General features: G+C 47.1%; 399 protein-coding genes across 399 annotated transcripts in view; 200 read left to right on the forward strand and 199 right to left on the reverse strand.

Moving 5' to 3' along the window:
* Positions 1-1178: 1178 nt before the first annotated feature.
* N7478_003222 (uncharacterized protein) lies at positions 1179-2637 on the forward strand (the record flags this gene model as incomplete). The annotated part of the gene is made up of 4 exons (XM_056919436.1): positions 1179-1551; positions 1606-1729; positions 1790-2259; positions 2321-2637. The coding sequence occupies 4 exons, from the start codon at positions 1179-1181 to the stop codon at positions 2635-2637; spliced, it is 1284 nt and encodes a 427-aa protein (XP_056782594.1).
* A 695-nt stretch (positions 2638-3332) lies between these two features.
* Positions 3333-4678, forward strand: N7478_003223 (uncharacterized protein; the record flags this gene model as incomplete). Its single annotated transcript, XM_056919437.1, is given in 6 exon segments — positions 3333-3559; positions 3628-3730; positions 3804-3943; positions 4018-4231; positions 4307-4433; positions 4449-4678. The coding sequence occupies 6 exon segments, from the start codon at positions 3333-3335 to the stop codon at positions 4676-4678; spliced, it is 1041 nt and encodes a 346-aa protein (XP_056782595.1).
* Positions 4679-4989: 311 nt separating this feature from the next.
* N7478_003224 (DUF453 domain protein) lies at positions 4990-6195 on the forward strand (the record flags this gene model as incomplete). Its single annotated transcript, XM_056919438.1, has 1 exon — positions 4990-6195. One exon carries the CDS (start codon positions 4990-4992, stop codon positions 6193-6195), a length of 1206 nt encoding a protein of 401 aa, XP_056782596.1.
* Positions 6196-6273: 78 nt separating this feature from the next.
* Positions 6274-8903, reverse strand: N7478_003225 (uncharacterized protein; the record flags this gene model as incomplete). The annotated part of the gene is made up of 4 exons (XM_056919439.1): positions 6274-7588; positions 7798-7857; positions 7918-8819; positions 8892-8903. 4 exons carry the CDS (start codon positions 8901-8903, stop codon positions 6274-6276), a joined length of 2289 nt encoding a protein of 762 aa, XP_056782597.1.
* A 209-nt stretch (positions 8904-9112) lies between these two features.
* N7478_003226 (seipin) lies at positions 9113-10374 on the reverse strand (the record flags this gene model as incomplete). The annotated part of the gene is made up of 4 exons (XM_056919440.1): positions 9113-9497; positions 9555-10010; positions 10067-10251; positions 10306-10374. 4 exons carry the CDS (start codon positions 10372-10374, stop codon positions 9113-9115), a joined length of 1095 nt encoding a protein of 364 aa, XP_056782598.1.
* A 610-nt stretch (positions 10375-10984) lies between these two features.
* Positions 10985-18093, reverse strand: N7478_003227 (CCR4-NOT core subunit CDC39; the record flags this gene model as incomplete). Its single annotated transcript, XM_056919441.1, has 4 exons — positions 10985-11050; positions 11109-16987; positions 17050-17374; positions 17437-18093. 4 exons carry the CDS (start codon positions 18091-18093, stop codon positions 10985-10987), a joined length of 6927 nt encoding a protein of 2308 aa, XP_056782599.1.
* A 690-nt stretch (positions 18094-18783) lies between these two features.
* On the reverse strand, positions 18784-20085 carry N7478_003228 (Zn(II)2Cys6 transcription factor domain-containing protein; the record flags this gene model as incomplete). Its single annotated transcript, XM_056919442.1, has 2 exons — positions 18784-19887; positions 19972-20085. 2 exons carry the CDS (start codon positions 20083-20085, stop codon positions 18784-18786), a joined length of 1218 nt encoding a protein of 405 aa, XP_056782600.1.
* A 1280-nt stretch (positions 20086-21365) lies between these two features.
* N7478_003229 (uncharacterized protein) lies at positions 21366-23486 on the reverse strand (the record flags this gene model as incomplete). Its single annotated transcript, XM_056919443.1, has 1 exon — positions 21366-23486. The coding sequence occupies one exon, from the start codon at positions 23484-23486 to the stop codon at positions 21366-21368; it is 2121 nt and encodes a 706-aa protein (XP_056782601.1).
* Positions 23487-27690: 4204 nt separating this feature from the next.
* N7478_003230 (putative l-fucose permease) lies at positions 27691-29556 on the forward strand (the record flags this gene model as incomplete). Its single annotated transcript, XM_056919444.1, has 8 exons — positions 27691-27787; positions 27850-28050; positions 28117-28202; positions 28268-28311; positions 28375-28796; positions 28862-29061; positions 29112-29240; positions 29305-29556. The coding sequence occupies 8 exons, from the start codon at positions 27691-27693 to the stop codon at positions 29554-29556; spliced, it is 1431 nt and encodes a 476-aa protein (XP_056782602.1).
* Positions 29557-29655: 99 nt separating this feature from the next.
* On the reverse strand, positions 29656-30846 carry N7478_003231 (uncharacterized protein; the record flags this gene model as incomplete). Its single annotated transcript, XM_056919445.1, has 2 exons — positions 29656-30685; positions 30734-30846. 2 exons carry the CDS (start codon positions 30844-30846, stop codon positions 29656-29658), a joined length of 1143 nt encoding a protein of 380 aa, XP_056782603.1.
* Positions 30847-31127: 281 nt separating this feature from the next.
* Positions 31128-33542, forward strand: N7478_003232 (SWAP/Surp domain-containing protein; the record flags this gene model as incomplete). The annotated part of the gene is made up of 1 exon (XM_056919446.1): positions 31128-33542. One exon carries the CDS (start codon positions 31128-31130, stop codon positions 33540-33542), a length of 2415 nt encoding a protein of 804 aa, XP_056782604.1.
* Positions 33543-33835: 293 nt separating this feature from the next.
* Positions 33836-34849, forward strand: N7478_003233 (nuclear transport factor 2 family protein; the record flags this gene model as incomplete). Its single annotated transcript, XM_056919447.1, has 6 exons — positions 33836-33842; positions 34054-34071; positions 34233-34297; positions 34416-34487; positions 34566-34664; positions 34742-34849. The coding sequence occupies 6 exons, from the start codon at positions 33836-33838 to the stop codon at positions 34847-34849; spliced, it is 369 nt and encodes a 122-aa protein (XP_056782605.1).
* Positions 34850-35198: 349 nt separating this feature from the next.
* N7478_003234 (PQ-loop repeat-containing protein) lies at positions 35199-36248 on the reverse strand (the record flags this gene model as incomplete). Its single annotated transcript, XM_056919448.1, has 3 exons — positions 35199-35781; positions 35852-36115; positions 36178-36248. 3 exons carry the CDS (start codon positions 36246-36248, stop codon positions 35199-35201), a joined length of 918 nt encoding a protein of 305 aa, XP_056782606.1.
* Positions 36249-37025: 777 nt separating this feature from the next.
* On the reverse strand, positions 37026-38198 carry N7478_003235 (ankyrin repeat domain-containing protein; the record flags this gene model as incomplete). The annotated part of the gene is made up of 1 exon (XM_056919449.1): positions 37026-38198. The coding sequence occupies one exon, from the start codon at positions 38196-38198 to the stop codon at positions 37026-37028; it is 1173 nt and encodes a 390-aa protein (XP_056782607.1).
* A 539-nt stretch (positions 38199-38737) lies between these two features.
* Positions 38738-40464, reverse strand: N7478_003236 (uncharacterized protein; the record flags this gene model as incomplete). Its single annotated transcript, XM_056919450.1, has 2 exons — positions 38738-39573; positions 40353-40464. 2 exons carry the CDS (start codon positions 40462-40464, stop codon positions 38738-38740), a joined length of 948 nt encoding a protein of 315 aa, XP_056782608.1.
* A 448-nt stretch (positions 40465-40912) lies between these two features.
* Positions 40913-42690, forward strand: ish1 (double-strand break repair enhancer MSC1; the record flags this gene model as incomplete). Its single annotated transcript, XM_056919451.1, has 5 exons — positions 40913-40997; positions 41058-41108; positions 41163-41310; positions 41369-42148; positions 42216-42690. 5 exons carry the CDS (start codon positions 40913-40915, stop codon positions 42688-42690), a joined length of 1539 nt encoding a protein of 512 aa, XP_056782609.1.
* Positions 42691-43136: 446 nt separating this feature from the next.
* N7478_003238 (cytochrome b5-like heme/steroid binding domain-containing protein) lies at positions 43137-43674 on the reverse strand (the record flags this gene model as incomplete). Its single annotated transcript, XM_056919452.1, has 2 exons — positions 43137-43367; positions 43438-43674. 2 exons carry the CDS (start codon positions 43672-43674, stop codon positions 43137-43139), a joined length of 468 nt encoding a protein of 155 aa, XP_056782610.1.
* Positions 43675-45006: 1332 nt separating this feature from the next.
* Positions 45007-46581, forward strand: N7478_003239 (uncharacterized protein; the record flags this gene model as incomplete). Its single annotated transcript, XM_056919453.1, has 1 exon — positions 45007-46581. The coding sequence occupies one exon, from the start codon at positions 45007-45009 to the stop codon at positions 46579-46581; it is 1575 nt and encodes a 524-aa protein (XP_056782611.1).
* A 508-nt stretch (positions 46582-47089) lies between these two features.
* Positions 47090-47425, reverse strand: N7478_003240 (translation machinery-associated protein 7; the record flags this gene model as incomplete). The annotated part of the gene is made up of 3 exons (XM_056919454.1): positions 47090-47187; positions 47251-47340; positions 47404-47425. 3 exons carry the CDS (start codon positions 47423-47425, stop codon positions 47090-47092), a joined length of 210 nt encoding a protein of 69 aa, XP_056782612.1.
* A 544-nt stretch (positions 47426-47969) lies between these two features.
* Positions 47970-50468, forward strand: N7478_003241 (putative serine/threonine protein kinase (Prp4); the record flags this gene model as incomplete). The annotated part of the gene is made up of 4 exons (XM_056919455.1): positions 47970-48105; positions 48250-48694; positions 48749-48969; positions 49036-50468. The coding sequence occupies 4 exons, from the start codon at positions 47970-47972 to the stop codon at positions 50466-50468; spliced, it is 2235 nt and encodes a 744-aa protein (XP_056782613.1).
* A 694-nt stretch (positions 50469-51162) lies between these two features.
* On the reverse strand, positions 51163-54067 carry N7478_003242 (sulfatase domain protein; the record flags this gene model as incomplete). Its single annotated transcript, XM_056919456.1, has 2 exons — positions 51163-53521; positions 53745-54067. The coding sequence occupies 2 exons, from the start codon at positions 54065-54067 to the stop codon at positions 51163-51165; spliced, it is 2682 nt and encodes an 893-aa protein (XP_056782614.1).
* Positions 54068-54736: 669 nt separating this feature from the next.
* N7478_003243 (uncharacterized protein) lies at positions 54737-55918 on the forward strand (the record flags this gene model as incomplete). Its single annotated transcript, XM_056919457.1, has 1 exon — positions 54737-55918. The coding sequence occupies one exon, from the start codon at positions 54737-54739 to the stop codon at positions 55916-55918; it is 1182 nt and encodes a 393-aa protein (XP_056782615.1).
* A 7284-nt stretch (positions 55919-63202) lies between these two features.
* N7478_003244 (uncharacterized protein) lies at positions 63203-63418 on the forward strand (the record flags this gene model as incomplete). Its single annotated transcript, XM_056919458.1, has 1 exon — positions 63203-63418. One exon carries the CDS (start codon positions 63203-63205, stop codon positions 63416-63418), a length of 216 nt encoding a protein of 71 aa, XP_056782616.1.
* A 1272-nt stretch (positions 63419-64690) lies between these two features.
* On the forward strand, positions 64691-66015 carry N7478_003245 (serine/threonine-protein kinase; the record flags this gene model as incomplete). Its single annotated transcript, XM_056919459.1, has 2 exons — positions 64691-65288; positions 65393-66015. The coding sequence occupies 2 exons, from the start codon at positions 64691-64693 to the stop codon at positions 66013-66015; spliced, it is 1221 nt and encodes a 406-aa protein (XP_056782617.1).
* Positions 66016-68035: 2020 nt separating this feature from the next.
* On the reverse strand, positions 68036-69504 carry N7478_003246 (uncharacterized protein; the record flags this gene model as incomplete). Its single annotated transcript, XM_056919460.1, has 3 exons — positions 68036-68250; positions 68306-69336; positions 69407-69504. Coding segments are annotated over 3 exons (1344 nt in total), but the record flags the coding sequence as incomplete, so codon positions are not given.
* Positions 69505-74705: 5201 nt separating this feature from the next.
* On the reverse strand, positions 74706-76622 carry N7478_003247 (quinate permease; the record flags this gene model as incomplete). The annotated part of the gene is made up of 5 exons (XM_056919461.1): positions 74706-75122; positions 75181-75602; positions 75663-75691; positions 75719-76062; positions 76137-76622. The coding sequence occupies 5 exons, from the start codon at positions 76620-76622 to the stop codon at positions 74706-74708; spliced, it is 1698 nt and encodes a 565-aa protein (XP_056782619.1).
* Positions 76623-78484: 1862 nt separating this feature from the next.
* N7478_003248 (SDR family NAD(P)-dependent oxidoreductase) lies at positions 78485-79659 on the reverse strand (the record flags this gene model as incomplete). Its single annotated transcript, XM_056919462.1, has 4 exons — positions 78485-78869; positions 78946-79097; positions 79212-79399; positions 79488-79659. 4 exons carry the CDS (start codon positions 79657-79659, stop codon positions 78485-78487), a joined length of 897 nt encoding a protein of 298 aa, XP_056782620.1.
* A 432-nt stretch (positions 79660-80091) lies between these two features.
* On the reverse strand, positions 80092-81454 carry N7478_003249 (Zn(II)2Cys6 transcription factor domain-containing protein; the record flags this gene model as incomplete). Its single annotated transcript, XM_056919463.1, has 2 exons — positions 80092-81027; positions 81101-81454. The coding sequence occupies 2 exons, from the start codon at positions 81452-81454 to the stop codon at positions 80092-80094; spliced, it is 1290 nt and encodes a 429-aa protein (XP_056782621.1).
* Positions 81455-82654: 1200 nt separating this feature from the next.
* On the reverse strand, positions 82655-83593 carry N7478_003250 (hemolysin III family protein; the record flags this gene model as incomplete). Its single annotated transcript, XM_056919464.1, has 1 exon — positions 82655-83593. One exon carries the CDS (start codon positions 83591-83593, stop codon positions 82655-82657), a length of 939 nt encoding a protein of 312 aa, XP_056782622.1.
* A 314-nt stretch (positions 83594-83907) lies between these two features.
* Positions 83908-84909, forward strand: N7478_003251 (uncharacterized protein; the record flags this gene model as incomplete). Its single annotated transcript, XM_056919465.1, has 2 exons — positions 83908-83996; positions 84051-84909. 2 exons carry the CDS (start codon positions 83908-83910, stop codon positions 84907-84909), a joined length of 948 nt encoding a protein of 315 aa, XP_056782623.1.
* A 212-nt stretch (positions 84910-85121) lies between these two features.
* Positions 85122-86644, reverse strand: N7478_003252 (uncharacterized protein; the record flags this gene model as incomplete). The annotated part of the gene is made up of 4 exons (XM_056919466.1): positions 85122-85316; positions 85368-86430; positions 86487-86538; positions 86605-86644. The coding sequence occupies 4 exons, from the start codon at positions 86642-86644 to the stop codon at positions 85122-85124; spliced, it is 1350 nt and encodes a 449-aa protein (XP_056782624.1).
* Positions 86645-86918: 274 nt separating this feature from the next.
* N7478_003253 (dolichyl-phosphate beta-D-mannosyltransferase) lies at positions 86919-87720 on the forward strand (the record flags this gene model as incomplete). The annotated part of the gene is made up of 2 exons (XM_056919467.1): positions 86919-87022; positions 87087-87720. 2 exons carry the CDS (start codon positions 86919-86921, stop codon positions 87718-87720), a joined length of 738 nt encoding a protein of 245 aa, XP_056782625.1.
* Positions 87721-88045: 325 nt separating this feature from the next.
* N7478_003254 (uncharacterized protein) lies at positions 88046-89120 on the reverse strand (the record flags this gene model as incomplete). Its single annotated transcript, XM_056919468.1, has 2 exons — positions 88046-89011; positions 89073-89120. 2 exons carry the CDS (start codon positions 89118-89120, stop codon positions 88046-88048), a joined length of 1014 nt encoding a protein of 337 aa, XP_056782626.1.
* Positions 89121-90305: 1185 nt separating this feature from the next.
* On the reverse strand, positions 90306-92427 carry N7478_003255 (vWA domain-containing protein; the record flags this gene model as incomplete). Its single annotated transcript, XM_056919469.1, has 4 exons — positions 90306-90898; positions 90951-92042; positions 92118-92295; positions 92356-92427. 4 exons carry the CDS (start codon positions 92425-92427, stop codon positions 90306-90308), a joined length of 1935 nt encoding a protein of 644 aa, XP_056782627.1.
* Positions 92428-93751: 1324 nt separating this feature from the next.
* Positions 93752-96007, forward strand: N7478_003256 (transcription factor TFIIIC subunit TFC6; the record flags this gene model as incomplete). Its single annotated transcript, XM_056919470.1, has 2 exons — positions 93752-95111; positions 95175-96007. 2 exons carry the CDS (start codon positions 93752-93754, stop codon positions 96005-96007), a joined length of 2193 nt encoding a protein of 730 aa, XP_056782628.1.
* A 619-nt stretch (positions 96008-96626) lies between these two features.
* N7478_003257 (uncharacterized protein) lies at positions 96627-97604 on the forward strand (the record flags this gene model as incomplete). The annotated part of the gene is made up of 1 exon (XM_056919471.1): positions 96627-97604. One exon carries the CDS (start codon positions 96627-96629, stop codon positions 97602-97604), a length of 978 nt encoding a protein of 325 aa, XP_056782629.1.
* Positions 97605-98411: 807 nt separating this feature from the next.
* On the forward strand, positions 98412-101573 carry N7478_003258 (formin-binding protein HOF1; the record flags this gene model as incomplete). Its single annotated transcript, XM_056919472.1, has 5 exons — positions 98412-98454; positions 98512-98616; positions 98682-98968; positions 99021-101340; positions 101404-101573. The coding sequence occupies 5 exons, from the start codon at positions 98412-98414 to the stop codon at positions 101571-101573; spliced, it is 2925 nt and encodes a 974-aa protein (XP_056782630.1).
* A 1826-nt stretch (positions 101574-103399) lies between these two features.
* On the forward strand, positions 103400-105021 carry N7478_003259 (histidine phosphatase family protein; the record flags this gene model as incomplete). The annotated part of the gene is made up of 4 exons (XM_056919473.1): positions 103400-104183; positions 104250-104367; positions 104421-104525; positions 104586-105021. 4 exons carry the CDS (start codon positions 103400-103402, stop codon positions 105019-105021), a joined length of 1443 nt encoding a protein of 480 aa, XP_056782631.1.
* A 541-nt stretch (positions 105022-105562) lies between these two features.
* On the reverse strand, positions 105563-106056 carry N7478_003260 (uncharacterized protein; the record flags this gene model as incomplete). The annotated part of the gene is made up of 2 exons (XM_056919474.1): positions 105563-105659; positions 105734-106056. 2 exons carry the CDS (start codon positions 106054-106056, stop codon positions 105563-105565), a joined length of 420 nt encoding a protein of 139 aa, XP_056782632.1.
* A 240-nt stretch (positions 106057-106296) lies between these two features.
* Positions 106297-107113, reverse strand: N7478_003261 (DASH complex subunit DUO1; the record flags this gene model as incomplete). The annotated part of the gene is made up of 2 exons (XM_056919475.1): positions 106297-106758; positions 106823-107113. 2 exons carry the CDS (start codon positions 107111-107113, stop codon positions 106297-106299), a joined length of 753 nt encoding a protein of 250 aa, XP_056782633.1.
* Positions 107114-107733: 620 nt separating this feature from the next.
* On the forward strand, positions 107734-109103 carry N7478_003262 (uncharacterized protein; the record flags this gene model as incomplete). Its single annotated transcript, XM_056919476.1, has 2 exons — positions 107734-108437; positions 108497-109103. 2 exons carry the CDS (start codon positions 107734-107736, stop codon positions 109101-109103), a joined length of 1311 nt encoding a protein of 436 aa, XP_056782634.1.
* Positions 109104-110015: 912 nt separating this feature from the next.
* Positions 110016-112727, reverse strand: N7478_003263 (Mcm10/DnaG-type zinc finger protein; the record flags this gene model as incomplete). Its single annotated transcript, XM_056919477.1, has 2 exons — positions 110016-112399; positions 112709-112727. The coding sequence occupies 2 exons, from the start codon at positions 112725-112727 to the stop codon at positions 110016-110018; spliced, it is 2403 nt and encodes an 800-aa protein (XP_056782635.1).
* Positions 112728-112849: 122 nt separating this feature from the next.
* N7478_003264 (uncharacterized protein) lies at positions 112850-114115 on the forward strand (the record flags this gene model as incomplete). The annotated part of the gene is made up of 1 exon (XM_056919478.1): positions 112850-114115. One exon carries the CDS (start codon positions 112850-112852, stop codon positions 114113-114115), a length of 1266 nt encoding a protein of 421 aa, XP_056782636.1.
* A 462-nt stretch (positions 114116-114577) lies between these two features.
* N7478_003265 (uncharacterized protein) lies at positions 114578-116291 on the reverse strand (the record flags this gene model as incomplete). The annotated part of the gene is made up of 3 exons (XM_056919479.1): positions 114578-114614; positions 114680-115561; positions 115642-116291. 3 exons carry the CDS (start codon positions 116289-116291, stop codon positions 114578-114580), a joined length of 1569 nt encoding a protein of 522 aa, XP_056782637.1.
* A 1433-nt stretch (positions 116292-117724) lies between these two features.
* On the forward strand, positions 117725-120133 carry N7478_003266 (acetolactate synthase catalytic subunit; the record flags this gene model as incomplete). Its single annotated transcript, XM_056919480.1, has 5 exons — positions 117725-117938; positions 118035-118133; positions 118195-118262; positions 118325-119759; positions 119818-120133. The coding sequence occupies exons 1-5, from the start codon at positions 117775-117777 to the stop codon at positions 120131-120133; spliced, it is 2082 nt and encodes a 693-aa protein (XP_056782638.1). The 5' UTR covers positions 117725-117774.
* Positions 120134-121246: 1113 nt separating this feature from the next.
* On the forward strand, positions 121247-124153 carry N7478_003267 (vacuolar protein sorting-associated protein 35; the record flags this gene model as incomplete). The annotated part of the gene is made up of 5 exons (XM_056919481.1): positions 121247-121383; positions 121492-122129; positions 122188-123170; positions 123225-123773; positions 123839-124153. The coding sequence occupies 5 exons, from the start codon at positions 121247-121249 to the stop codon at positions 124151-124153; spliced, it is 2622 nt and encodes an 873-aa protein (XP_056782639.1).
* Positions 124154-124728: 575 nt separating this feature from the next.
* N7478_003268 (uncharacterized protein) lies at positions 124729-125263 on the forward strand (the record flags this gene model as incomplete). Its single annotated transcript, XM_056919482.1, has 2 exons — positions 124729-124750; positions 124785-125263. The coding sequence occupies 2 exons, from the start codon at positions 124729-124731 to the stop codon at positions 125261-125263; spliced, it is 501 nt and encodes a 166-aa protein (XP_056782640.1).
* Positions 125264-125519: 256 nt separating this feature from the next.
* Positions 125520-126054, forward strand: N7478_003269 (GFA family protein; the record flags this gene model as incomplete). The annotated part of the gene is made up of 2 exons (XM_056919483.1): positions 125520-125830; positions 125880-126054. 2 exons carry the CDS (start codon positions 125520-125522, stop codon positions 126052-126054), a joined length of 486 nt encoding a protein of 161 aa, XP_056782641.1.
* A 349-nt stretch (positions 126055-126403) lies between these two features.
* Positions 126404-126847, forward strand: N7478_003270 (uncharacterized protein; the record flags this gene model as incomplete). The annotated part of the gene is made up of 1 exon (XM_056919484.1): positions 126404-126847. One exon carries the CDS (start codon positions 126404-126406, stop codon positions 126845-126847), a length of 444 nt encoding a protein of 147 aa, XP_056782642.1.
* Positions 126848-127066: 219 nt separating this feature from the next.
* On the reverse strand, positions 127067-128750 carry N7478_003271 (NAD-dependent succinate-semialdehyde dehydrogenase; the record flags this gene model as incomplete). Its single annotated transcript, XM_056919485.1, is given in 5 exon segments — positions 127067-127209; positions 127262-127640; positions 127655-128496; positions 128561-128648; positions 128721-128750. The coding sequence occupies 5 exon segments, from the start codon at positions 128748-128750 to the stop codon at positions 127067-127069; spliced, it is 1482 nt and encodes a 493-aa protein (XP_056782643.1).
* Positions 128751-130418: 1668 nt separating this feature from the next.
* On the forward strand, positions 130419-131172 carry N7478_003272 (uncharacterized protein; the record flags this gene model as incomplete). Its single annotated transcript, XM_056919486.1, has 2 exons — positions 130419-130742; positions 130846-131172. The coding sequence occupies 2 exons, from the start codon at positions 130419-130421 to the stop codon at positions 131170-131172; spliced, it is 651 nt and encodes a 216-aa protein (XP_056782644.1).
* A 941-nt stretch (positions 131173-132113) lies between these two features.
* On the reverse strand, positions 132114-135864 carry N7478_003273 (uncharacterized protein; the record flags this gene model as incomplete). Its single annotated transcript, XM_056919487.1, has 3 exons — positions 132114-134378; positions 134440-134684; positions 134751-135864. 3 exons carry the CDS (start codon positions 135862-135864, stop codon positions 132114-132116), a joined length of 3624 nt encoding a protein of 1207 aa, XP_056782645.1.
* A 1640-nt stretch (positions 135865-137504) lies between these two features.
* Positions 137505-138530, forward strand: rho2 (uncharacterized protein; the record flags this gene model as incomplete). The annotated part of the gene is made up of 5 exons (XM_056919488.1): positions 137505-137539; positions 137753-137831; positions 137915-137920; positions 137985-138176; positions 138243-138530. The coding sequence occupies 5 exons, from the start codon at positions 137505-137507 to the stop codon at positions 138528-138530; spliced, it is 600 nt and encodes a 199-aa protein (XP_056782646.1).
* A 970-nt stretch (positions 138531-139500) lies between these two features.
* On the reverse strand, positions 139501-140186 carry N7478_003275 (mitochondrial 54S ribosomal protein mL40; the record flags this gene model as incomplete). Its single annotated transcript, XM_056919489.1, has 2 exons — positions 139501-139844; positions 139964-140186. The coding sequence occupies 2 exons, from the start codon at positions 140184-140186 to the stop codon at positions 139501-139503; spliced, it is 567 nt and encodes a 188-aa protein (XP_056782647.1).
* Positions 140187-140752: 566 nt separating this feature from the next.
* On the reverse strand, positions 140753-142264 carry N7478_003276 (RING finger domain protein; the record flags this gene model as incomplete). Its single annotated transcript, XM_056919490.1, has 1 exon — positions 140753-142264. One exon carries the CDS (start codon positions 142262-142264, stop codon positions 140753-140755), a length of 1512 nt encoding a protein of 503 aa, XP_056782648.1.
* A 1819-nt stretch (positions 142265-144083) lies between these two features.
* On the forward strand, positions 144084-145982 carry N7478_003277 (MDR family MFS transporter; the record flags this gene model as incomplete). Its single annotated transcript, XM_056919491.1, has 4 exons — positions 144084-144646; positions 144706-144731; positions 144789-145723; positions 145824-145982. The coding sequence occupies 4 exons, from the start codon at positions 144084-144086 to the stop codon at positions 145980-145982; spliced, it is 1683 nt and encodes a 560-aa protein (XP_056782649.1).
* A 271-nt stretch (positions 145983-146253) lies between these two features.
* Positions 146254-146634, forward strand: N7478_003278 (uncharacterized protein; the record flags this gene model as incomplete). The annotated part of the gene is made up of 1 exon (XM_056919492.1): positions 146254-146634. The coding sequence occupies one exon, from the start codon at positions 146254-146256 to the stop codon at positions 146632-146634; it is 381 nt and encodes a 126-aa protein (XP_056782650.1).
* A 1467-nt stretch (positions 146635-148101) lies between these two features.
* Positions 148102-149775, forward strand: N7478_003279 (P-loop containing nucleoside triphosphate hydrolase protein; the record flags this gene model as incomplete). Its single annotated transcript, XM_056919493.1, has 1 exon — positions 148102-149775. The coding sequence occupies one exon, from the start codon at positions 148102-148104 to the stop codon at positions 149773-149775; it is 1674 nt and encodes a 557-aa protein (XP_056782651.1).
* A 629-nt stretch (positions 149776-150404) lies between these two features.
* On the reverse strand, positions 150405-150938 carry N7478_003280 (hydroxyisourate hydrolase; the record flags this gene model as incomplete). Its single annotated transcript, XM_056919494.1, has 1 exon — positions 150405-150938. One exon carries the CDS (start codon positions 150936-150938, stop codon positions 150405-150407), a length of 534 nt encoding a protein of 177 aa, XP_056782652.1.
* A 613-nt stretch (positions 150939-151551) lies between these two features.
* Positions 151552-152650, forward strand: N7478_003281 (ArsA family ATPase; the record flags this gene model as incomplete). Its single annotated transcript, XM_056919495.1, has 2 exons — positions 151552-151941; positions 152015-152650. The coding sequence occupies 2 exons, from the start codon at positions 151552-151554 to the stop codon at positions 152648-152650; spliced, it is 1026 nt and encodes a 341-aa protein (XP_056782653.1).
* Positions 152651-154568: 1918 nt separating this feature from the next.
* On the forward strand, positions 154569-155131 carry N7478_003282 (uncharacterized protein; the record flags this gene model as incomplete). Its single annotated transcript, XM_056919496.1, has 3 exons — positions 154569-154685; positions 154758-154799; positions 154916-155131. 3 exons carry the CDS (start codon positions 154569-154571, stop codon positions 155129-155131), a joined length of 375 nt encoding a protein of 124 aa, XP_056782654.1.
* A 1115-nt stretch (positions 155132-156246) lies between these two features.
* Positions 156247-157650, reverse strand: N7478_003283 (eukaryotic translation initiation factor 3 subunit E; the record flags this gene model as incomplete). Its single annotated transcript, XM_056919497.1, has 2 exons — positions 156247-156460; positions 156527-157650. The coding sequence occupies 2 exons, from the start codon at positions 157648-157650 to the stop codon at positions 156247-156249; spliced, it is 1338 nt and encodes a 445-aa protein (XP_056782655.1).
* Positions 157651-157898: 248 nt separating this feature from the next.
* Positions 157899-158755, forward strand: N7478_003284 (mitochondrial 54S ribosomal protein mL49; the record flags this gene model as incomplete). Its single annotated transcript, XM_056919498.1, has 3 exons — positions 157899-158031; positions 158266-158642; positions 158705-158755. 3 exons carry the CDS (start codon positions 157899-157901, stop codon positions 158753-158755), a joined length of 561 nt encoding a protein of 186 aa, XP_056782656.1.
* A 1011-nt stretch (positions 158756-159766) lies between these two features.
* On the reverse strand, positions 159767-162856 carry N7478_003285 (putative ARID/BRIGHT domain protein (SWI1); the record flags this gene model as incomplete). The annotated part of the gene is made up of 1 exon (XM_056919499.1): positions 159767-162856. The coding sequence occupies one exon, from the start codon at positions 162854-162856 to the stop codon at positions 159767-159769; it is 3090 nt and encodes a 1029-aa protein (XP_056782657.1).
* Positions 162857-165722: 2866 nt separating this feature from the next.
* rpt3 (proteasome regulatory particle base subunit RPT3) lies at positions 165723-167293 on the forward strand (the record flags this gene model as incomplete). The annotated part of the gene is made up of 6 exons (XM_056919500.1): positions 165723-165877; positions 165932-165973; positions 166044-166142; positions 166206-166492; positions 166549-167212; positions 167275-167293. 6 exons carry the CDS (start codon positions 165723-165725, stop codon positions 167291-167293), a joined length of 1266 nt encoding a protein of 421 aa, XP_056782658.1.
* An 894-nt stretch (positions 167294-168187) lies between these two features.
* On the forward strand, positions 168188-169521 carry N7478_003287 (uncharacterized protein; the record flags this gene model as incomplete). Its single annotated transcript, XM_056919501.1, has 3 exons — positions 168188-168289; positions 168350-168500; positions 168578-169521. The coding sequence occupies 3 exons, from the start codon at positions 168188-168190 to the stop codon at positions 169519-169521; spliced, it is 1197 nt and encodes a 398-aa protein (XP_056782659.1).
* Positions 169522-170885: 1364 nt separating this feature from the next.
* On the forward strand, positions 170886-173476 carry fcpA (protein-serine/threonine phosphatase; the record flags this gene model as incomplete). The annotated part of the gene is made up of 3 exons (XM_056919502.1): positions 170886-171133; positions 171186-171272; positions 171352-173476. 3 exons carry the CDS (start codon positions 170886-170888, stop codon positions 173474-173476), a joined length of 2460 nt encoding a protein of 819 aa, XP_056782660.1.
* Positions 173477-174183: 707 nt separating this feature from the next.
* Positions 174184-174908, reverse strand: N7478_003289 (uncharacterized protein; the record flags this gene model as incomplete). Its single annotated transcript, XM_056919503.1, has 3 exons — positions 174184-174287; positions 174354-174628; positions 174757-174908. The coding sequence occupies 3 exons, from the start codon at positions 174906-174908 to the stop codon at positions 174184-174186; spliced, it is 531 nt and encodes a 176-aa protein (XP_056782661.1).
* A 733-nt stretch (positions 174909-175641) lies between these two features.
* On the reverse strand, positions 175642-176766 carry N7478_003290 (arginase; the record flags this gene model as incomplete). The annotated part of the gene is made up of 3 exons (XM_056919504.1): positions 175642-175948; positions 176022-176611; positions 176680-176766. The coding sequence occupies 3 exons, from the start codon at positions 176764-176766 to the stop codon at positions 175642-175644; spliced, it is 984 nt and encodes a 327-aa protein (XP_056782662.1).
* Positions 176767-177551: 785 nt separating this feature from the next.
* On the reverse strand, positions 177552-179510 carry N7478_003291 (glutamyl-tRNA(Gln) amidotransferase subunit PET112; the record flags this gene model as incomplete). Its single annotated transcript, XM_056919505.1, has 4 exons — positions 177552-178819; positions 178874-179015; positions 179068-179144; positions 179225-179510. 4 exons carry the CDS (start codon positions 179508-179510, stop codon positions 177552-177554), a joined length of 1773 nt encoding a protein of 590 aa, XP_056782663.1.
* A 1526-nt stretch (positions 179511-181036) lies between these two features.
* Positions 181037-182677, forward strand: N7478_003292 (uncharacterized protein; the record flags this gene model as incomplete). Its single annotated transcript, XM_056919506.1, has 3 exons — positions 181037-182129; positions 182183-182567; positions 182635-182677. The coding sequence occupies 3 exons, from the start codon at positions 181037-181039 to the stop codon at positions 182675-182677; spliced, it is 1521 nt and encodes a 506-aa protein (XP_056782664.1).
* Positions 182678-183958: 1281 nt separating this feature from the next.
* On the reverse strand, positions 183959-186446 carry N7478_003293 (uncharacterized protein; the record flags this gene model as incomplete). The annotated part of the gene is made up of 2 exons (XM_056919507.1): positions 183959-186182; positions 186241-186446. 2 exons carry the CDS (start codon positions 186444-186446, stop codon positions 183959-183961), a joined length of 2430 nt encoding a protein of 809 aa, XP_056782665.1.
* Positions 186447-187097: 651 nt separating this feature from the next.
* On the forward strand, positions 187098-190272 carry N7478_003294 (uncharacterized protein; the record flags this gene model as incomplete). The annotated part of the gene is made up of 2 exons (XM_056919508.1): positions 187098-187184; positions 187249-190272. The coding sequence occupies 2 exons, from the start codon at positions 187098-187100 to the stop codon at positions 190270-190272; spliced, it is 3111 nt and encodes a 1036-aa protein (XP_056782666.1).
* A 1140-nt stretch (positions 190273-191412) lies between these two features.
* Positions 191413-192215, forward strand: N7478_003295 (uncharacterized protein; the record flags this gene model as incomplete). The annotated part of the gene is made up of 2 exons (XM_056919509.1): positions 191413-191733; positions 191817-192215. 2 exons carry the CDS (start codon positions 191413-191415, stop codon positions 192213-192215), a joined length of 720 nt encoding a protein of 239 aa, XP_056782667.1.
* A 345-nt stretch (positions 192216-192560) lies between these two features.
* Positions 192561-193566, forward strand: N7478_003296 (putative mitochondrial methylglutaconyl-CoA hydratase (Auh); the record flags this gene model as incomplete). Its single annotated transcript, XM_056919510.1, has 2 exons — positions 192561-192925; positions 192996-193566. The coding sequence occupies 2 exons, from the start codon at positions 192561-192563 to the stop codon at positions 193564-193566; spliced, it is 936 nt and encodes a 311-aa protein (XP_056782668.1).
* A 1662-nt stretch (positions 193567-195228) lies between these two features.
* N7478_003297 (uncharacterized protein) lies at positions 195229-200152 on the forward strand (the record flags this gene model as incomplete). The annotated part of the gene is made up of 3 exons (XM_056919511.1): positions 195229-196165; positions 196229-196276; positions 196680-200152. The coding sequence occupies 3 exons, from the start codon at positions 195229-195231 to the stop codon at positions 200150-200152; spliced, it is 4458 nt and encodes a 1485-aa protein (XP_056782669.1).
* A 625-nt stretch (positions 200153-200777) lies between these two features.
* On the reverse strand, positions 200778-202023 carry N7478_003298 (uncharacterized protein; the record flags this gene model as incomplete). The annotated part of the gene is made up of 2 exons (XM_056919512.1): positions 200778-201740; positions 201916-202023. 2 exons carry the CDS (start codon positions 202021-202023, stop codon positions 200778-200780), a joined length of 1071 nt encoding a protein of 356 aa, XP_056782670.1.
* A 2235-nt stretch (positions 202024-204258) lies between these two features.
* On the forward strand, positions 204259-205473 carry N7478_003299 (isopenicillin N synthase family dioxygenase; the record flags this gene model as incomplete). Its single annotated transcript, XM_056919513.1, has 3 exons — positions 204259-204607; positions 204683-205344; positions 205402-205473. The coding sequence occupies 3 exons, from the start codon at positions 204259-204261 to the stop codon at positions 205471-205473; spliced, it is 1083 nt and encodes a 360-aa protein (XP_056782671.1).
* Positions 205474-206032: 559 nt separating this feature from the next.
* Positions 206033-206554, forward strand: N7478_003300 (uncharacterized protein; the record flags this gene model as incomplete). The annotated part of the gene is made up of 2 exons (XM_056919514.1): positions 206033-206225; positions 206334-206554. 2 exons carry the CDS (start codon positions 206033-206035, stop codon positions 206552-206554), a joined length of 414 nt encoding a protein of 137 aa, XP_056782672.1.
* Positions 206555-206737: 183 nt separating this feature from the next.
* On the reverse strand, positions 206738-207802 carry N7478_003301 (uncharacterized protein; the record flags this gene model as incomplete). Its single annotated transcript, XM_056919515.1, has 1 exon — positions 206738-207802. One exon carries the CDS (start codon positions 207800-207802, stop codon positions 206738-206740), a length of 1065 nt encoding a protein of 354 aa, XP_056782673.1.
* Positions 207803-208327: 525 nt separating this feature from the next.
* Positions 208328-210778, forward strand: N7478_003302 (uncharacterized protein; the record flags this gene model as incomplete). Its single annotated transcript, XM_056919516.1, has 1 exon — positions 208328-210778. The coding sequence occupies one exon, from the start codon at positions 208328-208330 to the stop codon at positions 210776-210778; it is 2451 nt and encodes an 816-aa protein (XP_056782674.1).
* A 302-nt stretch (positions 210779-211080) lies between these two features.
* On the reverse strand, positions 211081-212724 carry N7478_003303 (carboxylesterase/lipase family protein; the record flags this gene model as incomplete). Its single annotated transcript, XM_056919517.1, has 1 exon — positions 211081-212724. The coding sequence occupies one exon, from the start codon at positions 212722-212724 to the stop codon at positions 211081-211083; it is 1644 nt and encodes a 547-aa protein (XP_056782675.1).
* A 754-nt stretch (positions 212725-213478) lies between these two features.
* Positions 213479-215545, forward strand: N7478_003304 (carboxylesterase; the record flags this gene model as incomplete). Its single annotated transcript, XM_056919518.1, has 1 exon — positions 213479-215545. One exon carries the CDS (start codon positions 213479-213481, stop codon positions 215543-215545), a length of 2067 nt encoding a protein of 688 aa, XP_056782676.1.
* A 579-nt stretch (positions 215546-216124) lies between these two features.
* On the forward strand, positions 216125-217375 carry N7478_003305 (uncharacterized protein; the record flags this gene model as incomplete). Its single annotated transcript, XM_056919519.1, has 1 exon — positions 216125-217375. The coding sequence occupies one exon, from the start codon at positions 216125-216127 to the stop codon at positions 217373-217375; it is 1251 nt and encodes a 416-aa protein (XP_056782677.1).
* Positions 217376-217609: 234 nt separating this feature from the next.
* Positions 217610-219150, reverse strand: N7478_003306 (alpha/beta hydrolase; the record flags this gene model as incomplete). Its single annotated transcript, XM_056919520.1, has 2 exons — positions 217610-218594; positions 218657-219150. The coding sequence occupies 2 exons, from the start codon at positions 219148-219150 to the stop codon at positions 217610-217612; spliced, it is 1479 nt and encodes a 492-aa protein (XP_056782678.1).
* Positions 219151-220305: 1155 nt separating this feature from the next.
* On the forward strand, positions 220306-221037 carry N7478_003307 (uncharacterized protein; the record flags this gene model as incomplete). Its single annotated transcript, XM_056919521.1, has 1 exon — positions 220306-221037. The coding sequence occupies one exon, from the start codon at positions 220306-220308 to the stop codon at positions 221035-221037; it is 732 nt and encodes a 243-aa protein (XP_056782679.1).
* A 564-nt stretch (positions 221038-221601) lies between these two features.
* On the reverse strand, positions 221602-222063 carry N7478_003308 (conidial pigment biosynthesis scytalone dehydratase Arp1; the record flags this gene model as incomplete). The annotated part of the gene is made up of 1 exon (XM_056919522.1): positions 221602-222063. The coding sequence occupies one exon, from the start codon at positions 222061-222063 to the stop codon at positions 221602-221604; it is 462 nt and encodes a 153-aa protein (XP_056782680.1).
* A 915-nt stretch (positions 222064-222978) lies between these two features.
* N7478_003309 (uncharacterized protein) lies at positions 222979-223227 on the reverse strand (the record flags this gene model as incomplete). Its single annotated transcript, XM_056919523.1, has 1 exon — positions 222979-223227. The coding sequence occupies one exon, from the start codon at positions 223225-223227 to the stop codon at positions 222979-222981; it is 249 nt and encodes an 82-aa protein (XP_056782681.1).
* A 1636-nt stretch (positions 223228-224863) lies between these two features.
* Positions 224864-225754, reverse strand: N7478_003310 (J domain-containing protein; the record flags this gene model as incomplete). Its single annotated transcript, XM_056919524.1, has 1 exon — positions 224864-225754. The coding sequence occupies one exon, from the start codon at positions 225752-225754 to the stop codon at positions 224864-224866; it is 891 nt and encodes a 296-aa protein (XP_056782682.1).
* A 709-nt stretch (positions 225755-226463) lies between these two features.
* Positions 226464-230620, reverse strand: atg11 (autophagy protein ATG11; the record flags this gene model as incomplete). The annotated part of the gene is made up of 3 exons (XM_056919525.1): positions 226464-230264; positions 230339-230450; positions 230553-230620. 3 exons carry the CDS (start codon positions 230618-230620, stop codon positions 226464-226466), a joined length of 3981 nt encoding a protein of 1326 aa, XP_056782683.1.
* A 163-nt stretch (positions 230621-230783) lies between these two features.
* N7478_003312 (centromere protein H) lies at positions 230784-231656 on the forward strand (the record flags this gene model as incomplete). Its single annotated transcript, XM_056919526.1, has 3 exons — positions 230784-230958; positions 231060-231231; positions 231287-231656. The coding sequence occupies 3 exons, from the start codon at positions 230784-230786 to the stop codon at positions 231654-231656; spliced, it is 717 nt and encodes a 238-aa protein (XP_056782684.1).
* Positions 231657-234965: 3309 nt separating this feature from the next.
* nhp6 (high-mobility group nucleosome-binding protein) lies at positions 234966-235502 on the forward strand (the record flags this gene model as incomplete). The annotated part of the gene is made up of 4 exons (XM_056919527.1): positions 234966-235059; positions 235129-235224; positions 235282-235406; positions 235467-235502. The coding sequence occupies 4 exons, from the start codon at positions 234966-234968 to the stop codon at positions 235500-235502; spliced, it is 351 nt and encodes a 116-aa protein (XP_056782685.1).
* Positions 235503-237422: 1920 nt separating this feature from the next.
* On the forward strand, positions 237423-239662 carry N7478_003314 (uncharacterized protein; the record flags this gene model as incomplete). Its single annotated transcript, XM_056919528.1, has 8 exons — positions 237423-237832; positions 237921-238541; positions 238603-238680; positions 238736-238968; positions 239040-239151; positions 239204-239308; positions 239364-239545; positions 239610-239662. 8 exons carry the CDS (start codon positions 237423-237425, stop codon positions 239660-239662), a joined length of 1794 nt encoding a protein of 597 aa, XP_056782686.1.
* Positions 239663-241064: 1402 nt separating this feature from the next.
* Positions 241065-242639, forward strand: N7478_003315 (carboxylesterase/lipase family protein; the record flags this gene model as incomplete). The annotated part of the gene is made up of 1 exon (XM_056919529.1): positions 241065-242639. One exon carries the CDS (start codon positions 241065-241067, stop codon positions 242637-242639), a length of 1575 nt encoding a protein of 524 aa, XP_056782687.1.
* A 238-nt stretch (positions 242640-242877) lies between these two features.
* Positions 242878-244151, reverse strand: N7478_003316 (uncharacterized protein; the record flags this gene model as incomplete). Its single annotated transcript, XM_056919530.1, has 2 exons — positions 242878-243903; positions 243984-244151. The coding sequence occupies 2 exons, from the start codon at positions 244149-244151 to the stop codon at positions 242878-242880; spliced, it is 1194 nt and encodes a 397-aa protein (XP_056782688.1).
* Positions 244152-245671: 1520 nt separating this feature from the next.
* N7478_003317 (uncharacterized protein) lies at positions 245672-246950 on the forward strand (the record flags this gene model as incomplete). The annotated part of the gene is made up of 5 exons (XM_056919531.1): positions 245672-245842; positions 245895-246042; positions 246109-246528; positions 246585-246618; positions 246671-246950. The coding sequence occupies 5 exons, from the start codon at positions 245672-245674 to the stop codon at positions 246948-246950; spliced, it is 1053 nt and encodes a 350-aa protein (XP_056782689.1).
* Positions 246951-247114: 164 nt separating this feature from the next.
* On the reverse strand, positions 247115-248423 carry N7478_003318 (heme-dependent oxidative N-demethylase family protein; the record flags this gene model as incomplete). Its single annotated transcript, XM_056919532.1, has 3 exons — positions 247115-247345; positions 247398-248119; positions 248144-248423. The coding sequence occupies 3 exons, from the start codon at positions 248421-248423 to the stop codon at positions 247115-247117; spliced, it is 1233 nt and encodes a 410-aa protein (XP_056782690.1).
* Positions 248424-248975: 552 nt separating this feature from the next.
* Positions 248976-249477, reverse strand: N7478_003319 (uncharacterized protein; the record flags this gene model as incomplete). The annotated part of the gene is made up of 2 exons (XM_056919533.1): positions 248976-249344; positions 249424-249477. The coding sequence occupies 2 exons, from the start codon at positions 249475-249477 to the stop codon at positions 248976-248978; spliced, it is 423 nt and encodes a 140-aa protein (XP_056782691.1).
* A 2904-nt stretch (positions 249478-252381) lies between these two features.
* Positions 252382-253790, forward strand: N7478_003320 (Phosphoesterase; the record flags this gene model as incomplete). The annotated part of the gene is made up of 2 exons (XM_056919534.1): positions 252382-252942; positions 252996-253790. 2 exons carry the CDS (start codon positions 252382-252384, stop codon positions 253788-253790), a joined length of 1356 nt encoding a protein of 451 aa, XP_056782692.1.
* Positions 253791-254390: 600 nt separating this feature from the next.
* N7478_003321 (putative DUF221 domain protein) lies at positions 254391-257365 on the reverse strand (the record flags this gene model as incomplete). Its single annotated transcript, XM_056919535.1, has 2 exons — positions 254391-257210; positions 257279-257365. 2 exons carry the CDS (start codon positions 257363-257365, stop codon positions 254391-254393), a joined length of 2907 nt encoding a protein of 968 aa, XP_056782693.1.
* A 1874-nt stretch (positions 257366-259239) lies between these two features.
* N7478_003322 (fructose-bisphosphate aldolase FBA1) lies at positions 259240-260553 on the reverse strand (the record flags this gene model as incomplete). The annotated part of the gene is made up of 3 exons (XM_056919536.1): positions 259240-259838; positions 259907-260320; positions 260446-260553. 3 exons carry the CDS (start codon positions 260551-260553, stop codon positions 259278-259280), a joined length of 1083 nt encoding a protein of 360 aa, XP_056782694.1. The 3' UTR covers positions 259240-259277.
* A 1210-nt stretch (positions 260554-261763) lies between these two features.
* N7478_003323 (putative ubiquitin C-terminal hydrolase) lies at positions 261764-263656 on the reverse strand (the record flags this gene model as incomplete). Its single annotated transcript, XM_056919537.1, has 1 exon — positions 261764-263656. One exon carries the CDS (start codon positions 263654-263656, stop codon positions 261764-261766), a length of 1893 nt encoding a protein of 630 aa, XP_056782695.1.
* Positions 263657-264893: 1237 nt separating this feature from the next.
* lys1 (saccharopine dehydrogenase (NAD+, L-lysine-forming)) lies at positions 264894-266357 on the reverse strand (the record flags this gene model as incomplete). The annotated part of the gene is made up of 6 exons (XM_056919538.1): positions 264894-265144; positions 265211-265318; positions 265379-265991; positions 266056-266072; positions 266136-266216; positions 266300-266357. 6 exons carry the CDS (start codon positions 266355-266357, stop codon positions 264894-264896), a joined length of 1128 nt encoding a protein of 375 aa, XP_056782696.1.
* A 402-nt stretch (positions 266358-266759) lies between these two features.
* On the reverse strand, positions 266760-267562 carry N7478_003325 (uncharacterized protein; the record flags this gene model as incomplete). The annotated part of the gene is made up of 2 exons (XM_056919539.1): positions 266760-267379; positions 267517-267562. 2 exons carry the CDS (start codon positions 267560-267562, stop codon positions 266760-266762), a joined length of 666 nt encoding a protein of 221 aa, XP_056782697.1.
* Positions 267563-268354: 792 nt separating this feature from the next.
* Positions 268355-269617, reverse strand: N7478_003326 (uncharacterized protein; the record flags this gene model as incomplete). Its single annotated transcript, XM_056919540.1, has 1 exon — positions 268355-269617. One exon carries the CDS (start codon positions 269615-269617, stop codon positions 268355-268357), a length of 1263 nt encoding a protein of 420 aa, XP_056782698.1.
* A 999-nt stretch (positions 269618-270616) lies between these two features.
* N7478_003327 (putative RNAPII degradation factor Def1) lies at positions 270617-273292 on the forward strand (the record flags this gene model as incomplete). Its single annotated transcript, XM_056919541.1, has 2 exons — positions 270617-270905; positions 270987-273292. 2 exons carry the CDS (start codon positions 270617-270619, stop codon positions 273290-273292), a joined length of 2595 nt encoding a protein of 864 aa, XP_056782699.1.
* A 3287-nt stretch (positions 273293-276579) lies between these two features.
* N7478_003328 (OSBP family protein) lies at positions 276580-278031 on the reverse strand (the record flags this gene model as incomplete). The annotated part of the gene is made up of 4 exons (XM_056919542.1): positions 276580-277368; positions 277436-277490; positions 277571-277896; positions 277963-278031. The coding sequence occupies 4 exons, from the start codon at positions 278029-278031 to the stop codon at positions 276580-276582; spliced, it is 1239 nt and encodes a 412-aa protein (XP_056782700.1).
* Positions 278032-279167: 1136 nt separating this feature from the next.
* On the forward strand, positions 279168-280856 carry N7478_003329 (putative MFS transporter; the record flags this gene model as incomplete). Its single annotated transcript, XM_056919543.1, has 3 exons — positions 279168-279581; positions 279638-279871; positions 279930-280856. 3 exons carry the CDS (start codon positions 279168-279170, stop codon positions 280854-280856), a joined length of 1575 nt encoding a protein of 524 aa, XP_056782701.1.
* Positions 280857-281243: 387 nt separating this feature from the next.
* N7478_003330 (uncharacterized protein) lies at positions 281244-283384 on the reverse strand (the record flags this gene model as incomplete). The annotated part of the gene is made up of 9 exons (XM_056919544.1): positions 281244-281504; positions 281557-281640; positions 281702-281758; positions 281809-282047; positions 282097-282291; positions 282347-282450; positions 282528-283007; positions 283063-283102; positions 283183-283384. The coding sequence occupies 9 exons, from the start codon at positions 283382-283384 to the stop codon at positions 281244-281246; spliced, it is 1662 nt and encodes a 553-aa protein (XP_056782702.1).
* Positions 283385-283786: 402 nt separating this feature from the next.
* Positions 283787-286524, reverse strand: N7478_003331 (uncharacterized protein; the record flags this gene model as incomplete). The annotated part of the gene is made up of 4 exons (XM_056919545.1): positions 283787-284146; positions 284207-286243; positions 286302-286424; positions 286489-286524. The coding sequence occupies 4 exons, from the start codon at positions 286522-286524 to the stop codon at positions 283787-283789; spliced, it is 2556 nt and encodes an 851-aa protein (XP_056782703.1).
* Positions 286525-286846: 322 nt separating this feature from the next.
* On the reverse strand, positions 286847-287679 carry N7478_003332 (glutathione S-transferase family protein; the record flags this gene model as incomplete). Its single annotated transcript, XM_056919546.1, has 3 exons — positions 286847-287220; positions 287284-287489; positions 287552-287679. The coding sequence occupies 3 exons, from the start codon at positions 287677-287679 to the stop codon at positions 286847-286849; spliced, it is 708 nt and encodes a 235-aa protein (XP_056782704.1).
* Positions 287680-288831: 1152 nt separating this feature from the next.
* N7478_003333 (alpha/beta hydrolase family protein) lies at positions 288832-289776 on the forward strand (the record flags this gene model as incomplete). Its single annotated transcript, XM_056919547.1, has 1 exon — positions 288832-289776. The coding sequence occupies one exon, from the start codon at positions 288832-288834 to the stop codon at positions 289774-289776; it is 945 nt and encodes a 314-aa protein (XP_056782705.1).
* Positions 289777-292080: 2304 nt separating this feature from the next.
* On the forward strand, positions 292081-294256 carry N7478_003334 (sugar porter family MFS transporter; the record flags this gene model as incomplete). The annotated part of the gene is made up of 6 exons (XM_056919548.1): positions 292081-292118; positions 292172-292246; positions 292318-293351; positions 293409-293756; positions 293815-293929; positions 293989-294256. 6 exons carry the CDS (start codon positions 292081-292083, stop codon positions 294254-294256), a joined length of 1878 nt encoding a protein of 625 aa, XP_056782706.1.
* Positions 294257-295025: 769 nt separating this feature from the next.
* Positions 295026-297294, forward strand: N7478_003335 (uncharacterized protein; the record flags this gene model as incomplete). Its single annotated transcript, XM_056919549.1, has 2 exons — positions 295026-296936; positions 296995-297294. 2 exons carry the CDS (start codon positions 295026-295028, stop codon positions 297292-297294), a joined length of 2211 nt encoding a protein of 736 aa, XP_056782707.1.
* Positions 297295-299045: 1751 nt separating this feature from the next.
* Positions 299046-300921, forward strand: N7478_003336 (uncharacterized protein; the record flags this gene model as incomplete). The annotated part of the gene is made up of 3 exons (XM_056919550.1): positions 299046-300078; positions 300144-300466; positions 300523-300921. The coding sequence occupies 3 exons, from the start codon at positions 299046-299048 to the stop codon at positions 300919-300921; spliced, it is 1755 nt and encodes a 584-aa protein (XP_056782708.1).
* A 751-nt stretch (positions 300922-301672) lies between these two features.
* N7478_003337 (oligoribonuclease) lies at positions 301673-302341 on the forward strand (the record flags this gene model as incomplete). Its single annotated transcript, XM_056919551.1, has 2 exons — positions 301673-301720; positions 301826-302341. 2 exons carry the CDS (start codon positions 301673-301675, stop codon positions 302339-302341), a joined length of 564 nt encoding a protein of 187 aa, XP_056782709.1.
* Positions 302342-302756: 415 nt separating this feature from the next.
* pgmA (phosphoglucomutase PGM2) lies at positions 302757-304552 on the forward strand (the record flags this gene model as incomplete). Its single annotated transcript, XM_056919552.1, has 3 exons — positions 302757-302809; positions 302867-303168; positions 303237-304552. 3 exons carry the CDS (start codon positions 302757-302759, stop codon positions 304550-304552), a joined length of 1671 nt encoding a protein of 556 aa, XP_056782710.1.
* Positions 304553-307666: 3114 nt separating this feature from the next.
* Positions 307667-307908, forward strand: N7478_003339 (uncharacterized protein; the record flags this gene model as incomplete). The annotated part of the gene is made up of 2 exons (XM_056919553.1): positions 307667-307672; positions 307714-307908. 2 exons carry the CDS (start codon positions 307667-307669, stop codon positions 307906-307908), a joined length of 201 nt encoding a protein of 66 aa, XP_056782711.1.
* A 162-nt stretch (positions 307909-308070) lies between these two features.
* Positions 308071-309708, reverse strand: N7478_003340 (Gfo/Idh/MocA family protein; the record flags this gene model as incomplete). The annotated part of the gene is made up of 1 exon (XM_056919554.1): positions 308071-309708. One exon carries the CDS (start codon positions 309706-309708, stop codon positions 308071-308073), a length of 1638 nt encoding a protein of 545 aa, XP_056782712.1.
* A 582-nt stretch (positions 309709-310290) lies between these two features.
* On the reverse strand, positions 310291-310709 carry N7478_003341 (uncharacterized protein; the record flags this gene model as incomplete). The annotated part of the gene is made up of 2 exons (XM_056919555.1): positions 310291-310429; positions 310519-310709. 2 exons carry the CDS (start codon positions 310707-310709, stop codon positions 310291-310293), a joined length of 330 nt encoding a protein of 109 aa, XP_056782713.1.
* Positions 310710-311436: 727 nt separating this feature from the next.
* Positions 311437-311685, reverse strand: N7478_003342 (uncharacterized protein; the record flags this gene model as incomplete). Its single annotated transcript, XM_056919556.1, has 1 exon — positions 311437-311685. The coding sequence occupies one exon, from the start codon at positions 311683-311685 to the stop codon at positions 311437-311439; it is 249 nt and encodes an 82-aa protein (XP_056782714.1).
* A 2276-nt stretch (positions 311686-313961) lies between these two features.
* Positions 313962-314973, reverse strand: cyp4 (peptidyl-prolyl cis-trans isomerase; the record flags this gene model as incomplete). The annotated part of the gene is made up of 4 exons (XM_056919557.1): positions 313962-314148; positions 314248-314354; positions 314480-314649; positions 314814-314973. The coding sequence occupies 4 exons, from the start codon at positions 314971-314973 to the stop codon at positions 313962-313964; spliced, it is 624 nt and encodes a 207-aa protein (XP_056782715.1).
* Positions 314974-316316: 1343 nt separating this feature from the next.
* Positions 316317-318997, reverse strand: N7478_003344 (putative cell polarity protein; the record flags this gene model as incomplete). The annotated part of the gene is made up of 2 exons (XM_056919558.1): positions 316317-317810; positions 317876-318997. The coding sequence occupies 2 exons, from the start codon at positions 318995-318997 to the stop codon at positions 316317-316319; spliced, it is 2616 nt and encodes an 871-aa protein (XP_056782716.1).
* A 1572-nt stretch (positions 318998-320569) lies between these two features.
* hmg1 (HMG-CoA reductase) lies at positions 320570-324084 on the reverse strand (the record flags this gene model as incomplete). Its single annotated transcript, XM_056919559.1, has 3 exons — positions 320570-320906; positions 320974-323684; positions 323749-324084. The coding sequence occupies 3 exons, from the start codon at positions 324082-324084 to the stop codon at positions 320570-320572; spliced, it is 3384 nt and encodes a 1127-aa protein (XP_056782717.1).
* A 3063-nt stretch (positions 324085-327147) lies between these two features.
* Positions 327148-328278, forward strand: N7478_003346 (uncharacterized protein; the record flags this gene model as incomplete). The annotated part of the gene is made up of 1 exon (XM_056919560.1): positions 327148-328278. The coding sequence occupies one exon, from the start codon at positions 327148-327150 to the stop codon at positions 328276-328278; it is 1131 nt and encodes a 376-aa protein (XP_056782718.1).
* A 1555-nt stretch (positions 328279-329833) lies between these two features.
* On the forward strand, positions 329834-331084 carry N7478_003347 (adaptor protein NBP2; the record flags this gene model as incomplete). Its single annotated transcript, XM_056919561.1, has 1 exon — positions 329834-331084. The coding sequence occupies one exon, from the start codon at positions 329834-329836 to the stop codon at positions 331082-331084; it is 1251 nt and encodes a 416-aa protein (XP_056782719.1).
* A 1232-nt stretch (positions 331085-332316) lies between these two features.
* On the reverse strand, positions 332317-334187 carry N7478_003348 (ENTH domain-containing protein; the record flags this gene model as incomplete). The annotated part of the gene is made up of 5 exons (XM_056919562.1): positions 332317-333576; positions 333645-333726; positions 333826-333869; positions 333976-334007; positions 334106-334187. The coding sequence occupies 5 exons, from the start codon at positions 334185-334187 to the stop codon at positions 332317-332319; spliced, it is 1500 nt and encodes a 499-aa protein (XP_056782720.1).
* A 683-nt stretch (positions 334188-334870) lies between these two features.
* On the reverse strand, positions 334871-340184 carry N7478_003349 (putative Ras GTPase activating protein; the record flags this gene model as incomplete). Its single annotated transcript, XM_056919563.1, has 3 exons — positions 334871-335760; positions 335817-336095; positions 336146-340184. Coding segments are annotated over 3 exons (5208 nt in total), but the record flags the coding sequence as incomplete, so codon positions are not given.
* A 1243-nt stretch (positions 340185-341427) lies between these two features.
* Positions 341428-341894, forward strand: N7478_003350 (DUF952 domain-containing protein; the record flags this gene model as incomplete). Its single annotated transcript, XM_056919564.1, has 2 exons — positions 341428-341718; positions 341772-341894. 2 exons carry the CDS (start codon positions 341428-341430, stop codon positions 341892-341894), a joined length of 414 nt encoding a protein of 137 aa, XP_056782722.1.
* Positions 341895-342774: 880 nt separating this feature from the next.
* Positions 342775-344693, forward strand: N7478_003351 (putative IMP dehydrogenase; the record flags this gene model as incomplete). Its single annotated transcript, XM_056919565.1, has 3 exons — positions 342775-342964; positions 343035-343343; positions 343552-344693. The coding sequence occupies 3 exons, from the start codon at positions 342775-342777 to the stop codon at positions 344691-344693; spliced, it is 1641 nt and encodes a 546-aa protein (XP_056782723.1).
* A 915-nt stretch (positions 344694-345608) lies between these two features.
* Positions 345609-346820, forward strand: N7478_003352 (NUDIX hydrolase; the record flags this gene model as incomplete). Its single annotated transcript, XM_056919566.1, has 3 exons — positions 345609-345673; positions 345806-346158; positions 346204-346820. 3 exons carry the CDS (start codon positions 345609-345611, stop codon positions 346818-346820), a joined length of 1035 nt encoding a protein of 344 aa, XP_056782724.1.
* Positions 346821-347071: 251 nt separating this feature from the next.
* On the forward strand, positions 347072-347867 carry rps21 (40S ribosomal protein eS21). The gene is made up of 3 exons (XM_056919567.1): positions 347072-347172; positions 347456-347729; positions 347805-347867. The coding sequence occupies exons 1-2, from the start codon at positions 347141-347143 to the stop codon at positions 347688-347690; spliced, it is 267 nt and encodes an 88-aa protein (XP_056782725.1). The 5' UTR covers positions 347072-347140; the 3' UTR covers positions 347691-347729; positions 347805-347867.
* Positions 347868-348807: 940 nt separating this feature from the next.
* N7478_003354 (phenylalanine--tRNA ligase subunit alpha) lies at positions 348808-350434 on the reverse strand (the record flags this gene model as incomplete). Its single annotated transcript, XM_056919568.1, has 2 exons — positions 348808-348901; positions 348981-350434. The coding sequence occupies 2 exons, from the start codon at positions 350432-350434 to the stop codon at positions 348808-348810; spliced, it is 1548 nt and encodes a 515-aa protein (XP_056782726.1).
* A 2545-nt stretch (positions 350435-352979) lies between these two features.
* tcsC (putative two-component osmosensing histidine kinase (Bos1)) lies at positions 352980-357059 on the forward strand (the record flags this gene model as incomplete). Its single annotated transcript, XM_056919569.1, has 1 exon — positions 352980-357059. The coding sequence occupies one exon, from the start codon at positions 352980-352982 to the stop codon at positions 357057-357059; it is 4080 nt and encodes a 1359-aa protein (XP_056782727.1).
* A 1238-nt stretch (positions 357060-358297) lies between these two features.
* N7478_003356 (putative extracellular threonine rich protein) lies at positions 358298-359572 on the reverse strand (the record flags this gene model as incomplete). Its single annotated transcript, XM_056919570.1, has 1 exon — positions 358298-359572. The coding sequence occupies one exon, from the start codon at positions 359570-359572 to the stop codon at positions 358298-358300; it is 1275 nt and encodes a 424-aa protein (XP_056782728.1).
* A 1219-nt stretch (positions 359573-360791) lies between these two features.
* On the reverse strand, positions 360792-362516 carry N7478_003357 (MCT family MFS transporter; the record flags this gene model as incomplete). Its single annotated transcript, XM_056919571.1, has 4 exons — positions 360792-360957; positions 361043-361104; positions 361177-361762; positions 361822-362516. The coding sequence occupies 4 exons, from the start codon at positions 362514-362516 to the stop codon at positions 360792-360794; spliced, it is 1509 nt and encodes a 502-aa protein (XP_056782729.1).
* A 2547-nt stretch (positions 362517-365063) lies between these two features.
* Positions 365064-366842, forward strand: sxa2 (putative pheromone processing carboxypeptidase (Sxa2); the record flags this gene model as incomplete). Its single annotated transcript, XM_056919572.1, has 4 exons — positions 365064-365262; positions 365321-365603; positions 365665-365891; positions 365950-366842. 4 exons carry the CDS (start codon positions 365064-365066, stop codon positions 366840-366842), a joined length of 1602 nt encoding a protein of 533 aa, XP_056782730.1.
* Positions 366843-368025: 1183 nt separating this feature from the next.
* Positions 368026-369989, reverse strand: N7478_003359 (MFS transporter; the record flags this gene model as incomplete). Its single annotated transcript, XM_056919573.1, has 4 exons — positions 368026-369357; positions 369439-369451; positions 369512-369611; positions 369704-369989. The coding sequence occupies 4 exons, from the start codon at positions 369987-369989 to the stop codon at positions 368026-368028; spliced, it is 1731 nt and encodes a 576-aa protein (XP_056782731.1).
* A 9496-nt stretch (positions 369990-379485) lies between these two features.
* N7478_003360 (uncharacterized protein) lies at positions 379486-380739 on the forward strand (the record flags this gene model as incomplete). Its single annotated transcript, XM_056919574.1, has 1 exon — positions 379486-380739. The coding sequence occupies one exon, from the start codon at positions 379486-379488 to the stop codon at positions 380737-380739; it is 1254 nt and encodes a 417-aa protein (XP_056782732.1).
* Positions 380740-382679: 1940 nt separating this feature from the next.
* On the reverse strand, positions 382680-384433 carry N7478_003361 (amidohydrolase; the record flags this gene model as incomplete). Its single annotated transcript, XM_056919575.1, has 2 exons — positions 382680-383194; positions 383260-384433. 2 exons carry the CDS (start codon positions 384431-384433, stop codon positions 382680-382682), a joined length of 1689 nt encoding a protein of 562 aa, XP_056782733.1.
* Positions 384434-384966: 533 nt separating this feature from the next.
* On the reverse strand, positions 384967-385732 carry N7478_003362 (uncharacterized protein; the record flags this gene model as incomplete). The annotated part of the gene is made up of 2 exons (XM_056919576.1): positions 384967-385397; positions 385642-385732. 2 exons carry the CDS (start codon positions 385730-385732, stop codon positions 384967-384969), a joined length of 522 nt encoding a protein of 173 aa, XP_056782734.1.
* Positions 385733-386777: 1045 nt separating this feature from the next.
* N7478_003363 (serine/threonine-protein kinase) lies at positions 386778-389069 on the reverse strand (the record flags this gene model as incomplete). Its single annotated transcript, XM_056919577.1, has 4 exons — positions 386778-387954; positions 388011-388255; positions 388389-388436; positions 388638-389069. The coding sequence occupies 4 exons, from the start codon at positions 389067-389069 to the stop codon at positions 386778-386780; spliced, it is 1902 nt and encodes a 633-aa protein (XP_056782735.1).
* Positions 389070-391302: 2233 nt separating this feature from the next.
* Positions 391303-393948, forward strand: N7478_003364 (uncharacterized protein; the record flags this gene model as incomplete). Its single annotated transcript, XM_056919578.1, has 1 exon — positions 391303-393948. The coding sequence occupies one exon, from the start codon at positions 391303-391305 to the stop codon at positions 393946-393948; it is 2646 nt and encodes an 881-aa protein (XP_056782736.1).
* A 466-nt stretch (positions 393949-394414) lies between these two features.
* N7478_003365 (uncharacterized protein) lies at positions 394415-395000 on the reverse strand (the record flags this gene model as incomplete). Its single annotated transcript, XM_056919579.1, has 2 exons — positions 394415-394435; positions 394527-395000. The coding sequence occupies 2 exons, from the start codon at positions 394998-395000 to the stop codon at positions 394415-394417; spliced, it is 495 nt and encodes a 164-aa protein (XP_056782737.1).
* Positions 395001-395268: 268 nt separating this feature from the next.
* On the reverse strand, positions 395269-397681 carry N7478_003366 (cytochrome P450; the record flags this gene model as incomplete). Its single annotated transcript, XM_056919580.1, has 8 exons — positions 395269-395449; positions 395653-395845; positions 396044-396218; positions 396284-396400; positions 396497-396674; positions 396760-396937; positions 397007-397424; positions 397544-397681. The coding sequence occupies 8 exons, from the start codon at positions 397679-397681 to the stop codon at positions 395269-395271; spliced, it is 1578 nt and encodes a 525-aa protein (XP_056782738.1).
* An 800-nt stretch (positions 397682-398481) lies between these two features.
* N7478_003367 (putative C6 transcription factor (Leu3)) lies at positions 398482-401010 on the reverse strand (the record flags this gene model as incomplete). Its single annotated transcript, XM_056919581.1, has 6 exons — positions 398482-398795; positions 398863-399387; positions 399445-399713; positions 399773-400210; positions 400270-400721; positions 400822-401010. 6 exons carry the CDS (start codon positions 401008-401010, stop codon positions 398482-398484), a joined length of 2187 nt encoding a protein of 728 aa, XP_056782739.1.
* Positions 401011-403243: 2233 nt separating this feature from the next.
* Positions 403244-405803, forward strand: N7478_003368 (uncharacterized protein; the record flags this gene model as incomplete). Its single annotated transcript, XM_056919582.1, has 5 exons — positions 403244-403787; positions 403843-405335; positions 405424-405528; positions 405596-405694; positions 405750-405803. 5 exons carry the CDS (start codon positions 403244-403246, stop codon positions 405801-405803), a joined length of 2295 nt encoding a protein of 764 aa, XP_056782740.1.
* A 539-nt stretch (positions 405804-406342) lies between these two features.
* On the reverse strand, positions 406343-409179 carry N7478_003369 (F-box domain protein; the record flags this gene model as incomplete). Its single annotated transcript, XM_056919583.1, has 2 exons — positions 406343-409031; positions 409115-409179. 2 exons carry the CDS (start codon positions 409177-409179, stop codon positions 406343-406345), a joined length of 2754 nt encoding a protein of 917 aa, XP_056782741.1.
* Positions 409180-409683: 504 nt separating this feature from the next.
* Positions 409684-411954, forward strand: N7478_003370 (putative C6 transcription factor; the record flags this gene model as incomplete). The annotated part of the gene is made up of 4 exons (XM_056919584.1): positions 409684-410387; positions 410451-411273; positions 411342-411477; positions 411536-411954. 4 exons carry the CDS (start codon positions 409684-409686, stop codon positions 411952-411954), a joined length of 2082 nt encoding a protein of 693 aa, XP_056782742.1.
* Positions 411955-412407: 453 nt separating this feature from the next.
* Positions 412408-414109, reverse strand: N7478_003371 (protein translocase subunit TIM50; the record flags this gene model as incomplete). The annotated part of the gene is made up of 3 exons (XM_056919585.1): positions 412408-412998; positions 413061-413774; positions 413852-414109. 3 exons carry the CDS (start codon positions 414107-414109, stop codon positions 412408-412410), a joined length of 1563 nt encoding a protein of 520 aa, XP_056782743.1.
* Positions 414110-414671: 562 nt separating this feature from the next.
* N7478_003372 (uncharacterized protein) lies at positions 414672-415616 on the forward strand (the record flags this gene model as incomplete). The annotated part of the gene is made up of 1 exon (XM_056919586.1): positions 414672-415616. One exon carries the CDS (start codon positions 414672-414674, stop codon positions 415614-415616), a length of 945 nt encoding a protein of 314 aa, XP_056782744.1.
* A 766-nt stretch (positions 415617-416382) lies between these two features.
* Positions 416383-417784, reverse strand: N7478_003373 (uncharacterized protein; the record flags this gene model as incomplete). The annotated part of the gene is made up of 6 exons (XM_056919587.1): positions 416383-416738; positions 416802-416929; positions 416981-417204; positions 417259-417479; positions 417533-417569; positions 417623-417784. 6 exons carry the CDS (start codon positions 417782-417784, stop codon positions 416383-416385), a joined length of 1128 nt encoding a protein of 375 aa, XP_056782745.1.
* Positions 417785-418967: 1183 nt separating this feature from the next.
* On the forward strand, positions 418968-419811 carry N7478_003374 (alpha/beta hydrolase; the record flags this gene model as incomplete). Its single annotated transcript, XM_056919588.1, has 2 exons — positions 418968-419396; positions 419458-419811. 2 exons carry the CDS (start codon positions 418968-418970, stop codon positions 419809-419811), a joined length of 783 nt encoding a protein of 260 aa, XP_056782746.1.
* A 373-nt stretch (positions 419812-420184) lies between these two features.
* On the reverse strand, positions 420185-421391 carry N7478_003375 (class I SAM-dependent methyltransferase; the record flags this gene model as incomplete). The annotated part of the gene is made up of 6 exons (XM_056919589.1): positions 420185-420335; positions 420415-420519; positions 420578-420698; positions 420752-421002; positions 421053-421163; positions 421216-421391. The coding sequence occupies 6 exons, from the start codon at positions 421389-421391 to the stop codon at positions 420185-420187; spliced, it is 915 nt and encodes a 304-aa protein (XP_056782747.1).
* A 2129-nt stretch (positions 421392-423520) lies between these two features.
* On the reverse strand, positions 423521-424773 carry N7478_003376 (proteasome regulatory particle lid subunit RPN11; the record flags this gene model as incomplete). The annotated part of the gene is made up of 4 exons (XM_056919590.1): positions 423521-423672; positions 423732-424267; positions 424336-424589; positions 424705-424773. 4 exons carry the CDS (start codon positions 424771-424773, stop codon positions 423521-423523), a joined length of 1011 nt encoding a protein of 336 aa, XP_056782748.1.
* A 559-nt stretch (positions 424774-425332) lies between these two features.
* rpdA (histone deacetylase RPD3) lies at positions 425333-427427 on the forward strand (the record flags this gene model as incomplete). Its single annotated transcript, XM_056919591.1, has 4 exons — positions 425333-425512; positions 425580-425880; positions 425940-426481; positions 426540-427427. 4 exons carry the CDS (start codon positions 425333-425335, stop codon positions 427425-427427), a joined length of 1911 nt encoding a protein of 636 aa, XP_056782749.1.
* A 767-nt stretch (positions 427428-428194) lies between these two features.
* On the forward strand, positions 428195-429560 carry N7478_003378 (60S ribosomal protein uL14). Its single transcript, XM_056919592.1, has 4 exons — positions 428195-428304; positions 428495-428545; positions 428827-429073; positions 429251-429560. Exons 1-4 carry the CDS (start codon positions 428291-428293, stop codon positions 429359-429361), a joined length of 423 nt encoding a protein of 140 aa, XP_056782750.1. The 5' UTR covers positions 428195-428290; the 3' UTR covers positions 429362-429560.
* A 907-nt stretch (positions 429561-430467) lies between these two features.
* Positions 430468-431562, reverse strand: N7478_003379 (uncharacterized protein; the record flags this gene model as incomplete). Its single annotated transcript, XM_056919593.1, has 1 exon — positions 430468-431562. One exon carries the CDS (start codon positions 431560-431562, stop codon positions 430468-430470), a length of 1095 nt encoding a protein of 364 aa, XP_056782751.1.
* Positions 431563-433451: 1889 nt separating this feature from the next.
* Positions 433452-434426, reverse strand: N7478_003380 (PLP-dependent cysteine synthase family protein; the record flags this gene model as incomplete). The annotated part of the gene is made up of 1 exon (XM_056919594.1): positions 433452-434426. The coding sequence occupies one exon, from the start codon at positions 434424-434426 to the stop codon at positions 433452-433454; it is 975 nt and encodes a 324-aa protein (XP_056782752.1).
* A 549-nt stretch (positions 434427-434975) lies between these two features.
* Positions 434976-436838, reverse strand: N7478_003381 (uncharacterized protein; the record flags this gene model as incomplete). Its single annotated transcript, XM_056919595.1, has 1 exon — positions 434976-436838. One exon carries the CDS (start codon positions 436836-436838, stop codon positions 434976-434978), a length of 1863 nt encoding a protein of 620 aa, XP_056782753.1.
* Positions 436839-439418: 2580 nt separating this feature from the next.
* On the reverse strand, positions 439419-440047 carry N7478_003382 (uncharacterized protein; the record flags this gene model as incomplete). The annotated part of the gene is made up of 2 exons (XM_056919596.1): positions 439419-439450; positions 439486-440047. The coding sequence occupies 2 exons, from the start codon at positions 440045-440047 to the stop codon at positions 439419-439421; spliced, it is 594 nt and encodes a 197-aa protein (XP_056782754.1).
* A 1108-nt stretch (positions 440048-441155) lies between these two features.
* On the reverse strand, positions 441156-444279 carry N7478_003383 (putative polarized growth protein (Boi2); the record flags this gene model as incomplete). The annotated part of the gene is made up of 3 exons (XM_056919597.1): positions 441156-443908; positions 443978-444118; positions 444207-444279. The coding sequence occupies 3 exons, from the start codon at positions 444277-444279 to the stop codon at positions 441156-441158; spliced, it is 2967 nt and encodes a 988-aa protein (XP_056782755.1).
* A 2068-nt stretch (positions 444280-446347) lies between these two features.
* Positions 446348-447945, forward strand: N7478_003384 (Zinc finger MIZ-type; the record flags this gene model as incomplete). The annotated part of the gene is made up of 2 exons (XM_056919598.1): positions 446348-447565; positions 447751-447945. The coding sequence occupies 2 exons, from the start codon at positions 446348-446350 to the stop codon at positions 447943-447945; spliced, it is 1413 nt and encodes a 470-aa protein (XP_056782756.1).
* A 469-nt stretch (positions 447946-448414) lies between these two features.
* On the forward strand, positions 448415-449905 carry N7478_003385 (MIZ zinc finger domain protein; the record flags this gene model as incomplete). The annotated part of the gene is made up of 1 exon (XM_056919599.1): positions 448415-449905. One exon carries the CDS (start codon positions 448415-448417, stop codon positions 449903-449905), a length of 1491 nt encoding a protein of 496 aa, XP_056782757.1.
* Positions 449906-450439: 534 nt separating this feature from the next.
* N7478_003386 (DUF5102 domain-containing protein) lies at positions 450440-451969 on the reverse strand (the record flags this gene model as incomplete). Its single annotated transcript, XM_056919600.1, has 3 exons — positions 450440-451165; positions 451278-451606; positions 451657-451969. The coding sequence occupies 3 exons, from the start codon at positions 451967-451969 to the stop codon at positions 450440-450442; spliced, it is 1368 nt and encodes a 455-aa protein (XP_056782758.1).
* A 24-nt stretch (positions 451970-451993) lies between these two features.
* N7478_003387 (uncharacterized protein) lies at positions 451994-452258 on the reverse strand (the record flags this gene model as incomplete). The annotated part of the gene is made up of 2 exons (XM_056919601.1): positions 451994-452121; positions 452171-452258. 2 exons carry the CDS (start codon positions 452256-452258, stop codon positions 451994-451996), a joined length of 216 nt encoding a protein of 71 aa, XP_056782759.1.
* Positions 452259-452711: 453 nt separating this feature from the next.
* On the forward strand, positions 452712-454883 carry N7478_003388 (putative nucleoporin Nsp1; the record flags this gene model as incomplete). Its single annotated transcript, XM_056919602.1, has 3 exons — positions 452712-454414; positions 454475-454598; positions 454671-454883. The coding sequence occupies 3 exons, from the start codon at positions 452712-452714 to the stop codon at positions 454881-454883; spliced, it is 2040 nt and encodes a 679-aa protein (XP_056782760.1).
* A 1649-nt stretch (positions 454884-456532) lies between these two features.
* Positions 456533-457120, reverse strand: N7478_003389 (uncharacterized protein; the record flags this gene model as incomplete). Its single annotated transcript, XM_056919603.1, has 4 exons — positions 456533-456563; positions 456626-456691; positions 456750-456815; positions 456984-457120. The coding sequence occupies 4 exons, from the start codon at positions 457118-457120 to the stop codon at positions 456533-456535; spliced, it is 300 nt and encodes a 99-aa protein (XP_056782761.1).
* Positions 457121-458677: 1557 nt separating this feature from the next.
* Positions 458678-459662, forward strand: artA (14-3-3 adaptor artA; the record flags this gene model as incomplete). Its single annotated transcript, XM_056919604.1, has 4 exons — positions 458678-458738; positions 458808-459356; positions 459426-459496; positions 459558-459662. 4 exons carry the CDS (start codon positions 458678-458680, stop codon positions 459660-459662), a joined length of 786 nt encoding a protein of 261 aa, XP_056782762.1.
* Positions 459663-464339: 4677 nt separating this feature from the next.
* N7478_003391 (short coiled-coil protein) lies at positions 464340-464966 on the reverse strand (the record flags this gene model as incomplete). Its single annotated transcript, XM_056919605.1, has 2 exons — positions 464340-464523; positions 464650-464966. 2 exons carry the CDS (start codon positions 464964-464966, stop codon positions 464340-464342), a joined length of 501 nt encoding a protein of 166 aa, XP_056782763.1.
* A 6761-nt stretch (positions 464967-471727) lies between these two features.
* Positions 471728-473467, reverse strand: N7478_003392 (putative glycosyl hydrolase; the record flags this gene model as incomplete). Its single annotated transcript, XM_056919606.1, has 1 exon — positions 471728-473467. One exon carries the CDS (start codon positions 473465-473467, stop codon positions 471728-471730), a length of 1740 nt encoding a protein of 579 aa, XP_056782764.1.
* Positions 473468-474733: 1266 nt separating this feature from the next.
* On the reverse strand, positions 474734-475327 carry N7478_003393 (RBM8 family RNA-binding protein; the record flags this gene model as incomplete). Its single annotated transcript, XM_056919607.1, has 2 exons — positions 474734-474955; positions 475082-475327. The coding sequence occupies 2 exons, from the start codon at positions 475325-475327 to the stop codon at positions 474734-474736; spliced, it is 468 nt and encodes a 155-aa protein (XP_056782765.1).
* Positions 475328-476568: 1241 nt separating this feature from the next.
* N7478_003394 (Bax Inhibitor family protein) lies at positions 476569-477633 on the reverse strand (the record flags this gene model as incomplete). Its single annotated transcript, XM_056919608.1, has 2 exons — positions 476569-477052; positions 477110-477633. 2 exons carry the CDS (start codon positions 477631-477633, stop codon positions 476569-476571), a joined length of 1008 nt encoding a protein of 335 aa, XP_056782766.1.
* A 212-nt stretch (positions 477634-477845) lies between these two features.
* On the forward strand, positions 477846-478590 carry N7478_003395 (EKC/KEOPS complex subunit CGI121/TPRKB; the record flags this gene model as incomplete). The annotated part of the gene is made up of 3 exons (XM_056919609.1): positions 477846-478004; positions 478081-478203; positions 478267-478590. 3 exons carry the CDS (start codon positions 477846-477848, stop codon positions 478588-478590), a joined length of 606 nt encoding a protein of 201 aa, XP_056782767.1.
* A 1108-nt stretch (positions 478591-479698) lies between these two features.
* On the forward strand, positions 479699-481664 carry slx4 (the record flags this gene model as incomplete). The annotated part of the gene is made up of 2 exons (XM_056919610.1): positions 479699-480367; positions 480435-481664. The coding sequence occupies 2 exons, from the start codon at positions 479699-479701 to the stop codon at positions 481662-481664; spliced, it is 1899 nt and encodes a 632-aa protein (XP_056782768.1).
* A 973-nt stretch (positions 481665-482637) lies between these two features.
* Positions 482638-483411, reverse strand: N7478_003397 (uncharacterized protein; the record flags this gene model as incomplete). The annotated part of the gene is made up of 2 exons (XM_056919611.1): positions 482638-483066; positions 483130-483411. 2 exons carry the CDS (start codon positions 483409-483411, stop codon positions 482638-482640), a joined length of 711 nt encoding a protein of 236 aa, XP_056782769.1.
* Positions 483412-484771: 1360 nt separating this feature from the next.
* On the reverse strand, positions 484772-487599 carry N7478_003398 (uncharacterized protein; the record flags this gene model as incomplete). Its single annotated transcript, XM_056919612.1, has 2 exons — positions 484772-485116; positions 485170-487599. 2 exons carry the CDS (start codon positions 487597-487599, stop codon positions 484772-484774), a joined length of 2775 nt encoding a protein of 924 aa, XP_056782770.1.
* A 1340-nt stretch (positions 487600-488939) lies between these two features.
* N7478_003399 (uncharacterized protein) lies at positions 488940-489652 on the reverse strand (the record flags this gene model as incomplete). The annotated part of the gene is made up of 2 exons (XM_056919613.1): positions 488940-489112; positions 489187-489652. 2 exons carry the CDS (start codon positions 489650-489652, stop codon positions 488940-488942), a joined length of 639 nt encoding a protein of 212 aa, XP_056782771.1.
* A 356-nt stretch (positions 489653-490008) lies between these two features.
* N7478_003400 (uncharacterized protein) lies at positions 490009-490564 on the forward strand (the record flags this gene model as incomplete). Its single annotated transcript, XM_056919614.1, has 2 exons — positions 490009-490011; positions 490091-490564. 2 exons carry the CDS (start codon positions 490009-490011, stop codon positions 490562-490564), a joined length of 477 nt encoding a protein of 158 aa, XP_056782772.1.
* An 814-nt stretch (positions 490565-491378) lies between these two features.
* Positions 491379-494445, forward strand: N7478_003401 (kinesin family protein; the record flags this gene model as incomplete). The annotated part of the gene is made up of 2 exons (XM_056919615.1): positions 491379-491578; positions 491649-494445. 2 exons carry the CDS (start codon positions 491379-491381, stop codon positions 494443-494445), a joined length of 2997 nt encoding a protein of 998 aa, XP_056782773.1.
* Positions 494446-495279: 834 nt separating this feature from the next.
* Positions 495280-496011, forward strand: N7478_003402 (peptide-methionine-S-sulfoxide reductase; the record flags this gene model as incomplete). Its single annotated transcript, XM_056919616.1, has 3 exons — positions 495280-495451; positions 495575-495893; positions 495978-496011. The coding sequence occupies 3 exons, from the start codon at positions 495280-495282 to the stop codon at positions 496009-496011; spliced, it is 525 nt and encodes a 174-aa protein (XP_056782774.1).
* Positions 496012-500965: 4954 nt separating this feature from the next.
* On the forward strand, positions 500966-502457 carry utr2 (putative cell wall glucanase (Utr2); the record flags this gene model as incomplete). The annotated part of the gene is made up of 3 exons (XM_056919617.1): positions 500966-501077; positions 501159-501596; positions 501691-502457. The coding sequence occupies 3 exons, from the start codon at positions 500966-500968 to the stop codon at positions 502455-502457; spliced, it is 1317 nt and encodes a 438-aa protein (XP_056782775.1).
* Positions 502458-503632: 1175 nt separating this feature from the next.
* Positions 503633-503953, forward strand: N7478_003404 (uncharacterized protein; the record flags this gene model as incomplete). The annotated part of the gene is made up of 1 exon (XM_056919618.1): positions 503633-503953. One exon carries the CDS (start codon positions 503633-503635, stop codon positions 503951-503953), a length of 321 nt encoding a protein of 106 aa, XP_056782776.1.
* A 1247-nt stretch (positions 503954-505200) lies between these two features.
* Positions 505201-507111, reverse strand: N7478_003405 (alkaline phosphatase; the record flags this gene model as incomplete). Its single annotated transcript, XM_056919619.1, has 2 exons — positions 505201-505508; positions 505575-507111. The coding sequence occupies 2 exons, from the start codon at positions 507109-507111 to the stop codon at positions 505201-505203; spliced, it is 1845 nt and encodes a 614-aa protein (XP_056782777.1).
* Positions 507112-507470: 359 nt separating this feature from the next.
* On the reverse strand, positions 507471-508367 carry N7478_003406 (Mth938-like domain-containing protein; the record flags this gene model as incomplete). Its single annotated transcript, XM_056919620.1, has 2 exons — positions 507471-507670; positions 507857-508367. 2 exons carry the CDS (start codon positions 508365-508367, stop codon positions 507471-507473), a joined length of 711 nt encoding a protein of 236 aa, XP_056782778.1.
* Positions 508368-511975: 3608 nt separating this feature from the next.
* Positions 511976-514941, reverse strand: hmt1 (putative vacuolar ABC heavy metal transporter (Hmt1); the record flags this gene model as incomplete). The annotated part of the gene is made up of 3 exons (XM_056919621.1): positions 511976-513230; positions 513296-514452; positions 514597-514941. The coding sequence occupies 3 exons, from the start codon at positions 514939-514941 to the stop codon at positions 511976-511978; spliced, it is 2757 nt and encodes a 918-aa protein (XP_056782779.1).
* A 2464-nt stretch (positions 514942-517405) lies between these two features.
* Positions 517406-521622, forward strand: N7478_003408 (WD repeat protein; the record flags this gene model as incomplete). Its single annotated transcript, XM_056919622.1, has 2 exons — positions 517406-517581; positions 517821-521622. 2 exons carry the CDS (start codon positions 517406-517408, stop codon positions 521620-521622), a joined length of 3978 nt encoding a protein of 1325 aa, XP_056782780.1.
* A 261-nt stretch (positions 521623-521883) lies between these two features.
* N7478_003409 (uncharacterized protein) lies at positions 521884-523585 on the reverse strand (the record flags this gene model as incomplete). Its single annotated transcript, XM_056919623.1, has 2 exons — positions 521884-522615; positions 522671-523585. The coding sequence occupies 2 exons, from the start codon at positions 523583-523585 to the stop codon at positions 521884-521886; spliced, it is 1647 nt and encodes a 548-aa protein (XP_056782781.1).
* Positions 523586-523866: 281 nt separating this feature from the next.
* N7478_003410 (splicing factor cactin) lies at positions 523867-525762 on the forward strand (the record flags this gene model as incomplete). Its single annotated transcript, XM_056919624.1, has 4 exons — positions 523867-524364; positions 524442-525539; positions 525642-525674; positions 525745-525762. 4 exons carry the CDS (start codon positions 523867-523869, stop codon positions 525760-525762), a joined length of 1647 nt encoding a protein of 548 aa, XP_056782782.1.
* Positions 525763-527534: 1772 nt separating this feature from the next.
* Positions 527535-529048, forward strand: N7478_003411 (uncharacterized protein; the record flags this gene model as incomplete). Its single annotated transcript, XM_056919625.1, has 2 exons — positions 527535-528353; positions 528494-529048. 2 exons carry the CDS (start codon positions 527535-527537, stop codon positions 529046-529048), a joined length of 1374 nt encoding a protein of 457 aa, XP_056782783.1.
* Positions 529049-534783: 5735 nt separating this feature from the next.
* On the reverse strand, positions 534784-535559 carry N7478_003412 (60S ribosomal protein eL34; the record flags this gene model as incomplete). The annotated part of the gene is made up of 4 exons (XM_056919626.1): positions 534784-534975; positions 535205-535328; positions 535457-535470; positions 535536-535559. The coding sequence occupies 4 exons, from the start codon at positions 535557-535559 to the stop codon at positions 534784-534786; spliced, it is 354 nt and encodes a 117-aa protein (XP_056782784.1).
* Positions 535560-535984: 425 nt separating this feature from the next.
* On the forward strand, positions 535985-543105 carry prp8 (U4/U6-U5 snRNP complex subunit PRP8; the record flags this gene model as incomplete). The annotated part of the gene is made up of 2 exons (XM_056919627.1): positions 535985-540557; positions 540620-543105. 2 exons carry the CDS (start codon positions 535985-535987, stop codon positions 543103-543105), a joined length of 7059 nt encoding a protein of 2352 aa, XP_056782785.1.
* Positions 543106-545344: 2239 nt separating this feature from the next.
* Positions 545345-546422, forward strand: N7478_003414 (SANT/Myb-like DNA-binding domain-containing protein; the record flags this gene model as incomplete). Its single annotated transcript, XM_056919628.1, has 2 exons — positions 545345-546205; positions 546297-546422. The coding sequence occupies 2 exons, from the start codon at positions 545345-545347 to the stop codon at positions 546420-546422; spliced, it is 987 nt and encodes a 328-aa protein (XP_056782786.1).
* Positions 546423-546930: 508 nt separating this feature from the next.
* Positions 546931-548239, forward strand: cox5b (cytochrome c oxidase subunit IV; the record flags this gene model as incomplete). Its single annotated transcript, XM_056919629.1, has 5 exons — positions 546931-547027; positions 547520-547678; positions 547792-547892; positions 547963-548053; positions 548151-548239. The coding sequence occupies 5 exons, from the start codon at positions 546931-546933 to the stop codon at positions 548237-548239; spliced, it is 537 nt and encodes a 178-aa protein (XP_056782787.1).
* Positions 548240-548679: 440 nt separating this feature from the next.
* Positions 548680-550513, reverse strand: N7478_003416 (purine-cytosine permease family protein; the record flags this gene model as incomplete). Its single annotated transcript, XM_056919630.1, has 5 exons — positions 548680-548763; positions 548823-549528; positions 549582-549695; positions 549749-549972; positions 550028-550513. 5 exons carry the CDS (start codon positions 550511-550513, stop codon positions 548680-548682), a joined length of 1614 nt encoding a protein of 537 aa, XP_056782788.1.
* Positions 550514-551684: 1171 nt separating this feature from the next.
* On the reverse strand, positions 551685-552797 carry N7478_003417 (SANT/Myb-like DNA-binding domain-containing protein; the record flags this gene model as incomplete). Its single annotated transcript, XM_056919631.1, has 6 exons — positions 551685-551726; positions 551789-551872; positions 551935-551967; positions 552109-552156; positions 552230-552608; positions 552793-552797. 6 exons carry the CDS (start codon positions 552795-552797, stop codon positions 551685-551687), a joined length of 591 nt encoding a protein of 196 aa, XP_056782789.1.
* A 2911-nt stretch (positions 552798-555708) lies between these two features.
* N7478_003418 (Tyrosinase-like protein orsC) lies at positions 555709-556241 on the reverse strand (the record flags this gene model as incomplete). The annotated part of the gene is made up of 3 exons (XM_056919632.1): positions 555709-555870; positions 555908-556131; positions 556199-556241. The coding sequence occupies 3 exons, from the start codon at positions 556239-556241 to the stop codon at positions 555709-555711; spliced, it is 429 nt and encodes a 142-aa protein (XP_056782790.1).
* A 34-nt stretch (positions 556242-556275) lies between these two features.
* N7478_003419 (tyrosinase) lies at positions 556276-557105 on the reverse strand (the record flags this gene model as incomplete). The annotated part of the gene is given in 4 exon segments (XM_056919633.1): positions 556276-556526; positions 556549-556580; positions 556595-556680; positions 556794-557105. Coding segments are annotated over 4 exon segments (681 nt in total), but the record flags the coding sequence as incomplete, so codon positions are not given.
* A 580-nt stretch (positions 557106-557685) lies between these two features.
* Positions 557686-558699, reverse strand: N7478_003420 (uncharacterized protein; the record flags this gene model as incomplete). Its single annotated transcript, XM_056919634.1, has 1 exon — positions 557686-558699. The coding sequence occupies one exon, from the start codon at positions 558697-558699 to the stop codon at positions 557686-557688; it is 1014 nt and encodes a 337-aa protein (XP_056782792.1).
* A 1194-nt stretch (positions 558700-559893) lies between these two features.
* On the reverse strand, positions 559894-560664 carry N7478_003421 (FMN-binding negative transcriptional regulator; the record flags this gene model as incomplete). Its single annotated transcript, XM_056919635.1, has 1 exon — positions 559894-560664. The coding sequence occupies one exon, from the start codon at positions 560662-560664 to the stop codon at positions 559894-559896; it is 771 nt and encodes a 256-aa protein (XP_056782793.1).
* A 619-nt stretch (positions 560665-561283) lies between these two features.
* Positions 561284-563745, reverse strand: N7478_003422 (uncharacterized protein; the record flags this gene model as incomplete). Its single annotated transcript, XM_056919636.1, has 2 exons — positions 561284-563269; positions 563326-563745. The coding sequence occupies 2 exons, from the start codon at positions 563743-563745 to the stop codon at positions 561284-561286; spliced, it is 2406 nt and encodes an 801-aa protein (XP_056782794.1).
* Positions 563746-564266: 521 nt separating this feature from the next.
* On the forward strand, positions 564267-565639 carry N7478_003423 (epoxide hydrolase family protein; the record flags this gene model as incomplete). The annotated part of the gene is made up of 4 exons (XM_056919637.1): positions 564267-564915; positions 564975-565164; positions 565213-565489; positions 565544-565639. The coding sequence occupies 4 exons, from the start codon at positions 564267-564269 to the stop codon at positions 565637-565639; spliced, it is 1212 nt and encodes a 403-aa protein (XP_056782795.1).
* A 508-nt stretch (positions 565640-566147) lies between these two features.
* N7478_003424 (ER lumen protein-retaining receptor) lies at positions 566148-567264 on the forward strand (the record flags this gene model as incomplete). The annotated part of the gene is made up of 3 exons (XM_056919638.1): positions 566148-566244; positions 566309-566613; positions 566698-567264. The coding sequence occupies 3 exons, from the start codon at positions 566148-566150 to the stop codon at positions 567262-567264; spliced, it is 969 nt and encodes a 322-aa protein (XP_056782796.1).
* A 1928-nt stretch (positions 567265-569192) lies between these two features.
* N7478_003425 (uncharacterized protein) lies at positions 569193-569678 on the forward strand (the record flags this gene model as incomplete). The annotated part of the gene is made up of 2 exons (XM_056919639.1): positions 569193-569320; positions 569393-569678. The coding sequence occupies 2 exons, from the start codon at positions 569193-569195 to the stop codon at positions 569676-569678; spliced, it is 414 nt and encodes a 137-aa protein (XP_056782797.1).
* A 3589-nt stretch (positions 569679-573267) lies between these two features.
* On the forward strand, positions 573268-574558 carry N7478_003426 (uncharacterized protein; the record flags this gene model as incomplete). The annotated part of the gene is made up of 4 exons (XM_056919640.1): positions 573268-573357; positions 573440-574120; positions 574212-574277; positions 574355-574558. 4 exons carry the CDS (start codon positions 573268-573270, stop codon positions 574556-574558), a joined length of 1041 nt encoding a protein of 346 aa, XP_056782798.1.
* A 1244-nt stretch (positions 574559-575802) lies between these two features.
* Positions 575803-577139, reverse strand: N7478_003427 (putative translation factor pelota; the record flags this gene model as incomplete). The annotated part of the gene is made up of 3 exons (XM_056919641.1): positions 575803-576450; positions 576513-577001; positions 577062-577139. 3 exons carry the CDS (start codon positions 577137-577139, stop codon positions 575803-575805), a joined length of 1215 nt encoding a protein of 404 aa, XP_056782799.1.
* Positions 577140-578137: 998 nt separating this feature from the next.
* N7478_003428 (aldo/keto reductase family protein) lies at positions 578138-579285 on the forward strand (the record flags this gene model as incomplete). The annotated part of the gene is made up of 6 exons (XM_056919642.1): positions 578138-578209; positions 578277-578287; positions 578353-578410; positions 578473-578654; positions 578705-579074; positions 579130-579285. The coding sequence occupies 6 exons, from the start codon at positions 578138-578140 to the stop codon at positions 579283-579285; spliced, it is 849 nt and encodes a 282-aa protein (XP_056782800.1).
* Positions 579286-579573: 288 nt separating this feature from the next.
* On the forward strand, positions 579574-580737 carry N7478_003429 (uncharacterized protein; the record flags this gene model as incomplete). The annotated part of the gene is made up of 1 exon (XM_056919643.1): positions 579574-580737. The coding sequence occupies one exon, from the start codon at positions 579574-579576 to the stop codon at positions 580735-580737; it is 1164 nt and encodes a 387-aa protein (XP_056782801.1).
* A 1397-nt stretch (positions 580738-582134) lies between these two features.
* On the forward strand, positions 582135-582772 carry N7478_003430 (uncharacterized protein; the record flags this gene model as incomplete). Its single annotated transcript, XM_056919644.1, has 2 exons — positions 582135-582486; positions 582567-582772. 2 exons carry the CDS (start codon positions 582135-582137, stop codon positions 582770-582772), a joined length of 558 nt encoding a protein of 185 aa, XP_056782802.1.
* Positions 582773-584582: 1810 nt separating this feature from the next.
* On the forward strand, positions 584583-585461 carry N7478_003431 (alpha/beta fold hydrolase; the record flags this gene model as incomplete). The annotated part of the gene is made up of 2 exons (XM_056919645.1): positions 584583-585018; positions 585094-585461. 2 exons carry the CDS (start codon positions 584583-584585, stop codon positions 585459-585461), a joined length of 804 nt encoding a protein of 267 aa, XP_056782803.1.
* Positions 585462-585737: 276 nt separating this feature from the next.
* Positions 585738-586777, reverse strand: N7478_003432 (intradiol ring-cleavage dioxygenase; the record flags this gene model as incomplete). The annotated part of the gene is made up of 4 exons (XM_056919646.1): positions 585738-585920; positions 585973-586040; positions 586103-586470; positions 586530-586777. 4 exons carry the CDS (start codon positions 586775-586777, stop codon positions 585738-585740), a joined length of 867 nt encoding a protein of 288 aa, XP_056782804.1.
* Positions 586778-587501: 724 nt separating this feature from the next.
* On the reverse strand, positions 587502-590589 carry N7478_003433 (uncharacterized protein; the record flags this gene model as incomplete). The annotated part of the gene is made up of 4 exons (XM_056919647.1): positions 587502-588775; positions 588834-588926; positions 588982-589983; positions 590040-590589. 4 exons carry the CDS (start codon positions 590587-590589, stop codon positions 587502-587504), a joined length of 2919 nt encoding a protein of 972 aa, XP_056782805.1.
* A 294-nt stretch (positions 590590-590883) lies between these two features.
* Positions 590884-592021, forward strand: N7478_003434 (Efg1 domain-containing protein; the record flags this gene model as incomplete). Its single annotated transcript, XM_056919648.1, has 2 exons — positions 590884-591286; positions 591357-592021. The coding sequence occupies 2 exons, from the start codon at positions 590884-590886 to the stop codon at positions 592019-592021; spliced, it is 1068 nt and encodes a 355-aa protein (XP_056782806.1).
* Positions 592022-593213: 1192 nt separating this feature from the next.
* Positions 593214-594454, forward strand: N7478_003435 (uncharacterized protein; the record flags this gene model as incomplete). The annotated part of the gene is made up of 2 exons (XM_056919649.1): positions 593214-593529; positions 593646-594454. The coding sequence occupies 2 exons, from the start codon at positions 593214-593216 to the stop codon at positions 594452-594454; spliced, it is 1125 nt and encodes a 374-aa protein (XP_056782807.1).
* A 1539-nt stretch (positions 594455-595993) lies between these two features.
* On the reverse strand, positions 595994-598192 carry N7478_003436 (F-box domain protein; the record flags this gene model as incomplete). The annotated part of the gene is made up of 1 exon (XM_056919650.1): positions 595994-598192. One exon carries the CDS (start codon positions 598190-598192, stop codon positions 595994-595996), a length of 2199 nt encoding a protein of 732 aa, XP_056782808.1.
* Positions 598193-601866: 3674 nt separating this feature from the next.
* N7478_003437 (serine/threonine-protein kinase) lies at positions 601867-605865 on the reverse strand (the record flags this gene model as incomplete). Its single annotated transcript, XM_056919651.1, has 4 exons — positions 601867-602135; positions 602251-605201; positions 605306-605456; positions 605841-605865. 4 exons carry the CDS (start codon positions 605863-605865, stop codon positions 601867-601869), a joined length of 3396 nt encoding a protein of 1131 aa, XP_056782809.1.
* Positions 605866-606979: 1114 nt separating this feature from the next.
* Positions 606980-609419, reverse strand: N7478_003438 (GTPase-activating protein GYP6; the record flags this gene model as incomplete). Its single annotated transcript, XM_056919652.1, has 6 exons — positions 606980-608151; positions 608213-608355; positions 608413-608933; positions 609012-609170; positions 609225-609342; positions 609397-609419. The coding sequence occupies 6 exons, from the start codon at positions 609417-609419 to the stop codon at positions 606980-606982; spliced, it is 2136 nt and encodes a 711-aa protein (XP_056782810.1).
* Positions 609420-609659: 240 nt separating this feature from the next.
* N7478_003439 (uncharacterized protein) lies at positions 609660-611153 on the forward strand (the record flags this gene model as incomplete). The annotated part of the gene is made up of 1 exon (XM_056919653.1): positions 609660-611153. One exon carries the CDS (start codon positions 609660-609662, stop codon positions 611151-611153), a length of 1494 nt encoding a protein of 497 aa, XP_056782811.1.
* Positions 611154-612086: 933 nt separating this feature from the next.
* Positions 612087-613757, reverse strand: phzA (putative serine/threonine protein phosphatase; the record flags this gene model as incomplete). The annotated part of the gene is made up of 3 exons (XM_056919654.1): positions 612087-612116; positions 612182-612334; positions 612402-613757. The coding sequence occupies 3 exons, from the start codon at positions 613755-613757 to the stop codon at positions 612087-612089; spliced, it is 1539 nt and encodes a 512-aa protein (XP_056782812.1).
* A 2158-nt stretch (positions 613758-615915) lies between these two features.
* N7478_003441 (LSM domain-containing protein) lies at positions 615916-616307 on the reverse strand (the record flags this gene model as incomplete). The annotated part of the gene is made up of 2 exons (XM_056919655.1): positions 615916-616119; positions 616191-616307. The coding sequence occupies 2 exons, from the start codon at positions 616305-616307 to the stop codon at positions 615916-615918; spliced, it is 321 nt and encodes a 106-aa protein (XP_056782813.1).
* An 837-nt stretch (positions 616308-617144) lies between these two features.
* Positions 617145-617906, reverse strand: N7478_003442 (uncharacterized protein; the record flags this gene model as incomplete). The annotated part of the gene is made up of 2 exons (XM_056919656.1): positions 617145-617569; positions 617654-617906. 2 exons carry the CDS (start codon positions 617904-617906, stop codon positions 617145-617147), a joined length of 678 nt encoding a protein of 225 aa, XP_056782814.1.
* Positions 617907-619076: 1170 nt separating this feature from the next.
* On the forward strand, positions 619077-620278 carry N7478_003443 (protein MEMO1; the record flags this gene model as incomplete). The annotated part of the gene is made up of 3 exons (XM_056919657.1): positions 619077-619231; positions 619288-619356; positions 619423-620278. 3 exons carry the CDS (start codon positions 619077-619079, stop codon positions 620276-620278), a joined length of 1080 nt encoding a protein of 359 aa, XP_056782815.1.
* Positions 620279-621682: 1404 nt separating this feature from the next.
* On the forward strand, positions 621683-623313 carry N7478_003444 (glycoside hydrolase family 71 protein; the record flags this gene model as incomplete). The annotated part of the gene is made up of 3 exons (XM_056919658.1): positions 621683-621772; positions 621856-622664; positions 622719-623313. The coding sequence occupies 3 exons, from the start codon at positions 621683-621685 to the stop codon at positions 623311-623313; spliced, it is 1494 nt and encodes a 497-aa protein (XP_056782816.1).
* A 698-nt stretch (positions 623314-624011) lies between these two features.
* On the forward strand, positions 624012-625551 carry N7478_003445 (uncharacterized protein; the record flags this gene model as incomplete). The annotated part of the gene is made up of 3 exons (XM_056919659.1): positions 624012-624072; positions 624279-624693; positions 624792-625551. The coding sequence occupies 3 exons, from the start codon at positions 624012-624014 to the stop codon at positions 625549-625551; spliced, it is 1236 nt and encodes a 411-aa protein (XP_056782817.1).
* Positions 625552-627746: 2195 nt separating this feature from the next.
* png1 (peptide-N4-(N-acetyl-beta-glucosaminyl)asparagine amidase) lies at positions 627747-629158 on the reverse strand (the record flags this gene model as incomplete). Its single annotated transcript, XM_056919660.1, has 2 exons — positions 627747-628554; positions 628629-629158. The coding sequence occupies 2 exons, from the start codon at positions 629156-629158 to the stop codon at positions 627747-627749; spliced, it is 1338 nt and encodes a 445-aa protein (XP_056782818.1).
* Positions 629159-633470: 4312 nt separating this feature from the next.
* On the forward strand, positions 633471-634117 carry N7478_003447 (uncharacterized protein; the record flags this gene model as incomplete). The annotated part of the gene is made up of 3 exons (XM_056919661.1): positions 633471-633511; positions 633542-633747; positions 633894-634117. The coding sequence occupies 3 exons, from the start codon at positions 633471-633473 to the stop codon at positions 634115-634117; spliced, it is 471 nt and encodes a 156-aa protein (XP_056782819.1).
* A 581-nt stretch (positions 634118-634698) lies between these two features.
* On the reverse strand, positions 634699-636549 carry N7478_003448 (Pyridoxal phosphate-dependent transferase major region subdomain 2; the record flags this gene model as incomplete). The annotated part of the gene is made up of 5 exons (XM_056919662.1): positions 634699-635230; positions 635283-635618; positions 635669-636280; positions 636332-636426; positions 636481-636549. 5 exons carry the CDS (start codon positions 636547-636549, stop codon positions 634699-634701), a joined length of 1644 nt encoding a protein of 547 aa, XP_056782820.1.
* Positions 636550-637234: 685 nt separating this feature from the next.
* Positions 637235-637423, forward strand: N7478_003449 (uncharacterized protein; the record flags this gene model as incomplete). The annotated part of the gene is made up of 1 exon (XM_056919663.1): positions 637235-637423. One exon carries the CDS (start codon positions 637235-637237, stop codon positions 637421-637423), a length of 189 nt encoding a protein of 62 aa, XP_056782821.1.
* A 2209-nt stretch (positions 637424-639632) lies between these two features.
* On the forward strand, positions 639633-642619 carry N7478_003450 (trehalose-6-phosphate synthase; the record flags this gene model as incomplete). Its single annotated transcript, XM_056919664.1, has 3 exons — positions 639633-639655; positions 639713-641066; positions 641132-642619. 3 exons carry the CDS (start codon positions 639633-639635, stop codon positions 642617-642619), a joined length of 2865 nt encoding a protein of 954 aa, XP_056782822.1.
* Positions 642620-643745: 1126 nt separating this feature from the next.
* On the reverse strand, positions 643746-646242 carry N7478_003451 (uncharacterized protein; the record flags this gene model as incomplete). Its single annotated transcript, XM_056919665.1, has 6 exons — positions 643746-644403; positions 644456-645542; positions 645606-645842; positions 645893-645995; positions 646067-646082; positions 646139-646242. 6 exons carry the CDS (start codon positions 646240-646242, stop codon positions 643746-643748), a joined length of 2205 nt encoding a protein of 734 aa, XP_056782823.1.
* Positions 646243-646997: 755 nt separating this feature from the next.
* Positions 646998-648007, reverse strand: N7478_003452 (uncharacterized protein; the record flags this gene model as incomplete). Its single annotated transcript, XM_056919666.1, has 2 exons — positions 646998-647465; positions 647528-648007. 2 exons carry the CDS (start codon positions 648005-648007, stop codon positions 646998-647000), a joined length of 948 nt encoding a protein of 315 aa, XP_056782824.1.
* A 182-nt stretch (positions 648008-648189) lies between these two features.
* Positions 648190-650812, forward strand: N7478_003453 (uncharacterized protein; the record flags this gene model as incomplete). Its single annotated transcript, XM_056919667.1, has 5 exons — positions 648190-648199; positions 648254-648293; positions 648354-648649; positions 648715-650522; positions 650582-650812. 5 exons carry the CDS (start codon positions 648190-648192, stop codon positions 650810-650812), a joined length of 2385 nt encoding a protein of 794 aa, XP_056782825.1.
* A 323-nt stretch (positions 650813-651135) lies between these two features.
* On the reverse strand, positions 651136-653259 carry N7478_003454 (protein kinase IKS1; the record flags this gene model as incomplete). The annotated part of the gene is made up of 2 exons (XM_056919668.1): positions 651136-653155; positions 653204-653259. The coding sequence occupies 2 exons, from the start codon at positions 653257-653259 to the stop codon at positions 651136-651138; spliced, it is 2076 nt and encodes a 691-aa protein (XP_056782826.1).
* A 662-nt stretch (positions 653260-653921) lies between these two features.
* Positions 653922-656092, reverse strand: N7478_003455 (putative GTPase NOG2; the record flags this gene model as incomplete). The annotated part of the gene is made up of 3 exons (XM_056919669.1): positions 653922-654761; positions 655182-655929; positions 655995-656092. 3 exons carry the CDS (start codon positions 656090-656092, stop codon positions 653922-653924), a joined length of 1686 nt encoding a protein of 561 aa, XP_056782827.1.
* Positions 656093-656456: 364 nt separating this feature from the next.
* Positions 656457-657317, forward strand: N7478_003456 (uncharacterized protein; the record flags this gene model as incomplete). Its single annotated transcript, XM_056919670.1, has 1 exon — positions 656457-657317. The coding sequence occupies one exon, from the start codon at positions 656457-656459 to the stop codon at positions 657315-657317; it is 861 nt and encodes a 286-aa protein (XP_056782828.1).
* Positions 657318-657644: 327 nt separating this feature from the next.
* Positions 657645-658976, reverse strand: N7478_003457 (uncharacterized protein; the record flags this gene model as incomplete). Its single annotated transcript, XM_056919671.1, has 1 exon — positions 657645-658976. One exon carries the CDS (start codon positions 658974-658976, stop codon positions 657645-657647), a length of 1332 nt encoding a protein of 443 aa, XP_056782829.1.
* Positions 658977-659869: 893 nt separating this feature from the next.
* On the forward strand, positions 659870-661693 carry N7478_003458 (uncharacterized protein; the record flags this gene model as incomplete). Its single annotated transcript, XM_056919672.1, has 4 exons — positions 659870-660311; positions 660408-660709; positions 660785-660891; positions 660949-661693. 4 exons carry the CDS (start codon positions 659870-659872, stop codon positions 661691-661693), a joined length of 1596 nt encoding a protein of 531 aa, XP_056782830.1.
* Positions 661694-661910: 217 nt separating this feature from the next.
* On the reverse strand, positions 661911-663337 carry N7478_003459 (o-methyltransferase domain-containing protein; the record flags this gene model as incomplete). The annotated part of the gene is made up of 5 exons (XM_056919673.1): positions 661911-662224; positions 662286-662740; positions 662834-662957; positions 663023-663149; positions 663197-663337. 5 exons carry the CDS (start codon positions 663335-663337, stop codon positions 661911-661913), a joined length of 1161 nt encoding a protein of 386 aa, XP_056782831.1.
* Positions 663338-663666: 329 nt separating this feature from the next.
* Positions 663667-665911, forward strand: N7478_003460 (uncharacterized protein; the record flags this gene model as incomplete). The annotated part of the gene is made up of 3 exons (XM_056919674.1): positions 663667-664080; positions 664156-664820; positions 664879-665911. 3 exons carry the CDS (start codon positions 663667-663669, stop codon positions 665909-665911), a joined length of 2112 nt encoding a protein of 703 aa, XP_056782832.1.
* Positions 665912-667386: 1475 nt separating this feature from the next.
* On the forward strand, positions 667387-667770 carry N7478_003461 (uncharacterized protein; the record flags this gene model as incomplete). Its single annotated transcript, XM_056919675.1, has 2 exons — positions 667387-667532; positions 667638-667770. The coding sequence occupies 2 exons, from the start codon at positions 667387-667389 to the stop codon at positions 667768-667770; spliced, it is 279 nt and encodes a 92-aa protein (XP_056782833.1).
* Positions 667771-668235: 465 nt separating this feature from the next.
* N7478_003462 (putative GPI anchored cell wall protein) lies at positions 668236-669984 on the forward strand (the record flags this gene model as incomplete). Its single annotated transcript, XM_056919676.1, has 3 exons — positions 668236-668467; positions 668521-669898; positions 669957-669984. 3 exons carry the CDS (start codon positions 668236-668238, stop codon positions 669982-669984), a joined length of 1638 nt encoding a protein of 545 aa, XP_056782834.1.
* A 2492-nt stretch (positions 669985-672476) lies between these two features.
* Positions 672477-673987, forward strand: N7478_003463 (phosphatase PAP2 family protein; the record flags this gene model as incomplete). The annotated part of the gene is made up of 4 exons (XM_056919677.1): positions 672477-672538; positions 672605-672631; positions 672710-673215; positions 673281-673987. The coding sequence occupies 4 exons, from the start codon at positions 672477-672479 to the stop codon at positions 673985-673987; spliced, it is 1302 nt and encodes a 433-aa protein (XP_056782835.1).
* Positions 673988-674875: 888 nt separating this feature from the next.
* N7478_003464 (uncharacterized protein) lies at positions 674876-675635 on the forward strand (the record flags this gene model as incomplete). Its single annotated transcript, XM_056919678.1, has 2 exons — positions 674876-674950; positions 675084-675635. 2 exons carry the CDS (start codon positions 674876-674878, stop codon positions 675633-675635), a joined length of 627 nt encoding a protein of 208 aa, XP_056782836.1.
* Positions 675636-676037: 402 nt separating this feature from the next.
* Positions 676038-677056, reverse strand: N7478_003465 (uncharacterized protein; the record flags this gene model as incomplete). Its single annotated transcript, XM_056919679.1, has 2 exons — positions 676038-676527; positions 676587-677056. The coding sequence occupies 2 exons, from the start codon at positions 677054-677056 to the stop codon at positions 676038-676040; spliced, it is 960 nt and encodes a 319-aa protein (XP_056782837.1).
* A 2959-nt stretch (positions 677057-680015) lies between these two features.
* N7478_003466 (uncharacterized protein) lies at positions 680016-682541 on the reverse strand (the record flags this gene model as incomplete). Its single annotated transcript, XM_056919680.1, has 4 exons — positions 680016-682079; positions 682142-682252; positions 682328-682344; positions 682427-682541. The coding sequence occupies 4 exons, from the start codon at positions 682539-682541 to the stop codon at positions 680016-680018; spliced, it is 2307 nt and encodes a 768-aa protein (XP_056782838.1).
* Positions 682542-683913: 1372 nt separating this feature from the next.
* N7478_003467 (diphthamide biosynthesis protein 4) lies at positions 683914-684492 on the forward strand (the record flags this gene model as incomplete). Its single annotated transcript, XM_056919681.1, has 1 exon — positions 683914-684492. The coding sequence occupies one exon, from the start codon at positions 683914-683916 to the stop codon at positions 684490-684492; it is 579 nt and encodes a 192-aa protein (XP_056782839.1).
* A 42-nt stretch (positions 684493-684534) lies between these two features.
* Positions 684535-685163, forward strand: N7478_003468 (uncharacterized protein; the record flags this gene model as incomplete). Its single annotated transcript, XM_056919682.1, has 4 exons — positions 684535-684538; positions 684606-684777; positions 684888-684951; positions 685008-685163. 4 exons carry the CDS (start codon positions 684535-684537, stop codon positions 685161-685163), a joined length of 396 nt encoding a protein of 131 aa, XP_056782840.1.
* Positions 685164-685208: 45 nt separating this feature from the next.
* N7478_003469 (uncharacterized protein) lies at positions 685209-685504 on the forward strand (the record flags this gene model as incomplete). Its single annotated transcript, XM_056919683.1, has 2 exons — positions 685209-685344; positions 685398-685504. 2 exons carry the CDS (start codon positions 685209-685211, stop codon positions 685502-685504), a joined length of 243 nt encoding a protein of 80 aa, XP_056782841.1.
* A 776-nt stretch (positions 685505-686280) lies between these two features.
* Positions 686281-687507, forward strand: N7478_003470 (thioredoxin-like protein 1; the record flags this gene model as incomplete). Its single annotated transcript, XM_056919684.1, has 3 exons — positions 686281-686356; positions 686472-686619; positions 686727-687507. 3 exons carry the CDS (start codon positions 686281-686283, stop codon positions 687505-687507), a joined length of 1005 nt encoding a protein of 334 aa, XP_056782842.1.
* A 10756-nt stretch (positions 687508-698263) lies between these two features.
* N7478_003471 (uncharacterized protein) lies at positions 698264-698527 on the forward strand (the record flags this gene model as incomplete). Its single annotated transcript, XM_056919685.1, has 1 exon — positions 698264-698527. One exon carries the CDS (start codon positions 698264-698266, stop codon positions 698525-698527), a length of 264 nt encoding a protein of 87 aa, XP_056782843.1.
* Positions 698528-700038: 1511 nt separating this feature from the next.
* On the forward strand, positions 700039-701882 carry sebA (putative C2H2 transcription factor (Seb1); the record flags this gene model as incomplete). Its single annotated transcript, XM_056919686.1, has 2 exons — positions 700039-700597; positions 700729-701882. 2 exons carry the CDS (start codon positions 700039-700041, stop codon positions 701880-701882), a joined length of 1713 nt encoding a protein of 570 aa, XP_056782844.1.
* A 1378-nt stretch (positions 701883-703260) lies between these two features.
* N7478_003473 (putative phosphatidate cytidylyltransferase) lies at positions 703261-708697 on the forward strand (the record flags this gene model as incomplete). The annotated part of the gene is made up of 3 exons (XM_056919687.1): positions 703261-705365; positions 705931-706502; positions 706569-708697. 3 exons carry the CDS (start codon positions 703261-703263, stop codon positions 708695-708697), a joined length of 4806 nt encoding a protein of 1601 aa, XP_056782845.1.
* Positions 708698-709767: 1070 nt separating this feature from the next.
* On the forward strand, positions 709768-712784 carry atg1 (serine/threonine protein kinase ATG1; the record flags this gene model as incomplete). Its single annotated transcript, XM_056919688.1, has 3 exons — positions 709768-709893; positions 709968-712569; positions 712624-712784. 3 exons carry the CDS (start codon positions 709768-709770, stop codon positions 712782-712784), a joined length of 2889 nt encoding a protein of 962 aa, XP_056782846.1.
* Positions 712785-714332: 1548 nt separating this feature from the next.
* Positions 714333-716355, forward strand: N7478_003475 (high affinity methionine permease; the record flags this gene model as incomplete). Its single annotated transcript, XM_056919689.1, has 6 exons — positions 714333-714447; positions 714531-714766; positions 714843-715292; positions 715345-715609; positions 715698-715860; positions 715956-716355. The coding sequence occupies 6 exons, from the start codon at positions 714333-714335 to the stop codon at positions 716353-716355; spliced, it is 1629 nt and encodes a 542-aa protein (XP_056782847.1).
* A 962-nt stretch (positions 716356-717317) lies between these two features.
* On the forward strand, positions 717318-720113 carry N7478_003476 (M1 family metallopeptidase; the record flags this gene model as incomplete). The annotated part of the gene is made up of 3 exons (XM_056919690.1): positions 717318-717466; positions 717545-719912; positions 719988-720113. 3 exons carry the CDS (start codon positions 717318-717320, stop codon positions 720111-720113), a joined length of 2643 nt encoding a protein of 880 aa, XP_056782848.1.
* Positions 720114-720636: 523 nt separating this feature from the next.
* prp28 (mRNA splicing protein PRP28) lies at positions 720637-723195 on the forward strand (the record flags this gene model as incomplete). The annotated part of the gene is made up of 3 exons (XM_056919691.1): positions 720637-720933; positions 721022-722979; positions 723042-723195. 3 exons carry the CDS (start codon positions 720637-720639, stop codon positions 723193-723195), a joined length of 2409 nt encoding a protein of 802 aa, XP_056782849.1.
* Positions 723196-723596: 401 nt separating this feature from the next.
* Positions 723597-725300, reverse strand: N7478_003478 (uncharacterized protein; the record flags this gene model as incomplete). The annotated part of the gene is made up of 5 exons (XM_056919692.1): positions 723597-724123; positions 724198-724370; positions 724423-724638; positions 724725-725112; positions 725195-725300. 5 exons carry the CDS (start codon positions 725298-725300, stop codon positions 723597-723599), a joined length of 1410 nt encoding a protein of 469 aa, XP_056782850.1.
* Positions 725301-725755: 455 nt separating this feature from the next.
* On the forward strand, positions 725756-727773 carry N7478_003479 (uncharacterized protein; the record flags this gene model as incomplete). The annotated part of the gene is made up of 7 exons (XM_056919693.1): positions 725756-725772; positions 725823-725982; positions 726063-726130; positions 726190-726542; positions 726602-726866; positions 726949-727253; positions 727307-727773. The coding sequence occupies 7 exons, from the start codon at positions 725756-725758 to the stop codon at positions 727771-727773; spliced, it is 1635 nt and encodes a 544-aa protein (XP_056782851.1).
* A 107-nt stretch (positions 727774-727880) lies between these two features.
* On the reverse strand, positions 727881-729836 carry N7478_003480 (Zn(II)2Cys6 transcription factor; the record flags this gene model as incomplete). Its single annotated transcript, XM_056919694.1, has 2 exons — positions 727881-729710; positions 729795-729836. The coding sequence occupies 2 exons, from the start codon at positions 729834-729836 to the stop codon at positions 727881-727883; spliced, it is 1872 nt and encodes a 623-aa protein (XP_056782852.1).
* Positions 729837-732135: 2299 nt separating this feature from the next.
* N7478_003481 (putative mRNA splicing protein (Prp39)) lies at positions 732136-734565 on the reverse strand (the record flags this gene model as incomplete). The annotated part of the gene is made up of 4 exons (XM_056919695.1): positions 732136-733537; positions 733994-734097; positions 734201-734416; positions 734497-734565. The coding sequence occupies 4 exons, from the start codon at positions 734563-734565 to the stop codon at positions 732136-732138; spliced, it is 1791 nt and encodes a 596-aa protein (XP_056782853.1).
* A 302-nt stretch (positions 734566-734867) lies between these two features.
* On the forward strand, positions 734868-735529 carry N7478_003482 (mitochondrial 54S ribosomal protein mL59; the record flags this gene model as incomplete). The annotated part of the gene is made up of 2 exons (XM_056919696.1): positions 734868-735422; positions 735488-735529. The coding sequence occupies 2 exons, from the start codon at positions 734868-734870 to the stop codon at positions 735527-735529; spliced, it is 597 nt and encodes a 198-aa protein (XP_056782854.1).
* A 1858-nt stretch (positions 735530-737387) lies between these two features.
* hxB (putative molybdenum cofactor sulfurase protein (HxB)) lies at positions 737388-739971 on the forward strand (the record flags this gene model as incomplete). Its single annotated transcript, XM_056919697.1, has 2 exons — positions 737388-737490; positions 737564-739971. The coding sequence occupies 2 exons, from the start codon at positions 737388-737390 to the stop codon at positions 739969-739971; spliced, it is 2511 nt and encodes an 836-aa protein (XP_056782855.1).
* A 1643-nt stretch (positions 739972-741614) lies between these two features.
* On the forward strand, positions 741615-743364 carry N7478_003484 (uncharacterized protein; the record flags this gene model as incomplete). Its single annotated transcript, XM_056919698.1, has 4 exons — positions 741615-741745; positions 741808-742087; positions 742153-742297; positions 742352-743364. 4 exons carry the CDS (start codon positions 741615-741617, stop codon positions 743362-743364), a joined length of 1569 nt encoding a protein of 522 aa, XP_056782856.1.
* A 1632-nt stretch (positions 743365-744996) lies between these two features.
* N7478_003485 (DUF3759 domain-containing protein) lies at positions 744997-745498 on the reverse strand (the record flags this gene model as incomplete). The annotated part of the gene is made up of 3 exons (XM_056919699.1): positions 744997-745166; positions 745264-745407; positions 745483-745498. 3 exons carry the CDS (start codon positions 745496-745498, stop codon positions 744997-744999), a joined length of 330 nt encoding a protein of 109 aa, XP_056782857.1.
* A 3869-nt stretch (positions 745499-749367) lies between these two features.
* N7478_003486 (uncharacterized protein) lies at positions 749368-750220 on the forward strand (the record flags this gene model as incomplete). Its single annotated transcript, XM_056919700.1, is given in 2 exon segments — positions 749368-749947; positions 749967-750220. The coding sequence occupies 2 exon segments, from the start codon at positions 749368-749370 to the stop codon at positions 750218-750220; spliced, it is 834 nt and encodes a 277-aa protein (XP_056782858.1).
* Positions 750221-750256: 36 nt separating this feature from the next.
* Positions 750257-750898, forward strand: N7478_003487 (uncharacterized protein; the record flags this gene model as incomplete). The annotated part of the gene is made up of 1 exon (XM_056919701.1): positions 750257-750898. The coding sequence occupies one exon, from the start codon at positions 750257-750259 to the stop codon at positions 750896-750898; it is 642 nt and encodes a 213-aa protein (XP_056782859.1).
* A 1098-nt stretch (positions 750899-751996) lies between these two features.
* N7478_003488 (uncharacterized protein) lies at positions 751997-753193 on the forward strand (the record flags this gene model as incomplete). Its single annotated transcript, XM_056919702.1, has 2 exons — positions 751997-752407; positions 752471-753193. 2 exons carry the CDS (start codon positions 751997-751999, stop codon positions 753191-753193), a joined length of 1134 nt encoding a protein of 377 aa, XP_056782860.1.
* A 216-nt stretch (positions 753194-753409) lies between these two features.
* Positions 753410-754372, reverse strand: N7478_003489 (uncharacterized protein; the record flags this gene model as incomplete). The annotated part of the gene is made up of 1 exon (XM_056919703.1): positions 753410-754372. The coding sequence occupies one exon, from the start codon at positions 754370-754372 to the stop codon at positions 753410-753412; it is 963 nt and encodes a 320-aa protein (XP_056782861.1).
* Positions 754373-755670: 1298 nt separating this feature from the next.
* Positions 755671-757193, forward strand: car2 (ornithine-oxo-acid transaminase; the record flags this gene model as incomplete). The annotated part of the gene is made up of 3 exons (XM_056919704.1): positions 755671-756138; positions 756228-756929; positions 757008-757193. The coding sequence occupies 3 exons, from the start codon at positions 755671-755673 to the stop codon at positions 757191-757193; spliced, it is 1356 nt and encodes a 451-aa protein (XP_056782862.1).
* A 1488-nt stretch (positions 757194-758681) lies between these two features.
* N7478_003491 (ATP-binding cassette transporter YOR1) lies at positions 758682-763177 on the forward strand (the record flags this gene model as incomplete). The annotated part of the gene is made up of 3 exons (XM_056919705.1): positions 758682-758972; positions 759074-761755; positions 761813-763177. The coding sequence occupies 3 exons, from the start codon at positions 758682-758684 to the stop codon at positions 763175-763177; spliced, it is 4338 nt and encodes a 1445-aa protein (XP_056782863.1).
* A 208-nt stretch (positions 763178-763385) lies between these two features.
* Positions 763386-764060, reverse strand: N7478_003492 (flavin-dependent quinone reductase; the record flags this gene model as incomplete). The annotated part of the gene is made up of 1 exon (XM_056919706.1): positions 763386-764060. One exon carries the CDS (start codon positions 764058-764060, stop codon positions 763386-763388), a length of 675 nt encoding a protein of 224 aa, XP_056782864.1.
* A 2573-nt stretch (positions 764061-766633) lies between these two features.
* Positions 766634-767761, reverse strand: N7478_003493 (agmatine deiminase family protein; the record flags this gene model as incomplete). Its single annotated transcript, XM_056919707.1, has 1 exon — positions 766634-767761. The coding sequence occupies one exon, from the start codon at positions 767759-767761 to the stop codon at positions 766634-766636; it is 1128 nt and encodes a 375-aa protein (XP_056782865.1).
* A 504-nt stretch (positions 767762-768265) lies between these two features.
* Positions 768266-770393, reverse strand: N7478_003494 (amidase; the record flags this gene model as incomplete). Its single annotated transcript, XM_056919708.1, has 2 exons — positions 768266-770326; positions 770385-770393. The coding sequence occupies 2 exons, from the start codon at positions 770391-770393 to the stop codon at positions 768266-768268; spliced, it is 2070 nt and encodes a 689-aa protein (XP_056782866.1).
* Positions 770394-770972: 579 nt separating this feature from the next.
* On the forward strand, positions 770973-772499 carry N7478_003495 (amino acid permease family protein; the record flags this gene model as incomplete). Its single annotated transcript, XM_056919709.1, has 1 exon — positions 770973-772499. One exon carries the CDS (start codon positions 770973-770975, stop codon positions 772497-772499), a length of 1527 nt encoding a protein of 508 aa, XP_056782867.1.
* Positions 772500-772967: 468 nt separating this feature from the next.
* On the forward strand, positions 772968-773957 carry N7478_003496 (uncharacterized protein; the record flags this gene model as incomplete). The annotated part of the gene is made up of 1 exon (XM_056919710.1): positions 772968-773957. The coding sequence occupies one exon, from the start codon at positions 772968-772970 to the stop codon at positions 773955-773957; it is 990 nt and encodes a 329-aa protein (XP_056782868.1).
* Positions 773958-774156: 199 nt separating this feature from the next.
* On the reverse strand, positions 774157-776813 carry N7478_003497 (FAD-dependent oxidoreductase; the record flags this gene model as incomplete). Its single annotated transcript, XM_056919711.1, has 5 exons — positions 774157-774883; positions 774934-775685; positions 775748-776118; positions 776175-776446; positions 776512-776813. The coding sequence occupies 5 exons, from the start codon at positions 776811-776813 to the stop codon at positions 774157-774159; spliced, it is 2424 nt and encodes an 807-aa protein (XP_056782869.1).
* Positions 776814-777940: 1127 nt separating this feature from the next.
* Positions 777941-778606, forward strand: N7478_003498 (uncharacterized protein; the record flags this gene model as incomplete). Its single annotated transcript, XM_056919712.1, has 1 exon — positions 777941-778606. The coding sequence occupies one exon, from the start codon at positions 777941-777943 to the stop codon at positions 778604-778606; it is 666 nt and encodes a 221-aa protein (XP_056782870.1).
* A 320-nt stretch (positions 778607-778926) lies between these two features.
* On the reverse strand, positions 778927-779978 carry N7478_003499 (aldo/keto reductase family protein; the record flags this gene model as incomplete). The annotated part of the gene is made up of 2 exons (XM_056919713.1): positions 778927-779870; positions 779927-779978. 2 exons carry the CDS (start codon positions 779976-779978, stop codon positions 778927-778929), a joined length of 996 nt encoding a protein of 331 aa, XP_056782871.1.
* A 463-nt stretch (positions 779979-780441) lies between these two features.
* Positions 780442-781130, reverse strand: N7478_003500 (uncharacterized protein; the record flags this gene model as incomplete). The annotated part of the gene is made up of 3 exons (XM_056919714.1): positions 780442-780778; positions 780847-780980; positions 781038-781130. 3 exons carry the CDS (start codon positions 781128-781130, stop codon positions 780442-780444), a joined length of 564 nt encoding a protein of 187 aa, XP_056782872.1.
* Positions 781131-784369: 3239 nt separating this feature from the next.
* On the forward strand, positions 784370-784855 carry N7478_003501 (uncharacterized protein; the record flags this gene model as incomplete). The annotated part of the gene is made up of 3 exons (XM_056919715.1): positions 784370-784529; positions 784604-784749; positions 784775-784855. 3 exons carry the CDS (start codon positions 784370-784372, stop codon positions 784853-784855), a joined length of 387 nt encoding a protein of 128 aa, XP_056782873.1.
* A 665-nt stretch (positions 784856-785520) lies between these two features.
* Positions 785521-787613, forward strand: N7478_003502 (phosphate transporter; the record flags this gene model as incomplete). Its single annotated transcript, XM_056919716.1, has 5 exons — positions 785521-785583; positions 785684-785806; positions 785848-786179; positions 786243-787165; positions 787219-787613. The coding sequence occupies 5 exons, from the start codon at positions 785521-785523 to the stop codon at positions 787611-787613; spliced, it is 1836 nt and encodes a 611-aa protein (XP_056782874.1).
* A 391-nt stretch (positions 787614-788004) lies between these two features.
* N7478_003503 (uncharacterized protein) lies at positions 788005-790444 on the forward strand (the record flags this gene model as incomplete). Its single annotated transcript, XM_056919717.1, has 3 exons — positions 788005-788559; positions 788609-790303; positions 790355-790444. The coding sequence occupies 3 exons, from the start codon at positions 788005-788007 to the stop codon at positions 790442-790444; spliced, it is 2340 nt and encodes a 779-aa protein (XP_056782875.1).
* Positions 790445-790475: 31 nt separating this feature from the next.
* Positions 790476-792077, reverse strand: N7478_003504 (MFS transporter; the record flags this gene model as incomplete). Its single annotated transcript, XM_056919718.1, has 3 exons — positions 790476-791363; positions 791426-791704; positions 791784-792077. 3 exons carry the CDS (start codon positions 792075-792077, stop codon positions 790476-790478), a joined length of 1461 nt encoding a protein of 486 aa, XP_056782876.1.
* Positions 792078-792471: 394 nt separating this feature from the next.
* On the reverse strand, positions 792472-794220 carry N7478_003505 (uncharacterized protein; the record flags this gene model as incomplete). Its single annotated transcript, XM_056919719.1, has 2 exons — positions 792472-793530; positions 793606-794220. The coding sequence occupies 2 exons, from the start codon at positions 794218-794220 to the stop codon at positions 792472-792474; spliced, it is 1674 nt and encodes a 557-aa protein (XP_056782877.1).
* Positions 794221-795207: 987 nt separating this feature from the next.
* Positions 795208-796947, forward strand: N7478_003506 (glycoside hydrolase family 13 protein; the record flags this gene model as incomplete). The annotated part of the gene is made up of 1 exon (XM_056919720.1): positions 795208-796947. One exon carries the CDS (start codon positions 795208-795210, stop codon positions 796945-796947), a length of 1740 nt encoding a protein of 579 aa, XP_056782878.1.
* Positions 796948-797254: 307 nt separating this feature from the next.
* Positions 797255-799141, reverse strand: N7478_003507 (glycoside hydrolase family 47 protein; the record flags this gene model as incomplete). The annotated part of the gene is made up of 1 exon (XM_056919721.1): positions 797255-799141. One exon carries the CDS (start codon positions 799139-799141, stop codon positions 797255-797257), a length of 1887 nt encoding a protein of 628 aa, XP_056782879.1.
* Positions 799142-800511: 1370 nt separating this feature from the next.
* N7478_003508 (aspartate/glutamate racemase family protein) lies at positions 800512-801135 on the reverse strand (the record flags this gene model as incomplete). Its single annotated transcript, XM_056919722.1, has 1 exon — positions 800512-801135. The coding sequence occupies one exon, from the start codon at positions 801133-801135 to the stop codon at positions 800512-800514; it is 624 nt and encodes a 207-aa protein (XP_056782880.1).
* A 341-nt stretch (positions 801136-801476) lies between these two features.
* Positions 801477-802490, reverse strand: N7478_003509 (D-isomer specific 2-hydroxyacid dehydrogenase family protein; the record flags this gene model as incomplete). Its single annotated transcript, XM_056919723.1, has 1 exon — positions 801477-802490. The coding sequence occupies one exon, from the start codon at positions 802488-802490 to the stop codon at positions 801477-801479; it is 1014 nt and encodes a 337-aa protein (XP_056782881.1).
* A 1268-nt stretch (positions 802491-803758) lies between these two features.
* On the forward strand, positions 803759-805234 carry N7478_003510 (MFS transporter; the record flags this gene model as incomplete). Its single annotated transcript, XM_056919724.1, has 1 exon — positions 803759-805234. One exon carries the CDS (start codon positions 803759-803761, stop codon positions 805232-805234), a length of 1476 nt encoding a protein of 491 aa, XP_056782882.1.
* Positions 805235-805625: 391 nt separating this feature from the next.
* On the forward strand, positions 805626-806957 carry N7478_003511 (VOC family protein; the record flags this gene model as incomplete). Its single annotated transcript, XM_056919725.1, has 1 exon — positions 805626-806957. The coding sequence occupies one exon, from the start codon at positions 805626-805628 to the stop codon at positions 806955-806957; it is 1332 nt and encodes a 443-aa protein (XP_056782883.1).
* A 248-nt stretch (positions 806958-807205) lies between these two features.
* N7478_003512 (uncharacterized protein) lies at positions 807206-807460 on the reverse strand (the record flags this gene model as incomplete). Its single annotated transcript, XM_056919726.1, has 2 exons — positions 807206-807342; positions 807406-807460. The coding sequence occupies 2 exons, from the start codon at positions 807458-807460 to the stop codon at positions 807206-807208; spliced, it is 192 nt and encodes a 63-aa protein (XP_056782884.1).
* Positions 807461-807882: 422 nt separating this feature from the next.
* On the reverse strand, positions 807883-809097 carry N7478_003513 (fungal specific transcription factor domain-containing protein; the record flags this gene model as incomplete). The annotated part of the gene is made up of 1 exon (XM_056919727.1): positions 807883-809097. The coding sequence occupies one exon, from the start codon at positions 809095-809097 to the stop codon at positions 807883-807885; it is 1215 nt and encodes a 404-aa protein (XP_056782885.1).
* An 811-nt stretch (positions 809098-809908) lies between these two features.
* Positions 809909-811297, reverse strand: N7478_003514 (uncharacterized protein; the record flags this gene model as incomplete). Its single annotated transcript, XM_056919728.1, has 4 exons — positions 809909-810668; positions 810720-810846; positions 810900-811041; positions 811136-811297. 4 exons carry the CDS (start codon positions 811295-811297, stop codon positions 809909-809911), a joined length of 1191 nt encoding a protein of 396 aa, XP_056782886.1.
* Positions 811298-812222: 925 nt separating this feature from the next.
* N7478_003515 (flavin-containing monooxygenase) lies at positions 812223-814176 on the forward strand (the record flags this gene model as incomplete). The annotated part of the gene is made up of 2 exons (XM_056919729.1): positions 812223-812865; positions 812939-814176. 2 exons carry the CDS (start codon positions 812223-812225, stop codon positions 814174-814176), a joined length of 1881 nt encoding a protein of 626 aa, XP_056782887.1.
* Positions 814177-814356: 180 nt separating this feature from the next.
* Positions 814357-815348, reverse strand: N7478_003516 (uncharacterized protein; the record flags this gene model as incomplete). The annotated part of the gene is made up of 2 exons (XM_056919730.1): positions 814357-815197; positions 815302-815348. The coding sequence occupies 2 exons, from the start codon at positions 815346-815348 to the stop codon at positions 814357-814359; spliced, it is 888 nt and encodes a 295-aa protein (XP_056782888.1).
* Positions 815349-816426: 1078 nt separating this feature from the next.
* On the reverse strand, positions 816427-817762 carry N7478_003517 (putative malic acid transport protein; the record flags this gene model as incomplete). The annotated part of the gene is made up of 2 exons (XM_056919731.1): positions 816427-816660; positions 816848-817762. The coding sequence occupies 2 exons, from the start codon at positions 817760-817762 to the stop codon at positions 816427-816429; spliced, it is 1149 nt and encodes a 382-aa protein (XP_056782889.1).
* A 706-nt stretch (positions 817763-818468) lies between these two features.
* N7478_003518 (uncharacterized protein) lies at positions 818469-818843 on the reverse strand (the record flags this gene model as incomplete). The annotated part of the gene is made up of 2 exons (XM_056919732.1): positions 818469-818542; positions 818618-818843. 2 exons carry the CDS (start codon positions 818841-818843, stop codon positions 818469-818471), a joined length of 300 nt encoding a protein of 99 aa, XP_056782890.1.
* A 1013-nt stretch (positions 818844-819856) lies between these two features.
* On the reverse strand, positions 819857-822379 carry N7478_003519 (VIT and vWA domain-containing protein; the record flags this gene model as incomplete). Its single annotated transcript, XM_056919733.1, has 1 exon — positions 819857-822379. The coding sequence occupies one exon, from the start codon at positions 822377-822379 to the stop codon at positions 819857-819859; it is 2523 nt and encodes an 840-aa protein (XP_056782891.1).
* Positions 822380-823200: 821 nt separating this feature from the next.
* N7478_003520 (GNAT family N-acetyltransferase) lies at positions 823201-824089 on the reverse strand (the record flags this gene model as incomplete). The annotated part of the gene is made up of 3 exons (XM_056919734.1): positions 823201-823239; positions 823294-823863; positions 823973-824089. The coding sequence occupies 3 exons, from the start codon at positions 824087-824089 to the stop codon at positions 823201-823203; spliced, it is 726 nt and encodes a 241-aa protein (XP_056782892.1).
* Positions 824090-826791: 2702 nt separating this feature from the next.
* On the reverse strand, positions 826792-827194 carry N7478_003521 (uncharacterized protein; the record flags this gene model as incomplete). Its single annotated transcript, XM_056919735.1, has 3 exons — positions 826792-826837; positions 826918-826982; positions 827066-827194. The coding sequence occupies 3 exons, from the start codon at positions 827192-827194 to the stop codon at positions 826792-826794; spliced, it is 240 nt and encodes a 79-aa protein (XP_056782893.1).
* Positions 827195-829232: 2038 nt separating this feature from the next.
* N7478_003522 (uncharacterized protein) lies at positions 829233-831779 on the forward strand (the record flags this gene model as incomplete). The annotated part of the gene is made up of 7 exons (XM_056919736.1): positions 829233-829312; positions 829372-829750; positions 829804-829999; positions 830070-830098; positions 830160-831432; positions 831517-831665; positions 831717-831779. 7 exons carry the CDS (start codon positions 829233-829235, stop codon positions 831777-831779), a joined length of 2169 nt encoding a protein of 722 aa, XP_056782894.1.
* A 202-nt stretch (positions 831780-831981) lies between these two features.
* Positions 831982-832975, reverse strand: N7478_003523 (oxidoreductase, short chain dehydrogenase/reductase family; the record flags this gene model as incomplete). Its single annotated transcript, XM_056919737.1, has 3 exons — positions 831982-832182; positions 832240-832353; positions 832409-832975. The coding sequence occupies 3 exons, from the start codon at positions 832973-832975 to the stop codon at positions 831982-831984; spliced, it is 882 nt and encodes a 293-aa protein (XP_056782895.1).
* A 1144-nt stretch (positions 832976-834119) lies between these two features.
* On the forward strand, positions 834120-836332 carry N7478_003524 (uncharacterized protein; the record flags this gene model as incomplete). The annotated part of the gene is made up of 13 exons (XM_056919738.1): positions 834120-834187; positions 834248-834367; positions 834428-834446; positions 834497-834686; positions 834741-834787; positions 834842-834896; positions 834952-835070; positions 835127-835393; positions 835444-835565; positions 835618-835790; positions 835856-835921; positions 835975-836055; positions 836124-836332. The coding sequence occupies 13 exons, from the start codon at positions 834120-834122 to the stop codon at positions 836330-836332; spliced, it is 1536 nt and encodes a 511-aa protein (XP_056782896.1).
* Positions 836333-836726: 394 nt separating this feature from the next.
* Positions 836727-839381, forward strand: N7478_003525 (Zn(II)2Cys6 transcription factor; the record flags this gene model as incomplete). Its single annotated transcript, XM_056919739.1, has 7 exons — positions 836727-837914; positions 837971-838223; positions 838270-838389; positions 838439-838846; positions 838903-838985; positions 839038-839096; positions 839183-839381. The coding sequence occupies 7 exons, from the start codon at positions 836727-836729 to the stop codon at positions 839379-839381; spliced, it is 2310 nt and encodes a 769-aa protein (XP_056782897.1).
* Positions 839382-839971: 590 nt separating this feature from the next.
* N7478_003526 (NAD(P)-binding protein) lies at positions 839972-840924 on the forward strand (the record flags this gene model as incomplete). The annotated part of the gene is made up of 4 exons (XM_056919740.1): positions 839972-840305; positions 840365-840390; positions 840566-840866; positions 840917-840924. The coding sequence occupies 4 exons, from the start codon at positions 839972-839974 to the stop codon at positions 840922-840924; spliced, it is 669 nt and encodes a 222-aa protein (XP_056782898.1).
* A 1931-nt stretch (positions 840925-842855) lies between these two features.
* On the forward strand, positions 842856-843374 carry N7478_003527 (uncharacterized protein; the record flags this gene model as incomplete). The annotated part of the gene is made up of 1 exon (XM_056919741.1): positions 842856-843374. The coding sequence occupies one exon, from the start codon at positions 842856-842858 to the stop codon at positions 843372-843374; it is 519 nt and encodes a 172-aa protein (XP_056782899.1).
* A 1629-nt stretch (positions 843375-845003) lies between these two features.
* Positions 845004-847185, forward strand: CweA (uncharacterized protein; the record flags this gene model as incomplete). Its single annotated transcript, XM_056919742.1, has 2 exons — positions 845004-845087; positions 845134-847185. The coding sequence occupies 2 exons, from the start codon at positions 845004-845006 to the stop codon at positions 847183-847185; spliced, it is 2136 nt and encodes a 711-aa protein (XP_056782900.1).
* An 847-nt stretch (positions 847186-848032) lies between these two features.
* On the forward strand, positions 848033-848601 carry N7478_003529 (uncharacterized protein; the record flags this gene model as incomplete). Its single annotated transcript, XM_056919743.1, has 2 exons — positions 848033-848464; positions 848575-848601. The coding sequence occupies 2 exons, from the start codon at positions 848033-848035 to the stop codon at positions 848599-848601; spliced, it is 459 nt and encodes a 152-aa protein (XP_056782901.1).
* Positions 848602-848861: 260 nt separating this feature from the next.
* On the reverse strand, positions 848862-850390 carry N7478_003530 (WD repeat protein; the record flags this gene model as incomplete). The annotated part of the gene is made up of 2 exons (XM_056919744.1): positions 848862-850080; positions 850137-850390. The coding sequence occupies 2 exons, from the start codon at positions 850388-850390 to the stop codon at positions 848862-848864; spliced, it is 1473 nt and encodes a 490-aa protein (XP_056782902.1).
* A 335-nt stretch (positions 850391-850725) lies between these two features.
* Positions 850726-851446, forward strand: N7478_003531 (uncharacterized protein; the record flags this gene model as incomplete). The annotated part of the gene is made up of 2 exons (XM_056919745.1): positions 850726-850753; positions 850827-851446. The coding sequence occupies 2 exons, from the start codon at positions 850726-850728 to the stop codon at positions 851444-851446; spliced, it is 648 nt and encodes a 215-aa protein (XP_056782903.1).
* Positions 851447-852369: 923 nt separating this feature from the next.
* On the forward strand, positions 852370-853207 carry N7478_003532 (putative GAJ protein; the record flags this gene model as incomplete). The annotated part of the gene is made up of 2 exons (XM_056919746.1): positions 852370-852372; positions 852491-853207. The coding sequence occupies 2 exons, from the start codon at positions 852370-852372 to the stop codon at positions 853205-853207; spliced, it is 720 nt and encodes a 239-aa protein (XP_056782904.1).
* Positions 853208-854562: 1355 nt separating this feature from the next.
* Positions 854563-856894, forward strand: rim8 (pH response protein PalF; the record flags this gene model as incomplete). Its single annotated transcript, XM_056919747.1, has 2 exons — positions 854563-855030; positions 855107-856894. The coding sequence occupies 2 exons, from the start codon at positions 854563-854565 to the stop codon at positions 856892-856894; spliced, it is 2256 nt and encodes a 751-aa protein (XP_056782905.1).
* Positions 856895-857373: 479 nt separating this feature from the next.
* On the forward strand, positions 857374-858088 carry N7478_003534 (putative secretory component protein shr3; the record flags this gene model as incomplete). The annotated part of the gene is made up of 2 exons (XM_056919748.1): positions 857374-857419; positions 857535-858088. The coding sequence occupies 2 exons, from the start codon at positions 857374-857376 to the stop codon at positions 858086-858088; spliced, it is 600 nt and encodes a 199-aa protein (XP_056782906.1).
* A 683-nt stretch (positions 858089-858771) lies between these two features.
* On the reverse strand, positions 858772-859959 carry N7478_003535 (uncharacterized protein; the record flags this gene model as incomplete). Its single annotated transcript, XM_056919749.1, has 2 exons — positions 858772-859136; positions 859194-859959. The coding sequence occupies 2 exons, from the start codon at positions 859957-859959 to the stop codon at positions 858772-858774; spliced, it is 1131 nt and encodes a 376-aa protein (XP_056782907.1).
* A 5116-nt stretch (positions 859960-865075) lies between these two features.
* Positions 865076-865825, reverse strand: N7478_003536 (uncharacterized protein; the record flags this gene model as incomplete). Its single annotated transcript, XM_056919750.1, has 1 exon — positions 865076-865825. The coding sequence occupies one exon, from the start codon at positions 865823-865825 to the stop codon at positions 865076-865078; it is 750 nt and encodes a 249-aa protein (XP_056782908.1).
* A 2891-nt stretch (positions 865826-868716) lies between these two features.
* Positions 868717-870867, reverse strand: N7478_003537 (Zn(II)2Cys6 transcription factor; the record flags this gene model as incomplete). Its single annotated transcript, XM_056919751.1, has 3 exons — positions 868717-870404; positions 870474-870671; positions 870732-870867. The coding sequence occupies 3 exons, from the start codon at positions 870865-870867 to the stop codon at positions 868717-868719; spliced, it is 2022 nt and encodes a 673-aa protein (XP_056782909.1).
* A 4488-nt stretch (positions 870868-875355) lies between these two features.
* N7478_003538 (SAM and PH domain-containing protein) lies at positions 875356-877991 on the forward strand (the record flags this gene model as incomplete). Its single annotated transcript, XM_056919752.1, has 3 exons — positions 875356-875358; positions 875413-875580; positions 875640-877991. 3 exons carry the CDS (start codon positions 875356-875358, stop codon positions 877989-877991), a joined length of 2523 nt encoding a protein of 840 aa, XP_056782910.1.
* Positions 877992-881274: 3283 nt separating this feature from the next.
* N7478_003539 (NACHT and Ankyrin domain protein) lies at positions 881275-885124 on the forward strand (the record flags this gene model as incomplete). Its single annotated transcript, XM_056919753.1, has 6 exons — positions 881275-881663; positions 881725-881789; positions 881845-882039; positions 882108-882132; positions 882191-882736; positions 882799-885124. 6 exons carry the CDS (start codon positions 881275-881277, stop codon positions 885122-885124), a joined length of 3546 nt encoding a protein of 1181 aa, XP_056782911.1.
* Positions 885125-885369: 245 nt separating this feature from the next.
* N7478_003540 (autophagy protein 5) lies at positions 885370-886449 on the reverse strand (the record flags this gene model as incomplete). The annotated part of the gene is made up of 3 exons (XM_056919754.1): positions 885370-885773; positions 885835-886267; positions 886330-886449. 3 exons carry the CDS (start codon positions 886447-886449, stop codon positions 885370-885372), a joined length of 957 nt encoding a protein of 318 aa, XP_056782912.1.
* A 3605-nt stretch (positions 886450-890054) lies between these two features.
* On the forward strand, positions 890055-891810 carry N7478_003541 (sugar porter family MFS transporter; the record flags this gene model as incomplete). Its single annotated transcript, XM_056919755.1, has 3 exons — positions 890055-890582; positions 890675-891385; positions 891445-891810. The coding sequence occupies 3 exons, from the start codon at positions 890055-890057 to the stop codon at positions 891808-891810; spliced, it is 1605 nt and encodes a 534-aa protein (XP_056782913.1).
* Positions 891811-892060: 250 nt separating this feature from the next.
* N7478_003542 (hemolysin III family protein) lies at positions 892061-893118 on the reverse strand (the record flags this gene model as incomplete). Its single annotated transcript, XM_056919756.1, has 2 exons — positions 892061-892483; positions 892567-893118. Coding segments are annotated over 2 exons (975 nt in total), but the record flags the coding sequence as incomplete, so codon positions are not given.
* An 859-nt stretch (positions 893119-893977) lies between these two features.
* Positions 893978-895112, reverse strand: N7478_003543 (putative esterase; the record flags this gene model as incomplete). Its single annotated transcript, XM_056919757.1, has 4 exons — positions 893978-893994; positions 894049-894569; positions 894628-894719; positions 894780-895112. 4 exons carry the CDS (start codon positions 895110-895112, stop codon positions 893978-893980), a joined length of 963 nt encoding a protein of 320 aa, XP_056782915.1.
* A 1416-nt stretch (positions 895113-896528) lies between these two features.
* Positions 896529-896729, reverse strand: N7478_003544 (uncharacterized protein; the record flags this gene model as incomplete). The annotated part of the gene is made up of 1 exon (XM_056919758.1): positions 896529-896729. The coding sequence occupies one exon, from the start codon at positions 896727-896729 to the stop codon at positions 896529-896531; it is 201 nt and encodes a 66-aa protein (XP_056782916.1).
* Positions 896730-899275: 2546 nt separating this feature from the next.
* N7478_003545 (uncharacterized protein) lies at positions 899276-900616 on the forward strand (the record flags this gene model as incomplete). The annotated part of the gene is made up of 1 exon (XM_056919759.1): positions 899276-900616. One exon carries the CDS (start codon positions 899276-899278, stop codon positions 900614-900616), a length of 1341 nt encoding a protein of 446 aa, XP_056782917.1.
* A 300-nt stretch (positions 900617-900916) lies between these two features.
* N7478_003546 (uncharacterized protein) lies at positions 900917-901858 on the reverse strand (the record flags this gene model as incomplete). Its single annotated transcript, XM_056919760.1, has 1 exon — positions 900917-901858. The coding sequence occupies one exon, from the start codon at positions 901856-901858 to the stop codon at positions 900917-900919; it is 942 nt and encodes a 313-aa protein (XP_056782918.1).
* Positions 901859-902320: 462 nt separating this feature from the next.
* On the reverse strand, positions 902321-902734 carry N7478_003547 (uncharacterized protein; the record flags this gene model as incomplete). The annotated part of the gene is made up of 1 exon (XM_056919761.1): positions 902321-902734. One exon carries the CDS (start codon positions 902732-902734, stop codon positions 902321-902323), a length of 414 nt encoding a protein of 137 aa, XP_056782919.1.
* Positions 902735-902878: 144 nt separating this feature from the next.
* Positions 902879-903592, reverse strand: N7478_003548 (uncharacterized protein; the record flags this gene model as incomplete). Its single annotated transcript, XM_056919762.1, has 1 exon — positions 902879-903592. The coding sequence occupies one exon, from the start codon at positions 903590-903592 to the stop codon at positions 902879-902881; it is 714 nt and encodes a 237-aa protein (XP_056782920.1).
* A 3214-nt stretch (positions 903593-906806) lies between these two features.
* On the reverse strand, positions 906807-907150 carry N7478_003549 (uncharacterized protein; the record flags this gene model as incomplete). The annotated part of the gene is made up of 2 exons (XM_056919763.1): positions 906807-906980; positions 907076-907150. 2 exons carry the CDS (start codon positions 907148-907150, stop codon positions 906807-906809), a joined length of 249 nt encoding a protein of 82 aa, XP_056782921.1.
* A 2178-nt stretch (positions 907151-909328) lies between these two features.
* N7478_003550 (uncharacterized protein) lies at positions 909329-909629 on the forward strand (the record flags this gene model as incomplete). Its single annotated transcript, XM_056919764.1, has 2 exons — positions 909329-909357; positions 909416-909629. 2 exons carry the CDS (start codon positions 909329-909331, stop codon positions 909627-909629), a joined length of 243 nt encoding a protein of 80 aa, XP_056782922.1.
* A 168-nt stretch (positions 909630-909797) lies between these two features.
* Positions 909798-911113, reverse strand: N7478_003551 (alpha/beta hydrolase; the record flags this gene model as incomplete). The annotated part of the gene is made up of 2 exons (XM_056919765.1): positions 909798-910623; positions 910701-911113. 2 exons carry the CDS (start codon positions 911111-911113, stop codon positions 909798-909800), a joined length of 1239 nt encoding a protein of 412 aa, XP_056782923.1.
* Positions 911114-914062: 2949 nt separating this feature from the next.
* N7478_003552 (glycoside hydrolase family 7 protein) lies at positions 914063-915534 on the forward strand (the record flags this gene model as incomplete). The annotated part of the gene is made up of 3 exons (XM_056919766.1): positions 914063-914278; positions 914332-914715; positions 914773-915534. The coding sequence occupies 3 exons, from the start codon at positions 914063-914065 to the stop codon at positions 915532-915534; spliced, it is 1362 nt and encodes a 453-aa protein (XP_056782924.1).
* A 382-nt stretch (positions 915535-915916) lies between these two features.
* Positions 915917-917229, forward strand: N7478_003553 (uncharacterized protein; the record flags this gene model as incomplete). Its single annotated transcript, XM_056919767.1, has 2 exons — positions 915917-916272; positions 916353-917229. The coding sequence occupies 2 exons, from the start codon at positions 915917-915919 to the stop codon at positions 917227-917229; spliced, it is 1233 nt and encodes a 410-aa protein (XP_056782925.1).
* A 621-nt stretch (positions 917230-917850) lies between these two features.
* On the forward strand, positions 917851-918996 carry N7478_003554 (maleylacetate reductase; the record flags this gene model as incomplete). The annotated part of the gene is made up of 2 exons (XM_056919768.1): positions 917851-918376; positions 918449-918996. The coding sequence occupies 2 exons, from the start codon at positions 917851-917853 to the stop codon at positions 918994-918996; spliced, it is 1074 nt and encodes a 357-aa protein (XP_056782926.1).
* A 210-nt stretch (positions 918997-919206) lies between these two features.
* Positions 919207-920279, reverse strand: N7478_003555 (class I SAM-dependent methyltransferase; the record flags this gene model as incomplete). The annotated part of the gene is made up of 4 exons (XM_056919769.1): positions 919207-919411; positions 919510-919594; positions 919649-919926; positions 919966-920279. The coding sequence occupies 4 exons, from the start codon at positions 920277-920279 to the stop codon at positions 919207-919209; spliced, it is 882 nt and encodes a 293-aa protein (XP_056782927.1).
* Positions 920280-921032: 753 nt separating this feature from the next.
* Positions 921033-922733, forward strand: N7478_003556 (2-(3-amino-3-carboxypropyl)histidine synthase subunit 1/2; the record flags this gene model as incomplete). The annotated part of the gene is made up of 1 exon (XM_056919770.1): positions 921033-922733. One exon carries the CDS (start codon positions 921033-921035, stop codon positions 922731-922733), a length of 1701 nt encoding a protein of 566 aa, XP_056782928.1.
* Positions 922734-923499: 766 nt separating this feature from the next.
* On the forward strand, positions 923500-926076 carry N7478_003557 (uncharacterized protein; the record flags this gene model as incomplete). The annotated part of the gene is made up of 1 exon (XM_056919771.1): positions 923500-926076. The coding sequence occupies one exon, from the start codon at positions 923500-923502 to the stop codon at positions 926074-926076; it is 2577 nt and encodes an 858-aa protein (XP_056782929.1).
* Positions 926077-931144: 5068 nt separating this feature from the next.
* Positions 931145-931419, forward strand: N7478_003558 (uncharacterized protein; the record flags this gene model as incomplete). The annotated part of the gene is made up of 2 exons (XM_056919772.1): positions 931145-931289; positions 931379-931419. 2 exons carry the CDS (start codon positions 931145-931147, stop codon positions 931417-931419), a joined length of 186 nt encoding a protein of 61 aa, XP_056782930.1.
* A 1733-nt stretch (positions 931420-933152) lies between these two features.
* N7478_003559 (NudC domain-containing protein) lies at positions 933153-933932 on the forward strand (the record flags this gene model as incomplete). Its single annotated transcript, XM_056919773.1, has 3 exons — positions 933153-933401; positions 933496-933817; positions 933901-933932. 3 exons carry the CDS (start codon positions 933153-933155, stop codon positions 933930-933932), a joined length of 603 nt encoding a protein of 200 aa, XP_056782931.1.
* Positions 933933-936494: 2562 nt separating this feature from the next.
* N7478_003560 (uncharacterized protein) lies at positions 936495-937148 on the reverse strand (the record flags this gene model as incomplete). The annotated part of the gene is made up of 1 exon (XM_056919774.1): positions 936495-937148. The coding sequence occupies one exon, from the start codon at positions 937146-937148 to the stop codon at positions 936495-936497; it is 654 nt and encodes a 217-aa protein (XP_056782932.1).
* Positions 937149-937996: 848 nt separating this feature from the next.
* Positions 937997-939115, forward strand: N7478_003561 (tRNA(Thr) (cytosine(32)-N(3))-methyltransferase; the record flags this gene model as incomplete). The annotated part of the gene is made up of 1 exon (XM_056919775.1): positions 937997-939115. One exon carries the CDS (start codon positions 937997-937999, stop codon positions 939113-939115), a length of 1119 nt encoding a protein of 372 aa, XP_056782933.1.
* Positions 939116-939935: 820 nt separating this feature from the next.
* N7478_003562 (hemolysin III family protein) lies at positions 939936-941506 on the reverse strand (the record flags this gene model as incomplete). Its single annotated transcript, XM_056919776.1, has 2 exons — positions 939936-941261; positions 941324-941506. 2 exons carry the CDS (start codon positions 941504-941506, stop codon positions 939936-939938), a joined length of 1509 nt encoding a protein of 502 aa, XP_056782934.1.
* Positions 941507-941966: 460 nt separating this feature from the next.
* N7478_003563 (uncharacterized protein) lies at positions 941967-942674 on the forward strand (the record flags this gene model as incomplete). Its single annotated transcript, XM_056919777.1, has 2 exons — positions 941967-942319; positions 942389-942674. The coding sequence occupies 2 exons, from the start codon at positions 941967-941969 to the stop codon at positions 942672-942674; spliced, it is 639 nt and encodes a 212-aa protein (XP_056782935.1).
* A 765-nt stretch (positions 942675-943439) lies between these two features.
* PIG-S (GPI-anchored transamidase GPI17) lies at positions 943440-945209 on the forward strand (the record flags this gene model as incomplete). Its single annotated transcript, XM_056919778.1, has 2 exons — positions 943440-943679; positions 943752-945209. The coding sequence occupies 2 exons, from the start codon at positions 943440-943442 to the stop codon at positions 945207-945209; spliced, it is 1698 nt and encodes a 565-aa protein (XP_056782936.1).
* Positions 945210-947456: 2247 nt separating this feature from the next.
* Positions 947457-948704, reverse strand: N7478_003565 (uncharacterized protein; the record flags this gene model as incomplete). The annotated part of the gene is made up of 1 exon (XM_056919779.1): positions 947457-948704. The coding sequence occupies one exon, from the start codon at positions 948702-948704 to the stop codon at positions 947457-947459; it is 1248 nt and encodes a 415-aa protein (XP_056782937.1).
* A 656-nt stretch (positions 948705-949360) lies between these two features.
* Positions 949361-950476, forward strand: sod4 (mitochondrial 37S ribosomal protein mS42; the record flags this gene model as incomplete). Its single annotated transcript, XM_056919780.1, has 4 exons — positions 949361-949411; positions 949490-949670; positions 949768-949892; positions 949949-950476. The coding sequence occupies 4 exons, from the start codon at positions 949361-949363 to the stop codon at positions 950474-950476; spliced, it is 885 nt and encodes a 294-aa protein (XP_056782938.1).
* A 309-nt stretch (positions 950477-950785) lies between these two features.
* Positions 950786-951559, reverse strand: N7478_003567 (ubiquinone-binding COQ10-like protein; the record flags this gene model as incomplete). Its single annotated transcript, XM_056919781.1, has 1 exon — positions 950786-951559. The coding sequence occupies one exon, from the start codon at positions 951557-951559 to the stop codon at positions 950786-950788; it is 774 nt and encodes a 257-aa protein (XP_056782939.1).
* A 431-nt stretch (positions 951560-951990) lies between these two features.
* N7478_003568 (putative C6 transcription factor) lies at positions 951991-954539 on the reverse strand (the record flags this gene model as incomplete). The annotated part of the gene is made up of 6 exons (XM_056919782.1): positions 951991-952128; positions 952185-952357; positions 952423-953682; positions 953737-953947; positions 954014-954380; positions 954433-954539. 6 exons carry the CDS (start codon positions 954537-954539, stop codon positions 951991-951993), a joined length of 2256 nt encoding a protein of 751 aa, XP_056782940.1.
* Positions 954540-957177: 2638 nt separating this feature from the next.
* Positions 957178-957415, reverse strand: N7478_003569 (uncharacterized protein; the record flags this gene model as incomplete). The annotated part of the gene is made up of 2 exons (XM_056919783.1): positions 957178-957248; positions 957307-957415. 2 exons carry the CDS (start codon positions 957413-957415, stop codon positions 957178-957180), a joined length of 180 nt encoding a protein of 59 aa, XP_056782941.1.
* A 4-nt stretch (positions 957416-957419) lies between these two features.
* Positions 957420-958988, reverse strand: N7478_003570 (uncharacterized protein; the record flags this gene model as incomplete). Its single annotated transcript, XM_056919784.1, has 4 exons — positions 957420-958050; positions 958103-958194; positions 958239-958478; positions 958671-958988. 4 exons carry the CDS (start codon positions 958986-958988, stop codon positions 957420-957422), a joined length of 1281 nt encoding a protein of 426 aa, XP_056782942.1.
* Positions 958989-960436: 1448 nt separating this feature from the next.
* Positions 960437-961610, forward strand: N7478_003571 (uncharacterized protein; the record flags this gene model as incomplete). The annotated part of the gene is made up of 2 exons (XM_056919785.1): positions 960437-960815; positions 961555-961610. The coding sequence occupies 2 exons, from the start codon at positions 960437-960439 to the stop codon at positions 961608-961610; spliced, it is 435 nt and encodes a 144-aa protein (XP_056782943.1).
* Positions 961611-964403: 2793 nt separating this feature from the next.
* N7478_003572 (Zn(II)2Cys6 transcription factor) lies at positions 964404-966597 on the reverse strand (the record flags this gene model as incomplete). The annotated part of the gene is made up of 3 exons (XM_056919786.1): positions 964404-965339; positions 965398-966083; positions 966141-966597. The coding sequence occupies 3 exons, from the start codon at positions 966595-966597 to the stop codon at positions 964404-964406; spliced, it is 2079 nt and encodes a 692-aa protein (XP_056782944.1).
* A 314-nt stretch (positions 966598-966911) lies between these two features.
* Positions 966912-967823, reverse strand: N7478_003573 (oxidoreductase, short chain dehydrogenase/reductase family; the record flags this gene model as incomplete). Its single annotated transcript, XM_056919787.1, has 1 exon — positions 966912-967823. One exon carries the CDS (start codon positions 967821-967823, stop codon positions 966912-966914), a length of 912 nt encoding a protein of 303 aa, XP_056782945.1.
* Positions 967824-968497: 674 nt separating this feature from the next.
* Positions 968498-970476, forward strand: N7478_003574 (sugar porter family MFS transporter; the record flags this gene model as incomplete). The annotated part of the gene is made up of 7 exons (XM_056919788.1): positions 968498-968522; positions 968589-968664; positions 968725-968770; positions 968830-969340; positions 969414-970078; positions 970134-970203; positions 970241-970476. 7 exons carry the CDS (start codon positions 968498-968500, stop codon positions 970474-970476), a joined length of 1629 nt encoding a protein of 542 aa, XP_056782946.1.
* A 444-nt stretch (positions 970477-970920) lies between these two features.
* N7478_003575 (uncharacterized protein) lies at positions 970921-972453 on the reverse strand (the record flags this gene model as incomplete). Its single annotated transcript, XM_056919789.1, has 1 exon — positions 970921-972453. One exon carries the CDS (start codon positions 972451-972453, stop codon positions 970921-970923), a length of 1533 nt encoding a protein of 510 aa, XP_056782947.1.
* Positions 972454-973117: 664 nt separating this feature from the next.
* Positions 973118-974054, reverse strand: N7478_003576 (uncharacterized protein; the record flags this gene model as incomplete). Its single annotated transcript, XM_056919790.1, has 3 exons — positions 973118-973518; positions 973568-973797; positions 973855-974054. The coding sequence occupies 3 exons, from the start codon at positions 974052-974054 to the stop codon at positions 973118-973120; spliced, it is 831 nt and encodes a 276-aa protein (XP_056782948.1).
* A 605-nt stretch (positions 974055-974659) lies between these two features.
* On the reverse strand, positions 974660-976753 carry N7478_003577 (uncharacterized protein; the record flags this gene model as incomplete). The annotated part of the gene is made up of 3 exons (XM_056919791.1): positions 974660-975823; positions 975888-976672; positions 976732-976753. The coding sequence occupies 3 exons, from the start codon at positions 976751-976753 to the stop codon at positions 974660-974662; spliced, it is 1971 nt and encodes a 656-aa protein (XP_056782949.1).
* Positions 976754-977447: 694 nt separating this feature from the next.
* On the reverse strand, positions 977448-978867 carry N7478_003578 (uncharacterized protein; the record flags this gene model as incomplete). The annotated part of the gene is made up of 3 exons (XM_056919792.1): positions 977448-978204; positions 978279-978784; positions 978835-978867. 3 exons carry the CDS (start codon positions 978865-978867, stop codon positions 977448-977450), a joined length of 1296 nt encoding a protein of 431 aa, XP_056782950.1.
* A 1203-nt stretch (positions 978868-980070) lies between these two features.
* Positions 980071-980946, reverse strand: N7478_003579 (uncharacterized protein; the record flags this gene model as incomplete). Its single annotated transcript, XM_056919793.1, has 1 exon — positions 980071-980946. The coding sequence occupies one exon, from the start codon at positions 980944-980946 to the stop codon at positions 980071-980073; it is 876 nt and encodes a 291-aa protein (XP_056782951.1).
* A 1674-nt stretch (positions 980947-982620) lies between these two features.
* Positions 982621-983295, forward strand: N7478_003580 (uncharacterized protein; the record flags this gene model as incomplete). The annotated part of the gene is made up of 1 exon (XM_056919794.1): positions 982621-983295. The coding sequence occupies one exon, from the start codon at positions 982621-982623 to the stop codon at positions 983293-983295; it is 675 nt and encodes a 224-aa protein (XP_056782952.1).
* A 755-nt stretch (positions 983296-984050) lies between these two features.
* Positions 984051-987363, forward strand: N7478_003581 (putative ATP-dependent permease ADP1; the record flags this gene model as incomplete). The annotated part of the gene is made up of 2 exons (XM_056919795.1): positions 984051-987071; positions 987127-987363. 2 exons carry the CDS (start codon positions 984051-984053, stop codon positions 987361-987363), a joined length of 3258 nt encoding a protein of 1085 aa, XP_056782953.1.
* Positions 987364-988343: 980 nt separating this feature from the next.
* N7478_003582 (cornichon family protein) lies at positions 988344-989005 on the forward strand (the record flags this gene model as incomplete). Its single annotated transcript, XM_056919796.1, has 4 exons — positions 988344-988444; positions 988546-988701; positions 988782-988848; positions 988913-989005. The coding sequence occupies 4 exons, from the start codon at positions 988344-988346 to the stop codon at positions 989003-989005; spliced, it is 417 nt and encodes a 138-aa protein (XP_056782954.1).
* An 862-nt stretch (positions 989006-989867) lies between these two features.
* N7478_003583 (WD40 repeat domain-containing protein) lies at positions 989868-991714 on the forward strand (the record flags this gene model as incomplete). Its single annotated transcript, XM_056919797.1, has 2 exons — positions 989868-989984; positions 990080-991714. 2 exons carry the CDS (start codon positions 989868-989870, stop codon positions 991712-991714), a joined length of 1752 nt encoding a protein of 583 aa, XP_056782955.1.
* Positions 991715-991979: 265 nt separating this feature from the next.
* Positions 991980-993949, reverse strand: bna4 (kynurenine 3-monooxygenase; the record flags this gene model as incomplete). The annotated part of the gene is made up of 3 exons (XM_056919798.1): positions 991980-993176; positions 993273-993487; positions 993829-993949. 3 exons carry the CDS (start codon positions 993947-993949, stop codon positions 991980-991982), a joined length of 1533 nt encoding a protein of 510 aa, XP_056782956.1.
* A 1179-nt stretch (positions 993950-995128) lies between these two features.
* N7478_003585 (uncharacterized protein) lies at positions 995129-995398 on the reverse strand (the record flags this gene model as incomplete). The annotated part of the gene is made up of 1 exon (XM_056919799.1): positions 995129-995398. The coding sequence occupies one exon, from the start codon at positions 995396-995398 to the stop codon at positions 995129-995131; it is 270 nt and encodes an 89-aa protein (XP_056782957.1).
* Positions 995399-996113: 715 nt separating this feature from the next.
* On the reverse strand, positions 996114-997133 carry N7478_003586 (NAD(P)-dependent alcohol dehydrogenase; the record flags this gene model as incomplete). Its single annotated transcript, XM_056919800.1, has 1 exon — positions 996114-997133. One exon carries the CDS (start codon positions 997131-997133, stop codon positions 996114-996116), a length of 1020 nt encoding a protein of 339 aa, XP_056782958.1.
* Positions 997134-998048: 915 nt separating this feature from the next.
* On the forward strand, positions 998049-999937 carry N7478_003587 (putative MFS multidrug transporter; the record flags this gene model as incomplete). The annotated part of the gene is made up of 5 exons (XM_056919801.1): positions 998049-998240; positions 998322-998579; positions 998634-998812; positions 998868-999541; positions 999594-999937. The coding sequence occupies 5 exons, from the start codon at positions 998049-998051 to the stop codon at positions 999935-999937; spliced, it is 1647 nt and encodes a 548-aa protein (XP_056782959.1).
* Positions 999938-1000495: 558 nt separating this feature from the next.
* On the forward strand, positions 1000496-1003939 carry N7478_003588 (EF hand domain protein; the record flags this gene model as incomplete). The annotated part of the gene is made up of 1 exon (XM_056919802.1): positions 1000496-1003939. The coding sequence occupies one exon, from the start codon at positions 1000496-1000498 to the stop codon at positions 1003937-1003939; it is 3444 nt and encodes a 1147-aa protein (XP_056782960.1).
* Positions 1003940-1005875: 1936 nt separating this feature from the next.
* N7478_003589 (uncharacterized protein) lies at positions 1005876-1006818 on the reverse strand (the record flags this gene model as incomplete). Its single annotated transcript, XM_056919803.1, has 2 exons — positions 1005876-1006721; positions 1006780-1006818. The coding sequence occupies 2 exons, from the start codon at positions 1006816-1006818 to the stop codon at positions 1005876-1005878; spliced, it is 885 nt and encodes a 294-aa protein (XP_056782961.1).
* A 1609-nt stretch (positions 1006819-1008427) lies between these two features.
* N7478_003590 (alpha/beta fold hydrolase) lies at positions 1008428-1009372 on the forward strand (the record flags this gene model as incomplete). Its single annotated transcript, XM_056919804.1, has 1 exon — positions 1008428-1009372. One exon carries the CDS (start codon positions 1008428-1008430, stop codon positions 1009370-1009372), a length of 945 nt encoding a protein of 314 aa, XP_056782962.1.
* A 2307-nt stretch (positions 1009373-1011679) lies between these two features.
* Positions 1011680-1013625, forward strand: N7478_003591 (siderochrome-iron transporter; the record flags this gene model as incomplete). Its single annotated transcript, XM_056919805.1, has 3 exons — positions 1011680-1011951; positions 1012021-1012634; positions 1012691-1013625. The coding sequence occupies 3 exons, from the start codon at positions 1011680-1011682 to the stop codon at positions 1013623-1013625; spliced, it is 1821 nt and encodes a 606-aa protein (XP_056782963.1).
* A 1058-nt stretch (positions 1013626-1014683) lies between these two features.
* N7478_003592 (uncharacterized protein) lies at positions 1014684-1016855 on the forward strand (the record flags this gene model as incomplete). Its single annotated transcript, XM_056919806.1, has 2 exons — positions 1014684-1016534; positions 1016592-1016855. 2 exons carry the CDS (start codon positions 1014684-1014686, stop codon positions 1016853-1016855), a joined length of 2115 nt encoding a protein of 704 aa, XP_056782964.1.
* Positions 1016856-1017298: 443 nt separating this feature from the next.
* Positions 1017299-1019662, forward strand: N7478_003593 (uncharacterized protein; the record flags this gene model as incomplete). Its single annotated transcript, XM_056919807.1, has 2 exons — positions 1017299-1017450; positions 1017508-1019662. 2 exons carry the CDS (start codon positions 1017299-1017301, stop codon positions 1019660-1019662), a joined length of 2307 nt encoding a protein of 768 aa, XP_056782965.1.
* Positions 1019663-1019962: 300 nt separating this feature from the next.
* N7478_003594 (YoaK family protein) lies at positions 1019963-1020830 on the reverse strand (the record flags this gene model as incomplete). The annotated part of the gene is made up of 2 exons (XM_056919808.1): positions 1019963-1020558; positions 1020617-1020830. The coding sequence occupies 2 exons, from the start codon at positions 1020828-1020830 to the stop codon at positions 1019963-1019965; spliced, it is 810 nt and encodes a 269-aa protein (XP_056782966.1).
* A 1783-nt stretch (positions 1020831-1022613) lies between these two features.
* N7478_003595 (uncharacterized protein) lies at positions 1022614-1024184 on the forward strand (the record flags this gene model as incomplete). The annotated part of the gene is made up of 2 exons (XM_056919809.1): positions 1022614-1023756; positions 1023831-1024184. 2 exons carry the CDS (start codon positions 1022614-1022616, stop codon positions 1024182-1024184), a joined length of 1497 nt encoding a protein of 498 aa, XP_056782967.1.
* A 244-nt stretch (positions 1024185-1024428) lies between these two features.
* N7478_003596 (arylsulfotransferase family protein) lies at positions 1024429-1026279 on the reverse strand (the record flags this gene model as incomplete). The annotated part of the gene is made up of 2 exons (XM_056919810.1): positions 1024429-1025733; positions 1025806-1026279. The coding sequence occupies 2 exons, from the start codon at positions 1026277-1026279 to the stop codon at positions 1024429-1024431; spliced, it is 1779 nt and encodes a 592-aa protein (XP_056782968.1).
* A 3200-nt stretch (positions 1026280-1029479) lies between these two features.
* Positions 1029480-1030183, reverse strand: N7478_003597 (EthD domain-containing protein; the record flags this gene model as incomplete). The annotated part of the gene is made up of 2 exons (XM_056919811.1): positions 1029480-1029773; positions 1030172-1030183. 2 exons carry the CDS (start codon positions 1030181-1030183, stop codon positions 1029480-1029482), a joined length of 306 nt encoding a protein of 101 aa, XP_056782969.1.
* Positions 1030184-1031482: 1299 nt separating this feature from the next.
* On the forward strand, positions 1031483-1033324 carry N7478_003598 (uncharacterized protein; the record flags this gene model as incomplete). The annotated part of the gene is made up of 6 exons (XM_056919812.1): positions 1031483-1031590; positions 1031651-1031721; positions 1031783-1031896; positions 1031960-1032042; positions 1032093-1032512; positions 1032564-1033324. The coding sequence occupies 6 exons, from the start codon at positions 1031483-1031485 to the stop codon at positions 1033322-1033324; spliced, it is 1557 nt and encodes a 518-aa protein (XP_056782970.1).
* Positions 1033325-1033549: 225 nt separating this feature from the next.
* Positions 1033550-1035760, reverse strand: N7478_003599 (Zn(II)2Cys6 transcription factor; the record flags this gene model as incomplete). Its single annotated transcript, XM_056919813.1, has 2 exons — positions 1033550-1034035; positions 1034084-1035760. 2 exons carry the CDS (start codon positions 1035758-1035760, stop codon positions 1033550-1033552), a joined length of 2163 nt encoding a protein of 720 aa, XP_056782971.1.
* Positions 1035761-1036228: 468 nt separating this feature from the next.
* N7478_003600 (uncharacterized protein) lies at positions 1036229-1037212 on the forward strand (the record flags this gene model as incomplete). The annotated part of the gene is made up of 1 exon (XM_056919814.1): positions 1036229-1037212. The coding sequence occupies one exon, from the start codon at positions 1036229-1036231 to the stop codon at positions 1037210-1037212; it is 984 nt and encodes a 327-aa protein (XP_056782972.1).
* Positions 1037213-1037408: 196 nt separating this feature from the next.
* N7478_003601 (putative C6 transcription factor) lies at positions 1037409-1039788 on the reverse strand (the record flags this gene model as incomplete). The annotated part of the gene is made up of 6 exons (XM_056919815.1): positions 1037409-1037921; positions 1037980-1038890; positions 1038952-1039385; positions 1039439-1039494; positions 1039548-1039659; positions 1039730-1039788. The coding sequence occupies 6 exons, from the start codon at positions 1039786-1039788 to the stop codon at positions 1037409-1037411; spliced, it is 2085 nt and encodes a 694-aa protein (XP_056782973.1).
* Positions 1039789-1042797: 3009 nt separating this feature from the next.
* N7478_003602 (NAD(P)/FAD-dependent oxidoreductase) lies at positions 1042798-1044445 on the reverse strand (the record flags this gene model as incomplete). Its single annotated transcript, XM_056919816.1, has 3 exons — positions 1042798-1043035; positions 1043093-1044234; positions 1044374-1044445. 3 exons carry the CDS (start codon positions 1044443-1044445, stop codon positions 1042798-1042800), a joined length of 1452 nt encoding a protein of 483 aa, XP_056782974.1.
* A 92-nt stretch (positions 1044446-1044537) lies between these two features.
* On the reverse strand, positions 1044538-1046467 carry N7478_003603 (uncharacterized protein; the record flags this gene model as incomplete). The annotated part of the gene is made up of 4 exons (XM_056919817.1): positions 1044538-1044969; positions 1045032-1045491; positions 1045542-1046221; positions 1046282-1046467. 4 exons carry the CDS (start codon positions 1046465-1046467, stop codon positions 1044538-1044540), a joined length of 1758 nt encoding a protein of 585 aa, XP_056782975.1.
* Positions 1046468-1046843: 376 nt separating this feature from the next.
* N7478_003604 (amidohydrolase) lies at positions 1046844-1048432 on the forward strand (the record flags this gene model as incomplete). Its single annotated transcript, XM_056919818.1, has 2 exons — positions 1046844-1047320; positions 1047377-1048432. The coding sequence occupies 2 exons, from the start codon at positions 1046844-1046846 to the stop codon at positions 1048430-1048432; spliced, it is 1533 nt and encodes a 510-aa protein (XP_056782976.1).
* Positions 1048433-1048672: 240 nt separating this feature from the next.
* Positions 1048673-1050692, forward strand: N7478_003605 (uncharacterized protein; the record flags this gene model as incomplete). Its single annotated transcript, XM_056919819.1, has 3 exons — positions 1048673-1049022; positions 1049761-1049948; positions 1050037-1050692. The coding sequence occupies 3 exons, from the start codon at positions 1048673-1048675 to the stop codon at positions 1050690-1050692; spliced, it is 1194 nt and encodes a 397-aa protein (XP_056782977.1).
* Positions 1050693-1050707: 15 nt separating this feature from the next.
* Positions 1050708-1052377, reverse strand: N7478_003606 (uncharacterized protein; the record flags this gene model as incomplete). Its single annotated transcript, XM_056919820.1, has 3 exons — positions 1050708-1051438; positions 1051490-1051862; positions 1051931-1052377. 3 exons carry the CDS (start codon positions 1052375-1052377, stop codon positions 1050708-1050710), a joined length of 1551 nt encoding a protein of 516 aa, XP_056782978.1.
* Positions 1052378-1052789: 412 nt separating this feature from the next.
* On the reverse strand, positions 1052790-1054091 carry N7478_003607 (NAD(P)-dependent alcohol dehydrogenase; the record flags this gene model as incomplete). The annotated part of the gene is made up of 3 exons (XM_056919821.1): positions 1052790-1052993; positions 1053053-1053681; positions 1053746-1054091. The coding sequence occupies 3 exons, from the start codon at positions 1054089-1054091 to the stop codon at positions 1052790-1052792; spliced, it is 1179 nt and encodes a 392-aa protein (XP_056782979.1).
* A 1816-nt stretch (positions 1054092-1055907) lies between these two features.
* Positions 1055908-1059756, reverse strand: N7478_003608 (GAF domain-containing hybrid sensor histidine kinase/response regulator; the record flags this gene model as incomplete). Its single annotated transcript, XM_056919822.1, has 7 exons — positions 1055908-1056119; positions 1056175-1056289; positions 1056342-1056609; positions 1056661-1057683; positions 1057738-1058457; positions 1058512-1059591; positions 1059677-1059756. The coding sequence occupies 7 exons, from the start codon at positions 1059754-1059756 to the stop codon at positions 1055908-1055910; spliced, it is 3498 nt and encodes a 1165-aa protein (XP_056782980.1).
* Positions 1059757-1060617: 861 nt separating this feature from the next.
* Positions 1060618-1061089, reverse strand: N7478_003609 (glutaredoxin; the record flags this gene model as incomplete). The annotated part of the gene is made up of 2 exons (XM_056919823.1): positions 1060618-1060781; positions 1060885-1061089. Coding segments are annotated over 2 exons (369 nt in total), but the record flags the coding sequence as incomplete, so codon positions are not given.
* A 1071-nt stretch (positions 1061090-1062160) lies between these two features.
* N7478_003610 (RTA1 domain-containing protein) lies at positions 1062161-1063500 on the forward strand (the record flags this gene model as incomplete). Its single annotated transcript, XM_056919824.1, has 4 exons — positions 1062161-1062409; positions 1062465-1062600; positions 1062655-1063043; positions 1063093-1063500. Coding segments are annotated over 4 exons (1182 nt in total), but the record flags the coding sequence as incomplete, so codon positions are not given.
* A 1187-nt stretch (positions 1063501-1064687) lies between these two features.
* On the forward strand, positions 1064688-1066255 carry N7478_003611 (Major facilitator superfamily domain general substrate transporter; the record flags this gene model as incomplete). Its single annotated transcript, XM_056919825.1, has 4 exons — positions 1064688-1064913; positions 1064969-1065066; positions 1065126-1065386; positions 1065464-1066255. 4 exons carry the CDS (start codon positions 1064688-1064690, stop codon positions 1066253-1066255), a joined length of 1377 nt encoding a protein of 458 aa, XP_056782983.1.
* Positions 1066256-1066442: 187 nt separating this feature from the next.
* On the reverse strand, positions 1066443-1068222 carry N7478_003612 (Amino acid/polyamine transporter I; the record flags this gene model as incomplete). The annotated part of the gene is made up of 3 exons (XM_056919826.1): positions 1066443-1067893; positions 1067944-1067961; positions 1068021-1068222. 3 exons carry the CDS (start codon positions 1068220-1068222, stop codon positions 1066443-1066445), a joined length of 1671 nt encoding a protein of 556 aa, XP_056782984.1.
* A 576-nt stretch (positions 1068223-1068798) lies between these two features.
* N7478_003613 (uncharacterized protein) lies at positions 1068799-1070527 on the reverse strand (the record flags this gene model as incomplete). Its single annotated transcript, XM_056919827.1, has 5 exons — positions 1068799-1068882; positions 1068940-1069863; positions 1069921-1070047; positions 1070110-1070252; positions 1070309-1070527. 5 exons carry the CDS (start codon positions 1070525-1070527, stop codon positions 1068799-1068801), a joined length of 1497 nt encoding a protein of 498 aa, XP_056782985.1.
* Positions 1070528-1072586: 2059 nt separating this feature from the next.
* On the forward strand, positions 1072587-1074407 carry N7478_003614 (MFS transporter; the record flags this gene model as incomplete). Its single annotated transcript, XM_056919828.1, has 1 exon — positions 1072587-1074407. The coding sequence occupies one exon, from the start codon at positions 1072587-1072589 to the stop codon at positions 1074405-1074407; it is 1821 nt and encodes a 606-aa protein (XP_056782986.1).
* A 162-nt stretch (positions 1074408-1074569) lies between these two features.
* N7478_003615 (uncharacterized protein) lies at positions 1074570-1076000 on the reverse strand (the record flags this gene model as incomplete). Its single annotated transcript, XM_056919829.1, has 1 exon — positions 1074570-1076000. The coding sequence occupies one exon, from the start codon at positions 1075998-1076000 to the stop codon at positions 1074570-1074572; it is 1431 nt and encodes a 476-aa protein (XP_056782987.1).
* An 855-nt stretch (positions 1076001-1076855) lies between these two features.
* Positions 1076856-1077860, reverse strand: N7478_003616 (Zn(II)2Cys6 transcription factor domain-containing protein; the record flags this gene model as incomplete). Its single annotated transcript, XM_056919830.1, has 2 exons — positions 1076856-1077686; positions 1077795-1077860. 2 exons carry the CDS (start codon positions 1077858-1077860, stop codon positions 1076856-1076858), a joined length of 897 nt encoding a protein of 298 aa, XP_056782988.1.
* A 1967-nt stretch (positions 1077861-1079827) lies between these two features.
* N7478_003617 (uncharacterized protein) lies at positions 1079828-1080487 on the forward strand (the record flags this gene model as incomplete). Its single annotated transcript, XM_056919831.1, has 1 exon — positions 1079828-1080487. One exon carries the CDS (start codon positions 1079828-1079830, stop codon positions 1080485-1080487), a length of 660 nt encoding a protein of 219 aa, XP_056782989.1.
* Positions 1080488-1081439: 952 nt separating this feature from the next.
* On the forward strand, positions 1081440-1083910 carry N7478_003618 (transcription factor domain-containing protein; the record flags this gene model as incomplete). The annotated part of the gene is made up of 7 exons (XM_056919832.1): positions 1081440-1081652; positions 1081773-1081879; positions 1081940-1082254; positions 1082308-1082745; positions 1082798-1083063; positions 1083125-1083631; positions 1083693-1083910. 7 exons carry the CDS (start codon positions 1081440-1081442, stop codon positions 1083908-1083910), a joined length of 2064 nt encoding a protein of 687 aa, XP_056782990.1.
* A 168-nt stretch (positions 1083911-1084078) lies between these two features.
* N7478_003619 (acyl-CoA dehydrogenase family protein) lies at positions 1084079-1085486 on the reverse strand (the record flags this gene model as incomplete). Its single annotated transcript, XM_056919833.1, has 2 exons — positions 1084079-1084261; positions 1084311-1085486. 2 exons carry the CDS (start codon positions 1085484-1085486, stop codon positions 1084079-1084081), a joined length of 1359 nt encoding a protein of 452 aa, XP_056782991.1.
* Positions 1085487-1087594: 2108 nt separating this feature from the next.
* N7478_003620 (Zn(II)2Cys6 transcription factor domain-containing protein) overlaps positions 1087595-1088486 on the forward strand; it is a gene marked incomplete at both ends in the record, with an annotated part of 1667 nt that continues 775 nt past the window's right edge. Inside the window, 2 exons of the mRNA XM_056919834.1 lie at positions 1087595-1088089; positions 1088146-1088486. The exon at positions 1088146-1088486 is cut by the window's right edge and continues 775 nt beyond it. Of these exons, the coding sequence (XP_056782992.1) occupies positions 1087595-1088089; positions 1088146-1088486 (836 nt within the window). The remainder of the gene's footprint in view (positions 1088090-1088145) is intronic.

The raw sequence follows: 1088486 nt of genomic DNA on the forward strand, positions 1-1088486 counted from the left end.
GGTAGGTCACTCCACCATTATCTCCGCCAAGCTGTCATATTAGAAGGTTCAAGTGCCAGATAAAGAATTGTCTGTGGGCAAATACCGATCAGCACAAGGATGTTCACGAGAGAATAAACTAGCCTATCCGGGAGAAGACAGGTCATATGTGGCGTTTTGACAGTACACACGCCCGAATCCTCGAAAAGCATTTGCCGAAGACATGTCCACTTCTAATGCTTCAAGTGGGGCATTTAGCCCTAAAATAACGGCGGCCGCCACAATAGGGGTTAAAACAAGCGCTAAAGCTTGAATGAGCGGCGGAACCGGCGATCCTTCAACCGCTGGCGGTATAGCCCGCTGGCTGGATAAAGTTTCCTAAGGGCAAATTGTACGATACGGAGTAATCGTCGAAGCGCGAATCCTTCGTAGGCTGACCCGGCTCACTAGTGGCCTGAAAGGATCTTCATACCTTCTCGCTTAGATAGGTCGTACGGAGCACAAGCCTCAAGCCTCAAGTTTCGAGTCTTCCGTTCTCTTTTTCAATTTCTGCTTTCTGAAATGTGCATAGATGATAGCTTGGGTTAAAGTAGAGGATCTGTCAAAAATTGCAAAGATCGAGAAGCACGACGACTATTACTTATCACTTCAGGTTGCTATATTCAAGTCCTGTTTCTTCAATTGTATACATACGTCCACGAAACTCCACAAGGGCTGTTGGTCCCACACGAGTATTTCCCGGCTTGCCCCCGTTCTAGGTTACCATAGAGAAGTTTGACTAATTTCAACTTATCCACTTACCATAACGCTACTCCATTGCTTTCTCCACAGTCTCCATATTTGAATGGCACAAGAGGCCACATGCCAACATGGATATTGGAAGTGATAAGCATGGAGACTGCGCAACCCCAAGCCATTATTTGACCCAGACCAGTCGGATCATCCCATTTGGCCTTGAACATACCTAGACTTAAACTAGACACGACCTAGACTTAGTTATGCCGTCTTTGCCCCTTTTTTCTCTCCGAAACCCGTTAGAAAGGCCGAAATTACCAGAATCTGAGCGGATCCAGAAACGGCTCCCGGATATCCCAGGGGTTAGAGCAGAATGAGCTTAAAGCCCCCATGGCCCCTAGAAGTAATGTTAGAGAACCAAAAACCATTCATCTTTTCCGTTTGAACACATAACACATATCAAAATGACCATCGAAGCCAATGGAAGTGCCACGAGCGGCCACCAAGAGGCATTTGTTGACGGCTCAGTGGCAATTTCAGCCAATCTTCCAGAATTGGTCCCAGGTCTGCTAGAGAAGATCGCTGCCTCTGGCAACGCCTTTGTTTCCAATGATCCCAAGGCTCGTACTGAGCTTCTTGATGCCGCACGTTCCCTCGTTTATGCTACAGAAACCCCCAGGGAGACTATGATTCGAGTATCATGGTCACAATCTACATTGTATGCCTGTATTGAGACTGGCGTTGATTTGGGTCTTTTTACTGCTCTGTCAGGAGATGACAAACCCAAGACTGCTGACTCGCTGGCCAAGGCCGTTGGCGCTGAGCCAAGAATGCTTGGTGTGTTATTCCGAATGAATCCCAACCTCATGTGAGGTATCTAACTCCAGATAGCTCGTATTTTGAAACATCTCTGTGCTATGGGTGTAATCCTGGAGACTGGACCCGATGAGTACCGTCGAACTGGTTTCTCGATTTCTCTCATGTCAGAGCGCTATAGCGACGCCTACCCATGCATGTAAGTCCCCCATTCTTGCCCTCATCTTGAATTTACGTCTTCATTTCGATATGCTCACAGTTTCCTGATTAGCACCGATTGCATCACAGGTGGTATCATGGCTCTCCCGGCCCACCTAAAGAAAAACAACTATCGCAACCCTTCGAACGGCACCGATTGCGGCTTTCAACTTGGATATCGCACCACAGATCACTGCTTTGAGTTCCTCAAGAACCACCCTGTCGTGGCCAAACAATTCAATAATCACATGTCTGCGTACCACCAGGGTCGTCCCAGTTGGATGGATGATGGATTCTTTGACGTGCCCAGACTTGTCCAGGTAGATACAGGGGATGACGGTGCTCTTCTGGTTGATATGGGTGGTAGTGTGGGCCATGACTTATCAGAATTCCGTCGCAAGCATCCTAATGCTTCCGGACGATTGATCCTGCAAGATCTCCCACATGTGCTTGAGCAGGCTCGCACAATGGAGTTGCATCGATCCATTGAGATTATGGAGCATGACTTCTTCACCGAGCAACCTGTCAAGGGTGAGTAAAATCCGTTCCTCTCGTTCATGGAAAGTTCCCCACCTAATGAATACGATCACAGGAGCTCGCGCTTACTACATGCACTCCGTGCTTCACGATTGGCCCGATGAGAAATGCGTGGAGATTCTCAAGAATATTGTCCCGGCTATGACCCCCGGATATAGCAAGATTTTGATCAATGAGAACGTTATTCCGGAGACAAATGCCTATTGGGAGACTACTAGTTTGGATATTATCATGATGGCAGACTTTGCTTCAACCGAGCGAACCGCTGCCAACTGGCATGCTCTGGTAGAAGCTGCTGGCTTGAAGGTTAGCAAGATCTGGTCCGTCCAGCGTGGTGTGGAGAGTCTGATTGAATGTGAGATCGAGTGTTAAATAATTTTCAATGAATAATTTTTTTCAGTTTCACATAACATAAAAACCACCGTCTGAGTATCTGTCAATAGTTTTGAGTTAGACCAGTTGGCTGGGACGTTGTTCCGGACGACAATGTCGGTATTTACCACGGCAGTGTGGCATTTTATGGTCGTACTAGACCTGTGTCTATCTCCTTGCAGCGCAATAACAGGATTATCGCAACTATTGAGGGCGAATCTATCTCTGCTGGCTGTCCTCATGAAATTCAGAATCTGGGTCGGCAGTGCGAGCACTGGAGATAAGATCTCTGCCAGGCTAGATCTCCTCCTTTCCGAACAAACTTGCGCCAATGGTACTGACGCGAACAATTTTGCTGGCCTGTGTGAGTTTGCTTGAACATATGGTTACTGTCTCCTAGGCGCCTGTATCTGCACGAAGATAGGAGTAGGCCATAAGAAGTCTAACTCAACTAGTGTGATTAGGTATCCTGTTGAGGGCGAGGGTGCTAGTTATAGCGGATTGTATTTATTTGATTGCAATCTGAGATTCTGTCTACCTTCTTTATGCGGTACCGTTAAGGTTCTGTTAAGTATACTATCAGTGTTATCCTTCCTTCCCCTAGTTTGTACCTTAGGGATAGATAACAGCAAATTGGCCGGTTTTGTGATTTAAGCTATATCTATGGCTTCTATCTAATGTTTATTGACAGAAAAATGCACCAAATAATTGCTCGTCAATTAGAGGACATCAAGGAGCATCTACCAATCTCACCAACTGAAGCTGCGTGGATAATGACTTCGGGGCGTTTTCAGAGACTCAAGTGCGCCTTCGGTACTGAAGTGGTTCAGACGCCATGGTTAACACTTGACATCCCCCAACTTGAATCTGATGCAGGTTTTCCCGACGCCCAAATATTCAACGGCCAAATGCGCATTCCATGGTGAGCTCAAATTTCTCTCGTCTAAAACCATATACACAGTACATATCTAAGTTGAGCAAATGTTCTAGGGAGGAACTGCAGAATTGCTTCGACACAAAGATTGATGAGATATCCGCTCTTTTGGATGGTCATATCCGGAATATGTACGCCAAGTTTCCTGACGATCAGATTGTGAGTCCCATCACCCAGCGCAGTGATCACTTAATAGTATGACAGTTGCTTATTTTATCTGACCCCGGGGCAGACCTACACGATTCTTTCAGGTGGATTTGGCAGTTCACCATACGTAAGGCAGCGCCTACTGGATAAGTATAATCGCACTGGCACAACTAGTCCAATTCACCCAAATGCCGACGGCATGCAGATTCTGGTCGCCGATGAGCTGTAAGTGAGAGAGAAAGAAGAAGAAAAAGAAACACCTCCCTTTTTGCACTACAATTCTGACCAGTATGAATAAGACAACTTGTTGTGGTCCATGGCTTAGTTTTAGATCGGATACAGCAAATCAAGAAAGGGGTTGTTACCTTCGGATCTCGATGCTCCCCCGTGAGTTATGGCATTGTCTGCGACAAGATTTACGACCCAGATAAACATATTGGAGAATCTGTCCGACTTGATCCACGCGATAAGAAGACCTATGCCCGCGATCAAATTGACTGGCTTATGATTCAGGTAAGACGAGAAAGCGCTCCAATTTTGCCTTTATATTGATGTTTGAATATTGACGCATTCCTTCTACGCACTCAGGGAAGCCCTATTCCGTATGCAGGCCTAACCAAGCCGTTCCAACTTAAAATGGATCCCGGACGAGAGGAAGAGCCTTGGAATGTTCAAATCGTCATGTCACACTATCCACTCGAGAGTTTGCCTCGAAGTTTGAGCCAATAAGGCGTCCAAAGAGTCTGTAATCTCAACATTTCCACGGAAAACGTGGATAAGAAGTTGAAGAATCGCCACTGGTATAACATGAAGCCCACATTTTGGCGAACAACATTCGACGTGAAGGTGGTAGTCGGGCCTGCCGATCTATCGTTCCAATTGTGGTCCAAAGACAAGAGAATCCGAAACACCAAACATGAGCCTATCGGGGTGAAATGGATGCCGGCGGACAAGGATTAATGTCCGCTATTTGTGAGGGTCCCAAACAAATAGCTGCAATCTATAGCGTTCAAGCGTTATCATTAGCCTGTGAAGAGCAAGTACCAATATTTTGAAAATTCAATTGGGGGGTTTATAACCATGATGCTTAAGTGACAGTGCTCCTGTAAACTAGTGGCGACTCGCGAGTATAGATAGAGCGGCAACGGACCGCTCCGATCGTCGGATCACGGACAGCAACCGTAACCCAACCCTGAACCTTGGAAGCTTAACTTCCTCGTCATCCCTTGCCATGACCATTCACCATTCACCATTCATCATTTACAGCCAAAATGTTTAAATCAACACCAACGCGTTTGAACACCCAAGTCCCATTACTCAATCATGGAAAGCGCGCTATACATAAGCAACACTCCCTGCCAGCGGCGTACTACCGCGGCGGCACATCAAGGGCTATCTTCTTCAAGCAAGAGGATCTGCCCCAAGACAGAGCCCACTGGGACTCCATATTCCGTGGCGCAATTGGAAGCCCAGACCCATACGGGCGACAACTAGATGGCCTCGGGGGCGGGATTTCCAGCCTATCAAAGATATGCGTGGTAGGCCAGTCAACCCACCAAGACGCCGACATAGATTACACCTTTGTATCGCTGGGTGTCAAGAACACAGACGTCGACTACTCCAGTAACTGCGGAAATATGATAAGTGCGGTCGGACCCTTGGCGGTTGATTCAAGGTTACTTCCTTTATCGAGGGAAACAGCCGACTCGGTCTCGGTTCGCATCCACAATACAAATACCGGCAAGATTATACATGCTGCATTCCCCATTGTCGATGGAGAAGCTGCGTCAATGGGTGATTTCTCCATAGATGGTGTCGCGGGAACAGCAGCTCGTATACAGTTGGACTTTATTAATCCTGCTGGATCGGTTACGGGTAAACTGTTGCCAACAGGTCAGGCAACTGATACCATTGATGGCATTTCAGTAACCTGCATTGATGCTGCTAACCCCTGCGTCTTTGTTAAAGCATCGGATCTCGGCGTAGTAGGAAATGTTACTCCAGATGAGATCAATGCACATCCTGACCTACTTACGCGCTTGGATTCTATTCGTCGTCAGGCTGGTACGAAAATGGGACTTGCGAAGACACCCGCTGAGGTTCCGGGAAGTGTGCCTAAGATATGTTTGGTTTCGGCGCCTCTCTCCGATGAGAGAGGTATTGATCAGAAGCAGGCGTCTGGGGATGTTGATCTTCTTGCTCGTGCCTTGTCTGTTGGACAGCCACATAAAGCAGTGCCCATTACCGTTGCTTTGGCTTTGGCTGCTGCCGCACGTGTACCTGGGAGCACCGTGGCAGAGACTGTTGCGAAAGATAATGTAGATCGCGCAGGTATCATTATTGGTCATGCTAGTGGGAATTTACTGGTCGGTGCAAACTTTGACACGACTGGTGGACTTGTATCGGCAACAGTGTTCCGTACAGCTCGAAGACTCTTTGAGGGGAAGATATACTGGAAGGGTGAAGAATTGATTTGAGGTTAGAGAGATTTCTTTTGAATGGAAAAGACACGACACCTCTCCAACTTTTGTATTATACTACATTAACAAAGACTTTTATGCACGTCTACCAAGATCTAGATCTGCCACCAGCTTCATATTTCCCTTTCCCTCGTTATCCTCAAGGCCAAAGAATGGCTTCACGGCAACATCAATGGTCTCTTCGAACAACCGTCCAACGACAATCTCTTTGAGATCTTCACCCGTCTGCGCAAAATCAGGGAAGGCATTCATCTCTAGCAGCCATGCAGCCCCAGTACTATCAACCAAGAAATCGACACCAAACAGCTCAAAAGCATTCGGCAGAGTCTGGAAATGAACCATCATTCCCCTGGCCGCAGCTTCAAACGCCTCACCGGTTACAGCACAAATCTGTGAGAAGATCTGCTCTTTCCAGTCAGCTGACAGCCCGGGGACATGGTGATCGAGGTCCCAGAAGCGGCGGACACTGCCTTCATTTGAACTGCCGCCTTCTTGGAAACAAGTATTGGTGAGATGACGGGCTAGATCTTTGACCTCATCATCTTCTTCATGGGGTGCACAGTATGGCTTTGCGGCGAACAGGGCCAACATCTCCCTGAAGACGTATACCTTTAATGATCCTATGGCGAGAACGTAGGTACGGATGTGGAACTTGCGATTCGAGGATGATGGTAGCAGGAGTGGTGGATCAATGTAGGGCTGGGCAATGAAATGACGAAGTTGAGAGGTGACCACACCAGCATCGTGGGGTTGAGCTTCATCTTCATCATCATCATCAGCTTCGGCTTCGTCTTTTTCAGAACCGCTCTGTTCATCATCGGAGTCCTCTTCCCATTCCTCAAATATCTCTTGTAGTTGGGCCTCGCTGTTGAAAAGACGGATTCCTTGACCGCGATCACTCATGCCAGGCTTGAGAATCCACCATTCCTTTTCAGACTCAGGGCGCTCCTCATTCTTATCTAGACTCTCGCGAAGCTCGTAGGCCTCAAGTAAGGCATCGTCGAGGAACTCGGCATAGTCCAGTTCGAAGTCAAATGCAGGCTTGAAATGGTTTTTCAAAATGCTGTCTGGATGTTTGGAAACCCAATTGGCGATCGTGTTTGAAAGGTAATGCTTGCGGATCAAAGCTTTTCGAATGATATACGCATTCCCAAGAGAAGTCGATGGTCTTGAGAGAATATGTTCGAATTCGAGGCGTTCATATTCACGGTATTGAAAGACCGGTGCAGAGCGTTCTGGCAACTCGTCAATCGATGAGATGCGTTTGGAACAGGCCTTATCTCCCAAACGACGTGACAATGCTCTTTCGACTAGTTCTCCGACATAAGGAACATCACAGTCGATAATAGAGTACACTGTGGGCAGGCTAGACGTGGATTGTTTATCTGAACTACAGAAATCCCTCTATCAGAACGGTTCCATTGAATAAATCGATCATAAACCTGCAAGGCAGAATAAGAAGTGCAAATCTCAAATAAAAATGCAAATAGGGACACATGACATCTATCAGCTATGCCAGATATCTAAAGCAAATGGACCCGTATATTTGAAAACAAAACAGAATATCTGCAACCGCATCATATAATAATTTCCACTCACAGCTTAATCTCGCCCGTGATACCGGGGGCGTGCATGAAACTAGCCTTTAGAGGCGTGACACTATACAGAAAGACGAAGTTAAAAAGAAGATCAAGTCAAGTGTATCAAACGTTTACTTACCTAGTCATTTGCTCTTTGACGGCCCAGCCGTCATTTCCAGGCTCGCTTTCCTCAACACTGCGATACACATCTTGGAAGCTTGGTGCCCACTTGAAATGCTTATGCTGGAATCTGGTGTGACGGGGTTTATCTCCATTAGCGGCATCAGCCTTCTGCCCTGTCAACTCGCTTTCAATACGAAGTCGCTTCTCATCCAATTCCGGATCATCACCAGCAGCATCAGGGTCAGCAGCCTGGAAACAACTTCCAGATGTCCACTTGTTAATTAGCATATCTGTGTATAGAACCTTATTTTGGCTTACGCCAGGCTCTAGCGGAACATTGACGGTATAAAGATCCACGCCGTTGACCCAATTAGCGCAAAGATACTCGATCAACTTGACAGAGTGCTTCGAAGCTTCAGCGATGACTACAGGGTCGTGGTTCCGAGAGCTGAAAGCATATGACAAGGCGATAGAAGGCTTTCCGCAGACAGCACCCTCCATAGCGCCACCAATGGTTCCGCTGGACAAGGCGAACAACGCTGTACTATTACGACCGTAGTTGGGGCCGGAAACAACGACATCGATCGGACCGCGCTCCTGGAAAAAGTGGTAGAGACCGATCTGAACGCAGCTTGCTGGGGTTGAGTTTATTAGGATCCATTCATCGCCGCCGTCATCGGACTCGCCGTCGCTACCCCGCGGTAGGTGGTGTGTTGTCCCATCGTCTTGGTGTAGGGTACCCGGGCGAAAGTATGTTGGTTTCACAGATGCACCCACTATGTGCGCTTTGCCAATCCATGAACGCTGCTGGTGTGGGAGAACAACCGAAACTATGTGCCCCGCCGACTGGAGTTCATGGACAAGGGAATGAACATAAGGCGATGACTGGTTTGACGGCGGGCCGTCGTCATTGGTGATCTAATCGCACCTGGTTAGCTTTTTGTCTTAAGACATAGTTTTTATAATTAATATAGGAAAGTGTATGCGAACCAGGATATGCATGGTGATGTACTAGTTAATTGGCGAGGAGATGGAGGGGAAGAACTCGGAGATTTTCCACCCCGCGGAATCGGAATCCCTTTATCGGAAGCGTTATCCAACTCGGCATTTACATCATTCGCATTAATAGTTCTTCGTCAAGCTAAGGGTATATCGAAAAGGGCCGAAAATAAGATAAATAACAAAATTAGACAGTAAAAGAACATTCAGACTTAAATGTCATACTCTTTTAAATGACTTCGTCTTTTCTGCATTCCTGGCGTCTCGGAACTTTCTAGCCCAGAGCCGATGCCGCCCTCGTCACCTTCCGCCGCATAGCTCTGTAACAGGAGGCTGCTACCAAGGTAATCCTCCGGCTCTTCCTTCTTCACTTTGACGTGATCACTGGACGACCCACTGTCTTCAGCTTCAGGTTCGTTCTTAACGAGGGCTTGCTCCTCCTCATCCTTGATTTCATCCTCGTCCGTTGACGTAGGCGCAGATCCTAAAACCCAATTCAACAAGAGCCAGGTGACACTCGCGGTTGTCACCGAGACAGTCCAGAACATAGAGCTGAACACGACAAAGGACGTGATCTTCCAGCGATACATAAACCACCTGTAGCAAATATTAGCCCCGACACATTCCAGATAACCAGCGGAGTGGGAATAGTACCTAAGCCCAGTAAATCGTGCCCGGAATTCGACACGGGCAGAGTAGATATGTAATTTCTTTTCACTCTCAATCTCAAGGCGCAAGTTCTGCGGTAAATTCCGTGCGCCTCGTGCAAATGCAAGCTTCTCCATCATCGGGACCTCCAATCTCTCTGCCTCTCGACGCCAGCCAATAATGTATAGAGGAAGGCGTACCATCCTTCGGGCAAGATCCACTAGAGGCGAGCTATAAGTAAGGGTGCTTGGTCGGCGAGATTTCGAAATAGGAGTAACGGAATTGCTGGCTGTGGGGAGCACAGAGCTTGTCTGGGGAGAATAGAGCGTAAGATCGATCATGAAGTTGCCCGCATCGATATTGGAGGGCGTACGAGGTAGGTCGAGGACGACGGCGACATCGTAGGCTTGCGAAGAGACGAATTCGGATTCGAAAGAGGCCGTGCCCCAAGGAGAACCGTCACTGTTTACAAGGGGGATTAGCAAAAAAGTCCGCACTCGTTTCAGATAATCGCGTACCCAAATTGTAGATGAACTTCACGATCAACGCCGACCGTAGGAATGAATCTTAGGTAGAAAATGCCATAGGCAATACCGGAAATTCCCACCAAGAATATGGTGGCACCGATAAATAGTAAAGTATTTAGGTAAATGCGGAGAGCGGTCCTTGAGAATAGCACGCGGAACGGCGCCCAGAGCGCGTCCTATTTTGTATTAGACCCATTGATTAAGAGAGGGAGGGGGAAGAAGAAACAAACTAAGACGACCACCTGAGATGACTGTCCCTCGTATTCTGTCTCATCATCTGTAAATTCCGAGTCCGCCATCGTATGGGGTGTGCAGTGAAGGGGGGAAAGTCCAAAAAACAAGTTCCTCGGCAGATGTATCGTGGGTCCCAATCAACCTTATCGCAGCTCCAGACTTGTCTCTACAAGATGAGGTCACCTCTCGCAACACCCATTTACACCATCTTTACTCCATATTTTACATAATTTACATCACCAAGGCTTTTTGTTTTTAGGCACCTGGACTTGATTCCGACTCATTGTTGGGAGAAAATAATTGACATGCTTAACTACATCTCGAAATCTAGCTAAAATCGTAAATAGAAGTGGTAAATAGTTCAATTAGGAATCTCAAGCCGTCAATGCAGATCCCCATCAACTCCAGCTTTTACGATCTTATCATTACAGGTCGCGAGCGGCCTTGGAAGGCGAAAATAGAATCGTAGGTCATGCGGAAATCGTGACGAATAGGAAAGATGCATACCGTCCCCGTGGCAAATCCCGGCCGTAACACATAAAAAAATAGAACTTGAAAAGCAATGAACCCCGTGAAAGAAAAAGGAAATGGCAAAAAGTACAATGAGTAAAGTGCGGCATCGCCATGTCGCACTTAGGATGTGATCGGGAAAGTGGTGGCGGTGGGAGGTAAAGCTTACGCCAAGGGGCGGGGGCTTTGCTGCTGAATGTGCTGAAGCAGAGCATCAAAGAGTCGACCGATCTATCGGAAACACGTTAGTTTCGGTTTAAATGAGAAAATGTAGTGTAGGAATGCATACCTCAGGGGCCGCTTGGATGAAAGGAAGACGGAAGAAAGAGTAGCTCCGGTTTTGAAGCAGCTCCTGCAGAGTGATAATTAAGCCCCATGGGTGAGGACGGTGGACAATCAGGCGTTCCAGAAGCACTCGAATGATTTGCTGGCGGATATCGGACTCATCCTGTTCAGAATAGTCCACGCCAAAGAGACGCAAAATGGTGAAGCTGAAGAAGTAGGTATGGCTGTTGGGGTACCGCAATTGGTTGGCCATAGCACTCAGCAAATAGTACCGAGCCTCCGGTTGCATGTTTTGGGCAAGCTTGTCCAGAAGTGCGGCATGAGGAGAATCTTCGAATGCACTGCGGGTGTTGGTCTTGGGGGCCAGCTCTTCGACGGCTTGTTGGCCAATGTACAAGACTAGCGCGTTCATGAGGACAACGTCCACATTGATGGGGGCGTAGAAGAGGGCGGTATCAGACGATGCCGAATTGATGACAGCATCACAAAGTTGTTGAATGTGAACATCAGAGGCATTGCCGCTTTGGAGAACGCTGTCCACGGTGTCCTTAATGTTTGCCTGCTCCAGAGGCGCAGCAATATCTCCTGCAATCTGAGGGATTTCGCGCATTTCTTCAATGCGCTCCACTTTGAGGCCCTCGCGGAAAGGATCGGGGAGCTTCTGGAAGGATGATGGGTAAGCACTCAAGACCAGGTTGCGGAGCTGCGCGCAATGAGCAGGGATCACATTGCAAAACTGAAAGTGGTTCTCGGCCACAAACTCAGGGAAGTCGTGATGTAGAATGAGCAAGATGCGGAGGACGCCCTTGTACAGGTCCTTGGCGACGTAAGAGATGTTGGCCGCCTTGAGCTGCTCGCCGATGTAGGAGAGCAAGGCCTGCATAATCTCACAGTAGAGTGGCCAGCCAGCCCGCTCGGGCATATTAAGCATGTCCGACATAAAGACGCGGTGGGAGACCAGAGAAAGCCAGCCATAAACGAACCCAGGGATGTATCGCGGCTGCATTGACAGAATTCGGTTGGCCATGGCAAATATCATACCCTTATGATCTTCGTGGTGTTGGAACCCAGCTAATGAATATTCACAGAGGATGCTGGAGAACAGGCGGAAGAAAACACGCTGGTTGAATGCTTCGCCTCGCATAACTTGATGGTGGTTGAGAACAAGAACGAGAGAAGAAAGAATAGACCCAAAGTATGCGGGTTTGCTGGCCTTAACAGCACCGGCGCTTTCACCCTGGAACTTGACAAGGAGAACAACAAGCTTTGATAGGGCATCAATGTACAAAAATGCTTCGTCAATGCTTCCATTGGGGTTTTGGCACTCATGTTCGAACATGGCAATAGAAATATCGATGCTAAGGCGGAAAAACAAAGCAGAATCTTCAGGATTGTTCATGACTTGACGATTGTGCATGTCCTGCAGGAAGGAGTGGTAGGTCCGATCAGTCGCACCAGCAGCTTTGTAGATGCCGATCCATTCACTGAAAATGTACTCCATCTGGTCTCGCTTGGATCTGGCTTGATCACCCAGGAGTGGGTTGACAACCTCTGGGATGCCACCATCGCGCAGCTTGCGGATAATTTCCAAGGCAGGAGTGAGAGTAGGGTCTGTGATGAGCCATTGACTCATGGCCTCCAGACTGCCTGAGAAGTCGGATCTGAGAGCTGCGGGTTCGTCGTTCAGGAGAACGCGAATCATCAGAGTATCAAGCAACTCCAAGGCACGAAGATCTTTTTGACCGATAAGGCGGGCCAGGACCATGTCGACCCGACGAATATCCAGAAGACCAGCATCAATCAGAGAAACTGTGACAGGTACATTGAACATGTGCTCATCGTCAATCTCCGCCAATAACGCCCACGTGTATCGTGCAATGAGCGTTGACATGTCGCAGAGCTTGGCAAGTAGGTGAACAAGAACTTCAAGTTCCAGGGGTCCTGATGACTGGGAGTATAGAGTCGTACAAATCTTCAACGAAGTCAGTCGTGCCAGCTCTTCGCCGTTTGGTGAAGCTAGAATGGAACGCAACGCTGTGTTGTATTCTTGAAGTACAGCACTGTCTCTGCCGAGATCTTTCACTCGCTCCTCAGCCGCATCCCGAGTGGCCTGCTGGAGCTCGGAGATGAGAGCTTCAACCTTCTCTCGTGGGCCTTGGCCGTCGATGAAACCATTGGTGTGCACGCCACTAATCTGGGAGACAGCTTGAGCTTGAGGCGTCCTGTGGGGAACGGCAGGCTGCTCAGCGGGCGTGGAGAGATTGGGAATGGCAGGGTATGCTTCTTGCAGCACATCAGGAAGCTGACGGCCGGTATCAGTCGAAGCGTTTTGGGGGAGAGTAGTAGCGGTTCCGCGTGATTGACGAGCAAACTCTTCGTAGATGGCCAGTTGTTCCTTGTTGAGGCCACCAGGAGCTTGGCGATATGGCTCTGGGATGAAGAGACCCCAGCGGTTCATAGAAGGATCAATAAACGGCTCATTAGGGCGAGTAGCAAGATGGCGACGTCGCGCCTCAAGCTGGGGCTCAACCATTTTCTCGATCTCGGGCAGGGACTTCTCTTCAGCCGCCTTCTCCACAATGCCGCAAGCGGCATCCAAGTTATCATTCACACACATCAAAATCAGACCTTCTGGCATAGGTTGATCGGAGTACTCCTGTTGGATCATCCGGATGTAATTGGTCATGCTGACCTTAAGAGGCTCTTTGCAAGTAACCAGAGCAAGGCTACCGGCAAGCTGTCGGGCCATAATGCCAGCCGCATGTCGCACTTTCTCCTCGTCGGGCTCCATTGCGAAGTCCTTCGAGACGAGTTGCACGGTAGAGATGGAGGCAATGGTAACGGAGCGTTCGACAACCGGTGTGATTATTTCCGCAATGGCACGTTCCACTGCGGTGGTGACTATTTGTCTCAACGCCGTAGGATCCACCATACTGCTTGCCGAGGGAGGCAGAACAAGAATCTTGTCAAGGCTAGGCAGAGTAGACATAATAGCGGCAGGGGAAAGTCGTTCGTTGCGAATGCCCTGGTTGATGGATGAGAGACCCATATCCTCGAAAGCTTCCAGTCCCTCGGGAATGTTTGTGGGTGCTGGCATGACATCTTCCACCTGAGCTGTACGATCCCGAATGATAACAGCCGGGTCAACAGTCTTATGGTCAAGATCTAAATCTTTGCAAAGAACTTCTATCTCGAATTTGAGATTCAATTTAAGCTCAGCAAAGTGGTAAAGCTCCAGCAAAAGACCAAGTACATCCATCAGCCAAGGATTGGGGGGCTTAAAAACAGTTGACTTTGTGGCTTGAACGAGCACCTTACAAGTGAAGGGGATTGTAACCATAAGTCTCTGGGCATCATAGCCTTCCAAGAGTAGCCCCTTGAAATAGATGTTCTTGTGCTTAACGGGCTTGTCCTTCGCGATTGTCAACGAGCCAAGCCATGCACCAAGATTCTTGAGGTGGCCTCGCTCAGTAGATGAGATCAAAGTGGCATCCGAGTTTAGTAACTTTGCAAGGCTGACATACGTCTCTCTCAGAACCTCGGCCCAGAGAATCTTGTCTCCGATTCGATCAAGAAGGTCAAGATAGAGTTGCTGGAAGTTTGGTTGCAGCTTGGCACGCTCTTCCACCAGATACGCCGCAAACCATTGATGGTGCTGTTCCCGCAAAACTTCACGTAGATCCAAAAGCTTCTCCTCGATATTTTGCTCCGAAACGTTGTTAAGGACAAACAGAATCTTGTCCTGAACTTCTTCATCTGGGTCCCGGTAGAGCTCTCCACGAAGCGGAGCGTCAACCGAAACAGATTTGAAGGTGAAGGGTTTATCACCAGCTGACCGCTCGTCGGCGTCGCCATTTGGCAATGGCGAAGGTCCGATATCCCAATTTGGTGGCTCTCCTTCAATGGCTTCCTTGCCTTTAGCTCGCAAGACTTCTTCGGCCTTTTGGAAGATAGGTGTATTTCGTAAGGTGGGAATTTGAAGGAGAAGATGACAGAAGCCTGCCCACTCAGACAAACGATCCATGAGCTGCTCAATGGCCTCCACTCCGAATTTGAACATTGGGTTTGATACTTCATGCTCTCTAACGGCTTCCAGGATCATACCCAATCCAACTTTGAGTGTGATTCCATCAACCAGTCGGAAATTGATGATGCCACCGAACATGACTGCGGTTTTCGTAAGAGCTTCAAGAGGGTATTCGTGATAGCAATGGTACTCATCGATGAGACCATGTACCATGCATGAAAAGAGATCTTGCTCCTCAGGCTCTCGAGATGACTTGTATCGCCGCATCAGCTCCAACATCTCCCTGAGCGACAGTTCATCATGGTACATCTTGCCAAAGAGTGTCTGCATTTGCTTGTCAACGGCCTCAGGTAATGTGTTGCCATTTTGGCCGTTAACATCAATCAGGTCATCGAAGCCCTCGCCATAATTGATCAATCGAGGATACGTCTGGATGCAGATGCGCTGAACAGGCGTCAAATTCTCGCGATCGCCAACAAACTCCTCAAGTACTGAAAGGAGAGTGTAAACGGTCTTTACAGAAAGGCTGACCATCTGCGGGGTCGACTGCTCCTTGCGCTGTACGTGTAGCTCGTCTTCAGCCTTAATTCGTAGAAACTTGGACAAAAGGCTGCCCATATCAACTTGTCCTTTCTGGGCAGTAAGCCTGATCCATTGGCCGAGGTCAAATGAGCCCCGACGGTCTGAATAGCAAGCAAGGTCCAGAGCAAGTCCATTAGTGAAGCCGAGAAGATATTCGAGCCAACCAAACGTGACTGCATGGTCGTAGATCATGGCAGTGGATGTAGGGTCTTGGCTGAAAGCCGCGAACAATTGCTCAGATACCCACTGGCGGTCCTGGCGCCACGCACCATGAAGAGCGAGCTGAAACCCGTCTTCTTGCTTCGAAATGAACACGACGAAAGTTCGCAGGACGAAGCTTTGTTGAACGCCAGACCATGGCTGAGGAATAGCCAAGGCGGAGATAAGAAAAACAGGAAGGTCATACTGCACGACCGCCTTGATCAGAAGTTGGCTTTCCTTTGCGGCCCAGGAGGCCTGGGAAAACAACGCGAGGTCAAAAATGGCCTTGATAGCATCCATAGAACGGAGTGGTGATTTAGATGCACGCTCTCCCTGCAGTTTCACTGTTTCGGGTGCGTCATCAAAAAAGTCAGAAGGAAATGTGGCACGAAGGTTTGGGACTTGGGAGGCATCCGTTCTCGAGGCAACGAATGCTGTGAGGAATGACATTTGGGTATCACGATGCTCCCAGTCACCACCCCACAGCTTCTGGACATCCACCGAGGCATCAGTAGCAGCGAGGGCAGAGAGCACAGTGTAGAGCTTCTCAAATTGCCTTGGCTCCACCCTTAAGCCATCTCGGTCGAAGTGCCGGAATACAAGTGTCCAATTAGGTTGCTTTTCGGCATAGGCCCCAATGAGGGTATCGAGTGAGAATAGGTGCCAGTACTGAGATAGAATCATGAAAAGAAGCGCGGTTGCAAGGTTCTCTTCGCTCCAGCTATCTGGACCCGCTGCATTAATCAACTCCGTGGTAGCCTCTATGTTGGCGGTTGCACGGGGTCCCTTGGCATGTAGTTGCCTTACAAGGGCGTATCGGGGGTTGACGAAGTTGAACATTTGCAAAGCGGAGCAGACTTCGAATGGCATGTCCATGTTGAGATTTTTGTATCGCACATTTATTGCATAGACCAGCTTCGCCTTGACATCTTCTGTGAAATTTCGGGGAGGGTAAAGAATGAAGCGTTCGATGGTCATTCCAAGGAAAGAATTTTCGATGTCTTTGGTCGCTTCGGAGGGATGTGCGAGGCTTTGCAAGAAGGGAGCAATGTTATTGGAGAGAATTGCATCGGCTAGATAGAGCAAAAATGTTAGTGAGGTATTCACAGCATACAAAGTCATGGATCCAGCTTACCCTTAGCCCGTAGATCAGACTTGTTTGTCATTTTGAAAGCTAGGGCGAGCGCAACTTTCAAAACGGGATCAAGACGGAAGTGGTCTAAGAAGGTGGATAGATCGAAGTCACGGAAAATGTCTCCTTCGGAAGTGTCTACCGTCTCCGCAATCTTCTGTGACTGCTCGATATCGGATGACACTTTCTGCATTTCCTGCACAAGAAGCGGGTAGTTGCCCGCATTTTCGACTGACTTGTTCGACCCAGGGAAGACTGTGGGCGCATTGCCAGTAAGAAGGCGGCGGAAATATTTTGAAAAGACCTCCATACCGTTCGATGTCACGAGCTATAAGTGAGATGCGGGTTAGCTCTTTGAATTCAAAGAGACTGTCTAGAGTTTAATTTTACCTTATGTATCTGAGCGGCTTTTGTCTCCCACTTTTCTTTTCCTTCTTTCTCTGTAATTGAGTCAAGCAGCAGGAAGACCTGTGCAATTGAGATCTTTGTGAGCGACGATTGGCTCGAGTGGGCAGCTGCTGACCCAGGCTTGTCTGATGCAAAGCCCGTAGGCGAGTTCACAGTTGTGCCGGATGATAGTGGTGAAAAGGCGACACCTCGAGAGGAACTCGGCCCACCACCTCCCCCAGTGCCTCCACCACCCGTGATGGAGCCTGTTGCTGAAGCGAAGTAAGACCCAGCAGATGGGGTGTGTGCCCGAAACTTGGGCGAAGAAAGAGACTGGGCTTGTTGCTGCGAGCCAGGCTGCAGTGAGGTGAAAGGAGACGGTGTGGGCTTCGGACTACCGCCTGATATACCCCTAGTGGAACTCAGAACAGCAGAAAATGATGATGGCGTAGAAACCCCAGGGCCTGCGTCCAAGCCCCGGGAGGAAGCAGAGGGAGCGGCGGAGGAGAGGTTGGTCGCGAGAGGAGTCAACCCACGACGAATGCCGGTCTGCGACGCGGACCGACCCCAGGCACCAATCTCAGTCCTGGTCGAAGAAGGTTTATCGGTGCCAGAAGCAATCGACGATTGGGCGGAAGGGTGAGGGGGAGGGAAGGTCATCTAGGAGACGCGATCATTTGATCTGGAGGGTCCGACGACAGATTTTTAAGCGGGCGGCCGCAGTGAACACGATCGATAAGACCAATCGATGGGGGTGATGGGTGTTATGTTGATACGGAGGCAATCGAGGGGGTGAGAGAAGAAGGTTGGGGGGTGGGATGGAAGAATGGATAGCGATGGAGGAAAGGTTAGAGGAATGGTGCGTCAAGGTGCGAGGTGTCGGAAGTGTTGGTGCCTCAGGTGTCACGAGGGAGCTTGGGCGTGAAGAGTTCCAATGTTGGGCATGTTCATTTGCTGGATGAGTGTTTTATTCGAATTACTCTTTTTGTGTGGTGAGTTAAGTTATTCAGATTCAATTTAGCTCAGATGTGTGTTACATTCCCCGTCAGTCTCTTCATTCTTTTACAAATGAGACCTCGTCGCTGTTCGACTACATCTGGCACGTGACCTGTGCTGATATGTGTCTGCTGAGTCATGGTTGTCCCGCTAAAAGTGGAAAAAGTGGGCTTTTCCCCGGGTTTGTGCATATTGTAGTGGTGACAGTCCAAGAGAATGATTCGATATCATTTTGAAATAACACTTATCTAGCCAACATTATACTCGCCTTGCAACCATATTTACAGTCATCCGGTGGATCGCTTTAGTTTACCGTGAAATGCATCATGATTGGCTAAGTATACCCGGAGAGCCTCAGCTCTCATCTATCTTGACTTTGCGTTGTGGCCATTCCAATGCTTCTTCCCACCTAGCATCGTGTATACCTGTTTTCAGCTCTAATACTACTTCAGCTACTAGAGCCTTACCAGATCCTTCAGCCCACCAAAAATGGGCACCGAACTCATCCAATAAAACTCCCCAGTGCATGAAAATCAAAAGTTCAACAGGCCTGCGTAGACGCAACCTGCTAATGAACTCTTTCTGTACATATCCTAGCCAGGCCATTATTGTTACCGGGTGCGGACTATAAACGAACTTGGCAAAACAAGTTCTCAAAAGCTCGATAGCCTCATGGTTGATTTTCTGTTCCTCGGTGTCTTGATCAACATCCAATTGGTTCAGCTGGTCTAGCTGGTCCAATGCTCTACCTGTCTCGATGTCGATATCCGCAACAGCCATTTCCCAGAAACTATACTTCTCGAATATGCTCGCTTGGAGCCATGGGGCACTAATGCGAGAGATACTAGTGGCACCCTGCAGCAAATCAAAGAACGTCACCATGTTCTCGACTGTACTGACTCGTTCTTCACGGAATCTTCCGTGGAGAGTGGGTAACGCAACGCCGATAACTGTTATGATGGCTGAATACGCATATACAGCGTCACAATTTTGTGGGGTCAAGTTATCCAATGCGTTGCGAAATGGGCCGAAGGATAAGCTGTTGTAGCGGAGGGCAACGTCGAGGTAAGACACCGGGTTGTTGGACTCGGTTGTCGTTGCAGCCATGTGTAAAGCAGCAAGTGCAAGTATTCCATGCATAAGGAACTCGTTTGTGTAGGCGAGTTTCGGGATAAGAGACTGCCAGCCCGCCTTATCAGACAGGTCGCCACATAGGCTTTTATATGTCTCGGTTGAAAATTGATGCATTAACTGCAGATCTTCAAGGGTATAGTGATTGGTGTCCGTCTGCTGGGGGTCTCCATCATGTTGAATTTCATCTTGACTATCAATGAGTTCCTCGCTTGGAGATTTGGAATGGACAGCGCCGCTAGTAGTATAATTTTGGGTGTTATCCAAGTAGCTGCAGTGGAGCAGCCGATAGGTGCAATTAGTGCACTGAGGCCGAGTTTCATCACACTAATAAGTAGTTAGGTTAGATAGATCTCTAGCCTTGAAAAGCAGGCCGGAATTACCGACCCCGCGTTATACAAGTAGTCTTACCTTCACTCGCCTTTCTTTGCATTGGATGCATCCAGCCCGGGACTTTTTGTGTGATCGCCGAGGAGGTGCCTTCACTCGGCCTGAAGGCGCCCTTGGGCCAGAGCCGCCCGTCATGACCCAATCAAAAGCTTCTCAGGAAGAAAGAACATCAAGCGTCTACTACAGACATGAATGCTTCCCAACTACAGGCCAGCTCGACCTGGAATTTGGAAGGTCTAACACTGAAATTGATGGTCAAGCCACAGCCTTGTAGAGCTCGCGCTTACTCATTACATGGATTCAGGTGGATTGATTGGTAGGCGCTCGGCTGTGTCTCTTGGCTTTCGAATACGAACACGACGTCAACTGGCAGTATGTAGCTTTCGACAATCTCGTCAATTATGGGATGTCAAAAACCAATCCTTCAGTGGTCAAGAAGGAAAGCAGACTGAGATTATTTGTCGAAATGAGATTGGTCCCCTCAAAAAAGCAACACGCTCAGGTCCTACTCAAGTGTTATCTTTTGTGTATACTCAACTCCCATGCTCATTTACAAACTACTGTCGATTTTGCGAGATGACCTTGACATGAACAACAAAGCCCGATTCACAAGGCATTTGCCTTTATTCACAGATATATCTACTATTTCAAAAAGGTGGTTTCCAGGTGTAAGGTTATCGTGGCAAGTACTAAGACCATCATGATACACCCGAAGGCTCGTCGCAAGCTCCAACAGAGCCAGGAAGACAGCGATACCTCAGTCACAGGCTCTGCCCTATTTGAACCCCAACCAAGACGTTGATTCCCAAGTCTGCAAAGGCCAGATGGTGAAGTCATTATGTAGTCGCAGATGGGAGGTCTACGCAGGTAATCAGCATTACTAGAAGGGGGAAATTCACGAAAGACATGTATCAGAGATTGCCTTGTTGGGTTTTGATTCAAAGAGTCCCTACTGCTGGTAACATAGATGTGCTGAAGTAAAAAAAAATTTGGACAGAATAGCCCAAGACAATAATTCATTTGCCAGAAAAATACCGGAACCACACCAGTTCATCCAATATAACGCCAATAAATATCAGGTTTGATCAATATATAGATCAAATATAACCCAAGAAGATAAAAAAAAGCTGCGTGATGACAAATCGCCTTGTTAAGGGGGGTTCCAAAAATGGTAGAAAGGAAGGATAGGAAAGCAGAGATGATGGGGATAATGGGTCGGGAATGAGTAACAAGACAATTCTCCCACGTAAGGGCGCAGAGAGATAAAAGAGTAAAATCACACAGTGAGAAGAATGATAATCGTGTGCACATGAACCAATGCTAGTTTCAGAACCCGATCTAACGCCACGCCGGTGTCCCGGGAACAATACCATAATGGTGAACAAGGAGGCCCGCTCAAATGCCAAGAAATCAAATTAACCATTCAATGACAAACAGTAACATGGCGTTGCCCATTGTGCTCTGGCAGTGTACGTTGATTCAGTACCAGCAGCAGTGTTGACATAAGTCGTCGTTGGGGTAGGTGCAATCTCCTGAACTGCATACGTCTGATGAGCAATGGATTGGATATGGCCACTTGCATCCACTTGCATCTGTTGGCAATATGGTGATGAAGCAGCCTGGTGATCACGTCGTTCTTCCATCTTGATGATTCGTGGATAGTTGGTGAGCTCGTCACGCTTTTGAGCCTGAGCAGTGGCCATGCTTGCGGCAAGATTGCCGCCAGTAGCAGCAGTGGTTTGAAATGATGTGTCCTTTGCCGATTGGTTGACATACAGGAAAAACTCTAACATCGTGCTATTCCACCAGCAGAACCACGGCTTTTCACCAGGCTGGGCAGCCTGTTTGCGTTCCATAAAACCTGACATGTTGTCGGTTGAAATTTCACGCTTCGAATTAGAAGACACTTCGATAGCATCCTCGGGGAGAATCACAAGTTTATCAAAGTATGACCAGAAGAATAGAGCCGGGCCAAAGCTTGTTTCGCTGTTATCCACAACAATGCTCAGGTTTTGTGTAGGAGTAGGGAGGACCGGCTGTTGGGCCCCATAGGAGTATGTGGTGGTGGTGGAAGCTGCGTCGCTACTGAACACAATAGATTGTTGATCGCCAGAATCTCCAATGACAATCTCAAAGTCCTCTGGCTTGTCAAGACAACTCCAAACCGCCCTGACATCGTGGTTTTCAACACACATTCGAGAATAATTTTGTAATATTGTGTCGACAGTATAATGACCGGTCGGTGCCGGCTTAAAACCGGTTGGTGTGGTTGTCACCGACGAATAATCCATCTCATTTGAAGCAGTCACCGTCACAATATGCGGGCCGTTTGATGAGTGGTCTGCTGCCTGTCGGTCGGCCTCATGGGCTCTTTTTGTGCCAAGGACACCGCCAATCACACCTCCAATAGACCCTCCAATCAACATAACAGTAGCAATGAGAACAAGAGTCCAAACTGGTAGACCGCAGCAGGCAGTTTGCTTCCCCTTGCGCTTGAGCTTCTCCTCAAATTCCATAATGCCTGTCGTCGCTGCGGCGCCTGTAGCACCGGCTGCCGCCGGTCCGACATAATGACCACTGTTCCCCGTTCCCTCCGGGATGAGTACCCTTGAAGACGTACTCGAGATAGGCGGCTCTCTTGAACTCGAGTTAACTGATGTCGAATTAAGCTGATGTTCGTCTTGTCCTAAATTCACATCGACAGGAGGACTGGTTCCATCGGCCATCGTCTCAGCACCAGGAACGGCCCCTGTCGGATAGCGGGAATAGGGAGGCAACGGTTCTGTGTGCCCATCCGGTCCAATAATGTCACCCACATCATCGATTCGACGACTAGGAGGTGGCTGATATGATGAGTTGATGCCTGGGAACCCCACGGGGATTTCGTCATCCATCCCTTCTTCAACAACATTCTGAGTGTACATCCCATAAGGGTGTTGAGGGCCGTTTGTTTCGCCCATTGGACGTTCTTGCGGGCGGATGGTCGATGTACTGCCTACACTTGGGGTCCGACTGACACCAACTTGAGGGTACATGGAGTATGGATGGCTAGGGCTGGTGGCGCCTGTGTAAGGGCTGAGGGCGCGGGGTATCGAGAAGCGAGAGGAAACACTCTGGTTCCTTTGCACAGCAAAGGGGGCATTGTTGATAGAGGAGACGGAGTTGCGGTTGTTTGCAAACGCTCCTTTCTGTGGTAAACTAGATCGATAGGGTTCTTCAAAGGAGACCCGGGCGTCATCGGCGAATGGGTCGACATGTTCAGGGGCAGCGGCGGCGGCGACACCAGTGTGCTTTTGTGAAGGGTGCGTTAAGGTGGTCGAGGAGGCTATGGAAACCGGACTGTGTGCGCGCTCGATTTGGTCGACATCCATCGGTTCTAATGAGTACTCGTCGGAGAAGACATTGGGATTGGAGACGCGCGATGTGCGACCGAAGGATTGGCGAGGCATCGACTCATAACCTCCCTGGGATAGTCGTGGTGTTTGAGACGACCTCGAAGCCGAGCGAGAATGATCGGGTGAAATGCGTCCAGACATATCCCCTTGCTCTGGCAGCCCTATCGGGCCACCTCGGTGAGTTCGAGTCAAACCAATGACGCTGGCACCCCGGGTGAAATGGGTGACGGGACAAAAAGAGACAAATAGGACTCTTCCGTTACAGTGTCGGATGGAAAGAGTCGGAGTGCGAGGATATACAATGCGAGTGGTGGGATGGAGAAGGGGGGTCGGTTAGTGAACAGGGTGAGGGTTGAAGATGAGGTGAGAGGCGAAGGGAAGGAGACGGACTGAGTTTGAGACTTAGTGTGACGGCGGTAATACAGAGTCGGGGGAGGGGGCGCCACAGTGCGAGTGTTACTGTACGGGCCAACTTTGAAAATAACATGTATTGGAAACTACAAAAGGCAAATCTGAACTCTTTTCAACTACTACACTTTATTCTTTCAGTGGAATGATATCTTGATCTTCTTTTTTGTTGTTTCTTGTTATCTTTGCTGTTCAGACCCTTAACCCTTCGCTTTCCCCCATAGTCCGCCGCCCCCCAAAGGAGACCCTTCGACCGGACGCGATCGACTGGGACCTCCTCCTCGAGCGCTACGGCCACTAGGGCGACCAAACTAGCGACTAAAATTCACCCTCTATTTGAGCAGTGGGTCTGGGTCATTGCCACCCACTCTTTTCTCTCCCTAGTGGAAAGTGAGAAGGGTTAGAATGGCATGAACAAGAAAACGAAATACATACCAAACAAAAAAAAATTACTCTATTGTGTACATCCATCAATACAGTCATCTCAATATCCGATCTAGAATGGCTCTTCTTCCTGCGAGGATCAGCGAAATTTTTCTTCCCATCTCCGTCACATAAGCCTAGAATCACGCGAAATCCGGTCTTTGTCCGGGTCTGGATTCTCAACCTGCATCAGTCCAAACAGGAACAATGTCTCCAGGTCAGCGGCCAGCCAACGAGAACATTTGACTGTGGATCAGGAATCCACAACCCTCTTGAGCCCGATAAAACTTCATTTGAGTGCTCAACTCGTCGAAAATTCTCAACCGGCTAATTGTTATTACGGGGTGTTCGGTACTACATGTATGTAACAGCCAAAAAAGAAGAAAAAACGAAAGGAACCGTCGGCCAAACCTGGAAATCCCAGCTGAAAACTCAATCTGGCTGTACCCGGGATTTTCAGGCATCACGCCCGCCCCCAACAGGGCTGAACATTGGCCAGCGGATATCTCGGAGTTGTGCCCAGGAAGAGTTGTCTCAAACAGACAAACTCGTCACTTGTATGAAGATAACGCCAACTCTCCAAGAGTTCTAGAAAATCCTTCGCATATCGAAATACTCGGTTTCTTTGTACACATTTCACCCAATTTTTATCTAAGGACCTGCTTGTGACCCTGTTCCCCGCCGCAAAATTACGTCGGTGGATGACTCCCGAGATCGCTGGGATGATTATTACATCAGGCCTTGGATCCATGGAAACCCTGGAAGCCTCTTCTTGGGAATAACCGGGGCAGAATGCCAATACGGGTTAGGGTGTTCGGGCATTCCCCGGTACAAGAACAAGAATTATATATTGATCGTTAGATCTGCTATACAATGAAGCGTTTCCACTCCTCGTGCTTGGGTGCCTGACCCAGTTAGTCTCGTTGGGGATTTCTAGGGTATAAGGAGCATGTATGCGTAACATAAGGCGTGTCAAGGGACCAGTCCAGATTGTGTTCTTTGTCTCTGTTTAATTGATCACATTGTAAAATGACTGGGTCAGCATTTCCCTTTCGTCCAGGTCTCCAGGTCCATATATAATTATGTATGGTTCATAGCTACCCGCCAAACCCGATTCCACCACCTTTCTTTCCCCTGCGGAAAATTTAAGCGATCTGAGATCTCATAATTCTTAGTTCGGTAAACAGAATGATATGATTTGATGGAGGCGATTAAATTCATCTTATCTCCGTCGAATAGCCTTTTGGCATCTGATTCGTCTTCCAAGCTCCAAGTTTGAATGTAGTTTGTGTATCGAAATGTACCCACATGTGTGATAGTATATGGAAAAGGTACGTACCCATCATGTTCCCACCTGACATCAGCGTAGTTCTAGAACCTATCAATTCGTGCTTCAACAAAAGGATGTAGGGCTAGAATGATGAGAAAGAAATTAAAATTGCTAGATATTACGAATCATAAAGAATAGATAACCGAGCAAACCCTTTTGAGCCTCCGTCCCTAGTAGGTACAACTGAAGCATCTTTATAGCCAGGACTTTACTTTCTTAATAAGCAATTTCAATGTTCTTGAGCAGCTCGCGACCTCGGGAGCGATAATCTTTGGATATGCATTATCCTTTGCAATTTCAATAACTCTTGAAATTGTGGAAATGAGCAGAAAAATGGCATTTAACACGAGCCCTCCCTCTTAAAATTGCGACTGCATGAATACTAAACTCGTGTCGATTGAATACTGAAAAATAATATGTATAGGTATGTGGTAGAATCCTAACCCAAAGCAGTCATAACTTGAAGCTGACGAGGAGACGGTGAGAAAAAATGCTATTAGACTACAGCAAAGCCAAAAGATGTATAAAGTTCTTAGTTTGATACATAGATGCTGCCCTTTCCAGGGTCATAATTTGATTTGATGAAAGTGTTATACCTAGATACTTCTGAGATCTGCTGCTTCTGTTGGACAGTATGACATCAACTGGGAATATGAGAATGCACATTCCAACACATGTGAATCTCACCCAAGCAATATTAATTATTGGGATATCATCTTCAACAGTTCTAACTGCTTTCAGGATATTGAAGTGTGCATAAGTCATGCCAAGCTGAGTTCTAACTCTCGGGACTTATCCAGCTCATCCTAATACCCCAGATGCATGGGTGAAAGGATCAACTGAGCAGCGAAAACTTTGGGGAAGTTCTTCATGAATGACAAATCCATGGAATGTAATGAGCCACTTTGCGCTCGCGTACCTGATTTATAGAAGTGGGCAGTCGACTAGCCGTCCATGCTACGTACGAACCTTATAGTCCAGACAACCATACGCTACCTTGCTCAGATGCATCTCGATATGGGCTCAAATAATCGTGTAGTACTAGAACTTGAAGTTGTGTGAAAAGGACATTAGTCCTATTCAGGACACTCGGAAGATCAGCTCATGCGTGTTCCAAGCTACAAGATTCTCTTTATTCAATATAAGTTTCGTTGCATTCACATATTGATGCATGTGCCCACTGCCCAGCTACAGCAAGAGGTTCTGCTGGGCTGCACAGAGATTTCCAAGGTTCAACTTGAATGTTTCGAGGCTGGGCTTCAAGTTGTCAAACTTGAACATTAACATCCATCGTTAATACATATATTAGCGCTCAGGTGCATGCTGAATTCATTATCAATGAACGATCAAATGTTACCCTTCGGGACATCGGTGTAGAAGTCTCCGAAAGGGTCGGGCTTGTGCTTCTACGAGAGCTACGAGTGGTGAATCCTGAAAGAACAAATAAGGGGCACATTTGAAGTAAGTGGACTGGATATGCGCGGGAGACCAATAGCGGGATGAGGTTGGAGGAGGACGCGTCCACGGTACATAGTTTGGAGAATTGTGCTGCAAGCTCGTCCGCCATGAATCAGCTTGATTTGGGCTCTAGAGAAAGTTATTTTTATTATTCACTGAACTACTCTATTAAACGAAAGAGTAAGAAGAAGCTTTTCTAGGCGAATAGCAACCCATTCCCCAAGCAAAATTGGAAGGAGACAATAGAAGGCGAGGTCTTGGCGCGGGGAGTTCGACATTTGGAGCCCTCCACTTCCCCGGCTTCTCCACATATCCTGCCAAAGCGCGGCCCACTCAGGTTTTTCGGAATAAGGATCGGTTGCATTGAGACTCTTGGACCTGTGACTCTACAGATCTTTTCCTGATAGAGTTTAATTCTGACCGGAGTATTCTGTTTAGCTTTTCCATTATCAAAAACAGCCATGATTGCTCGGAAACGACTAATATGAACATGAAACCCGGTACTACTTAAGACCGGCCAACTAAGAGTCAACCAATGCTTCGCCGCACATTATCCCGACGCCGAAGTCCTCGTGGCCATGAATTTGGAGTAGCCGAATACCTGCAGGCTTTTGTATAAGGTCGCGGGGATCTGGTCCACTGTTGATATCCTCCATCGCACTTGTTCTTGATCCCCAGTGGGTGACCCATCAAAACCCAGACTCTCCACAAAAAGACCAACCAACCATGGGGCTTTATAATCGAAAGATCACTGTCGATGACAATACTATTACATCGGCTGTCAATTTAACACTACGACAGTCTTTGTTTCCTAATCTTTTGGGTATACTGAAGACCCTGTTCTCGCACGTCGTGGCAATAGACTAATAGCGCGCCGCCACGCAGTTACAATCCTTTTCTTCCTCTGGGGATTTGGCTATGGTCTCTTGGATACTCTGAACTCGCATTTTCAAACGACGCTCAATATCACTGCTGGTCGATCTTCTGGATTGCAAGCTTCATACTTCGCTGCGTACTTCATTTGCCCGTTGACTATTTCCGGGTGGATCGTTCGCAAATATGGCTTCCGAGTGACATTTATGACTGGTTAGAACGATTAATCTCCTATTGTTTCCACTTTTACTTATTGGCTGATTATATGGTTATATTCAGGTCTTGCTGTTCTTGCTGTTGGCTGTCTTCTCTTCTGGCCAAGTGGAGTTAAGAGATCATTTGGTGGCTTCTGTGGTAGCATGTTCGTAAGTGAGCTCGTCTTGGCCATGTCCCTCGTGTCTTTAAGTTCTAAAACAAAGCGACTTTTTAGGTCGTCGGAGCCGGTTTGGCCACTTTGGAAACAGCTGCAGACCCGTGGGTTCCATCGCCATGAATATATCTCCAGCTCATCAATCCTAACGATCATATTGCTCTCAGATTCCTTTCCATTTGCGGACCGCCGAAATACAGCGAGATCAGACTTAACTTGGGACAAGCCGTGCAGGGTGTTGGAACCTTCATTGCTCCGCTTTTGGCCTCTCGTGTCTTTTTTGCAAACACAGTTGATACCAATGCCGGGCTGAAAAATGTTCAATGGACCTACCTCGGTGTAGCCTGTTTTGTATTTCTCTTGATTATTCTTTTCTGGCTCGCACCCTTTCCCGAAATTACCGACGCGGATCAGGAAGCACTAGAGGGGCAAATCGCAGAAAATCATGCGGATGTTGGCCCATTCAAGAAACAGTTCACTCTATTTTTGGGTGTATCAAGTCAATTCTGCTACGTGGGCGCACAGGCTGCTGTCGCTGGATATTTTATCAATTTTTGTGAAGAGGCTGGTCGAGATGCTGCATCAAGCTGTAAGTTCCAACTCGTGGGGTCCGAATTTGACAGTAGAGCTATCCTCTGACTGTTTCTGTTTTAGCCGACTTGCTCTCGGTTGCACAAGGCCTCTACGCATTCATGCGCTTCGTTTCTAGTGGCCTCATGATGATGAGGCCATTCAAGCCTCGTATTATGTTGACTGTTTTCTTGACTCTCTGCGTTGTCTTCTCTGTTGCATCCATAGCTACTCATGGCACTGCCTCCGTCGCCATGATTATTCTTGTCTTGTGTTTTGAATCAGTAAGTGAATCAGATCCGGACAGATATATTTCAGTCACTTACCCAAACAGCTTTGCTTTGCAACAATTTTTTCATTGGCTCTTCGAGGCCTAGGTCGTCATACCAAGCGAGGTGGCTCCTTGCTGGTCGCAGCGATCTCTGGCGGCATGGTGTTCCCCCCAATGATGGGAGCCGTTGTTGTACGTCATTAACCCTTTCTGTGATATTAAAGTATTGAAAACTAATATCGTGATCTATTGGCAGACTAATGTAAACGCCCATACTGCCATGGCCATCCCAATGATGGGTTACATAATTGCTTTGGCTTTCCCGATCTATGTCAATATGTATAAGAGAGACGTGATGGATATGCACCGTGACACCGATGTTAACGTCACAATTCCAGTGAGCAAGGACATTGCAATGGAAGAAGGAACGCAAAGCAAGCCTGTCGCCACGAACATTGAAACAGGTGATCCTGTGGAGCAAGAGAATCATGGAACGAGTGCCGAGTAGGGTTGCTACGAAATGGGAGCATAGATTGGAATGAATCAAATTGAGCTGGTGTCTATGTGTGCTACTGGCAGCTTGTCAAAAGTAGAGATCTTTGTGATCTCAAGGGCTCCTCCGAAGGTCAAGGATATTTGATAATCTCAATTGCCCCTTTTCACCCCATCCCTGTGCTCCACTTTGGACATCTGGTCTCACACGGAGATACCAAGCCCAGGCACGCTTGTCTAACTCAGATCGATCCAAGGTCGTGGACCATGAGAAGCAGACGGAGTTAATGGCACGTAGAAGGTGACCAACATTGTCTTCCTGCTCGCCATCCATAAATGGAGTTGGTTTTGACTTTTTCACTGGAAATTTGTTTTCTTGTAGTCTCGTGATTGATCGAATAAGATAGGATCGAGCAGATTCCGCCGTGAATATTGGCAGTCTGTTTCCAGATTTGACTTCCGGTTTTGTAGCCTCGGAATGCGAGTTTCGAAGTGCCTCTAGATCAACACCCCAGAGTGGTGGCATTTTGTCAGGGCTATCATTGGCATCGGGACTTCCAAGAAATTCAATGACAGGGATGTCGCTAGAATCGTGTTCTTCTGATGTTGACTGGAGCGGTTTTCCTTCTTGGGGGTCATAATCCCATCTTTTTAGCACTCGAATACCTCGACCGAGGACTTTGACAACGGGTTGGCCCTCTCCCCACCCTTCTTCCTCAGCTGCCCGTTCACTCTGTATGCCTAGACTGATGGCCTTGGTCTGGCTATTGGCACTGACCAATGCCTGGGCAAGGCTAAGTCTGCTAGATATTGGTTGTTCAGGCATTGTGTATTTCAGAACACATACCGCAAAGGCAAGTACCAACGGTGCTCGGTTGGTCACCAAGATTATATTTCGCAGCTCATCGTCACCCGCAGTCGAATTTGGCAGGCACAAAGATGATTCAATTTGATATGGCGTTGAACCTTTTGTCATGGGGATATTTTTATTTTTCTTTGCCTGAGGCGATATACCTGTGTCATCAGTAGAGCTGACTCGTTTCTTGGATACCCGCCTTGCAGCATTGAAGACTTGTTTAGCCATTTTGTCATTTGTGAATATTTCTTCCAGAGCTTTAATATTCGACTTGGAAATTTCTTCTGGGCTTTCTTCTGTTAGTGGTTGACATAACATGTGGGAAATAACTACATACCTGTTCAGGTTAGCTTTTTGTAGTGCTGGGATGTTACCCATGGCCGACGCTAATGGGACTTTTGCATCCTTTGACAAGAACCGTAAGAGATCTTGGACCTTGGATGCATCCATATCTTTTGTTTTGATGTGTCAAGCAAGTCGGCCAGGAAATTGAATAGAGAAAATTCACTGTGAGTAAACACTTGAACCTCATAAGGTAAAGTTATGGTTGAAGCACAAAAGCGGTTCTTGATGTTCTTGACAAATGAAGACGATAAGATGACCGCCTTTTTCACCGCCCAGGAGCATTTCCAATCAGGAAGCAGCTACATCTTACCCAAGTCGTCTGGACCTTTCAACATCCTACATTTGAAGCTGGTTTTCGACCGCTGCAGCTGCAGCTGAAGTACGTGATGCCGGACGATTCTAAAGAGAAGGGCTTCCCCGATGTCTCCGCCAAACTATCTGCGCTACCCAAGAAATCGTTATTTGAACGCCAGAAAGCCGAAGCCGAAGCTAAACGCGCTCGAGAGAAGGCCGAAACCGCAGCAGTCTACGAAGACTTTGTCAAATCATTCGAAGACGAAGCGCCCACTGCACCGAAGGGCTTCGACCCGCGACCGAACGCATTCGGCCCTCGTGGTGGTGGGGTTGCAGGAGGACCAGCGCGGCGACATTTTACAAGCTCTGGCCCTCGTAGCAGTGGTCCAGGCACACTAGGACCGGCGCCGCAATCGCTATCTCGAAAACGGACACATGAAGGGTTTACACCTCTGCAACGAAATCGTGATTCTGCGCATGGTGTTTCTGGGTTCGATCAGACTACAACAGGTTCATCTGCCCCAGCGCCTGGCTTTAATAACCTATTAGACGATGATGAAGACCATCGGAAGGCCGACGCCAAAGACGTCGAAAGAGAAGCTGCAAAACCAACTCTTCAGCTGGCTTCCTTGCCTCCCGGAACGTCGCCTTCAGTGGTAAAGGCATTGATCCCAAGCTCATTGGCGGTTGATAATGTACACATCACACGACCCTCTACTCAAAATGCAACAGAACGGAGATCATCAGCAGCTATTGTCACTCTCGCGAGTGACACCGCGGCTTCTGATATCGACAGTGTCGTCAGTGCACTTCAGAACAAGTATCTTGGTCGAGGATATTACCTCTCTTTGTCTCGGCATCTCTCATCTGTAGCGATTACTTCAAATCTTTCGGCATCACTTGGCTCTTCTAGTAGTGGCTCAGCTCCATTTGGGGCGAAAACTATTCAACAAACTCACGGGGGCAGTCTGAATCGCGCACCCCCGCCAGCGTCTCACCGCGGTGGGTTTGCTCCCCCAAGCTCATACGGACCGAATTTGGGAAGAGAGGAACCATCCACACGGGTAGAGGTCAAGGCGCCGTCAGATATAAAGCAACTCAGGTTAATACACAAAACGCTGGAATCGCTCCTTCAGTATGGGCCTGAGTTTGAAGCCTTGCTTATGAGCCGTCCAGAAGTACAAAGAGAGGAAAGATGGGCATGGCTTTGGAATGCTCGCAGCCCTGGAGGTGTGTACTACCGCTGGAAATTATGGAAGATCGTCACACAACCTTTGCAGATTCGCAAAATGGACAAATTTACTCATATCTTCGAGAATGGACCAGACTGGTCCTCCCCTGATAGTCATATCAAATTCGAATATACTACACACCTCGACAAATTTGTTTCTGATGAGGACTACAATTCATCCGATGAAGAGCATTCAGATAATGAAGATGAGAGACGTAATCAAGGTGGTGGACCGCCTCCGGAAGGAATAACAAGTCAACAAGATGGCCTTGGCTACATGAACCCCTTGCAAAAAGCCAAACTTACACATCTTTTGGCTCGGCTGCCAACAACCCATGCCAAGCTCCGGCGTGGTGATATCGCACGGATTACTGCTTTCGCGATCGAGCATGCTGGCGCAGGTGCAGATGAAGTTGTTGATATGATCGTCTTGAATATTCTCAGCCCGTTGGCATTTACTGGCGCCAACCCTGACCGAGAATCAGAGAAAGCTGCCGCGGATCAAGGCAATGTTCCAAAAGAAGAGGGCGCCGATGTGCAATCTAAGCAACCAATGGATACATCCTCGGCTAAACTAGTTGGGCTTTATGTCATTTCGGATATTCTTTCTTCATCAGCAACCAGTGGCATGCGCCATGCCTGGCGATATCGACAGCTTTTCGAGTCTGCACTTCGTTCTCATAAAGTTTTTGAACATCTCGGTCACCTTGAAAAAGACCTCAATTGGGGAAGGCTCAAAGCAGATAAATGGAAGCGCAGTGTCGGCACCCTTCTCCATTTATGGGAAGGGTGGTGTGTTTTCCCCCAGGACAGTCATGAGCATTTTGTCCAGATGTTCGAGCAGCCGCCACCCACTGAAGATGAATTACAAAAGGAGAAGGAGAAAGTCGAAACGGAGAAGGCTATCAATGCATTTTCTAAAGGAAAAAGTCGATGGAAGGCTGTGGATGATGATCCTACACCTGAAAACTCGAACTCAGGCCAATCTAGTACAGCTGGGACACAAAGCCAGTCAGACAGAGTTGGTGTCTTAGAAGACGAATCGATGAGTGACATCGATGGAGTTCCCATGGAAGATAGTGATCTAGAGGAGCTTGAAGAGGGGGAGCCCATGGAGGAAGACGATTCAAAACAGGACGAGGAGAAGAGGGCCACAGCCCTAGAATCTACACAACCTGAAGTAGAGCCTGAGGAGCGGGATTCCTCTCGACGCCCACGAAGGCCCCGGCCTAAAGCTGAAGACATGTTTGCATCTGACTCAGAAGTAGGCCAGTGAGAGATGAGGGAGATAGACATATGACTGTAATGATACCAAACAATTTTGACTTTCTTATCAAGCCCTGCGATGCAATGCTACTACCCAATTTACCCGGGCTTCGAACACCACGGAGTAAAGAAGAATGAGATCATTATCGGGTAGATTTGATACTAGGCTGGGCGCATGATGCCGCCGCCTGAGGCACCAGCGGCAGAATTCGGTGCCCCACAACCCCTCCCGCCGTCAACAAATACCTTCTCCCACGCCCTCTTTCTTCTATACCGTCGCATCTTTCGCAAAATCTCTTCAAAATGTCTGGTAAGTACAGCAGCAATACTCAGCCTTTGTCGCCGCTTCCCCAGGCCTCCTAGGCCCATTGAACACCAAGGAACCTTGTCCAGTATTACCACTCGTTTTCAATAGCATGAACGGGTTGCGCCTGGCATGCTGATGCCATGACCATATAGGGAAACCCCCTAAAAGCCAACTGAGTTAAGAGTAAAAAGCTAACAGTATCCTTTTTTCATAGACTTCAATGCCATTGCCGGTATGTTTCTCCCATACCCAACCCCCAGATCACCGATGCGCCGACCGCACACAATGATAGCCCCGCGCTGGCCGGCGAGATCGCCGCACTGGCCCAGCAACAAGCCTCTCCGCATACTCATGAACGCAAACCCTCTCTAACCATAATATTCCATCTCACAGAGCAGTTCGTCCAATTCTACTACCAGACTTTTGACACCAACCGCGGTGCTCTTCTGCCGCTCTACGTAAGCCTATCCGCCTGATGCTACCTGCAGCTTTTTTTTTCTGTCGCGAAGGCTTCTGTCCTGCAGTCAGGGATACATTCAGGATTACAAATACTGATTTCATCGTGATGATATCTAGCGCGATGGTTCAATGCTCACCTTCGAGACCAGCTCGGTCATGGGTGGTAACGCAATCGTTGAGAAGCTGATGGTTCGTTCTTCCTCATCTTGAATCCTATATACCATTGGCCTTCCTCAGAAAAGACTGACACAAACCTTGTGCAAACAGACCCTGCCTTTCCAGAAAGTCCGACACGAGCTTGCGACTTTGAACGCACAACCTACCCACGGTGAGGGTATCATTGTGCTTGTGACCGGTGCTCTCCTGGTATGTAAGAATCACGATTATGTGGTCTCTATCAAAATTTACCTCAAGATGTTTCAGCTAATAAGACTATCTGATAGGTTGATGAGGAGCAACGTCCCATGAACTACACCCAGTGCTTCAAGCTCATGCCTGAGAACGGCAGCTACTACGTCCTGAACGATGTCTTCCGTCTGGTTCTGGGTTAAACAGTAACCCTGGAAATTTATTACGATGCAACGAGGGAGATGTTCTCTCGACGGGCGTGAAGCCAATGTGTCCCGGGGATTTGAGAGTTATATGGCTATTAAATCATTTTGAATTGTAGGGGGTTCACATCCCTTTTTGGTTCGCGGTCACTCGAGACGAATAAATCAGATTTCATTTAAACATAAATAACTATTCTTTTCATATTATCTCCCCTCATATTGTATTTCATCCTTAAATTCTCCTTGTTGCATTTCATTGTTCTATATATCTTACGATCATAGCACACTATAGTGGAAACTACAACTCGTACGGTCCAGCCGCCATGCGTCGAAATATCAAATTCACCAATCACTGGCTTTGCAACAAGGGCGTCTCTTCAGAAGGTTGTTCAGCGGAGACAGGTCTCGCCTCATTCGTTGCTGCATGCCCATCTGATTGATCTTGCTCCCCTGGCGTATCACTCACGCTTCCTTTATGTTTGCTGTCCGGGCCAAAATACTCAAAGTAAATGGCCATCACCAACAGCGTACCCTGTAAACAAGCCGTAACTACCAGTACCCCCCAGATACTCCAGCCCTCAAGGCCCTCACGTGCGGCCAAACTAGCAGCCCAAACAAGACTTCCCGGTGTCTGGATGCACATCATCGGAATGCTCAGACTACCTACACGGCGCAGGCGGAAAGTGGTGTAAATCTGCGGGAAGTATTGAATAGATGCGAAGGTGGCGGATAATATTCCAAGGAAGTTAGCCCAGGCCGGAATAGCTGCGGGGTTCTTGAGTTGAAACGCGATGGAGATTATTAATGTGGCGAGGACATGCAGGAGGCAAATGGCGGTTATGATAAGAGCGGTGCGATATGTTGGGCCGCTGGGGCGGACGGGGTTGGTGGGAGAGGTGGCTCTTGGGAAGTATATGACAAACAGGAGTAGACTATGGTGGGTTAGTGTTGGGCTAGGGGTATATGCGTAGAAAGATATGAAGGGTATGCCATTCCACTTACATTGAGAAGAAGCAGAGCCACTGAGCCCCCACCTGGAAGATTCCAAGCATGCCTGCGAAGCAAGCTATGCCACTAATCTCGCTCTCTTTGCAGCAAGCAACACTCTGCGAAGTCTTCGGGAAGACAAGGATGTTCGCAAAGGCGGATGTACCTGAAGTGGTGCCCAAGAGGACAAAGTAGGGTGAGATGCCGAAGGAGCTTCGACGCGTGATTATTCGGATGTGTTGCGGTAAATAAGAAACCAGGATACCAATGATGATTAGACTGGTACATTTTATATTAGTTCTATATCCGCATGACGGTGAATACTGGGTAGGATAACATACACAGAGAGTACGGGCTGGAAGATGCCAGGCGAGGCCAGCTCGCGGCAGACTGGTGACAATGAATCACTCATGGCAGCGGTCCTGAGGCCTCTGTAGCAGTGCGTTGTAAGTCTAGCCGCATCTAAGTGCCCTGGAAACCAACAAAGCTGTATTCCCGTACAGTGGACTTGTCAATATAGGATGTTTCCAAGGTACAGATGGGAAGATATGCAACGTTCAGGGAGGAAGGTTGTAACTTCAGTCCCCGCAACTGATAACTACCCGCCTTTGGGTGGCCACGCTAGTCCTTACTGAGATTAGGCTAAAATCACGTGTGGTATGATGTAGTTCATTGCCTGAGGCAGATATTAATCTAAGCCATTCTGCTCTTCTTTGTGGTTTTTCATTTTTTATGTATACACCAATGCTAGATAAATAGATTATTCGAGGCGAATTGGGTGCTTGAGTGGTGCCACAACATCCCTCCAATAACTCATCAACCCAGGAACCGGAAAGTGACACATGTGCAGTCTTAGCGTCACCGATCAAGTATAGGATAAGGTAAACAAAATGCCTACTAGTAGTTGCCACATCATGAGAAATGTTCCCTTGGCTACACATATCATTTAATTATCCTCTTGGTCTATCGCTCCTCGTATACATCTACACATACCATAAATATATATATTTGTGAGTTGTCAACTTGAAGATATTTTATTTATCAAGCATGGGAAATTGTAAGGATATCACTTCGAACTTATTAGGCCCCGAATCAATGGGGTTGAAACACTTTTTCTCCTTCTTGTACTCTCCTCGCTTATTCATCCGTGGCCATTTTATCGATTTCAGTACTGAACATCTGCAGTAGTCTAATGTGCACATGCAAGTTGCGTCATCAGCTTCTTCATCTTCTGGGCCGAAAGTCCTTTGTAAGCCAAGATTTCGGTCGCGCGTGGAGAATCATACTCGGTGACGGGAAGGCTGCTGAATAACAGACGAGTGTCTGGATTGGGATCATGTTTTAAAAGGAGTTGACACATCATTGCGTCTCCTTTTGTAGCGGCCCACTGCAGTGGGGTTGGAACTAGGTGCAAGGCTGGACTATCATATTCAAATTCCACCTTTGCTCCCGCCTGAAGGAGCTCACATGCGGCCATTGTGTGTCCACGTTTGATCGCTAGAGATAGGGCAGTCTCGTTGTCACCATTTGAAGCATTAATGTCGGCTTTATACTTCAGCAGCAGCTTAAGCCCTCGCACGTCACCCAATTGCGCCATATCATGAATAGGCTGGTGAGGTTGACCGGCAATACTCGGACTAGCGCCATGCTCGAGTAAAAGGCGCGCCATTTCGAACCCTTCATCTTGTCGGAGCAGTGCTTCGGCAAAAGGCGTCCTTTGAAACATATCTATGGCCGAGAGGTTTGGCTCAAATCTCAGGAGTAGTTTGAAGAACTCGAAGTGTTTTCTTTTCACTGCGATGTGGAGCGGGGTTTCCAGCTGGCCATTTTGTGCGGAGGGATCTGCTCCAAACTTCAGAAGAAGGTGCAAGATCTTGAGGGGAACGCCTTGTTGGAGATGCAAATGCAACAGGGTGTTTAATTGGCAGTCTTGAATGTTAGGGTTAGCCCCGTTCTCGAGTAGAAGTAGAACTGAAGGAAAATCGTGGCTTTTCATAGCGAAATATAGCGCGTTGAAGCCACCCCCACAATGGACATTTGGGTCGGCACCGTTTTCCAGGAGAACTTGGAGGATATCGGGGTCCGTATTTTTGGCAGCTGCGATCACAGGTGTCGATTTGCCCCTTTTCACGTTGAGGTTGGCTCCGACATGAATAGCCATGGTGACTGTCGCGAGAATGCGTTCCTTGATGCCCCAGTGGAGGGCTCTATCGCGATTTGCAGCACGGTACCGATACAGATGTTCATTGAGCGATTGGAAAGAGTGTCGATTGACCTGAGCCAGCGAGTTAAGATCCCTGTTTTTTTTGAGCTTTTCTCCGATCAAAATCAACAACTCGGCTGGTAGTTTGTTGAAGCTCATTTTGGTTTGGTATGGCGAGGCGATGGATATGAGATGGACAACTTTTTGATCTGGTAGTATATTATAATTCAGTCACAAGACCAATGAATGGGGGGAGATCAAAGCGAGATGATTGTAAAAGGTTGGAGGGGGGGTGATGACAGATGGAAGGTGAGAGATGGGATTCCAAGAGAAGGTGTCTGCTCCCTTTTGGGAAGAAAAGGCTCTACGGCTCTTGGGCTCACTTGGGTTTACCTTGTGCTTTCCTCAAACCCCACCTTCATATTTTTTAAAGGCGAATATTAGTTCTATGGCTTACTTGATAATAATTCTTTTCTTGAAAATCTTTCTAGTATCAAGGGAGACACTTAATATACACAATTACTAGTATTAACATGGAAATGATGGGTTGTTTACCCCAGCATCGGGAACGTCGATAATGAGTAGATAGGCCGATAGGTGGCCGAGAGGATCTTAGAACAACAAAAATTCTTTCAAACCGCGGAGCTGCCTCATTCATAAGGAAGAACCCAAAGGAACAAACTTCTAGCTGTGGATCGTTATGTAGACCTTTTTGCTTCTGCAATCCAAAAGCCTTCCATCGTCCATCTCCGTGCCTGGGCATATCTATCCACCGCATTACGCAAATATGAGTATTCGCCATCTCGAGCCTGGCACTTGCTATGCAATAGTGGTGTATTTCCATACAAGTCATTGTCCCCCGGCCAATTCAGATACCATGAGCCATGCAGGCTTTTCCAGGGCATAGGTCCTCCTCGACGATGGGCATAATTCAGCAGATCATGACCCTCCTCATCCGCATTAAACAGACCGGATTGGCCGAGCAGTCCTCGATAATATTGAAACAAGTCGGTGGATGGTGAATACATGAACAGCCCGTTGCAGAATAGAGTTGATACTTGTGCTGAGTCTGGAGTATCGGAGTCTGTCGCCGTCACAGGCGATGCTACCATGACAAACTTCTTAGGCAGTACACTCTCATCTTCTGAAGTCATCTGCGAATTATGTTCAATTTCAGTTAGTACAGAACTCAGGTCGTCGAAGATTTTGTCAATCGGATGAGTTAAAACTGTGCTGGCATCCATGAAAAGGAGCTTGTCGTAAGGGACCACTGTGGGATCGAAAATGCGCAGCTTGGTTGCCATATCGCCCCAGCGACCTTCAGGGATGCCTTCAACTTCGACAACAGTGGCCCCATCCTCTCGAAGTCTTTGGCGCTTGCTCTCTCGCACGTGTTGATTGACCAGTACAACGACTGGAACAGGATTTCGCAACTTGGTGGTTGGTGCATGAAGCAATTGATATAAAAGCGTCCGAATACTTAGATATTCGGTATCAAAATTGTCGTTATGGTCTTTCTCGGTCCTATGCAGTCCTAGGAAGGTTGTGATAGCATGGCGGCCCTAGCTCGTGGCTGGTTGTGTAGCAGTTTCTGGCCCATCGCCAACTGCCTCTGGGGGTATTGGGGTGCCGAATAACAAAAAGATCGTAAATCCAATAGAGAGGAGACAAAAAATGAGCAACTTCTTGCTCATGAAGTTTTCCGGGCGACTCGTTTCGTGTATCATGGTCGCCGCCGATCTCAAGTTCTGTGGATTTGGTTTTCAAGGGTCACTTTAAGGTGATGAGGCGAGAGGAGGACAGTCTCCCTTATATAAGGAACATACATATTTATGTAACATACCGAATAAATCGGTTGTTCCTGGCAGTGATCAGCCAATGGTGACTACATGAAGGCTCTGCATTTATATAGCGTGAGCTGCATTCGGCATTAAATGGGCGAGGGTCACATTTGGGCACGGATATAGATACGCGGGATGTTGATTGGTGGGTTCAGCACTAACTAACTAGGTTAGTTAATTATATATAGGACTCAGGCACCAAGGCATCCAATGACCTAAAACAGACTTTGAATAGCGTCTGAAGGTGTAATTCCAGTGGAATTTGCTACCTTTGCAGTCTTGAAGGGCATTTTTATATTTTTCTCTTCCAACTTGAATCTTATATCTTAGTGCATCCCTTGGAATTCCGTGAAGTTGCTTGGGGATCCGACTAATAGGATGGGTCCGTCTCCAACATACTACGAAAGGGATAATTACGTTGCGATTTCTCAATAAATAGGTATTCAATTCTAATCCGGATAGATAAACATACTGATAGCAAAAGCATAAATATGTCTTTTTGTTTCGAGTAATATGCAGGACCGTGGCCTTGTGCACAGGCGCAAGATGGCATCATCCCATGGGTGACACAAAGTGGAGTTCATGGTTGAAGCTGAAAATCATCGGTGAGAGAGCTGAATACTTGCCTCTAAAAGAGACAATAGATTGGACAACGTGGCGTCAACTTGATCTTCAATCTCACAAACAAAGAGACAAGATTATGAAATGACGGCAATCTTCTTGGAAGAATGGGTGCTTTGATGAATCATGCACTTTAAGCCCGGGGAACCAGGCAAATTCCCCAACTACGTCACTGCACGATCATCCCTGCGAGTTCCCTGCCTGCATCACTCTTTGAAAAACGAGATCTGAGCTCTCGTATAAATGCATACCATGCACCTCTCCTGATTAATTTTTTCCCTCCTTTCCTCCGAATATTAGTTGGGTACGTCTCTTCTGCTCTTCTTTTTAGTGTTTGGATATTGTGACGCTAATTGTTAGCTATACAGCTCCACATCAAAATAGTCCAGCCCAACAACATCGAAAGTCAAAATGAAGTTCCATCTGGCCACTGGCCTGGTAATTTTTCTTGCCTCTGCTGAAGCTGTAGGAGCTTCTAGCTGGTGGAGCAAGGCTGGTACGAAAACCACCCCTGACTTATTTTCTTCGATTTTAAAGCTCTAACATCATCTTCTAGTGTACAACAAATGGCATGAGACAGAGCTTGAAAGATGGCTCTCCGACCACGGTACATCAGACCTCAATTTGAGAATTAGTTTCACAGTCTGACATCAGAGTCTAGATATCCCTCACCCTAGCCCTGCCGACCGCAGAGATCTCGAAAATTTGGTCAAGTCCAACTGGGACTCCAAGGTTCAGAAGCCTCTTGGTCACGTCACCGACCAAGCCTCCGATGAGCTGCAGAATGCTAAGGAATGGATTTTCGAATCGTAAGATACCCTCGATGAACCATACTAGAAGAGAGACATTAACAAATATCGATCGCAGCTGGTCCGATTCGCACCTGAAGGCATTCCTTGATCGTCACGGCATTCCAGCACCTCAGCCACGCAAGCGCGATACCTTGATCAAGGCCGCCCGCGAGAACTATGAATCTGTCGCTCAAAAGGCCGGCGAGACTGCCGCATATCCCGGTAACTGGCTTTATGAGCAATGGTCCGAGTCCGATTTGAAGGAATGGCTCGACGAGCATGGATGGCCCGTTCCTCAACCCACAACCCGCGACAAGCTTATCTCAACTGTTCGTCGCAGCTCTCGAATCGCTAGCCTTCAGGCCCGTGCTATCGCTTCCTCCGCTGTTGCCTCCGCTGAGGCGGCAAAGGCATCTCTCAGCGACGAGCTTTTCAATGCCTGGTCTGACTCCAAGTTGAAGGAGTTCCTTGATGAGCATGACGTGCGGGTTCCTCAAGGTTCCAAGCGTAATGAACTTGTTGCCCTTGCTCGCAAGCACCGACATTATCTTCTTGGTCAAGCTTCTAGTGCATCTTCCGCTGCCTCAGAGGCTTTTGGTGCCGCTACCACCAAGGCTGGTAATGAATACGCCCGTGCGACAGACGATGCAAAGCTGAAGGCTGAGGATGGATTCAACGGCGCCATTGACACATGGTCGGACTCCCGGCTTAAGGCTTTCTTGGATGCTCGCAGTGTTCCGGTTCCTCAGTACAGCAAGCGTGATGAGCTTATCGCCAAGGTACGTGCCAGTGCGCACAGGGCTTCCGGCGGGTGGAATGAGTACAACTTCGATACTTGGGACAAGGAACATCTCCTGTAAGTTCTGCATTCCAAAATATTTCACTTGTTTAAGATTTTCTAGCAGAGCTAACATTCATAACAGCAAATACTTGTCTGCTTTGAACTCCAAGGCTGCAAAGAAGGCTGATGCCTCTCGCGAGGAACTGATCAAGCACGCCAAAGACAGCTACACCAAAGCTTCCAAGGCCGGTGGTGAGCAGTATGCATCGGCTACTGCAGCCGCCACAAAGGCTACTGGCTCTGCCAAGGATACCAGCTTCGACCAGTGGTCGCAGTCGGATCTCAAGAAGTACCTTGACTCTTATGGTATCCCGGTCTACCAAGGCTCGAGCATCAACGAACTTCGTGCTGCGGCTCGTCGTCAAACCACATTCTTCAAGTACGGCACAAACAATCCCCAGGATACCATCTATGCCAAGGTCGCCGACACTTTACAGTGGGCTTTGGATCAGTTGAAGATTGGTGCATCCAGTGGCCGTGCCCAAGGCCACGAAGCAGCTGAGAATGTTCGCGAGAAAGCTTCCGAGAAAGCACAGGGCATTCGCAGCGAGCTGTAAAGAAGTCTGAAATGAATTATGTGGTAGATCGCAATCGCCCATCAAAAATAAGGGTAAATTTGTGCGTTTGAAATCCTACAATTCCCGCATTGTTTGAAGTCACGATGATACGACATGTTTGAAATCGAATGTGAGTTTTGGGAGGCTACCTGGGGGAATCTTTCGGGGTATTTCTTTTTTCATTATCTATGCCGGTAATAACAGTTCTCGTCTTCCGAAATGGATTTTCCTGAATTAGTAGTTGGAAGTCTTCCGGGGTTATTTACAGTATACCCCGTAGAATAGCCTCAAAAAGGGCAAATTGCAACCTTGATATGCAGTTATGTTTCTGATATCTCCGAAATACAAGTAAAATGTGAGCGCTTAGTTATTCTCCTTCTTTCTCTCTCTTCAATTTTTGGGTTTCAACTCATGTAGCAGGTCCCAGCTCAATCAATCTGGACAAATTATGACTTGGGGGCTTCGGGGTCACCCTCAGCAACCAGCTTGCCAACAACCAAGTACTTCTCCGAGAATCGCTCCTCCCATGACTGAAGATTCTCAAGTTGGTCCTTGTCCAAATCCTTAAGATCGTCCAGCGGGGCAGACAGATCTTTTGTCAGCATATCCTCATCGAAGCTCTGGTGAGCAAGTCCTCGAGAGGCATCACGACCAGCAAAATTTTCGTATGGACCACCCTATATCGCATCATATCGCATGTCAGCCGGACCAGTTCATTATCAATAAATATAGCTTCAATCCACCTACCGGGCCATAGAAGTTCCTGCCGGGAGACACGTCAAAGATCCGACCACGCACAGCCAGGTAGACCGGGCGGTTGTCTTCACCGTTGAATTCGAGTAAAGTCTTGGGGGTGTAGATGCGGAAGACGGTTGGGGGCGGTCCACGGGGGAGGTCGATCTGCTGCTTCGGTTTGAAGTGCCAGTAGACTAGCACGACGAAAAGGGAAAGGAGGATTAGATTGATTGGAGAGGCGATAGACATCCTGCTGATTGTGTTAGTTGTCTATTTGGGGGCTTCTTGGCGTGGCGGAATTGGGAAAGCACATACACTTCGGCTTGGGGCACGGAGTCCTCTGGGGGGTTTTTTTTACCGGAGTCAGTAAGGATTCGCTCTTGTTGAAGAGATAGAGGGGACATACCTGGCATTTTATCGGGAAGGGTGGAGATTCGATGTTGCTGACGAGGTAGGAAAAGGAAATGATGCATTGCATTGATGACATCTTCTCCCCGCCCCAATCACACGTGACTATTGATTGTGATTGTATATCATCTGCGAATCATTTATGTATTTTACTTTGCAGAAAATGTAGTATTCAATTCTATTTTTATAGGATAAATAGTATGAGTCAGTTGGAAATAAAATAATTCATATTCAATGGGAGTAGAACCAATATCTACAATCAAAAAGGACCGGGCGCTTGCTGATACACATAGTACCTACTATAAATAGTAGTGACAAGCGGTTAAGATTAAAGCGTACCAAAAACAAGCGTAACATGAAACTCCATGAAACCATATCCATATTCCCCCCTCCAGCCCTGTGTCCCTGAATCTACTAGTATTTGACATCTCCACTGGAACAAGTCGCCCCCATTTTTAATTGGAATTTGTTATGCCATTTCCGGTAAGCTTTGGGGGTTGAGTTCTCATTTCCTGTTTGATTTCATCTTTGATTTTGCCATTCCATCCATCCTTTCTTTTCTAAGGTCTTTCACATCTTGGATCTTTGTGCTGACACCCGTGGTCAACCGTCATACGCCTACCTTCATTAGTGTGGATCCGGCAAGCCCCGGCCACTTTTGCTTTCTTTACTTTTTACTACCCAAGTGGTGTTGCTGCATTTGCAATCTTGCCCTCCATTTCTAAGTATCACGCAACGTCGATCAAGATCACCAGCTTATTTGCCTTTTCGATCCTTGCTTATTTTTTGCCCCATCCCCGCGCACTTGGGCATCCAAAACGTCATCCCAAAATTTCCTGAGCCGCAGATAAATATGTGGTCGAAGGGCGGTTTTGGTCGATCGCGACGTGGCATATCCAACCCCACATCGGCTGATAATAACTCGGGGACTACAATAACATCGGACTTGTCAGGTGCCGCGCGTGCAGACTTATCTTCCAAAGATTTGCCTCTTGTGCCCGAGTAAGTGCTATCTGCAAAAACATTTGGGGCCACCAATAGAGATCTAAGTTATTCAAAAGCCAGTCTGAATCGTCTTCCGATATCAACACCGGTGGGGATTTAACAGCGCCCCAGGAGCTTAATGAAAATAGATATTCAGCGGTTTCTCCCTTGGCATCGCCAGAATTAAACATGCGGGACAGCATCAGCAGTTTCTGTGTTTCGCCGATTGACGAATCAAACAACTCACTTCCCCGTACACAGAAGACAACACTGGATTATTTTGGCGATTTCCCAGTAAGCGCAATCAATGTCGAGGATCCCCCATCTCCGCCTGGGCGGACAAAGAAGAAAGTCGTTGCATTTGCAGTGGGAACGCCTGAAGAAATCCCAACTCTGCAGATAGACTATTCTCCCGCAGAGTCTCCCGCATATGAGGAACCGCCTTTTATTCAACCAGTCCAGCATGCGGGTCCCGAGGCTCCCATGTTTAGGGAGCCGCATTATGGGAAATCAGAGCACCCCAGACCAAAAATCAGCCAAAGGCAGAAACAGCATCAAGCACCCCATGAACAACCAAGTAAAGAGCGACAGCATCATTGGCATCCAACGCACTGGGATGCCTTCTCTGGGGAGCCTACGTTAGGAAAAGTTGGAAAGACTGGTGAAGTAGATCCGCAGCAGACTACTTTCCACAAGTCTGCAGCCTCTGCATCAGGCTTTTTAAACTGGGGCCGTGAGCAACTCCAAGCCAAAACGAAGATCGCCCAAGCACAGGCTCGCAGCCGCATGGCTGGCTTCTCCAAACCCGAGTCTCCTCAGCTCAATCAGCTCAAAGATACAGAACCGTGGCTGAGAGACGCCAAAGCTAGACGAGGCTCATCACCCCGTATACACGAGAAAGAGAAGCAGGAGAAGCATCTCAAGCATCCCAGTAACGAACACAGGCGACGATCCTCTCATACCGAGTTTATGCCTACTACAGTGACAACGATCACTGCTGGTGGCGGCCCAAAGACGTTACCGCATAGGCCACCTCCATCAAAGCAATATCACCAACGGCCTCGACGAGAACAACGAGATTTCAAACCATCGCCAAGGCTTGATACATCGATTGACACAGAGCCCTTTAGCGATTCTGGCGTACAGTTTGGTGGTGCCACAATCAAGCCTAAACCTGGCAGTCCTGCTCCCAGTCCCCATGGAAGCCCGAGCGATAGCCCTGGAGATAGTCCGAATGCCCGAGAAAGTCCTCCAGCAATTATCCTCAACAAGCCACAGGATGATCCCCAGGATAGCTTGAACAGTGAACCTAAAGCTGCAGGAGACATTTCTTCTATCATGTCTCGACATCGCCCGACTCCCAACGGAATGCCGATATCAAAGAAGCCAGTTCGAAAGCCAACGCCAGCAGAGACTGCGCAGGACTCAGATACAGTCAAACAGCCCCCCGCGAGTGATCCCCAAGATCCTCTTAGTCGCGTCCAGGCCATGGAGAGCAAACGAGATGAGCTCGGACGACGCCGAATCAATCTGCAAACGGTGATTTCCGAGTTGACTCGTGTCATTCAACCCACTTCTATTGCCTACGACCTTGCTGCCAAGCAAGAAGTGAAAAGAACTGTTCTGAGCATGGAAAATGAGATTGCAGAGATCAAGAGAGAGGAGCATGACCTTGGGTTAAAGATCACTCGAGCATGGAGGCGACTTGATGAGAATAGCAACGGAGACGGTAGTAATCTATGGATCAAGCGCGTAACAAGTTAAGTCATACTTGATGTTGGGGATTAGAAGATGATACTCCAATTATGACAATTTTGGCGTTTTCTTTTCTTTCCTTTCTCTTTTACGACTTTGCATTTCCTTTTTTATGAGATCCGAGCGTATCTTCTTTTGTTGGTGCTTGTTTCGTTTGATTCAAATACCCGGCCATGTAGCTTGTTTTTGTGCCCTGCTTTCTCTGGTGCTGTTTCAAGTTTTCCGTTTCACTTTCTGGTCGTCTGTGATGTATACTTCAATTAACCAATATTTTTGGAAATGTACGTTGATATTGTGTAGCTTATATACTAAGTTGAAGAACATCTGTTCTCTATGGAAGACTAGACCGGATCCTGGCAGAGAATTAACTATTAATCAAAAATCTGCAGGAGTGGCGCGAAGGTGAATAATGTATATTGCGCTTTCATTGGATATATGGATGATTCGTTTGGATCGTAAAATGGATGGGAGACGATTTCCTCCATGTGCTATGCGCCTAGCGACCTTCCATTCCAATTTATTTCTTGCCGGACTTCTTGATACCCTGCTGACCAGTGTTCAGGGGACCCTTCTTGCCCTTGGCGGATTCCATCATAGCCTTCTTGGCCGCGGCATCTAATGCGCTGAGTATTAGCTAGGTGTATTCATAGGCTTAATTATCATGAATTGAGAAAGTACCGGCTCTCTGCTTCTCGTGGAAGGCAAGATCCTCATCATCGAGGTCCTTCTTTTCCTTCTTGGCGGCCTTGAGAGGCTTGACCTTGCCACCTATGTTAATGGTAAGCAATGTATTCATGGTGAGTCAACACACTCCGTATCACGGCCGCGTACCTTCTCTGCTTGCGCCACCCATGATGAGTATGAGGAATGAGATTGATTTGGGACTGAAAAAAGACCGAGGGGAGACGATTGAGGAGGGGGAGGCGTTCAAAGAAAAAAATAAATTGTCCGGGTTTATCAATTCAAGAGGGGAAGTGGCTGACCGCCTACCCGATAAGGTTCTAGAGGCGGCGCTATCTTGAATCCAGAATCCGTTCTGCGCAAACCACGAAGCTTCCTCTCTCAATCACATATTTCCCCCATCAGAGCGTGGATCGCCCCCATCGATCTCTCACGCTCGAATTCAAACCTTCTCAAAGACCCGGCTCTTTAATTATGTGCTTGGGATAATCGAAGCTACACATAGGCTTTGGTGTGAAGGCAGGCCTCTCAAGCCGGTTGGACTTTCAAACATCCCCAAAGATTCATTTTGTCTCTTGAGTTCACGCTAACTGAGCCTCTCTTTCCGAAGCCTCCTCCAAAGGCCGCAAGAAGAAGACTTTAAAGTACCCGCAAGGGAAGAAAAATTGCACCTCGCGCTACTTGGCTGACAGCGCCATCTCGCAAGTTGGGTAGCAATGGCATCATATCAGAGGTCGAGGTCTCCATCGACCCCTTCAGAGGGTGAGATCATCGAGCCAGGCTCAGAGTTGAAGGCAATCGCGTCAAAATCTCCTCTTAATGGCACCAGCGTTGACCGTCCCCCCAGAGATAGTAAATCTGCTGCAACCAGATCCCCTCCACGACGAGGCAGTCGATCACCACACCGAAGAAAGTCATGGACACGGTCGCTTTCACGTTCGCGCTCACGATCCCGTTCTCGTTCTCGTTCGCCATATCGGCATAACCGCGACAAAGGATACAAGCGTAGACGCGACGAAGAGCATGATCAGTACGATAGTCGGCACGCCCGGGTCGAACCCTCCCGTCGCTATGGGCCTCGGCACGACGATAGAAATGATCGCGCGGCCCCACGCCGCCAGAACAAGACATACCATGACTTTGACAGGGAAGAGACCTACGGCGGTGGTCTGCAATACACGGATGAGTACGATCGACGCCGAGATAAGCGTCAACGTACCCGTAGCCGATCTCCGTATCGCGAAGTGAGGAAGCAGAAACAGTATGATGACTCGGAATCCAAGGCGCAGCCAGCAAACCCCAAGAGACGTGGACCTTCATCTAATCAGGCAGTGAGCGAAGGAAAGCCCCCAGCTCGTTCTCGGGATTCCAAGCTTAATGCTGAAACCAAACCAAAGCAGATGAAGCAGGATCTTCCCACGCGTGTTCATTTTGCTGATGAGTATGTCACTTACCATAATAATCTTGCCAAGTATGAAGCTAATGAAATGTACAGACCCGAAACCCCCGCATCAGATGCCGTGGAGGAACCCGATATTTCTGAGCCGATGGACGAAGCTGCTGCCGTGGAAGCTCGCCGAAAGCGTCGTGAGGCTATCCGAGCCAAATACCGAAGCCAAGCAACGCCCTTGCATCTTAAAGCAGTACACGCAGGTGAAGTCGAAACAGATTCATCAACTCCTGGTGCGGATGCCACCAGTGTCCAAGATACAGCGGGTATGTTCCTTGTCCCAACAGACAAGAATCGAAAGCAGGCTGACATATATGAATCCTCATCTATAGAATCCCCACGAACTCCAAATGACGGTTTCCCAGATTTCAACATCGGCCAAGATACGGACTTGGTTAATACCAATGGGCCCCTTGACGAAGATGAGCCTTCCGCTGCAGATTACGACCCAACCATGGACATGAAAGAAGAGAGACAAAAACATGACGGTAGTCAAAGTGTGAAGGGAGACATTTCGTCCGCAACCTACGATGAAACACAGACCGTAAAGCAGGACATTCTCATTCCCGATACCCCCGTTGCCCAACCAGAAGCCCCAGCAAAGGATCCATATGACATGTTCGCAGATGATGACGACGATGACATGTTTGCCGAAGACAAAGACGAGCCTCCAACGCATGCATCAGCTTTGTCAGCCATCCCCCAAGCCAAGGAACTCGATATCAGCATGATGGACAACTGGGATGATCCAGAAGGCTACTACAATCTCCGCATTGGAGAGTTGATCAACGGTCGGTATCATGTTACCCAGAATCTGGGCAAGGGTATGTTTTCCTCCGTCGTACGAGCCACAGACGCCACAACAGGAGGCCTAGTAGCAATCAAAATCATCCGCCAAAACGACACCATGCGCAAAGCCGGAATGAAAGAGATTGGAATCCTAGAACAACTCCACGAAGCGGACCCGGAAGACAAAAAACACCTTATTAAATTCCTCCGCTACTTCGAACACAAAGGACACTTGTGCATGGTCTTTGAAAACCTAAGCATGAACCTCCGCGAGGTGCTGAAGAAATTCGGCCGCGACGTCGGACTTAACCTTCGCGCTATCCGCGCCTACGCTCATCAGATGTTCCTGGGCCTAAGCCTGATGCGCAAATGTAACATTCTCCATGCAGATCTCAAACCTGACAATCTACTCGTTAACGAGCAACGAAATGTCCTGAAGGTCTGCGATTTGGGTTCCGCATCTTCATCATCTGATAACGAAATCACCCCGTACCTCGTTAGTCGATTCTATCGTGCCCCTGAGATCATCCTGGGTATTCCATACGACTACGCGATAGATGTATGGTCTATCGGATGTACGCTTTTCGAGCTATACACAGGCAAAATCCTCTTCACTGGCCGAAACAATAACCAGATGCTCAAGTCTATCATGGAGTGTCGGGGTAAATACCCGCCTAAGCTCCTTCGGCGTGGATCACTGGCTCATCTGCACTTTGACGATGGGCTTAATTTCCATAGCACGGAGGAAGACAAGATTACTGGTCGTCCTGTTACTCGCATAATGGATTTCAAGAAACCGACCCGTGACTTGAAAACGAGGTTGATGGGTAATGGGACGCGTGGAATGTCTGATGTTGAAGTTAAGGAGTTGACGCTCTTTGTGGACTTTTTGGATCGGTGTTTGGGGTTGAATCCTGAGAAACGGATTACGCCTGCTGATGCACTGAAACATCCCTTCATAGCACGGAAGATATAGTCTGCAGAACTTGGTGTCTTGTACGGAATATCATTCTTCTTTCATTCTATGATCGAAATCGTTGTATAGCGTGCTCATAAAAAGGAGCCTTGGAAGCAGTCTTTATTTAGTGTTACATTCGGAGTTAGATTCTAGCAGATTTCCAACTATCAGTTTGTATGTATGTACTTTACAACTACAATGAACCAAGGGGAGTTCAGTGGATGATTAATTTGTTTCAGTACATGTGTATGTATTCATCTTATGGATGCTTCTATTGTAATGCAGAGGAATGTCTTGCGTGTATGATCGTAATGATTCAATGTGATATCTCCAAGTAATTAGTATGATATGGTATGTAGTTGTTCCACATGGGATCTTTATTCAAGCATGTTGCTGATCCCATTCCAAGGTCCTTATTCCAGATATCCTTCTGATACGCAACTGCTGTTCCAAAGATTTGAAATATAGCCTTAATAATGCATATCTATGTGCTCTTGGGATCAAACCCAACACTGGCAAGTGAGACATATCTTAACTTCCGCAAAGTCTTTCGTTGCACCCAGTCCAGCCAGGTTGAATAATGAAAGAAATCGAGAATCCAGACTTGATCATAACCAGTGATCAAGAGAAACTTTCTTCTCTACTCATTTCAAAAATGCAAAAAGAAAATAAAAATGAAATGGGTTCGAGGAAAGCAGATTCACGCTCGAAATCAATCATCATCATCATTATCCTTTGGGTGGTAGCCGTACTTCTTCCAATTTTGTTCAACCCACCAGTTCGTGACGTAAGCGGCATCATAGAGCCAGCGTAGCGCTTCATCGTCATATTCTTTGCGAATGACGGTGGCCAAGTCAGCGAGACTGAATCTTGAAACGGGTTCCACTTCATTGGGATCGGCATTCAGATCGGAGAATCGCCACTCTACATCATTGACGAGCGGGATGACGAGTCGGAATTGGGGCTTCGCGCCGGAACGAACGGCCAGCCATGATCCACCGGTATTCATAACGGTGTACTGCCAATTTTGCATGCCATCTTTTTCCTGGGTGAGGGGACGGAGAAGTGACTGTCCTTCGTAGAGAGAGAGGATATCCTTGGTGGGTTGGATAGATTCCTCGCCGATGGATTTCGACTCGATGAGAAGATCCAGAATAGAAGGCACAATCTGGTTGCTATTGACAGGACCAGAGACCTCTAGAACTGGAAGCTTTGGGTGCGCCAGGACAATGGGAACGGCGAAACTGCCAACGTGAGGGTTATCGTAAGGTGTGATACCACCGTCGTTGGGCAGCGAAAGACCGTGGTCACCTGCCATGACTAGCAGGGTCTCATCGGCGACGCCCTTCTCTTCGAGAATAGCCAGAATATCGGCGAGCCAAGTGTCTTGGTAACCGACAGCGTTGAGATACCTGTTCAAGTCCTCGCCGTGGTTTTTGGTCGAGCCCAGAAGCGAAGCATAGATATCGTTTGGAAGACCCCATGGGTGATGTGTTGTGCCGGTGAGATGGGTTAAGAAGAGGCGCTCATGATCGCGTTCTGCGTCATCAATTGCGTCGCGGATATAGTCGCGAAGTTCGCCATCGATATAGCCATAGTAGTTGACTTCCTTAGTTTTCACTGGGTAGTGCTTTGCACCGGGCTTTTCGATAATCTCCTTTGTGAACTTTTCTTGGTAACCCAGCTTTGGTGTGAGTTTGTCTTGGTTGTCATAGCTGTCAGTGACTGACTGCATCCAGACCGAGTGCCAGGGCCACTGGGTAAAATCATCGGTAGTGTTTGGCTCAGCTGCGATGCCCTTCTGGTGGCTCAAGGTCTCAAAGATGTGCGGTAAGCAAGGCTGATAGATGTCGTATTCCCACTCGCGGTTGAAATCTGCAACGAGGGGCGTCACGCCGCACAGAGTACCAGTCAGACTCTTCAGTGTGTAGGTGGAAGTTGTGTATGCATTTCTGGCACTGATACCGCCATATGCCTTGGGGTTGGAGTAGAGCTTGTCGTCATGCTTGAACCCGGAGTCAAATCCGGTCAAGTACTCAGCGGTGCGAGTGAGGTTGGCAATGAGTTTCTCGACGTCGGCAGGGATCTCATCATTCTTGTGAGTCTCTGCAATGCGATTATAGAGGAAAGAGTCCTTGCGTATGGGGAATGTATCTGCACGAGCGCTCTCTAGCTTCAGCAAGACCACATGCTTAATCTTAACGCTTCCGTCATTCAAAGCACCTCGGATCGACTCCAGAACTGGCTGCTGCAGATTGGAAATGTGCATTGGGTTCTTCTGTGGGCTATAATGCAGGGACTCATTTGTCATAGTCTTCCAATCCTCGAAGCCGGAGCCAGGTTCCCCAGATAACCAATCCCATGATGGCGGGGTAGCCTGCGATGTGCTTTTATCCAAAAATCTATATTCCGAGCGGGGTAAACCAGTGGTATCGACTGGCGAATTCCGGTGACCGCCTTCAAAAAATGAGGCCAAAGGTAAGGTACCCGACAGGTACAGGTACATCGGATCAGGCGGCCGAACTATACGCAAGGTGGCAGCCAAAAACACAAATGTGAGCACCAGGACTCGTGGCAGTAGACGGTCCGTCCGTCGACGTTGCTCTTGAGTGGAGAATTCATGGTCCTGGGAGCGGTTGTTACCCAGCGGGTCGAGTAAATAGTCACCTTCCTCCTCTTCCTCGGCCGAGTCGTTTAGATAATCATCTTCCAAATGAATCTGTTCGTATGTTCGAGGATCGGGTAATGATGTATTCTTTGAATTGGACTTCCGATTATGGAAGCGTTGCAACCAAGGCTCCACGCACGGTCGCAGTCGGGCGGTTAACCAACGGAAGGGCCACGCCAAGACATGTAGAACGCCACCACTAAACGAGTGGATTGGCCGAGCCGTGAAAAGAGCAGCAGCCACGAGTAACGCCTCCCCGATCAAAAAACCGGTTAATCCTGATAACAGAGTGCGTAGTGCGGCCGCATTCCCCGTAAACGTCTTAGCTTGACGCCAGTGGATTTCGGCCCCCGTGAAGACGTAGACCGAGAAATTGGCTGCTGCCATGCCAGAAACGATCAAACTGCATCAGAAAAAAAAAAAGGTTAGATCATTCATTTGAATATGCCCATTTGTTCCCGGATCGAAAAAAAACCCCTTTTTTTCTTTTCTGATTTGAGATTGAAATTTTGAAACAATGTCCCATGGCTCGAAATGAACCAATGACGATCGTGCATAACTCGCATCTCGTAATCGTAATAAAAAAAAAGGGGGCGATAGAGGGATTGGAGAGGGTGGAGATTTACCTGGCAGGAAGAACGAGGATGGCATTGAAAGCCGCAATCAACCCCGTCCATTTCTTCACAAAGATCCGAAACAGTAATAGAATGGCCACATCTTGGAAAAAGAAGGATGGTCCCCAGAGAAGGAATTTCTCAAAGGGAAGAGAATAGAGATGGGCGTATAAATGTTGCACTTTGGCAGCGAATAAAGACCAAAATGCTAATGCAAAGAAATAACGACGCGAAAAGTCCCAGAAAACCTCGAGAATGGCCAGGGTCTTTTGAGGGTTCTGATAGACATGGTTGGCCTGGTAGCGCACGAAGTTCACCACGCCGGCCACCTTCATGTTGAGAAGCACATAGGAGATCTGCTCCTAGGCATATATCTCAATAAAAAAAATATAGGAGGTAGTTAAAAAGGAGAGTGATGATAAGAGAGGAAAAGAAGAGGAACGCAACGACAATGGGAAATGATGTGCTTCTCCCTCTAATAAGACAAGACACGCGACCCTTAACCCAGTCCAGGGTCTCAATTTCTTAAGTGGAAACTCCGCCTCGTTTCTTCCTCCACAATTGGTTCTTGTATTCCCCACTTGGCCCCCATTCGCCAAGATGCCAAGGGCCATTGCGAGGCTGAATGAGTGTCTTTGCCCAAATCAGTTCCAACGTCCGTCCCCTGAAAGGCTCTTGGATTACGCTCCAAAGGGTTCTGTTCAGTTTAGTTCGATCCAGTTGCATATCATCATTTCGCGGCGATTGCATCCCCATTCGTTCCCCCTCAGTTGGTCTCCACTCGTATAGGGAGGGATTTCCGAAATCTCACTCACCCCCACTCCTGCGCCATTCTCCCCCAATCCCCAACGCCAACTCCCTGATCCCTCCAGAAAGGCAACAGCATTCATAATTCTGTTCGGATTTTGGGGTCGGTTGTTGTCACGCGAGACACGAAGTCAAGAGGAATAGGTAACAGTACCTTTCCTCACCCCTCAAATTCTCCCCCCAAAATCACCTGAATCATGCTGCTCGGCGGCCTTTTCAGCTGGCTCTCCTTGCTGTTCGAGCCACTGGCCGATTCAAACGTGCCCCCAATTCAACCACAAGCCCGATTACGACCCGAGAATCGGCCCTGGCAAAACATCATCACTGGTGTATATGGCTATCCCCCTTTGCTCAAAATTCACGATCGGACCGGCGAGATCAGTTGGAGTTTCCGTCGCGAAGATGTCACGCAGGATCTGCCGCCCGCGATAAAGAAATGCCTGTGGGCGCATTCCAACGATGCGACCGAGATCAAATACATGCACGATGGAAAGAGCGTGGGCGCCGTATACGCTGACCTGGCCATGGTCGTCAATCACCTCCCCGACGATCCTGTCAACGATAAGAAGATCACCTTTGCCGTCTGTCGCGACAATCAGTTCCTCTGGAACGCCCACACCGTCGAGGCCTTACCCAATGACCTCTTTGCGATCGGAACCACCGGTCAACGACCCTGGGATGGTATTCTCGTTTATAATGCCAGTGCAGCCAACCCGCTTGTCGATGAACCCCCTATCCTCCAGAATATAACCGGTCTGCGGGCTATTCACGCCATGATCTGGGATGAACAGGAACAAATCCTCTGGGCGTGCGGAACTGATGCAGCCGCCGATGGCTCGGATCCAGTGCCAGCCTATGGTGTCGTCCAGGGGTATCCATTTGATGCAGCGACCGGGCAACTGAGGAAAGACGATCGATATATTTATAGGCTGCCAAATGCGTATACGATCGAGACGGAATGGGGCAAGGGTTATTCGTGGTGGGCTGGTCCTCACGATCTTGTACCTGTACCAAATGAGCGAAAATTCCTTGTTTCGGAGGATCGGGGGCCACATGCGCTTGATCTGGAGACGGGTGAGTATTTCATGGAGTATGAGGATGTGATCGAAAAGTATATGAAAGGGTTCGAAGTGACGACAAACGATCGTCATGGAGTCAACCACACCGATCAGTATGAGGAGTTGCCGTTATCTGATCTGAAGAGCTTCAACCTTGCACCAGATGGCGCCTTCATATATGTGCAATCACTCTGGACCAAGTTCCGTGGTTTCCATATTAGTCTGGTAGTTGATGGTCATCGACGCAAGATCAATTTGGGTGATGAAATGTATCGAGCCCGCTGGTGGGGAGATATGGATGGATGGCCCAAGCCAAAATGATCCAGTATTTGGTCAAATCTCACCCCCGACTGCCACCATGGCATCGGTCAACCTTCTTGTGCAACCATTAGTATGTGAGAACATGTCGACATAGATGATTCCCTATTTTCCCCTTTTCTCTTTTTCTTTCCTTGTCATTATCCTTTCTCTTCTTTTTTCTTCCTTTTTTCTTCTTCTCATCCCCAATTCTCCTGTGTGTTGCATCTTGTTAGTCAATTCTTCTTCTTCTGCTTTTCAAGATCAGTGTTCATCATCGGCCGTTAAAGCTGGTCTAACCCGATGATTGGATACGGCAACCACGATGGAAATGTCGCCTTCCGTCGACTTGCAGACGGCCGCCAACAGCAGACAGTGGACATCTTAAGAACCACCAAGAGACAAGCTTGAGAATCAGTCCCGGAAATGTTGAGATCTTAAATGAGATCGACTGTGAAGAAAGAAAAGAAAAGAAAAGTTTAATTGGGGAATGCGTCTGCCTAAATAATAACTGGCTCATTGTGCAGCACTTCCCATTACCCTAACACCTCATAATGGGGCCAGATCACTTAACTAGCCTTACATTTATACAGCCTTGTCTCCTTTTGGTTCTGGCTAAGCCTCGCAAATGATCCTCGTGGCTAATCAGAAGCCGTCGTTTATAAACCCAAGCATCTCAGGGTCCAGCAGGCCCCACTCCTTCATGACTTGTTTTCTAAGGCGGAGCCTCATCACGCAAAATCAGCTGTGACATTTTGGGCCAAAGACTGCTTTTTTTTCATATTCTGGGACAATTGGCACATACAGAATATAAATAATATGTACATTTTATGGTTGCAAATACTCCAGGGCTTGATGTTTTTTTACCTCTTCCCTCCTCTTTTTTCTCTCAGGGAAAAGGGTCTCGTGATGGATACCCACTCATCTAGCCCTGGGGGCATTCTTATTCGTATTATAGTTTATTTTCAGCAACATAGAGCGAGCGAATACGGCGATTGGGCAGTTCCTGTTTCCAAACTCCTAAATAGGTTAGAAATAAGATTTTTTTCTTCCTGTGTCCCTTCGGTGTCCTTCAATTTTATACTAGTCATTCTAGCCGAGGTATAGCGTCTCCACTTAGAACAAGCAATACTCTAGTAATACTTCAATTAATTGTATTATTTTCCAACTGTATGGTTCAAATTAAAACGTGGCCTCCAGCTCATTTCTGGTTAAAATCAAAATTCCCCGTCTTCAAGTTTTAAAGAGTTCTACTGCTACAGGCTGCATGTCTTATTTAATCACCGACGGCGATTTCCATATAAACTAGGCAAGTGGCAGCCTGTTTCTGCAAGTTTCACCCCCGAGGTTCCCGCTATTATAGGACGGGCTATTCCAATAGCGGCTAAGGTTGAGTTTGGAAAGGTGGCTCAGTTGGTCTTGAAACTACGTTAGGCGTTGCCTCGTCCACTTCCAAACCGGGTAATACCTATTCTATCTTCATACGCATGCCTTCAGGGCCCGCGCTGTGCACTGTTGTCTTCACGTTCAAGTTACGGGCCGCTCCAGCATTGAACTTGAAGATTGCATTTCACCGTCGGCTTTATTTTATGTGGTTGGTGACCCCAGAACCTAGAAACTTGAATAGAGCCCTGGAAGCCAACCTTTGCAAGGCTGTTGTTAGCACTTGGCTTGCTTTCCCTTTCTAAACCTTCGTGGATTGAAAGACAAGGCCTTTCAAACTCTTGAGCAAAGAACAAGCCACGCCATAGGTGATAAAGGGCCCGTGGGGTCCGGCTTTGAGCTTGGAAAGCGATCTCGATGTCTTGCAGATGTTGAGAATTTAAATGATGTAGGACCTCGTCCATGATGATCGTATATAGATTAATTGCGATTCGAGTAGAATAGGATCTTCTGTCTGACAAGGCTAATTGGTTCATTTCTCTTTGATAAATCACTCTTGATTCTCGCACTCAACATTGTCGAGCTTCGTCAGTTCCAGCTCTTCAATCATAAATGGTGTCCCAAAGCACTTCTCACAGCTAGGATTCCTTTGAAATTTAGTTTTCTGCGTGCATGGTCGAGGTTAGTGGCTTATTACTCGGTACTGTTGGCTTTGAGATCATGCCATTGAAGCTGAAGTATCCCAGCATAAAACTCGCCCTCGATTAACTTCGATGGTATATTCTTCTTGAAGAATAAGATCTTGTAGTTTCGCCAGTTGTTTCATAGCCTTAAAAACCTAAAAAAAGTTTCACTTTTGAATCAGGTCGCCAATATATCCTCTGTCAAGGCAGTTGGCGAATAGTTCACCGAAAAGCTTCCAAAGAAAGAGACGAAATCCCAGAAGACCGACAAGGTTAACAAGAAGGAACTTAAGGGACTTGACAAAGTTAGGAATAAGGGCCGAGAAGCAGTTGACAAAATTAAGCAAGAGAAGCTTGACGAGCTTTGGAAAATTGAGAAGGAGGAGTCTAAAAAATTCGATAAGCCGCACAATAAGACGCTTGCAGATATTGATCCACAAGAGATAGCTACTGGAGTCGTACTGGCAGTAGACTGCACCGATGCAGACAGAGGTCAACCTTGATCTCAAGTAAGTTTCCATCGACCTATGAGCTGATTTGTCGTTTTTACAGGATTTTGAATATTACAGTTATATTCCGGGAGTCAGAATAGCCAATAGCCAAATTAACAATGATTCTTAGGGATTCAGATGCGCAAATTGCTCGTTGTAGGCAGCTTATTACTGAGATTGCTTGAAATCCGCTTTTTCTCGACAGATTGAGGGTTCTGCAAGGGCTTAAAAGGCTTCGAGAGTAAGTTACTCGGCTCAAATAACAACATGATACCATCTCCCTAACACAATGCAGGGAATTGAGGGCCATGCACCCTGGGGTCTCTGACGATGTAGCAGATTGATTGAAATTTTTAACAGATCTGGATGCTCAGCTTACCCAGGACGGAGATAGATAACAGGTATCACCTACTATAAATGTTATCATGAGGGCGTATCAGGCGAACAACCTTCAGTGGACTTCTGGGTATGTGACATACTGGTCGAGAGGAAGGCAACTTTGTGAACCAAGGCTTTTTGACCGGCATGAATACCTCGTTTGGAACAAATTACATGCGGGCTGGACTGGTTTCTGGGTCGAAGGGGTATGTAACATGTACTATGTCATCATTCTTAAGCTCAAAGACATGGAAGACCAATGCTGACATGGTATTTCTTAGCTTTGAGAATCCCTACCTTCGCGCAGGTTTTGGAAGAAAAGAAAGTGTTGGCCTACAAAGTTCAGGGGCCCATCCGTCCCAGGGCTCTCAGGAGGGGGCATTGCCAATGTAAAGGTACTTTTTAATCTAATTTAAGGACATGATTCTTCTAAAATGACTTCTAATCTCCATATTTTAATCATAGGCCCCAATTTCCCTTCGGTGCATTCTAGCACCGGAAGATGTAAATGATCCACCTACTGCAACAAACTTCGATCCCGAGAAATCTCAGAGGCTGAGGGATTAACCTATTCACCACAGCCATGTTCCAAGGGTTGCAGTAGCCGCGGAGTTTCCACACGCTGGTGAAACAAACATCAGAGGCGATCTCCCAAATTTACCAGGTCCCCAAGCGAGTATGCCACCTGACGCGCGGACTCCATATAAACACATGTTTATTAGGCTAAATGATGACACTGAATCTGATATTCGTACCATAATGGAGAGGGATAGGAACCACCTGATAAGCCAGACCATGACTGGCGTTTATCAGTCCCAGCCGGATGCACCACCGCGTCGTCCCGGCACACCTCTTCTTCGTTATATCTAGGTTATAAGTGCCTCGGGGATTTCCTATTTTGAACCGGTTACAGCTTTAGAACAAACTGCCGAAATGAAGAGGGCGGACTTATGCTGAAAAAACGGGATTTCATAGAGGTTGCTATATCACCTAATAACAATAACCTTTCCGTTGAACCCATACGGTTGCTGGGGCCCTGGTTAAGGCACAGGTTCTATACTGCGACATGTCCTGATAACACCGGGCGTCTTTATATCTTCTTGAAGGCACGGGGATTTATGTCGGTGAATCGTATAGGAAAAGATTTCGCGGGTACGTTACCACCATTGTCAGTCAGCCAGCGTCCGCCAGGTGATGGTGGTGGGAATAATGGCGGTGGTGGTGGTGGTGCTGTAGATCGTAGGTATCTGAATTGATATGGATCATCGACATTGGTATCATCTCTATCGGGATTATGGGCACTAGCACTGGATCATCGACAATGACTTTGGACTAGGGAAGGGCGCAGTGAAGCCACCACAAGAAATTTTAATCTCAATAAAGCTGTGCGTGCTAATTGGCGATATACTTATGTTTATGCTTTCACCTACTTTATTACTTTGCTACTTTGCTACTTTTCTACTTTTCTACTTTTCGTCGGGGTCTTGCTAGGTGCTAAATAGATAATTCATTCTCACTTTGTCACTTCTGGTTCAGGCGAGTTGAAGAGATGACAATCACTTAGTATATCATATTATCACTATTTCATTAAATTTCATTGATAACATTTGGTACTCCTTTATACCATAGAGTCCATGGGCATTTATATGGTTTGAAACGCATGGCAAATTATTACTGGGCAGAGTCGGTAGTGACTCGGTTGAATCATATTGACACTGGATAAGAATTATTAGCAATTGATTATAGTCCAGAGTTGGTAGTGAACTTGGTTAACACCTATTGACATTGCCTAAATAGCATCGACACCACCCTAGATAATATTGCCCAGACATCGCTCAGATCAAGCTATATAACCATTAACAGCTTGTCAAGAGTATTGACCAGCTTGTTACGATCAATAAGAGTTTAGTGAACCCGGGTGACGACCCATTGATATGATTTAAAAGGCATTGAAATTGCCCGGATAGTAGTAAGATTGACATAACATAAAACTCCTCAGCAGAGCGCACACAGTCCGTAAAAACTACTTGAAGTTTACCCACTCTACAGCATTTGAATAGTTAAACTGTATCTATTTTTCAACAGTAGCCTCCCACTATATCCATTTCTTATATAATACATAGAATCACAAAATAAGATACTGGTTTCAAATTGAATAGCAAGAGCCGATTGATTTAGGTAGAAACACCGTGACGAGCTTGAAGCATGACGGACACTCGAGCTACTGCCAGTGAGAGTAGTTTGTTGGCACAGTCACTCCATACCCGAGATTAATTTTCGATTAATCACTCCTAACAAGCTGAATTCCATGGAATAAGATGGATGTATACTCCTTACATGTGTACGACATCATAGTATTACCCGGCAAAGTAAAGGGATCGCTACTGGCACTTCGCTAGGGCATCGAAGCAGTCAATGTTTAGGCAGTTCTGCTCAGGTGGGAACGCTACTGCATGTAGGCAGCTAGAGGTCCACCACACCTGGGTAGTAGTAGTAGCAGGAACAAAGAAATCACCTGGGCAAAGGAGGCTCAAGGACATGGAGATATATCCATCCAATAGCAATCCATCAAAAATCGGCCAACCACTGACCCAACCCGGCCGGACCAAAACTTGCCAGCTCCACCGTCCACGCAGCTAAAAGAATGCAGAGTGAGGGGAAGGTTCTAGATCAGCAGTGCTGACATCAACGGATCCAATTGAGCCCACGGTGGAGGTGAGCTGCCACGCTCATCTTGATCTCATTCCAGACCGAAGTCTGATGCATCACATCACAAACGGCCGCCCGTTATCCAACGCGTGGTTCATCCCTTTCCTGCGATGGAGCACAACTGTAATCACATCACAAGCACGGCACCAATAACCAATTCATTCATTCGGTATGGATGGAGTCCAGAGTTCAAGGTATGTAATGCTATTATTTACTAAGCCAGTCGGAGACCCGGGGGAAGGACGCGAAAAGCCAACTACGCATTTCCTGCCAAGTTAGTGCAGCACTTAGTTAGTCTTGCCCCTCACTGTGTGCCATGTTTTCCGAAACAATGGACAAATGGGCATATTGTGTGCTGGGAAGATGGGGTGGATGGGAGCCGATTGGGCAGAAGAAAGGAAATTGCGTACCCAGTGAGCTGGGCTGAGGTGAATACGAGAGAAGTCAGGGTTGAGGAAAAAGGCAGCTAAAGGCAAAAAGGAGGATTGTGAATGGAGGAGTGAGGCTAAAACCGGCGATGCATGGCGTTTGGAGAACAGGCAATGTACCGAGTGGATATTACAATTGTAGTCTACTATAGGATGTATGTACTCGGAATGATGTGGAGAGAGCAATAGTTTGGTTTTGTACATGTGGTGTAGGATGGGTGGCGCGAATTGCATGCGGTGTACATGGGGGTACATGTACGAGGACGATAACAGATTTGACTACTCCATATGGATATGTAGCATTTCAGTTCCAACCCGTGGCGGGCTGACTTTACTCTGCAGGGATAATTCCAAGGAAGACAGGTGGGAAATTAGATTGTTGTTTCGTGTGGATGAGTTCTCGAAGGCGAAGATCTCCGCGTTCCATGGTTGCCACCCCTCTAGTGGCAAAGGTATCCGGGAACGGAGGAACAAAGCTTACAAGGGCAAGTTGAAGGATTATTACTCCATGTTCACATTCTCATTCTCATGCTCATTCATTTTCTTGGGGTGTTGATGATGTCGATATGTGTTTATTTTGTGGAGCAGTGAATCTTGATGACTCCTCCTTTGAGAGTTGTTTTTCTTCCCCTGGCAGTTGGCATTCTACGCCTCCATGCAGGGCCGATGATCTACTAAGACTGGAATTTGCGAGGATCCGCACGGCAGATAAAGCATAAAGATAGTTTGGGACAAATATGGAGCATACGTAGTAGAGTGCTTAGTATTACCGTTGACCTTGATCGAATGCATTAAACTATTGAGGAAGAAGCATAGGACTGGTAATATTCTAGGTAGCGGTGAGGAAGCTATATCTTCATATTCTCGGAAGCAAGCGGTTCAGCTGCATTGCCAATCCTGGGGTGCAGCAATGAGTCGATGTGATGCATCGTGCAGATCATGTGATGCTCACCGCAGGTTGACTGGTCTGTCAAAGGGGGAGAAATGATGGGACGCTGTGTTATACTCTGGAGGACTCGGTCCGGTTAGTCCCGGGGATGAGGGACAGGACAGCCTTTTGGAAAAGGATGCAAGAGCCCGAGGGACATACGTTAGAGGGGGAAGAAGGGGGCAGGGAAAGGCAGAATCCTGCCCCCGCTCGTCCTTTTTCCCATTTCCCATTTCCCAGCCACCTTCTTTGCTTTTTTTCTCACTCTGACACAGACTTAGGCGCCTTGGTGAGTCGCACAGGGCGTGATGCATCCGCCCCCGAACACCACCCACGTTGGACCAATCAGTCAGAAACTGGAGTCACAGTTTGCCCAGGGTCTGCAGGCCCGTGCCACCAACGAAAGCCGGGAAGAAGGATCCACTCGTTCTGTTTTCGAGAACGGTGTCGAATGCTCTGGTTGGCCACAAGACCCCTCCTGCATCGCCTCACTTTTCGTTGGTGGTCGGTGCTTCTTGGTTTAGAGCTTGAGGAATAGAGTTGGGGCCAAACAGTAATTAATAGCATACTCCGAATGGATCCTTCTCCAGTCAATCATAATCCTGGTCGGTAGGCAGAAAAGCAGGGCCCCCTGCTACAGGTGAAACGGAACACGGAACACGGTTGAGAAATTATGATTATTCATTGCTATTATTTTCGGCCAACAAGTTTTTGTTTTGTTTTTTTTTTTTGTTTTTTACAGGAGGGTGGAGCAGGGCGTTATGGAGACACAAGATGCATTCAATAAGCATCCATGTGGGAACGGGATGAGGTGGCGGAGAGGTCTCGAATCATTTCAATCATGCTTGCCACAGTCCTCTGAGAGTACGCATGCAATAAATCAGGAGGGGAAACTTGGAAAGTCAAATTAAAATTAATAACGAAAATAATAAAATTCAAACCGAGAATCTTCCTTCTATGACAATCCATTCCTAACTGTTATAAACTGCACAAATCAGAATAGGGGGCAACAGAAAAGTGTAGCAAAAGATGCCTTGGGACCCGCAGGTGGCGCCTGCAAGTTGGTTGAAGAGGAGCCCTAGTGGAGGCAGTGATTGGGTGGGGCCCAGACAACTCGTAAACTAGTTCCGGCACTAGTGCAGGCTGCACACCGCTCCCTGGAGCCACGGTGGCCTGGCCTTGTCCACATGGACCAAGCCCACGACTCGACGCATCATCGATATTTTTATCGCCCCTCCCTTTAGGATTTCCCTCTGATTTATTATTATTATTATAATTTTTAGGGGAAATATTCCTTATTTTTATTTGGTTATTATTATACACCTACACAACTCTATCATCTTTCCCTTCTTTCCTCCTCTTCTATACATATTCTTCTCTTCTTTTTTATATACTCTCCTTTGCATCCTTTTCTGGTTTCCCGCTTCTTGTGCTCTCTCTCTCTCCCTCTATCTTCCGGGTCTGTTTTTTCTTGTTTGGATCTTACTATACTACAACACTCTTACCCGCCACCACTTTCCGGAACTTCTATATTCGCCCCCTACGGATCTACCTACTTCGTGGAATGGCCTGCCCTTGAATGCCGTGGGATTTCTTTCGGATACATTTTTTATATAATTCCCTGGACAAAAGCCACTGGATCTTATTTCGCTACTCGCATCCTTAACCCCCTTAAGGATTAGAGGATTATAAACAAAAGGACCTCGAACCGTTACCGACTTGGATCTTTCCCCGTCGTCTTATCTCCATACTTCCTCTCTGGACTCCCCCTTATCTATTTTACTTCCGGATACACCATGTATCCCACTATGCTTCCCACACCACCTCCTTCTCCCCAACCACGTTGCTTTTCTCCCGAGGACCGATTAGGACTTATCTTGGCCAACCGTCTGGAACTAACCGGCATCCTGGGTGTCGGAGCTTACGGAGTAGTCTATACCGCCGTGGATATTCACACCAACATCTCCTATGCTGTTAAGGCCTTGAACAAGTCCGGGCTGGATCCCCGACAATTAAAGTACCAGCAACGCGAGATTCGCCTCCACCATTTGGCCAGCCAACACCCTAATGTCGTCTCCCTGGTTCGCATTATGGACTCCATGGACTGTACCTACGTCGTCATGGAATACTGCCCGGAAGGTGATCTATTCTCCAGTATCACCGATAAAGGCAACTATGTGACCAATGACCCATTGGTTAAGCGTGTGTTCTTACAGCTCCTGGATGCCGTACAGTTCTGCCACTCCATCGGAATCTACCATCGGGATCTCAAGCCCGAGAACGTCCTGGTGACGGATCAAGGCATGACTGTCAAGTTGGCCGACTTTGGCTTGGCCACTACGGACTACTTCACCTCGGATTTCGGATGCGGATCCACTTTCTATATGTCGCCTGGTAAGTTTTATATGGAACTTGTATCGCATTAATGATCTTCAAGCTTTCCCCCCTTACCCATATTTCTTTCCCGCCCGGACAACAGCCTAATTTATCCCAAACAGAATGTCAACAGACCAACCCCCGCCCCATGTCTTGTTACGTCTCCGCAGCCAATGACGTCTGGAGTCTTGGTGTTATGCTTGTCAATCTAACATGCGGTCGCAACCCATGGAAACGGGCCTCCACCGATGATTCCACTTTCCGGGCATATCTTAAGGATCCCTTCTTCCTGAAGTCTATCCTTCCTCTATCTACGGAGATGGTCTGTATTCTCAGCCGCGTCTTTGAACTTGACCCTTCCAAGAGGATTACCATACCGGAGCTACGCCAGTTGATTGTGGATTGCCCTCGCTTTACTGAACAACCCCCTGTGGCCCCCTGGGTGCCGGACCAGATTCCGCAGGCCGACTACTTTGGCCAGCCCCAGATGCCTTTCATTCCCGTAGAGCCCCTGCATGCCCAGCCTTCTGGGTCATCATCGGATTCTTCACACTACTCTGACTTCTCCGACTCGGCCGTCTCAGACGTCTCGGCCCTTACTGAGGATTACACCGACTACAACTGCATGTCCCCTATCGTTTCGGAGCAGGTGCCAGACTGCAAAGTTGTGTTCCCTCATCCCATCTGCGTGGACCAATCGATCCCCGTGGATATTTTCCCTGGACCTCCTATCCCGGTCTGTTAAACCTGAGATCAACTAGACCGATCTTCTGATTTGCTACTTCCTACCTACTTTATCACGCTTATTACACGATCCACACGCCTATTACCTTCTACTACCATGTTGAATCGCTACCCACCTTCGGAGTTTTTTGATTTCGAACTATATCTCGGGAGACTTCGCTATCTCCTGTTGTCCACTTGGAGTTTTTAATAGCTGCACTACATCGACAGGCTGCTTCTTTCCCACCTGCTTTTATTTTTTCCCTGGACATATTCCTATTCTTTCCACTGGATTATCCGGACTTCCTTGATTTTCCCCAGGTTCCACAATCGTGACTATACTTGCATTGTCCACCGGATGTAGGCCACTTGTGATCATCCTTTCTCAATGGCCATATCCCGTTTTTTCCTCCACGGTTGATCCGACCCTGACTTTCTACTGTTTTAATATTTCCAACACATACCAGGAGGCTGGCCACAGTGACTTCTTTGTTTTTTTGTTTTGTTTTTGTGGTTTTTTTTTTTTTTGCTTTGAAACTCTGAAAATATTGGATTATCTATTAGGGAGGCATGTTTTGAACACATAGTCCCCAAGGCGGGGCGAATGTTTTGTTTTCAGGAAAGGTCGTTTGAGGCGTTGTAAGCTGGAACATACCAGCTGGCTGTTGATTTTTGCTTTTTGGATAATCTCCTGTTTCATCCCAGACAGATCTACAATGATCCATCTGTTTTCTTGCTTATGATTTATGGGTGGTTTTGTCTCGGCTGTTTATTTAATGTTATTTGCATATTGTGCATAGATTTGCCTCAGCATGGATTGGATGGGGACTTTGGGGCTTTTTCTGGTTTTACGATATGATACCTCGGACAATGGAGCGATAATTGATTGCATCGCCCAACATTCAAATGTTTACATTCTACTTCAAACTACAATTTTGACTTGGCATAATTCTACTTGTTTGAAAAGTCTTCCTTCCCTTGTGTAACTTGACCCTGTTCCACAGCCAGCAAATTCGAGAGCCACAACATTGCAGATCAACTCGTTCGTGTGGATTCTTTTATGTGGTGCGACCGTGTGATTCATTGCTGCCCAAGTGAGACGTGCGGCGTGTTCGAATGCTGAAGCACCAAACCGGACAGACAGTGGAGTACAGTGGGGTCCTCTCCTATCCTCCCCTCTCCTCGGCTTTCCTTTTCGATTCGCAACTTCGCAGTCTAGGTCTTGCGGAAGTGTAAATTGCTGCTTATGCGCTGGCTGATTCGTCGGCGTCCGCGTACAGATTAGAAAAAACCAGCGCAGTATTGGTGCATCTTACTCGCGCTGAACTGTATTGCTATCCATAATCCACTCTTGACCTCGCAACAGCCGCATCCTGCGACATTCTGGACCGGGGTATCGTGTTCGTCTTCGTTGGGCACTTGTCTTGGCAATTTTTGTGTTGTTGCATGTTGAAGCGAAGAAAACACCACTCCTGCAGCTGTCTCCGAGTCCTTATTGGGTTCGAAGTTCTTGGCCCGCTTTTGCTTAAAGGTGCATATGCTTTCCCTGCCTCTGCATAAGGCCTGGGTGACCCAGGCTGCCATTCTTTGGGTAGGAGTAACGCATTCACTTCCTCGGTAAGAGGCTCTAGCAAAAACGAAGTCTTAGAAGTAGATAGAAATCCACCAATAGTATGAATCGGAGTGTGAATGAATTGGAAATAAAATGCCAAAGAGGATTCCAAGCCGCGAGGCGTAGTATTTACATCAGTAAAAAGACTTGACTATCAATACATATTTCTATTCAAGATCCACAAGTAGTCCTAGCGAACGCCAGTGGTATAACCGGATTCGACAAAAAAACAATTGGGTATTATCTGTCGAAACGAAAAACAGAAAAGGAAAAGAAGACACGCAAGCGCCCTGGAAAATGGGCTCCGTATGCGCCAAATCATAAAAACGTAAGAGATAAATAATATGTATTAATAAAGCAGCCGCATTTCATGAAATTCCGAGTCCCCTCCTAAGGAGTTTTTATCCAGTTGAATAGTCATCTGCTGACCCTCTGGAATGTATTGAACAAAATCATCATCAACCAATATTTTTAGATCCTTTTCGCTAACATGAAATATATCCAAGTCACTCGATGGAGTGATGCCGTATTTCCTAGAGATTGCTAGGGCCAAGCCTTGTGTTGTGCGCTCTGACAAGTAGACAGCACGGTAAACCTCAGGCTGTTGAGAAATTTCCAGCATAAGCCGAACGTAGAAGCATGCAACTATGAGATTCAATTAGATATTTGTGAGAAAGTAGAACGGGGTCAACGAGCATACTGAATGTGGGTGGCTTTGTGGACACATAATTAATTTTCTCATTGTCTGAATCACCTGGTGTGAAATGTTCCGAACCAGAACCACTATCCTTAGAGCTGGGAGTTGGCATATGTGTCGGTGAGACCTCTGAGCGGAATTCATTGCTTTGAATATCCGGCATATGAACCGCATATAGATCTGGGTCGTCTTCCTTGCTTCCACGGAGCGCTAAGATGGTTCTAGGCTGAATAGAAAGAGCCATATGTTCCAGTTCGACAAGCTTCGAATCAAGTCCATCATCGCTTTGTTTCATCTCAACCTTTGGTGCACGCATTGCTTCCAAAGCGGGATTATTGAGCTCAGGAACTCTGCCTCTCTTGCGCTTCTGCGCAACTGGCTTCAGTGTAGAACTAGCCATTTTATGCTTCAGCTTCTCAATCGCCTTATTCAGATTCCCACTGTCGTTGGACATTTTGCGTTCAGCACCATGGTCCCGGAAAAGCTGTACTCTGCAGAAAGAAATCTCTGAATCTTCAGACCCGGGATAATCGACAGGGGGCATCAATTCCTGCGTCTTCACACAAAGACGGATAGGTAATCCCTTCACCCCCTTTGAGCGGGTGAAGTCTGTCGACAGGAAATGTAGTCGAACCGAGAGGTCGAAAAGATTGAAACCCGCAGCAGGGTCCATTGTCCAAGTGATGCAGAAGCCATCGAAAGATTTTTGCTCAATCTGACATTGAAATCTAGGATTTGCAGCACCAGAAAACTCAACGGCAAATGGCACGCTTTCTTTTCGGGGATTATAGTTCATGGCTCTGGCCTCTCTCCACAGTTGCCAGCAGGCGGCTGGGTTCAATCTTGCATCCTCCTTATCAAATGTTACTCGGACAAAGGCTCGGTATCTTTTCGCTTGTCCACCGGTCATTGAGGGGTTTGAATCCATTATTGACAACTTATAAGCTTGTCCCTTGTTCAGGTAGCTTAGTGTTGGATCTTCGCTGTTCCGTGTCATCGCAGTTGGGGCTGCTAGCGTAACACAATATCGAAAGCTGCAGACACGAAAGACATACATTAGTATCCAAGGATATCGAAGAAAAGGAAGAATAAAAGTAAACTCACCCCTCATTCTGCCACTTTTGCAAAGACTCATCTCTTTGGTTCATGGGTAGAGACACAGGGCTGCTACCAAAATGCGAGCGCTCATTAGATGGATTCATCGTTTCATAGCCTGAATCTAGATGAGGAAGAGGCATATTCATTTTCATGTCTGTTTCTTTATCTATTTGTGGATTGCCCCATTGCTGTCCCACAGAAGACATATTAAAGCGAGAGTTCCAAGATTCATTTTGTGAAACACCCGAAGAGCTCTCCGGCAAGGAATAGATATCTTCCGTTTGCGCAAGGTTTGTGGGAGAGAATTGTTCATCATCTTGATATTGCGCAGTTCCAGTCATATCCAGGGGGTCCATGAATGGCAAAGCACTAACGGGATCGATTTGGGTGGAATTAAAACCCGGGTTAAATACTTGCAAATCATTCGGGCGAGACGACATGTGGGGCATAAAGCCCGGAGCATATGCTGATGGGTTATTCATTATACTCTCTAATGGGCTTGATTTGCTACTTGTAATTAGTTTGACGATTGCAGGCGCTTCTGTATTAGATTGCATACCTTGTAGATTGGCCTTCCTTGTGATTTTGAGTGTCGGAAATTGGAAAACAACCAGCAAACGCATTATGAAAGTTGTTCAAGAGCTCCTTACTCGGCTTGTGTGAAATTCTACATCACAAATCAAAGTCATACGTCAGCTGCCACATGATCTTGAATATTCTTGGGAGATAATGCGGGTTTACCTATTATGAAGCATGGTCGTCGCAGTTCTTGGGCACCCTAATACTTGAAAGAGGGCAAAGAGAAAATTAGGATATTATCAACTACATATAGTATTAGTATTTATCAACGTCATATGTATTTTGTGGTTGCAATCAAGCTCCATCGAGTTTGAAAAATGTGACCAATAGCGGACTTTTATCGCAAATCGTATAGTAAAACCAGATTTAATACCTTGGGAACCTACAGCCCAACATCAAATAATAATGGAATTTAGGACATTTCATATCTTTGATGACGTGAATAATACCCAAAGTGGTAGGACTTGACAAGGGATTCATATCAAAGGCGCTGGAATGCTCAACCACGATTGGTCGGTTAAAAGTACCGTATAGCTACGCCTTCCGCGTTCGGAGTATTTCTCCCCTCGAGTTGGAGCCGTATCGTTGATGTGGGGAAAGTCGTTACTGCGGGTCCCAGGCTATTCTCCGCGGCCCACTGGTTTTAGATTCTCATCCCAACTGTAACTTACAGTATACACGTCACACACCCAAGGGGTTAGTTTGGTCCGAGATTATTGTAAATACCTACGCATAAAAGTGATAATCGATGTCCCGTCCTTTCCTGTTCTCCCGTCAATTGCTGTAGATTAACCCCCCCCCCCCCCCAAAAAACGTGAGAATGTCTCCCCCGGGAAAGCGAAACGCCCTGAGCGCAACCGTATCGCCGCAAAGAAGTTTCGAGAAAAAAAGAAGCATGAGTGCGCTCAACTACAAGCCACTGATGCAAAATCAAGCGTTCAAGAGACCGAGGTCGATATTTTACAGGAAGAAATTTGGCATTTCAAAAATCAATTGTTTACGCATGCACATTGCGAGGATCAGCAAATCGGTTTGCAACTCCGTGGAATGGCCAACTAATTGACGAGAGTGGCCGACGATCCATTCGAGTACCCTTCGACACCAGTCCAGTCTAAAGTACGCCCTGATATGACCTTGGGGACCGAGGATGGGACAAAGTGGGAAATTAATGGGACCGAGTTGTTCGATACCTTTCTGGATTTACCTTCAAATGTTGAAGTGTATAATATAAGCGATGTTTTCTAAATAAAAAGTCGTCTTAGTTGCGTGTCAAAAATGGATCCTAGATGCTGGACTTACTTGATGTCATCGACTTAAAAGATCTAGCATTGTACTGTATGCTATGCATGCGTGTTACAAGGTCTTATTTGTATGCATGACGGGCTGTAAAGGGTATGACCAGGTCACAAGTAACATAGGAAGTGAATTATTATCAAACAATCATTAAAGATCTTTTGTTGAAAAGAGCGGGGCTTATCTACCAAAAACCGACCATTAACAAATCCCGGAGGCTTTTCGATACGTATACGTAGCGCAAACTAGGTAAGTCACGTAGACCTCGGATTTAAAGTGGATGGATTTATTGCCCGTGTCTCCTGTTTGATACAAATTGAAGATTGAATGGAAATCTCCCCTCAAACCCCTGCATCGGACGAGTACTGTACATGCACGCTTAGCTACGTCCGTGCGCGCTGTGATTGGCATCCGGATCGACCGGGAGAAAGAACCGACCAATCATCTGTTAGAACCTGATGACCTGTGGAGCCCCGAGGTCGCCAACAACCAGCCTGCTTCAAGGCACCATGGAATTTGGATCATATTTTTCAGGCCCAAAACTTTTACTACGTGGTATTTTATGCTTCCTTGGATATATTCATCAGCCACCTATGTCATGAATGAGAAAAGATGGGGTGGCTCCTTAAGCTTAACTTTCAAATGTTGTGGACTGATACGTCATTGTACGTCCCCCACGGGTTATATTCTAAGCAACTAACATTTCACTTACTAAGTAAACATAAAAACATAGGATTCCTTGGAAGGGGGGTTCTTTTACTGCACCAGACGAAGGCAGAATAAAAAAAATGCATGTCTGCCAGTGCAAGTCTCTTAACGAGTGCAGACTATGCATTTGACCTTATTCAAACAAAATAACGCACCACATTGACGTGAACATTACAAAAACCACAAAATTCCAACACAAACGTAATAGCCCAGCTACAGAATGCTATACGAAGAACCCAACGCGCCAGTACACCATGTCTCAATCTGAGCAACAGTAACACCCTCTTCACTAGCAATGGTGGCGCATGTATCACCAGTACCCACTATATAGATTAATCACAGTTGGTGATCATTCCATCCTGAATGGGCGTAGGAGTAGTAACTACGTTTACAGACTTAGTAATACTAGCGGCAACGGCAGTAGTAGTGCTCGTAGCGGTGTAACCGATGATATCGATACAAACATAACATCTAGACCAGAGACTGGCGCAGCTGCTTCCTACAGTCGGGCCCCAAGTGTAACAGTTCGTCAATGCGATGCCAGCACATGTATCACCAGATACAACAAGGTGGAATTGATCACAATCCGAAACGATTCCACTCTGTACGGTAGTTGGAGTTGGAATTCCGTTCCCAGAGGCTGTGGCTGTTGTTTTTGATGCGCTGGTAGTTGATGTTGATCCAATGACACCAATGCATGAACATAATCTTCCACCCATAGAGATGTGCAGCCAGTGCCAACTGCTGGATTCCAGGCATAGAAATCAGATAAGGAGACCCCGGCATAGGCGACAACAGCTGCACATGTATCTCCCGTCTCTACCAGGTGGAAGGTATTGCTGCTGCTGGTCATCCCTGTTCGAATGGGAGATGGGATGGTGATGCTGTTACTGGAAGTGGTCGTGGAGGCCGTTGCGGTTGTACTACTAGTAGCTGTACTATCTAGAATATAGTAGCTGGATCCCGGAGTTATAGAACAAGAGCCATGTTCGTCGAATAAAAAACAATCCCTATTATTCAATGTTTTAATCTGAAAATAGTTAGAGGTCACATCCATTCAAATATTGCTCTGAGGGATCGGAAGGCTCGGTAAAATAAAATAGAATCCCCAGAGCCCTGGATCCATTAGACCCGTGGACTGATGCAGCTAGGATAATGCACTGCACGGAGAAACTAGCACTAGTGGTGTCCGCGCCAGAACCTCGCAGCTTGACAGGCTAATTACTAGAGAAATATCAGCCAGACTACCGAATTACCCGTCACTTTAGATATTTCGAGTTTTTCGGATACTTTGCGGAGTGCATAGTTGCCTGGAAAGTATTTACCGCAGTTTCAATTACAAAATACTTATTACAATACCATCTATCTGTTTTCACGACCTCAAAATTATATGCTAGTTATTGCTGTTGAAACAAGACCCGTGGCATATAAAATCCAAGTTAAGGAAGTATATCCAGTTCTACCCTGAGAAGGCAGGTTTGGATAGTATGACTCCGTACAAACTCCAGTGACATTAAGGTCCCATGATGACAGTTTGACCACTGATGAAGTGCACTGGTAATATTGCTTACTTCTGAATCCTCCAGCCGAGCAGCACATGGTGTACGCGAATCCGATGCAGAATCCGAGATCAATGCGCATGCGTCTCCGTTCGTATGATGCAACTTGACCACCGTGTTATTCAATATCTCCTCAATCTCGATATTAACAGGCATCGGACAAGTTTCGGATTCAAAATCTGGCTGTTTCCCATCCGATGTGGTAGTAAAATACATCTCACCACTAGGGGACTCATTTCACTGATCTGCTGAATAAGATCCGTTTATGTAGGAGCAATTCCAAGAAATACTAAGTTCCCAATACAAACGCCAGACACCTTCTTTTTGATTCGTGCGCGACGTGTGGTTGATCCAGAAGAATGGGTCGGTAGAAGGACTCCCCGAGCTTACGTAGGAGTTGCCTCTTAAGATATCATTCGAGTCGAGATGGAATAGGCTGTACTGGATCGTAGCACCCAGTTACCATGCCAAGTCGGCGTTCTGGGCCGCTAGTACAATAGGGAAAAAAGCCAGTGGGGCATAAGTGTCGTTGCGTGGGAAGACCAGGTCTAGTTAGATTGCTTGGGAAGCTGCAAGGCTAGTTGAGATGACAAATCCCACTATAAGCAGGGCGATTTGATTTTTGTCATATGGCTGGGTTGGGAATCTCATTATGGGAGAGATGAAAAGATTTGGAGAGAACGAAGTGATGCATTTGCAGGTATGGAGTATATGATGAGTGCGGAAAGAGATGAATTAACCCTCCAAAAAGTTCAACTACTGTCTCTGTAAAGTTATGCTTCTGGCTGTAAATTATAAGCGAGTGAACACCAGTGAAATCAACATGGGGCGACCCTAGAGTCAGATTGGGTAACTAACCAATATGATATCATTCGTTCATGTGTGTGATTACTGGGCACAAAGCAACCACGTTCAGTCCTCCCAAGGCTAATTTACGACGGATATCTCCGCGCCAAGCTAGAGGGGATTTACTCTTGTGATCACAGGTGCCACGAAGACGCTCATATCCAATTACCGAGAACAACTAGATCATGATCCCTATAGATGAGGCCAACTACGCATCTTGGACGGTCTTGATTAGGTAGGAACCATCTCTCCTCAAAGTAAACTCCGGAGCTTTTGATGGAAATTATATTATCCGTTCAACTCGAAGTTCAAGTTGTCTGCTAATATATATAGCATAAAGATAATTCAACGGTATCTAGGTATTCATCACTAATTCCGAAGTTTTCACCTCCACTTGACAATCCATCTATTTTAGGGCTGAGCGAAGGATTGGAGGCGCAGATGGCCCAACTGGAAGTCGTCTTTAGACTGGAGCCCTGTCCCGCGAGTCCGCGACCTTCTGTTTGCTCAAAGTATCCAACGACTAGTTTAATGCATACCAGCCAGTGACAACCTTGGAAAACAATGGAAACAGATGTGACTTTGGGAATTGTCTCGCTTGTTTCCTCCAGACTTCTACGCGAAGTTTCTGGCAACCAGAGAATACCCCACACCAAGCCTATCAAAGCAACAGCAAAAAAGAACCAAAATGTGCCGATTGGCTGCAAGGCATCTACTAACATCATGCTCGGGAGGACCTTTTGTCGAAATTTCACATTAAAACAGCTAATTGGGCCACAAGATTAGAAGACTCACCTTGACTAGAGCAAACTTATTGGCGTAATGGATACACATTAGGAGGCTTGTCCCAAGAGTACGGACAGGCGAAGGGAGTATTTCGGCATTAATCAGATATTGGATAGAGTTCCATCCAAAAGCATAGCCAATTCCTGTGACGTAAATCGCCGCAACGGCACCAATCGCTGCTCGAAGTGCATTGCCGGACTGAGGCTCGCCTTGGGCATCCCAGGCGGTAATGAATATCGAAACATAGAGCAGAGCAAGAAGCTGCAGGATAATTCCGAATAAAAGAGTACGTTTCCTTCCAATGCGATCTATGAAGAAAAGTGCGCTTGTAATTGCAGTGACCAATTTCACGACTCCGAAAATAGCCGTCTTCAATAGTGTCTCAGATTTGCCCGTCACATTGAGCAGGTCGAAAAATTTAGGCGCATAAGCTGTCATTCGTTGTCAGTGATATCTTTCAAGAGTAGTGTTTTGGGAAGAAGTCATCCTACTTGTAATGGCGTTTGTTCCCGACCATTGACTGAGTAATTGTGCGGAAATAAGAAACTATAATCGATAAATATTGGCAGTCTGCCCGAAAAGCAACTTCCATGGCTCTAACCAAGACCACGCTGACTTGCTCGTGGAGAACTTTGTCGCCATTTCATCTTCTAGATATTTCACCCCTTCAACAACTCGGGGATTCTCTGGGCTCAACCCCCACAGCTTGGCTAGGCTTTGGGTAGCGTGTGATGTGTGGCCACTGTAGACCGAGTATCTCGGACTCTCAACACATCCGATTGAGAAAACGAGTAAGACGATCGCCATAATGAGTTGGCTGCTTTCCGGCAGAACCCACTGTGCGCTGGTATGATTGGATATGTGAAGTGAGGCACCATAACCGGCAAAGTACTATATTGATCACATGGGAGCAAAATGAGTGACTGGGTAGCTTTCTTCAAATTTTGACGATAGAGTCAACTCACACCAATCAAAACGCCTATGTACTCAGATGATGCATAAGCCCCAACTAACAGGCCCCGCGATGATATCGGTGCCACCTCGGCTAAGTAGATTGGCCCTACAACGCCAGCCTGACCTACTCCCAGACCCATAACAAACCGACCGGCAATACACTGCTTCAGATTACCTGCAGATGTAAGGAAAACTACCATTCCAATAATCCAAAGCGTACATAGCTGCCGCATGGTCCATAGTGGACCAATGAAATGACTTGAGAAAAAGGCGATCAAGCCTCCAGGTAAGCTACCAAGGTGCAACATGGACGTGATATTCGATAATCGATTTGCCCTTTCTGCCGCACTAAGGTCGCTTGCATGAAGCTGGTAGTCTTTAATGAAAGAAGGTAAGTCGTCAACAGTTGCAATAAGACTCTCGTCCAGCCCTTTGGCTGAGCCCAAAAGGCCAAATGCCACTGCCGCACATATAATTGGAACATTCAAGTATTTCATGATTGAGCGACCAAAAAAGGAGTCGTTTTTTGACCTCAATAAAAGCAAAACTATGGATTCTTATACTTCAGACGTGCGCTCCAATTCTACCTCTCTGGTACTTTAATTCAAGCACATATACCTGAAATCTTTAGGGCAACCACAAGGTCCCCTTCGGTTAGCAGATTGGTACTGGGTCTCTCCACTTAGGCTGGAGCTTAGCCAAATACTAGGCCCACCTAACACTAGGGCAGACGAATGAAATAAGAAGGCATTGAATCTCATTGGTCAGCCCTACGAGTGGCGCCTTTGGGGGAAAACGTCGTAATCTGCGCAAGGCAGATGGAAATGCGCCAGTGAACTGCCGTCCTAGCCGATACGTGCCCTTTCGGTGTGTTTCCCCAGTCATTCCGATCCAAGACTACGTAAGCCTTGACTTGATATACATTTTGGACATTTCGAGATCCAAAACTTGATCAATGGCGCCGCGCGTAAAGTAGAAAGGGGGAGTCAACGGCTTAGCTGTGGGAAAGAGGGTCCGCTCAATCCAGGAAAAGTTTTCTCGTGCGAACTTTGAACTTTTTCAATCGAGAAAGCGAGTCCGGACTCGGGAATTTTGTTGCATCTCTTAATTAGCACTGCCTGGGGGAGAAATACAATCTCGGTGGTGTGCTTCCTAGGTACCATGCCACGCACAACACTCTTACCACTTGTGATGGACTCGATCCATGTTAATCTGCGGTTCTTCAAGGTCTTGGTTAGGCCATATTTAAACCAGCACTTGGACTAGGGAAGACTTTCATTTGTTTGGAGAAGCCTTTGTTGGGGTTTTTGATATATCATCCCCGGTTGACGACTCAGTTGTTGGCGATGTCCATCCAGCTTACTTCATTGGAATCAGGTCAAACTTCGTGCGCTGGGCTTCGGTCAATAATGATGGGCGCACCTAGGTGCTCTTGAGGATGTTGAGGTCTCATCTCGCTCTCGGTAAATGATAACATGAAGTAATACCTAATTCATGCATACAGGGAAAATTGCGTTTGAGTCTAAGTTCTTCGTTTAGGCTAATTAAGTGATTTATCGTCATCAGACAACCTTAGAGTTGAATGATCTACCAAGTTTCGGCTGTACAGTAGAAAGATTCAAGTCGTATACAAGGTGCTCATCTACTTTATCTGCTTCCGAAGGATCAACGTCCTACTAGTAGAATATTCACAAGATTCAAGTTGGAACGAAACTATTTGTATTGCAGTATATGACAAGAAGACTAGACAACAAGGCTTTGGAAATTAACAATGGGGGTGTATTCATAATATTCAATTATCTTACATTAAGAATATTTGTTTAGTAGTATCTCAATAATTTACAGGTATTATAGATATCCTGATTTCGTTCAACGATGTATGCGAACTACCGCCTAGTACTCTACTATCTGTACTAAAAAAATATTGATACGCTTTGTGTAGATAAGCGAGTCTGGCTTTATGCATCATCCTGTGTAAATTGCACCGAAAGCGACTCGTTGCTGGTAGTACGGCGAAGTGATCAAGTTTCACACGACATGTGTAACTGTGAGAGGTGGTAGATAATTTCTCGGAAACAGGCAATTGAGTGCGCGCATTCAATTTATCTCTGTCAGACAATAGATACGCTTTTTTTTAATTGGGTACCTGGGTCTGTTCATCACTATCATGCGGCGACATGCTACCCCAGTACTTCCTAATTGGGCTTTGGCTTTCAGTGGGTATGCACCATCCACGCAGCCACACAGAAGTGCATTTCTTTTCTTTTTTCTTTGCGCTTTGACATTCACGTGTAAAACTGTTTCTTATTGGATTATTATTTTGCTAAAGCGAAGATACAATTGGTATTTCGATAATAATCTACATGTTCCGTCCACCGGTAACGCGGATCGTCTCCCCATTGACATATGAGAAGTACGGACTAGCAACACCTAGAATAGAGCGCGCTGCCTCTTCAGGGCTAGCAGGCCTCCTCAATGGAATGTCGGGGAAGGACTCGGTCTTAGCTTTATCCTCGGCTCCCTTCTTGGTAGCAAGCTGCTTGCCAGGAATACCCAGGGCGACCTTGGTGCCATCTGGAGTTGTGATGAAAGCACCCTCCTCCTTGGCTGCAGTGAGACGAGTTGTCACGTAACCAAAGGCAATGGTGTTAGAGCGCACGCCGAAGGCTGGGCCCCATTCTTTGGCGATAGTACGAGTAAGGCCGACGACACCGGCCTTGGCTACAGCATAATTGGCCTGTCCTCTGTGGGGGTATTAGCCAAAATTCCTGTTCTCTGTGATAATATCGCAGAAATACTCAGAAATAGATAAAAACTTACGCATTTCCGTGAATGCCGCTCGTGCTGCTTATGTTGATGACAATGCGCGGCTCCTGGTCCTTGACTCGGAAATATGGCGCAGCCTCTCGCACCAGCCGGAAGGGCGCAGTGTTGTGCACTGCTAGCATGGTATCCCATTGCTTATCAGTGATCTGTAGACGCAATCAAGGATATCCTCATCAGCTCTACATATACCTAGATGGGCCAATGGAAGATCGAAAGGAACTTGATGGTAGGGTCAATCAAGGAAAAGAAAGGGAACTTACCTTGTGGATCACACCGTCCCAGGTGAAACCAGCATTGTTCACAATAATGTGGATTTTACCACCACCGAATTCGGCCGTACGCTTCACAAGTTCTTTGATATAGTCGCTATCCAGCACGTCGCCCGCCACTGCCAAAGCACGGCCCGCTTCGGCGGCATTGATGGCATCAGCGACCGCGTTGGCCTTTTCTGTTTTGAGAGGTGAGTGATGAGGCCTCAATATTTGGTGAAAATTCCAGAGAGAGGAAAGATTGGAAAGCATAATGTAAGTACGTACTCGCATCGATATCCGCAATAACGACCTTTGCGCCTTCGTTGGCAAAGAGTCGAGCCGCCTCGGCGCCGATGCCTTGACCTGCACCAGTGATGATGGCCACTTGGCCGGCCAGCATGCCGGCCGGGTAGTTGAGGTGCTTGTTGACCTGATTGAGACGATCAGAAGGTGCCATCTTGAATTTACTGTTGTTTTCCGTGGTGTATGGCTAAGGTGGATGTGAGGGGGAAGTTGGGGTCTTATACAAGCTCGGTGATTGAACTGCCGAGGCTCGCCGCGGACCGAAGTGTGGGGTCGCGTCGGTCGCAGCAAGTCGAACCCACGGACTAGAGTATATTTTAGTTAAATCAAGAAGCAAAATATAAGCAAAATGTAACTCATATAGCCTATGTAACCCAATTCTTCTAGCCTCTGATGAGCTAGCCGATTCGCGTTTACTATCGTGCTTGTGCATCGTATCTACGTAAGAGATCCTCCTGTACAAAGCCAATCTGCAGGCAAGGAAATAGTAGAAACAAAGAAGGTAAAGCAAACAATAAAGACATTGGGAAACGTTGCAGCAAAATACCTAGACTTACTCAGAAAACCCATATACACAATTGAAACTTCAGAGGGACTCATCTCGTACTGCATACTTGGATCCACAGATACAATCGTTTGAGACAGAGCGTAGAAATGCTTCCACAGTAGCTTCGTAGCCGGTGACGATAGGTAATAAACAGTTACTTCCGGGGCCAGGTGCATCTGACTCCGAGTCTTGCAGTGTGACTCCAAAATGATCTGGCGAGACCCAGGGTTGATCGGCAGAGTATTCACTTTTGATAGTCTGATCCCGAGATACTTCGTCATCAAGTAGCTTTGGATTCTCGAGAGAAATGGTATTCACGGTGGCCTTCAAATTAGACAAAACATCTCTGCACTGGAGGAGTAGGCTCCGAAGCAAGAATGACCGTATCTGTCGATTGTCTTCTTGGCCAACCTCATAATACCCGTAGCGAATATCGATACCATGCTCCACGTGCGGGACACGTGAGGTTTCACCGGATATCCAATGCTCGAAGAGCTGCAAAGTCAGATTGAGTACAGATATAGCCAGAAGTAAGTTACCACTGTCCTTGGTGCATTTGACACACTGCATGAATATTTGGCATGCGCAGAAAGTAGCTTTGATGGCTTGAAGGCTATGATCAAATCTCAAAGGAACCGATTCAGCTAGAAGATGATTCATACGGTTCATATAAAACAGTTGTTTGTCCAAACACTCGCATCGTACTGCTGAGTAGGGTGAGGAAACGGATCCTCCAAATGGTGGACTCGCTATGCCATCTATCAAAGGGTCGGATGCAAGGAAGGTAGGTGTGACGGGTGTATGTGGATATCCCAGACCAAGAGGCAATGCGGAACATGAATCCATGAGATCATTGAATGGTGAACCATCAACGCCCGTCAGATGAGAAGGACATATGGGTGTGTCTAACGCAGCACCGCTTCCAAAACTTCGTGGGCTTTCCCAAAGCGCCGGTGGGCCTGGTATTAGACATATCTAAAGAACCCCGCCAATATAACAGTCAGAGAGACTTAACAGAATGAAACAGCTGGTTAATGAAAGAACTCACGTCATCGTTCATTAGTGAGTCTGTCATATTCCCTCGGTAGCTAGGAGGGACTTGGGGTTCCCTATCTACCACCGGAGGCACAGTACGATTTCCCCGAAATCCTCGAATAGGTGGCTTTTCATCTTGCAACTGACCTAATTTGCGCAGTGTGGCTCGATTCTTACTCCCCTTTGGCTTCCCGGAACGATTTGCAAAGCCATATTGACACTGTAAACCATGTCGCAAACACCTTGTGCAAATACTTTTCCCGGACAGATTGCATTTCACCTTGGATTGCCTACAGTTCTCACAGGCGGTTCGCAGCTTTGGTGCATCGCCCCCGGCATAGGGACTGTCATTGGACTCGGTAAGCATGAAGGGCCAACAAAAGGAAGAAATCGGGTTGTAGGAGAAGACTTTGTTAGATGCAGATATATGATGTAGATAGTATCACACGAGGAGGATCGACACTGCCGGGGCGGGAAGATCATTGCATAGTAAAGGGAACTTTGAAAGTCATGGAGGGAGCCCTGGGGAGTGAAAGGCAAAATATGAGGTTAACTTTCAGGATACTATTCACTCAGCAGGACACATCCAGTCCCTTCCTCCCTTCTGGTACGCTAGTCCCCACTGTTCTCGTATATATAAAGCCAAAAATACTCAAGCTTCATGAACCAAGAAAGAAGTCATAAAAGAATGTCACACTTCCATTCGGATTCATATACCGACGGCAGCCGCAAAGAGGTCAGCCGCTGTGAAACCCAAGAATGCTTTCCATCTGATCAAATAAACCTGGGATTCGCGACAGTCAATTGGAAAGTAAAAATAAAGGGGCCTCGACACCCCCCTCTAAGTCCTAAACCCCACAGCATCGGTGATTGAACCAGATTAGGGAACGCACTTCTCAGAGTAGCCGTTGCTCAATTGGAGCATAGCTCGTGATAGATGAAAGTAGAAACGCTACTAGAGGAGCTTGAACCGCCTAGGGGTCCTCAAAGTCACACACCCTGATGCAACATTGTCGTAAATGGCCCATGAAGTTTGGCTTTTTTTCTATCATTGTGATTTTAATTATTCTGATTTATCCTTGGAAATTTCTATTTTATTTTTACTTTCCTTTTAAAAGGAAAAGTATCGTGAGAAATATTATTGATAATTCATTTCATACTTTCTTAGGAGGAGGAAGCACCTTGGAGACACTTTCCGGGAGTCTGCTGTCGGTTGGGTCCGCATGAACCACCAATGAGACTGGTCTACAATGGCTTTCAACAAGAATCTTGGGGGCACCATGTGAATTTTGGAGCACATTCGACTTGGGCTGACTGGGTCGAGCCACAGTCGTTGGCTCTTTTTCCTGTCAGAGCTTTCACCGCTTCGCTCTGACCGTGGTCATTGTTGCACATCACGAACCGGGTCATCGTCAGCAGGGGCCTTTACTATCGAGGGCGTCCATTACCCTTCGCCACACGACTGTGTGAAATGTTTCATTACATGCTACCACCAGAATTGCCATGAGCATGCTGTCCAACCTCATCTTCTCCACTAAGATACCATCATAACTCAGCCGCGTGGAATCTAACAAATCTCGGCACTACCGCTGTGCCGATAGTCGAATGCCTTGAGCAGCCCTGTCAGATGAGCCACTGCCGCACAAACGACTAGCACGTGGAATATCTGATGAGAGCTACCGACGAGGTCAAATTTACCGGGCCATAGTCTCTCAGGGACCCGTGCCGCGTATATAGCGGCTCCAAGAATATACAAGAAGCCTTGGAGCAAAAGCCAGCTGAGTCCGATCTGCCGTCGCATGCGATCGAACCCAAAAAGGGCCAGACCATGGAGCACGGGGAAGACGGCCGACAGGCCCATCCAGACAAACATGGCAGCCCGGTATGGGCGCCAGCGGGGGGTTCGGAACCGTGGGAGAATTGAGACACACACGCAGCCTAGCCCAATGGTGCAGATCATGGTCCAGTATCGGTGTTGGAGCTCAGGCACACAGTAAAACCCATAGAAGATACTGGGGACGAAGCTACCAACAATGAGGCCTACAATGCCAATATAGTCAAACGAATTGCCGATACGAGCAACTGCTGGTGAATGATTGGAGATTGTGTGATATGTTGCAGACATCCCCAGACAGAAAGCAGCACCTGCAAAAAAGGAGATAAACGCAGCGATGTCAGAGTCAGTTGCGGTTTGATAGCGAGGCTCTAAGGCATGGTAAAGCAGATAAGCTGCAGGGACGGCTAAAATCGCGGGTAGAAGGTGACTGTAAATATTGACTGTCTCATTGTGGAAGTAGCCAAGCGATTGAAACGAGACCGAAAATGAGGACGAGGCCGGGCGATATCCGGTATGGATGTGGTGATTATCGCGCTGCCAATGAGGCAAATCATCCCAGTGAAGAAGCTTCTTCATCGCTTTGGGGGGTACTTCGAGTACAGAGCTTGCCAGCGAAGTTTCTGGGCTGTCCGACTCTTTCCCCTGTACTGGGCGACGCTGACGAGACATCGTCACATGCAGAGTAAATGCAGGACGTGGTGTTTAGAACTTGGCGGATAAGCCACAAACCATGCAGAGAATATGTAAGCCGATCAACTGTAATAGAATTGATCTTATGGAAGCTCTTGGAAGGAGAAAGCAATAAATAAAAATAAAGAGACTGTACATGAAAATTAGATTGAAGCGTTGAGTAGTTGGGGACCCAAATCTATGGCGCCGTTGGGAACCTCGGTGCAAACGTAGCAAACAGTGCAAAGTGCCGCGGTCCACATCTGCATCGGCCCCAGATCTGATACGGGCAGTTGTCCCCTCATGCTTCCCACATGCAGTCCGCCAAACCCCAGGGAAGCCGGTTACGGCCCGTAGCTGACCCTCTCGAAAGGGTTGGCTTCGTATCAAAGGGTGACAAGACGTAAATTGTCCACATTAAGCCTTGGGTAAACCTTCTCTAACGCTGTCTTTACAGGCTACTCAATCATAAAGCACAGCAGGACTACTACGATACAATCGTTGAGCGATATTTCCGATTCTGTTCAGATCACCATAATGATTTTGATGCCGCTCATGCATCGCTGCCTATAAGTTCTTCAAATGATGCAACGTCAAACCCCCCTGCAGCCCAGTCAGCTCCAAAGACCAGCCCCCTTGGGAGGGGTATCCCCCCACCATCGGCGGAATTATCCAAGCTCCTTCTTTCCCTCCGGAAGCTGCGAGAAGGTATTTTGGCAACATCGGGAACTACTCCGCCCGAATTCGCCCAGCGAGTTCATTACTTCTCGATCCGCCTGGCAATTCTTGCGCAGCACCCTCCGTCATACTTCCCTTCCTTGGAGCATTGCCTAAACAAGCTGCATTCGAGATCCCACCCAATGCCTGATTCGGAAGTGAAAGACATAGTGACCTACTTGATCCTTGATTATGCCTGTCGCCAGGAGAATATGGTATCGGCCTTCGAGCTGCGGGCACGGGCGCGGCGGGAGTGCGCCTTTCAGTCGTTAGCTGTCGACCGTGTTTTGACTGCATTGATGCACGATAACTGGGTGATATTTTGGCAGGTTCACAAAACCGTGGACTCTTACACACGTGCTGTGATGAATTGGGCTGTGGATCGAGTGCGAAGACATGCCTTGAAGGCGGTGGGCAGTGCATACCTCAATGCCCCTGTGGACTGGATCGTGGGTGGATGCACTGGTGACGATGTGAACTGGACGTGGGAGAAATTGCACCAAAAGGAAAACCTCGGTTGGCAGAAAGAGGGCGATATAATCATAATCAGACGTCTCAAGCCCCGGCCACCACCAAATCCACAAGTCGCGAAGGCATAGTAATGAAATATGTGCGTGGTTGCATTTTTGATTGGCGTTTTATTGGAATGCATGGTGTTGAGGCCCATACTGGTCATATTCTTATTTGGGCTGCATTCGATCGTTCTCTCTTCATGGGACATTGGATTTGGCATTTTCTGGGCACTTGGCGTTTTTACAAAGAAAGGTCAGATTCAATAAATACCCATATCGGGTCATTCATTTCATTCGTTTCATAGCTTAAAATCCGTGTTCGGACGTTCTATGTTTGTGTGTCCAGAAGCTGGCTGACTAGCCACTGTAGCTGCCAGTTGTCCCTTCATTTCGCTAGCATTGTCAGAGCAAAGTTCGTATACAGTCGATAGATTGAAAATAAGACTGCCAAATAGATGATGTGTAGAGATCTGCGACTCAAGGAGTTGACGCGCCTGGGCACCTCGTTAGCTTCTACTCCAACATTCAACCAGTATTGAGCATACCTCATCAAGTTTTCCAGCGTAAAGGAGGCACACGGCCATGTTCTGTGCGATCAAGTCCCTATCTTCCCTGGATGTATCTTCATAAAGGGCGTGCCATTGGTCTGCCGCATCATTGTAACGAGCATCTGACATACTTAAGAGAGGCTGCAAGAATTTCACCTCCTTCGACTCATGCGATTCATCGAAGATCTGATGCGCGGAATCAACATCCCCTATACGCAGAAGAAGAAGTGCTTTGCGCAACTTGATGTTGTTTGCACTTGGTTCTGACGACCCTAAACTTTCGAGTGATCTTTTGGCTGCGTCAAGATCACCCATCTCTATCAAAGCATTGACGCAACGCATTCCTAGATCTGCCAGTCTTTCTTTCCAAATTTCTCTTGCTGATTCTTCGATTTCTTGCCTTGTCAGCTCCCTTCTTGCCTCCAGTCCAAGCTCGTATAGCCCACCAATACTTCTGCGAGAGTCACCGAAGCCAATACTTTGAAGCCTCACGGCCAACACACGCAAAGGCCATGGTACTATATGGCGAAGTTGATTTTCAGGTGCTTGGGTCTCCTTATCTTCTTTTCCAGGCGCGTCGAGGCTGGAGTCGATGTAATAGAATGCAGAATGCAAATCCTCCAACGCTTTCGACTCTTGGGCAGCAAGTACGGTATTTCCGGATAGCTCTAGGCAGGCTAGACGAGTGTAAAACAAAGAGAAGATGATTTTAATATCCGTAGGCGTTATTAATGAAGAGGTAAGTATCGAGGCAGCGAAATTTGCAGCAACTAGGAAACGACCTTCGGTAAGGAGCTTTTCCAGTGTGCCTAAAGACGACGAGAGCGGTTCACCCGGGTCTAGGACGACGAATTCGGCGCGAAGAGGTGGTGGAATATCATTATGTGATAATTGATGGAAAATATTATGCCGGAGTAGGAATGACAGGTCTTTTGCCATCGTTTCGGGGAGATCATCGGGGGCCAGCGGGTCTAATTCGTGAAAAGAAGCCCCTGAAAAGGCATTATTTTTGATATTCGAGCTCGCATGCGGGACATGCAAGCTGTCCGGTTCAAGAGGACTGTACAAGATGTGAGAATTTGAGATTACAAGTGGGGAACATGGGTATTTTCTCACTCGTCTGGTGGTGCATCTAAAGGACCCCGAGTTGAGCTGCGGGGCCGCGAAGCTATTCAGTAAATTAGTATTCGCCTCAAAGAGCACAACCTGTCTTATCGCGACGGAAGTTTCTCACATCTAGATAAAATGCGATTATGGGTTGCCGGTGATGCCATCTTTCGGAGAATTTATAAACAGTAAATGGATATGCACCAACAACGTGCTTTGGCGCCTTGTGTCCGGGGGAAGCTCGTGCGATAAGTTATCGGGCAAAAACAAAGGCGGTGGGTGGACACGTCCACCGGATCTGGCCAGCATTGGCGCAACGTTGATTCTCCTCCAACAAGCTTTCCGGCCATTCGCTCCCTACTTCTGTTTTATTTTTTCGTTAATTCGCGGCTTCTGTCCTGGAGAAATCAATTGACTCCATAAACTCCTTGAACTTTCACCATGAGCGCCACAAAGAACAAGTACTCGGTCATTTTGCCGACCTACAACGAACGGAGGAACCTCCCTATTATCATCTGGCTGCTCCAGAGGACTTTCAACGAGAAGTACGCGCCCCTTATGCGATATGTTATAATTATATTTGCTGACTGTGTTTTCTCCCGGAAACAGCAAGCTGGATTGGGAGGTCATTATCGTTGACGATGGCTCCCCTGACGGCACCATCGAGATCGCGAAACAACTCCAGAAACTCTATGGCCCCGAGCATATCATCCTGAAACCTCGTGCAGGCAAACTTGGTCTTGGAACGGCCTACGTGCACGGACTGCAGTACACTACCGGCAACTTCGTTATCATCATGGACGCCGACTTCAGTCACCACCCCAAGTTTATCCCCGAGATGATCCGCATTCAGAAGGACAGCGACGCCGACATTGTGACCGGGACACGGTACGCCAACCGTGATAATATTAAGGGTGGTGTCTACGGCTGGGATCTGTTCCGCAAGTTTACCTCGCGCACGGCGAACATGATTGCAGATGTTATGCTGATGCCCGGCGTGAGCGACTTGACTGGTAGCTTCCGTCTGTATAAGAAGCAGGTTCTCGAGAAGGTCATCACTAGCACTCAAAGCAAGGGCTACAGTTTCCAGATGGAGATGATGGTCCGTGCTAAGGCTATGGGATATAAGGTTGAGGAGTGCCCCATCACCTTTGTTGATCGTCTCTACGGCGAAAGCAAGCTGGGTGGCTCTGAGATCGTCGAGTATCTCAAGGGCGTGCTCAATCTGTGGCTGAAGGTCTAATCCCTACGAAAGACATTCGACCTATTTGACTCCTATTCAGTCGTCCTCATTTCATCTGGGCTCATTAAGTACCAGCTCTGAGCGGATTACCCGTCCTTCGATATACCCCACAACTGCACCATAATTGGGCTACTACCTTACTACATCTCCCTTTCCTTTCAATTTCTTTTATTTTTATCTTCTTGGGCGGTGTTTGCATATCTTTGATTTCGAGACCCATGTATGTCAAGAGAAAAATCCAATGATCTATTCTATATCGTAAGGGGGTTTCTTTCCTTCTCGAATATTGAAGATTTGTTCCATTTCCGTGAAAGATACCTCCCTCTTAGAGAGTTTTCAGATATCTTACCACACGCTCAATTAGGCATTGTTGCCCTTCGCCCTTGGCATTGTGACTGGCACCAGGAACGATACCACTATTCTCTGCGTCCCAAGAAGCACCCCCAGCCTCAGTAGCTTGTTTCCACTTCTGTACCAAAGCCTCCTTGTCAACCCACGGCGGGCAGTATTCGTCGCTCCCAGAGTATAGTACCAAAAATTTAGACTTGGAATTCAAAATACCACGCGAACCAATCTTTCCAAATGTCTCTTGATGGCGTTGTTCGGACAGATCAGAGCTGAAAAGATCGTCTGCCGATGGCTGATCCGGGCTATCTGGGCTAACAAGACTCAAGAATCGACGTGCACTAAGCGGAGCATTACCCGGTAATCCTAGCTGCGCGGTCATATTCATAGGAAGAATAGCATCCATCTTATCATGAGTCCATGGCTGTGTCTTAGCGGCGCTTACGAGTTGATCATAAGCACCCTGTGCCTCGTTCGGTTGAATGGAGGTCTTAATAAGATGTTGGATAGCCTCTCGGTCCGACACTGGGGCTTGCATGATGGCTCCATCGAGCTTAGGGCGCGTCAGGTATTGAAGACCAACATCGAATTCGGGATCCCTGGGGACAGGGTTAGGCGAATGGAGATAGTGCAAGACATCCTGGCTACCAGTTGAGTGGCCCATGACAACGATTTTGCCAGATTCACCCTTCAGATTACGAATGAATTGCACGCATTGCGCGATCTCCTCCACGTCCAGGTCGAGACTGCCGACTCCAAATCCATTGTAGGAGGAAGAAAGCAAGATTGAGAAAACGGACCATTCGGTTGGCTCGAGGGTTTTAGCGAGCGGGTTTACGTAAGGGACTGTTTTGAATCCATCGGTCAAACCGCCCACGAAGATCAAGCTGTTTGGCTTGTTCGGCTTATCGGACGAAGTAAATTCGAAGGCAACGAGCCTGGGAGCCTAACAGAGCACATGTCGATTAGCCCAGGAAATATGGCAAAATCAAGGATGTCGGCCATACATATTCGTGGAGAATTCCACTGTTCGATAATTCATGAGTAGACGACATTGTTGTTTGAAGAGAGTGTGCGGTAGCTGGTAGCTCAATCGGAGGGGCAGGGGTGGATGCTTGACGTCTTCTGGGGTCCACTGCGGGGCTCGCGTCTTTCTCGTGCCTTAGGTTGTCTCGACCAGACACCAAGGTACAACTCTCTAGTAAGAATGACTCACTCGCTATCATCTTCAACTGGTCACAAGTCTCATTGCTGTCAGTTATGAGGAGGTTAAATAGGCAATTATTTTAGCTCACTGGCGCCTTCGTGGTGCACCTACACGTCTAGTATTTTATGGCACCGCAGACAATAATTTCAAACGTTCACTTTTTATGTTTATACTAGCAGACCGAAAAGCATCAATCCATTTCATATTTCACTTTATGAAATCACAAGCATAAAGTATTCATATCCCCCAGACGCCTAATGGGTCTGAGCCATGGTCCCTTCGCGTCTCTTGTAGCCTTTTCACTCGCTTTACAAGGGTACCTACACAAATTGGCCCAATTGGAGTACAAATAGAGATCGCCCAGATTATAACCAGGTAGATCTCGGAAGATTGACCTGATGGCCCAGATGGAAATATACCTTGACTTTGTGCGAGAGAAGCGATAAGATATCCAATCTCTCCTCTTGCAACCTTGGCCAACCCAAGAATCGACGGCGGGTATAGTGACTTTGGTTTTGGAGGGAATGCACCCAATGAAGTTTGCCGAGGTGCCGTGGCTTGAGTGTCTTCTTGGAGTTTGGATTGACTGGCAGGATTCTGACTAAATGACCCAACCCTGTTAGCAATCTGATCTTGGGTTTTTGGTAGATTATCCGATACTCCTGTAGCTTGCTCTACTGAAGCCGTTGAGGATTCATTTGGCGCACGTTTTTTCTCCTTTTGCTCTTGGTCGGTTCTTTTAGGGGTGCAAAAGAGACGAATACGATGAATTGGTCGTTTCAGCGTATTTGTGAGGCTGGAGAAGGGACGCAATGAGAAACGAACAAGCCAGATTCCAGTGACCATCTTTCCAAGTGTCATCAAAAGGGCATATAAAGAAATATTTGACTCTCCCGATTAAGCTAAATCCCCTAGTTGGCAAATTCTATGATTCGGGATGCTTGTCCTTGGAGTACAGTCGACGGTTATGGTCTTTTACATAAGGAATTATTTTCAAATATTAATTCAGATTGAGCGATAATAGTAATTAAGTTCACATTTCTGAATACGCGGGAGGATGCTCCAGTTCCTCAAACTCAGTCATCGTCACATCGTAGCCTAGATGTCTCTTAAGTAGCTCGTGCGTGACAAATCGCTCGGGCGTATTGCCTTGAGCATCAACAAAAGAGACATGATGATTGACATCGCTGATTCTCTGCAATTCGTTTGCGTGGCGATGATGATGTGGACATCCATCCACACCAATCAGGAATATTGTTACATGAACCCAAGACAAGCTCAAAAGGTCCAGCTCAAACTCGTCCATATCGCTAGCTTCACCATCAAGCAATAGAAGCAATCTAAGTTTGGGTGTTTCTGGCCCGGCTTGCCATCCGTATACCGGATGGTAGTATGCCGACTCAGAATGTTTCTGGAAATGAAGATTCTTGACAAGTTGCCAGCCGGTCATGACTCGGGTTCTGCCCCCAAAGCGAATTTGATTCCACATTTCACGGAAGTTCTGGTTGTTCAAAAAGCCGATATACTCAGCATTATCATCAAAAGTAACGAGCTGGTAGCCAGTTGTGCTGTGATCATGGTTGATCATTGCATCTGTAAAGCGATGGATGATGGCTTTGGCGAGATCTGTACACGAAATGTTAACATTGATGGCGAATGTGTGAGCGAGGAATCTTACCCTTATTTTTCGGCTGAGTCGATGGCTCATACTGTGTTATCAGAGGGCCTTGATATACCGGGCGAATAGGGTCGAAATTCATGGACCCAGAAACGTCCAACAATATCATTGTGTCATCCGAGGGCACTTCTGCCCCATCAAAAGGCCTGAATGGAGCAGGCATCACCTGCTTCGAGTAGCCATCTGACTTATGCTGAACGTGGCAAGTATCATCCGGAGAGAAGTACGCAGGGGGAGGCTCAACGGCAGAAGCCATCCTGGCACGAGCCAATTGCATCGCAGAAATAGGATCAGGTTTCATTCTCGGACCGGTGATCCCTGCCCTGTGGTTTAAGACCCAGTATAAGCGCTCCTCGGCCGTATCCTCATAGCCTCTCCAAGCAGGCGTTATACCTCTCCATCCAGAACCCGACTCGATGCTGAATTTAAGCGGATTGGAAGCGAGATTGGCCCACTCGACTGGAATAGGCTCGAAGTATCCTGCTCGTAGCAAATGTAGATATTGAATGGGAAATCTAGCTCGAAGCTCAGCAATTTTCTGCGTCATACCGACATGCTCCTGGTACTCTGCAACGAGTCGTCGCCAATCATTGTCCGGCCATCTTCCATTTTCCTCGTACAGGATTTCGTTTCGTAGCGATTGACCGCGGGCAATTGCCTTTCTTGTACGTGCAATTTCTCTCTCTTCGGGTGATTTGATAGAGAAGGCCCTTCGTAGGCTAGAGAATCTGGATGATTTGGCCTCTTTTTCATTATTGGATGGATCTGGCGAGGCTTTACCAGTATCTTTCTCTGATGTTGAAGGTCCTGGCTCAATGGATTGCCATATATTAATCCTAGGCTCCTGTTGATCGATGGCTATTTGCGCGGCTGAATTCAGTGACGCATTCAGGCTCAGCGTCTTTTGAAGGTATCTGGCGTAGAGGCTTGCGTCTGGCCTTCCCACTCCATAAAACCCACTCATGTTATACATGCCCCCAGAGCCATAGCTGCCAAAGCTACCATATCCAATTGAATAAGGGGATATGAACTGGTAAGGATTGCTACTAAACATGGGTGCGTTTTGATAGCAATCATGGTATGCTTTTTCGCCTATTCAACCCGGTTGTCAATAAATAATACGCTCTTTTTATATATTTGCAGGATTGTTCTATATGTGAGACTGACCTGGGTACATGACTGCCTTAGACCAATGGTTCTGCACGCCAAGGCGAGCAAATTTCCTCTGTTTATACCTATGAACTGGGCAGCTGCAGAACATATCTGTTTCATGTTCTGGTTCAATATCTGAGTTATAGATGCCAAGGTCTAGTTGAAGCCTTTGTAAGTAGAATTGCATTTCTTGCTATCGTCAAATAATAATGGTTAGATCGTCACACTTTACCATACGAAAGGTTAAGCACACCTCATCTCTGGCCCGAAGCTTTCCTGCCTCGATAACGGCATTTGTGTGGACACGACGGGAAGGACCACTCATGGTGTCCCCGTAAGACGGGGGTGCGGGTGTTGATTTCTTGTCCATATCGGTAACAGGCTTTGGCTTGGCCTTCTCGGCATATCATGTAGATCTCAAGGATTAACGTCTGACGAGACCCCCGTTTTAAGTGAAATGCGGGCGCCTAGTGTAGTCGCGTCTGGTTTTGCCCGGCGGGGGCTGAGTAAAAAAAAAAGCCTCGTTGGATCCACGGGCGGGCGCACGTTACCTTCAGTTTGTATGTCTCTACGGAGAAAGAACAAGACAAAGAAAAACTTCGAATGTATATTATTACTAGTGAAATCAGTTCAAATCTTTCGAATGTCCTGTGGGGTTTCCCCCCCCCCCATTATTTCAGTCATATGTTCTGAAATTACTTTCATTGAATACATCGGAGAGAGCCTTGAGCGGTTAAGCGGCACGTCATCCCGGTTGGGCAAAGCCAGTCAGAGATCAGCCTTGCGAGCAATTAGAATGCAATGGGCAATCTGCCTAGGCACTTTTTTATTATGGCGTCCAACTTCATTGTTGAAAGGTAACTCTATGACAAATCGACGAGTTTCAGCCCTGGAGATGAGCGCTCATGTGGAGATTCCAAATGTTGACGCCGGAATCATATACATCCGTCATATTACGGCGTCTGTCTCGGGCGCTACATCATGGTACTTGGTCAACGACTTCAAATTTATAGCTACAACTTGATGTTTCGGCCCGAAATTCAAGTTCGCAACCTTTACGTGATACTCAGTGATGCAACTTCCAGTTGGTCGCACCTGGGACTTCACAAAGGTTGGACTGTCTGCGGATTATCCATCTTCTTGCGCGAGTCCTCCAGAAACTACTCGATTCAGTCTCAATTCCTTGAAGAAAATGGAAAACCGCTTGAAAAATGAGTTCTCCAAGATCCGAAAGAGTCGGCTCAAGGGACTATAAATCACATTACGCGACAGGTATTTGAGGCAGGCATTTTGTTCAAGTTCCTAGCCGGCTGTCTATGTGTATGATGCTCAACTGCCCCAGGGCTAATATCGAGCTGGCAAATCAAGCTCCAATATCTTACCTATGACCAGGCGATGATATGATACAGGACAAGGGATGTGGATTTACCCATGCAGATGATACGATTCAACTGCAGCTAATCCGATTGTTGGCTTGAGCAACGCTAACCGAAATAGGAATGGTGGGGTATCTCCCCGATCGGGGATGGCGCGTCTTGAATTGTAGCTTCCGTAGCTCAAGCAGCGCCAGCATTCCCCGACATCATCTCACCCCCTCCCATTCTGTTGTTCTCTTCATTTATGGCGGCTTGACGTCGACTGAGTGAATAATGCCCGTAGGCCGCAGATCTGGCCGCAACAAGGGCCCCAGGACGGTTTATACAGAGGACCCTTTCGTATCCGCTGGAATCAGTGATGAATCAAGCTCCGAGAAAGAAACACCAGCACCCAAGGGCAAGGAGAGAATCCGGCAGAACGAAGATTCTGCATCCGAAGATGAATTTGTAGCTGGTTCAGATCACGAAATCGATGATGGGGACGAGGGTGAAGATTCTGCGAACGAAGAAGCCGAATACGACGAGGAAATGGGCGAAGCGAATGAAGATGACAATGAAGATGATTTTATGGAAATAGATGAAATCAGCAATTCTTCCAAGAAGAAAAAAGTTTCAGCTTCAAAATTGAGCGCAAACGCACTGCAGACAGCCCGTGATGCTTCATTTATCCCGAAGGATAAGACACACTACAGGGGCATTCTGGAAACCAGAGATCAAGTTTCCAAACTAATGCATTACATCTTGACGTATGGCTCGGATGATCGTGACATGGGCCTTGCAATTCACATGCGTGGCCGGTGGCGGTTGGGACGGGACTCTACCTTCCCAACTCGCCTGTCTCTGGAGCAAACTGACGGAGAGTCCGATTCTCCGCATGGGTTTAGACTTGGGATCACCGCAAAAGATCTTGAAGAAGAGAGGAATACTGGATGGGCCTGGTACTGCGACAAGGAGATCGGTGGAAAGTTCCGAGGAAAGCAGCAACTCGGGAAGAAAATGAAGGAAGTGGAAGCACGTCAACAATATCTACCCCAGCCAAGGCCACAGACGCATAAAGTGTTGATGGGGCCATCTGACTCTCAACATGCCTTCGATCTTGGCTACCATGACTGCATTGATCTAAGCCAAGCTTGGGACGACAAACCGCCTAAGAAGAGCACGCAGCCGGCAGGAACGAAGATGCGGGAGGGTTGGCTTATCAATATTGGGCAGAAAATTCAATGTATGGCATGGGCCCCCAACCAAGATGGTTTATCCCAGTACCTTGCCGTGTCTGCGCCGATCACAAGTGAACAGAAGAAGAAATATCAGACAAATGCAAATGAACCCAGCTCAGCGTTTTCCCCGTCGTCACCTTATCCTGCTGCCATTCAAATTTGGGAGTTCACAGCCAAAGCAGTTGGTGATCAAACACATACAATTGACATGGATCACAAGCCGCACTTTCGGCTAGCTTTGTGCTCCGAATGGGGGGACTTGCGACAAATGGCCTGGTGTCCCATGGGGCGAGAAAAGCAGAGTGCCACTGCGGACGAGTCAGTGGATATCGGCTTGCTAGCTGGTATATGGGGAGATGGAAGGCTGCGAGTATTGCAAATCAAGTTGCAACCGCGTTCGGATGCCCTGCAAATTGGTAAGAGATATTTATTCTAAACTCCAGCCAAGGATACGATTCTAATCTGCTACGTGAATATAGTCAAATTAGATTCTTCAGCCTTCGAGGCTTTGCCCCCATCGGGCGTATGTACAAGCTTGGCCTGGCTCTCGCCAAGCGACATTGCAGTGGGATGTTCAGATGGCTTTGTTGCTGTTTGGAGCATCATACCGTCCTCGGTTCCAGAACCTCGACCTTACTTCTACCATCCCATCCACACAAGCTACATTTTGAATATGACCTCCGCCTACCCGACAAACCCGCATCTCTTATCAACGATTTCAGTCGACGGTGAGACCCGTTTATGGTCCCTTCTCGAGCCTCAAGGTGATAACACGACCACCTTCCGCGTACGGCTGGCCTCATCCCATCTAAGCTACTCCCCCGTTCTCCAAGCTGTATGCTCCAGCGACGAGAACGAATATGCCAGAATCATGCCCGTTCGTCGTTTCTTTGTTACGCTTACACCGGGAAAGGTGAACAGCACTGTCTCCGCGATGGCACCGTGTAGCTTTTGGCACCCCAGCCTCCTCTATGGCGGGACTGGCGGTGAAGTCGTGGCGACAAACCCAATGCGACGCATGCTGTACGGGAAAGAACCTCTGTGGCAACACACGTGGTTCACGCATGAATGGATCTCGGGGTCTGATGCAAATAGCCCAGGCGTCAGCCGGTTCTATGATGGATTTCGCGCTGAAAGCCCCGGTGTGATGAAAGGTGGAGAATCCCGACCAATGGGCTTGAGTCTAACCACCATTTATGATGAAGGTACACACGTCACATCCCTGGCTTGGAATTCTAACCGCCAGTGTGCCGCTTGGGGCAGCGCATCGCTGGGCTGTGGGCTATTGCGGGTCGAGGATCTGGCCATTTAGCTATCCTGCCACAAAGGGAAGAGACACATTCGGCATATGGCAGATCATTTTAGCAGATCATCAAAGATAATTAATCAACCTGTAACCAGTCGATATGAACCAACCTGCCTCATTACAGGGAAATCTCATGCTATTCGTAGACTAAGAAAAGTAACTAGGCACCGGTTATTCCTTGATGCAATATAGTGGATCGAATAAGCGGGTCCCCCAGCCGCTAAGAGTGGGTCTCCCTGGCAACACGCCAACCCGGGCCCCAATCAACATGCAAAACAACGGTTGTGGCGCTTCCATGTGGATCGATAAACTGTTAAATCGGCGTGGCTGGGGTGGTTTTTTAGTCCCCAGCCTCTGTAGATCCCAGCCTGCCTATTTTTGGTCCAATTGAATGGCTGCCATGTGCGTTAGGTATACCTCATGTTGATAGATGTGGCGGTTCTAGATTGCAATTTTCATCACTTTTAAACCCTCTCACCCTACTGTTTTTCAGATTTCAATTCTATCCAAACCAATCGACCATCTCTGAACATTCAGACCAATTTCCAACCTTTCTCAAGCCACCATCTATTTCATACACACATATTCACGACATTCAACATACTTCCGACTTCACAACCATATTATGCATTTCTCCTCCGTTGCCACATTCCTCGCAGTCTCCTCCTACAGCATCACATATGCTGCTCCAGTAGCCAACCTGCAAGATGGTCTCAATCGTCGCCAGATCAACTACCAGGTAGTCAATGTTGACGGCGAGTCTAATAGCTTTACCGCTCCTGAAATTGAGACAGTCACTACAACCCTCAAGTCTACTGTGACTGCACCCGGCGCTCCTCCAGTGGCTCAGACTGTGACTGTGACTGCAACACCATCCCTGACACCTTCGTCCTCTCCGGTGGCTTCGAGTTCGACTCCCATCTCCCACCCAGCTCCTCCTCCGGGCGAGTCTTTCATGCCTGCCAACAGCAATGGCTTTTTCCGCCGTGGTTTGAACGCCGCTGGCAATCCAGCTCTCTATGCGCAGAACTATGCCTCTTCCAGTTCTTCATGGCCTACCTCGTCGGCTTCTCTTGCCGCTCGCAACTTTGATGGGCCGGATTCTTCTTCTTCTTCTTCCTACACCCCTTCTAGCACAGCCGTACCCACCCCTACTCTGGCTGCTCGTCAGTATGGCAGATGGTCTTCCAGCATTCCAGGCTCCTCGCCTACCGCCGTGCCTACTTCTACCGCTTCTCCCCTTGTTGCCCGCCAAGCGGATGTCTGGGGATTCTCTAGCTCGGTTGCCCCACCATCTGGCACTCCCAGCGTAGCCCCCTCTTCGTCTGTGTATGCTCGGGGCTACGTTGCTGCCGCCTTCTCCGGTTCTTCTTCTGGTCTGCCTTCTGGCACTCCCAGCGCGACTCCCTCTGCGTCTGTGTATGGTCGTGGCTACGTCGCTGCCGCCTCCTCTTCTGGCACTCCTTCCTCTAGCGCTATCACCACCGCGTCGCCTACCCCTTCCCCTGTCAAGCGTGACTTTGAGTACTCCTCCAGTGTCTCGACCCCCATTACTCCCAGCTCTAGCTTTTCGATTCCCCGCTCTTCAGCTCTCATGTACTAAGGCAGAGGGTTTTTACGTTAAACAGTGACTTTTTCCTCTTTTTGCGACATTCTGATGACATGAAACCGCATGAAATGACGATTTTCGTGACACATGATACAATTTGAACATGACGTTGATGCAGATGCCGGATGACATATGATACATGCCGATGATCTCTGCAATCAACAAAGATCGGTGTTTTGTTTTTCTTTTATGAATGGACATTTCTTTGATTCAGGCGAGCTTGGGTTGCATACGAGGCGTTTTTGGGAGACTTTCTGTTTTTTATCTGCTTCCTACAGTGTATTATTTTGTTTTTTGACTTCGATGGAAAAATAGGTGGATCTTTCGGAGATTTTGACTACCTGCATAGATTGCTTGAACGTGGCTCTGGTTTCATTTAGATAGGATCACAATACAAGAACATGAGATATTGATTATTAAAAGGTCCACAGAACTAGTATATATGAACTGCTAAAAGTGACCACGGAACTTTTTTCAACAATAGCCTTAGCAAAACTTGGCTTTTCCTTGAAAGAAAGAAGTATGTGACGCGTCAGGCAGCGTGGTAGCGAGGTTACGTAAGGCGACATCGAAGGCCCAAATGCGCATGAATCCCGTTGCCCCGAGTAACGCGCCGTAAACATTCGCACCGCTCATCCCTCTGCTCACCATCTTAACATTCAGCGACCGCAGGGTCTCGTTTTGTATTTTCGTTTTACATCCATACCATATTGTTCTCTATTTTCCACTCATTTCCTATCTGTTCTTCTGATCTCAAACCGTGTATGAGCAAAGGCTGGCCGAGGCTCAACATCGACAATCATGCCTGGCACTGTGGCAGACGGGCCGACGGTCTCTATGTCTTGTAAGGCACACCAAAAAACATAGCTTGATGCGCAATTAACTAACACCTGAGTTCCAGTTGCCAACAACTTCTGGGGTAAAGATGATGCAGGTCTTCAACCTATGCTGGATCGCATGCACGGTTCAAAGACTACAAGTGATGAATTGAAGGCCTTTTACAGCGGTATGCGACCAATGATAGCCAGAGCGGCCTCTTTCAGATACTAATTTTTTTTTGCTGGTTTCTAGTACGGGCTGCTATCGAAGATGAATATGCGCGAAAGTTATCAGCGCTCTGCAGGAAGCCGTTTGGGACATGCGAATCTGGATCGCTTCGAGTCTCGCTGGATGTGGTCCGCGGAGAAACGGAAGCGATTGCCAAAGCACACGCAGCGATTGCTGGTCAAATGAAGACTGAACTTGAAGAACCTCTCGGTGCTTTTGCCAGTGGACTGAAGGAGAGGCGAAAGATCATCCAAAATGGGATTGAACGTCTGCATAAGAATAAGATGCAACAGACACATGTGGTCAACAAGGTTTGTTTACGAGCGACAATTATAATACTGTTGTTTACTAACCATTACCCAGACTCGTGATCGCTTCGAACAAAACTGCCTCCAGATCAAGGGTTATCTTGCCCAGGGGCATATGGTGATGGGTCAAGAGGAACGGAAAAACAAATCTAAGCTTGAAAAAACCCAGATTCAGATGGCATCAAATAGCCAAGAATACGAGGCTGCAGTTAAGGTACTTGAAGACACGACCGGCCGCTGGAACAAGGAGTGGAAGGCTGCTTGTGACAAATTTCAAGACCTGGAAGAAGAGCGACTCGATTTCACTAAGAGCAGTCTCTGGACTTACGCAAACATTGCATCGACCGTCTGTGTGAGTGACGACGCTTCTTGTGAGAAGATCCGATTGTCTCTTGAGAACTGTGAGGTTGAAAAGGACATTGTCTCGTTTATTCAAGACCGCGGAACCGGCCAGGAGATTCCTGCTCCTCCTCGCTTTATCAATTTCTGCAAGGAGGATGACGATGCAGCATCGGATATCGATGGAGCGGATGGCTACTCGGTTGCTCAGTTCCAGCGAACAATGAACCCTGCTTTCCGGACATCTTCGCCACAACCATCCACTTTCGAGTCCCACCATGATCCGCAGTCCGATCTTGCGGCTCAAATGGGCCATCCGACTCCTCCTATCGCCAACACACAGGAAGCGCCTCCTCAGCCCATCCCACAGGAGCCTCCAATGCAGCGTATGCAGCAAGAGCCTCTCATCCAGCGTCCTCCGCAAGACCCACAACTTCAGCGTGTTCCACAGGAGCCTCCAATGCAGCGCATGCAGAGCCAGCCGCCTTCTCAGGCCATGCCACCACCACAGCAAATGCCACAGCAACTACCCATGCAAAGCATGGCGCAGCAACCGCTTCCGCTTGACCTTCGCCGGGGTGGGCAACCGCCACCGAACTATGATCCGGAGCAGCATGGTCAAATCAATAAGGTCCCCCATAATGCGTACCCTACCGATGGTATGACGATGTTCTGCCGCACTGGTCCACCTTCCGAGCGTAGCTCTGCAGCTAGCGGATACCGACCCTCTAGTCGTGATTCGCAGAGTGATATATCGAACCCTACTTCCGCGTCTAGTGTCGAACCTCCAGCCCCGGTTATGATGAATCAGAAGCCAGCACCGCCGCTCCCAAGCGTGATGAAGCAACAGTCCCCTCCTAAGCCCATTCACAATGCATCCTCACCCAGCGCACAAGATGACATCGCGCCAAAGAAGAAGAGCACATTTTTCAGTAACAGTCCATTCCGACGAAAGAGCCGCCACGAGAAAGAAAGGCCGGTCATTCCTGCTGCTCAGTCTGCTTCCCGAAGCCCATGGAGCTCCCCTACAAAGCAGCAGTCTAGCCCGCCCAAGGCCATACCGTCGCCAGCCTCGCGGCCCGACGCTCGCTCTCGTAGCCCCGAACCAGTCGACCCTAGGGCCAACTTCCAGCTGAATGTGGGCAACAACGTTTTCGATGTAGCTTCGCCTGACAAGAATCCTTCGAAGCCGGGATCCCAGCAAGCTAAATCAGCTGAAGATGACCTGGATCCTATTGCTAGGGCCCTCGCAGACTTGAAGACAACTGGCAATGGTAAGCAGTCTAGCTTACGCGTATCAGCCGACAGGTATCACGGAATCCAAACCCCTACGCCTTCAGCACCAACATCAGCTTACGGAGGTAGTAGCGCTGCTGCCCCACCAGCATATAACGATCCATCTGTCAAGCGACTCGGTGCCCCCGAACCAGCATTCACCGCAAAGCAGATGCAAAAGACGACCCAACGATACACTGGCCAGACTCAAAGTGTACTTCGAGGTGGCAGCAACAACCCGTCACCCACGAAGCCTCAAGAGGTTCCTCGCGCAAGATCGCCAGCCCCACGACGTAGTGCTAGTCCCCAAGTGTCTCCTTCTCCTCGGCCTGAACCTCGCACTGGATACGGCGGCGGTGGCGCCAGTCCAAGCCCAAGCACCTATCACTCTGGCAGTGCTCGCAGCCGCTACAGTCAATCGCCAACCCCCCGTCGAGCCCAAGAGCCCCCATATTCTCCCAATGACTACGCGAGAAGAGCTTCGCCAGCTCCATCGCATCGTGCAGTATCCCCCCAACCTCAATTTCGACAGCAGACTCGTCCATCTAGCGCTGGGGGAATGGAGTTGCAGCTTTCTGGTAGCGAGTACGGAGGCGGTAGTCCATCTGGTTATGCTCCGAGCCGAAGCGATAGCCGTTCCCGGTCATACTATGGTGGTGATAATGGTGCTCCCCCTGTTGGTCGCTCTAGGAGCCGCACTGTTGCTGTTGCCGAGCCAGGACGGAAATTCAGTCGTGATGGACGCCCCATCCTTCACTTTGGTAAGCATCTAATTTTCCGTCTTCATTTATTCGTATTATCAATTTGCTAACTTCATATTTCAGCGCGCGCAATGTACGGCTACAACGCTGCTATCCCTGAAGAGCTCGGCTTTGGAAAGGGCGATTGCTTATCTGTCATCCGTCTCCAGGATGATGGTTGGTGGGAAGCTGAAATCACCAATGCCCGTAGCCATCCTGGCCTAGTCCCCAGCAACTACTTGCAGATTATCTAGATCGATTATCTAGATCCCCAGCTTTCCATCTCACGACCCGCCATGATCTTACCAAGCCTTTGTCTTGACGGAGCTCTTTTGTTTTTCCTATTTGTTCACGCTTTCACGTAGATACCACGCCCTTCGCCAATCTCTTTGCACATTCACAATCCTTTTTTATCCAATTTCGATTCTTGGCATGGCGTCCTTGGGGGTTACTAGCCTTGCTTGTCAGCCTGCTCACCATTTTGACTTCTACGACTTTTTTTCCATTTCTCTTCTTTTGATTTTTTTATCTGAGATTTAGCGCGTCTTGTCTATTTTGTCAATATCTTGGCCGTTGTCAATTTATCCACCGCGACTTTGTTTCTATTCTGCGTTTCAGGGGAGATCCGTTCACATCAAAAATTACACCGAGAACGATCTGAGCCATGTACAATCCTCGGGAACCGTGGTTGATGGTGGTCTTTTTCCTTTTTTTCTTCTCCTTTTTCCTAATTTTTTTTTTTTTTTCATATTCTGTGCCTCTTTCCTTTTCCACCGTCGCTTGCTTATGGTTCTGATGGAGGATACGATGAGTTTTCATGTAATTGAATGATTTTTATTTGTAACAAATTCTCTCCACACCGTAAGATTCGCAGCCGTAAATAGTCTAGTCGCCAGATCGGCATAAGAGCTTACCATGAATGCTCATCCTAGGAAATGTGAACAGAACAGGATTAACCATGTTAATTTTGGGTGTAACACCTGGGCATATGAAGTATAACCGACTTCCCGTAACCCCGCACGCTAAATGTTAGTTAGAACCTATATTTCATTTAGTTTCAATAGCGCCTCCGGGCCAAAAACGCCTCTTAGATCATTCGCCGGTGCAGATAACAGCTCGAACTCATACAAGATATTCGAAAATTCTCTCGTGACTTCAAGTTGAGATATAGTATACGTTAAACTTGAGCATGATATCGGAGTAGACATCATAGACTTTGGGGTATAGACACGTTCAACTCAGCAGCAGACTGATTCCTTCAAATTCTATCCTCTGGTCCTGCCTCTAACTGATCGACCCCTCAATCTAGCTGAAAATGGCCAATGGCCAACTTTGAAGCAACGGATCAAAATGCTTGGTCAGGCCACGCCCGATGCCGTCACTTATCATCACAATCACATTGAATATTGACCCACATCGCCCCAGCCTGCGCTAGTGTAGGAATGGAAAGTGAGCACGCACCTTTCTCTACGGAAGACCGATGTTACTCCGCACTGGCATCATGGTTATCTAAGTGGAGCTCAGTAGATAGGGATGTGCACATCCTATGGTCAATACGGATCAGGGGCCGAACGCCGTATTTTTGCCTTTGCCTACGTGACCAATACATCAAAGGCTGAATGTCTATGCACAGTTTTGGTTGTTTAAAATGTAATTTAGAGGTGAAAGCCGCATTTGACCAAAGGCTCAAACTTATAGGTACTTACTATGGACTATAGTAGGTAGTATAGATGATACTATGTATATTGCTCGGCTGGACGATATCGCGCTTACTAGTATGTCTCTGAAACCTTCAACATCCAGTTACCATCTGACTCAATTCGGTTACTAATCCGTTTGTTCAAGTTAACCGGGTATGGAGAAGACTGAGCCACTTTCGGGTTTCATTAAATTATGCCGGTGGTCGGATTTAGTTGACTAGTAAGGTTACTACTACTAGTCAGGATGGATATTTAAAATCGCCTTGACCACACCCCCTCTTGCCACTTTTCCTCGGATTCAATCTAAAGAGAGCTGTAAAAAGACAACCTTCCGTTTATACGTTCGTTGGGGCTGAATTTAAGCTCTACCGTGGGGAAATATGACTTCTTTTTTGATCTCGGGGATTGTTTGTGCTCTCGGTCTGTCATCAAGTGTCACTGCTGTTGCGTATGGTGACTCCGTTCAAAAGTCTGCCACAGAGAAGCAGTTTTCACAGGAGTTTCCAGAGGGATACAGTTTTTTGAAACATATTGGTGGCAATGGACCGTACTCAGAGAGACGTTCGTTCGGCATTTCGCGTGACCCACCCGATAGCTGCGCAGTTGACCAAGTGATTATGATCAAGCGCCACGGTGAACGTTACCCCTTAGCATCAACGGGTGAATCAATCGAGTCCAGCCTTGCAAAGCTCTATGGTGCTGGTGTCACTGAATGGAAGGGTGATCTAGCCTTCCTGGACGAGTGGAAATATTATGTCTCCAATAAGTGCTGGTATGAAGCCGAGACTTACAGCGGTCCTTATGCTGGTTTGCTCGACGCGTACCACCATGGTGCCACCTACCGGGACAGATATGGGGACCTGTGGAATGGCGATGTGACTCCTTTTTTCAGCAGTGGTTATAGTCGTGTTATTAACACTGCTCGAAAGTTTGGTGAGGGCTTCTTCGGATACAATTATTCGACTGACGCTGCTTTGAACATTATCTCCGAGTCTGAATCTCTGGGTGCCAACAGTTTGACTCCAGTTTGTTATAATGATAATGACACGGCTACATGCGATAATCTCCCTAGTACTATGCCAATATTCAAAATTGCCGCAGCCCGATTAAATGCTCAGAACTCAGGCCTCAACCTCAACGAGACTGACATATACAACTTGATGAGTGAGTATTTATTCGTTGACTAGAAGGATATTACCTTAAAAGAATTGAAAGCTGACTTCTGCATAGCCATGGCTTCTTTTGAATTGAATACCCGTGCCTTTTCCGATTGGATCAATGTGTTCACTCAAGATGAATGGGTCGCTTTTGGCTACTTGGGTGACTTATACTATTACTACTGTGCTGGGTGAGTCATTTTCCACAATTTGATAAGAGAGACATGCTGACATTTTGCAAAAGACCCGGCGACAAGAATATGGCTGCTGTTGGGGCTGTCTACATCAATGCGACTCTGAGTCTCCTCAATGAGGGTCCTGAGAAAGTAGGGCCTCTAATTTTCAACTTGTATGCATATTCACCTCGAACTATCCGCCTCCAAGCCTTCAGCGTTACTAACTGTCATAGCGCCCACGACACCGACATTACCCCAATTGTTGCAGCTCTCGGCATTCTCATTCCCAGCGAAGATTTACCTCTAGATCGAATTCCCTTCGGAAACCCTTACTCAATTGGTGACATCGTTCCCATGGGCGGACATCTCACTATTGAACGTCTTAGCTGTAATGCTACTGCCATGTCCGAGAAGGGTACCTACGTACGCTTGGTACTCAATGAAGCCGTTGTGCCATTCAACAAATGCCAGTCTGGCCCTGGCTATTCTTGTTCTCTTGATGACTATACTTCCACCTTGAAGGAAGAACTTCCCGACTACCTGACTACCTGCAAAGTTCCAAAGTCATATCCACAGTACCTCGACTTTTGGTGGAACGCCAATACCACCACTCACTTGAATTACCAGCAAGGGCCGATTGGCTGCCAAGAGGGTTATACCATGTCATAAAGCCGCAAGAACTCCTTACGTCACTATGTCGGATAGATGCACGTATGGGATTACAGGTGGGAGAACCATGATATATCCACATGGGTAATAAGTCTTCAGAATAGATATACAATTCAGTACCCATGAAATAACTATATGAGACAAGATTTGAAGTGATACCAGAAGCAAGATATTGACAATAAATGATCAAAGGCCTTCGAACCATGAGAACGATAATACATCGACATGTAGCAGGGGGTATATGGAGAAAAGAACACAGCGCTCGTAGCAAGCATTCCAAGTGCAACTAGGGTTCAAGAAAAGCAACAGCGCTTATTCATCATCAACAAACGAGTTGGCCATACGACCGAAAAAGGGAACTTCGAAATGTTCGAGTGTTTCAACTGCAAATGAATTAGCATATGAATTCTTTTATAACCAGTGGGTCGTCAAACGCACCATCACGATAAGCTCGCAGACTGAGGTAACCGATCAAACCGAGGTCGACAATGAAGAGAGTCCAAGAAAGAAAAGCGGACCATGATAAAATAAGATGAAGGATCTATCCAACCTCGTCAGCTAATGTTTCAATTTGGACAACGGATTTAATACTCACGAAGATAACAGCAAAAAGCATGCTAGATTGCCAAGCGTGGAATCTATTAATAGTAATCTCATCAGTATTTCTGCCTGGGGTACTCTCAAATCCAAAAGTCATCTAAGTGGTACATACCGGACGTAGTCGCTCTTATGCTCAGCTAATAGGAGAAATAGACCTCCAGCAGGAGGTAAAACTAAATACGCCAGTGCAGCCTCCACATCCATGCGAATGGGAAGGCTTGTCTCAAAGGCCCCCAAGCTCACATGTCCACCTTCAACATCTCGTCCAAAGCTGGTGTTTCCATGTCCACCTCCCGCAAAGTGGCTTGGAGAAGGCAGATCGGCCGATGCTCTAGGTGATCGAAGGTTGGGAGACTTGCCGCGGGGGTCGGGATGGGGAGGGGACAGCGCCCGCTCGATCTCGGGGGATTCGTCTTGATAGGGAGCGAAATTCATTATGTCTGAGTGATGGAGAGGAGAACTGGGGGTTAATCAATTTACTGGGGAAATGGAATCCAAGCTCCTTATCGTTATCAGCGGTCGCGTATCCGCGCGTTTAAGTTTACGTTTACAGCCTCAGGCACCCACTATAATTTAGATCTGTTGCCAGAAATTGGGTATCATTTTCATTGGGCACATTAACGTTTCATGTGGCTCTATCATCATACACGAAGAACAAATCACGTATGAAGTATTCTAAGGCCGGCTTCGTCCTCGGGCAATTCCGCTTGCGCTTGCACTTCCACTGCCAGTACTAGAACCGCGCATAATCCCGCTAACTGGCCGTCGAGTTGTAGTTGTTGATGATCCCCGCGTAGCTCCCGTTCGGCTGGTACTGACACTGGGCGTTCTGCCCAGACCAGTACTGCGAACAGTGCCTCGACTGGTCCCGCGAGTGCTTCTTGTGCTCGGTGCTCGTCGCAGTGCATCTTCTTCCGCTTTTCGAGCTGCTGCCTCTCTTTGTTGTTGTAAGGCTCGTTCGCGCCGCTCAGCAGCTTGTTGTTTCTGAATTGCTTCGGTTTCCATGTCGGCTACATCTTGAGTGGCACCTTGCCAGTTTGGATTGAGGATCAAGCGTTGGTTATGTTCAGTTTGGGAGAGGATTCGGGTCCATGTATTGAGAAGTGTTGATGCGGATGTAACGGTTTTTGATACAGTCTGTAGAACATCGATATGAGTTTTGAGCTTTATTTGTTTGTATAAGTCTCGGTAGTGAACTTACATCCATATTTCCTTTGGCATGATCAATACTGTTAAGGAGGTTTTCAATTACTTGATTGACGTTTCGGACTGTGTGTAATTCGTTTTGTAGCGCGGCTTCCCGAGCTTCCTGACGATCAAACATAGTGTCACCTCCGTCGCGAGATTGCTGTTGTTCTGGTGCGGGAATGTCATCAGATGATCGCGGTGTGAATTTTTTAGTTCCACATTTTGAAGGCGAATCCCAGAGATTCTCAGTATCTTCGTCCGAAAGTTGTAGTCGGTCCATTTCCTCCGCAGCGCTTCGAGCCATTGTGGAATAAGAATCCGGCAGTATCACTGCTCTGAGCTGTAGAATTTGGGTGGAGAGTGTTGAAGAGTTGATTGAAAATAAATATGACTTGGCGCCCACCAAAAGACCTATCAATAGACCTAGATCTCAGGGGAAACTGATCGGGAAGAATAGTGTAGATCCATGGAACGAATCATAAATAATCGCGGGGCCGATTGTTGTTCACCCAATCTCGAAGGCGGTGGAGGTGGTCGGGGCGGTGACGGGAATAGGGTGGCTGGGAAGTCCAAACATGCCGCCCTTCTTTGGGTCTTCGCCCTTCCTTCTTTTCAACTACACCCCATCTCTAATTGCTTTTTGCGGAAATCTACTTGCTTTAAATATCGACTTGCATTTTGGATTGCCTTGAAACGTTCTGTCACGACTTCTGAAGTTTGATTTTCTCCCGTGTGGTCGTATCTGCACCGCGCCCTTGATTGAATCCATCAACGCCAATTCACGACTTGGGGTCAACAAACGGTGCCAAACGAACTGAACGAACCCAACCTGAGGTCAAAATCATCACAACTACGACAACCAGCGAGACAAATACCCAATCTTCAACCGAAAATTCACATTCGTCTCATCGTGTATCATCCATGATGTCGTCCACACCGCCCCCGCCGTCGCCGTCAAGTCTGAGAGTTCCAGGTGCACCACTACATGGTCCTGGATATGACACATATGAGCCATATCCCACTCGGTCTTCAGCTAGATTGGCAAGTCAGCGTGCTTCGCGACCGAAAGAAACAACACCACCAATGTTCCCTGACTCACCAAGTAAAGGTCGATCTCAAGGTTATTCACCAAGAAAGTACCGAAGGGTAGAAGATACGACTCTCTCACCACCAGGTAGTCACTCGAAATCCCGAGCCGATGCACAGCGAGGGCGCCTGTCTGGTACTGTAAATTACGACGAGTCTCGAATCACTCGACCTTCTTCTACCTTACCACCTTCAACTGGAATTTTCCAGAGCCAGACCTTACCCACTCCCGCCAAAACTCCATCAAAGAAGAAGGTAACTGGCGATCTTTCATCTACTGCGCGAACTCTCTTCCCACAAAGCACCAAAATGTCGAGCAGGGTGAAGACTCCATTCTCGCTCGACAGTCTTGACGAGTCCTCTGGCCCAGCTCGGGGTATTGAGATCTTTACAGACTCTCGCGATCGCATCCCTGCTCCCTCTCAAGAAGCAGTCAATCCTTTTCGCATCCAGTCTGGTCTCGATGGTGACGGCGATCGCCCTGTCACTCGTGCCTCTCGTCGAGTACGTGTAGGAGAGGAGACGGAAATGACCTATACCTTGTAAGTAATCCTTTCTGTCTACCCTCACTTTATCATACTAACTTTTACCTTCGCTTCAGCCGTGGCAAATCATTTATCAGAAAGCTTGAGGATCTTGACCAAATGGAGGACGACGATCCAAATGATTTGGGGCTGTTTGCTGGTCGTGAGCACTTGTTACCTGATTCTTCTGTCCTTCAAAGAGTGAAACCTCTTCGTCACAAAGACATCAAGCCTCGGCTGCTCTGGACTGCCGATGGAAAGCCAGTCCCACGACCTCAGCCAAAGGACGAGAACGTGCCTGCCAAGAAGGACGTTAGAGAGTCTACTGTTGAAGACGAGGCCACCGATGAAGAAGATGGCGTGGATGATGAACCCCTCTCGCATAATCCGAAGTCACCTGTTTTCACTCCTCAAAAGCTCGAGTTCCCACGCGCCCCCGGAGCTACTCGCAATTTGCGCTCCCAAGCACGCATGGATTCTGAGATTGAAGACACTCCATCCATGAGCGCCATCAATATTTCACAGCGCAAGAGCACACCATTCAATTCTTGGTTACGAAAGAAGAAGGGACCCGAGGAACTTTCTCCTGCTACCACCCCCGCCAAGCGTGACGCTCGAGACGAGCCTGCGAAGCCCCCGGGTTCTAAGAGATCCCGGACTACCCGCAGCGCCAACATTGCATAGATGTTTCTATTACACAGGCTTGACGCTTTGAACTAGTCCAGGTGTTTTGTTAGTTACTACGCATTGTCTGACCGTTTATGTCTTGTTTCCTCCACTTCGCTACCTGTCACCTAACTTTGAGGCACTACGATCATTGTCAAGCTGTTCCCTAGCACATTTTTGCTGCTCGCTCAACGAGGATACCCTTCTTCAGGCCTCTCGAAGGTCTTTGCTTTTTTCTTTTCTTTCTCAGTCATGATCTAATTTATTCTCCATTGATGACTTCTGCGCCTTTTTCAAGCCATGGGGTTCTTATTTGCTATTACTTCGGTTACCTGGCGCTTCGGTTTGGGTCAGGGATGGGATACCAAGGTACTCAAGCGTGTGCATTCTTTCTTCATTTCTTTTCCGTTTTCCAAGGATGGATCAAGGGAGTCCGGTGCTTTTCCATTATGTTCTTCACTTTTGCATCTTTCCTCCTCTTTTGTACTGCTTCTGCCTGCTTCTAGGCTTCATTGCGCGTCCCTTTTCCTCTGGTTGGTACCTGGATACAGTTTGTGCGTGATGTGTGATGCGACAGATGATACCGTACTTTTTTTTGAGGATGAAAAATTTGAACTTCTCTCAAACTGCATATCAATATTTGCGCAATAGTATGGTTCGATCTTAGTCAATAGTACGTTTATGAAAAAAAAAAAAAGAATACATCAAATTTGAACAACACACAAGTGCCATTACGTAGATCTAAGGTTACCAAGTGAATACACTGGATACGGATCCAAAAACTTTATATGTTGATGGGTCGATTCGATGCAGCCGAAAGAGTTCTCCCTCTCCCATCCATGATGGCGTTATTATGTGCAAAGAAAAAACAGGGCCAGACGCCAGGAAAGCCGTATAAAAGGCAGCGTTGTACATAGATTTCGATTCTAATCAAACAAACTCTAATTCATCATCATCGTCGTCATCTGATAAAGGTTGTTGCTTGCTGCCTGTCGCCTCAGGACCACCAAGACTGTCTCGACCAGCTTCTCGAATTCCCTTCGCAGTGATAAACCGTGTCTTTTTGAGACCACTGCCGTGGGGCTTGTCCCCATCATGTGACCTTTTCTTAGGACTGAGCCTCACGTTCTTTGCTCTGCCAAAGCTAGACAGATTGAAATCGCTGCTACTTGAGGGAAGACCCTTTGGAGTTCCAGGAGGACCAGATGGCTTGGCATCCCCATTGGCATCTGGCAATTCGGTGGTGCGCGTTCGCAGATACTCAGCACCCACGCCACCAACTTTGCTAGAGACAAGCTTTTGTGTGATATCCCTCTCCCGTTGTTGCGCTATCAGGCGTTTGCGTAATCGCTCTTCCTTATTCTCCATCCCCCGGCCCATCATCCCAGCCGCAATAAAAGGGTCGTCATTAGCATCAAGCATCGCTGCTGACCCATGACCTCCAGCGAGAGGGTCATAGGATGTACGATTTGCATCACGACTCCTAGGAGCTGGCGCAACAAAGTATGTTGACGCAGATGCCAAATCGTATCGACCACCTTCAGGCTTTCGTCTCTCTTTTTCGTGAGGAGGCGTGACCGCTCGACTCCCCTTTCTGTGTTCGTAATAGCCCATTCTTGATCCACCACGGCCAAACTGACCTACATCACTGTTCACACCAGAACGCAGGCCTTGCGTGCGTCGCACCTGGAGATCAACGTGGAATTCACAAAATTCGGTTTTCCGGGCATCTAGCCAAGACTGGCATGTTTTGCCATCTTTTTTGACGGATTTGCAGTAACCGATGTCCCGGGCCTTTCCAATCTCCAACACCTTATCATCCGATGACGAGAGAGCCAAACTAAATCGATTGGTATCCAGCCTGTGTTTTGGGGGAGGCAGAATTGTTGGGTTCAATATTGCAACAAGGGTTCCTGTTGTCATCTTGTAGTAGCGCGAGAAGGCAGTATCGAACAGAAAGAGATCAATTGTCCACTTAAGATCGGTCAGAGTTATAGCCATATAGCGACTGGTGTTGTTCGATCCATCGTCATAAGGGTCAGTAGATTTCGATGTGGTATTGTCTGATTGCTTCGTTTGTTTTGGCTCTGACTTGGATGCAACAATTCCAAACACGACGTAATCACCGTCTATGTTATCTGGAAGTTCAAATGCCGGAGCCTTGACCTTTTTGAGGAGATCAGGTATGCGAAGGGCAGTTTTATCGGTGAGAGTGCGGCTTAAGAATGAATGGGGGAGTATGCGACTTGATAGATGCAATGATGAATAGGACTCAAACTTTGAGGAGTCAGGCGCACTTGATGTTGCCCCAACCTCTCCGCTTCGGTTGTTATTATTGTTGAATTTTCGTCGGGAATCGTCCTCTTTCAAGTTCGGAGTCGTCTGACTGCGTTTTAAACCGCCAGCCTGTGGACGGTCTAGGGACCGAAGAATCTCCTCGCGGTTGAAGTTGTAGGTTTCAGGTTCCCGGCTCATAGTAGTTGGAAGTGTTGACTGCAGCTCACCAGCAGCTGCGGCCCTGAAAGACTCGATTTCTGCTTGATCCAACTGAAAGGCTGTGCTGCGGCCAGCCTCCACTCGTTCCGCTCTGGCCAGGCGAGACTTCTCTGCCTTTTCAGCAGCCCGGCCCTCGGCCATTCGCTCACTGAAACTTTTAATTCTTTGGAGTCCTCCAGTGCTGGGCGATGTTTGCGGTCGTGGTGAGGAATACATGTCACTTGCGCGAGACATGGCACCGCTGCGATTTCCAAGCTGGCTGGTGGGTCTAGCCTCCATCCTCGAGCTTGGAGGGCGTTTCAGTGACACATCACTAGCTTTCCAACCCTTGTCTATTCCTAATTGATACCTTCTAGGGGACCAAGGCTCAGGCGCTGGTGCAGCCCGCCTTGTAGGCGACAAAGGAACTTGCACATCATTGGCAGGGGCCTTGCGCTGGCTGCGCGGGGGGCTTCTTGGATCCGCAGTCTGATGAGGGCGTGCGGCGGAGCCCAGGCGATCATCATCGTCTTCGTTGTAAGATGTGGCGGTGCCGGACCGGCCTCGGGATTTTTGGAGTTGTTTCAACTTGAGGCGAGCCTGGATCTCGGCAAGCCGCAGCTCCAGGGTCTCTTCATCCTCTTCTTCCTCCCCGCCGTCATCTTCGCCCTCGTCTAGCACCTGGCTTGCTTTTGATCTGAAATTTGGAGTTGTGTTGGATCGTTTCAAGGGCGAGGAGAGGAGTTGTTTGCGTTGCAAGTCTTGGTATTTCCTCCGACCTCCGGGAGAGCTGAGTAGAGCGTCCCGAGGTGACTTGGGTGGCCAGGCACTGTCGGCCACTGGAAGGAAAGCTTGTCAGTAACCTATTCAATTTTATGGGGGCAGAAAACCCACTTTCAATTCAAATTCAAGGGCAAATCAATCAGAAGCGGCCATCAATATTGAGGTCATTCCCCGCCAGGATCGCCGTTTTCGCCGGCTGAACCCAAAACGCTGCGCTTGAGCCGTTGGAAACGAGTGAATCGACCAAATGCCTTATTAAAACGAAGGGATAAGGAAATATGAGAAGATCAAGTTCGTCGAGTCCTGAAACTTTCGGAAATTGCGAAACTGCTAGGGATGCAGGGAGCGGAAATGATGGATCACACACATGCATGACCCGCACATGATTGGGCGCGTCCCTGCGCGTCGCGGTTTCCTCTTTAGTCCTTAGTACCGTCCAAATTCTACTTCTCGTTCCTTCCTTGCTCCAGTCACTCCAACGCTATAATATATTACACACTTTCATAATGCCTCGCACTCGAGCTTCTGCCCCTGCCGAGCAACCAAAGCCAGAAGACAAAAAGACTTTGACTCCTGCCGAAAAGCCTACAAAAACTTTCATATTGCCCTCGTCTCCCAGCGCCGACGCGCGCCTGCTCTCCCTTCCGAACCCGCAATCAGGCGAACTAAGGCACTATTTCTTCTGCCCACAGCGAGGTCTTTACGAGTTTACGGTTGTCGGCGCACCTCCTTACCAGGCTCGCAGTATTCTTTTCACACCTTCCGCGCGTGAATCAAGTTCGCAAACTGACGAGGCGCCTGCTACTCCGCCTAGCTCGATTTCGAAGAGTGCGGATCTCCTCGTCGCAACGCCCATTGACTCGATATTTTTCTTGGTCCCTCTTTTGTTTGCTTCTTCGAAAGCAGGTCAAACACTTTTCCAGCCATTGGACGATATTATTGACTCCAACGATGACCTCCCTCCCCATTTTCGCAATGTTCTCTACGATGACAAGTTTCGACCTACTCTGCTCGCGCGTGCAGAGGCTATATGTGATACGGTGGACGCTGGGGATGAGAAGATGATTCGTTTCAACGAATCGAAGCTTCTGAAAGAATTAATTGCCAAATCTGAAAGAATGACAGCCCAAGGTCTTCCTGTAAGCTTGGAGGAGCGATTTATCCGGCAGGCATTGGCTGCACCCCTGATGTCCGTCAAGCGGGAAGATGCGTCTACTAGCCAGAAATTGAACGATAATGGGGGCGAGGCAAATAAGCCCAATGAGAGCTCAGATTCGCCATCCACAACAGAAACCACAACTACTCCATCCGTGTCTACGCCGGCGGGCGAGTCAACACCTGCGTCTCAACCGCCCGGAGAAGAGATCACTTCTGATGCTACCATAGCTCGACTACTGCGCATTTCTACGGCACTGTCATATATGAAAGAGTCTTATATTTCGAACGACCTGTGCTCTCGTATTGATAAGCTCCTTGCCTCTCCTGAAAGCCCGTTGGATTTCAAACCCTTAACGGATCGCTTGAAGGAGCTTGTTGAGCTTCGTGCAAAGGCACACGCGTCACGCAATATGTCTGATTTCACCCTCAAGCGTGGCCTCGATGACGAAGAAGTCGAGTCTCGTGCAGAAAAGAAGCGCAAGAAGGATGAAGAGGAGAAGAAAGCCAAGGCTTCAGAATCTCGTGGCATCCGGGATTTGAAGAAGGTTAATACTACGGGCATGAAGAAGATGAGCGATTTCTTCGGCAAGGCTGCAGCTAAGAAAAAGGCTTGAACGACTCGGTTGCGATCTCTACTTCATTCTTCCCGAACCACTATACGGTCCAATAACTAAATACAAATTTGGGAAATTGACGAATTAGCCTTTTGCTCCTCTGGCACGAGGAAGCATCAGTTTCGGCCCACTTGGCGTGGCTGAAAACGCCGCAATTCCTCCTATATATAAAGGACTAACAACCGCTGCACACCAGCTTGCATCTTCAAATTTGGAAGCGATTGGGTCACTCTGCACAAATTACAAGCCCAGCGAGTCGGTCAAATTTTTTTACTGTCGACTGAATCAGTAAGACTGCACCTTGGTACATCCACCCTTTTACAGTGCCGTGTCGCCCTGGGGGCCAAAGTATTTGAAGCTTTAGAATAGTTGATGGTTATTGAGGATATAAATAGTTTCAAAAACCGACCTGTAAGGTCCATTAAATTCGTGAGAAAGCTCATAATTTCTAAATCAAAGACTTCACAGGGCAACCTGGTCAATGGCAGCTCCAGTAACACTATAGATATAATCAATGTTAGCGACATATTCCCCTTCTTCATTGGAAATTCAGGTGTGACATACACGAACGAGCCATTGGACGGCTTGCTGATAACCATCGCTTGCTTCAGCTTCTCCGCGCTGATATCAGGGAAGTGCTTTAGGTAGTACTCATTCCGTAAGGCAGTTGTCACAGCCTCGACCTTGCCCTGTGGCAGCATGTGAACTGTACAACCACCCCATCCAGCACCAGTCAAACGGCTACCCCAAGTACCCGCCTTGCGAGCAATGGTGCAAATCTCATCCACCTCCGGAGCACTGCACTCGTAGTCAACACGGCATGACTCCTGGGACTCGTTGAGCAATTGACCCAGGTAGTGAATACGCTTCTCATCCAACTCCGATGCCTTGGCCAGGCAAGCCTTGAAATCCAGCACACGACGCGCCTCCTTGAAGCAGTGCAATGCGCGCTGGCGCAAACGGAATCGCTCAGCTTGAACAGGGAATGCAGAGAGGAACTTTGACTCCAGCTCGAGAACACTGATGCCCAGAAGCTCGGCCATTTCCTCGCGTGTGTAACCTTCGGTCTTGGTGAAAAGGTCCTGAGTAGCCTGAATAACGGAATCGATCTGGTACTCCAGTGGATCGTGCAGGCGTCCCTCCTTGGTCATAAGTTCCTCTTGGAAATTGCGCAGACTGAAACCGAGGGAGCTGTTATCCTTTGGCAGAGTTAAACCATAGTTCTTGGCGAGAATGACAGCAGCGAGTGTACACTCTGCCACGCGGAGGTTGTAGTGTCGGGGTGCAGTGTCGGCCTTGTTTGAAGTGACAAAGCTCTGAGCCATAAGGAAGGTGATTTCGTCGGCTGCAGTAGGGATTGGGACGTGCTCGACCTTGAATGTGGGGAAGAATTGGGTGTAGAGGAGGAAACCACGCTTTGAGAAGATAGAGGCAGCTTGGTCCATACTATTTATTGCAAGTCGCATCTTGTTAGCAAGTGACAAACTGATTGATTTGAATACGGAGATAGTCATTTCTTTACTTACCCGCCAGAGTACACACCAACCGCACGCTCAGACACAACAGCCAGGTCTAGAAGGTCCTGCTTCGACACATTATGATTGTTGGCCTTCATGACGGCCAGCGCACTAGCGCAGACGAACGCGGCACTGCTAGAGATACCACCACCGGGGGGCACATTGCCATCAACAAGGATTTCCATGCTTGCAGGAGGCACGCCATCTGGTCTCTCCTTGCGCAGGAACTTCAATGCACCGGAAAGACCGGCCTTGAAGTAGTTGATCCATTCGTGCTTCTTGGGGTCGATCTCGATATCGGTATCATGCGGCACGCTGAACTCGCGAGTGGGGAACTTCTCCGGCGCAACATTCGCAATCTTAATAGTGGTACCGGAAGTGCCAGGGGTGACCTTGACGGCCATAATCACGTCGACGCTCACGGCTGTAGGTAGAACATCGTAAAGTGAGTAGTCGATATGCTCGCCGATGATGTTCACGCGACCAGGGCTGCGGGCTACAAAGTCCGGGGTGTGGTTGTATTCTTTATTGAATTGAGAGACCAGAGCAGAGAAGCGCGCCTGGTGTTCAGCGGCGGGGGTGTTCACGGAGGCATCGCTGGTGGCATAGACCTCCGCGATAGATTCTGTTTGCGGAACAAGCTCTTGTGGGGAAGACATGGCGGGGTAAGGGACTTTTTTGAAGAAGAAAAAGAGGAACTTGGTGGGATGAAGGGACAGAAAAGGAAGAAGTGAAGCACGACACTAATATGAAACTAGAAAAATGAAAATAGTAAATGAGAAGAAAGTAATTAATTAGATTAAAAATAAAATAAAATAAAAACCTGCAAGCGAATGACGCCCCGGTTTCCAAAGACTCCAGCCCCGGGTAAAATGGAACGTTGGTGGGGGAAAGGGCCCAGCTTTCATTGCCCCGGTGTCCTTTTGCAGTGTTAGTCCTTGCGGAGAGGTCGCATTGATCCCGCAAACACAATTGAATTGTTCTTGCCTATTGGTGCAAATGACAGGAACCATGCGTTTGCCCCCCTCCCCCCCCCCCGTTATATCGTCATTGGGACATTGCTGGAAGAGTTTAAGAGACTCGGGGCGTAGTAGACATCCGGGGTTAGATGTGCCGATCTATATAAATGATGAAAACAATCAGGCTAAGCCTACGGACTTCCTTCGATCTGTTGAACTTATACAAGTATTAAGCACAGATCTCTCGTATTTAATGCCCTTCAACGTCCTAGGTTACCGGCCCGAAATTGTCAACTCGGCATGCCACTAGGGCTTCGGGAAAAAGAAAACATCGGTTAATAGCTTGTTCTCGGCTTAATGTGGAGGCAGTACCCCATAATATTCTGGATAAAGGCTCTTGCTACAGTGCACGGCCCACCTGGATCCGGAAGTCACCGTCGCGACGTAATTTAACTAGCATAGCATGATCAAAAGTTCATTGAGTTGTTACATGGTGTTATAGGCATTGAAGAATTCCTACATGCGTTGACATCTGTCGCAACCTTTTTGAGGGTCGGAAATTCAGACGGTAGAGCCTCTCCAAAGTAATGTAGCCTCTTCTAGGGTGAGCAGTCCCAAAGAAGCTCATCTGGTTTGCTGCATTCGAGGCCTGTTTTGACTCGGGAAATGGTCACAATTGCAAAGTTCTAACTATCGTGGGACATGCAAAGCCTGCATAAATAATCAATGCCCCGATCTGTGCATAGTCTGCACGGAGCAAGGGCTGCAAGGCAAAAATAATATTTGAGTATATGACGTGGAAAGCATTGTATATCAACTGCAAGTGGTAGCACAAGAAGGTTCACCGGTAGTTGGTGGCCTATAGATCGAGTCCCCTCGCATGGGCCAGGCCTTAATCGGAACATCGCATCGGCATATGAAACCAATAAGAACAGCAAGAAGTCACATGAGAAGCGAAAACGGCCGGGTCAGGTGATCTGCCGATTTACGCCGAGGTCGGAGGTGCGGAGAAGAAAATATGGAGAGAAAGGCCAATCAGAGAGTTTCAAATTGAGTCAGAGCGGTCGGTGAAAGTGGTGCTTTAGGTTAAGGCGCTTTTTTCATTCCCCCAAGATTTACTAGCAAGGGCCAATTGCTTCTTCTTGACTCACCTATCCTTCGTGTGCTGGCCGGGTCGTTCAAGATGATGCCTCTCAGACCATCAAAAACCGCTCTGCGGTCCATCCATATCCAGAGGCAGCTTGTCTCTGGACGCCGGCCCTTTTCGACTTCGTTCGTGGCTTCGGCTGCCTCGCCCCACCGCTCTTCTCCCCAGAAGCGTGCTCAGAGCACCGCAACAGCGACCGTGTGAGTTCTTCCGCCAGAAGAATCAGTAGACGAGAAGAAGAAAGATGGATAAATAAATACTGTGGAAGGATATACCGTACTGACGCCCTTTGGTAGAGAATCTCGTCCTGTCCCCAGCCCAGCCTTCAACCAGGAACCTCATCGCAATGAGGTCTCGCCTCTTCAAAACCGCCAGGCCGGCGAGCTCGATGACTCGTATGTGCTTCAACCATTGTCTTTCATAAAAGGAGTCCTTCAGTCTAATATAATCATACAGTATGGTCGGAATGAGCGGTGGTGAAATCTTCCACGAGATGATGCTGCGTCACGACGTGAAGCACGTTTGTGAGTCACCTACTCTCTCTTATATTCGGCCATTATGGCTCTTTTTTACTGATGAAACATAGTCGGTTACCCTGGTGGTGCCATTCTCCCCGTATTCGATGCTATATATAACTCAAAACACTTCGACTTCATCCTTCCTAAGCATGAGCAGGGTGCCGGACACATGGCCGAAGGTTATGCCCGTGCCTCCGGCAAGCCCGGTGTTGTTTTGGTCACCTCTGGCCCTGGTGCCACTAATGTCATTACTCCTATGCAGGATGCTATGTCAGATGGTATTCCCATGGTTGTGTTCACCGGTCAGGTCGTCACTAGCGCTATTGGAACCGATGCCTTCCAGGAGGCTGATGTTGTCGGTATCTCACGTGCTTGCACCAAGTGGAACGTCATGGTCAAGTCTGTGGGTGAGCTTCCTCGCCGCATTCAAGAGGCCTTCGAGATTGCCACTAGCGGCCGCCCTGGACCTGTTCTCGTCGATTTGCCCAAGGATGTCACCGCTGGCATTCTCCGCAACCCTATCCCCATGCAGAGCACCATCCCCTCCCTCCCAAGTGCCGCAACCATGGCTGCTCGTGAAATGAGCAAGCGCTCTCTCGATGCCACCATTAGCCGCGTCGCTAAGCTTGTCGACAAGGCTGAGAAGCCTATTCTATACGTCGGTCAAGGTCTTCTTGCTCGTCCCGATGGGCCTCAGATCCTGAAGGAGTTCGCCGAGAAGTGCTCCATCCCCGTTACCACCACCCTCCAGGGTCTTGGTGGATTCGACGAGTTAGATCCTAAGGCTCTGCACATGCTGGGTATGCACGGTACTGCATACGCCAACATGGCCATGCAGGAGGCCGATCTTATCATCGCTGTTGGTGCCCGTTTCGACGACCGTGTCACCCTGAGTATCCCTAAGTTTGCCCCGCAAGCGAAGGCCGCCGCCGCCGAGGGCCGTGGTGGTATTGTTCACTTCGAAATCATGCCCAAGAACATTAACAAGGTCGTTCAGGCTACCGAGGCTGTCGAGGGTGACTGCGCTGATAACCTCCGTCTCCTCGTTCCCCATGTCAAGGCCGTCTCAGAGCGCCCCGAGTGGTTCGAGCAGATTAATGACTGGAAGGCACGTTTCCCTCTGTCGCTTTACGAGCGCCAGGAAGCCGATGGTCCCATCAAGCCTCAGTCCGTCATTGAGAAGCTCAGCAACCTCACTGCGGACATTAAGGAGAAGACCATTATCACCACCGGTGTCGGTCAGCACCAGATGTGGGCTGCTCAGCACTTCCGTTGGCGTTTCCCCCGTACCATGATCACCTCTGGTGGTCTTGGTACTATGGGTTTCGGTCTGCCCGCCGCTATCGGTGCTAAGGTCGCTCGCCCTGACTGCCTTGTCATCGATATTGACGGTGACGCTTCCTTCAACATGACCCTAACAGAGCTTTCCACTGCTGCTCAATTCGGTATTAACGTCAAGGTCCTCCTGTTGAACAACGAAGAGCAGGGCATGGTTACCCAATGGTAGGTCAACCTTACATAATATTGATTCAAAGAGAAATTTACTGACAAGAATCAATAGGCAAAATCTCTTCTACGAAGACCGTTACTCTCACACTCACCAGCAGAACCCCAACTTCGTTCCTCTCGCCCACGCTATGCGTGTTGCCGCCGAGCGCGTTTCCGACCCCGCTGAGGTTGAAGCCAAGCTGAAGTGGCTGATTGAGCACGATGGCCCCGCCCTTCTGGAGGTCATCACTGACCGCAAGGTTCCTGTCCTTCCTATGGTTCCCTCCGGCAGTGGTCTGCACGAGTTCCTCGTTTTCGACGAGGCCAAGGAGAAGGAGCGTAAGGATCTGATGCGCCAACGCAAGGTCGACTTCCATGTCCGCAAATAAATTTCTCAAGGCCAGTGGCCAACCGACAACCTATTTCGCCTCCATGGGGACGCCAGTCCCCGTTATTGACCGTTTTTTCCATTGATATCCATGGCGTTTTCTTGGGCGGTTTCACCTAAAGCGATTGGAAGAGTCTAATTGAACCCGAAAACAAAAAAGATTTCCCTTTGCACCCAAAAGTTATATCGCCCGTCGCAGATCGATCGATGTGGCAAAAGTTTTGGTATCCGTTTCTCTTCACGGGTTTCCTCTACTTCTCTTGTTGTCCCTGGGGTAGTTGATTTGGGTCAAGGAATTCCAGATTGCCTACGCTCACTGTGTTTTACATAGTTACTTTCGGGATATCTTCTCCTGAAAGCCGCCTCTTTCACATTGTGTGTAAATAATGTTCATGTATTGCAAGTCATAGGTCGAGATTTGGGATGTGCTGCCTGCGCGCTCCTGGAAGAGACCATTATTCAAACAGTTTTATCCCAAAGGCTTACGTCTTCAGCTTTTTTCTCTTTCAAAGTAGAATGAATCTATCGTATTGTCAGAAATTTTTTTTTTTTTTTTTTCATATACTTAGAATGAATGTGGAAGAGCGGTTTTAGCTTGAACCGTTAATGGAGGAACTACCGATGTGGAACTAGTTAACTAACTAGTTAATTACGCATACGTATTAGGCTGCCTGATTAATATGGCTGATTTTTGGCCTGTCACCTAACTAACTAGTCATTTGGATATGATCAGTTAAATATGGATTCAATGCTCAAAGCCGGATACGTGTCGTTCTAATATTATTAGATTGGATTCAAGAGATAGGTTTATATAGCCCGCAAATGCATAGGCGAGCAGAAGCATAGTGTGCCCAGTGACGTTCGGGGGAATGTCGACCCCATATTATGGTGTCACGGCACCCAATGAGCTTATCCTTCTTTGCTCCAACTCCAACTCCAACCAACTCACTCTCCCTCTCTCTCCTCCAAACACCGCACATCCACCAACCAAACACCTTAATTCTCTTATGAATTGTTGGCAGTGGTGAAGAGCCCCTTGCAAGCTCAATCATTGCTCTAACCGCGCAGGTGTTTACCGCCTGCTTCCCATCCCACAGCTCCCCCTCATTCTACAATGGCCAGCCCACCGCCTGTCGCCGAGGACCAGACCCGCCTCCTTGAGGAGGCATTGGGGGTGGTGAGGCAGCAGTCGGCCTTGATGCGCAAATGTCTGGAGACTCCCGGAAAGCTCATGGATGCGCTCAAATGCGGGTAAGGTGTCCTCCCTGAGCCTTCGCTCTCACTAGGCAGCGATGTCGGATCGCCGCGCAACGAACATATGTGCTAATTAACTCCCCATTCGGGGGCCTGCGATTATAGATCCACACTTGTATCCGAATTGCGAACACCTAGTCTCGGTCCGAAGCAATACTACGAATTGTACATGGCTGTTTTCGATGCACTGCGACACCTCTCCGTTTACCTTAGGGAGAGCCACCCTGTCAACCACCTCGCGGACCTGTACGAGCTCGTTCAGTATGCGGGCAACATCGTTCCTAGGCTATATCTCATGATCACTGTTGGCACCGTGTACATGTCGGTCGAAGAGGCGCCAGTCAAGGAAATTATGAAGGACATGATGGAAATGACCCGTGGAGTTCAGCACCCGATTCGTGGTTTATTTCTGAGATACTATCTTTCCGGCCAGGCGCGGGACTATCTGCCTTCTGGGACTGGCGATGGACCGGAGGGAAACATTCAGGATTCGATCAACTTTGTTTTGACGAACTTTGTGGAAATGAACAAGCTCTGGGTGCGGCTTCAGCACCAAGGTCCTTCGCGAGAGCGAGAGCGACGCATACAGGAGAGACGTGAGCTCGAGCTGCTTGTGGGTAGCAATGTCGTCCGCTTGAGCCAGCTGGTAGACCTCGAAACATACAAATCGGGCATCCTACAAGCTCTACTTGAGCAAGTGGTGCAGTGCCGCGATGTCTTAGCCCAAGAATATCTCTTAGAGGGTATGTATTATTTTTGCGCTGGATGTTCGACTCGACTCAATGCTGATTTTTCCAAAAGTGATAACCAAGGTCTTCCCTGATGAATTCCACCTCCATACTCTTGATCTCTTATTATCCGCCATCTCCCGCCTTAACCCTCATGTTGACCTAAAGAAAATCGTGATCGGACTTATGGACCGTTTATCTACATACGCGGCGAAAGAGAGCGAGGCAGAATCCACGGAAGAGCCAGATACTCGCCAACAGAGTGAGGAGGAGGCCGTCACCCGTTTATTAGAGAAGCTTGAACTTGACAAGGAGAAGAAAAAGAAGCAAGCGCCCGCTGAGCCCGCTGAGCCTGCTGCTGCAGATGCTCCTAAAGAGAACGGGACAGATGAGCCAAGCCAACCGAAAGAGACCACGGATGAACCAGAGCCCACGAACGGAAAAGACTCGAAGGCTGATCTTCCTGCTGAGGCCAAGCTGTATGATATCTTCTACGACCAGGTGGTAAACTTGGTCAAGACACGTGCTTTGCCTATCCAGGATGCCATGGCTCTTTTGGTGTCATTAGTCAACCTTGCATTGAATATCTATCCAGGCCAATTGGAATATGTTGATCAAGTCTTGGACTTTGCGACACAAAAGACAGCTGAATACACCGACCATGCAGATCTGCACGCCACATCCACACAACAACATATCCTCCACCTTCTCAACGCCCCTCTCCGTTCTTATGCCTCAATTTTCACAGCTTTGGCTTTGCCTCATTACTTACCGCTCCTTACATCGCAATCATACCCTACTCGGAGGTCTCTTGCGGGCGAGATAGTGCAGAGTCTGTTGAAAAACAAGACTTTCGTCACAAATCCCGAAAACCTTGATCGTGTTTTGCAAGCCATCAGAGTCTTGATCAAAGAGGGTGCTCAGCAGTCCGCGGGATACCCAGGGGCTCAATCGCAACGTCGCGGAGGAGAGACAGAAGAGACAATCGAAGAACAAGGATGGCTGGCTAGAATGGTGCACTTGATCCAGGGATCAGACAATGATACCCAACTCAAGGTAAGGAAATCGATAATTTTTGAGGTATTCAAACCAGACTAACATCATGGAAAGCTCCTTCAAGCACTGCGTAAAGCATATGCCGATGGCAATGAACGCATCCGATACACCACGCCCGCTATTGTCACAGCCTCGATCCGTCTAGCTCGTAAATTGAAATCGCGAGAGCATTACGATGACAACTGGCAGTCACAATCATCAGCTCTCTACCGATTTATGCACCAATGCGTCAACAATTTGTACCAGCGTGCCAACCCAGGGTGTGCGGATCTGTCTCTTCGACTATTCATTATGTGCGGTGAAGTAGCAGATCAAACTGGATTCGAAGAAGTGAGCTACGAATTCTTTGCGCAAGCGTTTACGATCTACGAAGACGCAATCAGCGATTCTCGAGCACAATTCCAGGCAGTCTGCATTGTTTCTGGGGCCCTGCATGGCACTCGTGGCTTCTCCAAGGAGAACTACGATACCTTGATTACGAAGGCCGCCCTCCATGGCAGCAAGCTACTTAAGAAGCCAGATCAATGCCGTGCAGTGTACCTTGCCAGTCATCTTTGGTGGGTAGTTGAGAACCCTCAGCGCGGAGAAGAAGACCCCAAGGACGTAAGTATCAACACGATCTTCTTTATTTGATTTTTCTTAAACCAGTTATGTTGACATATCAATAGCTTTACCGCGACGGCAAACGTGTTCTTGAGTGTCTTCAGCGTGCTCTTCGTGTTGCAGATGCTTGCATGGACACAGCCGTTTCTGTCGAACTCTTCGTGGAGATCCTCAACCGCTACGTCTATTACTTTGACCAGCAAAATGAGAACGTCACTACCAAGTACCTCAATGGGCTTATCGAGCTCATTCACTCCAACCTGCATAACACCGAGGGAGAGCCAAACCCAAGTCTCGACGGCCCCACGCGCCATTTCGAGCGTACGCTCGAATACATTCGGTCTCGGGGCTACGAGGGTGTCGTTACAGAACGACAGTAACTTTAGAACCCTAATTTTCCTTGGATGTTCGCTCGGTGTCAAGACTGGTTTGAGAAGACTTGAACCTTCAAAGGATGGGACATTGTTTGTATGAGATGCAATATGTGTATTGAGGATCGTTTCTTTTTCTGTCGTGGACCCTAGACTCTCATGGGTTATCATTCTATCGATTTCTTTTCTTGTTTGCCTTGTGGAAGCCGGCCCTTGCCTCTGTTGCTTTTTTCTGTGCTAGTTTCTAAGTATATACAAGTGTATCATTGTCTCTGGATGACACCATACCATACCCTTCAACGATATTGATTCCATGCTTGAATTTTTCTTGTTCTTGATAGACCACTGTATTGATAAAAAGAAGGTAATTCAATTCAACCTTAATTTGGGTCCATAGCTCAAGTGCTCGCATTATCCCATCGTATAGATCCAGCACTTGAGCGGATGTACTTGATACACTAGTCAAACTCGGTGTTCAATATTCAAAATAAACCAAGCTGTCCTGTGGAATAATGAGGCTACTCTGTGCGGTCTTGATTGCTCGGTATTTCTTTTCAAAATGGATTCGTCTGGTGCAAGAGACAATGCACGATGTGCCTTTGACAGGTATGTAATATATAAAATGCGCGTTTTCTACAAGCTGCTGGTGCTATCACAATTGTCACATCATCAAGCGATGAGAAGTTGGAATTTGTGAAGAACAGATTTGGTGCAGACTACACCATTAACGATAAGACCCACCCAGAGTGGTCTAAGGAGGTACTGAGACTCACCAACGGCGAGGGTGTCGACTACTTTCTCGAGAATGGCGACTCCGGAACTATCGCCCAGAGCATCAACTCGGTCAAGATGGATGGAAACGTTTCTGTCATTGGATCCCTTTCACAGGCCAAGGAGATGTCCGATGTCGCAAGCATGGCCCTTGCTAAAAGAGCCGTTGTCCGTGGCGTCGTTGTGGGTTCTACTCAGCTTCTGCAGGAAGTTGTGCGCTTCGTCTCCCGCAAGGGTCGGCGTCTGCCGGTAGAGAAGGAATTCGGCTTCTCTGAGGAGAATGTCATAAAAGCATTTGAGTACCTCACTTCGGGCACTCACATTGGGAAAGTCTGCATTATGCCGTAACTTTTTATTTACGATTATTTGACAAATAAACTTTCGTGCTTTTTCAGATGAAACATTACGGAGTGATTGCTCGCCTCCGTCATCTCCAACTGGGCATAGATGCAAGAAGCCGTCTTCCTCATCGCCGCTGCTGACTCGGGCTCGGACCACCCGGAACCATGAACATAAATCTCTTGAAATATTTTTGAAACCAAACCAAGTAAAGCCTAGAAATTTCCCAAGGGCTTCTGCGAAATCTCTCCAGAATCAAGTCATCATGTCATCCCTTACTGGAAACCCCAATTCACACCCAATTTCAGAGTTCACCGAGCGACTTACTGGCAACTGTCTATGTGGGTCGGTGAAAGTGACAATCAATGATCCGGATCTGTTCACTAGAAGAAGAGGGCATATTTGCCATTGTGCCAATTGTCGCAAGGTTTCAGGTACCTTTGCTGCCAGCAACTTGACCATCGAGGAAGACAAGGTTGAGATAGAGGATCGCGAAGGTACGCTTTCCAAGTTCGTGGATACTCAAACTGGTAGTGGGACTCCTCTTGAAAGATGGTTTTGTTCACGATGTGGAAAGTAAGTGCCTATGCTATCCTGCGGTGATCTTCTTTCTAATTCTTCCAAGTCCGGTCAAGTCTGTGACGCCTGTGTTGGCAGGGAAACTCGTCATGAAGATGGGACTATTTCCGAGAATTCCAGCTCCTGAGTTCGAAACATTTGCTTTATATAGACATGAGTGGCAAGGGCTTCATCCTGGTGTTGATCAATATAAGATAAAGGCGTTTGGAGAGAAGCTTTAGGAAATCAAAAAGGAAGCCATTCATAGTGCATACTAAAAAAAAAAACAAGTTGAAAAGAAGTAAACACGAAGAAACTTTGACAATAGTAGTAAAAACCTGACTTGGGGGGAGACAACCTTAGCATAGACATACCAGCAAAAGGCATAATCTCGAAGCAATCTCCAAATAGTGTGGGGCGCGTGTGGAGAATTGAGCCTCGGGACGCCACAAGAGAATGCCGAACTCACTGCACATCTCCATGGGCGTTAAAACGAAATGGCTTTTACTTTGCCGGAGCAAGTCGGCACTCATCTCTCTCAGGTCCATTTATCTTTTAAATTCTGCCTTCTTATGAGTGCCCCACACCGCAATGAGTAAAAGATACACGGGCTCTACAGCACGGCTTGTAGCGGAGCAGCGTGCCAAAATATGCTTGTATGGGCTTCGAGAGTTACAGAAAACTTGGGAAGTTACCAATTGGATACTTCAGATTTTCTTTCAATACTTGGATCGATCGATGGCACGGCTCTTGGATACTAAAGAGCAAGAAGACGAAAATAACCATATCATGCCAATGGGAAGTCTGCATACCGGATCCTCCGGCCCTCCCAAACACGCTGTAAGTGGTCAAATGGAGATCACAGTGGAAGGAAATGAATTGGGACTCGATATCCCATTTTCCTGGTCTTTTGGCCAAAATAATATGGACTTCACAGGCTCTCACGGACAAGATGAGTCCTGGATTAATGCGTTTTCTTGTCTGGATGGAATTACCCCTGTTGACCTGGAACTTCTTGCGGGTTGTTTGACCTAGAATCTATTAATATCATTATCGAAAATAAGATAAATAAATTTGACAGAAGCTCAATAGTCTTGGCTAATACACCAGTACCAGGATTCTTTTGAAATAATAATGATAATGATTATGAATCATTTGAAATTAATCCAGTTTCGTTTTCATCCTCTATTCTTATTCTATTGACTCTGAAATTTCGAGATGATGCTAGGCCTTGGGTAATTTCTAGATATTGCATTAAGTAATAGGGCTTTCATCCAGAGTGAGCGTTGCAGACTTGGTTATGAGATACTCGTTAATAGCCACGTCTTTTCCAGATTCCTTGCCATATCCCGACTCTTTAATACCACCAAACGGCGTTTCTGCGGCGGATTGATTTCCTGTATCATCGTCAATCTATCTCCTCAACATTCTGGGGAGAGATCCAATTACCTGTGTTTAATCCGATCATTCCAGCCTCCAAAAGTCTCCATGTACGGTTCACATTGCGGGTGAAGACGTATGATGCAAGGCCCATACTAGTGTTATTTGCCCAAGCCACAGCCTCGCCTTCAGTATCGAAACGGAAAAGAGCACATAGTGGGCCAAAAGTCTTTTCATCAGCAACCATCATCTTTTTGCTTGCTTCTGCAATAATTGTAGGAGAGTAGAAGTAGCCGGTGAGGCCAGCAGGGCGAGACCCTCCAAGTACCAGTCTCCCGCCCTGAGCGATTGCATCTTTTACGTGGGACTCAACCTTATCTACCCCCCGAGCGTTGTCAAAGGACCAAGAGTCGTATCTTTTGCTGATCCATGACCAATCTTTAGCTTTCTGGACTTTTCCACGAGTAATGTCTCAAAGGCGCTGTAGACGCCGTTCTGTACATATACACGGTTCGCGGTGATACAGGCTTGCCCAGCGTGTCGCCATTTGAGCTGGATTAGAGCATCCGCTGCCTTTTCAAGATCAGCATCATCGAACACCACAAATGGGCAATTCCCGCCGAGCTCCAGTGTGAACCTTTTCAGCCCATCACTGCAGTGGTGGGAGATCACCTTTCCGACGCGGGTGCTGCCAGTGAAAGTGACCTTACGGACCAGTGGATGCTTGCATAGGCTCTCACTCAGACCAGGAATACGCTTCATATCTGTCGTCAAAACTGTGAGAGCCGCCTTGCCAACTCCTGCGCGCACTGCTAACTCAGCTAAGGCAAGTACACTCAGCGGGGTTTCAGGGGAGGGCTTGATGATCATAGTGCAGCCAGCAGCGAGAGCGGCTGATGCCTTCCGCAGAATCATAGTAACTGGGAAATTCCACGGCACCAGTGCGGCCGAGACTCCAATCGGTTGCTTGATCGTTATGATGCGACGATTCGCAATTGAACAGTGCCCGACAGTTCCCTGAATCCGCTCTGCCTCTCCAGCAAACCACCAGGTAAAGCCCAAGGCATAGTCAAGCTCCCCCAGAGCTTCAGCCCGTGGCTTGCCAGTCTCATATGTAAAGATAGTCGCGATGTCTCTCTTGGCGGCAGTAATAAGCTCGTGCCAGCGTAAAATCATATGTGCTCGGCGGCGAGGCGTAGTGCAGCAATAGCGTTTAAATGCGTCTTGGGATGTCTGAACAACATAGTTGACGTCTTCCGCATCATTCGCGGGACAAGACGCGAATGGGCTACCAGTGCCTGGGTCTTTGGTGATGAATATATCAGTATCGTTCTTCTTCCTCTTGGTAATGCTTGTCCCAAAACATACCGATCACATCAAAGCGTGCACCTGAAGCTGCCTCAAACCATTGACCATTCACAAATGACTGTTGCTTTAAAAGAGTTGGATCCTCCAACTAAGATTGTTCAATAACTATATTATTTTTTTCATTTCGTATTTATATTTGTATACAATCACAATTACTTACCTGGAATGGAACTTCATCTGCTGAACTCATTTTGTCTGCTAGAACTGTTGAAAGTCGATCACTATACTCTGCAAAGTCAATTTCTTTTCACTTTCTTTCGCTCTCTCCATTTTAGATTTTATCTTCTCTCTTCGGCCTCTTACTCGGTCGGCATGACAATCTTTTTACCGAATATATGGTGCCAAGACGGCTTCTTCGAAATGGTGGAGACAATTGGGGATCTCCACCGAGATCAGAAGGACTGTATCTAGCATATCTAGTAAAGCCGTCTCTTGTTCAATCGAAGAACCTCGCCGAGAGAAGCTAACCATGCACCAACGCATGAAGGGAAAGGATTTGTCTGATTGGAGAGAGTCTGGGTCCGAGGTATCTGCAGGGTTGAATCTGGGCATTTTTGAACCAGCAGATAAAAGGCCAAGTTCTGGCACCTAACAGTGCTCCTATTCCTGGTCTCTGGACTACCGGAGAGCTTACTGGACTTTATTACAACGGTATGCCGATACTTTGTTTCCCTCCCTTGATAAGCTCCAGGCTTACAGGCCCCAAGAATATCCTCCAGCTACTTCAGTATTGAGATCTTTGACATTCGGCCGGTTGGCAGGTATTTCTCTCGCGCAGAATCTTCAAACTTCCGAAAAGAAGGCTGTGCTCTAGCTTGGGCTGATCCTGCGTATCCTCAATGGATTTCTTCAACAATAGATATGATTACTACTGCTGTTCTTGCTGTTGTCATTCTGCCTTTTGACCCCGAAATTAGATCCAACTTTAGGCTCCATTGACTTAACCTAAGGCCCATGTCGATAGACTAAGGACGATAACTGGCGTGCTGTAAAGACATTGCTATATAAGATGCACTAGTGGGATGCCGGGCAAAACGAGCGTCGAATCTACTTTTCTATTTTTTTTTATTTTTTTTTAAAAAAAAATTCCCTTCCTTTTCTAACATACCATTATTAAATGTCCGATCACAGCATATAACGAAACACAAATGGAAGAGAGAAAGAGAGAGAAAAATTAAACCAGAGCGGAAAGGTCAAAGTGTATAGGGGAAGCGATTAATTTCTTGTCAACAGAGGACAGGGGAAGATCTAGATGCTATCATTAGAAAGTTCTCGGGATTATTAAAGCGTAAAATGCGACGATTTGCTTCAATGTCTCGTTAATAATAATATTAGCCAATCATCATGAGAATTTTCAAAAGCCGAAAGGCCGAGGAATACTTTCGGCAGTTTTCTACTGATTAATCTAGTGGGGATTTGAAAGGATTCCGGTTGACTTTCACTATTTTTAGTAATTTTGATTTTGAGCTTCCGGTCAAAAAGTTTCCTATTTCGGATAGGCCCCATCGCACCATCTAAAAACCCTCATCCTTCACAAAGTTGCTGACGATACGGTCGCAACTGGGGCAAGTGGATTATTAACAAATTTGAAAAGCCTCGCATTCATGGAGAAAATATGGTGGTTCGGTATAAACCCAACTCGTGCTGTTCCGGTTGCTGATCAATGAGAGTAGGTACCTCAATTTCTTTACAAGCCATGTTCACATCTGGCCTATATATACTATGTCGCAGGTCGTTGAGTAGTAGCTTTCATTCAATACATTTTACTCGACCATTCTTCCTACGATCTAGTGTTTTCACTAAGCAAAGACTACTCTTCGCAACTTCTTCAAAGCCATCCTTTTCCGATATCTCCAAGATGACAGTATCAAACACCCCAACTACTAAGAGCTCTACCTTTCTCGAGGCAGTGAAGCACCGTCGCACTGTATATGGCGTCACCGACCAAGTTTCAGTCTCTGATGATCGCATCGTCGAGATTGTAAACGAAGTTATTCAAACCGTTCCTTCGTCATGGAATATGCAGAGCACCCGCATCCTTGTCACCCTCAAGAAAGAGCACGAGAAGCTTTGGGACGCAATCACTGATGCTGCAAAGCCGGGTGTTGTCGAGACACAGGGAGAAGAAGCCTGGGCGCGCAATGAGGAGCGTTTCAAGTCATTCCGAAAAGCCTATGGTACAGTACGTCTTCCAAGGAAATGTTCCTACCCGCACCGAAAATGACGATGCATAATATTTCTTGCTCTTCATTCTTCTCTCATGCAAGGCTAATTATATTCAATAGATCACCGTTTTTGAAGACCACGCAGCCATTGAAAAGCAACATGCGAAATTCTCCCATTTCCCTATCGGTGTCTTTGAGGGTTTCTCCGAGCACTCCAGCGCGATGCACCAAATCACACTTTGGACTGCAATTGAGCTTGAAGGCCTTGGTGCTAGTTTACAACACTCGCACATGATGCCTGGTGCTGAGGAAGCCATCAGATCAGCATTTGACCTACCCTCTACGTGGGCCCCCAAGGCTGAGATCGTATTCGGTGGCCTGTCAGGCGATATGCCAGCTGCACCTGAGAAGGAGCCTCTCTCTACCACTGTCAAGGTCTTCAAATAAAGATTATATCCTGCTTAAGAGGCCCTGGAGGGCTTCATGCTTTGCAACCTGGGGACAAGGTTGTCAGATACCTTCGAGATAGATCCAGAGGACAGTGAAGGATAATTTTATATGTTATACATGACTAGATAGTTTTATCATTTTGCTTTTTTATACTATAGTGAGCCCAATTAGAGATACCGTCATTCTTAAGTGTGGTCAATTTTCTGTCCCAATTGTAGTTTCATGAAAACAGAGCAAAAAAGAGGAAATCTGATGAAAAAGCAACATTGCGATGGTTATATCCATCTAATGTCTACAGTGTATCGGCAAGAATACAGAATCCGCTAGTTTCCATTGGTGATATTCAACCTTTTATGTACTGGTGGACCTATTAACCAACGAACTGAAGTTGAAACCTCATGGTGTCGAAGGGGCTCGATAGCCTGGTATGACTATGAGGTTTACAAAATTGAGAATTGAGACTACGGTATCGACTGTCACAAAGACTAGCCAAGGATAGAAAGACGAAGAAACCTTCAATCATGCAATTGTGACAAGGACGATGATGGAGAGGGAGATTATCCCAAGCTCCTTGGATATCGCTGCATACTGCAGAAAGGCCAGCAACAAAGAGAGAAACAAAGCTCATAACGTACACTAAATAAAACCTGATGCCCCCAGGTCCAAGTTCAGCCGACTTGGACGCAACTTATGAAAAGAAATTCCATCAACATAAAACCCATGAAAATTGGAAAAAAGAGACTTGAGGACGCGTAAATGTGAGACGTTAAGCCATGACGCTTCAATTCAGGTGAAAAAAAAAAGACATGAAGAAAAGAGGAAAAGGACGAGGGGCATTTCAAATGTGATTCCCAAAAGATTGCGTAAGAGGGCCATTCTTATAGATATAAAGGATGGTCATGTACATTTCAGTCAAAGGGCTCATAGGATTATCGGGATTAAGAAGTCCCGCCATATAACCCAGCCGGGGGTGAGGAGTATTGCCGTAACACGGAAGGAGCGTTGAATCCACCAAACGGAGCAGGATGACTATTTCCAGGAACCGGGCTACCAATATCACCCGGGACAATGCTACCGCGATGACCAGGAATCGCACTGTTGGTATCTGGCTCAAACTTGACGTGCTTGCCATTCTCATCTTCCTTGATGGAGAATGAACCACCGCCATTTTGATGATTACCTTCAGTGTCGCAGATCTCTACCATTTCGCTCAAATTTATAGCCGGTTCAGTAGAGGGGCGAAGCTGCTCCACTTGACTGAGAACCACATTCACGTTGTGGTAGCCCCCAGAGCCAGGCTGGGGGCTTAGCGTGTTAAGGTTCTTGCAGGCTTGTATCACTAAGAGACGGATGGTGACGGGTCGAGATGTGTGTCCACGGTGATGCGTGCCAGCTGCGAAGACATTGTTTGGCTGTGGTTGCGGCCAGCCGCTTCCTATTGAAGTATTAATACGAGGCTTTTGTATAGATAGGTCAAAGTTTCCCTTACCAGTCGTTGCTCCCCAAGTCGACGCACTAGGAAAGGCAGAACCACCAAAGGGGGTGGCACCCCAGCCAGTTGATCCTACTGCAAAGTTCGTGGGTTTAGAACTGAGAGGTTCGGGGAAGAATGACGGCCCCTGGAAACTAGCTCGGGATGGTGTGGGGAACTGGCCTGGAGCAGTAGCGCCTGGAAGCGACTGAGACAGCTTCGATGAATAATGAGCGTCAGTATCGTCAAGGAGCGCACTACTACCCAGTTGAGTGCTCAACTGATCGACTTCCCGATGTGTTGCTCCATGGCCTCCGTTTTGTTGATCCTGTGTACCACTTGACGGCCGCTTAATGGGACTAGGTCTTTGGAACGATTGGCCACTTGTTTCTAAGGGCGAGCGTTCAAATGAGCTCGATGGTTGTCTAGAATGGGTCTTTGCCAAAACTGGTTGCTGCATTGGGAACACGCCAGGCATTCCGTGGTGCCCTTGAAATGGGAAGCTGTGTCCTGGATCTGACGGGAAGCCTCGTCCTGAAGGCATAGGGCGTACACCATTCATACCAGGGGGCGCAGTGATACCACCCGGTCCAGGGAAGGGTCGAAGTGGGTTCATAATCGCTGAGTTGGGGGAGTACATATGCAGGTCAGGGGCCCCGAGAGGTCGACCACCCATTCCTGGAAGGCCCGGGGGGTTCGGAGGTAGGCCACCAAATCCAGGGAAACCAGGATGGTTACCTCTACCCAAAGGCGACAGAGGAGCGGAAGGTTGGGGATGGTGCAAAGGAGGTTGGGGATGATGACCCGGCCTGCCACCGATGGTGCCATGATGTGATTGAGCCATAGAGCGTGGTGAAATGGATGGCTGGGGAAATAATTCAGAGGAGGATGGCTGTGAGTGAGGAGAGGAGGTATGAGATCCCTGTTGGGACGGCTGGCGTGGCCTGACAGGCGTAGAAACTTTGGGGGCGATGGGGGTGGTCGTGGAGTAACGAGGGGACTGTAGAGAGCCAGGAGTAGCTTGGAATAAAAAATTTGGCGGCATGGAGATATTTCCAGGGAGTGGAGCGGGTCTTGGTTGGGGATCCGATTTTCCAGCACGTTCACGGGCTTCTTGCTCTGCCCTAGCTGTAACCTCACGATTCTTCCTGGCTTGTTCGTCCCGTACTTTCCGCTCTTGTTCCTCTTGAATCTCCTTCTCGCGGTCTTCTTTCTCCTTGCGCTTCGCTTCCTCGCGCCTCTTTTTCTCTTCCTTCTGCTCCCGCTGCTTGCGTTCCGCTTCAGCTTGTCGTTCTCTGTCTTCCTTTAGACGCCGCTGTTTCTCAGCTTCTTTGCGTGCCCGTTCCTCCTCTTGGGCTTTCCGTTCAATCTCACGCTTCTTTCGTTGCTCTTCACGCTTCACTCGCTGTTCTTCTAGCTTCTTATCTTGAGCAGCCTTAACAGCAGCTTCCTCGGCCGCTTTTTCGGCGTCCCGGCGAGCCCTTTCTTCGTCTTTAGCCTGTTTTTGAAGACGTTTCTTATCTTTCTTCTTCTGAGCTTCTCGTGCCTTCTTAGCGTTGCGCTGTTCGGTTTGATTCTCCTCTTCTAAGAGCTCTTCTAGAAGCTGCTTCTGGCGTTGTTCGGCTACCTTCTCTCGATATGCAGTCATAACACGTTGTTCAAACATTCGAGCAGCGAAAATCTGAAACATTCGACGGCCCTCCTGCATACGTTGCTCTTCTGTCATGGCATCCTTTTGTAGATATTAGCAAATTGATCAAACTAGAAGAAATTTCATAGCCTCGAAAACAAACCATTTCGTCCTCGTCAAACTCTTCCTCCTCCTGACTATCGTAATCTTCTTCCTCTTCATCGTCGTAATCTTCATCATCCAAGGGGCCATGGTTATGACCAGCATGAAAGGATTGGTGAGCGGCGGCTATATTATACTGCGTGTCTTCTTCTCGTTGCATACGACGTTCGGCTAATTGCTCCATCATGTCGATGAAGTGTTTGCCATCGTTTTTGAGAAGATCATCGGCCACGGTGAGTATGCCATCTAATCGATAATGGTTAGAAAATAAAACCAAGTTAAGTTAAGCCTTACTAGTGCGTGTCCGCATACCTTTTACCGTCAAGCTATTACCGAACGCAAAGAAGTCTGCTCGAGCGGCTCGAGCATCCTCATCTTCGAATTCCTCATCGCTATAAAGCTCATCATCATCTTCGTCATCTTCCTCTTCCTCTTCCTCTTCCTCGTCGTAATCGTCCTCCAAGTCTTCTTCTTCTTCTTCTTCTTCTTCTTCTTCTTCTTCTTCGTCGTCGTCCTCGTCCTCGGGTAATTCTTGGACTCGATTCCGTGACGGATGATATTGGCCGTGGGTGCGGGTATGCTGTCCAGGAGATCGAAGTGGGGGTTGATACAATCGCGGAGGTGGTATTATAGGAGCACCTTCGTCAAAAGAGCCTTGGTTGTTGTTGGCATATTGCTCAAGTTCCTCGTAATACGCATCGTACAGAACTTCTAGCTCTTCTTCGATTGCGGTTCGCTTTCGGCCACACACAGTGCAACTGCAGGAGTGCTTTTGCTGCTCTTTCATCTTCTTCAACACAGCATCCTTTTCTACTTTCACAAGTTGACGTCTTTCCTCCTCGCCCAGCTCAAACCAAAATGTTCGAATGTTTTCGCGCTCCTCGGTGTTTGATTGGTTCCAGATACTGCTTTCATGGGTGGATTTGGCGGGAAATTGAGAAGGGTATGGCAGCGAGTGTGGCGGTGGAGGGTGAGAAAAGGTGGCGGAGGGTGTGGATAGAGGAGTAGAACTACCATCGGCGTGCGTATGCGAGCCAGAGCGGCCTTTCTTATTTTTCTTCTTCTTTGATTTCGACCCCTCCGAATTCCCATAGTCGTTCGATATTGGATGGCCATCTATATCGTGATGCACACCTGAGATTCCGTTATGGTATAAATCATCGCCTTCGGCATGGTCAAGATCCGCACTATCAACTTCGCCGTGGTCATTGGAATGTTGGTCATCCACAGCCGAATCTAAGTCCGCGGAGGCATTAACATCAGATGGATCGATGCCGAGACGGGCGGCTTGTTTCTGTCGACGTTTTTGCTTCTTGCGGTTTACTTGTGCTGGTACAGGCATGTTCCCAGGAGGAGTGTGGCTCAAAGGTCCCCGCGCATCGCCGTTGGTCGGTGGTGTCGGTTTGGCCGATGTATGGGTCGCCATAATGGGTGCGAATGGAGCTGAGGGCGACAGTCCTCAGCTAAGCTCTAATATCATGCGCCAGGATGTTAGCAGCCAGATATCAGAAGCAGCGTTTGGAGAGTGGGGGTGGTTCAGAGAAAACCGCCCAAGACCCAAAAGCGGAGAGCGGGAGGACGAAAGAACCAACCAACAAAGCTCCGACCTAATCCAATGTAAGGACTCACCAAAAGATCGAACCCCTTTGGGTGTCCACAAAGGCACCGGATTGGTCCCTTTGTTGGTCACTCAGAGGCTGTTCCAAGGGAGCAAGTGAGTGGGAGGGGCTGGCGGGCGATCGAGATATCGGGAGGAGGGGGTGGTTGAAAGGCAATAAAAGCCGCCGGCCCAGGGCGTATTTAATCGGGACTGGGGCCGGGGGAGGCTGGAGTGGTCGCGGAGGTCGAAGGGAGGCGAATCTAAACCCGGGCCAGCAAGCAAAGCGAAGCCCTGAGCGTGCGGAACACAAACGGCAGCGAAATCGTATTCTTGATGATGATGAATGAGAGCGACGGGCTTTCCAGCATTCTGGCTGGTTGTCGTGCCGCCGCAATGGGATAGCCGCCGCAAGCGAGCTGGTGCCTGACTATTCAGGCACAATAGGTTTTATCTATTAATCTGCAGGTGAGTCCGATAATGACCTACTATGTATTTGCGTGTTTATTTCATCCGCATTCCTTTGATATGTTCTTTAAGAAATCTGACTCATGCATCTCCAAAACTCATACATTGTAATGCCCACTGGTCACCTGATTGTTTCTGACCGCCTTCATGCAAGCCCTCATAAATCCCGCAGTATCCGTGGGTGAAAAGGCGGTAACTCTATGTACGGGGACTCTCTAGCTGACCAGTTGCCTGCGCATTAGTACTTGCCCGTAACTGTCAAAGCCTCCAAGGTCCAAAGTCGTTGCGCGCTCCTCAGCTCCACCAACAGTGAGACACAGCGCTAATGACAAAAATAACTTTTTCCTTCTCGATTCCCACTCATTTAGACTTTGCGAACGGAGTGGCCGTAAATCAGAAACAAAAATATGTCATATCGCGGAGAAACTACCTAGACAGAGAGTAGCATAAAATTAATAACGTAGGCTTCCTACCTCAATTTCTCCTTCTGGTGTGTCTTAAATCTCCGGATTGTTCCCAACTCTATCCGCATTCCCGCTCTGCCCCCTTCATCTTATCATCAGCTCAGGCACCTCTCTCGCTTACTCAATTTCAACCTTTTTCTTTCTCTCGTTACTCTTTTTCTTTATTTTGTCGACCTGTCTGCTGTCTTGTCTCCCCGTATCGAATCATCCTTCAGGATCGTCGTCCTCATCTAATTCGTTAACCTGCATCCCACCTCTCCCCCACCCCCAGTCGACCATCATTCAGCCCCGGCGCGACCGCCTTCAACAAGCCCAAAGTCACGTCACTGTTTTTCTTTAGGCCAGCCACGCCTGCATCTACTATTGGGCGGAAATACAGTGCACGCGCAGGGCCAATATTTCCTTATCCCTGCTCATCAACCCGCGGCATCGTGGGTTTACCTCGACTATCTCGCACCTGTGATCCGTCATTCTTCTCTCCTACCATCCTCCTGTCGAGCAGCGCTCGAAACACTCTGCCGTCCAGTCCATTGAAATATGGCGCAGCAAGAAGGCGATAATGTTATGCGGAGGTACGCGCGGCCAATCTCTTACTTTTGCATATTGTCATACCCCCTCCGGCCTAGACCTTTCCAAATCATACAGACAGACACCTCCATCGAGTGGCGATCCCATCCACGGAGAACGACGGTCGTTTTTTTTCCCACTTCTTTTTTCTGGATAATATGCAATTGAAATTCTAGGGACTCACGTTCAAATATACTAACATCAATGGAAACCTCTAGGAAGCTGGTGATTATTGGAGATGGCGCGTGTGGAAAGACTAGTTTACTGAGTGTCTTCACACTTGGCTACTTTCCAACGGTAAGTCTTTCGGATCCAAACATCCTTTCCATTTTTTTTAATCTCATTGGTCAATTATTGGCTAACTGAACTCTTTCTTCTAGCATTATGTTAGTTTTTATACCCTGGACAAGAACAAATAAACACCCGCTCGGCCTCTAACTTGCAGCCTAGGTACCAACGGTATTCGAAAACTACGTGACGGACTGTCGAGTCGATGGCCGTTCAGTGCAATTGGCTCTTTGGGATACTGCTGGTCAAGAAGACTACGAGCGATTGCGGCCATTGGCGTATTCCAAAGCGCACGTTCTCCTAATCGGATTCTCCGTGGACACTCCTGATTCGCTAGAGAATGTAAAACATAAGGTTTGTTGGCTCAACACGGTCTCCCGGGATATATAATGGCACAACGACTAACAATCTAAATAACAGTGGATCGAAGAAGCGAATGAACGGTGCCCCGGCGTCCCCATCATCCTCGTTGGCCTGAAGAAAGATCTCCGAGAAGACCCAATGGCGGTCGAAGAGATGCGCAAAAAGTCACTCAAATTCGTCACAGCTAAAGAGGGCAACGAGACTGGCACCCAAATCGGAGCTCGCAAGTATCTCGAATGTTCCTCCTTGACTGGCGAAGGCGTTGATGACGTGTTCGAAGCTGCCACCAGAGCTGCGCTCTTAACCTTCGATAAGCGGAAAGGCTCCTGCTGCGTGGTGCTATAACGACTTCATCCCATGAGACCGTGCGACCATTACAATTCCTTTCTCTGCCAGCGTTCGATCTATTTTACTCTCACTTTGGGAAAGCGATGAACTTGGCTTAAGCTCAGGTTTGCCATTCAATCGACCTTCCGCTGTATCATGCATCATTGGCGTTTGGGAGGTTCTAAAATGCCCGCCTGGTCACCTGGCTTTGGGCATGATGTCTTTTCTATCTGTTTTATTCCATCCACCCTTGCCGTCCTGATTTAGCACGGCGTACATTCAATTTTTTACTTCATGTCTTTCCTTTATCAACAATTGCCTATGTTATCACAACAATCTTCCGACTTGATGCACGTGCGACTCCGGATACCTGTCCCTCTTTTACATATTCCCCGAAGTGCATGGCGAATCCCGCTCCTTTCATGTTTTCCCCTTCTCCTCGTGTAGTATCTCCTGTCACTTTCGTGTTCCCATACAGTGCCTCATTCCTTTCCCACTCCTCCCAGAAATACATAATCAAATACTCAACCTGGAACACAATTATCTTTCCTCTCTAGTCTTCATTCTAGGCAAAACCCGCGGTCGAATACTCTACCCCCCCTTCCAAGCCTTGATTCATAATATTTTGGCTCAAATAATTGATTGTTCATAGTACCAGGCACATCCAGCAAGATCGATATTGGCTACTAGTTGAAAATGATCAACTCGATTTATTAAATTTGACCTAAACTTGAACCCTTGGAAGCTACAAGACCATTTCCTTGTCAGAAACTCACAAAACGAAATCGTCAAACCACAGAAAATTTGCAAGTATAAAAATCAACTTGAAGAAACCTTTACATTTCAAAAAATCTCAATAAGAGAGATAAATGCATATATATAGTACATGGCGCCAATAATACAACCTTGGAAGACACCCAAAAGACAAATATAAAAACCCTGTCTCGAACGTCTATCTCAATCACAATAAACCTCTGATATCAAACACTTATTTCTTCTCAATCTTCTTCCACTCATGATTCCACCCCTCAGCAGACGGGAACTCAGTCTGCATACGTCCATATTCAATGGGAATCAAATCAGTAAAGATACCCTTCTTGTTCATTGATTTCCGGAACAATCTGCCACCATCTCCAGCACCAGTGCGCAACTCCTCACACGCAGCCTGCATAGTCTGGTATTGGCGCTGCAGTTCGAGTTGTTGGGTGTTGCGCTGCTTAGCCTGGAACAATTGCCAAGCGCGATGAATAGTCCAATGACGGAGGAACCGGTTACGAGAGAAGCGGAGAGGACGAGGAGTAAGAGGGTGGTGAAGGAAGTAACGAATAAGAGCTGAGGGTGATGTTAGTATTTAGATCCTATTCTGTGTTGTTTCTATAATGTTTTGGGGCACATGGGCTGGTAATTGGGGGCAATTGATCGCATTCTCAAATTGATATAGAGTAACGTACTGATTCGCTTGTCCACACCGGGGCGGCCTTCCTTGCGCTTGGCTAGGGAGCTTGTTGATGAGAAGGAGGCGGTTTGGACGGCCGAGGTGATCGGGCTCGGTTGTGTTCGTCGGGACAGTGCCTCATAGCATACACGGGTAACTGAGGGTCGTGCCGGTGTGGGTGAGATGGGGATACGGAATACGTTCGCGAGAGACGCGAGGGCTGGTGAAAGGGACCGCATTGTGGCTGATGTAGTATATGAGGAGACGAAGAGGCTGTTTCACTGGAGTTCAGGGCGAATAATTCCTTGACGGCAGAAATTGACCGCCTTCTCTTAGCCGCGCGCTTAATAGGAGTAGGCCGTGGAATCTATATTGTGATTATCACTTACTGCAACCGGAGATTTTGGCTGCAATAAATTCTATAATTACGAGTTATTGGTACATGCAAAAACCCGAGTCAGAGCAAATTCGGTCTCATGTCCTGCCAGATATTTGTTTTTTAAGATACTACAGATAATAGGTAGATAGACGATAATCACCACCTGCTCAGCAAGAAGAAGTAAAATAGTGATATGTCAGAAAAAGATAGTCCAGAGAGTAGTCCAGAGAGTAGTCCAGAGAGTCATTGTAATGCGTAGCGGTATCTTGGGTCGTGAGAGGCATCAAATGTTAAAAATGACATGCGTGTAAATGGGTCCACCAGAACCCCCAAGGAGAAGCCCTTAAATAAGCGCCATGAAATGCAAAAAGAGAGGGGAAATTGGGGTGTCGAGAGCAATTATGTTAGGCAGCTTCGGAAATCATTTCACCGTTTATTTGTACCCTGCTTTTTTGCCTTGGACCGCTCATAATCCAACACCTTTCGTCGTCGGTGTGTTTGTGCCAACTTCCACCGGCAATATAGAACGAGTGCGTCTTTGAGTAATACAAACATACAGCCACCAACGACACTGCGTCCCCAGCGAGTCTGAAGAAGTCCAGGTCGACTGCGCTCCAATACCGAAGATGGGGTCGTCCATGTTTTTGGTAGAACGTATTTCAACAGACCACCCACCGAGGCAGAGATGGCTGGGAAAACCAGAGCCCCAAGCACAGTGTCGGCGATATTACCGGTGTCGTGAATAATCTCGTTTTGTCTTCGGCCTAGACCCAGACCTTGATTGTTGTTCTGGCCTGCGGGCTGGCCTTGAGCTTGTCCGTCCTGAGCGCCTGTGTCAGCGCCATCATCGTTTTCGGCGGCAGGAAGAGCTGGAGCATCGGCAAGCTCGTCGTCATTGCCCATTCCTACCTGTAATTCAAGATCAATCTCCATGAGAATTTGACCATTAACGTTGTCACCGAATCGATTTAGTCCCTCCGCCTGATCTTGCTGTTGGGCATCATCTAGAATCTCTTCTGCCGCACGAGGTTGTACCTCTGCGATCCATTTGCGCTCCAAGGCGCCGAATAGTCGATCGTAAAGTGCGCCATAGAAGCTTTTTACATAAGGCAAGGCCGCGAAGGTCATCGCCGGGGTGGGCGGCCAGATATCAAAGTCGGGTTCGTGTCCTGGGTTGTGTACGGCAAAAAATAGAACGGGAATGGCTGGGAGAAGACCTTCGGCGTAGCGTGTGCGCGAGAATATCAAGACCAGTGGGATGAGAGGCAGGCCGAGGTTGAGTCCAGAGTTCCACGGACCCTCCAAACTATCTTCGATAATGTGCCTGGCTTCCTGTGGACCGAAGACAAGCTGCATTGAATACGCGCCGTGGGCACAGCATCCTGCCCAGACAGTGCCCGCGACTGTGAAGACCATACCCGGGAGGACCAGCCGCCCCGCCACTCTTTCCATCAGTCGCAAGGTATCAACAACATAGCTCCGTGGACGAGTGACAACGATCTCAGATTTGCACTGGGGACACTGCATTTTGGTGTGACCGTTCCGCTTCCGCGAACGAGGATTCTCCATATCCGCAAGCCAGTCGAGCAAACATGCCTCGTGCGCTGTCAAAGCACATGGGCAAGGTGATCGCCATTCCAGATTAAGTGGCGAGTCTTCTGTTTCGTCGGTATAGCAAATCCAACATTTTCGTGGTTCCTCCTGCACTGTGTCTGGTAGAGTCGAAGATCGGCTAGTAGCTTTGTCGGTGATATCGGACAGATTCTCGAGGCTGCTCGGCGTGGAGGCACCTTTATTCAGGAAAACGGTCTCGGTGTCTTCGATCGGATCGGGTTGACTTGATGTACCCTCAAGGGTGGAGGCGCTGTTATTATTTGAGGTGGTGCCGTCGGAGGATCTCGTCCTGCCAATCGTACTATAGCCTGGAAGAGACGCCATATTGAAAGGCAAGATGATTGTTTGATTAGATGCAAAAAGATGATTAAATTAAAGTTCCAAGCCCGATATAAGACAAAACTGGGTCAGCATCTTTTGTGAAAGGTCAAATAAGAAGATGACGAAGCGAAAGTGGTGAAAGGTCGGCGGAACTCGCTGGGAGAGAGTACCTCCGCTTTCAAAGGTGGAGAGACACTTATAAGGGCATCTCGGCTGTGAGCAGCGGCTGTCGGCCACCGGGTCACGTGGACGGTCACGTCAGAGCCACCGAGGCGAACGTGCTCTACAGCTGAACGGGCTTGCCCGCAATTGATACTGATCGGCAGGGACTTTTTCACGATCGGTGGATCATCCGAAATGCATTCGAAAGGGGAAATGACCCTCATGGTCCGGAGTATTCTCGCAGTTTTCAAACATTCAAATATACATCTTGATACAGAATACTGGGTGGATCTCCGATTCTCCGATTGTGGAAGCCCATGTATATGCCGCTTTTGGACGTGAACCAATTTAAAAAGGTTGGATCACAATTGCAAGACAAATCGATTCTAACAAAATATGCAACGATGTGAACCCCAGTGCAATTTCACCAGAGGCAATTCCAAGCGCTATCCCAAGACAAGACTAAGGGTGACCCGGGAGCCGCTAAGCGAGACGATAGGTTTAGCGGCTATGAATAGCATCGAAAAGGCGAGTAGACCCGTGGAAGAATCCAAAGTGATTAGTACGCGATTCGGTACGAAATAATTACTTATTCGGGGTACTGCCTCTGTAGTATGCCGTCCTAAAGACACTTATGAGGGGGTAATATAACGAGCTGAAGCTCATGTCTATCTTGTTATGCATATATGATAGTAGAGTATAAAAAAGTTCGAGGCTACTTAGTTAATACAATGCAACAGAGAGGTAGAACTATTTTGATAAGAATAACCTAATCTTCACACTAATTTAAAATCAAAAATCAATTCCCTAATCTATCCGTGTCCCGGTGGCGTGCTGATCTTGGCAGCAGCATGTTTTGTTGTGTCAAGAGCGAGCGGTGCACAAACTGCAGAGACGTAGCAAACACATGAGTCCCAGTTTGCGGATTTCGGCTTTAACCAAAACTTGATGCCAGTACGGTGGTCGTGCCGAGGTCAACCAGAGCACCGCTGGATATGAGTGCCGGTGAGCAACAGTTTGAAATTGGCGGGACATATCGCTCTAAGTTAGATGGGGCACATCGTGTGAAAGTTGATGGGGAATGAAAAAAAAAACCAGAATTTCTCGAGGCTGATTCAACGAAAAGTTGAATGTGAACTTGATCAATTAACTTCAAGATGTGAGGGGGAAATGTACAAGTATTTTGATCCTTGGATCATTTGAAGATATCACTGGAGCCTGAGAGTCGGGCTTCAATTCTATTTGGCGAAACATATATCTATGCCCCCGGCAACAAACTTGAAGACAATAACTCATGTTGCTGAACACATTCCAACTCACACTGTCGTTGAGGCAGGCACCGTAGAGATTGGTTTAGATACCGTTTTTCGATCCAACTTTGTCTGTACATGTCTTCCTCGAAAACAAATGTGAGAATGACTTTCCCTAGTGAATTCAAGAACCATATACTACTTCAAGTTACTAGTACATAGTACTGTACAAGCGTTGATGGGGTACTGTGATCTTCAAATAACGGCACAAGCCCGTCGCCCGGACCAAGTGGGGACGCCAGAGCTGGGGGCCCACAGGGCTTGACCACGAACACGATTACGATCACGAGAGTCGCGTTAGATATAAGCCAGCCATGAGGTCGACATTTCAAAAATAAACAACAATCATTATGGCCACAGAAGACAACATGACGGACTCTAGGCAGGCTGTGTCAGATCATGCTTTTTCAGATCCCGACAACTCTACCCCAAAGCCGCGCAGCTTACTCCAACTCTCGATCGTGTTGACATCACTCTGTGCAGCGGTGTTTGTGGCAGCCCTCGACATCACGATCATCACAACGTCTTTGCCATCTATCGCGGGCCATTTTCACTCAAGTTCCGCGTATACATGGATCGGAAGTTCCTATGTTCTGGCCAACAGTGCCACTATCCCTTCTTGGGGGAAATTGTCAGATATTTGGGGCCGTAAGCCGCTGCTTCTGATTGCGCTGGTCATTTTCTTCGTGGGGAGTTTAGTATGCGCCGTTGTTGAAACCATGCCGTTGTTTCTTTTTGGTCGTGCCGTCCAGGGTCTGGGAGCTGCAGGCTTACTGACACTAGTGAACATATGCATCTGTGACTTGTTCTCAATGAGGGATAGGGGGTTATATTTTGGTCTAATTTCTGTTGTATGGGCCCTCGCATGTGGAGTTGCACCAGTACTTGGAGGTCTGTTAACTGAAAGAGCATCGTAAGTGATGTGGCAATATTCCCCAGGAAATACACATACTTACTAGTCATTATCCGTAGTTGGCGTTGGTGTTTCTGGATCAATTGTATGATGCTCATAACTAACATGCAATCTTTTTGCTTTCCATACTAATCGTTCTTAGTGCCCGTATCTGCTCTGGTATTCATTCTCCTGGCTTTTACTCTCAAGCTCGACACGCCTCATACCCCTATATGGGAGGGTCTAAAAGCAGTTGATTGGACCGGAAGCCTTTTCATAGTCGGCAGCACAATCATGCTACTTCTTGGCCTTGATTTTGGAGGCGTCACCCACCCCTGGGACTCGGCGACGGTAATATGCCTGATTGTCTTCAGTGCGGTATCCATCTTTTTATTCATGGTGAATGAATGGAAGTTGGTCAAATACCCTATTATCCCACTATCGCTCTTCCGAGATCGTTCAGGAATTGCCTCCTTCCTCGTCTGTTTCTGCCATGGATTTATCTTCATGGGCGAAGCCTACTACCTACCACTCTATTTCCAGGCCGTTCTTGGCGCAAGTCCGATCATGTCTGGGGTTTATCTATTACCTCTGGTCCTATCTATTTCGTTATTTGGCGCATTAACAGGGCTCTTCATTCAAAAGACAGGGAAGTACGTGCCTGCGATCTGGCTAGGGTTGGTACTCTTAGCACTGGGCTCCGGTCTACTTATCAACTTGGAACCCACACCTAATTGGGGTAAAATAATTGGGTTTCAAGTGATCTCCGGTGCAGGTGTGGGTCTTAACTTCGAAGGGCCACTGTTAGCATTACAAGCGATCGTTGGCACAGAAAATACGGCCACGGCAACCGCATCTATTGGCTTCGTGAGAAGTCTTTCCACTGCTGTTTCAGCGGTCATTGGAGCAGTTGTGTTCCAAAATAAAATGGCTCAGCAAGGTCCAAGGTTAGTTGCGGTCCTAGGCGAAAGTTTGGCCAGCCAGCTATCAGATGGTAGTGCTACCGCTAGTATAGAGCTTATCAACGCTCTCCCCGCAGTACAGAAAGTGGCGGCGCAACTGGCATTTTATGAATCTTTACAAGCAATGTGGATCATGGTAGGTTATTTTCGCTTCGAGATTCAATTTCCTTCTTTATTTTTTCCCCTCTTGCTTTTCTTTTTCAAATAAGGTACAGTGTTAATGCCGAGTCCTACAGTATGTTGCTTTTGCCGCGGTCGGCCTCGTTGCCAGCCTTTTCGTGGACGCACATCACCTTTCTAAGGAACATAAAACCGTCACTCTTGGGTTGCGTGATATGAATTCAGATCGTGTGGCGCCCCAGTCAACTCAATCTGGACATACACAGGGACAATAGATGCATAGTTAAAGAGAGCCAATGATGTAATCCAAAAGCTTAGCAAGATAGCACAGTATGACATCGAGGTACGTCATCGCAGCCTTCTGCGTTGATCATGATATAACTACAGAACAAACACCATGGACCTTGTTAAAACCGGATTTTCAAACTCATCCCTTAATAACCAATTAATAAAATCGGGCCTAGAAACTGATTGAATTCTAACTTATCCAACGATTTTGTTTAACTTCTCCATCCTCGTGCCCTTAGAAGAACCATACCATTCAGAATGAGCTCTTTCTTACAGACTTCTTCGCGACTCCGGGCGCCTTTGTCCTCTATTCCTCTTAGCCGTCCAGCTGTCGACTTGACGAGTCGGCGATTTTATGTTCAAGGTACTCCTAAGAAATACGGGCAGGCAAACCAGAAGGAACCGACCGAAAATCCCGAGTTAGACAATACTCCCAACCACCCAATTCCCTCAAATAAAGCCCACCCAACTCTAGGAGATGGCAGACAGTCAAACCTGACAGATGAGAAGGGGAAACCAAATAAGAATTTACCCGAGGATGTGAAGAAGCACAACGCAGAAATGGAAAACCGATACGACAAGCCTTACAACCACATCGCGGACGAAGGCCCAGTTGAGAGTGCCTTTGAGAAGAAATGATTGTTCTCTTCCCGAGCTGCTTGCTAGGCTATTTTCCTTCTCTGTTCTATAAAATCCGAAGCATCTCGTTGCCTTTTGTGTACAATAATCTCTATTTATGTATGGTTCTGGGGTAGGATAATTTGAATATGCTGTATCTGGACCGACCCCCTTTTCGTGTCTTCAAACAAACCCACCAAATGAATTTGAATTCACTATTCATTTCCGATCTTTGTGAGATGGTTATATTATAATTATAAATCTAAAATTGAGCCAGAAATATTTATTTGGCTTCATCCCTCCAATTCTCGGCCTACGTATCCTCCTTCGCTGGAATCGTCGCACCAGCCTGGACTCGTAGTTTCACACGCACCTCTGAACTTTCAGGCATTTAAGTAATTAAAATAACATTGTCGAAGTAGTTATCATGGTATGCTCCGGGATCTTTGGGGAAACGACCTGGTAATATCATATTGGCGTATATGACGATCGATGGTACTACTCTGTTGAACGTCCAAACAACTGAAAAGAATAAAGAACAGAAATATTGAAAGCCTTTTTTTACCCCAGCCAAAAATTTAGTTGTTTCTAAGATGACTACAGGCGCAAAAATTGCCACTCCACCTACCACGCAAACTCGCTTCTGCTTACTCGGGTGACTCTCTACACACCCCGTAAATACTTGAGGGAGGATACGGTATAATTTCATGTTTTCAAACAGATTATATGCTACAGGTAACAAGGATGCATCCAAAGAGAAGTAAAAAGCTTAATAAATAAAGAGGCAGAAGCACAAGGGCAGAGAAAAAGTAACCTTGTTTACAGGTGCGATAGGCTACATATGTATTGGGCCCCACAAAAAACCTGGGCTTACAGTAGCATGTTCCTGTCGATTCGGGCTAGTTGCCCACTCATCCCTTCATGGGTACCTGTGCTTGAAATATTCCAATATGCCCTACTAGATCATTAGGTGAGAGAGTGTATTCAAATTTATCTCTCATGCAATACATGTAATTTTATTCAATGACCTGCTCAACTACATGTACCTGCTGGATGTGTATAATGCCGATCAACACGGGCAGCCAATCATAATTGACTGTACAACGATAACTGGGCCGCCCGGGATTAAGCTTATCAACAAAGTCTCAGGGCATTCATAAAAGACTCTCAAAGTTTGTAAGGAAGGCAGTGCTTATATTTAGAAATCAAAGAAAATCAGAGTCTCGCATACAAAACTAACTATATATCTCCTCCCATTGTCTGTAGCAGCAATCTCAGTGAGCGCCGTGCAGCAACCTTGGATTTAGAGTTCAAACCGCCGAAGATACTTCTTATCGATAAGAAATCTCAAAATATTATTCTGCCACATGCTACCGTCAACTATTATCCTTTGCTCAGGTACCCTTCGGGTGGAAAATTTTCATTCTACAGCTATTTTCAGTTTTGGTGAAATATATAACATTCATCATCATGTCAAGCCCTCCAAACATGGATGGCGCTCAGCCATACAGCGCCATGGCGGGGAAGCTAGACTCCCGTCTGCTCAAGGCCCTTGAAGTGATGGACTTCAAGTTCATGACCCCCGTCCAGCAGCGAGTTCTAAGTGAACTTCCCGATTGGCGCAGTGACTGTCTTGTCCAAGCTAAGACTGGTACTGGAAAGACTCTTGCCTTCCTTCTGCCCGCACTACACTGCCTGCTTCAGGGTAACTCAGCGCCACCAAGGGGCCAGGTTGCCATCTTGATCATTACGCCGACACGAGAGCTCGCCCAGCAAATCGCCAAGTCATGCGACCAACTCACATCACAATTGTCGAAATCCCTCGAATGTCATATTGCGGTCGGTGGAACAGCTCGTGCATCTGCTCATTCACGTTTCATGAAAGGCGCCCCTTCTGTTCTAGTAGCAACTCCGGGTCGTCTCAAGGATTACCTGTCTGACGATTACACTGCTGAGAAATTGTCAAACATTCAAACATTGGTTCTTGATGAGGCTGATACCATGCTTGAAGCTGGTTTCCTGGCTGATGTCAAGCAAATTCTGCGCCTGATTCCATCAAAGAAAACCGCCGGGTGGCAAGGCATGTGCTTTTCGGCTACTGTTCCTCCTAAGGTCAAGGAGGTGGTTAGTGTCGTTCTGAAAGATGGCTACACTAATATTTCGACAATTGACAAGAACGAAGCTCCTACACATGAGCGGGTACCACAGTACCATGTGGTGATTCCATCCGTGGCAGAAACCTTCACAACACTAGCTACACTTGTCAAGCTCGAGAGCCAAAAATGCTCTAAAATCATTGTTTTCGGCGTCACTGCCAATATGGTCGCTCTATTTGCCAAGGTCTTTTCCCGAGGACTGACACCATTGAACGTATTTGAGATTCATTCCCGACTCAGCCAGAATATTCGCACAAGAACCACAGCACAGTTCAAGGAAGCCGCGTCTGGAATCATGTTCGCTTCGGATGTTATTGGTCGTGGTATGGACTTCCCCAACGTCGACCTGGTTATCCAAGTCGGTTTGCCATCAAACGGTGAACAGTACGTTCACCGCGTTGGTCGTACAGCTCGCGCAGGAAATGACGGTCGTGCTATTATTCTTCTTACACAAAGCGAATCTTTCTTCATGAAGGTTAATCGCCACCTGCCCATTCAGCCCCACCCTCAGACTGAGGCTATCATTGCGGAAGCTCCTGCATGTGCCGACGATGTCAACCAAGCTATGTATAGCATTGATGAAGTTACCAAGCAGCGGGCCTACTCCTCCTACATTGGTTTCTTTGCTGGATCAGGTCTTTTGAGACAGCTCCGTCTCGACAAGACTGGCCTGGTCCAATTAGCAAACGAAATGGCCATCAAGGGCATGGCCTGTCCTGAAGCTCCTCCAATGGACAAGAAGGTCGTTGGTAAGATGGGGCTCAAGGGTGTTCCTGGATTCAATTTTGGAAGCCTGGACGATTTGAATGGAGACAGTTCCGGTGGTCCTCGTGGTCGTCCACAAGGGCGCCCCAATGGCAAGAAACGCGATGTTCTTAGCCCCGGCGCCGGCTCAAACAGAGGAGGCGTTGAGAAGTCAGGAGGTCGTGGAGGAGGCCGGGGAGGTCGCGGAGGCCGTGGAGGCCGTGGACGCGGTCGTGGTGGTGGCCGCGGCAGAGGAGCTTAAATATCATATCCTGTATGTAATGCATAAAAGAATTTATAGAATAGATCATGATGAAATATGATTTGAGCACTTATTCTCTTGGACGTCCTGAACCATCGCTAGAGTATCAACCCAACGCCCCCTTTCCTCCTCCCCCCAAAAAGCGTATAAAGATAATGATCTTTCAATTTATTCAAGAAGCCAAAGATGCAAAAATTGAAACTACTAAAAATTCAGAAAGTGACAAGAGGGGGATTCGAACCCCCGCCCCGAAATCGAGACACGGATGTTTGGATCAGGTATACCTGAACCGTGCGCCTTGGACCGCTCGGCCATCTTGCCGTTGCTGTAGTGACGGTGAGAATCGTGCCATGATGAGAAAAGACAAATGCTTTTGGCTATAGATCCCACCTGGGTAGCTATAATTGAGCACTTGGGGAAGCCAGGGCTGGAGCATAAGATAAAAGGCCAACCGATAGCGCAGTGTCATGGTAAGAATAATAAAATGGAAGGAATTTATCAATACTGAAATAAGTTCAAGTGCTTTTATAGCTACTGCATACTGCGTTTTTCTACAAGCTTTATGCAAGGACAAAACGAGCATTGTACATATCCAATTAACACAGTTACATCCAAAAATATCATAAGTATCAAGATCCACGGTAAGTCGAGTAGTTCCAAGGACCCAGCAAAACAGGTACATGATAGTGGCGCCAGCCTTCCTCGCCCTCACGTCCACGGCCCTTGACCGTGAACTTGACCTCAACCTCAGGCCAGAAGCTTTCAATACCTTGCGACTCATACCAGGGTCCAACCTGGAAGCTCACAGCCCAATTGGTCTTGCTGTCTGCACCGGGCAGTGCCGCCAAAATCCCCGGGACAGACTGGTCTCCACCGGCTGGCGTCCAGTTTGCGACACGGCCATCGCCATTGGTGGTAGCATGGAAGAGGACAGGGCTGGATGATGCAGTTTCTGACAATAGCCTCAATGTAACGGGCAGGTTGGCAGCAGGTGTGCCAGTCAACGTATTAAGTACGTGGCAGGTAATTGGGTCGCGGGCAGCCATTGTGGAGGGTTTTTGTGCTGGTGGGTTGGTTGTGTTGGGGAGCGGGGCGGAGTTAAGATGCTGTTGGTAGAGCGCAAGGCGGTTGGTGATGCGGCCTGAGTCACTGGGATTGTCCATTCATATAGGTAAGAGGAGAAACTGGAGAAGAGAAATGAAGTGGAATTTTTAAGGATAGTAGATTAAAGTAAGTTGCGAAGAGAAAATGGGGATTGTATTAATTTCTATGGGTCGTTGGCATCGGAGAGCGCATCGGAGAGCACCGATAGCAATGCGGAGGGTGCCATGGTGTGGAGATTAGCAGCTTTACAACCATTCGGGTTATCGGCGATCGTTTGCTTGGTTGGTATCTTTGTAATTTGAATCTCTTCAGGTTGAAATACTAAGCTTGTAATTGTTTTAAGTCTTATTCAAAGTGTTTGCTGCTTTATCGGCCTTCAATTCAACATAGGTACTTAGAATGCTGTGACGTACCATGGAACCTTCGACAATCCGGTTATCCAGCAAAATAAAAGGAGGAAGCGATCGCACAATGACAGATAAAATAAACATCGATCCTGGATTGCATAGCTCATCAAAGAAACGTCAATCAATTTGTATACCCTCTATCAAAGCTTATTGTGGTCATCTAGACCATCTTCCGGAACGTTCGATTGCTTTGCGGGGCAAATCATCAATTTCGAACTTCACCTCCCAATCTCCCACCCCCACACCTCCCTAAGCCCAAATCACCATGTCCTCCTCCGCCGTCGTCCAAAGCGACGATCTCGACATGGAGCCTACGCTCCAGTCGATCATCAGCCAAAAAACCCTCCGCTGGATCTTTGTCGGCGGCAAAGGTGGTGTGGGTAAAACCACCACCTCCTGCTCGCTGGCCATCCAGCTTGCCAAAGCCCGCAAATCCGTCCTCTTAATCTCCACCGATCCTGCCCACAATCTTAGCGATGCCTTCGGACAGAAATTCGGAAAGGAAGCCCGTCTGATTGACGGATACGACAACCTAAGTGCCATGGAGATCGATCCCAATGGCAGTATCCAGGATCTCCTGGCTAATGGAGATGGACAGGATGACGCTATGGGCGGAATGGGTATGGGCAACATGATGCAGGACCTGGCGTTCAGCGTAAGTGGAGAAATGACGCCTACAGCTTAGACTTTGATGTGTGATATACTGATTGCGAGCTTTCTACGATTAGATTCCTGGTGTTGATGAGGCTATGTCCTTTGCCGAAGTCCTGAAGCAGGTGAAGTCGCTTTCATACGAGGTTATTGTTTTCGATACCGCGCCCACTGGACACACTCTGCGCTTCCTGCAGTTCCCCACAGTTCTTGAGAAGGCCCTAGCGAAGTTGTCTCAGCTCTCAACACAGTTCGGCCCCATGCTGAACTCTATTCTGGGTGCGCGCGGAGGTCTGCCTGGTGGACAGAATATGGATGAGATCTTGCAGAAGATGGAGTCGCTGCGGGAGACTATTGGCGAGGTCAACACACAGTTCAAGAACCCGGACATGACAACCTTTGTTTGCGTGTGTATTGCGGAGTTCCTGTCGCTTTATGAGACCGAGCGCATGATCCAGGAGTTGACTAGCTATGGCATTGATACCCACTCCATTGTTGTGAATCAATTGCTGTTCCCCAAGGATGGAAGCAGCTGTGACCAGTGTAAAGCCCGGAGAAAGATGCAGAAGAAATACCTTGAGCAGATTGAGGAATTGTACGAGGACTTCAACGTGGTCCGCATGCCTCTATTGGTGGAAGAAGTCCGCGGAAAAGAGAAGCTGGAGAAGTCAGTTCACCCCCTTTACCCTATACCCATTGATGACTTGTTATGATTTGATCTCATGCTAACCCTCCGCCTCTCCGATAGATTCAGCGGCATGTTGGTCGACCCATATGTGCCTCCGGAGTAAGGGTTTGATATGATTTGACAGGATACGAGATGGACAGTGCAGCCTTTTTTTTTCTCGAACGAATTATGAAAAGACTAGAGAATAATTCATGACACCACCAATTATTTTGGTAGTTTCCTGTACATGCGACCATGAAGATATTCAAGTACAAACAATAAAATGGTAGACAGTTCAACTTTGAACGACCGGGGATCCCGGAGAGTATACAAGTGCCGCTATGCATGTTCTCGTCCCACCCGATAGACATGAAACCAATCGTGCCTTCTTCATTCTATTCCCCCTCCAACTTCAACATTACCAATATCACCCAGCAGAATAGAATAAACGAAACCCAAATGAAATGAATCTGCACCTGGAACTCCAATCAAATTGCTTGACAGATTCCCCACTATAATATGGCAAATAGTATCTACAACACACGTACTTTGACCATGAACTCGAACCCAGGAATCCAGGAACCCTCGCCTGCATCAGCCATGTGTTCGGCGTGAATCGAAAAGAAAAGACTAGCGATGGCAAAGTCCATTGTCCTAAAAGCGCCAGATGCAGAAACTTCCTGCAGCAATTTAGGTTGGGCCTCTTCAATCTAATGGAATCCTTGGTGCCACGACATCACCGCAGCAAGAGCCAATTTCGCACTGCATTGAAGGTGCGGTGTAGACATGAGAATGTCACTGTCATCGTCAGAAGGGACAATGCAAAGACCAGCTTCGTTTCATTTTCCGGTTTCGTCAATATTATCTCATTTTGATATGTCTAATTTTTTATTTTATTTTTCGCTCTTCTGCTGCGTTGTTCGCTGCATTCCGAATCGGCTAAGCATCTATGCCGCTATGCGTCTACACCTTGACAAGCCTCACTTTTCACCCTCGCTCCAAAGAATATACTTTCGATCATCAGCTAAAAAATTCACCGGTCAAGGTTTATACATGATCAAATCCGAGATTGATGAGTTCAATATATTGATATCATATTAATTTAAAAGAAATCTCGTGGCAAACACAGAGCTATGTATGGAAGGGGAAATGGTTCCCGCAAAAGCGTTGGGTCTCAGCGGTTGATAGAGTGAGGCGGCCATCCACCTTTTTTCCTGTCCCCGACAATTCCGTGAATCCTCCATGCCAGCTAGAAAGCCTAGATTCAATTAATTGGCTCTCGTTTGATGTTTCTTCATGGACCTTGCTGCGGGTACGCTCGCCCCGTTTTTACTTTTTGAGTCTACATACTTGGAGTCTACACCCGGGTGCTGTGCACCTGGGTTATGGTGGAGCATATACCTTCTATTCGGGGATTTCCTTGCTTTTCTGACACCCTATACTACATTCCATTTGTCCGTGGGTAAGACCATGATGCATCTGTGGATCTGAAGCTGTCTGTATGGAACGATATAGAATATGGGGTTTGCTGCTTGTGTGGATTTCGTGAGATCATCCACTTGGCGCCCCCTAAGGATCTGAACGAGAGAAGTGTAGCTCCAACTGGGCAATTTTTGATTCGTCCCCCTTGCCTCCGATGGGCCTTCTTTATTAATCGCTTTTTCATGAAGAGGGGGGTAGGTGGAGTGTACTAGTTCATTGGCCTCGGCACCAATGTTTTTGGGTATTTATACCCCCTAACGGGTCTTAAAGAAACCCAAAGGAGAAAGAAAACCAACAAAGAAGATTGAGAAAAACGAATCAGTCAAGTACTCAGACGTATCCACCACAGGGGCTCCAGGATTTCTAGTTCTGGCCCTCGTGTGTTGGTGTCACTCAATTCCAATATCAAATATCAAACCTGCTCGCCCTATTTTTCAACAATCCCCTATCTATCCAGCAACACTGCTTCAGAAGCAAAAGCCATGTCTGCATCTCAACAATACTGGCTTCCAGGATACGGTCTATCCCGTCATATTGTCCTAGGGCATATCCACTATTTTCTCGGCCCGAGTGCATCGGTCCGGCCGTTTAGTTACCAGGTATATCGGCCATACCACCCACTACGCGCCATGGTTAACTCGCTCTAACCAGATTTCCTTGCACGTCTAAAGGGGCGCGAAGGATATCTTATCACAGGCCCACCTCTTACACGGGTCTGTCCACTACCATGACCAGGCGGAAAGAACGAAGAAAGAGGAGGAAAAGAAGAGAACAAGAAACTAAACTGCTAGGTATCGGTTTGGCTAACTTATGCTGTTACCGGCTGTAGGAACAAATCGACGATCTGGCTGCTATGTCTCGAGAGTATGAGATGCAGGAAGCACTTCGTATGGCGAACCAGAACCAGAACAATAACGGTATCTACGCTAGTAGCCATGTTGATTCGCGCCAGTCATCTTCAGAGCCCTATATCAATGAGTTGATCCCGGTTGACAACTCTCGACCTCGCAGACGCGCAGAACCGGAGGCCAGAGGAGCTCGTTGATTTTAACACTGCTTTCGATGTCCCACTGGCTTGGCCTGTGAACCGGATTTGTTCTTTTTTTCAGCATTTGCCCGGAGTCCACGCTTTGAAACCCACGAGATTTTGACCATTCCATTCCAGGATCTAGTCAGCGGGACGACAGATTTGATACTTGTTCACCAGCTCCAGATTTCGTTTCAGTTCCATTTCCGGTTTCTAGGTCCATGTCCCGTTTCTTTGGTTTCCAAATCCCCTTTCCATGGATATACAGGAATGGCTATTCATCATACCGGTGCTCCAGATCTAGCCTTGATTTCGTTACGTTGTTCCTACCATGGATTGAAGCCAGCCGAACGGACTCTTTGACCTATATCCAGGACAGACCGAGAGTGAAAGGAGCGTTGATTTGGACATTTGCCGTAGAGTGATACAATGGTGCTTTGTTCGAGCGTATCATTACGGTTCTTAGATACCCTTGATTGTTGAGCGTTATGAGCCTCTCATTACTGTTTTGTGCTTGCATATGCTTTTGTTTTCCTCTCCTTGGAATTGACTGGATCACCCAGGTCTACTTAGCTTCCAAGGCTGCTTACTGCTTACAAGGGAAGAATATTGGACCAGACATATTGTCAGACATCATTTTCACTCATCTCTATAGACCATTCGTAACAGCATAGATCCATCAGACTCCACCAATATCAGGAATCTGCTACTTAATCCACGTCTCATCTTTTTTGTCTCTCCTCTGTACCGAAAGGACATAAGCCCCTTTCGATAATCCACTTCGCTGCGAAAATAAACTAATGGTTCAAAACAACAACATAAAGTGAGAGTAAGAATAGGGAAACACAATCTGATGATGGAGAAGGTAAATAGAGGGAGCGGAAGAAGAGAAACTGTGGACTAAGAGGTAAAAAAGAAACATCAGAAAAGGTTGGACCACCTAAGAACGCCAGCCGGATGCCACTCTGCCTCGGAGTCCCTTATCCCTCCAATCCGTGTTGTGACATACACGGGGGAGATTCACAAAAAAACGGGAAAGGCAGAAAACATTTAGGGTTGATAATAACAAAAGAAGAAAGGATACGGTTTTGGCATCAGCTCATGGAGAAGGATGTAGGGGGAATGGGGAATGTTTATTTAGCAACAGCCGAGCTGAGGACCTGTGTGCGGAAGAAGGCACCCTTGGTCTTCTCGATGACTTGCTGGTACACGGACTGAGGTGGGTGGTTCATGATGACTGTGCCCTCCTTATAGTCGATCTTGGCATCAACTCGGGTATCACGGATGAGGTTGACAATCCACTTCTCACCCTCGTCCTGGCTCAGACCGAGACGGGTGGAGAGATCCCTAAAGAAGAAAAATAGATTAGTTGACAGGAAATTTTTTTTGGTCTCAACTGTAGTTATAACGTACTTGATATCGATCCGTTGGTGGATCTTGCAGTAACTCTCGGAGATGAGGTGACGAGCAGCCTCGACGAAAGCATCAGCAGCAGAGACAAGGAAGAAATCACTGCGCAGAACCTCCTCGGCCTCACCCAGCTTCTTCTGAGCCTCCTCGAAGTCGAAATCGACGTACAGTGCCTTAACAAAGTCGGTGATGGGGTCGGTATACTCGTAGTCCTCCTGGCGCACAACTCGGATCAAATCCTTAAGTTGCTTCTGGTAGATACCGGTGTGCTTGTGGGGGCGGCTGCGGTTGGTGATAACGGCGGCAGCAAGGTAACGCAGAACCCAAGGGCAGCTGGTCTGGATGGTGTTGATATAAGCGGGGGAGAAGAAAAGATCGGTTAGGGCGTCGCGGGCGGGATCGTGGTTGAAGAAGGGGAACAACGACCAGTGGATGAGCCAGGAGCGGTTGTTGAGCTGGGCGAGCGGGTTGTTGAACAGACGAGTCTCAATTGAATCCTTCACCTTCTGCACCTCCTCCATAGCACCCTCCCAGTTGGTAGTCAGGATCTCGGAAGCGAGCTTACCCCAGGTGGCTGAGGCAACCTTGTCGTTGTCGGTGGACAGAACACGGAACTGGTAAAGCAGCTCAGAGGCGTTACCGTAACTACCGCAGCTGTACTGGAAACGGCCGTAGTCGTAAAGGCCGTCAACCATCTCGGTGGTGACACCGTGTTCCTCCTCGAGGAAGCGCAAGTTAGCAGCCTTGTCGCTTCGCAGGTTACCCACAACCTCCTCATCCTGCAACAATTCGGTAATTTTCTCAACCTGGCCCTCGAAGTGCTGCAGTTTGGCCAAAACCTCCTCGCGCTTCTTAACGAACTCCTCGGGAATCGTATCGGTGTTGTTCATTTCCTGCCACAAATTGGCGACGTAGTCGGTCATGTTGGTATGCTTGAGCAGCTCGTACTTGGCGCGGATAACCTCACTGTCCTCCTCATCGTTGCCAGCGCTGAATTCCAGCAACGGGAAAACCAAGTGGCGGTCCAGGTATGGGATCAACCGGGGCAGCAGATCATACTGAGGGGCGGTCTCTGCGGCGGAAGCGCCGCTGAGCTGCTCAGCGGAAGGAGGGGCGTTGGCTGCCATGGTGGGACGCAGGATGTGGGTTGGTTCAAAGATACAACGATGCGTCTTTGATTGAATTTGTGTGCGGGAGGGTTTGATGCGCTAAACCCATTTAGGTAGGCCGTGTGTCGCGGGGCGGTGGCAGAATTCGGCCGTGAGAGAAACTTGCGCTTTTTCTTGTTTCTCGGTTGCCGGTTGAAGCTTGTTGATCGCTTGTTCGAGTCTTTCCCTCCTCTCCACCCTTCACCCTCCTCCATCTTTGACGCGCGATGGCGTCTCTTCGACACTCGGTCCCGGCCGTCTCAGCCGTGTGCAAGCAGAGCGTCAACTCCCGTCTGGCTCAGTCCGTGGCTTCCGTGCAGACATCTTACTTGTCTTCCATATCTACACGACCTACATCCTGTATGTGCCATTTCAACCACCTCTTTCTCTGCAACTACTGCATAGGGATGCATGGTACATGGCGATGGCAACTGGGTCACAATAGTCATATCCAGAATGCTATTACATCCCGAAGTCCTGGCTACTATCATACCACCGACTGCATTCAAGAACCGAGAGAGAGAGAGAAAAAACCACACCTCTCCATCTTCACGGGAAATCACTGAATAACTAACCAAAATAATCACTAAACAGATTCTCTCCCTTTTCCAAAATCATCTTACTCCCTCCCCATCCGCCAAACCCGCACGTTCCTGACGCAACTTCGTCACCAAGCCCAAGCGCTAAAAGAGCAACCGATCTCCTCACCAACTCCAATCCCGCAGACCACGCAACCACCAGCCCCTCCTCTCCAACTCAACAACCTCCCCTACTTCGTCCGCCGCACCGGCTCCAACCAGCTTCCCGTGTACCTGGACAAGAAAGCCGGTGGCACAAAACAACTCACCAAGATCCAAAAGACAGAGGGTGATCTCGATGCGTTCCGCGAGGATCTAGCTCGGTCTTTGGGCGTGGACGTGCGGAGTTCCGACGTGAGCGTTAATAGAATCACAGGTCACATTGTCGTAAAGGTATGCACCCAATTAATGTCTTCATGATAAGTACAAGACTAATTATGTTTTATCATTTACAGGGCTGGCGCAAACCTGAGATTTTGAAGTTCCTGCGTGAGCGCAACTTTTAATTCTCTTATTTCCTTCCCTTCTGTTTTTTCCATTAGCGATGTCTTCCCATATATGCATGGGAAGGCAATCATACCATCAACCGCAATGGCTACCAAAAAGCATGCACAACTCCTGATCTGATCGGGATTTGTATCTTGAGAGGCATATTTCCACGAAGAGGTGGAATTTACGAGGTATTGAAGAGGTCATGCGATTAGCATTTGCAATGGCTTTATGGATCGAAACACCCATGAGCTACTTGTCCCTCTCCTCGGTGTATTTTTTTCTTTTTCTTATTCTTTTCTCTTCTCTTCTCCTTTTCTTAATTTTTCGTCATCGGAGCTATTTTTCTCTAGTTTCCTTTACTATTGCTGGTGTTCTGTCTTGCTTTTTCTTTGCCTATCTGCAGTTATCAGGCGCATATTCTTTGCTCTTGGAGTTCTGCTCTCCCTGTACCACTTTTATTGTGTATATGTTCCATGACTCGGTGCCGGTGAAGTCTTCTCTAATCGAATGATTGAATCATACGTCTATCTATTTTAGTCTTGGAAGTATTATTCGTAATTCTGTTGGGTTTCTAGCATGTATGGGATTAAGGCTGAGGCTACTGAGGGTTCGTTCCACACGGACGCCTGACAAGTTGGCAGATGCGTGGGTGCTAGCTGTATAGTGGGACTACTAGAAGTCCTTACGTGTATATTCTTTGTACTTGTAGGCCTTGAATATAGATCATATGATCCTGTGAAGGGTATTTTGAGCATTGTACACGGAAAAAACTCGCTATCTCACAATGAAAACAGATCGGAAAAAAAATAAAAGTAATAAAAGTAAACCCCACCCCTTCCCATTTCCACTGGCGCCCAAAGAAATTCGCGATGATCGGCCATTGGCTGAAGACATAAGTACAAATGACATGAGAGGAATCAAAATTGTCGTATATGTTGTAGACAAGGGGAACAACGCCGCCTCACTCCTGAGGGAAACATAACAAATAGCTCATCCTTGTTCACGACGGTATAACATCATACCACTCACTCCGCAAGACGAGCATATGCGAGGAGATGGCGAATGATAGTGGGGTCCATGTTCGTAAGCAGTAATGCCCCAAGTAGGCTTTCCTTGCTGGGAATGACACCAGACGGGAGCTTGATCGGGGAGATGTTGTCTACTTGTTTTGATTTCTCGGCAAGTCGACGGAGAATAGCCAATCCACGGTGGATTATAGAGCTGAACGCATAGGCATCCGCATCATTGGCACTGGGATGACCTCCTCTTTGGCGCGGGTTGGTAAGATGTGGCAGGCGTTCGTTGCAAAGCAGACAAGATAGATTCAAGAGGTGAATGGCAAACCCGTCAACAGAGGCAAGCCATGATCTTGCCATAGATCCATCCGCAAAGGTAGACAACACATCCGCGGCCAAAAGGCCATGCATAAGCAATACCTTGCGGGCATCCGCAACCACCAGGGTTTTCTTATCAGGAATAGCGCAAATAGCGAGACCAAATGCACGAGTCAATAGATCAGGCCTGGGAGGAACAGAACCATCACCGGAGAAGATGGTACCTAGATAAATTCTGTTTGGATCATCTCGGGCCAACATTTTGGCGAGGCCGTCCACCGCAGCGGGAGTGTATCGATGAACAGAGGGGTTAAGCGTAGTAAACATCAGCTTGTCTGGATTCGACGTCGGTTCCGGCGTAGGCGCGAAGGCAAGAAGGAAGTTCAAGAGACTCAAAGCCTCCTCTTTTCCGGGAATCTGCATAACGTGGGCAAGGTTGCTCATAAAAATCACGGCATCCTTCATGAAGTCCAAGGTGTTCTGGTCGGTCCGTAGGAACATTTTGCGCATCCCCATGGAGCGGAAGATGTCCGCATAAACCTGAGTGACATCAGGCATGCCCAGGATCCCGAGGTTCGTTTCACTAAAGGAAAAGTTGCGGAATATGGTTGTGATGCATATCAATCGTTCAACTGCTCGATCAAGATAGTACTCAACGCTTCCAAACTCAGGAACTTCGGCCAACGAGGTAAATTCAGTCTGACACCCTCGAGTAACCTCTTCATATGAGCGTAAATGCACGATTTCGGAAACCTCAGGTATATGATCAACGAGAAAATCGACCTGATCTTGGGCACAGTCCACCAAACTCTCCACCAAGTCATCGCAGTTCTCTAAAGAAATTGGCACTGTTGGTTCACATGAAAGAGTGGTCAAAGTATCTAAAGCGACTCGAATCTCTGCCTGAATCCCAGACTTGAGCCCCATGTTGAGGGCATGAATATCAACCACGCCAAGCTCTGCAAAGGATGGCATAAAGGGCTTCAGCCGTGAGATATGCTCTCCAAGTTGATACATTTCATCAACAACAATGGGCCCGTGAAGATGGTGTTCTGTGATGACAGTAGGCTTAAACGTATCCTCAATTGGAACCTTGGTTACCTGCTCAAGTTTGTGCTCAGCTTGGGCGGGCTGTGGGACAGGCGTGGCCGATGCGGCTTTAGGCTGCTGCTGTGCTGCCGTAGGCGTAGCGAATTGAACTGCATTCACTGGGGGTGTCGGCGGTGGCACTTGTCGAGAGATGCTAGACCGGTGTCCAGTGGGAGGCTTACTTTGGCTCCGCGCCTGCGTTGGTGTCGTGAAGCCATTTACTGGCGTAGCTTGAGCGTGGTTGGGAATTGGGGTATGATTCTGTGAAGAATGGGAGATCTGCTGTGATTGATCGAACCCGTGACCTGGTTTGAGCGCAGGGGATTGCAATTGCATCGCTGAAGGATCATTGGGTTGGCGAGGCATTCCACCTTGCGGCTGAGGTTGGGGCTGCTGCTGTGGTGGTGGCGGCGGTTGCTGCTGCTGCTGCTGCTGCTGCTGCTGCTGAGGTTGTTGTTGATGTTGCTGCTGCTGCTGCATCTGTTCCGCAAATTGCCTTTGTTGCGATGTGATATAAGCTTGTTCATAGAGTGCGAGATTCCTTTGGTGGTAATCGCGAAGTTCCTGAGCAGCCGATTGGAATTGCATCTGCGGAAACTGTAGGTGTTGTCCAACTGCAGGCCAAGCATTCATTGCAGTGACTTTCTTAGAGCCACCCATTTTCATAACCGTTCCATATAGCTGAACAGGGTTGATAGGACGGCCACAGATAATTGGATTTGTATCAAAGGGGAGATTTCGCTGCATCATGAACTTCTGCAAGGTGCGCATGAAGCCCGCGGGATCGGTTGGCTTCGCCATATTCTGCTGCATTTGCCGGATAGCAGCCATTTGTTGAGGGTTTGCCATGGGGTTCATGCCAGCAGGGGGACGCGCACCCATCTGAGGGTGGGAATTCATCTGGCGGTTTTGCATATTCATGGCATGTAACCGTTGCTGCTGGCTAGCAATGGCTTGATGATAGCCCGGCGGTACTTGTTGCATACCACCTTGTTGCATACCACTTAGCTGTGCTTGCATGGATTGCTGAGGTCCAGCCGAGGTCATTCCGGGTCCTTGCTGGAATTGAGGGTTCATGCCTTGCGGAAAGGCCTGACCTGGCATGAAATTGGCATTTTGCGGGGTGTTGACTCGGCTCCCATGATCTGATTGAGGTGGAGACATGTGAGGGCCAACATGCGGACCGGCGGGAGAGAAGGGGCTAGGGGAGGCTGTCCCCATACGAACACTCTGTTGATCAAAGTCTTGCATGACTGGGGACTGAGTCACATTAGGGGATGCATTTTGTTGGAGATGTTGATAAGGTGTGGGGTGTTGAGGATATTGCGGTGTTCCATTAGCTGGACCTTGATAGCCTGGGTATGGGACTTGAGGTGTTTGCGATCGCGACCCAGGCACGCCACCAGGCGCTGGTCGCGGAGACATAGGCATGCCATCTTCTGGCCGAGGTCGTTTTGATGGAATCACCTGGCCAGGGTTGTGGAAGCCGGGAGAAGCATTCCGCGGCACGCCATTGAACATGCGCTGGAATTGGTTAGGGTCCTGGGGATTTGGGGAGGCATGAAGGAAGGCGGCTGAGGGATCGATAGTGGATGGGTTAAAAGCCCCATTATCCTGGCCAGGAAGATTCGAGGCGTCGACGGCCCAGGCGTTCATGTCGTGCGGTTCTACCAACCCATCTACCCTCACCATGGTCAGTACTTGCAATCATCTAATGTCGCGCGCCACAATCGCTCAGTCAACTGTTTCCACCTTCAACCATCCGATCCCATCAAAACATAATCGCATGCAATGCCCCAAAGATATTGCCTAGTCTGGGGGCACGCGTGGAGTGGAGCTGTTTTGGAGATGCGCGCTCGGTCGCGACACGGTTGGGACACGGTTGGACCCGGAAACTCAGGATGATTGAAAGGGCGTTTCCACATCGCCAATAAAATGCAATATAGAAAAAGAAAAAAGAAAAACCCCCAGGGATGAGGAAGTAAGAGATTGTACATACCGACAAGGCTGGATCACTGGAATTCCAATAGGCGAACGGATGGCTAAGCCGAGTCCCGAAATTAGTGGATGGGACAAAAGACAGAGGTTGGAGGTGCTGGGTGTGGTCACGTGGTGTTGCCGCCTAAGGCAGTGGGAACTGCCACCAGGGAAGGGGAAGAGAGGAATGGGGGGTGGGCCGTGGGGAAAGGCCAGTCAAATCATAGGCTTGAGGGGGAAGGGAACAAAGCTGCTGGTCTTTCTAGATGATCTAAACGACAGCTCCGGGCCCGATAAACCATAAAGAAACAAATTGGGGGTTACAGACAGTGCGTAGGTGTGGGCTCCCGGAAAGAAGGGGGGAAGGGAAGAAGGGTGCGTGGCCACAGGGGAATGGGGAAACAGTAATACCGTGGGAAATTTAAAATAACAAAATTAAAAGCAAAAGAAACGATTCAAAAAAACATATAAAATACCAAAACAAACGGGGGGAATACCTACAGCTCGCAAAGTGTGCAGGCGGTTAGGGATGAAAGGGGAAGTGGAGAGAGAATCTCTGAGTGAAAATTGGCTGATGCCAATTCTCGTACTCTTTACTGCGGAGGGTCGTTTCCGGCCTCTCGTTCCCTGTACCACTTCCCACTTTCTGTTTTTTCTTGTCTTTAAAGAGACACTCCCTATAATATTATTATATATTGAGCGTGCTGTAATTTGTGGAATTAGAATTATGGTTCTTTTTTTTCCCTTATTTTTTCCCCATTTCTCTTGGGATGGCATAGGTCGTCATGACGTCCATGGGTTAGTTAATCGCGGGTCTCGGCTGGATTCACGCCTCATCCACCATAAGGATAAGGCAGAGCCGAGCCAAATCGAGAAATCACCAACCAACCCTGAGGGGATGGGATTTTTTGCCCATGTTGGTTTTCCCGATGGTTATTTGAAACTGGTAGGAGAAGAAAAAAAGGAGAGGGAAAAAAAAAAGAGGGAAAAAAGAAGTAAATGAAGCAAGCGATGATCCATTCCAACGGTCTTCGCCTAGTCAGGTTAGTCTGTATACTTGGGGATGCTAGGCTAATCGGGCCGCACGAAAATGATCTCCAGAAAGAAAGGAAATTCAAATTCAAGGACTGTAAAGAAAAGGGGGAAAGATTCATGGGGAAAAAATAAAATGGTAAAAATAAAAATAAGAAGAAACTCCGGGGTGTGAGGTTGTGGACTTGGGCGCTCCTTATATAAAGCTCGGGCTAGCGTCTGTTAATCATGACGCCCAATCCTCGTTCATGAAGGGAAATGGGGGGAAAATCCGAACAAAAACCCTCCTTTGACAAAAAACATTTCGAGCAATCCTCTCAAATGCACCAGCAAAGACGCAGAGGCCAAGACTGGGTTTCCCCCTCCACCCAGTGGCAAGGATCCGACTCGATCCGCATGGGAAAAATCATGGTCTCTTGTACCTGTCCCACCTAGCCGCGGGCCTGCTCCACTCTCATGATTGGGTCCGGGCTCAATGGCAGAGCTAGAAAAGGCTAGGAAAAGGTGAAAAATAGCCAAATTAGCTAGCACTTCGACTTTCAAATGATCTCTTGTTCCGAGGAATCTATCAGCTGGATCTGCATCGCCCGCTACAAATCGTAAAACGTAGTCCCGCCTTATTGGCCATGCCACGAACTTGGCTTGTACAATCTGACCACCTGAGCACCGATCACCCTGAAACATGTCATGAATACAGGAAATTCCGAAAGGCTGATTTGGGGCACAGGCCATCGTGACTTCCAAAGTTCTTCAAGGACCCGCTGTTAATATCATGACTCGGCCCCGGGGGTAAATGTGTTTCTTTCACTATGGCCCTGACGTGTGATAGCCAGCCTGTAGTACGACCATATGGGACACTACAATATATACTAAGTAGTAAGCCTTGGGGCTGAAGCGCAGTACCTACCTAGTAGTAGTAGTAGTAGTAGTAGCAGTAGTAGTAGTAGTAGTAGTAGTAGTAGTCTGCAAATATATTGTAGAGAACCTGGAACATTTGTCTAAAAGAAGCTTGGAGATAAAATAAATCTTTGACAATAAGATTTCTTTCCCATTGGAATATTTATTTAGGAGGCCTTTAAAAAAAAAAAAAAAAAAAAAAGAGTCACTTTCTAAGCTCCCGAGGTCGTGTTGAATAAACCCTGGAGGTATACATATACTGAGATCCATCGACGTAATCCGCAGCCCAATTGAACCTTGGAACTGCACATCTCAATTTCACGTAAAAAAGTAGTTGAAATGTCCTCTATTAAAAGATAACTCATGACAGAATACATATGTATCCCAAAAAGAAATAGAATATACACATACGCCACTTAAAACCAAAAAGATCTGGTTCAAACATTGGACATTCCACTCTGTTCGATCCGAGGAGAATCACGTGACCATACCGTAAGCTCCCAATAGCCCGATTGATCGAGCTCCAAGACACATCACATCCCCGAACTCCTCATCGCGCATTCATAACGTCCACGAAACCACATCCAATCATCATTTCTATTTATTCACACCATTTTAAATTGCCTAGGAACCACCTTTAAAAAATCTCACCATGGGAGACGTCGCCGTGGAAAACCCGGCAAATAGCGTCACGCCTCTCCCCAAGCCGGCCCTGGACGCCCTTGGAGCCTTGGACTCCTTGGAGGGAACAGGCGCTGATGGAAATGATGAATACGCTACTCTGAAGCGATTACAGAGACATCTAGAGTATGCTAGGCTCTTCTGAACCCATAGCCAAGCTTGGACTAATCGCCTCCCCAGATATATTCAACTGCAGGAGGAATACATCAAGGATGAGCAGAGGTATGCTCCTATCATCTTCATTGGAGACTTATAGGACGAGCAGATTTCTAACCCCTTTGGATGATTCTAGGAGCCTGAAGAGGGAGCTTGTTCGGGCACAGGAGGAGATCAAACGGATACAGAGTGTGCCACTGGTGATCGGACAATTCATGGAAGCTATCGACCAGAAGTATGTCAGGCTGTATTCGGAGCTCATTTGACGAGATTTTGATCGCTAACGGGCATCTTTTAGCACGGGTATCGTACAGAGCTCAACCGGGTCCAATTACGTCGTTCGTATCCTGTCCACACTCGACCGCGAGAAGCTGAAGCCATCATCCTCGGTCGCCCTCCACCGACACTCCAATGCGTTGGTTGATATTCTCCCCCCAGAGGCCGACTCCTCAATTGCCATGCTTGGTGAGAATGAGAAGCCTGATGTGACATACGCCGATGTTGGTGGTTTGGACATGCAGAAGCAGGAGATCCGGGAAGCTGTCGAGCTGCCGTTGACGCACTTCGATCTTTACAAACAAATTGGTGGGTCTTAAAACATTCGTTACACATATCACAACCGCCATGCTAATTTCATGCAGGTATTGACCCTCCCCGTGGTGTCTTGCTCTACGGCCCTCCCGGTACCGGTAAGACCATGCTTGTCAAAGCAGTGGCGAACAGCACAACCGCCAGCTTCATCCGTGTGAACGGATCAGAATTCGTACAAAAGTACCTGGGAGAAGGTCCTCGTATGGTCCGCGATGTTTTCCGAATGGCGCGCGAGAACTCTCCCGCCATCATTTTCATTGATGAAATCGATGCTATCGCTACCAAACGTTTCGACGCCCAGACCGGCGCTGACCGTGAAGTCCAACGTATTCTGCTCGAGTTGCTGAACCAAATGGACGGTTTCGAGCAGAGCAGCAATGTCAAGGTTATCATGGCCACCAATCGAGCTGACACTCTGGATCCCGCTTTGCTGCGTCCAGGTCGTCTCGATCGTAAGATCGAGTTTCCTAACCTGCGTGACCGACGTGAACGCCGACTAATTTTCTCTACTATTGCGTCGAAAATGTCTCTGTCCCCGGAGGTGGATCTGGATTCCTTGATTGTACGCAACGAACCCTTGTCAGGTGCCGTGATTGCAGCTATCATGCAAGAGGCCGGTCTTCGAGCGGTTCGCAAGAACCGGTACAACATCATCCAGTCCGACCTTGAGGATGCTTATTCCGCCCAGGTGAAGAGTGGCCACGATGACGATCGGTATGTTCCACCTCTACTTTGTCTTCTATACTATTGGGTTCGTGCAACTAATGAATATACAGACCTGACTTCTACCGATAAATGGGATGGTGTGTTGGGTACGCTCGGTATGGTGGGGTATGGGTGCATGGTGGAATGTTGCCTTTCCCCTCTTTTTTGTTGTATTATCAATAATCCGTGACACTTGGGAATCCATAGATGATCTATTTCATTGTATCTTGTAAGTGCATGGCTGCCCCTTTGAGGAAATGCTACATAGGAAAACCTGTATTCCCTTTTAAACGCCTATACATACGTGTAGTAGATTCATGTATTTGGGAGATCCGGGGGACTGTACAACGAATAGTCAGGGTCTGGGCCAAAAGATAGCGGCGGTGGGACTCCCGCTCCCAAGGTAGGACCAAAGAACCTCGGGACCTCAAATACCGGCCACCTGGGCAGAAGTAACATTCAATACTGGTACCAGAGTAACAAGGCTTTGGACAAAGGATTTGATTTGTGATTGCCTGGCGATCTATGCAAAAGGTCTAAAAATCAAGGATTAGACACCCCTTGCCACCTCATCGCTGCTGCCAGGTACCAGTTCGCTCTGACCCCTCTCTAGTTAGCGCCATGCTAGGCACCCAACCCCCTCCCGGATACGGACTATACGCAGACAACTCCGCCAGAATTAATGCTTTGAAAATGACTATGGAGAGATAGATTTGTAGTGCCTATATAATAATAGTTTGAAGTTTTATTTTCTTCTTTCAACGTGACTTGTTGGATATATGATCTATCAAGCGTAGGATGTCCAAAAAAACGGAAGCAGAATACGCTGGGGGTGTAACCCATACCGGACCCAGCTGATTCCGGGAGATGACGCACTCCCGTCACGTTATGCCGATCTCCGTCTCCAGTCACTCCGCCCCCAGCTCCCTCTTATCTTCCTCATCACCTCTCTCCGTTCATCATCATCTACACGCTTTATCCATCATGAAGTCTTTTGCCCTCTTGACAGCCTCTGCGCTGCTGGGCAGTGCCTCTGCGGAGGTTCACAAGCTCAAGCTTAACAAGGTCCCTCTCAGCGAGCAGCTGGTAAGCATCAATCAATCAATACCGCTTTAGGCGACATCCCCAGCTGATTAGCTATCTCAGGCAACCCACAACATCGACGCTCATGTCCACAGCTTGGGCCAGAAGTATATGGGCATCCGTCCTGAGCGACACGAGGAGATGTTCCAGGATACCGGCTTCAAGCCCAATGCTGGCCATGATGTCCTGGTTGACAACTTCTTGAACGCCCAGTGTAAGCTATCCTTTGCTTATCCGTTACCATTCATACACCCCGGATCATATAAATACTGACTCTTTGTCTACTTTAAGACTTCTCTGAGGTTACCATCGGAACTCCTCCCCAGACTTTCAAGGTTGTCCTTGACACTGGTAGTTCCAACCTGTGGGTTCCATCATCAGGGTGCAACTCCATCGCTTGTTTCCTCCACAGCACGTACGATTCATCTTCGTCCAGCACATACGAGAAGAATGGTACCGATTTCGAAATTCGGTATGGTTCTGGCAGCCTGAGTGGTTTTGTTTCTCAGGATACGCTCCAGATTGGCGACCTGAAGGTCAAGAACCAGGACTTTGCCGAAGCAATCAGCGAGCCCGGCCTGGCCTTTGCTTTTGGCCGGTTTGATGGTATCCTAGGTCTGGGATACGACACCATCTCAGTCAACAAGATGGTTCCTCCTTTCTACAATATGCTCAACCAGGGTCTGCTGGATGAGCCCCTTTTCGCCTTCTACCTTGGCGATTCCACCAAGGAGGGAGACGACTCTGAGGTCACCTTCGGTGGTGTGGACAAGAGCCACTACACCGGCGAGATCACTACCATTCCTCTGCGCCGCAAGGCCTACTGGGAGGTCGAACTCAACGCCATTAAGCTTGGCGAGGAATCTGCCGAGCTTGACAACACTGGTGTCATCCTTGACACTGGTACTTCTCTCATTGCTCTGCCCTCTACTCTCGCTGAGCTCCTGAACAAGCAGATCGGAGCTACCAAGGGCTTCACTGGCCAGTACAGCGTCGAGTGTGACAAGCGTGATTCTTTGCCCGACCTCACCTTCACCCTGAGCGGCCATGACTTCACCATCACTCCCTTCGACTACATCCTGGAGGTCTCAGGCTCTTGCATTAGTACCTTCATGGGTATGGATATGCCTGAGCCCGTCGGTCCTTTGGCCATCCTGGGTGATGCTTTCCTGCGCAAGTACTACAGCATCTATGACCTCGGCAACAACTCCGTTGGTCTTGCTAAGGCTAAATAAGTCACTAATCCAATAAATGACTTTGTTCAGTGGTAGCTTTCGATGAACCTAAAGCCAGGAATCCGGGAATGTCTCGTATATACAGTTTTGTATATGCGGCTTTCATTTGGAGGGTAAAGTGTCGGGTCAAACCGTACTCTCCAATTCACCAATACAAGCATAAACCAAACCAATATTGAGTTGATTTGATCGTTCTTATTGTCTTATTTTCGGGCTTTCTTTTTTGTTTTCTATTCTTGATCAGCATGGCTTCCACTCCTACGCTTGACCATCGATGAATACTGTCTGCGCAATCTGTCCTCCTGATGCTGTATGACTTTTACTTTACATCTCTCGTTCATATTGCTTGATATTGATCTGCCCTGCTTCCTTGTTATGTAAACTTGTTGTCAACGTAATATAATGGCTTCACCTATTGCACGTCTAATGTATCTGGTATATTCCAAACGATCGATTATAATAGCTCCAGTTTCCGGTCGAAGCTAACATTTCCCGATTTTAATATAGCTAGGTAGTGGCTGGCCCGTAACTGCAGCAAAGCCGTTCAGTGACAAGCGGACGGCCAATCATAGCTGGTAATCTGGGCCGAGGAGGTTGCTCTAAGTATGGGGTGGGGGCAACCAACTAATCCTAGTTTACAAACCTTCATTAGGATAGTATATTGGAATGAAAACATAATCTGATCCGAACTCTTGAGAAAATCAAAACTGTCATCCGAAATCCACAATATGAACTCTGGGCCCATACTACAGTATGTAGATGGTATGTTCCTCGGAGGCGGTGGACAAAAGGTTGACATAAGCGGAGCTCTTCAAGTTCAAAGCAGTCCCCGCACCCCAGAGCTTGCCCTTCTCCGATCGCAAGCATTCTTCTCACCTTTAAAAACCCGATCCCTGACACCCACCGTCAGTTCCTGGCGCCTATTCTATTTTTGCCACCCACCGCCAGATTGAGTGAGGCGCACACCGTTTCCCTTTCATCCGTTTCGTGTGGCGACTTTCCATTCACAAGCTTTCTACCCTCGCGCGTTTCACCTTTAAGCACTTACCCTTCCCAACAGGCTGAAAGACCAAGGAAAAAGACTATCGTCTTGTCTTTTTCTTCCATCCTCGAATACTCCTCCCGAACCACGAACCAAGAACATACCTACCACGCGTCGCGTGTCGGTGATGGCTTCATAACTTGAAGCGCACGCGATCATATCCACGTCACGCCACGTCTAATTCAATTCCGCTTGCGCTTTCTCTGCGCTGTCAAAGCTACGAACTAGAAGTGGTAGATACTGTCCCGGGGATACTGGGCTTGTTGAGTCATTGACCAGTACCCTGTGGATTTCGTCGCCTGGGAGTGCGTTGGAAGCAAATATGCTTCTCCGTCTGCCGTACAGCTTGCACTACCCGATAACAATCACGTCGTTGCTTAAAAGCGCGGGTGATGAGGTTAAAAAGGATGAGGCGTTGTTTCGGTATAACTACAAGACTAAGGTTGAAGAAATAAACATATGGGGCGAGACGGAATGGAAGGAACGGAATTTCCCTACTCGTTTTGAGTCGACCGTTGATGGTCAGGTTGAGGAGTGGAAGATTTGCGAAGGAGATATTATTGATGGACCGTGAGCTCTCTTTTCACGACGTGCTGGTTCAGCCAATTAATGATTTGTTTAGGATGGATGTTGTAGAAATCGCCGAGCCTTGTGCTCACGAGGTTCAATATGGTGGAATGTGTGCTGAGTGTGGAAAGGACATGACTGAGTGTGTATATCCTTTGTTGTTCACTGAAAAAAAAAAGACGTTAATATGCTAACCGATGACCTTTTTATTTCGCGGATAGAGCATCCTACAATACCGAAATGATGGACTCCATGCGCGCTCCGATTCAGATGTCCCATGACAATACCGCCTTGACTGTCAGTGAGAAGGAGGCTAATCGTGTTGAAGAAGATGCCAAGCGTCGTCTTTTGGCATCCAAGCGTCTCTCGCTTGTAGTAGATCTTGATCAGACCATCATCCATGCCACCGTAGATCCTACCGTTGGAGAATGGAAAGAGGACAAGGATAACCCCAACTACGAAGCACTAAGGGATGTCAGGCAATTCAGATTGATCGACGACGGACCGGGAATGCGCGGCTGTTGGTACTACATCAAACTCCGGCCCGGACTGGAAGATTTCCTGCAGAATATCGCAGAGCTGTATGAATTGCATATCTACACCATGGGCACTCGTGCATATGCACAAAACATTGCAGATATCATTGATCCGACACGCAAGCTTTTCGGAGATCGAATTCTAAGTCGCGATGAAAGTGGAAGCTTGACAGCCAAAAACCTCCACCGTCTATTCCCAACTGACACAAAAATGGTTGTCATCATTGATGATCGCGGTGATGTGTGGAGTTGGAACAAAAACCTCATAAAAGTTTCTCCTTATGATTTCTTTGTGGGGATCGGAGACATTAACTCCAGTTTCTTGCCGCAGAAGCAGGATATTGGTGAAACGAATAATAAGGCGGTCGCCAAGTCCCCGAAGCCTGAAACGAAGGAAGATCATGCCAACGGAGCAGTTGACAAACCGACTGGAGAAGGTGATGTTTCCGCATTAGCACAACTTGTCACGATGGGCGGTGGCGATGATCCAAGATTGCGGGCAGAACAGACCAACGCCCAGGAGGAAACTATCTTGCACCAAGTCGAAGATCGCCCACTGCTACAAAAACAAAAAGAATTAGATGCAGAAGATGACGGCTCAGCTGAGAGCCACGAGTCCACTTCTAGTATTGAAGAACCCCAAGAAAACAAACACCGACACCACCTACTTGAAGATCATGATCGAGAGCTCTTCCAACTACAAGAACGACTGGAGCAAGTGCACGCCAAATTCTTCGATGAATACGACAGAACACGTACTAGTGGTCTTGGGGGCCGTGTGGCAGCTCTGAGGGGGGAGAGAGCGCCCTTGAAAGACAAGGACGTTGACTTAAAGCTGGTCCCTGATGTCAAGGATATCATGCCCAAAATAAAATCTCGGATTCTCGGGGGAATTGTCGTTGTTTTTTCTGGCGTTCTTCCTCTGGGGACAGATACCAAGAATGCTGATATCTCTCGTTGGGCGATGAGCTTTGGCATTGTCATTTCGTCAAGAATAAACGGCCGGACGACTCATCTCGTAGCTGGCCGAAACCGAACTGCTAAGGTGCGCGAAGCTACACGATGGCCCGACGTCAAGATCGTCACAACGCAGTGGCTTCTAGACTCCTTAGTAAGTTGGAGGCATCTAGATGAAGAGCCTTACCTACTTCCCGTTCATCCAGACGACCGTGGTGAGCCCCTTTCGCCCAAGTCACGAGAACTCGCCGACAGCTCCTGGTTGTCGTCTTCAGACGAGGCGACAGGCTCCATGTTCACCGAAGACGAAGGCAATCCCGATTCAGAAGACATTTTTAGAGAGACGGGGCTGGATGACCATTCGCCTGTCGGATATGACGAAAACGAACAGGCAGCTGTACATGACGAACTTAGGGATTTCCTCGGCAGTGATGACGAGAGCGAGAGCGACAACGATGCGGGGGGAGATGACTCGGCCGCAGCGAGTAAGAAACGGAAACGCGGCGAAGGAGCAGATGTAGGCACCGATGACGAGTCTACCGAGGATGAGGATGATGAAGACAAACAAGGCTCTCGGCTCTCGCAACGGATCAAGCGTTCATACGAGCGAAGCACTGGCCTTCGAGAAGTCGCGAGTGTTGCAACAACCGAGAACAACGGATTACCTTCCAGAGAACGGGCGGAGCAGGAGCAAGACATCGACAAAGCAGCTGCCAGTAACGCTGGCTCTGATGACGGGCATCCCGAGAACCCAGATGATGACGAAGATGATCTGGAACGAGAGATGCTTGCTGCATTTGAGAATGACGAGGACGAGGCTGGAGACGAGGACATTGTTGATGAGAATGAATGATCTTCTCTGTATGTCTCTCGTCCTCCTCTATCATTGTCTTCCTACCATTTTGTTCAATCTACATTCTACTCTTCGATTCGACTGTGTTTTCTTTTCTTTGTTCCATCTCCAGATTTCAAATGCAGTGGCAATGCGCCTCTGGCATAGCGATGGCGTTTATGTTGATCTTCTCTGTCTTCTTTGATGCATATTCTGTGGGATAGCCTCAGTGTTTATCTATCTACTTGTTCAAGTTATATGTGGATAGAATCAGAACCCTGGCGGCCGTTTAACACAGGGCATGTTCTCGTTGAGGCTTTTTCCCCGCCCATGTACAGTCTTTCAAAAGAATAAAAATCCAGAAATCGATCATGACTTTGAGACTTTGAATCACTTTAGCCTTTGCGTACATATGTAGATTAAAGTCGTATATGCAGCATTAAAACCAATGGATTTCGTGTCCCTCATATTCAAAGACTATTTTAGATATATCGCTGAAGGTTCATAATGCTCATAAAAACGCCAGCTCAATGCAAAAATATGGTATCACAATGAAAAAAGAAAATTTCAAGAAATAAGACCAAGAAGAAAAGAAGAAAAGAAGAAAAAAACAAATCCTAAACTTATTCTCAAGAATTCAAAAAGGTAAGTAAATCAAGTCAAGTCAAGTCAAGTCAAGTCAAATCAAGTCAAATCAAGTCAAATCAAATGAAATCAAATGAAATAAATCAATGATAATAATTCCGATGAACCTGCCAGGACATCACCATCATCCAAATATAAAAGATGACATTGACAAGCTCAAATGCAAACGCCGTTTTCCAGCAATTACCTATCAACACGAATCAAATCAGTATATTATCCTTTCTTTTCAAATGGCTAGCCACATAAGACTCACAAATAGTTATCTGCGTTAACCAGGCTAACGTATTGATATTATTCCCCCTCGACTTATCATTGACCACATAATTCTGGCAATTGCTGTTTATGTTCCCCACCACGCCGTAGAGTTGTAAAGATGTTTCAATCAGACCTGTTAAGAACAGGACGAAGAGGATGAAGCTGCCCAGTATTAGGATGCCGGGTAAGAGAAGGCGGCGGGTGATTAGGCCTAGGACGACGAAGATGAAGGTTACTGCTAGAGCGCTGGTTGTCACCATGAATGGGAAGAGCCTGTGAGAAGTTACTTAGTTAGTATGTAAAGTGTAAAGTGGAGGTTAGGATTGAGGTTGGAGGTGGAGTTCCCGAGGAATGCGGATAGGATATGATAGATCGATAAGATGGAAGTTTGATGGACTTACCATGGTGTGCCGAGGTGCATTGTTGATTGTATTACCATGAACCAGGAGAAGATACCGAGACATGTTGCTGAGCCTGCTAGGACGACGATGAGCCAGATGTTGAGCTGGATCTCGGGCCAGTGATAGCTTAGGCGTTTTTGCATGATAGGCATGATGGGCTGTAGAGTGATGGGTGTTTCGGTATTTCGGTGGTCGGATCAGGTATGAATGAAGGGGTTTCGGTCTTGGTCTTTGTAGTCGAGTGCGCTCGGCGAGTTATTATTGTTGTTGCTTTGTTGATGTTTTGATGGAGGTGATTTCGAGTATGAAGAGATGAGATGCGACGAGATGCGATTGCGATTGCGATATATATGATTCAACGAGAGTGATGCAGTATGCCCGATTCAATTAGGACGTTTCTGGCTTCAAACAGGGCTGCGAAGTTTGTAAACCCAATGGCGCAAAGCGCAAGCCTGTGGAACGGGGTTGGGTTTGGTTTGGATCTGGGGAAAACGCGATAAGGGCAGCGCATCGGGCGCCGAAAGGCGCAACGTCAAGGTGAGATCTTGACTTGTCGATGACAGTATATATTGTCGGAAATAAAAGACAAGAGACTTGGCAGCGTAACTGGAATGGAAAGAGTGAGAAAAAGTGAGAAAGAAAGAAAGATTTAGAGGAGGCGGGGGAATCGGGCTGATCAGCGGAAATTAAGGTGGCAGGGGATTTTGTATACGCGTGGTGGAACCCGCTCTCTACTCCGGGACTATACCCGTGGGTATACTATGTAGTACAATAAGGTGAATGTCATCAAAATCTTTTATTATATTCTCAAAGACTCTTTTCTAAATCTCATGATGGTCATCTAAAAAACAAAAGAAAATCGCGAAAAGATAAACTAGTATCATATTACAAGAGGGTATCGCCCAGTGCACTGCGGACCAACGAGCATCCCGCGCGAATAGTCTCCGCGGCACCGGCTGTTTCTTGTAGGTTGGGGTTAACCTCTACCAGGTCCATAGCGACCAGGTTACCTGTCTCATGCACGGCCTCGCAGATAAAATCACCTTCACGAAGAGTGAGACCACCGCGAACTGGAGTACCGGTGCTAGGAGCCCACTGGGGGTCCAGCGCATCGACATCAAAGGATAGATGAATAGGAGTATCGTTTCCAATGTATGCGAGAGCCATCTCGACAACGCGACCAATGCCATGGCTAATAAAGACAAAAAAGTTAGTTATATAGTTCTCGGACGTAATAGCGAGTCAAAGTATCAAGGAAAACATACCGGTCGATATCGTGCATGCTGAATGCCTTAATTCCATTATCACGCAAGATTTTCTTCTCGCCTCGATCCACATCCCGAAGACCAATGTACACCAGCTTCCGAGTGCTGACAATGTGCTCATCCTTCAACCAGCCGAATATATCGGGCTTATCTTCCTTCGCCAACCGAGTCAGGAACGCCATAGGCATACCGTGGATGTTACCACTAGGGCTCATCTCAGGAATATTGATATCGGCATGGGCGTCAACCCAAATGACCGCCATCTCACGACCCAAACGCTCACGGATTGCCTTCGCGGTACCGGAAACCGTACCAATAGCGATGGAGTGGTCGCCGCCCAGAGTAAGGACGAACTTGCCATCCTTGGCGTAGTTGTACACCTGGGAGCTTAGTCGCTCGGTAACGGCGCTGACAGCACGGGGCTTCTTCATGTTTCGGTGAGGGGGATCTTGGTCCTCGGATGGAATATCTTTCTCGTAGTAGTGGACGGTGTTATCGTGGTGGATGTCATATTCGAGGTCCTCGCTCAGTTGGGTGAGGAGGCCGGATTCGATCAGGGCCATTGGGGCGGCTTCGACGCCCTTTTTCATCTGTTATGTGATTTTTTAGCATTCTGGTATATTGGAATCGTCTCATGTCCAAGGTCAAGTTTCCATACCTGTCCGCCATTGAACCCGACAGCTACCACACCGAGCTGGTTGGGGTGGGACAAGAAGCGCGAGGCGATGGTGGATGGTTGCGTCATCGTGCGTGTGGGATATGTAGGTTGTTGAAGGTTAAATGGAAGAACTGCAGTAAATTCTAATGGTAATGCGCAGCGATTTCCAATAGTTTCAAGCAGTTTAAGGAACCAATGTATGGAGGTTGAAGACAGATGGACTCCAGATCTAAGTGATCTGCGATAAGATAGGCGAAAAAAAAGTGGATCGGATCAAGATTGAAAGAGGGTCACAAAGACAAAGGATCAAAGTAAACTTGAGGATATCAGGATAGAAAAGGGGATTTTCAAGAGGAATTCAAGCCAAATTTATATCTTGACTGATAAATGACCTAAACCCCCTTTTTTAACCCGGTCTTGGATCGTTCCGGCTTGTGAGTAGCAACCATCGCTAAAACCTGCACTTAACGATCATGACGCTCCGCCGGGTGCTCCATCGCTTCCGTTAAGTACAGGTTGAGGAGAGCCGCCCCGTTTCGGCCACCCAGAGGCCCCGAATCGTCCCACCGTGTTGCCATTTGGTATTTTAGTGAGGGGAAAGGCCCGAGGGATGTCGTAATTTCATCTGCGAGTTCCTTTTTGCACGAATAATGGAGTTGTGGGTTGCGTCTGGGGCGGCAAGGGAGGGTTTCTAACAACAAAGTCGCTCGAATGCTTACTGCTGATCGAGTTTAATCAGGTTTGAAGTTATCTGAAGGAAAGTAAAAAGAAAGAAAAAAGCGTGCAATGGAAATATAGAGATTAGAAATACACAAGGGTATCATTGGTGGCTAAAAGTTGAAACTAAGATAGTACATGCATCGAGACTAAAATCATACAGTATTTGCTTCTTCGCTCAGGATTAGTTCACGGAGAACCTCCTCCGCCCTGGGCGCTTCAACACGGCCCTTCTCGCCCGTGCGCATCATCTGCCCCACGAACCAACCGAGTTTCCCCAGTTGATTTTTGCTACGGATCTGTTCAACCATCTTCGGGTTCTGAGCAATGGCGGATTTCGCCAAGGTCAGGTACTCCTCGCGCGATAAGGGCCGAAGCAGAAGATTATCTTCTTCTAATAGTTGGGGTAATGGCCGAAGATCTCCTTCGAAAATCATCGCTAGTACCTGCTTCGCCGTGGGTCCAGTAATCTTCTTCATTTGCAGATGATTGACCAGCTCAGCGAGAGACCGGGCCGGGACAATCTCCGCATCCCAGAACCGGTCTGCTTTAGTCAAGAGACCACCTAATTCATGGAGTACCCAGTTTCCAGCCATTCGCGCGAGAACGACCTGTGAGGATTTATCCAGATCGCCGTGTAATACACAGAGAATGTCTACGACATCTTGGTAATACTCGAGACGAGCACCGTCATCCAACTCGATCAAGGGTTTGGCGTCCTCAATTGAGAGGCCATAGTCGGGGCCCGTCAGTTGCACAAGTAATGCGTCAGGAGAAGTAGGCAGGGTTTCCTGAAGGTGAGCGATCACATCCTCACCAATAACTAGTGGAGGAACGTCAGGATCAGGCATGTAGCGGTAGTCGACGGCACCCTCTTTGCCTCGGAGAAGGCGAGTTTCAGTGCTACCAATGGTCCATCCTCGCGTCTCACCCTCGACAACACCGCCGCTTTCCAGTAGTCTGATCTGGCGGTTTTTCTCGGCAATGATAGCATCCTCTATCGCCTTGAAACTGCTCAAGTTTTTGATCTCAGTGCGCTGGCCTAGCCCAGAAATGCCGTCATACTGGCAGTGTCCTGGTCCCTCGCCGCGGCGCCGTATCGACACATTAACATCGGCACGCAGACCACCAAGCTCCATTCCAGTTGTGACAGCCCCGCATGCTTGCAGAATCGATTGTAGCTTTCGGACACAGGCTGCAGCGGTCGCAGGGGTATGGATCTGCGGCATGGTAATAATCTCAATAAGTGGGTGAGATACACGGTTGAAATCGATGAGCTGAGTCGAGGGAGGGTATTCCTGGGATTTGGCGGTATCCTGTTCCAATTGGACCTGCTTGATATCTATGCGGACCCGTTCACCATCCTCAGGCGCGATACCGTCGTAGTCATTTAAATCGACGTGGCCATTTCGTGCGAAGGGTTCTACGTAGTATTAGCCTTGGCTGGCAAGGACCGATCGAGGATAAAGAAACTGACCGTAGTATTGAGTGATCTGATACCCCGCCGGCTGGTCTTGGTAGAAATAATGTTTCCGATCAAACCGGCTGACACGTTGGACTTCACAGTTCAAGGCGATCGCAGCACGGAGGGCTGGGAGGAGAGTAGCTGCTTGGAATTCCTGCGCGGTGTAAGTCCATGCCCATATTGTAGGTTATCTGGTCAACACGAACTGGTTGACTACCTGGGAATGCCAGGTCGAACAAGGCGACATTTGAATTGGGGGCATCGCTTGAAGATGTAGCCGCTCCTAATGAGAGGAAGTATCACGCGTCAGAAAAGAACTTCCAAGGGTCCAAGGGTACCCGTTATGCGCATTGAAGAACATACTAGAGAATAATTTTGCAGCCGTATCCAATTGGGCATGGATTTCCACCCCAACTGTAAGCTCCCATGTCTGTCTTGATGCCTCCTCGTTCTCTTTGCGTTGTTTTTTCTGGGATTTCAGACTCTTGGCTTCTTGTTTGAGTTGTTTGCGGAGAGGGATGCGGTCACTTGTAGCGTGGAGATTGCGGAGGGAGGATAAATTGGTTGGATGGATGAGTAACGGTCTTAATGGATGGTTTAGTCGACCGAGGCAGCGACGTGCGCCACTGTTGAGCCATGGCCGGAGCATGGAGGCGCGTTGCAGAGGGTGAAGTCGGAGAAGAAGCGGAATGGACGGGATTGACTTGGCGATCTGCCGATCGCACTAGAGTCATAATGAATCACACTATTTGAACTTTGAAGGATTTAGTACGACAGTAAGATGGTAGATCGAAGGAAGTATCACATCATAGCACATATTAGGAGTATTCACATGTTTTTGTATTATTTTTATTTATGTAAAATAAGGAGAGAGTGTGTATATAGCCATTATGTAGTGCGTAGTCCGGTATTAGTAGTGGGACATAGTAACCTAACCGCCCATGGATCCTTCAATAGAGTGTACTACACTTCACCCCCTCCAAAACAATGCAATGGTTCTATGTATAGCACCCCCCCCCTCTTCACAGCTGCATGAACAACCATTACAACCATGCACCGAGAATGACGAGAATGATGGGAATGATGGCAGTCGACTAGTCACATCCCCCTCAATCCTTCGGTACCCAAAAATCGGGGCGAATGTGTGCCAGACCGCCAGATGGTCCAGACGCAAGGAGATGATCGACAAGCGACTCGCCAACACATTGTCCCCAATGACTTAACTATGTTCAGGCACGCATGCATCGTTCCTCGGATCGGAAAGGAATGACGGTTGATTTGTTCCTATTCAAGTCCGGGCCCACAGGGCTATTGAATAACGGGTGTCCCCATCTTTCAAACTACTGACGCTTTTTTCTTTCTTTCGTGTACTGGCGCTTTGTTCGTTGAAACCTTGTGCTCCGTACCACACCCAGAAGGAAAACAACACTATCTTACACTATTTAAAACAAAAAGGATATTAAAGGATAGCACCTGTGTGATTCCGCATTACGATCGGCAGGGATTGCGAGGAACCTCCTTGCTGACCTTCCGTCATTGGCTCCCGATCTGAAGCCCCCGGCGCTTCTAAATCTGCTTCAGATTGACGGAGATTCCCTGTGCGACGAATTACAACACTCCATTTCCAAGAAGATTACCGCCGTGGTTTCGTTTTAGTCTCTAGGTGACGCCGAACTCGTTTCTAATCTGGGGTTGCGAAAAAAAAAAGGGAACCAAGCTGACGTGCAGCACTCTCTTCGCTCTTTATTTAATTAGAGCAGGACTCGACTCCCAAATCTGTCCTGGGTCATACATACATGAAGAATGTCAAGAGGGGACCTGGCGTGGTGAGACTTGAGACATCATCTGGACTATCACGCTCCCTCTTACCATTTTCTACTTTCCTTTTTTCCCTGTCGCCCTATTTGATCTTTTCTTTTCCTTCTTAAACCTTGTTTTCGTCTTGTCCAGACCCGACCCCTAGATTCCGCGGCTTGACGTCGTGATCTGATCGGAATTCAACCCCTCCCTTGCCATGCCTCGCGGCCCGATAGTGACGCTCTTGAACCCATTACCATTACAACCAAACATTTATGCCATTCAATCACTGTTATTACGGGCATGGCCTAAAAAACACTGATTCAATCATTCTTCAATTAATAAACAAACGATACTTGCCGATTATCGCCGATCATCATGCCACTCAATAGTATGCGAACTAGGAAGCCAACAAAGAAGGATGGGAGGAAGAGAACATCATCGACGGTTTCAACTGCAACAACAACATCAACACAGGCTGGCTCCGTGGAGAGCGTTAAAACCCCAGAGAAAGTTCAGACTTCTGGCCGGACCATTGGCTCTAAAAATGTCGTGAAGCCGCAGGCGGCCTCCGAGTCATCACCACAATCCGCAGAACCAACAAAGAAAGTCCCCAACGTATTCGAATTTCTCGAGGATAGCGACGTCTCGCCATCCTCATCGTCGGAATCCGAGTCTGAATCCGAGGACGAGGCTCCTGTTCCCGCCACTCGGACTGCTGTCACTAAGATCCAGTCACCTAAACCCCGTGCTAGCCCTGTACCGCATGCACTATTGGTATCGAAGGCTGGCACTTCTCCCAAACTATCGGGGTCATCTACTGGCGGAACGTCAAGAATCGCAAGTGACTCTCGGCCGCCACAGGCACCATCACCTCCATCCGTCCCTTCTGAAACCCAGTTAGTATCGCGCAAGCCATTGTCACCGCCAGCGCGAAAATCATCTGCTCCGAAGGACTATCCTAGCTCCACAGCAGGGTCTCCACCGCCGCCAGGCAAGCGTCAATTGCAAATTTCTCGACCGGAGAACTATTATAGAGATGCTGCCTCTATCCACCGGTCCCCACTGCCACCATCCCCTCCTAGTAGCCCGGAAGATAGTATCCACCGTGCATTGCAACGAAGAGATTCAACTGCTTCCCAAGCGACATCGGGATATGGTCTCGTGGCATCACATTTGACTCGTTCGCGTGGGGAAGACAAGGGAGCATTCCCTCCAATGTACAGACGCTTCGAGAGCTTAAACCATCGTGTTCTACTCCATCTCCAAGATGAGATTGCACAGATGGAAGAAGACCTCAATATCTTGGATGAATACGAAGAAATGCACCGTGCCGCCGCCGCCGAAAAAGACGGCAATAAGCCCGTACCTGCATCTCGCCGAGTAGATGCCCAGTCTCAATCTTTCTCATCGCTGCATTATCGGCGTATGGATCTGATGTCGGCTCTGATTCAAAAGACCGAACAATACAGTAAGCCACCTTCTCTAGTAAAAAACCAGAAACAGCCCTGACGAATCTTTCAGACAATGCACTCAGTGCATACAGTAAAGTCATTCAGACCCTACCCCGCGCCACAGAAGATGACATTCAGAATTACCGCTCTTGGATGAAAGAACACAATCCCATAGCTGCGGCTGAAACCCGCTTCCTGGACGACGGTGTCGACCTTGTATCTCTTACACCCCGCCTGGCAGCATCCGCCGCCGCCGCACCAGTATACATGGCTATAATCATAGCCTCTGCTGCTCTTTTACTACCGCTCCTTGCATTCAGCATGATTGCAGAATTCTCCGGCCGATTGGTCGTAGTAACAGTCGTTGCCGGTGCCACAGCCGCAATCGCAGCGAACTATTCCGCCGGCATTGATGCTCTTGTTGACTCAAGAGATGGCTGGAGATGTGCTACACTGTAAGACTAAGAGAACCGCAACACCTGCATCAATCTATCACTGTACCCAAGCTGACATGTTCCACAGATATTTCGGTTTCATGACCTTCGCCGCAATGTTCATTCCATAGAGAACAAGCGGTAATGAATGACGAATCCCCTAACTATTCATTTATGGATTGTGCTTTGTACTTGTCTTTTTCTTCTTCTTTTATTTTCCTTTGTCAGTTTCGGTTTCGTCTACTACATTATTGATCGCCAGAAGGGAACTAGCCGCCGGCCTCCAGCATGAACATTGACATGGCTGCGCATTTCACCAAAAGTTTTATACAGAGATGATTGCACATAAAAGCCCTTGATGACGTTCAAAATAAGAGGATTAGCTCAAAAGTTCTCGGACAGGTTGAAAGATTCAGGATAGTGGCGTTTGTATTTCTTTTGAATTGTTATAACAAATTACTACAACTGAATTATTGGTTGTTGATGGCATTGGAATTTGAGCTTGAGCTTGAGCATTGGGTTGGATGGGAGATACCTCACTTGTGATTTGGGAATGAGGTGTTATGAGGATTATAATGAGTTTTATACGTTGTTTTCACCTGTTGAAGTGTACCATTTATGAAAGATATGAAATAAATGCCGGGATTGAGATATAATACATACCTATGTATTCTTCTATTGATGCTTAGACCCCGTCGCCCTTAGAACCGAATTGGTGGATCAAATCCAAATTTGGCCCTGGGGCCGAGTCCATCCTTGTATGAACCCAATTTCTCGCCACTTCCAAGGTTAATTAGAAGGTTATTTTTAAGCTCATAGTTGGCTACGCTTGGGGCCGCCCCAGTAGTATTATATATAAGGTCATCTTTTGGGGGCTTTAAAGTGTTACGTAGTTTGTGCTTTAAGAATCGTACATAGTGGATAGCATAGGTACTGTCGAGTACCTATACGGGGTTTAAACATCATAGAATACATCAATTGTGATAAAAGCGAAAGCAATCTTCATCTCGTCTAAACGAACACTATAAACCGAACAAAGTGCAGACTGCCTCGCATCACCAGCCTGTTTCACCCATGCCGAACTCTTGTAAAATTGGAAACCATGCACAGACACGCGCCAATCGCTTATTATTCAACACAACACCACCGATACAAAAGAAAAGAAAAGAAACCACAAGACCTGGTACACCCCACGAAATATGATTGGAAAGGATCATTAAAAACACAATGGAGAATGTGAAAGGATGGAAATGGAAAAGACTCGAAGCCATTTTCGAGCAAAGAAGAAGAAAAAGTTGACCCAAAAAGTTCAGAAAGAGGAAGCCATATAGCTAAGAACAAGATAGGGACAAGAGAGAACTTTTCAATAATTTGAAACAAATTCGAACAACGACGAGCGAGGAATTGATTTTCTATGACTGAATGGGGGTCCCATTCTGTTTCCCTGGTGTCAAACTCCCTTCCTGTGATTGTCGAGCTTCATAGTGTGGTTGAGGTGTGGAGGGACTTTGTCGGGCTTGAGCTGCCAGGTGTGTTTTGTTTACAGCGCTCTGGTCTGCGGCACTTCTAGCATATGCCGCGGCGGCAGCGCTGTTCAAGTATCCCTGTGAGGGTGTCTGGGTAGCGTACTGCTGGTACCGTTGAGCGGAAGCTGAAGGTGCTGAAGCGGACGGGGTACGCCCTTGTGGTGTACCATATTGAGCGGGTTGACCAGGCCTTGGTGAGTAAGGCTGGGGTGTATACCCATTGGGTGTAGGTCGCTGAAATTGTGGTACATTGCTGGCCTGGTTGTACTGTGGGTTGGCCTGCGGAAATTGCGAACTGGATCCGGGACGTTGGGAAGGAGTGCTTGGTGGTCGACCCCCAGTATAACCAGGAGGAAACGAGCCGCCCGTTGATGGTTGTCGAGTTGGCTGCGGTGTTGGGAATCCACTCGGTGTTTGAGAGACACGGGCGTTTGCATTGAACGCACGCTGATTGTACGCAGAGTGGGGAGCTTGGTAGTTGGCAGGTCGGGCAGACGACGGTGTCGAGGCACGATTGGCAGCGTTGGTCTGGGCAGCGATGGCTGCCGCACGATCCTGTTGAAGGGAGTAGTCATCTTTTTCCATGGTGCCTTGCCAGTCGGGGTTGTCAATGATGATCTTTTGACTGATGTTTAATTCTGCTAGTTGGTCACCGTTGACCTTGGCGACAACGTATGGAGGAAGGTTGCTAATAATGGCAACAAGCTTGGACTTGAGGTCTTCATAAACAGCTCTCTCTTCATCTGACGGGGTTTCTGCATCGTTGATTTCTGGCGCAGGGCTTTCATTCGATTCGGAAATTTCATCATCTGAGGGCAGTGTAGTTCGGCGAATATTTTGATATGAAGCAAGTGTTTCAAGCAGGTTGGAAACCTCCGCAAGGACATCGTCGATCTCTCTTGATTCTGGTTCCGCTTTAGGTGTTTGCTCTGTTTGAGCAAGATATTCTGCATAGTCCTTCGGCTTCAGCGATTCGGCCACCTCATCAAGGAAGCTCTCATCCATTTTATCGATGGCTTCAACGTCCACTTCTCTTGAACTGTCCTCTAGTCCATTTTCTGGATATGGAAGAGAGAGAAGTGTACGTAAGCGCCTTGCTCCTCGCTGCCCCCACCAAACTAGATTCTTTGAGTCAGCCTGTATGACGGCATTGGAACTGTCGAAAGACGGAGCGAACGAGGAATAAACTCCTTGCAAAATAGCAGATTCATCATCGGTCCACAGCGCTGGATCCTCGTGTCTTGACACAAAGCCTGATTCTTCGTTATGCTTTTCAACACGAGACCAATATGACGATGAGGATGAAACACCGCCATATTGCAACCATTGCGTGGCTGGCAGCGTCGCAAAACTGTAGTTGTTGCTTTCGCCCGAGAAATTATTGACGTCTAGGACAAGATCAAATGGGTCGATCCAAGAGACTGCTGTGCTTCGGCGCCGTTTCCTGGGCTCAGCAGGCGGCAAACCAGACCGAGGAGCGAAGACGTCACCAAATGTCCTCTTGGGCTTATCTTCAGCGGACTCTAAATTATATGGAACTACCCGAGTAGTTGCGATGCCATTAGGCAGACCCCCCTCGCGAAGTTGCTCTTGTACCTCAACAACCTTCTCCGCACCAGACTCAGACTGCAGTGGCACTTGAACCGATTTTTGCAAACTAGAGAACAACTGTTTAGGTTGCGATTGGTTTCCACCAAACATAGTCAAAGCCTGTTTATCCTCACGAGCCCCTGAATTTGAAACGAGGGACAGTAGCTGCTCATCATCCTCATCTGGGTATTCGGCTTTGATGTCAGACTGATTGACAAAAGATTGCCCGACGAGAGTGTTCATATGCTTCTTGAAGGCTGCGATGAGATTGACCACCTCTGTTAAGGCGGAGCCTTCGGGCTTCGTTCCATTTGTCTGGTTCTGATTGCGCTCAATCACCGCAGCAGATGCTCGCTCGATGTCGGCCAAGAATTCCTGCAGAGTATTGTAGTGACTTGACTCGACTCGGGTCCGAATATTTGATGTATCTTGATCCCCCGAAGTTTTAGCTCGCTTAACCCGGGGTTTGGCTGTCGACGTGGGAAAGGGACATGATAGAAGCTGGAGTTCGGTGTCATGCCTATCAGCTGTCAGTAAACTCTGTGAAGACAATCATCCTCAAAAATGGGCAAGCCTACTTTAGCAAGAGGCCAACAAGGTTTCGTAGAGTCTCATGCAGGTTGCTTCTGTCATGCAATGTCGATGAAGTAGACTCAACCGCTGGTCTATCATCTTGGGTTGAACGCTTCCTCTTGGCTGGGGTCGCGGTCGCAGCAGACTCTATGTGAGACTCGCCGTTTGAGGGAGCCAAAGGCCTGGGATCTTCACTCTCGTCGGCGCTCATGGTGGAGGGTTCGTGGTTGGTGTCAAGTAGCTAGGGTTTCGTTGGACGCGGTCCCTTTCAATGCAGATGATCGCTAGGAGGATTCTGAAATGCTCGAAGAGAAGATCAGAAAGACGCGACCGAGGAGGTGATTATCAATGGGTCGTCGTGGTTGAAGGTATTATGTGATCTGGTTCGCGAATGGTGGTTCGAGTAACCTTGATGCGAGGCTCGCGACAGGATCAAGAAAGGATGAAATCGCGACGATAGAGGGAGAGGAGGAACAACACGTTAAGAGTCCAGATTTTGGGGTGGAAAAGCAAGATTGAAGGATGCAAAAAAATGAAGCGAGTATACACCTTAAGGTGTGCAATGGACTGGACCACCTCCTCAAGTGGTGAATTTCTTGAGCAGTGAATTTGTATGAGAATTGGGAAGACGAGGGCGATACCGTTTCGTGAGACTCAGAATGCGCGCTTGTCCGAAATGCGTCGATCGGTCACGTGAGGAGCCCGCTCCCCCATTTTCTGCCGGAAGCTTTGGCTTCAGGTACTTTTCTTTTTCTTGTTTAGTTGGTCAATGTTTTCTTGGGAAACCTCCAGGAAAAGAATATTGTAACACCTGACTGGAGTGCGTGCTCTGGTGAAGGTGTTTCTATGATCACATTCATGGATGTCATCGGCTCTCAATCATCTTCGAGGCCTTTCGGGGATATCCTCTTTAAGAGCCGCGCATCCTCGGACTTTTAAGTGGTACAAGGTATGCTTGAAAAAGGTTGCTTGAAGAGGCTGGGAGTCTTTTGCTAACTTAATTGTTCTATTAGAATTGGAATTTTGGCGATATTATACGCCCTACGCATCACTGCCGCGACCTGCTGCGAGATGCCTCTGGAGACAACCGCCGCTTATTCCACACAAATGGTCCCTCTCGTGGGCTCGACTCCCGCGTCCTAGCTATAGACTCGGACGTTCAGCACGAAGACAGCATCGAAGTCAAAAATGGACAGGACGACTCATCAGCGCGTGTTCGATATCCCCGAAGAAAATGCACCACCAAGTCTACGCTTACACCCTCTGAATACCTTTCTGATTCCCTTCAACAAGCAGGCCATCCTCTTGGGTCTGGAAGGCGATTCAAAACAGCCGCCGGAATTTCGAAACGCAATACAAAATACGTCATCTCTCCTAAAAATCTCTTAAAGAAAGAACCTCGATCACGTTCTGTGCGACAGTCTCTACAAACAACGCTTGGTCAATACATCCAATATGTCGATCCTTTACTTCGCAGTGTTTCTGAGGCAGATAATTTGAATGCATGGGAGGTCGCGCTCGGAGACGTCTTCCGAGCAAGCAACCGCCGTTACCTCGAAGTACGAGGCTACAGCGTGGATGATGTGGTTGCATGGGCGTGGATTTTGACCAGCAACGATCCATATCAAGCAGCCTCGCGATTGCTTTTGTTGGAAGCTGATTATAAAAATCAAAAGATATCGACTAATGGGCCTCGTGTCCCGCCCTTCATTGTTTTGCTTCTCTTAAAAGAGCATCATCTAGATCCTCATGTCTTTCGGTTGTTACTTATCCATTCTTTACATCTGATGAGCGGTGAACCTCTCCCAAGTCTTGACATACTGGGTCAGTCTTTGCAGACAGAGCAGGTACCCGCTACGGAAAGCATATACCCCAGAAGGCCTCAGGTCGATGTAACTACTTGTATGCTGTTGACCAAGCGTTTGATACGGCATGCGCGGCACGTATGGCCCGAGGCTTTCCCTGTCGTTGCCCGCGCGGTTGCCCGATTTTTGACCATGCCAGGCACGGAAAGGACAGGCAAATCAATCCCCGACGAGTCAAAAGATAGACGTTTCAGAACCCAAATGGCCAACCTTTGTCTTTCATTACTCTCCCTCCCCGCGAAAATTCATCCCTTCCGATCAGCCTTCATGCAACAACAAGCGCAATTCGAGCTTCTTCGTGCCATGGCCACTCATAAGCCGGTTCTTCCTGTAACACGGGAAGGTTATCGAGCCGTGGTTGCCGTTCAACTGGCCCATAAAAAGACAACAGACGAGCGCCAATCTGCAGACTTGAAAGCTCCCTCATGGCCTCCCTGGAAGGAAGAAAAACTTGGAATTGATGCTCAACGAGGAAATGAAGGTCTCCACAGTCGTGCAATGAACGTACTGTCTCAAATGAAAGAAGCAGGGTATTCCCCCCGGCTCTGGGAGGAGATTTCTTCTATCTTGGCTGGTTGGGATACCGATGGCAGCCCGACAGTTCAAACAAGGTCTCTTGCTCCGCCACGAGAGTCTTGGCCGCTGAAAAGTCGCCAGGATCGTGATCACCACCTCATGTGGGTTGCACGAATTCGCGCCACTCGAACTGTACGTGAAGCCTGGGCTTGTTTCTTATCTTACCAGGATCATGGCCTGCCTCCAAAAGCTGCGATGTACGCTGCGATGGCCGAAAAATTGTTGTATCGCCAAAATTTGGCTGGTAGTGATTTTGATCGGGCTAGTCTGACTCTGCCGGGCGACGGGCGGGAGGTTTACGCAGAACCGGCTTCGGCACGGGACGTTATCTATGTGCGCTCAGAACCGCCATCATTAAACGAATTTTTGGACGAAATGATCTCTCATGATATTCTTCCTTCTGGCAGGCTGCTTGCCCTCCTTTTGTTGTCTGCCCCAACTTTGCGTTCGGGACTGGTTTACCTACATGCCAGCAGTCTTACCGAGGACCAGATCATAGGGCTATGTACTGTATGGCGTCATCCATCGGAGTACCAAGAAAAGCATCTTAGAGCCCTTGAAGCTCTGCCGGACGTCATATTCGGTGCCTTTATCAAGTTTTTGTGCAAACATTCGCCTTTAACCGTCAGTAAATGTGCCAAGGATGTCTTCATGGCCGACCGGACCGAGTTTGACGTTGAATTTCCAACCCAATATGAACCCGATGGGCCTATTGCCTTTCTTTCCGAAAACCAGGAAGATCTAGGACCAGCAGGCCACCCGCTAGCATTTTGGCATGCTACTCAGTTAGTCAAATTACGCCAACCGCCTTGCCGCTGGGCCTGGCATAATCTTCTTTCTGCCTTCCACCTTGATCCCATTGGTGGACAACAAACAGCACGCACCAAGCGATTTGTTCGCCTAGTGGCGTGGCATGGCATTGGTCAAGTCTTAACCTGGATGCGTGCGCGCAATATTGCACCTGGGCCAAATGATTTCCAGTCCTTATGTGTAACGTTCAGCAGAGCGATTGATGCTGGAATCAAACAACCCGAACTAGTAGAAAAGGCAACCAGACTCTATCAAGTCTCTGCTAAGTTCCCAGAAACCGATGATCGTGATCACTTCGATGTTCTGGTTGAAAATGGCCTGTCTCTTCTTAAGGCTCACTTTGATCAGCTGGTTCTCCCTTCTGCACAAACCTCTGGTGTTGCGGAGCGAAGCATATTTGCCATGGATAGTGAGACGGACTCACTTATCACCACGCCTTCTCTTCTTCATGTCCCGTCATATGCAACACTACACAGCTTTGTGCGGGCCATGGGAATGGTTGGAGACGATGACGGCCTGTTACATCTGCTGCGGTGGATGAGTCGGTCATCTGCTTTGCTGAACGAGGTTGCTGAAGAACGTCTAAACGGGAGCCAAATGATGCGTCAGACCTTAGTTGCTACCCGAATGTACCTGCAGAAGCTACACCCCCAGTCTGTTACGGATGATCGGAATGATAAGATATCATCGGACTCTAAGCTGGAGGAGGCATACGACATAGTCAGTCGGACACCAGGCTGGGAATGGCCCGATCTGGCAGAGGTTGAGGAATATGTGAATGTATAATAGTGCAATTTTTGCTTATAGACCTGTGAATTATGATACCCCATTTACTACCTATTCATTTCTCTTGGCTTTTGAGCCTGCGCACGAATCTAATGTATGATTGACACCGTAAAGTACGTAGGGTCGTGTGTTGCATTAGGTGTCAAGAACATGTGGCTCCTAGACTGCACGCCCTACGTCACTGGTTACTACTTCAGTGTGGCCTAGTAGGCGTGGCAATTGTGAACTGGCTTCATCCATACTATAGCGCCAGTCTTACGATCCAGCTTAGAAAATTGATATTTAACCTCATGCCATCGGGTGAATAGTACTAAGCTAATAGGCGTGAAATAGTCCAACTGTGAAAGTGAAAACCAATCTCACAGGGTCTAACAGGTATTTTTAAATCCGTCCCAACAAAACTAGCGCTCTCTCTAAGTTGCATGTTTCTTAATCGACACTGAGAGGTTGCAACTGCAGCCCTAGTTGGATCTTTCAACCGTGCCTCTAGTGCGCGACCCCGAGCGACAGCCATAGCCGTTATGACACTTTCCGAAGCCGAACTCATGATGAGCCCGCCACTCTTAGAAGAGGGTTTATTATGGTAAAAGGACGTGTGCAAGGTTGAAGCCTCTGCGACCCAGTCCATCACAACTTCTTCAAGCTCTGTGGCTGCGGGGGAGCATATCCAACTGAACATTGAGTTAGCGAAAGAGGTAGCTAGAAACTCGCCCAACATGGATGGGTAAGACGTTCCCGATGGAAAGAATGCTGCAAAGCCAGGCGAGCTCCAATCTGTCATACGAGGGAGAACTAAATTCTGATAATCGGCCTGAATGGCATCCCAGGACTCGGAATGAGCAGAAGCAGCTCTGGGCAAATGCGTTTGTGCAGAGTCTTGAGGCCTGTTAGCTGCACTCCTTTACAGAAAGCGAACTACACATTGCTTGCCTCCTTCTAGGTCTGGTATGACGAGACAACTATCTCCGAAACAAAGAACCTTTGTACGACTGGACTGGCATGCATTACTTGGATACTCCAGTTCTGCGACAACTGCAAGACTTTGTAGCAATTCTTGGTCGCGAGGGAATTAGGTCGGAGTCAGTCCAGACCCTGCTAGCGACGAATTTCTTTACCGCTGGGGGCACATCTCTAAACGCGATGTCCTGTGTTGTTAAACTCCGGAGAGGTGGCATGGACATCAGCATGGCTGATCTTTTTGCCGCCAAATCACTTTGGCATGTATTTGACTCGCTTGCGAGAAAGCAACACTCTTGCTCTCGATCCATCCCGCCACCTCAGTGGACAGTCAGGCCGCTGGACCGAAGCAATACAGATGAAGCATGGGAGCTGGAGGCGTCAAACATGGTCGACACTCAGCCGATATCGTATATGTGGAATGGTTCCTCAAATCCCGCCAGGACCAGAACGAACTGCTATATTGAAATGGTACAGATCCTGAAGAATCTTGAGCCTTTTATGGTACGGGCGCCATCTATCACATTTGGTGTGTTCGACTCTGAAAATTCACTGATTGGTGTTTGCTGCAACATCTTATCTGATAGTTGCCGGGAAGGGCTCCCATGCAATTTCTGAGCGAGCTCGAAGAAGGCGTGATAAACAAAATCCAACAAAAGGGGAACATGAGTCACTTCATGGAGAGTGTAATAACGGCTATTGACAGAAAGCGGCTTCATGATCAGGCCGAGCGAGTCCAGTGTATGTACTTCATTGAGGTGGAGCTGCTAAGGGTTGCGCGGGAGAACAGCGCGTCGTTTGTCATCACCACGAACACAAGCCCGGTGACACAGGACATTGATCGACTTCTTGGATACAAAGAAGAAGAAGAAGAAGAAAGCAATGCTGTCATCGAATGGACAGATAATGAGGGAAACCCGTATGTACCATCTGTGGACGGTGATTTTGACATACAGGTCACGTATAAGCTATTGGGTGGTTGTTAGTTGTTGTGGCCACTTTTCCATATTCGATGAAATAATTTAGCGGAATACGTTTATCCGCTCCTTACCACAATCTAGAGTATATCAAGCTCTTTGTGAAGTTCTTTAGTAGAGATTCCACATTAAGCTCCAGTAGTCACAGACTTACAGCAGCTCGGCAATCTTCGGGTTGCCGCGGCTTCTTGAGCTTTCCCCACAGCCGGAGCCCCGAGAGCAACTTAACCGTAATTTCCTACAGAGTTGGATTGCACTCTTGAAATCACTTGACCCCCCCCCCATATTACTCTCCAGCATTTTCTAGGACCTTGTGATCGAGAATCATCTCGATCTGCAAAATCGATCTAGGAAATGGCATCCACCCTATCTCCCCGACTTATTCGCCTCACACCTCTATCCCACTTCTCTCGCCCTACCTCAACCTGTACCCGGGTTTTCATTTCGCGCTACAGTACCAGTTCAGACGAAGAAGTGATCAAGACTCAACAGATCCCCGCACCAGGATCAGGTCATGTACGCGTGCTCCAACTCAACCGGCCTAGCGCCCGCAACGCGATCTCGCGTCACCTGCTCGATACCCTATCCAAGCACGTGAAGTCCGTCGCCGCAGAGGAGGGCAACGGGCCGACTCGTGCCTTGGTATTGTCAAGCAACGTTGACGCCGCATTCTGCGCAGGCGCAGATCTAAAAGAGCGCGCCAAAATGAGCCCTGCCGAGTGAGATTCTCCTTTCGGCTCGAACTCGATGTAACGACCATATTTGCTAACTAGTGATTGTCGTGTACAGAACAGAAGATTTCCTCCTGGATCTCCGCAGCACATTTAAAGACCTGTCAAACCTCCAAATACCCACCATCTCGGCGATTTCCTCCATGGCCCTTGGTGGCGGCCTCGAACTCGCGCTCACCACACACCTTCGCGTTTTCGGCTCCTCTAGTATCGTCGGACTCCCCGAGACCCGCCTTGCGATCATCCCCGGCGCTGGCGGAACATACAGGCTGCCTGCGCTCATTGGTATGAACCGTGCGCGCGACATGATTCTTACCGGGCGCAGAGTGACTGGCCCAGAATCTTACTTCATGGGGCTGTGCGACCGTCTTGTGGAGGTTTTGCCCGAGGAGGCGACAAAAGAGGGTGTTGCGCGCGAGAAGGTCCTGAGGGAGGCTATTCGGTTGGCGCTGGATATTTGCGAGGGTGGTCCTATTGCGATCAAGCAGGCTTTGTTGGCCGTGGAGGGATCGCCTATGGGGGAGGCCTCAGAGAACAGAGCTTATGAGGGAGTTATTGAGACGGAGGATCGGTATGAGGCGCTGCGCGCCTTTGCTGAGAAGCGGAAGCCAGCTTTCCGGGGACGATAAATGTTTTACGGATTGTCTTTATTTGGAATGTGTAATTTGGGGTCGTATAGAGGCTCAGTTTTCATCTTTGATGAGACGAATATAAGAAATTTAAATAAATTGATATGTCTGACTGGTGATTCCTCGAATCTACAAATCTATAAATTTACGAGTATTGGTTTACAAAATGGCAATCTACATGGCAATAGAGTATAACGGGGTTGATCGTGTGTACACTTACATGCCAAGTTGTCTTCCAAAGAGCGCAATTTAGATGAATACAACCAAGTCTCTTGTTTCCAAGGTTCATTTGCGCTTGTAGTAATCCAGACTGCTGTACGGAGTAAAGCCCTGCTTAACATTCTCACTCAGCCCGGTTGCCTGCATGAACCTTGGGTAGAGCCTCGCCCCGCACAAAGTCAGATATTCTTTCAGAAACGCCCTGCTGCTACAATAAAAACAAATTTTAAAATAGTCTGAGAGTTCAGATACTAATATAATATTCCATTCCTATAATTGTCAAATAGGTAAAAACATTTTTTAAAAATTAAGACAATCAAGTCCGATGGGGGCTGCGCATACTTGTTCAGTCCCCCGTATATGGGGTTCACTTCGGATCCAGTTCCGATCTTAGTAGCCTCTGGTATTCTTCACGGCATCGGGGAGATCCCCCGGAGCTCATCTGCAGGTTTCAAGGTTTTGTGAGTGGTATTGGACAGGGCACCTGTTCAAGATCCCCCGCCACCTCCTTTGAAAGAAAGTGACGAATGATGCAACCTGGTCACAGTAGGTGGGAGCCATGAGTCACTGGTCTGGCGCCTAGATTCTAGTTGGATTCTACTTTTGCTCATTGCCTGCGCCTCTTCCGGGCTTTTACCTGGGTTCCTGCAGGCATCTGCACACCAGAATGTCCTAAAAAAGAAACTCGGAGAAGAGCAAGGGCGGGTAGGGTGTTTCTGGTGCTTGGCTGATCTATATCCCCTCTACTCCATACATTGATTTGGTATCCAGTACAGTTGTCACGAAGATATCTGAACATAGATGATTTTATGTAGATCGCTCAAAATCGAGCTAGCAGTTTGATTGATGTGATCTAATGCATTAACAGTAACAAAGGAGTATTGGGGGGTTTTGATTATTGGATGTATCTACTCCATCAGGATCAACAACTTCTTTCACGGGCAACTCCTCCAATAGTAATACCAGGTATGGGTGGTATGGGACTCCACTCTCACCCGTGGCGCAGTCCTGATCATTTTGCGATCTGCATTTGCTTTGGGGGCCCGGGGACCTGGGATTATAGCGGCCAGAAGGAAAAAAACCTCAATTTCCCTATTTTAGACCGGCAGAAAACCACGATACCTCCAGCCAATACAGTATCAACTCTAGGCGGTAAAAGATTATATATAGCCTAGGGGTTTCTTGCCACCTGTGCGTTAACGCCCTCCCATACTACCCGGGGAGGACTCCACTCTGGCCAGTGTTTACATTGGGTCATCTGGATGGGTCAGGGGAACCGTATCACCTGCAGCTCCTACCCTGTTTGTTTCCAAGGTTATAACAAGTAGGTACTAGCCTTGTGTATTTTTGGTCTTGTATATATTGCTTCAAATATTTCCCTCTCTCTGGCTTCCATCTTAACTATGGTTTGTTGACCTCCGAAATATTGTACACTACAAATCCATGCCTGATTCTCGCCCGGTCAAGCCTTTTGGCTTGACTCAGGTGTATGTTCCCCGCGGTGACCCCACAGTTGATATCGTGTTGGTTCATGGTCTCAACGGCCACCCTCACGATTCATGGACCAGCAAGTCCACTAATTGCTTCTGGCCCGTTGACCTCCTACCCGATGTGCTTGCCTCTCAACGACCTCGTATCCTAACCTATGGCTACAATGCGAATGTCACCGCATTTACTGACGGCGCATCGCGCGACTCGATCGTCAGCCATGCGGAGACTCTAGCATCTAACCTGGCCGCGAATAGAAATCTCCGTGACTGCGCCGATCGACCTATCATCTTTATTTGCCACTCTCTCGGTGGGTTGGTTGTCAAACGAGCTTTGATCTACTGCCGTAGCTTGTCGAACGAGCGAACAGAGCACCTCCGCTCCGTCTATGTATCAACCTTCGGTATCCTCTTCCTCGGCACGCCGCATAACGGATCAGATATCGCGAAATGGGGCTTATTGTTGCACAACATCTGTAGTGCCCTTCTCCCCAAGAAGGTTATGGAAGGATCCCCGCAATTGGTCAAGGCACTGCGGACAAACAATGAAACCTTGCAGCACATCAATAGTTTGTTTGCAGATATCATAAGTCGCTTCCATATCTATTTTTTCCACGAAACTCGTTCAACCGACGTCCGTGGAACAAGGGAGATTATCGTGGATGAAACTTCTGCTGCCCCATATATTGAAGGTGTTGAGAGAATGGGTATCGAGGCGGATCACAGTCACATGTGCAAGTTTGACGACGAGAACTCTGCTGGCTATGAGGTTGTTGCTGAGGCTCTTCTTCGATACTCCCGTCAAGCGCCTGCACTGATTTCAGACCGTTGGGTTGCCGAGAGAACCACTCGCACCATGGAAATGAAGGCCAAAGCTCGCGAGATCTACGACGGTACGCCTTCAAATTCTTCAGATGTATATCGACCTACTGGAGTCAAAATGCTGACTGGCCCAGTCAAGGATGACCCTCTAGCTCAAAGCACCCCAAATTTGAATAACATTGGTAGGACGCACCTTCTCCCTGCACCGAGTGAATCAGTTACGTTGAGGGATTATGAGGTTGAAGAGCCCCCTGTTTGAGGAGTGCAAGTTGAAGCCAGCGTGAATCTCTTATCTTTCTTTTTGTCTTCGCTCAGCAACACCTACGAATACTACGAATACACCCATACCTGCGGCCATTTTATTGTTGATTTTCTTCGAGTTCATGGAATTCTTGATCTATTTTTATGACAATGTGTGTCCACTATGATTATCCTTTTGTATTTAATTCAGCGTTTGGTCCTTTCTCCTAGGGTGGCTCTCAATTTTCTCCCTCAACAATCAAGCTGATATCATTCAAATCGTTTATTGAAATCCTTGGAATTATTTGAAGTCAGACATTTGGCTGACTTTTTATTTCCCCATAGGTCACTCTGTACCGACCCTTCCTCGTGCGCCTGCTACTGAAGGCCGTAGCTCCCCAGTATCTGAGATGAGCAATAGTGGCGTACTCACGTTCTCTCATTACTCACAGCGAGAGCCACAGCCCTTTGTTGCCCCACCGGGCTTTCATCCAAATGCTACATTTTTCGGCATGCAAAAGGAACTAGAAATCCTGCACAATCGCTTGTTCAAGGCCAAGGCGCGTGCAGATCGAACCATGGCCGTTTTGATTTCTGGAGTACCGGGATCAGGAAAGACTCATCTAGCACGGCAATACGTTTTTGCTCAACGCGAGTGTTACCCAGGAGGGGTGTTCTGGATTGATGCCAAATCTCGCGAGTCGGCATACAAGTGTTTCTGGGAGATCGCTCAAGCAGCCAGGCTGGTGGATCGCAAGGATGCCGAGGATTCGGTCTATCTCGAGGCTCGATCATACGTCAGCACCGTTCGAAACTGGCTCCAGACACGACAAGAGTGGATTTTGATATATGACGGAATTACTTTTGATCACGATACCGATATTAATGACTTTCGACCTTTCTTACCTTGGAATAAGAAGTGTAGCATCATTTACACATCGATTGATACTACACTTCGAAAAAAGCAACGCCTGTTTGAACCTTATTGTTTGTCAATGCCTCGACTCAGTGTGGAAGATGCTTGTAAGCTTCTTTATAAAGATCTCGGGATCAAAAAGCCGACACAGGATCAGGCTCTCCGGGCGGTGGAAATTGTTGATCACTACGAGTGCTTGCCTCTGGCTATTCATGCTATTGGCCATCGTCTCAATGCCACAGGCAAGCCGATCGAAAGATACCACGTTAAGCATCAAGTGACGGACAAAAAACTGGCGGAGCCATTCCTGAGCATTATGAATGATTTATATCGCCTGCAGCAGCGCCAGGCTTTGAATCTCATCAATTTGCTATCATTTCTTGGACACCAAATTCCTGTTGGCCTTCTCAACTTTGGAAAAAATGCCATGACTGCTGAAAATGCTGAAATCACAACAAGTGTTCAAGTCGGAGAGGACCCAGACCTTGATAATACACTGGGAACTTTGATTCATTATGGTTTAATTGAGAGAATCTCGGATTCCGACCCATTTTTTGCACAGCATATTTCAACGCCATCAGGAGACGAGATTAATGTCGACGTTAAACCTGTACCGGAACTGTCAGAGTCGTTAACCGAGAGCAGCCAAGAAGGCTTTTTCTCTATATACCGTGGCAATTCTGCCGTTGATGTTGTTAAGATCCACAGTGTGGTGCAGGGGTTTTGTCGAGACGAGCTCAAAATTAAGGATGAAGAATACAAAGAGACCATGGGCCGAGACGACCCTGGGTTTTACGACTCGTGGCTAATCGTTGCTACTCGCTTTTTGTGTAAATCCTGGGAAGCCGCTAAGGAAAGAATGACTCATTCTTCTGACTGCGGACTTATCCGGGATTACCGCGAATACGAGACACATGCATCGCGTTTGATCGAACTCTTCCCCAAGAGGCACGGTATTGGGGTGCACCCACCGATTATCCGCGAGGCAAGAGAAAGTCTGCGACGATTGATGAAGAGTCTTAGTAATGAGATCAATCGGAGGTCACCAAGTTCTTCTCAGGAGTGTGCACGTAATCAGAGATCTGTCTTTGATCGTTCTAGCAGCTCATCTTCCTCATTCCCTGAGTCCTCAGCGGACGAAGGTCTTTCACGCCAATCAACTTGGGCTTTTACAGACTCGGGTTCACCTCGGGCTGAATCTCCCGAGGAAATCGCACCTCCTCGGTTTAAATTAGATTTATTCCCGCCTCACATTTTTAGACAGGCAGGCTATGAGTCGGAAGAGGGCTATGAAACCGATGGAGAAGCGAAAGAAGCTCCTAGAATTTCTCCAGCATTGTCACAAATGAGCCAGATGACCGAGAAACCGAAGCGCTCGCCTTTATCCTCTAGCCCTCCTGTGCAACCCGACGATAGTAATGCATGGAGGCTAGTTGAGCGGCACACAAAATCACGTTCACCAAGAGAAAAACAGCAAAGACGACGTACTAGAGGGTCCTCTCGCCGATTTCGGGGAAATAAACCAGCCACCCCGTTGGTCAAGATCTCACCTGTCCATGGACGAGGGTCATCAAGTCGCAAATCCGTAGACGAGGGAGGCAGCTCCGTGATACTAGCCTCCGCCGCTGAGCGAGCACTTGCAGCTGTTCGGAAATCTGACAGAACGCAGGCAGTAGGTGAAAACCTCAAGCCGAGCACGAGCCCTCCATTTCAGGACCATGAAAACGACCATACTTATGCGAGCGTGATTGCTCATCATATCCTCGATGCCGAGCCAAAGCGCCCAGCCTCCATGCCTTCGCGACGTGGAGTAGAATTGATAGGGCCACGGATGAAAGCATCTGCAGAATCTCTTGATGGATATGGAAGCCAATTATTTGCCTCGCCACTCTCGCATGAGTTGGCACAACATGAAATCATCGCAGAGGCTATGACTCGATCAACATATAGCGATCCTGGGCGAGATTTTCTCAATCAACCATTGCGCGAGCTGGATTTGCGTACTGCACCAAATTCTCAAATCAACTCTCGACGCGCCTCACTTGCCACATTTGAGCCTATACGCGATATGTCTGCTAGTACTCCTTCACTTCTTCCTTATGGCCCACTACTCCCTTATGATGAAGACATTACTGTCACAAGGTCGAATCATTCGAGAATGGCGCAAAGCGTTTCCGGTTCTACTTTTATTCCTTCCGGTCCTCAACCTGTGCCAATAGTTTCTCATCCTTCCGCGATAATGCCTGGTGCATTGCCTCTTTCCCTGCCTTCGGATGCTCCGATATCCCAATTTACAGAGCGACCAGGACCTGATGCGCTTTCTCGTGCATCTTCTGGAATTTCAACCCAATCATGGGCAACCGAGCCTGTCCGTTACCCGCCACGCTTCTCTCCTTTCCAGAGTTTTCAAGGACCGGTCGATATATCGAGGTCCCCCACACCAATGCTCCAACCGCAGCATACAATTACTGGACGAGCAAGTTGGAATGGTGAGTTCCCCGTAATAAACAGTGCCCTTCAGTCTGATTTGCTCTATCCTGCTCTGGTTCCGCATACTATGCCTAATCACCACAGGGTAGGCTCAGTAGACGAACGACTGCAAGCAGTCAAGCCGGCATGGGATTCTGAGATGGAGCCTGCACAGTTACTCAATTTCGGTTCTCATCGCGTTGACGTGCGAGAGGCTCGTCAACGATTGTCGGAGTCTGGTCGGCTGCAGATACCGAGACATGTTCCCACTTACCAGCTGTATCATCCTAACCTATCTGGACCTTTGATTCAAGATGGGGGACATGTCTATACTCCTGCCCCTCCACTCGAGGTATATGGAACACGCGCACGCAGTGGTAGTACCCCGCAACGTCCTAATCACTACGATGGACTGGGTGTACGATTTCAATGATAAGACCCCGAACATTTCTTTCGCTTGGCCTCTCTATAATCTGTCTTCTTTTTCTCTTCTTATTGCATACATATTTGGTTTCCTTGCATCTTTGATGGAGCTTTTGTTTTGCTTTCGCTCTTTGCTATTTTTATGATACACCATTTTATACCTTTCATTGATGTTTGCTTCATACAGCCTCTTGCCTTATGAGGTCAATTTTGAGTTTTTTTTTTTGAGATTCGTCTCTTTGACAGAGACCTAGAAAGAATGCATCTATAACAGTGTCGATTGCATGGATGTGCGGCTGTTTTCAAGGTCATAAAGCATGAAGTTGGTGTCTGTTTTATGTTCTCTCTCTCTCTCTCTCTTCTTTTTCTTTTTCTTTTCACTTCTTTTAGAATAATAATTTAAAGTCTTTTCCGAGAAGCTTTGAATAAACTATAACTCGCATACATAGTCTGTTCAATAGACATAGTCATCTCATAATAAATTCTTTCCAAGATTGCGAACTCTGAGCCTCATGATACTACATTATCGTACAGACTCCCCCTTCTTCTGACTCAAGTTTGTGAAATATCTCCGTCTTCGCCGAGCGGAACTGTTTATAGGCATCCCGACTATGAGTCATCTCTTCTCGACTGATCTAAATCGCGTCCTGGTAGTCTTCCGCTTCAGCCATGGCCTTTTCCCTCTTCTGTCTATCTAATCGATGGTTCCGCTCAGCTTCCTTGTGCATGCTACGAACCAAATCTTCGAGCGCCAATAACTCAGTATCCTTGCGATCAATCTCTTCTCGAAAATATATTTCAAGAACATCCATTTTCTCCTTCCATTCCTGCTGCTCGTCCCCATGAAAATCCTCAAAGGTACCCTTCAAGATCGCCTGGTCCTGATGCCCCTCACTCAAACATTCTTCAATCTCATCCTTGACTTCTGTCAACTCAGCCAGATTCTCCGCATCTTCATTCTCAGCTGCTTTCTCCATCTGAGCAGTAACCTCAGCCAGTTGCTCCTCATACGCCTTCCTAGCTTTATACAACTGTATCCCCACCTGGGTCCCAACAGAAGACTTAGCGAGGATCTTTCTTTCCTGGAAAAACTCACGCGGAAACTGTAAAGCCTCCGGCTTGTACCCATCAGAAAGCCCAATTAACTGTGACATAATGTGCTGTGCATGAGCCTTCTGCTCATACTGATTCCAAGTCCCAGTTTCATTGAAGCGGCGTGAAAATGCTTCACTCTGTTGTAAATCACCATAATACGCGCGGAGCATCCCCATCTCTCTGTTCCTTAAGAAGGCACATTGGTTCCAGGTTTGTCTATTGTCTTTTAGATCCGACTCGCGGGGCCACATTGTCGTTACAATACAAAAATTCCGATACCCTGCGAATCCGCAGATGGCCTTCACTTTGTTGATGTTATGGCGGCTGATGGGCTCCAAATTGTCTCTATCATTAGGCTGTAACATCAAGATGCCGTTGATACGTACTTCGTTAGCGTACGAGGCGCCGAGGTACGAAGAGAGGACTTTGAGGGTCTCCACGTCTGAGCGATTTGGATCGTTGAAGCCTGGCGTATCAATAAGGTGGATTCGTCTCCCGTGCCACTTGTAGTTGTAAACATTGATTAAGTCGGTACTTAGACGTTTTGTGTTAGTTATTAATTATCTAGAGTATATTATCTCTGGGGTGCATACATGATGGGAGGCGTTCAGAAGGGCCAATTTCCTGATCGGTACAGCGACGTATAAAGCTCGATTTACCAGAGGCCGGTGCACCTACTATGATGAAGAATCTGTCCAAAGAGTCTACCTCGATGAGGCCTGTGAAGGCTGCGAAGCGCCGAGCGTTGGCGGCTAACCGCTCGCAAGCAGTCCCTTCATCATTCATATTTAAAAAATTGACAGATAACAGAGCAAGAAATAAATGAGATTAGAATCCCTACTGAGACGCCGTATGTAAACTGATGGGTCTATGGATTTGGTGAGTGCGGAGTAGAATCACGGAGGCCCAAGGCATACTTCTGGGGCGGGATGACGGGCCTTTATCATGAGGGCTCAGCCTCGAGCCGGAAATCCCTGTCGAATTTTATCTATCATCCGACTTTTCTTCGTTTGAGGTCATTATTGCCGGTGGCGTAGTATCCGAATCTTGACAACGACGTGTCCATGCAAAGACAGGGGTAACTGCCTCGCATGATGCTTTTCAAACAAGTTTTGACGCCAGCAAATAAGCAATAAGGTGCCACAATAATATTCACTGATTTGATGCTATACTCAAGTCGCTGAATAGTATGATCCTGCTATCATTAAGGGCCAATTATACATGTTCCGGTCCCTCTATTATTCCAATTCGGGCGCCGGGTCGATTCCAGGACATCAATCATAATCTTCCACGACAGGCGATAACCCCTGTGCATGCACTAGACGCTCGCGTGGCGTCTCAACCCTTGCTATATAGGATGAGTGAGTACTGACACTAGGTTGATTGAGCAATGAACTGCAAAATAGGTGTTATTATAGCCAGGTATGTGAGGGGTAGTCTGACGAACCAGAGGATTCATAACTTGTTGGTTTTTCACTTCTCTCTCAGTGTTAATCAACTGACCGAAAAATTCCCTCTTGAAAATAAAAAAAGATTCCGCTACTCGATGATTTGAAATCAAGGAGACTTCGCAATTGAAGATGCTCGGTGCTTAGGCCAGGATCAGGAGTATTAAAACCACCCAATCTGTCCAATATATGGGATGAGGAGACAGAATGAAGGTCAAATCTGTTGGCTTTCAGCATATCACTTAATGCACTGGCAGCCACGGTTAGAATACCCGAGAGAGTTATAATCGTACTGGGATATGTGTATGCATTGCAGATATAATTCATTGTATCTTTGTCCCGGGACACTTTGTACAAATTGCGTAATATATACAGACAAGGATGATTCGAATAGTCGGTTGAATATGCTGGAAGCTCCATGATGCGTTTTTGAAGCTTGGTTCCTGTTTAAATCTTTGATAATCTCCGAAGGGGTGGATAACGTAAAATTTCGAATATAGCGTGCCACTTTCAAGTGAAGACACTCACTTGATTTAATAGAAACAGAGAAAATCCGTACTCGATCTTGAAGATGATAATCGGTGGGAACAAAAAAAGCAAAGAAAGAATCGGTGTGCTTGATTGATATATGATTGAAATTTATCGATTTGGGATGCAATATTTATGCAGCAAAATTGGAGGCTGAAGAAAATGAGGCATCTCATGCACACTTGCCTAGGTGCGACATGATAATGTCGGAGCCTTGAAACAGCCTGATGGTAGAATATTCCGTTGCTTAGATTTGAAGAACAAAGGCCCAAACATTTCAGGGTCAACTGAAATGTTTTAAGCTAAGAAAAAATACATTGTACTTCTTGAGTTTAGACAAGATGTTCGGAGATCGAGTATTCTTCGAATAGTGATTGGCTTCACCTCAACTTTGTAGAATTTTGTATGGTTTTTCTGATCGAGTCTTAACTTCGTCTTTAGGTAGAAATGGGTTCTATGTTAGACTAGGGTTGTTCTGCAAGTGGTCGAATAATTTCTAAACATTTGAATAATCCTTGAGGGGAAATCTACATGACCCTTCATTTGGCGACCGTCCTGGGCACTTGCCAGGGCCCTTTCTGAGCTCCTCGTCGATACCATGGTTTTTAATATAGAAAAATACAATGTTCTCATGCTGAATTCCCGCCCAATTTACCTATTCCTTGGTGGAATTCTCGTCGAGGCTGGGAACCGATCGAGTTGATGTATGCCGCTGGGTCGAAGCCAGGCTGTTGGTGGACATTCCGACTGGGTGCTTGTTTTAGAGACCCTGGCATGATCTGTATCATTTTTTTAAGTTTTCGTCTCTTAAAAAACCAATTTTACTCAATGGGTAAATTTCGTTTTGAAACTATGATGCGTCGCGCCATATCTAGATGTCCTACGTAAACTGTATCTTGCAACTGCCACGCACCTTATATACGCGAACCCTACACTTAACCCAACCCTCGGGATAAGCACACGCCCAGCCTCCCCGCCTTTGGATGGGCTCGAAATCACACCTCAGCACGTTAGTTATTGTTTTGCGCCTATACTCAACTCCGAGATGGCCCAATATACACAAGTTGAGCTCCTCACACTCCATGGACCGGTATTTCGTCGCGTTTCAGCAGCTCCCCCTCGACCGGCTACGGACGATGAGATTCCTATCATTGATCTAGGCACAATCGATGATGGCTTTGAAGCCAGAGAAAACATTGCATCTAAGATCAAACATGCAGCAGAGAACATTGGATTTTTCTATATCAAAAACCATGGTATCGACGAGGAGCTCATAGAAAGGGCCCTGGCAAGTGCCCAGGCCTTTTTTGGCCAAACGGATGAGCAAAAAAACCAGGCTCACGATAGATATCGTGGAGTTGGAAGCACACAGATAAATAAAAAAGAAACCAAAGGTTGGTTTTCATCCATCTCAAAAACTACCTCTGATATTTGCTAACTGGATGATTGTTGGAACATCTACACTACAGACCGGAAAGAGACCTTCTTTCTTCCATATAACCCCAGAAATGACCCCACGCTCGCCGACCCCGCAACCCTTCCCCATAAAAACCAACATCTAGACAGTGAAAACGATTATTTTTGGCAGGGAACTGGCCATATTTCAGACTTCAAAGAGACAACCATTGAATTTTGGCAACGTCGCCTCATCCTCGCTCGCAAGGTAATCCGCATTTTCGCATTGGCTCTTGATATGCCCGAGAACTACTTCGACGAAGTCATCACACAGCCAGGTGCAGATGGCCTCTACATACACTACCCAGGTTTACCAGAAGTTATCTTCGAGGGCACCGAAGCCGATGTCGGTATTGGTTCGCACACAGATATTCAATGCATTACCCTTCTTTGGCAGGATATGTCTGGGGGTTTACAAGTGTTGTCAGCCAGTGACGAATGGCTTGATGCACGACCTATCCCTGGCACATTAGTTGTCAATATTGGAGACTTTTTACAGAGGTTGTCTAATGATAGATTCAAGTCTACTGTGCATCGGGTTTACAATCGACAGTCTACTTCGCGATATTCTATGCCATTTTTCTTGGGATTTAATCCTGACTCGGTCTGTCAGGTTGTCCCGTCTTGTATCGATGAAGAACACCCTGCTTTATACGAGCCTATTACTTGTGGGAAAGTAAGACACCCCCAATCTCATTCCATGATAATGTGCGTTTTGCTGACTGAGTATTAGTGGCATCGGGATCGAATGGCGCTTGCGCAGGGGAAGCTCTCGTGGCAAGAATCTGGCTATAAGTCTACATAGAAAAATCCGTTCAACGAAAGTACGATCACACTTTTAAAAGGATATTTATTTATTAACCACTGATTAAGGGCCAAAATTTCTCGCTTTGCAGCACATAATCTATTTTAGAGCGCGGAGTGGAACTCTTAATCTGCACAACATGGGGTTAGCTCCACTCTTAATTAAGCTTTGACAACCCTATAGCTTCCTCAAGCTTCAGCTCCATAGAACCTAAGAGATGAATTGAACGACACGGTGGCTTGTTAGAGCCGTGTCTCTATTTCAAACAGGATATTTAATTGTCCAAGCTTGAAAAAACTTGGCTGTGGATCCTCGGGGGTGTGACCGAGAATCGACGTAAGAAATGCGACGCTGATGACGTCGTGATGCCAGGAAACAGCCGAACCATATCCAAGTATTTACCTTTAAAAGCTCGCTCAATGGCAAAAACACAACTTTAATTTCCTGCATACAAATACTTCAGGTCGCTATAAACTCAAGCAAATTCTTCTTTGGCAAAAACACTACACAGTACTATTCCCAATCTATCGCAACTCATCGCAACTCATCGCTATCCATCATGTCCTCTGCACGCTTTATGGCAATCGCCAAGTCCCGTGTGGCAACTACCACGCCGAGATCTATCATTGCTATTCGGGGTATCTCTTCGACTGCTAGACTGGAGAAGAGCCCAGTCGAGGCTACAAAGGATACTCTTAAGAAAGCCGATCGGGTTGTTTCCGATGCTGCAGTGAAGGGCATCAACAAGGGTGGTAAGTGGGCATTCTTAGTACATTCACCTAGTTCCAGTGGTGGGCTTTCCATGACCAACTTTTGCTTTACGTTTCTTTTTCCAAACAAACTTAAGTAAGGAAATACAGGCGCTAATGTTGGACCTTGTTGCATTGTAGATGAAGCTGCCCACAAAATCAAGGATGCCGTCGGCGGCGTCGCGCAGGAGGCACAGTCAAAGGCCGGAGATGTAAAGGGGAACGCATCCGAGTACGAGGGTAAAGTCAAGGGAACTGCAGAGGAGGCCGCAGGCAAGGCTAAGGGAAAGGCAAGTGAGGCCGCTGGCAAGGCTAAGGAGCATCTCGGCTGAGAGCTTCTCATTTAAGATGAAACTGGCGTATTGATTCACTGTTTGTACATCATGAACTATAATACCAACTTTAAAGTTACCTATAAAAAGATCGAAAAAGAGGAAACGGAAAAAAAGAAGATACAAATGAATATGCTAAATAATCAAAACGCCGACCATAGTGTATGCGGATCATGATAGATGTCAAGAGCTTAGGCCTTCCATTCCCTCCATGCCACCCAAATCTTCCCAGAAGTTACTGAAATCCACGTTTTCTTCCTTAAACATCTGTTGCACCTGGAACATCGCTGACTTTTGTCGTTCCGGAGTGAAGCCCCCAGGCTGTGCACTCTCCGACGACACCAACTCGACCCAGCGAAAGAACAAATCCTCTTTGCCCATCGCAGTCAACTTGTCCTTGAAGGCCAAAATTTGATCTCGCTGCGCCGAGCGTTGCCGGTTAGCTGGAGTGTTCTCATCCCCAACACGCCAGATGAGCCACCCATCAGAATCGGTATGAACCAGCACAGCAGTACGGAACTCATCCAACTGCACGCCATCACCCTTGGTAATTCTGTCCACCAAAGCATGAGCGGATGTCATGGCAGGGTAGTCGAGATTCCAGTCCTCGTCAACAAGCAAGTAACCTGTTTTGCCAATTCGCTCAGGAGTCACGGCAGCTACGATCTTATCGCGCATGGCCTCGTTTTCACGAATCCACTTGTTACGTTCGAGCGTCTTGCTCCAGCTGCGGTTACTGCGACGGACAATGATCTCCCGGTCTCGGAACCCGATTGCACGCCGCCAGCGTAGGGGACCGAGCACGAAATTTATAGGCCAAGCCAAAAACTGTGTCGCGAGGACATAGTCAATGAAAATGGTCCCTGTCCGCCGGAGAACGAGTGGCGCCATCTGCAACCATGACAGGGAAGCTTCATCAACCGTCATCGAGCTTTGGAACATGAAGAAATTCTTTATAAGTGTTGGGTAGGTGCTGATTCCGAAGTATACACGCGCGGCAATCGCCAAGGCCAGCACTACGTTCACTATCGAAGGAACTAGGAAGGTCTGCCATTTGAGATCGGGTGATGTTGTGTCGATATGTATAAGGTATACCTCATCCGAAGATAGAGGCTCAACGAAGGGTTGTAAGACATTTGGAGTCTTGATAAAGGGAGGAATAGGACCGGAGGATGCGGAGTTTGGGGTCGAGGTGCCTGATGAGGCCGGAGTTGAGCCGGGCGTTTTCCGGCGGGAGGATTTCGTCATGGTGTAAGGTGTAGCTTTGAAGGAGCTTAGAAAAAAGGGCAAGAAGTATTCGTTTGAGATATTGCGGGAGGATATGAGCTGGGATGTTCCTTTTGGATAGTGCTGGGGTGCACCCTGGCGTTGATTGTGGTTTTTATTCGAAACACGAGTCTGCAAATGATCAGAGCAAGTGCGCGGGTCACATGTCAAGGCGAGTCACCAATGTTGCTCGCATGATCCAACCAAACAGACCAGGAAGAGTGGTATGTGGATAGGAAAGAAACAAGTAGCTAGACGAATATGAGACGAAGAAGGGATGAGGGCCAAAGGAAATCCCACAACAGTGCTTTGCAAGAAGTTAAATTCCACACTGCATAATCGACATGAAGCTCTGCTGCTAACCTCATCGGGCAATGCGGGATCTCCATATTTACTTTACTCAGGCGCTCCAAGTTATTCGCCTCTCTAATACCTAGAAGAACGGCTCTTTATCCCCTTTAAATCTCCAAGCAAGGGGGAATTTTCTTCTTCGTTCATTTCCGCGCCATGTCAACTTCTCAAGGCGATCGGGTTTCCCTGGCGCGTCACAACTACCCCCAGTCGCCCTTTAACCGCGCGCGCGAAGCCAACTACGAATTCGATCTGGATACCTCCAATTTCCCCACACCTTCCAAACAGAATGGTTCGCGTTCTCACCACAGTTATCGAACGAGCACACTAGCTGGGGCATATCGGGCTGCATCGCGTGCATCCATGGAGGAAGGCATACAATCGGGCTCGTCCCCAAGTCCCCGACAGGCGCGACGACCATTCGGCGCGTTCTCTCCCAATTCCGAGACATCAAACCCACGAGCGGAGACGATGGACGTGTATCGAGGGACCGAAGGATACGATTACCCACCAAACAACGCACCGCTAGAAGAATGGGATGCACCACGGGGCGCTCGTTCTGCAAGTTATTCTTCCTCTCATACAAGGAATCGCGACTACGAGCATGTCGCTCATGATGGACTTGCAATCTCTGAAGTCAGTTTGTTTAGTGAAAATGGGCGATATTCTCCGCGCCGAAGGACTACGGATTATAACAAAGATGAGCAGCGCCTGAGGCGTGTCACTGGGAAAGACTCGCCAGTGTTTAGCAAAGCTAAGACTGGGCGAGCAGCTCTGACTGCAGATAATCTCCAACGACGTGAAGAGGAGGAGGTCGAGAGCCAACATATATCGGATGGTGACAACGAGCATGGTCCGTCATTGAATTTGCCAACTACTTGGGGAAGCCGTGCAACTCGCCGACAAGAATGGCTTCGGAACGTCAGTCAACGCAGCGTCTCGGATGAGTCCAAGGAAAGGGAGGGGGGTCCTCCGAAAGTATCAGCGGATCCGTCTGAACCTAGGACAAGGTCAAACGATACTTTAACTTCTAAACGTCGCTCTTCTCCCCGTTCGCTAGAACGAAATCGCATTCCGACCCGAAGTGCCCTCGAGGAGCGCACTGCCAACCCACACATACAAGATATACCCGAACCGAGGGAGGAGCTAAACGAAAGGAAGTTTAGCCCGGATCACGCCGCGCCCGGTGAAGGCGATCCTATCCCGAATACTCCTATTGTGGTATTCAAAAATTCGAATTTTACAAAACAAAATCAGCCAAAGCGAGACTCTCAAAACTTGTTACGTCTATTGTCGAGAACCGAAAGCCCGAAGCTGGAGCAGACGCAAACCCCCGAGCCACCGAAGCTATTCGAACGACACGTATATGATAAAACGCCTCGAGTGACAGGTGCATGGATTGATACCCCAATAACAGCGAAGGTTGCCCAAATTCCAGATGATTTGACAAAGGACATTGTTGTTCCGTCTGGCGCGCCGAAGGCTGTCGAAGCCCCGAAGCAGCAAAGCAAGTCGCAAACAGAAGTCGGAGCTAAATCTAAAAACTTGAATAAAGAGCCAATTACCATAACAGAAAAATCTCCGGAAGAAGAGAAACCAACGAGGCCGTCAAGGTCCTCTGTTTTTCGGCCAAAGCTTCCAAAGAGTGGCTTGGAAACAGTTATTGAGGATGTCAACTCTGGAAAGGAGACTCTTGGTTTAGGAGACGATACTATCGAATCTCTTCAGGCGATTGTAAATGACCAAATTGTCTTGAAAACGGAAGAGGAGGAAGAGGCAGCCTATGAGAAAGAGGTCCTTGCGAAATTACAACTAGCTCGCTGGAACGGGCAGGGCTCAGTTGATATTGATCAACTAGACGAGAAAATAACATCTCTCGCAAACAAGATCTACGAGATGAAAAATGGTCTCGCCAAGCTTGAAGGAAATATCTCTCAGAGCGGTTCCGTCACGCCGCAGTCCAGCCCCTCTGCAGAAAAGAAACCTCAACACACCATCCGCCAACAAACCAGCGAATCCTGTGAACAGTGTGCATCACATCCTCATGGCCGCGTCTACGCTGCGATTCCATTACCCCAGCTTTGGATTCGAAATCCATCTACCCGGCGTTGCCAGCTCACAAAACTTGGTTGGGTCACTTTCGTGTCATTGACATGGTATGTCATTGAGTGCATGATGGTAGAGCAGTACTGTCACCCCACAATTTCGGAAACCTGCGATGGATATTGTCTCATGCCAGATGCTCCTGAGTTTCCATTTGTGACTGTCACAATGCTGTGGCGTTGGTCTCATTTATCAGTCATTCTAATGCCCATATTCACTGCCGCCATGGCTTTCTTCCGCTTGATTGGATTGTTGCTAGGGCTATGGGATGGCTACGCCGATGAGCCAACGGAAATAGGCAATCTCGTGGGTGAAGTTCGCATCAACGGAACCCCTGTGGCGTTTCCTTGGCTTTCATCCCCGTCAGCTCAGGGTCTCCCACCCCCACAGCCGCCTGTCTGGACCCCACGCGATGAACCGCCACCCAACCAACCGCCGCGCAACGAAGCCCCTGTCAAATGGGATGACGACCAACCTTCAATGGATGATGATGAATTTATTTAAACAGCCTAATTTTGCACTGAGATGGCACCTTATGACCTTATCATGGATTTTGGAGATAGGCGCAATTGGCTTAAAGGGACCCCAAGGACTGGCTGTCGAATATAGCGACATGTACTCAATAATTCTTTTGGTACTCTGCAGATGCAGACTTCAAAGTCAATATTCTTAGCTTATAATAATACCAAATTTTGTAACCAACCAAGCTTAATTGCCATTATTGCACTACCGGCTCCTTATAACTAAACTTGCTGATTACAAGTAAAACTCAAAGACCTGTGAGTGGGGTCTGTCATTGAACAACATCAATAAGGTGTTTGATACGAGAAAAAATCTGTAATTAAATCCACATGGGATGATTCCCCAATAGTATCCGATCCCCATGAATCTCCTAGCCACATTGTCTGGTGGCCGGACTTGCTTGGCAGCCATTTTGTAAGGCTTTCGCCGTTTGGATTGCCAGTTTTGATAAAGTTTGCCCAATATGCTGTCATTTTAGTCTGTATTTCATAGTCATCGCTGGTCCAAGGCATATCGGGGTAGTTGTATGGAATATTGTTGAACACATAGTACATCTCACTTCCATGAAATGCACCCAGAACTTGACCTGGTGGCGCATGGGTCCAGTAATAAGACCAAACGGGCTGCTTGCTTCCACCCGCCGCCATGTTCAATGCGAATTGCCATGTCGAAATGCGGCTGAAATCTTGCCACATCAGGTTGCTCTGATTGTTGGCTTCGTAGTAGGTATCCGCAGGATAGAGTTCGAAGTAGCGAGTAGAGAGATTTCCATACATGGCAGTGTAATTGCCCTTGTAAGTGCTGACTGTGTAGCCTGGGTCTGGCGATGCACCTGTTTCATCCTTGTTGTTGCCTGCTAGAATGGGCACATTTGCATGTTCATTGTTTAGCAGAGCCTCCCAGTAACTGTATGGTAGAACATAACCGTCTACTACGGGTCGCCATAGTGGAGGTTCGGAAAAATTTGTCACATTCTCGAATTGCGTCCCATCGAATATTGTGTCATTCAGTTGGCTCCATGTCGTCATGTTGGCTGTCGGGATCTTTCGTGCCTCCGCAATCGATGATACATTGAGTTTGTTAGACACGAAGTCGACACCAGAAGCCAAAGCATGCTCTTTCTGTCGATAGCTTGTGGCAACAGAGCCGGTGATAGGGTCGTGTGGTGCTCGAGGGCCACTCTCTGCGATAACACCGGCGATCAACCCAGAAGATTGTGGGCTGTAGAACATGTCTAGGGCACACGAGGAACCAGAGGATTGGCCTCCCACTGTGATTTTCTCTGGGTTGCCTCCAAAATTGGCAATCTCTGCTTTGACCCATTCGACGGCAGCAATCATATCCATCACGCCATAATTACCGGATACATTGTGCGGCGACTCAGAGGAGAGTTCGGGGTGGGCTAGGTATCCAAATGGTCCTAGTCTGTAGTTGATAGTCACCATGACAATATCATGCACAGCAAGTCCAGAGCCGTCATATGTAATCACATCGCCGGACCCATCGACGAAACGTCCACCATACATCCAGATGTATACAGGAAGATTGGCTGACGGATCAGTAGTAGAAGTCCAGATATTGAGATAAAGGCAGTCCTCACTCATGACCTCACTTCCAGTTGTCCATAGACCTTTACCATCAATGAGAGGCTGGGGGCATTGAGGTCCTGATACGGTGGCTTTACGGACACCATCCCAAGAGTCTGGCTTTGTGGGAGGGGTCCAACGGGCCTCTCCAGTAGGTGGCGATGCAAAGGGAATTCCCTTGAAAGCATATACATTGTCACGATATTCAGAGACGTTTCCTTGGAGACGACCATAACTTGTGCGAATGATGGGGTTCTTGTCACCCTCGGTGCTGCTTGAGGGGGCACCTTGAGCTCCGATAGCTACCAAGGTGCCAATCAATAATGAAGAAATTGAGCGCATGGCTTGAAACTTCGTAATTGGCGCCTCTCAATATAGTCGTTGGCAACAATGAGCCCGAGATTGACCATTGTTGGCCGCTTCCCTTCCTTTTATAGGTGAGCAGTATGCAAGATGATAATTGTAGGACCAAAGCTATGCCGCTCATTGTTTCTACTTGTGGGAATATCTTTGAAGATCGCATGTGGACTGACACGGCTGGCAATTGTATGAGTGTCTATGTGAAGTGGGTGGCACTAACCATGTATGGTTTCAAGGCCCGAATATTCAAACCTCCTGCCACATTTTAGTATGATCCACGATACATTTGCGATCCAATAAGGAACTATCATCACCTAACTTCCCCGCTAGTATCGGCATGTTTTCAGCTGGGGTATAGTTTCTTCTCCACAAGATCGGCTTCTCCGGGCTTTCCGTCCGTCATATACATCACTCGATTGCGGGGTATCGGCCCCATTAACTCATAGCGAGCTAGCCTGTAGTCAAAGCTTCGGCTACCTAAGTCAAAAAAAAGTGAATGATTGAGATTTTCTCTCGAGGCCGGAAGGCCTTCTTTGGGAAAAAGAGATCCGGGACTCGGATGTTGCGATATCCAGTGCTGTTGTCCGAGACTTGCCTGATGCTCCCCACTTCTAGATGCCCCCGCATTGATTTGGTGACAGTAGATTGCATAAATATGGGTTCTATCTAGAACGCCTTGTTGTGCAGCTAGTTACATACAGCTCAAAATCTCCATTGATTAAAACCAACTGCAGATATGTCTTTCATCCTGTGCTTAGCTCTCTTGGCAGCTCTGGATACCTCGTTGGCATTGGCTGGCTCTTCTGGCGAAACGAGCATCCTCTACCAAAATGACGGGAACTGGACAAGACATGACCAGAATCCCAGTGCAGTTTTCTTTAATGTTGCAACGGACTACGAGGCCGCGAAAGCAACATGTGTTTCCAACAACGAGACCCTCTTGAACTGCCACAAATTTTCCGAGCTTAGTGATCAGTTCTCCTACCAGAGATACCTTGGGAATCTTGGTGAAAACCAGCTACTGTGGTCATCGTGTTCCTCATCAAGCCCAAGTGATCAGAATGGTGGTCTTCCTCAGTCTGGGACTGGTACCAAATACCCTTTCCTATGTACAAACAGTGCTTCACTGGTCCAAGATGTGTATACAGACTTTTCTGCCTACCCACGCATCAACACAACCGTTAATGGAACAACCTTTGAGGGGATCCGAGACCACATGGCATTCAGATTCATTGGTGTCCCATTTGCCAAGCCACCTGTCAAAGACTTACGCTTCAGGTATGCCCAGAATTGGGAGGGGACTCATGTTCAAGCCACAAACTACAGTAATGGTTGTTTACAATATGGGTGGTTTGAAGGTGATACATATGGTCTCAACCCTTGGGGTAATAGTGAAGATTGCCTATACTTAAATGTCTACACTAGCACAATTCCGGAGTTGCCATTGACGGATGAGTCTCAACTCAAACCGGTTATGTTCTGGTTCTATGGAGGGGGTCAAACCACGGGAACTGCCTCTGACTCTACATTTGACGGTGCTAGTATCGTCAGCCGTGGTGATGTGGTTCTCGTAACAGCAAATTATCGATTGAATATCTTCGGCTACATGGGTCTGAACGATTCAATCATTCCTGGCAATTACGCTCTGACAGATAAGATCGTGGCGCTGGAGTGGGTACAGAAGTACATCCGTGGGTTTGGTGGCAATCCCAACAATGTCACTATTTTTGGTCAATCTGCTGGAGGTGGCTCATGTATCGACCTAGTTACCTCGCCAAAGGCTAAGAGTCTATTCTCAGGCGCCATTCAGCAATCTGCTGGTCGCGGTCACGACACAACTCCAAATACTGCTGCAGGATTGGTTCTTTCATATTTAGACCAGTACTGTTACGGCGCCAACGGAACTGGCGAAGCACGTCTCAAGTGTCTCCAAGCCCTTCCAGCAGAGACACTTCTCAACATCACTTACAGTGAAGTCACTACCTGGCAAACAATTGTCGATGGCATTTATGTTCCCGATATGCCTATATCTCAGGTGGCCAAAGGAGCAGCATATGTTAATCCAGTCAAACTGATGAGTACCTTCATGCCAGAAGAGGCACAATCGTTGCTCGAGACTCTGTTGGCACCTAATATGACCAATTTCACTGCCAATTTGTGGACACTGGAAGAAAATGGGCAGATAACTGCTAAGCAAGTAGATGAGATTCTTGCTTCTAACCTATGGCTCATTACCAACGAGACTATTCCCAACAATGGCAGCACCACTTATCCTAATGCATACAATGCAAGTATCAATGTAGCAACCGATGCACAATTGGCATGTTTTAGCGGGCAGTACGCCACCCTTGGAACTTTTGTTGCAGCCTTTGATCCTGTCTGGGCTGCCGTGCACCAGCGAGGCTACGGCCTGAGTTACTATGACTACTATGACCTTTGCACTTTCCCCGTTGGAAAGCCTGAAACTCCTTATTACCGTTGCCACTCCAGCGATTTATATGAAATTTTTGGCACCTACTATCTGTTTAATCTCCCAGTTCGAGTCCCCGAAGATATTTACTATACCAATGCAGTTCAGGACATGTGGACTTCGTTTGCACGAACGGGCAATCCCAATGTCGAGAAAGATTATTTGAAAGCCCGAGGATACAATACGACACTCAGGTTCTTCGAAAACTGGTCGTGGCCTCAGTTTGAAATGTGGGACCAGTCTGCTGCTAGCATCCAGTGGCCAGACTCAGGCTATACAGCGCTCCCGAGTCTGAGGCATTGCAAAGTGATCGTTCCAGAATTAACGCTGTAAGTACGGGACGTGAGATGATGGAGTGGTACATTTAGCTATATGAGAGTTTATGATCTTACAATTTGGGATAATTAATTCTATACAAAGATAGGTATTTGCAGAGAGACAAATAATAAGATCCACTCGCTCCGTATTAACGAGAAACCTTAGTCTACACATTTGAACTAGACATATCACCCACCGAGACTAGGCCACCCCCCATAGGGAATATGGAGTATGCATTTAAAAATTTTAAGCATTAAATAAATGTAGCATGCGGTGACAAAAAGGGGGCTTAGGCGATTTGGACACATCGAAGTTATTGGCTACGATCGGTCTTGGCCCTGGGGCCAGGTAGTGCATAAATCACCATACCATCCCGTAAAAATAGGGCCCAGGTGCACGGGGCGACACTCTAAGGCGGCCCCCGGTGTCAGTGGCTGGAACCTTAACTTGCTCCACGTTAAATCGGCCTATTCAGCCCCCACATGGCCTTGTTTATTACAAACTTGCCGGCAAATCTACCCCTGTTGAAGTTTTTCTGAACGATGATGAAGACAGGAAGGAGATCATACGTCTTTGATCAAATAGAAGAACAAAATGTACCACATTTCCACGAAGACCACCGCTGAAGATCTGAAGTTCGATGTCGCGGCGCCGACTGGCTGGGCTTTCGCTGCGGGAGACACGATTATTGGAAATTTAGTCCGCAGTACCGAGATCGTTGTCCCAGAAGCAACCGTTAAAATCGACTTCATGGGTCGTATATGGAGTCAAATAACAGAAGGCCATACTGACAATAAAAAAACCTATGAAGATAACAGAGACTTGGTCGACTCTCAAGAGACCGTGCTTTACAATGGACCACTCCACTTGCCTGCTGGCAGCGATGAGAGAATAAACTGGGAATTCTCCGTCAAGATTCCTAGTCAGCTCAAAAAGAATCTTGAGCTTGATTATACCACCATGGGTAGTCTTTTTTCGACAACTAGTTCTGATCACCCTGATCCTAGTATTCTTCCCCCGGCATTCGAGTCGTCCGGGTCGCCTGGATATAAATCGTCACACACCTCGATCAAGTATTGTTTGAAGGCTTCGTTGTGCTATAGATCTGGCAAATCTTCAAAAATCCATGAGGTAACATGGCCTGTCAAAATCCGGTACTCTTCCCCACATACCGCAGCTCAGAGTCGGATTCAGCAGGCTCAAGCATCTGAAACGAAAGTCCAAAGTCAGCGACTATTACTTGGGATGCAAAATGCACAACTTTCGCTGCATGATAAAACACGGAAACTCTTTCGCTCTTCTAAAGTTCCTGAATTTCATTTCAAAATGAGCGCCTCCTGGCCGATGGCGATTCGATTCGATCATCCAGAGCCCATCCCAATCACTGTAAAATTCGAGGTTTTGCCAGAGAAAACTAGTACCGACATCAAGGATGCTCCGCAGGAAATTCGGATCGATTCTATCAAAATATTACTTTGCTCAAGAACTATGATTCGAATCAAGAGCAGGCTCTCAAGCACTAGCTCCCATTCCAATTGTCATGTTAAGAGCTCGGATCTTGGTTTGAATAAAGTGCTTTCGCTACTTGAAAATCCCATGACGGTATCTACTGGGGAGGAGAATGAGCCTTTGCATTTAGGTAATGCGTTTCATCTCATTTTGCACGAATATGGCATGACTGCGGGAAATAAGCGACTATATCCAATGCGTCCATTATATCCTGATTTTTTAACTCATGGAATTTGCCATACAAATAGCTTGGAGCTACAGGTTACTGTGAATATTGCCGGGGAAAGTGTTACTGCGACGGCTAGCTCACCGGTCAAGATATTATCTGCAGCATAGAATGTCGAAAGTTCTTTGCATCATTATGTTCATAAATTTCAATTTCATTCATATTCAGATATAATCCGTAAAGCTAATACTAACAAGATGTGTACCTTGAGTTTCTTCGAATTCGAAATAGTGCTTGTATGTTGATGGCCAAATCTTGTACAAGGTCCCCCAAGAATTCTCCTCGGGTGTACAGCAAGCAAATTAAAAACAAAGAATAAAATAAAATCATGTTCATGTTCATGATCATAAACGTGATCGTTCCCGCCATTCTCTTTGCATCTTATTCTCAGTCTCCAATCTCCAACCTGTGTGTTTGCGAAGTCTTTCCTCAACCTCATCATCGCCAACGTCACAAGCCTTCTCTAGAGGGATATCGCGCTCGCTCCGCAGCTTGAATGCATGGTGTCTCAGATGCCCACTTCGTGTAACCCGAGACATATCAACATCGCGAAAGAATCCACAAAGCCCATCCCAAAACTTCTTACCGGTCGGCGTCGAAATCATGATTATTCCATGACAGTGTGGCATACCCTCGAACATCTGCGCAGCAACAGGTACCCCTGCCTGATGCATACGCCGCGCCAGAATCAAGCCTTCATCAGTGAGACACTCTTCGCCAACAGAAATGAAGACAGGCGGGGAGTCTTTCCATAATTCGGGATTAGCAGCAATTGGCGAGACGAGGGGATGTGACATTGCGTTTGCGTTGCAGAATAGGTCGACGCGGGGTGGTGAAACTGGCCATGCTGCATCTGATGGGAAGGGGTGGGATTGAAAGGGGATTGAAAAGTCCGGCTCATCAACTCGTCCTGGGCGGATGTCCATATAGTCAAATTGCCTGTTCTTTACAATTGATGGCATCGACAGCGTGACATCGCACCATGGAGAGATTCCTCCCACTCCGCCGGGCAATTCAATGTCTACATCCTTGCCGTGGAAACGGACGGATCGGGAGACACGTCGGAGTGTGAGAAGAGTTTGCAATAGTACAAATGATAAATTGCCTCCGGCTGAGTCGCCGGCTATGACGATCTTGTTAGCTGGTACAGGCTTGTGCAAGGAACCTTCAGGTGGGTGTATCAGTGAAAGATACGCTGTTAAAGCGTCGACGAGTGCTGCTGGGAATGGATTCTGCGGAGCCAGGCGATATCGTACTGAGAAGACAGGGGCGCCTGTTTGCCGCGAAACATGCGCAACGGGTACCCGGTGGGTGCATGGGTCCATTAGGCTGTGGGTATAGGTGTTAGTTTCAGACTTAATTTTGACTTTGCGTTATAGAATTGTGCTTACAAGTACGCGCCGCCATGGAAATATAAGATTGTGATATCTGAGGTGATCTCCTTGCGCAACCTGTGATATTTCTCTTCCTCCGAGATATCAGGTTGGGGGGCTTTCTTATCGACCCCACTACGATATCCGGTCCATTCGGCTTCAACAGCAGCAACAGCAGGCGTATGAAAAGTCTCTTGACCATTTCCGAGTTCTTCAATCGCACGGAGAACCGCATCGCGCACATCGAACTCTGGTTGCGGCAGAGTGACCTTGGAGATCCACATTGGGCCTCGAATACCAGGGTCACGCATACTGCCTTTTTGCGTCTTGAGAATTGTGTCCTCGCCCGTAACGAATGAGCGAATGAGCACCGTGAGAAGCTCAGTACGCAGATCCTGTTTCCCTGACATAGGGGACATGTGAATGCCGTGTAGGACCAGCGTCTTCAATAACAGAGGTATGCGAATCAGGAGCATCTTAAGCCGCGTGACGGCTTGTTTTAATCCGCCCATGCTGGATGATAGACGGACAAGGCTCTGACCGTTCTCCTCTGCGAGTGCGATGTGGGATGGTTGAGATTGATATAGATTCAAACCGGTTTGGTACAGAATGCCTGGACCCTTGTGCCGAGGTCCGTTCTTGTTTAGGCGAATCAAGCTACGTCAAGCGGGTCCACCCCAGAACCGGTATCCACTGCGATGAACAAGATGGATTATTAAACTTGCATAATTTGAGACTTCGAAAGAATCTGCACTATATTGAACAGTTTCACAGAAGATCATAACAGCCAAAGCTCGTTTTCAATTGATGTTTGAAATGCAGGGTCTATGAGACACCGACCGCCCTTATCTACATGCAGATACAGATATACAGCATTTATACCAGTTCGTTTTCGTTTTCTCCTTACTTTTTTTTATTAATAAACATCTCTATTGTTTTCCTGAATGTCCGTGTTTAATTGATTATATATAAATACTATATATCTTACACTTCAGCCTCATACCTGTTGCCTACCTCAAGTGCTAGTATATAGTAGTAGTAGTAGTAGTAGGTCTAGATGTCTTGCCCCCGGCCCCAAACAAACCCGGCTCAAACTTGAACAGCTGGACCCAACTCAATACACGAAGCCTCCGAGTCAGACCTTTTCCCCTCCGGCCCTGGAAGCTATTGGATTTAGCGAAAAGAATTGCCTCGTTTGGACCTTTAATTTTCGGGTCCCATTCATACCTCGGAAGTTCAAAGCAGGAAGCCAGCACTTCACGTCTTCCAAGCTTCACACACGTTAAAACTGCACAAAGCTAATCATATTCATAATGGACTGGACGGCACTGCCTCCAGAAATATTCGATACGGTTCTCACATATCTGGACATCGACACGATCAAGGCACTTCGTCTAGCAGACCGAAAGTTCGCAAACAAATGCCTTGGGCCCCGCTTTCGAGAGTCTATTCAACCCAACATCGAGTTTTCGCCCCACGGTCTTCGTGCACTTTATAATCTGACATGCAACTCTACCATCAGTAGCATGGTCCACTCTCTGACGTTTGTGGCCATATCCCTGGATTTTTATCGATTAAAAAAGTGCATAAAATATGGGTATCGCACTGTAACGGGAGGAGATACGTCCTTTCGTATAACGACAGAGAAAAAATAATCCCCCCAAGAGATGTCAAATTTCAAATCTGATCTGGACTGGTTACAAGAAAAGCAGAAAGAAAGAGCCAAGGAAGTACCTAGCGAAAAGATCGAAGTCCTCAAACTTACGTTGAGGCGGCTCCCCAAGTTGGAGTCTATTCGCTTAGATGGTGCGTCTGTTGTGGGGCGTACCTTGAAACGATCAACCCAGGGCGCGGACTGGTATCAGCTATGGATGCGCGCCTCGCACATTTTCTCATTGGTTGTGACAGCTATGGCGCAGAGTGGGACGTCGGTGAAAAGGCTCGATGTATATCGCGAGATTCCTAGATGCTGCATTCCATCTGGTCACATCACCAGTTACGCCTCATCTCTCGGCACAAAGCAGCTGGAAATGATGTGTGAGCGCTTGGAGTCGCTCAATTTGAGTATGTCCACGGAAATACGGAGTTCTCTTAACACTGAAGAGCCAGATCAAAATACGGTACACGAACACGAAGGTGACAATGACGATGAAAAAACACTCTACTCCGAAGATGAAAGCGAGCTGAGCAAGCCCGAAGATGGATATTTATCACCTGGTGATCCTCGTGCAATACTGTCTCGTGAGACACCTGGAATCACGCGGTTTTTGATGACTGCGCCTGCCCTTCGGGAGCTAGACTTGTCTTTCCGCAATGCCCTTGGATACGAGATGTCGGATAGTTACGACCGGATCATTGGAAGTATCGCCCATGAAACTAATTTTCCGATGTTGGAGTGATGTGCGTTCTCTGGATTTCGGGCAAATGGGGAGTCGATTCTACTGTTCCTTCAGAAGCACTCTGACCTCCGCGCTTTCAAGCTGCATCAGTGCAGTCTGACAACTGGGTCATATACACCCATCTTTTCTCACTTAGAGGAATCGATGCCAAGATTAGAAAGCCTCAATTTTTTTAATCTATATGGAAAATATATGGCGGTTCCGCGGCGCCCCCCAAATGTTTCTCATTCGCCTTCAATTGGTGAATATCAATACGAGGAAGAGCGCGAGCGAGAGATTAGTGGACTCGTGCATTTGGAACCAATTTGGGAGCATGATGGTGGAATGCCTTCGATATGGACGAATACTAAGATATTCAATCACGAAGAATCGAAGAAAGGGCTTAGGTTCCGGGCAAGGCCTTACGGGAGACAACAAGACTCTGGCGCACTTCGCCGGAGGTATCAAACTTCGCAAGGGCTGTATGGATCTCCATAGTGCTATAAAAATTGCTTAGAAATCAGCCTCGTGCTTTTAAGGGTCTCAAGTATCATCTTTATGATATTCAGAAACCTTAGATGTAAATTAATCTCCTCTGAAAACAGCTTGGATATCTCCTTCAATCCACCTCGCCCCAACCTTAACCAACACGATTTTCCAAATACCCCCACTCAACTCAAACTCCATATTATTAAGACCATATCCATTTGCATTAAGAGTCGCGCCTTCTCCCTTGTTCGAAGGCCTCCAATGAGCAGCTCGAATCTGGAAATGCACCCTCCATCTCGATTCCGACAGTTCTGTCCACTTGCACGCGCCGATAAAATGTTGGGTCGTGATATCCAAATTTCCTAGTCGCTCAGGGCTGGAAACCCATTCAACAAATGAATCCGGTGCTGCCGATAAATCTTTAATACCACCAACATCTCCATAATCAATGGAGACCTCTGGAGCAAAAAGGCTGTGAAGTAGAGACCAAGACTTTGTGTCGATGCTTTCAGCCCAATCGTAGAGAGTATTTTGGCACTGGAGTAGAGCTGTAGCCATTGGGACTGCTTTCATCAAGTGTTTGAAGAAAGTGAATAGTAAATTGAGAAGCCCTGAAGCTCTTGGGAGTATAGTATGAGCTGGGTTAAACCGTGTAGGAAATGGTTATGAGTCTGGTATTAGATTGAATTGGATTAAGAGTCTCCGGGGCTGTAGATGTATGGAAACATTTGAGAATCTATAAATAGACCGGTTAGGCCACCTACTATACTCAACCGAGAAAATGAGGGCACAAGCTTTAGTGTAGACTCCATCGTGTGTTTGGCTTGATCATGGTTGGTGAAGCTCAAGCTGTTGTGGAGTATGTACGCAGATTAAGGTTTGTTGGTTGTCGCAACGATTTCCCTCTTTCGATTAAAGTAGATGCCAATAGGTTTGGGGTATGGAGACTTAAAATGCAATAATGCAAATACCGATATTGAGCCTCGTGCCTGAGAAGCTTGATTGTGTATTTGTATTCAAATGTAGGATCGCAATACCTAGTCAGCCATTCATGAGTGGTGGGTCGATCATTTCCAATTTTGGATAGACCATGGCTGAAGGAATGTGAATTGTCAACAGACGCAGAGTGCTCTCTGTCCTGCGTGCTTACTTCTCCCCCCCTTCTTTGAGCCTGCGAGAGCCATCAACCCCACATCTTCAAATCTAAGTGTTGAAGCGACGTCTGGCCCGGCTGGTATAAGCTGTCAGCTCATTGAGAGCATTTCCTACACAATACCTATCACCGGATTTCCAAAACACCTACTCGTATTGAATCATAATTTTTCTACTCCCATTTTTCAGGAATGCAGGGAGGGCCTTGTTGCAAACACTAGCTGCTACTGTCAACCAGTGAACGTACAAGAAATTCCAAGCCTAACTACAAACTATCGTAAGGTGACGGCTACTCCCCACATCTACCTGATTTCACCTGGTTTACACCATTAGATCCAGATGTGCCAGATCAAGTATTTGAGATACACTTGCGGCTGCAAGCAGGATTTGGAGTTTCAGCAGTGTGCCGAGCGTTTTGGTACCAATGTCAAGTGCCATCCGCTCAAGAAGGTATTTGATAGAAATTCGACCAATCACTGTCCGAAGCATCTGGTCAAGCGGGATGCCCCAATGATTTATACCGAGCGACGGGAGCGAATTGTGGAAAACAATGTATAGGTAGCCATCCATGATGGGTTTGTGCAGCTATCGAGTTATCCACCAAAGATTTTTACGTACGAGGTGGCGTGTGACCGATTATATCATGATGTAGTAGTTGCCAGGCACTGTCATCCCCCCAGCTTTAATCTGACATTAGCAGAGTTCCTTGACAGCTACTCCGTATACTGGGCAGAAATCAATCTGCAAAGATAGATTCCAAATCGGACATTCGAGTCCTTGTCTATAGACAAACAAAATTGCCTTGTTTGGAGTCCTTGACGAGTTATGATGCGATATATCGATTGGATACTGTATATAATAGTGCATGAAAAGGTACGGAAACGTACATTTGGCTATTGAGCTTCAGATTTGCCCCGTCGACTTTCTTGCTCTTCTAGAGATGAAAACGACATTCTAGAAATCGAGATATTCCAGAACCGCCCTATCGGGTTCATCGTTAGTCTGTACCTCTGGGAACGACCGGAACCTTCTATCATGCCTCTACAATGTGGTGTGTATATCTTATGGAAGCGATGCTCTAAAGGGGCCCTTTACTTATTTTTCCGGCTGTCAATAGGTTCATGTACACCTTGGCTTCAGCCCGACCTCCCTATCATGGATTAAGATTGGTTTGTGAAATGGCATATTCTTCATGAATTTCCCCGGTTTGTGAGAGAGACGATCCGCTTTACAGACAATTTTCTTTTCGCGAAGGCTATGGATACAATCGAAGGAACGCTGGTCCCTCGTTTTACTTCAGGTCAAACTTTGACGGCTCGAGAGTTTGTGTATGAGGCTGGAGCGTGCAGAGCCCACGTTGTTATTCTTCGACGAGAAGAAAAGGCAATAGACGATTCTTCTTCCCAGGCTGAGATACTCGAAGAAAGAATTGATCAAATTGAGGAGTCTGCGAGGAAATTGAAACGCGCCTATAAATCAGAAATACAGGACAGGACAGCCAGGTTAAGAGAAGAGCCTTTGTGGGCCGACAACTTTGCATATTGCACCGAAGATTCTAGGCGCAAAATTAAGTATTCAGAGAGGCGCAGAAATTGTCATTTATCCAGTCGATAGCTTCAGTAGCCGGCAATCAACCAAGCTCGTCAACGACAACTCCAACTCCCCTTTATGCGAGGGCAGCCCGGAAGCGACTTCAATCCCAAAGAGGCTCACCTCGCCGGAGCCAGCGAAGTTGGCGGGGACGAAGGGCTTAAATCCTCCTCTGCCTAGGATTGGGGTGCCTGTGGACCTTTGATTGCCTAGATAGTTTCAATTCGCTTTTCTATCGACACCCACGCCGACAGTCTATGAACTGCCAGTGTATCTAGTCTCTGTAGCATGCATCATTTACTTCGTATCATCTGCCTGTTAATATTTTCTACCATCTTATTCAAGTTAGCCATTCTATCAGTTTCGTAATTCTAACAACTTGAACCATTTGGAAACTTATTGCTATATCTTCGAATATACAAATGGACAGTCACCGAGTGGCAATCGCCATCACATGAGTGTCGCTGAAGATCCCAGCCCCGAAAGGAGGATGTCATAATGAATGGTTGTGCAATGAGTCGTTTCCAGCCGCTCACTAATTATAGTCGTATACTTAATGCCCAGAATCCGTGTTAAACACCCTAAAACGCCAAACGCAGTGCAATAATCACAGCTATCATGTATCAAGAAGATCAACAGACGGCTTCGTCTCATTCGCAGGTATAGACCCAGCTTCATTCTCAGGTTCACTGGGCCGATCAGATAGATCCTGCGCTCCCTGCTTAGGATGCAACTCTTTCTGATAGACAGGTTGTTCATCGTCCTTAAGCCCCGATCCAGTCGGATCCCTACGAATCAAGAAACTCTGCACTCTTGCATCATTCGATGGCATCTGACTGACAGTACTCTGTCTTCTCCCCGTCAAAAACCGCATCGAGTCCTCACTAACCTCGCGAAGCCTCTCCTCATACCCGGTATTCAACTGACCAATCCACGAAGCCTGCATCGCACCCCCAAATAACGTAAGAAGAATAACAAGCCTTGTAAACGTCCGGTGATCCACAATATGTTGCTGTTTCCCATTATGCCGGTTATTCCAGCGTTCCCAGTCCTCCCACGTTCCGTTCGCGTATATATTCATGTCAGGCCCGTATGGCCCAGCCATAGGATCTGGACGAACAGAATGGCTCCATCCGGTTCCGAATTTGTCATATGCTGCGCGTTTAATGGGGTCGGAGAGGATCTCGTGTGCGGCGACTACGATCTTATAGCGCTGAAGACGGATTTCGGGCGTGATGTCATTGCTGCGGAGGTCTGGGTGGTAGAGCTTTACGAGGTCATAGTAGCGGGTTTTGGAGTAGGTTGCATTGCGCGGAATGTTGAAGACTTCGTATGGAGTGAATAAGGGTGTTTTGGGCCATGAGTGTTCGTGGCTGGGGGTATCTGGTATGCTGGCATAGTTTCTTGTGGGTGGGATGAAGCTGAGGCGGGATAGTGGCGAGATGGTGTTTTGCGGACTTAGGAGCTGGATACCGCCGCAGCAGAGGGTGTGTGGCTTCTTGAACATGGCCACATGGCTTTCTGGGAGATTGCAGTGGCTCCTGTTTCTTTTAGATGTAAATTGGATGTTGGTGAGAAGAGAGGTGAAGCTTGCTCGATCTCCCCTCACGGCTGCTGCCGTTGTTCCCGGTCTCGGCGTTAAGGTTATTGGCTCACGCGACTCCGACTCTCCAGCTTCCGAGATCAGCTGTTAGATCAAGTGTCCATATGCACATATGAAAATTTACCTTTCTTGTGACTAGAATTTGGTTTTATAGGAGAGCATTTTAGGATATAATATGGAGAAAAATTCACTGTGAAAGTGATTGAGTATGTACTGGTGGGTATCTCGTGAAATTCGGTCAAGGGCAAGTATAAGGATAAATCGCCGGATGTCACTGGGCAATAGAAATCAAAAAAGAAATGAACAGTAAAGCAAAGCAAGGCAATGTAAAATCAAAAAAATATGACCCTTGCTACGCCGTAAATACAAAATATCCAAGTCTTTCTATTGTGGGGTGTCTTCACGACGATACTCAAGAGACCACAATTTCTCCCATGGTCGGCCTCGTCGAGCAGATGTTGACCTTTTTGGAAATGATGTTGCGGAAGTATCAGGATCAACTCCGTGGATGTGGTTACGGGGCGAAGAAGGGTATTTCGAAGCCTGTGTTGAAGAAGTTAGCTTAAAGTGAATATAAACCCGAGAAAAGATAATGATTGTCGTTTCGTACTTTTCACGGGCCGAGGAGTAGGTCACGGCGAACCTCTTCAAATATCGGTGCAGATTCACGAGGATGGGAGCCGGCGGCATCGGCATTAGCATCAGCATCGGCAGGTCGAACTAAATCGATGGCCGAGTCGTTGGCTCTTTGGGATGGCGTAGGAGTTCCCCGCTTGGAATTGTTGCTGTTGCGCCGACTGTCTAAACTCTTGGACAAAGCCTGAGCGACTGTGTTTTCTTCGGTCGGTCGCTTGAGACGGATGCTCCCCTTGGCATCCACCTGGGTAGACGCGACGGTACTTTTGGAAATTCCAGGAGTAGCTGGTGCCCCAGGCTTTTCCTCGATGGCTTCGAGAAGATACCATCGGAGGCCATCGGACAACTCAAATGGATTCTCATCATCAATGGAGGCAGCTTCGCTGGCATCTCCAAGCGAGCGTCTATCGGGAGTGCCGCCATTTAATGACTTCGAGAGATCCACAACTCGTTCCTCGATCTTGGTAATACGAGCGAGCAGCCAATCGCGGGCGTGAAGCTTATGAGAATCTTGTTCACGCAAGAAATAATGCGGTGCACCAACATTGAATGCAGCCCATGACCGAATGGCTTGATTTCGAGTGGGGAGAAATAAAGCTAGGTCACCCTCCTTGAAAGAGCGGTATGCAATCTTGTCATGAGCGTCACTCTGGGCTCGATGGTACTTCTCGCGATATCCACGAGCTTCCTTTTGCCATTTACGCGCAAGTTGCTCAATGTCTTTCACTCGTTTCACGACCACATCACCAAAAATGGAGACGTCGAATCGAGTGAGGCTTTCCATGAACGATGAGAATTTGGTCTCTTCTTCTTCGGGGCTCTCAGCATTCATCCAACCAAGTAGTGCACTGTCAGGCTTAGCGGACACAATACCAGATTGAGCCAAGCTTTCGCCAAGTCCCGATGAAGAGGCAGTGAGCTTCGAAGCGCGTTGGATAATGAGATGACCATCTTGTTGAATGATAGCAAATCCCAGTTGCTCGAGCATCCGTTCCAATTTATCGACCTGCGAAAAAAGCTGCTTAGATATATCGTGGCCATGTTTCCCGCGACTTTCGTAGCGTGCTAGTGCTTGTCGTTCTGCCTCTGAAGCAATATCGAGCTTCTTCGCCCAATCCGCTTCCTTGGTCTGTAGTTCCTGGGCCTTGGAGTCTGCATCGGCTAGTCTCTGGGATAAATCTGCTTGTTTCCGCTCTTCTTCTGCAATCCTTTCTCGCAGCTCATCAGATCCTGTTTCTCCTGCAGATACTTGGGATTGCAAAGTGTGATGTTTAGACTGCTCCTGTTCCAACTCGATTTTTGTGTCGTTGGCTTCAGATCGTGCTTTTTCCAACTCATGCTTTGTGGTCTCCAATTCCTGCCGAACCTTGTCAAGTTTCTCGGACAACTGGGTCAAATCAGTGTCCCGTTTATGGACGGCCGTAGCTTGCTCCTCCAGTTCATATTCGATCTTTTGGATATTTTCTTCCAGAGACTTATTTTCAGCCATGGTTTTCGATGCATTGGTTTCAGCAGTTCGAGCATGGATAGAAAGGCCTTCAGAAAGGACCTCGATAGCGTGAATGATACTAGGGATTTCGAGTGGCACAGCTCCTCCGGGAGACAGACTCATGAAAGCCGACTGTAGAGCACTGTAGTTCTCTTGATCTTTGTGAGTCCACTCTGTTCGTTGGCGCTCAAGATCATTGACATTCGCCTGAAGCTCTTGTTCTTTTTCTTGCTGGCATCTAATGCGCTCATCCAAATCGTCGGCCCTCTGAGTCTCCTTCGCCGAAGCTGTGTGGGCGTCTTGCAGTTCGATCTCGAGCTGATAGATTCGATCATCGATCTCTTGCTTCTCATGGTCCCGTCCATCTATCACTTTATCCAGCTCTTCTTCCACTTCATCCGCGCGAAGTCGATATTTCTTGAGTTCTGATTCGAGAAATTTTCGTTCGTCCTCAAACTCGCGCTGTCGTGCCTCAAGATTTCCAATGAGATCTCTTTTGGTTGACTGGGCTTCTTGATACTTGTCAGAATTGGATTGTCGCTCGACATGGGCCTCTTTGTGAAGTCTCTGAACAGTCTCTCTTTCAGCTGTCAGTTCAGCTTCGAGAGAAACTATACGTTGGACCAAGACTCTATCCTCGGGGGACTGGGTCATAGAAACCCGCCTGGATGAAACTGAAGATCTCCTAGAGAGGGTGTCTGGATGTGGAGAAGCTGGTGAACTAGGAAAGTCCGGGCCGAAGTTACCACTAGATGGTCGACTAAGCTGGCTTTGGCGATGGAGGAGATCCTCTAATTTTCGTATACGACTCTCAGAGCCCTTAACCCGCTCTTCGAGTTTAGTCTTCTCATCCTGTAGACTTCGAACCATATCATCACCGCGTAGAAGAATAGAGCTCCGACTCAGGTCGAAGACACTGCCATTCTTGAATGCCTTCGCTCGTCGTCTTTGCTGGCGTGAGGGTGAATCTAAGTCTTTGAGCTGCTGGGATAATTCTTCTGCAATATTTGTTAAAGAATGTTTAGATCTTATATCATCAATATAAAGCTCAATCTCCTTTCGGTTCACCTCAGGCCATTCTTCATCTTGCCCTTGCAGGTTGACTTCGATACCTAGGGTATTCGAGTCCCCGAAAGAAATTTGATCGCCCATGTTTTTGAGCCACTTTTTTCGGCGTCTTTGTTCTTCATCTCTGAGGACGGCCATTTCTTCCGCTAAACTCAATGAATCCGCCTTTACCTTATCTGACCATTCTCGGCGTCGAACGGATTCGATAAGGATGGACCCGTATACCATTGGCATCTGGAATACAGTATAGATAATGTCGAAGGAGTTGGTATTCACATCGAGATTTATCAGTTGGCCATTAGCGTCGGCCAACCGTGATTGGAGAGATGAAATGGCCCGCATTTGATCAATGGCCGTCTTCTCTGCATTATAACGACGCTCGATTGAATGTGCAAGTGCTTGCTGCAGGTCTGCACTTGCAGCCAAGAGAGAGGGGAGAAGGTTTTGGGTGTGGTTGAGCGCCAGCCGAGAAACATTTGCAAGCATCTTCTGGTTATTTGGTAGACTGATAACATGCTCATGGTCCGAGCCAATCTTCTTCGCAATCGTTTCCACTTCAGCTAGCAAGCCCTCGTCCACATCGGCGGGAGAAGACAACAACTCCTTTATTAAATTTTGAGTATCCAAGGAGATCTCACCAACTGCGTCCTGGAGATCTTGAACTTGACTGGCGAACCGCGGTTGGGCAACCGCCGCATCTGCGCCAGCCTGTTCGACTTCGTGTGCATCTACGAAGTCATTAAGAGATCCCATCAACCGGTTGTTGTCTTTCTTTGGGGTTGATGGTCGGCCAAGAAGTGGGAAATCTTTTCGTGCTGGGATGCTCTCTAATCTTGCCAGAGCGCGTTGCCAGTCATCTAGAGCAGCCTGCTGCTCTTCCAGTATATTATTGGCCCACGTCTGAGCTTCTTTGAACTTGTGTTCTAGATTTCCAACATGTGATTTGAGATTCTCGAGTGCGACACCAACTGCGCGATTGATGACATCGGTTCGTTCATTGTGTTCCTGTATCGTCTTGTCGGTAGCGCCACATCGGCTGGATAACTCCAGGGCCCATGATTTCCTCGCCATGAATAAGTTCCGCCATGCTTGCAGGTCGTTCTGGTCGGTAAGTGATGCGGGAGGACTGCCAGGCTTAAAGGGTTCAGGTGTAGGTAGTTCCGGAAGCTCGATATCGCCCGGCTCGCTCACGTATTGTCGGTCATATACAAATATTTCAGTCTATTTCAAATCCCAGCGACCGTATTAGTGTGTGAACAACTTCATGCTGGGGGTTGAGTTCCAGAGTTGCCTACCTCGGTAGCAAGTGTCTGTGTCTTCACGTTCTTCCCTCGGGCGGTCATCAAGATCTGCCTAGAAGGAGGAATCGAGGTATTTCGAACGATCCATGATTTCAAAGAATCGGGTCTGCATTCAGAGTGGAGTTAGCTTGCTGATGCATGAAGCTAGGGAGATCGGAATGGGGGCTTTCCCCTCTACCAAAACCTGGGGAAATGGGCCGAAACATACGAAGCAAAAGCTACTGGATCAGCCAGTAGATGCTCACCAGAGTGAGAAATGTAAATGTGCAACGACATGTCCCCCTCCTCTCCACCGAGATTCAAAGCTCTCAGGTGTTTTCAAGGAAGAGGGGAGTGTGCTAGTTAAGTTTAGCAGGGGCTGAAGCTCTTCCATACGAGTTCCCCACCGCCTCCGGTCCTTATCACAAGATTACATCCTTTGCCGCACGCGATCTTGCTCATGGCTCCGAAACATAATCAGTGGCCACACTTGCGCTCGGAGGAGCTGACCCTCCTCGAGTACTCTACGGATGACCCACGCGATGTGGTGACGCTATCTGACAAGGAAACCCTGATCCTGCAGCTCGCCGAGCAGATTCAGGAACAGCGATTAGAAAAGGCGTTACTTGAACAAGGTACGTGTTTATGGCTCTTTTGTTCTTTCTCTTTATTTGGCTCTTTGTTCTTTTATTTTCCCTTTCGTCGCTTGCTTCCTTTGGTCCTAACTTGTCTACAGAACCAGAATCCCTCTCAGGCGACAATGTAGAGGAGGAGCTTGCGATCGCGGAACGCGAGTTTCTAGAATCGAGAGCCACATACACGGTCAGGAGGAAAGCACTACGAATGGTCCTCGTGACTGACCCGATCCTGAAAGCCGTTCATCTGAAAGCGACTACCCCCCCTGAAAAGTATGTTCATATCCCTGGCTATATACATGCGCCGCGTCTCATGGAAATCGCACAGGGCACTGCTCCGCCTCGTCAACCGCCGCGACGAGCTCGCGCTCGCGCACGAGAATCTAGCATCCGTCCAAAATGCCGTCCTCAAACAGCTTTCCAACTCCGGAGTGAAGAATCTACAGATAAATAGTGAAAACCAGGAGCTAGTCAGCCAGCTCCTGGAGCTTACGAAAAACGATTCAACCTGGCGCGAAAGACTTCAAGACGCCAAACTCGCATCACAGCTTGACGAGCTTGAAAAGGAACATAGAACCAGCAAGGCCAAATGGGAGACAATGAAGAATATTGCAAGCGCAATGGTGGTTGGTAGCGGACTTGATTGGGCCGATGACGATCATCTACGAGCTCTTGTTCTAGATGAGAGCGATGATTAGTGATGTCTTTGTAGGCACGGCGTACTTTGTTCTTATTTTCTTTGTCACGGGCGCGTTGTTCGGCGTTGATCCTTTATGCCTTGCGATTTATTATGATTTTACAACGGTTATACCCTGTGGGCTGGATGGGGCAATCAACATTAGAATTTCGTATCAAAGGGCAATCGGCCTTTGAGCATAATTTTTTTATAATTTTCTGTTACTTTTTTCATAATTTTCAGTCTCAATTTTTCTAACTTTATGGGTTCTGTGGCTTGGCAAGCGAGAGGAGTGCACCCCGTACCAAACAGCATCACATCAGGAGTGTGGCCGTGTAAGACCTGTTGACCCACGCCTACATCACAGTCCACCCGTCATAACGAAGTGGGTAGATAAGGGTGTTATGGGCCCGCGTTGTTAGGGGGAATTCCAGTCATGCGCACGTACAGCAGAAAGAAAAGAAAAATTATCGACTAGGTAACGTCAGTCTTAGGTGGATTTGGGATTCGTACAGCCTCGACCTAGAAATGATACATCTCCTCATCAGATGCGACTAAAGAAAGATAGATTTGCAAGTATCATGGCTAGTCATACTTTTAGTGGTGGAAGCTACCCTAGGTAGCCGGGCTGCAGAATCCAGCATTACACAGAAGCATAATTACGCGAGTCCAACCACTCTATGACGCTCTCCTCTCGGAAGAAGTGGAAGGGTAATATTACAAGTGGAGTGGTACTTGATTCCTGCGGGACTTGGACATGGAGACCAATGTACCCAATGTACCGGAATGTGACCTTGATACTGCCCCCAGCTGTACTATTCTCTGCTCTGTCTGTAAAGACGTGTTGCCTGCCTATAATATTTTATTAGTATATAGTAGTCTTTTTTTTTTAACTTTCTCCTCGCTTTCCGAGTCCCTCGCAGGGTATTATGCACAATCGGCGAAGAGAATAGTACATCTCTGGATACTCTGCATATAGTACCGAGGGAATTTTCAAAACGCGTCGCAAGGGAACACGCCCCAATACACCATGGTTTCCGGCTTGTGATCGTGTGATTTCCAACTCTGCAAGGGAAGAAAAAAAAACTAATGATAACAAGGGAAAATCCAGTCTCCCAGGATCCGCTTTTCGATTTGTGTCCCGATCAACCAAACAGACAGAATTACTACTAGTCAATCTTGCGTGATCCTCAAGGGATTTGAATCCCGAGATTCATTGCATACGTCAAGATGTAAACATGTAAAGAATGGATATCGGCAGCCATAAGCGCCCTTTTTTCATGTATGTAGAGCAATCCCAACCAGAGATTTTCGGGCAACGGCGCTATAATCCCCAGTTGTATGGCTGTGTTTCCAATAATCGTCGGTTACGCCAAAAGGGTACGCCATGCTTATGTTTGAGCAACGCTCCAGCTGCGGTTGTACCTCCAAGTCCTTACCTCGCGCTAATTCGATCCCGGATGGGCTGCCATTACACGGTGGTCGGTGCTTTTATTACTACTTTTCTGTTAATACTGGAACTATACTGGCTACTGGCTAGCGGACTGGATCAGAGCGGGAAATCTTTTCTATATATGGGGGTACTCCCGTCGTCAAAAAAAAAAAAAATACTCAACCTAAAAGGCTGGCTGGCTGGATGCGTATGTAAGTGTACTTTTCGTGATCCGTACTGTCGCAAGGACGACCACTTGCCGTTCGGCGACCAAGGTACAGTACACATTCGCTGCGTTCGTTTCGGAGTTATTACTTAGATAGCCAAGGGGAAATGGTTTCTATGAATACGATTTTCGTCCTTATGCGTCGCGCAATCCTTTCCCGATCTGCTTATCTATGAATGGCCAATTGTGCTCAAGGTATTTAGGTGTGGATATGTTGACTGGGATCATATTGGGGAGGAGAATGGAGATTCATGCGTAGAAGATACTCCCTGCGCAATACTATTTATTCCCTTTGCTTGCTGGGTAGTAATCTTGAAATCATGAAACACTTTGATTAATGCAGCATTAAAGTCAAAGAATTTGCTTTCCATTTCGTTCTATTATTATTATAGACATATTGGGATCTCTTTTTTTCCGATCTCATATTTCCAACAGGTTGGGGTGGGCAGTTTTAGTTTTGCAAGACACGGGCAGACACCAACATAAGCAGCGTATTAGAAGGGTACTGGATACTTACGCATTAACTCACTTTATTGTATGCTCCAGCGGTACATGGTACGACATATCCTAGGGCCAGCTGCGCGGTTTTAATGGGTGCTCCACTGTGAGAGGGCTTAAGTATGTTACAGGTGTACTGGTGTTTGGTACGATTTCCCTCTCCGGGAGCATGAGCCGGGTAGAAGCATGTAATTTTGCCTTTTGCTTTATGATTAGACTCTAGAAACAAAGCTGTATTGATTGACGTAGGTAGAAAGATGAGGAGATGGGACAAGGGACGTGTATAGACTTCTTTTAATATTATACCTTTTTTTTGTTTGTTTTTTTTCCCTTTTCTTCCCATGATGTTCAGCAGTGTGTATTGGGACTACTGGAGCTGGGAGCAATGCAGTACTAAGGTTGAGGGGGCTGTACAGTGTGTACATAGGATACGGCGGGTACAGTACGGAGAGATTAATACGTGACGCAGCCCGGTACATTCCCCTTGGGTCCCAGTTAAGTGTGGTAAGCAAACAGCAAGGGCATTCCCCCCTCTTACTCTCTTTCCCTACTACTACGGCTCTCCCCCCTCTCTCTCTTTCCACTTCTTCTTACTACCAGCTTCGCCATACAATATTTGGCCATACAAATCTGAGGTACTGCATATAAATCCCCTATCTATACAACCACCAGCATCCCCCAATCCTCTCCACCACCACCATTTCTCTTTTTCTCTGTTTCTATTGTCCTTGATCTCGTTTCGCAAGGTCTTAGAAACACTTTTTTTTATCCTCGTCGCGACCGGTCGCGTTGGCGCTTTCGTTCCATCTATGAGAGTTGCGCAGTAACTAACTTGCGCCCACTCATTTAGATAATTCCAGCATTGGAACTCTTAATTGATTTCTAATTTTTCTAGTGAGTATTACTGTCCTTTTACCATTTCGTTTCATCCCATTGCAAGCAACTGGAAGGTGTGACCTGAGGGAGCGCAACTCAACCAAACTAAGCCAGCACGCGCCAGCCGTGTTTAGAGTGAGGGCACCACCACAGCACGCGTGTTTCTCAGCGCCACTCTTCTCCCTTACTATCTTCCACATATTTTGGCGCGCCTCCCCCCCCCCCTCATCGTCACTAACTTTTCTATTGCACCATCTCCATATTTTTCATCACCCGACATCACATCAATCAATCTAACCATGCCTAAAGCCACCAAAGCCACTACTTCCAAAATGCCTAAGGACAAGCCCGTTCGCAAGGCCACCAAGGAGCGTGTCCAGCGCCGCAAGAAGGGTACGTCGTCGTCTCGTCTCGTCGCTCAAGACATCCATATGAATCAAGTCAATTCTAACCTTCTCTTAGACCCCAACGCCCCCAAGCGTGGTCTCTCTGCTTACATGTTCTTCGCCAACGACAACCGTGACAAGGTTCGCGAGGAGAACCCCGGTATCACTTTCGGTAAGCAACACTCGTGAATGATTCATCGCTCGTCAACGTCTCTAACCTCACCTTCAGGCCAAGTCGGAAAGAGCCTCGGTGACAAGTGGAAGGCTCTCACTGAGTCCGAGCGCAAGCCCTACGACAAGAAGGCTGCCGATGACAAGAAGCGTTACGAGGAAGAGAAGGCCAAGTACCAAGAAGTGAGTGCTATCATGTCCATCGATGTCCCCTTGTGTTCTCTTACTAACTGACTTTCGCAGAGTCTGGCCAACGCCGATGAAGAGGAGTCCGAGTAAACGTCTCTCCGCAACTTTCATTTGCGCAGATAATGGCGTTTTACGTGTGCACTCTTGGTGATTCTCCTCAGTTTCCTTTTTCCTTCCCGCTGTTATCATCATGGGCTTAACGGATGGGTTCCTCGGTGGTTTTTGCTTGCTTTATGGATGGATAGCCTCACAATTAGGGGCCTGAACTAGTGTTTACTTGCGGAAATGGTTTCCATCTTGACTTTCCATCTTCTTGCCAGTCTTGGTTTTATCTTTGCTTTTTTCTTTGTTTCCTTTCTTGCTTGTCTTGTTGAGGGAAACGGATCTCGAAGTTTAATCAATCAGTGACTGCTCGGACTGATGGACAGGACGATACTTGCTGGATCTCTCGAAGCAAGCCTAGTCTGATGTACACTAGTCAATTTTACTCTATTTCCCTATTATGACAATTGTGCCTGTAGCTCCTGTGTGAAGCTGTAATTTCTTCAGAAATGAAATCTCAACGCGCTTGGGTTGGCCCAAGCTCCCGCGTCCGTGGGGCCTTCCAGGGTTGTTTATTCCCGACGCGCCCGGGAGATCTCCGGTTGTTGGCCTGAGGCTGAGATGATGCTCCAGCGGATCAAGGATCCTATTCCCTGGTACGCTATTCTCCAGGGCTCTATAGATCTTCTCATGATGTTCTTCACTCTGTATTTATTACTCTTCAAACTGCGGCTACTAGTTCGGATTAATACGAGGCCACCAGCAAGCTGACTAACTCTACCAAAAGTTGCCTACCAAGTCGATTGGGCATACAAGTATGGATTTACTATCTCTCGACATGGGACGTACCGTGTACGTATACCTACCTGAACGGTCATCAGACTACTTTCCCCGAAGTTCATCGTATCACTTCTTTTGTTTATTCTATCAGAATGATGAGGCTCGGAAAGAAGGTCATGGATGCGAAGGCTTTGTGGGATTTGTATAAGCTAGTAGACCTCCCATTTGCTGCTTTGTATCAGGTGCCCAAGGATATGCAAGTGAGCAAACATATTAAGATGCAATAAGAAGATGCAATGCTATCACTAGCTGCAATACTAGTCACTCCTTCCCGACTCTAGCTTGGCACTAGTAGTTGTTCCGTTTCTCGCTACGGAGTATAAGTAGACTACACAGCCTCAAGACTTGGGCACAAAGGCACGGACTTACAAGCCATGCAGGCAACACTATTGACCTTCCCTTTTCGATATGACTTCTAGTGGTAGTATATAGATCAAGGTCCACCCTCAGCTGAGACGTTTGTCTCGTTCTTTTCTATTTTATCCTCCATTCGCCCATGCGTCAACCAAACTAGTAGGCGCCGTTATCTATACATACCTATACTTACACCTCTTTTTCTTCTTTTGTGCTCATGATTCTCATTGCGTCTCTATATACTGAATTCAATTTCACTACAATTCTCTCGCGTGCCCGTTTTCTCTGTCCCTGTCCCCTTTCCCTTACCAAAATGTGTCTCTGGCTTCTCCCACCGTGGCCGCTTGGGCATTTCCGCACTGTGGAGACTGTTCGGGATACTTAAAGTTGTGCAGGTCCATGGGAACTCGTCTGCCAATCCAATAAAATCGCGATCTATATTCTGCCTGGCCTTTTGAGTACGTTGTTACTGAAATGTATCAGGCCTTCACATTGCTCTATATCCCTGTGCACTGATTTCAACATAGACTAAGATGCTGGTTGTGCACTGGTTCCACCGGCTTCTTTCCCCTCCTCTTCCCCTCCCCCCACCGAAACGCCCCGCCATTCCCGCGCGACCACGTCAGGACACAAGACGCAAGGGTGAAAAAAAAAGTAAGAGCCGCATTGCACGTGAGATTGGGTGACCTCGCTTTTCTCAGGCTCTCGTATCTCCCACTTTTGACTCAAAAAAAACCTGCGTAGAATCCTTCGCCGTATGGCCTAACCAACCCCATGGATCTGAGTACGTCTGTTGGAGATACCGAGAGTGCGGCAGCTGGCTTTACCACCTTTCGTGTCCCTCTCCCCGATCATGCGGCTGAAGTCACCACTTTAATATCCGATCTGTACGCAATAAGTGCCTCGTTGACTAGCCTGGGAAGATTTTCTCAAGATGTTCGCTACCGACGCAATTGGCCCCTCATCGAACCTGATGTTGAACTTGTGCGAAAGAGTCTGAAGTACACACTAGAGGATATTTTTAAGTATTTTCGTCGCATTGACAAGGAGAGGTCACCAGAGAGCTACAGACGTGCCTGGACATCTATGGATGGGTGGTTTTGGGACGAATCGCATTATTCTCTTTCAACCCGTCTGGCAAGATATAAGAGCTTTCTTAGGGAGATGGGCGATGTGATGAAGGAGTATGTAAACCTCCCCAAGTGCGACTTTTCTTCCGGGGTCTTTATAGTGAAGCCGTTACTATACTGATGCCTGGCTCTTATATTGTAGTCGACTTGAGGACCTACCGCTACTACCAGCCACTCGAAGGAGGCTGAAACAGCTTCTCGCTTTGCAAGAAGAGCGTTTGACATCTAATCTTGGACGCATGTCTCTCAATGACCAAATCCCGCCCATTAATCGTCCACCCTCGAGAAACGATCGTCCCTCTTCGATTCTTCGCCCGCCATCGAGAAATAATCGTCCTCCCTCAAGGAATGACCGTCCACCCTCGAGAAATGATCGTCCCACTTCAATTCATCGTCCTCCCTCGAGAAACGATCGTCCCACTTCGGTTCATCGTTCCCACTCGAGAAACCGCCCTCTATCTAGCGGTAATGGCGCCGAACCTATTAGCCCGGTTGGAGACCGACGCCGACGTCGTTCGTTCGAACGTGCTCGACCTTTCAATCCTCAATCCCCCCAGTCCCCTCTCTCGCCTTCATCTGGGACTTTCTCTGATAGTTTCCCACCATCCGTACCGGATCCTCCTAGCTCACCGTTGACGGGCTCTGTGTCTGCTACTACAACTACTAGTCAATCTACACAAAACGATATCCTAACTTACCACTGGGTGAAAGATGTCTTTAACAGCTACCGCACGGAAACTGCAATCCCAGAATCATCAGAAAAGTAAGATTCTATTAGTTTCAGATATTCTCTGTCAGGCAAATCATACTAAAAAAATGTCTAGAGCCGGGTGTTTCGATGAGCCCCAGTCAGGGATCAAAACAGTTTTAAAAGAACAAGGGTTTGAGAGGGCTCTTCAATTGTGAGTGATCGGGGGAATAAGAATGATATGTCAACCGACTCTAACCAAATACTAGGGCGTTCAACGATAGGTCGGAGATGACTGCATACTTTTATTTACGCGAGAAAGACGGCCGCGCTCGAATTGTTTGCAAGGTACCACATCGCAGTAAACCAAGCGAATACTTCTGTCTCCCTTTGAACATGTTAGAAGTTGTCCAGAAGGGGTCTTGTCTACAACTGTGCCGGAGACGAAACTCAGGCAAGAAATTGATCTTGTGGGCACGTCTAAAGTTCACAACTGTTGAAAGTAAGTGTGGTGTCGAATGTATAACCCCATCCATTCCGGTTGATACTGTGATCTAATTCTATTGACCTCAGGCATGGTTGTATTCTTCTGTACGTTCCTGGCCCTTCGCTCACAGGATGAGGGTCGACCTGTGGAGGATATCCAAGATCACGAATTGAACGACGAGGAGGAGATGTATGGCGGGTGAGTCAAACCGACTTCTCGAGACTGTCCAGATAATACTAACTAGCTATAGCCTTATTATCGATGACCGCTATTCACATGCTTTACGTGTCTATCAAGACAAGATAACTGGGGCTGTTCGATTGCAGGCCTCTGTTCACGAAGGTGTCATGGACCGGTAAGTTTACACACTAAACACTTCAATCACCTGGTTTTAACTTAAGGGAATTTAGCACACCCGTGTGGACTGCATTTGTGACCCATCACCTTGGCCGACGCAGCTGGCTGAAAACCTTGGACTCGAAGACCGTTGCAGTGCGCGACTTGGACCTTGCCATTTTCATCTCCACTGATGAATACAGCCCACCACATACTAATCGGGGCGAGCATTTGTTGAAATTTGCAACTCGAAGTGGTGCGTTAGCTTCAAATCCCTCTTAACTCGTTTTTCTTGATTGGACGATACTAACATATTCCAGACGCTGAAGGCTTCCTGGATTGCATGCAGGAGATAGCGGCGGCTTCCCATTAGTCGCGCCACTGCATTATCATACGTAGTATGGCTTTATAATATTGAGCACATCAAAGCCCGGAGCTGGTCTCATGACTCACGAGTTTATGCCGCAATGATTTTCGCGATCAAGAATAAAAGTTTCTTTTGGGCCTGCTAATTGGTTGTTCTGGCGAAGCAGCGGGCGCACGTCTATAATTTCTGAGCGTTCATTTGATGTTGAGTATGCGTTGAAGGCGTGATGGGCATGATAGGGGACATGCTAATATTTTCTTTTTGGACATTTTGGCTGCGCTGGCTTCGCTGAATCTGATTGACTTGCACGTATTTTGATTTCATGCGTACAATACATCCTCAACTCAACTAGGTCAGGATAGATCAATTCATCGCAAATGAATGATGGGAAATAATAGAACAAACACGATATAATTGGGATCTTAAAAACGTATAGAGCCTGCAGACGATCATTTCTTCGACTCAGTCTAATCGAGATGCCAACATATCATTAGGAAGGTGATTCAGAAGTCGTTGGGTTATTCTCTTCTCTCGCAAGTGCGCAAGCTCATTAGTCATTTCCTCCTATTCTGCCCTCTTCTTCACTCGAAGCTATCTCTGAGCCTTAGTCTCAATACGATCTTTTTCGAGTTGAATTAATACGTCCCTCATACTATTATTTAGTCCGTGGTTGGCATGATATGCCCTATACCTACTTCACCAGCCAATTGATGGGATGGCATGAGCCGGCAGCCTGTTAGCCGTACCTAGTATTTATGCGGTGGAGCTAGGACAGAAATCCATTGAAACCCATAACTAGTTATTCTTATGGACCGTTTACGTGATTGTTCCCTGCCTCCTAAATATGCCGATTATTCCAGGATGACTTCGTCGATTGACACCTTGCCCTTACTACTTTGCTTGACACAGATTTCATGCGCCAAGGATTTTCCCGCATTGCGAACATTGACGCGTGGCCTAGTTTATAGTCTCTCTTAAGTTTCGCGTCCTATTAAGCCCATGAAGAAAGCCACAAGGTCATGAATCCACTTTTTCTGCATCGCCCATGTTACCTGATTTTTGGTTCCCCACCCCCTGTCTAATCTCCGAGTGCATTTGGCCCGGCTCCTCCGACCCGTTACGGAACACTAGGCCGATATCAAGAAGATAAATTCGGCTTAAGCGCAGATCCTTGGAACAAAAGTGGCATGCAAATTCAGTTGACGTACTCGCCAAGCACTTCTGTGACGAAACAATTTAAACTGCTGATAATGTGTTACGCTAGTAGAAGATCGACACCGGCTAAGCTATTGAAGAGCTAACATAAAAGGCTTGTAGCATCTCACTTCCGCCAACTTCAAAGTTGCACTCAAGCGTGTCTGGGAGTCTATATTATCTTATATTTCTCACCCTTCTATACCTCGGCACCATGCTTCCGAAGACAATCGCTGCTACTACTATACTTTTCGGCTTGTCGCCCCTTGTGTCAGCCGCGCTTTATGAATCTGTTGTTCAAACGAAATATGGCGCTGTTCAAGGATATCCCGCGTTTAACAAAACCTCTACTGGAAACCTGACGAATTGGAAGGATATCAGTGTTTGGAAGGGAATTCCATTTGCCGCAACCACCGGTGGAGAAAATCGCTGGAGAGCTCCCCAGCCTGCCTCTGCATGGAACGGCACCCTGGATGCTAAAACATGGGGACCTGTTTGCCCATCCGCAACAAGTGGGGACAATGATTATACCATCGATGAAGATTGCTTGAATCTCAATATTTGGAGCTCTGCCAGCTCGTCTGAGGCAAAATTGCCTGTGGTTATGTGGAGTTATCCTGCCCTCTCCACTGCGGCCGACGCCCTCTTCGATGGCGGGGGTATGGCAGACCAAGGGATTGTATTTGTTAACTATAACTATCGTACTGGCTCCTTCGGATGGTTGGCTAACCCTGAGTTGACTGAAGAATTCCAAAATGGCCATAACAGCTCTGGTAACTGGGGTATGTTGGATCAGTTTGCTGCTCTCAAGTGGATCAAAGCCAATATTGCCGACTTTGGCGGAGATCCTGATCACATCACTGTCATGGGACAATCTGCTGGTTCTGCCGCAACTCAGCACATTTTGAACAGTGAATTAACAAAGGGATTGATTGTTGGTGCTATCATCGAGAGTGGTGTCCGTTATCCAGAAGATCCATATGCCATGCAAGCTGCCGAAGGATACACCACCCTCAGTGCCTCCTATAAGACGGCCAAAGAATACCTTGCTAGCCTGAATGTATCCACCATTGCAGAGGCGCGAAAGCTACCCATGTCTGATCTTGTCACAAATTTCATGAGCTCGGCCTACTCTTTCAGCGCAACACTCGATGGCTATGCCATGCCAAGCACCTACTGGAAAACACTGAAGCAAAGTCTGGCACAGGATGTTCCTGTTCTTACCGGAAACACCAAGGATGAGAGTGGAGCTACCTATGGCCTGAACATAACACTGGAGGAGTACTACGAAGACTTAAACGAAACATTCACCGGTGCTTGGATCCAACGTTTCCTCGATCTCTATCCCGCGAATGACTCTCTCACTGCATCTGGTGCAGAGAACTCACAGTGGACCGATCGCTCAAAAGTCGGCACCTGGCTTTGGTCGCAGATGTGGGACGAGGCGTACGAAAGCCCTATCTACAACTACTACTGGGATCATGCTCCACCTGGACAGGACCAGGGTGCTTACCACGAATCTGAGATCAATTACGTGTTGAACAACCTCTACGCGACCGACATGCCCTGGACTGCAGAGGATTACGCTATTGCTCAGAAGATGAACAGCTACTGGGCAAACTTCATCAAGAATGGTGATCCTAATGGCGAGAAGCTTGTTTCGTGGCCTGCTGTGAACTCATCTGAGTTGGTTCAGCATGTCGGTGATGGATGGGGCCAGATCCCAGTGGCTTCAAGCAAGAAGGTTGCTCTCTTCAAGTCTTGGTTCAGTACTTTGAAGAAGTATTAGAACGCCATGGAGCCTGACAGCTGTGTACATAGCAGATACTTTCCTCTAAAGTTTCAAAATTTACATCTGCTTCCTAATGGCAAGATGTATGAGTAGTTGAATAAACTAGCGAGTTCACAGTGATACGAATGTATAGTACATGTCGAAGACCATCCTTTCTAACCATTGTTTCATTATGTTTCCAATTAAATACCTCCGGTCTATATATAAGTTCCCAATTCACATCGAACCGATTTACTCAAGCCAGCTCCGCCTCGATCACACTTTCTGCAACGCCAGGGTATGTGTGAACCTTAATAACCTTTAATCCACCCTTGGCAAGTAAGCTTGTCCATTCAGCCTCGGACCTTTCACGGACGTTCAGGTGAGCCAGCATCATCATATCCATGTTTGTCGCAGCCAGTGTGGGCTTCTCTTCGCTAACAACAATTTCGTTGAACAGAACTCGCGAGTAACCCTTCTTCAATGCAGGGACGAGGTTCTCAATAATCTTCACACTCTCCTCATCACCCCAGTCATGCAGAATAGAGTGAAGCGAGTAGGCGCGAGCCGCCTTAATGGGCTGAGGGGTGAAAAAGTCATGGGCCTGCACTTCAAAGGGGAGTTCGGTGCCTTCCACTTTGACAGTTGCAATGACTTGCTCGCGATCTTGGAGAACGATCTTGCCCGGGCGTGATTCGTAGCGCGCAGCAAAAGTAGTAACGTCATGACCTCGGCCACCACCGACATCAACCAAGAGTGCCTCGTTGGCGGAGGCATCGAACCCTTCAATCAGACGTTCTTGAACCGGGTAGAAGTCGAACCAGTCTGGCTTTCCAGCACGATAAGAGGCCATGAAAGAACTGAAATAGTCGAGGTGAGGAGGCGTCGCAACGAGCCAGTCAAAAAATGCCTTGTCTGTCTTATGTGCTGATTGGAAGGGACCATCGAGCCCGCTTAGAGTCGGGGGTTTGTATCCATTCTTCTTGAAGTGTTCGGGGAAGCCGTTAAAAGCAGGGCGAGACGCATCGTAGCAGAATGATATACTGTGTTGATATTTCTCTTCTGCGAGGTCGTTGCTCAATTTGGACGCGAGGAAGACGCCATTGTGGAAGGTGATAAGGTTCATGGCGACCAGATGCCTGATCAATCGTTCGAGGAGGTTGACATTGATTCCGGTTTTTTCGGAAAGAGCCGAGGGGCTCAATCCATGTTCACCAGCTTCCTTCAGGTGTTGAAAAAGTTTTACATCGACGGCGATGCGGATAATCGCGGATTGGGCAGGCTATTAAGCATGAATTCTTGTCAGCTTCCAAGTACAAGTTAAAATTCACAATTGCATAACCGAATTCGGGAATTAGTTACCTCAGCCCAGAAGGTTCGCTGCACAAACTCGCTAGGGATCTCGAGGGATGAGATAAGTGCGCGACTATAATCAATCAAAGCCTCTCTTGACCCCGCCTCGTTCTTTTCGAATGCGATGCGCGCCGCGGCTATGCCGTCTAGGATCTCTGATGGGGCCTGGGACACCATTTTCAAGCCAATTTCCTTTTAAAATGAAGTAAATATGGTCAATTGATTGCGATCAAACTGAAGAAGAGTCAATTGAGCCCTCTAAATAGCGAAAAACCTGGCAATTTGCTAAATTGCCTCGTTACGATGACCATGGCCATTTCTTACCCCTCCTGCTTTCAGGGGCATAGTTCAAAAGGACACAGAACCCTGATTGGCTTTGCAGCGATTGAAACCGGCACTTCTACTGTAGTCCCATTCGTCTATCGGCCAATGAACGGGAAAATAAAAATGTGCTAAGTGCCGCGTCTCATCTGGTGGCCCTTAGCCAGCGGGGTATTACATAGAGGGCTTCCAAGGTTGAACGGAATAAAATGACATGGCTCGGACCGTGGGATTGGCTGTTCACCATTGGCTTTTGAACCTCGGGAACCGTTATTGTTCCCTAAAAGTGACAGGAGTTTAAGGGGGTTGACATTGTAAGTAGAACCTCCACCATCATTGTTACCCACTTTTTCCTATTATAGTTTTCACGGGTGTAAACAAAACAAAGTCAACTAACGCATCCTGCTTTTCTCCTTCGCATTTGGCTACCTATTCTGCTGCACTACTTTAGTCATGCACACATAGCCGATCTTTGGCCAGGCTAGGTATTTTCGACGGTATGGCCCCCATCGAGCCTTCACGGAATAGCCTCGGGCCGCTTATTGACGCTAAAAACGCCTTGCATGTCCCACCATATGGACTAAGACCCAAACCAGTTTTTCGGGCTCTACAAAGGCAGAAGAATGCACCTTGCATCCTGGTGCTATGTATAATTTGTCCACAAGTGAACCGATCTCCAACCTGAATGAATCTGTCAAATTGGAAAACAAATGTATCTGCACCCCCTGGAGAGTGGACGCAGCATCCGCAGTGGATAGATCTTCCGCTGACTTGTCAATCCTACCTATGATAAACAGCTTCATTTCCAGTTTTGACCCGCTGTGGAGAACTTTCTCGTTCTATCCCATAATGGTGGAATCGGTGCAATGTGCTTACGATTGTACTCACCAATAAGTGTTGTTTGAGAATATGGTGGTTGCTAGGTGGGTATGGACTAGATTAAACCGGTTACATATCTCAATTTCTGGCCTAGATTCATTACACTTGCATACAAACATCTGGGGCGAAAATTAAGCGAGATGGCAACACTCTGCGGACATCTCATATTTACCACATTTACAGTCACAAAAGTACTGCTTTGACCCACTTGACAGAGATCGTGGTCAATCAAGATCTCCATCTTCCCTTTTTTTTTCTTTTGCTCGTGATTATATTTGTTATTTGTTCATCTCCGTACTACGTACTATGCCACTGTTGCGGGTCCCCAACCTAACTCCCGGGTACAAATGGTTCAAATGAGCTAATTGCTAAGGCTCTGTGCGCAAAACCCAAGACTAGTCGCTGCAGACTTCAGACATCCATTCTGCTATGTTGCGATCGCTTTTGGATTGCAACTGCCCTCCTTAATTGAGAATCGTGTTTCCTCATCTCTCGCCATGTCTACGTTTGATACGAACGTTGACTATAGCGAGAGTCGAGCAGCTGAGATCAATACAATCGGATGGGTATTTACTGGCATTGCTATCGCTGTCGTTGCCTTGAAGATATTCTCTCGTGTGGATAGCAAGCGTGCTGGATGGGATGACTTTTTTATTTTTTTCTCATTGGTATGATACTCAACTTGAGTTTGGTGATATCTAACTGACTTACAACCTTTAGGCTCTTAGTATACTTGCCACCTCATTCGTCTCCCGCTCGGTCACATTGGGATTTGGGCGACATACTGCAGCAGTTGTCGCAGAGCATGGCTTAGAGCGCTATGAAAAGACTGCTTATTGGCAGATCATTGCATTTCCGTTCAATATCGGTACGTTGAACTTAAAAATAAGTTAGCAAAGATATCTGAAGAACTGACCCAGAAATTCTGGTGCAGGTGCATTTAGCTTCCCCAACATCTCGATTGCGATCTTGATCGTCGATCTACTGGACCCTAACATCTATCGCAAATGGTGTCTCTATCTTATGACAATATTCCAAGTGATCTTTGCTATGATCTCGGTATTCATTGTGTTCTTCCAGTGTAAGCCCACGGCAAGACTATGGACCCCCACGTTGGACGGCACTTGCTGGAGCTCGGATGTCTTCGACGATTTCTCCTACTGGGTCAGTGCCTATACGGCTATAACGGACATCATTCTGGCGATTGTCCCCATTCGAGCATTTTGGAAACTACAAATGCGAACCTCGACCAAACTCAGTGTCTGCATCATGATGGGATTGACATTGCTCTCGGCAATCGTCACGATCGTTAAAGCGACCTATTTACATCTCTTTACAAACCACACGGATCCACGTACGTCCTCCGTTCTCCCTCCTCTCGCTACTTAATTAGTTGCTGATATTTATTAGTATGGGTCCCCGTGCCACTGGTTCTTTGGGGCTTGTAAGTACTCCTGTCCCCCAAAACTGTTCCGCCTACTCTAACAAAATAACAGGGTTGAACAAAATGTTGTTATTATCGCTGCCTGTATCCCAACCCTCCGCCCTTTTTTTCGCAAAACATTCAAATCTACCCTAGGTTCTTCCGAGGGGAGCACTTCACGGAGTCGTTCGGGATCCGGATTCAAGCTTCCTTCCAACCCGATCACTGGTGGTGCTAACAAAGCCCCGTCCTCTGTCTCGGAGTTTCCCCTGAGGAACACGCGGCAAAAAAGTCATGGCGAAGATAGCCATGGCAGCGATCATGATGGGTCATGGCATGGCATGGAGCCCTGACAATAAACGGGTTCTCCTAGTGCCCAGGAGCTCTAAGTCGACTCATTTCGGGATAAATTAAAAGCTTTTATTGAGAAGCACTATTTTGGCGTTTGCAAAGGCATATTTTACGCGGTATGATCAAATATTCCACCATTTTCAATTTTCTGTGGTCTTTTGAGACGCTAAGATCGTAAAAAGTGCTTGGTAGCCTCTCCCCAGTAGTCCCCATCCTTATACTCGTAAATGCCCGGTACATTGCCTTTGTTCAGACCTTCAATCGCCACAGCAAGCTCCTCTCCTAGTCCTTCGTCCTTGATTTCCTGTAAAGGGTAGAGATATGTATGGAAAGCAAAAATAAGCGCCTTGGAATGCGGTAATCGGTGAAGAGTTTGGCGCTCAGAACGCAAGAATGTCTAATATAAGTCAATATCAGTTGTCTTCCAACTAGTCCAGAAGTATATTTACCTGATTAACATTCAATTCACCCGGCTTTATAGTTTGCACTTCCTTCTCCGAATCAAATGCATGGAACAGTCCCGTTCCCTCAGTATTGATACTCCAGTTGACCCTCTTCACAACCCTCCCAACTTCAATCTTCGCGAAAAAACGATCCATACTACGTTCAAGTTTCTCTGCATACTTAGGTACGGGGCCATGAATATCTGCAAGACGAAGACCAAGCTTCTGACGCGTGTTAAATCCAGACGGAAAACATGTAGCGTATGCCTGAAGTATATACTTTGGCTGATTGGGAGAAGATAAATCAGGAAGAAGAATTAAGAACTCTTCATCCACGGTCTGTGCCAGGATCTCCAGTGCATGGATCGTGGACATCTCAGCACTAACTTTTATCGGCCAAGATGCGCCGGTGACGAGGTTCTCGAAGTGTTCTGGTTTTTCTTTCGTGCTTGGATGTAGTTTGAACATGCTTGGATAGCGGCCTGGAAGGTATTTCCCTAGTATAAACAAATAAAGCTCGCTGACAGCGCTGTCGGTGCGAGGGTCTGCTGTTGCGGATTCGTTGACTGCTACTGCTATATCGTGATGCTCTTTCAAGATCTTCTGACGAAGTGCTAGTCTGTCTTTGTATGTCTTATCCATGGGTATCATCTCGGACGGATCTAGGTTCTCGATTGCTTGGGGGGCGTTAGCACAACACTGTTGATCATGTAAAAGGCTTGTGCTAACTAAAGAACTCAAATGCAACTTACCCATAGTCAGGTTGTATTTATGTTTTCCTTGGAACGAACGAAGTTGTAATGGTTCAGTATTTTGCCAATCAAAGTCCATTAATGGTTTAATTGTCGGATTCTTAATATCCGTTTCATCTTCGAGATTGGATAATGTTGGAGCTGAAGAGCGTTCAAGCCAACGTCGCACTGCGGCACATACTCCAACTAAAATGACTGCAGTCCCAATCAGGGACCACAGAGATGATGTTTCACACCATGACGTGATGAGATCCAGCTGCTCGTTCAGGAATGTTGCCATCCCGACAATAGAACCGAGCGTTATCCGTGTCTCACTTATAATATCTTGTAGATGCAAACTCCAACACTTATGCCAGTTGCTAGTGTAGCTTGTGAGTGTCGAGAAGAGATGAGTCAAGTCCAACCCCCAACCCCCAACCTTTTTACTCCGCACTGACTCCGCAGAGGGGTTCGCCTCTACAAAAATTTCACTATGTGTTTTGCCGGTCGCTCTCCACTTTGACGGAACCATCCGATAGATTGGTTTGGCTTGTTAAGTACAAGGATATGTATAAGCGATGGCTTCCATACAGGGTATAATGATATTCACACAATCGGAATGATAAACACATCCAACTCTTCCTCCAGGCCACGGTATGCATAATTGATCACGCGTTCCTATCTTTTCAACAAAGCCTCCGATCCGGGTATCACCCGGTAAATTAAGACAACCCCATATAACACCATAAAAGGGAAGAAAAAGACCCTCAAAACCGGCGCATTCGAGGAAATCTAAGAAACAAATACTTCGAACAGAACAAACTTCAAGGTCTCGGAACTCAGAACATAACGATCATGACCGGCCACCTCTATGCTTCATCACTCCGTTAGCATCTGAATGGACCGATCCATCCGTACTAGGCGCCATATCCTCTTTTCCCATGTCTCTCTCACCCCGAGAGGTCTTATCATGTGTCATATCGTCTGTTGATTCTTGCCCATGGTCACGGTCACTAGTATCGGTCTCCACACCACGTAATCCAAATGCTCGCCGTTGTCCATCTGGTCGTTCGTTAAGGCTCGGGGCCCGGGGTCGCTGTTGGCCGCGCGCGCGTCCACCGATCCAAGGAAGTTCCCAATGTATTATGCGATAAAGCCACAGCCCTGCGTCGAAAACGATGAGCGCAAACCAGGGAAGGATCGTGATAAGGCCGAGGAGAAACTATGACAATCCAAAGAATTAGCTACGTCATGGACAGATATTCAACGTAGAGAAACGAAATTCGTACGAATATTCTCACAGCCCAACTTTCCACCTGAATGAGTTGTGGTGGGAGAATGGAGTACCACGCCATGGTTTTATCCTCTCGTTATTCTAGTTCGGAGATATTTCTGGGTAGCTGAGGTGGCTAAGCAGTTGCCAAAGTTTGCTGTAATGGAAGCGCGAGGCTTTTTATCCACTTTTCCAATATCGAAGGTCTGACAGCTAGAACGGCAACAGGCTTAAGCTGGGCGTCTAGATGCTCTTTGTGGTGGGTTCTTCAAAGGTTCCTCATCCTCTCGGAGGGGGAGAATGATCGGGCAGAAGAGATAGGTATCCGGGACCACACGACAGCAAGGCGCATAAATCTATGCGTCAGGCTGGTCGATGTATCAAATCGAACGACAAACACCCTTCCCCGCACGGTCCCTCCAGGCTGGAGGATAAAGTGAGGGAGGTGGTTCGGATGCGGAGGAAAGGCGGTGTCTGGAGCTAGGGGGGCTTGCTATTCGGAGCCGCGCAATCCTCCCCGCAGAATATTCAGCAGATAGTGACACCGACGCGGACTGATCAAAATTAAGTGGGAAGTGTCGAGTTGTCGCGTGGAATGAGGGTTGTCAGGAACAAGTGGAGCCAAGAGGGAGAGCGGAGACACAAGGACATCACTGATCTAAGCTGCCCGGATTAGGAAAGTTGCAAGCACCTGCCGAAGATCGTTCTTGCCTCCTTATACTTCCACCATTCTATCTTAATTATTTTGTTTTGAACTAGCTATTGAACAATGGAGTCTTCTTTATTGAACCTCCAATAATAAATACACCATGCGAAGGTCCTTTTCCAGTCTCCCATAAAACATTTCCCAGGCCTTACTGCGTGTCGGTCTTGCCATTGGTACCTTGCGATCTCAAACTGAACGACTTTTGAATATTGGTAGTCTTTGCGTTTTGACCAGCTTATCTATGAGAAAGGGCATAGATACCTCTGAAACCGGCCATTTGACTTTCAACTCGAAGTGCTCAAAACGATTTTATATTGGGCCCAGTTGGGGCAACAAGAAAGACCCGATACTCTGGCTTGGTAGATGACCTTAAAGCCCCAATATATGCAAGTTTGATTGACGAATCGGTAGCTTTGCCTAGTATTTAGGAATATGACCCACATGTAACACAGCATACAAACGCAGGTACCGATATTTTCATCGATCAAGAATTACTGATGGAATAATCGGATTGAACTCTGCAGTATTGTATCATTGCAGACTAGGCAAGTGTCAGATTGTTGTTTCATAGGACTGCTACTAGCCTCCAGAAATGAAACATCGAGGATTTAGTATCTGCAGCTGTCAAATGAAGAAGTGCATGCTCCCGATACTGTAAATCCGATCAAATGTTGGTATAGCTAACCCACAGCCCTTGAAAATGGCATGGAGCCCAGTCATATTCATTGTCGGTGACTAGCTTCCTCTAATAGAATGAGTTCTGGTAAATTAAACCACTACATTTTGAAGTACTACCGATATCATCATAGTTCTAACTGTTTGCTCATGCAAACGAAGACGGTGCATACACAGAAAGGGAGAATAAAATGATCTGCAGCGATCACACATTCAATGTACGCCCCAAGCTGGATTGCCACCTCACAGGGAATGTTAGGTCATTTGCCTTTAAGAAAGGAGTAAATTCATCTGGCTCTCGTCCCGGTGCTGCAAAGCGAAGGTTTCCCTGTATTCCTCCCACGGCCCCCCGGAATTCGCGCTTGGTTTTAACCGAGCGGTTAGGCAGTCCTATGACAGTTGCAAATGAATAACAGCTCCAAATACATACACGGAAATAGATATTACTTGCATTTCTCATATTATTTACTTTTATTTACTTTTCTACTTAACTGATCCTAATTAGGTTTACACGTTCTAGAAGAACCAGATAATGGGAATAATGGTTCCATGGAACTTCCACACCACTCATAAATAAGAATAACCGATCTAGCCATGTCCTCTACGGAGTATGGCCGGCCAATTTGTACTGGCCTCCAATCAAAAAGCAGTTATTGACACGGTGCCTTTGATACAAAGTGCTTGGCATGTTTTCTAATTCGCTGACGAAAATCATCACGCTTTCGGGTCATACTCCGGGGGTAAATGCAGGTAAATGCAGAGTTGTGCTGCAACTCCATCACAAGAAACACCCAATCAGGGTGTGGCTGAAGCTCACGAGGCAGGTTCTAACAACGTCAAGGAACAAAGAAAAAGGCTTGAATTATTCGGTGGTTTAAGTGGTCGGTGGAGCGGCGACGGTAGGTGCCGCCAGTACCTTTCTTGGCAGGTGACAGGGCCGATCTAAACGCTAGGCATGCGGGCGGAGATCACGAATTATCGGTGATTGTTTCGCCAATTCCAAATCGTTCAGTAAGTATTTCGATTCCAAATATGTCCTTGTACGTGTTGTCTTATATTTTCTGTTTCTTTCTAAATGAAAGACGATGAGTTTCGACCGATTTACAGCTGTTCTTTGGCGATGTATACACTGAATCTGATATCTGATGATCCAATGCTAAAACTAGCGTTTAAACTCTATAATCTAACCGATATTATTGATCGCAATGTGATTAAGCCCCGTGGTCCCTGAGTCAAATCTAATTGGCGATCATGCATACTCCATATCTAGTGCAACCTCTCGGAACGAAGTGCGGTTCCCAATCCATAACAAAGCTCACGCAGTATTCTGATAATTGATAATCTATCATGCTTTGCTTGCTCTATGTTCCTATTTACTCCGCTTCAACTTGATATCCGCAGCACACCCACGTGTGTACATGCAGGCCCTGGAGGTCAACCAATGCAACCATGACGCGGAAACCGACCTCCTCCCACCCGTACATCCAACTATAAAGCAGAACAAGATGCCACCAGTAAGCCAGTGTGAATTAGCAGCTTGTACGGATACTCCAAGGTTCTCCAACAGTTACTCCTAGTAGCAATTGAGCCCCTCCCCCCGCACCAATGCATCCTAGCACTCTCGTCGGCCTTTTGGCCTTTGCTGCTGCGGCACAGGCCATCCCCACAAACCCCCGCAAAGCTCACTCGACATCTTCAATTTCAAATCTGAAGTCCAAAATTAAGAATGTCGTTGTTCTTTGCATGGAGAACCGCTCAGTCGATAACCTCCTCGGTGGACAAACACTCAAAGGTATTGAGAACCCAATCAACAATGGCCCTTACTGCAATCCCTACAATGTTACCGATCTCTCCCAGGGTCAGCATTGCACCGAGGCAAGAGACTATGACTCTGTCACCGATGACCCCAGCCACGCCGTAACTGGTAACACAATGGAGTTCTACAGTAGCTGGACTCCCGATAATGCGCTCATCGCCTCTGGAAAACTTACAGCAAACAACAATGGCTTCATCCACGAGCAAATCAATAACTACGGCTCCGATGCAAACAAGACCGTCCTAGCCAAGCAGGTCATGAACTACTATACCGAAGACGAGGTTCCAGTCCTCACCTCCCTGGTCCAGAACTTCCTTACCTTCAACCACTGGCACTCCGACATTGCAGGCGTAAGTTATCGTAATAGCCCAACTCACTCAACCAGAACTAAAATAGTATATAGCCCACGGATCCTAACCGTTTTGCCCTTGTAGCCGGTACATCAGGCGGCCACGGCGAAAACGACGACACATTCGGTACATACGCCTTCACCCAGCGTTCCATCTTCCAACAACTATCCGAGACAAACCACACCTGGCTCAACTACTGGGACACAGCCGGTGGCACCGGTCCCGAAGCACAATGGTTCTCCTGGACAAAAGAGACCTCAAACCAAGACAAAGTGGTCCCCATCACTCAATTCTACACAGATGCAGAAAGCGGCTCTCTGCCCGAATTCTCCTACCTAAACCCCTCCTGCTGCGGCGTAGGAACAACATCTATGCACGACAGCGGTCTAATCTCAGACGGCGAAGCATTCATCAAGAAAGTCTATGACTCCATCCGCTCCAGCCCACAGTGGAACGAGACCTTATTCGTTCTCACATTCGATGAAACGGGTGGATTCCATGATCACGTTCGTCCACCCTTGGCTACGAGACCTGATAATCTCACTTATACCGAGACGGCGCCTAATGGAGAGAAGTATACGTATGAGTTCAATCGTCTTGGAGGGCGTATTCCGACATTTTTGATTTCGCCTTGGACTTCTAAGGGATATGTTGAGCAGAAGGGAACGGATAAAACTGGTGCAACTGTTTCTTATTCTGCTAGTTCTCTTTTGAAGACTTTGGGCTATTTGTGGGATTTTGATGCTTTTACCCCCCGCGTGGAGGATGCTGCTTCGTTTGATCATTTGATTTTGAGCACTATTCGTTCGGATGCGCCGACTGCGCTTCCTAATTCGGAGGCCTTCTGAATCTCTGTAGCGAGTGAGAAGGTTGTAGCTGGGTCTGGAGAGAAGGTGGTGGTTCAAAGTGGCTGGGTGGCGTCGCTGTTTATAGCTTGGTTGTTGGTTCTATAGTAGGATATATGGATCTTGGCTATGGCTCAGACGGACCCTGATCTTAAAAACTTTTGCTTTTGTATAAGCTTCTACCTACTATATTTTATGAGTTTTGATTTATGACTCCTTTTCTTGATCTTACTACTCCTTCAATCATTATAGGTACTCATACTGTTTTGTAATTGTTCAATTCGTTTTTGAATAATATTTGGATTATGGTATGTGACTAATTTCAGAATATTGTGTACAGCTCAAGTACGATATTTCCAGATTCGCTTGATGCAACATTATCCAGCCCTTGGAAATTAAAAGGAATGTATGTAAAGGGGATCATGGTCTCGTATCAGTATCAAAGGCAGCCTCTCAGCGCCATCTAAACCCCGGAATGGGTGTTTCGCCAAAATAATACAGAAAGAAAAATATCAAATAATACACAAAGATGCAGACAACCTCCAATGTTCGTGCCAGAACAAAGAAGATAGATAAAAAGAGACAAAATACAAGAACGATGGATTACCGTGGCGCCCTATACGCATCATATGATGTATAGGAGTACGGGTCAACCTCGTGCCCGTGCTCGTGCTCTTGTTGTCCGAGAGGGCCGTAGCCGCTGCCTCCTGCACGCCACCGGTCAAGCGGATTAGCATCAACTTGAGCTGGCGTTTGCGCGCTGCTGAGAAGTCTTGTCTCGCTTTCATTGGAGTGTTGGTACATGCCTCCGCTGAGGCTGTTGCCGCTGTCACCGCGTGAGAGCGGAACACGGAAGGCCGGATGAACAAGTCCACCAGATTCGGAATGTTCGTAGCCTTCGTTTAATTTTAAAGCGGTCATGGATGGCAGAGAAGGGACGGGGGAGGAAGCACGTGAGGAACTGGGAGACCACTCCGCACCCAAGGTACTGCGTGGTGTCTGGGAACGTTCTGTCATCAAGTCTTCTGGGCGGCCATAGATGCCTCCGCCAAATTCTTCGCGGAAGTCCGGGCGATCCTTGAAGTATGAGAAGTCCAGATGATTCTCTGGGACAACTTCGAATGGAGACGGGTCGGCAGCCTTGCCGGGTTGGGACGACATCATGGGATTCATGGCGATATCGGAATATTCCCCCTCCATATCGCCGCCATCCAAGCGACCCTGGTAGATTTGCTTGAGTGCCTCGGCAGCACGACCATGAACCATAGGGGTCAATAGCGGCTTGTAAAGGGCTGGGTGGCCAAATTTGGAGCTGAGGCGTTCTCCTGCCCTCTTGCTAGACTTTGAAGCACCGAGAGCCTCGGCATCGGTCAGGTTGGCGCGATTATAGTACTCGCAGTCTGGGTCGAATGTGCGGTAACAATAATACTTGAAGCCCAACAGCAAGAATGGCAGAGGAGCGACGCAATACACCATAGTCCAGGTTCCCCTCGACAAAGCGACCAAGGCGATGATGAAATTCGAGAGAATAGTGGCAAAGATCATGCGGTCAAAGATCACGCGCCAGAATGAGCCAGCAGACTCGTTCTTAGTCACAAAGATGTACATAAGCAGATACTTCTTCAAGATGGCATCAACACCAAAGTACAACGCGGTTATAGGCAAGACAATTGGCTGTAATGTGGCGAAGCACATGGCAACAGTAGCATAGAAGAGGAAGTAATTGTAGTAACTAGCGTAGTCAAATGGAGGAGGCGCAGTCCACTCAATAGCTTGGCGTGGGGTTGGCGAAAGGAAGGTCCTGGAGAACCAAACCCAAGCCAAGCTGACCATTTGGAGAAGGTCGATAGTAGCACCGAGATTTCGCTGAAGGAGATATGTCACCCAAAAGGTTGACACATTGCACAGCGCAGTAATCAGCTTATCATAAAGTTGACTATCGATAATGGCCTGCCAAGCATTTTCGTTGTTTTCGTTGGTATCCTCAATCACAGCTGTGACGAAATTCCAAGCAGCGGAAAAGAGAGAGAAGACAATGAGGTTATTGAAGACAAAGAATGCATACAGTTGACCCATGACCTTTCGATCTCGAGAAGTCTTCGTTTTGGCACCGCTTTTGATTGACAGGCGTCGGAAGATAGTCGGAAGAACCAGATAGACGAGGGAGGTGATTGCAGGGGACGCAATACCCTGGATAGCAGCCCATACGTGAGGGTTGGCCTCCAGCTGGGTTTGGAAAGCTGGCCAAACGAGGCCCAAATTGGACAAGCTGGACAAGAAAATGGCAATGAGACCGTTAGGAACAATCCAGACCAGAGTTAGCGCAGTAACCCAAATAAAGTTGGCAAATCGCTTCCATTTCAGAGAAGCCTTGGAAAGAGGCAGATTCTCCCAGATAAGGTCGCTAGGTCGAGGGGCGAGTCTGATGGTAGTACCCTTGGGGTGTTTCTTGCGAGCTGTCCAGGCAACTGCATGCGCCTGTTCGATGTTTTCCCAACTGGCAAACCCATATGGCATAGCATCACGACGATCGATGGACGCTCTACCGTGCTTGATTTGTTCCTCTAAAACGCGAATGCGCACCGTCAAGTAATCAATCGCATCCACTTTTCCATCAGGGTGCTTGCTGCGTTGACTTCGGGGTGGGCGAATGCGAGGACGTTTCGCAGGCAAATGATCGGGTCGTCTGAGGTATTTGGCAAGTATGGACTCTAATTGCCGCACCGCGTCTTCATGTTCCGTGATGATAGACGGTAAGTCCTTCACGTTACGCCCAATAGCAGCACGAGGTAAGGCAGCTGTGGGATTCACTTGATCGGTAAGTCGAAGGATACCCTCATCAGAGCGGTCAGGTGCTGGGATATCGGTGACCATGAGGGTTCGCGCATGCAGACTACGTTGGTAATCTGAACTCTGGAAATATTTCCTTCGTAGAGCCCGTACAGCTTTGTAGTTCCTCCAAAGAAAATATGCGATGACCATGTCAAAAGCCCAAGCACATGCGACCTGGCTCCAAATTGGTGGTGTTGTGGTCACATTGAGAGGGGTCATCAAGTCAAAGACGGACAGGTCTGAGATGTTCTTATTCTTTTTGCTTTCTGCGAAATTCACCGGAATCATAACGATGCAGCCAATGCTCATGAAGATGAAGATATTGCGACACATCTTAGAGAAGCGCAAGAATATGACAGCATCCAGTCCGATGGTTTCTACCAGATGATCCTCGCGCGTTTTGATGACGGGTTTAAACCAGGAGAAGAAGCCCTTGCCCACCGGGGGCGGGGCATGTTTTTGGTCTGCATGTTTGACTTTGGGAGCGTAGACGAGCGAGTGACGGGGACGAAAGAGAGAGAAGAGGAGAGCGAGGACGACGGAGACACCGAGCGAAGTGGCAAGTGAAGCCCAGATAGAGCTGGAATTGAACTGTAGAAGATCGATTGTTAGAGATAATTGTCTCCTCGAGGACTTTAACCCCGCAGAAATCCACCTACGGAAGACTTGAAAGGATTCTGAATAAGATCAAGGAATTCATCCGTTGAGGACTCGGCGCGCAGCTGCAAGCTCAGGCGCCGATCCATGATGGTCGGCAAAACCTCAAAGCGAGCCAAAACAAAGAACAAACGAGAGAATAGTATTCGAAGAAGAAGAAATTAATAATTCGCTGAGAGAGAAAACGAATGACAAGTCGACATGAAGCAAAGCAAAACCCCGATTAAGAGTCCAACAAGCAGAAACCAGAAAGAGTAGGGAAAGGGAAAAAAGCGACGAGTAGTGAGACAATGTACAAGAATGAAAGAAAAGTGGAGCAGTGCGGAGGCCTGGATTCGCAGGCCTATTATTAGTAAAGTAAGAGTGCAGACGATCCGCGCCGATCGTTTCGACCGTTCAAATTTCAGGCCCAGGTTCGCCTGCTCCATGCTCAATTCAGTTCAACGTCAACAATTCCCCATAGTGTGGCCCAGTGTGGCCCAGTCGTGCCCCTTGGTGGCGTCCACAATACGTCGGACTCTCCATACAAAGACCCATACAAATGGGCGTTATTGGTAGACCAGACCAGTGCACCTCGTGGCGATCCAATCACACTCCGCACGGCTGTCGCAGTCTGGAACATCTGGAACATTTACTCAGATTAGGGTCCCAAGGTAACATTCGAAACGCTGACAAGTACACATTGGGTAGTGGACCTGCGTTTAGTGCCGAGTTTTTTTTTTCTGTGCGGTATTCGCAACACCTGCAGAACAGTGGAGTTCATGTATGTAAATAGCTACATACTGATAGTGGTTACGGTGTACTCCGGACAGCTTTGAAGGCGAAGAAGACTAAGAAGACTAAGAAGTGAGGAATTGGACTTGGATGCCTTGTGGCCTGAATATGAATCTGCTGAGGTTGAAGTTAACACCTTAGAAATCAGGCGTTAAGGAAACTAATGAGAATTGCTAATACCACCCCTCAAATGGCTAAACCCACCCCTTCTAAGCTCACCGCCGTATTTGTAATACCACGAGGCACAAAGGCATCAATTTTCTGCCGGCAGCATGAATACGGTCCAGAATTAAATTAAATCTCCACGTAAAAAGCTTCCATTTTACCACACATTTAACGACATTTAATATGCAAGCAAGTTATCTCATTCCAAGCTTAACCTAAAGAGGAAACAGGGGCTGATTTTAAAAACACCGGAAAATGCATTTTCAGTCGAATTAACTGGCAAATCTGTTGATCTGCGGACATCCAGGCCTTTTATGCCCCTCCACGCCCCAATTTCCACACGTATCGGGTCTCCTCCGCGATTGCTGAGTTGCTGGCTGCTGTGAGCCTTGTTGGGACCATTGCTCATAAAACTCACGATCTACAGCATCTTCAACGGCACCTAGCTGCTCCCATAAGCTTGGGATCCGCCTGGACCTCGCCTGACCGCCCATTTTAAATTACACCGCCTTGTTAAGGGCTCATATTACAAATACGGCAGAATTTCCCAAAGCGGCTTAGAAGGGGTGGGTTTAGCCATTTGAGGGGTGGTATTAGCAATTCTCAAACTAATAGCCCCTCGCCAAGCCACATACGCAGCGGATGATGAAGTCACACTCCACATATGTGCACCAGCATCCCACCTGGTCATGACAATAGGGGTCAATGCAGCCCAATCCCACCAAATACATATCTAGTCTATTGTTATAATTTATAACCGCACTACAATGTACATGTGCACTCTCTGCATGACTATTCTACATGACTTTTCCTACATAATAACTTTCTCCTTACTTAAAATGCAAAAAAAAAAAAGATTTTGTCACATGGTCGTGATAGTGTATCTTCATTATGTGTCGACATGACATTTCGCTACATACAACCGGTACGCCAACATCCCCAGGCGCGCCCAATATTTTTCAACATCATAAGGGACATTTAGACGGGAAGAAACAAGCAAAAGAAATTAAACATCAATCAAGTGGGGGGAATTCCTAAGAAACAAAAACACAACACATCTTTTTACAGCTGGTTGGAAGTGTTGAAGTCCTCAAGAGCGACCTTAGTACGCTGGGACATGGTCTTCTCACCCTCACGAACCCACACGCGGGGGTCGAAGAACTTCTTGTTGGGCTTGTCAGCACCATCGGGGTTACCAACCATGGTCTGGAGGTAGTCCTTCTTGTTCTGGATGAAGTCCCGGACACCGGACAGGTATGCGTACTGCATGTCAGTGTCGACGTTGACCTTGACGACACCGTAGCTGATAGCCTCCTTGTACTCCTCCTTGGAGGAACCGGAACCACCGTGGAAGACGAAGTAGACGGGCTTGTCAGACTTGGAGCCCAGCTGCTCCTGGACGTACTTCTGGTGCTTGGAGAGCAGCTCGGGGTGCAGACGGACGTTACCGGGCTTGTAGACACCGTGGACGTTACCGAAACCAGCGGCAATGGAGAAGTAAGGGCTGATGGCAGCGAGGGCCTTCTGGATGGCAAGGATGTCCTCGGGCTGAGTGTAGAGGGAGTTGTTGTCAACATCCTCGTTGTTGACACCGTCCTCCTCACCACCGGTGATACCGATCTCCTATTATGACGTGTTAGATAAAGGATTTAAATATAGAAGTCTTGTTTTTGGGATCAGGAGAATCTTACCATCTCGAGCCACTGCTTCATGGGGGCAGCGCGCTTAAGGTAGGCGGCAGTGGTGTTGATGTTGTAGTCAACGGGCTCCTCGGACAGATCAATCATGTGGGAGGAGAAGAGGGGCTCGCCGTGAAGCTTGTTGTAAGCCTCATCGGCATCGAGCATACCATCGAGCCAAGGGAGGAGCTTCTTGGCGCAGTGGTCGGTGTGCAGGATAACGGGAATACCGTAGGCAGGGGCAATGCTACGGATGTAGTGGGCAGCGGCAACGGAACCAGCAATGGAAGCAGCCTGGCCATCGTTGCTGACACCCTTACCAGCGAAGTAAGCGGCACCACCCTGGGAAACCTGCAGGATGATGGGAGACTTGGCATCGCGAGCAGCCTCGAGGGAGGCGACGACAGTGGAGGAAGATGTGACGTTCTAGAGGAGTATAGTTAGTAGCTGTTGCTGTTGTTGTTCATCTATGGAGAGATAGAATGGAGCTCTCCCACGGATGGGTATGCATATGAATATGAATATAGCGGGGGATATTTGATAGAACATACAATGGCGGGAACGGCGTAGTTGTTAGCCTGGGCGTGCTCGAAGAGACGGAGGACATCGTCACCGACGATGACACCGGTCTTGCGGGAGAGCTGTGCGAGGAGACCCATGATGGATGATGATTGAAATGTACAGGGAATTCGTTAAAAAAAAATTGAAACTGTTAAGAAGAAGAAAAGGAAGAAGAGGTCAGTCCAATCGTAGAAGTAATAAAAGCAAGCGCTTTACCGAAGGACGAAAGCGGGCAGGGTTAAATGGGCAAGGTATGGAGGGGCAAAATTGGTTGGTTGGTTTTGGAGGGGCAAGCATCGTCATCGACACTCACCGGGAAAAGTGGAGCTTGGATTCACTTACTTTATGAAGAAGAAGACAAACTGAGGTCAGGATGATTTCAAAGGCGTGTTCCAAGGCACTGGCTACTTATATAGGGAACTCGTTCAAAGTGGTTTTCAATCCCTCCGAGCTTTTCCGTGGCGCACGAGGATTTGCCGTTCGGCCTGGTTTTCTTGTATAACTTCCCCACTATGAACCTGGCGGGGGGTTTGTTGGGTTGAGCTGCATTTACAATTCCAGGTTTCACGTTGGAAAACTAGGAGATGCACAAACTTGAACTAGGTCTAGCTTTGAACCCTCGGAATTAATCCTGTCATTGAAAATCGCAATTGGAGTAGATCTATCCTATGGGAAGAGAGCAAATACTATCTCTCGGGCTGCAAAGCATTGATCCCGTTCACTCCGTAAATTGTTCGTCCCGTAGCGGGGAACCGAGGAATTCGTGTTTCGCCGTTCTTCCATCATCCGCCATTTACGTAGCAGAGAGAGAGAGAGAGAGTCGAGAACAATATAATGACCCGCTCTTCAATGTACACTTTGCAGGATCAAAACAACCCGGTTCAAACACTGCAACACACACCCTGATCTTGATCCGGTTGCTTGCAGAGTTCCACCGGCTTTTACACTTCGGTCCGGTGTGCAATCCGGTTAAGGGAGGGCCCTCGGTGGATCTGCGTGTGCCTGATCGGAAACCCTGGAGACATCCCTGAATATGACTGTGACATCAGCTCCCGTGGGGCTTCACTACCAAGTTAGATTCACTTGATTCCCAATTCGTAGATCTCATGAAAACCAGTCACTTCTGTCTTCATTTCTACTCTAAAAAACCTAGCCATCAATAGGTGGCTGGTGGCTGGTGGCTGATTGCTGATTCCAGCCTTACCAATGAACTGATGGAGAAAAGTTGCTATGTACGGGAAACCTTTTCTATACAAAGAGATTGTCAATAAGACATGGAAATATGAAACTTCCCTATGCAAGTTTCATCTATAAACGCCCCTCAGCAAAGGCAGGGTTGGCCTCAGGTCGCTCCATCTCGTAGAACAAAAGATATACTTCCTTCTGCATGCCCAGCACGTCCGAGGTTTTGCATTCTTTGATTTTTTCGTCGGAGATCCGCCACCACCGGTCATTCGCCTTGCGACGACGACGAAGTCGGGAACCAAGCCCCGTGGGGGTTTCCACCGATGAGCGCGGGATGGTCCGAGATGATCGTGGGGCAGACGAAATACTTGCTCGACCTGCTTCTGTCGTCGGGCTATGAACATCCGAAGTCGTAGGTTGTGGTGTAGAGGATCGAGAGAAGGTGCTCGGGAAGGAGCGGCGAGAACTGGAAGTAGTGGGGCGTGCTGCTGATGGGGACAGCTGGGTGCCTGACTGGGATGCACCCGAGAGTGAAGTCGACGAGGTCGCAGGTGAAATATTGTTACTGCTACCCCCAATATCATCTGGATTGAGTGGTACCAATCGAGGACTTGGAGCCTCTGAAGGATTTTGGCTGGTGACGCGACTCTGGGCGTAGGAACCAAATGCTTCGGGGGTAGAAAAGGGAGCATAGAGGTTATTGCGACGGAAGGACTCGTAATGACCGCTGTGATGGCTACCCTTGTGGCAGACAATTGCTAGTACCTTGTACCAGGTCTGGTTTAAGATTCCTCCCAGGGGAAGTCGCTCAGGGAATGATACCTTAGCAGCATTCTTTGTCGAGCTGCTGCGATCGAAAATCGAACGCGACAAGTGAATAGCAATGACTTTGGGAAATGCAGTGATACGCATATGACGGGCAATGCGTCGTTTTGGCGCAGAGTCTGCAGGTGGGAATACGATGCCCTTCAGCTCAGCCTCTGGGTCCTTCTCCAATGCCTCTTGGATACGGGAAATTTCATTGTCCAGACGTTCTGACTCGGTCGATGAACGTGTTCTAGCCTTTTCTTGCTTCTTGGCGTCTATCGCGTGCTGAAGTCGACACCGATCACAACGGAAATCTTCGATATATTCGGTTTTCAATAAACCATCAAAACAGGCGTTGAGCGTCGTTGAGCTCTTCTGCGGTACTTGTAGCGTAAGGTTGACGAATGACGTCTGGTTCGGTTTATATTGATAGTGACAAGACTGGCACTCAATCTGCGACTCCAGCTTCCCCTCAAATAAAAATCCCGGTTCATTTTCTATCTCTTTCAATTTCGTATCAATTATGGCAGGGAGACCGTTAGGCGTGCCATCATCAATACGTACCTCCACCTCAGCTGGGCTCTCTGGTACATCGGCTTCAGACTCTGTCCACGCCACATTGGGACTAGCAGACACACCATTAGGACGCAGCGCTTGCTTTCTTGCGCGTACGCCAGCATGGTATTCGTCGCAAAGACGCTCCAAGACGATCTGCAGGAACTCCTGCGCGTCCTGCTGATTGCGGCTAATGCGCGTCCGGAACGCGAACTCTAAAGACTGTATGAACCCCCGCGCTGAGATAGTCTTTTTATAGATAGGCCGCTCGTTCAACCGATCCAGCATTTCTTTTAATGCCTTTGTAATCAATCCTTGTTGTAATTCCCGCATCTTGTCTTCCTTCGCTCCACGTAATTGGTCATCTTGGCTCGATACCGCGTGATAAACCTCCGGTCCGTCCAGTTCGCGACGATGCAGCTCTCGAATGAGATATACGCGAAGATCTCCAAGGCCGGCTAGGGCCTGAAGAACCGAATTGATAAAGCAGTCATTGGCTAGGTTGGACAGGCCTACGATGCTCTTCTTGCGGTTGTTATCGTTGGACTCGTCGCCGTCGATCGTGTAGTTGGGTCCAAACACATAAAACAGGGCGACGGCAGCGAGAGAGGCCCCGGCCGCATAAGCGGCTACTGTTGTAGGCTTCTCTTGCATCAAGGCTTGTGGGTGGTAAAGGGAGGGGGTTGGCGGCGGTTCGTGGCGTAGGGTAGGAAAGTGAGGCGAATCAGCTTAGCAATGTCATGCGCCCCATTGTTCGATTCCAGGATGGTAATATTGGAGAAGAACGGGTGCCTAGGGCCTCGGAGGTACTGAAAGGACAGAGGAAGGGCCCAAGAGAGTCGCTAGGTGTTGAGTTGCTGCAACAATATCTTATTCACAAGGAACTGGGGAAATAGTTGAGAATTCTGCGGGCTAGGCCGGGGAAGAGGAGGGGGCGGGAGTGGACCGAAGGGTTCATGCGGAGAAGTCGGGGGCTTCGATCTAAGAAATAACAAGTTTCCGGATCCTTTTAGTCAAAACGGGGTAACTCCGACCGGAGAATATAATATCAAGGGCACCTAAAAGGTCATTGAAAGCCACAGTAACTTCCGGATGCATTATGGCTAGCTCGTTCTTGGGTGAATCCAATCCAATGTCCAGTCGTCATCCCCCAATTAGCCTATTCTGCGCGGTCAAGGCGCTGTAGCACTGAGTCATCTTCCTTTGACGGATCCTCCGGATAACTGTTGACCCCACATTTGGTGTATTATGGAAAGCCACCGTGGTTGATTCTTAAAAAGACCCGGGGGTTATAAAGGGAGATGCTGGATGTAAAGAAGCTTGGTCTGTCGGCTCCAAATGTCCGTAGGCATCCATGTATCGCAACAAAACGAGTCACCTTTGAGCCATTGGGAAATCAAAAATGGAATTGACGTGGGAAAGGGCCTCTGCTAGGCTCCCATTTTGGACAGCCTGGAGATGGTGGAACAAAGTTGTAAGGGGAGAAAATTGGCGACAAACCCCAGATGTAAACAAGTGGTATATCCATTTTGACTAGTCTTTCTTTGAATGTTCCACATGATTACCTACATAGCCAGAGTACATCATGATAGTATGTAGCATATATACAGAGTATAGTAGATACTACAGAGCTAGTTATTACGTATAGATAAATATTCCAAACGAAATATTTTACCTGGAACTATTTCAATCAAGGAGCTCGGAATTAATATTCAAAATGTAGGTCTGATCAAGGTCACGATGACCATGCATTGAATTGTGGAAAATGCCCCCTAATTTTTTAATATGGGCTTTATCAAGACTTTTATAATGTCCTTCCATCCACATGTTCGATCTCTATCAAAAATTCCATCGTATCATAACTTTCATTTCAGTCTAAAAACCCTTGGGTTTAGGAGCGGAGCGTCTCAGGCAGGGTAGCAACCTTCTCTTCGAACAGTTCCTCGGCCTGCTTCCACACACGAGCAGTGGTGCGATCCTTCAGCTGCAGAAGGCTAGGGAGGAGAGCCTCGCTGAACTGCTCAGAGCTCTCACGGGGAAGAAGAGATGGCAGGTGGTCGATGCTGATGACGCTTAAAGGCGGGCCCTGGGTACCTGCGGGCAGGGTAACAGGAACAGTAGGCTTATCGAATGTGGTAGTGACTGTTGCTATGTGAGTTTTCATTCTTTAAATAGGGTTGAGTGATAATAAAATGATCGGCCACTTACTGTCGTAAACAGGGACGGGGTTGAAGGGGTTGGTGGTGTCGGCGCTGACGTCGCAGATAACAGAGAGAGCGCGATTGGAAGAGGTGAGGGACTCGACGTTGACGAAAGCTTTGCGAAGGAAGGATAATTAGCTAGAGGCGATGATATGAGTGAATTGAGTAAACTTACGAGGGATCTGAGCGCTCAGGTAAATGCAGTTGACGAAAATGTCGCTGGTCACAATCTCCTCGAAAGGACCGCCCTTCTTGGTCTCGGCCATATCCCACTTAATAATGTTGGAGTCGGGGATACCGACATCCAGGGCCAGCTGGACGGCACCCTTGCCACAACGGCCAAGGGCACCGATGACAAGAACGGTAGGGTACTTGCCGGAGATCTTCTTACCAGCCTCAACGCTCTCCTTGACGGACTCGATCAGGAGATCCTGGTTGGCGTAAGGAACCTCACCAGGGAGCGCTCCACCCTCGGGATGGGCGAGCTGCCAGGCCCAGTTCTTGACAGCCAGTGCAGAACCAGCGTAACCAGCAGAGAAGCCGAAAGCAGCAACGCGACGGCCAACCTCATCGGTGAGGAACTCCAGGTCAAGCAGAAGACCCTTGCCGCGGGGCCAGCGGCTTAGGACATCTTGCCATCCACCCTGCTGCTTGTAGCAATGGGCGAAAGTAACGTGAACGTGCTCCAAGGGGAAGTCCTCCTCGGGCAGTTCCTTCAGACCCAAAACAACGGCGTCCTTGGGAGCATCTTTTACCCAGGAGCCTTCATCAACGAGAGGAGCTCCGATCTATATTCAATCGCGAGGTTTAAATGGTGAACTATCGGATGAAAGGGTAAATGGGGGTGCGAACCTTGGCGAATTCCTCATCTATTGATAGTGTTAGCCAATTGAGTCATAATACTCCAAACACGACCAATTCAGAGAACATACCATCAAAAATGCGCTGAGTAGAGCGCTCGACTGTCACATGGTAGCCAGCATCAATCAATGCCTTGCAAGTGGTTGGGGTCACTAAATTAAAAGCTATCAGCAAACAATTATCCCTCCAAGAGCCGATAACGACAATTGAATAGTGGGGAAGAAGAGGGACTCACAAGCAGACCGCGCCTCAGCGGGCTTGGTCTCAGCACGAAGCCAAATCTTCTGCGACATGATGAATTGTAAAGTATTAAGAAGGTATGAAAGTAAATAACAATGTAGACAGGAAGCAATTGAGATCAAAGCAGAAATAAAATAGCATCGCGGTGACACATTGATAGCGGGGTTGGTTTCTCCGTCCCCGGGGCAGTGAGTCAGCCCGATTTTCGGCGGGCGGAGTCCCGATTCGGGTACTTAGGGCATGCTTAGCATTGGAAGCTGAAGTTCTAGAGGTCTTACGAGGGAAGCTGTCTTATGGAATATACTTGGAGTTTCGTTGATTTATTTTTGGATGATAATGACAATCTCATCCCTCCACGGATAATAATAATTCATACACCGGCTTCTGCGGCGAGATGAATAGTAGAAGGCTATAGCACGGGATGGGATACCAGATTTTCGGGCCATACAGAAGGCTTAGGTAGCCTTGGTTCGGCTACGAGTGCGGCTTCCGATTCCATCACCTGGGATCACTTTCTTGATTGCCTCTTTCACTTTCTCTTTCTTAGGACGTCCTGCTTTCTTCGAGTCGCCATTGGTATCCTGGGTGGCAGTTGTCGTAGCAGGGGCGACCGGGCTCGACTCTGCAGGTTCATTGGCATCGGAAGCTGGTGCGGCGTTCACATCTAGCTTTTGTTTCTTGGCCTCGGGTTCTTCTGTTGCTTCGGATGCTGGTTCTTTCTTGTCTTCGGTGACCGAGGCTGCAGTTGGGACTGAGGCCGGTGTCGTAGTTGAGTCAAGATCACGTTTCTCGCCAGTTTGAGGCTCCTCCTTCGTTTCTTCGTTTTGAATTTGCCCCTGGGTCTGGGCCTTGGATACCTGTACCTGGGCGTCCACTGGCGCTTCGGGCTCCGAGGATGCAACTGCTCGGCCAATACTAGATTCTGTAGGTGGTGCCACCGATGGTTTGGTAGTAGGGGCCTCTAGACTGTCGACATTCGCACCTGCCTTGGCATTTTCACCAGAGAGTAGTTCACTTTCCGTCTGGCTCGGATGTACGACGCTTTGAACCGGCTGAGAGGGTTCGCTGGTGGAAGCTACCATTGATTAGTCAGCATACACTCGGATGAAATTGACATGAATAGCAATGGTGAGAGTTGCCCAGACAAGAAACTTGGGTAAGGTCTGGGGGAATTCATCTGAATGAAGCCATTGCAGTACAAAGGGCACACACCTGGAGCTGGGATAGGGTTTTGCACAGAAACTCCTTCGGTAGTCATGGTGGATCAATGATGTCAGATGTGGGAACGCGGTTGGGAGAGGTGAATTTCACGAGAAATACGATCGCGAACGTAGGGCGACTGCAATTAAGGAGATAGATATGATTTACGAAGAGATAATGGGATGGAAAAAGAGTTGATTGAAATCAAAGTGGGAGAAGTGAGGCTGCGCGGTGACGTTTACTACACAAGAGCAACTGGAGACGCTAACCCGATTCCATCGAAGTGCGACGGGGCTGATTCGCCCCCTGCTACCCCATGCTAAAACCGCCGTCACACAACTCCTAAATGGACCATTTCCATTCTGTCCGTCATATTCTTCTCTTGCACCTTAGGGTTGTGCTTTCATACAACTTCAGAATTGGATTGATGAAAAGTGTATCGTCCAGAAGGTCATCCTCTCAGTGTGACGCTGCCTTGATACAAGCATGCCAAGCAGATCTCGGAGATATTTATCCGGATGGCGCAGCGGGAGTGGAGTCACAGTGCGGAGTACATTCGACGGTTTTCGTCATATCGCACTGAAGTACTCCGAGAAGTGCTGCTAGGGTCCGCTCACCAAATGAGAAATACAGAGTAACGATCTCTCGTTCCCATAGTTCATAGAACAGAAATATAGAACATGGCTGGAAGAGCGCTGTAGTCTCCCTGGTCTTTTGATGACGGTGTCATGAAGCTCGAGTGTAATCCTGCGCAGTCGTTCGCACTCTGTAGTACTTATCTGGCAGCCGTAGTGTTGTTTCTAGTAAATAGTATTAAGGCGGTTGTTTGTCAGGAAACGGCTTCCACAACTCAGGCCAAGCTAAATTCAAGACGGCTAAGAAGATCCTCCTGTTCTTTGGAAGAGATAGGAAGGCGAGATCCTTCAGCGGTAGAATCTGCGGTCGTATTTGGAAAGAATTGCTGTATAAGGTGAGCCAGATGAATAGCCTCCCGGATATTCTTCCGATCAATCAAAAGGTGTAGTGCATCGCACGCAATACGAAGTACCGCATCCCGTCGCGGAGAATTCCAAGAAAGGAATTTGGTAGGCGACAAGGTTTCCACGAATCGAATTAAAGGTTGAGGGTCAGGATTTTTTGGATGGCAAAGCGATATGCTGGCGGATATCAATGAGTTCGGGACGGACAGTGTGGAGATTACACTCTGATACTCATCGTAGGTCGTGACCGATACTAGCTCATTCAAAGGTTTGAGTTCCAATGCCGCTCGGTTAAGACGGGCTCCGGCTTCCAACAACATTGTTTTTCCAGGCAAATGGGTTTTCTGTCGAGATATTGAATGCATGTTGCAGACATGTACGTAATGTTGGAATGCCGAGCCCAAACCCTTTCCATATCGAATTTCAGCTTCTATGAAGCCAACCAGAAAGTTGTTAAAAGTTTGCTGGGCCACCACCTCATTCATTCGGCCATTATGACCGCCGAGGTCATAGCTCATGAGCATTTCGAGCCAACAGATAATCGTATCTTGAAGACCTTCTGCGACCATGAACTTGGCCAAGGACGAGGAAGTAGCTTTCCAGCGTAGAAGCATTTGTCGGGAAGCCCCATCTGAAGCCCAAAACCAATCTACCACTCTAGATGCGGTACGAGACGTCTTCATCGTCTCGCTGACTTCCCCATTATCTGAGGAGCGCACTAGCAGAAGTTGCGACTTTAAGCATTTAGTAAGCAAAAACGGTGTGACTGCTCCCGATGCTGCCATTTCATCGAAGAGCCCCATTGGGTTCTCAGCTAGTCGCTTGTCTTGGCTAATATTCTTTCCCGCATGATGGTCCAGAGACGTAGCCTTGGGTGGTACGATTCGAAATAACGGGTTATCCAGGATATTATGCAAGTGTTGGTCTGTTGCATGAAGCGAGGAATCCGTATTCAAGGGCTGCCGATCGCTTTCATTATGGGGTGGCTTGGAGGCTGGGTACGCCTGGTCCAATTGACTGCGAAAGGATGATGTGAGGGCATTCAGTAACTGTTGAGACTCTCGCGGAGTTCGAGGTAGTGGCTGATGTATTTTGGGCCACGACTTGAATTGGAAAATGGAGGTGCCCTTCATGATGGATGCGGTGACTCCAACGATGGTCCTACTGTAGCAAGTGGTGGAGAGCCCCCTTGTGAACGCCCCAAGGTTGAGAAGGGGAAGATCGCCGCGAGGGGTGGGCGGTGAAGGGTGCAGATTAGAAGTGTACGCCCCCTTGCCCATAGATAGACTTTACCGCCTATTACACCGCTGCCTGTACTGTAAGCTCTACATAGATAGAAAACTAGGTGGAAAGACAGGTAGAAAGACAACAAGAAAGACCAGTGGAAAGATAAGTTAAGAAATGGCTTTTTTCTAGATATATTAGATTATGCTAGTAAGTTCGTTTAAAAAATATCTCAAAAAACATGGCGATATCCCATAGGCCTCCAGGGCTGGATAGTTGAAGTTATTGTATTACAAGTATCGTGATTTTCTGCCGGCATGGAAGTGGATGACGAGCAGACCGAAGTGTGGTGCAAGCGGGAAGAAAAGGAAGAAATTGGTGGAAGAAACGATCAAAGGACTGCAGAGAAAAAAGTAAAAAAAAAAGATAGAATGGATGAAAGAATTAGTTCTAGATCTCAATTGGTCGCTTGCATTCAAACCTCTAGTCTTTTATGCTTGAGAAATGCTCTCGCTCCTTCTATGCTATAACTTTCATAGTATAAAGAATTGCAGGCAGATCAAGCAAGCACACCCAATAGGCGCCACTCGCTAAAAAGCCGGGCAGTGCCAAGACCAGCTGTGACTGGGAGCAACACATCAGAACTTAGCTTTTGCCTTCCCCATTCACACTCCTGCTCTCTCTCCTCATAACAACATCTCTTTTCCCTTTTTCTCTCTCTTGCTTGTGTCTCTGAATTTATATTTGGCCCCAGTGCCTGTGGTCTTTTCTGGTGCTTTACCTCTTGCGCGAGGGTGCATCACGCTTTTTCCTACCTCAGATCCTTCCCTTTCAACGAAACCCTTGCGACGCCATCGTGACCTCCTTCCCAATTTCACTTCTTTCATCTCACACATCCTCCTGAAATAATGTCCGACGTTCAGAACCGACCCTCTGCCCGAGGCAGAGTATCCGCCCGTGGTGGACGCGGTGGTTACAGCAACAGAGGTGGCCGGGGTGGAAGCAGCAGATCCAATGCAGACAGCTCAGACCTCCCCTCCTTTGATGAAGGTGAAATCGGACAAATGAAGAAGAAGTATTCCGACACTCTGCCTACTCTCCGAGAATTATTCCCCGACTGGAAAGACGAGGACCTCGCATTCGCACTAGAGGACTCAAATGGTGATCTCGAGGAAGCAATTGAGCGCATCACTGAAGGTGGGTCCCCCTTGGCTGAACGAGGACTCGGCGCATCGTAATTTTTTTGGATCATATGCTTATATTAATCAATTACCCCAGGCAATGTATCGCAGTGGGGAGAAGTCAAAAAGAAGACCACAGACCGCACTCGCCCTAAAGCCAAGGAGGTTCAGAGCACCTCGACCGAGCCGACTGCAGCTTCCGTCCGTGGAGCCCGTGGTCGCGGCGGATTCGAAGGGCGTGGTCGTGCCCGCGGAGACCGAGGTCGTGGCGGCCGTGGTGGCCGGGCAGGCGCTCAAGCTGCCAATGGAGCTCGTGTCGTCAGCACCGCAGAGTCTGTGCCGGCAGTTGCGACAGTGGCAGAGACAGAGCCTGTTACATCTAAGGCAGGAGAAGAAGCTGAGACTGAATCTGCAGCTGTTGACTCCGAGCCTAAGACTAGTGTGATTCCTGATGGTGCAAAGAAGGGATGGGCTAGCTTGTTTGCCAAACCTGCTCCTCCTCCCCCACAGAAGAAACCGCCACAGGCTGCTCCCGCGCCCGCACCTGCACCTGCGCCTATTCCCGAGAAGCCCGTTGAGCCTGTGCCAAAACAGAAGGCCCCCGAGCCTGCACCGGTACCGGCCGCAGCTCAGAAGACTCCTGTTGCTAAGCCGACCGTCCCCGCCGTTCCTACCGTTCCTGTCATCCCCGCTACAGCTGGCAAGCAACACAAAGGTGACTTGACCGAGACAAACCTTGAACAAATTCCCGATGTTTCTGCTCCTGCTCCCACCGCAACTGCTGCTAGCACCGTTGGCAGCGGCATTGACCCCGCCGCCGCTGCTGCAAGCGGCACTCCTTCTCGTGCTCCTCCCTCCAGTCTTCCTGGTAGCGCATACAAGCAAGGTGTTCGGGCGCCTGGTTTCCAACGCCGTGTTATGGAGCAGCAGCAAGCTGTTGTCATGCCTGGGAATCATGCGGTCGACCGTGCTGCCGTGCAATTTGGTAGCATGGGACTGAACGGTGACTCTGTGGACATTGATGAGAACCGTGAGGAGGCCGAGACTCGCACTCAACCTCCTCAGCACTCTCCTGTTGCCCCCCGTGCGGCTCTCCCACCTACGTCTCAAGGTTCCGCCGAGACTGGCGCCGCCCGTCCCGCTCCGGGTCTGCCTCCAGTCCCCCAGGCCTCTGTCGGCGACTCTTCATTCTCTGAATTTGGACGCTACTCTGAGGCCCAAAAGCCATACGATCCTTTCAACCCTCAAATCAGCCAGCCTCAGCAACAGATCCCGGAGCCCTTCGCCAATCAGGCCCCTGCTCAGCCTGCTGCCACAACCGGCAGCGAATACGCTCCCTTTTATGCCGCAGATCAGCGATTCCCTTACTATAACAACAACTACGGCTCCTACGGACAGTCCCAGGATGCTAGTGCTGCTCCTCGGGCTGCTCCTGGATTCGGTGTTTCTGGTGCCGAGGCTGCGCCTCAAGTTCCTGCCAGCCAGGCTCCCACTCGCTACGGCCCTGTTGATGCTACTAACAGTGGTCACAACACTCCTAACCCTACCCTCCCTGGCGCGACCCAGGCCCCTGCTGCCCAGCAGCATATGGCTGGTCAGAGTGCTTACGGCTACGGCTACAACCCTTACTACTCCAGCCCTCACTACGCTCAGTACATGAACCAGATGAACCAGCAACAGTACGGCCGGAGCCGCCCGATGTATGATGATGCTCGTCGTTATGATGAACAGCAGCAGCAGCAACAACAACAACAACAGCAACACTACGGTATGCCACACAACAACCAGTATGGTTACGGCAACCAGTATGGTCCTTACGGTGGCAAGGGTGGCATGTATGGTCAGCCTCACGGCGGCTTCTCTTACGACCACGCCTCCTCTCCCGCCAACACTGCTGCTAGCTTTAACCAAACCGCTGCCCCTGGACGTGACTCCGTCTACAGTGCTCGCACTAGCTCTGCCCAGCCAGCCGATAGCCAGCAGTCCGCTACTGGTGCCAATGCCTTCAGCACCGGAATGTCGGACGTCTTCGCTCGTTCCCAAGCTGGTGGATTCGGTCAAACACCCTCAGTCGCTCAACAGCCCCCTGTGGCCACCGAAGAGACCAAGGGCTTTGAGGCACCCAAGGCCGGTGGCCCCAGCCCATCTCTGACTCAGGCTAATCGCCCCGGCTCTGCCACCAACAATGTCCCCGGCCAGGCCCAGGGTCAGACCGGCCTTCCTCAGCAGGGTCAGCAAGCCTTCGGTGGCTACGGTCACCTTAACCCGCAGTATGCTGGTCTTGGTGGACTTGGTGGTCACCAGGGAAATGCTTCGCAGACTGGCGGTTATAACTATGGGGCTGGCTTCGGTAACTACTACGGAAACAACCGTGGTGGCTGGGGTAACAACTACGGCCACTAAATGTCGAGACTATAGTTTCATTCCCCTTCTTCCTTGCCATACACATATGGCGTTGCATTTACAGGTGATTTGAGAAAATGGAGGGTCGTTGCTCTTGACCTTGCAAGGCAGACAACGTGATGCTGTCTGTATTAGGCAGTATCATTTAACCTGAAAAAACGCTCCAGCTTTTCTTTTCGTCCTTTTTTCCTCAACATTTGTGTAATCTCTACTCTCTTCTGGGAGCTTGGTTGGCTTTTCCTTATTGGGGAACTGGGTCTTGCGGGTTTTCTTTTTCTTTGTCTTTTTTCATTTTCCCAGGTCGCTTTTTTTCTTTTGCTACTGCTGCTCCTTGTTGAGCCGGTCTGTATTAAATCCATCAACTTTCCCGAGTGCCTGTGTTCCTCCACTCTTGTTTCTTTTTTCTTTTACTTTTTTTTTCTTTTTTCCCTCCTAGCTCACGGTGTCTCTTCGGGGTTCGGTGTGCCGTTCAGTGAAAACGGGATTATATTAATGTCCCTTCTTTGCAACTTCTGTTCTTCACCGTGAGCAATGTCTGATGATTGCCAGGTACGGTGGAGAGGTAGATCATGATGGACTGCTCATGTTACTTATGTTTACTGGGCCTCCAAAAAAGTGTGATGAGTTATGTACGCACCTATACAAACCAGATATTCCAGGACCAATCGATTTTGTTAGGGACCGGGACAAATCTCGCTGATATAAATGCGTAATTCTCTTCTATTCAAAGTACATATCTCCTACAAAGCAGACTCCCATTCAACTTGGAAATCCTCCTTGGGTATCTAGGGGACTACATATACGTACTATATCTCCTCTGCCAAGTGGAGATTTCCTATTCAAGATGCCGCCGCTTTCATTATGGTCAAGACATTAGCGTCAAGGTATCTGTTATCGCGAAGAATTCGGGGGAAATCTTACAATTGAAGTCCTGTCCGTGACACTGCGCATCCCAACGAGAAAACAAGAAAATGTGTCATCGATGTCAGGTATGTGTTTCTCCATCCCCAAACATTGCATATCCTTGTCCATAACATGATAAATCCTGGAAGGTAAGGAGATAACAATTAAATCTGGGTCTTCATAGACTTACCCGTATATGTAATCAAATACGACGTTACAAACCAGCTCGTTTGATTAGAGCTGTTTAGATCACTCGTTATGGCGAAAACTGAGGTACTGATGACTGTTCCCTCAACGTTGACAATGAAAAGACTGATAGAGAGACTGGTTTATTTTGTTAATAACCAAATATCGAAGACGACAAGGCAAAATCAACGAATGCCTACCTAAATGCCATAGCATACAGCCTCCAGCCAAACAAACAATGACTATCGGACTAAGATTCGGTTTCCACATTGTTAGTAGCTATTGCAGATTTTATGCTTGTTGTATGTCACCCCAGCTACTATCGCTTTCAATTTTCCTCGACTACAGAAGGAAATAGAAGTAGCAGAGTTTGCTACTACCACGCGCAAGGCCCTGTTGCCAGAGCTATTATATTATAAAAACAACATGTCCAAGTCTGATCAGCTTTCCAATATAGATGAGATATGCATACCAAGGGGGGTTACACAGTATCCAAGCTGAAGGGATAAAAAAAATGGAAGTCGACTCGCGCCGATCTGGTCTTTCGTTGATGGCATCGACGTAAGTACCGACTTCACTTCTAAGTTTATCAGTGAGATACTATAGACCCCCCTTGCCTCATAACGTTATCGCGCATTCCTAGATCCCGACCAACAGAATTGAATAAATAGACTGATGGGCAAGTGAATGGACCTAGTTTTAGTACGTTACCTATGTTCATCTCTTTTTCAAATGGCTCTATTAGGACTCCCGACACTAGGTCATAATCTGACCTACGATAAGTATTATATCGTTAGTACAACAATGCGTACAATGCACTGTTTGTATTTGTCATTTCAATCATGTATCACACCGCCGATTTTTTGAATCTACATAATTAGATTCTATATTGCGTGTGTATGAATGGGGAGTAAAATACTATACCAAGGGCAGGTAGAAGAACAATACAATCGCCTCACTTGATGCTCAAGTTATCTACCACCAGTCACCTAATATAAGCCCTCAGTTTTGTATTTCCCACAGTGCTCCTGTACTTTAGTTTCAGTCTTTACTTTTCATTTGGTTGGATATAGGTTAATCTCCCACTTTCTCAATAAAAGTAATTCAGCTACTAAGAAATGTTTGAAAGCGTGCGGTATAACTATAACCCTTTATTATATTTGCAGGGCTCTTACAGATGACGTCTAGAATAACCTTGGAAGCATGATGTGAGGAAGGAATTGAAGGGAGAGATTACACGCTAGCTCATGTACTTTATTTTACCCAAGTTATGTAGTACTTCATATCACCCTTCGTATCTATACGTACCTTTCGAGATACAAACTTGTCCATCGATCAGTCGCCACGCTTCAAAGCCTTTCCATCTTCCATTCGACTGTTTTCAAATCGCAGGTTTCACTCGGCGAGATGGACTGTTTTGGTCATAAATCAAACAGTACTTTGTGGATCTTGACTTTGCGCGGGGCACCATATATACGGCCTTTTCCGCGAGTTTGCGCGTCATTAGAAGCTTGAATATATACTAGTAGTTATTAAAACGAGCCAGAGCTTCTAGCCCTGGATATGTTATACCGTTGCAAAATATTGTGTTTAAACAAGCTTGAATTGACCCCGTTCCACAGCTTCACAAGTTAAGGTAGCTTTTGCTCCTATCCGTGGATATATAATCCTGTCGTCCCGAGGTCCGGGCTGTCGGAGTTTGAATGTAAAACAGGGACATATGCAGTCCACGGGTAGTAGTAAGTACTTGACTCAAGTTCAAGTCCACGTATCAATTACTACTAAGTTTAAGCATTCCAATGTTCTAGCCAGAGTTGAGTATGAAAAGGACCGGGCAGTAAAGGGTATGAGTGTATAGGCGTCAGCTTTCGTTTAGAAGAAAAAACCAAGATCATATCATTAAGCAGTGCAGCCACTGGCCCTTTCGCACCAAGCTAATAAGCAAGTAGCAAGACCACCAGCCGGAACTATGTACAATCGAAATGTAGCATGACATGGTCCCTTATATGAAAGGGCATCATAAGGCCAACTCTATGTGTGAAGACAATTGGGACGGGGGCAGGACTGAGTAGCCCGATAGGGTAGCCCTGGCACCCTAGATCCACTAGAAAAGAAACCAAAAGGATACGGAAATAACAGAAAAGCAGGGAAAGCCTCTCAGCTTCGCCATCCAAAAAAAAAAGATTTCAAGAGATAATCTACTCGGAGAGGCCCAGCCCCTCGGGACCAACCTTGTGGTAGGGTGGCTTGGCCCCCGCAGCGCGGGACGCGTCGAAGCGCCAAAGTCCGCCGGTCTTCTCCCCATCGAGATCAGGAGACAGATCCAGAGAGCGAGCCAGCTGTTGAACAGCGGCATCGTCGTCCTTCGGCTCAACGCGGCCGAAGAAGCGACGCTCCCAGTCGCGGTTTTCGGCCTTCTCTGCGCGGCGGAGATCACGTTGGGCATTCTCGATGCGCGATTTGTGTGCGGAGACAGCATCCATGTTACCACTTTGGATGTTCTCCGCAACATCCTTCCAAGCCTTACGACTCTCATACAGATCCTGCTCTTCGAGTGGGGCTAGGCTAAGCGGGGTAGTTTGGTTTTCCTCGACGACCCAAGTATCAATCACATCCTTGGAGCCGGTCTTCTTAATCTGGAAGTTCTTTGACCATTGACCATCGACTGTGTAAATGGGCTTCTTTTCTCCTTCGCTGGCCTTGTACAGGCTAGCGGTGAAGGTGTTCTTCTTACCACTTAGCCATCCCTTACCGGAGAAATCAATTTTGGAGACGTATCCACTGCTGCTGGCAATTTTGGCGGTCTTTTCGAGCTCGACAAATGGTGTACCGTAAATTAGAGACTCGATGTGCAGGTTGGGGAGCGTAATGAGGTAGCGCTCCTTTTCTTCGGAACCGGGTAAGGAGAGGGTGTACAGGGCATGGCCGATCTGCTTAATTTGGATGGTGCTAGAGAAGGATGCTTTCTGGGCATTGTATCCTTGTAGCTGTAGGCGAGTGGTAGAAATGAGATACCGTATCCGCGAAAATTCAAGGGTGTGGCGTTGCACTTACCTCAACTCCGTGTTTCTCGTTGGAGATTGCATATGCAGTCGCGGGTGGATGGTGACTGTCAAATTATTCCAATGTTATTTTTTCATGTTCCGCGATGGAGAAAGAAATCCCCCAAACAAGATAATTCAGACCTACCTGACTTGTTCGCTGACCAACTGTGTCTCGCCGACGTCCTCGTCGCCTTGCCACTTTCCAATGAACAGCTCGCCTAGGAATGGGTTCAACGGCTTCTTCTCACTACCGAGCTTCTCACTGCGACTGCAGTACTGCTGGTGCAGAGTAGTCAGGAACCATTTCAGAACGAGGAGGGCTCGCTTCTCAGGATCCGACTCCTTAGCGGGGGCGACGAAGACGGCGGGGTGCTCGGCCCAGTAGGCGGAGTACTCGGTGAGGGAAGTTGTAGACAAGATAAAAGGAGGAGCTGTCAGGGAAGAGAGATCACCGTTGAACGAGGCGATGGACTAGAAAAATGGGTTAACTCAGGAACTCAGGAACCCAAAATTTAGTAGAGCAAGTATTCTACGTACCTTGAGGAAACTAGTCCATGAGCCTTTGCTGCCGGGGGGAACAGCGCTCTGGGGTTCCTTGGACGACATTTTTGGGTTTAAAAAAGAGGAAAAATAATAATTAAAAAAACAGATATGCAGGATAATATAATAGGGAAATTCCCAGACTGAAAGAGCCTATAGCTAAGTGGGGAGCCCTGGAAAGAGGTGACGGAGGTTAGGATGGTTGGCGGTCAGAGGATAACGTCATGAGCCGGGAGAGCACATGGCAGTTGTGTCATGAAGGTTTGTGGTTTGTAGTCTGTGGTGGGATTGGCCGATCTTCGTTCCTTTTCCTGAATGCCCTTTGTGTACAGCCACACTATAATCTCGCTTTTTCAAGGCCGGATTTTTTTTCTCCTATTGGGGTGAATTGACATGGCTTGCGCGTCAGGCTGCCATGATCTTCTCCCCCCTCCATGATCCACAAGCTTCGTCGACTAACGGAGATCCATAAATTCCGACTGTGATCAGTGCACGATCCATCATGGCTGTCAAAGGTTTAAATCAATCCCCTTCCCATACTAATTGGCAAGTTCCATAGGAAAAAGAAGACTTCTTGGCGTATTTATCGCTTTATCGCTGCGATCGGTCGTTCCCGCATTCCCCATACATGCGACACACGGATTCTTTTCCGCACTCGCTCGGGCCATGGCAACGAGATCCTCTTTGTCCCCACGTTATCACGTCCATACGATTGGACACAATCACCGGAATAGACCCTGAAGAACCAAAATCGGGCTCTTATCCCGCATATCTGAGCGTTTTGTACTCTACGGTCTCTCATCCGTCGTCGGTTCAGGATGTTGCCCCCGCCGATCCTCGGCCAATTTGAATAGCTCGCCGAGGGTATAAGGCACATTGCAGATTTTCTTCTTCTGACTCACTGTTTGACTCTTAATTGTATTCAATGACTATATATTCTTATCATTTTTGAATTGAGTTACAATTTGACAACCTTATCTTTGTTTTTACGAACTATATGTCTCTATAAGGCTTTGGAAAGACACTGCGGTTGAATGTTAAGCCTTATCCCTGTCCTGACGATCTTTTTTGGGCCTATCTGCCCAATTTCCATGAAAGCATACAAGCAATTAAACTCTGTTCACTGAACAGGCTTCAATTCAGTCATATTATCTCATTGGTATACCGCGCTTTAGAGGGTGACATCTCCTGAAGCGTTAGCCATGTCGCCGTCATATTCTGGCTCCAGTATTGAGGAGGCACCTGAGGTAGAAGAGATTCAGCCTCAAAGAACAAAGTCACGGCGATCCGATGCGGGCAATGACTTACATCTTGTGCAAAGTCATATGTCCCATCATGATATGCCCGTGGCCACACATGAATTCCATGAAGTGGATGCCGAACAATACTTGCGCTTTTCACCCTCACGGAAAATAGTGATTGTCGCAGTGCTATCGTTCTGTTCATTTCTGGCCCCAATTTCTTCAACGTCTATTTTATCAGGAATCCCGGAGGTTGCAGAAACCTACAACACCACCGGAAGCATCATCAATGCCAGCAATGCTTTATACTTAGCGTTTATGGGCATCGCCGCGCCTTTCTGGGGACCATTTAGCCAAGTGTGGGGCCGGAGACCGGTTAGTGGTTCCTGTCTGTATCATCTCCATATTCCTTCTGACGTTGAACTCCCCAGATCTTTCTAATTAGTGCTTTTCTGTTCTTTGCTTTTAGCATTGGCACTGCACTGGCCCCAAATCTACCATCATATTTTATCTTCCGTATTCTCACAGCCTTCCAAGGAACATCATTCCTCGTGGTAGGAAGCTCTGCAATTGGAGATGTTTATGAGCCACGAGCCCGCGCAACAGCTTTAGGATGGTTCCTCTCTGGTACCCTTATTGGACCTGCATTCGGACCATTCATCGGCGTATGTTCTTTACCCTTTCTGTATCTGTATCCAAAACACTTCACTAACAACTAAACAGGGTGTTATTGTCACATTCCGCTCCTGGAGAGTAGTCTTTTGGCTCCAAACTGCCCTTGGCGGGTTTGGTACTTTACTAGTCTTCTTCTTCTTCCCAGAGACATACCCCCACTTGGCCAAGGCAGATGAGACCCAGAAAACACCCAAACAAAAAGCCCAATTCCTCTGGCACCGCGTCAATCCTCTCCGCGTCGGCGTTCTCCTCTTCTCTTACCCGAATCTCTTCTTCGCAGGCCTAGCAGCCGGCGCCCTAGTCTGGAATCAATATTCTCTCCTCACCCCAATCCGTTACGTTCTAAACCCCCGATTCAACCTTACCAGTCCCATCGAATCGGGATTGTTCTACATCGCCCCGGGCTGCGGGTATCTAGTTGGTACTTTTATGGGCGGGCGATGGGCCGACTACACAGTTAAGAAATGGATCCGCAAGCGTGGTGGCGTTCGAGTTCCAGAAGATCGACTCAAGTCCTGTCTTGTCTTCCTCGGAATTGTTATTCCAGGCTGCATACTGGTATACGGATGGACAGTCGAGAAAGCCGTGGGCGGGATTCCCGTGCCAGTACTAGCTATGTTCGTACAAGGTATCGCGCAACTCTTCTGCTTCCCAAGTCTGAATACCTTCTGCTTGGACGTGATGCAATCCTCTGGCCGTAGTGCAGAGGTCGTAGCAGGAAACTACATGTTCCGGTACGTCTTTGCTGCCATTGGCTCTGGTGTTGTCCTTCCGGCTATTAAGGGGATTGGTGTTGGTTGGTTTAGCACCATCAGTGCCGTTTTTCTCGTGATTGCTGGTGGTTGTGTTTGGGTGACTACTATTTTCGGAGATAAGTGGCGAAAGGAGGTTGATGCTAAGAATCAGCAAAAAGAAGCGAAAAGGCTAGGAGAGCAGGTCTTTTCACAGGAGAGTGAGAAGAAAGCTGAGGTTTGAGCTGCTCTTCATGAGTTATGAGTGATGTTCAACATGTGCATAATCCTATATCAGATCCGTATCCCAAAGACGTGGACAATTCCCGAGGTCCTGTTGACAGAAGGACTTGCCGAGGAAAAAAATGTTAATAAGGCTACTTGATAAATAATTCTATAATGTTTTGTTCTTTTTCTCTTTCTAAATTTGTAAACTCGATAGCTCTCCAAAGCCTAATTAGTCATTTCTATGCCCCAATGTGTGTGTTTTGTGACCCATAGCCTCCCCCCTAGGAAAAAATTGAATGACTTATACCACTTGGGAATTTCAGACGACTGAGCACTCAGAACATAGCAGCAATCATTCAATCATTCTCAAGACTGACCAACCTGGTTTCCTAGATATAAACGGCTAATTATTTTCTGCTGGATTTTCATCTAACCCCTTGCCCTTTAAAATGGTGTCTCGATCTAACCCAGTCTCCGTAGCGACACGATCTACTTTGCGCTGCTCAGTAAAATTCCTGCAATCTTCTCGGCCCTTTTCAATATCCACGAAGCCAATTGCAACCATAGCAGCAGCACATATTGCAAAGAGGAAGGGGAACCCCATCCAATTGTTGCGAGTGCTGTTAATAATAGCTTGAATGACATTCGGACCAATGACGGAGGACTTGGAGTTGAGGTCAGTAGAGAAAATAAGCTCTTGCGCATTTACAACTTACTGCTCGATTTGTTATCCCGAACAATGCGAAAAACATGTTATCATAGCCTCTAGGCATTAGCTCACTAATCATTGTTTGGGCATACTACAATCGAAACAATTAGCCTGGTTTTAGCGTCCGCGAAATGTGCTGTGGGAGAACATACTGCGTAATATGGCGCCTGGAACAAGCCAAAGATGACATTATAAAAGTAGAATTCCCACTAGAAGAGTGTCAGTTTTGTAATAATTCTAGTTTAGTAGGATGACTTACGCGATTGTGGTATCCAATTCGGGTTGTCCAAAGCCCTAGCATTCCCCAGAAAGGAATGAGAACAGTGAAGCAATTTGTGATCATAAACATAGTCTTGGTTTTGATCTTGAAGTATCTTTGAATGTACCAGAAGCCAAATGTTGAGGTGATTGAGCAGACAGCCTGGGTAATTCCAAGATACGTGACCTGAAGGAACGAAAAAGATACGTAGTCATTTTGAATAATCGATACAAGTGTTCCTGATTTGTATTAGCAAATGATGGGCTTTATAAGGGGTTAGAAACGTACCAGTCGTGTTCAGGCCATCGGCTAGCAGGAAGTATGCCACAAAATACAAGAATGTCTGAGGAAGGGACCGTATCTCTTTCATGGCCAGCCAAATCTGTTTGAAACCAATCGTGGCATAGTTGGAGCCTTTGGGAACTTTTGGGCCCGGCCTCTTCTGTTGGAACAGGAACCACCAGATACCGAGTACAACCCAGTCTAATCAGAGTGTTAACTCAAGGTAGTGAAGGTAGACATCGAAATAGTCGCTTACATGAATTGGTGAGACAAAGTGCCAAATTGTTTGCAAATTCATTGTTTTGCATCGGAAGCAAAACACTCAGATTTAGCACCAATGTGAGGAGGTATCCAATGTTACTATGTGCGGTTGAAATATTGCTGCAAGCACTCACATAAGTACCTGGGTATTACAATTTAGAGATGAGTAATTTTACCTGATATGATTCCTTTCCAAAGACTCGATCGCATCATACTCCTGCTGGCTGATCTTACCTTCTGCAAGCTCATCCCTCGCTTTTCGAACATGCGGCATATATCGCGCAATTCGAGGAAACACAGCGGCATAAAAGACCAGCGTGGCACCGTAGGCAATATAAGAGACCACATACAGACCCATAGCGGTCGCCCATTGACTAGGATGTCGGATAGAAAGCATGCCGTACTGTAGGGCCCAACAAATGACAGTCAGAGCCAAAAGAAGCCATCGACCAAAAGAACCATAGTCAGCGGCACTTCCTAGCCACACGAATATTACTGTCATGAAGGCGAAGCAGAGTCCGTTGGCAATCAGCACTACGGAGGATGTCGATCGAGTGCCCCCTGCCCAGGGTACCATACATGCCGATGAATCGGTACATGGCTTAGGTGGATTTGTATCGGGGATATGTCCGGCGCCATTTAAAGCCCATTGGAACCTGTCAAGTTAGTATCATATAAAGGAGACGCTTTTCTGATGCGGAAATGGCGTACAAAGTTTGGCTGTACGAGCCTGGGCCGACGCCGTTATCGCCTGGGAAGTTTCAGGGTTTCAATCAGCTCTTTCCTTTGACAATCTCATATATCGACTACGTGGCGATCGATGAGACATACCATTGTAATAGAGGTAGTAGGACCAGAGTTCTTTTCGGGTTGTGGTGGGCTGTTCATAGGCGTCCTCATCGACGCCGAACAACCGTTCATATTCTCGCAGTGTAGCACGAGGCTGTGAGGAGGTGACAGCAACCTCGACGGCAGTGTCATTTTTACCTGACTTGATTTCCGTTGTTTGATCTTGAGCTGTAGGGTGTTCCATGTTTGATATTCCTCAATAAGGTCGGGAACCTCGGAATGAAGGAGAAAGAGAGTTTTTGGTCACATTCCCCTTCCCAAATATGGGTTTATCTTTACCCCGCATTCTAAGATTGCTGGACTTATCCCCTATTTCCCGAATAAAATGCTTATGTTTATCTTATTAGCCTTATAAGTTACGTGATTGGCGATAGGTATGTGGTCCATTAGGGACTATGTTCTAACATTTGAAGTGGACCCCGTACCAGAACTTAAGATAAGGTGGGCTTCATTGATCGACGTGGGTCATTGTATTCCCAAACTCACTGAAAATAGTATAGAACAGTCGCCAAGCCCTGCCGGCATCCTTTCAGACATTAAAAAACGTCTGAAAAAAATTCAAATCTAATAGAATAAGCAAAACCACTCAAATTTTGCCTGGCCGATAACTGCGCCAAACATCAAAGCCAACTTGCTCATACCACCCATCAAGAGCAACCCAGTCCACAAAGACACCCTCAATACCACGCTGCTTCATATTTTTCAAGGCATGGGAGATGAGTGCCAACCCAATACCAGACGTACGATGGTCAGCATCAACACCGACACAACCAATCAATCCTGTGTTTGGACCACATGTCTGTGGGAATGCCCATCCTGCATTCAACTTGGGACAGGGAGGCAACATTAGCGTCCATCCAACCTGTTGTCCCTCCGAGTCAAAGGCCGTCATCACGCAATGTGGATATTTACTAGGATGTAAAGCAACATATGTCTCAACCCAGCCCTGAAAGGGACGTTAGTCTCGGGGCGTTAATAACAAGAATACGATGACTTAAATACATACCGCTTTATCTGAAAAGTTCTTCCTCTGGCCAACGAGGCATGCCTCATAATCTTCAGACTGCAAAGGAGCAAAGCGAAAGCCACGGTCTTGCGCACGAGTGAAATATTTCTCGGGGGCCCTGAAGTTACGAATATCCTGATAAAGATCCACGGCTCGGGATTCTGGCGGACTGAGACGAAAGCCGCGGTGAGTAAAAAACTGTTGAACCGATTCAGGTAAATCACGAGGTATTCCGGGCCAGAAGCGGGGGAAAGAACTTCCAAGGTCTATAACGTTGATACCGAATTCGTTTCTGAAGTACGAGCGAGTTTCTGTCAAGAGTGAGGTTCCGATTCCTTTACCTTGATGATCCTGGGAAACAGCCAGAACCGCAATATGCACAGTCGAAGGTGGACCAAAAGAATTCAGATAAGCGAGGCAGAAGCCAACAAGCTTTGTGCCGACTCGGGCTACGAAGTGATTCCCATTCTTCCTGTCGACTAAAATGCGAAGACTGTCATCGGGAAGAGCGTATGTTGGGAACACCTCATTCCACAGGGACACAACGTCATCTAGGTCTTTTGAAGCATCAAATGGAGTTATAAAGGCGGGCCTCTTTGTGGTACCTCGGCTAATGGGAAGTGACCCCTTCGGTGTCAACTGACCAAAAATAATTCGCGCGGCCACAGTGAATGCTTCGATAGTCGGCTCATATGTCGTGATATATGTTTGAGCCTCGGGCGTCTCAAGAAAGTCGTATGGGCTACAGGCAGCAATGAAAACCGAGTGTTGAACATGGCGCGGAAGCTCGTTACCAAGGGACTGTTGATAGGGGGCCTCGGTTCCATTGATAGAGACAAAGACGACGGCATCTGCAGTTTTGATATCAGACCATTGCTCATCAGATAGCCCCGTTTCCTTGTATTTGATTTCCGTCACGGAAGGATTGAGGACCCGGAGCGCATTAAGATACGGGGAAGCTTCATAAGCCCCCTGTCGCCCCATTCCTTCGCCATCTACAGCACCTCCTACCGGGATGGTACCTCCGGGGAAAAGAAGCACAACCTTCGATGTTGTTGACAAAGGAAGTATCCCTTTAGTATCGCGAACAACACTCACGGATCGCTCATATATCCCTTTGCAAATTGGTGAAGCTCGGCTGTTGATTGTGTCAAGCTCTTTGAGACCCTTCTGATGCAATGCAGTATCCCAGTCTAAGAATTTGTCTTTGACATGAGCTACGCGGCGACACGCCTCATCCAGACGAGATGAAATGAGGTTTTCAGTTTCAACTGCTTCGCATACCTTTTTGATGGAAGCAACCTGTACATCAAATGTGTGACACAGCATAATACTGTCACTTCCAGCTTGGAGTGCAAGAACAGAGCCTCGTTCAGTTCCAATGGTGGACCGAATTCCATCCATTTCAAGACAGTCTGTTATGACCATCCCATCATAGGCCATGTCATTGCGTAGAATCCCGAGTACCTTGGGCGACAGCGTTGCGGGCAGTGTGTCATCGATGCTTGGCAGAGAGATGTGAGCCGTCATAACAGTCTCGATACCTTCGGCGACAGCGCGTCGAAATGGAAGTAATTCACATCTCTCCAGTTGATCGCGAGTTTTTGGGATAACTGGTAACCCATAATGAGAGTCTGTAGCAGTATCGCCGTGACCGGGAAAGTGTTTCACGCTAGGGACGATATTCGTCTCTCGAAGACCCCGCGCTATTGCACTAGCAAATCGGCCCACAAACTCCGGGTCATCACCGGGGCTGCGGACTCCAATGACTGGATTCAAGGGCTCCGAATTAATGTCACAGACAGGTGCGTAGTTCATGTTGACGCCAAAGAAGCCTAGCGTTTCGCCTGTGAGCTTCCCCGCTTGATAGGCCAGTTCAGGGTCATGAGTAGCCCCAAGAGCCATCGGCCCGGGAACCTGAGTAGCAATTGGAGGAGAGATACGAGTGACAAGTCCATTCTCTTGGTCAATACCAATGAGTAGAGGTCGTTCATGTCCAGCAAGTCGAGCCTCGTTTTGTAGTGCAGAAGTTAAGGCCTTCCAGCGAATGATCAGTATGTTCCATGCAAGGAAAATAGGGAACTCGGGATCTCACCAGAAGTTGCTCGCCATTTTGGAAATTCCGGGAGAAAACAACAATACTTCCGACGTGGTAGTCATGGATGAGTGTTTTGACCTCTGGACTTGGTTCATGGCCATGGAACCCCACCGCGAACAGCTGAATTTGTTAGACATGTTTTGGTTCTGAAAATGGCTAGATAAGGGTTCCAAGGTTCCCATACTTGGCCGACTTTCTTTTGGAGATCTATTGAGCTCATAGTTTCGATGTCCCACGAAGCTCCAAAGGTGTGGGAAGAAGTGCTAAGTTGGCGCGGGGATGGCAGGTTATGAAGTGGAACCGGCTCATCGCCAGTGCGCTCCGTGTCCGTGTCTCCCTCCACCTGCCGATGCAACCTCTTTTTACTCTTGGCTCCGTCCTTTGTTCTTTCTTTTTTACGTGTACAAACATGATAGACCATGGTCGTTCCTTATTTATTTTGTATTAACTTTATCACCTAGGCAACTGTAAGGATCTTCTGAGTCGTGCCTTCTCTATAAACCTTGCACATATGTATGATCCATGGATTTGACCAAACTGACTCAGTGCAGATCGGTGTTTTTCATAGCATCAATTTTAGCACGAGCATTTTTGAACCCTTCGAGTCTGGCCTCTTCCGTCCGGCCACTATCAGGAATGTTCGCACCCTTCTGCGCTGCCCCTCGCTTCTTAATCTCCTCAACCCACTTCTTTACAGCTGGGAACTCCGCCAAGTCGATCTCCAATGCACCGGGAGCCATTTGCACCCAAGAGTAATTCGCAATATCTGCGATTGTGTACTTATCACCAGCAAGCCACGGGCTCTCCTTCAGCCTAATTTCAAGAACAGAAAACAGACGCTTCGTCTCGTCTATGTACCGCTTGATACCATAATCAGAACGCGTATTGGCAAATAGGCGGAAATGGTTAGCTTGGCCTGTAAATTGGAAAGAGTCAGATATGGCTTATAACCTTCGAGTGGCGGTTCAGTTTAGCTCACCTTGCATGGGTCCAATTCCACCAGTCTGGAACATGATCCAGGAAAGCTGCTCAATGTACTCAGGGGTACCAGGCGCGTAGCTTATTTTACGGTCGGTGTCATATTTATCAGCTAGATAGAGCAGAATTGAGCCGCTCTCAAATACGCGCTGGGACCCGTCGGTGATTGCAGGGATGCGCCCATTGGGGTTGATCTTCAAGAACCAGCTAGTTTATCGATATGTTAGCTATGCCAAGGCGATCTCTTCGTTGTGATCACGTTCACCTACTCCTCCTTCTGAATGTTTGTACCGATGTTCATGGGCACAGTTTTGTACGGGAGACCTAGCTCCTCGAGGGCAATAGAGGCTTTGATGCCGTTTGGGGTCGGCCAGCTGTACAAAGTGATGTCGGACATGGTCGCGGTAGTAGAGAATGGTGCTGGGAACGTGGAGGAGAATTGAGACAGTCGTAATGCAGCTTTATAAGAGCCAGAGCTTGGGAAGCGGGGTAACATCATCAAGTGGCGATGGAAAGGGTTATGTAAAATCGAAATATTCTAGAGCTGTCTATGGCGTAGATGCATCGGGGAAATTGGTGGGTCCACAAGTATGTAGGGGAGAAGCTCCGTGACTGGATGGCCTCATATTAGCCTGAGATAGCAATTCGTCTTATAAATTTCAGCATCAGTGCTTGAAGAATTTATGTTTCTCTATTATCATCAATTGATTAGAAATAGATCGCTCATGCTCCAGAGAGATCATTACGGAGTGGCTTTCCGATCAGTAAGCAATCGGGTTTTCGGCATTTTGTTTTCCAATTTCCGAATCTCCTTGACATCATGATCTGTTTTACACACTAGAACAAGAGTCAAGGTTATATTCGAGCTTTTTGTACCTTATTTCAACATTTAGTACTGCCTGGGGCTCATATCTATGTTTCAAGGCATGAATATTCGATCAGAATCAGCCATGGCCCATCAGCGTAAGCCGAATCATGCCACGGCGGCTTTCGGCCCCCCGTCAAGATCTCACCCCGCGAAACGAGATTCATCACAACTTACAAGGATTTGTGTAAATCTGATGCAGAGGATTCATGCACATGTGACATTTACAACATGGTCCGCTTAATTTGGGCAAAGGCGATGACTCTATTTCAGTGGATGACAAGGTATCTAATCCCCTGGCATCATCGAGATGAACCAACTCGACTTCAAGTTCAAAAAATTGTCGCACAAATTGAGAGGCAAACCTGGACAACCCTGAGACTAGAATTTGTGTTTTTTGTCCGACTTTTTCTTTCAGAATCCTTACTAGAGAAAGGATGGAACATCGTGTGTAAGGGATTTGGACCACTGAAGAGCACCGGAACTCCAATTATTACCGCTGGATGGTGGTTGACATCTGTCAAAGTTCCGCTCACTTTTGAGCGTGCCGAATATGCACTACTACTTCAAATAACACCGTGGGGCAAACTTTTAGGGTTTCGCTTTACTTCGCAGCAAGCACTCGGTCTCGCGACTGGCTGGAAGAAACCATGTTATGCCGACAAACCCGTTCGCGAATCTACCATGAAGCTTGGAAGGGGAAAGTTCAAAGTTGAAGGGACACTGTGCCTACCAAATAAAACAGGAGAGCAGACTGAGTTCTCGGGGTTTCCCTGTGTAGTCTTCCTGGCAGGCTCTGGACCATGCGATCGAGATTCTACAATAGGAGAGAACAAACCATTCAAAGACCTTGCATTGGGTCTTGCTTCCCAGAGAATCGCCTCAATTCGATTCGACAAAGTGACTCATACACACCAAAAGACATTTCGCAAGCGCAAGGGTATCACATTGACAGACGAATATGTGGAACATGCTATGGATGCTGTTCTACAGGCCCAGAACCATCCAAACATCCTTCCACATGGAGTTTTTGCTCTCGGACACAGTCTAGGTGCAGTAGTTGCACCAATAATTACAGCTATGAATAATTCCACTGCCGGTTGCATTATAATGGCTGGGCCAGCGGAGCCAGTTTACCGATGTCTTGTCCGACAACTTCGCTACATCATGTCATTAGATGGCCCCGAAGCGCTATATCTCAACAAGCAGATTGATGCTACACAAGCGCAGGCTGAACTAGCAGACAGTGACAAGCTCACATTGTCAACGCCTGCTAAAAAGCTCCCCTTTGGAATAGGTCCGTCTTATTGGCTTGATTATCGCAAATTCAAGCCCATTGAGACATGCGCCTCATTGAAGAAACCCGTACTCGTTATGCAGGGCGATAGGGACTACCAGATCACCATCCAGGATGATTATCGCCATTGGGAGGCGGCTCTTAGTGAGAAGCAGAACGTCCAGTTACGGATTTATGAGCGTTTAAATCATCTTTTCATCTCGGGGAGTGTACCATCGACACCAATTGAGTATACTGTCCCAGGAAACCTAGATGAGCAGGTTGTAAATGATCTTGCTAAATGGGTGACTGAAAATAGCCCGGTCACACCGGAAGCCCAGACATTAATCTGAGTCACATTTCAAGTGGGAGAATACATCTGTGAGAAACGGTGGATACTATTTCGTCCATGGATGTTCCAGTTTGTAATAGAAGTCAAGCTTCAATTTGCGACATTTCCCATTATCCAGAAACAGGCAGTAATCACTTGCACGGAGTCTTTCCGAGCACCAGTTGCTCCCGGTTAGCCTCATTGATATCCCAAAAAGTATATCGCTGCTTTAAGTAAATTAGATGGATGATCCCCACATGGCCTGAAGCCACGCGATTTCACGTTACAACGACACGACAGGGCGATCAACCCGAGCCTCGATGGATTTCGCCGGAGACGGCCAACAACCAAGATACAGTAAGACTTGTTTTTGTTCTAAAATAACAAGAAATTTGTCACCTATGCGCTCAGGGCGGGCTTGGCCCCTAGTGTGACATCTTCCAGCGCGTGACTGTTGTACCTTGGCACTCCTGGGCATACGAAACGCGTGCTTGAGTCGTATCTTGTCGGTAGTTCAGGATTGTGGCGTATAGGCAACGAAACCCTCAAGATCCCGAACCATGCCGGGTCTCAGATTCACCCCTTCGATGCGGAATATTTGCGGGTTCACCGTCGCTCCTTATTTCCCGACCACGGTATGTTGAGCGAGGTTTGCGGGTTTCGTTCGGGAGGGAAACCTTGGCCCGAGGCTTATTGGTGTCAGTACCAGGCCATAACGGTCAAGTGGATCTGAGCGGCCAACCCGAGAGATCTCATGCGTTAATTTCGGGCACAGACAAACACAAATCGCGAGCTTAAAGCATTTTGCGCAGGGCAGCTGGGGCCGACTCCAGGTTTACAATCAACGGCTAGTGCCATACCCCAAACCCCAGACCAACCCCGCTTGACCTCGTGGAGAAGAAAAATGATGTACCACATCTATATAATTTAATTTGGGGGTAAAAATGTACATTTATCGCACATGGAAAAGAGCACAGAGCTTGCCGGATGCGATTATGTCCAAGATCATGACCGTGATCGGTCAGAAACTATTACAGTTACCTACCGGTGGATCGTTACGCCACAAAATCAGCCTGCCGCGACGACGGAAATCTTTCAACAAGGGATTTGCCTTCCTAGGCCGAATTTGGTATGGTCGCTGTGTTCCCGTTTGACTTCGTGATGCATTAATCAAGGGGGCTTGGCCCAGCGAATCACGGGTAGCTGGGTTTCTTAGCCTCGTGCTTTGTCTCCACCGAATAGGGGAGGAAAAGAAGAGTCGAAGAGACACAAGAAGGGGAAAATGGATTCTTTAGCTCTGCTGAGCAACGAAAGTTTACTTTGGAACGACGCCAGTGGCGCTAAGACTCTGTAATATAGAGTAGAACCTCAATAGTACGGGGCGCATAGATCCAAATCCGGCGAGCATGGAAGAGACAGCAGGATCAAGGCGTAACAGCCAATTGTGATGAATCTTAGACTCCCAGGAAATTGAATTTCAGAAAAATTGTGACCTAAATGAGACTTTGGTCTTGACACGGAAATCATGGAGGGGGAAGTTCGTTGCTAACCGATGTAGATTATGGTACTTCCCATGGGATGTAGCTTATTTCACTTCATGGGTCCATTTATTCCCGGGCTAAAGTCTTGAGTCCCGATCTTTTTAATCTGCCACAAGGATGATTGTTTGCGTAATAGTTAAGTGCCGATGCTAATTGTACCTACTGATCGCCAATTTCACAGGGCTCAAGCATCCAGGCCAAGATCACTAGCAGGAGCGATTGATTGGACAGAAGTACTAGACCATGAATATCCCAGCCGAGACTCAGGGACTCGGCCACTAAAACTCAGAGCCCAGACTCAATTTCTCGTCAGTCGTGAGGGAGCCGAGTCGAGAGTTCAAACCTTCCCCGTGGGCAAGTGGGCCCCTCCATGATTACCCCAAGCCTGGGGGTGTGTACTCCGCACGGTGTTTGTTCCGGGGAAATATGGGTCCCATTGAACTTGAGATTTCAAGCGCCAATATGACTAGTTCTGCTCTTGGTATAGCTGTAATGGCCGTTGGAGGCGTTCCCTTTTCGAGCCAATGGTTTTTTGACATTGCCAATCGGACTGGAAGGAGGTAAGATCCCCAGTGAGAAGCATAAAAGGCGTCAGATCCCCGTGGATTTCCTATACATTTCTCGATTATTCTTTTCTTTATTGTGGAGCTACGCCTACATTTCCTAATGTATTTTTGATTTTTGATCTCTCACTTTCCCTCAACCCTCCTCAACCCACTTCATACCTCACCACCCACGCTTACTGATACCACTCACAACATCCACAAAGCCTTTCCATCATCAAGATGGAGAAGGATACTGTAGCGGAGGTGGAGGCGCCACGGTTCGTTCTGCTTCCAAAAGAATGATTATGCATCAAGCACTAACTGTCAGCAGCCTCAGCAGTGATGTGAGCAACGCTGAGAAGGGCCACGTCGAACAGGTGAACCTGCACAACAACATTTCAGCCAAGTAAGTTCTCATGCTTCACAAAAGGCTTAACTGAGTATCCATACTTGACAGATCACTAATTAAAAAAACAGAATCAAGAATCCCTTGGCGGATTTGTCCCAGGCACAAGTGCTCCGAGATGTCGAGGAATTTGCAGTGAAATACCAGGTCACCGATATTCTTCCTGAGTTGAAAAAAGGAGCCTTAGTCGCCAAAGACCCTGCTGCATTTGCATCCGTACCCGATCTCACAGAGGCTGAATCCACTGCGCTGAGCGACGAAGTGCTACATAAGTGGCGCCAGCCCAGGGCTCTCTATTTCACCATTATCCTTTGCTCGGTTGGTGCAGCCGTTCAAGGCTGGGACCAGACAGGATCTAATGGTGCCAACCTTTCTTTCCCCGACGCGTTTGGCATCCCTGAAAGCGCCAGTGTTAAAAACCAGTGGCTTGTAGGTATCGTCAATGCCGCTCCGTACATTGCCAGTGCTTGCTTAGGCTGTTGGCTCTCTGACCCTTGCAATCGAATCCTTGGTCGCCGTGGAACAATCTTTATTTCTGCCATCTTCTGTGTCATTGCTCCTATCGGATCTGCCTTCACTCAAACTTGGCCCCAACTATTTATCGTTCGCCTTCTGCTTGGTCTTGGAATGGGTCTAAAAGCTTCAACCATCCCCATTTTCTGCGCTGAGAACACACCTGCAGTAATCCGAGGAGGCCTCGTTATGTCCTGGCAGTTGTGGACGGCATTCGGTATCTTCCTTGGTTTCTGCGCCAATTTGGCTGTCAAAGACACAGGCTCTATATCATGGCGTCTGCAACTGGGATCTGCTTTCATCCCTGCCGTTCCCTTGGTAATTGGTGTTTTCTTTTGTCCTGAATCACCCCGTTGGTATATCCGACGAGGGGAGATGGGTAAGGCCTACCAATCCCTGTGTCGTCTTCGCAATACTCCCTTGCAAGCTGCTCGGGACCTTTACTACATCCATGCCCAGATTGCAATCGAGCAGAGTGTTATTGGAGACAGCAACTATGTCACTCGGTTTGTGGAGCTTTTCACTATTCCACGAGTCCGTCGTGCCACTCTTGCTTCGTTTACTGTTATGATTGCCCAGCAAATGTGTGGAAGTAAGTAAATTCCGAAGCCCCCTAGGTCTCCTTCGCATTTCTAACATTTCACCTTAGTCAACATCATTGCATTCTACAGTTCAACTGTCTTCAGTAATGCCGGTGCTTCTGACACCGGAGCTTTGTTTGCGTCTTGGGGATTTGGCTTGGTAAACTTTATTTTCGCCTTTCCAGCTATTTGGACCATTGACACTTGGGGCCGACGAACATTGCTTCTATTCACATTCCCTCAAATGGCTTGGACACTACTCGCTGCAGGCTTTTGCTTCTATGTTCCCGGAGATGGTGGAGCGCATTTGGGATCCATTGCTCTTTTTATCTTTCTCTTCGCTGCTTTCTACTCCCCTGGCGAAGGCCCTGTGCCATTCACATACTCTGCCGAAGTCTTTCCATTGTCGCATCGCGGTACGTACTCTCTCCAAGAAACTTTGAGGAGAATAACATAGCTAACTATTTGACACAGAGGTTGGAATGTCCTGGGCTGTTGCAACCTGTCTCGGGTGGGCGGCAGTGCTCTCTATTACGTTCCCCCGTATGCTTTGGGCTATGACTGCCACTGGGGCATTTGGCTTCTATGCGTGAGTGATCCTGGATATTAATCAATTTATCTTGCTTATTACTGACTATCTGGTATTAGTGGCCTAAACGTGACTGCTCTGGTCATGATCTTCCTTTTCGTTCCGGAGACTAAGCAACGCACCCTTGAAGAATTGGATTACATCTTTGCCGTCCCAACCCGAGTCCACATGCACTACCAGGTCTTCAAAGTTTTGCCATGGTGGACCCAGCGCTACATCTTCCGCAGGGATGTGCAGCTAGAGCCTCTGTACAAGCTCGATCACCTAGCCGATAACGAGGAGGTCGTAGCCAACATCCGCAACAACAGCACCGTTGAGAAGATTTAGTACTAAGCGGTCCTATTTTGATTTCAGGTTTGCCAACGAACTTTTTTGATGTGGTTGATGAGAATTATGGATGAGCCGAAATCTGGATTACACATGATAGTATGTGAGATGAATTAAATTTTTGAAGCGATGGCGGCGCCTGCATTGTAACTCCTATTTTTGCCTCACTTAAAGCCACAAAGACGAAGACCCGATCGCTAAGCGCCCGGATAATAAGTCCCCTCCATTCATCGCTCCTAGTAATCTTGATAAGATGGCGTCAGCAGCTTGTTCACCCATACATGAAACGTCCGGTGTCTTGGCATATGCAGTTCATCACTTCTTCGCCGATGCTAGAGCCAGTGTACAAAAGTACCAAATGAGATAAGCAGCATAACAGCCCTCCTACGTGCGACGATCGGATGCTTTATTTAATGTTAATATTTCAAGCCGACTATACCGGTTTTTAACTCCTCTTGGTAAGGTTTTCAAGGATATCTTAATTCTACGCTTTCGAGCAGTATGGCTCTAAGACGGTCCTAAGTGAATGGCTGAGCACTAAAATAGCATCACAGAGAGGGGAAGCACCACGATATGGAACTAATGCATCTACAGGGATCTTGATGCACGGGGCCAAAGGATTGTACTCCTGGTGTCTAATGCCCTCAGCTGTTAGGGGACGCTTCTCATCCTCGCCCCGGTTCCTTTCCCCTTCTTTCTTATTCATTTCCACTTTTCTTTTTTAAACTACTCAAAGTTGACTACAAACCTTAGCAGCACAACGTTTATCATGCCAAGCTCTACTTCCTCTGGAGACAAAGCTTTGAAAGATTTGCAGTCGCAACAGGCAAAGATCCTCTTCGATAAGATTGATGAGTTGCGAACGATTGGAGTCGGTGGTATCATTGAGCTTCCCCAACTGATCGTCTGCGGCGATCAATCCAGCGGAAAGAGCTCTGTATTGGAGGCCATCTCCCGAGTTCGCTTTCCAACGAAGACCAATACCTGCACAAGATTTGCAACGGAGGTGGTTCTTCGTAGAAGTCCAGAGCCCAAGCTAAAGGTCTCGATCGATCCAGGTGATTCTCGAACGGATGACGAGGAAATAGAAAGGCTTCGAGCATTTTCCGAGACTTTGTCAGACAGTAACGATGCTGCTGCGTTCCAGAAGTTGGTCGAGAAGGCTCAAGAGTGGATGGGCATCGATAACACCGACACTTCGCCAACGGGGTTCAGCGACGATGTTCTTAGAGTCGAGATCTCAGGGCCTGAAAAGCCTGAGCTCACTCTAGTTGATCTTCCTGGCATGTATCATGCCAAAAGTAAAGATCAAAATGCCGAAGGGATTGAGTTCGTTCGAAACATCACGGAGAAATACATGGCCAATCCCCGCAGTATCATCTTAGCTGTTCTGAGTGCTAGGTTCAACTATCACCTGCAAGATGTTCTCGATACTGCGGAAATCTTCGATCCGGAGAGGGAGAGAGTCTTAGCCATTGTCACCTCCCCAGACAAACTTTCTTCGGGATCTGATGAGGAAGAAGAATACCTTCAGTGTCTTGGAAACGAGAAAGTCCCACTGCAGTTGGGCTGGCATGTATTGCGAAACCGGGGATATGAAGAACGCAATATGGCCGACGACGAGCGCGACAAAAAAGAAAAAGCCTTTTTTGAAACCGGAAAGTGGACTAATCTTTCTCGGGAGAATGTGGGAATCGAAAGCCTCAGGCTTCGTTTGAGTGACATTCTTTTCAAGCATGTTCGTCGCAACTTGCCGGGGCTAGTCAAAGATATACAGGGCAAGATCACCAGTCACAAACACAACTTGGCAAAGCTCGGTGCCCCAAGATCAACACTGCAGGAGCAAAGATCCTTCCTCGTTGACATAAGCAACAACTTTACGCTTATCATCAACCAGGGCCTTAATGGAACGTACGAACATAGCTTCTTCAAGAGCTTGGATGACGACACGCCATATCCTGACAATCATTGTCGGCTACGTGCAATGGTGCGGGAGCTTAACGAGTATTTTGTCGATGCTATCACTGTCCGTGGCAATGAACGAAATATTCTTTTCCCAGAATCGGAGCAACGCCTATTCATGAGTGACCCGAACAACCCGAGGTTCGATCCCTACAAGGACTGCTGGGTACCAGACGATGTTGACTACAGAGTACTACTCGAGGAAATGAGAAGGAAAGCACGAGTAAACAGAGGCAGAGAGCTTCCAGGGAATTCAAACCAGCTGTTGGTGGGTCAGTTATTCCGCCAACAGTCAACGCCATGGGAGAAAATCGCCAAATTGCACATTGACACAGTTTATGATGCAGTAGCCAAGTTTGTTTATTCTGCTCTCAATTATCTCACAGATAAACATACATTTGAGCCTATATTCAATGATGTTATCGCGCCAGGATTGGAGAAGCTGAGGCTGTCCATATTTGGAAAACTCGAAGAGTTGACCCGGCACTCCAAGCACGGGCACCCATTACCAGTAGGAAGAAATTTCATCACTCGGGTGCAGGGGCTACGGAATGCACGCCAACTTTTCGTGCTCAAAGGGGAGCTTGGTGTTGTTGGAGGAGGATTTGGGAAGTCTTTCACCTCGAAGGATTTAGAGAACGCTACACACAAGATGCGAAGCATGAGTGATGATTTCGCAGCTGTGGATATCATTGACCAGGCTCAGGCATACTATGAGGTAAGGAGCAAAATTGAATACGACTCATCACAACGTCAACACTAATCAAAACCCGCAGACCGCCCTGACAACATTTGTCGACAATATCGCAATTTTAGCAATCGAGAACTGCTTGCTACTTCCCCTCGAATCTACTTTTACAAGTCTTGATGTCAGCAACATGGAGAGTAATAAGATCAGAGCGCTAGCGGGAGAGCCACCATACGTTCGGAGCGACAGAGATCGCTTTACTAGTCAGCTTGAGAAACTAGAGGCTGGGTTGCAAACTCTTAATATTCTGAAGACTGATAGATCGTCCTTAACCACCCCTGTGGTATTTGGTCAGTTTCAAGCATTCGGCTCAGACGCTCTTAGCTAACAAAAATTTAGTATAGTATCCAGAGCCACATCTCCATATGGAAACGGAAGGTCATCCCATAATGCAGATGAAAAATCCTTTAATAGTCATTATGAAAGAGAGAATATTGACTGATCCACTGATTGACTGATGGATATCACAGTTTTTTCTTTCTTTCTTCCTGCCCGTCTCCATGTTTGTTTGTTTTTCTGCGCAGTGCTATGTATCTCAATACAATAGTAAAACTTATGTAGCACACAACTTCTCAGCAGATTGGTAGTCTCGGTGAATTTTCCAGGGTATTTCCAAGCCCAAGCAAGATTGACCATGCCCCAAATTTTGTCCGGGTCATTCAACGTGTAGGGCGATCGGTGCCGAAATTTATTTTGCGCGTCTTCATCGATAGTATCTAGATTAACTTTAACTTGAAGATTCAAATGTGCTCATCGTTTTCCTAGCACCCTTCAAGCCACCGAGTACTACCACGCTCTTTCTTGCATTCATTATTCTGTCTTCTTTTCATTTTTATACATTTTCCTGTTTGCATATATCGGCAAGTCATTAGATCAGTACCCACCACTCAGTGAAGATACGCGTGGTGGTGGAATAAAATTTCGTATTAATGCAAAGAACTGCATGCGTAAAACATTTATCACTGTGCAGGTGCTATGTATTGATTTTTCCCCTCTATATCACACTCATACCTATGCTACTAGCTCACAGCATAAAAATAGGTCTAACTCACCAGATATTCAACTTCAAGTTGCTCACACAGAAATCCAGCGTAGATCCAAGGCATCTGGTAATTATGTTCCGAGGCAAAGTGAGGCCATAGGGGGATTATAGTTAAAACTGAACATTTTAAACAGTCCTCTCGATAGTGATTTCTAAATTGCCCGGGCAGCTTTTTGATCTATTGATTTCTGTTTCCGCGGTGACTGAGCGGGTCCTGGCATCATAACATTGAATTGATCCATGGTAGAGATCAGCTGATGTGGGACATAGGTGAAATGATCAAGGGGCAGATGCCAGAACTCAGCAACTGACAGAAATGATAGATAAAATCAGGCGGGAGACATGAAAAAGTTAAAGCCAGCAGATCATGTAGAAATGATAGATAAAAAACGAAGCAGCTGGACATATCATAGGGTTTGACTAGGTCACGCTCCTGACGACTAATAAGGTGTATCACGTGGGGGTTCGAGATGTTTTGGTCCACTCCCGCCCCTCACTCCCTCCTGCCCAAAAGCATTCCATTGCGCAACTTAGCTCTGTTCGGCTCCATATGGGTGTTTCGATGGTCTTGTCGTCTTCTTGACCTCTACGTTGAATCTCTGAGAGGCAAACCAACTCGTCTCTACGGACCCTCCCTTCTCGTCAGCCCTCCTACGGACCCACAGAAGCCTCACTTCACTTCCCAGCCTCCATATATCAGTAGCAGCAGTGGGGTTCCGACCCAGTGGGCTACTGGGTACTCCTTAGCCAGTCTAAAACATACTATCTTGACCGCCTCTTCTAAAGCTTCCTCACTCCTCGCCGGACTAAAAAACACCGTCAAAAAACGAACCAGAAGGAAAAAAGTCACAACAGCTGATTGTGGTCTTCTAACCTACGTTCGGGCTGTCAAATTTTACCTGAATTCCTCCCTGAGACAGGCTTATCTTCTCTCGAATTCCTGGAGGAGATTCTCTCCTTGTTTTTGAGCTCCGCCTCAAATTTATCCCCTCAAAAAAATAACTATCTCCCCCTCCAACCCCTCTTGACGCGCCGCTATGCCCTGTTTCAAAGGCCTGGCCGTGAGTATCCATACTCCAGATGGCGCCATCTCAGAATACTCTATCCAGCGACAATCGCGTGCGTCTCGTATAGCTTGTTTCATTCCGGTCCCCCCGCCGAAGGTCCCGGATTCTAAGAATGGCAAGCCCGAACAATCAACCTTCGCTATCTCTATCACCCTCTTGAACCCCGGTCAAGATGTCCCTTACTCCACCCCTAAGCCAACCTCCGAGTGCCCATCACCCAAACCGAAAGTCGTTGGCGGCCTGCCGGGAAACACAGGAGAGCGCGGCCAATACTCCGGCGCTGTAGCGCCATACCAGGCCTTGACCAATTCACCCAACGAAACCGTTGCAGCCTACATATACTTTGATGGAAGGCAGAAGGAGGAGGTGGCTACACTGTTGCGGAGGGGAGAAGAGACTTGGGTGAACTCACGCTGGGTTAGCATTCCTGGATCTGAAGGCGGCGGCATTGCCGAGCGCGAGTTCCTGTTCCGAGAGGTCGGCCTGGAACGCTGGCTCAATGGGCTGGATTTGGAAGGAAAAGATGCGGCCGCCAAGATTGAGCGTCGCCGACAAAAAATGGAGAAGCGTCGCGCCAAGCGCCTAGAAGAGGGCCTGAGTATGGATATGGAAGCAGGCGCCTCTTCGAAGCCAAAGAACATCATGCGCTACGGTGGTGATGCTAAGGCACCGCTGGAGAATGTCTCGGATGATGATCTGTCCTCCGATTCTGATGATGATGACCCAATCCCGGAGACTGCTGGCCAGATCAAGGTTGCACTATTCCGCGTACTGGCGTCCGGAGAGATCAAACGGGGTGAATACTCTCCGCAATTTGATGCACACGATGATGACGAGGAAGGTGGCCAGGAGGGCGGAAATGGAGATGCCGATGTGGATCACACAACTAGCTTCGCAAAGCCTAAGTCGCTGGATCCAAAATCTATCAGTACCCAAACCGTCACCGGCATCGACCCGACTGACAAGCCATACGCAACTTTTACATTTATGTATCGTGGTGAACGTAGGTTTTTACAAGCCGAATGGGCTGGAGAATTGAATATCGCTAATCATATGCAACATTTACAGGGCAATTGCAGAAAATGGGCATTTTTAGGGATTCCAAAGCACCAGAAACACCCGCCGCAAAACGAAAGTCTTTACAAGCAGACTTCTCTAGCTTAGGCCCTCTCAAACCCGGCGGGACAGTTGGATTCCTCAATTTTAGGGATCAAGAAACCGCACGTAAGAGCAAGAAAGGCGATGATGAAATGGACAGCGATGACGATGACACCGATAATCCCATTCTGAGCAAAGCGGACGACGAAGAAACAAAGGACGATGACCAATTCCTCTCTCCGGACGACATCAAACGTCAGGGAGAACTGGAGGAAGGTGTACGTAAGATTCGGGTACGTTCTGTTACTATTTTATACTTTAATACTTATATTTGCTAACAACCCAACAGTTGAAGCGCCAACACTCCGCTGAGCCGTTCAATAGCGGCGGCGAGAACAACTCTGCCGATAGTCCAGCTTCTGGTACAACACCCCCAGCGCCCGAGCGTGCCACGACACCACCTAAAGCTACCATCAATGCCACAGCGGGTCCCTCTGAGCCTTCTCAGCCTCTCGCAGACTCAGCCGCAGCCGCCGGGTTTATTGGCAGTCCCTTGAAGAAGCAACGGGCCAGCGTATCCGCAGCTGACGAAAATGCGCTCCGACGCCGTATTGCGGAGTCCTCTGGACGTATCAATGAGGTGCTGGGCACAAGTACGAATGAGACTACGCCCGCCACCACATCGTTTGGTGATAAGATCAACTCCGCGGATTCAGCAGCTCCACTCCAAGAAGATGAGGAGCTATGATCTTGAAATTGTGACCGGTGGCTCTTTGCCCTATTCCTGGAGTCTGGGATGGGCGATCCTGGATTCATAGACTTTTTTTTGCTGGAACCTTATTATTGCACCACTATGAGCCTTTCAAGGAGCGACTGGGCCTTTATGCATGCTCCTTCTTTTCTTCTCCTCTCCTTTTCTTTCTCCTTCACCATTTACGCCGTTATGTCCAAATCAACACCACAGGAAGCATTCGGAAAGGGAAAATACATTAGCTGCGTCACCTATGAGTGACTTGTTTATAAGTTAGTATGCAGGGGATTATTTGAAAAAAAGAATATCAAACCGGCATGATCTATCTAATCTTGCAATTCTTGGTTGTAAACCGAGTACTGTACCTATTTTCCAACCTTAAGCTCACATAAGTATAAAATCAGACATGGCGGTAGAGCACCTAAGCACAATAGATCCGCAATTTCAAGCTGTGGAATTTGTCCGTGACACTAAATCATGATTTATGCAGAACCCAATACTCAACTTCGCTAAACTCAACTTGCCAGAAGATGTTCGCAAGGGGCTTTCCACGCCCGTCGCTCACGGTCTCATCCGCCATACTCAAGAAACAGAACGTTCGGACTCGGCCCGCTTGTTTTCTCCACCAGGTCATTCCAACTCCATCCACCTTTTTTTTCCCCCTCGGGCGCGCATCTCAACGAGGAACCAGCATTGACAAGCTAGCTAGAGAATACACACTTCCTCAACCCCGCGCACCACTCCCATCATGTCTCTGACGCGTTCAACCGACCCCTTGGTCTGGATCGACTGCGAAGTAAGTTCCCTTCTGCATGAGACTACAGCAACTTGTCGCGCCCACGAAAAAGATCAGGAACACAACACTACGAATAGCAAATACTCATGACTATACTGTGCGCAGATGACCGGTCTCGACTCCGAAAACGACCAAATCCTCCAAATATGTTGCTTCATCACCGATGCCCAGCTCCAAATCCTTGACGATGCCGGCTTCGAGACCGTCATCCACCACCCCGACTCCACCCTCGACGCCATGAACCCGTGGTGTATTGACACGCACGGTCGCACGGGCCTCACGGCCGCCGTCCGCGCCTCGACCACCAGCCCGACCGCCGCAGCCGAATCCCTCCTTGCCTATATCCAACGCTACGTCCCGACCCCGCGCACTGCTTTGCTGGCCGGGAATAGTGTACACGCTGATAAAGCGTTCTTAGTACGGGGGCCATATGCTGCTATCATGGAACATTTGCATTATCGTATTCTGGACGTGAGTACTATTAAAGAGGCGGCGAGGCGCTGGGGTAGTGAGGAGTTGTTGGCGTCTGCCCCGCCAAAGCAGGAGGTACATCTGGCCCGCGATGATATTTTGGAAAGTATTGCAGAGATACGGTACTACAAGGAGAAATTATTTAAGTAATTATGGAGCGTTGTACTCTTTTGTGTTTCATTTCGATGTTTTATGATACCAATTTCAAACTTGACGAGAGAATGATGTATTCGTGTTTACTAAGTATTTTGGATTCCAAGGTTAATTCTTGGTGGGGAGCTCAATGCTCCGGTGTTTGGGTTTTAGGGGAGATAAAAGCAATCACAGAGGGTTGTAGAGACAAAGGGTAGCTTGAGAAGCATAGAGACAATATCTCAGATCAATATACTACATTTGAAACCAATTGAACCCTTTGGTGGCAAAAGAAAACCTCGAAAATTGAATATGCGCCATGTCTTAGAACCGTAAGTGGGATGATCAACACATGACGCCAACCCCTCCTTCTTTCTAGTCGCTCAACTTTCGCTTCCTTTTCCCCCTTCAACCCACCCCTCTTAAGTTCACCATGTCAGTCCAAACTGTTTCTATTCAACCCTTCACTGACCAGAAGCCGGGAACGTAGGTACTTCCTTACCCCAATCTGTGTCCCATTCCTCTTCCCTGACAATGTTTCAGTTCTGGTCTTCGCAAGAAGGTCAAGGTCTTCCAGCAGCCCCATTACTCCGAATCCTTCATTACCAGCATTCTGCTCTCAATCCCCGAGGGTGTCAAGGACTCCTTCCTCGTCATTGGTGGTGATGGCCGTTACTACAACCCTGAGGTGATCTCCAAAATTGCCAAGATCAGTGCCGCCTACGGTGTCAAGAAGCTCTTGGTAGGACAAAATGGTATTCTCAGCACACCTGCTGCTAGCAACCTGATCCGCGTTCGCAAGGCCACTGGTGGTATCTTGCTGACTGCCAGTCACAACCCTGGTGGTAAGTTAGACAATCGTTGTCCCAGCGCTGTTACCTAGGACAAGCTACTAACACGATGCAATTGCTAGGTCCGGACAACGACTTTGGTATCAAGTACAACTTGGCCAATGGTGCCCCTGCCCCGGAAAGTGTTACCGACAAAATCTACGAAACCTCCAAGTCCCTCGCCTCCTACAACTATGTCGAAATCCCTGATGTCGACACCTCGAGCATTGGCTCCAAGACCTACGGTCCCCTCGAGGTTGAGGTTGTCCACTCGACCGCCGACTACGTTACCATGATGAAGGAGATCTTCGACTTCGATCTGATCAAGGATTTCCTCAGCTCCCACAAGGACTTCAAGGTGCTCTTCGATGGTATGCACGGTGTGACCGGTCCCTATGGCGTAGACATCTTCGTCAAGGAGCTTGGCCTGCCAGCCAGCAGCACCATGAACTGCGAGCCTAAGCCAGACTTCGGCGGTGGTCACCCAGACCCTAACCTCGTGTATGCGCACGAGCTTGTTGAGGCCGTTGACAAGAACGGTGTGCACTTCGGTGCCGCCAGTGACGGTGACGGTGACCGCAACATGATCTACGGCGCCAACACCTTCGTCTCTCCCGGTGACAGCTTGGCCATCATTGCCCACCACGCCAAGCTGATCCCCTGGTTCAAGAAACAGGGTGTTTACGGACTTGCTCGTTCCATGCCCACCTCCGGTGCCGTTGACCGTGTCGCCCAGGCCCAGGGTCTCCAAAGCTATGAGGTTCCCACTGGCTGGAAGTTCTTCTGCAACCTGTTTGACAACAAGAAGATTTCCATCTGTGGCGAGGAGAGTTTCGGTACTGGTAGCAATCACATCCGTGAGAAGGATGGTGTCTGGGCTGTCGTTGCCTGGTTGAACATCATCGCTGGTGTATCCAAGGAGAAGCCCGAGGAGACTCCCAGCATCGCTTCCATCCAGAACGACTTCTGGAAGACATATGGCCGCACATTCTTCACTCGTTTCGACTACGAGAACGTTGACAGCGACGGCGCCAACAAGGTCGTCGCCACTTTGGCCGATGTCGTTGCGCAGAACACCCCAGCTGGCGCTGGCGCTGCCATTGAGGGCCGCAAGGTTACCGACGCTGGTAACTTCTCCTACACCGATCTTGATGGCAGTGTTTCCAAGAACCAGGGTCTTTACGTCAAGTTCGACGATGGCAGCCGTATCGTTGTCCGTCTGTCTGGTACTGGCAGCAGCGGTGCTACTATCCGTCTGTACATTGAGCGTTATGAGAGCGATAACTCCAAGTTCGGTCTGAGTGCCCAGGAATACTTGGGCGAGAACATCGCTTTGGCTTTGAAGCTTCTCAAGTTCAAGGAGTATGTCGGACGCGAGGAGCCTGATGTCAAGACCTAAGTGATTCATTGTCACTTGGGCAGATTATCGTGTCACCCGCTGGATGGGGGTCACGGCTTTTATTCTTCAAAGTTTGATATACGAAGTTGATACGATGGATGACTGCAGAAACAAAGTATGAGATAGAAATAACAATATCGATTTGAGTAATATTCAGTTTGTTCCGCACTTTGTCAGTTGGCAAATAGTAAACGCATTATACTCTGCGCATTCCAGGGCTTTAAAATCACATATACAGGCTCTTCTCCTTTTTCTTCTTCCTATTTTTCTACCACTCCTTATCTATGATTACCATCTAACATATATCTACTACTTAGTGTTCAAATATGATATTGTCTTGATATAGTGAGATGTTATAACTTGGTATACAACACATTTTGCCGAGAGGTTCTAATCCAAGGCCCTTTAGCCTAAACAATTTATATTCATGGAAAATGGACTTATGTGGATGTAGGTATTGTGTTGAATGAAAACTGGCTATAACATTGAACAGAATAGAGTTTAGATAGAAGTACAATTTATCAATGAAGGAGTAATTCTTAATAGTTCAACGATGCAATACTGATGGGTCTATTTATTTCCAACCTTCGAAGTCTTAAAGCAAGTCAAAAATAAGCATCTCTTATTCCTCTCATTTCTGCAGTGAGGATCTCTAATGCCTCTCGCTAAAATGAACGTTGATCGGTGGTGCATTATGCGCATGGCGAGATCCAGCAGAAAGCCTGCGCGATAGTAAGTTGTGACTATCTGTGTTGATATTTTCTAGTAAAATAAAACAACTTAAGTGCTGATTTGGGTCTCTACGATAGTTCAAGGCTTCGAAGCAGCATCGAATTCCTTAGCTGTTCTTGGTAAAGCTCCCGATATCATTCATAATGTTATAACCCATATCGAATTTAATGCTCAGATCTAGTAGGCGCCACCGCTTTTGCTAATGACTTCTGCTGGCGAAGATTTATTCAGCACTTTGATAACCCTCCCCCGTCTTGATAAACTGATTGGGGTGCTGCAGAAGACACCGAAGCCAAGATACATGTATAGAGCAGGTAAGATTCCTTCAGAAGTCACCCATCGAGTGTTACCTATTAAACAGACTATTCAAGATTGTAATCGCCCGCCAGAGATGTTTTCGGCAATCAAGACGCTAAATTTTCGAGACATCCGGCCCTTTCTTCAGTCTCGAAAGGCCCGAAAAAATACCCCGCGGCCTTGAGGTAATGAGTGTCGATTTTAATACAACCTCTCATGCCGACACTTTTGCCTTACTTTCAATGAAACTTCGCTTCGCTGTCGCGACAAAGCTTTCTACTGCTGAGTTCTTTCATCTCAGGCTTTCGTCAAAAGCCATGGCTCCTCTATTTGAATGCGAGCAATTCTGGAGAACAAGGTTTTTGCTCCACGGAGAGCGAGGATATTTGAATTTCCTTACCGAAGAGAACTATCAAGATTGGAGACTTCTATATCGGTGCACTCGCTCAAAGTTTGTTTGGCCTCTCAAGCTTCAGGATTGGAGAAAGCAATGGCTCACTAATGAGAACATACGTGATCATTATGTGATGATCGAAGAGCCAAGTACAGCTCTAATAGATAGAAAAATGCAATCAGCAGAATTCGATAACAGTTTGCAATGGGAAAAGCAGCCCCCCCCCCCCCACCCCAACTCTTGTCCTTACTATCTACATAATGCTCGGCACGTTGACTTTCTTATATCTCAGCCTATATCGGAAATCTCCGATACCGTATATTGCTTATGTGGTCGACCAGCGTTTCGTTTGAAATCCCATACAATTGCGAATCCTGCCTCAATTTTGGAGATACATATTTCCGTCCTCGTCGATGATGAGCTCACATATATAACGGGATTCGATTTAGTTCACGGATTTGATGTTCCAAATACAGCCTTTGGATACAGAATCCCTGGGAAGCAAACCACTGTTCGTCTTCGTGATCGACAATTCAAGGGCTTCGAAATGAAAATGAATATAGACGGGGTCCGGGCCCTAGGACTCATAACGGATGTCGATGACCTTATCAACTATGATTGGGTCGGTCAACATGAGGGACCTGAAAGTACAATGACGAGGCGAGTCACTTCTAATGATCATATTGCTGCTATTTCAGGAGAGTTTCAGGTTAGCGACGGCTTTCTTTTGTTCAAATAAGCTTTTCCTCATATAGATTGCGTGTATTAACAAGGGTATTGCTTTACAGGATCAAAAGTTGATGGGCCCAGCAGTAGGTTCAATGGCTAAGCCTGTCACTACTGTTAGCGATGATAAATGTGTCCATCAAATACGAAGAAAATCAATCTATACGTTTAAATTGTCCATCTATCTCTATTATTTGGATAGCAATTTACTTGATTGAGGTAAAAAGATGTGGCTCCTATGCGTTACTCGGCACATGAATCGCTCCAAAAATCTATGTTTGTAGGTAGTATGATTCCATGGCGTTCATCAATTGGCCTAAACGATACCATAGTATTCAATCGTTCAGCTTCCCTTGAATTACTTGCAATAAAACAGCTTCTAAGTAGTTATTTATTGATTATAATCTTCGTTCTTGGCTTCATGTGCCCTGCAATAGTTGAAATGTATGAATCTTAAATTTCACGTACGAATTATAAAAGCGCATTCATAACCTCAGACCCGTTCTTAGCGTCTGTGTTGACTCTCTTAACAGTCAAGATAATCACGAACGATAGAAGGCGATGAGGATATGAAAGGGGCTAAATGGCCTAGAATATCCGCATTGCTGTCTTAAATTACCTAGATTCCAATTCCTTCTTTTCGATGCTAGGCTCTTTTCATGGTAAAGTGGATGCTGATGTGTATGTAGTATATCTTGATGAAAGCACTGTTAGAGGACATATACGCCCGTACTACTAGTAGTAGATAAAATGCAGTGATAAATTAGTAGCCAAATCAGTATAAAAGCTTCAAACTCACTTTTTCTTCTTCCTTCTCTCTTCCTTCTTCAGGCGAAATTCTTTCCAGATCAACTGCGAAGAACATTCATATACACTTAAAAGTTACAATTACCAAGACGAAAGACCAATCGCCTATCACAACCAGCATATCCCCTCTACCACCATAACACTTCCTATTCGCCAAAATGCCGGTAAGCACCATTTCAGATATCCAGAGCGATTACACTAACAGTCTTTTCGGCTGAGGGACGACGAGACCTTGGATATACACCTTGAAAAGGTGACCGAGCGAGGGTCTCTTGAAGTCGTTGTGGATGATTCTGGGTACGCATTTTTGAACTCCTATTCTCTGCACCAGACCAGTACACACACCAGCGTGAAGCGTACACTGGCACTGGGTCACGCACACGAGCAAGCGTCTCCGTAGCAATCACCATGTCTTCATCTTAGTACGTGCTTTTGGATTGCCCCTTTTGTTATTCTTCTCAAATTGCGCTGCTTTTTTTCCCCTGCAATAATTGCAGTATCATCATTCATTAAGCTTCCAATGTTATCATGATTAATATTGTATCCAAACCATTTCACGCTCTCAGAGATCACCAGCTGAGTCCTTCAACTTCTGTGACCACCAATCTCCCCAGCGCACAACACGCTCACTTCTCCTGGCCTCCTCAGCTGCAAAGACCACTGCATGACTACGGACTGCTTCTTCGAGCGTACAGCCAACAAACCTGGCCTGGGCAGTTTGAATATCCAATTCCCCATTCAAAACAGCCTGAACAGCGCTAACATACTTTCCTGCAAGTCCATAGTCCCCGCCCCCATGCGACTCGGCCCTCTCAGGCGGCGGCTTTGGCACATCGTGCACAATAGTTGTTCCAGACGCAAAATCATAAATCGAGATAGTATAACTGTCATACTCAATTTCTCCCGTAGTCCCATAAACCCTTCCTCTTCGCTCACACTGTTTCTCCGTCGGCGCGACCATATGAAAAGAAGCAGTTTTCGCAAGACGATGTGGTGAACCCGTCTGATCATCCCACGCAAAAGTGACCACCTGATCATCCATAACGTCATTATCTGCCTCATATACACAGCGTCCATACCAGGGGCGTGCCGCAATATCTCCATCACTCTGCACTCCAAACTGATAATCTTCACTCAATCGAGACATCAAATGCTTCTCAGCTGCATCGGCTCCCTGCGCCGAATACACATCTTCGATATCAGGGCAAACAATATCAACTGGCCACCCAGTATGTCCCCTTCCAAGATGCCGGTCCTTGTATATTCGCACCGCGCTATAGCTGCACTCTCGCTCCGCAGGGCAAGAAACACAGGTAGTAGCGTCGCCCGCTGTAACAGGTTTCCTTGAACGTCGGAATTGTGTCAAGGTTCCAGCTGATGAGATACTCCGTGGGAAATGCGGGGCAGATCTTTTCTTCTGTGCTTCTTCTAGACAAGTAGGGGAACAGAGTAGCCATAGGATAAAATCAATATCATGACATGATTTCGTGAGCAAAGAGCCGTCACCTGCTGCTGTGGCACGACGCCAGTTACCGCGCACATAGCTATGGGAGAAATGCCACCATCCTACGGGCTCGGTGTGCTCGAGTGAGACTATATCGCCGATCACGCGATCTTGAAGTAGTAGCTTGCGAAGTAAGATATTATGTGGGCTGTAGCGGAGGACATGGCCAATGGAGAAGATGGCTGTTTGTTCACGGGGAGCTTTGGTAGGACCCTCGGGTGGTTGAAGGGTACGATAGACAGTCAAGCAGTCTTTCAGTGAAAGAGCGAGAGGTTTCTCGCAGAGAATATGAAGATTCAATGGGGCAATGGCCTGGATAACCCCAACATGAGTTTCGTCCAGTGTGCAGATGAAAACTCCGTCCACACCTAGAGGGATTGTGTCATCACCGCTTTGAGAAGCTTGTTTACGTCGCTCGGTCTCCCAGGCTAGCCAGTCACGCCAGTCGGTAAATTCTTGGCCTTTGCTTGGTGTTCCTTCTGCGCCCCAGATGTAGTTTCGGCCAAATTCGCGCCGCTTGAAGGGGTGGGGCTCGGCGACGGCGTGGACGTTACCTGGCGTTGTTCTGGTGACGGCACGTGCGTAGGCGTTTCCTCTGGAACCAGCCCCAATTACTAGGAAGCGGCTTACTCTTTTTGTCGAAGAGCTGGACAGCTGTGAAGGGATATCGGGTAGAGGGACTTGAGCTTCTTTCATTTTCGCGTGGTAAAGACAAGGATTGGGCTTTATAATCCAAGAATTATAGACAAGCTAGCAGGGACTGATCATGAAAGAATAAAACCATGGATTAGGCTTATCTGTGCAATTTTATATTGCTATCGGTGAGTTTGAGGTTGCACCGCGGGGCGTGTTGCAGTGCGGGGGAGATGGGACATCAGCAAAATCAGACGAGCGCTGATTGGCCCCGGCTTAACTATAAGCTTCATTATCTACGTTCATAGAGAATGCAACATTAATAAAGGGAAAATCAAATAGTAGAGAGGATACCAGGAGGACTATGAGTAGAAAAGAAATATTAAGCGCTTGAGATCAACATGATTTGTAGAAACTTGGCAGCACAAATCCCCAGGACGATAAGTGGATCCTCCGCCCTTCTATCCAATTTTGCAAGTGCTCGAGCCTTCATCTTCCCTTTCCCCATGACTACTTATACCAGTCACTCATTCAAGAACTTCAATCTCAGTACCTAGCTCTCCTCCATGTCTTTTTCAATTACCAGGTTACCAGAACCCTAATTTCCGAACGTGCCTAGGTGACGAAACCTCATAAAATCCGGGACTAGGTCCCTTTCTCCCTTTTGATGATTTGATTGTCCGTGGCATGCTCAATAATAGCATGCCGAGTCATGGAATTGAGATAATCAGTACAGTCGTGTTTCCTAAGAATGACATGATACTCAGAGCTACCCTTCATCCAGCTGGAAAAATAAGAACTGGATCCAATAAAAGGGACATTAGCGTACGCTGATATAGAGGAAATGAAATTCTGGGAGACAGGGAGATATACTACCCCTGGAAATGGAGAGGAAGACGCTTTAGTTCATGAAGCAATGCCTTTGCAAGATGTGATGGAAGATCTTCACCTTGGTGCAAGAGTTTGGAGCCCACATGAAGAGGAAGACCAGGGTAATTTTGTAGTTTCAACATATCGTTTTCTTCTTGATAAATGAGAAGGATACACGAAGCGACCTTGGCCATTTTTGGAATATTAGGCGTCTCCATGCGGAAATGCTACTGAGATGGGCGTGGGTGTACACTGTTTGCGTAAGGATAGAAGTGAAGAAAATGAAGGTTTTCAAGATATGGAGTAGGATATAAAAAAGGATATAAAAAAGTACAAAGAAATTATGTCATCTAAATATGCAGAGATAATCAGGCGATCTCCAAGGTTCCAAATAATATGGGTTGTCATATTGATAAAGAGTGTGGCATATCATCCCTATGATTTTCTAAACAAAGGATAAGTGAAATAGATCAAACGTCCAGCGCTCCAGCACTGCAGGGTCAAATGGTCTAGGTATCTCGATTCTAGTAACTGTATACAAAATAGACAGTATCTTCAAAATTCAATTGGTGATACAATAAATTATTCCATATTAAAGATACATTCATTCAAAAATCCAGAATTCACACAGGTCTCAAGGTATTTAAAGCTCTCGGCATTCGAAAAATCCACATGGCTTTTCTCCTGGGGCCCAGGCCTCCTCCCCACTAAGCCCCCGCTAAGTCCCCACATCCCCGCTTAAAGTACGTCCAAACTATTCCAAGAGACTAGACACTCCGTGTAAGATCACTGATTGGCGGGGTAGGGTGGAAGGTCTGGGTGATTGATAATATCTGGCTTCTTGAGAATCACGAAATAGCTTCCAGAGAACCAAGCCCGATTAAATGCACTGGAGCCAGATAGAAAGACAATCGTTAGGGATCACACGACAAGTGTAGTATGAATTGACGAAATACGGGGAATTGATACATACTGGCCAGTGAAAAGATTGGAGATGTCCTTGCCTATCGCTCTGTAGTGATCTGGCTGAAGGACCTCATTTGTCTTCTGTAATAATGGAGATGCATCGTCGATCTCGAGACCAGGATAGTTGGCAAGCTTGTATTGGTACGTATTTTGCTTGGCATCGTGCAATTTGCTGTAAATGACCAGGATGTAGGACGGCGGCATCTTGAGAGAATAAATGAGCAATCAACGATATGTAGGGGATCTTAAAGTTATAGATGAAAGTTATAACTCCGCGACAGAAACAGGCTGACCCCTGTTCCGTGATGGTCACATGATAGTTCGATCTGGCCCCGATCTGGGGCTATCCTGGGCTTGGATAAGTGTCATGTGCTGTGCAAAATAAGAAGAAACAAGACATTAATGCCGATGCGCTCGCTAATATGGAACGTCGAGAAGTGGGGTTTCCAGAGGGTTCTGGTGACAGGAGGTAGAGGAGTGCACGGTAGATGGCGGAATTAGATAACTTGCCAATACTCCTCGGTACACTAGTGGGGTAAGAAGATGAAGGGAACGCATATCGAACTCACCCGTTCTTTCAGGTGTACTTTTATTTCCTAATAAATGCCCAGAAAAAGCATACCGCTAATGAGCAAAGCGATACCAATTCGAATTCATTGGTCGGTAAGATAGTGACAAGACAATTTCTCTTAGTTAAATGCCAAACAGAACTGTGGCCTAGAGCTAGCACATAGCCACTCCTCATATATTTATTACCAGTCACGGCTACATACATGTTACGCTCGATCCAGTGGGGGTGTAAAGGGGTGAATCCGGAGTAGATGGTCTCTTAATAATCACAAAAATGTAGTTGTAGTTTGGTTCGGAGCTGGGCTTCCAAGCCGAGTAAAGTTTTCTAAAGCTCTATGATCAGATATTGTATGGACTCATGGTGGAATTGAGGAGATCAGGGTAGGATATGGTCTTACGAGCCATGAAATACAGATGCGTGGTCGTTGATATTATTGGCTATAACTTTGTAAAGCTCAGGCTCATGATCACTGGAACCCTTATGCAGAAATTGGGATTTGTCGTCAATTTCGAGGCCGGGGTAGTTAAAGAGCTTGGCAGTCCAGCAGTATGGATTTTTTACATTGTGGTATTGCTGGTAAATGAGTAAAATACAATATGAGCGTGCATGTTTATAGTGTGAAGAAGACAGTTGATACCACTGAGGAGTATAGTATTTGGATATTTGAAAGATCTGAAATATTTTATGCCATTATAGGAAATAAAACAAATTATTGAACAACTTTTATTTAAAAAATTGGGAAAGATGCAAGGCTTTGTTACATGCTGACTGTCTTTGGCCTTAAAGGTGTCAGGATGATGAAATCTAATCGTGGACAGATTGATGATCGAAACACATTATCAGTTAGAAATTTTTTGGTTTCTTTGGGAACCTTCAGATATTACGAGACATAAAAAATAGGTTGAAGAGTTCCAAGGTTCGTATCAAGAACAAATATGTAGGTTGCTGCGGAGGGGCCCAAAACCCCAGAATGCCATATTTGAGGTCTTAATCGCCTGTCAAGAATCTTTTGATCCACCACATTTCCAAAGTTACCTTTGGAAAAGGTTTAGTGAGGGAGAACTTCAATAAAAACATACGAAGCTAAATAAAAGTTCTGCGACATGCATGCATTATCTGTACTCTAGAGTATCAAGGACCAAATGCCACAATGATAACATTTAGCGACCAAGTTTACTTATTTTTGAGGAGCATACAGAACAACATAAAAAGAAAGAAGACCTCTAGGGAAGCATAGTCAAGTATTAAAGGAAGCTTTCGTCTCAGCATCAATGGCTTGAATTGGTCGTAGGTTGCTTTGCTGTGTATTTCGTGTTTGGTGTTTGATATCTTTTATCTATTCAAAATCCTTTCAAATGTGGGGTATACGGATCTCAATAGTCTGGGGAAGAAAATGCCTAAGAATTGGGATTAATATTCGTCATTGGGTGGGAAACGTGCATACCAGCGGTATGCGTACCATGTTCTCAAGAAAAGTGGGTATTACTCAATGGAGATATTTATTTACAAAATCTATTTTGTATACATCGTTCCAGTGCTGTTTATCAGGTACTGCCATAGGATAAAAAACCGGTTTATGGGGCCTCAGGAACATCAATGGAGAAAGCTGCATGCAGGTATGTGGTTCCATGCACTGACTGAGGGGGAGGGGTTGACAGGCCCCACGTATACTGCAGATCATCTACAAGTTTATCTAACTTATCTATGAAAAAAATATGGGGAAACAATATTTCAAGTCTCTTGCAAAAGGAGGTTGCATGACTAGCTCGGTAGACTGTCTAGATTACATCGCGCAAGAAGGGAAGGCCATCAGGAAATGGCACCGCCAGTCTGCAATTACTGCCCCAGAGACGCACGCTCAAATGGAGACAATGCCGCCTATCAAAACCAAATCAAACACGTCGATAATTTATTCCTCACCGCAGTTGACGATGGTGGGCTTGACGGAGGAGCGAACGGCACCGGAAGAGGAACCGAGGGCCTCAATCTCCTTCACGACCTTCATGGAAGCCTCATCGGCGACCTCGCCGAAGACGACGTGCTTGCCATCGAGCCAAGAGGTGACGACGGTGGTAATGAAAAATTGGGAGCCGTTACTGTTGAGGAGAAATAGTCAGATTTATGTTCCTTGTTTTGGAGCGGGGTCGGTGGATCTGAGCGCAAAAAAAAACGAAACAGGAATAAGAGAAACTTACGTGTTGGGGCCGGCGTTGGCCATGGACAGAAGACCGGGGCGGACGTGCTTGTGCTTGAAGTTCTCATCGGGGAACTTATCGCCGTAGATTGAGCGACCGCCAGTACCCTGCGTCACAGAAATTAATTAGCCAATGCTTGATTGTGATGTGAATTGGACCAAGACCAGATCAAGTTGGTTCGGCAGCCATTGCCGGCGGGTGATTGGAGAAAGTGGAGGGGAAAGCAGCTTACGTTGTGGCGGGTGAAGTCACCACCCTGAAGCATGAACTGGGGAATGATACGGTGGAAACCGGAGCCCTTGTATCCCTCACCCTCGGGCTTGGAGCAGAGCTCACGGAAGTTGCGAGCAGTCTTGGGGACGTCACCCTCGTAGAGGTTGAAGTTAATGCGGCCAGTCTTGGCTAAAAGGAGTGTTAGAATTGGTTTCTTTTCAGGTTGAATATCATGCAGACAATCAATGATTCCCGCGGCAAAAGAGATGGAGGCTCAATTGACGAGAGCGACGAGTGACAGAACTTCGATCTGCCCCTCTTTAGGTCTTCAGATAGAATCTGGGGAAACTTACGAGCGCTGGAGCCGACTGGGGCGTACTGGATCTCGAAGAAAGCCTTGGTGTTTCCGGACATGGCTGCGGATGTAGATGAAAATGATCTAGTGGCAGGGTGGAAAGAACAATTGAGAGATGAGAAGAAAGAGGGTGGGGTTGACTTGAGGCGGCAAAACATGGTGAGGGGCACAAGGCGGAGCGGGACAACCTGGGAACCGGGCTGGAATGGGGTTAGCTTTTTCGGGATACCAAGGAGACCAATAATGTATTCTTAGCGCCTCAGGCATCAATCTCAAGAATCCTGCCATCGAAGTATCGCGCGTTTCTGCCAATGGCAGCGAAGGTTCATTGGGATTTGAGGCGTAAATGGGTAGAGTTGGATATTCCAATCCATTTGATATCAACCATACTTACATATTATACAAGAAGAGGATGGGGATGACGGTGAAGAGAGACTATAGGGGGAAAAATTGTAGCTCGACTCAGAAAAGCTGTCCGGAGCTCCGTGATTAGTCATCCCGGGAACTCCGTTCCGGGGAAGCTAGGCCATTTCTACTAATAAATAATCCCACTCCTTGCTACCTAGAATCGGTGGGTTCTCGGTCTAATCGGCTCTCGTAATACCTTCGTTAAGGTAATTCTAGAGGCTTAGATAATATTATACCTAAGCTCTAAGATGTATACTTAACATATCATAAGGCTTTAACCAAAGCTAATATAGGTGCGATTCCATAGGAGGACGGTACATAAGGAGTGTAAAATTTAATGTGGTGGAATTGAAGTGATATACTATGGCTCTTTTGTAGTTTTACATGAGCAATACAATCGATTCTGCCGTTCTTTTTACAAGGAGTGGGATTATTTATCGGGGTGACTGTAGTATACTGCGCGGATACAACAGTCTTCAATGTTGAGTATTCCTCACCCAAGGTTGGATAAACGGTGTTTTATGGTATTCATCTATGTTTATGTTTAAGCTTCAAATTTTTAAGCAAAACAGATTAATGGGGCCAAAAATCCTATTTCATGTGCAATGAAAGGGCTAGACCCAGTGGCTCCATAGAAGGCAGGAAAGGGAATGGTGGAGAAATTAACAGCATAAAAAGGTGACTACCAAGAAAGGCAGTGGGAGAAAGAATAAATAAATAGTGGAAAATAGGGCACAGAAGAATGAAAAGAAGTAAAGAATCTCCAAAGCACTGTAGAAATAGAAATACAACAAATGTGGCCTTAGGGGAATCCAAATGCCGAAGAACAAACATGCAAAGAGAACAAGAAACCATTGATTGCCACGCGTACCAGGACATCATTTCGACATTGTCAGCTTATTTGCCACAGATGAGAGTCGCTCAAAAGCCAGAGAAAGGATGAAAAGTTGAAAAGGTATGGGGGGGGGGGGGGGAAATATAGAGAGAAGAACGGAAAGAAATGTCAAGAGAAATGCACGCTAGGTGCAGCTCATCCACGTATGTAGAGACACAGTAAGTCGTGTGTAGATGGAAAAGAATTTAAATAAATTTATCACGCGAAGTCGTCATCATCTCCGTGCATTAATGATTCCAGGCGCTGCACCAGTTCCTTGGTCTGGCGAGCGATCTCGAATGCAATTGGAGGCAATTGGTTGGTCACCTCGCGCAGTTCCTCGGGGCGGGTAGTGTGGTGACCTTGGGCAACAGCACTTATCAATCGGCCACGGCATTCATCAAGAGAGTGAACCGCAGGCTCAGATTGCTCGCGCAGGGCAGTATCACCGCTGCGTTCATGAATCAGGTGTTCCGTGGCAGAAACCACATTGGAAACAACCTGCCCAATGGCGGAGACGTGAGATTCGACGCTGCTCAGTTCATGTTCGGCTCGAATGCTAGCAACCAAGGCTTGAATAGACTGGACCATGCCATCAGTCTGGTCCTCAACGTAAAGCTTAAGCTCTTGGACTTCGTGATCTTCCTGGGGAGCAGCATAGCCGTAGCCATTGGTGTAACCGTTCTGCATGGCAGGGTGGTCATGCTCAGGAGGGCTCAATGCACTATATTCAGAGTTGTTGCTGTATCGCCTTTGGCTAGCAGTTGTGCTGAAGTAATCCGGGAATTTTTCCTGGGAAACACCCACATCAACTTCATCCAAGTCATCCGCAGGGGATGCTTGGATTTTAACCACACGGACCAATTCCACCACAGCAGTGCAAAGATGGGAGGCAGCAGCATCAAGCAAAGAAACAGGCGATAACCCACTGGAGCTAGTGAAGTTGCGAGCAGCAGTAATCATGTTGTTGGCAGTGGCAGATACTCTGCCTTTAGCCTTCATGCGAAGGGCAGCTGTACCGTCAACCGGGGCAGGAGCCTTGTCCACATCATTAATCATGTAGCGAACAGCAATGATAATAGGTTTGATGTGGTGGGACACCTCCTGGGCGTCCTCGTACCGGGCAGCTCGAAGCAGCTCATCAATGGACATCTGGAACTTGGTGACATGGATATCCTTTACCACACCGTCGGCCTGGACGAGTTCGTGCTCTTTGACAATGACGCTTGCGTCAGGTAGCATATCAGAGATGCCGCCTGATGAAGTACGCAGATGGCGCAATTGTGCCTTTGCCTTTGCATAGCGGTCCTTCCACTCGCCAACCTCACCTTGGAGCTTCTCGACATCATTTGACAACCGTTCTTCGCGTTCCCAATTAGAGTGGCTCTGAGCGGTCAGAGTCTTCATTTCCATGAGAAACTCAGATGCTTCCTGTCGGACCTCTGCGGTGACAGACTGCTGTTGTTGTAATTCCACCTGAAGGCTTTGATGCTTAACCTCCAGATCAGCAAACCGAGCTACCAAGTCTACATCGCCAGATTCTCGAGAGACTTCATCAAGTTGAGCCCGGAGATCCCGTTCCAGGTTATCTTGCTCTGAGCGAACTCGATCCAGCTCAAGCTGAAGCGAGGTATTAAGACTTTCGGCCTGGGATACTTTGCTCTCCAAATCTTGGCGGAGATCATCCCACTCCTGGCGTTCACTATGGCTGACCTATGGAAAAAGTCAGAAAAGGGTCGAGAGCAACCAAAAAAAGAAAATAAGGGAGCAAAACATACCGCTGATTGATCTGAATCTTGTGACCGAGACAATTCTTCGTCTTTCGCGCGAACTGATTCTTCTAATTTTTCCACTTTCTCTTGTAGTGCCGACACTTGGGCTTGACTGTCCAGCAGCATTTTTCTTTCCCCATCACTTAAAGTCATGGCAGTTCCTCGTCTGCTCAGTACTGCATCCAGCGCAAAAGCATCACTCCGAGCATCATCGTCATCATCCATTCCCATATCATCGCTATCTTCAACCATTGTACTCTTATTAGGGACCATAGTGTTACTCTGGAAAGATCGGGCCAAAGGACCATCACCATTCATAGAAGGTGGCCCACCAAGAGAACCTTGCCGGGGCGGGAAGGGGCTGCCAGGGGGACCACCAGATGGATAGCCTCGACCCATGCGACTCGGGGGTCCACGAGATTGTGAGCGGCGAGCGCCCGGGGGCATATTGGGCGGAGCACGGCCGCGGCCTGTGAACTGGGGAAAGCGACGCTCCAGTTCACAGAAGACATCGGTCGCTAGATCTCGGAAGCGCTGATGCTGAAGCATCGCAAGCTTCTGTCGGGCATGATTGCGTTTTTCGTGGAAGTCATCGCGAGGAGGGAGAAAAGTAGGAGCGTCAGGGCGAGGTGGCCGTCCAGGAGCAGGTGTAGTTTGCTGGCGACGAATAAGTTCGTCGTAGACGTCGGTACTAAGTTCGTGGAATTGTGTGGGTGATAGTCGTAGCAGCTTATCGCGAGCTTTGTTGGAGCGGCCGTTCACTCGGTCTTCGCGGTAGGTAGCACTGAGGAACCGCTTCAGGGCGACATAGTGTTGATGTAATATTTCCTCCATCTGGCGTCTTCGTCGGCCACCATCGCGCTCCTCGCCTAGTGTCCCCGAGCTGGATCTCGCACCTCCCACGGAACTGGGAGGTGATGGGTTTGCGCTGCCAGGCAGTGACAAAGCGGTGCCACTAGGGCTTAAGGGTGCGCTGGGCACGCCAGATGTCGGGGGAGTGGCTAAATTGCCGCGAGAGGAGAATGTTGGCGAAAAAGGCGGGTCCGACGACTTCTGGTATTGATTGAGGCCGGACCAGTCGCTACCATCGACGGAGACAGGCGACATGGCTCCTGACTGGCCATTCATATCAGGTTGGCAGGAGATTATCAAAGGCTTTCCACCAGCACTATATCGATTCGAAATTCGCAAGGTTGATGGGGATTTTGGAGGAAAGGGCGGTTGACAAGGCCGGACACATCCGCGTCGTCACCGCACAAGGACCCAGTTTTATCTCCTCCACACGATCTGAATGTTTGAAACCAAGGCACCGAAAAGGGGGAAGGCGAGGGAATCACCCAGATCGGAGGATGGGTGGCAGTCAAAGAGGGACTTGGAAAGTAGGAGTCCGAAGGAGTGAAGGACTTTTGGAAGGGGAGAAATAATGAAAGGGGAAAGAGAAGTTCAATGTTGGCACAGTGGTGGTAAAGTTCCTCTCCGGAGTTCCCTTACGGGGGACCCGCAGGTCCTTACCTTGAGCCACAGGAAGCAGATATTAATCAGGAACCAAATGCAAGCCAAGCCTCTTTCGTCAAGTTGCAGACATTAATTACTTATTCTATCGGGTGATACTGTGATACTGCAAGTATACTGCAGTAGACAATCTGATCTCCGTTATCTCTATGCATAAGGGATGTATCAGGTATAATTATTATCTATACAGATCTTAGGTTGTACAATTAGTTCGAATCAATTACACATGTGCAGAGTAAGTTTTCGAATCCACGAACCAGCTCGTGCTAAATGGGTATTGTTGGGATGACCTGTCAGAAAGGTACATGTACATGGGTAATACCTAGGACTGGGACTCGCCAATCTCGGGCGGATGTTAAAAGGTTTAGGGCCACAAGCCACAGGGGCTGAAACCATCCCCCCTGCTGACACCAAATTTAAACATTCAAGCTCGAATCAGAAGTCAGAAGTTTAAGTTGATTAAAAAAAGAAAATTTAGAGGGTGAAATAAAAATAAGTTACTTTCTACAAAGCCTGGTTGTGTACATCAAAGAGAAAATAGTTCACCAGGGAACATAAGGGGGGGAAAGCCCTAAGCGGACTCCATTCAGGAGTTGATCTAAACAATCTAGACCTTTTAGCCCCCGGAAGTTTGTGGCTAGAAAATACCATACGAATACGATACCCATGGACTACTCGGCATGGGGTATTATTGACTCCACTTCGGACACACTAGAAAACACACGGGAATACAATAGAAGGATGGAGATACCGAAAAAAAATTTAAAAATTTAACAGGCTTCATAGGTCTTTGCGACCAGCATATCTATCCAGATGAAAATCACCAAGTACAAAATGTAGGAGCGTAGCTCGTATCCGCTGGCAGCGGATGTGTTTTTGGTAGGCCGCAGAGGGCTCAAGGGGGGCTCACAATTAGTCGGGGAAATAACATAATGTTTCCCCCTGTGGACAGAGCCATCACTGGATTCCAAGCACCTTCTCAATCCCTATACATATAGGTGAAGCAATTGGGGAGAGCTCCCATTATGAGAAAGAAATTGAAAAATGCAAAAGCAGAGATGGGTCTTCGAGCGAGTGTAGGGCTCGTCCCAAATCTACATCGGATATGGTATCCAGGGTTCATGGAGATGGGGATATAGGATGTCTTGTTTCCGCAAGCCAGAGGGAGGAGGAGGAATCAATCGCTGCTTATTTCGAGGTCATAGAAAGACCACGGGTAGCTCCCACGGCGGCAGATACCGGGGTTGATGAGCGAGTTGGGGCAGCACTACGGTTGTGCGCCATGTGGGCTTTAACCAGGTGTCCAGCGGCAAGCGCGGCACATAGACTGAGCTCACCCGCGAGAACGGAGGCAGCGATGATGCGAGCCAATTGGCGGGCATTCTCACCGGGGGTGGTGGGGTGGGATCCCCGAACACCAAGCAGGTCTAACATCGCACCTTGACCCTCCAGGATAGTACCGCCACCGATGGTACCCACCTCAATGGAGGGCATCGAAACGGCAATCTGAAGGTCACCATTGACACTGTAAAAAGAAATCGGGTTAGAATCGTCGGTTGGAAAAAGAATCAAACATATCACAAGAAACTTACTTCTTCATCGTGGTGATACAGTTACTGCTCTCAACGACCTGAGCGGGATCTTGACCTGTAGCCAGGAAGATAGCAGCCACAATGTTTGAGGCGTGAGCGTTGAAACCACCCAAAGCACCGGCCATAGCACTTCCAATCAAGTTCTTGCTGATGTTCAATTCAACAAGAGCAGCGACGTCACTCTTAAGCACACTCTTGACAACATCACCGGGGATGATAGCCTCGGCGACAACCGACTTACCACGGCCATCAGTCCAGTTGATGGCAGCAGCCTTCTTGTCAGTACAGTAGTTACCGGACAGAGAGATGATGGCCATGTCGTCGAAGCCGCACTCCTTGGACATGACGTCGAGTGCCTTTTCACAGCCCTTGGAAATCATGTTCATACCCATGGCATCACCAGTGGTAGTCTTGAAGCGGACGTAGAGGTAGGTACCAGCAAGAGCAGTCTTCAGGCTCTGAAGACGGGCGAAACGACTAGTCGAGTTGAAGGCAGAGAAGATGATGTTGCGACCCTCTTCGGAGTCAATCCAGACCTTGGCAGCGGCAGCCCGAGCCAATGTTGGGAAGCTGACACAGGGGCCACGAGTCATACCATCGCCAGTCAAAACGGTGACAGCGCCACCACCGGCATTGATAGCCTTGGAGCCACGGCTGGTACTAGCGACCAACACACCTTCAGTGGTGGCCATGGGGATGAAGTAATTCTGGCCATCAATCTTGATCGGACCAGCAACACCAAGAGGAAGGGGCAGGTAACCAATGACGTTTTCACAGCAAGCGCCGTGAACCAAACCATAGTTGAAGTCTTCATAAGGAAGCTTGGAGTGCTCCAGAGAGTTGGTAATAACAGAGGTAGCCGGGGTACGAGAGACAACAGCTCGGCGGATCTTGACAGCACGGGTGAAAGCGTCCACACGGCTCATCAAGTTCTCGTCCTCCATAGTCTTCTCCAGAGCATATCCAGGAAGCTTACCGCGAAGGGACAGGGTGACAAGTTCCTCATCAGTGAGTAGGGGAGCGCGCTTCTCCTTCAACATCAGTTCACATTCCTCGGAGGAACGAGTGGTATCTGTCTCATTAGGCTCGAACTTGGGGTACACCTTGGGTGCAACAGGTTCCTTGGGAGCAGCGGGGGCAGGCTCGGGCTCCTTAATGCTCCATCGAGCGGCATTAAAGAGATAACCATTGAGAATGATACTAAGTGTCAAAGCCGCAATAATCCACTTGCTAATGAAGGGGTCTTCCACACTCTTGAGCAGACTCTCAAGAACCTTTCCGCCCACAGCATCAAGGAACTGATCAGTGTACTCAATGTCAAAACCAGGAACTTCAGCACCCGCGTAATAAACAGAGGGGTACTCCAGCTTGTACTTGATTGGTGGGATGATAGTAACCAAAGTCTCTTGCTTCTGGCTCTTGGCAGTAACATAAACTGCATCCAAGCCGTTCTCGGCCACCTTGAAGGGGTCGATAGGAGTTGGGGCCATGAAGTTAGATAGACGGGAGATAAGAGCGCCGTTTCCAGTGTTTCGGAAAGGGATAGCAGAGAAATTCACAACATTGATTAGGACAAGGCCACCAACCATGAAGATCTTGAAACGACGAACGGCACTGGACTTGATTTTACGGCCAAAGATGCTAGTGTCACCATCTTCGGAGCCTGCGGTGGGCCAATCGATACTCGATGCAACGTTCTCAGCAACGCTGTTGCTAATACCGTCCTCTTCCAGAGCCTTGCGCAAAGCAACATGTCGGCGAATGCGGGTGATCTCAAGCTTGATGCAGAGAATCGTCGTGTAGAAGGTAAAGAGGAGAACAGCGTCGAAGAACAGGATCCAGGCTGCGAGGAAGCAGAACTGCTGAAGACCACCCTTAACACCAGAGGCAGCTCCCATAGCCAAAAGACCAATCTCGATGCAGTAGTGCTGAACAATCTCAAAGCCCTGCTGTTTGATGGCAGTAGCAATAGAGTCTTGAATAGAACCAGGGGTGCTGGAAGCCAGCGGCCGGGGAGCGGCACCGGGACGGGGGCGACGGCTGTCCACTGATGCGTTCAGAACGGCCCGGGTGAACATAATTGGCTTCTCGAATCCAATGGTAACAACCAGGAAGGGAAGGCCCTCAGAGAGAAGGAGAAGATTGATTGGTACTCCCAGCTTGGTGGTCACCAAGAGACCAAAAAGGAAAGCGAAAGATCCGGAAAACAGCACTGTCGCGCCCAGCCAGAAGTTTGAGCCCAAGCGTCTCATAGAGAAGAAAAGGGACACAAAGCTCAGGTGCATCGAAATATATCCGAGGGTCATGATAACAATGTCAATGGTCTCAGCGTGTTTGATTAAGTCCACAAAAGAGCTCCAAGCATCCGTCAACCACATCATAAGAGCGGCATGAGAGCTTGAGGCACCACGAGCAGCACGCATGATCCATTTCTTAGGCTCTGTGGCTTCCGCATCTCCAGACGGGTTCGGGATCTCCTGAGCGGCCCTCAGGAGGTCCGAGATCTGGCCAAAGGGCGCGGTGTATGCAAGAGCGGAATCATGGGAGAAAGGCGAGAAGAGATTGGGAGTGTATGGGACGGAGTAGGCAGAGACATTAGAAGGGATCGGGACACCATCGGCGGACGGAGCAGTGAAGGCAGACTTGGAGGAGGAATCGGGGAAGATGAAAGTAGTCAAGGCCAGGTGGTTCACGGCAGGCTTCTCGACCTCCTATTGGAATATTGATTAGCAATTGACCCCGCGAAGCAAGTTGGGATGAAAATAATAGACTCACGGCCGAGTCAACCCAAGTGTCCTCCGCTTGCCACTTCCATGAAGTGGACTCGCCTAATCGCAGGCTTCGACTCCCTTGGAGCAGAGCATCTACGTCAACCTGTCCAGCGACGTTGCGAGGGTTCTTGGTAGCATCTAGAAGACTGCCTTCCAGGAGACCCACGTAGGTGGTGCTGGCGAGCAAGGCAATAACCACAATGGTATGGATGGGGTGTACACACGCCCGACGCGAGATGCACTGCAGTCCAGAAGTGACCTGGCGGCGAATCCAACTCGGTTCTTTGTCCTGAGTGTCCTCCGTAGAGCGCAGCCTCTTGGAGATAAGAGAGGTTGCCATGTTGATAGGGTTGGTGAGAGCGGTGTGGACGTCTGTTGAAGGCGTTGAGAGGGAGAGGCTAAGACGGTCCGCGGGGACCAATTCCTGGAAGAATTACCACCGTGGATGAATTCTTGTTGGCCGAACTCGAAGCACGAGAGAAGAGATCTCAGAGTCGGTAGATCTCCTGCCACATGTGGCCCACGAGGCGGTGTTGTTCACTAACTGCAGTTCCCACAGGAACTTTTTTTGGGATGATCAGCGGGTTTCACCACATGAGACTATTGTGAGCTCGGAGCATACCAGAACAGATATAAGGTAAGAAAAATGTTAGAGAACACACAGCCTCTCAAATTGGGAATTGCGGTATACGAGCAAGCACGGAGGACCCCCTGAAGGCTGCGAAATAATTGAGACCGGGTCCGCGCCGAATGGAATTAAGTATCGCCGACAACGGGGCCCTGGGATGCCAAGCCACGGCTCAGTGGGGGTTTTCAGGTTTTGACAGGCCAATGAAGAGTTTTTTTGGCCAAATGAGACTAGTGGTTGATTGCCGACTTAAGGGTCGAATCGAACGAAATTGAAAAGATTCAGAAGAAATAAGTAAAGGGGGGAATTCAGGCGTGTGGTTCAGGGTGAGAGAGAAGTCCCCTATAATGGACCGCAGAATAGGAGTAACAATACTAAGAACCCGAATCCCGGTTCCTCCAAACATGAAAGGAACGAGTTTGCGAAGCTAGTGCAGCTTGAGGTGGATTTGACTTTCTCTAGCTACAAAGACTAACCTTGGAACTTGAGGCTTCGCTGCTGACCGGTCAGGTGCTCCATACCGTACAGAATAGATTATGTATATCAAATTCAAGTTTGAATGATGCAGGATTTACTATATTTATGTATTCTACAACCCCAGGATTCTTTTCAGCCCCTAGCCCTGTGACGCTTTATGTAGACCATTCATTCATCAAGATTTGTCTGGGGACTGGGGTGGTGGCGAATCCCATTGAAAAGCAAAAAGGGGAATAGACAAGACTTGAAGTCGTGCTATTATGTACTAATTTTGATTTTTCCGGTTATAGTCGGAGGTCATGGAGTCATGAACAGTTACACTACGTATGTATGTTTGTACGAAATAGCTGAAATGAAGACGATCTTCAGCTTAGGACAGCCACGAGTGAGGGTTACTCCATAAGCCCTGGGACGCCACTTTATCCAGTGTCTCCATAACTTCATACAACCAATAGCCTTGTGTTATCCAATTCTAAGTACTTCTATCGGCACAAGTCCGTCCTTCCGTATACATGCGTCTGCAGAAGACCCATTTTCCTCCCCAATATTGCAGAGTGTTGCAGAAACTCCATCTTGTGTGCAAATCGCTTCCCGTCAACCCGATAAGTCGGCCCGACTCGCTTGCAGTTCCACCATTGCCCGTTATGCATACATCTTAGATGATATTTTCTAAATTCCTTCTCGAGTCCACGTCAGCTAGCGTCTTGGTCCGTTAAAATCCGCCGAGTTTCACTTCCGAAAATCGCCGGTTTAACAGCTTTTTGACCCTGTCTCTGGTTAACACGCCAAGGAGAATCCACCCGGTGGAGCTGATGAAAGAATCAGATAAAAATCAGATAACTCAAGCCACATCATAATCCTCTCTAATCCCCACGACATCTATCCACTCATCCAGAATGGTATCGGTAAGCGAGCTCGCTAAACAGAAAAGAGGGGCCATTTAATCAAGATAAGATGCATTCCCGAGGGCCCAGAAATCAACGGTGAGATTTCTTGCCAGCGGATACATGCATATGGTATCGAGCTTCGGAGTTGGGCGGAGTAGACCGACTGAATCAATCAGCCAACCCAAACATTGTTCAAGTTGCCAGTGCTCGGACAGATCAATGAGGGTTCCTATGTACTGAAGAAGGCGGATCAAAGTACGGAGTAAATGGCATCATACCTTGATCTCTAGACGCGCCTAGCTCTGATAATAAATCACGGAAAGTCCTAGTTTCCGCAGACTTGTAGACTTGCAGACTATCACTAAAACAGAAGAGAGGGGCGTTTAGACCTTGGTAGGCATGGAGCAGGAAGTCCCTCGGTGAGGCCAATAGGGCCGTTTCGGGCAGCTACTCATTCATCGAGTTAACAGTCAAAGTCTGAAAACAAAACAAAACAAAAAGTAACCATGCAGCTATGAAATAATCTGTGCAATCTATTTTCCGCATGCTGGCTTGTCTGCAGAACATCGGGTGTTGCATGATCCACCTCCTCAGAACACGGCGCTTAGAGAATTTCTGCCAACAACCAATCGATGAGCTTTAAAAAGCTCAACGGCTGCAGACCTGCAACACTTGCAGCCCCCTAGGGCTCTCGATTAGTCTGTAGATCTCAGAAGCAGCCTTCTTTCTCTCTTAGCGCCAGGAGTGCGGGTTGGAGTCAGTCTCAGACACAAGAATACCCCCCGTTGCCTTTTATTTATGCTATCCGAAGCAGGCCCCAGTTGCCCAGGTGTTTTCCCAACCATGTCACCCAACCGTTCACTTCAAGACTCCATCCTTCAGTATATCTTGGCGCTGAAGGTGAACAATGCATCGGGTGACAGATTTAGATTGTTTCAATTGTGACGTCGGCATTTGATCTTTATTTGGGTTGCTCCAATTGGGTACAACCATGGACTATTGCTATGTCGACCTCCCTTATATCTGCAACACAAGTCCTTTGATCGCATTATTTGAGAATACTCGTTACCCATTTGGAAGCCTTGTTTACCACATGTGTTTCTATGAACAAAGCAGATTTGAAACCCTTGTCACATCTCTTTGGATCACTGTCTTTGACGCCTAAATACCAACATGGTTTGAAGTGAATCTCAGCATCTGCCTACTTTCCCATTGTTACTTTAATTATTCAATCATTCCCTACGTATAAAAGCGCCTCCCGTTTTCTTTTATCTCCGATAAATAAATGGTCTACTAGCAATATTTTTCTTGAACCGCTTGCAAGACAATATATTCGAAGTCGCGTACCGCTGGCCGGTGCCCTGCAAATTTCTTATTTCGAATTCATAACACGCAAATCTCATCCTCCAGCATGTTATTTCAAACCACCGCAGTAGTCCTTTTCGTCGCATCCTCCAGCGCCCATTCTTGGGTTGAACAGCTTAGTGTGATCGCGCCCAATGGGACCTTCACTGGCACCCCAGGATATGCACGGGGAAATTACCTTCGCACAGCAGAGGGATTCAATGATACGACAATGACATACCTCATTCCTCCAAACACCCAGGCCAACACAACGGTCATCTACCCCACAACCAAGCTCTGCAAAGGCACACAGCAAGACCAAACGCAAACACCAGGCAGCCCACGACTAGAAGCCAATGCAGGCGACGCGATCGCACTACGATACCAAGAAAACGGTCATGTCACTTTACCCTGGAATCAACCAGGCAAGCCACCAAACCGAGGCACGGTGTTTGTATACGGGACGACAGAGCCCAAGGTCGGTGAAACCCTACTTGATGTCCACGGGGTATGGAACTGGGATGGCACGGGTGGAGATGGACGTGGAGTGCTTTTGTCTGAGCAAAACTTCGATGATGGTCGCTGTTATCAAATAAATACCGGTAACATCTCGGAGGCTCGACAGGAAAAATATCCCCATCAAGCGAACCAGTTAATGGGCGCTGATCTGTGGTGTCAACAAGATGCCCAGCTACCCAATACTGCTCCAAGTGGTAAAGTATACACTCTTTATTGGGTATGGGACTGGCCAACTTTGCCAGATATTGATCCTACATACCCCGATGGGAAAAAGGAGATTTACACTACATGTATGGATATCGACGTTGTGGACAAATCTACGAGTCGTGTGCAGGTGACCGACAGCTACATTCATGATCAGAGTCTCGACAATGCAGCCATTCCATCAGAATTAAATGACTTGACGAACGAGGATGCTGTTACTGTGACAGATTCTTCGTCGACGGCATCGGCTGCCCTTAATGAGAATACTGGGTCTGCCTCGGTCTTAAAGTCGACCACCCAGACTGCCCAAACCACACAGATCATTCAAAGTACTCAACCCACCACGTCTGCAAGCGCAGCTACTGTGACTGTCACTGTTGGCGCCGTGACGGCTTGGCGCACAGTGACCAAGGTGGAAATACAGGAACATACGGTGACTATCAATAGTTGCCAATCAACCGGGAACACTGGTTAGAAGTTTATCTAGTTATACTGGTTATACTAGATATTTCTATACGTGTATATTTTAGATCTACAATACTTGGAAAATAAAGAGATTATACCCTGGAGATTGAATCGTTGTTATGCAATTCATTTCATTCTATATTTTCCCCATTAATGAAACACTTTCTCGCCCATTAAGAAGTTTATTGGTAAATAACTTTATGAAGCCAATAGTCATTTACCAACCTTTCTTAATTATCACGACTATCAGGGGGTCAAATAGGGGGAAGTAGAACCTAAGGCGTCAAGCTCGGATCTATACTCCGTATCGATACAAATCGAACCCACGATTGTGGCTTAGCGCGGCTCAACTAACGGACTTTTGTAATCCAATCACATATGAACATGGGTCAGTGAAGATGGATGGGGTAGGATTTGATGTGGTTAAAAGCACATTGCAGATATGTTAGAATTGAGAATATTTGACTCAGAATTACCAGCCATGTAGTCCTATCTTACAACTAGAACTCCACACCTTATAGTTCCTTAATTACTGAAATTATTATATAAGGCTTCCGTGGGTTTCCGAATTAGGCATGACTCCTCGATCTGAAACACGCTAGCACGTGACGCTGACCTAAGCCCCGCGAAGCTTCAATTCAACCACTGCGAAACGGTTCGAGACAGTTGGGATTCTTTGCTTCTTGCGCTGCTTCTAACCTGCATCTGATTTGCTGTGTGTAGTGTTGGGTTATCCCTGCGACTGCTGCCGAAAGAACATACACATCCCCGCGCTGATCATTAACCTAAGGGAGTTAAGATTCAATCAAGGTATGCCCCATCTCCGATCGCATTGCATTCAGGCCAGATGAAACCAGAAGATGATGGGCACGCCAAAGGAATTGGATTGAGCAAAACAGATCCAAAAAGAGTCAAAATAATTTCTTTTTCAAAAAAAAAGGCCATTCTCATCATCACTGGCTCGAATCGGCAAATCTGCAATACCCTTCACTCTTAATTTTTCGGCGACATAAGCGCTGTGCCCGGGTTGCATTATATCTGACACACACCAGTTTCTGCTATATTTAGCATTTACCCTCGACCAACTGCGGGACAGCAGTCTGGAACAACCACTATTCCGACTCTTCTCCCAAGCATTTTCACCTTCATCCGCGAACCCTTACTTGGACTCCAATCACCGTGGGGTCTAACTCCTCTCGTGACTCGGCAGTCCCCGCCTTGAACCTTTCCCCCCTCCTCCGATCTGGAATACCCGCCTGGGGTCCTCGTGTGTCCACAATCGGGCGGTTGAGAGACAACGTGGTGGACGTGGTGTGCGTGCGTGTGTGTGCATAATCCTTTTGCGTACATTGATTGTCTCTCCTATTGTCCCAAATCACCAGGGACAGTTTGTGGCGGGAATCGCAAGTGGGATTATCGTCGGCGCGCCACCCAATCGCAATGCAAAAATAGGATTCATGCAACGCGGCTAAATGAACTCCTCCCCATACCCCTTGCTGAGACTCGAATTTGTGACTTTCTCATCATCTGCTCACCTATCTTGGGGATCTCCCTGACCGTGAAAGATGGCTGCCCCGACCTCCCCTAATACGCTTTCTGCAGACAACCTGTCGGTCCTGCCCCCCATCCTGACGGATGCCACAGTGAAACCGTCTCCCAGCGCGAAGGATCGTCTATCTACATACTCCAATGTTTCCTTCGCATCCCAAAATCGTTCGCGCCCGGGCTCTCACGTATTTCCTATATTCCACTCTAGTCTGCCGTACGCTCTCGTGCGAGACTTTGCCTACCCACCAATTCATCCACTGCACTACGGTCCACCTCCCCTAGCCTCTGGTGTCTCTACACCAGCAAGCGAATACCGTCGTCTGTCCGATCCAGCCACCTCATGGGACACCTCCCGCGGGCCTTGGGCTGCCGGCCCATGGAGCAACGAGAGCGGACAGACACAGGGTCCTGATCCTGGCCCTGGCCCTGGACATGGCCATCAGAAATTGCCGGCTATGTCCTTTGGCGACGGGCCCCCGTACAGCGAGGATGAGGATTTGCATAGCCCAGTAGTGACTACATCGCGTCAACGGAAGAAGTCCGTTGGTACAGATCTGAATGGTATGATGCATGAAAGCATCTCAGACCCTGCAGATCGCGGAAAATTTATTAGCATGAACCCCGATGGTAGTGAGACATATTACGTCAATGGAGGTGTCTCAATGGAAGATGGACCTGGTGGGGAATACGTCACATACCCCGCCAACGAAGGGCGTTATTCACACTACGATACCAACCAGGGATATGCACCTGATAACGGCTTCGAGACAGATTATGGCGGTGACCGATTTAGCAATGACTATGAATTTGCTGTTGGGTGTCCGGACGAAGAAATGCACGGCAGAGCTGTTGCCCTCTTCGACTTCACCCGTGAGCATGAGAACGAGCTGCCTCTCACAGAGGGCCAGGTGGTTTACGTCTCTTACCGACACGGCCACGGCTGGCTGGTTGCTGAAGATCCAACGACTGGAGAAAATGGTCTTGTTCCCGAGGAATTCGTGAGACTGCTTCGCGATATCGAAGGAGGGTTGACCTCGTTGAACGGGGAGCTCATCCCGGACTTGTCAGAAAGCAGCACATCTGTCGATATGACTGAAGATGATCGCACCACTACTCCCACTCAGAATGATATGAAGGACACGAATGGTGACACTCCGATGACGAACTCCGGCGAAGCAACTGGCGACAAAGCAACCGGCGACACCAGCGACACCAGCGAAACTACTGGTGATACTGGTGCTCGTTCTAGCATGATTTCAAAAACCTGAAATGGCTAAAATCACCCAGAAGCGGCTCCATTGAACCAAGGGCACGACCTGAAATGCGCATGTCTCATACGTTCGAGCCCTGTGCGTGCCGGATCGCACCTCTGGCATTCTCAAAGCCTTTTGACAAAGCCCCCCTGTTTATCTTCACCCCAAAGTGGTAGAGCCATTTCCTCTACCCGCATGCAATCCTATTGGTTGGTAATTGCAAGCATGTCACTCCGGGGGAAAGCAGTCACTTTGTCGTCTTCCAGATGCAACATTTCTGGAGACCAAATGGGCTCAAATCTTCTATGACCAGAAAATCGACTTTACAACCGCCCTTGGCCATATACTTCACCGAAGCGCCCATGCCCCCTCTCTCCGACTGATGAATGATTCCCTCGACCACACAACTTCTACAATGATATCCCACTTTCCACGAGATCTGTTTACGCCCTTGTACAACCCTTGGTTAGCAGAGGCTACTTTGAAAGCCCCACATGAGAATTATGAGAAAGAGCTACTCTTCTCTTATCTTGTCGGCTTTATTTTCCATCTATCCCCTTTTCTCCGCAAAGTTTCTGAATTCTGTCATACATTTTCCTGTTCTATCCCCTCTTCTAAACTCATCTCCCTTTTCCGCACATGTATCTAGCTTCCTTCAGCGCAGGCGTTGTCCTAGCATCAATTATCAGCATTAGCGTAATGCCTATTCACCCTTCATGTCCTGTGCAATGGTAGTTTATAAGCTCGAATACCTTAAAAAGTCTAAATGAAACTTCTTTCAAGTTCAAGTCGCTTAAGGCATTATGCTAAATTGAGCTCTTCACCTGGGCATGGCATCTACTCTTAAGCAGGAATTACAAGACGTAAGTCACAGCCTTGAGCCAAGAATGTATGTTCAATGAAGGATAATCATGAGAAATCAAGTCCATGGATATATATAACAAAGATCATCTTACTAGGAAATGGATATGAGATTTTGTTCGCAAGTCACTGCAAAGAAAAAAAGAGAAAATTTTCAGGATTGCTTTGCTAAAGCGGTGGACAATTCCATAAGCCGACGAACAAAAAAAGGTGAAACACGTAAATGGAAGGGGCTTTGCAAAAAAAGAGGCAAGATGGGTGAAAAAAAAAATGAGAGAGGGGATAAACAAAATGTCTGTAGAATTATGGAATACCGAATTCTGTGCTTGGTAGAAGACCATGACACATGATCAAGGAGCCTCGATGACCAGATCGGAGACTTCAATTTAACCGAGCAGGTCGTCGAAAGCCGAACCACCAGATTGCTTTGGTTGGGCTGGTGCCCCAGAGCTGGCAGGAGCTCCCCAAATACCAGCGCTAGCCTTCTCCTTAGCCATGCTAGCAAGGTTGGGGCCCTTGTTGGCATTCGCGTTCGCCTTGCTGATACCAGCGGTGGCACTGGCATTGGACCAGAGGGAGCCGAAGGCATCGCCGGAGGGCTTAGCTGCTGAGGCTGCGGGCTTGCTTGCTGTAGAGGGAGCCTTAGCGGAGGCTGAGGAGGCGGCACCTTGCGAGAAATGAGAGTTTTGGTTTGAGACAGAAGTGTAGTAGTTGGGGGTAGCTGCTTGGAAGCCTGTGGGCTTGGGGAGCTGCTGCTGTTGGATACTGGCTGTCTGGGAGACGGGAGAAGCGAGTGAGCTCGAGGTTGGAGTAGGAGTTGCCGAAGTGAAGCCGACAATGCCGTTGATGTTGGCACCCTGTGACGCTGAGACGGGCTGAGGAGCAACGAATTGAGTGTGGGATGTTGTGCTCGCGGTCGAGGCAGGAGGCGCGATGGAGAATTGGTTGGAAGCAGCCGGTGCCGGAGTTGCGGATTGGAAGTCATCGAAGTCATCGTCATCGTTTCCGGTGTCCAGCATGTTCAAAGCACTTCCAGCGGGCTGCTTGCCAGCGGCGGTAGAAGTAGTGGTCGTCGCAGGTTCATCATCACCGAAATCGAACAAGTCTACTACGGGAGCAGGGGCTGGTTCCGGCTTCTTGGGTGGTGCTCTCTTGGAGGTAGTGGCAGCGGCGGCGGGTGTACGTGTTGGAGGGCTAACATCACCCTCATCGTACTCGTCGTATTCATCGAATTGATTACCCCGGCGAGCACTGGTATCCTGGAATTCACTCGAGGCACCGCCAAAGCCACCACCATCACCGAATACACCACCGCTGTAACCACCGTATCCCATGCTTTCGCTGCCGAAGCCACCGTAGCGACTAGAGCCACTAGACATTCCACCAACATTCATACCGCCTTCAAAGCCACTGAACTTGTTGCGATTGCTCCGGGCCTTTTTGCGCTCTGTGCGGATTTGATCCACATCGCCCAACAACTTCACCAACTCGGAAGATCGGTTTCGCACGTTGATACCCTGATCCTTGCCGTTCATATCAATGAAGTGGAATTGTCGCAACATCCGCAGCAAGGACATGTGAGATCTTGCGTCATCGACCACTCTCTCGGATCCATTCTTGATCAGGAATTCAAGAAGTTGTAGGCCCTATACATTGCAAAACAGGCAAAGTCAGTTATGTGATCAGGGGCATTGCAGTAGGTAAGCTGACATGCCTTGTAAATCTGTCGCCATTCCTCGGCAGCCTTATCGGTGAATCGTTTATAAATCATGGGCATAATCTCGTTAAGATTTTGGCTGTAATGATTGTCAGACTCTGCACAGACGTCCATTGGCGTCGCACAAGTGGTAGCCACTTACTAGCTGTTTGTTGCATTGGCAATTTCCTGCATCAACGTAGTCGAAGCGCCCCATGGTTCATTATTTGTGGCTTCTCGGACCTAGGTCATGTAAGTCAATTGCTGCCGAAGTTCCGTACGAGAATATGAAGTGCGATGGGTATTCATGAGGCGATTTCGTGGCAACTGGTGATCAGGGTGAACGGACCTTGGACTCCATTTCTGTATAGTTCATGACAGCTATAACAAAAGCGGTCAGCTTGCGATTTCTCGGAATTGGTAGGCAACGCAAAGACTATCTTGAAAACAAAAGTAACATGCTTCATGACTTGGCTTACCATTTTGCACCTTCCGAACACCAGCCTTGAGATCATATAAAGTCAGGTTGCTAACCTGATCTTTGAGGTTGTTGAAGTCCATGGCGAGGGGTGGTTGTTTAACAAGCCGAGATGAGGGTCAGGAAGGAACTGAAGCGTGGCACAAGAAATGCGAGACCAGACGATTGAGACTAGAGAAGACTAAGCAGTTTAAACCTGCGGGGATTCGGAGTGATCGGAGAAGAATGGTTGGAGCACTGTAGGGTGACAATCCGGCTTCCAGCTGGCCGATTGCACGCGCCACGCAGTCACGTGAGAGCCCCTGACCCCAGCCATGAACATGATTGGTGGGGCACTGGGATCTTTTACTATACAATAGATTTCAGTTGTATAGTTTCAAGGTTACAACGTCGATTGACGCCAATTATCTCAAGTCGAATAGTATGCGGATATGTAGAAGGTTTTTTATTTTCTTCTGGTCATCAAGAGCCAGTATGGTCAAAATAATAATATTTCTCGAGATCTAGAACATCGGAGGGCATTGTCTATTGATATAGCCAGGAAAAGACCTCAAAATTCAGAATGTTTTTCATATTGTGTACATGTCCATTCGAATGGCATTGTCAGAACCATGACGTTATCGCTATTGAAAGGGAAGGAAAGATCCATACAAAAAAAGAAATACCTAGGTATCTGTAACAGAGTAGAAAACGAAAAAAAAATGAATATCACCATGAATATGCCCAACCCCATTCATACCTCATCAAATCAGTCAGCGTGAGAAGTTTATTCGTTGTAGAACTTCTTCATAATCAAATGCAAGAATAGATTAACATTAACCCTCATCTGCCCCTCGAAAAAGTCCATGAATTGTGTATTGTTGAATTGCGCCTGCAAAAGGTCGTCAAGTGGTACTTGAGCGTTGGCGCCAGGCACCATCATGTTCCCGGTGCTGCCATCAATGGTGAACACCCCGACTTCATTACTGGAGATAGTCAAGTCCACACGGTCGAACTGTCTGTCGGAGTAGCCCTTCCAAGAAACTAGTACACCACGATCCGCCAAGTTGCGAGCGGAGTACTTGTAAGATCCGAACTTGAACACCTTGCCCGTCTTTTGAAGTTCTCGCTGATGATCCCACTGCTTTGTGAAGGGCATTAAGAATCGCTTCTTACCCTTCTTGTTCTGAAGAGTGACCATGGCTTGCTCGATATAATCGTTGTAGGTCTTGAGTTGACCATCCAAGTAACCAGCCTGGTCGCTAAGGCGAGCAGAGGTTAGTCGTGCACCTTCTAACTCTCGTTCACGTTGAATTCGTCGTCGGTGTTTGGTTCGTATGTCAATGGCAATAGCATTCAGAAGATCTTGGTATTGGTTTTGTCGACTGATCTTGCCAGCCTGCTCCAGGCGCAAGATGTTCTCCAGGGCAGTTCCCTTGAGTTCCGGATAACTCATGGAACCAATATCAATTAAGGTACTAGCTTCGGAATAGGCACCTCGGCGTGGGTTGTTTGTGCTTAATTCATCTCGTACTAACGCGTGCCACCGCTCTTCGTCTTCGTGACTGGGTGGTTTGAGCATAATATCCATCAAGCTAGTACCGCTCTGGACTCGGATAATGTAAAGAATGCATCGCTTGGTCTCCATAAACAGTGCCTTGACTGCTGCTTCGGGATCTTATTACTCTTTGTTAGCTAGTGATTTTCATACTTTCCCTCAAAATATAACGTACCTTCGACCTGAGCCAGCTTGGGATTAAGCGTAAGGTTAATTTCAGTGGAGCTGACACTCATCAATTCATTCTCATTGCTCTTCACGTTGCCAAGATCGCGCACAAGCTGTTTGAGGAAGTCGTCGGGGTGTGAGCACATGAAGTCGATTTGCGAAGCAACAAGTTGATGAATCGAAAAGATATCAGACATCTTGATATACAAAGTTGGCTTGGCCTTGGCGTAAAGATCATTAAACTCGTCAATATCGAAGTAGGCTTCCGCGTCTTGAACAGAAATCACTGTGAAGTGTCAGTTTCGATCGAAATAAGAAAGATGGAAGAAAACATACACTGTCCCCAGACGGCTCCAAGCCTTTGTATTGACTCGCCGATATAGGTATTCAAAGGTTGGAGGTAAACATTCTCAGCTCCAAATAACCTTCCAGAAGCTACTTGGGCAACCACCTTGGAGATTTCTCCAAGGTTCCTCTTTTGTTCTTGCGTCAATCCACGATCCACCACGCCGTGTTTCTCTGGTTCCAAGATAGCTGGCTGGAAATAACTCTTCCAAACCCAATGACCAACAGTTTGGAGAACAAACCCAGGGTCTTCGTTGGGGAACCGCTCAAGCAAATTCTCATACATTTGCTTGGCCAAATACCGGATACCAAAAGGCATACGATACAGGAAATCTTCGAAGGCAGCAAAGAACTGATCAGCGATATCGCGGAGGTCTTGCAGGTTTTGAATGAAATTTTCACGGGTTTCGGGGTCCCTGATTGCCTCTTCTCTAGGAAGGTCTGGTTGTCGTCGACTGCGTTGGCCTGTTCGAAGCTCCTCGTTATTGATCGAGGAACGGTAGATTTGGATTGGATCGCTCTCAAGGTCAAGTTGGGGATTGTCGATGACGGACTCCTTTACTACGATTCCTAGAACATCCCGCATAAACTTTCGGTCTCGAGGCGATTTTGCGTAGGAGCCAAAGAGTTTGTTCCAGAACGAGTGGCAGCGTAGAAACTCAGACAGGGAGGTAAAGCCATCAATATCTTCTTTCACCGCGCGAGCAAGAAGCTTAACAAGGTAATATTCCTCTCGCCTCTTCTGTGAGTACCCGAATAGACCCATCATCAAATGTCTGATCCTTTCATACTCCTTATCAGATGTGTTGAGCTCTCGCAGTCGCCTGAAGAGTCTCGCCAAGTATTGTGACTGTGTCTGGAGAAGAAAGAAGAAGACCTGATATTGATCCAGCTTTCTTCTGGATGTCTTATTTAAAGCCTTGAGATCATAGGGATCCTTCGACGAGATGTCGGTATTGGACAATAAATTGCCGATATGGCCACCAAAATGTTTCTGGTGCTTGACCACTTCATCGAGGGTAATTTTGTTCTTGACAAGAAGAGCAATCTTGATGTCCAATTGACTGATGTACTGTTCGGCGAGTTCGTTTTGTCGAACCTGCTGAACCACAACCTTGCGAAGTCTTTCGAACTCGACTTCCTCGTCGAAGTCAAAGTCACTGTCATTAAGAAGATGCACAAAGCCCTTGACGGTCCCAACCGGTGGGTTTTTTCCGCTCGTCAAACTCTTATATGCCTGACCTTGGATGCGGCCTCGAATAACACTTTGAGCCTTGATGACCTTTTCCATGTTTTCGTTGTAATGGCGGCGTCTTTCCTCGAAGCGATTCCTGACAAGAATGCCCCGAATACGAGCTTGGAAGTCGGTTATGACGTTCTCTTCATCTTCCAAGTCGGCAAGCATATCCCCAACCTGTAGTCTAAGGATCATAGCTCGAGCCAGAGCTTGAAGCTCGACGGTCTCTTCTTCGTTTTCTTCAAGTCTGTTAAGAATTTCACCAACTCTGATGCGCTCCATTGCGGCTCGTGACAGCGATTGAAGATCAACGATAAGATGCACCTGCTTCTCTAAGGCTTCGCGCTCATCCTGTCGGTGTTTGCGTTGGAGGAGGCCCCTGATCATGGACTGCAGATCTAAAACAGAGCTCTCTTCTTTCATCAGTGCCTCGTTCTGGGCTTGCAGGAGATCTCGCTGGGCCTGGCCTCTGAGGATCCCTTGTAGTGCAGTCACTGATAATTTATGTTGTGTCAATTCAGCATGTAGGGCTGTGTTGTGTTTTCGAGCTGCAGCACCTCGAACCAAAGCTTGCAGATCAATACAAATATTCTCCTTGTTCGAAAGATCAATCATCAGTTGCAAGTGTCGCTTCCTGGATGCCAGCGCCCTTGCTCCTGCTTGCATGAGAGTGATGGTAGGGATCTCATGTTGAAGAGATGCCTTGACTTGTGCCAAGCTTTGGCGAGCGAGGTTCCCCCGAATCACTGCCTGCAGTGACTTCACAGGGTTACTCGCCTGCTCCACTTGCTGTGACTGGGCACTCATTTGCTTGCGCTGCAAAGTGCCCCTGATTGCTGCTTGGAAGGCTGTGACATCACTCTCGGCATATCTAGTCTCGTCATATTGATCTGTAACAACTTTGCGGTGTAGCGCACCCCGGATCGCCGCCTGGAAGCTTTTTATTCCAGACTCTTCGTTTCGCATCCGGGTCTGTAGTAAACTGCTCTCTGCGCGCACTTTCGAAGCCCGGATGAGACTCTGAAGCTGAAGGATGTTGGTTTCTTGGGCATGCCGCCACTGCATCTCTCCTTGTTGGCGATGACGGACAAGGAATCCGCGACTCAGTGCTTGAAGTTGAATCGCAAATTGTCGCATCTCAAGTCGATACTGGCTAACTTGACGCGCCCAATCACCCCGGATTATTGATTGCAACTCAATAAGCATCGGCTCAAAGTTCCAAAGATCATTCATCGTATTGCCAAGCTTCAGCCGCATCATAGCTCCTCGGACTTGAGCCTGAAGGTCGGTAATCGACCCCTCATTCTCGTGGAGTTCACGATCAATTCGCTCTTCTTCGGATTCGACTGGCTCGGGTTCCGGCTCTGGCTCTGGCTCTGCGCCGAAGTTTGCAGCCATGCCTGCGAAGCTCGGCATACTGACTCCGGCTTTGTCCAGTCCCTTCTGGGTCTTTTCAAGCTCGTGGTGCTCGAATTCAAGCTGACCAACCAGGTTACCCATCCGGAAATCCAGCATACCATTTTTGAAAAGCAACCAGGATAGAGCATGGATGCAGTGAATGACCTTCGGAACGTTTTTCTTCTCATAGAGGTCAATGAGTTCGAATCGGAACAGTTCGGGTAGTTCCACATCGTCAAGGAATCTGAAAAACAATGCAATGTTGTCCGAATGGCGATACTGTAGTTTGGCATGTCGAAAAATGCGCAGTTTTCGGTCGGGGTACATTGCCTGTACGAGCTCGGCTAGGGTCACACCATCTCTCAACCCTTCTTCCAGCTGGACAATTGGTGGAATTTGCTGCTGAATAACTTCTTCAATCCATTCTTTAGCCTCGCCAATATGGCACAGGTATTCGTATGCTTGTAAGAATTGACGTTGTTGATCCATCCAATTGCTCGCTGCCCATGAAGATGCCTTTGGCTTTTCTGGTGATACCGCGCCATTCCTTGCAGCGACCGAGTCGGCTCGTTTTAAACGTCGGCGCCCTTGTAAACCCACCACAGATCCTGTACCTGACGCAAGTTGGAATTCCTCACCTTCTCCGGATTGCGCGAACTTGGACAATGCTCGAAGGTGGCGTGTAGATGATTTTTGGAAAGTCTCGAGCTCCGGCGCGGAAATAGCTGCGGTAAGTTGTGGTGGGCGAGGACTTCCGGATAATGTCTTTTGAGGCGATGAGGGGCGTGATGAGCCTGGGGCTTGGGAGGGAGTCCAATGATGGGAGGAGGCACCTAGTGGTGGTGTTTGGGGTTCAAATGCTGGCGATTTATACCGGGGTGATTCATTCTCTTTAAATTGAACATGATGCGAATCTGGAGTCCTGGGTCGGATATCTTTGTAGGAGGGTTGTTCATCGATGGTATGGCTGCGAGAGTGTCGGTTTACACCACTCTTCGGGGGCGAAGAGGAGATATTCGGCGCTTGCTGCAACGGTCGCAAAGACCGACGAATGCTCTCATATGTTGTTCCGGCGTTGGCCAACGATCCTTTATTCGACGGCTCCATTGTGACGCCACTTGCCTCACTCTTTCCTCGATGATGACCTAGGTTGCTGTTTATGGATGCATTTGAAGAGACTGTGCTTGTTCGGCTAGGGACGAAGGAGCTTGATGCGACCGAGTATGCGGAAGAATTGGTTGACGCGGTCGACCCGTGTCGCAGTGGACTGGATGACTGCGTGGGAAGATCTGTCTGAGCCCGCTTGAGTGATGGGAATTGACTGGACATCACTATCACCGTTGCGACAGGAACACAGGCACCGATACAAGATTCCTGTGCTCGATAGGCCGCATCCCTGCTTCAATCACAGAAGCGGGGGTGTGGTAATTTCAGTCCGAGCTTGTCGCAATTCTCGGTTTGTTTTTATTGAGATCGTCGGAATGTGAGATCAAACGGCAACAGAGGTGAGCGCAAAAGTCGCTATTCGGAGGTGCGGGAAGCAAAAAGGCGATATTTCGATAGCCGTGTATTTCAAAAGACTTGTCGAAAAGTTCCGGCTGTAAGGACTGCTTCCCGATGATGGAATTATTGTTGACGGTGGGGGAGGAGCGAACCGGGCAGGAAGAACCAGGAATCCAAAACAAATCTCCCGATGGGGACTAGCGCGATCAGCTGATGATCGCTGATCCTCAACTTTTCCCAGTTGGTTGAAGCCACAGATCGTGTACATATATATATAACGTAATCACCAATATTATGTGAGCTATATATATATATATAACCTGATATATAGAACTTGTTACTCTATACTATCCGTACAAAGCGTACATAGCAGATCCGTTGAGCACTTATTCCTCTGAGCCCGAAAATGTAGCAGATTCCGGGCAGGGTCCATACTAAAGGTAGTCTTGGCAAAAGTGGCTCGATCGGCCAGGGCTAACAGTGGACCGTAGTCCCGTGCGACCATCTTCCATCAACACTGTTGTCGCAGCTCGACTCTGTTCCGATTTCTGAAATCCTTCTTACTTCGCTCCAAGTGAATATAGTAGGTCTCTTGTCGTAAGGCTCGGGGGAAAGAGGCTCACGACCTGCCCAGTTCCTGAAAAAATTCCAACTCGAAAACCGTCTCATACGTCGTACCTACTACCCTACTACCTGCCTAAGTACTCCGGAATACTACATAAGTATCCAGGTATGGATATATTTTCTTCAAAAGTTCAAGTTGTTACGAAGCCGGAGCTCTCGGGTTGTAAATAGTACCGAGATATAACACGACCCCCATGGATATCATAGGTATCTAGAATATTCATCCATCTCTATAGTCGCAACCCATATATACTTTGACCACTGTATGTATTACCCACACTCGCTGCTCTTAGATTTCCCTCCACAATAATTAAGTCTTTCCTAACGTGGTTCGTGCGCGATTTAGTTAGGCCTGAAGGTCGGCGGCTTGACCCCGCTAATGTGAGAATAGCGTGACAATTATGACATGGATCCACCACCGAATCCCCTCTTCAACCGTGGAAGAAAAATTTCGACACATCTCTTACTTTCTCCCCTTAGATTACACCCTTAGGCTTTGCCAATACACAATATGGCGGCATTAGAATCGCCTCCCCGTTACACCTACAAGATCGTCCCCTCCACGGCACCAGTGCCCCAGCCGATTCCTGAGATATTGCCGGTCAGCGAGCTAGACCGGGGCTCAGGATTCATTCATCTGTCAACGTCAACTCAAGTGCCCAATACACTCAAGTTTTTCTTCAAAGATGATCCCATAGTCTATATACTACGCATTGAGTATGACCGAGTGCAACACAATATTCGCTGGGAATCTCCCGATGGGAAAGTCTGTGGCCCGCGACCCGGTGAAGGCTTGTTCCCTGTAAGCTCAGCACTAGATCGGATTTGCAGATTGATCAACAAAAACTAATTTAGAATAAGCATCTGTATAACGATTTGAAGTTAGGCAAAGACGAGGTGGAAAGTGTGGCGATTTGGCAAAATGAAGACGGTTGGGACAAAGCCATTGACGGGGCCAAGCCATGGCTTCTATATTAGCGCTATGTATAAAATAGCTTGATGAGCTCCACTTCATTTCTCCAGATCACTTACTGGATTGAACCTTAGACCCCTGAATGGAATATTATTCTAAATTTCTACTGCCACTAGGCAAACTTCGAAGCATGTTTCGAACTTGATGAATAGAACCATTTCAATCATGTATATATATTTGGACGTATACTTACCGGTTTGAAGATCTGTCTCATACTAAGAGTCATAGGGTTAATATTACTACTTCTAAAGATTGGCCGCATATACATTTAGAACGATCCACGGATCTTCTGAGGATTGGCACACATGAGTACTAGTACGATCAGATATACAACTTGAACCATGCTTAAATACTATGCAGTAAGCTCTTGAAGAGTTTGTACACTGCATAGATATCCGAGTCCCTACTAGACGCATGCATTATTCGGGTTGCATGCAGGGATTTGCAAGCACTGCATGTAGCAAAATGGGGTCCACAGAACTTTTGAAAAGACTATGTAGAGCCTACCAATTTGAATGATCTAAGGCTCTCATAGACTAGCTGACAAACGCATTCCCTGTCAGTTTTAGTTATACGACATGCAATATAATCATCATTGATAAGCAACAGATCCCTCACCGCCCGCCGGAACTTTCGTTTAGGAACCAATCATATCATGTGACCGGTGAAAAAAAAGTTGTTGCGCTAGTCCCAAATAGGTAAGGCCCGGAAGCAGAAAAGGACTGCTCTTTCGCTGCAATTTTTTTCTTTTTCTTTCTTTTCTTTGGGAAACCTTAGCTGGCCTCTCTCCATCAACAGAAGTTTCGTTCCTGTTGATTGATATTCTTTCATATTTGATATCCATTCTCTGACCTGAGAGTCACCTTCTTTTCTATTAAAATAACCATGCCTATCACCAACAAGGAGGCTGCGCCCGGCGCTGCCATGAAGGCAGAAATCGAGGACTACACCAAGGCCCTCGAGGTTGTCAAGACCTATACCACTAAGGATGGTCTGGATGTTGACACTCTTCTGGACTCCGATAAGCACGGCGCTCTGACTTACAATGATTTCCTTGTCCTGCCCGGTTACATCGGTAAGATTCTCGGTTTATACCCATAGCGGGGTATTCGATCAGAAATTTTTCTAACATTCTGAGTTTATAGGCTTCCCTGCTTCTGATGTTACCCTGGAAACTCCTGTCACTAAGCGTATTACGCTTAAGGCCCCCCTTGTGTCCTCCCCTATGGACACTGTCACTGAGCACAACATGGCTATCCACATGGCCCTGCTCGGTGGCCTCGGTGTCATCCACAACAACTGCGCCCCCGAGGACCAGGCCGAGATGGTCCGCAAAGTGAAGAGATACGAGAACGGCTTCATCCTGGACCCTGTCGTTCTGTCTCCCAAAGCCACCGTTGGCGAGGCCAAGGACCTCAAGGCCAAGTGGGGTTTCGGTGGTTTCCCTGTCACTGGTAAGCTTCACTCATTGTTCACTTCCTTTAGCCCAATGTTTTTCCCCATTTGCATGATGAATACCTTTTTCTATATAACTTTCGTTCCACTGGAGCCGCGAGAGCAGCACTGTAGAGAAAACTTTTTAACTGAACATGTTTCTGTTCTATCACGTTCTGAATCATTGCAATTCATCTGGCATCATTGCTAACATCAATTGCCTAACAGAGAACGGCACTCTCCGCTCCAAGCTAGTCGGTATGGTCACCTCTCGTGACATTCAGTTCCAAGGCGACCTCGACGAGCCTGTCACTTCTATCATGGCCACTGACCTGGTCACTGCCCCTGCTGGCACCACTCTAGCTGAGGCCAACAGCGTTCTCCGCAAGTCCAAGAAGGGCAAGCTGCCCATCATTGATGACAATGGAAACCTTGTCTCTTTGCTGTCCCGCTCCGACTTGATGAAGAACCTTCACTACCCTCTGGCTTCCAAGCTCCCCGACTCCAAGCAGCTTATTTGTGCTGCCGCCATCGGTACTCGTGAGGAGGATAAGACTCGTCTCAAGCATCTCGTTGAAGCTGGTCTTGACATTGTCATCCTGGACAGCAGCCAGGGTAACAGCATGTTCATGATCGACATGGTCAAGCACATTAAGAAGACCTTCCCAGAAATTGATGTTATCGCCGGTAACGTTGTTACCCGCGAGCAGGCCGCTTCTCTGATTGTCGCCGGTGCCGATGGCCTGAGAATTGGCATGGGCAGTGGTAGCGCTTGTATCACCCAGGAAGTTATGGCTGTTGGCCGTCCCCAGGCTGCTGCCGTGCGTAGCGTTTCCAACTTCGCTGCTCGCTTCGGTGTTCCATGTATTGCCGACGGTGGTGTCCAAAACGTTGGTCACATTGTCAAGGGTCTGGCCATGGGTGCCAGCACTGTCATGATGGGTGGTCTCCTTGCCGGTACCACCGAGTCTCCTGGCGAGTACTACGTCAGCAATGAGGGTCAGCTCGTCAAGGCCTACCGTGGTATGGGCAGTATTGCCGCCATGGAAGACAAGAAGGCCGCCGGTACCAACAAGGACAGCCGTGCTAGCAACGCTGGTACTGCCCGTTACTTCTCCGAAAAGGACCGCGTTCTGGTCGCCCAGGGTGTCGCTGGTTCCGTTCTGGACCGTGGCTCCGTCACCAAGTTCATCCCCTACCTTTTCGCCGGTGTCCAGCACTCTCTGCAAGACATTGGTGTCCAGAGCCTCCAGGCTCTCCACGATGGCGTCAACGCCGGCGATGTTCGCTTCGAGATGCGCAGCGCCAGTGCTATGACCGAGGGTAACGTCCACGGTCTGCACAGCTATGACAAGAAGCTTTACTCGTAAGCTCCAAGCTTCTTTCGAAGTATTGAGATAGGGACTTCCCGCTGTGAATGTGAATATGACCGGGATATCTGCGCATGATGCTACGTGGAATTGGAAATAAAAAAGGGGTATGATAAAGATTTGGAGTTATTATCCGAGGAGTCTTGTTTACGGTTTATAATGATGATACACATGTTGCTATCAATTCTGTTCTTTCTTTCTCCTTTCTCGCAGTAAATTTGTAGACCCTTGATTCTTTTAAGTATGTAACCGTCTACACATGACTATAACGGCCGAAGCTCGTTGTCGGTTTATGAAATGTAGGGTTCATAAGAGACACTGCCCTTACAGATATGTACAGCCCTGGAGTAATACAGGAGTTTTCATTCATATCTTACCTAACACTAGTCCACCTTAAGTGCTGTCTTCGTTGTTTTCTTCGACACTTCTTCTCCTATCTTTATTTCTTTTGTTAATAAAGTGATCTCTATCATTTTACCGAATGGAGTTTTTTTAGTATGTGCATACTTTTGATAATTCAAAAAGACCTATACAAATCAGGAATCAATTGTAAACGGCCTATAGCCGCGTTGGCGTTCGGTAACCGTCAAGCACATGGCGCCTAGCCTTAATGCGGATAAGCAAGGCGCGGGGTATAGGGATGAGCCTAGGCTCTCGGGTCATTTGCCTTCCATCTCCCTCGGCGACAAGTCACTCTACAACGAGATGTTGAAGATTAATTTGGAGAGCATTTGCAATTATTCTTTAATCCCTCGAACACTAATACGGTCTTCACTCACTCCAAGAAGCCCGAGATATCTGAGATATCGCTCATCGCCCATTCCAAGCTTGTCGCGTTTGCCGGTGAATAGACTGCATTTTTCTGCAAAGAACTATTCGGCTACTTCAAGCCCATTAAACACATCAGACCAAAGAATGCCACGCAAACAAAGCAATGGCAATCATAAAAGAGAAGTCGCCATTCCTCGACCTAGTTCTAGGTAAGTAATCCCATCGAAGAACTACCCATCCACCCAGGTAGTTCTGTTGTCCGCCCTTCACATGGCTTCCCGACGGGAAACACAGTGCGGCATTTCAACCATTTATTTGAATTGTAGCTTACAAACGCGCAGTGTGATTCTTGTCTCTCCCACAAACGAAGTTCTTCTGCTTCACCGCGTGCATACTTCTACCTCCTTTGCATCTGCTCATGTCTTTCCAGGCGGAAACCTCTCAGATCAGGATGGTCCATGTCCTCCCCCGGAGGACCACACGCGACACGACGATGCGCCCCATTACCGTAGAGCGGCAATCAGGGAGCTGTTTGAAGAGAGTGGAATCCTTCTCGCCAAGAACCAGACCACAGGCAAGATGCTCGTGGTCGACGAGAAAACTAGGGATCAAGGCCGAGCCTTGATTCACCAAAATAAACTTACTTTCGACGAGTGGCTGAAGCAGCAGCATTCAGAAGCTGAGCCTGATACAGGTTAGTTTATATGCCACATGACTTGAGTTTCTACGGCACCCTTAGCTAACTCTTCTGAAGACAAATTGGTCCCTTTCACTCGCTGGGTGACACCTACAAACGTCCCCAAGCGGTATACGACCCAGATGTACATATACTTTATGCCACTACCCGTTGATGTGGACAAAGAACTTCTTGAAGAACTTCCCACAGAAGGTGAACGTGAAGAAATCCAGGTTCCATCTAGCGACGGCGGTATCGAGGTAACCGAGGCCCAGTTTCTTCCAGCTTCTGAGTGGCTTCGCCGAGCTCAAAGTGGGGAGATTATTCTTTTCCCTCCTCAATTCCTTCTCTTGGATGTTGTATCTGGATTCTTGGACCAGGAGCCCCGATCAGATGCATCCTTAGAAGTACTCAAGAAACGACGGGCAGCGTTGCTCGGTTTTATCCATTCAGGCTCCCCACCATGGACAGATAAGGTTATTGCGCCCAAATTGCTTAAAATGACAGAAGATGGACGCTCAGTGCTGGCACTTGACGATTCTGGGCCTGAGCTGAAAGGATCCGGACGACGAGGCGAGCCAGATCGGGTTGTAGTCTTGAAGTTCAAGAAGGAGGGCGCAAGAGAGGTGCGAGTAGCATGGAAGAAGGATATTATGCAAGAAGAACGGAGCAATCTTTGATATAAGACCAATGTACATATTTAGGTATCATCTGAAGTATAGAAATAATCATATTTACTATTACTACAAAGTTCTACAAAGTCCATCGCCCCATTCATGAACTTACCCGAATTAATTCCCAATCCCATTATTGCCACGATCGGCTTATACGTCATGGCTCTAATCCCACGCACCACGTAAACCCGGCCACGCCAGCCCTCGACAAACAGTCACATGACCCACACAAATCATTCGGGTCTTCAATTTTATGGGCCACCAAAAATCCATCCACCTCCAACCTCACCGTCGCCCGTCAAAACCTCTACACACAACCCGCCAAAATGGAGAACGAGAAGGGAGAGATCGTCGATCTGTACGTGCCTCGCCTTTGAAACCAATCCCACCACAATATCCCGGACCTCTGAATCTGGCTGTCCATGCAAAACCGCGTCCCACGAACATGGAAGCAAGTCAAATATGGAATTTTTACTCCTCACTGTCAGCCATGAAGAGGCGTCGCATTAATTCCTACTCGATCACTGCGATTTGCGAGCAGAGCAGCCAGATACAGAGATTCAACGGATGGGCATTGAATTCGACAAGAAAAATTCAATATTTAAAAAGATCAATCATACTAATCTAGCCTTTTTCAACAGCTACGTGCCCCGCAAGTGCAGCGCCACCAACCGCATCATCAAGGCCAACGACCACGCCTCCGTCCAGCTCTCCGTTGGCAAGGTTGACGAGAACGGCCGCTACACCGGCGAGAACGAGACCTACGCTCTGTGCGGTTTCATCCGTGCCCGTGGTGAGAGCGATGACTCCTTCAACCGCCTCGCTCAGCGTGACGGATACCTGAAGAACGTCTGGGCCGCCAGCAGCCAGCGCTAAATTATTGGCCGGGAATGTGAATGACGGGTTGATATGATGGTTAGTGCGACCCGAACAGTTTTTTTCTTGATTGACTCTGGTGAATTTCCCAACTAACATACTTCATACATACAGACGAACTGTGGCTAGATGGTCCAGGTTCGGGGATTGGTTATGGAAAAAAAAATCAGGCGGGGTACAAACAATTGTTACCTTACGAATGTTCAAATTTTTTTAGTCCCCAGAGAGATCCTGTTCTCCTGCAGTCTATCTATCAAAATGAATGGAATCGACGACTTAATGGGTCAGGTTTTTCTCAAACCGATTGTTCAACGCCCTTCGGGTTTCACGCCTTATCGCGATAGATATTCCAGGCTAGGTCTGATTGACTTCGGCCGAGCAGCCTTATAACCACTTGCTATTGTTGCAGTCCAAGACAAGATGAAATCGTCCAAATTCCACACACTAGACCATGAGGCCCTTGCTTCCCCCTTTCTATTTATTCCCTTTCCGTCCCCATTCCCCTTTTCCTTTGTTTTATTTCTGGTTTATCCAGTCGGCATATCAAGGCATCCTCATTCTTTCAGACTAGGAAATCGGACCTTGTGTCTGTGTTACCGATGTTTGGTTCCATGAGCGAGGAGGTAGAAATAGCACATCCATCGCCGAAAATCACTTTCCGCCTGCTGAAGAGCCACTGTTGCAGAGATCCATGCACTGGGGCACAGATACGGGTGGGACATTTCTTCTGTAGAGATTGAAGCTGTAGATGACATCTCAGCTCTGAAGGCTATGTCGCTTTACATAGGTTATTACATCTTAAATACAAAAAGATTTATCAATTTCTTTCCTATTCTACATTCTCATCTACTCGTGGTATCCTTTATGAATCATTGCAAGTAGAAAATTGGTGTTCATATATAAAGACATTTTTGCTTCATTTCTCCTCATCACGGACATGCAATACGTTGTGTCCTACGTGAAATCGTGATTGCAGGCCAAGATCCTAAAGGTTCTAGTACCCAGGGGCCTCCACCAGCAAGACAAAAGAAAGCCCAAGTGCCTCTCATCTATTGACAGAATATCTCACCCCAAACATAGTCGAATGAGAACTTTTTTTCACTTTTAGTTTCCTTCTCTAGTTCTTCTCCAGACGAACAGCAGGGTTAGACTCGATGAAGTTCAAGTCAACCTTGTGACCAAGGAGCTCACGAATGTTGTTGACACCGTACCTACAAGTAGGATTATATTAGCAATTGACACCCATTAAGACAAAAAAATACCCTCGGGATATGGGATAGGTAAACTCACTTGATCATAGTAGGTCTCTCCAAACTCAAACCCCAACCGTAAACCTGCATGTTCTTGGGAATGCCCATAGACTCCAGCATCTCAGGTCGGAACATACCACTATTACCAATCTCAACCCACTTGCCAAGACCGTCGTGGTAACCGAAGATCTCCATACTAGGCTCAGTGTAAGGGTTGTATGCAGGCTTGAAGCGAAGCTGGTGAATACCCATCTTAGCAAAGAAGACTTCCATGAAGCCGATCAGGCCACCAAGGGTGAGACCAAAGTCCGCAATAACACCCTCAATCTGGTGGAACTCCGCCAAGTGAGTAGCATCAACAGCCTCGTTACGGAAGACACGGTCGATGGAGAAGAAGCGGGCCGGTCGCGGGTTAGCAGCGAGCTGGTGCAGCACATAAGCTGAGACAGAGGTAGTGTGTGTACGGAGCACAAGACGCAGAGTTTCATCCGCATTCCATGGGTAGCGGTAGCCGATGGAGCCGAACTTGCCCTTCTCGTGGACCTCGTGCACATTCTCCCAGTACTGCTTATAGTCGAGGGGCTTGGCGTCGGTGTTTGTAGTGAGGGACTTGAGACGGTGAGGGTCCTCGGGGGGGTCCTCGCGAGGGGCGTCAGCGACCAGTGGGTCGGCGATATAGAAGGTGTCTTGAAGATCACGGGCGGGGTGTTGCTGGGGGACGAAGAGGGCGTCGAAGTTCCAGAAGCCAGTCTCGACGTAGCGGTTGGTGGGCATTTCCTCAAAGCCCATCTCGAAGAAGATGTTGCGGAACTCAGTGCGAACCTTGTTAAGAGGGTGCAAGGCGCCCGAGGTGGTGTGGGCACCCTTAGCGTTGAAGTTGTATGCCTTCAGCTCGGCGGTCTTCCAGGACCCGCTGGCAATCATCTCCGGAGTGAGATCGGTTTCTTCCTTGACGAACTCGCGGGCATACTTGGGGCCCTTGGAGAACTTGTATGTAATTTCCTTGGTCACGGCAACAAGTTTCCTTCGCTTGAGATCGGCCAGGGCCTTGCTGTCGGTCAGAGCCTTTGTGCGCTGGACAGTGAGCAGCAGTTCGCGGGTCTCGTCGACAATTGACTCGGTGGTAGCGCGCAGCTTATCGGCGTCCTTCTTGACCCAGCCACGCTTGAAAGCATTACCCTGGCCAACCTTGGCGCTGTCCTTCCCCACAATCCCGGGCAATTCGCTGATCTTGAGGCCGTCGAGCGCGGCGACGACTGCGTTGAAAACCTTGGCCTCGTGACTGCCATTGGCGGCAATTTCAGCGCCCTCGGCGGAGAGAGTGAAGACATCTCTGTCAATGGTTTCATATTCGATAAACTGTCGGGAGCCGAGGCGGTCCAGCGCACTTTTAATGTTGGAGGAGGGGGTGGAGGGGAAGGCTTCGTTGGAGAGGAGGGGCGCATCGGACGTGGACAGGGCGTCCAGGATCGGGGCAGTCATATCGGACGCCATGACTGCAGACGTCTCCTGCAGTGAAATTGGCAGATATTGAACAAATAGCGGGGGGATAATATCGGGCTGGTGTTGATCGACCGAAATTCCGATGACTCTTTTCCCATCATGTCCGGCGGGGCAGAGAGACCAATTCTGCCATTTCACCCCGCCAAGTTAAACTTACTATAGTAAAAGCATGACCTGGCTCATAGTGTGTCGGAAGTATGCAGCTTATCTCAACGAAGGCATTTGAGACAGGGTGTTGTTGCTTTCTTTTTTCTTTTTTTTTAAAAAAAAGGGAAAGAAGCCGTTTTGATTATTTGATCACGCAGCAATACCTCGTATTCCATCGCTATCTTACGCATGTAATCATCTCATCAGCCCCTCTTTTACTAGTAGTTCGATAGAGTACTCCATACATCCGCGCATAGCCCTATGCCGCAGATAAGGACAAATAGTGCCAAGATGCCAGACCATCCACGAAATTAGCATTCCAGCATACTTGTAGTATATATTGTCTGCAAATTTAGGGTTCAGCATTTTGTCATCGGGGTTTTTTACATTGTCCCAGCATCTGAAATCTCTCCTGGGGCTCTGGTGGCTTATCAATAGGTGCTATGATTCGTGTCCATGGTGCTTAGGCCCATCCACACCCTGCAGCGTGACACCGTTTTGCCACATTCTTATGAGACATGAAAGTGTAAAAAACTTGATGGAGTGAAGAAGTTGAAATTCCCTAGTAATCTGTCTTGGATCTAGTAGCAAGACGAAAAGATCTCCAGACTATATTATGGCAGTTATACATCTACCCCTTATCAAAGTTCGTATTGCGGCGAACTAAGAAGCGGATCTCCGCCTGATCGGAGCGACAAGTTTGAACCTCCGGTGATTTAGGCTGCGTTAAACGGTGAAAAAAAATTAGGCAAAGTACGCCGAGACTCCGGGACCAATGATAGGTCCGTATATGATCAATACTGTACTGAGATACCATGTTTTAGCGGGCGTTGGAACATTAATATACTATGGATACTTCCAAGATCACCTAAGTCTGAGTACAGTACATGATAGTCTGTAGTACGCCGTAATATTTTCTGAATCTCCCTAATGACCTTTCCTTTCCTGTTAGCGAGGGACCAGCAACACACCAAGAATCCCCGAGACCATGAACCAACGAGGCCATGCACCAATCAAGTCACGACCGAGTCCACTTTTTCTGGTCAAGACTTAAGGTTCAAACTGGATCCATCCACCACGAACCCCGATGATTGGTGATTTGGTAAAAAGCCCTGGTCCAATCCTCCTAATCCTGGGATGAGTGGGAGCCGTGAGACTGTAGGTCGGTTTGGAACATGAAGGTAGGTGGGACCCTGCGGTTTACACAAGGCAAATAAACTATTGAGAGCTCAAACAACGAAGTCCAGCGGTACTGGAGTCAGAAGCGTATGGATCGGCCCCCTGACGGCGATCATCACGCTTTTGAGCCCGAAGTTGGTTTCAATAATTCAAGAAAACAGTTTAGGCGTGGGCACTAAAGCAGACCACGGGAGATGAAACAACCTTCTGTGTTCTCTGGGCACTAGTGCCTTCTATTGCCTTTCTGATCCTTTCACCGTATATGCGATGGGGGGTTGTCCGTGCGTCCCTAAGCATGGGAAATATTGATAGATTTGCCTCCCATAAAGAAGAAAAAGTAGGCAAAAGCGAGAGAACTGCATACAAAATTATAAAATTATAGAAATCGGTGGAAACTAGAGACATGAACGCACCGAAGCATTACACATTTGTTTATGATTAGGAGGCAAAGTCCAGTAGCCCCTTTCGAAATCTTTGGTTGTCTCTGCCACTGCCACTGCCACTGCCACTGCCCACTGCCCACTGCCCACTACACCCCCCTCCCCTCTCTCGTTGTTCTCCATCTAAGCTCTTTCCGCTCCGAGCATTGGTTGTCCCCGTTTGCTGCTCCATTCTGTTCGGAGCATATTATTTCGCTTGATTTAATGGAAAATCATTCTGATTTCATATTTTTTACTTTTATATCTTATTATTCTCTTTCATATTTCCCCCCTTTATCATATTGGGCTGTGTCTTGTTCTCCCCCGCAAAAAAAATAAATCCCAAAAAACCGCAAACCTTCGTGATTACATAACCCACGATTTCCCCCTTCCCAAGGTTCCCGACTTTGATTCCAGTTCCCTTTCATCCCCCGAACGACTCGGGTTCTATTGCATCTTCCCGGTCCTCGATTCTTTGAAATCGCCTCATGTCGCCTTAATTTATTTGTTCGATATTGTGTGTCAGGAACTCGTCCCCGTAAGTGCCGCCCGTTTTTTTATGCCTCTTATCCGGCTCAATCGATCTTCGACACCCTTTTCCTGGCACAACGAGACTGTCTCTATGTGACACCTTCTATCCTATTTGCTTTTGTTCTTGTCTTGCTCGCATCGAAAGATTTCTGGCCATGGACAAGAATCCCTGTGGTCTTGGCGAGAGAGCGCGGTCGGATGGATTTGGTTTCCGATTTTCTATTTCTTGCTTCAAACCGCTGATCCAATCTTAGGGCACAATGGCTGGCGCGGACGAGACTCTCGCGGCCGCGACTGCCGTGCTACAGTCTTTGGCGAGAGAAGAATCCACCACCGGCTCCTCTTCGCCTCCCTTTGATTTTCAATTCCCATCTTCAAATGGCGCGAAAGCGTCCCATCTTCCCGGAGATCCCACCGCTGCAAAGGCCGCCTTCGAAACCGAGTTAGAGGCCTTGGTGCGCCGCGTGCATCACCTGGAATTCCAAGCTGTCAGTCATCACAAGTTCCCCGACGACCCCCAACAGGCTACTCTGTCTGTCCTCGGATCCAACGAGAAGAACCCTGATTTTCTGTGGACCTTTGGGCTCGATCGCTTGTCGTCCGGTCAAGGTTCTGACTCTTCTTATTGCCTTACACAGCAGCAAAATTCGAATCAACCCGATCGGAGACAACAAACCCCCTCGGGTCCCGAGGAACCACCCGCCGGAGATTTTGACGACGACGAAACTGATGAGGAGGATGAGACTGGATCCGGCACCCGTGTCGTTAGAGAAGAGGATATCAGTATCCTACGCAACCATGTTCAGAAACAAGCCGAGGAAATCAGCTACCAAAAGGATATAATCGCCCAGGTTCGTGACGAGTTACTCAAGCAGGAAGAGCACACCCGTCGTGCTCTCATCAAAGTCGAAAATGAGGACGTTGTTCTTTTGGAACGTGAGTTACGGAAACACCAACAAGCCAACGAGGCTTTTCAGAAAGCGCTACGAGAAATTGGAGGCATCATCACCCAGGTCGCCAACGGTGACCTCTCGATGAAGGTGCAGATTCACCCCTTGGAAATGGACCCGGAAATTGCTACATTCAAACGTACGATCAACACTATGATGGACCAACTGCAGGTATTTGGAAGTGAAGTGTCTCGAGTTGCCCGTGAGGTCGGAACCGAAGGAATACTTGGTGGACAAGCTCAAATCACTGGTGTGCATGGTATCTGGAAGGAACTTACTGAAAACGTGAACATTATGGCCAAGAACTTAACGGACCAGGTGCGAGAAATCGCAACTGTAACAACTGCTGTCGCCCACGGTGATCTTTCTCAGAAGATCGAGAGTCGTGCTCAAGGTGAAATTCTGGAACTGCAACAAACTATCAACACCATGGTGGATCAACTTCGAACATTTGCAACGGAAGTAACGCGTGTAGCCCGTGATGTCGGTACAGAAGGAGTACTCGGTGGTCAAGCTCAAATTGAAGGTGTTCAGGGAATGTGGAACGAACTCACGGTAAATGTCAACGCCATGGCCAACAATCTTACAACGCAAGTACGAGATATCGCGACCGTTACCAAGGCTGTCGCCAAGGGTGACTTGACGCAGAAGGTGCAAGCCAACTGTCGAGGAGAGATTGCGGAACTTAAAGATATTATCAATTCCATGGTGGACCAACTGCGACAATTTGCCCAAGAGGTCACGAAAATTGCGAAGGAGGTCGGTACAGATGGTGTTCTGGGAGGTCAAGCCACAGTCAATGATGTCGAAGGCACGTGGAAGGACTTGACAGAAAATGTGAACCGTATGGCCAACAATCTTACCACTCAAGTGCGTGAGATTGCGGATGTCACCACTGCTGTCGCCAAGGGTGACTTGACTAAGAAGGTTACGGCCAACGTACAAGGTGAGATCCTTGATCTCAAGAGCACGATTAACGGCATGGTGGATCGTTTGAATACCTTCGCTTTCGAGGTTAGCAAAGTCGCCCGTGAAGTCGGTACCGACGGAACCCTTGGTGGCCAAGCCAAGGTGGACAATGTGGAAGGAAAATGGAAAGATCTTACCGATAACGTCAACACCATGGCCCAGAATTTGACCTCTCAAGTGCGAAGTATCTCGGATGTCACTCAAGCTATCGCGAAGGGTGATTTGAGCAAGAAGATTGAAGTGCATGCACAAGGAGAGATTCTCACCCTCAAGGTGACCATCAATCACATGGTGGGTCGACTCGCTAAGTTCGCCACGGAACTCAAAAAGGTCGCTCGTGATGTCGGTGTCGATGGTAAAATGGGTGGTCAGGCCAACGTGGAGGGTATTGCAGGAACTTGGAAAGAAATTACCGAGGACGTCAATACTATGGCTGAAAATCTTACGTCTCAAGTGCGTGCATTTGGTGAAATCACAGATGCTGCCACGGACGGTGATTTCACGAAATTGATTACCGTCAATGCCTCTGGTGAGATGGACGAGCTGAAGCGCAAGATCAATAAGATGGTTTCCAACCTTAGAGACAGTATTCAGCGAAACACTGCAGCCAGGGAAGCTGCCGAGCTTGCCAATCGCACCAAATCCGAGTTCCTCGCCAATATGTCCCACGAGATTCGAACTCCTATGAACGGTATCATTGGTATGACACAACTTACGTTGGATACCGATGACCTAAAGCCTTACACACGTGAGATGTTGAACGTGGTGCATAACCTGGCCAACAGCTTGCTCACCATCATTGACGATATACTCGATATCTCAAAGATCGAAGCCAATCGGATGGTGATTGAGAGCATTCCTTTCACAGTGAGAGGCACCGTCTTCAATGCTCTCAAAACATTAGCTGTCAAAGCCAACGAGAAGTTCTTAAGCTTGACCTATCAAGTGGATAATACAGTACCGGACTACGTTATTGGTGATCCATTCCGTCTACGCCAGATCATACTTAACTTGGTTGGCAATGCTATTAAGTTCACTGAGCATGGAGAGGTCAAGCTCACCATTCGCAAATCAGACCGTGAGCAGTGTACGACCAACGAGTATGCCTTCGAATTCTCTGTGTCGGACACCGGTATCGGTATCGAAGAGGATAAGCTAGACTTGATCTTCGACACTTTCCAACAGGCAGATGGTTCTACTACTCGCCGCTTTGGTGGTACTGGTCTTGGTCTGTCTATTTCTAAGCGTCTGGTCAATCTGATGGGCGGTGATGTCTGGGTCACGTCCGAATACGGACACGGAAGTACTTTCCACTTCACTTGCGTCGTCAAGCTTGCCGACCAATCTATCAATGTCATTGCATCCCAACTCCTTCCTTACAGAAACCACCGAGTTCTATTTATCGACAAGGGTCAGAATGGTACTCAGGCCTCCAATGTCCTGAAGATGCTCAAGCAAATCGAGTTGGAGCCGTTGGTTGTTCGAAACGAAGAGCACGTTCCTCCACCAGAGATCCAAGACCCCTCTGGAAAGGAATCCGGTCATGCGTACGATGTAATCATTGTCGACTCCGTGGATACAGCCCGTATTCTGCGGACATTTGACGAGTTCAAATATATTCCGATCGTTCTGGTTTGTCCTTTGGTCTGCGTTAGCCTGAAGTCGGCCCTCGATCTCGGTATCAGCTCATATATGACTACACCATGCCAGCCTATTGACCTTGGTAATGGTATGCTGCCCGCACTGGAAGGCCGCTCTACACCAATCACTACCGATAATTCTCGATCCTTCGATATTCTTCTCGCTGAGGATAACGACGTGAATCAACAATTGGCAATGAAAATTCTTCAAAAGCATAACCATAACGTATTTGTTGTTGGCAACGGTCTGGAGGCCGTCGAAGCTGTCAAGAAGCGTCGCTACGACGTCATTTTGATGGACGTACAAATGCCGGTGATGGGTGGTTTTGAAGCTACGGGTAAGATACGTGAGTACGAACGTGACAGTGGACTTCAGCGTACTCCCATCATTGCGCTCACAGCCCACGCCATGTTGGGTGATCGTGAGAAATGTATTCAAGCTCAGATGGACGAGTATCTGTCAAAGCCGCTTAAACAAAACCAAATGATGCAAACTATCCTCAAATGTGCCACACTTGGTGGCTCACTGCTGGAGAAGAGCAAAGAATCTCGAATTTCAAGCAGTGGGGAAATGCATCCTATTCATTCCTCTGTCTCCCAGGACCAGAACCAGCAACAGCAACAACCGCAACGATCACAAAAGATGCAACCCTTACCTACACCTCCTCGACCTGGTTTCGAGACTCGGTCTATCACCACGTCCGGCTCTGTCGGTCGTGGAAATGTTGTCAGCCCTGTCGAGGACAAGGATGAAGAGATGATCGATGATCGGGTACGTTGAGCATGTATGTGTGAAAAGTTATAAATTCATCGACCAAACCGACTAATAATTTTCCTTTCTCTTCCAAACAGTCACTACTGCGATCAAATAGTACTTGAAGGCCGTTTGCATATCATGAACATTTTGTTTCCCAGCATGCAGATTCTTCTCGGATGTTTTCGATCTTGTCGTTGATACCCTGTCCATATGAGTCGTCAAGGTTTTCTTGATTGTTCTCGTGGTAGAAAGAAATTATTAACTCTTTTTCCCATTCTCTGTTCTACTCGCTCATACCCTTTGCTCTTCATTATCATATATTCCGACCTTCCTCTCACACCAACATACACATCCTCCCGCATTCGCTTCATTCCTTATCCTGGTGTCTGGCGCTTCTTTTTCACAATTTTTCATCTTTGATTTCCAAAGCTTGGGTCTACTCGGCACAGTCTGGTGGGTGACTAAAGGGGGAGTTTGTAAGAGAGGGAATGCTTCATTTCCATTCCCTCTTGGTCTTTCTATTGTTGCCATATTTATCATCCATTCTCTCGCTCTTTGCTTCCAGAAAGCCCTTGAAGCTTCTTCTGTTCTTATTTACTTCTATTTTTTTGTATTGTATTTAGTTGCTTCTTCCTTTCTGGTCGAACCACCTGCGGTGCAAGACACAGAGTGCCACAAGCTCCGGGGGTTATTCATGATGTCTCTTGGGTCGTCTTCTGGCTTTTGGCTCGGTCTTCGTTTCACGGACAGTTTAGATTTCTGTCCGTTTCATTTCTCAATGCAAGACTTTCTGCTCTGTGTTTATTACAAGTAAAAGTGTGAATAAAAGTTACATGCCTGCGACTTGGCGGCTCAACCCCCAGCCATCAATACCTAAGTAATTGAATCCATATCTTTGCTCCCATCTACAAGACTTATATGCCTTTGTATCTTTAGATGATAATAGATAAGTCATATTAACTACTGGTTTAACAAATTATAGTTCAAGAATCAAAAACAACCAGCAATCTTATTATCTATGCCTTTCTTTTCCCAAATTCCAGCAAGTGATATTACATTAGATCCCATATCTTCCCAAAATAAAGTCTTCAACAATTATGACAAAAAGGTTCCCAAATATTTCAAGACACCCAACTTAAACCAAAGAAATTAAGGAGAATAAGAGGAGAAATAGAAATAGAAAAACGAGAAGAGGAGAATAGAAGAGAGGAGAGGAGAGAAAAGAAAAGGAATGGACACAGTAGCCCGTACCTCGTATTAATTTATCCTCGATGTCTCATATGGAACTGAGGAAAGGCCCCAGACCCAGCCTCGGTTGTCGTAGTCGTCAAAAACCTCGTCACGTTAAGAGTACCCGTCGCATTCGAGAGAATACTGCTCGTGTTAGCGAACGGCGCTGTCATATTCATCGTCCCCAACATCTGCCGTCGCACTATACCGGGAGGAATTGCCGCTCGCGGGGTGACTGAGCTTCCTCCAGCCCCAGCACTACCACTAGCAGCTCTGCTAGCGCCAGCACCAGAGCCAGGAGTCGATCCAGGCACCGCAGTGGACGTGGGTAGGGTTTTCAGGGTACTTCCGCCTGCTGAGCCGGAGCCGGCTGGTGTGCTACTGCCGCTGCCGGGGATTAAAGGTGTCGAGACTCGGGTGCTGACTGAACTGGTAACGGTAATTGCGCCGGAGCTTACGACGGGTGTTGAGCTTGAGGGTTGCGCGCTAGCTGTGGACGATGAGACTTGAACGGAAGATGAGGGCTGGGCAGATGCTGTGCTTCCTCCTGCTCCGGCTCCACCTCCACCTCCTCCTACGGCGCTGGTGGTAGCTGCATTCCCGCCTCCAGCTCCAGATGTAGCAGCTCCGCCGCCGCCTTGGTTGGTACCACCTCCGGCTGTGGCGCTGGGGCAGCTGGTAACTGTTACTGTTGTGGCAGGGCAGGCGGCACATAGAGCGCTTGCAATGGGGCAGAGGCCAATGGTCGATGGAGCAGGTGTAACCACGACTGGTCCGATGGAAACAGCACAGGTAGCAGGTGGGGTTGTGGCAGGAGAAGAAGAAGAAGAAGAAGAAACAGAGGATCCTCCACCGCCGCTGGGAGAGCCACCACCACCACCGGGACTGCCTCCTCCACCAGGGCTTCCGCCGCCAGAGCCAGGGGAGCCGCCGCCAGGAGAGCCGCCACCGGGGGAACCTCCACCAGGGGAACCTCCGCCAGAACCAGGACTACCTCCTCCGGGGCTACCTCCGCCAGGAGAGCCACCGCCAGTGCCTCCGCCGGGGGAACCCCCTCCAGAAGAGCCACCACCAGGACTACCACCTCCTGATTCACTACCGCCGCCGCCGCCAGTAGAGGAGCCACCAGAAGGTTGGGAGCTTTGGCAAGGACTACCAGTAGCACCAAGGTTTCGCTCCTCAATATTTCGCACCTCCAATTGATTCAAGTCATCGGGATTGATAAGCTCATCGGCACCAACAGGAACACTCTGCAAGAACAGCCAAGAAGCGGCCAGAAAGACCAAGCACTTCTTCGCATGCATCATTGAAGCAAAGAAACCCAGCAGATAATAGAAGAACCTGTCACTTGAAGCCTCGAGAAATTGATTGAAGCGAGATAATGAATATAGAGCGAAGCCGATTGGATTGCGGATACGTAGCAGGAGAAACTTCAACGTCTTTCACGACTTTGAGCACAGTTTCGAGCACTGGTCGAGCTCGAAAAGAGGATATAGGCCCACGGGAGGTACTTTATCAACACGAAGCAAGAAACAGGAAAGAACAGCCTCCGATTACCAGAAACGCGCAGATCGAAGGGGAATCTTGTATCGACTTCGAAAGAGCAAGGGGAAAAGGAACAAAAATGACGGAAAGCACATAGGCCAGAACGCTCGAATATGTACCATGTAGAGAAGAGGGTGATGTCTTCGACAAATGATGGAGACTCGATGTCATCGAAGGTCCCGATTGGGAGTCGGAACTTGTATACATTCAATTGAGTTAGGGTGTTAATTAAGTTTGAAGCTTTGTTCAGCCCTAATCTTTGCTTTTTCTGGTTCCGTGGTGCCCGTAAGCTCCAAACCGCCCTATTGGAAATTATCCCATGCTCTGATCCATGGATGGGGTATCTCAGGCACCATCATCGTGACTGGTTGGTTACATAGATTCTATGCACCTGAGGATATTTGTTCCTGTCGGAGAAGATATGCGAGGGGTTTGTTGTTTGGTCAGCACCCGGTGAATAGTGAGTTAGATGTAGTTGCGAGGTCGATGAATTTATTGTTTAAGGGTGTCTGCAAACGTTGATGTGTCGGTTATTATTCAAGTATGACATATGAGGCCCGTGAAGTTGAGCTCTCTCCGAATCGGACTCTGGCCCCGACTTTAGAGATTCGGTGATGCAGCCGTCCTAGCTAATCAGTGATGGACGAAAAATCGATGATTTTGTGTTTAGGTTTTTTTTGGGAATGCGAGTGGACATCTTAGTAAACTTTAACTCGACATTAAAGATATTCTAGGTATATGGGCTTTAGGGATTTATTGCAATGCATGCGAACAGTTCAGTTGCCCGTGTCGTCGCTGTCGTCGCTGTCGTGAAGCTGTGACAGCTCAAGCTTCGAAAAGAAAAATTTGAACGCTCAATTAGACGATGGTTAGAATGCAAGATGAATTTTTTCGCTCATTGGGCAGTTTTATTCTGCTGCCATCAGGTCGTGTTGAGATCATTGGAGAAAGAGTGTGGTGCTGTTCCTGAATATCAAGAGTCTAGTAAATTGCTAACGGCTTGCGCCACCCGACTTGAATGACTTTGACAGCCGTGCAGCATACCAAACCTAGAGCATAACATGCGATCGTGAATGTAATAAGGCCCCACCATTCTCCATTACATCTCACTAAAATTTCACCTGCAATTGGTATACCGGTTAAGGTACTGGTGATAGAAGATGTCAGTCCGATGTGTAAATTACATCACCAAGTCATGCAACGAGCTCTGCAAAAGGAAAGAAATGACTCACCCAAAACTGACAATGGTATAGCATGTTGCATAGTACCTCCCGTAGTTCTCCGTTTTGCAAAGCTGGTCAATATTAGCTGAATTTCATTTTCTGATAATATTGGTCGGGATGAAATCATAGGAGGGAACTCATACCTGGCCGACACAAACGGGTGTCAAGCTAATGTTGCTGCCAGAAGCAAATCCAAAGAATAGAGAGTATATGACAAGCAGAGCTAAACTTTTACCCGCTGGTAGCCAAAAGCATACATTGCAAAGCAAGCACATGGCAACAGTCACGATCAAGGCATTAAATCTTCCCAAGTAGTCGGCAAAGAAACCCGGCAAAAATCGTCCAAAGAATGAGCCGACGTTCAAGATTGCCAGAATCTGGTACGAGAAGCTCGTGGAAAACCCCTTGTCCAGTGCATAAGTTGAGATGTAGCTGATTGGGACAAAAAGACCCCACTCAATGAAGAAGACGCTTGCGGTGGTCAATGCGAACCGGGAATCGCGGAAGATGCGGAAATCTGGTAGAATATTTTCCTTGGAGAACGGCTTTTGAGGGAGACGTGATTTGATCAAGAGGCTTGCTAATGAAAAGGTGATGAGGCAGATCAGGGCGATAACTCTAGTTGCCCAGGCCCATCCTATTCTAGGGAATAGAGCCTCGAGAATGAGTGGGAATGCAATACCTCCAATCGAGCCACCGGTAGCTGCGATTCCTGTTGCAAGACCGCGTCTATAACTGAATGTTAGCAGGGAATTTCGATGCGTAGCTAGCCATTATGGAATTCTAACCTTTCGTAGAAAAAGTGTCCGATGGCAGATATAGCTGGTGTGAAAATAAGAGAAGCTCCTACGCCTCCAAGGACGCCAATTACCAACATAAAGTGCCAGTACTTGGTACAAAATCCAAGAAGAATGATGAAAGCCATTTCACATATCGAGCCGGCGAGAACCAGCATCCGCGGGCCGCGAGCATCGAAGATGGGACCGATTTGAACACCACAGAAAAAGACTAAAAAGGCATACATGCCAAAGATCCAGCCAATATCTCCGGAACTATAATCTTTGAGCTGGTGGCTCGAAATATAGGCCTGGAAAGTACCGATAGTGTTGACAAGTCCGAGGGATCCAAAAAGACCGAGAAAACTTCCTAATACAACGAGCCATGCCTCTTTTCCACCTTCTGGGTAAACGTTCCCCTCTGCATCAGTTGTCACTCGACTGACTGGATCTCTGTGAACAGACCGCTGGGAGGGGGCCACAGTTGAGGCCATTTGATACAATACATCACTCTGGGCGGGATGGTCATGTGCTGTTGGTTGATCGGGCGATTCCGATTTTCCCACCGCGTGGACTTGCTGTTCAGAGTTGGTTACATGGCTGGCAGACTTTTCTATCTCTGTTGTGACAGCGTGTGTTTCATCTGTGTTCGCATTCTGATGATGGGAATCGACACTCAGGTCAAGGTCAACAACTGCATTAGACATTCTAAACAAAATGTCGCACCGTTATGTATTCCTCTGCACGGTATTTTTCTCCTCTTCCGGCTTTCTATGGGAATTTTTCGGTTGTTGTAATTAATATTCCGAGTCAACAGCGAGGTGATGAAGTAAGTTGCGGGTTTGATTCAAGAAAAAGCTGGGGTGAGGGGGCGTATTAGGAATCGAAAAAATTGGGTCATCAAAGCCAAGAAGGCTACAAACTGTTCATGGTGCGTCCATGGCCCCGATTGGCCCCTGTGAGGGTCTGGAGGGTCTTTAGGACGCTAAAGAAAAAATTTCATTGGATCCGGCGGTTGGTTGCCGATAGTGGGGACCAAGGTACCTCTATAGCTTTCGCTTCTCAATATGGAAAAACATCTATGAATTCTGAACCATCGGTAGATGTGCATAGGAAATGATTTGACCTTAGACAAATTTTGAGTAATATGAATAATACCCCACTCCACAAAACAGCCGATAGGGACTCTGGAGATACCCAATACATGCAGATGCAGCATGCGGTGGGGTTGCTTGATCTCGCCCGCGGAGGACATGCCCCACCCGATGCCCCGTTACATTCGGTGTGGAAGAGCCTGAGTGTCGGTGCCCTTTGTTCACCTAAACTCTGTATAGTGTTTGGCTTTCCTGCCGGTAAACGGTGATCATCGTATAGATAGGCCAAATGGCTACCAATTCAAGTCTACTATACATAGATTTTAGGCTTCCAAGGTTCAACTGTGCCAACCTCGGAGAATATAATAATACGCAAATGTATCTGCAGGATGAAACTCAAATTTTGCTCGGAGATATATTAGTATCATCCTGATCAAAGTTGGAATGTGTCCGAGTCGGTCTATATTGGCATGAAATACTATAAAGAGACGTCTACAGTCATTAGAATTTAAATTTTTTCCAACTAGAATGCGGCACAGCATACTAATTGCAGGGAAGCTAGAAGAACAATTTTTGCAGAGGGTTTGCCTGATCGCTCGTTGTAGCGTTTTTAAATACATTCAGAAAGATGGATGGGGCGAAGACACTGACAGGGAACAAAACTCTTTCCCTTATATAACCAAAGATTGAGCCGCCATATATCAATTGGGCTTGTGGTTTAGTGGTATAATACTCCCTTAGCATGGGAGTGGTCCGGGGTTCGATTCCCCGCGAGTCCATCTTTTTGCTTGTCCACATTAATCTCATTAATCGTCGTACGACATGTCTTTTTTTTGTATAGTAGATAGACAAACTATGATTATCTACGCCAGGATTCCCGGACGGCATTTCCACGGGTCTTACCACCACCTGCCAATGTTACTGCAGGATGACGTTCTTCATGAGCCATTAATTTATGCTATGTATCGACAGGTAGGAAGTACAGTACTAGTTAGTGATGCTGTAGGTAAGCCGACCTTTCCCAAAATTGATCAGGCCTTACTGGTGTCAGAAGCGAATTACTAGATATAGTCGCAGAGGCATCTGCAATAATACCTATTATTGGCAATGAAGAGACGCCAAACCCGTCATTAAAAAAAGCTTAACACTCCAGGATTTACGTTGAATTTTGGTAAAATCGCTCCATGCATTCTTTGATAAGCTAGCAATAATCTGTTTCTCAAACACATCGGCTACATTATTAGGAGCAACGAAATATCCCGCTAATGCCGTACCTATCAGTGCATGATGAACTCAGTCGGCTACGAGCTCACAATCAACTGTAGCCGACAGCTTTCCAAGGGTGGGAGATTGAACGTCTGACTACTGAACCGCGCACGGAGTACACCCAGCCGCGTGGATTATTTCGTCTCTAGTATATTGCATCGTCCGAAAGCCAGCTTGATAGCTTGATGTTAGCAGCGATTTTCTTCGCGCCACCCGCCACCACATTTTAGGCGAGCGGGAAATCAAAATGCGACGCAGAAGAAATTACGTTGGTTGGAGTGAGGGGAAGGCGATAATCCAATCTTGTCAGGCGAACTCCACTTCTTCCGCCATACGAGCTTCATCTAAGAACGTAGATAAGCCCATATCGCCGGAGTTCCGCCGCTGTCCCGATAAAACCTAGTCAACGTCTAGCTTGTGCCTGAGCAAACATGACGCAATCAATTTATCTCGGAACATGAGAAGACCTTATCCAAGCTCCCTTAAGCACGAGAAACAGCTATTCGGCTAATTCGGACGTGCTGAACAATGAGAAGCCTGAAAAGAGTAAAGAGATGGGATGATCATGCACGGTGAAGTAGTCGGGAGATTTACAGTCTGGTTTCCGTTTCCGGGAATGGTGCACTTTTCGACCCCGCCTACAAAGTGGTACATTTGGCTGATACTGGCCGCTCAGTGATATCAGCGGAGGAACCGATGTGGAGTTGCAGGAAGAAGCATTGGTTAGCCAGGTGCTTGACCAACCAGGGGTTTCTTCCGAATTGCCGCAATGTCCATCAGCCCCCGAAATTGAGTACTTATAATCGAGCATGCTCTCCCACATGCAACGATTGACTGTCCCGGCCTTTCTTTCTTATTCATCCTTTAATTTCCACCCGAGGCCCTTAGTCCAGGATGCAGATTAAACCATTCTTGACGTCGGCGCTCCTAGCCCTTTCACTGGGTGCGGATACTGTAGCCGCATCCAAGCATGGTCGCTTCGGACAGCTTTCTCGTGCGCCAATGGAGAAGGCCAAGAGGGCCTTACAGTCGGCGAAGGATCATGTAGTAAGGACTACGACCAAGTATCGCTTCTTGAGCAGCAAGTCAAAACGTGAGTGGAATACATGGATCTCGTTTCACCTTTTCACAAATTGACTGAGTTCTCTTAGCTTATAAGGTCAATCATTTGCCCGATGTGCATTTCGATATTGGTGAGATGTACTCGGGGCTAGTGCCAATTGAAAAGAATGATACTTCACGATCGCTCTTTTTCGTGTTTCAACCAACTATTGGTGAGCCAGTGGATGAGATTGTGATCTGGCTCAATGGCGGCCCGGGCTGTTCTTCCATGGAAGGATTTCTTCAAGAAAATGGAAGATTCACGTGGCAACCGGGAACCTTTCTCCCTGTTGAGAACGAATACTCTTGGGTGAACCTGACCAATGTGTTGTGGTAAGCACTTGCAATATCATTGTAATTTCCTAAGAAATGCGGAGTTTAACTTTCTTCCTAGGGTTGACCAACCCGTTGGGACTGGATTCTCTATTGGCAACCCCACAGCAGACTCAGAGGAAGAGATTGCCCAAGACTTTGTCAAATTTTTCAAAAACTGGCAGGAAATCTTTGGAATCAAGAACTACAAGATTTACGTGACAGGTGAAAGTTATGCAGGACGCTATGTTCCATACATTTCAGCGGCTATCTTGGACGAGCAGAATAAGGAGAACTATGATTTGCATGGTGAGTGAGAAGATCTTAACTATTCAACGACTCTAAAGGCATTTCTAATTTATCCTAGGTGCACTTATGTACGATCCTTGCATTGGTCAATTCGACTGGGTTCAGGAGGAAGCCCCAGCTGTACCACTTGTACAAGCGAATGCAAACTTATTCAACTTCAATGAGACATTCATGGCCGAGCTCGAAAGACTTCACAAGAAATGTGGATACGAAGACTTCATCGACAAATATTTGACCTTCCCACCACCCGAGCATCAGCCACCCAAGTTCTTTAACTACACAACCGACGCTGAATGTGATGTTTTCGACCTGATTTACAATGAGGCATTCAGCACAAATCCTTGCTTCGACTTGTATGAGATCCCTACTATGTGTCCTCTGCTGTGGGATGTGTTGGCTTTCCCCGGTTCCCTCGGCTATCTTCCCGACGGAGCAACCGTGTATTTTGATCGGGCAGATGTCAAGCGGGCACTACACGCACCCAACATTACCTGGTCTGAGTGCTCAGATGGACCTGTCTTCACTGGTGGTGATGCAGGACCTCAGCAAGAAGGAGATATCTCTGCGAACCCGATTGAGAAAGTACTTCCTCAGGTCATCGAAGCAACGAACCGTGTCCTTATTGGTAATGGTGACTATGATATGGTCATCATAACTAATGGCACTCTTCTTTCTATTCAGAATATGACTTGGAATGGTCATCTTGGATTCCAGAAGAAGCCCGAGAAGCCCATCGTTATCGATCTTCCTGATCTTCAGTACCAGAGCGTCTTTGCTGAAAATGGAATGACTGGTCTGGATGGACCCCAGGGTGTCATGGGTATCCAACACTTCGAGCGTGGCTTAATGTGGGTTGAGACCTACCAAGCCGGGCACATGGAGCCTCAATACCAACCGCGTAGTTCTTACAGACATCTTTCGTATCTTTTGAACAGAACACAAGAGATCTGATCGAGGAAGTGATTCGAAGCCGCATTAGTATGATAGTATCATAGAAAGGGACGGTGGTTCAAATGTTGACGTGTACTGTCGCAGTCAGACCTGAAGATGTGGTATCAAGCTATTTATTAGTTGATAACCATTTGCCCATGTGAATATGCATTTTCGAACTCATGTGCATACTTGAAGCTTAAATCCAATAAAACCCTAGACCTGTATTGAGGGGCGTTAACCACTTCGACTATATTAACCCACAAGTTGAATCTTGCCGAAACTATGATGCTCAAGACCTAAAGACATGAGACGTAAAGACCAGGTCTAAGGACTGCTATGTATCCCGTTTGTGCAGTAAAGCTCAAAATCGGGTCGGTAGTAACATTAAAACGCTCATTGGCAATTTTCTGGATAGTGTCCCCAGGAAGACTTGTGTAAACATGAGGCCCGCCGTAGATGCAATCCGCTGTAGCATTGGCATTGTTTGTACTGAAGCAGGAGTAGTCGTTTGGGAAGGTTGCCCTTGCAGGAATGCGTAGCGTTTCATTCGTGTACAGGAAGTTTGGATCAGAAAGCACATTGATCCGAGCTAGGTCACAGGCGCCCACATTGTACTTCGCTGCAATAGTATGGGTTGTGTCGAACTTTTTCCTTTGAGAATGTATGTATCTGTTAATGAATGACTTCGCCTTCCACTACTTATGCTACATCGATTGTTATAAGTTGTCAAAGCGCTCGGTGAAGTATCTTTGTATAGTATCCGTCTACCCCATAGAGCCCTTTCCAATATTAAAGCATATTGTAATTACTTGGTCTCAGATAGTTCACTACAGTTTCTGTTTTAAGGGTTGTTTTAGTGAAAGCTGCCAATAACAGGAATTTCAATTCTAAGTCACGATGGTATCTTGCACATATACACGTTCAGCAGGAGGCGATCTCGCTCAACCATGCAAAACAAACCAAAAAAGTAACAATAATAATATACTCGGAGCTGGTTAGGCCCTCATTACAAGTGGCGCCAGGCGCAGTGTGCTCATTTCTTTGAGCTTGACCAGCCCGATAGAAAGGTATCACTTGTGTATATACCTCGGCTTTATCTTCACACTGAATAGATTGGTGTTGATGACGACGACCTTGGGCTAGAGAAATTGGAAATTCAATCTTCCGTGTTTTTTTTTTCCCGTTGCTTCTCTTTCTATCTCTATAGAGTTTGCTTGCCACGTGTTTCAATGGGGAAGCAAGCCATAGCCACAAAACCAGCGAGCATCAGAGCACCCGAAGCATAGATCGGAGCATTCGCGTCAGATGTACTGGCGAAAATAGCAACCAATGGAGCACAAAGACCGGCAATACGGTTCAAACAACTTGAAATGCCAGATCCGGTTCCGCGGTTGGGAGCGGGGAACACCTCAGGAGTGTAAGCGTAGAGAACACCGTACATAATATTCTGGAAGAAAGCCTCGAGACAAGTGCAAACGAGTTGAACATCCGAGGTCTTTGCGGCAGTGAAGCAGAACAGCAAAATTCCAGTGATGAGGGTTGAAATGGCCATAGTTCCCTTACGACCAATGTACTTCATCTCAACTGTGTAGCAGGCAAGAATGGAGCCAGGACATCCCACAACTGAAGTGATGGCGTAGTTACGGTAGGTGATGTATTCGGAATTTGTTTGACCACCAACCTGAGAGAGGTATTGTGGCAGGAAAGCGTTGAAAAGAGGGTATCCCATTCCGATGGTGGTCCAGCAGAACCAGAGGAGAGCGGTGGTGATACCCAGACGCTTGCTGGAGAATAGAGGTGCAATGCGCTCCATAGAAAACTTGGAGAAGAAACGCTTGACAATGTCGCCTACGGCAAGCTTTTCGGCTTCCTTGGTTTCAGCAATGCCACCGATTTCGTTAAGAATCTCAGTTGTTAACCAGGTCTTGGTGTTGTTCTCATAAGCAATGCCATGGACGGAGGCTACAGCTTCGTCTTGGCGACCGCGAGAAAGTAGGAACTTGGGTGACTCGTATAGGTGGAAAAAGAAGAAACGAGCAATCCACATGCACATGGTGATTGCGCCAAGGGTCAAAATCAGGTAGCGCCAGCCCATATTGTTTTCCTTGGTACAGCCAACTGCGCTAGAGCAACTGTAGGGTGGGATGAAGGCCCAAGCGAGCAAACTGGAGATGAGCTGTCCAATAGGCCACCAGACACTTAGCATTGTCAACAGGTTGCCAGAAGCACAAGGTAAAAATTCCAAGAAGAGAGCGCCATCAACCGGCAGGTTTCCACCGACACCGAGACCGAGACAGGCGTACAGAGCAGAGGTGCCGATCCACGTAGGCCCACCACCTGCTGCGAGACCGAATACACCGGCAAGGAAAAGGGTTGTGTTGAAAGCCAGACGACGGCCGACAATATCAGAAATAACACCCCAGAATGAAGCACCGATACACAGACCCAGGAATAGGGCACAGGTGCTGAAGCGCACCCATGACGAATCGATGTTAAACTCGTAAGAAATTGGTGTCAAAGTAAGGGCAATACCCTATGGTAATTCATTGTTAGCTTTGATCACAATAATGGCTAAATGGTTGCCTGCTCGTGTATCATCGTGGTGGGTTCTCACCTGAAGCCAAAGGCTGCATAGAAAGTCAGTCAACAATAGTCAATTAGATTCTAAGAAGTGGAATGGAGCTTACTTGTCGGCTAGCCAGCCAAATCCGCACAAGAAAAACAGCTTTTTCTGGTATTTTCCCATGCCAATGTCCTGCATCGCACGGTTGATCACCTTAGCTTTCCCTAAAGAAGTGGAGAAGATTAGATCTAAAGCCCAATATTCAAATCGAGAAAGACATTATTGTAACACTCCGAGCCGAAGAGCATCCACTTACGGTCATAAATAGAGTCAAGAGAAGATGTGGACGATTCGTTTTCAATTTCAGCCCGCAGCATTTCTATCGTTAGATGGGACGTCTCGTGCAGGGAACCGGCTGATCCATTCTCCGATGAAGAGGCACGCTCCAAGGATTTGTTAGCATCCGGGCTGGCATTGGGATCTTCCTTTTTCTCGACGGGCTGGGCTCGGTTTGGGTAAGCCGGGGCTTCGGATAGAGGGATCACGACGCCTGGGAAATTCTGGCGATCCTTCTTGAACGGGTTGAATTTTTCGAACCCCATGGTGGCTATACGGAGAGGATGATTTGAGGCGCTTGAGGGAAACTGTAATTTTTCCTAAACAAAGTCAAGGACTGGTTCGTCGGGGGTTCGTTAAATCGCCTGCGGAATTGTCGCTATCTGCTGAATGGTCTATAGTCTGTTCTAGATACCGGGTGACAGGTCGTTTGTTGGGGTAAGACTACAAAAGTGGTGCAATCGAGAACAATTTTGCGCAAGGGTTAGATCGTTGGCGTTGTGCTTGCTGGGAGAAATGAATTCGGATCGTGAGCGTAATACGTTGCAATCACTTGTCGAAAAAGTGGAGGTCGTTGCTACTGAGGAGCAAAGTCGTGTGTGAAGAGTATGTGACGTGCTTGGTTCCGTTGATTTGAAACACTTTCTTTTTTTCTTTCTTTCTTGTCTTTTGTCTTTCTCATAGAAGAAGGGAACAGGTAAAATGGGTTGAGATACTATAGTAGATAGTATGTCTCGAGACCCTGAAGGTGGGGAGGAATAGACGGGGAATGGGAAAGAAATGGGTACCATGCGATACTACTCCATACTTATACCTGGATCCATTCTGGATTCCTCTTCCCCCCCCATTTTCACATCTTTGCTTTTTTCCCTTTTTTCCTTTTTTTTTCTCTTCGCTTTTTCCACCTAAATTACAGCCCCGGGTTTATGCGAGTAGGCCGAATCCATGGAAACCGGATTGGTCACTCTAAAAGTGGAGCGTGTTCCTCTTCCACGAATCGGGTATAGCGGTCCAATGCTAGTGTCGCCCCCATCCAAATGTTGGCATCATTATGGTAAGGATTCACGCAGGTAATGGGGTCCCAAGGCCATCCAGGTATCCGTCTATACTGTGCTTCGTATAGATTACAGCTTCCTCATTAATGCCGGAGCCGCCGCACTCAGCCTAGTGTGATATCAGGAGACCCTGGCTCAATGAGGGCCGCCGCATTCGGCTATGAGTTTGCACAAACTCCATTATTTGTTCCCTGAGGCTCGGTCCGCACCAGTCAAGGGATTCAATGGATGTTCTATGTAATACATATACATGATGTATGTACAGCCGTTCAATTGACAGGTCCACGATTGAACGTGGAGTATGGGGATACGGGAAAGACCCTCCCTTGGCTCTCAACACCACACTCGAAGCGCTCAGATACATATGGAAAATATTCTTGCGTGAAGGCCAAAGGCACATGTGCACAGGAACCCTAATCTTCGGCACCGACGTCATCCCATATCTTGTTTCGCTGGTTTGACCGTGGCCCTGGTGCTTTTCTTCTTTGCTTTTTCTCCTTGCGACCCCGGATTCAGAACGATCGACGGAGGGCCCTTCCCTCTGTAATCGCCCCGAATCTTGTCTTACAGGATGATCCTCACCACCCAAGCAGACCTTTCTAACAAGACAGAGATCAGAAAATCTTTGATATCATCCCCAATGTCACTCATAACCCTCCTTGGCGTGGGCGCCTCATTCCGCATTCAGCTCAGAAATTTCATCCATGGACTTAATCAATTAGCAAATCAGAGCTTACATGATATTACAATACCGTACTGCTGTTACATTCACGGGGCTCCACACACGGAGTACTCCGTACCAAAAATCTAGCCTTGGAATCAGTACTGTACGAGTTCGGGACTATACCGCGTGGCAACGACTTGGCAATGTCGCCTGCCTTGCTCTCCTTGTTCGTAACGTAGGGGTCTATCTACAAAAAAAGAAGCAATTCCACCGCTGAATTTACGCCAGCTGAATGATGGATATTCGTATATAAGATAAGGCAAAGTTTTCACGCCCTAGATATGCACTAGTCTTTATCGAAACGCGATTTAAACATTACAACCCTGCTCCTTGGCGCGGCCTGAGCTCAAGCTGAAAATCGAAATTCTCGTCCAATCACTTCCTAATATTATTTTTTTAGCGAGAAGGCCGAAAGAATTAATTGTGCGATATGGACGGAAATTATATTGCTGTGTTTCGATTTACGAGTTTGTGAATTTTCTTCGTCTAGGAGACTTTGGTATTTCATGGCGTGCTTCAATCGAGAGTCATGGAACTCCACAACTAGAAGTATATGGTCATATTTTCGTGGCTAGAGTTTTAAAATGCGCTGAGGGGGCCGTTTGAAATTAGAATTTCGTGACTCCGATCAGCCACCACAGGGCCTGATTATCGAGTCAGTAAGGGAATTAGAATATTAACACAAGCCATCACTTTGCGCGTTATACGTGTATTCAAGGGCTATGGAGTATGTACCGGCAGGCTGTAATAAAGCCCCTTGGCTGAACAAACTTCAGCCACCCGCTGAGCTGCCTAGTTAGTCTTAGGCCGGAAGACATTAGCCGAGAGAGATAAACAAGAAGCGAGCAAAAGAAGAAGCAGAAATCAGGACTCACTGTATGTTATGTATACTTTGATCTTTGTTTCGCTGGTTGGATCTCTTCAATCGCAATATCCACAATTATACATAATTAACATACTGGAGTGGAGTGAGACCGGTTAATAATCGTGGGTTTATTAACCTGCAATGAACATGATCCTGCAGTATTGAAGCCCGAGTTCATCACATGACCTTCAACGTTTTCATGCATTTTCAGGGTGAATGGCCCCCAACCCCATGTTACGAACTATAATCAAAGGTCGTGCTTTGATATTCCTTAAATGGCCCCAAGGTTATCTTAACCCTGGACAGCTATAAGACATCGCCCCCAAATAGAGAGAAGAACCGTTTCAAAGCTCCATACATAAACGAACTCTCTTCAAACTTCTATGTAATTTAGTGCATCCTTCCATGATCGACATGTAAGCGAGGCACTTCCAAGGTTCGTATCAAAAAGCCCCTATTACATCAACATAGCGCCCCATTAAGTTACCTGTGATTCTTCGTCATATGATAGGGATTACGGAGTAACTCGAGGTGACAGCGAAAAGGCCACGGTTCTGCGTGGTCTTTTGAGGGATAATCGTGGCCATTCCACCTACCCCTCAAATCGGAACAACAGTAGCCAAAATAGGTTTAGCGGAATTGCAATATTACAGGAGGAAATACTATGACCCCCTCTGGCATGTAATTGAATAAAAAAAAGATAAAAGGCAGTCGAGAGTCCTCATGGTTTCTAATAATATTGAGACCAGTAAAATACGTACCAGGCAGTAACCGTACCTTCGCGTATTTCTTGACCGCCCGCGTTCTAGTGCGCCCTAGCGAAATGCAATCCCCAGCGAAATGTAATATTGACTAATCCGGTATCTTTTATATGGCTTTTATATATAAAAGATACATCGCTAAAAAAACTATAATTTTAGCTATATCCTAATATATATTAATGTTTTTTATAACTTATATCTCTTTCAAATCTTTTATTTATAATGACTATATATCTAGCTTAAATTAACTTTTCAAAATTTTGTGAAGGGCTAAAGCAGAATTTATGTTCAATTGAGCTAGGCCACGTACTGTGTATAAAAAGCTTAAAGAGAGAAATACCAAGTAGGTGTTCTACGTGTTAGGTTGTTATGGTCACGTGTGCCACATGACCTTATACCGGGCATTGGCCCGTGACAGTATCCCCCCTTTAGGGTGGTCCTCCTTGTGCGTGTTGTAGTCGTATTCGGTCGTCTTCGGGCCTGTAATAGAGTCGAAACGGGGCCGAATCGTCTTTCAAAGGCATCCAATACAGAGCAATCTCGAACGTCACCGAGGCTCTGCCAGGTCTATTCCGCCCAACCTGTCCATTTCACTAGGGCTTCATCACGGTATCCTCGACCGACTTTCTTACATCTTACGTTTATTATCTCTTCCACTTCATACTCAAGTTCCCCATTAACCAGCATCAGTAAAGGATGTGAATCGTCCACGATCTATGATAGAAACAGGTCTGAAGCGACAGGTCTAACCAGCTCCACGTGGAATACTAGATAGACACCGGTGGGCACCTCTAATCGTACTGTATGAGGTGTGGGGACGTCTAAAACTCGATATTAGACATATAGCCAATCCAGCTTCTTTGATTGTCGTTATATACATATATTCCGTAAATTTAGCCATACCCAGTCGTCTTTCTTATAGACTAATGCAGCCTGTCGTCGCTTATTCGATTGCTCTTCCTGTAGAGCTTGTACAGAAGCAATTACAGCTTAGGCCCAATCAGTAGCTTCTCGTAGTCGATTCACGAATATTTCGCCCGCGATTCCCGGTCGTATACAGGTTTCGCAGGGTTCCTCTATCTCTTCCACCTTAATGGGGTCGACATAGTAACCATATATAAAGAAGAAGGGGGATAGTCCTGTTACACTAGCGTTGCGGTTATTAATCGCTATGGCGACGATAGGGAGTAGTGTACCCCAATTACTCTACATATAGGTTATGAATACACGTAAGATTCGTTCAACTTCTTGGTTCGCGCGCTCCGTAACACCATCGGATTGTGGATGGAAAGCGGTCGATAGTCAACATTGAATCGACAGCTTCTCACATACTATTCGCCAGAATACACCCACAAATTGGGACCCACGGTCACTTATAACCGCTCATGGTAGCCCATGGTGCATATAAAAGTAGGTAAAGAATACATCCACTACTCTCTCAGCAATTATCTCTACCATACTTATAAGAATCACACTCTTTGTAAGCCAGTCCGTGATTACCATCAAATTCATTACACCTATATGTGCTGTTGGGGGTAGTTCCACAATAAAATCTATGGACAATTCCGCCCATATTCACTACGGAATCGGTAGCGGTTTCAGTAGCCCATACTTCATATCGCGCCATACAATACTACAGCCGCAAACTGTACAGTTTCGTAAGAAACATCATACATCTCTCGCTGCTCCTGGCCAGAAGAATCTCCATAATAGTATCGCGTAGGTAGCGTCTCAACCAGGGTATACTATAACATAAAAGTCGTGGATCTTCTGTATAATCCCTGTGCATAGCGCCTCATTATCTAGGATCCATATCCGCTACCTAAAGCAGAGTAGCCCTCGTTCGTCCAGATAGCACTCTAATAAGCTCGTTTTTATGTTCGCTTCGGCGGCGATTCGCCAATCTCCCTTTTCCAAGGCTTCACATATCTTCTGATACTCTAGATCAGTAGATCTCACATTCTTCCATTCTTATTATAGCGTAGACTCCTCGAATAGGGGTATTTCCTTCTCAAAGTCAATTCCCTCTACCACTAGTAGATCGGGTCGTCCCGTCTTAATCTACACCTTTTTCAGTAGGGTTCGGAACCGATTCGATAGCCTTTCGTCCGTGATATACTGTGGGGTGTCTTGGCTTCACCGTAAAAGTGCGTCAGGTCTCGCAGCAAGCTTCCCAAGGCGATATTTTAGTTCATAGTTAAACTCTGTAAGGATATCCACCCATCTTATTTGTTGTTTGTTTAGATGTTGTGCTTTACCAAAGTATCGCAGGTTTTTATGGTCCGTTACGATAGTGAATCGGGGCACCATCTTTAACTCTGGTCTCCACTCTCGGAGGACACATATAATCGCTAGCAGCTCTTTGTCATAAATCTCGTAATTTGACTCTGCTGGCGATAGTTTCTGGGAGAGGTAAGCGCACAGACGTAGCTGCTCGTCTGGCCCATATTGTGATAAGACAGCTCCTGTGGCCCATCCTGATACGTCTGCCTCGATAACAATTTCCTTATCCTCTTCGAAATGTACTAGAATCGGGGCGTTGATGAAGAGGCTCTTCAATTCTTCAAATACTTATTAGCAGTCGTTATCCCACGTGAATTAGGCATCTTTTCTCGTCAATTTCGTTAGAGGCACTGAGAGGTCAGCGAATCGGGATATAAACGGGCGGTAAAAATTAGCGAATCCAAGGAAGCTCCATATATCTCGTACTGATTTCGATACTTCCCATTCTCGGATAGCTGTAACCTTCTTTAGATCGACATAGATTCCCTTGCCCGCTTATACAATAAACCCTAGATATTTCACGGAATCTTGCTCAAACTCTGATTTTCCAATATCACACTATAGACCTGCTTCCTATAGTTTCTATAGCACTTGTCCTACTTTCCGTCAGTGATCCCCCAGCAATCCACTACTATATATAATAATATCGTCCACGTACACGGACACGAAATCGTCGAGATACTCTTGTAGGGTCCTGTTGATATATCTCTAGAAAGTCGCTGGTACACCAGTTAGCCCGAATGAAATAACGTTCTACTCGTATAGGCCGTACCGTGTCCGAAACGCTATTTTCCATTCTTCTCCTGGTTGGACACGAATCTTATGGAAAGCAGCAATAATATCTAGCTTAGAAAACCATCTAGCCTACCCTATATTCCTTAGTATCTCTCTAATCAATAATAGCGGATAACAATCCTTCACTATTAACTCGTTTAACCCACAATAATCGACACAGAATCGTACTCCTCCGCCTGGCTTCCTCACTAGTAAGACTAGGGCCGCGGCGAGCGATTTGCTCACTCGGATAAAGCTCTTTCCAAAAAGGTCTGTTAACATCTTCCGTAGGTATAGGAGCTCTTCTCTATTCATACCGTAGAGGGGATTGTATAGGGGTGGTTCCTCAATACCGTTATGGTCTCGTTTCAGGGTGATTTTATAGTCAATTCCTGGTCGATTCGGGAGTAACTCGTTAGCTAACTGCTGGCTAAAGACGTCCAACCACCGCCAATAGTGTCTTAGCAGCTTGTCCTTAGGATTATCCTATTTCTTTGGACGCAGCGCTTTCTCAATATCGTCTATCGTAACTTTGCCGATTCGTAGTCGATTCAGCTACTTCTCTCTGTGGATAAAGTCGTGCAGTGATTAGGCTATTAACTTCTTAATCTATATTCTCCTCACGTTGGTTGGTCCGATTGTACGGTCTACACGGTTCCAGCACCTTGTCCGCTCTCCATTTCTCACAAATATGTTAATATACCCTTTCCTTACTAAGTATCGGCCGTTAACGTCTCATAACCAAGGGTCTCCTAATATCATACTATCCTCTTGCTAGGGAATAATATACACAAATACTCATCCTTACTAGTGGCCGTGAATATCTAGATTGAAGTACATAACCTAGGTGATTCAGCCCTGATTCGGGACTACCCCGTCTAGGATCCGCATAGGTATCCTAATACGCGGGAGGTTAAGCGACTGAACTAACACTTCGTTTACGGTTGCGTAACAACGGCATCCGCTGTCGACTAGGGCTTATATAAATTGGATTTCATTCACTCTAGCGTCGACTAGAAATAGTAGTATTTCTCGTTTCAGTAGCTTTTTGACTCCTTTTCGCTCCTGTTCGCGACTCAGAACCGGAGTTACTCTTTTCCCGAATCCTCGCTTAAGGAGAGTTCGTCCTCGGAAGCTGACACGCTTGACTTATAGTCGGTTATATATCTAGCTTTCTTGCCTTTAACCCTACAGGGATATCTCTCTCTTGGTCCTTAGTGCTATATAGCTGGCAAGGAACACTTCGCAATAAAGTAGCCTTATTCGCCACAACGAAGACATCTTCCTTCGTCCCGTCGTCTCTTTACCTCTTCGTGATCAACCCACTTCGCTTACCTACTCGTTTCAGGCCCTAATCGGTAGTATTTCGTACAGAATTCGGCTTGATTAACTGTGGTAGTTAAGGTCCAATCCATTGAGTCCTGGTGCTGCTGGGCGTATACACAGTACGATCTTTCTGGGGTATTAATACTAAGGGCATCCATATCGGTACTGATTTCATAGAGCCAAGCAATAAGGTCCGAAAACGTAGCGGGAATACCACAATTCATCAACGAATTCGTCATACTTTTGTTCAAGGATCCTAACAAGATCTATCTCTTCGCTTCGTCGTGCCATTCGAGGGCACCTACATCTGCAAACTCCTTCTCTAACCTAAGAAGGAATTTCGTAAAAGGTATACTATTCGACTAGCGTATCTAGTGGAGACGTCTCGCGGTACGTGCTTTGATATTTGGGTCCCCGTAAATACCCTCAAGATAGTCCAGAATCATCTGCGGATCCCCATCGTTTCATCGCAATTTCACAAAGGTTCCGGTGTTCTTCCAAGCAAGCTTCTCAAGCCTAGAGAACACGTACATAAACTAATCTTGGGGCGAGCCAATTGCTACGCCATCAACATGCAGTTTATTCTCTATTGTCACACGCCACGTTGGCTAGTCGGCTGTTTTTCCCCCAAATGGGATCGGGTCTGGCAGTCGTACCTTCGGGTGATATACAGATTCTAATCGTGGGGGTTCCGGGGTCGATTCAACCGTAGTTCGTGCCGGAGTTGGTTCCCCTGTCGTCGTCGTCGACCGTAAGACCAATTGCTCTATTACAGTCTCCAGGCGACGGATTCGTTCGTCTTAGGCAACACGCTCTTGGTCGTATCGTCGTATTAATTCCTCCTATACTGCGCGTTCTATATCGATTCACTCGTTCTGTTCGCTCTACATAGCTTGCGACTATGCCATTTGTTGCAGTAGCGTCTGCGCCCATAATAGTAGGCTCGTAGATTCCTGCATCTTTTACTCAGGGGTCGCGTCGCCGAATCACTCTTGATTCAGGGACAATTCGTATATAGTTTTAGATTTTTACAATATCCAATTGGAAGCTTTTTATTTGTGAAGGGCTAAAGCAGAATTTATGTTCAATTAAGCTAGGCCACGTACTGTATATAAAAAGCTTAAAGAGAGAAATACCAAGTAGGTGTTCTACGTGTTAGGTTGTTATGGTCACGTGTGCCACGTGACCTTATACCGGGCATTGGCCCGTGACAATTTTTATTAATTAACATATTAATATATGAATTTTTCCTATAGTAAAATTTACTATAGGAAACCCTTTTTTAACAGATAAATCTATCATAAATAATAAATTTATATTTGAAAATAAAAGAACTAGATAATTTAAAGAATAATAAATCCTTATATTTTATAATTTATCAAGTTTTCAATAATTTTTATTACAAAATTATGAATTAAAAAAATTAAAAATCTAGGTATCTGTGAAGGGCTGAAGCAGAATTTATATTCAAATGAGCTAGGCCACAAACTATGTATAAAAAGCTTGAAAAGAGAATTACTAAGTAGGTATTCTGCGTGTTAGTTTGTTATAGTCACGTAGTATACGTGACCTTATACCGGGCACTGGCCTGTGACAGTATCTTTTGTATGATAAAGTCATATAAAAGATAACTGATTACATTTCGGTGGGGATTGCATTTCGCTGGGGCGTACTAGAACGCGGGCGGTCTAGAAATACGCGGAGGTACGGTTAGTAGTAACACCCTATGTGAAGGTTAGTGACGCCCGCTGACACGACTCATAATGAAGTAATGCTATATCGCAGCTCCAAAGTTTCAATAATTACTCTGGTACATATGATATGAGCATTTTGAATTTTTCTTGAAGTCATTCGATGAGCACAGACACTTGTTGGAGTCCAACATTGAATCAGTACCTAGACAAATTATTCTAATGAACACACTGCCATTATATGCCCAAAAAGCCTAGGTGCTTACATGCAGTCTGAGCCAAAATGTCTATCCCTCAGCCACAGCTTTTCAAGCCCTACTATGAGCGATCTGTAAATGATCTCGACTCTTGTATTCCGCGATATTTATACAAGGGATGCCAGCAGTTTCAAGAGATCTGCCATAATGAGTATCTTCGCTATACCGAACTTAATGACGCTCTGGTCCAACGATATAACGGCCAGTGGCATAAGCTCAAGCACCTTGATCAAACCAGCTATCCCCGATATCAAAAGCGGCTTGAAGAACTTGATCAACTTTATGGTTTCAACATGACTCGAGATCTTTATTGCGACTTGAACAAAATCCACTGCGCCTCTGGACTAGAGAGTCAGTCCGTCATGCGTAGCACTTCACACTCTACTGCTTCTAGTAAAACATTCGAACTCAGGAGTGCAAAGTCTCCGAAAAGAGGAAAATCAAAACATCCAATTTTGGAAGGAACCATTGCTTCGACTCAACGAGACATCCCAAGCCTCCAAGTCGATGAAGATTACTTCCCTTGTGACCGCAAACCCGATTCAGGCCTAAATCCACGGAAGCTCACAAGATTTTTGTCAAATCCGACTCCGAACGCCATTTTCTATATTGACCAAGATACTTTCCAGAAAGACTTCCTCGCTGAGGACAATCGACTCAGATTTTCCTTTTTCCGTCAAAACATTCTAATCACGATGGCACCTCTATCCGAACACGCGAATGCTACGACTGAGCTAGAGAAGCCGGTTTGGCGATGGCTCATAACTATGAACCTAGAAGACTCGATTAGGGGATTTGGCGGCTCTGGAGTGGCAGCTAAAAACGACTCGAATGAAATCAAAGTACCCGATGCATCATATGGGCCCAAAGAAGCCCCCTCTCAATCCGATCCAGGAAGACCTTCCCTCATTCTGGAGATTGGAAACACTCAAAGCCTTCCCAGTCTGGAAGAGAATGCCCGCTGGTGGCTAGATCGTCAAAAGGGTGATGCGAAAGTTTGCATCACATGTAAGCTCGATCGTAACCCAAGGCTTGTTCTCGATCTCTGGGAGAGGCAGACTGTCAATTCACGGGAAATTACCAGTCACGCCCAACACATTATTATAACTCGATCCAAAAACGGCGAGGTCAACATTCGTGGTTCCCCTCTTCACCTCAAATTTTCTCTTGTATTTCAGAGACCATGCAATGCCGATTCCAATGAGCATGATCTGACAATTCAGAGCGAGAGACTGATTCGAATTGCCAAAGACATTTGGACATTCCAAGGTCTGAACTGATGCCAGTGGGTCTCTACCTATGTTTTTTCTCGTTTTTCTTTCGTTTTCTTCTATTTTTTGTCCTCGCTAAGTTTTTCTTCTCACTTTCGGTTCCCTTCTTTGTCATCCTAGTATGATGGTGGTGGTATGGTTGCGTTCAAGCTTGAAAGGCACAATCAGAATGCGTTATCCAAGACTGGTCGATATGTAGTAGGTCCTGAGTATTTGAAGAAGTTGAAGTGGTGATCAAGTTGTAAACTCTGTAGCTACTAGCTACCATCAATGTCATTCTTTACTATCTCAACATGTCTTATATACATAAGCCTGATTACTAGTCACGCCGCTGGTCCCCCCGCTATAATATGTATTAGTAGAGGACATACTATAAGGATACTAGTACATTTTGTACTAGTAGTGCTAGAGCTAGAAATTGACTATAGGATCATCATGCTGATGTTCAGTTTTGCTCGGCTCATCTTGATAGATGGAGGAGCTTATGTGGCTGGCACTGGAAGACATGTATATCCAGAGACCAGCTTATAGTGGAGAGTTCTTAGCCACCTATCAAAAACCATACCCGTAACGGTCCTGCATAGGCCAGTTTCCAAGTCTCGAGTACCATCGATATCCTGGGTGAAGAAAATACCATCGCAGTCCCGCAGATATTTTGAAACAGCGTACTTGATTTGACTCTTCGGTAATTCTCCATACAATGGGCGCTCACCGTTTTCTAGCCACGATCTGTAAGAACGTGGGTATTCTTTGATATTTGGGTGAGGGTCATGTCCTAGCCATATTATCCCATCTTCAAAATGGAAATGCAAACGTGCTAATATCTCATCGAGACGAGGAGCCCTGGAAGTGACATAAGGGGTCAACACATACCCTAATTTCAAGTGTCCGTGCTTGGTATGCACCATAAGCTCGGTATATGAAGGGCGGTCAATCACAAATCCTTGCTTTTCGACTACTCCGATGCAAGATCGAGAGGGCTGCTGAAACATAATTCGTTTCCAACTTGCATTTTCATGCGTCAAGCGTTGGTCATCTTGATGATCGAATTTGGGTACGTACATCCAAACCGCACAAGATTGCAAAGTTCTGCTGCTCTGGCTATCTCGGACTCATGACCTGTTGATATAGGTTATAATAGGAAGCTATTTTTGAGCGTAAATCTTGGAATTGGAGCTAAATACACAAGAAAATAGAAGATTGAAGTGTGTTGATTCCCGTTGAAAAGGCCGGGGAATCTGGTATCTGTTATAGGCAAGACCGCACTCCTCTCCCCATACTCGCGCCGGTGACGGGGAGGGGGCGGGGCTCGGCGACCTAGATCAATGGCAAAAATGCCTCACAGAGGCTGCCCGGTAGCAGTGTATGCATACGGAGTTAGATAGTAAGAAAAGAAGAGCGAAGAGCGAAATAACAACCAAAAATCGTCGCGGTGATGAGGAGGACTTTATAGACACGCACGGAGGTTCCTGAACACCAAGACACGCTAAGCTGAATGAGGCGGGCTAAACTGCTTTGAGTAATTCGCCGTCACCCGAGAGTATGGTGTACGGAGTATATCAGCGGTGATTTTATACTTAGAATGGTAGGGCAGTCCTGCCGACCATATCTTCCCAAGATAGGCCTATCCGGACCGAAGATTTAGAGGAAAAGAGCAAAAAAATCATATAGATTGGTAATTAATTACCAAGCATGAATCTTCCCCGCGGGAAACTTTGTACCGCACTCTGATAATCTGATCAATGATAGGTTGAGTGTTTCATAAAATTCAAATAGTATCTACCACATGGACGCAAGGGCGATCCAGCGGTACGGTACTTCCCATATATCCTTTTACTCCTCGGTGTAAGTTCGGCATTGTCGGAACAGTTCCAAAACTGAATGGAAACCCACGGATTTATACATAGATGTACATCTGAGTCATTATTCAAGATACTATGCACATTAAATCATAACTTACTGCCAGAATCGGTAGATACAGACTTGCCACCAAAACTGGCATCGTACACTATCCGTCCCTCAAACCATGTCTTCAAGACGTTTGCCCCCGAGAACTCACCCTTACTCAGGTCTTGATCGAGAGCTATGAAATTAGCCACCTTGCCCACTTCAAGGCTCCCACTTCTTGTCTCGGCTCCGACTGCCTCGGCGCCACCGAGAGAGATAACTCTACAGAGAATCTCACCTCCGCGTTCCTTTCGGCTCTTCCCCTCTGCTAAAGCTGTACTTCTTTTACCACCCGGGAAGAACTCCACTTTCTCCACGATGGCTGCCAACGCATCGAATAAGCTTGGCGTTTCGGGCAATAACCAGTCGGAACCGATTGTCATTTGAGCACCACTCTGTAAAACGTCGTTGAAGGGCCATTTTAGTAGATGTGGAATTTCTTGGACGACGGGCTCATGGAATATAGCAGGGGACATTTCAGCCGTGATACGGCTTTTGACAAAGCGAGGAACGTCATCTGAATCAACGTCAAATTAGCCAAAGTCTAGCTTAGTTGAGACGAAAGCAAAGTAAAAGACTGACCTGGATGAACTGCACTGCAGTGCGCCAATTCATGCCTCGGGCCGTTAGGATTCTTTTGTCGAACTTTTTCCAAAACGTCCAATGCACCGCGAGCAGAGCCTTCACCTGCGACATGCAGTTTACATGTCATTCCGCGTGCATCATACTTCTCCACCGCCACTTCAAGAAAGTCCCATCCAATGACTACGTTCCTTTTCTCGGGGACTCCAGCAGGATCTAGATCACATTGCGTGAACTGTGGCGGTAATGGGGCACCATCAAGCCAGAACTTGACAAAATTAGTATGCACATGTTTGCTGCGAAAGCCCTCTGAGACATCCAGCAACGCCGAAAGACTCTCACTCGACTCCATTGCAAATGTCTCTGGAGCACAGACAATATGAGTATACACATCGAGGGCCAACTGATTTTCTTGTTCCAGTTCTTTCAAGGCATGGAGATACGTCGAATTCGCAGATGCTTCTTGACAAGACGTGATACCGTACCGATGACACATGTTAATTCCGAACTGCAGAGCCCGTTTGGCATGAGACAGTGGCGGAATGGGAAGCTTGGAAAAGACTTGGCTCATCGCGTTTTCCGCGACTTCCCCAGTAAGACTTCCATCAGGGCGACGGATATAAAAGCCCCCCACGGGATCAATGGCATTGGTAGGATCGATTCCCGCTTTCTTCAATCCCGCTGTATTGAGAAGAATACGATGGCAAGAAACCTCACGCACAAGGACTGGTGTGTCCGGGTAATTGGCGTCCAGATATTTACGATCAGGGATACCGTTTGGGAAAAAGCTGGCCTGATAGAAGTTTCCAATCACCCAGTCGCCAGTAACATTATGATATGAACAGGCGCATACGCCATGTTTGATTCTGTCGCCAATGTTCTCGGCGCCCGAATCAAATCCAATTGAGGACTCATTTAATGCTTGCATGCTCGCGATTAAAAGGTGAGTATGGGCATCATGAATACCTGGCATCACGAACTTCTGGGCCAGCTCATATTTGATAAGACCTCTTGAGGATGCTAATTGTAGGATATCCTTTTCTGAGCCAATTGCCTCGATAATACCTGCTGCTGAAACGATAAAAGCTTCTGCCCAAGGCTGCTTTTCGTTGATAGTATAGACTCTACCATTGTAGTAAGCAACTGAGTTGCTTGAGTCTGTTGAAGAGAACATTGTGGTAACGCAATGAAATCAAAGCGATCGATGATTACCACAGGGCTTGCGTGTTATTTACTCCAAACCGAGAGATTCGGAGAATATCCCCAGTTATATGATTTCCATGTACCCCCGCTCTCAACAGCCCCAGGGGCGGAATGAAAGGCCGGAATAAAAGTACTGACATAAGGTAAGCTGGTGCACAGCATTGCCTAATGTGACCGAACAGTACAACTATCCATACTGCAGAACGAGATTTTTGGTGCGGGGGGACAAGGAATATCGGAATAATTCCGTGTCCCACGAATTTGAATTCATATCGAATACTTGTATATAACCCACTTATCTCAAAGGTTAGGATCGAAATCTTGGTTCGGATTTTTAAATAAAGATACATAGGGTATTCGCAAGCTGATATCGTTGTGGGACTTGTTAAGACATAGCTGATAGCTGAAATACATTCTAGATTGTACGGGCCCTTAGGGGTGGGGTTATATTGGATATGAGTACTAACACGGACATCAAAGCCTAAGCCATGATAGCATCCAAAATCACCGACCATTGACTGAAATTCGCTGCACATGATCTAGCAACGGCGTGCTCTCATCCATATCAATACCAAATCTTGTCAGTGTTCTGACTTTTTCTTCAGCCGAACAACTATGTGTCGTAGAGTGAGTAGTTGCTGTCAAATGACTTTCAGCCCTCGAACCACTTTCATCCCGAGTCTTACTATCGTTGAGATTAGAAGATTCAGAAGCACTCGAGACTGGACCGGCGCTATTAGGTCGACTGGTCATGATATCAGGTCCAAATTTCCACCATTCCATCGAGAATGAGCTCTCAAACCGTCCCTTCTCCTTTAACTCTTTATCAATACAGCATTCTGTGTCTTTCATGGTTTTCAGGAATTGTGATCCCACAACCAGACCAGCAATCGACGAGATACTACATGGACTCTTGGGCAGAACCTCTTTTGTCCCTATCATTTATCAGAAGAGCGCTTGATATTTCTGAAATTGAAACCTCCGAGTCATACCTGCAGTCGGTCCATATGTCTATAGATGATAGTACCGATCACCATCTATCTGTCTTGATTCCATGGCTGTGACCTTCATGCCGAGTGACAACATAAAGGGCAATGAGTGCACCCAACATTGACAGAGAACTAAGCAGGAATATAATCATAGTCGAGCGATGGAGAAAAAATGGTACCCATAGATTACGAAGGCTGCCATGGTTATCATCTGGGTCGGTCTTCGCATCACAAGCGTAGTTGCCAGCTCGTTGGCTGCCGACACCCTCTTCCGTCAACATACTGAAGATGGGACATAGATCAGATCTAGAAAGTGACGTTCAAAAGAACGGAAGGTATTGAAATCACAGGAGAGGAGGATCTCAGGATTTTGGTTAGCAGTCGATGCAACCAGGTCTTGAGAAAGGTAGGCGAGCTTAAAGGGAATGGCTGTTGAACAGGTGTCAAGCACCAGGACCGGTTGATATTGACTATGCAACGGTGTTAGGTAGGTGAGTGCGATGCCTAGGTGGTGCTGGAGGCGGGCGGCGAAGCGCCGACTCGCCCTCTAAAGTTGCGAACCGGCCTCACCATAGTACACCCGCTACCTTAAAGCAATTTGGATTATTGCAAATCTACGATGGCAGCATCTTGATCGAATTGATCCAATGAGATTTGTTCAGCCTATTAACATACAAAAAATACTTGTCTAAAAAACCGTTGGAGACAAGCGTTATTCAAATCAGATTACCAAGTCCACAAGATATGGACTTGGCCAGAAAACGAAGTGATTGCATTTGGCTGTCCCTCAAGCCAGAGCAGAAGCAAGATAAGAGAAAAGAATAAGTAAGTCCTTAAAATGTAAAATCCCTAAGATGACACATAAAACAACCAACTCCAGGCCAGGTCGAAAAAAGCAAAAAAAATCGCAAATGAAAATCAGTAACCATGTTCACCGGTGAAAACCCCATTCCCTCGCCTATCCAAGATACCAGAACCAGTCAAATAAAGTATGTATGCTCTTCTTCGCTGGAATATCCGCATGACATGCATAGACAAGTGAGGAATAAAAAGAATATTAGAGAAAATGGAAGACGCGAATGAAAGAGAAACGAAGATGTAAGGAGGGAAAGTAATCAGAGGTTATTTATCGGCACATATGAATGGAGAGGAAGGAGAGAGTCGTTTGTATATGGGAGAGGTGGAAGAAAATCATAACGAGAGAGATCGTGAAACATATCGCTCATTAAGGAAGATCGGTAGGACCATAAGTCAAAGGATCGAGGGGGCATAATTTCTTTTCGTTTTCGAAATATGCTGACAATAAGTAGAGGCAGGTTTTCATGTTTAGGCGACTGGTTGTCCTTGATTCCGTCGGGTGCGTTTTTCCAACAGTGTGGCACCGTCCAAAGTGAGCTCGAATGGTTGCTGAGCTCTACGTCCGATAGAGCTCTTAGCTGCAGCTGCAACTTTAGCGTCGTGTTGACCGTAGCCTTGCTGTTGACGAGGTTGTCGATGGGCTTGCCGGGCCTGGGCGGCACTACTTTGTGTACCAAGATTTGTGGATCGGAGTTTGGCTTCCATGCCAGCCATTTCCCCCGGCTGACCAGTAGCTTTAACAACCTTGGCCGGTGGTTGTCCGGTAGCATCGGTGGCCTCTTTATAGTCGAGGTCGTCATCATAATCTTCATTAAGAGAACCAAGAGCGGTCTGAAAACCAGCGGTAGGGTTACTGCGGGCTGCCTGTCGTTGATGCCGGCGACGTTTGCCTTCCTCCTCTTGTCGGTGAACAGCATAACCAACATCAAAGACCTCACGTAAGTTGAATGCAGCTGGTGAGCGGAAATCCATGCGACGATCTGAGCCGGTGGCGGAGGGAATATCCAGAAGTCGGGAACTGGCAGGTTGGTATGGAGCTTGGTCGGCGCCCATCGGGTCGAGATGGTCTCCGCTTTGGCGGACTGGACCCATTGGAGTTGCCAGAGGAGGAGCATCGGCGGCAGCAGAGGTCTCTTCATCCGTTCCGCGGATCCAAGGATGAGCGAGGAACTCGGTGATTGTGTATCGTTTCTCGGGATCGACAGTCAACAAATGCGAAATTAAGTCTTGAGCGGATTTTGAAATATCATCCCACCACGGCGACAGGAATGTATATTGACCTCTCGCCACTTTTTCTGTGAGAACCTGGATACTCTCATCGTAGAAAGGGGGGAAACCGCATAGAAGGGTGTAGAGCACACAGCCCATGGCCCACATATCCACACTCTTCGAATATCGCTCGTCCTTGACGATCTCCGGCGCAGTATATCCAACAGTTCCGCAGGGAGTCATGGTTTGGCTGTCCCAAATGACTTTTGATAGACCAAAGTCGGCGATCTTGATTAGGCCGATGCCACCGGAGCCATGCCCGGGCGTAAACTCTCCCTCGTCTTCCTTTTCCTCGTCGCCTGGCTGTTGAGATTTCGGGTTTTTGCTAGGGACAAATGGGGTGGGGTAGAACAATAGGTTCTCTGGTTTGATATCGCTATATAATTTTCGTTAGTCTATCAATATATGGCACCGGGAGCTTCACAAACGAACCGATGCACGACACCAGATGTCTCATGGAGGTATTCGATAGCCTTTGCAACTTGTAAAATAACATGACGGCTCAGATTTTCGCTAAAATAGGTCAATCGCACGATCTGGTGAAAGAGTTCGCCACCAGGGCAGAGCTCCAGGATGATATAGTAGTATTGGCGGGATTCAGAGAAATCAATCAATTTGACGATATTCGGGTGATCGAGGTTTCGCATGATTTGAACTTCCTTGAGAATGTTTGCGCGCTAGAAAAAGAGACAGAAGTTAGCAACAGAAACGTAGTGAAGATGCGACGTTAGGAAAGAGCGCGGCAGTGTAACAAGTCAACATTGTCGTGGGAGTGGAAGTCATGGTCTTAGGAGAATCCGATCTGCGCACCTCTGCAGCCTTGGGGACCTTTTTGACGCTTGGATGAAGAGGATCGGACTACAGAGAAGACATTGGCAAAGTTCCTGTGGGAACCATCTCTCCTCTTTCCCCCGTGGAGTCAAGATCGCAGTTCACCATCAGACAGCCAAAACTGAGAGAAATAGCAGAACTGAAATTTGTTGACACATGCGAGAAAAGTAAAAATAACGGGGAAAAGAGTAGATAAGAAAGGAAATCAAGACCACCAGGCCAGCCTACCTGATTGCTGTTCATTTCAAATTTCCGCACGACCTTAATTGCGACTTCTCCAAATTCTGTTGTGGAATCCTTGGCTCGATAGACATTGCTGAAAGCGCCATCGCCCATCTTCTCGATCAAGATCCATCGATCCAGCCCTGGATATTTAGGCATCTTGGATCGGCTCATGTTCTCCTCTTGTACCAATCTTTCAATGTCCATTGAGCGATCACGGCGCACTTCAGCTTCTGATTTATGCTGCACCGCGGCAGGACCATTTCCTCGTAATTCGGGGTCGAAGGAGCCAAGTGCAGGGGCGAATTGACCCTGGGGGTGTGGTTGCTGTTCGGCGTGGATGGTGGATACGTCGGTGGTTGGTTCGGAATGAGGGGTCACGAGGCGAGCTTGTTTCCCATGCCGGATAAAGTTCTTGATGTTTTGGATGGTGCTCATGACAGGCAAGTGATTAGGAAGTGACAAGGGCCTTTTTAATAATGACAAAAGGGGCGGGGGGGGGGGGGGGGGAGTAAGAAACGTCACGGCCGAATGCGCCCGAGGGAGGGGTTGGGGGTTGTAATGTGGAGGGGGGAAGTTTAAGCAGTAAGAAAATAGATGATAACACACTCCCTAAGAGAAGGATAGAGAGGTCTGGGTCACGGGAAAAGGGAACAAAACGAAGAAATTGAGAAACTGAAAAAAATCGAGGTTGAATTTCTCTGGAGAAAAAGGAGAAAAGGAAAAGAAAAAAAAAGCCTATGACGACGATGCCTGATGATCATCGGGGCGATGTCATCTTGGTTTGTTACCAAGCACAATCAAAGGTCATGGCCAACTTTCCCATCTTCGGTTCAAAACGTCATGTTTCCCGCCACTGATCCACTAATGTAGATTAAATGTAAATGAATGAACTTTTATTTCCTTCGCATCATACGGATGGCCTGGATTAATCTTTCTAGGATTGTGGCATTTTTTGTTTGCGGAGAGAACTGTACAAGTACCCCGCCGACACCTGAATGCCTGAGATCAGTCAACCACCTCTTACAGTACTGACCTAGGTGCCTAGGTATACTATCCGGTTATTCTCTTGTTACCTATGACTCAAGAAACCATGGGTTTGGTTACTATATGTGATCTCATTTCTTAGATCATATTTTATCTCAGTCAGATGACGAATTATCCCACAACTTGTCAGGTTGCCAAGGAGGGAGTACGGAGTACGCCTACAAACTACTGTACATTTTGCCATCTCCATCACAACCTGCTATAGAACAGGTCTGCAGCACGAACTAGTCCAGGATGCAATCTGAAGTTGTACCAAAGCTTTCTCCCCCCATGTCCACAATTTCCTATCAATTCCCAGAATTCCAGAAGACCGGCCGCTAATCAAGGTTCCAACCTTCTTGGTGGAGTTTTGATATCGTCATCCGGTCATTCTCGCCACATGCCCACACCCCGAATGCGGATTCTATGAACGGGATCTCTTTTGATCGTTTGGAAATTAAATAAACAATCAAAAGCTACCTCAATGCTCGTCATTGGTTCTCATGTGAACCTGATACTGAGCTGGAATGTGTGTGTGGCTTGCCTTTGCCAAGGGTCAAACATGCGACAAACATGCGACATGCAAGGAGACCTGAAACGGGTGTCTGTGTCTAATAGGCAACAGACTAAGAATGAGCCACAGAGCCATGCAGAGTATACAGCTAGAGAACAAAAATAAAAGTTTGATCCAGGAACGTCCGTTGTTTCTCCACATGCACCTCAGTCAAAGGTACATGAGTCGTTTAATTAGTGGTATCTATGTCCACTGATCATCGGCAAGGCTCTGTACGGAGTAGACTGGGGTAGGCTTAGGGTATACTCATGACTCCTTTCCCCAGTGCCCAGGTGGATCATATTTCAGTACGAGCCAACATTGATGTGATACATAGAATATCTTCTACCTAACCATTCATATTGTTGATCTCAACTCGCTATCTCAACTCGGTAAGAAGTACACACAACGGTACCTACCGACTACTGTACGTATTGTAGGTCCATGCAGTCACAATCCAATCACATCCGAACATCTCACCAAGCATATTCCAGATGTCGGTTCCTTTTGATTAAGGACGTTTGACCTTTTTCTGTAAAACTCAAATAAAGTCAACACTATGATTCTGTGACTGCGAATCCACTTAAACTATACTTAGCACGTAGACGTGGTCTCCAGCGAACAACTCGCTTCCACGCTCCTTCCTTCTCGCCCTCGGTTGTGCTGTCTAAGTCGCTCCTTCCCTTCCAGCCCCCTCTCATCCACCCTTACCGGTGTCCAGGCACACTTAGCGTCTCTGCGTCTGCATATTTTGCATCTTCGTATCTCTCTGCATACATCGCGAATATTTTCCTATCGTCACCTCGAGCCGTGATACACTTCCCTTGCAGTCTATTATCTGCGTCAAGCCAGTTGACGGGTCCTTGATCGCCCTTCCCGCGATGCGACCCATCCATCCCTCGACTGACGCTTGAAATTCAACGGGACCCGTCTTTGACATCTCATATTTTGAAACTTATGGGTCATGTCTGGCCCCCTTTTACGACTTTCATGATCCTATCATCACTCTCCTTTCTTTCTTTCTTTCTCTCTCCTACAGCGATTTAACGTTTTCTTCATTTCCCCCTTCCTTCTTGTGACGGGAGCTTCGATATGCCTGGCGTGGAGGTGATGAACAACACTTCGGTGGATTCGCCTGAGCGACCGTCTCGGAAGTCCCACAAGTCACTCCCGCGGAGGGGTATCGTCACCCCCATTGATGTTGTCCAACCCGTTTCACCAGACAAAAATGCGACACTTACCGCGCCGGCTCCTCCGTTAACTCCGCCCGGTGCGATTCATGATGAGACCACGGAGGACGAACTTACTCCCCGAAGGACCGACTCACGCCCCGAGGCTCAAACCACGGGAATGTTGACACCGCGCCGGCCCTCTAAACCACCTACACCTGATGTCACACCCCCACGAACGAACTCGATCAAGCGACCGCCACTCAATCATGTCCACCATTCATCTTCATCGCGAGCAGAGTCCTTTCAGACCGCCTTCGAAAGTATCTCGGATGCTGATACTGATACGCCTGTTCGCACGACCTTGAATTTGCCACAGACGATGAGCCGACCGAGGTTACCTTCTTCCTGGCAACGAAGTGTGTCTAACGGAAACCCTGCGAAGCTTAGTTACGCCAAAGATACTCCTCCATCTGCTTCCCAGCAGCACAGTGAGACAGCATCTGAAACAGGATTTGAATCATGCAATGGAGAATGGGCGACCAATCAGGGCGAGGCATCACCAACACCTGCGACTGGAAAGAAACATCCAAAGACCCGAGATCAAATGAACGCTTCTCCAGATTCGGAAAAGGACACGCTGGACGTGCTACACCTAGATGCTTCTTTGATCCGTGAAAAAAGCCTACGGGATAGGGTTCACAAAACTAACGACTTAACTGAAACTCCCTCTATGGAGCGCTTTCGAGATGAAATTGGATGGCCATCCTATGATACTTCTTCACAGGCGGGCGATGCAGAATCACATCGCTTATCAGGCTTATCTACAACCTCTACCGTCGAAGCGATGATTATCGATTCTCCAAAGAGGGGCCAGCGGTTGTTGCGACATTCAGAAAAACGTAGCTCTCTTCGTTCTACTAGCTCCCCTATCACGAGATCTGAACGCACCTCGACTACATCAAACGTGGACTCGCAGCACCGCCTAGTGCACAAGGCCGCTCGTATCTCAGAACAGGATCGCCGAAGTATTTCATCGGGCATCTCTTTCTCCGACAAGACTGTCAGCAGCGCGCCTCGTACTTCAGTCGATATAATTCCAGTGGTAGTCGTGCCAGAGAGACGATCATCCCTCAAGTCAGGACCCAATAGTCAAGTTTCCTCGAAACATGGGTCTCAGCGTTCCAGTCGACGACCACCAGTATCATCCCAGGGCTCAAGCTCGGTGAATGTACCACGCCAAAAGAAACGGACCATGTCTGATTCGGCATCGGCACGATCTGCAGATCTAGATTCGAGAGGCCGGCCATTTGGTCGACCGGTGATTCCACCACGCAGCTCCTCGCTTTCTGCGCCGACAAGTCGAAAAACTTCTCGCGCTACATCCCTTACGTCAGAAAGCTTGCGCAGTCACACCCTGGCCATGGACTTGGAGGTTCAAAAGCGTCGAGAGCATCAGCCAGTGTCACCGCCTCGTAACAACATCTTGGGTAACAATGGGCCCGGGCAGGGTCCGGCTCGTATAGAGCCTTCCAAGGTACCACCGCCAATCTTAATGAACAACAATGATGACATGTCAACTTTACGACCACCCTCTTTGCCTTTCACACAATGGTCGATTCCTTCGTCTTCCCCAGGACCTATAGAAATTCGAGAGGCCACTGCTGTTAGCCTTTTCGCACACAATAACCGGTCCCTGCTTTTGGTTGACCCACGGATGCCACCAGCACCAGAAACCCACACACTCCAGGCGTTTTATCAAATGAGCAGGGGCATTTCCAATCCACAGACTCCGGATAATCGCATCCACCCCGCCATGCTTGCGGTGGAGTCTCCGTTAAAGAATCCCCGCCCGCCACCGAAGCCTCCTGTTTCCAAACCACTGCCGCCCCTCCCTACTCATGTACAGCGAGAAAATAGTAATGGCCTTGAGGAGAGCGGTGAATTAAGCCGTCGGCAAGAATCAGCTCGTCGTACCTGGGCTAGCCGCCCTCGGTCAAATTCTTTCAATGCTCTCCTCCGCTCTCTTTCTGTTAAATCAGCAAAGAATCGCAAGGCGGGAATGGATGTTGACAGTCAACTCCATCCAATGTGGCGTCCACGTGGGTTCTGGGATGACATTCCTGGAACATCTCCTAAGAAAGGCAACACCGCTCGGCAGAGCCTTACCAATCCCGATGAAGCACATTTGGTCAACAACTCTCTCGGTCTTCCTCAGTCACGCATCATAATCGAAGGTCCACCATCCTTGGCTCGCCGAAGCCCTGAAATGAGACGCCTCTTTAACGGAATGCCTTCTGTCGCCCAGTACAATGCCAGCAATGCTAGCTTGGTGGATCGAGGCATTCTTCGTAGCGGATCGCCCCTGTATCAGAATCGGTACCGAGTACTATCTCGATTGGGGATCCGTCTCAGATCCCTCAACCTGCGCAACATGCGAAACCGCTTTCAACGCCAGCGTCAGAGACGCGTTGAGAGAAAAAGGGCAGCCCGTCGACAGACTCTTAAGCAGAGCATTGGAGGTCCTATTTACGTGGCTTCTAGTGCCACCCATGAGATAACGCACTGATGCCTGTTTCACGCCACCTTACGATACATATTTTGACTGGATTTGATTCAGCTGATGGAAGTAATATTTATGATGACGACCTTTATCCAGACGTCAGGATGATTTGATTTGACTTTTTTTTTACCTGCACGTTGATTTCACTCGAACGACCTTGAATGATTTGCGCCTTTGATTTCACTGAAATTTCCTTCTTCTTTGCATGCACGGGGTTCAAGTTTGCTGATGATCTACGATACTTACGACACACAATGATGACTCAATGACTTATGCAAGTTGTGCCAGCTTTCTCACTGGCCTCAAGATGTATCATAAGCTCTACCCTGCGCTACGTTGGACATGCATTTGATTTGGCCCGGTTTGAACATATCTACTAGGGTTTTTTGTTTGGTGTCACTTAAATCTTTTCATTTTCATATACATTGCGATTTACATTACTGCTCTCTGGGGTATATACATGGCATTTTGATCATGACCATCCATCGATGTTCTATAAAAGCAACCTTGCAGGGGTGATTGAGATGTAGTTCATATTAAGCTCTGGACCCCCTGCCTCTCACTCGTTTCCCCCTCCCACTAACACTCGACCGACCTCGAATAGCCATAGAGCCATACTCTGCTTCCCTTTCTCGTCTTAGCCTGCGCTGATCTGCTGTCTCGGAGCTAGAAGGACCGACAGAGCCATGATCATCTCGTCGATTACCCGTCCCTGTATTATTGGAAGCATTGGCCGTGTCTCGAGCCCGTTTCAACATCGCCTCCCAGGTAGGAGGATCGAGGAAGGGCTGCGGGGCCATCGCAAATGCTACTTCAATAGGCTCCGACTTCAGATATTGTAGTTCATCTCCATCTTGGCCCTCATCTGCATTCTCATCACTATGCAGGGGATAGGAAATGGGTTTCTTCATGCGTGTTTCTGCTGCCACCGCGCTAGAATTCAAAGCCTTGGCGACTGTCTTATTGCATGATGTTTTGCTTTTGTTTATATCTTTCCCTGTCGTGGACGAGAATAGAGGTCGCTTGTGTGGGATGAGAAGAGGGCGTGAAGATGTCATTCTGGGGTTTAGCAGTGTAAGAGGAAGGCTAACATGACGTGTCCGATTGGTACTTTGTAGAGTGGCTGTTATCTTATCGCTTATCGCTTATCAATTTCGCTATGTACTGAAACTGTCTGTCCGCTTTGTCCATTCAACGCTGAGAAAATGCAAAAACAATAGATCGAAATGCAAAATGCGAAATCAAAAATTATGCGAAACCCAAAAAACCATGCCAATGTGTCTAGCTCTGAAATGCAGAGATATTAACAGAAAGAGGAATAATTACCTATTTCTCTGACTCTCTACGTCGCAACCGCAATTTCAGCCCAAAATTTGGCACATAGAACTCCTCGAAAGACAAGGAGCCAGTCAATGGTGCAGTCGCTGAATCAGGCAGAATATCAAATTGCTTGATAAGATGAGCAAAGACCAACTTCATTAGTGCACTCGCCATCCACCGGCCGGGACTACAATGCGAACAAAGACTAGTTAGCTGACAGACATACACGTGTGCGGTTGAAATTAAAAGCAGGGCAAAGATGGGGCTGAAGGATCTCCCCGAAAAATGCAGCTTATTGACCAGAGATAAATCCGAGCCAGATATAGTAGAAAGGATTGGATGGGAATGACTCTGGCTCATGACTTTAAATGCAAATGCAGGGGAACTTACCAGGCATGTACGCCCATTCCGAAGACTAGGTAGTCGGGGCTTAGGTCGACGAGGCTGGTGTCTTGGGATCCAGCTGCGGCTTTCTTTACGAATCGGTACCCATCAAAGATCTCTGGGTCTGTGTATGATTTGCTTGACCGCTGGATCCAGCCGCTCGGGACACCGACGTGCGTTCCGGGCTTTAAGACAATACCTGTGACCCGAGGACATGGTGAGATTCGAATTCAAAGTGGAATGGAATGTGGAGATTATTGGCGACTTGACTTGACGTACCATTTGATAACGCGAGGGGTGTCACGCAGACACGATGAGCAGAAACTATAATGGCAATGTTCTTTTTTAGCTTCACGCTTCAATGATGCTGGTTCAATGTACAGATGCATATACATACCGGCTGCAGGAGGATGCAGGCGTTGGCACTCCTTTAGAAAACTGTCCATTAGCACCATGCGGTTGCAGGCTGCGACGCTGGTGCCCATTTCAGAAAGTATGGTTTCCGCTTCTGCGCGGAGAGCGGAGATGTACTCTGGTCTTCGAGAGAGTTCGGCAAGTGCGCCGTATAGACCCTTAAAAAGAATAAGAATATGAGTTTCTATTTTAATTATAGTAAATCTGGTAATAGATCACTCACATAGGCAGTTGTATAGATGAATGCGAATTGGAGCAGGAGCATTTCTCCAATTACTTCGGAGTAACTCCATCGCTGGCGAACAATGGAGCTTTCGTATAGCCATTTGAAGATCTCAACCTGTATGCATATTTATTCATCAGTATGAAATATTCAATTGACTTCGAAAGTTCTTGTCATGGTTTTGCATAACCTGGGCGAAATAAAAACACTTACCGGCTTTTCCAAAGTATCGGAATTACCCTGCTTACTGTCCACGCTGGAACCTTTGGCGATTTCAATTTTGTATTCGGCTGCCCTTGCATCGAAGTGCTTTAATAATATCTTGCGTGAGGATTTCATGTTCCAGCGTGTGCCTAATGTAGCCAATGTGCTGATGAAGCCCCCAATGTACCTATTTTATCATGTTAGTTTGTATGGAAATGGAAATGAAAAGTGTAATCGACATCCTCCAAGGTTGTTAGTATGGTGTTTCATACTTTTTAAGACAATCTGGAATCAAGAATTGAACGCGAGTAGTCATGATCATCCCTAGGATATGATCCTTGACGGCCTTCAGGTATTCCTCATTCTGAGACAACCGCTCGCCAACCATAGCGAAGCTACCACTGCGCACTACGACTGAATAGGCAAAGTCAAAGCAGTTCACAGTACATTCTATTATGAACTATTAGTACGCACATCTCGTACACGTATTCAAAAATGAGAAGAAAGAAAATCCCTTACCGCCGTCTTCTAAATTCACTTTCTGCAATTGAGAAATAATGGCGTCGTTCATAGAAGGCACATACCGCTCCAACTGCTTGTATACCGTTCCCCGGATAACACCGGGTGTCGTCTTCGCAATAGCAGGCCAGCCACCGCCCTTGGGGAAATAACCAGGCATCACATGGGAGATCTGAAGCAATTGATCGATCCATGGTTCAGGAGAAGCAACCGAACTCCATGAATTCCTTAGTTCTTCAATAAGCTCAGGCTTGCATAGAATGACTTGACCGGGCCGAAACGTCCGAGGGATTTCGAAGAGCCCATCAGAGAACCTGGAGTAGCCTTGTCTAATCAGGTCTGGTCCATTTATCACGAAGCGATAGTGTTGATATAGAATTGATAGTGGACCTTTCCCCGTTACGAACGGGACACCATCCTAACCAAACGAGCAGCATTAGTGATTGATACCAGAGAAAAGACGAAAGCCAGCAAATTTCTTAATTGATCACGCCAGCAGATATGAATTGGATAGAATGGGCAAAATGGGGAACCGACATTAGCCCATTGGCGAGATGTAAACACCAGCGCAAATGCAGTAACCAGAATGAACACCAAGAACGCTACAAGGATCCAAGTGGCCACGAGGCGGGGATCCCAGGATCCACTTGGCACATAGGCCAACCAGGTGTCCATGGCCGCAAAAAGTTGCCGAAAGGAGGAATGGAATCACTAGCGTGGAGCTTTGATGGGTCAAGGATATCGAGGAAGAAATCGGGTAAAAGTGTGACGGCTCATGCACGGATACTTCGAACTGGCGTGAGAGTCAAAGACGATTCGGCCTGAGAGAAATATCAGAGTGGCCAGAGGTCAGTATATGAGCAGACTGGGATTATGCGTGTATGCTCCAGGCCTCTGTTCCTTGTTACAAATGGTCCCGCTAGTTTGGATTAGATTCCACTCCGGCCGAGCTGCCAATCCCAATACGGCGGGAATTTGCGTAGCGGTCAAAAGAAAAACTGGGTGAACGGGGCCACTGTCAGACGAAAGGATTGGTGTTGTCCTTAAGTTTACAACGCACAGAGTAATTGTGTTCATTAGCGCGACCTGCTATAGGGTACCGACCCGGAGGTTCACAGGTGGCAGACGGTTAATGCAGGAAGTAGTTTCCAAGGTTTTCCTTCTATCTCAATGGAGAATAGTCCCTCATATTTGCACACGAAATAGTTAAGTAAATGTCTGTACAATGACTCGTTCATATGATTTTTTTTTAAAAAAAACAAGGAAGAAAATGAGCAAATATGAACTAGGCACAAGGAATATGAATTTAAAAACAGAACAAAACAAAACAAAACTCCCCAGGTATCAGCGAATGGATCCGTGTGGTATAATGGTACAAGCAATCCACAAATACGCCATCGATAAAGAAAAAAGGTTTTGACAAAAAAATAGAAAACGAGATAAAGAAAAGTTTTTGAGGGGGATCAATTTTTGATCTATGCAATTCCCTGGGGTTCCACGCCGCCAATGTTCGAATACGATGAATATGGTAAATCTACCAGCCCGTCAAGGAGCCAGTTCAGAGGATCAAAGACCTCATAATTGGGCTCCATGAAACCACTGGGGAGCCCACCGACCGCACTGCTGGTACCCACGCCAAGGGCGGCTTGTGAAATCATTGGTGCTGGTGCGAGGCTTGGATCACCACCGGAAATGCCAGGTGTGGATGACTGAGTGCGGGGAGGGCCGACGGACGAAGCGGCGGATGAGTCGGCTGTGGAGTCCGGGTTGGTCGGATTTTTGAGGTAGGCTTTTTTTTAAGAAGAAAATCGGTCAGGATGGGATATGAGACTGGGGTGATTTGTTCGTTTACTAACCTTCAATATTTCGTCCCTTTGTCCTTGCGTCCTCTCGCCATCGCCAGACTGAATCAAAGAGGAGGGACATGCTCATACGGCACCGGACTTTAAGTCTCAACGAATCGTCAATGCTCGTATTACTCGTTGTGGACTTTTGAGCTCCCAACCGCCACATTTGAGCAAGCACCTCGGCCAGGCGTTCAGGAAGGTCGTTGTTCGATGCAGACACGCTACGAATCGCCCAAATAGTCCTGTTGAACAAATTTTTCGTATATTCCATGTCGATGTGAGCGGCAAAGAAGCTTTTGCTGAGTTTGAGGAGGGTACAGCCTGCTGCAACCATCATCTGGTAGATATAGTAAGGAGTATAAGAGAGAACAGGGCCCACTTCTGTTTCAAGATTCATGGCAGCCTCAAGAAACGAAGTTGTGGCAACGTATAGCGAAAGAAGACGCTCACGGTAGTCTTTTGCAGCAGGATCGTCAAAGAAGGCTGACAAATGCAGATGAAGGTTGGCTGCGCGAAGAAATAGATCGGTAATGCCTAAGTAGTCATAAGTATTGCGACAATTGGGGAGAATAATTGTTATAGAGCTCTTACAATCATTTCGCGCTTTGAATTGCTCTTCTAGTTCATCAAAATCACGTGAAAGGAAGGAAATCATTGTGTTCCGTTCTTGGTCACTTGTCAGTCCGACGGGATCACGTCTGTTGGTATAAAGAGCTCGGGTAATTCTGTCGCAGAATTTTTCGATCTCCAACCTATGTTTGATATCATCGGGTAATTTGAAGTTCGGGTCTAACGAATCACTGGATGAGAGCGTCCAGTCATAAAGCGTTGATGGAGGTTGACCATAGCCAGTTGAGACTCTAGAGACAAGTTAGAAGAGCGCTCACCAAGCCGCAACGTAATATGATCAAACACGTACCGTTGCCCAACGATGTTACAAATGGCCCATGTTCGGACTTTGTCTTTCAATTCCTCCTCAATAAGTTCCACGCGAAATTTACTGAAGTCCTGGCTGTGGGATGGCCGATGAAGACCAAGCTGCATGGCTACCTGAATCATCATCCCGCAGAGCATAAATGTTGGGTCTGTTGAGGTGCTGCTAGTGGGAAATGGCCAGGAGCACAGCAAGCCGAGCGCTTTCACAACGTGGTAACTTTGGGGTATATCTGCCAAAGTACTCCATACGAGACGTGTGACAGGCCCCGCAAGAGAATTCAACAACCCTGAATCACCCTGATATCTTCTGGCACCGATACTGATAATCATCCAGAATAACAAAGGCGAAGCATTATGGTATTCATCTGGAGATTGCTGTCGGTCCAAAAATGGGAGGAATGGGTTATAGTATGTGAAATATCTATTCAAGAGTTAGATCAATGAACAAGTCACCATTTTCTGAACCACCTGAAGTCTTACATGCTGAAGAGCTCGACCACCTTCTCTGGAACAACCATGACATCTTCAATTCGCCTGAATTGCTGATTTCCATTTCTGAGAAAGGTGTTTCCATCAAATCCAGAGCGTAAATCTAAGAGCGATGCGACGGCCTCCTGGGAGCCCATATATTGATCTGCGGACATGGCTGACGGCGTCTGGGTTTGGTAGACACCGGCAGGGCTGACCTGACTCGACTCTTGCTTCGGCGTTAATTGGCCGGCATGAATAGTCTGTGGCTGGTGCATTGATGAGGTAGGAGTGGTATTGGCAGTCGCAATTTGTTTCCTCAACTCAATTATCTCTCGTTCCATCTCGGCATTGCGACTTCGCTTTCCAACTCGCTTGAAGTTGGATTCGATTTTACAGTCAAGTCCAAGTCGGCGGCATCTTGAACAATCGCTCCAAGGATCTTGAATGACATCACATCGTAGCTATGGCAAAGTTTATCAGATCAGCAAAAATTACTAAAATTCATGACACCGCCTGTGTCACTGCACCAGTGCTGTGGAAAATAACCATAAATAAACACACCTTTTGCTGTCGGCATTCGTTACAAGCCCGCTTCACTGGTTGTCTCCTCTTGTCATCGCGTTCGTTATCCTCCGCATCATCAATACTCCCCGGGGAGCTGTCCATCCCCGAGATGGTCACATTTCGTTTGCGACCCTGCAAACCATCGGAGACAGACATAGAGAGCGGCGCATGATTGACACCCGTCATTACGGGACTTAAAACCACTGGAGCATTATCAGCCCCTACACTTGGGTTGAAAGCTTGGGCCTGTGACCCTCCGTTTGCGCCTAGTCGAGAAGCCAGACTGATGGATGGCCTTGGTGCTGTCGGGAGCAAGGTTCCGGGCGCTTAAAAAAAAGAGCGATCGCCCAGGTAATGTTCTGACAGGCGGCTATATGACTTCAATAAGTAGTAAGCCACATCAATGACCTTATTCACGCTGAATTTGTCACCGGCGACTCCGCACAAGCTGTGAGATGCAGACTTCAATGCGCGGGGACAATTAGATGACTCCACCCGCTTTTTCGGAAGTCGGGAATATTATTCTTCCAGCAACATTCAGGATGATGTAATCACGACATCCCACCAGAAACCAGAAACTTTATCCTTTAATAAGTTTAAGCTTCTTCTTTTTCTCTCTTGGTTTTGCTTGAAAATTACTAGGTAAGTTGGTAGGCAGCATTGATTTCTTCTTAATCATCCGATCTATGGTTCAACCAAGTCCGCGTGGTGATCCGGCTTCTCCTGTGATCGCGTGTTCCATTGCTGTGATCGGCATAAGTGGATAAACCATTTCCTTTCTAGTGCCAGATGACGCATTCTAGAGTGTCTTGGCTGCTTCTCTGGTATGAAGATGGAGGTATTTTTCTTCATACGTGGAAGAAATTCGTGAGACGAATTCTTAATGGAAGCTTGAACTACTCTCTACAGAAAAATTGTTTTTAATGAAATAAAAAACGGGCGCACTCTTCTCTACCTATCTATTTACTGTTCATCTCACTTGCGTAATATACACGAAATTTCTTTAGAAAAGGATCTTGACATGGAAGAATTAATTCCGTAGTGAATCGAGTTGAATTGGCTCGGTGAGATTTGAAAGAAGATATATACGCTTTTTCAAGTCCATATACACTCGATTTCCCAACAGTGTACATCATGATCATGATGTAGGATCTTTGTCTGCATATAAGCAGCCGTGAAACCCGCGGACCCTGGAAATTTCTACTAAGAGCACCGCTAGCTCTGACCTGGAGGGCCTATTAGATAAATCAAATGGCTCCCAGTGCCGAAGTGCTAATACTACGTACACCTAGACCTCAGTGTAAATAAATCTAACTATAGTTGGCAGGTAGTAGTAGTCTTGGAGGTACCCGTGGACTGACTTATCATGCATTTATATCATATAAAGATACCGGTCAACCTTTGTGAAGCACCATGCCAAATGAAATGACTGGATGTGATATTGATAAAATAACCACTCTATTAATTTGGCTAGCATCACTGGCAGCATTTTAAAGAGAACGGAGCCTTTGATTTAATATCCAGGTTATTAGGTAAAGTCCCCCATTTATACCAGTATACCTTCCGTGCCCCGAACTCCATGCTGCACGAACTACCAGTGGCCCCCGGGGTCGATTTCTCGAAGAGTGTGGCTCCTTCGAATACATCTCCACTGATCATCTGAGATCTGGGACCCCGGGCTATGCCACTGCTGGACGCTACATCAAACAAGCCCCCGGGGCCATCTATGCGAGGTGCGACTGCTCAATCCAAATTGTTCTCGAGGTCACAACCATCTTTCAGGGTTCAAGGCCAAATGGTTTCATTGTTGCCTCATCAAATTGGTGTATCCTCACTGCATAGTTCCATGTTCCGATGAGGTCATTTTTGCCGATCCCCACTCGGGCAATTTAGAAGGGGAGGAACGAGCCGCATTGCTAGGCTGTGCTTTCCATCTGGTTCAATCACATAAGCGCCCTGGTGCCCCGTCAGTCCACCGTGCGCCCGACTCCAATCACATCTTGTTACTTCTACTGGTTCCAAAGGGCGAAGCAGCCTCGCCAGAAACTCCGAAGAGGGTTTCTCTAATTCGTCAAGCTTTTGCTGTGCGGAATTCACAAGGCTTAGACGCCCACATTTCACTCCCCAGCGGATGAATTCGGTTGGTACGTCCATTGATTGGTCGCTTAGAGCACGTTTCCATACGAGACCCTGATCTGATCTGCCTTGTGACTTACTTGTTCAGATTGAAGGCCCTTTCTGCCCCGGGGCCCTGATCGTCAGTCCTTACGTAGCACACCCCATATATAAAATGAACCATCGCACCCCCATCTAGTAACAGGAGGATTCTGTCAACAAAACTCTATCAAATCAAGGCTCTACAAACATTCTACCCATTCCACGACTTTAATGAACTAGCTATCAGTTCTCAAACGCAATTATGGGCAAACCTACGGACGAAAAGGCCAAAGAAAGACCCACGACAGCCTCAAGCTCTGCCACGGGGTTAAGCTCTGAGTCTGCCTCAGCCTCGAGCTCTACGGGTAACCAGCCACCTCCAGAGTATGAAGCTGCTCAAGAACGCGTCTTGGTCGATTTCCCCAAGCTCAGCTTGGGCGAGGATCTTGGAAGCCCGATTGATGGAACCATCACCACTGATCAGTGTATCGCACATCTCAAATTTCTAGCTGTTCTAGCGGACCTGCGAGATTCCATTTCAAATCAAGATGGACTCTTCGGGATCTTCGATTCCCAGGCGAACAAGTTCCCAGATTCTTATGACCAGGCTATGATTCGTATTCGCGAGAAGCGCTGGGCCGTCTACACTGCTCGCGCAGCCGATCGTTATGAGAAGTGGTTCATGACTGCTCTGCCTCAGTTTAGACCTCCTGCGACACTTTCCGATGTAGAGAGTAACACCTATGAAAATATCACAGACTGCAAGACAAAGGCCTTGTGGACTGACAAAATTATGCCTCCTCTTGGTGAGTCTCAAATCATGTTCCGTTGACAAGATAAAATGACCTAACTTGCATATAGATATCCTGATGGTCTGGCATTCTCACATGCTCAATCCAAGGAATTTTCTTGAGGACTGTATTCGCTATGGTAAGATGAGTATTTGGCGAACAGGATTTCCCTTCGAAGCTGTGAATGCATCCATTAGGGACAACACATTGGAATACCTCACTAGTGCGGGTTGTCAAGAAGCTTTCGAGCGTGAAATGAAAGTCAAATGGGACAATCTTGAAGATCCACCCACAAAGACTATAAAATGTCCCCGCTGCGGACAAGACAACAGTGTGGCATGGACCGAAGGTGAAATCGGAGAATCCGTCGACAATGCGTTTTCAGACAACAATGGCCTGGCCGATAACAAATTTGAGACTACCTGCAAAACTTGCAGAGGTACAGTTGACCACGGCAGGCTTAGAGTTGCAAAGTTTAGAAATAATCTTCGACGCCTATTATATAACAAGGAACCCATGCCGGGGGCTGTTTTGAACATCAATGGAGTGCCTGAAGGTCCTGGTAACAACATCAGACGGATCCAGATTCACACCAACATGATGTTTCCTTCGAAAGCGTTGCAGGCATGCGGACAAGAATTAATGGCCCTGACAGACCCCAGATTAGATCGGTGCCGGAGCGTAGAGGACCTCCGCACTCAGCTAGAACCCAGGATTCGCGAATTCAAGGTTCTGGTGGCAGCATTTGGACGCGCCGGAGCCCCCATTCGACCTGGGGCAAAGGTCCATTTCCGACGCATGATGTCTCGTTACTGGGATAACTCTAGCCCCTTTGCGCTTGATCTCGTTGGTGCCGTGATTCGACAGGGAACATTCATCCAAAAGATGGATAACATCGATTGGCTTCACTCGCCCGCTCTCATGGAAACAACCAAACGACTCATCAAGAAGTATACCGTCTTCTTGGGCATCATTTTCGCCAACCCCAAAGAAATGGCTGTCCCCACTCTGGATGTGGATCTCGCCTGGCATACACACCAACTCAAGCCTCAGAGGTACTACAAATACACAACGAAAATGACACCCGAAAGAACACGCCGCTTCATCGACCACGACGACAAAGTAGAGGAAAATAAACTCTCCGAGAGCTTCGAGTGGACTAGCAAGATGTACCGCCGCGCCACAAATGGTGGTATCTACAGCGAATGCACATGTTGGTACTGTGAAGCAACTCGAGCACCAGACCTGTATGACCGACTCATAAACATTGGTTCTTCATCTCGTGCTCGCAACAATGCAGATTCTCTGCATAATCGACAGGATATCTCTTCCGATCCAGATAGAAACCCACATATCTCAGCGCACAACGCTGTCCGCCCGCCTATTCGAGATCCACAGGATACGGGTCTTGGGTATCTCCAGCGAATGCGCCTACACAGAAACTACGAGAAAGCCTGTCGACGAGCTGAGAAACGGGGCCGGCCTAGATCTGATTCGAGGTCGGGAGCTAACGGCGTGGAGCCGGCATACTACGCGCCGTATGTGTGGGGATATCCCATGATGGTACCTTATTACGGGCCATATATGTGTGACCCTGGAATCAGCTCGGGTGCATACGCCTGTAACCCAAGCTGTATGAGTACTGCTGTAGGGGCTGCTGGAAACTGCTGCGCGGGAACTTGTGGTGGAGGTGTGGCAGCCGGCTCATGTGGTGGAGCTGGTAGTGCAGGCTGTGCTGGAGGAGGAGCTGCTTGTGGTAAGTTTTGTACCATCATTCCAGTCTGAAGTTTTTCTTCTTTGAACAGTCCTAATATCCCCTAAAGGCGGAGGTGGAGGCGGTTGTAGTGGTGGCGGAGGAGGCTGTGGAGGTGGAGGAGGAGGCTGTGGAGGAGGTGGTGGAGGGGGCGGAGGAGGCTGTGGAGGTAAGTCTTCATTTATCCTCAGCGATATCATAGACTCGAACTAATGATAATTTAGGTGGTGGTGGTGGTGGTTGTTAAAGAACCCCACAAGACAGAAAGCCTACTCTAGGCAGTAATCTGGACCTCCTTGCTTTACGTTTCAACATTGGGCCATATCCTTATGCCAATTTATGATACTCATGATTGATTCCCTTGCCACTTGGTACTTGCTACTACTTGCTTCATGATAGTCTCCCCATGATATGCAACTTTCTTCATTTACTTTCTGTTGATATATTTGAATACTGCCAGTGCACTTATATTCTTATGATGCCTCCATTTCACTTAGTTTTGAATAAGCTTGAACTACATAGCCTATAATTAACCTTGGAAACATATTTATTCCCATATATGTATGACTCATATTGCAACTACTTTCTCAAATTTCCTGAAATGAAAGGTTGAATTTGGCCACAGGGTACGAAGCTTCTTCATCATGATGCAATAACTCGAAATACATAGTAGAGAATTGATATGTCCGAAGTTTGATATATCCACTTTATAGTGCTAGCCAGTAGATGAGTCTATCCACCTAGATGACCAGCAAGTATCTATCTTGGAACGAGGGTATTATGATCTTTTCGAAATGAGACAAAAGGAAAGTTAACGCTACATGACAAGGCACTTATTTTTTCGTTTTCGACCACGTTCTCGAATAGTGTGCTCATTCCAATCTTCAATGCGCCTCCGCCATTCTTCATTCTCTGGCGGTGGTAAACTCGTTGGCTCAGTAGAGACTCGCCTTCGGAACGATCTTTGCCTCGCGGGGATTTCTTCGTCTTCGGCGGACAAGTCTAACGCGTTTCCATGTGGCTGTGGGATATGCAAGAGGTTCGGAGATGAGGAGGCATAGGAGAAGTAATTTTCCCCAAGAAGTGTTGCCCCCAGAGGAGGGATGGGAGGATCAGCTTGCTGGCGCGGCTGTGCAGGCTGCACAGTCAAAGTCGGAAGCGGTTGCAAGAAAGGGATATGGCCTGTGGTGATTGGAACCACGGGAGATGCCGTGCTTGGACGAGCTGCTACCAAGTGCGCCGGCAGAGGAGGTAAAGCTGTTGCTGCCTGAGCTGCTGGGATCGCCGGGACCGGGGGTATATCAAGAGACTCCTGTCCCAAGGCGTCACCGGCAGCTGAAGAATCTCTTCTAGCTCTTCCAGCGCGTAAATTACCAGTAATGGTTCCTAGCCTTTGAATTATGGCAGATTGAGGCCGGGGTCGATCTGATGGGTTTGTTCGTGGGACACGAGCTGTTTGAGCCCTTTGGACCGGACTGGAAGGTAGCTGCAAGAAGTTTTGAGATGAAGGTCGATTAGGAAAATCGCCTGCCCCGGATACATTTGGCATAAGGGTTTGTCGCAGGTGATCTGGTAAGGGGCCGTCAGGCTCGCGTTGGTAAGGTGGAGGCGGTGGAACCCAGTTGTCTGCATCGCTTTCGTGAGGAACATAGCGACCGCTAGGCGTGCTGCGATAACGTGGATCATAACGTCCTCGGGTTGATGCCGCAGCTGTGGCGGCACGATGAAGTACTTCTTGAGAACGAGGTTGAGTATTATCATATGGAATGTCAACGACACCATTGGAGTTCGGTCCAGATCCGGTGGTAGCAGGTATCAAACTATCGTGTCGTTGAGGATCAAGAACTGGAATAGAAGGAACTCTCGTCGATTGCCGAGTACGAAGACCAGCAACTGTAGCATCTGTATCATGACGGACTAACCGAGTACGTCTTCTCTGTAGTTCGACTTCTGTGTCTAGGGAAGAATCCGGTTCCTGCAACATCTTCGGCGGCGTCTCGCCAACTTCAATATCGAGCTCAAATTCTTCGCCATTTGTAGTTGATCTTTCAAAATCTAGAATGAGGACTCTCCCACCATCCACAGGTACATCCTCTTCCCCAAATAATTGAGGTCGGACACCGCCAGGAGCCACGGAAACAAGACGCCGCCATGGTTTGATTGAACTTGCTGAATGTACCCAACGAGTTGATGTGATACCCTGCAGATCGGTTACCCGTCGACCACGGACGAGGAGTTTAGACTGTTGAATTATTTTATCGAGTTGTGCTAGATTATCACGAGGCATCTCAGAGCCTGCGCAATGGTGCACACCACCAAAGCGCGTAGTTGTGTTCTGGGTTGACTCCGGAGCTGTGTTTGTTGGAACCACATCGAGGCGCTTCGGTAATCCGTACAACCATACTTCCGAATCTTGAAATCCCAATGCCGCAAGTTCACCGGCTTCATCGATGGATGGAAACATAGTAGGCATCATTTCTCTGGACTCATCCGTCAAGAACGGGCTTGAAAAGTAAACACCGCCTGCGTCCATGCGGTTGACCTGAATTGCTCGGAAGGCTGCCAGCTGAATATCATACCCGAGAATCCAGCTATCGTCTCCTTCATAATGCTCTGAAATCAAGCAGGCGTGAGTGAACCCACGGGCCAGTTCAGGAAAGAGAATTTGGGTTGTCCACATTCGCATCTGAACTTCTTCAGGTGATGCATCGGTTCCAGTCTCAGTATAGAAGGGAGCAGTAATAGTGACAATGCCGTCTATCTCGTGATCTACCGAAGACCCAAGTACCATTGAGCCATCTGGTGTAAATTGGAGTGCGTCAACGCGAGTGCATCTTGCTGCGCGACGCTCAGTTGCAAGTGTTTCCTCTCCAATGGCATGTACCTCAATGTTATCTTCAAAGGAAAGGGCCAACACACTACCAGTGGGTGAGAAAATCAAGTCACGGGGGGCATCATTCAACGTGATAGTCTGAATTCGCTTTGCTTCATTGTTGGTGAGCTTGTATATATTGACCTTATAGGACTCCGAAACGACTGCAAGCAAGGACCCGTCATCCAAGATGGTAGCACCTAAAGGCCTCCGACGAGTCTGTAGTTCATGTTTGACAGATACTGGGTCTGCTGCTACTTCCAGTACAACAATTCGAGATGAGCTGATACAAAGAGCCATGTGGCCATTGGCCGAGAACGAAAAGCGAAAGACTTCGCCCTGTGGAAAAGCCGTAGAAGAGCTCATGGAGCTCGAAATCAAGCGTACCAGAGTTTTACGAGGGCGCAGAAACACATCAAAGGCATTTCTACGGATCTCTTCAACGAACTGACGTTTGAGACTCGATAGCTCGTCGGCCTCGGTTGGTGGGGCGAGAACCGCGCGTGACCAAAGAAATGATGGACATTGTGATAAGTGGTGGGCATAGAGTGCTTTAGACTCTGATACTTGCCTCCATTTCTGGCTCAGGAGTGCGAGAGAAGCAAAAGTGTTGGCATCTACGGCATAAAGAATGCTGGGCAAGGATGGTCAGCCAAAGATCGAATCTCAGACCAAAGGGGCCACCTGGACCCTTGAAATTCAAACAGAATCACCTACTTCTCAATTACAGAGGGGGGCAGCCGGTCAAAGGCGCGCGCTTCTTGAGGGAAGGCATCCTCCATGATCAACATATATTGCCGACATACGGAATTGGCGCGGGCACCCGAGATGGAGTTGCCCTTTCAAAGTGGCGGTGCATCCCAACCACCTTCATGTCGCCCGCGTCGATCTCGTGGATATAAATAGAGGTGGCACGTGGTGATGACTCATCACCCCGCATTCAGTTTAGCTTACTTTTTTTTCTTCTCCAAGCAAATTAAACGTGACCTGGATCTAGAGGGGCTTGAAGAAACCCCTACATTGCATTGTGGATGAACGGACATAAACTGTGACTAATTCCCATAGATACTTACAGGGGACGCCATGGAAGTATAACAGCCAAGGAGCCACGGTTGTGCTCTTCCACCCAATAGACAATCGATGCCTGTCGCATTCGGCCGGGTTATACCCCTCATTCTGTCCAACTGAGATCGGCCGACTCCGAAAACTCCCCGGGATCTTTTTTCCCCAGATTTTACTTCCTTCACCTTCCCCTCTCCATGCAATCTCCTGAAGGGTTGCGCATCATGTCGCCGGCCGCCCTTCAAGTCAATCCGTCCTCCAAATTACCCTCGCCCGGCTTCAATGCCGGTGCGCGACCATACCGCTCCCACAAAGTTCGCGCGTGTGACCTCTGTCGCAAGCGCAAGTCCCGATGCACTGTTGATATCCCCGGTCAAAGCTGTCTACTGTGTCGCGTACAGGGCGCTGACTGCCACTACCAAGAGGAACCACAAGGGGATACTCCAGTGTTGAGCGCCACGGAATCTAAGCCGACGTGGTCGGGAGCTCAGCCGATTGAGCCAGTATCGGGCCAAAAGCGCAAGCGCAGTCCGGACCGGTCACCCAATTCGCTTCCACACATCGCAACTCGCCAGCCGACTAATGGACCGAGTCCTCAGGGCACAAATTCGTCTTCCGGGCGTCGAGGAAGTGACTCGCGACGCAAGTACGACGATGACCGCCACAACGAATCCGTTCTCATTGTGGGGCCAATGGTGGCAGAAGATGCACAAGTCATTGAAAAGCACATGCCTCCAGAGCGAAGTCTTTCTGAAGAAGCCAATGGTCAACCATACAATATCTACTCCAGCGATCCTAGAAAGCCCGTACTTTACACCACTATCTCACGGCGGCGAAAGGGTATGAGACAGGGTGTTCCACCTGGGGAGAATCAGAAGGAGATTTTAGAACAGATTTTGGGACCTTTCAAACACGATCTCGTGAGACTGTAAGGCTTGACACTCTCCAATAACTTTTGTTCTTCGGTACTCATCAGTCATTTTTTATTTAGATTTATCGACCGATTCAACACAGCATTCCCTATCTTTGACGGCGAATCGTTCTGGGATGCTTATATTTCTGACACGACGGATGATCCTCCGGCCTCTCTTTTATGCCAGGTTTATTCGATGTCACTCGTTTATTGGATGCACACTCCTAAACTCTCATGCCACCCGAAGCCAGATGTGCGATATGCTGTCAACATGACTGTTGCTGCCTTACACGAGGAATTCTCCGCCCCAGGGCTGTCTACAATCAGCGCCGCGTTGATCGATTTGACTGGCCGACCTATTTTCTCCATGACTGGAAATGCCGTCAGTTGTGGGCGGATGCTTTCCTTGGCTAACTGCCTTGGTCTGAACCGAGACCCAAGTTTGTGGAAGCTTTCGGAACAAGAGAAGGATCATCGAATTCGTCTTTGGTGGGGAGTCGTAATCCATGACCGATGGGGTAGCTTTGGCCATGGCGTTCCTCCTCAGATCTCCAAGACTCAATACGATGTCCCCCTTCCGACCATTGACGGGTTGGTACCGCCGAGCCTCCGCACGACTGAGCGTGTGAGAGCGGCGACCTGTCATATTGCTCTTTGTACATTGACAGAAATCCTCGGTGAATTATTGCCTCTGGTCTATGGTCTTCAGGCAAAACTGGCGCGCGAGAGTTCTAAGAAGATTAGACAAATTCGGACTGAGTTAGACTTATGGGAGGATTCCCTTCCTGATTGGTTGAGAAGCCCAGTCAATCACAATCGCGGAGAGCAAGTGTCCGCATCAAGCAGCTTACAGCTAGCATTTTTGGCTGTGAAGATGCTTGTCAGTCGAGTTGAGTTGAATGTAAGACTCGAGCTTTCTCTGCCAGTCGAATCACCTTTATTATGTTTTTACTGACATCTGGTTTGCAGGAGGTCAACAATGCTGAAACAGATAACCCCGAAGCTCGCCGTTATTTTCAAACAGAATGTCGACGCTCTGCAGAGGAAATTGTACGATTCATTACATCTCTTCGAAAGGAGAACTTCAAGGAATTCTGGTTACCATGTATGTCACAAAGCATTTCTTCTCAGGCTCTATAGCCGGAAACTTACAATCTCTTTAGACAGCGCTTTTCACCTGACATCGACCGCCACCCTCCTCGTTCGATGCGCCTTTGAAACAACCGATAGTGAAGTTGCCAGATCATGCCTCAGCAATGTCGAAACCCTCCGTGCCGTACTTCGTCGCGTCCGGGAAGAAGAAGACTGGGACGTGGCCGATATGTGCCTTGATCACTGCGAGCGGATTATGCACAGGATTCCTGGCGCCAATTCTTTGATGGATCAATCAGTCAATTCCGCCTTAGCCGACAACGGCCTCGTCAATCCAGCAGCTATTTCGCTGCCGGAGACACAAACCAACAACGACATCGTCGATGATATGATGTCCATATCTAATACATTCGGCACGATGGATGGGTTCCCCTTCGATATGACAGGTATTTGGGACGTTTCAGTTTTCCAAGATGTCAACTTGTCTTAAAGGCGTCTTTCTTTTAGTTAAAGGTGACGTGATTATCGCATTATTCGTTCTTCTGGTTGTTTTGTGATGGTGGGCAACCGGACATGTACTTTACTTCAACACTGTATATACCCTGGGTTCAGCACGAACCCTAACCTCGTGCAAAGCAAGCTGGACATAAACTCTATAAGCCTCAACCTCTTCATATTAAAGCATCTGATCAAATTTTAAAATGTACATCGAGAATCAAGAAACAAGTAGATCGGACACCAAACACTATTTTACAGTCGTTCCAGGAAGGGATTGCTCAGAACGAAACCAAACCATCTAATGACCCAACCCATTGCCCCATAAATGACAAAACACACAAACCCCCGCGATGATGAGTTGGGAAATAAATAAATGGGGAATAAAGAGCGGGGCTTTTTACAGCAATACATGGAATTATCAGTGTGATGCTATGACGAAGCCAAATTACTGCTTGTCACCACCAGCACCGAACATTCCAGTGAAGGAGCCCTTCATGCTCTGCATTTGCTCTTGACGAGCCTTCTCCTCCTCAGCAGCCATCTCAGCAAGCCACTTCTCACCGTTCTCACGGATCTCCTTGTCGATAAGCTCGAAGTTCTTCTGGCCACGCTCGCGGATCTGATCCCACAGCATCTTACCCTGGGCAAGACCCTCAGAGGGGCTGACTTCGCCATCCAGGGTGCGGTTGGATTTCAGACCCAAAGCAGAGGCAACGCTACCCATGCTCAGGGAGGGCTTCTTTTTCTTCTCCTCGGCGAGCTCCTTTTCGAAGCGTTCGCGCATAGCCTTCTCGCGCTTGGTGAATTCGACCGGGATGTCAGAGCCCTCGAATGACTTCAGAACGGGACGGACGTCCTCCACGCCCATACCGGCAAGGTATTCAAGGAACGGAATCAGGGCGACCAGGGTCTTGTCCTTGGGGTCACCAGTCCACTTGTCCAACACGACGGCGTTCTCGGGCTGCAGGCGGGCGTGCTCCTCCTTGGTGTCAAGGAGAATAACCTTCGATAGGTCACGGTTCAGGTATGAAAGGTCCTAATTAACTTGTCAGAATGATTTCAACGGGAACGGTATGAATTTGCAGTAATAGCTCATACCTTGATATACTCTCCATCCTTGTAGCGAGTAGCTTCACGGAAGAGGGGCCAGCGAATGATACGGTAGGGGTCGAGTTTGCGGAGAACCTGATCAGCCATCATGCTAGGCACACTGGTGAACAGAACAAGCTCGTAGTACTGGTTGAGGTAGCGAAGGAAGTAGTCGACACCAGGGCGCTTGGCAACACGCCATCCATGCTCACGGCTCCACTCGCTGTGAACAAGCAGATCCTCCATACTCAGAACAAGGGTATATGGCTGGCGCATGGTAGGGTCCTCATCGGGAAGCAGCTTGGGGAAAGCAGGGTCCTTGTAGTAGCTGGTGAGGTCACCAGTACGGGCCTTGACACGGTTCCACCAGAGACCCAGACCCCAGCCTGATGGGTGATCGGTGTGAGCGCGCTCCTCCTCGTCTGATTCCCAGTTGCGGCCTAGGTAGCCCATACCGGCGATACCCGAGGCCAACATCAAGGCGTACATGATGTTAGCCATGCGGGCCTTGCGGCGGTCCAAAGAAGTCTCATATCCGCTCTTGGAGTATTCACCGCCACCGCGTTCCTCGCTGTACTCCTCCGATTGAGTGGGATCCTCAGTGAGGTTCAGCTGTGATGTGTTTCCTTTCTTCGTGCGGCCTTCCAATTCGGCAGCCAATGTGGAGGGAATACCCTGGGTTAGGTCGGGTAAGGGCTGGTTGGGAATTTGTTCAGAGTCGGCCTATAGAGAACAGATGGTTAGATACATGTTGTGCTGGTAGATAGCTGACGTATGGTGCAAGTCCCGGAGTAGCATACAGCGTTTGACTCTGCGGCGTCGGCGCTTGGCTTGGCCTTGGTATCGAACTCGGGTTGCTCTTTCGCGTGTTGGTTTTGTGAGGCCTCAGGAGCAGTCTTGGGCTTCTTTGAATTAGATGATTTGGGAAGGTCATATGGACTGCCCTTGCCCTTGGCGTAGGACCGGGACCACTGTGTAGAGACAGCTGGAACTCGGGAAGCCCGGGCAGCAGAGGCGAGGAGGCTAGGCCTCGTTCGAAGAACGGCGCGGCTCAACATGGTTGGGATGATTTAGTCGAAGACAAATGCAATCATGCCCTGTCTAAATGTCACGGAATCACGGACGTTCGGGGTCGAGTCTCCCGTAGAAAAGTCGGAACGCGCGAAGTGGATCGGGTGATCCACACAAGCCAGTGACGCAGTTCCCTTATAGCCTTTCGCCGCCAAAATCCTACTTTCCCCTTTTCTCTTCTTTTTTTTCTTCAGTTATGAAAGTTCACCCAGAAATTAATTCGATCCTGTATGCACTCTGCATGTGTACCGGGTTGTATTAGCTGGGGAGACCAAAAGAAGTTCTCTTCTATTCCCACTACCAAGAGCCGCAGCGAAGGCATTCGCCACTGATGCTGTAGCTCCGATCGTGGGACACAATCCTTTGTCTATATTTTACTTGCTTTAGACTTCTGTTTCATTTTGATCACTGCTGGTGGCATGCGCCGTGAATTGAGAACAGAAAGACTTCGAAAAATGGAATCCGTGCCAAACCCTTAGAACTCATATCTCCGTGTACTTTGATAGATTTCATCTTGGATTTTTCCATTTTCTCTTTTCCCCTCCCATCATGGCCTCCAAAGCATCCAGGAAGGCCGCAAAGAAGGCCAAAGCTGCCTCCGCATTCTACGAGGAGGACTTGCGAGATATATCAGAACCCGAACCTCCACGTTTACCAGATCCGTTCCGATTTCTCGATTTGCCATCGGAAATCCGGGTGGTGATCTACCATTTCGTGTTATTCACCCCCACGAAGAAAACCGCCAAATTAAACCCCGGCTCGGTCGGTGCCTCTGCGAAAAGGGCCAAAGCCGTAGCGCCAACTGCACAACGCATAGCCTTATTTTTAGTTTCGCGCCGTGTCCACGATGAAGCCAGCCATTATTTCTACTCGACACAAATTTTCCGCGTCTTCACCATTCAAGATTTCTCGCGCCGCCCGACCCTCCGAGGGATACCCCGCTGCTACCGCCCCTTGATCGGCACCGTTGAGTTGATTCTTGGAAATAGTTGGACAGCACCACCAAAGACATGGAGTGTCGACAAGGGTCTGGGACTGCAGGATATGGCGCTCACGCGCACGTTGAAACTCTTTATCGAGTGCGATCCTTCTCAGCCAATCTTCGAGGGCTTCCGAATCTCCAAGGAGTATTACACTGAGTTCTGCGGCAGATTAGTGAAAGAAATACTGGCGGGACTTCCGGCCTTAGAGTGGGTGGAATTCGATGCATATCCATCGGTGCAGAAGAACGGTTCTCTTATGAGCCGCTTACTATATGAAACCCGCAAGGCCAACAAGAAGGTCAAATGGGGCCCCGAGAGAGGCTGGACAGATCTCAATGATAAGGGCTTCATGATCGAGGAGGAACCACTGCCGACTATTACTGCCTCTGCTCCTGCTCCTCCCACCGTGGACCAGTCACGCCCATACGAATCTGCACATATTGATGAATTAACCAATAGAGTTCAGGATATCAGCCTGAATATGAGCGCTCAAACTGCAGTTTACAATTAATGCTAAATGTGCTACGATTTATTGTTTTTCCATGTCATACATGTATACATACATTGGGTGGAGTTGACAGAGATGGTCTGACTGACTGTTGCATGGGGATTTGAAGCCTCAGCTCGGCTTTACTATGGGCTTACGACCCCACCATAGCCCATTATTGGGCACTTATGACCTCCGCATGTTCCCGTCTCTGTATAGGATCAATAGATTAGTTGTTGACTCCGCTTCAATTACATTTTCACTTTTTGGTCCAGCATCTTGCCATTCTGGCGCTAGCCCTTCATAATTATCAGCCATCTTGTGAACTTAGGCCGCGGATATCTAGAGATAGAATCCAAATCTTCAGCCAAATTTCTCAAATTTCTCAAATTGGGCCAATTTGTGGCCATCTAGTCATGTCGCATGATATCATTGAACCCCGTGAAGGTGACCATGAAGTATAGTCGTTGGAACGTCAAGTATGCGCATGCCTGCGTGCTTTGACGAAATTCTACCATTCTTGCTAGCTTCAAGAGCAAGCTTGTGAATGAATAATATGCGACAACGTGTAAAAAGAGAACATCACTACTAGTGGCCACCAGCAGCAAATTGAATTCATAGCCAATTCAATGATTTCGCGTATACCACCTTCATAATTGCATCTTTGTAACTTGAATTTTGTATAAGACTGAATAATAATGATACATTGTCGCACGCCTTTGACTCGAGTAACTTCGCTCTCTTGGGTCATAGCTTCGAAGAAGTATATTTTCACGATTCATCCGAATGACTAGTGATTATACTCAACACCCCAAGCTTTGTTCACCGTGATGCCTTCTTTGTCAATAGTAGCTTGTTTCTTGAGTGTTGATAATGGAATCGCGATGGTCGTTTCAGTATGCGGTTGATCGAATTTCGAGTAATGGTGTGGTCCTTCTTCTACATCACTAGTCGCAGTAGAGAAAGGCTGAGTGTCATCGTTATCGTCCGAGTGCGATTTGAGTATCCTTGTGGCCCATGATGGGGCTGAAGTACGTGTCGATAGCGTAGCCCAAGTGGGTGGGTCGGAGGATTGGTTGGTTGGTGGTGAACCAAAGAGTTTCTGTCGAACGGTGACATATACAGGTCGCAACGTTGGGAGGCAAGCTTTGATACAGTAGATATCATAAGTCGTCCTGTTCAGTAACCTTGAGAGTAGATGGCACGTACCTGATACAATTGCCAAGTCGGCTTCGACGGTGGCCCAAGTGGCCTGATTGACCCAGTTCCAACTGACGTCCGCGTCGGTACCCTGATTCATTACTGATACTAGTCTCATTATCGAGGCGATACACACGCTGTTCGGTTAGTCTGCTATTATTAACAATTAGAATGAGAGTTCGACTTACAAGCTTCCCAAGAGAAACATTGAGATGATGGCCTTTTTGCTGCTGCCCGACATGTTGAGTTTCATGATGTAAGGCGTAGGAAGTATGAGAAGAGTAATATCAATGATGATGTTTGGGATTGAGATTGCAAACAGGAACTTTTGGCTGTCAACATTGCAAGAGGCATTAACAGATTGATCCCATAGTCCTCGGGTTGGTATACATTGCAGCAAAGTGAGCAAAAACTGAAACTGTTAGAGAAAGTCTTCTACTTGAGAGCGGAAAAATATAACACTTACTACAGCGATACCCCACATACAGACCAATGTGGCAAGGATGCTAATGGGAACCTTTATGTTCGTCTTGTTGAATATACGCCAGTACAAGGCCATAATAGAGAACTTGACAAGGACAATGACACCGGTGTACGTCAGTTCACAGGCGAATAGCCCGATATATGCGTCCTCCGTAGCATTGGGTCCGAAAGTCTGAATATGCCTTCCAAGAGCGCGAGGTATCCCTGCATCTGTCAATTTCGAACATTTGTGTAACACCAATTGGATTTCGCCTTACACCACAATAATGAAGCTGTCAGGCCCGTGCCGCAAGCCTAATCAACAATGTTAGAAACTCCCAGCCGGTGACAGATGTTACAGGACGTACCAGTGAGGCTAAAATCAGCCAGTCATCAAGCCACCAACCCGCTGTGTTTTTCCAGCGGCACCAGAATCGAAGACCGACACAGAGAAGTGCGATGATGAAGGGTATTGTTGAAGAAGCATACAGGTTAGGTTGCTGATTTTCGGAAAGGTCCACAGAAGACATAGATTGAGACATAATAGCTACAGAGAGCTCGGAGTTTGTGGTGAGCAGATGAATGTCCAAGTTTCATTTAGACACTGAAGAACTCCCTGTGGAGACGATTGAAATTGTAGAGTGTGGTCATCGTGAGAAAAAGTGTAATATCATATTGAGTGATTAAATCGAGGGGTGTGCTAATATCCCCCTTCTGGCCCCCTCTCATTTTGTGATTGGAGGTGGGGCTGGGAATTGATGATGAGTACTTAGTGTATACTAGTAGAATAGACAATGGGAAGTAGTCGGACCGCGGTAGTACCACAGCGTCATTGATATGCATGTATTGATCATTCCTTTTTTGGACGGCCAGAGGAATTCATACAAGACCAAGGTGGCCGACATAGTACTGTAATTGGTTCTTTGGATTGCGGACTGACATACGCACGTTGCATTTTGGCTTCCATGCCGTGGATCTGCAGTCCTTTTACCAACATCCCGGGAACATTGAAGACCTTAGTATGACCAATTCGTCACAAGGTCAAACAGGGTGGCGTATTAGGCGTATTAGGCGCATTCAAGTGCAAGCAATACCGAAACGATGCCGAGAAGTTTGGTAATCCTTCAAGGTTCTCGGCCCGCCTAAGTTCCGCTCCACACATGTCAACGGAAAATATCCCCACTATCAGGCAACTAGACCAGTGACCAATCAAAAGGTATAATCAGAAATGCGAGATATCTTTATTTGGCCCCCAAAAAGAACAAGGAAACACCTGTCACTAGCGTATGCACGTTCAACTGAATGCCCTCCTTGGCACCTTCAATCTGCAGACTAAATCCTTAGCCCCACGTTCTTTGCAGATCGTAATAAATATCATGCAACATTTGACGGGCGTGGCTCTTTTAGGCATATCCACAGGTAGCCATTGCAATCTAGTAAATCTAGTACGCAGCTAATTGCGATTGTGTAACGTATGCGACGTGAAAGAATAACAGGCTGTAACACAGCCAAGATTCCCAATATGCAGGGGTATGTATATCAATTGATAATGATGAGATTAATTTATCACGCCACGGCCAATAGCTACCACCGAATCCACCATCCTGCCTCCCAAGGTTCTTTAGGTTGCTTGTCGGCTTTTCTTTTCTTTTCAGCAATAATATTCGACATAGCAAATTTGAAACTTGTTTTCAAGTTAGACTCACATTCACTATGTCCTCGGTGAATCTCCCAGTGATAGTTATCGTTCCAGGTGCCTTCGGCACACCTGAAGGTTTCGATGGATTGAAACCATATCTGACCAAAGCCGGATACACAACACACTCAGGAGCATATCCTAGTTGTAATCCTTCTGATCCGGCCAACGTTTCATCTGCTCAGGATATCGCTTTCTTGCGCAACAATGTATTACTTCCACTTTTGAACGAGGAGGGTAAAGATGTTGTCATCATTGCCCACTCATACGGGGGTGTTGTTGCAGGTGGTGCAGCAAAAGAACTTTCGAAGGAGACAAGAAGAGCTCAAGGTCAAGGCACTGGCGTCGTTGGTCTGATTTATGTGGTGGGCAATATTACACTCGAAGGAGAATCTCTCCTCACTGCTGTAGGCGGCGCCTACCCTCCTTTTATCAAAGTCAACAAGGTACGGTTTACCCAGAACAATCGCAATCGCAATTGTAGACAATTAATGATTTTGTTCTCAGCCATCCCAGGGCCTTTCTCTCATCGAACCGGCAATGGATATTTTGTACAATGACTGCGACCGTGCTCTTGAGCCGGAATTGGAGAAGCTAATGCAGCCACACGGACTCCAAGCTTTTGAAACACCCGCCACTGCCCCAGCTTGGGCAGAGAGAGCATTTGATGGCAGGAGGGCGTATGTGCGTACACTGGAAGACTGTTGTAACCCTTCATTCTTGCAGGATATGTGGCTGGAGAAGTCCAATGTCAAATGGGAAGTTGTGGACTTCAAGACTGGACACATGCCATTTGTGAGCCATCCCCAGGCTTTGGCGGAGCAGATTATCAAGTTCACTAATGGTTTTATTGCAAAATAAATGTTGACGTATCGAGTGTCCGCATAATGGCACAGAAATTTGACTATGCTTGCTCTATAAATTATTACCAACCAACATCTTTTTAATATGAAACGGACTGGTCAACTTGGAAAATGTTTCAATAGTAATTTGGTTTACCTTAAGAGTGAATCCGAAAACTTTCTACAAATTACCTATGTATTGTGAGTCAAAGATATCTTTAGAATGAAAAGAGAAGTAGAGAACCACACCAGGTGTAAATATTCTTAATCTGGGTCTGATATTCAAAATAACTATGCCTGCACTCTATCGCCAACAGCTAGGTTTGATACATAGTAGTTAATATCAAGATAGACAAATTGATCGTCTCTGCACCACCGACTAGACTGCTGTATCAATCCATCTTTTTCGTCACCCAGACCAACTTTGGGACCATAATCGAAGCACCATTCAAAGTCTCCATCATCGCGTTACGCTCCAATTTCCCGGATTCCTCTGGGTTTTTAAGGGCATTGTCTGCAAATTCTTTCCATGTGCTCACATATCTGTATACGAGTTAGGTACTTCCATAACTAGCCTACATCCATAACTAGCCAGTGTTGGTGTCTATTATATTGAACTTACACATCATTCCAAAATCGGGCCATTCCAAGTCCGTATTCGTAGGTATACAGCACTGAGCCAGTATATCCACTTTCATCCATGATTCGCTTGAGCTCATATTTCCAGCTGTGAAAGAGATTAGCTCGTACCAGGTCAACTAACAAAACCCCCTTAAAATACTTACGTGTCGCGACCTTTGAGCTGGGAAAAGAGTGTATCAAGGTTATCTGCCGAATTCCCCGGTACGGTCTTGATCGAACATCCAATTGTGTCAACTTCGTCCCACTGAAGGTAGCCGCCGGGTCCTAGACGCAATGGATTGTCAGCATAGCCAAACAGTTGAATAGATAATACATACTCAGTAGCTTTTTAAGGTTTGCTAGAATAGGCCTGGGGTCGTTGTTCTTGACAACGACAGTGATCAGACGAACGTGTACAATGTCGAAGAATCCTACGAACTCATCCGGCACGTTTTCGAAGATATTCCAGGTATGCATGTGTATATTGGCGGGTAGCCATGGCTTAGGGCCAACTTGGTCCAGGCTGATATCGAAGCCATGAAGCTCCGTGGATGGTGGTTTTCCACGAGCAAAATCGTGAAGCCAAATGCTGAAACACAGTCAGATATGAATACTTTCAAAGTAGGTAGATAACTGTACCCATTGCCAGTAGCAATATCAGCGACTCTCAAGTCAGCAGCCCGAGTATCAATATCAGGATGAACCAGGAACCCAAGTAGCTCTTTCCAGAGATAATGCTGTGCTGTAAGTCTAGTTACGATATTAGTAAAATACCAATTAACGCTATTTTAGGCGAATTTACCGAGAGTTCGCATTACAGTCGCGCATTAGCGCATAAGGATCCTTAGTAGCTTCTACAGTTGTCCCATTCCAGCCATTTGCTGTTGGTACACTGTTATCCTTTGGGACCTTGACGTCCGCTGAGTGTCCAATTTCGCGGATTGAAATGGGGGTGTTGATAGTTTGGGTTTCGCTCATTGTGCCAATATTTTCAATGTAAAGAGAATATTTTATATCAACTGGCTATATAATCGGAGCGATAGCTTTTGAACGGCTCAGAGGTAAGTTTTTATAGACAAACTCGACTATTGTAGAGCTTCGAACGTCATATGTGGAGTGCACTAAGTACAGTAGTATGCATTAGCCCCGGGACCTGTTGCAGGGATTAGTATGTACGCCGAAAGGACCTCGGGAACTTCGCTATCAGGTGGTCGGTCTATCAGGGTGGGGCATTTACGTGCTTTAACTAGCCGAAGAATTGCGGGCCAGCTGTTTTAGTTTGTCTAGCGCTCTTGATGGGTCGTAATATTACCTGTATACGTACACTGTCGTAACAAAAGTTCTCATAAAACTTATTTTGCCAAGTATTAGTAATCGGGCGGTGAAGACCTACCGCCTCTTCCAATGTCAATACTATTGGAACAAATGGAGTTCCCGGAGGATCTACTCAGGCAGAATATTATGTAATTTGGCCTTGGCAAAATAAGTTTTATGAGAACTTTTGTTACGCCACTGTATACTATGTCAACTAGGCTTCTAAGCAGGGCTTCCCCTCCCTTTAGAATACATGAGGTAATACTTCTAAACCTCTACATACATATGCCGTTCTGCAGTTCCGGGCTGACACTGTGAAGACTAGTTACGTGGCTGCTTCTACGTAATCATTGTACCTGTGGGTCTGAATGAATAGTATCGCGCGAAGCGTCCGGCTGTACTTCTAAGGTTCGCACCAAGCTGCTTCAGATCGGCGATGGAGATTTCTTTCTCGGTCTTCTAGCCCCACGGTGCCAAGCAAGACTCTGATAAGAGGAATTTGTTCTAGCCGGCTGATGCCATGCTGCGGAAAGCCATGCTCCGTAATATTTGTTCAAGAACAAGGGAAATTCTTAATAAAGAGTCTGGGAGAGAGATTTTATAGGCCGGAAACGAACAATTGTGATAATGTTCGTCCCCTGATATGGAAGGATCATTTCACAGCTGCCATCATAACCATAGCTCTTGTATCTTACTTGTTGTGTCATTATAAAGCTAGTCCTTCCCTAAAGGTAACATAACTTATTGAACCTCAACCCTATATCTTGTTCTTCTCTTGAATAAAGATAGGATGGTCCATTTGTCTTTAAAGGCTTCTAAGTTGATGAATAGCTACGTATCTTGCAAATTTCTATCATCATCGGCCTTTTTCAATCTGCTCCTCGGGTACCAACTACAATTCCAGATAAATGGTCTTTTTGGGAGGTAGGTAATCTAAAGTAAGCTTGAACGACTCAGATCTAATATTCTTAGTTGTCTTTTTATTCTCCTTGTTTCTCTTTACGATTGGTGACAGTAAGAAGGAAGTCACTGTCTATTCTTCTGCTTTGGCCGGGCTCCTATAGCCCCTGGATGCTATAATGAATGGAAGGTATGACCGAGGCGAAAATTAGATATATTGATGTTTAGATATCGACATTGATACACTTATTGAATTGTATTTTATACATTCCCGGGCGAGGAGACAGACACCCCGGATCATGTCGGTGTCAACTTTTGGAGGACGATAGTGGTCAAAAAAGGTGCGAGGGTTGGCATGCTTCATGATTAACTTGAACTAGTAAATGTTGCTCCCTGCTCACCCACCTTGCAAAACTTGAAGACATCAGTGTAGTCCGTTGGAGCACCCTTGGCTAAATTCGTTGTGTAGTACACGATATACCCGTCACTCTCAGGCTAATTTTGGCTAAGGGTGTCAAAATACACAACTCTTTCTTCTCTGTACATCTCCACCATACTCCATGGATTCATTGGTCCTTGTGAAATTATACTTGCAATGCTCATATGTTGGAACGCTGCCCAGGTGACAACTTGAGCTCGAAACCTTGTACTACTAATATCTAGTACTACATAGTATATCCATGGATCATACCGCTGTATAGTATATTTCTCCACTTCAACATACGATACTTGTCCTCTATCGTACATATATTTGAAATTAAACCTTGGAACAGACGTGTTGCTTTATATATCTTTAACCGGAACCGCAAGATGTCAATATTGTAGGCTAATGTGAGTAAAAGAGTAAGATTTCGTGATTAGAGTGTTTCAGCAGAACTCATACATCTTCTAATCTAAAGCTCCTCATCTACCTCCATGGAAGCACCATTGGTTCCATCTTTAGTTGTCGACTCCTGGCGTGCTACTGATGCCTCCTTGTCGATCATCTGCCTAGAGACAGCAACAATGTTGTCTTCAATCAATTGCTGACTCAAGTCCTCAATATCTGTGGATAAGGATTAGTATATCTGCGAGTAGATGGATAGAGAGAATCGGTTTACTCACGTTTCTTGGGATCCACCTTGCCAACATATCGTGTCTTCAACTGGTCCTTGGTCAACTCAGTCTCTTCCTTCACCCGCTTCTCGTAGCCCTCAGCAAGGCTGACCAGCTGCTTCATCTGGTCTACATTGTGGTGCCCTTCCTCATGGAAATCCTTCATTTGAAGGGCCTCGGTCCAAACGTGTTTGTGCAAGTTCATCAACATATTCTCTTCCAATCCAGTCTTCCGGTAGGCGATTCCAATGCTGTAGTAGTGGCGGTTCAGGCCGTGGATCAAGGCTTGGATGGAAGGCTTGTTCAAGTGACCCAAGTTGGAAGTTGTTTGACGTGGCTCTTGGCCCATAACGACAGTTTGAGGTTGAATAAGACGGAAAGCATCGATAACAACCTTGCCCTTAACGGACTGGATAGGATCAACGACGACAGCGACAGCACGGGGGGTAAGCTGCTCAAATGATTGTTGGGTGTTGATATCGACGGAAGAAAGCCAGCAGCCGAAACCAGGGTGAGAATGGTACCAGCCGACAACGGTTTCCGGTCTGCATAGAGAGAGATATTATCAGCGCAGCCCTCGATCTGTCTGTCACAATCACCGTAAATAGCTTACCGTCCTGTCTGTCGTAGCATCTCCATCATCTTAGTTTGGAACACTGGATCCACGGCTTCAACACTAACACCAGTACCACTCTGGGGCATGGCGAATACATCCGTTACTCGAACTGTGTACTCATCCACGAATTCTCCTAACATCAGGCCCATGACCTCCATAGGTACACCGGCGCGGCCATGGCGCAACATCTTCAACAAAGCCAAGGAAGAGATATGGACGGTTTCGGAGTTATCAATCAGGTTTGGTGTGTCCTATATTAAGCTTGATTAGCCACTTGAAGCTCGATGGATTGATCGGTACCATGATGACAAGCTGCAACAAGCCCGGCACCATATGAACATTGTAGACGCCACATCACCAACTTACACCACCTGGAGCAGCGCTGCCCATTCCCATGCCCTGGGCAGCTTGCAGCATCCGATTAAGACGGTCCATGATTGATTCAAGAAATCAGATGAGATATCAAGAACGAGATGTGAATGATAGCTTCCTCGGTGGAAGCTCCCAGTGGGGCGGTTTTTCGATAATATTTCGAGGGTCGAGCGCTAGGATGGACGGAAACAGATCTAATGACGATAGATATTCCACAGCGAAGGTAGGGAATGACACTTGGGGTTTCTTCTGGGGGGATGATAGTAAGTGAGCTAGGATGCTTTGGATTAGTGAAGCACTGCGGATCAAGGCAACTGACGAAGGCGGTATATTATTCTGCCGCGTTTCGCTCCTTCACTCGCGCGGCGATCGATTCTCTTAAGCCTTTCTCCGTCTCTCGTCCACAACACCATGAGCTTGTCAGACCTAATTTGGTGTCGTGAGTAATTTATTTGCTCGCTGCTTGCAGTTATAGGTCAACAGCATCCTGTTTATTGTGGTTCTGCGAGCCATTCACTACACCACCTCTCCCAACCCGCATACTTCCTTTCATATCTCTTAATTTATACCCACCAAACCCTTTTCCTGGCTCGATAAGACCCATCTTTCCCCAATTTTCAAGATGGCAGCCGAACCGATATCCAATGTCATCGCCGGCAACAATAAGAAGGTTGCCTACTTCTATGATTCGGATGTGGGCAACTACGCCTACGTCTCGGGTCATCCTATGAAACCCCATCGCATACGCATGACCCACAGTCTGGTCATGAACTACGGCTTGTACAAGAAGATGGAAATTTATGTGAGCTCTCTTCGATCGTCCCTGCTTTATTCCAAGGTGAATCATCAGCTCATACATGTCTATTCAGCGCGCGAAACCAGCTTCGAAATATGAGATGACCCAGTTCCACACCGATGAATATATCGACTTCCTTTCAAAAGTTACCCCAGATAATATGGACCAGTTCTCTAAAGAGCAGAGTCGGTACAATGTCGGAGATGATTGCCCGGTATTTGACGGTCTGTTTGAATTTTGTGGAATCAGTGCTGGTGGAAGTATGGAAGGTGCCGCACGATTGAACCGCAATAAGTGCGATGTTGCTGTCAACTGGGCCGGTGGTCTCCATCACGCGAAAAAGAGTGAGGCTAGTGGTTTCTGTTATGTTAATGGTAAGCGTGTGGTCCTTTCTTGGGGAGAATTGATCCTTTGGCGCTAACAGTACTTGTAGACATTGTGCTCGGTATTCTAGAGCTGCTACGATTCAAGCAGCGTGTGCTTTATGTCGACATTGACGTCCATCATGGTGATGGTGTTGAAGAAGCCTTCTATACCACAGACCGCGTGATGACAGTATCATTCCATAAATATGGCGAGTACTTCCCTGGTACCGGTGAACTTCGCGATATCGGCGTTGGGTCAGGAAAGTACTATGCCATTAACTTCCCCCTTCGTGATGGTATCAATGATACGTCATATAAGAGCATTTTTGAACCCGTCATCAAGAGTGTCATGGAATGGTACCGCCCAGAGGCTGTAGTCTTACAATGTGGTGGTGATAGCTTGTCTGGCGATCGTCTTGGCTGCTTCAACCTGAGCATGCGTGGACACGCAAACTGCGTCAACTTCATGAAAAGTTTCGATCTGCCAACCCTGATTCTCGGTGGCGGTGGTTATACCATGCGCAATGTTGCACGTACCTGGGCCTTTGAAACCGGTATCCTTGTTGGCGACAACCTGGAATCTGAACTGCCATACAATGACTACTACGAGGTAAATCTTTCCGCGATATCTTTTCGATTGAACGAATGATGCTAATAAATATCGCCAGTATTTCGCACCCGACTATGAACTTGATGTCCGCCCTTCCAATATGGATAATGCCAACACGAAAGATTATTTGGACAAGATTCGTAGCCAGGTCGTTGAAAACCTTAAGCGCACAGCATTTGCGCCTTCGGTCCAGATGACAGACGTGCCCCGTAATCCACTTGTGGATGGCATGGACGACGAGGCTGATGACATTATGGATGATCTTGACGAGGACGAGAATAAGGACAAGCGATTCACTCAACGACGTTTTGATCAGTACGTGGAGAAGGCTGGTGAGCTCAGTGAGAGTGAAGACGAGGAGGAAAACGCCGCGAACGGTGTACGCCGTCAACCGGGTGCTATTCGCCGTCGAAACCAAACCAATTACAGGAACTTGGATGATTCTGGTCTCGACAGCGGTATGGCTACTCCACAGGAAGCATCTTCTGTTGGGGATGGAGAATTAGAATCTACACTGGATACCAAGATGGCCGACATTCCACGAACCGAGCCTGAGACATCGGCTGCTGCCGCGAGCTCTAATGATCAAGATACTCCCGCCGATGCCGACAAGATGACGGTGGAAGACGAGGAGAAGGGACCATCCACCTCTGCATCTCAACAACCTTCCCCTCCCCCGCATGACGAGGACACAACAATGGAAGACGCAGCTGCCCCTGCTCCAGATACCGAATTGTCCGGCCCTACAACCGATGCACCGGGTGCCAAGTCTGAGGCATCTGCCACGGAAGATGCTTTCAAGGCAGCGGGGTCCCCGTCCCAAGCACCATCCTCTCCCAAGGCAGGGAAAGGTGACGAGGAATCTAAGGAAAACTCTACTGGAAATGCGGAACCTCAAGCAACAACCACAGAGTCCACTGAACCACCTACTAAGCAAGAACAGTAAGAACTTGCAAGACAATCAATATCGGATCTGGCGCAACGGACAATGGGCAGAAAGGTGTTATCGGTTTAGCAGCGAACTCACATCTGATTCCAACATGGGAGGCGCGGTATCTCTCTTTGGAATGGAACTGGCGAGATGAATTGTTTTTCAAGCTTGGGAACACCTCATGTTTCTTAACTTGGATTATCTAGCAGCCAAGTTCCAGAAATGTACACCTTGCCTACTTTAGAGTGGATATCTCTGAACTGGGAAACTTGGATTTCTTGGGCTGTACTTTTCTGTTCGTATTTCTTTTTTCTCTTTAATTCTCTATCTATCATTATTTACTACTGGAAGATGTATAAGCGTTTCAAACAGAAAAGAAAATAACTATATTTATGCACTTGGGGTGTTCGTCGCGTATTTCGTAGGTGGGACTCGTAAATGGTACATTGTTGTTGAGGATCGCTCGGAAGGGCCTAGACCAGAAACAAAGATTTGCCATAGCAAATCCAAATATTGAAAATTATCAGTATTGTCAAAGTATTAATCCTCCGTGGAATCCAATCACATCACCAAATTGAAGCTCTGCAAGCCCCGATACTTTGCCAACCCAGATCCTTATATTCCCCGTACTCATGGATGTAGATGGAATCATAGTCACGTGGAATTACGTATCTGGTGCCTCAGGCAGAAGCTTAATATCTTTAGTCCTAAAGAGGTCTAGTGCTAGGGCAACCCGTTCCACCAATGGGCCCGCGCCAAGAATTTCCACATTCAACGCACAAGCGAGAAACCACTGTGGATGATTCTTTGACTCTCGACCTGACCTTCTGTCGCCAACCCTTTTCGACTATCCGACAAACCCGTGATATTCAGCCATCATGTCTAAGAGAGGGTGAGTTCATCATCCCTGCCTTCGAAAAACACTGTCAAATCCAACGGAACATATCCTCGTGGAACGCCTCGACAATCGCACATGCACCTTGAATATTCAACCATGTCGAACTGGAGAGAAGCAACCGAATGGATAAACGACAGATGAGACTAGCAACGACAGAATGGAAATGCTGACTTTGGATTTACAGTCGTGGCGGTGCCGCCGGCAACAAGCTTAAGATGACCCTCGGTCTGCCTGTGTACGTTTAAAGATATCCCAAAATTTTCTTCCCACGAGTACACCTCGCCCAATGAACATCGACAACGCCCAATGCCAAACGCCCACATTCGATAAATATATCAGTCTCAGTATTATCGCCATTTCGAAAACGACGCAATTAAAATCCGACAAGACCATCAACCAGGCATCGCGAAACGAATGAAATCAATGGGCGGGGTGAACACGACTGTGATAGAATTTTCGAACACGACTAGCCGCAATAGAAGGACATTTGACTAACCTGTGTTTTTCGTCGAACAGTGGCGCCGTGATGAATTGCTGCGACAACTCTGGTGCTCGCAACCTGTACATCATTGCCGTCGCCGGTACCGGTGCCCGTCTGAACCGTCTCCCGGCTGCCGGTGTCGGTGACATGGTTATGGCCACCGTCAAGAAGGGAAAGCCTGAGCTCCGTAAGAAGGTTATGCCCGCCGTTGTCGTCCGTCAGAGCAAGCCCTGGCGCCGGGCTGACGGTATCTACCTGTACTTCGAGGACAATGCTGGTGTTGTAAGTGGAAACTCTTCTTCGTCATGGGAACTATGCGCGGAGAAAACAATGTTACGCACTAGGAGTTGGACTCTCTCCATTGGAGCCTATGCCCTACTGCGTTCATTTGATCTTCCGCAAAGTGAAACCTAGCAATGCGTTTTCGGAAATGGATTTACTAATATACTGTTAAAATAGATCGTCAACAACAAGGGTGAGATGAAGGGTTCCGCCATTACCGGTCCCGTCGGTAAGGAGGCTGCTGAGCTTTGGCCCCGTATTGCCTCCAACGCTGGTGTTGTCATGTAAAGAGATTGAACCGAATAAAACAACCAAAAATGAACGATACCATCCAAACCTGAACTCTTTGGGACCTGGGAAACGGCGTGCATACGAGACATATAGTGGAGAATAAGGGAAAGGCGGAGGTCCATTTTGACGACTCTACCTGTGTTATTTCGAGCCGGTTTTCCTTCCCAATTCGTGTTTTTTCCTCTTTGAACACTGGCGACTCGGAAGTATTCTTGAAAAGAAATTCACACTTTTTCATGACACAATTGCTCTCACTGGGGTATTGGGCTTGCATAGCGCCATGTGCTACTGCGGGTTTCCATACTTTTAGACTCCTTTGATGTGAAACGCAGACAGATTCATGAAATCCGATGCCCTGTAGCCTGGAGCATATTTTGAAAGTAGTCATGGTAGACCGTATACTTAGTATCAGCTGCTCCCAATGGCTGCTACGACATGGATGCAGTCACCTACGCGATGACTGCAACCTTGTCCATGGTCATACTATGGATATAAACTATGTCAGTCAATGTAATTCTCTAGCCATACTTCACGGTATGGGCTTCTTGAGTCCATCAACGTAGAAAAGCCTCTCATAGCCAGCATCCCTCTTATCTGGCGCGGGTTAGACTTGTCCATGAACGAAATGTTGACAGCTATTATTTTGCATATTGCGATAAAATTTTCAAAGGTTAAACCTCATACTAGAAGATAAACCAAAATTTAAAAATTACTAGATCTATCTGGAACTGAAAATAGTATGTGTAATAGGTAGGTAAGTTTCTAGAACAGCTTATCTACATATTCAATATTCTGAGATTATGACACTCGCTCAGGTGGGTTTTCCACTTATTGATGTGGAAAGGCAAACAAATTGTTCAGCTAAGCCTTGGAATATATGAAATTGACTTTCATTTACCCCCAACATGAAACTATTATTCGGTAGCGCAGCCTCAAAGACGGATTAAGGAAAATGATATGAAAAGTTTGATATATACTCATCTGTGCCCAACAGAGGCTCTCGGAGCATTACATACATAGTAGCGCCATGCAATCATACCTATATACTACTACTAACCAATGCCCATCCAAAGTTGCGCCCCATCATGTTCATTACTATGTATTTAAACAGTCAATCGCCGGGCCGTCAAGTACTCATAATCAGACATAGAACTCTTGACAGCTTCATAAACAAGCGCAGCAGGTTCCTCGCCGAATTCCTCCTTCCACTTCACCATCTCAGCCTCGATATCAATAGTCTCAGGCGCCTTATCCTTGACAATACCAGTTGATTCTTCAAGGGTGGAGAGCATAAAACTGGCGCCCGTTTGATGGAATTTCACCTCTTCAGGAGTAGCCTCAGGGTTGTGAGTCGCCCATTGCAAAGACTTCTTGGGCTCGCTCTTGTCCTTCCACTCAAACTGCACAACGCTCTTATCCAAACCTAGCTGGTCGCAAAGCTTAAGTACGACCTCCGGATGGTGAATAAGATCGTGTGCATCAATCACAGGGGGTGCAACAGGCACATCTGGCTGCTCCAAGCACCGATCGTAAAGCATACGAGTCCATCGCATATTCATGTGGGTAAAAGACGAGCCCTTCACACCATCCTCATCGATCATGCCCACCGCAGAGAGCTTCAGCATAGCACGGTACATGGATGGCCAGGCTAGCGCGGGGTGGCGGATGATGAAGGCCATTTTCCAGGACTGGAGGTATTCGTCGGAGAAGATAGTCATGTTGGATGCAGAGTATGTCTTTGTCTTGCTATATTTCTCAGGTGTGTTCACGCGGAAGGATTTATAGAAATCCTCGTCATGAACGCCGGCGTTGTGTTCCTGAAGTGCGGCAGGACTGAACATCCAGTATGCATGCTCTTTTGAGAACATCACTTGGTTTTCGTTATTGGCCTTTGTTGAGTATTCCTCCAGGGAGTCAAGGCATTTCTGGAAAGACTCCCGAGCCTTGTTTTTCTCTTCTGCGGTCCATTGATCTCCCGGCTTTTCAAACTGAAGGCCAGCTGCAGCGTTTTCAATGAAAGCCGGGTAAAAGAAGTATCCGCCTTTTGGGCTGGTGAGCAGATTGGGTTGTTTGGGGATATTCAGGATTTTGAGGAGAAGGTTGGAGGCTGTGCGAGGAATACTGATCAGGAGGATGCGGCGGGGGTCAGCGTGGGCGCCGTTGGTGCCGTTGACTTGGGAAGGGTCGATAACAGCCATAGTTGATATAGAGTATTGGTATAGATCTTAGCACATGAGCTTAAGTTGGTATGAAGCAATGGAAATGCAGAGAAATGGCTACATTCTGGGGGCATATGGCGTGATTATATGTTAGTACATTCACACCAAGCCACTAATTTACGGCCGCCCCAGGGGCTAAACAACGCTAGAAAATAGTGGCCAGACAATTGAAAGCCCTATACGACATGCCCGCGTTGTTAGTCTCCTTCTATTCACTACGATTGGACCTCTCGGTTTTTACCGATCCATACGTCGCATCAACGCCGAATAAGTGGAGCCAGACTGTCAACAAGCCGGGTTTTGACTGGATCCGTTCTATTGATCTACAGATCCATTCCCTCCATTGGGAAAAGAGGACAGGAATGTCCTCGGGGCATCGGGCAGTCGAAGGGCCGATGAAACTGCACGGCCATTAGGGAGCGGTAGTAATACTAATAGGCCTCAACAAATGATTCAAATCCTACTGAGGTTTCCATTTGCTAAGTATGGCCCGCCATGACCATTGACCACAGTGGGCTTGTTATCGGCAATATAACTCACTAAACTAACCAACCAGTTACACCAATCGCTAGCTGAGGATGCGAATAAACAGGGCATCTCCGGAGTAAAGTGTCAACTTCAGCTGGACCCACCGCAAGAGTTCCGGCAAGGCAGAAATCATTACCCGTTCTATCCAACGAGAAGAGATTAACGAGAATTCTTTCGCACTTGGACGGCCTGGAAAGATCCGTTCTGCTCTCGGAGCATGGAGGATATGCAGCCTCGCAGAAGTTCAGCCGCTTCGAATCCTTCACAGCTAAATTCATTTGTTGTCAATTGCTTATGCCGATCACTAGATTCCTGATTCCAGGCAGTGCCATATCCTTTCGTTGAGGGTCCAATCGTACTCGACAGCATGAAACCCTATCTTACGATCGCCGATTCCAATACGACCTGAATTTCAGTCATGGGAACGATATAGATTCCGAGGGTCCGCAGCATTAGTAACTTTTTCTCGGACGCTTTCGCCCAATTATCATGATAAAATGCACGCTGGTGATCTCCTTGGCAAGCAACTAAGCGGACCTACTTTGCGCTTACTAAATGCACCAATGAGAGAAACCCCGGCTTCGAAGCTATGTGGTTTCATGTAAAAAGGTAAAGGGGACTCGGAGATAGGAGTTTACAGTACTTAGAACTATTTATCTCGGTAATGGCTAGAAATAGAGAGGGGCTTCGAGACATGGGTATTTTAGTATTCTGTAGAAGACAACATGAAAATATTGTACCAAGCCCCATCTGTATCAAACAACATAGCGGCATCGTAACTTGAAAACACTCCTTTGAAATATGGGTCCACATTTGAGATTCTAGTGGCGAGATCTTATTACACTGGCAGAGCAACCTCCAATGTTTATCCCATGTTCCTCAGTTTGGGTCTTGGATTTGGCTTTTCATCGAATGAGTCTGGAATAAGTATTTAGGGCTACCATAATAATCACCTTACAGTAGTCTAGGAAGTTACTGTTAATTACAAGAAACAGATCAGTAAACATTCCAAGGCTAACACGCAAGACCAAACTTTTAGCAATTTCGATATTTCAATAATGCCTCTACATTCCTTCTCGACATGTCGATCTGGATACATGAGTGGATATGGCTAGTTTGATTTCCAGTTAAGGAAGCCACCGATATCTACCTTTGGAACTTGGGTGTACTACCTCACATGTACAGACATGATAATATCACGAATCCAGTAACGTAATCATATATTTCTGATTTTTCTTGAAAATCTCTCTTAGCAGACCTGGATTCTTCAAGTAATATGTGCCCAGGCATGACTTTACAAGGAAAAAGTTACCAAGTCCATATAATAGTCTGGAGTTCATTCATGTTTCTGCCCAAAGATCCGTCGACAAATACTTAAGACCAGAATCACAAATCATGATTGCGATCGTTTTCCCTTTCATCTCCCCTTTGAGCAGCTCAATTGCAGCGCTCAAATTTGCACCACTAGAAAAACCCCCAAAGATACCCTCTTTGCCTGCTAAAAGGCGAGCTCCTTCTCTAGCCTGATCACCCGTTACCTGTAGATAACCATCAACAGCAACAGCACCATCCTTAAGATAAACCAAATCAGGCATCATATACCCACCTCCCTGAATAGGATGTTCTGGCTGCGAAACTTCCTTGTTGGCTAAGACAGCAGCTCCATCCGGCTCAACAATAAAGCATTTCACCTCAGGATTCATAGCTTTAAGCTTCCTAGATACACCAGCATAGGTACCACCAGAACCAACAAAGTCCACAAACCCATCAAGACACCCGTTTGTTTGTTCCCAAATCTCCGCTCCAGTCCCGTCAAAATGAGCCATCCAATTCCCATCACGAAGAAACTGGTCCGCGCGAAAAGCTCCGCGCTCAATCTCAAGTTCTTTCACTTCCTCCTCCACTAGCTTTAGATCAGCTCCAGAGACTTGACCGAGTGTTGAGCCGGGCATTTGATCAACGAGGATAACCTCAGCGCCTAGAGCGGACATCATACGGGCACGTTCAACGGAGTTACCTCGAGACATAACTGCAATGAACGGGTAGCCTTTAATGGCACATACAATTGAAAGCCCAGTGCCTGTGTTGCCACTTGTGAGTTCGACGACAGGCTGTCCGGGCTTGAGAGTACCCAGTCTCTCTGCTTCTTCGATAATGCCGAGTGCGACGCGATCTTTTTTCGATCCGCCGGGGTTGAGGTAGTCCAACTTGGCGATGATGGTCCCGTCAAGCCCCAATGAAGAGGTGATGCCATCTAAACGCACGAGGGGCGTGTTTCCGATGGCCTCGGCCGCGGAATTGAGAAGCGGAAGCATTTTTCAATGATGGATGCAGTCAATTTTATCGTTTATTGAAGGGAAGATCCAGTATTGTCACAGATTCCAATGTGAGTAGAGTGTAAGAAAGTATTAAGAAATGCTCATAGACGCAGGGTATTTAGTAATGGAAAACATGTATGAGTTGGTTACTATCAAGATCCTATTCCCGCGCTCATTCCCGAGATGAGTCCAGTTCCGGGAATGATTATTGGTGATGATTGGAGGGTGTAAGTGGATTAGAATATAGGGCTGGCGCCCTTTCGATGACAAGAGATATTTTGAAGTGATTTTCATATTGCACATTTTAATTTCACAACATCGAGAGTCTCAGATCGACCATATATAGACCTTTGCCTTTAATTCAATTCGACTAGAGGTTTTTGCTAACCTTGAAAGGTTCCAAGATCACCATTACATGCGACCTCAGTAACTATTTCTAGCAATATCCACCAGTCTATACAAATGAACATTTAAAATCATCAATTGAGAATATAAGCATGGTCTATATTATATATGTACCTAAGTGGCCAATATTCGGCGCAAGTATCATTTCTTCTGAGGCTCTTGCGCTCGCTTCTTGGAGTCACTCTTCTTGCCATCAACTCGATCCTTTTGGCCCAGCTTCTCTCCAACTGTATTCGTACCTTTAGACACAACCTCCTCTCTCCTGGACTCTTCGGTTCCAAACAGACCGGTCAATAACCAAAGCGATCCAACGATAAAAGTCACCAAAAGAACAATATGCACCGCCCACCAAATATGCTGCACGCCAGCAGGGCAGAGAGTCATTTTATAATCCCATTCGCCCAAATCAGCATCAAACCACACAGAGAGCAAACCGGCATTTCCTCCAAACTCTCCCATCATAGAACGAAGTGTGACTTCGCGAATAGACGGAGTTTGCTGCGCAATTGAAGCCTCATACTCAACGTCATACCGCTTCGCAGCCCACTTCCAATTCTTAGCGGGTTCTGCGTTACTATCTTCATTCTTTTCATCTTCTGCGCTGACGTCGACTTTCTCCACATAGTGAACAGTGTCACAGCCTGTATGGTCATGTCCCGTGAGAACCAGTCCCTTCCGTCCATATCCACCAGCAGGCGCATTTTCATTCCCACTCATACCGAAAAGTCCTTGCAAAATCCCCGTATCACTAACGAAGTCACTAAGGTGATTCTGCTCCCGCAACCCCTCGGCCATAAAACGCGGAACACCATCAGGGCCCTCGTTATCGTCCTCCTCATGAAACGTAAAATATGGACCATCGGTACACACACCATCTTCTTTATGAAGTGGTAAATGTGTAAGAAGCAATGTAAAGGTTGATCGATCCTCAACGGGATAAAGCCGCCGACTAATCAGATCATTAAGGTATCCATAGCTTCGCGACTGTAGTTCCGACGAAAGAGCCGGCGTATCAAGAATGAGAGTGTTGAGATTGACCACATGTAATGTTGGCACGATCGATGATTCCTCGCCAGCATCGCTGCTACTCCCCCGACGCTGAACAGGAGGGTGTTTAAATCTGATATCCCAGTTTGCGCGCCCGAATTCCCGCTCAAAACGCTCCATTCGCGCCTCGCTCACATCGCCCGCGTACCCAATATCATGATTTCCGGCAATATGTATGATTCGTCGTGCCCATGCTGGATCTGAGTCGGGGCCCAGAGGCTCCAGGTGCGGGTCTGCTGTGTCTTGATCGGGAGCTACAGCACCTGTCCAAGTGATGTTGTCGTCGACGCGGACTCCGCTGCGAAATACTCGGTCCCAGTATCGGTTGCTTCTTTCGGAAAATTCGTCGTCCGGAATCCACTGGCTTCCTAGGAGGTCGCCCAGGACAGTTGTATGGGTTGGTTTCGTCCACCAGAAGAGCGTGCGGTAGATATGGGCGAGGTAGAAGTCATTTCCGAGGAGATCGATACGTTTCAGGAAAGCGCCTATGGAGCGGGTGATGTCTTCACTTGCTAGTGTTCGGAGACCGGTTGTGATGTTTGAGAGGACGTGGGTGTCAAGGAGGGTGAGTGGGGTTGGCGCTGTTGAAGCATTATTGATCGAGTCTTGAACTGCGCGCCAGTGCAAGCGCATTCGTGGGATAAGCTCCCATTCTGGAAGTGGAAGGGAGGTATCGCCTTCTAATTGGGGGTCGGCGAGGACGAGAAGTCTGAAGATGGCGGGTTGGGCATCTGTTGCGGAGTCGGGTGTGCGGAGGTGTTGAAGCAGGGTATTGGCTAGGGGATGCTGCTGGAGCTTTCTCAGGACCGAAGCAGACTCTGTGTTGCTTGTTTCGGGGCTGGGGAGAGGGAACGCGCAACCTTTAAAGACTGGGTATAGATATAAGTAAATGGTGGCTGCGGCGCTGAGGGGGAGAAGAAGCGCGAAGAGGCGGCCGAGCAATGAGCGGAGGGACATGAGGGATGAAGGACCGGGTAGTTATAAATAATACTAGCAAATAATATACAGCATATTGAATGTTCAAGAAAAAAAAAGGACTGTGGGTCTTGGTTAGGAAGGACTTGAAGTCAAGCTTTAAAAGAGGGTACGGAGTAAACAGCAGCACTTCCGCAGGCCGCGTTAGCTCACATGTTATTTATGCAGGCGAAAAATCACTAATTAACTGAATCTCCTATTTGTGAAACTTATATTTTTACGAGAGGGTCAAAATTGCAAAACCATCTGAAACAAATAAAACATATCGTGATATACATAGCAATAATACAGAATTTGACTCTCAGTGAATGTAGTTTCTCGTGCTTGCCTGCCCTTTGTACCCTGTCAAAGTCATAACGTAATTCCCGGTCGGGCTGTACACCCGGCCGAGCTGTACACCCCATCAAAAATCACATCTTCCTACCAATATACCAACTTTAACCAGCCACTATGCCACCAATTCGCGCCCAATCGTCTCGAAATTCTGCCGGAAAAGAGGGTAGGATCTTATTAGCCGTTAAAGATATCAAAGATGGCCGTATCAACTCTCTCCGCGCAGCAGCAAAGCTATACGATATCCCCCATACAACGCTGGCTACGCGCGTCAATGGTGTACAATCACGCGTCGATATACGTCCAAATGGCCATAAACTGACACAATTAGAAGAGGATTCACTTGTTGAATGGATAATCTCTATGGATACGCGTGGAGCAGCGCCTAGGCCAGCTACTGTACGAGAGATGGCTAATATACTACTAGCTGCGCGTGGTAGCTACCCTCCACCAACAGTTGGTAAAAATTGGCCATCAAGCTTCATAAATCGACGCGAAGAGATTCGATCACGCTTCTCTAGGCGTTACGACTATCAACGCGCATTAAACGAAGATCCTAAATCGCTACGAGAGTGGTTTGCGACCGTACAACGTGCTATTGACGATAACGGTATCCAAATGGAGGATATCTACAACTTCGATGAGACAGGGTTTGCAATGGGTCTTATTTCAACACAGAAAGTGGTTACGCGGGCTGGATACTACGGTCGGAGAGCTATATTACAACCAGGAAACCGCGAATGGGTTACTGCTATTGAAACTATTTGTGCAGATGGCTATTCGCTACCGCCATGTATAGTTTTTAAAGGCCAAGTTGCTATGGCTGGTTGGTTTGATAATCTACCAAAAGACTGGCGATTTGAGGTCTCAAATAATGGCTGGACTACCGATGAAATTGGCCTACGTTGGCTACAGAAACTATTCATCCCATGTACAAATTCGCGCGTACATGGCCGGTTTCGGCTATTGATTCTTGATGGCCATGGTAGCCATCTTACGGCTAAATTTGACCAAATCTGCGCAGAAAACAATATTATACCACTTTGTATGCCTGCGCATTCTTCGCATTTATTACAACCGCTTGATGTTGGATGTTTCGCAGTGCTTAAACGCGCATACGGTCGCTTTATAAGTGATCTTGCGCGTGTAGGCTATAACCACATTGATAAGTTTGATTTTCTGGATGACTACCAACGCGCAAGACTGGAAGTGTTCAAAAAGCCAATTATTATTCAAAATAGCTTTATAGCTGCTGGCCTAGTGCCTATTGATCCAGAAAGAGTGCTTTCGAAGCTTAATATCTCTCTACGAACACCAACACCCCCAGGAAGCCGACCAAGCAGCAGATCTAGCCAATTTACACCAAAAACGCCGAGAACTGTCATTCAACTACAAAAACAAGCTTCTATGATGAAAGATCTATTAAAACAACGGTCAAATAGCCCACCAAGCCCATCGAAGACTATGTTAGATCAAATTATCAAAGGTCACTATATATCGCTACACAACACAGCGTTACTCGCACAGGAAAACGCAAATTTACGTACAGCCAATGAGAAAAAACGCCAAAAACGCAATCGATCAAATAGGCAGATACCCTGTGATACTGGCCTAACGGTCGAAGAGGGCCTACAACTAGCTACGCAGCTAAATTTACTAGATGAAGCTACTCCGGTGGATTCGAATACACAGGGCAAAACGCCTATTCAGCCAGGTCAGCCAGCCAAAAGGGCTCCGCCTCGGTGTAGTGGATGTGGGAATATTGGCCATAAGATCAATCGATGTATAAATCGCGTTATTTAGCTAAATTAATATATGTTGGCCAATATATATCGATTTAAATTTTTCTAATGGGTTGGGGTGTACAGCTCGGCCGGGTGTACAGCCCGACCGGGAATTACGTTATGATTCGAGATTAGTCATGGAATCTGGGGCATCCAACCAATAGCAAGTCCTCAACTCAGACATCTACCTCAAGCAAGTGCTCAAGTGCTCGAGTGCTCGAGGCTAAGACCTCGTTTATTTACTATTTAGAGCTAGAATATTCAGATAAATATTTCAAGGCTCAGATTATGTGATCGAAGAACAAAAATAGTTGAAATTCCTTAAATATGAGCCCATACTAGCCTAGGCCCCAACCCTAGCACTCGAGTTCGCATCCATCAGAACTACAAGTACGTACAAACCCACAAAGTGATATACGAAAACAAAGCCCCAAGACCAATAACATTAGCCAGAAAAGGAAGTCCCAGAAAAGTAACCTGAGCAAGAGCATAAAAAAGCAAACAAAGCGTACTAGCAGCCACATCACTCTTAACAGGCTCACTACCTTGAGATTGAGATTCACAAGTCTTCCTCCAATTACTATGATTTAATCTTTCAATCACATTATCCAAAGCCGTTGAAAGCGAATCAATCAAAAATCGACTCTCATGCTCATCCGCCTGTCCAGTAGCAACCTTGTTCTCAAGTATAGTGATTCGAACCTGTAATTCTCGTCGAATAACAGAGAAGAGCGGTTGAATCAATCTGTATGCCTCTGACGGCGACTTGGAATTGAACATGTTTAGCGTGGCTATGATATCCTCGAAAATTGTTTGCATATCTTTCAAGCCTAGTATTAACTGCTTGGTTAATGGGCTTGAAGAGATATCTAAGTGCAAGTTGTGAGATGTGCTAGGGCTATTCGAGCCTGCGGGGGTGATGTGGTGAAAGTATGTGGCTGTGTTGTTTAAATCAGCTGCTAAGTTGGCGAGGGCATTGCAGATTGATTCTCCTTCAAGTTGGAAGATGGGGGTTCCGGTGACACCTATGGTGCTGAGGGAGCAAATTGCGGAAAGGATAAGAATGAGCTTCATGGTTAAGATTGATTATCGCGATTACTTGTAGAATAGCTCAATGTTTCCAAAGCTGGATAGGTAGTGATCACACTGGAAGTGGAGCCTACCTACTACATACTAGGGAGCTATAGCGGTGTTTATATGGTGCACAGCAGCTCTTTCTCATTCAAGTTGCTTTTAACGGATCCAAGTTCTGCCTGTAAGATCTTTTCCAAGGCCGTACAAACTCAGAGAGCATGATTACTTTGAGCTAGCATCTCTTGGATTGTGAATGGTCCGAATCTAGGTCGATTGATAATTTGACTACATCAACGTGTGTATGAGACACCGCAGTTCGCCGGTAGGCGCTGGAATAAAAATGATTGGTATCTTTGATATTCTATTCATACTCCTGTCGATTGATTGGTTAATATGTACAATGCTCTTAAAATATTATTCCGGGAAAAGATTTACCTTCTGACTGGTTAGGTATTTCAAGGTTGATGATTGCGGAGCATGACAGGCTACTATCGGTTGACAAAAGATCACCACACAAGACATCCATGGATATAATAGTGAGTGTGAACCACCTAAAATTATACAAAAAAGATTCTACTAATTGGTTCAAGCCGAAATGATTATGAAGCCATGAAATTATTGGGATTATCAACAATCCACAAGATTGAAGCCTATAAAGGAAGTGTGTAGAAGAAATTCGGTATTGAGCCACAGCTAGTACTTCCACATCATCCTCATAAGCCAGGTCATCACATTACCCGCAGAAGAAGATCCCTTCATACCCACGTGACTGAAACAGAAATTGGCGTGAGCCAAGAACGAATGGAACAGAAAGTCGGAGCGAAGGGGGGTATATCACATCAAACGCCAGGGGTCAAAGGGTTAAAAGGGTAGAAAGGAAAATATTGCAAGGGGGAGATATTTGAACAGCCAAAGAAAAGCTCAAGATAGAAGAGAAGTGTGGGGAATAAATCAAAAATATCAAAGAAATTGGGGAGAGGGTGTGATAACGACAAGTATTTGTAGATTTCAATCGGTGGAAAGGATAGATGGTGTGCAAATATCCAACATGGAGCGATATCGTACAATGATTCATATGTTGTAGGAAGGGGAGGGGAAGGGAGCAAGATCAGAACGAGTCGTTTCTGATTAGGGGGCTTGGGAGAAGGGACGTAGGGCCTGTTTCAATTTCACCGAGATGATTCGACTCTGTGCGTTCGTGGGAATTGGGACCGGTGCCGTTCTGATCGCCCTTGGCATCGACATAGGAATTGCCTCCTGATGATCCGGATTTGGTCAAATTGAGACCTTCAATCCGAAGACCTTCGTCTTCGTCCTCTTTCTCTTCGACCAGTTTGTCGTCTTCCAGAGGGTGTGGGTTATTCATGAGAGCTGGTGGTCGCTGATTCATTAAACGGGCTTGCTTGAGACTAATGGTCTTTTGCTTGTTGGTTGTGGATGCTTCCTCGGTTAGATCACGCTCGATCGTTGCCTTCATGAGGGCTGCCATCCACAGTCGGCCCTCCTCAACACTGTCAACTTGGAAGTAGTGAGTTGTAGGTTTGGTAAATTGTACAGTGCGCGAGTTATTCGACTTGGGTGGCACCAATTTGAAGAAGAATGGCCCATTGCCGTCTTTACTCTTCATCGATGCAAGGACTGAAGGGGTGATGAGCTTGACCCCACTCTGCTCCGTGGCGCTCGCATTTGCTGGAAGCGCTGTAGAGCCTGTGACCGTTGCGTGGAGGGTGATTATAGGGTCATTATCTGCTCGGAGTACACGGTGGGCAGTGATGTCGATTAGACCCCTCTCTTCAGTATCGTCATCGGCGTAATAGTATGACAAACGGCGTCCACGCAAAACGAACAGTCGAGGCTTCCAGGTGGTCATTAGATTAGATGACCTCTTCTTCATCCATCCACTGTAATCGCAGACAGCAATCTGTTCCTGGGGTGTCTTCTTTTCCAGACCGCGGGTGTATGCACTGGTATCCTTCTTTGACTTTACTGTCCGAGGACGGTTCATTAACCCAGGAGCATCACCAACCTTGCCAGAGCCATCTGTGCTGTGGCGCTCTGAGCTCTTGGATGTAGCCGAAGGGGTAGTGGAGCCAGTGCGCGCGAGCTTAGGGTCGAAGTCCCGAGGAGAAACAGGTGCGGAGGAGTCCTTGCTGGCGGCATCTGAAATGGCGCGCATGCCTACAGCTCGTCGCATCTTTGGGCCAACGTTTCTCAAAGGCTGGAAACGACCAGAGCCGTCAGATTCACTGCTCTTCTTCATTCCAAAATTGGAAAAGAACCCAGACTTGGTGTCGGTGTTAGACGCCTGAGAATTACGACCACTGCCACTCTGAGCAGAGTTGCGTTGGCTCAGGCTGCGCAGACGAGACTTTGCAGGGGAATCATTGTACAGCTTAGAAGCAACAGATGTATGTTTACCTGCATCGCGCAGGGAATCAACGCTAGCAATTCTGGACTGGCGCTTTGGAGGCTTAGCTAAGAAAGGCTCTTCCTGGTAGCTCGACTTTCGAGAATGGCTCAGGCTACCTCCGCTGGACGTCGTTCGTTTTTGTAAGCGTCGTTGAGTTCGGCGCGAATCAACCTCGGTACCAGAGAAATAGCCTCGATCCAAGTCATCAAAGCCATCAGGGGTGTTGGGTTCTGACTCAACAGTTCCACGGAAAGTTCGATATCCTTCCGTTGGGGTACCAACTGAAGTTCCCGGGCGAGGTGGTAACGCGTGCGTTCCACCGTTCAGTGTCCAAGATCTATCAAAAGACGGCTTCTTCTGGTGGCCATAAAATTCGGAAACGCCGCGTTGAGTCGCATCGATAGAGGAGTGTCGCCGGCTGTGATTGAAATCGCGAATTGATGCCGCAGATATTCTTCGAGAATCGTTGCCATACTGGGGAGGAGTCATCGGGGTGACTGGGGAACTGTTATTGCTGGCTAGTCTGGGATGCTGAGAAGGGCCCATAGATGCTGCTCGTGAGAATCCTGCACCAGTCTTCTCTGATACAGTAGGAATTCGGGGGAGAAAGGTACCAGTGTGACCGGCACGCGACCCTGATCGTTCTTCATTAGGGCTGGGGTAGCCCGCAATAGAGCCTCGGGTCGGTGGTGGCTTGGAGCCCTTAACTTCCTCCTGGAGTGCTTTAATTTTGTGCCAAGTCTTGAGTCGTTTGCCCATGACACCGAAATCAAACTCTTTCATGAATATGAAGTCCTGGTTCATCTCCAGTAGCACATCGCCTGTGATCTCTTCTCTCTCGAAAATTTCACAGTGTTTGGGCTCGACACCGAGGCTTCGTAGATGATTTGAGGTATCCATCTGGGTCCATCGACGGACCTCCTGCTCGGTCAGTGATGTACCCTCTTCCTCATCTGTCTCATGTCCATTAATGTATGACAGGCGGTGGCTGAGATGGGTACTGTATTCACTGCCCGAGTCATTGATCGTCTTCGCATCTTGTGTGGACATGCTGTGGCGAGGCGTGTTCATATCGGTAATGTGTTCATCAATCACACTCAGAGTCTCATTCATCACTGGACTTTCCTCTCCATTGACATGATGACTTCCAGACGGACGGAATGCATTTTGAATATCGGCGGCCAAGCTAGATTGCGGAAGAGGTGAGGAAGCAGATCGTTGCTGCCCTGGTGAGCTCATTGTAGACACCTCCGGAACACTATTCTGTCGCGATGCCTGCGGAGTAGTTTGCTCACTCCCCACGGCACCAAAAGATTTGTCTTTCGGGGTTGAGGGTTCGATTTGCGCGGGCGACTCGGTCTCTTCAGAGGCGAATGTCCCCTGGGTTGAATCGATACGGAGAGAGTTTTGGAATTGTTCGGATTCATGTCTTCGGGCTTTCCTGGTGAAACCTGTTGGAGGGGGGGGAAATCGATTAGCTCGGCTCTATGAAAGTCAACTGTCATGTGCGCATCGCATACCTGCGGGGAAAAGACCCTTCTCGTTCGTCTCGGGGTGTTCGCCAAGCCACCAACCATCTTGGAACTCGTCATCAAGCTCTACCAGTCTGATGAGCTGATTACACTTCATCTGCAATTCATCTTCTCCACCGGCGTGGCCATCTGTCTTTGTGTTAGGCGCATCATTGGAAGGATCGCAGGTAGGGAAGCGCAGGAGCGGTTGCGCGCCCTGCGCATTAACATGACTTACGAACGACAACGAGATAATCACCAGGCTGGACATTCTGCGGTGGTGGGGGTGGCGCCAGCTCCACGTCGGCCATGGTGAAATGTCTTGGGGGCGCAAGTTCTGCGGTCGCGCGGGTGGTGAGAGGTGGTTCGAGTGAAGCGGGAGATCAGACGAGATCAGTCGCAGGACATTAGAGCCCGGCAGCCCAGAAGGGGGAGGGAAGAAAGCTAGCACAAATCAACCGCCGGGCTAGGAATCTTTTTTGCGATAGAGAGGAGAAACAGTAATGTGAAATCGCGAAAAGGCAGGGGAGAGAATGCAGAAGGGCCGGAATCTAGCGCGCCAGTCTCGGCTTAGGCTCTTGGGCTCTATTAGGTCATTAGGTCATAAGCCTCGCGGGGTCCAGTAAAAGCACGTACCTCGGAGAGCTTCGTGCGCAATTGAGATTTCCGACCAAAGGGGTGGTTCTTGAACGACCAGGAATTCGAGGTCGCCAAAAGAACAAAGAACACACAGCACAGAAGCGATGTTCTACTTCCGAGATGATTTGTAGATTTTAGGAATCTGATGTGGAATGGAGCCTAAGAAAGGATATGGTCCACCACAAACACACAAACCGAGACAAGACCCACAAAACTTGGGAGAAATGATGGGTTAGTTCACCAAGAAATGAGCAAAAGAAGAAAAGGAATCGAAGCCGCTGAGAAAATATGGATCCTGGGAAGCCAAGAGTGACGTGGTGCCGCCGTCAAGAAGTTCTGGACACCGGAAATTCCACGGTAACTTCGGAGATTGGGAAGTCGAGCGGCTGATGGTGATACAATGAGATGAAAGAGAAGGAGAGGAAGGAGAAGAGTCAGACTAAGGGGAATTAAATTAATCTGAACCAGTTATTTCAGTCAGACAAAGTTGTGTTCTATCTCCGAAGCCAGCAGATTTAATCAATAAATAAACGTATCCGATCAGATCATCCAGCTGAATTCGTGTAGATGAAAGCAGCCGAGATGAACTTGAAGTACAGAGGATATCATACCCGACAATATTGCCACTCGTTTATTAAGAATAGAATCATGATAACTATAATTACAGTCGTTCATATGTGTGTATCGCTTAAGATTATAGTTTTCTATTTTCTATTTTCTATTTCGAATTCGACATCTCCCTATACCCACTGGCACTAATGTATCTGCATGTCCGCTTCCCGTACTTTTAGTCCCTTTAGTACCTGCAGCTTACATATAGCAATAATATGGATGATAAGGTACTTGCAGAATAATCCCATCGAATCTCTTTATACGGAGTACAGTATAGAGTATAGATGAAACTGTTTAATAATCAGTATACACTATTGGATTGTATTTATTTCTCAAAGACTCAAAGCTTCATCAATTCCACTAATGCACTCATTCCTCAGGCGAAGTATACCCCTGCTAGTAAGTACAGGAGGTACTTACGCGCCCTAGTCTTCCAGTCACATCGGGGGTCACTTCACTTATGTACTTTTAGTCACTCGGGTCACTTCGGTGGGCCAGTCCCAAGTAGCCCCTCATCCATTTTTCTTTGTTCTTCTTTGTCTACAAATACTGTACAGGGATAAATCAAGGGAGGCAACAAACCAATGAGATTGGTCTCGCCGGGGGGTTGTAAAGCCCCCTAAATGAGGAGAACTAGAGAACTAATTTTGTTTGCCTAATTATCATTATTATCATAATTATCCAACACTTAAGATTGTCTCTCTTTCCCAGACTCTCTCGACCTGTTCGATATATACCACTGCAATCCTATCCCAATCCGGCAATTTGCTTGGGACAACACACTACCCAAAGTACTTTCGTCTCGATGATTCTACTATTTAAGTTTGTCTTTGGTTGAGACAAAGCAAACATCTTTTTGTGTATAAAAAAATATCTCCCCATATTTGATTGGGAGCAAGGAAGAGAGATAACACACAATTTTGTTCTTTCTTCTTTTTAAAGTTTGCTTGAGTCTCATCCAATCTCTAAACTTCCTACTTTAAAATCTCGCCACTTACTATATTCTCACTACGTCGGCAAGAAACACCGGGGAACTCATCTGAATATTAAAAACAAGAGCAACGGAAGGGCACATGAGACAACTGTCTGGTTGGGTGACCTAACCTGGTTGTCTCGTACTCATAATTCATGGCGACTTCCAGTACACGGCAGCGGCGCCCGAGCGCGGAGGATGTTACTAGGGAGTCTAATTCTACCGCCAGTCTTTTTCTAGGCGGCGCGCGCAAGAACTGGATGTCATCCTCCACACAGGTCAAACCCACCAAGCCCAACAAACCCACCAATCCTGCCGCAACGAGCCCGTCTTTTCCTCGACAAGATGCTCCGCACGCGATGCCTCCTCCAGATCATACTTCCCCACCGACTGTCCCCGATCGTCCCGAAGCTACACTCATATCTCCTGTCACACCAAGAGCAACGATTCAGTCCTCGGGCCTGCACGAACCAGTCGCTACTATGATAGCGCCAAAGGTTCCAGATCCTCCGCAACTAGCTGCTGCTCCTGCCCTTCCCTCTCCCGTCCCGAGTACAGAATCTTATCCAAGCCCCGTTGTCGACCAGCTCTGGATGGTGAATTCCACTACTGCTCCTTCACCCGGCGCAAGCACTTCTGTACGATCAGAGAATCCAATTACCACCGCCGCTGCCACGACTACGACCACGACCACGACCACGACGACCAACACTACTGCCCCAGGGACCTTGAATGGAACTGCTTCGAATCCATCGATTCGCTCGGGAACAGCACAAATTCCACAGCCCTCACCAGCCTCTACCTCTCAAGAAACAGCAGCACGCGTCCAACCTGTCTCACTTCTTCATGGATCTCAGAATCGATCGGCGGATGGAAGCTTTCCAGACGCGCAAACATGGGCGCTGTGGAAATCCCGATTGAATACGTTGAAGATAACAGCGGACAATGGCCAACTATCTCCATATGTGGAACCGAGGATTGGATTGCTGTACGAGGCCTGCAACTATGAAGACGTTGACTATTTACTGTTGCATTACCTCTTCTGTCGGCAGTTCGCGGGGATCACTTCCCCTGCAACCGAGGCCCTCGATACACCAGCTTGTCGAAGAGGGTTAATATTAATGTCAGATCTGTTGCAGTCTAATGACGATCTCCCTATTGTGTTAGTGCGCAAGTTCTGCCAGTTTCCAGGTAACCCAATTGAGATGGAATATGAACCATGGTATTCCGCCACGGTTGGTAGAATCGCCAACACCCTTACGCTGCTTGCAACAGGATTCGCGGAGAATCCAATTCCTGTTTACAAAGAACTTTCTGAGCGTCGATTTCCTTTTCTGGTATCTGAAATGAAAACGCGTTTTGGAATTCGGTCAGTATGCCTACTGAGGGTGGTCTTTCAGTCCTTAGTACGGCAATTATACCCTGATTCGTCGGACATTTACAAGAGGTTGCGTGACTTGTTTCAAAGGGACTTGATACTGGATAAGACCGAGATGAATACTTTGTCTTTTAGGGATTTGATTGATGAATACCGGAAGATTCCCATGAAAACGTTAAGTCCAACAACGGCATCGCCATTATCAACGTCGACCCCCTCGGTCTCCACTCCATCGCAAGTCACTCAAGCACATCAGCTAGGAAGAGCGCCGGTGCAGGACACTTGTCGACCATCTGCGAGCAATCAATCGCCAGTCGCGAGTACAAATACGACAGCGCTCCCCACGAACCAGTCGCATGTCACTCATTCAAATAGGATATCACAGCAGCCTACTCCAGTTCAGCAGTCTGCTCCAAATCGGCGGTCGAGTTCAGGTGGGCACTTGATTCCATCTCAACAACCAGTTCCCAGCCAGCAGTCTATTGCAGGCCAAACCCCTGTTCCATACCAACAGCCTATCCAGGGCCAGCAACAACATTATCATCATCGCGCCCTGCCGCCCCAGCCTTACAATTCCCCATATCCACATAATGCGTACCCTCCGCAGAATTTACAACAAATGCAGTTCAATCAGCAGGCAGTTCCAGTCCCAATACAGCAGCAGCAGCACTCTCCACATCCACATCCACAGCAATCCCAACAGCAACAACAATATTCAGGCTGGTCACTCGTGTCACCAACTTCACAAGGTCAGTTGGGTTTCATACCTCCTAATGGAGCTTTCAGGCAAGTTTCTCGGCCTGGAATTAATACTGGGCATTATTTGCCCAATCACCCGGCTCATATGCGCCAGTCTGTTCAGGGGCCTCCAGTTGGCTACTTTACTCCTCCTTCGGGGCCAATGGCAACAAGGTCTCCGCAAGCCAGTGCCGCTCAGCAAACTGGGCCACAATCTGCTGCATCTTCAGCATTCAGGCCTGGCCAAACTCAAATGGGAGGAGGCCCCTTGCAAGACTCTACAGTTCAAGTGAGGAATCAGGCGGCTGCCAGCCCTCACCACCAACTGGCCCCTCCTCACCACGTTCCCTCACCAGCATCTCTCACTCCTCAAACTCACCTTACTTACCCCGTGAACTACCCATACCTCATGCCGCCAGAAGGTTATCGAATTCCACAACTTGCTGTACCAGACCCATTTCGTCTCTCCATGCATCAAATTGATCTTCTTGATCCGATAAAGAAATGTGTGAAGTCAGGTGAGCCGGGTGGCCATAAGGTTGAAGCCGAACTTTTTCATTACTTCAGTGACTTTTGGCTGGGGCCCACTGAGATTGATCCTCACGCTTACAATTACGAATGGCCCTTGACCCTGACCGCGGAAGACATCCGCAGGCTTCCTCGTTATGAAACGCTCGCGAAAGAGGAGCACCGAAAAGTCATCACTTACCAGACAGGGTGTCGTGTCTTTCGCCTTCGATGTGTCGCAATTAAAAAAATCGAGACAAGAGACATTCGGGATCTGTGGCCGACGGCACCAACTACGTGGCCAAGTTGTTTTTACATTCACATCAATGGTATTGAGCTGACCGCACGCCGAAAACCTCATAATGCGAGAGATTTACCTGTCGATCTGTCGATGTCCTTAAAAGATGGTGAGAATAAACTTCAGATCAGCCTGCTTCCTAGGGATGGTGAATTTGAAAACACACGTTTCTTCTTTGCCGTTGAGAAAATGGAAATCCACAGTTTTGAAATGGTCCGAGGCCAGGTGCAAACAGTCCCGGCTGAAAAAGTCCGCCAAATTATTCGGGAGCGCCTGAACAAGACGGCTGCTGATGAGGATTTGGCTGTTGTCACTGAGAATCTGAACGTTAGTCTCATTGATCCATTCACTGCGCAAGTCTTTACTCACCCTGCTCGCTCTGAGCTTTGCACTCACCTCGATTGCTTTGATCTCGAGACATTCATCAGAACTCGAAAGTCTGTTAGTGGTCCGGCTTCATTGAACGATAAGTGGACATGTCCCATCTGCAATGTCGATGCTCGCCCACAGCTTCTGAAAGTAGATCGATTTTTCGAAGAGGTTCGTGACGAGCTCGTCAGCAAGAATCAACTGGAAGTTGCCCAGGCTATCAAAATAAGCTCGAATGGCTCGTGGACTCTGCAGACCATTCAAGAATCTACACCTGAAAGACGCAGCAGCTCACAGACTCCACTTGCCAAACGCAAAGCAGGTAGTCAGCGGGCTGGAAGTGCGACTTCGCGTCCTAAGATTGAGAGCTCTTCTACGCGCACTGCTCCATCCAGCGAGCGGGTTGTCATTGAACTGGACTGATCAGCTCTTCCATCTCTCCTCACCTAATCGCATGTTGTTGTCTGTTATCTGCATGCGCACTAACATTATAAACCACCCCTTTGTTTCTTATTATTAGTCCCTCCTTGTTTTGTTCGATTTGCACTGAATTTCAGTGAAAAAAAAGATACCCCTTATGTATGCTTTCAAGGTAGTTCGTTATGAGGAAACGGGGCATCTACCAGGCGTTAATGAAAACTTTTTCAGCTTTTTCGGCGTTCGCTACTGAGGCTTCGCAACGATTTATGATTCATTACGCATGTATCTTCTTCGGGCACTTGCCCTGAACATACCTTTATACATTTTTAGCACAATATCATCAATAATTCGAAGTCTAAACAGGTCCCGAGGTCTAGTCTAGTGTCTATTAGCTGCAAGACTGTTCTTGACTATATAAAAAAAAGTAGATTTATTCATGCTCATTCAGTGAAGATGATCTCCACCCCGACATTAAATTATACATAGGATTATATAGTAAACATGCTGCACATCCAAAGCCTGAGGATATACTTAACTTTACTTCCTAACTCTTCGAACATGACTAACCAAGTTCTCGATAACACCTTCAAAGGCCTCCTTCTCACCAACCAACCCATCACGTCTCTTAAGCCAATATTCCAAAACCTCACTAGCCCTCAACGTAACTTTCTCCAATTCACTAACATGTCCCTTCAACTCACCATCTGTCAACCCACCCAACGCAGCATCAGTAGTCGCACAAAGCCTCCGCACAGAAGGAAGATCCATCATCGGCACAGGCGGCGCCCCCCTCCGCGTCTTAGAGCGGGGTACTTGTCCCTGCCCCTGCCCCTGCCCTTGTCCGGACGAAGCAGAGCCAGATTCCTGCTCGGCGTCGCCTTCTTTGCGGGCTTCGCTGCGCGAGCGGGCGGCGGGGGTGTTTGTGCCTGATTCCAGGTCTATAGAGGGGAGGATGAGCTTTTTCTGTTTTGAGGCGGGAAGGATCTCGTCGAGATCAACTGGGACGCCTAGGCTGACGAGGAAGAGGCGGCGGATACGGGATTTTACCCAGTTTTGGGGTTGGAGAGGTGGAGGAGCGACGAGTTGAGACCAGAGGGAGAGGGAACGCTCTGTGCTGAAGATTGCGGCTGAGTCGGGGATTGGTTCAATTGGTGGGAGGGAGGGGAGGTCTTTCGAGGCTGGGAGGAGGTTGTCGAGGGTTCCTTGGAGGGATGAGAGGAGGTCGGATGTTGATTTGAAGACGTCGAAATCTGTGAGAGGGGGCTGATGGGGTTTTATTTTAATTAGTTATGTTGGTTATCATGTGGAGTTTGGTTTGTTCTTTAATTTTTTTCTTTCTTGTTCTTTTGTTTGTCTTTTCGGGGGGTTCACGTACAACTGGCGGGGGTGCGAATGATTGTTGTGGGGAGGCTTCACGCTCCGTGACGTCTGCGCTGGCTTCTTGGAAACCGTCGTCGAAGTCTCCGAAGTCGTCGTCTTCCATTGCTTCTTGCTCATCCACAAAATCGTCAAAGTCATCTGCAAAGTCGTCTGGAGCATCTGCTTCTTCCAGGGTATCCTCCCCGGCGTCGTATTGTGCCGTTGGTTCGGTATCATTGTTGGTTGTTTCAACGACATCGAGGTCTAGGTCACTCGGTTCGAATGTCTGAGCTTGTGGGCTCGATGATATATTTTCTTCTATAGGCATGGTTTCCATGGGGGAGTCTTCGTGACGGGGATAGGTTGAGTAGGCGTAGCATTGCTATCAGTGGAACCGTCGTCGGAAGCTGGAGCATCTATATCGTTTTGTGGATCGGATATATCTTTCACAATATCAGGTGTCGCGTCTGCCTGTCGTTTATCATATGCGTCTGTGCCTGGAACCTCTCCAAAGCTTGGCTCATCAGAGTCGACCTTTTCCACTATTGTTTGTGGGATTGGGGAGCCATTGGGGCGTGTAGCTCCATCCTGCGACGGCGCCACGGGTTGGTCCTTGCTCTGTTCGCCTTCCGGAACGACTTCGATTTCGTCAGGGCTGGCGTCTTCCACTCTTTTTTTCATAGGCTGCTGTTCCAGGGATTTCACCATGTTGGGCACTGTCATCGACCCGCTCTACTCGTGTTCGCGGGACAGGGGAAGTATTGCCCGACTGTGGGCTTGATTGTAAATATGTATGGCCTTCACTGGCATCCGAAAAATGGTCATCGTCACTGTTGGAAGCTTTAAGCCCCATATAGCCCCTTATTAGATCTTTGAACAAAACTATGACGTCCTAGGAACAACTAATACCTGTGTCCTCAGCTCCTGGCTCCTCCACCTTCGTGGACTTGGTGGGTTGTTCTAGGTGAGTGGGCGAATCGGGCGATGCCTCGGACATAATGGTGCGTCAACTTATGGCTGGAACATGGAGAGAAAAGAGAGTGAAGGGAAAATGGGGAAATGGGGAAATTAAAATGCAAGTCGAGTTGTGTAGCGCAGAGTGACGATGTTCCCTGCAATCGATTCGAGCCCAGAACGTTTACACCTTGTGGCCTGAGGTCCAACACGTTTGGCCAGGTTTATAAGGCTTCAATTGGGCTCCCAGAAATTCAGGCATGAACGGGCGCGTTAACTCAAACTCCTGCCGATTATTATTCTGAGCTTCAACCTCTTTGCTTCGAATCCTTCCTTCAGTTCCGCATTGGACTCAATTCTCATTCAGTCATTGCGATCGCATTAAACTGTTTCGACCTGTGATCTCACACCGCAGGATCCCCCGACCTGTCACCGGTCGTAGTTTTCTTCACTTTTTACAGAGCTCGCCGCCCTTCTACCGCGACAGCACATCGCCATGTCCTTCACCTTCGGCGCACCAGCGTCCAGCGGAACGTCCAGCGGAGGTCTATTTGGAACAGCCGGTGGCTCTTTTGGCTCCAACCAGAACAGCTCAAATACAGGGTCGACTGGTGCTAGTGGCGGTCTTTTCGGCAATGTAGGAGCTTCGTCCGCTGGAGGCCCATCAGCCTTCGGAGCGAAGCCTGCCAGTGCCAGCCCTTCTCTTTTCGGAGGTGCTGCTAGCAACGGAACTGGCAGCAACAGTCCACTCGCGTCCACAAACACGACCTCCGGAGGCTCTACCGGCGGGGGCTTCTCGTTTGGTCAAGCTCAAAACACATCCGGTCCATCCACTGGTTCAATGTTTGGTGGTGGCACCTCGACTCCGGCGAAGACAGATGCAGCTACACCTAGTGCAAATGGTGGTGGGTTATTTGGAGGTGGTCCTCCCAGTGGAAGTGCATTTGGGGCCTCAACTACTCCCGGTCCCTCAGGCGGCTCTTTGTTTGGCAATGCTTCAACTACTCCTGCTGGCCCTCCCCCGGGATCCAGTGCTCCAAGTTTGTTTGGAGGAATGAAGGCCGGTGCCACTTCGACAACCCCAGCAACCAACTCAGCCTTCTCTGCTACCCCAGCTACAAGCCAGCCACAACCTGCTGGCGGCCTATTTGGCGCCGGTGCCGGCTCCACATCAACAACCCCCAAGCCTGCATTTGGATCCACGCCTGCCGCCGGCAGCGGAGGTCTCTTCGGCGGCGCAAAGCCAGCTGAGTCTACAACTTCAGCGGCTCCTGCAGCCAGTGCCGCAAAACCTAGTTTCTTTGGCACAGCCGCACCGGCTGCTGGTAGTGCCCAAAGCACACAGAATTCTCTTTTCAAAATGCCATCTGCTGGAGGCGACTCAGCCCCAAAGGCCGCATTCCCTTCTCTCGGCGCTCCTTCTTCAACTACAACAGCTACATCGCAACCCTCATTGGGAGCTCCTGCGACATCCTCCACGCCCCAAGGCTCTTCTCTCTTCCCCTCCCTTGGGGGCACAACCTCTTCCGCTCCTCAATCGTCTACACCCGCAGCAGCTCCTAGCGGTGGCATGTTTGGCCAGCCCGCTGCTTCCGCTGCTCCAGCGTCCGCAGCTACTACAGCCGCACCCGCTGCCACTTCTGCAGCCCCAGCTCCTTCCTTAGGAGGCGGCCTGTTCAAACAGCCCGCTCCTTCAGCTACAGCTACTCAACCTCCTCCTGCTTCTGCTGCCGCTACCACTGCTGCCACAACGGCCCCGGCTGCGACTGCGACTGCTACTGCCCCTGCCCCTGCTAACACGGGCGCTGCTGCACCATCTGCCCTTGGACAGTCAACCACTGGCCCAGCCCCACCAGCCCAGTCACGGTTGAAGAACAAGACTATGGACGAGGTCATTACTCGGTGGGCGACAGATCTCACTAAGTACCAAAAGGACTTCCGTGATCAGGCAGAGAAGGTGGCCGAATGGGATCGGATGCTAGTAGAGAACGGAACTAAAGTTCAGAAGTTGTATGGCAGCACTGTGGATGCAGAGCGGGCCACTCAAGAAGTTGAACGTCAACTGGCCTCGGTGGAGGGTCAACAGGATGAACTTAGCTCATGGCTGGATCGTTATGAGCGGGAGGTCGATGAGATGACCTCGAAGCAGCTGACTCACAATGAAGCCCTCCAGGGCCCAGATCAAGAGCGCGAGAGAACGTAAGTTTTGAACTCATCCCTATCACTCATGTTCTCAATGACTCTAACTTGTTTTACTAGATACAAACTGGCCGAGAAGCTCTCCGAGCATCTGGATGAGATGGGCAAGGACCTGACCAGCATGATTGAAGAGGTCAACGGTGCCTCTGCAACACTGAGCAAGACCAACCGGGCAGACGAACCTGTATGTTTGATCCCAACAACCCCTTTCCATTCCTACTTGATACTGACTACTTTCCTTCTTCCTTTCTTTTAGATCTCACAAATTGTGCGCATTCTCAACTCGCACCTCTCTCAACTACAGGTTATCGACCAGGGTACCTCCGAACTCCAGTCCAAGGTTTCAGCCGCTCAAAAGGCCGGCCAATCCATCTCTTCTCGTCTGGGATATGGTGGTTTTGCTAGTCCCGGCATGAACGGAGGTAATGCCGCAGATGATTTCTACCGCTCCTACATGGGAAGACGGTAAATGGTGATTAATGGGATAATTTATGATTTTAGCTGGGATCGTTGTACTGTACCGCGACTCAATGGGAAAAGGATTTGATTTTCACAGTTAGAATTTCCAAGATTCTCTCCATTGTTTATTATACGTATCTCCTTTATTTATTTTGTTATCTGGAAGGGTTTAACGGTGTCCCTCAATTCAATGGTAACCTGGGGTCGCTTTTGTGTTCAATTTGTGTATATGTTCAGCTTTGATCTTGCTGGGTTTCTCTCAAGGGTGTAATTTGAAATAACGCAACAGCTACATTCCCGGCGTGTGATAGCTTGATTCCAAGGTTCTTTCATTTCTCTTCCTACTTGACATTTTCTCATGTAGTCAAGTGTCACAATTTCCCTAGAAAGTTCCGTGTGCATAATCTACCAATAGAAATACTAGTGTGTAGATAATTCAAGCCTGGTCTTCAAATGCCTCGCCATTGCATCTCTTGGTGGATTTAATCCTACAGCCATTTTATATGGCCCACTAAACTAATCAAAGCCGTTCAATCCCCAGGTCCGCCATACTGATTGACTCGCTCTGGTATCCTAACTGAGAACTATATCAAATCGATCCTATCTCGAAGCTCAACGGTTTCCTATGTTAAGGGCTACTATATTATACAGCCTTCTCTTTATTGATCATGCAGTGTATTAAGCTGGATTCCCGTAAGCAAAATGTTTGACCTATTCAGAAACCTCCCAGCTGATACCCAACTAGGGAAATACTATCTCTCGAGACTTGACGGTCACAGGTAGCCTAAACACAACCATATACCGACCTACCATGACAGAATCTCAACTAGACGCTTTCAATGTGTATACCATACAACTCTTTGATACTCTCCTTATTCCATTCAGCACCCACTTATCGTTAATCTCTGTAAACAGCTCCCGCCTTCACAGCAGCCGGTATATACGGCATACTCACCCTCGCGATTCCCGTGGCCATGTACATGGACTAGTATGGTAGCGAGTATATCGTGGCAGCTACTGTCGCTTGTTGCCTTTGCATTGTTGTCGGAACTAGTTATATTTCGTGCTCGATATGTCTTTTGGGGGAATTCGCATCTTAGAAAGTTAGTTGGGGCGACACTGTTTTCGACTACTTGTATGGTTATTCGTGGCGTTTATCGCACATATGAGCTTGCACATGGGTGGCAAGGGTACTTGTTTACTCATTAGCGGTATACCATTGTTTTAGATGGAGCCATGATGGTTGGTTCTTTGGTAGTTTTTAATGTTTGGAACCCCGGGTTCTTGGTTAAAAGGGCCGAAGAGGTAGAGATGGGAGGAATCGACGGAGTCGAGGATTGTTGAATTTGATGGTGGGACTTTCGCTTAACTATCCATGGATGGATCAGCCACGCTGAGTATATGGGCGTGTGATCATCTCATGTAATAAGGACTACAATACCAGCCATGTGGCTGCTTACTGTCTACTAAATGGCTTTTGTTCAAAATTGAAAATCGAGAAACTCCTGATATGCTCGATTATCTTTCTAGCTCACATGTCACCCAAGAAAAAGCCCTCGCAAGTCCCGTGGGCATGTCTAGCTGGAGCGGAGATGATTATGATACAGGGGTGGCAAGGCTTCGACGCGAAACAGGTATGCTATAGTTCAAAAGGCTAATTTAGCGCTTCTGCTCCTCGGTCAGTTTGTTACTGGAGGGTGTTAGTATTGTTCGAACTCTGCAATAGATGGTTGGCTAGGAAAAGTAACGTACATGTGAGCCTCGAGGTCATCGAGGTGCTTGCGCTGCTCGCCAATTTGGCCCTTCAGCTTGTGAAGCCTAGGAAGTATATTAGCGACCTACTCTGAATAAAACCACCATTTTCAAGATGACTTACTTCTCCAGCTCCTTCTCACGGATGTACATAGCCTCTTGGGCAGCCTCACGCTTGGTAAATGAGTCACTGTGCCAGAACCCTGTCAGCCATTGATGATGTCATGCGGCAAGGCAGACACGCATTACGCTCGTCCCCCATTGCCTTTGTTGGTATGTGTAGCACGAATGGATAAGAGAAGAAGAGTGATGAGAAAGCTACAGGGGTCAATGCAGGGGATGATGAAATGTCACGTACCCAGAGGTGCTGCCTCCAGTGGTTCGAGGAGCTCCAGTGTCACCGGCGCCCAGTCGGGGAACAGCAACAGAGAAAGAGCGCTGCAAGAGGGCACGGTTGGCAGTGGCCACAGGGCGAACAATAGATTGACGAAGCATTTTGAATTGTGATTTCGAGCTGAGTAGATTGAAGAAGGAAGAAAGAAGGGGTCAAAGAACCAGCTCAACCAAGATCTAAAACGGCTGACACCTGGGTGGCATGACGACACATCAGGTGACTTCATAAAGTTCCGGGGTGCATTAGATAATGCATTATGTCAGCCGTGCCCAGCTCCATTAAATCTCTGCGATAAGTGAACGTGATCTAATTCGACTCTTTCAATAGATCACGAGGGGCTTAGTCGGTGATCATGTTAAGCCTTGAAGTAAACGATATACGAGCTATACCACTGCATATCCCTGAATACTCCGGAAGCAGAAAAAAATTGAGCCTACTCTTTATACTACATATATCTGTAGGGTTTGATACCCACATAGTCTAGACTAGGAAATGGTTCTAAATTTCGAGGGGCGAAGTTAGGGCTGTTTCGGAGATATGAGGACCCAAATCACCCTTGTACAAGAATTGTATAGGGTCTGTGTTCCAACTTCCAAAAAGTGAGGCGCGAAAGTAGGGAACCACCAGGACGATTGGCGGGCGCGGGATGGGGGATGACGCTGGGAGGCCCACCGAACCACACAGAAGATGAGGATGATGTTGACCACGAACAATTCGATCACCATAGACAATCAGGCAGATGACAAGGGAATCAACCATACCGATAGAAAATAAAAATAAAATAAAAAAACCCCCTCCTCTCAATCTTGACGAACTGAGTTCTTAAAGGGACATTCACCCATATAGACCTGACGACTGCAGTGAAATCACAGCAAGGCAGTTTTCCTATTAGTTGAAGTGTCCGTAGCGTTAAATCCCAACGACACCGCCCTGTTGATTCCCTCCCCCTCTTCTCCCTCTCACACTCTCCTCTCCCCTTCATCTTGGAACTTCCCCCCTTTCCCTCTTTATCCACTCTCCCGCTATTATTTTCTTCATTTCAATCAAGGTGAGTTGATACACTCTTCAATTTCTTCTATCTTGCTTCATCCCTCTTCCTGTGCTTTCTCCTCGGCCCTGGAGTCCAAGCCACACAACAATCTGCCCCCTCAAACCCACTCCCCTTCCATAACGGGAAAAAAAGAGAATCATTGAACCCAAGGCGGGGTCTCCAATCGAGTGCAATATTTCCTCGCGGATATGTGCATCATTCAGAATCGCATGTCCTGTGGATGGTCAGAGCCCGTCTCTACTGTTCCCTTGTTTACTTGCCGGGACGGCCGCGACCGCTTCGTCATGAATCCAAACACCGCACTGCCCCGGGAAAGCCCACCCATGCCATCATCAACATAACCATGATCGTCACGATGTCTACTTCACGGAGAGGGGAACAACAAGGTTGTGATTGGGATGACTTGAGTGATGTCAAGTCCAACTTATAGTTGCCCCCAATCCTAGGGGAGGGTCCTGCCGCCCGTGTCTACCCCTCCCGGTCGGCGATGATGTCGATGGCGTGATTCCCATCCTCGTATATCCACAAAACAAGAATGCCATCTATGAAACGAAGATTAGTGGAATTATCAAACTGACGATTTTTAATCGATCTAGAACTTTTCACCATGGGTCAAGAAGATGCTGTCTACCTCGCCAAGCTCGCTGAGCAGGCCGAGCGCTATGAAGGTTCGCATGCCTCCTCCCCACAAATTTGTTAATCAGAGCATCGGGATTTTGACTATAGTCTCCAAACAGAGATGGTTGAGAACATGAAGGTCGTCGCCTCGGCCAATGTTGAGCTCACCGTTGAGGAGCGAAATCTCCTGTCCGTCGCCTACAAGAACGTCATTGGTGCCCGCCGTGCCTCCTGGAGAATCGTTACCTCTATCGAGCAGAAGGAGGAGTCCAAGGGCAACGAGTCCCAGGTTACTCTGATCAAGGAGTACCGCCAGAAGATCGAGGCTGAGCTGGCCAAGATCTGCGATGACATCCTTGAGGTCCTCGATGAGCACCTTATCAAATCCGCCGAGAGCGGCGAGTCTAAGGTCTTCTACCACAAGATGAAGGGTGACTACCACCGTTACCTTGCTGAGTTCGCCATTGGCGACCGCCGCAAGGGTGCCGCCGATGCTTCCCTGGAGGCTTACAAGGCTGCCACCGAGATTGCCCAGACTGACCTGGCCCCCACCCACCCCATCCGTCTCGGCCTTGCCCTGAACTTCTCGGTCTTCTACTATGAAATTCTGAACTCCCCTGACCAGGCCTGCCACCTGGCCAAGCTCGCCTTCGATGATGCCATTGCTGGTTCGTTTTCCCTTCCCTTCCCGTTATCTCTCTATGTCTGTAAACCAGCCGCTAACGTGCTTTCTACAGAGCTTGACACCCTGAGCGAGGAGAGCTACAAGGACTCCACCCTCATTATGCAGCTTCTCCGTGACAACCTGGTACGTCCACTATGTCTTATCATTTTTTTTTGCGTTATGACATATCGCTAACTTTCTTTAGACCCTCTGGACCTCCTCCGAGGCTGAGGGCGGTTCTGCTGAGGCCCCTGTCGAGAAGAAGGCTGAGGAAGCCCCAGCTGCTGAGGGTGACAAGCCCGCTGAGTAAAGCTGGAATCCTTAAAAAATATCTTGATGACGGACACACGTCCTGAGGTGGATGAAATAACCGAGAGAGTTGTTTGTGACTGGTTTCTTGGTACAAGGAGCACAAGTGGACGTGTAGGGAAGGCCCCCCGTGAGATGCATTGATTTGAATCTTTGTATTACTCCATTCTTAGGGTCTTGCGACCTAGAGATAGGAGGAAGTGCCGATTTCTTTCCAGATGCTACTCTCTGTACGGGTTAAATCCCTTCGTGTCTTCTGTTTCATTTCGAAATTAGTTTCCTTTGGTCTGGTGTTTTTTCTTTCTTGAAACCTTGAGCTCTTCTCTTTTCGTTTTTTGTCATTCTCCTTGTTATTTTGTCTACTTGCCTCTATTTACCCCCTTCCTGAAAGAGTCCCCTTCACGCGCGCTCTCGAAACACCCACAACACATATACACACGGACAGAGAATTTTTTTAAATCAGCTCCTTATCAGGACTACAATGAGGGCCTCGTACCGATCCCCAGATCTGGCTTTTCCACACTTTTCTTCTCTTCTCTTCTTCTATCTCTTCTTTTCTATATCTTCTCGTATTTTGTCCCTCGCGGCGTTTTTCTCGCTAGATGTGGTTTTAAATGATCAACTGAGGTGTATTTGCCCCCTTGTACTCACTCGTCTTGGGGTGATACCCTTTTCTGGGTGCTCTATCCCTAGTCTTGGTTTGGAAATTGCCAAAGAACTAGAATTACTTGAGGTCTTTAAGACGTCGACCATTGCATCGTGATAGAGCCTGAGTGTAGTAGATGTCGAGCGATCAAGTAAATAAGCCAGGCATGCAAGAGATTCCTTCCTACTACTTCTAGCTTTTGTACGCGCCCTGACAATTTTTCACCATTCCAGGCGTACCCCAGGTTGCCCTGCTTTCTCCTTGTAACTTCAAGATGCAAGATAGTTGAGATGTATCTGTACCATTTATATGCCTGGTCTATGTTCTCGGTGGGCTAATATAAGTGTTCGGGATTAAAAAATACAAGAAAGTCTTCCAAGTTCAAAGGTTTAGCATCAAAAGATGTCTATAGTCGACTATACATTCATGGATGGTTAGGCATTTTGGTTGTGTCGATAGCCCTAAAAATGTGGCAGAACCATGAGATCTCCAGAACTCTAAAGCTTCTATTCCGAGGGTGTAAAAGCACCGAGAAGATATCTGGATCGGAAATATTAAATCGGATTTTAGGTTTATGGGTGTTAGATAGAGCATCCATAGATATTACACAAGCAGTATTGACATCGCATGAAGAGCAATGATATAGACGTATGTAAATGTATGTTGCATTGTCATAGTGGGGAAAGCATTGACATGGACCAAGAAGCATTGACACGACCCCAAAACCATTGACACGCCTGAAAAGCATTGACCTACCCCAAAAAGCATTGAAAGGATTTGCATCGTATTGACATGAGTTTTTGAGCATTGACACATACAAATTTGGTTTCTGAATAGCTTCATCTTTGCCTGTTCAAGGGATCCCCAGGTTTTGAGCTTCAGACTAAGAACACCAGGTTGAATTATTTCGCAGGTCTGGATGACAGCCTGTTTTTGGGGATTCTCGTTTCTGGCTATTGGCCTACATACTTAAGAGGGACATCCGAGGGAGGGGTAAACAGGCATGCACTTGGAGGCTCTTTCCCATTTTGGATAGGTGGCCTCAGGCTCAGGATCGAATCTCCAATCTCCAACCAACGTGCATACATCAGCATGAGGTCATGTTCAAGTACTTCCTCCTTGTATTCTCTTTGAAGACATTGACGCAAACATGCACATAGACTATGTGTCTCTTCAAATATTAACATGCTGGTTGATTCTAAGGTTGTGAAAATACACCCCCAGATAGCACATGTAGGTATACTCTTTCGCGTCCAAAGCCCATCCAAGCCAGCATTGAGACTTGAATATCCTATTCTGGTCACATGTGTAAGACTATCCCAGGTTTCAGATATTCGAATGCTACAGTCCGATGATGTGAGACGAAGATTCCTTGCCTTGATCCTTCTCTCTGGGGTTATAACAATCTTCCAAGGTTCTGGGGTGTGTTACCTAGTTCCAAGGTTTCAACAGCAACTATAAGAGGAGAAAATGATGGCAAGGATCTAGCTCTAGCAGCTGGGCATTATTTTCTGACATTTGACAGCAATACCATTGTTTGCTCCCTAGGCTTTTTTCAGAACATTCAACCACAATCCCTAATAATGCAAGCTACGTTTCCAGTTCGTGAAGAGCAGCAGAGCTTCCATCTATAGCTGCTTTTCTTGCCCCGTCTCTATCTACTATCTTATGAATATACCATGGAAGCTAAGTCTAATTATTTCAATCCGATCTTGCAAGTTCTAAGGTTGAATTCGAGACTTAGCTACATACAAATCCAATATAGCTGGGCATGTGACATATTGAACCTGTTGGGATGGAGGAAACAGCTCGAAATTAGCAAGTTGCTAAATGTCGAAGATGGCAGCTCAGCATACACATATCAATTCAATTAATGTACTCCGTCATCTTCTTTTTGCATACAGTTGCCGAGGTGTAAATGTGGTATCATGATCCAGATAAGCGTACAGTTGTACAATAAGGCGCCAAGGGCAAATGATAGGTCAAACATACGTACGGAGAGGTAATCCGTATTCATACGCACAAGCATGATCAAGTTCAAAAGTACCTCTGCCTAAAGCACAGACTTTATCATCATGATCTTCAATAATCTGCCAAGTTAACTGAAAATTGGGGCAAGTGGGTTATTTCCCCTGATCATTACTAACTTGAGCATTGGATACAGCTCAGGTGAGCTCCTGATCTACACTTAGCGTCTGCTAAGGCACGTATATCTTTAGATAGACCCACGTACTAATGGATATGTCCTTTGCTCAGCCGATATGCCTATTTAGGCTTGTTACCATTAAGCTTCCCCCTTTTTGTGTGTGAAATTGAATTTCTTTGGCCTGATGTATAAAGTACAGTACTTACGTACGGCGGAGACTACAGCCGTTGCGTGGCGTAAGTACAACTTGAAATAGTATGAATTTTCGAGGAACTGGGGTTGTACTAAAAAAAGCACAAGAACCTGGGAATCTAGTGTGGGCTTTATTTAGTACTGGCATGTAAGGGAGTAGCGCAATGGCTCTACACTCGACACCCTTACATTATTCGATAGCTAAATAGGCGGGACATACTTACGGTTGCTTGCGCATATCAGGGCTTACATAGGACAGGGGACATAATCATTTTGAACAATCTCCATTGCTATGGATAGAACCACCATGCTACCAGCCATGCAAGCTAGACAGAAGGGGTATGATAGGCGATGAAAAATAATAGGGTGGGGACTTGAGACATGCACACGTTCCAGGGTATGACAAGCGCGAAGCAAGTAGCAGAGAAGTAGAGCCGCAAGGAGTAAGAAAAGAGCAGAAAACTGCAGGAGGCGTGGAAAGAAGAAAGAAGAGTCATTCAGCGAAGCCAGTCCATCAAAAGCGAAATCAAGATGTACAGGTGATCGTTCCGATATGTTGAGAGAAGAGGATCAAGTGAGGCGATGAAAAAAAAACAAAGGCAAATGGACTGCTCCGAAAACAATGACCCCTTAATCATGCTTCTCACTTCCCACGCCGTCCTGCCGCTGACCATGCAATGCCATACGATGACGAAAACAATATCCTGTGCGGGCTCCGGTAAGTGTTCATTTCAATCAAATCGAGTCTAGTCCCAGTCCCCGAAAACGCCCAAGGTGCTATGCATCCGATAATAAAAAGAAATGATGTGAAAAAAATACAAGTGAATATCCGCAAAGAGCCGCCGTGGGAGTCAGTGAAATGGAAGATGAAGGATAACGCCGAAAGAAAGAGACGAAAAAGAAAATTGAAAGTAGAGAAGAGAAGAGAATAATAGGATGGGGGTTAATGAAGGCCTGTCGTAATGTATTGCCGGAGGTGAAGAGATGATCGTCCTGCAGTCCAAGCCACATCGATGGGCGTCATTTGGTAAGGAGCGCCATATGTACGATGGATGATCCGAAAGGGATCAAAGTTGCCAAGACTCAGGTGGCGATCCACTTGATGCATCCCGGGTATGCAATGATGTCACAAGTAATCCGATTTCGCCCCCTTGTGGTAAATAATCACAAGAAATGACGATTTGGCAGTTTTGAATAACGGTCAACTCGATTGCGAAAGGGGTGTAACGGTGTAAAACGGCATGAGACGTAAGAATGAAGTGGGTTAAGGCCAAATCGAACCGGTCGGGTGGCTGGAAGTGAGAAGTGTAGGAATAACGGTGTGGCGACAACCGTGGGAAAATACTCCCATTGGGAAACGAACACAATAGATCTTCGTATGAAGGAATTGTTCCTTTCCACTCAACCCCATATGGATCCTCTCCTATCGTCTGCCAGTTTTATTTTGGTGAGGTATGGTGTCGTGGGTAGCTCGGGTTCAATTCGGGAGCAGTGATTGGGACCACGGTGAGAATGTTAACGAGAAGGCTTAAGGGTCGTCATGAAAGGCGGAGAGAATCGAAAATCAAAGGTGTAAATCGTAAAGTGTATAACTGGCTCCCGGGTGTTCTTTAGATGCGTAGGGTTCCAGGTCTCTGAGTCACAGTGTATCGATGGCCAGCCTGTGACCTTTTCCCTGCCCCGATGCGATTGAGCTACTTATGCGCTTTGCGTCCTTTCGTACTTCGAGTTAAGTCGCCTTTGGTCATATTGCGGGTGAGTCCACCAATGTAATCTTGTAAAATCTTGTTGTCCTTCTCCAGCTTGTCATGGTCCGATTTGACGACATCGATTCGTTCAGCGAGGGCTTGCAATGACGATTGGAGGGCCTTGGCCTGTCTAAATTGATTATTAGTGAATTTCCACGAAAAAATCTCATTTAAATGGGATTTCTTTTATTTTGATCATTGGAAGAACCCAGGGGTTCTTGGTAATTCCAGATCAAAGGGAGTGATCAATACTCACTCTTGGAGAGTTTGTCGAGCCTCCTTGCTCAGCCGTTCTAAGTCGGCAGAGTTCCTTCGAGGACTCATGGCACGGGCGTCGTCTGGGGGAAATTCCTCCTCCTCAATTTCAATTTCGGGGTGATCACGGGGTACCAGAATAGATGCACTGGGTTTTCGGCTCGCCATACGGGGTCGTTCAGATCGGCCGCGGCGTTCAGTCTCGGCGTCAGATATAGATGAAGATGAAGACAAAGAGGACATATGCATGCGGCCACCGTCGTTTGGTTGCGGCAAGGTGTCAACGGGAGAGGCTTCAGTCATCTCTGTATCAGACATATGGGAGGTTTCTCGCAACAGACACAGTCGAAAAGATGGGATTTGGCGAGGTCCAGTGTGGCGGCTTTACTAACGGTCTCTTCGGGAGGTAGCTTTGATCAAGGTTCCTTTTTTCCGGTTTTCTGGGTGTTTTTTATGCCGTTGATTTCTCGCTGTTTACGGGTCGGTAAAACGAATATTTCGGCGTTTTGATCGACCACGGTCTACCCCCTAGCGATGTACCCCAGACGAAAGATCTGTGTTACGCTTGAGGTAGCTACCGGGGTCGGTTGAAGGTCGGAATCGGGTGTTGATGGTTGGAAATCGGGAGCACACGAGAATGGGCGTGTTGAGGGGAGGGGGGATTTCCGTGTGGTGATTTGGTCGCGAGGTTGACGGTTGAAACGGACCACGTTGGACGAAGACTCGGGTGAGGTGGAAAGAGTGCGAGTTTGGCGATAGATAGGGAGAGAGAAAGGGAAAAAGTGAAGGGGTCGTAGAGCAAAAGTCAAAAAGGCAAAAAAAAGCACGAAAAAGGGACGAAAAGATGAAGAGCTCGGGACCGGCGTATCGTTACCAGGATACTTGGAAGCGTACGAGAGCGGTGGGCGGTACGGACTATCTTAGCACCTTTTCAGTAGGTGGAGGAGGGCCAAGTCCCTTGGTTGGGTGTTACTGATCGTCCCCCCTCTTTCTCTCTCCTTCTCCCACTCCGAAATTGAATTTAAAACTGACTTTTTTCTTTTTCTTTTTCTTTTTCTTTTTCTGTTTGTCTTTTCCTATATGGGGAGGGAGTTTATTACTGTAATTTTAGGCATCTCGTGAAGTTCAACCCAGGTCGTGGTACCTACCTTTATTGGTAACATTGGGCTTATTCCAAGGTGATTGTCCCCATTATGGCCCCTGTGTACCGAAGTTTACCATAGAATACACCATGTATTTAAGTATATTTGAGTATTTTTGAGTACCCAAAAGGTTCAAATATTCTGATTTACGTATTAAGCATGTACCCAGGATGATCCATCCATATAGATCCTTGCAAACATATTTTATAGTAAGCATATTAACTAGTAGGTGCCTGCCCACATATAGTATAGGCAGTCTATACTATCTTGCTTATTGGGTATTCCTTTCTTTCCATCTGATTCTCCTAGCTTACGTTCCGGTGAGAGAAGGCAAGCGAACCTGTTTTTTATTCTATTTTTCTTTCTCTCAAGGACACCAGGGCTCCGTAGCGGGGGCAAAATGTACATGTACAAATGAGCAGCAATCAGCGGATGAGGTCCGGCTTAGGGCCATCCTTTTTACCCTTTTGGACATGGTCTGGTATTTTATGTATTATTCGATAGCTCTGAAGTATCTCAAGTGACACTCTAATATGTAGGGATAAGATATGCACTTGAGTTTTATGATTATATATATAATTCAGCAATTTACAGTGCTTTTCTGCATATTTATTATAATTCCATATACTTATTTTTCTAATCATTTGTGCCTCTTTTATTCTGCTATTCTGGTTAATCCCCCTTTCCAGATGGTATCCCCGTACACCGCTTCCCTCTCCTGGCTCCACCCAGCTTAGTCCGGGAGTTCCTAACTAGTTGGCTCCCGACTCCGCTCTGTTGACCAATAATCACTCGCCCCCACTCCCACCGCCATGAAAGATGGTACCAGTGTGACCGAACGCTGATGAACACGTATTCTCTTTTCTCCCTTGACTATCGACCTGCTTAGACAGGTAAAGTTGTTAAAAAGGCCTTGTTACGGGCTACTCTGTATATGTACTTGATAACATCACCCCACAGCTTATACTTCATCGCTATGTACTGTTAATACTACATACATTTGCTAGGCATTTTAGTTCTCCACATATCTATCTACCTACTTCCATTCCAATCCCCGAGAACAGCCCTGCTTAAATTTGAAATTACAAAATAAAGATGATTTTGAAACGCCGGAACCATACGTAGGCTTCTGGAAACACAGGGAATAATAAACCGCTCAACCTTGTAAGAAATGATGGAATAAAAAATTAAATTAAATAAACAAATAAATAAATAATGAAAGTAAGAAGGTAAGAAGGTAAGAAAATAAAAGCACCAGCTATTGGTGCTTCATCTGGGCGGTATGGGGAAAGTGTATCTTCATCCACCTCTCAGGGGGGGCGTGTTATGCAATGTCGATCGAGCCTCAACGAGCGGAGATGACGCCATATGACTGGCTCTGTCTTCTTTTCACGCGGACATGCCTTCAGCTTCCCCGTACCACTTATAAACGGGCGTCTTCTCCGGATGGAGTACGGACTACGGTGTACTTAAACTTCCTTTCCTCGGCGGTGGAATGGTGGCGAACGGCAAATTAGGGAGGAATTGCAGAAACCACGAAATCAAAAGCCTCAAGGGATAACCTAATCCCTAGTTACTGTACATGGAGGATATGGAGAAAGTAGATCTATCAATTGTCAGTAACCTTTTATCCTTTCAAATAGAGCGCAAAAGTACCTGCGCCTGCAACCTGAAGACCCAGTTTCCCTCGTCCAAAGAAACAAAAAGAGTGGGAAAGAAAAGAGCCGATCTTTTTACGCCCCAGTGGGAGAGCCAAGACTTCCATGCCGCTCGGTTAGCCCTAAATTAAACACGGGTTCGTCCTCTGATGAACTCATCGCAGAGTATACATAGCCGCAGAGGTATTGCTTTTACTTAAAATTTATAGATGTAGATATACATACCAAAATTGTCCATATTCGCAAATCTATTGATGGGCTATATGATAAATCCAGGTACCTATATCTCCTTGATCCTTTACGGTGTAATTCTTCTCACAAGCCGCGCGGAGTCATGGGTTGGGGAGGGACCAATGCGCGCCCGGTAAACGCTTGGAGCAGCCGATCCATTCCCGTGGATTCAACCATTAACCGTCCCATTTGATGGATTGCTAGCCGACTAAAAGGAGGTGAAACCAACCAGGGTCACCACTGCTGCCGATCCTGATGGTCAAAATCGTACTCTCCACACACACATTGCCGGGCTGTCTGAAGTTTCGAAACCTTGGAAGAAATTCACTGGAAGCTTTCTTCGTTGTACGGAACACTCCGTATGGAGTGTCCAGGATGTATAATCCACTCCTTTGTTTTCCTTTTTACGCCTTCCTAAGCCTTCCGGCTTTGTTTGCCTTAGGCGGGGACAGCCTGTCAGGCTGACTGACTATATGACACGTATCGGGGATTATTACATAGTTATCAAGGATCACAGGGATTCCAAAAGAGTGTCATACTGGCCCCCGGGTCATTGCCTTTAGCAACAATTAAACCGGTCAGATTCTTTGGGGCGAAGGGGTCATCTCCGTTTCCATAATTCTGCTAAATTAGCCTATACCATGATATTTTTGCTGGTTCGGTTCCTTTATACTGTGTGACCCAGGACTAAAGAAGCCAAAATCAGGTACCAGACCCGACAGTACCATCCATGGGTCCCCCAGGTCCCAGCGGTGGCTTGATTTGGAGAACGGTCGCTGCAGCGCAACACTCGAATCAGAACTGCCGGCGCCACTCCATCACCAGCTGCACGAGTTGTTCATGGCCGGGGAGGAGGATCAAGACGTTGCACGAGGCAGATTATCTGTAATGACAGCATGGTCGGACCGGCAATCCGGAGTTTTCTTTTTGTTCTGTTTCGTTGGCTTCTGTTGCAGGATTGAAATCCTGCAGTATTACGATCCTAAATGTACGATTTTTGTAGCTTTGATTTGATCGATATTTGAAGTGGAACCTTTAAAAGGATATTAAATGAAAATACACCCTTGGTAATACAAAAGTAAATATGACCGATCGGAAAATTACTTTGCGCAAGCTAACTACAACATAAATGGAAATTTTCAGCAATATGGTTGGTTGCACATGTACCCCATACAGAGCACATACGATGTAATAAATCCTACCATTAGCATACTTTATACATACCTACAAATGCATATAAGAATAACCATGATAATATAAACATCACTCCGTTTTTTCAATGTGTGCTCATTTATATACCTTTTCGGAGTGGAAGAGATTGTATCTCTTGACCCAACCCCTCCTACTACTAACCCCAAGAACCAGTAGCCTTCGTTCCTGGATCTCCGCCGAGTCAGATGCGAAGAGGGGCGCTCAGGCCTGATTTCGGTGGGACGTGGGAGCGTGTGACTGCGAATAAGATTAAAATACTGCACAGACGTCCTCAATGTCTCCGTCATGCATGTATGTATACCGGTGGACATCTGGTGAGTCCGTATACGTAGTACAGCATCGTATCCAAAATCTACGAGCTATTGGAATTATTAATTGACACTGGTCGTTCGATACAATAAGAGAGGCAACTGAGACATTGAAGCACTGCTTAGTATTCTGGCTGCGTGGAACAATCCACGTAACCTCTCTATATTAAACCACATGTTCGCCTGAGCTATGCCGTAACCGAGATTTCCAACTGTTACTGAATAATAACTGCACCTTTTCACCCCACCCGGCACCTCCAATCCCACATGGCGTGTCAACTGCAATAATCCCTGTCCCAAAAAATACATGCTGTATGGCTGTTGGCAATCCATGGCCTTCATTCGGGTCAATTATCCAAAACCCTGCCGATCTGCATGTCAGTCCTCCGCGTTGATTCGCTTTACCGTACGCATTTCCTTTTCTCCCACCCCCACCAGCTCCGTACGAACATGTTTCATTTCAGTTACGGAGAGGGGGGCATCAAGTAAGGCTAGTCTTGAAGCACACTAAACTCCACTCCCCCCCCAAGCTGCGGATGGCGCGCGTTCTTTGGGTTAGTGCGGGTGGGTAGGAATGTGGCTACCAATCTTCTGTGCCATCTCACTGGCTACATTCATTCTTTGCCGCGGGATATTTCTCTCTGCAGCATAGCCAATCAGTGATTTAGTATTTCTTTTTTTATTCTGCTCCTTTTTTTTTTTTTTTTTTTTTTTTTTTTAAAAGGTACCCAATATACAGATCGTACAAACTTTGAAAACAAAAGCTGTTGCACAAGATCCAACCGCGCTGAAAGTTTGTATGTGTTCTGCATGTAAGACATTTGTTTAATTCATTGATATTTGTTATGGATACGTAATTATGTCCAAGGTTTCTGATTACGATGACGACCCGCTCACTATGTTAGCTCAAAAAAGTCATATATTGATTTAAGAAATCCTGAAGAAAACATACCATTATGCCAGGTATTTGGATGCAATGTTAACTGACAATCTTATTATCACGAGGTATGGGGGCTGTGCTGCCTGATGGTGGGTCGAACCATGTCGTGCTTGTCATTTATCGTGACCCCCAACTCACCTAGTTCAATCGCGCTATACTTCTACGGTAGCTAGCCTTGTAAATTGTTCGGTAGGCTAGGAAGAAACCTGTATTCACAGTCCCCGCTCTACAAGGAGTCATGCCATTCGAGATATCCACTTGGACTATTCTTCGGTGACACTGTAAAGTTGACTGTTCTCTCTCACGCTGGCGAGGCTGAATACTCCATTTCTTCGGGGATATCCAGTAGAAAAAGGAATCGGACAGTTACCGACACTGGCATGCGCTTGACAGGTTGTATGTATATGCTATGCTGTACCTACACGGTTGAAATCCCGAACGTTGTATAGGTATACTTAAGCGCTACATGGACACTGCTCGGCAGTACTGAGCATTAGATATCAATATAGAATTGATTATTTTTACCGCTGCCCTGTTACATACCTAGATCGTTTCCAATTAGTATTCTATTTACTTTCAACATGGCAAACCAAATTCATATACTATACTAAGGTTGCAAGTGGTGTATCTATAGGTACCTGGTTTCCTGGTCGATAACGGCCCCAAATCCATAACCAAGAACCTGAATCTATAGATATGCAGATTATTCAATACCAAGGTCTAGCGTACCCCCGGGCCTCAGTGATTACGTCCTATCGGATCCATCATAGAGCCCCAGCTAAACATCACTTGCAACGTAATTCGCCCACATGGAAGAGGCTCTGCGTCATACCATAGTACAAGCCATCAAAACAAACTGAGACACTGAAGCCGATCGATACAAGCGTCCCACAACGGCAGATCAATCGATCTCACAATCCTGTTTTTAGATTTTAGATTAACATCCTCGGTTTTTGTTTCCTATAGTCTGTACTCCGTGCTCCGTACATTTCCTTAGCTTGTTACGGAGCATTCATCCCGCTTTTCCATAAATACAGTGGAGCTAAGCTGATGGAAGCCTGGTCGATCCAGCGCGAGATGAACCGTGCACGGGCTTGAAGAGGAAGGTTACGAGGTGCATGATGGTGCATGGCTCCCGGACTCTGAGATAAATTGATGCCTCTGTGCTCGGTTGTTGGGACTGGTAGCGTTGGCTCCGAGGTCGCCGCTTTCAGATGAAACATTGTGTCAATAGTGTCTTTGGAAGTGCGACACTGTCGCTCAGCGTGTTGGTTCCTCTCCTAGGTAGGTAGATCGGTAGGGAAATTTGTTCAGGGACTTTGTAATGGTGTTATCTATTCAATTGGGGTTTAATAAATTGAGGGCCCTACCGCGTTGAACCAGCCCGCCCTACTGGTTGTGGCTTATGCGGGTGAGTACATAGTAGAAACGGTCCGATATCCAAAGAAAAGTATAATGGAATGTAGAAAAACTGACAATGCTTCCAGTATCCGGTAATGGAATGTGTTGTACAAGGGCCGAAAACTAGGTAAACTTAATGATAATGATGATATGTATCGCGAAACGCCCGAAATATTGAATAATAACTTCATGAAAGAGCATCGCTTGTCTGCCATTGGAACAAAGCCCGCAGCACTGCGACGCCACCAGACTGCGTCTCAACCGTTCGGCCCCGGCCCCGGTCATTGAAGTCTCGAGGGACGCCTGCTGTCAAAGAGGCGGGGCTAGTACCCAGATCGCCATTGCGGTAGTCTTCTGCCCCCTCGGGGATAGTGCTGCTATTCACGATCTCATTTGCTTCTAGGACTGATAAGAAAGGCAGACCCCACCACATACCGAACTTCCCGTCATCATCACGAGTTATAAGCGCAGCTCGGGCGTTATGCTCAATCCAAGACCCGTAAGCACGGCAGCGCTTCAGATGGTTGCCGTACACTTCTTCCCACTCTTCGCCCGCGAGAGGTCTCTTGGTCTGACTAGCTAGGAATCTTTCTTCCTGTACCCGAAGCGGGCGACAAAATTCTGTAAGGTGATGAAAGAATATACCCTTAAAAGTCTGCCCATCCTGCGAACAACTAGCGTGCGAATCACAGTAATCTTCAAGTATACCTCCACGCCCGAGCCCAGCCCATGTGTTTGACCAAGTCTTCGGCCAGCCGGTAGCACGAAGGACTCTATGAATTAATTCGTGGCCATCAAGCATATACTCTTGTGAGCTAGTAGCTAGCCAAAGGCCTCTCAGCCCGCTGAGAATGACACCTTGGTTATACGTATAGACCATCTTATTCAATTGGTCGCATTTCCGAGTACCTGGATCCGACTCGCTACGCCAGCCACGGATATGGAAGCCATCTGCATAGAGCCCGTATAATCCAGTCATATGAGAGTTTTTCAGCCATGAATACCCATTGACTGCAGCGATTAAGTGTTTGGGATCATGGGGGAGCGGGGATTGGGCGGTGGCCATAAATGGGACATCGATGGGGTCGCCAGGGAAGTAAAGGTACATCGCAATGCTTGCAGATATAAAAAGCTCGTTCGTTATGGCGTTTTTGTATGGCTCTAGCGACGGGTTCCAGACCATACCGCCACCACATAGGGTTTTGTCCCATCCCACAGAAGCTAATTCGTAGAAGATCCGTGCTCGATGGGCGGCCGATTCACTAAACTGCGTGCCGTGCCATGCCGACCCGGACGATTTATTCGAGCTGGAATAGTGGAGGTCAGAGTGTAGGTTCTGGAATTTGATGTTTTCTAACCAGTCTAGCACTACCCAGAGCATGTCGTCGTAGGCTTGGTTCCGTAGGCTGAAAGCATTCTCGCCAAAATAGAAGGTGTTGAGGTGGCCGAAGAAATAATTGACAGTATTCTCGAGTGCGGCGAAAGATAATTCATGAGGTTGTTTGGCATTGGCGATGTCAAGTGCGCAAGTCGAAGTAAACGACGACAATGTTGCGCCAACGTGCGTTGCCAGGACAGCTGCAGTCCAATCGATACTGGTTGGCCATGTGCCCATCCACAGACAAAAATAGCTATCTTGCATAACATTCAATGCGTCAAAAAGATCCCGCAGTGTCTGGGTGGGAGTTTGCCAGCTCTTGGAGCCCTTATCTGTCGCAATGCCATTTCCAAGTTTGACCTCTTCCAAAGCATCGTACTGCGATTGGACTGACCCCTGCGCGGCAGGCAGGGATTCCCCGAGGTGTTTCTGAGGTTCGGTTGCAAGCGAAGTGGCCAAAACCAAAAAGGAAAAGAAGAATAAGGTAATAATCATATATAGAGATCGAGATAGCCCACAAGGGGCCTGGAATGTCGGTGACAAGGTCATTCTGATCGATAGGGAGAGAATCCGACAATTCCAAAGTAGAATCACTGTCTCTCCCCTATATAATAGTATGCCATGAAGAGAGAAAAGAGAGGAACCAAAGCACCAACAGCCGCCCGCATGAACATCGATAGCCTCTAATGCGGGGAAATGGGGAAGGAAAAAAGGTTGGATCCCTGAAATGGCTAGTTGAGGTATTAGTCACCTGGGGCATCCCCACATGTGCAAACTGATTGAATTCAACTCCATGGACGCTTGGCTGGGATGTTTATTGCTGCACAATAAAATTTTCTGTAAACCATGAAAAGCTATCTAGCCAAACATCAGCAGGTAAATAACTATGATGCATCACGAGATGCTATCTATTGGAGGTGTGCTCGTTGGTCGTGTGATTCAGCCCTGGTCGCTATATAGTTAGTCAAGCATGCCGAGCCGCGAGGCTACGCTCGGACTGAAGCTGGCTGCACAATGCAGGTCAATGCAAAGTTCTGTTTTCGAAACGAGGGAAGAGAGGGAAAGTAATTAATTAGAAAAGGACATCGACTTCTAGCATACGTTTTTGTTAATTAATAAGAAACCAGTGCAAGGTATGATGGGTACAAATTGAGATACGGAGCTGATTTGTATACGTATGAACTTCAATCATAACTATGCGTATGCGTATCTGTCAAGGCAAAGTATGTAATTAAACGGCGACTGAACTGTTATAGGTCGCGTATAATGCACCGAAGTTTAGAATTGCGGCATATGATATCCATGTTCATAGCTCTGTTTCTTTTTTTTTATTGAAATTATATATCGTTGCTAGCTGAACCAATTTATTCAACTGGAAGAACTCAATGCGCGAAATTGATTTGATGTAATGTGGCATCAAATCGACCGGCATTGTTTCAATCCTAGGCCCAAGTCAGCGAATGACAAACAACTAGACCAAGGACATATCTTCGTACCTTCCAGGACATTGTATTGGGGCGCCGACACCAACCTCTCCATGGGTATGCTAGCAATGATTCTCACGCAAGAAGCCATGGAAGCCTATCAAAGCAGCCGAGGAGAGAGAGAGCAGGTCGGCTGAGGTCAGGACACCGATTGTTCGTCATCCATCAAAAGAGTCGTAGGTTGGGGGTATGCAAGGTAAACAGGTGAAGAGAGAAGCGCTCCATAGAAAACGACGAGAAAATAAGAGGAAAGTCTAGGATTCAACATGGGTAGACAAGTAGTGGTAGTTGCCTCCCGTCTAGAGAATCAATCTTTCTTAAGAGATCAAAGCTAGTTGTGCTCAGCTTCGGGACTGCGGCTCCGGTTTGGGCTGCGGCTACGGCCCCGACCACCCCGATTTCCTTTCGGGCCTCCCTTGCCCTTTGCGGCCGGAGGTGGGCGAACGAAGGCGTAGTCGACGTGGATAGTTTGGTCAAGGAGCTTCGTGTCGTTCAGGTTTTTGATGGCTTCGGTAGCTTCTGGGAGGGTTGAGTATTCGATAAGCGCATATCCCTAGCATGGAAGTGTCAGTAAGAATTGTCTTCAAAGGCTATCAACAAGTCATAATTTAATTGCACCCTGTGATATGAAAGCTGGCCACCGCAGCGACATCAGCACTCAAGAAAGGTCATAGCGTACCTTGACATAACCTGTGCGTCGATCCAGGTTCAAGTTGAAGTTCTTGATTTCACCATACTCTGCAAAGAGTTCGGTGATGTCTTCCTCTGACGCTTCTTCGTGAATGTTTGACACAATGACAATCCAACCCTCAATACTGCGCACGGCGACCGCGCCGGATTGTGTGTGAGGCTCGAAGCCGCGCTCCTGTTGCTCGGGGACGTCATCCTGGGTCACAGGGGGATCCACTTCCATTTCGTTTGACATTTTGAGAGAAGTGTAGATAAGGGAGTGGGAAAAGAACGTTTGGAAAGGGCGTAGGTAGTTGTTCAATGAGGTGGGAATGCGGACTTGGGGAAAAGCTCTGGTTGAGGTACTCCATTTTGGGTTTAGCGTGTTTTCTACTAGAACCACAATCGGCTCTGCAACCATGTTGAGAGATGCTCTCCTGACTTGTATTTATTTAAGAAAATGGCAAGGCAAGTTGTCCATTTATTTGAATTTGAATCTTTCTTCAAGATCAATCCATCCGACTCATTCTGTATGGACCTAAATGGGAATGGAGAGGGCAAACGATGTTGTATAAGAACAAAGTTCCAGATTAGACACAAAGTGTACGGTTAGATTGAAGGTAAGGATACCATGGAGCTGATATTCAATCATTTCGAGGATTGCCCACACGAAGAGAGAGTTATGCAGTTCCGCAGGTCGAATACTGCATCAAGTCACGAGCTGTTGCCATGATTCTTCTCACGTACCGAAATACCAAGTCGAAAATTTGGCATCAAATTAGGACCAGGCTCAACTTGCTTGATATTGCAGGTTTCAACTGGGCACAAGATCAAGAACAAATGGTAAAGGGCAATATTCACGTCAAGTTCGGAAGACATCTTATCTATCAGAATGGGGTAGCCAGGCTGCAAAAATAACATCCATTGAGAAGTAGGCATCTTGTTTGGACCTGAGAGTGCCATCGTTAATGAAGGGTATGGAGCGACGACTCAACTCAAAGGCGTCTGTTCAGCTTTGCATGCAGGGGATTTGGTATGTACAAGAGCATCTAATGACCAGGGGCATGACAATCTTATGTACATAGTTTAGTCCGAAGCTATTGGAGGCCTAATATTCAGATTTCTTAAATATTAAATCACTACCGGGAGATTGTGACTGATTTTGGGGGACTCAATTCGAAATAATTTGGAATAACGCTAATGGTCACACGCTCATGGGTAGAGTGGGCTCCGAACTTCGTTGAGTCTAATTTAAAGGACGAGTTTTTTGTCTGCGCAGTGTTCTGATTTTTTTTGGGTATTTCTTTGAAGCAGAAGCTTCTTTAAGGAGTGGAGATTTATCCCCATTTGTTATGTCTTAAATGACAGACCTCCTCATGGAAAGGTGGGAAGGGAATTGAACAAGGAAAGGGAAAAGGAATGCAGTTCGTTAAAAGTACAGGATGCCGAGGAAATTAGGTAGTAGAAGGAAGCGGATGGTCACATCTGGCAAATTGCCTACTTTCGGTTGTTGCCGCGCATGCCCAAAATCTGGACCATACGAACGAAGATGTTAATGAAGTCCAGCTCGAGGCTAACACTCTCGTTGACAACATCACGCTTCATCAGGCCCCGCTGGGACAAGCGAGCGTGGTGCAGGACCTTTTGGACATCATAGAGAGTGAAGCCACCGAAGACAGCCAGACCACCGTACAGCCAAATACGCTCAGACCACATCAATGTGCGGGCAGCAGTGGCGGGGAGAACCATGGGGGCAAGACCAGAGAGAGCGACAAGAGTGACACCAGCGAGGAGCGGACCTCCGAGGTACAAGTACTTCTCTTGCTTGGCGGTTGCACCGACGAAGGCAATTGAGCCCATCAGACCGACGGTGTACATACCGGCACGAGCGAGCAGAGCAGGGTTGTAGAACATTAGAGGGGAGAGAAGCGCAGCCTGTGTGAGGTTGAAGGCAGTCCAAAGACCGTATTTCATAACGTAGCTATTGGGGCATTAGCAAGTGAGCAAGAAGACGTGATTAAATGAGTGGAAAACTTACTTATCCGGGGAGGTGTACATGGTGCCGTACATGGTGCCAATGCTGCCAACCAGACCAACACCGAGGACAGCCCAAGGGCTCATGGTCATCAAACGGACCGACCAACCATTGGTGTGGAGAGCGCGAGCAGCGATAGCAATAATACCAAGACCAAGACCAGTGTGCATGAAAGTTTCATTCAGGAAGCTTCGCTCGTAATCGGGCATGCCACCATCTTCGCGAGTTTCACGGTTGAAGATGAAGTTGGTAGCAAGGACGGTACCACCAATGATGGCGGCGCCGTAAGCCAGCTTCTGGCCCATGTTGCCACTTTGGCTGTTGAAGGTCTGCTGCATGTAGGTGCGACGGAAGGCATTTTGGAAGTTCTGGCGGGACTTGGCGAAGACGGAGGAAGTGCTCAGTGGCTTAGCGGCCTGGGTAGACTTGATAGGGGAGTTGTAAATGAAGCGAGCAGTGTTAGAAAGCCTGGGAACTTGCTTTAGTGCCGAAGAGACGGCGAATGGCCGCCGAAGAAAGAAAGCCATGGCGACGGTAATTGTCGAGAGTGGGTTTGAAGTTGAGGGGAATGCTTCTCCAAATATAGCCGGGAATGATATCAGCATGATTACTCACTGCCGGATGACCGGCTTCTCTTAAGTCCGAAGCTTCCAGAATTGTCATGTGACATCGAACAATTGCCCACCATATCCAGGTGGGGTGTGGCTTGCACTTACAGACGTTATATGAGCTTTTTACCATGGCATCATTACTAGAGACAATCAAGCTTCCTCATCTTCCGGCCGATCTTCCAGTCCATGTGGCTCTTTACCGGAATGTAGAAAATTCAGCCTTTTTGCGTGAGCAGCTTCTTGGTGGGAACACTGAATTTGAGTACGCCTTGGTTGATGCAAGCATGGTACGTGTATAAACCTTTTAGAGTTCAATTGTTGAAGAATAATCATTCTCATACATATATTTTATAAATGAAATAGGTTTTATCGCGAGACCATGCTCTCACGGCAATCTTCAGGGCTTTGAATGATTATTTGAACAATCGTCTCAAGTCTCGCAACGTGCACTCGGAGATAGTGTTCTCCTTTAGTTCAGCCAACAATGTGAGCAGCACAGCCCTTCTGGTCTTTCATAGCCTCATTGGAACAGAAAACTAACTGTCTTAGATCGCTGACTCATTTCGCAAATTCGGCATTGCCGACTCCACCAAGGACTTGTTGGTGGTGAAAGTCTCCGTATCGCCGGAGATAACCCATGACTCCATTGCCGCACATCTGGAAAGTTCTATCGAAGGAACCCCTGTGCCTTTCGACAACCAGGCAATTGCCGAGATCTCTGACATAACCAAGATTAAGAAGGCATATAAACTTGGGGCATTGCCTTCACCTAGCACAAGGACTGATGCTGAAAAATCCAATAGCACATTCGACGATGTCAAGCGCCGACTTGAACTGTCACTTCTAGGCGCCATTGCTCTTCGTGGATCATGAATGTCATTTTCAGCAAATGTATATCTTCAATTTTCCTGAGAGACTCGAGCGGTCGGGTCTATGGCTGAGGCTGGCCACCATATTGAACCCCCAGAAGTGATAATCCAACAATACCGGCAATTCAGCACATGGGAAGCAGTAACTAGGGCACAGTCATGCCCTGGCTAATTGATTTCCTTGATTCGCTCGGTTTGCCGAGGACCCTTTTCATTTGAAAGAAATAGTTTTCAATATTCTTCATGAGGAATTGTTTCCTGGGATTTTCTGCCATTGGCAGCCTCGCGAATACCGAAGTTTCAAAAATCCGTTATGGAATTGCAGGCTTATTGCACATGTGGGGTCTCATGACTCCAAAGGTTTAACGAATATGGGCTCAACCCCTGCCTTGAATTGCAAGGAAGTACCTCAGACTATGCATTCATGCTGAAGGTTAACATTGTTTCCCAGCGAGGGTCGGAGCAAAGCTTCATCAAAGATTCTATAGATCGGCCAGGTGGTTTACTAGCGAAAGATACATAATACCATGACTTCAACTTCCAATGCTATTTTCAAGAAATCTATGTTTACCCAAGATTGAAATGGCCATGTAGCAACCCTTTAAAAATAAAAGCTGTAGACTACCAGGTCAGTCAACGTACCTATGTTCCTATTTGATCATTGGGTCGGAATCCCGAAATTCCAAAGGGAATCTTGAAAAACGCGTCGAATATCAAAACCCATACGAAATTGCTTAGGTACGATATCCAGTATGTGATACCTTCTATCTTGAAATATATTGAGGAAGATCATAATTACGATTATACGCAGATGCAGATACCATGCGTTGCCCGGACCGACTTGTTGTCATCCCAGAACGGCAATCGCGCCGATCTTTGTAATCACCTTATCGCCCGACCTACATCATCGCATCTTGCATTTCAATGGTACTTGACCCGCTAATTAGCAGGAAAGTTAGCCTTCACAATTCGCTCAGCTGAAACCATAGCAGTTCTTTTAATTATTGTTTTATGAGTGGTGAGTATCTTACATACCGACCTATATGATCATCATCGAGCTTTGGTTGAACACGCGCGATTCATAACAATACCTCGACGCGCGCATCTCAACAATGGCGAGCGCTGCAGAAGCAATTGTTTTGTCCTCTTCCCCAATTGCCTCGACACATAACATTACGAAGTCATCAGATAATTCCGACCATCTCCCATGTATATCGCAACGAAATGCAACGCCACCACCTTTACCATCGCCTCAACCATCTCCCTCGAAGCAGCCCTGTCCCACGCGGTCTAAATTTTTCGCCCAGCCAGATGCGACCGATGCAGCGCTGAAGAAGAAGCGACAACCTGCGAAAAAGGCCACAGCAACCAAGAAAAGCGGAACGCGGACGAGCAAAAAGGCCAAGGAACCGGAATCAGGAACTATAACACTGGCTGGCAAAGTCATCAAGGCAAATGGTGATTCTCAGGCGAAGAAAGGGAAGAAGTCAGATGAGAAGTTAAGCACTTTGGATCCGTCCGAGCCTGAAGTATCTCATTCTTCGAAGCCTTCAGCTGATAATGAAGACCTACAGCTGGATGAGGCAATAGCAAGACGCCGTCACTGGACGCCTCCAAGGGAAACATCTCAAAACGCCATTGTCGCGGAGGATGAGTCTAAAAGCCAAGAGCCTAGGTCATTTGGCAAACTTTTATCCGACTATAATTATCCTGGTCTTGCTTCGGAATCGGCTAGCTTCAGTATGGATGACAACGGCCCAACAAAAAGAAGAAAAATCGAGGTATGTGATCAAGTACCTTGGCATCTATGTTTATATTTCAAAGATGAAAGGAGCTGATATCACTTAGCTTGTGGATTCTGCATTGCAATCTATGATGACTGGAAAACCAACTACAGAAAAGCCACCACCTTCTACCAAGCGAGCGAAAAAGCCTAAAAGGTTCACAACATTGACCGCTAGAATGACTGCCCAATATACTTCCAACGAAGTGACAGACACCGAATCAGTGGAAGACACTGTGCCAGAGATCAGTAAAGCAAAATCTCGACAAAAGAAAAAGGCCAAATCAGCGTCTACAGAACCTGCATTTGTTGTTCTATCCCCCGAAGCTGCAGCAAAAGCTCTGGATGACCAGGATTTGGTCTTTGGCAGCTGCAGCCAGCTTGAAAGAGAAAATTCTCCGCAGGCATCAACTGTCCATACATCAGAAGTCATGCTATCTGGCAGGCAAGCTCCAGGTCTTGGAACACCGTCACGCTTGGGATCTTCCGTGGTTAGCACAAAAAACCTATGGGGAGTTGCAGCTCGTGACATCGACGGATCTTTGATTCAAGCAGAGAAAAGGGACTTCGGCGACTTGGCAAAGCCCTCTAAAAAACCCCAAACAAAACAAAAAGATCTTAATCCTGTCTCTGAGTCCGTTACAATTGAGCATTTGCCACTTCAAACAAAGGCACAGGCTTCAGCTGAGAAGATCCCAACGGAAGTGACCAGTAGCCAAGGCCCTTCTATGCCGCAGTATACTGGGTTTACTGATGCCGAGCTTTCAAAGCATATTACGTCTTTTGGATTCAAGGCAGTGAGAGGTCGCAAGAAGATGATTGAGCTTCTTCAAAAATGTTGGGAGTCAAAGCACGGAAGTAGGAAGCCTGCTCAGACATCCGAGCAAATCACAGCATCCAAGCCCAATCCCAAGCCTAAGCCCAAGCCTAAAGCCCAGGCCAAAGCAAAACCCAAACGCACAGAAAAAGAAGAATCTCAAACTATTGTATCATCTGCATCAGTACATACATCTGCTGAAGTGACAACAACCAAGCAGAAAAGCCTACCAAACATATTCACTCAGATTACGAAGGCTGTGCGGGCACAGCCATCAATTAGCAGTCGGAAGCATGCAACATGGCATGAGAAGATCCTCACGTACGACCCTATCATTCTTGAAGATATTACAGCATGGCTAAATGTTGAAGGATTCGGCCTTGTTGATGAAGATAGAGAAGTTAGCTCCCTTGATGTGAGAACCTGGTGCGAGAGTCATGGGATCTGTTGCTGTTGGAAACAGAATGCAAGCTGGTGATATCGTTGACACCGCCTACCCACTTCCTTGCCCGGTCCACCTCATCCATTTTGATTTTACAATCAGAAAAACATCCTCGTTTCTAGTCGTACTGGATTGTAGTAAATTATAAGTGGGTTTTGGACCGCGGTAGCTGAGAGTAGCCTCAAAAAGACACAGATTGATTGGGTTTTCCAAATAAACTGTTTGGAGAAATATGATATCCCGTGTCCTCTCGGCATGGGTGGGATATAAATCAATATGATCAACATTTTTCAAAAAAATGGTTCAAGGTAAAATGATTCATGGTGTTGCACCCCGTGTAGATCTCAGGAGGATTGATTTGATTGCTGAAGAAGATAGCTTGAGCATCACTGGGCGATGACCGGGGGCATTCTATTTTGATTTTTTCCAGAAGTGACCACGGATTGAGATGTTAGAGACAGACCAAGTAGATGCCCATTACGAATACTACGACTTTAATCCCGCAGTTATCAATATATTAAAAGCAACATGACATTTTCTTAAAAGTACCGCAAAAACCGTCGAAAGCTCTTTCGCCAAAACAAAAGAACAATTGTAGAAGCCAAGGTCCATCAGATCACCAAAAAGAACAACCCAGCATGATAGAGGTGGGACTTTGTACGAAAAGCCCCGAAGATTTTCTAATTTCCAAACTTTCAAATCCAAAAAGACATAATAAGTAAGAATAGAAACAAAAAATCAAATGAAAATGGTATTGCTTCGAGTGGAGGACAGACAGGAGCGCAGACGACCGCCATCGAAAGGGCACGAGATTCCAAGATTCAACGCCAACGCACAGAAGAAAGCGTTCCAGGGCTGTATGGGGAGACAAGACCGCTTATTTCAAATTTGAAGTGAAAATCGCAGGTATTCATACCCCCTGGGTTGATAAAGTCCTCGTATTGATTATGGAAATCATTGGACATCTTGCAATGGGCGAATCGAGCTAGCTCAGATCCGAAAAAGGAGCTTAGGCCAAGAAAGCATGATCATAAAGCATTGATGGGTCAGATACTATGTTCATTCCCCCCATGCTCGGATTGCCGAAGGGAGTGGTCTGAGTGAATCCATCATGGTGAGTATCAGGATAAGACGCCCTATCTCTATTGTGTTGGAGTAACTCGTTCTGGTACTGTTCATTTGTTTTCGTCAAAAAGTCTATTCGATCATCGCGATTCGATATCTCCTTTTCGTACGCTTGAATCTTCTGACTGAGTTCCCGATAAACCTCCTTCAATTTCTGTTCGAGGTCGTCGACTTGGGATTTCAAAATGGCGGGCTCGCCACGAACGGATGTCACGTTGAGAACACGATCAGTGACAAAACAAGGTATTTTTGCTTCCCAACATCCTATACAGGAACTTTCATTGGGATTAATCTCGCAGCGGGATTTCTTCATCTAAATGTGTGGAACAATTAGTACCTGTTGATGTAATATTACCGGGACGAAAGTCGAACTCACCCTACATCTATCACAAGCATGTCTGGACCGGTTTGTGATTCTCTGCCTTTTGACCTGCTCTTCTCTGACCATCTCTGACCATTCAGGCTCCGGCTCATGACGACCGCGACGGCGCTTTTTCCCTTTATTCTCACAGGGCGACTCATGGATAGAGTTGGGGGGATATGCTTCTTTCTGATCGGGGCCATCTTCTAGATTGAGAGAGGAAGATTTGATGGTTTTCATTGGAAAAGTTATGGGAAACTCCTGTGCGAGAGCTTGAATAAAGCTTTCTTCTGCCATACTGACCATGTGGAAGTCGTTTGATGGCGAACAGGCGTGAGGAGGACGGTGTCAAGTTAAGAAGGAAAGATTCGCAGAAGGTTTGATAAATCTAGACAATGATAGATCTGAAGAGATATTTATGAATCAGAGGTATGATTCAACTTCACTTTAAAAAAGTATCTATATTCTTCTGTTGCTGAATAGGTGACAATTGGTGGGGTTTTCGGAGTTGGTGGTGGGCATATAGGAAAAAGAGGCTATGGTGGGTTTTATAAATGTCCAGAATGCAATAGAGCACCTACCCTGTTAAGATGCCTGAAAGTTCAGTAGTCCACCGTGACAGAACAGGAATCATCACTAAGGCTCTATGTGAGCTGAGTCCTGAGGTGGCTAAACTAGGGATGGGGCACCTAGATGAAGATATCTAATATAGTATTTTAGTGAAGCTGGCAGAAACTCATATTAGGTGTGAGCCTTTATATTCCAGAGTTGTGACTTTTCTTTTATTTTTTTATAGAGCCAGTTTATTGACGTGGAAAATAGAAGAAACAACTTAGACAATGAACATGAACATGAATGAAAATCATAAAGAAAGCGTGGTGCATGCTTATATGGCGTGAATTCCAAAGATGAAGACATCGACTGTCTCGGCCAATATATGGCAAAGTCTGGGGGTCATGTTTTATATCAAAAGCAGAGAGTGCATGGATATAGTCCCCATGGGCCTCAGGCTCTTAAAGTCGAAAGTTATGCGGCCCTTCAAGTTGACATAGATGAACTTCTCTCTTGACACAGCTCGATAATCTAAATGAAATTCTTGAGGCGTAGATACTCGATATCAGGATATTTAGAGTACACACCCCGTAAACCCAACCAAATGAAAAAAGGCAATAGGAAAGAAAAATTAGAAAAGAAAAGACAAGGGGGGCAAAGCTGTTGACACAGGCAGCATTAACTTCGTAAATGGCATACCATATCCGCAAGAAATTAAATATAAGTATCAAATGCGTTCAGTCTTGGAACTCCAGCCATGCTCGACCAGCTTAAGAGCCAAAGAAATGTGAAGTCAAATCACAACCCCTTACCCCAGAGGCAAAATACACAATAGCCCAAATCCGGAGCCCAGTCTATATGGGCCGAAGCCGACAAATGAATGTAAACAAAAGAAATGTGACCCAAAAAGCCTAACACCCAAATCATGAGAAGCCGTCAACAAGTCAAGATGAAAATAAACCCAAGGATATGTGAAGAAATCAAATAATTAAATAGATCGCGTTGGTATTATTGCAGGTCCACGTGACCTCATTGTTCAAGGTGGTCGTGTTCATTGCCATCGTTGGATTGTATGGCATCGAACTTGGTCTGAGTTTGTACCTGCCTATCGAAAAACTCTTGTATTTGAAGCGACAATTTGGAAGTCAACGCGCGGCTGATAGCGCATTGCACCGCCGTCTTCAAGCCAAGGAAGAAGGTTCTTACATTGGCTGACATCGAAGGACTCCAGTTGGTGACAACCTTCAGCAACGGCTTCCACACCTACCCCAGTGACACGAACGCAGCCACGCACGGATAGATGTTGGAGGGAAAGTAGATGCAGACCAATGCTACGAAGAGAGGGATCTGAAATCGCAGATCCACAGAAAGACATGTTAAGGTGCTTCAACTGTGAGCACTGGAGTGCAAGAACTTCGGTCGCGGTATCGGATAACGCACAACAAAACGACTGATCAAGATGTTAATTATAGTTTAGTTGAGTTTATGAGTGGAATATCTTACCAAGTCCAATTCTTGAAGCTGCTTGGCAGCGTTGGTCAGATGTACTATGGCATTGTCGGTCAAATAGGTGCAGTCAGCCAAGCAAAGTCGGCGGAGGTTGGTGAATCGTGCATTACCCCAGTATTGAAAGCCCTGGTCGGTGATAGTAGTACAGCGCGTCAGATCCATTTCTTCGATTCGACTGGCTGCATGTGATGCGATGTGGTGCATGGAACGGTCTGTCACATGTTTACAATAGGAAAGCGTGAGCTTTTTCAATTGAGGACAGCCATACACCAGACTGTCTGCAGTCTGAAAAGTAGGCTTGATGGTTGCACTTTTGCCTTCGGTCGGTTTCTGGCTTTCCGGTATAACCCATCCAATTATACGGGCCATCAGAGTATCGCCGACCTTTCGGCAGTTGCTCAAGTCGACCTCCTGCAGGCCTGTGGCTTTACTTGACATCTCTAAGATCGCTGAAGCGGTCACATCCCAGACGCTTTTCATCTTCCACGTTTTTGAGTTAGGGGCACAAGTGCTCACAAGTGCATTGAAACCCTCGTCGGTGATATGGAAGCAGTTGTTGATGTTCACAGATCGTGGTCGATCACCAACAAACGGACAAATGACCTTCACTAGAACTTCATCCGTGACCTTGCGATTGTAAACACTCAAGTCTAGATCTCGGGCGATTTTCCCAGACTTTTTCAGAATTTCAGTCCAATGAGATGACACAGCACGAAGCCGAAGGAGATGATGTAGTTCCAGAAATTGAAAGATATTCTGCAAAATACTATCTGGGAGTATTCCATAGTGAGCATCAATGGATGGACGTGGAGCTTTTTGCGATTTTGAGAGCCCGGCAGTCTCTGGGAGCGCAACTATCGATGAAGTAGCAGATCTTGGCTCCGAAGGTGATTGTCGCTGAAATTCCCCAGACATTTCTTCTGGGGCTAATGGGGCCACTGAGCCACGTCGGCTTCGAAGTCGAACTTTATCTAACCCAAGGCTCAAATAAGGGTCGGGATCCGATGGGCGTGCTAAAGGATGCTCCTGGTCCTCGCCCGATACGGATTGATGAGGACCATCCAGTTCAGTTTCCGTCAATGTCAACAAAGGCATGGACTTCCTCCGAGATGAGGTTATTTTGACTCGGTCATCAATATTTAAGTCGCCCATTGGAGACTGCTCGTCTGTGGCATCTGCCATAACCACATCACCATCAGAAGCCGCCTGCAACCTTTCTTGGGCAGTGCGCTCTACCTGCTCCCGAATGTCTTTAGGGCACATCTCCCAAAATTTTGAGAGCACATCCCCGCTCAGCATAAGACATTCGACTAATGTAACCGAGCGGACGGTTGCTGTTCTTCGCGGTGCTAAATCAAGACTCACCACCTCTCCAAAATACTGACCCTGCTTCAGTCTAGCTTTAACTTCGATACCGGAGTGATTAACTCCATTAGGCTTGCCATTTGGTTGGTTGTGTGTTTCGCGTTTTTCGGTTATTACCTCTACTTCACCACGAACAATGAAATAGAGTTCACGACCTTGGGTATCTTGCCGGATAATGTCGGTGAATGGAGGGAAGGAGGATGGCTGGGCATTCAACCCTAAAAAGTGAAGGATATCGGCAGGCAATCCAGAGAATAGAGGAAGTTCTTTGAGCAATAAACGAACATTCACTAGTCCATTGGCGAGGGCACTGGCCGCATCGCGGCGCCCCGGGCTCGGTGATTTCCGCTTTTTATGCACGGACTTGACACTGAGATCTTCATCCTCTGCAAGAATGAGATCCTTGGAAAAGCTTTCCCGCAATCTTTTGGAGCCTCTCCGCACTGGACTGGGACTAGCGTCATCGTCTATTACTGGTGCTGAAGTCTCCTTCTTTTTCTTTTCTAGGATCATCAATCGCTCTTGCGCTTCTTCCATGATTGCGCGCTCAACTTCAGGGAAGCGCGGCAATATGTTTCGAAAGTCGTCCTTAGAGAGCACGACCAGCATGCATCGGGTGCGAGCAATAATCGTCGCGGTGCGCGGTCGGTCCATCAACACACCAATCTCACCAAAGAAAGCTCCCGGCTTTAACTCAGCGTATATACTTTCTCCGTCGCGTGATGTGACCGATACTGCACCGCGAACTAGCCAATAAATCGCTTTCGCATCGTCACCCTCTGTGAGAATATAATCGTTCGGGGCGTGCAGTTGTGGGCGCAGGTGTTGGCCGACTTCGATCAAGAAGGATTCGGGTGTGGCTTGGAAGAGAGGAAATGACCGTAGGCGATCGACAAGCTCTAACGGTAGCGCTTTTATGTGGGAAGAAGCTAAGGGCGAGGGGCGCACCGGTCGGTTCGGATTCAGGACAGAGTCAAAGGAATGGATGAGGGACAGGTTATCGGACATGGGAGAGACACCTTTGGTCGGGCCCCCGCTAGCCCTACCATGGCGACGCATAGTTGATCACAAATATAAATGTTGAGATGAAGGTCTGATTTTTTGGCAGACAGGCATACGGGACCCCGGAGCGAGGAGCATCAATAAAACGATGACGTCGACGAAGGCAGCGCAGATTTCAAGCTGGTCTTCGGCATGCTCTCCACGCCCAATGGGATGGATTGAGCGCTAGCAGATAGACATCAGCAGATGTAGCAGTTGGTGAGGTTGGTGGGGGAAAGGTGAAGGAATCAAAGATGGTAGAAGGTTAACGGGGGGTCTCTTCAGGCGAAAAAGGTGGGGGGAAAGAGCGACTCAGCGACGTCAAATGCGGTTGAGCTCCACCGATCATCTGGAAACCTTCGGAAACTCTATGGGAACCCGCTGTCGGAGAGATCCACTATTTTCTTCTGCTATGACTATTATATGAGTCCCACAAAATCAGTCTCAGCTTTCAATATTTGTATCTGTATACGATTGTTCATCTCAGGCTTAGTGGGGGCGGCACCAAGCGGTCAATTGTGTTCGGATCGTCGCATTGTTTCGGTGCCTGCAGAGAAGATCCTTGCGCCCCAGCAGTTCGTGCCAGAAAATTTGCTCTATCTGCATGAGACATCGTTCTAATGAGACTTCAACTATGCTGATTAAGATTTCTTTTCTTTCGCTTTAAAGCTATGTCATTGTATTATAGCTATATGTCATGGAATATCTCAAAGAACAACCTTGATTTTTTGCCTAGAGCAGTCATTGCCCAATCCGGATAATCCGCACACATACTATTGGGAAGCAGCTATAAGCCTGAGTCCCCTTGTCAATTGGCAAGGTTTTATACATTCATGGATATCGAACTAGCTATTCAATACCGGTATTAGATAATGAAAATATTTTCAGACAGAATTGACGGTGGTCTGACTGCATTAGTCTCAGATCATGCAGCAAGTCCTGGAGTCAGGTATACATTTTTAGTCACGTGCACAAATATTTTGCAAGAGGAGATCAATTGCATGGTATAACATAAGAGGGTAAAAGGGTATCAAACGGGCATAGATAATACAGGGAGGAGGAGTTGGATGATTTAAAGGAGTAAGTCGTGTGACTGAGACTCCCCATTCTGTCTGTCCAATCAAAAGCATGATTTTCAGGCGCTTTGGCCAAATGTCTTAGCCGTAGTCTTTGTTCCTATCATGGCAAAAACCTGGCAATCTCAGACCATACCTGACTGAAGTTTGAGGTAGAGAAGTGCCATTGGTGGCCGGTAGAGATGCGACGTAGCCATTAGGGCCGCCGACAAAGAACATCGTTTAGACAGACATAAGCCTTCTATGGTAAAATGACGGCGGTTCGTGAGGGAGAAGAAAACATCATACAGAGCTCTCCTCTTTGAATTTATCTTGGCGCTTCCCTGCAAAAAAGTCTAGGTATTTTGGGCGGTTTCCTTTCATGGTCTCCAATGCGTCCTGCAGTAGACCGTAGCCCAAGCTTAACTTCAAGCCAAGCTTTGCTGTGCGCGCCGCAGTATAAACATCATGACAAGCTGGAGAGGATAGAGAAAATTAGTTGAAATGGTCTTGTTAGGCGGAGGCAAGAATATCCGACTATTATCCATACCTAGTAAACTGTAGATGCCAGAAAATGATAAGCCAGCGATGACTGTTGAAATGAAGTCTCGCTCATCATGACGAGCATAGTCGACTGTCTCCTCAAATAGGGAAAACGCAAGGGCCCCAGTGCCCAGTCTGAGGCCCATCTTTGCTCCATCCTTCGCTCCGCCGACGATAGAGATGTAGTTCTTAGTCTTGTGGTACTGGAACCAGCCGGTTGACGAGGTGGGAAATCGATGTGCGTTTTCTGCCCGAAACACGAGACCTGCTCTTCTGCTTCCATGTACATATCCTAAAGCTAAGCCAGTCATAATTGCCGACGTTGTGGTGTACGGTATGCGTTTTTCGACATCGATACCTAGCCGGGGCGGGCTGTCGGATTCGAAGAGCTTGTGCCAATAGACCAATTTAAGGAAGAGCGAGTGCTCTCGAGCAGACTCAACAGCCTCGGGGGTGACTGGTTGGGGTTCCATTGTGAAAGTGCTGTTGTACTGTTTTAGAGACTGACGATCGAGGTGAAGATGAGCCAGGTAGGCGCGGCGATGGCCTGGTTCGACGGAGAAGGGAAGAAAGCGATGCGATTTACGGAATGGGGCCCGTAGATTGAAAAGGAGCAGAGACGATGCGGTGAAAGCGATATTATACTATCCAAAATGAATGTTCTTTGTTGCGCTTCTCACCTCAATTCCGTGGCGAAGAAGTCGGCACAAGACTTTCGGAGTCGGGAGCTTCTCTCCGCCTCCGCCGCGACTCCGCTAAATCGATTACGCCTGGCACTTTCAGCATAGCAGCAACGGCGCCCTCATTCTATCCCTACAACCCATCTAAAATGGTGAGTTTCGGATTAAATTGCTTACATCTCAAGTATAAAGAACGACCGAAGTAAGCTAATCATATCTTACCTCATACAGCCACCAAAACGAGCAACATCAACCTCCAGATCATCGACTGTCCTCTTCAAAAAGCACAAGATCACTGTCCTACTTTCCCTCCAACCCAATGAGCCCCTCACAGCAGTCAAAGAAAAATTACACGATGCCTTGAAATCGCGGGAGCTTCGCGAAATCAATGGCGATCAAGTCCCCGAGGACTCTAGTTGCATCGAGTTTGGTTTGCCCGTTGATCGAAATGACCTCGAAAAAGGATGGACACCACTGGCCGACCATACATCAGTTGATCAGAATGGGGATGTTCCTCAAACGAGTACAGGGATAGCCGACCAGACTGCTCAAGCAGCTGGATTAACGAATGGGCACCCAGTCGCATTTCGTTTCAGGAAGTCAGGCGAAGTCAAAGACGACGAGCTCGAGAGAGATCTCAATCACGAAGATCCAGGATGGGACGTAGTTATCCCATCTTTTGAGGACGAGGACGAGGAATATTGATTGGATTAGGATTGTCTTTTTGAGAGCTTAACGAAAACGAAGCCGGAAAATGAGGGTCAGTGGCGTTGACAGAAGGAGGGCTTGCTTGATATTATTCGTTGCATGGCGTTTCGGTATTTTGTACAGTACATCTACTACTGTTGCTTGAATGAGGGTTAAGCCATGACAGCTGTTGCTCTTGATCTGCTTTTCATGGTAATAACTAGGAAAGATATTGTAAAAACAACTACGAGTAGCTGGGCTGGGACATGCTTTGTCCAGGGCAGGAAATATGTCAACTCTCTTTCAAATTAGAGTATAGAGGGTCCTGGGGCACTCTAGATTGTAGACATTAAGCATTCATGAGATCTTACCCGATAATCTTTCTATTATTAGCTTGTCCAAGTGAGCTATCACACTTTGCCCCCACAAGATTGGACCTGAAACAGATACGTGCGTGGATAACAAGAGCTGTAGTGCGTGGTCGTAATATGAAACAGTTTTATAGACCAATGCTGTAGTGCTACGAGTCCAAATGCCACGCTATAGACAAGCTAATCGGCACTATCAAACGGTTGCCGGGAGCAACCAGGAGGGGACAACAAGTCCCTCCTATCAACAAATGAAATCGCTTCCAGGAGACTCTCGGAGAATACTGCATCCCATAAACCCCATACAACATTAGATCCACACATTCTTCACCCTTTCATTGTTAACTCTCGACAACCCACAACCCCAACTTTAGGCCTTGCCGAACGCAGGTCGCGATACGGCTTCGACATACCGGCCCCGCAGCAGCGCGACGTGCAGGCGGCTTTCGACCCTATCTTCCACCATGGCCGCCTCCGATGGCGCCTCTTCAATCACGGTCGCGGTCCGCGTACGACCTTTTACAATCCGAGAAGCAGCTCAAATAACCAAGACCGATGATGGCCCTCTTTTCCTTGGCGACGGATCGCTAGCAGGTGTCCCTGCACCAAAGTTGAACCAAAAGGGAATTCGATCCATTGTGAAGGTGATCGACGATCGATGTTTGTATGTATCAAGCTTGAACGATCGACTATTAGCTCAGGACAGCTTTCCCCGCTGACTTTCATTCTACCAGAGTGTTTGACCCTCCCGAAGACAACCCGGTCCAGAAGTTTTCCAGGAGCGTGGTGCCCAATGGCAAGCGCGTCAAGGATCAGACCTTCGCCTTCGATCGTATCTTCGACCAAAATGCCTCCCAAGGTGAGGTTTACGAGTCAACTACTCGCGGCCTTCTCGATAGCGTTCTCGACGGCTACAATGCGACAGTCTTTGCATACGGTGCCACGGGTTGTGGAAAGACCCATACCATTACAGGAACTTCCCAGCAGCCTGGAATTATTTTCTTGACCATGCAAGAGCTTTTCGAGCGAATCGATGAGCGATCAAGCGAGAAGTCAACCGAGATCTCTCTGTCCTACCTAGAAATTTACAACGAAACTATTCGCGATCTTCTCGTTCCACCAGGTGCAAAGGGTGGTCTTATGCTTCGTGAAGATGCGAACCAGTCAGTCTCTGTGCCTGGATTGTCAAGCCACCACCCACAAAATGTTCAGGAAGTCATGGATATGATTATGCGTGGCAATGAATGCCGTACCATGTCTCCGACTGAGGCCAATGCGACCTCGTCTCGATCTCACGCCGTCCTCCAAATCAACGTGGCTCAGAAGGATAGGAATGCCGATGTGAATGAGCCTCATACTATGGCAACTCTGAGTATCATCGATCTTGCGGGAAGTGAACGAGCAAGTGCTACGAAGAACCGAGGCGAGCGCCTCCTTGAAGGTGCTAATATCAACAAGTCCCTCCTGGCCCTAGGTAGCTGCATTAATGCACTCTGTGACCCTCGGAAGCGAAATCATATCCCTTACCGAAATTCGAAGCTTACTCGACTTCTGAAGTTTGCTCTCGGCGGAAATTGCAAAACTGTCATGATCGTTTGCGTTAGTCCATCAAGTCAGCACTTCGACGAGACTCAGAACACGCTACGCTACGCCAACCGTGCAAAGAATATCCAGACCAAGGTTACCCGAAATGTGTTCAATGTCAACCGCCACGTTAAAGACTTTTTGGTCAAGATTGACGAACAAATGAAGCTCATCAATGAACTCAAGGCGCAACAGAAGGACCAAGAGACTGTGGCGTTCGTAAAATTCAAGAAACAAAATGAGAAGAAAGACGCAGTTATGCGTGAAGGTGTTGCTCGTATCCGCAATGCATACGAACATGCTCAGCCAGAGAGACAGGAGAAGACCAATAATATGCTTAAGTTAAGACAGATCAGCCGCAGGATCGGTATTCTCTCGTCTTGGATCGCAGCCTTTGACACGGTCTGTGCCGCTCGCGAAGACGGCGAGGGCATCGCAAACTTGTGGGCAATTCGCAAGTCCGCACAAGGTATCCTTATCGAGTTGGAGGGCAGCCGACACCACTATCATCAACGACTATCTAAAAGTACATGGGACCGAGCGATGATTTCGGCTGTTGAAAACGCGACCAAACAGCTGCAGGATTTCGATATTAGTGACGCTAGCGATTACGCCAATTTGGACAGAGAAGCCGAGCTTCTCAGATCAAATGCAGAGCGCGAGGCCTTGTCTGCAGTAGTGGAACAGGACAAAGCTGGCGAAGCTGGTGCTGTGCAGCTTCTTCTTCAGGCACAATTCGAATTGATGTCCTCCATTGAAGACATAATGCAACTCAATGCAACCGAGGCTATTCAAAAAGGGCGTGTTATTCTTGGCAAGATGTTGGAAGAATGTTCGAATGCGGCATCCAACCTTGTAAAGTCTGATGGCAGCTTGTCTGCCATGCCTGCTAGCCCAGTCAAACCAGCTAGTCCGGCAAAGCCTAAGAAGAGGTTCAGCATGGTCAGCATGCCGCCACCGATGAAGAGCCTCCAACCATCTGTTCAAATTGCACATGTTGCTCCGCCATCCCCCATAAAGGGTTCGCCCCGTCGCCGCAAGGCCGCCGCTGGTCGTAAAAGTGTTAGCTTTTCACCAAAGAAGTCACAAGCTAAATCAACTAAGCGGTCAGTTCGTTGGAAGGATGATGAGGAAGACGCTCCCTTGACCGAGTTCCAAAACACACCCCAAAAGGACGACTCTTTTGATGAGTTCAGCTCCGAAGAGACTTCCGAACCCGTCTTACCACGATCGTCGTCTCCTATTCCACGAAACATCCCTCGGGTCGTTAGCCCATCGGGGATTTCTTCTCCTGTCCCAGCATCCGGCGATTCAATGCTCAGTGTTCAGAAGAACAACAGTCGGTTCAAGGCTGGATTTCTTTCCAAGAGAGCTGGAAGCTCACCTCTAGCACCTCCCCCTACCGCGTCTCTTCCACTTTCTGATACTGGAAACTCCCCCCTTCGTGATATTGAGGGCAGCAGCTTCCTCAATCGTGCCTCGTCGGAACGACCTTCTCGTATCGCCGTGCGCAGCCCGAGTGGAAATTTCTCGAGCAGCCCAGTCGCCGATAGTAAATCAGAAAGCAATGACAACTGGAAGTCTGAGAAGGACGAGGCGATCAAAATTAATTCCGCCATGCGTCGTATCTCCAGTGGACATTTCGGACCAACTGCCAACTCTCTACGCGTCCACCGTCGACGCAGCCCCAGCTCTAACACATACGGTAGCTCGCCGAGCGAGAACAATATGTTCACCGCATCGCAGGCTCGTCGTATGGTAAAAAGTGAGCGAGAGGTAGAAACTAAGCCTAGAGTCTTCAGCCCTCACACGCTACCAGTGATGAAGAATACAGGTCGACGTACTACCTTGGGAGGAGATATCCGACCTCGACATGCCAGTCTTTCCAGCAGAGATGCCATGCGACTGAGTGCCATGGCAACTCCACAAGTCGATCGCTCGTCATGATAGACATCCAGTGTATCGCGGTAGATATCTGATGCTCTCTATCTTGATTCCTTTTCTTTTTTGCTTTTTGCCTTTTCTGGTGACTATGATGGAGTTGGATATGGGTTTGGCGCACAAGATACCACTTTCTCCCCTTTTTTCTCCCAGTTCTTCTTCTCGGTGTACTACTGCCATGGGTTGATCTCATACTTGTTTTATCGATTTTTCTATCTTCTTTCTCTCGTGTCGTTTGACTACGTCTAGCCCGCTGGTGGATTTGCGTCTGTCGCATTTTTTTCTTTACTTGTCATATTCTTTCTTCGAAAGTGTACATTAACGACTTTGAACCGTCCTTTTTTCTGTTACTCAAATTATACTTGTCCAGTATAACGCAATTGCCACCATATAATCTTCCGTAAGTAGAGATGTCTAGTGTGTCGGGTAAATCTTGACACCTTGAAACCCCGGACATCGTCGTCAACTGGTTGGTGTTTGCGTTGCTTTGTCAGAACTCGCATGACGCCACTGCGCAACAGCTTTAGCTCAAGTTGAATCATAGTAATCCTTCTTGAAATTCCTCCTCAAGCCCTTACAATTACTCTGTCATTTTCTGACAAGCTGGCGATCCCGCTTATGAGCCCCCACCGCACTTTTGTTTCCCTCTAAAAAGTGTCAGAACCCGCCTCGCGTCAACTTCTAATCTCCTTCCCCACTTCCGGCACTCGTTCTCCACTAGAATTTCTGCAGATGACTTTCGCCGCCCCGATCGCTTCGACATTATTTTCACGACTCGCCCGTCCCTTCTCCAAAAGCGCTCCGATTCTCTCTCTTACCCCGGAATCCCAATCGCGCAACATGTCCACCACAGAAAAAGCCACCGTCGGAGCCGGCTGCTTCTGGGGCGTCGAGCATCTATACCGCAAGAACTTCGGAAACGGCAAGGGTTTGCTGGATGCGAAGGTTGGATATTCTGGAGGACAGACCTCTGATCCAAACTACCGAGCTGTTTGCTCTGGCTCTACTGGCCGTAAGTTCTATTGACTACTCGTGCCAAAGCTTCGGTCTTTTTCTGGAGATCTCGCGCCGCGCTATAATATACTTCTGCTTTTACGTGGAGAACGTTCGCTAATATCTTTTTTCTTTCTTTTAGACGCCGAAGCCCTCCAAGTCACCTTCGATCCCTCCATTGTGTCTTACCGCCAGCTACTTGAGTTCTTCTATCGTATGCACGACGCTTCAACTCCTAACCGCCAAGGTCCGGATGTTGGTACTCAGTACCGTAGTGTGATCTACACACATGGCGCGGAGCAACAGAGCATTGCGGAGGAGATTACTAAGAAGGTTAGCGAGCAGTGGTATAAGAAACCTGTTTCCACTGAGGTTGCGCCCGCCGGTCAGTGGTGGAATGCCGAAGAATATCACCAGTTGTACTTGAACAAGAACCCTGCTGGCTATGAGTGCCCTGCACAGTATGTGTTCTCCGTCTCTATTCCCGGAGAGGTTTCATTTGTCTTCTTTTTTGAGATATCAGTACTAACGCAACATTTTACTAGCTTTGTGCGCGACTTCCCTCCTCTTTCGGATTGACTAGGTGCACCGAAAATATAACGAACTTATTTGATTTAATTGCATTGTTTGCTATTATGTTTTTGGAGAACCCCCGAGTTCAAATCTAGGGTACACCACATGAATATTTGAACTTCTTGGTTCACGAATCCATTCTTTGACCCATAGATGGTCTGAATTGGCATCATTCTCAATCGAGAGTTGAAATCTATCTCTACATACATTTGATTTTGTCATGGAATGAATCATTTCTATTTCTATCAATTATTGGTTGAAAACCGAGAATAAATATCGGAGACAATCATAGGCCTTGTCTGCCTTTCTCATTGTATATGTGCATCTCTCAATTTCCAGCGCCAACGCATTCTCGAGTGTTAGATCTATTGATAGAGGATCTTCTTTCAGGAGAATCTTTTTTAATATGGATCTTCAAATATATCGAATAGCTGGACAGTAAAAATCCAAGTATCTACCCAGAGATCAAGCACTTGTCTTCTAACGAGCTTCATCTCGACTTGGTGAGAGCTTTGCCTTCTAGGGGCCATAAAAGGGGCCATTTGCCTGCACTCGCAACTTCCGAAGACCACATCTCCCAACCATCAATATATCGGTATATCATATTTGGAGTTCCCATTTATCTATTTTACAACATCTTGATTTGGAATTCAATCCTCGAATGTATGCCCGTTCCAATATCAAACTATACAGCGCCATGGCTTGGAACACAGACCTTGACACAAATCCTTTCGTGCCAACGAACTTTTCCACGTCCAACTTTTGCCATTGGTCACCGCATGAGGAACTCTTTCTCTATATTACTCTCTCCAAGCTCCTTTGAATTTGAAAGCGGAAGAATTTCAGCTCGAGTTTCTCGTGTCGGCACTCTGATATTAAAATGCATGCGTGATGGCGGATGGTAACTCTTTGACTTATAAAATGCATTATATGATCCTAGTTACACTACTATCATTGTTTCAGCCTCTCGTTTACTTGAAAAATACCCTAGTACGGATTTCGAACGTCAAGTTGGGGTGGTATCATCACTTTTGGTTCTGGCGAGAGGATTCCGTGCTGTTTACACGATTGGGAGTACCATTTAGATATTTCGCATATCTGGCACAATTCCATAGAAGTTAAATGCCATGCACTTGATTATTGTTGTAGCGATTATTGTGTATTGCGGGAACAATCTCTATCTGAAGAGCATAGCCCTAGGAATCTTATTGGGGAAGGCGATAGGAAATGAGACAAGATAGAGAACATTGAGATTGGTGAGACATGTTTTAAGGAGTTTTCTTCTTCTTTTCTCCATTTTAAGCTACCTTGTTTCTTGTTTCATCTTTCGTGTTTCTAGAATATTTCCAATTCTAGTAAACCATGGTGATATATGGCGGACTACATGAAAGATTGTGCTTTTCCGTTTAGGAATATCAGAAACTCCTACGTTTTTTGATCCAGTCGATGGTCTGAATTAAAATTTGTCTGAATTGAAGGTCAAATAATATACGGTAATATGATTTATCTAGTGAGACAAAATTATCCTCATTCAAGAATTATTTCTATCAAAACAAAGATTTGGGCACGAATCAAGCCGTTGTGGCATGGTGTACCTCTTCCATTGATAGAGACATTGATTGTCTCAATTTTTAATCAGCAAATCATGTAAGTCAAATCTGCAGTACTGAAAAACGTGGCGAATTAGCTTATTTCATCGGAAATATCTTTGGATGGAGCTTCATAGCTTCAGGTTCGGGGTCCAAGACGTCAAAGAGCTGGGCAGGAATGCTTCAAAGAGCTAGCCAGCAACAAGATCTTACCTTCAGATGAGCTTCAAGCCCACTCAAAATGATGAAAAAGACTATTTCCCAGCTATTCAATTCCAGAAGATCACAACTCTCTTCTTCCATCAAACCATCACTCCCAATCTCGTTACCTTGTAATATCGTAGCTTACTATTCTTGAACAACCATTTTTCAACTTAAAACTTAAGCAACACAAGCCAAAGCACCTTAGATCCTACCAACCAATTTAAGGGGCGGATACCCCTTACCGAAGCCAGCTTGTCGTTCTAGACACTGGTGCGGGTCATCGTAAGTACAAGCACAAGAACCTATTCTTAGATATTACACCCTATGAAGTACAACTCACCAAGTACATTACTAAAGGAAAAGGTACTGTAAGATTAAGATACAAGACTGTGAACGGCTAGCTCGATCTCGATTTTCCCAATACTTATAAGGTTCCTAAGAAGTCCTACAGCTGCGATACAACTATATCATTTTCCGTGTTTGTAAAAGCCTTCGGTACACATTTCCAACAAATTAATAACTCGACCAATTTCAGCGTCACAATTGGCTCGGATACATTGATAGTCTACTTGAACAGGACTTACTATCTACTACTTCCTCATAAGACCGATTGCAACTACCATACATAAGGTAATGGTCATAGCAATACTCATTCACAGTAAAAGTCTTCGCCACTCTGAGGTTTGCCTTGGAAATCAGTGAGAGACTAAGTAGACAATGTTGAGACTGATTGGATTTTTTTATTTTCAGTAAAGATGATGAGCATTCTAGGATCGAATTTGGGAGGGATGTGATGCGAGTTCAGGATGCAACTTAGGCCAGATTGAAGATTTTCTGTTGTTCCCTGTTTTTCTTGTTTTATTGGAGTTTTGTTGAGGTTTTTGTTTCTGCATTGATTTAATTGAAATTTACTGTTTGTTTTGAGTATCTCTTGCTCGGTTTGTCTCTGTGCCTTTTAGTAGTAGGTGAATCAATTGAACCTATTTGCACACTCGTCTCTCATTCCAAGTGATATTGTCGATCATATTGGTACAACTTGCATTGACCAAGTATTTCGCTCCTAGCCCATCTTGTAGCTACCAGGATAGGTAGTTGCATACAAGGGTAGCCGTGATTCGCTAGGTGGAATTTTCTGATGATGACTAGGACAGCAACGACTTATACTCTCGCATAGCTACTATCATATCATTCGTCATAAATCATGCTAGGAGAATATCCAAGCTCACAGCATACTGACCTCAACTGGAATGACAACGTCAAACAAGGTCGGAGGTATTCGTCTACGTATGGGTAGTAGAGCTCCTTATCAAGATCGCGCTAACCTCAATAGAAGCGAGAGAACTGGAGATTTGAGTACGGGATAATTACGATAAGAAATCCTCCCAAAACCCACACGGGCAGTGCTACGCGCCAAAAGTCCTTGGTACCTGGGGCCAAGACCAAGCCGTAGCACAATTTCTCCCCAGATAGATTCCTTCGCACTGTTGTGTTTCCTCAAGGCACCGCTATCCACTTCCCCCTTACGGAGGACATATGTAATGACACATTCCTGGGCTGGCAATAAACATTAAACTTGGAAGTAGGTCACAACAGATCAACATGGTGCCTCAGCCACTATCATCACATTTTTTCTAGAAGAATATCTGGGGTTGCTGAGAAGAGCAAATGCATGGGAGATGGGTTGTACTTCGTATTAGTCTCGTATTGTGGTATTTTGATTTTCGCCCCTGACTTCCTCGTGCGTAGTGTGATCAACACTCTAGCTCCCCCCGGAGCTCCGTGTGGGTGCGCAGCACCGTTCAACGAGTGGTGGGAACGAGCGCATAAGGTTACCCCGACACTGGATCGACAGTTCCTCCTCGTTCCTGTGCAGAATTGGGATGTCAGGACGAGTAGATCTTTATTGACTGCTACCCTGGTCTAGTGTTTTTATTCCAGAGGTCATTCAGTACGTATTATTGGGGAAATATGATCCATTGAAGCCAAGAACCTTGGACGAGAAAAAGTCTTGGGCGCCGAGCCTTACGGCGCCACTCTATTAATCCACCAAGTCTTGGTCTTGTTTCTTTCTTGTTTAAACCAAAAAAAATTTGCCTGTAGCCTGGCGAAGCGAAGTGTGGCTCACTTGAAATTGAGTCGGTGGCCCCCAACTGCAAGGTGTCTCGGAATATGATTGGGTACGCCATATTCGGTACCGTACGGATACCCGTACCCAGGTGGGCTGCTGGAGCTGGAAGAGGAAGCGTTACACGATCCCTGGAGTCTTATTGGTGAAAAGAGACACTAATTATAACACTTTGAAGTTGGGAAATCGTAGTCGACCACGGACCATTCCGATATCTATTGCCTACCTAGGTACAGAAGAGTTTAGTCCGGTTAAATCCAGTCAATTCAGTGTCAATGTGGTCATTCTGATTTTGCTAGTCACAAACACCTGGGGCAAAATGTCTCACACGGCACCCACCAAAGTAATCACGACGCGCCTAAACCAGGAAATGAGATCGAGCCACTGTATTTTTAGGAAGATTTCTTCACCTAGGGATCTATTTTGGATTGTCGAATACACAGATATTCATGTTGCCACAATAATTTGCCAAATGTGATCGGCTGATTACACAAAGAAGAGAGAGAGAAAGGCAAAGTCAATTCGCGGGGAATTGGCAGACCCTTGGCGTAAATACGGGTAATATCGTGTATTGGCACTGTCAGCCTGCCAATCAATACCTGTGCACAGTTATTAGTGGAGCACTTGAGTCAAAGAGCCCTGAGAGTCCCTGAACTAACGAGTCCCTGTCTAACCAAGTGGAGCCAGTCCCTGTTCATGATAAGGTGTTGACTCCACCAATTGTTCCAATTTCCTTGGATGCTGTTTATGCAAAAAAGTTCCTGCTGGAAACTTTGATTGTCATTGCCCCGTCACCTTTAAGGAGCCCCGAACTCTCTCTCTCTCTCTCCTGATGCCCTCGCCTTGACTTCTTCCCTTTATTTTAATTTCTTCTTTTTCCATCACCCAGTTCGCTCGTTTGTCTGTGGTTTTGTTTTGTTTTATTCTTGGATCTTCTACGATCTGTTTCACTCGCTCACACTAAAACTCACCACACACCCCCTTTCTTGTACATTCTGGTTTTGCATACTCGAACGTCTCCACCCGTACACAATCTGACACGATGGTCCGTTTCGTGACCTCTCTCTCCCTCCTGGCCCTCTCCGCCACGGCCTGGGCTACCACTACTTGCAGTGCTAGCAGCCAGTGTCCTAAGGACAAGCCCTGCTGCTCCCGTAAGTATACATGATATGATGCATTGCAATTCGAACTGATTGTGGAACCTGGTCCCTGACATGCTTCTCTTCCCCACACAGAATATGGCGAGTGTGGTACCGGCGCATACTGCTTGGGTGGTTGCGACCCCCAGGCCTCTTTCGCCATTGACGCGTGTGCTCCTATGCCTGTCTGCCAGAGCAAGAGCTACACCTGGGATAACCTCGACAACTCCGTCTTGAACACCAAGTACCTCGGCAACACTACCGACGCCGACTGGACTTACTCTGGTTTCCCCAAGACTGAGAATGGCTCTCTCCTCATGACCATGCCCAAGGAATCTGTCGGAACTCTCTTCGCTAACAACCACTACATCTGGTACGGCAAGGTTTCCGGAAAGATCAAGTCCAGCCGCGGCAAGGGTGTTGTTACTGCATTCATCCTACTCTCCGATGTCAAGGATGAGATCGATTACGAGTGGGTCGGTGCCGATCTCACTGATGTGCAAACCAATTACTACTGGCAGGGTGTTCTCGACTGTACGTGACTTGCTTTACTCCGATATTTCTTTGTTTGCGCGCCGCGCGCAATGTTAGATGCCTTTTGATCTGATTAACTAACTCAAATTCACAGGGCACAACAGCGCCAACGCTACCTTCAGCGGCGATGACAGCTTTGACGACTGGCACACTTACGAGATCGACTGGCAGCCCGACCAGCTCCAGTGGATCATCGACGGCGAAGTTAAGCGTACCCTGAAGAAGTCCTCCACCTACAACGAGACCTCCAAGCAGTACCAATACCCCCAGACTCCTTCTCGTCTCCAGATGTCTCTCTGGCCCGCCGGTCAGTCCAGCAACGCCGAGGGTACCATCGCCTGGGCTGGTGGTGAGATCGACTGGGACAGCGAGGACATCAAGGACAAGGGTTACTACTACGCTACCATCGGCCAGGTTGACGTGCAGTGCTACGCCACCCCCGACGGCATCACCACCAAGGGCAACACCTCATACGTCTACACCTCCAGCGACGCCATGGAGTCCGATATCGAAGTGACCAGCAACTCCACCATCCTGGGCTCCTTGGGTGCCACCGGTCTCGACCCCACTCTCGGTGCCAACAGCTCTTCTTCCGCCACCAGCAGCGGCAGCGACAGCGTCCCCACCAATTCCAGCGGTGGCAGCGGTAGCGCCGGTAACAGCACTACCTCTACTGGTTCTGGATCTGGATCCAACTCCGGCTCTGGCTCCGGTACCTCCACTGAGTCCGGTAACCCCTCTTCCACCTCCAGCTCTTTCAGCCAAGGTACTAGCAGCAGCGCCGCCAACCCCAGCGACCGTGTCCTGAGTGGCTCGCTCTTCGCAGTCCTGGTTGCTGTTGGTGGTCTGGTGACGCTGTAAATGTTTTGATTGGATTTGAATCCCCGATTTTATCTTGTTGTATTTTATTCTTTTTACTCTTATCTTTTTGAGTACATTATTTTGATCCCGGGTTATTTCCATATGGGCCCATTTCTTTCTTGACTGTCACTGAACCCAACTTGAACAAATCCAACTTAATGAAGACCTCCCTTTCCGATATGTTACGGTGATTGTCCTGTTTCAATGCCTTCGTGCATTCGTGCATTAATCTCAATGCTTTGATTTTCTTTCATGGTTTTTGTTTCAAAATACCTCGTTAGCGTCTCATTTGATATTACTATCCAACTACTTGTTCTGGGTATTCATTTGATCTTCACTGTTCCTTGTAACTACATAAATTCCCATCTATTGTAGAGACTGTTTGTACATGCATCTATTGGCAAGTCCAGGTGTTACACTGAAGCCTCTGTCGTCATTCATGCAGGGTACCTACATATCTCAAAGCACCCATCCACCAAGCCACGGGAAGATGGGTGTACTATACCGCATTGGCTGGGAACCCAACAACCTCATCCAAATACCTGTGGACACACGCCACATCCATGTATCCACGTGGCATCGGAGATATAGAAGGGAATGCACTCCGTACTTTGGTCAATATCCTGTATACAGCCGCCATAGTGGGTCTGGCATGTGAAGGTCTCAGGCTTATGTACACGCAAGTTCTCTCTGGATACATAAGAAGTGGTTATGGCAACTTGCAGCATCCCCGTTTGGTCCTGGTCAATATGAGGCATCTGACGAACAATTTGAAGAGGACGCATATCAAGACCAACTTAAACCCCTTAATCTCTATCTTTGATGCTAGCCCAATTTTACTTTGTATATTCTCTACTGCATGGGTATACATATCCTTTCGTTCTGCTCTTTCGCTTCTGTCTCAGCTATTTACCTGCCTTTGATGGATTCAACATTGATATTATTTATAGACAATCCAAATGCGCTCTCAAGGATCAACTAGGGTACACCTATTGCCTCCTTTTCAACTTCAGAAAATAAAACAAGATAACCACAACTTCTTGGCCCTACTCCCTTGAAGTTCTTTTCAACCCAGGACTTCCCACCTTAAACCCAGACAATTCCATTGAGCCCATCTTAAGAACATAAAAGACCTCCCACTCATTTCACAGAACAAAAAAAATTTCAACCATCCGATGTGCCTCTACAAAGCCATCTGGTACTATGAATGCCAGCACGTCCGATTCCAACTCCATACTCTCTGCAATGAACTTCTCGACCAGCTATACCGAATCAACGAGATAATGTCGCAAGAATCACAAGCATCGCAAGATGAGGCCGAGAAACCGGTTAGCTGTTTACCTCGGCTCGTCGCTCCAGATGGTCTCCTGGTCATGAAGGATAAAGGGTTCCAGGACGGTGGAGCAACGAATATTATTCAGTGGGTTACTGACTTGGTTGATCCGTGTCCATCTTGTGCTTTGAACTTGAAATTGCACTTGAAGAAGGAGATGTGAGAACTTGAATATTCATGGAGTTTGGTTGCTTTTATTCTGGTCTGTGACATTGCGTGGGGAAAACTGCTGTCAAGGAGACAAATAACTCAAGTTGCTGATTGACTATGTATACTATTATGATGGTATTGATTTCTTATATTCGTTTCAATCACCCGATGCTGATGCTTAGTCGTGACCACGCGGCCTTGAGGCCTAAATCCCTTTCATACCATGTGGACATATATTCTTGGTTGTTCCATAGCAATTCTGACTCTTCACATGCTTATCTACCAGACCAAATTCAGCACTTGAGATATTCAAGAATCTCTTATAGAAAAGAAAGGTTAATGTATAACCCCATTCCATCATAATACAGACTCCAAACTTAGAGGCAATTCACATCCACTAACAAATATGAACTTCTAGTACAATTAAGTCTAATAATCCTCCAAACCCCGTTATACAAACCACATAACTACTAGCCCTACCGACCTGATTCCAAGCAACAAAGCCAGGAATAGATACAGAAACCATTGAGCTGAGCTGTCTAAGTGATTGTTTATTCAAGAATTTATCTATCAAGAAGACAAGATGTGTTTTTTCGATGGCACATGTCATAAGCAGTGCAAGCACTACACTTTCCGTATGGCTTCTTTTTGCGGTACTATGGTAAACCATCTACACCATCATGATATCGATGATGACTTGGAAGGCGTATTGAATTCTCTTCCAGATGCTGCAGACGTTGAGTGTCTGCCTCGTGTTTTATCTTTTGGAAGCACTGTTGGGGGGTCCCCGATTCTTGCGGTTCATGGGGATAAGGATGGTACTAATATTTTGTCGTGGCGGTTTGTGGATGGGATTTGTATATCGTGTCAGGCGCCCTCGGCAGATATTTGTAAGAATTGGGCTGCTTCTGTAGGCTTCAAGTTTGCGTGATTTCTATTCCTATGGTGTATTCCAAGGTTGGTTGGATTATGTTTGATACTAAATTGGGTATCACTGTCTTTGGTTTTGGAGGATCATCTATCTATTGATAGGAACGGATGTGAAAACTTTGTTGAATAGTTAAGAGCTGATTAGAGCTAAGGCAGTGAAGTGAAGGGTTGCTCTTTTGAAAAGTTTGAATGTGTTGTTATTGTGATATCAAAGACCTTTACCGGCCGTACAAGAGTCTCACCCTCATTCTCATGCTATACCCGAAAACGCCGAATGGGGGCAAATGTGGAAAATTAAAAGCAATGCAGAGGGATTATTGTAATGACAGACTAGTGCTGTCCGCCACATCCACAGTCATCGGAAGATCGCTTTTTGAATTCTCCATGATATGTGTCAAGACCTTCTGTCTCGACATCCGACCCTAACGGATCGCCCATCCAATCAAAATTTCCTTGGGAAGCAGTGGAGGCATCCGAGTTCGCACTCCATGAAGCTGTTTTGCGGAGGAGTTTGGTGACCTCGTCAACTTTGAGGTCGAGATACTCGGCAAGAAAACCGCCTACGTCGGTGTTTTCGTTATTACCGACGAGTGGCCAGGAGTCTCTAGAAGAGGATGCGTAAATGTTGACGTCAACAGCTACAAATTCAAGATCATTAGTATACATTCAATGATAACCAGAGGATTTGGGATTTAGCTTCTTACCAGAATGGCCATGTGTGGACCATCCAAGCTGTGCTCGACGACTGATAATGTCGGAAAGTACGTATTTGGTGGCAACTCCAGCTGGAGGATTGATGATGGCGTCCAATTCTTCGTCAGAGGCGTCATCGATGCCAAGGTACTCATCTAAGAGTGTATCACGAACATAGCTCTTCTTGTCTGATTTTTTGGCATCAACACCAGCTCCGGAGAGATATTCATCAAGCTTGGCTTCGGCAAACTCAGATGAGTGCTTGGCCTTTGCTAGAACACTTGGATACCAGACATATTTCGGGTATTCCACACCAAGCTGTCTAGCAGCTGCCAAACCGCCGGTTTCGTGATCAGAGGTGCTGACTACAACGCCAGGTGTAGAGTCCTTATCCAAGAAATCCAAAACAGCAGCAAATGCCTTGTCATACGCCAATACCTCGTGAACCTGAGCAGCAGGATCATTTCCATGACCAGCATGGTCGATACGCGAACCCTCAATCATCAAGAAAAACCCGTGTTCACTATCGCGCGTTGCCTCGCTCAGTGCATTCAACGCAGTGCGAGCCATTTCCTCCAAAGATGGATAAACGTCATTCTGAGAGCGGCGATCAATCTCAAACGGAATGTCTTTATCGGCAAAAAGACCCATCAGCGGTAATTTAGCTTGGGAACCGTCGTTGAGCGCATCGAACCCAGCCCGATCATTCACATAATTGAATCCGTTCTTGGCCGCCACGTCGATCAAATCCCGATCATCCGCTCGACAACTGCCACTAGTAGAATTGGGCAGGAAGTGACATCTTCCACCACCCATCAGCAGATCTACAACTCGTCCTAGAGGGTGCTCGCCGGCTTCTTGTTCCGCAATGCTATCCTCGTACTGTCGCAGGTTGGCATGTGAAGCAAAGCACGCTGGCGTAGCATCTGTCAGCCGTGTAGTGACAACCAATCCAGTCTTATATCCCGCTAAAGCGGCGGCCTCCAATACCGTTCCGCAAGGTGAATGATCGGGAAGCACCGAGATAGCTCCATTATAGCTCTTATATCCGCAGGAGAAGGCCGTCGCTCCAGCCGCAGAGTCCGTGACAAGACTAGAGCTAGATCGTGTCCGAGATGTACCGATGTAATGCCGGTCCAGAACGAGAATATCGTCAACTGGGAGGCCCTCTGTGTACTGGCGGAAATTCCTTGTCATCGAAAGACTGGTTGGACCCATGCCGTCGGAGACCATGAAGATCAAATTGCGTTTGCCTGTAGGTTTTCCACCGGGGCCCCATATCTCCTTCTGGCTGTGTGATTTCGACGTTTCGTGTTGGAAGACCACGGCCAGTACGATTACCAGGATCGTGGCGATAAGTGCCCACGTAAATAATCCGACTTCTCGCCAAAATGCCCAGCCTCGGCGCTCTCCCTGGCGAAACTCTGGTCGTGCCGCATGCTCGCCGGTTAAGAGGGCGTCTTCTTCTTCATCGGCTCGAATGGAGGAGTGGTCATCGGAGGATGGCCGTGGGACCAATAGGGGTGTATCGCGTGAATCGACTGCCATGATTAATGTGGGGAAGTTCAAGAGAAGCCCTGGTTATGGTGCTGGGCTTCTCTCTAAGTTGGTGAGGGGTTTAAGAGATCAGGTGGAGTCCCCAAGATGATGGGGTCGAAGGTGAATGCGGTAAGGCCCAGGGACTGATTCCCAGCCGCCAATAAGCACTGACCCGCATAACGGATCCCTGATAAGGGTTCACATGATATCCATGGGGAACAGCTGCATGTTTGGGGTACTTCTAGTATATCTACTGGAAATGGGAAATTTTTATGACTTTCTAAGTTTATTGAAATCAAGAGCGGCGTTTTAATCTTCCAAGGTTATCAACGTTGTTATAGTACATTTTTCTAAGCGGGGAAAGCGACTCAAGCCTTCCCTTTCCATCCCATCGGGATCATAGCAGCTGCGATCTCAGTCACACCACGCTCAGTAGCTAGCAAATTGAATTGCGCCGCAGCATTACGGGTGTCCTGGATATCCACACGAATTCCCAGGGAATTAATCTGACGTTTTGTTTCCGGTGAAAGAGGATGAATCGAACTACCCAGCCCAAGGATAAGCATATCTAAAGCGAAATCAGTAACCAATATACAACAAATTACAGGTCGTACAGCCTCAGACAACTCTCTTAGGAAGGTCATAATAGCTGTGCAGCTTATAATTTCCACTCCACATAACCATCCGAGCAAGTCCCAGTAGCCGCAGCTACAAGCACAAACTATGAAGAAAAAGAAAAGTCTAGTTCACGTACCAGGTCTAGGCCAAACAACACTCAAAAGACCCCAAGCCTCCTCACTCAGCTCAAATTGTCCCTTCGCATTAAGCATTGCCGCCTTGGCCGCGGCCTCATTCTCAAACTGAGATTCCGATGCCCTCCACGGTCTCCACGAAAATGCCTCGCCACCCACAAGCAGCATGCCATCGCCGCCAGTAATCTTAACACCGCTGTTCAGATGGAATCCCGAGTCCAAGCAGGCATCGATAGCAGTAGTAGGCGCAGGAATATTGGCGAGTACATTGAGCGCGTTGAAGTCTGTCTGCGTGTCTTCTTGTGACTCGGGGCCGCGGTCGTGACTGGTGGGCTTGTGGGTGTGGGCACGGGGGATCATTCGTGTAGGGCGAACATTGGAGCTGTTGTTTCGTCGGGAAGATGTAAGGGATTGGATTGATGGATTGGTGAGTCGGGGGCTGCGGAGAATGGGAGAATTTGATGAGAGGGTGGTGCGGAGAGCGCGGAGGAGTTGGGGCGATGGTGTGTGCATTTTCAAGATTCGTATGCGACAGCTGGTAGGGATGTACGGAGATTTAATATACAGTATTTGGTGGTAAAATCCCGGCGCGAATATTGATGTTGTGGTAGATTGAGGTGAAATACGGGTGGGAAAAGTGAGTTGAAGCTAGCAAGCTTTGGCTGGTCTTGGCTTGGCGGGCTGGACTTCCGCAGATCTATATGCAAAGGCCTGGAGGTATGTAGGTGCTGCAGGGGTGTAACTTTGGAAGAAATAGTACAAAGTCCAAGAATCTAAGTGTTCTATTTCTACCTGTGGCACTCTAGCAAAAAGAAATAAAACCTTGAGGTTTCGATAAACCAGATAGGCCCGGGCTGATCATTATTCTTTCTAGAGGTTCGGCTTCCTGTACCATCCCATACTTCCAAATCACGATACTTTAGCTAACAACAAACCAACCACCGTCGTCTCATTCAATATCTAGGATATTTGAAAATACTACTGGGACAAGGAAGAGATGCGAAAAGAAAAGGTGCAAAAAAATAATACCGACAGCTGGCGGATTTGAACCGCCGCCTCCGAAGAGAATTGATTTCTAGTCAATCGCCTTAGACCACTCGGCCAAACTGCCTTGTAATATAATGAGGTCTCATTTTTTGACATTGTGAAGCTTGTGGTAAAGCCTTGAAGAAATAGTTATATGTTTTCAAATATCAAAAACTAAGCACCTGAATATATACTAACAACGCCTATGATGAGTAGAAATGTTAAGGTCGATCATGGCGTCAACATTTCAAATTCTCCACATCAAATGGCAGTTTGGCCGAGTGGTCTAAGGCGATTGACTAGAAATCAATTCTCTTCGGAGGCGGCGGTTCAAATCCGCCAGCTGTCGATTAAATTTTTTTGTTTCTTCTTTTTTTTTTCCCCGTTTAGCCTTTCTTTCCGTGTCTTCTATAAACTCGCATCGAGAGTGGCCAGTTTCGAAGGCAGAGTTTACCGAAAACGGGAGATCTCCATATGGAGACTTCCGATGCGGCGTTTGTTGCCCTGGCCTAAATAACGGCGAGATCTCTGGTATACAGCTTCTCCCTGCCCATGCTCTCGTTCCAGAGTCTTTGCAAGACTTACTACATCCAAAAATATATATTTAATCGCGACCCAGGGCAAAATATATATGCTCTTTCAAGTTATGACATGGTTCAAAAGGATAGCTCTCTTTCAAAAATCCTGTCATGGCAATCAATAAAAGATATTCCATGGGCGCCATACCGAACACCATACCGAACACCATACCGAACAAACAAGGGGCAGGAGAGCTTTCGAGTTGGCTGAAAGGAGTTTCTCCCTCATTATCAAAGAACAATGTCTTTGATATGAGCAATCTCGCAATTCTCTACGGCGGCATCTGTCGGTATCACATTTGACGGTATCTCTTTTGTCATGGGGATGCCAACGAAGCTCCTCTTCCATTTGGACCGAAGCAATCTGGGGTCAGTGCAACACATTCCCTGATATAGATTGCAAACTTCCAAAATACAGAGGGTTCTAGACACCCTCTAGGTGGGTCCACATTGCCTTTGAAATGGATTGTTCTTAATATGGACTCGAGATCTTATTAAGAACATCAAGCTACGAGTGATTCTTCTTCGTGAACCAAAAGGCAGAGGACCTGGCTCTCACCAGCAGTGAATCTCTAAAGTATTGATTTTCAGATCTGCTTAAAACTCAGTGGAGATAACAACGAGCGGATATTTGTGAGATCTCCCCCAACATTTATTAGGATGTGGTCAGGCAAGGGGCTGGCAGTCCAAAAGCTGGGGCTCTGTTCAGATTCGTGGATGCAATCGCAGAGTTGAGGCTTGTTCCGGCATTTTACCAGAGTACCTTGACATTTCTGTTGATTATCCTTGGCTAGAATAATGAAAATTCTGGACAAAGTCAGCCCCTTCCTCCTGAATTAGACAAAATTGATCTAACACTGAGGTTCTGGCTTACAAGACTTGACTTTTTAAAGGATAATGAGCTTCGCCGTCTTTCAGGAGGCAGCGCAGAGTAAGACTTGGCTTACTAGCCCTTACGCTTCTGCGAGACCGGGTGAAAGCTAGTAGTGAGAAACGAATTCTGTCCTCTCGTCCACGACGCCGTGGTACTATTCCTCAAGAGACCACACAGAATTTTAGATCTCTTCTGAACGAAATCCAGGAAGCTCGATCCTCTTCAGCCCGGATAATCTTTCGGAGAATACAAATCTGCCGGAAGTCCAAGAACCCCAATCTTCTTCTAGAGAGACAATCATTATTTTAAGTGTTTACTCAGGGGATATTTGGCTTGATGCAGATATTCCTCATAAAATCGCACTAGATGAAGTTTCTTGGAGATGTGATTTCAAAGGGTAGCATCGGTTAAGCTACATACTCCCAATAAGCCAAAAACAACATTCTGAAGACAAGAAGTTAAGCTTCCAAGAACAGCAGCTAGCAGAACTTCATGGATAAAGAGCCTCAAATTATTGACTAGACACTACTTTACAGGGTACGAAACAAGTAAAGATCTCATCAGCTCCTACCGTGACGCTTACAATATTCAACATATAACATCCCGCATCAACGAAGCACCGGAGCCAGTATGAAATTCGCCAGTTATTGTTCCCGCTCCCCCCTTTACTTGATTTTTTTTGGAAAGTGAAAAAAGTGGTTCCTCAATGGTGAATCCATGGAGGTCCAAAGCCAACACAATCCACTTGTGCATTTTTAGAGTATTCAAGTTAACGTCCGGTCAAAATGCCACATTTCGAACTTCTTAATATCCAATGGCAGTTTGGCCGAGTGGTCTAAGGCGATTGACTAGAAATCAATTCTCTTCGGAGGCGGCGGTTCAAATCCGCCAGCTGTCGATTTATCTTTTTTTCTTCTTCTTTTTCCTTCCTTAAAGGATACCGCCAATAACTAAACACGCGGCCTTAGTTCAGTGGTGGAAAGTCTCATGCTGGATGGGGCGCGGCTTCAGTTCCAGGTGATGGACAAACCTTGAACTGTCAAGTAGAAAACACACAACATGGACGTCTGCAAACTTATATTGAATCAAGAGAAATCCCAAATTTGAATGTCCTTTATTAATATATCCACCTCGGCCCCAGTGATTAATCTAGTTTTTATTTCCAGGTTACCCACCTATGCCCGTACTGACTACCTATTCAATATCGAACAAGGACGAAAAGAGAGAGAGAGAGACGGAGAAAATGCAGTAGAAGAAAGAAACAATGTCATGCGCGTCATGATGCCCGAAACGCCAAGGAACGCGCGTGAAAGAAATGATAAAAAAAGGAAGAAAGAAGAGAGAAAGTGAAAATGAAAACATATTTCAGCACCATAAAGTTTCGATGAAACAAGGAACGACATCAATGATTAAAGAGCGCAGGAACAATGACCATGCATTTTAGTCATCTTTCCAGTCTCAGAACATATTACGCACCCTTTTTGTTTTCGTTGGCCAATTAGGTAAGTCTCCAAATGAAGAGAGGGAAAGCGAGAAGAGGAAATAGATGAGTATGCACACGTGAATGATTAGACATGGTAATGTAGGTGTTGAGGGATGTTGAATTGCCTGTACAGGTCGATCGTGTGTGGGAGGTATATTGATTATTTGGCAGGATGGTGAATGCCATTTCGGTCCTCGTCTGACTGACTTGAGCTGTCATCGCTATTTGTCGCGTTGCGTAGACGCTCTGCGCGGTTTTGAAGAACTTGGGCTTCGGCGGCTGCCTTTTGAGCCCGGATTTGTTTGCGCCACATACCGGCGTAGCGGCCCTTAATTGCGAGGAGCTCTTCGTGGGTCCCGCTCTCGGCTACTTGGCCGTTGTGAAGGACTAGGATACGGTCTGCGGTTGTGATGGTGCTGAGTCTGTGCGCAATTACCAACATGGTGCGGCCGTGAGAAAGAGTAGAAAGAGCTCCCTGGATATGCTCTTCTGTATCGGTATCAAGCGCGGCTGTGGCTTCGTCCAAAAGAATGATGCGAGGATTCTTAAGAATAGTGCGGGCAATGGCTACACGCTGCTTTTCACCACCGCTAAGACGCAAGCCACGCTCCCCGACCTTGGTATTATATCCATCGGGGAATGCCATGATCTTATCGTGGATACTGGCGGCGCGGCAGGCCTCGTACACATCTTCGTTGGCGGCGTCTTGATTGGCGTATTTGAGATTATACATTAACGTTTCGTTGAAAAGAACAGTGTCTTGTGGTACGACACCAATGTGTTTGCGAAGAGAGTCAATGGTAATATCTTGCACATCATGACCATCCACGCAAAGAGAACCTTTCTCCGCGTTGTAGAAACGGAAGAGGAGGCGGAAGATTGTAGACTTGCCGCCGCCGGACTCTCCAACTAGAGCCGTAGTTGTACCGGGCTCGCAGCGGAATGTAAGTCCATTCAATGCGGGCTTGCGAGAGTCATAAGAAAACTCGACATTTTGAAAGCGGATGTCACCCTTGCACATGGCCAAAGGTGTAGCACGGGAGCTATCCACTACAGTAGGTTGCTCTCGGAACAGTTCCAGCATACGCTCGGCATTGATGAGAGCTGACTGGATGGAGCGGTAGAAGGTACCAAAAAAGTTGAGGGGACCCTGAAGCTGGGCCATGTATGTCAACAACGACACAAATCGTCCCACCTCACGCTGGCCGGTGGAGACCTGGTACGCGCAAATAAAGCAAGTTGTCAAAAGGCCAAGCATGAAAACGGTATTTTGGCAGGTGTTGAGTAGAGTCAGAGAGAAAAGTACATGGTACTCGGCCTTCTGGAAGGTACCCACAGCATCACGGTAACGGTCGAACTCATACTGCTCGGCATTAAAGTACTTGACTGTTTCATATGAAACCATAGAGTCATTCCTGGTAATTCAACTGTTAGAAAATCTTTTTGATGTGAAACAAAAAAAAACACACAGGGAACTTACTTTACAGCATCTTCTTGCCTCGAAGCGTTGACCATCTGTCTTCTGATCTCTGCTCTCCATTGCGCCATGCGGATTGTGACATAAAGATAACCAAAGGTTGAGATACCAACCACGAGAGCATAGTAGACATCGAATTTGATCAAGAAATAGCCAACCGCGATACCCAAATCAACGAGCATGGGAACCACCTGGAAGGTGACTTGCTCGAGGAAAGTATTAATGGAGCTTCCCTTGCTAAGAGCTGAGAGCACCTCACCGGTCTTCTTGCCTAGATGAAAATCCAAGCTAAGACCATGCACGTGCTCAAAGGCAGCAGTAGAAAGCTCCATATAAGAATACTGGCTCACAGGAATCCAGAGGCTGGAACGCATGGATGACAGTAGGCCCTGTCCACCTTGCAGCCACCTGTAAACCACATACATGAATATCTCAAACCATGGTACACGGAACTGGCCCTCGTCTGCAACTAGAGCAGTCGTAATGGCATCCACCTGGTTAGGAACCAGCACATTGACAACACGCTGCGCGACAAGTAGGATGAAGCAAGCCACGAACACGATTTGTAGACGACGTGACTTAGAAGGCCACAGGTAAGGGAAGAACAGAGAGTAACCACTCAGATACTCCCACCAGCTGGTTGAGGGCATCGTAGTTGGGCGAACCCAAGGGTCTTCTGGCTTCGCCGACCCGTTGGTTGCGCCGTTGGTACCGTTGGTTCCATTCGTAGATCCATAAGAATGACCATTTCCATTGCCATTGGCAGCACCATTCTCCGCGCTTGATGAGTCCAACAAGCTAGTTGATTCCGTGCTTCCATTGTGATGTCCATGTTTCTTATCGTGGTTCTTACAAGAGATGGATTTGCTGGCATAGAGGATGACTAAGGCGAAGAGAAGGAGGACACGCACGGCGTTGGAGGAAACTTCCAATGTTTCCCATAGGGTGATGCTTCGGCGAATTCGGCCACCCTCCGGGTCTCCAACGACCGGCTCATGATGGACCGAGGTGTAGATAGATAAGGATGTGCTAAGAATAACCAATTCAATGGGTATGGCGACGGACCAGCAAATGAATTGAGCGAGTGTTGGAGATGGGGTGGTATCAAGCAATGTCATGAGCAAAACGGCGTAGACGAAAAAAGAACCGACGATGTAGATCTGCAATATGGTTAGCTAACTCTATTTTTTGATTTTCATAATTTTATAATAAATAGTATTTTTTTCAGCCTGCATGTAATTTGCTTTTTTTTTTCTGGCTTTCGGCAATTTTGGGTATGAGGGGGAATTCCCTCCGAGACGTACCACCACGGACTGACCACGCCACCAATGCTCGGCTCTCGCCGTCATCACATGGAGGATGTAGATCGTCGCATCTGCAAGGAAGGTCACGAGTATGCCGACAGAGAGCCAGTTGAAGACCCGCTTGACAGTGTTGGAGAACCCCTGCGTGTTGCGGATGCCAGAGCTGCGGGATCGAGTAGGAAGCGGGCGTCCACCGGGGCCCATGCGAGGTGATTCGGGTCGGTTAGCTTTGCTCGCGCTGGCCACGGTATTGGCTATGAAGGCCACGGCGAAAAGGAGTAACAGGAAAACCGGATAACATGTTCGTAGGTATTGCAGCAGCTCGAGAGCTGCGTGGGGATTCATGATGAAGCAAGTGAATTAGCTCCCCCACGAGGATCCGCACAAGAAAAGGAAAGAGATGAGAAGAAAAGAAAAGAAAGAAAGCTGGTTTAATCGCTTTCCATGACACAGTGGGCGTCCTCCACTAAAACCGCGTAGTCGAAGAGGCGAGGTTCGGATCGGAAACGACTGGACGGGTATGGCCAAGGATCGACGCGAGGAATGATCGCGGCCGCACGCGGGGATTATGCGTGAACAACTTTTGGGTCCACGAGGCGAGATCGGAGAGCAGAACAGAGAAGGAATACTGTATGGGGGGTTTAAGCTTTGCGCCAAAACAGTTAGAAAATGCAGAGATGCAAGGTTGTTTTTCGTAGAATTAATTGCTTTTTTGTTTTGGTCTAAGATGGTTCTGTGAATCTGCCGAGTTTTTGGGGGGACGGTTTTTTTTTTCTTTTTTCCTCTCTTTCTTTTTCCTTTGAAGCCTGGTGACTCTGTGATCTGAACCACCAAACCTTGGAAGAGTCTCCACGGGGTGGCAAACTCGACAACCGGAAAAAGAAGAACAAGATGGAAATAAGCGTATAGTGATGGAAATGTAATAAAATAAAATAAAATATTCCAAATCAAAATAAATATAGCAAAGGGTAGAAAAAAAAACAACAAAACACTGAAAAAAAAGAAAGTAGACAAGGATTCAGGGGAATACGAACCTTTATACAAAGGAATCGAATGATTTATTTCTCAAATCAAATTGGATCTCTCACACGAACTTATTCAGGAGGGAATGACGGTGTGTGGGTGCAGCTTCACGCTCTCCGCCTCGGACTTGACAGCCTTCGGGTTCCTCAGCTGCAATCCGAGGCTGTGGCTGGATTTTATAGATGAAATCCCGAGATAGAGGGCGTCGATTGTTTGTCCTGGTCCAAACCACAAGATCGGAAACTGCCAGGTGGGCAATGCCAGTTGTGTTGATGAGTTTGGGGTTGATGTGTTGCTGCTGCGTTGCTGCTGCTTGAAGTGTGGATGTGTGCCCGATGGTCCAGGTTCGAATGAGACCCAAAGATGATTAGGCGAAGGTGATGCTGTTATTGACTGGGGAGAGAGGGGGAGAGGGAAGTAATTTGAAAATATTCCTCTATAGTAGAGTTTAAGGGGGCGAAAGAACTTGAAAATGGCCAAGTTATTCAAGCTGGGAATATCGAAGATGACGATATACTAGGATTCTTCAGATCCTCGGAGAACCAGATAGATTTCCATGTATAAATAAATAAATAAAGAAAACCGACATCATCATTATCAAATAGACAAATATTAGTATTTTCAATATTAACATTCTTTTTAATAAATAGAAATATCCATTCTTTCTCCGTAATGTCCCATGTCCGGCGATCAGATGGCAAACCAACGATCTAGAATCTCCATGTGCGACCAACCCGGTCGTTGGGTCATTTGTTGCTGTCTGAGCCCCCGATTAGATCCATTCTAGACTCCCCGGTGCTTTTGATAGATGTGCCTTGAATTTGAATCTGAGAATTAATCTGACTGTTAATTTATTTGACATTTCCCTTTGTACTGATCCTATTTACAGTTCAGGGGTTTTGACAAATAGCACGAACTACTATCCGTAGGTTGTATAATCAAGGTTTCATCTGTAGCTACCAGTATCTCGGGGGTATACTAGTAGGTATATCCGCTGTCGCATGTCTCCTTCGCATGTCGCCTTGTATAGCTACGTTAATGGGATCATCGGCCTCTTAACTATAAACAAATCCCCAGCACGAGACACTTACCAGCCTTTCTCCTCCGATCCATTGGCTATCCGGTTCCCCGACCGTATGAAGCTTGTCTGTGTCATTCGTTTTGCCTGCTCATTCCATCCCAACGGTGAGACATGTCTTTGTTACTCCAAAGGACTCTCTGTGCCGATTATGATTTACCGATTAGCATTATCGGGATAACATCCTTCTCTACTTTGGATAGTCCATAGCTTTCGAATCCTCTATCAAACCATTCTCTCCCCATCGGAAACCTCGGGGAGACCTGCAGTGGGACGACTTTCAAATCTGATCTCTTTGCTGTAGTGGTGTGTTGGCTTGTCAGACCGCTCTTGACAACTCTCACCAGAAGCATGAGGGATCCACAATCCTTTCAGAGAGGTACCAACCCTGGAAAAAATTCCGGAAAAAACAGAGAAGCTGGTTAAAATCAAGTTATAATCCTAGTCCGATGGAGCCAGGGGAAAAGCAGCTACCGGCATCTGGAGGTATACACACTTTAATCCACTCTCAAAGAACTATAAACTATATTCTCGAGTCCCCAAACTAGTAGAATATAACGGAGGGTTTCAAGGTTAAATCCATTTTTCCCCACTTAAGATAAACCTCACCGCCCTTGCACCACCCCAACCTTGGAAACCTCACTTCATTTTGGTCAACTGGTCGTGTGCCCTCGCCCCAGCAATGGACGTGTGATAGGGGAAAAAATCATGTCAGACCTGTCAGGGTCACGTTCACCCGTACCCCCACCGCCACCTCCTCCTCCAAAGTACTCGCGTGCTGCGCACGCCCTTGCCCGGTTCGCGCCTTTCTTCTCCGGATCGAGACCCCCCAGTCCGCAGAATAACCGGGTCGATGGTCCCCGGCCGATCAGGTCTAAATCACTGTACGTTACATCTTCACACCGCTGCTATATTGCTTCATTTTTAGGTCTTCTTGATTGGATTGCCTCTGGCTTTGCTTCCCTGTTTCCCGTCTCTTTGCGGAGACGCCCAGATGCACTGCTTGGTTGCGATCTGATATCACCTCTCATCCTTCAAGCCCCTCCCCTCCTCATGTACTCCCCGAATTCTACATTTCTTATTCAGATCGGAGATCGAACCAATCCTCACAAATGTAATATAGCCCAGGTGAACCACAAACAGTCACCCATCGGACTGGTATCCCCATTGCGGCCCTCGACATCTCCCCCGAACGAACGCATGCCGTGATCGCGGGCAAGGAGATTCTCAAAACTATCCGAGTCTCGCCTGACCATTCATCGGAGGAATTTAATATTCGCAATGCAGTGGTGAGCTATGCATCCACCCAGAATGATGCGAATGTATCGATACCACATAAGGACCAGTTGAATGTAAAGGATGTCAAGTGGTCACATGGTAATTACGACCGGATAATCGCGACTGCGGTTGCCAATGGCCGGATCGTCGTTTACGACCTGCAGCGGCCCGGCCTCCAATTATGTCGCTTCCAGGGCCACAACCGCCAGGTTCACAGACTCGCCTTCAATCCCCATCTCGCCTCTTGGCTGCTGTCCGGTAGCCAAGATGGAAGCATCCGTATGTGGGATCTGCGAACCGCCTCTGCGAATCGTAGTCTTTCCACCTGCGGCAGCAAACATGTTTATCAGGGCAATAGCGATGCTATCCGAGATGTCCGGTGGTCCCCCACCGACGGCGTCGTATTTGCGACCGCTTCGGACAGCGGCGCTATTCAAATGTGGGATTCACGCAAGACCACCGCCCCGCTGATGCGAATTGCGGCTCACGATCGCCCGTGTTTCGCCGTCGACTGGCATCCAGACGGGAAACATATTGTCAGCGGAGGCACAGATCGGCAGGTCAAAGTTTGGGATTTCTCCTCTGTAGAGCGACGGCAGAAACCTGCGTTTCAGTTCCGGACCCCCCAGCCCGTGACGAATGTCCGCTGGCGTCCGCCATCATGGGTGGGTGATTCGCCCGGTTCGGGAGAGTGGCAATCTTCTCAAATAGTCACTTCCTATGACAAAGAAGACCCGCGTATCCATCTCTGGGATCTTCGCCGTTCACATGTCCCTTTCCGTGAGTTTGATCGGTATGATACACCGGCAAGCGACTTGCTCTGGCATTCCAAAGACCTGCTGTGGACCGTCGGCGAGTCCGGCGTATTTACTCAGACCGATGTTCGATATGCACCCACATTGGTCACTCGGCGGCCGACATGTTCAGTCGCCTGGAGCCCCCAGGGTGCGTTTGCTGCCTTTGGTCATCAGCGTCCTCGACGACGACCTCGTGGTGTCGATGTCTCCGAATTTCTCCATCTCGAAGACGACACAGCTAGTACCGGGGAAAAATCTTTGAGCCAAAGTCCCGCAGATGACATTCTTGATGAAGTGTCACTATCTTCCTCATTTCGCTCTCGGCAGACTCAGCCTACCGCCCTCCGCCCCTCAAAGTCCTTGGGTAGTACACCACCTGCAGCCGTGGACTTCATCCCTATTGTACCCCTGAACGAAGCATTGGCCAAGATCTCCACGCCAGGCCCTGAGCAGCTGGGGACAATTGGAAGTATACCCGGTGCAACGAATGATGAATCTCTCTTTCGATTCTTGGCGCGTCACTATTCGCCTCTGATGAATACATATGACGACAGGAAAAGCCGTGTCGATGCGCTTAATTCCCTGATGGACTCGCTTGACCATAATGCTGAGTGTGCGGATGATGTATCACAGGCAAAACTGGCGCAAACATGGCGCATTGTCAAATTTGCGATCATCCAAGAGCTTCAACGCAGGTCGAGAAAGCAGTCGGCTAGTAACAAAAGTGGCGTGAAAGGCAAGTCATCCAAGGATGGCCTTCTAGCCGATAGGTCACGGCCAACCGATGACAATCGCCAAGGAAAGGTCAAGAATCGATTGCTCAAGGGGGTGATGGACGCAGAAGGCCAAAGGAGTTTGAATCCGGATGCTGAAAGCACTTCGAACATGACTACCCCTCTAGCACAGCCGTTGCCAGATTCTCCTCACATGGACGACTCATGGAGTAGTGACTCTCAAATCCCTTCAATAAGTGATAATGCGATTGATCTTGACCCACTACCACCATCAGTGCTGAGCTCACACAATGGCTGGAGTATGCCTGATCGTGAAGATCGTCTAATTGCACCTTTGCCCTTGCTACAGGCTCAGTCGGCATCAAGTGGTGACACTCACAACTCTGCGGGGATCATGGCCGACCGTCTCCGTGATCCACTGTACGACCCAGATAGCGATCAGAGATCAGCACCTCGGGCAATCACTGGCAGATCCGACTGGAGGGTTCGTAATCATCCGGACTACCCTCGGAGAGGCTCCGAAGAGGACTTTGACCAGAAGATGGAGCATAAGCGAGCAGCTCTTCGAGACTACAAACAATTTCCCAAGACAGTACTGACACTGGATACTCCCATGGATTCAAATCGACCACCCCGACCGGATGGGTACAACCGACATGATTCCTCGGAAAGCTTCCCCATGTTCTCCGCCTCTACTGATAGCTCACACCCTTCCAAATCCCTTGGTGTTTCATATTCGTCCAATGGCCGATTCCCAGAAAGACGTTCATCGGATGGCGGCCAGTCTAATTCTTATGGAGGGCGGTCTAGCACATCAGCTAGAAGAGAATCTAATTTGGACCCATCCCCAGAAGAATTAGAAGAGGATTATGAACTGGATGAGTCTATGATAGAAGCAAATCGTGTTCATCTCGAACGGCCTTCCAGCCCTCCAGCATTATTGACTGAATCCACACCACTCGAATATCCAATTTCTGTGGATCAATTCCAAACTTTGCACCCCTTGGCCGCTAATGTCTCCGCGTACCCTTCTATAGCGGGAGTCTTTGAAGATCTCTCTCAGATCCAGATCCCTCTCGCTCCCGACACAGCTGAATCGAAGCCATGGAGCATCGAGGCTATCCTGAAAGAGGCAGTTCGGTACTACCATAGCAATAGTAGCTCTGTTGATATCCAGACTGCAGCGCATTTGCTTCAGAAACTTCACGTTTTATTTGAAGATTGCGAGGAAATTCTGCCTTATGAGGAGAGTGAAATGATCTTCAAAACTTACAATGAATATCTCATTCGACACTCCATGGATCTGGAGGCTGCTGAGCTCCGCTTATCCTGCGTACCCACCTACCCAGCTGTCTACGATTATGCACAAATTGACACATTTATGAACGTGTTTTGCTATACGTGTCAAAAGCCATTTGAAAACCCCAAGCGTGATAACACCCGTTGTCATCGCTGCAGCACTCCACAAGCACCATGCTCCATTTGCATGAGCATTGACCCGCCCGCCGAATGGGTCTCTGCACAACAAGAGCAGCAATCAGCCCCCTCCGGTAGTGCAAGCCCCAACCCAGAATCAGAAACAACATCTCATTCCTCTGTCCCGACTGAACTTGTTCCAAGTGCTGAACTTGATCGATTTGGTTCCTTTCCCGCACCCCGCCCCATGGGCTCAGCTCTCTGGACCTGGTGTCAAGGATGTGGTCATGGCGGCCATGTCGCTTGCATGACTACCTGGCTTAGTGACATATCCATCAGCGAAGGTGGTTGCGCTACTCCCGGCTGCTCGCATGATTGTGGACCAGGGCCCCGACGTGACTCGAATCGTCAAGCTGATTCCAAACGTCGAGACTCTGTTAGTCGCTCTTCTGGTGCTGGTCTCGTAAAACGTGATCCCTGGATGAAAACCGAAAGCAATGCTGTCGAAAAGGTCCGTGGCATGCTTGGTGCTGCTGGTGTTGTCGCTACCACTGGTGGAACTGTCTCGAATACTTCATCGGGTACTGGACAGCCTACCTCTGGAGCTGTGTCGCCTAAGAGGGTCAGGTTGGTGACACCTGGTGAGCAGGGTCGACGGAAGGGTCCATCGAGTCGCTCCAGCTTTGCCCCTACAGATTAAGTGAGCCTTTACTTTACTGTATCCTTTGGATTCAAAACCTTAATCTTCTGTATGACTTCATACGTGTACTTTATTAGCCTTTGGGGCCGTTCGATATAATATTTGTCGATCGATTTGTCATTTAGCGAGTTTTCTTTTTGGATTTTCCTTTGTTGTTCTCAATGATTCCCCCAATTGACATTTAATTTTATTTACATTCACATCCTTCCATATTACACCTCGTCACATTATATCAACCTTGTAAATGTGAAAAAAGTACGCCTAGAACCTCCGTTTCTTCTTAGGGGCTTTACTCTTGTCCTCAAGCTGTCGCTTTAACTCATCCCGTTTCCGAGTAGTCTTCTGCTCCTCCGTCTCAGCCGCGGCCGGCGGAGGGGCAGCCTCTTCTCTCTTCGGCGAACCCTGAGACGCCTCTTCCTTTACAGGTCGAGTAGCTTCAGTCTCTTTAGTGTCCCCTTTCCTTGCACTAGGTGGTCCTTGTACCTGTTCTTGTTCCTGCTCAGCAACAGGAGAACTAGGGTCTGGAGCAACAGGGGCTTTCTTTTTGCTCTTCCCGCCTATCATCCCAAGCTTAGTGCTTCTTTTAGCTTTTGGAGTTGCCGGTGCTTCAGTAGAAGCTTCCTTAGCTGATTTTGATGTCTCCGGGGCCGGTGGTTCTGCCTGTGGGGGTGGAGACGGAGAAGGAACTGGAGCTGGACTTGGAGATGGTTGCTTTTCTTCTTTCTTTTTCTTGCCTCCGATTACACCAAGGCCTCCTTTAGCTTTGGTGAACTTTTTAAGCGGTTCTTCGTGTTTATTTTCTGGTGTAGGTGTGCGCTTCTTCTGTGTTGTTGCGATAATCTTAGACTCCAAGTCTAAGTCTGAGTCTGAGTCTGATGCTGTGGCATCTGGATCTTTAGTCGGCGGTTGAGTTTTTGTCTTTGCTTTTGTTTGTGGCGGAGTAACCTCGGGCTTTTTATCTTGTGCTTTGCGACGAGGCAGACTTTCCTTTACCTGGATTTAGTTAGTACAAGTAGCTCGTATAAAGGATTATTGAGGCTATGCAAACCTGAAATTCATCCTCTTCGCTAGCGGTCGATGCGCCGTCTTTGTCTAGATCGTAATCATGCTGCGAGCTGATGATTTTATCATCCTTTCGTGTAGTTGAAGACCGTTCATTTGATTTTTGATCACTCTTGTCGGATAGAAACGAGAATTCCGAGAGTGATGGCAGGTCGCTCCACCACTGATCCTCCGGCGCACGCAGTTTCTCAATATCAACACTTTTAATTCCATTGATAATATCCGTAGCCAAGCTATTAGAGCCATTGGATGAAGCCTTTGTAGACTCTCGGAGCCATTTTGTTTCATCAAATATCGCAACACCTTTGATAACTCGACCAACATCAGGTCTCGTGTTTCCCTTCTTAGAACGAACTCCCGCAGCAGCAGGAAAAGCAGTTCCAGGATCTACCCCGAGTACCTCGAACTTATCAAACATTTTTCCAATGACCCAGTCTTTCTGTTTAAGCTGGTCTAATAGGAGTCGCTGTCGAAATTCCCACCCCGCCTCATTTCTTAGTAGCGGGAGCAGAAGTTGATCCGTTATAGACGGAGAAGCTTGCTTTGATAAATGCATTATCCACTTAAGTGGTCGAAGCGGAGGAGGGAGCTTCGAGCTCGTCGTAAGTTGAAGCTCATTGCTTTGAGATGAATTAAGTGTTGCACTGCCTCCATCGCCGCGTAGAGCTTCGCCGATCTTTACCAGCAGCACTTCGAATTGATCTTTATCTTCGCTTGGATCGATAGTAGTGGCGTTTTCTTCTGCTTGTTTGAGAATTTGGTGGTGTGATAGCTCTTCGCTCCATATGGAGGTTAGGTCTGTTATATAGAGGTTGTAGCCTTTGTGAGTCCATGTGAACTGGAAGAGGAGAGGAGGTAAATTAGACTGTTGTAAAGTCAACCTATGCCATGCTGGTGACATGGTTTGTAAAGATTTTGGTTTATTTCCACAGTTCAACCACCTGGGCAGTTCTTTAGTGTTTTGTGTAGACGAGAGGTGAGCTTTGGGGTAGGCAGCTAGTGCGGAGCGGAGCTGAGCTGAAATTAGCCGCACGTCTAACTCTCCGCCGATCTCCCGCCTTAAATTTCAACTTCAGACTAACAACACTTGCCCAAGCTATACTTTTCCTTCTTCGACAGCTACCCGAATACAAACGTCTCACTAAAATATATATTGAGATCTATATTTTTGACCGCTTCCAAATGTCCTCGCGACCACCGGACCGTTCGGCTCCACGGCGCGACCGATCGCGCTCCCCGTCCAACTGGCGCCAACCCCAGAATCACCCTCGCGGAGACAATAGAGAATGGCGCGATCGCCAGGACTCGCGACCGGGTCAGGGTCAACAGTCGCGGAATATGCGTGATCAGATGAAGATCAACCAGATCCAAGAGGATGAGCAGGTTCGCGAATGGGTGGCGCAGGAGGATATCTTCGTGCTGAAGCAGGCTAAGAAGAAGGCTGAGATTCGCGTGAAAGAGGGGCGCGCAAAGCCGATCGACTGGTTGACTGTTACGTTGAGGGTTATTGATCCTACGCGAGACCCTTTGGATGACGAGATTGCAGATTCAGAGCTTGACGTTGTAGATCCTGATGGAGTGTTTGAGGGATTGTCAGAGTCTGAACTGCAGGATTTGGAGCATGATATTGAAACGTTTATTAAGTTGGAGACGAATTCCCGGAATCGGGACTACTGGCAGGTATGGTTTATCAAATTTGTTATTCTTTCTGGGTTAAATGTCCGTCTGCTTACCAGCTTTTCTCTTTTCTTTCGCAGACCATGAAGATTATTTGTCGAGATCGCTTGAAAACCAATGCCCCGGAAGGGCGCGCTCTCAGCTCCGTCGCCGCCGATATTAATAGGCTCCTTAGCCCCAAGACATACGAACAATTACAAAACCTGGAAGTACAAGTGAAGAGGAAGTTGAACTCCAATGAGCCTATCGATACAGATTACTGGGAGGAGCTGCTACGCAGCTTGACAGTTTGGAAGGCTCGTGCGCGGTTGAAGAATGTCTACCAAGCTGTCATTGATGAGCGTGTTCGGGATCTTAGGAGTCAACAGAAGGAAGAGGCGCAGTCAGTCCGTGAAAAGCTAGCGCCGCTTGCACCGATTATGACTGGTGATGAAAAGGAGCTGGACTCTGCAGATTTCAAAGGCCTAGATCCCGACCCGTTACTGCAAGTGCGCGCAGAAGATAAAGGTCTAGAGATCATGGACGAATCGGTATTCCTTCGACAGGTCGCTCGTGAGCGTCAGAAGATCACCCGTATGGGATACGTTCCTCTTCGACAGCGAGTAATCGAAAAGCCAAGCAACATGATCATCAATCCAGAGGCATCCACCGCGTCTGCTTCTACAGGGACCGGTCGCTTTGCAGCGCTTCCTAATGATGATTTCTCTCAAGCAACCAAAGCGCTGTATGAAAGAGAATTGGCCAAGGGGGTCAGTGAAAATGAGGAGATCTTTACTGGTGAAGAGTCTGTGAGTACTGGCGCGCAACCCCAGTGGGCTGGTAAGTATCGGCCCCGAAAGCCCCGATACTTCAACCGAGTTCAGATGGGCTACGAGTGGAACAAGTACAACCAAACCCATTACGACCACGATAACCCGCCACCTAAGGTTGTGCAAGGTTACAAGTTCAACATTTTCTACCCTGACCTCATCGACAAAACCAAAGCCCCAACGTACCGTATTGAGCGAGAGCATGGTCGAAAGCGGGGTGAATCCTTCGCTGCTGCTGGTGAGGAAGATACCTGTTTGATTCGATTTATGGCTGGTCCTCCCTATGAGGATATTGCTTTCCGAATTGTGGACAAGGAATGGGATTACAGTGCTAAGCGGGAACGTGGGTTTAAAAGCACTTTTGATAAGGTAGGTTTCCCCCGTGTCCTTGTAAAAGGATGTATAGAAAGGGACCAGAAAGAGACCAGAAAGAGACCAGAGCGATATTCTAACGTCATTTCGGTGGTACAGGGTATTCTTCAACTACATTTTCAGTTCAAACGAGTAAGTTACTTCATCCAGGAGTATTTCCCCATGATTTGATCAAAAACACAATGCTAACTATTTGTCTCAGATCTATTACCGAAAGTAACACTTGCGCGCCTCTTTTTACTCCCACGTGGGCGTCATATCGGGACAGAGGAGAAGGAGTGGGTACTCTTGGGGATGTACATGCAGGATGGGGGGGGGTTCGGGGTGTATTATCCAGAGCGCTATCAATCTGTGAATCCAGCAACCTCAAGACTGATTAGGCAGGAATTATTTTCCCCCTTCACTGGGTTAAGGGATCTTGCACATGTGTAAAATCGATTCAAATTCTCCAGCTCGGTCCACCTGTGGAGCCAACATCAAATGCTTAATTCGACGGCAATTTTCTTCTTGCATCCAGAGCCTGTCAATTTTTAGTTTGTTTTTAGTTTCCCCCGCGTCTGACATTCTTGTATATGCATCGATATATAGGATGTCGGAACCAATACATACATCCCTCCTGTAACAACCAGTTTTTTAACGACTTTTCCCATGTGCGCAGCAACGGGAAGCGGCACAAGTAGATTTGTTTTAATTTACACGATCTTTCTAGACATTTTATTCGATTTCGCCCCCCTTTCTCTTGCCTGCGGAACAGCGGACGTTGTCAGTTTCCGGTGACACGAATGCAGACCTGCAACATGCAGGACAGTAAGTCCATGACTTTCGCGGCTGGGTGGAAGCAGCCAACCAACAAGAGATCTGGAAGCGCCCAGGCAGGACAGGAAATGCAGCATAGGGAATGAGGTTTCCAGAACGTCTCTTTCGCCATTCGCTGTGTCTTTCCGAGAGATCCGCCTTCTGTTGCATATGAATGGCTATGAAGGGCCAAGAATGGCCACTGTCCGGTCTGTAGGCCTCTGCCAGCCACTAAACTAAGTCATCCACCCTTTTTTTCTCTTCCCCTCACCCTTCTGTTGACCCTCTTAGTTCGCTCCCAGTCTGCCGTAGCACCCTAGACTGAGTTGCCCGTGACACTATTGGCCAGTGACGATACTATGGGAATTACCGTTTCACAGAGAGAGAAATAAAAAACAACAAAGAAATAAGAAAAAAGATTAAGATTACAAAACCAGGGGAGATTTAGGGGATCTGAGAAGGAGACGATGATACTTGCATGTAGATGGCGCTAAAGAATCTCCCTTCTTTTTTCTTTACGTTCTGGTCCTCATGGTCCTATCTGTTGTTTGCTCTGGGGATGCAGGACACTTGACGGCTCTTAGCAGGAAAGGCAGCATTTGCCTTATGTGTTGGCTAGAGGAAATGATTTTTTTTTTAAAATAAAATAAATTACAGAAAAATAAAAAAGACAAGAATAAATACACAAAAATAAAAATAAGAATAAAAATAAAAATAACAGAAGAGAAGAACGAGAAAAAAGTACCTAGTTGATCTAATTTTATTTTATTTTAATTTTAAGTTTTTTTATCCTGTCAATTTTACCTGTCGCGAGAGAGAAAAGAAATAGACGAAGAAAGTCAAAATTACAATACATAAAATAAATTAAAATTGAATAAAATTAAAGAAATTCAGAATCAGAAGAGCGTGTACAGCTCCATTTGGTATCCTTGAACGGCGGCTTGTGTACTGGGGCAATGATTCCTCCCTGGTTACTTTTACATCGCTCTGCCGCATACTCTTTCATCCTTGGAGACTTCTTTTATTTCACTTCTAGCTTCTGTGTTGCTCCTTCTGTTCAAGTGCAGGTTTAAGCCTCTCACGGTTTCATTGCCTGTTTCAAGCCAAATAATGCCTAGAGAACTTAATATTCCGTCTTCTAACAAGCGCACGATGGATCATCATTCGTTTTCATCCTACCACTCTCACCTGGCTCAAATGCCAACTGACCAGCGGGAGCTCGAGTATCATCATCGCCCGGTACAAACACCCGGCGCTGAGGAAATCCTCCAAGGAAGTGCCTTGCATCCTGGAAACGACCCAATCCCCCACTGGTCGACTCTGAGATTGCTCCAGCCGCCACAGCCCATAGATCCTCGTCAATATCACGGGTATAACAATGCCTGGGGTATCAATGTGCTGGCAGACTGTGAACAGCTTAACGCCCCTCAGGCAACAAATATCTTTGTCTCTGATGATTCGGAATATTCCCCTTACTATTTACCATCTTCGAGATTATCTTTAATGACCCCCTCTACAACCATGGACCACCTCAATTCCCCCGTGAAATGCGAAGGGGATGAGCAATTTGGAGAGCCTCAAGATCCTTGGGTTGGTCAACAGCACATTTGTCACCCGGCGATGAAATTGGATCATTATTTGAAGATGGAAGACTCCGCCGGAAATATCCAGGCAATTCCCACCGCTGCGCCATCACCTGTTTCAACCGTTTCTCATCATTCTTATTCCCATTCTCATTCTCATTCTCATTCTCCTGGTGCACACTGTACACCAATGAGCATCATGGCTGCTGATGGTTCCTCTCCGACAACAAGCTTGACTGAGTCCAGCGAGGAAGATCATCCTGCAGACCCACCTTACTCACAACTCATTTACCAAGCCTTGAGCCAGTCGAAAGATTACAGTCTCCATCTTCAAGACATCTATGCTTGGTTTGAGAAAAACACATCCAAGGGCAAGGACCAAACCCAAAAAGGATGGCAGAACAGTATCCGTCACAATCTTTCGATGAACCAAGTACGTTACCCCCGCATTACATATTCTATTGTTATTGTCATTGTCATTATTAGTTTCTTTTTTTATTCTACGTAGCATGGGGAGATTCGGCATTTGAATATCACAATTTCACACCAGCTAACCGGTGATTGGTTATTTAGGGCTTCGTGGCCATCAAGACTGAAGCTCGAAACGGTAAAAGAACCGTGAGCTATTGGCGTCTTAGCGAGGAGGCTATCAAAAAGGGTAGGGTGGAATCTACCACCCGGTACCGCCGACACTCTAATAAGAGGACCCAGAACACGGAATCGCCCACCCTTCGCCGTCAGGGGGTAGGGCAGCGGGGTGGAAAATCAGCAACCGGCAGAGGAAGCAAGTCCAACCATCACGAGAGATCGGCGCGGAACCCCGTAGTGTTACATCACTCCCAGCCAGCCCCTCAGCCTCTAATGCCAATGGATGACGCCTATCTTCCTCCATCTGGGATGTTGCCTTACCAAGAGTCCCTGATAGCCTCTGGACTACCAACAACTGAAATTTTTGGTTACGATAGAGTGATCGGCTACACAGATTCCACACATGGCAACATCTCGGCTGGGTATGATTCTGTGGATCACTACTCGCGTTGGAATTCGCAAATGGAGCACTGGGGTGGACAGTCTCCCGACCCCAATAGTGGATCCATGAACGGGCCAGGGGACCACTTAGGCCTTTAAAAGGAGTTTGATAGACTAGGGTGGGTGAGAACATGGCGACAAAGGAGGGGGGGCTAATAGTTCAGCTTGACAGGATTGGATGATGTGAAAAGTGCAGCTGACGTGCATTGTTGCCTTGTCTTTGATTCTTGCTGTTGGGTTTTTTCCATGGACATGATTTGAGATAATGTCTTTTGTTTTCTTTTACTAATCTTGGCTTGTTTTTATTGTCGTCATGGGTGTGTTGGGGATTGTTTTTGTTTTGTTTTGTTTTTTACTAGCTGCAACTTGACGTGAGCCTCGGATAAACTAGAGAGGCATGTTGCATCAATCGCTGGTTTATGAATGGAGGGAGAATCTGGTGTTCAAAGGGCGAGGAACACTTTGCATGCGTTTTCTTCTTTTATGGTTATTATTATTATCTCTCCTATGCTGTGATTTTTATTTGCTTTCAAATCTCTGAGATTGAACAAGTTCGAGTGTACCATAATATCCACAGTCTCGTTGGCCCCATGAATCCATATCCATTTTTCAGTCGATCTATCACTTGTCCGAGTAACTGAGCCTTTGAATATCTAGTTCAAGCACTAGTTCTCGGATGCTTTCAGATTCGTGCATTTCCGAAGTTCCACTTTTGGCATACCTGAACTATGCAAGCCATGAAATTAACGGGATCTACAGTACATCTTGCTCTGCACTGGCCAACTCGAAAGAATCCAATAGAGGGTTGACAAATTCCAGAATTATATCATTTCAAACTTCGCGTCTTCACTGCATTATACATAATGTCTAGATCAAGTCATGCGACAGCTGTATCATCTTTTACTGACGGTGTCGCAGAGGAAAAATCTTGAAATTTAACCAGAGCACACGAAAATGGGTCGCAAGTCCGCACATCCAACTTGAACTTACCCGGATAGTCTACTCCGACGGAAATGAATATTCGTATAAAGTGGATCCGAAAACACCCAATAAATCGATACATCGGGTGTCTACTACAATGTATGATTCAAAGCTCGGTCCATCTCGATTCATGGGTATCCTCACTTGGGCATTGAAGTGCCTAATTCCGTAGGTAGTCACTCACTTCCTCACTCGGTCACTGGTACGAAACGCGTCTCAGAAGGGCCCAGTTGATATCTGCAGCTGTCCATGGGGTGACGCGGATAAGCTGACTAGCCTCCCCGGCTGCGCCTACAGAACGCTAGAGACCATCCTATGCACCGGTACTTATTCCCCACTTTTGCCCTTCGGCTGTGTACGATCTCGGATGATCATAGCCCTACTTTGATGCGGCAGATTGCACGAACAAGCTGTATGTACATGTGGTACGGAGCACTAGAGGCGTTCTTGACGAGTCATGTCCGACTGCACGTGTGGAGATAACGCTCCAGTCCGGTGATTACGACCGACAGATCTTGGCTATCTGGCACTGGGCATTGGGTGTTCGGTGCGCGGTGCGCTGCCTTGCACCTGGGTAGTATGTACCTACTCTGTACAGTACGTGAACACCATAATGGCTCTGGTGGAAATACAAAAACACTATATGTAAAAACCACTAAATCTCCATGCTACCTAGCGCCATACGAGCAGCTTCCCGTGCTCAAGATCAACAAGCGCCATATACCTTAGATAGGTCTGTATCTCCGGCATCGGATTAAGGAGGCTCTGGTACTTCGTACTGTGTACCTCTTGATCATGTACATATAAGGGTCGGGGATAGACAGGGTCGCCCGTTCGAATGACCAGTCCACTATAATCAAAATTTAGGTAATGTACATAGGTAGTAGGACTGCAGCTCGGAGCCGACTCTCGGCCGCCGACCCCCAAATCCAAGCCTCGTATACTTTACCTCCATAGCCTCCTTTGGGCATGTGCCACTCGGTTTTCTTTAAATCTGTTATGCGTCGGGAACGTGTATTCTCCTCCATTACGGGGTATCAGTGGATGGCAGCTGTTGTGCTATTCACAGGGCATCCAACGCACGACGTTTTGCGGTCGTGTTGTTCTCTTGTCATGGACCGGGCCGTCACGGAACGTGGAGTCTCGAGCCTATTAGACTTAGGGATTATGCGGAGATGCGGCCCAAACATACATGGCTTTGATATACTGTATATATATTTTTCATGTTTCACTGAACCTAGAACTAGTATGGAGCTATGTTTTGTTTTTATTGAATTTCCTTTTTTATAGTTTTGCCTCCCCTTTTCCCGCAGATCTACTTGTGGACCTTCTGGTTAAGGATTTGAACCTCAAAACCCGGCATTCCTTCGCATTTACAGAAAATTGATCATCAGTGACGTCGGAGACAATCTATTTTATATATCTACTTGGTTATATTATTGTGTACAGTATACATATGGGGTTTTAAAAGCGTCGATAGGATTATCGGCAGAGCGCGTAGTCTCTACAAAGCTGGTTGCAGCTTTCCATTGGGCGGGATTTTACACTATCTCTATTCCATTTCTCACTTTCTATATATACTAACGTGCATAAAGAAATAGTAAACGAAAATTACTTTTTACATAACTTCATACCGCTCAGCGGGGCTTTAGGGGTGGGCACCCCTTTTCCTGTCTCCTCTTGCTGATCTGGTCCCTAAAATGTTAGATCTTAATAGCGGAAATGCAAATCCGGAATTATATACTCCACATCTCAATATCAATAAGATGGGGGTCCTAAGCAAACTGTAGGGCGCTATGGTATTCGAACTCCGCGATGTAATAGAGCATTCTCTACTCCGCAAAAGTAATATCCATCACGCTGGGGGTTCGCAAAACCCACGGCAAGAACAATTTCACACTAAAATTGATGCGCACGTAACATTGAAGCCTAATGATCGGCTTTCGTTGCCGAAAATGCACTTCTCCTCAGTGCTGTGGATCATAATTCAGTAGTTTCATGGCTAGTCAAATTTTCTCCAAGGGATCGAGGAGAGCACGATTATGTTGGCTAGATCTCGACCAACGACGTTTCGCCGCCCCCGACAAGCAAAAGAACTACTTCCATAGATGGCTAAAGATCACCGCACGGACCTTAGCGCGGTTTTGGATCATCAAATCGTCGGGTCTGCCGTGAAACTTTTTTCCAATTCTCCTCCCCGTTTACGACGTTTCTTTTGCCGGGTCTCGCTTGTGTGCCGCATTCGTGGTGGCGACGATATGTGATCCTCCACTGACAGAACCAGGGTTTTGTGTCATAGTTGCTTTTTTTCCTTCTCTTTTCGTTGCTTTCGCTTTCAGTCTATGTACATCGGTCTTCTTCCGGTTTTTCACCGTTCTATATCAATTTTGAGTTAGATGCCATGCAGGGGGTGTCAATATTCCGTCAATAGACTTGTTGATTTCCCCACAGTGTAACTGCCGAATAGTCGAGGTACAGGCTGTAGAAAAATCTTCTTCCAACCGGGTTGCTTTCCTTGTGTCTTTTTCCTCCTCTCTTTTATCTATCAAATTCAACAGAGGCGGGTACCGTCAGAAATGCATGACGGGATTACAGCCTGCTGAATCGAGCAGATACTTTTTCGTCGGTGAAAGAATGCAGGATAATGTACCTACACCGTACGTACGAAGAACATAATAGGTAAAGTGTCTCCGGATTGATAACTACCGAGACAGGGATCATTCCCGACCGGAAAATCGAGATCCAGTACAGAGTATAGACTGTCCGGCTGATTAACGGCCAGGGGTCATAGGCGGCTTTGTTGGTACGGACAATGCTCTTATGTATTGTCGAGGTTCGTACGTGTCTTCGGTCGCATCACGGTACTCGAAAGTCGGGCGTTGAACGTGCCTGATGTTCAGACCTCCTGTCAACTATAACCCTAAACGCGAAAAGTAAGGGTGGCTGGCATGTTCATCGCCTTATGGCAAAATTTGCGCGTTCGAAAGTTCTTTTTGCTTCTCTTAGGTAGGTCATACTGTACACATGACCTAGGCTGACACCTGCAGGTCAGAGGTGCGGATGTTTGTATTTTTTTAGGTTCGATCTAGTGCCTAATATGGCAGGAGTCATTTTAGCCTATCCAAAGAATGACAAGGGAGCCTTGGGCCTCGGACATGCATCATCCTTTCGTATGCAGCAATGACATAAGTACTCGTCCCCTTGGCAGATGCGGCGTGGTTTGGCCTTTGAAGTGCGATGCCAGGTGCAATGGGTATTCCATGACGAATATATACATCAACTTTCGGGATGATCGCGTACTAGTATCCAGTTGGTTTCCTCCAGGGCTCCAGAATTATTTTTTTGGAATTATATCTTGCTGCACAGGTACCAGTGCTCAAGAACTTGAATCGCCGATCTTGCAAGGCTTAGAGCTATCCCTATTAGCCGATGGCATATGGCGCCTGCAGATCCTATTTTCCAACCTACGCATCTGTACCCAGTAGACGCCACTGTCGGCAGCCGTGTCCGGCTAGGAAGATTATGTGTACCGGAGTCAGCAGAACATCTGGCTGCATGAAATGAATACCTCTCCAGACCCTTGAAGAATCCACTGAAAATAATGGCAATGGTTTTGAAACAAAGAAAAAGCTGCAAAAATGGGATCGTGACAAGTGTATGAGGGCGAGGCTAGCGCCTTGGTGCCCAAGGCATCAACCCATCATTTTAGCCCCGGAGTTTTTTGCCCACAACCAGATGGCCACGACAGAACAAGACCGCTGAAGATAGCCACTTCAACTAGTTGTAAAACCCAAAATGCGCTTGTAACCACCGTAAGCGAACCAGCAACCGAGCTTCATTGGTCAGAAATCCCAATCGATCCACGTAGGACGGGCGCTCGGAATACCAAAGCCTGAATTCCTGCAGCCTCAGCCCGCATTGCAACCGCGAAACGGCTTGTCGGAGCAGGTGATTTGGCCACCAGAATTGATCAATGGGATTTAAGAAAGAGACAGCTGCCCTTGTCTATATAATGCCTTTCTATAACCATCTTGTCTTCCCCGGTTATGGAGTACTCCTGACGCTATTCTGTGGCCTATCAACCCTTGTAAAATCTAGCGGTCTGCCACGCAGGCTGGAGCTATCTGCCGAAGACAAGGATAATGTGCTTGGGCATTCTGCACTGCAACGAAGGATTTTTTACGAAACGGAGGCTCTGTTTCCTAATGGTACTTGTTGACGTGGTTCAACGCGTGCGGGTTGTGGGCATGCCTGGCCAAGGGTCTAGATTTATGAGATAAGGCCGGACGTACGTAGCGCATTGAGTGACGAAGAGGTGCATCTATGAGCGCCAGGGAGGTTTGTAAGCCCGGGAAATTGTCCTTAGAGCGGAGGTGAATCTATGAACGTTGAGGGGTTGTAATGTAGAATGTTGGGCAAGCCTGCTGTGGAAGGTCGCCAAATGTCTCCAGCAGTTCTGGAGAGGGCAGTGCAATACTTGGCAAAGACCGAGCGTAGTCTACGGGAATTCTATGAGTGCTGTTATATCTCCAACATTGGACCAAGCAAGACTTGAATCATCTCAAGTCATGTCAGACCCAAAAAAGATATATAAACCGCAACATATATGGACAGTTGGAAATACCAATTGAGGCAAGACTCGAAAGAGAATGATTAGGAACGAACGCTTTTTGGGAATCAACTCGTGAAGATAATAAAATTGGGTTTCATTTGCGTAGCCACGGCCCAGTTTGTGGACTCGTGGGCTAGCGGTTCCTGTTCATCCTTTTAGATTCTAAGAGAACCGTTCCCATCCTTTTTTCCGTAACGTCCGCTCCTCAAAAAAGACCAACACCGACGATAATTGACATTGCTTAGCGCTTGCCAGCGGCCTTCTCCTGGGACTCCTTGAGGACCTTCTTGACGATCTTCTGCTCCTCGATCAGGAAAGCACGAACAATGCGGTCCTTGACACAACCGGCACAGCGGGAACCACCGTAGGCACGGCTGACGTTCTTCTTAGGGCGGGAGATCTGAGCGTACTCGCGGGGACGGAGAGCAGGGACCTATAAAAAGAGCCTTGTCAGTCGACCTGGGTCATCGATAAATATGACGGCCATGAAGAAATTGTGACGAGTATTGGCGAGGCGCAGATACACAAAGATATCCGGAACATATTTTTTTTCTTTCGTTGAGGGTCCCTTTGCGTCGGTCCACCCACAATCATCCGCAACGCACAATACCACGCACAATCCTCCATGACAGTCGGAAAAAATCGTATTAGGAGATACTCACACCGGGGAGCTTGATGCCACAGTCACCGCACTTGGGAGCAGTACCCTTCTTCTTCAGGTGAAGGTAACGGAGCTCACCACCGGGGGTCTTGATGATGCGAACCTTGTTAGACCGCGTGTTGTACCTATCGGAGGGAAAACCGTCAATAAATCGTTCCAGTTCGTTGTAGCCAAGTTGTCCTAATCGCATCTAGTGTCGAATGAAGCGAAAGAGGCATTGTGCGGAGGGATTGGAATTTTTTTTTAAACGTACGGGTTGCGGCGGCGCTGCAGAAGGATCAGTCAATATTTTCGCTCAGAAATCAGAGATGAATAGACTCAATAAGACTCACGTATTGCAATCTGTTGTTCGCCATTTTGACTGTCGTTGAACCTCGGTGGTCAAGAAGGCGTTGGTCGTCGTCGGGTTGTGAACGGGAAAATGTTCGAGTTGGACGGGTTTGTGTGGGTTTGGCTCTAGCGCAGATTTGGCGAGAGCGCGCTAGGCCCAATCGAGACTAGCGCGTTATGGAGCCGCCACCGCAAAGGTTGCAAGTTCGAAAGGAGCGTGCTACTGGAAAGCTAGAGAGAACGACCTTTGGTGTTCAACTCATCTATCCCTTCCTCCCGGTCGGGTCTATCCTATCTCTACGTGCTTGTTCTCAAGCTTTTATTCAAACTTCCTGCTTTTCTCGACCCTACCCCCCAATCGTCGATGATTTACGACGTGATTCGACGCGACTCTTGAGCCCCATCTCACGCATAAGGGAGGGTGGAAAGTCCCCCATCAACACCCACCATCATGGCATCTTTGCCTCCTCCGCCTCCTCCTGGATGGGGTGCAGCGTCCTCAGCCATGCCGATGGCACCGCCGCCCCCCGGATTCCAACCGCTCGCTGACCCGACCGTCGCAAAATTTGCGCAGAAGAAGCATGAATGGCTACGAACGCAGCGCAGTCGTTTCGGCGAGAAGCGTAAAGGGGGATTCGTGGAGACTCAGAAGGCTGATATGCCCCCGGAACATTTGCGAAAGATTGTGAAGGATATTGGCGATGTGTCGCAGCGAAAATTCACCAACGAAAAGCGTAGCTATTTGGGCGCGTTGAAGTTTATGCCTCATGCCGTCCTCAAGCTGCTGGAAAACATGCCAATGCCCTGGGAGTCAGCCAGGGAAGTCAAGGTTCTCTACCACGTTAACGGATGTTTGACTTTGGTCAACGAGACCCCGCGTGTGATTGAGCCAGTCTTCCACGCTCAATGGGCTACTATGTGGATGTGCATGCGTCGCGAAAAGAGTGATCGACGACACTTCAAGCGTATGCGATTCCCTCCTTTTGATGACGAAGAACCACCTCTTTCATGGTCAGAGAACATTGAGGATGTCGAGCCTTTGGAACCCATCCAGATGGAGCTGGACGACGAGGAAGATGCGGCAGTCTACGAATGGCTTTACGACCACCGACCCCTCCTAGATACCCCTCACGTTAATGGACCAAGCTATAAGAGCTGGAACCTGTCATTACCACAGATGGCAACTCTTCACCGTCTCAGCCACCAACTTCTTAGCGATGTGGTAGATCAAAATTATCACCATATGTTCGACCTCAACAGCTTTTTCACAGCAAAGGCTCTCAACGTGGCTATCCCCGGTGGTCCCCGCTTCGAGCCCCTGTACAAAGATATCGATCCGAACGATGAGGATTTCAGCGAATTCAACGCCATTGACCGCATTATTTTCCGTGCCCCCATTCGTACCGAGTACCGCGTCACATTCCCCTTCCTGTATAATACCCTCCCCCGCAGTGTCAAGGTCGCCTGGTACTCCCACCCCCAAGTGGTTTATGTTCGCACTGAGGATCCTAATCTCCCCGCCTTCTACTTCGACCCCGTCATTAATCCTATCTCTTCCCGATCCGTCGGCCCGAAAAACATCACTGTCAGCCACGAGGATGAAATCTTCGGTGAGGGCAATAATGAAGATGATTTCGAGCTTCCTGGTGAGGTTGAGCCATTCTTCGACGACGAGGAACTTTACACAGCGGATACCGCGTCTGCTATCGCGTTATGGTGGGCCCCTCATCCATTCGATAAGCGATCTGGCAAGATGGTGCGAGCTCAGGATGTGCCTCTCGTCAAGCAGTGGTATTTGGAGCATTGCCCGCAGGGTCAGCCCGTTAAAGTTCGCGTCTCCTACCAGAAGCTTCTTAAGACTTACGTACTTAATGAGCTGCACAAGAGCACGCCCAAGGCCCAGAGCAAGCATAATTTACTGAAGACGCTTAAGACTACCAAGTTCTTCCAGCAGACGACTATTGATTGGGTCGAGGCTGGTTTGCAAGTTTGTCGCCAAGGCTTCAACATGCTGAACTTGCTGATCCATCGCAAGAACTTGACCTACCTTCATCTTGATTACAACTTCAACTTGAAGCCCGTGAAGACTCTGACGACCAAGGAACGAAAGAAGTCTCGTTTCGGAAATGCTTTCCACTTGATGCGAGAAATTCTTCGATTGACCAAATTGATTGTCGACGCTCAAGTTCAGTACCGTCTGGGTAACATTGATGCTTTCCAGCTTGCAGACGGTATCCTCTATGCTTTCAACCACGTCGGCCAGCTGACTGGTATGTACCGGTACAAGTACAAGCTGATGCACCAGATTCGTTCGTGCAAGGACTTGAAGCATCTTATCTACTACCGTTTCAACTCTGGCCCTGTTGGTAAAGGTCCTGGATGTGGTTTCTGGGCCCCAGCTTGGCGCGTTTGGTTGTTCTTCATGCGTGGTATCATTCCCCTCCTCGAGAGATGGCTCGGAAACTTGCTTTCTCGTCAATTTGAGGGACGACACAGCAAGGGCGTTGCGAAGACTGTTACTAAGCAGCGTGTGGAATCTCATTTCGATCTTGAGCTGCGTGCTTCGGTCATGGCGGATCTCATGGATATGATGCCTGAGGGTATCAAGCAAAACAAGGTCAACGTTGTATTGCAACACCTGTCTGAAGCCTGGAGATGTTGGAAGAGTAATATCCCCTGGAAAGTCCCTGGCTTGCCCGCTCCTATTGAAAACATCATTCTTCGATACGTTAAGAGCAAAGCCGACTGGTGGATCTCGGTTGCCCACTACAACCGTGAGAGAATTCGCCGGGGTGCCACCGTTGACAAGACCGTGGCGAAGAAGAACCTGGGTCGTCTTACTCGTCTCTGGCTCAAGTCAGAGCAAGAAAGACAGCACAACTACTTGAAGGATGGTCCTTATGTCTCGTCCGAAGAGGCTGTGGCTATCTACACCACAATGGTTCATTGGTTGGAGTCGCGTAAATTTTCGCCCATTCCATTCCCCAGTGTCTCATACAAGCATGATACCAAGATCCTCATCCTGGCTCTTGAGCGCCTTCGCGAGTCCTATTCTGTAAAGGGTAGATTGAACCAGAGCCAACGTGAAGAGCTCGCCTTGATTGAACAAGCGTACGATTCCCCTGGAACTACTTTGGCTAGAATCAAGCGTTTTCTCCTCACCCAGCGAGCCTTTAAGGAAGTGGGCATCGATATGAATGATAACTACAACAATATCAACCCCGTCTACGACATTGAGCCCATTGAGAAGATCACTGATGCTTACCTGGATCAGTACTTGTGGTACCAAGCAGAGCAGCGCCACTTATTCCCCGCCTGGATTAAGCCTTCTGATTCCGAAGTGCCACCCCTTTTGACCTACAAGTGGACCCAGGGTATTAACAACCTGTCCAATGTTTGGGAAACTGCTGATGGTGAGACCAATGTCATGATCGAGACTGAATTGTCAAAAGTCTATGAGAAGATGGATCTTACTTTGTTGAACCGTATGCTTCGTTTGATCATGGACCACAACTTGGCAGACTACATCACTTCCAAGAACAACGTTCAGCTTAGTTATAAGGACATGAACCACACCAACAGCTACGGTTTGATCCGTGGTCTACAGTTCTCAGGCTTTGTCTTCCAGTACTACGGTCTGATGATCGATTTGCTGCTCCTTGGCTTGCAGAGAGCCAGTGAAATGGCTGGCCCGCCCGCTAGTCCTAACGACTTCTTGCAGTTCCGTGACCGTGCAACTGAAACCAGACATCCCATTCGTCTCTACACTCGTTACGTTGATAGAATTTGGGTGTTCTTCCGCTTCGACGCAGACGAATCCAGAGACCTCATTCAACGCTTCCTCACTGAGAACCCCGACCCTAATTTCGAGAATGTTATCGGTTACAAGAACAAAAAGTGCTGGCCACGCGACTGTCGAATGCGCTTGATGCGCCACGATGTTAACCTTGGACGTGCTGTCTTCTGGGATCTCAAGAACCGTCTGCCCCGCTCAATTACCACAATCGAGTGGGACGACACGTTTGCTAGCGTGTACAGCAAGGACAACCCTAATCTGCTTTTCTCGATGAGTGGATTTGAAGTGCGTATTCTTCCTAAGAACCGCAACCAGAATGAAGAATTCTCAGTCAAGGACAGCGTTTGGTCTTTGGTAGACAACTCGACCAAGGAACGCACTGCGCACGCCTTCCTTCAGGTGACTGAAGAAGATATCCAGAAGTTCAACAACCGCATCCGACAGATTTTGATGTCCTCTGGATCAACCACATTCACCAAGATTGCGAACAAGTGGAACACAGCGCTCATTGCTCTGTTCACATACTACCGTGAAGCCGCTGTGTCGACCGTCAATCTTCTTGATACCATTGTGAAGTGTGAGACAAAGATCCAGACTCGTGTCAAGATTGGCCTGAACTCCAAGATGCCGTCTCGTTTCCCGCCAGCGGTATTTTACACACCCAAGGAGCTTGGTGGTTTGGGTATGATATCTGGATCCCATATTCTCATTCCCACCAGCGACAAGCGTTGGTCCAAGCAAACTGATACCGGTATCACCCATTTCCGAGCGGGTATGTCGCATGATGAGGAGACTCTTATTCCCAACATTTTCCGTTACATCATTCCTTGGGAAGCCGAGTTCATCGATTCCCAACGTGTTTGGATGGAGTATTCTCAGAAGCGTTTGGAAGCCCAGCAGCAGAATCGTCGTCTGACCCTAGAGGATCTGGAGGATAGCTGGGACCGCGGTCTTCCCCGTATCAACACTCTTTTTCAAAAGGATCGTAGTACTCTGAGCTTCGACAAGGGCTTCCGTCTTCGTGCCGAGTTCAAGCAGTATCAGTTGATGAAGAGCAATCCATTCTGGTGGACTAGCCAGAGGCACGACGGTAAACTTTGGAATCTGAATGCCTACAGAACCGATGTTATCCAGGCATTGGGTGGTGTTGAGACCATTCTCGAGCACACTCTGTTCAAGGCCACTGCTTTCCCATCCTGGGAGGGTCTTTTCTGGGAACGAGCCTCAGGTAAGCTCAACCATCTGCCCTCTCAATTGATATCACATAACTGATTTTCTTTTTCTCAATAGGTTTCGAAGAGTCCATGAAGTTCAAGAAACTGACAAACGCTCAGCGATCCGGTCTCAACCAGATTCCCAACCGTCGTTTCACTCTTTGGTGGTCTCCTACTATCAATCGTGCCAACGTCTACGTTGGTTTCCAGGTTCAACTGGATTTGACTGGTATTTTCTTGCACGGCAAGATTCCCACACTGAAGATCTCTTTAATTCAGATCTTCCGTGCTCACTTGTGGCAGAAGATCCACGAGTCCGTGGTGATGGATTTGTGTCAAGTCTTCGATCAAGAGTTGGAGCAACTGGGCGTCGAGGCTGTTCAGAAGGAAACTATTCACCCTCGTAAGTCGTACAAGATGAACAGCTCCTGCGCGGATATCCTTCTTTTCGCCACAAACAAGTGGAATGTCACCCGGCCATCCCTGCTATATGATACCAAGGATGTTTACGAACCTACGACCACCAACAAGTTCTGGCTTGATGTGCAACTGAGATACGGTGACTACGATTCTCATGACATTGAACGTTACGTCCGTGCCAAGTACCTTGACTACACCACAGACAGCATGAGTATTTATCCCTCCGCAACTGGCCTCATGGTCGGCATTGATCTTGCCTACAACTTGTACTCCGCTTATGGCCAGTACTTCCCGGGTCTGAAGACTTTGATCCAACAGGCCATGGCCAAGGTCATGAAGGCGAACCCTGCTCTGTACGTCCTTCGGGAGCGTATTCGCAAGGGTCTGCAGCTGTATGCGTCAGAGAGCAACCAGGAGTTCTTGAACTCTCAGAACTACTCGGAACTTTTCAGTCCGCAGATCCAGTTGTTCATTGACGACACAAACGTCTACCGTGTCACCATTCACAAGACCTTTGAAGGTAACTTAACCACCAAGCCTATCAATGGTGCTATCTTCATCTTCAACCCTAGAACAGGTCAATTGTTCTTGAAGATCATTCACACCAGTGTCTGGGCTGGCCAGAAGCGTTTGGGTCAGTTGGCGAAGTGGAAGACTGCGGAAGAAGTTGCAGCTTTGATTCGATCTTTGCCCGTGGAAGAGCAACCGAAGCAGCTCATTGTCACTCGAAAGGGTCTGCTTGATCCCCTCGAGGTTCATCTGCTTGACTTCCCCAATATCTCCATCCGTGCCTCCGAACTTCAACTGCCCTTCCAGGCTGCCATGAAGGTTGAGAAGCTTGCAGATATGATCCTGCGTGCCACTGAACCCCAGATGGTTCTCTTCAACTTGTACGACGAATGGCTAAAGTCCATCTCCCCATACACCGCTTTCTCTCGATTGATCTTGATCCTGCGTGCCCTCCACGTCAATATTGACAAGGCCAAGATTATTCTCCGTCCGGACAAGAGTGTCATTACCCAGGAGCACCACATCTGGCCCTCCCTTTCCGACGAGGATTGGATTAAGGTTGAAGTGCAACTGCGTGATCTGATCTTGAACGACTATGGAAAGAAGAATAATGTAAACGTACAGAGCTTGACCAGTAGCGAAGTGCGAGATATTATTTTGGGTATGGAGATCAGTGCACCATCTCTCCAGCGTCAACAAGCCGCAGAGATTGAGAAGCAACAAGAGGAGGCGAAGCAACTCACTGCTGTGACAACCAAGACCCAGAACTCCCGTGGCGAGGATATAATTGTGACGACCACTTCTCAGTACGAGCAACAGTCATTTGCGTCCAAGACTGAGTGGCGCACCCGCGCTATTGCAACATCGAACCTTCGAACCCGATCCAACAACATCTATGTCTCGTCTGACGACGTTCGTGACGAGGGATTCACTTACATCATGCCAAAGAACATTCTCAAGCGATTCATCACTATTGCGGATCTTCGGGTGCAGGTAACGGGTTACATTTACGGTAGCTCGCCGCCAGACAACGAACAAGTCAAGGAGGTCCGAACTATTGTCATGGTCCCACAGGTTGGAAACACTCGGGATGTTCAGTTGCCACACGAGCTGCCTCAACATGACTACCTGAATGGACTCGAGCCGCTCGGTATTATCCACACGGTTTCTGGAAACGAGCCCCCTTACATGTCTGCAGCTGATGTCACACAACATGCGCGCCTCATGAACTCTCATCCATCATGGGACAAGAAGACTGTCACCATGAGTGTTTCTTTCACTCCTGGATCTGTCTCACTTGCCGCCTGGGGACTCACACCCCAAGGCTATAAATGGGGTGCTGAGAACAAGGACATGACCTCCGACCAGCCCCAAGGCTTTTCCACCGATATGGGTCAGAAATGTCAATTATTGCTCAGTGACCGAGTGCGCGGTTATTTCCTTGTGCCCGAGGACAATCTCTGGAACTATAGCTTCATGGGTAGTTCATTTGGCAGTGTTGAGAAGAGACCTATCTACGTCAAGATCGACACGCCACTACGATTCTACGATGATCAGCATCGTCCTCTGCATTTCCAGAACTTTGCTGAGCTGGAGGATATCTGGGTTGACCGGACGGATAACTTTGAGTAAGGATTTGTATTGTTAGGCGTTTACAAAAAAGCCATGAAAGCCCTTTGTTTGCTTATGGGTGTGTGACTGTGTCTGTAATTTGGGCGTCTGTATTCTTAATCGTTTTTTTATTATTTTGTATTTTCTTCTTATTATTTTTTGGGTGATATGTGAGCAGCTTGTATCATGACAATTGGAATTTCCATATATTTGGATCACTGCACAATTTTTGGAAAGACAAACAACCAATCTAAACGCTGACTTCGCGGGCCGCGAATACTAGCGTGGTTTCTGATCGATCAACGATTCACTTGTATGCACTAGATGGCGAAATCGGCATCCATTGGAATGATTTTAGTGATGACAAGGGGGTATGTATAGCCACCACCGATTGTACCCGTTTGAAGATGGGAAGGTTTGTTGTCATCTGAAGTGAAAGAAGGTTCCATGACGCTCCGGTAGTCGCCCTGTGCCGCGCTTACTTGACTAGGGCAATGCAATTTCATCATTCTTTCGCTCCCATTCGGCCGGGTCGGAGCTTTGAGGCGTTGCTATATTGCGATGTTCTATGTCAATGCTGCGTGCGTGTCGCGTATTAAACCTTGGAAAGGATCACGTTGACGATTGGCAGGGATCTCCATCCTCATCTCGCAGCCAACCCGGATTACCGATCAGCCGTACTCAAACTATTGAATCCGCTAGTCAGATAGGCAGCCTCTGGTCCGTGGAGGTGCATGAGACAATTGAATCGTAAGCTCCTAGAGGAGGAGCCACCCTGCAGCTAATTCAACTTGGGAACCCACTCGGATCCTCTCAGATTTTGCCCCCTCACCCCCTCCACAAATACGCTTCCTTTGAGAGGAGAAGACAGAAGTCTTGAGGTGGCAAGGGAATCTAAAATGACATCTCTAGACATCAAAATCAAGGTCTCTGACGTTGTGATATACTTGCGTCCCCGACGTTCAACTAAAACCTGGATACAGACTCCGGCTCCAATCCTCCGCCCAGGTCAACTCCACTCTCATCACGAACCTTCCTGTCAGCCGGTAAATACTAGCGTCCGAGCGCCAAAAATTACCTTGCCAGGTTTCATTGTCTTTCAACCCGTGTCCGCAGACTTCGGCTGTCTCCTAGTGTCTTTGCTGCAGGGCCTTGGAATAGGTGCCAGGTCGCATGGTGTCAAAGCAAATGATGCCCCTGGCTCAAATTCTGTTCCGCATTGACCAATCCAACAATTGATTAACCATAGATGTTGATTCCACTCACGCCGGGATTGATTGATTGGAAGTTTCGTCCATCAAATGGTCTCGGCGCCCCCCCCTCCTACCCATCCCTATTCGAGGTCTGATTGTCGCCTGCTCATCCCAACTAATATTCCCGGCGGGCTGGGGCGTTTCTTCGGCTCCTACTGCGTTTCGTCTGTTTTCGATTGCCTTTGGTGTCCCACCTGCATATTAGGTCCTTGTATATGTGGCCTTGTCGTTTGTTTCAAGGCGCTTTTACTCAAAAAGAAAATAATGTTCCTTAGTATAGAGCAACGATTGAAAGGAATTAATAGTTGGGAAATATAAGGGAATGTTTTGTATTCATAGGATAGATAGAGACGCGCGCGCTTTGGAGATGGATTATCGATTTAGAACTCTTCTATGTAAACATCATCAAATTGTATATGGCTTTTCTTTACCGTCTTGAATTTCTACCCCCCCCCGCGGGGGAACCAGCCGTGGGGATACATCCAGGTGATGGGCTCTTAGCACACAGACTCCCCTTTTTCTTTTTTGACCCAACCCCGATGCAAAGCCCCGGTCCAAGATGAACGGGGTCACTCGGTGAACGACTTAAAATGGGCTCCCGCTGCAGTTGTTTTTTTATAATTTCCTTTTCTATCAATGTCCCCAGACTTGCTCTTTCCTCTTAGTACACGCCCCGCTATGTTATAACCATCTATCGGTCACCCATACTGTCGTACCTCTTTGATACGTTGACATTAAGAGACTTCAACACTATTATCCCCCAACCTCGCTTTATTGTCCTTATTCTTCCTATTTGTTCATTTTTTGCTGGTGCGAATTAAATTTTGTCTCTCGCTCGCCACTGGAAGGAAGGCCACCCACACCCCCTATACTCCAGCTTCTTATGTGGCAACAAAGCACCAACTTTTCATTCTTCTCATTCTTGGAAAAGGCAGACGTGACACTCTTCCTGTTTCCTTTTGACAGCTCAGCCACCTAAGCCGGGGCTCTCCTGGCAGAGTTGATGTATGTCAGCGACACTAGCAGATCCGTATCGAGGCTTTGTGGCTACTTATTCGCACGCGGGAAAACCGGATGACCACCATGATTTGATCAACTACGATGCGGCCCATTCACAGCCGCGCGAGAAACTGCTAAGCGGCCTCTCCTACCACTCCGAAGGTGCCAACACATCGTCCTTTGGCACGCATCTGCAAGCAGTGCTGCCTCCCCCAGAGCCCCAAACTAACGGCCATCATCAGGAGCAACCGTCAAGATTTGCCCCCGTGCATCATCTGCTTCACCCACCGCACTACAGTTACGACATTCCATTTCCATCGGATACCAGGAAACGATCACGGTCAGGAAGTGAAGGAGAGGCAAACCCCGATATGGAGCGTAATATGGCGCTTCCGCCGCCCGTGCACCCAATGTCTATGGATGGCTCAGTTTCAGCACCGGAGTATGAAATGATGTATCCCATTCCAAGTGACCATTCCGTCTCTCATCCGCCGCCGAATCCAAGCTTTGCATCGCCTTTACCTCTTTCGTTACCCCTTCCGATCCCACAACACCATCACCATCGACTCCCCCCGCAGTCTGGTCTTCTTTCCAGTATTCCTGGCCATGGATCCTCATCTCCACCTTTGGGACTGGGACCGCCGAGTGTAGTGGGTCAACTTGGGATGCCCGAGCCTGCTCCGCGGCCTAAGGGACCAAAGCTCAAATTTACACCGGAGGAAGATGCATTACTGGTGGAACTGAAGGAAGAAAAGAACTTGACTTGGAAACAAATCGCGGACTTCTTCCCTGGCCGTACGAGCGGCACGTTGCAAGTTCGTTACTGTACGAAGTTGAAAGCGAAGGATGTAATTTGGACTGATGACATGGTTCGTGCTTGAAATTTTTGACACTGTACTCTTCGGTGCTCACATACCTCTTACTGTGTTATTATGATCTCGACACTGATTGGTAATACAGCTACACCGGCTTAATCGCGCTATGGACGAGTATGAGAACGATCGATGGCGGATTGTTGCAGGAAAGGTTGGAAATGGATTCACACCAGCAGCATGTCGAGAGAGGGTCACAAACTTCAGTGGATGATGATGAGATGTTATATTTATTCTGTATATTCTTGTTCCGCTGTTTGGGAAATTCGACTTATACCTGTATGTAGATAAAGGGCTGTATGTTGGTCATGGTTAGGAGCCCTGGAGTATCATGGTAATGACGATTTTGATTTAGGTGTCTGATCAAAGGATTATGAATGTTTCTATGAATATCATGTCGGAAATACACGCACGAAATTGTATTTTGCCGTTTTCTTCTTCTCTTTTCCCCGCATTTGTTTTGGAAGAGCATGCCATGTACTTCGACGCACAGCCCTAAGCCCTAGCACTTCCTGAAGCAGCACAACTTGTGCATCTTTGGTCTCTAGCACCACCCGTATCAATAACCAATCAGCATCTCCCTTATTTGCTGATAGTCCGACCAATCAAAAGCCAACGGCCCATAACGGACAAACTCACTCCAACCTCAGCAGACCTGGAAACTCTTCCATCCTCAAATTCCAACCCTCCTCTCCCCTCCATCCCACCACCTCTTTTGGACAATGTTCCTCCAGCGTACCGCCTCCGCCATTGCGAGGCGCTCTCCCGCCCGCGCCTTCACTCTCGCCCAGCGCCCGTTCTCCTCTTCCCTCGTGCGCAGTACGTGACTCCTTCCCACCCCGAGTGGCCTGATTCGAGCTCGACCACCCAACATCCGCCAATTGCCCCTCCCCAATGCAATTGAACACTCAGAGACCTTATAGAATCAATAATGGAGAAGCAAGCTACACACGAACATAAGCTAACGCGAATTTTGCTCCAATAGAGAACGACAACAAGTGGGCTCCTAAGGACGAGCGCAAGGCCCTTTCCTTCGATGGTTAGTGAAAAGCTACCTCACCGCTACCCCGACAATGCGACAATGCTTCAACTTCAACTGTGTCTTCGAATGCGGCAGGTGTACTATTCATCCTCAACCCATTGTTTTTGTTTCCTGACGCAATTGCGCCCCGGGAGATATCGGGAACATGGATTGTGGACCCCTCCGCGTTCGATGCCACACAGCACGAAGCTAAAGCTAGCTCGCCTTACAACAAGAAATACAAAGCAAAGTAGACTGAACTGAACTAACTTTGTCCTTTTTGAGTACAGAGATCAAGAGCGAGGATGACCTGATCCCCCCCGGTGCCCAGCCCGGTACCGTCCCTACCGACTACGTCCAGGCCACCGGTCTCGAGCGTCTGGAGCTTATCGGAAAGATGCAGGGCATCGACATTTTCGATATGCGTCCTCTTGATGCCTCCCGCAAGGGTATGTGAATATGATCTCGATCTTGATTTGTTATTGTTATCGTTTCTGTGACCGGATATCCGCGTCATCAAGCTAGGATGAGATCAAGTCACTAATTCAATTGCTACCAATAGGAACACTCGAAGACCCCATCATCGTCAACGGTGCCGGTGATGAGCAGTATGCCGGTTGCACCGGTTTCCCCGCAGATTCCCACCAGGTTAACTGGTTGACTGTACGACCGAGCCCCCCTTCAAAAAAACATGTGATGATTCCGGAAGTATTAACCGATCCTTTTACGTTAGGTCTCTCGTGAGCGTCCTCTTGAGCGCTGCAACGAGTGCGGCAACACTGTAAAGCTGAACTACGTCGGTCCTGAGGAGGACCCCCACTCCCGTATGTGTCATTCTGCAGTTCACCGGCAATTGCTGGTCCCGAACCACATGATTGTTGCTTCTGGTATTCCATGTACTAATATCTCTCTCTGCTTTAGACGACCACGACCACGGTCACCACCACCCTCCCCACGAGGAGCCTAAGACATTCGCCGACTACGTCAAGCCCGAGTACTGGTACCGGTAAATTCGTGGCACTGCAAAAACCCCTCCGATACAGTTGTGAACGGTTATTTGTAGCATGCTAGTCTGTTGTGTTCGTGTCTCTGTATCTGTTCTGTCTTTGTGGCTTGCGCTTTCCATCTCTTTTGTAGAATAGTTCTCTAGTGGATGAAAATAGAGGATCCCCGGGGATGTATTTTGACTAATCTCTTGAATTTCTTATTTTCTTCTATCTTGTATACAACCAGAGATTATGTATATTGCTGTGATAGTAAAACCATGTTGAGATGGGATACCAGTCATATATGTATTCCTTTCATACATCGTAAGATGTGTTAGTGATTATGAACAGGGGGGATAATGCTGAAACTAATTTCCAAAAAAAGTAAAATTTTACAATAACTTTGGAGTGAACGAATTGAGTCAATACGCCGTCATTCACTGATGTAGAGACCGAGAACGAATTCAACGGCCAAGAAACCGCAGCTCCAGGAATCGGAGAGGCGGGTAAACGACCAGAGCCCAGGTAAAACCGACATAATTACCCATCTAAATCAAACGAAAATTTAGATTATGTCCAAGTGGAGTAGATAGAGAGAAAAACTCACATCAGCGCCATAAGCACCGACCAATTTTGCAAGTGGTCCAATATACCAAACCTGAGCCATACACAAGATCGCACCAACCCACCCAACAGCAAAGGCCGTAAAAGCCGCAAAACCAATAGGCAACTTCTTCGGATCCCTCCACGCAGCCCAGTTATACCCGCTTCGAAAGCGGAAGATAAGGAACTCTTCAATAAGAATAGCAAACCAGATAGCAACCCAGTATCCCATCAATGCAAGGAAATTGGTAAAGATCTCGGAAAGATGACTGCGGCCTACCAACGCGCAAATAGTATATATGATCACACCGACAGTATTCCAAATCACGCGGGGGATCTGTTCAGCATAGCGGCCGAGGATCTGGAAGTCCACACCGGAGGAATAGGTTGGTGCGACTGTGTTGGCGATAAGGCCGAGGGCAACGATGACGGAGCAGAATTTGCCGAAGCCGTGCAGGGGACCGAAGCCCTCGACTATTAGGGCACCTTGGCCCTTTGCGTAGGCGGTTGCGTACTCTGGGTGTGAGAGGATACCGGAGCCTAGGCCGATGCCGGAGATGAGGGCGAAAGAGAAAGAGAGTACGAGACCTGTTAGAGTGAGGGTGAAGATTGTGAGGCGGGAGGTGTGTTCGGGGTAGTAGACAAAGAAGTCTGCTGCCAGAGGCGCGTAGGTGATTCCTGCGCTTACACAGATAGAGAAGAATGATAGCCTTTGGTGTGTTAGAATTTGTTGTAGATTTGCTTGGTTTTTTAGATAGCTTACCTGTTACCGGCTACCGTTCTAGCGTCACCTGTAGATACCGTGGACAAATCAAACTTCACTGAGGACACACCGAAGAGGATACAGAATACAATGAGCTGTGGGAGGAATGCGAATCTGTTGTCTTGTTAGCGGATATATTGGCTCTTTCCAGAGAGTTATAGACTAACCGTTCATAGTAGTGGAAGCCTTTGATACCAAATGTTGCCACTACCCATGAGATAATTGCGATGATGACGATACCAACAGCAACAGACATGCCTCCCGGCGAAACAGCAGAGAGAATCTGTCCTCCGACAACACAATCGATCAAACAGTACCCAATCATTTGAATGAGATTCAGCAAGACAATAATCTTACTGGGCCACCAGCCCATTGAGTATCGACCAAACGCCTAGCTGCACTGTTAGCTTCATCACAAACAACACGAAGATAAGAGAAGTCCATACCATAGTCCGGATGCCCGAGATAGGACCCCATGTCGCCATCCACGAAGCGACTAAAGAGCCCGTAAAGACGCCAAACACAGCACATAGAGCCGAGTCCTTAAAGCTAAGACCATACACTGCCGGTCCTAGCATTCCAAGAGTAATATTGTTGGCTGCAAGATTGATGGATACCCAGAGCAGGAAAGCCTGTAGGTATGATACCCATGATAACCGCTTCATACGCTCATCTGCACCGACTCGCTCAATTCCTCGTGCTTCTAGGTTATACTCGACGAGCTGCTGCTCAAATGCTCTAAGTAGGGAGCCTACTCGTGATCCGACAGGGTTCCGTCGACCGGCGGTGGTATCCACGGGGAAAGGCGCATCGTGTACATTTTTATCGGATGAACTGCCGATATTCGAATCTAATTGCTGCTTATGTTGCTGCGATTGAATATCTTTCTCAGTGCGCACCTCTACGGTGGCGATCTCGTTATCGGGCGTCATGCTGTTTAACAGGGCATTAGTATACTTTGGTATTTGTTTCGGATAGGGGATTTGTGCGCATGAGTTCTTTCGCTGGAGTTATCCAGATCAAGTTCAACCGTATAATCTCAGAACGACTGCTCCGGACCTAAGTATAAGATAGGAGCAACCGAACACCGGTCTGCATGCAGGTGGGGTTGCCACATTGTACCTTGATCACGGGATAAAATCAGACTACTTGTCTTCATGATACCCAGGTCATTGTGAAGAGAGGAAGTAGGAATCTGTACTGGAAAATTGGAGGAGCCTCGTAGGTGGGACTCTGTTGTACCTTCCAAATGAGTCACTATGAAGCAAGCCGATAAGGATTAGTATTGTGGTGGCGACGACAAGATAGGGAAGCGCAATTACCTGGAAAGAAGTATCGATGCAGACCAAGGACAAGTAGGCCTTTTTCGACAATTCACTTCACCGAATCTGGGAAGTTCTAGTTGTAAATGTATCGGGGACAGAATGTGGGGAGAAGGAGAGTCACCATTTTTTTTTGGTCGCGGGGAAAAAACGATCGTTCCGCGGTCTCGGCGTCTTTTCCCGCTCTCCGCCGGAATTATAAGATCGGAGTTTACTGCAGATCAATACGTGACAGCGGAGTACATGCATCTACGTTAAACCCTGACCCACTTTGTATAGTTCAAATATCCTCAAGTTCCAAGGTTGATTTATTGGTATTGAATTCTGATCGGACTAGATTTGATCGCATGTTCCTGGGAATCATCGATGTAATATTCATCAAAACCAGCGGAGAAGTATCCACCCCAAGTACTGGCACTTATAACGCCCCGTTCGCATTGGAAAAAAAAGATGATGAAGTAAAGTCACGCATTGGTGGAATCGGCGCAGAAGAAGCATTCAGTAAATCAAAACGTACAAGAAGAAAGTATCAAAGAATCGAATCACAAATAAAAAGAAATCAAAAAAAGAAACCTGAATCCCCCAACTCCATCTTGCCTGTCAAGACAAAAGGCCCCCATGGCCCCTTGATAACACTTGCACCGCTATGGAATTGCAAAATTCGGGATGGCATGCCAACTTAATCAGAATGCAGAAGAAAAAAAGAAGAAAATATAGAAATTAAAGCGCAGAGTTCATGACTTCATGAGAAGGGTCGTGGCCAAAAGAGAAATAAGATCTCTCAAAGATTCTTGAAGTGCTCTTTGGCATACTGTTCACATGCCTATGGAAAGGGATTTGTCAGTGATCAAGTAAAGACTGATAGATGTAGCAGTGTAAACACACCTTAGCGGGCTTGCCAACTTTTGCCCCAATTACCTTCCACTTATTGGCTTCATAATCTTTGATAGCCTCACGAAGTTTTATAGACTATGTCGTCGATTAGTTTTGTCCCAGCAAGATCAAGATCGCATTATTTTGATCGTACGTACCTCATCTTCGGCGAACTCAGCATAATGCATGTCCTAATTTCCATTCGCGTTAGTATACAAAACCAAAAGTCATTTGCGCGCATGTCCAGGAAAATAAAGTGTGTAAACACGGAATGCGCAGTTTGGTAACGCGCGAAAATCGCATAGTCCAAGTACGCGCATAAGTTGACTTACTTTATACCAATGCTTCTTCACGCTGCCTTCAGTCCTAGTCGTAAATGTCTGTGGAGGTGTCTGATGTTAGTGATCGATGCCTTGGTTCAAGGATAAAAATATATAGGGCTGCGCGTCGCACCTTCGCAATCTCGCTCCAGCTACGGCCCGCATCTCGCATCGTCTTCAGGCGTTGTTCTTCCTCGGCTGTCCATGGCGTGTTCGTACGACCCTTTTTCTTTGGGGCGGGCTCCGCGGGGGCGGCGAGTGCGCCCGGGTCACCCTCGATCGCGGCCCCGGGATTCATCTGCGGCGCCATCATGAGGGATGAGCCCCCGCTTGGTGATTGTCCACGTTTGCGTGAAGTGGTGTGGGTTTGTTGCGGGAGAGGTGCTGTCGGAATGGGAATTCCTTCAAAGCGCGGCACCTGGTGGAAAGGGTGAATTTGTTGCTGTGCTAAGAGATGTGAGGGAGCAGTGGTTGTCGCTGACGTCTTGAGCCTCTTGGACGTTGGGGGGGAACTGTGATCAAAACAACGGAACGGTTAGTCGATAGTCACGAGGAAGCCGAAGTAAAGTAAGTGGAAGAGTTGAAAAAAAAGATAAGCCAGTTCAAAGAAATTCAGGCAAACACGACGAGATCCCATAACGCGACACATCCGAGGTCTCCTCCCGTTTGGACGGAGATCATAGACGAGGGACTTACGACATGGTGAAAAAACACACGATCGCAATCACAGGGCGAGTCATCTGTACATACAACAAAGCCGCATAGGGGGGTTAGCAGATCTGCTACAGGCGCGCCTTGGTCAACTTCTAGGAAAGTGGGCCTTGTTACACTAAAAGACGATGACACAGGCGCATCCTAGGCAGAACCAGATCGGGACAAGAAGGGGACAGGGTGGGATGATGTGGAAAGGATGCGAGGGAAGTCAAGTGCCCATCCCGTAGCAATTAAGCTCTTGTGGGGGTGGAAATGGGGGGGGGGGTTGTTGATCTTCGATATGAGGACGCGAAAGTGAAGTGGAGTCGATAGGAAGGGGGGTGGAAAGCAAGCTCACAGATCAAAGTCGCATGGTCGAAGAGTCGATTCGGGAACCTCGAATTCTTCCGAATATGGGGAGAACATGAGGCTGGAAGGTAAAAGAAGGATGTGTGTGTAAGGTTAATTCGGATGGAAGTTGGGGGTAGGGGGGGTGGGGGAGTAAAGGTAATAAGAAAGGGAAAAAGGTAGGGGAGAAGGTTACAGGAAGGAGAGAGAGAGAGAGAGAGAGAGAGAGAGAGAGAGGGAGAGAGTTAAGTTGTGAGCGGGGATGGAGTTCACCTCATATCACCGGTAATGGCCCAGAAAAGTCCACGACCACTTTAACACGCCTGGTTTTTTGGGGGCTTTTTTTTGTGTGGATTTTTAAAACAGATATTATTGTTAATTCTTTGCTCTTGATTTATTTCAATTTAATTTGATTTGATTCTTGAGGGGGAAATAGTTGGGGTCAAATAGGTAGTAAACTATTGTTTTGTATGGGAAGTTTGGTTATATATGGGGGGAATTCAACAGTACTATTAGAACCGCAAGTAACAACCAAGCATCTCTCTCTCCCTCTTTTATAAGGTGCCAGGTGGAGACAAGGAATACTAGTAAAAACCAGGTCCACGTCAAGAAAGTCTAGACCTTTTGACAGATTCAATGTTGATCTCTCATCTCATATGTCACAACTAAACGTCGATTTCTAGATCTCCCATTAGAACCTTCAAGGTTGTTCTATACAACGTTTTCTTCCCTCCTATTACATGCATGCATGCATCTATCCATACTGGCTACGTACACTGCCCTACATTAACCATCGGGTTCCCATTTTCAGCATTATTGTTATGGTTTCGAATACCCCCCATCTCCCCGAATAAATAAACATAAATAAATAAAGTAAAATACAAATAATTATATAAAAATAAAAAATAAAAAATCATTCAATCCTATCCACACACAGCTACAAACCCTGGTCAGCACTCAACGCCCTCCGGTGCATTCCACAACCCACCGTTCGTCTGTGGTCGAGGAACCGATCCCCCGGCCCTGTCACAGATGGGTCGTGCTGCCCTCCAATTCGGCCAAGGAATCTGCAGAAAGCAAGAATACTCACGTCCCGGGCAGCTCCCCCATGAGACATTTGGGCCGAAGAGACCCGCGAGTGGTCTATTCCAGAATCCGGTGACCCGGCGAGCTCTCACACCCGTACGAGGATGACATACTTCCTTGACCATAGATGAAGTATACAGAATATACAGCAATTATGCAAAACCAAAAGAAAAAGAAATAAATAAATAAAACAAATGATTCATATCCAAAAAGCCGCAGCCATGTCCCAGATTCATCCTGCTCCGTTTATCCCGATCCTGGGCGGGCCAATTCAAGCCACAGGAGGGTTTGAGGATGCAGCCACCATTAACCCCTCTTTTGTTGACACATTCACTCCCAGGATGCTTATATGAGTAGCATTAATGGTCTTTGGCCCCGCTGGTGCGTCTGTTCTGATTTTGATTTTCAATTTAGCCTCGTATCTTTTGATTGTTTTTATTTTATTTTTTGTTGTACCTATTGGAGCCCTAGAAGGGGAAGCTTTGAAGCAAATCTACCTGAACCAGCTTACTCAAGCCAGACAAGTCTCAGTACATATATAGCACGCGTAGTCTGGTACACAATGCCTGAAAATACTAGAAAATCTCTTCAATATTGGGAAGAAACAAAACAAAGTGGCTGATCGACTGCGAAGCAATTTCCCCCCAGTGCCAATAAGGCAATCCATCCCCGGAGCTCACGCTGCAGCCGTGCGGGTTAACCAGGATCGTGCATCTGCTCGAAACAATGTGGCTTACCCTTCCCTACCTACCTTGCCCACCTGCAGAATTATGTTATCCACGGATTCTATAATGACCAGGTATAAGTAGAAACGAGCAAGTTATCTTTATCAATCAATTGTGATATCGCCGGGTTGGGCTGGTCGTTGCGGTGGAAACATGGGCTGACCGGGGCTACTAATCAGAGCTGGTGGATATGTCATGGTCGCCTAGGACCATCAAGGGTATTTGATTGGTCGATTGCATTGATGACGACTTGGTCAATGTGTCACATGCGACATGTTGACCCTCGTGGATGTTATTGCTTTATTGTTGGAAATATTCAACTATTGACGTTTCATAGATCTATAGACATGGATTTCGCCATAACCACTTCAAATGGGGGATCAGGGACAGCAGCCCTAAATATTCTGTTAAGGTCATATTGTATTCTATTTTGAAATGAGAGAGAAAATGAGAGAGAAAGAGAAAAAGAAATACTGGTCTATTAACAAACATATAGTAAACCAACGGAGCTAAACATTCCTGCTCATATCTCAAATTACCCAAAATGGAGCTACATACTCTCGTTAAAAATATTCATAATTTCCAATAAAATCTAAGTCATAACCTTCAAACGTCCAAAGAAAACCAGGCGACCAGAAAAATACCAATAAATCAGATATTAAGATGATTAATCTGCAACCCCGCTACTCTATATGAGCAGACCCGGAGGCTCCACAAAAACCTTGAAGTACTAGTAGCCTTCCAAGCTCTCGTTCTCACATCATGTATAAGCATAACAAAAAGGTCTACCCGTCGTACTCATGATATCTTTCATAACAATCGATCGATTCTTATCAACATATCCAACATTAACCATCGTCTCGAGCGTCACGTTAGGAGAAGCAGGCCGATTAAGATACGTCTCCGTCCCCGCAACCGCAAACTGTCGATGAGCCACATCCAAACTCTGCCAAATCCACCACACCCGATCGATCATTCCATGGTGATGCCAGAATGCAGGATCCCCAGCTCCCGTCTGCGTCATTACCTGGATCTCCACCTATAGCATAATGGCCACCACTGTGAAGACCGATCGAGCCGTTTCGAAGTGCCCGATATCTTGACTTTGAGTGATTAGGTGAAGTATTGATGTGTAATTTGCGAATCTTAAGACTCAAGTTAGACTTTAAATTTAAATTGACCTCTAGCTATTGCGTTCATTTGGAATTGGAATTGTTTTGCTCTTATGAAGTTGATTTAGATGGATGTACTTGCCTTCTTAAAACTGAGGTAGTTAGATCTCGCTTCATACATCGTGGGTTGTGGTCAAGTGGAAAGACCCGGAAGACTATGTCATCGCCTGGTATTGAGAGGTATGATGGTCCCATGCTGACTGTGTAGTTTTGAAGGGTCCACCAGTGACACAGCCGCCTCCGGTGCCTGGTGGAAGGAAAACAGGCGAATAGTTTCCAACTGGAACCCTGATACCTTTTTGTTTGGGGATGTATTCTCCATTTCCAGATAGTGATGTATCACTCCCATTGAAAACGGGTGAAATTTCTATAGAATCGGCATCTGCACCCCAATCCCAGTCAGTATCTAAAGAGTGTTAGCATTATACTGATAAGGACCATATATTCTTCTGGTTGACGTCTGGGAAGACTAACGGATAATCTCCGCTATATTTGCATTCATCCTGCAATGCCAACTCAAACTCATGGATAAAGTATCGGTGCCAGGCTACAAATATGCCCTATCATATGTCAGGAACATAGCGCTAGGAATCAATGGCATGATGCACAAGAGAACTTGTAATTGAAACACTGATATTAATTCAAAGACAAAGAGCAAAGAAACAGAACATACCGAACGGTGGATAATGTTAGTTTGATTAATGTGAGTAGCCACGAAATCATCATACCGAGGCCTTGCTCCTTTTGCCAACTCGTTTGGAGTTCGCGACGGCAGAGACTGTAGACAAAGCACAGAATCAATGTATGCCTTCTTTTCCTCTACAGAGAAAGCTCTCCAATTTCGCCGTATTCTTAATTCCTCAAGCGTGCATCCTGTATGCTGGGCAGCAATATTATTCTGGGTAGCTTTGAGGGAAAACTCAGCAAGAGATTCGAGTTGATTAAACTCAGATATCCAGGCCAACCATTGAGCGTCTAGTACGTCACTATGTAAACTGGTTAAAAAAGGTAAAGCTTTCACTAGTAATAACAAGATACTAGTACTAAATGTAAATATAAGCATTGCGAGAAGAGCCTCTATCTAGGTACTTGAAAAATAGAGACAGAAAAGACTTGAAAAGAACATCATCGAAAATCAACTTCCTTAACTTATTTGAATCTAGATTAGAACATGACAAATCGCTGAATGATCCTTCTTAAGTCGGATATTTGGCCCGATACTGCAGTATATGTAGTCATCAATGCCAAATACCTGCCGTGTACCACGATGTGATCGTCTCTCGTTGGGCCGGGGGTTTTATGAGAAGTATCCACGTGAGGCTAACTATGGTCTCCTACAACGTGTTTAGCCTTGTCTTTTATGGACATTAAATAATAGACTGAAGGTCATAATTTATCACGTATAAATTTTAGCCACTGAAAATACCCTTTGCACAAGGGCATTAAATGCATGAAAGGTTCAAGAAACTATGGGAATATCCCTCTATCATGCATACAAACAGCGGACGAAAACTTGACCGTCTCTATGTACGACGCTAATAAAATTATTATCTCAGACTTCTATTTCATACCTCAATAGAGACACATTCCGTGAAAATCTCACCGGAAATTTTGCATACCCCATGAAGTAGAAGGCTACTAATCGATTGACTGTTGTAAGCCGTAAACTTCGGGAACCCCCCGCCATCATCTTCTAACTGAGATACACCGTATATCTCACGACCCATATTTCGTTGGTGATTGACCATATTCGCAACCCCCAAAGTTTGATATATCGGGAATGCGCCTTCTTCTGTCGGTTGAAGATTATGGAGAGCTTCCAACCACTTTTGTATTTCCAGCCCCAGACTCAAGTCCTGACAACGTAGCAGGGCAGCCAGTAGCAGACCTGAGAACCCGATTGTGTAGCTATTTTTTGAAACGGAAGTCTGCATATTGGTTCCTTTTGCAATTTGGAGCAATAGTCTGGTCCAGCTTTGTTCTTCGCTGAGGTTGTGGTCCCGATGGAAGCTTCGATTTCGAAGACGACTTATGGCTCCAGTACACTGCATGGTACGTGCCAGCACATAGTAGGCAAAGTTGAGAGCTGCGTCGTGTGACTGAAAAGATATGGTATTATTCCACTCATTCCCATGGAAAGCTTGAGTCTGCACCTGCAGTCCCGAGGGTTGTTCATTTATCGGAAGGTATAAAAGCCACAAATCTAGCTTTTCAGATTGCTCGTTTAATTTATAGAGCGTAGCTTCGTCATCGTCGGTATTCGGACTACAGACCCAATATTTGAGTATGTGGTTGCAATTGAGACGATGCGATTCGCACATGATGTTCAAGACATTGACTCGTCGTTCCTCCGTAGTTTCAAAACTCCCATCAATACTTCCTGGCAAAAGCACAGGAGGCATGTTGCAGTGAATCTCCAATGGACTGAAGTAGACACGAGCCCACCAGACCACAAATCTGATTTGCATCCATGCGGTAAGAGTTGCATGAAGCTCAGGATCCTCAGGGCTATCCTGTACTTCCGAGAGGAACTTGAGAAGACCCTGCACATGGCAATTGAACCCTTGAAAGTTACCCATGGAGGATTCAATATAGGCAAAAAGAACGGAGACCGTGAATATAGTGCGAAAATTCGAGCGATTTTCTATTTGTTTCAGAGATGCCAAACTTTTGATCGCCTGTGAATAATATAGTTGGCTTCTTGTTTGGTGAACGAGATCAGGGCTATAAACTCCCATATGTTTCATGGAGGAGTCTCTGCGCTCTGCAAAAAGACGGCTCATGTTGCATGAAGATAATGCAAGCATTGCATTTGTCAACATCGGAGAAGTGCGATTAAGGAGCGTAGCGGATTTGAATACCGGATGTAATGCCGGTAGGCAATTATCTTCCCAGTAGGTGGAATAGAATACATCTCGCTCGGTGTGTTGAAGAGATCTTATGATATCAAGACTTGGTGATATAGCCCTGTTTGGGGGTGTATGGACGATATCCCGCCTTGTGGAATCATACTCCGTCTGAAGATTTGATGTCTCTTTTGATGATGTCGTGTCTGAGTCTGGCCCAGTAACCATTCGAAATTTAAAGTCTGATTTAATGTTTTCGCATACTTTGCCTAACCTAACGCAGGTCCCACAAGGCTTCTTTTCATCACACTTGTTAATTGTTAGCGTTCGAAATATCACAAGCTCTATTTACGGGTAAACGAACTTTGGTTCTTCTTTCACGACAAAATTTGCAGCCACTTCGAGATCGGACGATATCTGTCTTTTTCGGTCTCGGACGAACCGGTTTGTACATCCTGCTTGTACATGGGGCTGGGTGATCTCACTCTGCAGTGTTACCTTAGAGAGTTGCGGGGACGGTAATTCGAGATCCAATTCATGCCGCCGGAAGAAGCGTTATCGGGTCAGCTGATCGCTTCCATTATAACACATCTTTTAGAATTTACTCAACATGAACTAAATAATTTCGATCGGTAATTTCTATTTTGAGATTTTTTTCTTCTTCAAGTCTGATTGGAGAATTGACATAAATATATGCGGAAACCAGAGACAGATCATGAGTCTATCTATGTCTCAAGCGCTAGTCGTAGTATTATCTTGATAGCAAATTTACCTAGGTAGGAACGCCAGGCCATGGGTTTTATTTCAATTTCAAATCAGATTGATTGTATAGGATACTCCTTCTCATGATTGGAAATATTGACCTGCATTGAAGGTATCGAATCCTTGTCGTACAAGTAAGTGTTTATACAAATCCTTCATCGCCCACTATTTAGCCTCTTTCTTTTTCAAATCATGCAGCTGTCCTCGACTCTTCACCAATTCTGAAATAGCATGGCCTGTTTCACCTCCTAATTTTTCAAATCCTTGAGCCACTCCTTCACGATCACCCTGGCGCATCTCCTGACTCATCTTAAACTTCCCCTGGATTTTCTTAACCTCAATCTTGATACCCACAATATTCCGCTTTAAAAGCTCGACGTAGCGCTCTGGAGCCTCGTCAACAGTCCACGCCTCAGGTTTATCCCCGCCAGTATAGCCCATAACGGACTTTTCAGTATGAGCAGAAAGATCGTGGATCTGCTGCGCTAGGAACGATTCCGTCTCAGCTGTCTTTGAGTCATAGTAAAGCGAAAGCTTGCCATATACCTGGACCGCAGCATAGTTCCAGGTAGGGACAACCTTGCCGGTGTCGGGCTTGGTTTCAATGTAGAACTTGGGCGTCACGTAGTGATCGTGTTGTCCATTGAAAAGAACCAAGACATCCTCGTCCAATTCCAGGACATTGGGTGGTTTTTCATCCACGGCTTCGATCATTGCCTTTACTTGTGGGTTTTGTTTGGCGATATGCGCACGAATATGGGCATTTTCACCACCGGACTCTTCTGGTAGGTCGAGAACCCATGGTACATGGGTGCATTGTAAGAAGTCTTGTTCAGAGGACTTCAGGCCTGTGATAAGAATGCCAAGAGGGTTCTCTCTGATGAATTGGAGGAGAACCTCGGTGTCTTGCTCAGCATGGACACTTGGAAGGAACATTTTGACGGATTACCTCAATATGAATCAAAGGCGAGGACTAGCATGAGGTTCAAAAATGACATTCATCAATTGACTTGGCAGTGACACATCGCTGCTTAAATATTGTTGTGCCGAGATTTGCTGGACTGATAGGTGGGTTTGCCGTATACGGCAGGTCTACGCGGGGCTGCCAACGCGTTTTGTCAACTTGATTGTCGGCCAAGGGACTGTGACTCAGGATTAAAAGGAAAACTTCTCAATTCCCTGAGTGAGATATGTATGTATTCTTTCAAAGATGGTAATGTTTCCGCCATCTTAGCCAGGATATGATTTATATTAAGGATCAGATTTTAAGGCACACCTAGAGCCCTATCTGAGGGCGCTAACCATTTATGCTTAGCATCGTTCTCGCACACCTGATTGGGAATAGTGCAATTCCCCTTTATGCCTAAGGTATCAATTCCTAACAAATGATCAGGAGTGTATTTGCAAATAATACTGAGCGAACTCTGTGATGCAAATAATATTATTATGAATTATAGGTTGAAGCAAGGATATGTAGCAAGCCATTAGACTCGGAGATTCTTCTCTGTTGGGATAAAACCATCATCGGTAATTGAGATAAAACAACAGTGAAAAGTCAAGACACATTGAGCCAGGCCAGCCAATCGATGCTGTCATTTTCGTCAACTCTAATTCCTCTCATTAATGTGTCAAAAAACTGGAGCTCGGCATCCTGCCCTGTTTCCATATGCTCCCCAGCAGTTAACGGGAATTCTTGGTTTTGTTGAGGAATAGAATCAGGATTGGTGTGATTGGCTTGCCCCATCTGGAATGAAGGGTTATTAGTAGAGATATGGCCATGGGACAGGGAAGAAGGCTGGGATTGCGGCGGCGGGTTTGTTTTTGCTTGCAATTTGTCTTTTGTCTGGTGCCTGCCTATCCCGCCTCCTGCCTCACTATAGATGCCCTGTCGACCAGAGGAAGAAAGGCCATATCCATATTGTTTTTGAGTTCCATATTTGGCGACTTCAAATTGTGACTCCATATCACCTGTAACAACCTGCTGAATTTGGTGAGGGTTTTTGAAGAAAATACCCCGACGAGTGACATTGATAACACCAAAATGGGGAATTGACATTTGGACGGCGTCGCTGTCGTTTTTGGGAGATGAGTTCTTGTTAATTTCCGAGGACCATGGAGGCCCTTTTGCAGCTTCAGCCTCGATAGTCATCAAACGTCGTAAGATGTTCGAAATCTGAGTGCTCATTGTCTCCGTCTCCAGTCGGCCGACTTCGTCCAGGATATCTAGCATGTTTTCTATAAGTGCGCGGTCGCTAGGCCTCTGGTGTGTGAATGGGTTACTCATTGGCTCAGAAGTGCCTTGGGGCCACTCCAGACTATTCACTATAGAGGGTTTTTGCTGGTGGCCATCGGTGTGTACCAATAAGAGAGTCATAGCTGCCATTAAACCGAAGAAGTCGACGGTGCGACAGCTGAAGGCAATTCGGTTGAAACTATGAAACATGACGAAACGCGAGAGTATATCGCGGGCCGAATTAACACAAATAATCTGTGAATACCCGCATCTATGTCCAGCAGCCGCAGAACCGAGCATATATGGCAAATGAAGTTGAATGAGTAGGTTATAATGAAAAAGGTGATGTAAGAGTCGGCGCATATCCCAGAAGAGTGCTTCCGGTTTATCAGCAACAGTGGCTAGGTTTGGGACGAGCCACCACTTGTCTGGAAGATATCTGGAAGCTGCTTGCAATTCTTCGTCTAGATATTGTGCCAGAGCAGGATCATGAGACGCTGGAAGTGATTGGTTGCGTTGTAGAATTTTAGAGGTCACCACAGAGTGTATACGATCAAGACGTCCCATAGGTGTATCGTTTGAAAGAGCTGCCTGGGAAGTCATGCTATGATCATTTGTTGCTTCTGGAATGCCTAGCGTTAAACAGAGGTATCGCTCAAGAGCGGTGATTCGATGCCAAATGAAGTCTGGATAAGATTTTGTCTGCTGATCAACGATTTTGCACTGTGCTCTTCCTGGCTGGTGGAAGCCCATCAACTCCGCAATAGTCATGGCTCTTCGAACGGTAACCAAGCCTTTTCGTATATTCCCACCATTCGTATGAAACCAGCTCTCCACCAGCATACATTCTATTCCTTCAACACAGTAAACGAGGTCATCATTTGTTGTCACGATATTGGTGGCTATTGCTGATAATCTTCTCATCATCTCTCGAGGAGGCTCAGATAGTCTGCCAACGTTTTTGGTAAAGTCAGGATGAAGATGCTGCAAGGCCGTTGCGACATGAAGCATGTGTCTTGCGATTATAACAGGATGCGCATTGAGATTTGGCGTCGCAAACATGCTTTCAAGAGACATTGTCTTGTCAAGATCGTTGTAGGGCACGATTTGCATTTGATAAAATAAGGAAGATGTGTTGCCACATGCTTTGACGATTATCTGTATTTCTTCCGGTGATGGTAATGAGGCATGTAAGGTCCGAGACAGCTTCTCATGCTTGTCGGGTCTAAAAGGGGCATTTTGAACGACTCTGGAGCTTGAAGACTCAGTATTTCCACTTAGAATTTCAAAGCCAGCTGTTTCGGGCTTCTACAAGATTATTTAGCGTCTTCTCCAAGTGAAATTTATTCATATTAGAAACATACCTCTAAAGACTCGGACGAAGTCGCCTTCGGTGAAGTGCCAGAGTTGAGCAACGGAGAAGTGGGCGTGTCATGTTTGTCTTCTTCAACCCCAGAACTCACTTCTATACTGTCTCTGTTGAGGAGCTTTTCGACCAAATTCTCCACTCGTATCAGACGGTCGCTCACTTGGAGGCTTCGGTCCAAGGACGAAGTGATCTCTTCTGGATACTCTTGACTGACACATTTAATACCACGTCGATGACAGCGAACACATATAATGTCTGTCGATCGCGAGAAAATACACTTCATCTTCCGCTGTCTGCATTCCCAACAGCTTCGAGTTCCTTTCCGTACTTTTCGTCGTTTTGATGCGGACATCTCATCTGATTCACGACCATCGGCAGAAGAGCGCGGAACCAATGTGGACTGAGAGGTAGACATTCTGCCTTCTAGTCTTACTGATGGGAGATGGAGCTGCAAAAACAATAGATATATTCAAGAGAAGAATATTAGCATTCGTCCGAAATAATACTTGAATCAATATTCAATAGTAAGAACACGGAGTGGCAAAAGGTCGTTCGACCGGAAGCTCGGTGGACGGATGTGCATCAGCCTTGGCCCCCACAATATTGCCGGTGCAAGGCTGGGAAGTTAATTCCGCTAGAGCTCTTGATTGGACCATTTTTGTCGACTACATAGTATTCAAGATCGGTCTTTAGTGTTTCATTTCGACCATAATCTCGGAGGACGAATGATACTTTCAATGTTATTTTTCTTGACAATGCAAATACTATATAAAGGTGCCCAGAAATGTACCTGGCAACACTGGAGAAATATCAAGAGTCCTTTTCTACTCATCCATTCAAGTTCTACTAGTACTACTACTAGTAGTACCTACCGGCTTCAAGTTATCTTTGCATACCTTTTTTTTACCGTGATCCCAACTGGAGATCAGTACAGCCATGGCCACTCAATTCAATACTCCTCCCAAAAGTCTAGCTAAGCTGCGGCCTTTTAATTTTCGTGTGCCCGAAAAGGAGTTAGTTGAATTTCAAGATCTTCTAAAGCTATCGAAGATTGGTACTCCAACCTGGTGGAATCAACAAAATGATCCCCAACTCGGAGTATCTCGCGAGTGGTTGACCAAGGCGAAAGAAACATGGCTCACAGCATTCGATTGGCGCAAGCATGAGGAATCTATTAACAGATTTCCAAATTTCAAGATCGCCATCCAAGATCCAGAGATAGGCGAGATCGATATTCATTTCGCTGCACTTTTTTCAGCCAAAGATGATGCTATTCCTATCATTTTCATGCATGGGTTTCCTTCCGCCTTCACGGACTTTTTGCCAATGATGGATGTTCTGGCCAACAAGTACACACCTGAAACTTTGCCATATCATGTCATTGTGCCATCTTTGCCCGACTATGGACTTTCCGGTACTCGTAGTCAAGACATAGAGATGACCTTGGAACGATCCGCACGCATCATGAACCAGCTTATGGTTGATCTTGGGTTTGAAGATGGTTATGTTGCTCAGGGAGGTGACCTTGGGAGCCTGATTGCTCGTATTATGTCTGCTCAGTACGAAGAGTGCAGGGCCTTTCACCGTACGTATAGATCCAACAATGCTGCTATTGAACTTGATACAGCAGCTAACTCTTATCAGTCAATATGCTCATTCTAGACCCAGGAGAGACAACTCCCTCTTACGATGTTCTCAGCCCAGAAGAAATACAGATTCTCAAGCGATCAGAAACGTGGCAGGCGACAGGCTTGGCATATGCTCTAGAACATGGTACTCGGCCCTCTACTGCTGGACTGGCTATATCGTCTAGCCCGCTTGCATTGCTAGCTTGGTATGCGCCCTTCAATCTCCGCCGTAAGCCTTTCTAACAACGATGTAGGATTGGCGAGAAACTGATAGAATGGACTGATCCACGACAACCTCTATCTCTAGATCATATCCTCGGACTTGTCAGCTTCTATTGGTTTACTGATACGTTTGCTCGGAGTTTGTATCACGCAACGGCTTATCAGCGTTTTCTTGCAGATGCTCCTCCTTCAATCTCCAAGGAGAAGCCTCTTGGATACTCGCTTTTCAAATATGACCTTGTTATACTCCCTCAAGCTTGGGCTCGGGAGATTTATCCTAATCTGACTTTCTTCAATAGTCATGCCAACGTGAGTCATGGCTAGTCTATACGTTTCACGAAAATTGCTAATTTGGGCATTTAGGGTGGTCATTTTGCCAGCTTAGAGCAAACGGAAGAACTACTAGAGGATGTTGAGATTTTTGTCAAGAAAGTTAGCGATCTGTTCAAGAGACAGTAGGCTATTGGTTTCTTGACTGTGCCTATGCATTGGTTTAGTATTTCGGTATGTCAGTGCTGTCGCGATGACCATTTGATCAGATGAAGTGAAGTTTAGCTCGCTATGGTTCATTCTCGTTAGTTATGGTACATGTTTTCAATCCATTTAATTCTTTATAGCTTACTCTCGTCATTATTCTTTGAAACGGATCTTAAAACATTATTTTGATGCTTATTACATTTAAATGCCTTTTGTATACTTCCCCGATATGATGTCATGCGTCACGTGAGGACACGCGGCATGAGCTCCATTACTGATAGCGGAAGCTCCCTTCCCCATACAATCACCATCCCCAGCGCTTCAAGGGTTGGGAAGCACGAACTTGTGAACAGCCCTTCATAGCTCAACGTGACTCCCCCGATATCGCAGTCTTGAATCGCAGCATTCATTTCAATCTCATTTGTTCAGACCGAACCTTTGTTTCCACCTCGCCTCCTCCTCTCCCCGCAATACAGTCATCCCTACCACGATGAGTTGGAACATCTTCCGCTATATTGCCGACACGTCTCATCTGGCCTCAATATGCATTCTTATATGGGCCATACACAGAAATAAAAGTGCTGAGGGTAAGCGATACGATCTTCCTGTTTTGTTTGACTTGAATCAGTTGTGCTAACCAGAAGGTCGCAGGCATTTCGCTCTTAACACAGATGCTTTATGGGCTTGTGTTCGTGGCTCGCTATTTGGATTTATTCTCGAGCTACTCATGGAGCTTTGGCATTGAGGGCTCAGTTTACAACCTGAGCTTCAAGCTATTTTACCTGGCATCCTCCCTCTATCTCGTATTCATCATGATGAAGGTGTTTCCTCGAACTCAAGAAAAAGAACGTGCATGGAAGCTTGGAATCTACTCGATCGTTGGATCATTGGTGCTGGCGCCTGTTATGATTCTTATTTTCGAGCGGAAGAAACACCCCGGGAACTGGTTCCTGGAGGTAAGCCATCCCCATTTCCATCCCCGCAGTTCCCCAGCCCCCCCTCTGTCTTCCCGCGGAGAGCTAATCAATCAAAACGGATAGATATTCTGGGTATTCTCTATTGCTCTCGAATCAGTCTGCGTGCTGCCACAGCTGCTACTTCTACGTCAAACCACCGTTCCTACCGTGATCAATTCATACTATCTTGCCGCCTTGGGGTCTTACCGAGCATTCTACATTCTAAACTGGCTTGTTCGTGGCTTCGGTAGCGAGCACCATTGGGACCCTATAGCATTCATTTTCGCCGTCGTTCAAACCGCGTTCTATATTGATTTTGCTTGGGTGTACTACTCACGACAGAGAGTGAAACTGCGCAATGGTGGGATTGTCGATTCGGACGACCTCCGCAAAAGCTGGTTGATGAAACGTGTGTTCAATATGCGAGGTGTGCGCGGCTCTAACGATGAAGAGCAGGGTCTCAATGAAGACGGAGAAGGCGATGACAACCGACCGAACAGCAATCGTTGGGGTGCCCGTGGAGTCTCCATCGCTGCAGATGACACGTTGGATCATCATCATGGACACGAGGAAGATGAGGACAACTTTGAGGGTGTTCTTGGAGATGAAGATTCCGATGCGGAAGATATATCTAATCAGCGTCATCATTAAGATACAGTGTCTACTGTGGATAGTATCTTCTTGGTATGACATGGCATTGTGACAGACACATCTCGGCACATGATTTCTTTTTTTTTTTGTTCGGAATATCTATGAAACGGCAAACTGTATTCCCGAGACTGCATTGTATTTGTTTTTATCCGGTGCAAGAGTATCGGATGTTATTGTGAGCGTGCATTTATTAGCCATTTTTAGCCAATCTATCTATACCCCACTGGAATGGGGGCTTTTAACCAATCATTAACTTGAAAAAAATAGAAGATGCCCAGGGTTGAATCGACCTGCACATCGGCAATGCAATATAGCCTTGAGGGCTGACTCAAGGTGGGGTGTTTCTTTTTACTGTGGGGCAGTTTGATCTAAGGCTGGCCGACCATCTGCGTTGAATGGGGCTATAAAGAGATATTTCAAGCCGTACCAGCAGCCCATGCAACCATCATCTAGTGCAATTATTCTTACGTGGTCCGGAGTTATTCTGTTCCTGCATATGTACATATCAGGCTTGATTTGGAGACATGACCGCACCCAGAAGATATTTATGGAGCACCAAGGTGTGCCCCATGCGTGCGCTAGGTATTTGGACCCACTGTGGGTTGGTAGATGTCACGAAAAGTATGCCAGTGGTCAGCCCATTGAGTCTTCTTCAGCCCGATCATCTTTTCATGTTTCAACATCACCCCGAGTCTATATGTGGAAACCGGCCCCCAAAGAGGATCAACTAGAATATGCAGCAATGTAACCCCCATCTGAGCCACTTTTAGCGTCTCATCACATGATTTGATCTGTATTGTACACAGTGTGAAGAAACGGAGTACGGAGGGGCCATGCTACGGTCCGTGTATAGTAACTCCGATAGGGTTGAGTCCAGGAACAGGAATGACAAATTGGACACAGACCTCTGCCCCCGGGGGCTTTCAACACTTTGGGCCCTCGGATTACAGTAGGTATTAATTTATTGTATTGTCCAGAATTGTTTTCCTTTTTGCAACGTCTCCTAACCCTTGAACACTGGTATCTTGGTAATTTGAAGTTGAAACATTACAAGCGTTACTGCATCAGTTTCTGTAGAGATTTCTTACAAAAAATGACACACAAGAAGTATTTGGCGGATTAAGTCGGCGAAAATGAGGAGGGCATGAGCACAAATCGGTTTAGCCTCGGGAGTAGACCGCTCAGTAAGTCTTATAAAGAACAGCCAATCGAATGAATAGCGCTATACGTTCAAAGAGAAGAGATTTGACGGATTCGGAGCTGACAAAGCTTAAGCCTGGTGAGAGTCCCTTTTCTTTATCCATATTCCTTGGACTCTAGCTGTCGATTAACCAAATCCTATTTCTTAAGCAAGGTTCAGCTTTTTAACGAATCTTCTTTGTCAGTCAACTGAAAGAAACATCTTATACTACACCAAGTCTCTTTGTTGGCGGTAGATATAGTAGGATGCCTTCTTATAAAAGCAATAGAATCCAACCCCTCATTTAAATTTGTTGAAGCACAAAAACTTAAGATCCCAAATCATCTTTTAAACTACATTTTGTCCGTTTGAATCGTCCCCGAAATCCGTTTTCCTGCCGCTCTGCGGTATCCTATCGATAGAAATGCCCAGACATTCAGAGGCTACCAAAGAACGCAAACGCAGCAAGAAAGAAGATGGCAGTGATTCTTCTGAGGAAAACCCAAAACGTCTAAAGAAGTGGGATCCTAAGCGCTCTTATATCCCCGAATATGAAGCCGAATAAGTTGAGCAGCCGCCAAGACAAAAATGGGTGCATCATGGGGAACCTATCATGGACATAAGTAAGGTTCCACGAGGCTGGCACAGTGAGGAGTTTGACCTACACCCCAAGTAGGTTAACTTGTGACTCCCAACCTGAGGACTAATCTTGATAGTCATGGTTACTTTTCAAAGGTCCAGTTGATTAATGCCAGATTTTGGTAGTGATCTTGCGGCGCAAATAGAGAGATGCGAGGAGAGAATCCAGGAGGGGATTGTGCCTTGGCTTTTTGAGGATCAGTTACGATCTCTGAGGGCTCGGATGACAGTTTTGGAGTAAGTAGATCCCTAAGTCTGGGTCCCAATTATGATTCTTTATGTGTAATTAGCACTAACACATTTTTTCAGGAAAGTGATGGCTCGGTTTCCGGGTGTTAGCCCACATGTGGCGGAGCGACTAGAAATTCTAGAAGCCCAGGGAAAATATCTTATTGAGAGAGATGACGACTTGGAGCTAGTTTCCAATGTGAGAAATATTATATCTGCTTATAAATCATGTCAACTCGACTGGTATCCAGGTCTAGTGACGTACTGGTCGCATGGGAAACGACTATGCGAGCCAAGACCTTTTGATTTCCAGGAGTTCGCAGAGGTCAACCGGAAGCATAAAGGCTGGAGTGGATTCTGGGTATAGGGGGTACGTTCATCTTGAGATCATTATATGAACAGAGTCAGACTTGCTAATCCTGGAGGTGGCATAGTATCGGCCCCTTGAGCCAGCAAATGCCTTCATGGCACACAGAAAGTTCGGTCCGAGCAGATTTACTGGGGACAGAGTGAGCAAAGCACGTATAAGGGTAAGTAGAATGCGAAATTAGTATCATATTGTACTAACATTTGTTCATGAGCATTTAGTTACCAATTTCTATGCGAATTCCCCGAGGAATTCCACATTTTGCCGCACTCACGCAGGATATTCCAATAAGATATAGTGAAGTGCCGCGTGCAGGGCAAGCTCCGGATGTAGCCAACGCGGGCGAGATACTAGGCTAGGAGCCTAGAAGATATGCCGAAGAGCCAGTTGTCATGAGAGAAGCTTCGCCGGAGGCTCCTTATAGCCATATGACGTTTTGGCTCAACGATGACACGGGTGCAGATCGAATGCAGCTTTATAGAGCCGATATTACCACGCTTCGGAATGCCGTTCAAACCGCAGGATTACCTATACTAAACCAGCCCCCCTGATGGGTATGGCCACAGTGGTTCTTGCCGACGGCACTCGTCGATTTCATGCGATCCGAATCCTTGAAGTGAACATGATGGATAAGAATGGGAGGGAAATATGTCCCTTTTGGGACTGGGTTGATGTCATGATAGTAGAAGATCCGCCCGACGCAGTTAACCCCGTAAGACTCTGTGGGCCATGGCTGCGACACCGGTTTTTTACGGGCACATCCCGACACTCAAAAGGCCGGCTGTGGGTTCACGACAGTTGGTTTGGGTTCTACTTTGTGACAAGAGTGTGTCAGTGGGAAGATCAGGACCTTTGCCGAGTCTGGATTATGGACAGATGGATAACAATGTAAGGGGGAAGAATAGATAACAGAGCAGGAGTGCCAAAAGAAGCCAGAACCTGAGATGGCAATGGTCGACCCCGCTGGCGCTGATGGGCAGCAAACAGGAGGCCCTCCTCCAAACTCCATATGGAATTAACTTTATCCCATAGATTGGATCTATTAAATAGCAAATACTAGGTAGTAGCATTTCTGCGTTTTATTTTGAGATATAGTTCAATGTGGCAGTCGTTTTGCTCTCGCTGGGTTTCATGAAAAGAATGAGAAGGATAACGGAGCGATATCAAGGAAGAAGAACAGCCAGGACTGATGATGAGACATCCATAAATGTTGAATCAAACAAGGTCTCCTGACACTGAGGAGTGAGGGTATATATCTCTGGGTGGCTCGGATACGCTGCGAGGCATAAGACGTTCTGAAATTCTGCATCAGCAAAGAGAATAGAGAGGTTCAAGTTGCGTGAAGATATTTACTATCTGCTGTTAAGTGAGCTGTGGTTCGTATATGACGAATCGCCTAGGTAGTTTTGAAGTTTTTTTTGGATTTAAATTTGATGAACATTGAAATCTCAACATCGATCTGGATTTTCTTCTTGGATGCCGGGCATCACCTTCCAGGTTCTTGCTTCGGCCGTAGTCGATGAATCTTAGCCTGTAAACCCTCTTTATCATTTGAAAGCCGTGATACATCATCATGATTTTATCGGATGATTTAACCCTTTTTTTTTTGTTTTCATGCAACGAGGGTAACCGATCATCTCAGCCACAATACCGAATGGGTCGCGGGCGCTTAATAGCATGACCACGTAGGAGGAGTGGAGAGGAACGAGAGCCATGTGGGGTATGGATGGTGGCCCCGGCGGGACAAACGTGCCCACGGCCCCCCGAGCAGGATAAACAACATTTTTTGGCCCGCATGGCCATATGCAACGCTCCGCCTTGCGGCTACTTGCAACGGGCTGTCATTGGTGAGGTCTCAAAAGAAGATTCTTGGGAAGTTGCAAAAAACACCGAGTCTTTGGGCCAGCGCTTAACTACCGGTCATGAATTCTCCGGAAGAAAAAGCCCCTTCCTGACTACGACGCGCGGGTAGGTCCTTTCAGCCTCACGGACCCCGGCTTGCATCTTGTCCAGTCAAGAGCCGCTGCGAAAGAACTCCTCAGGGCTGTATGGCCCCATTTCTGTGTCTTCACGGTGAATTGTGGATAGGTGTGGACACCATCTTCTCATCATGTCACATTTTTCTTTTTCTTTTGTTTTTTTCCTTGGAAAAAATTCGAATTCTAGGGAAAAAATAGAAAATAAATGACACAGAAAAAAAAAAGAAAAAAAAAGAAAATCAATAATAATCTGCGTACACCCAGGACAGCTAGACTTGGTGGAGTCCCTGTCATTAAAGGATCAATTTACGAGAATCTTGTTATTGAGGATTTCATGAAGTATATACCATATACCAATCATTTACCACTGGAGTGATGAGATTGGCAGGGTTTAGATAGTTTGTGACTCCTTTTGTGATGAATCATTCACACTCGGCGTTTAATCTGATAAAACTATGGCCTCAAGCACTAATCACAACCAAAACTTCGAAGCCACTGGATAGGTAGAATCTCACGAAATGTCAACAATGTCATCAATCTCCCCGACGAAGATCCAGATCCCTGCGAACGCATGGAACACTTCGTCGAATTACTTTCCAACCGGACACTAAAAACACTAAAAACACTAAACCTCTATTAAATTCGTTGTTCTATTGATTTTATTTACTGATTTTCCCCCAGCCCCTTACACCTGTAATTCAGCAAATCAGAGTCTCTCGATTTCGGCCCTTTGCTTTAGTGAACCCACACTGCCCACTAAAAACCGGACCCTTGGATACCGGGCGTGTTTTGTTCTATTTTGGAATCCTTACACCTTCCATTCTATTTCAGCAATATTGTTTTTAGTAAATCCTGCGACGGATAAGGAGTAATAGAGAAGAAAGCCTTCCGGTGGACCTGTAATCCTTCAATCGATGCAGATTCTAAATCCTACCCCCCTTCCCCGGGGGTGTGGACGGAAGGATGGGGGCGGGAAACGCTGTATATCAAGAAGCGGGACTATGAAATTCGAAGGCGCTTAAATATAGGCCCTCGATGTGTCTACACATTTCTTCCCCGAGCGGTTCCAACGCATATCGGTCCTCATCGGCGGTACTACTCTTGATTCCTGGTGCACTCTGAGCCTATAGTTCCCGTTCACCCAAGCTAGAACGTTTGCTCATCCTGCCTTGCGAGGCATTTCACTGCGGGCCGTGATATCGATTTTATTTTTCAATGCTGTCAGTAGAGCGGATGTTGGATCTATATCTTATTCCTTCGATCCCCGCTTGTACCTGAGCAGACTCCGAGTCTCCATCTATAAAGAAAGGCTCCTTCGAGTGAGGAACTTTGGCTATTCATCCTTTCGCGATTACCCCCAAATTATCGGCGCCTTCAATCTCGATATGTGCTAGATGCCACTACTTTCTTGTTTCAGATACTAGCCGCTTTCCAACCAGCTTCTACTATCAACCGCCCTCGTCGCGAATTCCTGCACGAAGACGTGGAACCGTGTTTCAAGTTCTTTGCCACCATCAGTCCCAGTCCCAATCAAGTGTACGAGATTGGTCCACAAGCTGCTCAGCTTCCAGAAGTCATACATGGTTCTACCAGGCTACCTAGCAAAGATCATGTCTCTCCGGGACGAGATGACTTGCTCTGGGGAGGAAATGCCAGCATTCTACGAAACCATAGGTCCCGACTGGAGCGAAGTTGAAACGGTAAGCCCCATTGGCCCCCGGGGCTAGCAGCTACCCACCTTCTTCCCCATCTGCAACTTGAAACTAACGAAGCTATCTTTAGCCAGCGTTTCATGCAGCTCTCATGAGAATGAACGGCTCCTTCTGCACGGAACCGCTAGTTCCACCTGCCATTCATACTCCAACAAGCCTTCCCGATAGCTCATTCCGACCAAGTCCAGCCCTCAGTCACCGTTCCCAAGACTACAACCCCCAAGAGTACCAATATAGCATTGGGCACTCTTTACCACCACAGGGCCTGGGTATCAGTGCTCCATTCCCAAACGATTTCCCTCGAACATCAGCTCCATTATCCAATAGCTACAATGTCTATGCCCCGGATGATCTGTATTTTCCCCTGGGCACAACGCCTAGCATGTCGCCACAGGGCCCACCTCCCAAACGGATGAAACGCACATCATCCCAGTCTCAAACCCCAGCTCGGGACCCTATCCACATTCTTCCCCACCCAGATGGTCTGGAGCAGATAGAGCGTGAGCGCCAGAGCCAGCGGCCCCCTATTATTCTCCATCCCCGGCCCCGGGCACCCGGCAGGGGCCGTCGGGACCCACAAGCTGAAGAAGAAGATGCATTCGTAGAGGAATTGCGTAAACAGAACACAAGCTGGAAAGTTATTCGCGTCCAGTTTCGTGAGAAATACAACAAAGATGCTACCGAGGCACGCCTACAAATGCGCCTGAAACGTCGACGCGGAAAGCCGATGACCAATTGGGAAGAGAATGATGTGAGTACGTTAGCCTTACTCCCCGGGTATACGTCGGCAGGTCGTAAGACTATCTTGAAGGTGTATACTGACTTTTGATTTTTGAATTTAGATACAACATCTCATCACCGCGTATGATCAGTGGGAAGAGGAAAAGTACCGCTTTATTGCAGATAAGGTAAGCCCCCCAATCGATTTGTTGGCAAGACAATCATACTATATTTCTCTCGAATATCTAGCTAAACCTTGATACAGATCAAAGAGCTTGGCGGTTCAAAAGAATACACCCCTGATCAATGCAAGACTCAACTACGGCTCATAGATCTTAAACAGCGCCATCAATATAGGGGTGGTGCATCGCCTTCAGCTATGTCTGATCCTCCTCCTTCGCCTACAATATTGAAACCGACATCGATGTCTCGAAAGCGAGCACGATCAATGTCATTGGAGTCAGAGTAAGGCTTCCTCTTCTCTCTTCTCTCTTCTCTCTTCTCTCTTCACATCTTCACATCTTCACATCTTCACATCTTCACATCTTCACATCTTCACATCTTCACATCTTCACATCTTCACATCTTCACATCTTCACATCTTCACATCTTCACATCTTCTACATTTTATCTTCATTTATATGAGTACATATTTACGATACACTTATGATTCACGAAGCACGAAGCGTCATTCCTTTCATGTTTAGGTATCACCTTGATCATATTTTGCGTTGCATACATTGGGATAGCATTACATTACGATATTAGTTGCATTTCCGGCCCTATTGTTTAATTCTGTCTGACAAAAATTACACACTATCACAATAACCAATCCATGACTCCAATAAATATCCCCATATCTAAGTAAAGAAACAACTCAGCTCCTAGTACCCGTCTCGGCACAGCCTAGCCTGCGCATTCCCCAGTCCAACTTGCGTCGCCAGTCAGCTAGGCCCACTTCGCGCATGAGAGCGGGAAGTAACCAGCCGCTCAACGAATGAGAAACCCCAAATTCTGCAATGATCTATATTTACGCACCGTGTCTGGGCATGGCAAGCGAAGTCGGGCATAAACCGAATTCAAAGACGAGCGGCCCAAGTATCCAGATGTGGATATGGGTATACCTCGCAGAATACTTTCCTTGGGGCCATTGGGGCCATTGTCAATCTAGTAGTAAGCGGGGTTGTCATGTTCATGGATGACTAGCGTTGTGCGTATCGGGAATCGTGAAACGCTCGGGGATCTTCGGTTTATGGGATCTAGATATGCGATCTGCGCTATTCTACTGCAAGGCGTACCATGATCTTGCTTGGTAGTAGCATTGTTGTACGGCATTATACGGTAGTTTATTTTTTGACTTTTGCCGTGTAGCATACGCCGCCACTTTATGCAGGCAAGATTAGCACGATGTGCCTTTTCGTAATTATTTCCAAATTTGACAGTTCCGTTTCGTTGAGCTGCATTACTTGCAATATTCAAAATGGTGGGAGATTGAAGATTTTGATATCTATACCTCTAGTTGGAAAAGAAGAACATGAAACAGCATCCATTTTGAATCTATTTCCAAGTAACATTTTAAGAAATGGCTTTCTTTTATATGCATTCATTCATATAATGAGAGGGCTATATTTATTCTGCCCTTAGAACATTGTATGAGCTCTCATAAGTTTCGTCACGTTGAGGATTTTGGCTGTCTCAGCAGTATCTAGTGAATCATGATTCATCTTCGGAATCCAAATCTTCCTCTATGATCGGGAAGGTCAAAAGCGCCGCAATGCCTCCAAGTCCCTCGAGGCGTTTCCCACTCTCGTGATCAGAGCTGAGGATTCGTACCTCACCACCTTCCACATCTCGGACTCGGTCCACAAGGGTCACCCATCGCTTGCGCTCCGCGATATCCTGTGATCTGAAGAGTCGATTTGACATGATCAAAACACCGCCGCCACGACCAACTGCTCCCTGATCAACTGCTGATTCCACTTCACGAGGACCATATGTAGCTTTGTTTGTCTCCTTGCGAAGCTGATCTAAGAAGTCATCCATTAACCTTGTTTCACGTGCATATTTCGTATCAGCAAGAAGTGTCTTGACTGCAGGTGACTGAAGAACTTCGGAAAGAGAGTTCATGTATCCTGATGCTGAATGAACGACCACCATGCTGGGAAGTAGTCTCTTAAGACCTGGTGTTGTTGTAGATGCTTCGGACTGTATGTATTTATGGAATCCTGAAGCGACAAACCCAGGCGAAGCAAGGAGAACTGGCCGTACAGACTCATTGTTCGAGACCGATGTAATGCTGGTATTGAATTCCATTTGTCGGAGAAGCGTCTCGAGCGTCATACGGAAGAACTTGCCCATCCCCTTTAAATGTTAGTTTTCGAGAAATCAACACTGATCCAAGCCCGCCGGCTCGTCGCACTCACCTTATCATGATCGCCTCCGCCTTGTCGTTTCCGCGGCACAGACATCTCGACTTTCTGCTTTAATATTGTTTGGAATTGTCCAATGAAGCAAATATGTGCCAGACCCTCTTGCATGACAACAGCGACAGCCTCCGCGCGGCGTTTCCCACCCTCATCCACCGCATCTTTGAGCATCTCTATCGCGATACTATCCCACCCGACACCCTCGCCATTCGCGCCGACCTCTTTTTCCAAAGTGAAGTTCCGATTGAGCTCCAGATCAAGGGTATGGAACTGTCCGACTTTCGTATGAGGTGTCTCGTTGATGATTTGTCCCGAAACGTGAAGCGCCGAGCTTTGAGGATCGAAATCAAGGTTCTTCACGCGGATTTCAAGGTTCAGGTGTACTCGGGTGGATGTGGTGGATCCCGTATCTTGGACTGTGGTAACTCGGCGGATAGCGCTTGCGCGTAGTAAATCTCCCGGGCGGATCAAATTGTATGCGTGCCACTATATCGAGGCGCATCACTGCATCAGTATGGTGCTCGCAGGATTGGTGGTGGGACATACCATGTCTTCAGGCTCCTCCGGGAACAATGTGACCGTCCCGGAGCCATTGTGTTCAACTTTGTTTTTTATCAGACGCATGGTTGTGTCTAAAAGCTCTGTGCGGGGCTCTTGCGGTCAAAAGTCGTCCAGGAATGTCTGGTCCAAAAAAGTCACTGCCATGAATCGCGTCCTGATGCCCCGCACAGTACTGCCATGGTTTACCGCCCAGGAAATGAAGCTTCTATATAGAGCAAAACAAGACTGAGGTTTGGTAGGAAAGGCTTGTTAAATTGATAGAGTATAATCATGAAGTGTTACACCCTAGCATTAGAATCACCTCAGGAAGTAAGATTATGTGCTGACAGGTGCTTTTGAGATCAGCGATTTGTTTGTCCTACAACTTTACGTTACGTCATTGGGGAAGAAGATATACTTACGATTATAGACTCATATGAGATGAATGGTTCGAGTTCCTGAATCAGATGAGAATAATGGTTAAACGCGATAAGTCATTCTATTATGATCTTGTCGCCCTGGTTGTCTCTTGGTCAAATAGACGTGAACTTCTGTGCCCTATGTATCTCTTATCGATAACGATGAGCCCCAGTCAATCCAATCCAAATGGCATTGGAATATTTTCAATGTAGATATTACTACAGATATTACCACAAGAAGTCAGTTTTGAGCAAAGCCCACATGGCTGAACATATTTTCCCTGGACAATGTTAAGCCCTTCGTCAATCTATTCATGGCACTGTGATCTCTTTGCACAACAAGGGAAATACTTAGAGAGACTCTTTTGAACTGCGGAAAACTAAAAGCCCCACACATTATTGGCCACTCATCAGCTAGGTCTGCGCAGCTCCACTTGGAAGAACATTAGTTAGTTGAATTTCTTAAACGAGCTTTGTCACTTATGGGAACAGGCGGTACACGCGGAAATTACGGACCCGAAGTGGCCCGTGGGGTTTATCAATCAGTCCCCAAAATTATCGATTCGTATTTAGCTTCCCAGAATCCATTGCTCTCATTTTCCCCTCCCAATATCTCTGCAACTGCCCTATCAAATAAAATCAGATCCGAGGAAATCTACAACGATGACAAACATTTCTCTGCAATCCACTCATAAACTGCTTTCTGGCTATGATATTCCCGTCGTTGGGCTTGGTGTATGTTGTCCTGTCACTCAGGCCTTGCAGTTTTGAATGTTAACAAAGCATGCCTGTATGACTTTAGGTTTATCAAACGTATGGAATTATCATGGCAAGAGATTCAATATCATCATAGCTAATCCTCATCATTCATGTATCAGGCCATCCGAAGTTACCGAAAATGTCACCCTCAAAGCTCTAGAGCTGGGATACCGCCATGTAAGTGTCTCGCCAATCAATGATTATATATTTCAACTCGAATAATAACTCATGAGCTGCAGGTGGACTGTGCTAAGGTGTACGACAATGAGAAGGAGAGTGCCTCGGCTATCCGTAATTCGGGACTTGACCGATCACAGATCTTCTATACAAGCAAGATCCCCCGGACATGTATGGGCTACGAAAAGGCCAAGCAGGCGATAGAAGAAAGCCTCGCTTCCGCCAATCTCGGCTATATTGACCTGTATGTATCTCCGACTTCAATGGAGCGATAGACCTACTGACACTAGTTAGAATGCTGGTTCACACGCCTTACGGCGGCAAAGAGGGTCGACTGGGGGCCTGGCGTGCTCTGGTTGAAGCTCAGAAAGCTGGCAAGATTCGTTCCTTGGGCGTTTCAAACTATGGCATTCACCACCTGGAGGAGCTGGAAGCCTACATCCAGAGTGGAGGTGGCGGAGAGATCTCCGTGGGCCAATATGAGATTCATCCGTGGTGCCCGCGCGACGATATTGCCGGCTGGCTACAAAAGAGGAATACTATTGTTGAGGCGTACTCACCCCTTGTACAGGCGACGCGCATGAAAGAGAGCGTTTTGCAGAATCTGGCTCAGAAGCATGGCAAAACACCTGCCCAAATCTTGGTTCGGTGGAGCGTGCAGAAGGTATTCCATCACGATCATCAGTTCCGAATGTATGGCTAACTTTTTTTTGCTCTAGGCATATGTGCCTCTTCCTAAGTCTGTTACTGAATCGCGAATGAAGGAAAATGGAGATGTATTTGGTTTCGTGTTGTCAGATGCAGACATGGCTTCTCTGGAGCTGGATTCATATGCACCTGTCTGCTGGGACCCGGCACGAGAGTGCAAGCTATAGATAATATTTGAAATTGTGTGACATGCCAAATCCAAATTAATTATTTGAAGAGTTGTGGAGGAAAGTGATGATATATAGACCTCCAGTATTTTAGATTGACGTAATGCTTGACCACCTAATCGGGCAATTTGTTGATTTTCGGCACAACGTATCGCCGACAATAAACCACTCCCGCCCGGTGATCAATAACTTTCAAGGTCTCTAGCAACATACTACCACTGCTGAACCTCGCCTGTCCCCCATGTGTGAAAATAAGTCAGGCAGTCGCCCGCGACGGTTGCCTTCAAAATGCCCGAGGGGAAACGCATAATCATCGAAAAGTCTAGTACCGTTCGACGCAGGTACCAGCGAAGCGACAAACGATTCAAGTTTACTGCCAAGCAACTAAAGCAGATCGAGCGTGAAGAGGAGCTTGACAAACGAGCCAAGGATATTCGCGAGAAAGAAAAACGGCGTATTGTCAACAAGAAAAAGAGGGACGAGCAAGAAGCGAAAGCTCGTGAAGAGCTCCAGGAAGCCAGACGGCAGGGGTTGCCCGATCCACATGCAAAGATCCCGTCCAGCCAGCCACTACTATCAAAGTTTCTAGGCTTTGCGAGTCGACCAGCTAGAGTTGAAGAATCCCCCGTCGAAAAGGTGCCCGGTGAAAATACCTCCGCCGAAGAGTCTCCCACCGAAGAATTTCCCGTCGACGAATCGATCTATGAAAACGTTCCCACAAAGACCAGCCCGGAGCCTACAACTACAGAGCCGATTGCCCCCGATAGCAACGGAGATACAGAGGTCGATAGTGCAGCTGGGGATACAGAACTAGACTCAGAGGGCTTTGATGATTTAGATGAAGAGTTAGAATATGAAATATCAGCCCTTGAGGGTGTAGGCGCCACGGAAGAATGGAAATCTCCGCCGCCTCCAGAGCTCTCCAACAGCAAAGACACACTTAATACTTTCGATGACGATGATGAATTCTCGGACTGTTCAGCATTTAACGACGACGAAATCATAAAGGAAGTCGAAGCAGCCGCAGCAGCGACAAAAGGCAATCGTCATAAAGTTGCATCAGCCCCCATAAACTCTGCGCCCATCAACCATACACTTGTGCAACCACCAACAAGTCACCAACCAAAGCCTTGTTCTTCGCCCACACTTAATAAATCTTTCCGTGATGAAACGGCGGATTTCCTGGAGGAGGCTTTCAGGACAGAGGCTTTCTCAACAATTCGCCAACCAAAGCCTCGTTTTTTGCCCACACTAAATGAATCTTTCCGTGATGAAACAGCGGATTTTCTGGAAGGGACTTTCTCGAGAAGTCAACAGCCAAACCCTTGTTCTTTGCCCGCACTAAATGAATCTTTTCGTGACGAAACGGCGGACTTCCTGGAGGAGGCTTTCTCGCGCGGCTGCTCCGACTCTTTTGGCGAACTTATCCAATTGGGCCAAACGACGCGATAGCCGCGCCCATCTACGAATGATGAACGTTTTAATGACAAGAGATTTACTTTGAAATTCCATTAAGGTTATTGGAGTTCTGGAGTTCTGATTACTTCAATGTTCTTTGCAGCAATTGGATCGGCTGCGGTCCGACGGTCGGCAGAGTACATCCGCTCCTTCGGATATGCTTGGGTTGTCTCCACAGTGCGGGATCATAGAAAGGCGCAGATACGGATATATGCACAAGACACCACTGATTTCTGGAGGTGTATGGTTCTGTAACGAGGAGGAACTAGGCTTTTCCTTATCGCCCTACTGCAAATAAGCTAATTTGCTGTTTCCGTTCATATTTATCGCCGCTTTTTGGCTTCAAGTAAAATACATAATGCTATGACTTACGAGGACATTTCGCAATGTATCTGCACGAAGTGCTCTATTGAATTCTTTGGTCCATCATCCAAATAAACACTTCATTCTCAACTGATAGATACCACCACGCAGATCCGCATACAGAGCCCTAGAAATTATACTCATGTGTATGTCATATCTTACATGAGATCTTACTGAGACATTATGGACCAGATGAAGATTTTCTGGGGCAAATAGTTACTCCATTTTACTATTTGATTGAATCGTAGTCCCAAGATGCAGTCATGAATAAATGGAAGAGAAGGAATAATCACCTTATTTACACGTTCCACCTTTTCGCCGAATTGCTGGGCTTAGCAAAGCGTTGCTGTGGGTGCTTCGATGGGTAGCAATTGGTATTCTTGATGGAGACACTACTCTTGGTTTCATTGTATGTCATGTTCGATGTCTGTAGTAGTAAGTTAAGAGCCTGCTTACATAGGGTATTACATAAAATCCACAAAGAAAAAAACTTGCCAAAGTAATCGAGCAAGAATTACCTGACGTGAGCATGGGAAAAGGGTAAAAAGCAAAATCCATGCCAAACAGGATAAACCATTCAAAGAACATTCTAGAAACTAAGTCATGCCAGGGTTGATATTGCCCAGGTGAGTTTGGTGTTAGATCTACGGAACCCTGGATCGCAACAATCCATGTTGACAGGTGCGATCTCGGGAGCTCTACACTTCAGATCTGGAACTGCCAGTGACATACCAGGTTCGTTTTATGGCTAATATCCGCTACCTCGTCTTAGATATGAACCAAATAAGGCTAGAAAGCTCAATATACCCGAATATTAAACTCGTTTGACGTGTACTGTAGTAGTGGGTGTCATAGCGCCTACTCATGTACCCACCGTTGGGTTATCTACGGAGCTGTGAACGCGTCGCGTGGCGCGTCCTGGGGAGGTTTTTACTACTGCTTTAACTACACCTAGCTACATTTCAACAACTTCCATCTTTTCTGTCTTAGCATACTCAACGCTTCAATCCGGGACACATAAATCTACAATGGCGGAAAACTTTAATAATCTGCCTTTACTCAACGAGGCAATCGATGAATCATCAGAGGAAGTCCTAGCTTCCATGCTAAAGGAAATATGCCAGAAGTACCCATCAATCACAGAATTCGTACAGAGTCGACTTCTTGTGTGCGAAGATGAAGTCGCTCGGCCAGGAACATCTGCCACGCCCACCAGCGTTCACGAAGGGGGCAACAGCAGCAATGATGAAGGGGAGGATACGACTTCCGCCACGGCTTCCCGTTCTGGGAAATTGAAAAAGCGCTACGCTAGGTGCGAAAATTGCGAGGAGGAATTCGATGTCACAGGAAATACTGTCACGAGCTGTTCCTATCATCCGAGTAGGTGCAAGACACTCGTGGGCCCGTTTCCTGTTTTCGGTTACGGTTATATTTAACATTACGGCTAACTTTCTCCTCAGGCGAATCTGAGCCGAATTACGAGGAATTTCTTGACCATGATGAAGACTGCCATGGGATCATTGACTCCGATGAAATGCGAGAAGACTACCCAGAGAAATTCTACTTTGTTTGCTGCGATCGTCGTTACAACGAAAAGGGCTGCGTGATAGACTGGCACTTGGAGACTGACAATGATTCCGGAGTCTGGAAAAGACGAAAGTTTTAATTGGGAAGAGGCTCAATCATGTGCCGCTCAGCCATTAAGAGTATACATCTCCATTGGGTATATCGTATCATCAGTAATAGAATGACTGTTATCTGCAAATAGGATGGCTGATCATAACACGCGGGTATCATAAATGAACCCATGTTAAGTTTATCAGAGCCAAATCTCTAATGAAAAAGCCCAGCCGATCCTTTGTCTCTCTGCAACCTTAATTAACCCGAAAAGCTATCACTTAATATCCGATTTATCTGTGTGGCCCTGGTTAACTCATCGTTTCTATCGAATCCACCCGTATCTGAGCATATAGACTTACCGACCTCTTTGTACTTCTTCTTGGGAGCACCGCATGTTACCTGTTGCGCAATATGGAACGAACGAAGCATGTTGGTCTTAATCCCATTTTTGTGGCTCTATTCGACTCCACAATATTTTCATTTATGTTAGGGCGATGCCACGCTCTGACATAGAAATTAGATAAAGAAAGATCGCGACATTCCCTGGCCATAATAGATCATAACATAACTATCGATCGCCAAATAAGACGGCCCATTGTAGCTTTTCTAAGAATGCCTTCGCTGACGGGCCTGGGGAGCCACTGGTATACCGGACAGCTATCGCGTTCAAAGATGATATAGCTCTTAGCTCCGCATTTATTTTTAGCAGAACATTTTGAGCCGAAGCATGGACAATATGGTCTTCCTCGAATAGGGGGCGTGTGGTACGATTAAATATTAGGAGTTCTATCATCTTCAAACCAACAAAGCATTTTTGCAGGAATCGCAGGCTCTGCAAGGTCTCTTTTCGTATCTCGAGGCAAACTGAAGAAATTGATAGGGATACTTTTGTTGTAGTAGGTGATTGTGAATGTGACGGTATGTCGAACGGTATTTCAAAGTATAGAGGACATCAGAAAGTGAGGGCAAAATTCAACCAGGCGCCAGCGTCAAATCGGCGAACCTCTTGAAATTCAACTTACAATACGTTGTGGGCAGGCTAATACAGGGTGGATTGTTATTGGTCTGAAAGTCCAATGTATGGAGTCTCCTCATTGGAAAGATAGGTAAAGCCATCCTGCTTTACAGTAGGTCTTGTTTGCCCCTCATGACGTGAAGACCAGGGCGAATGAGCTTCATTAATAGAGGTGGGAACTATACTTTGGTTCGTAGCCCGGTCTATCTGTGGGGGTAGTCCTTCAACCAATTATAGAATAGATTCTTTTCTTGCAAGCTTGTTCTGGGGGTTAGCGAGGCCTGAAAAACTTGGATCCAGGGAGAAACGACCACTTGTCGCATTGGGCTCAGCAGAATTTTGCGATAGAGGTTAAGGTGAAACCAGCGGTTGGAAGTAACTTTAAGTAAGACAAAAACAAAGTAATGTACGGGGGACAAAAGTGACCAGGCTTCCCTACGTGGGGATAATCGTCTGGAGCGATCCCGGAACCTTGTCGGTGGCCTGGGGACGCGGGGGTTGTAGCTCTTATGCTCATGAGTGATTTTCACATACTTATACTTAGGTGAATATCAAGTTTCTAGATATGCAAAAACAACACAGTAACTTAAAATCAATATAAGCATGCATGAGGTGTCGATATTCGCCGCTAAGATACGACAGATCAAAGATATGCACGGTTAAAGCGGCGATAGACAATCCCACTCGGAAGCCAACCTGCCCCACCCGAAATAGATCAAGCCGATACCAACCTGTTTTGAGTTGGAGATCCAATTTATTAAGCTAGACATATATAGCTTGAACAGGTCTCTTCTGCTTTCTTCAGCACCCACCTATCCATCTCCAAACATTCACATTCAAGATGCCGTTTGTCCAAGCCAACCCCCATCGCCTTCACTATTCCGACTCGCACCCCGCTGGTCCACCAGATGCAGCAGGCTTGACCTTCATCTTCATCCATGGCCTAGGATCATCTCAAAATTATTATTTCCCTGTCATTCCGCATTTGACAAAGAAGCACCGTTGCATCACAATTGATACGTACGGCTCAGCTCGTTCAACATACACCGGTGATTCTATTTCGATCCCTGGTATCGCTGCAGATGTTATTGGTGTTCTGGATACACTCAATGTCCCCAAGGCCGTTGTAATCGGTCACTCAATGGGTGGCTTAACGGTCACTGAGATTGGATCACGATACCCGGATCGGGTGTTGGGACTTGTGGCTATTGGGCCGACACATCCGACCGAAATGTTAGAATCGGTTATGGGTAAGAGAGCAGATACTGTCCTGGAAGGTAAGAATTACATTTTCCGTCTCAAACATAGTATACTCTTTATCATGGATTTCGTTATTGACTTATTCTTCACAGCTGGCATGGAGCCTATGGCCAATTCTATCCCCTCCGCAGCCGTCGGATCCCGCAGCACCCCACTTCACAGCGCCTTCATCCGAGAGCTGCTTCTTGGACAAGACCCTAAGGGCTATGCGGCACTTTGTCGTGCCCTTTCCACGGCTAAGCCGGCAGATTATGCTGGCGTGCAGGCGCCATTCTTGCTTATCGCTGGTGAGGAAGATAAGTCTGCGTCTATGGAAGGATGTCAGCATATCTTCCAACATGTCTCGAGTAAGAGCAAGGAGTTGAAGGTTTTGAAGGGCGTAGGACATTGGCATTGTATTGAAGCGCCTGATGAGGTTGGCACACTTATTGCAGAATTTGCAAATGGAATTGCAGTCTAAGATTATGAATTTAACAACCGAAAGAGATTTGATTGATTGCAACATTTGAATATATTAAAATATTGATGCTATTGGCAATGGACATTACAAATTTTGACTAGAAAGTATATTAAGAGCACAGCGGATGAGGCTTTTTGAATTTATCTAATATTTTTGATTGACCTGAATGATTCAAATATGTACGGAGAACGCTATCGTAATGAACAGGGTAAAAGAAGAGAAAAAGAATATACAACCAAAGAAGACATCTCATAATATCCTTCATGCACCGTTAGGCTACTCATCAGCCACAAGCTTGACATCGTACAAGAGCTCAAGCTCAGCTTGAGGATCACCCTTGCGTGGAACGAAGTCCACGACCAGTGAGTCCTTGACGGCAAACACAGAGTCGTTGGTCAGATACTTGTCCTTGCTATCAAAGATCTGGGTAGTAAGAGGGCGGTAGCCTTCGTATGTAGCCTAGAAATGATGGTTAGTGCAAGCTCTTGATAAATCAACAGATCTAACTTACAATAATATGGATGTGAGCAGGGCGGAATGGGTGACGGTCCATAAGCTCAAGTAGCCTTCCAGCCGGGCCTTAAAAACAGTCAGCGCGAGGTCCATAATCTCATATAAGAAGATCAAAAAGAGTAACTCACCATCATCAGGAACAGGGTACGGTGTAGGTCGCAAACAGTAAAAGTAATAACGTCCATCGGCATCAGTCTTGAACTTGCCCCGCAAGTTAAATTCCACTTGCTCCGGATCCTGCTGCTCATACAACCCATTAGTAGACGCTTGCCACACCTCAACAGTCGCGCCAACAAGCGGCTTCTGAGTAGCAACGTCCATCACACGGCCATGCATATAGGCCATCTCACCACCATCCTTGGGCTTAGTAACGACGATATCGGCACCGTTTTCGCGATACGGAGTATCGGCGCGGAAGAACGGACCCAAGATAGCAGTGGCGGTAGGCGCATCCTTAGCTTCATCGGCCAAAGTAAAAGTGATCTCATCGACAAGACTAATGCGACTGAGTTAGCATTCAGGTTTTGGAGATAAGCGCATCGCAATGTAACTCACGATTCCAGTCCGATCACATCGCAGACTAATTGTCCCTCATTGCGCTTATCATCACTCATCTGTCCAGCCCAATTAAGCATCTGCACACCGGCCATCCACTCGTCGACTGTGAGCTCGTTCTCGCGCGCAAAGTCATGCACATGTCGGATTAAACCGGTCATGAGCTGACGAAAGCGTGGCGAGGTCTTAGGACCCATCGCCTCGATAACATTATCGGTGAATGTGGGATCAAATCGGTGTGTAGCCATTGTGAGAATGTGTAGCTTTGAAGCTCCTGATAAAGCTTGTTGGTGTTGTCGCTATCGTTCGCAAAACCAAAGTCAAATAGGAATAGAAACTTGGTTTCGTGAAACACTCTTTTTCTTGCGGAGGTTTAAGTTGAGAAATATGCGCCGCACTGTTGCAGAACTTCCAGTATTTAATCTAATGGTGTTCACGAGATCCGACGGGACTTGGGCGTGAGATCTGCTTGGGCGCGGCAATACACGGATCATTGACCTATTTCCGGGTCCCCAGATGAACTTGACCAACTAGTTGATGCTCATTCGAGGGCGACCCCGCAAAATGGCGGGCGCAAATGGCATGATTGGGTCGGGGCGGCGTCGGATGCTCACGTTGATACTCGGGTAGTCGGATCGGGCACGCTAGTTGAGTGAAGAGTACACTTCCGATTCCCCCGCGGTTCGGAAGTGGCGTGGGTATCATTGATTATGGGGGTTGATCTTCGGGGAAGAAATCACGGTATACGGAAGTAATCTTCATTACTTGATCTATAGAGATAGTGTCTAGTTACTACTTGCTTACTGAGGCACTGGGTGAGACAATTTCCAACTCATCGGGCACAAATATTTGGATTCGTAAAGATACAATAACTCGGATCAAGGGGGTATATCCTTCAAAGCAAAAAAAAAAAAAACCAAATTATCCTAAATCTTCTAGCCAAAATCGCCCAAAGATTTCTCTTCACTCTCTTCACCGATCACAAATGCAGCTACATTCAGCGACCGGGCAAACCTTATGTCGAGTGAACCAGTCGCGGGCATGATGTGCATGGAATCCATGATTGCAATGTATACAAAAGACCACAAACCGGCGCATCACTTCAGTTTCCGTGGCTTTATCAGTGTTAGATTCTGCATCAGCAGCAATGCTAGCGCGTGACATCGGATCTGGCGAGCCCAGCCAAAGTGTACAAACACCGCAGCGGGGCATGTGGCGACCACAGCGAGGGCAAACTGTTCCAGCCATGCCTGCGGATCCGAGAGGGCTACCCACCGTAGGGTGAACGGTTTCTGTTGTAGTCAATGGGGAAATTTGGGATGAAGCATCGTTCTGTGTGAGAGGACGGGTGCAAAAGTTGCAAGTCAGGCTAACCTGTTGGGGTGGAGGAGGAACAAGATTACGGCCGTCAACGGTCACGGCAAATTGACGAGAGCCGACATCAAAGCGTGCACGCTCAAGCTGAAGTTTCCAGGAATTCATTTGTCGGCGATACGTCTCACGCCAGGCTTCAAATTGAGCGATTTGTCCGAAGTTGCTAATGATTCGTGGTACTGTATAGCTCATTGCTAGTACAGGCGTCTGGATGTCGTTGAATTTGTCGATATAAGATTGGAATAGACCCATCGCTAGATGACCCAAGCCGGTCAACACGACGCCCTCAATATCACCCTGTCGCATTGCTTCTGCGGTGGCCTCTTTCAAATATTCACCAAGCTCCGCATCCGGAAGCCAACGCAAAGCAACCTCAACTCGGTATTTCAAGGGAAGTGTGGCTTCATTTACAACAGCATGCCAGTCGCCCTTACTCACGAAAGCAAGAATTGCTCGTGCATAAGGATCAGTGAGTTCCTTCGAAATTTCTGCACATGTGTCTTCCCAGTCGGAACTATTATCACCTTTCGCAGCACCTGCTATAGCCATAGCAAGCAGTTTATGTGCCTGCGCGGGCTCATTACTTCGAAGAGCTGAGTATGCTATTTTGGACTCAGCTTGGAAAATGGCCAAAGCAGCGGCTTTTGTGTGTTGATTATCCGCAGATAATTTCTTCACCAAGCTCTCAAGTTCTCGATGTGATTGAGCTGCGCCGCAAAGACGAAGGCAAAGCCGCCGGTGCTCGGGATGAGCAGTCTGGGAGCCATTAAACTCTGGTAGATTCAACTGTTCAGCCAGCTGAACAATCACCTCCGTTGCAAGCTTTGCATCATCTCCTTTGGAGCCGAGTCGCCTTCTTTCGAGGCCATTGCCTATGGAATGTGTTAATCAATTTCAATAATTCGAAAACACGAGCCGGGTGAAGCTTACCGAGATCATTATGCCACACATTATTCACACCAAGATAGTTCATATCCAATCCATTGACGACCATGGCTACCCCAGAAGAGTCAGATCGAGCACCTGCCATGATAATTAGATGGGTTGATAGTTCGGTTTATAGGGCCTAAAAACTCACGATCAATCCAGCTCCACAAGTCTTGGAGAACCACATCGTCTCCCACAATTCCTCGGTTCTTTGCTTCATCAAAAAGATATCCCTCTTTACACCGGAACCGGCCAAGTGTAGATAGAGTTAAAGCTTCTTTCGCTGAGAGTAGAGTCCCGAATGTTCCCAAAGATAGCGCACGCTCCCGAGCTTCTCGGCTCGGAACAGGATCAGAGCCCGAAGATTTAGTCTGAGATTTCTTCTTGTCTGTAGCAGGCTTCATTTCCTGAGAGGTCCACGAAATGCGTGACCTGATGTTTCCGACAAGTTGGGAGATAGGAGATATATGCTCAGATAGTGGATGGATAGACCTCAATTCTGAGTCGCTTGACGAGATACCGCATGCCAGTACCCCTTGTGATGATAGCGTTATAGGTGGACATGGCGGGCGGGGGGTCACGATTTGTGGTAAACCATTACCGTCAATTGCGATAGTACTGGGTTGCGATGAGACACTGAGATTCAAAAAGTCAAAGGCGACTAGACGTTCCTTTTCCCCACACCCACGAGTTGGGTGGTCAAACGGAGCACGCACGTCCCGCACATGTTTTGTGTAGACGGGTTCAGGATAATTTTGAGAGGATCCTTGACCAAGAGTGTCATCTATAGAGGAACGATACTCTTCCGACACATGGTCTTTTGCGACTTCAAAAGTTTTCATATGACCCGAACTGGAGAGTGCGCCCAAGGAGCCTCGATTGGTTTTGGAGAATCGCAAGCTCCAGATTGAAGTCTGGGAATTAAACACATTTTTAAGCTGGAGCGCAGCAACTGCCTGATTGGAATCTGGGTTTGGCGTGGAAGTACCCATGGAGGTAGATGTAAGACGAGGTCCAACTCGGCGGTCCCATACACAAACAGTATTATCATTAGAGGTCGCGCAAGAGGCGATATAATTCTCATCAAGCCAATCGATAGCTAGGTTGTGAACGCAACGTGTTTGGAACTGGAACGAAGGGTTTCCGGGGCCCTCTGAGTCTTGAATTAGCAAAAGTATCAAGCGCCATGACAAATAAGGATTAACAAACCTCTTAGATCATAGATCCGGACAAATTGACCCTTGACACCCGTTACCAGCGTGTCTGGTTGATCTCGAAAGAATTTTATACTGGTTATAGGTTCGGAGCTTGCCAATTTCCTCAAAGGCTCGTGAAACCCTTTAGTAGGCCCGGCAGGGCTTAACCGCTGATTGACGTCCCATATGTTCAAACAAAAGTCGTTGCGCACGCGATCAAGACCCGACGCCACGAGTCCATGTGCACTAAATGCCACTGCATTACAATACCGTTGATTTCGGACGGGGAAGGAAAGCGAATCTTTCGGATCGGCGTCGAGGCGTAGAATCGTAGCTTCGCCTGACGATTGGCCTACCACGATCAGGTTCTCGTTCGAGGCCGACCAGTCGAATGCGCGAAAGGATGGGGTATCTCTAATATGTGAAATAACTTCGTGCTGTATATTCCGACCATGAAAACCTGTGACTCTGCATAGGCGAAATGCCTTGCCAGTGACGTCGACCGAGAGAAAGCGTTGTTCCGCCGCAGTTGAGCTCGGCGACCAGCGAATTGCAGACTCCATATTGCTGAGTCGGTGTCGCCCTGAATCCTATACGGAGCAACAAGGTTCAGCTATAATGAGAGGCCGCGGCCTCGCGTCAACAAAGCACCAATTGATCCAAATGAAGAAGATAGGGTGGAGGGGGAGAGAACGAGGGGAGATGCTAATCAATCGTCATGCCCGATCAGGCGGGCGCTCATTGGCTGCGTCGATCTCTGGGGCACGGGCCGATGGTTGCGCCGAATTGGGAGCTGCGACTTTTTTTTTTCTTGCTTCAAGATCGATTTCTGAACATCAACCCAAACAGAATAAATTATGTCTGACTCTCGGAATATTCGGGGAGAGTCCTCTAAACGAAAGAGTCACCACGGCTCAACGGATTTGGCCCCTCGCAAAAAGCATCACCGTGCTACGACAGATAACGATGAAGATGTTGAGATGGGAGGCTTCGGGAGCGATGATGGAACCCAGGCTCATTCGAGTCACAATTCCAAGGCGAAATTCGCTCCTCGTGATGACAAGGAATTCACTTCTGTGAATGATCTCAAGAGGCGAATTCGAGATGTCAAGCGCCTCCTCAACAAGGGCCGTTTGCCTGCAGATGCTCGGGTAGTGCAGGAGCGCGCACTCGCAGGATACGAGCAAGATCTCGCGGAGGAAACCGCTCGCCGTGATCGATCCCACTTGATCACGAAATACCATTTTGTTCGTTTCTTAGGTATGAAAGTCTAGAGTCTCATGTGACAAGTGACAAGTGAACCCGAAGCTAATTACATTCAATGGAATAGATCGCAAAACTGCAACTAAAAATCTGAATCGACTTCTTCGTCGCGAAAAAGAAAAAGACCTCGACTCAAAACATAAAGCTCGTCTTCAGCAAAAGATTCACGACGCACGTGTCAACCTCAACTACACAATCTACTACCCTCTCACCGAGAAATATCTGTCACTCTACCCAAAATCAGAAGAGAAATCGTCCGCAGAAGCCGAAGAGGACTCGGAGTCAGAGGGAGAGGGAAAGAAACACAAGAAAGAAGCAAAGGCTGCCAGGCCACCCCTTTGGTCTGTTGTGGATAAGTGTATGGCGGAAGACACTTTGGATCTTCTACGTGAAGGCAAATTGAACATCGGACATGATGGCAAGCCTAATTCTGCCGTGGAGAAAGCGAAGCCGGTACAGCATGGGGATGAAAGCAAGAAACCCAAGAAAGAAGTCAAGAAAGACGTCAAGAAAGACAATAGGAAAGACAACAGGAAAGACGTCAAGAAGGACGAGCCTCAAGAGATCAAACAAGGTACTAGACGGGAAAGGCGCGCAGCCCTTAATGATGCTCCCAATGGTAGAAAGGACAAACAAAACCGAATGGACTACGGTCGTGAGAGAGACCGACTACAGGATGTGGCAGTCCAACATGCAGGTGACGACAGTGATGGTGGATTTTTCGACGAATAAGCCTTTCCAGAGGCTTGGTCAGTGGTGGCCGGGGGTTTGCATCTATACTTGATATCCAACATAGCACCATATGAACAATTTCACTTGACCTTGACATACCTCCCGACGAATGATTCAAACAACGTCTATGATAATTTGTGGAAGCACCCTTATTACCTGCTCTGTTAAAATTATACCAAAGCCCACTCAGTATTATTTGTCGGGAAGACCATATACGACAACATCAGGTATATGACTTGATATGCCTTGGTATAATAAAGACCACCTGCACCTTCCCTTACACATCCGACAAATAAAACTCCTTACACTTAAGAATTGAAAGTCATATTACTATATGCATCTGACCTCGGGAGTTCTATACACACAGTGTTCAAACCGTTGTTGAGGCTCATCCACGAGCTTGAAGCAGACTCTGTCTGGAGTTGTTCCAACCTTGGAAGGTTAGATCTATAAATTCGTTTTCTTTCTGTCAAACTCCTGTCAAACTCCTTGGCACTTCAACAATCCATCTCCAGAACTCTCTTACCTGATATTCTTCCAACTTTGAACCATACAAGTACTATTCATCTTATTGTTGCCTCCTGCCATTGGTATTCGTCTGTGTATTTCACCTATTGCATTTGTGTATAGATTTCCGCGAAGAATTTCCCCTCTCACCATTTATACTTCTTGATCCTTTTTCATCTTTACTTTTCCATCTTCCATCTCTCTTCTACATCTTCCATTGCACACCACTTTTCCTTTTGCAATATCCACTGATACATTTTTTTCCAGTCATCTTCATTCGTCTTTCCTGTATTCGTCTGTTTATCTCATCCATTCCATTTGTATGTGGATCCTCGCGAAAACTTCTTCTCTTCTCGCTATCTATACTTCTTGATTCCTTTCCATCTTTACTTTTACATCTTCCATCTCTCTTCTTTTACAGCTTCCATCTCGCTTCTTTTACATCTTCCAATGCACACCATCTCCCCTTTCGCAACCTCCACTGATAAAATTTTCAAAGTCATCTTCATTCTTCTTCCTCTCATCTCACCCATACCATCCGACTTCAAACTTCTCGAATTAACAGCATCGTGTTGAACACCAGCAACCAAGTCGCCGATTCGACTTTCCAACTTACCTACAATACTCTCTCATTGACATTTGACTCAGCCACTTTTCAACCCTTTCCCTGAAATACCATACCATCATGCCTCGGGAAATGAAAGACGGCCCCATGGCCTGTCCCAAGGCCCAAATCCAAACCTACCCAGCCACACTCAAGGGACTCCGCATCAGCTGTCTCGAAATCCTCGCAGAGCACGAGGCAAGTACTCCAGATACACTCTGGCAGGAAACAGACGGCCCCGGTGACATCCCATCGACAGAATCTGGGAAAGCTCTCCTAAAGCTCGCCACAGAAGTCTCCACAGCAAAGGGACGCCCGGTATTCCCACCCAAGAACACGCGCCTAAGCGACGAGCTCGTCTATCTTGCAACAAAACACCTTGGAGCCAAAGAAAGAGGTAATCTATACCCCTATGATTTCCTCCCAAGAGGGGACATAAACCCAGAGCGCGTCCCATCAGGCGTAGCGCCGATAATCTGGGCTCACGGACTCCCCTTTTCCCCGTTTTCAAAGGCTACTACGTTCTGTGTGGCCGATCTCACGCCACCTGGGTAGGATGGCATCTACGCCCTCGCTTCCATCGCCAAATGCTTTCATGGCCAGTCTGGACAATCGGTCCAGTCGTTGCGCCGGGGTCGGCTCTTAAAGAGCATCGATGCATTGAGCGGCAGGCAAGAGTCTGGAAAATGAAATCTGCAAAGGATGCTGAGTGGGGGAGAGAGAAGAATGGTATTGCGAGGGATGTTGTTTCGTTTGCACATGCGGATGGGTCTGTTGTGCCGAAGGATTCGAAGGGTGGATTCTTTGTTACACAACTCTTTAGGGTGCATGGGTACTCTGTTAGGGTTGGGCCGGATTATGGTGATACGAAGAAGGCGAATGTACAAGTTAGGGGATTCTTTTCGAAGAATCGTGCTCATGATTTTGATTATGAGGCTTGTTTGAAAAGACCTTATCAGAATTGGAGGAAGCCGATGATTTATGGGGACCATGTGGAGAGTGAGGGTGTGGATTCGGATGGGGATACGGCGATGGATGAGCAGAGACAGGAGGACTTTCAGGAGCAGGATCAAGAGAATTCTGTGACGGATGCTGATCAGGAGAATAGCAGGTATAGTGATGAGAAGACGGATGCTGATAGTGTGGAAAGTGGAGAGATTATCGAACATGCCAATGGGCACGTCGATACGGCATGTGATATTGTTCAGAACGATGCCTCAAGTCCCGTGGTGGAGAAAGACCAGATTGACTCAATCGAAGAAAGTCGAGTAGTCTCTCAGAATGAGGTCCAACAGGATATCCAGAAAGAGATCGGAGTTTAAGGTGTTGAAGTTTTTCAATGTTCCCGGGTCTAACACGATCCAAATTGACAACATACGTGTACGGAGACTGGCTGGATGTATCATTTTACGGGCTGATATTACATATTATTGATATAGGTTCCCACGTTTTCCATTTTCCAACCTGCTATCATTTTTATATTTCGGGCGTTTCAAATCTTATGTTTCAAATTGTTCAAGAATGCGCTTTGCTTATATGGCTTCCATTTGATGATCAGCAGACAAAGTTGGAATCTTTCTGTGATATTTATCGAGTTGTGTTCAAATTTGAAGAAAACCAAGAAAAAAAGGGGGTTGCTAAAAAATATATATTTCCTTTTCTTTCGTAGACTTAACTGAGATGGTGTCATTTTATCATTATTGTTATAAGAATGTTGGAATATTGAGTACAAGGGACAATATGTGGCGATCATCCGGGAAACCCCCCTTTGGCCATAGATAGCCTTTACCGTCCCCTATCACACCACTACATGCCAGTGTATGGTAGGCTCTACATAGCTACACTAGAAAGCCAAGTGGAAGGACATATAGAAAGACAGTTAGAAAGTCCAATTAAAAGACGTATAGAAAGACCCGCGGGCAAATCCATGGAGAAATGCCTTCTTCAAGTTCAAGTTCCAAATACTTTAGATTCTACTATTACTAGTAGTATTCAGTTCATTTAAAAGGACTCAAGAGGAAAGATTGCACCTCGAAGATAGTATATCTTAAGACAGCAGGATTGAAGCTCGACTCGGCTATACTATCCCACAAGTCTAAGATTGGCAAACATGGGGGGGGGGGGGGGTTTCCCCCGATGATAGTTATTGCCATCCGTAGATATAGGAAGGTTAGGATATTTAGAAGTATTAATGTCGAGAATTGATTTCATTCATTATCAAACGACGAGAAGAAAAAAATGGTGGGGCATAAAATAGATTGAAACTCCGTTATCCGTCCTTCTACATATGCTGAATATTGAGATATACCAGGCTGATGAGACCAATAGAGCCGAGATAAGTGAGAGTAAGATGATGTTGGCACTATCAAGATATTGCCGATATGAAATGCAAATTGGCTGGTCTTGTTCCAGACGGGATCAAAGCGAACCCATCAAGTGATATTGAGACTGAAGGAGTGGTAAAGAAAAGAAAATCGTCATGAAATTATGAAGAAAGGGGGTTATGGGACGTGTTTGAGGATCCACAGAGGAGATATTCATCCATCAAGGATTGAAACTCTGTGACGTGTTCCAAAGAAGAAGTTGATAGCTGTCATGTCTCGTAAGTCGGAAAATCGGAGATCCAGAAGATTCAGAGGAATACCAGTGACCAGCACTGACCAAAAGATTTCGAGTCATCATCGCTTGCGAGATAGATAAATGTAACGCCATAATAAATCAACCCGAAAGAAAGGAGACAAAATGCGGCCATTGTGGATGTATCATCAAGCCAAAGTTGGATGGAATACAATACCACATCAGGAAGCCTGAACCACCGTGAAGAGAAAAGGCACAACATTAGTGACGCATTAGTGACGGTCTCACATCAAGGAACAACCACCACTTTGAGCTCGCCGACGTCGACCCGTGCCATTGATACCTCCGACGCCATAAGTATCGTCGTCGTCGTCATCAACATTGTACAGTCTCTCGGCTTCACGGGCTCGACGTCTTCTGCGTCGTGCCCCAGCACCACCAGCGCCAGCTTCCTCGGTAGCCATCATATAATCCGCCCATTTGCGATCTAACCGGCTAGCTGATGCGAGCTCGCCTCGTAAAACGCGTTTGTTATGCTCATCAACGGTCATCTGCCACCCATAGAAGCATTTGAGCTGAATGATCTCATTTGGGTACACAGGTGATGGAGATGGAGTCGATGCAGGAGTAACAAAAGTCGTGGTCGTCGGGGATGAGTCTGCATCCGATGTTTGAGTGACTGTCACGACCGCCGATACAGGCTTTCGGTTACGTGGAAGGTGGCAATTACTGGATAGGACTTCTTTGACACCTGCCCAGGTAACGTTCGCACAGTCGAAAACAACCAGTCGAAGGCCGACCTTGGGAACATCTTCCCCGTAACCTCTTCGACGAACACGTAAGCTGGCTTCCATCAAAGTTAAATCGGAGACACGAGTGTTGTCCATCTCGACATAGCGCAGCTTTGGACAGCTCTTCATTACCTGCAGCATTCCTGTGTCGCCGAGGCTTTCGCAGTAACTGATATTCAAGTGTTCAATTTTCTGGGCGCATGGAGACTTGGCAAGTTCGACCAGTGTAGCATTTGTGAGTTGGTCGAGATCCTCCAATTGCAAGTGAGAGAGGCGAGGTGTAGTTCGAATAACATCAATGACTGAATCGTCGCTTAGTTCGGGGCATTGGGAGACCTGCAGGCCTTCTAAATCGGGAACATTGAATGCGAGGCTCTGCAATCCCTCGTCGGTCACATCAGGGCAATGATGCAGATCAAGATGTTTTAAACGTCGAGGCGGCACAATGGGACGGTCGGTTAAAACATCCAACATGGGATTCACGCCATGCATGAGAATCTGCAGGCTCTTGTCGGTAATATTCGTGCGGCTCATGACCAGTCGTTCCAAGGTATTGCGTTCAAACAGCTCCATGGCGAGATCCTCATCATGAAAAGCCTTGATCTCACTCGCTCGGAGGTCTTTCAGCTTTTTACAAGACTGGATAACTCTGCGAAGTCCTTTGGAACTCACATCATGGCACCATGATACATTCAAGGTCTCAAGCTGCGGACAGGACTGTGCTATGATCCTCATTGCTGAATTTGTGACGTTCGACAATCCCGAGACATTGATATACTCCAAGCGGGAATTGCGCAGCAAGAAGTAATGCATTGATGCCTTTTCGATTTTACAACCCTCCAGCGAAAAGTTGACAACGTTTCGGCATAGGTCCGAGATTCGCTCTCCATCCGAGGACCATTTGTCGCGCAGCTGCACACATCCTCTCAAATTGAGGTCACGGACGAAGGGACCACCGCAAGTGATGAGTTTGACCAGGACATCACTGGGGATTTTCTGATAATACTCGGCCGCGTCCACTTTGGACCATAATTGCCCATCGTAACACATTTCATTCCACTTCTTGGAGACAGACGCGCAGCGTACAATCTCCTGTGGTGTCAAATAACGAAAAATCTCCACCTTCAGCTCTTGTGGCATATCGCCCCAGAAATCCAATATTCTTTTCGGCTGAGGATCTTGAACATCTTCAGTATCCGGCACTGAGACGTCGATATCCGTAACCTGCCCTTCTAGAATATCGCCCCGAGAAGCCGGCCGTATATCAATCGGCAATGGTACGGTACGAGATTGCGAGGCATGCGGGGAGTCGGTACCCACGACTCGAATTCGAGGGTTCTCTTCAAGTAACTCAGCTGGGGAGCCTGAGCAGCCAGGCGTGGCCGGTCGGGGATTCAGGCCTCCGTATAATTGAGACGAACTGCCATTTCCTAGACAGGGCGAGTAGTATGCGGAGGACGATAACGAGACACACGATAAGGACGCCGTGTGGTCCCGCCGATAACCGGTTGACGCCGATCGCCCGCGGCGGGGCAACGTCGGACTAGATGACATGCGCTGGAGACTTTGGAGTAATTTATGACGGCCTTTCAATTTGGGAGATTGATCGAGTGGAATTTGGCCCGTTGAGGAAGTTGGGCTGGCCGACGAGATCTCGGGGGAGGGGATCCCCTCGGTCGTTGGGGTAGCCATGTTGCGATCGAGGGCAGTGGACTCGTAGACGAGTTGGGAGGAAGAAGACCGAAGACCGATAAAGGTCAAATCGAATAGGCGCTCGATTCTGCGGATAAGTACTTAGACGATCATAGTTGAAAGGGTCTCAGCAACAGGAGTTGATTGCTTCTTGTTTTTGGTGTTTTGGTTTTAATTTTCGTGTCTAGGATTGTCGTCGTGGTAAGAAGGAAGAAGGGAAAGAAGACAAAGGCCAAACAATCAGGGCTGAACGAGCTGAGACGAGAGAAGGACGTGGATATTGAACCGGGAATTACGGCAAAGTAAGAACCGTGGCACTTCACGGCCTCAACCAACGGGACAATGAGTGACGTTCAGTGTACCGAAGAACCCGAAGAAGTAGAAGTAGGAGTAGAATCAGTAGAAATAATAACTAGAAACGGAAGAGACGAAATAGAATTGTTCAAATGACAAGAAACAAAAAAAAGGTGTTGGCAGGTGAGAGAGTCAAAGGCGGAATGCAGGACAAGAAGGACAAGAATGCGAATACATCAAGACTACCTGTTTTTACTAGGAAGATCCCAGCCAACACACTTGTATTTGTCAAGTACCCCCACCACCCTCCACCAGGGCAACAATGAACAGCCACTTCGGTCCAAGTCAATCACTTAACATTCGTTATTCGCTACTCTCAAAGTCTCTCATTCCTCTAGTACTATGTTCCCCCTCCTCTTTGGTGCTTATCGCATGTTTTCCCCACTTTGGGTCTCGGATTGCGTCTTAACGTGGCACAGACAGTGGGACCCACGCATCTCATCGGCTGACGAGGCCTCGTGGTAATTAGAGAAAAGACTAAAGATCAAAAGCATCGGGAGAATTAGACCATTATGTCTACATATACTAGTTAGGTCTAGCACGGGATATAGATATTAGATTAGGATGTAGTATCGGGCGTAAGTCGGTCTAGCCATCCAGGAACGAATTTCTCCAAGGAATTCACATCTCCCCCGTTTATTGGTGCAGTCGCCTCTCGCTAGGACCTGTGGGGAAAAGAACCTTGGAACACACCAACGGGCCATTCGGAGTAAAGTATACTGTACTCGGAATAATACTAATACACTCAAATTATTACAGATTCTTCGAATTTCCCCGGTCTGGAATTCCCCCCACTTCTCTGAGTCGCCCAGACCCGTGGACCGTTGAACCAGAGGCAAATCTGACCCCACACGCAGTTAACGGCTAAAGGACTAGTACGAAGTAGTGAGCTCCACTGCAAATTCATTAATTAGACATGTTTCTTTTCAATCTTGCAAAAAAACCACGAAACATTGGGATTCTTATACTCCGATTCCTAGAAGCTATTGCAAAAGACATACAAACATTGGAATTACTATGTACAATATAGTTCAATTAAATGTTCCCTGCATCCACTATTTGCTCCCATCTTGATAACCCTATGACTACACCATGATAATAGTTAAATGAGCCCAGGCTTCATTTCCCAATGGGCGAGATGATGGTCCTGACAAAGGGTAACAAAGTGTACAGTCCCATTAGACTTTCCCAGCTAGACATAGAACGTGCACTGAATCAGACGCATATAACGCCCCTCTTGCTCGGATAGTTGGTAACTATTCAAATCGATCATAGAAAGGTCGAGCACCATCGTGTGAGTATCTCTAGCACCTGCAAGCCATTTCATCTGTCAGAGTGTCCTAAAATCAAAAGTTGCGGGGAGAGAAATGGTCGGTCAACAATGAACATACATAGTTCCCCAATGTTGGTAGGGGGCTGATCATTGTCTGAGCTGTAGATATCGATTGTTTTGGTGAGACTGTCTCCTTGGCCATGGAGTAACAAACCACGGCATCTAGTAGGTTCGTCCAACCTCATATGATCTCCCTAAAAATAAGAGACCAATTGAAACAGTGTCATGGAATGGAATTAATCAACTGAAGCTTGAACCTTCTTCACCATCCACTCAATTGGATCAGTTGAAATTCCGAGGTTGAAATCTGCATGAACGAGAGAACCTCTTGGGTTGAATGCCTCGTTAGTTAGAAGGAATCTTCGAGATCCGTAATGGCATGGACTAAACATGCTTTGCTGCTGGAATGTCTCCGAGCCCCAGAGAACAGCTCCACGGGTTACTGCCGTTGAACTAGTGAAATACATTAGCTAAATTGCAGCCAGAATCTCATGAATACAATATGATATACGTACGCATACTTCTTGTTTTGAATGACTGGTATGTTGGGGAAGCAACGCTGCACTTCGCGGTGAAGGTATGGCGAAAAGGAGAATCCCCCCACAAGGAGAATTTTCTAGAAGTGTTTTAGCATTCCCACATCAGTTTGCCTATATGACCAGTCCCTTACATTTATCACCTCGTGTTGTTTGACTGAATTGGCTTTGTTGATGTGATTTGCCAACGTCTGAATGGTCATCTGGATGGCGGGTTCTATTAGCGTTTTAAGATCGGCACTGAATTATTTAGCCCTATTTTTCATGTCGTTTTGCACAGTGAAGTACGTGATTCAAAACAGAACTCACTTTGATACCAGCACGTTGTTTCTCTGATCGTACCACTCTAGATTTGAGCGTCCCGGTATAGCCATCTCGAGGTGCAATTTGATGAATCCTTGACCGCCGAATCCTGTAAACGGGCATTTGAATTTTTGAAATTTGTCCATGAATCGGCTTCCCGGTCCAATTTCCCATGATGGTAGACTAGAAAAAGCATCGCCGAATCTTTCTTGCATAAGCTTATAGAGCTCCCTGTTGATTGAGGTAGAACCGCACAGTTCCCCTTAGTTATATTGTTAGTACAGTATACTACTATATACTGAGTTCCAGTGCCACTCTTGAAACAGCAGCTTACCGGATTTCTGCGCCAATTCAATGTATACAAAGTGGCTATGTTCTGAGATCAAGAAGCTTGCAATGTCCTATTTACAGCAATTAGATGTGGTTCTAAATCGTTTGAGCTTTGGGGGCGAGCTCATGCATCTTTCATTTTGCTCAGGGACGGTTTATCTTGGGGCTATGGGAGTAGAGAAACCCGAAAATTCCCTACGCGAACTTGAATGATGAACTTCAACCTTGGAAGTTTGATTGTGAATTGCTTCAAATATTGGCCTTTAATTTACTTTTTCAGTCACCTATTTGACTAGTTTTGGAGTTTCATTTTGCACTTGTGTTTCAAATTGATTTGACTGTTGGCAGTGGTAAATAACTGTTTATTTTAACATTGTAAGAACAAGATAGATAAGATCTTGCGAAAGTTTCGCCTATCTTGAAGACACAGTATACTAAGGAAAAAAGCCTCGTTTCACAAGGGATATATAAATTCTTTATCTGCCATGTTCATCATGAGGTCTTTGAAAGTCTAGATACAACCAAGAGATATCGAATAGAGAAAAAAAGTGCAATGCAAAAGGCTTCCCCCAAAAAGAAAGCTGAGAGAGTCATGACATATGCAGGAACATTTCCGGTGAATGTTTTTGTGCAAAGAGACAACAGACCCACCCCAGGCCCGAAAAGTATAAAGGGAAAAAGTAAGATGGAGAGAGAACCAAAATCCCCCAAGATCTCCCCAGCCCGTCATCAAGCAAAACAAAACATCATGGGGTATCGTGTCTTTTTGTGGTGTCATAACAAAATAAAATGGTAGGTGATGAGGATGTGGGGGAGGATTACTCCTCTGTCATCCATGGGTGTTCAAGTACTTCGGTGATAGTTAGACGATTGTCGACGTCACGGTCAAGCATCTTGCGCACGAGGTCAATGCATTCTTCGGAAAAGGGGAGGAATGGAATTCGAAGAGGGTGATCGAGAATCTCATCGACGTTGTAAAATGGATTCTCTTTGTAGACAATCGTATAGAGCAGAATTCCTAGTGCCCAGATGTCCTGCTCTTTGCCTCGGTATGATTTGCCCTGGAGAACTTCTGGAGCAGCATAGTCTGGAAAGGTAGAACATGAGGAAGTTAGCTTAGATCAAAAAGATGCATAATACATCCCAGGCCATAGCAGCGCCTGTAATTGCAAAATGGGATCAAATGAGACTGTAAAACATACCAATAGTACCCACAAAGACGTCAAACGGACCGTTCTTGATATATGCAGCACTTCCGAAGTCAATCAACTTGATTCGCCCCTCACCATCAAGAATGACATTTTCATCCTTGATATCGCGATGTACAACCAGCGCCTTGGTATGGAGGTGATGAATAGCGCTCACAACCTGTTTGAAGATACTGCGACACTCTGATTCATCCATGTTGGCCTTCAACTCGATGTAGTCGAATAAATCCATACCAGGAAGGCCATGTGGAATCATTTCAATATAATAGTTGATGTTGTCCTCAAAGAAGCCTTGCATCTCCACGATGTTAGGATGCCTATACCCATCCCGACGAAGGAAATCCAGAACATGAATTTCCAGGGGCACTGTTCCTAATCGTCGATCACGAGTCCATGTATCCACTAAAATCCGTTTCTTAGTGACATATTTGAGGACCATCTTCTCGTCACCCACTGCCTTCTTAAGTCGTGCCAATTTCACCTGGCCATAAGCGCCTTGACCCATCTCTTCGAGGATCACATAGTCATTGATCGTTCGCTTCGGTGGAGACTCTTTAGTGCCATTGCCTGACTTTACTTCAGGGACAGCCTGTAAGGGACGATCCGCAAGAGGCTCAGATGCAGCTTCACTGAGCTGTTGGCTGAGATTCGAGCTTGGTGCATGGATTTCAACAAAGTTCTTATTTGTATCCTGGGTCAGAGTGTCTTCGGTCGTGGCGGTTGGGCTAAGAGGAGAGTTGGGCTGCGAAGTGGGGAGTGAGGAAGATGAGATGTTGGTTGCAGGTCCAGCAGCATGTATTTGCCGTGAGTAAGTTACCCATAAGGCATATACCAACTCTGTCACAGCGATAGTATCATCGCTGTCCTCCGAGTCGCTTGATCGCTCCTCGTGAAGCTTCTCAGCTTGTTCTCTGGAGAAGAAGGTTCCGCTCTTAACTACGCGAAGCTGTACATCAACGACGATGGTTGAGCCATCTCGATGTTTGGCCAATAAGCCACTGGGCTCAGTGAAAACCGATGCAGCATTAGCTTTGCCATCCCGGAGAATAGACAGCGTACGCGCCCGGCGGAAACTGTGTTCGGGGATTACGATCCCATCGACCAATGGCACGTTGTCCTCCTCGGTTAACACATCCAATATTTCATCGAATCCCGGGATGAGCTCCGTGATGTGTCGTCCTTCCGGGCGCTCCTGGCCAAAAAGAGCAGACGAGAAGACAGAGTTGGAACTGATCACATTAAGGGATGCGGATGACAATACCATCATGCCTGCGACGTGTGGGAAACTGGATACTTGTACGGTGCGAAGACCTTCAAAGTTGGTGTTGGTGACTGTCACTGGGATACAGACACCTGCGGCTGTATTGGCCGCGAAATATTTCAATTCCACAATCTTGGGTATCCCCTTCTCTGGCGTGGTTTCGAGTGACTCCGATGGCAGACGAGGTAACAACTCAGTAATTGACTGACCATTGCGAACTACAGATGGACCCCAGATCTTATCAACGTCACCGTTGACATTCACGATATTCCAAGATTCATCACACTCGACAGACGCTGCATTTTCCGTGATTTCTTCTAGCACCCAGATCAGGCCACCACGTTTCTCCATCACCCACACGCTAGCAGATCCTTTGGTACCATTGCGCTTTTCAATTGGCACAACATCGCCGCATAACAAAACACCGCGTGATTTGTTACCAGGATGATTGGCATTCCGGGGATTCCGTGTACTGGACCCATATCCATCGTCGGTCTGCGCTCTGCGAGATTTCTCACGAGATGATGGCTTATTGAGCAGCTGCGCAGTCACCCCATTTCCCAGACCGCGGAACTTTGGGTTTACTGCACGGATATTAGGTCTTTCCGGTTGAAGGGGTGTACGAGCCGCGGCATCAGTGCTAGGATCCCGAAGCTTAGCTTCAAGCCACTGTCTATGCTCTTTCTGTACAACCTCTAGAATACTAAGCCGACGGACTTCGTTTTTAGTCACACCAAATACAAGGCAGGAAAGATCATTAGCGGCGATAATTGTCCAAGGTGCTTGGGCTTCGGTCCGGAATACGGCCTGGGAGGCTGGAGTCCATTTGCTGCTGTGGGTATGCAAGGCGGGAAGCGGGAATCCCAATCCAGAGGTTGAAGAAGCCAAAGAGGCAAAGGGATCCGAGGAAGTGTAGGGTTGCGCTAGAGTTTCCATCAGCTTGTTTTTGAGCGAGGCAGAGTTGAGATCCGTGTATGTACGTTTTAAGCTTACGCGCCTGGACGCTGGTGCTGACTTCAGGTCCAATCTGGATGGCGGAATACGATCATTTGAAACGATGGGACTCAATAGCTGGGAGCTATCGGACGTAGCCTGGGATGCTGACCGAGGTTCTAGGGCCGAATCTCGAGTACTAACCGGAGGCGACCCGTGGTCAGAGAAGGCCCGTTCAAAGATATTATGGCCATTGACCTCCGCAGGTCCGGTGATGGGTCCTCCTCCGTAGTTGCCGCTCTCTTCGTCCAGGACATTGGCCCGAGTCAAAAGGTCCATCATACTTTGGATATCCGAGTCTCCGGTCATGTTGGCTTGCGCATTGGCGATCGCCGCGCTACTGGCGGCCCATCCCATTCGGTCGCGCATGAAGTCGATCGATCTTTTGAGAATATTTTGTCGCGAATGTAATAGTTCCTCCGATTGTTGAGCGAAAGAAAAGGAATGTAATGATTCCAACGGGAATCGATGCAGGTCTTCTAACTCCCCCGTGTTCTGGCTCGTAGACATGCGACCGGTATGAGCTCTCGAAGATGAGCTGGAGCGCATAGATGGAGGTGGACGGGGTACGTTCATGGGAGTTAAAGACGACGTCGACAAGTTCGGTAAGGTCAGAACTCGTGAAGGTTGCTGGCGTATGCGATCCAGCCCTGACGGACCAAGTCCATGTTCGCTCTCGAATAACGGGGATCTGTTGGAAAGAGACGGTGGAAAGGGTTAGTTGCTTGGTCTTCCTATCTTTTGAGACACATTCACTTTATTCTTTGTGAATGGGGGTGAAGTAAATTGGCGGACCTTGAAAGAGGGTCATAACCTGAGGATATGCTGTCGGCGGAGCTTCTTAAGGTCTGCCCGGTCGTTTGTATGGTAAGTTTCTGAAAGCCCGACTCCGATTCGGGGGACTCAGAAAGGGGACCCAAAGGTGACGACAAAGGACTGGGATCGCCTGCAGGAAGATATAAAGATCAGCGGGCTTCGATTGTTTATCAAGACCGTTTTTGACTCCACGGGCTCTTCTCCCCCAACGTGACTCTCCCACCCCGTGATAAAGAGGGATGTGCTAGTATTCAGCACATGCGAAGAAAAGAAGGAAAGCAAAAAGTGTGTTTCCCTTTCCTCAACTCCGAGGACACTCGTGAGAGAATCATTCGGGTTCTTGATTCCTCCGATGTGGCCTTTTTTTATTTCCCCCCCATTTTTTTTCCGATCTGCTTTGCTGCTGCTTTTCGTCGTCCTAATTCACGTCCCACCTTCATCGCGTCCCTTGCTGCCGAACCCCACTCTTCAAGCAAAGAGGCCCGTGGCATGTGAAACAAGAACAGGAACTCACCATCGGGATTATATGCTGACCCCATGCTTTCGGGGGAGGCTGGATTTCTCCCCAAGAGAATCAAGGAGGCTCAAGGTCGAATCGACATGGAAGTCATTCGCTCGAGTCAGCGGGCGAGCAGAGGGCGACTGCCTCGTAACACGCCCGGCATGCGACGATCGAAGGCACGGGCTAGTGCAGGTGAGAAATGCGAGAGGTCCAGGAGAAAGAGAGAAAGAAAAAAGAAAGAAAGAAAGAAAGAAAAAAGAAAGAAGAAAGAAAAAAGTGGGAAAGAGAGGGAAACGGAAAAACGGTCAGGATACAGCGGGGGTTTCGAGGAGAGTTTAGTGGGGAGCAACGAGAAAGGGGCGGGTGATGTAATAGTAGGATGGGGAGAAGAGCTCGGCACTTGAATGAACCTTTTAACTAAAGTTCAAGCGTGTAAAACCCAGATAAAGCATAGAGAACAAGAATAAACTCATATAAAGAACGTTTAAAGGGTTCGAAGTGAAGGGGAAAGGAATTTCAGATCGACCGATCGGCACGGGAGTTGGCCCATGTGGGAGGGGCCTTCAAACTTCTTGTTCAGAAGAAGAAGAAAAAAAACAGGCCTTTGAGGGGAGAGGGGTAGCTAAAGATGGGACTATGAAATTAAACAGAATGAAAAGAACCTAGTAAAGAGTCCGGTTGTTCAATAGAGGGTCTTGGAATGTCAATCCTATCCATCTTGAGACTATGAGAACTCGACAACCAGCTATACAGTAGCAAATCAACTACTTTACCCCCACTCAATGCACCTTGATGAGACTAAAAAAGCCGCTGATGCATTGGGCTTTCGCTAACATGACGACCAAATACATATGATGCCTCCAATATTCTGTGCGCCTCATTACACTACGAATCCAATAGTCAAGATCAGGATGCTTGGCTCAATATTAGAATTATGCAAGTTTCTGTACTTTAGATGCTTGACCGGGAGTTCCGGTGGAACAGTGGCACACATAATTTCCCCACCGCTATCGTGGCCTGAAGATGGGTCACCTCCATGTCTTCTATCTCGGCCAAATGACGAACCAAATAATATAATCCACGGGAAACGATCAGAGAGGGGGGAAGCGCCGGGCTCCTGGTCGAGTTCGGGATGAATCATTAACCACCCCTTACAGCGGACCTGGAGTGCCTTGAAGACTGTGTAGCGCTAATTCATCAGGCTCGGCGTCTGCTTGTGTTTTTTCGTCTCCATTCCCGAAGAGCGGATTGCCTTTATTCCGTGCATGGTTGTCGTGCTGCCGAGTCTCCTCTGGGGGCATCGAAATAGAACTGACAAAGCTAGAGACATTCCGGCTGCCTTCAACCATCCAGGAGAACCCTGCATCGGACAGGGATGGCCGCACAATGGACTTCTTTGCTTGCTCACCGTCGGCCTGCCCGGTGTTTGTCGTGCGAATGGTGGCAGCGCTGACAGGTTTGGAGGTTCCACTTTCGACGCTCGGCCCGCGCGCATCCGCGTTGAAAGATGTGCCCTGCTGATCTTGATCGTCCTGCGCCACTTCGACTGGGCTGGCTGCTTTCAAATCTGTCGGTGGCTCAGTCGACTCGGTATCTACGATCGCCCCAGGAGATGCGGAAACTACGGGAAGCGAGGGGTCTTCAAGGCAGCGTTGGACCGACTCAACTCGGGCCAATGCCTTCTCAATGGAGTCATCGGGTCTTGCGTCGGGATCTTTCGAAAGTTGAATTCGAAGCTCCCCTAATGCCTCGCCTAGTGCATTAGAAAGCGCCTTGTTTCTTTCTTCCAGCTGGTCGATCTTCATCTCTAGTCCAAGCTCTGTGGGTGACGGCTTGGAAGGCGCGTTTGATACACTCGCCAAGGGCCGATGTTTGTAATTTGCAGCAGTTAGCCGTGTTCCCGGCTCGTAATTCATCGTTTGCATGTTCTTCCTAGCCTCCGTGACAGCTCCCCGGACCGCTTTGGCCACGCCCCATGACTCGGTGCGGCGTTGGATTCCTTGGGAAACGTCTTGAAATAGGGATTCGAGGCTCTTGGGGCTGTTTCTAGCCGGGGAAGAGGCGGAAGAGCTGCTATCGCTGCGATTCTTGAAATCCTCCCAAAGGTAGGCTCTCCTAGGTGGTCGTAGTCCAAATTGACTGTGTCGGTTGGAGGATTCCGGGGCTTTGCCTGAGTACTTCGTAATGATAGCACTACCTCGCTCCGCTGTAGGGTTCTGTTCTAGGTAAAGGGCATCATGCACAAATTGGTGGGGCGCATGTGGCTGAGGCGAAGGGTAGCGCAGAAGCATTGATAGGGCGCCCGAGTAATCTGCCTTCAGCACTGTGGGGGGTTATATTAGCCAACCTTGCAAATAGTGAGATCTTTAATTTTGATGCCTTACATTCCCAGCGAATCCGAAGTAACATTGCGATGCATGTAAAGTCGACAAGATCAGACCGTAGCCCATGCGCAAATAGCAGATCCCACATCATTAAGACTTCGTCAAACGGAAATTCTCTTCCAAAGAGAAGTCGCATCCATCGACTTTGCTAGCGGTTAGCCCTAAACATCCACAGCGGTATTTGAATCAAAAACACTCACGTCAGAAATATCTGTGGCAGAACATCCACTGCTTGTAAGTGCTCTGCCAGTTCATGATCGATGATCATCAAAGCCTCGGTATGGAGATACTGGCACCGACTGACAATCGGGATCACGTCGACTTGGCCATCCGCAGTTTTAGTTTCACCGTGCTCGTAATATACGCGTGCCGTCTGCATAACGGAAAGAAACAATGTAAATGAATCATGCTCCACAAACTCCGGGTCGAGGATATTTAACATCAGAGTGTCGTCATTATCACCAGCTGGGGTTTTTAAGCTTTCTTCTGGCTTTGCAACTGAATCCTGATCCACCACCCAAAGCAAGGGTGCTAACAATTCGTGCATCCCCTGTCTATACCCGACATCAGGGTTAAGTTTAGAGTATACAAACAAGACGTCGGTTAATTTAGCTTTCGTCGCCGGCTCTTGGAAGAAGACGTTTTCTTGTAAGCATCGATCAACGTCCTGCGATATCTCGGCTCGTAAATTCTCGTCATTTCGCAGGGTTTGCCATGGAGACTATTCAAACAAAAGTCGGTCAGATAAAGATGTTTCGATACTCAAAATGTAGCAGGCAATGTTGTGAGGAAGATATACCTGCTCATCGTCCGCCAGCGGATCGACACTTGACTCCAAGTCATCTGGATGTTCAATATACTTCAGAAAATGATCACGGAGAGCTTTGTATGCCTCTCGAGACTCGTCGAGCTTCTGTAACCATTCCTCGCGTTCTAGACCCTCGAAGAGCAGAAATACCTGGACGCGGAATGAGTACCGTACTTCATATCAAACCGGTAAATGTCCACGGACCTTCCAGCAAATCGACCTTAGCCCGTCGTTGCACAGCTTTCCACCTTGTGCGGCCCGGAGCGCCTTTTGGAGATCGGAGGATGTATCATTGCCGAGGAAGAGGATTTCCCATCTCTTTCTATGAAGAGGTTTAGTAGTGGTTTTATTTTAAAGCAAGATTGAAAGTAAATACCTAGTTTCCTCAATGGTTCTCATTTCATGTGCGATTGTTGTTTTGGGGGTAGTGGAAGAGGTTAAGATACATGGATGAGGGGAAGCGATAATAATGTAATCCGCACCTCTTATCGCGCTCTCCCGGGAACATGACCGCATCTCCGAACTCCAACCCCGATCTACATCCACAGGACAGCAGTGCTGGGACCTTACCTGTCTTCCTACCGACTCAATTCCAGGCAATACCCTCTATGATACTCATATCTATAATACGCATATAAAATGTCTGCCGACTTGTTCGCAGCTTTCGGCCAGGACCCGGAGCCTGCGCAAAGCTCTGTAGGCAACTCCAAAGTTGGGCGATCGCAAACAAACTCCTCAATACCCAACCAAAGACAAATCGATGATGGCTTCTTTTCGTCGCTATCTGGAGATAATCAACAGACTCAATCAATCCCTGCGACTTCCGTTCCACTACCGACTTCGCGACAGCCTCCCGGCTTCGAATTCTTCAACTTACCCCGACAAGATAATAGCGATGTGCTGTTCGACGCCGAAACCGATAAACCCGCTCAGGACACAGACGATGACTGGGGTGATTTTGAAGCGCCAGAATCAGAATCGACGCCTGAAACCAATCAAAGGGAACACCCTTCTGAAACCATTCTACATAGGCCTCCTCCTCCAACGATCCAACATCATGCCGCCCAAATAGACCTATTGGACTCGCTGTCATTAGAAGACCCAGCACCAGCCACCCAAAGATCACATATTTCTCCCAACAAACCTTCAACATATAGCAAAACTCCCCAAGAGCCAACATGGGATGATGATTCTTTCGGAGACTGGGGCGAATTTACCGATGCAGCCTCCAAGCCCCCTCCAAGTCAACTTCAACATACAACAAAGCCCGCTCCAAGACCAAAGAAGCCAACACCCAGCAAGAAAATAAACCTAGCCCCCCAAGAACCAAAATGGGACGATGAATACGAAGACTGGGGCGACTTTTCCGACGGACCAGCACCAAAACCAAAACCAGTTTCGGTCTCATCCAAACAAAACACAATATCAAAACCTAAGCTATCAGCTCCATCTCCATCTCCATCTCCAGATCCCCGCAGCTTCACATCTTCAACCCCAGCATCACCACCAACAGTCCGACCAACCAATATCCCACCACCATCAGTTCTTCTTTCCCTACTAGTCGAAATCCTGGCCAATCTCCAAAAAGAAGCCCTACAAGCTCAACCTCGAACAACACCAACGACTAAAAAAGAAGAAGCCGCCTCAAAGATCACATCAACCTTAGCAACAGCAGCACGCATAATAGCAGGCCGAAGTCTACGCTGGAAACGCGACACAATCCTAAGCCAAAGTATGCGTATCGGACCAGCTGGGAAATCTGGTGGTATGAAGCTGAGCACAGTGAACAAGCATGAAGATGTGAAGGAGTCACAAGATGCAGTTGAGGTGCTTACATTGTGGCGGGAGCGCTCGGCGTTATTTAATGCTGTTGTTCAGGGTGTAGGGCAGAAGGCTGTTCCTGTTGTTGCTGATCCGGGTGCGTTGAAAGTTGTTTTGGCAAAGGGGGAGGATGGTGCAATTAGAGCGTCGCATTCTTGTGCGCTTTGTGCATTGAAAAGAGATGAGCGAGTGTTGAGGATTGATGAGGGGGGTGTGAATGATAGTTTTGGGGAGTGGTGGACGGAACATTGGGGGCATACGGATTGTAGGGTTTTCTGGGAGAGGAATAAAGAGTTGCTTTTGCAGCGTTGAGGGGATATTTACTTATCTCGTCGAGCACATATTGTTCTACTTCTCTATATGTGTTGGGTTTGGAAGAGCATTGGGCAGTGCTTCATTTCTATAACGATGGGCATTTCTATACCGTTTTATACATTTAGCCGCTTACTACTGTAGATAGCTCAGCGTAAGGGCAGCCCAGAATTCAAGTTTGTATATATCATCATGATACCAAAGCACGGCCCTGTCTATGGTTAGGTCTAGTACACTACAGCTAGATGAAAGCCTCCATGTGGAAAAGGTATCTCGGCAAGAAAGCCACTCCGGTTTGATATTACCGTAGCGACGATGATGAATTAAAGGCAAGAAGGATCACTCCAACACCGGGTTCTGTAAGTAAAAAATAGAATAAAAAAGTAGATACACAGAGGAGAAAGACAATCGAGAGAGGAGAAAGGTACTGCCAGCAGCAAGCGAGCCCAGGCATGGATCAGACCAGCTGAGCTGGAAGGGCTTTTCCTGACATAGTCCGAGCGGGCCTCAAAAGGATACAGAGCACTTTGATACATAAATATACCAGGGTATACGTGCTCGGTGCCTCGGCCGCCCTGAGTATAATCCAGAATAAAACCGGATCGAATTATTTATGCTCTAGAGACATTTCTGTTTTCATAGAGTATGCTTGCTTGCTTGAGCATATACTAGAGTGGCTTCCAGCGTGAGTAGAATCAAGTGGATGATTTTCCAAGGTACCAGAAATAGCGTTCGCTTTAATGTCTGGAACAGAAACACCCGCTTGAGATTCAGTCCGTGACCCCATAGTCCAAAAACTAGGTGAGGCGACCAGGCAGGCTGGAGGATGAGAATCAAGGTCAATTTCTGTTGATAGCTGCTGATGCGACTTGAAATGGCGATTGACTGCAGATTTTCTGGCCAGGACCAGTGAATGATGAAGTCAAAAACAACCTAGTAACTCTGGGCGGAAGTCATGGCAGGCTATAATAAATTCATTAGAAAGCTGAGGCGACAATCAAAAAACACGGGGAAAATTTGGTACTTACCGGACTACTCATAATGCTGTTCCTCTTGTTACGGCCTTTCTTGATGTGATTCTTTAATGCGGTTGAATCCAGGGGCTTCAATAGCTCGAAACTACAGAGAAGCTCTCCAGATACAGACATGATAGCTCCCCAGTTATCGAACTCGCCACAGTACTGTTGTATGCAAATTAGCAAAGAACGAAGATAAGAGTAAGGAGATTATCCCGGAAATAAAACTTACATTCGGAGCCGAGAACACGGTTACCAAGATCCGGTCATTGTAAAATTCATATCCATCTTCGACAACCATGTGAGCACGGCAAACTAGATCAAAGTCATGTCGTTGCAAAAAGTTCATAATGACTTTCTTGCCAAAGCAATAGCTAACACCGCGTTCATTAGGCTCCCAGTCTTCCTCCATGTCTGCTGGATCACTCCACAGGAGATCATTCAACAGTCCATAGTCTGGAACATCGGTGGGCCGGGCAATGCCCCGAATGTCATCCATATGTGACAAGCTCGGAGACAGTCCGCCATGGACGCAGAAGATCTTGCCTGCAACAGTTGCAGCAATCGGAAGACAGTTGAAAGTATCGATGAATGTCTTCCATACTTTGATATTGCATCGTCGTTTACATTCGTCATAAAATCCATAAACACGAGTGACATTAGCACATTCGTGATTGCCGCGAAGCAAGAAGAAATTTTCTGGGTATTTGAGCTTATAGCACAAGAGCAGTAAAATGGTTTCCAAACTCTGTTTTCCTCGGTCGACATAGTCACCCAAGAAGAGATAGTTTGATGCAGGTGGAAAACCACACATCTCGAAGAGGCGAATTAAATCAGTATATTGACCATGGACATCGCCAACAATCTTGACAGGTGCAGACAGCTCCAAAAGAGCAGGTTGCGAAAGGAAGAGCTCTCGAGCTGCTGAACAAATAGCAGTGATCTCGGCATTCTTCAGGCAAACAGTCTTGGTGACTTTAGCAGAATAACCGGCGTCCAGGAGCCGTGAGATCATGTCGTCCAAGTCAATGGACTTCAGAGCGCCCATACCCATCCCTGGGGAGCCAGAAGTCTCAAGAGGAGCATTCAATATAAAATCCAAGATTGGATTTAGCTGGTTTTCACGCTTGATCAAGATGGATTCACCCACAACAGGAGTGGTTGATGGTGCACCTGTTAGCGGGCCCTCTGAGACAGTATCCACCTCGCCGCTTTGCTTCATCGCGCTCACATCTTTATGGCCTCGCTGCAAGCTCGCCGACAGCGAAGGTGACGGTGGGGGCTCGGGAGAACCCGAGCGAGAGGGACCCTCTGAACCGGGAGACTGGGGAAGGCCGGCGTTGGAGCCGGGTCGGCTTCCAACCGACTTTGTCGAAGCCGCATCGGACTTATCATTTAGGCTGTCTGTATGTGAAAGGGCAGTTGTAGAACCCCGGGGGCTGTCGGAGCCACGGGCACCAGGGATCTTCGAGCGGATCGAACCTCGGAAGGAGCGAATAGATTCCTTGGTATCGGATTTCGAAAAGGACGGGTATGATTGCAACGAGTCGCCCGACCCGGCGTTGCTCTTGGAATGCGACTGACCCATCGCTGCAAGGCTGGGATGCTTGCCAAGCTTAGAGGGGATCGCACGAACAGCGGACGTTCAAGCCGCTATGCCGAGAAAAAAAAAACTCCCTAGGTATTGGAATGTCTTGGCTTCCGATTCCAGCTGAGTCGGTCTCAAAGACAGCCTTTATTTATTCTCAAATGCCCTCCTGGATATCTGTGGTGAAGTTTTTCTCTTTCTTTACCAGCAGTACCACCAAGAAGTTTTTCTGCAGTCTAGGGCTTGGCACAAGCTGGGAATTTGCGGCTCGGTCACAAAGGTGGGCAAGAGTTGAATGAACAATAACGATCGGGAGGGTAATATAAAATAGTAGCCGACGGGGCTAGTGATGGTGCCTACGTCTGATAGGGGTTGACGGAAGGAGCTTTTGCAGGTGAGCTGGGCGGAAGGAGTGGGTGGAAGGAGAAGCTCCGAGGCTTGGGTGGAACTGAGGGAAGCTTCCAGCTGCGGCAGGATTAGTTTCTGGATGGGCTCTGAGGTATGTGATCGTTGATGAGAGTATTTGGGCTAAACTCCACAGAATCCTGGGCAGTATGTGGAGGCTGGTTGGAATGAAAGCAAAGGTGAGAGGGATTGCTGGGGAACTCGTGTGGATTTGGGGTGTGGACGGGGCGGGTGGAGGAATGCGTCATTATGTATGGGGATTTTGGTGCGAGGTATTTATCCCACATATTGATTGGAAACAGATCAACAAGCATAAAACACAACTTACAATAGATAATCCTGAAAGTTCACTGAATATGATGAGAAAAGGAAGAGAGAAAAACAAGAGAGGAGGTATGAATAGAGCGAAGAGGGGGAGGACAGCAAAAAGTAGGGTGAAAGTACTCCGCCACCGCTAAATGGGTGAAAAGGTACTTGCGTGGTACACACCTGTCGCCCAGTTCTGGCCACAGCTGGATCTCGGTTAGCTAAGCACGGACTATCAACGGGCCGATTGTTGCCTGGACTCTTGTTTCTGTGTATTTATAGCGATGCGTTCATGACTTGGTGTTTAGACTTTCAGCTGAGAGAGAGAGAAAATAAAATAAAATAAAGTAGGAGACTAGACTAGTAGACTTTGTTTAGTTGTCTTTTCTTTTTTTTAAAAAAACCACAGATTCCCCAGCTTATCGTAACAATATCTGTGCTTTATTGTGCTAAAAAGAGGATCTTAAGGATCATTCCATGGGCCCCTCATCCTTCCTCCGATAAGCGACCACGTCTTACATAGGTTCCCCCATGTTACCACACCTCCAGATTACGATTTGGTCCAGCTCACTGGGACTGTGCGAAGAAAGCTGCAGCCCTGGAGGGCTAGATGGAATCTTGGTGGCTTTCCCGAACCACCCCGGGGGCAAAGAGGAGCAAGACCTTAGACCCCACTAGGGCTCCTATCAGGAACGAGGTGGCGGGGAAAGACAAGGCTAGCAACATCTGATCCAATCCCGCCGCCACCATCTCAAATACAGGGGGAAACCTATAAAGAAAAAGAGAGAGGAGAAATGAAAATAAAGATGTAAAACATGTTACAGGAGCTCTTTCACTTTCAAGCATAGACCGCTATCTTAAATAGGCTCGGACACCCGCAGTAAATGGAGAAGCCATTCCCCATCCAGTTCCACGCACATGTCCATCATCTGGCTCGGACGTTATGTAGATTAGGCAGGAGCCGCAGACAATCTTCGTTCTGCATATGTAGAAGATAATAGTCACTGCATGTACGCCAAGATAATCTTTCGTTTAAGAAGACACCGCCTTTTTGTCTTCCAACCATATCGCCGAGCTGTAGACTACCAAGGAATTCCCCCAGTGGTCGGGATTTGATAGTAGGCCCAATGAACAAGCGCAGAGTCACTGCCATGCAGATATCGTGGTCCATCCATACCACGTTGATAGAGAACCAGCAAGCATAGACCCAGTAAACAAGTTCCAAGGCCCCTTGGCAGCCCCACGTTCAACCTCGTGCTATCAGCAAAGCAGGAACCAGTGTGATACATCAGATGTATATTAGAAACCAGACATTACTGGCAGGGGTGTTTGACTAATAGTTCCCATTGGACTAGATTCCGATGTCGTGATTTGCCCGCCGTTCTGATTGGAGACGTGGTGAATACCAGACGTCTCGTGAACATGACTGAAGAGTATGAAAGAAGCTCTATTCCAGCTCGATTTTCGTAATATGACGCCCTGGTACCACGATGAGCCCAATGAGTCGATGTGTCATGTTGACTTTGACGGTGGCGCTTTTAGCTTCGGCGTTACGCTCCCATGACTCGGCTTCTTTTGCGGCGGCGGCTTGGACAGCGGAGGGTGTGGGGAAACGATATTCGTATGAGTTGGCAAGGATTATATTCCGCTCCTGTACCACGATTCCCTGTCAGCTTAATCTTGACATAATGGTATTTCCAGCTTTGATGACGAGAGCCTTACTGCATCGGTACATTTGAATAGACCAACGAACATCCGACTGTCAGTCGTGTATACCCTGAGCTGACGCCCAATCAATCCCTCCAGGTATTGAACAGCCCGTTCAGTATCCATAGTCATGATTGGACTCGATGGCAGTTGCGTTTGATGTGTAGCCGATACAGATGGAGCCGAAAGTTGAGCACTTGCAGTCTTAAAACGATGAAGTTGGGAAAAGCTCAAGAATCAGGATATAATGACAGCATATCCCGGTGATTTTGTCTTTGATCGAGTCTGCAATTGAGAAAATGAGGGGAGTTGTTGAAATAGCCAGGTTGAGTAACCGCGGTGGAGGACCGGGGGCCCCGCACCCTAATTGGCTAGCTTCGAAATGCCAACAAACACATCAAACAGGTCAATGGGTCAATGTTACTATACTGCACTCATTACAGCCTCCTGGGCTTAAATATATCAATTAATACCCAATAAATACATTATATCAAGGGCTTTCCGACCGGAAAGTGATGCAGTGAGCTTTGCGATCAAATTCGCCGAAATTGGAAATGTTCACCCGTCTAATCCGGATTGCGAAGCAATAACGAAATTCAAGGTGGAAGCTATTACAAGCCGTTAATAACGAAGCGTGCGATGTGTGGTCAAAAGGGAGATGAAATTTACAGGGAAAGAGCTTTCATAATTGCCAAAAGAATAAAAGAGAGAAAACCTGCTTAAATATTAACTATAACTATGTTCAAATGTAATATTGCGCCTAATTTCGGCTTCCCAGTCCCTAGACCTTCCGAAACACCAAGCTCATAAGCTCCCAAGCTCCCAGAGAGAGCAAGAAATAACAGCAAGATAATGATGTGACTTGACTTAAGTACAAGTCAAGCTCCATCTGGTGAAAACTGTAACAGCTGTGCAGCATAGCGACCTGCGCATAGGCACGGCAAAATGGAAACGGCCATGTCATGGAAATTACATCCACGCCCTTACGCCCATGTTCACGTTCGAGTTGGAGCCTTCACTGCTTTCATCGGTATCCATGTCCATATCCATATCCATATCCATATCCATTTCCACCCGGTTGGGCCCAGCATTCATCGTCTCGATTGCGCTAGAATTAGGACCGGCAGTCGGTTGTTGAAATGCCGCACGCCGTACAGCTTCCTCATGGTCCATAGCAATCTCATTCGCACGGGGTACCAGTGCCTCGCGGGATGGTTTAAAACGAGGAGCTTGCTGACCTCGAGGCTGGAAGAAGCGCAGCAGACTCTGTTGACGTGGGTCGACGGTTTCGGGGTTCTCGAGGGATGTTGTTTCTTCCATTGTTTCTTCGGTAGTGCCCATTGAAACTTCATTTTGTTGTTGCTGGGCCGAGAAAATCCACCGGAGGGTTTTCTCTGATGAATGGTTAGCTTATACTTGGTTTGACGGATGAATAGTAGATTTGGCCTGTCTACCTCGGCAATGGGCAAATCACTCACCATATACCACTTCATCATTTGGACGGCCATCTCGGAATCGCTTTCGTGTTCGGCTGTGGAGGTGTTTTGAGTTGTCGATCATGTCTATGTCGCAAGACGCGGATGCGAATGGGCTGGATGGAGCTCGCGAGAATGAGGCCTTGCGTTTGAGTGACATTGTCAAAAGGAGATTATGTATTTGAATTATAAAGTCCTCGAGAAGGTGTTTGCGTGTTTGAGTCTCAGAACCAGAGTGAAAGAGGTAGAGTTGCATTTGAAGGTCAGAAAGGCTGGGAAGAGGGTACGGGAATGCGATTGGCTGGTCGCGTGGATACGAGAGTCGCGTCGTGGTTCTGGTTCACGCTAATCCGTAAGCAGTAATATTGCACTTGAATACTTCATTGGACACCTCAGCTGCGTTTGCTTCTCACGATCACAATTAATATTTCGTATTGAAAAAATGCTATACCATTTTAGAGCGATGCTAAGAGATTCAGTGCATATCCCCGGTCGGATCCTGATATGCCCCCTTGCAGGTCTCCAATAATCCACAATCCAGAAGTCATCCGCCCTAACAACAAACAAAAATGCTCAAGTCAGAGCCCTTGAATGGCCGTGAGCTTTAGTGTATGACAAAGTCTGTGTAAACAAGCTGCATGTCTATCTATTACAGTCAACCCGATAATTAATCCCGCTCTTGTAAAATAACAGCAGAATCAATTGTATTCAAGTTCAAGTTGCTCTTGTAAAACTACAAACCTTGGAAAGAGCCATACATAGCATATAAAGTATATCATTTAAATCCCGCCACATTGAATCTTACACACTTTACCATCTCCCTATGGAATCATACCCCTATTGTCTTTAGTCAAAGTCTTATAATATACAGTAATATTAAGTGTACGCATTACGCATTAAGAGCTTAGGTATAATATCATCTAAGCCTCTAGAATTACATTAGTAAAGGTGTTACAAGAGACGATTTGACTAATGTTTGAAAAGACCATTGGAAAGACGTGTAGGGTAATATGATGTATAACATGTATTCAAGACCTGCTACTTCTAGTAAGGAGGGGCATTGTTTATCGGGGTGACTGTAGTATGCTCCAATTTCCGTCTTAAAACTTCTCTAAGAGCTTGTATGGTTTCGTGTTCATCAATTGGTTGAAGTCCTAAGCTTCAACCATGTTCAAATACTATCCCAGTTACGGACATCTCAAGCTTTTGGATGATCCGATCATATTTTTGCAGTCTACTCTTACTCGACGAGCATTAGACTCATCCCAACGAACCTGACTTAATCGGCATGCCGTGGGACAGATCATCGGTATCTCGCACCCTTACTCCACCATGACGATAGTCTTCCCCGCTTCTCCTCACTCAGCTCATAGCTAACTCCGCTCTCAAACACCGTCCATACCAACTACTCTTTATCATTACGGCCATGTCTGCTCGACGTGCTTTTCATGCTGGGTCGTGGTACTCAGATAACGGTCGTATCCTGTCAACCCAACTGGATGGTTTGCTAGCAAATGTACCGGATACTCTGGAGCATGTGGGCTCACTCCCCATCTCGGGGGCTCGAGTCGTGATCGCACCGTATGTGGTCTATTTTCTATGATTTCCAGAGCTACATATCTGATGATTTTCATAAGACACGCAGGTTATGCTTACTCGGGTCCCTGTGCAGCCTACGCATACAAGGCGCTTGATCTGACCAAGGCGTAAGCAAAATCACTTCGAGAGACCTCCGCTCACTTTGACCTATCTAATCTCCATTCCACTTCTAGTAAACGTATCTTCATTTTGGGTCCATCCCATCATCATTATCTTACCACGCTGGCCGTCCCACAGGTCAAATACTACTATACCCCGCTCTCGGACGATCCCCTCCCACTAGATCTAGACGTAATTGCGCAACTTCAACAGACCAAGTCCAACTTTGCAACCATGTCACGATCTGTCGATGAGGAGGAGCACAGTATCGAGATGCATCTTCCCTACATCCATCGCCTCCTCCAATTACAATACCCGGACACCCCGACAGCCGAATACCCACCGCTGGTCCCAATAATGGTCGGCAACACCTCAGCCTCAACGGAAAAGGCTGCCGGTGCCATCTTAGCCCCGTATCTCGCTGATCCCGAGAATGTTTTTGTGGTTAGTTCCGACTTCTGTCACTGGGGCCTGCGATTCCGTTACACATACTACGTCCCCCAAGCCCCGACTCCTGGGCCTGAACTGCCGTTATCCAGCGATGGGCTTCCCCAGCCAGGACAAGCGGAAGATCAAATTACGGAGACCATTTCTTCTGTCTGCGCAGGTCATGAGTTGCGGCGTGGGGAACGTACCTCGAGAAATGAGCCTGCTATCCACGAGAGTATCTCGGCTTTTGACCTCGCGACCATGTCAGCTATTACGACCGGATCGGCCAAGACCTTCTTGGATACTATTGAGCGCACTGGAAATACCGTTTGTGGTCGTCACCCCATATGTGTTATTATGGCTGCTCTAGAGGTTATCAACGCCACCCGGTCGGAAGAGGCGCAAAGCCTCTTCCATTTCCTGAGGTATGAGCGTAGCACTGATGCAGTAGATGTCAGCGATAGCTCTGTGAGTTATGTGTCTGCCGTTGCAGCCCTTTAGTCAACCCAGCGGTTATTGAGGCGCCTTTTGCTCTTGATTCTTCGCATTACTACCTCAAACAAGAGGCGATATTTGGCGATAGTAAATCTTCTCAATGGAATATGATATTGAAATGAAATAAAGCAAAGCTTCTTCAAGTTGTCTTTGTCAGCTAACTATCAGACGACTTATATCTACTCATTTTATTTTTTTAAATGGAGGATAGACTTAAAACATTTCCTGTGATAGCCCGGTCCTGTCAATTGAGATTCTCGAGCCAATAATGATATCTTGCAAGTTGACTAGTCGGCACGATATTTATGGCCCATAGACTCGGATCACTTGGTCTGGCAGCTTTTGTCCTGCATAGCCTCGTGGTATGCCGATGTTACACCAGAAGGGAAGGGTTCTATCGATGTTGTCAATAGGCTAGTATGCGCCTTTGTGGCATTGCATGGTAGTTTCGGGAGAGGCGTTAATTATTCAAGCTATAGAAGGGAAGAATAACAAGTTCATGGAGGATGCAAAATATCCTCAAGATCTCAGATCAATGATTAAATCAACTCTATATGACAGGAAACTAGTGGTACAAACATCATGCATCTTCAGCGACACGGTCGCTGCAGGACCAAGCCCTACCATCTCATCTTTTAATATCCATCACGCTTTGTGCTGGGTTCTAGATCTGGGCGAGATACATGGCGTTAATCTTGCGGGCGCCGTCTCGTAAATCCGGATTTTGCATTTCGGACTATCTTCTCAAGTGAAATAATTATGTATCATTATTGAAGCATTAAGTAGACACATTTTAGGGGTTACAGTATCCGATTCTCGAAGGATGCAGCAACCCCATCTAATAAAACTCGATCCTTCTGATCCTGTGGGGTCACTCAAGCCACCAGTGTTGGGTCAAAGAGCGGAGCAAGCATGAAACGTCCCGATGGCGCTAGTGTTGTGGGTTAATGAAGGCGCATCCTGTAAAGACCTCAGCGCGTAAGGTGTGCGCTGCAGGGTCATCTTTGTCTATCTGGGTGATACTGTAGCAATCGCTTTATTCACCTTTGACCTGTTTAATTGATCCTTTGTTTCATTCATCTCCTCGCAAGGTGCAAGTCACAATGTTGGCCCCGGGGGCTTAAATCTCCTCGAACTTAATATTCCAAGGGCATAGATATATCCATTCGACTTTCTCCTTCACTGTTATTTATTTGTTAAGCATTTACCTATCTCTCGTTCATTCCAAAGTGATTCTCTCTTTCAAGGCTGGCCTTGCATTCGATCTTTTTTTCTAGAAGAAATTTCTAGACACTTTATTCGCTCCTTATACATTCTTTGAAACTATTTACATTCCTTTGCGGCAAACTTCATTTAAATATGCTACCAAAGGCCCTACTTGGCCTGGCCGGGCTGTTCACATCATTATCCATGGCTAGCCCAGTAGCCCAGGTCTCAGAGACCACATCCTCTGCTGCAGCTACTTCATCTAGTTCCAGTTTAGTATTTTGTCACTTCATGGTAAGCATGATCGCCCTTCCGGTGCTCGGAATCTAATATACAGAAATAATAAAGAAAGAGCTAAATTTTTCTTAAAATCACAGGTCGGAATTGTCAGCAACCGTGTCAGTTCTAGCGATTACGACGATGATATGAAGCGCGCCAAAGACCTTGGCATAGATGCCTTCGCTCTCAACATCGGCACGGATGACTTCACCGATACCCAACTCGGATACGCCTACGCATCTGCTGCTGAGAATGACATGAAGCTGTTCCTATCCTTCGACTTCAGCGCATGGAGCACAAGTGACGGCGCATCTGTCGGCGCCAAAGTTAAGCAGTACGCTAACCAAACTGCTCAGCTGTTAGTAGACGGTGATGTTTTTGTCTCTTCGTTCATTGGAGACGGTGTCGATGTGGATTCCATCGTCTCTGCTGCAGGACAGGACCTTTTCTTTGCGCCGAATTTCGCGCCTGGTGATGGAGATTTTGGTAACATCCAGGGTGCACTTAATTGGATGGCTTGGCCTAACAATGGGGACAATAAGGCCCCAACGGCTGAAGCTAATCTTACTGTTTCGGATGGAGACACCACTTACATTGATGCTTTGGATGGGAAGGCTTATATTGCGCGTGAGTTTTTTGAAAGTGAATATTTGGCTGGATTTTATTGCTTACTAGTGATAGCTGCGTCTCCGTGGTTCTTTACCCATTACGGAACAGAGGTTTCCTACAGTAAGAACTGGGTTTTCCCGTCTGATTTACTCTGGCAGCAACGATGGGAAGAGATTCTGGCTTTGAAGCCTCGTTTTGTGGAAATTATTACCTGGAACGACTATGGAGAGTCCCATTATATTGGACCATTGAGCTCCCCTCATACAGATGATGGAGCGTCCAAGTGGGCAATGGACATGTAAGTGATTGAATGAATCTACTTAAGCCCGATCGAGAACTAAAAGAAATATAGGCCCCATGACGGATGGGCAGAAATGGCCAAGCCCTACATCGCCGCCTACAAGGCCGGCAGCACTGATGTGCTCCCCTACATCACCGATGAACAGCTAGTATACTGGTATCGGCCTACACCCCGGGACGTCGACTGCGACTCAACCGACACCACAATGACCGGATCCGCCAACAACGCCAGTGGCAACTTTTTCCGCGGCAAGCCTAATGGGTGGGAGTCGATGCAAGATGAGGTCTTTGTCGTTTCGTTGCTTAAGACTGCTGCGGAGGTCCAAGTGCAGTCTGGTGATCAGTCGCAGACTTTCCAAGCGCCGGCAGGAGTTAGTGCATTTTCAGTGCCTATGGGGGTGGGTCAGCAGAAGTTCACCGCAACACGGAGTGGCACTACTGTGTTTTCGGCGACTAGTTTGAAGGATATTGTGGATGAGTGTATTTGTGGGATCTACAACTTTAACGCCTATGTAGGCACAGTCCCGGCGCCAACCACGATTAGCCAGCTGCAGCCGGATGGGTTGTCTATGTTGACGTTGGGACTGCAGGTTGCGTGTCCGACCAATACTCTGAGTGCTGGAGCAGCGAGCGCTACTAGTGCTTAGAAGTAACACTATTACTTGTTTCAAAGCTGTGGAAATGAAAGTGAATGAGTGCGCCAGTGTTGAGGTACTTTGAATTTTGGGTATCTACGGGTGTGCTCGGACAATCAGCGATAGGGTTTAGGGGGAACTCGGTGCCTTACACTCCTAGGCTCCACGGGTCGTTTAACTAGTTAACTACCTTGTACATCAGAGCAGTAATTATTGTCTCAATATTATCATCGTATATACCCTTTCTCAAACAATAACAACTTGAATATGAGATAATCTAAATCCTTCTCAATTCCATTAACCAATATTACGCGTCTTCTTATCTTCTCCAACTCCGCACTTATCTAGAACCTTGTATTCTTGCACACCGACTCTCTGTACCCGAGGGTATGACAAGTGCGTGCTTGGACTTCCTCCTTAGCCATATGCGCCTTTTTTCCTGATTGATCTTCTTATGCGTTGTTTTTCTTCTTTTTGGCCCTTTCCCGCTGAAACTACTATATTATGTCCCGATTGCTGCCCTCGGATCGAATGGAACTCTTTTCAGGCTCCGGCCAAGTCCATGGCTTGATCAGCAGGACGACAATACATCTTCAAAAACAGAACTATTAATGCATTGTAAATTCCGCTTCTTATTAACCTTATTGCATTGAACTCACCTCATCTTCAATTCTTCATAATATCTCCGGTCAAAAAGGAATTCTTCAGCAATGGCCCGCACCAAACAAGGTGTATTTTCCTGGGAGGACGTGCTCGCCCAACGATACCAGAGTAAGTAATTCTCACCCTATACTTCCGAGGTTCTGCATATGTATTCAGTGGAGGGGCTGGAATTGGATTGGATTGGAGAAATGCAAAGCTCGAGAGGGGCACTGAGAGGCGGGGGTATAATGGCATCATTATAACTCCCCTGCATCCATTGTTCGCGACAAAAGAGGGAAATAGGCTAATATGGTACTTCTTCGGGCACACGACAGGCAATAAGCCCCCACCTCTCCAAGAACCTCGCCACCAAATCCTCACAGCCACCCAACCCCAGCTCCAATCCGGCTTGTTATCGCGTTTATTCCCGGAACTCCGCCTGATAATCTGGGAATACGTCCTGGGTGGACGACGACTCCACATAATCCAGCGCGCTCAGCAACGACTTGGACACATTGTATGTCCGCACAGCGCGTCCTCATTACCCTCACAAGATAAAAACTTGTTATATCGGGCAAGCAATTCGTCATGCGAGATATGTCTTGGGACCGGAATACCCCAGCCCATAAAAGATGCCGATCTCCACGGCAGTGGAGAGAAGCTTCTAAGTCTTGCGCTGACAAGTCGGCAAATGTATAAATCCTACCTTCACTTTCGCCTCTACATCCACGTCCATTTCCCCTTTCATCTGTGTTTTGATTTTGCGAATTGGGTTAATCCCAAGCAGCAATTTACCTGTTCACATATTCTCGGTTGATTACGGGATAGCTAACTTGATTCCTGTACAGATACCAGGAGTCTATCCACCTCCTCTATACCCTCAATACCTTCGAGTTCAGTAATCCCTGGACCTTACCATATCTGCATCCTACGATCCCTGAAGAAAATTGGGACTGCATACATAACATCGAATTGCGCTGGTCATTCCCCGGTCACTGGCTACCATGCAAAGACCCCGTGCGAACGGTATACGTCGCTGCAGGCCGGGCTGAATGGCTCGAGACTTGTAATGCACTGAAAACTCTTCCGAAGCTGCGATCTTTTGTGCTCATACTGAGTAATCAATGGTACAGCGAGCCAAAGGAAAAACTTCATCTATTCCTTGCACCTTTGCGTGGTCTACTTGTCCAGCGGTCGCGAAGGCTACCACTTCGAAGTGTGAATAAATTCAGCGAAGACAAGCGAGGTTCTCCGGGTTCTGGTTTCCGATCTGCATCTACATCTACAGCTTCATCGCCATCCATGTTTCCATCTGCTGGGTCTGTATCTGGATCTGGAACAAGTTCAGATGAAGAGTCAGGCTCTCTGAGTTCAAGCCCTGCGTCTGGCTCCAGGTTTCCTTTACGGGGAGATACAGACATGCGCTCATATTTCTACTCTTGTTCTGCGAGGGATGCATCATCGTCACGAGCTTCAGTGCCCGTGGATATCGAGTCGGCAGGTTGGGAATTGCACTTGCAGGCCCTGCCGTACTATACGCATGAGCTGGGTTGGGTGGGTGATGATCTTCGGCGGAGAGGGATCGACTGTTACATCTCGATGATGTGAGGAGGGGTCGGGATGCAGTTATGTAGTATGTCGTGATTTACATACTCCTCAGCTGGCTGGATTTGTATGTATGTATCTATGTATGTAATAGTGCATACACGTTGATATGAATGCCCCTAATGTGGATACTTTATGACGGCTGGCAAATGCACGAGTCAGTGAAGAGAAGAAGCCATGGATGGATGATCTGCCATCCGGTTTTTGGGATGTCTCAGCTTATCTGATCTTGGCATCTCCTAGATACCGCGGGTGCAGCGATGTGCATACAAATGACTGATCGGAGTATGTCAGTATCTCCGCTACAATGCATTCTACTATAGTCTCCAGTACAGCCATGGATGATTGTAGAAGCAATGCAATGCCATGGCATATGTACGTCAGTTATCTACATGCAGTATATGTATGGGTCCAGGTAAAAATGAAAGACAGAGATATGTAGATCACCCCTATCTTTAAGACCATCAATCATTGATAAAGAAAAGAACTCCGGAATATTGTACAGATACACGTGCACACAAGAATGAAAACATTCAAATGGATCCCATTGTGTTTACATCATAACATTCTCCCTCGCATAAAGACAGGGTTATGCTTACTTATGCTTAATCCAACCCAGAGCCCCTTTATCGCCCACTACATAGATAAGTCAAGACATGTAATAAACATCATACTACAAAAACTCAATTCTCACGAATACTACCTCAGCGCGTGCACACGCGTCCAATACCCCTATTCCTCTCGGGAGCCCTAGACCCGTTGTCCGAGACCCTGGACCCACACTCTCTCACCCGGGATCCATGGAACAAGTCTAAAAATAATCGACTCCAGAATAGGCCCGTGCTTCGCCTTACAAGGTCTAGTCCAGGGCTGAAGATGAAACAAAGCGACAAGGAGATATTAAAAAGACTGATGATGTATTTTTGATTTTGTTTTGTGTAGTGGGATGGATACATTTGCTTAGAAAGGCTGAGGGCCCGGGATGGATTGTACAGTAGAGCTTCAGGGTCTAGGTGCCTGATTCTGCAATGTAGGCTCGGTGTTGTCGCCAGCCGGCTCCACTTGATGAGCCCATCGGGTCCACCGGCAGGGTGTGGCAGACGCTAAGGGTCTCATCGCGGGGGAGCACTGCACATCCTAATCAAACGGGTATTTTTGAGTAATTTACATATTGTGTTTTAGCGCTGGGGTCGGAGGTTTGTTTGTTTCCGGGTTAGGGATGGGTACGAGGATTTCCGTATACGAGAGGCTAGGGAGGGAGTGGAGATTAAGTTTGTTACTGCTACTGTCTACATAGTGAAAAGAAAATTGTATCCAAAAGCGATTACTATGTGGTATTGAAAAGTGTTGAAGTGAAGGTAAATATAGAAATGCAAAATGGGAAGAAATTCCCAAAGGCTTAGAGAGATGATACTCTCGGACAAATAATGGTAAGGAAAAGAGGATATTGGGTGAAACCGTGTCTCTCGTACAAACGTGTGCCACGAAGGCAGGATATCCCAAATTAAAAGGAAAGATGAAATCGTCACCACTGGCGCCGTGCAAAACCATGCCCAACCCGAATGCCACGATGCAAAACAAAAATGAAATAAAAAAGATATAAGGAAAGAGGGATTAAACCCATAGATAGAGAAAGGCTTATTAAAAGGCGACAAATCAGAGAAAACTCCGAGCCATAATATCCGAAGATTTTGTAGAGATAATGAGATGAAAGTTGATCGAAAGTTGATCGCGAGAGAAAGACGTAAGTCGGTCGTAGGGAAAGGGTATGTTGTGATCATGTACGATCGGCGTGAGCAAGGTACTCAGAGCCGCCAGTCATTGCTTGGGTGCGGAGTGAGCAAAGCTCGCGGGTTCCAATCAAGGGACAGCGGTCGCGCTCTAGTATCTAACCAGAGAGAGGGGTAACCATCCAAGCCACTAGTCGAGAGATTGCTGCGATGTGGGTAGATTATAAGGTTGGTGACCCCGGTGCGATGCGCCCTCCAGTCGGAGATGAGGTGAAAGGGGTGTGAGTCCGTTCGATAATAGTCGAAGGCGCCCGGCCGGACCTCTCGTGCAGTTAAGCAGAGAAGCTATCGGCGAATCGGGTCGCTCAGGTAGTCGACACATTAAGGGAGTTCAAGGAGAATATCTTCAAAAACCCAAGGAGAGAAAGAAAAGAGAAGTCCATCAGACAATTCAAAGGGGCCGAGCTTTTACCGTCCGCCACCCGACCGATCGGGTCCAGCGTTTCCATGGCCTCTTGCCGCAAGCCACTCAGTATTGGCCTCCTGTCGTGCATCGGCATGCTTCTGCTCATGGGCGCGGGCAGTCATGCTGCGTGGAAGGAGGTTGTTGATTTCAGCTGCAAGAGCGGAGGCAGTGTAGGCTCTGAGCTCGCGCTCCTCGCGTTCATCCTCCTTGATCAGTCGAGCACGGTCGGTCTTGGACATATTCTCTCGGCGCTTTCGTCGGATCTCGTGGATGGTCCATAAGAGAACTTCCTCGGGGGCGCGAGTGCGTGGGCTGCCGTTTTTGGAGAAGTTGCGGACGTAGCGACGGGTCACATCGGTCGCACCATCGATGGAGAAGGCAACACAGTAAGAGATCTTCTTGCCCCATCCTTCAGCGTAAATACGGGGGTTGTCCCAAGCTCCTTCGCAAGCATCCACATGCACCCATCGTCGTTGATGCTCGGAGTATACTTCAGTCCAGACGTGGTCCTCTGAGTTCCACACCCAACGGACTCTAGCCCCGACCGCGCGACAGAGCATACTAAAACAGTTGGCCCATTCACCAACCCGACCGCGGCGGGTCTGCAGCAATTGCCAAACATCCGAGTATCGTGGGAATCGTTCGTATGTACCACAGCTGACCTCGGAACAGCGGTAAAGTTCCACTCGGGCGGCTCCCCGGGCGGTTTCGTCTGGGCTAGGAGGGGTCATTCCCTGTGCGATCGAGGGCATGTGACATCGCGAGCATGGTGGGTTATAGACGAATTGGAAGAAAGAAGACTTGAACCATCTGCGAATCAAGGGATGTTAGTGGCAAAGATAAAGGTGGGTCGATAGGGGTGGTCTAGAGTTCCAAAGACGAACCTCAACAATGCTCGAATCACACAATCCTGGTAGCCCCATTCCGGCTTTCCACCGACACTGGCAGCCTTGGCCTGCATAATCTGGCTCTCGTCCTCGGCCTCGGAGTAAAGTCGATCGAGCGGGATGATTGTCAGAGCCTCGTCAAGAAGACCGGGGTTTTCGTATTTGGTAGGTGTAACCGATAATCCATTGAGCAAATTAAAGAATTTTGTAGAAGGCGCATCCTGGGGTGGTGATGGCATAATGGGGAGGCCACGGAGAGCGGGTGACTTTGGGGTCGATTGTGGTTGAGAAGACGGGCGCGGAGAAGCGCCGAAGGGAGGAGGCGGCGGTGGTGCTCGAGAAGGTGGCGGAATACTAGGACAAGCAATGGGAGCTGGAGACTGGGATCCGGAACGTGAATCTTGAAGCTGATTAAATCGTTTAGTGCGCATTAACTGTTCGAAATCCCGGCTTAGTGTCGAAGCATCGTAGTTATTTGAAGCAGGCTGAGATGTCGTCCGCTGCTGGTTGTGTCTGCCGTCCGCCATGGTGAGTATCTAGTATGGTCGAAAGTCACCGGCGGCAGAGTCGGCGAGGAAGCTGTTACTCCAGGGTGAGACGGAGGAGACAGAAGGACCCTAGAGGAGGGCGTGGTCGTTTCTTTTTTAGTTTCGAAAGATATGGGACAAGAGAGAGTATATGTTTAGGTAAAAAGGGAGAGAAGAGAGAGAGAGAGAGAGAATCCAGTCGTAGTGTCCGGGGTGGAGAGTGAGAAAGGGCTTACGAACCAGATACCGCGGTATTACAGGCGTCGTCAGCGTCTCGCCCCAATCATGGGCCCCGCGTCCCAAGCCGCGCGTGCGTAACGGGAAAAAAGCCAAGAAAAGGACCCTTTTTCTCTGTAATTTCATGTATTTTCCCTTGCACACGTACTCTCGCTGGACTTGGCAGTTTGCAACGCACGGGGTTTTCCTCATGACCTCTAGGGCTCTTCCTCTTACGCACTCGATAATTTATTTCCCTTCATCTTTTACTCATGTATGACTATGAATACAATCTTGGATAAACATTTTTTATTATTTTACAATCCTTTGAACATTTATTTGCTTCCCTCTTTCATTTCATTTAATCCAACTTCTACTATATCTATTATCCCAACCCCTCTTTAAGACCGATATCCAATACACATACTGTATGCATGAACTCTACAAAGAGATAACGTCAACATGAGAGCATAAGAGTATGAGGTGGCTTGGGTGAAGATCTCGAACGATCGTCCCGTGTCTCGACTTGTTCAGGTCCCTTCAAGCAGTGGACTACGCGTTCAAAGCCTCTCCAATTTCTTTTTCTCGCTAGATGGGGCAGCGCCAGTACTGGTGGCGGAGACGCGCAAGCGTCCGTCTTGGCATTTAATACGATCGGGCTAGAGCCTCGTTCGGTCTCCACCGCACTAAGCCAAAAATGAAGGCCATCATCCTAAGGTTCATGACATACTGGACTCCATGTCTTTTTTCACAGTCCTAATGCTGACAACGTCGTGCACTGAGTGGACTTGGGTGGACCCTGCGACTTAAGGGGGCTTGGCATCGTCGTACTCCAGAATACTCCTGGGCTGGTATGGCCCAATGTTCCTGTCGATCGGGGATGCAACGCTCTGTTCTTCGACCATTTATGCAGTAGGCTGGTAAAAATAAAAAAAAAATAAAAAAAATTGTTTCGTTCCATAGGGCTTCTTAGATCATCATGAAGCATGTTGCGGTTTGAGATCTCTGGGAATTCCGATCGACTATACTTTTTTTATCTTGTGTTTGATACATTGTTTGCCTGCAGGCAACTCAGTTTCCACCTTTCCTTAACTTGTAATCCACTGGTAAATTTAGTCTCCAATCATTGAACCGGGAAATTGTCCGATCACTGGACCCTGAGCTCGTCGCAAGCCTGCGCTTCGTTCCGACAATCCATATCCACCGACACGTCTACAATGGTTGGAGTAAGGTTGACTTTTTTCCTTTTTTTTTTCTCTCCTTCTCGCATCATTGTACAGTACTGTAGGCACTGTCGACTCCAATTCTACATGCTATTCGCAATAGATAAACCCGCACTCAAATTCGGGGTTTTAATCTATTCCCCCTATCTCCGACATCAATGGTCTGCTTTGATGTTAACTAGCCCCTATGAAAGAATCTACGTGTCTATACATAGAAATATTTGAAAATAAAAAATAAAAATAAAAAACAACCACTCCGTATAACCATGTGTACTCCGTACAAGCTCCATTATAATCCTATCACCGCTCTTCGCCCCACGCCCCTAATACTGAGCTCCTTCTTTCTGACTCAAGCGGTAATCCACTGGTGTTTCAGCTGTTTCATGCTTAACCCTAGCCCCCATAGCCTCATCAACATAGCCCAGCTTGGCTTCAACCCGTTCAAAAATCGTAGTATTTAGAGTACGCATGATCCAGGTTCCATTTCAATGAATCTTTTTCTCCCCTTATACAGCCCCGTAAAACTGGAGAACCCGTTGAATCACACATCCTAGTCGGGATGGCGTCAGGCCCGACCGAGCTGACGCAAAGCATTCGGTTCTGCCCAACATAAACTCGCACAGAATACAATATTGTATCCTCCTGAATACTACATTAATTTAGGTGACGATAGCCATAGACAAAGTCCACGTAGTCCTCTCTGGGCAAAGCTTGGAACCCATTGGCAATTCAACAGGAAGCAAGGAATACCAACCACTTTGTCTCCTTGGTCCTTGGTATTGACGCTGTGAGGGGCCGTATATGGGGAAAGCTATGCGAAGCCTTCTTGGCGGGAAAAGTCAAATCCGTAAGGACTTTGTTGCCGACGAGCCAATTCCTAGTCCTCCTCCCCACGCCAAGATCCCGTCTCTGCATAGAAAAAAACGCCTGGACCAGATTCAATGTAACTAGGTTCACTGCTTTTTTCTAAGAATGTGACGTACAACCCGGCCTCTATCTTTAATATGTTTCCCATTTGTCTAAATGTAAACGCCTTCAACCAAAATACCCAAGATAATGTGCGCTTGGCATGGCTTTCCGTGACTAATTCGGTATCAACCCAAACCTTTAAAACGAGGTGTCTATACCGTTGATCGCATAGTATGGGGACTCCTTGAGCTTGGCACCTCCATCTTTGATCTTCATATCATCAGCCAAGGACAAAAGACACGCAACGCAGCGGAGGTTCACGAAGAAAAGTTCCCGTCAGGACTTGTGATCAACAAGAGATCATCGTCGCTGTTAACACGTATCCCGAGGTCGTCGTCGTCAAGTTCCCAACTCTACGGAGTATGATGCTATCCAACCGGGAAACTAGTGCACTGACCATGCAGAATTTTACTTGTCTTCTATCCAATTCAAGAGAGATAGGAATAAAAAAAGAAAAAAAGTATATAAAAAAAGAAAAAACTGGGCGAGTCATGCGATCCACACTATTGTTCGCGCTACCGCGCATCCGCGTCACCATCGGCTTGACCCGTCACTTACGTGCACCGCCATTATGACAGAGCTTTTTATCCGGCGAAACGAATGGGTCATTTCCAAAGCCTTATTGTCGCTTACCATTCTAGGAATGGTATTTTTCCTATTCCACGCGTTGGTGAGTTAGCGCGCTGATGTACGTCGCTGAAACTTCGATGGATTTATCACAGCGGGTCTATACAGCCCTGTCGATGCTGGGGCCAGTGGATAACTGACTGCTGGCCATTGGCTCGGTGCTTAGTACGGAGTACTCCGTACACAATGCTCTGATAGCTAGGTATTAGCCGACCGTGCTTCCGTCATTGGTGGATGCCGTATCTTACCAATGGTGTAAAGACTCGAAAATAAAAGAACTTTCTGTATGATTAACTAGAAGTATCGAAGATGAGAAAAGAGAAAGAAGGGAGGAAGGCTCCCACGCGTATAGAAGAACGGACGGGTTGTGGATCATGTGTTCCTGTTATATGACCCCGCAACCTTGCTCAATCAACTCGACATCTACCGGTTCATTACAGCATCCTATCTTTCTATCGAAAACAATTGCTTAAGAATTTTACGTTCTTCAAAGAACAAGCGGGAGAGATTTTTCAGCTATTAGTATTTATTTTTGAGGATAGTAAGTACATAAACAACTTAGAAAATATACTATGAGACTACATAGTCTAGAATATAAAGATTTTGATGTGCAATATTGACTTTAAAAGTTTCCTAGAGCGGAACTTATCGATAGAATAAAATGTCTTTCGTTCAATGTAGGATCAAAGGTGAGTTCATATAAGAATATAATGCAATCCCTACACCGTAGGATCTAGTAGAGGTTGTAAAAAGGGATATATAGGGGACATTCTTTGGTTCGCAAGCTGGTGAATGACTGCGGCGAAAATCGTTATAGGAAAGTAATAGGGACTCTTATATACTCTAATATAGATAGGCGACGAATTCACATCGCAGATAATGCATTCTACTATAACGCTCGACAAGATCTTCATCTGCTCTCTTCTGATAAATTCCATACTATTTCCAAGAGGAAGCCAGCCACTGGGCCCGCTTACTGGTTTTCATATATCGATGGTCCGAAAAGTATAAAATAAAAAGATTTTTTCGGTATTGTCTACATTCTATGAATCTAGTGAGGATTGATTTTATTGGCTTATCAGTTTGCTGTGGGAGCGGGTCTCTGCAGTGGCTTCTATTGGATGAAAGTACAGCATCATCCTGCGGAGCCAGCAGTGACCTAGTCTGGTGGAGTAGGCTCCCCTATATAGCACCATGGAAGTCCGTTTCTCTCATTTCCTACATTCGAATAGAAGATATTTCAGCATCAGAGCATATTATTCGATCCCAGCTTCAAAATGCCGCTCGAGTATCATAGACAAGCCTTTCGTGTTATAAGGTTAATTTCGTATCACTAACGATTACGAAGAATCTTACAATCAGGTGTCATCCATGTCCTCGTTAGGAAATCGAGAAGACGGTTCTCGATTCATAGAGCTTTAGAAAGCCCCTTCCCGGACAGTGCCCTTCAGCCGTCTATACTTCAAAATATTAATAAAGTTATCTTTGCTCGTTGCTGTAAATTCGTATACTCTGGCGATTACCTTATCTCACCCTCTACGAACCCGTCGGGAAGTCATGCTATACAGTCTCATTCTAAAGAGATACTCTCTCAGCATGATTTGAGACGATAGGATCCTTCTAATCTAATTCGAAACACCTTCCATCCAACTATACTTCCTCATATATATATATACACCTGGTGGAACACCTTGACCAAGCTCTACGATCGGAAGTCGCAGAAGTCCCGATTATTGATCATCAGCATAGCTGTACGAATGTGATTTTGAGCCACGCCGAGATTCATAATTTCGCCTATAAAACAGGTTGGACCTCACTATGTGCCTTGTCGTTATATCGGCTGATTCAATGTCTCGATAATTTTAAACTATTCCACGAACGAAAAGGGGAAATTGTGGAACTTCTGCGAGTTTGCTTCGAGTAAAGTGAGCTTTCAAGGGACCTGCAAAAGGTGCTGCAAGACTACGTAGTTTGAAATGTGGAGAATCTTATGCAAGAAAATGAGTTCTCAAAACTATTGGAAAGAGTTCCTTGTTTAGAAAAGGCAGTCTTTCGTTAGAGGTGGAAATAATATTGACCACTTCCAAAGTTTCCTGGTTTCGTCCTCTGGGAAAACGGTTCAGAGGGTCTTGATTAGCTATGTACCGCTTTTTGCTCCCTGAGTAGACCTAAGCACGCCCCTGAGCGGTCTGGTCTGCTCACGGAGCAGAACCTGGGCGTCGGGATCAGTAAGTTGCGGCCTCACGTTGCAGGGTCCGTAACACATTTATCTTTTCTAAATGCAAAGTGGCTGTGAGTATTTATGTGTCAGCAATTCCTTTACCTTCACAAAGTAAAGTATCTGCTCTCCACATTCTGTAGACTCAATCTAGAATAGCTAGCGTGTCTCACCACGTTGTTCAGAAATACACTAAACCCAGAAGAACATAAATGGAAAGATCAAAATAAAAAGTGAACAAGTCCATTTTTTCAGCTGTAACCGCGTACTAATGGTCTTACGCCCTCTTAGTCTCGTATTTCGGCTTCCTTAATGGCTTGGAAGAGCGTTTGTAAAAGGATATCCACGTCCTCCATTCCTATACTGATTCTCACCAGATGGCTTGGAACGCCGAGCTCTTCTTGACGAGGCTGTTTGTCTTTTGTTGCCAATTGAGCGTAGGCAATCAAAATACTAAAGGTCATCCCAAAACTGGGACCTTTGAATATATTCACTCCGTCATAGAACCGAATGGCTGTATCATTGTCTCGGAAGACAATGCTCAGCAAATGACCATAGCCACCATCGCGGCGTCGAATACGGTCATAATGATTTTTTGTGATTAAAGACGGGTAGTACACTCTTTCCACAGCAGGATGTGAGGCCAGTTTAGCTGCGACTATTTCAGCGTTGCTATTCGTAGCCTGCAGACGGTGTAGAAAGTCCTGGGAGTTACTGTAGAGAACAGCAACGTCACCAGGGAAGAACGTTTCTTCATAGGAGACCGTCAACTGGTAATGCAGTCTATCATGGTGGGGTGACTGTGGATTGACAACAACACTGCAGACAAAGTCAGCTTGTTATCCACCATAATGAAACAACTGTAACTTACCTGCCCCCCATCACATCGCAGTATCCACTGTACATTTTTGTCAAGCTAGTCATAAGGACATCCACGTAAGGCAGGACATCCACATTTGCAAATGTGCCCACGGTATCGTCAACAAGAACAAGGAAATGGTATTCATCTGCTAGGCGGCGAAGGCGTGGCATATCGGGCGTGACAAGCATCGGGTTTGAGGGTACGTCGATCCAAAGAGCGGTGATCTGCTCCCCGGCTTTCAGCGAGGCTTCAAGGTGATTGACATCTTCGTCTCCACCATCTTTGTAGATAGTAATATCTGGCCAGCGATGCTCCAAAACCTTGATAGTTTCCTTGTACAGCAACCTATTGCTTTTGTTAGAGAGGCAACTTCCCCGTCCCAGCGTGACACGTACCCAAAAGCGACAACGCCTGAGTTGATTCCCAGACTACTCACGGTCCGCCCAACTGCATTAATGGCGGACATTCCTGAGGGATAGAGAAATACGTCTGTCGGAGAGACTGGGACTTGGCCGTGTTTCTCTGACAGGAGGAGCACTGCAATATCCTGCTTGATACAGTCCCGCTCTAAAATTCCAGAGGTCTGTAACTTTGGAATCTCCTCGCCCTTGACAGTCAGTTTTTTGACTGGAGAAGTGCAAAATGCGGCGTTCGATGAATTAGACTGCAAATAGTCAAGCCATCCGAGGCAGAATTCGGCATGCCGAGTTGAAATACCGTCTCCAGAGTCGGTCCAATAAGTGAGAGCTGTTCTAAAATGCTCAACAGGATAAACTATAGTATAGAATTCCAACCACGAAGCTTCAAGGGAACTCTTCTCGGGGTGGGAAAATTGCACCGATGTTACCGTGCCATCCAGGGTGCCCGCTTCTTGTAAAGCCTTCAAGCAGCGAACGGCGCTAGGCAGCGAGGGAAGAACCAGACATGCCACTCCCTCAAATGCAGCAAGGCCAAGGCGTTTTGAAATAGCTTCACTTAATCCCCGGATCTCTGAATTGATGTAAAACCTGGTATTTGTTAGGAATGCTGCTGAAGTCAAGGCACTGCTGCAGTCTCACCGTGGGTATCCAGCTTTAAGTCGTGAGATGAGCCAATCTTCACCAGCACCCAGTGCACCAACAGATTCCCACGTTGGCAAAGAAGAACTGACTACCTATAATTATATCAATGAGAGCCTTCTTGATTCAGATGTCAAAAATTAACTCACATGTTGTCTGTCTGGTGGAATCGGTTCACCAACCTGCAGAGATTGCGGCAGAGAAGGTGTGGCATTCATAGTTAAGTGCGAAAGACAATGACAAAGGTTACGTTGTATTGATGTGGAAACAGCAGTTTGAATGAAGACGAAAGACTTGTCAATAACCAGGGTGGGTTGATATTCAATTTAAGTGGGCAATGCGACAAGCTACGTCTCCAGTTCGCGATCAAGATCCACCAGGAGCTAGAATAACACAATTGGTAATTCGGGATCGCCCATGCACCTATTATGGATGCTAAATCAATAATTTTACAATTTGGGGTTGTAAATCACACGTATTTGTCCCCTTGAGAGTATTTGGGGCGAATTTGGATTAAACCAAAGGCGACGCATCGATTCAAGGATGTTTCACAGCATCTAAAACATGCATATGAAGTGTACTAGCGCGATATGAATATCGAATTCGGAATAAAGGAACAACATTCCCTAGCTGAGTCTCGTATTCATGCACCCCAGGAAAAGCAACGTTCTGCCGTCTTCAGCCAGGCAGGTTTCACCGTAAATGATCGTCCGAAGGGGATGGATGCTGTTCGGAATTCGCCTATGTCTCATCATAAGAAATTATATCGTCATAATATCTGTCAAAATTATTTTCACCGATTTGGATAGCGAAGGATACATACATAGAGTCACATAAAACGTGAAGGCCCAATGGCAAGTTCCATGTACACCCAAGTTACTGTTTCTTTGCCTCTCCTCAAGCATGTTCGATTCAACCAACTTTCTCATTTCCATTGTCGGTCTCACAGCCGTCGGGAAAACCAAGCTGAGCGTTTCTATCGCCAAGTCCCTCAACAGTGAAGTGATATCGGAAGATAGCCTTCAGTGCTACAAGCCCGGGAGCATTGTGACTGCCAAAGAGCGGGCCACATCATATGGTGGACTATCTTGAAGCCGACGAAGAACCGCATGATTTCACAAAGGGAGCTATCAAGATCATCAGAAGCCTGCACAGCCATGGCAAAGTGCCAGTACTAGCAGGAGGGTCCACGTCCTTCACAATTCCACTATTGGACGCCATTGTGGCAGGTGGGACCAAAATTTTTGTGGTCTTCTTGAGATCGCCCGCGCCAATCCACGAAAAGCGAATCAGCAGTCGAATCGATGACATGATCGACCGTGGTTTGCTAACCGAGCTTGAAGAGATGCGTTCGCTGGAGGCCCAGCACCTCGGCAACACGTCTGACTGGACTCGCGGTTTTTGGAAGACAATTGGTTATTCCGAGTTTTACCCTTACCTCATAAGCCCGGAACACCCAACTATAGAAAATTTCCATGCTTATGCCGATCACTCTCCCGATTCGTTTATAAGCCAAAGATCCACAAATAGCAAGCGCGCCGATCCGAAATTTCATCTCTTACCCTTCAGTCTAGCGTACCCCACATCCATCAGGGATGTAGGACGGCACATCATTTGGCGCTCGTTGTTTTGATTTCTCTTACTTAACGCTTTCAGCTCCTCGTGCACCTACTTTTGCCCTTGCATAATGAACAGCGCATAGCTTGATGGGTCTAATGTAGTTGGTAAGGGGTTATTTTGCATGTCTGAGCCGCTGAGCTGACAATATGAGCAGTACCAAATAGTTCACGCATTATCATTTACTTGCATGTGCATCGATTAAGATGGTTGCAATCCGGTAGGTTTGACAGGGAATTTTGACGTCACATTCCCTCTTTGGCCGGCAAGGGACTTCAGGGTGCCCTGCTATTCTTTGAAATTGTGTCGTCAGCTCGAACTAGCTGGGGCCAATGGGTTTTGTAGTATAACTACATGGAGGAGACCCGGGACGGGTATGTTTGTATGGTTTGACCCACTCTCGGATACAGACCAATCAGATGATTGGTCTGGAGAGTGGGCATCCGCCTACATGTACGTAGCATAGCTCTCTCTCTCTCTCTATCTTCTTCTCTTCTTCCCTTCTTCAACGTTGTTATTCATTGTTTTTGCATCTTTTCTCTATACCGGTAGAGACGTGTCACGTAAGCACCCTATCACAGCTAAGACTGCACCGGCATAACAAACGAAATGAAACACCTTCCAAAGATTTCTTTTCTCTAAAAAAAAAGAACCTTGCAAGAATACCAATAGAGCCTGGGAGAGAGAGAAATATATTATTACAGGTTACCTTTTAAGTGCTTCTACATACCAATGAGATTAATTCCGAGTCCCTTCAAATGTTTCAAGGCTGCGATGCTAATGAGAATCTGAAAGAAGGGTAAATGGGTGCTACATATATGTAGTGACATATAGGTAGTAGATTGATTAGCGCTAAAAACTTGAAATGTTAGAGTATGCACCTACTAGTAGGTACTTCTATAGCGGGCACTACCTGGGGGTGCTTATGCGAAACAAACAACCAATCAATCATCTTTGCCACTCGGAAAAATTGTCTAGTGGACGGTACCGGCATTATGTCTATAAAGAGCAGGTGACGTGCTACTAGGAAGCCTGGATAATCAATGTAATGCAGAAAAGTTTATATGTTGTCCCGGTATATACCCGAGCATAAAGATCTATCCGGGACTGAGTAGGTATGAGGCATTTCCGAGAATACTTGTGCCTGAAAGCCCGACCAAGGGGATTCATGAGGCCATATGCAAGTCATGCCGAAGTGACAAGGGTCTAGAATATGTGCCCAGCTAAAACGGCTCTAGAGCGCACCGGTCAGGCATTCCGGGCTAGGTAGGATACTCACGGAGATATTATTATTACCCCTTGACCACTAGAAACCCGATCCAACCCGACCATCGTCAAAGCGACTCTACAATATCACATTCAGATTTCGGGATAGAATCGGACGACAGAAGTCCGGAAACTGCGTGCGACCGTTAGAGGGTATAACAGGGTGAGGTATATCCACCTTGTATGGTGTCGGGCAGCCAAAGCGGAGAGAAGTCTATAAAAGCCTCGTGCCGATATACAACACTCAGGCCCAGCCCTTACCCCAAACTGAACCTTGGAATCTCTCCTAACCCCTCAGCTGACATTGCGCAGCTCACTTTATTACTTCGTTCCATCTCGCTCTACCCTCCTATTTATATGCAGGATGTATCCTGTTTTATAATCGTCTTCATTTGTCAGTTGCGCTACCATTTCCGAGATGACGGTGTTTATCGCATCCCTGTAAGTCTCCGGCTTCCGCGGGGCCCCGCAATATCGAGACTAAATATCTCAATCTAGATTCCTTCCGTACACCATTGACTTTAAGTCGACGGGCTTGAAGAGTTCAAGTACTCGCCGTCGCAAGTCTTCTCCCAGCTACTCTGCCGTTGATGGGTCCGGGCCATTGCCCATCGTTGGACGACTGGCTGGTGTCCGCAAGACTCGGCAAAGGTCCTCAAGCTTTGAATTGACACCCGGAGCAACCACTGAGAATGAAAAGATTTTCAAAGCCTATGCTTCGCACTCCGCGGGCGAGATCCCGATTGCTGAGGAACCTAACGGTCCTGGCCCTAATGAACCACGTGCGGTACCCTGGGGTCAGAGTCGCAAGTTCAATCAGCCTCGTTCCAAGGCCACAACTCATCCTGAGCCATCTATTGTCAGTCGCCCGGGCTCACGACAAGGATCGAAAGAGTCGGCTTTTCTGACTGGCGGGATTAGTCTTCCTGCCGTACCAACAGAATTAGGCAGCCCTCGTGTACTCCTCTCGCCCGAGGATTGGGTTGTCAAGGCAGCAGAGCAAGGCCATGGCGGTCTTCAGAACGCGATTCTTGCCGCTGAAGAAGCAGGTATCCTTGAAAATAAGATGTGGGTGGGGACGCCAGGGATGCCCACCGACTCTTTGACAGATATGACTCGGAGCCTCATTGATGAGACTCTTAGGGACGAGTACGAGTCCTTGACTGTTTTTGTAGGCGACAGTGAGTTTGAAGGTCATTATGCACATTTCTGTCGCTCTGTGCTCTGGCCCGCGCTTCATTATCAGATGCAAGAGACCCCTCGTCATACCGACTATGATGACTACTCTTGGAAACAGTATTTGAAAGTGAATGAAGCCTTCGCCACTACCATTGCAAATCACTGGCGCCCGGGTGATACCATCTGGGCTCATGACTACCATCTTCTTGCCCTACCTGCTCTACTGAGGAAGAAACTGCCACGCGCCAGAATAGGATTCTTCCTACACTCGGCCTTCCCTTCATCGGAGGTCTTTCGTTGCTTGAATTCACGAGATGCATTACTGGATGGTCTCCTCGGCGCAGACTTGATCGGTTTCCAGACAGAAGAGTACTGCTATCACTTTATTCATTCATGCAGTCGGCTTCGAAGATTGCAAGTGTCCGTCGACGGTGTACAAGTCAACGATCGGTTTGTGCACGTTAAGAACTACCCGCTGGGGATCGACTATCAGTCTCTCAATGTGTTACGCCAATCTGTCGAAGTCAGAGATTGGATCTCGGATATTGGTGAAAGGTACAAGGGGAAACACTTGATCGTGGCTCGGGACCGTCTTGATGCGCCTGGTGGTATCAAGCAGAAGCTCTTAGCATATGAGCTCTTTCTGGAAAGTTATCCCAAATGGAGAGATAATGTAAGTGCTACCTCCATTCACAATATGGGAAGTCAAGGTGAAGTATCTGTTAAACATTGATACAGGTGGTTCTTGTTCAGGTCGCATCTTCGGCATCAGAGATTCCAGAGCTCGAAGCACAAGTCTCCAAAGTGGCAATGAGAATCAACTCCGTATACTCAAACCTGACACATTCTCCGTTGGTTCTCTTGAAACAAGACATCAGTTATTCTCAGTTGCTTGCACTTTTGAGTGTATCAGAGATATACATGGCCACGAATCTCCGTGAGGGAATGAATCTTACCAGCCACGACTTCATTCACTGTCAAGACGGCCAGCTCGTCTCCCAGAGACACGGATCCCTCATATTGAGCGAATTTACCGGCAGTGCCTCCATTTTTCACGGCCATGAGCTCATCGTAAACCCCTGGGATTACAAACAGTGCGCCGATGCTATGAATACCGCGCTCGAGATGTCTCCAGAACGAAAGCGGCACAATTGGGAGTTCCTCTTGAATCGCAAATCCCCATACACAGCAACTGCATGGTACACATTTTTACAAAATGCACTTACCGAAGCCCGTAGCATGCAACCGTCCCGCGAGACACACGCCGTCACTCCTCTCCGCCTCGACAAACTCCAGCACTCATATCACTCAGCTCACAAACGAGTCCTCTTCCTCGAAGACGGCGCCACTTTCACCCCGGACAAATCCTACCCCTCCACAGAAGCAACTGACCTTATCCAAGCTCTAGTCCTCGACCCAAAGAACACAGTCTATCTAACTAGCACCAACAGTCCAGATCAACTCGACCGAGCCACGAAATCCCTCCCATCCTGCATCGGTCTAATCGCCGAAAATGGCTGCTTCGTTAAACTCAGTACACGATTCAGGCTCTGTCACGCCTCAGCTCTATCAAATAATTCTGGATTGGAATCATGGGAATCCCTCGTCGACGTCGAAGGCACAAGTGACTGGCGCGCCGGAATTCGCAAGGTAATCGAATATTTCCAAGAACGCACAGAAGGAAGCACTATCGAAGAACGCCGCTGCACACTAACATTCGACTACAAACATGCACTTGATCATGAAATCGCTGCACAACAAGCCTCTGAGCTCGCCGATCAAATCAACGGCGCACGCGGCAGTGGAGCTATCCGTATCGTGCGGGATGCTGTTGCCGTCAGCGTTGAGCCTCTATACGCCTCTAAGGCTGCGGCGGCATCTACCTTGCTAGATAGACTGCCAGCCGAGGAGACTGCGGACTTCATCTTTGTGGCGGGTGGGGGGCGTGGAGACGAGAGCTTGTTTCGGTGGGCAAATTGGTTGAGGCGTGTGCCAGTTGGAAATGGGGTGCGTAACGGTAGTGCGAATGGGAATGGGAACGGGAATGAGAACGTTAAGGGAGGTATCTCTGGGGCTCGGACAGTAACCACTCTTGCGGCTGGTACGCATGCTACTGAAGCGAGTGCAGTATTACCGAGTGGAATGTCGTTGTTGGATGTGTTGAGGCTGTTGGCCTTTCCGCATGTTGTCGATGTGGCTTCGAGATGCAAAGATCTTGAAACGTAGATGGATGATTTGTAGTTGTGGTTCTGATATGTCTAGGTCTCCTTTTTTCGTTCTTTCCCCTTGTCTTATTCTGTTTCTATCTTTTGTTTCTCTCTGTTGACCTCCCACTTCCGCCAGTCCTTTCCTAGGGCATAATTCTATGCATGAGTCTTCTACTGTTGACAGATGCCTTATGTCTACAATACTATTCTCTCGATTTTATCAAGACCGGAGGATAATATAACTACCTATCTCTAGCTTAAGTTATACAGAATGAACCGGGATGGAGGGTGGTTGAAAGGATAAATTTTAATCAAATGTTGGTTACCTGAAACTGCTTCTTGTTCTCAAATTATTATTGAAAATTATCATTGATCTAAATGTGGTACAAGTCTGAAACGAAGGCGACATTGTAAACTCAGGAGACTGCTAAGCTCATAAGCTGTAAACTCCTTTGAAATCGACCAAGTGTCATTGGGACTGACTAGACAAGTCCTGGGGGGAGCAATCACCTCAACTAACCCCCCCCCGGCAAAGTCTTGAGAGTTACAAAATTCGAAAATGCACATATAATGCCGACAGATGGCGAGCCTGCGGGTCGGGGATGGAATGACAAATGTTCTTTAACAGCGTCTTTTGAAAGAATCGAGCAGTAGAGTTAACACCGACAATCAACAACCAAGATCAAAATCGGCCCCGAGGTAATAAAGCGGAACGCATGAGTAAAAACAGCCGGGAGATGAACAAACACATAGAACCTTGAAATCATTCCCTGCAAAGATGTGATGCGATGCACATAAATCTATTAAAACAGAGACAGTGTGCATGGGCAACAATTGTCGAGACAGGTCAACTCAACAATAGGCTTGGATCAAGTTTCATAAGACACGAAATATCCTTGGGAATCGATTGAAGAAAGTGGAATGTTAGAGAAATGCAGCGCAAATTAACAAAGACTTCAGTATACAAAGCAAGACGAAGGTTACTACTTATTACGGATAACATGAATCATCAAAGAGTCCATCCGTTCATAGGCAGCAAATGAAAGCCGATTTGCGAGCTTTTTGGTTTCGTATTGACTCTTGGCAAAGAATTGAGATAGGGATTAAGGACTTCAAAGAATTGAGACCGGTGTTCAGCCGCTAGCTCAAGTGTTTCCAGCATCGCCTGTTGATGATGATGGTGCTGGATCAGTGCCAACTGAAACAAGTGTCGGAGCGATTCGTCTTTTCTTCGGTGGCTGGGCCAGGGGCACCTCGGCACCCTTGCTCTCTTCCTTTTCAGACTCGCTAGCGGTTCGCGTATCTCGCTTGCCAAGTACACTGACCGTGCTTGTGTTTGCGCTATTGTTATTCTGAGCACCTGCTGGAAGAGGTGTTTGGGGTGGTGTGGTGAGTGGAAGTGTTATGGGCTGCGCAGAGTGTGCGGCCGTCACTAGAGGAACGGATCCCAATGTCGGCGTTGGGTTATTTACCACCGTACTATTATGCTGGGACGATGATTGTGTTGTAACCGAGCAGGCGGAATTGGATCGAGCAGGGCTAGCTGGGGGAGCCTGAGATGTCCCAGGCGTTGTGGAGCTCCCACTAGTGGCTAGTGTATGGTTGCTTTTGATGGGAGACGGAGCGTGGGTCGGAGTTGGCAAAGGTGTAACATTCGCCGAGGAAGTGCTAGAGGCGGCCGGGTTGGCAGCACCCACTGAAGTAGATCCCGTGTAAGGCTGGCCCAGTTCTCCTGGTGCAAATGAAAGGGTGGAGCAGAATCCATCAGAAGAGCTCATGATTAATGTTAATCCATCGTTGGACCTGGAAATGATTAATATCACATTTCAATACAAAACGTTGAGTAAAGACTTACCAGGTCAAGTCGGTGAAAGTTGCGAAATGCAAATTGCTCACAACGCACAAGGGGGTTTGCTGCTGTGTGTCATAGATCAAAACAGCATCCTGGGTGGCCACCGCATATACTATGCGGTAGGGAAGTGCGAAAACAGGGGCTGTTGATCCCTGGGCTGAATCGTTGCTGCTACTCTCGCCGGGCTTCTGCGAGGATTGAGATTTTCCAGCATCGCCACTCGTAGGTGCTGAGGAAGGTGAATCTTTCTGAGGGTGTGAAACAACTGGACCGGGCAATGGAGGAAACATAGACTCTTCGTTTGATGTATCAACAGTGAGATGTTTCGCAGGGAGTGTGCCTTGCTTGAGAGTGTAGAAAATGGGCGAGCATTTCACAGCAACCGAGGGCTTCTTGTGCCCCGGGAGGTGAGAAATTGGTGGCTTGTTGAATCCAGCTCGCGTATAAACATAAACGGTGTTGATTACTTCGTCCGTTGTTTTTGAAGCATCAGTAGGTGAGACGTGAGTAGTCTTATACTGACCAGCCGGTGTAAACAACAGGCTTCCATCAGGCGCAAATGTCAATCGTCGGAAAAATGAGGTGAAGGTCTCATTGGCATAAATGCTGGCATTCTTTACCCCGAGACCTCCGAGACCACCAAGACTTGGCGAAGACACCTCCAAGGGCTTCACGGCGGGCAGCGGCAAAGACGGAGCAGGAGATGCGGATCGTCGAATCGATGGTGATGAGCCGAAAGAGGAACGACGGCTATGAGAAACAGGAGGTGGGTCCATAGGCAAATTGGATGCCATTGGAGTACCCGGGGTAGATGGAGCAGGGGAAACAATCGCAATTGAACCACTTGTGCTATGTTGCGATCGACTGGTTTGTTCTGGGGCAGGGCTGCTGGAAGAGATGCGTTTGGCTGGCAAATCCATTTTCATTACCTTGCCGTGGGGAGTCAATGTGAACTGGCCATCCTTGGTTTTTAAGCTGTAAATGTGAACTGATCGATCAGAGGACTGAGTCGCAACAAATTCGTTAAGCGGGTCCCACGCGACACCTTGGACATAGTGAGAATGCTCTGCGATCTGTCGGACCATTTGACCTAGGAGTTCGATTGTTAGTTAAAGGTACGCCACCGCGCATGTATCTTCGACTGAGGACCAACCATTTTGGGCGTTGTAAATCCGGGCAATGTTGTCCATGCTTCCAGTCATGATAAATACACCATCGGGCGACCAGGCCAAGTCGTAGATCTCCGCGCCGGACGAACGGCACATATGCTTCACTCGCCATGTTTCCTTGTCATCTGAAGGGTCCTCGCCGAGACCAGGCTGCGTCTGAAGCTCTGATGGGACCCAGAGTAAAACATTACCGTCATCTCCGGCAGATGCTAGCATCTCACCTGAGCCAGGTCAGCTTATGGCCGAAGGGCGTGCGCCTTGGGAACCTTACCTTTTGGACAAAAACGAACAACATTGACTGCCTGGGTATGTTTCAAAAGTGTACTCAAATATGTCACTTTTCGTTCCTCCCCAGTGGATTCGACTCTCCATAGCTATTAGGGTGTGTCAGACAGGTGTTTCATTGAGGGTTAGGTAGCGGAGGGTGGAGGTTGCGGAGGCGTACTCGGACGTTATTATCGCTAAAAGATTCCTGTTAGTCGGGCCCTTGGGAGTAAAGATTCGAATGAAGACTTACTTTCCAGCAGTTGCTAAGCGACCTTTGCCATTGGGGTCAAAATTGACAGAGTAAATGGGGGCATTGTCGTTGTGCCATGAGATAAGTAAGGCGGAGGCCTTCATGATGGGCACTACAGCTTGTCAAACTGCTTGGAAGAACCGCCTGTTCTAGGTCAATATTGTCCTCGATGAGATTTAGCAATATGGTATGTCAAGAAACGTGAGCAAGTTCACCAAGGAAACAAGGCCACCCCGTCTCAGCCAGTTAATCGGGAGGGGGATGGTGGACAGTGTAGCTTTGAAGTGGAGCCAACTGAAGAGGACAAGGAGAAGAATAAGGAGCAATAGTAATGAGAAGGAAATTCAACAAGGAATGTGATGTTTCAAAGAGTAGTTGAGGGGAAGGAGAGAAGCAAAAAGGTTAAAGAGATTCGATGATGCTTTGACCGGAGCCGGGTTGTTTGCGAGGGCGGCACTTTCACTGGCAACGCGACCGCGGATTAGATATGAGCCACTCAACGGGCACGGATTGCAATCGTGAGTTCTGCATAACCACACTTCAGCACGTTTCAATTATAATAACTCGATACGGATTTAGAGATTTAAATAGATCTCTGGCTTGCAGAGTAAACATCTGAAAGAAAAATATATTTCCAACCAGGATAGCTATGGAGAACTTGACATATATACTGAAAGGGATTGGACCATCTACAAGTGATCTCGAGTCATGTTAGCCTCACAGTCCATGTTGACAGTTCATAAATCACTTATAGACCACCTGCATTTATAAATACTTGAACATTCCAAGGTTTTTATCGTACAAGAAAGAACAACAGAAATCAGAGAGTCGACTAGAATTACAGGCTCTATGGAATCAATTATGAAAGCCATTTTCCAAGTGTCTCGCCAAACCAGCTGACGGCAACCTCTTGTCGTTTTGTCCTGGCATCCGTTTGAGATTTCATGAATGGAGTGGCCTCTTCCGCGTAGAGCTTCTGTTGCTCCATTTGGGAGTTGAAGGTTCGGATTTCCAATTCTCGCTCATGCGGAGTGAGTGTGTGTAGGGGCTTGGATGGCCTGAAGCCCTCTGGGATTGATTCGCCCCCTGGAATATCAAAGGCGAGATCAGACTTGTCCTCCGTAGGCTTTGGAACCTTATGTAGTTTCTCGGGTTGGAAGAGCGACACGATGGGTGGGGGCTCAGTTCCAGCTGCTTTGGCTTCTTTCACTCGTTCCTCATAGTCCAGCATCTGGTGGTAGAGCTTGTCCGCATGCATTTGGATCCGTTCCTCCTTCTCAGGATCATAGTTAAACGAGGAGGCGTAACCTAAGGCTTGAAGGAATTTCTATACTAGGCATCAGTATACATATCTTTGAATGACTTAGAGAGCTATTATGGCCGACTCACACTTTGGGTTGTAAAGCATCGTGAAAATGTACCATTCTCCGCCGCGCACATTGTCAATCTCGATTCGAGCTGCTTGCGCCAGTTTCCAGTTTGGAAACATAATGTAAGAGCCTCATGCTCAAGGGCACAATTCTCCATGGCTGCTCGTTGCACTGTGTTGCCGCGCTCCTTGTATTTCTCAATCACTCGTTCCGCCCCGCGGACTCCAGAGCTCTGGTCGACACTGGCTGGGGGCTTGTAAGTCTTCCACAAATCTGCGTAGCGACCATCTTGATAGAGAGATTGCGCAGGAACTTGAGGCTGGGAGGGGTCTGATGGCTCAGGTTGGGAAGACGGCGGCGGCGTTCTTGTAGAGGTTGGCTGCTTCAAGTCTGGCGCAGGAACATATTTGTCCGGTGTCTCTGATTTAAGATAATCTCGAAGGCCCGGGTCGAGCTTCTGAACGGGGTCATTTTTGTTACTTCCCCAAAGCCAACCCATTGTGCAAAGAGAACTCGGAGGGTGAAAGGCAAGAAAGTGAAGAAAGTGATTGTCTGCAGCGTTGCGGAGAAATCGGGATAAAAATGGATCGGCGCGATTAGACTTGGAGTTCCGACCGCCGCGGGCGGCTTTGCTCCTCCAACATCTACACAACGCGTCTAATTCGACGCCGTTCCTCCACAATGTCTTCCAGTGTGTTTATAATAATTCAGATGAATCGCAAATATGATAGCTAATATCGAACAGCGCGAGAGGAGCGGTTGCAAATGCGACAGCGCGGAGCTGGGTACGCGCCTCTACCCCGCGAAATCATAACATAGGAGCATGAAGCTGATTAGCAATGCAGAACGCGCAAAATCCAACAAGTCGATTTCGGCTTCTCATTTGGAGGCGCAGAGGCTGGCCCATCAGATTCTACACCTTCAATATTCCCTGAACCCGCGAAACTGCCGCAAACACAGACAGTCAGTACTGCGACAACTTTGCCGCCGAAGACATCGCAGCCCGAGTCGCAAACGAGAAGCCAATCCGCAAATACACCGGGCAATGCGCGCAATAATGTTGCTCAACGCGCCTCAACATATGATATACCATTGGACGATATGCCTGAAGAACCGCGGAGCAACAAGAGGAGAAAAATCAGTACGTGACACACTGGTGTTTCCCAAGTTCCCATATTACTGTTCGTTGTATTGACCCCGTCAAAGACCCCTCAGATGAGAACTCTGAAACTCCTTCGCGTCAAAAACCTCGAATATCTGAAGGCGACAACTCGAGCACAGCTCAGAATGGCGCCACTGCACCCGAAGAAGCATCAGCTTCACAAGATGCAGACATATCTTTCGACGTTAATAATGCGAACAATAGTCCTGACACAGGTGCACAGACCGAAATTATCGAACAACAACTACCAATTGAAATACAGACTTCGAGGGCTGATAGTACTCTGCAAACAAATACGGAAGCGCCTCGAAAATCCCGATCACCCCAAGCGCCAATACCCGAGACGCAAGCTATAGTTGAATCCGTCAAATCTGCCAGCACAAAAAAGCGCCAGCAGAAGGGCTCATCACCACCACGCAGTGACCGCTCTTCACCTCAGCAAGGTAAAGAGAAGAAATCAAAAGAGCAAACTCAACATCCGAACCGAGTCTCTAAGGGGGGACGTGAGCCAAAAGCCAGAGTTTCCCAGACTCGACCGACTCCGAGTGCTTCTGCTCCTAATCCCGATGAGCCGGAAACAAGTGGTGCTCCTGAGGACAACGAGAGAGGCACAGAACTCGAACCTGGTACTCGGAATGCAACAGAGACTGAAGCCTCGTCTCAAAAGCACTCTCAAGCGACTAAGAAGACCCGAGGGCGCAAAGGTCATTCACCCAACGGCGACACCGCGCCGCCAGAGGCCACAAAGGAGACTATACCGGATGTGGAAGCAGAGCCTAAGGTCACCAACGTTCAAAGCAAGAAATCACGCGGGAAACGTCCAGCGGGTGAACAATCAATATCTGGAAAATCAACCAATGGAAAGACAAAAGCAAGGCCTGCACCTGCGCCTGAACTTGAGCCCGGAAAGCCAAACCAGGAGCCAGAAGCGGGTCCTTCAAAATCTCGGGGCGGAAAAGCTGGCAATAAGGGCAAGAAAGCAGCTGAGCCCAAATCAGCTGTTCGAAAAGAGCAGCCAGAAGCTGAGGCCGGCCCTGAGCCCGACCCTGAGACAGTGCCAGAACCATCGAAACCCCGCCGTGGCAAGGCTAATAAGAAGGGCAAGCGGGCAACCGAGCCAGTTTTTCCAGCTGCAAGTACAGAAGAACCATCGAATGCCGAGGAAGCACCTCACTCCGGGTCTCAACAACCTCAAGAAACAGAGACGCAAGCAGAACCCGGTCCATCAAAGGCACGCGCTGGGAAACGCGGGAAGAAGAGTCAAAAGTCAACTGAGGCCGAATCTGCTACTAGGGAGGAACAACCAGAAACCGAGACAGCCCAAGAAGGACGCCGAAAGACAAGAGAACCTCGTGGCGAAACTGTGCCCGTTACAGTGCACCGTTTGGTCAATTCCTCGGCCCTGGGTGCAATACACGCTTCTGTTGACTCCGGTGACGAAGATGAAGAGTCAGCACAGCAAAACTCCACTCAAGACATGGACAAGCTGCCAAACCGTGGCGGTGTCAATCCTGCCGATGTCCTTGGTCAAATTTGTCGCGAAACTCTGGAGAAGACGCTCACGGCGCTCCAGAATGGAATTTCCAACGAAACAAATACTCAAAGACGGGCTGAATGGACACGCAAACGAAAGGCTGTTGAGGCCTTCGGTTCTGAACTTGACAGTCGTCTGTTGGACTTGAGTGAGATGCTTGATAGCAACTTCGTGCTTGGCGTTCAGCTTAAAAAGTCGAAGCGTGAGATGATGGACTTGCGGGGTCGTTTGTACAAGGTGCGACAAGAAAGAGAGTCTCTTACCTTACAGATGGACGCAGTACGTGGCAAGCATATGGAAGAAGAGGCTGCCAAAATAGTAAGTTTTCTTTTGGACCTGAATCTAGTACATCGGATCACTTATTAACAACTCTACAGTCCCGTACCACCATCAATAACTCTCTCCACAGCTTGGATTTGGCACTAGATCGCAACCAAAACAGGGCATCACCCACAACAGAGCCTTCGTCTGCTGATTTAGAGTTTATGCTACGTACTGTGGCTGACGATGTGAGCTGTCGAGCACCAGGCGCGCAGGGTGGCTTGCTAAACCAAATTCGTGCTTTTAATGCGCAATTGGAAACTACGGCTCGTCGTATGGAAAGGTAATAATAAGCGATGCAGATATTAGGGAAGTTCGGAGTAATCAGGGCTGTATTTGATTCTTTGAGATACCATTTTTAAACGCATCGTCCCGTGGCTGGTCCAGGGTAAATATGGCGTTCAGTGTTCAGTGATGTATGTACAAGGCCTATGTAGGCTTTCATTGTTTTATTTCATGATGCATTGACAAGATTATATTATTTTATCCTGGTGGGGCATATGAAGTAAACAAATACTGTTTGAATCGGGCGATTATAAAAGGTATCATGCTAGGCGTAATCATGAACGGGCATCAGTATATATCGAGATAGCTGAGAACCAGTTATGTGTTATATGTCGAACGAGGTGTCACGCCAGACACAAAGCACACCCAGGCGCAGAGCTGCCCCGACAACAAGCATATGGGTAATGGCGATGAGGCCCTGTACGCGAAGGTCATTGATACCGAGTGACACCGCGGCGAGGAGGAGAAGGGGATACAGAATCCATGGCTTAGCCGAGAGAGGCGAACATGGATGGATAACGGACACAATTTTGAGAAGGAAAAGGCCGAACTGTAAACCAGGCGAAGAGGTGGAAGCCACCAGGAAATCCAAAGATGGGAAGCGGCTTGGAGGCGGAGGAAGAAGTTGTTGGCGAGGGATTGGCGGGGATTCATGATTATGAATGGTTTCGTCATGGCTGTGTCTTGTAGGAGATATAGGTGGCGAGGCAGAATACTTGGGACGCACAACGATATCTCGATCAGGGCTTAAAGATGGTCGGGTGTCTATAACGTCCGATCCAGAATTCGAGCTGTCCCCCGGTCCACTGGAATCAAACATTGAGTCACGCCTGAATGGAACAGGACTGCGAGGCATTTTCTTGGCTGGGGAGAGGGCTCTTCTATCCGCAGATGGTTGAGGGCTATCAACGGACCGAACTCTCGCTCCAATGGGCATGTCAGAAGTGGCAGAGCTGGTCCGTTTAAAGCGGAATTCGTTGGTATTTGCGCCTGCTTGAATACCACTTAAAACATCGTCTGCCGTGGGTCTTCGACTGGGATCCACTGCAAGTAATCTTTCTAAGAAAGTATAGAGCTTCTCTGGGAGGTCGGGTCGCTTCCTTCGAACTTGATCGAAACCAGTCCAGCTGGTAATCTCGTCACGAAGTTGGTCCAAATCTTCTTTTTCTTCATTGATAACATCGGCACTTGCATATGGAAGTTCCGCAAAGCAGAGAAAATAGAGAATCATCCCCAATGAGAAAATGTCGGACTTGAATGTGAAATTACCGAATGGACCATCTGGATATTCACGCCGAAGAACTTCGGGGGCACAATATGATAATGTCCCCGTTGCGCCTGTTGACTTCCGCATCGCATCTTGGCCTTGCACTTCACCGAAGTCGCTTACTAGAACCCGAATTCCGTCTGCTGTTTCGTGTAGAAGACAATTCTGTGGTTTCAAATCACGGTGTATGTACCCATTGGTGTGTAAATGACGCAGTCCGGATGTTATATCTCGAAAGAAAGAGTAAATTTCATCCAGCTGCAGCGTGCGAGGTCCAATCGGGTCTACATCGGGTTCTCCTTTTGATTTTCGCCGAAGACGTGCCTTTAGCTGCTGCGCGGTAGTTGATGTTTGGACAGAACCGCAAAGATAGTTGTGCAGATCACCGGCATTGCAATACTGTTGCAGAATGAAGGCACATGGCACGCTGGGCCCGAATACATTGATCTTAGCATTTTCCAACCAGACGTGACGATAGGAGACCAAGTTCTGATTGGACAGATGCTGTAATAATTGGACTTCGCCCAATACTTTCTCTAGCCATTCGTGGTCGTCGCCGACGGGCACACGCTTGCATGCATATTGACCAAGAGAAACACCATCCAAAACATGTTTAACGAGCAAGACAACGCCCTTTCCGCCCTTTCCTAATACTTTTTCTTCCACAAAAAACTTCTTAAAATAGTCCTGACTGAACGCTGCAGAGGAGATCCCTTGAGATGTGGTTTGGTGATGAGAAGGATGAGGAGTGCCCGACGGGGCACTCGTAGGACCTAGACCGATTGCTCTATCTGGAAGAGCAGGTTGAACGAGACGACGGCGCGGGGAAGGGGGGGTCGAGGAGCTTGCGGAGCTCGGGAGGCTATTATCGAGCATGCGAAAGTAATTTGGGTTGATGAATTCGTCATCGGTATCGGCATTGTTGCTATTATGACGGCCCCTGCTGCTGTCTCTCATGGGATGGTGACAGAGTGGGCAGTTTGTAAGCTCGACATCGTTCACATGGGTGTCAGCTGTGCTGCGGAGAACTAGCTGTTGGGAGTCATGATCATAGACAACCACCGAGTCGTTATGTCGGCTATCTTCTTGTTAGTTAAAGAAGCAACATTCGGCCACTAATACTGACAGCACCACATCAAGACTACCCGCACTGTACGGGATCATAGACATTTCGTCCGGCATGGCTTCAAAGACATTTCGAAAAGAAACTGAAAGACCATGAGTCTTTGTACTTGGGTGAGATGACGAAGGTGGAGAGTGGAGAATCGTGCCCGCAGGCGGTGAGGCCCCAGACAACGAGAACCATGGTGAAGCCCTTGAGGGATCACTGCCCAGGGTGGAACCAGATTACAATGCCTAACTAGTATCAATGCTGCCCAGGTGGTCAAGCAATGAGGTTATCTGCCTATATAGAAAACCATCTAAGAAATGCGTATTAAGAATTGAGCTTGAAAAACGAAGCTAAACAGAGAAATATGGCTTGGATGGAAGAAATAATTTTGGTTCAATTCATACAAGAATTGGGGTATCTAAAGTGCCAGTCATCTCAGCTGCGAGATGAGACTTGCGTAGGACTGTTGTACCGTACATGTACATTTCATGAGCGTTCATGGGATGAGACGACACACCAAGAGGCCAGCGATGTCTCTGGAATGCCGTTGTTTGAGAAGGTGAAGTCCCCCTCTCTTTGACAATTGGCATCTGACTCTTACCGAGTCGACCCTGTATTGAACTGCAGAGGCGCGGGTAGGTGGGCGCATTGCTCTACTCTTTCAAGAGCTGCGCAAGCCATCGCTAAGTGCGAAATAGTTAGAGGTTGGAAGTTGAGTGTGCACAGACGAAATTCAATCTTCCTCACCACTCTCGACATCGCTGACTTCCAGGTTCGCGATAGAGTCATTATCATCATCTTCATTCTCGGAAAGTCCTTCAAACTCCTCATCAGGCTTAGAATCCGATGACTCGCCATCGTCAGCGGCCTCCTCGGGGATGGTCTGATCAAGCTTACGCTTGCGACCCATCTCACCAAGGCGACCTTCACGGCCCTCAATTTTCTGGTTGTCGTCACCTTCTTTGCCCACTGGCTTGGGAGGTGGGGTGAACCAAGGGGTCTTTCCACGAAGGAAGTCGTTGATGACCATCTTGGCGACACCATCCAAGTCAGGCTCACCGCCCCGGAGGAGGCGACCACCCTTGCGAGCAAGTCGACTTAAGAAGTCAATGGCATCGACAGGATCCTTGATACCATAGGTACGCTCCAGGTGACGGGGCTGGACCCGTTGCATGACGGCTGGAATGTACTGCTCCGGGTTGTCGACATTTTCAACACGGCAAACACCACGAAGAAGAATATCAGTCTCAGTGTCGTTCTGGTTAGGTGGAACGACACCAGGACAATCGATGAGATAAATTCTCTTCATGAGAGTGATGTATTGCCAAACCTTGGTCTCACCAGGAATAGGAGCCACAGTGCAGACCTTCTTCTTTCGAAGGGTGTTGATAATTGAGGATTTACCAGTGTTAGGGTAACCAATAAAACCAACGGAGATTTGCTTGCGGTCAGAATGCAGCGACGAGAATTGACGGAGCAGCTGAATCAAAGATCCCTTGCCAAAAGAGTTGTTGATGTTGGCGTGAAAAGCGAGGGTAGGGTAATCCTTTGACAGATGGCGAACCCAAGCGGCCTAGTGAAGGTGCTAAGTTAGCAACTGATCACCAGAGAAAATATCGATGAGATAAACAAGGAATGTGTGGGATGTTACTAAGAGTTCTGCTACGAAGCCACCAGAAAAGGCAGAAGCAGAACTCAACTCAAAAACAAGACACAGCTGTCCCTTACGACAGTCCTTCAAAACGAAGAACTGTCAACCTAGCTTCAGAAAGAAATTCGGTGCGGGCCAGTGTTAATCTACCAAAGCTGTAACAGACAGACTCCCATTGAGAGAATACGATATGGTGGTCGCAGGAGAAGCCTTGACTTAGCGATGGAACGGAACGCAGCAATAAAAAACAAACACAAAAGGCAAGAAAGATAAATAGAACAAAAACAAGAAAACTCAAAAGGAAGCGAAGGGCAGATATGTGAGAATAGATGTAGAACTTACAGCCACGCCGGTTGGCACAAGATCGGTCTTGTTGAGTACAAAAATCAAATGCTTGTGAGGAGCTTCTTCACGAATGTACTTCTCGACACTTCGGCAACGTGTGCCGTCAGGATCACGAGAATCCAAAACATGGATAACCACATCGGAAGAATCGATGACCTTATACAGCTCGTTCCAGATACGCTTACTTTGACCCTTGGAGAAAACTGACTCGCGGGCTGTTGTAAGGATAGGATCTTCGATGTTTGGGTTGACATCACCAGAGACATTGGGTGTGCCGTCATCGTGTGTGTCTTGATCCTGCTTCTCGAGGTATGAATCATGAAGCTTGGCAGTCTCACCGGCCAGGTCATCTAGAGATGTGACGCCCAGCTTAACACGCTTTCTTTGAGCCTTAGGTCCAAAGGTGTCGCCGAAGGGGTTGTTCTCAATCGCCATCTTAGCTTGATGCTGCTTGATGCCGTTCACCGTATCACTATTATCCCGAATCAAACTCATGGGAAGCTTGTTCGTCTTAAGTAACACCTGGTATGGGTCCTTAGTCTGCTCAGCAACTGCTTCGCGGAAAGAGGTGAGCGCCTCCTGTGAAATAACTCGAGTGTTACCAAACCATTTACGGTTAGGTTCGATACGACCAGTAGGGGCATCGCGAGACTGGTAGGAGGCAGCAACAGTGATCTCTCCGTGGGCATTACGTCTAGCCTTGCCATCCTTGAACATGTTCAAGGTCTTGATCTTCTTGGCATCACTGAATATTGTATTAGATCATTGTATTTCGGTTTAGTTTGATCGAGTTCGCAAGAAAACACATACCGGTAGAAGTTTTCACCTTTGGTCTTCACGTTGTCCATGCCATCACCACCCTTTCCCAGCCGCTCTTTACGAGCGGCTTCCTTCTTACCGGTACCCATAGTGAATGGATGACCTTTAATATAGAAGAATGAAAATAAAAAGTTGGGTTGCCCTTCGGAAAAATTTTCGAAGGTAGACCAAAGAGATGGCAGAGCGCGAAGAGAAGAAGAAAAAAAAGGCGGAAAGAACAAATTGAACTATTTTTTTTTTGCCGCCAAGAAATCCATCGCGCACGGACCACGGGGAAAATCGCTTCTGTTTCTCCCGACTTTGCTCTCCCGCGATTCCCTCCTATCCATTCGATCCATTGTTGCGGTCTTTTGGGCCGATTTTATCATCTTTTAATATATCACATTCTTTTTACCACCACCGGTTCTACCCGATTGCCTTTTTGAGCGGATAAAGGGAGTCGATTGGTGCAAAATGTCTGCCCTTCGCAGTAGTCGGGCTGCCAGAGTGCAGGTCCGCGGTTTTGCGACTACACCGAATCTTCGAGTCGGCCCTGAGTCTCCTCATTTCGTGGATGTTCCCAAAGTCCTCCAGCCGACCAATCGGGCGAAACCTAGAGTCAAGGGTACCCTCCCCGTTCCGCGTGAGCTCTTCCCGAACCGCCGAACAGACAAGCCGGGCAAGGACTACCTTGACTCCGCAACACCTCTCCCTTCTACCGAACGCAAAGTCAACCCTAAAAGCGGTGATCCCGAGAAGCAGGCTTTCAAGCTAAAGATGGCGGAGTTGCGGAGACAAAACTTCCGACAAGGTCTCACTGAGCTATACCGGCGCAAGACAATGGCAGATGAAGTCATGACCAACCGAAGTGTCAAAAGACAGGCCCAACGAGAGCGTATCCTCAGACAACCAGAGCCAGAGGATGAGCGCCTGACACGATCATCTGTTGTACAGGCGATGCAGTCTCAGAAACATGCCTTGGCTGACCCCAATCGGGAAGAGCGTTTGGCCCTTTCTAAAATGCGCGTGGAGGCGAACAAGGCGCAGAAAACCGCAGAGCGAAAGGAGGATTTGCATTCCCTTTACATGGGTGCCCGAAACTTCATCATTAATGAAGAGCAACTTAATGCTGAGATCGAACGTGCATTCCCCGATGGCGAGAACGAGGCCTGGCGCAACGACCACCAACAGGGTGAGAACATTTGGAACTTGGGCATTCCTCCAACTGTGCAGCATATCGTCAACGAGTCTCGAAAGAGCGAGACTCACCGTTGGGACGTTAGCCAGGGCCGAATTAAAAAGCTTGGCGAACAGCTCACTGGTGGAAAGCTGTGATTGATATTATATTATCGTGTACAATAGTTGTTTGAAGCTACCTACTGCATCTGGATTCTGTGCATTATCCTACTACTCAAGGAATTTGTTAAATATAAAGTCTCATATATGATATTTTCAGGTCCATCCCATCAGTCCACGTGTATATATCTAATGCTTCTGGGTATTGTCCTTGAGGAGGAGGCTCTTTCTATATTTTAGTACCAACGCCATTCGAGATTCTTTTTACATAATTGCTATAAACGAAAGAACAATGTCGTCAAAATTTTCAGACTCCGAAGGGGTGATCGCGATTCAAATCCGACGGCCATTGATTGAGATTGCTGGCTAAGTCTCGGGCTGGAAGGGGGACATGGGAGGAGCTTCTGTTTCCAGTCCTTCAATAGTTGGGAACAACGGTTCTTGACCTGGTTCCATCTCTTCGCCAATCGGGAATAAAGGAGGATTTTCCATTGTTTCCAACTCTTCAACAGTATGACCGTAATCGGCCTCAATTAATGCCCGAACCCTCAGGGGGGCCATTTCAGCACTTAATAAGAAATGTGAGCTATCATGCTCATTATGCATCATCGATAATCCTTTGAGACGAAGCGGCAGGTAGCGACATTTTTGGATGATCTCTATGTGGGGTGATAATTTAGAGTCCACCACAAACGTCGCGAATCGACCCAAAGCAATCGATTGTTCTCCGAGTTTGATAACCCGCTCAAAATCAGGAATATGCAAATCATATTGTGCGGGCCTATCGTCAAGTATGGTGCCCAGCACTATCTTAGCGACCAGTGAGCGTATTTCAAGAATGAGAATGGCGGACTTCTGATCAGGATCGGGTCCTGGGTTGGCTTTTAGATTTGCAAATAATGCATGCCAGTTTCTTAGGTATGCATAACCGTTGCTCTGCTCCTCGAGAATATATTGCGGCCAGTCGGACGATTCTGGGGAGGCGGCTCTATGGCCGTCCACGAGGCGAGCCAGTCTGAATATATAGTATTCGACAAATTGCAACGAATCTTGAGCTCGATTGACTGTGATAAACGAAGTATGTTCGAAAGGGCATCTGCCCGGGAAACATCTGCCGTTGCATATAGCGTAGGGACAACCCATGTTGGTAAGGAGGGGAATTATCCTTCGAGCCGGAGAGGCAAGTGCAGCAAGGCTCATGAATCGAAAGTGGCTGGCTAACTGAGAATAAGGACAATATGCGTTGATTATCGTGATGCCATGTATTATGTGCTGTAGTGTCGAAAGAAAGTTGCCACGAACAAAATCAAGAGCCGCAATGCAAATGCAAGCCGTGAGAATGCAATCCAGATCGTGTTGACTCAACGATGTTTGGTTAATGATATCTTGAATAGCATTTACAGCATAGCTATAATGACGGTAAACAATAGCAGCATTGTATGGAATACCTTCCTTCATACACATGCGCTGTTCAAAACATGCACCAAGAGCAATTATGCAGTGCCTGGAGGCAGGTTGTTGAATTGCTGCTGGGGCGCCATGAGAAAACCAGAATTTTTGAGTTGACGGCCACAACCCCTCTGCAGTTGTTGCAGATAAAGCAATATTAAGGCCGCGTAGCGCGTCGGCGTCGAGGCCTGGTATAATCGATAGTCGAAACTGGCTGAGGCCTCTCTCAGGCTTCGAGCTCTTTGACATTACATGTTTGACATTTGGCTGAGAATCCATATATCCATCACACTTTCGGCCAGTAGACAGACATCTCTTGCAATGTGGACGAGCCTCATCACATTTAACTTTGCGGATTCTGCTTAGATGTGAGTCTTTGTTCGGTCAACTTGGATGATATTCCATACTTGCAGGTGACGCAGCCTGTGCGAACTCGTTTCTGGGAGGAACGGCGTGACTTTCGTCTATTGCCCACCACTAAAACCTTCTCTTTCTCGAACGACATACTGTTTTCTACTGGAAAATGAGTTGAGGATGTCTCACCGAATGCAGTTCGGTCCGTAGGTACTGAATGCACGGGCTGGAGGCTCGAAGTGGCCCCCACCTTGAGGTTAAACAGATCAAGGGGGGGTTTGACCTTACTAGTCTGCATATCGTAATGATTTACATCTCCCGCTTCGCACCTCGATCTCGAGTTATTTTTGTATACAAAGTAGCCCCATTTGCCATGGGATTTAACCTTGGAAAAACTACAGCCTGAGGCTCATTCCCTCCAAGCATGATGCTGGTAGAAGCTTGGTGTTTATTTTTATTTTTATTTTATTTTTTGTCATTGTACAGGCTGGATCTATCGATGTAGTTGATTCTAAGCTTCTGTATATGCGAAGCTGATCACTCAAGCAGCAGTGACAGCCAGTTTAGTCTATTATGGAAGGCAAACTTACTTTAATTATGCGATGCGGAGTAATGTACGAATTATGAAAATGAGAATCAAAAATAGAATTAGACTAGTACACTAGACGTTATGGAGTAGAATTTGGCCAACAAAGAACTAGCACAGGTCATGTGAGGGTGAGATGGGGGGGAAATGGAACGTCTTCCCCTGAGGGGAACTTCTCCACTACTCATTGTGCGACCGAGAAATGGCGGTCGATAATCGGTTCGAGCAGTCTGGGGTGCCTTACCGCCAGAAGAAGAAGCATTTCTCAGGCTCTGGAAACCGAGTTCCCCAGAGAGGGACCAAATTCTTGTTTGTGAACGAGCAAGATGACAAAGATCCCAATTACACCTCTTCCGCAACTAAACATGCCTGGGTCAAAAGTCGATCCAGTCGCATCAAGAAGGAAAAGCAACTTAAGGCGTTGAAAGCATCTGTTATACCCTTCCCTAGTTCTCAGTCTCTTCAGATATCCACCAAATCAGGGGTTTCGAGTCTCAATTTCAGGGGTCATCAACGGTCGCAAACCAATGAAGATGATCGATCTAAGCCATTCATGGGCCAAACTATACAAGCGGGCTTATTTGAGGCAGTTCCTTATTTACCCACCAATACCATTCATAGTATCTCCTTCTATTGTCACCATTGTAAGTACCTGCATTCGAATTTGCGTCTATGTTTTCCCCAAAGTTACCTCTTGGGTCATTCTCGTGAAAATATGACTAAGGGAGGTGTTTATCTAGATCGGACATATGCTTCTCACGCAACCTTTCCTCTAAGCTCAGAAACTATGTCCTTGTACTTCTATAAAGAAGGAATGGACCAGCCAGCTCTGATTGAAACTCTTTTATTTTTGAGTGCTGCCAACCATGCCGCGAGCTTAAAGAGCAGGGATGCTTCGCCATATCTGATTGAGAGCACAATGCAAGATGCCCTAAAATTGCGCTCACATGTTTTGAAGTCTTTACAGACTCTCATGCTCGACTCGTCGCGGTCAATCTCAGAGAAAACGATTTTAACCATTTGTCATCTTGCCTGCATAGAAGTAGGTGCATTTCTTTTGCCCAGATATATGACATTGAAATTTTTATTTTTTTAACCGTATTATTAGAGTACCCAGGCGAACATCGAAGGTGTCAAAGCTCATATCTTGGGATTGCAATGCATTATTAATGCATTGGGTGGGCTTGAAAATTTGGAACTTCGAACACTTTCTGCCGTATACTGGTAAGTTGCATCAAAAAGAGCTACGGGATCAGCATACTGATTTTTTTTTTCTTTTAGTGTCGATGCGATGAAGGGGCTGGTGCTTGATACTCCTCCAATTTTCAAAATTTCTAAAAAGTGGGAAAAGTGGATAAAGACCAATTCTATTTGTATTGCTGCCGATAATCGTCCCCCGTCACAGTCGAAGTTAGGGAAACGGTTTTTCAACTCTTCATGGTCACCAGATCTTCCTGAGGAGCTAGTGTCAATACTCAAGGGCTTCCAACTTCTCATTCCCTGCTACGAGCAGATGATACAAAAGGAAAGACGACAAATGCCCGTTGAAAACGACTGCCTACTCTATCTAATCCATAGACTATACATGCTTCCATATAAAGTGATGGTTGATCCATTACTGGAAGTACTTTCCATTTCATTGCAAGCATATACACTTGCCAGGATCTGGGAATGGCGTGGAAAGCCATGTTTTGCTAATGTTGGCCGAACCTTCCGACAAAAGATCGAAAATTCTTTCAATTATCTATTGATGGAAGCACCAGATCTTCTTTTCTGGTCACTCTTCCATGCATGCCTCGTGTCAGTAGGCTTTGAACTCTATGATTGGTTCTTCACCAAACTGAAGGAATGTGCCGACAGGCTGCACATTCGTGATCTCAGTCAAGCATTGCCTGTCCTGGAGGGATTCTTTTTTGTATATCGCATGTCAGAGGAGCCTGCGAGAGAGCTCATGAATTCATTATTCCCTCCAAAGGGAAAGCGGACAGGGCGTGCCCTGGAGTTTATACAGTATAAAGTTGGCTGAATAAACAACTTGAAGGAATGCCTCTACTACGACGCAGTTCGAGCCATCCAATGATGTATATGTAATATGTATAGCTGATATGGGTCAAATGAAAACGGAGCCATGTCATAGTATATTTGGAGATAATCAAGAAAGCAGCTGGGCATTTTAAAAATCAATGGCCAATCACGGACAGAGATTTATATCTCCGAGGGCTTACGAGATTTCGAACCAGTATTTATTCGCGAGCTAGGACAAGAATAGACGTATAGGTTGAAGCGACATAAGTATGGATTTGTTCAACCCGCAGACCGACAAGCTTCACTAGAGAATTCCACTGTTGAGTGGTACGCTCCTTTCCACCAAACGCAAACATCATTGACAAGTCGGCCATCGTAGCCTGCCAGTGAGCACCAGTATCTGGCAAGACGACTTCGTCAATCAAGATGCGAGCGTCAGAAGACATAACGCTACTGATATTGCTGAGAATAGCCCGGGCTTCTTTATCAGGCCAATCATGCATGATTCTTCGCAGATAGTAAAATTTTGCATCTATAATTAACATGTTAAACCGACATGTCTTATTAGCATAAAAATAAGAAGGGTCACTTGCCGACAATTGATTGTTTCTGGAAAAAGTCGTGCGCTTCCGCCTTGACACCTTCAATTGGAGGTAGTCTGTCAATGGCTTCGGGAAGATCTTGAAGCACAAGCCTTCCAAGTAGATGAGGGTATTTTTTACCCAACTGAACGCACTGATGACCATGACCACCGCCGACATCGACGAGAAAGGGTCTTTCCGACGACTGCGGGGTGCTCAATCTGACACTTTTAGCCTCAGTATCAATGAGTTCAAAGCCATTGGTCCATTCGGCACCTTCTAATGAAGTCATAACTTTTTGAAGAGAGGCAAAATGCTTAGGATGCTGAACAAGCCAATCAAAGCAACTGAGGTTTGTGTTGAAGGCTTTCTGGAATGGAGTATCCACATTACTTGCAGGTTCTTGGTACTTCTTGTCCATAAAGAAATCAGGCATGGACTGGACGATAGGACCGAATATGTCAAACCTATCACGGCGATCAATATATAAGTAAGAGATATTTGGGATATGTTGGAAGTCCCAGCGACAGGGGCAGCACTTGAGTGAGATAAGTACTTACCCATGATGTGCCATCCCTTCGCCTCGGGGGTCAGCAAGGACATGGGTACAAATGTTGGCCCGATATCTATTGAAAGAAACTTCGGCAATGACACCCGTAGACGCATAATAGCGAAGGATTCTTTCTAAAAAAGAATTTGTCAAATTAGTAACCGTTTGGGTTTTCAAGTGGATGAAAGAAGTAACTTGCCCATGAATGTGAATGATGCATGCGAAGTATCTGTTAGTTGACTCACGGTCAGTGCATCATTTACTTTGGCTAGTTCGCGAAATACTCCAAGGTCGACCCCGAGACGAATCATTGCGATCAGTAGATTCTACACATGTTAGAACAGGAGTAAATCGAAGGGATTTGAAGCCTCACCGAGTTTCCCAGTTCCATCAGAGTATCTTGCGGGCTTTGAATTTCCTTTCGAATCTTTCGAAGAGCTATCTCTATGTCCAATCGACCGGCATCGTCAGTCGATTGGGCCAATGTTCGAATTTGAGCATTGATGGCATCCATTCTGAGTCTAGTGTTGAACGTTACCAAAGGAATGATGATAAGGCGAAATGAGAGTAAGACGGTTGAAGTTGAATAAGGGAAGACAAGACTTATAATCCGAGATATCCTCAATTAATAGGATTCTCTCCGACCTTTATACTACCGATATTTTGCTGTGTGAATCAGTACATACTAGGAAGCGACGGAAGTTCCGTGGAAGTTCCGCGGGGAGTCACCGCCCATTGATTGGCCCATTGTGTTTTCCCTCCTTTTCTCTCTTTCTCCCCTGCCAGAATGCTCTCTTCGATCGGCGATTATTCTAAACTCGAGGTGGCCCTTTCAGTCACACTATGGTCCGAGTTGAAAAACATTTGACCCGATCAACGCGGTCGCGGCCAGTGTCGTGCCTGTTCTGTCGATCACGGAAGTTGAGATGCAGCCGCCAGTTCCCTTGCGCAAACTGTACCAGTCGTGGTCTTTCTTGTGAACTCGATGGCCACAGGGCTCCTTCTACCACTAGCCCTGAAGGTAATTTACCCGACGAGTGTTCATTCAAGGATGATATCCTGGAGCGTCTACGCCGACTGGAAGATATTGTCATTGGGAAGGGGGAAGAACCACCAATTAGTGCAAGTGGACAGGCGTCACAGAAACAAGCTTCTCGGGCTTGGCAAAGAGGTTACTCTTCTCCATTAAACACTGAAAAATCACCGGCAATCGATGTGGATTGGCTGGAAGGGGAGGTTACATATTCTGTTCCTACTGTATGATCATCTCGAGCATCCTGATAGGATACACTTCGGAGATTGGACGAGTCCTACTGACCATCATATTCGCAGGACTCCCTAGTGGCTTACGGGATAGAGTTCAGAACTTGCTCGATTAGGCAAATAAGCAATGCAGCCTCTATGTCTCAGAATAGCCATGACTCAACTGTTGCTACACGGTGCATCTGGCTGCCCTTTCACAGTGAGGCCAGGCAAATTATCAACAAATACCTGACCGACATTACATACATTCACCATGTTGTGCATAGTCCGACTGTTTTGTCAGTTATAGATGAGCTGTATCACCATGTTTCTCAAAATGGCGACGTCAATCTGGGCCATGTCTCATTGCTCCTGGCAATTTTAGCAAGCACTACATTCTTTTGGACAGAACGTGATATGCACTTAACATTGTTTTCCTCAGTCGAAGAAGCAAATCAGCAAGCTTCCGTATGGTTACAGGCTTCTCTTGATGTTCAAGAGTTCTCTCGCCGCAGGGGAATGGATTGCCTTGAAGATGTTCAAGCTATGATTATCACTGGGTTTCTTATCGCTAACCTCGTTGGAATAGCGCCACAGGCGTGGTATGTATTCTCCTCGGCTATTTCAGTAGCACGGCGGTTATCTCTTCATCGGATCGATCACCCTCACAATGGTAATATAATCGTGCCAGATCCAGACTCAATACAGGCGGAGATAGGCAGGAGAGTTTGGTGGTACCTAGCTGCGACAGATTGGTAAGAATACTGCTATTATTCAGAACATTGAAATCTTGGGTCTAATTTTCCCATGAAGGCAATTTTCGCAGTTTGCAGGTCCCCAAAAAGGAACCTATTCCATAAATCCTCGGCACATGGCAACTCATTTACCGCTGAATGTAAATGACGAAGACCTCATGGATGGAACTCCCACCATTGATAAACCCATGAGCCAGCCGACCTCTATGTCATATTGTTTGCAACGAATCCGACTAGCGGAAATTTGCCGTGAGACCAGTGATAGTATACCATTCGTGGAAACTGGGCATGGGATTCCAAACTACCAGCAGGTACGGGAAATGGATGAACGCCTCTGCAAAATTATGCACGAGATGCCCGCATTTTTTTCTCTCGATTGCGACCCGGATGAAATTTCAAAAAATGACTCGGACAAATCGCCAGGGATAATCATTCAACGCTATGTCATCAACTCTTTACTTTATACGCAAAGATGTAGGCTGCATCTACCATACCTATCTCGGGCGACCGAAGAACCTGAATACGCATTCTCAAAGCACGCATGTTTACAAGCAGCACGAATGGTTATCCGGACTGAAAGACTTCTAGCAATCCAAAACCTTCCTTTCGTATTGAAGCGATTGAAGTTTTCGGGAGTTATACATTGTGTTTGTATGGCAATAATAGTGTTACTGATGGATATTTGCCTTGACAAAAGTATGCGATCGGAGGATGACCGAGAAAGGCGAGAGGAGATTTACAATGCCTTCGATATACTGGAAGAGGCTAAGGGCCAGTCTCCATTCGCGGAACAGATTCTGCAATCCTTCTATGCAACTCTTTGGCGAAACAAGGTCCCTCTACCGAGCACCAGAGGTAAAAGAAAACCCCGAACTGAAAATAACGACCAGCAATTATACACTGGACCCATCAATAGCCCGACAACATCTACAAGTTTCTCAGCAGAACATACTGAAATCGATCCATCAGATCTGAACCTTTCAAGTTTTGATGACCTCTGGCAGACACTCGACAACAATGTGGATTCAAGTTCATTTTTCAACTGGAATTCCCTGTTTGCAGAACTTGACTCGCCCTTTCTTTCTCTATAATTAAAATGCAATCTAAATCTTGAATGACATCCGAATTCAAATGACAAATTTCCCTATGACGCATTGTTCCAGTTTGTTATGTAATGATTCTGCCTTCGCATTGTCATTGCGCTCCGATCGCATCGCCCCGCATGGCCACGCCGACCGGATCATCCACGGCGATCGACACAGCCAGCCGGTTAAATTGGCCCCTAGCGTCAGTAGCGCGATGAGGGGACGGCTAGCCTAACGGCTTACTGGAGGAATTCGGTGTCTATGAGAGCATGATGGCAGCTTGCAGTGGCGTGCCCCAAAATTTCCCGTCTTTTTTAATATATCTTTCAACATCCGATGTTGACGGCCCGATCGATTAAGTCACTGATGAAATTGTAGGGGGTTGCCTGGTTCCTGAAGGACCACAGAATCTGAAACAACCCCCGGGCCTTGATGGCCCTGAGAAAATGGCACATGGAGCCAACAGACCCAAAGATTATTCTTCCCGATTTCCAACATTTCGTAAAAAAAATTTCAAGGAAAAAAGTCTACATTTTGGACTATAGGGCACATTCTAGAAGCTTAGAATGGGGGAAAAAATAATCTTCCCCTCACGACCGCCAGTCTGACACATGGATCTAGCCTTGCACGCGCGTCCTAGAGCGAGTTCTTACGAAAGTCTCCGTCGCCGTGCATCTTTTCAATGCATTTCGATATGCAAGCACCACTTTTCAATGTTCAATGCGCCTTATTCGATTATTTGGCCATTATTAGACAAGTATTCGATTTTACAATTGTTTGTTTGTCAATATATCAACTTGGAAGTCTCAAAACGTGTTGGCTTTTTGTGTGCCTATCCAGACGTTGGTTATTTCTGGGTCAACCAGGCAAATATAAATAGCACACAATATTGTTGGCCAACCAGGGATGAAGGGTTCCACTTCCTACATTGTACAATGATGAATAAGTCCCGGCCACGTACGATCCGGACCAATGCCACTGCTTTTCACTGGTCCCCAGCAGGAATGCGGATGGGTGAATGATTGCATATTTCGTTGTTATTTTCCACTGCATGTACCCATCCATGTGCCAGTGCGCTGCGCTACTATGCTACACGCACTTACGAGGCTATGTTAGATTTCTCGTCCAATCCACAATTATTGATTTGCATCATCAAATTAGACCTGAGTTTGTAGCAAGGAAGATTCGATATCTCCACTACTTCAACAGGGTCGCAGGGACTTTCTAGGTTCGTTCACCCGAGTCCACGTACGGACACTCGTGGGTCAGGCCTGGATCCGTGAGAAATTTGAGCACTGTCACTCGTTCCATTTACTATGCACATGTCTGTACATAAATGTGCAGTACGATTTGATTATTTCCAATTGAAGCTGGGATAGTAGTTTTCTGGGGAAGAAATCATTCTGTTTACATAAAGCTCTTTAGATCAATACGTGCATTCGGAATATTCTGCTAGTACCTTTTCTTGCTCAACATTAACCATGAAAGTAGAAAATGCGGGATTCAATGAGAGCCCAAGATTATTACCAGCAAACCATGGAAGTCTGCCTGTCCTGCTCCGCCTGACCCGAGATTTCATCAGTTGCAAATTTCTTACGGAGTACCAGAGGCGTATCTGCTGGGCTATGTAAGTGGTAAGCAAGGTGTATTTGCCACTCAAAATTCACGCTGCCTGCAGTTTTCTTGGTAGGTCGAACTGCTTAGAAAATCCAGGCCACCTAAATTTCCATAGCGCACACAGTATTAGCGTCTGGGATTTTATGATAGGCTCTGGAAGGTCCACTATGCGATTCATGGCGTCCAACGATGATTATCGCGTTACCCACTCTAGTGGAGCATCAGGCATGGCTCTTTTCTCCACATAAAGAATTGGACCTCAGTTCAGAATGACGTCTGTACTAGATACAAACTGACGCGGATGCTCTTTCCGGCTGGCTCGGACTTTTCTTTACTTGCTGTCGGAGAGACCAGGCACCGGTCCACAGTACCCTTCCATGGTCAATGGCTATGCATCATGAGAGGCTGACAACAGTCTGTTTCTATTTTTTGTTTCCTGGTTCTTGCCCAGTTGTGATTTCGGGGGATTACGCCGGATCTTCGCTCACTGCCATGCTCTGTTCGATTATGCGTTAATCCACAACATGACCTCCACTGCCCGTTATAAGTATGCGTCAGATCCCCCGGCATACTGGTTCTTCTTGCGTTTCTTTGTTTCTTAATCCCCACAAACAGCAAGTTCCATCTAAATTCAAGACCTATCGGTCTTTTCCTAAAAGAGTGCTTCGTTCATTCGTTCAACAAGTTTCTCTACATTGCCTTCGCTTGCTATAATGAAGAGCTTCATTGCCATTGCAGCTTTCGCTGCCGGTACTAATGCGCTAGTTAGTCGCGGCGATAGCTGCTGCTTTCACTTGAGCTCATCCGGCGGTGCTTCCGGTTCCGTTGGCGAGCTTGGTGATGGCCAGGTCCGTGTTGGTGACAAAAAATTGTCTACTTCACAGTTCTGTATCAGCTCTACCGGTGCTATCACTGATGGTGATGGCCGTGGCTGTGTCATCACTAGTAAGTACCCATTGAATAACGTATGTGCCATCCTGTTCTAACATATCCTTCAGCCCCGGAAACACAATTTCAATGTGATCTTGGTGCCAATGCTACCACTGGCTTCTCTATTAGCTCTTCCGGTCAGCTGGAGTATGATGGCAGTGCCGATTTCATTGCCTGCGAGACGGGTGATAATGGTGGACTCAATTTCTACACCACCAACAGCAGCGCCGTTACTGGGTGCAAGAAGGTCAACTTGAAGGCTGACTCTTGCTCCGGCTCCGGCTCCGGCTCTGGCGCCGGTGCTTCATCATCGCCTAAGTCTTCTGGCGTCCCTCACTCTAGCGCCCCTGCTGGGCCCAGCAGTTCACCTGGGTCGCCTAGTTCCCCTGGATCCTCTGGTTCCCCAGGCTCTCCCAGCTCGCCTGGTGGCCCTGCTCCTTCCGGTGCAGCCTCTTCCGCCTCTGTACCTAACTGTGCTCCGCTCTCAGGTTCCCCTATCACAGTGACTAGCACGGTCACTGTCACTGACTGTAACTGCCCTGCTGGCTCTCCGGCCCCTACTGCCGGTCAGCCAGGCGGCGGTGGTGGTGGAGCGCCTGCTTCTCATACCTCTGGTGGTGCTCCTGTTCCCAGTGCTCCTGCTACTCACAGTTCCGGTGCCCCAGGTGGTGAATCGCCCGCTCCTAGCGGCTCGCCTGCTCCTCACACCTCCGGTGCCCCAGGTGGTGGATCAGCTGCTCCTAGCGGCTCACCCACTCCTCACAGCGCTCCTGCATCAAGCGGTACTCCTGCCCCTAGTGGCTCTCCCCAGCCATCTGGTCCTCAGCCCTCTGGACCTGCCGGTGGCTCATCTTCCACCCCTGCCGTTTCTCTGAGCACCAGCACATTCGTTGCTACTAGCACCGTTGCTGCCTCCACCCCCGGTAGCTCCGCTGCTCCATCCTCTACCAGTGCTAGCGGGACCTCTTCCGCCAGTGGCAGCTGTGCAACCACCTTGATTACCCAGAATGAGCAGTACCAATACCCTCACCTGATTGTTCCGGTTAACTCTTCTTCTCCCGATACTGCAGTCGGCAACGGCTACTTCGGTACTGTCAGCTCTACCGTCTCGACCATCTTCAACTTCGATATCCCCTCTTCCTTCGAGGGTTCGACCTGTAACCTGCTCTTCATGTTCCCCAAGAAGGCCGACCTCGAGACAACCGACTACACCTTCAGTGGTGACGGCAAGCTTGACTTCACTCAGCTGTCCGAGGTCGCTACCAGCGACACAACCTGGAACACTGTCCCCTCTACTTCGCAGAACCTTGGAGATATCACCATCTCCCCAGGCAACACCTACGTTGTCTCCAGCTTCTCTTGCCCCGCTGGTCAGGCCGTCGCCTACGAGATCTCTGAGGCTGGGACCACTTCCCTGCACTGGTTCAATGACTGGAACCCCTCTCCGTAAGTTTTCCTCCGCTCTATATGCTCATTGAACAACTTCTAACATGCTTTCTTTTAGTCTTGGTGTCTTCATTACCAAGTGCTAAATCATTTAGCAACTTCCGGTAGTCTGTCTCATTTATTTGACGTTTTCTCGGGCTTTTTAATACCTCATGTTGATATGTCTTCATGGATTTATGGCTTTTTAACTTTTCGTGCGTTGGTGTCGCCAAGTAGTAAAATTTCTTGGTAAACACGCCTTGTCTATACTGGTGCAGATTCTTAAAATTCCAGTGCAGTCAGACACGCCATTCATTTTTTTGTATTACTATATTTCAACCCAATACATTCCTTTCTGTTCATCAAATTCATGATTCAATTATACCTGCGCCTTCAATAGAACATGAGATAATTTTCAACAAGTGACGGTACTCTCCAAAAGATAACTAGCTCCAAGACAAAAAGCACACTTCCCTCCCCAAATTCTCAACCTGATCCAGCACTGGATCCGATCGCTGCAGCCACTCTTTCAGGAAATCAGTGCAATGATTCACATGCTCCATATCAGCAAGCATGTCGTCAAGACGATCACCACGTCGATGTACATCATGCCCACGTCTTATTCTTATAAGAAAAAGGCAGTGCATCAGATGTTCTCGGAGACTCGAATAAAACACACCCTCTGCATTATCCCCCACTTCTTCATAGCTCTACATCCTGTGCTATAATGCCTCGTCATAGAAATATGTGAGAGGCTTGCCGTTATTTGCATACGCGAAGTCTTCGACGTGATCATGTGGACAGCTCTGGTGCAGCCAACATGCATTGTCGTTAGCTTTGTAGTGTTTTACTGTGTATGGAGGCATTGGTTGAGTTGAGGACCATAATTCCTGTGAAGAGTGCGATGGAGAGCAGTATCGTAATCAGGAGGAAACTGATGATTATCATGATTTGAAGGTTCGTGTTGTGTTTGATGGGCTTTAAGGCGGATGTATGTCGATTATTGAAGACGAATGCATCAGTAGCTTCGGCTTCGGCTTCTGTCTCTGTTCCACCTTCATGTTCTGCTTTTGAGATGGAATCATATGCAGGTACAAACACTGGCATTGTCGCCGATTGCCAAGATGTTAATAGAGAATAAAGATTCAAGGATATAGATGGGAACAAGAAGACAGAAATACCACCAAGGCGATACGCCCGGATTATACGATCTACATTTCGATATATAGCGAGACAAAGAAATCCAACATGACTATGTAAAGACGAATATGGGGTCTAAATTTTAGATATACTAATTGTGGGGTTGATGGTGACGGAACATGGGATGAAAATACATTGGGTGATGCTTGTTGAAGCTTAACAGTGAGTTCAAATCGGTATGTCAGAAAGGGCCTAAGTCTCAAGGGACGGGATCATGAAAGAAACGAGGCCTGATTCTTCTTTTTATGGCTTGAAAATAGAGTTCATAAGTCCATGTACACTGAGAGTGCCAAGGTTAGTGCTGTCGATCAATTTCTTTGAGCATAAAGGTTATTTTGTTAATGGCGCGGCATAACCTTGGGAATGATATCTGTAGAAGTTCATTGGTCTTGTTAGGAGACTATGTCCGCAGAAAGCAATGTCTATCTAAAGCTTGGACTTGATCATAACCATGGGTAATGGTAGGGTGGCTTGGCGGGAACCGCGGATGTTTCATACAATGTGTGCTGTACATGTCGCCCACCTGTACAGCATTGAGCTAGTTCCAAGTGACCACGCTGGCTTGAGGTAGTTGCTAACTGAACCATGGTGAATGATGAAGTGAGCATGACCCTCCACACCAGGCTGCAGTAATCAAGTTCTCCACTCCTGTTGCCCTGGGGGTTATGCATATCCGGCTTACCACCCATATATAGCAACCTTAGGTAGAATAGAAGAATTGAAGATCAGAGTCTGCAAGTGGCGCAGCCTACGGCCAATGGGTCAAGAACGCCTCATGGCGTTGAAGGCTTCAAATATCCGTCTTGGCTTCAGATACAGTACATATGATGGTGGAAGGTGGAGAAGCCCACGGACCCTGGCTATCCATAAAACATGCTGCCTAGAGGTGGATCAGCCCAAAAGTTGCCAGGGCCAGGGCCAGGCTGTGTTGAACGCAGATCGAGACTTGACAAAATGCGCAAATAGAAACATACGGAGCTCAGTTCCACCCCGCGAAGTGACATTGCTCTTTTACCCCGTTGAGGAAATATGTGTAGCTGCGCCGTAGTTGCGTGGTAGAGTGTAGACAGAGTCAAGATGAGGATCTGCATGCCCAGACACTCGGCATTGGGATTAGGAACGCTCCAATCGCAAGGGCGCTGCATTTAAGGAAATACATAGGATGTCCACTCAAGAAAAGTAAAAAGCACAATACGGCAAGTCCCAAGTCAGTTCCAATGTGAGCGGTTCATAATACTCGCCAAGATGGAGCTTTGCCGTCGGCGGATTTCCAGAGGCCACACGCGAGCATCTTAAAAGTCCCTTATCCCTTTATTCTTGGAATCCTTTGTTTCGGATTTTTCGGATTGATTCCTTTGTCTGCTTGCTGTGATCTGGGTTTCTCTACATCTACATGAAGATGGAGATTCCGGCCAAATTGCCGTTCTCTAAGCGGCGGCTCCGACCGCGCGTAGTAATCTCGTGTGTTCATTTCCCCCCGCAGATTGTGCCTGGATGAAAGCAACTAACCACTTTGCCATCTCCCAGCTACATATTTGACTATGTGATCTTAATGTGAGTATGACTATCAGCACTTCTTAGTTTACTCTGCTGTTTCCTCTCTAAAGATACTCGACTAATCAATGCCTATAGCATTTGTGTGATTGGATTCTGGATCCTCGACTCCCTCGAACCATACCATCAACACTTCTCTCTCACCAATATATCCCTCCAATATCCTTATGCTGTCCACGAGCGTATTCCGATCGCATACGCCCTTTGTATCTCCGGTGCCTTCCCGCTCGTTCTCATTATCGTCTATACTCTCTTCATCGATGGCTTGTTCTCTCACCACAAGACACAAGATCCGGTGTCTGGGAAGCGGAAACTGCGAGGACCGTGGCGTTGGAAGGATCGCCTGTGGGAGATGAACTGTGGAATACTGGGTCTTCTGCTGTCACAGGCATTGGCATTTCTCATCACACAGGTGCTGAAGAATGCGTGTGGGAAACCTCGCCCTGACTTGATCGATCGGTGCCAGCCACTCGGCGGAAGCGTGGACGCGAAAATATACGGTCTGTCTAATTCGTCAATTTGCACCGGGGAAGCATCTCTCATCAAGGATGGGTTTCGATCATGGCCTTCCGGTCATAGCAGCTGTGAGTTCCATCATTATGGTCTTCAATACCAGCAGCTTGATCAACGTACTGACCGTCATCGATAGCCTCTTTCGCAGGCTTGTTCTACACGTCATTGTGGTTGGGAGGTAAGTTGCATATAATGGACAACCGCGGTGAAGCTTGGAAATCCCTCCTTGTCACGATTCCGATCCTTGCAGCAACCCTTGTCGCAGTGTCTCGCATCATGGATGCGCGCCATCACCCATTCGACGTGATCACCGGCTCGCTACTTGGTGTCGCCTGCGCCACGCTTTCATACCGCCAGTATTTCCCTCCAATCACCGAAGCTTGGCGCAAGGGCCGGGCATACCCCATTCGCACCTGGGGAACCGAGCCAACAGCCCCGATCGATGCGAAGTTCAGCGCACTGGACGACAGTACAACCGCTTTACGGAACCCAGAAATGGAGCGATTAAACGTGCCCGGTCCTCGCAAACGCTCTACATCTCCACTTCAGCCTGCCGACTCGACAGGATATGCGATTCCTGGCAATCCTTACGCCTCCTCGCAGGTATATCCTCGTCGGGCGCATGATCATGACCCGGATGGAAACTGGTCTTCTAGCGAAGATGATGTCGGTGATGGCTATGAGATGCAACCCGGATATGCGACAGCACAGAACGCTGGTGTCAATCCTAGTTCAGTTTCTTTTGACACTCATACCGCGTATGAACCTCCAGCGCACGCGGCGCCTACTGGCCATACAGGCCAACAAGAGTTATTCAACGATGCCGCGGGTCGGCAAGTGTAATAAATGTGCTGCGGGTATTCTTTCATTTATTTACTGTCTGATTTTGAGGCTGGTATACCGAGTACAGTCTATCCTTTGGTTTTTTTGGGTTCTTATGACGTCCTCATGGCATGCATTAAAAACAGTATGGGCGGTATGGGGAAGACGATTGGCGTTTTAGAAACTGCATTAGCGTCCATGTATCTATGAACTCTGCATAATGCCATTGCATGAATATACCACAATTTGACATTGACTATTCTTTATGCATCTCGACCATGATCTCATACAGCCGACGGTATCAATGATTTAATTGGGTTTGGGGTCTATGTCTCCACTATTATCGTGATCCACTCGGGTTGCCGCTCCAACATATCCGGACTTTTGCATGATCAACAAGTCAATCAGATGCAAGACATTAATTAAAAAGACGGGAAATTACAAACTCAGTGGTTGAAAAAGCACACTAGCCCCCGAAGTAATACGGACTGAGTAGAAAAAGTCCATTTACTAGTAGAATCAAACAATTAAATTAAAAGACTTGGCGTGGGTTGCCCCAGCCACCCACATTGTTAGATGAACTGTGACTCGCCCAGCCTCTTCTCTCTCCGCCGAGTCAGCAAAGCCTGAGATGCTCTTATTGTTCCGTTCTACCCCTCTTCCTTCTTTTCCTTCTGTGAATTTTCTTTTGCATCTGTGCTGTGATCTTAGCTTTCTCCGCTTCTAAAGCTGCATGTAAGGTGTATGCTTGAGCTGTGAGATCCACCATACTTCATTTCTACATCTATATCTGCCTCATACATACTTGCGCAACCCGACAGCGGTCCATTTGACAATCTTCCCTTGTCGCATTCCTGAGATCAGATCACTCCCCTCGTCCACGAGGCATCCGTTATCATGATTGGCAACATGTTTGGCAGCGTGTTCTTCATCTTCAATCGGTTGGTGGAAATCACCTTCTTGATTCCCATTATCGGCATTATGGTATGTGAATCCTAAACACTCGATCAGGGCTGTCGCAAAGACAATGCACTCTTCTCAGAGACACCTCGCCTCGCTTCACCCCTAAACCAATATACCAAGTATAACTGAGCTTTCAACTAACGTTATGAAATAGTCATATTTTGTCCACGGCTACCTCAAAGCAAACATGCTTACCCCGGCCTACATCCTCGTTCTCTTCATCGTCAGCGTGATCGCAGCCTTCTGGTGTCTCGATACGCTCATCCGATTCTCAAACACCAAACGCTCCGCCATATTCGTCGCATTCGTGGATCTTCTATTCTTCGGCGCATTCATCGCCGGTGTTTATCAGTTGCGCTTCATCGCCACCCAGGACTGTTCACACTGGGATGGTAGCTCAAGCTCAGTCTGGGTATCTCTAGGACCCTTCGGAGAGTACGGCGAGAGCATCCACAATGACTACCACTTACATGTGAATAAGACCTGCGCTATGCTGAAGACAACTTTTGCTATGGGTATTATGGAGGTTATCTTCTTTTCCTGGACAGCTTTCTGGGCACTTTGGCTGCATAGTCGAGATCGTGAGGTGATTGTTCGTGAGAAGACTGTTCGTCGCAGAAGCCACAGTTCTCGACGGGGTCACTCATCGTCTGGACAGCACCGGCATCGCAGCTCGAGCCGTAGTCGGCGGTCTGGGTATGTTTGAGGGATTCCTAAGGATTGGTGTTAGCAGGTTTTTTTTGAGCTTTTGATTTCCTTGTTTATTTATTTTCTTCTCTTATGAACTTACGATGACGTGACTGGTTAATTATGAAGATATGGGATGGATGATATTAAATCTTGAACGGTGGATGAATGAAAAGAACGTTGGTTTATCAAGCCAGAAAAGCCATTATAAGGTGGAGAGATGGATACGTTGAATTCAGCTTCTTCTACTCGAAGAAATGAGAAACACTTTGATAGTCTAGATAATAGTTGCGACAGCTTGGACTTCGTCCACAATAACAATTCCATAACACATGCATTAAACTCCCAGACTATCTGTGAATATGAATATACCCCGTATAAAAACCATATGAAAAATTAATATGTACTCGCCACTATCAAATCAAGAGAAAATGATAGCAGCCCCAAGAACAATCCCCCCAACAGTTATCCCCAATACATCAGAAAGCCCATTCCAAACACGGCGCGAGCCTAACATCCTCACAGCAGCATTAGAAGTAGCCACAGTCCCATTTGAACCCGCAGTTGAAGTCGCAGTCGCGCCCACAGTCCCATGGAGTATGGTATCTTTCCCAGTGCCTGCAATATCCGACATCTTATGCACAAGCGTAACCATCGGAACAACATTCATAGCATCCAGTCCAATCTTCGAAACATCGGTAGATGCAAATGTCTCCACCAGTGATTGACTCATCGGAGTCGTAGCTGTAAGGCTCCATACATCATCCCAAACCGCCGTCTTTCCATCAACCCATACTGTCTCAGTCACAGTAGCGAAGTCATCGCTGTCAAGTTTCCAGCCACAGCCCGTAGAAATCGGATAATCAGGTATTGTAGACCAGCAGCCTAAATTCGTATTACCAGTCATAGATCTAAAGAATGATAATTAGTCAAATTGATCATCACTTCTTCAGGAAGAGGCTATACATACTCAGGACAACAAAGCATAGCCGTTTCGCTCGGATCAAGAATTTGCATTAACACATTTGCAGGGTTGTTGATTTTCTCTCCACGGGTTACATGGGTCGGAATAGGTGTAGAGGGACTGAAGACTCCTCCTGAAGTTACCGAGGCGTTTCCGTCTCGAGATGCAATGCCGACTGTGTTCCATCCTGAAGGACAGTATATGCCTGGTGAGAAATATCCGGCTTGATACAATGAGCGCGGATCTAGGTATCCTGATGCTTGCGATTTGGATGACTTGGATGATCCGGTCGGTACGCATTCCCCATAATCTGGGCTATCGCAGCTAACGCCCATGTATTCAACGCCTGGGTAGGAGGTCACGCCAAGGACCACATTGTTTGTTGCTGTTGTGCAGCTAGCGGGAGGCGTGTAGGTCGTGGTGAGGGGGCCCCAGTTGGAAAAGGTGAATTGGGATAAAGTTGAGACAGAAGGCATGGTGGATATTTGTTTTCCACCTCTTCCTTTTTGCTTTTTGCTTTTTCTGTTGTTATATTTGTATCCTGTCTTTGGGAATGCGGCTCGAATGGTCGGGCAAGGCTCGCTGCCACTGGGTTCGTAGTTGGTTGATAGGCTGTTCAGGGAATCGCCAAGTAGTATATAGTATCAATCAGTTCACTTTGGTGCTCGTTCGAGAGTTATACTAGTGATACGATGCGAAACTTGAATTGGAAGAATGGATTTTGAAGTGCGAGGACCTTCGGCTAATGTACTATTTAATGTTTTGTTGCCTCTGGCATAAAGCCATGGAATAACTTGAAAATTTGATCACTAGCTGCATACCGAGTTTTAGAGCAGGCTTCTGGGTTACATTAATGGCTCGGTTAGGACCCTGAATCGAACTAATTTTTTAGTTTCTTTAGCTAGCCCGGCAAGACTCGAAATTGTTGTAGCCAGCCCCACATGGACTGGGGGAGAGCATCGGCAGGTGGCTCCTAGAGCGAATTTGGGAGGCAAAAATTGACTGGTCTAGGATAGCGTTTGAAAAATGTTTTACTTGGGAGGCAAAATGTGTTGAAATAGTCTTTTTTGGTTGCCTTTCTCTTTAGTGGACGGAGATGACTTCTGGATTAGGACTTTAAGCCTCTTTTATGGTTTTATGCCGAGCCTCGCACAACTTACTCCGCACGCGAACTTGAGCCATGGATGCGATGAGGCTCCACTTGTCACAAGACATGGAAAGTGCCGGCCGGCTGTTCTTTCCACAACAAATAAACAGAACAAAATTTTTATCAACGAACAACTGATGTATCTAGATCAAAAGATGAATACTAGGCAGAATCAAATGTTAAGCAAAGAGACATCGGAGATGCTGGTATCCTAGTTTCGTTAACCACGGTCAATGTGCTTTTCTTCTTAATGTCTTGACATAACTTGCAATAATACTACTAATAGTAGGACATAAGCATTTGAAGACGTAGACTAGCCAACTAGACCCCATGCGACCACCTATTAGATTGATCAGATTGAAACCCCTTAAGGGAGTTTAAGGGAGTGGACCCAAGCCATTCCGTCATGAACCTTACAGAAATAAGCTGGAACCCTATGCATGTGGCATATTGCGTTTTTATCTGTTATGCTAACCGAATAATCTCCATGGAGTACTTCGGAGTAATCCACTATCTGTTTTTTTGCAGCTTCAATGCGGCGCTAACATTGGGAGGGTAGAGTATTGGAGATCTAACAACTGCGTTTAACTCAAGTCTTTCTAGACCGTGACGAGGGCGTCGTGGAGAACGCCAGCCAATACCAGGCATCAGACTAAGTATGTATAATTTGGTGTTTGATTAGTCGAAATAATAAAAACATGCAGGCAGGGTACAGCAAGTTCAAGTTGGCTAACGCAAAAAGTAGTCGAAGAAGATAATCAGCTTCTTGCGGACCTCCACTGGCAAAAGGACTCCCCAACAACCGCAGACGGGAATGGCCATCCAATTGGTAAGCGACCTTCTACTCAGTATGAACCACTTCACTTAGCACTGCCAAAAAATTTATGTAGTATTAATTCTTCACAGAGGAGGCCTCGTCGTCGGCTCAAAAGATACTATACCTAAACCACAAATCAGCTATCTTACCAGAGCCAGCTTCCTGGAGGTAGTACCCAACTACCGTCTTTGTCCACAGGTATCGGCTTTCGAGGGCCCGATCACTGATTCAAAAGACCGTCTTATTTGGGCAATTAGCAATGCAAGTTCACTGCTCAGTCAAGAAGCTGCTGCAGATGGCTACCAAGTGGCCACGGAGAAGGTAGTTGTCATGGGACCTTCGGGAGGCGGTGGTCTTGCTTTGAACATGGCATGTTTATTCCCTTCTATTATCAGGTCAATATTAACATTATGATACTCTACTGCAGCCAAATCAGCCCGATGTTCCAGTTCAGATCTCCGCTGTATTGGACTTTTACGGAGCAAAGTACCTTGACGATCCGAGTTATTCGGAGCCTCATCCGTGGTTCACGAGTAGAGAGGAGAACTGGGATGAGAAATACCTCAATCGTATTTTTGATAAGCCTCAGGTTTCAGCTGTGGAATTATATCTGGGGACAGATCTGCCTCCACCTAGGGAAGCGTGGCTTACAAGTCAATTTAAATGGGGAAAGCGGTTAAGCGAGGTGGTTCGAGATGGGAATGTCGGGCGAGTCGATGGTGCGAAGGGTTTCTTAAAGACTTATCCACCGACTATGTTTATTCATGGGTTGTCTGATACTTTTGGTCCTTGTGCTGTTAGTGAAAGGGCACATGCTGAATTACAAGGATTGGGTGCTGTCACGAAATACCACTTGGTCCTGGCAAGGATCATATGTTTGACTTGATGATGCAAGAGGAAGACCAAGAGTTCTTAGATTTTGTGGTTCCTGGGTTGAATCTCTTGAGCGAAAAGGTTGGACTTCCTTGATAAACATGGTATCTATTGATTGTCGTGTGAAGATCAATCGTGTGTGTATCTACAGTCTAGTGGGAATGATAAAAGATAGAACTCAAACCAAACACCGATCGCAAAGAAATCAAACGCAGCCAAAGATGATAAACCCGAAACGAAGTGGGTTGAATGAACAATATTAAAGAGTGAATTTAATAGACAAGACAAATCTTCAGATGCATCCTAGCACCATGTACATGAAACCACATCTCATCGATCGATCTATATCCATATCATTAGTTCGGTATTTGCAAGCATTCCATACCCATATCAACTTAATCCCAATGAAAGCAAATAATAGTAACAAACGAAAACCAATCTATTTTGGTAAGGAAAGCAGAGATAGAAGGAGAGTCAAAGAGAGTAAACGCAAAAGATGGTATATGAATGCATCTCATCTCATCGGGAAAAAATCATGACGCGGCATTCCATTCAATCGGATCGGTCAGATAAAAGATCAACGCAGTGCAAGCTTAGATCAACCGTAGCGTGAGCTCAGACTGGCAAATGCATCCGGACTGTGGCGACCGTTTTGTAGGCCATTGATATCGACACTTGGCTGGCTCACATGGGTTCTGGGTAGAGCCGGATTCACTGATCTAAATGGGCTGGGCCCATTGGAGGCTGATAGGCCGATCCCTGCTCCCATGCCCACGGCAGGGGCAGGAGGAGCAGGAGCGGCAGAGCCGTTTGCACCCATTCCAATGCCCAATCCCGAAGAGGACGGGTAGGTAGTAACGCCCGCTTGGGCAGCTAAGCCTGAGCCGGCACCAGTAGCGGATGCAGATCCACCCCACGGGTTATTGGATGCAGGAAAGGGATTGTTGGAGACAGGAAAGGGATTGTTGGAGGCAGGAAAGGGAATGTTGGATGCAGGGAAGGGGTTGCCGGTGTTTTGTTGTGGCGTCTGAATGCTGGAGGGAGGTTGAGATTGTGGGGTGGAGTTGAAAGAGTTGGTAAGTTGTGGAACAGGGCTGATTCCCGCGCCTGGCTGGGACTGGTAATGTTCCGGGATGGGAGGAATTCCGTTTGTTGGAGAAGGAGCGAGGTTGTATAAAGAAAGTATACCTGATTTGTCCATTCGGCCGGTGGTTTGGGGTACTAATTGTTGTGGCTGCTGGGGCGCAAATTGATTCGAATATCCATTGAATTGACCACCTGCGCTCTGTGGAGTAGGCTGTCCCATGGATTGTTGGAATGGGTTATATGATACTTGACCAACTGGTTGTTGGTGTTGCTGCTGCTGTTGGGGCTGCTGCTGGGGCTGCTGGGGCTGCTGGGGCTGGAAGGCAGCCGCTTGCCCAAATGGTGACGTGCCAAAGGGTGAAGTGGACGAGAAAGCCGGCATGGTATTTGCATGCTGGGGAGGGTGAGGCACCCCAAGTGTTGATACAGATGGAACCGACTGCTGCGGTTGAGATTGGGTCTGCGCCGGGGTGCTAAAGAATGGATTGTTCTGCGTAGCGCCCGGGCTCAGGTGTGATTGACTTCCCATACCGCCCTGCGGCTGGGGTGCAGTCTGGAAGAAAGGATTGTAACTATTGTCCATTGGTTGAGGCGATGCTATATAACCACTCTGGTTTGAGAAAGTTGAAGTGACGGGAGGCGTATACGGCTGTTGGTATGTAGGCTGTGGCATAGAATTGGCACGATTCGGGTATCCTCCAGTAGAGTGAGGGAACAGGGGCTGGGAAACCTGGAGACCCTGGAAAGAAGCCTCTAATGGCTGAGCCGATTGCGGAGTTTGCGACATCTGATCGAATGGGTTGTATGGATTTGACTGTATAACATGCACTCCCTGGGTTTGCTGAGGAACTGGATTGGAAACAGCTCGGTCAAATGGATTGTTCGTCGTCTCCGGCTTAGAGACAGCAGCAGGCCCAGCGGAGGACACTGCTCTCGGAGGTGCTGACTTATTCGCATTGGATGCCTTCCTAGCTCGTATTAAGGCCTGGTTGCCTTCGCCCAGTCTCGCCAATGTGTCAATCGATCGATCCAGGTCTTCATTAAGGCCTTTGAGAACCATCTCGTTGCGTCGGTTGTTATTGAAACCTAGTTCCCGCAGCGCTGCCATCTTTGCTTCGAAAGAATCGGTCGTCACATCTGCAACCGGTGCTCCAAGTCCAGTAGTCTTATTTGAGGGTGGCGGGGACCAGGATCGCTGGTCAAAGGACGGCGATGGCGATGCCTTCTTGGTTCCGAAGCGACGGAGGTTGGACGTGGACGAAGAAGATCGAAGACCAAACCCGAAGAACTTGCCCGACTTCGGTGGCAAGGGAGGAGGTGAGCCTTCAGGCGAACTGGGGGATCTTTGAGGTGAAGAACCCCGTCGTCTTGGTTCCTCGCGTAGCCTAGTGTAGCTTGAGTCTTCGCGGCTCGGGGGCTTTGGCTTGCCATCTTCCAGCGAACGATACTGATATTTTTGTCGGATGAAGCGTTCCATGCACGAGTCGGCTTCATCAATATCTGTCGGGACTGGCGGCTTAATGTTCTTGGGGTTATAGATCTTGTTCATCAACAAATTGCCGTGAGATTTCATGCTCTAATAAACATTGCTGTGTCAGTCCCTCAGATGTTCGGCGGATATTCCACACGCCCACTCACATCAACCTGTTCTGAAGACCAAGTGTCCATCGATAACGACTTGACTTTGGATATATGTGTGCCCAATTTGCGGTGGATTGCGGCGCACCGCATACATAAGAAGAGACCCATCTATTGAGGGAAAATTATCAGCCATTGAGTTCAAAAGAGGAGGAATGGTTTCTATCGATCCAAAGGACATCATACATTCCAGCTTGCCCAACCTATAAAATGGAACGAAAAGGTTAGTTCAACCAAGGTTCTGGTTATAATTCTTTTTTTCCGGCGCGGGGAGAGGATACGAACCTGGGGTCAGGGCATCGCAATCGGCACATCGGTCATTGCCAGGGACGGTCCGAATCAACTCAGCCAAGGCTTTTTCATTGCGCTGCTGCTGGCGCTTGCTGATGGCGCTCGGCATGGTGAATTAAAGAAAAAGGAGTGGACAGCGTACATACAGTACGTGAAAGATGAATAGGGGAAAAGGAAAAAGTTCACAAGGCGGAGAGAGAGAGGAGAGAAGACCGGATGATCGAGGGGCATTGCAACCCCAGACAAGCTCCTTTCCTCACTACACGCGGCCCTTTTCAGGGATATTCTATTGATAGTTCCACTAGTTAATTTCGTCATAGAAACTTGCTTCTAGAACAGATCTAAAACGGAATAATTATCCCAGTGAAGCGGAAATCAAGTTCTTCAATTTGATCCCCATCGGATGTCTCTGCGGATTGTCCCAGTAGATCATCTAGATGATATTTACACTAGCAGGGATCCAGCTACGATAAAAGACGACAATTTAAGATTCCAAAATATTCAAGATTCAAATTATATTCCGAAATGGGGTATGTCCAAGCAGCAGGTGACTCGTTCGTCCATCGCACTTAGCCAGTCGAAACCAACCAGTACCGTCGAGGAGCCTTAAGATGCCCAGAATTTCTTCTAGTACGCCAATATGACCTACCATCCTATGGCCTAAAGCTAGGAGGAATTGGAGGTTGATTATGCGTTCGTGATTTTTAAAAAGTGTAAAGAAGAAAAGAAAGTGTCGCGCCGCAGAAAATTCCTCCTTGAAATATGTGAATATCATGTGACTTCGGGTGTTTAGCTTACAGTCACGTGGTCTCTGCTTCAAGTGAAACTTTTCTTCTTCTTTTCTTTCTCTTCTGTCAACATCTCTACATCTGTAGACACACACACAGCTTGTCTCCGAATTGTCCTTCGGTCCTGTAATGTGAGGACCGTTGTATTTTTCTACTGACTCTGTGTCCATCGTATCATTATTATAGCTTGCAAACCCCCACATAACCCGCGAGGTGCCCTCAATGGCATCGACGTCTCTTGGGTGATTTTTTAATCGTTCGTTCAGTGGCATATCAAAACCAAACGGCTTCTAGCAGGGCCGCGTCTACTCCACCCTGGTGCTCGCTATTATAGAGCAGCAGGACTTTTTTACGACGAACATCTCAGTCAAACTACAATAGAATTTATTTTTTTTCCTCTTCATTCTCAAGATTTTTGTATTTCCTACCCATTTTTCCGATATTCCTAAGACCCCCTCCTCTCCTCTTTAAAGTCTATAAACCCCGCTGTCACGAGCCTGTGTCCCTTTGTAGATATAAAACATTCTTTGATTCTCACCCTTCTCTTCCTTCGGATGAGAAGAAGTACACTGGCTCAATCTTTCGGGTCCTGTCTTGCTGACTACACCTACGGCGACCCGGATTTTTCTCCCAACTTCAACCAACATTCACATCGGATGAAGAGGTCCAGCCTCAATAGGGCCATAGCCCAAAATGACGAACCCATCCCATGCTGCTAGGGACTATTACCAGATCCTCAACATCCCCTTCACGAGCTCCTCCGCTACCCTTTCAAAGCAACAGATAAAACTCGCCTACCACAAAGCCCTCTTAAAGCACCACCCAGATAAAGCCGCAACTGTCACGCAAGACTCGGGAATACAAGGCTCTACATTCGCTTCCTCCAACGATTCCTCTTCGATGTCAAACAATGACGCTCGAACCTATACCATTGATGAGATCACGACAGCCTACAAGACATTATTAGATCCACAACAGCGCGCAGAATATGATCGCACACTCCGCCTAGATCGGCAAAGGTCCACCGAGAAGACAGGTGACGTCTTCCATACAGGGCTGGAGATTGTGGATTTGGAGGATCTGGCCTGTGACGAAGGAGATGCAACCAATGATCTTGCGGTCTGGTACCGTGGCTGTCGGTGCGGAGATGATAGAGGCTTCTTAGTCACAGAGGACGACCTGGAAAGAGAGGCAGAACATGGAGAGATCGTCATCGGCTGTCGGGGATGCAGTCTCTGGTTGAAAATTCTTTTTGCTGTCGAGGACGCCTGAGAGCCTGGTGCTTGCTGGTCTACCTGACAGTGTTTATGTGAAATGAGTCTCTTTCTATATATCCAATAGACCTAGATTGTTATATCGATTTCGGTGATACTATTCTTTTCCAGACCCCCTGAAGCTCTCGAAGCACACCGATTATTCAAACGGCTGGAGAGTAGATCGCGCCAAAAGCTGCCTCCGGCAATATGATAAAGCAGGCAATCAACAATCACACCCAGTCCTATTTGACTATATATCATCTTTACCTCCACAGCAGAAGCTGTCCGAGGCAATTGAGATGTTGGTCCCGAGGTCGCTGGAGCGGACACCCTTTCCACAACTTTGACGACTGGAATCCTCCACATACTTCACAACAAGGAAATTGAAAAAAAAGCTTGTTGACTCATTAGCCGGCATCCACGAAGACGAAGAGGGATATATTCGCCTTTTAAACCTGTAAAAATTGAATACTTGGTGCGTATGCCCTCTGACAAACAATGAGACATTAATTTGTTCTGACCGAGTTGCAGGCGGCCAGTGTGAAGGAATCAATCCGGGTTGGGATGGGAATACCAGGGCGTCTACCGCGAGTTGTCCCCGAGAACCTCAGCAGACCCATAATTGTGGACGGAAAGGTTGTGGCGCCAGGTGTATTTGCAGGTCCTAAACTTCGCCATGTTGCATAACTGACCACGATTTACAAGACGATTGTTTTCATGTTGGCCTACACGATGAACTTCAGGAAAGGGCTCTGGGGTCCTGATCCGAGGCAGTTCGACCCCTGTCGTTGGCTCCAAGGAACTGCGGAGAGCCTCAATGGAAGATGTGCTGGCTTTCCAAAGGAAAACGGATGTGTCCAGGACAGATGTGAGTTTTAAATTCGTTGTCCTTTCCGTTAAGTAGTCGATATGCCCAACCAGGTTCTAGCTTGACGTACGCTGAGATGACTATCTTAATGGCATACCTGTTTAAAACTTTCAAGCTTCGTCTTCCTCTTGGCTTCACATTCCCTGAAACCACAGATTAGTCTGCCCATAAATACCCAATTTCCGGTGTTCTCGTACGGACCCGATATAAAGCATTTCAAACCCCTTGGGGAAACGGGAGATGAGTGCTATCCCAGCCGCTCGCATGCATCGATTCCTGAACCAGAGACATTGTCAACTAGTGAGATTGTCAGATTCCAGGGCTAGTCAGACTAGAAATTATCAAAGTAAACATATAGGATTCATATGAAGAATATGAGGACTTGTGAAATCTTTCCAGCTGTATCGTGGGAGGGCGAGCAGACACCTCACCGCCCGCCCCAGTGGCACTATCAGCATAACAGACACCAATACAATCAGATATCTTTAGAAGCGTGTTATTTATAGTCATTTTTGTATAGTAGCCAATTTTCGTTTAGTCCTCTATGTCTACATATCTAGACAGGGTATCTTGAGAAGGATATAGCTCACTTTTCTTGCAATCTTGATACAGCTTGTATTCCAAGGTTCTCGTCAACACCAGTGCATACTAGTACTAGTATATATACTAGTGCTAGTGACTACAGGCGGAGTTGTTTCCAAGGTTGGAGTCAAAAACTAAATATTCTAAGATCAAAATCCCGCGAGAATACAATCTCAGCTATATAGAGGTATTAAAAATCCATACGAACCAACTGACGCCACGAGTGGTACCGCTTCTCAAGCTCTGTTGACGCGGAGAATTGATGACATATTCAAGTTGAAGGATCTCGGGCAAAACAACCTCAACTTCCCCCACCACCGACATCCCTTTAGACACCACCACCCTACCTCCACCATGTCGGTCATCAACATATCCTCAAACGAGCAATTTAACAACCTCCTCACCTCCTCCCGCTTTGTCGTCGCCGATTGTAAGTCCCAAGACCCTCCCCGCACGAGAATTCTTCCCAGCCCCGCCCACCTACCCATCACTCCGAACGAAATCCAAAAAGAGAACATGAAGTTAATCAGCTTTTTGAAAACTAGTCTACGCCGACTGGTGCGGACCATGCAAAGCCATCGCCCCGGTCTATGACTCCCTGGCCCGCCAGCTGACTCGTCCGAACCACATCACATTCACCAAGATCAACGGCGATGAACAGACTGAACTGGCGCAAGCATATAGCGTGCGAGCGTACGTATTCTCTCAAAACATGAACCAGGATTGGATGGAAAATATAACTGCGACCGTGGCAATGTGTTTACTCTACGGGCGATAAACTGACTGTTCTTTTTTATCAGGTACCCCACCTTCATCGTTTTCGAGAACGGCCGCAAGAAACAAACCGTCGCCGGCGCCGACCCCCGCCAACTGAACGAAGTTATCCAGAAACTTGCATCCGAAGCTACCAAGTCCGATGGCGCAGCTGGTGATGTTGATTCCGGTGCAGGCAGTAGCTGGCTCGGTGCCACTGTAGCAAAGAACTACAGTGATATTACGGATCAGGTTGATGCAAAGGGTCTGGAGCTTCTGAACCGAGACAACGAGCGAGGCGAACCACGAGTATTGTTCGATGGAGGCAAGCCATCGGGACTATCTGGGAAAGGAAAAGGGAAGGCAGAGGGAAAGAGTGATTGGGTCGAGAGCGATACGGATGAGCAGCTGATGCTGTACATTCCGTTCCAGTCGACGGTGAAGGTGCACTCTGTCCATATTACTTCATTCGCGGCCTCTGGCGAGGACAATGAAGATGAAGACGATGACGAAGTTCCCATGCGCCCGAAGACGGTCTCCCTCTACTCGAACCGCTCACATGTCCTTGGATTCGACGAGGCGGATGATATTCCGGCTGTGCAAACTGTGGAGATTAAGCCTGAGGATTGGGATGCGAAGACTGGAACCGCACGGGTTGATTTGCGATTTGTCAAGTTCCAGAACGTGACTTCCTTGGTTTTGTTCTTCGTGGATGGTGATGGGGATAGTGAGAAGCTACGTGTGGATCGCGTTCGTATCATTGGAGATGCAGGCGAGAAGCGCGCGATGGGCAAGTTGGAGAAGATTGGTGATGAGCCTGGAGAGTAAAGAATTTTCACAAGAATTTCATGATGGGATACGGAGTAGAAGCTGGGCTTTGGGACTAAAAGCATCAAATTAGTCCTCGTGGATGTTCATAGCCAAGCGCAAAGACATATGGTAACCATACTTCCAGAGGAAATGGCGGAGTTTTCACTCTTTTCTTTTTTCTTCCTTCTCAATCAAGAATTGCTATTAACCAAGACATCGGCTACAGCGCGCATTACAACGGGAAGATTAGAAATTTGAATGAAAATAAGGATTCAATTTTATCATAATACAATAAAAGCTATAGTTCTAAATAGGTATGTCCGATTCTCGAACTTAAAGTTCTCATCTTTGAGGAATAAGAGAGACCAATAAAGTAAGAACCGATGTGCAATTCCCTTCGTCTGTGGCACAACTGACACCTGGTGACATTTCACGGATAGTCTCCGAAGAGACTGGAAATCCAGGCAACACGGGTAATATTGATAGTTGCGCCGCCGCACGAAGAAGAAAAGAAAAAAGAGGAAAAGTCGAACCGCAAGATCGAAATTTATACACACGGTGAAGCGAGTTCCGGACTAACAGTTCCTCCAGCCCCGGGTCTAGTGTAGCCGACAAAGATTATATAATCACGCAAGGAACCGAAGTTTTCTTCTCTGATACAATTTGTGTTCCCTTTTCCTTTTTCTCATATATTTTGGCCGATGATGAGAACAATGGAATCATTATGATAGGAAGAGACTGACTCCCATTGGGAGCGTGATCTTAACTGAACCATCCCTGAGGCCTAAGAAATTAAGAAAGATCTTTATGTCCTGCTGTTGCAATCTGCCTAGTGGCTCGCGCAGATCAGGCAAGAGCTCAGAATGATAACTATAATTCATGAACCATATTAGCAAATGGATTAAGCGTGAATTAGTATCGGCGAAGGACCCGAGAAAGCGCGTAGCTTTAAGCATAAATTCTGACTTGCATGCTGAATGACCTGTCGTTCAAAGCCTAACTCCATCCATGTCAATCCCACATGTCCATGTGAACATTATTCGCCAAGCCACGTAAACGAGGGAACAAAAGCCTCCAATGGCTTCAAATCCAAATACAACGAGGACCCTGGACGGCTGACGAAGCCCACAGGATGAACCATACAGAGCTCGGCCGAAGCACAACATCTTCCAAATTGCAAATGGCATCATTCTTTCTGGAACCCATCTGTCCACTTTTCATGGGCGCTTTGCTTCTGTACTCCATACTCCGTATCCACGAGATCCACGGCTACGGCAAATGACGAAAAATAAACGAATTTCACGTTACAGTGAAATGAAATTAGTGCGCTGAAAAATTGGGTCAGATGGATCCAAGATCTCACTCGCGGGCCGGCAAACCCACACCAAAGCCGTCCCGACCAGACCAACCGGTGGCCGGATACACTCGGCGTGTTGTATGGAGAGTCGGCTGGTGCCGTATACAGCGACTCAGTAGGGCCCGCCGTGGGTTGTAGCTCGTCGTGAGCTTCACCGTATACAGTAGGAGCTAACTAGCAGGGTACTCGAGTTAGGTATGTTTTTGGTAACGAGGTGGCCCGGCTCCACCGTAGACTGGACGGCGTCTTTATCGGCAGCGGACACAGGGGAATATTCCGAGAGTGAGATTCTGAATTATTAGTGAATGAATGGCAAGATTTCCTGCTTGACTATCTCATGTATTGAACACCGAGAATAGCGGAATAAGTATGGCGTGTTTTCTGATTTGCATATTTTTGTGCTCATCATGCCACACTGTTCTCCCCGATTACGGAGAATATAGTTCAGCGGAGATCAATGATCCATGGCTCATTATGCACGGATGATGCTAAAATATAAGCCCCAAGGTCGTATCTGAGAGAACCTGTAAACCGCGCTGACCGCTCTATGCGTATCTCCGTTTCTTGCACACCGGGTGATACCAGACGATCTACTCCGTAGAATACACCGGAGTGGCTTGTTAGCTGATTTGCTAATTGTTTGTCAGTTCGTCATTAGCGAGCCCATTCGGCATGTAGTGCTTTGTGGCTGTTGAAAGCTTTGCGGAAAGCAGCGTCGACCCGCTTCCAAGGTTTCTGCGCGGCTCGACACGAGGATAGCCCACTGGGTTAGCCAGCCTTGGCGATTATGGCACACGCTGCTAGACATTGTACCCACTGCGTCTTGCACGTGTAGAACTGTTGACGTGGGCACAATATTCTTTCGAAGAATTGGAGCTTTGCTATGAAGAAAGGTGGAGAGAAAATTGTGCATCGTGATATACACACTAGTAGCGTAAGCAGGGTAGCCACAGTCACTAGCGTTTGGCGTTAAGGTGGACGGCGTACAGTAGGTTATCCTCTAGAAGAGCTAGAAGGATGGAATTTTTTTTCCTTCAGCGCTAGTGAATTGGTTCATAGATAGTTGACCCTCTTTGCGGATTTATGAAGCGTACCAACCAAGGTGAAGAGTGAGAGGAAGTATCAAGCGCTAGCCACCCGCGAAGGTTTATACAGCCAGGTTTCAGACGAAGTCAGTTTTTGGGTTTCACTTGTTTATTAGGTACCGCGTTCCAATCTAACCGCCACATTGAACTTTGAATGGTGTGGTGGATTCCTTCAATTATGCCAATTTGGGTGTTGGGGGTGTCTTGTCTCCAATTGAACAAAATCTCTTCCAAATTGTCCCTTATCATTACGTACACTCAAATATCCGCAGGATCGGCTGGTGCTCCCGCCAGGCCCAGAAGATGCAGCTTACGGGGAGCCACTTCCTTGTTTGTGCCGTGTGAAAAGGAATTATCTGATAAGGAATGGAGTCGACGATCTCGATCTTGCACGAGAAAGGGCAAAATCGGGGGAATATCAGGAACATCAATGGAGTCGCAGTGTGCGGAAACTTCATCAGCGGTCGGGTGGGTGCTATGATTCGTTGAGATGGTTAAGGCTGGTGTCTTGGCCTTTTCCACTGCAGCCGGGAGATTCGCAGAAATAAATGGGGACGGGGAAGAGATAACTATGTAGTAATGATCTGCTACAGAGATAATGGTTGAAGTGGGCGTTCAGCTTACTCGAGATTGACCAGTATCCGAAATCGGTTATGCTCCGGGCACACAATCCAAGGGTTAAGCTGGAGAAGAGATGGTGATGACTTCATGGGAACCACTGAGTGGCCTGGGTCCGATAGGGTTTCGGCTGGCAAGCGGGAATCGCACCATTTCAGCTGGGGTTTCATAATTTTGTGGGCTCCAGTAGTGAACCAGGACCAAAGATCGAGGCCTTGGATGCAGCGTGCGCGGACGGAAATACTACGGATTTCCGTGCTTTCAGTTTGGATTGGGTGGGGGCAAAAAACTGAGAATGGAGTCCCATCTTGCAACTAAAGCCTGTGAAAACACTCACATCCAAATGTACCTGAGTCAAACCAAACTCAGTGGCCAAACCCAAGGAATCGGTTCCCAGGTGTTCGTTTGGCTATGCGGGCTGGCCCCCAGGTACCATGTTTCGGATTGAGTGCACCAATTACGACAATGGAAGACGCGGAGACCTTCACCAGTTGGGACAAAAGAAAACAAATCCATCTGCAGGTTGCCCCATAGCAAGCGAATTTTGGGAACCGACCACGCCATCTTGTTGGCTCCGGCTTGCATGGGATCGGAAGCCCTAATGCACAATTTGAGAGCCAGGAACACCGCAAGTACGGAGTACATTAGCCCATGGGGGCTTGATACAGATGATAAAAAATGGAACTAGCGATCTACTTGTCTTTTTCTAATTCGCCACGGGCTGAAGTTGAGTTTCCGTCTCTCCGCATTTTTGAGCCCTTCTCTCCATCTCAATTGGATTGAGCTCCGATGGCTGGAAGATATTGTGTACCGATTCAGATAAGAAATTTTGATTCGTGACTTTGATTGCTCCCCGATCCATAGAAAGTGGAGTGAGTGGGGAGAGAAAACAAAGATAACGCAACCTGTTCCCGGACGGATCAACGAAGCTTTTCCCACTGCAAAGACTAGAGAAACGAAAAGAAACTCTGTTGCTAAGCCTGAAGATTGCGGTTATTGTTTGCGGAGATAGACTAAGTTAGCACGAATATGAACGGCAAAAGTACAGTCCAGAAACTTCCATTGGCCAATAGAGTTGATGCCGAGGGAAGCTAGGATTGCAATTCAATGGATTCCCCGAGCGGGTGGAAGGGAGTTTAGTTGCGATAGACAGCAGATCTTGCCAGAATAATCCCTGTTAAGACCACGTTCCTGGCCGCCACATTGAGACCGGGGAGGGGGTCCAAGTGTAGGTTTTATTGGCTTCCTGTCAAATTTGCGCACGCATCCAACACGGATTGTATGTTGGTTCGACTGCCGGGAAGAGCAAGTTAGTAGCGAAACGCAGGGTGATCGTAGCTTCTGAGCCAAATTATACATTATGTACTGCATCTGCCGTGATACCAGGGACTGAATACTGAACTGGGGATAGTGTCTGTTACAACAGCCAGTTACCAAGGGCCCCCGGTAGAGAGAGAGTTTGGGCGATCGACTTGTAAGGTGGTGTCCGCAAATCCTTCGTCGATACCGAGGGCCGGTTTGTCCACACGTGCTAAGGTGCGTTTATCGCCTCAAGCTTTTTGCTTTTGCTTTTTTGCTTTTTTCTCTCTTTTATTTTCAATTTAATCGTCGTTCGCAATTTGACTTTTTGACTTTGTGCCTCTTAGTTCTTATCGGAATGGGCCGTCAATTATTTGTTCCCCGGTATCAGTAGTGTCGATACCACAGCGCCCCAAAAAAAAGAGGACGAAAAGCCAAAAGAAGGGACCAATTAATGAGTTCTATGGAGACCCTAATGAAGATAGAAATCCCCGATTGGGCAATTGATGTTACTGTGTACACCGTATGGAGTAATCGGTACCCGCTAGAGATTGACCGGTGTGTACTTTGTCCCATGGTTTGCCATCGTCCGTGATCCTGGTTTTAGCCGAGAAACGAGAGAGAGCATCGTATGTCGTATCCCCGCATTTCTGCTTGGGTCGGCTGGGTCAACGCTTTAGCATGTTTAATTTTGGGACCCGGGGGATTTTGCGGATTTGCATAAAACCACATGCTTCGGGGGACCACGGTGGTGAAACTGATCCCGAGTTGCCACTGTTGTCGGTCCGGCTAACTGCTCTTGCGCTGGCGAGGCGAGCGCCCTGAGCGTAACGCCATGGTAACTAGGTTAGAAACCGTTGTAGTTAGTAGATTGAGCAAGAAATTGATTGCCCAGCCACAGTAAAGTAGACGACGGATATTTTTTGATGGACATTAATGTCGCCCATTAAGATATGGTAACATTGAAGTGGACATTTGGCGGAGAGCCCGGGCCTTCCGATGCAAGACATGATTTAGACATCGAAACTGTTGCCGTAAGCTGAGTGATTTCCAAGGTTGTGAGAAGTATGGATCAGTGATATTAGTATTGCCCATGTATATTCTAGGTCCAAGTTCTTATGTCTGACCTCAAGGCAGATAGATATATCAATTACTGTCCGGGGAAAAGATAGGTAGTGAATCATGACTTGTTTCCTAATCAGGACGCGCATGCATATGTCTTATATCAACACGTTTTGGTTTTTGGTTTCACCACAGGCCTGGGCCCCAAGTATTCCTTCGTGAGCCTTGACCCTGTTGAATCCTTCTGGCTTAGTAGGATCTGATCTGTGCTAGGTACGGAGGACTTTTGTCCGTGTTTCCACTTAGTCAAGGGTAACTAAGCCAGTGCATCGCGAGAGAGGAACAAAAATACTCGCCACACCGCTACAATCACTAAAAGGGACAGGGAAAAGCGTAAAGCATCAGAAATTCGAAATTATGCCATGGGGGGCTCGAATCTTTGACGGGGGGACACTTGTGTGGGGCGACCAGCCAAGACCTGGCGCACCACTAGCGCGATTCGCAGCCTCGAAAACGCGTGTTCCGCCGAAGCCAAGCGATGATACGGTGAACATGGAGCGTGTTTCAGATTTCAAGCTTGCATGGTTTTCTCCGTAGCTACCTTGCGGAAAGGTCCGACCGAATTCCAAAAAGAATAAAAGTAAAAACCCCACTACGACAAAAACTGCCATAGTTCGAAAATTAGAGCCTGACCTTGTTGTAAGTGGCTTAATTTGCTGGGTCGCGGCATCTTTCCATACTCCACACTCGTGGTATCGAAGGAATTCATCCAAGTTTTCCTTGCAAAAAATGAGCGTGCACGCGGGTCGGGTTTTATTGTGTAGAGATACTTTGGAGATAGGTGGACTGTCAAAAAGTCAATGGCTGTGCACTCCAACGCCATCTTGCCGAGACGAGAAGAGAATGAAGTGAACTTAGTCGGAACCAGTTTCTTCTCCGAGTTAGCCAGTGAGAAAGTTCAGTAAATCGGAAGTTTAGCCTCCATAGAATAACCTAATAAACAGATTGCTGAAGAACTTTAGTGAATAATTGTGATGGTAGAGCCGGTAGCCGTTCTGTTTCAGAGGCTGATGTATGCGAGTTTTGCGCTTGGGATGGCTGTATAGGGATGTCTTGGTTATCGGGCGATGGCATGAGTCGTCGCCTGTACTCCGCCAAACGAGTCTTTGGTACTCGGAGAAACGAGTGGATCTAGGATGATCATTTTCTATGGGTGATTGCATGATTCCTTCTACATGTTTCTCATGATTACTGTTGGATCACCATACTCTCCGTACTCCGTACAACTCCAAGACTCCACATGATTTGTACCTCACATTCTCCCCGGCGGCACCGCGAGATTAGTCGTCTAGCTCCATGTAATAAGCCTCGCCGCGAACTACGGCCGTTATTTCCCCTGCATTCGTACCAGGCCCGCGGCGGATTCGCCGGATGGCGTACGCACGAAAGTACACAACGGAGAACAGATGTATCGACTCGGTGGATTGATATGTAAGGATTTATCTCATTGGTGGGGATAATCACTCGAAGGCTTGATAATTCGTTATTACCAGCCACTCAGGGCTCCACTTGTCTCTTTTTTCGTTTGTCATTTTGGCAGTCTCAGACATTTCATATCGAAATAATGGAGACTTTTGATTCGAGCGTACGTAAAACAAAAATTTGCTGATAATGATTGGGGGCAATCATTTTCTCAACTCCGTCCAGTTCGACCAGTCGAGGCTATCAGTCCGGTGGCGTGCAATGCGCGCATAGGCAGACTCTAACGCTTCGATGTGCACCTCCCCGTGGACCCTTGCAGCAAGGCTGTTCTACACGTCAACCTCGAGGCCAATTGATTTACACATAACGGCCGTCATGTCCGCTTGGGTGTCTGGAAGCGACACGTCAAACCAATCTTCGTATGCACATCATCAATTGTTTATTTTCAAAGTTGCCTGATCATGATCATCATCTGTATCCATTTCTGATGGCGGAGTACTTTTCCATCTGTAATTTTTCCTGTCAACCGGATAAAAGCATGAAATGATCGCCAACGGTTTCTCACAGTACAGCAAAGCCCGAGAGCCCCATCCTTCGCCATGGAGATTTCGTTATGATTCGCCGGGGAAACAGGGATTATTGTCGCTCATCTCATCCTGGTCACCACCATTTCTAATTCCAATTGAGCGACTCCATTTTTCCCCAGTCACTAGTTCCGCTTTGGCTTGGCCTGGGTTATCAAATTATTTTTTTCTTTGTTCTGCGAATATATTTCATTTTTCGAGCTCGAGGATCAGGATTGACACTACTATTGACATCCCGTCCACTTTTGGGGTAACGCTTTGAAGCAACAGAGCCCTGAGCTTTGCCGTCCGTTTCCATCATCCACCACAGTGGACTTTATCCATCAATTGGAGCCACTCACATAACTGCTCGGCTGTGTTGAGCACTTCCGCGAAGAAATCCTTTAAGGCTAGCAGCCGCCCGTCCGGCGGCGCGGGTGCGCTATCTCCAGTTTTTACTCCACCGACGGGAGAATCCAGAGCTGTCGTGTTTCGGCTGTGAAGATTGCGCTCCGTACCTTGCCTCAAGCACCAGTTATGGCTCTTTATCTCTCGTTTTTCGCCTCTTATTTTACGCAGCCAAGGTGTCATATCCGTTTTGTCCCGTAGTATGGGGATCAAAACAGAATTGGACTAGTATGACCGGTGTGATTTCACTTCTTTTGTTTTGGGTGGGTCTATCAGGTACCATCTGTATGCTGCAGCTCAATAGCGTTCCTGTAGGGCAAATTTTGTCTCTTTTCTTTTTTTGTTTTGCCTTGTGGCAATTGGCTTGGCTTGGCCCCGTGGTCTCGAAGGCACCAATGTCTGTGCGATAACGGTGGGCGAGGCCTAGGCATGAGTATAATGAATGGCTAATCTCGCCAGGAACAATAGTAGCAAAGCCAAAATTGGCGGATTTTTGGGCAAACTTGGGACAAGGATTTCTGAATCATGTATAGGAATATTCCACAAATAATTGCGATGGGGGATACTTTAGGGAGAATATTGTAGATCAACATGTTGAGAATTGCAAATATTCAGAGAATAACCGTATTGCGCTTCCTTTCCACACCAGAATAGTGGGCATGAATCCTCATTTCCACTTGCTCCGTAGTTCATGTTCATGGGGGAATTGAGTTTCTCGTAGAAGGATTGACAGCCTTCTATGCATGGGCAAAGTCCTTGACCCGGGTATCTGGGAAAAGACATCCCGGTCCAGCTAACCCGACCAGGACACTTTTTTCCCTTTTCATGAGGGATTGTGGACCATACTAGAGAACTAAGAGGCAAATAATGTGGAGTGGGAAACAAAGCGACTAAGTCGATCAAGCTACTTACTCCGTCAGGAATGTTGTTTCTCATGCTTCTGTCCATCTCCGTCGTTACACCACCCTAATTTCCCAATTCCCCAATTTCCCAATTTCACGGCTCGACTTCCCACTTGGCCCCATGATATGCCGTGATTGGTGGCGGGAGTTAAGAGAATCCCGTCCGCGCAGACGCTTTGTCTATGCTGGGGATAGCGGCAGCCAAGAGGTGGAGTGCGCTATGTTGGTAGCAGCCAATCGCACTTGGTTGATGTGCGCTTTGGACGGTCCCCCGAGGGAAAGGATGGGCGATGATGGAATTTCGTGGGGACTCGATGTCTTTTTGGCTCTGGGCTTGAGAGAGGGAGAGGAACTTGGGGGTTCAATGATGCGTTATTGCGGAATTTCTTGAGTTTCGTCGCGTTATCGGGGGTTTTTCTTCTTCTTTCGTTTTCGTTTCTTTTCTTTTCTTTTGGTTTTTTTTCTTCTCTCGGATCGTCATTATTTTTCTTCTTTTCGAGACCGATAGTCTCAGTGCTTTCGTTTTCGCTTTTTGTTCTTAATCTTTGTTTAGATAGTTTATGTTTATGTTTATGTTCGATTTTGCCTTTAGTCAGGTACGAACTATGCGAACTATTGTGGATAAAAAACTGGGGAGCTGGTGTGGAAATACCCAAACTTCCGACCAAGTCCCATTTCACGACTCAAAAAGTAGAACAAGATTGTGAGGATTGAATTGTGCCACAAACTTCGCGTTACCCAAAGATTTACACCAGACCTTGCTTGCGTGGCGGTCGTCGGCGCGCAGGTGGCTGTGATGTGCGAGGGTAAAGAGGACCATAGAAAACACAAGAAGCAGAAAGCGCGAAGTGGATGTATCGGATTCCTGCACCAACAGCCTGATGGATCACAGTTGCTTGGGGCATTGGCGCGTTCCCCGGATCTACCGATCAGAAGTCAAAGCAGTGCCATCACACTATCCCATGCAATCGGAACACATCACTTGGCGACATGGCTGAACTCTTACCAACCAATAAGATGTATCACAAGCCATCCAGACAACCGAAAATTGGCAATCTGGGCAAGGCAGTCCAGCTGTAGTTGTTTCTGTAGGTACTTTGGTGTAGGCGCGATGTCATGGGCGAATGCATGGGGTCCATCCCACCCTCTTCTTCTCCAATCAGCGAGCATGATGCAATCGGAACTATCTGTCCGGAAGTCTGTAGTGACTGAATTGACTGAATCTGGCTGCTAACAAAGCCAACTGCATTTCGAGCCTTGCCTCTTTTCTTATGCGTATGCAGCCAATGACGATGGTAAGCCTCGTCGTGGTTCGGCTGTGCATCCACTGGCCTGTTCCTGCAGTAGGCCGCGCAACTTGAGAACATCGCAGCTGTGGACTGTTTTAGGTTTAATTCTGAATTTGTTTTCGTGCGATTATTTATTTTTTGCCTCTTAAGAGTCATACGTAATTGTATAAGAATACTATAGGAAAATGGTTATTTTAGTATATTGGCGACCCTTGCTCCCTACAGTACAGTAACAGCTGAGAAAAATCCCGCGATATCCATGTGGCAAATATGAAAGGCAACGATAATTCCCGCAATTGGGCGAGAGAAAATAAGCAAAATTAATAGGAAACTATAGAAGGCGAAAATATTGGGAGAAGAAAATAGAATTTAAAAAGCAATAAGAATATCGAATTGGTGATGCCGTTGGTTCATCAAGTCCATCACACACTCTATGTACAGTATGTACACCGAGGACTGGTCGTTGTACTTTTGGCCGGCGATATCATATGAAACTGACCAGGGTGTGATAAGAAAAAAAAAAGAATAAGAAAAGCAAAGAAATAAATAGAAACTATGCTCGGCCACCAGAACACGCCAACAAGCCAACAAGCCAATGCCGACCGTTTCACGATCTGGTCGCACATTTCGCAGACCCCCGGGCTGATAGTGTTGGATCGGCAGGCAAGTGATGAGCGATAACTCAGGGTTGACCTCATGCACGCCCGTGATGGCTGAAGCCGAATGGGGCATGGATAAGCCAGAATACGCAGAAGGTCCAAAGGGCAAAAAGAGTTTCCACATGATGATCGTATATGGGTCAAATTGTACCGGGGGGAAATGGGCCTCCGAGGTCGTTCAGATCCGTGTCGATCGCTGTGCTCTGTCTCGTCCATGCCCTGGCAGTAGAATGGAGACGGGACAGCCGTGGGGCGGGGAGCAAGCAGGCCCAAATTCCTTCGGGGCACGGCCATTGGAGAGAGAGTGTGTGTGAGCCTTTTCCCACTTATTTTTCTTCTACTTGCTGATAAGAGGTGCAAACTGATTGCCGCTGTCACTGTCTTGGGATCCAATCGTTGTGCACCTCGTGGCCACACCACGCCATCCTAGTTTTTATTTTACGTTTTTTTCATAATTTTTTTTCATTTTTCATGGGCGTTGCTGCAGCCTGAAGGATGGTTCTTTACAAGCCGTAACGTGATGGATCGTGTGTGGTGAGATGAGGGTTGCAAGCGGTTAAACATGTAATTATTATGTCTTATTATGCCTTTCTTTTTGGTTATTTCTTGCCGGGAGAGTCTATAGTGTTGTATCTGGTTATCGCAATGGAGATAATACCCCAGGCTATGTCCTACAGTACCCATATAATTACCCATATAAATATATTAATTTCCATAAAATAAAATAAAACAAAACACCAGCACAGCCTCTTTCTCTCTCTCTCCCAGACACATTCTGCTCTTCCTCTCCGCATTTCTAGCACGTAACACCACTCGTGCTCCGACCCCACCCTTCATTTGGGCACTGTGGCCGATGTGGACTTCCTCCCGATACAGGATGCGGGCCAGTGCCCGTACCCTTGGGTACTGCCCCACCGGTAAAGTAACTAACAGACTAACAGGCCACTAAGAAAGTCACCTAGTCTTAGGGCCAATCCCGCCCCAGAATGGGTAGCTTTCCTTACACAACAGTCCTTTTGAGACAGGCAATTCCCAAAAATCCATTTTTGAAAAATAAATAAATGTAAAATGTAAAAATAAATATTTTTAATATTAAATCCTATTAATTCTATTAATTCAATAAAATAATAATCCAAAAGTTCCTGACCCACCCTCCACTGTGCTTGCCCATACTAACTAGTGTACCCGGCAAAAGTAGAAAATAGCAGCAGATCACTCTCATTTAACCCACGCTGCTGCTACTCCCCTTCCCTTCCTCTCTTCCATATGCCCATATCGGCTCTGTCTCTCTTTATTTGATTTTTTTTTGAATTTCTTCTTTTTTCTTTTCTGATTTATCTATTTTTCTTCTATTTTCCATATTTCTATCCTTTCCCACTAGTCTTTTCTATCTTGACTGTTTTGGGTTTGGCAAGGTTTATAGCAACTTATTTGGACTTCACCTTTCCTTCCTTCTCTCTCTCTCTCTCCGGTTTCCTATCTATACAGAAACCTGTCCTTCCTTTGGCACTCAACAACTACACACCTATCCTAATTCGTCCTCGTCTGGGTCTCATTCATTCCCCATTCCAACGGACTCACAACACATCAATCTGATCTACATCATCCGCTCAAACTTACCCTAATATACTCGTGAATTCAACCACCACGTTGGATTCTATATACACAGGTAAGATTGGATTCCCCCAGAACCAAGCATGAAGAAGGGAAGAAGAGCGAGGAACACGAGAAAACCTATTCAGATATCAATTACACTCCATCTGCAATAGCATCATATGAATCACAAGCTAACTATCGGGCTCGGGATCTCCAGTCTTTCTACACAATGGACTCAACATACACAGTCGCACCTACTCCGGTGCATGGTCAGCCCTCATTCGCATACTACCCTGAGTCTACACAACAGCAAGGTCACTACACCAGCCAGCCATCAGACGTTTGGTATGGACCGTCACATTATCAGAGCAGGGGAGCAGAGCAACCAATCTATCAAACTCAGCCCATGATGAACATGCACCAGATGGCCACCACCAATGCCTTCCGCGGTGCCACCATGAACATGACTCCAATTGCTTCGCCCCAGCCCTCACAGATGAAGCCGGCTATCATGGTGCAGCAAGGTTCACCAGCCTTGATGCCCTTAGATACCCGCTTCGTGAGCCACGATATGTACGGCTTCCCATCTACGCCGCCTCTATCTTCTTCCGGAAGCACCATTAGCAGCCCACCTTCTGCCAATGGCACTCTGCACACCCCGATCAATGACAGCTTCTTTGCCTTCGAGAAGGTCGAGGGCGTCAAGGAAGGCTGTGAGACCGATGTTCACACTGAGCTTCTATCGCATCAGGATTGGTCCCGCACCGATTCGCCTCCAATGACACCTGGTAAGTGATCGACCGAAATCGAGATGTCAAAAATTTAAAGCTGCATATGCAGATGGCAAAATGTCAAATGTCATATGCAAGGGGGGAGGTTTTTCGATCAAGAATGTGACAAAGGCTAATTATGGAAACAGTGTTCATCCACCCTCCGTCACTTATTGCCAACCATACATCGGACTTGCTCTCCGCCCACTCTTGCCCCTCGCTTTCCCCCTCTCCCTCTCCAGTCCCCACCGATATCCTCTCCCAATCCCAGACCTTGACTGCTGAGCACCCTGGCGCGTCCTTCTGCGACCCACGTCAGCTCACGGTCGAGCCTTCAGTGAATGTGCACACCCCCCAGGACCTTCCTCCTCTGCCAACTCTCTCCTGTGAAGAGGAGGAGCCGCGCGCTGTTGTGGGAAGTGCGTCTGTGACGCTTCCCGTCAATGAGAACCCATCTCCTTCCTTCACCGCCTCGACCGTTGACCCTCTGAGCTCCCTGCCTACTTTCGACAGCTTCTCAGACCTCGACTCGGACGATGAGATTAACCGCTTGGTGGAGTTCCACCCCGCTACCAATGCCCACGCCCTCTACCTGGGTGACAAGCGCCAGCGGGTGAACCAATACATTGCTGAGGATGATGGCTTCCTTAGTGAGCACAGCATTGAGGATTCTGATGACTGCGAGACTTTCAGCATTCCCACCGGTCTTCCATCTTTCGATTGGAATGAGTCTACTGAGTCCGTTGAGGTTCAGCGTGAGACTGACGAGGCTGTCGAGGAGGAGCCCAAGACCAAGAAACGTAGCAACCGCAAATCTGTTCGCAAGAGTGTCACACTTGAGGAGGAGCCTCGCCGATCCGTATCCGCTCGTTCCGAATCTCCAGGTGATATGTCTGGTACTGATTCCGACCGCGCCCCTGTCTCCATCAACCGCCGGGGCCGCAAGCAGTCATTGACTGAAGATCCCTCCAAGACCTTTGTTTGCACTCTCTGCTCTCGTCGGTTCCGTCGCCAGGAGCACCTCAAGCGTCACTACCGCTCACTGCACACCCAGGATAAGCCCTTTGAGTGCAACGAGTGCGGCAAGAAATTCTCCCGCAGTGACAACCTTGCCCAGCACGCCCGTACTCACGGCGCTGGCTCAGTGGTCATGGGTGTCTTGGACGGAAGCGAGTCCTCGATATCCTTTGAGGAGCAACAAGACGCCGGCGCTCTTGGGGCCGTCATGTACGAGTCCCCACCCAGCGCCGACGCCAGCCCTGACCGTCGACCGGCCAAGAAGCGCAAGCGCGACTCGGCTTAAGTCTACAGACATTGGGCTTTGATGATTTATTACGAGACCAGGAGCTTCTTCCTACTGCATATATAATAAAATACATTCGGTCGTGGGTTTTTAAGGAAGCTCAACCGTGTCTTGATTGGTTTTGGCGTCCGCGGGCATTTACACTGGTGTGAGGAACATGGTCATCATCGGTGTACGGCAACATTGGTTTTCCCTTTCTGCAACATTTCATTGGGATCGGGGATCACAAAAATGCCTAAGGGACTTTTGGGAGAGGTTTTTACATTTTCATGGGCGTTTATCGGGGTCCATGGAAAGGAGGGCGGAAAGCTCAATACAAAAAAAAAGAAGCAAAATAGAGCGAATGGTGGCCGCCATCTTGTCTCTTCGATATAAAGGACAAGTGTCTGGTGTTTCGATTTCCTTTGTCACTCATCTCTTTTGTCCTTTCTCTTTTTTCATCTTTTTCATCTACCGGACCAACACGAAAAAAAACAACAAACTACAAAATCTTTGGGCAATCCGGCTCTCTACGTCTCTCTCTCTCAACCCTTGGGCCATTTTTAATCCTTGTTTTGAACACTGATTTGACCTCTTTTTTTTCTGACTTTCACATATTTCTTCTCTTCTTGCTTCTATTACTTATTTCGCTTCTTCCCTTTCGTTCATCTGGTTTTTGTCTTATTTTGATGTAATATTCTTTGACCTTCTTTTCGTTCCTGTCGTTTCATCCCACATCTTGTTTCTTGTGCTGGTCACATCTGTGTATAAGTTAATTTGGCCACTCTCCTTCTATTCTTGTCATCATCATCTACCACATTGTCACTCATACCCCCTTCTTGTACCTGCATTTATTGCCTGCCCTTTTACTGTTGGTCTCAGGTTATCTTGATCCATTTGGATCTAGCAGCATCAATTACAAGCTTAATTCTTTCTGCACTTTATTATTTCTAGTAATAAGTATTATATAACCTCGTACATGTGTAGTCTCGAGGTCTATATGTAGTTATCGAAGCATAGTTACAGGGCTAGATGTTGGCTTTTCCCAAGTATACTCCAAATATTGTGGCTCGTGTCTTTGGGCATGGGCATTGTGCCATCTAGTTTCGTTTTTTCTTCGTTTCTGTTCCTATACAATAATGAGTACATAAGCTCCAGTTTATTCATATAATTATTTATTAGCTCTATCATAGTATAGCGATCACAATGGGAAGGACCCAAAATACCAATGTGGGGAAAGCTGCTATCGATAAAGACCCAAGAAGCGGGGATACAAAAAAAAATCCCCCTCCCACCAACTCTACTTAGCATACTTTTCTCATGCAATACTATACCCAATAAATAGCCCGGAAGCAGGGATTATTTAATAAGCATTTAAATCTGAACGCCTACCCCCGCCATGCCGCCCAAATCAACACAACCCGGCCTAAACGTTATCGCTCTAATCTCCGGCGGAAAAGACTCCCTCTACTCCATCCTCCACTGTATCCGCAATGGTCACAAAGTCGTCGCCCTAGCAAACCTCCACCCAGAACCGAAACAAAATACGAAGTCTAAAGAAACAACAGGAACAGACCAAGACCAAGATGCCGAAGAAGAAGATATCGATAGCTTCATGTACCAAACAATCGGTCACAGTGTAATTCCTCTTTACGAATCCGCTCTCGAGATCCCACTTTATCGCGCCGCAATTACAGGTGGAGCGGTCGACACATCACGAATTTACAGACACGATGCTGCAGATCAGTCCGCAGAAAGCGAAGTCCAGATTAAAGAAGACGAAGACGAAACAGAGTCCCTAGTTCCACTTCTCCGTCGTATTAAGCAGGCACACCCGGAAGCAAACGCTGTTTCGGCTGGTGCGATCCTTTCCACATACCAACGGACTCGCATTGAGAATGTTGCGGGTCGATTAGGTCTTGTACCACTTGCTTGGCTGTGGATGTATCCATCTCTTCCAGCGCCGGTGGAACGCGATGCTGATCCTGCTGCTGTGCAGGAGGCGGGGTTGCTAGAGGATATGGCGGCTGTTGGGTGTGATGCGCGGATTATAAAGGTTGCGTCTGGTGGATTGGATGACGGGGTGCTGTGGGCGGATGTATCTGGGGCTGGGAACAGCGGGCGTGCATTGAGGAGACGGATTACGAAGACGATGGGGAGGTTTGCGGCTGCGGAGGATATTCGGGGTGCGGTTCTGGGAGAAGGGGGTGAATATGAGAGTTTAGCTTTGGATGGGCCTTCTTTTCTTTGGAAGAAGAGGATTGAGGTTGTTGGGAGGGATGTTGGAAGTGGGGAGGGAGGGGTAGCTTTTTTGAAGCTGAAAGAGGCAAGGTGTGTTGCTAAAGAGGGTGGAATGGAATATCAGCCTGATGACGTACGGAGGCCGGCGTTGTTGGATGCCCCATTTTTGAGTGCGTTGGAGGATGTGTCTACCTTGTCTTTGCCCGAGAAGGTTGATGAAGGGTTGGTTTCTGGCAGGGGTATCACATCGGTGCCTGCTTTGTCTGTTTATGAGTCGAAACACCACCAGTCTGCATCAACTGCTTCGTTGGTGAATCTGGTTGCACCGGAGGCTGGACTTGGTGCTGGACAACAGATGAGTGCTATTGCTGCGAAAGTACCTGGTCTGCTTCAAGGGTTCTTTAATTTTGATAAAGTTCCCCGATCAACAGAAGACATTGTATTTGCTACGGTGTTGCTACGCTCAATGACTGACTTCGCCTCGATGAATGATGTCTATGTCTCGCTATTTAAGAAGCCGAATCCACCAGCACGAGTTACAGTGGCATGTGGTGATACTCTTCCAGAGAATGTTAAAGTCATGGTCTCCTTTGTGGTTGACTTGGGAGACCGAAATCGGCGTCAAGGTCTTCATGTTCAATCACGCTCATACTGGGCGCCGGCAAACATCGGTCCTTACTCCCAAGCCATGTCCATCCCTTTACAGGAAGAGGGAGCTAGAATAGTCTTTATCGCAGGACAAATTCCCCTGGAGCCGGCTTCCATGGATTTGGCCACGCAAGAGGAGTCGTGGATTCGAGGTTATCGTCTACGTGCTGTACTTTCTCTGCAGCATTTGTGGCGAATTGGCGAAGCCATGCAAGTGGACTGGTGGTTAGGAGCCGTGGCTTTTATGACTGGGGGAGAACAGATTCAGGTTCAAGCTCAAATAGCTTGGAATCTCTGGAAGAAGATGCATTCCCGGCCAGATGAGAATGACGAAGATGACGATGAGGGCCCACAGCTTGATGCATGGGATATCAAATACGGACGAAGAGCAGAAGAGTTAACGCCTAAAGCTGTCTCTGCTACCCTGCCCAGATTTTCTGTTTTGGAAGATGAAGATGTTCTTTCGATTTCCCCTTTTCTTGCCGTTGAAGTTGATGAGCTTCCTCGTGGCAGTGATATCGAATGGCAAGGGTTGGGTAGTCGTTGTCAAAAAGCCAAACTGGAAAGCAGCGAGGATTCAGTGGCCGTCACAACTGACGACAAATATAGCTACCTGTGTGTGGAGATTAATGGAAGCAAACCTCACGAATCATTAGAGAATAAGCTCTGCTCTATTATGAACACTCATTGCATGAGTCCCGGTCGCTCGCAGGTGGCCTTATACACCACGCAACCCGTGGCTGAGGACCTTTGGTCACGCCAGGTGGTCCCATGTCGATCTATCTGGGGCCCTGAAGGGAGGTCATTGACAGCTGCGATAATTGTACAGATAGAACATTGATTTAGAGATTTCAGAAGCAAGGTTACAACCGAAATTCAAAATACGAATAAATGCATGAGATGCAACTCTATGTACTTCGAAGACTCGATGACATGATCGGATTGCGCCCGAGCATGTGATAGGCAAAATCCCTTTCCGCGTTCAGGAAAGATAACAACATCCACGTTCTAAACTCCACATTTTCTCCTCATCTTGATTTCATTCCTTTGTTGTCTTTTGTTGCGCCATCGTTGAATAGCGATTAAAGTGAAATCGTCATCTTAAATCCTTTGGAATCTCACATTCTCCAATCCACCCTCGTTCTTACCCTACTAAGAGATGACGTACCCGTCAACCTAGGAATGGCGCTATGAATTCATCGCGGGGCCAAGATGAACAGGAAGTGCTCACTCGTAGTAGCACACCTGCTACAGGCTCCGAACTAATTCCCGAAGACTTGCGACAATTCACTCGTTCTCCGCATCCCTACCACCGCAGCAGACGACTTGGCTCTCGCACCCCCTCCGAACAAGGCGACCGTCTCCACCCACTCACATCGTATTCTAAGTCATCGCGAACACCAAGTGACAGCGGCACTGAGGCGGATGATGAAAGCACAGGACTATTGAGGGGTCTCCCTGCTCCGCCGCCCCGACCGCGGAAAGGTCTACGCTTCGGCTCCGCCGACTCCGAAGCTTGGTTGCCTTCTTTGCAGCCGTGGCCACCGTTTGCGAGACAGCCTGGGCGTGGGTCGCGGAGGAGCTCTGAGCAGGAACAGGCCGAAGGAGATGAAATCAAAGCCCAGCAGTTGGGTGAAAAGAGGAGAGTTGAGATATTAAGGCGATTGCTGGAGGCCGCGCTACTCTTATCGGTCGGTGCCATGGTCTTAGTACAGAGAGAAGCACGTTCACTTGCTTGGGAATGGAGGAAAGGTATGACAGAGTTCAATAGATCGTGAAAAGCTTCAATGTGTAGCAATGATACTAACTATGGTGCAGAGCTTATTACTCACGGTCTCCTCCTTAGCGGACTTTACCTTTCGTATCCCGTCCTTCTCCGGATTTCGAGGAAACAAAGAGGGTCAACATGGCCACCGAAACGTCCTTTTTTCCATATCCCAGCGAGTTTCGACCCCGCCCCCCTTCTATACCCAATCCTCATTCCGATATTTATTTCTTTGTCGCTTTCAAATCACCGACCGGCGTTGGTCATACCGAATATAATACTCAGCCTCTCGTCCCTCCCTGCACCAGTCGTACCACTGGAGAAGTGGTCTAATGGGTTTAGCCTCCCGCACTGGCTGGTGACATTGGTCCCAATCCTCGTATCGGAACACTTGTCTCTTGACTTCAAGACGGTTCCTAAGCCATTATCGCTCCGGGGCCACGATGTTGAATCGCTGATTCTCCTTTTTCCTTTGCATCAAGCGTTGATACCCACTTTAGACTTTTTGTTGACATCGAGTATTCTCCCTGCCGAGCTGCAGCTTTTAGCAGCAGCATTATTGAATTTGTATTTATTTGCGAACTCACCTCAGGCGGAAATTCTGAAAGCATTGCTATGGCTTGGTGGCCTGTGTTTATTTGTTTCTTGTCGGGATGTTCTGCGCTGGGAGGTTGCCCTGGCTCGGATTCCAAGCTGGAAGTTCCGCCGCTCTCTTCGAGGCTCACGGTCTCCAAAAAGATACTTGAATATGATGGATCATCGCCTGTGTCAGAAATTAAGTGGCACAGGCGTCTCGGATGAGCCTACGTCAGATAGTGATGGTCCGGGAACAGTGCCTATACCGCGAAAAACGAGGACGATGCGCGATAGGAAGCCATCCCATGAACCGTCTTCTGCGACTGGCAATATTACCATCGAGGAGGCCTTTGAGAGGAGCCGTTTTTTCGGACAGCAGCAACGTCGACGACATACTATATCTACTGTTAACGAGGCTGTGCAAGAGGATAAACGGGTTCGGACTACGCCTGGTGGTCGTCGCAAGAAATTAATGGGACCGGGTCTTGCATCGTTTTTGTCACTTACCGCAGCTCAAGCGCAAGTCCGCAAATGGCTGTATGCATTATACGTCTATGTTATGTCGCTGTCCATTATTCTGGGACCCATCCGCAAATATATCGCAGATCGAGCCTTTCAAGGCCAAGATCCGTTTGGGTGGGCTATAGGATACATGTTTGGGAATATTTCGACGGTTCGGTTCTGGGTACTTATAACAAACCTGGAATATTGGATCCAGCTTCCGCCGCGACCGGATGCGACCTTGGAAGATCCGACCTGCTGGCTGGGATGGGTTGAACATCTTCGCCAAACAACCTTTGGACCTGCCAATACCCGTTTATTGCTGAGTGCATACTGTGTCGTGGTGATGGCGATGGGTTTGGCCGTGGTGTTCCAACTCAAATCGGTCGCTGAGGTCGATACTCGACGTAAAGTATTTCATGGGATGATGGTATTGATGTTTCTGCCTACGGTGTTTGTGGATCCCACATTCTGCGCTCTAGCACTGGGATTAGTACTTTCGATATTCTTGCTCCTCGACCTCTTTCGAGCATCCCAGCTACCTCCGATTTCCCGACCCTTGACGTATTTCTTGGCGCCCTATGTCGACGGGCGCGACCATCGTGGACCTGTAATTATCTCGCATATATTCCTGTTGATTGGATGCTCGATTCCACTTTGGCTCTCTTTATCAGACCTCGATCGTCTCGGCGACGGACCTTTGGCTGGCTGGGACGTGGCTGGACGAGATGCCAGTATGGTCAGCGGAGTGATCTGTGTTGGGATGGGCGATGCAGCCGCCTCGCTGGTTGGACGCCGTTACGGCCGACTGAAATGGTTTTGGGGCGGGGGAAAATCACTGGAGGGAAGTGTGGCTTTTGTGGTAGCGGTCTGCGCAGGATTGCTGGCAGTTCGTGCCTGGCTGGTGGTGGGAGGATGGACAGTGGCTGGCGTCGAATTGGCAGAAGCATCCACCTCGACTGTTCGGTTCTGGCTCTGGACGGCCTGCAAGGCCGGGTTAGCGGCAGGTGGAACGAGCGCCACTGAGGCGATCCTTACTGGCTGCAATGATAACGTCGTGGTGCCCGTCGTGCTGTGGCTATTGGTGCGGGGGCTTGGTGTATGATGCCTATTTGTATAGAAAGCGGGGGCAGATAACCTCTGTACATTTCCTGTATAGTACCATCACGATATGACTATTATTATAGTTTCATTTCTTGATGTTGAATAAACCTCTTATAGATGACATAAATGGCTTTTCCTCATTCTTCCGTTCTCCATTTCCCCTTCTCGTATACATGATAAGCTTTGAGGGGGGCGTTATCGCGCCGATCTCGGGCTTTATCTAATCGACTCATCGATAACAAACCCCATACATTTTTGACTTAGGGAGTGACTTGAGATCATGTACCCTTGGCTACTCAGTGGGCGCCTGCATGTGTTAGCTTCCCCCTATTTTTCTTCTTTGTAGTGAATGATTCGCTTAATCTTCTATCTCTACCCTCCCTTGGCCTCCTTTTTGTCTCTTCATTTCTTGTTTTTCCCTCTTTTCTATATATAATCAAAACCGTGAGATACCTCGTCCACGATCTAGTGACCCACCCCTCCTGACCGCCCGCGCCCTATCACACTCATTCCCGTTTGGCGGTCACACCCCTCACGGTCCTTGGGTCTAGCTTTCCCGCCTCAATCATCACATCATCCTTCTCTCTCATTAGACCTTGTATCTTCCAACTTTGGTTCGCCTTCTTCCCTTTATACTCGACCTGCAGCTTTTTTGAAAGCTACTATACATTACCGCTTTCATCACTTGGGACCATCAACCTCTCACCCTATACTCCGATCCATCCTCTAGATAGTTGAAAGCTAGGCTTCCTACCCGTTGCCTATCTAAGTCACGGAACCGCTTGAACCGGTCTCGTTCCACGGTGCCCTGCCAACCAACGCCCTCACCACATTCGTTATCCCGGTGGTTCCTTGCTGCTTCACTTCTCCCATCTCTCTCTCTCTCTCTCTCTCCATACCACCGCTAGCACTTTTACTTTTCTTGGCTCCCCTGATGGGCCTGTACTCGTGCCAACCGCCTTCAGTACTTTTGCGGTAGTCGTGGTTGACGGGGAGAAGTTGGTTTGAGATCTTTCCCCAGGGTTTCTCTGCGAGATCTAAGAGCGGCCCTGTCACTGCTCGAAAACAACCATGACATCTCAACACTCTAGGAGGCCCCGAGAGTCCTCTCGCCACGAGATGATCATCGGTGGATACACACGACTCGAAGAGATAGGTCGAGGAAGTTTTGCAACAGTTTATCAGGGTGTGCATACAGTGAGTTCTCGGATCCTTTAGTGCACGCTATTGCTGTTAGCTTTGGTTGCTAATGTTTGAGTCATCTCTTTTAGAAACAACGCTCTTTAGTCGCCATCAAATCTGTCAATCTATCGAAGTTGAACAAGAAGTTAAAAGACAACCTTTCCTCCGAAATCGATATCCTCAAGGGCCTACACCATCCTCATATCGTCGCACTTATCGACTGCCATGAGTCTACATCACATATCCATCTGGTCATGGAGTACTGTGCTCTGGGAGACTTGTCGCTCTTTATCAAACGTCGAGATACGCTTGGCAATCACCGTCATACCCGTGACATGATTGCGAAGTATCCGAACCCGCCCGGAGCTGGATTGAATGAAGTTGTGACACGGCATTTCTTGAAACAGCTTGCCAGTGCACTCCGGTTTCTTCGAGATCGAAACCTTATTCATCGAGATATCAAACCTCAGAACCTTCTCCTTTGCCCAGCCCCTACATCTTATCGAAATGGCTTGGCCCAAACCGTTCCGTTAAAAGGCAGCGTGGACTCATTTGAGCCGACAACAGGGGTGCAATCTTTTCCGATGCTGAAGATTGCAGATTTCGGCTTCGCCAGATCATTACCAGCTACTTCATTAGCAGAGACTCTGTGCGGCTCTCCACTTTATATGGCGCCAGAGATCCTGCGATACGAGAAATATGATGCAAAGGCTGATCTGTGGTCTGTTGGAACTGTGTTGTACGAGATGGTCGCTGGACGACCTCCGTTCCGAGCTACGAATCATGTCGAGCTCCTTCGCAGAATAGAAAAGGGCGAGGATCGAATCCGGTTCCCAGAAGATAATCCGGCTTCAGATGATATGAAAAAACTCATTCGAGGCCTCCTGAAGCGGAACCCCGTGGAACGATTGAACTTTCCGGAGTTTTTCGTAAACAATGTTATCACTGACCCGATTCCATGGTTGGTTGGTGATGATATTCCCCCTGAGCTACGACGTCCTTCGATGGAGGTCTCTCCCAACGAACCCGGTCCATACCAGGCGGATTCTCGATCAATCAGGAGATCTGATAGAGATTCACCTTACCTGGGCCAGCAGGAGGAGCCCATGAGTTATCCTCCACATAGACCACATGCTCATCGCCAGAAATCATCAGAAACGCCAACAGGTTCTTTGCCAATGCGTCGCCAGGGAAGTGCAGATCGGCCACCATCAGGGCTTACTAGAGAAAATGCACGCGGCACTCCGCCACAGCGACCAGCTCCGATCACTCATACAACGACCGCTCCTGGGCGCCAGGAGTTGACAGACCGGAATGCCATGGCAGCCGCGATGGACCGACAGCGAAACCGAAGTACCTACTCCGGACCTTCCAAGTCAGGGACAGATCGCTCACAGGAGGAGACTGATCGAGCGGCCCAAGAAGTGGCGTTTGAGCGAGACTATGTTCTTGTAGAGAAGCGCGCGGTCGAAGTTAATGCCTTTGCTGATGAGCTGGCCCATAGTCCTCGAATTCAGGGCGGCTTTTCTCGGGGACAAACAGGCTCTTCAAACCGCCGTGCTACGACACAAGGACTTCCAGCCGTAGCATCAACTTCGCCTCACGGAAACTCCAAAGCTATGCAAGTTGTCTCCAGCCGTGCTAGAGCTGATTCAACGCATCAGCGCCAGCACTCGTACGAGCGGCGATATGGCCAGAGTCCCACTTCAGCGACATCTGCCATCTCAAAGGCTCTGAATATGGCCAGTGGCCGTTTGTTTGGCATGGGATTTTCGCCTCCAATGGCTATCACTAAAGGGGGTCGATCGCCACCTTTAGCATACAACCCTTTCCCGGCTTATCCTGCTGCGCATGCAAGTTTGATGCTTATGGGAGATGGTCCAAAAGCCAATGCTGCTGTTGACGAAGACCATAAGACAGTCAAAGTAATTGAAGAATGTGCAACTCGCAGTGACGTAGTTTTTGGATTTGCCGAAGTAAAATACAAGCAATTGATTCCGCTTGCTCCTTCTGCACAAGAGCTGCCAAGCAGGCAACCCGAAACTGCGAATGGGGACGCCAATGATGGAGATGATGGGTTGACAATTGATGCGATTGTGACTCTTTCAGAGGAAGCACTGGTTTTATACGTGAAAGCACTAGCGCTACTTGCTAAGTCTATGGATATTGCAGGAGCATGGTGGTCACGAAAGGATCGAGAGGAGGCGTACAGTGATGCTTCCAGCAGGGGTGACGGTACCAGTGCGGCAGCTGGTACTCGAATTAATAATGTTGTACAATGGGTCCGCAGCCGATTCAACGAGGTTCTGGAAAAAGCTGAATTCGTTCGCTTGAAGCTCGTTGAATCACAAAAGCGATTACCCCCAGGTCACCCCAGTCATCCAGATAACCACTCAATCGGCAATACCACTGCTTCTTGGGGATCGGCTGATATTGTCGTTAGCCCTGGGGTCACAGCCGAGAAACTGATGTATGATCGTGCGTTGGAGATGAGCCGAGCCGCTGCCATCAACGAATTGACCAGTGAAGATCTTGCTGGATGTGAGATTGCCTATGTAACTGCCATTCGTATGTTGGAGGCTGTTCTTGAGGATGATGGATCGCAGTCTTCCTCGGGCGCTACTCATGGCTCGGGCGACAAGGTCATGCTGGATGACTTCCAAGTTGAGGACCGGCAGGTGGTAGTCAAAAGTAAGTCTTATCTTTCACCGATTTGAGTGATGTCAAAACCTAACTCTTTTACAGTGGTCGCTAGTATGCGCACTCGTTTGAACTCTCTCCGGAAGAAGCTCAACATGCTCTCTAGACGCTCGTCAGTACCTACCCCTGCCATGGGCACTGGTCGAATGCCATCTTCGAATTTGGTCCCCGTTTCACACGCCACCGGAGCCACACCACCTCGATGATTTCTTAACCTTCCGCTTTCTTCCTCAATATCCACCCAATGATCCATGCTGCAGTCGTTTTATCAAGCATGCCCTGGAACAATTTATATAATTAACACGGACCGAATTTCTCCGTGTGTCCTTGATATCCTTTTTGTGGGGTATCGATCTCTTTTTTTATTTATCTGAACTTAACCAGCTAGTTCAGTTGTCCATTATTTCGTCCGCCATATATCCCATGTACAGGGAAGAGGAGTTGCTATTTTATCAATTTATCTGCTTGTTATTTTCGCCTTGGGTTTGATTTTTCTGGTGTTTTATCTGGGTTGATGGTATACAGACTGGTCATTTCTTTCTTTGTTCTCTTGATACTTTCTTCAACCATTGTTTTTCTATTCAATCTCAATGCACTAGTTCTGGGAGTTTGGTGGGTTCGTTTGGTTATACGTGGGGATATCGGATTGGGAAGAAACCCAGGATTATTTGCATATGCGTGATGCCTTATTAGACGAGATATGGAAATTTCAATATGACACCGTTCATTCTTATGTACTATAAATTATCTTGTAGCGATTTCCAAACCAGAACCCCTGGAGCGAGCTCTAGAACCTTATATATGCATAGCCATGCACCCACCCATGCGCACCCGCCCATGGGTAATAAATATATGTGGCTCACAAGCTTGGAATCAAAATCAACATCATCTCCACCGGGGCAATTATTTTTAAGGCTCTTGCCTACGAAAATCTAATAAGAATGAGGCAATTTGATACAATACTACCTCAGTCAGGCTGCGAGATCTCAGCTCTTGCCACATCAAGCAGGCCGTATTGGATGTTATACCTGATGACGCGATTAAATTATTTTTTTTCGCTATACTAGCCTCCTTGGCTTCCCTTGGCTAGAACATGTAATTATCACAAGTTCAGTCGGGCACATGGTTGCGTTAAGAGCCAAGCTGAGTATCCACACCATCCGCCGACGCAGAATAGCTTGGACCCTGAATCTGCCCGTTCCGCAAATACCCACTTCGAGTCAGTTAACGATGCCTCGAAGTCTGTTGATTTTTGTTCTGGAATTTCTACTTATGGGCGAGTCTAGAGCGAGATTTGAATTTTGGCATGACTCAATCCTAGACCTATAGTAGAGTATTGAATGGTGAAAATCAAGATAGCCTTCGCAAGGCTCTGTCGTCTACGTAACCTTGAAATGAAATCATGATATACTTTGAACACTCAATTTTTACCTAAATATGATAAATCATATGATATGAAAGAAAGAACCACAGACCTCGTTAAGAGATGAAATGAATTGCTAAATAGAAGTTTGAAATCCTTTCAATTGCGCCTTATTTCAACATTCAAGCAGTTGAAGGTATAACTTGCCCAGGCGGGTCGCCATATTGCATCACATTTAGCGCTAGCACACCATACTATACACCGTGGTTAACCGGGATTCAGCTCTAAACTGCTGTTACATTGAAAATTTAGCAGTGTCATAACATCTCAATATGTAAATAAATATAATCCAGGTCTCGAGGTGGGACAGGTTCAAAATTTCCGAACAAAAATGACTAACTCTTCTGCTGGGCAGCCTGGCGAGGCTACGGACTCTAAAACCGCGTTTGTGAGCCATGATAGACAGACTGATGCTCCTCAACCAGCAGATGGTATTACTGGGCTATGTATGGATTCCTCTCGTGATTTGTGCTTTGAAGGGGTTGAAGATGTCAATGGTCGTTGAGGCTAATGATTATTCTGTTGGTAGACGAGGGAAATGTTTTCGAAGCGACACCAGATAATCGGCGACAGATCGGGGTGTTCAGTGCCACGCTGCTGATTTTTAATCGAGTTATTGGTACGGGTATCTTTGCGACTCCAAGTACCATTCTGCAGTTGTCTGGAAGTGTGGGGTTGTCTCTTTTTATGTGGGTTATTGGAACTGCGATCGCCATGGCCGGTACGGCTGTGTATCTTGAATGGGGTACTGCTATTCCCAGGTATGTGATAATATGAGTCCAAAGAAACATGTGCAGATCCAAAAGCACTGTATGAAGTAAAGCCAGCTGACACACCATAGGAATGGTGGAGAAAGAATTACCTCGAGTACGTTTACAAAAAGCCCAAGTTCCTGGCCACAGCCATGTATGCAGCCTACACTTTTCTGCTCGGCTGGGCAGCAAGCAACAGTGTCGTTTTCGGTCAATATATCCTCAACGCAGCGGACGTAGAGGTTGGACGTTGGAACCAGCGTGGTATTGGCTTAGCCTGTCTGACCACAGCGTTTCTTATCCACACCATTGCTCTGAAATGGGGACTTCGACTCATCAATCTCCTTGGTATTGTCAAGTTGATCATTGTTGTCTTTATTGCAATCACTGGCTGGGCTGCATTGGCAGGTCATACCAAAATTGACCCGCCGCATAACTTCCACAATGCCTTTGAAGGAACTAAGGGGAGTGGATATAGTATTGTCATGGCGTTGTATAACGTTATTTGGTCATTCATTGGCTATTCAAATGCCAACTATGCAAGTTTTAGGATCTGAGATCTCGATACCAACCATCTAATATTGAATATAGGTTCTCAGTGAGACGAAGAACCCGGTCCGAACGTTGAAAATCGCGGCTCCCATAGCTATCGGCTCTGTTGGCATTTTGTACATGCTTGTGAACATTGCTTATTTTGCTGCTGTTCCGAAAGAGCAAATGATGAATTCTGGAACTGTTGTTGCTGCCGCATTCTTTGGAAATGTCTTTGGTAAAGAGGCTGAGAAGGTGATATCTGTTTTCGTGGCATTGTCGGCATTTGGGAATGTTCTGTCTGTTATATTCTCTCAAGGTCGAAGTATGTATCCTTTATAAGCTCTCATCTAGCACCAAGGGCCATTTCTGTTCAAGTTGCCGCAGCGCCGCTAACCGTTTCTTGTAAATAGTTGTTCAAGAGCTAGGTCGTGAGGGAATTTTGCCTTTCGCCAGTTTCTTTGCCAGCAACTGGCCTTTCCATTCTCCGGGTGCTGGACTGTTTGAACATTATATTGTTTCAGCCATCATTTTATTGGCTCCGCCACCGGGTGATGCCTATAACTTTTTGTTGAAGTAAGTCCCATTCCAAGTTATGATTCTCGAGTCCTGGACAGGAAAGAAAAGCTCCACATGTCGAAGATGATCATGACGACTGACCACATCCTCAGCCTCATCTCTTACCCACTGTCGATCGTCAACGTATTCGTCTCTGGGGGTCTCATTTACATTTACCTGAAAAAAGAGAGCGAATTCCCGAACTGGAACCCAGGAATCCGTGCAACTCTCCCCGTGACTGGGTTCTTTCTCTTATCGAACATATATCTGGTTGTCACACCGTATATCCCACCAGACGCAGGCCAGAATGTCTATGAGAGCTTACCATACTACCTCCACTGTGTTGTGGCCTTGGGGATCTTTGCAGCAGGAGCTATTTACTATCTTGCGTGGGCAGTGGTGTTACCCCGGCTGGGCGGATACGTGCTTGTGAAGGAGTCCGTTGTGGATGCGGATGGTTGGTCTCGAAGTGTTTTTACAAAGCTGCCTAAGGCTTCCACGCGGCATTCTTGAACTATTTGAACTCAAGGTTGTCCGTGTGGCCGTGTCCAGATGTCTGTTGCGGAGCTCCGAGTCGGAGTTCGGAGTACCTAGTATCAGTACCTAGTATCGGTGGATATTCGTGTTTTCGTTGAGGAATTTGCTGGGTCTTATGGCTAGTGACTCGGAATCTTTGTCGGACTCCGACGGGGTACCGATTGAAGTTCCAGAGTTCCAAGGTTACCTAGGACATTGGAGGCTTGAGATAGGAAAAACGGAATAATTGGATATTGAGTATTCTTTTATCATTAGATGACTGTGAGTCACATCTCGAAGGATTCCATCTAGGCTAGATCCAATTACAATCAAAGTATGTCCCAATTCTTTTATGGATGCTCATTCAGGAAGTATCATGAGCCCCTCAAACCGACTGGATAAATGGTCTTGCAAGAAAGAACAGACTCTCAAAAGAAAGAACTGCTCTACAGTCGACTACCGTAGAGTAACATGGCATGCGCTGGTTGAGACTTGCGGTTAAAGAAGAAGAAACAAATCAAAAACGAAAAAAAAGAAGAAAAAGGCCGCGACACCACTAGTTATACCGCCTACCTATTCCATCCATTCTGCCGGCTGCAACCTTTTCTTATGATTGTTCTCCGAAGCGGCTTTGATTCTTCCCCTTTAGGCTTCGTTATTGTTCCATTATTATTGTACTATATAATTTTTTTTGTTCTGTATTATTATTGGGTTGTGACTCCCCACACTTTCTTTCTTTCTTTGTTAATTTTCCTCTTAATTGAGGGGTTTCGTGGCCAATGCGACGTTTCTCCACGCGTGCGCTGCTTCATTCAAAAGCAAAGCCACCGCTTCTATCCGCCAGGTCTCCCCTCCCCCTCTTTCTTTCCGCCCCTCGTTCGGCTCCGACTTCCAAACCAAATCGCCTGCGTTCCTCTCCTCTTTCACAAACCTCAAAGCGATACTGCTCCTACCGCAGAATGTGTCACGCTCGCCGCGACGAGGTCTCGGGCTCGACCAATGTCCAGGGACGAGAGGTCCTGCCCACCAATGTCAAGCCATTGCACTATGACTTGACCCTCGAGCCCAATTTCGAAAAGTTCACCTACAATGGTACTGTCACGATTGAGTATGTTATCATGATTCAAGTATATGGATAGACCCGATGTTGGAACAATGCTAACCACGCCCCACCTCGCCTGTATAGCTTGAACGTCAACGAGGACACCGATTTCATTTCCCTCAACTCCAACGAGATCAACATTCACAGCGCAACTGTTCTTTCCAAGGGATCTGTTGTAGAGTCCAAGCCCGAGATTTCCATGAACAAAGATGCCCAGACCGCAACAATCAAGTTCGGCCAGGCACTCTCTGCGGGGTCAGATGCCCAGCTGAAGCTCACCTTCACTGGTATCCTGAATGATAACATGGCTGGTTTCTACCGATCATCATACAAGGAGAATGGAAAGACCAAGTACATTGCTTCAACTCAAATGGAGCCCACAGATGCTCGCCGTGCTTTCCCTTGCTTCGACGAGCCTGCCCTCAAGGCCAAGTTCACCGTGACTCTTATCGCAGACAAGAGCATGACTTGCTTGAGCAACATGGATGTTGCCACCGAGACTGACGTTGATGGCGGTAAGAAGGCTGTTAAGTTCAACACATCGCCCGTTATGTCGACCTACTTGATTGCTTTCATTGTCGGCCACCTCAACTACGTTGAGACCAACCAGTTCCGAGTGCCTGTCCGTGTTTACGCTACCCCCGACCAGGACATTGAGCATGGCCGATTTTCCCTCGAGCTTGCTGCAAAGACTCTCGCTTTCTACGAGAAGGCCTTTGACAACGACTTCCCGCTGCCGAAGATGGACATGGTAGCAGTGCCCGACTTCAGCGCGGGAGCTATGGAGAACTGGGGTCTGATTACCTACCGCATTGTCGATGTCCTGCTGGATGAGAAGACTGCTGGTGCATCGCGCAAGGAGCGTATTGCCGAGACCGTCCAGCACGAATTGGCTCACCAATGGTTTGGTAACTTGGTTACCATGGACTTCTGGGATGGCCTGTGGTTGAATGAGGGTTTCGCAACCTGGATGTCGTGGTACTCGTGTAACGTCTTTTACCCGGAGTGGAAGGTGTGGCAGACTTATGTCATTGATAACCTCCAGGGTGCCCTGTCACTCGACTCGCTGCGTAGCAGCCACCCCATTGAGGTGCCTGTCAAACGTGCCGATGAGATTAACCAGATCTTTGATGCTATCTCCTACTCCAAGGGTTCTTCCGTGCTACGCATGATTTCCAAGTACCTCGGAGAAGACGTTTTCCTGCAGGGTGTTCGTGACTATATCCGTAAACATGCTTACGGAAATACCGAGACTGGTGACCTTTGGGCTGCCCTTGCCAAGGCTAGCGGCAAGCCAGTTCAGTCCGTCATGGAAATCTGGACCAAGAATGTCGGTTTCCCTGTTATCAGTGTGACTGAAAACCCTGAGTCATCGTCCATCAGCCTGAAGCAGAACCGTTTCCTGCGCACTGGTGATGTTCGACCTGAAGAGGACAAGGTCCTTTACCCTTGTATGTTGGGACTGCGTAGCAAGGACTCTATTGATGAGAACACCATGCTTACTGAGCGTGAGGGTGAATTCAAGGTTCCCGACCTGGATTTCTTCAAGCTTAATGCCGATCACTCCGCAATCTACCGCACCTCTTACAGCCCTGAGCGTCTCCGCAAGCTGGGACAGGCTGCTCGTGATGGCCTTCTTACTGTGGAGGATCGTGCTGGTATGATCGCCGACTCCGGCGCTCTGGCTGCTTCTGGTTTCCAGAAGACTTCGGGTTTGCTGTCTCTCCTCCAAGGCCTCGATACCGAGACCGAGTTTGTTGTCTGGACCGAGATGCTGTCTCGTATCGCTACCTTGCGCAGCGCCTGGTTGTTCGAGGATGACAAGACTAAGGATGCCCTCAAGGCCTTCCAGCGCTCCTTGGTTGCTAACAAGGCCCATGAGCTAGGCTGGGAGTTCTCTGAGAATGATGATCACATCCTGCAGCAATTCAAGGCTCTTATGTTTGGCTCTGCTGGTATGGCCGAGGACCCAGTTGTTATCAAGGCGGCCCAGGATATGTTCGCACGCTTCGCCGCTGGCGACGTCTCCGCCATTCACCCTAACATCCGAGGCAGCGTTTTCACCCTTGTCTTGAAGCATGGTGGTGTTAAGGAGTACGAAGTTGTCCTCGACCGCTTCCGTCACGCATCTACTTCCGATGAGAAGACCACCGCTTTGCGCTGTCTCGGTGCGGCTGAGGATCCAGCTCTCATCAAGCGCACTCTTGGCCTTGCTACGAGTGATGAGGTCAAGAACCAGGATATCTACATGCCCCTGGGTGGCTTGCGTAACTCCGCGGTCGGTATTCAGGCTCGCTGGGAATGGCTCCAGGAGAACTGGGATGGTGTTTACCGACGCCTTCCTCCGTCCCTTGGCATGCTTGGTACCGTTGTGCAGCTCACCACTGCAGCTTTCGGCACTGAGGCTCAGCTGAACGAGGTCAAGGCCTTCTTTGATTCCAAGGACACTAAGGTGAGTAATGAGGAAACCTTTAAATCAAACGTTTTGCTTTTTTGATCGGATGACTAACCTTCCCTCTTTTTACAGGGATACGACCGTGCTGTTGAGCAGAGTCTTGATGCTATCCGTGCTAAGGTCAACTGGGTCCAGCGTGATAACAAGGACGTCGAGTCTTGGCTTAGCAAGAACCAGTACCTTCAGAGCAAGCTGTAGGTTCTGATTAGCTACAAGGTTGTCAAACATTTTCGGGGTTTTCTTTCAATAATATCAGGCCAGAGCCCATAAAGAAACGGCATACGGGCTATGTCTAATCTGTCAAAGAAGGCTGGTTATTTTCACTCTCTTCTCCAGCGTACATCTGTCATCCAGCACTAGCTAGAGCGAAGTCAAAATACTCAAAAAAACAAACTTCGTTGAACTATGATTTCCAGTGTTGTCATCCTACCAGGGTGATAAATAATACTAAACTGCACATATAAGGTGTTACAAAACGTAGTTGCACTAAGAATTGACCATATAAAGACATAATTTAGATATTAGCTATCAAATGTTTATTTCGCTTTACATCTTTAAATGAAGAGCCTGGTGTTTGCCTAGAAACTTTTGCTTGACGTTTTATACTTGCGTACATGGTCAGTTTCGCCTCCCGTAGTATTTTGATATGCGATAAGCGCGATCTTAACGTTCATTCTACTGTACATATTTCTCATCACAGTGCTCTCACCGTTGGACCACAATGGATAGCATTGAGATGAACATGCAAAATGGGGGTCCTCCAGCTCCCCCGCCAGATCCTATCGAACGTCCTCCTACACCTCCACCACCACCTCCCGAGGATCTAGGTGCTCCGCCGCCTCCACCAGATGTCGCCGCACCTCCGCCGCCGCCGCCAGATGATGTGCCGCCGCCAGCACCTCCGGTAGACACGAAAAAGAAGAAACAGGGATGGGGCGCAAAACGCCCAGCTGCGGCTCCACTGAGTGTTGAAGATTTGCTTCGTAAGAAGAAGGAAGCAGATGCGGCAGCCGCTAAGGTAATCTTTCTTTGAATCACGCCTTTCCCAGCTTTCGCCTTTGGGTCTTCCCTCGCAACATTTTGCTAATTTTTCGTTGAACATTTAGCCAAAATTCTTATCCAAAGCTCAGCGGGAAAAATTGGCGTTGGAGAAGCGTGCGAAGGAAGTAGAGGCTGAAAAACAAGCCAGGGCGCAGGCGAATGGCTCTGCGGACAAAGGATTTTCGGCTCCAGCACCACCAAAACCCTCACAAGAGCCTAAATATGATCATAAGGAACCGAACTCGAGAGTACCCACTGGGCCTCGTTCAATGCGCGGAGATGGCTCGAAGGGACATGGGCCAAGGCCACGAAATCACGACATGGACCCTCCGCCTCCGCCTGGGCCGAAAGGAGGAAAGAACGCCAAAGCTGAAAAGCGCCTTGCAGAAGAAGACGAAGCCGAGGCACAAGCTGCTATCATCAAGCAGCGATATATGGGAGCAGAACAGGTCTCCAACTTCTCGGCGAAGAAGAAGCGAAAACGTACCACGGATCGCAAATTTAATTTCGAATGGAACCTCGAGGAAGATACCAGCCCTGACTATAACCCATTATACCAGCATAAACACGAGGCAAACTTCTTTGGACGAGGCCGCTTAGCTGGGTTTGGTGAGGATACTGCGGATGATATGGCTAAGAAGTATGCACAGGCGCTTGAATCTCAGGACCGAGATACGGGCAGCATGCGCGCAAAGGAAATCATGGAGATGGAAAGACGGCGCCGTGAGGAGGGCTCGCGCAACCAGATTGACAAGCATTGGAGTGAGAAGCGCTTGGATCATATGCGCGAGCGTGACTGGCGTATTTTCAAGGAGGATTTCAATATCTCTACCAAGGGTGGAACTGTGCCCAATCCCATGCGATCATGGACTGAAAGTCAGCTTCCTAAGCGTTTGCTGGAGCTTGTGGATCGTGTCGGCTATAAAGAGCCCACAGCCATTCAGCGCGCTTCTATTCCCATTGCCTTGCAATCCCGGGATCTTATTGGTGTTGCTGTGACAGGTTCCGGTAAAACAGCCGCGTTCTTGTTGCCGCTTCTTGTTTATATCTCAGAATTACCTCGGCTTGACGAGAATGAGTGGCGCAAGAACGATGGACCCTATGCAATTGTTCTAGCCCCAACTCGTGAATTGGCACAACAAATTGAGATTGAGGCTAGGAAATTCACACAACCTCTTGGCTTCAACGTCGTCAGTATTGTTGGTGGTCATGCATTGGAGGAGCAAGCCTACAGTCTACGTGATGGTGCAGAAATCATCATTGCAACTCCGGGTCGTTTGGTTGACTTTATCGACCGACGAATGCTAGTGCTTAGCCAGTGTTGCTACGTGGTCATGGATGAAGCAGATCGCATGATCGATCTTGGTTTCGAAGTTTCTGTCAACAAGATTCTTGATGCTCTCCCAGTCTCTAATGAAAAGCCCGACAGTGAAGAAGCTGAGAATTCACAAGTCATGACTCAACAGCTTGGAGGACGTGACCGATACCGCCAAACTATGATGTACACAGCTACTATGCCAGCGGCAGTTGAGCGTATAGCCCGCAAGTACCTACGAAGACCCGCCATTATCACCATTGGTGGTGTTGGTGAAGCTGTCGATACAGTCGAGCAGCGCGTGGAGATGATTCCTGGCGAAGACAAGCGAAAGAAGCGTCTACACGATATCCTGGCCTCTGGCGAGTTCCGGGCCCCTATTATTGTCTTCGTCAACATCAAGCGAAACTGTGATGCTGTTGCTCGTGAGATCAAACAAATGGGTTTTTCTTCGGTCACTTTGCATGGTTCGAAAACACAAGATCAACGTGAGGCTGCTCTTGCGTCTGTTCGTGGCGGCTCTACCGATGTCCTTGTTGCCACTGATCTTGCTGGACGTGGTATCGATGTTCCAGATGTGTCTCTCGTCGTCAACTTCAACATGGCTACCAGCATTGAAAGTTATACTCACCGTATTGGTCGTACTGGTCGTGCGGGTAAGAGTGGTGTGGCTATTACCTTCCTTGGAAATGAGGATACCGATGTCATGTATGTCTACTTTACCTTATTTCGACTCATTTTGATTCTCGTGGTGCTAACTTTTTTATCAGGTATGACCTCAAACAAATGCTTATTAAATCTCCGATCTCGCGTGTCCCCGAGGACCTGCGCAAGCATGAGGCTGCGCAGTCTAAACCCAATCGTGGCCAAGCAAAGAAGATTGAAGATAGCTCAGGATTCGGCGGCAAAGGAGGTTGGAGCTAAGGACCACAAAATTTCATGGCCCGTGTGGAGTTTTGTATTATAATGACTTTATGGAGTGAACTCTCCAATCCCAAGCAATGGAGATCATTCAGACCCCGGGCCTTTTCAGCTCCTCGAAGCGCCTTTCACAACCAACTGGTGGCCTTCTGGTGCCAAACCTTGGAAACCCCGCGGTCATCTATAACAAACAACTCTGTATTGTCTTCGTGGATTGAAGTTTTATCACTGGTAATACCCAGGCATTTGAAATTAAGTTTAATTGAGATATGTAACCTGATGCGAATGTGATGATAATCTCTCAACCCTCCCATTTATCCCAACATTTCAAATTCCCAAGCCCGACCAAGTACACAGAGAAAAGTGATCTGCCTGTCGGGATGCAATTATGACTGAATCAGACCTCAGCGATAGTTCTTACCCCTCAAATCCTTAAAGCCCGCAGCTTCAAGATCATTCTCAATGAGTCCAGGAAGAGTAATGTGATGCAGCACAACTTCCTTTGTGTTTTTCTTGATAGCATCCTCGGACGGAGGAGTCCATGTCCCCCGGAGAATCTGATTAACAGCTTGACTGAGATAAGACGCATTCTCGGTGTAGGTGATGAAGCCGGCGGCTACTGAGATGTAAAATATTCCAGGATAATCTTGATCGTAGAAACGGAGGTACAACGGACGTTCGATATCCGCCGCAGCCAAGGAGTCGTACTCGCCTGCTTCGCAACCCTCAGGAAGATACGAGGATTCGGTGGACCATCCTGTAGCTGCGACGAACATTTTAGGAGTCAAGATTGTGCCATTGGAAAGGATTACTTTGTCTCCGTCGATGTTTTTGATTCCGCAGCCGTTGTGGATTTTGAATTGGCCCTTTTTGTATGCGGGGACGAGATGGGATCGTAGAATGTAGCCGACCTTTGCTGAAGCACCCTCGTCTAGAACATGTTAGCTTCTATACTTGTGAAATGGCCAATGAACTCAGCTGGGGTGGGGGTGAGAGGGTTCTTACGGAAGGGAGGTCGCCATTCTGGTACGCCTTGGATGAGGGCCCAAATAAAGTGGATGAAGTATAGGATGGAGTCGACGACGAAGATAGGTAGGACACGATATAGAACTCGGCATAAGTGTAGGTCAGTCCATCCAAACTTCCACAGGGACGGCCACCACATGTCTGGAGCACCCCTAGACTTTTGTTAGCAGTTGGCTCTTAGGAGTTTAGTATCAACGAGCATACCAGTGAGGCGAGCGTGCAACGAGATGCACGTTCTCTGACTCGTTTGTCAAGCAGGCCTGTTGAATTATGTCCATAGCAGAAGGTCCAGCTCCGACAACCACGATATCGGAATTAGGAAGCTCTTTTGGATCACGAATGTTGTTGTTGTGGATTATGGGGAACGTTGCTGTTTCCTGGCCGGGAAACTTGGGCATGTATGGAACTTGGTTATGTCCACTAGATACTGTTAGCTAGGGTCCAAGGCTTGAAATCATCCTGGGAGGCTCAAGAGAGAGAGAGAGAGGGATTCAAGAGAGACGTACGTGCAAACGAGAACACTTCGAGTGTAGACGGTTCGAGAGACGGGCTTCTCCAATCCTTCAACGAAAGGACGCAAGTCCACCTTGTGAAGCATTGGCTTGACCATCTCCACGTGGGCTACATCATGCTGCCACAATACATGTTCATGTAGATGAAACTCCTTGAAGTATGCCTCACAAAACTCAGCGACTTGGTCTCTTGATGCTCGCCTTTGGGGTTCTCGTCGAGGAAACTTGACACCATGACATTCATATTCACAGACTAAGTCTTGTAGTGTTGAATACTCTGGAATATGACCTGTCCAGATACCTCCTGGTCCTTCTTGACGTTCTATAGCAAGTACAGAGAGTGGTGGCTCGTCTCTTAGAAGGTTCCGGAGAGAGACCATACCTAAACAGCGTCGTTAGTATATAATCCCCCATAGTTTTTTTTTTTTTTTTTTTTTGAGCTTTGTTATTGCTGCTTGAATTACCGGAAGGACCAGCCCCAATAATGAGAGCATCGATAGGGTTTTCGGCAGAGGTACCAGCATCACCAGAAACCACCTTGTCCACGGTATTGGGTGTGGATGATTTCATCTTGCGTATGGTTGCGGGGTTAAGGTTAAACAATTAAACGAAAACCGAATCTCCGAATGAATCTGAAATCTGAAAAATTGGCCCCAAAGATGTATCAACAAGTTAGTTCAGCGAACTCATCTAAGAAGTAAAAAAGAAAAGATTTCACCGTCTTTCGTGCATAGACATCAAGATCGTGGCTTTGAACCAATTCCCCACATCGGACCACAGAAGTACTTGCAGACTTTCCTGCTTGGGTCATGTATGCGACCTTCCCGTAGAAGAAAGGCGCGCTAACACGAAATTTGGTCGAATTAGCCTTCGCGGAACCATTACGCGGAGGGAATCTCGGAGCGACCATCGATAAGCTGTTCCAGGGGCTATTAACGTCCTTCCTCTTTCTATCATTTCGTTCCACATTACGGGTTTGATCCTTTTAACCATCTATATCGTGGTGTACGCGACATTTCGCAACTATGTGGGAGCGAGGTTGGTATTGATTTATTCCGTTATTTCCCTGTTTCCACTTTAAACCCTGGTTAGGGTGGGAATCGTCAAGAGGTCCGCTGCTAATGTGGCGTCGTCAGTCACCGGGAAGGATGATGCGACCGTGTTGGCGGCATTGGGTCACAAAGAGGAGCTCAATCGTCAGTTCACGCCTTTTTCTATGGCAGCTACTGGAGTAATTACTGCCAGCGCGTGGGTAAGAAGAAATCTTAGAGGCGGATTCCTTTCTGGGGCCGCGAGCCTTGAATCGTGGTTCGTAATATTAATTCGCGGCAGACGGCGATCATCGGGACCTTCATAACCTCCATCTATAATGGCGGTGCTGCTGGGTTACTCTATGCATGGTATGTATAACCCTGAATTTCCCCTTGAATTCACTGATTACTTACCAAGGAAATGATAGGATCGTGGATAATTTCTTTTTTCTCTTTATTGCCCTGTCCATGGCCGAGTTGACCTCGGCCATGCCGACTGCTGCAGGCGTGTATCACTGGTCCGCGGCATTGGCAGGACCTAAGTATTCTCGTCCAGTGGGCTTTCTCACCGGATACTTCAATATGCTTGGATGGACTCTTGGTCTGGCTTCTTTATACTCTGTTGCTGGCCTTGAAGTCACCGGATTGTATCAGCTCTACCATCCCGAGTACGTGCCTCAGCCATGGCATGTCTTCATTGTGTTCTTGGTCCTCAACTGGTCCTTTGCGGCTTTCATTCAATTTGGAAACAGAATTTTGACCTGGTACACTAAAGTTGGACGTATGGATTATGAAGCTCCTCCATTGAAAAGTTCTTTCTGCTAACGCATATATTATTAGTATTCGTTAATGTGGGCGCCTGGTTTACGATCATCGTCTGCCTTGCTGTTCTCCCCAAGTCTCACTCTACTAGTTCATTTGTATGGACAGACTATACCAATTCAACGGGTTGGCCAACAGGTATGAGCTTTATTCTTGGCATGGTTGCTCCAGCTTTCGCCATTGGTACGATCGACAGCTCGACACATATGGCCGAAGAAGTACCAAACCCATCAAAGAATATTCCCAAAACCATAATGGTTCAGTGGTTTGGATCCTTTATCATGTAAGTTATAAATCCTATAACGTGATTGTTTCTTCCATTTGCCTCTGTGTTACTTGAGATACATATACTGACATCAACATAGGGGCCTCTGCTTCCTCATCGCTCTTTTCTACGCAGCGGGCAACCTGGATACAATTCTCACTGCTTCAACTGCCAACAATTTCCCAGTTGTAGGCATCATGCAAATTGCGTTTGATGATACACGATCCGCCTTCGCATGCGGTCTAGTAATTTTCCTCGCTGCCATCCCAGGTTGTGTCGGTGCGCAAATCGCGACCGTAAGATGTGTGTGGGCATTTGCTCGTGACGGTGCTCTTCCATTCTCCAATTTCTTTTCCAAAGTCGACGAGCACAACGTTATGCCAGCAAGAGCAAACATTCTAATTAGTAAGTTGTATAGCCTGGACTTCTAACCCAGATCAAGCCTGACAATCTTTTAGCAACCATTAGTACTGCCTTGGGCGCTCTTTACGTTGCGTCGACAATTGCCTTCAACGCCCTTGTCGCTTCGTACGCCGTCATGTCGTCGACCTCATATGGCATTGCCATTGCTGTCCACTTCTTTACCGGGCGCAAGAGAGCTGCACCGGGTTGGTTCTACCTTGGTGATGGAATTGTAGGATATGGTGTGAATGCGATTGCATTGGTTTACATCTTTGTCACCAACGTCTTCTTCTGCTTGCCTTATGATCGGCCCCCGGTTACTGCCTCAACCATGAACTACACCTCCCTTGTGTCATATGGGATGGCTATTCTGGTGATTATCTGGTGGTTTGTTGGTGGCAACAGAATTTACAAGGGACCAAAGCTGTCTTCTGAGACTTACCAGGTCTTGGAAAGACTCGCGGATTCCAGAGATGGTCTCCAGGTTGAGAACGTCCAGTCGACAGGAAAAGCTGAAAACTGACGTTGACTCGAGCGATGTTGTGTTCATTTGAATCTGTATATTCATCGTCTGTCTTTCTAAGGCTCTATTGAATAGATATATAATATAGAAAATTTCATGTACTGTACTCAAAAAAGGACGATGTCTTGCCCGTAACTTTCTAAGAAAATATCCCATCGCTCCGTCGCACCAGACTCCCAGTACGCATGCATGGCCTGCCGTGCAGTTTCAACATTACCCATCCCAAATGCCTCCATCCTTGAGATTCTCTGTTCAATTATCTTCCTCTGCTCCGGATCATCCGTTTCACATCCGACCGTGAAAACCGGCCACAGAGTCAAGATGTTAGACGAAGACTCTCGGGGAATCATCTGGATAGTCTCAATAATCATATGAACCGCATAAACCGCCTTGGTATGATATTTAGGCAGGTCCTGTACACGGCGGTACAAATGTAAAAGAGCGGTATACAAGAACGCCCGGTGGATGCACTGCATCTCTTCTGCTCGTTTTCTTGTTTCAGGATTAGGGTTGTTCACCAGTTCTGGGTGGGCGGTCCGATTATAAAGTGAATAGATCAGGCTTTCCATTTGCCGGATTTCTTCCAGGCTTTCCTCACGAAGTTGATTATCAACGGTTTCGTCATCAGAATCGTCGTTGACGGCCATGACCTGGCTTCTTTTGCGCTGAACCCGGGCCATTTTTCCAATTCGTGATATTATTGGGATTAGATCTAGAGAGTAGCCTGTCCATTCATCGATGTATAGATCATCGTCATTAGATGACCAGTAGCGTCCATCGGGATTTGAATTTGAACTCTTGCGAAGACCGGAGACACCGGCGAAAATGTCCAACAGTGCATACCACTTGATGACGAAGGTTTCTAGAGGGTTTTTGCCGTCTGTTTCTGATTTCGACGGTGATGATGGATTCTTGTCATTTTGGAAGGCAGACATGATAAGCTTGTTTGCCCCTGATAAATGGATGCGCCAAGTACTCAGATCGCCCGAGATCACGTCCGATGTACACAATGCAAGAGCTGTGCTGACCGTCTCCAGTTTCCCTGCTTGCTTTGGATCTGTCATTGCCTTTCGCAGACCATTGAGTGATGCGTTGGTGAATTTCGTGATGTTATTTGCCAACTCTATGGGCATGCCTTCGTGTCGGCGGGCATAATGTGAACATGCACATGCGAGAAATGCATTAAGGAGATGCGGATTAGACATGGCGGACCGAAGAAGATCTTCTCGTAAAGGATTGCCAGTTAATGAAAGAGGAAAGATGACGTCCGCCGTTACATTGATGTAGTGGTGAAGGAAGAAGCGGCTTTCTGGAGAAGAGGAGAGTTGTGAAGGGTTGGTAGAAAGTGCGTATTGAATTTGCTGGAAAAAAGGTGACAACTCTTGATTATTTGATTGTTCGGAGGCGTCTTTCTCTATCTGTGCTCGTTTCTTATATGGGTATCTTCGGGCCAGAGACTTTTGAAGCGTTGTGGTATGGTTTGCGTGAGTCGGTGGTATCCTTTGGGCCAACGCAGCCTCTGCGGGATCAATGGAAGTTGAAGCGGAATGGTCATCGCTTAACCTATGTTGTTGATGGATATAATTTTCTGATTGAAAAGAGTACTGCCTGCCTTGGTCGGGAGCAGTTGGACCCGTCGTTGTCTCGAAAACCCATTCTCCTGAGCTTGCTGAGTTTCCCGAGCCGGTAGAAGCGGTAGAGGTAGTCGAAGCAGTTGAGACCGTGGAGAATTTGCGACTGGGATCAGTTTCTTGTGCTGGAAATGAAGTGCTGGCCGATGCATTTTGTGCTTCGGGTGGACTTTGCGAACTGCTCTGTGAATCGGTTTGCGGGCGGTTCTTAAAAGGCCTGCCGCCCGTCCACGAGAGCTTGAATTCGTATTTGCATTTTTCCGGACGGTGTTTACATCGCACACAGATCGGTTTACCCTCGTCGCACTATATCAACGGATTGTATTAGTTCGTCGTGATTCAAACTAAAAGTCGACTTCACCAAACCCCTCTTTGGGTATCCGAGCTTACCTTGATTCTCCTCCTTTTGCACTCCACGCAGCCCGTTCTCATCTTGGAGTGGGGTCTGATCGACCTCATTGTTTGGCCCTCGGGAGCGCCCGCGGAATCCATTCATGCCAGGTTTGCCAAAGCATTCAGCTCTGGCAGTATGTGTCAGATTGATTGGGGAGACAACGGAGTCCTCTCGATAGATGTCCGTTATCGTAGGTTGAGCATGACAAACCATCGCGGAAGTCGTGAGATTCAAAACGGCAACTCTGCGCCCAGAAGTTCGAGCTAGCAGTTAAAGTGGTAAGGATAATCGGAACACAGGCCAATCAGATCCGCATGTAGTGGAGACGATGCATTATTTTAGACACCAAGTTCATCCTTTGGGATTAATTGGTGCGGGTACTTGACCCAGCCCGAGTGACGTTAACACCATTGGCTTGCTGAGCCTGGATGCAAACTGAAAATCACAATGTAACCCTGGTTGATTGATAGATCAATATTTGGGATTTAGCCATGAGATTTCCTCCCATTTGAATGATGGAGGGAGTATCAAGTGGAGTGATAGTAAAAAAAATACCCTGATCCGAAAACAGGAAGTTTCCGGTGCCCGATAATGGGTTTTCTTTTTCTCGTACAAAAGGGTTTTGTGTAGCGATGCCCTGCCACGAACAAGCCAATCTTGCCGACCGTGGAAAAGCCAATAATTGGCACTCTGGTCTCAAAGACATGTGGAAGACAATCACTCATACATATTTGAGGGAGGCCCACCGTCTGAATGATCACTTGGCGATATCATTCATCAATAACTGATATTGAATGTCTTGCCCCAAGTGGTTCGATCCAAGGCAAACAAGTTTGTCGATCTGGATCTTCCGTTGTCTCCACATTGAATCAGTGGCGATGGCCGGGTCCCTTAAAGCGGTGCTTTAGAATCCACCCAAGTCCAAGATGCCTTAAATGCCTGAAAAGTAGACAGGGGGCCCAGTCCTAGCATGTGAGACATAGCATGTGGCCGCAGACATCGAAAATCGGGAGCTGTCGAGCATTGGACGAGTAGAAGCACCAGGAAGAAATGTGAATCCCATATTTCATGCCCACTCTCGTTTCGTTCCTGAGGATATGATGCGAATATTCATGTGGAAATATTCAATTTTCGGGTTGAGCCGCATCGATTCGAATAGTTATGGCGCGTTCCGTGCTGGAATAGGTATCTCGAGGCTGTTTTCGACGATCTGGCTGCCATCACTGACAACCCGTTCGGTCCGACCCGGTAGAATCATCTCTTGTAGATAGCAGCTTCGTTGTGCTAGTATGAAAACAGATGAGCAACAAAGCAACGGATCTGAGTGAAAGGTTGTGTGTGTTCGTTCGTAGGTGCAGTTGGGCTTAGAGACCTGGACAGAGATGGCGGGCATGAGGCGATTGATAACAAATTCCCCCTCCGCCACCTGGGCACCCTTGACTCCCATTTCCTCGCACATAGATAACCTCGCACTTCTCGCTCTTTGTTCTCATGCATTCATTCAGGGAGTCCACTCGTTTTCTCATTGGATTGAATACGTGGGGTCGCACTCAGATACCCGTTTAGGTTTAGTTCACAGCCACTATACGACTATCCTAGCAGCGGTGCTGCATAATGGCCGGGGTATAGAGTCATGCGTTCAAAAGTATCTACAGGGATGCAGCAGGGGTCCTGAAATTACAAATCACACACGAGAATCACATTGGCGAGAGAGAGGTCCTAAAACTTGGGCGTGGATCCTTCGATACCTATACCCCCACTAATCAATTGGAATTTTGCTAGCCTTGCAACGCCCCAGCACAGTTAGTTCCTATGGATCTACAGCAAGAATACCCTATAAGAAAGGTTGCATTGAGCGTTCATGATCTGTACTCATATTTGGATGTTTTCTTTTTACACCCTGGGAGTGATCCACAGGCGCGAATAGTAGAGAATACAATAAGCATATTCAACCGAGTTCATTGAAAAAGACAAGAGCGCAATTAAAATACACGGAATGAGATGGATGCCCATTCACAAAGGGACCACACTCAAGTAGGGGCCGGACATAGAGAGGCCAGGCTGAGCCAACTTGAATAATAAGTGCCTTTTCGGCTCAACAGAAATCGCTAACAAACCCGAAGGCGGAGAAACCAATGCCTGATATTGGCAACATGATGCTACATAGAAAGGAAGTCACCCACCCTGATAGAAAAGATAATCAATAGGACTCCTGATAACAGTGAACAAAAAAAGGAAGGAAGCGAGGGGAAGGGGAAGGGGAAAGGGAAAGCTTCCGAAACGAGTACTTTCATAACTAGACATGTCAGACAACTGCGTTCATTAACTGTGCAGCCATTAGGCAACGGGAGCGCCGTTCACAGGGGCCTGTTGGTAATAGGCATATGCCTGGGCTTGTTCTGCAGCTGTCTGGTCAGGAGTAGGCTGTTCTAGAACAGGTGCAGGGGTAGGTATCACATCCAGGGGAGTGGGGGGAACAGCGACGGGGAGAGAGACTGTGCCGCCAGTTCGAGGGGCGGCTACAGAGGGAGGGCCGTGGATCTCGCGATCCAAAGTCATATACTCCTTTGCGATATCTTGTGTACCGCGTTCGAGGAGATACGCCATATAAATTTGCACCAACTCCTTGACGATTTCAGGAACTAGAGTGCTCTTGGATCGCACATCAGAAATAACTTGCTTGATACGCTCGTATTGGGCAGACTCAGTCGAGGCACTAGTGGGCTGATCAATCTCAAACATGAGATAACTTGTCCAGAAGGGGCGACTATCAAGGTAGTACTGCTGGTTGTCTTGGAAGACCTTGCGGGCATCATCAGACGCACCTTTGATCTTCCAAAGCAGACGAGCCCATTCAGCCACAATAGTAGCCTTGGTAGCCATCTCCACGTCAGGAGAACCCAGCTGGGTCTTGTAAACCTCAATGGCTGCATCCAAGCCATCATGGCGCCGGCACATGTTAGCCAAAGAAACCAAGGTTTCAGTGTGGCTAGGAAGGCAGAACAGGATGGCATGGTGGATCTCCTTCGCAATTTCAGTGCGACCCGACATCTCCTCAAAGTAGGCATACTGCAACCGAATGGCTGGGTTCGCGATTGGTACATAGAGACAGCTGGCACGCTGGTAGATAATTCGTGCCTCCTCGTCCTTGCCGGATTGAGCAGTCATCCATCGGGCATAGCGAAGCCAGAACTCATCGTAATGAGCGCAAGTCACAAGGCAGCGCTCGTAAAGGAACTGGATACGAGAATATGACCCTTCAGACTCCTCAAAATCGAGGTATTTGTTCCAGTTCGCTAACTGACCCTCATCCAGCTCTGTTACATGAAAGTAAGGGCGCTTGATCTCAGACTCATACGTCCAGCGCTTGGTTGTTTCTGTTTGAGTTTTTGTGAATGACTCCAGATGGTAGTTGTCAATACGCAGTCGAAGATCCCGTTCAATCTCAGCTTCAGCCTTGGCCCCGGAGGGATCCTGAGATGAGGCAGCCTCCAATTCAGTACGATATTGGGACATGATCTCTGTAGGGGCCAGTTCAGCCAGAGGGCGGTTTTGTGCCAGTTGGCGGTAACGCTCAAAGTATCGTGCATACTGGTGCATGGGAATGTGAATGATGCGACCAAGCAAAGCGAAAATTTTGTCTTGCGCATCCATACGTTCTTCAAACTCGATGTATTTGTCCCAGAACGGATGTGCCAGGAAATCGAGGCCTACATTGATGGCGCCACGTTCAAACAGACTAGTTAGGGGCTTAAATTAGCAATGATGGTCGTCGAACTGGGAGGTGGGAGGAACGGGAGACAGGGGGGTAAAGGAAGAAATGTATGGCAAACATCATGGTCAACTCTGTCGATGAGGTGACAGGCCCAAGAGAAATCAACGAGGGTGAGTAATGGGGCAGATATGGTGTTTCGGAACACTGGTTCTTTGGCTTTGGTGTCCGGGCAAGAGGTAGAAGAGAAACAATCAAGTCTTGAGGTCCAAGAGAAGGAAAGCAGCCTGGATGAGCCATGGGTGAGAAGTGAACACCACTTGAATCCGGGTGGTCAGATGACGGTGTCTCACCCATGATCGTTGAAACTGCTTATCCAACACATATCCCATGCTTCAAATCACATCCCGAGCCAAGCTTTTGCGAGCTGCATTGGTAATGGTTACAGGGTAAAGGGAATGAAATCAGCTTCATGGTACTTACTCTCGAATGATGTCTGAATCGTGGGAAGTCTCGGCTTTGAAGCCGCAGTAGTTGGTCCATAGATCAACTGACGGCGAAATACTGGCAATGCCTCTCTCGTACACCTATTCAATGAGAGTTAGTGATACAGAAACCAAGTCTAGCATGAGTCGGTTTGTTGTTGGAACAGAAACACCCAGAGCCGAGAAACATGAAAGAACCACGTACCATCTCTGCAGCTTCTGTGCCTGTAATCGAGAACTCCATGTCGGCATACTTCTTCCAGTATCCGAAGAGGAGGGGGAATTTGGCAAGGAAGCGGTCATAGGCATGGCGCGCAGTAGTGATAGCTTGTGGGTTAGAGTTACGGTTGATGCCGCCCTCCAGAGCCTCTGCAGCGCGCACGAGCTTCTCCCACGTTTCGAAGTTGTCTGAATCATCAACCTAACAGAAGAATGTCAGTGAATGCTAGCGAAGATAGTAAAATCTGGTGCGCGGGCGCGGGGCCCTTTGAGATTCCTTACCAGCTCTACCTCGAGCTTTCGCAGCTCCGCATTCTCCTCCTCGGAGCCTCCAAAGTGATAGTCCGCCATAGTGGGCCTGAGTCGATATGCGCGCAAAAAAGTTGAGAGATCAAAGCATTCAAAGTAGCGCGAAAACTATGGATAGGTCGTGTGTGTTAATAAGAATGGCGCGGGTTGGTAAGGGATGCTGGGGGCTGAAAGCAGAGACCTTGAAAAAGCCGAAAGGAAAAAGACGGAAGTCCTGGTTGCCCGATTTTACAGGCATCAAGGTTGTTCAGGTGTCGAGGCATCAATCTCCGGCATTTCACTGATCCAACTTTTTGTCACCGCAAAACATCACCACCGGCTTCAACCCAATTCAATCGCCCACCATGTCGGTGAACACAGCTCATTTGAACCAGCTGCCTATACGGCTACGCAACTTCTTCGCCCGCTACCCTCCTCAGACTTACTCTTCCCTCGTTGCGTCCCGTCAAGCTCCTCCCGAGGGTGAGGCTTCCGCCGAAAAGACCCTTCCATCACCCTATACCCCCGATCGCGACGCCAAGGGCACCCACAAGCCTAGCCATGACGCCTACTCTGCTGCTCGCGCGCTTTTATACAGCGACCCTAAGTCCCCAAATCCCTTCCTGCCAAAGAAAATCTTCAGCACGGGGAAGTGGCTTGGACCAAAGTTTGGTCTCCGACAACAGGCCGACCTGGTGAAATTGGCCGCCAAATACAATGTGGAGGCGCTTTTACCTCCCGGTCCTAAATCAACAGAGTACAAGTCGGCAAGGTTGGCAGAGCGGGGTCTATCCGTCAAGGGTACTGGTATTGGCCAGAAGGTGAAGGGTCACAAGTGGGAGCGTACCATGGAGGCAAGACTCGAGGATCGTCGCAAGGCGATGGTGGAGATGCCCGAGATGGTTCGCTTGTGGAAGCAGGTAGGTTACATCGGGACTCGTACTCGTGCACTTGTTATCACACCGAAACTAACGTGTTTGTTTAGAGAGGTCATGGTCGTGGTTGGCGCCAATGGCCCAAGCGGTAAACAAGAGCGTTGGATTGGGTCTTTTTGGCTGCCATCTCTTGTTTATCTTCATGTCGAAAATTACTGTAGCTCAATTCTCCCGATGCGGACTTGCAGCCGGAAGTTTTTGGTCCTTTCCTGGCCGGGGTGTCTGTATGAACATTGCAGGGGTTTAGGATGGGAGTTAATTTTTTTGTTATCGTTGATTTTGCGTTATTTCACCCCATTTATTATACTTGTACTATATCATCTATCTGATTGGGCTTCATCAAGGCTCTTTCAATTCCATGTGCATAAGCCAACTGGGAAAATGCACTTCACACTGTGTTCCAAGCTGAGAACTAGTACTTCTTGCCAACTCTTGAGTTCGATTTTTTAGCAGAATGACGCGCACACAAGAAAAGCCATGGTACTTACGATCATAAGTGCTTACTGAAACTTTGAAGTGGCGATATTCCTGCCTACTAATAGTGTGATAGCCAACTTGAAGTACTACTAATGTGGTCAATAGTCACATCTTGCCTGCTGGATATACTCGGAAGGATTACTACTGAACTCCGGGAAAAAGGAAAGTTAATCTTCAGGTATCATGCATGGACATGTACTCTGACATCACAACAGAGGAGCGAAACCTAATAATCGCATTGTGATGCCCTCACGACCAACAGCGCTAACTGCCAACAGCGCTAACTTGAATCCTGCGTAGTTCCTGGCATAGACGGGATAGAGCGCTCTTGCATAGGCCCCACCACCAGATCCCGATCCCGTAGTCTGGGTGTGCCTGCAGCCAACATATTGCTTTTTGTGGTGACAATGGTCTTGTTGGGCCAACATGAGGGAACTCGATCACTCGATATTTTTAGGCGAACTCACTGAGCCTGACATGAGTGGGTAAGCTGACAGTGGCTAGTCTCCACCATCCAGCTCATGTAGATAGATACACTCAATAGCGCCGGTGGCTAAGTGGGGGTCGTCTATCTTTCTTCCAGCTGAGGCTCGTCCGATCACCAGCTAAGATGTGATATAGGGTGATAGACTCAGCTTTGGGGCCAATGTGCTTTCTGTCTGATGCATGAACGAGGCGCCACTAACCGTTTGGAGCAAAAGCAACCTCATTGCGCCTCGGGTCGGCTATAGAAACCGCTAGTTACAGTATAGTTCCAACCTACCATGACCCCTCTCAGCCTGACAATAGACTGGCGGTTTGAGAGTGTGCATGGACATACCATTGATTTGTAGTTGGGCGCGGCTCTCCGTAGCAGGGTTCATCATCACATGACCTCGTGTCATGTACATCAGTGGCGATCCCCATAATGAATGGATGTCTCGTCTCAAGAACATTCTTAGTTCCTTGATCTATTGCAAATGGGTTTTAATAGCATTTAGCGCATATTTACCCTATAAGAACAATGAAGTACCCCTACAAAATCTCTGTATCTTTTTCAACAATTTTTATACTTCGGTTGGACTTGCACAAGTCACTCATCAGCGGTGACGCCCCCATCGGCAACCCCCGGCCCTCTCATTACTAAAGGTACTATACTGGGCCATCCGCTTTATCTACAATCCCTCCACCTTCCCAACACCGTTTTTCCTTGTCTGCTTTGTTGTACAAAGGATGCCGTCTAAGTCTATTTTGGGATTCATTCCTCGAATTCCACACTTGATATTGGTTTCCATTTCGAGGCTAACTGCTCGCCTGGTCCGATAGACCTGTACATATATAGTGTCTTAGCGTATCATTGCGTGGCGCTTCGACATCATACTTGCGGATGAGTTACATGCAGTCACCCGCCTGCACCATTCACTTACCTGCAACTTGCCGAGAGGCTCAACGTTTAAAATGCCACGGAGATGTCGATTTTCTCTATCAACCAAAATGGCTGAGACCCACACCCCAGAACCACCCCAGATGGCGTATAGCCGGGGCTACTCCACAGACGTCGATACAATTCGAGAGCAAGAGTACCCATTACTGAACGGTAGGAACTCTTTTAACCCCACGTTTCATTTGATAGAGGTTACGTACATGTGCTAATTGTCCCATTCATTCAGAAACCACATACCTCGATCATGCGGGCACTACCCCATATGCCAAGTCCATGATTGAGGCTTTCTCGCGAGATATGACCTCGAATCTTTTTGGAAATCCACATTCCATGTCATTATCATCACAAATTTCAACGCAACGCACTGATAATATTCGACTTCGGGTTTTGCGCTTTTTTAATGCAGACCCAGACGAATTTGATCTTGTCTTTGTTGCAAATGCGACTGCTGCCATCAAGCTTGTTGCAGATTCCATCCGAGATTCAGACCACCGCGGCTTTTGGTATGGATATCATGTTGATGCTCATACCAGCTTGGTTGGGGTGCGAGAGGTAGCAGACCTAGGGCATCAATGCTTCCAAGGTGATGCTAAGGTAGATGAGTGGATTTCCGAGCTGGCTACAGCTCAGACCAAAGCCCCTTGGCTTTTTGCATACCCTGCACAGTCAAATTTGAACGGTCGCCGTTTGCCTCTCAGATGGAGCAAGCAGATCCGATCAGCTGCAGAGGCATCCGGAGGCAACGTATTCACGTTGCTTGACGCAGCATCTATGGTATCCACTGCTCCGCTGGACCTGAGCTCGTCAGCACCGGATTTCACAGCCCTTAGTTTCTACAAAATATTTGGCTTTCCAGATCTAGGTGCCTTGATTGTCCGCAAAAGTGCCGGTCGAGTTTTCGAAAGACGAAAATATTTTGGTGGCGGGACCGTTGACATGGTCGTGGCTGCAGGCGTACAATGGCACGCCAAGAAGGAAGCCTCTCTTCACGAGCGCCTCGAGGATGGTACTCTACCATTTCATAATATCATTGCATTGGATGCTGCCATGGATACCCATGAGCGTCTATATGGTTCAATGTCCAATATCTCTTCACACGCGGCATTCTTAGCCAAGAATTTGTACCAGCGCCTTTCAATGCTTTCACATTGGAATGACACTCGGGTCTGTCAAATATACCAAAATAACCAATCCCCATACGAGTGCCCGCTTACTCAAGGTCCGATCGTTGCCTTCAATTTACGCAACAGCCAGGGCGACTGGGTTCCTAAGACCGAAGTGGAGAAATTGGCGACCGTACAGAATATTCAAATTCGTACTGGCTCTGTTTGCAATCCTGGAGGCACTGCTGGCTCCCTCGGCTGGACGGGAGCGGAATTGCGTCGCAATTATACGACAGGATTGCGCTGCGGCGACGACAATGATGTCCTAGGAGGCCGCCCGACTGGTATTTTGCGTGCCAGTATCGGCGCCATGACCACTATGAAGGATATAGATGCCTTGGTCGATTTTATTGTTGAGTTCTATGTGGAGAGTATTCCTCCTGTTGTCTCCGTGAACCCACCTGGTGAAACTGATTCGGTCGGTCGGCATTTCTACATTGAAAGTCTTTCAGTCTTTCCTATCAAGAGCTGTGGAGCTTTCAAAATCCCGGAGGGTAAAAAATGGGAAGTTAAGAAAGAGGGTCTCGCTTGGGATCGAGAATGGTGTCTGATTCATCAAGGCACTGGTGCAGCCTTAAACCAGAAGCGCTATCCACGAATGGCTCTTATCAGACCATCTCTTGATTTGGATCGCGGCGTACTCCGTATTTCATGCGGTGTGATGAATGATGCCGTGAGCCTCGAAATTTCACTTGGGTGGGAGGACACTACACTAGTATCCACATCTTTGTGTTCAAGCACTACGAAGAGGACCATGGTGTGCGGCGACCGGATTTCTTTACATGCATACGCATCGCCAGTTGTATCTACATTCTTTTCCGATTTCCTCGGCGTCCCTTGTACCCTGGCTCGATTCCCTTCACAAACGACCAATCGGTTTTCACGACCGGCTAGGCTATCCAGTACTTGGAAGAGCAAATTTCGCAAACTGATCATGCCTGGCTCCTTCCCACCTGACTTTCCACCACCCGCACGTGAACACGGTCAGAATCCTCTTCTACTTTCAAACGAGATGCCCATCCTTGTTGTGTCTCGGTCATCCGTCAACCGTTTGAATGAAACAATCAAAGCGAATACAAAGCATGGCGCTGGCGCCAGCAAGGCTGTGGCTGCTGATGTATTCCGTGGCAATATCATTGTCGCCGAGCGGCTTGTGCAAATGGGCGATGCAGAGCAACCTTATATCGAGGATCATTGGTCATCGTTGATGATAGGACCAGACCAGCTTCGCATGGATGTGTTAGAGGGCTGCCAACGCTGTCAGATGGTCTGTATAGATCAATTCAGTGGACAGAGGCGTTCCGAGCCGTTTTCAACCCTTGCAAAGACGAGGAAAATGGACGGAAAGGTTGAGTTTGGTAAATATGCCGCTCTCTCTGGAGAAGAAGATGAGGTATTTGATTCGGATTCGCCTGATCGCCGGACGGTCATGGTGGGAGATGTTGTTGTGCCGAGCTTTCTCGACGACTAACTTGAAATTGGATGTATACGGACTCTCTTGGAGGTTACCTTGGAGGTATACACCTTTCGCTTTTATTGTATATGAAGTTATTCAAGTATATTGACTAAATTTGTACATATTTCGGTGGTATGAAAATTGGATTATACTCACCAGACGAGTCAATTGAACCTGAAGATTTTTAAGATTTGCCAATAGGTACTATAAACTAAGTGCTCATAGATAAATTTTGGTGGCTTCCAAGGTTCGCATCGTTGGTATGTTTATCTTCATTCTAAGGTGTTTTTTTCTCCCACCACGAAATTCAAGTTTTGAAATATTCAATGAGACCCACCTCAACAAATAGAAGCTATTCTTGGAGAAGACTTGCAACTGAACGCTCAAATACTTTAGTTTCACTGGCCTGCTATAGCCCGTCCGGTAACAGTTTGAGCCATACAAGTAAAGGGTGCCGCAAAGCCATAGGTCTTGTAACCAGCAGAATATCCCTTCCCTTCAATTCTTTCTGCACACAGGCTAGAAAGCCCTTGGTAATTAATAATGGATTCCACATAAAAAAACATCACTCACCATGTTCCGGGGGAAAGTTTTCCAATCGATGCTTGTAATACTTCTCCCGCAGATCTAATCCATCGCCCTTGGAGTGAAATGTTGCATAAAGACTAGAGCAGCTTTTAGCTGTCTTATTCTCTGCTGAGCGATGAGCAAGGTGCGAGCCGAATATAAGCATATCACCCGGCTCCATAGGGAGGGTAACCCATTCGTACTCATTCTCTCATTAATGCTTTATGCGTCCGCTTTGTTCAAATTCAATATCCACCTTGTGAGATCCTGGAACTCCCTCCAAACATCCGTTTGCAAGCGTTGCTGCATCAACGGCAATATTCACGGTGACATGCTCGATGCGGCCGATGTGGTCGTAGGCCGGCGCGTCGAGGTGCGCTTGGAAGCCATTGCCAAGGGCTGTTTGTAGTTGATCTTGGCTTTGAAGAGGAGCATGTTCTAGAAATTGTTAGATCGATTGAATATACAATGACTCTCAATATTAGCTACTTACATCATCCGAGACGTCTTTGAGGGTTTCTCCGAGGTTCAAGTTGGAAATGAGCTCGAGCAAGGAAATCCAAGGTTGGAGTCTAGTACGTAAATAGTACTATGCAGTAGTACTAGTAGTACTGTACTAGTGCTATCTGCCGGTACACCCACTATATAGACCTTTCAAGTTGCGGGGTCCTGGGAACCTTTGCCAAGTTCCGAGCTACATTTGACCAGTCGGTAGCTAATCCACTAGCTTACTCAGTCTCTGGTAATTTTCTGACCCCTAAGCATGTTTCCTCTACTTCAGTCTCCAGATATCGGTATGACGCCGGCAAGTAATGGCGGACAATGCTGATCCATGACCCCCGCACAGACCGCCGGGCTTCGTACCGACATATAAGCTGCAGATCAATCGCGGAGATCGACCCATGTTAAAATAGGGAGTGGATGAATCGTATGTTCTTCATTTGCACGTGTGTCAGTCTCGGCCTGAGGATTACGAAACCGGACTTCGTGCCTCTGAGGTCCAGGCCGTGCTATTATAATGCCCGAATACTGCACCAAGAACTACAACCACAGTTGAGGTATAGCGAATCCGCGCAAAAGGAAACATCAAAATGAATCTGAAAATGGGACATTCTCAAGCTTCGATAACCCTTGAGTCAGTCGAGCATCATGTCCAAGTAATAATCTCGAAGCTCTTTGCGTTTTATATGCGCAAGGACAGGGCGACTATCTGGGAGAATGAGTGACTCAGCTCGAACACTCGCTTCAATGCGCACATCTAGCAGCGACATCGCTGGAGTACAGAAACGACCCGGAAGTTATCCTTGCTGCTTTGCTACATGATATCGGGCGCTTTATCCCTGCCGCAGAGAAAATGAGCAAAATAATAGCGCCGGATGGGCATTATGTTGGCCGTATGAGCCATGGGGCCCTAGGGGAGTCTTATCTACGCGAAATCGGATTGAGTGAGCGAATATGTCAGCTCATTGGCGCTCATGTCATGGCTAAGCGCTATCTTGTTGCTACTGATAAAACGTACCATGATGGGCTGAGCGAGACGAGTAAGCAGACTTTACGATTTCAGGTAAGAATTTGCAACTTGAACCACTGAGTATAAACTTATTCTGTGAATAAGGTGGAGCCTTCAAGGAAAAAGAAATTCTAGAAGCAGAACAGGATCCATGGTTAAAGGTAAAACTTGCAGTCAAACGATGGGATGACTTGGCCAAAGACCCCGATTGCAAAGTACCTCCTCTAAAAGCATACGAAGCAATTGCACAACACTGTTTGTTGGGTAAGGGTTGACTCTCCCTCCATTTAGGAACATTGAAGCTGATTTGTGTTGTAGAATCACGATCTCGATTCACGCTCCACTCTGAAGAATATCACATTCCGACCCAGCCAACTGTGGTCATCTGTATTGATGGATTTGATCCGGAATACCTTGACTCTGGACTGAAGAGAGGCCTGTTACCTGGTTTTCAAAAACTCATAGATGCGGGATTCCATGCCACGGCGAAAAGCTGCATGCCGTCACTTACCAACCCCAACAATGTGCCTATCATTACAGGCGTGCCGCCCTCAATCCATGGAATCGCAGGTAATTTCTTTCTCGACCGAGAGTCCGACGAGACGAAAATGATCACTGACGATTCTTTGCTCCGAGGCTCCACGCTACTGGAGCAGATCTGTCTGCGTGGAGTGCGCGTAGCTGCTATTACCGCAAAGGATAAACTGCGCAAAATCCTAGGTCATGGCTTGAAGGGAGCAATTTCTTTCTCAGCTGAGAGATCATCAGATTGCAGCCTGGAGGATAATGGAATCGAGGAGGTCGAGAAATGGCTTGGCCAGCCAGCTCCAAGCCAATGTTCTGGGGAACTATCCATTTTTGCGCTAGACGCAGGCATTAAGCTCTTGGAAGAAAAGAGATCGGACTTTCTTTACTTGACGCTCTCCGAATATATTCAACATAAGCATGTCCCTGGAGATAAAGAGGCTGATAAGTTCATGCAAGCGATTGACCAGCGACTACAGAAGCTTGTTGATTTAGCTCCTATTGTTGGCGTCACTGGTGATCACGGAATGAGCTCGAAGACAAATGAATTGGGGATGCCAAATGTGTTGTTCCTTGAAGACGTGTTGAATGCAAACTTTGGGCCCGGGGCTACTCGAGTCATATGCCCTATCACTGATCCGTTCGTACGACACCATGGGGCACTTGGGTCATTTGTGCGTGTCTACTTGAAAGAGGTCAGCATGCTCGAATCAGTGTTATCTTCCTGTCAGTCTCTTATGAGTATCGGTCACCAATGTGTGGCGGTCAGGCCGACGGTGGGCATTCTGTCAGTGGCTCTCGTTTAGTATTCAAGTGATGGAAGGTTAAGCCTTCCATCACCACCATCACTACTACTAGCGTCAGGATACACACTTTTTACCAGCATTATTTGCCCTGCCATCGTTATTCAGTGCTACCAGTCACTATTCAGTGCTGCCATTAAACATCGGTCAACAAAGGCGTTCTTCACGCTCCATATCGATCTCAGTCTTTCATCAAAACCATTTCTTATGTCGCGAGACTGACAACCCGCTTGACATATTGTGCCTCAGAATAAACCTCACAATTCGTACCTCACTCTTTCAAGTGGGGCTTTGCACAATAATATTTCCGAGGTTTGACTGCAGAAGTGAGTATTAATTCCATGAAAGCCCATGGGTCGTACGATATATATGCCCTTGGAGAAGAAAGGAGAGCCTTCAGCTAATTTCTTTGTGCAGAACATTGAAACGTCGAATCTTTTTCAACCACAATCCACTTCACCAGAATGGTTTACATTATGAAGATCTACACCGATGGTGGCTGTAGAGACAATGGACAGCCATGGGCAACAGGAGCTGCCGTCGTAATTAGAGGCAGTCCTTGACGTCCATGCTAGTCATTTTGATTCTGAGTTATAATCTAGATTACTCGGGCTCTACGACTTCCCTCCATATTGTAGTGGTGGAAAGCACCTGCTCAGTGTCGCTAGCAAGGCAGGCTCTGCAGAAATTATGAGAGTATTTATCAAGAATATGGATATACTACATAAATTTCAGGTCAGAACTGAATGGATGATAAGAGGCATTTCTTGAATCTACGGCACGAGAAGAGAATTGGGAGGGATTGAAGACATGGATTGAAAGTTTGAAAAGTGCATCGAATAACTATGTGCTACGTTTCAGACCCGCGATTCGAAGTGCAGTGAAAGCCGAAAAAAAAATCTACATGGTGTACTTGATGGGAAAAGAACTTGACGGCAAATTGGATGTTGCAGGATGGAATTTCGATGGTTTGATGCTTTGCAGTATGCGCTTGGTAAAGAGATAGTTGATATTAATACCTAGCACAGCAATTATCATCACACCCCGCTATTTCATGCACTATTCGAATTCCCCGTTGACTCGAAACTGTCAATTCTGAAGCCACTCCTGGAAAAAGGTGCCGATGCTCACCAAATCCATTGGAAAACGAGGAAAACACCATTGGAAAGTGCTGCAGCCAAAGGGTATAGAAATGTAGTCAAGGCGTTTGTGCAATCCGAGGCGAAGGACTCGAAGCCTCAATCAGTCTTTTCATTCTCCCAAGGCCGCAAGACGACTTTGTTGCGAAATGCCGTTGGCAAAACGTGCGTTCATATTATTAAGAATATCTTGAAGCCCCAGCAATGCCGATCCTTTTTGGGAGGGGTAAAATGTACAGAGTAAGGAATAAGGGGGGCAAGATTGAGGACACCGAGAGAATCTGGGGGGAGGTAGGTGAAGGTCAAGATGTTCGTTATGTAGTCACAGTGCATCAACATCTGCCACCCAGGCTTTACTAAGAAGAATCACGAACAAACCGAATATACGGAAGCTCGCTTTTACTGCTAGTACTTATTGCGGCATGTTGCAGATCAATTCTCATGATATTGCTAAAATCTCGTTTTCACGTGGGGCATAGATATTCGTAGAAAGGTCCTAGTACCCGAACTGGCTCTCGTCGACATTTTCAATGTGCTGACGAGCGTGGTACTTGGCCTTCTCGGCATCAACGAAGTCTAGACCCTTGGTCTCAACCTCACGGTCAATGAAAGCACCGGCGAAACCAGCGAAGATCTCCTTGGCCTTGGCGTGGCTAGGGGGCTGGCCTAGAGTTTAACAGGGAAAGAATTAGTACTCTTGCTTTTCATCTTTGCAGCCTATTAAAGCTTTGAGCAGGCAGGTATGAGGGATAAGGGTGCGTACCGTTCGCGGCAACGTGGTCCTCGTAGGCCTTAGCGGCTTCGTAGCTGGCAGCACCGGCAAGCAGCTCGTGGATTTTGCTGGCCTCATGCTCCTGAGGCGGGGCGCTGTTGTACTCGTTGTAGGCCTGAGCCTGATCGGAGTCGTCTGTTTAAAGTAAGCGTAAGGTCTTGATGATAGCTTGGCGCTTATCAGGGTTGACAATATCTTTGGAAGACGTACCACTGAACCAACCCATGATGAGATGTTATTACGGAAAGTTTGGATGTTTGGAGATAGAAAGTTTGAGGGATGAAGAGAAGAAAGAAAAGAGATCAGGGGAGGAGGGAGAAGAGGGGTTCATATAGGAGGGGCATTGAGTGTAGCGTATAAACGGGCCAATCAATCCCAGGACTGAGGAGTGCCACATCACGGTTTCACTATCGTCATGATCGAAGCTCTTGATTGGTGACTGGTGTTTATTGGGTTCGGCCTCCCAATAACGTTAAGCGCTTGCGTTATAAACACCTGAAACTCGGCAGATCAATTCTGTCAGATGTCATTACCATCCGAAGCTTCATCGAAGCTGTGCTGTATGTTCACCACGTCAGCTCATGACATCAAGAGGCAAAATTCCTAGAAATTGTGGCTGTGGCGCCATCCAATCAAGGAAATTGGCGGCATTTTCTTTCTGTTTTGGGTGGGGCGAGGGAGCTACTAGCTAAGGGTCTGGAGGGGTATGGAGGGGCATTGGGGATAAACATTGGAAGGATCTTGCCACCTGAAAGCATTATGTATCTAGTTTATTCATTAGATGGCGAGCCTAGTATAAGGTTCAATCGGTATAGATTTACGAGCAGTCTTTCTAGTACATCTGAGAAATGACGCTATGTCGATCCGACTGCGCGTCAGATTGCGAGCAGGTAGCACATCATTGCATTATGCAAGCCAACGTGTATACGAAAGCATGCGAATTGAGCTTTATTTTGAATTTATGGACAATCCGATTTGCACGCAATCGTCGAACTCGGCCTAGTGAGCTGAACAGGGACTGTAAACTCAAGGCAAGAGCTACCGATCGGCTTCAAGTTCTCCTTGCCAAGATGGACAAGCTTTGATCACTCCGGAGAAAACACCCCACATGGCCCAAATTTGAATTGTGGCTGTGAAATTGACCTACAGTTATTTCTTCCCAAGTCTTGCAACGACGGAAGAGTAAAAGTGAGGGAAACTTGCTCTCAATTGAATGTTCCGGTGTAAATAAGGAATCCTTAACATCGATGCATCCATCCATTGACCTAGGAAAACGGAATTCTCCCGTCGCGTACCCGCGGGGCCAGGGGAAGAGCGCTGGTTTCCGGTTCTGCCACGCACTATTGTTTTAGGAGCTCAGATGTGGCGGACGCAGGTACGTGATTGGAAGATGCCGCATAATAGTGGGTCCGGATCAGCAGCATTGACTTTCCTAATGCGCTGTTCGTCTCGGTTGGCCAGATTGACACGTTGACTGCAACAATCAAAGATGAGCTCCGATTCGAGGCGGATCGTGGACTTGATTGGATGCATCTTTTGAAGGACGATTCAATGTTGCTACCCCTCTTCCCCACTCCCATCCCATCTCCCTTGACCTCTTTGTTTATGATATGGACCATTAGAATCGTGATTTGGATAAATATCCGTAAGTAGAGGTTAATTCCTTGATCCGCTTTCCAATTACCAAATTAGTAACCTTGGAACCTCATGATCCTTAAGTTACAGGTTTAAAGTTGGCAAACTTCGAAACCCTGAGACTAGCCCCGTGTACCTACAGAACCGTAGATCCCCACGTCTTATATTGCAATTCAGCAAAGAGCCAAATTCTAGATACCAACAACTAGCTTAATTTGTTGACCACTAGCATTGTTTTTTATCAGTACTTCAATTTAAAGCTAGGTAGGTAATAAGATGAATGGACATTCATCCATACGATGAGTCATGACTAGTCATTTCATCAGTTCAAACTAACAATTATAGAACTGCCAAGCCATATTTTTGAAACCAATGGGAAGTATAACTTGGATTTCTGCACCGCCGTACCAGTCCATATTCCCTTTTTTGCTCAATGGCCAGTAAAGTTATTGTTAGAGTCATATCGAGTCCCCCATTTCAGGACTGTCTCGTTATGTAGAGCCAGAGACGACCAAGAACTTTTTCAGCGGAGGAAGCTGGCCATAGCGGGGCAAACGAGTGGCTGAGAACTGTAAATTAGGAACATGATCCATGGAGCAGAAAAATCCGCTCCAAAGAATCGTGGTTTCGTTGACGGTGCTGAAGTTTAAATGTGAGACATCTCCGACAAGAAGCAAAAAATTGACGGAATTCACGGCCAGCAGTTGGTGCAGTGCCAGTAGGGGTCGTTTCGCGTCGGCGTAATTGTGGTTCATGAACATCATGAAGACAATCAAATCAGATCCGTAATCATGGACTCGTGTGGAAGTTGCCATCGATGGACGTCAGATCCATACCCCTAGAAATTATACACCAGGAGATGGAAGAACTTCAAGTTAAAAACGAAGATTCCTCCGGAATAAGACTACCTCAATCACCTCCAGCCTAGCCATTGAAAAGTCACACGACATCTTTACATATATTAAAGAAAATTTGTGGCCATCGCATATAAATCCCAAGCCGCCTATGCATGTTGGACACCGTTTATGAGATTCAATTGAGAGGCATCGAGTAGTATGTGAAGGCGCAGATTTCAACCTCAAGGATTCGAGTACCGCTCGGCGTAGTCAATGTCACACATCTAAACAGTCAACACTGGAGTTTCTCTGGATGCCTAAGTATGGGGAAACAGTGAGCTTGGTCTTATGTTCAGAAGGAAAAATGAAGAGATCACCTATTCGCACGTATCCGTGCGAATAGGTAAGTTAACATGTTCTGTGGAGAGTCTAGAACCGGAAGTTGTGATAGTCGTAAGGCGATGATTTTTCAACAGTGGGGCTATTCCAAACAAATCACCGAGCATTGCCATGACCCTTGTTGTCTTGTTGCACTGCTGTCATCAAATTTTCGGAGCTTAATGAGCACAACCCCTGGCTCAAGCGAGTTTTCATTCGAACTGATAGATGCGGGCAGGTTCAAGGAGGGCTCGGCCTGGTATTCAAGTTGGCCAATATGGTGCTCATATTCGCTGAATGAACGAATAGCCCGATGGGTAGTAGGGTGACTTGACCAAGAGCTACAGAAGCTAATCCTGCCAAGGCGCCAATGGCGCCGAACAATGTCGCATTTCCATTTCAAACTCGAATATGAGAATAATAGGCAGAGTCTTAGAAGGATGTAATAGATAGTATTCTACTAACCACGATTGAGAGTCATTTTTATCAAACAGCCATGACTCTAGCCAAATTATTTTTACTTACTCAATCATTCCTAGTGGATATCTCCAATTCCAAGGTGATGGAATTCGAGTCGAACATTGCTTCGGAATTGCGTAGCCTAACCCACATCCGTTGATCCGCCGGGAGAAAGATCAGAAATAGGTGCATGCCCGTCTTCAACTCCACTCATACCTATCAAACTATGTTTGATAAAAGATCATTTGATGAGTGCCGCCTTAATGCCCGGGACTCGAGTAGAATAAACAGATCTACATTAGATATTACCCCATTAGGAATAATCTCCGCAAAGCATCAATATGAGTCCCAAGGAATGTAGTTCACATCTCTTCTCTAGCCCTGATTGATATGGGTCGACTCATGGTCTGACGCAGGTACATACGTACTTTCTCTTCCCATTCCAACAGGAAATGAGCCCGAGAAAGCCCCTGAACCCCCTTAAAATATGCACTTCTTCACGAATACAGCCCCGCATCAAGTTACGCTATACGTAGTTTATTTGATAATGTTCTAACAGCGAACGCGCGTTCAGAATGAAACTCAGAGTGTTCCGTTTAAAGCTACGGTCAAAATTTGTTCTAGAAAGCAGGGTTGGATGACAGGAAGAAGTAACCCCCGGCCCTTGGGGAATTTGCTTATAAGCGGGTGCAATTGCACACTCAGACTTTTCTTCATAACAGTCAACTGTCAGCGGATTTTATTCGGGCCCAATCAAATTGGTGACTTTATATCACTCAGCCAAAAAATGAAGTGGTATACCTTGCCTCTTGCCGGATTGGTCGCCGGCACCTACGCAGCAAAGAACTGCTCCGTGGCCCGCTTGACTGACTTTCTCCTCAAAAACTCAACAGTCTACTTTGCCAAAGAATACCCGGCTCACTACAATTTCACCCTACCAATCAGTTTGAATTATGGTTTAACCTCCGACACAATGGGCATAAGCGCCTACGAGCTTCCTGTCGCTGCATGTATTGCCCAAGCTAATATCACTCTACTCAATAACACCCAGCATAGTGTTGGCTTCGTTTTGCCGGATTACTGGAACGGTCGTTTCCTCGCCAACGGTAACAGCGAGTTGACTGGCTCAGTTGGCTGGGACTCTATCATCTTTGTCTCCTGGTACGGCTTCGCTGTCGTGTCTTCTGATCTTGGTCACGAAGGAAACAACGGTAGCTTCGGTTATCACAATGAGCAGGCTCTCCAGAACTGGGGCCATCTTGCACTCCATGACGCCGTTGTGAATGGAAAGGCTTTGACTGAAGGCTACTACGGGAAGGAGATCTCTTACTCTTACTACTGCGGCTGCTCAGCTGGTCAAAAGCAAGGTCTGAAGGGAAGTTGAAGAATTCCCTGATGACTTCAATGGTGTCATTGCTGGAGCTCCAGCATGGTGGACCTCTCACCAACAGCTCTGGAATATTCTCACTGCTGTCTGGAACTTACCCGAAACTGCAGACTACCACGTCACCGATGATCAGATGTCCGCCGTTGCCACCGAAATCCTGAAGCAATGCGATCCCCAAGACGGTGTGAAGGATGGTATCCTTCAGAATCCGTTTGACTGCGTCTTCGATATCACTTCTTTGGTCTGTAACTAGACCTCTAGCAATGATACATGCCTTACATCCCCATAAATGAGCACCGTCAACAAGCTCTTCAATTTCTGGGTTGAGACAAACGATGTTTTGATTTCCCCAGGCTACACTTTGGGCACGGAAGTCAGTGCCCTTACTCTCAACGCCGTCTTCGTGACATATATCCAATATATGCTCCAGATCGGTGGAGAATGGACCTGGAAAGACTGGAACAGCCAGGAGCTTATCGCACTCTCCGACAAGTTAAATCCTGGTAATGCGACAGCCGACAACTTCGACATCTCGCCCTTCTACAAAAAGGGTGGAAAACTGATTCATTATCACGGCTACTCGGATCCAAGTATTGCAACTGGCTCCTCCTTCTACTTCTTTAATCACGTTTCCGAAGCCCTAAAGCCGATGGGTATCCCAGTTAATTCGTTCTATCGCTTCTTTGATGACCAAAGTGACTCCCTGGCTGGCAACTACTGGGGTGTTCCTGGGTTCAACGATTACAAGCATGATATCGTTCTGGCTATCATGGACTGGGTGGAGAATGGGACTGCGCCGGATTATCTTATCCCTACTAGGTGGTGGAAGGATGACCCTGCCGATGGCGTGGAGATCCAAAGGCCCATCTGTCCTCATCCCCAGCTCGCGCTATACAACGGCAGTGGTAACGCCAGCCTTTCTGAAAACTGATACTGCGGGACCTTGTATTAGGCTCTGAGTGCTACTGTCCAATGGATTATTCCAGTGGGCCAGATTTTAAAGGATTACAAAATGATCGTAAAGACTGTCACTGGCACTCGGCTATCACTTTGGTTCCCATAATTTGTCATTGTATATTTTGTGTATCATGATGATCCATTATCTCAGGCGAATATTGATTGTATGTATATACTAAAGAAAGCTCAGAACACTTCAAGTTGGGATTTCAAGTTGTCAGGTCAGACAATCAATAACTGCCTTAAAAAAGTTATATCATTTTTAAATTATTATCTTTACTTAGCGAGATCATCGATTTTTTGCCTGTGATATCTGCTTTGAATTAGTAATTTTAGTGCTGTGTGAGTAGGCTTTGGTATCATTTACTCACCTGGATACCTCGTATATCAGAAAAAGAGAGCATAATAGGTTAGGGTCAGTGGCAACTATATTTTTCAAGCCTGAACAGCACGCGCGCATATAACTGAAAGGGTCGCACAATAGACTAAGCCGTTTCTGTACCCCAATAGTCATTGTTTTGTTTAATTTTACTAGCTTCAGTTTAAAAATACTGGCCATTGAAGAGGATGAGCGTGGGCCGAGCCATCGGCTCAATGAAATACAATCGGGGAGAGGTATCCCACAAAGCCTATTGAGCACTGTTTACAGACTTGCCGACTCTATTGAGACCCTTGTTAGGGATAGCCGACGATCACAACTGCATAATGAGGCGACAGAACAAAGGCTAAAGACACGAGGCACCTGCAATGTATTCTTTGTTTGTACCTGGAAAGAATAATAATTATCCTTTGATAGTAATGCGCATTGCACTGAACCAACTACGCGGCAGCCTTTGTTTCGTCCCTGGATGAAAAACATGCCCTGGCAACACATTTACGCCGCCTATTATTTAATACCCAAGATTCCCTAGCACTGAAAGATTTTGAGCCCGCAGGCTCAATCGACTGGAATATGCCGTTCACACAAAGATCAGCGAATATCAGCACACATATTTAAACACCAACTGTCTTTTGTAAAGAAATATTGAAATCGGATTGTGAATTCGTGATAGGAAATTGAAAAATCCCCGATATGCAATCTTTTATAACTTTCGGCAGCCTACTTGTCGCAACTGCTGCTTCCTACTTTCCGGGCGGTTCCCTCTTCCCGTATAACAAGCCTATTGACAAGCGCACCGCACCGGCGGAAGGGAGCGATGGGATATGTTACAGTTATGTCCTTGCAGCATCAGATACTTGCTCCAGCCTTGCTGCAGCATATGACATTACAGAGGCAAATATTGAGAGCTACAATACAAACACGTGGGACTGGTATGGTTGCAGCGACTTGTACCAGGGTGCATTTATCTGCTTAAGCCCTGGTGCTCCTCCTATGCCGGTTGCACTTCCCCAAGCTACATGTGGTCCTCAGGTGCCCGGTACAACGCGCCCGAGCGATATGTCTAATCTAGCTTCTCTTAACCCTTGCCCATCTAATGAATGCGTAAGTTTGATCTTTAGCAGTACAATTTGGAACTCCAGAGCTAACAATTAGTCCCTTATTTAGTGTTCAACTTGGGGTCACTGCGGCACAATTTCTGGTTTCTGTGACACTGCTAATTGTATATGGAACTGTGGAGTGAAATCTGCTAGTAGCGCAGATAGTTCAACAAATAAAGCATCCAGTACCAGCACAACCAAAAAGGAAAGCTCCACTTTAACCAGCACTACAAGCTCAACAAGTACAACCAAGAAGTCGACCAGTACAACCAAGAAGTCGACCAGTACAACCAAGAAGTCGACCAGTACAACTTCTTCGGAAACATCGACGAAAAACTCAGATACCACGACCTCGGCGTCGACAAAAACTGTGACATCCACTTCATCGGCTGCCCCTTCTACCGAGACCTGGCAGATCGTAATTTACGCAGAAAGCAAATGCGAAGCGGTTGACGAGGGCTACTATGTTGTAGTTGGATTTAACTCCATGGGAGGTGAATGCCTTCGGCTTGCTGGAGGAGATATTGCTACCTATAGTGATGGCCCTGACCCGTATTGTCGCTGGTACCCTGATGCCGGCAAGGAACCTTTCACAAGCTGTGCATCGGCCACGCTCACCAAGCCCAAGTCATATTATATCTATTCTGGAGATTGTGTTGTTTATTCTGATGCAGACTGCAAGGATGAGTCGGGCTCGATATATAACCCTGATCTCGGCTGCCAGCGACCCGGTTTTAGGGCATGGAGTCCCCAGTCGACGTTTGGGTCTATGATTTGTTCGTACCTTTGAGACTACATTGCAGGATATCATTCGAGTTCAAATTTCGTTTCACGTCATGAAATTATTTGCAGTTTTATTACTTTCATTCTGATTTCTGGTATTTTTCTGGGTCATTAAGCAGGACAATTTGAAAAGACAATTTGAGGTTCCGTTTCTTAAAAAAATTGTATATCATTGCTTTGCTGTCACTTTTATGAATTCAACATTTGAACGTAGTCCCATGATTCAATTTCTGGGTTGGTCAATTCTGTAGACTGTGGAAGCGGGGTGTAGATACGCTTCGTATTCTACTTCTTCGCCGTCAAGATCATAATGATAATGCCCCCCTTTGCGTGAACCATCAGGGTCAAAGCAATGCGTATGCTCCATCCGCAGCCCCAAATTCTCAGGATCGGCACTATGCATGACAGTTAGACATACAACAGGAGCATTGAATGTATGATACGTCAGCCATTCGTTTTCCAGCTCATCCCTGTCTTGAAAGGGCAACTTCTTTGGAAAATCAGGCATGACATGAAATTTAGCCTTGCCAGACTTAAGCAAAAACACCCCACCCAAACTGACAGGATTCGAGTCACCGTAATCATCTCGTATACCAAGGCGAATGCAATTTGTGAAGTTTTGATCCCCAATCCGGCCCTTAGCTGTGACTTTAAGTACTGGACCAGGTTCGCCAGCCGACCCGTACAAATTCATCATCAGCGCACAATTCGTACTCGAGATATGTTGACATGAAGATAATCCATTTGGATCGACCTCAATAAATCGAGTATTATTAATAACTTTTAACGAACTCAAATCTTTGAAATCCGAGGTCTCGTTCTCTGACTGCCAGGAAACGTTCGGTGCTAGTTCGGCATTGTGGCCGAGATCTTGAAATGGAGCCGCCCCCGCCCCGATAAGAGATCCCCCGATGGGCGACATTTCCATCTGCTCAGCAAGGGATAATAAGGAGTATTTGGCATCGAAGTTTGGGCTAGGAAACAGATTTGGCTGTCCGCCTATATCGGCGATGCAGGGGTTTCCTGATAGCCCTGGTGCGGCGAGGTTGAATGGATGGTCGCGAAGGTCTGGACACTGTGCGACGTGGACGGTTACAGCGGCGAAATTCAATTCTAGGGCCTTTTTCATAATAGTTGCCAGCTCACCTAAAGGTGGAGCATCCCGTGGATGAACTGTGACAGTCATTATAGGATTGGAGTGTGGTTTGTCTATCAAGGTATGGGTTAGAAGGAGAGAAAAGCGATGAGCAAGCAGAAAATTGATGCGGGGAATGGGCAGATCGCGCGTTCGTCATAGTCAAGTCAAAAATCAAATTAAACTCAACATGGCGTTTGGCTAGTCGTGTACAAGACGGTGTCTACAATATGGATACGGGAATATGATTCAAATATTTACATGAACATGAACTCGAATTCTTTCCCCATTACTGCAAGACGACCTTGTAGTAAAAAGCCGTAGAAATCATTGGTCGCAGATCTAAAAACGTACTAGTAATAAAGGAATAAATATTACATATACTCAATGATAAGCTTAAGAGAGAGCCTAGAGCCGCTTACCTTAGTACACGATGTATGTATTTGTTACTAAACCCTTGAATACTGGAATGTTAGCTTGTGAAAGGCCAAGTAGGGTGCTTTATAGGATACCATAATAAAGCCAATAGATATGTTTCCATTCTGGTCTCTGTTAAGCGAAAGTTCTGCTTTCAAAGATTCATGAGAGAGTATTTCTCTTGTTTTTCAAGTTCAAGGCGACCTGTGCTACTGTGAACATGGAGCTTGAGCCTCCTTCGGCATACTACATTGAAGTCGCAAGAACCTCGCTGTGCCTAGGAGCCTATACTTTGGAGAACATCATTTAAAAATGCAAAGAGGCTGTAATTATAAGTTATCTCTGTTTTATAAAACTATTATGAGGCCCAAGGATGCCGCAAAAAGACAGACAAAGCAATCTGAACCTATTTTGATTGTCATCGGCGCTGCCCACCAGAGCGCCCACCATGCAGCATGACATCAGCCAAAACAAGAAGAAAAAAAGAGACTTCGAGGGGCCAATGGCCGGGCCGGTAAAAAGCGTCAGCCGATTGGCGATTTCTATCTGAGCCCAGTCATCTATTGGAGAAAGAGTGGGAAATAGGGTGCACGCTCGTGTATTCCTGCGCTTAGGGAACAACATGGGTGGAGGGATGGACAGACTCGCGACAACCTGCACTTAGGAGACAACCACTTGCACTTAGGGGAATAGCGGCGGATCTGTACGCCACAATCAATTCCACGGTCGAAAAAAGTACATATTTGGCCGGTTTGGCCTCTTTTTGATTTTCTCTCTTTTACAATTTCTCTTCTACAACTCGAATAATCCTTGGAGATCCTTGAATTCATCCCGAGGTTTGGCATTGTCTCTCTGTCTCCTTCTATCCTCTATCTTATCGCGGATCGACCTTCCCTCTTTCATCTTCCCCGCAATCCACTCCAATTTCCATCATGGCTACCAACGGCTCTTTCTCGCACTACCACGCTGCCTCTACGGAGGAGGCCATTCAGGCCGAGAAGAATTATGCTGCTCACAATTATCACCCATTGCCTGTCGTGTTTGCCCGCGCTCAGGGCACTTCCGTATGGGACCCTGAGGGGCGCCACTATCTCGACTTCCTCTCCGCCTACTCTGCTGTGAATCAGGGCCATTGTCACCCTAAGTTAGTCGCTGCTCTTGTTGATCAAGCTTCGCGAGTTACGCTCAGCTCGCGCGCGTTCTACAATGATGTTTTCCCTCGCTTTGCTCAGTTCGTCACTGAGTACTTCGGCTTCGACATGGTCCTGCCCATGAACACAGGTGCCGAGGCCGTTGAGACAGGTATTAAGATTGCTCGCAAATGGGGCTACAAAGTCAAGGGCATCCCGGAGAACCAGGCGGTGATTTTGAGCGCCGAGAACAACTTTCACGGTCGGACAGTAAGCTACCCCTTGCGCATTCCCTTTCCTCGTGAGCTATGACGTATGCAGAATCAGATGGGCTGACTCTCGTTTGCTTCGTGTATTAGTTCGCTGCCATCTCGCTGTCCTCTGACCCCGAATCGCGGGAGCACTATGGCCCTTACCTTCCCGGCATTGGATGCACCATCCCCGGTACTGAGAAGCCCATCGCATACAATGACAAGGCTGCTCTGCGCGAGGCCTTTGAGAAAGCTGGATCCAACCTGGCTGCCTTCTTAGTTGAGCCTATCCAGGGTGAGGCTGGCATTGTCGTCCCTGATGTGGAGTACTTGCAAGAGGCTCGCGCTTTGTGTGACAAGCACAATGTCCTTTTGATTTGCGATGAGATCCAGACTGGTATCGCCCGTACTGGCAAGCTACTTTGCCACGAGTGGAGCGGAATTAAGCCCGACCTCGTCCTGCTGGGCAAGGCCATCTCGGGCGGTATGTACCCCGTCTCATGCGTGCTTGGCAGCAAGGACGTCATGCTCACGATCGAGGCCGGAACCCATGGTTCGACCTATGGCGGTAACCCCCTGGGCTGTGCCGTCGCAATCCGTGCCCTGGAGGTTGTTCGTGAGGAGAACATGGTGGAGCGAGCTGAGACGCTCGGCCATCTCTTCCGCAAGGGCCTGGAGGATATTAAGAGTCCTCTTATTCAGACAGTCCGCGGAAAGGGTCTGCTGAATGCTATTGTTATTGACGAATCTAAAACAAATGGACACTCTGCTTGGGATCTTTGCATGCTGATGAAGGAGAAGGGCTTGCTGGTAAGTGATGAGTGATTATCGTCCTTGTTTCAAGACGGGGCAAAGAGAGAAAGATAGCTAACTTGTATATTCCAATAGGCCAAGCCAACTCACCAGAACATCATACGTCTGGCTCCCCCGTTGGTCATCACCGAAGAGGAGATCCAGCAGTCGCTCAACATTATCAGCCAAGCTGTGGCCGAGCTCCCAACACTCAAAGGCGCGGCCGAGGAGCACGTCATTCCTCCTCCAGAGAAGAAGGTCAAGATCGGCCTCGAGAACTAAAGAACCTATCGGCTCACGATGAATACAAGTCGGACCAGTCGATCGCGGATTTCTAGACCATAGGACCCGCCGTGATCTACAATGGTCAGCGTGGCCAGGTGATAGACGCGCATGGGTCTAGAGCTGCACAGGCCAAACATAAAAAACTGATAGACAGTGTCTCGGATGGTAGATACATGCCTCCCTACGATGTAACGATGGAATAGACCCGACAGGGATTGTATGCACGGTCTGGCATAAGGCCGATATATATATTTTTTGGCTTAAATAGCTTATCCACAACAAGTTCAGAAGTTCACGAACCCGAATCCGTATCCGTATCACTGTAGCTCCATACTTAAATAGGAAATATGTCCAGGTGGAATATAAGGCAGTATTTGCCGCAGTATTTGCGCTCGGTTGCGCCTGCGGAATTCATGGATTGAATTCCGTGGAGCATAGGAGTTGCCCCCTTTAATGCTTCTGCCAAACGTGCGGCTTCGGCTCCACCAGTCAGTCACTCGGACAATTCGCCTATCTCGGGGGGCTTTTTTAGTAGTATTTGATTGGCCAGTTTCTTTCATTATTAATCACGGGCACGGAGCAAATTGATCCCGATCTCCGTTATTTCTGGATAGCGAATGCGAATACGAATACGAACAGCTAAACTGGTTTAACTGGTTTAAACTGGTTTAAATGGGACACCGTCTTTTCCACTCTTCTACTGCATTTGCTTATGAATTCTGATATGTAATCCCTTTAAGCCTTATGATTCCCCCACTTGACGATTTGACAAGCCGGGGGTGGAGAGCTATGCACAAACACAAAGTTTGTACAGTTTGATCAGTTTACTTCCTGTGGATGTTGAACTATTGTGAAAAAGATAAGGAGGTTCCGGTCACCAATAGAAAATAGTATCAATCAGAGATTAGTTTCAAATGGTGGCTATTGGGCCCGGAGTGGTGTATAGGTGTAGCGTACAATTGTTGGCCACTGCATAAATGGTAGATACAGCTCTCGGGCCTTCACAGACCCGGGGAATTCACCACGGGCATTTCTATTGCCCGAGAAACATAGAACTGGAATATCACGGACAATTCAAGAAATTCTTTCAGCGGTTTTTCTCTACTCAACACGAACTCGACTGAGTTAAATTATACGTCACCGACAAAAACCTTTGACTTAAATACATGCATTCCCACTGTGTATGACTTCCACAGTTGAGTCATACCCATCCATACATAAGCGCATTGATTGCCGGTTTCAGTATCGTCGGAACTCCGCTCAATCGCCCCACCATTCATTTTTCTTGCAGCCACTAAATCCGATATGCAATCCTAATGGATCAATGAGATGGAACCTGGCTTAACCCCGACCTAAAATACAAAATTATTAAAATATCCACCCGTCCGACCTCGAATTTGCTTGTTTTCTCTTTTCTCTTTCCAGTCCGATCCGTGACTTTTTTCTTTCTTCTTCGACTCAGTCACCGGTTCGGTGTCACCTATTATGGCTGCGCCATTGCCGGATACCACGCCGCCGCAGGTTGTGGTCGTGGCAAATGCAGACCTTCCGGAGGCTTCAAGCGGTAGATCTGCATCCGTTGAGAATCCCAAGGCGCCGCAGCTGGATGTGATGAGCTTCGAGTCGCCAAAGAAGAAGCAGAAGTGGTATAATCGACTCAATCCCGTAAGATGGCAGACTCCACCACCTGTTCCGGAGGAACGGTCCGTGTCGAGGGAATACGGCGCTGGGTTTTTCAGTATCATTACTTTCCAGTGGATGTCGCCTTTGATGAATGTAAGTTTTACGACAGCGATACAGGGCAATTAATATGCGCAATGAAGCTATTTTATTATTATTATTTTGTTTATTTTGCCCTCTTACTAACAGGTGTATAGGTCGGGTACCTGCGTTCGCTGGACTTACAAGATATCTGGACTGTGAACCCTGATCGCAGTGTAGATGTTCTATCAGAGCGGCTAACCGCAGCATTAGAGCGTCGCACAGCAGCCAAGAGCAAGCGTATTTTGACAGGCGCCCTTTACGACACATTTCGCTTCGAATTTCTCCTCGGTGGCTTTTGTCAATTCTGGAGTTCCCTTTTGCTGGTCTTTGCGCCCTACTTAACTCGTTACTTGATCCAATATGCTACCGATGCCTACGAAGCAAAAGAACTGGGCGTCCCAGAGCCAAATGTCGGTCGCGGCATGGGGTTTGTCATCGGTATTACTTTGATGCAGGCCATGCAGAGTATATGCACCAACCAATTCTTGTACCGAGGCCAGATGGTCGGTGGTCAAATCCGCGCTGTTCTAATCTCCCTGGTGTTTAACAAGGCCATGAGACTTTCAGCTCGAGCAAAGGCAGGAGGAAAAGCGACCGACGAAGAGGTGGCGGCCCTTGAGACTGCTAGAGACGCTGCCCTCAACAAGGAAATTGGCGAAAAGCCCGAAGAAAAGCCCGAGGAGAAGAAATCTGATAAGAAGGACTCGAAAGACGCAACTGATGTCAATGGAGTCGCCGGTGACGGTCGCGGATGGAGCAACGGCCGTATTGTGGCATTAATGAGTATCGATGTCGACCGAATCAACCTCGCCATGGGGATGTTCCACATGTTGTGGACAGCGCCTATTTCCATCATCGTCACTTTGGTTCTTCTTTTGGTCAATCTTGGTGTCAGTTGTCTTGCTGGATACGGACTCTTGATTCTGAGTATGCCATTTCTTATCTACGCCATGCGGTCTCTTGTCGTGCGCCGAAAAGCTATCAACAAAATTACCGACGAACGTGTGTCGCTCACTCAGGAAATTATTCAGGCCGTGCGATTTGTTAAGTTCTTTGGATGGGAAAGCAGTTTCCTTGGTCGGTTGAAGGCCATTCGCGCCCGAGAGATCCGTGCCATTCAAACGATTATGGCAATTCGCAACGGTATTCTCTGCATTTCGATGTCTATTCCTGTCTTCTCTTCCATGCTGGCATTCGTCACATTCTCCCTCACACACCACAGCATGAATGCAGCTGATATTTTCTCTTCGCTTGCATTGTTCAACTCTCTGCGTATGCCCCTGAACATGTTGCCTTTGGTGCTCGGTCAACTTGGTGACGCCATTACTGCTGTGCAACGAATTCAAGAATTCCTACTTGCTGAAGAGCAGAAGGAAGAGATTGAACACCTTGAAGATATGAAAAATGCGATCGAAATTGAGCGTGCTTCATTTACCTGGGAGCGCCTACCAAGCCAGGAAGATTCTGCGAACGCTGGTAAGCTGGACAAGAAAGCAGCTAAGATGTTTGAAGCTTCCAAAGAGAACGAAAAGACTGTGAAGGAGCAGCCCACAGAACCATTCAAGCTTCGACACGTGGACCTTGAGGTCGGACGCAATGAGCTGCTGGCAGTCATTGGAACAGTTGGCTGTGGTAAGAGTTCTCTCCTCTCTGCACTTGCCGGTGACATGCGTGTCACTGATGGTAAGGTTCGAATGAGTACTACTCGTGCTTTTTGCCCTCAATATGCCTGGATTCAGAATACATCCGTTCGCAAGAACATTCTGTTTGGTAAGGACTATGATGAAGCCTGGTACAATGAAGTCGTCGATGCCTGCGCCCTCACTCCAGATCTCGAGATTCTTCCCAACGGCGATGCGACGGAGATTGGTGAGCGTGGTATCACAGTGTCTGGAGGACAGAAGCAGCGTCTGAACATTGCGCGCGCCATCTATTTCAATGCGGAGCTTGTTCTCATGGATGATCCTCTCTCTGCGGTCGATGCTCACGTCGGCCGTCACATTATGGACAAGGCCATCTGCGGCTTACTGAAGGACCGATGCAGAATCTTGGCAACCCATCAACTTCATGTCCTCAATCGATGCGACCGAATTGTCGTTATGGACGAAGGTCGGATCCACGCAGTCGACACATTCGATAATCTCATGCGCGACAATCAACTCTTCCAACGCCTCATGTCAACATCAGGACAGGACGATGCGGAGGATGACGACGAAAAACACGAAGAAGACATCGATGAGGTTGATGAAAAGGGCAAGGGTAACAAGGGCGCTGAACCTGGCAAGCCTGCCAACGTGTTAATGACCCAAGAAGAGATGGCCACTTCTTCTGTTAGTTGGAGCGTGTGGAAAGCATACATCAAAGCATCTGGTAGCTACTTCAATGCTTTTGGTTGTATTTTCTTCCTGGTTCTTGCGAACGTTGCCAACATTTGGACCAGTCTCTGGCTTTCTTATTGGACTTCCAACAAATACCCCCAGCTTTCCACTGGTGCTTACATCGGCATTTACGCTGGATTGGCTACTAGTGTCACCATCATTATGTTCACCTTCTCGACTTATATGACTACCTGCGGAACCAACTCAAGTCGAACAATGCTTCAGCGTGCGATGACTCGTGTGCTTCGTGCTCCGATGTCATTCTTCGACACGACACCTTTGGGCCGTATAACCAACCGCTTCTCGAAAGATATTCAAGTTATGGATAACGAACTTTCCGACGCCATGCGAATCTATGCATTCACGATGACTATTATCATTTCAGTTATGATTTTGATTGTCGTCTTCTATTACTACGTGAGTCACTCATATTGTATTCGATCCCATCAAAAATTATGTACTAACTATTCTCAGTTCGTCATTGCGCTTGTACCACTTCTCGTCCTATTCCTGCTCGCCTCAAACTATTATCGTGCATCTGCCCGCGAGATGAAACGTCACGAATCCGTTTTGCGATCAATGGTCTACGCCAAATTTGGCGAGGCGATTACTGGTGTCGCATCTATTCGAGCCTATGGAGTGGAAAAGCAATTCGAGCGAAGCATCAGCAACTCCATCGATACAATGAACGGCGCTTACTTCCTGACATTCTCTAACCAACGCTGGCTGAGTGTGCGACTTGATGTTGTAGCCGTTTGCCTTGTCTTTGTCATCGGTGTCTTGGTTGTCACATCTCGATTCAACGTCTCACCAAGTATCTCGGGTCTTATTCTTTCTTACATTCTCGCTATCGCGCAAATGTTGCAATTCACCGTCCGCCAACTCGCTGAGGTAGAGAATAACATGAATGCCACAGAGCGTGTCAACTACTACGGTACCGAGCTAGAGGAGGAGGCCCCATTGACACTAGGCGTGGTCCCTGAGAGCTGGCCTGAAAAGGGTCACATTGAGTTCAAAGACACCAAGATGCGATACAGAGCGGAGTTGCCCCTTGTCCTCAAGGGCCTCAGCATGGACATTCGCGGAGGTGAGCGTATTGGAATTGTCGGTCGCACTGGTGCAGGCAAGTCCAGTATTATGTCTGCGCTGTTCCGCCTTACAGAATTATCTGAAGGTACCATCGAAATCGACGGTGTTGACATTTCGAAAATCGGTCTTTTCGATCTCCGTTCCCGACTAGCCATCATTCCACAAGACCCAGCTCTTTTCAAAGGCACAATCCGAACCAACCTCGATCCATTCGATGAGCACAGTGATCTAGAGCTATGGTCCGCACTCCGCAAGGCCTATCTGATTGGCGACGAAACCCTCGGTCCAGACACAGACGTGGTGCCTAGCGACCCTCCCACTGGCATCTCAACGCCCATCACAGGTAGCGACTCCAAGCCTCGACCTGGTAAACGCCTAACACTCGAGACCCCCGTCGACGAAGAGGGTCTGAACTTCTCCCTTGGTCAGCGCCAGCTTATGGCTCTCGCTCGAGCTCTGGTCCGCGATGCACGTATCATCGTCTGTGATGAAGCGACTTCCTCTGTGGACTTTGAGACGGATCAGAAGATTCAATATACCATGGCGCAGGGCTTCGAGGGTAAGACTTTGTTGTGTATTGCCCATCGTCTTCGTACCATCATTCACTATGATCGCATTTGTGTGATGGATCAGGGTCAGATTGCTGAGATGGATAGCCCCATTGCGCTATATGATAAGCCAGATGGTATCTTCCGTGCTATGTGTGAGCGCAGCAGTATCTCTCGACAAGATATTCTGGATGAGAACTGAAAAGACTTGGAATAATAAGTAAAAGTATATAATGGTTGGAATTTTTTCATGGATGTTAATAATTTTTCACGCATATTCTCCGACGCACATACGGATTAGATTTAAAATGCAAATAATTTTTTTACCTCAAATATCACTTCTTCTTTATAAATCAAAATATCCATACAAATCATAAAATAAATAACAGTAGCAGATGAAATCTCCAACCCTACAAATTCTTATCCAACTCACAAACAAGCTCCATCCCCATATTTCTCAACATCCCTTCAACACCAGCATCCTTCCACCCCTTCAAATCCCTCTCATCAATCTCAACTTCCTCCCTCTCCCCCTCTCCGACCGGCAACCCCGTAAACTTAATCGGCAATCCAACCGTCGTCCCAACAACCCTCATCCTCAATCCACTCAACACACCCTTCAAATGATCCGCCGCCTTAGCCCCACCACGAGACCCATAAGTAACAATCGCAGCAGGCTTTCCCTTCCACTCATAAAAGAGGTAATCAAGCGCATTCTTCAAGCTAGCTGGTATACTCCAGTTATATTGCGGAGTGACGAAGATAAAGGCGTCATATTCGCGGACAACAGCGGACCACGCCCTTGTATGAGGCTTTGAGTAGTGTGGTGTTGGGTCTGAGGGGGGCAGGCTGGCGGGTATGACGGATTCATCGTAGAGGGGTAGAGATTGGGCTTGAAGGTCGATAATCGAGAGGGTTATGTGGCGCGGGTCTGTGTCTGGAGTTTGATGGCCCGAGGAAGTTGCTTTGCGGGTGGGTATTGTTGGATCTGTGTCGAGGGCGTCATGGACGTATTTGGTTATTGTTGGGTTGAGGCGCGGAGTGCGGGTGCTGCTTGTTACAATTGCAACTCGTTTTGGGGGCATATTGCTGATTTGAGGTAGAGCATGAGTGTAACGTGGTGCGATATTGGAATAAATCTTCAAAATTTTGCAAGTGCAAGACGAAATGAAATGACAATGTAGCTGGGATGTTCAGAAAGTCTGGAAGAACGTTTTGATTTATAGTTTGGGAGCTCCGCGGATCCGCGGAGGAAAAAGCTTATTTAGGAATCTGTAGAATGTGGCGACCGAGGTGTCACTTTTCAATCAATTCTGTGCCCTGGTGTATGGACGGATTGTTGACTTAAAATATATAAATAAAAATTTCATTAGAAGAAATACCTGGTTATCTTGGAACTCATAAAAGTATACTGCTACAGAATGCGAAATCGATTATGGAATTCCAAATTATTGGTATTGTATTCCATAGATGGCCATGACCGCCGATAATCTGAACTTGTAGCCTTTGTATTCACACAAGAGTACTGGGAAAACCGATAAAGGATACCAAAAACCAATACTAAGGCAAATTATATATAGCATCTGTCCATGAGGTTGCCCTTGCGTTTGGAATCCATTTCGTGTTCAATTCCTTGGATCCCACTGCGTGGATCAACTTGAATGCTTGAAGAATGTGTCGCTTACTGCTCAACAATAATTCATCAGCAACAGGGCCCATCAATATTTGTTAGAACCCCAAAATCTGGCATTTATTACTCACAGCCTATGTGAATAGTCCACCGTAAGTCAATCCTATCAAAGTAGCTATGCTTCTATCATTTCAATTTACACTTACGCACTGTTGAATCCATATCACCATTAGTATCGATAAAATTCAAGTGCATTCATCCCGATACAAGTAAAATAACTTACTTGCTTTTTAAAGTTTTCATAACCGTCAGACCTGAAATTAATAGATTCATAGTTGCTCGAATAGTTTTCACTTACAACCTGTTGAATTCACCATGAGTGTTAGTGAAGTTCTGACTATATGGACATGCTTTATGGATATGGTAATGACTTACATCCTATAATTTTTGTAAATCAGCGCAAGTTACTGCAGAGTGGTCAATCTCTTCCGAGTTGTCGCACGGATCTAAGACTTACGACCTATTTCCGATGCAGATTGATTAGTACTGTGGATCAAGACAGCCATCCAATTCTCAAATGGATTCTCAGACTTACACACTGTTTGTGTATTATTAGTCATCTGCAGGTCATATGTAAGAAAGGACAGCATGGCTTTGATCACTTACGCCGGTACAGCCACATTGCGATGCGCAGCTGTCAGTTGAGCAACTGACGTCACACTGGTTGTTTGTTCCAAATGTTAGAGTACTATACGGAGATGATAGACGTTGTAAGTTTCCAAGACATACGTCACTTCCATTGGGATTGTCAACGCATGAGCACTCATTCAAGCAGTCAGCAGCGGATGCACTCATTGATATGCCAAGGATGGCTGCAAGAAAGATGAATGGGCGCATATTGAAGATTTGGTAAAGAAAATAAGATAAAGATGCCGAGAGAAATTATTTCTAGCGGGAAGGGTAGTGATGTGTTTCTTTTATACTCTAAGAAGGGTCAAGGAAAACAAGTCTTATGCTCGGCAACACAAGCTCATGCGGAGATTTGGTGAATTGTTGACCTCCACTTCGCACTCGAATATCGTCTCCGTTCTCCAGTCTACTGCTTTTACGTAACATAACGTAACAGAATCACTTCTAAATTGAATGAAAAAGTACCACATAAATTATTGTGGACTTTTAATTGGCACGTATGTCCGGAATATCCTGTTCAGCTACATGCCATCTTATCCGGGGTCCATTTCTCGGGGCCGCCCCATACACAATCCACTACTATGTAATCGGGTCCGCTCAAGCCCTACGCTCCACCTAAATGCATATTCAAGGTTCATGGCCAATCGGCAACCTCTCCAAAACCCTGCACCAGGGTTACATATCAGTCTACCGGCCCTAAAACTTGTCACCGTCTTTCTCCCCACCTCAATCCTTCCGGCAGTATCGGCTCCTAACGTGGGGCTTTGTGATGAGGTAGATTGGATCCAATGCCAGAGATGCCGTGGCTGGAGTGCAGATCCCCTTCCTCCTGGCACTGGCTCGGGCAAGCTCTTTGCCATCGGTGAGGTGAGCATGATATTTGCGACGAAATGATCTTCTTGGTGGAATTTGTAATACCATTGCAGTTCTCTTGATTATTGGATTAGCTCTCTTTGATCCTCGCCTGCATTTCTGGTAATCAATGCATTTTGCCTGATTGCAATGGTCAAGTGAGTAAGTAAATCGGCTAATTCTACAGCTAGGAACCACTTCTGAAGATCTCCAGCTTTGAACCCCGCCTCGTCTTGTCTCCTTTCAAGTTTTTTTTCCTTAACTTTGCAATTGAAGAATTTGCACAAGGATTAAGACTTTTCGAGCCTCTTTGGAAAGGATTTATCAATAAGATCATATTTTCTCAGTACGTGTTAGATCTATAACCAAGAAAATTAATAGTTTTCAAGCTAGTTTAACTAGTATAGGCCCAAGAACATATACGGCTTCTGCCCAGACAGCTTCAAGGGTGAAAAAGCAAGTTCAATTATTGAATACCATTATCCACTAAAGGACCGGTTGTGTGGCGCAATGAATCACTCCTCCAGTCAATGGAAGGGCATTGACATAAAATTGCCTGACCACTCGATCTGGGTGAAGATGTTGCATAGTTCGCAGTGCAGCTCCATCTGCATTCTCGTCTCCAAACATGGGCAGAATCAAACCGCCATTGACATAGTAAAAATTCACATAATTGGTAGCAGGGTCACCTTCATGATAGCCGTTGCCAGGAGATAAGATCAGTTTAGGATCGGGCTCATCAATAACATGAACTTCGAATTGACGACCCTTCGCGTCAATTTCGGAGCTAAGGACCTTCGTTGTTTGACGGTATACATCGTGCCATTTCTCTTGAGCACTCGCGTGGGGTTTCGAAACAACAACAACACCCGGGCGCACAAACTGAATCTCGGCATCGGCGTGTACATCTGTGATATCTAGGTTGTGAAAACCCGGAAACCAAATAATCTTGTCCACGCCCAGGAGTTGTCTCAATTGATCTTCAATCTCGCCCTTGGCCATTCCAGCATTACGCCCCTCGCTGATTATGCTGCTTTCACTGACGATCAACGTTCCATCCCCGTCGCTGACTAGAGCGCCCCCCTCCAAACAAATTCCTGCATTGATTTCGACCAATCCGGCATCGTGCTCAGATTGGATTACTTCCTTCGCAAAGCTATGATTTTCTTGAATTTGCTCCGCTGTGAATTCAGGCCACCCATCCGCACCTACACCTCCATTCCCTCCCCATTCGTTAAATCCAAAGCTAATAGCAGCACGATATTTCTCTGATGGGGACTTGATGCCCTGCACATAAACTGGACCTGTATCGCGCACCCAAAGGTGATTGGTAGCGAATGGGATTATGTCAATCGCGTAGGACCCGCGACCAGTGCTCGAAAGCATGGATTGGGCGCGTGGGATATCAGCCGGTCTTGTGTATAGGCGCACAGGCTCAAAATGAGAAATTGCCCCCGCGAGCTCGATGATCTCGCTACATGCTGCTTCATACAAAGTTGAAGGGAGGGAACATTCAGAAGGAAATCCGAGAATTGTTGCGATGTGCGAAGCCCACTCTGCCGGGTACTTGGCAGATTTGAGGCCGCCAGGTACGTCTTCAAGTTGTTTTAGCATGATGCGCAAAAGAGGAAAAGTAATGATTGAAAATAGAAAATTCACAAGACACACTGAATCTGAGGAGTAAAATATAGTGAGATCTTGAATGAAGCATAATTTTCCTGCGCTATATACATTTATTTCTGTCGTTAGAAAAACCGCAATGTTTGCACTCGGAGCCCGCGGGCCCCTGCCGCCTCCATAATGGAGCCCCCGAGGTCGCTACTTCGAAGACCCCAATTTTCTCGCATATACCTCCCCTTGAAGAAAGTTCTTCGGAGGAGCTTCAAGAGTATTATGACTAATGGTCATTATTGAAAGTCAAAATAAAACCCCGTGGAATTAAATATTCACGTCACAAACTTGAAGTGCTAAGGCAGTCATGAAAATTGATTCATATTATTTATCCATATTGAACGAGATACTATTTCAAGTTGAAAGATTTGAAATAGAGCATGAGTGTATTGTAATGGAAAAGGAATTAGTATTGAGTGCTATTTTACGAATGGATTGTTTTATCTTCTAAAATATGACCAATTCGCCAGCAGAGAGGCCAGCCGGTGAGCGATATACAACAACAATAACAGTCTGAACCAACGCCGGGCTTGTCCACTGGGGCCAAGGTAAGTCTCGATCCGATAGTAAGGGACGAGCGAGATGAACTTCCCAGACATTACCGGAAATTTTGACCTGATGAGGCTTTCCATCGATATAGCAGGTAAAATCCGTGGGACTCAAACCGTGAGAAGAATTTGTCAAAGTTCCCTGGATCGTAATACGAACGATCGAATCATCAACCTTTTTAGCCTTAGAGGTGATATTTATCTGAGGCAATGCATGGTTCTCCAAATTTCCTGCACTTCTAGCCTCAGAGGCTGTAACCGCGATGCTGACCATGTCGGACTCAAGGGCTGGCACTAGTGGTGGCATTCGGCGGTAGTTAGTAGCAGCCTCAAAAGAACACGCAATCTCGAGAAGAGCTGCATCACCGTATGCCTTCCCGGCGAATGTAATATTGACGGGCATCTCGATATCCTCCATGATCCCCATGGGCAACGATACGGTAGGCACCCCAAGATGACGGATTGCAAGGTTGCCGTTGGAGTACAAAACACCATTACGCCAAGCCTTTTTCGATGCTTCACTGTCAATATCTGCATCTGAAGGCCCGACATCTCCATTGGCAGGGAACACCACCGCATCCAGACCCAACCTTTCCATCCAATCTTCCATCGTGGACTTTCTAGCACTTTCTAAAGACTTTAGTCCAGCTTCCATTCCCGGAAGATCAAACATGGACGAGGGTTTCCTCTTCGGATAATCGACTAGGCCGTTCCAGTCTAGTTGATTATCGGCTTCCGATTCACCGGGGAGTGAGCCAGGAGCAAGTGGAAAAATCGATCCTGGCTCCACATAACTGAGAGAATTGCAGTTGTTTTGACCATTTATTTGAAGAAAGTCATCCCAGACATGGGCAATTAACTCATGTCTCTCAGTATGGAGCCAGTTTTCCGGCATGTCTTTGATTTTCGCCCATTTGTCTAAAGAAGCATCGCAATCTTCGTATTCTGTGACAAGTGGGAAATCAACCTCAATGACAACAGCCCCGTGGGATTCTAATACATGTTTGGCTCTTTCCCACAGTCTGAGAACGGACGGTCTGATTGATATTGGCACAGGGGTATTGCCTCCAATATACATTGATGGAACACCGAAGCGCTTCCCTTGCAATTCTTGTTTGTGTTGGAGCTCTTTGAACGGTCGGTGGCAAAGCTGATTTAGAATGGGCAACTGAATAAAGGGCTGCTGTCTCCAAAAATCTCCCTTGACATCATCATAGTTGCTTTGAGCAAAGACGTCCAGAATGAGGAGAAGGTCCTTCATACTCCTTGCGTAGGGCACAAGAACATCGCACGTCGGGTAAAGTGGCCACACACCTGACAAAGGTAGAAGTCCCCTCGACGGCGTATATGTAACAAGTGCATTGTTGGAGGCTGGAGATCGCCCGGATGACACTGTCTCGGTTCCCAGGCTGAATGCCGCAAAATTGGCAGTTATTGCAGTGGCAGACCCATTTGAGGAGCCAGACCCGTAGGCAGCCGTCAAGAAATCAGAGTTGTATGGACTTTCCGCCCTACCATACACACCTCGTTGCATACCACCATTTGCCATAGCTGGCATATTTGTTCTTCCAAGGATAACTGCCCCCGACGCCTTGAGAATTTTCACGCATGTGGCATCCTCCGTAGCAACAAGATGCTCAAATGCAGGGGAGCCAGCTGCGACAGTCATTCCTCGGACTTTGATGTTGTCCTTGACCAGAATGGGAATACCTTCGAGTGGCCTTGGTGGTATACCAGAGGTACGTCTGGAGTCTGAAGCGCAAGCCTCTTCCATTGCGTGTGGATTAAGAATCGGGATAGCACTCAGCTTCGGGCCAGAAGCATCGTATATGCTTATTCGACAAAGATATCGGGCCACCAACTCAACACATGTCAAGGATCCTTCGGACATCGCATCAAGCAGCTCTTCAATGCATGCATCTAAAATGCACCAATCTTGATGCTTCTCATGGGGTTTAGGCTAAATGTTGTCAGTCAATCGATACTTCACTGTATCCAGTTCGCACTTGAAAACTTACAGGCTGCATTTTGATTATCAATCGCAAGACAAACCGATAAAAATATAACAGACAAAGATACAGAGCCCTTGAGACTTTTCCTTGATCATGAACAGTGTTTATCATAAGCTTTCACACGCCTTTTGTATACATCATCATTTGTCAATTGTTTTAGTTCCATTGTTCGGGGTCCGCGGGACCCGACAGCCCACTACCATGGCCGCAGATAAGCCAGCAAGCATCAACTTGCCGTGTCAATTCTAGCTTCCCTGAAATTGGGTTTGGTGGAGACTTTCCCCGCATTCGATACGAATTGGATTTGTTTCGTTATCTTTATCGTTGCTTTCATCGTGTTTTCCTTCTCCTTTCGTCCTAGTGAACCCAAACCCGCGTGTCGGTCGACTTGTTATCTATACGAATCCACCTTACTAGGTAGCGCTCAAGCTCCAACTCTCCCCGCAAAATGATGATATATAAGTTCTGGTCCGCAATTGTGAGCCAAGCAATCACTTCAATTGACAAGAAAGACTTGAAGATCCTTGGGCCATCGACCATTCTTTTCAATCAAATATTACTGTCTCATTTCCAAGCCCCCTGGGGCAATCTTAAATGGAACGTGACAGTGAAATTGCCGACACGAAGTCCATCGATCAAGATGCACTGGACATCCTTGCTTTAGGCTACGAGCAGGCATTTTCACGGAAGTTTAATATTTACAGCCTCTTGGCGCTTGCATTCTGCGTTCTAGGGTCATGGGGGGCCATATCCAGCGATCTCGCGACCGGGTTCAGCAGTGGAGGTCCTGTCATAATTCTCTGGGGACTGGCGTTGGTTGCACTATGCAACCTTTGCGTGGTGTTGTCCCTAGGGGAGCTTTGCAGTAGCATGCCAACGTCTCTAGGGCAGGCATACTATATTTTCAATCTCTGCGACAGTTCAACCGGAAGGTTCTTCTCCTATATGTGTGCCTGGATTAATGTCTTCGGGTGGTGGACTGCAACTGCAACACTAGTTGCTTTTAATACCAACTTCCTCCTGGGGATGAAGCTTATGTTTGACCCAGATTGGAATGGAATCAATCAAGGGTGGGTTAGCTTCGTCGTTTATGTCGGCTTATCCTTGATGATAACCGTCGTGAATGTTGTTGCTTGTCGGAGGGACCCCATCCTTCCCTGGCTGAATAACATAATGGGCGTCGGCTTTGTTGCGCTCTTTGCAGTATTTTGCATTACTTTCTTGGTGTCTGTCTCGTCAAATCCTAACCTATCCTTTCAGGCACCAAGTTTTGTGTTCGGTAATTGGACAAACGAAACTGGATGGAATAATGGCGTCACTTGGTTCTTGGGTCTTTTACAATCTGCATATGGTCTCACAGCATTCGATTCCGTCATTCATATGGCTGAAGAGATTCCTGATCCTCGTCGGAACGTCCCAAAAGCGATGTACCTTGCAATTATCTCTGGGGCAGGAACCGGTTTCGTATTCATGGTGATCTGTCTCTTTTGTCTCCAAAATGAGGCCGCTATCGCCGATTCGCCCTCCGGTTTACCTTTTATTGGACTCGCGCAACAAATAGTTGGTCTCAATGGAGCAGCAGCTCTCGTTGCACTCTTCACCATCATCTGCATCGGACAGAATGTTAGCGTTGCCACAACAGCATCTCGCATGACATGGGGGTTTGCACGGGAAGGTGGTTTCCCATACAGCAGATACCTCGCTCATGTAGATCCATACTGGAAATCGCCGGTTCGGGCAACATGGGCACAGGGTATAATCACTGCCGCGATCGGGGTTTTATACTTGTTCTCTACGACTGTTCTACAGGCGATCGTCAGTGTCAGTAGCATTGCTTTGATGATATCCTATGGTATGCCGATAGCTACACTTCTTCTTGTTGGAAGAGAAAAATTATCTCCTGGCCCATTCAGACTAGGAAAATGGGGGAAGGTACTCAATTATATCAGTGTCGTGACTTGCACGGTTGTTTCAGTCTTTTTCTTTTTTCCAGGCACCCCGAAGCCTACTGGAGGTGATATGAACTATGCTATTGCAGTTTTCGGGGTAATGTTGGTTATTTCGCTGATGTTTTGGTTCATAAAGGGCCGTCAGACATTTTTCAAGATTGAGATTGAATGAACCATGTGCTTACACCCTTGTATTTGACTTGAGCCTCATAAAATTCCACGTACTTATGGTTAAATGTTGAATATGACAATATTGTTGAGCCAATAGAGTGTGGTATCCGAGACCCACTTGTGAGACTCGGCACATCCAGCAACTCAAGGTCCTTTTTTCCCTTTAGACTTTCTATAAATTATAATCTGACACTGGCACGCTGAAAGGTCTTGACCTTCAAGTGATTTCAAATGTCTGCTAGGGTTGCTTCAACACAGCCGAGGGCGAAAGGCCGACCTTGCAAATCATCGGCCGACAGTCCAGGCGCGGTAGGCAAACCCCCTTTTACGGTCGCAATTTTGACACTCATTCAAATAGACTAGAAGAAAGCAAATTCGTGACGCCCAGCGAGCCTATAGATCCAGACAACAAGATCTAGTGGAATCTTTAAAGGAAAGAAACTCTTATCTGGAAGATGCTATAAATCAAATGTCCCACATTGCGGATGCTCTCCAGCTCGTCACTAAGGCAAACCCGTCTGTGCCGCGGCCGAGACTCTCCGAGGCAGTTGACCTCATAGAAAAACAAATTCGCCTTCAAATACGACTTGTTCAAGGCTCTTCCCCGAGTGAAAAATCGTGCGACTTGCAAAAGTCTACACTTAAGGAGCATGTAGGCCAACTGCTTGTTCATGATCATCCTTCAGAACAGCCAAACACTGCGCGGACAACTCTCCCTTCTCCAGCACAATCTCGTTCTGAGTTCTGGACATCGTTCCTTCAAACTTCACATCTGCTTGTGCCTAGTGTTGTCCAGGAGTCTGATTCTCATTCCTCGGGGCTAGAAATGTCGATCATCAGAAACCGACCAATTCCATATGCAACGACATCATTTACGCAACGTCTGTTCCGTGCCTGTGCAGAAAATGGATATAAATACTTGATGAACGACAAGGTGTCTGACCAAGCCATTTGGCCGGAATTCGGACTCATGCTGCAAAATTTGCCACGATCCGAGATCGCATTATATTTCAGACGAGTTGTGACGACAGTCCCTTGCAATCCCCTTGAAGATCCCCGATTCCCCTTTATAAGCTTTGGCGGGGCGGGGACGCATTTCCAAGCCCCAGACACGAGAACAGAAGCGACAAGTACCCAGCCATCACATCGTATTCAAAACGCAAATGGAATAATTAGGATTCCTTGCGACGAGGAGTGGTTTGATGTTCATGACGTGGAAGGATTTCTAATACACTGTGGTTTTCAATTGGAGAATACGCCTTCACCCCCTTCAAATAGAGACTTTCGGGGCTTATACTCGTCGCAAAATATTTCATCAGCTACGGTCAGCCCAACAGCGTCGCCCCATCTTCTCATCGCAAATCAGGCCAATACTATTGAACCACCAAGCGCCTCTATAAACGAACATGCGCTTATTGAAGGTGAGTATTATCAGGTCAAGGCAAATAAAGGTCATTAAATCTAACAAGCTGCTTTATTTTCAGCCCTCAGTCATGAGTGCATTGGTATAGGATGTGCTGCTGCATTTCGCCGACGTGATGTTGAGACTTTGATCTTTCAAAACACTCAATGGATGCCAACGACTAAACTTGCCCCATCATCAAACATTGGATACGTACCATGAGAATCGCATTTTCAAGGTTCGGTAATATGCCTCCTTACTCTCGACTCATCATTTTCTCGCGCCATAACCAGACAGTTGCAGCGGTGGCGCCAGGGCCAATAACCACATCCCCAACAACCAATGCGCCCAGAGCAATTCGCAAATCTATTTCGGAGAGCCCAGATCGATTCATATCCCAGATACTTAGCAGACACCACAAGACACAAGCTGCTGTGACGAGAAGAAAATCATTTCGAAAGAAGATGAAAACTCCATCCGCCAGTGTGCCCACGGGTGCGAATGAACTTTCAGGGACAAAGAGGCGCGTCAGAGATAACTCTGCCGAGAGCAAGCACCCTATTATCAGGCTCAGATGAAGACAGGCCGAAACAACCCCTGTTACTTGATAAATCATTCTTAAATGTGGAAGATCGTTGTTCGGCTTCCTAGGGCAGTATTTGTTCCATCCAAGGGCGCTCGAAACTATAGTTTCTGCAGTGGAGAAAATCATTGTAAGACAGGAAACAAGTAACGGCGCTGGCTGCCAGAACGCGATTACGCCTTGCTGGATGATTGGATCCTTGAAGGGAAAAAAGATAAGGCTAGTTGGCACAATGAACCCAATTACGAGTGCAGGGAGAATAAATTTGGCTGCCGGGACATATCTTCCAGGTTGAACGAAGAAGTTGGCTCGACGCGATGCGAAGAGGCTCATTGCGAAGTACACCGGTGCAATGAACCCGATCCCACGTAACTGATACAGTATGCCCCAGAAGCCAGCACTGAGGTTTTGATTAGCAACGCGCACTCTATACGGGAAGAATCTACTCACCTGGCAATCGGTGTCCATCTGTTCCGTCGTCGATACCCTTCAATTGTGAAAATACCGATCAATGGTAACATTGACGATAGGAAGTACAGTAGTTGCAGTGGCTGCTCTGGATTGGATGGGTGCATAATTGCTGGCATGAAAATAGCCACTAGAGTCTTGAGAAGCTTGTCAATTGAAGGGACACCAGTATACACCTGTCGCAGTTCCACATCAATCTCTTTGATTGAACGGCTCAGGACAGCCTGACCAAGGAGTGACCATGTACCGTTAGCTTTTCCAGCAGTGAACAACAACTTATAGCCAATGAGGGCCATGATTGCAAAAATGGCATAAGCCATATAGCCGAGCAGCCCACGAGGGGACGGGCTTCGGAGCAACTCGTCGTAATATGGCATCTCATGATCCTTTTTGGGCTTCGGAAACATGTTCAATGAAACGGCCGGGGAATAAGTTTGAATCCAGTTGTTAACAAGCAATTGCTTTGGGATATAAGGTATGACATTTTTGGCCACAAATTTCAGGAGTGGCGTCTCCATGCATTCCATACGTTGTCGTGAGTGTGATGCTTTCACGAGATTCCATGTCCGCTCCTCTCGCTGGCGTTGAGTTTGTTCAAAAATTGAGTTGATTTCATCGTTTGAAAGCTGGCACAATCTTGACGGATGGTCCTTCAAGGCTGAGACAATGTTGTTTGTGAGAGCTGCTGCAGTTTCAATTGCTGAATTTCCACCTTGTCCAGTAATCGGTTCGAGCTAGATTGATCTAGTATTAGTGAAATCTCCAGTGATTCTAAATGTCTCTAATTTGAACATACCTTGTGGGCCGCATCGCCAATGGTCATGATTCTTCCAAAGTACCATTTCTTGTATACATACTCTGGTAAAGACGTATATACTGAGCTCAACTTTTTTTTATACAAGTCTGAGAATCGTAGTGTTGGTGTAATATAGTCATCCCAATGCTCCTTTGCGAGAGCTTCTTCTTCGTCTTTTGTGAACCGAGGAATGTCAGAACCATACATGGTCTTGTCCATTGTCTTCACCAAGAACCAGTAAGTTCTATCACCTGGCCCACTAGGGACTAGATAGGAATAGTGCTCGTTGAACACGGAGGTGAGCGTGCCTTTTTCAACACCACAGACGCCTTGGGATATGCCGAAGATGCATGCGTACGTGGCTGGAAGTACTGCAAGTTTTCCGTCAGCACAAATTCCGGGGCCATATGGTTTCACAAAACTGTACATTGCGCCTCATTTTGATCAAACCAAGTTGGATCCATCTTCTGTGCTTGGTCCCACATTTGCCGTCGTACAGTGGAATGAATTCCATCTCCTCCAACAACAAAAGTTCCAGAATATTCTTTGCCTTCCTTTGTGGTAACAGATGCGTGTGAGGGGTGAGTCGTTACTGAAACGATGCGCTCTGAGACCAAAATTTTGTCTTTTTGCCGAATGTTGTCGTAAAGAATTTGGATCAGCATGCGCCGATCGAGAAAAACGGCTGGGTAGCCATGTCTATCCCGCATTTCAAGAGTTAAATATTTGATAAAGATTCATGGGATGGCTGACATGTCACTAACCTTGCTGTCATTTGCTGGTTGAAGTCCTCAAACTGCCAGAAAGGCCGACCGTGTGAATCACGGAAAAGTACTGTTTCAACTGGAAATTCAGCTGCTTTCACTACTTCCTCGCAGCACCCTAGTTGATCAAGGATGCGTAACCCATTGGCTAAAACGCCAATACTCGCTCCAACCTGAGGAGCAATACTGGGATAGCCTTCCAGAACGAGAAAGTCGATTCCATTCTTCTCAAGCATCAAAGCTAGAGACAGACCGGCAATACTCCCTCCGACTATAATGACTCTATCGTCAGTTGACCCCATACTCGGCGGTAAATTAAATTGCGCGGTGTGCGAGTCTTATTGAGCGGGTAACCTTGGATACACAACTTCAAGTTGAAATTATTCACATCCCAGTTTCAAGAGAGTAGGAACCCGTATTATACTATATTTTGCTGCCTAATTTCCGGTGTTCAATTGTAGATCCTATCTTAGACTCGGACGTGACATCGTCCGCCGATCCATACTCGTAGCTGTGAAACCCCCCAACAATCACCACTTAATATTCCTTTCGTGATCAAATTCTACACTTTGATGATGTGAACATTCACCCGAGTCTTAGCATGATCATTAATCAAACCAATCGGAATGCCAAACGGGACGGGGTCGGGGAAATGGGACCGCCCAATCACTACTCCGCTAGCTAACGTGGATGCAGCGCTTGAGAAGTTAGTCATCTTCAAGTTCCCAATGTATGGAGCCGCTGTCGCATGATCGAGAAAAAACAACTTCTGCCACAACAAATCGCACCTTTGTGGCTGATGAGTTTGTATAACCACGGCAATAAAGCATCCTTGAACTAATCTCAAAGGAACACTTACAGGGAACTGAGTACCTATTCAGTATATGACATCTTATCCGCCCAGCTGCTCGGAACCCTGTGATTCTTTGTCCTCACATGTGCACCATTGAGCTTAGCTTTCGATTAGGTACTGTGGCCACGCTCAGAATACCCCGAAGGCCAAATTACACGTGTGCACACTTACATATGAGAACAATTCGGCAATAATCAGGGGCACGGAAACAGATAACAAACTCCAAAAAGTGCATGTCATTTCCACAAAGAAATTCAAAATAAGATGAGACTGAATCATGGGACCCCTGTGGCGGAATTAGCCAAATTCAATTCGGCAAATAATCCATTAGAAAGCACTAGGTGAGTTTAGTACTGCAACAGGCCCTTAAATTAGGCAAAAGTGGGTCACGCCTGGAACGTTTGTCCCTGATTCTGTAAAAGCGCAGAGCCTCGTCAAAGCTTGATCAAAAATTGATGGTGCTTTTTGCCGACCGGTCGAACCTATTTATGGCTTCCAACGCCATCAACTCCTTGGTGAAGAATCACTGCAACACGCGTCAAATCTTTGAATCACCTTGACAAACGTGAAATCGACATGTACGTCAACGCACTTGCTGCTCTGGTCCTCCTCACTCCGGCCCTGGCCAACCCGGTCGGCTCTGATTCAACCGACAATTGGAGCGATTCCACCGATTCCGATCTCTCTGCTCTCTCCGACTATGCGGATAACCTCATTGTACCCACTGTATCTGTCCCAGATTCGATCTTGAGTGTCCTGGAGACAGCTGTCCCTGTCTCATGGTATGAAGAATTAATGGACCCCTCCTCCTATGCTTCTATCATGAGCGATATCGAAGCTGGCACCTTTCCAGCCTGGTATATTGCTCTTCCTAGCAGTGTAAAGGCGTGGGCAATTTCTGAGGCCGAGCTTGACTTTCTCAGCATCACCGATGCAGGCTCAATCTCAAGCGAAGCGACGGTTGCGCCTCAAGCCACCGCGAAAACCACCCCTCTGAATGTTGCGGTCACGAACACCGCTGCAGCCATCGTGAGCTCAGTGGCACCTACGTCGGATGTTGCCTCCAGCTCTAGCGCTAAATCGACCTCTCACCTGTCATCCGAAGCGTCATCTCAAGCATCCTCTTCTTCTGCACCTGCCTCATCTGCGACTTCAAGTGGCGGTGCTCCCGTGCCTACTACTGGTGTTGCTATGGGTCTCGCAGGTATTGCCGGTCTGTTGGGTCTTGCCATTGCCCTTTAATTATGTTTCAATGGTCCGTTGGAGATAGCGGGTTTCAGAGAATAATCTGAGAATCTGCTTGGAAACTTGGTCTTGTTCACTATCTGAATAGAGCCATTCCAGGCCAAATGTGCCTATATACATGTACTTTTATTAATAATACCAATCTTGTCTACCACTGAAGCGTCCGAGTATACCGAAGTTGGCAAAAGAGCAGAAGAGAAAACAAAAAATAAAATGAAGTGAAGTTGATTATACTTTTTCTCCAAGTGGTTCTATGTCCTTTGAAATTTGAACCAAAATATCTATCACTTAGGACCCCGTCGTGCGTCAACCATCTCCTAGTACTCAGTAAGCTGAGCAGCAGCTGGAGGATATCTATGGCCGGCGACGGGGAAGTTATCCAAAATTGACCTGATCTCCTTGAGATCATGATCTGACAAGTCGATATCCACTGCATTTTCCAAGGCTCTGCTTTCCGACCTTGCACCGGGAACGGGAACAAATACGGGCATATTAGGCTGACGACTTTGAGCCTTGATCCAAGACAGTGATAATTGAGGAGCCGTGCACCCCTTATCATCTGCCATCTCTTTGATCTTATCAACTAGCTTCAAGTTCGTATCAAAATTCCCGGGCTGGAAACGTGGAAAGAATCGATGATGGTCATTAGCTGGCATATCATCAAGGCTCCTGATTTGGCCTGTGAGCATACCCGCGCCGAGAGGCGTGTGGGCAACCATAGTGATCCCCAGCTCAGCGCATGTTTCCGCAACACCATTCTCAAGTACATCAGTCGCCCACAGACTAATCTCCGCCTCGACCATATCGATCTTGGCCACTTTTGCCGCGCGCCGAATGGTATCAGAGCCGACCTCGCTCAACTGAATACCGCCAATCTTTCCTTCTCTGACTAAGTCTGCCAGAGCACCCACAGTATCCTCAATAGGTACATTTTTATCCACCCGACCGCAACCAAAGATGTCGATATTCTTTTTACCGTCGAGGATTTCGTTGGCGCGGTCCACAAAGTTCCGTACACTGACCGGCGAGCAATCGAGTCGAAAAGTTCGCATATCCACTATGCCGCTCTTAATGGTCAAGACAACCTTTTCTGCGTCTTCGGGGTACGCGGTGAAGTAGCGATTCATCAAATGAAGCGTGTTTTGGTCCGGGGTTCCGTAGAAATCAGCCCCGTTCCAGACATTGACACCAGCTGCCAAAGCGGCTTTGAGGATTTTGAATGCCTTTTCATCTGGTGTTACATCATCTTTCCAGGTCAGCCCTATCGAGTCAATGTTAGTGGTTTGAGATGTAAACGTGAATCTTGATATGACTTACGCATTAGACCGAGGCCGTTCTGGCTGATGGGCTTTCCTGCTAGCATCGGCATTTTAAAATTGGTGCAAGAGGATACTTAATTTTCCAATTGGCCGACTAAAGACCCAAAAATGAACAAGATGAATACTTATACTTGTATTCAAGTTTTCTTGAGAGGTGATTGACATCTGGCGGACATTGTAACCAAGCGAGTGCCGAGTCGGCGAGGTTAGGTCCGCTATTAGGTCCGCTAACTCCGGCATGAGCTCATGCACCCCACAATTTTGTGAAGCAACGAAGCTCTCGACTTTTTAGCTGCAAACATTTGCATGGGAAATATCCATAAGGTTATTTAGCGGAATTACGGGCTACAGGATTTTCTGAAAGATTTGGACATTTCTGTGAATCGTAGTGCTCGCAATTAGGTATTGACATGGGGAACAAGACTATAAATCCTGGGTGAAAACAAAATTTTGAACTTTTCCATTTGATGCATGACACCTGGCAAAGCATGTGCACTATGATATGTTCAAACTTTACAATGCAATTGCTATCAGCCCTACTGCCAACCCACCAAACAAAATTTCCAATGACATGGACATTGGGGGGGTGTTTCCAGAGCTTGAAGCGCTTCCAGCAGAAGGATTTGCACCGGCAGTCGCTGCAACACTACTTTCAGTAGCGCTAGCAGTAGAGTTGATACCGGTTCCGTTTGGACCAGCAGTTATCGTAACTGCCAGTAAAGAAATTTGGTCACTGCTCAGGGTTGTTGTCTCGCTAGCTTGAGCGGCTGAGCCATTGGTAGGTGTCACCTCCGTGCAGACGGCGGTCGTGGTGCCTCCTGTTGAGCAAATAACATGACCAAACTTATCACTATCACAATTCAAGGATAATAATCAACTTTAAATTATTCCTTTAACCAGTCAATTTGATGAACTTACGCGTCATAGGGCGTTTGCAAATGCCATTGTACAGTTGTTGGTCCCTCAGTATAAAGCAGGCCTGGCTCAAACCCACAATCGGATGATTTAGTCCCAGAAGGGCAATTTATGCTGTATGTTGCTTCGTCTGTTTTCTTGTTTAATTATCTTGTCAGTATGTATAGTCGACGGTCGTGGGGGATATCACCAACCGTCTCGACTACAGAAGCGACCAATGACTGCTGATCAGCCCCGTATATGAAAAGAGAAACCACAGACGTGCCGTCGGCGACTGCCAGTCCCATGGCTGCCAGTGCCGCCAATTTCTTGATAAACATCAGGACTTTTTGAGGTGCGCCGGGGGGGTAGACGCTAAACGGTGAAGTCTAGTCAAATTAGAAAGATGCGTGCAACAAGTGCGGCGGGCGCAGTGAAACAACCTTATAAGGAATGATAGTGACACTTGACGGAACAGAAAACTGGATATAATATGAGTTCAAGATAAATGTACAATATTGAGGTTTATCGTGGGATTTCAATACCGGTTGACGTCAAATATAGGTCAAACTCTGAGACTCAAACGTTGATGCAGCACAGTGCGGAATTGATCCCCCATTATGACTTTGCCTCCTCTCGGAAAAGATAGCCATTGGGTCAATAAGAAGTTTACCTATTGTAGCTCATACAACAATTTTCTTGACAAAGGTTCACGGGCAGATGCATTGATTTATTCTGCTATGACATTATAATGACGAACTACTCTAACTCAAATAATCAAACTGCGAACGAGGGAAAAGCTGGCGAATATAGTGCCAGTGGTTGCTTCTTACATGTATTGAAAGGGCGATAAAACAAGTTTTAGGTTGTAAGATCAAGAGCCCTCGGATTGGAATTATACTACTAGAAACTACTACGTAAGACTAGTTGAGCCAGGCTACACCTATTGAACTAGCTATTACAGCCTTGGAAAATGCATTATCACTTATACAGGCAAGAACAAAATTTGAGTTACCTGATCTAGGCATCGCAAATCAAGAGATTATTTTTGATCGAGAAGATGTAAAATGGCTAGAGTCCAGGACATTAGAATGTTCGGTTATTTGACTGCAGCGTGTCAAGCATCGTTGGGGAACTCTCAGCTCGAGCCAACTTTAAGTTTAGAATTTTCTGGATGAGAACCCATTTATCGCCATGCCTTTGAATATCACACATGTCAGAAATCAACCATGGTATCCTGGAAGCGTATCAAATATTGTGATGGCTACCTTGGTTGGTACCAATTTTTGTCATTATAACTACATTCCGATGGGTGGCGGACCTTGAGTAAACATCTCCGAGAGAGAGAAAAGCTTTGAGTGCCAGCGAGAAAGGGCAATTCCACGCGGTCGCTATAAATAAAGAACAGCTACTGAAATTGGGACATGGAAAGCCGATGGATCCGGCCTAGACATAGCCATATTCGCATTAGCTCTTTGGGCGGAGATACGGCCCCTAAGACACCAACAAAGATATTGTGGAGATAACTTGAAGTAGGTACGACAAGTTTTTGGTCTAGGCAAAGTTTACCTAGCAGAGGAACTGGGCCCTGCTTGTAACCGATACAAATATATTAATTCGAAATTGCCAGTGGTGGCTTCTACCTATGACCCAAGTGGGAACGGCGGATGGATCTATGCGACGCAAGCTCGTTCTTCCAGACCCATTGTGGCGCCGGGCAATGCATTCCATTTTCATGTGCAGTTACATATACGGTTCCTGGAACTGATTATGCACAGTTTATGGTACTGACGGTCTTTGAAAATTCGGAAATTGTGCACCGAACGCGCGAGTTCGTTCCGGCTGGGTGGCTCGAAGACCTTGGCAGCAAGATGGTCACTTCTCAAGTGTTTGGGAATCATACATACACGTGCATTGGAGGGTACACTACTATGGCTGAACTCTTAATTCCTTTTTGCTCTTTCCCTGGACAAGTCTATTTGGTAATATTTTGCCCAAATTAGTACATTACTCCTAAGTATGTTATCCGGTTGGGTGTGCCGGTCTATATCAAGAGGGGATCATGAGACTTTACCGGGGCAAAGATGAATAAACAACAGATCCTTTGATCTTAGATTCTTTATTATTAGTCTGTGCGCGGAAAATAATTCTATTCCTGTTCGTTCCTCCCATAGCCCCCCTCTTTTCTGTGAAGTGCCTTGCAAGTCAGCCTCCCTGCATGCCTCGGAGCTATGACCATCCTCCCATCCTGCCGATCGGCATTTATTGTTCCAGGGAGTTTCGAGAAAGACTCGGGGCAATTGCGGTTAAAGCCTCTAGAAGTTATTAGATCCATGGAATCTAGAAACCCAAATATAAGGAGGTGGTGTACATAGATCGGGAGAACTATACAAACCGTGGAACATCACTTCTCGGGGGGTGACCGACCAGGCTTAATAAAAGGGGGTTTCTTAAAGAAATACAAGCTACTATGTATTATACGAAGTCATGAGAGAGTGTCCAGGCATCCTCCTGCGTTGACAGTGTCAGACGTTGAATCGGATCCAACCCAATGCCACATGGGAGTAACATGCGATAGAGACGGACCCGCTGCGGGACGATCTCTGAGCCAGCCATTCCAGCACGTTCAACTCTGCGGATCCACACTAGTATTTGATGTTTCCCCCCTCAAGCGGTTATCACGGTGTTCATATATTCATTGTTCCTTTGATCAAATCATGTCATGTCTCTTGCCGGTTCGCCTAATATGGGACCTGCTCTATCGATAGATGCAAAATTGCCTTGAAGTACTCCACCATTAAAATATCGTCTTCGAAGGCCGTCGAGGCGATCGGCCATGAGCCAGCTTTCTTCCTCAGATATCCAGGAGTGGGCAAGCACATCCTCACGCCGTCAAAGCACGGTGTCAACCTCCACAGTGTCGTCCGCATCCACCAGTATCCTCTTCCAGAGCCCCGCGTCCTCCCCCGGCTCAAGAAAACAATCATGGCAGTACTACGATGAAGTGATTCGATTGGAGTTAAACCCCCATATGACGATGTGCGAATATTTCTCAATTGGGCTCTGTTTTGATCTCGAATTAATCGGTCCTATAGTTCTTTTGTGAAAAACGGTCAGCTGTTCAAGTTACGATACTCCTTTATTGATGTCTGCAAAGACTCGACGGGAGTTTTGAAGTGTCTGGAGCTCGGGGGAGGACTCGGTCAACAAACGCCGTTCATTCATGCCTGTGAGTTTGAAGCCCAGATTAACCATTCCAACTCAGGGAAATTTGAATCTAACGATGGATTACTTGCAGTTCACAACACCAAACTACCAGTTCCACATCTCGAACATCCCAAAGAATCCGCCGACTACCCCCTTCGAGTATCTTTTCTTGAACACCAAACCGTACAAACGGCACAAATTGTGTTCATGACACAATTATCCTATAAGTTTGAAAATTGGGAAGGTATGACAACCTTCGGGTGTACTCTGGGCAACTTATGATACTTATTGTGGTATAGACTGTGTTCAATTCCAAGAGCTTCTGCTTTGCTCTAAAATGATGTTTATCGGGGGCATGGCCGAAGCAAAGTCCAAAGGCCGCGGTGAAGAATGCATCAGCCAAAATCTCCGGATCCTCCGAGGTCAGAACGGCAAACGAGTCATGTTATTTTTTGCCAACTCGCAACGAAAAGAGCTTAAACGATACGTTTCTATTCCTTGTATGTGATCAAATCCCAGCTCCGGATTTCCCGGGAGGAGAGCCCATACTGATATTCCACATTTTATATTATAGTGAACTGCGTTGCGAGTTTCAAACCACCCAAAAAGGCAGGGCGACCGGTCGTTGTGGAATTAAATCCTAATTTCGACATTCTTACACAAATGCGCAATCTGACGATTCATTTCCTGGATGACGACGGTGAGTTTGACCCTACTATGGTATATTGGTACCTAGTTCCTATAGATCCGAGCGATCGCTTATATCTCGTTCCTAGATTGCCACAGCTTCTGCCAGCTGCTGACGACCGACCTAATGATTGGATGAATAATTTCTTTTTTTCACATTGATTAATTATTATGTGACTTGTATAAATGTGCATGGCGGGGTTCTTCGGCGTCCGTGATTACCGGGTGATTCTATGATACCATTTCGAGGAATTTGATTTGCCTAGACCGACGGTCCTTTTCTTTCATTTAATTCTTTTCTGCTCCGTACTCGGTAAAAAGTGCTCAAAAGTTAAAGTATCAATGAGGTACACCGTCATCTGTATGATTCTCTAGTGCTGTGATGTACCAAAGTTAAATAAACAGCAAATGTTGAAGGCGCAATTGTTCTTTTTCCTTGTGGGGCTCATTACAGCGTCTTAATAGCCTGGAGTCCCGCACGTGGAGGCATTGATCGCTGGGTTTGGCTGGAGCCGGGGCGAAGTGGGGCGGATGTGCATTGATTGTCAATGAGCATCATTTGTCAATGAACGATTATCACTGGTGGGCACTCGTAGACGAAGATGGACACTGCACATGTGGTTAGCACGAGTGGGATCGAGCAGGGGTTCATTGTACCAGTCCCGCTCTAAGCTAACAAAGTCCGATTGGCCCCGCTTAGGTGGTGTGAGCCTGTATATCACTGATCCTTCCTGCGGCTCTCGTTTTTTCTTTACTGTCCTCCTGCACGAGCTTCGAATTTCGAATTTGCTGCAGCTTGCGATAATGGGCAAATTTCACGCCCGTCTATACAAGACCGACCGGGCGCGGGATTTCGATCATGAACAGGTGAGGATTTCTATGTTCTTCTCTTTTTTTTGGAACTTCCAAATTAGAAATGCTACTTAAAGAGAATTAAAGACCATTCTAACGGCTTCATATAATACAGGATCGATATGTGCGCATGCGACAGATTTATGAGACTATAGACCGGCAAGGTTATCAATGGATCGTGGTATTGGTTGCCGGTCTGGGTTTCTTCTTAGATGGTTATACTGTGAGTGACTTTTTTGTGAAAATTGCAAGCTGGAGATTATCTAACAATTTTCCAAGCTATTTGCTACAAATATGGCCCTACCGATGATATCTTACGTCTACTGGAGAGATGATACCTCCTCAATACGATTAACCTGCATTAATATGGCAACTCTGGCCGGCACCCTCCTCGGTATGGTGCTTTTCGGATTTCTTGCAGACAAACATGGGCGAAAGAAGATGTATGGTGTTGAGCTGGTGCTTTTGATTACTGCGACACTGGGTGTGGTCATGTCTTCAGAGGGTCAAAATGGCAGTATGAATGTCTTCGCGTGGCTGATTTGGTGGAGAGTCTGTGTCGGTATCGGTGTTGGTGCGGACTACCCTCTGAGTGCCGTCATCACCTCAGAGTGAGTATACATCTGTCTTTTCCACTGTTTTTCAGTTAGCTAACTCGTATCGCGTGTCTTCAGATTTGCCCCAACAAAACATCGCGCCCGCATGATGGCTAGCGTTTTCTTTATGCAACCTTTGGGCCAGATTGCCGGTAATGTCGTCTCACTGATTGTTATTGCAGTCAGCAGAAACAACGACAGTACCGACATTGTTCGAAATGTCGATAGCATGTGGCGATGGGTTCTTGGGATTGGAGTTGTGCCTGGGGCTATTGCGACTCTCTTTCGATTTGCGATTCCGGAAAGTCCCCGCTATTTAGTTGAGATCGATGATGATCCGGTTACGGCTGAATTCGATGCGACAACACTCTTCAGTGAGCCAGTCAGCCCTGGATTCGACTCACAAGCTTTCGGAACTATGACTACTATCACTGGTGTTGGCAGTTCGATCCAACTTCCAACGATTTCCTCACTTGCCAGCGCTTCTAGTCAGGCCGACGACGAAGAGTTCACGAACTTACCTCCTGCGACTCTCAACTCACACTGGCGACTCGCAAAGTCCGACATCATTCGTTACTTCTGGATCGAAGGGAACTGGCGTAGTCTCTTCGGTACGGCTGTCGCCTGGCTTCTGATGGATTTTGGATTCTATGGGATCAGTCTTGCAAGTCCCCAGTTCCTGGCGAAAACTTGGGGCCAGCTCCATATCACTCAATCAGAACCGTACTGGATGACCGATTCCCGCCAGGGCGCCAATGTTTACGACATGTTCTTTCAGACATCTTTTCGTGCTCTGGTGATTTTAAACATCGGCAGTTTCGTCGGCGGTCTTCTTCTCATCATCTTCGCCCATCGTATCGAACGAGTTGCCTTACAAAAATATACCTTCCTGGGACTTTCAGTATTGTTTATTGCAATGGGCAGCCTGTTCGTCAGCCTCGTCAATAGCCCGCCCACTTTGGTTGCTCTTTACATCATTGGTCAGATCCTATTCAACTTCGGTAAGTCTTCTACTAACATGCAGGCTTGGAAGCATTCAACTGACCCAACATAGGCCCCAACGCAACTACCTACATGATTCCAGCTGAGATATTTCCCACTCGTTACAGAGCAACCTGTTACGGTCTCAGTGCCGGTGCCGGCAAGCTAGGCTCCATTCTAGTCCAGATCTTTTCAACCTACTATCGTTTCGGTGGGGGTCTTGGGGACACATCCATTCGCCACCACGGCATCGTTCTTTTTGTTTTCAGTGCATGCATGATCATCGGTGCAGCTGTCACGCACTTTTACATTCCTCCTCTCCAGCAGAAGAAAGGTCGAAACATCATGTGGGGTGGAAAGCCTTATACCCTCGAAACTATGGCGCTGGGCCGAATGGGTCGCAAGAGCCGCGAGGCAGGACTTCGGAAGAGATCAAAAAGGCAGCGTGCTATGTCTTTCTCTGGCTGAACGCTTTTCATTTCATTTAATTCTGGGTTATGTACATATTTGGCGTTCAGGGTGTATACGGCTGTGATAGCGGCTGGGGTGGGTGTTTGGACATAACAAGACTCGCATGAAATTAGTGGATAGATACCCTTGTCATTAAACCTTCAAATAAATTTCCATTCAATATGAAAACCTAAAGATACGCACTATATCTATATTACATCCTTGTCAAATGCCAGTCTTATCATGATAGTCAACGCATTACTCATGATCAGGAGGCGAATTCACCGACAATTCCCCGAGTTCCCCGGAATTCCCCGGAATTCCGCGACCAAGACGCTAACCACCGACAAGGCTATGAGAAACTTCAACAGCCTAAATCGCGACGACTACGCGTGTAGATCTGTTCATAATGAACTTAAACGAAGAGATGCAATCCAATCCACGAAAGCGCAGAAGACCCGCGCTATCATGCGAACAATGCCGTCGCCGCAAAGTGCGCTGCGACCGAGAAATGCCGTGTGGGCCCTGCAGCAATGCCCACCCCTCGCTGGAATGTTCATATGTCTACGAAGGCAAAGCTGTGGTAGAAGCTAGACTTGAATCTTTTGAGCCGAATGAGAACGGCTTCTCCTCATCTCTGCAGAATTCTCAGAACGCGTCCAATGGCCAGGCTGCTGGCGAGAGTGCTCGGATAGCGCAGCTGGAGCGCGGCATTTTGGCATTGCAGGGACGCGTGAAGGATTTGGAGGAATGTCTGCAGGCAAAGGGTGGAGATCAGCGAAACACTTCTGTGGATCACCGGCTCGACGGGAAGAGTGATCGTAGTGTTCATTCGGGGGATCGGCGCTCTGGAGTGTCAGAGCAGCCACAAACATTTATTTCACCTATCGCTCCTCGCCTCAAAAGCGACAATGGAAGAGTCAAACTGTTTGGGACAACACATTGGGCAATCGTGTTTCAGCAGGTATGTTTTCTTCGATAAGACGACGGCTTCATTAGCTGACCATTGCCAGTTTCGAATGTTGCGCCATGTGCGTAGCACGGCTGGTTATGCAAATGCAGAGCACAATGACATCAGCGGATCGCTTGGAGAAATTCGCAAATTGAGACACCACATTAAGAATTGTCAAAGTGCACGTTTGTTGGATCCAGCACCTAATCTTTTGAATGACTTGCCGTCACGGGAGGTCTGCAATGAGCTTGTTCAACACTATCTACGCACACTCGGACTCATATACCGAGTTCTACATGCTCCAACATTTTATCAGGAGTATGATGCATTCTGGGAGAACCCACAAGCAGCATCCAGGGGCTTTCTTCTGAAGCTTCTGCTGATTATCGCGATTGGATCCATTTTTCATTGCCAGTCAGGGCCATTGAATGAGTTAGGTTTACCCATCCAGCGCTGGGCATATGCAGCACAATGGTGGGTGTCTGGTCCCTTTTCAAAGGAGGTTGGATGTATGGAAGGCTTACAGGTGTATTGTCTTCTCCTCCTCTGCCGCCAGGCCTATTCAATGGATAAGGAAACCAATTGGATGTTAGTCGGTACGCTACTACGGTTAGGAGTCAGTCAGGGACTTCATCGTGATCCTGTTCATTTTCCAACGGTGTCGGCGTTTGATGCTGAAATGCGACGACGTGTATGGGCTACCATTCTTGAACTCAATATTCAGCTTTCCATCGACGTGGCTATGCCCCCGTTGATTAACGAGCGCGATTTTGATACCAGACCCCCGGCGAATGTCGATGATGACGACATTGATCCCACAATGCCGGTCCTGCCGCCAGTTCAACTCGAAGACCTTTATACGGACTCTTCACTTCAGATTGTGCTTTTAAAATCTTTTTCAATCCGCCTACAAATTGCAAAGATGATCAATGAGTGCGGTGAACTGCTTTATGAGAAAGCACTGCAGTTGGGTAGCAAATTAACTGCAGCTTGTAAAGAGATGGAAGCTCTCGTTCAAACCCATATATCACGAGCAAGGTCTAGAGTCCGTCCTACGTCTTTCCACCACAAACTGATGGATACCTTGCTGCGCCGTTTTTTGTTAAACCTATATCGACCATTCACAATCCAAGCCTCAAAGGACCCTCGCTTCTACCTCTCCAGAAAATTGAGTCTCGACTCAGCTCTTGTCATGGCCTCGTATGGCGACCCACCGACAACCTCCCCCGATGCAGATCTCCAGCCTTATCAAGATTTCCAACGTTTAGCATTCTCGGGATGTGGACTTTTCAAATCACACCTCTCCCTAGACGTTATAATAGTCATTTCACTCGAACTCATCACACAGCTGGAAGAAGAATATACCGTCCAGCCACCAGGGTCGACTCCCATAGGTCCAAGTGCCGTGGATAAAATCGCACAGGCTGCTCGCGTACCGTTATTTCAGGCGCTAGAAGCTATCAAAAGTCAACTGTACGATAGTATTGCTGCGGGTATCCCGAGTATGAAACGATACTGTCTTTTATCTGGTGTCCTGGCTCAATTACAGTCTGCTCCCATTGGAGAGCCATATGGATGGACTCCTATTCGTGAAGCTTTTATGGATAGCATGAATACTTGTCGAACACTACTTGATCAATATATTACGCAGAAGCGGACCACTGATGGCGATAGAATACAGCAAGGAGCTTTGGATTCATCGGCTATTTGGACGCCTGAGAGTGGCTTTGGCTCGAGCTTGGATTCGGACTTCGTGGTATGAGATTATTCCCCTCCCATTGTCTTTCATACACTCACTTGTTCTTAGTTTCCCGGGCTGGGTCTTGAAGACTTGGATTTCTGGGATCTCCCTTCCTTTGTCGATGCAAGCGCATTTGATCCTCCTTTATCAGGCTAAACGGAGCCTTGTTTTGAATTCCATGTTTCTTTCAATTGGAATCTACTTTCCGAATCCGAATCCCACCGGCCCACCCTACCCATCCCGTCTCAGCCGGACCACGGATCAAGCAAAAAATAAATCCGACAACGACAAATATTACACTGACGGTTCCACTCATGACCCAACCCCGCTCTCCGTATACTCTATTTCCAACAGCTGTTCCCATCAGCTGCCCACAAAACACCCCGATCATGTAGGCAGTATTCACTCGACTGCGCGCCTTCGGCGCAACACTATAAATCGCAGTGCGATTGGCAATTTGCGCCATTTGCAGCCCGAAATCCTGCAATGCAGGCTGAATAATAGGGCCCGCGACCGAGAATTTGCCCGTGTACGCACCAATACAGATACCAGCGAGCATGATTGTGAGACTCAGAAGAACTGACACATGTGTAACGAATTTGTCGATGATATACCGCGAGTAAAACGGACCAATCAACATTGGGGTTAGACCAGCCAGTGAAAATAAACCGATTGTTACCGTTGAATAGTAGTACGGCGATCCGGACAATAGGAAGCTGAGTGTTGTCCAGAAGCTGGTAAACGTCGCAGACAAAAAGAAGCCCATGAAGGTAGCGTATACCAGCACAGGTGATGAGATGAATAGTTTCACAATGGAAACCAGAATTTGGATATATGATATATCATCGTTTGTCCTTGGGTAATCCGGCATGAATGCCCAGAGCAAGATGAAGATTAAAAATTGCAGTGCTAGAGATAGCCAGTATATGTTGCGCCAGGAGGAATATGAAGCGATGATTCCGGCCAGGAGACGCGCAAGTAAGAGGCCTAGTACCAGTCCTGAAGTGACGATTGATAATGCTGTTGCGCGTCGCGCTGGTGGAGCAAGATCTCCTACTAATGGAAGCATAATTTGCTAAAGAAATTATTAGTAATTTTGTTTCAATATATTGAAATGTTTCTCTTCACTTTACTTACGGGAGTGACCGTGGTTACTGAAGATAAAAAGCTTATGGCTAGGAAAACATTGAATGACTCAGTAACACACAACCCAATCCATAGTGTGGCCGTCAATAATGTTAATAAAAGGACAAAAGGCCTTCTCCTTACCAAGTCTCCCATCGGACAAAGAAGGATAAGTCCAACAGCATAGCCCGCCTGGCTACATGTAGGAATCAAGGATGCTCGCTCATGGGAGACATCAAAATGTTGGGCAAGGGTGTCAAGTATAGGCTGCGCATAATATAAGTTGGCAACCTAAAGAGCTTTGTCAGTTTTTCGCCAATAGCACAGCGTCGGGCTTCGCAGTATGAAATCAGCCATTTCCTAGACATACCGTGAAAGTGCCGGCAAATGCAAATAAAAAATTCAATGGTAGCCCAAATGAAGGTGGATTCTCTTTATTCCATCGACACCACGAAGGGGCCCAAAGAAGAGCATCGACTATCAACTTCCCACTGGTTTGTGCAGTCGACGGCTTTTTGGAAATCACATCATCCGTTTCGGAGTTCTCGCCGATCTCCGCAGGGCTCTCGTCGTTATTGGGAATTTGCCTGGGACCCGCCTCTTCATCAGGCACATTTGTACTCTCCAACTTTATTGTCCCCGGGTCACGTCTCTCGTCGCCCATTGTTATTCAAAAAAAATCATGATGATTAAAGAAATTTTTAAGAAAAAAAAACAAGCGGGGAAGATGACCGGTGCAGATCTCTTCTCCGGTAAGTTACGCGGGATAAGGGCCTCGGGCCGCATGCGGATACTATCTTGTATCTAGAGTCAGGCGCGCCCAATTGCCGATATTCTAGCGGTATTTCAAGATATGGAATTCACTCATCACATTAGCTAGATTGAAGCTCTGCAGCAGTGATTATTTATTCCGTTGCTTGCTCAATTAAGCTTTGAGCGTCATTGGAAAGAAATACAAAAGTCGAGAGATCATTCCTTATCTCGGCTAATGGGCAAGTTAAAATTCCACATCGGAAATTATTACCCACTAGGTGCATTTGAAGACTTTCCACTACTATTCAGCCCTCTCGACTAACAGTAGTAACATCCTCAATTGTATCAACCGCCTCTTCCTCTTCTTTCTTTTCGGACATCGCTGCCGACTCTAAGCTTTCAAAAGGGTGAACCACCGTAGAGGAAAACTTCCGAGCAGAGACTCTTTGCTCAAAAAGAATATCCAACTCTGCAAAAGTGCGCCCTTTGGGCTCAGGGAGTCTGAAGTATGTCCACGTCAAACAAACAAAGCAGCTTACGCACCAAAAGAAACCAGCCTTGGCGCCCCAATCCCACGCGGACGGGTTCAGCATGCGCGGCGTGAGGATATTTGTCACAATACCGACAACATTATACACATTGCGCGCGATAACAATGGTCTTCGTTCGTAGACGCGAAGAACTAAGTTCCGAAACAAGAGAATAACAGACTGGGCCAACGGTAGCATCATAGCAAAACGCATATACCAGAATGACACCTCCGATAGCCCAGTGTACGGCAGGTCCACTGTTAGGAACACACCCCAGCGCTCCAACAATAGCCAGAAGCACAACTTGAATAGCTTGGCCACTCAAATATAGTGTCCGACGGCCAAACCAGTTGATCAGGAACCAAGAAAAGATTGTTCCGAGAGCACCCAGTGCGTACTGGACCAGAGACATGGTAAATGCATTGCTGGAGTCCAACCCGGCTTGTTCGAAAAAATATGTGGAGTATCCCATGAAGGTACTTCCACATAGAGTCTGGATAGACCATACCATACATATTATTTCAGTGCGACGTAGATTTGACCCCATGAAGCAGTCACGGTATGAAATACCCTCGGTAAGTTGCTTTTCGAGCTCATTCGTTCGTTCAATCATCGATATTGTTTCTTCTATATCAAATGGCTGATCATTTTGTGAGGTGAGGCGATAGAGTGCATGCTTTGCGTCACCCACTCGTCCTTTTCGAATTAACCACCATGGCGACTCAGGGGCCAGAAGTACACCTAGCATGATCGGGAGAGGCCAAATCCACTGGCAAGCAAATGGGATTTTGTATGCCCACTTATTGTCCAGCGGGCTGACCCCTTTCATAACACCCTATACGTAATTGTTTCGTCAGTTATGTTTTTGAGGGCTTATTTGAAAAGACAATATAGGATTCACAATACTTACGGAGGAAATAAATTGGCCAATCGTCCAGCACAGATTGACATAGATTGTGAGGTACGGGCGCAGAACGACAGGGCAGACTTCAGATGCATAGGCAGTGGTGAGCGTCTGGAATACACCCCAAGGTATACCGAGCAAGATCTCCCCTAAAAGCAGCACAGGCAAGCTCGTAGCGAAAAACACAATGAAAACAAAGCAGACAACAAGAGCAAGAGCTCCAGTAATGGTTTTTCGATAACCATATCGGTCGCAGATAATTCCATTCAAGAACAAACCAAGAATCTCACCAATGAGCGCCCCATTGGAAAGACCAGATTGCCAAGCCGCAGTCAACTGATATGATCCATCTGACATTTTCTGACCGAATTGACGTTGAAAAGGGTTTAGGGCATAAAGGTTTCCAATTAAGATCGCGTCGAACCCCTCCATGATAATGGAAGTCGAGAAGAGAATTGACCAGCCAACAGCATGGGGATATATTTTCAGCCCCTGTAACAGAGTCATGCTATGCTCTGTGTTGACTGCTCTATTTGCTTCATGACTTGCTAGAGCATCTTGAACTTCCTTGGTTGTCGATCTTTCAACATGGACATCCTCGATAATTCGAAGTTCCGCCATATTGGTGATGGATTTGATGAGCGTGAGAATGTCGGAATTTCCCACTTACTGTAACTGTTTTCGAGGTCTATATCAAAATCAGCAGATTTCACCTCATTTATATAGATGATCATGCTATGATATTCCAACATCTCCAGGTTTGGAAAATCCTCCAGTTTCTCCAGCTTTGTTCCGGGGGCGACCCGTTGGTGACCAGTTAGAAAGCTATGCCACTTTTTACAGTTGGGTTCCATTCAGCGCCCCATTTCAACCATAAGACCAATTAGGATTGGGTGAGAGATATTCTCGGCTTTCTTTATCAAAATGGCGCCAGCTAGGGATAGCATAAGCTGTGCCTAGCATAGAATAGACGCACAAATAAGCCTTCAATTCACAAATCCGAGAAACTAATTGCAAAACTTCGGCCAAATACCCCAGTCTATTTCCCCAGATGTGAACCTAGTACGCAAAATCCGAGGAACCAAGTGTGTCCGTTAGCTTTATTGAAGCTTGAAACTCACCTCTCCGCGCGTTCGGGCCCCGGGAATTTGACCAGTTTCTCCGAAATCTCAGCGAAATGGTCTGATCGACCCAATTATCCCGAATGGACAGGTCTGGAGAAATTTCGGTGATTTACATTGCATCTTCTACGGGTAGTCCTAAGCTAGACTGCAAATAGACCAGTATGGACGCACTTCATCGTCCTTTCGGACCGACATCCCCCCCCGCATTATCTCGGACCGGTATAGAGCCAATTGTATATGCCGTTCAGTGGGATTTTGTGGGTTTGTGGGTAGGATAAACAGGCAATTCTCCAGTTATGTCTAGATATCACGTATTAACAACATTTGTGAGGATCAGACTGCGGTGGGTTGTAGGGTGCTACCATGGGGATGAAGGGTATAATAAGGACTACCAAACCAACAGAGAGTCTATCAACTATTCATCTGTTTTGCTCTTCGCCGTTTTGCTTAAGTCAGTCTACTGGGTATTTACCGCACTCTAAAGATGACGGTCTCCCATGAACCATGGTGGAAAAATGCAACTGTCTACCAGATCTATCCTGCGAGTTATAAAGACTCCAATGGCGACGGAGTCGGCGATATTCCGGGAATAATTTCACAGTTGGACTATATCAAGTCTTTGGGGGTAGACGCTATCTGGCTCTCTCCATTCTACGACAGCCCCCAGCACGACATGGGATACGATGTTGCCAACTATGAATCTGTCTATGCTCCCTACGGCACAGTAGCCGATATTGAAGACTTCATTTCTGAGTCCCATAAAAGAGGCCTACGCGTTCTTTTTGATCTTGTTATCAATCATACATCGTATCAGCACGCTTGGTTTAAAGAGTCTCGTACCTCAAAGCATAGTCCAAAGCGTGATTGGTATATCTGGCGACCAGCAAAAAACGACAAGGATGGGAATCGTCAACCACCAAACAACTGGCGTAGCTGCTTCGGTGGCAGTGCATGGGAGTGGGATGAGGCTACAGAAGAGTACTTCCTTCATCTGTTCTGTCCCGAGCAACCAGACCTCAATTGGGAGAATTCGGAGACCCGCGCTGCTATCTACGAATCAGCTATGGAATTCTGGCTCCGTAAAGGTGTGGATGGCTTTAGAATTGATACTGTCAATATGTACAGCAAGGCGCCAGGGCTCCCTGATGCACCTATCACAAACAGTCAAACTCCCTGGCAAGAGGCTTCAAGTCTATTCTGCAACGGACCCCGAATGCACGAGTTTCTGAGGGAAATGAACGAGATCTTGGAAAAGTACGATGCCATGACTGTTGGTGAGCTTCCTAACACTAAAAGTGTCCAGGATGTACTGCGTTATGTCTCTGCCAAATCGAAGGAGCTTAGTATGGTGTTTCAGTTCGACATTGTGGATGTGGGTGGTGGATCTGATCTTCGCTACGATACTGTGCCCTGTAACTGGAAGCTCAATGATCTTCGACTAGCAGTGGAGCAAACTCAGCTTGTTACGAACGGAACTGACGGATGGGGGACTGCATTTATGGAGAACCATGACCAAGCGCGAGTTATCTCTCGCTTTGGCTGCGACGAGACGCCAGAGTTTTGGGACCGGAGTGGTAAGATGCTTGCTATGTTTGTGGCAGGCCTATCTGGTACTCTCTATCTGTATCAGGGACAAGAAATTGGCATGGTGAATGCCCCTAAGTCGTGGCATATCTCGGATTACAAGGACGTTGAGAGCATAAACTATTACAAGCACGTCGAAATCATGACTGGCGGTGATATCGAAGCTTTGGAAAAGGCTAAAGCTGCTCTTCAACATATGGCTCGAGACCATGGTCGACTTCCTATGCAGTGGGATAACACGCCGAATGCAGGATTCTCCAGAGCCGGGGTTGAGACTTGGATGCGCGTTCATGATGATTATGAGAGCATCAATGTCAAGAAACAGGAAGGTGATACCCGCTCAATTCTGTCCTTTTGGAAGACTGTTTTGAGTCATCGCAGGCAGAATCCACGGGTATTCGCCCATGGCTTTTTCTCTCTTCTCGAATCTGAGCACGAGTCAGTGTTAGCGTACGAAAAAACTTCAATAGATCAGAGACTTGTTGGCGTTTTCAACTTCACCCAGGAAAACCAAGCTATCGACTTGGTATCTCGCCTAGGGTTAAAAGGATCAACTTGTCTGGCGAGTAATTATACCGATGAACATTCAGATCTGCTTCATCCGTTTGAGGGTCGGTTGTATCTCATGAACCAGCGTTAATAAAAGGATTGGGTTTCTATCCACCACCAGCATTTGGCAGTTCTCGGGCTGCCGAACACAAATAGCACACTCTGTCATTAGACGTTAACTTACAACTTCCAGAATCTAGATTTCGCAGTTCCAGATTCAGTCTACTTAAGGAAATTGAAACTTCGGATCGTTTTCCAAATAAAAGAAATTCTAAGTGACAACCGAGGCCTAAAGCTCCACCCAAAATGCTCGCTCCGACACCCGCGCTATGTACATAAAGTAAGGCAATAGAAATGATGCAAGGGGTATAAAATAAAAATTAAAGAAATACAATTTTTCAAAGCGTCGATTCCTCTTTTGGTCGCTTGAGAGGATGTCCTGCGGAGTTGAAAACGTACTCATCCAGATCTATGTAGCCCGGGTCACTAAATAGAAGGTAGAAGTACTTCAGAGTTTGAGACATCCAAGAACTGTCCATCCTGTCAATATGAACCGGTTGTTCGTCAAGAACCGTCACATCGGCAATAACAGCATTTCCATTGATGATTTCGGTGGCATTTTGAATCGATTCGAATATGTCCCAAGCGGTATCGAGTAAATCCTCTCGGCCGCTCACTCTATATAGAGTGAAAATGCTTTCGATAACTTCCGATCGCAGATTATATCCTTTGTCAGGGATATCAACGAACCCCTTGGGCAGGCGATGTTGACTAATGTATCTGTCGGTATCCATATCAGGATCCGGCTCTGGGCCAGTATTCACTTTCTTCCAAACTTGTTGCTTCCAGATGGGCTCATTCCATGGACACTCGGTTTGTGAAGAGCACGGTACCATTTCAACTACCTCGGGCATGATCTCAAGGGGCATTTTTTGCGAAACCCAGGTACAGCCATCGACCAGCTTATTTGCGATCTTTCTATGAGTCTGTATGTTGAAGAGCGCACCGCCCAGTGCAAACATGCCTCCTGAGAAACACGCACGGTGATGGACCTTGCTTTCCAGTTGTGTACGTGATTTTCCATTCTGAGTCATTTGCACATGGATAGATCCTGGAAGAAGAATATCTCTGCCCTGCGAGTTCATCGGACGAAAGAGATTATGCCCAGCAATGGTCCGCGTGGACTTTTCGTACATCTTGCGATATACCGACATATGACCTCCAAGTAGCATATACGCTTTTGGCAATATTTGGTACAATGAATCCTCGAATCCCATTGTAAAGAAGTCCCCATCAAAATTCTCACTTCGAGCATTCACAATCAAGGGCCACATTCCTGGCAGCCTAGTCACATCTTGCAGTCGGTTGAATTTTTCCATGACCATTTGCGCCGCGTCAAAGTATTTCGGATCACCGGTTAATTGCGATAATCTAGTGAATTCCAGTATAAATGCACCGAGCTCCGAAGCAGACGCCATTTCTTCGGCGATCTGCTCTTCTTGTCGTATGGCTCTGTGCGGATCCCAGTGGATGATCGGCATTCGATTAGGCGTGTCAAATGCTGCATAAAGCATGTCGCCAACCTCGATTGCTTTTTTCAGTAATCTGCGATCGCTACTTAGGTCAAATGCCCCCAGGAGACCTCCGAGAATTCGAATGTTGATTTCGTGGGTGTTGATTTCTGGGGCCTGTATATTTTCGAAGCTTATTTTGACAACGGTCGCAACAGCTTCCTTAAACTCCGCTCCCATTCCCATGATCCATAATGTGTCCAGGTTATCCACTATCGTCAAGCCCCAGCCTCCAATATCATTGCGAGGCAGACCGCTCATGGGCACAAGCTCGTCCGCCTCCCACGCTAACGACTTGTATGAATCCCAACATCTTGTAAATGCGTCCTTGACAGCAGCCTGTCTACTTTTCTGGAACCAAGTTGTAACTGGTGAGAACTCGGATCCTTGGATCCTTGGGATGCCTTGTGTCGACTCGATCGGTGGAAAAAGATTGGATGTAGCGGGGAATCGTAAGGGCAAGGAGCGCCAAATGAATTCGAGGCTTTGATCATTCCCAGGCTGCAATTGATCACTTGGTGGGGTCAAAAGGTCGGGATTGGGTGGTTTGGGATTGAGTGAATCTGAGGTGTCGGTATCGTCATTGGCAATTGGGGTTGGCGTTTCCGACTCGGTATTTTGACCATTTGACGAAGGTCGGCTGTGTTGATAAATCAGAAGCACTGCGATCAGTGCCAGGAAATAGCCTAGCCATTGACGTCTAGTCCGACTCATGTCAAATACGGACTGGTAGTAAATTTCAGAAGCCCGAGTTTCGCTTGAGCATTTCTAGGTATGATAGCCAATGCTTGCTATGGCACATGGGAGAGTTGAATTCAAGGAGGTGGGATAGGAGAGATGCCTCCGGGGACCTGAATTTTGAGCACAAGTCTAGACAAACTAGTTTATGGGACTTCAGCTTCTAGATCAACGTTGCCAAGCCAATTCATGGCGAGGGCCAATGAAGCGCTCGGTATGGGCAGGTGGCTCCGCGGACGCGTCGTTCCGTCCGCGACAATCCAATACGACAGCCCTGGAGGCGGGCTGACGACGACTTCTTAGTGGATTTGGGGCGGTCCCTCCCCATTTATATTTAGCCGTGAAAACTATATTCTTGGCGTAGGAGGTCTTGCCTATAGAGCAGAGGCGTTCAAGTTGGTTTGAAAGGAGGTTTAGGTTGGTCGAATAGTCGTTATGGATAAGAGTGAGGTGTTGCAAAAGAGAGACTGATAAAAAGTGAATTTCAACTCAAATAAATAAAATGAGAAAAAGGATAGTAAAATTGACTGCTTAAAAATAAAGAAATAGCCTTGGTAAGGAAAATTCCAAACAAAAAAAGAAATGCATCATCCGTGAATCGAACACGGGCCTCGTCGATGGCAACGACGAATTCTACCACTAGACCAATGATGCTAGTTGATGTAAGAGACTGCGAGTTTTACATATATTAAGACATTTTTAATTTCTTATCCTCTGCTTGCATAGCCAACTCTAGTAACGAGATTAAGATGCCACTGGCATTAATTTTCCATGTGATATTTGGTTACCGTATTCTTCCCACATTAATAATTTATCTTGTCACATTATCTCGGGCTCATGGGATACATTTTACGGCTGCTAGGTGGTAAATATGAAAACTGCGCAGGTGAAGATATATCTAGCTAGCAACTCTCAAGGTCTTCATAGAGACTTGCTACATCATCATCATGATCCATCCATGGTGCGAAAATATTTTACTCTAACCTTGGAATTACTAGCCCTCGACGATTATTCATATAACTCCGCGACTACGATTGTGAGCAACTCGTGGACATTTTCAAGTTTGACCTAGATGCGCCCGCGGATGCTTCCATTTCAGTGCCCGCGCCGCAACCAACTTCAAGGTTAAAAAGCGGCTCCTTCAACAATGAAGGTTGAAAAAATTAAAATTCTTTTGGAACAGGGGCTAAGCTGTTTTCGTGGCGTTTGTGAGAGGCAGCTCTGGAGACTACATCAAAGTATTTATGATACAAGCAGCGACTGGCCTAGTCGCTCGCTCAAGCTAGGTCCACTGCAGCTTCGGCGTGAGCATAGCTGGTATCAATGATCGGAACAGTGCAGTCCGCCTACTTGACTAGCATTCCGAACTCGGTACAGCCCAGGACTACTATCTCAGCACCACGCGCAACCAAAGCTTCCATGGCAGCCTTGAATTTTGTCCTCGTCTCAGGGAGAAATATGTTCTTCGCAAGCTCTTGGTACAGCGCATTGTGAACATTTCTCGCATGCACACCATCAGCCACTAAAACCTTTAGATTGTTTTTCTTCTTCAAGCGATCGGCAAAGTAAGCTCCGGTTATCGTGTATCGACTTCCGAGTAGACCAACGGTCTTGTAACCACGCTGTACGACTTTATTCGCCGTTGCATCGACAATGTGCAACATGGGTAGCTCGGAGTGCTTAATGATGTACTCATCGGCTGTATAAAGAGTATTACAGGCAAGAAGGAACAGATCGGCTCCAGCAGCCTTCAAATTTGCAGCCTCGCCTGCAAGAAGTCGACCTACATCATCCCAGTTGCCTTCCGATTGAGCTTCTTCAATGAGAGCGAAGTTCGTTTGGGCAAGAATGAGGTTCGGGGTATGTAGGCCATTGCTCTGGGTACGATCCTTGAAGTACTCGTTGATGGCCTTGTAGAAAAAAAGTGAGCTAGGCCAAGCGATACCACCAACGATACCGATAGTCTTCATCGTGTCTTGTATTGTCTTTGTGACAAATAGTATGTAAGAGTGATCGCGAAGAGACCTTGAGAGAGGAGAAGTAGATTTTGATTGGATTGGATTGAAAAAAGAAAATAGCAAAATTTTTATGCTAGAATTGGCTCTCTTATATTTGTAATTCAATTTGTCTAAGTGAGGGTTGAAGCTCGGTCAACGACATTCCAACATCCGAGCTCTTATCTTCTACCATACATGTTAAACTCACAGAACAAGACGAATTGAACTAGGTCTTACGAGTATTTTCAAGTTTAGTCTCGATGAGAATTTCAAGATACCTTTCCTATATGTGATGCTCAAGCCTTCAGTCTCATTCATGGTTGGACCTCGTTAACAATCTCTCCGCCATACCATTTTTCAATGGCAGCTTTCATTCCAATCCGGTAGTTCAACAAAGTACGCTCTGCGTACCATGCCAAATGTGGCGTCAGGATCAAATTTAGGCCTTCTGTCTCGGGGCCGAGCAATGGTGAATCCGCCTTGCCAGCCGGCTCGGTATTGAAGACATCCGTGGCAGCTCCGGAAATCCGACCCTCCTTCAGAGCAGCTAATAAAGCTGCTTCATCGACAATACCACCTCGGGCCACGTTGACAAGCAAAGCTTCGGGACGCATGATACCAAATTCAGTTGAAGAGATGAGGTTCTCTGTCTCAGGGTTTCTAGGCAGACACATGACAAGGACAGTGCATTTTCGCAAGACTTCATCGAAAGCTATTCGGTTCTCTCGAGGCGGGTGGCCCTTTCGCTCCGCAACTAAAACAGTCATGCCGAGCGCCCCGGCCATTTGAGCAATCCGTTTCCCTAAACCTCCATACCCAAATATGCCCATAGTCTCCTCGTGACATAATAATGGAGGCTTTCCATCCGACATATGGAGCCGAGTCCGCAAAGAGCCATTGGCCTTCCACTCGGTTTCGGAAACTGGAGCGGGAAGTACCCTGGTAGTTGCCTGGTGCAGAGAAACCAATTTTCGGCGCGCAGAAAAGTACAGACCGATCGCATGTTCGCTGACACTCTCAAGGTTAGACGCGGGGCAATTGCACACTGGAATCCCGCGTTCCCTAGCCGCGACCTTGTCGATGTGATTTGTGCCGACAGCCATCGCGACAATAAGCTTAAGCTTAGGTGTGACTTCTGGGCTTAAATCTCGCGCAGAGAGATGAATAGTAGTGGTGATGATAACCGTGGCATCTTTTATCCGCTCTTGCAGCTGGGATTCCTGCGTCCATTCATATATTGCGCGCGTGTGGGGAATATCAAAGGTCGGAATTGGGCAATGTATAGCCTCGATCGCAACAATATGAGGGACTGTATCTTCCGAAGCCATGATACCTCGTGAATTATGGTTGATTTTGAATGGTTCAAGATATTAGTGAGCAGTTGGGATTGTTGAAGATTGTTGGATGGGATTGAGACTCTTATCATATGTCAAAGTCTCAATTCTTTAGTCGTAAGTCATCGGCAGGATGGCTGCTTGCAGGAGTGTCAAGTGGCTCTTTATCTAGATTTGCACTGGTACCGACTCAAATTATTTGATCAACTTATAATTATTATGTTACGAGAAATGAATCCTGGAAGAACGGATATGCAGATTGTGATGTGACGTGCTTTCTTCTAAGTGGGCGACCGGAAAAATGTGGGGATGTCATTTACAGGGCGCGGTTGAATATGATAAGCCTTCCACGTAGCTGAAAATTGTCGGAATATTATTACCCATCAAATTTTTTGAATATATAGAGTCTAGGAGAGTTCTCACTGTTTTTTGAGCTTCAATTCTTTTTTAGCAATATCTGAATAGTGGTTTCCATGAATTTTGACGAAAGCATATGGCGGGGGCATTGGAATGAGAGATGTTTAGTTACCTACTTTTGCTCGATCGCCGTTCTGATCTATCCAATCAGAAGGCGAAGCTTCTTAGCTGGCCTACAGATGTCCAGATGTACAAGCTATGATAATTCTCAGGTCAGGTAGCCCACATTCTCTCATTCCCTGCCCCTTAGCATTGATAGTGTTCTCGCGAAGCGCCTTTTTTGCTTCCCTGATGGAGATGGTAAGACTTTCATTTCTTTATACTGATATTTCCCCATTCTACGCCCCCCTCCGTCTCATTCTTTATTCTGTCTTTGGGTCATGAAAATTATTTATATAAATCCACTTCCAAGCTTGGGGTATATTTCAATTGGAAGGCAATTTCAGATGACTCCGCTATGGTAATTTCTTGGGGTGGGGATTGTTGAACTTTCTGTCTTCTTCTCTCGAATCTATTCCAACTAATTAATAATGAAGTCCAAAGAAGCTGTATAAACTGACATCTTCTATAGATCCACATTGCGGAAACTGGGCCTCGGGGTTCTAATTTCTGGGGTTCCTTCCGGCTATTGTCCCCACTTTTCGGTTACACAAAGCTACTAAACCTCCGCGAGTGTTTTTCATTCCGGAACTCTCATTTCCGAAAATATTATCGAAGGTCAAAATTTTCTACATACCATAAGGTCTTCTTTCACATGACTGAGTTCTATCATAATATCTGGCTTCTTGCATTGATATCCCATAAATGACGCTTGTTGCAGTGTGATTTCCACAACTCTTCCAGAAATGAACCCCAGATGTGAGAAGAATGAGCGGAGAGAGATCCACCCTCCAACAGACAATGGGGTTCAACAATATTCTGTTACCAATGATTGGAATGGGCCAGATGATCCGGAGAACCCTCGAAACTTTTCCTTTGCGACACGGGCGTGGGGCCAACTATCCGTCACCTGTCTGGCCCTTGCGAGCGCATTCGCTGGTGCCATCTATGCCCCAGCGACGCAGGACATAATACGAGCCTTCCATTGCAGTTATGAGGTTTCAATTCTGCCTCTTGCCTTATATAACCTTGGCATGGCCTTTGGCCCTCTTGCTGGGGCACCCCTGTCTGAAGCATACGGAAGAAAAGCCGTGTTTCTCATCACAACTCCCGTCTCTATTCTCTTCATGGTGGGCGCAGGTGCGGCCAATGACTTGGGAGGTATAATAATTTGCCGATTCTTTGCCGGAGTTCTTGCATCACCAAATATAAGTAACGCCTCTGCTACTATCCTCGACTACATGCCCGAGCTATACCGTGGAGTGTGCCTTGGGGTTTACTATTCCTTTCCATCTCTCGGTGCGACATTGGGACCACTCGCTGGGGGCTTCATTGTTCAAAAAGAATCATGGCGCTGGACACAGTGGGTGGGCATTTTTGTCTCCGTTGCGACATATGTGCCTGTTCTCTTCACGAAGGAGACTTATAAAGGTGTCATAATCAAGCGCAGAGCAAGAAAACTGGGTCTTAATGATACATCCTCACAGAAGAGCTCGTTAAAAAAGACTTTAAGACACTTCTTTCTCACTTTAGTCCAGCGCCCTCTCCACATGCTTTTTACAGAACCTATCGTCACCCTGGTCAGTTTGTACAATGGTCTCATTTTCGGTGTGCTATATGCGTATATTGTCTCCATTCCTTGGACCTTCGAAAAGTACTATGGATTTACTCTGAACGGTCAATCACTATCATACCTTGGTGTGAGCCTGGGTACTCTCGCTGCCTGTATCCCATTCTCTCTTATTGATATATTCTACTATCAAAAAAGGTTCAATGCTTGGAAACCAACTCAAGACCAAAATGAACGATTCCCACCAGAGAACCGTCTGGTTTCAGCAATGATAGCAAGTCCTTTCCTTCCAGCTTTTCTCCTTGTTGCTGGATGGACGGCTGAGCACCGAATTCACTGGATAGTGCCAATAATATTTCAGGGAATGACAATGATGGCGTGTCTCCTTGTCTATGCCGGGGCGAATTTGTTTATGCTGGATTCTTATGGTCCACTCTATGGGGCGTCTGCATCTGGTGCAATGATGTTTAGCAGGTACCTCATGAGCTTTTTCTTCCCACTATTTACGCTACGTATGTTTCAAAAACTTGGCGTCGGCTGGGCAACCTCGCTTTTAGCCCTCTTGATGCTACTTATGGCACCGATTCCCTGGGGATTTTGGGTATTCGGCTCGCGTCTGCGAAGGAAAAGCAAATATGAAACTAGCAGTTAAAATGTCCCGGGATATGTCCCAGCACAATCATCAGTCATCAGTCACGTCTATACAGTATACATAGAAGCCCATAAAATCAAGATTATAATCATAATTAGCTATCTCGTATCTTTATGTGATGCCGGAGTAGGTCGGGTTCTTATCAGTTCAGCTTTCGGACTTTGGATATCCGGATGTCCGAGCAGTGGGGCACGTATGAGTCTGTAGTTGGACTCCTCTGATAACCATGTACATACAGCTCCGAGTCGTTCTTTTATATTTCTACTATTCTGCATATTTCCAGATCACTATTACTTGAAAAGTCATCACTTCAAAAGGACCAGAGCCTTTCAGTCAAGATCCGCCCACTGAAAACATCATAGTTTCATTCCAACGGGCTTCTTTTATCACCATGGCAGTTCCTCAGGATGAGATCAGAGCTAAGTTCGCTTCAGCCCTTTCTGAAATGTACCAACGTGAAGTACCGCAATACGGAACCCTTCTGGAGCTTGTCGCGGAAATCAACCAACGCCACAATGGAGATTATCTCAACGGCAGCATCCCGCCACGAATTGAAGTTGAACGTCACGGTGCAATTCGACTTGGGAAGCCCGAAGAGCTAGCGACTATTCGGCGACTATTCCAAATTCTAGGAATGTATCCTGTTGGATATTACGATCTCTCTGTGGCTGGGCTCCCAGTACACGCGACATGTTTCCGGCCCTTGACAAAGGAAAGCCTATCCAAGAACCCGTTTCGCGTGTTTACGTCCTTGCTGCGCCCTGAAATGATCGAGGATAAAAAGCTAAGAGCTCAAGCCGAAGGGATTCTAAAGAAGAGACAAATATTCTCTCTGCGATGTATCCAGCTGATTGCAGAATGGGAGCAATGTTCATCTTTCTCGCAACCTCAGGTCGATGAGTTCATCAAGGAATCCTTGGAGACGTTCCGCTGGCACAGAACAACAACAGTGAGCAAGGAGACATATCAGGCTTTGCAGAATGCACATCCTTTAATAGCAGATGTGGTATGCTTCCGCGGACCACATATCAACCATCTTACACCGCGTGTGGTTGATATTGAGGTGGCACAAATTGAGATGTTGAAGCGAGGTCTTCATGCAAAAGAGAGCATTGAAGGTCCTCTTTTTATGAAATGTCCAATTCTCCTGCGACAGACCAGCTTTTTAGCTTTAGAAGAGAAAGTCGCCTTCTCTGATGGTGCTGAGGCAGATGGGAAACACAAAGCACGCTTTGGAGAAATCGAACAGCGAGGGATGGCTTTAACGCCAAAGGGCAGACTGCTATACGACAAAACTATTCAATCTAAGGCCTCTCCTGATCCGGCAGGATCCGCAAACTTCCCCGATGATTATGAAACCATTCGCAAAGAAAAATTGGGATACTTCACTTACTTTGTCATCAAGGCCCCATCGGGTCCGCTTCCAAGACGTGATATCGATTCTCTTGTTGAGGATGGTATTGTTTCGTGTGAGCCTATCACGTACGAAGATTTTTTACCTGTCAGTGCCGCTGGTATCTTCCAGTCTAACCTCGGCACGGGGAGTATTAATAGCGTGAAGGCTCACTCAGATGAAGCTCTCTTTGAGGATGCCCTCGGTGCCCCTATCCTGGATGGATTTGAGCTATACCGAAATATGGAGGAATCGTCTCTCATTCAGGTGTACGATACGCTCGGTCTATCCCAGCTCGTTGGAAAAGATCCCATTGCATCCAATATATGAGAGTAGGATAACTTGTCTTTTCTTCACCTGGAATTTTATATAATGTACTAAAAGCTGGCATTATACATAGAGCTTTAGAGGCTAAATCTCAAGATGGTGATAAAACAATCCCAAGATATATTAGCACTCCAATCAATAGTTTAGAATTATCCAAAGCGTTTTTTCCTTCGATATATTAATTGGTACCATGTCAGTTAATATACTCTGAATCATCGTTATTGTATTGCCTTCCGTGGTACTTGGTGCGGTTAAGCAAAAAAGCCGAATACGAGATCACCAGGCATTGATCCGTCATCAGTGAGAGAGTTAAGCCAGGAGTTGTCCCAATTCCCTGGGTCTAAGTAACCCTGAGCATCAGTGAAAGACATATTTGTCTCATCTTCTCCTTGAAAACGACAATGGTCAGCTAATGTGGAAATAAACCACTTTGTTATTCAAGGGGTCTTACCCGTTGAGCTCAGTTGATGTACCGTGTCCCCTTCTTCGGTATCCAGATCTTCCATCGTTCTTTTGAGCCTTTGCATCAAAGACTTTAAGAGAAACAATGGTTTTTTCAGCCCATGATTGCACCCCCTTTGGTACTCCCAAAGAGCGGTCCAAAAGAACCGGATGCACCCATTGTATTCGTGGTTATCGTGCCGGGTGTGCTGAAGCATAACAAGGACAGCACAGTAGGTGGCGTAAGAAATTCCATACTGCGCTCTTCGAAGTGTGAATGTTTTCCTGTATACATCGACCAATTTCCAAATTTTCTGAGCTGCCTGTATGGATCTTTTTCTCGCTATCTCTTCCATTTCTAGGTCCAGTGTGAAGCTAAAATGGCCTCGGCTGAGGAAAGCTTGCTCTGTTAAAATGATTAAAGTCCAATGTAGAGTACTAAATGAAATTATAATCTGAAATTTTACATTGAAGTTCAAGTATTTACTTACTGTGGCGTCAATTGGTGCGGCGCAAGTATTGATTCCGCAGTAGGATCGAATTGTAGCCAAGGCGAAAGCGTTTGATGCCATTGATTGAGTTGTTCAAGAATGGTATCCCTAGTCTGCAAAAGCGTTCTTTGTGATATTCTCGTGCTGTTTGCCGAATAGAATGTATTGACAATATTGGCTGCGATTTTACAGAGTCGCAATAGAGATTGGAATGTGCTTATAGCATATGATGGTGTACCGCGATAATAGTAGGCCGGAGTGGAATGATCGATGGACTGGGAGACGGGATCATGGTAGGGTCGCCATTCTTCCATTTCCTCGAATGAATCCATGTAATTGCTTTTTACATTGGCTGTATCTTCATTCATCATTGGAGGGCGACCGAGAAACAGTGACTGAAATTTGTCACTGACATAGGCTCCCCAATACACTCTTTTTTTCATCTCTTGTTCGATCATCATCGGTGTGCTGTTTCTTTCGCCACCATAGGAAGGAAATTCCAAATGACACCCAAGCTCGATTATCATCTGGTACGCCATACCGGATAGTGCCCATCCTGCACTTTGTCTACCGTATGGCACGAGACAGGCCCCGCATGTTAACAAAGCTACTACCGTCGGGAGGACAGGTGCATCGAGATATTGGGGCAAAAGACGCTTGAATCGCTCATAGAAGACCAATCCTTTATTATTTGGGCCATGAAGTTCGGGCGGCAGGAGCCGATCATTGTACAGGCTGCTCTGTAGATAAATGGCATTCAACAGCAATTTATTGATATGAGGTCCGTTATTGAACAGACTATCCATAACTGCCGGTCGGTATGTCAACAAATAGGACAAATGCGAGCGATTCCAATGCAAGCTCAATAAATGTAGCCCCAAATCCATAGACACGCCGTCGAAGTCAATGTTCGCTCCTATGCTGGGATTGTAAATCAATTTGAGCTCTTCTTGTCGGCGCAGGGCAGCATTCGAGATGAGTTGGGCCTTTACTAATTCGGCTGCTAATTCCTGTTGATCCCCTCGGGGGTGTAATTGATTTGCTAATGGCGTTCTTGATGATTGATCATGGAGCAAACTTGTGGCGCCATATACCTGAATCCCCCCCTCGGCCGTGCTTGGGTCAGGCGATTGTTCATGTTCATGCTCAGCAGGGTCTTGTAGCCGTGACCACTCAGCTACCATGGGTAAATTGACACGGTCCTCATCCATAAGAGTAGAGACTCTAGGTGTGAGCTGGTTATGCAATCTTGAATTGCATGGTCTACTCTCAAATCGTGGCTCGTCTGGTGAAAGAGACTCGCCTCCCTGCGGTGACAGCAAGTCGCTATACTGGGGCTCTGTAGCACCACGCAGGGTGTCTTCGCTAAATGGATAAACTGTAGTGGACTGGCTGGTTGTTTCTTGTATTTGATTTTTGAGCTCTTCGATTTGTTTTTCCAGGGCTCTTACATCGACCCTTTTAGTTCGGACGGCAGAGCGCCTTGCATCCCGAGGGTACGTGCACTCCACCTCCCTCGAGGTACAAGTGCTGCATTGAGGGTGGCGCCCATCACATTTTACCTAGAGTATACTTGTCAGCCACGTGATCCCATGCGGGCAAGTTCTCTCGTGTGACGAAAGGTCAGCTTCACCTTTTTTCGACGGCAACTTCGACACGTTCGACATGTCGGGAACGCGCGAGGTGCTTTCTCTGGATGTTCTTTTTCGCAAGGTTGATCTAGCACATTCGAGTTTGACATTATGCAGCATATAATGTTCGTATCGGTAGATGAAGATCAATGAATTCAGGCACGGACTTCCGGATGTCAATGTCGGACTTGCGATGTTGCAGTTCCGAGAGTATCCGCCAATCAGCTTATTTTCCAATCCCGATTTGGACTAGCGTTTCATTATGATATTTTATAGAGTTGTAAATAAATCCTACAGAATATGGCCAGAATATGGCAACGGCTGAGATTGCGTATATTTGAATTGTATTATCGGACAATACGATATGCATAGTCTAATGAGAAGTTTCAAGTTAGAAAAGTGTAGCCTCAAAGACTGCAGGCTGCATTTCCGATGCATCTTCAGGTTTCCAGAAACCAGCAAGCTGTAGCCCAGCTTGGTTGAAGAGAGACTCGTATTCTTTTTTGGTCCGTTCTGCCGCTGCAAAAGAAACCATCATACTCATATCACCTACAGCGGCCATCAACGGAACATTCATTTCTGGCATGGCCCTTTCCTCAACTAGTAAGAGAGACTGGGAGTTCATTGCTTCGCGGATCCTGGAAAGAATTTCCACAACTTGCTTATCTGGCCAATCGTGAAGGACATTGCGAAGATAGTATGCCCTAGCCTCCTTAACGGGCTGTTCATCGAAGAAATTGTATCCCTGGCCCTCAATTCCAATGGGAATATTGCCTGCTTCAATGACGTGGGGAAGGTCCTGGAGAACAAGTCGCCCTGGTAGATCGGGGAATCTCTCTTTGAAGGTATGGAGGTCTTCGCCTTGGCAACCACCAACATCGACAAGAAGAACATCAGAAAGATTTTCAATTTTGAGCTTCTTCTCCACTGGAAAGAAGTCAAACCAGCTCTTTTCACTACGTCGATATGATGAGGCCATGACTGTGTTGAAAGCAGCCTGGTAGTAAGGTTTCGAAGACAGATAGTCAAAATAACGAGACTGAGTACCAAGCGCGAAGCTAAATGGAGAATCTTCGATATTTTCCGGGTTTTCCCAGCCTCTAGTTCCAAAGTACTCAGGGAGTCGGGAAATGAAAGTCAAAAAATGAGTACTGCATTACTGCATTAGTTACGTTTTCTTTCTGGATAATGGTCGTACTCACAAGTGAATTACTGCAGCTGACAATGGAGAAGTCGAGACATATGCCGAGGCAAAAGCAGTGGACCTAAAGGTATCAGCAGAGGGCTGCTCGAGTATTCCCATTGATACCAGGAATTTCATTATCCGCACTAAAATTCATTAACATTTGATTTATAGTCCATGATTTGCCTGGCACACGCACAAATAAGCTTCTGGTCTGCCTTGACATCTGCCAAAACTTGCTGCAAAGTAAAAATACCATTGCATGCCTCTGAAGAACGACTAGCAATAATGTCGAAGAGTTTTAAGTCTATAGCTAGACGAATCGCCATCGCTTGGTGACCCTATAGAGCACATTAGCATTGCCCAGCGTTGTTACTATGATCGAAAGAAAGGGGAAAAGTCAAGGGTAAATATCAGGAGTAAAGCAAGACTTACTGCAAAAAGTAATTGGATTGTCTTCTCCAGAGGTGACTCACAGAGACCCTTCAACTGATCGCATGCTCGTGATAGTTGCGCCCGTTGATGTGGATCTGCAGTTGCCAATTGGCCAGAGGAAGTGATCGCGTTGATCGACAACAAAAGCTGAGAGACATCCATTGATGAAGATTTGGATGAATATTTAGTAAATTGACTTGGTTTTCCTGATATTCATGTTCAACAGATGAAGGACTCTGATTTTTATATGTCTACAAAATTCGCCGAAATGGATGGCTGTAATAAGCCGAGTCCGATGACCGAGTCCGAGTTTTATCAACCATTATTGGTCCCATACTTCATTATCAACTATAACAAAACCTTACTCTTACTTGAATGGAGTTGGTTGAATATAAGACATCAGTTATCCTGTTTCTTACCAAACCCCAGTAGCTTAATTGGTGTTGCTAGGCAGTTGAGCTAGCCCGGAGTTACTCCGGGCTTGGCTGTCACAGCCTTCTTAGTTAGTCTGCGTTCATGTGAACCATTCAGCTTCAAGTTCCTATATCAAAGATAAATTTGACACAAATGTGTTTCTCCGAGTAAAACATTCTTTGATGTTATTTATCGTGTAGATGTAATCTCGAATTATAATAATCGTTCCCGAAGTCCTAGATGTGTTGAAAATTGAAGGGCCAAGGTTGGCCCTTTCCCCGCCTGACCAAGCTCCAGGCTAAACCCACTCAGTGAAGATCCCGGGGAAAACAGCGATGTCAACCACCACATTCAGTCGCCTCATTCTCAATGGTTCAAAGGCTCTCGAGCCAATAAAACGCTCCCTCATAGCGCATAATTTAACCCATCTGGTCTGGAATATTCCCTTTCTATAGCTTGGCAAGCCCCTCGTTCAAGTTGAGTAACGCTCTTCGTTACACAAGCCCCACCTACCCACCTCCCCTCAGCTAAACTGCAAGTCAACCCCATTGTAGGAGGTGCGGGGTCTAATCCTTAAATACTCGCTTATTTTGCTCAATTTCCACTTTCACTTTCAATTCCAACACATCAAGCTCCTCCAATTAATATCATAACCTCATTAATCATACAAAAAATGGCGGCCGCTGTCGACACACAACCTAACCTTCCATCGCGATACAGAGTTGAACCAGGCTCGTGCGATATTCCTATCGGTGTTCTCCCCGCAACCACCACCTCGACCCCCGAAAACCCGGACCCCATTGCGAGCGATTTGATCGCAAAATTAAATGATAGCATCGCCAGGCAGGATAGCGCAGCTCTAGCCTCCCTCTTCATTGAAAATAGTTACTGGAGAGACCACCTTTGTCTCTCGTGGGAATTCAGAACCCTTAAGGGCTCATCGGCCCTTTCAGAATTCGCCGCGAAGAGCCCTTCGTCGATTAAGCTCGAGGTTGATCGGACTTCTGCACTCCGCGCGCCGCATAATGGCCCCATTGATGCATTTGGCGAGGTTAATGGGATTGAATTTTTCGTTACAGTGACTACCATGTTTGGCAAGGGCAATGGTATTGTCCGTCTAGCGCAACAAGGCAATGAATGGAAGATTTTCACCGTTTATACCTCGCTCGTCGAAATTATTAAGCACGAGGAAGCGACCTTTCACCACCGTCCCGCTGGCGTGCAGCATGGAGCGCATCAAGGACGCACAAACTGGCAGGATCGACGTAATGCAGACGAAAACCTTGAAGGAAAAGATCCCACAGTTCTTATCGTTGGTGCGTCTCACGCAAAGCTGGCATACAACAGGATATTCTGAATAAACAAAGTTGACTAATTATTTCCATCCAGGTGCGGGCCAGGGAGGTCTTACAGCTGCGGCTCGTCTCAAGATGCTTGATGTAGATGCCCTTGTTATCGATAAAGAGGAACGCGTAGGCGATAATTGGCGCGAACGTTACCACCAGCTGGTTCTGCACGACCCAGTCTGGATGGATCATTTGCCTTACATCCCCTTCCCGGCCAACTGGCCCATTTTCACGCCAAAGGATAAGTTGGCTGAGTTCTTCGAGTCTTACGTGAGACTTATGGAGCTTAATGTCTGGGTCCGCACGGAGCTTAAATCATCATCTTGGGACGAAAGTAAGAGGCAGTGGACCGTTGTTCTGCAGCGCACTAAGGCCGATGGATCCACCGAGACCCGTACTGTGCATCCCCACCATGTTATCCAGGCCACAGGACACTCTGGAAAGAAAAATATGCCTCATTTTAAGGGGGTAGAGAACTTCAGGGGTGATCGCATCTGCCACAGCTCCGAATTCACGGGCGCAAAAGAGAATTCCAAGGGGAAGAAGGCTATTGTCGTTGGATCATGCAATTCAGGTCATGATATTTGCCAGGATTTCTATGAAAAGGGATACGAGGTCACCATGGTGCAGCGCAGCTCCACCTGTGTTGTCTCTTCAAACTCGATCACTAATATTGCCCTTAAGGGCTTATATGAAGAGGGTGGACCACCAACAGAGGACGCGGATTGGTTCCTTTCTAGTATTCCAGGTGAATTGTTCAAGCTACAGCAATCAAAGGTGACAGATCTTTGTAGCAAAAACGACGAAAAGACTATCGAGGGCCTAGAGAAAGCTGGTTTCAAAGTTGATCGAGGACCCATGGATGCTGGACTGATGATCAAATATTTCCAGCGCGGTGGTGGTTATTACATTGACGTAGGCGGAAGTCAGCTGATTGTTGATGGAAAGGTGAAGGTGAAGCACGGCCAGGAGATCAGCGAGATTCTGGCCAATGGAATTCGATTTTCGGATGGCTCGGAGCTGGAAGCCGATGAGATTATTCTTGCCACGGGGTATCAGAACATGAGGACGCAAGCGCAAACAATCTTCGGGGATGACGTTGTTGATCGCGTGGGGAATGTTTGGGGGCTAAACGAAGAGGGCGAGTTCCGCACTATCTGGCAGCGCAGTGGCCACCCCGGATTTTGGTTTATGGGTGGCAACCTTCTTTTGTGTAGATACTATTCTCGTCTTCTTGCGTTGCAGATCAAGGCTTTGGAGACAGGGATCGCGAAATACTAGAAATTGGTGGCAAGGCGAAAAGGAGAGTGTGGCCAATAGTTTATTCCGAATATCAATCTATTTACTAAGAGAAACAAGGATCCGGCCTCGAACTTGAAATTGGGAATCATATGCGCCAGTTAAATGCAAAATGTATGCCCAGGAAACGTCATCAATCACCATGCCTGCATGGGAATTCATTCAATGTTGACTTAATCCGTTCCATCCTTCTTGTTGGGCAACCCATACCCCGAAAGTAAGAACCTGTGTATACAACCATGTCTCCAAAGCATAGTGTTCCTCCCCGTCGTTTCCCGAGCCAGCCAGCTGGCCCGTTAACTCCATGCAAATATCCAAGCTATCCAGAATAGAGCTCTTCCGCACCAGAATTTCCAATCCCCCAGGCGACATGGTAGCAATGCGGCTCTTCTTTCTAGCTGTCCGATCGATCAAAAACAACATAAATTCCTCTTCATCTGTACCGGCATCCTTTCCGGATTCTCGCTTTTCACATTGGAAAATCATCCTTGAATCCGATTTACCCTCTTCATCTCGTAATGTAAAGCGATAGCATGCCTTGTCTGTTTTCATAGCTCCTTTGCTGGCCCGCCAGCTAGATCGCGCATCGCGAAAGTGTATAGTACTTGATGACGTTGAAGGAGTCTCGTCTGAACATGGACTGGAACTTGACGAGGACTGACACATGGCCGCGACGATATCTTTATGTGGAGCATTTGCATCTCCAACTTCGGATTTCGTAGATTGTTTGGACATGGCTGATTGGTTGATGATATAGTTTTCATTGCTGGTCGCATAGATATCACCCGTGCGGAGCTTTGGGCGTTGAACAAAATCTCGCGTCAACTTTGATTTCCGGAAGGGAGGTTGCCATATTTCTAAAACTGGAACTGGGCGAAAGTTTGGGGCGAGTTGTTGGATTTGTAGAAGGAGTTTAGGAGCAAGGCGAAGAGATGATTTAGGTGGCGGGTGGGCAATTTGGAAATTGGCTTGAATCTTTGTTCGACTGGGTCGAGATGATGGTCTGGCTTTTTATTAGTGTATCGTTATATTGTACACAAATCGACACAATTGAATGCACGGGTAGAGGGGCAGACGGATATTTTATCCACGGAGGTGGGTACATACCGTTCATCAGTTGCAGTGTCGCTGTCATATGTGTCTGAGGAGCTCATACTTGCGTCTGCCAGTGACGATCAGACCCGCTGATTAGGATCTGCTATGTATGATATATGATATACTCTGTCAAAGAGGCAAAAAGAAAAAGAAAGAATCGAACAGGGTGTTTAAATCTTAAATCCCACACGGTGATCAGGATGAAAATAAAATTTAAGCGGTTTTTTTCTGGCCCTCTCACCGACCTGAGGCATTCTGTGAATAAATAAGTAAACTAGCTCCATTCTAGTCTTGGCTACGATTTCGCCCCCGTACTCGTATCCATATTATGTCTCTGCCACGCACGAACCAGCATGTGGGGGCACACCCCTCGGGGCCATCTGTTTGGCCCGACCGTAGGCACGTACGTTAGAGATCCTTAAAACAAGGATGATCATTCTTAATCCATGCAGTTCGGATGACTAGCCCACATTAAGGAAGCAGTATGCCGGCGGAGTTGAAGTGCGACGGGGTGATTATTGGTCCATTTGGAAAGTTGTGAATCCCCGCGGCTCGGCTTTTGGTCGATTTGCTCGCAAGTTGCTCAGGCACCAACGAGGACCATACCCTTTGGAGCAATAAGAGCGATCCCGAACCTGGGGTGTTTGTGCGTCATTCCTGCACGGGAAATTGGGGCTACAGGCTACAATAAAAAAACCATGGGATGAGACTCATTCAGCCCTGGAAGCCCCTGTCACTGGTGTGTTTTATTGTTTTATCATTCCTTTACACTATCCTAAAGTTTATGCCATGATCGTCGTGATCCAATCTCAATCTCGCAGTTGGTCCGGAGTTTCTGCCGGGCCAGCGTGGCCTGCGCCTTGTGGTGTTGTGGAGCCGTCCGACTCGGCTGTGTCCTTTAAGAATGACCAATTGCGAACAGATATCCCGATTAGGCCATATGAATACGACGATCAGCTGAGAGCCTGGCCTTAAGGCTATAGAAACAAACAGAACCAGGGTTCACGATAAAATAGACAAAGATATGAGAGGTTTCAAATCTTCTTGGCAGGCTAGCAGCGGAGTAAGTCAAAACGCCCGTGTCCGGACGGAGCCGGACTGACTAGAAGGGGATTTTTTTAACGGATACGGACTCAGCTAGACACCTTTGTTCTCCGCTAGGTCCCTAGCCCTAGCGGTGTGAAAAGCGCCTTTTCTTCTCCGGCCTTGTTCTAAACCGAGCATGCGACCGGTGATAATCCCCCTGAGAGTCAGAATTTGGTTGACTAGCCACATCACTAGGAGGATCAACAGGTGAGCAGTTGAGATCACGTAAAAAGCGGGTGAATCCATAATCCTTCCGAATACCACAGCCGCATTTGTGAAGACGCCCTGTGAAGAAGAAAATCAGCCTTACCACAATTTCAAACGCATGCACCCCGTGTATAATTGTATACATAGATGGATCGTCTCCACGAGAGCAAAAGAAATTGTGTTGTTGGCCAGTAACCCACCCATGGAAAAATCAGCGACCATGCCGCCAAGCTAGGTTAAACTGTGGTTTTCGGCCCCAGGCCACCAAAGTATGACATATGCTAAGAATAGCGAAGCTCCACCAGAAAATTCCATAGCCCCAGGTTAGAAGACCGAGAAATTGGCTCGTGAACCCAATCGTATCTGCAGCCTTGTCTGTTAAGAACGTGCCTCGCTTATACGCCCCAAAACTGCCCTGAGCCGCCTCTCCAAGGACTTGTAGGGCAAACGCGCCCTGCCCCAATGGGCCACAGATGATCATATCCTGAAAGACTTTATCGGCGGCGGAGTGGACCTGGTTGAAATGCTGAAACATAATGATGACATTGAATCCTGTCGTAACTGCGAGCCCGATTCCGACTTCGAGATAGCTCACTATAATAACCGGGACTTGTAAGCGCGCACTGACGTGGTTTTGCCGACATATTGCTCCTCCGCCGGCAGCGGATGTCAATACGGCGACGAAAGGGAGAAGCACAACGGGCGGTAGCTTCTGGACCCCTGGCGCTTGAATTTTGAGTTGGATGTAAGGTATTCCGAGGGAAACGATGATTGCCATTGCGGTATCGGTCCACCAGAGGATATAGATCGCTAGTCCTGCGCGGTCGCCATACTGAAGAATGGCTAACTGAAGGATAGAGGTATAGGCGATGGGAGTGCATGAGAGGCAGGATGTCTCGATCAAGTTCGTACGGAGCTGATGTCGCACATCTTTTGGGTATAGGAGTATGCGCAGCAGGTAAAAGAATAGACACAACCCGAAAAGTACGATTGTGTAGATCCAGACAATCTTGGCCAGAGTCTGTAATCCATTAAATTGGTAGTGTAGCCGAGCGATAATGACACATATGATGCCAGTTCCTTGCGGAATGAGAAGCCATTGCGAGGTGAAGTTCCATATTGCAAGGGACAGCGGTCTGTCGGGAGGTTGCAGAGGTTGACGATCGGGGCGTGTCGACATCACAATGGAAAGGTAGTCATCTGTGGAGATGTGAGCGGGGAATTTCTTCCTCGTATTGCTTATTGTCTTTTTTGGCTTCTGAGTTTATTTAACTCCTGGGCTCGATCGTCCTTTTGACGTCATTCCATTGTATAAGTCCGAATTATGGATGGGTTGAACTGATCCATGGAAATCAAGCTGTACACGGTATAGAAGATATAGCCATATCAATTCAATGGAATAAATGGAGAAAGCTGCATCTAGGCCAAGTTCCGACCTGGTTGAACATCCTGATCGTGAAGACCATGATTTAGCGTGATTAGCGAACTTGGCAATGTCTCCGAGGGAGGACATAGGGAAAATTCTGCGATAGAAACACAAAAGAAGCTGCACGGGCATTGTCAATGATAAAATATATGAATTTTCAGGGTTTAGAGATGAGATGTTGCATCAACCTGCGTATTTCAATACATGTTCTGTAAACCAGGAATCCTGGGTAGATATGCAAAAACTCGCTTAAATGAAGAAAAAGAAATCGAACGCATTTGTCAGTAGAGGACTCATCGATTCAACATCATGATATGTTGATTTGGGCCCAGCCAAACAAATAGTGTCCTTTGCAAATCCAACGCCATTCCAAGGATAGGCTAACCGGCCCATCCTATCGTAAAACAATACTCCGATTTCATCACGGTCGTTTTGATAGTTTTTTTTCTCCTTTTTTCCATCAATGATTTGTAGAGGGGGTCACAGGTTCTTGAGCGTATGGGTAATGGTTGCTCGCAGTTTCTTCCATTTGATCTAATCGCGTTATCAGTTAGCGGGGAAACTAATCGAGTATGGAGTATCCACCATCTCAGCGCGATCGCAACATACATCGTGATTCCAGATCTCTTGCAGCACCCAGTGATTCTCGTTTCAGATGACCGTAGTTTCTCAAGCGTACCCCACGCATGTATGTACTTTGTTCGTATGTGGCATCGTAATTCCGAGGATCGTCACCCAGTGGGTTGTAGTGGCGGAAGAGAGCGGCACCGAGAGCTGTGATAGCGAGGCAGCCGACCAGGACAATCACAATGATTGCTGCTCGAGTAAGAGCCATGATGATATTGGGGAGTAAGACGACTGAGAACGAAATGCGGATTTGCCGGGAAAGGGCAGAGTTATCGTTCGTTGATGTCTCAGACGGACGACGGAGACTGAGTGGATCGTGCAATGTATGGGCAGATTATAGCGAGAGCATCTGGTCAGTGCATGATTTCGGGCCGTGCGTCGATCAAGCTGTAATGCTTTGTGTGAAAGATGACTCGAGAAAAAAGACGAAAGAGAAGAAGGGGAAAGAAAAGAAGAGCGAGATGAAAAAAAGCAAGAAGGTAGTAAGAAGTAATCGGGATTTGCGACAGATATGAAAAGAAAAAAAAATAGAAAAAGGAAAGGGCTTACGCCAGCAAAGAGGGGGCGATGGCTCATATTTTCAATCTGATCAGTTGTTTTATGTTTCATGCGCAGATCACATCATTGGTTGATCCGGATTTCTGGGCTCGTCGGTCCGACAGGCACAATCGCTTTGATTTGACCGGATTGATATGCTCGGTTGATTCCCCTCACTCCCTGCGCCACTGCGGATCAAGACGGATGTGACTAGATGCATGCTAAAAGATAATGCCCAACTACCCGGCGTGTGCGATATAACCACGCAGACATAAGTACACCATGTTCGTACTGCGAGAAGAGATAGGTACGGCTGCGGCATAAGTTTCAATCCGGTCTACATATTAAAAATAGCCATGCCGACGGAGAAAGTCCAGTCGGATTGAAGGTTTTCCGGTCGCTAGTCAAAGCTTGACATGGAGACAATCGCTGATTGGTCAAGTTTGAGTCAAAATGCGTATAATTGGGTTGCCTACAGTGGGGCATCCACACATTGCCCGGGAGATTCATCGAATTCGTCCATATATCGCTCTGACCAGATGCTCCACTCTTCTAAAAATACGAACATTACTTTTATGCAGCTTCCCTTTGATAGCGAGAGGCTGAAATATGTACTATAGAAAACTGGGGACATATAGGATATGAATTTACCCCCATTAACATCAGTTAAAATGTAGGGTTGAACTATTCCGGTCCTTCCTTGGCTAAGGGAAGCTGCGCATAATAGGCTAACAGTTTTTCAACCAATGCCTTCAGCGCCTTGATATCGTTGTCAGTCATCGCGCTCAAACAAGTACCGGTCCAGGATGTTCCTTTATCAAGCACCAATTCCCAAACCTCTTTTGTCTCAGAAGCCTGGGTCTCCAGAAATCGACCCACAAGCGCAGTAGCAAGTATCTGTGTCCAGGATGAACGGCTCCATAGGTCTTCTTTCTCGCAGGATAGTGATGTATACTCATATTCCATCTTAGCATGAATATCATTGATTTCTAGGCGCAAAAGGTGAAGGAGCTCCTCATTCCACTTCCAGTATCCCTCGAATTCCTGCAAATCTACGATCTGCCGCCACTGTTCGACTTTCAGACTTTTGTCCTCCTTTTGTTTCTTCACATTCAAATCATCATCATCATCATCAAAAAATGCAAATCCCATGTCTTGGTCGGATTCTAATTCTTCGGATTCAGAGCCATCTATACACGGAATAATATCCCAGTTAGAGGGTTGTTCACCCCCCGATGATGACTTTTCGTTGTTACATGTCGGTACTGCGACGAATGAACAAAACTTTCCTGAAACTTGAAAGCGTTCTCCAAGGTATTCGCATTCAGTCTGTATCAACTCCGGAACTCGGCTTTCGTGCTTTTCTTTGATCAATGTACCATCGAGGTCTTCAGCATAATGAACCCAACCATGACCTTCTTCAAGATCAACAATTACTTTCTTAGCTGCCAGCTGATGTATCGTTTTTCCACGTCCTACATTCTGGAGAGGAATCTTCTGTATCAGTGGGCCGTTTCGACTGTCTGCCTTGAGAGTAACATGATTGGGAAGGGAGCTCCCTTCGCTGGAAATCAGAACATATACAGAGGTGCGAAAAGATCGAAACAATGCAGGTAATTTAACAGGTGTGCAAAGCATAGATGGACGGGCGATCTTTGGCAGTGGCTGGCGCATATCCTCCACTGCGTCCTCTTCGTTGTAGGTCGGATCGAACAGGGGCATTGGCTCGATTGATGGCTGAGCAGAGGAGATTGAATCATCTTTGGGTACGTTCGCAATAGCAATATCATCGTTTGTCGCAAAATTGACGTCAAAATCCAGAGAGATATTTTCCATGCGTGGGGTTAAAGTGCCCCTCAGCATTCGGATGACCTTCTCATCTAGCGCCTCTGTATTCAGGACATGTTGAGAGAACCCATTGCCGGCTCGAGCGATACCATTAATGAGATGATGCGAGACGCCGCTATTTCCAATTCCAAGCGTGAAGAACCTTGCAGAAATGTTTTGTGTTGTCTTCCGAACGAGTTCGAATATATCGTAGTGATTATAGACCTCTCCATCGGTCAAGAGAAGAACCTCTAGAACTTTGTCTTTGTATCCGTTCTTCACTGCCAATTGAAGGGCGCTCAAGATTTCGGTCCCACCCATGTCAGCACCGATAGTTTTCACAAATTCAAGGGCTTCATGAGAACTCTCTTTATCATAAATTTTACTCTGGGTCCAGAGAGCACTCGGATTAAACCCGAATGAGACGATGTTGAAGGGTACCCCAAATGGAAGTGATTTGATGAATAGCTTGAGAGTCGATTTGAGAGTCGGGATTTGGTGCTCCATACTGCCGCTTCGATCAATGACAAACACAATCTCGGATGGGTCGGGCTGCAGTTTCATCTGAGGAATCAAAGATATCATCAATGCCTGTTGGTTTGGCAACGTCGGATGGGTTTCCAGCATGGCATAAGGCAATTTTTCATCATTCGAGGTAACTGTCAGAACAAAGTCTTCCTGAATGACAATGTTCTCACGTAGGTTCACAGACGCGTAATGCGGCTCAAAGGTTGATTCGTTCATGCCAGAAGTTCGACCCAGATCTACCTGGATTGGATGACTTGGCGATCGAACGCTGCGAATCTGATACCCCTCTGCCATCATAATGTCGACCGTAATGGTAGTTTTGACAAGGTCGCTTCCAGGCTCAATGTCAACAGTTCCATCCTTATGATAGCGTGGAGCGATCGTGAAAGGGACTGTGTATCGTGGCTCCATGTTGTTGAGATCATGCTTCAATTCCTCCATGAGAGAAATTTCGATAAGAACATTACCACCCGCTGGGACATTGCCGATGCGAGTCTTGAACATGTCTCTCACAGGCCAGGACTGCTCGAAAATCGCACCAGTGTGACCCTTCGCTTTAGCTTCCTGGTAGACCTTTTCGGCCTGTCGCTTTGGCTTGACCTCGCCATGAATGACATTGTCGCCAACCCGGCAAGAGAACCCGACAATGCTGGCATCCTCATAGAGAGGGAAATTATAAAATACTTCCGTGATCGGGTCAGTCTTAGACGGGTTGATGAATGTTTGGGTGAGGGTGGTCCGAGCAGTGGATAAAAGCACGGTCGCATGAACATCCAACCCGACTTGAGGGAGATGTTCCTTGGATGCACGGCTTGCGCCGGGGACGTGGTGAAAACAACCGTAGATAGACATTCTGTCTCTTCGTGATCACATTTGGACTTGTGATTTGACAAATGGATGGCATATCGACCGTCTTAAGTTCTCTGGGAGGCTGGGATAAATTTGCGGAGCCTCAAGACCCCTCAAGACCCCGCAGATCCCTGTCTGTGTCACCAGCCAATAAGCTGGGGCCAAGAGTGACCTCAAAACAAAACTTGAGCTTGGAGATAACGCACACACTTCTCGGGGCTATTTTTATTGGTCGAAATGGACCCAGTTTTTTGACGTGCATTCAATCTAATCCGAAATAGTTGCCCGCGATACCGGCCCCCGGCCCCGAATTCGAGTCATAACCGTTGCCAAGAGCTTTTGTGACAACAAGCGTTCCTTTTTGACTCATCGTGGCGTAAAACCGACCAATATATCCGTGGATAGGATCCAGAGACAGCAATTCAATACGAAATCAACTTGATTGTATGGTGTCCCCAGGTCTGGAACCGGGAAGAAATCCAACGGTAGTCCAGTGTGTGAACATCATATCAAATGATGTTATTGTCCATTAATTTTTGCAAGATGAGGAGGGACTTACATCGCCAGATTTCAAAATGAATGTTAGATGAGTTTACTGGGTAGGTACTAGATCGGTACAGCTCTGCTCCCCAATGGATTTTACGAATCAAGTCGCAAGAATGTGCAAGTCAAAATAATTCAAAAATATAATAAGAAGACCGGCGCAAAGCTAGTATTGTCAGGATTCCTTGCTATGTAGTATGCTTTGTTCAATTTCCCATTTCCCCTTACACGCGCGTTAGTAAAATGAAACGATATAATCATGCAAATTCGTTAATATTCGTTCAGGCTTTGAGTTTGGGCTTGCGGATCATGCAATAGAGCTGAATTGGTTCTAGTCAGTCGCCAAAAGCCGTTTGGGATCACGGAAAACTTACCTTGCAAATATCCTCGCCGTCTGCACATTTGATTTCCCCGGTAAGTTCGAATCCCATCCTTTCATAGATAGCAATATTAGGAGCTCCTTTGGAGCTTTCAAGATAGCAAGGGATCACTTCCTCGTCTGCTTTCTGAATAACAACATCCATCAGTCGCTTCCCCACGCCCATGCCTTGAGCCTGCGGACTGACGCCAAGCATGTTACAGAAGTAGTATCCATGGGGGTTGGTCCATTGCATCTTCTGCGCTTCGGTTTGCATGCTTTTCCAGATCCAGTACCGGCGGACATTCAAACCTCCGCGGCCTGCGAAACGGATATTATACATGAGCTGCCGGAAAGATAGGAGCCATTCCTGGGCCCAGACAGACCACGTTTGGTGGACAGGGTGGACCTCTGGGGAGGACCACCAACAGATACCAACGACAGATCCTGGTGGCAATGTGATTGGACGCTCAGTTTTACGTTCGCTTGCTGCACGGGTGACTTTTGCCACGTAAATCGGATAGCCGCAGCCAAGGCCAAACCTGAAATGGGCACCAAGGGAGGCTGCATTCCGCTGTACATTGAACTATTGGAGCCAATTGTTTAGTTTCTTTTCCTGGGCAGGTACATATAATGGAAGCGGTACCCCCAATGAACTATTGGGCGCTGTCGTTTTTGGAAGGTATGACTCGTACCTTGGATGGATCGTCAAATGCCCAACAAAAATAGGGATCGTCTGCGAAGGCTTTCTGAAGGCAGTCTACAGCACTGGGTATATCGGCCTCGGCCAATGGAATGACCTCGATTGACATCTTTCCACTGCTACTACGGTCTCGTAAATCAGGATCTTCGCTGATTTACAGTTCCGGTTTAGGTTTCCGCGTACTGGATCTACTGTCTCTGCCGATTGGGTGTGAAAGCGATATGGTATAAACGTGCGAATGAAGTAGTAGTGGATAGAAAGATAAAACCGCCATCTAAAGAGAATTGGAGTGGTGTGTTCACCAAACGCTGTGACTTTGAAGATAGTAGAGAGGAAGAGTGGATGTCTCTTATGACTGCCAAATGGCCCAGTAGTAGAATTGAATTGAGGTTGATATTTCGTAAATTGAAAGTGGAATCTGGTTTGAAAGAGAATCACCGGGAGAGGAAAGGAGGAGGGATCATATACCCTCTATGGTACTCCGCACACGCCTCTATCGCCCGTTCTTATCTTCAAACGCATCTAAATTGGAGCCGGACTAACCTATTTGGGCAGCTCCAACCGGCAGAAGTACGGGCAACATGCTAGAGAGAGAGAGTTACACAGATTACTGCCTGCACCCACGCTCAGTCCACATCCCAAGCGTAAGCAGCAGATCCCTGGCGAATCTAGTAGATCTGTATCGACAGGGATATGTACTATAGTATCCCATGATCATAACCTATAGATCAAAGGGTCTTGTAAACACGGCTCTCGCGCAAAACGCGGGGCGTTGTTACATCGAAGGTCTTGGATTGGTTGAAGTGGGGCTCACCTAATCGAGATCAGGCAGGTTGTTGCGGATACGAGCGGGCATTGGCTGTTAAAAGCGGAGAAAGTGGATACCGACATTGGGCTTATCATCCGTAATTGATGAATTTGTTTGTGAATCTCTCGGGATTCGGAAGCCAACCCTTAGGATCTTGATCATGGATCTTGATAGAGGGAACTTCCTGGTTCCTGACAAGTAGCGTATACCTTATTTAGACCTTTATTGAAAGTGGGACATTATCAGATCGCTAGTCGAGGGATGTGTAAGCCCCGCAGGACAGCCAGCAATGGTTGTATGGAGGACGCTCAGGCCGGACGGCCCCATCGGTGATAAGCCAAGCGCGTGACCAAGCACGGTCATTCACCCAACGCTTCACGCAGATGATATCCAAAGAATGCATCCAACCATACATTATGAGTTGTCACGAAAGCACTTAGGAGGATATTTGGGAGGGAGTGCCCGAAGTCTGGTCATAAAATGCAATAAGTGTGCCAAATGCAACGCAGCCTGATTAACGTGCCAAAATCGAAACAACTGCTTGAATTAGGCATGAGTCGCATGACCGCTTGTGAGTTTCCACTTTGTAAAGGAAGTTTCTTGTACTTACAGACTACTCATTTGTCAGTGAAACTGAAGCCTCTTGGTGTTCATGCTAAATGTCCATGCAGCGATATGACGAGAGATTCATGTTGGTTTGATTGATTGCTTTGAATTAGGATTAAGCTTACCTTCCATGTCCTCCTTTTCAATTTGGAAGCTTTCAGAAGCGGACAGTCAAATTGTGTACTATATTCTTAGGATGGTTATATGCCCAGGAGAACTCTACAATGTGCGTGATACCAAAGAGCATAAAGCTGAGCGTAGAGGGCTTTGTGTACTTGAGGCTATACGTATGGCCCTTGTGTAAGGATCAACTACCTATGAGAAATCTCTTCCCCGTTGGGAGTTTATGGGAGGAAAAATTCAGACTCGGAGGAGTCGAGATCTGGTATTTCATTCGTCTGACTGCGGTGCCTGGAAACACTTGACTTGAAGAATTTGAATACCTAGTACTCCTATTGCGCATGAATCTGAACTTGAATCATAATAAAGAAGCAAAAGGATTGGAAGCATTGGAGGTTGACTAATGGATAGTGACATGGCCATACTTGAGAGACTGCATGCATTCTGAATCTATATTTGCGAGAGAACTTGAAACTATTGCGATGAGTCTGCTTAAAGTCATGACTGAAAAGGCCACGGTGAATATACTATGAGTTCCTCTTTTACTCATGACTAAGGAAACAGACTTGAGGGCTCATCCATGGTGAAAAGTTAAGAGCTTGAAAATCTTGACAATAACTCTCGTCCAAGTAAGTTGTGGAGTATGTCTCATGTCCTGTTTCAGCTTATTCGAATATTCGAATACCAGAGAAGCACCAAGTATTGTAGCTTCTGCCTCGGGGCTTGAAATGTGCATTGAAGATCAATCCACCTCCGATTTAGCTTAGAATACCCGGTTCAATCCACTTAACAAGTCCACTTTACCCCGCCCCTACCATGCTAGGAAGACATAGTATCGAGACAATAAGTGATGTGGCTTGTACCTGTGGCGTTTGTTGGACAGCTTCACATGGGAACCTCATAATTTCGATAATTGACTCCAGATCGACATTCTCAAGAATGCTGCAGAACCTTACTCTACCCCCGCAACTCAAACTCGTGACCCCCTGAATCCCCCTGATTTCGCCATATGCCACGTTAATGAGCAAGGGGTTCTAACGCTCTGAACTATACGCTCGGTACTATGTATAAATCGATCGTGAATCTAAACCATATTTATGTTTTCCTTCATTGTGGCCCGGCTACGTTGTATACTATGCAGCAAATAGTGGGGGATATCATCGTAGTCAAATTGGAATCATATGTCGCATAAGCGATGTACATGAAATGGAGTCCGCCCGGCGGAATTAACTATTCTTCCTCCTCATATTATGAACGTAGGGTTTCGCGGGAGGTGCTTAGCAGCAGCACTCGCAGCACTCGAAGCAGCAGAGACCAGCACAGCTAAAGAAAACGGTCAAGTCAGTAATGAGGTCGATTGAAATATAATAGTCTTTCATCAAGTCGATCAAAGGTCTACTCACACTCCGCAGCAAACATCCTCACCCTCACCACCTCCACGCACGTGAACATCCATGGCCTCGGGGGTCTATAATTTTCAGTTTAGCAATGTGATCGACTAGTTTCCATGTATTTCTGATGTGAATCCTAATATTCGAAGGGGAAACATACAGGCTGCTGGGTAACAGTCTCGTTCATGCCAGCGGGGCTGTTGGGCTGCTGCATCTGGACGGTGTTGGCATCCCACTTGTTCTCAGTGGCCTCAGCACCGGAGAACCAGCTCTTAATAGCGTCGAACATGATGAATATTGTAAATTGGGGAGGGTATAAAACGAGAGAAGTCGAGAAGTATAAGTTTGAGATATAATCTTGGCAGCCAAGAGAAAATGGAGAAACCCCCTTTTTAAGTAGAATCTTGTTTCTGGGCCCGTGCTCTGCCCTGGGCCAGTGGAGCTTATCACCTGATTCTCCACCACGTGTGCCGAACCCCGGAGGGATTGGTTCAACTTTTTTCCCTCGCTTGCCAGCCTTTCTGCTGTTTCGTGTGGCTGAGTTCGTTCTATATAAAGCACAGCCTGGCTGGCTGGCTGAATCTGACTGAATGGGGATCCTTTCACAGCCTCATTGTTTGGAATGGAACTCAGCCTTTCAGTTTTGGCTTGTCGTACCGACTCGCTAATTTTCTTCACGGCCTGACTGCCCGGACTTAGGGATACGTCAATGGTGTTCTACACTCTACGCAGTACTGTGCCAAACAAGTTTATAGCGCTGCCTAAATTAAAAGCCATCGCAATCCTACCTCGGAATCGGGCTGGATATCTCATTACCGAGCCCGGAATCTGATCTTAGTGGTTCTGCGACACGTCATGTGGCGCCACGACAAAACCCTTGGCAGTGCTTAGCGTACCCCTCGGGTAGGGCTGTAAGATTGGAGCTTCTAGATTCGCTTGGCTAATCCACCAGCTGAGGTCATACGGAAATTTCCGATCGTTTGAGTACACAAAGACCTACTGGTAGATTGCATTGAATACCCGAAGAATTTCCTGATCTTCTTGTCTTCTTGAAAAATCGATGTCTTTATTCACCCGGACGGTACAGGTCTCAATGTATGGTAGTGCGACGATCCTAATGAAAAGATAGCGGCGGTGAGAAATCAAAGAATTTTCACGCTCGTGCTGGAAACTGGGTCATTCTATTTTCCTATTCAGGTGAAAGACAACTTGGCGACCATTTTTGTTACTCAAAAACCTTGGAATCAAAACTATGGATTAAGCATTTTCAAATTGCTAACCTGTGAGGTCATCTTCCGAGGCCATGTAAGCCTACGTTCAATGGGTATATCTTCCTATCTTCCTATCTTCCTATCTGGCTAGCGTTGTCCCTTTGGGTAAAAACCATCGCCTCACGATTACAAGACCAATCGGGCGAGACAGAAGAAAGGCCTATGTCATGCCAATCAATACTCAACACATATCTAATCGTCACCGCCAAATCCCCTTGAAATATACGTGATATCGGTTTTTTCTCCACTCAACTGTCGCTCGGGTTCCAGCTTCTCTGAAGTTGACCATTTCTGGTCAATGAGTAAGATGTCGCACATTTCCCTAGAAGATCCACATTCTTCCTTTCTGATTCTTGAAAGAAAGGAAATGAATAGAGTACAACTTGCTAACATCATTGACGAATACTTCTTCCATCTGAGTCAGTCGCCAATGATTTACTATAGCGTGCCGACAGTCTCTAATAAACCACTTGCTGGTTAGTTTATAAAAATGACATTCCAGATGAATAGGCTAATTTTTAAGAACTTGAAGAGATCCATAGATCAGTCTCAGAATAGGTTTGGAGATGGGATACTATGTGGAAGCCTAGTGGCTGAGTAGCAATCTGGAAAGCTGGAAACCATGTCCAATTTGATCGTCGTTGACTTGAATCCTAAATCGGGCATATTTTGGTGCTAGTCTAGCCCCAGTGGCCTAGCCTGGCAGCATTAAAGATGACACATCCCAAAGAATGTTGTACATAAGAAAGAAACCTCACGCTTAAATCTTTCCTAGCTACAACTATCTTACACAAAAGAGCTTGCCCCTTTTCACCCCCGATTTTGCCTATCCAGTTTTGTGCGATGCACACAAATTGTAAAATGTCTTGGCGAATATTACGTCAGAAATCTCGGGGCGGAGGAACGGAGGGTCGGAGGATCGAGAATGTTTTAAACCCCGTGTTAACCTTTTGACCTTGACAAACCACGATGTATCTCTCACAATAATCAAATGAAAGAATGCGACGAGTTTAACGATAGTATTCATTTGCAAAATATCGTTTTAATTGCTGCCTAATGACGGAGCCAAGAAATCTTCCGCCGAGTCGGCGACGAGATAAACCACAGCTGTCATGCAATTTATGCCGGAGAAGAAAGTATGGACCTGCTTTTCACTGATTTAGCAAGCTGTTCTTGTGAACTAAATCCTCAATAGACTAAAATGCGACCGAAACCAACCATGTGGATCCTGTCGTCACAGAGGACTGTCCCTCTCTTGCACATATCCTCAGTCTACTACGAGTGAGACGAGACACATTGCCAAGCATTCTCGGCAAATATCCAGCTCAGGCCTAACAGAACGAATTGGGCAACTTGAGAAGCTTATTTCGTCCCTCGTGGGCGATGATGCTCGCCGGAAGGCGCCCAGCCAAGTTGATATTTCCTACCCATCTGGGCCTGGACCAACCAAGGACCCACAGCCAGTCAAACCGGAGAATGCGAATGACCCGTCGGATTCATTCGGCCATATATCCCTTCGTGATAGCAAAACCACCTATGTCCAAGACACGCATTGGACTGCAATCTTAGATGGGGTAGGTCAACCAGAATTGATGGTCTTGTAGTCTCTAACTTCGTTCGCTTATAGATCACAGAACTCAGAAATTCAGTACAAAATGAGACAACAAGCGCGCAATGCCAGCCTGTATCATCTTCACGCTCCCCGAGTATGATGTTCCCTAGCTGCAAGTCAGCAACTCGTGAAGAGATTCTAAGCGGACTCCCTCCACGAGAACTTTGTGACAGGCTTGTTGCCGACTATTTCACTAACTCGTCACTTCCCTGTATGTCTTTACTGCTCTATATAAATCTTTGGGGCTTGTTCTGAGTTTCAATTCTGACTAAATTTTCTAGTAATACACGGGCCATCATTCCTGAGACGGGTAAGAAACATCCATTTATACGCTTCAAATCCCAGCACATGGGTATTAACTTGACATACAGTATGAAGCATTCTGGGAAAACCCACACGAGACACATATGATGTGGATTGGAAAGTTATATGGCGTACTCTCCGTGCCTTTGATTTTTCAGCGACATGACGATCCCACATTTCAAAGCAAGATCGAGGAATTCGACCACAAGATAAATCAATGTTTGATCGCTGGCAGATACCAAGATTGCCCACCCGATACAATCGAGACTCTCTGTTGCACTCTCAACACACAGTTCTTCCAATCGGGTGATGGGGAGATGAGCAGTATGGTAATTATGGGTGTTCTTGCGCGCATGGCTCAACGAATGGGATACCATCGTGATGCGTCTCACTTCCCCCATATCTCGCCTTTTCATGGCGAAATGAGAAGAAGGGTTTGGACAGTGATCACCGATCTCGATACACTGCTTTCAACATCAGCCGGGCTTCCACGTTTATTGCGTGAATTCCAGTCAGATACAGCATCTCCTAGGAACCTTTTAGATGAAGACTTTGACGAGGACTCACCAGAGCTACCCCCAGCACGCCCGGATTCATTCCAAACACCCTGTCAATGGCTTGTAGCCAAGAACAAAGTCACGTCGATACTAGGCATCGTGACAGACTTCGCAACATCCATCCGGCGGCCGACTTACGTAGAAGTCATGCGCCTAGACAAAATACTTCATGAAACATACTTGGCTAGCCCAAGCAATCTACTCGAGAGACCTTTGAGTAAATCTCTTCTGGACAACTCGGAAACGATTCTTCATCGGTACCAGCTTCTCCTCTTGGTCGCAAAGGCGAGATGCGTTTTGCATTACCGGTATCTGGCACCCGCGAGAAACGATGAACGATATGCGTACTCGCGCAGCAGCTGCATTGAAGCATCTTTAAAAATCTTGGAGTCTTATCATCTAATACATCGAGAATCGAGATCTGGTGGACGTCTCTATCGCGAGAGATGGAAATGCAAATCTCCCTTGCTGATTGGGATGACTATGCTAGGAACGACCTTGCTCTGTCTGGAGTTGAATTATGAGCTTTCAATCAATCCAGCGACCAATCAAAAACACCAAACACTTCCAGAATCTTTGAAATATCAGCTGATTGAAGCGCTTAAAATATCCTACGCTATTTGGACCGAAGATAAAGGTTCATTCCCAAAATCTCTACAAACAATGCAAGCCGTCGAGCTGGTCTTCAAAAAACTTGCAATACAGCACCATGATATCTCTTCAAGCTTATCTCCTGGGAGGACTCACTCATCAAATGACTGCTCTACTGATGATCTAACCATTGGTACGTTTGGTGTACTCTTGATGCTTTTAAAAGAAGCTGTTACCAGTGGCAAGTAAATATCAACTAATAACTAAGATCTTATAGACTTCTTTCCTGGTGCGCCTCCATCCTCATGGCCTGCACTCGATGGCGCAATGTTCTTAGACCAAGCGATGAACTTGCCCCATGCCCAGGCGCTTGATTTGAATTCGCCGGCACCATCATTTCATATTGCGCCCGAACTATTGGACCTGGTAAGTGGAGTTGATTCAGCCGTGAGGGAATCTTCACTAATAATATTCTAGACGAATACTATGGACGAGATGCTGGGAATATCAATGAATTATCCTCGAATGCCCGACTTTTAATAAAGCGAACATTCTATCACCCCTCAATTCCTACCCAGTCGTTTAGTTCCAAATGCACATAATGCAAGTAATGTAACTTATGAATACAATCTTTAGTAATTGATGATCATTTCTATTCTAAAGATATTTTATACCACCGACCAAGTCTTTAACGCCGTTAACATGCCACATCTAGTTCATCGTCCCATGAAGCTCAGAAATTCTAAGCCGAAGCACAGTGACCGCCGTCCACACGAAGATCAGCACCAGTCATCCACGCACTAGCTTCCGTAAGCATGTAGATGGTAGGGCCCTTAAAGTCCTCTGGGGCACCCAGGCGACCAAGAAGAGCACCACGCATCCAAGTCTCCTCAACTTCAGGCTTCTCCCGAAGCAAAGCATCTGTCATGGCAGTGCGAATGTACTATTTCCAACTGTCAGCCATAGCCATTTAGTTTTGAAGAGATTCATCTATACGTACCCCAGCTGAAAGTGTGTTAACACGAATGTTGTGCTGGCCCCATTCTTGGGCAACGGATCGGCACATCTGATGAACAGCAGCCTTAGATGAGTTATAAGCAGTGCAAGTCAAGCCCTGCAAATAGTCATATTAGCATTTTCTCTTACAAGAGTGATTCGGTGAGACAAACCCGGTTGGCAATCTGGCCAGACATCGAGGCAATCATCACAATACTTCCAGGGGTCTTCTGGTCAACTATGATCCGCGAGAAGTGCTTAGCAGGAATAAACGTTCCAAGAACATTGACATCCAGCATCTTACGATACCCATCAACAGGGTAGTCAAGGGCCGGGACCATTTGCTGGATTCCGGCACAGGTAATAAGTCCACGAAGGGGCATGTTGCGGGCCTTGCTGTCCTTGGCGATTTTCTCTAGAAGTTTCTCGGTAGCTTCCTCGTCGGTGATATCACACTTGTTGTAGGTTGCTTGCAGGCCCTTTGACTTAGCCAGTCTCTGAACGGTGATCCACTCCTCTGCGCTGGGTTCAGGCAGGAGATCCATGCATGCGACGTCGCCACCGGCTTCGAGAACGGCGATTGTCAGGGTCATTCCTAGACCACGGCCGCCGCCGGTGATTGCGATTGTGCGACCTGCGAGAGAGAAGAGTTCATTGGTAGGGGCGAATGCGGCTGGTGTTTGGTTTGATTCAGGGACGACTGGAGGCAAGGTGTGGTCGAGGGTAACTGAAGGAGCCATTTTGAAGATTATCTTATGTTTTTATTGGGAGGAGAAGAAACGGATTTTGGAGCTCTTAGGAAATTTGTTAGAATTGGGAGAATATTATTATGTGGGTGTACGCTTCATATAAGAGGAATTCCTGGATTGCGTTAGGCCTCGCAGTCAGCTCTGGGATTTAGCAATTAGATAGAACCCAGTAGGGAAATTTCGAGCACATGGGAACCACAGTGGAACATAGAAGACAAATAATGTTTCGCAGCTACTTTTTGGCTGCATTTCCCGCGGCTCTTTTTCCGGTCCCAACTAATCAGGCCGATAAACAGAGGCACCGGACCGAGCGAGCTTGTTCAATGATGCGTCTGACCTGCAGTAGACGGTGCAAATGGCTACTATATTTGGTAAGTGTGTGACGTGGAGTTGAAAACCGCGGGGAGTTGGGGTAGCAAGACTGGGGAATGAAATTGTTGCTGTCATGACGCGTGGGTAAGGCGGGTAGATGTGTACCTGAGCAAAGTCACTAAAGCCAAAGAGATGTGGACGTGGCGGCGCTTAGAATTTACCGGTTAGGTAATATTCCTAATGTGGTATGGTTTGCCGCTTCGCCATGAGGCTTTCATCATTTAGCCGATGGCTACTCGGTGTTGACGGACTTGGCATGACCCACCACCTTCTCTTCGGCCCAGGCACGCGTGTCTTATATCCTAGGCTCTACGGGAGATGAGGAATTCCTCAAAAAAACATCAGTAGCGTAGCCTAATCAGATGTAGGACTATATGTGAAAATGGACACTTAGGCTTAGCTCAAGGGTCTTCATGCAGTCTAACTTGATTGAATCAATACCGGTTGGTCTATATTAACGTAGAACACGTTTGTTTGCTGTGTTTTTGTGTTCATCCCCGCAATACGGAACTGGGTCGTAATCGAGACACGATATCGTTTCTGGGGCATTTAACATTCCCCGGGTCCTTCCTTACGCCATGGTTTGTGGCGCCACCGATTTGCGGAGGTTAGCCTGGTCCGAAACATCAATCACTTATATAAAGGATAGATCCCATTTCCATGGAAGTTACTCCTGTTTGGTATTTACTACATTATATGAAATAATTTTTTGGCACATTTGTTACTTGGTGACTTGTTAAGGGCTGCTTTCTCTGAACTCGCCATGTCCTTCCTCACAGGGTGGCATTTGCAATGGGCTATCACAGCCACTGCCGGCAGTGGCTTCCTACTGTGAGTGAAGACTAATATGTCTACATATAGCCATTATGCTAACTTATCGCTTCCTGATAGTTTCGGTTATGACCAAGGTGTTATGTCTGGTCTGCTGACAGGCGATGCCTTCACTGCGAGATTCCCTGAGATTGACACCACGTCAAAGGGCCATGGAAGTTCATCCCTTCAAGGAACAGTGTAAGTACTTCTTTCACGCATATAATTGAATAAATCTAACTTCTTTCCCTTTCACAATAGAGTCGCTATCTACGAAATCGTACGTTGCAGCCAGCCATTTTTGAACTTAAATCAAACTAACACCAGCAGGGTTGTTTCTTGGGTGCCATCATCTCATTATTTTCTGGTGAAAAACTTGGTCGACGAAAATGCATATTGGCAGGATGCGTTATCCTGGGCATCGGTGCTGCTCTTCAATGCAGCGCTTACGGAATTCCTCAATTGATTGTCGGACGTATCATTGCTGGCGTTGGCAACGGTCTCAACACAAGTGCGATTCGTATGACATCCCTCATAAATCTCCTCTTTGTGATTCTACTGACTAGTCAAATAGCTGTCTGGCATTCGGAGTTGAGCAAAGCTGCGAGCCGTGGTAAAGGGGTACGTCAAGCTCATAATAACTTATGTCTAGTCCAAACACTGAATTTTGTATAGTTAGCTATTGAACTGGGAATCAATATCTTTGGTGTGATGATGTCCTACTGGATCGGTATTTTCCATTGTCATTACTCACCTGGGATACGTGTTAACTTCACAACTCATAGACTACGGCTTTTCATTTGTTGAGAGCGAGGTTCAATTTCGCTTCCCAATTGCCTTACAGATTCTTTTTGCGATAGTCACCTTTTTTGGTGCTCTCTTCCTTCCCGAGTCTCCTCGTTGGGTATGATACCTTGTTGATTTTCGCCATTTCCCGGACCTATACTAATACTACGGCAGCTCATCAAACACGGTGAAGAAGATAAGGCTCGTCATATCATTTGGAGACTTCAAGATAACGCCGAGGAAATCGATACCAGCGATTCTGTTGTTGCCATTGATGTGCGCGAAATATCGCAAGCTATTAGAGAAGAGACGGAGGCTTCAGCTGAAGGATCCTTCAAGCTCATCTTCCAAAATGGCGACCAGAAATTCCTGTATCGGACACTTCTCGGTATGGGTGGACAAATGATGCAACAAATCTCAGGCATTAACTTAATTACCTACGTCAGTCAACACTGCCATTATAGAGGGATCGCTAGCTAACGTTCAATTAGTATGCTACTGAGATCTTCGAAGAGTCCGTGGGAATGGACCATAACCTGGCTTTACTTATGTCGGGATTTAATGGAATCGCTTACTTTTTCTCTGCCTTGGTTCCCATCTGGGTTATCGACCGGTATGAATATTTTGATCAATTTTATTGATGAGATTGGACTAACGGGAAGTAGGCTTGGTCGGCGCAAACTTATGATGTTCGCCGTAGTCGGACAGGGCTGTTGTATGGCTATCCTGGCAGGCACTGTCTGGAATGGTGGCCACGCTGCAGGTGTTGTCGCGACAATGATGTTGTTTTTGTTCAATTTCTTTTTTGGAGTTGGTCTCCTTGCTATTCCTTGGCTTTGTAGGTGATCCCATGAGAATCGTTTTGCGGGTTGAGAAGCTATAGTACTGACTGGGATATACTAGTACCTGCTGAATACGCGCCCCTGGCTATCCGAACTCAAGCCGCTGCTCTTGCGACCGCTACCAACTGTATGTTGAAACCTACTCTGCCAGATATAGCCATATTGATTTACCATTCCTAGGGATCTGCACCTTCTTGGTCGTTGAGATCACCCCCGTCAGCATTGCGAATATTGGATATCGCACTTACATCTATTTTGCTAGTAAGCTCATCCTCACATTCAAGCTTCGATTTGACGCTGGTAGTGTATTCACTGACATCGCCTTGCAGTTTTCAACTTCTGCTTTCTCCCTCTCATTTATTTCTTCTACCCCGAGACGCGCAATCTCACTCTGGAACAGATCGACAAACTCTTCACTGGAGGAAAAGTCAACCTCTACTGGCAATCTTCTATGGGTATGGCTGGAGATGTGGATTCTCGAATTACCCAAGGAAAGGAAGTGGAAGCAGCAGCTTCTGATGCTCAACATGTTGAGTAATTTGTATATATTGATGAATTGGTTTTGGAGGATACCCGTAACAAGTTTTGTGAAATATTATTTTGAATATACTTTTGAAGTTTTCCTCTATACAATCTCAAATGAATCCATTCATGTATCTCAGAGATACTTTGAAGGTTCCTGCCGTGTTTCTGCACCCTTTTTGCCGGAGGGCCTCTTGGCCTCTCGGGCAGTCCCCGCGATGATCGATCCCCACAGAAACCCGGTTCGGCACCTTAACCAATAGCATGCACCAGGTGGAGTACGGGCCGAGCGAGCGCTTAAACGCTCCCATTTAAGTAATTTCGTCAACCATGCCACCCTTTCTCCCCGTCGTTTTACAACTACCAACATCCAAAAAGATTCCGGGGTAATTGTTTCTATAGGCAACGCAATGGCCAACATAATTATTGACAGGTCACCGGTCCTTGATCATAAGGACGAAGGTAATCCGCACCTAGGCGCAGAAATGTCGCACGGTCCAAAATTGGCAGATCGCAAAAGGCGCACCCGAAATGGTTGTCTTAACTGCAGTCGCAGGCGGCGAAAATGTGACGAAACAAAGCCTGCCTGTACAGGCTGCAAACGACGGGGAGAGGACTGCCAGTGGCGTGTGGTAGGCTCATTTCGAGATTCGAATATCAAAACACTTGAATCAGATCATCCCTCCATGAGCCAGGGGGGTGCTGCCAGCAAAGGAAAACGCCAAAGTAAAATCAAGATCTTGAATACTCTTCCAAGCACTCCCCGCACAAAGGAATTGCCTAAAAGGCAAATTGATACCCAAGTAGACCTTGATTATCCAGGTACGCCGGATGTTCCTGGGTTGTCTCCTCCGCCGTCTACTGCCAATAACGGGCCTGTCTCACTGGTTAATTCGACCACTGAAAGGCACCCAAGCCATGTGGCTGCCACTACTAGTTATATTTCCAGCCCCAATGCCGATCAAGCCCAGGGATTGTCACCGCCGTTATCCGGGGATGCCCCCTCACATGGATCTCACGGCACTAGCCACAGGTCTTCTTCCCAGCGTGGCGGTAACCAAGACGATCCCAGCCAAAGTGGCCCACATGATAGCACTAGCCAGGGCCAATATTCAGCAAATTTCAGGTGTAACTTTGAGCCGCCTCTAGCCGATGACGCTTCCCCCCATGTCTATCTCAACTCCAGTCCCCAATATTCGATCAATGGCCTCACTGCGCTAGGCAATATCACGCAAAATTCTCAAACCCAGGCTTCTGTTACGAAGACCTATCAGTCCCATCCTTCCCCAATCTTTACTCACGATATATTCTCTGATCCAGTAGATCTTACGAATGATGTTTTTCTCCCTGGCTCCACATATGAGGCTCTGCATACCACACTCCGGAATCGCCAGCTTTGGACTGCGAGACCTGATATACCGACTCATTATGGCTGCCGATGGAAACAAGGCCACACCCCAACCCCATTCAGCGATTCAGGTTCATGTAATAGGCTTGAGAGGGAACCTCGCCGTTCAAGGCCAGGGAGGTTCATTGACCTCTCTCCTGAAAGGGAACTTGTACTGTGGCAAAACTACCTAGACGAAATCTGTTCCTGGGTTAGTTGATCAAATGATAAATCAAAATTATCAACCTTTACTAATTATCATGACAGCTTGACATGTTCGATAACAATCGGCACTTTGCTTCCACGTTTCCCCAAATGTCAAAGACGGCCCCCCATTTGCGCTATTCCATTCTGGCACTGTCTGCGCGGCAACTGGAAAGGCTACAAAATGAGAAGTCACAATCAGAAAGTCTGTCCTTATATCAAGAGGCCATTCACCTTCTTTTACCCGAGCTGGAAACCAAATCAACCCCTGTCATTGCATCTTGCGTAATTTTGTGTGTTTTGGAAATGCTAAGCTGTAAGTACTCCAGGAATTATCATCATCCATTTCTAACAATTCCCAGGTAATCCGAAAGAGTGGCGTCGTCACCTCGATGGATGCGCATACCTCATTCAAGCGGCAGGCATTAATGGTTTTTCCGGTAATGAAGAGCAGGCACTTTTTTGGTGCTTTGCGCGAATGGGTAGGTCAATCCATACAAGAGATTCCGCTCCGTTACTAATAATCTCTAGACCTCTGTGGTGGACTTATTTCAGAAGAGGAAACCATTATCCCCATTCATCGATGGAGACCTCAAGACATGAGCTGTGTGGAAGCTTCTGGATTGTTCCTCTCATCCGCGAAAAATAATTTTGACACATACGCAAATTACACCGTCTACCTTTGCGCAGAAACACTCGGCGTTCTTTTTGGGGATGTAACAAAAGCGCCTCATCCCTGTACTTCATGCCAGTCTTTTGCGGAAGAAGATGGAAACTCATACATTCACCGTTGGAAAGAGGTTTTTAGCCATGCAGAGTTATGGTATGAGAATCGGCCAAGTCAGATGAAACCTATCTTTACTGTTGCAGTTGTTACTCCGGACTACAATGGAAAAAATAGACCATTTCCAACTGTCTTATATGGGAATGGTGATGCCAGTATGTGCCAGGTTCGAAAATTGTATACTAGTATTTTTTTTACTAACACATTCCAGTCTCCGGTAATCAGCTCTACCATGTTTGCGCTCACCTACTACTCCAGCAGAAACCGAAGACATTGGCGCTCTCCAAAAAGCCTGTTTGTAAACCACTACCAGCAATTATGTTCCTATCACTAAAACGAGGCCTAGAAATCGGTTTTATGGCACGCCCGACAGATATGTGCTATTTCTGCATCGAACGCACATCAGTGAGTATATTCGCTTTTCGATGAATTGAAGCGCTCTATTTTTTTAAAAGTAAATTCCAAGGCTCTCATGCTAACCATATCTATAGTGGCTGTTGGACAAATGCTCTTCAACCTCTCTGGATAGCTGGGAAGGTGATGTCCCACTATTCCGAGCATGCAGCCATTGTGGAGACACTCATTCGAATTGAGCGTGAGACAGGCTGGGCAACCGTATGGCGAGTGGAAGACTTGAAGGATTTCTGGGGTGACTATGATAACGACGACTGCGACGTTGATATGAACTGAATACTATGACGATCGAGAATACAATGATTTCATATGGAAGGAAATTTATTTTGCGCACAATTTTTTATAAGGACCTAACTTATCTCGATGATACAACTCATTCAAGTTTTCTCTGCGCTTTGAAGATAAAAATGAATTGGTTTTTGGTCTAAATTCTTGGCGATGGCACTGCAGTAATGCCGTCATTACTTGAGATTATCTTCGAGTGGGGCAGATGTAGTACTCGAGTCGAGGATATTGTGCTCCATATGAATCCCAAATGGCTCCAATCAGCGTTTCAATCCACAAAGAAATTACTATAGCAATTTTTCATCGAGGCGAGGTTGCGTTACACCCCGCATCCTAGAATAAACAGCTCGGAGTAGCTTTAAAAAAGTAAGATGGTCGCACCAGTTTCACACTCGAAATTTAACAGTTTTGATAACCTTCTAGATCGATTATTTTCATCATGTATTCTTCTGTCCCCCCCCCCCCCCCCCCCCAGTCAGCTCCTTCAGAGCCTCAGACCAAGATTGCCCTCGAATCAAAGGTCATTGCTAGTCAGTCATACCCCTAACCTTCGGCATTTCAGTCGAGCAAACAGCATTTACATGTTATTTTCTATTAGTTACACCGGTGCTAATCGTGGAATCGGTCTCGGCATAGCAGAATGCTGTTTAGTTAATGGCGCCGCAAAGATCTACTCAATCGATATTGGGGAAGCAGGCGATGACTTCCAGAATCTATCTAACCAGTACCCCGGTCAACTTTTTGCAATCCAGGCCGATGTAACAAAGGAAGCCAGCATTTCAACAGCAGTGGACAAGATTGTTGAAGAGGCTGGGGCACTACACGGAATGGTCGTGAATGCAGGGCGGACAAATCATAAATCGGCATTGGACTTCACAACAGAAGAGATCGAAGCGCTTTTCTCTGTTAATGCAGGTCATCTGAACATCGATCCTTAAAATTTACTGTGGCCTGGCTAATTCGGAATGTATCAGTTGTTCGGAGCATTCTACACTGCCAGGTGCGCTGCTCGAGCATTCATTAGACTGGGTATCAAGGGGGGATCGTCTTCACAGCTTCCATGGCCGCCTACCGCCCTAACAAGATTTGTCCCTTCCTATTTGCCCCTTCGGAACTTGAGAAATGTCCACTTTTTGTTTTATTAATTTTGTGCACTGGCAACTAACGCTTACTAGCGCGTTCCATCTACCCCCTACGGCGCGTCGAAGGCTGGCATCCGTAACATGACGCATACACTTGCTATGGAGTGGGCTCAGCATGGCATCCGTGTAAACAGTGTTTCTCCAGGCTTAGTGAACACTGCTATGACATACTGGGTCCCACAACAGCCCGACTGGGAGCAGCAGCTTAAGTATTATGGAGGCTTCCCACGACTGGCCGAAGTGCAAGAATTGGGTGGTGCGTATGTTTACTTGCTGAGTGATGCCGCTTCGTATACAACATCGATTGACATCCCTGTGAATGGTGTCATTGGAAGTAAGTCTCATCATCAATCTTGAATTGCCCAGATTCTAACCTTCATCCAGTCTGTTAAATTTCCCATCCATCGTACTGTTGAAATATGGAACATAGGCATTTTCTAACTGATCACTTCGCCGAAATGTCAAAATAGAAAAATATTTTGCAGTCAATGTTTTCAGTCAGCCTGATAGTAACTTGAAACCTGTTCTTAGTGGGCAGAAATCACATGCCGTATAAAATCATGGCCATTTTTTTCAATACATCTGGAGTATGAACTTGTTTATACTCCTCCGATAATGGGATTCCTGCCTGTAGAAAGCAAAGAGAAAAAAAAAAAAAAGAAATTAGTTAGGCCTTACTAGTCATCATTTCAAATGTTCGATATTTAAAACGCGAGGAGTAACACATACATAGTTCAAATGTTATATAGTATATGCATACTGGCAATAATTATATACTAAACCTCAACTTGAACTTGAACTTGAACCTGGGCCCTACTACAGTAGTACTAGTAGTAGCGGGTGAGGTCGAGTCGAAGGCTGGGGTCCCAGCTTAACGTGTTGAATATAAACGTCTAACTTGAAGGTTGGAAATGACATTGCCCGAATGGCTCCACGGTCGGCATACTTTATAGTACTAAACTTGAAACTTGAAGCCTTGGTAAATGCAGTAGTATTACTAGGTATTATCAGCTAGAAGATTAATATAAAATACATTGAGGAAATGAACAGTCGTGAATGAATTTCAACTGTATATATATCTTGAGCTCCAGGGATCCGGGTGTATCAATTCCATAATACTATGATGATACTTGAAGCTTTATCCGTTACCAGAGGAGTGAGAGATTAATGGGGAGGAACATAAAAAGCAAATAATTTCGTAGAGACAATCTTCTATATCAAAATAAAGACCAGTTTCTCGAAACGTTAATTTGTTTATTCGTTGCCACTTCTACGGTTACGTGGGCCTGGAGCGAACCAAGCCTCGAAACAATCGAAAACGAACAAGACTTCAAGTACCAAGGGGACCTGCATTGTCGATCAATTTCGTCCGTGTCGCATGCATAATAAATATGACATCGGAAAGATTTAAGTATTTAGGAAATATGTATCTCTAAAGTTGAGCTCGGCTAGCTGGAACAAGTAGTGAGCAATAGTCTCTTACATTTGGACTTTTAGCAATTTGGGAAAGGTAAATAGAGAATATTGACTAAGAAGGTCAATGCAGTGAGAAAAGGGAAAGTCCACAGGTCCACAGTGTTCCACGGAATTGACTAGCTGAGATTCGAGAGAAGATGAAACCCCCGCATTGTCTGAAGCCGAATGCAGGTTGATGTTCTGGAAAAGGGTAACGCGACCGATCAGTGTGAACGGTTCACTAACATTCCAGATGTCAGTAAGCCAATGACAGAGCTTGGTCTCCACAGGGATAGCTGATCCCTGCCTGAGAAGGAGAAGAGAATGCGCATCAAGGTGGCGGAATAGTCTGCATCTAGGGATGAAAACAAATCTGCCAAACCACCTAGGCGTGGAAAACTGAAAGATTAGATTGCCACACCGTTCATAGATGGGCTTAAAGTAACAGTGAAAAGAGTAGTGAGAGCCCAATAGAATTATTTTATTTGGTGAGACGTCCCAGGATTAAGGATGGATTCCGGGAAGTCACCACTGCCAGTACTTTCCAACACCTTGACCGCACAGGCCCATTTTCACTAATCAATATTATTATTTGTCTGTTTTCGTCATTCGAGTGACCACTCCGCTCGGGTTGGAGCGCATTCCAGGTCCATACTGGATTGTTTATGAATGACCGTTGCCCATCCAAACCCACATCCCCAGATTATTCATTAAACGATACCCCCAGCCCACAACCTGCTGCAACATAGTGTAGGTGCTCGCCCTCGAGGTCGCTACTCTTCTCGAAATCAAAGAGGTCGCCGTCATTGCTCATCCGACGTGACCGACCTAGCTGCGCCTCGCCTACACGACATACGAGGACAGCGAGATGAGTCTGCATGGGCTTGGGGTGATTGGGGCTCAGGTGGCCGCGTCCATCAAGAGCAACGACGATAAGAATTCATCAACGCCGAGGTTTCAGTCACCACCTACTTCCATTCAATCTACTCCCGTCCTGGAGCACAACCGAATACCGGAATTTGACCCCACGATCGGCGCCAAGCCGTACTCGCCCTTCTACTCCCATGGCTCGCCTACAATCTCCTACGAGCAGTTGACATTCGAAACCAAGACAGCCAATCGCGATCGAAGTCAGTTGCGGGACATCGAGAATGCAGGACCATACATGTGTCGCAATGATAGCCCCCAGCGCTCAAAGTTATGGGAAGGCGCCAATCCACCAAGATCATGTATGCACTCGCTGAGTACTCGGCAGCGAATGACACTAAAGATTATCATCGCTGTTGTGACTGTTGGAAGCATGATTGCCATTGCACTTGGGATTACGGCTGCCGTTGGAGGTGCAGCTTGGAGAGCTAGCAGTTCAAAGACAACTCTTGGAGGTTAATTGATTGATAGGTGAGTCCACCGTGACGAATTTTTGCTGCAGACGAAGCGAGGCTGATGATCAAAGAGAAAGAGCATGATCCCAGCAACATAGACTTCGGATTGATTGGATCGCTGGATCATCTTTCGGGGCCCGGAGCTTTATCATAGGAAGTTGTCGTCCCTCATTGTCTATCCTTATATTTGTGCTCCAGACATGGAGTTTTGTGTTATCCCTATGATGGTGAATTCCTGTTCGTCGACCCGTCCCCCTTGTGGTAGGCAACTTGGCGATTGCACACTCTCATTGTACATTTTGCCGATGCAGTGGGTAAATCAACTGCATGATTATCAAAATATCCTGGTTCCTTTTGTAAAAAATGGTTCGAAATGAATCTAAAGTGTTCTAAACGTAATGAAGGTATCCACACTTGAGTCCACAACGGGAGAAACAACGGGCCGGGCACGTGATCCACCACACCTACAAAAAGGCGCGAAAAATTCTCAGACTCAGATTTCTTTTCTTCATCGAAAAAAAGCAACAGAGCCTGCCACGACCATTGTCCTGTCTTCAAGACGCCTTTCACGGCAATGTGTTGCCTTCGGTCCTTCGGGACTGATCGGCTCTGGAGATTAATTATCCTCGATAGGAAGTTCGTTTCCCGTTAGTGTCCTCTTCAGTGAGGGCGATGGGATTGGAATGTCGAAGACGGGATACATCCCTTTTCACTCAATTAGCATATGTGTTGGTAGTTAGTACCACACATTACAAGTGATCGTAGCATGTCAGCATTTGCTGTCGTAGTTCTGTAAACCGCAAGGTTTATAGGCCTTGGCTGTTGTAGGGATCAACTGTTGAGCCGTAAAATTTGCAAATTGATTACGGCTCACCGCATGATTTTCGCACCATGGGATTTCCTGACCATAAACATGGGTACCAACAAGCTTAAAATTAAGCTGAGGTTCTTGACCTCATGCGGAATGTCTTGTCACGACTGTTGCCAAAACGTGAGGTTTCAGCGCGGAATCTCCTTCATGTAATGCGGCGGGTTCCACCTCAAATGATCTTCGAGGCCCCTGCAGCAGCAATAATAGTCAGCTCCGTAACGTCATGCTACTACATGTTGTTCGACTATTCACGGGCAAGGGCTGCAATATTCCTTGAATAGTCAATAAAATTTGAGCAGGAGAGCTAATGGTTGGCCCGAGTTTCCCCTCGTGAATACCGATCCCCTGATGATCCATCCCTCCGAGGAGGTTTTGGAATGTCCGGCACTACCCTCCTAACACCCACATCACAGGCTTGTTTACTGCGATGAACCGAGAAGATGACGTTTGTCCATTCTCGCCAACATTCTGATCCAGGATGGTTTCTTGGTCAACATCTCCCGCCCGGTCACTGCCAGAGGATACACATTCCTGCCATGCAGGAGATGCCTGGTGACCATGCCAGTCAAGGAATACTAAAGAGCTATTCAGCACCTCACCCGGGCGATTGAATTGTTCCAGCTTGCCTCAAGGGAATCAATTAATCGTGCCACTCTTTTCATCTCTCGTAACTTTTGATCCCAGTCACTCTTTTTTTCACGAGTTTGGAGTTCTCGAATACAATTACCCTTCACAGTAATATTCTATCAAATACACTATCAAGATGAAGGGTTTCGTTGGTGGTATTCCTCTTGCCCTGCTTGTGGCTGCTGTGCAGGTGCAGGCAATGGAGCCTGGCATGGTAAGTGTCAACCAACCATATAAACAAACCCCGATGCTGACAATGGCTACAGGAGATGGGCCAGAACAACTTCCATCAACGCCGCACTGCTGGCCTTGAGCCCCATTTCGGAGGCACTGCTATGGGTGGACCCTCTGGCAACGATGGTGATGGTTCTTTCAAGACACCTTACGCCGCTGATGTGAACACACATTCCAACGTGAATGAGTTCAGCAAGGACGACCACTCCGTCAACATCAAGAACAAGGACATCCACCCCCCTCCCCCACCTCCCCATGGCTCTGCTTTTGGCCCAGGTGCCGGTCCCTTCGGACCTGCTTTGGGACCTGGAGCTGGTCCTTTCCCCAAGCGTCACTGGCCTTCCGGTGGTACAGCGGGTGGCGGTCCTTCTGGTAACGATGAGGGCCAGAGCTTCAACATGCCTATCACTGGCAACTTCCACACTGATGTCAACGAGTACAACAAGGACGACCACTCAATTGCCATCAAGAACAAGAACATTCACCCACCTCCTATCATCGAGGCTCCTGTACACCCCCCTTTCGCTGGACCTCCCGGTGGTTTCCGTGAGAGCCATGGTGCATCTCCTGACCATTTCCATGTCCCTGCCACTGCTTTTACCAAGCGCTTCTCTCCCGGTGGGACTGCCATGGGAGGTCCAGGTGGCGGTGGTCACTCTCACGGCTTCCCTGGTCCTGTCATCAGCGGTGGTACGGCAATGGGTGGTCCTTCTGGTGACGATGATGACGGAAACTTGAACTTTGGCAAGACGGCGAATATCCACAGCAGTGTGAACGAGCACAGCAAGGATGACCACTCCGTTGATATTAAGCACAAGGACATCTACCCCCCTCCTCCCCCATTCGTTCACCCGCCATTTGGTCACCCCTTCAAGCGTAGTTTACGCCCTCACGAGGGCGGCGGCACCGCAATGGGTGGACCATCCGGTGATGATGGCGGTCAGGAATTCAACATGCCCATCACCATCGATACTGACACCGCGGTCAATGAATCGTACGATGATGACCACTCTGTCGATCTGAAGCACACCGATGTCTACCCACCTGCCCCCGTTGCTCCCTTCGGAGGTCCTGGTCCGGTCATCCCCGAGGGCGATGCTCCTTTCCGTCGTGCGTACTCCCCTGACTCTTCTGACCGCGATGCCGAGAGCGACGGTGACGATGAGGACCCACCTGTCATTGCTGGCGGTACTGCTATGGGTGGTCCTTCTGGTGATGATTCTGGCGGCGACTTCGATGCCAGCACCAATGTGGGTGTTGACAGCAACGTCAACGAAGACCACCAGGACAACCATGCTATCAAGCTCGACACCACAACCGTGCACCCTCCCGCATGGCCTATCCACGAAGTCCATGAGGTCCCCGTCCATGAGGTTCCAGTTGAGACTGCTCACGAAGAGGTCCCTCAGATGCCTTGGATGACCTACCAGGCCCAACAGCACGCTGCTGGAAACCCCATCATCGTTGCTGAGACCAACCACCAGGAGTCTGCTCCCGCTCCTCCCACTCACCGTGATGAGCAGGAGGCGGCTCCCCACTGCTCCGCTGAGGTCCACGAGGTCGTCCGCACCGTGACCAAGACTCAGTACAAGCAGGTCCAGGCTACCGAGACTGTCTACAAGCAGGCCCCTGTTGTCTCTCAAGTTGTTCAGACCAGCGCCATTCCCATGTCTGCTGTCCCCATGGAGTCCGGTGCTGCCCCCAAGATCCTGTCGTCTGCTGTCTATGGATCCCAGGTTGCCTATGCTTCCGCCCCAGCTTCTTCCTCATACGCTCCTTACGAGAGCTACAACTACAAGTACCAGGCTCCTGCTAGCTCCTCTGCCGCAGCGTACTCCATGATCCCTGTTCACGTTCCCATGGCCACCCCTTCATCCAGCGCCATGTACTCTATGGCCACCCCATCTGCCAGCCACGGCGTTAATGTTCCCAGCGGTGTCTCCCCAGACCGTAGCAACATGCCCGGCGCATCCGCTTCTCCTTCCTCCAACAGCCCCATGTTCACTGGTGCCGCCACCCGCGTCTCCGGTGGCTTGGTTTCCGCTGCCGCTGCCGTTGTTGGTGTTCTTGCCTTCGTCCTGTAAGCCTCTTGGCACGATCAACGCCATGTCAATCTTTAATTTTTTCTTACTATACTTTATCATTCTACCTTTCCTATAACATGTATCTCTGCCTCAATTCATTCTTGCCTAATGTCGAAAACTGTTGCATAACAAGAAATTTCCACCTCGTATCTGCAAACCTAGATCGTTGTTCCTTGACCTCTCGTACCATAAAATTCTACCTCTTGGCAAAACCTACGCCTTTAACTTAGCAACTTAGCCGAAGGCTAGACAAGGTTTATTTCTTCTATCCCTGTCTAGCCACTGGTGTTGACAAACAAGTCAGGTTATAAAAAATGACCCGAGCAACTGGATTAAGTTGCGTTTCCCCCACAAGGATCGGCCACTTAGCGATCGTCGCTGCAAACTGGTTTCGTCATACCCACTTTGAACTTGTTCGTTTCGGATGATGTCTGGGTTTCCACCAATTAGAACCCCAAATGCACTGCCACGATCTCGCTCGTATTTCCTTGATAGATCTTTACACGTATTCTAACGGGCGGCTGAGCTTCCAGAAGTTTGCTATGGGCCACCGAACGACCGGGCGGTGATATCATCGATTCATCATCTATACTAGGCGGCCAAGACCCGTGACATCAACTACCTACCTATTTAGTGTATACATTAGGATTACATAGCATATGGGCATAAACATATAAACCACCTCCCCTGATTACTGTCTTGCTCTGGATTTTAACTCTTTCACAATATCTTCGTCTTATTCTCTCATAACCTGTCATTTTGATTGACCACTATCAACACATACACTTAACTTTCTACACTATCACAACATCTTCCTCTTTCTCATAAATAAACAAAGATACACAAAATGGGCCCCCATCAATCACATCCCCACGCGGGAGGCTCTATTGCCCAGATGCCTCCTAACGGAACCACCATTCCCAATGACACCAGCAAACAGAATGCCATACCATCTGTTCCACGCCCTGAACAACGTAACGACTACTTTGGCTTCAACATTGGACAGTCTAATTCCGCCTCAACGGATAGTAAAAGAGCTGAGATTCCTCGATCAACGTATGACCGAGGGAAGTCAGACGAGGCCATCACTCCAACCGGCGAGTCCATACCTGCCTCTGTTGAATCTAAGCACAATTATTTGGGGACCGATCTCCTTGGTGGATCGACAGACACTCGGAATACGAAGAATAGAAGGATGAGCCGGAGTGAATTCGACCAATTCGTTGGTGACAATGAGCTTGATAAAACAGCGAAGGATGGAAAAATTGGTGTCAACCAGGTACGAGAGATTGATTTATTCCCACCTTTCTTCCAAGGTTCTCGTGCATTCTACAGATTGTCTGCGTGGAGAAAACTTCTGGATTATACTAACTTCGTCATGATATACAGTTTTTTGGGCTCGAGTCTTCCTATTAATGGCCCTTCTCATAAAATTCAGTGCGAGTTGATTATCGAGGCGTTTGGGTGCGAATTTGACCGGAGTTACTGGCATGTAATAGGAGGGATTCAAGGTTGATGGTTTTTGGAAGCTTTCAGCCCTGGTGGCTGTACATGTATATGTCTATTTAACATGAGATATGATATGATTGATTATGATTTATATGTCGTCATTCAAGTGGCTCGAGTCTCATTCGTAGCGTCAGTCCAATACTGCATTCGCATTGGGGTGTGGAGAATCAAGTGAACACATTCGTTGATTCAGACCCAATAAATCCCTGATAGATTTCATCCAAAACATCTCGCTTTCTCTTGCGATCTATAAGCGCCGTCTCCTCGGCTTCTGTGGGTTCTCCATCAGGTTCACGAGATACCCAAGTGCGAATGGTTCCATCTCCATGCGCAGAGAATAATTCCAAGCCTTCTCCAGATGCTCCATTCCCACGCCACACTAAATCATTGATGCGAGCAGCACTCAGCGCACTAGATCTAACACGACCTTGATAACCAGTCGCCAGACCCGGGACTTTCATTCGTTTGACAAATGTACCCTCGCGAAGCTCAAACATGAATATCTCGCCGCGGTCATCTTGCTCGTGGAAGTTCGGCCACAAAAGAGTCTCGTGACCCGGCGTCATTGTTCCTTTCGGAATAACAAGCGGAGCGCGCTCCGATAAATGCGATGAGGTTGAGTTTCGGACACGAGGACCAAAATGAGCTAAAGTGTTTGCACCAGTCCCTGCATCCCAAACCCTGATTCGCGAATCTTGGCCTGCTGTGACTAGATGTGAACCATTGGAGGTCCACCGAACACCGGTAACAGCTCCATTGTGAGCACGAGCGTTCCGTGAGAAAGCTGGCCTGGCCTCGTGAGGCGTTGAAGGCGAGTCTGTTGAGCCTGGATCAACCAAGCCCGTGGGATCATCCATATCCAAGCTCGCAATGGCCGAGTTATGACCGCCACGGCGAACGTCAAAGATAATCACTTTGTTATCTACTGACCCCGAGGCGAGAAGATACGGTCGGTGCGGGGCCCAATCCACCGATAACACAGCACCAGTGTGTCCTGGAAGTCCGTGGGCTGCGAGACCCGATCGCAGATCAACTAGTCGTACAGCTCGTTCGGACGTAGCGACAGCAACCAACAGAGTGGAGCCGGGTTGAGAGGAGAACGAGTGTGCATAAGGTGTGCAATCGAGCTTGAAGGTATGTACCGGTGTAATGGCTGGGGACTGTAGTGCTGAGAGCTTCAATGAACCATCGTGGGCCGTGGAGAAGATCGTCGACGGTTCGGGATCGAAGGGATATATGGATAGAGAAGTAATCGCATGGGTATGCGCATCCGGATGGGACGACTTGCTAATCGATGCGCATGACCGGTGAATGTGGTCAAGTTCTGATCCTCTGCTTTCTAGGTCCCAGAGGTGTATCGAGGGATCGGCACCTCCAGATACCATACTGCCATCTTTTGTCAATTTGAGCGTAATGTGCAAGTCGTGGGACGGATTGCATACTATCGGCCTTCAAACTGATCTATCGCAAGACACTTTACTCCAGCTTTATGTGCAAACGTCTCATCTTCTGTAGGTTCCGATTCCTCGTCCAAATCTGCATCATTTCGAAGTTGGGGCCGTAGGGCGGTTTTGCGATTTGAGAATCGAATCCCCGGCGCGGGCTCAAGATTGTGCACTAGTCGGGTAGTCTGGGCGACATGGAATGTGTTGGGAGCAATAGAACCGAGGGCTCTGTTGAGAAGATAGGAATTCATTCATTCATCTGCGTTGTTGCCCACCCATAGAGAGTATAAAGAGCAAAGAGGAAACATCCGGGGAAGACGATAAGCGCAGTGACCTCATCGGACTAAGGTTGTGCCGGCGCATTTAGTTTTGGTGAAATCGAACCGTCACAAGTCACTGCTCACCTTCGCGAGGCGGGGACTTTGGCACCATGTCTTTCTATGGCGATAGTGAAGGATATATGTCCAGAGATCCTTCAAGGGACCCTCGTGAATTTACCAATGAAAATTCAAAATCCCCAGGCCCCCGAGTGAGATTTGATCTCCCAGACTCCCAGGAAACCAAAACCTCGGTACCTACAAGACGTATGGCCAGTGTATACGATGTTGTTGCCGGTATGTTTGCGTGAGCCAAGTGACTCTGACCCTTTCAGAGGCGTTACTGTGAACATCTCTCTGACAATCGCAGGTCGCGTCAATAATAGGGGACTGCATTCAGGAAACACATTTACGTCGAAGTACCGCGATACAGAATCCTCAGGCGCCCGCGCTCTCCACCCGGAGGAAGTTCTTCATCGGGTGAACCGAGAATACGTCAGGAAACTGAACGGTTTAGAAACCAATTCATACTTCGCTCACGAGAAACTCCCTGCCGATCGTCCACTCCCGAACTCAGAGCTTTTAACTGCCATCCACTCCTACGCATCCGAGTTTTACACACAATTGCCCGAAAATTCAAAACATAACTTCCACAGTATGGATGAGTCGGCCTTACTTGCGGTTGGGATTTTAATGGAGGAATTGGCGACCGAGGGGCTCGGAGAAACTGGAGACCTGGTCCTTACGGAAGAACAATGGATCGATGAGGAAGAGAGCATCCAACAGGATGCACTTGCCGGCTTGAGAAAAAAAGCGAAGCAAAGATTCAAACCGAGGGTCAACGGAGGTCCTACCGACTTGCATCACCACGAGGAGGTCATGCGCCAGACGTCTAAACGACACAGAAGGTCGATTTCGGAGTCTGTATCTACGAGAGAAGGTGGTACGCAGGAAGCAGAATCTCCAAAGAAAAAGAAGAAGTATAAATGATTCACCTGGTTATCGTATGGAACCTAAAGACCACGCAGCTGTCCTACTTTGCGACCTTGGCTTTATTGCATACCATGTTGATATCTACGACTCCACTCGCGCCATGAAGGATGAGATGAGGCCATGGGCGCTCGGACTTTTGGGTGCTTTCTACACGGCGACAGTTTTTTCAAGAGAAAATATTGACCGTGTTGTCGAGCCCAGTCTCAGCTCATGGGCGTGGAATAGCCAATGTCTACCCTGTCTACTACTGCCTCCGATGCCACTCTTCTTCTCTGGCAATGACTGGCCCGCCACCACTGTCCCCTGCCGAGAACATTCTCCTCTAATAGAGATTCGACCACATAATGGCCATTCTTGATAAGGAACGCTTTGGCAGGCTTTAATCGAGGCGCTGCATTCAGCTAGCTCAAGTGAAAGAGCGGCGATACTGCCTACAGACATCTGAAGACTATGGGCCATATTTATTCCAAGGTTGTGTAGTGTTAGCATGATCTAGGTGCTCATCAAAAACACCTGCAATGTGAGATGTATTATCTGACATTAGATTTGTTTGAGGAGACACAAAAAATCAGACCCGGGAAGGAAATCAATCTGATACAATTATCAATGAGGGGGCGTTTTAACTGCAAGTAAACTAAATTAGTCTTTATTAGGAAGTAAAATGTCCAAGTGAGCTTCAAGAGTAATTAAAGTAAACAAGCTTTTAAACGTGATAGTTTGTAACGTTTGCCTTATTCCCCAAAGAAGACAAACCTTCACTTCACTTCAATACCACAAGAAACTTGGCTTTCCTCCACCACGTGTGAATCTATCCTGAAAGGGCAAGGCTTCTCTTGCGGCTAATCTCCATTGATCCTGACCCAGGCCAACCCGCTATCAAAGAGGTTTGAGTGGGCCGCTGGGCCCCATCCTACGGCATCATGGTACGTGGCCCACGTCCTTTAATACATTGTGCAGAAATTACTTGGTATGGTTTACTATGGGACGACGTATAACTGACGCGTCATCTGGACATTTTTTGTCTACTATTGAAATTGCCAGCCCCCCAAGCTTTCGAAAGCAGATAAGCAAACACTTATTGTGACTCACCTCCAAACAACGGGGACCTGTTACACGCTCAAGGATCTAGAGAAGATTCTCCCTAGTGTGGCCTCGATTAATAGTATTCAGGTCAAAGAATTTATCCAAGCCCTCACAGATGAGAACCTTATTCGGGTTGAGAAGATCGGCAGTGGGAACTGGTACTGGAGCTTCGGAAGTGACGCAAAGCTTGAACGGGAACACCAGTTGAATCGGGTGCAGACGGAAGTGGAGAAAGCGCGGAAATCACATACCGAGCTAGTAGCGGCGTTGGCCGCTGAGACTACGCGACGAAAAGAAGACGAGGCTGAAGCGATGGGGACTGCTACAATGGCTACAAGTACTACGAATCTCGAAGGTAGCATCGAGACCGCTCAGACTGGGATTGATGCACTGCGGAAGAATCTATTGGATGTTAGAAACGGTCTTGAAGCGGAGGTGCATCGGCTTCGGGTAGCAGAGACGGGGTTGGGCGACTCGGTGTGCCAGAAGAGTGGGATGCAGCTTCGGAGGGAGCTAGCGGAGTTTAGGCAGCAAGCATTACAATGGACGGATAACCTGTATGTCCTCGAGCAGCATCTGCGTGAATTGGCTGGTGGCGATAAGGAAATTGTCGCAGCGGTACTGCGTGAATGTTATGGGGACGAGTATGTGGATGGAAGTTTACGAGAACTGTGATTGAACTGGATTGAAAAAGGGCTGATCTTTCTCTCTTGTTCCTGTTGCAGGGTCCCATCTTTTTCATGATTTCCTGCGTGTCTTACATATTATTAACCTTATTATAACCAGAACAAGATGGGTACATCCACTTTTATGGATAAAATCTACCCCAATTTACAACCGAACGTTACGTATAACAAACCCGACTGGCGTTTCAAGGTATCCATTCGCATACGAAGGCCCTATGTAGAACCGGATCGAACCCCATCCCGCGCCATATCACGGCGAGAAAAAAGCTTGGCCTGGGGGTTGTATGTGGTTTTCCCAGCAGATCCTAACACAAGCTTCACTAGTGCCAGGGTGAAACATGATAACCCGTCAATATTGGTGGATTAAATAAAGATAAAATAGCTGTATCATTTCTAATATGCATAAAAAAAGAAAAGTAAAATGAGATAGGGGAAAAAAAAGAAAAGAAAAAAAGAAGAGAAAAAGAAGAAAAAGCCGACAGACATTTGACTAAACTAGTGTCCATGGAGGTCCCCTACACTAGTCGCGATGCCGCGAAGCTTGACTTGTTCCCCAATCCCTGGCACCAACTTGAACTTCTTGACCTTCTCCGCCTTATCATTGAAACTCCTCTCCCTTTTCCCACTCCTCCTCCGGTCCTTCTCTTCTTTAATCATCTATTCAACCCAGTGCTTGTACATTCAAGTTTGATGCCATAGATTTTGCGCCGTTGTTCCGCACTGCCTCTCGTGTCGCATCCCTTTTGGCCCCCTCTCCTGCCCCCAGAGTCAGAAGTTAGCCGCAACCACCACGCCCTCTTCACTTGAACTTCCACCGACAACAAGCGAGATTACCAAGCACCTTAATCCAGCTCGAACCCCTACAACATTACAAACGACTCAAACTTCCAATAATCTTGCCCCCCCCCCCCCCCCCCCGCGTCATTTGCGCCTCTGTTAGCCGAGAAACAATGTTGTTCGGTGGTTCTCGATCATAACTCCCCCCATTCCTGCCCTCTGGACCTCGGGGATCTCTCTTGGGCGTGTGTACGCTTGGATACATACCGTGACGTTTGGAATCGGACCGCGTCTATTGACTACGCCCTGGTCAATTTACCGTTCGACGTGTCGCCTCACATCGGTGTGGCCTAACGTAGGCCTTAACGGGTTTACTCGAATCGCCCCAACTTCCTCGACCCCCAATCTTCCTTTAGCGTTATAAATTATAATAGGCCCGCCACTCTTCTCGACGATCCCTGTCTCTCCTCGCGTGGCCCACTGGGTCTTCCTCCCCGACATATTTCCTCTCTCCAATTCGCCAGCCCCGCCATCTTGTATGGAGGCAGAAAGTCGCGGCTGCGTGTCATGTCCTCCAACCCTCCTACTCCCCAGACCTCCACCCCGCCGGTCAGTCGGAATCGCAACTCGTTCTTCTCCAAGTTCCGTTCCCCTCTCGGCCAAAGGAATCGAAGCATAACCGACTTCTACATCGACCCTGATGACCCTTGGCGCTCGTACTTCCCGGGGGACACCATCAAAGGTACTGTCCTTGTGACCGTTGTACGACCCATTCGCATCACCCATATCGTCATCTGTCTCCATGGCTACGTCAAGGTCTTTAAGAACGCAATGCCAGCGGGGGAAACGAATGCGGATATTGGATTTATTGGCCCCGGGCGGGGTAGAAGAGGCGCCGAGTACATGGGTAATGGCTTGTCGACCTTGTTCGAGGACGAGATCGTTCTCTGTGGTGAGGGGCGTCTCAAGGAGGGCATCTATAAATTCCGATTTGAGATGACCCTCCCTCCATATGCTCTACCCAGTAGCCTCAATGTGAGTAGTGGTTTTAAACTCCGGCGTTACGCAACTTCGTCTCGAGTCATCCGCTAATGATTATCTTCCCTACTAGTTTGAACGAGGCACTATTTCCTATGCGCTCACATCTACATTAACCCGACCGACCACCATCAATCCTACACTCACCTGCCGAAGGCGCATCAACCTCCTCGAAAACATCGATATTGCTCCGTTCCCTGCCCCCAAAGCCCGAATTGTCACGCTTGAGCCGGTCTCCAAACGTTCAAAAGGCAAATCGAAATCGAAATCATCAGCCTCAGATGCCACTGCTTGCCCCGATACATCCTCTATAGATACCCCCACCAGCGGTGTCGCCGCATCCGTGGAAAACAGACCTCCACTGAGTCCTTCTCCGAGTAATGTCAGCACCTCGAGTCGACCCAGTAATAGCAGCCAAAGTTTCCAGATCGTGAGTGACCCCAGCTCATCGACAAGTACGGGAGGAAGAAATAGCGAAGGTCGCAGCGCGACCCCTTCTATCGCCGATAAAACAATTGTGGCCAAGACGGAGGTCCTACGCGCAGGTGTGCTGCCAGGCGATACATTACCAATCAAGGTCACCATCAACCATTGCAAACAGGTGCGCAGTGCGCACGGCATCATCATTACTTTCTATCGGCAGGGCCGCATCGATCTTCATCCTTCTATCCCCATTGGAACTCAGTCCAATGGAAAAAAGCCAATCTATGAGGATGTCTATCCACGTTCTCGCACAGGACTTGGCGGGCTGACTCTTGGTACTACTCGTACGACCAGCACCTTTCGGAAGGATTTATCACAATCATTTGCTCCGTTGATTGTAGACCCTACGACCTTGACTGCTGTCATTAAAACCTCCATTCGAGTCCCGGAAGATGCATTCCCCACCATCACCCATGTGCCTGGTGCCATGATCAATTTTCGTTACCACGTAGAGGTCGTGGTCGATCTACGTGGCAAAATTACTTCACCCGATCGATTCCTTCCTCGATTCAATATGGTCTCAGGTGGCAGTACGTTTTCGCCTAGTGGACAAATTTTGAATCCGGCCGACGCCAATGGCAGCGCCATCACAGCCAACTGGGGCGGAAACATACTTGATACTGATAAAGTGCGCAGAGAGAAAGGCGTCATCTCAGTGGCCTTTGAAGTCGTTGTTGGAACCCGGGACTCTAAGCGCGGCCAGGCTTCTACAGATGACCACGCGGCATCTATAACTGCCGTGTCAACATCATCTCAGGCCCCTGTAACATCTTCGCATATTGTCAATAATGGCGATGGAGAAGAATGGCCCGAACCAAGCCCTGTTGAATATAATCAAGAGGAATATGGCTTCCACGATGAGCATTGGGCGGATTACCCTGAAGATTACTCACATCAATTCCCAATGCCCGCTCATCTAGAAGAAGAAGAGCCAATTGACGAGAAGACTCGAGTTCGTCGCCATGAAGAAACCCTTCTACCTAGCCAACCACCAAACGAGGATGAAGCAGGACCATCAACTGAGATGGAAGCGCCAAGCGCACCATTCATACCAGAGGATCACCTTCTACAAGACTACCAACACGTATCATCACAAAATACAGAACCAGTACCGCATGCCGTTAGGTCTGCAGAATCCTTACAGACAGTGGTGGTGAATGGCACTGCTCCTGAATCGAGTGAACCTTCTGCTCCAGGTGAAGACAAAGAGGAGCAAGAGCGCCAATGGCTGATGCAGCAGGCTAGCGCGCCCAGTGCACCCCCCGTCGAGGATACCAACGGCGGCGAGGGCCCTAGTGCTCCAGTCTTTGATGAGGACGATCAATTGGTCGGTGGCACGGCACATGCAGACGAGTCCTTGCCCCGATACCAACGTTGATAGGATCATTATTGTTATTATTGTCATGACAGCGATACTTCTACGCATTTTTTCGACATTTCTACATCATGTACATTTCTTTCCTTTGCATTTTGGGGGCTAGGCTTTTGTCCGGGAGATACCACTACTCGCATACTGTTTACCTTTTTACTTTTGATCTTTTATGAACAACCAGGCGCTGGGGAACTAATAGGCGCTTCAACACAACTGTATCATAATCACAAATTCAGTGTATGAAACAATTAACACTTGAACACTGTGTCCTTATCCTTCGTAAACTCCTTCGTACGTAAAAACCTAAAATCGCTCGCCTATCAGACCCAATCTGTTTCGAAGGCTGACATTCAGCTTAGCGTATCTTTATCTCCGCGCCTTCGCCTTGGCACCCGCTACCCGATAAACCTCATTTCCCCCTGTTCCTGTTTCTTCCTCTCCCTCCCTCTCTATCCCAGATCTCCAGCCAAAAGACCATCTTCAAAATGGCCTTCAAAAGCGGGTCCTTCGCGACCTTCCTCATCGTCTGCCGTGAGTAACTCTCCTCGAGGCGCAACCGCCCAAATAACCACATTCCACCCTCATACCCACCAAGCTCCCAAACCCGTTGAAACCTCTGAGACCTCGGAAAACTAACAACCACCAGCAACATGTTTCTTCCTGGGAATCATCTTCTCCATGTTCCCATACGACTACCCAATTCTCTGGTCTACAATTACCACTCCCGCCTCCCACTATGATTACCTCGAGGCCCATCTCCGCTTCCTCCACGCCAGCCCACCGCTCATCCCCCGCATCCTCCACATCGTGATCTTCCTCGGTCTCGCAGGCCTAATCACAAAACTCTACAAGCCCTCCGAATCTAACATGCTCTTTGATGGTGCCTCGCTCGTTCTCTACATGTGCGGTGTAACAGTCTACATCGCCAATATCGTGAAGGGTCTTCGTCTTGCATCGGCAGGCCAATACGGCTCCCAGCTTGCTTCTACCCCCGAGGAACGGGATCAGATCCTTGGTCGCGAGGACTCGCTCAAGGTGCTCTCGGCTAGTAATACTATTTTGGCACTTGTGCTTGTTGGTATCTTGGTTTTGCAGGCTGGACAGTGGTATGCTGAGCGCAAGGATGCGCAGGAGATCGAGAACTTGAATAAGGGTGAGGAGAGCTCGAAGAAGAGTGCTAGTCAGAAGAAGAAGAACTAGGTTATCTGCTCTTTGTTTGATTTTTGCTTAGCTTTTATTCTTGGGTATGAGCCGGCGATTGATATTCGCGGATTATAGCCATGTGAGGGGATGGATTGGTGAATGGAAATGGGCTGGGTGGCTGATCTTGTTTCGGGTTTTGTCTTCTATCTGTCATTTGCTGGATAGCGTCTTGCATTAGTAGGATGTGTACGCTTCTAGGATATAATTCCTTAGCGGGAATTGCTTCATGATTGACATGATCTCTATATTGATTTACTCCCGCGGACACTGAGGATATACCTAATGAGATGGACTGCACGGTTACACAGACACAGAAGGGAAAATTCAAGAATGATCATGATGTTGATAGGTAAAAAAGGTTACCAATTCAGACGGACGTTAGTCCCGACTTCGTCTATGTACACAAGGTTTCCTATGGCTCACTATGTCAGTATTTTTTGTACTAAGAATGATATGAAATTGAACATCAAAGACAGGATGAAAAGAAAGTGAAATGCGTATGTAGATGTAGATGTGGTTTGTATGCAAAATTCAAGTCTCGTGGATTGTGGCTGTGGCGTATGTAAAATGATGCAATATGTCGTCACATCGCAGAAGGGGAATCATAAGGCAAATCGTCAAATAAATGAGGCGTGGTTAAGAGATATGTGATATATCTCGCATATAGAGTAGATGAAAGATCAAGCGAATGAGAATGGGCTCCGGGGCAAATCTGGTGAACGAGGGCTCAATGCCTTTGCGAAGAGATCTTCGCCAGATTCCGCGCTGGAAGTACGGACGAGAGGGCCCATCGAGTTCATAGAAGCGAAGCCGCCAGAGTCGCTGGCTTGTTGGAATTCCTGCAGAGATTCCGGAGGAAACTGCGCCACTGCCTTGAGGGGCCGGGCTTCAGCAGGGTTGAATTGGGTGTTAGGAGTCGGGGTTGCGTTTGTATCAGGCGTGGGCATTGAGTGCAGAGGCCTATTCGTAACATTTCTGAACGAGCTGAATGAAGAAACAGCCACGTCAGGAGACTGAGGCGACAAAGGATTTGCCGAGCTCGGGGCTAATAATTCACAGTTAGCTGTCGTGTGTATTTGATATTGTGAACAGATAAACACACCACTGTTTGCAGACAAGTCCCTCTCGCTTGTCTGTAGCTTCAGACCTTTTAGTTTGTCGGTCAATTTTCTCCCACTGATAGGAGATACCGGGGTTGCTGGGTACATGGTAGACGAGGCCGCAGAGTCATGACTACTGGCAACGCTGTCAATGGCACGGGCTCCAACACCAAAGTTTTCTTCGATCCATTCCTTTTCCTGGACAGCCATGTGGAGTGCAACTCCCTCGGCATTGTTCTCAGCTTCATCCTGAATCTCGGCGTCTAACACGCGCAGGCGCTTCTTTGCCCAAATTGTATGGAGTACACCCTTTTTACCAGCCGCACGACCGGTGGCACCCAGCTCAGGAGGGAAGATGGCCGGTAGAGGGTTCAATTGCAAAGCATCACGAGCCTTTGATGATCGTGTGGCAACAGGGTCCTTGTTTGTCGAGGGCTCATAGGATAGTTTAATAACCGGAGGAATGGTGACATTTGGCGGCAATAAGAAGTAGAAGCGACGGGTGCTGTCATTCGGCCGCTCATCCGCAGGTAGGACAGTGGTCTTCCCTTCCCATGAAACGTGCCATGAACCGTCAGCGGTGGATCGGGTCAGGTCATCGTCCTCCCACTCCACCATCAAAATCTTAGTGCCCTCATTTCCCCTGCCAGCTTCGAATTCGAACCGCGCTAAGGCAGTAATTGATAGACTTCCACCCCTTGGGCCGCGAGGAGTCTCAAGCTCGGCAAATTCGCTATCCGGCGTAAAGGTGGGCGGGGCTTGGGCCATGTTGATGTAGACCGGGCGGGATGATAAAAAAAGAATCTCGGACGGTTTGGGGGCGCACGGATTGCCGAAAGTTGGGTACTTGAAGCCTGATTCGGATGACGCACCGATTTACGGATCTCAGGATGATGCACTGAAAGACCACGTAGAGACGGCTAAGGAGGCTAAGTGGTATGAGAGGAGGGAATGCACAGCGTTTGCTGAGAGGGGAGATTCGAGGGACACGGGCCGATCACGGGATTGTGTGCCTCCGTGTGCATTATTCTAATTATTCCTCTTACGCTTAGGTTGAAAGACTAGGCAATTTCCACCAAGTTCCAGTGCTTTTACTACGGCTAATTTGTTGGCTGAAGCCAACAGGGATCCTAGAAAAGGGACGATCAGTCAGTCCCATCGCCAACGTATTGTGTATAAACCCCGCCTCTAAATATAGAACATCAAAAATGAGTGCCCCTCCCGTCTTGCATGCACATTGGCCTCCTTTCTGCGTCCTTCAACCTGGGAAGCTTCAAGGTGTTTGCTCGATTCCTATGGATCACTTTCATCGGCCTTCAGGCGTTTCAAATAATTCTTGGTCAAAGGCTCACATATGATCGAATATTTTAAAATAGTCCAGGGGCACATTCAAGTTCTTTCGGCTATCCCCGTTCACACATGGCTTGGAGCGCAAATGTGATAGACCCCGCACCTCATGCATGAGTCACTGCTATTTATAAAGTCTACTGACCAATGTTAGCTCTTAGGCCCTGGGTGGCAATATGTATAATGATGACATTCTCAATGACCTTCCGTAGGCATATCAAAAAGTTGAATGCAAAATATAGGGTCTTGCTTCGAAGACAGTTTGTACAGTCAAGAAGAAATGTAGATGGACGTCAAGCCGATTGAAGCTTTCAGATGAAGAGCAGAATAAATTGCAATCAAGCATCGAATAGAGCGGTCGCGGTCCACCTTTGTAGAAGAGTTGACCATATATGAAGCGAAGCGTTCAGAGCGAGCCGACATGTCAGTGCCGGAGGTAGCACCTCAGTCCACTGTTTCAGGAACTCATCAAAACTGGAGTTGTCGATTGCATTGCGTCTCATGGAAGTGAAATAGTAAATGATATTGCAGATCGTACTCTTAATTTAGATCAGTATCTTCAAAATATTCTCATACAGACAAGTTGTTTGGTTTGAAAAGGCAGAGTATTGTACTGTATCATACCGAAATCATGAAGATGCCCTTCAGTTGACGAGACAGACGTATCGAAGATAAATTTAGAATAGAAAACAATGTAGACTTGAATAGCTTCAAAAGAGATTGGCCGAGAGTTGTGGAGTGATCACACGGTTTAGGTACAGGGAAGGTTAGAATTACAATCTTGAGGGAGAAAAAGATGCGGCAAGCTGATCATTTTCTCTAAGGGTACCACGATGAAATGTCTATCGAGCTTACAATTGGTCAATTGAGAAGCGCGGTGATCTGATATTGGAAGCTAAAGCATGTACCGGGTCTAAGGCGGCGGCATTGTTGTTGTTATGAATAGCATCTTCATTCGAAAGTTGCTAATCTTAGCAACATCGGCCCTGAATGTCGAGTAATGAATATGTTCTGGCCAATGACATTTGGAAAGGGAGGCCATTGCACGGGGTTATAATAAAGCTGCGTATCTTCATGTAGATGTTTGGTCCACATAGATCCATACCCTCGGCGCGTGCGACAAAAATAGCTCATTTAATGATAGAAACACCCCCACTTTGAAGCTCATGGTACCGACAGTATAGCTTCACTTATACTTTGATGTTATTATTGGAACTATAGTGGACCTCATCCTTGCACAGATCGACAATCAAGCCGTACCGCCCGTGCTCATGGACAACCAGGGATAATTAAGATACTGTGTACAGTATATTCAATATTCAAGCTTGCCATTGTGTTGTCACACGCAAACAAATTGGCGAAGAAAGCTGCCAGACAAAAAGTACCTGGACCCAGGAAACCTTAATCAAAAGATTTTGCTACTATTACAGCATAGACTGCATAGAGACTAATTTTCAAGATCCTTAGTAAATTCCGAGAAAAAGAAATGTTTGTTTTAGCGTGTCCTCATCCATGCAACCCACGCGAGAGCGGGCAGTAAATTTAGAACCTCTCCTCTCTACCGACGAATACCGAGAGCATGGAACTCCGTATGCAAAGGATCATTCTTTCCTGCACCCCATTCACAAGGGGGGCAATATGCATGATCCCTGCCGTCGAACGATGTTGGCGGTTAATCACCTATGTTCATTGGCTAGAGTTACTCCACTCCCCCCTCGGAGGAGGCAGGTGTAATTGAAATCTAATTAAAGAGTCTTCAGGCTACTGCGCGTTCGGAGCAGGGATTCTACCCCCTAAACTGGCATAAATCAAGTAGAAAAAAAAATTAGAAGCATTTGCATATCCAGCGACCGACTAAAACACGTTCGATAGTTCACCATGTATTTTACGGAGCACTAATACCAAAAAGCCACACATCCTTCTGTTCAAGCCATTCAGCTGGAATCTACCCGGTGAGAGATCCAATGTCCACGAATCAGGTCTGCTGATCTGGCCCTGTAGTAGTCTGCATATAGGAGTGCAGGAGACCTCGAATCACATTGGATGCAGGGTGACCAGGTGCCACGTTACACCAAACAGAATCACATTGACAGTTTAACTTCAAACTCCGCAGTGGGGCACTTGATCACAAGAAGCCAACCACAATCCCGCTACGGGAAGTATGTGGATAACTAGCTCGATTCAAGTATAGCGCCGGCGCTTAAGGATGTCGGGGTTTTGATTCGGGACCCACGTCATACATACCCGGCACACAGGATCCTCATGAGTTATTGTTCTGGAGCTAGTTTAATGTATGCTGAGTGGTCAGTTGAGGTTGAGCTCGTCACCCCCTACACCAAGGTGATAACTATGTAAGTTTGTGATTGCAGAATAACCGTAGAAAGTCTGATCTGATGAGCCGTGTGATAAGTACTTGAATAGTGGGCTATAGGGCTGTTAGATTCGTATTATACAACAAGACGGTTACGTGGAGGGGATCACTCGAACATCAAAAACTGGAACCTTGTAATGATCATCTAAATTTACAGTCTTTTCATTCTCCAACTAGCTCATTTGAGATTGCCCAAAATATCCTCCAGACTGTAGGACTTTGTCTTCACTATGTATAGTATCTTGCGCTAAGACGCCCAAAATCCTTTGAAGGAGTTCGATCGCGGCTTTTAACCCGTTTGCAATGTGGCACCGCAAGTTGTGGCCGGCTTGTATTTTAAATACATACCACGTAACAACTTGTGTCGGGCGTAATTTATGTATGTAATTTGCCATCCACTAGAACAGCACCACTTTTCAAGATTCCAAAGGCCAAGACTGTATACGGCTTTTCAACATACATGGCAATCCATTGTATGAATGTGAATCGTAAAGTGGGGTTTACCTATAGCCCGATGTATACTTTGCCAACAAGATGAACAGTACTACAATGATTCGCTCAGGTAATTCCCAGGATTATACCATCCGACTGAGGATCCAGAACAGGCCAATACATATATGTACGGAAGAATATGTAGATAGAATTGGATTGGTCTTGACTATCCCAAAAGTTGGAAGATGTTTGTAGACCCCTGCTCCTGTATGAGCCTCACTGCAATGTAAATCCTTCCGGTACTAGTTTCGCACCTCTGGGCCTTTACAGCGGAGTTTTTGGGGGAAGAAATACGCACAGAAAGCCTGTCTAGGCGGAATGTGGCGTTTTGGGGCTAAAAAAAGTGGTATGGATAGCGGAGCTAGCATCTTAGCGCAGCAACTCTTGTAAATGAGTCTGCCTTGGAAAGGCATCGGGACCATATAGCACTCGCAATTAGCGTTGGCTCTACACTCGAACAGAATGGCGGCTGCCTCCCAGCCCCAATTTGTAACTTTTCTGGCGCCAGGATTTGGGGCGGACGGCGAGGGCATTCAGCATTGACCATGAGCCTGGGTCGACGTGGCCCGAGTGGCTTAAGGGAAATACCAAATTATTTTACTGAATGAAAAACATGAGATACGCTCATAAATCTATTACATTACGATATGAGTGGCAATAACTTCTTAGTAAAATCGATTTTAGTAGCTTCTTGTCAGTTCATTGCTCATATTGCGGGTGTTAATTTTGAAGTGTTTAGAGGTATTCTCAAAGTGCGATTTTAAATCTCCGGGGTTCAAAGAAGCGGCTCTGCCTTACTTAGATCGATCCCAGAATCAGAGTTGCACTAGTTAACGGGTTCTTTCATCCGGAGGGGGCTCTAATAAAGTCTTGAATAGTTGTTGGTTTTTCTGCGCTTCGTCATTTGCTACCGCGATGCAGCCGACACGTGGTGGTAGCCCCCATATTCGCCATGCACAAAACATCCGATAGAGCAGGGATCTAAACGATTACATTGATCAATGTTTTTAGGCGGATTGCAAGGCTTTCTGGTACCAATCTAGCCACGTCCTAGCATGGCTTGGACCGTGGTAAAGAGATGCGGGTGTACTAAAACAGAGCGAACAGATCCAATTCCAGAGTTGAGGTAAGGAGATCAACTAATCAAATTATCTCCTCGGTGTTGGTTTTCATTACGCGTATGAGCCCGCTTGACAAGGCTGAGATGAAAATATGCATGGAAAAAAAATTGTATTCGCTGCCTATGCCACCAACCTGCTCTGCTGCCCGATGCTCAACGCCCAAGAACAAAGAAATCCAAGAGGGACCAATAATCTTTCCCAAGTACCCCAACAAAAGAAATTATACCAAAGTCAAAGCCCCGAGTCAAAAGCTCGGAGTACACAGGTTTTTCCGACAAAGAAAACACAGGAATAACGCCATACGTGCAAATGTAATAACCAATAAACTCCAAGTCCCCGGCTTCCTGCGACCCCGCATCCTGCCAAAATAACCCCATGGGACTCATAGCCAATAGCCAGAAGAAAGTATATTATCTCCTGTAATTATGCAATAGAGCTCATCGTATTGTCGAGAGGCGTAGAGATTTGAAAGAAAATCGTCAATCAAAGAAAAAACTCGCCAAAAACCAATTAATGAAGAACGTTAAAATCATGACTTGTGAATCAAAATGATTCAAGCTTCTTTGCAAATGGGTTGCAAAGTTTCTTTGTATGGCTCCTTACAAAGCTCTTTGCAATGATCCTTGCAGTCTTGAGTCTTGCGTCGCTTTCCTTTGGGAGGAGGATCGAGCGGCGTTCGCTTATATGTAATTGTGCGTGTAACCACTTGTCGAACGCTCACAGACTTGGCTGTTGTCGCACTCCTAGGCGTCTCAAAATAGCGAATTTTCCAGTCTGATGGTGAAAATGGCGAATATAGAGTGGCAGCACTGCGCGGCGTGGCACTCAATGGGGTCGTGGTCAGTGGGGTTGCAGCGCGCGGGGAGCTGATGCCAAATGTTTTAATCGACTGTGGAATACGCAATCTCCTGAGCGCGGGAGTTGGCTTGGATGATTTGACACTACAGGGTGATTGCGGTGGAAGAGAGATAGCCGGTGATTTTAAGGATGGCGCCGAAGAGAAAGCGGGACTTATCGCAGATGAAGGCTGCGATGTGGGGGAAGGGCCACATGTTTCGAACTTGAACTTGGGAAAACTCCCTCCAGCGCTCGTGGGACTATTGTAAACGGGTGTGAGGGCATTGAGAAAGTCGGTATAGGCCGATGGTGTTGGGATAGAGGATGTCGCGCTGTCGCTACCATCTTCGCGTTTGATCTCAACATCGACAACACTGAGAACTTTGGGGTCATCTTGAATTTCGGAAGGAAAGGAAAATGACTTGGGAGTCTTCAAAGGGGGAAGATCTGGTTTTTGGGAAGGCATCTTGGTCGTTGTCGCACCCAGTGAGGTGGATGAAAGAGGTAAAGAATTCGAGGTGGATTTGTTGTAAAGGAGATGGTAGTCTGACGCAATCCCGGCCTCAGGGACCAAGGAGCAAGCAAGTAGCACAACAGGACCAAACCCTTGGGAAGAGGGAAGGAAGCAAGCCAAATAAAGTCTGTTGGCAAGCGCAAGAAGAAGAGTATTAGAGGAGACTTGGGAATAAAATAAAGGAGGGGAAGCTCGTGTCTTACCAAGAATCAGGAGAGGATCTGCTTTGCTTTTCTATAAGAGCGGAGCCGGACCCAGTGGTGAAACAAAGTGGTAATATACAGTCTTGTATGTGCAATACCGTACCAGACGGTATGGGTCGATACAAGGCTTTTGGCTGAATTCCCAAAACGGTTAGCGTTGGTGCTTTACCGCTACTCCCACTTTTTGGCCCTTTGACCCTTGGGCCCCCGAGGATTTTGTGGACTTACCCGTTCTTTAGCTAGCACAGAACACCGAGCGAGAGAACAAGATAAAAATAAACGGGGGCTATGCAACTTCAAGCAACAAATAGAAGGATCCAGCCTTCAAAACTAGTGTGAAGTTGATGTCGCAAAGAGAGTGTAGATAAATAAAATGAGGCGTAAAGCAACCAGTGCTTGATACTCCTTCACAGTTCAAAAATGAATGAAGAGAATAGTAGGTAGGGTGGGATAACAACAAAAATAAGAATGCAACGAAAATGAAACAACCAAATTAGAAGAATAAAACCAGATGAGCCGAAGAAAAGATCGGGATATTACTCCAGGGCTCCCTATTATATATGCAATCCTTGTCCTCGACTCTAACCACCTTGGCTTGCAGATGTCTTCACGTACGCATAATTCATATTGTCGCGCGCCTTCTGAAGCAGAAGGAAGGGCGCCAGGCCCCTGTTCCTACGGGGTACGTTGTCTTAATCCGGTGGAGGCGTTAGAAAGCGGCTTGGTTCCTTCAGCAACCGAACCCTTGCAACTGTTTTTATCCTTCCCATTCGCTGGCTCCAGAGCGCGCGGTACCCATGATATTTGGCGGCTCATTCTTGGATCATTATTAAGATTTCTGAAACCACGATTGATCTCCTGAAACTTGAGAGAGGTCTTGGCAACGCTGATCTTTTCCAGCTTGGACGACCGCATACATGTGCACAACATCGAACTACCATGGCTACAACACAAAGGAATTCAAAAAAGTTTCACTAAACGCTTAACCTGGTATCTTCCTCAATAGCCCAATGAAATATCGACAAAACTCGATAGTTGAGGAGTTAGTTCTTCAGAGTGAAATCTGTGAGGCCCGATGGTGGAGAATCCTCATGCAGGTTTCCCATAGTTCTTCAAGTATATTTGGAACATAGCGAGTATTCAGATCCTAAAAAAAAGCCCAAGCCGCTTCTGTTCACTCTGAACAATTGAATTTCAAGGTCGGATGTTTCATATTTGGAGAAATTTGGTCCCTTGCAGCTTCAGAGCTTGAATCGCAAGATCAAGCTTGCCGCTGAAGTAGCCGAAGAGCTCGATACCGCAATCTAACTGGTCATGAGCCTGAGCCAGAATCACCTGCATGCTTGGTGGAACTACTAGATTTAAATTTGCTATGTGTATCAATGCATTGTTTGTTGGAATCCTACATTCTATATCGAGCAAAGCGAAGATATCAGTGGCTATGCATGTCTGAATATGTGCCAGGCGCGAAGCTAAGAGCTTTGGAAAAATCCATAAACTATATATAACTCAAAAAGCGCCTCTGTAGCGCGCATATACAGCCACATAGTAGTACTACTAGTACTAGGATATGCCGAGCCCTGGAATGTACATAATTCGAGATCACTACTATGATACTGTGGTTGCTGCCGAAAGTAGTATCCAGTCGGAAGCCTTGTAGGAAAGTCATTCAATTCCAAATATCAATCTATTTCGATACTTGGCAGTTAATCTTGGTAACCCTCGACCTGAATATGTTCATTCGACCGCCGTGAACACCCTAAACATAGATTATGTCAACTTGAACTCAGTAGCAAAAGGTCATCAGCAGGGATATTGGGAAGATGTAGTAATGAATAAACGTGCGTTGATAATAGCCAGCTCACCGCTATTTCTTTCTTTGCATAGAACCAATTAGGAGAATCTCGTTCAAAGTTTAGAAGAAATTGCTGCTATGGAGATCTATACATGGAAAGTACAGGTATTACCCTCTAAATGATCATGATTTTAATAATAAAGAGTTAGTGAGCTATTAGCAAAGTTAAATTCAAATGCTTAAAAATAATGGGTAAGTAGTTGAATTCTTGAAAACAGATATAATAGTCCCAGGACCATTCAATTAAAGAGGGAGGAGCCTTAACAGATCATGAATATCGCATGGGGTGCGCAGAGGTTAGTCGGAGTCGAATTGTTTCACCATCTCGGGAGGTATTTCAATCGGCGCCTAAAAGTAATGGAATCGAATTTTATTCAGGTTCATGAGCACATGCGTGCTCGAATGAGATTTAAGAATTCAGTTACTATTATTTACGAAAGGACTAAACAATCAACAAGGTGTTCTGAAAGCCCACTGTGAGGTAGGATGTAGATTTGAAAAGATTAAGCAAGTGGTATATTAAATGCAACCAAAAATCACCTAAGCGCCTATAACGAGTGCATGTGGGAACAGCATCATAAAGTATGCGGACCAGGCCCAAAACAGAATGAAAGCAAATGGGTATGAGTTTAGCGCTCGCCCAGAATATGAGAATGGAATCAAAAAAGTCTGCCACCCAAAAACTTTTAACGCCAGAATATCAATAAATAAATCGTTGACCCCGGTGGACTTTTCATATCGTCAAATCCATCGCATTGCGGCATACAGTGAGAGGAATATTCCCTTTAAATCAGCAAGTAATGCCAGCCATTGCGGTTCATCACATCTCGCCAGTGGAACTGCTGCTTCTTGATTTCCCTCATTCCAGAAGATTGCAAAGGAACCGAAGGTAGTTCCTCGGTGATTTGGGTGCTGGTATGGAAAATGTTGTTTTGTACGGCAGGCGGTGTGTCCATGGGGTCATCAGTGAGGCGCCAGTACTCTGTCAGTAGTTGGTACATGCGACCAAAGCTACCGAGATCTGATGTTTCTCCCATGGTGTACATGCGGTCGTTCAAAATATGACGGAAGGCGCTGCTGGGGGTTGAGAAGACGCCTGCCATGAGCAGTGGCCAAACAATTGATTTGTCATAGCCGTAAGCACCGGCTGGGATGTACGACAGGGTGGTGACGAACGCATCGACGAGGTTCATGATGTTTGCATCGGTGCGGTCTGATCCGGGGATTAGACTGCATAGGTAGATTCGCGCAGCGAGGCGGAACAGAGCAGTCATGTTCTTTGTCAAGATCTCGGGACGAACCGCACCAGTGTCAGAGTAGGGGCTCTCCAGAGTGGGGTCTGCTGGCTCGGTGTATTCCAATTGAGTTCCCAGTGAAGAAACATGGTTGCAGAGTGTGATGTGGTCAATGCGATTCTCGTTCTTCAGTGAGTCAAGGCATGCAATTTCTGAAATGAGATACATTACGCGGTCGTCACATCCCATAAGCTCCCTAAGACCAGTTGGGGTTCCACTGAGGTGCTTGGTACGGTAGGAATGGGCAAACTGTGGTGTCTTTCCGAGCATGGTGGCACCCAAGATATCGATCCAGCTTGTTAGTGACATGCTGAATGGAGGCACAGAGTATGCACCGCATGGGATCATTTTGTTTGCAAGGTCCAGTTTGTTTACTAAGTTAGAAACTGCCTGGAAGTGATCATTCCAGTGGATGTCGGGAAGGTAGTCAGTTGGAGCTCCGACCGAGCAATGAAAGAAAATCATCGCAAGTGTCGCATCCAAGATTTGTTCATGGTCGGTGTCCTTCTTGAGCGACTCGCAGAGCTCGGAAATGGCCTCATAACGGTGGCGCATGATATCATTATCGATTTGCTCGCCACTGAATCCGTTGGTTGTCTTGAGATGAATAGCTGAAACGCTCAGGCAGCAATGGAAGTAAGACTTGTTAGTCTCTAGGGATTGAAGAACCGATCGGGCGCGTGCAGAGCCCTGCTGGTGAACTTCGAGAATTGGGAAAATCATTCGGAGTACGTTTTCCACGAAATGGTCAAGAAGAGGGCGATCATAGTCATCGACAGGAATATTGGCATTGAGAGACGAATAGGAATGTCCAGTGCTCTGAGCGACGAGAGTCGGATCGACCGGGTTGAAAGTTTGAGCTGGATCAAAGCAGTCTTCTTGGAAGAACTCTTCCTGTGGGAATGTTGGAAGAGTAGCGTGAAGTTGAGGAGGTCCCATCGCACTGAATGTTGAAGTAGAAGAATCGTGGCGAAGTGGGATATCATTAACAAACGTTTGACGTTCAGTCTTGACATCAACCTCATATGGTGTATAATGGCTGTATGTGATTGGAACATATCCTGGCTGTGAGAAGTGTGGACCGAAAGAGTCCCAGTTCTCAATAGGGCGGCTGAAGTCGCGAGTGAAGTCGCTCTCATCGTCGCTTGGTGGAGATGATTCTGTTGTGTGGATACCAGCTAATGTATTCAAAGGTTAGCATAAAGTGCCGTAGGTGGTGAACTTTATAAAATCCAAACAATGCTTACGTTGACCACCATGTCGCTCCAGTGACTTTGTTTGCTTGATTTTGTTCTTGATTCGCTCCTTTTGCATTCTTCGCTGATCAGGACTTCCCCACCAGATTGGTCGCTTGTATTCGCATTTGACATTTAGGTTTGTGCAGGATTTGCATGCTGGGTGAGTTTCATCGCACTTCTTCCTTCGAAGTCGGCAAGTGAAGCAACCTAATAAATTAGTACCAGTTTGTATTTTGATGTTAAAAGTTCGTCTTATTGGGTACTAACCTAAGCGGGATCGCTTGTGCGATCTTGCCCCTGACCTATCAGCTTGTCCGCTAGTTGGCATATTGGAAGGTCCCGCAGACGATGAGGGACCAGCCGCAGCGGCCTTGGTAGTGCTAGTAGTCCTGCTATAAGGCATCTTTGTTGTATCGGGTATTCACAGAATTCAATAGTAACCACGACAATTCAAGTCAATCAATGACCGAAAAAATAAATAAATGATTGAAAATATCGAGGGCGGCACTGCCAGCAGTAGAAGACCAACACAGTTGTCGAGGGGGACCAGCCACCTATTTCTTTTGTTAAGAAGAATAAGGGATAGTAAAGCTGGACCGGCAGCTTCACAATCTATTAATGTATAATAAGAAGGGAAACGAAGGTTGGAAAGAGACGTTGCTTCGAGACGATTTCGAGAGAGAACTTTTCATCTGGAGATCTTGGAGGCGACTAGTTATAAGTCTGAGCTACGATCAGCGTCCGTGCTTGCCCATGCTTCTATTTTTTGTTGGCACGGGAAACAAGGCTAGTTCCAACCGGAAGAATATGCGAACATAGAGTGGGGGGACCCTGAATCGACAAATCAGCATGCAGGAATGAAGTGTTGGTCAATAATCCAGGCTAATTTTGGGACATGACCGGGGTGGGGAGCACGCAGTGTGATGAGCAACAGGCCAAGAGTGTAGATCCCCTCATGCAGATTATGCAGCTAATGGGGGAGGATCGATGGTAGGCCACACATGTTGTCCCATGATGCATGATGTTGCAGTGGGTCTTCTTGCATCCCTGCTATGGCCTAACTCTGTCGGGCCATCACATACTGATTGAGTAGCTTCATTACTACCTAGTGGAACTCTCAAAACGGCCTCTACTCATTCTGATAGGTAGATATAATTGTACCTTAGCTTGACTTTGCTTTAATTAACTTCTATTATCGGAACCAATCATATCGCTGCAATCAAATGAAGCTGTATCTCACTAGAAGATACTCATAATAAGCGGAATAAAGCTCGGGAGTCTTTATCTATGGAGACGTTCCAATTCAACTTGCCGCCGTTGGCTTGCTGCGCGGAATTAGCTTAATCTTGGATGAGGGGTTGTTGGTAGAGAGGTTGGGTTGTTGGAAACAGCAGAGTAATCGCGATTAGTGATAGGATTCTAGTGCGTCTTTTTTTCGAGTCAGACCACCCGTCTCCTAGCCAAACTAGGTCAGATCTCCACCAAAGGCAGGCTTACATTGGTTCAAAAGTTAACTGTTGGTGGAAATTCATGCACAATTAGAGCGTGATGAACTGAAAGGTAGTGCATGCCAAGCTTCTCTTTCGGGCTTTCCATTCGTCCATTTAAAAATCCACTAGCGAAACTAAATTTTAGCGTCACCGTGGTGCAGACTAGAGAGCTCCCAGCCAACCGTGGGGCCCGGTCCGTGCAGAGACCGGGGAAGCTGATACAGGAAGATGAACGCTCGGACGGTGATAGAGGATTTCGGTCAATGTTCCTTAATTTGCTGCAATTAAGCGCCGATATGCAAACTAATTTTATCTATTTTGGGGAACAGATTGAGCCATTTGACTCCTTCGTCTGATTAATCGGGACTGTATAGCGCCTAATTAGTTTCTATTAATACCTTTTGCACGGGTTGTTATCAGCAATTGGGTAACTTTGTTCCATAATTAGTAGCAATTACTGCGGGGTATTATCTGATCCGAGTCGAGGCTTGCATAGAATCTCCGCGCCATTTTGCCCTGGTCCCGCATGCGTTCGGGACTTCGGACATAATTCCAATTGAAATGAGCATGAAGCTGTTTTTGCTATTTGCTATTTGCTACTGGATATATTTGGAAATATTGTTCCTTAATTTAGATACAATCATGCCGGCTCGAACAGGAACGGGGTTGGATCCTGTCTCCCTGGAAATCCTTTCTCGGTAAAGGAATGCCCACCCTCCAGCCACGGCTGATTTCTACAACTGGACGAGTCAAATGTGGATCCAGAACAATTTGAAGCCCTTCAAGTTGGACTGACCGGTTATCTGTGCCCCAGCCCAGGTACCAGCCCATTGAGCTACGAGGGAATGCAGAGCTACGATACACACTCAACGAAGCAGTCAATTCGGACCGCACAGTCCCAATATAAATAGTATACCAGTTCCTGTGTGCATTTGTTCATTCTAGACTTGACTTCGGAGAGGAATCCCATCTAAAATCAAATTCAATATTAGAAACTTGACGGTACTATAGGGGACGTTCTGGCCGCGGCCAAGAGAATTTAATAAGTCTTCTAGAGATATTTCCTTCCTTGACTATACCGAAACCATTATTCATACTATAGGCCCTTGGAACCTAGATAAGGGAGCCCGGACTGCCAATAGTACTAAGTACATTTACATTTTTGGTCCGGATATATTGCAGGTTTCAGTACGGAGTAATCATATAGCTGGCATGATGCGTGGCTCAATCTACTACTATTAGTATGCACGAACTTGGAAGTAATTTACTATTTAGTGACCGTACCTAGTAGTACTAAATCGATGTTTTTGAGCCTTGGAAATATCCAACTTTTGCGGGTTGGCAATATACTATATTACTACTACTTAAAGGAATTTTATGCGAACCACATGTTGAGATGAATGGCCGTACTTCGTAAAACCTAACGTGCGTGTGATGAAGCGAGAGGTGAACTCAGAAGGAGATTCGACTTTCACATCACTTCGACCGATAATCCAGAAAGTAAATAGTCAGGGGGTTGGTTGGCTTCGGGCACGGGCACTCACGGGTTCCCACAGCACGCGTATCTCACTAGAAAGCCATGATTGTTATCCCAGCCACCTTCCTTCCCAATGGACGGCACGATGTTACTCTCTAAAATCCTCGGGTCGATTCATCATATTTGCTGGAAGCACCAAGGTTCCTGGATTTGTACAACTGGATTTCGGATCGAAAGGTATCGGGCAAAGTAACATTTCTGCCTAGCGCAAAAGCAAAGCAGACAAGAAATCGGGCTAATGGACAATATGTGCATTTTTGAAGCTGTATCTCGGTCGTATATAATTCTGTAGGATTTTAGTAAAAGATGCCGAATGACCCCCAGAAATATCGAGTCTCTTAAGGGCACTGAGCCAACTCCAAGCCTTCATATTGTACTTCCTAGAAGCAAGTAAGGCATTCTTACGCCCATGCGCTTTAAGAAACGTGGTGTGATCTGAACATGCACGCGGTGATTTCAATCACAGTCACATAGGCTTTCGAAAGCAGACAGAAATCCTGCCTCTCAATTTTTTTTCCTTTTCCTTGGTTACAAGATTTAAGTCATAGTATTTAGAGCAAGTTCCCAGTCGCAAATTCCAGCCCACATATGATCGAACTACCACATGGGAATCATACGAAACAAATGGCGTTGAGAATAAGACTTTTCAAGCGAAATGGTTGTATGGTGTATTATGGACTTTTGTGGGTCTACTTAAAAAGGCCGGAGTGTGAAGTGATTCGGTGAGAAACCCCACTTGTTGTTTATCCCCAGCCGTTGATTTAAATCGTATTCATTGGCCAATCATTTGATTAGTTGAGGATTCAAAGAGGGGTTTGATCTGCAGTGTGATGAGTTGGGCGAGGTGCGGGTGATAAGTGATGAGCTGTGTGACGGTTGGCTGGAGAGCGGGTTGTCCTCCACAGTTAGACCGACTTATGCTTCCGGTCCATGTCACACTTAATGCCAAATGGCAGAATCCTTCCAGTTTCCAAAATTATGCACATCTTTTTTTATTTTTGCTAAAATTAACAGCATTTATTATCTAGTGTTGAGAGGTCCGAGTACCAAGGGCCCAAAACCTTGCAGCTCTTGTAGACCCTCACTAACATGCTCTTGCTGCGGGCTACCGAAATGAATTGCCAATTAAAGCCGTCGAGATTCAGAACCACTGCCATAGCCTCCTTCTATGACAGAATGAGATCTATTCATTTATAGAAGAAGGATTTGAAACCTGTGTACGCGCCCTCGTTAGGCTCTAAAATCCCGCTGAGAGAACCTAGCCCTGTCGATGCGTGCCAAGGGAATTGTCACGGCATTAGCGTAGTGATCAGCCGCCTATCAAAGGACGCAATCACCCGCTTTGCTCGACTCCTCCTGCATGATAGAACCCAAATGCACGTTCGCCATCCAACGAGAACGCAAGGCTATGGCTAAACTTGGCATCCCTCTGAACTAGTGTCGCAAGTTGGCGTGCCGACCACCCAGGCACATCGTGGTTGGAGCATCGAAATGTGCTTACCGCTGGCCCCTAGCCACCTGTTGCCGTCCAAGCTGCAATTGCCATTCGTCTAACACATGGGAATCGCCCGAATCCTTGAATCTTGGGCGCTTTCATTTGTAGACCCACAAACGAACTCCCTCGTGTCCCCAAAAGGGTGGACTCCGTACATAAACGCTTCCACTGCCCGATCTACCCATTTCGAGTGATCTTCCCCAGAGTTATCGTATGGTGGAAGTATTCTCCCTACACGGTCTCCATTTCCAACAGTATCAAAGACCAACAGTGTTGGCTTTTCTTTCTTTTTGGGTGGTTTGACATCACCTTTGATCCATCGAATATACCTAAAGGCTGGTCTGGCTACCGGGCCTTTGGATTGACAAGATGGTGCGGTCATTCATGCGAACGTATCTTATTGTCCTCAATTGACCTCGATTATAGGACCCTCAATATGCATATGATATGAGTTATCATATGGTTCCGTACAAGGAGGAGCCCCTGCCGCTGTTTCCTCCAAGGACGGCAATCTCACGACCATTCTCGGCGGCAACAGAAATATTCGAAGATGAGTACGGTTATGCTCACTCGCCCATGAGAAGTGTTGCTTCTGTAAGTAAATTTTGGAAATCACTAGTTCCTCAAATAGTCTAACGGATATGACTTGACAGTTCGGAGCTGGAAGTACCTCCACTCTCTCTACGCCTGACAATGTCACAACACCCAACTCTACAGGCCTCACTTCGTTCGATTTTCATATCGATGAGAAAAATCTCCGGGGTCCAGGTGGCGGATATGTGAGGGGCCCATCTGGCCCACACCTGTTCAGATCATCGATTGGCTCAGATATTCAGGAAAATTTGGACGTTGATATGATGATTCAGGATACCCCTGTGGCTACCACCGGTCCCTATCACCATAGGGCTTCGAAGTTTGATCCATGGCGAAGAGATACTCCGGTTCCAAATCAAGAGAGTAGCACGACTCCTCAGCCACAATACGTCTCCAACGTCGAGCGGGTCCCGGCGTTTCACAGACTGTCCACAACTGACTGGTCCCCTGAAGAAGTTGTCCAGTGGATGCAGAGCCTGAGCTTCGAGGATGACATTGTGCAAAAGTTTTTCCAAAATGACATTTCTGGTTCGATATTACTCGAACTCCAAGCCGATGATCTGAAAGAACTTGATATATTGTCATTTGGAAAAAGACATCGAGTACTGAACTCCATTCAAGCTCTAAAGAATGGAGTTTCGGTAACTTCGGCCCCCAGTACTGCCCCAAGCTCATCGCGGAATTCTAGTGTGACCGCCGATAGACCTTCCACAGCAAGGACATCGACAATGATGTCGAATCATAGCCATCAATCGAGCAATAGTCACTCAAGCAACAGCTATCAGTCTTGCTCTGCGACCGACGATGATTCTGCCTCCTTCCAAAGACCTCGACGTGGCCGCCAGCATTCGAGCCCAGATGTCTGCAAGACGAGCGATATCCGTCCGGGAGACTCTGTTTCTATTGTTGCAATCGAGCAGGTGCTGCCGAAAGCCCATCATTGCTCCAAAGGTGAAGATTGTCGGAAATGGCAGAAGCAGCAAGCCAAAATCGCCCGCTTGGCGAAGGACCTACCCATCGAGTCTTTCGGAGGAAGGGCCATTGTTGCTGGTGACCCCGGAAACCCCAAAACTGCGCCCAACTTACTGAAACCGTCAACCAAGTCCGAAGTCCCCTCTCTTGTTGCATCGTCTGATGCCTTGGGACGAACGCCCAGACAAGCTTCATTTCAGTTATCTCAGGAAACACTGAAAGAAGTCAAACCTAGAGATCCACAAGAGAATGTTCGCAACTTCTTGAATTTCCAGAGTTTGGGTAAGTTGAAAACTACGAATGACCCTCCAACTCCACCAAGGGAGCTCCTACCGTCCCCTGAAAGCGATTCTCCAGACTCTGCCAAAATCACGCCCACTTTAGCTGAGAATCTGAGACATCTGCCGAGACTTCAGATACCTAGCATCTACAGCTCTGAGGCCTCCGATGTGACGGGTTTCACGTCTGCCTTGAAAACGGTCACACCATCCGTGCTTTCCAAGCACAACCAATTGTACGCAAATGATCTTACTGCAATTCCCGGGCGTCTACAGCATCGCTTTGGGGAATCCGCGGCCTCACCAGCCGACTACTACCGTGTCGATCCATGTTATAGACAAGAAACCCCTGTTTCCGAAACAGATGCTCCAGTCACTGCTGTTCCCATCGGCCCTGTTGCAAGAGAAGAGTCCCAGTCGGTACCTCCAAACATGCGATTTGGAAACAAATTTCTAGTGACAGCGGACCCAATCATTCGGTCATCATCTACGAAGCCGATGGAGGATCATCGTCGCTACCCGGCAAACCATGGGGGCCCAGCCCTCAACACGCTGAAGGAAGATCGAGTCCTTAGTCCCATCGAAACTCCAGAAGATTTGCGCAACACGGTTCGAGCACCTCACTGCCGAAGTGAAAAAATCTTCGACCCTGACAATTATGGTATAGATGGTGTCAGTCACACTGGATGGATGAAGAAGCGCAAAACTACTAGACTTCTGCGCCACGAATGGGAAAACCATCACTTTGTGCTCAAGGGTACCCAGCTTGCCATGCACAATGATGAGGAAGCACATCGCCGACACTCTCGCGCTCTGGAATACGTTGACGTCGATGACTACGCAGTGGCATGCTCCTCTGTTGCTTCGAGCTCGAAGTTATCAGCAGCCTTCAAGAAAACAATTCTCAAGCGCCGAGACAGCGCACCCGATGACTCCGCTTTTGCATTTTCTCTCATTCCTGCTTCCAACAACAATAACAACAACAACGGTGGTGCGGTTGACCGAAAGGCTCTGTTCTTGAACAGTGGGAAGTCTCACCACTTTGCTGTCAAGTCCCGCGATGAGCGTATCGACTGGATGCGAGAGCTGATGCTGGCCAAGGCTCTCAAACGTGGTCGAGAAGCTGGTGCGGCCTTAAACATGAATGGAAACATGATTTAGAGCCCTGACACTGTTGAAAATCCTTTGTATTCGTGCAACGAATATTGGCCTACGAGACCTCTCAACTTTCCTATTTTCATTTTGGCATTTGGCATTTCAGATACCCGTGGTTGATCCATTTGGAAGAAATTAGTCTACTTTTTCTTTTTTTTTGCTTTTGCGCGATCTGCTGGACTTTCCTTGTTGTTTTGCTATGATCTCATGGCGTTGTTTTACATACAGGGACTCCCCTTGACACGAATTTCCTTATTATGATGACTTCTTTTTTTATCCTTCAAATTTTCTTTTCACTTTGCCCTTCATTCATTTCTTCAGTCTTTTCTATAAATTGCCCCCTTTTCAATTTTCTTTGTGTTCTTTCATCTAGAATGGAAGAATCGCCAGGTCTTGGACAAGATGGCTCGCGCCATCTTAACCGGCGTATGTAGTAGGTAGCTCTATCGTTAGGCAGAATCAAGCATAGTCAAATTGCGTGAACATCTCTCCTATCTCAAACATCTATCGTCTCCATTAAATATTAAACACGGCGGACGATTATGAAGTAATAAATTAAGATAGCTCAGCTGAGAGTATACAGTAACCCTGAAATAGATAGGCAAATTGGTGAACACGCGAAATACGCCCCAAATATTTTTTTTTACTTTTGTGTTGGCTTGGTCGCATCTTACTTTACCCTGCGGACCATGATTTGGCACATGTGTGTCTGTGTTTGCGCTTCACTAGTCCACCCTTTCCTGCATACTAACCGGCCCCACAATTTTTCTTTCACAAAAATAATGAACCCTCGCTTACGAGGGTCCGCCACCCATATGGAACAGATCACCCATATGGAACATTTTTGCTAAATCGTACTACAACTACTATTTACCACACCACCATATAGTTAATTAATTAACTAAAAATAATAAACAAATCAATCAGCCATTTTAATATTAGAATACAAAATCAAGTTAATTTCCCCGGCGTTTTTTGGCTCTTCCATGCTTCCTAATTTCAACCAATATCTTCTTCCACTTCCGCTTCGTCTTTTCTTGATCGGCTTTTTCAGTCAATTTATATTCTTTTAGCTTCATTTCTTTGATCTGGCTTGAATTGATAATACCAGTGATTTGCGTATAACGGCGAGAAGCATCATATCTAGCGTGACGTGCTCCCATAATAGCTTGTGTAGAATCGAATTCCCGTTGCAGTTGGACAGCCAACATTGCCTGAGTCTCAGCACCCTTTACAAGCTTTGCTAGCCCTTCTTTAAAACGTTGAGTAGTAGGATCATATTGATTAATACGATCGCTAATTCTTCGAACTCTCTCAGCGGTTTTTGGGGTGCTAAACTCAGTATTTTGTGAGTTAACTGATGGTGTATCTTCCCGGGATATATTATCATAATATGGATCGTACGAATCCAATTCATCGGTAATAAGCTTAGAATTAATTGGCCAAAGGCCAGTTAATCTAAACCCAAGCTTGATTGTATGTGGCCGGAAGGTTTTGCGTCTGATTTCACTGATTGAATGTAGGAATTCATCCTTTGAAAATTTACGGCATCCAGTCATTGTAGCCGCCTCAACTGCCTCACTATGCCAGTGTTTATATACACTAAACACTCCAACATCGAGAGGTTGTAGTATATGGCTAGTATGTGAGAGTAAGAAGAATAGAATGATATCATTCTTCTCACAAAATTCAACAAATTGACGCGTTAAATGTGATCCAAAACGATCGCATAAAACTAGCCTCTTTTTCCCAATGGTACGAGAAATTGTCCATTTATGAAACAGCTGAATCCATTGATATGCTAATGTATCATTGATATAGCCAGTATCAGTTATAGCAAGATGCTCGTCGTCTTCAATTTTATCAAACCAACGTAGTAATGCTTGTTTAGCGCTTAGAATAATCAGCGGTGGGCATGTAAAGCCATCAGCCGAAACAGCCTCTAAAACAGTGACAGACTCGCGATTGGTAACTGAGCCATTAAATAGCTTCTTTTTTGGATGTCTTGTGATAATAAATTGATCGCGACCGACGCCAATTTGGAAGCCAGTTTCGTCAAAATTGTAGATATCTTGTTGACAGATGCCATATTTAGCCACTATACGTTGATAGTCTTGAAACCATCTCTCTATAACGGATTTATCCAGTGCAGTAGCTCTTTCAACATCAAGAGCTCGCCGACGTCGTATATAGTACTCAGGATACCGTTTAAGAAAACGCTTTAGCCAATGGTCGCCAATTTGTGGGGGATCTGTGGTGGTGTCGGTATGATCTTCTTCCAGAATTGAATCGGCAGCAATAGCAATTTGACGGCGATTTATTGATGCTCCGACCGCATCAAAATAATCAATATATTCACATAAAGCCTTCTCCTGTGCAATACTAAGCTTCCGGCCATTAGGTTGTCGTTGGAAAAGCGATTTTCCACCTTGCCAGCGCCGACGAAGACGGCCTTCAGGAACCGCGAATTCTCGCGCAGTCTTCCTAATATTAGGCTTAGATTGCTCAGAGAGAGACTCTATTGCCAGCTGAATCTGGTTCTCTATATCTTTATTGGTTTTAGGCATTGTTGGTGGTGTGGTAGATGATAATAGTGGTTGTGGTAAGATTTAGAAAAAATGTTCCATATGGGTGATCTGTTCCATATGGGTGGCGGACCCTCGTAAGCGAGGGTTCATTATTTTTGTGAAAGAAAAATTGTGGGGCCGGTTAAGGGCTGGATATCACATCCCGGGCGGGTATACGGTCGCTGTGAGTGGGTGATCACTAGGGGCCGAGACAAATCCCAGCGCTTACCCCTCATTTCCAGCCTATGAAATCCCAGAGTTTTCTTGTTCATCGTCCAACTCGACCATTTGCGGGTCTTTTGGTATCATTCTGTCTTCGTGCCCTTCGGCGCTGAATATCCAATTTCTGGGTGCTTCTCGCGGTTTCACATAGCGCTTTGGTTCGGGATAGGCTTTAATGAATCCCCACATTGACACGTAAAGCGTCATTTAGTTGGATATCCCACCCTCGCGTATGCAGGGGAACCTTACACGTCCCCTCCAGACACCAAGTATGTGTCTTCTGGGCTTTGTAAATGCGGGATGGCGCAAACCCAAGCGCTGATCAGAATCCCCCAGCGTTGGTCAGCGGCTGTCGAAACCAACACCGTGTGCTTTGCCAAGGTCGATCTACACCGATTCTCCTAGTGCAAACCTTTTGTCTCCAGGTATTATCTTTTCCTTGAAGTCTTATAACTCTGAGATATTGATTGCACCGCCAAGTCGACCATATCTTACTAGAAATGGCGACCAGTCCAGCAATCCGGGGACGCCTGACAAGAGTGTCTCGGTCAATTCGAACGGTTTTGCGCTCTCTTGGTACAAATAAAGAGTCACCAGAAAACATCCAACGAGCGCTCCTTCTTCTCTGCGAGATCCTCGACCTGCTATGTCGACTTCAAGACCAGTTGACTTGGGCAGAGGAGAAATGGGTTGTAGACCCATCCCGTCTACACAACCTCAATGAAATCCTACGTGCCTTCGAGTCAACTATCGAATCGATTGAAGTATATTTTCAGCCAGGCGGTATCAATGCGCGCTCGTTCAGAAAACGCCTGTTGGAGAACACTTTTGTGCCCAGGCTGGAACAATTCAAAATCATGTTGATTTTAGCCATGCAACCTCAATCAAAGTAAGAAACTACCGGTGTTGTATTGTTCGATCAAATACTAAATCAATAACTTCGGTCGCAGAGAGAAAATTCGTCTTGAGGAGAAGCTCCGAGCCAAACTTCGACAGTTCCAAGATATGGATTCTGGTAAGGAATATGTCCCTGACCCTGAAGAGCACAGACTGACTGAAGGCTTTCGAAGAATCCATCCGTGCGACCACCCCAAACTGTGACGATTACCACCAAGTTACGAGTCGATTTACCACAAAAGGCTTTATGAAGCTAGCAGACCTGTGCAATCGACGACAAAAAGGGACATGCGAATGGATATTTGATAATGAGTTCTACTTGAACTGGATTTTTGGCTGTTGTCGAGCACTCTATCTTGTTGCTCCAGGTATTTGTCCCTTGGTAAAAGAAAATTTATACCATGGCATGATACTGATAGAACTTTCACTCGAATAGCCGGTGCCGGCAAGACATTCTTATCGTGAGTCCGACATATAATACTAGTATTAAACAGGGCTGGTCTAACGTCCTTCGTACAGGTCGACTATTATTGACAATTTACAAAGAACGTTTACGTCTTCCGATGTGGCAGTCGTCTTCGTCTTCGGGCAGGATGAGGCAGATGACTTGTCCAGCCCACTCGGGTTTTTGGATAAAATGCTAGCACAGTTAGTTTATCGGAAACGAACACCATCTCATGCTACCGAAGCTCTATACAAATCGGAATCATTCCAACAAGGACGGGCTTCTGCAAAGGCATATCAAGATGCAATTCGTGCGGAGGTCAATCGTTTTGCGCGCGTTTTCTTCGTGGTCGACGGCATTGACTTGCAATCGGACAAAGAACGCATTTTAAACCGCCTTCACAAGCTACCTGAGCATGCTCAGCTTCTCGTTACCATGCGAGAGGCAAGATACGCTTCAAAGGACGAGCACTTATCTGTATTTGCCGCCCGCGAAGATCTTGAAACATACGTGAGAGCCCAAATCGACCAAGACGGAGACCTAAGCTCCCTTTTAAAAAGTTACCCACCAGAACTAAGAACAGCTGTGATTCAGCAAGTTGTTCAAAAGTCACACGGCCTGTGCGTGACCCTTTCCTCTTCTGTTCATTTGGATCTTACTAATGGCCTTTTTGGGACTTTAGGTTTCTACTGGCTCGGTTGCACATGGACTTGCTTGTCCGATGCAAAGATGGCAATCTACTACAAAAGGCTCTTCTACATCTCCCTGAAAGTCTCAACGATGCATATGGCGAGTCGATGACTCGGATCGTTAGTGAGAGTCCTTATATCAGCCGATGTCTATACTGGACTCTCTATGCCTGTCGCCCATTGACAGTTTCGGAATTAAACTTTGCTGCCAACTTTGAGCCCCTCAAAAAGACCAACTCCACAGACATCTCATCTCCCGAGCACGCGATGCTACACGAGGCCGCAGGTTTGTTAACTATTGACCATACGACTGGAACAGTTCGTCTTGTTCATAAGACTGCCAAAGAATATCTCAGTGGACCAGCAGCTAGGGTCTTCTTCCCTACTGCCAAGAAGAATATTGCCGACACCTGTCTCACTATAATTACAACGGATGACATGGTAGATGAATGTTATGTCAACCAAGGTACAACACCTCGTAAGCCTCGCGGAGGCTTGCTCGATTATTCAGCGACATACTGGGGTCATCATGCTCGTGAAGTTGGAGATGATGAGCAGACCACCCAGGTTCTCATCCGTGCATTCCTGAACAAATTGTGCTGGAGGCGGCCGCCTATTGAGGTGATCACAACTCCAATCGGGGGTATTCCCAAGAACCTCGGGTTTGGATCTTACTTCACAGACTGGTCCGGGTTGCATTTCCTCGCTTATTTTGGTATCACCGGAAAAGCAAAGCGACTTATTGAACAAGGTGCCAATATAAATGACAGCGAGAATGACCTAGGGGTTACCCCTTTGCACTGTGCCGTTCACCAAGGCCACGAGGAAATGATTGAATTGCTTCTTGATCACAAAGCCAACTTCAACTTGACTTGTAAACAAGGAAACACTGTGTTACATGTGGCAGCAGATCAAGGTCATCGGAAAATTATAAGGACATTGCTGCATAGTCGAATGAACTCTCGAACAGCTAATGAGCAAGGTCTCACTGCTCTGCAACTTGCTATTGGAACCTGCCATGATGAAGCAACAGTTCCACTTCTGATTAAAAGTCGTTTCGATATGGATGTTCAAAATACAATCTCTGGCAATACTGCTCTTCATCTTGCAGTAGGGCTCAAAAGACCTCGTATTCTCCAATTTTTGCTTGAAAAGGGGGCTAGTACAACTATTCTCAACCGAGAAGGCATGACTGCACTTCAGTTGGCTTGCAAAATCGACAACTGCGAAGCAGTCTCGATGTTACTTGACCGAGGCACCAAACCGGAAAGCCGCTCTGCACAAGGAGAGACTGCATTACATATCGCTGCAGCGGAGAGCAACTGGATTGCATTTGACTTACTCATTACTGGTAGTGCTGATATCAACGCTTGGGGCTGTGGGGGTGAATCCTTGCTGCATAGGCAAGCCCGAATTGGTCGGTCAATTTCTATCGCTGCACATTTGTTGGAAAGGGGGGCCAACATTGAAGGCTGCAACTCCCAAGGATATACACCACTTCAGTGTGCCGCACTCGCAGGAAACAAAACAATGTTCCTTTTTTTGGTGGATGAGGGCGCCAATGTCGTGGCGCACACAGCCAAAGGAGAAAGTCTTCTCCACGTTGTTCCTCCATTGAACCAGGACTGCCTCGATATTCTTGGTGCTCTCTTAGAACTCAATTTCGATGTCAATGCAGTGACACCTGCTGGCTTAACTCCTCTACATCGTCTTGTTATTAGCCAGGCTGGATTTCCTGATACACCTTCGGATAAGACAATACCTTATATTTCCTTGCTACTTTCTCATGGAGCTGACATCGATGCACCGCTCTATTCAAAGAAGGGTGAGACAGCTCTTCATTTAGCTGTCATGTCCAAAATGCCCCAGGAATCTATAGTATCTTTCCTCGTACAAAGCGGCGCTTCGGTTGATGCCAGGACCACAGAGGGCAAAACCCCTCTGCACCTAGCTGCTGAACGTGGTCGCCACAATATTTTCAAAATATTATTGAGTGCTGGTGCCGATCCTTATGTTAAAGCATCAATTGGAACACCAAACAACGATAGTGAGGTGGATGAAGGTGAAACAGCCTTGGACCTTGCACAAAAGAACCCTGTTGGCCAACTTTGGTTTAACAACCTTGGTAAACTTGACAGTCCCTCCCCAGATATCGGACTCGGAAGTATTGCAACCACAATCGATGAAGTTGAAATCACTTCTGAAATTGACGAGATGGGTGGTTCGACTTTGATTGGAGATGAGGGCTCTGGTTGGGGGTCTAGAGCATCTACAACATCTATGGAAGTAACATCGATCCGTTCAAACTCTTTGCGTTAAGCTAAGATACCCTATTTTTCTTTTCTTTTTTTTATATTCGTCCTCTTTCGTTCATTTAGCCTCACTTCTCTTTATTCATCCTTTTCCATTGTCGTCCGGTTCGTGTTTATTTTTGACTACGCTTTTTGCGACCGGGTTTGGTGTACATAGGACGAGTTACATACTACATGCTCAAATGATTTAAACTATGACCATGGGGATATCTAGCTTCATATTGCCTTTCCCTGTCTGTATCTGTCGAAACTTTAGCCCATCATCCGTACAACCACATAAGCCCATCCATCGCCATACGCAGAAGTCCTAATCACCTCTTCAATGGGGGCAGACATAGGAAGTACTGCACCATGTAACACAGGCTTAGCAAGTACCGGAGTTCGTCGACTAGGAAATAGATTTGGAAGCAACGCATGTAAAACACCGCCCACAGTCTGCGGCTGCACACTCGGACTCGACCTGGGGCTAATGGATTGACTAGCTTGAACACTGGGTGTGGATACTGAGGGAGGAAATGGCGATTGTACGACCTTCAATGACGGGGAGTCTCCGTCTGGTGGTAAGGGCAGAAAAACACGAATGGGTACATTGCGAAACGGCTGCGATGGCGCTGGGAGAAGGATGCTGGATATGCGCTGAAAGGCTGGTAGGTCCACTGAGCGCAGAAAGCCAAGTTAGTATCGAGGTACAATTATCTGACATGAGTATCATCTTACCATCCTCAACAGCTTTCCATAGCCCCGACGAATCCTCTTTTGAAAGACTCATGATGCCTTTGGCGGTTCCATTGCGCAGGAAGTCTGCTTCTTTGACGCTGTTGATAAATGCGTCATTCATGACCATGCCATTTGCATCGAGGCGGACGAGGTCCTCAACAGGCCAGTCTCTGAAATGCACGGTCAGGCGCCATGGGACCGGTGATTCGTCCTCTTGTGAATCTGCACTGGGGGTGCTACCCCTGGTGGCAGGGTCTACGCCAGCGTAGAGGTCGAATAATAGGCCAATAGGGTAGTGCCATTTCAGAGGTACACCTTCGAAGGCAAACCAACCTTCGTGAGACTTAGAGTCGGGTTCGATCAACGAGGTCGAGAAGAATGCTCGAAGCTTGGGGAGCAGTGCTGGTAGATATGAGATGCGTGGGAACGATATCTGCCGAACACGGATTAATATACCCCACGTGTATTTTCTTTGGCAGGATTGATGCTCTTTACAAGATAAGGGTCGGTTTTATCATAAGTTCGGCTCTCTGATGGTGCGAGGACGATCTCTAGTGGTATCCGACCATCCCAAATGCTCCTCTGAATAGCCACGGGAGAAACGCGGGTCTCCATCACGGGCTGACTGGGCTCACGCACTACTCGCCTGTCAGTCAGAGGTCAAAATTCAAGGAATCCGCCCACGACGAACACTTATCAGGCCCAGTGTTGGTGTGGTGGTTTTACTGATCCACCAGTACGAAGTTCATTGATCAAATGATAAAAGGTTCTGTGGTGGTGAAGATGCTACCAAAATGTCATTCATGATCTGAATAAACTAGTCATCACATAAGTCATCACAGCCGATTCAACGACAATTTTAACACTTTATCGAAGAGTGTAGTTGACAACGCGAACGTTGTCGTTGCGGCGGCAGGTCGCACGTGATCAATCGTGGGGGTTTCCGATGTTCCAACGTGCAACTCCAAGACGTCAACAGTCAGACCCCTGTCACAGCGCCCACAACAATCCCTATCGAAATGCGGTATATCTAGTATACTGATTATATGCAATTTGATCGGTCGCATTCCATTTTCTTCTCGTAAACACTTGCTTTAAGGCCGGCATGTCCACGACGATCGTCACATTCAAGACTAGCTTCTCGATCACATCCTCCTAACATCGTCCACAATGTCCTTGATTAACGCTCCGACAATCCTCCGTTATATGCATCCAGAGCAGTTTATTTACCCACGGTCGGCGATCTCATAAGCCCATCGATTATTGGAGGCGGTGTATGGCCACTTGTCCATAACGTTCTCTTGGGTCCGAGGCATGGAAACGCTCGGTGTTGTCAACCAGGTGCACGCACTAGGTTTCTATAATGAGCATGATGACGCGCCTCATATGACAAGCATTGCTTCGGGGCAGCTAGAGTTCTCTGATGTACCCACATGGACATTTGACCATTGGTTATCGAGGGTGACATGTCGCCCTTGGGATCTACGAGGCTCTTCACCTTGACGATAATCAACGGATATCCAGACACTCCCAGTTTGGGCCATGGAATCTGGGGAAATCACATAAAAGGACGTGCGCAATTCCCAATCGTTGGACACTGCATCCAGACCAGCTGCCCTCCGTCCACGAGTCTATCTATGCGATGTCCGAAGTATCTTCGACGAGGTGCTTGAGTGGGCTGAAAAGCCTCCTGGTCAGTGATGTAGAGATGAACTTACCATATAATGTCGATATCGACGTAACCCGCCTTAAAGGTTCAGTTTGCCCCTGTAGCCGGTCACATTAGATGAGTAGAAGCTGTATACCACCAAATACCATACTTCCTTATGCTTTGTTAGCTATTTTTGACCAACAACGCGGAACAAATGAAATATAAGCCTGCCTCTAATATATTTGGAGAAATATATCTCCCGAGGTCCGTGCTATTTGTTACTATATCACGATGATCTATCCAGCGCCCTGCCAGGTCTGCCCTGGTGTGCTTCCAACTTGAAGCTTCAAGTTGGCATCTAAACAATCCGATCAGATTTACATACCAATCTATAGTGCTACAGCCCTCAATTCAGCTGGGTTAGCATATGAATTCATCATGTTATACATGCAAGACTGTGTTATCGTTATTTCCAAGTTCTAAGTGCACATCTGAACAAGAATTTGTCAACCGGGACCTCGGGAGGTACAGGTACAAAATATATATGGTACGTACTAAATTGTGTTAAAATATATACTATGAATCTAGCAGTACTACTAGTACATAGTACCTACTAACTACCTACCCAGGTGACCAGGTATTCAAGATCCATTACAGACGTGTTCCATCTCTTACAATAATATTTAATGCAAAGGCTTTCCATTGTCTATGGGTTGAACCACCTTGGTTGATTTGGGTATTGAACTATGTCGCAGATACCTAACATCTGCATTGTTGTATGCATACCTCCCCGAGGTCGGCGGGTCCCCTGTGGATCTCAGGTATAGATTAATTACAAATGAAAAATTAGAAAACAACCTCAGGAATTGACATCAGCCCAACGAAACCCATGGATCGTTTCTACCAGGTTGGTTGCTGAGTTATGGAACACTTGTGGATGGCTGCCAGTTCGGCATTCCGATCTCGGGAGTGGCTAGGGGACTAATAGCGTCTACCTTCAGCGGCCCGAGGATTCCATATAAGCTTACTCCGTGGTTAGAGGTGGGCTTTCCGCTTCACCGGCCGCAACATGCATCGCTTCGAGGTTTGAAGACGGATCAAAGATCCAGTCTGGCCAACAAAAAAGTCTGCAGTTCATCTGACCTTCTGCTTAGCCTAGCCCAGTCTCTTCACCGGTGACAACAGGAGAGGAGCTCGGCATTCTCGGGTCCACTTGGTGATCTGTGCGGTGTGCAAGTTCGAATCCCGCAAAGCCGAGAAGGAACGGAGAAAGAAAAATAATTCTGTGGTTGACCGGGCTGAGAAATATATGGATCTGGCTCTATATTTTTCCAGAGTTTCTACCCTTGGGCATCCCGGGGTGTTTAAGGTTCGAGGAAGTGGCCACTGCGATTTCAACGGCCCTATGACGATAAGATGAACGAAAGTATAAGCCGATCTCAAACGTATGCCGTCCGGAGACCACTTTTATGCCCCGTTGCCCTTTTACATATGTCCACAATGAATTCATTCTAGAGAAAAAGGTGGGATCGCTGTCCCCATCGAACCAATGACAGACGTGGAAATACGTTTCTCCAGTGAGAGGAATGATGTCACGTGATGCCCCATGCATAATAGGCTTTAGGCAATTTATCCGTTCTCCCGCACATCACTTCTACTTTGTTACTGCCCCTAGGTGCTACGTAGCCCCTGCTCGGCCATCCTCCGGGGGTTAAGGGTTCATCCCGAACACAGACCAACTTTCTCATGCACCCCAAACACCTTCCTCATTCTACCCCGTTGGTACTCCGGAGTACAGATTAGGGGACCTTTGATTACACATCTAGCGGGACAGAGTAGTCCCATATCTTCTGCCCAGGTGGTTCTTGCCTTTCCCCCCCCAAACCTTCATGCTCTCCACAATTTCCATTCCGCCTGATCCGGGGACAAAGGATATGCCCGCATGCATCATTACGCATAGTGTGGCGAAACATATTCGCTCGTGGATGTCCGCTCAACTCCACGCCCCTCCCCTCCCATCATGGAGAACGGCTAAACACAAGCAGGGCACAGAATGCGTAGATCTACCATCAAGGTTAAGAAAATTCAGTGTCTTACCAACAATTCCCACTCAAAACCAGTCCAAACTGGCATGTAGAACAGCAGGGCCAAGGCTGATTGACATAATACTTGCCTTAAATCATTTGAAACCATGGAAGTCGGGTTCCGGGTTAGATATATACTGGCAACGATTCGTTGGCCCCGGCTGAATGTTTCCTCCGGGGAAAACACTACCCCGGGGTCAGAGTTCCACCCCGTGGGAATTTAGCACGCCTGCAAGGTCTCTATGGAGTCGTAGCCTCAATTGTAATCCCCATACTGCCCCAGAGGATGGGGTTCTACGCGACATAGCTTGTGGGGATCCACGAGAGGATTTCCACACACCCACAACGCATCGGGGGGAACGAGACATTACTTAGGCTGCTTCCCGTCCCGTTTGTCTCTCTTCTCCTTCCTCTTCATCACTTAAAAATTTTTTCGCCCTTCCCACCACTCGAAAAAATTCCCTTAGCTGTTCAATTCAACAGCCATGGGTCTCCTCACACTTCACGAAGACAGGCCAACGCCGTCTTGCGTCTACAACTGGCGTGTCTACTGTCTCGCCTTAGTGGCGTCATGCGGTTCCAACATGATCGGTTATACTAGTGCCTTTATTGGTACTACTATCGATCTTGACTCCTTCCTGTCTGAGTTCGGCATCACGGAAGCCCAAGAAGATTTGATTAGTGAGAACATTGTCTCGCTCTTCATTGCTGGTGCCTTTTTTGGTGCTCTTCTCACATACGGCCTGAGCCACTGGATCGGTCGTAAATGGTGTCTTGCCATTGCTTCTGCTGTCTTCATCATTGGTGCTGCCCTCCAATGTGCTGCTTCTAGCAGCACTGGCTTAGGAATCTTATACGCTGGTCGTGTCTTGTGCGGTCTGGGTACTGGTGTCGCCTCCAACATTGTCCCCATCTATCTTTCGGAGCTGGCTCCCCCTGCTATTCGTGGCCGTCTTGTTGGTCTCTACGAACTTGGTTGGCAAATTGGTGGTATGCTGGGTTTCTGGATTAACGTGAGTCACTACCCCGGAAATCCCCCAAAGCTCCCTGCAAATTTTTTTTTTTAATATGACCAAAGTTGCTAACTATTATGCTTTCTATCTAGTATGGTGTTGAACAGCATATTGCGGAATCCAAAGAGCAATGGGTCATTCCTTTTGCCATCCAGCTTATTCCCTCTGGTATGCTGCTACTTGGTACTCTTTGGATGCGGGAATCCCCCCGCTGGCTTTTCCTCCACGACCAGCGTGCTCAGGCCATGAAAAATCTTTGCTGGATTCGTCAATTGACTGCTAGCGATATCTACATCACTGAGGAGGTGGCTGCTATTGATCAAGCTATCGAGGCCCAGAAGAATTCTGTTGGTCTTGGTTTCTGGCAGCCTTTCAAGGCTCTTCGCAGCCGTCCTCTCCTGTGCTACCGTCTCTTCCTGGGATGTATGCTCTTCTTCTGGCAGAATGGATCTGGTATTAACGCCATCAACTACTATTCTCCTACCATCTTCAAGAGTCTAGGTGTCCAAACTAACACTGTTGATATCATGACTGGTATTTTCGGTGTCGTGAAGGCTGTCATGACTATTATCTGGTTGCTCTTCCTTGTTGATCAATTCGGTCGCCGAAAGCTTCTACTTGTTGGTGCTGTCACTGGCTCCGTCTGTATGTGGATCATCGGTGCTTACGTCTACATCGTCGAGCCTACCAAGCACAACATCACTTCTCTCAACGGCAGCGGTATTGCTGCTATCTTTTTCTTCTACCTCTGGACTGCCGTCTACACTCCCACATGGAACGGTACCCCTTGGGTTATCAACTCGGTATGTTACCCGCCCTTCTGATTCTCTGCAAAACTTAATACTAATCTATTCGCCTACAGGAATTCTTCGACCCCAACTTCCGTTCCCTCGCCCAGGCCTGCACAACTGCCAGCAACTGGCTTTTCAACTTCCTCATCTCTCGTTTCACCGAGCAGATGTTCACTGCCATGGGATACGGAGTCTACATGTTCTTCGCTTCCCTCTCCTTCCTCGCCTTCTTCTTCGCCTTCTTCCTCATCCCCGAGACCAGTGGTATCCCTCTGGAGAAGGTCGACCGCCTGTTCCAGTGCAAGCCTGTCTGGCGCGCCAACAAGCAGCTCAAGGCTATCCTGGCCGAAGAAGAAGAGCAATTCCGCTTCGATATTAAGGACCAGGCTGTTCACCAAGAGAACCGTGACGAGTCTGATGGCCCTGCCCAGGTCTAAGGATCTGGTTTCTTGATTTTTTTGATTCCCATTATAAACTTCTGTATAAATACATTAGAACCGTACATAGATTTGACGCGATTTTTGGTTACGACTAAGCTTGACATGAGTCAACGCCGAATGAACATATGCATAGAACCCTCTAGCATTGATTTTTTGATTTCAAATTCTTTCTTCTTCCATCAATATCTATAATGTACTTGGTGATCTCGTATTCTATGGAAGATCTTTAAGCTAATTTACACATACGGTGGTGATGCTTGTAATCGAACGCTAACGAAATCCCCACGAACTGAGTGATAGTGGCAAGTACGACCAAAACATGAAATATCTGGTGAGATGAACCAAAAATGTCGAACTTTCCAGGATTTAGAGATTCCGGTACTCGCATCTTGCGATAAGTTAGCATCTTAAGTCCCTGGAGCAGACAAACAAACAAACAAACCGTATAGATAGCAGCACCAATAATTAAAATCAAGCCTTCAACCAAGTAGAATGTCATACCGAATTGCCTCATCTGCATAAAGCCGAAGACTCTAACCCCATGGACCAGGGGCGCAATACCTGAAAGCCCTGTAGCTATGAACGCCCCAACACGAAAGGTACGCCATCTATGCCCCTGAAATTTTGGGTTCACTAGAATCATGACTGATATCAGACTAAGGATAGAAATCTAAAGAACATCGCAACTCAGTACATATAGATGTTGACAAGCTTCATACATTAAGCCAGTCTCGTTAATGCCGGGACACTTACCATGCCCCAATAGACCAGTTTCAAATCCGGTTCACAATAGAATATCATGTGGATACCTGAAATGAAATCACCCAGTGTCAAGACGATGATTCCGATAAAGTCGAGCTGAAGCCATCTATTGCACGCATCATGGGAGTGATTCGCCAGTGTATGATACATTGCTGACAGGCCCAGACACGTGGATGCTGTCAACAAGAAGAATGCAAAGATGATCTGATCGCTCATCATTGTGTTTGGATACCACATTTGGAGATATTGGTAGAGACACCATTGGGCTATCAGAAACGCTATTGCTGGAATAAGATGAGAGTAGATGTGGACTGATTCATTGTGGAGATAAAGTAAGCTAGCGAAGCATTTGCGAACGGAGTTTGAGACAGGGCGATAGCCCGAGTGAATGAATGGATTATCTTGATACCATTCTGGAAGTTCATGATATGATAGTAGATCCTGATATTGTTGAAAGTGAAGTCTGTGCGGCACAGCTGGCTGGGTTGAAGATTCGACTGATTGGGGCGAGGCGTGTTTTCTCTGACGTGGTGATTTCTTCATGGTGGATTGACGATCGAGACGGAGTTATAAATGAGACTGCATTTGCTTCCATGTATTGATTTTAGACGAGGGGCTTCGTAGCATGTGTGTTCTGGGTGTGAAGTGGCGGTGGGGTGTTGCACATGTCGATCACCTCCGCGTCCCCCTTCTTTCATGCATTTCTTTTTTTTTTCATTTCCCATACAGAACGAAGACCAAGTAGCACCGACGGGCGAATCGAAGATAATGATAAGTTCTCTTTATTCGACCCGGACGAGGACCGGACTAAGCCACAATGGATGGAATCTTGGGTGACTGGCAGCCATAGCACTAATACGGGCCATAGCCGAATGGTACCACTGGCAGGACTCCATAGGTAGGGATCGAAATCTGAGACCAGTGGCAAAGATTGTCATGACTCTATGTAAGCGGGACTTTCAAAGTTGCTAACAAATTGAGTTGCACATTCCGTACGTCAATCTTTAGCCTAGCAGGTCTCTATGCCGCAAGGGAGGCACGGGAGAGCGATCCGACGCCCACTCACCCCTATGTAGACATTAACTGAATAAGTTAACATGCCATGTCAATCACCTTCACACGTGGGCTTCGATCTATAAGATTTTGAAAATCGAGGAAAGTTTTAAGCCCCAAGCTATACATCATACTACTTTGTATACGGCAAATTGGCATGGTTATCTCATAGTTGCCAAAGAAGTCTGATATACTTCATGGAACTGAAAAATGATAATTATTGACTTAAATGTAGAGGAAAATGTGGGACAAAGACTGAAACGCTTGATTTGTACTCTATCAGGGGGTATATGGTATGCACATGAAGATATCTTGTAAAGTATACAGGCAAAAGAGAATTTCGAAATGATCACAGAAAATAAAAGACTATTAAGAATTAGTATCTGTTGATTGAAAAAGCGAAAAACTTCCAGAACTTACCAACAAAGAGTTGCATCACCAGGGCAAGCATAGTCGGACAGGAAAATTGCGATGAAGCAGCACTCGTATCTGTAGGCTGAGCAGGCGCTGTGTATGAAGGCAAATGAGGGTTGCTGGTGCTGTTATCCAACGACTTTTCAAGCACACTTGTCATGGTATAGTTGAAGTTTTGGATCTTGTTCTCCTGAAACGCCACCTCGATCGCTGCCCACCAAACAGATGCCATTTGTTTATATCCAGCATCATCTGGATGGGTGGCATCAACCAGTTCGTCTGCCTTGATGAAAGTGCTCATCTCAGCCAAGACTAATCGGTCGCCATCCTCACGGCGTTTGGCAGCTAGCCTTCGATATTGCCCATTGATATTTTCGACTAATGTGGGCTGATCTTTGTTTGGCAAAAGCGTTGACAAAATGATAGTGGTTCCTGGGATTTGGTCGAATAGGAGATCAAGTAAAGAACTCATTTGACTTCCCACAGAGCGGATTTTATACTTTTGTAAGGCGTCATTTGTGCCAGCGCTATTGGCAGTTATTAGTTTTTTTGATATCACTGGTTCAGAAAAGGAAGGAGACGCACTTGATAAGGATTAAGTTAGGTTGTTTGGGAATAGTCAACTCGGCTTTTTTGGGTAGTTGATCTACCCTGTATCCAAAGTGACCTTCATTATACTGCGATCGAAGCCAAATGTGTTAGATAGTAATTTCTCACGAGAATTGCGGGTCACTGACGTTATCAATCATGGTGCCATTTCGCAAACTTCCTACCATCTCCACGTCCCACCCCTTATAGCGCAGTTGTTGTCGAATCCAATCTCGGTAGCCATTATGTTGTGTTGATCGATATCCGCTGGTTATGGATGCGCCCAATGGCATAATTCGGAGAGTGTATTGTTCCTCAACAGTTCGGGGTCCAAGGTGTAATGAACTGATGTCATTATTATTGATTGCGCTCGGCGGATTGGGGACAGGATCGGCGGGCAACGCTAATGCGGATGTAAATGACGCTAATAAGCCAACACAAAACAGAGAGGCGACCGAGTCGACCGATATTGACGGTCGCATTATGACTGCAGATATTGTAGATACTGGAGAGAAAACGAGGAGAAAATAAAAACAAGTCTTGGAAAATCAGGGACTTGGGATCCTCTTTAAAATCAGGGCACGCTGTTCTCCGGCCCCACCGGGCATCGTCCGGTTTAAAGGAGATTTTCATCTACAATAACTTGTTTGAGTCTAGTTTCCATCTGTAATATCAGGGGCTTAGCAAGGCTTGGCTTATAAATGGATTAGCCTTAGAGATGGTAGCATTAGGCTGTCGAATAGACATTGAGTTTGTTGGGGGCTGGTCGTTTCTAATTGGTGCTAATTGCTGTGCCGTGGCGTGATAACACACTAGCGAGCATCAGCGCTATATTCCCAGCCTTCCGAGATAACACTAGCGCTAGCCTAATTTGGCCTAATTTTGGCCAAAAATCTGGAACGTAGTCCATTCAGAGCCTCGATATTTGCTTTAAAAAGTGTAACCCAAGCCAGCAGGCAGTCTCGTGGCTATAACTCCGGAGTAACACCGCCAAAATTCGCTTGAAAGTTAATTAGCTTGAAGCCGTGCGAGGATTAATCGTGGAAACATAAGCATAAGGTTCAGGGCCCGACAAACTTTTCTAGGCTCCCGTTTTTGTTTACCTCTTTGACTTCAAGTTGGGGTACTTGCCCGCAGTAGAAAATGGACAAAAGAGAGGGTCTTTTTGCCCGGCCGTTGATCAAGTATCTATTTTTACCTTGAGCTACTCAATAACAGCAGCCTAATATAGATTTCGAGCACAGTTTTCAGGAAGAGCAAAACTTAATCTCTTTTTGTCTTTCAAGGTATGTATGTCACAATCGTTTCTTGCAGCTATCTAGGAAGTGTGCGAACATCTTAGCTTTGGAATGAAACGGGATAAATTCTAAGGCTTTAGCCCTGAACACCAAAAAGAATACGGTCTCAACAAATGAATTGCATTCTTCTATACACGTGGGGATATCTCTTGCCTTTGCGTAAATAAGCCTCACTTGGAATTAAGCCCCGCTGCAGACCATGTGGGCCCAAGGACCCACGATCGATATTGAAATGACCCAACGCCTGGAAAAATATCTAGACTCTTGAGCATGTGTAGCCTACCACTTGAACAGCTTCGTTCTTACCTTCAATTAGCTCATTTTGAATGTTTTAATATCAAAAACTCACCAACACAGATATCCGTACATTTGAGGCAATCTCCTATGGAAATAAGCGGCTCTCAACTGGATATAGTTCATAAAGGCTCATGCGGTATAGTATATCATAAAATCCAAAACGAAAATCCACAAATGCTTCAAAACAACTCCAGCAAATAGTTATGCACATAAGACGAACCCCAAGAGGATAATGAATCCCCAAAACCAAAATAATATACCCCAAGCCTTTATTTGAACTCCTAGTCGGTCTTTCAGGTGTATCTATCGGTAGGGAGGTGCCTGGCCCGGGGGAGGACCTGCAGGTGGAGGGCCTGGACGAGGTGCCGTGGGGTATTGGCCACCCATGGCAGGATTTTGAGGCCCATTTGAAGGTCGAGGCCCATTGGCAGGGTTGCGACCGTAAGAATTGTCCTCGTCCTTGTCCTTGTTGAACAGGAATCCGAGAGCTCCAAGCAAGCACATTGTGTTGATGATAAAAGAATGCTGAATGGGAAACAGGAAAGGTGTTCGAGGGAGGATTGTCAAGCTGATAATAGACAAGTAAGCACATGAAACTCCAGTGGGAAAAAATGTAGATTTCATCATCGATATCGGCACATATCTTGAGAATCCAGAACATACAACAGCAAGAATCACATCAGAACCGAAATACTTACCAGATGGTTCAATCAACAAACTGAGTATTAAGTGCAAAATAGGCTACCACTTCGGAGCGATGCAGGATCTGAGATTCAAGTTGTAAATATATAGAATGAAAAGAGAAATTGATTTATTTAGATCAGGAGCATTTGCGTTCTTTCGCATCCTATTTAACTGTCGCTGTTGCGTTGGGTCCTTCGGGCGGAAATAAGCGGAAAACCACATACGGCCGATCAACTTTACTACTGACACTACCAGCCGATATACATTTTTCGGTGATCATTTCCTTATTCGAAATGCGTTCAAGTCAGTAATTCATTGTGGACTGTGCGTGGGGTACATTCATAATAATAACTACCAATGACAGGTTATTTCCCATCAATTTGCTATCGAAGAAGCTCATGAGGCCTGGAAACCTTATGCACACAGCCTGATCGATTTCCCATATGATTGGATCGTCGCAACTTTCTTACAGCCGCGCAACAATTACCTCATTTGTGTACTCGTTGCGAGGAGTCCAGATTACCAGTTTCATTCATGAGATTGTCTATTTGGAGCCCTTCAGCTACGAAATATGAACATTAAGTGCGGAATAGTGGTGTGCAATGCTTAGGGGTCAATGATCAATCGATGGGTGGGAAAAATCCTATCAAAAGCTAGTTCATGATTGGGAATCAAAACCGCTGATACCCTAGAGCTCTTCTTGATTTGCACGGGAGAAAAAGCTTAGCACAAATGTAAAAACAGCCAAGAATGGAACCAGATGAGATTTGTCTCCATACGCAGAAAAGAAAGACCAAATACGATAAAAATCTGCAATACGCTCAATTGATAATTCATTCACATTAAAATTATTCTGCTCTTTACACTTTGTAAAGCCACCTTTTCCTTCTTAAACGTGAAACTGCTAATTGCGCGCTTACACCATGTGGATTGCGCACTCGCCTTGAATGAGGATTGGGGGCTGAAATAGTGCCAAGACCACGAAAGGGGATACCAAATGGGGCTACGAATTCGTCGGCTGTACTTAGAGCAGAATTCACACGTTAAGTATACAATAGTCTGTTTTTCTTATTTATCAGCGTAAATGCTACAAAAAGATCATAAACGGGTGATAGCGCCTACTATTTGGACCTTACGGCCGATTGATTTGTTGCGGGGATAGATATGCCCCATACGGCCGTAAGCCGTGGAGTAGATCTATCAACAAAGCAGGAAGTCAGAGGAGGAGAAAAGTGTAGTAAAGCACGGCCAGAATCAACTAGTCTAACATTACTGACAAATAAGGTGTTTATTTAGTGTGTATTAAATAGTATGTGGACATAAATAATTCAAGTTCGCCCGATCCCTCGCGCAATTATCATGAAAACGTCAATCATGAAACATCATGATTCTGAGGTGGGAGCTTCGTGTCTTATACTAATCCCTTCTAAGGTTGACGGTTTCATTTGGCTTTATTGTCGATACTCAACACGCCCGTCGATATTCAATTCCCAATTTATGTTGTCTATGGATTCTCCATGCGATCGGACCAAATCTTGCATCTCATCAGTTACGGGGGATAGGGGATTGGATTAAGTTAGGTACCACGAAGAAGCAATGATCTCGGATTGACCAAACAATGCCTGTCTTATTGTCTACGATGAGACCATTCCGGAAGATGATATCAAGCCCGACTTCGCCAATAATGCGAAATCATCTTGGTAATTTTATCTCTGAAAAATTGTGAAAAGAATGTGGCTCAGGTAGGTCATATCTTGTTTCCTTCTTTTTGCACCGCGTAATGGATACTCTAGCTTCCACAGTCTTTGAAATCCACACCGAGAACTTGAAGTAAACCACAAGATTCAAGTAGGAAACTTGGAAATTGTGCATACATAGCTAGGTTGGTTGGTTGTCTTCGATATTATTGTGAGAAATGCATTGGAAAGTTGGGGATTTGTTTAGACATCGATATTGAAAGATGACATTATGCCCGCCAAATGCCAAATCCGAGATAGCTGATTTGATTAACGAAAATGAGATTATGGGTATTGATTGAATACAAAGCTGAAAAGCTCCGAGAAACCTCACAACATCCGATCGGCTCGGAGATAAGGGGAGATAGCCCCTTTTTGGCCAAATCAAGTAAGTCCGAGGGGATTCATCTTTAACCGGAAAATTCTATACATCCAGGAGGTTGAATTCCCCGTTCATGAAAACCCATAGGTACGATGAATACATTATTTAAAGGTGGATGATTCCTTTTTGAACTACTATTTTACAATTATGGTCTCAACCCAATAGCTTCCGGCCATTCAACTCTACAATCCATTGACTCTTTACACCAACACCACTTAGAAACCAATTCTATTCTCCCATCGGCAACAATGCCCCAATCCATTTATCAAGACATTGAAAAGGAATTCAATCAGCACCTCTCGCCAATACCACAAGGTGATGTCGTCTCTGCAGTCACTTCAAATACCCAAGAAGACGTGGCCCCAGCAGTACAAGGCCCGCCACCACCACCCAATGGAGGACTGATTGCATGGCTACAAGTTCTTGGTGGCTTTATGCTTTTCTTCAACACCTGGGGTATATTGAACGCATTTGGAGTTTACCAGACCTACTATGAGCAAGGCACTCTATTCAAAGAATCATCTTCAAATATCTCCTGGATCGGTGCCATCCAGGCTACCATGCTACTCATGGTTGGCTTCATCACTGGCCCAATCTATGACCGCGGTAACCTTCGATGGCTTTTGATCACTGGAAGCTTTTGCATTGTTTTCGGCCATATGATGCTCAGCCTCTGTAAAACTTTTGGTGAGGTGCTTTGCGCCCAGGGGTTTCTTGTGGGCATCGGTGCTGGCTGCCTATTCGTACCCTGTGTTTCGATCTTACCTACTTACTTTACCACCAAACTCGGAGCAGCCCTCGGAATTGCTGTCTCCGGTTCATCCGTTGGTGGTATAATATACCCAATTGTGCTTGACCGACTCATTGGACCCCTTGGTTTTGACTGGGCTACCCGTATCATTGGGTTCATTGCACTGGGCACACTCCTGATTCCTATAACAGTGATGCGCCAGCGTGTCACACCTCCGAAGGCTCGTAGCCTGATTGACTGGACTGCCCTCACCGACCCTTCTTACATGTTCTTTGTTTTCACGACATTGATCGCTTTTATGGGTCTCTTTGTGTTACTTTTCTACATTTCTTACTTTGCTGCGGCCGCCCGTATCACCGACTCAACAATGGCGATGTATATCGTCCCCATTCTGAACGCCGGTTCAGTATTTGGTCGAACTATTCCGAATGCCTTGGCTGATAAAGTCGGGCCTTTCAACCTTATCGCTCCTTGCTGCATTGCCGTCGGTGTACTCATGCTGTGCATGATTGCGGTAACCTCACAGGCTAGCTTAATTGCCATCGCCGTTCTGTCAGGATTCTTCAGTGGCGCACTCATTGGTTTGCCTCCCCTTTGTTTTGTTGCTCTTACTCAAGATAAGTCAATCATTGGTACTCGCATTGGCATGGGCTTCGGAATAATTGGCTTTGGTGTCCTATGTGGGGGACCTGCTGGAGGTGCTATTATTGCCAACTCAGCCGATTTCGACTGGACTGGGCTATGGGCATTTGGTGGCGCGACTGCCGTCTTCGCTGGTCTCATGTATAGCGCTCTGCGGGTCGCGAAATGGGGACTGAAGTTGCATATAAAGGCATGAGCTAAAATTGTTGTCCATGCAAAAGATTTCTTCGGGCTAGTCTTTAAAAGAAGTGATAATCTGGGAAGTGTAAATAATTCGTACAAAATACAGTTTTGATACTGCTCCAAAAATTGGAATCGCGCTTGAAAGTAGTAGTGGCGTATTCAAACCCGACTTTATTAGGTTGCTATCTTCACATGATCTCATGACGTATACAAGAATTAACGATCCTGAGTACTTCAAGAAACGTATAAACATGGGAACAGGAATTATTCTTTGAACGGAAAGCAGAACCGAAATCTATTCATGGGTATCAAATTAGGCCTGTGCCTCTCTTGCTTTGATCAGATCATTTCCCCCTCTCTGTAAAGATCCCACTGCCAATGCATATGCTTCTTCCTTTGCTTTGCACTGAGAAGTACCCCGTATAGCCTCCTTGTCCCATCCATGAGCACATCCTTCCATCCTGCGACACAAAGAGACCTTTCCATCTGCAGTAGAAATCTTCTTAGATAGATTCTCTGCCTCAACAGCAAAGGCACACTGGTCTGCAGTGATAAACAGAGTATTGTCTGGGAAGCTGCGAGGATCAGCAAACCCAGGCGAAAGGCGAGTATCATGGGGATCGACCTCCTGTGGGTTCAACAGCTTATGGCACGTATGAGAAAACTTGGGGAAAATTATCCTCATGATCCAATTAGAGTCATCGATCAGGGGCTTCTCAGGAGTTGTTAGAGCGAGATCGGTCGGACCGTAAATAGAAACCAGGGTGTTGAAGAGAGTCTGCCCTTCCTTTCCACCGAAGAGGTTTGACGAGGTCGCGACAGCAAGCGCGATATTAGCACCGGCGCTGAAGCCTGACAGTGAGATACAAGATGCATCGAAGCGTTGTGGCTGTGACTGAACCCATCTCACGACATCTTCAGCGTCGTTGAATGCTGCGGGGAATGGGTTCTCAGGGGCAAGTCGATACTGCACATCAATTACGATGTAATCAGTCTTATCGGCGACGAAACGGCAATATTCGTCGTCATTGCCGTAGGTAGGAAGGACGAAACCACTGCCGCAAAAATTTAGAAGGACAGGGCTAGGTCTTCCTTCAGTGGTTATTCCATAAACATTGGTCCTGATTGTTCGGTCGGAGTCGCGTGAGGGAACGAAAATGGTCTCATCTGGTTTTGGATGAATATGAAGTCTGGGTCGAACAAGGGCGCGAAGGAAAGTGGCGACGGACTTGTTGTAAATGTACTTCAATCCCATTATCTGGGTGGCACACGCGACATGAAGGTCGCCTTAAAAAAATGATGGTTATGCGAAGCCCCACAGGTAAAACCGGAATTTGGTTCTAGAACTGTGCAAGTGGTGAAAGTTAGACTAAAATTCCACCGCTCAATATCAAGGGGATGTTGCCTGGTTTTGGTCGCATGCCGATCACCCTTCATGGCCTACGTCATGGGTCGAAGGTTGGTAAATGACATGCCGTCCCCGCTAGGCATGCGATCAGCAGTGACCAGGTACTTGAAGGCCATATAATGTACATGATCTGTCGGTATCGTCTGCAAATGGGGTAGATTATGGGTTAATACTCACTGACAGTTGGGTGAAGGTAACTTAAAATACTTACTTCGATCTTGGTGGGGCTCTATCAGGCTGATTCAGGCATACAGTAAATGGCAGTATATTCCATCACAATCATCCCCCTAGATACTCAGAATACTCTGTTTACTGACAAGCACCGGTAATAAAAAAAACCAGAATCAATTTGAAGTCATTCAAAATAGCTAAATGCTCATTGAAGTCCGTCCAGTCATCTTTAAGGAGACGGAGAGCATCGAACCCCTCGCTACTACTAATCCCATCGATCATGAAGCAGAACAATTCTCGCGCCAGACGGTGCTGTCGGTGATACGCAAAGCGGGCGTAGACTGTCCCTGCCGCCTTATCAAATATCTGCTTCAGCTCCTCCTCTTCTGGCCTAGTAGGAAGCTTTTGTGAAAAATTCTCCACAGAATCCATGGCGCTTTTGCCTCCCCAAAGCCACGCTGGTGAGATACAGGACATCCATAACGGCGCAAAAAAAGCGTAATTCCAACCAGGGATGCCGCTGATGGCCGGTTCCTCTAGCCCTTCGGCCATAATGTACTCTGGAAACAAACCTAGATGACAGAGACAGTAGATTGTGTCCTCCCAGATGCCCCACGGGATCATCTCCTCGAAAATCTGCATGAAATCCTCCAGACACCATATTTGGACCTTGTCACACCGGTCACCTTTCTTCCGTCAGGCCTGCAGTTGATTGGGTAGAATGGCTGCAAATCGGTCCAGGGTGGATTTGGGGTTCTTTGTGGGCTTCCCATCTAGTATCTCATATGGGACTACTTGACTCTCATCGTCAATCTGCTTAACCATCACACGTTTCCCTTCAGGACACAACACTAGCCTGCCTGACCAGCCGCTGCGAACGGTATGCATCGTCGCCACGATCTCACCTAACTGCTGCGCTACCACACATTTCGAATCGTGGGGCAAATCGAAATAAAACTCGCTCAAGGGCTGCCCGTCCATTTTCTTCTCAATCACATACGGCCATCTCAGCGGGTTATTGTCCGTCGGATCAAAAGCCACGCCCTCTGGGCTTGGGATTTTCGGAACGGTGCGTAGAAGCATTAGTGGTGCAACACTAGATGTGTGATCTGGGCGCAACGATCCATTCCGCAGATCCATCCATGGGCACCCGAGAGAGCCTACCACCCCAGTGCACGGGACTCGCAGAACGTAATCATCGCGCTTGTGATCCTTGATCGAGATGATGCCAAAGTCGTGGTTGCAGCCTTCTACCTCCGAGGGCTCCACCCAGACGTTGTTATCCCCCAGTTTAACTGCGCAAAGCTGCCACACCAGAGGTTGCAGGATGTTGAATGACTTTTCGGGAAAAAAAGGATCTTCCAGTTCCTCTTCCAGTTCCTCCGGTTGCTCCTCCAATTGCTTTGACATGGCGACGTGTTGGTAGATCGTGACAGTCAAACACAGCAGAATTCTTCGACTGAGACCAGTCAGTCAGGGTATCGAGATGAGGATAAAGAAATCAGTAAGGTTCACTTACTAACACGACTACAACAAGAAAGATAAGGAGAGTAACCGTTCTTCCAAATCTTTTAAACGTCTGTGGCGTCTGGCATCAAAGCGTGAAGTTTTGTGACAGTCGATATCGAAGCGAAGCGGATGTCGAAGGGTAGATGGCTGTCGAAGTGATGTGGATGTCGAAGGGTAGTGTCAACAGTGAAGGGTGAAAGTCGAACTTGAAGTGAGGTGGGCATCGGCTTATTTACTCACTTCGCCCATTCCCCAACCTTCATCCCACTCATATTCTCAGGCATCATAATTACATACCCAAGGCCTCTTCATACCTCATAGCCTTCCTCTTTCTGTGTGTCATCTGCTATCTGATTCTGGGAGCTCTTAACATCCGGTGCTTTGACGTCATTATTGATGTAGCCTCACAGTTTGTATTATCTCTGCGCTTGGGCATGAAGGTATATAGTATTATAAAACTGCCATGACATCCCCTTTATTTCGTACTACCAATCTTGTGATTATGTCTTCAGTCGTTGAGGTCATTTAAAAATAAAGTAAGTCGAGCTTTACAGCTTTGTGAATCGTTAGGACACTGATTTAACCGAATGCAACCCCCAACTCAACTCGAGACAGTTCTTATGATAAAAGTTGATCTCTGAGCTGAAACTTTGCATGACCTACAGCCCTACAAAGGAATCCCTGGGCGAGTATGGTCGTCTACATCCCGAGATGTTCATAGAAGCATGTTTAATAGTACTGAAAGCAGCTTCAAGGGTATGCTTTGCACCACTGAGAACCAGATGGCAAATTTCCAGATATCTCAAAGGCTCAAGATAGCTCCTCAAATGTTGAACATAGCTCTGATCTTAAAAATGAGTCTTCTGGTATATTTCTCGGTTATATGGGACAGTCAGAGCCCCGGAAGCCGCACTCTCAATAGAGATCGTCCCAAACTTCCAATATAGACTCCATACCTTCTATCAGGAATATTTCGCCCTTAACTATAGTGATCTGCGTTTGATATAAACCCTAGCCTTGCGGAGGTAGGAAGATTGAAACATTCTCCGTTCCAGAGCCGAGATTGTCTCAATCTCTCCAGGGGTTCAGATTCTTGGGCCATTTCCATTTTATCAGTTCAGATTAGGATTCGAGTTCAGTCAGAAAATACCTACACGCATGAAAATAGACGGTGTAGCGGACACCGCTACTTCAACTATCGGCAATGATACTTCTGGGTATGCGTCGATGCTCTACACGACAGCAGCCTTTCTCAACGTAGCCAAGAAGGCTCGTCTATACAGTACATTGAAACAAGTTTCCCTCCCATCAAAATCGCCATTACATGCATTACATGCTAAATCTAAAGATATTCTGGACGAAACTCATGGGAATAGCTAGTGGGACTTCTGGGGAATAGGAGAAGTATCAAGGATTCCGAACTGTCGGCCTCGCTTCATTGGACGCCGGTCTGATTAATTCTATACTGTGAATTTGTCCTCGGAATTCAGAGGCTGGCTCGCTTGAAAGAAAAATCCCTCAATAGTATGTGTTGTAGATTGGGCACTCAGGAATGACTAGGACGGGCTGAGGGATTTGATCGGAATTAGTAACTAAGACCGATAACTTCATATTATTGTGACGAATGAAGACACCGACAAAGTTGTATTCTCACCAAAAAGCCACGTCCAGTCACCGAGCTACGGGGCAGGTAAGCCTTGCTAGCTATTTGAGTCTTTGTGCTTTTACCTGAGGATATCTGATATCACATTCCAACAATCGGAGACTTATGCCATTCACATTTCTCCGAGGAAGCATCCCATGACCTTATCACACTATGGACATTAAACTAAAATTAATTATGTTCGAGACCAAGTCAAAATTCCCAAGGGCTCTTGTCACCACCAAATGAAGGAAATCACGACTTGAAATTTTCTAGATTCTCTCATAATACTCTGCATAATTTCTTCAATGTTATAAGTTGCCTTAACTTACCAATCCGTTTCGAGACCAGGAGCTTAGTAGCACAGCCCCAAAAGGCAAGAGACTAGCACGAGCTACAGCTATGTTTAATTTCATTTGATATGTAGTATGTCAATCTCTTCCCAAATCAAGCTAATATTTTAGCTTATCAAGCACATGAACTTCATAACCCCTCACCCATCCCCGGCAATTCGGCGTACCTGCATGGGGGCTAGCCTCGCTGCCTGCAGGCCTGAAGTTGACAAGACCCACCTGGGCACACGACGGACGCCAAAAAACGAATGGCTGGAATGATCTAGCAAAAGAAAACATATTGGCAACACGAGGTTAGTGACCTAACTTGTGGTGAACTACATCAGGTAGCCAGTGTGTCATCCCTTGACTCGTATTACTAGAAACTAGTTTCTGGAATCAGTATCCGGATCTATGAGAGGGGGATCGGGCAGTCCGAACCTCATCGATATTACGATCCACGCTTTTTTTCCTACTTTCTTTTTTCTATCTCGCGATTTGGACCCGGTTGAATTTTCGTAAGCACCTACCATTCCAAATTTTTCGCAAGGAGTCGCTTAGTATGGCCGAATCGAGGTATCATGGCCTCGGACAACAGGGATGATTTATCCCTAGTCGTTGATAGAATTGAAGCTCGGAGGGATTGCCGTTTCAAGTGATGAGCATATCCTGAAACGGCGCTTCACAACCTTGTACAAGGCATACAGGCTGCATCGCATGGCACTGATGTGTGGAGACTAGCCCTAGGGTTTACACTATAGTAATCTACGTCTAGTTTTTTTTTAGTTTCGGGGAAAGATGCACTGGATCGGCGGCCTTGCATCAAAACGTTGCGAGGGCAACAGCTTGCAGCGGCTCGTCGGAATCTATGCCGATGTGCGTCGTTGGGTAGAGTTAAAATGATATTTTCGTTTCAGACTGGTGAAGTGTTGAGCAAACGATTCTGCCAAGGGATGATGGCGATCTTTGCTGTATTGATCGACGCCCTGTGAACTATTATTGACCAAACTATCCCTTGGAAGGATCCAATTCATTGTTCCGTGCAGCGTGATACAAAAAATAAAATCGAGCAATCAGATTTTTTCTCTCTTGAAAAAAAAAAAAAAAATATCCCCAGGGGCTCCTCCTCATTTGATCTGCACTAAACAGATTTTTTGTCTATCGCCTGATCACGGTGGAAATAGCGCGGGTTTAGGGCTGCCCGGGCGCTGTTAGCATGTCCCGACAATTTGGTATTGAGTAACCCACTGCAGTCAGCTTGAACCCGTGAACCACCAGGTCGGCTCTGGTGATCGGCTTGAGTACCCTGATTACTCTATAATGAGGGGGTAAGCAGGATCAACAGGTCCCATTCGCATACGAAAAGTAAATGAGCCACCTTGGGATCGCCGCCGGGCGCAGTTAGCTCACCCTATGGGGAGATAAGGTTGGTCGAGCTTGGACCAGGCGTGCCTTGCATGGTGGACCCGCAACGTCGTCAAACATTGCTCACTAAGGAACGGCTGGAATGTCCACTCTCCTGAGCGGAAAAAAAAGAAATAAAAAAACGGATGGGAAAAGCAACCCATTCATCTGAAACACCGGCTTCCATATGGCTTTTGTGGCTTTGCTCCCGCACTAGGCATGCTCAGGGCCACGACGCTCCGTGCACATCCTAACCAGTCTCATGCTGCATATTTGCGAGCAATTCACGCAGATCAAACGATCGAGTCGAACCCAACACAGTTCATTCGCTTACTATTTCTACTGGGAATGGAGGAAGTTCAATTTCTGGCCCCCATACTTGTCAGGCCTTCAATCATCATGTTATAGTCATCTTGGCATATGGACCTATGAAACCGGCGTATGATGCTCAGCCACTCGGCTACCTCCACTTGATTCATGTATTAGGTCTCGTAAACAAGTAGGTGCTTAAGCCTCTCACGCAGAAGTACGGAGTACAGTAACCGAATCGATCCGAACGCCACTAAGTGGCGCTTTGCGTGAACCCCCTCCACACCCTATCCCGATCTTGTTGATGCCTTCCCCATCCGGAAGCTCCCACACCATAAAATTGACACATCATACAACGGAGTTTCTAAAACTTCATGAAGCACAAGTCCACGTGCTTCCCCTTTTTCTCCAAACCCTTGATTCACCTTGAAACAAAGCGCTCGCGTGTTCGAACCGATCTTCTTTTACCTAATCCGGACAGGGTCCAAGCATTCCAACAGCTGGTATTATGGCTGTGCAGATTGAAATGTAGGTACATAATGGGCCATGAGTAAAATAATACGTGGCTGGTATGGAGAATGCGGCTTTAATTACCCCGAGAAGGATCCATTCCCCACGTATTCCATTTATTCTTGCAAGGAATCCGTAATCTGTATCGAGGGAGAACAGAAGCATAACTTCGCGCGTGGCCGGGAGAATGTCGCAAATCTCAGAGGAAGCTGTTCTATTTTCTTATTGGCTAGTTAAATTAATATTCTTTATTTTATTCTCGTTCTCGTCATCCCCATGTGATCGGCCACGTTTGGTCCCACATGTTTCAGCGATCCGAATAACATAATACGTCGATATAAAATGAATAAATACAGAATAAAAAGTATAATCATAATTTAAATCAAAAAATTGAAGCTTCATTTAACTAACCACCCACGCGAGAATCCACGCTTTCCTAAAGGCGCACTTACCGCCGAGGAAGGGACGGATCAACCCTGCGCAGACCGTCTAGAACCCCAATGACGTTCCCAGCCCTTGAGGACCCTTGTTCGATCTCTCACTGAAGATCCCCGTTGAACCAGCCAAAAGAGCACGTAACCACTCTCATCCCTTCCCCCATTCCCCGGCCAATATACCAATTTGCGTATACTTCCGCTCTGAAACATGTGGCCGAGCCATGTGTGAATAGCTCGCAAATTATTCGTATTCAATTCCAACCCTAGCAACTATTTTTAATTAACCGCTTTGAGGCACTTGCATAATCATCTCGCACCCCCACCCTGCTGATCCTCCTGCTTGGTACCTGCCTATGCCCCAGTCTTATGCACCACTCGGACCAATCGAATTCGCCTCGTCGCCTGTCTCGCATGCATGGGCGGGTATGTTTTTCCCGCTATTATGCTTCTGGTTAAGTGGCCGCTCAAATGAAATCCAGGCCTGACGCGGTTCAAGTTCATGCGGACAACCCGGCCGCCTCGACTGACGGCGGAATGGTGTCACAGGGGCTCATGGCTTGTGGATCCTGCTGTCGTGGGCTTTCGATGCGAGATGATGATCCTTTCTTCATTCTTCTCTGTTTAACTCGTTTAGTTCTTGCTTTTTTATTTTATTTTATTTTATTTTCGTGTCCATGTGGGCCATGCTTCAAGTTCCCCAGTAGCTCGCGTGTCAAGGCATGCCTTGATCTAGTGCATAGTCTCTTACTTCTTCGTTCATATAAAGAGTAAGCTTGCTCCTGCTGGAATGCTTTCATTATCCAAAAGTGTTTCAATCATCCTCATCAATATCGTCGAGAGCTCTCTCAACCTATCAACGCCTTTAGCTCCCGAACGTGCTTCATATCTATCTTAAAGTTCTCCGCTTCGAGTCATTTTTCAGTCGACACGAGCCAGTTCAAATCATCATCTACATAAAAGTTTCTACAAAAGCTTGATCGTTGAAGCAATTCATATACCAGTCATGTCCGGACCAAAGTCAACCACAGCAACGTGAGTATAATCTATAAGCACATAATCCTCACGATAGAAACTAACATCCTCTCTGCAGTGCTCGCAATGGCACCACAAGCTCATCTCTCAGCCAAAACAACGTCAGTCAAGTTCCACGCGCCAGCCGTAACAGCATCGATCGGTTTACCGGAGCACCTGCGTCAGAAGGGCCGTACTACGTCGGTGCCCGGACAGAGGAACGATCGACCCACCTCACAGGATTATCAAATCAAGTGAATGCCATGGATGATATCCTAAAGAGTCGAAGCTAGGAGGGGGAACATGGGAGATTGAAGAAAGGGCCTGTCCAAATTATGTTGTCTATCTGTAAAAACAAAGTTTCCTATGTCTATGTATGTACCAATATGTCTATCCGGCGAGATAGAAAATACCACTGAAAATATTTGCACTCTTCGAAAATATATTCCATATAAACCCCTTCAAAGAAGCTTCGAGATGTACGAGGCAACCTCTTCATATTTGGTGCTGGGAAATTCATGTCCAGCATCATAGAACTTGAACACCGCGTTCCCACCAAGAGCGGCCGTCGCATCTGTGACAAGGTCGTCTTTCATGATGACTGCGTCACTATTTCCACACAGGATATGAACCTTGTGGCTCAATAAGCCCTGTCTTTTAAGGCCATCTGAAGGTTCACTGTTCTGTGTACTCAGGTATTCCCCAAGACGCGCCCAGTTCTTCCATTGAGTTCTGCGGAATATTGGGCCATATCGCATGGTCGACATGAATGCATGAACGAAGCCCGAGTGGTTATCCACCTGCCACACAATTGCAGATGGGACATTAAGATGTGGATACTCCCGAGATAACACCTCGGCATCTGCAGTAACTTCGGTTGGGATCTCCTCAGTGAGCGCATCTCTCATGTGGAGCTTTTCGTTCTTGGGCTTAGGCTTTGCGGCAATAAGAGGTCCAGCCCGTAGCCGTTTTCCGACAAAATACTCGAGAACGTTGTCCGGGATCAAGTTTGTAGCGTATAAGAGACGGGCCTGGAAACTGACGTGGGATTCGTGCAGCAAGCCAGCCGGAGCGAGGAGAACTAGGGACGAGAGAAGGTTTGGGAAATATGAGGCAAATGCAGCAGCGATTCCACCGCCAAGAGAGTAACCGACAAGAGAGAATTTACCGGAGTCGGCGCCAGTCCATGAGACAGGGGATGATGTCAAAGCAAGCATTATTTGTGTAGTGTAGAGCCGCATGTCTTGAGGCAGATCAGATGGGGTGTCAGAGAATCCTCGGCCAAACCTAACATTCAACAATCAGTATTTCACTTCGACGCTACAAGAAGAGGACCGGAGCGTATTTCATCTCTAGGGACATACAGGTCAAAAAGTATCACACGACAACCGCGATCAACCAGCGCATGGGCCAACCCACCGAGCGCGATACAAGGTGTAGTAATTCCATGCACCATTAAGACCTTCGGGCCCTCCTCGCGACCCCATTCATAAACTCGAATCGAACCATAGGGACTATCCACGTCGCGCGCTCCGGGAAGGACGTCATTGGGGAGAGGGAGTTGTCTGTTCTCTTCCTCAGACAGACTAGTCAAGATTTTTGTTCGCGGGGAGGGAAGGACGGAGTTGAGTGGCTTTTCGGGCTCGCGATTTAAAAACGACCTTAAAAGCAGGCCTAGTGTGAACGATGCCCCGGTGACTGCGAGTAGGGGTAGTTGTGTTTGCCGGTTGGCCCAGGAGTCGGAGAGGAAATCCACGGTTTGGTGGTACAGAGCCATGGTTGCGTCCAGATGGTCCCTGAAGCGAGCGTATATTGATGCGGAAATCTATTAGCGAATGGTAATAATCAAATGAATGTGTCTATTGCGAGGCTGGCACAACACGCTGTACAGGAGTGAAGTGAGGGATGGAAAAGTCCGGTGAGACCGAGGCTTATCCCGGTGTCCATGTGGCCGATAAGAGATAAGACGTCATCACCCCAACGCGTACCTGACGATTCCGTCTCCAAACTCTCTCCACCTTATACTTCCCAAGTTGGAATTTGGATGGTTTTATTATAGGTGCTAACCTCAAAGCTGCAGGATTATTATGTATGTGGTCTTGTAGATGTCACCATCTCTCATGCTTACCTTACTTTCCCCTTCTAAGTATGGTCAAAGCAACCTCGACAAGAATTATACTCGCACGTTGATCTCCGATGACCTCATGTGTACTGCCGGCCAGGAACTTGTTCGAGTTTGTAAACCCAATGTGGGTGCTGGACGCCGTTTTGAACAAGGAGACGCAGTGACAGCCAAACGAGAACTGCAATATAGATAGACTGGCGGGGACTGTAGATTCTTCAATTTAAGGGAAAGAAATTCTGAGTAGGATAAACAGAGAAATCGGTAGGGCAGCAGCAAAATGATTGGTCTTACGGTAGCAGACAAATATGTCTGAAGATAGGAGAGTTGCTGTTGTGCGGCTCATTAAGATAATTATAGATCGAGAAATAGGTAGTGTTATCATAGGAATAATAAACGAAGCTATAGATTAGGAGATAGAGTAAGGCACTGCAGTGAGTCAAGTGATGATAAAGGTACATATGTACTATCTGTGTAGAATCGCGGTATTTCCATATCATCATTATGCTTCAGCTTCAAATTCAGCTTGAACTTGAAGTGGGAATGTTTTATTGTATAGTACAAATTTACATACATGTCGTAGGGTAGTCATAAATAGCCCACGCCGCGACTTCAAATGAAGGAAAGACTTCTTTACTGAAGAACAATAATTTCAAATGATTAAAATGAATTTAGTTCAAAAAGTCACCCACTTCAAATTATTCAAGTTATGGTCCGTCGAAGCCTGCCTCTTTGGCTTCCTCAACTAATATATTGGAAACCTATGCATAGTATAACAGAGTTGTGTAGGAAATTCGTTTACTAGTACTCATAGAAAGAAGCAAGGGAACAGTCCTGTTTTCAAAGTTGAAACCGAAAATACTTGACGCAACTAAAACTGGCAATATTTAGATCCTGCAAGACAGAATTCGCATTAGCTCACGATTCACCCTTGCGGGGTTGAAGTAACCATAAACCGGTCGTGGCGGTTAATAACAGGTTGCTGACGAGTTAACTCAGATCTTGGAAAGGAAAGTTTTCCTTATTACCCGGCCCTATTCTTCCGGAAGGTATCATTGCATAAGAGTCCGATCACCTTGGAAGAACCATAAACATTAGACGAGGTAGCACTACCTCCAAAGAAGCACACGGAGTATATGCCTTGCTCAGAATAAAGATACTCACATGGTCCCAATTTTCTTGGTAACTCCCAGAGCAGTACTAGATGTGTCAATAACAATGCCCCACAGTAAGATCGACAGGGTAGCCAAGACCTTATTTAACCCCTTCATACACTTTCATAACCGTGGATGCTGCAGATTAAGGCTTTTCACCAATTAGCACATGGCGGCTCCACATAATACGCCCTGAATTCCTTTGATCCATTTGAAGGCTGACGGTTCACGGACTAAAGGGACGGATACAACGCTTTGTCACATGACTACTAGTACCTGCTACTATCATGATGTAGATATACTTGCTACTACTAGTATTTCCCGATTATACGATTGCCAGCAGAACTATACTTCATGAGGATTAAGAAAAATAAATCAAATATGGTGCATTTTATGTGATCCTTAAATTTGAAACTTCTCTTATAATCTCATGATGCGTGACAGAGCAGAGTGTTAATGTATTACATACGTGGCGGGATCACTCCTATTGTGAATCCTTTTGTTTCGCATTAAGCAATATGCGAATATTGTTGTTACGGATGTTGTCAAGTAGTTTTAGTTTTAGCCGTAGTCTCATTGAAGGAAAATCCCCGCGATTCATCCGTTGGGCCTAGTCAATCTTAATTAAGAGGGGTCTGATCGACCCTGAAACGCCCTATACCGAAATCGTCAGGTAGACCACTTTTCTCTGCCTCGGCATTCAACAACCCTTAGCTGGGTTGTGCAGTACTTACTATCCACGCCATCCACGCCACCCGGCATTCATCCGATCTAGCAGTGTTCTTCGTAGATTCGGCCATCTTTGCAGGCGCCTCATGACGATGGTGAACACGCCACTCGATATACGACATCTTCACAATCCCGTGAAAGAAAGAAACCAGTCTCTAGAGGCCTTTAAGATTCCTGTTTAGTATTCTGCAGTGAGCAATTTCAAATACAAAGCTACGGAAGCGCTAGGATCAATGTAGTCTGCCAATCTTCCCTGAATAAAACCCGGCCCTGATACGAACAGATCGGGCGACCCTCCGCACTGGTGGATATTGAAGCCACTAGTTCTGACATAGCCGCCATGTTTCCAGGCTAGATCCTGAAGAGACATCTATCCAGTTTAGTGATGATCTTTTCCGTCCTGATCATGGAGCAGGGTCCACATCCAAATAAATTCTTGACACGGATGCTGCCCAATCCGGAAGTCACCGATTCTTTAATGAAGGGTCTTCTTTTGAGTGTCCCATACCAAATTGGCGACGGCTTCATGCTCCGTTTTGTTAGATTCAATGTGTCAGGAGAGCCTAGTTAGACATGATATGCCGATGGGGACAGCTTTGGCGTTGGCCAGAGGCAAGTACTATAAAAAGCTGTATCTCCCTCGCATTCTGTAAATTGTTCTTCAACTGCCGGTCAGGGATTCAATTGACGCAAATATTCTTTTTTTCGACTTCAGCTCAAGATGCATCAACGCGCACTCCTTTTCTCTGCCTTGATGGCAGCTACTCGTGCCCAGCAGGCTGGCACTCTCACCACTGAGACGCACCCGTCTCTTACGTGGGAAGAGTGTACCTCTAGTGGTAGCTGTTCCGAGCAATCCGGATCTGTTGTTATTGACGCCAACTGGCGTTGGGTTCACTCAACAGACGGCTCCACCAACTGCTACACTGGAAACACGGTAAGCAGCCTTATCATATAAAACAATGGCTGAGATCTGACAATCAATTGCAGTGGGATGCGACTCTTTGCCCTGATGACGAGACTTGTGCCACCAACTGCGCCGTGGATGGCGCAGACTACGAGTCAACATACGGCGTGACAACCAGCGGAGGTGACCTCACTCTGGGCTTCGTCACCGGTTCTAATGTTGGATCGCGTCTGTATCTGATGGAGGACGAGACCACCTATCAGAAGTTCAATCTGCTAAACAGGGAGTTCACCTTTGACGTGGATGTTTCCAACCTCCCATGTGGACTCAATGGAGCTTTGTACTTTGTTGACATGGATGCAGACGGTGGATTGTCTGAATATGACGGTAACAAGGCTGGTGCCAAGTACGGAACTGGTTACTGCGATTCTCAATGTCCTCGCGACTTGAAGTTCATCAACGGCGAGGTATTGTTTTTTCAGGCGTGTGCAAGATCAAATACCGGGTTTGCTAACATGACATAGGGCAATGTCGATGGATGGGAGCCATCCAGTAACGATGTCAACTCTGGCATCGGCAACCATGGCTCCTGCTGTGCAGAGCTGGACATCTGGGAAGCCAACAAGATTTCCACTGCGCTCACACCCCACCCTTGCTCCAGCACTGGACAGACAATGTGTACAGGCGACGATTGTGGTGGCACATACTCCAGTGACCGCTACGGCGGAACCTGCGACCCAGATGGATGCGACTTCAACCCATACCGCTTGGGCAACACGACCTTCTACGGTCCCGGCATGGATGTGGATACTAGCTCAGTGATGACTGTCGTCACCCAATTCGTCACTAGCGATGGAACTGACACCGGCACCCTCAGTGAAATCAAGCGTATCTACGTTCAAGATGGCAAGGTGATTTCCAACTCGGCCTCGGACGTTAGCGGCGTATCTGGTAACTCAATCACCTCCGACTTCTGCACGGCTCAGAAGACCGCCTTCGGCGATGAGGATGTTTTCACCAAGCAGGGCGGTTTGTCTGGCATGGGTGAAGCTATGGCAGACGGAATGGTCCTGGTCATGAGTCTCTGGGATGACCACTACTCCGATATGCTCTGGCTGGACAGCGATTACCCGACCAACGCGACTGCTACCAATCCCGGCGTTGCTCGTGGATCTTGTGCAACTGACTCTGGTGCACCTACCGACGTGGAGTCTGCATCTGCATCAGCCAACGTAATTTACTCGAACATCAAGTTTGGTCCCATTGGATCGACCTATTCCTCCTAAACGTGAGAAGGCGACTTGATTGCAGGGGCGGGCTTTGATAAGAAGACATCGCAAGGGAGGGGGATCTGGAAGATGTTGGATTTAAATTGATTTTTTTTTTCTCTTGTATTTATTGATTTCACTTCTTTTCGAGAGGGCAAGCCTCTCATTTTTTGTCCATTTGTTGTTGATGTTGAGTTAAGAGTTTATCGAGCAAAATAAACGGTTGAACTGTGCTGATGTCATTGACCAATAAAACCCTCCACACGGAAGATCCTCGGCCCGCAGAAAAAAACCGAGAGCTTTAAGCTTCACCCTGCAGAGTTCATTAAAGACATTCTCTCAATTCTCTTAGTCGGTGATCCGATAATTCTCCGACGCACCATATATCGCGAGCGCAATCATGTTCGACTCAGTCTGCTTGCTCCCGCTGTTGTCCGACCTCTTTTCTCAGGCCATCCACCCCAATGAGCCCGTTGTGTCTGCAGGTCTTGCCTCAGGGCATGTCCAGACATTCCGGTTGCCCTCGGAAGATGCTGGCAGTGAAGACGATACCGCATCCAATGCTTCTGCTAATGGAAAGGGACATATCGATACCATGTGGCAGACAAGACGACACAAGGGGAGCTGTCGGACCTTGGGATTTGGCGTTGATGGAGAAATGCTATACTCGGCAGGCACAGATGGCCTTCTGAAGGCCGCAAACTCCGAGACTGGAAGAGTGACAAATAAAATTGCTATCCCTCTCGAGAAGAAAGGGTAAGTTTTTCCGGGAGCAGTTGAGATATTATGTATCGTCTGAAGGCCAAGCTGACCGATCGGGTTTTTGTCTTATTTAGTGCTATTGATGCACCCACTATCGTTCATGCACTTTCCCCTCAAACTCTCCTACTCGCAACCGACTCTAGCGCTCTTCACCTCTATGATCTGCGGATTCCTTACGCTAGAAACTCGGCTCGACCAGAACAGTCGCACCACCCGCACGATGACTACATTTCTTCCTTGACCCCTCTACCCGCCTCCGATACCAGTACTTCTGGGTTCAGCAAGCAATGGGTGACGACAGGCGGTACCTCCTTGGCTATCACCGATCTGCGAAGGGGTGTCCTTGTACGCAGTGAGGATCAAGAGGAAGAATTGATCAGCTCCGCGTACATGGGTGGCCTAACTAGCAGTGGAACTAGCCGTGGAGAAAAAGTGCTTGTTGGTGGATCAAATGGTATTCTGACACTATGGGAGAAGGGCGTATGGGATGACCAAGACGAGCGAATCTACGTTGAAAAGGGCAATGACGGCGGCGAGTCAATTGATATTCTGAGTGTCTTCCCAGATGAGTTAGGTCATGGCAAGGTTGTCGCAGCTGGTTTGGCGAACGGATTGGTGAAGTTCGTACGCATTGGCTCGAATAAGGTTGTGTCGGAGGTTCAGCACGATGAGACTGAGGGTGTTGTTGGGCTCGGGTTTGACGTCGAAGGACGTATGGTTTCCGGCGGAGGTCAAATTATAAAGGTCTGGCATGAGGGTGTCGATACTGAAGGTGCTGGTGATGAGATGGGCGGGGGCAAGCATATGATGGACAGTGATGACAGTGACGATTCCGATGATAGCGACCGTGAGAACAAACAGACTGCGCAGGACCGCAAGAAGCGAAAGAAGGGCAAGGGCAAGGACCGCAGTGGAGGACAACATGTCATGGCCTTCCACGATATGGACTGATCATGATGCAGTAATTCGTTATATCTGATACCCATCTGCAGAGCACATAGATATACAATGCAGTAACTTACAAAAGTAATTGATCCATAGCGCTGGTGTTCGGACCAATTATATTAACAATGATGCAATGCCCAAAGCTACCTCTACATTGTACTATTACATGGTTAACGTGGAATCGGCCCTGAACCTGAAGGATATATCCATATCCGATAATTAAAGTTAGCCTAATTTATATCCGATGTCTAAGAGCTTATTAATGCTGAGCTAGTGAGCCGGGGGTTTTCCGCGAATCTTCACCCGTGAGTTCTTCGAGGACATAAAAAGAATTATATGAGGCTATATACACATTCTGGGAATGCAAGATGCTTATACAGATCTCTTGTACATGACTGTTGAGTCTTAATTCAAAATATCATCAACTTGTGTAAATAAGACACGCAAAACCTTGAGCTTCGGAACCAAGTACAGCTCGAACTGCCGACGCTTGTCTCCATAGCCCCACGGAAGTGCATGACGTTCATCGGGTCGAGGTGGGGTGTGGGGTGGATGCTCAATTATAAAACAGCATTGGCTCGCCCGAAATCAGTCCAAATAAACTATACACAAAATCAGACATCAATAATGGATTCTTTCGAATATAATTCCAACCCTAGCCGCGTTGTCTTCGGCAGCGGCACACTGCAGAAACTACCGGATGAGATCGCCCGTCTACAAGTGAATTCCCCACTGGTGCTTTCTACACCCCATCAAATCAACCAGGCCAATAGTGTCAAGGATGTGCTTCAGGGCCAGGTGGCTGGAATTTTCACCGAGGCGACGATGCATACCCCAACACATATCACGGACAAGGCACTCGAATATGCAAAGGCGCAGGGTGCTGACGCGGTGATCTCCATTGGGGGTGGATCGACGATCGGGCTGGGCAAGGCGATCAGCATTCGCACAGGGCTGCCTCATATTTGCATTCCGACTACTTATGCAGGCAGTGAAATGACTCCTATCTTGGGAGAGACTGAAAATGGACTGAAGAAGACGCGTTCCGATCCGAAGATCTTGCCTGGAACGGTGATTTATGATGTTGACTTGACGATGACCCTTCCGGCAGCTATGAGTGCTACCAGTGGAGTAAATGCCATTGCTCATGCGGGTAAGTGGTGCACTCAGCCTAATGTGTGGCGCGATTTGTAACTTTCAATGACTGACCATTTTGAAATTCTAGTTGAGGCACTCTATGCCCGCAACACTAATCCTATCATCAATATGATGGCTATTGAAGGTACTCGGGCTCTTGCAGCTGCTCTGCCAGAAATTGTCGAGGACCCAACTTCCCAATCTGCCCGCTCCAAGGCTCTATACGGTGCTTGGCTGTGCGGTACCTGTCTTGGTAGTGTAGGCATGTCCATCCATCACAAACTGTGCCACACTCTTGGTGGTAGCTTCAATCTCCCTCATGCTGAGACTCACACCGCCGTTCTGCCTCATGCCATCTCTTACAATGCCCCCAATATCCCGGAGGCTATGAAGCAACTCGCAGATGCACTGCCAGACAGCGATGGCGATGCGATCCGTGGTTTGAATGTTTTGTTGGCCAAGTTGAAGGTGGAACGGGGACTGAAAGCCTTTGGTATGAAGGAAGAAGACGTTGACAAGGCGGCTGATATTGCTGTTTCTAACCCGTACTGGAATCCCCGTGCGGTTGAGAGGACCCCGATCCGTGAGTTGATTCGAAGGGTCTGGGCAGGTGAACAGGCAAGCGCAAACCTGTAAATTCACCTAAAGCTTTACGATGGAATGTATCTAGATATTGGAAATTAATTTGCTTTCAACCAAGTACCAAATAGATTCACCAAATAGATTCGCACATTTAGAAGAGGCTACTGAACAATCAGAGCATTCGAGCCTCTCATCACCATTTCTAGCTAAAATGGATAAAGGGGTCCAGTTGTAAATAATACCTTTGGTATTCTGAAGGAACAACTAGGATAAAGTTACCTCAAGCTCAGTAATTGAGAGCAGTGAATCACCTACAGCTTGCCTCTTGATTCCCTGAAGAATTTCTCGGAGTGCCAAAAGATACGTATTTGTGCATAGCTGGGATTCATTCTGTTCGAAGCGATCGGTATCAGATTCAAGAATGAAAAAGCCACCTTTTTGCAGCATATCGGGTAACCCAGATACCCATCTATATTGAATGGGTTAGTATGACTTCGTTATCGCATACAAAAGTCTTGCTTCCTTACCTATAGTCAAGGTCAAATTTCTGGAAGACCGCATTGATACTTTTCTTCCCATGCTTGCGCTTCGGATCCTTTGATATTTTGGTGCATTAAATCGGCATCCTCCCATTGAATGTAACCTCCAGGTTCTATTCAACAAGATCAGTCCGTGCAAAGTAATTGTCCATTGTAAAGTCACATACTAAGAATGGACTTCACCCGTTGAATGAGTTGTGGTACTTGATTTCGACGGAAATTGCTCGCCCACATCCGAAGGTGTACCACATCATACTGACCCACTAATGAAGCAGGGGGCTCATCAAATGCGTCTAGCAGGCCCAAAGAAACATTTTCAGGCCACAGATCTGGTGAGGGATATTGATTATTAGATACGTCGAAGCCATGTAACTGGACAGATGACGGGAGCTGCTTTGCAAGGTCAAAACTCCAGATACTGCACGACATGTTATTCAAATTGATACTGTAAAGATTTTTAGTCGCAAAAAGAAAGTGTTCTTACGCCGTTCCTGTTCCAATCTCGGCTATCTTCATGTCTTGCGTCAGGGGAATCTTAGGGTGCAGCTCGTAGCCTTGATGCATTTTCCATAGGAGGTGCTCTGGGCTTATTTTATCTTCGAAGAATGGAAAGATCACCACTGAACCGTTAGGTGGGACTCGGTCCTGCAAAGGAGCGGCTGAAGAAGTTGCACGGTTGAGACGCGAACTGCTTGATGACCCGAAAAAAATCGCGGAACATATGATATCAGTAAAGGAGGCAATTAGGGAGCTCACCCAAGTTTGCTCGCGGGATACCATAGCTGCTGAAGAGCTCATGTCAGTAAGGGAGCGTGGTCCTGTTCAACATTTAGGATCCACGATTTCTGGATTGCTTTCCCCCGATAAAGACATTTGGGACGCATTCGGTGTGCTCTTTCCTTCCATAACTGCCTCGGGTGCCGCAAAAAGTTCTGCGATTGAAGCTATTCGGCGTTTAGAGTCCACTCCTAGAGAACTGTACTCCGGCGCGGTGCTTTTTATCGAGGGACCAGAAAACTTAGAAGCGGCGCTTGTTTTGCGGACTGTATTCCAAGACTCAAGTCGTCAGTGGATTCAAACTGGGGCTGGGGTCATCTTACAATCAAACCCTCAATGAGAGCTGACTGAGAAAGAGGAAAAGTTGGCAAGCATTGCCCCATTTGTGGTTGCTGACCTCGGATAATTGCTTGTAAATGGGCTTTTTTCATTGTGTGTGCGTGTGTGTGGAAAAGTTTAGTTGTAACTTTGTTTTACTGCAACCTCTTCCTTAAGCTATATTGAAATTTGAAGAATCTGAATTCTGCGTAAATATATAGCCTATATGTTTCTTTTGTGTAGTTGTTCACTATACATACATACATACATACATACATACATAGTGGGATGTCGGGCATCCACCAATGGGCGGATCCATAATTTTTGTTATCGGCGGCGGGGGGAACATTTGAAGTGGGGGAATTCACTCTTTTTTTTTTCTCCGATTTTAGTTTTTTCCCTTCGATCGTGCCATTTACCCCTCCAAAACACCACACCAATTTATGAAAGCTCCCGATGGGCTCTGAAATGGAAGCAGCCCCGGTGCTGTCCACTCCGGACGATCGAATTTTCGAATCTGCAGACCCTGTTGTCTCAACCCGCACGACTCAGCCATGTTCCGATGACGAACTTTCAATCACCTACGACATTGAACGTACGCTGAAGGACATCCGCCAAGCTCGATACAAGCGCATCGCTCTTCAATTCCCAGATGATATGCTCCCTGATGCCCCGCGGGTATTCCAACTACTCAGCCGCGGCTTGAATTCAAAGGAAATTACCGGCGCGAATGGAACAGATGGCGGCCAAACGAACGGGGGGCCCAATACCGTGGAGGACGTGTCCCAGTCAGTATCTGAGCTGTCTGTGAATGAGGACAAGGAGAAATGGTCACCACGACTATACATTCTGGCGGATACCTCCTATGGCACGTGTTGTGTGGATGAAGTAGCGGCGGAACATGTGGATGCCGATGTGGTGGTACATTATGGGAGGTCTTGTCTGTCACCAACCGCGAGGTTGCCGGTGATCTACGTCTTCACCAACAAACCCTTGTCTATAGACCCCGTGGTGGAGGCTTTTAAGACGACTTATCCTGACCCAGCGACCAATGTCATCATCGCAGCCGATGTCACCTACTCTCGTCATGTCCCGACAGTGTATCAGCGTCTTGCCGATAGTGGCTATACAAAACTGTTTGCGACTGAGGTGGTCCATGACCCTTCATCTGCCATTCCTAACCGCACCGTTCCTGGTTACGTTAAACAAGCACCGGAGACCCTAGCGGATTGGCAATTATTCCATATCTCTGACCCGCCCACTACGCTTCTTCTAACCCTTGCTTCTCGCGTTGCCGCAATTCATATCTACCCCACTGGCGACCCGAGCAACGACAATGTCAAACCATTGCAAGCATCGACTGCCGCTGTATTGCGAAGGCGCTACGCACTGACCACGCGACTCACCACTGTACCAATTTGGGGCATCCTGATCAACACACTGAGTGTGAAGAATTACATGGGAATCGTGGATCATGTCAAAGAGAAGATTGCCGCTGCTGGAAAGAAAAGCTACATGTTTGTGATGGGCAAACTCAATGCAGCCAAAGTCGCTAACTTCAGTGAGATTGGTGGCTGGGTGGTGATTGGCTGCTGGGAAAGCTCATTGGTTGACAGCAAGGATTTCTGGAAGCCGGTGATCACACCATTTGAATTGGAACTGGCCCTGAAAGGCGACTCCGAGCGGGTGTGGACAGGATCATGGCAAAGCAACTTTCAAGATCTTCTCGACCACCCAAATGGGGATATGGATGAAGAAGACCTGGCAAACGGTACAACCATGGATGATCAAGAAGATGACATGTCGGAACCCGAGTCAGCGCCGCCCGAGTTTGATCTCCGTACTGGGCGCTACGTTTCGCATTCGAGACCGATGCGGGATCCCGCACCCCGCGCTTCCGCTATTGATGGGTCGTCTGGGCCATCCGCTGCTAGGGCGTTGGCTCGACGGGCTAAGGGTGATCTAGCGATGATCGGCGACACCGTCTCCCCTGGAGCCGAGTTTTTACGGTCACAGCGGACCTGGAAAGGGTTAGGGAGTGACTTTGACATCCGATATGATGAGGAGGAAGATCCATCGGATAGTACGCTTGTCAAGGAAGGGCGCAAGGGTATTGCCAGGGGCTACACTGTCGGCGAATCAGGCCAGAAGCATTAAACGGATGCTTTGACACATAGAGGGGATCATCACACTTCCCTTTCCACTGGTCGAGTATCTGATAAGTCTCTTTGTTTGGTTCTACTGGTGTCTACGAGTCTCTCCGGGCATTGTATATAGCATAAAAAATCTACCACAAACTAGAATTTTTCCAAGCAAACCACTGGCATTTAAAAAACTATCGAAATTCCCATGCCTGCTATCTATCAATTAATATCCCCCCTAAAAATACAACACTTCACCAGCAGAAGTTGATTGTTAACAACACCCTAAGCTTATCAATGCGGATCCATCACATGACACCACGGGCGCATCCGGATTAAGCTGAATATCTTGATCAGTTTGAAGTTGAATTTCTTCAATTTTTTTTTCCACATTGATTATCGTGTTAGACTGCTCCATCTCCCGTCGAGGTGGTGTATCTTCCCCTCTTTCTTCGGCATTCGTGACTTGATCCTTTTCCCCTCACAATCGTGGTGTCCTTCCCCTTCCCCTCCCTCGCTCCCCCTTCGGATTCGGGGAATCCGCCCTTGCGATCTCACCTTATCGATTATGCTTCACTTTCAATAGCCTTGCATGGTGGCTTTTCTTGAGATGTGAATTTTTTTTCTCCGTTTCTCAACTTTCGATATCATAATATCATGTGCTGCGCCTTTATCCTACTCTCTCGCGATTCCGCGTCTCTGGACTTCTCGACTTAGAAAGCCGAGGAGCAACCCGAGGTTTAAACTTCACTCCGCAAATCCTAATGGACCACCACGACATCATGGCGACAGGCCTGGTTGACCCCAAGCCAGAGCCTCAGCGGCTAATGGAAACAGCCCTACAGAACTCAGTCCTCCCAGTTGAACGTCCCATTTCACTGTTCGAACGAGTGATCACGACCAATTCCCCCATCCTAGAGTCTTTGTTACTCCAAATTCCGACCGATACCATCATCAAACTTTATCATACCTCGCACTACCTTCGCACATTTCTTCGCTCATATCCGACCGCATGGAGGGCTCTTTCATTTCGTCTGCTCTACCCATCAGGTACATTACCAACCACCCGGATCATCGTTCCGGGCATGTCAGATCATGAATCCCAACGCCAGTCTCGCCCTTATGCCTTGGACCAACTGTTGATGAATGTGGTGATACCCTTCAGCTCCTGTCTCAAGAGCTTGGAATTGGATAATACTGCTGTTTCAGGACAGATCTTGATTTCGACGGTACTGCATGCGCGCAGGGAAACATTAGAGCACCTCTCAGTTCGAGGCTGCAAGAATGTGTCCCTCAAGTATCACGTCATCCCATATTTGACAATGTTCGGATTACAATACGATGTGGACATGGAGAAGAATATCGGGAGTTCTCCAGCGACCAAGCGCTTGGTTCTCAAGAGCCTTTACGTGTATCGATGCCGCCATCATCGCCGCCGGCCTTATCTCTCGGCCTCGCTGTTGCGCAAGGACTCGGATTCTGAACCGACTCATGAACTAGTCATCCTTTGTCATAAACTGGGCATATGGACCGATACCGCGTGGTGCACAACGCCTGCTGGCAGGTGCTTTCGCCGGCGTGGATATGTTTCCATGCGTGTCCCACAGGGATCCCCTGAAGTGTGGGTGGTATTTGATCGACTCTGGAGATGTAAGAACTGGATTGGGCCAGTGAATACCGCACAGTCGTCTCGCATGCATGATGGTAAGCTATGGGAGAACGGTGACTCCGGGACCTATGGTGAGGCCGTGGGCACTGGCGAGGGTCCTGATATGGGCGAGGGTAAGATGACTCCTGCGCATCTTCGCCGCAGTCATACCCAGTTTGTACAGGCTGTGAAATGCGACGGCTGCATGGAGGACATTTCAGAAAGATGTGAGCAATGCAGTATCTTGATGCATTGTGTCGGATGTCGGAGGACTCTATGTGCCAGTTGCGCTTACGAGCGGCCTTATCTTCGTCATGCAAATTCTGGTGAAGCTACCGAAAATCACACAAGCAATCCCGACTCTCTATGGTGGGCCCCCGGCGCTACGTTCTCACCTAGCTCGATGCATGATCCCGTTCCCAATCCCCTTGACAACAACTCCTTGTTCAACGGATCAGCGCCTCCATCACATCCTGCTCTAAAGTTTCATTGGTGTTGCACAGAGCCCATCTTCTCTGGAGGTGGGGGCATCAGCATCGGCACTCCCAGTCGGGACGTGGACCAAGTACGAGCGGTGCCTTTGCCTCGCGGCCGGGGCTGGGAAGACCTCGAGTATACTGTCAGCGAGTGGAGCAAAACTTTCCCAAAGTACGCTTACGGCGACCCTAGCAAACCGGATTATTCCCTCGAGACCGGGCACCTTGCCATGATGAAATGGTTGCTAGGGCCTCCTAATCGGCAAGTCTCACCATGCCCCCGGAATCTATGCCAGGAGTGCTACGACTCGCCACAGTGGAAGGTCCACTGTAAAAGTTGCTCCAAACCTCTTTGCATTGAGCATGACCTACGTGGTCTCCGTTTGCGCATCTGTGGCTACAGAGACCTTGCTTTTGAAAAAATGACTATTCAAAATCGATCGGCGGTCAATCCTCCGTCTCCTAGTGCATCAATAGGTCACCTTCCGGCATATGACCTTCCTTTCCGGACCCAACGACTTGTCGACTCCACCAACAGCAGTTTCATCGATGACCCACCGGGAGATGAGGTCGTAGAGGACAACTCCGAACCTCTGGGTGGAAATTCGTCTCTTTTCCCTCGCCATCCAAACCGGTCTTTCTCCGCCCCACCCTCCAATCATTCGGGGTCATCGTCCCCCTCCTCTTCTTGCTTTGAGCCCACATTTGAGGCACAGCGGTGGCAAGGGTGTCAATCGTTCTTTTGTCCTCAATATCGTGCCGTCGGTGATCAACGCCAACGATGCCCAAGCCATCTAAGAGAGTGCAAGGCCTGTGCGGTCTATGTCTGCCAAGATTGCGTACAATCCAATCCCCCATGCAAGTGCTCCTACTGCGAGGAAAACTATCTGTGCCCAAACTGCATGAAAGACCGTGCTCGTGATGGCACCTGCCGCCGTCGTGAGGAGGAAAAAGCGCGGAGAGAGCGCAAGTGGAAAAAAGACATGCGAGTCCTTGAGGGGATTTTGGAACTCAAAGTCGCTAACGAGATGGCTGAGTTTGCTGGTGAATTCTTTGGTCTGGTCGAACATGACCCGGATGATTCAGTTCCCACCGGTGTACTCATTGACATTCACGAGGCCGAGGATCCTTTGCCAGGCAGTCCTCAAAGGCCACATGTTGAGCTTTCTACAGACATGGGATCCACTCTATTCGCTGGCAATAATTACCTTGATTCCCTCTACGAATTCGAATAGTTTGCCCCCTCATTTGCTGCATCTTTCTATCGGCCGCAATTCATACCGGGATCGTTCAGCAATTCTTTCCTTCCCCCTTTCATCATGCCTTTTATTCATCTGATATTCCTTTGATCTCGGTTTCTTTAGCGAACTACCACATACCACGGCGCCAGCGAGGATTTCCCCCTGACATTCATCTTTGTTTTCTATTTTCTTCTCGTTTTCCCCTCTTTGTCTTTTCTACTCATGCTTCCGATCTCCCTCAATTTCCCTTTATGGCATGTTTTCCGATGGCGTGTTTCCGAATGGACCTATGCATCGAGGTAGCAAACGATCACCACGGTGGATCAACCAGGCGTTGAAACATAGCGGGCGCATTTCTGGCCGTTCTTCAATTTCCATTCTCTTTGTCTTGACCCCTCCTTTCCATTTGGACCAAGACTGCAGACGGAAAGCCCTGAGCGCTCTATCCTCAGTGATATACGGATTTGCAGGAACAACAACCGGTCTGACGACGTGGCTGGCCAAGGATGCAGGCACCAAGCTGGTCTTACGATCTATTTTCCCCTTTCTTTTCCTCTCTTTTTATTATATTTTATTCATATCCTTTGTCTATCGACCAGTCTTTTCATCCTGCCTGGGGCTGGTTAACCTCAGTCAGGTGCATGATCTAGAGTGGGTATGGTATGGGCATATGCTGGTTGATATCCTTATGGTCACATCACTAGTGCAGTGGAATGAATTTCCGCCCGGTCACATATCTTACTCCATTATATTTATCTATCGGTGAAGCAATCAATGGTCCTAGTCTTCAAGATAGGACCAAATTTAGTCTTGCCATTTCTCCGAACTTAATCCAACCCGCAATTTAAGTCCTTCCAATATAGATCCTAGAATCCGAATGGCTACAGCCCGAGCTTACCTCGAGGACTAAACCGTTTGACTTTCCCTGCAGCGGTGAGGTGATCGGACCCATCGTCAACCATCAAGTGATTGGCAAATATTCACCTCATGATGCAACCTTGGATGAAATAAAATGTCCACCCCCTTTCCTCCGATAATTTCCTCGCTTCCAAGTTTTTTTGTCTCCATTTCCGAGATTGACGTATAGATTCCAGTATCCTCTGATAGAAGAACAAGGGCACTACTGTACAGCCTAACCCCCACTCGCCCCCGCTAACCCATATCGAGACACCTCCACGGTCCTCCGATGCCACAGATATGCGACGGATGTACTTCTGCCTGCCGGATGGATGTTGGATTCCGGACGATCGTACTTTTGTCACTCGATCAGGGATATTTGTCAATGATATGACAAATGGCTCTATACTGATCGGCTACCTGCTGGCTCCAACGAGGCTTCGGTAATATCCGTTGTGAATGCGATGAGTCTTGTGATAACAGATTTGCGTCGTTCTAGTTGAGTAGGTTGTTGACGTGGCGTGGCGATTTGAAGTGTAGGAAGGAGAGGTCTGCTCCGAATGATGACTCTTATTTCTTTACTTTGAGGCTCTCCAGCCATGCCAAGTACAGCCATAAAATTCCCTCTCTAAACCTCATACTACTTATTCGTAATACCTAAGTACATATTCCCAAATTCTAAGGGTATTTTTGTTTAGGTGCTTTGAAGATTCAGCAGCAAAAGCAGTAGTGCTTCATACTTCCAAGTATTCCCCCCATCGTGAAATCGTGATCTACAAACATACCCTCATTGGCTTTCGGGAATGAAGGATGGTATCATATGTGTCAAAAGTACCATTTCCAAGGTATCTTTGCACTGGGGCCTCCGCCCCATCCGGCTCGAATCAGGACTCTTCCCCCGACACTAAGCAGCGCTCTGACACGGCCCCTTAACTTTTTCCGGTGTTGGCCGTCTCTCTTCCCAGGCGGTCGGGCCCGTAGGGTGATGCCGTGATTTTTTCTTGGGCTCCAAATGTTTATTTGTCTATTTACCCGATGAACTGGGTGAACGTGTACAAATGCCGCTAAGTACGTAGTACGAAGTATAGTCTTGTGGATTAACGTCAGCCTGAGCCTATATGTGGCTCTTTTATGTGCCGGATGCCACTGTTGCTCGAACAATGTTGCCTGTATTATAGCTAGATATCCCTGCTAGTCTGTTTTACATTCCTTGCTAGTTCGGGTTCTTCATAGCCCTGTGGTCGTCACTTGTACATCCATCATGTTGTCATCGAATCAACGCGGGGTCGAGTAGTGTAGCCGCCTGAGCCTGAGAATAATGACCAAATTTTGGATGATGTGAATATGTCGTTGCTGTACTTTTGTCTACTGATTATTTTATTCACTTCAGACGGTCAGTGCAGCGTCGTCTGTCGGAAGTTGTTGCCCTCAAAAACAGGAATCCGAGGATGAAAAGCACAATGAAACTGTCCCACAAACCTTAATTTCCTTCACCTCCAGAGTACGTGTTCTGATATTCCTCCGAGTGTCGCGCTGAAGGTCTAACGCATGTTGACAGGCTTCCGGGGCACCAGCCAGGGATGTCCAACACAGCCACGATGCAGCTAATTAACTGGCGACTATCGGAGCGGAGCAGGTGATGTTGCTGTCACGACCCAGCAGTAGGGTTATGATCGGCCGTCAGAAGAAAAGGCAAAGTAGCATGAAGCATGAAGCAAGCACGTCGGCTCGATATTGGGGGTGTTACTAGATGGTGTCATCTGATAGCAGGGGTTAACCCGGTTGAGAAGGGGAGATGATGACTGGTGAGTGGTGAGTGGATGGGGTAAGTACAGGAGGATGTTCGTAGGTCCGTGCAGAAGAAAGCGCATTCAATAGTGGCTCGCGTATCGGTAGTTTCAAAGGAGGTCAGTGTTGGATTTACTACATACGTGGAGGGGTGTATCTGGGTCGAGGATGCGGTCAAGGAGGAAAACAACGGCCCTGCGCGCAACCACGTGGGGTTTTTTATGTATTAGCATGGGATAATATGAAATGACTTCCGAAACGGGTAGTATAGGCAGCAGAAGATATTCCAAAAATAATAATGATGATGAATATAATTATAATCATAATGAAAAACAAGATGCAACGGCCCTGCGACGGAACCGTCTTATCGGCGGTGAAGTGCAGTGGAGATAGCCAATAGATGTTTGTCCGGCTGGGGCTGCCCGAGATCCGTGCCACATGTGTAATGGGTTATTGAGTCTTAGTTTGCTGCACTATTGCAGGGTTTGACACCGTATCGAAGGAATAGAAGGGGAAAAATGCAAGAACGAAGGGTGAGAGAGATCGGGTGGATCGGGTGCTGATCGCTGAGATCAACCCAACCCGCTTCCCCGGGTACACTTACATAGAGGTGGTGGACACTGACAGAGTACAGCTGTACAGCTGCACCTATCATGTGTTTGGAGATGACTGTAATGCATTGTGTTTCTTGTTTCGAATTTGTTTAATTAATAAAAAATATAAAAATAAAAATAAAAAAGTGGATCCCCTTCCAAGGTTGTTTGCTATCATCATCTTTTCTTTTGCTGCCTTGTCTACTGCATTCCTTTCTACTATTATTATTTAGTCAACCATATACATCCATGACCCATACTAGTAACCCACTCTACCAAGGCTCCAGATATCAGATCGCCTGGCGCGGAAGTATAGATAAATCCCCCCGATTGGTACGGGGCGACCTCGGGCGGTTCTGAGGAAGCTATCCTATAGGCGCTCCGGGTAAAATTAGTGGACGCAGCGGGCGGCCCTAAGACTCGGAATGGGGCCGGGAAAGAAACCTAGCATCGTTCAAAGTTGATGGGAACCTCAGCTGGTGGTACGGAGTACGGGTTATGGATACTGCAGCTTTTTGAGTAGGAATCACCCACAGTCACTAGTTCACCGTACTCTGACATCATCAGTAATCTTATAGGTTTGTCTTTGACCCAGGGGTGTAGTGGAGAGGAGAGAGGGTATGCGTGTGTGTGTGGAGAACACTACTCCGTACCTATTAACAGTGTCTTCTTTGTTTTATTTCGTTTTTTTCTTCTTTATTTCCTTTCTTTACCTATTACCTATTACCTATTTTTTTATTGTTTTATTATTAGTATTCTTTTTCCTTCTTTCCTGCGTCTCTGTAAAAGGAAACACCCTCAAGATTCTAATGACTATCATTTTGATATTGTAATTTCGTCCAATACTATGCTAACTATGATGGTTATTTCCGTTTCCATTTGTTTTTTCTCTTTCTTTTTCTTTGTTCCTGTGCTTCAAAGGAGCTCGCTCAGCTTTGACCCTGGCCCAGTTCTCAATCAGCCACCACTCGATCTCCCCAGTAAGCCACTCCCGATCGCGCAGCTTCTTATTTCCATCCCTTGCTAGAACCAATCAACTCGGACAAAAATCATACCCAATCGTTCACATAGCGCGGAATTTACCCGGGCTGATTTAAGTGGATTGGCTAAGCGGCCCGTCCTGCCGTAGACGAATCCAGGGACAAGCCAGATAGTCGGTGAACACTTCCAACAATCCCCCAGCTTACCACCCCCTACCTAACCGGACTTTGCTTGGTGCAATCGTGTCATTCTGCCTAATAGCATCATGTAAGCATTGATTAAATCCATGAAAATAATTCAAATAATTCAAATCAAAAATTCCCGGTTTTTCGGTCTGCGGCTGTGGCTCGTGACCGGTTTCTGTCCCGGGGCAAACATTTTGAAGAATTTTGCTTTTTGGATTAATGGATTAAATGGATTTATTGATTTTGAATTATGGATCTGATTTTGGGGGGTGGGATTCCATTATTCCAGATTTGATTTTTAATCAAAACATTATTTTTTGGAGGGGCATTTTTTGAGAAATTTCCAAGCTTGATAGGACCCGAATTCCACATCTCAGTATGCATATAAAGGGGCCATCCGCCTTGCGACACAATGATACTACTAGCTGCCAAGAGACAGATGATTACATTTCCTACAATCAAAAACTACGAGAGATCAGAAACTACTTCAACTCAGTTCTTTCACTCTTCTACTCTTCTGCTCTTCTCTTCTCTGTGAATATTATTTCGCACATACATACTTGCAAGCTTCGATCTATACTTCCGCATTTCATCTATACCTACTACGTCATCGCCACAATGGACCAAGTCAAATCACAAAACCCTCAACAAGAGAAGAAGGATGCCAAGCCTACTCAAAGTGGGCACGAAAGTGTCGAGTCATACCAAAGACGCTGGGCGCAGTTGATGGAAGACACAAACAAGCAGCTTCAAAAAATTCGAGGTATGATCGCGAACTCCTAAATCTTGACATATGACACATCATATGCAGGGAGGATGAAAAACATTGAGATCTGACATCTTATAATGTAGAGGAAGAAGCCAGAAAGTCAAACCAGACATCCGGTCGATAACTTTCTCCTTTAGCGCTCTATACCACTCTGTGACGGTCGCCACGCAATACAAATGGAGTTCATCGGTGTTTTTACATGGGGTCAATATACCCTTTTCATTTTCATTGTTTTTTTTTTGTTCTGTTTCTCCTCTCTTTATTTCAATTCTTGTCTATATGTTTCATGATGATGTCTTGCATATTGCACAAGGGGTCAGTGCAATGCATGGGGGACTCCCAGATTGAGGACTACATTCGCTTCATGGTGGAGTTGGGCCGTCGTTGAGATATGGAATCTTCAATTTGAAGATTGACATGGACATGCTGGCATTTGATGACCGTCCGGAACTGGATCTCCCATATTTCTTTTTGTTATTTATTCAGATTTTTTACTCAACTTCCATTGTTTCTTTGTCATTTCTGGGAATTCAATTCCCGCCCTCGTATGAGGATCTTCTAGAAAGTGGGAATCCCGCAGCGAGGCTTACATATCCAAAGGAATATCCCTGGTTGATCGTTGCCTCTTAGTCAAGATTGAAATCGTGGCTTATACAGTCCACGCAACACGCAACATAAGTGGTCATGAACTACCTACATTGTCATTCTCCAATCATGACTTGAAAATTGCTCTATTGTATGTACAAGGTAGCAATTTAACCAGCCCGAGGACCTTGACATTCTTTCAAGATATACCGACATGGTAGTTGCATGGCGCGCCTGCATCCGAGGACGAAGTCGGTCAATGGCGCATGCATGTACAGTTCAACAACACCCGTAGCATATCAATGGCCCGGTAATTGTATCCCCATTCGCGGGCCGCTCTGTCGGTGCCCAACCCTAGACGCAGTTTTCAGCTACGCCGTTTTTTCCAACAACAACGTCTAGACTGTTGGGGCTGAGCGGTGTGTAGCGTATCAAGTTCACTATACATACCCAGGTGAAACGAGGCCACCAACTAGGATCTGTAGGCGGATGTGCTCCATTTGGGTGCATATACTAGTAGTATATGCAAGAAGAATCCTTCGCCGTCAAACCATCTGTAAAGAATCTCGGCTAGAGAGGACTATGGCGCAAAAAGAAAAAAGTAAAATTAAAATATGCTTCGCCCTAAAAAAGGAACAAAAGAGAACTTCTTCCATACGTGTTTTGAGTTCGCGTCCTGTTCCACTTCGATCGACTCATCTTTCACCCCCTGCAGGCCATTTCTTTTTGACAGCATTCCGCACCGTTTGTCGATCAGTCGAATTGGGGAGATGGTCTATTTTGGCCTCCTTTGGAAAGGCGTTGAAGTGGGCCCATCAAGCCGTTCATTCTAGGATCTGTCATAACTGACCCTGCCCTTGACGTTTACGGCCATGGGTTCCCATGCAAGGGGCTAGTTGAAAGTGGGGAAATACGGGACGCGTATAGCGCGGCTATGTATTGTCGTTGACCGATGCTTTGGATGGCCACAACAGAGGGTGAGAGTGAGGGGGTGAGGAGTCTGACCGGAGTTTCCCAATAATATTCCATGTAAATTTTAGAATTTTATGACAGGTTTCCTGGTTTCTAGTCTGACTGGATACAATCTAGATCCCAAGGTACATTTTAAGATCTATTAATGCTTGTCTTTTGTATAGAGAATGAGATTGGATCCATCGACGATGAACCAGCCAATCATAATAAGGTTGAGGCTCCAGCGGCTTCACCCCACCAAGTTCTAAGAGCTTCCACCTTCACCCATTTTCAACCCCCGCCAATACCTATAATCTCAAAATGTCGTCTGCCGAACCTGAGAAAGAATTGTCGCCTGCTGAGATCGCCGTTCGCGACCGCGAAGAGCAGGAGCGAAAGGCCCTTGAAGCTGCGGAGCAGGCTAAGCTCCCTTACAAATGGACCCAGTCGATCCGCGACGTCGATGTGACCGCACCAATCCCTACCAATATCAAGGGCCGTGATATGGAGGTAGTCTTAACCAAGACAAAGATCCGTATCGCAATTAAAGGACAGGAGCCTATCATTGAGGTGCGTCTATCTAGGACCTAGACTTATTGCCCCACCTTCAAGGATTCATTAACCAGATAATCATGTGCTGACTACCATCCTTCTATGGCTACAGGGCGACTTCCCCCACCCTATTATCGTCGACGAATCATCATGGACTCTCGAGACAACCACAAAGCCACCCGGCAAGGAAGTTAATGTTCATCTCGACAAGGTAAACAAGGTTGAATGGTGGCCGCATGTTGTGAAGGGCGCACCAAAGATCGACGTCACAAAAATCACACCCGAGAATTCAAGCCTGAGCGACCTTGACGGCGAAACTCGTGCTATGGTCGAAAAAATGATGTACGATCAGCGACAGAAGGAGGCTGGTGGTATGACCAGTGACGAGCAGAAGAAGATGGACCTTCTCAACAAATTCAAGGCGGAGCATCCTGGTAAGTGGAATAACCTTCATGGTTTTCACCATGTCGATCCTCGATCTTTATTTTCGTCTGATCATAAGCTAATGGTGATACAGAGATGGATTTCTCCAATGCTCAGATTGGTTAAAATACTTTTTGGATGTGTTTCCATTCCCTATACGATTATATTGAGCGTATGAATCATGAATTATGCATTTGGCATGGTTGTCGGTGTTCAATAAGAGTGTCATTGTATCCACCTTTCAATCTATATTTATTAGTAGAATCATGAATCCTTTTATACTCGAGTTGTGTATTATTTCCAATACAAGAAGAAAGGATACCAGGATCAAAGACGAGCAAAAGGAAGAACAAAGAAGAAAAGGAAAAGATCATTTCGTAACTTCAGATTGACAGCCATTCCCTCCCTGGGCAGGACCACCATCACCAAACTTGAATTCAACAGAAGAAAGAAGATCATCTTGATCGCAGACAACCACCTTGATTTTCTTTGACTCTGCTTTTATCTCATTCATGTGGCGCAGTCGCATGATCTTGTTCTCGGGTCTTAGTTCCAATTGACCAAGTAAGAACGGAAATATAGATGATTTCTATAGAATAGACTGGTCGCGGTTGATAAAAATGGCGATGATCAACTTCCGACTTGCTAACAAGACTAGAAGGACCGACCAAGGCCAACGGACCTGTATGTCTCTGTCTCATAAGCCATTCCCTGAAGATGGGTGCTACCGACACACGTTCGGATCATATCCGTCAAAGAACCTCCAAAGCGTCCCATAGGTCTCTACTGGCTTTCTCAAGCAAATCAAAGTGGTAAAGATGGATGGGTGTCTGTTCCTGGCTAATCCTCTGTTTCCACCTGAATTGGCTCAGAGATATGGAGATAGGGACCAATATTCCAGCTTTCGCAAAGGCCGTTAGGATCGAGACCACTGTGTTGGGCGAGATCGAGTATTGCCAACGAGAGTAGGCCATGCCGTTAATTTAGGCTAGAAAGCTTACCAGCAAGCAGATACAGACCACTCTCAGTATAGTACTTACTATTTCCCAGCACCAAGTGTGAAATTAATCTCGTCAGGGACAACTCCTCGCTGATGGCAGAGATTAGTACTGGCTGAACAGAAGTCTTCTTCTGCCGACACATAATATATGGATGGGTCGGGTCTTCAGCTGGTACTGAGATGGTATATTTCGAACCGCTTTTAGTCTTCTACGGACCTTGTGTTCCATTGAGCTATCCTCTGTATGTAAGTAAATAGCTCTGGAGGTACTGTTCGACATGCAAGTATCTAAAATTGCCTTAAATATACTACTAGTAATGCCAATTAAGAGTTCCGCTGTCTATTCCCACTTTAATGTGTTCAGTATTGCGAATTCGTAATAGTATACTGCGTTGGTCACATCTCCAGATTTCTGTAATTGAAGTTGCACCTGGCTCTCGAGAGTTGTGACTTCAAAGTGACGAGCAGGGTCTTTGGCGGTCATCCATTTTTTAAAATCCTCATTATCTTTGATGATAGATAGAATCTAGCAGGATCTACAGGTCGAATATTTCATCTCCAAGTAAATATTGGTACTGTGTCTTGATCTCCAAGACCAAACATCTTGGCCAGCGCATACTCCACATCCATTTCCGACGCCACCGCCAGAATTAAGTGCCTAAGTAGACCCATATCCCGGAAATTCCGAAACAGTTACTGCCTAAGCAGTGTTCTAGAACAATCGAAATCACAAATGAACTAGATCTATTCCCTTGCAGTTATGAATGTGATGGGTCTATCCGGGACCCGCTTAGGTCGAAAATTACATTTACCGATGCAGATGCAGGGGCGCCGGAGATCCTTCCGGACCCAGTGATGCAGTGATCTTCAGCCGGAACTGAAAAGCTTCCGTATTCTTGGAAATCACATCAGAAGTCCCAGTGGATTTGCAGTCTGCAAGGAGGAAGGGTCAAGATTGGTGGAGTCCGGGCATAAGGCAACAGGGCATGCGACAATCTAGACCTGATGTAACGGAAACACAATTCCGGAGCTTATAAAGGCGATGCCTGTCCTCCTATTTGGTAATGGGAAAGTGGGGATATCCTACCATTCGTCTGGGACAGGGCCTGAGACTTGACACTTCTGCCCAGGCGTTGATCAAGAGTGGCTGAAGGCGTACCTTGGAGGTTCCACTGGCCGACTCCAGTGATATTTTCCAGGGTTCACAGCATGCTGTCGGAAATTGGCTCTCAGGCGGCTAGACGCTATAGCTGTTGGTTCATGTATCAACGTTGGACAAATAAAGCCTACATTAGTATAGGGGAAGATTCAAGTGGATTCAAATTTGTGATAAAGAGGTTTTTTGTATTAATGTGCTCTGTGCCCAGACAGATTTCCTCTTATAAAATATGTCCAATGCCGCCATATATATCATTATTAAGTATCCAAAAATATCCGGAGATCCCATGTCATGAGGGAAACAAATGTGCAGGTCGTCGCGTCATAGCAATATAAATGATCAATGAGCAGAAGTAAAAGAAGATGCCTGGCCAACATGGCACAGGAAATGTAGGGTAATAAATCCCAGGAATAACATGGGTACCGAGGCCCGCTCGAGTATCACATGTGGATTTGTTCAATGTGAACATCATAGGCAAGGTAGACACAAGGATGGGTAATGCAGATAGCGAGATATATCAGTAATCTAGTCAACGGCTCTCCCAGGAGACTCTTCGATGACGACGAATAGACATATCATCCGCCTCCGAAGAGGGAGCCGTGATTCGACCACTCACCCTCGCCATGGGAGGAGGATTGAGGGTAACAGCCATAGCCGACGTGACAGAGATAGATCTTGATCTAGAAAGAACAACCGAATGACGAGGAGAGTAAGCCGGCGGTGGGGTTTCCCGGGTCGCAGTCGATGTGTTTCCATAGCTGCTGGGGTACGAGAAGGTAGAGGCTGTGTCAGAAGTTGTATCCTCGTCGGCGAAGCCCCGGCTCTTTTCATCGGCATGATAGCCATACGAGTCCGAGGAGATAGGCGGGTCACGTAGATGTGCCTCGAGAGTCTTTTCGTGAATGCTTCTCGGACGCGGTGTGTATTGTGGGAGCGGGTCCACGCTTGCATAGCCTCTCTCAGAGTCAGCGGGCGGGGGAGGTCCGTGACCGTGACCATCTTGTCCGCTGGCACCGGCTGCACGAATGAACTCGCCCTCGCCGGAGAGAGTAAAGCGGCCAGTTTGAACACCATGGCGGGCGGTGTTTTGGCGTGTAGTATCTTGCATCTCAGGTTGAGATGATGGGCGCGGGGAAACATCGCTGCGGCTGAAGCAGCCGCATAGGCTGCTGAGAAATGTCATGTTCGGAATGGCAGATGGATGGTGGTGTGGTATATTTTGGAAGTATGAGAGGGGGTTTAGAGAAAAGAGTCTAAAGCAGACAAATCTCGACAAAATTCTCTAGAATCAAATCAAATAAAAGAAGTACTGGGGGCTTTATTGCATGTCGTTCAAGACGACACGGCAAAGATCGGATAGTTGAGCCTCAATGGAGGATGGAATAGAAGTCGGAGGTAGGAGCTTTCCCACGCTCAAGTCTACCAGATCACCGAGCTGGACAAAAACCCACAATTCGTCCAAAGTTGAAGTGTTTTGATCAGAAAGACATGTCGAAGAGAGAGAGATGAGAACAAGAGATTAATCGTTAGTCTGTTGAAAGGTGCCGCAGGCATCCAGATTCCTGGTCAGTGCTGATTGGTGGTTAATGTCAGCATTCATGCCTGAGGCGGAGAGGGGCTGAACCTAGATCTGGAGTGGATAAAGGACAGATATGATGGACGTCATAAACAATGCATACGAGAATAAAAAGATAAAGAGGAAGATCTGGATCTATAACTCAAAGAAAACCATATAGCAACCATCCTACATATGTAGTGTTCCACACATGTGCAGCCAACATTAGAACATTGAAGCGTAGATTGTCCCTCAACGACACGATAAGAGATAAGACGATAAGAAGATAAACCCCGATAATCAGCCGATAGATGACATAATCAGATACCACTGCTTGAATATGATTGGTTGAGCCTTTGATCTTTTTTTTAATTTTAGTTTTTTTGTTTTCCCCGCGGTTCATTGTCCTGTGGATTTTTTTTTCTGTCTCCCTCCACGCTCCAAAACAAAACCTTACAGAAATAACGCCGTTCAAAATGCCGGCAATCAACAGCAACGAATACCATGACTTCATCCAGAAGGTCCAGCCGCCTGTAATGCCGTCTACACGTTCCCATGACCCCGAAAACAACCAGAAGCGCGCCGATCCGTTCCAATTCGGCTCTCGATTCCTAGAAGAAGGAGATAATGTCTACGAGTTCAATGCATGGGACCACGTCGAACCAGATGACGAGTTCAAAGCCTTCGCCGAACAACAATACGAGAAGCAGCGCGCCTCACGAGTATCCGATTTCGACCGCAACCGTTTCAACAATGACCCCGCCAAGTGGTGGAATCTCTTCTACAAAAATAACACCGACAATTTCTTCAAGGATCGCAAGTGGCTGCAACAGGAGTTCCCCATTTTGGCGGAGGTGATAAAGAAGGACGCTGGACCCCAGGTTGTGTTGGAAGTTGGTGCTGGTGCCGGTAACACGGCATTTCCTCTGGTTCGCAACAATGAGAACGAGGAGTTGAAGGTGCATGCGTGCGATTTCTCCAAGTATGCTGTGCAGGTTATGCGCGAGAGCGATCAGTACAATGAGAAGCACATGGTTGCTGATGTGTGGGATGCAGCCGCTGAAGCTACCGAGGAGGCTGACTCGCTCCCACCCGGATTGACTGAGGGTTCTGTCGATGTTGTTATTTTGATTTTCATTTTCTCAGCCCTTAACCCCAACCAGTGGGATAAGGCGCTGCGCAATATCTACCGTCTTTTGAAGCCCGGTGGTACAGTTTTGTTCCGTGATTATGGCCGCGGAGACCTTGCGCAGGTGCGATTCAAGAAGGGTCGCTACATGGAGGAGAACTTCTATGTTCGTGGTGATGGAACCCGAGTGTACTTCTTTGATCATGATGAGTTGATCCAGATGTGGGGTGGGTGGACACCAGAGAAGGGAATGCAGATTGATTTGGAGAACCCCGTTTCTGAGGCGCAGCTTGCCGAGTCCGGGAACCCATTCAAGGTTATGCATATGGGAGCTGATAGGCGTCTTATTGTGAACCGCTCCTCCAAATTGAAAATGTACCGCTGCTGGATGCAAGGTCTTTTCCGGAAACATGGTGGCCCTGAGCCCGAGCCCAAGGCCGAGATCGAGACCGAGAATACCGAGTGAGGACTTCTCCTGTTACTTTCGAAATACATTGCCAGCCGAGCAAACACAATAGAGGCTTAGCTGCCCAATCTGAGCCGTATCTCTCCTACCACAGATGACTCTCCAGTATACACCTGAGGACTGCCTCTGATATCATATGCACACACGGAGACAAGAGACTATTCCAGCTACCCAAGGTCAGAGGTTCATTTTAGCTTGGTTGGATTTGCTTGGAACTGAAGGATACGAGTCATGGATTTATGAATTCGATGATCAAGATATTTGCATAGAATAAACATTTATAGACCTTTACGCCGATGAACTACATTTTGAATGAGATTAATGGAAACTTTATACGGATTTCAAGAAAAAAAGCAAACATCTCTAAATTGAGAAAAGTTCGTATGTTCTAGCAAATAATCGAAGACCACGGGAGGCAAAGTCCGTCCGAAATGTAGCCTGAGCGGCGAAAGTAGATACAAGTAATGAAAGAAAATGTGCTTGTGGCCACGGCTGATGCATTTGAAGAGGTCAGTGGAAACCGAGTCTTAAGGGTCAAGTCGTGTAGCAATAAAAAAAATAAAGACAAGAAAGTAGTCAAGTAAAGTCACAATCAGGAAACACCATCCATGCGAACAAAAAAGCAAATGGCCAGGCTTAGATGGAGGAAATTCTATAGAATATTGACAGGAACTCGCGTATATCGTCAGATACGTCCAAGTCTAAAGATCAGCGTTGAGATCGTTCGTGTATTTCCGTTTTTTAATCGCTCTTGTCGTGGTTGATCATGTGTAAATGACAATTAAGAAACGCTATGTGGTTTCGATGGTGACCAGATAGTTCAAGAGGTCAAGTTGGGGCATTCTCCCTCGGCGCGAATAAAAGCGCCAGCAAATAGATCTTGCATGGCGTGGTAGTGGAACAAGATGCCACCAAGAACAGCAAGGTGCCAGATGTTGTGGCTACCGCCACAGTAGTCAAAAAGACCGGGCTTCCAGCGCTCGGGGACCTTAGAAGCATAAACACAGGCACCGACAAAGTAAACGAGAATGCTCTTCACGACAGGTGCATAGAAGTACAGACACCACTGGATGCCACGGGTGTAGGAGAGTTGGGCGATGGGTGCGAACCCAGTCAGAGCTAGTGTGACGAAGAAAGCCACACGGGCCCAAGCCATGTCGTGACGGTTGAATGTCGGGTGCCAGGGGAGAATGACACCACCGATTCCCAGAGACATGGTGAGAATTATGTAGGTCCATCGTGAAATTGGCTCGCAGTAGAAGGCGGTGTATTCGGTGGTCACGATCGAAGCAGCTACAAGCATGGAAATGCCCGTGTAGTCCACACAAGCAAAGCGCTCCATAAGGGTCTGGGAGGCAATGCTATTCATGGTGTGCCAAATGGTGCTGCAGACCAGGCACTTGCATGCTGCAAAGAAAAAAGCAGCCGCAATGAGCACATCGGCTTTAGTGCTGACATGGAAATTGGTGTGAAGCGGATAGAAGTAGAAGGCGATTGCGAGAACGATGACAAGTCCGATAACGTGAGACCAAATATTCACCAACTCGTTGGAAGGGGAGAAAACCGAAGACACGCACTCGATCTTCGATGTGGTGAACCGATATCCTTTCACAATATGTGGGTTGACTCGCCATGGGTCGGGCAGATCGGCGTAGGTGATCAGTCGCTTCTCTTGTGCTAAAGTGAGGGCTGTCTCGATGTTCTCCCGGAGCGCATGCCGTGCCCGACGAGCGCGCTCCATTCCTTCATCCACCACCTCGCGAGCGTGTACCAGCTTGGAGTCCATGGCTTTCCATCCATCGTCAATAGTGCCGTAGATGCCCCGATCCCGGACAGCATGAGCCCGCGACTCGAGTTCAGATAAAAAGCTTTCCATAAGTCGTACACTAGCCTGTGCCTTTTGCTCCAGGGTCTCCTTCGTCGCTAAGGCTTCATTATATCGGCCCTCCAGTGTCTCCACTAGAATCTTCGCACGCTTCTTTCCACTGCCCATCAGTTCTCCGGATGTGATCGAACATTGATCACGTACGGCTTCCAATGTTGCATAGCCCCGCTTGAGGCTTGCATCTATATGATCCATATGCGACTTTCGGTATTGCTCGATCCAGTGCATGCGGCGTTCGAGTTCGGCGAGGAAAAGTTCGACCTGCATGACGGATTAGAGGGATGGTCCAAGGAGAGATACATCCTCGTTGGGAGTTAACTCACCCTAATAAAGACGGTGTCCGCATCTTGGTAGTCGCAGGAGAGCCTTCTTGGGGCATGATAAGAGTGTCTCCGGCGCCGATCCCGAATGAGCCCAGTCTCATCCGTCGGGGTTGCAGTGGAGGACGCGATCGCGTCGGCCTCCGGATACGATTCCACAGTCATAGAAGACGCTGTACATGTCATTCTTATTGTTATCACAGGGATATTCACCCTTCGTCGTCGTGAATCCGAGGACCACCTGGATTGCGGGATTTCTTGTATTCAGGAACTGGGGGCCGAGATACCCGAGGGGGCTGAATACAGTTGAGGGGGTGAAGGATTGACGATGACGCAGGCGATAAGAGAGGATTTCAAGAAAGGAGTGAACGTTGAAAAAGAAGATGTTGGGAAATTCAAAAGGAAAGAAACCCCTATGTACACCACATATCTGCAAGGTGGGGGGGAAGAAGGAGAAATAGACGAAGATTGAACGGGATAAAGTCCTTCCCCAACCACACTCGGCCCAGCATTCACATGTGGTGAGCGACCCCCGTAATCTGATTGCTCAGATTCAACCTTCTCCACTTAATCTTTTTCCAACTTTCAATCTTTTTTCTACGTTTGACGGTTAAGGTTATAATTCCCCCCCTCACTATCGCCACTCATGTCTATCAGTGAAATCGTCACCGACCAGTCATTGCTGCCCGTGCTGAGCACCAGCGCTGAGACCCTGGCTCAATGCCAACAACTTTTGGCTTTGTTGAATCCCGATTCTCTCCCGACCGGAACCTCCGTCCATGACTTATCACTAGCGGCCTCCAAACAACAAAAGGTGCTCTTCGCCTTGCTCGCTCAACTTCGCGGGCAAAACAGAGATGCTATTTTCCGAGTGCGCGACACCAAACATGCGACCGCCGAAGCCCGCCAGGAGATCGATCGCTTGCATCTCCAACTGCAGAACCTGTACTACGAACAAAAACACCTGACAGGCGAGATCGCTGCCTGCGAATCTTATGAGTAGGTGTATCCGATGTATCTATTTTGCTTTTCTTAGTCAACACGTCTAATCCCCAATGTTCGCCACAGCCACCAATATCTCTCCTTGCCGTTGATCCCCGTCGAAGACTTCCTCGAACTCTTTCCAGAACACAGCGGCTCCAGTGAACATGAACTGATGATTGCGCGCATCAACCATGAACATGCGGAACGGGAAAAGCTCGAGCAGGCGCGACAGGAACTGTTGAAGCGCAAACAGGCCTTGATCGCAGAAAATAAGAAGCGCAAAGATGATCTAGCCAACTTGGATCAGGATCTCGAGAAGTTTGTTGATGCAGCCAAACCAATCCAGAAGATTTTCGAAAAGGAATACTAGATCTGCGGATATGAGGCGTGCATATACTGCAAGGTCAATTGTTTATGGATTCGACCGCTATAAGGAAATGGCGTTATTGATCAAGATACCCTGTTTGATTTGAAGGATTCAACCTTCTATTTATTTACTTACCATACTTTACTCCAATTTAATCATTATTATATGATGATATACCGAATGTATCTCCGTGCACAACTAATACTATGCGGCACCTAGACATCTTTCAACCAAACCCAGAGCCAAAAAACTATAGAGAACTTAGAGGCACATTTTTAAGGATGTGGCCCTGCTAGTACATATATAGCGGCGATTTCCAAGATACAAATGTATGAGCAAGACATTCATCTGATTTAGTATATAGTGGAAACCACTTGGTATTTGAAATAAAAATAATAAAAATATCATATTCTAAAGATTCAGGGAAATCATGAGAAAATGCAACAATATAGATGCTCCAGAAGAAGATTCGGATTTGAATTGAATGAATTCAGTAGCGTATTCAACGATTTGTAGCGTTGGAAGATAGTAATAAGAATCAGAGTATGGACGTGTAGATGGTAGGGTATGTACGAGAGGGGCAGAATCTCTGCCATACGTAGCAATCGAAGCTATTCCGTTTTAGGCCTAGTATCACTTTTGAAATGGACTCCGTATTTGGCTCCCTTCTCCGCCTTCCTGGGTAGCTTCGTCCCCCAAGTACATACAATACTTCGCCATTCCTTTACTACACGAGTTATAGTTCAGGGTGAAAAGTATGTCCCGAATATGACCAATAAAAAGGGAGACCACGAGTCTCCGAAGGCCTTGGCCAATTCGGCTTCTCAATCCACAACCCAGCGCGTCCCTCCCCCCGAAACCTCCGAGGCCATCCACACGCGATTCCGTGTAATTGCGGCTTTCTGGGCTGTTATTATATTCTTAGGATTCCCAATATGGTGGAAGACAACATCTATCTATCGGGCGCATTTGCCTATTCAAGAAATGGTTGACTGGGACGATGGCAAGGTACGTGGCGCTTTTCGACCAGGTGGCAGGACAGGCAACAAACAAGTAGATGGCTAACAGTCGCTTCTATAGATTTGCCGCCCTGTATTTCCTTTAGAAATTCATGTTGCCACTCCTCATATGCAACTCTCTGAATCTCAGCATCTTCTCCGCACAACTCAGCATACTCTTGACGATCTCAACGAATTCGCCGCTCATCATTTGCGACTCAAGCCAGTTAACGATACCAGTCCATCCACCGCAGATGAGGAACTCAACGTTGATGCAGCTGGCAATGTCGCTGAAGAAGGGGCAGATATTGCTCTCACCGTCCGTGTACTCTCTCAAGAGGACTTGTTCAGTCCCCGCTCCGAGCTACATGCAGACACTACTCAGCTAGATATATTCTACCCACCGAACCATGTGCCTCTACCTTCATCATCCAACCCACCTCTGTCCGCTTTTATTGCGCAAGAGCTTCAAGGCTTATACAGCGAGGAGAAGGCCACGATTGCACATATTCTTTCGGGCGAGACGGCTGGCTTTGATTCGGAGAGTATCAGTAGACGCCTGCGTCGGTCTATGAAGTACGCCGACACATACCACTTGTCCTTTTCATTGTTCACGCCAGGCCCAGCACCATCTTCCTGGGATATCGAAACTGCCGTCAAAGAATACCTGTCACCTCTGCTTCATGCCTTTTCTCCCATTAGCAACTTCACAATCGATACTCAAGTTCAGCTATATGCCACATTTTCACCTATGGCACCTCCACCGATCTACGAGGAGGCCGAGGCAGCTTGGACACTGAGGAAGGAAGACTTGAGTGCATTCATCAATGCAGCCGAGTGGCCCCTTAACCCTAGCATTGGCAGCGGTCCCACCCTCAACTTTATCCTATATGTCCCTGCCCCATCACAATCCCCACTCGTCGTTAAGGAGAACCGCGCATCTAGCTGGATCGTGCCGCAATGGGGAGGTGTATACCTTCTCAACCCAACCCTCTTGACAGACAAGAATGGTCAATCTAACCCACCGTACCTCACACATAAATCATTGCGGCCGGCATTCATGACATTCTCCCACCAACTCTTGACTCTGCTTGGTACTCCCACCACGCCCTCATCTCTACCACTGCGCCTCCAAACCCTCATCCGCGTACGAGCAGCTACTCTCCTTCTTTCCGCTTCTTCCACTATGGGCTCCCTAGCTCGTCTCACTGAGTCTCTCCCATCTATCCCAATTCCGGCTACTGTGGCGTCTTCGGTCTCAACTACTCTTTCTCACCTCTCCGCTACTTGTTCCTATCTCCGTGACGGGCGGTTCGCTGCTGCTCTTGCGAGCGCTCGTGTGGCCGAGACCGAGGCAGAGCGTAGCTTCTTCGAGAAGAGTATGGTAGGTCAAGTCTATTTCCCAGATGAGCACAAGGTTGCTGTCTACCTGCCTCTTTTGGGGCCTATTGGAGTCCCTCTTCTTGTCAGCCTGTTGAAAGAAGTGAAGCGGTTGATCGCCAGGCGGAAAGCGAAAAAGGCGTCAGCGGCTTCGAACTAGGCCCCAGCCATCATTTGCATCTTAGAAGCGAATGTATACATCTTTTAAATTTATTATTATTTTTTTACGTTCATATTTCCTCTTCAAGGTGCCTGAGTGCCCTCTCAGGCAGAAACTGGCTTAACGTATTTCCCAAGCGAGCGGCCACCCCAAGCGAGCGGCCACCTGACCGCCTACTTTATAGTTTTAGTTATAATTTTAGAACAACAACGCCAATATATTAAAATATTCAACTAACTATCGCAATGGTCTGATCTATGTCCTTCTTTTCCACACTTGCGGCATGTTGGTAATTTCCTCCTAGCTGGCTGAGCTGGCAAAACGCGTGCTACTGGCTGTGCTACGGGAGGGGGAATTGGTGCTTCAATCACTTGTGTAGCGCGCTGTATAGTATCCTGGGCCTCTTGAACAGTCATTCCACCCTTATTAGGCATCTGCCTAGTAGACCGCTGGCGCTTTTGCTTTTGTTTCTCATGTGCGGCGCGTAATTTGTGTGTTTCAACCTTAAGTAAAGCAGTCGAATGCATCTGAATTTCACAAGCCTTTAGAACTTGATTGATCTGTTGATTCAGGGGACTTGGAGGGCTGTTTGAGCGCTGTTTTAATAGTGCTTTAATAGAACTAGCCTGTCGCTGAAGTTGTTTAAAATTCTGGGGTGTTTTTGGTGAGAATTGGCTTGATCGACTAGTTGGACGACTCCCGGGAGGAGTAGGTGTTCGAAGAATAATATTTAACTTCGATAGCATATGCTTTGGATCAAATGGTATTAATCCGGCTGCTGCAAAGCTATTTTGAATAGTTTTAGCCTGGAAGACTTCCTCACGAGCAATTAGATAAGCTGAAAGGAAGTCGAACTTGTCGATATGGTTAAAACCAAGCCGCATCTGATTTTCAACAAGCCGCCCATACGCACGTTTTAACAGCGCAAAACATCCAACATCAAGTAGTTAATGAAGATGGGAAGAATGTGCTGGCATACAGATCGGAATAATATTATTCTCTTTGCAAATTTAATCGAATTGAGGAGTTAAATGACTCCCATGACCATCTAGAATTAGAAGTCGATATTTCCCAACCGTACGATTAGTTGTTGCTGGAATAAAGTGTTTTTGAAGCCATCGAAGTCTAATCTCATCTGTTGTCCATCCATTTGGACTTGTTTTAAAACGCCAATTAGGTAGAAGGTTATCGAACCAGCCTTGAATTAGCACTTTGCCTTTAAAAATAATCACAGGAGCAAGTGCATATCCAGATCCACAGATAGTTTCAATAACTGTTACCCATTCACGATTTCCAGGCTGTAAAAGTGATCGCCGACCATAGAATTCAGAGCGAGTAACAACTTTAGCAGTTGCTGTTAATCCCATTGCAAAGCCAGTTTCATCAAAATTATAGATATCCTCTGAAAGAATACCATTCTCTTGAATTGTCTGAAAAACAAGATTAAACCATTCTTTAACAACCTTTGGATCCTCCATCTTTGCACGCTCATAATTATATCGTCTAGAGAACCGAGTAGTCAGTTCTGGATGGCGTTTAACGAAGTTTGTAACCCAATTCTTGCCGACAGTATAAGAAGGGGTCTCGCCACGTGCTATGAGTAGAATATTGGCCATTTCTTGAACAGTAGCTGGGCGGGGGGCAGCTCCACGTATATCCATAGAGATTATCCACTGGACAAGCGAGTTCTCTTCATTCTGATTCAGTTTGTGACTATTGGCACGAGTTTCAGAGCGATAAGGATGACCGGTAAGACGACGCCGTAATGTAGAGCGGGGTATATCGAATAGACGTGCTGCTGTGGCGACCGCTGTAATTTCTTGTTTTTTTATAGCCTCAATAGCAAGTAGGGTTCTACCTTCCTGTTCTAGAGAACTTTGGCTTGATTGAGTGCGTTTTGGTGGCATGGTGGGTGTTTGAAGATGGTAGGACGCGTTCGCGACGCGATTTTTTGGTTGGGTGGCCGCTCGCTTGGGGTGGCCGCTCGCTTGGGAAATACGTTATCTTCCCCCATAATTGCAGGCATCAGTGGCCACTCTACATTTCATATGAATGTTGTTTTGAATATTAAAGTTTTGCTGTATTAAGATCGCGAAAAGTACCAGGTATTTTTTAAAAAAAAAAGGGCATAGAATAAAGAAATATAGCGATCGCAAATGTGTTGTACACCGTCCCGCAATGCTCAACGGACAAATGAAAGGTTCACCTCGACCGATAAAAATAAAGCCACCGCAAAAAAACCTCTATTCAAGTAATTTTTCGCACCTGATGCACCTTGAAATACTTATTGGCCTTTTCCTCCTTCTCATTAAATCCCACAGCCTGTACCAAATCCTCGAACGTAGTTGATGGCCTCGCGATACGGCTAGGATAAGGCTCAGGCCCTAAGAATCGCCGTGACTGCGCAAACGCACCAGGGGGCGAAAACACTTTGATACTCTCCGTGCTCGGCTCGCGTTGTCTTGGCGGAGTAACGGGATCTGCTGCAGGTTCAGGCTCCGTGGGAAGTTCCGATGCGTTTTGCGTAGGGAGGGGTGGGGCATCTTTGTCTAGTTGGGGAGGTCCGTTTGAGAAGAGACTACGCACCCGGGTGCCAGAGCGGTTTAGCATTGAACGCATGGATCGGCTACCCATTGAAGCATGTTTGTCTCGTAGAAGGAAATCTGTTCTGTATGATGCGTCTTCTGAAGCTATCGGACTTGAGATTGACCAGGTGCGGCCTACTTTGGGGGGATCTTGAGGATCTGGGGCTGCTGCGCGTTTCTTTTCACCGCGGTGGCGGAGGCAGGTTGAAATCAATAGGGCGAGGATCGCGCCGAAGAGGACCCCCGGGAAGAAACCAACTGCTATTGCTTTGCTGGGGTATTCGGAGGATGTTGTGGACTTTGCGGATGGTGCAAGTGTGCTTTCAGTCGCTTCAGAAACTGATGATGGTATTGGGGTGACGTTTGTGCCGGTGGCTGAACTGCTGCTTGAAGGAGAGATGGTGCTTGATGACGCCGTATTTGTGTTCGTACTTGTGCTTGAGCTGGTACTGGTACTGGAACTTGAGGTCGATGTTGCATTTGCAGCTGTAGTTTCGTTCTTGTTCAGGTAGCAATATCCGTCTGAGCAGCTGTAGCCAAATGGGCAACATGAGTCACCGCATTTGGGGAGAGATTCGTCAAGGAGAGTAGTCATGATGGCGGCTTTGGGATGAGCAGTAGAGTTCTGCTGCTGGATATCACACGTAATAGGGTTGATGGATTCACAGCTGCTTCCAGATGGGCAGCAGATGATCGTGGTGGCGTCCTCGACAACAAGACATGATGTTGATGAGGAGCAGCAGAAGTCCGATGGGACATCAGTTCCGCATGAATTGTATGAAGTAGGACATGAATCGCTTCTTGTAAATATTCCTATCCCAGAGGCATGACTTATTGTCATCAACGATAGGAGCGTCAAGAGTAGAAGAGTAGACCCTTTGTTAATGATGCCCATAGTCGACATCGCCATGTTGGCGGAAAAGAGATAGGTTTGGCGCTTCTAGTTCTCGAGAGATATGAAACAATTCAAATGCAGAGAGTATTTCGATATAACGTATAAAGTATTGATGCCTAGCCAGTGTCTCGTTGCAATGCAGGCCAAAAAGCAATAGGCAGCTATGAGGACGTATATTCACTGAGGATGGAAAAAAAGCCCAACAGTGAAGGGGATGGACGATAGGCTGAAACGAAACAAAACAAAAAGAGAGTAGAATAGTCTGAATAGAGCGAGACCTGACAAAGAAGAGGCCTTGCCAGAGCCATTCATTTCCTTGTTCATGGTTCACATCCAAAGCGATCTATTCTGGGCACGCGCCGAATACCCAAGCTAAGGGTCGACCGGGGTTTCATGATGGACTGCATGATGCTAAATATGAAGCTGAGCGGGCGCTAAGCCAGTTCCTCTTGCAGAAATTCATTAAGATCCACCAAGAGTGAATGAGCAGGATGGTGGGCGCTTAGAGAAACACTGGGAGAGACAGATGTAGTTGCCTGGATGGTGATTGGTGGTGCCCAATTTGGCTTGACTAAGCCACGCTAGTCCCGATATGGCACTGCGTCGGGAGGGAAATTCTTCGTGATTTGGGAAAGCTCAAATGGTCGTCAATCTCGTGCCTGCCTAACATCATGTTTAGCCGACTTGTCCGGCCGGGCGCTTTGCGCGCGGCTTCTATTCAGGTAAGTCTCTTCATGCAGAATTATTGCTTTTTGGCCCCGTTGAGTGGACACCAATCCTAATCGCGTTTTACTCTCTAGACACCTACCTCCGCTCTTGCACGCTTCCAGATTCGTGGTATCCATCGCATCCCTCAATTGCAGCATGACGCGCAGTACAAGCAGAATGGTATTTCGGAATTCATGTCGCCTGAGGCTTTTGACTTCTCCTGGACCCAATACCAGTCCCTGCTCGTGGATAAGCTCAACCTGTTGACACAAGGTCAGTCCGGCTCACCCTTTCGACAATTGCACGATATTGCGGTTTCTTTTTGTACAGAAAAGCTTGGGACATAAATCTGATTTAGCTTTTACTATAGACACTGCTGATGCGGACGCCAAACCCGGAGAGCTGCTGGTCAAGTACTCCCGGCGCCCGGAGATGGCCTCGGTCTTCAACTATGCCTCAATGGCTCACAACAACCACTTTTTCTTCAACTGCCTGGTCAGTCCGGAATGCTAATGATCCATACCATGTTATCCACTTCTAATAGTGTACAGTCTCCCGAATCCACCACCATCCCCGAAAAGTTCTCCCGGGACATTGTCGACACCTGTTCCTCCGTCGAATCCCTGAAGCTCGACTTCCTCGCTACCGCCAACTCCATGTTCGGCCCTGGCTTTGTCTGGCTCGCCAAGAACCTCGAGCGTGAGGGTCTGATGCAGATCTTCTGTACCTACAACGCCGGCTCCCCCTACCCGGCCGCTCACTCCCGCCGCCAAGGCGTTGATATGGCCACTCACACACCCGAGACCGCCCTGGGAAACCAGTTCGCCGGCTCAATGGGCGCCCATTCCGCGAACTCGAAGCACTTGGCACCTGGTGCCATTGACGTGCAGCCTATTCTGTGTGTTAACACTTGGGAGCATGTGTGGATGATGGACTACGGCATCGCTGGCAAGGAAGAGTACCTTGAGCGCTGGTGGAACCGAATCAACTGGGACGTCGTCTTCGACAACTACAATGCCATTGGCTCCGCGAAGAGCGCACGAACTGCCGCCCCCGGCACTCGGAGTCTGAGCGGTTAAAATCATTCTGGTGTTCAAATAATCTGTATTATAAACTAACATGTTTCCATTTTCTTTTGATCCTTGATTCTTACTTCCAAATCATTGTTTTAAAATTGTACAGCGGATCTTATTCCATAGAAATGACACATTGTACCCATGTTTTCCACATGTGCAAGCAATATCTCCCGATCTTCTATAAATTCAAAGCTTCAAATATTGTACTCCATGTATATATCGTACATGCAAATATGTATCAGGCCAAAAGAACACCATAATATACAAACAAATATATGCCAAACAGGATCCATGCCCATTGACGACACAGCTTTACTGGCCCTCGACATGCATCTCTTTCATCCGCTTCTCAAATGCCTCAATCATGACGCCAGCCATCTGACCCTCCACCGCACCCATAAGGGTAGCATGTAGCGGATTTTTGAATTCAAACCGCACCTCTAAATGGACCTTTGTCTGCGGCCCTTGCTTACTATCCAGCGGCGCCAACTCCCACCGCGTAGCGAGGTACTCGAAGATTCCTTCATTCGCACCAGGAAGAAACCCACTCAGTCCTGGTGAAGCACCGCTAACTTCCTCCTTTTTCTCGGCTTTTTCGCCGCTGTGCGCCTCCACAATCCACTTCGACCGATCACAGTCCACGCGCGACGTAAATGTCTCGCTGAGAGGCCCATAGCCGACCGTTAAGAACGCCTGAGTGGGATAACCGGTTGCCGGGTCGCGGGCTGTGACGGTCGAGGCATTGAGGAAAGGTAGGAACTCTGAGTATGACTCGACGGAGGAGATTACTTTGAAGAGGAGCTCTGGTGAGTACGGGAGGATGCGGGAGGCTTTCAGGACGCGCTTAGGCGAGTTGTTGTCATTGTTGTTGCCGGATGGTAGGAAGGACGAGAGGGAGGAGAGATTGAATGATCTTATTTGTCTTTTAGGTGTACATGGTGTTTGTGTGTTGTTTGAGGGGCGTGTGGTTGACTTTATTGTGTTGGTTGAGAGCGCTACTTGGTGTGCCCGCAATTCGGAGCGTTGAACCCGGGGTAGTGAGGTCAATGTGCGACTTTGAGGTCGCAGGGTTCGGATTGAGCGCATTGAAGGAAGGAGGAGAGTGCCTTGGTGTTTTGTTGGCTGTGGTGTTGGCGCCGAACTTGAATGAATTGAAGAAAATCATGTTCCCCGAGTGCGCACGGATCGGGATCTGCAAGCCGAGGCCGAAGACCTAGCCCTGGAGTTAATAATGGATGGGAACTTGAACTTATGAGGTGGTCCCCTGTTAAACTTCACAAAAAAAACAAGTCTATTACATAGTAGGTAATATTTATATATGTAGCTGCATAGACATTAAAGCTCTAATTTCTGGATTTGTCCGGGTGTACCAGTTTATATGATGGGAGAGCTTTCCAGTTATATTATTTATATCAAAATTCCCAAGGTTCAACTTGAACTTGAGGTATATACCTACAGTTGCGCTATCAACGAGGCGAGGCTTGGATGCACTGGGTATTTCAAATGCTACTATCTGACTACTGAGGCTGATACCCATCCATTTGGAAATCGAGAGGCATTGAAAAATCCAGAATTGGAGTAGGCTCTGATGGCTCTGGAGTCCACATATTGTCCTGTGCTGTGGAAAATCCGTACATTCTGCTGTCATACATCCGCTAAAGAAGATGTTAGCTTCTATCTGCTATGCTAATGATCATCGAGGACAACTTACCCAGTCCAATTCAGAAGGCATGCTAAGCATTTCATTGATCACATCGAGAGATGAATAGGAAGGCGTTTGAGAAGTGTCTGTAAGCATGGCGGCGGCCTGCATATTATCCGGTGATAGCGTTGGCTGTTGCGGTTCGCCTGTCGCTGGGTTCGGTAATAAATGGTATGGATCGTCTGGTTCGTGCAATTAGTTTAGTTCCCGAGGCTTTCTAGTTAGAAAGAATCATGACTATACGTACCTTCTAGCTCTTCTAAATTTGATGTCAGGCTCTCAACACTACAGCCTTTGACTCGACTAAGCATAATGCTTAAAGCAATAAATGCCCGCTGAGTATCTGGAGAGCGCCGTGTCCGCTTGAAAATCTTGTGAGTACTTTCCAAAAGACAGAGTAGCTGTCTCTGCTCTTTAATTTGAGCCGGGGTAGTGTTCGCATCGTTCTTGTTTTGTAATGGTGCTAGACAAAGAATCATAGCGGAAAGCATAAAATCAGTGTTCTGAAGAGAGTTCAGAAGGAATCGCTCTTTATAAAGTTGGCCACCGGGTAAGCTCTCGCTCCAAAGATCTTTGTGATGCCGCAATGATGCACTGGCAGCACTAATGCAGATATTTCGCGAATTGGCATATGTACCCTGCCTTTCAGTGATGTAACGGCGATGCAGAACTATGCGTGATTTCTGGTAAATCAAATCGAGAGTATACCTGGCCAGTATTATGTTGGTTTGCTCTCCCATAGATTCGGCCATCGTTCGAACTTGAAGGAAAGCAGGTAGCTGACCGTGCGCTACTTCAAGTCGATTATTCATCGCCATAATTTCTTCATATGAGACTGGGTCTCGTCTGTAGGCCGAGTCGCATATTTGTCCAAACACATCCATCAGACGCCCTTTGGCTCGGGTATAGGAACAGGGAGTTCTGTCTTCGGCTGGTCGACATGGTGGTAGCTGAACAGTATTCTCATCAAAATCAGTGTCCAGCAAGTTAGACGGCAACTGAGCATCTTGGTAATAAGGCTGAATAGTTCGAGGAAGACCATTTTGAAACGAAACCAGGACGTCGAGTTGACATAGCAAGGCCCACATTCGCCGACGCATTTCTCCATCAAACGGAGATAGGCTGGGGTAATGACTTGGGTCGCGGTGATAGCCCATGCGCATTGCAAGTCGAATGGCAATACTTAATATGTGGGATACGCCTATTTGTCCATCCTGACTGCGATATAACTCGGTGATTGCGTAGACAAAGAGCGCATTGACCTTATACTTGCCAGGGGTCAAGTAGTTCGATTGCACCAGGCACTGAGCTGTTCGCCGCCTGAAAACATCCCAAATGCTGATTGTGTCCACTGATTTCATTGGAAGAGGCTCCTCGCTGCGATGGTGCGAGGAAACTGCAAGGGCCATGATGGCATATAACAATGCAATCCATGTGAATGACATTTCATGCGGATTGATCCAAAAGCGCTCATATTCCTTCAGAAATGTTGGCACATGGATAACGACTAAAGCCGACGTCAGCATTCCATAGAATGACCATTACATTCCCGTATACACACTTAATGAGGGCTCAGATGATTTCAGGAAACGCGAAACGAGACGGTCAGCGACCATTCGCGACGGGATATCCCCAAGGATTTCTTGTTTTGTTACTGGTTTGGAAATACCAAGTAGAAGAACTGGAGAACAATTTTCGAAAGGCGCCTTTACGATTCCATCACTATCGGAGTTCTCTTCCTGTTCATCCAAGTATTCCCTGACTCCATTGATCTAAAGAATAGAGTTAGCCTTTTCACTTTATCCTTCTTTAAGCACTAGAATTCAAAAAATACAAACCTCTTCTAGGATAGCGCGCCAGTTTGCACTATCAATATAATTAGTACCCTCATCATCAACGACCAAAGTACCTGTATCATGGGGCGATGACTTCGTGACACGGTCGTTCATGGATGGGGGAGTATCGTAGCCAACGAGAGTCTCATGTGGCTCAGTATTGAAATTAAAACTTTCACTCTCAGGTTTCTGTTGTTGCGCTAATGACATGACTAAATTCTCCAAGTGCTGGAGGCGATCTTGCACAAGTGTTGGACTTGCTCGCCCATGCTGGGCTTTGGCTCGCGGTCCGCGACCGACGAAAGTACATGATCCAGCCTCACCACGCTTCTTACAGTTGATGCAGGGATAGGTACGGCAACATTTCAATCTGTGGGCTATTAGCACCCAGGTGCACGGAAGCCATATGTATGACAGCTTACTTTCTGAAGCGACATGCTGTGCATGAGAACTGTACGCGAGTTCGCTTCTTCCCTGTCCCCGCGGACTCCGCAGCGAGCGGGTCCGGGTCAGTGACTGAGTCGGACATGGGGATGTTGCTGGGAAGATTAGGTTAATGCTAATTATAGCACCTGAAGTTATTCCCTATTGAGGTGGTAACTAGAGATTACCGGTTCTATTGCTGAGGATGTAATTCCAGTTGTCCGCTTTGTGAATGCGAAAATGTGGTAAAGGAATAGAGGGGCGGAGAACAAACGAGGCTTTGGCGTCGGACTTCAGAGCTTATCTCCATTACCTGTGCAAAATGGTGTTCCCTATTTATGCCAATATCCCCAACTATTCGATGGGGCCTTTTTTATATGTTCTAAGTTTTTTCTAAGTTGGGTCTAGGTTTATTTTCCAATTTTTGTATTGGTCACCAATCGGTGCAAGATGATGGTGAAAACACCTCCGTTTTTTGGTCGTTTGTTGCATTTGCTCTGATGAGATAGGCGATAAGATATCGATCGTGTGATTGGCTGGTGCTTCCTTGAATAAGTTTGGCAGAATACATGCATGTGTACTCTTGGGTATTGAGATGGAAGAAAATGTAGATGAGTCTCAAATGTAAATGAGACTTCTATGCCGTGTGATATACATTGAAAGCCACTTGGGCACAAAGTAGCGAAAATGAGCATGATATCTAAGGATTTTTTTACTACAGGTATCGTGCAGCAGAGGGTTTTGCCTCATGATAACACAAATTTGGATCACCTTTACCGATTGGGTTCCATAGCTCAGTTGGTTAGAGCGCCATGCTAATAACGTGGATGTCGAGGGTTCGACCCCCTCTGGGACCACTTTTTTTTCGATCTTCTCCAAAATGGATCCTTTTCTACACTGTTGGGACAGAGTGGACGTAGAGGTAAAACCTCACACCGCCTTCACCGCTTGGGTTCCATAGCTCAGTTGGTTAGAGCGCCATGCTAATAACGTGGATGTCGAGGGTTCGACCCCCTCTGGGACCAACTTTTTTTGATCTGCTCCAAACCAAAAATTTTGTCTGCTGTGTTGACTTGATATTGTACAAGAGCCCTGCTTCTAATTTTTCACTGCCTTTACCGGCTGGCACACAGGGTCAGATTGAATACTGGTACTGTAGAGATGAGACTATGAGTGTTCCACAGTGTAAGGATATTGACTAGTTAGTATTCGGTTGAGTTCTAAACTAATCGCTGATCTACTGTCGATCAGCAACACCTCTCCCTACTATATATGATATATGATGCTCTGCAGTCTCTGCCAGAGAGTTCTACCTGCTGACGCAGTGCCACTACAAACAGTGTTGTACAAAGTCAGGGTACGGCGCATGCAAGGCGAGCAAGTGTAGTTGTTGACACCGGAGGAGGCATCTATATTGGATATCTGAGGATCTTCACTGTAAGGGCTCTCACAGAATACATATAGCTGTACTGCTTTATTGTTATATGATTGGCTGGTCAATGGCAGATCGACCCTTACCTGTTTGGGAAGGGGTATCAACATTTGAAGGGGTACTGTAGAGCAGTTGGAAGAGTATAAAGGAAGTTTACTGAGATTAAAAAAATCAAAAATGTTGGTCCCAGAGGGGGTCGAACCCTCGACATCCACGTTATTAGCATGGCGCTCTAACCAACTGAGCTATGGAACCCACTTGATAAAGAGGATTTAAATTTGTGTCATTATGAAGTATGCATTGTTCCTATGCAGCTAAAAACCTAAAGCATACATCTTGTGACGAGGAAGCCCCTTACCAATCATTGCCTTCCGCTTGTATATAATAAATCCCCAGGCCAGCACCCCTTAATTTTCCACGTTATATAGTATTATCACTCTCGAGATAGATTCATACCCTACAGAATACACTTCTTTCTTGCTTGTCGACCTTCTCTTTGTATTAGATGATATTATTGCAGGCACTTTGGTGTGGGTTTTGGTGAGGTGAATCCGACCGAGGCGCTTTGTACCAAGATAGGCAGAACCCCAGCATAACATTTAAATATGTAGTACTAGTGGCCGACAAATCCCCGCCTACCAGCTTGCAATCGAGGCTTGAATTTCATAAATCAGTGCAGGAGCTCTATAGTACTGTGAAACTGTCACATGGCCATTGTGTGACTTTTTTTGTCAAAGAAGGTCAATTTCAAACAGTGGATGAATCAATGCTTAAAAATTATTACATTTTTATGTATATTTCAAAACGAAAATGTTTCGAAGCTGTGTTCAATGTGTGTTGAGGGTGAGTTGAATACTATATTTTGAGCGTTTTTGGAGTGTTTTCAAAATGCTCTAAAAAACGGTTTGGCATAAAAAAATGGTTCATTCGTACAATTTTTTTTTTGAATTCGTCCAACAATTTTTTTTAAAAAGATAAATTATTTCTTAATCAAAATGGTGTTAGAACTGTGATAAATATGAAAATGTACACAATACCATAATAACATGTAAATGCATTGCTTGACTGTGTCTCAGCTGTTTCTTTTCTTATTACTACCGAGCTTCCGTGCTGATATCTGAGTATCTGTACTTAGTCTGTGTATCTTGTTTGGCGCTGACCTGTCTCCGAATGATTTACCATCCAACCGTGACGTAATAAGCAGGTCTCATTGAAGGGATTACCCTCTAGCAGATCAACTGACTGTTCATACGCATGACAACTTTTCCCCCAGGGTTTTTAAGCCATGTATTGACGTTATCTCCGGAGGCATTCAGGCCCTCAATTGATATTGCAAGTCGGCTCGCTGGATCTTAATTTCTCGCCTTGAGCGCAAAGCAATAACTAACAGGCGTTTGGGAGAGGTGGAATTGCACGATAACCTTGCTGCCGGGTGAGACACTCAGCGAGCTGGGCACAGAGATGAGGAATTTTCCGCATTCAATATAGCCACGGTCGCGGTCTGGTGCACAATTCACAGTGCCTTCTCTGCCTTTGAGGTATTCCTTCATCCTGTCAATGTTGCTCTGTTTCTTGGCGCTCAAAGCCTGCTGGAGCCCAATAATTGCGCAGCTCTGGGTCAAGGGAGTCTCGCAGATCATTGTATGAGTCTCGAGCTTTCTGCGCCCATGATCGAATATCTGGGTCCTCTGAGTGTAGAAGTGCCTTGAAGCTTTGTCGATCGAAGACTTCTTTTATTTCTGGCATATTTTCATCTTGGAATCTTTGCCATATCGGCGGCACAACATTGAGATGGCGGCCAGCGGACGACCGACTAATAGATGGACAGAGATATCTATCGAGATTTCTTGCACTGAGTGTCTGGAACAAACATGCTATCCACATTTCGAAAAGGTCAAGCAAACATTGCTCAGATATAGGGAGAGTTTGTCCCTTGGTATCCATGTCAATTGTTGCAAGGATAACAAATTTCGAGCACATATCCTCCCTCGAATCCCAATTGTGGTAATGGAGGCTAGGGTGTCCCCTGCGGTAGATCTTGTTTTTGTGATCCGCTATCCTTCTTGCCAAGTCCATTGCTTGGCCAACGTACAGCCAGAAATGTTTGGGCTCTTTTGGGGACCAGAGAATATGCAAGTAGACTCCAGCGGCAGTGCTTTCGGTATCTCCCCCGATCAATTGTAATCTAGCCAGGCTTATAAGAAGCTGATATATTCCGTAGACATGACTGCACTTACTCTTCCACGGAGCATAACCCATCTTCACTAACTCGTCTCAGGCTATCTGTCAGGATATCCTCAAGCTTCGCACATAGGTCCACAGTAGAATACTGCTGTAAAAAATCCCCGTAACGATCGGAATAGGGTCTCCAACCTTTTGGATTAGATAGGTCAAAACATTGGTTCGGTCCACTGATGTAAGATCTAGCGGAATTGGAAGTAACACTCCTGTAACAGTATCAAATCCTCCAATATCTCCTTCCAAGGCCATATCTTTCTCTTGTGTCAGGTTCTCCGACTCTGGGGATCTTTCGGATCTTGAGAAGTATTCAGATTGCTCAGGTTGCTCAGGTTGGAGGCTTGGTTCGATGGCTGCTGTATTGCTGGCGTGACTCTATCTTTTATCTGCTCGAGAGTTATCAATCTGTGTTTGCCAGAGATTGCGTCGCTCCTCAAATTCTGCATCCCACTTTATGTTTTGAGTCTGCCTCTTTTCTTAGCTGATCTGCGTGGCTGTTTTGATAGCAGGGCTTCGGGCCAAGTTGGATGGTTGCCGCTCGGTCCGTTTTAAGCAGAAGTAACATACATCCACGACATTCATGCACTGTACCTTTTTCAACTCTTTAAGTTGTTCTGCTGTGTCGGGATCAGGGTCATCAAGGTCTTTGAATTGTTCGCTGAAGTCTTCAAGCAGTCGATTAACAATTTTCACACGGATGTTTTTCTCGGAAACCGCCTCTTCATCAACAGCAGTTGGTAGTGCATTCGGGTCAATTTGGATGTCAAATTTATTGACCAGGAAGTGAATCATACCCTTCAGAAGCAAAACATGGCGACAAGCATACTGGTCTTTCCGGAAATATTCATTGTAAGCCTGGACGGCTTCATCACTGGCAAAATCCATGGGCTGTCGTTACCTCTAGAAGATACAACTAGGCATAAGTCACAGGGAGGGAAAGGATCAAATGAGGCTGATAAACGCATAAAAGCAAGTGTTTAGCCTTATTCGGGATGTGAAATTGGGCATGGAGGAGGAAGATAGCCCGAGAGAGATGAGGAGGAAAGATAGGGTAAGGAGCGAGTCCCTTGAGCTTTAGAGTGATGCTAATGCGACCCCCCCTCCCTCTCCCTCCTAAAAGGCAATATTTGTTACTTGTATCATTTGCATCCCTCACTAAGAATTCTGCCGGTTTTTATGCTAGATTATGTACACAATACCTGCAATCTTCTATCTGCCCAGCAATTGCAAAAATCAACTGCCCCTACTGTCCCGCTGTCCTATTGTTTGGCTGGTGCCAGTATTTGCTGCTACTGCTAAGGTAAGTATCCCTAATAATTGTAAAGACTAGAGTTGAAGCTTATTATTATTACTGTTGTAAATCTGCTGCTACTGCTGCTATAATACCTGGCAAAATTATAGCCAACTGTCTGCCTATCTTCTCCTTTGAGGCCTTCTTTACCCTTATCTTCAGTAATGTCTTTATCAAGACTATCGTAGGATAAGATCTCTATATGGCTACCTATCCATTCTCCAGCGGAAAGTTATCGTCTAGCCTTTCATGATCTAGAGCCCAAGCGCTCCCCAAGGAATACAACAAGGCAAAACCCCTCATATTCTTAGCCTAACCTGCAATGCGAGGCAGTGCTTTCTTTTATTGTCCTATTTACAAGTGGGCATGTGCCCCACTATTTCTAAACAATTTTTTCCCCAGATCTGCTCCAAAACGAATCTCTTTTTATCGAAACATAGTAGTTTTGCTTTATAATGGCAGAAATTTCAGCCGATTTAACCAACTGGTTCCATAGCTCAGTTGGTTAGAGCGCCATGCTAATAACGTGGATGTCGAGGGTTCGACCCCCTCTGGGACCATTTTTTTAATTTCCATTTTTTTTAGCCTTTCAACGCCTGCACTGTTTGGTTGAGCCTCGGGCCCTATAATTCCATAGTCCAAATGCCTACAAAGGCACATCTGTACTATTGCGGGGTCTCTTGTTTACCATGTCTAGCCTTGAGGTGATGGTGAGGTTGACTCATCCAGTAGCTAGATAGGTGCCGAGGCCTCAAACGAGTCATCTCTATCATCTACTAGTGAGGGAACCCTCCTCTGCTCTCTCTATCTCTCTATCTCTCTGTCTCTCTGTCTCTCTGTCTCTCTGTCCTTCATATCTGTTAACTTAGCTGAACGCGAAATCTCTATGCTCGACGCTCCTCTATGTCTCATCAATAGGCCTTCGTTCTTTCTTCCTCAACATCCTCCAAGATAACATCCCACTGCCCTTTGGTATATCTCCTCATTCTCTACCAGCTTTGTCTCTATCTTCTGTCGGCTTCACCCCTGACTTTTTTCAAGAATGCAAAGCTTGAAGGGTCAAGCTATTGCAGCTTTCAAAAACAGTCTACCTTCCCTTTACCAACGGTGCAGACCTCTGGTCGATCTTTTGATATCACTATTTGTGGAGGATACCTATTTGAATCTTGACGACAATGATCTTCCTTCCTGGCGGGTTGAAAAGACATCCACAGAGCAGTGCCAGTTTCGAGATAAGATTGTTTGGTACCTCAAGAGCCGGCTGCGGGACAAACATAATGGCATTATCCAGTTGAACGATGATTATAATCTCCAGTTTGATGACGCTTACGAGGATGATGTCTTCGTTATTGTTTTATACTGGTATCTAAACGACGATTTAGCCAAATTTCTTCGCCAGAGAAAGGCTCCTACTACCTGCAGTATGTTGTGCACGGAATTCTCCATTCATTGGAGCAGTGTTTGGAGTATTATCTTCCAGATTCTCCTTCCCCCCCCCACCCCCACCCCAAATGAGATTCGAGAGTGTATGAGCCGAACTCTTTCTATGGAGAACGAAATGTAAGTAACATATGAGCCCTATCCCACCCAAAATGCCAACTAAAGCTTTCTTTTAGCCACAAACGGGATTCTTGTTGATACAGCCCGATAACATTTCTTCTGACGAATATGAGCATACAGTTGGAAGGGAAAAAAAGAAGCGCGGCGATATTATACAGAAGGAAATTTTCCAGAAAATAATCCTCATTTCTTCCGGTGGGAGAAGCCCTCGATGACTGCGACGATAACTCCCGGATTGATTACCATGAAGATGGAAAACAGCTCAGATCAAAGACCCAAAAAACAGAAGCCGTTAAGGAGCCACAAGAGAAGCTTTCGGAAAGGTACCTTAGCCGCATCGAAAGGAGAAATGAATGCAGCGAGCGTGCTGTGTCATACATTGGTCCCAGGGTATAAGAAGAGAATCTCAAACCGCTCGAAAATATACCTAGCAAGGAAATACTTGCCAGTGTCCTTGAAATGACAAAAGAAGACTTTCATGAGCGATATGGAGCTTTCATTGTCAATTATGGGGGTATATTCAGTGGAGGAACAACTACTAGAGCTCCCCGCACCAAAGACACGCTCTACTTTGACAGTCTTGATATCCGGTTCTCTTAGGATCCATGAGTAAGTCTAATGCTAGTATTCACAAGCTACGGCCTAACATATTTTAGATTACGGGCGATCAGTGGGCAGCGAGAGAATGAAGATTGCCCAGGAATCTACCTTCATATCTTATGGGACCAACATGAAAGGTTCTGGCTGTATATTGGCCAATGCATCAACCTAAAGGACCGGATTCACGATCACTGTGACAAAGAATACTGTAAGCTGCATCCATCACTCCTTTACAGCGTCTGAGACTCCGGTGATATTGTCGGCGGCGCCTGAGCTACTCTATCCTTATTCCCTGAATCAAACCTTCTCGAGGATAAAATTATGAGCCATCCTATGCTGAATGAGCAGTAAATTCTCCTCAACCTCGAGGAGATGTTTCTTTCATGCGTATTTCAAACCTTCAGGCCCCATCAGCTAGAACGCTACGTACCACAAGGCACACCAATGCCATGGGCAGGTTCAAATCTCAACTTAGCACTTCCACTATGGAAGAGCTTCTCTCTTCAGTCTGGAGAGGTTGTAACGCGCCAAACACTCGTTGACGCTTTCCAAAGCCTTGATTCAGCAGTTTGAGAATGGGCAAAGTTTTGGAAAGACGCGTACAACTCCCTTCGGGATTTGCCCGACCCTCGACTTCGTGAATATTGGGTTCAAAATCTGGCTAAGGCCCAAGACGCAAGTTTAAGAAGCGAAAAAGGGCAGATACCATGATTTTCTATGCTCTCGACGCATCTGCAAATCTAACCAATGGCCAGGAGGGCAGCCTTTCATTGTCCTGGGATACAGATCTTGGGTTTTCCCCGTTTCAGAATCCTTGAAAGTTCCCTGGCAAGCCGGAGATAAAGTCTTTATCCTGCCTTTGCTTTTTGACAGCCCCCAGGAATTTTCTTTCGCGCGTAAGGCGCGTGACACGGATCCTGCTAGAAGGCTAGTTATTGGCATGAAAAAGAGGATGAGGATGAGTGGGTCTGGCCTTTCACTTACGGGGAGAATGCAGTTCTTGGTATGAACAGCCTTGTTGATTGTTTTGACGGGCTATCCTTCGCTGAGTCCCGGTTATTGCCTCGCCGACTGATATGTACTTTTTCAAAGGATGCTGGCAAATATGTGCCCACTGAAAGTAGTCCCGAAGGTTTTCTCGAACTTGAACATGCTGCAGCTATTTTGGAACCTGTTCAGCGAAAGATGGACTCGGAGAATACTACCTCTTCAAGTTCCAGGGTCTATTCACAGGAGCTCAGATTGTATCTTAGCTTTCACTCTCTACTTTTTAATTTATCTTTTATCCTTTGAGAGTTCTCAAGTCGTAAAAATATGGCTGCTGCTTGTAGGACACACTTGTAATCTTTCTAATTCGAAGAATCTTATCCTATACATGTAATATAGCATCAGTCGGTCAGTCCTATACCTTGCCACAGCCCATGAGCTGCCCATCATGGGTATGTCTGGGTGGATTTTGGGCTTGTAGAAGTAGTTTCTTTTGACTAGCTACGATAGAATAAATTGAAATAGGCAAACTAAGATACATTATAGTGTACACTAATGAAGGCCTCAGGCTTCTTTTCCAACTTAGAAATGCCGTAATTTTATGTATCAGCAATCTAAAGGACTAATATCTGTTTATACCTGAAAGTAATTAAGAAGATAGAATTTGGGTTTTCAATAGTACTTCTACTTACTCCAAGTTTGCAGATTTGGATGTGGACGTTTTGGATATCTGCAGATGTTGGCACAGTTTGATATAGTATATGGACTGCCTTCGTTTGTCTGTCCCACGGTACATTACCGGGGGATATTACAAATGCAGCAGAATCAGTTCAATTTCCAAAAAAAGGAAGGGAGTCTCCCTGCGGATACCTCATGTGAGTGCTCTCACAATATCTTATTTGGAGATACCTTACGCAGTATATCCCCTGCATCCTTCTACTTGGGATTGGTAGACGGCTCTATTGCCTTCATTTGGCAGAACCTGAGACAAGGTACATTGGTCAGTTGATATAAACTTGCTGTGAGCTTTCAATGATACCCCAACCTCCTCCGGGTCCAATTTTCTTTTTTCGATCTGCTCCAAAGCAAATATTTTTCTATTCTGTTGGAAGATAGTGGCTATGAGTGTAAAAACCTACACCGCCTTTACCACATGGGTTCCATAGCTCAGTTGGTTAGAGCGCCATGCTAATAACGTGGATGTCGAGGGTTCGACCCCCTCTGGGACCATTTTTTTTTCGATCTTCTCCAAAATGGATCCTTTTCTAAACTGTGGGAACAGGGTGCACGTAGAGGTAAACGCTCACACCGCCTTCACCGCTTGGGTTCCATAGCTCAGTTGGTTAGAGCGCCATGCTAATAACGTGGATGTCGAGGGTTCGACCCCCTCTGGGACCACTTTTTTTTCGAAGTCCAGAATAAATTCCCTCCTAATCTCTGCGAGGAAAAAGGTGGTTGTTATCAGTCATATCCTCAATCTGATAAGTTATGTATGATACTTCTGTGCACAGGAAGTATAAAGTACAAAAGGCGTTTTTTTGTCAATACAGTTTCCGACTACTCAGTGAGCAAAAGCGACGAGTCACTGAGTACCAATCCGGAAAGGGGAACCAAAAATCGGCAGGAGAAATCCAGTACGTAGGTAGTTGTATAATCCCAAATCAGGGCTACTTTGTAAAGTCTAGGAGGAGTCTGAGAAAGAATAATAGTGAGTAACCATTTGGATAGAACTGACGTATAATTTGTGATCGGAAATGATGACAGGACTCGTATACTACAAATACAAGTATAGATACAGGAGGGGCATATTTGCCATGCAAAGAACGGACATGTTAAACATAGAAAGAGAAATCAAACTAGGATCATCCTGCAGTATAGTCCATCCAATCATTGAAAAGTAAATCAAGTGGCATGCTCCCAGTAAAATCCTGTGATGCTTGATTGAGAAGCATGCGAAGATTCGGATCCGTCGTGCCGTCGTCAGTCATCGCAAGTTGGTTGTCATCGGGAAATACAAAGTCATTCTCACTCGGTAGGCTAATGAAATTTTGGTCTGTATGAGGGATACTGTTTGTGAAGTCTCCAAACCCATTTTCAACCGGCATATCCGAAAGACTATTTGGATGCTGATCTATCTCCAAGTTGGGCAGCGGAGACTGAAATTGACTGCATATCCGATCAATTATTTCCAGATAGCGGGCTGCAGACTTATTCCTAGCAGCTAGCATTCTCAGGCAGTTTCGGGACTGGAACACAGAGTAATATAACTCTGATGATTGGACTTGGGCTTGGTCACTTCTGTCAAAGAAGCCAGCAACAAGCACTAATGTGGCCTGTAGCAAATGATAGGTGGCATACCATGTTACGCTTTGGCATAGACTGCTTTCGTATGTCGTACAGAAATTAGCAATATCATGGATACTATCCATTGCAGCATCGAGGCACTTTTGTTCAGCCGTGGCTTTTGTAGGGAGAAAGCTATGATTCATTTGACTTCCGCGCCAAAGTAATATTCGTAAGTTTTGTTCTTTCCAGAGGACAATCGACCGCGGCCCACGAAACCACGAGGGAACATCAACTGATGTGAAAAAAGCAGGCAAGGCATTATACCAGCGCTGCAGATCTCGCTCCATTGATTCGGCTAGTCTGTATTCTATTTTAGAGCCAGCGGTCTTGGCTAGGAGGAACTCGTGGTAGATCATATCAGCAAGCTTTGCTAGCTGCGCCTGAGCAATTATTGCAGTGTATGTTGTGGGATAATCCACTTCTGGTGGGATTTCCGATGTCAAGGATAGCGTCTATCAACTCAGAATTAGATAAGGTATATTTGACAGAGAACTAAGGGAGGGTTTGTACCTTATCATCGATATTTTTGGGCAGTCGGATATCAATGAATCCATCCACAATTGTTGGCGGGCGACCGGTTGTGATATTGAATCCGCTTTCAAAGCAGTATATAACCCAAAATATATGCCTTCGTCGTTCATGACCGAGAGTGTTATCTGAACCAGACGGCTCTCGGTGCAATCCCAAACCAATTGCCATTCGATAGGCAAGACCAATGAAGTTATACCCGGTATTTGTTCGATCTCTTTTTTGGAGGTAATTCCCCATAAGCAGGAATGCTTGCACAGTCTCTACTGTGCCAGATTCAAGCATCTGAAGAGAAAGGTTCGACCTAGCGGCACCGTAGTAGTTCGATCGGCTGTGGTCTGCTTCTTTGTTTAATGCCCAGTGACCAATAGCAAGAACCATGTAGTATATCACTTGCCATGGCGAGAATGGTGGGGTATTCTGCCGGCCTGCGCTGACCCGACTCTTGAATGTTTTCTCATGTAGAACAGGGAAGTGACTATTATAAAGTAGAAAATACGCGTCTATTAGTTGGCTCTCCTTTTGTGAAAGCGCTAGACTTGAGTGATCCGGTGATGGAATTTTTGGTCGGTGAACTCTTCGATGCGATCTTCGTCGTCCCCTTTGGCCCACGGGATTGGTAATAGTAGGATCGATCTCCTCGAGAATCTGTGAGCCCGAACTGCATCCTAATGTAATACATTAGCGAGAAAAACACCGTGGTCATTAATTACGCCTCGACCTACCTAAATAGCCTGAATCGTTTGTTGGAAGAGTCGCCATCCCGTCAGTGGTTACGGCTTTTTTTTCATCGAGCACTGTGTCTTCAGGCGAAAGAGATCCTTCGTGCCACTCGTAGCTATCAGGAGTGGGCTCCGAATTTTCGTCTACAATAGGCGATTCTGTATCATCCTGTTCAGGACTTAGTTGCTCCAAAGCAGCTTCGATGTCCACCTCGGGGTTAAGTGAGCGCAAAAGCGATCGGAGCTTAGTGCACCGATTTTCAGCTGCATCTAAATTCCTTCTGGTTAAGGGCGTCCGATCGGGTGGGCTTTCGAAGCTGCACGTCTTTCCTTTTCTAGCGCAATAGGAACATGGCCCCGAGTCAGAGCCCGTTCGGTAGCAACGCGTTTTTCTCTTCTGACAATTAATGCACGCGCGTAACGTTGAGGAGCTTGGAGGTTTCCTCGCATTCCTTGGCATGTTGGAATACTCAATTCTGAGAGATTCTCATGCATAAAATGTCGGGTATTTCGCGGGCCATTGAAGAATGCTGGGATAGTGGCGGGTCGGAGCAAAATCGACCGACGGGAAGAAGTACGGGCGTGAGGCCGGCGTGAGGCCGGGTGTTCGGCGGGTGAACCATGAACTACAAACCATGATTTATTCAGAAATACCTACTAGGTATATTCAGATTTTATGTCGTGGAATTATTCAATAAAAGTGCTGTGTATTCATATATCCATGGCTTTAAAAGAATTCAACCATTAACTACTATCTCTACCAGAGTGTATAGTCTATAATACAATTCCGCCTCCATCGACAACAATATCTGAACCATTTATGTAAGATCCTGCACTGCTCGAAAGAAGTACAATGGTTCCTGTTAACTCTGAAGGACTTCCCATTCTTCCACTGGGGTTTCGCTCTGCCCAAATGCGCCGATGCTCGGCAATGCCGTCGCCTTCATTCAGGATAGTATCCATATAGCCAGGGCTGACGGTGTTAGTGCGAATACCATAACGAGCCCATTCCGCTGCCAGGCAACTCTTAAGCATGAGAAGAGCCGACTTGCTGACGTTGTAGGCTATTTGAGGCTGGGGATAGTTGACGCGGTGAGCAGAAATTGATGCCACAAATGTGATAGCGCCACCCTTTCCTTGCTTGACCATTTGTCGTGCTGCAGCCTGTGCACAGATGAAAGAGCCCGTAGTGTTGATGTCGAGGATTCTGCGCCACTGTGCGATGGGCATTTCAAGGCTTTCCACGCAGCCTACAACTCCAACGAAGCAAACCAGTATGTCAATAGAGCCCAATGTCTTGACTGTCTCCTCCATTGCCACTCGAACGGCTTCTTCATCGGTAACATCAACCTTTTGGGTGCTGATTTTGACTTTGGGAAACTTGGCTTGCATTTGTGCAATTTCCCTTTGAGAGTTGGCTGGGTTGACATCGAAAATCATAAGGCCTTCGAGGCCATGTTCTAGGAGGGCATCACAGGATTGGAGTCCAAGGGTACCAGCACCTCCTGTAACAACTGCATTTCCCCTCACGGTGAAACGTTTCTGGGCTCCGACGGCTGGGTCGTTCTCGATCGAAGCCTTAGGGGCAGGTGTCATAGAGGACGCGCTGCCATCGCTAAATACCATAGAAGGTACGACACGAGATGTCAACGCCTCGCGGTCTGTCACTTCATTTGAGGGCGCCATCTTGAATATCGGCGATGTGAGGGGGAGGTGTAAGAGAAAATCAGACCCAAATGCGGGGAAATCTTGTAGAGGACTGGAAGCCGAAAAGGTTGTTGTAGTACTCGGGACCAAGGAAAGTTGATCTACTTATTTTGAATTGCGGCCAGGTCATAAAGCTTTCGAACTGCCCTCCATTGAGAATATAAACTCTTTCCCATTCACTTCTAATCTCGGATAGCCTCAGTCCGATCAATTTCTTTGAAAACAACTCGTCGATCATCTACAGCATCATATTACGCTAGATACATCATTGCCATCCTAGCTACGAAGACTCCACTTTCGTCGGTGCACTGCGGCCCGACATTATAGTTCATGGCGCGTGAGATTGCAAGAAGCCATTGCAGTTCCATGATCGTATGATCCTTCGCCTTCTCATAGTGTCGAGCAGCTTTTATCGGTGATCTCTGCTCCGACCCATGTTTCCAGTTTGACGTATGCACTAACCCCATATACTTTCCCCGGATTTCATGCCGGAGAAGTGCCGAAGCACTCCATCCCTATAATTAAATCGATTAGCCCTCGTGGTATTGCCTAAATCGTCGCCTGAAAATAAATTCAGTCTTTTACATTTTTGGTTTCCGTGAAAGAGACCAAATGCCAATATGGTTTCTTCAATAGCAAATGCTGCTGACACAATGACCATCTCCTATGGGGAAACTGGTAAATAATTACCTCTCTTGTTACATCCATCATTCTGATGTATTCAGCTCACAACCATTACTATAGGGGCCAAGGGGTTATTTCAACAGCCATACATCCTCTTTTTATCAGTTTTCGCTAGTATGGGTGGCATGTTATTTGGGTAAGTAATGCCAAAGACCCATACATAGTACTGAATTGGGTAGAATTGATATTTTGTCAGATATGATCAGGGGGTTATCAGTGGCGTGCTAGTGATGAATAACTTTGTCAGTGCAATCAAAAACCTTGGAGAATTCTAAAACTAACTCTGATGCTTCTCCTACAGGGCAAACAATTCCCCATGCTCGCTTCCAATTCTACTCTCCAGGGATGGATGGTGGCCGTCCTCACATTAGGGGCCATGGTGGGCGCACTCGTCAACGGTCCGATTGCCGATCGTATATCACGGCGCTGGTCTATACTTCTCGCAAACATCGTGTTTTTGATTGGCTCCATAATTCAAGCTGCGGCTCAAAACATCGTCATGATCTTTATCGGACGATTTATTGCCGGTCTTGCCATCGGTGGATTATCTATGGTAATTCCTTTGTATATCAGTGAAATGGCTCCGTCAAACCTTCGGGGGAGTTTGGTTTCATTACAGCAGCTCAGTATTACTTTTGGTATTGCGGTCGCATTCTGGATTGATTACGGAACCCAGAATATTGGAGGAACTGGGGATTCCCAGTCTCCAGTTGCGTGGAGACTCCCACTTGCTTTGCAATGCGCTCCTTCATTGATACTTTCCATTGGCACATTTTTCTTGCCATATAGCCCTCGTTGGCTTCTTTTGAAAGGTCCGTTTTTTTTCGTTCAAGGAAGTATCCAAATTTTCTAGCTAGTTTATACAGCTGATATGAAAATATATAGATCGTGAGGAGGAAGCAGAAGCGACGTTGCTCCAAATTCGCCGCGTCCCAGAAACAGATCCTCGTGTTAGGCTTGAGATTTTGGAAATAAAAGCGGCAGTACTGTTCGATCGCGAGACCACGGCTGTGCTTTATCCGACAGCAGCAACTAGCTGGCAGATCACGCTGGAGAGATACAAGTCTCTACTAACAATTCGTCATTTAAACAGGCGTCTGGTCATTGCGTGCTTGCTGCAGTTCATTCAGCAATTCACGGGTATCAATGCTATTATCTACTATGCACCTCAGATCTTCCAGAGTATCGGCATGACGGGCGAATCAGTGGACTTGCTTGCAACAGGTGTGGTGGGAATTATTGATTTTGTATTCACAATTCCGGCTATCTTATTTATGGACGGCTGGGGCCGCAAAAAGGTGTTGATAATCGGAGGAATTGGAATGACGATCTCTCAACTGATCGTGGGTACGATTTATGCCGTGTATAAAGATTCTTGGGCTACACATCCGGCAGCAGGTTGGGCTTGTGCTGCCTTTGTTTGGATCTACATTGCAAACTTTGCCTACAGCATTGGTTGTGTCAATTGGATAATTCCCTCTGAGATTTTCCCACCAGGTGTCCGCTCACAGGCTGTTGGATTAGCTATTGGAACTAACTGGCTGAGTAATGTAAGTGTCGCACACATCGATCAACTATTAAAATACTAATTGAAATGGCTCAAAGTTCATCGTCGCTTTAATCTGTCCTAGGATGCTCAATTCCATCAAATTTGGGACCTTCTACTTTTTCCTCGGTATGTGCACCTTATCATAATATGAAAAAGCATGGAGTTCTGACAAAAGCAGCTTTTTGCATATTTTTAATTGTCTGGGTATATTTCTTTGTCCCAGAAACACGAGGCGTCAGCATAGAAGAGATGGACAAGTTGTTTGGGGGAAATCAAGGAGAGGCCGATGTGATCAGAATGGCAAATATTCGGCAAAGACTGGGGCTTGTATATGATGATTTCGATAACCTCAAGGCGAAAGATTGCGACATTGGCGTTTCGCAAGTTGAAAACGCCTAACTGGTAGATTTTCGTCACTTCCAGTGTCTCTTGGAGATAAATAGTTCCATTGGCTTTGATATTTCCAGTACCTACTACCTAGTATATCTGCTATATCATTTGCATTTTCTTTGCTTATGTACTTCAACTTTCTGAGATTTTATCCGACATTTAGAGGCGATTTGTTTCATGGTAGACCCAGTAAAAATAGATATTACAAACAAGGATAAGTACATGCAAAACATTTGGTGCAAAGAAATTTTGGTTTCGTATAATTGTTCCAAGGTTGTTATGTATGGATCTGAGGGAGTCGCAAGGTACAAAGAAGTAAAACCCAAAGTAAATAATTCAAACATTATTTATATGCAAATGTAGTGATTGGAACCAGTTTTGAATTTGAATGATAGTCTCTATCGTCAGGTGGACATTAAAACCTTCGAAGTGGTATATTGAAGCCTCTGGTATTTATTTAACCGGGGCTTTTGATGGTGTAGTAGCTGAGCGAATCATCAGATCCAAGGTGTGCTTCAAGGATTCAGTCTGGGCAAGATAGCTCATAAACCCCGTGATCACCTCTTCACGGTATCTTTGTCTGTCTCTTGGTGATGTTGCATCTTCAAATGAGTTCAGATCATTCAAGAATTTTCGCTTAGACGGGGGCTCATCCCCATATTCTGGAGCCCTGTCCCGTTTTCCGGCTGTCCCAGATGCGGAGCTTGATCGGAAAAAGGCTTCCTCAATTGGTAGTATGGTGGGCTGTGGGGAGTATTCGGGTGAATGTATATTCGGGGAAGGCTCGAAATCCGGAGTAGATAACTGTGTGTCCGGAGGTGAGGGTGTTTCGGTCCTCGCAGGTGAAGCTAAGGTCCTTGACCCCCGGGTGGCGTTATGAGACGGGGTATCTGGTATCTGAGTACCCCGTAGTAACCGGTGAAGAGCCCTCCTATTTGGCGGAACAACACAGCTTTTTGTCCAAGCGCCACGATATTCCGTTTCTCGATCCGAAGACAGCTCTTCCTGAATTGAACTCAAGAATTCTTTCATGTTCAGCTGAACATGAGTTTCTTTGCGGATTCTGAATTGTCTTCTGAATTCATCTGCCCAGGATTTACCGACAGCATCAAGGACAGTGCTATATAGGGGGCTTATAATCCGGGCCGACTTTCGCGGGAAAGATAGACAGAGAATTTTCATGGAGAAGCAAAGCATTTCCATTTCGGTGTAGCTATCAAGATGGTGGCCATCAACGAACAACACACGCCAAGGATGCTCATCGTCGAGTTCGACTTTTCCTCTTGTCGATGGATCAAAAATTCTTTTGACCCATTCTAGAAGATGAATCTCATCTGCCCATCCCTTTTTGTGATTTAAAACCACATGAGCTCCTTGCAAATACTTTTTGGACACCTTCTGGTACCCTTTTGTAATAATGAGAGGTTCGAGAAATTTGCCTTCGTATGTCAGGCAATGTACCACGGAGTGAAAGTCTCGAGTTTCTCTGTCTGAACGTACAGCTCCGTCTGGCCTCGAAATTGTTAAAGACTGTCCCTCGGATCTTATTAAAGGGATAAACCCAAGTTCACCAAGTGTATACACATTTTCATTAGAAAATGGATAATTCTCCCTCGCGTTATCAATCACGTCAAGAAATCCAAGCACTGTATCAGAATCTGGTCTGAAACTAGAAAGACTGGTTGCCCTGTGCTGATCCCGAGATTCCAAAAACTTGTTCTCTAAATCTGGGTGGCGTTGGAGGAATCTTTGTACCCAATTTGTGGTGACTGTCTTAGGAAATTTCTCGTTGTTCCTTTTGGCGAGTTCCTTCAAAGATAGAAGTGCAATTTCAACAACTTGTGCCTCTTTTTTCATGGGAAACCCGTGGTTGATGTATCTTTCGACATTTCTTACGATGAAATTCTCTTCATCGGTTGCAAGCTTCGGCTTGTTTTTCTTGGATTGCGGTTTCTGTCGTTCATGCCCCGTGTTATCTATATCCATGACGTTGTGCTTCCTCCGCAAATAATTTCCAGCAATGTTGGTGTTCAACTCTGATCTAATAATATGCGAAGGGGGGGCATTGATAACCTCCAGAGACGGCGGCATTCATAGCAAGCTTCAACGTGTGTATCGGGGATAGGATAGGTTTTGTTCGAACGGTTCTTGAATAGGGTACGCGGAGACAGTATCGAATCTGTTCATACGTTTTTCGAATGCGAACATTAGATTTGAGAATGAAGAAAGCGAGAAGAAGAGTTTGAATTCAAATTGTGGTCAAAAAGGAATGCTTCCTCCAGTTGGCTTCGAAATTCTCGCTGTTTAGCGACATCCGAGTGGATAGGTCCAAAAAGCCCAAAAAGCAAATAAAGGTTCCCTCCCGATGCCTAGAATATTTTGAAATTCAGGAAAAGTCTGCTTCTCAACAATCTCAGCCCCTGGAAAGGCAAGCAAATTTCACTTAATAGTTAATCGTGCCCACTGGCTTCAAGTCCCTGTCCGAAGTCTTTCAAGAGAGGAACGTTAGACATATCCAACCTTTTAACATTATACCAAAAGACGCGTCACTCATCAATTTTTTTGTTCAAACAAAAGAAATTCATTTCAATATTGTTCTATCTATGATTTTTGACGAATTAATCGAGTCATATCTGATCATATTCCCAGATCAAGGCAGGACATAACCACCATCAATGAGCACATCACTGCCAGTCATGTAAGTGGAGGCATCACTGGCGAGATACAGGTATAAACCCTTGATCTCCTTAGTGTGTCCCTGTCGTCCGACAGCAGCCATACGGTAAGCCTCATTAATAGCGAAGGGGCTAGCGCCCATCTTGGTGTCGAAGAAACCTGGCGAAACGATATTCACTCGAGCAAATTCACGCCACTCGCGAGCAAGAGACTTGCCAAAGTGAGTGACATATGCCTTGGTGGCATTATAAACAGGCTGATCGGTTGGTACGTTTACAATGTGTCCACTCATACTGGATGTGATAATCAAATTGCCAAAGCCCTGTCGGTGGAAGACCTCACCAATATACTTTGAGCAGTATACGATACCATCGACTAGATGCAATTAGATTGAGTATATCTTTAACTTGGAAAGAAAACTTACCATTCACAGACATTTGCTTGCGGTACTCGTCAAGAGTTTGTTCCAGGATAGGCTTAGAGATGGCCATTCCGGCATTGGCGATGAAAACATCGATCTTGCCAAAGTCTTGAACAACCTTTGCGATGGTTTCTTGCACTTGGGTGGAAACAGAGACGTCAACTTTGTAGGCAGATGTCTTCACATTGTGAGTCACAGCTAAGTCCTTAGAATGTTGCACCGCAGCATCATTTCTATCGTTGCCCTCATGTATTAGGCTAGGTCTTTCAAAACCGGGAAGTGTAACTCACGAATTATACCAGAAAGCCACATTGCCACCAGCTTCGGCAATGGCTTCCGCGACGGCCAGACCAATCCCATCCGCTGCACCAGTGACAATGACCACCTTTCCGTTCATACGCAATTGGTCCAGAACATTGGATGGTGTGTTAGGGAATGGGCGGGGGAATCCCTCGCGGGTAACGGCACAGTCATCGAAGTTCATAGACATATTTGCGTGTTTTGTTTGAAATTAAAGATGCTACTAAAGGTTTAGTTTTGCGATGCCTGGGTGGTCTTTAAAAGTTGTCCTCTTGTTCTGAGTTCGGGACACAGCACCCCGCGCCAACGGCGGGCGCACTACATGGGTTGATGTCGGTGCGCTCTCGCCCGATTTGCGCCACGGTCGGAGTTGTGCCGGGGTGGGGACCCCGGGGAAATGCCTGGAGCTATACGGAGTATTGGTTCATACCCCACTTTGTCGAAGGAGGAATTGATCACTCCTCTCCTTGCCCGGGCTGTCTGAAACATGGAATCTTCATAAACACCGAGGTATTAAGCTCAAAATCAATCTCAATCAGTTATATCCGTTGTAGACCAGTTCGATATAACAATTTCAGCGAGACCAGCCGCCGCTTGTTTGAATTTAAATCCAAAAGTTCATGATGTTCCTTCCAGCTCTTTACGGAGAATGAAGGATATCTAAACATATCTACCTAATAAATGGGCGAAATAGTACAGTTCGAACGCTTGAGAGATATATAGAAGTTGAAAAAGAGACAAGAACGACAGACATGACTCGTGTCGGGCATGGCTTTGAAGCCAATATATGTACACTCACAGACGGACCTGGCCACCATTGAGTCTGTCCCAGTCTCGGTGCTCAAAAGGGACATAGGTGCTGCCTTGAAGCCAATAAATACGGTGGTCCTTGGAGATCTGCTCAGGGTCTACGCCCTGAGTACGCAAGTCCTGTTTCTGCTGCTTCATGTTACCGGTGGCTGGCATTTCGGGCATGACGCGGAGGAATATCGGGGCGGCATATCGTGGTAAATTCTTAAGCGTATGGGCAGCAATATCATCAAGTGTGGTACGGCTAGGCTCCAGTGCCAACCCTGTCAATTGGCCGCTAGCAAGCTGGTCACTTGTGATCAATGCCGCACATCCAGCCCGGCCATCATGGTTGGGCAGAGCCACGCCGTAAACGTTGGCTTCGTGTACGGCTGGGTGAGCCCCCATTACCTCAGATACCTCGCTAGTTGAGACATTCTCGCTCTTCCAGCGGAATGTATCACCCAGACGATCAGAAAAATACCATCTCCCCTCCTTATCCCATCGAACCATATCACCTGTACGGAAGTAAGCGTCGCCCTTTACAAGAACATTTCGCAAAATCTTCTTCTCAGTAGCCTCTGGGTTCTTGAAGTATCCTTGGAAAGAGGCATTTGGGTCTGAAGAGTCGAGAACAAGAAGAAGTTCACCGGGATCGCCACGAGGGGTCTTTCTGCAGAGACCGGTCTTTGGATGGCGCCATGGTTCCTGGGTCTCCCAGTCCACGTCTACGACGGTAACATGCCGATTGAGAATGAGGTTTCCAATAGTACCATTTCGTCCGATCGCGCCGGCGGAGAAATCATTGGACGAGAGATTCCACGACCCATTAGTACCTTCAGTGGCAGCATAGAATTCGGCAATGGTAGGAATGTTGAAACGCTGCTTAAAGCGATTCCAAATATCCGGACGTAGGCCATTGCCAAAAGCGAGGCGAATATTATGCTTTTTGTCCAAATCCTCTCCGGTTGCCGGGTCGATGTTGGGAGGTGTGGCCAAGATATACCGCAAAGTCTCGCCGACGTATTGTATGATTGTTGCATTGGTATCGCGAGCCTCACTCATGAAATTCCGCGCAGAAAACCTGCGGCCGATAACTAGTGTCGAGGCGCATTGAATACAATTCACGAATGCGAGCATCGCTGCCGATGAGTGATATAGAGGCATACACTAAAGAGGAGCAGGAATTAGCGACGGTTTGTTCTGTTTTGAAGGCTCCGATTCAGAGACATACCGTATAAAAGCGGTCTTGGGAGGTGAGGCCCATCCAGTGACCCACAAAAATAACACTAATCCAACACTTTTGCCAACTGACAATCGCAGGTTTAGGAAGGCCAGTTGTACCACTTGTGTAGATCAGGAAGGCCATGTCACGCTGAAGAGCACCAGCACGCTCCTTATCATCTTGCCGCACGGGCTCCTCTTTAATTATTTGTGCTTCTAGATCAACAGTCAAATATTCCACTTGCAATGGGCCCTTCCCATCGCGAAATTCTGAAGACGCGAATGTCTCGAGCAATTCAGGCGTGAAGTGTTCGCGGATTTCATCGTCAACAATGACCAGTCTTGCGGTAGATACCTTAAGGGAGTGAGCGAGGGGTTTGTTGGTCAAGTTGAAATTAATCAACGCCGGACTCGCTCCAATACTCCACAAGCCAAGTATCATGAAGACAAAACTTGATGAATTCATGCAGTCCAGAGCGACAATTTCTCTGGATTTCACATTGTGTACGTTCTTGAACCAGTTACCGAAACGAAGAACAGTGATGTAAGCTTCGTGAAATGTCCATGATTGCCCATTGTACACAATGAATTCATGATTAGCGGTTTTTGGTGAGAGGGCGTTCTGTTCGAGGACATAAAATATATTCAAATGGTCCTTTCGCTCTGCTACTCTTGTCCTCACGCTCATCTTGGCCGCAGCCGCAATAAATTTCGCATCGTAGAAGACGGAGTGTTTGGCGTTGAGGTAAGCTAAGGCCGTTGCCGCTGCGGGGAGAGCAAGGCTCAGTGGTATATCTGTAAGAACAAAACAAGGATTAGAAGAGTATCTGTAATCGCATCGCATGCAGACTTACCAGGCAAGAAAGGCAGAGGCATTTTGACTGTATCCCCGGATTCACAATGGGCGCCCGTAAGGTGGAAAGGTTCTGGAAGCCCAGGATGGCAGCAATCCGACTTTCTTTAATCGGGAATCAACCCGGGGCCGATTAAGTGCAGGATGGGTCCGCTTGGGGGCAGTAACGGATTTCAGGTGGGGGCTGGGATAGGTATCCACCAAAATGAAGATCCCAAAAGCGAAATAGCAGTCTATAATGAGACTTCACAGAGCCGGAGGAAATAAAAAGTAACCAAGTAAAAAGACAATGGGGTTATGAAGATACCTCGGCACCGATGCGGTCCGGTTTGATCGACTTTCTAGGCTGCACCTGACAACTTCAAAGGAGCAGCTCCCACCCTTACTCTATCCGGTTAGAGGTTCAATAGCTGACATTTCTGTTATTTATACTACGTCATATTTAGTTTCCACAGTGAGAAAAAAAAATATTTATTTATTTCCTATCTTAGGGTACAGTGGTCTAAAGGGGAAATTCCTGACCCTTTGGCAATCCATTGATCTATATTGGTGCTTGAGGCGAAGAAAATGTCACTTCCTGACCAAGATTCTCCAGACCAAGACTTCCAAAAGTGCTTAGCTCAGATTACACCTGGGCAATATTAAGAGGGCTCTCTGAAGGTCGATAATGACGATGATGAAGATATCCATGGGTATTCATATTGTTCAAGTTCAACATCATTGCTGAGACACAGCCTCCTTCTTTTCCTTCTTCTTTTTCTTGATCACAGGAATATCATCATAGTCTTCTTCCATAAACTCACGCAGGGCCTCAAGACCCTTCTCAAGCACTTCCGTTTCACAGACATATCCAATCCGAACATACCCATGGAAGTCCTCCCGACCTCCGAAGCATAGACTTCCCGGTACAAACATCACCCCAGTCTCCTCCAGTAACTTTTCGCAAAAAGCAACATCATCGACTGGCTTTCCCATTTTGGCGAATCGAACGAATGCAGTAGTCCCAGCTCGTGGTTTAACCCACTCACAAGCCCATCGGTGAGACTCGATGAATTTTTCTAGAATTTCAAGATTTGTCCGACCGAGTTCTATATTGCGTTGAAGCAGATTGTGGATGCACTCTGGTGCTAGGGCAAAGCTAGCGATTGCGTCATCGATTTGCCCAACAGAGATGATAGTATAATCTCGAGAGCTGGCGCATGTTTCAATGATGGATCGGTTGCGCGATGCTATCCAACCCACACGTATCCCAGCTAAGCTGTATGCTTTCGATGTCGAGCCCGTGACGATGGTGTTTTCGTAACCAAGAGATAGGAGGGAAGGTGGAAACTGTGAGTCCATAAAGTTGAAATTATGGAAAAGAGGCCGGTACACCTCGTCGGAAAGAATGGTGATAGAGGACTCGCGGGCAATGTCGACCAGGTCTTCAAGGGTGTCGCGTGGTATAACGGCCCCGGTGGGATTCTGAGGATTACTTCGAGGACCATTGTTAGTTTACATCCTCAACCCATAATTCCACGTGGTGTTCAGATCAATTATGCGGCTCACTTTATAATGATCAGCTTGGTGTTGGGCTGGATGAGTGCTTTCAATTCTTCGATATCGAGCTTCCACCCATCCTCTTCCTTGGATTTCCACAAGCTTACTTCAGCGCCTAGGGATGCAGGTACTGAATAAAGCTGTTGATATGTCGGGTAATGGCAGATAACATGGTCTCCTGGTCCAACTAGGCTGTACAGGGTAAGGAAATTGGCTTGAATAGCACCATTTGTGACCAGAATATTGTCTTTCGGAAGGGCAGTAGGTGTTTTGACCGAGTATAGATTGGCAAGTGTCTGTCGGAGCTTGTCAGAGCCTCTTATCGCTCCATAAGTAAGCTTAGTGGATTGTAGCTGAGTCAATGGATTTGTATCCTTGTCCTCGGAAAGTTCGCGGAGGTCGTCAATCGAAAGGGATGCGCAGCAGGTCTCGGCGGTATTGTATTTTGCTGTAAGTTCATATTTGTCCATCCACTTGGAATTGTCAGCATTAATGCTTTCAGTAAAGGGGGGGGTCTATAAACAAAATAGAAAAGCCGAGTCATACGGGAATGCGGGGAGTGTACCTGCTCAACTGCGAACTCCTCGATTTTCACCATGATGCTGTTCTTTGTCTTCGGGCTGGATAGAGATCTTTTGTATGGGAGTCCGCCCTGTCAGTCCTACAGCAGAGTGTCCGATGCCGCTCAAATATGAACACGTTGTCAAGGAAGATACTCGATTCTCGGGCTTGAGACCGATCCCCGCGTCACGTGTGCCCCGCATTATATTGACCAGTTGACAAAAAGTAGGCCAACGACGCATAGTATAGAGATGAACCAATTAGTGGACAACTTATTTATTAAACTTCATTTACCACGTTCCTACGGAGTCTTTCCTAGTGAGGCTAGGTATGCATGATAAAAAAATGAATATGCTATCTGTCCTAGATATCATTTTGTTTAATCGAGTTGACTCTGGTCCATCGCATCATGATCCATATAAATTATGTAAGTTTATTGATTCTGACTTCTCCTCCCCATTTAAAACTCTTATTGCTCAGGAATCAAATCGGTCAGTTTCAATTCCAACGTGATCCTCTACTCATCTGCTTATAAAAAGAGATATCAGGGCCTAGATCCTTTTTTCATCGCACAGTAGTTCCCATAACCGCGTAAGCAAAGGCAATTTAATGCTTCCTTACAATCAACTTGAATCTGATTGTAGGCTTCAGGGGTGAGGCATTGTTGGTAAGAAATACACCTATCAGGGCGCAGTCTAAACCTAGGGGCGTGCCCGCTGGGTGATCCCGGCTGAACACAAAGTGAAACATGGTGGATTCAGGAACCTGGAAACATGCGTAACATCACCTAAAATGATTGACAGCCTACTCGTCTTGCATGCGAGCATATTGATCTCAATTTATCATATATAGTCAAGGAGTAATCTATTTAAACAATCGAAGCCTTCTACTCACCAAGACTCATCCATCATTGAAGTCGGAATCCAAGCAAACCCAATTTCAAATATCGTGAAGATCCAGTATCCATATATCCGGAAACACCTCTTTGTCAAGTCTCATGATGCTTCTGAGTACTGCTGCTACTTTTTAGTGCTATCTATGCCGTGGCAATGGCAGCACCACAGAATACTACGGCGACAGGTATTAACGTCTCTGCGCAATTTTGGAGCGGTGATCTATGCAACGGACAACTTGACTCCGTTGACCTGTTTGGAAGTGGCGCCTATCGCTGTGTGCCTGTCACGAATCAACGTTCCATCTTTGTGCCTTCGAATGAGTAAGTATTTGTGTACTACTAGTATTAATACAGATTGAACTTCGTCTCCGGAACGGCTTCTGCCCATGCTCTAATGGAGCCAGCCCCTCGCACAATCCCTACCCTCGCGAGATTCAAATCCACATTTTTATCTGCAGTGGCTAGATTTTTGTTCTCATATCTGTAATCCTTGTCCCCATGCTTTGATATTCCCAAACAGAAGGTAAGATATGCCTGAGTAACCAATATTTGGTCCTCGTATGATGTCATTCTTCTAGTCAAAAGGCAAACAGCTTGCAGTTGAATGGGCGTATATCCCCCGGACTCTTGGAATTTACCGGCGAGGATCAGCCAGTACTTCATGGGCCTATTGGGGTCATTCTTAGTGTATGCAGGACCCTCGGCGGGAGCATCAATGTAGAATTTCAGAGCTGCAGAGTCAAAATCTGCGACGGGGTACTCTGGGACCCAGGTATCTGTACTTTTGTAAAAATAAACAGGAAGAACTCTTGCAGTCGATTGCAGAAGAGCCATAAAGGTCGGGCCGTATCGATTAGATGTTAAACCCATTCCCCATACTTGAGTATCCAGTCCGAGCAGAGGCTGCACTGACACGCTATGGAAATCCGGACCCGCATATTCGGATAATGCAACTGGAAGGTCTGCGCTACTGGACTTGAAAAAGGCGACTGGGCCGGAAATGCATGGCCACGCCCAAGAAGGGGCGTATGGCTGGGGGAGTCTTTGAGGAGCAGGACAAGCGCTGCGAGATATATCGCTGTACCATAGCAACTGACTGTCCAAATCGTCTCTCCATAATCCAATGCAGTAGGAAGAATCAGTGGTATCATGAATCCAGCTAGCTAAGCCGGCTAGGGCATAAATTCGGTCAGAGGTGCGAGTAAGGTTACGACGGGTCATTTCCATTACTATGCGTGGCCATTCTGCCTTAATCGTCTTTCTAAGTTGAGTTCGTATGGGAGTGTCGACTTTTGATATCGGTGCTCGAAACAGAGTGGGTATGGAGACACTGTCTGGTCGAAGGCGGCACTCACAGCGGGTGCAAGTAGAGCAAACCCAGCTCATTTCCTCGGCGTCGAACCGAAGTATGCGCGGAGATAGCAACTCTTCCTGTAGGACCCAGCCCCTTGTAGATAAATGGTTTGTAAATCGAGGCAATTGAGAGTGTTTGGAGGAGATTCCATATGGATCACCGTAACGCGCACGTATATAGATAAACTGAGTGCAACCATCTGGACCTTTGGATGAAAGAACATGGACTATATTTGTTGATCGTCTTGAGGATCTACTGGGGAACAAACCCTCAGACGTATTTTTGGATGACGTTGCAGATATAGTCAGGGCCGCATTGTTATAAACATCGCCCATCTTGCCAGACTCTTCCGCCCAATCATTGTGAGAATCTTGGATTATACACAAACTATCGACCCACAGGTACCTGATACCCAACTGTTGTGTTACAGTAACAGCGTCTCGAAATGTCCGGGATGAATCAGAGAATTTGATTGAATGCGTGAGCCCCTGAATTGTATCCGTAGTTGTTTGTAAAGGGACACCTCCTCCCCAAGAGTGGCTGAGAGCCACATACTGACCTCTCTCATGGCCATTGGTTATGACGAGTTTCGATGGATCTCCAAGTTCATTGCCCACGTCTATCACACGAGCTGGGAGATTGGGAGAAAGAGCCTTTTTGCATGCTGCATGAGATTCCAAACAATCTTTCAGCCAGTGTCTTGCTAACGCGATACAATCGATGCTTGACGAATTTTCTGACACATGTCGCCCAGGTCCAATAGCTGGCCATATGACTGACTTTCCTGTTCAACAATCATTAGGATATTAGAGGGCAATGATAGGGACCTTGGGAGTTGATCTTACTATTATCAGTATAAAATTCAATAACCTTTCTGATTTTCATCTTTTGATCAAGGATATAAACGTATAGCGAAAAATCCACGAGTAATTCCAGCATGTGAATATGCTCAAAGGAAACATTGAATTTTTTTATGCCATCGCATAAAATCGAACACGAATCACATCCTGCCGCTGCACTCTTGTATAGATTATCTGCAGTAATGGACTTCTGTAGCAGCTCCAGATTTTCACACACAAGACATAAAGAATCTGACATCGTACTATATGGTTCAATGAAAAGGCTCCTTAGATGCTATAGTTCGTCGGAGGTCGCTACCCTCAATTAAATATCAAAGCTACTGCGAGCTTAGGGTGAATAACTATGACATTTATACGATATGCGTTGGGCCTTAGCGCTAGCTTCATAGCGGGGGTCTAACATTTGATTTGTCCGTTTATTTTCTAATTGCCTGCAATACGATTGTCGCCAAGCACACAGCCCCGTTTTCTGAACTGGGGCTGAGAGGGGTTTCTGTAGACATACTTACGCTTGGGCCAGCACTTTAGTGTTAATTGGAGTAACGCCACGGTGGTCTCAAACTTAACCCTCGTCTCCCAGGTGTAAATTGCCGAGGTGTAATCCTGTAGTCAAATAGATATTGCAGCCGGGTGGAAAGCACCCATTTCGAAATCCCAGATTACATCTATCAAACGAACTTCATGGATATCCAAACGTTTCTAGCCTATTCAAAACGTCAACATCTAGCCAGTGAAGCCCTCAGAGTTGACCCCCCGCAACGACTCACGCGTCCCCAAGTGAGAGCTCTCGCCCACCAAGTTCATTTTGGGGCTCCGGGATGCCCCCCTCCCACGCGCATTCGAGCCTCAGACAGTTCCACCACGCCATTCTCCGAACCTGTTTCTGTCCCCTGGGATCTTGATATCCCCACTCACTATTTACCAAGGCTTCTAAACGGATTCTGCCCTCGAGACCAGCAGGATATTTACTTTATCTATGCAGCCGGTCCAGACAGTACCGGACACGCTACAGTTTACTTTTACCGTAAACGACGTGAAAACGTGCGCGTTGAAGTCGAAATGATATGGGATGACAGTATAGCCAATTTTTTGAAAGCTGGGGTTACTAGTATCACTTGGGAGGGGGATGCAATCGCCTCACCCCATGCAGCCGAGGATTATGCAAAATTCCTGTTCCTAGAGGCTTCAAATTGGGTTCTTGGCATCAAGCTGGAAACCGAAATTCAGGAGCCATTGTGGTGGAAAAGTTTGCCCCTAGACGCTCTAAAGACGGTGAACCAGCCAACGTATTCTGCGGTGCATTTTTCTGAAGAGAGTCTCGCACTGTTAAAGCCAGGAACCATAATAACCACTTAGTTTGTTAACAGCCCTCTACTGAGATATGAAACATCTACAAGCTTGATCAAAACGCTAAGACAAATTGTGTTTAATATTGCTACCTATAGCATAGCCATGGATATGTAAATGACAGTTTTGAAAGTTGTATATCAGATGTCTCTATACTCAATACCTCCACGTTTCTTTCCAAGCGAGGTAGTAATTGATATACGAAGTTACCCGAAAAATTGTTTATATTATGCGTGTTAAGCGGTAATACGATTTCAAATGTTCTGTGCCAAGCCTCTTACCTAGGTACATCTAGCGCTGGAGGCCAACAAGGCGTCGTCGTCAGCAACAGCTACTACATAGATGGAACAAATTCGCTTGAAAGTTATCTGTTCGATGAAAAAAAGATGAAAAAAAAACACATGAAAGAGTCGTAGATTTAAAAACAATTTCAGTGCTTTGACATGTTCATTTGAGAATTTATGCGGGGAAAGTTAATGTATAGTAGGTAGCACTGATCAATTCCTAATTGCCAGGCGGCTCCATATTGCATTGCAGCTCGGGTGCTGGTTCCTGGCGAACAAGGCAATCCACCCTTCTCCGCCCGCGTCATCGCTTGGGGCCGTCTGACAACTCCACTCCGCAGTCCATCCTACCTCCTCCAACCGCCCTATGTTCAAAGAATCGATTCGTCAGTAGATCCTTACCGGCGACACTAGCACGCTGAATCAAATTGTCGGTGCTGTCGTGCTTACGAACGGGGCCAAGCCCATCATTTGCTTACCATGCGGTCGGCATCGACATTCCTACTTGGGATCACGCTGGCCTCCGGTGTAATCCCCATAGCAGCTTGGGAAGACCTCTCTGACCCCAATCTCTTCTACCGATCCGTGTCTCTCTTCGACGATCGACCCTCCGACTGCCCTCCGTGCTTCAACTGTCAATTAGATTCCTATAACTGCACCCAGTTCTCAGCTTGCAATGGATACAACGGCAAATGTTCCTGTCCCGCTGGCTTCGGGGGAGACGACTGCTCGGTGCCTACCTGTGGGTCTCTAGCTGATGGCGAAAACCGTCCACCGCGGACTGGCGATAAATGTGACTGCAAGGAGGGCTGGGGTGGCATCAACTGCAATGTTTGCCAAGAAGACAGCGCTTGCGATGCCATGATGCCCGAAGGCAAAGATGGAGTGTGTTATAAGGAAGGTGTTACCGTTAAGGAGAACTTTCAAATGTGCGATGTGACGAATAAGAAGATCATGGATCAACTCGGTAACAAGAAGCCGCAAGTGACTTTCTCTTGCGAAGCTGAGGATCATACGTGTAACTTCCAGTTCTGGGTGGATAACAAGGAATCCTTTTACTGTGCCCTTGATACCTGCACCTGGGATATGGAGTCTGAGGTTGATGCGAACACAACCAGTTACAGATGTGAGAGTCTCCAGTGCAAATGTGTTCCAGGTCGTTTTCTCTGTGGCGAGAATGGATCTATCGACCTTGGCGCATTCCTTGATCAAGAGATCAAAGGTCCGGCTTCTTTTGAAACCAAATCGACTACTCAAGGGAGCAAGAGTATCTTCTCCGAGCCCAATATGAACAATCTTATCAGTTCAGTCTTCGGCGATCCAAGCATCAGTCTGACTTGCAATTCGGGTGAGTGTTTGTATAGGACCGATTTGCCAGGTTATAAACGCCCCATCAAGAAAATCAACACACCGCTTATTGCTAGTGTCATTGCTGGCTGTGCTTTGTTTGTTGTCGCTGTCATCTTGGGTATATGGTACCTGTCACGCCGGGCGGCAAGCCGTGGTTATCTTCGCTTGGCCCTTTCCGATGACTCGGATGATGACTCGGCAAGACTACTGGCGGAACACCGACCCGCAGCTATGTACTGGGATAATGTATCTTACTATCTAAACGGAAGACAGATTCTTTCGGGGATTCAAGGTGCATCGTCCCCCGGACAAATCACGGCAATCATGGGTGCCTCCGGTGCTGGAAAAACAACCTTCCTAGATATTCTAGCTCGGAAGAATAAGCGCGGTGCAGTTCAAGGCAACTTCTATATCAACGGAGAGAAAATAAGCGATAATGACTTCAAGAGCATGGTTGGTTTTGTTGATCAGGAAGACACTATGCTGCCTACCTTGACCGTCCACGAGACTATCCAAACCAGTGCCCTTCTGAGATTGCCTCGGGATATGAGTCGAGCGGCTAAAGAGCAGAGGGTTTTGGAAGTCGAGAAGCAGCTTGGAATTTACCATATCAAAGACCAGCTGATCGGATCGGAAGAAGGCAAGGGTCGCGGAATCTCTGGTGGCGAGAAACGCCGAGTTGGAATTGCTTGTGAGCTGGTCACCAGCCCAAGCATTTTGTTTTTGGACGAGCCCACAAGTGGACTGGATGCTTACAATGCCTACAATGTCGTTGAGTGTCTGGTTACTCTAGCTAAAACTTACAACCGAACCGTCATTTTCACCATTCACCAACCGCGCTCGAATATCGTTGCACTTTTTGATCGGCTTATTTTGCTTGCGGGTGGTCGCACCGTTTACTCCGGGCTGTTCTCGACATGTCAGCGGTATTTCGATCAAATTGGGTACTCTTGTCCTCCAGGCTTCAACATTGCGGATTACCTCGTTGATCTGACCATGCATGCGGGCTCGTCGAGCTCATTCACGGATGAAGTTGAGTCCACTGGACGTCCGCCTAAGACCGCCTCAAGTAGTCTGAGAGCCATCAAGTCCGTTGCTAGCGTGTCCAATGTCAGTATTGAGGAGTCTTCTAGCAGTGTGGCAGAGTCAGGGAAACGACCTAAGAACAAGCGCCGTGTTTCTGTGAAGCAACAGCAAGAACGTCAACTCTTCTCGCGACGCAAGGATGCAAAGGACTCCGAACGCCCAACCACCCCGAAGACTGATGAAGAAGATGCTACTCTTGACGTGGCCGAGAACACCCAGCAATGGCTTCGCCTTTCTCGCCAACAGGGCAACGTTCCAGCGCAAATTCTTGATGATCCTGATCAGCTTCCACCCCCGGCACCTGGTCAAACTGATCTGGATATTCTTGTTGCGAGCTACGAGGATTCTGATGTCTACCACTCCGTCCACGATGAGATTGTGAAGGCAACGCGAAGTGCGGAAGCTGCCAATGGTTCGCAAAACTCTCACCTGGAAGGCTCAGTCCAACCCAAGAGCTTTGCCCGTGTCAGCCTACCTCGTCAATTCCTCATTCTGTCTCAACGCACCTGGCGCAATCTTTACCGTAACCCAATGCTGATGCTCACCCATTACGCAATCTCTATTCTTCTCGCTGTGCTCTCGGGCTACCTCTTCTACGGCCTAACCGACGATATCAAGGGTTTCCAGAACCGACTGGGTCTTTTTTTCTTTATCCTTGCCCTGTTTGGCTTCAGTACCTTGACAAGTCTAACTGTGTTTTCAACTGAACGTTTGTTGTTCGTCCGCGAGCGAGCCAATGGCTACTACCACCCGATTACCTATTTTGCGTCCAAGGTCATCTTCGACATTGTGCCTCTGCGCCTCATTCCGCCCATCATAATGGGCATCATTGTTTATCCTATGACTGGTTTGATTCCCGCATGGCCCGAGTTCCTTCGATTCATGCTAGTCTTGGTGCTTTTCAACCTTGCGGCTGCCAATATTTGTCTCTTTATTGGCATTATCTTCCGCGATGGTGGAGTTGCCAACTTGATTGGTAGCTTGGTAATGCTCTTCAGCTTGCTATTTGCCGGTCTCCTACTGAACCACGATGCAATCCCCGAGTCTGCTTTGTGGTTGCAAAGCGTAAGTTTGCTATCCATCCCTTCCCTACGTTCACTGTTACTAACACACGAGACAGCTTTCCATCTTCCATTATGGTTTCGAGGCTCTTATCGTAAACGAGGTCACTTTCCTCACCTTGATCGACCATAAATACGGCTTGGATATTGAAGTCCCTGGTGCCTCGATCTTGAGTGCCTTTGGTTTTAATACGCTTGCCTATTGGCAGGATGTCATCGGCCTAGCTGTCATCGCAGGGGCTTTTATCATCATTGCATACGCAGCGATGCATTTCCTTCTTGTCGAGAAGCGTTAGGCACGGCCTCCTTTCTGATCCCCTAGCCATGACCACGACACTTTGCCTACCATCACGTCTGATTTCATACTATATTACCTTCATATTCTCGGGCGCTTGCATGTAATTTTTATTTTCTTGGGACGTTTTGCTTTGAGAGCCGAGCTATCACCCACTGACTTATGAGAAGTTGTTGTCTCGGGCAGGCTCTAATTTCCAAGAGCCCTGAATGTTTGTAAATAGACCGGCCTGTACGCTCACTATACATTCTATTATTCACATAACGATCATATCTCCGCAAGGATATCGAAGTATATTTTCTCCGATCGCATTCCACTGTAAAAGCAGCCACAAGAAAAAGAGTCGGCATGTTTGCACTGGCGACACGTGTGCGACGTCATGCTTCGCACCTCACATGGACCCGAGCTTTGCGCTGTTCTACCTTAACTTCCTTCTCCTCGTCCTCATCCAACTAAATCTTTTCTATCTTTTACTGTAGCTACAGCTTCTAATCTAGCTCTTGATTCCCCCATACTCCATAATGTACTTATGCTTAACCTACCCCCAGCCCCTCCATTTTATCCAATGACGCTAATGCCCGCGCCAGCTCTTGCCCACCGCCGACCCGTTCTGGTTGGCTCGAACTTCGCTAACCCACGAACCCAATAACTTACAATAATCACGGCTTCGATCCACCTCCTCACTTCTCCTGCACAGTCTTGTCTGCGTCTCCACCCATCCGAGCTTCAATACGCAGGTCCCCCATTACCAAGATTGTGAGTGCGCCTCCCCCTCCCGAATATCTCTTCGTGTTTCCTCCCTGTTCCCTCGGCCTCGGACCCCACAAAATCTATCTCCAATTCCGGCTTCCGCTCGACCTAAGCCCAACCTCAAAACACTCACACCTACCCTATTGTCGGTCTGGTATTAACCACTTCGAAAAGCTTCTCCCTAGCCATTGAATCTCTCTCCCCTAGTCTTGACTCGATCATATACCCATCATGTCTGGTGAAGCATGGCTCTATCTTTTGTCGGTGTTGATCAACGCCGTCAACCTGTTCCTGCAGGTTTTCTTCACGATCATGTACAGCGACTTGGAGTGGTAAGTTCCCTGTTCACACCACCTGATATCTGATGAGATAGTATTTTTTGGGCCCTTCATTGCTGGATGTAACTGACCCGTGCTCTCCTTTTCCCGCGCAGCGACTACATCAACCCTATTGACCTCTGCAACCGTCTTAACGCCTACATTATCCCCGAAGCCGCTGTCCACGCTTTCCTGACCTTCCTATTCATTATCAACGGCTACTGGCTGGCTATTGTCCTTAACTTGCCTCTCCTGGCCTTCAACGCCAAGAAGTATGTACTATCGCCGTTCTCGGAGCTTTAGTCCCCTAGCACGTGTCGCAAGAGACTAATATATAACTTTCAACCTCCAGGATTTACGAGAACCAGCACCTTCTGGATGCGACTGAGATTTTCCGCAAGCTCAATGTGCACAAGAAGGTTAGTTTCAAACATTTATCTGCAATCTTCAATATCTCGTATCTAACCGAACCTTTTACCATAGGAATCATTCATCAAGCTGGGCTTCCACCTCCTGATGTTCTTCTTCTACCTCTACAGCATGATTGTCGCTCTGATCCACGACGAGGGACACTGATTTCGCCAACAAACCGAATATGCCATGCGCCATGGTCGTCCCCGCTAGCTCAAGTGATTATATGCCGGTTGCGGATTTCAATGGTTATCAACACCAACAATCCCCGCCGGTGTCCTACCTTATTATTGAGAGCTACATTAGACACTACGACCATGTTGCCTTGGCGGCCACGATATCATGATTAGTTTTGGTTTCCCTGGCTATCTAGAGGGAGTGGAATAATGCCGGATGCGAGGGGATTTGTCTTTCAGTCTTCAGATAGAGAGGTTCTGATATTTTGGTGTAGACTGTCACCTGCTGGAAGGTGATGTAGGTGCCGTTTACTTTGAGCGGGCGTTTGTCAGAGGTTTATGTACTCTCCTTCCAGCGTGTCGCTCATTGTATGTTCATTTTTCTTTTCATCTTCTCTCTTTTTGTTTGTATCTTGTCATTCTGTGTTGATCTTATCATGTCTTTCGGCCTGTGAGCTGTATATATACCTCCTGAGCGGTTTGATAATGAAAGCGTACGATACCCAGTTTGGTCTATATAAAATTTCCATTTGCTAGCTTTATCTTTGCAGCTTCATTGCTCGGTAATACAGTAATGTGACTAATGTAAAAACCTTGCAATCAGTTTTCGACAGCTGACCAGAGGGACGTGGAATTCAAGTTCTCGTCGAAACACTCTTGTAACCTTGCGTAATGACGATCCATGGATGCTGCGGTCTTCCCAGGTTCGCTCAAGGTTCGCTTGGTGGTTCTGCCGACGCCCGTAAAATTCCACCGCCAACCGCAACCGCAACCGCCTCCGCCTCCGCTCAGGATCTAGTTCCTGTCGCGCTTGAAACTCTCGCCCCAGCATTGCTCAATCATATCTCGCAATGTCAGGCTTGCTAGGTGCCGGATATGATTCCAGCGACGATGACTCTACCGGCGTCCCCAAGGCGTCCGTGACGACCGCAACCAAGGTCGTTGCTGCACCAGAAGTCAATACAGAGGTTTGGTTCCCTACGTTTCATTACTTGCTCTAAATTTTCGATATGGCTCTAAAATACATACTGTTGATGCGCAGATAATGCTAACAAACCCACAGGATCAAGCACACATGCAGCTGACCCTCGCCAATACCTCTTCGCAAGCTCTCACATACAACGCCACTTACGATGATTTGACACGACCTTCGCAAGGTCCCGAAAACCCGTTCAAATCAGCTGGTCCGGGCAATGGCATCAAACGCAAGAACGTTCCAACAGGTTTTGCTGAGGAGGGCGCTATCAGCGAGTCCACCTTCAATGTGCAACATCGGACCTTCCAGAGTCTGGGATACACCCGCAACCCGACTCTACCGGATCAATTCGTGGGAAATATGGAGAATGTTGCGCAATATGGCGGCAAGGATGTTATACAAATGAAGCCTTCGAAGGAAGTGTCTGCTGCTTGGCGCGGCAAGCGCCAAAAGAAGGGCGACTCGAGCATCATTGAAGGTGACGGCTCGTACCTGGGTCCGTGGGCGAAATACCAAAATGCACAACAATATGAACAGATCGAGGTTGGCTCGGATGAGGACCGTGAGCTTGCTAGTGATGAGGAATATGTGGTGGCGGGAGAGGAGCCTTCTGCTCCTACAGCCCTGATGCCGGCTATGAGCAAAGAAGCTACAGACTACGGGGCCGATTCCTCCAAAGAAGAGACCACCGAGTTCCACGGCTCAGAGGAGTTCGATTATCAGGGCCGTACATATATGCATGTCCCTCAAGATCTGGATATCGACTTACGCAAAGAGCCCGGTACTACCAAGAACTATGTGCCCAAGAAACTCATCCACACCTGGAAGTCACACACAAAGCCTATTACCTCGCTTCGTTTCTTCCCTGGATCAGGTCATCTGCTGCTCTCCTCTGCGGCCGATGGCAAAGCCAAGATCTGGGATGTGTACCACTCTCGGGAGCTCTTGCGTACATTCTCAGGCCACTCTAAGGCCATCTCAGATACAGATTTCGATCCCACAGGCAAAACCTTCCTCACTGCTTCGTACGACCGACAGATCAAGCTTTGGGATACAGAGTACGGTAAATGTATCGGTCGGTACTCGACGGGCAAGACGCCGCATGTTGTACGCTTCAACCCTAGCCCAGAACATTCACATGAGTTCCTGGCTGGTATGTCAGACAAGAAGATCGTGCAGTTCGACACCCGATCCGGTGAACTGGTCCAAGAATATGACCACCACTTGGCTGCCGTCAACACCATTACCTTCGTCGATGACAACCGCCGCTTCATCACTACCTCAGACGATAAGTCGCTGCGTGCTTGGGAATACGGAATTCCCGTACCAATCAAGTTCATCGCCGAGCCTTACATGTTTGCCCTTACTCGTGCAACACCCCATCCCAATGGGAAATACGTTGCCTTCCAGTCTGGTGACAATCAAATCGTCGTATACGGAGCGACTGATAAGTTCCGACAGAACCGCAAGAAGAGCTTCCGCGGTCACAATAATGCTGGATATGGTATTGATATCAAGATCTCTCCTGATGGGCAGTTCATTGCTTCTGGTGATAGCGGTGGTTATGCTTGTTTCTGGGATTGGAAAACTGGGAAGATGTATCATAAAATTCTTGCTGGGGGTAAGGAAGGCGGTGCTATTACCTCTCTGGAATGGCACCCACAGGAAACCAGCAAGGTTGTCACTGGCGGTTTGGAAGGCGTTATCAAATACTGGGATTAAGGCATGTTTTATACCAACCTGCTGGCGTTGAGAGAATATTCAATACATCTATTTGTGGTATCATCTTCTGGTTTATCAATGCTCTCATAATTTATGGACAAACGCTTGAAAGTGCCAATAAAATGTCTCATTTTGGCAACCCAAAGGTATCAAAAGTAAAAGTCTATCATGACAAGCAGGAACTGAAACGATGTGAACCTCCGCTTCTCTTTTTTGTAACGCTCGTAGTCATCCTTGAAGTACTTATATTCATCAGACTCCATGATCACCTATGCGCAATGCCTCTCCACACCTTTGCCAACTGTTTCAACCCACATTGAAAAAATCCCGAAGGCGAAGCATGCCGTGGGTACTTCCAGAGCAAAATCGACAAAGCCCCGACACCAATGACCAAAGCCGAGCTAAGACCCAGCCCTAGCATTTGGCTCTGGTCCTGGACAGCACGAATAACATCCGAGTATCGTTGGTTACTAAAGCTGATACGTGCATATTGAGTCTTCCATCCCAAGAAAGGTAGACGCTGGTCGATAGTCTCTTCAATGGCCTTGCGTAACTTGTACAGCGGCGATTTGACGCCCCATCGCATTTCGACGTAATTCTGCTTCGATAGATCATTGATAGCATGTGTGTCGTCGCAGCGTTGGTTGGTGTATGCTTGGAATGCGGCTTGGCGGCGTACACTACGAGTGTAAACGCTTGTCTCGGGATCGTACACACCATGCTCATCCAGCTTCTCAAAAAGAACACGGACATCTTCTAATCCTGCATTCAAGCCCTGTCCATAAAATGGGAGGACTGCGTGTGCCGCGTCTCCGATAATGACAACGCTGGAGCTGTGGTGGTGCGGCTTGCATTTGATACTGATGAGAGGTAAATGTGGGTTGATGGCGAATTGCTCTGCCAGGGCCTCTGGGTCAATCAACTCGGGGCAAACACCGGGGAAGTGCTCATCGAAGGACTTCTGGAGAGCCTGTTGGGAGTTTTCGAGGGTAGCGTAGTGTGCTGCTGGGGCGAAGAGGGTGCATGTAAATGATTTGTCGAAGGAAGGAATGGCTATGAACATGAATTCGCGGCCGGGCCAGATGTGTAGGTGGTTAGGTGAGATGGCGAAGTTGCCTTCTTTTGTAGGTGGAATGCGGAATTCGCACCATAGGGTATCAATGTATTCCTGTTGGTAGTCGACGCGAGCGAACTTCATCATGTGGAATCGACTGGCGGAGTGTGCACCATCTGCGCCAAGAAGGTAGTCGAATGAGACCTCGATCTCGGGAACTCTGCCTGCGATACCTTCATCGTCGGCTTGGGGTGTGTCACCTGGAATACGGCGTTCGAACCAGGCCTTGTTTGTACGGAAGTCGGCACCCGTTAGCTTATGATTGAAGAAGAGCTTGACATTTGGTGTACGCTCTAATTCGTCCAGCAAGGCATTGTTTAATGAGCCTCTGTCGACGGCGTTGATCGCCTATGAATATCAAGTTAGCCTTCGGTTTTATATTATTGTTTGTGTAACCTCGTGGCTGCTGCTATGCATGACATGGTTTCGTGCATATGTACATACCCGGCCATGAACGTCATAGGCCTGAGCGGCGTCCCACAGGGCACCGTTGTCTCGGCCGTGGATCATCCGTCCATACATCGGGATCGTCTCGCGGAGGACATTGTCGATCAGTCCGCTTCGGTGCGCTTCTTGGATTGAATGAATTCCTCGCTCTGAAAGAGCAAGGTTGATCGACTTGGTGAAGTTCAAAGGTACAGTGGTCGGATCACGGAGATCTACGGAGACGCGGAAGGATAAAACGTTATTTGACTTTTCTTCGGGAATTTTCGCCACAAGGTTGAAGGAACGAAGAGCATGGCCAAAACTGAGGATAGGCGATCAGTTGCCGTGTAATTCTGTTTCCGCATAATTGATTTCCTCAGTAGCCGGGATCTCGTAGCGAGAGTGGGCTATTGTAAATTTTACAAATGCGGACGGCAGGCGGGCGTGAAGCGACACCACCAACGATGTCTTTTTTGATCTCAGATGCCTTTTTCTTTGATCCTTCTTCTCGTCGCAATGGGCAATGGGCAATAGGCAATAGAAAATGACTCCAACGATTGAAATTGGTACATACCTCCGCGCAATTCGTATACTTCGACCTCGTCGCCTCGGGAAGCCGCATATAACGCCGCTAGGGACCCCACCGGCCCCGCGCCTACCACGACCACTTTTTGCTTGGGAGTCACACCTGCCATGATGCAGCGGTATATGAATTCTAGCACAAGAAGGAAAGGAACCTGGAGACTGGAGAACCCCGGAATACACTCACCCAGGTCACGTGCCAGGACGCCGCACTTTGCCTATTTGGGCGTTCTTTCCAAATTGATCGACCGAGAAATTAGTCATCTTAATTAACCGATGGCGTGATGCCGCGAACGTTAAGTATGTAGTGCGATTGATTGTTTTCCGATTAATAAACTATAGTCAACCCGATAAATAATCCCACTCCTTGTAAAATGGACGGCAGAATCAATTGTATTGCTCATGTGAAACTACAAAATAGCTATAGTATGTCAACTCAACCCCGCCACATCAGAACCCACCACTTCTAGCAAGGAATGGGATTATTTATCAGGTTGACTGTAGTACTTCATGATGCTTACTAGCAGTAGATATCATTATTCTTGTGCAAAGCCTGCTCTCTAATAGCCTGCTAATGATTACTCTACTATATGCGGTGGTTGGCCCTATCCTTCTATGATACTCTATTGATTTATTGACTCAATCATAATGGATTGTTCCCATATTAAGCGACGGGTTTCCCTTCCACCAGATCAGGACTCACTGCTTAAAAATAGCCTTTCCAAAGCGCCTTTCTGTATTTTCCAAGCGGGTTCAGCAAGAAAAATCAACGATTCTCCAAAGGAGTCCAAAATCGTACTCATATCCTTCACATAGTCTCCAGTCGCCAGTTCTTCAACAGCATCCTGCCAAAACTCGAATCCAAAAGCTTCCGCTGTACATGCACCCCAGGAAGTCTTCAGATCCCGAAGCAAGCGGCATGCTCTTTCGTGTTGAGGATCAATATCCTTTGCCACAAGATAAAAGGAATTCCATTTTGCATGGTAAGTGTAAGGTTTAAAAATGTTCACTTTAGAAAAGAAGCTGAATGCTTCGATCAGTCGTACAACTTGAGGACGATAGGTTTGATGCAGCAGAACGACAAAAGTCCCGCCTGGTTTGATTCGGTGCAATGCTAGAACAATTTGTGCGCATATTAGCCGATTGGCTGCATGCTTTTTCTCTTGTCCTTGGTCTTCGGAGCAGATCACTTGTCCATCACAGAATGTTAGGTCAAATGAACGTCCCAGATAAGGAAAGATATTTGAGAACTTGGATGCGGAAGAGTGATCTTGCGAAGTAAACCCTGGGAATCATAGCTCCGCAGAAAGCATGGTTATATCCATGAATTCAATGCCGAGTCGGGTATTCGCTTGCCATTCTGGAAGAAGCACGGCATTTCCACCTTCGCTTCCTGCTAAAGATATACCACATACTTTGGCCAGAGAATTATGCTTCAAAATAGTTGCTGAGAATGCCCCCGGTGCCATACAGAGATCTAGGACTTCAAAATCCGTTCGTTGCGAAACTGGAGGGATGAGTTTCATCTTCTTTTGAAGCTGATCTCCGATATTTTTCATCATCTTGAAGAAATAAATCTTTGGCTTATGGGGATTGGATATCGCATTTCTTTTTTGCGTTTTGTAATGATCATCCGCTTCAGTGCTGTTCCATACCTGGATATAACTGTTTATCAGCAAATTTTTCAACCTTTTCAGTAGTTATTCACATCATTCGACTTGCTTCTTTATGAATCTTTGAGCTCAGTGAAAACCTGCGACCACGATTCCAAGAAATCTATGGTCTTGCCGTACTCCTCCCCAATGTCCTCTTGAGTAGGCAAACTCATTTCTGATATTTTACTCTCCATTGAGCTAGGGTAGAATTAAAAGGAAAGGAAATGTTCATGCTAGGGGAAAGATGGATTCAGAAGAAGCTTTAATATAATTTTAGTACCCGTGAAATCTAGGAGAATCCCAGATTGCAAACAGATTTGTGAAAGAAGGTTGATAGTTGACTAACACATGAAACGGTCATACAAGCGGCTACGATTGTGATTGCGGTTGGGAATTGAGAAAGTGACGAAGAGACTTGTTGAAAGTCATATAATATAAGCTAGGCTTAATTTTCTGATTTATATATCAGGATTATAAAACTTGAAATTTGTTGGGAAGCTCGTAGTATTCATTCTCAAATAGGCATCTTATTAATGACAAGACTGGACTTGTCCGCTGAGTTTTATGCTATCTATTAAGTATCTAACAAGAATCAACCATAACGCCGTTTATGTCAAGACCCTCATGTCCTCGGTGAGACGTGGACAATGATTTTGCCTGCAGTAGAACCTTTCTTCAGGTGCTCGTAGGCCTCAACCGCCTCCTCAAATTCAAAGGTAGAGTCGATAACCGAGGATACAGTTCCATCAGCCAGCCACTCTGCTAGTTGCTCATAGTCCTCGTGTATATTCTTGGTGACAAGGGGCACGAATTTACGCGGCGTGCCACCCAGTAACGTAGGCAACATCAGCCCCTTGATCATATTCTTGGCCGTTGTCATCGAGACAGAGCCCCCAATAGCAATGAAGTGACCATCCGGCTTCAGAAATCCTGGAGTTTTGGAAAAGAAGTCTTCAGGCGAGTCACCAATGTTGTCTACCACTAAATCGTAGACTTGGCCCTCAGCTTTGAGCTTAGACACAACATCATCGACTCGGTAGTCAATAATCGTATCTGCACCCAACCTCTTGACCAACTCAATCTTGCCTGTAGAGCAAGATGTCGTAACGTGGCATCCAAGGGCCTTCGCAATTTGAATACCGAATGTTCCAGTTCCTCCAGAGCCGCCGTTGATGAATACACGAGAGCCGGCTTTAACGAAGGGCTTGATGCTCTGGTACTGCGTCGCCCCCGCAGTGGGTATACCGGCAGCATGATCGAGGTCCACAGTCTTAGGTACGACGGCGTACGCATCTCGTGGTAATACGACGTACTGTGAGAGGGAACCGGAGGAGCTGACGGGCTCAACTCGACCAAGGATATTATCGCCGACTTCGCCGTCCGTTGATCCCGGGGAAATATCCACGATTGTTCCGCTGACGTCCATGCCAGGCGACTTGGGGAACTTGATTGCAGCACGCGACATTAACCCCATCCCTGTCATCTTGTAGTCGGCCGGGTTTAGAGCGGCGCTGACGACGCGGACGAGAATTTCGCCTTTCTTAAGATCTGCATTGGGGCGGGGGACGTTCTCGATAAGCTTAAGCTTCTCTTCAATGGGACCAGGGGCTGGAAGCTGCCATGCTTTCATATGTTCAGCCATACTGATTGATCGATTGATGATGTGGGGCTTTCCGATGTAAGTTTGCTGAGGTGAAAAATAGCTGAAGAAGGTGACGCGATGACGTAGTCCGGAAGTAAACTTGCCCACGCGAGCGGAGGATATAGCTAGTGAATGCGCGAGTGATGCCATAGGCAAATAATTGAAGCGTTTTCCTTCCTGTTACAGCTAGAGATGCTGTAGAATGAAATAAAGAGTAAAGGTTTCGAAATATGAACAGTTTCCGTTCGCAGGGAATGTTGTATGGAGAAAATAACAGCCTTATTGATGAGTCTTATATAGTTTCCAGTTATCATATTTTATAGTTAAAAAAAGTGATTATGAACTCTGTAGCTGTATCCCGGTCGGCTCTCTCTTTCCGGTCGGCCCCTTCCTTCTCCGTCCGGAATCGACGATCCGACTCCAGGTCTCACAGGCTGTGGCATTTACCTCCCTCAGAGCCCGCTGAATGTGTAGGTAGATGGGTGTTGTCTACAGTATAGCATGATCTAACCTTGGAACTCAATGAGCATAATATTGGGTGTCCACTTCGAACATGAAAGCGATGACCGAAGAGGGTCAGCCCCACCAGAGCAAATATCCCACGTACAGCGTAGCAGTCAGGAGTCGTAGGCACACTAACTTTGGAAACAGACTGCTCGATAGTAATCGCAACGTCGAACTGCCGACGGAAGGTCTGAGCACGCAAGGAACGGGGAGAAATGCGAGTCGTTATCTTCGTTGATTGGTCCGATTGTCGATTTCTGCATCTATCAGAGCGGGGGAATCCGTTTATCTCCACGTGAATTCTCGAGCGATTCAGAGAGACTGATTAATATTCTCTGCTCTTGACTCACGCAATTTTCCACTCAGGTGGTAATCTCGGGGATTCGAAAATAGACGCGTTCACTTGTCTCGATGGCTGAGCGAACAACCTCCGAGACCTCCCCGTTGCTGGGTAATACAAACGGCACGGCGTCGACTGGGGCAATTGACATCCCCCGTGAAGAGGCCGCTGAACAAATACAAAATGGCGAAAATGGAGCAAAAGAATCCATTCGCGATGCCCAAAATAGCCTCAAATATATTATACCTGCGGTCTCCCTAGGTGTAAGCCAATCTTCTCCGTTGATCTTATTTTAATCACTCCCCGCACCGACTCTTGCAGCCCTCGGCTAATCTATTATGTAGATTTTCCTTGCTGCTGCAGACCAGACAATTATTATGGCAAGTTATGGCCAGATTGGAAGTGATTTGAAAGCCCTGAACTTGACCAGCTGGATTGCTACATCATATTTCTTGACCTTGACCTCATTCCAACCACTTTATGGCAAGCTGAGCGATATATTTGGCCGAAAGGAGTGTCTCCTTTTCGCCTATGCCATTTTTGGAATTGGATGTTTGTTCTGTGGGCTTGCGCGAAATATTAATGAGTTAATTGCGGCACGAGTATGTTGAGTTCAATCTGAAATCTCTGAAAATGCGACACTAACGAATAAATAGGTCTTTCAAGGTATTGGAGGCGGTGGTATGACCACTGTTGTCAATATCATGATGAGCGATATTATCCCTTTGCGAGATAGAGGGCTCTGGCAAGGTATTATTAATATCATCTGGGCCACTGGATCAGGCATGGGCGCGCCAATGGGCGGCATTCTAGCTGATTACATTGGCTGGCGCTGGTAGGTTCAAGCAAACTCTTTCTTCTATATAGCCATATTCTCTAACAAAATCCAGGGCTTTCATTGGGCAATTCCCCTTGTGCGTTGTTGCATTTATTGCCGTTTCATTCGTTCTCAAACTCCCAGCCCGCGAGAACTCGAACTGGAAGGCTAAACTCCGCCGCGTTGACGTCCTCGGCGCTGTTGTCCTAGTCGGCGCTGTGCTTGGCCTCCTGGTTGGCTTGGATCGCGGCAGCAATGTGTCATGGAGCATGCCATTGACGATCATTTCGCTGATCGTTTCACTTGTCCTCTTTGTTGTATTTGTTCTGGTCGAGGCCTACCTCGCCACTGAGCCATTCGCACCCGGACACATCATCTTCAACCGTACTTTCTTCGCCTGTTACTGTTGTAACTTCTTTAGCTTTGGAGGATGGCTCGCAGCATCATTCTATATTCCTCTTTACTTTCAAGCCGTTGATGGCGTTTCTGCCACGATTGCTGGATTACGCATATTGCCAAGTGTTTTGACAGGCGTGTCAGGGTCTCTTTTCGCTGGCGCCTTCATGAAGTGGACGGGAAAATATTATTGGTTGACTATTGTAGCATATACGTTGTTGACTAGCGGTTGCTTTCTGATCTTCCTCTCCTCGGGTGGTGCTACGACCAACCTTGTTACAATGATACTCGGAATGTGCATGTCATCCTTTGGCAATGGCATTGGTGTTACCACAACTTTGATCGGATTAAGTAGGTTCTTTTCAACGAGCATAATTTTGAAGTGTACTGACCATTTTTCCAGTCTCGAACTCAACTGCTGAAGATCAAGCCGTCGTAACTGCCTGCTCATACCTCTTCCGATCATTGGGATCTGTAGTTGGGCTTTCACTATCTTCGACCATTGTCCAGCAACTTCTACGCGATCGGCTTCAATCTTCCCTGCACGATAACAAGAACATCGATGAAATTGTCAATGGCGTACGTGAAAGTCTTGACTTTATTAGGCGGTTAGACCCGCAAGTCGCCGCCATCGTCCGTAGCTGCTACGGCTGGTCGACTAACAAGGGCTTTGGCTTTTTGACTACGGTCGTATTCTTTGCCCTCTTCAGTGCTTATTTTATCAGAGAGGCCAAGCTCAATCGCTGACGAAGCACTCACGGTAACTCCTTTAAGAAAAAGCCGATCCCTTTTAACTTTGTCTCCCAATCTTTTTTTCTTTTTTTTTTTTTTTTTTTTCAAATTGCATAAATCACATTGCATTGTTGAGTGGGCAAAAGTTGCATGATACCGATGCTTGCATGAGTTCTTTTTAAACAAAGGAAATAGCGATGGAAATAGTTCATTATCGGGCTTAACCAGCTGATGTTATTATAAATTGTTTTCCATAATACAGATAGGCCAGAACCCAAATGTCATATGAGCGTACAAAAATGAGGAAGAGGAGTAGATTTAGATAGTGCAGATCAGCGGTTATCGTGGACAATCAGTGTTGTGACACCTAATTTATGGGGCTCCGCCCCCGTGACGTCTCACCTTCCATCAAGTTCGAATTTCATGACACATCAACCCCGACCTCAACACCTGGCAATGAGGCATTGAGTCTTCTAGACCTTTCAAATCGCAAGTTTCTACCTGAAGCCAAATTATGACCGTCCCCTCAGCGTGACAGCCCCCCGTCAAGCTTTCACTAGCTCAGCCGTCGCCATGTCCGAGTCGCGCCCGGGGCCAGTGTCGCTGGCGCGATATCGACCTATTCTCTACCTTTTCACAGGTGTCGCAGCCGCCTACGCCCTTCTTTACATTCACAATAACGTCGTTTCCTCGAATACCTCCCAAACCTCCATCCACCGCCGAGGTGCCGTGCGCCGCAGCAGACGAACCGAGGTAGAAGAGCCCAGGCTCATAGACTCGCCCTCACACCGAGCCATCTTGCACTTGGAACAACTGGAACGCCAAAATGGAGTATACGGTACATTTCGTATCGAAACAGAGGATGGTAGGCGTGTGGAGAGCGGTTTACTTCCATCGCTGCTAGCAACTCGCGACCAATTAATGGAAAATGTAGGGGTGCCCGAAGCTCATGCTGATCGCATGCGCGAAATGATGGAAGACACTTTCCTGGAATCTTTTTTTGCTCTTGATTTCCCTCCGGATCATATTATCTCTGAAGGAACAGCCGAGCGGGCATATTTGTCGCAGCAACTGCACCAACGAGGAATCTCTCAGGCTGGCATCGATCGGGTACTGCTCCGTTACAATGCCGACAACAACTACGGTGATGAGCTACGAATGCGAAGACAAAATGGCGAGCGTGTCACCCTTTCTACATCCACCTTCCCCGAGGTAGATCCATCGCCTCAGAATCAAGATGGCGCAGAGACCGTTGTAGACGATCAAAGTGTGTTTTCATGGCGTGATGGAAATAACGATGCATCGCCTACGCGAGAAGGTCAGAATCTGCTCAACTTGCTTTATCATATTGCCGAAGACCAAGCGCGAAGAGATGGATATATCCATCGAGGAGTCACTTGCAACAGCTGCGGGGCCATGCCTATTCAAGGTATCCGTTATCGTTGTGCAAACTGTATTGACTACGATCTCTGTGAGACGTGTGAAGCAATGCAAGTGCACATAAAGACACACCTGTTTTATAAAGTGCGAATCCCAGCTCCTTTCTTGGGCAATCCACGCCAGTCACAGCCGGTGTGGTATCCTGGTAAGCCGGCAATGCTCCCACGAAGCCTTCCACGGCCACTCGCAAAGCGCCTGACACGCGAGACCAACTTTGAGAATACGGAACTTGATGCTCTCTGGGATCAATTCCGTTGCCTTGCGAGCTATGAATGGGCAGATGATCCAAACAAATTGTACATGGCCATAGATCGCAAGACATTTGACCGATGCTTCGTTCCCAACACATCGATTCGCCCGCCTCCACCAAGTTTGATCTATGATCGTATGTTTGCATTTTATGATACCAATGGCGACAACCTCATTGGTTTTGAGGAATTCCTGAAGGGCTTGGCTAGTCTGAACAATAAAAGCAACGACGAGCGAATGCGACGTGTGTTTCGTGGGTATGATATTGACAGTGATGGCTATATCGAGCGGAAAGACTTCCTTCGCATATTCCGAGCGTACTATGCTCTCAGCCGAGAACTTACTAGAGACATGGTTGCGGGAATGGAGGATGACTTTCTCGAGGGAGGCGCCCGTGACGTTGTTTTTGGTGGCCAGCCCATCAGTTCTGCGTTTCCTGGCAGCGTTCCTTCCGGCGAACTATCACGAATTGGCGAAGGTAAACGTGTCAACATTGACGGAGACATGGAAATCTTTGATAATGAAGGTATTCTACGACAAGATGGCCTGGATACCGGTGACCGTCACTTGATCACCGGGGAAGCTGCTGTCCGTGAGCAGTTTGGTCGAACGAGGCCATTGTTTCCATCTACCTTGCAACTTCCAGGTACTCGGATTGTGGGCCGCCCTACTCAGTCCAATCTACGGCAAAGGGAAGCTGACGGTGGGGACAATGATGACGACGACGACGACGACGAAAGCGAGCATGATGGATCGAGCTCGTCAGTTGCTAGTAGCGCTTGGCCACCGCCAGAGCATATCCATGAAGAGGATATCATTGAAGCCCTCGGAACGTATGTACCCCCTCAGGAAATCACAGATCCGATCGATAGGGCCCGTATCGTGACAACCCTCTTCAACAGAATGCGTGACGAAGACCAAAGAAGAATCGACGAAACTCGCCGAAGTGGAATCGACGAGCGCTGGCGCCGCCGTGCTTTCTATACCGACGAAGAAGATGGTGGAACAATCCCGGAAGGTTATGAAAGAGATCCGGCGTTTGATGACATGAGCGATGAGGACTCTGTCGAGGAATCGCCAGCTCCTGAGTCACGCCCACCATCGCCACGCTCACGGTCTTCCTCCAAGGTTCGATTTGAGGACGAAATTCCCGAAGATTATGATGATGTTCGCTCTAACCCATCAACTTCCTCTCGAAGCATCCCCGTTGGTGAACGCTGGGGGGGTTTTGAGATTCCAGAAGTTGAGAGAGATGTCGGCAAAGAGATTCTCTACCAGGTCACGCAGCAAGGATTCAATGAGCTACTTGATATCTTGTTCAAACAAAAGGAGGATATACTCATGGAGGCTTACCGGACCCGTTCTGAGCGCAAGAAATGGGCCCATGAGATTGACCAAGTTCGCAATGCATCTCCACCGCCCAAGCCATCATCCAAAGAGCCCATACAGGCGAGAGACGAGGAAGAGCTAGAAGCTATTACAAGTGACAGGTCTCTTGAAGATCTTTTGGAACGCACCGGCTACGCCATTCAAAGCCCAATTCTAGAATCTGTTGATGCAGGTCTAGTGCTAGCACCGCCGTCTACAGAGGCCATGGCGTCAGATGACGACGTTCGACCCACGCATCTTCCCAACCCCGACGATGAAATCAATATGGGCTTAGATCATTCTTTCGAGGACGTGGATGATGACAACCACGATGACGATGACGACGATGCCGATGCTGCATCAATTAACACGTATTCCAATCCTGAAGACCAAGTCCAAGGCTCTGAAGCTGCCTCCGAAGATTCATACGTCGAAGAATATAACAGGATCTCTGAAGAGCCCCTCGACTATGACCCAACCCTTCCTCAATTCCGTCCAGACGCTGTGACGACTAGACCTCGTCTTTCTTTCCGTGCCGAGCCAGAGATTATGACCGAACGCCACGACATCGGATACTCACCCGGTACATCAAGCTCTGATCTACCGGGTCGGCTGAGCCTTGAGCCAAATGGCACAACATCCCTACCTGCCCCATCATCACCCCACGCCTCTTCCCCAGAAGCTGAAGCAACAGCACCTAAACTTCCCCCTTCACCCATGCAGCCACTGCCCCCTCCGAAAATGTCCTCTGCTCCAACTTCAACTACCAGCGCCCCTCGCCGGCCTACTTCTCGAACACTCGCGAGATGGGCATATCTCAACCAGGTTGAGCGTGAAGCCAAAGAACGTGGTGGCAATGGAGCGAAATTGAACTTTGAAGAGTTTTCTCGCCGAATGGCCGCCGATAAAGGGCGTCGACTTGCCTTTGTTGCCAGCTGGATTGAAATGGCCAGCTTTTGAGATTTCTTTCTTCGGTGATATCAATCATCCTTGTACATTATCTTCCCTTGAAGCCCAGAATCAATAAGAATTGTATCTCTACCTCTTAGTGACGAGAACATAACCATATTACAATAATGCCGAAATTCAGACAGCAGTGTTAAAACTTTGAGCCCTCTTTACTCCCGAAAGGACCGAAGGGGGCCTTTAGATTTTTGGTAACTACAGGAACCTGAGATCTATTGAATGCCGCCTTGATACGAGCAACAAACTTTCTACCTGGGCAGTACTACGTGAAATGTGTATTCTCGAAACTGGAAGTAAAGAAAAGCAAAAAAAAAAATTGTGGTTTGTTCAATCATCCTTCAGCCCCGCACAGTAGCAAACAGAAAGGATATGAATGTCCGCCTCAGCCATAAAAAGCATGATGATCCTAAAAATGACTAGATCACAACAGGCACTGGCATTAATGGGCACTTTTCAAGCGATATCATGCACGGTGAGAAATAGTATTACAACATTGAGGGTCAGTTTGTTACGTACATAGGCAGCTGCTCGGTCGATCTCGGCCTAGTGAGATCACAGGTACAGAAAACATGGTCGACAGCCTGAAGCTCAGATCGGGTTCTTTACTACTAGTAGTAGGTAAAACCATATATAGTGAGAGAGCATCATGATGGGGTTGAATATGTCAGTCTTTCAAGATTTCCAAGGTTGGAGTGATGGGCATTGATCTTCAAATGGAAAGTTCAACCCGTGGACCGTGGCACCTGAGCAACTTGAACGTTTCAAGTTGAAGCCCTGGCTGTACTGGTACTACTTTGCTAGTGGATGCATGATGGACTCGGATGCCACGATAGTATATTCCGACAAGCGAGTACTGCCAGTAATTAATTCAATGGATGGATTTTTGGTAACCTTGGAAGCACCAGGTTCAGCCGGCTGAACATTGGGAAGAATTTATTTAACAATTAGTAGTTAACTGACAACTCGTAAATAATTGAGAACGATCATTTAATCGAATTTCTTTGCTCCTACAACTGCGCACCAGAGCCATAGGCCAGCGTTGTTTGCTTTTATGTACCATAATTTCAAACATTATACCATCAAGTAACGGCCGAATGGTGTAGTTGGTTATCACGTATCGTTAACAGTCGCATGACTTCCTTACCGATAAGGTCCTCGGATCGAGCCCGGGTTTGGTCACTTTCTTTTTTGCCATTTCTTTTTCTGTTTTTATCCTGTCCGATTCCCCAGATGATAGTTCTTCAAAGGAATTATAGGAGGGAAGCATCGCGTCGCTTTTCAGCAGCCCGCAAAGGCCGGAGAGTTGTATTCCAAGTGTATGCACATCGTCCATAGCAAAATGGAGTGTCTAGGAGTGTTATTTGACTCGAGATGAGGTGTATTTAGTAACAAAGCTGAGAGATAGGAAAGAATTATGCTCTTGGGGACCTTTTGATGATGGAGACTGAAAGGAAGTAAGTTGTCAGGAGGGAAGTTCTGAAAGATACGAGAAACATCTCGTGGCTCAGCCCCCTTCCTTTCGCTTACTCACCCTTGCGCCGATGTCAGCACCTGAGAATTCCAGGGCCATGCATGCATGAACTACTGGCAATTAAAATTCTCCGTTCCAGACTTTTTTTTATCGTCGGCTGTATGAGATAAGTTGCCTTACTCTCAATGTAGGATAGGTCATGATGTACTGTCCCCTTTTTTCTTCCAAAGGCGACTCTTGATACAACCGAGAACGCTTGCCCAGTTTACGATGGTACTTCCACTAACTACCCTTGGTGCAGTTTCACTCAAGCAAGGCGTTGCTTTAGCCATTTGGCCGGTTACTTAATTTTGTTTTTATTTACTAGGATTTGAGATGGTCCAATTTGAGCGATTTGCCCGCCCGGAACTTGATTTCTGCTTCTTTTGACGATTGTATTGCATTCGAAAGTTCAGTATCTCAAGTAAGAAAGGACATATGCTTTCTCTCAAGATATTCTTCGTTTCGTGAACCTTCGTCATGGCTCTGCGTGATGATCATCTCCAGACTAGATGACGCATAAGAATCTTCTGCTCCGGATTGTTCCTGGTGAGCCCATGTATCTCTCGCCAATTCCGCAAGACGAGCAGCATATTCAAACCCACGCCTTGCAGAATAATTGAAGATCTGTTGCAGCCAGTCGAATTTATCACGATCCCGAAAGTCACTGAAGGTTGTTGATATCACACTCAATATAAACGCCATCATGTGCATTATGGAGGATCTCATACTCTGCTGTATGCAGTAGGGTATACCTCGTGCTACCATGTCCGCATATTGTGCCGAGAGGAGAAGGTCCTCGCCTTCTAGGAGATCCACAGAGGGTGAGCCATCTTCGTTTGTATGTAACGTCACAAGGGAGTGTGCATGGTGGATCAGCTTGTGGACTATAACTAACTGCGCCCATAATGTCAAATGCAGCACTGCGTCATCCTGTGATGCAAATAGATACGGCTGCCCAAACAATGCATCTGTGGGTGGAATATCCTTATCCCCAAATTCAGCTGAAGCACATTCCAACAGAAGACTGCTTCCAAGATGTCTTTCGTTAGACCAATTGAGTAACCTTCCCTTCGCCCCCCAGCATCTGAGTAATAAAAGTTGGCAAGCCTCAGGATTAGAGTGGTCGATTGACCGCATGGTAGAGAATATCGGCCCAACATCAGCGAATATCTGCATGAGTTCAAGCAATGGGTTCCCATTGGTGGGCTCCATTACATGATCATATTCCACCTTTGAGAGGCTTGTTCCTGTCGACGGTAATACCTATATTAAATAAGTCAGAAAAATCGTTTACAAGGAGGCAAACTGTCCTGGTACTTACAATAGCCACTTTTTCAAAATGATTGTAGATCGCATCCATAAGAGGATTCCACGGTGCCTTATCTCGATACCTTCTTATAACTGCATTTGCTCCTGCGACATGAGCAGCCCATTTGTCCAAGCCGTAAGGACAATAAAATGGCTGAATTATCATTCATTCGTCAGTTTCTTCTTGGCTAAACGACATTATAGATGGGGCGGAAAGAAGGATGCTTGAATCATACTAGAATCTCCTGGAAGATGACAGAAGTATATATGAGGTCATCACTGTAAGAATTTCTGGATATCATGCGACACATAGTTTGTATTGCACTGTTATATAGGTTAAGGCCATGATGGAAGATCCGGTCGTCATGATTAACCTTTCCCACAAATACACAGGACATGGCAAAAATGGCTTTCTCAAGCATTCGAGTCTTTCGAGGAAGAGCCTCAATCCCAGTGACTAAAAATTGCCATGGATCAAGATAAGATGTTGGGGTCTCAGTAGGGAATGAAATATGTATGAAAGATGCAAAGAGCTGAGCACGCGTGGCCACCCCGGGGTGAACTTCAACTATAAGATCGTCCGACCGTGGCGGTCGTTTTAAAACGGGACCCCCAATGAACTGGTGGCTTCCCACATATCCAAAGCATTTGTCTTTGCGTTTGATACATCGCTCACATTCGGGTTTTTTCTCGTCGCACTTGAATTATTATCAGCGATATCCCGGGGGCGGAGGGAATTGAGATGCACAGACCTTAACCTTGCGCTTTTTACAGTTCCAGCAGCCCTTTGATGTCCACGGTCTGCCCCCCATACTTGATCAGCAACGATTCGCTCATAGAATTTGCGGCTGGTGATTCAAATGGAGTCGAAGGATCTTCAGGTCGATATGCTAGGGGATAGAGTGGCGTAATGATCTGGCAATAAGTTTTTGGCCCCCAACCTAACCTCATACGCTCCTAATATAGGATAATACTAATATGAAACCCCCCCTTCAGCTAATGCGACCCCCTTAATCCCCAATAGGATAAGTTTATCTTGTTTGCACTTTCCACTAAAGTTTCTGCCACTTTTCTACTGGATATGTAAATCTCTCACCACTTTTCTTCCTTCCTCTACCCCTTTCAGACAATATGAATATCGTTCCAAAGTACCTATCTTGTCTTCGATTGAATTTACTACATCTATATTGTCTCTGCTCTTAATTAAAGTCTGGATATAGGTGGAGAAAGGACGATATCTCTATTAGAAAGGTAGGGAGTGGAAGGCGGTAGGAGGAACTTTATAAACAAGACAAACTTTACCTATTGGGAATGAAAGGGGGTCGCATTAGCTGAAGGGTCGCATTAGCACTACCCTTAATCAAATACTGCCCGAAATAGTAAAATACTGCGGCGATTGTAGCTCTACCTATTGCCAGGTTCCCCAACGTGGTATCTACACATGTGCAGCTTCATATAACAAGGTGGGGTTGCCAAAATACCCGAAGCAGCCAATCAAGGCAAGCCCCCACTATATGACGGCTCAGCCTTCATGGTTAGCTCAGTGCTGAAGCTACCGCTGGTTACCGTCAGCAGTCTTACTTCGCTATAAATTGAACATTTTCCCTCTTCTTTATTTCTGAGACTCATCATCTCAAAATTCTAAAAATATTCCAAGCAACATGTCTTTCATCACTTTGGACACGAAACCTACAGCGCAGATCTGCTATAACTTCTATGAAGCTACCCCACAAGCGCAATTGCTGGTGGTATGCCTAAACGGGCTGGGTCTCCCACAAGAGTTTTGGGTTCCTGCAATTACTAAGTTCAAGGAACTTCGTCAAGGAGCCACATTACCTGCCATCCTGACCTATGATCGCTTTGGTCAAGGCCAAACAGTTGATCGAGATCCTCATGATGCAAATTCTCCAGATCCTACCCACGGCCATGACGCTACTGTTGTCATACAAGATCTGCGCCAGCTCATTGTCCAAATTGCCAAAGATAAACTGGGAATATCAGACGTAGACACTCTACCTATTGTCTTCATGGCAAACTCCATCGGATGCGCGGTGGCTCGTCTCTACGCACAAGAATACTCGGGCACTGTCACGGGTCTTCTATTGTTAGATAGCATGCTGGCCAACACCGACTTCGTTTCAGTTTTCCCCGATCCGGATGACGAAAACTTCGACCCTAGTACACTCCCTCCTGGCGTTTCTGTAGAGGGCTTGCGCGGCACCCGGATGGGAACACAGAAGATATTTCATCCTGATGTTGGGAATAAGGAAGGCTTCAGCCGCAGAAACTTCCGTACTCTTCTACCTGCAAGTGATGGTCCTGTTCTCAAAGGACCTGGTGACAGGGGACCCTTTCTGACAGTTGTTGGTCATGATTTTGATACATTTGCGGCAGAGTCAGCCAAGATGGGCCCCCCAGAAGCTATCACCAATGCTTACCTCAACCCTTACTGGCATAAATACAATGAAGACTTAGCCAAGATAACTGAGGCGGCAAGAAGCAAGGGCCCACTATTTTCCCCTCATTCCGGCCACTTTGTTCAGCGGGACAACCCGGACTTTGTTGCCCAGGAACTGAACGAGTTGATCTCAAAGATTTTGGGGTAGGGTTTGCTAGTGAACGAAAAATGGAAATATTTATTGACATATCTCTAATTATCGAGTCCCAATAATGAGACTGATATCCCACTTTAAGTTTACTTCAGTTCCAGTAATCTACATTAATAGTATATTTAAGGTAGTGCTAAACCCTACCTATATGGATGCACTGGAGGTGCAATATCCACATGGAAATGAATTGACAATGTGGAGCTCTTATTTGGATTTACGATGTTGGAACCGTTGGCACTTGGCAATAGGTAGGTAGTGCTGACCTACAGGAATATGCACGTTGGAAAATATGATTCCTCGTAAATATCAGTACTTTCATACAGCTCATTCTAGGACCTCAAGGGCTTGAAAATCTCGCACAAAGATTGTGCATAATCGGGGCTTGTTTACCCATTGTCTGCCATTTGTTGACATACAAGAAATAACTCGCTTCGAATATTGCTATCTTATGATCTGACTTTGTCCTTGCCGCTGCGATCTTGAGACTTCGTGCTGTAGGCATTTTTGAATGAGTCCAAACCGAAGATAATGCGAGTTGCATACAAGCACTTTCCATCGTTATCGTTCTGCCAGAACGGTCTTGTGGCCCTATGAAGAAGACATATACAGCTATTTTGACTAGATTCTCGCAATTTCCCCCAATAATACGAAAATGTCTACCTGAAGAGATAGGAAAATGAGTGATTTTCTGTCTCAGCCGTTCACTGTGAAGGACCGCTAAACCTTGGAAGGGGCGGCAGCTCAAGTTTCCCATGAGGCGGTTATGCTAATACTAATAGAATATCCCAAGGTTAAGGACCAATACCACACCATTGCCTGTTCAAATAAGTGGTATGCCAACGATTGACAGAAACGAAAAGCTAAATATTGAACAATGATGGTCAGCTGTTACTACCTATAAAATATAGAAACCCTCGACCCCAAATAGGCCTTACCGAAGTCTATATAAGATAAGCTGCGATTAGGGGGAACCCAGGCAGACTAGTACGGTTATAACTATCCAGTAACAATAGTGATGGACAGCCTTGTACAAGCAGCATTACAATGGGATAACACCTAGCTGCCTCTCTGGGATTATTGAGTTTGTATGTCTGTACGTACAGTAAGTGCACGAGTCATGGAAAGCTGCCGTAAGATCCGACCTAGAACTTTGCCCGACGTCCCTCGCCACTTACCTTTCGTTTTGACCCCCATGAAGTGGCAGCCTTGAAAGTATTTTAACTCGTCTGACTCGATGAAATCCTTCAGTCAGGGATCCATTGGTGGGAAAGTGTCACTAGGTTTCAATACAAAAAATGGCAGCATGGGCAAAATCCAGGTAAAATGGGGGATAATACAACATAAGCGTGGCATTAACCTCTACGCCTTTTTTTTAGTTTCCACAAGCCGAGGCGATTCTGGAAAATTTAATAACAATTGAGATAGTTGGACCAATCAACTTCTGGTTGTAGATCTGCCGTTCGCCACGTTTAGATTATCAGATTGAATTGATCAGATAAATTTAATTGGTAACAACGAGGCCGCGGATGCGAAAATTTCTTGGGTGGAATTATTCATGGTGCGCAATTCTTCCAAGAAATCCTTTAGGTCGTAACGGTTGGATCGTGTCGGAGAGCACTGGACCCGGCCCCCTCAAACTTTGTCTACGAATACCGTCCAATCAGATAAAATCTCGCAGGGATAATCAATCAGATAACCTTGTATGGAAGTTGTAACCACGGGAGCGACCGACGAGTTCATCATGAACCTGGAGCTGAATAGGGGTGTCTATGTAGGAGACAGTATTGGCATGTAGATTAGAACATGACTCGATAATATTAAAATGATAGATGCAGCAGACAATACATCTCTAGTCTCTACAAAGCGATTTCTGTGATAGGAAGGTCTAGTGTTGAGCAACTCTTACTTTGATCGCGTTGCCCGAGATCGGCGGGCCAAAATCTTAGAGAAAATCTCGGAGACGCCGATGATTGGTAGCTAGAGACGGGTCTCACGACTCGAGAAAGACAATTTTTTAATTATCTGATCCCGCCACACCAAGACGAGGCTGCAAACCATCTTGATTAAGCGAATTAAAATGCAAGATGTGGGTACCGCCCCAGAACCCGAGCTAAGCGCGTCCCTGGGGCGTTTTTTCTCATGCCTCAGACCCTTTTTCTGAGGTAGAAAAAGCTGATCTCTCCCTCCTTGCGTCTGTTGCTTGTTTGCTTGGTTATTGCTTGATTTTACCTCGGTTTTTCGCCTGTGTGCTCCCTCTGATCATCCTGAGCTACTGGAGGCGACGGGCTCCAGATAATCGTCGCCATGGGTGCAATTGATGCTGTTTTTGGCCGAAATGAAAATGGCCGTATGTCCAAACCATTTGTTCCTTCCGCTGAGGGAACAGAGAAGCAGGAGCCGTCTACGGATGTGACCCCAAATACTCCACCAGGAGAGGACTCCTTGGAGTGGCGCGATGAAAAAGAAATCCAAGAAAATCCCGATCAAGTGAATACATCCGTCCAGCTCGGTGTGCAGAAGGCAGAGGCTGCTGCCCTTGTATGGGACAAGAAAGCTCTCTATATGATTTATGCCTGGTGAGCTACGATCAAATGGGCAAAGTTGTTATCATGCATCCGCGCTAATCCGAGACCGCTTTTGTTTAGCATTTGGCTTTGTTATTTCTCACTGGCCTTCAACCAGGCAATGCTATCGAATTTGGCGCTGATCATAGAAGGTACCTTTAGCACGGCCCCTCAGGTAACCACGGCCTATATTACTTCGACCATCGTCGGTGGTGTGTTGAAGTTGCCGCTGGGTAAGACCCTGAACTTGTGGGGTCGTGGCGAAGCTCTGCTTTTCTCCCTTTCGGTTTACGTGGTTGGTATGATCATTCTTGCTGCGTGCAAGGGACCAAGTGCCTTCGCAGCCGGATACACCTTGTATTGGATTGGATATTACTTTATCTATCTCATCTTGGAGGTCTTCATCGCTGATATCTCTGGGCTGCGCAACAGAGCCTTTGCCTTTGCCTTCTCCACTACTCCCTTCATTTGCACGGCCTTTACCGGGCCATTGGCAGCTACCGCATTCAAGAATGGACCTGGGTGGCGCTGGGCATTCGGCTCCTTCGCTATCATTCAACCCTTTGTCTTCACTCCCCTGGTCATTATTTTCAAGTACTATGAGAAGAAAGCCCAGAGATTGGGCGTCTACCGGAAGCAACCCAGTGGCCGGACCACGATGCAGTCTATCATTTATTACCTCCACGAATTTGACGGTACGTGGATGTATATAATTATTTTACCAGTTTGAGAAGCTAATTTTCAATTTTAGTCATCGGAGCGTGTATCATCATGGCTGCATTCCTTTTATTCTTACTTCCATTCAGTCTAACAAGTAATGGCGTCACAGGATATTCTAGCGCTAAATTCATTGCTATGGTCGTCGTTGGTGTTCTTCTTTTCCCAGCCTTTGCTGTCTGGGAGAAATGGTTCACTCGAAAGCACTTCATTAACTGGGATGTCTTCAAGAATCGCACTGTTTTTGGTGCCTGTATGTTGTCTCTGATCCTTTTTTTCAACTTTGATCTCTGGGACACCTATCTTCAAGGATTCATAATTGTGGTATACGATATTGGCTTGACCAAGACCGGGTATATTCTGCAAGTTTACAACGTCGGTTCCTGCTTCTGGTCTGTTGTCATGGGCTTGTATATCTACAAGACTAAGCATTTTAAGTGGGCCTGCCTGTGCTTTGGCGTGCCTCTTATGATGCTGGGCTCTGGACTCATGATTCACTTCCGTGGCTCCGAATATGCGATTGGTTACATTATCATGTGCCAAATCTTTATCGCTTTTGCTGGCGGTACTTTGGTGATCGGTAACGACATGGCTGCCATGGCAGGCGCTGACCGTGAAAGTGTCCCCATGACCCTCACCCTGATCAGTCTGTTCAATAACGTGGGCAGCGCCATTGGATATGCAGTCTGTGCTGCCATTTATAACAACACATTTTTGACGGCCCTTCGCCAGCGTCTACCTGCAGACCAACAATCCAATGCCGAGATGTTGATGACTTATGGCATGGAAACACAAATCACGTACCCGGTTGGGTCCCCAGTTCGCGAGGCTTGTGCTTATGCCTGGGGCTATTCCCAGAAGTACAACTGCATTGCCTCCACGTGTCTTATGATTTTGGCATTTCCTGCCATTCTGCTGTGGAAGAACTATAATGTTGACAAGAAGCAAGTCAAAGGCACTGTCTTCTAGGTCAATCCTATTCTTCTCCAAAAGATGCGTTAGGCTATTTGTACATCATGATATTGACCAACTGTGTCCATTTTTGTTTATATTCCATGACTGAAAATAGGTGCCAACGAGCGCACTACCACTGTATGATCGTTAAATAATTAATTTCCATGACCTTGTATCACCAATACAAAAAATATCACCTCGAACTTTAAGTTTATTGCAAGATAAAAAAGAACGTTGTTTAAGGATATTAACCAAGTCCAAGAGGCACCTTCTTTCAACTTGAGAGCAGTCGTGTTTTTTATGCGTGGTTTACGTCGGTGTATGGGACTTGAATCACTTCAATTTGGCCAGGAAGTTTCAAATTTTGGAAAAGGCTTTGAGGACTATGCTTGCTCTAAGATAGCTTACTTTTTACTGTATAAGCCTTATAGACCATCCATGAGACTATGTAGGTCTTCTGCACATTGATGCATTTCAAGTTGTGCCTGAGGCACTATAACCTAAATCCTCCATAACTTAGCTTAAGCTTCATCATCATCGCCTTAGTCTTTCCCTAATATATTCCTTCATTTTCTCGAGAACGCATAAGTATGATCTTCCTTGGGAAGCATTCATGAAGATCTCTTTAGCAACAGGAGCTCATCTATCTTCGAATGAACCCGTCCCAAATATGCAGGATGCAGGATGCATGCTGCACCGCTAAGCCACTTTCGATTGCTTCTCTCTCATCCGTCCCGGAATCGAGCCACTTTTACGCGGTATACGGGGCACCCCTGTCTAGACCATGACGTGTCGTATGTAGCGAACGAATCAAATGATATCTGTCTCCGCACCGGGGGCACACTGGGGGCCGATTGTCAACTCTCGGCGGCTTCAATCACAATTCCCCCTGTGGATGGTGACTGCCTGCGGCTGAGCGGGACGCCCTTCACAGTGATATAATAGCAATCGAGTTTTAAGAATGAAATTTTCGCCAAAAATTTATTTTTTTCATCCTTAAAACCAGGGACCCCCGCACTCCGCACTACTACAGCACAGTTCAATCGCTTGAGCTTGCTGCAGGACCCCTAAAGATGATACCGTCGCATGGCGACTTCACGGTCGGCTGGGTCACTGCTACCAGAAAGGAATACACTGCAGCTCGACAGGTCCTCGACGAAGAATACGAGACGACGAACTTCGTGCTTCCTAGAACCGACCGCAATACCTATACCTACGGTCGCATCGGGAAACACTACGTTCTGATTACATGCCTCCAGAATGCACAACAAGGAATCCAGTCTACCGCCGATGCAGCAGATGATATGAAAAGCAGTTTCCCCATGGTACGCGTGCTGCTTATTGTGGGGATTGCCAATGGACTACCGACAGTAACCAACGATGTTCGCCTGGGCGATGTTGTGGTGGGGACCGAGATCATTCGTTACAAAGTGGCGGATGCGACCGGGGACACATTTGAGTATACCAGCCATCTTGAGCCAGCTGGTCGAGCTCTGTTTACCGGGACACAAGGATTAGCCGTGCAGCTAGACGAAGGATTGGATTTACATCAACTACTCGAAGAGACATTTGTCAAAACCCAGAAAATTAAGGATGATTATCAGCAGCCCCATAGTCACCGCGACCAGCTGTTAAAGGCGGACTACGGACATGCCTTATCTTGCGAATGCCTTTCTTCGAGCCCGCTCGACGAAAATACAATCATCGTCCGACCCGATCGACCTGCATATGATCGAATCAAGGTCCACAATGGCAAAATCGGCTCCACCGACGAACCTTTGAACGATTCGACGATAAGGGACCAAGTTGCGAAGGACTTGGGTATTTTGTGCTCGAAGCAAGGACCGGCCAGTTCGATAAACATGTTCCCTTGTCTACATGTTCGAGGAATTTGCGATTATTCGGACTCACATGATTATGAGGTCTGGAATGGTTATGCTGCAGCTGCAGCTTCGGTCTATACAAAGAAGCTCTTGCAAACAATGGCAGCTGAAGAAGTCTGGCGAATGGGCATCTCAATCGACACGAAGAACCTGAAAAAGTTTATAGAGTATCTCACATACGAAGTGAACCAGGCCACGAATATTTCTGCCCGACTCGCAGAGCAGGAAACAAAATTCATGACTACCGCCCGTGCATTACGCGGAGTCAAAACCGGAGTTGAACTTCTAGTTCAACTAGCACAAGAGACGATGAGTGGTGGTCAACGACAATCTAGTGATCTGCAAGCAATGAGAGACCGTTGGGATGGCATCGCAGCCAGTCAAGCAGAGCTCAAAACGGCGCTTATTACTCTTGGTGCGCATATCAAATATCTTCAAAAATCTGGTTCATCTAAAGATACCCGCTCGGAATGTGACAAATTGAATATACGCGTCCAAACGAGCACGACTGCGCTTCAGGATCTCAGTACTCTCATAAAGCCAGTGTTAATGAGCTTGATTCAAATTCGTGAACAGGAGGACATGACGTTGAGTGATGTGGCATCCATTTCCCCCTCGGAAGGGACCAGAAAGACCAGCAAGCTCGGCGAATTAAGCACCAAAGCATTTACGAAGACAGAGCGTCATGTCTCGAGACAATCTATCAGTGACATAGCGGGATCAAAGGACGGTGATGATTTACCGGTGTCCCCAGATCTCCAGGGTCAGAACTGGCCGTCTAAGTTCTCGAATGTCTTTCGAAAAGAAGACAAGTATAAACAATACAATGGCCCATCTATCGAGTCATCGGCCTCTGAGAACGAAAAATCGAAAAGCATTGGGATGAGCTGGAGATCTTCTATACAGGCAATGAAGGGTAATAAGTCACGATTGGATATATCGTTTGCTCAGGAGAAGACGTCCCCTGGGACGAAGAAGCCGTCACAAGATGTCACACCAAAGAACATTACCCCAAGGCCCGATAGCCCACAAGAGCTACCAGTAAGTCTAAACCAAAGTTGGCATATAAAAGAATGATTGTGGCTAACCTGTCTCAAGGGTCGTACCAGCTTCGAAGAGTCATCAACTCCGACTCAGGCAAGATCGCCAGCACCCCTTCCTACCCGACCACCACTCGTTAGCCCAAGCTCTTCCACAAACTTTACATTCCCCTCCCTAGAAAATCTTGGAAAGCTTGGAAGCGACGGTGACATATCAGAGCTGGACTTTGATCCCCGGAAAGAAGTGCTCAAGAGTTTTGATGACCGGGCGGGCTCTCGTGCTTCATCCCCAAAGCCCACGTTAAGAGATAGATCCCAGTAGGCACTTGGCCTCTGCCATCGCTAGCTTTGGTTTGAATGGATAACTTACAGCAACCTTAATATGATAAAAAAGAGTTATTCTGTTTTGCAAAATCTCACCAGTGCACATGATAAAAGTCTAAATCAAACATGAGGCAATCATTAGCCCAGCATCCATGAAAGAACGCGGGGCACCGTATACTCCAAGTCACCTGATGAGGCTGAGGCTGACAGAAAGTATTTATTAAGACATTTAAAGCTTGTCTGCCCAAAGACATTCTTTTCAATCTTTCGTCCTTTCACTCTTTCACTGTCTGGCTTGTCAGTAAATGTGCCCCAGAGGCACCCAAGTACTGACAGTAGCGAAAATATACGACAACAGAAGTTCATATTATCTCCAATATATCACGTTTTATCCGGCAAACTTGAATCAGATACTGAAAGATAAGAACAAGTGATTCCAAAATGGATCAAGTTAAAACATCAGAGTCAATTTCTACGATCCCCTACCCACGCGATCCGGACTTATTCGACGCTGGAAATTGGATTCAAACAATCTACGAAAAATGCTCTTCGCGGCCAGCTAGTGCCATACTATTTGGTGATAGTGGTATCGGGTAAGCTGAAATCAATGCGATAAACGCAACATGAATCAAATATCTAACTTGATATAGAAAAACATCTCTTGCCATCGAATACACTCATCGCGTTCGCGAGACATTCCCAAAAAGATCGGTAATCTGGCTCCACGCAGGTAACGCTGCTCGCTTTGAGGAAAGTTGTTCTAGGACTGTCAGTCTCCTGGGGATTACCGATGACAATAATCCTACCGGTAACAAGTTCATCCAGCTTTGTAGCTGGCTCCAAGATGCGGGGAGAGAGGAATGGGTTCTCGTATTGGACGGAGCAGACGATGTCCATATTTTCAACAACACAAGCCTCTTAGGCCACTCTTCTGCAATCAATTATCTTCAAGGCTGCACTAACGGATCAATCGTCGTTACTACTACTTCCAAAGAGGTCGCGTTGGCATTTGTTCAGCCTGGGGATGTTATTCACGTTACTAATTCCCCAGAGACCAATGACTTTATGATGCTGGAAATGCTGAAAAGAAAGATGACCCGAGAACTTGATGACAGAGAACTCCACACAGTCATAGGTACTATGGATTCCTTGCCTCTCTCGATTATCCAGGCGGCTGCTTACCTTAACTATCGTGGAGCGGCTTACTCTCTGGAACAGTATTCGGAATGCCGTGCTTGTGACCTCGGTATGCTGGAACTCGATACGCGGGACACGAATGGAGATTATAAACATCGGGGTTCAACATTTGTGCCATGGCAATTATCCTTCGACTATATGTTTCAAACTAGACCGTCTGCAGCAGATCTTCTTTGTTTGGCAAGTTTCTTCGATAAACAAGCAATTCCAGAGTACATGCTACGAAGCCAATCTTCGGTTAAAGAAACCGAAAATGCTTTCGCGACAGATGAGAATTCAGACACATCGTCCTTTACCATTGTCGATGGATTTGAAGATGATCTCCAGATGCTGAAAGACCTCTGCTTAATCACAGCCGACTCAACAGGCAAGACGCTGGAAATGCACAGCCTCGTTCAATTTGCAACACAAGAATGGCTCAAGACAAATGGGCACTTCGAAAGATGGCAAAATGTGTTCCTTGCCAGGATCTCTGCACAGTTCCCGCCTCCCCAGCCTGAGAATTGGGAGAAATGCCAGTCACTCTTCCCACACATTTATGCCGCATTACGTAGATGTCCTTCAGAAGACTCATATACAATGACAGAAGAATGGATTCAACTCGGGCAGAATGCAACACTATTTATCTCCCAGACGGATGGGGTATGTGCCGCACCAAACATCGTACAGCTTTCGAAGGACATGCAGAGAGCTGCAAGAAATCGAGAGGATATGTCATACGTCTTGCTCAAAATGAAAGATCATATGGGAGAAATTTGCGCATCTATTGGCTTCTGGCAAGAAGCAGAGTTGCTCAGCAGTGAAGGGTTGCACCAGAGCAAAGACTTCCTTGGACAGGAGCACCCGGAGACACTGCGTCGAGAAACAAACTTAACCAAGTTGTACATACAACAAGGCCGATACCAAGATGCAGAAACGGGCTACAGAAAGCTTTCAGCAATAATGAAGAGAGTGTATGGCTCCGAGGATCCAGAAACACTTATTCATCTGAGTAATTTGTCCATGACGCTATCAATGCAGGAGAAATGGCGTGAAGCAGAAACGCCTCTTCGGCAAGCTGTTGATGGGAGTATCCTTGTTCTCGGCGAAGCAAATCCAGTCACACTGGAACGAATGAAAAGTTTAGTGAAAGTTTACCTTGCGCGGGGGAAAACTCGAGAAATGGAGGCAGAATCGTTGCAAAGTCACGTTGTTGATATTTCGAGAGCTGTCTCCGGGGCTGAGCACCCAAGTACGGTGGATAGTATGAATAGCCTCATAGATATGCATATTCGGTCGAAACGATGGCCGGAGGCTGAGGCGCTTCAGTTACATGTGCTCGAGGCACAGAAAAAGATACTTGGTCAGGCCCATCCTAGCACTTTGGCTAGTATGGAGAACTTGGTTTTTCTTTGTCTTGAGCAAGAGCAGTTGCATGATGCCGAGTTTGTGCAGCAGTCGATCATACGTATCTCTGTGGTAAAGCTGGGTCTAGATCATTATTTGACGCGACAGGCTATGAGCTCGTTAAGGAGTATACGAATGAAGATAGCATCGTCTCAGGTACCTGAAAACTGGGATGATCCATCGGATAGTTGTGATGAGCCCGTGAACTGGGATATGGTATAGAGAGATTGGGAGCAGGCGTTATGCTAGCACGATGGTAGATTTGTAGGATCATTTAACTTTCCACGTTGCTTCAAATTGACCTAAAAACAGCAACACAGATTCAAGTTGGGAGAAATGAGCGTCAAAAGCAAGAAAATTGAATTAATATTTTAAGCATCGGTAAATAAATAAATGTCTAACGTCTAGCAACAGGTTATGTAATATTCTAAGTATATGCGATAATTAGCTATGTGCCCTTGAGGCCAGCAACAAGGCTTTGCGCAAGCGCGCAAAGAAGAGTACAGCGTGGGAATAGATAGATCATTTAGCCTTCCAGACCAACCATCCAAGGGCAGCAATGAACTTCAATCCTGCCGTTAACCACAGTGCAGACTCCATACCACCACTGCTACGACTCAACCAGCCACCCACAATGGCACCCACGAGCAAAAACACCACACCTCCAATGCGGCGATTACGCTTCACATTGGCAGTGGGCTTGCCGACCAGCTTCGGATCAGAAGCGATATCGAAGTACACACTTGTCAGAACCACAGTGGGGATCTCATTGTATCCAAGTGCTCGACTGCAGGTCATACCACCGGCAGATTGGAAGGCTAACAGGCCAATAGGGATGAGCTCCAAAAACAGCGGGCCACCATCCAGGCTCTGATCACTGGTAGAATGGGGGATGAGATCGGCTTGAATGAGAGCGACGGCGATGATGATCAGGATGGTTTGCACGAGGAAGGAAATGAATAGGGTTCCGCGACGCAAGGAGCCGACCGTGCGCATGGAAATAGAGAAGATCATTGCGCCGATGAAGAATGAAGCGATCGAGACGAGGGACTTCAGCCAACCCCATGGTTTACTTGCGGGCTGATTTGAGGCACCGAGGCCAAGGAAAATGGTGTTACCTATTTGAAATTCAAATGTTAAAGACGGTCTGTCTAGTTATGGTGATATGAATCATACCCGTTTGCATTCCCAAGAAACAAGACCAGGCATTATAAGCACTGCTGTCGCAGAGACCTGTGAGGAAGCACAGAAGTAGACAGACAAGATCGGCGTGATTCACGCTCAATTCTTGTTTCCATCGTTGGGCGACTCCTAGCTGGTTGCGTTTTTCTGGAGGGGGAGGACTAGCCTCTAGGTCCGGTGTCGGGTTGATCTCCGCGGGTTTCTCCATTGTGTGTGTGTGTGTCTTCCGGGGCAATAGTGGAACAATAGTAATGATAATAAGACAGAATTGACCGGGCGGATTCACAGAAGAGAAGGGAAAGAACCCAATTTAACAGGAGGGGGGGGGGGGGGAAGAGGGAGAATAAGAGAGAGTCGGGGCCGGTTGTAGAGTCGGAGGAAGTGCGGTGGGAATGAAAATCGAGCGCATTCCGCGGCGAATCAGCCCGATTCCCGAGGCAGCGAGATTTTTATGTTTTTCACTTATCACGACATTGGTTCCTCCAGGTCTGACTTGCTCCACTGCTGCCGATAGGGCTGAGCCGTGCAATGTCTGGCTGGTGGAACTCCTCCTCTTTTCTTCTGTCCGAACAATTTCTGACTGTTTTCTCACCGTTTTCTCACTGTTTCCTACACATGTGAGTTGTTACGTGCTGTAGGCACGTCATCTCCAAGATCTCCAAGGACTTCCAAGAGCCCTTGGCAAAGGATCCCGCATCATGCAGTTTACCATCTGCTCCTCGTGCCGGCCCCTGTATCGGTCATTATGAGATAGTGGATTAGCGAGCTTGCGTTATTATTGGGCTTCTGGTGTATCCTCCCGTCAATGTTCAGTGAGATAGATGCGATTTTCGAACTTCGGTAAAAAGGAGTCGGTCTCATTCACGGTCGGGTAGATTGCCAAGGGGTTCCGAAACGACGATCAGGCTAGATGGCCTTGGTTTGCATATTGCAGACATTGGCAGTGCATGTATAGTTACACCCGTGGACCGGTGAACAGATAGAATCTCCCGCTTAAGTAGGCCAAGACCCAAAAGAAAGTGTCAGAGAGGGGAAAGATAAACAATTTGTCTCTGTAAGCTTAGATGGAAATTGATAATGGTCGCAGCCAAGTACTGCAAGTTCCATCTGGGCATCACATGTACTATAAGCAGATCTTAACCCCCACCCCTTATATGCAAGTAACCTAAGAGAACCTTCCAAGGCGTACAAAGTACCTACAACTAAATCGGACGAAGGGAAGTTCTTGGTCTTCTTGGTCTTGCAGAAAAAAAAAAAAAAAAGAAAGGTAGAGTTGACTTGTAATTAACTTATGTCTAGTACGACTGTAGCAACCCGGGGACCTTGTAACACTACGAGTACGTAGTGTTCCCAAGGTTTACTATCCGAGGTCCGGCGCAAGCTTGAAATAGATCTCGAGAAATATAATACTAGTAAGGGATTATATGAGAAATTATATAAGAAATGTCAATCTCCAGACGGGTCATTTTAAATTAAGATAGGCAGTATTTTTAGTTTAAATACTGATCATAGAATAACCCGTTCCTTGGAAATTGGCCATGACAGCAGGGACAAATTTCTATGACATGACCACGGTTTCCAAGAAATGTCGTGGATAAGGGTGGAGTCGCTCATTGGAGGCCCATAATTTTTCCGGAATAAGCCAGTCAAATATTAACAGTAGTTTAAAATACCCACAGCCAGGGATCAAGTTGAATTATGGTGGAGAGCTTCTTTTCTTTTCTCTCAACGGGATCCGCGAACGGACCCTAAATCCGGATGGTGATTTTTGGCTGCCCTGGCTCGCCATTTCATTGGAGAATATACAAAAGGATTCAAAAAAAAGGGGGGAAATGGGAAAAAATACCTCTTGAATTATCCTCTGCGTCCTTTCTCCTCTTTCTCTCTCTCTTCTTTCAACACCCCCATACATATCACCCCCTCATGGATAACCTTTCTTGGCCCTCTTGGCTTCCCGCTCCCTTCTAAGCTGTGTCCTGTCGATCGCCGTCATGAAATCCCCCACCTATCAAATCCATAAACCTCTATCGAGGATATTTGGGCTCAGCAAATTAAAATTGCTGTCGATATTTCTCATATTATCGACGATAATATTACTGACTTCTTACGCTTGGCATGATCTACGGGTCTTGACAGTGGGCGGGGAAGACCTAGCATCACCAGGATCAGACACAAACGAGCAATCAAACAAAACCAAAAACCCCAAAGACCCGGACTACTGGACCTGGAACACAATTACTCGCTTTCAAATATACAAATCCGCTTCGAAATCTACACCTCCACTCACCAAAACAAGCGACGACTTATGCCATGACTTCCCGACAGAATCCCTCTCCCGCGTCCAAATCGTCCTGAAGACAGGCATAACCGAAAGCTCGGAGCGCGTTGATGCGTCCATGAATGGGGTAACTCGATGTGTCACCAATCTTCTCGTTGTATCCGATCGTGCGACCGAGCTACACGGACACCGAGTCCACGATGTCCTTGCCGACCTGGCACCCTTCGCCGAACAGATAAACAGTACCGATTATAAGTTATATTTGGACATGCAGCGCGGTGATACGACCTTTGACGGAGCAAAAGGATGGATGCTGGATCGGTTTAAGTTCCTGCCTATGATCGAGCGCGCGAAGGCAGTGAATCCCACGGCAGAATGGTTCGTCTTCATAGAAACAGACACCTACTTCTTCTGGGATAACTTGTTCCGATTACTGGACCAGTTTGATCCCTCTGTTCCACTTTATTTTGGATCGCCATCGCCGGGTTTCGGGTTGGAAGATGGAAAGAGGGTATGGTTCGGATATGGAGGGTCGGGATTTGTGCTTTCGAAAGCAGCTGTGGACAAATTGACGGCGCGGAAGATTGGCTCGTACGGAGAATATCTCGACCCGTCTCTGAGTGAGCGTTACATGGAGGTGGTTGATCGCGACTGCTGTGGAGATTCCGTGCTTGGGTTTGCGCTGTATCAAAGCGGTGTGCGCTTATCGGGGATGTGGCCTATGTTTAATGCGCATCCCTTGCATGGCATTCCATTCGGTGGTGACCAGTGGTGTCAGCCTGTTATCAGTTTGCACAAGTCCCTTTTCTCTGACATGCTGGGATTGGCAAAGTGGGAGAGTCAACGGGATAAAACGGTACGTACTACTATATCATCTCGTGACAGAATCTATCTATGGTCAGGATTAGTGCTGATTGGATGTGTTGCCAGGACCCCGTTTTGTACTCGGACTTAAGCGACTATCTCCAATTAGGAGATCTGACGGAGAAAGAAGACTGGGATAATGGGGATTGGGGAGGCATTGAGCAACATGATACCCCGGCGCAGGAGTCGCTGGACGCCTGTCGTCAAGCCTGCCATGATGACGATTCATGCCTGTCTTATACCTGGGTTTCTGAAGGAAAGTGTATCTTTATGCACACTATCAGACTCGGTGGTAAAAAGATTATCTCGTCGAACAAGTTGACCGCTGGGTGGAACAATGCGGGAATTCTGAAATGGCGCGCAAGTCATCGGTGTGAAGCCCCGAAGTGGATGAAGCCAAGTATCACGAGAATATTTTGAAGCGTTTCGTTTATATCAATTTTGATATATACACCTACTTGATATTTACACTTACATGATACCCATACACGAACTTATTTTAATATGATTGTTATGAATGTTCAAAAACAACTTGAATATTGACATTGTAGACACACTCTTTCCACTCCATGGTATATACAAAGATACTGCTGACAAGTCCACTGCTGACAGGGACAAGTCATTCTATTACAAAAAGCCAAATGGGTATAATGAAAATCTTCATCTATACTGAAGAATCGCCTCGTTCGCTATCGCTATCGCTATCATCCTCTTTTGATCTGACCAGCTGATATAATGCGCCAATATGAGATCTCTGGCGAGTGACAGCATAATATAAACCACAAAGAAGACAAACGAGCAAGAATATCATAATTGCTGTAACACCCAATGGGGGACCGAAGGACGTATCTTCCGGAGGGGCCCCTCGAGGTGAATAGACCTCGGTCCTGCCGAGGACTTCACCCTTTGCATCGATTGCAGCAACCCGGTAGTAAGAGATAGCATCATCAGCTGGGAAAGGAATTCTGGTCTCAAACCCAGAACGTTCAACCTTATCAACAGCAACGAATGTCATCTTTTCAAGGTTATCACCGTCCCAAACTTCAAGTACCCACGAAACGACCTCGGTCGCACCGTTCCAGCTGACGAATATACCATCACCAACCATCGCAACATCGGGGAGAGTATCTGGGCTTCCAACCCAGCTGCCCTTCATAACACGATAAGATACGATTCGGCCAAAGTTGAACCATGCCGAGGCTCCAAAGTGCGTATCACAGATCATTTCGCCGTCATGAGAGAACTCTGTAAATGCGGAGCTGTGACCCCAGCCAACAAGGACATTGCCAGTATCAAGGACTTGAAGGTTGCCCTGCGACACGGCCATTATACCAAGTGGATGGTCATATCGCTGTGACACCTTGGCTTCGCGAGCTGGAATGTCCAATTCTAGCGAAAGACCATGGCTTGCCTCAGTATTGTAGGCGGCGTCGTTGACCACATTATCAAAAATGGTTATTTGGTTTTCTCCGTGCCAGCGAGCGTCATGCTGCCACTTGAATCCGGTAGCAGTTCCTTCTGAAAGATCGGTGAATTTATTTTGTTTCCCGCCTAGTGTCCAGAGGACATCACCACTGGAGTCGATGCAGGTGATCGTATGCGTGTGGCGTCCAGAGACGAGATAGCGTCCTTGGTCGTCCTTGTCTACGCTGTTCATGTGGAAATAGTCAAAGCCCAGGGTTCGTTCGTGACCTTTCCCTGCCAACTCTTGATAACTATCTTCCGGGTGGTATGTATGAGAAGACCGCCATTCGAACAGTAACTCTCCACTTTCAATATCGATTTCCTGAACGATGCCTTCGTAAATCCATCCTTGCTCGGGTCCACCAACGGATGTCAAATCGGCGGGAATAGGTTCATATATCGAAAGGATTGCGGTGTCGTTAACGGTGATTTGGATATCGTGTAGATCGCCTTCCAACTCACCCGCGGGAGTAATAATGTATTGAGGTGTGTAAGTTGAATCAAGCTATAACCCCAGTGGCGTCAGTTTCTCTTTCAATTGAGATAATTGTTACCAGAAGCTATCATTCAATCATACCATGTACCATGATCCACGTCCATGCCCATCCTCTTCATCCCCTTGCCAGTATGATAAGTAGTCTTGGCCTTTATAATGTTGGACTTTGAAGTCCTGTGTTGTACCCCGATTATATTTCATCCAGACCAATTCACCCTTTGCATCGATGATCATTGGTCCAGGGTGTTCGACAGAATCGCCTCGTGGGGCGAGGAAGGTATATCGTTGGTCGCATTTTGCGCCGGCTGGTGAAATTTGTACAATTGGCGACTGTTCATGAAAGGAGTGGTAACGTTGAGAAGGGGCAAAGCCATAGAATCCAAGATCATATCGACTTAATCCTAAGTGAAAGCGGAGCCTGAAGAGATGCGGAAGCGCATAGTTGTAGAACAAAGCTAAGGCTCCTATCCCAAGTATGAAGATGGGAAGTAGACGTCGCAAGCCTACTCTTTTACGAGGTTGGTCGTTGCGGCCGAATAAGGTGTTTAAGCGCATATTGTAGTAGCGGAGGAAGGCCGCATGGACATTAGATCATCGCGAGTCCTTAAAGAACTTGAATGTATCGGGTGGTTTCAACGTCGACTCGGAGAGGAAAAGTGATTCTACCAGGAATGGTACATAGAGGGGCTACTGGATTGATTATATCTGCGACACCCCTTCCCCTTCAGATCTTTCAAATACCAGACCCATTATCGAGCGGCCAATTCACCCTTACTGGAACCTCCGCAAGGGAATAATTGGGTCCGTAACATGGTTCATATCTCCAAATATGCAATCTGATTCGATGTCCAGATGAAGTCTCTCCTATCGCTAAGCTGGGGGTGGGTCTCCCACTCGACTTGGTTGCGTACTTGCGTGGATAAAGACGTAGTTTTGCCCGGCACAGACTGAGATGATTGACAATGAGCAGTCTTGGCTCTTTAAACCATGTATCCATTTGACCAGTCACAGTGGGGCATCCGGCGCTAAAAGTGGGTTTAATGTGAAGACCCCTTAAGCCCCAGGGGACTGAAGCGCTGTCGCCCACGCGTCCTCAAGATGTGGCGTCAGTGGGCCTAAGCCGAGAATCTATGGCCAATTGTATCGACAGATGCGTAGGTATAGGCGGTTCTGGCTTCAATTCAAGGATTGCCGGTATCCGGAAATAATTTTTTCAAACTACGTTTAGACGGTCTTAATTTCCCAAAAAAAAGGCAACGGTGAGATATTATTTGATGTGTGTAATAAGGAACAGGAGGTCTGTCTCCACGGGCCCGATCAGGGAAGCGGGAACGAGTACGAAATGCCAGTGGACAATCAACCTTTCCGCTGTAATTACTTTTACAGATCTTTCCACCCTTTCCTTCGAATTCCATCCCTGACCTGATAGTCATGCCGCCCCGCCCCACTGAGTACACATACTCACCTCGGGCGGGGAAACCTGATCTGGAAAAGATCAAGCCCCGAAGGATCAGGGAATATTCCTCTGGGGGCAGAGAGTCACTAACTTTGCACGAATCCACATCCTTACTGGGGTTGAAATAGCGGCATTCGTACACAAATTAATCTAGCATGAACTGGCCCCGATTTCGAGAAAACACCCGTGGACTGAGTTTCGGTATGTCGCGAATCTTTTCACCACCATAGGTATTGCTATTCGGCTCAGCCACGATTACCTCATAGGTAGCCGAGATCGCCTTCCGCGTAATTTCATTGACTTTTCCAAGCCAAGCCAGATTTTCTTCACGACGTTGTCAAGGTGGGCCCAATAGCGGGCCAGAGTGGGGGAATGTGGCCTTCCCCAAAAGAATACTGATTTGCGAGGTTCAGGGTGTTCTTGTGGAGTGGCGTAGCGCTGGGGGCGCGTCTTTGTGAGAAGACGAGATCAAGATCGATAAGCCATAAGTACATAAAAAAGTGTACGTACGTAACTTGTCTCTCGCTTGTTTTCTGAGAGTAAACGGTAAAGAGATATTGATTATTCGGGTATTATCATCTCCGTACCGTCCATGGGTGGCATAAGGAACACCTGAATGGCAGCCACAACAAGAACGCTATCAGTGGCAAGAAAAGCTCATCTGACTATGCCGCCCCGATAATCTGCACTGGATGTTCGAAACTGTGTGTTTCTGTTTCGCCCGCAATGTCCAAAAGAACCTTCCATTGCATGATATGAGCGTGTTGGATATTATGCGTCGTTAAGTCGAGGAAGATTACTGACCACGCACAATCGGACGGATTTGTCGTTTAGCAGATTGAAGACCCATTGAGCCAAGGGTGAGGCACCTTAGATGACCCGAAAAAAACTTCGTGCATGTTGCTTGAATGCTAAATTTGCTTTTTCCATTCCTGGCAGCAGTCTGTGGCTGGAGACACGACCTGGAGATATAAGCATTTGTGGAATGCTAAGTTGGTGGGGCTCTGGTATCGAGTGTCGTATAATTATAGGATGGACAGCTTCATGAGTCAGGTGCTTTTCTCCATGATGCTTATACCGGAGGTATGCCGTAAGAAAATATTCCACAAAATCTTTTGACTCAATTTTATGGATGATAGAGTTGTCTGTGCCATGAAATGTTCCCGGAAGAGTGTGATGAATTGGGTGGTCCATGTCATTTGGCAGGAAGCTCTGCCTTTAAAATTATACGATTGATTACATGATTGCATGGGCTCTAGCGGGATGTCCACGGAAATTGGCCAAGTCAGAGCTTCATCATTTCCTTCGGGTAAATGCAATGGTCCCTTGTAGATAACAGATGCCTTCACTTTAAGGATTTTCCATTCATCTCGATAATCGTGTTTTCCGGTCAGTTTGACCTTCGAACGTACTTCAAACGACACTGACACAGTCGCTTCTGGTGCGATGATTGACATTTTGCGTACGAGGTTTCCGATTATGGTGTCACCTGGCGTGTAGGACCATCTCCTCGGCGCAGCGAGGTCAAATTTGAATTCATCTCTGCCGCTATACGAGTGTCGAGGCATCTCGGTTTAAGTCATTCTTGGAAAATGTTTTCCTTGCTCCAGGCGCAAGCCTTCTACTTATAAGTGGCCATGTGTCATGGTCTGGTATTTGGGGGCTGAACGCCGTCGCTTGGCGGGGCATAACAGCCTCATTGCCGTGGTTGCCATTTTCAATTATGAATTGAGTTGGTCTAGCAAGAACAAGGCTGGTATTTGCGAGGAAAGTTAATGAAATTGTCAAGTAAACATGGGTTGCGTTCTTATATAACCAGGCTTGCATTCTGATGTTTAAGCTGTGATGTAGGAAGTGGTGTGAAGCGAGATGTAAAGGCTGTTCCAAAGCGATTATTGGAACTCTTGGCGATTTTATGGCCCGTGACTCTAGTTTTGCCGAATTGGCATGTTCATGAGGTTATCCAGATGTCAGTTTAATGTCAAGACCGGAAGAGAAGAATTGGCCAGATGATATAATCAAAGGGCTTCTAGCTGGAAGACCCAATTCTGGGCTATATATCTCAAACTGCATAAATCTGTACTACATAAACGAGGTAGTAAATGGCCATGGGTAAAGTGGCATTGAAAATTACCTTTCGACACGGAGTGATACAGTGCAGACATAAGAAACAAGTATACAGAAAAGATCAAGTAAACAATAGCTCTCTACTACCTGGGCAAACCTGAAGATTTTATCTCACGTTAGACTGGAATAAAAAAAAGTCAGACGGGTTGCTTACCCAGTTCTGAGTTTGCCATCATTGACTTGCAATGTAGTCACCCAACAGAACGATCCTTAACTTTGCTCGATCCAAGAACTTCAGCTCATCTTCCCCCAAAGCAGCCTTTACTTCAGGGGTGCCGGTATTATTTCGAAATCGCTCCATAGCTTCCTGATCATTGAAGACGAGTTCACAGATAGCATCATATTTGAAAGAGTCTTGACCACCAACGAAAACAGTAGCAGGGTATTCATTATTGCCATTTGAATCATTGCTTCGATGGAGATAGCGATGACTGTGCAAGAGAGGGAAGTCACTGCCTGCGAGAGACTTTATTAAAGGCACGTGTATGTCTTCATAGTGTGTTTTGAATTTTAGAGGACTAAGACCATGGTGGCTTGCGATAAGCAAATAGTAGAAGACGGATGGCCATTTTTGCAAGTTGAAACAAAGGTGAGAGATCAAAGTCGGTTTGGAATATGAATTGAACCTGGCGGATAAAAACGTATTCAAAGCTTTTATCAATGTCGGTGCTGATGATGGCGACGCCGTTGTATAATACTGATCTCGGCTCTAGTCGGAGGTCGGTTGGCCGTGATCCCGATTGGCTTCTCTGTTAAGCATACCTACGCAGTATGCACGTCAAATATACGCTTAATTAGCATGGTACATCTTTTGATTGAAGTAATCCAATGATGCCAATGCTTCTTTCCTCAAAGTCAGCATACCTGACAAGCCATTTTTTATATCAACGTTTTATTGTGGTACGGCCTTCGGTGCTGTAGGTGGCCTCGTCGCGCGTAACTCAGTATCACAAAATTGTGTCTAACAGGCGGGCTTAATCTATAAATTTATTGATAACCAAGAGGAATCCAAATTGGCCTATGTTATTACATATCTCGTTGATATTGGCCTTGTTCAATGGCAGTTGCAGATTAAGCAGGGATGATCAACATAGGCTTTGTTTAGTATACGGGTGGCGGTGCGACCCGACCGATCTAAGAATATTCCTAGAACAAAGGGCACGGTTCATTTGTTTTCAGATCTTCTTTGGAAGGATTTCTATATTCGCATGCTAGATATCACACAGCTCATCAAATGCCTAGGCATCTCAGAATTATTAATCTCAAAATCGCCGAGCACGCAAAGTGGAGCTGTCTCAACTCATTTTTGAGGACAAAGTACCATCAACATAAGTGCGATTTATGAATGGCATGCGGGGCTGTCGGGCTAATATTTATGTCGATTTCAAAATGCATTGAGGACTAAATTACTATCGTAATCCGTGTCCTGAATTTGAGTCAATTTTGAATGATTTGTGGTTATTCTTGGATAGCGCAGAAAGAAGGAGCACTGTGCATGGTTTTCTCTGTACAATTAATTGCCCTTGGGCGCGCTAACAGACGTGCTAATATTGCTCATCCACCGTCCAGCCAGTTCCAGTGGGTCTTGGATGCATGATATGGGATCAAAGTGACCGAAAATTCGTATCAAGTAGCAGATGTTTCGCGCATAAACATTCTGGAGTTGGGCGAGAATTCGCCAAGGACACGACGGCTCACTCGGATACGCACAGAGCTGTCACTAGCGTGTCGGGCGCGGGTTATTGACAGGGGTGCGACCGCAGTGCGACCGGGCTAATGCCAACATGAGGCCAAAGCCAGCACATTAGAAGGTATACTTTCCCCACCGTTATGCACGAAGATGAGGAGAGTGAGGAGAAGCTCTGGTAGTAAGTTGGCAATACTTTACACCCCTGTCGAGGCTAGGAAATAAGAGACCAATCGTGGGAACGCGACATGCGTCATGGCGCGCACTAATGGAAAAGTAGGTTTACGAGATGCGCTGATCAACTTGCTCGACTCCACTAGGGAGTCAAGGACCGGTTTATCCACTCTTGCTGATTGGTTCCCACTCAACGATTTCTCCATGAACCAACCCCTTTGACCCTCTTTCTCTCTGATCTCCAAATTTTCTTGGGTGACTTTCGCCATGAGATTTTGGTTTTCGAACCTGCATCCCTCAGTTCTCATGTAAAAATGTCAAGCACAAACAAGGAGTTCAGGAGCCACGCGGAGCCCGATCTCGACGTAAAAGATCAGGATGAGTGGGATATGCAACGCCTGGGCAAGGCGCAGCAGTTGAAGGTATGTCTAACGACTGTGGGGGGGATGTGCGTGGATCGTGAGATTGACTGGAGCACATAGAGAAACTTCCGATTTTACTCCATCCTGGGGTTTACCACCACTTTGATGGCTACATGGGAGTCAATTTTACTGTGAGAATGCCTGCGCCGCGTATTTCAATCTCGATTTCTTGTACTGATTTACTCATAATAGCACGAGTACGTATGGTCTGACCGATGGCGGCCGTGCAGGCATGGTGTATGTCTATATTGGCTCTTTCGTCGGCTTCTTCGCTGCTGTCATCTCCATGGCAGAGATTGCCTCAGTGTATGTGTGATGAAATTCAGGGCATCCCAAGTGCTCATCAACATCGTCTAACGATTTCCGCAGATCACCTACATCCGCTGGTCAATACCACTGGGTAAGTGAATTCGGTCCACCAAGGGCGCAGCGCTTCTTGAGCTATCTTACTGGTCAGTTAAAACCACCCGTAAAGCACAGGCGACATACTTATCATGAACAGGATGGTTATCGGTGTTGGGATGGCAAGCTGCGTTTGCTAGTATTTGCTTCCTCTGCGGTACCCTGATACAGGGACTATTGGTTTTCAACTACTCCGGCGACACCGGCTATGTATACGACTTCCATCGTTGGCATGGAACCCTCCTCACCATCGCAATCGCAGCAGTTGGAACCCTCGTAAATACCTACGGCGCAAAGTTTCTTCCTCCTCTGGAGGGGGTCATCCTGGGCCTCCATTTGGGTGGATTTGTCGCTGTCCTGGCCACGATATGGGGAATGTCGTCCGGAACTGTTCCAGATCACGCTGTTTGGAAAGAGTTTTCGAATTCAGGCGGATGGTCAAGCATGGGCTTGGCCTGTTTAGTGGGCCAATTGACTCCAATATTTTCATGGACTGGGCCTGATGCTGCTACTCATATGGGTAAGTTAATCTCACTTTCCGGTGGAACAAACTGAAACTAACTAGTCGCAGCCGAGGAAGTTCAAAATGCCTCCTTCGTCATCCCGTGGTGCATGGTTTCTACTGCTTTAATTAACGGTGGATTGGGCTTCATCATCCTTGTTACTCTCTTATACAACATGGGTCCCCTCACCGATGTCCTCGCGCCTGCAAGCGGATTCTCCTTCATCCCCGCTGTTCACTATGCTACTGGGTCTACAGCCGCAACGAATGGCGTGGCTGCAATCATTCTCGTTATGGAAGTTTGCAGCGCCATAAGTATTCTCGCCACTGCATCTAGACAGACGTTTGCTTTTGCCCGCGACAATGCGCTCCCCTTTTCAAATGCCTTGGCACACATCAACAAGCGTACTCAGATACCTGTTACATCCGTGTTGGTGTCCACTATTATCACTGTTCTATTGAGTTTAATCAATATTGGCTCAACTGCAGCATTCAATGCCATCGCATCAGTGATGATTGCCGCCCTATTTACGACCTACATTCTTTCAATCGCCGCTTTCATTCGAGCTCGACGACTTCCCGGTGGGATACCGCCCTCTCGATTCTCGCTTGGCTGGCTAGGAATGCCAATCAATTGTTTTGCTGTAGCTTGGCTCTGCTTTTCTATTATATTTACTTTCTTCCCAACAGCGAGCAACCCGACACCCGTCGATATGAACTGGTCGATTCTGGTGTTTGGCGTTGTCGTTATTTTCGCCATTATACAGTACCTTGTTCATGGTCGTCGTATTTATGAGGCACCTGTCACTCAAGTGCGCAAAACGAATTGAAGGGGTATCCGCAATCGGAGAATTCTTCCTGACTCTCTGACTTCTTTCTCGTGCGACTATCATTTCCATTTCCCTAGCAGGACCCGAGGCGTGTTATATGGGCAGGCCCATCATCCCTTTTGTACATACTTTCCATACTTAGCATCCCTGGACAATTGGCAGGCTCATACAATAGTATATAATGTGAAGAACAGTCGAGATAGTCATCAATGAAGAGTAGTATACTCAATTGAGGTAATTTGTTGCAAGATTCAAAATCTCATCCAAACCCTCAACACAGTCCACTCCAAATGAACCCACGATGTCAGCGCCTGGCATACCCCCATGTCCAAAATTTACAAGTTCAGACCAGTGACTATTCTCCGCCGGCCTAATATTGGATGATGCGCGTAGCACTGAATTTGATCGACGAGGCAAACTGGCATGGTCATCTTTGTAGAATGTGCAGATGATATCGGCAAGGTCAAGGCCATTTCTACGCAATGGACCAGCGGAAAGTATCGAAGGATGAGGCATGCGGCTTGAGAGGGATTGTCTGTTGCTAATATTTTCGGATCCAAGCATCGCGCGAAGTAAAGATACGCCGCGTTGTGCAATCATATCCAATTCGCAATGCGATAGAATTTCAATGCCGTCTTCGATTAGCTCTCGGTGTTCAGAGGATTGGCGATCTGCGCCTGATTGATGAAACATATCCAAGCATAATATAATCTTTTCGGATTAGCAGAATTATACCAAGTAGGATAGCTTTGCACTTACACTTGCTGTAACGCTGAATGCTTGGTGGATCCATAGTACAGGTCCACCATCACGAGTGGCTTCCTTCTGTTCCTTAATTATGGTTCTTGATGCAGCTACACACGTCTTTCGAGTGAATTCAAACATTGGGTTTGTAAAGCTGAGGCCCAAAAACTTTCTGTGGATCATGATAATTTTGTGAGATGAGCTAATGGCCAAGCATCTTCGAGCCCAGAGCACATATTCCGGCCAAGACGGATCCAAGGGAACATTTTGTAAGTACCGAGGTAAGCGTTGATTAATCAAACTGCGCAAAAGACGGTCGTATTTTATTACCTCCTCATACTTCGTATATAGAGTATGACAGGTGACGGAATCATCTTGAAGACCAGGCATAAGAGCAGCAATATCATAAAAAAGACGTGAGTAGCTTGTCACGGAAGGCTGGTCATTTGACAGATGCTGTAAATCGTCGTCACAATTTAATGGTTTCGGTGTACTGAAACTCAGCCTGTGGACTAAGTAACTTTCGGTGAAAGGAATAGAAAACCAGTCTTGGATACAAAGCTGACACCAGACGCGCCGGCCAATTTCTCTGGTTACGATATTGGAAGGCGAGAGTTGGTTTTTATCCTCCAACTGGTGTAAACCGAGACCTTGTGCGATTCGAACGGCTGAAGCGAGAAGCACTGAAAATCCATTTGAATGCCCCAGCATATGAACCGAAATCGTAAGTGTCGCAATAGTCTGAACAGAAAAGATAGAGTGACGGGCCATATAGTCCGCTTGATGTAAGCAAGTGAGTGTAGCCTTCATCCAGCGTCTAGACAATACTTTTCTTTCACGGTCGCGAAATCCCCAGGATTGAGAAACAGATCTAGGTGCGGTAGCCATTGAACCTGTAAGAATCGCGAAAAGAAGAGCAATCCATTGTAGGCTTGCATCTGCTTCTTCTATGCAACCCTCTTCTTGCTTTTCATAAAATCTGTCGAGTTGAGATAATAGTGTCTGTGCATGGAATGATCCGTGATACCAAAGCAGGCAATCGCAGTGGTACTGAACTAGTTGATAAACTTTTTCTTTGCTAGGAAGCAATGCCTCACATAGTGAGATAATGGATACTTCGGTTTTCAAGCCATCTTCCCAATCGTCCTCAATGGATATATCTCCCGGCGAATGGTCGATATTGCTCTCTCTTGTAATTTGATCCTGGTAAGTAGGGTCCTTGCGACGGCCCCATGCAAGGAACTCCAAGATAGTTGCGGCATCTTCCACTTCTCTAGGTGTATTCCTGCTATCCAAATTTGTCTGCGGCGAAGAGGGGATAGAAAACGGCGATTGCTGTGTTGACAGAGATTCAATTGGAGAGAAAGGGCTGGCAGTGATAGAAGGCTCCGGTCTGGGCAAAGACAGGCGGGATAAAGTTTGATTTGACTCTTTCAGAGCGATCTCTAGCTCAGTAATTCTTGAGCGAAGTTCAATAAGCGTTGTATCTTTGCTCGGCGGTACTATAGATCGCGACTCCACATAACGCTCGGGTTGAGCAGCATGTGGGCTCGGAGAGTTCCGCTCGCGCGGCCGAGTGCAGGTTGCCCCCTTCCTGGCACAGTTGCGACATGGTAGTATTTTGTCACACTTTACTTTGCGACGAGTGCACTCGACACATGCAAGGCGTTTTCGGTGAATTCCGGAGCTCATGCTGAGTATTGTGAGGGTGAAAGTATAAGGGAACGTGGCTTTATCTAAGGACGGAGAAAAGCGACGGTTCTGGGGTATTATGCAGGCTTATCGGCAGGCGGGGCGAGAACGGAGCCCGACGACGATTAGAATCCGGTTCAAAGGTCAGTGTCAAAAGCAAATTTGTCTTAATTTACAAGGTTGATAGCGTCCCTTCGTTATCTCTGGGGAGTATTGTCATGAATAACGTCGATCTCTATCTAGATGCTGCCAGTGCGAGTTCGGCCGACCCCCTCGGCCGAGGTTCAAGTTGCTGATAAGTACTGTGACCACCATTTGGGCGTGGTCGAGTATTAAGGATCGAATTGATTAATTATACTCTACTACCAGCCTATATATATTACTTATTATCTAATTTCAGCTATTCTTGTTGAAAAAGCCATAAAGTTCTGAGACACGTCAATAATCACGATCAAACAACGAAGAGAGATGGCGTCAACCAAATACATCAACCGTCCAGTCCCCCAAATATCACTCGCCGATTTTGAGAATCGGATAGATCAAATAACTGCGGAGTTAGTTGATGCGGCAGAGAACGTCGGGTTCTTTACGCTAGTTAACCATGGCCTCTCAAAGGAGGATATCGAATCCATGTTTACGACATCGAAGAGCTTCTTTGACCTCTCCTACGACATCAAGAAAACCGTGCCCTGGAATGCCAATAATGTGGGATGGGAAAAGAACTCACAAATTCGACCATCTACTGGAAAGCCCGACAGCAAGGAATCATATCAGTTGCAGTATGGGGAGAATATGAAGGGGCTTTGGGTTGCGGACGAGCACTTCGCAGGGTTTCAAGCTACTTCCCTGGAGTTTATGCATCGCGTGCAGAAAATTTCCGAAGATCTAATGCGATGTTTTGCCCGAGGCCTGGGATTCCCTGATGAATTCTTCATCAAATGTCACGATGTGGCTCGACCAGACTCTCAAACCACAATGCGATTACTTCATTATTTTGCGCTTCCGGAGGAGTCCGATGGCAAAGTTTATCATCGCGCAGGGGCACATGCTGATTGGGACTTTTTGACTCTACTCTTTCAGAAAGAGGGCCAGAGTGGGCTGGAAATTTGCCCGGGGCGCGAATCGGTCACCGAGTTCGGCATTGGGGATGGGTGGACCAAGGTGGAGGCGAAAACGGGAGAGATCGTTTGTAATATTGGGGACTTACTCATGTCTTGGTCGGATGATCGATTCAAGTCGACCTTTCATCGAGTCAAAGCACCATGCGAGCCAGGCGACTATTTTGGGGATCGGTACAGCATTGCATATTTCAACCAGCCTTGCAAGGATGCATTGATCCAAGGGCCGTTGAAGAAATACCCAATGGTGACCGGGGCTCAGTTTACCGATAGTGCGATGAAGAGGAACTTCTCTGCTTTGCAGGAGAAATTGAAAGAGGTCGCGGCGGCATAACTTAGGACTTTTGGATTTGGGTTTGTTCGCGTTGGGTCATCCGGTGTCACTATGTAGTCAGGGTAGAATTTGCCTTCAATGCGAAACTTCATGGCAATCCAAAAGCCCGGGAGAACCCTGGAAACATGAGTGATATAATTTGGGGATTTGAATCGTCATCATGCAGGAAGAGAAGATGAAATGAATATGATACTCTTTATAAGTTTCCAAAATCCCACCACGTCGAAAACCCTTCAATATTACCCAGGGTTGAATCCGACTCAGGATACCCAAGGGTTTCCATATCAACAAACTGTGAAGGGTCAGTCCATAACCAAGGAGTATTAGCCATGAGACTGTCAGCGGGTGCAACAAGCTTATCGCCAAATGCAGTATTAGGACTAGTTGGTGTAGAAGCAACACGAGGTATGCTAGGGGGCATATGAGCAGCTGAGCCACCATCAGCTGTATTTACTGTAATTTCTGGGGACATGGCGACAATGACCTCAAGTGTGGATGATGACGTATCTTTGTCATCTGTAAAATGGACTGGAGCAAGGGATGGATGAAGCAAGCCAGCATAAGGCGCTTCTTCCATGCTGGACGAACAATTGATTTGTAGAACATCCCACATCAAAGGGATGCTAAGATGAATCTTTGATGGTTCCCAGTCAAAGTCCACCTTTTCTGAGCCAGACGCAATGCGGGTCATTTTATCTAATGTTAGGTCCTGGATGTATTGCGTTAATGGTAACTGAAGACCTGTAACCGTGAGATAGTTTGCTTACCAGAGATTCACAGGCTGGAGAAAATGAAACAAAACTCTTCAAAAATCTCCTGCATTTTGCAAAGTCCGTCTTGGACTTATATTTTAATCGCGGATCAGCCGCACAGCAAAAGTAAAGATGTACCGTGGCGGCGATGGCAGCAGCATGTCCAAAGAAGGGGTCAATTAATCGCATTTTCTTTTCTGAAACCATATCAATCATGCGAACTATCCATGTCGCATGTAGCATGACCACTTCTGAGGACCGCCGCCAGAAGGTATTCGGAATTGTCAATTTGTGGTTGTATTGAGAAGCCACAATATAAAGGAAAGGGTGGTTCAACACCGTGAGAATAGTGTGGTAGGTGAACTGCAGTTTGAGCCAAGAGGCCCAGTAATCTCGATTACCACGCAATTCATCTGGTCGGCGTTCGTAAAACTTCACTGAATCATATCGATGGCACAATGATAACTTGTTCTCAAGTTCAGTCAAATCGGATAAAACCATCGCGTACATTGAGTCATGCCTCCATGGTTCTTTCAACTTGCTCTGGGCGCAATCAAACACGTAAGTTCGGACCCGACTCCATACCCAACCAAAATGCAACGCTAAATTCCAAATTCCAATATCACGCGAGCTATCACAGCCCAGTGAATCATTGGGTAAAGGTGGCGGTTGGTGTTCATTGTTTTCAAGAGCTTGGTCGCTTCCGGTGGACAAGTAAAAGGGCCGTAAGACTTCAGCAGGGACACTCAATATGCCACCTATTTGCCCATATGTTTGCTCTAATGACTGCAAACTCCAGAAAAGCCTTTTCTTTCTCTCGGCAGCCGGACATTCAATGCCGTATGTAGAGTTTAGATCTAGCATTGCAGATCGACAAAGTTGAAGAGCAAGGCCGAGATGAAATCTCCCCAAATGTCCGTTTCCATCTGAAAACTATTAGGTATCTTTCAATGGGTGTATATCTGCAGGAAAAGGAAATAGTCATACCTAAGAAAGCGGAATAGGAAAGGAGACACAGGCTTTCGATCGTTTCAAGTTCCACGGTTCCATTTGCTATACGAAGCATAACCAACGTTCGTGCTGTGTCCCCATATTGTTGTATCTCATCGCGATCCTGAGAGAATCGAGCGGTCAATGTAATAATACTACAGACAAGCTCCTCGGAGATGTAACTCGGATCCTTCACTTCCTCGCGATCAAAGCACCATATAGGCTGCCGATGACAGTATTGAAAATAAAGCTCCAGGGAATGGGAGACACGGGAGGGAGTATGGTTTTTGGAATCGTCATATCCAAATCCGAGTAAAAATGGCTCGTTCACATTGCCACTAAACTCATTGGATGGGGGATTCGAAGGAACGGAATAATTTGCGTCTGTGATTTCATGTGGTCTGTTGGTGACTTGGTCGTGAGGACTTGACCTATATTCAGTTAGAATTCAGTAGCGAAGACTCTCTCAGCAGCCTTCTCGTACCCTTTGCCGCTCAGAATTAAATTGACTTTCTCTTCAAGATACGCCAACCGATCGGCCTCAATTTAGTTAGTTTAGGGGGCTTCCAAGAATCCAGATGATCATTTCATACAGATGGGCCACTTCGCGAGCCTTTCGGAGTGGGTGTGTAGAGACAGGGTTGATTGAGGCGAACGCAGCTTGAACAGGCGGGCTTTTCGGCTGGACACCTCGTCTTCTTCCTCCTGGGCAAAAGTCAGGTTATTGGAACTTCATCAATAGATAATGCAATTTATCGTAGACTGGGAACATTACCTGCAATTTAGACAAGCCTCATGAGAACGCAATCTACCACGATTGGGGTCCCGCGGCATTGTATGACACGATTATCACAGGCGATTACGGGAAAATAGGTGGTAATTCGAGAATAGAGATGATTTTTGTGTTTCTAGGAGTTGAGCACTTTAGAATGTAATTAAAATAAAACCACAGTGCTGACGAATGGCGATATCGTCAAAATGAAGGATGTACTGAAGAGGGGAAGAAGAAGGATTATGACGGAGGGCGATCATCGGTGCGGGGGAGAGACCAGATATTCTCGGCAACAAAGCGATAGCGATGGAAAGTCTCCTGGAAGGCGGGAAAGTCCAACAATCTAGATTGTCCGTTGTCTCCGTAATGCCCCCTTAGTTCGGCACTAGTTTAGGCTCTGACCTGTTGTCACCCCGCAGGGATGGAGATAGGTCCGTGTGCACGTAGTGTGCATCCACTTAAAAGTTTACGCTGCAACTTGGACCCCCCAAAAATGGCAAACCTATCCCGTTCTAAAACAAGATAATACCGCGATACAGCGCTGATCCATACCAAAGGATCTCATTTGTACCAATAGGAGTTTCCCCGTATATCAGTAATCGATCCACGTTCGGGAGAATTGGGGGCCTTTATGTCAAACGTGGGGCGCTCTAACCATGAATTTGACTCGCGTTTCGGTATCCTGATAAAGAACCTTGGGATCTTCAAACTTTTTTTTGAGGTTTTTTTCTTTGAAGATAAGAATCCTGCAAAATAGTAGGAGCTTTTCGGATCATGAAATGCATACCAATTGCTACTTATATCATGAGCAGAGACTGATATAACCATCACATATCTCACCGTTAATTCAATGTCGCACCGCCATTGACCGTGATTCGCTGTGATGAGGAAGAAAAAGTGAATTCACATGAAGGATGCCCGGGTACCCAGATAACAGTCGCACTTGCGGTTGGCCTCCTCTGCGACACATGATTCCCTATACAGAGCAGCAGCGTAGATAATTGAATTAGTAGAGATATTCATTTGCCAAAGATGAGATGATCGTTTCATTTCTGATCGACTTTTACTCTATGTTCCGGGCGCATTGAAGTATGCTAAGATAACGCTTTTTTCTTCCTTGAAAAGCCAACAATGCCCTCTCTCTCAGCCTTATATTTGCGAAATCCATTGGACATGAATAATATCACCCTTGTAATATTTTTTGGGTTGTATTAGTTGAGGGACTTGTGCTAAAAACCTTGATGTCGTCGGAGTCTATCAATTCCAGACAGATTTGACAAAGATGACCTCCTATGCTCAAAAATAAATTGGATACTCCATTATAGCAATCACCATAACCCTTTTGATGACCAGAGAAGATCCATATATAGTTATCAATGACGCTGAGGTCCGTGATTGGCGTTGCTAGGCCGCGCGACTAACACCCGCTCCGACCATATGATCGGCATACATTATCTGGCCCGCCGAACTATCCTCGCATGGCTTACGACCTGGCCTATAATGAGTAGAGAAAGGGACACGGCGAACGGTACCCTCAGCCGGATCTCCGCATAATGCTCTCTATCTTGTCGGTCGGTATGCCGTTTTTTCTGATATAGAGACGGCTACCTTCAACTTATGAATTAGGGACTTATTTCAATTAAAATAAAACCCGGTTAGGTACTGCGGATTATGCGATTGTTGAAATATTTCGCTCGCGCATATACGAGACAAAAATACCCCTTCCATGGTCAGTTTCAATAATTATGCACTGCTAGTACTGCTAGTAGATTCTGAGCCTCCAATGGTAGTTGAAGCCACATAATTAATTTTTCTAAGGATCTTTCTTTAACATACTCATATCTTGTCACTTTGAAAATGCTATAAAACACCTAGAACGTACAAAATTGCGTGCAATAGGTTTGACCCAGCTCCCCCGAGTTTCGGAGCCGACGATTGGTGGCTGAAGTCCCAGATGTTAGAACCGCTTATCCAAAGCCTGGAGAACTTCGACATGCTTTATGTGGCGTCACGCATGACTCACCTCCGCACGGTTTTGAAAAATCATGTGCCATCAGTTTCGATCACATGAGCATATCGAGTTCTTTCGTCGGATCTGAGTCTCTCGATTTGGGACTAAATTCGAAACTAGACATTCTCCCGGCCGTGGACAAACCATCGCGCCGATAGTAAATCATACTAGGGGCTGCTATCATCTGATCGTAACCGACTATAGACAAGGTTTATTTGCGTTTATCTAATAATACAGCATCCTATCAGATGTCCTCGTTTGCATTCAACTGATTTAAAGTAAAATTTTAATTCGATCTACATTCTTTATCTCTAGGTGAAAGACAACCATCGTCTTAATCTCACATCCCCAGGATCAATGACTGACTTGGCACCAGTCATGAAACCCAAATTTCGCCACTCGTTGTGCCGAAATTCAAGACCAAGTCGCAGTTCGTACATGGCAAGTTCCCATTTGCTGGTGTGTTTGCTTCTAGCGGTGTACACGTATCACCCGCCTGCCACCACTTCGATGTAGATCGTATTAGATCGTATCTAGAGAGTGTCTAAAGATGCGAGGAGCGACTGCTGGTATATGATAACGAAATTTGGGGAAACGGCAAAAAGAGGGGAAGCATCCCTAGAGTGGGCATTCTATTTCATTGGACCCACTCGAGTAAGCCTTTCTGGCATTCCCAGGAACAGGAACTGACACACAATATAAGTCGGCTATTATTGGGAGAAAAGTAGCCCCCCCTCAAGCGTATGATCGAAGTTCAACATCAAACCGCTGGAATTTTAAGTTGCAGTAGCATAGACTGCCCCTCTACCACTTGAAACTTTGACTTTAAAATAAAACCTTACACTTATCCATAATATTGAGTGCACATGACCTCTTTCCCATTTAGGTTTCAATGAGATTGGGCTAAAGAGAGATATATGAGCTTCAAATCATTGCTGTTGAGAAATAGATGCAAATAGGGTCCCGGGCGATACACATGAAGACAGATCCAGCACCTTCAAAGGGTTCCAATTCTATTTGGTGTAGTAAATTTGACTGAAAAACATAGTTATATGGGCTATTAAATCTTGCTTTGTCGATATGAGGAAGCAAGAGCTGCGTCAAAGGTGTTTCGCTCGCTTTTGGTCAACTCTCTTCTCTCTGGCCCACCGCGGCTGCCATCTCCCCCAAATACATTTGGCTGAAAGGACTCACGGAAGCCGGTCGGGAAACTCCATTTTTTGAGCAAATCCCGAGAAAGTCTTCGCTGAAGGCTAGAGATGATATACTTACCAATGACAGGAAGGAATTTGAATGCACTAATGATTATGGTTATTGAAAGTTCTGAAGACATGTTAAATGATAGAACAACTTACTGTCCGCTACCACCAGTAGCGATGAACAGATTCTTGTGCTCCGGGTGAAAATCAAAGACAAAGTCCCCGGTAGGAGTGTCATTATACCAGCAAAGTCCCGTTCTCTCAAATCCCCTAGGGGCAAGGTGGGGGAAGAGGTCTTTCATGCCATCTAGAAGTCGATTCATTCCATCCTCAGGCACAAAATTGGCTCGCGAGGCAACTGCAGACGCACCAGGCGAAGAAACTTTAGCCTTATCGGACTGCTGGGTGTATCCAAAGCCATGAATTGCCGCTTTTAAGTACCCAGTACCGTCGTGGGGCGGGAAGCAGAAGAAACCGGTAGAGAAGTTGAAATAAATCGGGATATCTTTTAACTCAGCAACTTCCTCGGGTGTGAGCTTGAGGTACCCCACAACCTGTCCAGCAGCAAGCATTGAATTCCACGTAGGAATAAGGCTTGATGTCCAAGCCCCGGTCGCCATTATAAATTTATCACCTTCGACTCTGTTGCCATTTAGTGTTCGAACGGCTATAATGGTGCCATCTTGGTTCTTCTCGAATTCTTCCACTTGGCCGCTAGGTCCAGTGATAAAAGATACACCAGCAGCAGTGCAGCGGGACGACAGGCGACTGATCGCTTTACCAGCGTCAGCCCATCCGGCCGTATTGTTGTAAAACCCATCAAACCCCGACGTTGCAAGCTTGCCGTTCAACTTGGGAAACAATCGTTTTGTCTCCGCCACACTGTCAACGGCATGCCATGGCTGACCCATCTCAGTCAAAACACGTTTGGTCTTTTCACTGTACTCCCGGGCGCGAGGCTGAACTGGCCGCCCAGGGGTGCCATCTTGACATACCCAAAGACAAGGTGCTTGGTAGAAGGCATCAGAGAACTCAGGGGTCTGCCAGAGGTCGAATGCTTCCTTTGCAATACGAGCATACACTGCATCGCCGTAATCAAACCGAATTATGCGTGAAATGTCGTTGCTGGAGCCATCTGGAACGGGGGGCATTGACCGATCCAAAACAGACACTGAAGTATAGCCTTGTTGCTTCAGCTCAAGGGCGGCACCGAGGCCAAATACCCCGGCTCCCACAATGACAATTTGCTCGGATTTTTCCATTGTTCTAAATAATGAAAGGAATCTTGAATTTCCCTTCTGCGTAGGTAGAATATGCTACGAGCGGACGATCTTTCTTACATTTTTTTATTAAATTTGTATTGACAACTCATTGTGCCCGTGGACGGCCCGCCTTCTGGCTTCGCGCCTTAGAAGCAAGCGGGCCAATCCGGCTCACGGTCCGTATCCGTCCTTGCTCTTGGTGATGCTCACCAATAAAAATAGGTCGGTTACTGGAGTCCCACTGCATGGTGGACCAGCGGGGTATACGAGTTGATTGAAGTGTCCAAGTCAAACCTGTAGAATGAGTGTGAAGTAAAATTGATATAATATTTTAGGTATTTAGCTGGGCAGCGTTGATCGGTCAAGGGGATCTTGCTTTGGATTCTTCACATCGTACGGAAGAATTAAATTCAACAAAACGCCGACAATCGCAGCCACAATGAATGGTGTTTCCACAAGAAGATTAATGCCCTCCTCGAACCCTTTCAAGGAGACATTTGATTTGTTATAGGTGAGGATCTTATCGAACCAACTTGGGGATACGATGTCCATGAAGCCGATACCAAGTGCTCCTGTTAGAATAAATCGATTTCGCCTAGTAAACTCAACCAGACTCAATACTCTCACTCCAGCAACCGTGATCGTGCTGTAGAGAAACACTTGCATTCCACCAAGCACGGATGGAGGCATCGAGCCAAATACTGCACCGAATTTGCCAAATATACCCATTATTATGAGGAAGGCAGCGGCACACCACCCTGCTCTCCGACTCTGAACAAATTGACAATGTTAGATACAGAACATGATCTTAGGAAAGGAGCTAAATTACTCACAGCACAACTGGTCAAGGAGATGACACCATTGTTTCCTGCTTGGCTAACCATGGGCAAGCCTGTACCAAGCGCACTTATCAGGCTCCCAAGGCCATCACATAAGATGCCACCTTGAATCCGACTGTTGAATTCAACTCCATTAATGTCAACACCAGATATTTCAGCAGTGGCTAATATGTCTGGCATGCAGCTCACAGCTTCGCACACAAACATGATCAACAGCGGGAGAACCAGAGATCCATCTACAGACAACTTGAACGTGTGGACCCAAAGGAATGTAGCCACTGGAGCTGCGTCAATGTTATCGCGCGACCAATACCCCGTTGCACCTGATATTGCGCATCCAGCTGCCAGCCCGAAGACAACAGATGCGGAACGCATGAGTGGAGACCCAAAAAGTTCGACGATGATTATTGTAATAAAAACGCTAAACCCGAGACCTATGAGCTTCGCGTCTCCCCTAAACAGAAATTAGCACTCGAAAAATAAATTCGTGAACATAATAATTACCATGGAAGTGGTCTTGGAGCTGCAGTATTTGGACAGAGGCGATAATAGCCTGTTCCACCATCACAGTTTGAGCTTCCTCCCCAATTCTCCATGCCACTAGATATCAAGTAAACACCAACCAGCAAAAGAAGCGTGCCAGTCACGACCTTTGGGAATATTCGGTTCAAAGTCTTCGGTGGAACAAATGATAATAATATTTGAATCCAGACCGTACACAGCATCGTGCCTAGCATCGCGCCCCAAGCATCAGGACAGGGTAATTTTGACCCATCTGATGATGTCGGACAAGTACCATTTGAGTAGCGCATGTCAGCATAGCTAAAAGCAATGGCAAGGATGTCAAATGTGGGTCCTACTACAGAGAGTAGACCGGTTCCAATATAAAACGGCGTTCTGGTCAAATGAACCCTTGTGACTTGAAGAGCCGTTGCAATACCAGTGGTTATAAATGCCCCCGAGACAAGGTACTGGCTTTGTTCTGAGTTGAGATAGAAGCCACCACTTGCAATTGCCAGAGGTGGTGACACTATAGATCCTATCATCGTCAAGGCATGCTGCAGACCTAAGATAATTGTGAGAAAGATCGGCACTTCGTCATTTAACCCATAAAACGGTGCTTCATAGTCCTTGTAACGTTTGTTGAGGGGCCAGATATTTGGAGTGATGAGATAGACATAGTCCTTTGCATCGGGATGTCAGTTAATCTGAGACAATATGATGATTTGAACAACCTGCCATACATAGTTGCCGACCCATCCCTCCCAAGTGGTGAAGTATCGACGAAGATACTGCCATCGGGTTTCGGCGATCGGCGTGATTTCAATTATCTGTGATCTTGCATCACTCGCATCAAAAGAAGAAGTAGTTGGTACTTGCGAGTCGTCCTTCTCCGGCGACCTCCGGCTAGTATCCATGACTATCGCCATGATCGTCGTCAGGGTCAGATGAATATTGCAACGTGCTGCAGGTCACTTGTTGGCATATCTAGGATATTTGGTGTGGAGCCGGACGACGACAGCGTCCGATATTTATCATTTTGCGTCGAACAGTGAAGCGAGGCGATCTTTGATAGTCATTTCTCTTGCATCATCATATCTTCCGAGACGGACTTTATCATGAAGAACCTCCTCAAAACCTTATCGGGGCGTTTTCGTTGATAAGACTCCGATTGCTTAGCGTCGGCCGAGGTTTAGGGGACCCCAGATCCCCAGATGTCAGATAACACTAATCAAAACTGGGGAATTTTGCCTCAAATTCACTCCGCATCATAATCGCATTTACCTCTAAGTATCATTTCCCGTCATGACGGCAACCGAAAGTTCTTTTGTGTCGGACTGCAAATTGTTTCATGGCGCGACAATTATAACCGTCAACAAGAACCGCGAGGTGATCTACAACGGCTTTATCCGAGTCGATCATGACCGAATTACATCTGTCGGGAAATGTCCGTATCCTGATGTTTTGCCTCCAGTGGCGAATGAAATTGATTGCGAAGGAAAAATAATTATACCCGGGCTCGTTAACACACATGCCCATCTTGTTCAATCGCTTCTCCGGGGTCTAGCAGAGGATCTGCCTTTGCATAACTGGTTATGCGATGCTATATGGCCTTTGGAGGCAGTTTATGATAGCGATGATGGCTACAATGCTGCACGACTGACTATAGCGGAGATGTTGAAAACAGGAACAACATGTTTCCTGGATCCGATGTTGACATATCGCGCTGGGTTTGATCAGGTCTGCAAGGCCGTCGAAGAATTAGGAATTAGAGGCTGTCTGGTACATGACCCTAGCACTTTGATTGCCCCAGTGAATTATACTGAAATTTGACATAGGGCAAGCTGGTGAAGTTCACCGAGACCAATCGCCAATTATCAATCTCCGACCCCAGAGACCGGGATTTGCTTGAGATGTCTGTTCCAAAACTCATTGAAGCACATCAACGGCACAATGATAGCCATAACGGCAGAATCAAAGTATGGGCGGCTGCGGGTACTCCTCGCGGTGCGCCGATATCTCAGTATGCAGAGTTGGGGGAAACATGTGCCTCGCATGGTATATCGATTACAATGCATTGTGCTGAGGCTCCTAAAGACCGAGAGATTTACCACAACTCATATGGATGCAGCTCAATGGAGTTTATACAAAACGCAAAACTCTGCCCACGGCACAATACTGCATCGTCGAACCAGCATAAGACGCACAATCTCGTGCTGGCTCATATGGTGAATCTAGATAACGAAGTTGACATTCCACTACTCGCGCTCACGGAAACCTCAGTGGCACATAATCCAACTTCGAATCTCAAATTGGCCTCGGGTGTCGCGCCGGTTCCATATATGATTGCAGGAGAGTCTCCTGTTAACGTATCGTTGGGTACAGATGGCGCACCTTGTTCGAATCATTATGATATGTTCCAGGAAATGCACCTGGCTGCCATATTACACAAAGGAGTTAATCGCGATGCCAGCTTAGTCCCGGCAGAGGTGGCACTTGAGATGGCAACAATCAACGGCGCTAAGGCCCTGGGGTTAGAGGCTGATATTGGTAGCCTCGAGGAGCAAAAGAAGGCGGACTTTGTTGTACTCGATCCGTATGGTCATGGGGGACTCGGGGTCGCTCCTTGGACATCTAAACTATCTAATCACGGCGTCAACCCCGTCACCGCTGTTGTGCATGGGTGTACCGGACGTGACGTAGACATGACAGTGGTCAATGGTGAGATTCTCGTTGAAAACGGGCTGTTGACTCATGGTGGGAGAAAAGGAGAGATGGAAATTGTTCGCAAAGCTCAGGTGTCTGTTGAGGGTATATTGGAGCGATGTAATCGTGATCGAGAAGAAGGCGCGAATATTGGCGGGAAGGTTGCGAGCAATTGGTCGTATATTTAGTATGAGCTGGTACTGAAACATAAGAAATCAATCAATACTGAGTTTCTCCGATTTAGCCATAGGCCGATTTTCTGCCATAATTTGTCAAACATGCATGGAGCCTGAAGAAGCCTGAAGGAGTCTTGGAGTTGAAGCAGCTAACTAAGTCTCTTGGGCAGTGGGGCCACAAACAAAAAGAGACAAGATAAGCATCGAATCAGATCAATTGCCGAGGTGTCATCCCCGCATGAGTCTCACGTGATGGTGCTTATGCCTTCCTGTTTCGTCGAGCGTGCGTGCATGCATTCCACATCACCTTCACCATGCCAGAGAGCAAAAAAAGTGGGCGCCGGCTCACACGCTGCCGGACAGGGTGTATGCGCTGTCGCTTACGTCGAAGGAAATGTAGGTTATGGACGCAAATATCATATGCGGCGACAGGCTGATATGGCAAGAGTACAGGCGACGAAGGCAAACCCCGGTGCCAGAATTGTATTGACCGGAACTTCCAATGTCAATACGGCGCGCAATTGTCTTTTCTCACCAAAAATGCACATACTATCCAAGCATCGGAAGTGGAAGCTTCAGCAGGTCAATATGGTGCAATCCAGGTAAGTTGAAAGATATAACTATTGGATGATTATTGATGCCTATCTGGCGATAGTTTGTCAACGAGAAGCCGCAGAGGGAAAGTCTCCAGGAGGAACCCCCAACAAAGGAGCAATCATCTCCTGCAGATGACTCCCAAGAGCCAGAACAACCAAATCTAGAGTTAACGGTTCCGAGTTCCCCCAAGGAGGTACAGGATCCCAGTCCTGGGCTGCTGACATGGTCTCCGATTGAACACTGTGTCGTAAGGGGGTTTAGCGATAATGATGAATCCGCTGTTGCTGGGTTGCTGGCACTGGGGTCCGGTATAAATGAAATGCCTACTCTCGATTTAAACATGACAAATTTCACTGTTTCGCCGTCCAAGAGGGAGCCTCTCCTGGCCCCAATTATGACCCCTTTCAACTTGCCAGATAGCTCTGGTCGTATTTCGCCGAGTCAAATACACATTCAATCACATTCAAACCCCGACCTCTCTTCCACAGAAAGACTAGAGCTACTTCGGCACTATCGCTATAATGTAGCCTCGTGGGTAGGTTTACATGGCACCGAAAACGCAAACTATAGGCTGATGTGAGCTAGTTGGATATATGCGATCTAGGACAATTATTTGGGATTCAAGGGTTACAGTTAGCCATGGTTTCACAGGATGTCTACGATTCGTTATTGGATCTTTCCGATGTATCGATGCGCCGGCTACACTCAACGGGCAAAATGAATGGAGACTTACGACTGCATAGGGTAGAAGTGGACATGAGTATAAACGGATTTCTCTGCGCGATAGATGCGACAATGGATTTCGCTTTGGATGCATCGAAAGCTTGGTCCTCACGACAACCTTTTAATAATGAGCTTCTGCAAGCCCTTAGTCCACATACTGCTGGTCGAGATTTCAAATCCGCAATATACTGGTTGCTCGTTAGACTAGGTACGTCCGAGTATTATTGTGGCATGCGCTCGTGTGACTGGAAAATAGAATTGACAGTGCATCGTCGCAGATCTTGGAGCGGCTTTAGCTACCAATAGCAATCTTCAAATTGCTCTCCCAACGTCACCTCCATATATAGCTGACGCTGATATGGGGTTGGACCCTTACAGTTTTGTCTTCTGTTATGCATCTCGTCCCCTGTGGCTTTGCGGACGAGCTGTGGAATTCGCGCATAACGAAGACTCTATACCGCGGTATCCTCCACTTCAGACGTGGATGCAACTGGTGGAAGATTTGGAGAACTGGTATGATGAGCGACCGCAAGGATTCCAGGCGATGCTAGAGCTGGAGCTAGAAGACCAGGAAGGAACTGGACAAAATTTCCCGATCGTTCTTTTTGCGAACGGAGCTGGGGTTTTCAGTAATCAGCTGTATCACACAGCTATGCTTATTTTGTTGCATAATCGGCCACGGACCGCTCGAGTTGCGAACTTTTCCTCGACCACGATGTCTCCATTGTGGCATGCGCAGCGTATATGCAGCATTGTCTTGAACAATGAAAGACAGGAATGCTGGGACCCATGTCTGCTTGCATCATTTTTGTCCGCGGCTCGGCGCATGACACATGAAACTCAACAGCAAGAGATTCTTCACGCTTTTGATCGCATTAAGAATGTGACTGGCTGGGACTTGGGAGACCTACTGGACGGCCTGAAAGAAGATTGGGGTTTTCTTGAGACATAAGCTCCCAGTAGGGGCTCATCCTGGTTTTGATGACATTCGGTAAGAGGAAACACGAGGATGACGGGGCATTTGGTATCCCCAGGCAAGTTCAAGGTCGCGAATACGCCAACAAGCTCCCCAGCCGGTCTCTGCCTCGATCCTTTGGATGATATCGATGATAATTTTATGCTCAGAAACATGGCTGAAAAGTCGACCAGCAATCCACAGTGGTTGAATGGCATTGTTCAGGCAGCCATGATGAGGGTTGGCGAGAGATATCCCACATACACGCCGAGCATGCCACAGAGCCGAGACATTCGGTGAAGTTTGCAGTTTGACGCTCTTAGGCATTGTGTTAAGAAGTAAGATACAAGCAGTATGGTACAGTTGGTTTGAAGAGATTGCCGCCCAGTGTAGAAAGAGAATCTGGGGAAATGGCTTTGTGGAAGTTGTTTGGACAGGCAATAGCTCTGCAGGCCTATCCTCAACCCATTGTTGCAGGTCTTCCCACAGACGAAACCAGCGGTGATGGAACGTGTTGCCGGTACAGTCATTCTGAACGCCCAGTTCAATAAATTGTGTACGATCTGAAACGAGCTCGCACGTTCTTGCGCAGAGATAGACAGCATAGTTCGCATGCATGTCTGGAGATTGAGCTGCTTGGAATAACCTTGCAGCATCATCTTCGTGGCAGTCTGGCCCAAGCCATTTACTGGGGCGAAGAAGAGTGCTTTGAGTTCCATCAGAAATAAGCGCTCCACACAAATCTACACTTGTCAATATTAATCATAAACGTAGAAGGATCCTCCATTGCTCACCCATTCGAACATAACACCAGAATATTGCCTGCAATATCCCGTTACTGAAACCATGGATTTCAAAAGCCTCGAATAATGCAGTGCAACCTTCCAAATGCTTTCGCCAGTCTTGTGCGCGTGCGGACATCATCTCTAAGCAGCAAAGCAGGACACACGCTGCCACAATCTTTGGGTCCCTTACCTGTAGCAAAGGACTGAGTAAACGAATAGCTTCCTGGTACAATTCAAGGCTATCAAACGAATCCTGAATGCCCTCCTTCCGTTCCATTTGTCGTGCCGAGATTGCGAGGATCGCATTCAGCAGCGCCGGAAAATTTCGCGCGAGCGCCGGTATTTGGACGCGAAAGGTACATTGAGAATCAAACATGTCGAGCTGGATTCTAAACTCGTCAGCCATCTTTTCATATCTTCGTCTCAAGATGACAGGGAATATCCACGAACCCATGGCGCAACCTGGCCCACATAGTTCTTCAAGTACTGAACCCGCTTTGTCTTCGAAAGTGCCGGTCGCATTTGCCCGCGTTGCCAGCTCGGAACCGTCTTAGTGCCTAGCTCCTCTTTATCGGGAGTCGGCGCCCGCGTTGGCGCTGCAGACTGAGCAATGGTGAATAGCATGCATCGTAGCTCTTCTTGCGACGCAAGGAACCCCGGGTCATGCGAGAACCCGTCATGGCCCCAACTGGTGGCGTCAAGCGGAGAGGCGAATGCAGGGCCATCGGTGGAATCGGAGGGAGTATATGCGGGCGCGTGCGTCTGTGCTTGAGAGGACCAGTCGTTATTTATCGTGGCAGCATACTGTGGAGAGGAAAGATTGGATGGTCCATCGTCCATGTATGTCGAGAACTGGGCGTCGTTGTCGAGACGCCGTCGTTTGGAATGGGGATACATGGGAGTTTGAGTTGGAGAAGGAGAAAGTGAGAAACTGTGGGGAAGTTATAGGCGGAGGCAACTATCTCCCCACACCGTTCGTCCACGAAGTCCCTGCAAGTCACATTACCTTCCTTATAGTATTTTTGTTCTCTTTCTCACCCATTACTTTATGAATAATGAGAAATTTTCGTTGCCGGTCTACCCAGATTTTTCTCTCTCTACTTACATCTTTCGGTAAAGATCCAATATCTCATTTTCGTTCAGCTTCGCCCATTTGTGTTTACTAATAACTAATGGTGTTCATTTGATTATAACAAGGAAATTATTGATACCTATATGCTGTCTGCAAGCCAAAAATTTTAAGAAGTGGTAATTTAATATTCATTGAATCACCGTGGATTCATCGATAGTCTAGTGCATGTGCCCGGCTCTATAACGACGCTTCCTGCTCATCCACAACCAACACCTTAATGCTACCGTTTCTGGTATCGGTACAAATATGAAGAGCATCTTCTGCCCTCTCTAGAGGAAATTTATGAGAGACAAGCTTCTTCAAATCAAGAATTCCACCGCTGAGACATGCAATGGCAGGTGGCCAAGTATCACGATAGCGATTAATGAATCGTAGGTCGATCTAGGAAATATTAGAAAATATGGATATCAGCCGAGCCGTTCCGGCAATAGAAGGCATACCTCTGCAAGAGAAAGATGCATGAATGGAATATTGTTCATGATGGCCTTTCCCACGCCAATGACCATTAAAGTACCACCACGTCGTGCAGTGTACGCAGCTGTGCACACACTGCTTTCAACACCTGTACACTCAAGAACTGTTTCCGGTGCAACGTATTCCGAGTCTCCAAATAGAGCGCGGATGGCTTGCGCATTACCTTGTGCATCTTTACTGCGATCTACCTGGTACGTGATACAAGAAGGATCAAACTCTTTGGCAAAGGCCAGTCTTGCTGGCTCCAGGTCGGTTATGACAACAGGATATGCCCCCGAGGCGCGGGCCGCAGCCATTGCAATTAATCCAATTGGTCCAGCACCGCATACCACAACTCCACGACCTAGACTCAGTCCTGCTGTCTTGATGCCGTGCATAACGACAGAGAGCGGCTCAAGAAGAGCACCTTCGGCAAAGGTAACATTCTCGGGTAGCTTGTGAAGCCACTTGGCTGGATGTACCTTGTAGCGTTGAATGGTGCCGGCATAGGGGTAAACGCCAGCAAATTGGACATCTTCGCATAAATTGTATCGCCCTTCATCGCAAAGAAAACATTCTTCACAGGGAACGCCAGGTTCGACGGCTACTCGGTCGCCTAGAGTATACTTGTTAGTACGGATGAACTATGTGTAGGAAAGCTATTTAATAGAAGGCATTACCGGCTTTCAAATGATTAACTCCTTCTCCACACTGTAAAACAATACCCGAAGCCTCGTGCCCAATAATGCAATCTCCCTCAAACACAAGTGATCCGATTCGACCCGTCTTCCAGAAATGAATGTCTGACCCGCAGATACCAGTCGCTTTAATGTGAACCAAAACCTCACCCCGACCTGGTGCATACACGGGTGCTTCCACCAGTTTCAACTTGTGGTCTGAGGTGACTTGCAAGGAAGGATTGGGATGTGAGGCTTTAATCACTGCATTGTTGAGCGCCTTCTTCACGACAGGGACCGAATGATCGGTATGACCAGCTTGTTGATCGACCAGAACTGATGGAGCCATTGTTGAGTTATCGCGCAAATAGATGGAATGCGTTGATTTTGAAGGGCCTTGTTTTATGTAAACTGGTAAGATATTCTCGTTCTGCAACCAAACATTTGAATAGTCCCAATGTTTTAATCTTCTCTTGTTGGTGCGGCTCAACCTACCGTATTGGCGGTGCTTAGAATTTCCCCTTTGGGACTCAGTACGGGTTGGCTATGGGTGTCAATAATGTCGATAATGTCAGCCAATTTAGAAGGAAACGGTTCATAATAGGCGAGAAAGGTAAATTAATTAAGGAGCCTCACCCCCTTCCCAAGTCATTAATTCTTTCGATTGTTCGATGTTCAACCCCAGTTGCAATTATTTTTCGTCTCGGTCGAACAAGAGACGCTGAGAACTTTGTGGAGATGGCAATTACCCCGAACACGCCTACCCCACATGCCCAGAGCATCCACATTGTCTCCATCCACATACCCGCCTACGACTGTAAACTCCACGACGACATCGTATCTACCACGAACCACACCATTCACAGCCCCTGAGGGCATGCTCCAGCTATTTCATGGGCGTTGGTGGATATTTCCCCAAAAAATGACACCATTTCCTACCTTAGGGCTTTTGAGCCTGGGCTGCCGAATATCAACTCTATGTAAAACAAAGCGCCGCATGCTTTCCCGATGAAGCAATGACTGCAAGTAGCTTGACAGTGGCAATGACTGACGAAAGAAAAACTCTATTACAAAATTCCTTCCAAGTTTAATTATATTGAATACAGGGGTCGTGGCGTCACGATCTTTGTTTTACCTATTACCCTAAAACCCTTACAGTGGCGCCCGTTATCGCCTTCCATATCAGAGACATGAGAGATGCTCTTTCAAACCCTAGTCACGTGATATAACTCATTAGATGGTTAGCCCCGTATTTGAGAAAATGTCTACGTGTCGAATCGTATGAAACCAAACAAGTATGGAGCTGAATAAGCTGTAAGTCCATGTATCGTTACAGCCAAAAAGAATTCACACCTCTCCCTTCCTGACCGCCCGCCGCTCATTCGGGCCACTATGCTGTTCTGACTCAAGCGTCCCAACTCGAGTGCCAGCAACACCCCGACTTGTCACAAAATGCCCAGGGGTCTTGATTACCGGCAGAGTGAAGTCATTTTACCACATGATACGCAGTATGAGGAGACTCACATCTCAAATGGCCAAGGTAGCGAAGTGTAGTGAGCGTTCTGTCACTAACGTACGCAAGAACATGCGGTTGTTCGGCAGTGCCAATTCCCCTGCCGGTCGGCCATCAACCATCACCGAAGTGATGCTGGACGCTTTATGAGACCATCTTGCAAAGTATTTCTTCCACTTATAACGGGTGAAATTAAGCAATCAAAATTCCCTCTTGATGTGACACAAAGCCTGACGCCACATAGATAACCTTCGAAGACCTAGCTATTAATAGGTTAAAAGCAACATAAGCTTGGCATCCATGGCAAGGGCAAGCTAAGATCTGATAGAGGTAGGCAAGAAACAGTCCCATGCAGCCCTGAGAACTACCTAGGGAATATTTGATAAAAGAAATCGTGAAGTTGTTGTCAAAATTGGTGATAGTCGAGAGCAGCTCCGCCAGACAGCCTCGAGAAAGCCCGTGGATGTTGCCGAACGCAAGTGAGAGGGGCGCGAGGCAGACCTTTTGAAGGCCCTGACGGGCTGCGCCTACCTTACAAGAGATCAAAACCTACCCTCCGGTGATATCGCTTTGATAACTGATAAAGCTGCTGGGGTCATGGCATTGATTCCGGGCGCTATTCCATCAATTCTACCAACTCAAAAGTGTTTTATCATATCATGTTCATTACTTTTTTCAACCTTTGGAGGGAGACTGGTTTGATGAGGTAGTCATCTAAACCCACCATCTTCCCCTCCTGTTGCATTTCAGCAGAAGCGACACCTGTGACAGCCATAATGCAAGATGCCGGTGCACCGGTCTCCTTTTCAAACAATCGAATGCTTTTCGTAGAAACTAGCCCATCCATGACAGGCATAGAGAGGTCTGAGAAAATTAGGTCAGATAAGTATCTTTCGAAGATGATGTGAGAACGACCCACCCATCAAAATGTATGTGAAGGGTTTTTCGGACTCCTTGTACTTGTTCAAAGCAATCAACCCATTTGAAGCTGTTTCGTAGCTGCAGCCCATTTTACGCACGAAGGTAGACAATATCTGTATACGGAATAATCAGCATGTGAAGACAATGTGAAAACGGTAGACATACTTTGAGGTTGATGTTGTTGTCGTCTACAATCAAAACGTGTATTCCATCATCCTTTTCAACCAACGGCCGAGGCGCTTCAGTTGCAAGGATATGAGGAGCGGCAGCGGGGGCAGGTTTATGCTGCATCGGACTTTCAGGACCAGACGGCGCATCTTCAGTGGTATTGAGCGCTTGGTGTGACTGAGTCTCGGTCTCAGGAGGTGTGACTGAGAACCTAGGATTCTTCAAAATTGACTCGATGGCATTGAACAGCTTGCATGGGCCATATCTAGTAAAGATTAGCTGTGCAACCACACAAAGACGATCAGGACATACGCACGGATGAGATACGCGAACGAAATCAATTTTGGCATAATCCCCTGAAAATGACTTTTTCTCGCCCAGCACGATGAAACGCTGGATCTTGGACTGGGCCAGTGCCAAAGCATCAGCCTGCATCAATTGTTGCAGTCTTGTGTCTTCAATTATCGCGATATCGCCGTCTGCTTTCTCCAAAGTCTCTGCAAATGAAACGCTCCAATTAGGCTGGGTTAAGATGACGTTGCTAAGAGAACTTTGAATCGATAGCTTCCGTTTCGCTTCAGTGCTCAAGATCCCGGTAGGGACTTCAGTCAGGTCTGGAAAATCGTTGAAACCAACAAGACACGCTCTAATGGCGGGCCTTGAGTCCGGAATGTCGTTGCAGGCTTCTGTTTCCAAGCCATCCTCGTCGCAAGAATTGATAGGAATGTAGGCATCCACTTGTGTCCCTACGTTCAACTCACTTTTCACATCAATGTGACCCCCAAGAAAAGCGACAAGCTTGTGCACAAGACTCAGTCCAAGCCCGACGCCTTCCGAAAGGGGATTTTCCTGGGAGAACGGGGAAAAGACAGAATGCCTAAGATAGTCTTGAGATATGCCACTTCCTGTATCTGTCACTGACAGATGGGCAAGTACAGGACCAGAGCCATCGGTCTTGATCCTGGAAAGAGATACCTCAATGAGACCGTGTTGAGCCCATTTCATGGAGTTTCCTACAAGGCTCATGACAATTCTACGCCATGCTCCCGCAACTGAGCGCACCTTCCATACATTCTGGTCTTCTATTTGGACGACAACAGAGAGCGTTTCTCCGTCATTTGGAACCTGGAGTTCAGCCGAAACACCTAAGGGGCCCTGGGGTTCAGATGCGGAGCTTTTCTCCCCTCGTGGCAGCTGTGAAGTGAGCATGATCTCAGTCACTTCCTCTAGTAAATTCCCCAGGTCGAAATCGGTAATCAGCCCCTTCAGGTCGGTGTTGAAGTTGTCGCTGCCTTGAGAGACCGGCGTTGTCAAATGATTGACTTTGGTAAAATCCAGCCTGGTAGATTTAAACTTAGCAAGGGAGTCTAAGAAAGACGTAACAGATACTAACAGGTGGTTCAGAACATCTAAGAGAGTTAAGCCACAGGCTTCAATCATTTTGACCATGTCATTTTGACCTGGCTCAAGAGCGGTGGCCCTTAACAGCTCGGTGTTGCCAAGGATACCATGAAGTGGAGAACGGAGCTCGTGGCTGATGGATGAGATGAAGTGTGATTTGGTGTTCTCCGTATTATCCCAATCAACTCTGGCGACCTCTGAGATGATAGAGTTGCTGAAAGCCTTAAAAAATCCGAGCTCCTCCATGCCCAAGGCACGCTGCATCTTGCTCGTCCAAAGTAGGGTCCCGGCCAGCCAACGTGATTTATTCCAGTCCCATAGTGGGAAGAAAAGAACCGAGTCTGCCTCGGGGATTTGATTCGCTAGCTCACGGGAAATTTCACGGAAATTGTTGAGCTCGGTGATAGAGCCCTCCTCCCCACTGTGGTAAGAGAGGTAATAGCTATCAATAGCCCGATCACCCAGCGTGAAAATCTGACCGGAAGGAAAAGTGGCAATCATCTTCTGTAGCAGTTGCTCTGTCAAGACGATCTCATGACCATTCTCACCAGCTTTCAAGGAGCTTGTGAAAGCCTGACCCAAATTCTCGCACGGTTGGAGTTCTTGTGGTGGTGTTTCACCATGGTAAACGCCCATTTGAATTGAAGCTAGACCGGAATGAAAGCCGGAGTGTAATGGTCTAGGAGATGGCCCCGGTGGTTCTGCCGATTGACTATGGTTGTCAGTTAATGTCACCAGATAAGGGAAGAGAAGGAAAACCACTAACGTTCCTGAGTTGCTCTGATACGCATCCACAAACAGCACTCCGTCAAGGTCCATAGAGTCTCTTAATATACCACTGGCGCGTGAAAATATGGATGAAATAGACCGAGAAATGGTTTGGCTAGAACTTAGGTTCGTCCAAGAATTGGCATCCTTTCCATTTCGCCCAACCAGCTCGTCAGCATTCCAAACCTCGTCCCGCAAGAGGACTGAAGTATTTTCAGTATAATTGGACTCTTTTTTGTCCAATGATAACAAGGAAATTTTATCCGTTACTTGCTTTGAACTCTGATCTTCCGTCTGCACCGAAAATGTCCCAGCATGCTCATCCTTGCTGTCCTGGTCAGACTGAACCGCAAGGGTTGTGAAGGTATATGAATCTTTGAGCTCGGCTTCAGGGTCAGAAGGATTTGCGACAAGATCGGTAACTCCTTTCACAAGTTTCTCGGCCCGGCGGTGGAAATGCACAATACGAGCGTTTTCAAGGTGATGCGCCACGGCATCCGCAATTTCCTGCAGCAACGCAACTTCGGTATCTCCGAAAACCGATCGGGGTGAGTCGTCCACAACACAATAGGAACCCAATACGTGACCGGAAGGGCTGAACAGAGGCACCTCGGCATAAAAACGCATATGAGGCCAGTCGAGCACGTACGGGCGATACCTAAAACACTCTTCATCGGCAAAGTTGCGGATAATGTATCGAGTGCGGTTGGCGGTGATATTAGGGGTATCGAGTTCCAGCGAGGTGTCTTGGGCCGTGAATAACTTTATGGTATGAGGGCAAACCCCCCAGGCAAGGTCCAAGGTTCTGAAACCTAGATATATGCCGTCGTCTGGTAGGTGTTGCTCCTTGTGTCTCAAAGATATAGAAGCCGTCGTTTCGGCGACGATGTGTTGGTTTTGGCCATCGATGATAGAAATGAAAGAGCGATTACACCCAAATCGATAGACACCTAGCTGTGCTAGGGCATTGAGTGTGACATCGGGAGAAAGGTAAGCGGCTCCAGGCTGCTCATCTCCCGTCGGCGCAGCCTGGCTGCATGACTCGTCGGTGTCGGAATGACTGAAGGTGCAGTAGTACCTTTTCGCGGATAATGAGTCAGCATTTGTATTATGAATGGAAGCCTACAGCATATGAGGCCATACGCCCAAGTCATCAGACGCACTTGGACAATTCGCGGATGCGATCTCGCTCCGCCGCTGATGTTGGGGGGTGGTTCGGCCCAAGAGCCGCGTATAAAGCCATGCGTTACTGTAAGCCGTTTCTAAAGTGTATTTGTAAATAACAATGAGCACACGAAAGCATGATCAATGCGCCCATTTCGTAGAGCTTGTCAAGGTGCGAACTAAGAAATCGAGGAGAACGGAGCCAAACCGTTTTGCTGAGGGGTAGGCAAGCAAGGTCATTGGCTGGAGATCTGGACCGGATTAGTCAGTAGCGCATATATTTTCAACAACCAAACTTACTTTATTAAAAAGGGCGACGGGCAGACACGTCTACGTGGTGCTGGGGACTACTTTGGCAGATGTTTTGATGTCCATCTACCAGGGGAAGCCAAGTTCTGTCCAAGCAGAGGACTTGCGGCGAGAATGGTTGTGTTGTGGTTGAGTCGCGCCCCTTGAACCCGCCCCCTCTTTCTCTCCAACGGTCCTTAAAACTCGCAACAGTTGACGGATATCCAGGAATAGCTAAGGCCTCCTCCCACCTTACCGGGCTATGTCGCGATAGAAGCAACGTGTTTGTGAAAGGGGGTTGCGTGGCAGATGACTTTGCACCGACCTTTCCGGGTCCAGGTCTGGTCCAACCTCTGCCCAAGCAACCCCCGTTTCTTTCGAGCTGTCCGCACCCATCTCCTACTCTGTGGATGGGTGGTACTGTCGTTAGAGCACCACCGTCTGAGAGCACCATCGCCTACTGTCGTCTGGGGATACTATCGTCTTAGGTGATCTATCAATGCCGTGTACGTACTGAACGTTGCAGCGCACACAAGCTAGGGGGCTACATACGACCCAAGGTCGTGAAAAGCCTGAGGAATAAATCAAATCAATCACATCATTTATTAATAATACCCAGTGAGCCCTTCAATATCTCTTCATGATCTTACGCCTTTTCTGAGTCTCCCGACTTGCCTAATTGATCGCTATGACAGTTTAGCATAATACGTTGTAGCTCGGAGTTGCCACCAATGTGTCGCTGTTGGATAAAGATATTGGGCACAGTGGCCTGATACGTAATTTCTTGAAGCGCACTTTGCAAAGCGCGGCCGTCGTCTACATAGAAGTGTTAGTAACAAGATACATAATTGGTGTCATAGAAGTATCATTATAATGCAACCCCCACATTGCATGGATTTCAATCAGTTTCAGAACTCACCAATTTCATTCAATTCAAGTAAAACAAATTTGGCACCTAGCTTATTTAATGACCGTTTGGTAGCAGCGCAGTAAGGACAGTAGCTCTTGGAGAAAACAACGACGCCGTTCTCATTAATCAGCGATTGGACTTTCGTTTTAGCAGCGGCTACTTCTTCGGGTGTAGAACCGGACAAAAGGCCGGAGAGACGTTTAAAGAAGGACATGGTTCCGGCTGGTCACAGTGATGTGAATTTGAGAAAAAGTGGTCGAAGAGATGGGCAAAAGATGACGAGTGAGGCGCCGTCATATATGTAAACATTCTATCTATCGATCAACTTGGCACTCGTATCCAGTGTTATGTCATCACCTTCAGCGTCAAAGTGAGCGGCACATTTCACTCAAAATGGATATACACTAAACCCAAAATGGACAAATATTTCTTATCAATCTAGAGGTACGGAGTTGAGCTTAAATTACGTGAATAAAGCTTAGGAGAAAGAAAAATAATGGGACAAAAAAAGCAAACGAATTAAAAGTATTAAAGCTCGGCAAGATGCGCGCTTCAACAATGTGGAATATACCTAGTGTAGTCATCTCGAAGCTTGATCCACTGTCCCTTAGCATCGTGGAGTAAGCTGTTCACGAATAGGTACTTTTTTTGAGTGGGAGCTTTTTCGCATGGATATTCTTACAGGATATATTCCAAATCTCAGCCGTTGGCCCGAAAATGCAGACCCCGTCACTTTCTTAGTCACTTGCAGCTGCCTAGCGAGAGCTCCATTGGGTCGGGTTGTTCCTCTTGTGGTGCTAGAATTAGAGAGGCGAAAAATAGATTCTGCATCGCTCTTAGAATAGAAACTTTAAGTTTGCAGCAGAAAGGGCGTGTAATGAGGAAGGCATCAATCAAAATTAGAATTTTCAATCGATCTTCATTGCAAATAAACGTAAGCCGTAAACGAACGGACCAATGAAGCCAACCGCGGAATTAATGTCGTGGTAGGAAATGGAATTTTGGAGCGGGAATTTTTCGAGCTAAAATCCAAAATAGATGCGAAGGGGAATCTAGAAGGGTGATCCTGGCCTAGCTCGGATATGATTGGCGTGTTCGTTTATTCTGAGGCTATGCACATGTGCTTTCGGGGGCCAAAAAAGATTAACTTAATGCCAAGCTTCCTCCAATCTCACAGCTTTCCTCATACGGGGTCATGATAACAAGGCTGAGAAAAGCACGATCAATAGAATGCTAAAACAATTACTATATAATCCTCGTGGTTGGTGGTCAAAATGACTACTAGACAATTGGCTCTTCGCAAACTGCTATTCAACTATCTGCAGCCATGACTTCTTCAACTACTACTACTGCGTCGGCAGCGGCCACAGCTACGTGCTTGAACATTTCTCCTGGGAAAAATGGATACTTGCCCCCAGAATCATGCGACGTCATACTTTATTATGTTCCATCATTTGGCGCTGCTATCTTCTTTTGCGTCCTATTTGGCTTAACGACAATGGTTCATCTCGCACAAGCTATCATATATAAAAAGGTAGGGTCCTTTGACATCCAATACTATCAGACACTGAAAGCTAATCCGCTACAAGGGTTATGCATGGGTGATCATTGTTGGAAGCGCATGGGAGCTACTTGCGTTTATCTTTCGCGCACTTCAAACCCGACACCAGGCAAGCGACCTCTATGATACTATGTATACTCTATTCTTCTTACTGGCCCCTATATGTAAACGACAGATACGCCGAAACCTACCGCAACTCTTTTGCTAATACTTCTCAGGGATAAATGCCTTTCTCTATATGACGCTCGGGCGCATGATCAACTTTTTTATACCAGAAAAAAAATTATTCCATATCTCTGCGCGTCGTTTAGGAACACTCTTTGTCTTTCTGGATATCTTTGCGTTTCTTGTACAGGCTACCGGAGCAGTCTTGACTTCAAACCAGGGCGCATCAAATAAAACAGTCATGATGGGAGTCCACATTTATATGGGCGGCATCGGGCTTCAGGAAGTCTTTATCCTTTGCTTTGCAACATTAGCCGTTCAACTTCACCGAACTATAATTCAAATGGAGAATAGAGGAGATTCAATGGAAAAATTGAGCAGCTGTGCATTTTCATGGCGCTGGATGTTCTATTCCATTTACTTTGCATTAGGCATGATTACAGTGGGTCACCTAAAACAATTTCAACCGGGATTCGAGCTAACTGAAGAAGATTCGCATTATTTTTCGCATTGGCCAATATGCACAGGGAACATCAACTACAAACCCTGTTCTAACTCACGAAGCATATGAGTACATATTCGATGCTGCGCCAATGTTTCTCTGTCTTCTCTCGATCAATCTTTTCCACCCCGGTCGTAATCTCCAGGGAGAAGGCGCCAAATTTGAAAAGCTCAGCCGCGCTCAGAAGAAAGAAAAGAAGAGACTGGCTAAATTGGAGAAGGAGGGCCTGAAAGAAGAAGCTATCAGGACGAGCGATGATGCGGTTGATGTGCCCCTCCAGGCCTACGGAGACCGTGAACAGAGCCCACAGAGGCCTTATGGCGATCGCTATGACAGCTCCGCAGACACATATGACGAGGCTTATGAAAACTCAAGAAGATACTATCAGGTTGTATGATTAATATATTGGGGTCACGAGTTCTGTTTTAGCTGGATCATGATCATGATGGCGTAGAGGAATTATGTTTTGGAGTTCCGGAGGTTTCTAATGTACATGTGCAACTTGATTGAACTTCAGATTTGTTGAACATTTTTTGTCAAAATATTAATTATTATAGACTTTGAAGTACAAGTACTCAGATCCAAATATTCAAGTTTATAATCGTCGTGATATCCAAGTCGTCGACAGTTCCGTCATCGCTAATGACGCGTTTCAAGTCTCAGGTCTTTTATAAAAGCCCCCAGATTTGCGAAGAAAGATTCTGATCATATCGACTCTGAGTTGTTCCAAATAAAAAACCTGCGTGAATATACATATTTCGGTATGAAAGATCTTGACCCAGGACTTGGTAATTTTCTACGGTTGTCCCATACTGACTTTAGTATTCCTAGGAGGTACTGCAAATTCAAGTTTTCCAAGCAAGGGAAATGCTTCACGTCTAAGCCTGGTCACACCCCTTGTAAACCATGATTTGACCAATTAAGGAGTCAGTCCACGTATGTACGAGAAATATAAGCCTCTGATAGGACTGGACTTGTTGTGGGGTGACGCCAATTAGCATTCCACGGCCACTTTTTATCCCTCGACACTCTGAGCTGCGGGACATGCCTCAGTCCTGCCAGGGTACGCCCCTTTAGAAGGCCTGTACTAGTGTAAAAAAAGGGAAAAAGATATATATACAGGTATAGGTACTGCTTACGATGTCAAGAATTTCACGTCACTTGCCCTATTTTTTTTAACGAGTTTTATGTCCGCGATACATTCTTGCAAACATGGTTCGGAGAAAATCAATCCATATCTTATACAGCTATTAGGAAGAGGAATCTTTATCGAATCAGCCTTACTTGGCAGTATCATTAATTTGATCGTAATTGAGATGATTGAGGGACACACGTAGAATGGTCGATCTAGGGATTGGTTGTGGCATTGCTAAGATATCCACAACCTATCGGATCGGAAGTATGTGGTCCTACCATGTAAACATACATTAGCGGAAGCAGCCTTGTTAAAAGTTGCTTTGTTAAGTGTCTTCCGTCATTGAGTGCAGATGATACAATTAAGCTCTCCTTTTTGTGGGGAAATAATTTATAAATGATCATTGCTTTCCCCGACTTTAGTAGTCAGTTTGACAGGCTGCAACCAAGATGGCTTCAACGCGCGAACACGTTCCATGTTCGAGCTTTGTAAAGCTTGAGAATAATACAGCAAGAACGAATAGCGACAGTTCCAGGTCATCAACAACTTACAAATCATGCGAGGAAAATGAAGTTAAGGTCAATCATTGCGAGGAAGATTTGCCCCCAGCTGATGGCGGCATTCACGCATGGCTCTTTCTACTTGCTTCCACAATGCTAGAGGCACTTGTATGGGGTGCGTGTTTTACATTTTCTTTGAAATGGTAGAGCTGAACTGACTTTATGATCAGGATATGCTTTTGCTTTTGGGATCTTCCAGAACTATTACAGTGTGCATAAGCCCTTTAAAGGGTCTGAAAATATAGTCGTTATAGGAACCTGCGCCATGGTACTGTTCTCCCATTGCAAAACTCACAAACTTTGGAATCAAAATTAATTCATTCCAAGGGTTTGGCATACTTGGTTGCCCCGATGGCAATTATTATGATGATAATGCTTCCCCGTTTAGCGCCATGGGTTTCAACAATCGGGGTGGTGATGGTGTGTCTTTCACTTGCGCTCAGCTCATTTGCCACAAATGTGACGCACCTTATTATCTCACAAGGAATAGGATTCGGTATCGGCGGATGCTTTGCATACACCCCGTCTGTTTTATACATGTCTGAGTGGTTTTGTAGAAGAAAGGGACTGGCATTTGGAATTGTCTGGGTATGTATTTCTATATTTGCTTTGACAGGTCTCACTACCTCTTTCAGACAAGATTCTAACATTTTTCATTGGGTAAGGCGGGGTCAGGGATTTCTGGTGTCTTATTTCCTCTCGTTATCGAATGGCTGCTTGGTAAATATGGCATCGAAACGACCCTTCGAATCTCCGCTCTGGCTCTCTTTATTCTTGCAGCACCTTTCCTCTACTGGCACAGACCTAGACTGCCACCACTCAAGACTGTCAACCATGATCGACTAAACTTCTACTTTTTGGGTAGCAGAGTTTACAACATATATCAACTTGGCAACACGTTTCAAGCACTGGGATTCTTTCTACCAACCATATACCTTCCAACATATGCTCGCAGTATTGGCGCGAATGAGGTTCTGTCTTCGCTCACTGTCACGCTCTTTAACTTGACTTCGGTGCTCAGCTCCGTTCTTGTGGGCTTCCTTTCTGATCGATATCATGTCACAATCCCTATTCTTATTACAACGATCGGCTCCGCACTATCAATCCTTTTCCTTTGGGGATTTGCTACATCCATTCCGGCTTTATATATTTTTTGTATCGCATATGGGCTTCTGGCAGGCGGGTATTCGTCAACATGGTCAGGGGTAGCCCAACAGATTCAACGGGCGAACCCGATGGCAGACACGACCGTCATTTTTCCATTCATGGAGTTTGGCAGAGGAATCGGCAATGTGGTTAGCGGCCCCCTTAGTGAAGCGTTGCTCAGAGCGGATACTTGGCAAGGCCGCGCACAGGGCGCGTATGGAAGTGGCTACGGCTTGCTTATTATTTGCACAGGCGTCACTGCTTTGTTAGGTGGTGTTTCTGTCGTGGGACGAAAATTCAAATGGGTATAAGGCAATAAAACAACGAAGACAATAAGCCGGGCTTTGGACTTCAAACTACAAGGCAGAATATTGAACGCGGATTAGAAAATATGTGAATTTGGATCATGAGGCTAAAATATGCATTTTTATGCGCTGAGATGAGGTTCTATATCATATATAGCGATCGTACATTAGACAGAAATACTCGTTGCTAGTTTTACTTCGTGATCCATCCCCAGGTACGCCAGTACCATGGCTTTGGAATCTCCACTTCCTTTTGGTACTGGATTCGACCAGTGTCAAGATCAGCCTCGGCGGCAGGAATAAAAGGCGATCGAGTCCACACTTTGTGCCCAATATAAAGCACAGCAAATACAATGGGACAGATGTATGCGACGAAGAAGTCAGACACGTTGAAGGTAGGGATAAAGGAAGTGAATCCCTGAGTGAGGGCGATCAAAATGTTGAAGAATAGGCCATACCAGGCCAGATAAGGCTGGCCAATAGCCTTGTAGGGAAGGTCATCACGCGAGATTCCCTTGGCAGCACATGCACGCATGAAAGCGATGTGGCATGCATTGATAGAAGACCAGGTTACAAACCCAGCAACGCTGGAAAGATTGACGAGCCAGTTGAAAACTGTTCCTGCATCTTGTGAAACGTTCATGAAGCCTAGGAGACCGAAGGCTGCGGTGAACGCAACGCTGTAATATGGGACACCTTTCTTAGTGACCTTTGCGAAGAATTTGGGTGCAAATCCCTCAAGAGCCAGGCCAGTTAAGACACGGCTTCCGCTATAAACATTGGAGTTCGCTGCCGATAAAACGACAGTCAGAAGAACAGCATTTATCAGACTTGGAAGTACTTTCACACCGGCAAGATCAGCGGCGATAACCATTGGAGAAGATGACGCGTTGGTGTTGCCTGTTGCAAGACGTTTGTTGTCGGAGGGCACGACCAAGCCAATGAAGAACATAGTCAACACAAAGAAAAGACCAATGCGGACGAAAGTCTTCCGGATAGCTGATGGCACAGTTTTCTCTGGGTTCTCAGTCTCGCCAGCCGCGATACCCACCAGCTCGGTTCCTTGGTAAGAGAATCCTGCCTGAATCAAGACAGACCAAAAGCCAATGAATTTTCCAATCGACTCTGGCTGCTTGATAATGTGAGTTGCAAAAGCTCCAGGGTCCCGCCAATAACGAAAGCCCAAATAGCCCTGATCGCCAACACCACAATCTATACAGATCGCAAATATCATGAATCCGAGAACCGTGGCAACTTTGATTGTAGAAAACCAAAATTCCACTTCACCGTAAAACCCGACTGGCATGAAGTTCAGAGCCGAAATCAAGACCCAGAAAACACCGATGAAGATAGCGATATTCAGATCTTCACGCCAGTATTGTATAATCGTTCCGGAAGCCGTGAGCTCCACCGCGAAAGTCGAAGCCCAGTTAAACCAATATATCCAACCCATCGAAAATCCAAGACTGGGGTCGATCAAGCGCGCCGCGTATGATGTGAAAGCTCCGGTAATGGGGATAAACGTCGCAACCTCACCCAAAGATACCATGACAGAGAAGACGATCGATCCAACGAAGATGTAAGCGATAAGCGCACCCGCGGGTCCAGATTCGGCGATAGCAGTTCCACTAGTGATGAAGAGACCTGACTAAATAAGTAAAGACACAAATATCAGATTGTATTTTAGTTCTCACCTGTTCCGATGGTTCCACCTAAGATGAGGGGTTAGCTCAAGAAAATCCATCTCAAAATAGTCGTACGGAGAACGAACCGATTGCAATCATCTGCAAGTGACGACTCTTCAGTCGGCGCTTCAGCTGGCCCGGTTCAGACTCCTCGTTGTCATTTTGCTCGGAATCTGCTGGCTTGATGTCCTGGGGGACTCTCTTGTGATCCGTGCCAAAATCAATGCCGGACACATAAGACGAGTTCCTGCTCTCCTGCGCCACCGAGGCGACATTCCTGGGAGGCATTCTGGACCACGACGAACTGGTACTTGTCGTCGATAAGCTACCTCGCTTTAGTCCAGTTACAAAGGTAACTTATTGGAACCGCGAAATGATGTTTTCTTTTTGAAAAGAATCACAGCAAGAGTTTTTTTCTCATCGCATTTGGAGAATTTCCGTTTTCGCTTGCAATAGGAAAAAGGTGGATCTCGGAGACCCACACGTTTAACACGCGGAGACGTTTTTTCTTAGGTAAACTGGGACCGAAAAGGAAGGACAACACGGCCGTCTTCCGAGAGAACCCACTTGAGCTTTGAATGGATGCTACAATCTGTTACTGGATAAAACCTTAGATAAGTACTGCAAATATTGATTAACTATATAGCTATATGTTATCGCTACAACTTCAACATTAGCATATACAATGCAATGCAAACATGCCAAACACGATCGAGATCTTTGCAGTAATGAAGGTCACGTGCCCTCGGTTGGCGTCTTCCGACAACGCGTGATTGGACTATAAGGAATAGCGCCGCGCCGTGTATAATTAAGAGTGAAATGGTGGGGGGATACACGTTTGCTTCGTGGGTTCGCTTCAAGACCTTATCTTAACCCATTGCTAGCACAAACAAACGCGCTGCCCACATCACCTTCCCGATAGCTGTCAATCACAGCTTGAACTGAAGCCTGATTATGAAATTAAGCGATCATGGACAGATCAGGAGGTTCGAAATAAAGACTCACATATGTACCAGGGCCTAAAAAGAAAATTCCAGCAAGTATTAAGCCAATGTTGAAAATAACCTCAATCCATCCGAGAAAATCCTGCTTCCTGGGTATCATAGAGCCTGAGTCGGCGTGACGCATCCGCAGATTGGCAACACCCCAGAAAATAAAACCGAAGAAGGAGCCAAATACAGAACCCATGATCGATAATAGATTGGAGAAGAACGGGATGACTTCTGCAATAACCCATGCGAGAATCCAGAGAATTAATAAAATTGCCGCCCACGATCCCCAACCCACCACTGTATGGTTAGTAACATGACGTGTACCTTCAAATAGGCGAAAGAATATGAACCTGGCAGAGACGGATGCATACAAGACACCTAAAAATATAAGCGTGGGAACCATGAATGAAAATGAGATTTTCATGTAAAGTTCATTTCCTAGTGATTGGAAAGCCATCGAGTCAATATACTGCCCACCAATAAAGGCATAAACAAGACCCCCCACTAAACTGAACAGTATAATCTCCGCTACCGTGACTGCCGTGACAGATTTCCAGAAATCCCGAGGCTCTTCCATTTCTGCTATAAGACTTGGAAGAGTGATCTGGCCAATGAAGGTGAAGCTGATATTCAGGAACGCATTGAGGCCTGTGGTAAAACTTGTACCCGGGGCAGGAATAGTCAGCACAACAGGGTCTGGGGAGGTCTCATCCCAGTTGTATGGATGCTTCTCAATTGCGGAAAATATAACGACCAGTATGATTGAAATTAATGTGAACAGAGCCGAGAAGGCTCCCAGCTTCGACAGCGCACGAAATGTGCGAGGAAGAGAGCCCAGGAAGCATGCAATCGCGGTAATGAATGAAAATGCTATAGTGCAGATTGCATGGTTTGACATCGTATTGAGGTACTCCGCCCCAACTAAGCAATGCAGTCCCTATGTAAAACTTTCAGCTGCAAGTTTGAGATTAATTTATCAGGCTTCAGACCTCACCTGAATAAAAGTATTGTTCAAGAGAAACATAAATGCCGTAATATACCAAGCAATCTTCGAATCCCAAAATAAACACTGGCCAAGATCACATATATCTCGAAGCTCCGGATGGCGCAAGCAAAATTTCCTTCAAGTTCATATCGATCAGTTTAAAATATAAATCCAATAATCTTCAATCATTAAACAAACCATATAGTCAAAGAAGTATACAACACAATCATTGCAATTGTAGCAGTCAGAATTAGACCAGGGACAAGACCTAGAACGGAGTAGGACCAGGGAAATGACATTATTGCGATGCAGATGTACTCTGAGAACAAGAGCGCTGCCGTCTTTTGAGCAGGGTTAGTACAATTCAGACTCAAAAACAAAGAATGCGAAGCTTTACCTTTTGCCAACTACATGTGCGATAGTTGATGGCATTTGCTTCGATCTGGACCTCACCCCCAAGTCCGTTCTTTATGGAGAAACCAGAGTTGTTAGTAAGGACGCGTTGAGGAAGTCCATGGTTGCTTGGATTTTCCAAGCCGTAGCCTTTTTCAGCATGACCCTGGTCGGCATACGCATCGGTCTTTGAAGTCGGTTTCGGGGTAGATTCAGTGCTCATTGTTCAAAAGATATGTGTCATGGCTGAGAAGATTTGTTAGCTAGTGACTTCAGAGAAGAAATTTGATGAAGAAATCATTACTATTAAAAAATGAACTACTAGCAGTATGTATGTAGGATTGATGGATGGCAGAATTTGAAAATGCTCATATTCCTATCAGCCGCTCAGATAAGAAATGTGGATGGTGTGTGGCTTTATGTCTCAATATGAGCACCTCGAAATAAGCAGGTCAATTACCCCGCTCATATTCATCTTAGAATATTCATATGGACTTCGGAGAAAGAAATGTAAAGCGCAATCCCTTTTCTGTGGGCAGCAAGATAGGGGTCAGATTCTATTAGTTGCTGGAATAATCCCGCATCTATCTTGCCTGAAATGGAAAACGTTTCCCGTCAGATGTCTACTTATAAACCTAGATAAATACCGGTTAAATAGAATTTTTAGGCCTTGTATCATCCTCTGAAAATTCAAGGGCAAGGCTCTTTTGTCGAATTACTCTGATGTTCTTGTTCTCTTCGCTATGCGGAGACAAATTGTCTTGAATTAGTAGTGACCATAAAGTTTACTATTGGATGAATCGCTGTCAATAAAGTGTACATGACATCAACAGAGTCTTTCTCTTTGTGTCATTGGTGAAATAAATTCTGCTCTCGCCCAGTGAGAAGGGAGCTAGAATCCGAGTCTTGTCTGAAGGACGCTAGGGACGCACGGCGGTTAGGCGATATCTGATTTGGATACGATCGACTTCTGCAGCTGTCCTAGAATGGATGATTTAGAAAACGGCAATGGCTTCCACGTACTCACATCTAACAATCTTTCGTCGAATGATCAATTACCCCTCAGATTCATAATCAAGTGGGGACTGGGCTCGAGCGCCGGATACTATTTTCGATAGTGTAAACTTGAGAATATTTATTTGGAGGAGCTAGCTGATGGGTGAGGTGGATCCTTGCAAGCGTTTCTCACCTCGATTGATGTAATCCCTCGTGATATACTTTCTCGTTTGTGGGGTTTGTATATGGCCGAGTCAATCGAAAACAAACCTACATAGAGTGCCCACCTAGGCAGCAATACCCCGCATATATTCTTTCAAAATATACTGGGTGGGCTCTAAAAAGAAATGATGTAGTAATGCGCAGATATTTGCTTCACTCTCTCTGTTTCAAGGGCACGCCCCCGCTGCGAGTCAAAGCCTTCCGCTATAGGATGGACCCCCTGGCTGCAAGATCCGCCATAGAAAATCCACCCACCCGACAATTTAGAGAATGACTATGGTCATGAAGACAACGGCTAATTCATCTTATTCGTTGCGACCAAAAAGTTTCAGGTCGTGAGAATAGGCAATGAAACTTCCAAGGCTCTAGGATTTGACTGTATTGAACCTGGTGCGAAAGCTGCATTGAGAGAGCAAAAACAAAACAAAACCTGGCCTGGCTAGCTTCTGAATACGTCTGTTTTCCAAGATGTTCATGTTTTTTCTGCTCTTGACCCATGCCCACGCCTTGATTATTCGTCGATGCGACCGAAACCAAAAGTGGATAATTTTATTCGTGTATCGTCTTATCCTCTACGGCCCATATCCCTAGTGCTCGTGAAGAAAGGTTGAGCTATCTTAATCGAAACGAGGAAAGAAAATGTGAGGTATGTGAAGAAATTCGGAGTCAGGGCCAATTAATACTACGGCAAAAGTCGAGCCGGTGTGGGTCTGTCATAGAGACGTACAATACACGACTCAAATAAGCCGAGGTGTATTGTAAGGCTTGGACGGGAATCGCGATCGGTCGGCTTGCCGACACATCAACCGAGCCTTCTTATGCGCCCCCGAATCGGCCCAATAACTCCACTTAGCGGAGCGATACAAAGCACTAATCAATCAAAAAATTGATATGATATTTTCATTGCCACTAGCTCAGTCGGTGGGTCCATGGGCTGATTTGTATATCATTATTTTTATCGGTATTTTTATCATATTTTTGTCAATGAAAAAAAAATCATCTGTTCCTAACTTATCAAAAAGCCGTTCGAATCCTGATATTTGATTCAACGGATCATATTCAATATGTCTTTGGCAGAGAAAGGCTCCGTCGAAGCGCCGCGGCCACGTCGAATCCCATATTGGCGCATCCTAACTGATCAGGGGTTTTGTACACCCGAAGTTATCGAGTATCCCTACGCCGGAGCTGGAACCGACGATGACCCTTATGTCGTCGAATGGATCCCCAATGATCCTCGCAATCCGATGGAATTTGACGCCAGTCTGAAATGGACGTACACTATTATAGTCGCATTTGCGACCCTCGCAGTCTCGCTATCCTCTTCGGCATACGCAGGTGGCATCAACGAAGTACTTGTGGACCTACACGTCGGAGAAGAAGTGGCTACTCTGGGCGTAAGCTTGTTTGTTTTGGGCTTTGCTGTCGGTCCTTTACTTTGGGCTCCTCTTAGTGAGCTTATCGGGCGCCAGATTGTGTTTTTGGTCACATTCCTTGCACTCTCGGTGTTCTGTGCTGGAGCTGCGGGTTCTCAGCATGCTTACGTCCTTATAATTCTTCGTTTCCTTGCCGGATCCTTTGGATCATCGCCTTTTACAAACGCCGGCGGTGTTATTGCGGATATTTTTCCAGCTGAGAGCCGCGGCTTGGCAACTAGTCTTTTTGCTGGTGCACCTTTCCTCGGACCTACCCTTGGGCCTGTCATTGGAGGCTTTTTAGGTGAAAACGCCGGTTGGAAATGGGTGCAAGGCTTCTTGGCTGTCTTTACCGGACTTATCTGGATAGTGGGGAGCCTGATTGTTCCGGAAACATATGCTCCAGTCTTGTTGCGCAAGAGAGCAGAGCGCCTATCGAAAATAACAGGGAAGGTTTATCGCAGTAGACTGGATATTGATCGAGGAAAGGTCTCTGCGCGAACCGCGTTTGGGACTGCCCTCAAGCGTCCATGGATTCTATTATTTGCAGAACCCATCGTTCTCTTGCTTTCTATCTACATGGCAATTGTCTACGGCACACTATACATGCTTTTTGATGCCTTTCCTATCATCTTCCAGGAGATCAGAGGCTGGAGTGAAGGTATCGGCAGCTTACCGTTTCTTTCGGTGATGATCGGAATGATGATTGCAGTTGGGTTGAACATGTATGACAACAAACGCTATGTCCGTATCCACAAGGCACACAATGGCTTTGCGCCGCCCGAAGCACGTCTTCCCCCAACTATGCTGGGCGGACTGGCCATCCCTATCGGCCTCTTCTGGTTTGCGTGGACCAATTATCCGTCCATTCACTGGATTGTCTGTGTACTCGCGACTGCCCCGTTTGGCTTCGGCATGGTATTTGTCTTTCTGGGTATCATGAACTATCTCATCGATTCTTACACGATCTACGCTGCGTCTGTTTTGGCCGCCAACTCTATCATCCGATCATGCTTTGGTGCTGGCTTTCCACTTTTTACCACATACATGTACAACAACTTGGGCATACATTGGGCATCTTGCGTTCCAGCATTCCTCTCGCTCGCTTGTGTTCCGTTCCCTTTCATCTTCTATCGCTACGGACCTGCTATTCGTCGCAAATGCAAATATTCTGCAGAGGCCGATGACTTCATGCGTGCGTTGGCTCGAAAGGCCCCTGAGGCAAGCACCGTCAATACGGAAAAATCAAAAGTGAATGCGGAAGCAGAAGAGGCACAGGCCTCAGAGTCAAAACTTGTTGAGGAGGACTGCGAATCTGTTTCTTCTCGCTCGTCCTTGGAGCGGGTCGAGACAACGTACGAAGCCAATCCATTCGATATTGATCGTGTTAATACGCGTAACTCTGCTATTACACAGAAATCGAAATCGATCCATGAGAAGACTTCGAAGGTCTTTAGCTTCGGCCGAAAGTGATTGTTCGATTGATCCTTCTTTGGCGAAACACCAAACTAATATTCCTTATTCCCCCTTTACTGCCTATTCAATGCGTATTTCTGCAAGATGATGTATTTCCACAGAACTTAAAATAATGTATACATATTTTAATAAAGCATGAACACAATTCTGGTCATATCATTAAAAGTCCGCTGCACCAGGAAGGTAAGCGGGTGTGTCTTCTCGGAAGTCCTCTGTAATTAAATGTTTGAATGAGGGCGACCATTCCACCCGTGGAGTTAGGATGTCCAAATCCCAAAGCTCAGAAAGAGTCTTCAAGATTGAAGTGTGGGTGAAGTCGTTATCGCCATCCGGCTTATTCTGAATAAGACCCTTGCCAACCCATGGAGAAATGAGAACGGTAGGAACACGAACACCGAGACGATCAAAATGGAATGTATAATCGCTCCCATCTGCGGCCCTCTCAGTGTATGTCAGACTATCTCCCGGCGGAACTCCACTCGGTGGTGCGACATGATCCGCAAATCCACCATGCTCATCCCAAGTTAGGATAAATAATGTCTGATTCCATTGAGGAGAGTTTCGTACAGCCTCATAAATACTCTTTACCCAATTTTCACCCATATTGATTGGGGAAGGAGGGTGCATTGACATGTAGTGACAGCACTCGGGATTGATATACGTGAAGCTCGGTAACTCTCCATTAGCAGCGTCCTCATAGAACTGCTGAATGGGTCTTATGCTGGTCTTGCTTTCAGAAGACTGCTCGGTCCATCGATAAAACATCGCATCGGGCAAGAAATAAGGGGTAGCGCTCGTTGAATTCTCGTAGTTTACCCAACTAATGCCCTTCTCCGATAATTGCTGGAAAATTGACCTCTGCGGTAATGCCGAATGCAGAAAGCTCTGATCATTCATACCGTGGCCATATGATGTACCTGATGTCAAATAGGCTCTATTGGGGTTTGTTGGGCCGGGAACAGCAGCGAACCATCGGTCAAATAGAACATAGTTCTCTGCGATCGCGTTGAACACGGGGATATTTCCAGGTGCGAAATAATCGATAACTTCTGCCGCACGCTCTCGTTCCAGTGCTTCTATATCTTCTTCTTTGAGGCTTCTTCGTACTTCGTCATGTAGTATGAGAGGCCTGTGGGGTAACATCAACTCCTCCTGTTGTTTATGCAATCGGTCTAGTCTGTAGGACATTCGCTGTTCGGTGACAAATCCGTCCATCGAGGACTCGGAGTCTAGAAGGGGGTGGTAGGTGCCAAATATTTGCATGTTGATGCCCGAAATGCTGTGGTTGGGGTCGTCTGCTGCGACATTCTGAGCTGTACTTGCCGCACAAACTTGGCGGGAGGTATCGGGTATCGAGATGTTGGCTGGGTTGCAGTATTGCCGATTTGCTAAACCATCAATGCTGCTGTTATATGTGAGACCGCCGGCAAAATGGTCAAAGGACAGGTTTTCCTGAACCAGAACCACAACATTTTTGATCGCGCTGCGGAGTCTGTTTACCTGTTCCGCCTCCTCGAATGACAGATGTTTCTGGTATGCTGCAGAGGTGGAGCCGAGAGCCAGCACTAAAAGCAGCATTAATCGGGCCATCATGAGCTATATGAAGTGAAGTTCTGCTCAGAACAAAGACTTCATGGGGTGAGAGAAAGCTGCAGAAGAAGTTGCAAGTCACATCCCGAGTCGCGGTCGCTAGGGTCTCGGGCGTATCAGATGCGCCGATCCCTTGATTTCCCCTCATTTTCCAAGTTTGCTCCATTTGCTCCACTCGATCCACCGAATCCCGCCGCATGATCGCTATTCGCTCGATTATTCGTTCGATCGTTTCTTGGTATTTGTGCGAATATGCACATGTGCACACCCAGAATATTTGACAATACATACGCTACATTAGGCCTCGATTCTCATCCGCGGGAGGTGATCCTTCTTGAATCCTTTGCCTAAACAGGTTCACCCGTTCTCCAAGGTACTTCTGCCCAACCTGTATAAACAAACCCTCTGGTATATTCAGATTATGTAATTTATTTCAACATTATTTCAACATTATTAGTATTCATCCATTATTTTACATATTTGTTTGGTATGCGACGTGGTAGATGCGGGCGACTTAGATGATCTTGGTATACGCTAATGTATACACAAAGTTAGTGGATTAAAGATGATTCAAATATAGGCAAGGGATGTTTTAAGTGTAATCACCTCGGTTAGGGATCTTCTGATACTTGACTCTGCGGGTATACCAGCCAACTATGCCAAGTTGGGTGAAGGTAATCTCTGATAATACCTAGCAGGAAAATACCTGCGTCCTTGACTTGCCACATATGCCTACCATAGTGTAACAGCAGGGCATAGTAAGCCAACAGAACCAGGACTTCTGGCCTTTTCTCCGATAACATATCGATAAACTTTGGCGGTGCCAGCATCAGCCACGTATAAATCATATAGTGGTTATACCCGCTCTTTTTCTTCACCCTCGAGGACAGCGTCAAATCCAACCTGCAGGTGCTGAATTACTGAGTTGCATGCTTCCTTCTCGTCCACACTCAGCGCTTGAGAGCCTGTGATCAGTTCAGAGATTTTCCGGCATGTATTTCCCTTCGGTGTGCGTGAGGTAAATTGAGAACTGGCTGCAAGAATCGGCGCGAGCTCCGATTCCATCAACTGCGGCCAGTATTGCATCGCAATGACGTGAATCCCTCGATGTATTTCGACACAGTGTATATACTTCGACAGAAAAGCATCAAGACCGCCCGGGTGCCTTTCCGCCAATGTGTTCGTGAGAAAGTGCTGACCAAGTACGGAGGAGAAAAGGAGTATGGGCACACAGTTGGATTCGTTGACGTCAGCAAAGGAGGAATTGAATAGTGAAACAGCACGAGTTTGTAGGGCCATAGCCTGATGGAATTGAAATTGATTATTTTCACGACCCGTACATGCCAGATGAAGAGCCGAGAATGCCAGGAACTCATGAAGGAGAAATGGAAACATGAAACCTAGTTTGATTCCAAGTGAAATGAGAGAGGGGTTCGTGAAGGCGTCGTCTGCAAGGCTGAGGCAGGGTAGATTTTTCGTTTCAGTAAGATGGAAAAGGAGTTCCATATGATTGATGTTTATGCTCGGGATATCTTCGAAGGTGTCCTTTTCTGCAACACTGGGAGATCCATCATTTTGAACATCAGAGGATTCCAGCCGAGGATACGTCTGGCTTTGTTGCGTGTCATAAGTGCATGCACGATGCGAGATTTTGCATATTGTACATATTGGACGACGTTCGTCACACTGTCAAAATAGCCGGAGACCGGTTCGAGTTAGTCATTAGGGATATGCGGGGCGATTGACTTGAATTGAGTACGGTGGCATATCCAGCAATTTTGAACTTAACCGTACCTTAGCATGGCGCGCTTTACATGTTAGGCAACCGCCTCGAGACTTTTTGTGGCTGCGGCGGAGCATGCTCAGTCGTAATCTCTGAAAATCTAGCAATGAACGTCTGCTTTGGAAAGCCTGGTGGATAATGTATTAAAAGGCTCAGGATCTCTAAGCTGCTGAATTTTCCTGCTACAGACACTGCAACAAGCCAGAGAGAAATAACTGACAGTCAACTGGACCATTCAGGGACATCGGATGCGATAGTTAACTAACTGGGTTCCACTTTACTTACCTAATACGCGTGTTACATAATGTGGGTCTAGAGCTGAGCGTGCTTTCAACGAATAAGATCAGCTTCCAAGGTTGTATGAGACTAATGGATACAATGAAACATTGAGACTATACTGATGCGAATACATTAGTGTCATGGCTGACACGCGTATTTTGGTACTCGATCCTTCTTAGAAACAGCGTTGAAAAATTTATGGTATATAAGATCTGCGATCGCTCCGACCCTGCTTATACTGTCATCCAGCAGCCCGGACTTGAAACCATTTCAATCATCATTTCGTTCTTCCACTTCCAAATTTGTGTTAACTTCAGACTTAAATATGCCCACTCTCCAGACCTTTGGAGGAGCATATATTTGGAAATATGTTCCCCAATTATCTTTATCCCTTGCATTCCTTTGCCTCTTTACCATTGCAACCATTGTCCAATGTTGGAGGTCCTGGCGAGCCAAAGCATGGTTTACACTCCCATTTGCTATTGCAGGTATCTGTAAGTACCTCCTATTCAATCGCTGAAAATAATAAACAGGGGCTAACTGCCTGGCTTCGTCAGGTGAAATGATTGGATACGCCACCCGAGCCTTTTGCTTCGACAAAACCGGCAGCTTGATCCTATATCTATTCCAGGACATATTCCTCGTGCTTCCTCCGATAGGTTTCGCTGCCACTCTATATATGATTTATTCAAGAGCCGTCCGGGCTATTCATGGCGAGGCGCTGTCTCCAGTACCTATGCGTTGGGCAACTTGGATTTTTGTTGGTGGAGACTGGATTTGCCTCATGATCCAAGGCAACGCGGCGGGATTATTGGGGAACAGCAACCTTACTACCATTGCCGACTACATCATCATTGTAGGGCTCGCTTTACAAATCATGGTTACTATTTTCTTCGTCGGCTGTTGTGGGGTATTTGACAGAAGAATGAATATCCACTTGCGAGTAACTGGCGCAACGATCGATGTGCCCTGGCAGAGTTGCTTCAAAATGCTATACGCGACCTCAACGGCGATTCTCATACGAAATTTATATCGTATTGTAGAATTTGTGTCACAAACCGTGAACCAAAACGGGTATTTACAAATGAGAGAATGGCCGTTGTATGTTTTTGATGCTTCATTGATGTGGCTTCTGATGAGCGCGTTTTTCATATGGTATCCGTGTTGGCTTCCTCGAGATACGGCAAAATACTGCCCAGGCGGGCTTTAGATCCCCGTCAATACCTCCCCCGCATCTCGTCGCCGATGTGGCCGTTCCTTTTATTCACATACAGAAAGAAAAAAAGCCTCCTCTCTAGTCTATACGGGTACAAATAATCAATTCATCACAAGCTATATTAAGCCGAAGCTGGTTCACTTATCAGGTGATTATCAATACGGTGCTTTCTTCTCCATGCGGGATGAGCTACATGTAGCCAATCAGAATATGGTGATGAGGAGGCGTTTCGAGAGCGGCTTGACTAAAGACAACGTAGATTCCTACAGTGCCAACCTTAATTCCAATGCGTTCTATGCTCTACTCCAAGGCTATGTTCAAATAACTGAAATCTCACTGCATTCACCTTGTATCGAAATATTGCCAGAACGAACACTTCAGTGTCTCAGTGAACCTCACAGTCAACAAATAAAGGATGTCCCCAGGAAGTCGGAACTATAGTTCTGCCGTTCCACTAGGCGCGCTCAGGCCGCCGTCTTCTTCTTTCACCACCGCTGTTGCACTATGGATGATCACCTTCCGCTTTCGTGCCCATAGCTTGCATGCATCATGGACCAAAAGGCATCCTCGCTGCCCTCCACACAGTCAGAAAATGAAGTCCTCCATGCCATACGTCAAACAATCCTTTACTTCATCCAAATATGCAATGCATTACTCTTCTGTATAATCGCTGCTCACTGGTTGTGGAATCGTCGCTACAAGGGCCGTCAGAGCGAGGTCTTACCCTCAACAACGGTAGCCTGCTCACAAGAAGATGAACAGAATGCACAACTCAGTGCTGAAGACTATCACGTCTCTCGCATCTCCTACAGCGAGGATACTATTATCAATATAATCAGTGATATTTACCGTGTCTATTTGCAGCTAAACTATATTTCAGATTGGGAGATGTCCTGGGCCCCGAAAGAAGGCCATCCCATTAAACAGGCCATATGCGAGGAGCTTCATCTAGACCATGTCGTTGTTTCATTGATGAAGCGATTGCCGTACTTTCGATTTTCGGGGATATCAGACGATATTGAATTCATCCATCCTTACTCCAGAGCATTTGTGTATCTCGAAGAATCTGAACTTCGGGGTGGCCGTGATCCAGACCGATTCACTTTTGAGAAGCCGAGGCCAGATTTTCTCCTCCCCTGGGAGATAGCTCTAACTTGTTCCATGGATGAGGGCATTCATTTGATTTTGGATACAAAGGAAAGTGAGTAGACTTGTCCGTTATAATGCATGAAGTTAGTACACCTTTCTTGATATTTCTCATGTAGACGCCATTCGAGTCTGGAGCTTTAATGAAGCACCCCCTGGAGACGATGACAATTACCGGAATTATTATTCTCATCATGCTCCAACGTACCTTGCAAATTACCTTCAACAACTAAAATCTCTCGAGATCATCCCTGGTGCTTCAAGATATCCACGTTCACTGTACAATAAGCACTATACTGAAATAGTAGGTTGTTCCCTTGACCTAAAACTGAAAGAACATTTGGTTAGACACTAATATGTACAGTACCCCAAAATTAAAAAGATTCTTCAAGAGCAATACGGTTGGCCATATGAATTTAGAGAAGCGCAGTGGAAGACCGTTGCAAAGGTCACCTGGAAACGGATCGATCTTGATGATCCGGAGTACGACACAGATAATGAAGATGAGCTTGAGCCTGAGGTGCTGAAGAACGGTGGGGATCATTGGAGTTGCTACCTTCGCCCTCATATAGATTTCGGTGGTGATGACTATAGCCTTCCAAGAGTGATTTAGGACTCAATGGACTATGTTAGATACTTAAACATCATGGGAGATTTTAAGATGCTATTTCTTTTGTATTTTACTATGAACAGAAAGAAGAATCCGACTAGACAGTGCAGCTGCTATACAACAAGCAGGCCTATCTTATGAGCCTTAATGCCTGAAGGCATCCACAAATGCCATTTGTGGCCTCAGGCAGAAAAACTGACTAAGCGTAAATTGCCGACACCCGCTGGTTGACAGTATCCAATCACCTCCCCCAATTCTGCCCCACCACGACGAATCCTCGGGTGGTTCCCCCTTTCCCAGACTCCTCATCTGCGCCGATTTCTCCGATTTCCGGCAGATGTTCATCACAAGCAAATCTCGCACGTTAGATGGGGTTTTATATCGGGCGACCGCAGGCTGATCTTAATGGACTTGGAGTATCGGAATCTGTTGGCACCGAATGGGCCACATTTGATCCCCCACAGCGACTTTCGGTCCCCCAGACTCCCCCGGCCGCCTCCGGGCGTCGAGTTCATGCAAAGAAGCCCCGATTCAGGCGAGATGGAGAAGACCCCGCCCGTCACAGGCAAACGCCGAGGTGGCAGCCGAAAGGCCTGTAATGAGTGTAAGCAGCAGAAGGTGAGTTGTATACCCATACCATTAAGCCACATTCCTATCCTTCCATGTCCCAAATAGACGCGTACGCCCCAACGATACCCTGCGCGACCGCCAGACTAATATTTCCACGCCCAAAATTAGCTACGATGTGATATCGTACAAACCCCTGCAGCAGCATGCTCGCGCTGTCGTCGACTAGGGATTGATTGCAAAGTTGAACAATCATTTAAGCGTATTTCTAAAAGAAGGTAAACAAAGATCACCCCCTTCAAGGTACAAAGGTTTTTTTTTACTAAATGGATATACAGGCGAAATGCAGAAATGGAAAAGGAGATTGCAGATCTACGTCGCCGCCTGACAACTAATCCTGACCAAGAGCCAGAAGCCAAACACCATACAGGCGATGAAATGTCGCAATGCTCCGAGGATGTGTTTCACCGTAGAGAATCTTCTGCGGTAGACCGATCGCGCCCAGTATCGGTACCTGTGGAACCTCATCCTTCTATCTCAACACCCCTAACGATGCAACGATCTGGCTCCATTCACTCACAGGACGAAAACACACCATGGCGGCTAGAAGATGTTACGCTCTCACGCGCTCGTGTGGCTAGACTTTTTGAGCAGTACGTCTGTCTCCTTGGAATTCGACTAGTAGTCAAACTAACTTCTGTTAAAGATACTTCAACTACTACCACCCATTTCTTCCTCTTCTCAATCTACCAAAGCCACCTGAGGTTTACCTCAATCGGTGTCCTTTGTTAGCGTGGACTATTGTCTGCATTGCTAGTCGACGCTCCCCATCCGATCCTGGGTTATTAACTGCACTTTCGGGGCCATTCAGCCGGCTGCTATGGTCCACCATCACTAGCGTCCCGCAGGATTACCGAGTAGTCAAATCCTTGTGTCTCCTGTGTACATGGCCCTTGCCAACAACAAGTCAAAGAACAGATGCAACATTTATGCTCAGTGGTCTAATGATGCAGATCGCCATGCAGTTGGGTTTACATCGTCCGGTCCAACCTGAAGAGTTTACAACATTCCAAATGGAGGTTCAAGGAGAAGCACTCAAGGATCGCTTGCATACCTGGATTCTTTGCAACATAGTGGCTCAGAAGTAAGTAACACGTGCTTCATTTCAGGTGGAATCTTAACTAATTCTGTTTTAGTGTCGCTACTGGATATGGTCAACCAGCAAACACAATATACGATTGGGCCCTTGAACCGACTTCTTTGAAAGATGCCGATTACCGACTGCCTTCTGACTTGTCTATTCGGTTGCGTATCGAAAAGTTCTGTGACCGTGTTACCAAAGCTCTCTACAGTAGCAAGCCTGAACCTGGGGAGTTTATCAGCACAGAGAAGTTGGTCATAGTCCAGATTCTAGAGAGCGAGCTGAGAGAGATGGAGGTTGAGTTTGGTCAAGATATTTCTGGTATGCCTTACTACTACGATACATCTGGTATTTTGGTATTTTCACTGACAAGTTGTTGCAGCGATCAATTTGATCCATCTACGTGCAGCCGAGCTACATTTCAGATATTTTGTTTTTCTCGGATCTAACGCCCGAAGTGATGATCTTACCAAACTATTTATCGCTACCACTTCATTTTTGGAACGCGTACTAGATCTAGAAACTGCTCCGGGTGAACTCATCGGTCATTCGACTAATTATATACTCCAAATGATAGTGTCAGCCGCTTTCGCCCTTATGAAACTTTTGAAGAGCAACTTCAACCGGCATATTGACTTCAATCACGGCAAACTTCTGTTCAACGGCGCAATCTCAGCTATCCGCAGGATTAGCGTTATGGACCACGATCGCCCCATTCGTCTCGCTGATATCCTTGCACAGATGTGGAACGCAACTGGGGCAGAACCAGTCGGGGAGGATGATCTTCAGCTCAAGGTCCGCTGTCGTATGAGCATGAGTCACGTCTACGACACTGTATGGCGTTGGAGACAGCGTTTCCGCCCAGTCAAAAGTATCGAAGAAATGCAAGGTGGGTGTTACACAGTCAGCATCAACCATTATAGGAAATCCCTGCTAACAACATTCTATAGCTGCGGCGGCAGTGGCGAACCAAGACATTATGACAACATCGGGCAACATGGGTAGGCAGCAGGATAGCTCCATGGAAGACACCTCTTTGATGATGCCAGCCCAGTTTGATGAAGGCGGGGCGTTTTTCAGCGAGGCTGGCTTCTCTGAAGTGTTTGACTCACTCAACTGGGTGTTCGATGGCATCCCTGATTCTTTTGTTGCACCGCCTATCTTGTAACTCAGGTGTAACTAGTAGTTCGTCCGAGTCTGTCGGCTTCCCTTTCAGGAGCTTCAACACCGCCAGGCCCACTTTGTACAGATGGCGGCTCTTTAGCGATTTGTTTACCAGAGATACCATGCAACCAAAAGTGGTTTGTTCTTAATACTATCTTCTACATTTGACATATCAAATTTTGGCCTTAGCCATCTCTTCTTCTGCTTTTTTCTTCGGCCCTGCAAATCCAAATATGTACGCAGCAATCTTCCGCATCTGTATCTCCTCCGCTCCTTCAGTTATACGATATCGTCGGAAATGACGATAAATGTGCTCAAAGGGATAATGGCGTGAGTACCCGTCCCCGCCATGAATCTATTACCAGTCAGCTTGCATTAATTAACCACACATCCGTAGGACGTACTTGGATTGCTCGATCTGCAGCCTGGCAGCATAGCCGATTGGCCCAAAAATTACACATCGACACTTGATCGCTCAATTTCCGCTCAATCTCAACCCACGGCGGTACTTTACTTGATGATTCTCGAGATGCTGCAACAATACGATCCATCTCCCAGCTTGTTTTAAGAATGAACAGTCTCAACATTTTAACCTGTGTCATAAGCTCCACAACTGGAAATTGGATTGCCTGGTTATCCGCGAGTGACCTTCCTTCTCCCCAGATCTTTCGCTCTCGAGCACGCAGAATACTCTTTTCAAGGCAGAACCGTGCAGCACCGCATGCACTAGCAGCCTGTCTGACACGGTTCTCATGAACGAATGTCTGCGCAATAGCCAGTCCGTTATCAAGAGATCCCAAAACAGTAGTCTCCGGCACCCAGACACCATCCAACTCAACTGTTGCATGATCGGTCGGCATATTCATTGTCCATTCGTAGCTGAGGACTCGAATACCGGGAGTCTGACGTGGAATCAAAAAGGCAGTGATACCTTTCGCAGATCCCGACGTGCCTGATGTTCGAGCGAAAACAACCAGATGCGTGCAATGATGAGCACCAGTCTGCCACTTTTTCATGCCAGTGATTTCGAATCCACCACCCTCGCGACGGGCTGTAGTTGACATGAATGTCGCATCGCTTCCGTGATCTGGCTCTGTCAAGCCAAACGTCGTGCGAAATTCCCCACGAAGCCGAGCAGGAATCAGGGTACGGCGTTGCTCTTCAGAACCAAAATGGTGAATCATGTATACGTCGGGAAAATTACCCACGATACTATGCTCATTTTGAAGGTCATTTGCAAGGCCTAACCCTCCACCATACACAGGATGTGAGGAAAGATGATAGCGAATTGCCGACATCCAAACATTGCTGTCTGGGTGCTCGTTACCTCCGTACTCCTGGGGAAGCGCAAAACGATAAAAGCCTGCTTTGTCACTTAGTTTCCGAGCTTGGCTCAGCAAATTTTCCCACTCGGGGCGTGGGTTCCCATTATTCTCCCAGTCTGTTCGAGAATGCTCCCTTCTATGGTCGAAGAAGCGATTGTTGTCATCAGAGTGTTGCAGGGGAAGAATTGATGAATTGATGAAGGAGTCTATAGATTCGATATGTGCTTTTAAATCAGCTGGCAGATCGAAATTCATATTGCTGGTCGCAGACTCAAATGTTCATAGTCATTTCTTGCCAAAAATAACAGTCAGTTCAAATTATCTATGAAGCGTGTATCGGCTTCCCCGCATTCCACCGAGCGGACCTCGGCTTATCCAAATTTCTAGGTACAATACATCTTTGTGCAATTATTATTCTGAACGCTATCTTGGAATTATTGCCTGGGTAAATCTAGCAATGCTATGTCGAGTGTTTGCGAATGTCTCTCGGCTTCTGTTAGTGACTTCTGGGATTGCTCCTTACGCCCCAAGAAACGATCCTAGCTACGATCACTGCATTCTATCATGAACTGGCCCAGGGCTTCATAATGTCCTGCACATCATTTGAAATACTCTGCATTAAAACAATTTGCGGGTTTTTGCAATTCATTCCGGCTGGTTAGGTGGAACGGCGCCTCGAAACCTTTTCCATACATAGAATAACTGTTCATAATTTCGTCCCCCAAAGGTTTTCTTGCCCTTTAACTCACTTTCCTTCTCATTTGTTTGAGCGGTTCAGCGAGATCTTATCCTTTTGCTTACTTTATCTTGCTTTTTCTCTTTGTTTCTTGGTGCTGAAATGGACTTTTAGATCGTAGAGATTATTCGTTGTTGATTTCTTGTTGATTTGTCTGGATCCTTGTCAACGAGGAAGGATTTTGGTATCCCAAATAATCAGGGTAGCAAATACCAGCCCCATCTGCACATGGCGCTTGGCGTGTTTTAGATGCTCATGATATCGTGCCGTCTTTACAAACTATGGAATCTGTAATGATTACCTTAGCAGCATTTGCCATGGATGCAGATAGGTTCGCGACCCTGAGGCTTGGAAAGCCCCATGTTCGCACCCATTATAGACCCATGTTTGTGGTCTTGGGAATTCCTGTCCCACATAAATATGCTCTCAGAGCCACCAGGGGCCCAAGCACTAGGTACCACAGCATAGTATGTGCAGAAAGTGTTTCAACAAAGACAAGGTGTGAGATCTTATAGTCTGTTTCACGAAGGGCATCTCTTCCCAATCTGAGAAATGGCACGATACCAAGATGCTATCTGGCCCGCCCGAATATCTGGGCCATAAAATATATCTGATAGTCAGTGCACGCATGGTGCTGTTTGAACCGGGGCAGCAGGCGTCGTGCAACTCAAGCCTTTTAGTCAGTTGAAAATGAAATTGTCGGTGTAGGCTGACCAGCATGCTACCTAGGCTTCTGGAACAGGAAGCGAGCTTAGAACTCAGTAATATTCCGGCCTAGCTGTGATTTTAATTTTCCGGCTGCCTGAGGTATGTACGACGGAGCGGCTATTCCCAAGCCAAAGGCCTGGGAGTCCACAATGTGTTGTCAATACCTTCCTGTCATACATGAGCTCACATGGTATCCTTGATCAACGTGATAGTACAAGCAGAATTCTAACTACCTTGAAGGCGATCAAAGTGGCTAGCTTATATTGATTCTTGCATACTGGTTGATATTGTGCTTCGGGTTTTGGCCTTGAATCTTTGGCAAAATTGATCAATTTCTCATATTGAAGAAGTTTGGTATTGTCTTTTCAACCCCATGTCATCCTCATGCGTGCCAATTTGCGTAAAAATAGATGTCAGAATGAATGCCCCTTACATATTTGTCATGTTTGTGGCAAATCGAATCCACTATCCTTAGGATGCGACTTGACAACATGCATCTTAAGCTTCGAGGAATCAAACTATACCCAACGCATTGCGGTCTTGCATTTTTATCATTCTGCCTCCACTGATTGGAGTGTGAGATCAATTGAAAACCTTACTAACAAATCATCGTCGCGTGATGACCATGAGTTGAGTGGATTGTGGCTCCACTTTCGACACATGTTTGAAGATCCAGTACCGTGGCCATGTATTTCAAACTGGTCTAAACATCTCTTGGGCCTGCTTCATGGGCTATTATACGAGTAGCTAAGATTCAAATTGTCTAGACTCGAAGTATAGCCCTGTAGACTAATATACGCTTCACCTAGATATGAAAACACATGGTCAACCACATCTAATTTTTTTCCAAAGCGCAGCAGACACCAGGAACCTTGTGAATATCAACATACCACCTTATACTTTGTTTCTTCTTTACAGAATGCATCCTGCCTTAAATTATCGACAGTCTCGAAGGTCGGCCTGTGATCGTTGTCGCGGATTTAAGCTACGCTGTGAACGTGATCAAGTTGATGGCAGGTCTTGCGAAAGATGTCTCAAAGCTCAGGTTATCTGCACGACGAGTATAAATCATCCTTCCAACAGCTATGGCTCTTCAAAATCTGGGTCTCGGTCTCTTTCTGCCGATTTTGATCCCAGGTTTTTGACCTCAGATCGATGGTCAATGCCGATTCTCCACAAATCTTCCAACTTGAAAGTTAAGAAGCCTATGCCCACTGGAGGCTTTCGAAAACATGAGAATCAAAGATATAACAGCTGGCCGTGTTCGGACTCTTTATATTCCTGGACACCCGGGGCATTTCCCCCTTTGGAAGGGGATCTTGGCATTCAGATGGCCTCGTGTCCTGCTCCGTCGTTTTCATTCGATCGGTGGGGAGAGCAACAGTCGCAGTGGGCTGGAAATACCTATCCGGTTGTAAGTTATCTACTGAATTTCGCATATTAAACACTTACTTACTAACAATTTGAAAGGTTTCGACTGAAAACTTTTCTCTCAAACTCGATCATTGCCTTGATAATCAGCTGTCAGCTTCAGGCACACTCATGTCGCAACCATCCTATCTTCATGATGTTCCCCATATCAATACAGAAAGTGCTATACCTCCTCAGTCTCTCACTCTGTTGAGCTCAAATTCTCTTCCCGTCACAGACGACAGTTGGATGTCTTCATGGCCGCGAATAACCGAGATCACCGAGGAGGATAAAGAGCAAATAGAGTCCTTTATGGATTGGATGCCAACAACATGCTATGATTTGCGCAAGAAAATTCTCAAGCTAAATATGGAGCTCACGGACGATCTGGAGCGCTTGGA

This window comes from Penicillium angulare (genome assembly GCF_028827245.1).
Source record: "Penicillium angulare strain IBT 27051 chromosome Unknown utg000003l_segment0_segment0, whole genome shotgun sequence".
NCBI lineage: Eukaryota > Fungi > Ascomycota > Eurotiomycetes > Eurotiales > Aspergillaceae > Penicillium > Penicillium angulare.

Bases quoted from the DNA above. Each gene is read 5' to 3' on its own strand.
- N7478_003378 (XM_056919592.1), top strand. The intron at 428,546-428,826 runs GTACGTTTAAAG...TTCGTCGAACAG, and splicing joins ATGACCCTCGGTCTGCCTGT to TGGCGCCGTGATGAATTGCT. The intron at 429,074-429,250 runs GTAAGTGGAAAC...CTGTTAAAATAG, and splicing joins TCGAGGACAATGCTGGTGTT to ATCGTCAACAACAAGGGTGA.
- rps21 (XM_056919567.1), top strand. From the start codon at position 347,141: ATGGAGAACGAGAAGGGAGAGATCGTCGATCT. The intron at 347,173-347,455 runs GTACGTGCCTCG...CTTTTTCAACAG, and splicing joins AAGGGAGAGATCGTCGATCT to CTACGTGCCCCGCAAGTGCA.